This window comes from Peromyscus eremicus, chromosome 12 (assembly GCF_949786415.1).
Source record: "Peromyscus eremicus chromosome 12, PerEre_H2_v1, whole genome shotgun sequence".
In the NCBI taxonomy this organism is placed as follows: Eukaryota; Metazoa; Chordata; class Mammalia; order Rodentia; family Cricetidae; genus Peromyscus; species Peromyscus eremicus.
Genome location: NC_081428.1, coordinates 68,775,513 through 69,928,945, shown reverse-complemented (window position 1 = coordinate 69,928,945; position 1,153,433 = coordinate 68,775,513). Strand labels below are relative to the sequence as shown.

The 1,153,433-nt window shown below is 43.0% G+C and overlaps 1 protein-coding gene, 1 long non-coding RNA gene and 1 pseudogene across 2 annotated transcripts; 1 reads left to right on the top strand and 2 right to left on the bottom strand.

The window, feature by feature from the left end:
- Window positions 1–203,650: 203,650 nt before the first annotated feature.
- On the bottom strand, window positions 203,651–204,099 carry LOC131922654 (myosin light polypeptide 6-like; annotated as a pseudogene).
- An 89,410-nt stretch (window positions 204,100–293,509) lies between these two features.
- Lpp (LIM domain containing preferred translocation partner in lipoma) lies at window positions 293,510–841,342 on the top strand. The gene is made up of 12 exons (XM_059277236.1): window positions 293,510–293,732; window positions 303,386–303,487; window positions 408,724–408,789; window positions 461,734–461,935; window positions 521,625–521,737; window positions 541,338–541,463; window positions 621,294–621,977; window positions 705,503–705,629; window positions 748,481–748,650; window positions 832,182–832,360; window positions 837,734–837,854; window positions 841,014–841,342. The coding sequence occupies exons 4-12, from the start codon at window positions 461,743–461,745 to the stop codon at window positions 841,140–841,142; spliced, it is 1,842 nt and encodes a 613-aa protein (XP_059133219.1). The 5' UTR covers window positions 293,510–293,732; window positions 303,386–303,487; window positions 408,724–408,789; window positions 461,734–461,742; the 3' UTR covers window positions 841,143–841,342.
- On the bottom strand, window positions 648,975–654,568 carry LOC131922451 (uncharacterized). The gene is made up of 2 exons (XR_009382289.1): window positions 654,377–654,568; window positions 648,975–650,047 (listed from the first exon to the last, which is right to left on the bottom strand). It is a non-coding gene; the product is annotated as an uncharacterized LOC131922451 (long non-coding RNA).
- Window positions 841,343–1,153,433: the final 312,091 nt, after the last annotated feature.

Below are 1,153,433 nucleotides of genomic sequence, written 5' to 3'. Positions count from 1 at the left end.
CAGTCCAGCACTCAGATCGTGTTCACTGGGTAGAAGTAAACTTCTTTCCTTCCAGGAAACAGTGGCCAAGAACTCTGAAAGCAGACTACTTTATGTGAGTCCCAGCTTTGCTACTTACCAATAGAGGCATTAATCAAGTTACTTACTCACCCTCCATATCATCTGTAGGGTGGGAGTAGTGATAGTCCTACCTCATGGGACTTACATGAACTGGGTTTTGTACTCACCTCTGGGCCAGCTAAACAGCTGTCTAGTTGGGTTGTGACTGTTGATTTCTTAATGTACCTTTATCTCTCCCTCCTCCATGAATAATAATTCTATTTTCCATGTATGAAGCACTTTAGAGTTTACCAAGACCTCTGACATGAGTTTTCACATTCAGTCAGCCCAGTTAAATGTGAGGTAGGTGTTGCTAGTCTCTGAGACTTTGGGTGACCCAGGCAAAGCTTGGGGGGGTGGGAAGGGAAGGTGACAAGACCTGAGTGATTCTGTATTTCTGTGCATAGTGTGTTCATCATTCTCTTCCAAGTCTGGAGCACTGGGACAGTCGGGACGTGGTTCTTTGCACCTTCGTTAAGCCCCATCTCCACCAAGGGGTTCCATACAGGGCCTCACAGACCCAACGCCTTGCTCTAGTTCCTGCGGAGCCGGAGTACATCAATCGCACTTCTGGGTCAGCTGGGGAGGCGGGGATGTGCTGGTTCACACACTCCCTGGAGGCTTCGTGGTTTCATTTAACCTCTGCTGCTGATTGTTCTGTGACCTTTGCTCTGTGTCTGTATGGAGACCTTTCTCAATGCAAGGCACCACGTAACAACAGAATCAGACCTTGGTGATCACGAAGGAGAAGAAAAAAACTTGCCCGAGGACTCCACTAGCATATGTGTTCCTCCTCCGCACAGGGCCGTGTTTAGATGCTGAGTAAATAAGGGCAGGCCATGCGTGCTTTCCAGAAGCACAAAGCTTGGTTAGCTCCTACTTACAGTCTCAGATGTCTACCACATGGTAGGGGCTCCAGAAACGCTTCCTGGACAAGTGATCGAAAGAATGGCAGTCATCAAGTCAGTCACTAGCTGAGGCACAGATTGCCATGCCAGGGCTTGTCATGGCTCCCGCTTTCTACCTCCGCCTTCCAGACTCCCGGTGAGATCTGAGGAATAGCTCATTGCTGGTGAGGCTCACAGCAGGCAAAGGCATTATAAGTATCTCGTGTTTTTCTGTTTATTGTCTATGAATCACAAGTGGATTTCAACTCACCATGTACAGCTTCTACCCTACCTCTCTCCTGATGTGACAGAACATCAGAGGGTCCCACTCCAGATCAGCACTGACAGATCCAGGAAGTGTTTTTGGAATTCCAACACTGTCTGAAATATCCGGTGTCACATAGTGACTGCTAATAGATAGACACTTTAGTTATGTTTCAGGTGCAGTGGTATATGGGAGAGACCCTATCTTTAAAAACAGAAAGCAACAAACTGAGAATCAGAGAGTGAATGCACATTGCTGATATTTCCATGGGCTTCTCTGGATGTTGTGAAGTCTGCCTACACAAACCTCTGCTCTCCACCGCTAGCTCTGGGCCTGGCCCTTCCCAGAAACCCCTTCTCAGCCAAACACCGCTGACACTGGGCTGATCTCAGAGAACCTTTCCATGTACCACATGCCTCATGTTTGTAGCTCAGAGGAGGAGGAAGAGTTCATGGCCTTGGAATAATGGTGGCAGGACTTGGAGCTGACCCTCTCATCACCGGGCCATTTCCTTCCTTTGCACTATACATGTTCTGCTGTAAACGATGTTTATGGGATGGATGAATAGAAGACTTATGAGCACAGTAATCAGTCACTTGTGAGGGGCAAATTTGACAACAAATCACCCAGAGTCTTCCTCAGTGAGAAGTCCTGCACATGACCATGATGGCCTGCTTCGGCTCTCTCTACTTGACACCTGATGCATACGTGAGGAGAAGCTAAGAGCATCTAACATTCGTGTGGTTTCTCTGTTGCTAATCATTATCCAACTGGAATGGTTGAAAGAACCACAAAGAAAGAAATCCAACCCACCCTAGAACCACACTTAGAGATGGCCAGTAGTTAACACTTTGGTTGAGTGTCCATCTCTTTTCAGTCCTTCTTTTTCAAAGATTATATATTGTTTTTAATAAATTTATCCTACTCAAACAGCTTGGTGATCTGTTTTTTTCCTTCATTTAATAGTAAATCACAACTATCTAATCTGATATATACCAAAGGAGAGAATAAACATAATATTTTGACAGCATTTAATCTTTTGAGATTCCTAAACAGTACCTTCCACTGTTTATCATAGGGTCCCAGGGAAACCATTTACCACTGTATGCCTGAGATTTACTATCTAAAATGACTAAGTTGTGATGTTGCTAAATATGAGCAGTTGTAGGGCCTGACAATACAAACCTGTAATTCCAGTTACAGGAAGCTACAGCAGGAGGATTGCACATTTAAAGGTCTGTCTGTGTTGCAGAGGGAGTTTAGGTACAGTCAGAGAAATGGTGAACTCTTGTCTTAAAATTAAAAAATGAAAAGGGATGGAAATATAACTCAAAAGCAAAGTGATTACCTAGAATGTGGAGGGGCCTAGGTTGAGTCCCTAGGACTGGAATGTGTACACACACACACACACACACACACACACACACACACATATATATGTGCCCTCCTCAGTGAGAAGTCCTGCTTATGATCATGATGGCCTGCTTTGCATATATATATATATATGCAGTGCATACACTTTTTTTCACATATACATAAAATTATATATATTAGATATAGAGAATTAGTACATATTATATATAATACATTCAATTAATTAGGATATCATATTGTAATATATTAAATATATAATCATACAACATATACATTATATAATTAAATATATTATGTAAATTAAATATAGATATAATTGCACACATCTATTATATGAAATTAAGATACTTTTAAATAACATCTTATGCTTTACTTGACACTAGTACTTGTCAAGTGTGCTCAGGAGGCCAAAAGGGAATGGCATCTATCTCCTGCATGACACACATCCACCCTGGAAGAGAAGCAGTTCATCTACCATTAGTTTATTTTGTTATTTATTTCTCTGTGTTCATCGTGTGTGTGTGTGTGTGTGTGTGTGTGTGTGTGTGTCTGTCTGTCTGTCTGTCTGTCTGTGTGTCTCTGTGTGTCTCTGTGTGTGATGTACAGGCGTGCTCACCTGTGTCTGCAAAGGATGTCAGATGTCCCCTCTCTTTCAGTCTGGCTTATTTCTTGACACAGAATCTCTCACTGAACCTGTGGCTAAGCAGCCCCCGATCCTTCTGTCTGGATCGCCACAGAGCTGGGATTACAGGGGGGCTTGACCATGCCTAGCTTTTCTATGAGGGTTCCTGGACCCAAACTCAAGTCTTCATGCTCTTACTCACTGAGCCATCCCTCAAGGACCCTCCTGCCAATTTTCTTAGGAAGATATTGAGGTTCAGGGACATTATGTGACCCCGCTGGGTTCGTTCACTTACTTGTTTAAATACTATCTTTCAAAATAAAATAGCTTTAAAAATGATCCAATGCTCAAAGTTAAGTTTCCTCTGGCTGAAGGTTAGTAACTGTTTTGTTTGTTTGTGACAGAATGGAGCCTGGGAGACATTTTCCTTTCTGTTCAGATGACTCCTTATACCTTGCTGCCTAGCTGCCTTGGAGATGTCTGAGAGTCTTGACTCTAGCTCAGTCTATAGAGTGGGAAGGGCATCTAGGTGATCATGCCAATCTCTGTGCTGCCCAAATGCCGCCCGTGTGAGTGCTGACGGTGCGTTCTGTGGCCTCCACAGATGGGCTGAGTGCCTGTCACGTCTGTGGACAGGATTTAATTTGATTAACGCGGGCCACTAGTCAGGACACCCTCTCTTGCTCAGCCAGGCAAGAGCTTCTGGGTATGGCTGGCTGGAGGGCCACTGAGAGGTTGTGATTCATTTCTGCCCCAGGCGCCCACCTGGCGAGGGGCCTGATGCAAGTGCTGTGGGACCTGGGGAAAGCGAGAGACTGCAGGCGCCCGCCTGAGAGCGGCGCCTCAGGAGTAATAGCGAGAAGAGGGTGAGAGCGCAGCTGCTGAGGTCGATATTTATATAAGGACTCTCTGGGTTTGAGGCAGGAAGTGAAACTGATGGTGTGCTGAAGCACTTTCCTTTCCCCACACCTCTGCCCGAGGCAGCTCCTGAGGGTCCAGCCTCAGCAGCAGGCCCAGGCACAGACTCCCCAGGCTGCAGCACCTAGGCTAGGAAGCCAGAGCTGCCCAGGCTCCCCTCTGGGTGCTCTCGGTGCTGGTCCTTTGGTCCTTTCTTTGTCTCTCATCTGGTTTCTACAGCAGGGCTCCACCCAGGTTTACAGGGAGGCGGTGGGGCGGGCGGGCGCGACCATACCTGTACAACACAGTCGCTCACACTTCTCTGCAAACCAAGCTGCGCGTTGTTTTGCTGTGGCCACTTGCAGCTTTGTCGCTTGACGTTTCTCTGGTGTTCCCTTGTGGGTCCCCAGTAAGATTTCTGCCTCATTTCTGAATCAGGATCAGCATTATAACAAGACCACCCTCGTGGTCCTTCTACATTGAAAATTCCTTCGTCCAAGATACTCATCAATAGGTAGAAATAAAAGCCTCAAAGATAGCAGACAAGCCCAGGCCACCATCCAGAACCAAGACAGACAATAGCAGTATGTCTATTGTCTGAGCTTTTCCTCCACAGGAGGTCCTCATTTGGGTAGAGCCCAGTGCCTGCAGAATGACGTAAGGCAATCTCTCTTTTCTTTTAACTTTTACACCAAGTTTTCCTGGTGGGTATCCTTTAACAACCATCAACTTGACAGCCTACAGTCACCTAGGACGGGAGTCTCAGGTGAGGCATGATCCTGATCAGATTGGTCTGTGAGCGTGTCTATGAGGATGGGACGTGCCTTGACATCCGTTGTTAAACTGATGGAGGAGGCAGCCTTCTGTGGGCAACAGCATTCCCTAGGCAAGAGGTCCCGGGCTGCATAAGAAAACTAGCCAAGTGTGACACTGGAGCAAGCCAGACAGCAGCATTCCTCCACAATTTCTGCTTCAAGTTCCTGCTTGAGTTCCTGCTCTGACTTCCATCGAGAACGGACGATGACCTAGAAGTGTCAATCAACTACACCCTTTCCTAAGTTGGTTTTGGTCAAAGTGTTTTATCACAGCGACACAGGTAGCCCACCATATGGGTGGAATTCCATGGATAGTGGAGCATTTTTTTTTTCCTGCAGGGGTGACTATTTATAATAAAGACTCTATACTCTGTACAATAACCCTACTTTTTCCTCACTTTTTCCTCCAGAATCCTCAAGTAAATAGTGCCTAATCCTACTGTAGAAAGTAGAGCAGCACTTTCCAATTTATTTGACTAATAGAAAATCAATAGGAGTAAGTTCTTTGTCTCCTTTGAGCTCTTCTACTTGGTTTAAGGTGCCATGAGGCCTACTGGATTTCACAGCCCTTAGTAAAGGGCTCTTTCCTCAAAATTGTATTTGAAAAGAAGCTTCTGGGTGCTGGCAAGAAAAGAGAAGCATGTGATCAGGTGTTTTAGACAATTCTGTCAGTGAACTTGCCGGGAAGATTATGAATGACAGCATATTTTAGTATCACAAATTGACAAAATTGGGGTGGGATATCAGAGATATTTTATTCCACCCCTTCCACTATCAGATGAAGATGCTGAGCCACAAAGGGAAATAAACACTTGGCTCAGGTTTATCTAAGACATTACTAGCAGATATAGGAGTTATCCATATTGCTTGCCTCTCAATCCAAGTCTGTGTGACTTCTCTCCCAACTAAACCCAGTGGGCAAGCCAAATGCATAGATCAGTAGGACTGGTTACCAGTCACCTGAGGATTCTGGAGTAAGTAGTGAGGAAAGAGTGGGGTTATTGTACAGAATATAGAGTCTTTATTATAAACAGTAACCCCTGCAGAAAAAAAATGTTTTACTACCCATGGAATTCCACCTATATGATGGCTACCTGGAAATTATAAGTTAAAATACTACTTTAATGTCTGGACTCTATAATGATGATTGTTATCATGGAATGCCCTATAATGTGAAAAATGACTGGTGCACTTTAACAAGCCAATGTTCTCGGAGAAATCAGAACTAAGCTCTTCGGAGGGGATGATTGACACAGAAGTTAACATTAGGAAATGCAAGGTGTCTGTCATTGGCGTTTTATATCAAAGTAAAGAACTGGTTGGCACAGTGCAGTGCTCTTGAGTGGTGTCATGGTGCTAAAATGTGTTATACCCGGCCCGTGTGGAGGATAATCTCAAAGACCTCCGAAAATCACAAATCTGGGATCAATAAGACCACAGCTGGAGTCTTACTTTACGTTTAAATAAATGAAACCGAAGAAGTATAGAGACATAAAATACTCTCTTTTTCAAAAACGTATCATAGTGCACTTTCACATTTTCTCGCTTCCCCATCAACAACACTCAAAAGCACTCCATGAGGTAATCAAAGAGACACCTTCTATCCACCCCTGTCTGACACGGGGAACCCACACTACAAGGTTGAACAACAGCCTTCCAAAGCTTAGGGCACTTGAATCTCAACTGGCCTCCAAACTACTCTTTCTCTTGCACAATGTGGGCAGACACTTCTAGTAACTGCACATCTCTAAGGCTGTTATGCATATGGATGACTCTGTAGCATGGAGATAAGCCCCTGTGAGTGACCAGGACTATATTAACTGCTGTACACAGTTATCCTGTTGAATTATGACTAGGACTATCTGTAATGGTAGGATTATTTTTCTTTCTTCATATTAGGAAATGGAGAAGAGTTCAGCAAATTGTTACTAGAAGCAAGAAATTGAGAAGACTTGAATTTTAAGTCAACTGGGCTCCAACTCTGTGTCCCAAATCAAGTATTTCTATGATCTCAATGCTACAGCTGAAAGGGGGAAAAAAACTAAAAGATGTTAATGGACCAAGGTTGTAGAGCAAATAAATTAGAGATGTAATTCACATTGGAATCACCTGACTTTAAATCTCAGGCACAAAGAGGTCTCAGAAGAAACAGGAAAAAAGGAGGTAACAATTGATTTCAGTTTGGGCAAACACAGAATGCTCTTAGGCAAAACACACTACATCTGTTATTTCTAACACTATAGATTCCAGTGGACCAAAACTCAAGATGTGTTCAATGTACTTAAATGTATTTCATTTCCTTTCCATAAATGCACTGAACACAGCCTTCCTGTCAGGTACCACTCAATACACTTGCATGGGTCATTCTTTTCCTATCTCTTAAGCTTTAAGGCCTTTACTTCTTGTGTGCATGCATGTCTGTGTGTATGTAGCTACTCCTGGCTGTGTGTGCATGTACGTGTGTGTTCACACATGTGTGTGCATGTGTATGTTCATATGGGTGCATATCTGGGTGAAGGCATATGTGTATGTGTGTGCTCACCTGTGCAGGCCAGAGATCAACCAAGTGTTTTTCTTCATTGTATGGTTATCCTGTACGGTTATCCTGTTGAATTATGGTTAGGACTATTCATACTGGTAGGATGACTTAGTTTTTTTCTTTCTTTGAATTAGGAGACTGAGAACATTTCAGCAAATTGTTCCTCACCACAAGTAAGAAATCCCCAAGACTTGAATTTGAAGTCAACTGGGTGCAAACTCTGTGTCCCAGGTCAAATACTTCTGTGATCTCAATGCTACAGTATTGAGTGTTTTTTGGTGTGTGTGTGTGTGTGTGTGTGTGTGTGTGTGTGTGTGTTGGGCTTGTTTTCAGTTGCTAAGACAGTTGTCTATTTGTTTACTTTCGGGCATTCTGTTCATGACTAGGGAGATGGCTCCGTGAGTGAAGTGTTGGCATGCAAGTCGAAAGACTTGAGCGCAGATCTGAGCATCCACGTACTAGCCAGTTTGGGTGGTGTGCATTATAACCCAGCCCTTTGAGGCGAGGGTGTCGACAAGTGGTTCCTGAGGGCTGCCTGGCTGGCTAGCCAAAACACCAAGATCCAGGTTGAGTGAGAAACTTAGAAAATGTGTGAGCCACCCTTGGCACGGGACAGCAGTGTGTGGGCACAGGAAAGAAAAACATGGAGGTCCTACTCAAGGACCTTAAGGAAAGTTTAGAGGACCAGGGGCATAAAACAGAAGCAGAGGAGAATTGTTCAGGTCACAGGGATGATGGAAGCCTGTTGGTATACAAGCAGAAATAGTTCTCCAACCAAGAAAGAGCCAGCTGAGTGGGGATTTGACAATGCATGATAGTATGGAACTATGCACTTAATCAGCAAATCTCAGAACAGCAGCCTCCTTTCCCCCAAGTTTGCCAGTATTAATTTTAGAGTCAATAAGAGGAAGTACTGCTTTGCATAGTAGATGGCGGGTTCGCTGAGAGATAGCAGCCGGGGGGGGGGGGCAACTCACATGCACAGGTGGCTTTGGGAGGTGATTATTTAAACACCCGGATCGAACTCATCCCATACAGGTTTGCTGAAGATGCATGAGACCATGAAGGTTACCAGACAATGCATCAAGCTCATAAGCCCCTGCTTGCTCACCCCTAACAGAAAACAAACACTGACTTCCACAGCGTAGCATTTAAACTTTGATAGCTCTACGTGCCAAAAAGTCTTCCTTCGTTTTCAGCAAAACCTCCCTCTACAATTATCCTTATTATTTCCGTTTGGGGTCTATTTTTGAATTTTAAATTCCAATCCACAAATATGAGGCTCGTGTTTTATATCCTCTAGATTTTCAATTCTTTACTCAGTCCAATTTATTAAAGGCAGTGTTGTGAGCAGAATTCTAATATACTGAGTGATCGCAAAAGGGAATCTTAAAAACTAGAGGAAGAGTATTATGTATCCTTTACAGCATTGTGGGAGCTAAAGAGATACGTGTTGATACTGAGCCTCAAGAAACCTGGGTGTGTGGTATGTTCTGTATCTGAAGTCCATGTCACAGAGTCTGCCATCAATTAGCAGATGGACCTCACATGCCTTATCCACAGTTCCTACAGCAAAATAGAAACTGAATAACCATGTGTTTATTTTTTCCTTCAGCTTGTATCTACTGATCTGTGTGGTTCCGAGACCCATGGCTACACTTCTAATAACCCCTTCAATGTACTACCCACCACTGGGAAGGCACTGACCCAATCCCCCAAGATGCACCAGTGCCAAGTGGACATCTTGTTGACTGTAATACATATCCACTCCCCTTTTTCTTCCAAGTCTTTGACAGCAAGTCCACCCAAAGAGAGGCAGAGTTATTAGATCTTGGTTTGTTTCAGGTAAACGGCTTACCAGTCACCAGAGGAAAGTCAGGAAGAGAAGTCACTCAAGAGACAGAACATCTAGAAATTTTAGTGAAACTGGTCCATGTGACAGGAACCATTCTACAGACTGGTATAGGGTCAATGATCTTGATCTTGGTCAGAGATCTTGTAAATCATAGGATTTGCACATGACAAGGGCTTTTGTATGTGGAAACCCACTTAAGAATACTGCAGTGGAGGGATTATGACCATTCTGTGGAAGATCCGTGGCAGCACACTTGAGCATCTTGAAAGTTGTGTTACGAGATGTTGTGTTGTGTTGTTGGCATGATAGGAGGCTATGTGTGTGCTTTGTGTAGCTACTACATGCAGGCATTGTGCTAGACTCTTCAAAGTGTGCTCTCCTCCCTGGTCGTCCGTTCTTTCTTTCTTTCTTTCTTTCTTTCTTTCTTTCTTTCTTTCCTTTCTTTCTTTCTTTCCTTTCTTTCTTTCTTTCTTTCTTTCTTTCTTTCTTTCTTCCTCTCTCTCTCTCTCTCTCTCTCTCTCTCTCTCTCTCTCTCTCTCTCTCTCTCCCTCTCTCTCTCTCTTCCTTTTTTTTTGAGACAGGGTTTCTCTGTGTGGTTTTGGTGCCTGTCCTGGATCTCTCTCTGCAGACCGGGCTGGCTTCAAACTCACAGAGATCTGCCTGCCTCTGCCTCCCAAGTGCTGGGATTAAAGGCATGTGCCACCATCACCCAGCTGGTTGTCCTTTCCTAACCCCGGAAAAAGAGGCAGGGGTTTCAGCTCTTCAGCTAACTAGTTATTATCACTGTGTGTGCACGAGCATGGCGTATGGGGGAGCATGCCTACTGCAGTGTGGGTGTGAAGGATCAGAGGACACTTTTGTGGCATCCGTTTTCCCATTCAAGCTTTACATGGTTACGGGGACCAAACTCGGGTTGCCAGGTTTGTATGGCAAGTGCTAAGTCAACTCGCTGACCCACAGCTGTCTTATTGATGGCAGAAATTAAGTTCACTAAAGAAAAAAGTATGTCGAGTGTTCTGATGTCAAGTTTCTGGTCTTCCCTTTAGAATGTAGATACTTCTCAGCTTGTCCACCTTAAACAGTTAAAATAGAGCACACTTCATCCTTTTAAAAAATGTAAGGTGCCTTTGTGAGACGAGCATAATTTTTTTTTTAATGCTCATCTTTTTCACAAATTGAAACCTTCAGAGAGAATTAGTGCCTATAAATTCTCTGCCCACAAAAAAATAACACTGGAAAGACTTTCAAGAATTCCACTAAAATTTAAATGAACAGCAAAATCAACTTGCTGAGTTCATGGGATATGTGAATGTCTTTCTGTTGGAATCATATCCCCTAGAACTCGCTGTGACTCCAGAGGATGGTAGTGTGGACTGAGAACGAACGACAGAAACTGACCTACAGGACATGGAGACTTTGGATGTACCAACCTGTCTCCTGAGATACCTGGGGTTTTTTACACCTCACCTCTGGCTGTATATTTCTGTCCATCTTTTCCATCCTGGTTTTGCAAAGAAAAATAACAGATTCCCAGTGCTCAAATTAGGAGACACAATGTCTAATCAGTCCAGGTGGTGATTGATTTGAACTGGACCATCTCCAGTCTTGTGTTTCTCATTCGTGAAATAGGGTATTCACATACATGATACCCAGGACCCCTCTCTGAGGTGGTCTCTCATTCCCTGTCATTAGTACCCCTCTTCTCATGCAATAAGCCCTCAGCACTGTGGGTTGAGGGGCCCAGTGCTGTGGGGGACCCCCCAATGCTTCACTGTGCCCACAGCTGCAAGGCCACAGCTGCCGTTCTACACTGCCCACTGCTCTGATTTGCATATGCAGATGAGGTCCATGAATAAGCAAGTTCACTAAAGAGGAAAGGATTTCTGCTTTGTGTTCATTTTGGCCTTTACTTTCCCCTAAACCCAAACCACGGGATGACAAGAGACCAAGGCAGGGTCCCCTTCTCATCCCCTCCTCCTCCTGAAGTCACCTACACAGTAAGAGTTTGGCTAGGGAAGTTACTCTCCATTTTCCGTGGGGTATTCTACTCTACAAATTTGTTAGGCCTTTGAGAGAAAGAGATGGGAATGGAAGGGCGGAGGGAAAGAAGGGAAGAGGGAAGAGAGGGAGAAACAGAAACAGACACAGAGAGGACAAAACGGGCTTTCCGGCCTTCCTAACGGTCAAGTGACTCAGGATAAGCTAAGCCGGCCCTGCACTTGCCTGGGCCCTGATGAACCCAGGTTTGCCTCCTTAGCCAGTTCTTGATTTCTGCTGAGGCATGACTCCTCACTGACCACTCTTCAGATTTGTGTGAGTTGGGGCCACCTAACTCGGTTTCTAAAATCTGTTCTCCTCCCTTCCTTAGTCTTTGCTCCCATCACACCTGTTGGGACTCCCTGGGGCTGCCTCCACACAGCTCAAGTTAGAGGAGAATCCTGAAGAAACACTGGCTCACACACTCTGACATGGTGCTGTCTTTTCCCAAACAGGCTCCTGTTGGGCACTCTAATAGTTGCAGAAGCCCAGTAACATGCTGGGCTTTATTTCCCCCTTGACTTCTGCTTCAGAAGGTGCACGGGGCTGCCTAAGGGTTAAACGAAAACTTTATGATTCATGCTGGTCCCACCCTCAGAAGCTTCTTCCAGCTTCTGTTGACTTCTGTTACCAAGCATTAACAAGCACTGCCACCTCATACCTCATTCCTCGGTTCCCTGATTTACAACTCCTTCACTGGGATTTCCCTCTCTGCTCCCTGTTCTTTGAAGGTATTTATCGGCATGTGCATTAAAGTATAACTCAGTTGACTTTGGGTTTTATGGTTGATCCAACTAAAGCTTAGATTCTAGAGCACTTGAATCTTTCCCATCCTTTACATCATTATTAATTCATGAAAAAACTAAGTGACAATCGAGACACTGAAGAGCACAAATGTGAATGTGAGCCCGTTCCTAAGAGCAAGATTTCCATCTGTCTAGGAGGTAAAACACTCGGAGAAGTAGCTATGGCTTCAGGCAAATGGCCACAAATGCCCTAAAAGTAGGAGGGGAGATGAGACAACTACACACACACACACACACACACACACACACACACACACACACACACACTCGGGGTTGAGGGGTTAGTCCGCAGGTAGGATTAAGAGAGGTGTGTTTGGGAAGTCTGAAGGTGGATTTGCACTTGCTGGGCTGGGAATGTCACTCAGGGCCAGCACACCAGAGGAGGCTGCCGTGGAAAAGTACAGGAGCAGGAAGACTGCGTAGCTTCACCTGGCTGGTGTGCAGCGCTGCGTGCTCAGACTGGAGCCAGAGGGAGAGGACTGAACAGGAAGGTTGAGATGCAGGCAGGGGTGGATGGAGCGGGAAGACCAGTCTGGAGCCTTCTGAGACATGAGAGAGGGCGGGAGCAGTGAACACCGGAGGGAAGGCGTAGAAATGAGAAACCGGAGAGGTTTCAACAGAGTTGCCTGGACTCTTCCAGCTCCTTGACTCATGCACCTTCCCTGCACCCCCCTAGAAAGCTTATCTTTTGATCTTCCAGGTGCATGACTTTCTGCCCAATTACTTGTCTTCAACCCCTCAGAGCAGGTCAACCGTGCAGCTCAGAAGTCTCACTGTCACACTTGGCCTCGGTTGCTCCTGGTGTTGTCTGTGCTGCCAGGACTCTCTATCAGGCTCCCAGGAGAACAGTAGTAGCTTGAAGTCTCCCAGGTCCTCACAGGAAGGCTTCCTCCCAAGATGCTACCTGAAGAGGGATTGAGCATGGGACGGCAGTGGGGGGATCACCCTCTCGCAAGTCTGGTTAGTGGATTTTCCCCAGTCCAGCCCATCATATCTATTCTCATGGGGGTGGTGAGGGAAGCAGGAGGAACAAGTCACATGGACAGGGAAACCAGATCCGAGGGAGTAAAGGGCCTCGGTCTGGCAGTGACCCAACTCAGCCATGGCCACCACTAGTCCTGAGAGTCCTTGGCCCAGAAAGTGAGAACAGAGAAAGTAAGAGTACTTTGTCCCCTTCTCTGAGCAAGGGGATCCTGGGCCTCTTGTCCTCTCTGGGCTTCACTTCTACATCTATAAGATGGGAATCATGACACACACCTTATTTATTTGGCTGGGCTGATTTTCAGCTAGGAAAGGATGTGGAGGCCAGAGAAAGACAGAACAGGCAGGTGTGGAAACAAGTGAGAGAAAGTCTACCTGGGGAGCGGAGGCTGTGGAGTACCCTCTTTTCCACAACAGACTGAGCAGGGACCTCAGTCCTGTCTCCCCGTGTGACTGGTTCCCACAGGGGAACGAATGGTCCATGATCACAGAGTGAGTCAGAGGATAAGCCCAGGGTGGGAGGAACCCGCCTCCCAGCCTGTCTCTCTCACCACCACTACACCCATGGCTTTCCAAAAGGAAGGTCACCAGAACAGAGTCCATGGCCCAGGGACTAGACTCAATTGACTCCTGAGTTATTACTGAATACTTACATAATTGGAAAGAAGGAATTGCTTAGCCTGGGGCCCTGATCAGACACCATTTTTTTAAAAAAAAAATCATCTTGTGGGATCCTAGATCACCATTTCCTAAGATGTACAACACTCATGCACTGAGAAGATAGTCCAGGGCCCAAATCTGTGGTTTCCCACCTAACTTCCTCTATTGTCCTTAGGCACTAGTTGGCTCCAAGGAGAAGAAATGATGGTCCCATGTACTAACTAGTAACTGCCCTAAATCGAAGGCTTTGTAGGTGCTAATCCTCCAAGACTTATTTTGTCCTCTTAACAACTGGATGGTAAATTAGAATACTTCCATTTACTGAAAGAAGGAGGAGGAGGAGGAGGAGGAGGAGGAGGAGGAGGAGGAGGAGGAGAAGAAGAAGAAGAAGAAGAAGAAGAAGAAGAAGAAGAAGAAGAAGAAGAAGAAGAAGGGAAGGAGGAGGAGAAGGAAGAGGAGGAGGAAGAGGAGGAGGAAGAGGAGGAGGAAGAGGAGGAGGAAGAAGAAGAGAAGAAGAAGAAGAAGAAGAAGAAGAAGAAGAAGAAGAAGAAGAAGAAGAAGAAGAAGAAGAAGGGGAGGAGGAAACAGAGCTTTAACTTTGAGAATGCAAGTTTCTTGAGGTTGTGTCTCTTGACATCACTAATCACAGCTTTTTCCAGAGACAACTGGAGCTTCCACTCCAGACCTTTTGGCAAGGGTCCCATCACCCTCCTCAAGGCCAGTATTGTTGAACCACAGAAGCCTTTCTCCCTCCCAGGAGTCTGTGAACACAGACTCTGCCTCAGCCACTCGCTTGAATGTTTTAGTCCTCTGGGTAATTCATCATTACACAAGCATTTCCCAAGGACCACACTTTGCTGGGTTCCAAGAGGCCGGGCCACTCCCTTGCCTTCAAAGCTTTGAAGGTGAGCAAGTAGCAACCGAGCGTATCATCAAGTCCGATCAAGGGAGGGTAACTGGGCCACAAGGGGGAAATAAGATTTCTGTCTGGAGTATAGACGTTGGGGAATAGAAAAAGGCGGTATGTGCACGCAGCAAGAGCATCCAGGGAGGTAAACCAGGTGGATGATGTGGGCAGAGGGCAAGACACATGAAGAGGAGACGTGCAGCTCAGGCCAGAGTCAGGCCAGCCTTCTGGTGAGCTCTGAGGCTGGACTCTAAGTGAGTCCACAGTTGGCTGGTTACTCCATCTCAGATCTAAGTGGCATGGCTTCTTAAAGCCTCAGTTTCCCCTTCTGTACAACAGAAGCCAGGAATGTTCTCCATAGATGACTAGGGGAAGGCTGGGCCAGGAGCATTCGCTGGGGATGCTTAGATCTCCCCAGGCTTGCTCGCAAAGGCAATGCAAATCATAGTTATTTATAATGGCGCAAACCGAAGCTCTGAAAAGACATTGCCTCAGCCGCCAAGCACTCCCTCTGGAATCCTGAAAACCTGCTGCCTGCTGCAGGGCTGTGCCCAGCTCCCAGCTGGAAGCAGGCTTATCTCTTCTCAGCTCCTGGCGCTCCTTCCCATCCTGCCAGGATGTTCTTTGTACAACAAACACTAAGCTGCCTGCATAATTCCACCTACGGAGGAGGAGAAAGCTCAGCCCTCCCCTCTCAGAGAATGGAACTAGAGCCCGCATAGCCCAGGCCCTGACAGGTGCTTTTGGTGTACCATCAACATCTCACACCCAGGCAGCCCTGCTCAGGCTGGACCTTCAGGGCTGGAAAAGGCCTTGGCTTGGGAAACCAACCAGTACTCCCTAGTCTCCTAACACGGACCTTCACTGATGGAACAGTCCCTTTCCCAAACAGGCTTATGCGGGGCATGAGGGACTCAGACATCAAAGAGTTAATGAACAAGGTAGGGCTCTAAAGGAAAAACAGACTGCTGGTTCTAATGTAAACAGAACTTCCTCACCTGTGACAGGAAGAGAAAAGCTACAAGGGTTTCAGCTTTTTAATCTTCTAAATGCAAATGAAGATATTTTTCAAATATAGTCTTCTTTATATTTTTTCTTTCTTTCTTTTTTTTTTTTTTTTTTTTTTTTTATTTCACTGTGTGGCCCAAGTTGGCCTGGAACTTACCATTATAGCCCAGGCTGGCCCCAAACTCTCAGTAATCCTCCTACAGCCTCCCAAGTGCTGGGGCTACAGGCATGGACCAGCATCCTTGGTTGTCTTATTTCGTTTTTTAATTAGACCTCATTGATACAACAGGACCTCACTGGTTGGTGACCCTCTATGGGACTTCAGAGAAGTTCAAGAGTGGTGCATCTCAAACTTGAGTACATGTGTGCATCCAGAGTGACCATGTCTGTGTGCAGGCCTTGGTTTAGAGCCTTAGAGGTCTGGGACAGGAGCTGGGAATCTCTATTTCTAGTAAATTCCTAGTTAATAGGGAAGGTGCTGACTTATGCACCCAATTTTAAGTCGCAAAGGCCTGGAGCTCTAATTAGAGTTTAAAAAACTCTAGGTCATTAGGATAGGGAACCTCCCCACCCCTCATCCCTGGAGATGACAGGCTCCTGGATCTGCCTCTCCACCAGCTCCACACCAGGTTCTTCAGCTCACCCCTCCCTAACTCCTTCAGGCTCTGGGCGCCTATTATCCAACTGGCAGGCTGGGGAAATTCCTAAGAGTCCTGCCATGAGGAAGAGCTTTAAGGCACAGCCTTTACTCCAACAGAGAAGTACAAAAGGTCAAGTCAGGCCTTCTCACCCACACCTGCCACTGCAACACACACAGAAAGAGGCGGGGGAGGGGAGGGGGGAAGACAATTCTGGCAGGTACTCTAAGGAGGACCTTGGAACATCCACCTTCCCCTGACCTCTCCTAACCTCTAGCTGATGGAGGTCATTTTCCCTCTTTAAACCTTCTGTTCCCCCCCAAGTCTGCCCCCTTTGGGTCCCAAGATGCTCCCACTGAGGTCAGGAGTATTTTTACTGATGCCATGTGGCCCATATTTTGCCAACCCTCCTTGGACATTGATCTTGGATTCCACACATGCCGGGTCCCCGGATCCAGGAGGCCTAGAGGCAGAGGGGCCATCTGAGCGCATTGGAAAATGCAGCGTGTGGCCTTTTGAAGGATTCACCTGGATGCTGTGAGTGACGAAAACAATACCAACCCCTGCCATTTAGGAAGCATCTCAGCATTTCCAGAGCTCTTCCTCTAGACTTCTTGCATTCCGTTTTCCCAGGAGGCCCTCAAGGAAGGTAGGAAAAGACTATTGTCATGACAATCAGTTGGGGACACAATATGACTTAGCTGGAAGTGCCCCCCTTGGGTCACTTAGCTCCAGGCCTAGCCTCGGGCCTTTATTATAACCCCCTGCAGCCCTGTTGTGTTTGGGTTTTGAAATGCCCTCCTGTGTTGACATTCTTGCCCCTGGTGCCTTGATATTCCCAGACGGAGCTTTTAGGGTATCAGTGAATCATGAGGGGTATGACCTCATCAATGAATGAATCCATTGATGGATGAGTTCACAATCTGATGGGCGATGGGAAGGTGATGTAGGTAGGAAGTAGGATCTGACTGAAGGGTCATTCAGGGTGTAGCTTTGGTAGCCAGATCTTGTCTCTGGGTCTCCGTCTGTTCCTACCCCCTCCCTGTTCTCCTCTTCATTCCCTCTCCTCCCCACCCCACATCCCCCAAGCCTCTCCACCTACTGTGAGATGAGCAGTTTTCTCTACCACATGTTGTCGGCCATGATGATCTGTCTTACCATAGCTCAGACAAACAGGAACCAAGTGAGGATGGGTCCAAACTTCTGAATTTAATGGTGTATTTCTGGTATTTTGCCACACTGTCAGAAAGTGCACTGCCACCAACCCTACCTTTGCTTCCTTTTCTATACTGCTTTTTAAAAAACAAAAACAAACAAACAAACAAACAAACAAACAAAAATACTGAGAGAAACAGCATCTATAGACCACATTACAAACCCAGGGTCAAGCTGAAGACATAGTTCAGTGCTTAAGAGTCTGTACTCTCCTGGCGGTGGTGGCACACGCCTTTAATCCCAGCACTCGGGAGGCAGAGGCAGGCAGATGTCTGTGAGTTCAAGGTCAGCCTGGTCTACAGAGGGAGATCCAGGACAGGCACCAAAAATACACAGAGAAACCCTGTCTCGAAAGACCAAAAAAAAAACATGTGTACTCTAAGTCCTTACTTAAGACGGCTCACAACCACCTGTAACTTCAGCTCTATGGGTGCTCCCTTCTAGCTTCCTCCACGCACGTACTCCAGCCCCCAAACCTCTACATCCTACTACAAAATTAAAAACGAATTTTAAAAAACTGGGGTAAGTTTTAACGTTCTTAAGAAGTGTTAGAGCGGAAACAAGGATGGGGCAGAGTGTATCCGTGGTCGCGGAAACCTGCAAGGATCATGTTCCAAGTGCGAGAGGGAAGAGAAGTTAACGGTCATTCACGGAAGCACCAGGACAGCTGAGATGGTGTAGGAGATGGTGATGCATCCCCAGGCTTACAAGCACCAAAAGCTCTCTCCGCCCTGAGCCTGAAAGATCAAGGGGAGAAGCAGTTCCCTGCGTCTGGGGACCATTGGAGAGCTGTGTAAGAGGGCAGCCTGGCAACAGCAATGGGCGGGACGCAGCCACCGCCAGCTACAGAGAGCCGAGGGGGGAGAAAGAGCGGCCCCTCCCACCCCTCCCACCCTCCACTTTTTCAGCGCTCATCTAACTCTAGCCAGGAGCTGAACGACAAGGGACCCTTCCAACATCCACCAAGTCCATCATCCTGGAGACGCTGCGAGAAAGGTTTGAGAACAGATTAGAAGGTCCGGTATCACACAGGAGAAGGCTGCTTCCTAAGACAGCAGAATGCCACTGCCTAAAATAACTAAAAAGACTGTGGAGAGGATAGGGCACAAAGTCGGGGTGTGGGGAGGCTGGCTCTGGCCTTCCAGAATAAAGTTCCCCGGGCTCTGCTGCAACTCTCTGGAAGCCAATCTGGGAACAGGGCCCTCCTGGAGAGCTCAACAAAATCCAGACCAAGAAATCCAAGAAACTCTATGAGCTCCACAAGCAGGGTCGGGGTCCCAAGCCTGGGTTTAAATCCCAATCTGACAATTCTACTCAATCCCAGGATGCAATTCTGTAATGTCTCTGAATCTCTGCGACCTGAAAATAATAATGCCACTAATAAGAATAACGTCTGTGCTGACCTTCTCAGGACAAGGTGACATGTGACACATTGGGGATACCATGCGGGGAGCCACAAACAAATACCATGCACACCGTATAGCCCCAGGCTGGCTGAACCTCATATGCCCTCTGCAGAACACAGCTCACCACACCTGGATCTTTGGAAGTCAACACCAGAGAAAGCCTGAGAAGATCTGGCCAGTGAGCCCTCCTGTAAACAAAACTCCTACAAATGCTTAATGAACTGCTAGGTCATAATTTTACTTTTTTTAATTCCATTTTTTTTTTAAGTTAAAAAAAAGTCCCCCCCACCACACACACACAGGGACCACACAGGTCTGTTTCTTCTACCCTTACACAGTGCCACAGTAATCCCTGACCTGCCCTTGCCAGTGACAGGTCTCACCAACCCAAGAATCAGATGAGATGAAGAATAAGAAAACATTTTGTCAGTTATTAAATTCTAGCCCAGGGCCTAAAAGTCTTATCACTCATGAGGTCTTTGAGGACAAGGTCAAATGTGGGTGCTCCATTGGGTGAGAACATGAATATCTAAGAGCAGCGGGTGTGGTCACTAGAACAGCTAATAACATGCCACTGGCTGAGAACAGGATTCTGGGAGTGCAGGAGACAGAACCAAGAACCCTAGCAAAGGCTTGGGTTCAGGCCATGACCAGCGGATGTCTCAGCACACACCCCAGTCAGACGTAGGTGGGAACCCCAGGCCAGAGAAGCTAATGGGCTTGACAGAGGCCCCGGGGCTCAGTTCTCAGAGTGTCTCCTCAGCAGATGGGTTTGGGGGACAATCTTCAACCGACATGTTCAAATCTGGACCCCAAATAGTAAGACCAGAATGTGCATTATTATCCCAAGACCTGGAGCTGCGCAGCATATCTTAAACTGAAAGGCAAGCTTGGACTCTCCATGAAGGGCTCCAGCTTCGGGCCCGTTCAGCCATAGCACCTGTCACACCACACTGAGCTCATTATGTTTTGCTTCTGTGTCTCCTGCCCCTCTGAGGGGCTCAGTCTCTCTCCCCACGTTTACTCAGTCATCCCACTGAGATCCACAGAGTTTCGAGACCCAAGGAGTCCAGTGCTCGAGCCTCACATTCAAGCCCAAAGTGACAAAAAGTGTCGCACTTCACCAAAACGCACTTGTGATCAGGACGCAGACTCACGTCAGAGAACAGAGCTGTCTGCTGTGCCTTGAGGGGCCATTTTCAGCACAAGTAGCCTAAACATAAGAGGCACTGAACTGTCAGGACTGAACAGTCTCCATCATGAGCGCCACCAGTTCATAAAGACACAGAGCATTGTGTCTCTGAGCTAGGGTCGGGGGTATTCAAACTCTGGGACGGACTCCCAGCTCTACTGGTCACTGTGCCACCTCGCCTAAGTTACACAACCTCTCTGAGCTGTGTTTTCCACCTCTGGGTTACAGAGTCTGTATAGAACTTCCAGAAGACTAAGATAAGACTCCTTAGGCTTTGAAGGCAAAGCCATGCAAGTACTCAGTGAAAGGTCACTGCCATTGTAGGCAATCTGAGGTGAAGGAGAGATACACAGGACTAATCTGAGGCCATTCACCTTGTTGGAAGACCAAGGGCTGTGAACCAGATGTTCTAACACTGGCTGCATTCTTCCCTGTCTAGAGCTTTCCTGCCCTACTGTGTTAATCTAGCCTTTATCCCACTGAATGCTTCAACAAGCCAGGGAGTTTTGAAACTGTGTCCCATTATAGAACCTTTCTTGCCATGGGACAGTAAGAGAGTTCCCACGTCTTCAACTCAGGTAACCCCAATGCTATTATGGGACTATCTGCCTCACTCTGCTGGCTGAGAAACCTGAGGTCAGCCACCCTCTCCCACAGCCTTGCCCTGACTCCTGCTTCCCTTTCTTATCTTTCTGAGCCACTGCATCCTTCAGTGGCCGATGCCTTATCTCCCTCGGCTCTGCTTAGACGAGGCCTATGGTCCCACTTGATCAGCTAGTGCTTTGCAAAACGCTGTGAGTTCCCTTGTGAAAATCTGGGGTCCAAAGGTTCTGCCGAACTTGCTGATTCTCTGATTCCCCGTTGTGGTGCAAGCCAAGAAACACTGGGATTTTTGATATTTGTGAGGCAAGGTATTTGGGACACAATCACCAAATACTTAACAGCCAACTGAAGGCCGACAGCCTGTCCCCAATTTTGCACTGATTCTCCTGAACTACACAGGGCTCAAGATTCCACAGTGGGTGCCGTGATGTTAGCAATGAGTTCTCTGACCTTCTTTATTGCAGGGACGGTGGTCTTAGAGCAGAAAACAGAGTAAGAGATGACGGGAGAAGGACTTCTGAAATTGAACTCTATGGCCAAACTGCTTGGGCTTGGCTCTATCACTGACTGTGAGGCATTGGCCAAATTATTTCACATCTCCATGTTCCCATTTCCTTATTTGTAAAAGAGATATGACAGCCATGTTACAGAATTAAATAAGTTATTCCCAGCCAGGGAGCTCCCAGGCTGATTGAGGGGCTTCAGATCCTCCCTCTTCTACTGAGCTGGGTGGTGCAGCAGATGCTGGTCCTGGAAACACCACCCTGTACTATTGTGCCCAGGAAGCTCTTGGGAAGAATGTGATCCTCAGCGGGCAGACCCTCCCTGCCAAGGAAAACATCACTATAGCCTTTGCTTCTGCTGTAGCCTTGGGCTCTGTTGTCCTGGAGTCTCCTTGGGACCTTAGGAGAAGAAGCTGCCAGCATGCACACTGGGGAGTCCTATCAGACAGCCCGGACTCAATCGTTTGTTGGGCACTCACAGCCTCTCACCCTGCTCTGTCACACTCTGATCTACCCGCTGTTTGATCTCCCGGGGGTGGCTGATGACTCAGAATCCCCTCTCTTCAGTCCCACCCAGGTATTCTCCTTCAGACTTCAATTCCAATAGAAGAACTCGGTGATTCACTTGCCACTGCCTTTCTGGGGTTCCAGGCCTGGGGAACCGAGATCGGCTGAGAAAGGCTACAGTCCGCTTGGGTACAAAGCATCCTATCCTAGAGGGTGCTGTCTCTCTGAAGATGGAGGGGAGGCATGCGTTGTGATGCAAGACTGAGTGCCAGGAAGCTCTCAGGACACCTGTGCAGCTGCACCAGAGGAGAGGGTTGTCTTCGGTACTCAGAGCAAGAGAGGGAGAGGCAGGTGTTCAGCCCCAGGCTTCTACTTTCTCTGACTCTGGCCTGCACCCATAGTTCAAGTCCCCATCACCTATCAATATTCCAGTCTCTGAGCCCACCCTCACTGAACTCACAACTGTGAGAGTCGACTTCCTATCTGTTTTCAGTGCCCTTAAGCCTCACTGGCCTTAACTCCCACAGTCTCCTCACTCAACCTGAGTTATAGTGTTATTCTTCACTCTCCGTGAAGAGTATCTCACCTGTATCCCTCCATCAAAATCAGACTCTGATCTTCTCCCTCTCTGGTGGCTCAGAGGAAGTTACTTAACCCTCTCAGGCCTCACTTTCTTCATCTACAAATGGGGTTATCTCAGAGGACTTTCATGAAGAGGAACCAAGATAAAATGGAAACCCAGAGCACAGTATCTTGAACACATAATGCTCAATAAAAAGTTAGCATAAATCACAATAATCAAAGTAATAAAGATATCAATCATTGGCCTATCTCACGCCATCTCTTTCAAAAGGCCTTCTGTGATCTCACATCTGAACCCTATTCCTCCTTCTCCGATACCAGGTATCTTCCTGGATCTCTTTCCACATTCATTTTTGGAACAGGGTCTCTCAATGAAGCTGAATCTTAGACTGGCTGGACAATAAACTCCAGGGATGCCCCCCCCCCCCCCCCCCCCCGCCTCTCCTACTCCCTGCCCGCAGTGCTGAGGTTACAGATGTGGAACACTGTGCCTTGCTTTAAGCGGCTCCTGGAGATCCACACTCTGTGATTGTAATGTAAGCACGTTACCCAGCCCTGTATTCCTTTGAAGCCTTTTTTTCTTCAATCATCCTGAATTCTGCAGGACATTTCAGTGACTTACTCACTCACCCTGCTTCCCTCCTTGAAGGTAAGGGCTGTGGCAGTCCCACTTCTGAATTCCTCACCTAACCAGAAAGTGGTCCTAGAAGCTCTCACAAGCTTTGCTTCCTTTATCTCCATGTTCCTCTGGACTCGGCAACAAGAGCTTAACTCAGTCATTCTCACCCTTCCTGGTGCCGTGACCCTTTAGTACAGTTCCTCATGTCATGATGGCCTCCAATTATACAATTATTTTCATTGCTACTTCATAACTGTAATTTTGGTCTTGTTATGAAATGTAACGTAAATATCTGATATGCAGGATATGTGATCCCCCAAAGAGGTTGTGACCCATGGGTTGAGAATCTCTAGCTTAGAGGCATTTGGTGGTGAAACTGACTGCTGGGGAGGAATTGGGGGGGGGGTTGTTTCGTCTTCAGATAGAACAACTTGATATCGAATATCTCTGCCCCCATGGATACCCACTCTAGCTTGGTGAATGTCACCTTCACATCCCAACACCCAGAAGCCAGAACTAATAGTGTTCCTCTTGACCAGGAAGATTAAGGGTGAGCAAGTTCAGGAGAGAAAGTTCATTCATCACTGAGAATCTGCTTGGAAATGGCGGAAGAGAATGGCAGAGATCTTACTTTCTAAGAATGGAAGTTGGAAAAGGAAAACAGAGGGAAATGGTCTGTGCCTTGTGGTCCCGGGCTGAAAGGGACTTGGTATTGATTGGGGAATTCTCCTTCCGGGCAAGAGAACTTCACAGCATGGGAAGCAGAAACTCAGAGGAGTCCTACATTTCTTAGTCATCTCATCGGACCTACACACAGTTTGTCTCTGCCCCCAAGACAAATGCATTTGAAATTCTCTAGGCCGCCATCATGGTCAAACCTACAGCCCAGTCATAGAATTCGGTTGCTCTGGGGTTTGGGTCACATCACCATCGCCATCCTTCTGTATCCTGGTTTGAAAAGACAGGAGTTGAAGAGAGGTCTGGATCTAAAAGAAACCCCAGGCATCACCCAGCCTACTTCAACTCTAGCCCAGAAAGGAAGGGTCACACCAGCAAGCAGCGACAGAACAAGGCCTGGAATGTAGCTCTGGCTCTGAGTCCTGTACACTTTCCACTACCTCAAAATGCCCCCGTGGCTGTTCAATCCAAGGACATAACCCCTGGAGAAAAGAGGTTGTGAAAGGCTTCCACTTGAAGCCTAGGGCTGGCTGCAGGCCCAGATGCTTCCCTGTCAACCCTCCTCTCCTAGTCTCAACTCAGCAGTTCCCATCCTGCTGGGTTATATTAACCATTCTCCACCACAAGAACAAGCCTTGCCTTCTCCTTCATCCTTAGAGCGATTGCCACCCATGCTTGTCCATATCACCACCGAGCCACGGCCTCTGCAGCCTGACTGGTCTTTGTCCTTCATAATTGCTTAGCAAGTCTGAAAAAACAGTAGCCCCAGATGTTTAAGTTCAAGTTTGAAGAGGCAGCTCTGTACTTTTCCCCCTTCCCTTGAAGTTACTAGAAGCTTAGGGTTCTTTGACTCCTGAGCATGAATTCCGTATGGCTCCAACTCCATGCTTGCTCCTGGTTAGAGGCAGGTGACACCGGGAGGTCCTGGGGAGGAAATGGGAAGATGATCCTGAGACAAGGCTTGGCCTCCACCAATCTTCCCTCCACCCACCCCCAGGGCTGTCAGCCTCCCACAGCTTTCGTCACATCGGCTGTTTCATTATCTCTCACGTTTCTTCTGGAGCTCTAGTTTACAATGCTTTTTAACCTTTCTCCTTGGATGTGACACCACAGCACTCTCCTGGGGGATAGTCAGGACAGGCTTGCACAGCAGAGGGTAGGCAATCATGTATTCCTCTTTATATCTGGATTTATATCAATTAAGCTTACACAGTTAGAAAGTGGTGTCACAAGGGCCTGGCAAGATGGCTCATCAGGTAAAGGTGCTTGCTACCACGCCTGGTAACCTGGTAACACCAGGACCCCTTTGTAGAAAGAGAGACCTGACTCCTATAAGTTGTCCCCTGTCCTCCACAAGCACACGAAGGCACACACACACACACACACACACACACACACACATTCATTAGTTAATTAAAAACTTTTAAACAAAGCAGTAGGGTCCAGCTGCCTCCACACTGGGTGTCTTTGTGATCTTTCTGCTACCGGTCACTTTGTTATTAATCATCTCACCTGTCCAATTCAATAAAAAGCTTTCTAGAATACTGTTCTTCTCGGACTTCTTGTCCATTCACATACCCTCAGCAACTCCTAAACCCCCGACAGTTAAAACGGCAGCCATTTCTTTGGCTTCTTTTTTAAGATCATGCACAGTGTGGCTTCAGGATGTCTTCCCAATACATTTCCACAACTCTAACCTGGTGGGGCTCCCTGAACCCCACAACATGCATTTAAGCCTCTCGAGTGTTTGCCCTGGGTTTCCCTACACTCCGACACAAACCTACCCTTCACTAAAGACTACCTCCTGCTTCTTGGTCCTGCCTCAACTTGATGTGCCCCATGGGAGACCTGCCCCTTTCTGAATGGGCACAGAGGAGGAGTTGGGGGCGGGGGAATGTGTAGATAGGAGGTGGGTGGAGGGAACTGGAGGGGAGGAGGGAGGGGAAACTATCGTCAGTATGTAAAATAAATGAAAAAAAAATTAATTGAAAAAAAAAAGATTACCTCTTGCTAAAATGTTTCTGGATTCACCTCAGCTTACAGTGACCTCATCCTCAAACATTGCAAAGCTCAAACCTGCCACACCACTAGCTCTCTGGGCCTGCCATGCAAAGGAGCACCAGGCAGGGATGCAAACTGTCCTTGCCTGTGGGCTGGTTAGCTTTTGTCAATTTGACACCAAGTAGAGTCACCTGGGAAGAAGGACTCTCACTTGAGGGATAGCCTCCATCAGATTGACCCGCGGGCATAGCTATGGGGCACTTTCTTGACGAAGGATGGATACGGGAGGGCCAAGCCCACTGTGGGACACGCCTCCCCTGGACAAGTGGTCCTCAGTCGTGTAAGAAAGCAGTCTGAACATAAAAAAGGTGCCAAATTTTAAAACACAGAATCCCAGCACTGAGAAGGGGGATTGAAAGTCCCATTCCTAACTAAGAAGCTACAGGGGTTGATACCTGCCGGGAAAGGAAAAGATTAGTGTCTCCAACCAAGTGTTCCTGGATATATCAACCCCAGTTCAGGGCAGGCCCCATGACCAGGAGTTGTTGGCCAACACAAAACAGACTTCATGTCTTTTGTGCACTTTTTGTTTGGGTATTTGTTGTTGTTGTTGTTGTTTTGGTGGCTTTTTGTTTGTTTGTTTGTTTTGATTTGGGGGCTGTTGTTTTATAACAAGAGAGAAAGAGAGAATGTGAAGTTAGGTAGGTAGAGAGGTAGGAAGGATCTGAGGGGAGATGGGAGTGGGAAAGAATTTGATCAAAAATGTATGAAAATTTACATAAAAATTAATTTTTTGCAAAAGAAATTGGGACCCCCAACTCTTGGTCATGAAGGAATTCTTTTTTTTTTTTTTTTTTGGACATCCAGCTTTTTGATAAATGAGTCATTTTGGAGATTTAAAAAAAAAAAAGGAAGAAGCAAAAGAAAAGAAAGCAGCCCGAGCAAATCTGTGAGGGCCCACCCACGAGCAGTGTCCTCCACAGCCTCTGCCTCAGGTCCTGCCTCAGGTCCTGCCTCGGTCGGGTTCCTGCCCTCACTTCTCTGGGTGGGGGAGCACGGTGTGGAAGTAGGAAGCCTCTTCCTTTCCGAAGTTGCTTTGGATCGTGGTGTTTATCACAGGACCAGAAAGCAAAATAAGACACTTGCCCGAGGCTGGGCTTGGCAAGGCAGCAAAGGGTTGCTTCTGAGCGTCTCATGGTGATGGTCTCCTACGCTATCGATTCAAGATTGGCCTCGAGTAAGGCTTTTATTCTCACGAAGTAAGAGAAACAGAAAAACAAACCAAAAAAATGATCAGACAACCCTTTCTTATCAAGGAGGGGAGGAGGACAAGGTGGAGGACCATGCTTCAGCTTTAAAAGGAAAGAACTGCATTGCTGTGTCTGGTTCCAAAGGTTTTTATAAAACCCACCTTGCACCTCAAGTGCGTACTTGTAACCTTGGATCATTTCTTCATGGAGCCTCAGTTTGTTTAACTGGAAAATGGCCATCAGCCTCACCCATTCCATCCCTCTGGGTCATGGATGTGAAAGTACTTTGTAAGTACTGCTGTAAGACACGTGTGTGACAGGTAATTAACTCCTCAAGCCCAGCCACCTGCGGTAACACCTGTCTCAAGTCCTCCCCTAGTTTACTTCTTCCGTTAAAATCCCTGAGCCTGCTGGGGATGTGGAGAGAGTAAACACTGCCTGTTGTACCTGGGCTCTTAACAGGCCTGCTGATGCTGGAAATGCCCTACGATGCTTGGTCTATTATTAGATCTGGTTAAATGGGCAGAGGGAGGCTAAAAACGGCCAGCCCAGCCAGCACTAACCTTTTGGTTTCCCATTTCAAGAGCCAGTTTCAAAACAACTTCTAATTTCTTGCTTTTATCAATCCAGTGCCTTTGTACAGTTCTGCACAACACGCTGAAAAGAAAATGGGGTTGTCATCACGACTGGGCAGTTTGTCTTTCCTGAGTTAGCTCCACCTTGGTCCCGAACCTAGGAACGTTTGTTCCAAACTAGAACTTGAGCACTGAAATTCAGCCGAGTTGGGTGGACTCTCTGGTGCCTTCCCACTGGGCTGTCTGAGCCTTGATGCCCTACCTGCCCTAGAACAAATGATTCCAAATGGAGCAAGTCTTCAGGAGGAGCCAAAGGGTGGAGAGGGAGGGTTCAGGTCAGGAACCCACAGTTCCTTGCCCTGGAGTTCGTACCTGCCTCTGAGTTAGTTTGTACCACCCACGTTTGCTTTATATATTTATTATTTCTTTAAAGTGGTTAATTAAAATTTCACATACTTAAGACATACAGCATGATGTTTTGATATCAGTACCCATTACGGAATGACTAAATCAAGCTAAATTAATATATGAATCACTTTACCATTTATGTAATACTGAAAAGAAGTCTTTGCAATTTTAAGAGGACAATATATTATTATTATTATTATATACTAACTCTGCTTACCATGTATAATGAGATTCTTGAATTTATTTCTTATGGCTGAAATTCTGCATTCTTTTTTACCATCACTTCCCCAATCCCTTTATCCCATGACCTCTGGAATGACCATTCTCTTCGCTTCTGTGGGTTCAATTTTTTGACATTGTAAATGTCATATTTTCACCTTGGGGCCCAGGGTTCCCAAAGTGTGACGGGCTGCAGAGGCCTATCTAGCACCCCTAACAAATTTGCACCCTCACTTCATTTACCACCCCCACCAACTCTAAATCAGCCAAGGTATTTTAAACCTTGTTTTGATCTTCTTTGCATATCAGTTACACTATTTCTGAGTGTGTTTATTTTTATTTTTTTTTCCGGGTGGTGAGCACATTGCTTTGAGCCCTTGGGTAGCACGTTTCCACTTCCTCTCACTTTCCTGCAAGCTTCTGTGACCTCCAGGCATGTGGCTCAGAACAGGCTAGATGGTTTTCATAGGCCTGGGAGCTTTGCTGTAGCCGGGGGCCATAGGTTCTCCCACCTCCGCTGTTCCACATTGCTCCGGACATCTGCAGAGTTGAGATGAAATCTCACTTGTTTCCTTTACCCCATCTCCCAAGGAAACAGCGCTCACCCCCAGTCTGATAGGGGGCAGGCACTCAACTGCACACGACAGAGACCTCGGACTTACTCCCAGCTCCGATACTGATTTTGAGAAAATTCCTCACCTCCTTTAGGTCAGACTTAAAATTTCCAAAGCTCCTATATTTTTGCATTTCGAGGATACTCACCAACATAAGCATCAATAGCAAAATAAGCTTTGTATTAAGGGCCGTTTGGGGCCATGACCCGGAACCAACACATTAGCCGTACAAGGAGGATTAAAAAAGCAGTTCAAAAAGTGATTATTGAGTTGTTTGGTTTTTTTTTTTTTTTTGACTGAGTTATCCCTTTCTGATAGCATCTTGTGAAATGTGTGTGATACGGCTTGTGAGACGTGCGTGCTAAGCCCCGTGAGCGTGTTGTGCAGTGTTTGAGCCACACACTCCCACATTCTTCATACAGTGGCATAACCAGCTAGGAATATCATTTGCCCAGAGTACTGGGCCAACAAACACTTGTTCTCGCTGGTTAGCAATCTGCCTACTGATTCTGACTGCGTTGGGTAGAAATTGTTTGGAAAGCTCTGCTTTAAAGATCACAACTCCTTGACTATCCAGGAAAACCATGGCATCCTGGCCTGTTAGGAAACTAAATTTGAGGGTTGGAGGAACAGATAAGAGGCAACTCCTGCAGCCAGATCATGGGATTCAAATAGAAACCCTCATTTGCCCTCTGTGGGGTTGGGGATGCGTCAAAGCCCAGTTCCTTCGGTCTTTGAAATGGAAAGAAGCTTTGACCTGCGGGAGGCACTGGATGAGGTAACACCCGTCCCTCCTCGGTGTTAAGTGCTCAGTACAGTTAGCTCGTCTATTCCAGTGCTAGACAGGAAGTTAAAGGTCGTCTTGTCCCGTCCTCTCTCACTTGAAAGAATAGGAAACTTTGACTCTCGTGGTGTCACACAGAGCGTTCATAGCTGCGCTGACTAGAACTTCAATTTTTATTTTGAGACAGCGTCTCTGTTTGTGGCCCAGGTTTGCCACAAACTTGCAGCCAGTCTCCTGCCTCTGCTTCCAGTGCTAGAACAGACATAAGCCACCACACCTGGCTGAGTCTTCTGATTTCCATGCTGCGCTTCTCTATCCCATAGAGCACTGTGTTTTCTCTCTTTATAACAAGCATCGGGTTCCTGAGTCTTCAGAATGCTTTCCCTTCTGAGAGCATATTTCTGTTTGTTTGAAGTTAGTTTCCTAGTCACCAGCCTAAAAGCAGTGGCTTGAATAACATGATGGCTCCGTTTGCCTTGTATTTTAAGAGCACAGTCAGGGCTCAGCTTCCTTGGCTTGAGAAGAAGTAGGGACGGGCAAAGTGGCTAATGGGTATGAATTCCAAACCACCAGGTCACCCTTTCAGAAATCCCATCTTACATATCAACCTACTGGACCTCTGGACATCATGTGAGATGAAAACTAACACTAGTGCTGTTTCCCAGAATTCAAGAGAGATGGGAGACAGAGACTGGCTGCTTCCCCTAAGCAGTGAATGGTCTCGTTGCTTTCCACATCAACGATTCATCTCAGTGTTGCCATAGTAAGCTTTAGCTGTCAACTTGACAACTAACCTAGAGTCACCTGGGAAGAGGGAACCTCCACTGAGGCATTTTCTACATCAGATCGGTCCATGGACATGTCTGTGGGGCAGTTTCTTGATTGCTAATTGATGGAAGAGGACCTAGCCCACTGTGGGCAATACCATCCCCAGGCAGGTGGTCCTGGGCTGTGTAAGATAGTTAGCTGAATGTGAGTGTGAAAACGTGCCAGTGAGTAGCATCTCCACGTGGTTTTTTTCACAGTTCTTACTTTCAAGTTACTGCCTTGAGCTCCTCCTGAAATCAGGTCTTATCCTCCTCAGGTTGCTTTTGGTCTTGATGTTTATCACAGCAACAGAAAGCAAACAGAGGCAAATGTGACTCATCCTTTCCTACCTTCCTTTCCCTCTAGCCACAAAGAATTCAGGCAACTTACAGAAACTGCAGTCATGGACACTGAACAGGGTATAAAAATGAGTGCCAGGCCAGTACCATAAAAATAGATGGTAAGGGGTCTAGGTCCATGCTCCCAGTGTGCTAGCCACTGTGTTTATCTACTTTAAGCTAATTAAAATTCAAAATGGTGTAAAACTTAAAATCTGGGCTCACAGAACATATCTTAAGGCTTAGTAGCCACATGTGGTCAATGGCTACCTACTGGACACTGTAAATAAAAATACTGCCACAGTTGCAGGAATTTCTATTGGGCAGGGTTATCTAGACAGATAATATATTTGTAATAAATAAACGAAGATTTTGCCTCTGAGTGTCATATTATCCAACCCAAAAAAGAAAAATTAAATTCAGTGTGGTATCACCAGTTCACCAAGGAAAATGAACCTTTTCAGGGACTTAGGCCTAGAAGAACCCCATGTGGTCTTCATGCAAATACTCACACACTGACAGCAGCAAATACAAGAGCCACAGAGACAAGGTGACAAAATTTGCACTTAGTTCTCTTCAAAGTTGGAGGTATTCGTTACTCAAACTCAACTCACCGGAAGTAATTCTTCAGCGATACAGTTGAAATTTACAGGAAGATTTTAGTGACTTAGAGTGAATTTACATATGCAGTGAGGCCCAAGGAACAAGATGTCAATGTCGATCTGGAAGTCGAGCATCCAAACATAAGGAGAACCAAATACAGGAGTTCCGAGATTGGAAAGTATTGGGAAGTGTGACAGAGAGAAACGTCTGTGACTATGACATTTGAAGTGAAGAGTGAGATGAGGCTAAACAAGATGTCATGGCCAGATCAGCAAGGCCTGTGTAGTTCATGGTGACCCGTTCAACAGGAGGGTACTACTTTACAGCCTGAGAAAAGTCAGTCTGGGAGCTGGGAACACAACTCATCTGGTGGGATTATACGGTCCTGTAATCCCAGTACTGTAACCTCAGGGAGCCGAGGCACAAGGATTCTGAAGTCAAGACCAGCCTGGATTATATATAGAAGTCTAGCTCATAAAGTCAAACCCTGTCTCAAAACAACTGTAAAAACTGAGGGTAGAGGGTGAGAAGGAAAACTAGCCACTACTATATGAAAATATGGCTTATAAGCAGGCAAGAAAAATATAAAGGTGGAAGGGAATAAAGTAGTCACCAGAAAAAATGGTGAGAAGTCATCTGAATTGACAGGTATTTCAGATGTAAAATCAACATAACTTGAATGATTGGTTTAAATGGAATTTGAAATAAGAGAAGAAAATTGCAATAACTGTTATCTGTTCTCTTCTCTGCCGGGCTAGATACCACCCAGTGCGATGACAAAGACTGGAGAAAGAGGAATTGGGAGTGGGGAGGTATTGGCGCATAGTGTAGTGTGGGTCCTGGAGTGTGTGGAGTGAGTGCCCTATTTATTACCTGTCAGAACAGAGCTATCAGCTTGGGGTCAAGGGAGAGTCAGTAAAAGATGGAGGTTTGGAGTTGCCAGGGTATAGGTGGTATTAGAAAGCCATAAAATTCAGAGGTTGTCCAAGGAAGAGCACACGCAGAAAACAGCCTCAGGGCACCTGGGATGTACAAAAGAGGGCTCCACAGGAGCCGGAAAGGCAAGGAGGTTGTTGGTCACTCGGGATCCCTGAAGCTTGGAGGAAAAAGCATTTAAAGAGGCACGAAGGCGCAATGCTGTCCAGTCGTGCTCCAGAGCCCAGTGAGCTGAGGACATTTTGGCTTTGGAAGTATGTAGGTCATTGGTGACCTTGATAAAGGCTGCTTAAGTGGCATGATGGGTCAGCAGAAAATAGGAGCAGAGTTGAGACAAGAACAGGAGCTGAAAGACGTGCAGACAGGAAATGTAGATCTTATTTTATTTTATTTTTTTTAAAAAAAACCTTTTGCAACAGCATCAAAGTTAACAGAGTAGAGGGACATCCAGGTCAAAGGAGAGTTACCGGTTATTTTTTAATAGATATTAAAAAGGCACATTTGATGGCCAAAGGCATGTATATTTCAGAGCAAGAGAGATCTATGTAATGGGAAATAAAGATAGAAAAGGACATGGAATTTAGAGGGAAAATGGAAGCCACTGCATTAGATGGGGCAGAGGCAGCAGGAGTGGACACAGGCAGGCTAAGGAGCTGTTGATAGAGATGAAATTCTTCTAGACAGTAAGAAGGAAACATCATGACCCCGAGGAATGGGGGCAGAGGCAGAGCATGTGCAGAATAGTAGGGAGCCAAGACATGGAAAAGTTGATCCAAAAACCAAAAAGATTAAATTTTCTGGAAGTGGTGTGGGACCCTCCTGGTGAGCCCATAAAAGTGTTTGATCACATAGTTAAAGGAAGACCGTCCGTGTAGTCTCTGATGTTTTTGACAACAGCCTGCTGCTGAGGGGCAAGAAAACACTACATAAGATGCATGGTGTTTCACCAGCTGGGGGGTTACCAGGCACAATAAAGGGGACCCTGCAGGAGAACTGAGATTGTTGGAGAGAGTGGTTCCAGTGCAGAGTAGGCCGGTTGGAGTAGAGAGTAAACCCAGCCATCATCAACGGGCTGTTCGTGTAGCCTCACTGTCTGCCAGGACCCATTAGTATGCACAGTTGTCTTTTCCCCCATAAGGAAGCTCATTACTGATTTCCCCTGGACCCTGCCAGATTCAGAATCCCCCATCGGGGTTGTGCTTTGCAGCCAAATTTCATGCATTCCTAAAACCAGGGAGGCAATGTGACTGGCAGGAAAGAACCCCAGACTCGCTGAGAGAAGACCTGGGCTGGGGTCACTTTCTGTGGCATTTAGCAGATGGATGGGTTCTCTCCCTCCCTGGACCTGTTCCTTCTTGTGGTAACCACCCAACCCAAACTGTAGTTTGGCACACAGATCTGATGAGATGGTAAATGTCAAGCCATTAAGAGGAAGAAAAATAGAAGACCGGGAAAGTTACCGGATTCGCCCGACACTGTAGGGAGGCACCGAACGCAAATCTAAGACTCTTACTGGTGTGAGGTTTGGATTTCAAATGTCAGCGAATATAGGTCACCACAGCACATAAGCAATCTGCCTTAAAAGTAGAAACTGATGAAATTCTCACAAGGAAAGGCGGTGCATTTCAACACCGGCCACGAGAAGCAACAAACCCTTCCTGCAATGCCCAATCCACCCACAGCTCACACAGGATATTGCCGTAGGTGGCCATCCCAGACCCTGTGAACAGTGAAAGACAATCCACAATCACACTGAGTGCCGTGGTCTTTACAAGCCCCACTGGCCATCTCTGCAAAGAGGGAAGAATCATGTTACTGCCTCCTCAACCACATCAGGAAGATGAGATTTTTTTTTTTCTTTTTCAAGAGACAAAAATAATAGCTGGAAATGACTTTGGATTGCTCTGAAAAGGTGGCTAGTCACAAAAGTGAAGTGTCACTATCATTAGGTGTGAGGCAATCCTTCCCACCCCCACCTTGTCCCAGGGCTACGGGGCGAGCTGTGTGACCGGCTATTTTTAAATTCCCATCTCTGGAAACATATGGTCCTGCACCGTGCCAAAGAGAGAAAAATGACCCGCTAAGTCTGTTTGCTTGTTTGTTTTGATGGAACATTGTCTGTGTTCCCAAGAAAGATGATGTTTTCTGTTCTAAACGCTGAAGGTGAGTGTTAAATCTCTCTCCTACGTTGTCTGGAAGAGTCTATGGCTCCATGGCTTACTTAGACACCTGAGAGTTCTAACCTGGGCAATGATGTATGTACACAAATTTTCTCTGGAGTTTCTCTGGATCAATTAAGATGTTTCCAAGTTAGAGGGATTATGTGGCGATCCGTGATTTCTTTCTCTAGTGCTCTGACACTTTTGTTCATTCCATGGCAATATTTTTAGCTGTAATGATTTTTTTGTGAATACTAGAGCATCTATTTCATGAAATACAGGAGGCTCCAGTGCTTCAGTATTTCCTGCAAAAAAGAAAAGACTCATCCTGTGGTTTTCCTGGTTCTTCCTTATTATTTCTTATGTTTTCTGTTTTTTTCATTTAAGTGTAGAATGTAGCCTCCTGTTGGTTTCTCTTTCCAAATTGTCTCTCTTCTATTTTGATGTTGTTATCAAATATCTAGAGTCCACATATAAGAAGAAACACATGATAATTATCCTTATGACTGGTTTATTTCACTTAATGATATTCATTCAGTTCAGTCCATCTTCCTGCAAATGGCATAATTTTGCTCTTCTTTACAGCTGAATAATATTCTATTGTGTAAATATACTGTATTTACTTTATTCATTCATCTGTTGGTAGGTGTCTAGGGTGATTCCATAACTTGGCTATTATAAATAGTGTAATAATAAACCTGGATGGACAGGAGCCTGTGAGGAATGTTGATTTGGATTCTCTCAGGTGTATAATGAGGTGTGGTATGGCTTGATCATACAGAATACTTCTGTTCTTACTTCTTCGCAGGAACCTCCATGCTCACTTCCATAATGGCTGGACTAACGTTCATTGCCACCAACAATCTTCAAAGGCTCCTTTGCCCACATCCTCAGCATTGCTAACCTTTATAGGTGACCTAACCTTGCCCTTCTGCCCTGCTATGTGACAACACTGCTCTCAATCTTGTCAAACTTCCCACTCACGGGGTTTGATTTCTGACACCAAATCCCTGGAAAGAGATCCAACTGACCAGAAGAAAAGAAAAGGATGGAAGCACCCTTTTCCCAGGGTACACGGGACCTGGATTTTTAGCAAAAGGAGAAAAAAAAATCCCATTAAAGTAAACATGGATCTCATAATCCTTTTCCTTTCCTTCCACTTCTTCCAGCCTTTTCTCTTTCATTTTCTTTTTTTCCCCATAAGATCCAAGATTCAAGTCTCCTGTCTTTATGTCGTGATGAACAAAGATAGAATTGAAAGTATTTCTAAGCACTTTATTCAACCAAAGGGAATTTTCAATGAGATGGTGAGGAGTACTCAAGAAGTCAGGTGTGCATCTTTAAAAAAAAAAAAGGATATAATCAAGAATTGTAAAAAGGAGTTTGGAGGGTTTTATACAACCTTGGGGACCAATAAGAATCAGTCTAGTGGGGTGCGGTGTTCACCTGGTTCCCATCTCTCAAGAAGTTGAGACCGGAGGATCGTAAGTTCAACCTCCAGTGCATAATGTATTCCCACCTACAGAAACAAGGGTGGAGAGGTTTGTCTGGGCTCACACTTTCAAACAGCTGCTGTTCATCAGTAGGGAGAGCCTACTGGAGTTCATGGTGATGGGAGTATGTGGCAAGGTATTACTTACTTGGCAACATAAAAGAAGCAGAGAGTTCAGGCAGAATCAGGGCCAGGTGTAACCTTCTGGAACCCACCCTGAGTCACCAACTTCTGACCAAGACCCTCCACCTCAGAAGCTGGGAACTGAGCATTCAAAACCTAAGCCTAAGGCAGGAGGACATTTCAGATTCAAACCATAATTTGAATCTGAATTCTTCCCCTGGCTCCTAAAGGATCATGCCATCTCATAATGAAAACTGCATTCAAAGTAACTTTCATAGTCCCCAAAGTCTTGGTAGTCTCAAGATTGTTCAAAAGTCCAACATCTTTTCTGAGATTTATCATAAACTCTTAACTGTGAGTCCCTCCAAAAAATTCTTTTAAGTTACACATTTCTAAGACACAGTGGCATAAGCATCCCCACTTCAAAAGCAAAGGAGGGGAGCACACCAGGGATGATCACACCGAACCAAGACTGAAGCCCAGCAGGACACACATTAAACCTGATGGCTCCAGGGATGGGATCTGGGACACACGGTGGTATGAACTCCAACATGTTTGCGTTCTATCGGCAGTAGACAGGGCTCTCCTAGGGTGTAGCTTTCCTTGCCAGATGTTCCATGGTGCTGGCATCTCTAACTTCTTGAAGTCCCCAGTGCAACTTGGGCTTCACTTTAGCAGATTCATAAACTGACTGTTCAGGGCGTCTCTACAAGGTATCTCTCCGTGCTCCATGTTCCCTGGCTTTATAAGCTTTTCATTGTAAACTTTAATGCAAGACGTCATGAGCCGATAACCACAGAGTTAGGTTTGGCTACAGTTACAACCTTCCCCCTTGGTACCAGTTTTCTGTGCTCGCTGCCTTTCTCATCATGATCCAAATGCCAACAGAAACAAGTTAAAGTAGGAAGAATTTGTTTGTGCTCACGGTTTCAGGGGGTTTTTAGTTCACCAGAGAGAGGAAGGCACAGTGGAGCTCACAGAGCAGGAGCATTGTAGCAGCGAGCTTGTTTGCATGGCATCCGAGAGGAAGCGGAGACAGCAGCACTGAACCAAGGTGAGTTATAACCAGGAAAGGCCAATCCCTAATGACGAACGTCCACCAGTCAGACTCCACCTCCCCAGGGCTCCACAGACTTCAAAATGGGAGCACAAGCTGGGGACCAAGTATACAAACTGTGATCCTATGACGGACATTTCAGATTCAATGAATGCAAGCTAGATTCTCCATAGACGTGCACTCCGTTTCGCTGGACAATGTCCCACGTCTTTCTGACCTGCTTGTGTTCTACCAGTGAGAAGAGATTCCAATGAGAGCAAAAAGCACTGTGGGGTGTTTTTGTCTAGGAAATCAGCAATCTGGGATGTTGCTCGGGGCAACCTCTCTACCGGCCATTTCCAGGCTTCTGTGACCAAGGCAGACAGGAAGGATGGGAGCCTGGTGACCTTAGGCTCCAATTCATCTGTGTTTTTTAATTCTCTGACAACTAGAGTCACCTAATCATGTTGAAATCAGTTGTGAGATGTTGAAAGTATACTTCTATTCCTCAAGAAAATATCTCTGAATTTTCTAGTAAAAACGTCTGCCAACTTTGTTCAGCCAAGTTCCTTTCTCCCTTCTTTTCTTTGACAATGAAAGCAGATTTGGTGCCAGCACTCAGATCTGGCAGGTGTTTGATGACACATGTTCCTGATAAATGTTGATTACATAAGTTCATTCAAGCTAGCTACCATAGATTTGGAGGCTTCACTGCTACTTAATATAAACTCTCCTCGCAAACCAGATGTCCAACACATGCCACAAAGATCTATTTTTTTTCTTTCTTCTTCTGGGTTCTCTGGATTCTCTTAGTGTCTGGGTGCAATGGGACAATGAGAAGTCTGGGGTTCGAATCCTGTCTCTGCCGTATGTGGGCTGCATAGCCCCCGGGAAACCCCCTCCACTACTCTGAGCTTCAAGTTGTTCGTTTCTCAAATCAAGAGGTAGGAGCTGTGGTTGCCAAGAGCGCTAACCTTGCCTGATAAAGGGACAGACTGGCGTGGCATGTGAGACAATCCCAGTGGGGCAGAAAGACTTTGTGGCCATTCCTCACTGGGAATATCCTTTACAGGATGGAATTTGCTGTTTTTCTGCTGGTCATTCTCCAGTCAGGAGGGAGAGCCCAGGGCAGGAAGGGCTGCAGGACACCTGCAGGGAAAGTTGACTGGAGAAAGCGAGGCTGGAGAGAAACGCCACAGACAGCAGTGTTCCATAGCTTTGTGGTACTGCTTCTGTGACTACGTTAAGTTGGAGTGAAAGGACCTTCAAGATACTTAGAGTGTAAAATCCTGGAGGAGGAGGAGGAGGATTCCTAAGAACGTTTCCAACCCCAAGACTGATCTAGTTAAACTGAAGCTTCACTTGGGAGCTTTAATTTTTATGACGAATCACTTTTTAGGAAAAAAAAAAAAAAAGTCCAAAAAGCTCGCATGTGAAGAATGAAAAGGTGAAGCTTTCTATTAGTCCACAAGGAACCACCGTGTAGGCCACTTGCGAGTATCCCGGATGTCTGCACATGTTCTATCGCTCGTTCTCCAAAGCAGCCCTGTGAAGTAAAGCACCATCAAGACCTTCCTTTCCCAAGTGGTACCAGGTGGTAGAAAAATCAAGAAGCGAACAGGCTGAGCCACTTGTCAGAACACTCAAGGCTGTGTGTCAACCCGGATCCCTTACTGCTGACTCTGCTGACCCGGAACTATCCATTACTACTGTGCTCCAAGGCATTCTTTACTCCGCAGGCCAGCCTCCTTTGGCCTCTGGCGGCCAGCTCTGCAGGCCTGAATTAGGGTCATGCTCCCGAGTTCTGCAGACTAATGTAGAATCATAGACCACAGGAGCGGCAGAAAAGCCCCAGATATTAGCTGACTTGCTCACCCGACTTTCTCTGTTCTCTGATGCATCTGGAAAAATGAGCTCAGGAACCCTCCCCTACCTTCTCTTACTGCTGTAGAGACTTGGCACCCCAAACCCATGAGATGTCGCAGCTCCAGCGCCACAGACATGATTGGGAATTATTTTGTGGAGCCACCTACTGTAATCCTGCTGATCAGGACTAGACAGAGTTAACATTCGCCTCAGTTTCTTTAGGGACTTCCGTTAGCCAACCTAACCAGTAAAGTCCAGTGGGACTAAGGCAGAAAGAAATGTGACTGCCTGTGAGTCATTCAGTCTCGACCTTCGGCATGTTTTGAAAAATGTGTTGTGAAATGCTTTCTAATCAATACACTCCTGGGCAGTGAGTGGCAAGGCTGGAGGTTGTGCAAGAGGGGAAACGGAGCATTTATGCTGGGTCATTTGAGCGGCGTCTAATTCCTGCTGAGAGCAAGGACCCGGAAACACAGGCCCCCGTAGCAGTGGCTGGTGGGATCACAGAGAGGACCAAGCACAAAGGAGGAGCAAACGTGGACCCCTTCGTTTGCAGCAGATCAGTGAAATGGGCAGCATATGCTTATACCCCCGAGCTAGAGTCTATCCTTTCTCGTCAAGGGCCCAGACCAGAGTTAACTCCAGATGGCTGTTGGGTAGGGCAGCAGTAACCTAACCTCCAGGCATGTCAAGTGTCCGAGGTGAGGAAAGCAGCTGGCGAGAGAGGTGGGCGCACAGAGCAAGGCAGCTGAAGATCGGGCGAGCCCCATGAGCCCCTTGCGAGGCCTCTAACTGTGGGGGTGGTCACGTCCCCTGTCAGACCCCTAGTCCGTCCTTTCTACCAAGGAGAGAAGGCACCTGCTCCTCGGATCACAGGAAGCTGAGAAGTGAGGAGGGATGTAAAAACACTTTGCGAGCTACACAGATGCAGAGGACTATTATTAGAGGAAACCCATCAGCGCGATTCTGCAGGCTGGAAAGAATCTCCCATTTAAGGAATGGCACTCAGGTATGACTTGTGGTTAGAGTCAAAACCAACCCTGAAGATGAGCCTGTGCAGATGACAGAGAACATGTGAGTGCCAGTTGGTGCCAGTCACAGTTAGCTGCAAACTTGGGTGGCTGGTAAATGTTTAACAACCGGTTCTGCGGTGGTGACAAAACCCTGAAATATAAGATTGGCTGAGTTCTGTTGAGTAAGTACTTGCACCGTGGCCTATTGACTTCACGGTATCAGTAAGCCATCAATAACACGAGGTGAGGAGAAAATGCCCACAGCTGGCCCACACATGCAGGCACACGCCAGTTGAAGCTCTGCTCCCCGATGGAAACTTCTGAAAGACTGGTTAATACAACGTACTTTGCAAGCCTGTTAGACTCATGGCACTCAAATTACAGACAGCCACTAGATCGCTCCTCTAACACTTCAAATGGAGGGTGGGGGCTGGAGAGATGGCTCAGGTTAAGAGTGCTTGCTGTTCTTCTGGAGGACCCAGGTTCAAGTTCCAGCACCCAGATGGTGGCCCGCACCTGTCTGTAATTTCCATTCCAGGGGATCCGACACCCTCACATAGACACACATGCAGGCAAAAACACCAATGAACATAAAATAAAAATAAAATTATATAGATGTATGTATGTATATATATATATATTTCAGATGGGAATTCTTATTTTTATTTAAATTGGTACTGGCCATTGTTATAGAGAATCTTAATTGTGTTTTTGTCAAAATTGTTGATCCCTAAACTACAGTCCTGACATTGTCAGGGGTGGGGGCCGGGGAATGACCCTTGGTTTTCAAATCTAACAACTGAAGAGTTGAACAAATAAGGTAAAATGAAACAGTGCAGGAAAGAGGAGCCAGAAAAATCTGGAACCAATTATCAGCCATCTTTTCTGTGAGACCTTGTACAAGTTGCCTGTTTTCTGAGGCCTAGATTCTATCTGTAAAATGGAATCGGCTCTGCCTCCCTCACGGTGCTCTGACCCAGAGACCAAAGACATCAGTTCAAGGTCAGGAGTTTTAAGTACAGCAAGATTGGATGTGCTTTGAACCCTTGTTTTTATTTACTTCAAACATTGATGAGTAGGACTACTTGACGTCATTATTGATAATAAGTATGAATCTGTGCCGTGGCAGCCAGGCCCTGCCTAACAATTCAAATCCTGTTTCCAGAGTGAGAGCTCCTGTAGTCTTGTCCTCTGCTAAGTAGAGTTGTGCTCAAGCAGGGCTGTGAGACACAAAGGACAACCCCTGAGGGCAGTAGAAGAGTGGTATCGCCCAGGGCCAAGGGACGTTGGAAACTGCCTTTGCCCACAAGCCTTCACACCACCAGTGATCCGTGGAGGTTAAAAGCAATATTCAGCCTGAGCTCTGACAGATACAACTTTATCATAACCACCAAGAGCAGGGCATGGCCCCAGCAAGCTTTGAAGCCTCAGTGCACTACAGGGACCTGGGAATCTGCATTTTAAATAAGTGGCCACATTAATTCACTTACAAGCAGTACTGAACCAAAAAAAGAAAAAAGAAAAAAAATCTGCATGATATGAAACCTGATGGAGCGGAATAAAGGAAGGAGTCTCTATTGATTGGCCCAAGCACTCAATAGAACACAGCGCTTCTGGGGAAACCCTGCCTGTGCAGTGGGAACCCTCATAACACACTGCCAGGCTAGGCTTCTTCATTGCTAGCAATCGATACCTCTGTCCACCCAGCCATACACAAAGGATGGTCAAGACGCACAGCCACGCCCCAGGGAGGCATACTTGACCTCGGTAAAGAGCCAAGCTATTCCCTGCTGCCTAGCTTTGACCAAACGTCAACAGAGAGAGGATTTCAGACACGTTTACCTGAAACACAATGCTCACCCACTCATTCCTCCAGGCACCTTAGAGGAAAGTTCTGTCGATCAATGCAATGTGTGGTATACCTATCCCACCAAACATCACATCAAAAACTCTTCAACATCAGCCAGGTATGGTGGCACATGCCTTTAATCCCAGCACTCTGGAGGCAAAAGTAGGGGGAATCTGAGTGAGTTCGAGGCTGGCCTGGTCAACATAACACGTTCTAGGGCAACCAGAGCTACGCAGAGAGACCCTGTCAAAAACAAACAAAACTGTTCATTCTCTGTATCCACCTGCATTATCAGTATGTACTTAACACACCCCAGCAACATTAGGCAGATGTATAGAGAGCTGGAGATGTTAGACGTGTGATTTCATTTTAAGGATTTCATGGTCTTGGAGACTGAAACTAAGCAAACAGTCACAGCAACCTGTGATGAGCCTGAGATATATATACACAGGCTCTGTGGCACTCCGAGGAAGAACTTAACAGGGGGTCATTGCAAAGAGACACAGCAAGTGCCCTCGAATAGGAGAACTCAGGTTGGCAAGAGAAGAGCAACTTCCAAGCAAAAGGAATAGTCTGTGCAAGGCATGCTCCACGTGCCAAACAGGGAGAGGGGAGCAGTCACGTGCACTGAGGGCCCCGTGGCCTGTGATACTGGAACGGAGAATTTGTAAGGCATGCAGCAGCAGAGGAGGCTGGAATTAAGCAGGTGGTCGTGCTCCCCTTCCCAGCCCTGAGTGTAGAGTTCTCTTTGAAAGCAATGGGTAGCCTTTGGAAGAGTCTCAGAAAGACGGGGTTTGCTTTTTTTTTTTTTTTTTAAGACCAGAGTTTCTAGAGAGGCAGTGTGGAGCCAGGTTGAAATAAGAAGGCAAGCTGAGAAGGCATTGCCATAGCGTTTGGGTGAGCGATGACAGGGCTCTGAGCTACAGCAGTGGTGACGGGCAGAAAGCAGAGGAAGGCTGTCAGTGAAGAAGCCGAGTCTCCGGGACAGACTGGGAATGGGCAGGAGGTGGTCCAAGGGCGGCCTCTGTCTGTGTGTGTATGTGTGTGTTTTAACTAAGACAGCACAGGGTGCTGGACCTATTTTAGAAGGAAGTTAACAAGGGCACTTTGGAATATGTTCAGTTTCAGATGACTTGGGAAATCAAGTCTGAAGTTTACCTGTCTTTTCAGACTACTAGAAAGCATGGGAAAGAAGCCCAGAGCAGAAGGGCTCCAGCCCAGCCTGCCTTCCACTTTCAGCCCCAGGAGCAAGCACATCGTTCTCAAGATGAGGCGGTGCTGTGAGGAGAGCAGCCTCTTGGATAAAGTCTTCTGAGGTTACTCACAGATACCCTTAGGCTGGTGGCGTGGCCAGGGGGCGGGGCACTAACAAATCACAATGGTGACTTTCATAATTGAGAAACGGCGTCCTGTCTGTATCATCTTCACGGGCCAGGGACTGTAGTCGTTCTCCCTTTACATGGTCTCTCAAGGTATTTCTCAGGCTCCATTTAGGAGGTTCAGAGCCTTCCCTGATATCCAAAGTAGGGAAGGAAGCGAGAGTGAAATGATCCTCGCCCTCTCTGACTCTAGAGCGTACCTCCATCACCATCATATTGCCTGATCCTCACAAGTGTCTTCCGAGGCAATCTGGGGGAAGCTTTACTACCCCATTTCACAGAGCCGGAAACAGATCCCAGGGAGGGCTGCTAAAACATCTGTGCTTCCTCTTGCTGTCAGTGCAGAGTCAAAGGGGGCCTGCTGTGATGTACCCCCACAGTGCCCAGCACTCAGAATCTTTGCGGGCTCTCAGAAGGAAGCCCTACTTCAGGCTTCAACAATTCGCTTACTGGCATGGTGAGGTGCTAATAACAGCAGTCACCCAAGGCCAGGTTTAACTAAGCTGAATTCCTCCCTCGATAATGTATGCAGCCACTTGCCCCCACAAAGGCAATCCTGGGATGGGAGTCCCTTTTTATTTTCCTTCTAATAAAATCCATCTGCTTTGGGTTGAACCAGACAAGAAGCCTGAAAGCAGCAGCCAGTCAATAAAATAGCCATCTATAAACTGGGTGGTGGCAGCTCACGCCTTTAATCCCAGCACTCAGGAGGAAGAGGCAGGCGGATCTCTGTGAGTTTGAGGCCAGCTTGGTCTACAAAAGTGAATTCCAGGACAGCCAGTGATACACAGAGAAGCCCTGTCTCGAAAAACCCAAAACAAACAAACACACAAAGAGAATAGCCATCTGTAAATAAGTTTGTAAAGAGTCAGTCAATGAAGTTAGACTCTTCTAAGTCACGGCACCAGATGTGAACTCACTGGAGCGCTCTGAGACTTCACAGGGTCGGTAATGGCCCTATCCAGTCTCACTTCACAGACAAACGTGAAGGTCTAAGATCACAGTCAGGTGTCTTTAGCACCTTCAGATACCTGTCACTCAAGGGCAAAATGGTATCAGGGAAAACACGCAAGTCTCAAGGGTCAGGCACACTGAGAGGTCTGTGCATCATGTCCTGCACAGGGACAAGAAGAGAGACACTCCCAGTGACAGCATAGCTCAGGGATGGTTCCTTCCCACAAACATCCAGGTTGACAAATTCATCAGAAAATAGAGTTAGAAACTCCTTCCAAGCAATCACTTGGTTCCCCAATCTTATGTCCCAGGGAAGAGAAAATGTGCATACTTTCTGTAATCAATCAGTTCTACACGCCTCTTGTGACTTTAGTCAGACGTTTGAAAACTGCTAATATACACATTTTTGAAAGGTGACAGACAGAAGTGGGTTTTAGTCAAAGATCATCTTGGTATCTAAAGACTGATGAACTCTGTTCTCCAAGAGAGGACAAGAGCCGTAGGAGCAGGGCTAAAAACCGTCCAAAGACCTTTTTTTCTCATTTGGCCCCACCCCACTCTTTCATGCAGAAAAGGAAACTCAGACTCAAAAAGATAGGGCCTGCTTCTAGTTATACCTCAAGGTAGAGTCAAATCAAACCATGAGCTGTTTCTCTTCAATCGACTCACATTTGCTGAGTGTCTACCAAATTCTGGCTGGGCAAACAGAATATTAAGTAGAATTGACATTCAGGGCACACAGTAGCACAATCCTGACCCCAGCACCGAGGGTACGTGCTATATGAGATAGACAGAGCACTGTGGAATATAGAGAATTTAGAGTGGTAATTCTGCCCGAGGTTACCAGGGAAGGCTCCACCCAGGAGTGAGCGTGTAAGTCCAGAAGGCAGACAATGGAAGAGCATTCCAGGGAAAGGGGGCAGAGTGAGCTATAGCCAGGGGGGCGGGGGGAGGAAGAACACAGTGTGTACAGAAAGCGCCATACAAATAGTTAGAGACAGCTGGGGGTTTATAGAAAGTGCCACAGGACAACCTCAGGATGTCAATAGGTCTCAGCTGCCCTTCTCCAGCTCATTTGGCACACTCCCTGGGGCTGTGGCCCATGTCCACCTAATGGGCCAATCCAACACCTGGCCAAGTGCTGATGGCATTGTAGGGCTTAATGAATTCCCTTTGAAGATGAGAGGCCGATGAGGGAGAAAAGAATTTGCCACTCGAGTGAGTCAGCTGGAACGGAGGAAGGTGTGTCCTGGCTCCCAAGGCCTGGTGCTCTGGCTGCCCAACCAGACAGCTGGGGTCACCTCCCCTGGGGCCACAGGGTTCCACTCGGGAACATCAGGTCTTTTTTCAGCAAGTCTTCCTAAGCCACAAAGCTTCTGATTCACTCCTGGCCTCTGGAGTTTTACCAGCATAATTGATCCCAGAGCTCTGCTCCTGCATACCCATTGGCTTCCTAGGGAGTGGTGGCACACATGTGCCCTCCCTACTCAGAGCACCTGCACATCACAGCTTCCCCCGTGGGACAGCATGGAGGACGCGCAACAGGAGGCAGAAATAGCGCTACACGTTGAAGTCATCCTTCTGGGTGCTCTGCGTTTCCTGTCCTGAGATCCTCCGCTCTTCCTTTGGGGACAGCCAAGACACCTAGAGATAAACAAAGCCTTAAAGTGACTCTCACTGCAAAGGTAAAAGCGTTTCCAAGGCTCTGCATATTCCTACCTTCTGGTGGCTGTTTGCAGGCATCGTGGCCCCTGGTGAAGATGCTTCAAGATTTGGGTGGGAACAGGGGAGAACCCTGAATCTGGCAGTTCTTTCAGGTGCTGTCACACATATAGCAGGCCTACAAACTATAAAACCACCCAGGCAAACTGTGCCAGGATGCACCGTGACGAGGGAAACCATCCACATACCACAGTAGCCATTGAGCGGCCCAAACAGCCCTCAATGACTAAGGTGTTTTTCCACTTACACTTGGTTCTTTTGCTTTCACTACACAGTTGTATTAGCAAATGAGAGTCCTGAGCAAGCAAAACAGGTCCTTCCCTGATTCCCCTGCAAGAGAGAACCCGGTCCTGGGCTCACTCCGGATCTCTAGAGCCAGGGAACACCTATTCACCTAGGCTTTCCAAAGCACAGCTCCAAGCAGCCCTCACCACAGAGCTGGTGAAGGCAGGAGACAGCTGACAGGCTGCAAGCGAATGTGACTGGGCAATGAACCAAGCTAAAGACAAGGCAGATATAGAGAGTGAATTAACAGCTTATGTGACTGACGGACGACCAGTACCCGGGATACAGGAGGAAAGACAGCTACCCAGCCGTAGGCATGGAAAAGAGAAATAAGCTATCACCTATGTATCAATACACGAAGCTGGGACAGTAAGTGATGCCTAAGCACATACAGTTACCGTCCCTGCCAGCCAAAGGAACACTACTGTGAAAAGCAAGAGCCCTCATTTTACAGCAGACACTTGGGCCAAAATGTTCCCCATCTGACAACAGGAGGATTTGGTGATGTTCAACAACAATAAGACAATGAACTAAAAGCTGATGAAACCATATGTTGATATAACCATTGTGAGGAGAAATCTGCAATACCCCCCAAAGGTGAGGCTAGACATACCCTGTATTTTAGAAGCTCTACTCACGCATGGACAACCGAGGAAATCCTTGCATAAGTACACAAAGGGCCTTGTATAAGGACATTTTCTGCTTCGTTGCTTCTAAGAGGGAAATGTCATTGAAAAGCTCACCAGTACAGAATCGCTTAAGACATTGTGCCACAGACATATAAAGAGATGTTATGGAGATAGAAGCTAAAGAGAATGAACCCAGGCTAAGGTACCAATACTGGTGTGCCTAAAGCAACGATGTTAAAAAAAAAAAAAGAGCAGTTTTCAGAACAAATCAGTATTATATCGTTTCTGAAATTTCTGAAGAATAAAACAATACTCTCCATTGTCCTGGTCACTTATGGAGCAAATGAGCCAAACATGGGCAGGACATGAACACATCATCTTTGGGATAGTAGCTGCATTTGCGAGAGGGAAGAGGTGAGCCACAACGGACTAAGCTACTTTTTATTTGTTTGCTTGTTTGTTTGTTTCCTTAAAAAGCTGAAAAGGCTATGAAGACAGTCCAGATGGCAGGAATAAGAGGAGTCAGGGCAAGCTTCATTTCCTGCCTGTCCGGGAACCACATCATGATTGTCACACCACATCAAGCCTGTGACTGCCCCTTCTTCAAACAAGGAGTTGGAGGAAATGGCGCCAGGCTCCCTGACCTTCCTGGCTTTTGTTTACAGACCTGGAAGTTGACTAGGCAAAGGGAAAGCTTAATATAGGAGTTGTAGTGCAAACACCATGAACTACCACATCCAAAGGCTTAACCAAGTCCATGGCCTGTCACTCAAATTTCCTCTCCACTCGGGCATAATACGATACCTCCGGGGGGCCTACTTACCTCATCTGTAAAAATGGGCACACAACAATAACACATCTCTGAACAGTTGTGATAAATGAATATGTAAAACGCTTTGTGAGTGTAACGTGCTATGCAGATGGTCACTACTATTAATGACCTGGATTTTACTGCAAAGGAAACCTTGGGCCCCATTTACATTTCTGGCCGACAGTGACTCATCTAACTTCCCTCCTAGAGCACCTGGTTGAGAAAACAGGCCTAGGCATCATCCTGCGGTTAACTACTTGAAGAGTTCACTGATTCTGCTTTGGGCAGGTGAGTCTGAGAGCAGGGATTGAGCACAACTGCAAACTCCTCCCCCCACCCCACCACCACCACCAGCAGAAGTTGTTGGAGCTGGTGTGATTCTTGTGTGTGCGGCTCAGGTGAGAAGATTCTCTAGGCCTGGAATCTGCACCCACCCACTGCAGGATAGAGGAGAATATTGTCAGCAGAGGGACGCTTTCTTGGCTTTGCAGAACACGAAGCTGAAACAGGAGGGGCAAAACTTGTGACCCTCCTTGAACAGCAAGAAGTGGGGGTTTATCCAGGAGTCTTCTTAATTCAGGGTAACCAAGGCTAGACCTTTCTGCCAAGTTCTTTGGTTTCTATACATGCAAAGGTTTCTAGGATTAAACCCAGCCTCCGTGGTTCCAATCACTATTATCTGGAGAGCACTCAGTTCTATTAACTATGAAATGCAATAGAATTGTGCATAATTGACCTTTCTGATCCAGGTGTTGGGTTTGCAGGTGGGCCTCCTTGGCACTGCCTCCTTGACTCCTCTTGGATGGCACGTCTGGCCCGAGAAGATGGTGACTGGTGTCTCCCCACTAGTCCCTGCCTCTGCCTTTACCTACTGAACACTCCTGCCCACCTACATACCTGCTCTGGGACACGGCCCAAAAGACCTTCTAGGGGCAGCAAAGCAAAAAGGTCACAACTCAGAAAACAGATGTGGCATTTGAATATAGCCTCTAAGGTACTCCCAGGGGATGGTGTAAGTGGCAATATTGCTGTAGATAACATTTCCCCAGAGACTGCAGGAACCTACACAGTCATACACAAGGGTAAGTCTGACAGGCAGCCACAGCGGCATCCTGGTTTGAAGGCAATGGGGGACCAAACTCTTGCCAGGCTACCTAAGAGCTGGACCCCAAGACTGTTGCATTCTTCCCCCGTGGTTACTAACTTGTTCCATGCAAACCCTAGGATCTGAGAAAAGACTAACATCGCCATGCATAAAAAGAGATGGCCATGACATCTGTAAGACTCATAACCTACAGAGCCCCCTCGTGCCCGCTAGCTCTTAGAATTTTATGCAGAACTGGAGGGGTGCCTGGGAAAAGGAGTCACCTCTCGAGCTGTAGATGAAGACAGGCTTCTGGAAGTAAGAAGGTTTGAAGAACTTAGGTCCGATCTTCTGATTGTAATTCCAGTGCCTTCCTCACTCACAACTAACATGTCATCGGCTTAGGAAAACTTTTTATTAGTGAGCAAGCACAAGGGTCAGTATTTTAAGTCATTGCAAAATGTACAGGAACTTGTCAGCTCACCTCGGCCCTTTGGTAAACAGTTCAGGGGAAGGAACCCTTTGTGAAGCCAAAGCAGCACTGACATTGAGGTTCACGTTGTCTGGTTTCTAGAATGCAAGTCTTTAGTGTGTGCCCTGTCCCCAACCCTTACTATACTCTTTTGCCGTGTGGGTTCTTCAGTTCTTTAGAAGAGGAAGATGAGACAAAGCAAATGTTCAGAGGAACACCCCCACCCCACCCCAACCCCCCGCTGCTGTTCCTGCTTCCATGTGTGTCCAACATCAGAATGTCTCCTTAAAGCAGTTCTCAACCTGTGGGCCACGACCCCTCTGGGGATCGAACGAGCCTTTCACAGGGATCATGTATCAGACATCCTGCACATCGGATATTTACATCACAGTTTATAACAGTAGCAAAATTACAGTTATGAAGTAGCAACAAAAATAATTTTATGCTTGGGTGGGGGGTCACCACAACACGAGGAACTGTATTAAAGGGTCCCAGCATAAAGAAGAACCACTGCCGTAAAGAGACATTTTAAGGCTGGAGGTAGGAACAGAAACACTCTCCTGCTATCGAGACGCTTCAAAGGTTTCCTGCCACGTAGAGGGGTCCTCAGAACAGCCGCAGAAGCGTCACCTGGGAGTTTATTAGGAGTGCAGAATGTCAGGTCTGCCCAGACTGCCCGAGACCAGAACTGTATTTTAATGAGACCGCAGGCATCTGCTGTAACGTTGGTTTATGCCTACAGGCAACTTTCACCAGCTCCATGTCCTCCTGTTTCTGTACCAGCCTGGGATCCTGCAATTTCTTCTCTGCCTTTTTGCCCCTCGCCTAAATCTTTTCCATCCAGTAAAGTCTGCCTTAAAAATCTCACCTCTAGCAAGAATCCAACTAGCTTTTGCCAATTAGAGGTCTCTTACCTTCTAAGTTCAAATGCCATGGCCTTGAACTTTCTGCCTCAGATTATGGGTTTTTATGATTATCGTTTATCTCTCTTTCTCAATTATCAGCATTTCAAGCTCCAGTCTACATCTGCTTTATTTCTGTGTTTCTCAGAGCACTTTGCAATGCTTCTTCACAAACTAGTTCTGCAACACTTCTGTCCATCTCTGTTTCTACTTTAGGTATTGAAATAGATTCCTGAGTTCCAATTATTATGTTTGTTATTTTCTGATAATTATTGCCATATATGATTATGATCTAGACTTACCTAAAATATTTATCCCCATACCTGAAGACATGCCCTGCTCTAAACGTACACATACACACACACACACACACACACACACACACACACACACACACACACACACGAGAAGAGAGAGAGAGAGAGAGAGAGAGAGAGAGAGAGAGAGAGAGAGAGAGAGAGACTTTATTCCTTTGTTTTCCATAGCTGGGATCACAGTTAGTAAGAATTTGTTGAGAATATATGGGAAATGACTGCTGCTCACATTTCATAATCTTACCCAGAGAGACGAAGGAACGTGATCCTGTAATAGAGCAGAACATAATGACATACACATCCCCGAGTCTGTATCAGGATCTGCATTTGGGACAAGCAAAGGTCCCCTGGCCCTTGTTCAGTCGCTTAATGGAGAAGACTCCGAAGACAGAATGCCACTGGTGTCCTTCCAATTATAGAATCATCTGATTGGAATTACAGTAAATGCATAGCTCAGTTTGCATTGTCCTGACGTGAACCGCGAAGGAAGCCTCCCCTCCTGGAGCATCTGAGAGTACTGAGCTCTGTAACTCGACTGCCTCGTCACATCAGGGGCCTTGTGCCAGGGCTGGCCTAGAAATGGGACAGAAACAAGTTAGGACACTCCGTTTCTTGGGACCTTAGAGCCCAAGGCACCAGAGCTAGATGGGGATTTTAATTAATGCTTAGAAGAAAAACTGAAATGTCATACACTTTAGATATTAGCCTAGTCCAGACATGAAGAAGGAAGGTTGTCTGGGGTAATTTTAGAATTCGTTATTCCAGCTTAGCTTCAGACTGGTTTATGGAATCTAGAAGGTGGTCTACAGAACTCAAGTTAGTAGCATCCTGGTCCATAATGAAATTGGTTCCATGTCCTATTTAGCTATAGAAGAACAAAGCAGGAATTCTTCAGAATTGCAAATGTATCCTTTTGTACTCATTCTATTATAGCTTGAGGCTTGGGCCTCATTGGGGTATTGGAACCAAACCTGACTGTTGTGTTCATATTGCTTCTCACTTAATCATCAGACTGTTAAGTATTACTGCCTGAAACCCAGCCGGAGCCGGAGGTGGGTTGGGGGCCACACGTGGAAGTCACCAAGTCAGAATGCTATTGGATGAAACTGCTCTACTGAGCCATGAAAGAGGCTTTCAAAGGGGCAGAGAACAACAGACGGGTGAGACATGAGCAAAATTGTCTCTCCAGAGTGGTAACATTCATGACGAAGGAAAAGGAAGCCCACCGTGTGACGGGCATCTGTCCAAGTCACTCACAGAACCAGACCAAATTGCAACCCGGAAGCACAGGGCGTCGGCTCCAGAGGCCCTGGTTCCTTGTGTCCCTACTGTGAATGGCAAGACAAAGTCACAGCAGACAGCTCTGCTCAGGTGTCGTCTTCAAGTGCTGGAACTTGATACCTGAGTGACTTTCTGAGCCTGTTCCCTCAGCCAGTCCCACCCACTGCGCTGCCCTGGGTTTTTCCTTCCTTCCTTCCTTCCTTCCTTCCTTCCTTCCTTCCTTCCTTCCTTCCTTTCTTTTTTTTTCTTTCTTTCTTTCTTTCTTTCTTTCTTTCTTTCTTTCTTTCTTTTTTTCTTTCTTTCTTTTTTTCTTTTTTTCTTTCTTTCTTTCTTTCTTTCTTTTTTTTTTTAACAGGCCCTCTTTAGGTAGCCCTGGCTGTCCTAAAACTCGCTATACAGACCAGACTGGTCTTGAAGTCACAGAGATATGTCTGTCTTTAATCTCCCAAGTGCTAACACTAAAGGCCTGTGCCACTATCCTCAGATCACTTGGTTCTTATGAATAGCTAAGGAAATTCTATAAGAGAGTTACCCTAATGCAAGCTTCGAGATGGGGAAGATGACTCTGCTTTTTTTAAATTGCCTTAGCCCAGGGCAAATCAGCTAGCCTTTCATGGCTATCTTACAGCATTGAAGATCTTGACACATTTTACCCCTGCTTTGAACCAACCAAAGGATTCAATCGTAGATACATGAGAGAGTAGCTAGATTAAATAGAGATGTTGCAATCATGGAATATGCAGCTACCGAATCACAAATATACTATATACGTACATGCATCATTGTGAATATATAAAAATAGGCAAAGGACTAAATTTCACAAGCAAACTCTTAACTGTCAGGAGAATTAATCCTTAGGGTCCTGGGTGAGGGAAATCGCTGGGCAGTCGAGGTGAAAGGGACAGTTTTAACAGCTGTTGGTTTGGACCAAGTCAGTGTGCCCATCCATACCCTGGCAGTGCCACATCCCGATCTCCGCCATTCCCTCAGGATTGCAACAGCTGAACACTGTGCTGCTGAACTTCTAAATCAAATTTGGTTTGGCATTGATGCAGAGGCCTCACCAACAAAAAAATGTTCAAAGTGTGTAGAAGGCATCCATAAAACGCTAGTGCTGGGTGTGTGGAGAAAAACCTTTTCAGTTTGGTCTCAGGTGGCAGGGTATCATCAAGCAGAAGACGGGACCCTTCCAGTCCCCAGAGTAGACAATCCAGTCACCATCCAACAACCCAGTCCACGCATCAGGTGAGCCAAAGCCTTCTTAAATGCTGCCCAAGATCCTCTGCACGGACTACAAGGATTTCAATGGCTGTACACCAACTGCTTTGTTTTAGGGCTCAGAAAAGGGGGCTACAATGGGGGAAGGTGAAGCCAATACATAGTGAGACCGAGACAAAATGCTGTGCCGTGACTTAGAACTGCTCTCCATACAGCCCATCAACACTCTGAGAAGTGTCACGGTACATAAAGTTCCCGGGATGGGGACCTACTGAGTACCACGGAACTCTGTCATTCAGCGTTTGTCTCTGAAAGCCGCAGAACCTAAACATCCTTAGGCTCTTACATAACCAAGGGGAAAAGCCTGGCCTGGCATTTAGGAGTGTGGAATTCTAGACTCTCATCCCATCTTGGACACTGATCCTTGTATATGATGTACTTTGGCTGCACACTGAAGTCTGTTTGAAGCCCTTGGAAGAGAGTCCCTAGAAATTAAGACACATGGAGGCAATTTTCTTTTCTTAAGAGCATTCCAAGGAGCACAAGTGAACACTGGTGCCCTGTATGTGTTCAAAGCCCACCTCTTTGTTTAGCTATATGTGGGCATGGAAACTAAATGCCACTCCTGCCCACTGCAAACAGTTTCAACTCCTGGGTTCTATGTGTGTGTAGACATGGTCAGTTAAAGCCACAATCGTTGGTTTCTTGAATCTATAGACCAATTCTGTGTCGTCATTCTTGTTTATGTTAGGGCACATGTCCTATTGCGCTCCAGGAGAAGACGCTGATGCGTGAAGGTCCTAGTGACTGAGAAAAACCAAAAGCCAAAGGCCAGGGCTCAGCCGCTGCTTCTCAGGATGAACTCAAAGGCATGACCTGGACAACCGAGTTCAAGGAAGTCAACACAGTGTGGCTGGCTTCCAGACCATTCTGTCTTGTTCATTTACTGGCTTTCTTGTCCTATTACCTGATTCCTTTGGTTAAGGTCATCTTTCTGGAACATCATTCCCTGCTGCTGTTTCCTGTGTCCACTACGCTCTCAGTAAACACACACACACACACACACACACACATACACACACACACACACACACACACACACACACCCCTCAGAAAAACCTTCCTGTTTGTTTTTCAGATTCACCTTTGACACTTTGATGCTATTTCTTCAAAGGGCCTTTTCTTACCACCCTTGTCTCCCCCAAAACACCAGCTCCCCCCCCCCCCGATTCTGCAGACTTGCCCACCACTGTTCACATTATACAAGTTTTCAAAGCAATCATTGAAATGTGGCCGTTTTCTCCGAGCTCCTTGATGTCAAGACTGTCTTGCTTTTTAGTCATTTTCATAACCTCATCAATAGCCTAGCATGTACAACCGAGGGTACACACAACAGCTAACTGACTGACTGTTCAATAGACTGACAGCTATTCAAAACTTCAGCAACTCAGTTCTTGTTCCCATTGCTTTAAAGACCTGTTTCAGTCACCTGACAACTACCATCCTGCCGCCCCTTCACGTCTAACCCGGGACCCGACATTTCCCATAGTCCTCCACGTCAATGCACTTAATTGCCACGATCCTGGTTTCCGGCCCCAGCTTCCTGTATGGCGAAAGTTTCATACTACAAGATGTATCTAAAAGAACTGAGCTATCTCCCTTGAACTCTTCCCTGAGTATTCGATGCCCACTCTATCTTTCCATAGCACCCTGTGGATGGTAGCAGAAGGTGGCAAAGCAGAAGCTCTCTGGCCACCTACCTAAACACCTCCTATGAAGACTCTACTTATAGGTGGGACTCAGAGAGAATCAATGGGTAAATCAAAGGACAGAGGGCTCTCTTAAGGGACACTGAGCTTCTCAAGAGCACAGGTCCTATAGAGACCCCTCTAGTGCAGTAGTAGGTTAGAGAACATAGTAGGTGTTCATCATGAGTTGGCTTGAAAATCATTCTCCCTTGGAGATGATATAAGGAGGCAGAGAAATATTATAGCTGAACATACAGTGTAGCCATAGGAGAAGGCTTACCCTCACTGAGGAGAATGCCACTGCCTATGGCCAGTGTGAAAGGGATGTTGACAAGTTCAACCTTTGCTGAGCACACAGGACAGACTCTATCTCCATCACACGTTTCCTCCCTTTCCCCCCAAGAATCATGGACACCGACTTCTGGGAACTCAAGAGCGATACATGGATTGGAACCCAGAGCAAGAACCCCTTCCTCGCGTTCCCATAATGCCTCTGTCCTGAGGCTGCTTCTCAAACTCTGTGCACCCCGATGGAGGGAAAGGTGGCAGGAACAGCCTCAAAGATGACTCAGTTTGGTGACTAAGGCGAGGAGGCACTGGGAGTGGGAAGCAGGTGGGGGCGAAGAGGAAAAGAATGAGCACTGTATCTGATGGAGGGTGACTGCAACATTAAGAGATCTGATCTGGTCCCCGTCCTGGCTCTGACCGCACAGACAAACTGGGGCCTGAGGGCTTCCTTGTGTATTCTTCTTTTTCATCATCTCACAGTGAGCTTCCTGTGTGCCCTTCAGTACCAATGCTGAGCATCCTCTGTCCTCTAGAGACTGTTGGCTGGACATAGGACACTTGAATGTTGCGGGGGATGGGCTGGGTTTTTAAACATGCTCTGTATCACCTAAGTCAGTGAGTATTAGTTCTAGTCCTGACAGGCTGCCTGGCCCCAGACTATCCCCAACAGTTACACATTGACATCCCTGAGCATCGTGCAAGCAGCGCATCTGCACCTGAACACAAGGTACCGGCTCACCTGACCACATTCATCTCCTCTGCTGGTTGACTATGCCACCTACCTAGTTCCCCAAACTAGACCTCAGGACATTCCGGTTCATCTTCCTCCTGTGTCTGTCCACGCCTATGTCCAGATAAATGCCGGCTCCAGACTTTCTCGTATCTTTTCTCTTTCCTTCCCCTTCACAGCGGATGTGGACAGCTCACCACCATCATCCATTGGCTGCTTCTCACCTTTTCTGACTTGTCTCGCTGCCTCCTAGTTGCTCCTCCTCCTATTTTTCGGACTGTATGTGGAATGATACTTCTTTCACATTTCATTTACAATCTTGTTATGCTTTGGTTTGCCATCTTCCAAGCCTCCTCCGGTTCTCATAGGATGGTTCACATTCAGGCCTTTCATCACCCCGCACCTCTCTACCTGCTGGTTTGGCCTGCTGATCCCAACCCCAAAACTCATGCGTGTAGCAACACACCCTAGATTGCAGCCAGCCCTCGGAGTCCTGCACCACACTGCACTCTTCCCACCTCAGACTCTTCGATCCTGCCGCTCCTTCTCAAAGGTATGTGCTCCTCAGCCAAACTCCCTGTCTTCAGCATTTGACTTGGATTTTCTCTCCCGTGGAGCCCTCTATTACACCCGTTTGATTACACCTTTCTTTCCCATGGACAGAGAGAGATCCTTGAACATAGCGTTCTAAAACCTCCACTCAACACATGTTTGTTGAGTGTGTGAATTATCAAAGGCAGACATGAAGTCATGAAGCCTGTTTTAGCCTCTAGTCCCCAGTGTCCCAGCCAAAACATAGGCGTGTGATCTAGGCAGCATACAACCATGGCAGTCTCGGATCTCACGCTGCATTGTTCTTCAGACAGGCAGGCCACGCTTCTGGCTCATCAGTCAGCAAGGGATATTGCTGAGTTGATTTTCCCAAGGAAGGGTTGTGGGTCCACCTACACAGCGAAAGAGCTGCTTTCTCAGAAACTCAGGTTGAAGTCACAAAGCTGCTCAAAACCAGTGCCCAGAACCTGGGCTACCTTAGGACAGGAACCTAGCCCTGCCACCAGCGTAATCATAGCTGTCCTCTCCCCACTGGGTGCTTTCTCGACTGCACTCACCCAAGGATTGCCACAGCATTCAGGCAGGCAGAGGGTGATACCTCTGTGCAAAGGAAGCCACCCACGGAGTCTCACCTCTTCTAGGTCACCGTCCCACCATCCCTTCCCCTTCCAGTACCACCCACACGTTGAGATGCCACCCACAAGTACACACACACACACACACACACACACACACACACACAGAGAGAGAGAGAGAGAGAGAGAGAGAGAGAGAGAGAGAGAGAGAGGCAGCTTGTCTGCCTGCAGACCCAGACCCGTAGTTCTACACATCAGGCCACATCATCTTTCAAAGGGAAGCAAGTGTGATTTAGCAGTTAAAGGTTAGAACCTTCCAGGCTCTATCAGCAGTCTGCCCCTCACTGAACAGCTTCTGCCAGTGAGAAGACCTGAGCTTAGATCTCTCTGGGAAAAATTACTATGTTCTCTGACCCTCCGTTTTCTTCTTTATAGGCTAGCACTGAGGGCTTTGTTTCCCACCTCCTTTCTAGCATTACACAGGTACAGTGCACACATGTAAGATTCACAGAAATAATATGGCTAGTGGACACCAGCTTCTGTCTCCAAGGAAGAGTAGCCTTTCAAATAAAAAAAAAAAAAGACCAACTAAAATCCAAATGCTTACTAGACACATATCAGGTGAAAGAGATCACCAGCAGCCATTGCCATAACGACTTTATACTACATTTGATAGCGCAGTACTTGAATGTATATGTTTGAAGACAAATGCTCTGCATTTGAGGTTTAAATATAGGTTAGTACATTTTACACATATGGGAAAAGAAACAATATTTGCATATGCACTGATATGTGTGTTGTTTCTGAGAGAAAACAACACTTGCCTTGCCTAGGATTCACGAATAAAGTATAATGAAAGGGATGAATTTTGGAGTAAACCATATATACACCCAAACTTATACATAGATTCAAATCCTGACTTATTCATTCACTTCTTGATTTGGAATAATTTTTTAAGTTAACTAGTCTCAATCTCCTCATATTAAAAAGAAAGAAATTATGAAGCCAGTCTCATAGATTTCCTGTGTAAATCATACAAAAATACAATATCTAGGACAGAGAGGGCCCGATACATGTCACGGTCCCCTCCTGCATTCTCTATCTCACCGACACAAGGTGTGGCCTGGGGTGAGTCACTGACCCCTGGCCGAGTACTTGCTCATCTCTAGGAACAGGTGGACCCGATGACCCCCCTGGATTCCTTCCAGACTTCAGATGCCATACTATCATGTATCAAATATCTGTTTTCTGTGCGGGCGTGAGTTGAAATAATGAGCATAGCCAAGGGGAAGCCCCTGCAGCCTGGTGTTCACTCCGTTTCCAAAGAATTGCCTTTCTCTGACCGCGCCAGTTGCTCCCTCTCATATTTTCAATACAGGGCCCATTGATGACCACCAAAAGGAATGCCCAGTGCAGCTGCGGCCCCACTTGAGCCCTCCAAGCGGGCACGCTCACGCCTGTTGTGGGCTCTGTGTTCCCTGAGCCGGTTGTTGGAGTGATGTCTGAAATCCTCAACACCTGCACACCAGCTTCCTGAGCGTTTCCACTGCCCCCTCCCCATCTTCCATCTGCATCTGAAATGCAGCTGCTCTGGCCCCTGAAAAGGGGGAGCCCAAGGGACAGGACATCTCCTTGTTTGGTCTCCGTGGCTGAGCCCAGCCTAGTCGAGAGCTCCTCCTCTGTGCACAGTCTTTTGTGGTTTTACCATTATGTTTAAATGAGCTTCGTGTGCAAGAGAACTTTTTTTTTTTTTTTAAATGAATTAAAATGAAAGGACCACAAAAGACCACAGCAGAAGACATCTGGTCTTTAGATGAAAGCTTTTCCCTCCTCTTGAATTACAACAAAAAAAAAAAAAGAAGAAGAAGAAAAGGGAAAGAGTGGGCTGGGCCTTATTTGTACTGTGCCCCCAACCCCAAGAAAACCAATACAAACAAAATTGGCAAATGGGGAGGGGGACAAAATGAGTGTAGACCCATAACCTGAGGTACGAGACCAGAGAAAGGCAAGATGCCTCTCCCATTTTCTCCAGCCTTGTCTGCACATTTCCCACCACAAACCTTCAATCCCCATGACTTTTTTTTGGAAGAATGCTCGATCTTCTATCCTCTGTGCCCATTTCCGTGAGTAAACCCTCCCCTGGCAACCTCTTCACTGAGTGCCACGGGTGGGTGTGATTGAGAAGCAATAATGTCTATGCCGATTACCCCCAAATCTTTATCTCCACACTAAACTCACCCCTGTCTGCCAACAGCTGCTTCTTCCTCGCTGGGTTCCTGTCTATCCGACTGGGTCCCAGCACCCACACTAAATTCCTGGGTCGCAAACACGAAAAACCCTTCCTCCTCAACGCCCCCCCCCCCCCCCCGGCATCTATCCCACTGCCCTACTATCAAGGTCCGTGCTGCCAAAACATCTCCTTATTTCTCCTCTCTGCTCCTTCGCCATCATGCTGGCTGAGTCCTGGCCACTTCGCTTGCTGGCTTGACCTGTGTCTAGACAGGCCTCACAGCCGGCACTGCTAACAGCGACCACTCCTTGATCAAAACACTTAGTGTGGTTCTAGGTTGGAGACTAATCCCCCAACTTGGGTTCTCAGGAGCTGCCTACTTTCTAAATAACCCTTGCCCACTCCGTCACTGCAGTCCAACCCAACAGTCCTCAGTCCTCTACCTGTCAGGGTGCTCCCTGGGGCTGGGGCACAGTGGCACGTGCCATTTTCCGTGCCTGTGGCATTCTCCTGACTCTGCCTGGGTTTCCCCTCTCTGATTTCATCTACCACTCTTCCCAGCAGTGTTTCCTGACCACAGCTAGCATCCCCTATCTTCCAAGGGTTCAGCGCCCTGCAGAGTGTTCTCAGGGTGCTAACAGCACCTGTCTCATAGCATGTCTTCCATGTCCTTTTAGTACTTAATATCCCCGCTTCTCCGATGGAGAATCTGAGGACAACAGGCGGGGAAAGGGGCATCGATCTCTTATCCCACATTCACACATCCCCACCTCCTCACCCACTACCCCATGCTCTTGCTCTTTTGCTGAAAAGACCACTTTCAACAAAAATCAAAATATGAAAAACAATGCTGCACATTTTAAAATGGAAATCTTCCTCTGGGCTTTTAGGTATACACAAAATAGTACATAAGCACTCACTAGAAACTTCATCTACCACTGCGATTTCATTTCCCAGTCTCAGATCATGGATCTATTTCCATGAACACCAAGCATGAGGCCTCTTGACTTGCAAACGCACCCATAAGAGAGCTCTCCATCTGCCTCTGAAGGCCCCCTGACACTCTCCCACCCTGAGGGTCCCCTCCTTGGTCAGCCAGCACCAGTTGTTGGCCAGTGCCAGACACTGCGGATGTCTTAGACAATCTCCCCTGCCGTCTCTGTGACGCCGACACCCTCCTGTGCTGTCCCGTGAAGGAACAACGCAGCAGACAGGCGATGGGACCCACTGGCTGTGCTCACGCAGCCGAGCATGGCCACAGTGGAGCATCGTCTCCAGTTGTCAACTCCAGTGGGCTAACTTAGCATTTCTCGGCTGGGACCTCTCAGGAAGTGGAAATCTTGAGAGAGGACTGTGGCATAGAGCAGGAAGCTTCCTCAGCTCGAGAACCTAGGTAGAACCCTAAAAAAAAAAAAAAAAAAAAACAAAGGCAGCAGGGTCCAAACTCAGTCCTGCTGGAAGGCAGCAGAAAGAGCTGGAAAGCCAGCTGGAAGATTCCTTCATTCCTTTCTAAAGTTATCATTCTCACTGTGACATGGCCAGTTTCCCTTGCACGTGTCTGAGTGTCCTTCCCTGTCTGCTATCCATGTAACTTCTTCAGAGTCAAGGTAACCATCAACATTGTAAGGGAACAGCTATAAGAACAGTAGCAAGAGTAGCAATTGCCTTCTGGTAAGAAACTCAAGCATTCCCTTCCAGGCCCAACGTTCAAACAAATAGTTCTACACTGGTTCCGATGACTTGTCGGTGGTTGGGTGACTTCTCTGTTTCTTGCCTGCTCACCTCACAGACTTTCTCAGGTTTTATTTCCTTGGGAAGTGGAAAGGGCACATACTTATAAAACCAGAGAGGGACGCGGTTCTAACCAAAGACTGTCCACTGGATTGCTGGCTGAGAACGAGTAGGGTCGGCTGAACCTGCTTACCACGAAACCCCCTTCACATACTAGAATTCCGGAAGTTGAAATCCAGACTTATGGAGAACTGAAATGAAGACTCCAGTGTGAGATCAGCGCTCCTAAATGATTCGCTGTACATTAATCCAGCGCTCCTTGTGGCAAGGTAGGCCAACAGAAACTGATTTTCTCATCCATCCTGGGTTCAAACATATGGATTTGGGGGCAGATAGAGTGTAGGGACTAGTAAAGGTAGCAGAGTAATAATCAGTTGACATTCATTCGGAGCCAAGTAGGGAATATTGAAATAATAATCATATTATGTATGTAGATTAATTTAGTCTTAAAGCTGTGTAAGGTTGTTTAGACCCTTCTTTTACAGAGAGAATCACCGGCTTTCCTGAAAACACGTAGCTCCTGTGTATTCCTACAACCATTCACATGGCAGCATATCCTGGGAGAAGGGACTACAGGAAGTCAGAACCCCAGGTTCTGAGAAAGTACAATGAAATAAATCTAGGCCATGGCATCTCCGGGCAGGAGGGAAGGACCAGTCCTCAGCCTTCTGACAAAGGATTGGGAGAGCAGCGACATTTCGTGTGCCTTCCTCAGCAATTCCTGAGTGTCTCCTTTACCCTCTGGAAAGCTATGTAGAGGACAAGGAAATCCTTTTGGAAAGCATGTCCAGCGGTTGACTTGAGTGTTCCCTGTGCCTTTCTCTTTGGTAAGGGAAAGACGCTGGCTAACGAGGCCGAAGAAGCGCGGCTACGGCGGTGGGGCCAACAGCCTTGCCTGGAATGTGCTGAAAGCCTCATCAGTCCCTAAACTCCGCTACATGAGCCTCCGAACTTTGAACAGAGGAGGAAAAGAACACACACACACACACACACACACACACACACACACACACACACCCCAAAACAAAACCCTCACTTGTCCTCCACGTCCTGCTGACATCCCAGAATCTCAAAGTTCAGTACAAAGCGTACGTCAGCAGGAATCTCATGGGTACCTGCAGAATAAGGATGGCATGAATACTCTCCATTTTAGGGCTAAGGATTTTAAGTATTCTGAAAGCCGATGTCAAGCTCCTCTTGGACACCCAGGACTAGGTAAAGACTCAAACAGAGCAGGTCTGAGGCGTATCAGCTAGCAAACAAGACATCAAGAAGGACAGAAACATTCACAAAGTTAGGAGGCCGGGACGAAACAGCACAGGGCCGTGTGAGGAAAACGGCAGGAGGGATGGCCTGGTTCTTCAGGGTGGGACAGAAGAGTCCTGTCAGAAGAGATGGCCTTTGTAACCATGAACCAAGAAGAGGGTGAACAGGAGGAAGTAAAGCCTGCGTGAAGCCTCTGAGACTGGAAAGGGAGGTGGCCACTGCGGGTGGAAAAGGTGGGGTTAAAAAACAAGGGGACATGGAGCTAGTGAGAAGGAGCTGGGGAGAGTGTGGATGAGCATATCTCATTGTATGCATGTATGACATTCTCAATGAAATGGCAGAAGGATTTTATAAAGATGCATCTCTGATGTAGGCAGGGGTTAGATTCAAGGGCCGTCTAAGCCATGGGAAGAACTCTGAACTTCCATGATGGGAAACCCTCAGAGAGTCTCAAACAGGGAAGTGACTTGACCTACTAACATGCTGTTGTAAATGATCTTGTCTATTGCTTAAAACCCGATAGGGTAGAACCAGCAAACTGTTGCTGACATCCTCACAGGAAGTTGTTGAGGGGAGTTCCAGTAAGGTTCAGCAGTGAGTGACCTTGACTTAAACCACAGGCTCTTTATCAAAACCAAATAACAATTGTTTATGATTTACAATCTTGAAAACGCACACCATTTTATTAAGCTGAATCATGTTCTTCAGATGGCGTATCAATTTAGACAATAGAAGTCTGAAAGAGTTGCTAGAAGGAAGTGCCAATTCTAGATGATGTTCCTGGCCACCTTTTTCTCCTCCCCGGTATTCCAAGAAAGGTGGCCAAGAGGGGTGGGGACAGTGAGGGTACATATATAGGTCACTGGCATTGGGTTCGCCTACACAGCCTCAACCTTGTTACACAGCGACAAATGTCAGCGGCAGGAAATACACAACAAGAAGAATTAACCACATGTTTTTGTCATCCAGACTCAAGAGCCACACACACTTACAGTTGGTTTGACGGGGGTTGGGGTGGGTGGGCTGGCTTCTCACAGTCTTTTAACCAATAGGATTCCATAGCAGTCATCAGAAAAACAGGCTTTCATCAGCTGACCTTTCATGATAGAGGGTTTGAAGGGAAGAAGAGAAAGGAAGGAGGGAGAAAACATGGACTTTGCTCACTTGTCATTCTAATGGCTGAGCATTGGATCGGTCTGATGTTGCAGACACATTAATTTGATTAAGATACAATCCATGGGCCATTCAGGCATATAAAGTACTCTTGCTTAATTGCAAAATTAACAATGGAACAGGATAAATCATTACCAAACTGGAGGTTATTCTGGGACTCGCAGATTTTTTTTTCCTCACCCAATTCATTTTTCTCCATCTAAAGTTGTTTTTGACACTTGGTTAAAGGATTGATCTGGACTAAAGCAACAGTGTGCGCTGCCAATTCTTCAGGACATCCGTTAAGGGAGCTTAGGCACACGGAGAACGAGAAGTACTGGGAGACCCATCTTACAAAGAGCTTCCCAGAATCCCTTTGCCTCCCAAGTATTCATAATCAGCACATGATTCACAGGGCTTGGGAAGCCATCCATCACCCCAAGAAATCTCTGAAGATCGAAAACTGAAAAATCAGTTTCCATTTCTTGCCACCTTGGATTTTTTTTTCCAGAAAAGCCTGATTTTTAAGCATAGGCAACTTTTGGTCAATCGCTTATTGACCATTACTTTGTAAGCATCATGATAAATGATGAGTGTAAAAAAAATACAAAGGTTTGATCCCTGACTCAACAAGCTTCCATTACAATTAGTCACTGGGTTCTCTCCCTTTTGCGATGACATAAAAAGCGCCTTCACATCAGAGTCCACAGATGAGCTAGAGTAGAGGCCTTTGAAGAGACCATGAAGACAAAAGGCAGTCTATCAGGGAGTGGATGTGCTCTGAATAACACTGAAGTAGAACAGTTGGCCGTGCAGTGAGAGGAAGAAAAAGGAACGAACAATCCCTTCACAGAGAGTCCCAACAAGGAGGCACAGGTCCTCATGGTCCTTAGAGAGTAAGACCATGGGAGAGTGGAGAACTTATCCCATACCATGCAGAAAGAATTCTCAACTGACGCTCAGGAGACATTGTCCTGTATCTATGGCCTTGAGCTGGGTATTTCCCCTGCAAGTACCTTGATTTTCTCATCTGCAGAATGAGAATAAAGATCCTGCACTGGCTAGTTTTATGTCAACTTGACACAAGCTCCAGTCATCTGAGAGGGGGGAACCTCAGTTGAGAAAAGTCCTCCATATGATTAGAAGAGTCCATGGGTGCAGCCTGGGGAGCAGCTGAAGACCCAGGATTGAAGGGGTCATGATGGCAGTTGAGGCGTGGCACCACGAGAGTCTGTTGGTGAAAGGGCAGCTCAATGGCCACAGAAGACCCCAGAATTTTAGAGATGCCAGTACCATGGGCTGACCACCAAGTGCTAAGAACAGCTTTGGGATGGAGCCAAAGTGAACTGGAGATAATCTGTGTGTACGGCAGAGGGTGGAGCCGGAGAAATGACCTTTGGAGGATCATGAGTGAATTCCAGACACTGAACACTGATTTATTTACACCAGTGCAGTTTGGTTTGGTTTTGATCTGATTGTTACTGTGCCCAGATTGTCCCTTCTTGGAATAAGGACATATTTATTTTTTATTTTGCTGGAGCCCACAGTTGAGAGACTTTGAACTTTTAAAGAGATTTTAAAGAGTTTTACAGAGACTTTGCATTTAAAAAGAGACTGGATATTTTTAAAGAGACAGATTTTAAAGTGTTTGAATTTGTAAGGCTGTGGGACATTTGAAGTGGATAAAATGTTTTATAGCGTAATGTTGATATTAATGTGAGATCTTGGGGATGAACAAGAAAGGAAAGATTATGTTTTAACAGTGATGCGTGTTATGTGTCAAGTTGACAAGGGTCCATGGTGCTGGTTAGTTTTATGTCAGCTTGACACAAGCTTCAGTCATCTGAGAGGAGGGAACCTCAATTGAGAAAAGGCATCCATAAGATTGGGCTGCAGGCAAACCTGTGGAGCATTTTTTTAATTAGTGATTGATGGGGAGGGCCCAGCCCATTTGGGGTGGTGCTACCCTGGGCTGGTGGTCCTGGACTCTATAAGAAAGCAGGCTGGACAAGCCATGAGGAGAAAGTCGGTAAGCTGACTCTTCCACGGCCCCTGCCTCCAGATTCCCACCCAGTCTGAGTTCCTGCTTCGGCCTCCCTCAGTGCGCTGTGACTTGGGATAAGTAAGCCAAACAAAACCTTTTCCACAAGTTACTTTCGGTCATGGTATTTTATCACAATAATAACAACCCTGACTAACACATAGATGCAGATCCCTCTCCCATCTACTTCACAGGCCCTTTTGGGAGCCAGTGATACGGTGTGTACAGATTTCACTGAATGTGCAAGGAAATGCTGAACTTCAAATCCTTTTTGCTATCTATGAAGCAGAGATATCACCTCAAAGGAGTCATTAGTCAGGGACAGCAAGCCACCCTCCAGCTGATGTTTAGAAGACCACTTATTCTGTGCTCTTACAAATGACTTCGGTTACCAATATAGCAACAGATTCACCATCTGAGAATTTCTCAGAGCCAATGGCCACATGGAGAACAAGGGACATGTGACTTTTGATATAGTCTCCACCACCTTTTCAGCCCCATTGTTTCTCACTATCCATACAGTGTCCTGCAGGCAGGTCCCACAAAATGTCCTTTCTGATTTCTGATTGACTGAGTCAAAACAATCCTTTTGGCAGTGAGTGCTATCCCGAGAGATCTGTGAGATAAGTCAAGAGCACTTGGAAAGGACCTTGCCTCTGGAACCCCAAATACTTCAGGAGAAAACAACTCAAGGAATGGGAAAAGCCACTGGTTACTGCTTCATAAAGATTCATCGCTGTGTGGTAGCTAAGACGAAACTCAAGCATTTCAGGCATCTTGCTTTCCGAGCCCTACTTCGGAGAGGCTTGAGGTGTTCCCAGAGACCAATGCACAAGTTTATCATTGGTAAATTGCTTTATTTCAGAATGTCAAGGCTCCTCTCCTCCTATTTTGAAGTGAGACAGTCTGAAAAATGACATGTCAGTGGTGATCATGGCTTAGAGCCAGAGCAGGCCATGACATTTGTTTCACCCATCCCAGATGGCAGTTTCATCTCTTTGTTCTCCTGCTGTTAATAAGAAGAAAAGGCTGGTGCTCTCTGGAGAGACAGCTCAGAGGACTGGGTGGACGTGTTAGCTCTGCTCTGAGGCTTTAAGTACACTCATTTACATCCCCGCCTTTGATCTCTTCCTAGTGTGTGCCTCAAAAGGTAGACATCTCTACTGTTCTTTGCTGTCCTGAGAGTCTGAAAAACAAGAATTCTTCTTATTGTACTCCATTAACTTGGCAAGAGTCAGTGGAGAAGAGGATCATTTCAGGGCCTCTCCTTTCTCCCCTCCAGAATGAAGAAGATCCCTATGCTCTAGGGTCCTTGGGAGCACTAGATGTGATATATGCCAAGCTGCCAGCACTGTGGTTGGTACCACCATGTGCCTACAAGTGGACTTTATGCCCAAACTAAAAAAGTCAGCTGCCCTCACACCCCATGCTACAAGTTTTAGGCATCTTCATAGTCTCAGCACGTGGTCCCTGACCTACTGTTGATCTCGATCAATTCCATGTACAAATACGGGAATAATGTTCGTATCCCGCCTAGAGGTCGTATGGAAAGTCTATCAAGTTTTCTGTTCCTTCCGGCCTGGAACCTTGTGACCATGACCTACAGTTTGCTTCAGGTATCTGAGAAAGAACCCACCGAGTGCTACCCTCCAAACAGCTGATTGGGGGTGACAGGGCATGGGGGCACGTACTTTTAGCCACAGCATTTGGGAGGCATGTTTGGGTGGATCTCTGTGACCCAGAGGTCAGCATGCTCTACGTAGTGAGCTCTAGGTGAGCTAAAGTGATACAGTGAGAAAAACCTGTCTCAAAACAGAAACCACGTAACCTCTTTGCTCCACTGTGTTTGAGCCTGTATGTGAGCTCTCCAGCTGTGTGGTAGCAGAGGAGAGAGTACAGGAAATGGGAGGTCTGAAACCTGGAGTCAACAAGGGTCGGTGATAGCGGTTCGTCTCTGCACAAGCAGTGGAGAAGGCTGAGTATTCATCTGCTCCAGTGATGTCACTACAGGATGCAGGCTGGAAGGCCTAGTAACATATCTTGCTTATTCATCGTTCTCATCCCCTGAAGAATCTGAAGGGAAAAAAAAAAAATCAGAAAATTCCATTTGCTTTTTCCTATTTAATGAGGTTGAACGTTCTTAAGGAATGAAGAGCGCAGCTCCAGCACGGTTTTTAATTAGCTCCAGGAGCCCTGATTTCAAACGAGCCTGGTCCCCCAAGCTGTTCACACTCAGTTCCGACAGAGATGGAAACTCCATTGCATCTGGCCTTGTCCAGTCACAACAAGGTAGTCCCCAGGATCAAGGTCACATGGGGTAAAGGCACTCTGGGTAGCTAAGCACTGTAAATTTTTTGACCCCACTAGAATGCCGGAACCTTGAAGAAAGTTAATTTCGATCAAACTGGGTGGTGGTTTTTTGATAGCCACCTGTGTGAACACGGGCCAGTTTCTCCAGGTCAACAGCTGGAAAAATAAGGACTTTGGAGTCAAATAGCCCCTGAATGAAACCTTGCTTTCTCATCTGAGTTGTTGTGTGAGTTAACTCAGGGCTGGTGGCTACTGGCCCCACATTGGTGATATAGATACCTGTGTCGCCTCCTGGGATGGCTGAAGGGAGTAAACGGGTCTATGAGCACGCTCCAGTGCCTCGTCCCTTTCCTCTCAATTGCAAGACAAGGCGAGCCTCCCTCCTCGGCCCCTTTCCCAGTGCTGAGCAATGGCCCAAAGGGATACAGTGATCCCGAGATCAGAACCTTGACTCCTGGCTTTGCAGCCTGGGGACCTGCTCCCTTCCTGACTATGTGACCACGGTCAAGTCCCAGAGCATCTTGGTCTGTCTGCATTCAAAGCAAGAGCAGGGGCTTCGCCATAGGATTACCGGCAGGTCTAAATTAGAAAGTGTACAAAAAGCCCTTGCCTAGTGCCCGGCACATGGTAAACGCACAATGAATTATTAGCTAATAACGGCAGCAATAACATCTGAGAGTGCATTGTAAAACTTCAAAATCCTCTAAGGCGTCCATCTTAAATCCTTTTTGGAAAGAATGCTTCAGCGTTAGCTGTGCTTATGTAAATGTAAGTGGTTATTATTTATGTAGGAGAACATTACTGAATATTGTTCAGGAAGAGGGAGAGAACAATGTAGAGGAAGGGAAAAAATTTATGACAGGCTTCTGGGAGGAAAGAGGAGCACAGAACATCTCGGCTGTCAGCACAGAAGCAGGCCGCAGAGTGACTCAGGGCAGTCCCAACTGTAGGGTTATGACAGTCTCCTCCAGAAAGAGAAAAGGGGGAGAAGAGGAGAGGGGAAGCCTCACTCCGCTCCCTCTAAAGTTAACCCTAAAGCTGTACTTACTAACCAGAATCTCACTAAACACACAGGCCCAGGGAGGCGGATGAACAGCTCCTGCCTTCAGGCAGTATGCAGTACGGTGAGGACCACACAATAAATACAGACAACTCATTAAAGGCAGAGAGGGAGCTACCAGGAATCCTTTTTGCCATTAGTTGAAGTCTTTTTTATTGAGTTTCCTTTCTTTATTATGCCATCTAATTTTTTCTAAAAAGACCACTGGGCAGTTGACATCACAACACGAGTTATATGCAAAGGGTATTAAAAAATGGAAGTAGAAAGTTTAATTAAAGCCAAAGGAGATGCCAAAGGCTAACGTGAGAGCCATTACTGGGCTGAGCATCAGATTCAACTCAGAGCTTCCTAGAAGTCAGGGCAGAATAAGAAACCCATCCTTATAATTTAACATTTCATAAATGTCCTGGACCTCATAAGCAACAGACAAAATCTAGACCAGGTCTTATGCGTATTTTACAGGTGAACACCTGTAAAAGAGGTGTTACATGTATCTGTGGACTCATGAGTCACGTAGGGAGGTGTTGGTGACTGTTAACATCGAAGACCGTATTTTGTTTCTTCTCCTCTTTCTTTTTTTTTTTTTTTTTTGTTTGTTTGTTTTGTTTTGTTTTTTCAATACAAGGTTTCTCTGAATAGCCTTGGCTTTCCTGGAAGAAGCTCTGTAGACCAGGCTGGCCTCAAACTCAGACATCCTCCTTCCTCTGCCTCTCCAGTGCTGGGATTAAAGGTGAGAATCACTAGAGACCAGCTAAGACCTTATATATTTTTAAAGGACCTGTAAAAAATCATTGAAGTTCTGTTGATGCTACTGTTTTTCTTTTTTGTGGATGCTGCTTCTTAGGTGATGGCACCACAGAACGCAAGCTGTTTTACTTACATCGATAAGGTAAATCTACATATGACCTAAAATCTGACCAGCCGTCAAATCATTGTGCCCAGCCTGCTGATTTCATTTTAAACAAGGTTTCGGGCTCCACGGGGCTCTGCTCTGTCTCAGGGCTCTCCTGGGGTAACTGCTGCTGTTCTTAAGTCGTCCCCACTTAGCCAGGTGGGAGGCAGTGAGGAGAATTAGCCAATTGTAGAGACAGCCAAAGATGCTTGCTTGCAAGGGTATCTGCTTCTGAGAATCACCGTGACTTCTGCATGCCACTGACTAGGAAAGGAAGGAAGGAAGTGATAATGTCTTAACCCAGGCTTGGGCAGGCTGTGGTAAAGACCCAGCTGTTATTGCTCTGGCTGCTTTCTGACCCACCGTTATGTCTTTTACAAATCTGGAAGAACGAAGTTTGCAAACCTCGTTCAAAGCTTACATTTTTGCCTTTTAAAAACACCATCCTTAGCGTGCTCAGGCGCTTGATTAAGGAGGAAGAGTTAGAAAGAAACAGACGCAGGCTGAAATGTAGGAAGAGGTCAAAGGAGTAGAGAGAATGGCAAGTCAGGGAGAAGGGCCACAGATGACAAGCCACTGTAGCATCAGACCTTCCTCTGACAGGGCCCCTGGAAGTGACTTCCCAGCCTTCGGCCAGTTGACAGGAAGCTCTCAGTAGGCCTAGGCTGGACACACAGCCTCCCTGAACATGCCAGTCAGTGTTGCACACATCTGTTCAACACATTTGGCACTATTCACAGACCAGCTGCTGGCACCGAATCAGAAGGGGCAGGTGGGAGTTCTAGGCAGGGGCAGGAAGGAGAAAAGGGATTATGCACAGTTGTTCCACACAGGGAATGAGGAGGCGGCCGTAAGAATGAGGCTGGGAGAGGCCCCACCCTGGAGCAGCGAGCCAGGAAGCCTGCAGTAGTGGTGAGCCTTGTACAAATCATCCCCAGTGGCAGGTGAAGCCACAGCTTGGGGTGGGGGTCGCAGGCAGGGCTCTGTGCCAGGTTTGTGCTGTTTCCCATGCTTTCTGGGGCCCCTTCTTGTTACCCCCAACATTGAGTCATTTGGGAGTTCCTAACTAGACCATACATTGCTACCTATGAGATTAAACATTCTATTTCCCACCTCCAACAATGCTTTTGTAGTCTTTCAACGCTCACAAGGATCTCTAAGTTGTTAAGAATCTCCTGATTAGCCAGAGGAAACATTGGAAAGAGTAACCCTGTGCACTGAACACGGGCCCTAGGGAGAATAAGGACTATTCCTGAAGCCACCTGCTCAGCCAGCGTAAGAACTATGAGCAAGCACTGGCTTTTCTACCACAGCACCATTTGCTCTCCCCAGATTTCAACTGTGAGCCAAGAGGTTGAGCTGTGAGTGGTAAATGCACTCACGAGGGAGAGCTGTCTCAGCGTGCCATCTTTGAATGAAACCCATTGCACAGATCAGGGCGATCCCTTTCGAGGTCTCTGTCCCAGGGGCCACTCCCTAAAGAGAATATGCGAGTCCATCACCTCTGCGTCTGAGTGTGCCTTCCCGCTGCTGGTGTCACATGTACCACGGTAGGCAGCGCGCCACATTTCAGCTGCGGCTGGTCCATTGTTCTGGTCCTCAGAAGCAGCGACATCTGTTCACTTCCCATTCATTCTCAGCAGCCCGAGGGCCAAAGCCGTGTGACAAAAGAATCACCAACACTCAACCTCAAATTTTACTTCATCTTTCATTTTTTTTTAAACTTTAAGTGCATGTGTGCGTTGCCTACATGTATGTCTTTGTACTGGGTGCATTTCTGACGCCCAAAGAGGCCAGAAGAGGGCTGCAGAGCTACTGGAACTGGAGTTACAGATAGTTGTGAGCCACTGTGTGGGTGCCAGGAATCAAACCTGGGTCCTCTGGATGGGTAAAATGTGCTGTTGACCTCGGAGCCATCTCTCCCACCTTCAGTCTCAAATTTTAAAACCTAATCAATTTCATGAGCTTTAATGACGCAGGCTCAGGCTCTGTAGAGTGTCAGAGACTCACACCTGTCCCCCGACACATACTTAAAATGAGGACACTACCACCATCCACACCATGAGGGGGTTGTAGTAAAAGAAATCCCCACCTGATGTAATTGGCACAGATTTTGGCCACAAGGGTCACATGATCAGAGGTTTATGGAGAAGGACAATGGGGTTTTCCCTCTGTGGACTGGGGGTTTGGGAGTGTCTGCTGTCACAACATCCCACTACCAAAGGCTCCATTGGGTTTTCTTTTCTTAAGAGCCTAACTTCCTCATGTACCGCTGAAACTCAACATGGAAAACACGGAAAAGTAAAGATTATAAAGTTCTTATCTACGGAAGAGGAAACCTCCTTACAGAGCTTTCGGGATCTTTCCAGAGCTGAGCCTTTTTCTCAACCTCATCCTGAAGGAAGGTCTTCCCCCGACTTTATGGCCTTTTCTCTATCCTCCCCGCTCCTGTCCTAGACCTCCGGTCTACTATAAGTACTTGATATTTTGGAGGACCACTTTCCCAATTCCTAGCCCCCCCCCAGGTCTACACCTGCATAACTACTAATCTACTCCACCCTTCTTCAATCTCCATGCCTCACACTGTAGACAGCTGTGACCAGCTTCAACAACACCATGGAAATGATGTGGGGCCATAAGAAATGCATCGACAAGGTACACATGAGCATTTTCTTTTTTTTATTTATTATTTATTTATTTATTTATTTTTGGTTTCTCGAGACAGGGTTTCTCTGTGTAGCTTTGTGCCTTTCCTGGAACTCACTCTGTAGACCAGGCTGGCCTCAAACTCACAGAGATCCGCCTGCCTCTGCCTCCCGAGTGCTGGGATTAAAGGTGTGCACCACCACCGCCTGGCCCATGAGCATTTTCAAGTTGGCTTCCTTAACTATATTTTATTTTGAAGTTATGTAGATGCAAAGCACATATCTGGAGTCACTCTACCTAGGCCCCTATCTCAGAAATTCAACTGCTTCAGCAAGAACTTAGTTATCAATACATTGATTGGCTGACGTCTAGAGAGATCCTAATTTTGTGCTTAGCTCTACTTCAGGGCTGATGGCCTTTACTTTTTGGGGGTTAGGAAGAATTTAAGACGTTGACTCACCCAGCATCAAGTTCATCCCTTTCTGCCATGCCCTTTGGGCCACTGCTTTATCTCATCTGTCTTCATTCCTACAAAACCATCAATTCTCCTTGTCTGAACTATCTAAGAAGCCAGCTTGGTCCAGCACCTTGTTCCCCAATCCAGTGGTAGAATGGACACAGACCCCAGGTGTGAATTATCTGCTGCTTTGTATATGACCAGCTATTTTGTCTGATGAGATTTCAGTCTCCTGGTTTGTAAAATATGGAAAGTGTCATTGTAGAGAGTCTCTGAGAATTGACATTGATATGGACTCTACAGAGTATCACACAGCATTGTCTGTGGAACAGTGGCTGCTTTCCTTAAGACAGGTGTTAATTAGACAGTCTGGGTACTTGATGCCAGCTACTGGCGGCCCCGTCACCATTTACAGCCAACACTTGCCACATCCAAACACACACATACCTACCTAACTCCTCATCTGGGTTCCCACTCCTCTGCTCCTCACACTGAGCCTTTGTGTGTCTGTCTGTCTGTTCGTTCTGACTCTTGACAAGTCTTGCGCTGGGGTCAGTGTGTTCCCAGTTTGTGGGGAGTGGCTCTTGACACCTCTTCCCAAAGGCCGTTGTCTATCACATTGGAGCTTGAAAGCAGCCATGGTGAGATCATCTGCAACACAAAATGAGAACAAAAACAAAACCGAGAAACACCCCTGCTATGAATTAGCCACTTGCCCCTCGAGAGCTGTTTGTTTATATCTACAGGCTCACAGGTACAGACACACTTGATTTTTTCTATCTTCTTTGGGCTTGATCGACAGGCCTGAACTTGCAATTATAATCCAATCAAGAGGAGGCTTCAGAATGTATGTACACAGACTAGCCCTGCATCTCAGCTAAATCCTCATCAAAATCTGCAGAGCGACCTTCAGTTTGAGAATGGAAATAGGAATTGGGTTGTAAGCCAAGTGGTTGGTCGAGCACGTGCTTAGCATGTGTGGGGTCCTGAGTTCAATCCCCAGCACTGAAAAGAGAAATGGAAACAGCACAGCAGAAAAGCAAAAGGCTTATGAATGTACATGAACCTCAGGATTAACCCTATGACTAATGAGATCAAGCAACACGGTGTGCCTCCTCCCAGTGCCTCCTCCCAGTGAGTCTCCGTCCTGGGGATGCGTTCTCCCGGGCCTGGTCTTCCCTCCAGTACTGATGGAAATCTCCCAAGCCCTTGATGACTGTGTCTTCCATCCATTCCAGGAATGCCTCTGCTCTGCCTTGGAAAAGTCCTGTAGTAAAAACTGTATGGAAGTAGGCAAATCCTTTGCAGATGAGGAGGAAGCCCTGCCTTTCCTTCTGGGTTGGGAGACTTCCAAACAACACACATGTGCTAAGGTACAAGCACCATGGGAGTGCAAACCTCCTTTTAACTTGTGGCTCCTGGAGAAGTCTGGAGGGAGAGCAAAGTCTCGCCCTCCCTGTGGTGTTCAGGGGAGGCTCGCTGTACTGAGGACCACGATGGAAGTGTGCAAGAGATGCTCAGTGCCAGGCCACACTTACTAGCCAGTCCTCCCAAAGAAACACTGTATTAAGGACATCAAAGTTTACACTATGTGTGTGGGGTGGGGTGGTGGGAATGAAAATCCTGAAAAGAAGCTGTGGCTGGCTGTGAACAGAAAACTCCTGGAAGGAGTTTCTGTGTCTGCGGAGACTGATGATGGACCGATAGGAATTTCAGTACTGTGGAGAGATGGGAATTTTTGTAAGTTCCGAGGCTAATTACTTTATCTTGGGCTAGTTTTAGTTTTCTGGAATAGCTACTTCTTGCTCCACCTTGAATCTGAACTAACACCTCATGATAATAAATAAAAACCTCTTAGAAGCTATTAATTCAGCAGAACACTAGCTTCTGCCAATCCAAGAGCTAAGAATTATGATAGCATAATTCAGATGGCATAAGAGTCAGATAGCATCCTGGGCCTGTGTATCAGCTCCCCCATCACGCTGTACCTGCTTCTTGTGTATCCCCCAGTGCATTTTAACGTTGCCTTGGTGTATGACTTTCTTTGTTCTCTAAATCACATTGGAACATGGGATTTGGGTAACCTGAATCTGTGCTCCCAGCCATGGTCACTCAAAATGGCTCCAGAATAAACTCTCTCCTACTCCTTTAAGATGAGGGCTGTGGTCTGTCAGCAGGAAGCGAGATGGGTCTCATCATGAGGAAACATTCTCGTGGGTTTTGAGGGCTGACAGGTCCTCTGCTGTCGTGGAACCTGGCCTGTCTGTCATAGAGTTCATGAATCTCCTCTGAGAAGCCCCCCCCCGCCTCCCCCCCCCCCCCCCCCGTCTGTACTTGAAAGATCTCCGCACAGCCCAATCCAGGGAAATACCTACCCGTTAAACCTCAAATCTTGTGTTTTCCCCCTTTGGTTTGACAAATCCCACCTATTCCCATCTCTTTACAACTGTAACTGCTGTGGAATGCTGAACATTTCTCCCCACCCCTCTCCTCCCACAAACCCTGCCTGGACCTGCCATCCCCAATCCTGGCACACGGGCAGCTTTCTCTTTGGAAGCGTTTTATGAGCATCTCTACAGGAGTAGCAACAGAAAACCAGGACACAGGGAAAGGACAAAAGTTCCAAGACTCTCCCCAGATGTATCCTCACCCACGTCTCTGGCTCACACTGCACTGTGACATGCAAACTCTTCCTCTTCTCCTCAATCTCGTCTCCTGCCTCCAGACAATGTCTCCTGCCATCAGGTACACCATCGTGCTGAAGCAATGCCAGCTGTGGGGACTCAGATTCCCAGAAGCCCCTCACAGCTTGCAAGTCCCATTTTGGTCCCTTATTTTAGTGACGCCAGACCCTCCATGTGACCTAGGCTCTGATGTGACCATCATCCTTTGAATGAGGTGGGGCTGGCATAGTGACCAGGGGCAGAGGGCTGGTCACAACCATCTAAATTTTTCTAGACCTGTGTTTATGAGGAAAGTCTACCTATGCACTCACTTTAACTCACTCTACCCCCCACTCTACCCGGGCAACAGCTTCAGTTCTTGGCTGAGGACCAGACTCCTCTTCCCATTGTGACACAGGACAGTCCAAGCACCTTTGGCCTTTCAGGTGACCCTTTACTAGAGCCCAGAAGTTCAGGCGTGAGCTATGTCTGGATCCAGATAAAAGGGCACTTCTTCCAGGACTGGCTTTCTATTTTTTGCTTTGTCTTTCTAATTCTCTCTTCATGCCTTCCTCCGCCGTCTTCCAGTGCCCAGGTACACACATCAAACACTCTTCATTTCTCTTCCTGTCTAGTAAGAGGTAACTTGAGGCAGTTAGGTTCTTCCATTACTGGATGTCTGCGTTCTCATCCAGGTAACAGCAGAAGAGGAACGATGTCATTATACTTACCAATTTAAGTCACACCGGTCTTTACAATCAGATGTCTTTCTTTCCATCTAAGTCAGCCATCTCCTGCAGCAGGTGGGAGTCAGATAACAGAGCAGAGCAGACCGTAGAAAGAGCTGCCCAGTGCCGACTGCCTAGTGCTGAGCTTAAGAAGTACATGTACCTATCAGCCGGCTAGAGGATTCATTCATTCATTCCCTACACACTTCATCATAATGTAACCTGAATTTCTGTTGTGTTCAGGATACAGTAACTCTAAGATCATTTTTAGTTAGTTCATGAGGCCTTTAAGAAAAAAAAAAAAAAAAACCCTGATCTCAGCCCACCACTGTCTATCTTGTGATGTTGGCCAGTTCAGCTCACGTCTGTTTGGCCCCAGATTCTTCACTGTATGATAAGTAAAGAGAGGAGTCCAAAGCTACTGATGGACCTTCTTCTGTGTTCAATTCAGGAAACGTAAATTATGCAGGAGTACAAGAGTCAACGGTGGGGGGCGGGGGAGCTCAAAGGTGGAGAAAGCTGGGGCTTCTTAGGAGGAATCAGGTAACTGCTGGATTCGTTAAGTTATACAAATGGTCAAAGATTTGGAAACACCCCTACTGAACAGAATACCAGTAAATCGAAGGACGTGGAGCAGGCCTCATGTAAGAGAACAGCTGCACAAAGCTGATGTGGGGGGTGGGATTTCGGTGGACCAACACAGGCCCAGGGGCCCGTTCAGGCAGGGAACATGAGGAGCCATGGCACAGACCGGGGCATACAAGATGCTCACAGAGAACTGGGCATGCTCATCCGTGGCTGCAGTGGATGGGGCAAGCAGAGAATAAGGGGCATGGGCTGGAAAGGTATTGTGAAGTCGGAGCAGAAAGGCCCAGAGAGGCATGGTGAGGAGCTGGGCCAGGGAAAATGACCTCACTGGCTAAGTTTGAGTGGGCCCTGCCCCTCCTCAGCCGGCCTGGGTGCAGGCCCAGAGCGGGGCATGTGGCGGCAACCGGCAGGGAGGGTGCTGGCAGCCCCACCAAGCTTGTTTCTTCACCAGGAAACAGGGTTTCCTGTAACTCAGGCCCATGAATCAGCATTTCCTCTGTCAATAACACACAGCGAGAGAGGCAACTGCACAGAGTTAGGGGGAATGGAAGAAAGGAAGGAATATTCCATGACATAGCCAGCCTCTCCTCCCCTTTCCCTACTGATAAGCTCCCAAATAACATTCAGGTTTCCTAAGGCCCTTTTCTCTGAGCAGCTCCTAGTCCCCATAAAGACTAAGTCGCACGCAGTGCCTGGCTCTCTTGTCCCATTGAGTACCTCTACTACCAAGAGAAGCCCACTCTTTGAATCCCTCCTGGTGTGTAACAGAACCAGTGGCAGCGTCCCAACCTGGCAGTGATTTCCACACGTGTGTGACTTGCCTTTGAGTCTTTACACGTCTGTGTCAAAGTGCTGTTGAATTAACCCAATAATCCCATGAGCTCCACAGGGAGTGTGCAAACCACTTCACTAGCAGAGACACCATATCACGACAAAGAAGGGGAACGCTGTTCTGTCCTGTGTTTCCAGGAAGCCAGGCCTGACCTGACTCCTCAAAATCTCCAACCCAGGGGGCCTTTTCAAAGCTACAGATACTGCAGAAATAAGGGCATCTACAAAACAATATTTATCTCAAGTATAGTTAATGATGGCAATTGAACCAATAAAATCTTCAATAGACTTAATTTATAGTAGTAAAATGGTATATGTGTAGATTTTGTCTATCATGAGAAAGAATCATATTGGCTCTCTTATCCTATGTATCCTGCCGGGCTCTGTCCTAGATATGAAGCCCTGCCCTCCACGAAGCGTGGAGTCTGGTTTGTGTGGTACAGACAGTGAAGAGGAGAAAAGGGTAGACTAAGCTGGACAGCTACATGTGCTTTGTGGATCAGGAACAGAGGGTAGGGGTAAGTGCACTGGACAGGGGTGGGGCGGCTCTGTACAGCCTGCCTGGGACACTGTGTTTGAAACTGGGTTTTATAAAGGCGGCTCTAGAGAGGAAATCAAGGCATGTGACCATTTGAGGTCTTGGAAGTCAGGAACAGAAGTAGCGTGTACAAAGGCCCTGGGACCAGTACCCATTGGCATGTTGAAGAAACAGTAAGCAATCAAGAAGGACTGGCGTGGGGAGGGAACTGGAGAAAGGTTCAAGACGGACTGAGGTGGGACTCCTGAGCTGACTTATAGAACTGATATCATCCCCCGAAAATAAAAATAAAGAAAGACAAACTAAGACAAGAAGAACAGCAGATGGAAACCACCACCACAAAAACATGTGGAGGAGAGTTACAGTTGGGAAAGAAGTAAGGGTGCTGTGGAAAGAAAGAAGGGATGCAGATCCCTGACCCCCAAGCCTGACTTCAAATTCTGATCCAGGGTCCAAATCCTGGAGCCCATTGCTATAGCCACTTCCTGCAGGAACTGTATACAAGGGACACCCCATCACTGGGGGCAGATTCCAGGCAGGTTCATCTCAGCTGGGCCCCAGGCCTCAGCAGACCTCCACTTATGAGGACTACAGGCCAAAAGCGAAACCAACTCACCTGCATCCCATCTCAGATTTCCCAGGAATATCGTTATCTTTGGAGGACAGGAGGACAGCCCAGTGCAAGCGTCAGGCCAGAGACCCCAGGAGACGGAAAGGGGGGGGACACGGGACGACGACACGGACGGACGGACGACTGACGATGTCGGCTCCGTTTTGCAAAGGCTCACTCCGTAACACAAGGGTTCATAGCCTTGCTTTGAGCAGACTCGCCTCGGAGGGTGAGCAATGTGGGCGTAGGGGTGCTGAGGATATGGTGTGAAGGACATGAGAGGAACAAGGCTGTCTTTGTGCTGGAAGCCAATGTTCCTTCACTTTTTGTTCCCTCTCTTTATTAATCCCATGGGCTGCACAGGCAAGCTCGCATTCAGTTCAACCCCTTGCTGCCCACCCCACCTACCCTAAGAATTTTAGAAAAAAAAAAAATCTTTGTGTGGTTTCTCCAAACTTAGTTTCAATGAGTGGGGCAAGTCTTACGTGAGTGTCTGTTTGCCTCACTGTGGAGGTATCTTGTTGTACCCTAATAAAGCTTGCCTGAAGATCAGAGGACAGAGCCAGCCACAGAGTTAAACAGAGGCCAAGCAGTGGTGGCACACACCTTTAATCCTAGCACTCAGGAGGCAGAGATCTGTCTGGATCTCTGTGAGTTCAAGGCCACACTGGGCTACAGGAGATTGATCCAGTCTAGGAGAGAAACAGAGCCAGGCAGTGGTGGCACCACACACCTTTAACCCCAGTACTGGGAAGCACACAGGCCTTTAATCCCAGCACTAATCCCACTAATCCCAGGAAGGTTGAGATAAGAAATGAAATGAAATGGCTGGGCAGAGAGAGGCATATAAGATGTGAGGAGACAGGGACTCGAGAGCCCCTTTCGAAAGGCTGAGGACTCAGAGGCATTCAGTCTGAGGATTCGTGGGATCGGCTGAGGAGTTGGTGAGGTGAGAAGTGGCTGTGGCTTGTTTCCTCTGATCTTTCAGCATTTACCCCAATATCTGACTCCAGGTTTTTATTATACGACCATTTAGGATTCGTGCAACACCTCACCATGTCCAGAGATCGGAGCAGACAAACATCTGGTCAGCAATGGACACTAGGTGGAGAAGTCCCCTGTGCTTCTTTTCGTGGAGCAAAGAGTAAAGGAGACAGAGAGATGTGTCCTCCGGAGGCCTGAGAGCATCCATTCTTCCAGGAGATAGGGCCGGGGTGGAGAATGAGGACAATAAAAACAGTTCTTCAACTTTCATTTCTCACCCATGCCTTCTCTACGTCTGCCTCTCCAGACAGCCTGGCCAGCCTGCCACACCATCATAGTTGGGGCTTTTCATGTCAAGGTGATTGCTGCTGAAAAAAATTACATGGCGATTCTGTACACCTTCAACCTAGCTTTCCCAAATGTTCACATTTTGTAAAACTATACTACAATTTCCTGTTCAATGATTGATGTTGGAATAGTACTGACCAGTGAACTTCCATTGTTGAGGAATTCCTCATTACTGCTCCATCGGGACCGTGTCCTGCTCCCTTCTCTGAGTGACCCTGGAAACTGTTATTCTTTCCTTTGGGTAATTCTTTTCAACTTAATCATATACTATAAATGGAATTTTAGCAAGTGTAACATTTTAGAACCAGCCCTTTCCTAATAAGATAATTTCTGACAAGAGAACATTTAAAGAGCCTGAGAGATGACTCAGCAGTTAAGAGCACTTCCTGCTTTTCCAGAGGACCTGAGTTCAGTTCCCAGCATCCACACTGGATGACTATGAACCACCTATAACTCCAGATCCATCCTCTTCTGGCCTCCTTGGACACCCAAACATACAGGGCATGCACTCACACAGAGACACAGACACACTCTGACACACCCAGATACATACAAACCCAAACACACCTGCATGCATGCACGCGCGCGCGCGCGCACACACACACACACACACACACACTCAGTCACATAAATAAAATTTTTAAAAAATTAAAAAGCCAATTGTAAAGAGGAAATGCATCCAGAATACTAACCAGTAGTTGGTTGCTCCTTATTGCTGGATAAAATCATGTGGGTGAACACATCTCAGTTTATTCACCCACTGAAGGACACCAAGGTTATTTCCAGCTTGGGACTGTTATGAATTCGGTGTTTTCTGGAGCTACTACAAATTCTTGTATTTAGGATCTCATTTGAGCACAGATCTTTCTTTTCTAGGATAAATACTCAAAAGTACACTTGTTTTGTGTATGAAAGTTGTGTTTCCTTTGATTTAATTTTAAGATTTATTTTACTATTAATTCTGTATCTATATCTGTCTGCATGAGGGTGTCTGCATCAGATCCCCTGAAGGTGGTTGTAAGCCACCTGATGTGGGTGCTAAGAACCAAACTCAGGTCCTCTGTGAGAGCAGTCCATACTTTTAACCTCTGAGCTGTCTCTCCAGACACCTCCATTTCCTCTGGGTTTTTTGTTTGTTTGTTTGTATTTTAGTTTTTTGAAACAGGGCTTCTCTGTGTAGCCCTGGCTGTCCTGGATCTCGCTCTGTAGCCCAGGCTGGCCTCGCACTCTCAGAGTTCCGCCTGGCTCTGCCTCCCGAGTGCTGGGATTAAAGGCATACACCACCCCTGCCCAGCTTCATTTCCTCTGTTTTTAAAGATAGTGCAAAGCTGCTTTCCAAAGGGACTGTGCTGTGTTGTATTCTCACCGACCATGGAAGGTGTGGGGGAGCCAGTGTCTCGGCACACTTTGCAGCACTTGGTGTTGCCATTGTTCTTTATTTTTGGTGTTCTGACAGGTGTAGAGATGTGATGCTTCCCATCTTTAATTGAATCCCCCAATCGTGGATAACACTGAAAGTCTTTCCCCAGGTTTATTTGCCAGCCGTGTGTTTTATTTGGTGGAATGTCTTTAGATGTTTCATTAATTTCAGACTGTATCGTTGGCAGCGGGGAGTGGGGAGTTTATTTTTTATTAGTTTTTTGAGAATTTCATACAATGTATTTTGATCATATTCAGCCCCTCCCCCTAGTCCCTCGCCTCCCGGATCCACTCTCCCTACTCTGCCCCCACCCAACTTTGTATCATTTTGTAAAATAAACTTAACAAGACCAAGTTTTACTGCATGTTTACTCTTGAAAATGTGGCCTTCCACTGGGGCGTGGTCAACCCGCCGGGGGTCACACTCTTGAGGAAAACCGTCTCTCCCTCCCCTCACAGCTATCAATTGCCAACAGCTCCTTAGCTTGGAGTGAGGTTTTACGCTCAGCTCCACATTGCGTGTTTTCTTTTCTGGCTTGTTCTAGCAAGGTCTTATGCATGCAGTCACAACTGTTGTGACTACATATGTACAAGTGCCCTGATATGTCCAGAAAACAAGTTTCCTTGTGATCATCTCCCTCCTCTGGCTTTTACAGTATCTCTGCCCTCTCTTCCAGAGTAATCCCTGAGGCCTAAGAGGAGGGGATGCAATATAGATGTCTCATTCAAGGCTTGGGCACTCTGCACTCTAATTCTCTGTACCTTGACCAGTTGTGAGTCTCTGGGTTAACCAGCACTTTTTGCAAGAAGCTTCTCTGATGAGGGTTGAAAGAGGCATAGATATAAGTATAGATATAAGTCATTAGGGGTTGGTATAATCCTATGTCCGTTTAATAGAGCAATAGTAGGAAGTTCTTCCCTAGGGGCTATGGTCTATACCTAGTTGCAGGAGACTTGGACCCATGAGCCAGGTGGTAGGCATTAGTTCTGTCTTGAGAGTGGGCTTTAACCTAATCAGAAAGTAGTTAGTTATTCCTATAATATTCACACCACCATTGCTCCATGGGCATTTCTTGCCAGGCTGGTCATTATTGTAGTTTAAAGCTGAAAATAATTATTCTGAGTGAGGTCACTCACAGCCAGAAAGGCAAGCACGTGTTCTTTCTCACACAGAGATGCTATCTTTGAATCTTTAGACGTATTGTGTGTAAACTGGAGAACCCGTAGAAGGCAGGAATCTAGTAAGGGTAGAGGTTCCAATGGCAGGGGGAGAGAAAGCAGATGATATGAAGAGGAAAATGGGCGATAATGGAACAGGAGGGGTTGAATGGTGTGGAGGGCAGAAGGACAGGGTAGAAGTATAGAGAGGGATAACTATTATTGAAGACCCTTGAAAATGTCTAATGGAAAACTATTACTTTAGAATCCTCCTAAAATAAATGCATATACATACATAAAAAGAGTTTAAGTAGAATCAGCCTGTAATGGGAGGGCAGTGCCTATCTCAGACATCATAGGCTGTCAAATAAAAGTCCAGTGTCAGGTAGAGATTACCTCTTTTTGAGTTGCGGGTTAGTGGGATCCTATAAGCACCCCCCAGACATTACAGACTATTGCGTTGCTCTTGATCACCCTCTGGAACTTTATGGAGGTACACATAGTTGAGTCATAGGATATGGAGAAATCAAGCTGGTTCCTATCCGATGCTTCATTCCTACTGGCTACATGTTTTTAGATTTTACATCACATATACATGCCGTAATATAAATTTGCCTAAAGTATAAAAAAAAATCTACCTACCTTATCGTCTCTTCTTTCTGTAGTTTAGGATAGAGTAAGAGAGCCATATGCTTTGCACTAGTCTTCAAGCTCAAATTGGAAGACTTGAAAGGAGGTCATTTGTGCCTGCTCATACTTTAGATTACTGTGTTTTTCCTTCTCAGTTTTGCAAACCTCTTCATTTTTCATTCTCTTCTGTTTAAAGAGTGTCTGTTGGACGTTCCTTTTTCAGTCTGCTGGTAACATACCTCCTGAGTCTTCTTCCTGCCTCTGCCTCCTAAGTGCTTGCATCCCAGGCACGGATCCTCCTCTGTTCATTCTCAGCGATTTCCCCACATCTGAGCATATCTTACTTTCTTTCCCCTCACTCCTAAAGGATGTGATGCTACCAGATGCGGACCCTGGATTCACTCGCTTCTCTCCAGAACTTGACCACACTGGGCTGCTTCTTTCTGGCCTGTGCGGTTTCTGGCGGGAAATCTGCCATGAAGTTACAGTGTAGGAGCAGCTTCTCTCTGGCTGCTTTCAAGGATTGTCTCAGAAATTTGAGTATGATATGCCTTGGTATGAACTTGCTCAAATTTATACTGCCTAAAGTTTTGTCTCATCTGTGAACCTGTCTTTTGCCAAATTTGGGAGTGTTTGGATGACTTTTTGTTGGGGGTGCTCATCAGAGAAAGGAATGTACCATGTTGCTTCAGACCCTCAGTGGAAATCCAGGTTGTGTATCTAGCCCCTGCCGACAGCAAGAGAGGCTCCTCATTACTGCTGGGCAGAACGGAGTCCTGCCCCAGGAAGACCTACACTGAAATCTCCCAGTTCACAGGGGAAGGGAAGCCCCGTTGTTGTGGTCCACTGACACAACCAGGGATGTGGCCTTGTTCCACAAAGTGGCAAAGCTCCGACTCTCCAGTTGGGAAGGGTGCAGACCCAGAGACTCAGAGCAATCACGCAGGGCCTGACATTGATATGGTTTCAGCTTATGCTACGGTAGTCAGAAAGGGTGTTACATCACTCCTCAGCTCAGTAAAGATGCAAATAACCAGCTCCCAATGCTGCTCTTTCTGGAATTAACCCAGTGAACAGACAGATTTGGGGACACATCTTGGTACCCAGGGGAACCTATATTTTCATTTTTAAAATTGCATTATTCATTCATTCATTTATTTGTTTGTTTGTTTATGAGGAGCATGTTTGCATAACACAGTGTGCCTGTGAAGGTCAGAGTACAGCTTGCAGAAACAACGTAAGATTGAACGCAGGTCATCAGACTTGGTGGCAGGTGCAGTTACCCAATAAGCCAGCTCACACCCTGAAATCTATGCTTTCTACTGGCTCTTTCTCCGCTTTGGCTGGCACCGATGGAAGAAAGCCCATGACTTTTGTGGTATTTGGTTGAGACAGAATTGCTTCAACCCAAAGTTTTCGGTTTGGTTTGTTGCCCCTTCTCCAGTCTCTGGCTGGAAAAAACTAGACTTTTGTGAGGGAAGGTTGTCTTATTTTCACTTGTTTTGTCTGTGCCCATAGGTCCTTTCAATTACTGATGTCTTTGGCTCCAAAACTATAGTCAAAAGAAGAAAGAGAGAAGAAAGAGAGGGGGAAGGGAAGAGGGAGAGAGAAAGAGAGAGGGAGGGAGGGAGAGAGGGAGGGAGGAAGGAAGGAAGGAAGGAAGGAAGGAAGGAAGGAAGGAAGGAAGGAAGAAAACTGAGACCGGCAGAGAGCGATAGCCCAAACTTTAATCCCTTCATTTGGAAGGATAAGGGAAGAGCGTCATTGGAAAATCCACAATCGTTCACCTCCTCGGGTCTTGAGGTTCTTAGCTAGTCTCCTTTCCTCTACTTATCAAAATGCCCTTGTGCTCATTTTGTGTAGATTCTCCAGGGCGTTTAGCTGCCCCAAGCAGTGGGATTGCAGAGAATGATGTCTACCCGCCTTCCTAGGAGCATGTGTCCCACTGGAAGCCGAAATGCTTTTGTAACTGCTAAAGTCAGTGTCTTATCCCAGCAGACTGTGATGTTACTTCTGAAATACTGACGGATCGTGTCGTTTTCATTTTTTGTGACGTCTTGCAGCCTCCGAAATAATACAGAGCCCTACTGTGTGATGTTGAATGTCTTTACTGTCTGAAGCCCCCGTCCCCCCTTCAGTCTTTGGCTCCTCCACTCTGGGGCTCCCTCCTCTCTCGTATTCCTTGGAAAAGCTGCAGTTTCTTGCTGCCCCCTCTTCCTTTTGCCAGACAACCCAAAGTTTCTTTTTTCCCCTTCACATCCAAGGACGGAGTACTCAGAAACTGGAACCTAACTTTTCTACTTCCTTTTGGATTTTCATGGACTGAATGATCTGTGGCATTTCTATGATATAGAATACGTTCTACCTCTGTAGGAGCAATTTGTGAGCATGAATTGCTCTCCATGGCAGGCTATGAGTTCCTCCAGGGAGTGTTCTAGTTTCCTTTGTGTTATTGACCAAAGGCAAGTTTAGGGAGGGAAGTATTTGTTTCAGCCTACAGGTTACAATCCGTCATTGAGGGAGGTCAAAAGGCAGGAACCTGAAGCAGAAACCGTGGAAGAGTGCTGCCTCCCTCACAGACCAGCTTGTTCACATCACTTTCTTATCTGGCTCAGGACCACCTCCCTAGGGATGGTACAGCCCATAGTAGGCTCGGCCCTTAGTATTAATGAACAATCACGACAGTCTCACAAAGACATACCCACAAGCCAATCTCATCTGGGTAAGCCCTCAATTGAGACTTCTCAGGTGACCCTAGACTGTGTCAAGTTGACAGTTAAAGCTAACTAGGACAGGTATGAAGCCATAAGTGACACTTTTTGGCCTTCTCTATAAACCCTGGCACAATGTATACAGAAAGAAAAATAGCTGAATAATTAACTTGTATTTTTTTTTCCACATAATAGTTCAACCAAGAAGTTTCTTTGACTTCCCATGATCAGGTACTTAAAGAACTATATTTCCAGGACTAACTCATTAAATACCAGCATATACAGAGAGCTGGTTATTGACTAGTTGGAGAGAAAGCATCCCTCTTTACCAAGCCAGGCACTATGGGAGGACATTGTTTGGCTTTCAACACTGTGGCGTCTCAGAATACTGTAAGTGTTATGCCATGATAACACATAGCAAGAGAACACAAAGTCTACTGGTTTACAGAACTAATGCTCTTTCTCACCCTTCAAATCAGGAGTGCAAATTCTTGCTGGCAGTGACTGTCAGGAAAAGTGACTTCTATCTGTTCCCAGCTTGTCTCTACCTTCGAATAAAGCTCCTTACATCCTTTGCCTCACAGTAATGTCCGGACGCCTTCACTAGACAGTCAGTGGCCTCTACCTCTCAAAATGGCGACCCCTCTCATCCAGCATATGCCCAAGCATGCAGAAGCAAGATAAAGAGAACTAATATAAAACAGACTCAAGGTCAAACTTGACTCACCCTCCTAAGTGGTTTATGGTCTTGCGTGGCCTTCTTAGCCTTGGTAAGCTTCAGTGTCCTTTCAAGGGGCTTAAAAATAACAATTCAAAGGTTGGAGTGAGGAAGTAATGAGGCATGGAGTAAAAGTTGGGTGCTGGGGAGATAGTCCCTGTTTTTAGCCTGTTGAGACACATTGAACAATTTCTCCCTCTCCCAAGATCCACCGAGTTTTCTCAGGTTCAGTGGCCATGGCAAGATTTCTAAATACCCTGAGCATGGAGAGGGAAGCAGCTGAAGACGAAGCCTGGGGCTGAGGGAGGAGCGTCCACACCAGGACAGCTAGGATAGTTAGAAGGAAATGAACTCGGATTGAAACTGTGGGGTGCAGGTGAGAGCGGGAACCCTAAAGTACAGAGCAGTGAAGCAGGGTCTGGCTGTATCACCGGGGGTCTTCCCTGAACAACAGAACAGCACAAAGCTTTCCACAGCTGAGAGACCATTCATGTCTCTCACGTGGATGAACCTTGTCATGCAGATGAACTGTCTGTGTCTCTTTAATGGAGAAGGCCTACCCGAGTGCCACAGCCTGCAAAGTAGGACATCAGTAGGGGTCAGCTCATCTGGGGTTCCCGTTGAAGTATATTCTCTCTGCCTCACAGGGCTTTCAGATTCCTTCTGTACCTGCATTATCTTAAGGGCTCAAGGAAATAGTGTCAGGAGACCCACTTTATAAGTACGTTTATTATTATCTCTGCTGTTCAAGCCACACAGAATAAATGTCTGGCATTTCCAGAAATTGCTATCGATTCAGCAGCAGATTTTACAAGGCCAATCAATAACAGTTTCCTCCTCGCCTCCTCCCTCAGAGTGTATTTATTTGTGACTAAGCTTTCGGTTGTTCCTCTGCTTTCTAGTGTTTATAATTGGTACAGAATAAATGGCGATTTCATCTTTTTTTCCAGGAAAAAAGAAGAGAAAGAGTAAGGAACTGGCTATTAAAAACGTCTCCCTCCCCCACACCAGAGCAAAGCTGTGTGCATCCCTGTGTGTGTATAGGACAAAGATAGATAGATGACAGGGTAGATAACAGGGGCGTAGATGGGCAAGGGAGATAAGTGTAGAGAGGGTCCTAGCTACAACCTTCACCATCGGCTCCTAAGCTGCGACTTCTGATCTCCCTCCACATCCCACGCCACACCGAAGTCCCAGAAAGGCACAGAGACCTTTGTGGTTATAGGTTCCTCTATTAATATCCCTTTATCTACTTCAACAACACCAACTGTCACACAGAAACTCAATGTATTCTAGAACTTAAGGCTTCCAGCCCACCTCCCTCCAAGGTCCAAATAGAAAGTGGGCATCTCAAGTCACGTCTCTGGTTTCTTTGTCCGAAGTGTTCTCTTGCTCTCCCAGGACTATACATATGTCACCGGAAAGAACAAAGCTCTACCAGCAATGGCGAGTGTGACACAGCACACCCTCTCCTACAACTCACTACAAAAAGTACCTAGTTACCCTTTCCCTGATGTTTGGAGCAAGGATGGGGCTTGTCCTTCCCTCTATCCACCCCGCACGCTGCCTCAGTTTCACTGAGGAGACACGTCCCTGATCCACAATGAGAGCAGAATGTGACTGGGCAGCAAATGGGTGTGGGCACAGGTGGGCACTGTGCCAGCCTAAGCTGCTGATCAGAAGTCTGTGCCCAGAACAACACTGTCTTCCTTGTTACGGGTTGAATTGTGTTCCCTCAAACTATGTGTTGCCGCTCTAGTTCTGCTAGGACCTCAGACTCTGATCTTTTTTGGAAATGGTGTCTTTTCTGGGGTAATTGAGTTAGAATGAAATCATCAGAGTGGGCTTTCATCAGATATACTCGGTGTCCTTATAAAAAGAGAAATCTGCACACCAAGAGACATGCAGAGAGAGCATATGTAGACGAGGCAGACCAAGATCAGGATGTCTCCTCTTCGAGCCAAGGAAGGCCAGATTTTTATCAAAACACCATAAGCTCGGAAGGGAGCCTGGGACAGATTGTCCTCAGAGGGTCCAAGTCTGTTGACATCTTGAACTTAGGCTTCTGGCCTACAGAACCACAAGAGAGTGAATTTTGTTGTTCAAACCGCCCAGCATATGGTCTTGCTAACTAATTCTGGCCACATCCTCCACAGTGAATATTCAGAGATCCTAGGACTAGACTTAAGCCTTAGAAACTACCCTTGATAATTCTTCCCCTAAAATACAGTAATTAGATAAAGAATATAGACTAATGAAGATTGTCCTAAGTGAAATAAGTTCCACAGAGACAAAAACTGTATGTTTTCTCTCATACAGGAAGCTAGGGAAGAAAAGAAAGAATCATGAAACAAAGTGTCTACTGGGAATGGGGGAGGGGTAAGAAAGAGAAGGGAGAAGTAGATGCCCACCATGGCCTGTGAGAAAGCTTAAGAGGTGAATATGGTGAGTCACATTGTATCTTAGTCACTGTCCTATTGCTGTGAAGAGACACCACAACCAAGACAATTCTCATAAAAGAAAGCGTCTAATCAGGGCTTGTGTACAGTTTCAGAGGTTTGGTCCATCATCATCATGGCAGGGAGCATGGTGGCGTGCAGGCAGACACGGTGCTGGAGAAGAAACAGAGAGTTCTATATGCAGAGAAGAAACAGAGAGTTCTATATGCAGAGAAGAAACAGAGAGTTCTATATGCAGTTTCACAGGCAGCAGGAAGAGAAAGACTCTGGACTTGGCATGGGCTCTTGAAACCTCAAAGCCCACCCCCAGTAACATACTTCCTTCAACAAGACCACACCTCCTAATCCTTTCAAATAGTGCCACTCCCTAGCGACCAAGCATTCAAATACATGAGCCTAGAGGGGCCCATTCATATTCAAACCACCATATATTATATGTGTGGAAATGTCAGTGATAATGAAATCATTTGTACACTTAATTCATGACAATAATTTTAAGTGAAGGTGTGGATGCAGATGCATAGACTATACCTCCAATTTCTCAGACAAAACAAACCTTTTTTTCAACTGTGGAGAAAGAAAAATATTGCCAACATTACATCAAATCAGTTGTCTATGTGGTAAAGCATAAACCATGGAATAATTTGTTCTGTGATGCGATAAAGTTTACATATTTTCCAGCAAAGTAGAATATTAAGGAAAAGCGGTGTGTCCTCTCATAGTGGAAATGTTCTGGGTTCCCAAGACTGATTTCATGTGTCTCTTTCTGAGTCAACAGAACACTGTATTTACCACTCTACTGCACTACCAGAGAAGACCATGTTCTAGCCAATAGGTATAAGTAGATGTGACATCAAGGAAAGCACAGAAAAGCAGATGTGAGTGACAATGGCTAATCTTGGCTGTCACCTTGACACACTTGGGAGGAGAGACTCTGAATTGAAGAGCTGCCTCCATCAGATTGACTGAAGATATGTCGATGGGGCATTTTCTTGATTGCTGGTTGACAGAAGAGAGCCCCGCCTACTGAGGGCAGAACAGCCTTTAGGCAAGTGAGCCTGGGCTACCCAAGAAAGGTAGCTGATCGGGAACCTGGAAGCAAGCCAGTAAGCAGCATTCCTCCATGGTTTATGCTTTCAGATTCTGCCCTTGAGCTTCTGCCTTGGCTTCCTTCAACAGTGGACCTATAAAACCAAGTAAACCATTTCCTACCCAGGGTAATTTTGGACATGGTGTTTGTCACAGCAACAGGAAGCTAACGAGGAGGGGAGTCTTCTGTGTTTTCTCCTGGTCATGCAGACGCCTAGGAGCTCTACACTGAGCACTGGCATGCAAGTTAAGGTAGACAGGATACGTTGTCACTGAGGGAAGGAGGGCTACCTTAGAGAACCCTGTAGCTCCCGGGGAAATTCCTGTAAGAAATTCTCTGATAACTGAGAACAGTCTAACCTAACTCTCTAGCCCAGTGGTTCTCAACCTTCCTAACGCTGCGACCCTTTAATTCGGTTCCTCATGAGGTTGTGGTGACCCTCAATCATGAAATTATTTTCGTTGCTACTTCATAACTGTAATTTTGCTGCTGTTATGAATCGTAATGTAAGTATCTGTGTTTCCTGGTGGTCTTAGGTGACCCACAGGTTAAAAACCACTGCTCTAGCCTAACCTAACCCAACCCCATGGTTTCTTACTCCTGTGAACCTTATTTGATTGGCCCAATCCTCAAAAGCCATTTGGAGAATAGTAAGTTGAAGTTTCCTGCTGTTCTCGGTGGCTTAGTTTGTAGCCATTGATGGAGCCCCCTGCTGTGACATATATCCACACAAACCCACTTTGGGCCCAAGATAATGCCATGCTTCTCCACATTCCTAATGGGTTTCCAGGGGCAACTTGGAAGAAGAGTTCTTTCTACTTTTTGGTACAGCTGTTACTGGTAGAAATGTCTTTCCTTGGGCCACCTAAAAACAGCCTTTCTATTGCTTCTATCCATTAACCTTTTCAGTTGGACCCTCTGGAGCTCTGAAATAACAAAAGACAACCCATACTTCTCCAGACTCCTTTAATCAAAGTACTTTCCAGAAGCCTCATTAATCAAGCTACCTCTAATAAATCAAGTCCCAACAGAATCAGCCAAAGTGTTGTCCCAATTATTTTGTTGTGTTAGGATTTTATGGTGTAAAAAATATTTCCAATGAATGGACTTCCACCCAGGGCCCTACACCCTTGTAGGAAGATTTGCATTGCGGCAAATTTCATTTCACCCAGGTTTAACTTCTCCATTGTACTGCTAAGTGCTTGCCTGTGATTATGGGATAAATAGCTCTCTATCACCACAACCTCAAAGTGAGAAGCAAACGTCTGAGGAGCAGGCATACCACCTGTGATTGCATGAGGAGCCCTTTGCGTAAGCTAATGGACAGTCCAGCCTCTGCCCACAGCTGTCCCCTGTGGGGTCTTCTAAATAGATTGCCGAGGAGTTGCTGAATTTGGCAAATTGATGCACGAGGTTTGCTGGACTTTTCATTCCTGTGAATGATTGACAGTTGGATATTTTAACAACACAGAATGTGCTTAGAACACCTAGGTGGGTGTCACTTAAGGTAAATAAGTGACTTGGTGGATGCAATGCTACTGCAGATAAATCTACTCTCTCTTCTTAGTAGTTGATCCTTCCATGTTTTAAATGGGAAATTGTTAAGGATATGTTCATACTGAGGCTTCTGGGTCCTCAAGTTTCTATTTATCATTATAGCTCTAGCAGGAGAAATAACAGAACATTTTACTTGAACAGCTCAAGCAATCAAATCAACAGAAAGGTTTAAAGAAACACACAAATAAATTAATCTTAATAAAATAAAATTGTTTATTTAAATTCGGCCATCTGGTATTGGCATGACTACAGAAATGCATTTACGTATTCTTGTGGGAGTACAAATGGGGGCACTTTTCTGAAAGGCAATCTGGCAAATACTATCCAAAGTGTTCAAAGTAGGCATACCCTTTGACTCACATCCAGTGATTGTACGCCTACGAGTTTTTCCTAAGGTGATGAGAATGGGTGTGTAAAGATTTATTTACAGTGATGATTATTGAAATATTATAACAGCAGCAAATAAAAAAACACAAATAGTCAACAAACAAAATGGCTTTAAACAGTTATATTATTTTTTATACAATAATAGAGGCAGGAGGAATTATTGTATGGAAGAATTATTACCATGAAAAAAAATAGTCATAGCTATTTTTAATACTCAGTGATGCTGAGTATTAAAAAGGAAGCTTCAAAATGGTATTTGCAGGATGCCAATTTTGTGAACACCATACAAATGTAGATGAAATATGAAAATCCAGCAGTGATTTTTTTTTCTGAAGGTTGTGCTTCTCAGAGGTTTTTCTTTCCATCTTCAGTCTCTTCTGAACTTTTCTAAGAATTTTACAATAAGCATATAATATCGGTGTGTAGAAAACGTGACAAGAAGACTTAACCTCATAAGTTTCAGTTTCTCAGTGTATTGTTGTTACTAAGAAATTGGGCACATCTTTCCCACTAGCTAAGAGGGAAAGCTTAAGCTAATCAAAAACTTTGTTTTTGACTTTTTTAACTGTTATAGGACCAAACAGTTTTTTAAGAAAGCTTGAAAACTAATGTACAATTCCAAAATCAGCCCAGAATCTCCTCTCCATTCTATTTGAAATAAAGAGGTGTGGAATTGTTAGTATTAGCCTCACTGCTTCTCCAGAGCATTTGATGTAGGATCAGAAAGGTTGTAGGACATGAGCTGGTGCTCACTAGCCGATGGTTTGAGCAGCTCTCTTGGTCCTGCTCAGACTACAGCTCCAGACTGGAAAGTTCTGGGTTCATAGATACCTTTAAAAATAAGTGACAGGAAAGAATGTTTATTATTTAATTCATCCTTTTATTTTTTGAGATTATGATACAGTTATAGCATTTCCTCTTTTCTTTGCTCCAAACCCTTCTATATACCTCTCCTTGCTCTCTTTCAAATTTACAGGCTCCTTTTTTCCATTAATTGTTGATGCATAAGTATGTGTGCATGCATTCATGTGTATTCCTACATACACGAGTACAACTTGTTCAGTCTGTATAGTGTTATTTTTATTTTTTTATCCAGGGATGACCATTTGGAATTGAATAACCAATTGGAGTGCTCTTCCCTGAGGAAGATTATTTCCTCCACTCTCAGTGTTCCTTACCTGTCTGAAGTTCTTGTATAGCATTGAGACCTTGTGAATTTTCCCTCATCCATGTTTGGATGTCTTTTGTTGTGGTCTTGCTCAACTCATATTTAGGTAGCTATTTTAGTGAGACTTTGTGGGTATAACTTCTGACATCTCTAGGCGACACCATTAAACAGCAATCTCCCCTGTTCCTCTGGCTCTTGCCATCTTTCGGCTCCTCTCTGCAAGGGTTCCTGAGCCTCAGGTGTAGAGGGTGTACTGTAAATGTACCCTTGGGGATGGGGCTCCATAACTCTGTATTTTGATTGGTTGTGGTTTTTTTAGTGACCCTCATCTATTGCAAGGAGAAGTCTTCACAAGGAGGGAAGCAGCCAACAATCTTACACAACTATGACATCTGTGAACCACGACAATGACCAGTGTGGCACAATAACCCTCAGAGTGCAGTAGCAACACACACAACTTGGCAGCAACCAACAGCTCTCTAATTGAATTTAAGATCTATTCAGCATGCCTACTGGAAACCCAGCCAACTAGCCAGGGCTATAAAGTCATGGATCTTGTAGGAGAACCTAAAACTACTGATTGTCTCTCTCTCTCTCTCTCTCTCTCTCTCTCTCTCTCTCTCTCTCTCTCTCTCTCTCTCTTTTTCTTTCTGTTTTTTTTTGAGAAAAGGTTTCTCTGTGTAGCCACCACACCCATCTTAAAATTGCCAATTTTCTCAATCAGCATAATCCTTAACTACATTCTAAGAATTTGTCCTTCCTTATACCCACAGATAAATGTTGTCCTCACCCCCCATCAAGTAAATTTCTCAATGTGTATTTATCTTAACTGTTACCAAGGCAATCTTGCTAATGTACATTGTGCAGCTTTGAGTCATCTCTAACCTCTAACCTAGAAGTACAATAATCAATAACCAGTTTTTAATACATAAATTTGGTGTTTAATGTCTTAGTACTATATATGCATATAATAAATGTATATAAGATATACTCTGTAGTATTAAATACATGATACTGTTCTTGTGCGGGCTTTATGACATAACAATGTTATTCTCATGAAGACAGTAAGTGTTTTTCTTAACCTTTACCATAATTAATTAAGTAACTAGAATAACTGATTCCTTTGCAGAGTAGATTATAATAAGCTGTGAGATTTTTTGAGACAGGTGTTTTAGAGTGGGGATTAAAGAAATATTTTATTTCATTTCCAATTTATGTAATAATTTCTAATTTGTATATTATACTTTCTCTAGTATTGTCTTTTGCATCTTGTATTTTCCAAAAATATGCCCATGTGTCTAAAATATCAAGATTATTACAGCATATATTTAACTTTAATTATTTTTCCCAACATTACTGAGATATTAATAGCCAATTTTGGATATAACAGCCCAAGGTAACCTGTTTTCTTGACCTTCTTCTGGTTATTTGTTGTACATGTGAAATAAAACATCTATGCACAAATGAAAAAAGTCATAAATGTGCAGTTCAACAAATTATTGTAAGACCCACTCAAGTTAACACTTAATACAGCCTGCATTCCAAAAGGCCCTTATGCCCCATCCTAGTCACATGCCTTTTGTCTGTTAGTGTCTAGAAGGCCTGATGTTGCTGTTGCTATTTCCTGGATATGCTTTATAGTTTCACGTAAGTATGGATTTCTGAGCAACCCAGCTGCTTGTGTTTACTTTTGAACTTTATATAAATGGACTCATACAGATAAAAAGTTGTAACGATAATGGATACTTTTTGTCAAGTGCAAAGCATACACAGCTAAATACCATCATTATCAATAATTTTATGACATGGGGATGAATTTTAACCCTTCAAGCAGGTAGCTATTATCACAGTTTTGGAGTTATTCTCAGTCCAGTCTAGACCATCTCAAGCTTTCATATGGTCAGCACAAGCTGACACTCGGGGATCCACTGAGCTGTTTGTAACTTCTTATGCCACCTGGGTGGAAAAGTACTTGCCTAAGGCTGAGGGGGTCCACACATAACTGCTTTGTCCATAAACCAGCAGGCTTCTCTCTACTTGGTGAATTCCCAGCTATTATCAAAGCTCTAAGGTCATATCTAGTTAATAGTTGGCTAGAAATCAATACACAAAGAGCGATGGTTTCTGATAAAGGTGTATAATAAGCAAGTTCAAGCTCAACAAACTAACTGTCCTTTTGCTCTTAGCTATTGAAAAGAAGTTGCTGGCCTGCTCTCTTATTGGAAAAATATAATCCCACTCCACCACCTCAAGAACTAATTTGCTTTTTTACTAGGTCCTCTCTTTGTCCAGTTCATCCTGTATTGGGGTGAATAGCTTAGCTATTCAAAGGCCACTCAAATATTTTCTTTCTTTTCTGTTAATTCTAAGGCAGAGCGTTAATGTGCTTTCTGGTGACCCAAGACCTCAGGTTCTGAAATAAGCCTGTCCCTCTTTGATGTTGGCAGCTACCCTGTGAACTCATCCATGGAGCTCCCAGTGCCCAAGGCTCAGTCGTGCTGTGGGTTTCCCAGCTGGCAAACAACCAATGCTTACCATTCCTCCTGTGTAACCACCCATGTGTGTATGTGTGTGTGTGTGTGTGTGTGTGTGTGTGTGTGTGTGTGTGTGTGTGTATGAGTGTGTGTGTGTGTGAATGGGCGGGTGTGTTCACGCATGTGTTAGCATAATGTCCGGCTCATTCTTCAAGCAGGCTGTAGCAATAACCGTAAGAATGCCTTTCATGTAGTAAATGAGTAAATAAATGAGCAAAGGATGACTGCTTCACCTGGTTCAGTACCCTAGCATGCCTCCTCTCCTCACAGCCGAGGCCACCTGAATGCAGACACAACATTGTGCCGCTTCTCAGACTAATACAAGACTTATCTGAACAGAACATCAGACGCTATGGTCTATGGTCCCAAAACAATTCAGCATTTTTCTCTATTTGGCTTATGCTCCCAGGAAAATGCTGAACTTGGATTTGGATTTCCATCGAGTTCTTCTCCTATATGTATATCAGTTGGCATATCTAGAGCAGTTACTACCCATTTTGAGGCTCTCGCTGATGATATCCACTCCTATAAAACTAACTATACCCGACTTTAATCCCAGGAGTTAGGACCCTCCTTCTTGATACCCCTTGATGCTCTGATACTACCAGAGTCAACATGTAATGTTCCCCTCATCACTAGGGAGCTCCTACCTTTCACTGGTCCTTCTGATCCTAGCCATCAGACATAGGTCCCCACACTGTCCCCTTACCACACCTGTCACTAGACTTCCTCAGCCTACTAGTGCTGTGGCTGCCCCTAGATTATAATAACAGGCCTCCCTAATCTATAGTTCCTTTGTTCTCTTCATTAGCCTTCCTTATTACTTGCGGAAAGGCCTTGGATTTCCAAAGTAAAAATAGCAGTAAACTTCAACAGGAGCCTTTCCACGAAAGAAATAAACAGAAAGTGATCACACACTTTAGTTAAAGTCAGGACAAACAGAGAGACATGAAATATTCACGGAGAGGAAAACTCAGTCCAGTTAAGTTGGTAATTGTTTTTTATTTTGTTTTGTTTTGAAACAGGGTCATGACGTCTATCTCCTGATAGCCTGGAGCTCACTATGTAGCCCAAGTTGACCTCAAACATGTAATATTCCAACCTCTGCCTCCTCAGTTTTGGGGTTATATGTGTTAGCCACCATGAGGCTAAAGTGGAATCTTTATAAATTTACATATAATTATAGGTAATTAAGATTTTTCAAAAAAATCCCATGTTTTTTTTTTTTTAATTTGTGAAGAAGATGGTTCTAAGGTCTATGTGTAAGAACAAGGGAGCTAAGATAACCGAAATAAAAGAGAAAGAATAAGGTAGTGATTTCATAGTGTGCTGTAAAGTACTCAGACAGTACTGTATTGGAAAGTGGGTAAACACAGAGGTCACAGAAAAGGAGCACACAGTCAAGACGTAGACTCACACATGTCTGACCAAGAATTCAAAAATAAAAAAAAAATCTGTGTTGTAAGAGTCGGATATCTCCATGCAAATTCATGAACCACTTAGCATCATATCATATAAACATTAACTCAAACTGGTCTATTATGCAAGGGCTTTTGATACTGGAGTAAAAACACAATATGTATAAGAATAAAATGTTCATCCAAACTAACTTCATTTCTCTATGAAAACGTCTGTTAAGAGAAAAGAGCAAGGTAAAGAATGGGGACTATTGCTAATCACATCTAAGAAGGCATTTCTGTCTGTATATAAAGAATGCTCGGGAATCAAGAGCAAGCAATTCTTCTAATTTCCTTAAATGTACCTGTGCTATGAATGAGTGCTTCGTCTTCAAGGATGCATGGATGGCAAAGGAGTATGTAAGATGCTCGGCATCAGGCTGTGAAAACAAAACACACCGAGGTTGCTGCATGCCTACTTGAGTGAATCACTAATGGGAAATTATTTCTAAAAGCTAAAAATAGCACGCGCTGACAAGAATCCATCTTGAATATAACTATCACTCTCTCTTATATATTGCTGATGGGAATGTAAAAGGGCACACTTTGATGGATTCACACAAAACAAAAATCCTCTAACCACAAGAACAGCAAAGTACGCGTTCATGTAAAAAGCTATATACGGATACGATAGGAGTTCTGTTCATAATGTCCTTGAGAGAAAACACTTTGAATGTTCTTAAATAGAAGAATAAATAGACAAGTGAGGGGTAGGGACAAAGCTCAGCAGCATTGCATGTTCCCATTTACATAACACTCTGGAAAGGGGAAATATGGCAGCAAAGAAGTCCATAGGTGCAAGGCAGGAATAGAAGGTCATGTGACTCCAGCTGGCAGCACAAGGTGTATTGGACGTGATGACTACCCGTCCTGACTGCTGTGTGGTCACACAAATCCACACCTCACTAAGACTCATAAAACGGCACTCTACTCTATATCAACTTCAAAATAAAACTTTTAAGAAGTGGCCATACTCCAGGTATGCTTTTCCTATTGGGCCCTATATTGAGAGAATCACCCTGTATTACACAACCTGTAACCCACTCTAATTTTACAATACCATCTTTCAATGTAATTAAATCTGAGTCTGCATATCAAGTCTAATGGTTGGCTTGTGCCACACTGAATTGATATAAAACATGTATCAAGTGTTGAAAATGGTTGCACATAAGGGTTGATTATGACTTTTAGTACTAGAAACAATGTGATAATCATTCTGCTAGGTAAATATCTACATAAGTCTTTAAACTTCAAAGGTGTTTAACAGTGGCCTTGCTGGGCCAGAGGTTTTCATTCAGTTTTCTTTCTTTCCTTTTTTTCCCTTGCCAATGTCTTTATGCCCTTCTGGATTGGTTTCAAGAATGACAGTAATAGCCTGTGATGTAGGGTTAATATATACATTATATATATGCAAATTGCTAAATATTCATAGATCTGTTTTGCAAGGGCATGGGTTTTTTTGTTTGCTTGTTTGGTCGGTTTGTTGTTTGCTTTTTGTTTTTTGTTTTTGTTTTTTTTTTTTTTTGAGACAGGGTTTCTCTCTGTGTAGCTTTGGAACCTGTCTTGGGAACTTGCTCTGTAGACCAGGCTGGCCTCAAACTCACAGAGATCCGCCTGGCTCTGCCTCCCGAGTGCTGGGATTAAAGGCGTGTGCCACCACCACCCGGCGAGTTATTGATTTTTGAAGCAATAATCATTAACTCAACACTGGAGTAGTAATCCCCAAATATTTTTTTATTTTATTTAATTTTTTTATTTTTATTTTGCAATACAATTCAGTTCTGCATATCAGCCACGGATTCCCTTGTTCTCCCCCCTCCCGCCCCCCTTACCTTCCCCCTAGCCCACCCCCCATTCCCACCTCCTCCAGGGCAAAGCCTTCCCCCCGTGGACTGAGATCACCCTGGTAGACTCAGTCCAGGTAGGTCCAGTCCCCTCCTCCCAGGCCGAGCCAAGCGATCCTGCAAATCCCCAAATATTTTAAATCAATCCTGCAAAAGAAAAAAAAGTCATACCAAAGCATTTGTTCACACTTGTATATTTGATATGTGATAACTCTTTAATCTAGACCATAAGAAATAGTAAAGGTGGTTTCTTTCATATTTCAGGTTAAAAAGTAAGCATGAGTAGAAGTTCTAGAATTTTCTTCTCACCCTCCAAAAGATTGTGCTTTGTATCACATCAACCAAGACACACTTTGCAGACTACTGTCCCAAGGGAGGTACTGGATCGTACAGTCTCTGCTTTCAAGAGCTCACAGGCAATGTAGGAAAAGGGGCAAGAGAGCATCTCTACTGGAGGTGTGAAAACAAAGGGGGGCAGGCAGAGTGCTCCCAAGCAGGGAAGACTTAGTCTGGGGAAAAGGAGACTCTGGACAAGATCCTGAGGAACAAAAAGAAAGTTGAACTCTGTGCCCTGAGGGAGGCCCTCTCTCCCCGGCTCTTTCCCGGTGCAGCAGCTTCACAGGATGTCGGGGCAGAGAGGCCGACTGGGGGACAGTCTGTACACCTGCCATGTGTGACTGTTGGTGGGTTTTGCTTTTGTCTTTTTTTTTTTTTCCTGTTTGTTTAATGTATATTTTTCCCTCCTGCCTTTAGGACATAGTGACACACATTTCTGCCTCAGCAAGTACAGCACCACAGCGAAGGACAAGACACGCCTCTGGGAGGGAAGGCTGAGCTTCATTAATTCAACCCTGGAGCAGTGATTCCCCAAATATTTTCAGTCAACCCTGCAATAATGCTATGGTTGGTGTCTAATAATGTTTGGTTGATTTCTGTTCTGTTGTTGTTATTGGTGTGTGTGTGTGTGTGTGTGTGTGTGTGTGTGTGTGTGTGTGTGTGTCTGTGTCTGTGTCTGTGTTGGTACTGTTGCTGTTATTATTGTTGTTTTGAGACAAGATCTCACTATGTAACACTGCATGGCCTGGAATGCCCTATGTAAGCCATGTCAGCCTTAAAGTCACAGAGATTCACCTGCCTCGGCTTTCTGACTACTAAAAGCAGACACCACCACACCAGGGATTTGTTACTTTTAAATATAAGAATTATACTTTCCAGAGAATGTCAAGTACTCTCCCAAGACCTTTTTACCTTTCGCTGACTCTAAGGTACCCAGTAACGTCTGGTTTTTGTTTTTGTTTTTGTTTTTGTTTTTGATGCAGAATTTCTTTTACTAAAGAAGTTGACCATTCTCATGCCCATTACAGGGGAATTGTTCAAGTTCCAGGTCAGCCAGGGCTACAGATGGAGATCTCACTTCACAAAACCTCCACCGGGGGTGGGGGGTGGGAGGGGTGCTTCTGGATGCTTTTGCAATTATTTTGTATAGATAAATTAATATACTTTGGAAAACTTTAGCACCATATCGATATAGGTTATCACTGCAAAATGTATATTGATACTATTCATGAATATATGTGTATTTACTGTCCAAAATTATCTCTTTAGAAATGTGGGATTTTTTTTTCTACATTGGCCTTTAACTCATTATGTACCATAGGATGACCTTACATGTACAATCCTGCTTCAGCCTCTCTGGTGCTCAGATAGGTCACCATCATATCTCAGTGCAATATATATATCAAAGAACCAACTTCATTAATAAAAGGGGGGATGGAGAGATGTTGGTCTCAGCCCCTATGAGTGCTTGCTGCACTTGAATCAGCCTGGAATCTCATGCTAATAATAATGGTACCCAAGCTGTGTGGCTCACAACTTCCTGTAACTCCAACTCCAGAGGGTGTAACACCACCTTACAGTCTCCACAGGCACCTACATTCACACCCAAAGGACATTTTCTCTGCTTCCCCTTCTGCGGGGTTCCCTGAGCCTTGAGGGGAGGGATTTAATGGAGACATCCCTATTAGAGCTCAGTGTTCCAAGGTCTCTCACTCTGCACATTGTCTGGCTGTGAGTCCCTGTATTTGTTCCCATCAGCTGCAGGAGAAAGCTTCTCCGAGGATGGTTAAACAAGGTGCTGATCATATTTGGCTTTCTGGTTCTGGGTTACTTCACTCAGGATGACTTTTTCTTGTCCTATCCATTTACATCTGATAAAAGGATAACATCCAAAGTATATAAAGAACTAAAAAAAAGTAGATACCAGGAAAACAAATAACCCACTTAAAAACCCGGGGTACAAGATCTAAACAATTCTCAAAAGAGAAAACTCAAATGTGAAACACTTAAAGAAATGTTCAACATCTTAAGTCATCAAGGGAATACAAATCAAGACTACTTTGCGATTTCATCTTAACACCTGTCAGAATGGCTAAGATCAATAACACAAGTGACAGCTCATGCTGGCCAGGATGTGGGGTAAGGGGAACATTCATCCATTGCTAGTGGGACTGCTAATTTGTATAGTCACTGTGGATATCAGTGTCACAGTACCTCAGGAAGATGGGAATAGATCTACCTCATGATCCAGCTATACCACTCTTGGGCATATACTCAAAGGATGCTTCATACAGCTACAGGGAAATTTGCTCAACCATGTTCCCTGATGCTCTATTCATAATAGCCAGAAATTGGAAATGACCTAGGTGTCCCTCAACAGAAGAATGAATAAAGAAAATGTGGCACATTTACACAACAGACTATTACTCATCCAGTAATGTCTTTTTAAAAATAGAGAGGAATAAAACATACAAGTCTAGATGCACAGGACTCCTTAAGTATTCTTAAAATATGGCTTGAATCTGGCCACCACCCTAATTAACAGTGGCAGTGAGATTTTTCTCTGCATACACAAGTGTCAACTACTCCATGTGGCATTCAAGGCACAGCATATTCTGGCCTCCTCCTTGACACCTGCGACCTCCCACAAAAGTTACTAAAACACATGTTCCTTGGTGCACGTGATCGTCATCCCCCACAGCAGCCCAGCCAGCAAAGAATCTGAGTGCTAAGACCCTCTTAGCTGAGCACCTATCTCTCTCTGTCTCTCTGTCTCTGTTTCTCTGTGTCCTCTCAGCCTTCCTTCATCAGCCATGGAATACAGCCGTCTGTTGTAGTGGTATTTGCTCTGCCCATGACCTTGGGCGGTAGGGCCAGAGGAAGGTGGTGCTTCTTGCGGTTGTACATGACCCCTTGAAAGGAAAGGGAGAAGGGTCACAAACCCCTGCTCCCTGCTTCCTGCTTCCTGGTATGATCAAACCGTTAGGTGGATTTGCTCCCGGTCACATCAGAGGACGACCTCAGCTGTCTACTCAGTTCTTTATTTGTGAGTGTATTTCCTCAATTTATCCTAATAATTTTCCCTAATACTCCTTAAGCAGACTGCTGTGGATTTATCGCATTAATCTGTGTTCAATCTTTCTGCATCTCATTCTAATGAAGAGGCAGGACAATCAACTATCTTAACAAACAGAGACATTTCTTACCTCATATAGGAAACTGCTTAATTTTTTTTTTCTGGGTTCCAATATTTGTATGAAGCTGTAAGAACAGGTTGGGTAGGATAAAAAAGCTTCATAGTGTTGTTTTTACTTTTCATATTTGAGAAGCCTGTGGAATTTTCAAATAAATATATTCTGGAAAAAGCCCAGGCTATTGTCAAGGCTATTGGTGGCTCTCTGCAAACTGATGGCAAGGCTCTGTTACTGGAGACAACAGCTATACATCTCATTGAACATGGAGAAGTAGAGCTGGTGCCTACCTAGAACCTTCACCCCCTGTGAACTAGTATTCGTGGTACAAGAAGGTACTCTGCACGCTACCAAAGGAGAAAGGTAAATACCAACCTAGCTACAAATGCTTCCGTCCACAATGACGACCTGCTTGCAAAAGACACCGGTGTAACAGTGGCCCAAACCTTGCAGGAGTAACCAACCAATACCTGACTTGATTTTAGGCCCACTCCATGAGATGGGACCTATAGCCAATGCCACTAGGGTAACCAAAACCTGAGACCAGATAGGTCAGAGACCAAGGAGAAAGCTAACGGAACATAGCAATAAAATGACTCCTCAAGACATTCTGCTAGACTCATAGACTAGTGTCTTGTTCAGTTATCATCAGAGAAGCTTCCTCCTGTAGCACATGGGAACAAATATGCAGAAACTGACAGACCTTGGAAGACTCGACCCTAAAGGGGATGTCTTCAGCAAAGCCCTCCCTTCAGGGCTCAGGAACCCTGAATAACAGGAGGTGGAAAGAGTGTAGAAGACAGAGGGGGTGGAGGACACCAAGGAATCAACACCTTCTAGACATAACAGGACTGGCACACATATGAACTGACAGAGACTGTGGCAGCATACACAGGGCCTGCACAGGGCTGCAGCAGATGGGTCTTAGCATTGAAAGAACCGGACACATGTCCCCATCTCTAACTGAAAAGCTATTGCCAACTGATAGCCATTTGCAAATGAAAAAATAGTTTTCTCCAAGGGAGAAACGAACCCGTCTTAAGGTTAGGCCTCAGGCCTAGCAGTAGATGCCAACACAAAATGAACTCAACAGCATCTTTGGAGGTTCTTCGTCTCATAATGTTAACTTGGGGCTTTTCTTGGTTTTGTTTTTGTTTGTGTTTTTAACTTTGCAGGTCCTTTTGTGTGTGCATTACGGCTTTCGGTTTTGTTTTTTACTGGATTCCCATGTGTGCGGACATGTGTATGCCTCTGTGTCTATATGTGCTTCATGTACCTTTTCTTTGGCTGTTTTCCTTGTTTGGTTGTTTTGTCCTATTCTGATTGGCTTGTTTCTGTTTCATCTTATTATATTATATTTTACTGTTATTCCTTAGATGCCTCTTGGTTTTCTGAGAAGAGACAAAACAGGTGTGGATCCAGATGGGAGGAAAGATGGGGAGCACCTAGGAGGAAAACCATAATCAGAATATATTGTAAGAAAAACATCTCTTTTCAATAAAAAGATATATTCAGGAGGTAGCTGGACCCAACGGGGGATGGATATAAGAACATTAACAACCCAACATTCATCAGCATACAGGTAGCAGTGAAATCTGAGACACTATGACATCCATTAGACCGAATATAATATGAGAAGTGCCTTAAAGACAGTAAGTAGTCAACAGTATGGAAAAGAAGGATCCTCAAAGGAGACCAACATGCTATAATCAAAAAGATAAAAAGACAACTAGAGATTTGAAAGTTTCAGAGAGGAAGGAAGTGGTAAACTGCAGAACGCTCCAGAAAGCCAAGACAGAAAGGGCTAAAGTATGCGTTGACTTTGGCAGTTGGAAAGCCCTTCATACATAAATAAACGCATTTCCATATGGTTAAATGATGAATTGATACTGTGCTAAAAAGAGAACAACTCTCCCCCAAACTGAAATAAATAGAGAAGAGAAGTTTCATGACCCAAAAGGTACATTGTCTTTCTGGTGTTCTGAAAGGAATTTGGTCCTGTTTAATTATTAGAGGAAAAAATTAGTCAACAATGTATACTAACAATACATAAAGGGGAGTCTATATATCACAGCCAAATGGGATCCATCCCAAAGGTGGAAGGTCAATTTAACGTGTGAAAATCATATTCATAGAAAATAGGAGAATGATCATTTCAATATTCACAGAAAAGTGTTTGATAATGTTCAGCACTATTTCACAATAAATTAAAAAAAAAACACTTAACAAGCTAGGAATGGAGAGAACTTTTTGAGCATCCATTACAATGCACAGCTAATGTCCTATAAATGATATAATGTTGAGTGAGTTCTTAAGCTAAAGAACGAAAGGGTAGCCGGGCAGTGGTGGCGCACGCCTTTAATCCCAGGACTCAGGAGGCAGAGGCAGGTGGATCTCTGTGAGTTCGAGGCCAGCCTGGGCTACAGAGTGAGTTCCAGGAAAGGCGCAAAGCTACACAGAGAAACCCTGTCTCGGAAAAAAAAAAAAAAAAAAAAAAACAAAAGAAAGAAAGAAAGAAAGAAAAAAGAAAAAAATACAAAAAAAAGAACCTTTTTCTTATTTAGAATTCTTATTTAACCAAGACAACCTAGCAAGAAAAATAAAGCAAATTCAGACTGAAAAAGAAGAAGTAAAAGTATTTCTACTTATAGATGACATGATCTTATGGATAGGAAAACCTAACCACAGAGACACACACACAAGAACTAATAACAATTCTAGCAAATTTGCAGAATAACACTCCATTGTATTTCCATGTATTTCCAACAATTAAAAGAAAACTATTTTGTTTATAATAATATCAAGAATAAAATACTTGTGGTGGCGCACGCCTTTAATCTCAGCACTCGGGAGGCAGAGCCAGGCGGATCTCTGTGAGTTCGAGGCCAGCGTGGGCTACCAAGTGAGTCCCAGGAAAGGCGCAAAGCTACACAGAGAAACCGTCTCAAAGAAAAAAAAAAAAAAAAAAGAATAAAATACTTAAGAAATGAATTTACCAAACTACATAAAATATTTGTACAAAGGAAACCACAAGTTATAATGAAAGAAAATGCTAAGAAATGGGTTATATCCCATGTTCATGGATCAAAAGACTAATTAAGGAGCTGGAAGGAGGACTCAGCAGTTAAGAACTTGCTGCTCTTATAGAGGACCTGGATTAAATTCCCACCACCCTGATGGTGTCTCACGATCATCCATAACTCAAGTTCCAGAGAGTGTCCATTGCCCTCTTCTGTCCTCCAAGGGCTCTGTACACACATGCACACAAAACACTCATACACATAAAAGAAAATGAATAAATATAAAATTAACAAGATAGACTAAATGCTAAAATAGTAACCCTTCCTAAACCAGTCTACAGATTTAGTGGGAACCATTTCCAAAGTTCATTTACCTTATTTACAGGACTTGGCAGTTGCTCCTAAAGCTCAGATGGAAACTTAAAGGAGCCAGATGAAGAAAGCTAAGAAAAACAAACATTGCTGGAGAACAGGCATGTTCTGACCTCAAGGTCAATCAAAAGCTGCCGTACTCAAGAGAGTATGCTCTGGCATATCAATCTGCAGATCGGTGAAGTAAACGTGGTAATCCAGAAACAAACAAACAAACAAAAACCCTTTGTCAATTGACTTCTCAGAAGGACAGCACAATAGGGAAAATAATCTTTTCAAGAACTGATGTCAGTATACCCATATGTAAAAGTGACTTGGGACCCCTAATCTAGTCCATATATAAAACTGTAACTGTTTATGTCTGGATTACAGGCATACACATAAAAACAAAACATGGAAACTCCTAGAAGGAAAAATGAGAAAATAAATCCTTATCATCTGGGATTAGACCTTGCTTCAAGATAGGCAACAAAATTATAAGTGAATTGAACTTCATCAAATTTAAAAGCATGTGTGCTATTCGAAACACAGGAAAATTAAAATGAAAAGAAAGTAAATACAAAAAGGATGAAAGCAAAAAAACAAAAACAAAAACAAACAAACAAACAAACAACCCTCTAGAGTGGAATAATGTATTTTCAAAGTAAAAATATGGTAGGGCACTAATACATCCAGAAAATACTTTTAAAAACACACTCAATAATAGACAACCCAGACTTTAAGTAGGCAAAGCATGGGAATAGACATTTCTCCAAAGAGACCACATAACTGACAGTCACATGGGGAGAGAGGTTTAATGTCAGACCTCATCAAGAAAATGGTATGCCATTCCAACCCATTGAATGGGCTCGGTAAAATGAAAAGATAGTAACACACGTGTTGCTGTAGATGGGGGCGGGGAATTAGAGACTGAATGGTTTTCTGGTGGGAATACAGTACAGTTAATTTGGGAGAAGTTTGACAACGAAGTATTAGATGGACAATCATCTTTCTGTTAGCTTGTGCTCACTGTGACAAGTACTTGTGAGAAGTGATTTTACAGAAGTTGGCAGTTGCTTTTTTTGTGTGTGTATACAGAAGACATGGTTTCAGAGGTTTCAATCCATGACATGCCTGGAGTGAGGCTGAATCACCTTGGAGTAGGCTATGGTAGAAGTAAACTTCTGATCTCATGGTGGACAGGAAGAAGAGGGATATCATTCAAAGTCAATCCCCACAATCACTTCCTCCAATAAGACCCCACCTTCCATAGTTTCCACAACCTCCTAATAATGCCATCAAGTTATGAATCTGTGAGTGGATTAATCCGTTGATGAGTTCAGAGCTCTCATCATTCAGTCACTTCTAAATGTGTGGCCCACCATAATGCTTTATGTCCCCGCAATTTTACTTCTAGGTATGTCTACGTCTGTGATAAATAGGTGAATTAAATGTGGTGGACTATTATCCGTAAATTAAAGCATTAATAACATATGCTACAATGTGGATAAACCTTGAAAACATCACATTTAGTAAAAGAAGGCAGATGCAAAAGACTTTTTTTTTTTTTTTATTTTAATGTGAGCCCTTTCCATGAGATGCTCATTGGGAAAATTCCAGACACAGAGCAGATAAGTGGTTTCCCAGAGCTGGGGGCAGAGATAAGAAGGCAGGAGGAGAAGGACAAGGACTTTTTAATGTATTGGGGTCGGGGTCTTTTGTTATGATGACGATATTCTAGAATTAAATACTGACGACCTTTACGACGCATTCCTGAAACATTGTAGTACATCTGCAGTGGTGAATTTTATGATGTACATTATATCTGTATAGGGCTGCTGCGAGAAAGGAGGCAAGCACTAAGATGCAGAGATATAAGAAAGGTTAAGGCTGTGGAGGCCACTCTATGTAGACCACTTGCCCAAGGTCCTGGCTCCAATCTCCAGCCCTGCCAAAATAAGAAGAAGAAAGCAAGAAAGAGAGAGCCAAAGGCTAGACAGCCACCACCGGTGGTCATAGCTGCGGGTGCTCCTGGGGATGAGCAGGGCAGAAAGAAGCTGTGAGAAAGCAGGAGGGTACATTGCACTGAGGGAATTTACTAAACAGCTTCGACTTTCTAGAATTTTAGTTGGTGTGTACTGCTGGAAGCTATGGGTTAGGAGTTGGGTAGGGAACCTGAGAGGGAGATAGTTAACTAAGTGAAGCCCCCATGGAAATGCAGAGTGGTGGCCTAAGAGTGGACAGGGGGAGGCTGGCATTTGCAGAGACGCTCTACGTGGCATCTGGCCCTCAGACATCTTTCTAAACATCTGGGTCATCTCCATTAGGACTTCATACTATCCGTAAACTATGCCAACAGTCTTTGATGATGGGAGCCTCGGGGCTTTGGCCACAGTGCAACCGCACAAGTACCAAATGTGTGTGATTACAAAGATTCTTGCTCTCCCTGGGGGCTCCTCTTGGATATCCTGTTGTCCTGTGTCATGGAGATCCTGCTGTTTTAGATCTGTAGGTTTGTCCCCTTCACATGCTGCAACAGATCATAGATCAGGTGGATGCTGAGGTGGGCCAACTCATAACCCTGGTTCTGGGCCTTGATGGTAGCTGGGTTGGTCAGCTTGCTAGCTTTCCCTCATTGCCGCTTCCCCGGGCGAGCTCTCCAGCACTGCCGAGGCTAGCTCACCCAGTGCAGCCTGCAGCAAGGAGGGGGCCGGTTCTGTTCTCAGGCCCTCAGATTAGGGTCATCCTCATTCATATCACCAGGACCAGCTCTACTGTTTTGCCCAGGCAGAGTACAGGGCCCTCTTTCCTGCTGTACAGGGGCATAACTGAAGGGGGGGGGGGTCAGCTCTCCTGCTCTCACACCCTCAGGGCTGGCTCACCTCAGACCCTGACAACAGGGTCAGCTCTAGCATGCTCCTCAGGAGGAGGGCCCGCTCTTCCTTGTACTGTAGCTGGTGTAGGGCGTGGCTAGTTCTCTCACTCTCATGACCTCGGGCCAGCTCTCTCTCCTGCCAACAGTAGCAAGGGGTGGAGGGGGAAGGGCGTCTTTCCCTCACCCCTGCCATATTGGTGGTGTAGCTGTAGCATGAATCTTAGAGAGTATTATTAATAAAATCAAACCCGGGGCCAGTTGTTGGGGTGATGCTGGAAGGTCAGAGAGATAGAACAAGCCACAGCTAAACCTCGCCTGGCCAACTTCTCAGCTGATCTTGTTTCCTCAGACTGGAAGCTTCTGTGTCCCAATGGCTCTCAGCTGAACTGTGCTCGAAACCTAAAAGCTTAACCAGGCAAATGCTTAACCAGCCAAATGCTTAACCAGCCAAATGCTTCTAGTTTCTGGTCCTCACGCCTTATAAACCTTTCTGCTTTCTACCACCACTCCCTGGGATTAAAGGCTGCTTTCTGGGATTAAAGGCGTGTGTCACCATGCCTGGCTGTTTCCAATGCGGCCTTGAACTCACAGAGATCCACGACTCCTCCTCCTCCTCCTCCTCCTCCTCTTCCTCCTCCTTATCCTCCTCATCTTCCTCTTCTTTGTTTTGTTTTATTTCTTTGTTTTGTTTGGTTTTTGGTTTTTCTTTTAAATTTGGTTTTGTTTTGGGGTGGAGGTTGAAAGATCAGAAGGCGGATACGAGGGGACAGAGAGCTAAGTGGAATCGGAATTCATGATGTGAAAGCCACAAAGAATCAATAAAAAGAAAAAAAAAGAAAACAAAACCAAAGATTTTTGCTCTTAAATTTACCCACAAAGCAGTTCTGGAAAACATAAATATTGGGTCAGCGAGATTCACAGAAGCAGCTCAAGAATAGTGGTCTACCAGCAGGGGCATCACACTATCCTCTAGGAAGTCCCACGGAGGTGGTCACCTCGAAGGTATCCCTCTCCCCACCTTGGGCTGGGAGGGTGAGATGTGGTAAATTTCAGTCGGGAGGCACTGTTGAATAAGGAGAAAGTTTGGCTTCCGCTGCCTGTGTAACTCAGGACTTAGTCCCTCTGCACCAACAGATGGGACAATGGTGCAGTGTGAAGAAACACTCAGAAGTGCTTAACACACGCTTGAGGACATGTAAGCATATCCAGGCGTAGCACTGGAACACAGTCTAGTGAGCTGAATAAGAGCCCCTAAATGCCACGAGCTCTGACCATTGGAAGTTACAATTGCCTTTGGGGGGAAAGGTTTTCTATAGGTAATGAAAAAGCATCTTGATGTGGGGAGAGTATCCTGGTTTGAGTGAGAAAACCCTACACGCCATCACTAGTACCCTCCAAGGATGAGCAATTAAAAAAAAAAAAAAAAAAAAAAAAACATAGAGCAGTTGGCGTGTGAAGACTAACCTAAGACTGTGGCCAGTAAGTCAAGGGCCATCAGCATCACTGGAAGCCAGAAGCCGGGAGAGACGAGTCCCCCGCCAAAGCCCCATGGGGACCCCTTGACCTCCAGCCTGCAGCATTTCTGATGTTTTAAACCAGCCAGTTTGTGGCTGTTTGTTACGGCAGACCTAGGAAACCACTATGCACGATGGCATTTGATTGTGAACCTGTAGAAAGCTACACAAGAGGAAGAGACCTCTCACAGTCAGTCGGTGGACGGTCGTCATCCCTATTCCTCTTCCTCCTTTCAGAAGCCTTTTCAGTTTCCTTTCTAGTGAGTGCCATGTGCTTTCTCTCACCATGCTCCCGCCCCGCGGCTGCCTTGACAGACAAAGAAACAGTCATTGGTTGTCACGGTTCTCCATGAAAACTTAGAACCAGGTGTGAGAAAAAGCATCCAGTTTGAAGCTGAACAATGGTCTACACCCTGATCTACCAATTCCGGGGCAGCTTTGGGCAACAATTACTGTCCCCCTCCATAAAAACATTTAGTGAGAATCAAGTAAATCCAGTTTTTGTGTCTTCATCTGGTTTTCCTAAAGGGGAAAAATTAAGAAAAGTGTACATACTAATGCTTTCCTTTGGTGAGGGTGGGGGAGGGGCGTGCTATAATCCCAGGGTAGCAAAGCAAGAGTAAAGGGAAGGCCAGTAGATGAGGAAAAGAAACCCAAGAAGGTAAACATGCTGTACCCCTACACACACACACAGAGTATGGCCTGTAATGGAGGTTGTAGGAGCCTCTGCTGTAAGTAACAGCACATTGATAGGGCTGTAAGAAGCCAGAAAGAGGGTAGGAATATAAATCACCTCCCTCCAAGGTCCTGTCCCTTGTCACATCATGAATTCTCTGTCCTAGACTTCCATGTGGTGCACCTGGCTGTTTCTGGCAGCCAATGATGAAGCAAGCTACACCCACACCTCCGAGTAAGCCAACATGACCTGTGGGTCAGACCTGGGCACCGAAATGGCTGAATCGTGGTAGTTCCCAGGCAGGAGACTTTTGAGAGACCCTTCCCATGAGACTCCTACACGGGAAGGGTCAGAGGGCATATGAGAAGTCTGACGGTAGTGAAAGACACCTTGAAGGCAGAAGCCATCCAGACTCTGCCTTGAGCAAGCTGAAGATCGGGGAGCAGGGGGCAAGTGGGCAGAACTACATGTACAGGGCACAGTTTGGGGAAACACTGGCTGCTCTATAGACAGGTCATAGCTTTAACTTTTTTTTGTCTTGAAAAAGGGTGGTCTGCCTGTCTGCCTGTCTGCCTGACTGCCTGCCTGTCTGTCTGCCTCTCTGTCTGTCTATCTGTCTGCCTGTCTGCCTCTCTGCCTGCCTGCCTGCCTGCCTGCGTGCCTGTCTATCTGTCTGTCGAGTCAGGGTCTTGCTCTATAGATCTGCCAGCCTTGCTCTCCCAAGATGAGTCCCAGAAGTTCAGACGACAAGAACATGCCGCCATGCCCCGCTCGCCTGAGTTATTCGGATTCTTTCACGTGCACTGAGCACCATTGATTTGGATGTGGTTTGTCTCAACCTGAAGTGCAGTGTGTTGATGGAGTAGAGGCCTGGGTAAAAACTTGGTTCCTAGGCAACACAGTAGCGATGATGAGGACACGGCCATTTGGGGCTAGACACACAGGGTCCTGGGGCTCCCTGGGAAAGACTAAAGAGGCAGATTTATGATCAGAGTCTCAGGGTATGCGTAAGAAGAAGGCTCAGGTAACAGGAGAGATTGAGAAGCAGTGTCATCGGTCCCCAGCAGGTCCTGCCCTTTGGAATTGGAGGGGAAGCAAGGCTTTGTGCCCCCCTAAAATCATCGAATCTGAGCTGCCCTAGGGTAAGTGTGTCTTTTAGACTATTTCCCAGGGAGAAACCAGCTATAATTACAGTAGGAATGAGTACCAAGAAAAAGTTCACTGGTCCAGAAGGGGATCAGGGAGGTGAATCGTAGAACCCATGACAAATGTTTCTGGAGAGCTGGGATTAGGAAATGGTGGCCTCTCTCCTCATCTCAGGGTTATTGTACTAGCTGCTTTCTATTCTGCAACAGAAGCAGTGTCCACCATTTTCGTAAGTCTATGACTAGGAAGACTTCCCACCTGCTCCTCCGTCTCCATTTTAAGTTGTGAAATAGACATATTGAGGATTTTCAAGTCTCTTCATTTGAATGCCACCCCTCCCCTCCAGTGTGACTTCAGAGGCTGACAGTCTCCTAAGGGTGAGCTCTTGGGGCCTCTGAGGCTGGCCCCTTGTGGGAGGAGTTGCCCTTTGCTCTCTGTGCCTCTGTGCAGGTTGCTCCAGTGGGAGCAGGACCTGTCTACTAGGGGATGATGCAGTCCACTCCTCTCTCTTGCCCAGCTTCTGTCACTGTGGCTGGGTAGATAAATCAGGAGGCCTGGGAGCTTATAGGCCCAGGTGCTGGCCCCAAAGGGCCTCATGGCCAAGTTGCTTCTCAGTCTACAAATGGAGCAATGTATATCAAGCCTTAACAAAGCCGATAAGCTTATTTTTTATTTTTTTACTCTTCTAAGTTTTTTTGGTTTGTATTCATTATTAAATGTTATTGAATGATGCCAGGTTGTGGCTGAGTGCTGGGAAAGGCGAAGTAAATAAAACAGGTGAGATCCCTCCTTTGGGTCTTTTTTGGTTGCCGTTTGTTTATTTGGTTTGGTTTCTTGAGAGAGAGTCTCACTACATGGCTCAGGTTGGCCTAAATTTGCCCAAATGATGCAACTGCAGAGCGGAAGCCATCACATCCCACTTGAAATTTACAATTTATTAGGGGTGGAAGAATGATAAATGAATCCTAGAAAAGAAAACACATTATGTCTTGTAACATACTTAGAAGTGCTGAGACAAGGGATACCTGTAAGGGACAGAGCGGGATGGGAACAGCCAATCTAAGGTTGGATAGAACGGTTCCTTGAGGTGGAGATATCTGAACTAAGATTTCAATGTCTGGAAAATCAGACATGTGAAGCTGTACAGGAACATTCCTGGCAGAGGTAGAAGTAACTAAGGTCCTGAGGTAGGAATAACCAAGACCCTGAGGTAGGAATAACCAAGGTCCTGAGGTAGGAATAACCAAGGTCCTGAGGTAGGAATAACCAAGGCCCTGAGGTAGGTATAACCAAGGCCCTGAGGTAGGAATAACCAAGGTCCTGAGGTAGGAATAACCAAGGGCCTGAGGTAGAAATAACTAAGGTCCTGAGGTAGGAATAGCCAAGGTCCTGAGGTAGGAATAACCAAGGGCCTGAGGTAGGAATAACCAAGGTCCTGAGGTAGGAATAACCAAGGCCCTGAAGTAGGAATAACCAAGGTCCTGAGGTAGGAATAACCAAGACCCTGAGGTAAGAATAACCAAGGTCCTGAGGTAGGAATAACCAAGGTCCTGAGGTAGGAATAACCAAGACCCTGAGGTAAGAATAACCAAGGTCCTGAGGTAGAAATAACCAAGGCCCTGAGGTAGGAATAACCGAGGGCCTGAGGTAGAAATAACTAAGGTCCTGAGGTAGGAATAACCAAGGTCCTGAGGTAGGAATAACCAAGGTCCTGAGGTAGGAATAACCAAGGGCCTGAGGTAGAAATAACCAAGGCCCTGAGGTAGGAATAACCAAGGCCCTGAGGTAGGAATAACCAAGGGCCTGAGGTAGGAATAACCAAGGCCCTGAGGTAGGAATAACCAAGGTCCTGAGGTAGGAATAACCTAGACCCTGAGGTAAGAATAACCAAGGGCCTGAGGTAGAAATAACTAAGGTCCTGAGGTAGGAATAACCAATGCCCCGAAGTAGAAATAACCAAGGTCCTGAGGTAGGAATAACCAAGGCCCTGAGGTAGGAATAACCAAGGCCCTGAGGTAGGAATAACCAAGGTCCTGAGGTAGGAATAACCAAGGCCCTGAGGTAGGTATAACCAAGGCCCTGAGGTTGGAATAACCAAGGCCCTGAGGTAGGAATAACCAAGGCCCTGAGGTTGGAATAAGGTTGGCAGGCTTCAAGAACAAAGGTAAAACAGCTAACATGAAGGATCCCATGGAAGAGGAAAAGGGCAGGATACAAACCCAGAACCAAGGCAGAGTGTAGTACAGGACTCTCTGCGCTCAATCAGTCTTCCCTAAAATGTGCACATCACTGGTGCGATACTCGCATTTGGGATTGTAAATGTGCAAATATTTTTATTGGAATAATTATAGATGTGTTTTAGAGTATATTAGAAAAATATAATTATCACATCAAAACTATGATTTCCAAGATATTATTCTTCTGGTGAAACTAAATTATAATGCAAATCAAGTTAAAGAGAATATTAAGTCAATTACAGTACAGGTGTTAGGCAGCCTCGGCAAAGATCTCCAAAGTGGTGTTCACACACTGAAGCCTGGGAGAACACTGCTTCCAATTAGAAGGAAGATGAGAGGAGGGAGCATCTGTCCTCACCGTTCACACTGTTTCCTCACCAGAGCTCAAAACTGAGATGCCAGAGAGGGGTCCTACTTCCGGACCTTAGTTGTTTCTACCTCAGGACCTTGGTTATTTCTACCTCAGGACCTTGGTTATTCCTACCTCAGGACCTTGGTTATTTCTGGCATGGCAGCAATGGCCTGTTTTCCTTCGAATATTCCTTGTACCCCAATGGGAACTCTCCGTGCAGCAGAGTGGCCAGAGGCTGTATTGTTTATGTTCCCATGAAGTCAGACCACACAACTCATGTTGCCAACAGAATGAGACATAGAGAGGGCCCTACTACACTGCATCAGACAAGAGTTCGTTTCTTTCCTAGGCTCTACTCAGTGGGCAGTTTTCTTCCTCAGAATGTACAGCCACACGTCCCTGCTGCCTCGTGCGTGTTCTTTTGCATCAGAGAACTGGCCTCTGTGGTAAGTTTGTTAGATAAATGAATCAGTCAATATCTAGAATTATTTCCCCTTGGAGGATACCATATCTGAAGAACAAGGCAAGCACACCGCATACGAGGTGACTGGGTTTAACCTGCAGTGAGGAATGTAATTAGATGGCAGCTGAATACATTTGGTATGCTCTAAGATGAACAGGCATATGAAACCACATAAGAGTTTTCACTATTGCCTGGAAGATCATTCTAAAACAATACAAGCCAGATGCTTGTGTACTCCAACATGAACTATTCAAACGAAGGGTACAAGATGGGGGGAGAGAGCGGGGAGGAGGTTCTGCATTGGCTGCATGAGGGCCCCCTTACCTCTGAATACCTCATACTCTTACCACCAAATTCTGAGTCAATCCCACCTCCTATTACAAAAGAAAGCTGGGTAGGAAGCGGGTAGGAAAAGATTGGACAAGAAAGCCCATCTCAAGTTCTCTGTCCTTCAGATCTGTTCCCGAGGACTTGACCCAGTAGACTGTGATGCCCCATAAGCACAGGCCAAGTGAGCTCAGTCATGTGGTAGGCTCTGGTTTCACAGATCACAGGCCCTGAACACATTTCCTCCTGAAAGAGCATGACCAGAGCGTGCCTTAGCCCTGCAGACACACAAGGCAAAGCCCCAGCCCAGCACAAGGCCCAGCACCAGCCTCCAGGTGCTTTGCCCTCCTGTGAAGAGAATCCAGAAAGAGCATGGCCAGAGGAAAAATGGGCTCAGCCAGCGGAACATAGCTTTGAAAGACATTTGTCCTTGCCAGCCTGACTGCTCAGAGACAACCGGGAGAGACTAGACATGGGCGACAGGGCATTGGATGATCTAAGCAAGGACTTCAAGTGTCAATGCCTTTAGGTCTAGGCAGAAGTGAGTGACATGGACCTGCTGTGAGACAAGAAACTCTATCTTCCCAGCACTTTACAAGGAGGAGTCAGAACTATTTCCAAGGAATTTTTAAACACCAATAACAGATATGCACACACAAGTAAATAAAAGTAAAATAAATTTAAAGGAAAAAAAAACACTAACTACGCAACTGAAATGTAACCTTCCTTTGTTTGTGAGGTAGCACTCGCAATGGTAACCATCGACAGCAACAAAAGACTTCCTCCTGCTGGAACAAGTGACCCTCACTGCCACCTTCTTTGAGGAACTTGCAGTTTGTCCCTGAGAACCCAGCTTAAGTGCCACCTTCCTTGACCCTCCATGCTTCCTCTCACTATTCATGGCCATGAACTCAACTGTGTCGCTCAACAACTCACCCTGTCCGTCTACTTTATACTTCTAATTGATGCCCTGTCTTCCTGTTTGAGGCCGTCTTCCTTGGTGAAAAATGCAACATCTACATCTTCCTAAAGCCTAGCAAAGCGCCTGGGACATAACACATGTGGGAAATGGGTCAAAGTGAATGAGTGAATGCACAGTGGGCCCTTCCCGACTCAACACTGATGTATATGTGGTGAGTTTCCAAATCAGAGCCCAATTAAAAGTTCCATGAATGTTGAAAATGCAGCTTCAGGTCAAGTCTTGGTGATCTGGCTGGGGCTTCTCTCCTTGCTGGGACATCATAGGAAACATTTGGTTGACATTGAATGACTCAGTGCAGAGCAGGATTACCAAGGGGCTTACATTGCTGTTGAAGCATGTGGGAGGGAGGCCCAGCCTTGCTAACAAGGTCAGGAGCTGAGGCAGGTCTCTCTGTGACTGTCCCTGGGACCAGGTGACAGGATATTGAAAGTCTCAGCCACCTGTGAGCTGGGAAGAGACGGTTCCACAGAATCCCACAAAACACTTCCTCTTCCAGTGTAGCCCTCCTGCTTCTGCTCTCGGGATCCCTGAAGACTTTCTGCAATGGGGTTCAGGTAGAGTCTGGACGATGTCTTCCTTTCACAGACTGGGAGACTGAAATCCAGAGAGAGGCCTAAACCTCCCAGAGTCCACACAGCCGTAAGCAAAGTCAGGGACTGTATGTGTTGTTCTCTGCCCAGTGACGCAGCATCATGGATTCCAGTCATGCAAGGATGTCTGAGGCTCACTGTAGAAAGAGGAAAGGCACAGCTCCAATGTCTCTCTCACTTCCTCAGTTTCTTCATTGGTTTAAATTACAGTGAAGTCACACAACCGTTAACCTTTCTAAGGTGAACAGTCCAGTGTTATCCAGTCCCTCACTATGTGCACAACCACCACTCCTAGAGAGTTACAAGGTCTTTTTACCCTAATCCATAGCATAGCCAAGCTCTCCCTCTTCCAACCATCAGCTCTCAACACCTGCCTGTTTTCCCTTGATGTGGATTTGCTTATGTAAATGCTTTGTGTGAGTAGAATCCCAGACTCCTGTGGCTTCGAGCCTGGAGTTCCGGGTTTAATGTTTTCAGTGTCTATTGTGTTTCAGTATGTATCAGCATTTCGTTCCTTATGATGGATGAATAATATTCCATTTTGTACATACAACGGTTTTTATCATATCTGGTTTTGATTAAGGGTCAAGTACTGGGGTGATGAGAAATCCTCCATCCTGTGCTCTTTGACATGGGCACACAGAGGGCTCAAGCATGTCTACTGCATGGGCATTTACTGAATGCCTGCCACGCATAACGCTTGGTGAGGCTCCCAGGGCTGGCTGACAGTGTGATGTGCAGCTCAGACTAGATGTCCCATTGCACACATCTGTAACCAGCTATGAGGCCCGAAGCAGCTTCTCCCCTTCTCTGGGTCTGTTTCCTTGCCTCTAAACCAGGATAAGGATATTTACCTTAATCCGTTGGGGCGCAATAACAAACTTACATCACAGTTGTGTGGCTTAAAGGCAACCTAAGTCTGTTTGTCACAGGTCTGGAAACTGGAAACCTGAGGTCGGGAAGCCAGAATGGTGAGGTTCTGGTGAGGTTTTTAGTCAAAGATGGTTTGCTGTAGGCTAGCACTGTCAGCTTCACTGCATCCTTGAATGGAAGAAGGCGAGAAAGCTCTCCAGTCCTCTTTTACAAGGACACTAATCCCATCCAGAAGCACTCCTCCACCATGAACCAATCAGGAGGCCTCCCCACGTCACCAGCTCCTAATGCCCTCATACTGGGGACTGAGTTTCAACAGATTTTAATGCTGCACCAATATTCATACTGAGCATCTGTCCAACCAAACACTTGTAGGGGCTACTGGGAAGCCTGGATTCAAGTGTTCCCTTAGCAAATTTTAGTATGTCTTATCTGAAAGCAAACAAACAAACCTGCCCACCTGCCATATATTTACGAGGTATACCTGGCTGCCTACCATATACCTGCAGGGTATGCCTGCCCACCTACCATATACCTGCAATGTACACCTGCCCACCCACCATATACCTGCCCACCTACCATATACCTGCAGGGTACACTTGCCCACCTACCATATACCTGCAGGGTATACTTGCCCACCTACCATATACCAACAGGGTATACCTGCTCACCTACCATATACCAACAGGGTATACCTGCTCACCTACCATATACCTGCAGGGTATACCTGCCCACCTACCATATACCTGCAATGTACACCTGCCCACCTACCATATACCTGCCCACCTACCGTATACCAACAGGGTATACTTGCCCACCTACCATATACCTGCAGGGTATACTTGCTCACCTATCATATACCAACAGGGTATACCTGCCTACCTACCATATACCTGCAGGGTATACCTGCCCACCTACCATATACCTGCAGGGTATACCTGCTCACCTACCATATACCTGCAGGGTATACCTGCTCACTTACCATGTACCTGCAAGGTATACCTGCCCACCTACCATATACCTGCAAGGTATACCTGCCCACCTACCATATACCTACATGGTATGCCTGCCCACCTACCACATATCTGCAAAGTATACCTGCCTGCCTACCATATACCTGCAGAGTATACCTGCTCATACCACATACCTGCAAGGTATACCTGCCACCTACCATATACTTGCAAAGTATCCCTGCCCATCTACCATATACCTGCAGGGTATACCTCCCCACCTACAATATACCTGCATGGTATACCTCCCTGCCTACCATATACCTGCAGGGTATACCTGCTCGTCTACCATATATCTGCAAGGTATATCTGCCCACCTACCATATGCCTGTAAGGACAAGGTTATTTGCAGCTGGCAAAGAAGTGGAGAAAGATTTCCACCTGACTTTCTTTCAGGTAGTAGCTTGGGGAAATAATTGGATGAGCACAGAAGGAGCCTGACTATGGGGTGCTACCGTGGAGAAGACAGAAGAACTCAGTTGCCTCTTGTTCAGACAAATGAGCTGGAAAAATGGGAGAGAGGAAAACAATAGCAAAAACTGCCTGTTCTGTGAGAATCCTCCTTGTGATCCCGAATTTTCAGCAACTACCAAACTCAAAAAGATCTGGGAGCAAGTGGGTTTTGATGAAGACTCAGGAAGACGCTGGGCCTTGTGGATGAATGCAGGGTAGTGTGTCGTGTCCTATGGGCATTCATGCCAAGTATGTTGTTGATTCAAGGCTCTCATAGGCTTGGCAGTGGAGTTTGGTCAAGTTTAATCAGATCTACAAGGAATTCAGCTGACATCTGCTATACATATTAGACATCTGCCACAGGATGTGTGCCCCTGTGTGGTGTCACTCATGAGGGCCATCCTATCCGCTCACTAAGAATACACTAAATTTATATACTTCCACCCCAGGCAGCCCTCGCTCCTAGAGCTACATCATAATTCCAACCCTGTCGTACTTTCAAGCAGTTGGGCTTCAGAGGCCCTTAAAGTGGCAGTCACCAGTGAGATACCTCCGCAAACAACAGGCTCCTGGAGTGCACACATCCCCGCCCACCCCATGCACACTCTGCTGTCACCAGCAGAGAACTCGTGCAGGAACAGCTTCCCTGAGGACCGGCAAATGTCTCTCTTCTGCTCAGTCGCCAGGGGACATGCTGGTTACTGGCTTAGAGTGCTCCCAGCCAACAGCATCAGTATGAGGCTTAGCGTTCTGCCTGACACCATTGGCATTAGACCAGAGGAAATGTTACTGCCTGTGAAGCGGTCCAAACTTTGACCAAGTCCATTCCCTCATTGAATCCAATCTTAAGAGAAATCAATGAAAGCACATAACTAAATACCCTAAGATGTTCCTTTAAAAATTATCCATAATGCTAAGCAGCTGGGGACGTAAAATTCCAGCTATAGGTAAGAAGGAAAACACTCACTGTGAATCACCACAATGGCATTTCTGGAGCCATAAAATGAAGATTGGAGCAATATGGCAAGCGTATAGGATATTAAGTGGAAACACAAAATGCTAAATAGCATTTGCATGATGATTGCAACTGCATAAAATACATATTGTGCATGCACAAAACGATAGAAAATGAAAATGCCGCTAAAGACAAAAGGCAAACAGGTAAGTTTTTTTAATTTTATCCTTTATGCACTTTGCTTAGTATTTCAGTAGGCTGAAACCTGTGCTCTTATCTAGCAGGGCATCTGCATCTGTTTGCCCCACCCAGTCGGATTTCATGCATCTGCCACCATCGAGATATTTATAGTTCTGTTTGTGCTGACTTGTTGCTATCTCTGTAAGTGAAACCCGTAGGACACCAGGCAAGTGGTGGCTAAACAGCAGTGTCCTGGGCTGCTGACACTGGGGAATGTCCAATGACAGAACACTGGAGGGACCATGGTGCTCACAAACGGAAGATACATTTTCTGTTTGGAAAAGAGACTCATTTACCGAATGGGCCTTAGATATCCTTCCCGGAAACCAGCATCCACAGAGGAGAGAGTCCAGAAGTGATCAATCCTCATCCTCTCAGAGAAAATGTAACTCCAGTACTAGTAAGCGATACAGTGGTCCAGCATCATCAGTGAACAGGAGAGGGCTCCAATGTGATGGGAAAGCAAGGCAGAACCCCACAGCATCCGTGGGGAAGGTAGGACCAGCATCAACAGAGCAACCATAATCAAATAATATCCCCAATCTATAAGGTTTGGTCTAGAATAAATAATATCCAGTTCAGTCCAGCCCAGTACATGGCGAGCTAAAGAAATGTAGCTTGGAGAAGAGAATGCTAAGACATCACTCTGCCCCTGCTCCCAGCTACTCTCATACCACATAACCCTACCCCCCATCAAGATCTCCAGAATTAGCACAAAAACTGAGAGGACAGTCCCCATTTGGTTCACTCTGAGGTTCCTTAAGAGCACGCACAAAGCATGTGAGTGTCATCCCACATAGTAAGCTTGGTACTCTCAGGTAATCTTCAAGTGGGGTCAAGCTAGGGGTCAGGGGTGGCTCTCGGTTTGCCTGCACTAAATGACATCTTCAGGCATTTAGAAGCAGGGTTTTGCACTCTGAGGAGAAAAACCTGGGAGAACATGTGCCCCTAGAGAACTCTGTGTGAATAGTTCTGTTTCATCCAATGCAAGCTGGACTAGGAAAACCTCTGGCCAGCATTTCCTGAACATATCCCAGAGAAAGGTGCACCAGAAATGGAAACACGCACTACTTTGGGAAGGAAGTAAGAGGATGAAGAGGAAGAAGAGGATGTACTGAATTGCCTTCCTACTATTTGAGGTTTCAAACTATCCATTACTAAGTAGGATAACTATATGAATAATGAATTAACAGATGAAATCAAACAAAATGAAAATGTTCAGGGGAGAACTGTCAAAAACATTCCCTTGTGTTAGAGGCTGAGACTAGCTAGTCGACAATGTAGGTAGGGACATAAAAATTAAGGAAAGAAACACCAAGACAAACAATAACAAACAAGCATTTGCTTTACCTATGAGACTTCGATCATCGTGTTGACGATCGCTCCTTGAAATTCTCCCTTTACAATTACGACAGCACTACACCATAAAACGATCATATAAATCCCTTTAAAGAGAATTAAACCCATTATCCCCTAAAAACCCATAATGAGCCATAATCAGAACCTCCAGTGCAGACACAGTGTCTGCAATGTCAGGGAAGACATTTGATGGCAATCAATGTCTGCTACCAAGGTGCAGCTCATCGGCTGTCCAGGGACATCCTTCTATGGCCATATGACCACATGTGAGGCTCGAACTCAAGTCTACCACCCTACGGTTGAGCTGGACGTGCTGAGCAGTGGGACAGGTCTGGAGCACTGAGGGGACTTCATGGCTTTCCACTAGACATTCTGGATTTTCCTGGAGGGTAAAAAGTTAGTCCTGTGCCCCTTCCAACACAGACCAAACCACGCGGCAGACGCCCCGTGTCTTCTCAGTATAGTGGTATACCACGGCAGGAGGGCAGTACCCCAGAAGGAGGGAGGGAGGGGGGAACAATCACACGGTGCCAGGGGAAGCAGGGGTGTAGGCAGCCGCTCTGCAATCAGAGGACACGAGGCAAGTGGGTAAATGTGGACAGGGGATACCTTACAAAAGACAGACTCTCTGAGAGGAGGCTGCATCATAGTGCCCTTTCCTTTTTAACTCTGGCTACATACACACATACATACATACATACATACATACATACATACATACATACATACATATTTCTATCAAAAAGAATAGAAGCCTTGGTATTTAGTACACCTCTGAATGGTGTGATTTAAGTATGAAGACCCTCAACGTGAAAAGTAAAATGAATCAAAGCAGCCAGTCCCCACCCTCTCTGAGGGAAGTTTTACCAACTCTTCAGACATAGCTCAAAGACCCAGCAACGCTTGATGCTCTTGGTAGACAGCCTGAGAGCAGGGTCTCCCAGCCCAGAGCCTGCCCTGACTGTAGAGAAACAGGGAAGGCCACCTCCCACCCCCAGTTCTTCCTGTGTTCCTGAGGCTGTATCGAGTTTCTACACTACACCTGTAGGGACTATGGCCACACATCCTGAATGTTCAAGGGCTCCCTGTAGCTTCTGGCTATCTTTTGAGTCTCCTCACTGGTATTCAAGACCTCTAAATATCCTGCTTGCCCATTTTCCAGCCATAAGACCTTCCATCCTCCTGTAGTCTAACCATGCCTGTCTCTCCACGGGCACTGTCTGAGCCCCAAACTTCCCTTCAACTGAGTCTAGAAGGACTCCTCTAGAAATGAAACCCTTTTTTTCCCACTTTCTCAAAATGCTGCTTTTCAAATCTTAGCTTTTTATCCCACCCTAAATTTCATCCTTTCTACAGCACCTATACTCATTGATTCCTCTAAACACCTCAGGTGCTGGCTAGTTTAATGTGAACCTGACACAAGCCAGAGTCATTTGGGAAGAGGGAGCCTCAACTGAGAAAATGCCTCCATCAGATTAGCCCATGGTCGAGCCTATGGTGCATTTTCTTGATTAATGATTGATGTGGGAGGACCCAGCTGACTGTGGGCGGTAGCACCCCTGGGCTGGTGGTCCCAGGTGTTATAAGAGTGCAAGTTGAGCAAGCTATGAGGAACAAGCCAGTAAGCAGTGTTATTCCGAGGCCTCTGCATCAGCTCCTGCCTCCAGTTTTCTGCCTTGAGATCCTGCCCTGACTACCTTCGGTGATGAACTAGAAGCATAAGATAAAGTAAACCCTCCCTCCCCAAGTTGATTTTGGTCAATCAATGGTGTTTTAGCACATCAATAGAAACCCTGATTAAGACTGTAGTCAAGAGGTCTTTCCCTCCACACAGCCCTGAGAACACTTTCCTGTGTTTTCACCAGGGCTGGTAGCCTTGGCATCACATCTCTCCTGTGCTTCTCATAGCTTTGCTCTGGATACTATAAGCCCACAATTTTCTCCTGATCTGGGTGTTTATTCCCCTTTGTACCCTGGAGATGCCCCACAATGACTGACACCCTGCAGGGACCTGGAGACCCTGGGTGGACGGACTTGAGGAACCGAGGACACAGTCACAGTTGTACATGCCGACCGAAGTGCACCCGGGAGGCTGGGGAGGGACTGGGAGCCTTAGGAGGAAGCCGCTCTGGCAGGCTGTTTCAAGTCTCTTAGCTCCAGGATCGCATGGCTCTCTGTGTGTCTGAACGGTCACAGCAAAAGGCCACAGTCAAGATCTTTTCTGCTTCCACCCCACTGGCAAGTTCAATATCAAGTTGAGTGAGGTCTTCTCAGGCTCCCCTCGCCTGGCTGCAGAAAAGGCCTCCTTTTGGAGGCTGAGTAATGCTTGCTGTTCTTGCCCAAAGAAAGACGGCTCTCAGTGTGGGCAGTCTGTGTTTTTTCTCAACACAATTCGGAGTCTTGCAGGCCCTCTGGCCCGCCTGGCACAGGTGAGGCTCCTGAGGAGAGTCACCTTTCCCCTGTGGCTTCCAAAGGCCCCGGCTTTCCCATGGGAAGTGGGAAAGGCAAATTCACGGGGCAGAAGGCACTGTCCATAAGTCTCAGCCTCCGGCCCATCTTCTCCAGACTGAGCAGGGCACTAATTCTTGTGTTCAACAGAGAGACACGGTGCTGGAGGTCACAGGGATTCCTTTACTCATGCGTCCTTCAGGGAAAAGACAGAATTCGATTTCAATCTGTTTTCTGAGTAATTCAGCGTCAAAAGGCAATGAGGCCGGCTGCGACCTTGCCAAGTCTTTGTTTTGGTTTGTTTTTTCCCCCTTTCCTCCAATCAGCGCCGGGCACTGAGGAGTGGGTGGGTATGGGGAGTGGGGGCTGGAGTGCCAGGGCCCAGAGGGAATGCTGAGCCTGCAGAAGTGGCCCATTGAGAGCTTCACGGGTGGCACCCCCAGCCTACCGCCGCCACAAGGGCAGCTCTGTCCTGCAGGCCTGAGGCTCTATCCCAGTCCCACTGGCTGAGAGGGAACAACATTTCCTTATAAGGCCCCAGGCTGCCTTGCCAAGGCTGGACGGCTCCAAGAGACTGTAGCTTTCCATTCTCTTCCACCCGCTCCAGCACAGGCCCTGAATGTAGTCCTTGTTGTCAGGCCCCTCCCCTGCTCCACGGCCCCCACCCCACCCACTTCCACTCTCTGCCAGAGCCAGCCCCACTGGCTCAGGATAAACAGCCCAGAGGCCTCTCCCACGCAAGCAAGGCCCGCTGTGGCTCAGGCCTGCTGGAGGCAGCACAGGGTAGCGAAAAAACCGAGTCAACGCTGAGCTCCGGCCTGCCCTGTGGTTACCTTACGCATAAGTGTGGCTTGGTAAAGGTCCTGATTCCTGTGAGCCCGTTTCCTCTTTTGGAGAATGAGTATCTGATGCCTCTTTTGGAGAATGAGTATCTGATGGCCTGGGGTCTAAAGTTCTTGCATTGTACTCAAAGCCTAACCAGTTAGCCCATAGCCTGACTTCGCTTAATACTATATTCATTACCCCCAACTCCTGATTCCTCACATCATTCTCTCTCTCTCTCTCTCTCTCTCTCTCTCTCTCTCTCTCTCTCTCTCTCCTCTATGGATGGGAGAAAATGGGTCTTTTTGCTTTGTCTTCCCGATATTTGTATGTACCTCTCACAGGTTTTCGTGGTGCTTCGTGAAAAGTCCTTATATGAATGCCCGACCTATCAAAAGGCACAGTGGTTGTGAAAATATTTGATAAAGTATTGAGTTTTGTGCACAAGTGGGCGGCATTGTGAAGCGCACCTTCGTGAATAAAGCGCGATGGACTGGGACACTCTCAACCTCAGACACTACACTTCGTTTAAGTCTCACAACCTTTGCCCCATCTGTCCAGGTCTGAATCCTGCATTCCAGACTGACTTCAAGCCCTCAGGAAAAGGGAAATCACTATCTCTAAGCCTTTATTTAGCCCCAGAAGCCTGGTGTTGGAGGCTGAAGGAAACCTATCCCCCATTTCCACCCTGGAGCCCATGGTTGCCATATGGTATCGGAGTGAATAAGGGGCTCTGCGTTGTCTGCCCTATTTCTGCGTACACAGGCTAGGTTACCATAGTAATCGCAGAAAGAAAAGAAAACCTTGTGACTTCAGTAGTTTCGGCATGGTAGTTAGTGCAATTTCAACATTTGGCGTTCGAGAGCATGGAACCCCGCTTTTGAAAAAGTGCCTTCATCATGGGTCAGCTACAGCTTGAGACCTTATCTGGGGTCCCTGACTCCTGTATCCATCCTGCAACCGTGATGACGGATGAACCTGCAAATCTTGAGACTCTGGGATGCTGTGAGTTCCAAATAAGGAATTTCAGTCTCTGACAGGACAACTCTTTCTAAAACAGGATTCTTCGAGTCACCAGGTCAGTAACTGGCAAGCACAGCACAGTTAGGTACTGCAGTGTGGCCCGACCTTACGCCTCACATCCCAAAAACTATTTTAAAGGCAAAAGTCTTACTTCCTGATAAAATACCCTCTCCTTCCTCCACATATTCATTATGCAAAGATGATGTCGGCAGAGCAATCTCGGGTTGATCATGAACTATATTCTAACACCACTATCCACAGAGCCAAATTCAGAATATAAGGTAGGGTCTACCTTGGGTTCCACCCAAAGGGATTTAGTTGCTTGAATGTCAAGAAGACCTTGTTATCTTTATTATGAGGACTGTGCACTGGAAATGCCTCAGGGCAGACTCTACAGGAATCGAGAGATACAGGGAATGCTAAGCAAGGGGCTGGGAAACTAAGCTTTTGTTTCATCTCTGATGCTTAGTGGAAAGCCTAGAGCAAGTCAACTGTCTGAGAGGAACTGGTTTTCTCAATTGTGTAAGGTTAATGATGTCTCCAGCATTCACCTCCAAAGGCAGTGAGTGAAACCAGTCAAGATCCTGGCTATGGCAGTGCTAAACAAGACCTAATTACATTAATAGACAGTGCTTCTCCCTCTGGGCTTGTTCTCCTGGCTACTGAACACACACACACACACACACACACACACACACACACACACACACAATGATTTTTCTCTAGGTTCCTCTAATGTTCATTCCCCAATTCTGTCATGGCCACTGGAACCTACGCCATTATGGATAACTTTCTAGGAAATCAAGACCTGTGGGGGGGGGGGGTTCCTTTTGGAGAACTGCTGCTTCAAGAGACTGCAGAGGAAAGAAGAGAGAGCCATTCATTCTCTCATTCTGGGCCCCTCTCCTTCCTTCCCAGGTACAAAGACCAGGAGTTTGCCAGCTGGGCTCTGGGAAGATCAAATAAGTGAATTGGGAAGTCATTTCTCTTCTATGAGCCTTCATCTTTCAAAAATAAAACGAAGAATCCAGACAAAAACAATACCTAAGTTTAGGACAACTATGTAATTTATTACCAATGCAGAAACAGCTTTAAGAACAATATATTATTAGTAATCACACCGAGATGCTTATGGACAGGACCATCCTAAAAAGGTGAGTGCATGCAACAACTTATTGATGGCTGCTTCTCCTGTGCTGTCAGAAAAACAAAATAACCCCAAGGAAAGGAAAACTCTGTTCCTTCAGTGTCCTCTTAGCCACTTTTAATGACTCTGTAGATTGTCTTTACACTGTTCTTTGTCTTTAAGTGCAAAGTCTAAATTTTAAAAACTCTGCATGTAACAAGACACATCTACCTCTTTTGTCCTCTGTAAGAAATGGGTGTTGGTCTTGGTTTTGATTTTTTTTTTTTAAAGACCTAAGGAAAAAAATCAAAGAATCATCCACATGGAAGTGCAGTTTCTTGATATTGGGTATGTGCTTCTTGTTGGACTATGTTCACAGGGAGGCAGATGATTCGCTGATGCATTCTGGCTTTATGCAGGACACTTCCACCTAGAAAGTTCCTTCTTCCTTGACTATGACACCCAAAGCAGATTCTTTTAAAGAATCCCTGAGGCCTAAAGGTGACTAAAGCCTTAAGAATGAACTATATTAAAAATGAGGAAACCAAAGTCCTAAAAGACTGTTGTGTATAAAATTACCAATCAGGACCCAGATCTGGGTACAGAATTCATCCTTCATCATCCTTCCTTCATCACTCCCTTACTGTCTGTCAGTCAAACAGAAGTGTGCATAGGAGAGGAAACAGAATTTACATCTCCTCATCCCTGTCAGGGACCCAAAAATTATGATCTGGTTCTCTAAGGTAGAGGGATTACATGCTATTCCTTCTTTTATCTCAGAAAAAAATGAGAATTAAGGAGTATTTAGGTTTAGAGCAGTGGTTCTCAACCTTCCTAACACTGCAACCCTTTAATACAGTTCCCCATGTTGTGGTGACCTCCAACCATAAAATTATTTTGTTGCTACTTCGTAACTGTAATTTTGCTACTGTTATGAATCATAATATAAATATCTGATATGTAGGATATCTGATATGTGACCCTTGTGGGGGTTATTACCCCACAAGTTGAGAATCACTGGCCTAGAGTATTAAAACACACACACACACACACACTTCCAGTAAAGAATTAAATTTAATTCAGTTTCCTAATAGTAAAGCTTCTATAATTCAAAATTCTCACCAGAATCTTGGGGTACAAAGCAAAAAGGAACTTGCAACACAGTTGATGGACATTTGGAAAGTAAGGAAATTGGCTTTTGTGTTCTGGTTCAACTCCTTTGTAATACAGCCTTAGACCATGTCATTTGCCTTCTCTGGGCTTCAACTTCATCTGTAAAGTGAAAGCATTGGGTTAGGAAATGTCGAAAACCCTACAGTTCTAACTAACCGCCTGTGAGCTCACACCCATAGTGCTTTTGAGTGGCAATCATGCTCTTTTCTGCCCTTTAATCTCACAGGAGTCATGGCCTGGAAGAAGCCTGATCACCACAACTTGCCGGTGAATAAATAGTTGATGTCTTCTGCCTTCTGTTCCTTTTTCCTGCTGTCAGTCACCACAAGTGACTACCTGCACCTGCTAAAAGAGGCCAAGAACCTGGTCACCTGCCGCAGCACAGACAAGAGACACTGAGTAAATCAGAGGCGTTGACCGTGTGGCTTCATTAGTTGGTTGTCCGTAAATTCATATAGCTCCAGTGATCCTTTCTTAAGGCCTGATGGTTTATTTCCTTCCTGTGTGAAGTGATCGCCACTGTAGGGAACTGTTCTTATAAGGTAAAAGGACAACTCTATGACATTCAGCAGAGCCACTATGTAGCCTGAATCCTAACTGGTCTTAATAATAAAAACCCAGAGTCAGATATCAGGCTGAAAGCTGAAAGATCAGAGAAGCAGAGCAGCCAGCCACTAGAAAGACTTCTTACCTCTAGGAATCCTCAGACTGAAAGGGCCTAGCTCCTGGCTCCACCCCACCTTATCACTTCCTCTCCCCAACCAGCCATATCACTTCCTGTTTCCTCCTCCCAAGTGCTGGGATTAAAGGCATGTGCCTCCCAAGTATTAGAATCAAAGGCATGAGATCCCAAGTGCTGGGATTAAAGATCCTCTAGTGGCTAGCTCTGCACTCTGATCTCCAGGCAAGCTTTATTTATTAGAGCACAAACAAAATATCACCACATCACTATTTATGTCTAAATATTTCTGAAAGTGGAACAAAGAAATCCCCCAAAAACATACACACAAATGGTTTGTTTCATCCTAAAGACCAACAGTCCAGCTTGTGATTCTGAGCTGAAGGTTTGGGTCCATACCAGTTCTATCTCTTTTCTTTGGGGGTGGGGTGGAGCCAGGTAGGCTTAGCATCATTTCTACTTGCTATGCACCCACCTGTAGCGAGTCTTTTTCTGTCCCACCAGCTAGCTCCCAAATAACGACACAGAGACTTCTTATTAATTATGAAAGCTTGGACTTTAGCTTAGGCTTCTCTTGACTAACTTTTATAACTTTAATTAACCCATTTCTATTAATCTACATTCTGTCATGTAAATTAATCCTTGTGTTTCTTGCACACCTAGAATCCTCCTCTTACTTCCTTTCCCTGCCTGGAAGTCCCACCTATATCCCTGCCTACCTATTGTCTGTTCAGCTTCTATATTAAACCAATCACAACAATATATCTTCACACAGTGTACAGATATCCCACAATACCTGTCCCTGTCTTGCTACATTTTTTAATTATTATTAAAAGACCATCAAAGATTCGAAGAACAGCTAGATAATTGTTGACATAGTGCACATGCTACTAACCATGCAAACCCAGTGCAGAAAAAGTCTCATCTTTTCTGAGAGCAAAACGTCCCCAGAAGAAGTTGGACATTCTTTGGAAAGCCTACTACTCCCTCTGTTTTGTTGAAGAAAGACCTTTCCCCCATAGGGAAGGAAGCAACCAGATGTGCCATCATTACATCACATAGCCTTGGCTACAAAGAAATACTCAGGGGCAAATAGGTGACCAAAGTTGAATGTGTCCAACTTCTCCTGGGGACGTTTTGCTCTCAGAAAAGATGAGACTTTTTCTGCACTGAGTTTGCATGGTTAGTAGCATGTGTACTATGTCAAAAATTATCTAGCTGTTCTTCGAATCTTTGATGGTCTTTTAATAATAATTAAAAAAAAACAGAGCCAGATATCAGGGTGAAAGCTGAAAGATCAGAGAAGCAGAACAGCCAGCTACTAGTTCTTACCTCTATGAAATCCTCAGCCTAAAGAGAGTGGGTTTCTCTGCCCCGCCATATTACTTCCTGGGATTAAAGGCATATGTGCTTCCCAAGCAAAGGCATGAGATCTCAAGTGCTGGGATTAAAGGTGTGTGCCACCACTGACTGACTCTCTTTCTCTTCTATACTGGATCAATCTCATGTAGCCCAGTGTGGCCTAGAACTCACAGAGATCCAGATGGATCTCTGTCTCCTGAGTGATAGGATTAAAGGTGTGTGATACCACTGCCTGACCTCTATGTCTAATCTAGTGGCTGGCTCTGTCCACTGGTCATCAGGTAAGTTCATTAGGGTACACAATATATCACCATATCTTGATGATGTACAGAGAGAGCTGGAGGAAAGCTGGTGTTATCTGGGCCATGGATACTAGGCAACCTAAAGCAGCACTCTTCCATGTTTCTTTTACCAGGGCACTAAATCTCTGCTTTAGTTTAAATTACTTTGAGGTAGGTTGCTGTCGTTTGTAACCAAAAAGAGTCTAGCTTGGTGTGGGTTTCTTCTTAACTTCTCTATAAGACACTGAAACATCAGCGTTGAGAGAACTTCAGATGTGTTCAATTCTATATGGAGGCACTGGAAGAATCTGCTAGAAGTCAAACAAAGAAGTCACTGGACTAGAAGCTAGATTTCAAAATTAGTCCACAATGTCCCTCCAACACCATTAAATCTAAGCCTCGTGTCAATGTGAATGTCAATTCTGTGTTGAACTGTACAGGAGGTAGGAGAAGCTAATGTCTGAAAAATTGCCTTACCCTGGAATATCTCAGAATTTGCATTTGACACATTTGTATCATGCTTTTTTTTTCATAGCACTTTCTGTATGTTTATAATCCCACTGTAAAATGCCTGAGTTCAAATCATTCTAATTCCATTCATTATCTACAAGTTAGACTACTTACTTACACTTTTGTGCCTCAGTTTCTATTCTTTCTTCCTGAATGAATGAATGAATGAATGAATGAAAGAAAAATATGAACTTGACTGCTCCTAGGTATGGTTGAGGAGAAGGTTTAATGCAGATATGAAAGAGAGACAGCCAGAAGCATCTGGAAGGATACAGGCTGAGGGCTGGCAGACTGAACTGGGCCATGAGAGAAGAGAGAGGCAGGGAAAGCAAGAGAGGACAGAAGAGAGAGGAGAGAAGGGGGCTAAAAGAGGAATTGCAGACTAAGAGATCCAGTGTGGGCCAGGAGACAAGAGCACCAAGAGACCGAGAGACTGTGTAGCCAAATGGTTGAGTTATACAGGAGTCAGAGAAGCTGGGGTAAGGGAAGTGACACTCAGGAGCTGGAGAGGTTTAAGGAAGGGGCAGGGTATGTCAGCCAAGATGACTGTGACAAGTAATTGTGACTCTTGTAGCCTTGTGGCCAGCATCACTTCTGATATGTTAAATGGGCACCTTAGCCCTTTGTCCTGGGTTTCTTTGAGACCTAATATTTTCTTTCTTTCCTTCTTTCTTTTCTTCCTTCTTCTTTTCTTCTTCCTTCCTTCCTTCCTTTCTCTCTTTCTTTTTTTAATTTTGTTTTTTGTTTTTTTTTTTCAGACAGGATCTCTCTGTGTAGTCTTGTCTGTCCTGGAACTCATTATGCAGACTAGGCTGGCCTTGAACTCACAGAAATCTGTCTGTCCCTGCCTCTCCTGTGCTAAGATTAAAGGCATGTGCCACCATGCATGGCACACCTCAGTTTCCTCATCTTTCAACTGGAGACCATAAAACAGTGTAGACTTCATAGAACTGTCGCAAGCATTATTAATGAAACGACGTTATGTATTATATCCAGCCTGCTACACCACATACAGTAGTGTGGACCAACGTTGTTCCTTTATGTTCGTTTGAAATAGCATCAAGAAACAAGATGTTGGGACTAGAGAGATGGCACTGTGCTTAAGAGTATTGACTGCTCTTCCAAGGGCCCAGGATTTGGGTCCCAGTACCACCCACATGATGGCTCACAACCATCTGTAACTTCAGTGCCAGGGGACCCAACACCCTCCTTCTACAGGCACCAAACACGCCCACGGTGCACATATATGCATGCAGGCAGGCAAACACTCGTACACACACATTTTTTTGAAAAGAGAGAAGTAAGATGTTTTGATAAGAAAGCCCAGGACCAGAAGGACTTATCTAGGGAAGATGGTAGCTGGTTGAAAAACCAGATCCAGCTCAGAACTCACATAATTCTTTTTCCTTAACATTTTCCTTTAAAGTTGAGACATATGTTTGTATATCTTTATGGTACACAGTATAATAATGTGATAATATATGTATATAATGTATAATGGCTAAAACAAGGCAATCAAAGCTCTTTCATCTCATCAAACATTAATTCTTTTATGTGTTGGGAACTTTTATGCTCTTCTGTTTATTTTGAAATACATCATAGTTTGCTATAACCAACAGTTAGCCTGCTCTGCTACAGAAAGCCAGAACTAACTGTGTTTATCCAGCGTCTGTCTGTCCATCTGTGCCCTGCCTTTCCCACTCTCTCTTAGCCACTAATACATTCCACTCTTCCATGGGACTAACTACAGTTTCCACAAATGAGGGCAAGCGTGCCAGCTTATATGACTCTTTAAACTACGCACTACAAGCCAAGACGCAACGTCAAGTTGTGTCTACTTTTTACACAATCATTCATTTTTCCGTCTTTCTTAGTGCATTCATGTGCACTTGCTAACTCAGCAGCTCCTCCCTGAGCATCACCATTCTCTTCCTTACTAAAGCCCATCATTGAGAGATATGGGTTCTATCCCCAGCTCTGGACTAGTTCACTACTGAGAACAGTGACAAGTGGTTTCTCTTTAAGCATCAATTTCTCAGGAAACCAGATAAGATGTCTCTAAGGCTTCTTCCAAAACAAGTGCCTATCTGCTGGGAGGACACCAAGAGTGACAGCTCTTGCCTTCTGGGAGCTCGTGGTCACATGGAAAAAATGAAGAAAACAAACACAACTGTCGTGCCCTTGACTTTTCATGCTAAAGAACAGCATTTGCACCTGAAAAATCATTTTATAATCAAATCAGTGTGCTGCAGCTCATATTCCAGGGTTATCAAGAGAGCTGTTCTCACATTGTTCTCCCCAAGATGGATGGATGCTCATGTATGGAAATTTCAAATAAAGCTGAACACTGGTGGGTTTGGGGTTCTGTGAAGGCAGTACAAGTGTTTTGTTGGGACCATGGTGAGTTTTTAAAAATTTAAGTCCGCATGTAGCAGCTGAGAATTTCCTCATTAAAATTCAGATTTCTGGCTCCCCTTGAAAATTTACAATCTATCAACCCTAGCCGCAATGCAGATAATGGCAACTGGTATGTTTAGAGTCCCACTTTCATTCTTTTAGAATAAATGGATCCTTTAAAGATTTATTTAAATTGTGTCTGTGTGTATGTGTGTGGATACATGTGTGCAGGTGGCCCCAGAGGCCAGAGAGAGCATCAGGTGTCCTGGAACTGGAGTTGTAGGTAGCTGGGATCTCACTAACCTGAGTTCTGGGAACTGAACTCAGGTCCTCTGCAAGATCAGCAAGCACTCTTCAATACTGAACCATCTCCCTAGTCCTACCCCAGATCCCTACTTGATAATCCAGGGACAACATAAAACACATTGCACCCAAAACAAGATGTTTATATTCCCTCCAAATTTGAGGGCAGTGTTTCTCCATTGTGAGTCGAGACCCCTTAGAGAGCATCAGACGACCTTTTCACAGGGGGCACACATCAGACATTCTGCATATTAGATATTTACATTACGATTGATAACAGGAGCAAAATTACAGTTATGAAGTAGCAGCAAAATGCTTTTATGGTGGGGGGGGGGTCACCACAACATGAGGAACTGTATCAATGCGACTGGGAAGTTGAGAACCACTGGTCCGTAGTATTCCAACACCACTGAGTTCCTCCCACCCAGTTCCCCAGCTGAAAGCTTTGCCCCTGAGTCCTGCTCAATCTCCTCTCCCCACCCGGAAATAAGTGTTATGTGACCAACTTTACAAATTTACCTTAAAAGGTCTAGTTCCCTGCAACCCAACCCAGCAACCCCAAATAGGGCCGTTAACTCTCACCTAGAGGCCTGTTTGTCTGTTTTCTGCTTGCCCACTCAGCTTCTCATACTCACTTTCCCGAAGACATCCAGAGGGATCTTTGAAAAACATAAATTAGATCATTTACTTCCTTGTTCCTCACCATCCCAGGGCTTCCTGCTGATCTCCGAAGTCCCATACCCCACATTGTCTGGCACTTAGGCCTCCAGCCTTTCTTTTATGCCTCAAGCTTGAGGTCTTTATATTCTCCCTGCTCTTGCTCACCGTGGAGTATCTGCCAGGTTTTTTTTTTTCCTTCTTTTCCTTTGTCTTTGAATATTTGTCATGATCATTTCCTTCACATTCTTAAGAATGTCATTAAAATCTTCTCTACCCACCCTATGTAACACAGTGATTCCCAATTTCATCATCCTGCTAGTCTGTCTGTCTCTCTCTCTCTCTCTCTCTCTCTCTCTCTCTCTCTCTCTCTCTCTCTCTCGTTTTCACTCTCATTCTCTCTCTCTCTCTCAATTTAATAATTGAATGAATGAAGTTAAGGGTGAAGCGAAGAACTTTGATAATTCAAATGTTTTCTTCTGGCTCTAACATTTTTGCAAGCCTGTAGGCTTGAGGGTGTATTTCCATACTTCCTGATGCGGTTCCACCTCGTGAAGTAGAACAGGAATAAGTGAAGGATAAAGAAGTCACCAGCATTGTAGCCAGGGAGGCTCCCCGGAGGAAGTGACAGATATGCTGGGATTTTTCAGTGCTCAGAATTGCTTAGCAGAAAGCATTTGTTATCTTACAAAATCTAAGCTTCATCTCAATTGCCAACTGCTCTACTGAGCTTAAAATGTCATTGTGTTTGTAGGAACTTGATGGGCACACTTTTCAGGAATATCTGTCTTCTAAACTACATTGTCCTTAAATGACAGTGAGTGTGGGAGGGGTGGAGGGGGTGCACACACACACACACACACATGTTCGTGGTGTGTGTGTGTGTGTGTGTGTGTGTGTGTGTGTGTGTGTGTGCTGATTACCGGGTTCCTTTCAACACAGATAAGAGCTTGCAGAATTTGCCCAGAGGCCCACTGACTTGACTCCCTTCACTGGCTCCATATCTGTAGGAAGAAGGATCTGTTCCACACCTCACCGAAGACACACTTAGGACAGGAAATGAGTCATCTGTGTCCCGCAGGACCTCTCACAGGTTGGACTACACTAAATGTGAAACATTATGCTGGAACAAAGTCATGACACGTTTGTTCCTTCCCACACTGTGCGACATTTCACAACCCCGTAGTTCTTTGCCCTGAAGCTTTCACAGGTCTGCAAATGTCACCATTCTGAGCATCTTGGGCCATAAGGGGGATTCTGAGCCCAGAGAAGGTAAGTGCCTGGTCCATGTTTACACAGAATACTCTGCATGGAGTCAGCATTCAATTACTGCCCTGAACCCAGTTACATGTTCTATAGCAACTTGTAAACTTGTTGTGAAATATTAGCTGAAGATGTGCTACATTTATTTATGCTGTGGAGTATTTGTTCAATGATGCAAAGATATGTTGCATTCTTTTATGTTGCATTTGTTTAACTCTGTAAAGCTGTGTTACTTTGTCTGCCTAAAACATCTGATTGATCTAATAAAGAGCTGAACCGCCAATAGCTAGGTAAGAGAGGGATAGGCAGGGCTGCCAGGCAGAGAGAATAAATAGGAGGAGGAATCTAGGCTGTAGAGAGAAGAGCTAGGAGTGAGAAAAAGGGAAAGGGAGGAAGATGCCCGGGGCCACCCACCCAGTCCAGCCACAGAGTAAGAAGGAAAGAAAGATATATAGAATAAAGAAAGGTAAAAGCCCAGAGGCAAACCATAGTTAAAGAAAAATGGGATAATTTAAGTTAGAAAAGCTCGCTACAAGCAAGCCAAGCTAAGGCCGGCATTCATAAATAAGAATAAGTCTCCATGTATTTATTTGGAAGTTGGATGGTGGGTCCCCAAAGAGTTAAAAAAAAAAAAACTACATAAACTGATTGCTAAAACTCATTATATTTTTTTGTTTAAGCTCATATGTAATTTGATAATTTATTTAAGACTGCATGTAGTTGGAAAAAATAGTTTTATCAAGTGAGCTACAGTAACATGGAGGTTCCTGAGTATCCCAAAGGAATCGGCTCAAAACACTAAAAGGAGTCATTGCATGAGGAACTATGAAAACCCATGCCTACTTATAACAAGAGGGAAATGTCATTTGAACTATCTGTAAAGTACTATGTCATTTTAAACAAGCCAGACAATGAATCATTCTCCTTTTCTATCTATGGGTAAAATGATTTATCATTTTTGGTAACTTCAAATCTGTTTTTAAAAACCATACAAGGAATTCCACCAGTCTGTGAGTGGTGGCATGAATCTTGGTGCCTGCGACTGCAAGGGAGCATTAACTCAAAAGACAATGAGAGGTGCTGGGCGGGCGGGCTTTATCGATTGCCGAGTCAACACCTGGGCCTTAAAAGGAACTTCAGCATTTCAAAGTGGGTACATGTAAAGGTGATGGTGCTTGATGGCCAGTGGAAATCTTTGGCTCCTTTCCTGTAGCTCGAACCTAATTAGCCTTAATCATAAAAATCTGGAGTCAGAGGGTGAAAGCTGAAAGATTAGAGAAGCAGAGAAGCAAAGCAGCCAGCCGCCATAGACTTCTCACCTCTACAAAATCTCAGACTGACTACATGGGTGATACTGTCTCTACGAATCCCCAGACTGAATGGGCCAGCAGATCCTGTCTCTGCCCACCTGATAATCTTGTCTCCACCTCCCTAGTACTGGGATCAAAGGCATGAGATCCCAAGTTCTGGGATTAAAGGTGTGAACCACCACTGCCTGGCTCTGTTTCTCCTTTAAACTGATTCAATCTCATGTAACCCAGGGTAGCCTTGAACTCCTGATCTTCCTGCTTCCTCCTCCCAAGTGCTGGGATTAAATGTGTGCCACCACCACCTGGCCTCTATGGTTAACTAGTGGCTAGCTCCGCCCTCTGATCTCCAGGCAAGCTTTATTTGTCAGAACACAAACAAAGTATCACCCAACACTTTCCTATGTTTACACTCAGTTTGAGAAGATACAAAGGACCCCTCAAATTGTAGCAAGTATTAGAAACAAAACATGGCTCCTTATAGTTCCCTTTTTCCTTGCTCTGACTCTGCTGTTCCCACTTGTGTCAAAGAAGAGTTGAAATAGTCAGGACTTCAGAGTCCACTGCAAAACATCTCTGACCAACGGTCCTCACACGTGGAGTGTCTAGAAGATGCCTGGGGAATCTTTTCTAGAGCTACTTCTAGAGCATCGAACTTCCTAAGTATGGGAGAACACCCATGAACCGGCACTCCAGAACACATGCCCAGTTCATCCTGACACACAAGACATGGAGTAAAGCTCTCAGACCCTGCCAGCCTTCACTCCCTCTTTCTCCTTGTTGGTTTCTCCACGGGTGAATAGAAGACACTGGTCCAGGATCCTCTCTGAGCTTCGGCCCTGATTCAGGCAACAGAGCTCTAATGACTTGGGAATTGGCTGTCCCTTGCCTCCAGTTGCCTTGGTAGTTCAAATAGGCCATGTGCTTCCAGAAACATTTGACTCAAAGATAGTTCATGGATGCAGAACACAATGTGAAGTGTGTGGCGGCTGAGGGCTCCCAGCTGGTTCCCCCATCCTGCACACCACCCACAGTGTTCTGTGACTTACTGTCGTCTACACCAAACCCACACACAATCACATGTCCTTAAGCAGGACCTCTGCAATCCACTTCCTGTCCCAAGCAGGAATGTCGGGGAAGTGGACTGACTCTATTAAAACATTTCCTTCTTATATCTGGAAAGCATCACACCTTCTTCCTCTAGCTCACCCCACAGGATGATGCTCCAAGTTAATCAAGTTGAAATGCTCAGAAGAAATAAACCCTGGAAAGAGAGTGACTTCCTTAAAGACGGGGACAAAATGCGGAAGAGTGGTTCCTTTCCTTCAGTTGGGTGTTTTAATGAATCCGTACAGCAAATACAATTTTTTTCTTTAACATTTGCAAATCCTTAAAACTATGATAGCTTGATCATATTTATAAAGCTCTGATTCCTCTAGGACACAAATCTGGATCTTTTCAATGTCCCAAAACTAAAACTTGTCCTGGCAATAACTTTTCCTATCTATAATTGCCCATCATTCCCTGCTGGGTACAGGTGTTCTCACCTGGCCCTTTCCAAGGTTGAAGATGTCCATAAATCCCTAGCTTCTACATGTTGACTCTGGACTTATCTATCTATCTATCTATCTATCTATCTATCTATCTATCTATCTATCTATCTATGTGTATCGATATTTTACCTGCATTTATGTCTCCGTACCACATGTACATTCCTCTTCCATGGAAGTCAGAAAAAGGTGTCAGATCCCCTGGGACTGGAGGTACCAATGGTTGTGAGCTGCCATGAGGGTGTGGGGAGTTGAACCAGGTCCTCTGGAAGAGCAGTCCGCACTCTTAACCCGTGAGCATCTCTCTGGAACCCCTGGATTGTTTCTCTGAAGGTTTCTTGAGCCTTGTATTTTAAGATTCATCAGTTAGTACACTTTTTTCTTCATCTCCTTCAAATATGTCTTTTATTTCTACATCCTTCATGAGATAAGAAGGTAAAGCTATCGGCTAAGGCACAAAATATCTGTCTACAGAGGAAAACCCACAAACTGTCAAAGACAGTTCTCCAAGTTCACTGGCATCCCTACTGGCCAAGAGCTGCTAGCAGCTGACTGAGTCCAGTCAGGTTTCTTTGGCTCTCATTGACTAGAATATACACTAGCCCTCTAGTTTCTGGTGAAACTCTGGTGATATGATGTGATATTTCCTTCAAGGAGAAGTTGAGTTATAATGAGCCAGCACTGTTCAATGGGATCTATGAGAAGTTAATGTCTTTTCTTTAAAAGGTCAGCAAGAGATGATATTCAGTGCTCCCAAATGGGGTTGATATAATTGCAGAGAAAACAAAGAAATGTGGCCCATTCTTTAGCTTCTAGACCTTGAACACCAGTACAGCCCATTGTATGGCAGATTTGTAGTAGACCTTTACTGTCAATGCGGCCCATTGCATGGTGTTTTCAACCTTTATTGCCAGCATGGCCTATCATCTGAGACATTTCCATTAGGCATTTGGAAACACTGAAAGCATTGTTGTCATGCCCCATTGGTCTTGCCTTGAGATCAACCCCACTTTGGGTGGTAGTGCCCACCTTTCCTTTAGGAAACCATTTCCCCGTAAGTCTCTAGTTCCCTTTTGGCTGTAAAAACTGATAGCTGATGATGTCTGAGGTAAGTCTTATACTCTTGAAAATTTAGAGAAGAAATGGCCCTTCATTTCCACTAGAGTTGTTGCTAGCCAGATTGCCACCATAAGGGTTATAGTGGTTTGAGTAAGAAGAGCCCCCAAGACTTATGTACTTGAATGCTTAGTCACCAGGGAGTGGAACTCTCTCATAGGATTTGAAGGATTAAGAGGTGTGGCCTTGTTGGAGGAAGTGTGTCACTAGGGGTGGACTTCTGATGTTTTCAAAAGACCACACCAGGCCCAAGCCCAATCAATGTTTCTCTCTCTCTCTCTCTCTCTCTCTCTCTCTCTCTCTCTCTCTCTCTCTCTCTCTGTGTGTGTGTGTGTGTGTGTGTGTGTCTGTCTGTCTGTCTGTCTCTGTCTGTCTGTCTCTCTGTCTCTCTCTCTATGTCAGCCTACAGATCAGGATGTAGCTCACAGCTACTGCTCTAGAGCCTGCCTGCATGCCGCCATGTTTCTCACCAGGGTGATAGTGCACTAAGCCTCTGAAACTGTAAGCCAGCCCCAGTTAACTGCTTTCTTTTGTAAGAACTGCACTGGACATCGTGTCTGTCTATTCCCAGCAATAGATCAGTGACTAAGACAATGGGAAAGTCCAAGCAGTAACCTACAGGGCAGCAAAAAACGAGAACTGGAGGGCAGAGACCAATACCAGTCCAGAGTAGAATGTCAGGTGAAGCCAGCTCTGTCTCCAGAAGTATCTTTTCTTCTTCCTTTTTTTCTTTTCTTTTCTTTTCTTTTCTTTTCTTTCCTTTCCTTTTTCCTTTTTGCTGTGGAATAATCCTTTTGTACACTGTAAAGATTTGTCACTCAAATTAGTTTAGTAAAAAGCTGACTGGCCAGTAGCCAGGCAGGAATTATAGATGGGACAACCAAACTAAGGACACTGGGGAGAAGGAGGGTGGAGTCAGGGGAGTCTCAAGCCAGATGCAGAGGGAGCAGGACATGTACAAAATGAGGTAATGAGCCATGAGTCACGTGGTAGAACTTAGATAAGAAATATGGGTAAATTGAAGTTGTAAGAGCTAGTTATAATAAGCCCGAGCTATGGACTGAGCATTTATAATTAATTTTAAGTCTCTGTGTCAGTTATTTGGGAACTGGTGGGCAGGAAAGAAAAGTCCACCAACATCTTTTCTTCTCTCCCAGGCAATTCCAGTTGGGCTTTTGTCTTTCACAGCCAAAGTAATTCTATTCAATGCCCCCCTTCAGCCATTACTACTAAATACACGTCTGTACACCAATGATCCTTAGTTGGACATAACTAACCAAGCATGAGAATAATCAAAACTAAACCTCAAACTCCTCAGAGAGCTGATTATTGAGAGCTTATCATGAAAGAAAAAAATTCCCAGGACCTACAAGAAGCAAGATAATTCTGCTTGTCCCACTATCTTCACAGACTATAGGCAACCAAGAAGCAAGCCTGGTTAATTAAAGAGGCATGTAGAAAGTATTAAGAGTCCTTGGAAAGTACGAAATGGTGCCATGAATGTTCAAGAAAGAGAAACTTCCAGAAGGCATTCTTAGAAGGCCTCGCATAGAAAAAGGCTCACTAGAGTTGAGCCTTGAAGAACTGAGTCATTGATGGGCCTCTTAGTCTAGTAGTGAGCAGCTTAAGCTCAACAGGATGCCAGGTGGCTGTTAACCCAGGCTCGGGATGGAAGAGCAGAGCAGCTGCTGCTTGCTCCCTAGACACTGCCAATGGACACCTGGAGCCCTCACAGGCACGATAGGGGCACGATCAGACAAGGGCTCCCCACCTATACAGTCATCTCACGGCAGCCAGACATCATAAAAACAGGTACCATAGAATCGCAAACTGGCAAAGCTGGCAGGTACTACAGGGTTTGATAGATGGGTACCTGGAAACCTGAAGAGGTCAACAACTCGTCTTAAGACCAGTCCTGCAAAGTCACGCCAGGGCCTCAGTCTCTGCAGAACTGACTGACAACCGTCAAAGAAAGCAAAGTCTCCATTCCAATCCCCAGCCCCCACCCCCTTGCGGGAGCAAGGAAATTCTGGAATTGTATTTCCGCAGGGCTGTCTTTTAACTGGCCCTGGATGTTAAGGGAATTGACCTCTTGTGCTAAGTCACATAGGTATGGAAGACTTACATTGTCTTTTTAGCAAGCACCATCAAAGCCCCACAAGAAAGCCCTGGCTGCGAATGCGTTCCTTCAGCCTGGGTGGAAATATGGATCCTATCTCGTGGTGGCAGTGTGGCAATATGGTTCTAGCGCTTGCCAAATTTTTCCTCCAGGGGCTGTAATACAGCATAACCAATAGAGAAATAAATATGCATGTAAGAAAGTCCACCTGTGTTGGAAGTCTTTTCCCCAAAGCACATGAAGGGTCCTGAGTGGGGTGGAAATAAACCCCACCCCAAAGCCTAATCACGTTCCTCTTCTTTGTGCAGGCTTTGCTAATACCATCCATTTCCTTTTATCTAAAACTAGGGAGCCAGGTGGCAGTGGTGCATGCCTTTAATCCTAGCACTCGGGAGGCAGAGCCAAGTAGATCTTTGTGAGTTCAAGGCCTGGTCTACAGAGCGAGAACCAGGACACACACCAAAACTACACGGAGAAACCCTGTCTCAAAAAAACCCAAAAACAAAAAACAAAAAAAAAACTAGGGATAAGATTTTTTAATGCTTTCAGTTTGCTACGTTGGCCATCACTTTGTTTTCCTCTCATTTGAACCCCTCCACTGTGACCTTTCCTCGCTTCCTGTGTGCAGCTGAAGTTTTCTCCAGTCCTGCCTGGCCCACGGTCAGGACAAATCTCTCTCACCCGCCAGTCCCGCAGCCTCTTAGACCCAACCGAGTAAACACACAGAGACTTATATTGCTTACAAACTGTATGGCCGTGGCAGGCTTCTTGTTATCTAGTTTTTATATCTTAAATTAACCTATATCTATTAGTCTATAAGTTGCCACGTGGCTTGTGGCTTACCGGTACCTCACATCTCACTTTCCATGGCAGCATCTCTCTGCCTCGGCCTTCCACTTTCCAGAATTCTCCTCTCTCCTTGTCCTGCCTATACTTCCTGCCTGGCTACTGGCCAATCAGTGTTTTATTTATTAACCAATCAGAGCAACACATTTAACATAGAGAACATCCCACAGCACCTGTGCCTCCCACTTCTGGTTCCCTGTCTCCTCTCATGTAGTTTCTCTTTGGCTCTCATGTCACACATACACCTTTAGTCTCCTTTCCCTCCCCTCCTCCTGACTGGAGGTCTCTCCTCCTCCTCTTCACAGGTCCCTGTTTACTTTCATGTTCTACACTAGGAAAGAAAGCACACCTCTGTCTACAGCGATACCTAGCCACCTGGCCAATGGTTTCCCATGCTGTAGAAGCTCTGTAATGGAATGGAATCCATATGCCAGGATTGGGGATTATTCCTCGTGCCTTTGGGTTCTTTTTCATGATAGGCCTTCCCTATGCCGAGATCTTGATGTGTTTTAAGTTTCAGATCCTGCACTCAAGTGTTTAATTCATGTGAATTCATTTTCAGTGTGGTGAGAAAGATTCTGTCTCGTTCTCCACAGGTAGAGATCGGGTATTCCCACCACTTGTTGATGAGGCTCTTTTTCTCTAATCTATGTCTTTGGCACCTCTGTTCAAAATTAGGTATCCGTAGCTCTGTGTGCTTATTTCTGAGCTCCACGTTCCGTCCCGTTGGCCTGCATGTCTGCTTTGGTCTCCTCGGTATCTTGCTGGATTTGTTACTATAGCTCTCTAGCATGCTGGAGCTCGGACACTGCAATGTCTTCCACATTGTTCTTTCTATTTAGGGCAGTTGCAGCTGCCAAATGAACTGTAGGATTATTTTTCTGTTTCTGTAAAGAATATAACTGGAGCCAAGTGGTGGTGGCACATGCCTTTAATCCCAGCACTCGGGAGGCAGAGTCAGGCAGATCTCTGTGAGTTCAAGGCCAGCCTGGGCTACAGAGTGAGTTCCAGGAAAGGCGCAAAGCTACACAGAGAAACCCTGTCTTGGGGGAAAATGAAAGAATATAACTGGAATTTTGATAGAGGTTATGCTGAATCTGTAGATTATGTTTAGAGGTGTGGTCACTTTTGCAATATTGACTCACCAATACATGAGCATCAGACATCTTTTCTTCCTTTAGGGTATTCAATTGCTCTCTCTTGTCTTAACACTTCCATCAAAGGAGTCTTTCACCTTCTTAGTTAGGTTTATTCCTAGGAATTCTGTGTAATTTTTTTTAAATTGCTCTGAATGAGATTTTTTTATTTATTATTAGCAAGGTAATTATTATTACAGAGAAGGACTATTAATTTCTGTGTGTTCATTTTGTATTCGGCAGCTTCGATGAAAGTGTTTCAAGTCTTCGGGTGGAGTGATGCGGGACGTTTAACAGTCAGACCATGTCATCTGCAACCAGGGGTATTCTTTCTTCTTCTTTTCTATCTCTTTTAGTTCTTTCTCTTGTTTTATTGTGCTAGTTAAGACTTTGAGCATTATATCCCATAAGAGTGATGAGAGCAGCCACCATTTTCTTGGTCTGCCTTCAGGAGTAATGCTTTCAGTTTTTCTCCACTTAGTATAACGTCTGTAGGTTTGCTGTATATAGATAGTCTTTATTATTTTGACGTATGTCCCTGATTTCTTCTGGTCTTTTATTGGGAAATAATATTGAACTTTATCAAAGGCCTTTTTTGTATCTATGAAGATCATTCTGGGATTTCTGTTAAGTCTATTTATATGTTCAATTACGTTTATTAACTTACATGTTGAACAATCCCTGGACCCCAAGGACCTGGATCATGATATAGGATTTTTGTAATGTACCCTTGACTATGATTTACAAGAATTTATTGAGAGTATTTGTCAGAAAGACTTGTCTACTGTTTTATTTCTTCATTTTGTTCTCACCAGTTTTGGTAACAGGGCAATCCTGGCTTTTGAATAAGTTCCTAGTGTTCTTTCCCTTTCTATCCGGGGATGCTGTTTGAGCCGGATTGGTGTTAGCTCTTCAAATGAATTCAGCAGTGAATCTCTCAGTCCTGGGGCTTCCTTTATGGGAAGAGGTATTATTACTGCTTCAGTCTCATTGCTTGTTAAAGATCTGTTTACATTGCTTGTATCTTCTTGATTTAATTTTGGTGGCTCATCTGTGCCTATGAATTTATCCATTTCTTGTGGATTTGCCTGTTTTAGAGGCCGTACAGTTTCAAAGTGTTCCTTAATGATCCCTGGAGGGAGCTTGTTGTTACTGCCCCCTTGTCGTCTCTAGTTTTCACTTGCAGAATTATTTTTGGTCAGTTTGGCTAGGGGGTTGCCAATCTTGTTTTTCTTTCCAATGGACTTAGTTTTTGCTTGACCAATTCTGTGTACTGTTCTTTATTAAATGTGTACTCTATTGACTGCTGTCCTGATCTTCATTGTCATGTGTTACCTGATGCCCAGGGGTGTGGCAGCTTCTTGTTTTTCTAAAGTCAAGATTTGCATCATCAAATGTCTCTGTTAGCATTAGCTGTCAACTTGATATGGCTTAGAATAGCCAGAAAAAGAATATCAATTGGGTAATTGTTTTCATCAAGCTGGTCTATGGACATATCTGTCATGGATTGTTTTAATCACTTTAATTGATTTAAGAGGGCCAAGCCCACTGTGGGGGACATCATTGTATGGGCAAGGGCTCCTGGGCTGAAAGAAAAGGTGACGAGGGTCTGGAGAGATGACTCAGTGATTAATAGCTTGCACAGGACCCAAGTTCAGTTCCCAGCACCCATGTCAGTGGCTTCCAATGCCTATAACTCCAACTCCAGAGGATCCGACAACCTCCTGTGGCCTCTGGGTTTACAAACAAACACAGAGCACACACATACGTATAAAATTAAAACAAAATAAAATAAGAAAGCTAGCTGAGCATAAGCCTGTGGGTGAGCCAGAGAGGAAGCCTGTGAATGAGCCAGCAAGCAGCTTGCCTCCGTGGCTCCTGCCTCCTGGTTTCTGCCTTGAGTTCCTAACCCAACTTTGTTCAATGGTTCATTGTGAAGCATAAGCCAAATAAGCCTTTCTCTCCTCTAAAGTGCTTTTGGTCATGGTGTTTTATCAAAGCAGCAGAGAAGTCACTAATACAGTTGGGTTATTTATTGGGGATCTCTCTGGTATTTTCTAAGTACAAGCACTCACAGCTAAAAGCTTCTGACTCAGAAGAGCCTTACCTGTGCCCTAAGGGTTCCCAAGGTTGTACGTTCATTTTCACTTGTTCTGGGAACATTTTCATTATCTAACTGGCTCACTGTTTATTGAAGAGTATACCATTTAGTTTCCATATATTTTGTAGTTTCTCTTGTTATTGACTTGTATTTTTTATTTGTTTATTTTTGATCATTTTATTTTATGTGTATACGTGTTTTGCTTGTCTGCATGTCTGTGCACCATGTGCGTGCCCGGTGACCTGGAAGTCAAAAGAGGAAGGACATCAGTTCCCCGGGAACTGGAGTCTCAGACAGTTGTGAGCTGCCGCCGTGTGGGTGCTGGGTCTGGGTCCCCTGCAAGATCAAGAGCTCTTAACCACTGAGCAACCTCTCCAGCCTTTGACTTCTAGTTTCAATTCATCATGTTCTTAGAAGATGCAAGAAATCACTTTAATTTTTATTTGTTGAGACATACTTTATGACCTACAGTGTGGTCTGTTTTAGGAAGTCCATGAACTGCTGAGAAAAATATATATTTTTTATTTCTACAGTATGTTTAATGACGAAGTTTTTTTGTTGCCCTTCCATATGAATGACCCATTTATAGATGAGAGAGGGGTATTGAAGTCAACTACTACTATTGAATCAGGACCTGCTATGACTGTTTGATTCTTATAAAATTGAATATCTCAACATATGTGCACATATATTTAGAATCAGTATGTAATGGCCTTCTGTGTCTATTCTGACTAGTTTTGGTTAGAAGTCCAACTTATTGATTGCAATGGCTGTGGCAGCATGTTTCTGGATTCATTTTGCTTGATAAATTGATTTCTATCCTTTGACTCTCAACTTATCAGTGAGATTTTATTAGAGACAATGGGCGATTATATCTAGGCAGCCACTCTATGTCTCTTTATCGGTGGGTTGAGGATGTGTATGCTTGAGATTTTATTGAGAGATATTTACTAATCCCTGTGATTCTGTTGGTTGTTTTTTCTTGTGACTAGATTTTTGTTTATTTTTTTCTTCCTCCCCGTTAGCACAAGGGCGTTTCTCACTTACTGTTCAGACATAGCTCCCCTTTGTTCATCCTTCCCTCCCACAGGATGTATTCTTTCCTTTGTTCCCATCACCAAGATTGACAGGTTTCTCTCCTTTTTGCGCTTAGCATCCCCTTATGAATCTTCTGCAGTCAAGTTTGGTTCTCATGACCTGCCCCAGTTTGTGCTTGTCTTAAAATGCCCTTATTTCTTGGCCAATTTTAAAGAATAGCTTTGCTGGATTTGGCAATCTTGGTTAGCAGCGATTTACTTTCAAGACTTAAAATATATTGGTTTATGTTTTCCTGGCTTTTAGAGTTGTTTGTGAGAGAGATGATATTATTCTGATGTGTCTGTCTTTGTAGGTGAGTTGGCATTTTTCCTGCACAGCTTTTAAAAATTATTTGCTTTGTATTCTTCACATCTTAGAATTTTCCCGGAGAAGGTCTCATGGTTTCTATTTGGGGCCTTAACTGCCTCTTGTGTTTGGACATCCATTTCTCCAGGTTCAGGGACATTTTTTGCCACAATTTCATGAAATAGATTCCCTATTCTTTAAGTGTTTGTCTCAGTTTCTTTTTCCAGCCTCTGGATTCTTAGATCCGGTCTCTTGAGACTATCCCAGAGTTCTTGAATGTTGTGGTCATGCCCATTTTTTTTTTAACTTGATGTTTGAGTGAAGCATTTCCTTAATCTTGTTCTCCATCTGGAATATTCTTTCTTTTGCCTGGTTGACTTTATTGGTCATGATTTCCACTGTGGTTTTTTTTTTTCCCCTTCATTTACTCAATTGAGTTTTTTCATTTCCAAAATTTCTATTCATTTAATTTTTCAGAATCTCAGTTTCCTTTCTGACTTTTTCTTCCATGTTGCTCACTTTTTCACCTATATTGCTTATCTTCTCATTCCTTTTGATGACTTCTGTTCTATGTTGCTGATTTTTGCATCGGGTACTGGCTTGAATTCATTTGCTTGTTTGTATCCTCCTTAAGGTTATTCATCATTTTTACTAGTACTCTTTTGACATCTTCACGCAGTATTTGACCTCTTTTAGTGTCCTCTAATTCAATAGTTAAAGAGTTGTGATCTTTTGGAGCAGTCCTGTCACCTTGTCATTTCGCATCTTGTGTTTCTGAGCTGTGATCTTTGCATCTGTTGGATATCTCATCTAGTTTGATTTGGGGACCTTCTTATTGAATAATCTGTTCTTGAGGGCTCACTCTCCAGTATCAGTCAGTGAGGAGAAAACAAACTGTTAGAATGGCATTGGTATCAAATGGACAAAAAATACAGGTATAGACTTAAAATCAATTAATGATCATTGGCATCACCAATGACCACAGGCCAGAAGACGGGAACGCTGATGCAGAGTATGCCTCCTGGCCCCCTCTGTCTGGCAAGGCTTACCCTTCATGCAATGCCTATCTTTGGATCTGCACTCATAAGGTATTCTGTCAGTACTTTTGAACATTTCTCTATCACTTCCTCTTTCTCCTCTTCAAATACAGTGTTTTTTCTCATGTTTTGATTTTCTTCCTCACCAGGTCACACAGAGGCAGTGTCTAGTCTACTGTCTCACCTGGAAGTCCTCTACATCCATTTTCATAATACTACCTCAACAGCCTTTTGAAGTATGTCAGACAGAACTTCATGATGAAAAAAAAATTCCCAGGTAAAGTAACTGAGACTTTTAGATAGGGAGCAGCCTGTCCCCTAATCCTAGTCTCAGTGGAGAGTTGGAGCAATCAGAACCTATGCTCTCTCACTGGTGGCCACATTCTTTTGGCCCATAGTCAGTCCCCATCCACCACTAGCACCAGTGAATGAGGAGATGCCAGGGCCATTTTGTGAGTGATTAGGGGGCTGAGGCATAAGGTTTGTCCTGTTTCATGACTCATACCTGACATTCAGCAAAGGACTGATTGGAGGGGATGCTATAGAGGAAACACACCCCAGTCATTAAGTAGCAAATAGACTCATTAACTGTCTTACACACTGATACTTCATGCATATTGGTTATATTTCCTCTAACAACGGACATGAGACCACATCTAAACCTTCATCCTTTTCTGATGAGCATGCATCCAAATAGGAAAAACACAGTCTTGCAGAAAAATAACTGCTCACACCCAACAACAACAGCTGAAGTGCAGATAGGTACAAAGTGCTCTGGAAGCCCAGAGGACGAGGATGTGACTAAGCCTCCCTCCCTTGTGATCAAGCCTGCTGCCCTCTGGGCTGTGAGCTTCCCAAGGGTAGCAGGGACTGGCATGACTCATCGTTATCAAACATAGCACAAGGAACATCTGAGATCACCTGCTAATGCCTGCTGAATAAACTCGCCAGGAGGAGTCATGAAGTGACTCTGGGCCATGTAATTGAGGTTGCAAATCTCCCCAAGTCCCCTGTCCCATGACAAGGACCCCAGCCATCAAGGCCGCTGCTTTGGCCTGTGATCAGAATCGGCTGGCCTGGACGCCTCTCTCACCTGCCACAGTTATCTTGAAAGGCAGAGCGAGATCAAGGCTCCGCAGTCACAGTAGGCCAGCTCATCCATCAGGACTCCAGCACCTCACCTTGAACAAGGAAGATAAGAGAGTAAAATACCACCTGACACAGCCTTATCATCTGATAATACAACTTCAGTTTTTCCATTAAAGTAACCGAGAGCCCTAGTCCTGCACTCTGGCTGATAAAGAGATCACAGGAAACAAAGCTATTAATTTTTATCTCTGCTCTGCAATAGAAGATTGGAGTGAGTACAATATACCCGGGACTGGGGGGAGGGGGTACTTTTTCTAACAGTCCAACTCGATCATGTTCTATTCCTACTCCTTGTTTATTTCTCCCATTCTGTGTCAAGACCTCGAGGAGTTTCTTATTGCAGAGGTATTCAATGCAGTGGGTCTGACTATGCTGTCACCGGCACATAAATCTTCCTGTTCTCCATGCTCTAACCCTGTGCTGGGGGGAGGGGGGTCTTATATGGATAGCTAATGTACAGTTGAAGGGACTTGAGAGGTTCATTCCTTCAGTAGCGCTCGGTCGTCCCATCTTTAAAATGAGGAATTAGATGGGTGGTCTCCACGATCATCCAGCTCCTACACTTCGGGGTCCCAGGACTGAATAGGTCACTGAGCGAGTCTCTGTGCATAAGAGCTGCAAGACAGCAGCTCAGAATCAGGCAGCTGCAATTCCTAATGCAGGCTCCATGCTTTGGGGCCCAAATGCGGGCCTTTCTGCCATGCCGGCCTTTCCTGCCAGGTGAGAAGTGCACAAAACCACATGCATGTGCACATCTTGAATCTCTGGTGCCTAGGGCCCTGAAGTGGCCCCACACAATGGTCCAAAGTCACCTTCCAGGCCACAGCTCATCTCTCCCCAGATCCCCATACCTAGAACAGATCGCAGCTCTGGGACTCACAGAAACATCTCCTTTCTGTGCTTCACGGCTGCTTGTTTGTTCCATTAGCTTACGAAGGACAGGTGGCTGAGCCTGGTTTATTAGAGCCATGGAGGCTCAGACCTTGACCCTTGATAACTCCAGGAGCAACAGCTGCGCAGCTTACTCCACTTAGTGCTAAAGGGTGGTCCAGGGATGAAGGCAGTGAGTGCCATTTGTTATGGCCCTTAAAGGCCATGCATTAAAAGCTTGGTCCCCAAGGTGGCATTATTAGGAAGTTGCAGATATTGGAGGGGGACTCAAAGAAGAAAGGTCCTTAAGGGCATTTTCTCTACAAATATAATGGGACTCTAGCCCCAGCCCCACACTTCTCTCTCCTCTCCTCTCCTTTCTTCCTCTCCCTTCCCTTCCCCTCCCCTCCCTTCCCCTCCCCTCTCCTCCTCTCTTCCATTTCTGATAGGATGGCCAGAGCTTTGCTCTACCACAGACTTCCACCATGATGAAATTCTGCCTTGCCAAGCACCAGGACTTCAGGGCCAAGTGACCACAAGCCTGAAGCCCTGAGTCAACATAAGACTTTCCTCCATATGGCTAATTGTTCTGGATATTTTGTCTCCGGGAGAGAGAGCTGACTAACACAATATTTTACATCCCAGCCCCATTCTTCAGGAATCCTTGGGTGGAAACATTTGAGAAACATATCTTTGTGAGGGGCCCACATCTGTCAGTGCCAGACCCCCCAGTGGTATCCAACTGCAGATGGCAATTGACAGGGCCCCCACATGCACTCTTAACTGGCCTGAGGATGCTGGGTGAGGGACGGAAGTGATAGAATAGTAGACTTGGAAGGATTCTTGTTGAGGATGAGGGGGAAGGGGAAACAAGAGGTTCTTCCTAAGCAGAAACTGCCAAATTGGGTTGCTTACTAGTCTCCAGGCAGAATCCGAGAGATGACTCAGCAGTTAAGAGCACTTGACTGCTCTTCCAGAGGTCCTGAGTACGATTCCCAGCAACCACATGGTGGCTCACAATGATCTTTAATGGGATCTGATTCCCTCCTCTGGTGTGCATGAAGACAGAGCACTCACAGACATAAAATACATGAATAAATCAATCTTTTAAAAAAACCTTGAGGCCAACCCAGGATCCTTCTTCAGCTTGCCTCTGGACCTCACCTCTGGAATAATCTAATTTTATACTTTAATTGCAGGTCTCAGTACTTCTTGTGTTTGCTTACAAATAAAGCTATAGCTGAATTGGTTTCCTTGTAATTGATACCCTTTCTATCTCAAAAGAGAGACACTAAAATAATCCAAGTGGAAATCCTAGTAGAGAATTATGGTTAAAGCACTAGAGGTTTAGATAAGGAGACCTGGCAGCCGGAGTGGTAGCTCAGTGGTTAAGAGCACTTGCTGCTTGGCCAGAGTGTAAAGTTTTTTTTTTCTCTCTTTGCTTTTTGGGGGCCCACCACCCAGCTCCCAAATAAATACATGGAGACTTATACTTATTTATAAATGCCTGGCCTTAGTGTGGCTTATATCTGGCCAGTTTTTCTTAACCTAAATTATCCCATCTACCTTTTGCCCCTGGGCTTCCATCTTTCTCTATTCTATATTCCTTTCTTTTCTTCTTACTCTGTGGCTGGCTGTGTGGCTGGGTGGATGGCCCCTGATGTCCTTCTCTCCTTCTCCTTTTCTCATTCCCAGCTCTTCTCTTTCCAGATTTCTCCTCCTATTTATTCTCTCTGCCTGCCAGCCCCACCTATCCCTCTCCTGCCCAGCTATTGGCCATTCAGCTCTTTATTAGACCACCAGGTGTTTTAGACAGGCAACGTAACACAGTTTCACGGAGTTAAACAAATGCAACATAAAAGGATGCAACACATCTTTGCATCATTAAACGAACTATTCTACAGCATAAAAAAATGTAACACATCTTCAACTACTATTCCACAATACCAGAGGACCCTGGTTCCATTCCCAGCATTCACACGGCAACTAACAATCCTCTGTAACTCCAGTTCCAAGAGGTCTAATTCCCTCTTCTGGCCTCCTCAGACACTGTATGCACATGGTGCACAGACATAAAGGGAAAATACCCACACATACAAAAACTATTTTGAAAGGAAACACACACACACACACACACACACACACACACACACACACACACCATTTTATGAAAGAAAGGGAATGATTATCCCAGGAACCTCACACATTCTTATCATTACATGATGAGAATTCCTGGAAAGAACCTGCCTCTGCAAAGACTGATGGCCTGATTAGAACTGCAGTTGTGTGGAGACGTTGGAATGCTGTAGGCCCAGAGCCTAATTACCTTATCTTGGACTAGCTTTAGCCACAAAATAGCCATTCCTTCCCCACCTCTGTGTCAGAACTAACACCCTGTGACTAATAGATAAAAACCTTTTAGAATCTATTAATTTCTCATATCACCAACTTCCACCAACCCAAAGGCTAAGACCATCATCAGATAGCATCAGAGGCCAATAGGAGAGATTCCCTCATCTTCCTGTAACCTCCTCTCTGTCATACTCACAAATGTATTTTAAAACTGCCTTGATTTATGACCTTCTTTGTTCTGTTACTATAAAACTCCACAAAACTGCTTCCATGATGGAATATTGTACTTGGGGAGACCTATGTCTGTGACCCATAGCCACGACCTCCCACATTTGTTCCAGAAGAAGCCATTATTTCCTTTGAGGTGAGGGCTGTTTCTTTCGATGACACTAAATATATAAATGAAGTAGCGTGGAGGTTCCTGACTGCCATTGCAAAACGGGAAGGTAAAGAATTGCCTGGCTGTGATCACGTGATCAAAAGCCCCAGTGCCGTTCTTCAGAGGAAACAGCCTCTCACTGGGCTGAAAGTTCCGGGTAGTTTTGTCATCTGCTTTCTTACGTAAGAGGCACTAAGGGGCCCAAAAGACAAGCTCTTCAGCAGTGGGTGTCCAGTGAATGCGGAATTGTTTTCCATACAACCATTTATTATATTGGCATGTGATAACAGCTAAGGATATGTTTTCAGGAGAAAAAAAAAAGTGTAAAGACATCACTGAAAGAATGTGACCTAATATCATTTCAGTGGCCAAAACTGACAAAAGAATACAACTCTGAAAAACCAAAGGAATGGACTGTCCAGCAAACACACCTCACGAGTCTTGCCTAGACGCCTGACAGTATCTGATGGTAAAGAAATGTGGAATTCTATCTAGTAGGATTTGGAGATAAAGAACCAGTGATGACCTCAACCCGAGATAAGACGAAGCTTCTCTTTAAACAGTTTGTGTTTCTTTCTTAAGTATTCCGTTTTAGCTTTGTATTAAATCTGTTTGTTGATTTTAATATAAAATTAGTTCTCTCAAAATCTGCAGTAAAGTTAGAATCCCAGAAACACCATGGTTAAGTCACCATGTAAAAAAAAAAAAAAAATGACCTCAGTGGCCCCTTCTTTGTTCTGCATAGCAAACAGATGAAGCAAGTATTATCCAATTTCATGAATGGGGAAAATTGAAGAACAAAGAAATTAAATAATTTCCTAACAGTATATGGGACCAAAAATACATAAAGTTTGACTAAAACCCATGTTTCCTTACTTCAAGCCCAGTCCTTTCTCCTGGCTTCCATGTTGATTTACTCTTTAGGAAATAAGCAAGGAGTGGACAAGAGGATCCAGCTGAAGTCCAGGGTGGTTCACTGGTGAGGCACAGCACTCACCGAGCCCACCATGAGCTCCATTGACTAAGATGGCTGTACCAGGCTTCCACCGTTCCACACATTTCATCCCAGTATCTATGCATGTCTCTTGACTCGCCGCCAGATTCCTCTTTAGCATGAGTCACTCTATGCTCAAATTTTTCTCTCTAATCAATTTATCCATCAGCAATATCATGAGCCTTAAAGGAAGGAGTTTCCTTTCCCTGGGCTCCCCAGCAAATCTCTCAAGTCGTTATAATAGCGACAGTAAATCTCGGCGTCGGGAGGCAGCTAATCGATCCTGAAAGCAACATGAGGATGGGAGGCCAGGAGTCGGGCCTCCAGGATCCTGGACCTGACTCAGCCAGGATGTGATTGTGGGAAAACCACTTAATCCATTTGGTGTGGGATGGACCAGGGGATGATGAGGCTGTCCTCGACCATTCTCCCAAGAAGATGGTGGGAACCACCGGTGAGATAATGTCTGGGAAGCTCTTTCAGCTCCTCAGAAGCAAGAAGCTGCAGAAGCACAAGGTGTTATTACATCCAAGCCCACATCAGCCAAGGACACCACAGTTAAGGCTCCTACAAAAGCTTTCACGTCCCCCCCACACGAAAGGGCTGGCTGCTCCCTGTGCCTCTCACCCTCACCCAGCCCCATCCGACTTTCCCAAGGTTCAGTGGGTTAGGGGAGTGGGTCATCGGGTTAGAGAGGATGAGTGCTGTTGGAGTGGTGTTAAATCTTAAGGCCACAGACTCTTGGAACTGAGGAGGATTTCAGCAACAGTGCCTGAGTGCTTAATCTAGAGAAGAGAAAGCCCAGGACCCAAGCCTCCACTGTAGCCCACACTCCTGATAGCAGTGCAGGGTAAGATGGTGGTCAGACTCTTTCCTCTGACTTCACAGACTTCTGCCTCAAGGGGGAGCAGGCAGCTTCTCAGGAATGCATGAAGCAGTACCCCATCTTTGCAAAGAGCCACCAAGACCCAAAGGCCCAGACTACCTGATCCCGTAGCTGCTCGTCCTTGGGCAAGTCACTTTGACATTTCAAAGTGTGGAAAAATGGAAATGAGAGCAATGACATCAACCTCTATCATTTTTCTCATGGGCGACAGCTCCCTAGTCTGTTTATCATCGCTGATTGCTTCCGTTGTTGTAAGAAAGTAGAAAGGCGACATGATGCCCATGTCTCCACACCACACAGCCAGGACCTAAGGCTTTGATATGTAGAACCCTGGCGTGTGACCCTAGCCTGACTAGGTGGGTCATCTGGAAATGAAATAGGAAGATAATTGGACTGTGATCTTCAATGAGTTAGTTCTCCATTTATGGGTACCAGTGAGGCCTATCTTCTTCCTGCATGAAACATCTGCAGATCTGAAATTCAGAGTGTCAACGCCATGAGACTAAGGGGCTTTCAAGATGTATTTAGTCTGAGAAGAAAGTTCTGGAAAAAAAAAAGCAAACTTTTTTCCCATTAAACTTAGCTACCAACAAAATATGTCTTAATCCAAATTACATAGTATACTTTGATGAGAACATGTTTTAATATTTAAATTATAAAAGCAGAATACAAATACAGCCTTACTCTAGAAAGTGAAAACTACAACAGGTAACATCTCCTTGGCCAGGCCTTCATAAACATTCTCTACTCTCAACTTTTATACCTGAGAAATTTATATGCAGTCCTAAGGATTTTTAAAAGGTATACAAATTAAACATTTACTGATAACAAATAATAAAGAAATGTATTTTAAACTAGTTATATAATATGCACATAACTTTACCATGTGATAAAGATGCAGAGCAGGTTTGTATACTAGTAAAATGGGTATATTATTTGTTTGCATAAATAATTAAATTTTGGCTGAATATTTATTTCTGCAGGATATAGAGTGTCTTCAGTGTTTTTCAGAATTGATCGTATTTTTATTTCATAATCATCAATGCTGAGAAAACCACTTCACATAAACACATAGTGCGAAGCAGCATGAATACGTTTAGGGCCATTTCAGAGGCTGTTAGAAACTCTGGTGGCATAATCCCAAGCTAAAACTCATTTAATGCTTTTAAATTATTCATTCATTCATTCATTTATTTAATGTATATAGGTGTTTTGTCTGCTCCTATGTCTATACACCATGTGTGTGCCTGGCTCCCCAGAGGCCGGAGGAGGGAATCAGAACCCTTAGAACTGGAGTTACAGATGGTTGTGAGCCACCATGTGGGTGCCGGAAACTGAACCCGGGTCCTCTGGAAGAGCATCCAGTGCTTTAATTACTGTGCCGCCTCTCCAGCACCCGTTTAATGCTTTTAAGGACAGAACTCAAATCAGCAACAAAAAAAAGCAATTAAAAAAAAACTTTCCCACATGATATACTCCAAAGATTGACTAACTTGATGCGTGCTGAGGAGAGCCCATAGGGAAATGTTAAAAGTCTTTTGTTTTCTATAAGTAAACCATTACGTTTCTGTAAGGACAGTAAACTTTGTATTATAGTAGAAACACTACGATTCATGGCACAAGGCCATCTCGGGTCTGAGAGGGGTGTTTGGGCAGTGTTCATTGACGCTGTATTGTTTTTTTACACACACAATGCAAAGAGCGAAAGTCGTGCGTTCAGGACAAAGGCTGCAGTGAAGTCCCTCACAAGCAACCTGGGTCAACACAGCCAGAAACACCCTGAAATCATTATGCATTGATTTTGAATTAATTTTTGTTCCTGGTGTATTCAGAAATGTTTTACTACTGCCAAATGTTTCATGACCTCCAGATTCAATGATAGTACCCCAGATTGAAGAATTGTTCTTTATTCCTTGGCAATTTCATACATGTACATAATGTGTCTTGATAATATCCACCCTCACCCCTCCCAAATCCTACCAAGAGCCCCCTAACCCACCCCATCTCCTTCCCAACTTGATATCCTCTTTTTTATATATAACTTTTCAATTCCACAGAGTCCAACTAAGGCTACTCACATGTGCCTGGACATGGGCCATCCACGGTGTGGGGTGGGGGGCATGGGGGACGGACTTACCAGTGGCCACACTCTTAGGGAACAGTGACATTCCCCCCCCCCAGCCACCATCAACTGCCAATAGCGCCACAGCTAGAAAAGGAGCCTCAGTCGCCCCTTCCCCACACCATGCTGGGATTTGCTTCCAGCTTGACCTTGGGCAAGTCTTGTATAGGTAACTAGAGCTACTGTGAGTTGGTGTATGCGACAGACATGCCATTTCCAGAGCATAGCATTTCACAGTACTCCTCCCCACCTTACCGCGCTTCTGGACACTCCCTCTTCCTCAAAGTTCCCCTGAGCCTTGGGAAAATGGCAAACCACAGTATAAGAAGCTGTTTGGATGCCAGGTGGTAGTGGCACACGCCTTTAATCCCAGCACTCGGGAGGCAGAGGCAGGTGGATCTTTGTGAGTTCGAGGCCAGCCTGGTCTACAGAGCGAGATCCAGGAAAGGCTCAAAGCTACACAGAGAAACCCTGTCTCAAAAAACCAAAAAAGAAGAAGAAGAAGAAGAAGAAGAAGAAGCAGAAGCAGAAGAAGAAGAAGAAGAAGAAGAAGAAGAAGAAGAAGAAGAAGAAGAAGAAGAAGAAGCTTCTTAGACCTTGACTGTTTCATGCCTGACGCCCTCCTCTCTCCTATTCCCACTAATTCTAAATGTCCTCTACTCCCACCATGTTATTAGAAGAAATGTCCTATCATTGACGACAATATCGGATGGAACCAGAGGGCATCATATTAAGTGAAATAAGTCAAGTATGGAAATACAAATGCGTCATGATCTTGCTAATAGGCTATATAAAAAAATAGCACGAATTGACACTAGAGAGAGCTAGAGGTGTGGAAGGTGGTACAGGGAGTGGACAGAAGCAGGTTGGTTAATAGGTATAAAAACATAGAAAGGGTAAGTTCTGCATCCCATAGCATGGTGGGGTGACTGTAGTTTACAATAAACTATTACTCATTCTGTGAATAACTAAGAAGAGGAGCTTCAAGTGTCCGAACACACAGTACTGATGAGGAGATGGAAACCTTGACTCCCTGATTTGATTAGGGCCTATCGTACACATGCATAGAAACGCCACACTGTGATACATAAATAAGTGAGAGTAGTGCATATACTATGCAAATTTTAAGTTTAAGAAACTGGAAATATTAACTACCTTGGTTGGTCATCATGCATGGTATACATGTTTCAAATACTGTGCAGTACCCTCAAAATATGCAAAATTAAAAGAATTCACGTAAAAATATTGGAACTTACTATTTATGCAAATGGTCTAATTCTGTATAATTGTTCCCTAATTCTGTTAACTTGGCACAGGGCAGTTGTTAGCTAGGTCAGCCACTGTAGACAGACAGTAGCCCTGAAGTGGGCTGGATCTCTATAGTATTCCTGCACTAGTCCCCATAAGCCAACCCCTGTGAGTTGACTGAGCGTGAAGGCACTAGGGTGGCTTCTGAGCCCTGTCACTGACAAGCCGAGGGACTGACTCCTGTCCAACTGCCTAATGATCTCACCTCATGCACTGCCTCGTGTGTGGACATACTTGGTGGGTGGTTAGCTTCAGAGGTTGATGAAATGAAGTTCATCCAGGAGGGTGCATACCCCCAGCCTCCTCACAGCTACACAAGTTCCCATCCTCAGTAACAATATACTCTGTGGTGATATTGTGTTCCCCAAAACATTGTGCACCCTAATAAACTTACCTGGGGTCAGAGAACAAAACAGCCACTAGATATAGAGGTCAGAAAATGGTGGCACACACGCCTTTAATCCTATCACTTGGGAGGCAGAGATCCATCCGGATCTCTGTGAGTTCAAGGACACACTGAAAACAGCCAGGAATGGTGACTCACGCCTTTAATCCCAGGAAGTGATCCTTTAATCCCAGGAAGTGATGGCAGAAAGCAGAAAGGTATATAAGGCATGAGGACCAGGAACTAGAGCTGGTTAAGCTTTTAGACTTTTAAAAGCAGTTCAGCTGAGATTCATTCTGGATGAGGACTCAGAGGCATCCAGTCTGAGGAAACAGGATCAGCTGAGGAATTGGCAAGGTAAGGTAGCTGTGGCTTGTTCTGCTTCTCTGATCTTCTAGCATTCACCCCAATAACTGGCTTCAGGTTTGTTTTATTAATAAGTCCTTCTAACAGTTCATGCTACAATATTCAGTCAAATTTTCTTAGCTATCCAAGAAATTAAGCTTTTGAGTTTTTTCATTTTGGTTGTCTGGTGTGTGTGTGTGTATGTGTGTGTGTGTGTGTGTGTGTGTGTGTGTGTGTGTTTGTCTGTCTGTCTGTTGTTTTTTGTTGAGAGTCTTGCTATGTAGCTCTGTTTAGCCTAATACTTTTCAGCTCAGGCTAGCCCTGAACTTGCAGCAATCCCCCTGTTTCAGTCTCCTTAGTGCTTGGATTATATTAGTGCTGTGTACCACCATGAATAGCTTTTTAAGATGTAACTCGACAGTTGTGTGTGGCAATCAACAGCCGTGGGATATTTGCTTCAACCATGGAAATGTTCCTCTTAGTATATTTCTGTTGTCACAATTGCACTGTTGGAAAGTAAAACACATCCAAACTGAGGACGCAGAACAGTTGATACAATTTGATAAACAGTAAGTGTATTATATCTGTAAATACTAAAGAAGCAACAGAGGCCACAGAGCCCCATTTCCTTATCCTAATAACACTCCATACATGGTCCACAGGATCTGAACGGGCTCCTGTCCTTTCCCCAAAGTGGAGCACAGCTAGGCTTAGGTAACTAGCTCCGTGTACTGTCCAGCCCATGATTGGCTCACAGGAGGACACATGACACAGGAAGCCCAGTCAGAGTGAAGTGTTTAGTTTTTACAGGGAAGTTTGGGATGGAGAGCTTTCCTGCTTTCCTAGTAGCATGTGATCCGAAGGGGACTTTGCTCCAGAAACTTCCGAAAGCCTTCCCAGGGAAAAGAGAGTCTTGGAATTAAGCCAATATAAAGGAAGAGGGGCTAAGAGACAGGAGAAGAGAAAGCAAATCGCAGGAACTGCCCCAGCTCCACGTCCTCCTGACTTCTTGTTACGTAGGCGCAGATCCCATGGCCCCAGAACACTCATTTCCGGAACAGCATCTGCCGGGATGTAGCGGGGAGTTAACATCCCCACGTGGTCCATGTTTGTCCGCTCACACAAAGGGCAACAGGGCAGTGTGAGCTCGGAGCAGAAGGCAGGCCTGGAAGGCAAGCGCTCTCAGCTTTGTCCCTTTGGGACCTGGGTTCTGTCACTGTAAAGTGCTAGAATGGGACAAAAAAGCTCGAGATGCCTTCCTTCTTACTTTCCAAATCTGTGCTCCTGTGACCGCGGAGACTGTTGAGTACTGACTCTTGTAGGCATTTCATTTATTACGGAAAAGCCTGGCTTCGGTGCCCACCGACGGAGTGTGGGAGGAGACCCGAGGAACACAAAACGATTCTGTACCCTGTATCTTTTAGAACTGGCTCCAGAAGATGGACCAACCAGCTTTGACACACAGAGCAGTCTCCCCACTGGACTCTTTGCGAAAAGGCCTCAGTATTGTGGAGGGTGCCTCTTGTTATTCAGGGCTTGCCAGGGGGCACAGCCAAGAAAGACAAGAGGTCACATGGCCAGGCCAGCAGCCGGCACAAAAGGTTCTGTGCAGCTGATGGCTGGGCAGGGATGAGGGCTGTCCCAAAGCCTACTGAGATGTTTCTAAGAGAGGTGGGCCGACACATTCTGCAATGGATTTTACAGATGCTTCTGCAAAGCAAGATTTGGGTTGACGCGAGTTGGCCGTGTCTTCTATATGAAGAGACATGCAAAGTACTCTCATATACATTCTTTTTTAAACACCACAATAGTCCAATCACCGCCTAATATTACTCCCAGTTTATATGGTAGAAACTGAGATTCCAAGAGATAAAGTTGTAGCAACTTGCTGAGTGTCACCCAGCAACGGTGACACCTTAAATGTCACCAGTACGGGCAAGTTAATGACCCGCGTGGCCAGTTTGCCTCATCTTCTCCTGCTCCAACCCCTGTTCCAGGGATAGGAGCTACAGACACAAGGGTCGGAAGTCTGTGTTCCAGTCTCACTACACAGCTGTGTTGCAATCACCCAGGCACAGAATATTCTGGCCATTTTATGAGCATGTCACACTCATGAGTGAACTGTGAGTTCTTGGATGTTAAGGCCCTGTGTGATTCAAAAGCTAACGGTGTATCTCAGCATAGTTTGCACAAAACAGTAATGTGGAAAACAGTCCCTCTCTCTGACTCAAAGTAAGACTGGACCCAACCAAGGGTTAGTCAAGGGCTGCATTTAAGGAACGGGCAGACAATGGAGTCGGGAGAAATTCCAAACCAGGCATGAGACAGGAGGGATTGGTAGGAAACAGGGAACAAAGTGTGCAGGCACTGCCGGTGCCACTCAGGTCAGAAACTTCCCAACTGGCTATTCAGCCATTACATAAAATGAGCTAAAACAGGCACTGGGTTGAATGCGGTCGGCCCTCAGACAAATTTACAGTCCCCACTGAGGCTCTACACCTGCGCACCGCACTCTGTGCGGAAGCGATATCACACTAGTCTTCCAGTGAAGCCTAAGGGTCTCCACGTTCTTGTCATCGTTGTCTGCTGTTTGGAAGGGGGGTTTGTTTTTTTTGTTTTGTTTTTGTAGTGCACGTGACCAAACCCAGGCCTGTAACATGTAAGCAAACACTCTCCCACAGAAGCTCATAGCTTCTTAGATAAGCCTTTAGTTTCAAGCTCTAAGGTATTACTGTGTAGCCTAGTAGTCCATGCTGGCCTCCAGCTCCTGGCAATCCTCCAGCCTCAGCCTAAATGCTGACATATAGACATAAATGAGCTTTTAAAGTTAAGTTAGTGCTTTTCTTAAAATGCTATGAGCTCCTATAAAGAAATCTAGAACTCAGTTTCCACTATCCTGGCAAACAGAATGTTGATTATATTATCTGGGTGGAAGGTAACCTCTATTGACTAACTACCTATATCATTATATGGGATTAATATCCTTTGTCCAAAATGCATCAGACCAGAAGTTTTTAGAATGTTTTACATCTTTTTTAGATTTCAGTATATTTGAATGCACATAATGAGATAAAACCCAAAAATAAATACAAATTTTATATACATTTTGTTTCATATACACCAAGAAAGTAATTTTGTACAATATTTCTAGCCTACTTGTGTTTTGATTGTGACCTATGCATGAAGTCAGGTATGGAATTCTCTACTTAAGATATTTTACTTACGCTCAAAGTTTTTGCACACTGTAGTTAGTCTTCATGGTTCAGAGTTGGGGCTTAACTTATAACTAGCAGAGTCTTTAGGACAACAAAAAATTGATGAACTCCTTACTCTTTTTTTTTTTTTTTTTTTTTTTTTTTTGGTTTTTCGAGACAAGGTTTCTCTGTGTAGCTTTACGCCTTTCCTGGGACTCACTTGGTAGCCCAGGCTGGCCTCGAACTCACAGAGATCCGCCTGGCTCTGCCTCCCGAGTGCTGGGATTAAAGGCTTGCACCACCACCGCCCGGCTCTCCTTACTCTTAAATGAGAACTATAGGTAATGCATCTGTAGGATATCCAGGCAATCACTCTTGCCCTCGGCAATTATGGCACGAGGACCATGGTAGTGGGCTAACCAGACAGCGCCTGCCCTCCTGAAACTTGTGGTCGGATCATCAACAACTGAGCACATAAACAAATGCGTGCCATAAAACTATAAGCACAGAGACAGCCAGTGCCTGAGAGGATCACATCTGTGATAGATACATCAGCCTTGGAGAATTAGGGAAATGAACCACATGTGCAAAGGCCCCGTGGAAGAAACTCATTAATGATGTGTGTGGCCACTGTGACCACACAGAAGAGGAAGGCAGGGGGTAGTTTAAGAGACTAGCAGAGGCCAGAGCATCATAGGCCTATAGGTTAAGAATTCTTGCTGTGTCTTAAGAGTGATGGAGTAAGTTACTGCCTTGGCTGGAAAGGGTGCTCTCTGCAGAGGCTGTTACTTCATTGGGCATCTTTTGACAATGGGAGGTGTGTTAAGGGCAAAGACTTTAGAACTCTTTAGCTCGGGAAAAGTTCCTTCCTTCTGAGAATCTGGTCTGCAAGTGACATCACCATGTTAGCACCATTAGATAATGGCTGGCATTAAGTGTTAGAGACCTACCACTGGTTACTACATACACAATGTCATGTGACCAGATAGTTTATATCCCCTACACGAATGAACTACATCTGACATGCCCAGACCTCCATTAAATGCCATTTTAAATGTTTTTAATTCCAATAACCTTCTACATTAGCACCAAAATATATGTAGCCATAAATCCAGTAAAGTGTGTGCCTGATGTGCACATGGTCTCTATGAGGAAATTGACAAACCACTTATGATAAAAATAATAAATGATCCAGAGGCTGGAAAGATGGTTCATTTGGGAAAGTGCTTTGTCTACAAGGATAGGACTTGAATTGGATGCCCAGCACCTACCTCAAGAGCTAAAATCCCTGAGCTTGCCAGCCAACTATTCTAGCCAATCAGTGAGTTGAGTTCCAGCTTCAGGGAGAGACTCTGTTTCAGAAAAAATAAAATAAAATAAGGTGGAGAACAGCAGAAGACACCCAACACCAATCTCTGGCCTTCACAGAGAGAGAGAGAGAGAGAGAGAGAGAGAGAGAGAGAGAGAGAGAGAGAGAGAGAGAGAGAATGATCTAAATAGATAGAAAGATAGTCCATATACTTGAATAGGAGAATTCAGTACCATCCAGATGTCAGTGTTCCCCATCTTGATCTAAAGATTCAACACAACACCATCCCAATCCCCAGGAACAGGAGGGCACGCTGAGACATTCCTGCAGTGCCAGCGCCTGGCAGATTAAGACAAAAGAATCATAAATGGGAGGCCAGCTTTGCCGACATAGTAAGACTTTGTTTCAAAAGAAAAGAGAAACATCTCAGCAAACTGTTTTGTGGATATGAACACCTACCACAAAAAATGAACTCAATTTAAAACAGAAAACTAAAGTTCCTGGGTGGCAGCATCAAGGGTCCTAATGACCACGAGCTTGACAACAAAAGTACAAGTCATCCAAGAAATGACCATCTGAACTTCCTTAAAGTCAAAACGTCTTCTGTGAAGGACATTGCTAAAGGGTGAGAGCACAGGCCACAGATTAGGAAAAGAATATTTGAACTACACCTGTCTGATAAAGGCCTGGCATCCAAAACATATAAAGAACTGTTTTGTTTTGCTTTGCTTCGGTTTTCGTTACAATACATCTGGTCCCCAGTTTCCCCTCCCACAACTCCTTCCACTATCCACTATTGCTGAAATTAATGAGGCAATTCCACGTAATTGATCTGTTAATCAAGAGAGATTTATTTCTGGGATAACTTACAGGCATCCAATAGGGGTTGGTTACAGGATCAGGGAGAGATGAGGTACCATCCCGCGGAGAACTCTGGCTTGGTGTCCCATCCAGCTTCCAGGACCATGAGGTATCCTGAAGGGGTCAGACACGTACGCACCTCAAGTGTTAAGGGGCTCCCTCTCAGCCACACCCCAAGGGCAGGTCAGTCCCAGGGGCAAGTTATAGGCAGGTTTGGCAGTTACCTGCTGTCACTCTAGGGGCAGTGTTTCAAGGTCAAAGCTGAAACAGCTACCCACTACAAAACCACCACTTTCACTCTCCCCAAGATCCACTCCTCCTCTATTTCTTTTCAAAAAAATGTAGGCCTCCCAGGAATATCCACCAAACACAGCATAAAAAGATATAATAAGACTAGGCACAGACCTTCATATCTAGGCTGGGTGATTCAATTCAGTAGGAGGAAAAGTGTCCCAAGAGCAGGCAAAAGAGTCAGACGCACTCCCACTCCCCCTGTTAGGAGTCCCACAAGAACACCAAGCTAACAACCATGACGTAACATATAAAGAATGTAAAACTCAGCAATAACCCTGGCAATGGTGAAGCATACCTTTAATTCTAGTAAACAAGAGACAGAGGCAGGTGGATCTCTATGAGTTCAAGGCCACCGTGGTCTAGATAGTGAGTTCCAGGGCAGCCAGAGGCTCAGAGTGAGACTCTGTCTCAAAACAAACAAATACTCAGCAGTCCATAAACAAAGAGTCCAATTAACACATAAGCAAAGAATCTGAGCGGGTACCTCACAGAAGATAACTAGATGGAATAAATGAGTGTGTAAAAGGGCTCTGGATATCCTATGCCATTAGAGAATTGCAAGTTCAAGTAACAGAGAGATAACACTCAAATCCTATTAGGATAGAAAAATTCAAAAATACTGACAACAGCAAATGCTGATGAGGATTGGGGACAACAGAGGCTCTTAGTCAGTTGGTGGGAATGCAAAATGGAACAAAATATGGAAGACAGTTCAGAAATTTTTTTTACAAAATTAAATGTAGACTCATGATACCATCTAGCAATAGCATTCCTTAGTACTCAGCCAAAGGAACTGAAATACCTGCCCACACAAAACCTTGCATTCAGGAAAGGAAAATTAGAGAGATAACAATAGTTCCAAGGTACATAAGTAGGGAGACAAAGAGAAGGATAAACTGATGGACGAGAGTGAAAATGTCCTGTGGGAGTCAGTTCTCTCCTTCCATCAGGTGGGTCCTGGGATTGAACTCAGATCATCAGGACTAGCATTAGGTTCCTTTACTTGAGCAATATTGCCAGCCCCTCCTCTGTGTGTTTTTGTAGTACTATATTTGTCATCACACAATTGTCAAAACTCATTGATCTCAAAAAATTAAACCCTAAGGCGTAGTGAATACTACAGACTTTGGTTGGTAATAATATAAAACACTATGCAAGAAGAGAAATGGGGGAGGAAGGAGAAGATGGATAAGGAACTCTCTAGACTCTCTATTCATTATTTCTGTACATCTAAAACTACTTCACAAGTATGATATAGTTATGAAAAAGTCTAATAATTAATAAAAATACACAATGAGGAAACCCACCATGTTTTATAGAATTTTTACATTGCATTTAATCATAATTGCATGCTTGTATACTTGAGACAACCAAGTAAAACAGGCCTGTTTGCAGTTTCTAGACAATCTTGAGAATATATCTTGATGCAGAAATCCCTTGAAATAATTCCATAGGCTTGAAAGAAGGAATTTGGGGTCCACTGCAGAAAGACTCATGGACCTGTAGATTTAACTCATTCACATAGCCTTGGAAACGGGAGAAGTTTATGATAGACGCACATTATTGATGTCAGTCTCAATTTCTTGATTGGGAAGGGTGCTTATCATAGTTGCCTTACTGCAGAGATGAGAGAAGTGAGTGAATGATTTTATATAAGAATATGTAGCCAACGGTTATACTGTAGCTTCTTGACAAATATTAACCAAACCTGGATGTGATGCTGCCAGGGAGATCATATTAGGAGTTGAACTGGACTGGCTGATACCCAGTGTCTCTCCCATTTGGACCTGTGACTCACACACAGTCACATGTTCTATCTATGTTTATTTATTTTATTTTATGTTAATGAGTATTTTGATTGAATGCATGCATGTGCTTCACTTGTGTGACCTGTACCCACTGAGGTCAGAAGAGGCCATTGGATTCCCTGGAACTGGAGTTAGGGATGGTTGTGAGCCACCATGTGGGTCCTGAGACCCAAACCTGGGTCCTGTGCAAAATAGTAAATGCTCTTAACTACTGAGCCATCTCTCCAGCCCCTACAACCATATTTTAATGCCTTGAGACTTTTACTGCTGGGGTTTCAGGCTAAGTGCTTTGTAACCAGGTGACTGGGTATGAGAAAGAGCTGCAGATAAAGGTGGGGGTGGCAGCACCTTCTTCCAACCAAATTCCAGTTAGTGTCAGAGGCTCCTAGAGTCTGAGGCTCACAGGCGAAACTTCAGTGGGATTCCATGCATCGCAGGGCAGAAGCAACTGAAAGTTTTGCAGTCTTCCCACAGTGATGCTTCATGTGCAAAAGTGTTAAAGTATATATTTCAAAACTACAGTGTTGTAGAGGATAAAAACATCTCTCCTACACACAGCAAAGCTTTCACTGAACTTAACCATTCACAGTATTTGCTCCAACTGTGTCTGAGGTGCCCACAGCACTGGGTGCTGGGACAGTTGCCTCTCATCATGATAAAATGTGTCCTAGACGTGCTATTCCCTGTAACCTTGAGAACACTGGGACCCAGCATTTCCCACCCACTCTGCTGCAGGTCGGGCTGCTTACCCGGTTGTTGGACAAAGCCCTGATAATACCTCTGGGATCATGAGAAACCTAGAGTCAGAGTAAAGTGAGAATGGATGAGAGACCAATTGAAAAGCCCCGTATAGGGAAGAAAGGAGCAAGAACTATAAGACGGTTCTGGGAGCTGATCCACTTTGAGAAAAGATTTTTGAATCAATGAGGAGCTTCAGAACTATGACAGAGACTGCATGGCTGGGTAGCGAATTCCCCTCTGCTGCAGGTGTTTCCAGGCCAGACGATCAACAGACAAAAGCTTGCAAATGAGATTTCTGCAGTAATTTGGAAATGGGGGAGGGCTACTAATACTATAACATTAGCTTTCTCTCCATACCTCTCTACATAGACCTACATAGTACAGCATTGGCTGTATTGGTTGTTTCTACATTGTGCATCAGATAGTCTTCTGCCTTCCAACTGTGCTTACACATCCTCCACAGTATACAAAGCATTCTCCTACATATGACCCCATTGTTCTCAAAATAACCATCTGAGAAAACTAGCACACTTATAAATTATCAACATTTTTTCCTTGGACCGTCAGAAAAAAAAAAAAAAAAAGCTCAGCCCAAGAGATGTCACCAATGGCAAAACAGAAGGGAATAATCAGAACAGGATGGGGTCCCATTCTCCCCCACTAAAGAACCACAGACCTTTCAGTAAGAATTCATCACTTTTTTCAGGATGGAGACATGAAGAGTATCAAACTCCAGACAATAGACCTGTGTTTTGAAAGCAATGACGATGTCACTGCTATCCAAGATGAGTGTGATGTGTCTACCATAGCTCAAAAAGCAGAAGCAGTGTCTGAAATAAGGGGCGTGCTGCCAGAGGATGTCTTCTCACTCACAACACGCTCCAGGGGACACTCAAGAAGACTGCTGAGCAGAAGGGGGGGGGCAAGGCTGTCACCTCAAAAGTGGGGAAAGACAAGAAGGTGGGGCTGTCTAGGACAATTCTGAATTGAAGAAGTCCAGGAGGGTGATCGGGAAACCAGGCAAACGTGTTTCCTCCTGTAAGAGTGCTTTGCATCTAGAAATGCAGCCCAGTGGTCTAAAGAGGGCACGCGTTGAAAAAGCACATCACTCCCAAGAGCTGACAAAGGCGTTAACTTCTCTTTAATCACTGTGTTGTGTTTCTCAGAGGCCTTTCATCTGTAGATCTCAGAAGGTTTTGCAAACATCCATTAAATATTACAAAATTCCCTTGAAGTAAATATTATGGCACCTATTTTCCAGACAGTCTAAGGGGTTTGCCCAAGGGCTACCCGTTGGGATGCTAGGAGGTCGAGGGCCTCCAACCCAGCCATGCAGAGCTTAGGCCTCACAAGGAGACCACTCAGCAATGCTTCTGGCTGGCTCTGACAAAGGAAGACTGTCCAAGAAACAGCCTACTCTGCTCCTTAAGATCTGGACGATTCCCTCATCAAAGAGAGTGTGCCCAAAATTCAGAAGACTGAGAGAGAGGCTTCGTGAGTCATTCCTTGGCCTCCTAGGGAGATGCTTTTTTCTCATCTTCCACACAGTCAAAAGCTACTGCTTCATTTCTCCATGGTTTACCTCACAGCATAATCATTCAAGTGGCGCCTCATTTTTCTCACAAGACTTTGGACACTTCACTATCTTTCGTGCTTGGAATATAGTGTGAAATCAGGAGTAAATGTGATTTGCATTTAGGGTGGAATTAGAAGGGAAAATCTAGAACAGGAGACAACTTATAAACACTTTAAGAACCAAAGTCAACACTTCTTCCCTCGATGAGAACAAAAATCAGGCCTGCCTACGATTCAGATTTTTGGGTCATTAAAGGCATTCATTACTGGGTTTTTACAACTGCCAAATATTTTCAGCCTTCGTACCAGTATTCTATTGGGATGTTTGAGAGTATCCAAACTTGTGTGAGAGAGTTACATGGGAAACCAAGTATGTGATAAATACACAGGTCTTGGCATGAGCATCACATCTTACAACTTTACAAAGCATTGCTTTCGCTTTTCTCCTTTTTATTCATGCTGGGACCCAAGTCCATGGGATGGTACCTCCCACACTCCCTCCTCCGTTAAACCTCTCTGGAATTTCCCCCATGGACACATGCAGACACATATCTTCTGGGTAAATCCAAATCCAGTCTAGTTGACAATAAAGACTAACCTTCATAAAAAACCCACTTTGTACAATGATTATATCATAACAACCCACCTCTGATCCCCAAAGACTCGTGGACATCTCCAAATACAAAATGTATTTGGTTCATTTGTGAGAGTCCTCCAAACCATAACATTTCTAGTAGTGTTCAAAACCCCAAAGTCCATTCTAGCCCTTCCTCTCTCCGAAGCATCACAAGCCAAGACTCTGCTGTATGCACACGTCTCTCTCCGTTAGTCTTCCAAACTCCCACAAAAATGTCTTAAGAAGTGTGTGAATTCTTACAGAATTCTAGGGTTTCTCTAGCCTACCTCTCCAAGGCCTTCCATATTTCTCTGCAAAGACTTAAAAAGCAGCCCTGTAGCCAGGTTTGTCAGAGCAACGACCTACTCCATTTCTGCAACGAAATACGTGATAAAACCAACTTAAGGAGAGGAGGGATTATTTGGGCTCGGAGTTTGGAAGCACACCTCTCATCATGGTGGAAACAGCAGGCTTGAACTGTGGCCGAGCAAACACAAGGCAGCAGGTCACACTGCATCCCTAGCCAGCAAGCGAAGGGATGAGAACTGGTGCTCGATAGAGTGTTTTATAAGCACTTGCAAATTGGATCCTATCGAGACACTGAGAAGTAGGCAAGTGAAATGTCATCATCTTATTGTATTGGTGAGTTTCTTCAAGGTTTGGGTGAGTTTCTTCAAGGTTTGTGACCTTCCCTGCCTCTCACAGTTAGTAAGTAACAGGACCGAATCAGAAATTAAAGAAGCCTGGGAAAGACTTCTGCAAAGGTACAGTCATGGCCCCTTGAGCATCTGTCTGACCCTCAGACATCACTTCCACTCCACAGAAAACAAAGGCCTCTTGTGTGGCCATCCCCCTGGGGCTATCCAGCCCACTCTGCCATCCTACCTTGAGCTCTGCATACTAACCCTGTGGACCAATCAGCTACATTTTTCTCAACTCATTAGCGTGTCATCATAATTGCGTTATTAGCCCTGCGTAACCCTAATATTCTAGCTATCTATGATGATAATTAACCTCTTTTTGAAAGTACCCTAGGAAGCAACCCTTAACGTAATAGACTTACCTATGCTTAGTCACTGTTTGCATTACTCCGGGTGCTCAGGTTAGTGCTACGCAGGGAAGACAGTAGTGACTGCTCCCATTGACAGCCTTCCCAGTCTCGAATCTCACATGATCATCATTGGCTCCCCCACTCCCATATACTTTCAGAGAGTTGCTTTATTCTCCCAACTTGGCAGTCAATTCCAGAGACCTCCGAAGTGGCAAATGGCTAATACACATAACCAGTGTGTTGAGAGGGATAGCAGTTAATGACCCAGCTGGGGTCTGGGAAGAAGTGCAGAGCCTTAGAGACTGACCCACCTATGCACACTCTGAGACAAAATACTGCTTGCCTTTTTAATTCCCTCCATAACATTTAATGGGTCCCCGCTACATGCTGGTCCTCTACGAAAGCCAGAAGCCCAAACGGTGGGAGAAAACGCCACAGGCAGACCCCTGGCTAGGCCTGACCATGCCTTCCACTTCATTCTTCCATTTCTTCATCCAGGCACTAGAGAGCAGACTCCAGGGTCGGGCTCACAGGGACCTGCTCCAGCTCCACCTTGTCTAGAGCACCCCACCAAACCATCTGCTGGGAACTGAGCTCATCTACAGAGACCCCAGGTCTCTAGGTGAGTCAAACAGACTTTCACCTCTCATTAACTTGACGAGTGTGTAAGGCTTCTAATCTGGCTGCGTATCCCCTGTAACAGTGTGTGATGCAAGGCGGGTGCTTAGTCAGTGCTGGTGAAATTAATTAACTTTATCCACGATTACAAGGCACTGCACAGGGTACCAGCGGGATGACTGTTAGCTTCAGTCATAGGAAGTGTAATAGTGACAATGACAGAAACATTATAGGCCCAATTCGTTTTTCCTAAGAGCTCTTGGTGGCTGTGCACCTGCTGGGACCCAAAGTAGATGTCCCTTGTTCTCCAGGGCTCTTTCTAGCAGTCATGTATTTGTGTTTGGAAAATCTCAGCTAATCTCTTTTCCAGACCCCCAGCAACTCAATGGTACAGGCTCGGAAAATCAGTTGGGTGTTTTGTTTTGTTTTTTTAGTCCAAGTTTACCTAGTTTTATCAATGACAGGGGAAGTAGTGACCTGTCCATATCCAAGAGTTCACAGTAACTCAACCTCTCCATCTCTCATCCGGAGTATCTGGCGTTGAACGTACTAATACACTATAACAAGTCAAAAATAATTGTAGAAAGGCAAAATCAGTAGATCTACAATTAAAGAGGGCTTTATTTTTAACCCTCAAAAAAAAAAAAAAAACTCCTTTAGCTCCCCAAATGCAAGTGATTTGTATATGTCTAAACTGGGCTATGTATTTGTTAATAGACTATAGTAAACAGACACTGGTGTACCACCATGCTGAGAACACAGACACGTGAGAAGATGCTGCTGGGCTCATTTGCATTCAGTTATCAAAATAAGATATGAAAAGTACTCACAGGAGAAATCAGAACTTTTGAACAGTGATGTTTTACAGTTCAGTGATTCCTTTTTTTAACCTTCTTTTTATTTATTCTTTGTGTCTTTCACCTTATGCATCTCTATCCCTTTCATTTCCCCGTTCCTTCATATCCACCCTCTGCCCTTGCAACCTCCCCACCAAAAAAAAATGAAATTTAAGAGAAAAAAAAAAAGGAAGAAAAGGAAAAAATGAAAAGGAAAAAAAAATCAATCTCATCATGGAAGCTGCCCCGTGACACAGTGAGTCATGCAGTAAACTCTTTTATCCATATATTTTCACTTGCAAGAGTTTACAGCAAAGAGTCTTTGGTCTGGTTCCAGACCTCTGGTTTCTGCTACACCATTGATGCTGGGCCCTCACTGGAATCCCTCTTGGTCCTGCTGTTGCCCTGTGTCATGGAGATCCTGCAGTTTTGGGTCTGCAGGACTGGTCCCTTCACGTACTTCAGCCGATCACAGATGTGGTGGATGTTAGGGTGGGCCAAGTTATAACCCTGGTTCTATGCCTGGGTAGTTTCAGGGTTGGTCAGCCCACCAGCTCTCCCTTGTCCTCACCAACAGGTTGAGCTCTCCTGCATCGCCCTGGCCAGTTCACCCCTTGTCTTGATGAGCAGGGGGCGGGGCCAGTTCTCCTGCTTTCTTGTTCTCAGGGTCGGTTCTCCCACACCTACTCCTTCAGGGGCAGCTCTACTGTGTTGCCCAGGCATGGTGGAGGGGCCATGGCAATTCTCCAGAGTGAGTTCAGTGATTTTTTTTTTATGATTCCCAGGGCGCTGGTGCCTGTCAATATCTGTCACTGCTCTTCACATGCACTTCTACTTAGAGAGGATATCGGGGGATAAAAGAAAAAACTGCCCTTTACACACAATGTAAGTTCAACTTCAGACTCTTAAGCTCCTAAGGACACTTTGTGGCCGAGTTTCTTTTATTTATCAAATCAAAGCTACTATTCCATTTACTTTAAAGGAATATTGTTGCTGAGAGAGGTAGGGCAAGGGAGAAACTAGCCATGTGGAGATATCATACACGGGAACAATCTTTTTAAAATTTAATCTGTGTGTGTGTGTGTGTGTGTGTGTGTGTGTGTGTGTGTGTGTGTGATATGATGGGGAAGACGTGTGTGTAGAGGCCAGAGGACAACTCTGTGGAGTCCATTCTCTTGTTCCACCTTTACGCAGTTCCAAGTACTCAAACTCAGCTCAGAATGCTTTTGCAACGAGCGCCTTTACCCACTGAGCAATTTCCGCAGCCCCGTGGAATAACCTCTTCCTCTTTAACCGTGTCTTCTCCTCTGGTGTGAGCTGATGCTCAGTCACATTCCCTCTGCTGTTTGGAGGAATGTTATCCCAACGGAACTGGCAAGGCAGCCATGGGATAGAATCAGTTTCCCTGTATGTGTCTTATGTCCGTTAGGTGTGGAAGGTCTCTTCATTCTCCATTCTGACAATTCCTCTAAGACGGGGTGCTACCGAGGTGGGGGACTCACGGCCTCTTCCCACTCTCCGTGGGTGGAAAGAACAGCAACGGCTTCTGTGATGGGCCATTTGGAGGTGAGTCTACAGCCCGGGCACTTTCTGATTTCCACTTCTTTTCTTTCCTGATCAAATCTGCCTTTAAGGGTGGTCTAGTGTAAACACAGCAAGCCTGGCCACGGACATAGACTAGGTGAGAGGCTCAGTGGCAGCACATCTGCTGAGCATGCGTGTTGACTCGGGTTCAATCCCAGCATCACATAAATGAAGACTTCTCAAGGAAGATCTTGCACACAGGAAAGGAACCTTTCCTGATTCCTCACCGCTGCTGACAGGGTCTGTAAGTCAGCACAGTCCTGGGTCCAGTATTATTAAAATCCCTCTTCCCCCCGACATGTAAACCGCTCTCTCCAGTGGCCACTGACTGTACAATGAGTGAAACAAAGCAAAACTCGCAACAGAACAATCAAATGCCTCGGTTCTTTGTGTCTTCCACTGTGCTGCTGCTGTGGTTGCTGAAACACACCTGCCCATCAGCTACAGTGCGCTTCACGTCCTCCTATCCAAGTCCCCACACGTGAGACTTCTAGCTGACCAGCACCAAGGAAAATGGCTGGCGCTGGACTGTCTTCACAGAGTCTTTCCCCCATCAGGGATCTTGCCTCTGTAGGAGCTCCCACCCCATTTCCTTCGCCACCTCCCCTGCGGAATTCCTCTCATGGGATATCTTTTCCATGGACAAACACATCCTCTCTGGCTTTTCTGCCCCCTTTTCTCCATCGAGTCATAGCCTCTCCCTTCTCATTAGTGGCACTAATAATGCAACTGCTCCCTCAGCCTGACAACCCGAAGAGCAGTTTGAACCACAGCTCCTGTGAAAGGCAGAGGAAGGCCTTCATTTTCTCGTGAAATTAGATATTACACAGAAAACATTTCACTGGCCTCAAACAATCCTTCCCAATACCCAGAAGTTACTGTGAGAAATTCTGCAAAAGTTTCTTATCAATACCTTCATCTGCTGTTTTTCTCAGGTACCAATATTCCACCCTCCCCCTCCACCCCACCACCAAAAAAAAAAAAAAAAAAAGACAAAAGTACCGCCCTGTATAACAACTAATGTCTGACTATTTTTAACACAACCATGCCTTGCTTCAACCAGGTTGTAGGGCAAGAGCTTTTAGAGAGATGAGATTGGGCTTTGGTGACTGGTGGAAACAGTATCCAGTATGTATGCCCAGAACCCCAAAGAACCAACTAGAACATCCCTGGATCCAACTCATAGGTAAGATGTGCCAGCCCTGTAAACCTTGGAGAATTCCTCAAGGAAGTTAGAGGCTGGAGTTAAAACAGGAAATCTGCAAACTGGCCCTTCTGAACAATGTGAATCCTCTCTCGAAAGAAAAATAGGGGAGGTGCGTGTTGAATTCAGGCAGTGTCTCAGGGTGGCCCGCCTAGCTGGGAGGAAGGCTATGTGCCACTTTGAGCACTGCCATTGGTTAGAATCTGGATGTGTCAGCCTTCTCGGTTGACTTGGGGTCCACAGATCACCTGCTAAGCTGTCTGCCCGTCTGTCTTCCTACCTCAGTAGTCTGAGGAGGGGAACTGTAAGTCTGGGTCCACGGTCATTGTGCATGACGAGCTGTCACATCTGTCATGCAAATGCAGCTGAACTTGGGACAGTGTGGGCTACAAAAGAGGGCTTGTTAAGGGATTTGGGTTTTTGTTAAAAAGTGGGGAAAGCCTTACGAGGTAAAGATCAGCAGTGGATGAAGTGTAGAACACTGGCACTCTTCCAGGGAGAGGTCTTCTAGGGCCAGCGCATCCTTCTGGAGTTGCTGAGAGTATGTGTTTCCTTTTTAAAGGTCACGAGCATATATATGGATGTGGGTGACAGTGGGCTGGCTGACTTCCATGTGCTAGTGGGTCTGACTCTTTATAAGAACTCCATGGGAAAGCCAAATACCTGACACTCGAGGGCTCTTAGGAAGCTAGATTCCAGGGCAGACACCCTTGTCTGTGCAGGAAAAGAAGCCTTCCTCCAGATCCTATTAGAAGCTAGACTTTGGGGAGGCATATGAGAGAGAAGCTGAATTTGAGTAAGAATATAATTCTTCCTGCCGGAAAAGAGGATGGCGCTTCCTTTCCCAGGAGGCTAATGGGGAATGACATCCTAGGGATGTTTTTAGGTAACCATGCTTACAGCAGAGCAGGACAGTGAGAGCACTTACTGTTTCCTGGGTGGATGCAAAGATGGTTCAACAATAAAGAGCACTTACTGTTCGTGAAGAAGACCTTCGGTTCCCAGCACCCACATCGGATGTCCCACCACTGCTTATAACTACAGTTCTAGGGGACACAAAGCCTCCATGAGAACCTGCACACAGGTAAACTCTCTCTCACACACACTTAAATCAAAGCAACAGACAAGTCTTTGTGTGAAACTGAAGATGTGCCTGCAGATTAATCTCATTGTCTTCTGGGTCCTATGTGACCTCCTCTCTCAAAGTACCTTTGAGAGTCACGTTATCCAAACCATGCCCTAATCTTCCTGTCCGCTTCTCTCTCTCTCTCTCTCTCTCTCTCTCTCTCTCTCTCTCTCTCTCTCTCTCTCTCTCTCTCTCTCTCTGTCTTGTTTAGCTTTTCTCACTCCCTCCTCTAATTTCTAAAAAAATCGACTTTGCATACCATGGCGAGCTTAACACTCCCAAACTCTAAGCCTGGCTAAGCTGTTGCTCCAATCAGGTCAGGATAGGCTAAGTCTACCAAACAACTGAAGGCTATTTCTCACTCCCTCTACACACCTTTGTTAGGCAGGTGGAAGTGCGCGGCTAGACCATTACTTCCCTGGATTTGAGACAGGCTGACAGACCAGGTGCTGCTTCAAACACTGCTGGGATTGTAGAACGGAGAAAAGTATTGAAGGATCAGCCTTGACAACTAGACATTACCGGATGTGGTGGGTGCCAGCGCTGCTCACAGTGTGCTGACCCCGCCCACAGGTAGCCAGGAGGTACAGTCCTCCCAAGCATCCAGAAGATGCACATGGGAGTAGCATCAGTGCACATTCAGTGACCATTATGTAACTCCTTTGTTAAAAAGTAAAATAAAAAAATAAAATAAAATAAAACACACAGGCAAAGAACCTGAAAATCCCATGTTTTCCAAAATAAAAATCAAAATTCAAATGCTGCCTTCCCATTTGGCTCTACCATACCTTTATAACGGCCAATCTGTGGATTTTTGTGGTATTAACTCACTTTGTTTTATTTCAATGGCAGAATATTTATAATCCAGTCACAAGGCTAAGATGTACTTAAGAGACCATCTCATTCTTAAAGCCTCCATATGTGCTACCAAGTCTTCACTCATCTGTTGAAAACTCACAGTTCTGGGGAACTTGCTACCTCTCAGGTAACACATTCCACCCTTCCAAACTCGAACAGCCCTGATGGCAAAAAAAGCAACAATAATAACACATGTTAAATCCTTCATCAGATGAAGCGCGTACCTTCTGCCTTTTCCCAAACAAGACAGCAAAGCCCTGCTAAAAATGAAGGCGTTTCAGCTAGGGAAGAGCACAGAGAAGTTCTGACTCCATTTGTCTCCTTGTTGCTCAGAGGCTTCTCGGGTCCGGACTCTGAGCATCTCCTAAGGGACAGAGAGGGATGGAAAGACACCAAGGCAACCGCCCCGCCTTGTTTACCAGAGAACTCAAGGGTAGCTTCTTCACAGCTGTGCTGAGCGGAAGTATTTAGACAGAAGGCTGTGTGGTCCCAGGCTTCGTGGTGACTCACTGGCAAGGCTGTCAACCCGAACTGTTGGAAACACCAAGCTCCGTGCTCGGGGTGGCCACGGGGCAGAGCAGCAGAGGAAGCCTTCGAGACACTCTCCTGCATTACTGAGCAGATGTGAAAAGGGAAGTCCCTGAACCTGCTGCCCAGCTCTGCTGACTTGTGATAGCAGTGACACCACCTCTGTCCAGAAGCATCCTGCGTTTTGAACACAGCTCTGGAACCTCCTATGCTCATTGTGTGACCCCAGGCTGACCCCGTCAGTGTCATGTGATGGACACGCACTGGTCAAATAACACTTTCCCAGGCTATGACGAGGTTCAAGTGGGAAACAGACAGAAGCCTACCATGCTGCCCTCAGTCAGTCTCAGCTCCCTCTTGTCTTTCTTTCTAGACTTTCCAACTGGGCTTTGCACACTGGAAGCTCAGACGGGCTGTCCTCCAGGTGATGGCTCCTCTACAGCCTGGGGAAATGAGCCAAGGAAAGTTCTGGCTTAATCGGTCTCCAATTATTACTCTGAGGCTTCAGCTCTGAGTTCATGGAGTAAAAGGAACGTGTCCCCCACAGCGTCACATTCGATAACAGACCTCATTTCACATCCCGCACCTCACAAATGCAAGAGGTAGACCTTGTTCCCTCTCTCGCCCTTATTTCTGATTCTGATCAGCTAATGCACAATTTGAAAACTACTTTGTATCTTCCCATCTTTTGTGGCCGAGTAACACGCTGTCATAGGTATATAAATAACTGATTTCTCTACTCATCCATCAGTGGACGTTTAGTTTATTCTATCTGCTGACCTATCGATCTCTGGTGAGGACTGGTGTGTGCAGGCATCTGTTTTGAGCCTTGTTTTCAGCTCACTGGCGTTTATGCTTAGGCCTGGAATAGTTGGCTTATAGGGTGATTTTTTTTTTCTTTCTTTGACTTTTTGAGGAATTGCCACACAGTTTCTGGCATGGCCGAACAGCTATCCATTCCTAGCAGCAATGTGTGAGGTTCCCATCTCTCCGTACACTTGCCAACATCTGTAATTGTCTGCATTTTCCGTGTTTGCAGCACCAGCCCTTTAAGGAAGTGGAATATGGAATGTGGGATTGCATGATGGCTTCCATTTGCATCTCCCTGGTGACTAATGATGCTGAGTAGCTTTTCATGTGCTTCCTTGGAGCAATGTCAAGGAGAACTTAATAGGATAGCTAACATTCTGGAGAAACAAAAGGGAAATAAAGCCCCAAAATAGTTTAAAACAGTTACAAATACCCAATCACTCCTGGGCCCAAATAGAGTCAGTCCCTCATCTTGCTTCGAGTCTGTCTCCCTAAGGCCATCAGCAGAACCATTACCAATTATACGCCCCATTCTACCCTCAGTGCTTCTACATAAACACATCTGTTCTCATTCCCAGCCCCAGGTACAGACAGCTAGGACTCGGGTTCTCCTTCTGGAACAGCCTTACTGTGTATTCCTTTTCAGAGCCCAACAAAACTGTGACACCACATACTCCTCAAAAGCTGGAGTGCCCCAAGTTAAGGATGGGAACAGTCGTCCCCATGCAGGTAGGCAGCTCCCAGCCCTGTACCTTGCAAGGCTCCCTACAGAGAAAAGAGCCATTGAAGGAAAATGTCCAATGCGCCTTCTCTATCCAATCATCACCGGAGGAAACCGAAGTTAAAAGTGGGGAACCCTGGTTCAGGGGCCCAATGGGAACAGCCTGGTGTGAAAGTAGAGCTGTGCCCTGTGCTTCTTACACTCTTCCCCTAAAGAGTAACATGGTATAAAACCCGTTTCCAGGGTCACCCATGTCACCAACTAGGCCATGGTTGAAGCAGAGATCAGCTATTCTGCTCTGGATGATCTAAGACTAATGGAGGATGTCACAACCAGGAGGACCAATGAGATGGTGTATACGGACATACGCTTTGAGCTCACGGGGAGGAAGTAGCTATATAAACGTATGTGTGTGTGTGTGTGTGTGTGTGTGTGTGTGTGTGTGTGTGTTACTTAACTGTTTTTTTCTTTATGATCTAGTTGAGATGGAGAACCATTTGGGAACTAGCTGGAAGCAGCATTACTAATTACACCTGCCTCTTCCTGCGCATTCTAGTCAAGGTTCTCAGGTAGAATAAATCCCTTTCAGTCTCTAAGGGGAAGACTGTTCTGTCAGGCATATTCCAGAGCCCAGGGTCTGAACCCTCTGCTGTGAGTCTGCACTAGGGATGGGAAGCAGTGCACACCCACTAGTGGGGCAGAGCTTCAGTAAAATGAAAGAACTGGATCACACTGCCCACTTTATATATATATATATATATATATATATATATATATATATATATATATATATATATATATGCACACATATATGTATATATATATCACATTTAATATATTAAACTATATTTAATATAATATATATATTAAATCAAAATGTTTCCTTAAAAATAACGTCTCCCAAGTGTGTAAAACCTGATGCCATGGGAGCCACCTTGACTACATGGCCTGTCGCCCCTGCCCACCTGGAGCCATTTCCTGGGCCTCCAGCTCACCAGTGTGAAACTTTCTTATTGAAATGTTTCGTGGTTCTATGCCACAGGACTGCCTTGTTAGGTTTACAAAGAGCTACGCAGGGTAGCTGGCTGGCAGGGGCTGGGGGGAGGAGAGGGGAGGACAGCCGTCTGAAGTGACAGTTCTTAAGACAGCGGCTTCACCATCTCCCACTTCTGCCCAAAGAGGAAACTGAGGCCGGGCTGTTAAGATTCAAACTTTGTAACTTTTTGACCCAGGAAGTTTTGAGAATGATAATAAGGAAATGATTATAGCGTGCTTTGAGCTTTTCAGAGACAAGTGGTATTTAAAATACAAGGTATTATTACCTCCATAGAGGTTTCTTTTGATTACCACTGTGCTTGAAAATGTGGGCAGAACACTTTTATTTTTCAAAACTCAGGTATTTAAAAAAAAATTCACATGCACAATACCTTCCCTCAGCCTTATAAACCACTCTCAGCTTTCCTGTCGCTAGACAATTTAAACGTTCAAAGAGATCTGGGATTAGCTTTATCAGCTAACTTGGCCTGGCTCCCACCAGAGATACCTATCCCCTCCAGCTCACTCTCCGCTCCTGAGATTTGAAGGATTGTTAGATTAACTGTGAAAACAATATTACATTGGAGGTCTTCAATGCGAGTACTAGACATCGCTCACTAGATGATGTGTAAGGGAGGAACGTGTCTTTACCAGACCCCAACTAAGTCAGGGCAGCCCTGGGCCAGCTGGTCCCTTGACAAAGGGTCTGTTGCTGAATCCTAGAGAGGATTTCACCACACCTACTCCCATGACCGAGCCACCTGTGTGTTGAAAGATCCTGAAACTGGAAGCCAGAAGCAGGTTCAAGTCCCCGTTTTCACGTGTGCGGACTGTTCACTGGGAAGGCCCTGGGGTGTCCCCTCTGCCGGCTTTGTAGGCCCACACTAAGAGTCACACTGAAGTGATGCAGAAAGCCCCGTGTGTCCTTAAAGGGGTGGTACTGAGGACACAGGCTCTGAAGGGAATTGGACACAGGTTCACATCCCAGGGCTCTGTGGCCAGCTGGAAACAGGTTGCTTGTCTGCTCTGAATCTTTGGTTCCTCATCAGAGATGGCAGGCTATTAATAGCATTTTTTCCTTTTTTTTTTTTTTTTTTTTTTAATAATATCCTGGGGTTGTTTTGAGAATTTAAAGCAAGCACAGAAGCCAGGACATGGGAAAGGCTCGATTCGTGTTAGTGCTTATTAAAGAGCTCTAACAGTTCATGCCCCGGGAGGGGCAGGGAGGGGGGGTACTGTTATTTCTTCTGAGTTCTGCTTTCAGTACACAGTGGAACTAAAGATAACCATGCAGCTATTGTCTCTGACCCGCCTGGGTGCTCTTACTAGAACGAAAGGAAAAAGGAAATACACTGTGGCCCAGAATGGGGCTCCAGAGAAATCCAAAATGAGCTGCGGTCTAAAAGCGACTTCTCTCCAAGCCTATTTTTAACCAGCTGTGAACTTCTCTAATACGCAAAGAGTGATGCTGGCCTCCCTGAATAGCTCCGCTGACGAGCCTGCTTCTGCTACTATGTGAATTTATGGAGTTCTGGTCTCACACTTCATTAAAGAAATATACGATGGTGTAAAGACAGGAGGCCAGACACCTATAACTCTTGTCCCAGTCTCCCCGTGATAAATCTTAGTAGTGCCTCGTCCGTGGAGGAGAAAGAAGTAACCAAAGAGATGTTATCTACAGCCCCTGGGTGGTTGGTTGGCTTTGCTTGCCTGGTCTTTCTCTTTTCTTTGCTCTACATTTTTTTCTTTTCTTTTTTTAAGTTGTTTCCAATAGATACTTTAGTAAGAGATCACAAAACAAAAGTTCTAGTCAACAGCACTCTCAAATCTCTAAGATAGTCTTTCAGCCACAAGTTTATAACAGGCCACTACTGTAACGCACATGAAGGGATTGTTTTTCCACGTACCATGTGGCTTGTGGCAGTTAGAGGCTCAATACGTTCACTGTAACTGTGTTACGTCAAAACTCTCTAGACTTCTATTTCCTGGAGGCTGAGTTCTATCGACTCCAGTACCAACCATCACACACACACACACACACACACACACACACACACACACACGCACACAGAGTCTAGTGTTGAGGGTGGAATAAGAGGAAAGTGTGACATCTATGTCACATTTCTAAGAATCCCTCGATCTGTTGGACCCTTTTACTATCTTAGCTAGAATTAGGTCAAAGGGCCACCCCCGAAGGGAAGGTGAATTGAACAATAGGCTTGGAATGGAGGTCAAACTTGGAAAGAGTGTCTGTGACCACTCCTGGTAAATATCTGCTGAAGAATCAAAGGAAAACTGGGGTGTGGTGACCCAGGCGTTTAATCCCAACACTTGAGGGGCAGGCCAATCTCTGGGATGAGTCCAGCCTGGGACCCAGACGGAGTCCCAGGCTAGCTGAGCTATAATAACGAGGCCTGTCTCAAAAACAACAAACAAACAAAAGAAAGAAAAGATGTGATTAAAGGTAGTTAAAGAGTGCTGGCGCTGGAGCTCAACAGTAGGGTACTTGCCTAGCGCACACAAGACCTGAGTTGAATTCCAAGCATCCCCCAAACAAACGGCAACAATAAACCATGGCTAAAGAAACAGATCAACATGCATGACGACAGAGCAGCCTGCCCACGGATCCAGCTATCATATCTTTTCTAACCTTTTTCCGAGTAACCCAGGGCTCCACCCCACCCCACTCACCCAAACAGTCCTGCGGTGTGGGCCCCCTCCTGCCGTGACTTCCTGCTCACTTGTCCAGCTTCCTGAGTACTGTCAGGCCCAGCGGTCAAGCGTGTCCTTAATTCCTTAGTCGGTTCTCCATGGTTTTCCATAATGTCAACTAAAGAGTCCAAACTGGGCTTTAAGTCCCAGCACTCGGGAGGCAGAGCCAGATAGATCTCTGTGAGTTCAAGGCCAGCCTGGTCTACAGAGAGAGATCCAGGACAGGCACCAAAACTACACAGAGAAACTCTGTCTCGAGAGAGAGAGAGAGAGAGAGAGAGAGAGAGAGAGAGAGAGAGAGAGAGAGAGAAAGAAAGAAAGAAAGAAAGAAAGAAAGAAAGAAAGAAAGAAAGAAAGAAAGAAAAAGTAAAGAAACAAAAAGAACACAAATTTGCTGGGCAGTAGTGGCGCACACCTTTTAGTCCAGCACTCAGGAGGCAGACCCAGATAGATCTCTGTGAATTCCAGGCTAGCCTGGTCTACAGAGTGAGATCCAGAACAGGCTCCAAAACAACACAGAGAAACCCTGTCTCAAAAAAAAAAAAGAAAGAAAGAAAGAAAGAAAGAAAGAAAGAAAGAAAGAAAGAAAGAAAGAAAGAAAGAAAAGAATTCAGAGACATTCTTTTTATTCTGTTTAGCCTAAAATATCACAAGTTAACTTTCAATGGCTTAAATCTAAAGCCTTTGACCTAAAAAAGGAACAGCCATGCAGAACAGAGAATTGTATAATAACAACACTAAGAAGACCTTTCTGGACCAGATGTTGGGAAAGTCGGGTCCTCAGTGATAGGGAAATGGGGTCCTAATATGGCTCCTGAGTAGCCCTTGTTTACCTTGGAGTACCTCGGACTTCCCTCTTGGATCCCCACATTCTCTACCTTATCCTGTGTGTTGCGTGAGACCTAAGAAGTTAAACCTGTGACGAGAATGTGTGAAAGTCCTAACAACGGGTCCGTGCCTGCCACCAGAGGAGCCATGTGGGATGAGAGTGCATCAGGTGAGAGGAGGCTCTGGGAAGAGAGAATGCTGGGAATCCAGCAGGGGTCAGATCACAATTAACAAGGGCCTTAAAGTGGAGGCTGAGGAGAGGGGACATCCTTGCTTGAGCAAGGGAAGATCATTCTTGTGTGGCGATCATACGCACCAAGCTGCCTGTTTACAAATTCCATCTATAACATTCATGAAGATAGAGTGGGGAGATGAAGGGATGAAGTTGGGGGGGGTCAGTCTATTCCCATCTGATTGCAACAGTCTGAGTCAGACACGTAGAAGGCTACGAAGGCGGGAATGTGGCTAATGAAGGGCACCTGGCGATGTTGAAATCCAGATGTGTTAGCTGATGATTAATGTCAGTCAGCAAGAAAAGCTCAGTCACTATTTTTATGTTGACTCTCCTCATTCCTCTACCTCTTATTCTTTTGTCTGTGGAAGATTTCTCTAATCAGCGCAGCTCATTTGCCTCAGCTCTGGACTCTGGGGGAACCCATGCTAAAGAAGTGAAGGACAACCGAAAAAGTCCCCGTCACAAGTACACTGGAGGGTAGTCAGGAATACTCCCTGCAGAGAATGGAGACCAGAGGGTCTAACTGTCAAACAAGAATTCAGTGGCTGTGCCTGCATCCTGGGGAAGACCCATCAGTGCCCTGAACAACTGCATGGTTCGATGTGCACAGTGCTGTGGCAGGGAGGTCCTGTTCATTTAAGTAAAATAAAGATGTGGCCTTTAAATACCAACTGCTCTTCCAGCGGACCACAATTCAGTTCTCAGCTCCCACGTGGAGGCTCACAACAATCTGCATACAAGCTCCAGTGGACACAACAACCTTCTTCTGGCCTCCATGGGCACTGCATATGTGTGGTGTGTGTGCACCCATCCAGGCAAAACTTTATACACATTATATATATATATATATATATATATATATATATATATATATATATATATAATTTTTAAAAAAATAATGTGTACTTTAAACAAATGAGACACTGGTATGTATGTGGGTTTTTCTAACACTGGATGACCATGTGAAGTAAGTGACTGATTGGTTGATGATTGATTGATTGATTGATTGTGTTAAGGATCAAACCTAGGGCCCTACACATGCTAGGAAATTGCCTCTGACCCCACCGTATGATAGATTTGACCAATAGTGTATAAGCAGAAGTGTTGTGTCAAAGCTTCGGATGACCTTGCTAAAAAGACAATGAGTGTGCCTCTTCTGGTACCCTCCTCTCCAGAAGACCAGTGCAGTGGCTGGAGCTAGTCACCGTCTTAGACCATGAGGATAAGATCTTTGTGGTCACGCATTGCTAAAAGCAAACAAACAAACAAATAAAATCACTAGTGTTTGTTTAAAATACATATCTTTTTTGGGGGGTTACCCTCATGTAGGTATGTACCCCACTTGCTTGCAATACCCATGGAGGCCAGAAGGTGGTGTCATATTCACTTGAGTTTGAATTACAGATTGTTGTGAGACTCCAGATGGATGCTGGGAACTGAATCCTGGTCCTTTGGAAGAACAGCCAGTGCCTAACGTACATATTTTTATTTTATTTAAACAAGTAAGACAGTGTGGTTTGGTTTGTTTGTATTTTACATCAAAATGATGACTTTTATTACATGTGAACAATATTTTGATAAAAAAAAGATTTAAATAGACACTATTTACATTCAAGATAAGTGAAACAACTGTATACATATACAACTCAAGTTAATTTCATGAATGATTTTAAATCACTCTCTAATGGTGTAATAGAGAAATAGGTTGACAATCCCTTGATTAGACTAATGATCAGAAATACCTATAGTCAATTACAAGCATATTGATAGCAGAGCCATACCTCAGGCACCTCGACTCAAATCCAGAGAGTCAATTTGGCATCAGGGCTTCTGGGCAGTGGCCATCACAGCAGTCTGAGGACATTAGCTAAGATATGAATGCACAATAGGCTCCATTTTCATTCATGATGTTGTCTGAGTAGAGAACTTCCTCCTAGAGTGTGTTGTCCAGATTATCGGAAGTCCTTAATGTTCTTATCCAGAATCCTTTTGTTGGAGTCCTATGCTTCCACAGAGTGATGATTCCTAGAGGGTAATCTACAGTGGAAATTAAAATTTGAGTTTAAATACCTGCTGTCTAATGAAAGCAGGCTTGAAAAACGGGCTAAGGCGGGTGAATCCAGGTAAGGGGACACTTGTTCCTGCCTAATGTCAGAGGGGGAAGGTTGGTGAGTTCCCAGCGCTCCCTCGCCAGGAGCTGGGCTCACCAGTAAGTGTGCACATGTGTGAGTGTGTGCGGGTGTGCACATTGTGTGAGTATGTGAGTGGATAGGTGCATCCTGCGTGTGAGTATACATGATGGTGTGTGAGTACGCATGCTGTGTGTGTGTGTGTGTGTGTGTGTGTGTGTGTGTGTGTGTGTGTTCCCAGGCAGAGGGAACAGGATGCTCATCTGGGAAGAGTAGCTTGGATCACAACCCACCTGAAGGCAGCCACCTCTGCAAAGGAGACGTTCTGTGAGTTCCAGCTCTGTCCGGAATGACGGAACGCCTGTGATGACGGCGGGCCAGCCTCGCCTGGCAAGTCCCCGAATGAACCTCTGTGCCCTGGACGTGAAACTTTATTTTACATTGTAAGTTCTAAAGGGTCCACATTAGGCCCCCTTCTCTTTCCTCTGCAGACTTTATTCTCTACAGAGAGGGTGAAAAGTTAACCCAAGTGCCTCTGAGGGACCTTCCTTTGCATAGTGCCTTTGTGACTTCCCCTGCTGGGTTGGCGCTGTCTACGCGGTTTGCATGTCCACGGGCGTGCACTCCCCTCTCTGGCCAGACACCTGCTGTCAAGATCATTTCTCAACAAATCGCGGTGAGTTGAGGAGGGATCCACACTCCGGTCCCCAGGTGTTGGTCCCTCCTTGTGCTTCATTTCTTCCCGGGTTGGAATTTAAGTCACAGTGTCAAACTGGATTTGTCTCTTGCTTGTCAATGTCTTGAAAGAGAAAGGTGCAGGTGGCCTGTACCTGGAGCAGATAAACTCCATTCCCCTTCAGCCTGTGAATCCTCTTCTAACTCGCTGCCATTCCGGAAAGGAAGAAACTGGTCTGTCCAATGGTCAAACAACTTTGAACTGTGTTCTTCCCACAGTAAGAAGCCCAAATGGCATCCCAGCCAAGCTCTGGCCACGTGATTGGGTGAGTTATCACTCTGCCACTTTGGGAAAAATCAGTTACAAAGTGCCTTCCCCACACATTTGCCTTTCAGGACCCCCCTCCCCTCCCCGCCCTCCTTCCCCCGCGGGCCCCCCCCCCCCCGCACTGTCCCAAGGCTTGGGAGGGGTGGGAGGGGCTTCGCTCTGTGGGCGTGGGCTTATCACCTGTCTCCTGCCTATTTGCTTTCTCCATCTCCGTCTACAGTTTGACTTCCACACAGCTTCTACCTCTCTCTCTCTGCCTCTGCCCAACCTCGGCTACAGAACCACACTCTGAGGCCAGAAGGAACTCCTCTGAGTTCTCCCAGTGATGCTAATTTGGGCAAAGCACCCCCCACGGCCACTGTGGGGCAGGTCAGCGGTCAGCTCCTCCTCTGAGCAGCAGGCGGGGAGCCGGGTCGCACCCTGCTCAGTTAGCTGGCAGCTGAGCAGATCAGAGGAGTCTTTGGAAGCCTAGTAGAGGCAAAGGAAAGGTCAGGCTCCTTCCTTTGTAAAGCTCCAATTGGGACGGGAAGTTCGATGCTCCGCAGCAGAGTGCCAGTTAATAAAGAGATGAACAGTGAGGCGGCCAGTCTCTCTCCAGCTACAGCCTCATGTTTGGACAGTCTCCCCACGGTGGTTACCCGGCAGCTATCTGTTCTTCTCCCTCTCATTTCTCTCTTGCCTTTCTCTGAAATACATCTTAGAAAGAGAATGGTTTCTAATGAGACAGGACAAGCAAGACATCATCCTCTAGCGCCGATTTTAGCTCAGGGAGTTGAAAGCATCTGAGTTAGTTAATGCTACCTGCAGGGCCCATCTGCTTGCTTTTTCAAACGTTGGTCCTGGATTTGAAATGCTACGCCCCCACCCCACCCCATCCCCTTTAAAAAAAAAATAACTAAGCATTCTTTTATCAAAAAGTTCTCTGTAACAAAGACAAGGGGTGGTACCAGCTTAATATTCCAAAACCAAATAAGCTCCAGGCAAAGGGAGACAAAGATGTTTGCTAAATTCATCCTGTGTAATTCTCTGTAACATTTAGTTCATTTACTGTTTGCTTCCTGAATAAACAACACACACAGGGTATGGGGGGAGGGGAGGGTACAGAGACACAGAGACAATTCAGTATAGTCCAGTCCTTGAAGAATTAAGTCTGCTCTCCATTTCTATCTCCTAATCTCCATCACCCTCATTTGGAGTGGAGGGTGGGGGTGATTATATCTGCTCCATCCACCTTAAAGACTGGCGGGCGTCTACCCTCCTCTCCGTCTCCCTCATTAGGAGAGAAGTAGGGTGGTGATATCCACTCTGTCCACCTTCACAGAATGGGGAGCATCCATCTGAACTTAGGGAGCGATCACAGACATTGCTAAGCAGAAGACACCGGGGACGGTGGCATCAGCCAGGAAGAACCAGGAGACACATGACTTCCACTTGGTGCCGACCCACATCTACACTAGACCCCAGAAGCTCAAATCCTCAATGGTTCTGAGTTAGACAGAGAGCAAGAACCTGCCAGCATGTCATCGTTGTGCCGGAAGTGCTAGTTGCTGCCCCAAATCTGTTTCTATTCATTAAGCAACCTGGGTTTGGCTGGACACAAAGGGAGTCAAGTCAAACACTCCATTCCTAGCCTTTCCCCGGCTTGATATTCCCTGGGGACCAGTTCTTGGCAGCCAGAAAGTAGCAGCTGTTTGTGTGTGACTTTTAGAAACTCTCTGGAAGGGGTTGTAAAGATCTTCTCTTCTCAGGCTGCAGATGTGATGGTTGGAGCTCTAGCAGCCACCATTGCCCTTGAGGCAGTTTCATGAACAGAAATCACACAGTAGAGCAAGAGAGGGTCGCTGATCTAGGGGACTGAAGTCGCCTACCTCACGCTGCTTGCCTCAGATGTCTTTTGGGTGTTTATATTCATTGCTGCTTTGACAGATGATAATACAACAAAATTTGTTTTAATCTTACAGTTCTGTGGAAGTCTGACAGGGATCTTGAAGAGATAGGATCAAGGTGTCAGCTGTGTGCATTCTTTTCTGGAGGCTGCTGGGAAAAACTGGTTTCCTTGGTTTCCTTCAGCTTCTAGAAGCCAGCTGCTCACAGTCCTTGCATCCTGTCTGTCTCCTACCATCAAAGCAAACCGTATCAACCAATCCTTGTGCCATTCTCTCTCTGACCTCTCTTCTAAGTCTCTCTTTCCCTTGTGATTATATCTGTCCTGCCTGGATAATGCAAAGTCATCTGTTTTAAAGTCACTTTAGTAGCAAACCTAGTTCCATCTTCCTTAGTTTGGGCTTGGCCCGTAACCTAACTCATTTATAGGCGAGGTTGGGCCAGGACATCTTTGTGAGACCACAGCGACAGGAAAACCAACCCCTCCTTAGCCAAGCCGTTGTTTTCGTGCATTTCTGCCATGTTAGCTGAATTCCCACAGCTCTCCCCAGCAATGCTGCATGTGGAATGCTCATTTTGACCGCAGGATACCTACTCCCTCTGCCCAGCATCTGCCCTTGTGTCTACCTGTTCGCGGTAAACCATAAAGAGGTCATCTTGTGAGCTGACCACAATCCCTGGGCCCCAAGGCCTAAAGGCTTGCCTCAGCACAAAGACGGAAACCAAGCCCTGAGCTGGGACCCAAAGGCCCGTGGCAAGTTCACGGGAGTGCCAGCTCTGGAACCAAGGTCTCTGAAGCCATTCCGGCATCGCATTCCTCTTCTGGCCATCCCTTGTTTTTCAAACAAGGATGCGTTAGATTTACGGCCACCGGGAGCACAGATGGGCCCCTTCACAATCATTCAAATGACTCCAGATGTTTAAGGCATCTGCTAGATGTCTGCGTCCCCTTCCCAGCTCTAGCCTACCACAGTACAATTCTCTGTTGTGTGTGCTCCTTTTCCCTGCTTCGCGAATCTTCACCGTGTGTCTCTCCTATGTACTACTGAGGATACTGTGACTTGGAGGCCCTTCATTAACGGTATTAGAAGACCATGTTAAACACCAAAAACCAGAGAGAAGTGCCCACATGTTGATACTACAACTCTACCTTCATCCTTCTGGGCATCAGCTGTTCCATCTTAGCAGTGGGTGAACAGCTCAAAACCATTGCAAGGGCTAGCTAGAGAGATGCATTCCAAAGCTCCGCACCACCATGTAGGTTGGGTGTCACTTAGCTGCTACTGACATCATCCAGTGAGGAAGAATGCCGTCTGGTCATTGGCCTGGAGTCCATCTTTCCAATCAGCCTTGTAACCTTAAGTGAAAGTGAGAGGAAGTAGAAACAGGCCTGAGAGGCACACAGAAACAGGAAGTGCTTGATAAGCCCTTTACAGATGTGTGGTGGGGAGCCAATGGGCTGGGCGGTGGGGAGGGGCAGTCTGAAAGCTTTTGACTCCGCTTGTTCTTAAAGACCTGATTTCTCAAACCCTCCGGGCATTTTCTGGACTACACGTCTCTGATAACTGGAAAGACCTTAGTTACTTCTAGTCAGTTTGCTCCGGCCTGCCTTCAGTAGAAACGGTAGGAGGCTATCCCTACACTCCCTGTACCTCCACACCTCCACCCACACAATAACACCCTTTCCAATGCCTGGTCACTAGTACTGAAACTAGCTTCCCAGGCATATCTTGTGTTCTTTACTATTCTTAATTAAAAGTGGTAGGGTTTAGCCGGGCGGTGGTGGTGCACGCCTTTAATCCCAACACTCGGGAGGCAGAGGCAGGCGGATCTCTGTGAGTTTGAAGCCAGCCTGGTCTACAGAGCGAGATCCAGGAAAGGCGCAAAGCTACACAGAGAAACCCTGTCTCGAAAAACCAAAAAAAAAAAAAAAAAAGTGTGGGGTTAGTCATCGTGGCTGCTGTTGTTGTTAGGATAACTACAACTGTATTTGACATAAGAGTTATAAGGTGAGTTGAAAGGCTTTGGACCAAATTTCCTAGTTGGGTAAGATCATAGATATTATGTCTTCAACACATCTAGACTTTGTACCTGGACAGTCTGAGATCCTGATGCATATGGTCTTGCTTAGATAAGACAATTATAATGCTGAGACACTGAACTGTGAAAAAGTCCTGAGGAATTTTGGTAGCAATCTATCCCTGACTTTTCCTGAATGTGGGGTAATTTCTAACTTTAGTGTTCTCTGCATTTTGCCTCCTGTTGCACACATAGTAGTCTGATATTATTTTGAGAATTAGTGGCAGTTTCTCTTCTTGAATATTAGTTTTTTCCCATTCCTTTGTCAGAGAACTCATTTTTCCTCAAGCGCAATCCTACATAGTCGTCATGTCAACTTCTGTCATTAAGAGGTCATGATGAATTCCACCCTGACGGCCCCATCTCACACTGATGCAGCAGCTACCATGAGCCAGGCCCTGTCACACAAGTGCTTCGTTTGTTCCCAAACATTCCTATCTGGAGAGTCTTCTAATAAATAGCACAAACAGGACAAGAAAAGTGAAGCGCAGACTCCAGATCTCAGCATCTTCTAACCTGTGCTGGCGGCAGCAGCTGATGCTCATACAACTTTGTACTGACAGTCAGCTGGGGGAGGTTGCTTCCTTTCCACCCCTCAGCCACATATAGAAACGTAAGCAGAATCATCAGCTGAGGTTTCAACACTGGAGTTGAAGGTGAGTGATAATTTCAACACTACGTAGAACTTGGGACGACAAGGAGCACATATGACTTCTATATATAGTCACAGACCTGTAGATCGGCAGAACCTGACGAAGGGACAAGGTAGGCCCTTGTGATGAATGAAGACAAATGGAGCCTTTCTAAGGGAGGTCTGGAAAATGTCTTTGAGAAAGCCTCTGCCGCCTGGTTTCTGTGACTATTAAGGGTGGAGTATTTGAGATCAATGTTGTGAGTACGGTCTTAGGGGAGGAAATCTGAGGGGAAAGTTTAAACAGAAATACTTAATGAAGAAGTCACTGGGAAAGAGACAATAATGCATCTCCATGTCCCTGATGAGCAGTCAGGGGAACAGTAAATGAGTCATGGAAGTTAGGATTCCAAAGAGTGAGTTAATGGGACCTATGGTCAACAAAAGATTCAACAGTAGAGAGGAAGGGAGGGAGACTTTACCAGAGAAAGAGCCACATCTCTCCTAACAATTAAGCCCACTCTGTCTTGACATTCCCTTGGAGTGCTGAGACATGGGTGGTAGAATATTCAGTGAGGGGTACATATCCAGGGGCTGGGATGTAGACTTTCTGAGTTTGTCTTAGGTGAGCTCCAGGGGCTCTTCTGAAGACTCCGAAGGTTAAGGGAGAAGACCTCAACTCAAGAAAGGAAACTTTCCAAAGATAAAAGCTGCCCCAAGGGAGACTAGATACCCTGGGGAGACTGCCTTGCACCATGCCAATGACACCCGCCATTGCTGGGGTTGGGGGCGATTACCAAAGTGTCTTCCAATCCCTAGATTTCAGAGACTGGATTTCACATAGATCTGGGCACAATCCTTGTGCCTTGTGCTTTTTATGCTCCATAAATTCTCCAGAAAACTCTTCTTCTTCTAATCTCCCAATAGTGTTCACCGTCGTAACTTTTCCCTATTGTTGCCCTGAGAATAAACTTGGTGGTATTTACATGTGCTTAGATGGGTATACGTGCTTTTTCATTGGCTATTCCATGTCTGTGTTTGGTAAGTGTTCCAAACAGTGCTGGCTTTAAACACTTATGCGGTGCTGTTAGTGCTGCAGGGCCTTGTTTATTTCTCAGACATGCCTGTGAGGAACCTGGATCCTGGAGCAAGAAGCACAGGCCTGGATGGAGTACTAGCATAAGTCTGTAGTCCTTTTCAGTGGCCTCTCACACCCACTGTGAGCCTGCCACAGTGACTCAGCAACATTGTCACAGTGTTCAGAGGAAGAAGCTGAGATATGGAAAAGTCAGCTGATTGGGCCTATGGTCAGAGTCTGTAATGGGGCTTTGAACAGGTGGCCAATGTGTGTTTTGTTTTTTAAAAATCCCTTTAAGCCATCCTGGATCTTTTACTAAGTGACCTGGAAGACAACCTATTCTTGTCCAAGAACCCTACCACAATCTCCAAGTCTTCTTACAGCTATAACAGAGCTCTTCCTATTAATAAAAACAATTAAAACCAAGCCCCACTTTTCAGGAATATTTATCATTTCTGTATGGCTTTGGGTACCTGATCAGCAGGTCACCCACCTTATTGAGTTTTTAAATACTAGCATCGTCTTCCTAAGCATTTTCTTTTTCATTCTTTGTTCCATAAATAAATATTGGGCAAAATTCTCTAGTAAGTGCCATAAGGAAATTCAATTAAGATTAAAGTGACTATAAAAAGAAGAAAAAAAAAAACACTAAAGAAAAGCAAATAAACCCTCCCCTTCTGGTTCTTTCTCTGAGATCACTCATGGTCATGTGTTTTAGAAACATGGCCCTAGAAATACCCCAAATTTTCCACTTCCCATCATTTATTCATGCCATAGTCATAGCCTGGAATTCCCTTTCCCCAAGTCTCCTACTGAACTTTCAAGCTCCCATCTCTGTGTGTGAAGTGTTTCCAAACTAGCCCAGTAGATGTGAATCCGACCTCTCTCCAAGTCTTATTTCAGTGGGTCTTGTAAAGTAGATTTTTATATTACATCTCATTCTCCTACACAACACTGTAACTTTTATAGGACCCAAATCGAGTGGGGTTTCCACAGGCCATGCTCACAGGCTCATAATGTGTACTTGGCATGAGTTGATGAAATGAATAAAATTAACATAAAATGTCATTTCCCCTTTCCCGTCCCTTATCAGACATTCAAAGATATTCAACATGTCCCTGACAGATATTTCTGTCGGAGACAGGAAGATTGTGACTTCCACGTACAATCTGCATCTCCGGTTCCACCAACACTTCAAGGAGGGGACACAAGCTGCTTCTGCCAGAAGGTGCTTGCCAGGAATTACTAGAAACGGGGTGCAGTTCCCCTATTCTATTAGATCATCGAGATTCTTCTCTTTGTTCTTCCGAAAAGTACATTTAGTGTAATAGTGTGATCTTTTGTCTCCTCTCGCAGCACTAAAGAGAGTGACCACAAACCAGAAATTGCTAGGTATCACTGCTGGAGGAGGAATGCCGGATCTAGTTGGTTCTTGTACTAAGAAAATGGGCAGCTAGGCCTCAGAGTGAGTCCCCTGCCCACAGTCAAATTTCAAGTTCCTGACACACGGAAATAAGATTGGAATCTGTGATCAAAGCACGTATGTACCCAGATGGTCTTCAAAGAATGTGTGTGTGTGTGTGTGTGTGTGTGTGTGTGTGTGTGTGTGTGTGTACATATGCATGCAAGTGGTGGTCAGGGGACAACTTACAGTTATCTCCTTCCACCTGTGGGTCTTGGGGATTGAACCCAGGTCATCAGCCCCACCCTGCCGTTGTTCCTAAGACCATCCGTGTGCCCGTCAGGCCAGCCTTAGCCTCCTGCTGACCCTTGCTCTTAGTCATAGCTGTGTCCAGGACAGATGCTCTGTATACTTTCTCCTTGCCCCAGCAGCCTCACTTTCTACTCCCTCCAGCTTCCTTCAGTACTTCTGCTGACGGGAAGCCATTCAACATGCCCGAGATTTAGTTGCTTATTTGTTTCTTATAGCAAATGTGTGGGTCGCCATGTGAACTTGCTCTAGGCCATGCAGCCTTCCAACAGCCTGAGGGGCCATGTAGTAATTAATGAACGGAAACAAGATGAGCAGATGTGTGGGGCCTCCATCCTAACGCAACCCCTGATCTACATGCTCCCTCCTCTCTCTCTCTCTCTCTCTCTCTCTCTCTCTCTCTCTCTCTCTCTCTCTCCCCCCCCCCCCGTTTGTTTGTTTTTTGAGACAGGGTTTCTCTGTGTACCTTTGTGCCTTTCCTGGAACTCGCTCTGTAGACCAGGCTGGCCTCGAACTCACAGAGATCCGCCTGGCTCTGCCTCCTGAGTGCTGGGATTAAAGGCGTGCGCCACCACTGCCTGGCTCGTTCCTTTCTCTTAAGGACTTCCACGCCTACTACTGCTTCCAAACTCCTTTTTGCTTGTGTCCATCGGGGGAAATCTGTTCTTAGCCTAGAGAGTCACGTATTTCAGGGGCAATTAGATGTTAAGAAGTTGGATCTTCTGCTTGGAGAATTTTTCCTTCTGAAAGTGGCACTCACAATATTTTTTTTAAATTTGTAAGTGGCATATTTATATTTCCGCAGAAGAAAATTTCACCTTTTGGGTAGAGTATCCTGTGGAAAATTCCAGGAAAGAAAGGAAAATTTCTTGAAGTGGTGAGCCATCACAAGAAGAATTTTGACACAGGATAAACAGGCACTCGGGTAACCTCTGGTGCTTGTGACTGCAAATGCCGGCCGGGCCTTGCAAGAGTAGTCCTTCCTAGCAAATGGGTGTATGCCTCAGACTTAGCAAGGACTCTGGGCTTGCTGTGCATAGAGGCTCTCAAGAGAAACAGTGTCCGGTGACCCAGTTCTGATCCTGGTTCAGCAAAGGAGCTGAGAGGCAGGAGAGAGAGAACACACTTAAGTGAGAGCTGCATGGGCGAGCTCAGAAAGGAAGGGGTTTCTTTCTTCAGCCAGTAAACTCCTGCAGCCTTGAGTTGGGAGATTCTGGAGAAAAGAACAGAAAAACGAGGGGGTGGGCTGGAAAGATGGGAGGTGAGAAGACTACCAGTTTGCACTTAGTGTTTCATATCCTCTAAAAGGACAAATTCCAACCCGGGAGATGGCTATGCAGATAAGAACAATCACTGCACACACGTGAGTAATTGAGTTTGAATCACCAGCATCCCTAGCTGCACCCTGTAACCAAAGCACTCTGCAGGGTTTGCCGGAGGTCAGTCTAGCTCCAGGTTCAGTGAGAGACCCTTTCTTAAGGGAATTAAGCAGAAAGCGACAGAACAGGACACCTGATGTCTTCCTGTGGTCTCTGCACATGCATGCATTCCTATACACATGCGCGCGCGCGCGCGCGCGCGCGCGCACACACACACACACACACACACACACACACACACGGGGGTGGAATAAGTTCTATTGTACTCTAAATTCTATTTTCCAACCATGAGACTAGCTCTGGTTTTGAGTACGCAATGCCCACATGAAAATAATGCACAGAGGGATTAACATGCAGAATTACCCAGGATAGTGTTCAGTGTGTTCATTTATAGACCTCAGTCACAGCTGATCAAGCTCCTGAGCTGTACTGTGGGTTTACAGCTGTCTTTCCACAGAGCTGTCGCAGTGCTGGACATGATCCTGAGGGCAGGCTCTCAGAGAAGGCCGCACTATGAAGCGGAGGCAGGAGAGCTCTGTGAGCTCAGCTCCGGCCTCTCTGACTCCCAAGACAGTAAATATTTTCCCTGGAGGAACAGACAGCAAGAACAGACCTTTGGTGAGAAACAGGAGGTGAAACGTCTAACCCAAGAGACATCGCACTGAGGGAGGCAGGCTCCATGATAGCATACCTCACCATGATCTTAGGCAATCACTCCTCAGGGAAATGAAAGAGCATGAGAGACGGGATGTGGCTGAGAGGCTTGTCTAACCCCAGTATTTAATGTTTATGATTAAAATCACATAGGTCATCGTTTCTTTTGCTCTCTATACGGTTGCCAGGTGGGCTGAGTGCCCTAAGTGGGTGCTGGATATCTGCAGTTAGATGACTAAATCCAGGCTCATAGAAGCAGTGTCAAAAGCGAGTAAAAGACTTTCCAGTAAAAGTCAAACAAAGGTCAAGAGTGAAGCTGTTGGCACTCTGGGTATAGAGAAGGAGTTGCCCAAGTCCGAGACAGTCATTGTTGTCCACACAACAGCTCATCCCAGCCACCATACTCAGTACAACACTATACAGGCCAAGCTTCATAAGAGCCCAGTTCCTTCCAGGACCTCTGAGATCACCCACTCAAGATGTTCTTAAGCGTTCCTAGTCAACAGGTTCCCAGACTCCCTGGAGGCTGCCCATCTTTATCTTCATTCCATGAAAAAATATAGCAACCTATAGGTGAACTGGGCATATAGATCATCAGATGTAAAAATTTTCAAAGTTCCAGTCCCTTTTGTATGAGGCAGGATTTTGCTTACTCATACTAGGAGTATACAATCTGGCCAAAGACAGTATCTGAATGCAGAGCCCCCCAAAATGAGACTAAGTGCATAATATATGTAAGTTGAAACCTATTTACACCCACTATGTAGCTCATATGTTGATTTTGAAGAAATATCTTGGGTTGGTGTGACCCAAAGGCCGTGTCTCTGTAACCTTTACCACTGGTCCAGTTCTGTCCTCTGAGGGTTTGCTCAACAATGCTTGCCCCTCTCTCCAAGAAACTCCAGGCCTTTGGTAAGTAATAACAGTCATAGCCACTTACTCTGCCTCAGGATAAAAGACACTAGCACTTCTGATGACATGATTTTCAACTCTCTTGCCATATGTTCTCCAAGCAGGATGTGAGACTCAGGGGATAAACAACCACATATGAGATGTACATTCATCACCAAGCTTCATTCCATATGTAGATAATAAAAGGTCTTATTTAGGGTTAGGAAAATGTTGTACAGAGGAAACTTACCAATGATAGACTCTACTAAAATTATTGTGACTAACACTGATTACTCGATACTACTACTCCAAATACTAACTGATATATTAAATGAAGAAGGCAGACTAGGGAAGGCGGATCTCTCTTGCTCTGAAAACCACATTGCCATGAACTCAGCCCATCACGACCACAGCTGTTTTGGTGGGCCGCTTCTCAGACCGGGTTCATGCTGAGAGACTGCAACCTCACTCTCCAGAGCTGTCAGTGTCCGGCTCCCTTACCCCTGCTGTTGTTCGGTTGAGGTGTTTACATTTGTTCCTGGTGTCTTATTTCATCCACTTCACCCTGTTCGGATGCTTTGGGGACTATGATTCAGCCACTAAAAACAGTGCTTGCCATTCTTGGCATCGTATCAGAAGCATCTTGGAAATTTTTTTTTAGTATGAATGTTTCTTCCAAGTCTCAGTCTTGAGGTCTTGAGTCATTTATTCTAGGGTGGGGCTCAGAGCCTGTATCCCAAACAAGCATCTGAAATGGTTCTTTATCAGTCAAAGACGTGGGCTCCTCCTGTCTGCATCTGGCACGCCAGGTACACCACAGCCTCTTTGCCTTGATTTCACCTCAACACTTAAGAAGTAAGATTTTTCTAGGGAATTGCCTGGGCGGGGTGGGGGGTGGGGGTAAGATTCTACCTAGATAAAAGGAGGGTGATGATGACTCACATCTTTTGCATGCTATTAAGGTTTTCTTTCACACATTCTTTCTTCATTCCATGAAAAATTATAGCTATAGCAACCTATAGGTGAACTGGGCATATAGATCATCAGATGTAAAAATTTTCAAAGTTCCAGTCTCTTTTGTATGAGGCAGGATCTTGCTTACTCATAGTAGGAGTATACAATCTGGCCAAAGACAGTATCTGAATGCAGAGCCCCCCAAACTGAGACTAAGTGCATAATATCTGTAAGTTGAAACCTATTTACACCCACTATGTGGCTCGTATCTGGCCTCTTAATTTCATAGTGAAGCTAAAAATGAATAAGGATAATTCTTCCTGGACCAGAAGGGTTGCTGTGCCTCCCGTGTTCAGTCTCACAACTCATTCACTTAGCAAATACGTATTGAGAAGACTGTATGTGTTAGGCCAACATTATTTGGAGGAGGACCAGTAAGATCAGACCTATATCCCTGATCAAATAACCACCCAAAGTGGCTGGGGATGAATAGCAAAGGTCCAGTGATGAATCACATGGTCTTCATTCTGAAGAAACACACTCATCTTTCACATAATAGCCTTAGTTTCCCACAATAGCAAAATAAAGAGAACATGTGACTCAATAAGTCCACGTCTGCACCTATGTGATCCCTTCAAACTGTGCTATTTCTAAAGACATTTTCAAAAGTCTTCACTCTATAATGATGGAGATTCTTCAAGCAGGTATATGCTGAAAGACTTCCCCCCACATTACCAAGGATGTTGCCTCATTTTTATGTCACACGTGTTATATAGAACCAGAGGTCACTTTTGTAGACATCCAGGCCCTTGAAGGCCTGTAACAAGCCTCAGACTCATTATTCTCAGAAGCAGGCATTTCTAAACACAAAATGTCACCTTGTATGTGAGGCTCAAACCTTTATTGTCTCTGGTGAGATAGGATTCTGCTCACTTTCCACCATATAGGTATGTAGCATGCCCTGGAGTACACACTGATTAATGTGCCTGTTTGTCTCATGGCACAGTTAAAAAGCATCTCTTTAAACGATGATTCATACTTTCCCTTTCAGCCTTTCTGGAGATTTTTGTTCATGAATCAAATGAGGAGGCTGATTGCACTACTATTTTAAAGAGCCAATTAGAAAGTTCATTAAGCGATACTGGAAGGCTTTAGTGAAGATTTTGGAAGTACACAGCTATACACAAAATTAAGCAGCTGGAAGTTGCAACTGGATTTGATGGTAGAGTTTGCTCACTTTTGCAAAGTAATCTTATAATTGTGTTCTCCTCTAGAGGACAGGAGTGGGTTGTTAGAAGGTACCGTTCAGGTATAAAACAGGAAGCCGCATATACATACTAGATGTCCACTGACAAACGTTAATGATTATCTCTTTAGAAGAAAAAGCCAGGCTTGAACCACACACATTGAGCTTGACCAATTGTATTCCAGGACTTTGGCTCTTTAGTGAGTGGGGGTTAGGGATCAAATAGTAAGACAATTGAAGTTCAAAGCAACTATAATGGGCCAAACTGCTCCTGACATATGACCTTGACTGCAGATATCTGTCTCCTGCCTAAGTTCATTCTCTTGGACTTATAAGTGAACTCTAATATCCCCTTTTGGATGAGATAACTGGAGTCTTGCAGCCAATGATCCTGAAAGGAGATGATTTACCTTTTAGAATGTTCTAGACAAATGGGCTTTATATATACACATAAATCACACACACACACACACACACACACACACACACACACACACACACACACATATACAGTTTTTTCAGACAAGGTTTCTCTGTGTATCCCTGGCTGTCCTGGAACTAGCTCTATAGACCAAGCTCGCCTTGAACTCACAGAGATCCACCTGCCTCTGCCTCCCGAGTGCTGGAATTAAAGGCATGCCACCACCATGCAAGATATATTTTTTGAGACAGTGCCCCGAGCCCAGGCTAGCCTCAAACTCCCTATATAGCCAAGGAAATTAAAATACCCTTCAACCTCTCATTCACCTGCCTCTGTCTCCCAATTGCTGGCAATACACGTATGGGCCACCATGCCCGGTTTATGACCATGCTGGGGATTGAACCCAGGGCTTCATGCCTGCTAGATGAGTGCTCTACCAACCGAGCTAAATCTCCAGGCCTCCCACCCACCTCTAAATACTTCTACTGTGTTATAGCCACATGGTTTTTATAGTATAACCTTTCAAGTAAATACTGTTCAAGAACGGAACAGTTAGCAACACAAATGCTAGAGACTTCCGCCTGTCAGAAAAAAGTGAGACAAAAAGGGAAGAATCATTTGTCAGGGATACTCTGGGAGGGATGCCTGTCCCTGGCAAGAGAAAGGGCAAGAAATCGGGCCTCAAGCATTAATGAAAGAGTCATGTCCTGGAGACCAGTGTCTTCTATGCTTCTGGCTCTGCTGTTGTCAAAAGCTTTCTGGCTGAAGCCCTGGATTGAACCCAGTGGGAAAGACTGAGTCGACCATTGGCCCCTGGACTCCTGGAGACTAAGTTCTGAAGTCTAGGTCCATTGTTGGCTTGCGTGTGAGGGACAGTGAGCCCTGTGCTCAAGGGTGAGTACATAATCTCCCCCACAGTCATTTTACATGAGTGCTTTCCAGGTGAGTCTGCACCTTCTCAAGGAATGTGCTTTTATATAAACAGAAAAAACTAATTCTGGTCCCAGGGTTGGAATCTTGAGTCAGTCTACTGGGAAGCTAATTCACAGACTGAGTCCAAGAGGACAGACGAGGAATGAAGTACACCCGGAAGAGACGGCTTCACATCTAGTTCCAAAGGACTGAAGACTCTCAACCAATGAACGATGTTACATGGTCACGTCTGCTGTCAGCCCCACCGCCTGTGTCCGAGTGGGCCAAGGGGACCACACCCCATACCATGACTTGGGTCTGCTCTGGAATGGAATCTCATGATGCCTCCTAACACTGTGCTCTTTCCAGCTGGCTCCTGTCACCTTCCCTATCACCTCCAGCCCCACGTGGCAGGCTGCTGTCTTCTCAGCAAAGCCTGAGGGGGGCTCTGCTCACACCCTCTGAGAGGTGTCTGTGACGCTCCTGTGTGTGGGGGAAGCTCTCACAGCAGTTCTTGCTTATGCCAAAAACACCCCGGGAATAAAGGCCCCCCAACTCTAACACTTTCTAATCATACCAAAAAGTGCACGTGAACAGAACAGAAAGAACTTAAAAATAAAACTCAAGGAGATAGGGATTCTCTGCCATGGAAAGAAATCCCTTAACACGCATCTCTCAGGTAATGAGTGCTTCCTTTTGACGGAGCCCATGCAAATTTTTCGAGCTAGAAATGGGGTCTAAGAAAGTAAGTAGTCTAAATTCCTGTGTCAAGGTAAGTAAGCACGGTGCTGAGCAGAGGCGCGCATCTGGCCAGGCGGGTGAGCTTTGGAAATCAGAATTGCGCTCTTTTCCTCCCGGACTCCCTGAGGGGGAGAGGGGCGGGAGGTGTTGCCCAGAAGATACAAATTAAGTAGCTGGAGAACACTAAATCAGCATTCTTTTAAACTTTAGTAAAGAAATACATCCTGCTGCCTAAACCTTCCTTTGTGAGTACTAGAGTACAAGGGCAGACTTTGAGCTAGGTCACCCCTTCAGAAATGGGGTGTCGGACCTCGGTAACCTACAAACTTCACTTTACCTGTGTGGGAGGTAAGTAGGGTGGATCCTGTTGTTTACCTAATTGTCTTGAGGAAGAAAGAAATACTTTTGGTAAAACTCCGAGCCCCATGCCTGACAGAAACTCAAGGAAGTAGGAAAATGTCACTTGGTTTTTCTGCTCCGCCCATTACATCTTGTTGCCTCTCTATGAACTGAATCACGCAAACCAACGGGGTTTGTTTATTCCTTAGATTAGAGTCTGTTCCCTCAGTATGGAGGACATTCTCGCAAAAACAGCCAAGACCTTTGCAGGTTGGACTATTATTTCTGGTACGGTGTTTGCACAGATGAAGGACTGAGGAGTTATGGGTGCCAGGCTAACTGGGCAAACTGCTTTGTACTCTAGAAACCTAAATGAGGAATTCTGAGTGTTGCTGTTAAGAGAGGCCTCCTTTTTTTTTTTTTTTTTTTTTTTTTTTTTTTTGCTTTGGGTCAGTAAAAATGATATCTGAGTTCAAACATAAACTTTTGAAAGCTTCCTAAGGCCCTAACTAGTCAGGAATCCAGTCTATACCATTTTTAAAAGATTTATTTCGGTTATTTAGTGTGTGTGTGTGTGTGTGTGTGTGTGTGTACGCACATGCATCCTCTCAGCATCTAGAAGTGCATGTCCTATCTCCAGGAGTTAGTCCTAGGCAGCTCTGTAGGTACAAGGCACCACACCGGGATCCTCTGCAAAAGCAGCAAGGGCAAGTGCGCTCAACCCCAGACGCAGCTGCCGGTTGTATACCGATTAGACTATTGACACTGTTTTTTACTTAAGCTCTCCTCTGCCTTCAGCTACCTCTAGCTTCTGAGTTTATTTCTATCCCTCTGGAGTTACAAGGACAAACTTGTCTCTCTTCTGTGAGTTACTGATGGAAGGAAGCCAATGCTTTTTTAATACTAGTGCATAAAGATTTATATAAGAATATCAAAACATAGACCATTTCACTCTCTAAAATTAACTAGGAATCTGTTTATGGTGACCATGGCAACAAGTGGGCAACTATACATATATGTATGTATATATATATATATATATATATGTATATATATATATATATATGTATATTATAGTCTACCTGTAGCTTAAGCTTTAACAGAGTTATAAGTTCCCAAACATCATTGCCAAGGTTGAAGATCTGGGTTAGACTTTATAGGCCGGTGTTAGGGCATTGGCAGGCTGAATGATCCCAAACCAAGGTTCCCCAACTGGAAGGAAGTAGAGACTGTGGTGGGTGCTGAGAGCTAGCAATTAAGGACAAAACCTGCTTTCATATGTGTGTGGAGGAAAGGTTGCTGTATTAGTTCCAGTACTGTTGTCGTTCCTGTGAATGAATAGTTTGAGTTGCATAGGTTACCATCTAACACATTCTTCAAATGAAATCTCAGTTTAAAAACAGATAACACAGACAGTTGGGGTAATGGCCCTAAGATCTGTGGTGGCAACTTTGGAAACATCTGATCTGAGAGCTGAGCGCTAACAACTTTTTGTTTATTTATTTATTTATTTATTTATTTATTTATTTATTTATTTATTTATTTATTTATTTATTTTAGGGCAAAGAGAGCAAATTTATCTGGTGAATGCAAACATCATCCAAAAGAGACCAGATGGGCAAGGAGCCTAGGAAGCCTCTGGGGTGACAGAAATCTCACACAGAGCAAGTCACAGGTTCGGGATATGGAAATGTCCTCAGCCATCCAGCACCATCCCAACAAGCTTTTCGTAGTTGATACAATCACTACTGTCCTCATGCCCTGCCACCAACATCTCTACTTCTTCCTCCGCCATCTTCTCACCCAATGTGACAACGACATGGTGGATTTCAGCACCCATGATGGCACAGCCCCCTTCCTTCTCAAATACACGAAGGCCTTCAACATAATACTCATGACCTCCCTAGGCCTTCTTCTTGGCCACAGTCTGTAGCATGGGCAGGAAGTGATCAAAGTCTAGCACCCCCACATTCATCTCATCACTCTTGGGGTTCCCCAGGACCTTGAGCACCTCAGTGTTGGTAGGGTTCTGGTCCAGGGCCTTCATCTGGTCCCCACATTTGCGGCACAGGTACAGGCCTTTACTTGTTCTGTCTGGCGGGCCTCCTTGAATTCTATGGTCCCATCCTCAGTGAAGTCACACATCTTGGCTGCTCAGCTCTGTGGGACCTTTTCTGGCAGTAATGACCAGTGCTAATAATTTTTAATTCCAAACCATATGTGACCTTGTGTTTGAAAGTACTTGGTAAAATATAAAGTGGACAATAAATGTAGAGATTATTATGAATCACATTAAAAACAATGTTCTTTGTAAGTCTAAAGCATACGTAAAGTACAATCATCCTTACAAAAATAGCCAAAATGGCATCTGTGAAAAGCCTTCTATACTCCAGCCTTCTATACTTTTTCTGTGGTTGAGTTTGTGTCCAAAGCCTTATAATGACCCTTTTCATTCCAGATGCTCTTTTAAAAGTCCAGGAAGCTTGCTAATGACAGGGACAATTTCACCAAACTGAAGGGCCTTCAATGGCATGCACTGAATATATCAGTTAGCATTTTCTGTTTAACAAACCAGTGTGAAACTGAGTGGTGTAACATAATTATTGTCCCACTATTTGTTGGTTAATAATTTGAGCTGGGATCAGCGGCATAGCCACTCTGGTGAACTGGCCTTGGTGTATTCAGACAGCTACAGGCAGTAGGTCAGTTTGTGGCCAGTTCTTGGTGCCCGTGAAATAATATGGCTCTGCTATCTAGCAAGCTAGCCCAGGCTTTTCCACATGGTGGCTGAGTTATATATGTAAGAGAGGCTAGGAGCAGAGGCCATAATATTCCTCCCTACCTAAGATCAGAAGTACACCATGCCACTTTGGCTGTCTTCCTCTGTTGGTCCAAACAACACCAGTCCAGATTCTAAAAGATCAGTAAACTCCACTCCTTCAGGAGAAAATTAGCAAAGTCATCCTGTGAAGATATGTACAGGTGGCACAGGTAAGATTATCATTGCCACCTATGTAAATGTACGATTGCCCAAACGAATGCCAACTTTTGCTTAAAGATTAAATTTGTTATTTTTACTCCTTGATATTTCAACAAAGTACAGTATGTAAAAAAAAAAAAAAGCAGTTTGTGAAGCAAAACATATGCGAGTCATGAAGAAAGTGAAAATAAATTCAGATTTTCCTCTCATCTTCGCTGAGAGCTTGCTTACGTCTAACCTGGACACTTACGCTGATGTACTAGTTAGCGTTCTCACTGCTCTTAAAAAGTACCTGACAGAACCTACTTAAAGGAGGAAGGGTTTGTGTTGGCTCACGGTTTGAAGGTGCAGTCCGTCGTGGCAGCCAGAGTGTGACGTGGTTAGTCACATTGCATCTTCAGAAAAGGAACAGAAAGACATGAAGGTGGGTATTGGACTTGCTTTCTCCTTTTTCAATCTGGGATCGCAGCCCATGGAATGACATCACCCACATTGTGGTAGTTTATACCCAGAACATAAAGAAAATGGCCTCCAAAGTGAGTGGCACTATTAGGAGGTGTGGCTTTGTTGGAGTAGGTGTGGCCTTGTTGGAGGAAGTGTGTCACTGTGGGGGTAGGCTTTGAGGTCTCCTTTTCTCAAGCCATACCCAGTGTAGAAGACGTTCATTTCCTGTTGCCTGAGGATCAAGATGTAGGACTCTCAGCTCCTTCCTCAGCACCATGTCTGCCTGCCCACTGCCATGTCCCATGATGATAATGGACTAAACCTCTGAAAGTGTAAGCCACCCCAATTAAAAGTTTATGAGAGTTGCCATGGTCATAGTGTCTCTTCACAGAATAGAGACCCTAAGACACATACTAACTGCTAGGCACTCCTAGTGCTTATGCATGCTCACAACGAGCCTACGAGACAGGAACTATTACATCTGCACTAACAAGTTCATAATGCTTAAGCGAGTTGTCAAAGGTCAAAAGTTAAATGGCAGAGCTGGAATGTTAGCATAGGCAGACAGCCAGGTTTGTGCTAGTACTCTTTCTTGTTTGGTTGTTTGGTTGATTGGTTTGGTTTTTAGACAAGGCTAACCAAAAAATAGCTCAAGATATCTTTGAACTCATAATATCTATTTTCCACTTAGCTTTTTTTGTTTGACTGGGTTTTTTTTGTTTGTTTGTTTTTTTGTTTTTTCAAGACAGGGTTCTGTGTTGTTTTGGTGCCTGTCCTGGATCTCTCTCTGTAGACCAGGCTGGCCTGGAACTCACAAAGATCCACCTGGCTCTGCCTCCCTAGTGCTGGGATTAAAGGCGTGCGCCACCACGTTCTGGCTCCGACTTAGCTTCTTAACTATTGGGATTACAGGCACATGATACATACATATAAGGCTAGATTCCTCTTTTTAATTTTATTTTTATGTTTATCACTATGTTGTTTTAAAGCCAGGGTCTTACTATATAGTCCTGGCTGCCCTGGAACTCACTACGTAGACCAGGCTAGCTTTAGAGTTACAGAGATCCACTTGGGCCTGCCTCCTGAAAGCTGGGATTAAAGGCACGTACCACAATACCTGGGTATTTTTAAAAATTAACTTGTATTGATGCATTGATATTGTTATTTGACACTCTCATGCATCTCTATATAATGTGTTCTGATTACTCTGTCCCGGACATCCTCTCTTACCACCCCCACCTTTTCCCTGTCTGTATCTTTAATGGCTTTTAGTTTTGTTTTGTGACCATTTAGTTTAATCATGGTCATCTGTGTAACCACTGGATTAGAAGTGCCCATTGGAAAGCCAGACAGTGGTGGCATACGCCTTTAATACCAGCACCAGGGAGGCAGAGGCAGGTAGATCTCTGAGTTCAAGGCCAGCCTGGTCTACAGTGTGAGTTCCAGGACAGCCAGGGCTATGTAGAGAGATTCTGTCTTGAAAAACAAAACAAAGAAGAAGAAGGAGGAGGAGGAGGAGGAGGAGGAGGAGGAGGAGGAGGAGCAGGAGGAGCAGGAGGAGCAGGAGGAGCAGGAGGAGCAGGAGGAGCAGAAGAAGAGTGTTTATTAGAGCCTGGTGGGGTCACTGGTAGGTTTGAAGTGTAAGACAATTATTTCACTGCACCTGAATCTATCAGTAGCAAACAGTTCAGCAGTGGGGAGCTTTGGGGCCCCTTACTCCTTCCCATGCAGACCTGACGGTGGATAGGCCCGTTCTTGTGCAGACTCAGCACAGGCACCTGCAGCTGCTGGCAGTCCAGGATTGCAATTCTAGCTCTTGTATTGTTTCTTCCTCCCTCTCCTGCAATGCTCCCCGAGCCTTTGAGGGAATGATGCAAAAGTCTTGTTTAGGGGATGGATACTCACTTACCTATCACCTAGCACCTTGTACAGCAAGGAGTTTCTGCACTCTCCACCACTCACTGAAAGTACAGGCTTCTCTGATTAAAACTGAGTGAAGAATTTGTGCAAACAAATATTCAGAATGCAGCCCACCTGACACCACATCTGCTTATTTAAACAACAGCATTCTGCTCCTTGCTAAAGCCTAGGTTCTCCCCCACCATGAGTTTTGGATCAGATTTACAATACCAAGAATGAATTCTCACTGTGGAGTGGGTCTGAAATCCAGTCAGAAAACCACCATTCACCTCACCTTAGTGCCAATATTACAAAGATGGGCACAGCTTGCTTGGCAGATGGCCTCATGGGTCCTAAGGCTCACATCTGGGCAGGACCACTGATGATGCTTCTCCTCCAGCAGTCTGCACAGCACTCCATGAGAGCTAGCCGGTAAGGAGGGAGCTTCCATCTCAATTTCAGCCTGGCTTTTCTGTATCATGCTTCCTAGGTATATGGTGTCTTCAGAAATAGGGTCTTACCGTTTAGTTCCTATGGGGAACCAAGAGGAATGGCAAAACCTGTAATGTTTCAAGGGCTTCTGTGATCTCCCTGACCAACAACTTACAAGGAAATATCCCACCCACCCCTGGCACTGGGATTTCTGTTTAATAACCCATGGCTTCTGCTTCTTCATCACTCTGTTCCTTGTTTCATAGTAACATGTGACTCAAGCATAGCATTCCTTTAGCACAGATGGCTGTAGTGAGTCTTTCTCTGTCCTGCCAGCCAGCTCCCAAATGAAAGGCACGGAGACTTCTTATTAATTATGAAAGCTCGGCAGATAGCTTGGGCTTGTTTCTAACTAGCTCTTATAACATGAATTAACCAATTTCTGTTCATTTATGTGCTGCCACCATGGCTCATGGCTTGTTACTTCATCTCCTACATGTCATGCTTCCTCTGCATCTGCCTGGTGACTCCCTGTAACTACTCCCTTCTTCCTCCTAGCATCCTCTGTGCCTAGAAGTGCTGTCTAGCTATTAGCCATTCAGCTTTTTATTAAGCCAATCAGAGTGACATACCTTTATATTGTACAAAATGATTATTCCACAACAGATGGCCTTGCTTCACATAGGATCCACAAGGCTTTTTATAGTTTTAGTACCCTCTAAGTATAAACATAGGAGATTAGTTCCAAAATTTCTCACAGATAGTAAACAATATGAATGCTCAAGACCCTTACCTATAATGGCATGATATTTGCATATAAGCTACCTATATCCTCACATGTACTTTAAATCTCTAAATTACTCATAACCCCTAGTGCATGTAAATGCTATGTAAATAGTTATTATACTATATTGCCTAGAGAATAGTGATGGAAAAGGTTTGTAAATGTTAAGGACTCATGCTTTTTAAAATTTCATCTATAATTGATTGACTGTGGATATGGAGGACCAACTGCACAGATGTGCCTAAGAGTCTGTCTGATTTAGTCTGTCTAGGACTGACGTTCATAGAAGAATAAAGGTAAAGAAAACTGTAAATGTAGCAACATTTGAAAATGAAAATGTAAAGTATTAGAATAATACCATGGGTGCTGGGGTTGTGAGAGTATGTTTGGTGGGATCTATATGGCTATACAGAAAAAGGAAAATAACATTTTTTTCCCTTAGTCATCTAAGATAATATATGAAAATGTAAGCCAGGCGGTGGTGGTGCACGCCTTTAATCCCAGCACTCAGGAGGCAGAGCCAGGCAGATCTCTGTGAGTTCGAGGCCAGCCTGGGCTACCAAGTGAGTTCCAGGAAAAGGCGCAAAGCTACACAAAGAAACCCTGTCTCGAAAAACAAAACAAAACAAAACAAAACAAAACAAAAAAAAAGAAAAGAAAATGTAAGTGGTCACCTATGGTTAAAAAAAAAAACAAAAAAAAAAACAATATCCGTGCAACATTAGTTAACAGACTCAGTATTATTGACTATTAAAAAAAAGGTGTTAAGAGTATTAGTGATACTCCTTTTATAAAAGATTAAAAAGCATAATTATGTATGGGGGGGTACGTAGACATGAGTGTGGGTACCTACAGAAGATGAGGGCATCAGATTTCCCTGGAGCTGGAGCCATTGTGAACCACCTGATATGGGTTCTGGGAACCGACTCTGAATTTCTGCAAAAATCAGTACGGGCTCTTAACTGCTGAGCCACCTTCCAAGCCCTCTCTTGATACTTTTCAACTGCAGCCCGTTATAAAGTCAACTCAACCATCATTGATAGGAATACCACACAGCTATGTCAAAACCGTCATGGATAATGTTGTAAATGAGTGTTAGGCATCCACAGTTACAGGGATGGTAGGGTTGATGGTGTGTACCCTATGCAGTTCATAATATAGCTATAAACCAAACAGATTTTTCATATGCTTTGTATTGCATATATTAAAAGTTGGCCGTTTAACTGGAGCTGGAGACACACACTTTGGAAGAAAGAAGAGCTTTTCTAAACTTTCAGCTGCTGCGTGAGAAAATGTAACTCAAGATTACTAGTCACGAGGAGGAGCTCCTTTAGAAGCTGGGCTTGCTGAATCATGCCTGGTCATGGACTGGCCCCCTAGACTGATTAATTGGAATCAGCTGTGTCTGCATAAGGCCTGTCTTCACTTGAGAAGGTCAGCGGCTCCTAGAGGAAACCTTGCTTTAAATCTTCCTAGAAAGAAAAGACTGCCTAACACTGTAGGAGAGTGATGGTGTGAAAATGGAGATAGAACCAGACCCAACTCTGTTGTAACTTGCTAAGCATCGTTAATAATTGTGGTACTTTTGAGACTATAACGCTTGGACCACAGCATCAGAGCCCTCTGAAAGCAAAGCGTGGCTGCGGCATCAATTTAGAATTGCAGAAGGGGAGCCTTGGAAGGGGCCTTAGAAATACCTCAGTCCAAACTCATTTCTTCCTACTTTAGAACAAACTGTTTCTCTAGAACCAAAGAAGTAACGTTCCCAAGGGAGGAGAGCATGAGTGTGTGTGTGTGCATGTGTGTACTTGTGCGTAAAACAACTTACGACTTTAATGTATCAGTTCCAAAAGGAAATGTAGTGGGCCACATAACATAATACATAATAAGAAAAATAAATAAATAAATAAACACTGTAGTTTAAAAAAGGAAATATCCAAGGGTCAAGAGAGATGTCTTAGTGATTGAGAACACAGTACCAGTGCTCTGGCAGAGGACTGGAGTTTGGTCACAGCACCCACATTTGGGGGCTCACTTGAAACTCCAGCTCAGGGGATTCAATATGCTCCAGCTAGGCAGACACCTGTCCCCAGGTGCATATAGACACATGTACACACAGACGTGGACATACACACATGCACACAGACACACAAATAAGCCTTTAAAAGAAACTTTTTAAAAAAAAGAAATGCAAGTGTTTTCTTGAGTGTTTTCTTTTCAACCTCTCAGAGCTATTGACACCTGCTGTCTTGCTGTCTGCAGCAGATGTAAAGAGGTGCTATAGCACTGGTGAGAAGAGGAGGACTAACAGGCTCTTGCATTCCCATTGGGATCTGCCCAAACTCCAGGACAAATGGCCCGTCATCCACTAAGCTACCGTAACTCATTGATGCGTATTATTATGAGGTGTTTTCAGAAACACCAAGAGGCCTTCAGGAGCTCACCATACAGTATTACTACTGATACGACCGTGACTACAGCTACCGCTGTTGCTTAGCCTAAAACTTAGAGGCACATAGATCCAGAGATGGGTGCAATAGCAGTCATCGGACTTTTAGGGAAGTCTTCATGGATGGTTACACCTAGGCTGGCTTTGAAGAACCATAGAACTTGTGCTCACAGGCATTTTGAGAAGCCCAGAATGGGGAATTTTCTTTTTCTATGTGTGTGGGTTTATACACACACACACACACACACACACACACACACACACACACACATATATAATGTATGTATATATGTATGTATACACACATATATGTAATGTATATATGTATGTATACTGTATATATATGTATATATATGTAGGTATACTGTATATATATATATGCAGTAATATGTATATATATATGTGTTCCAGTGTATGTGGAACCCAGAGGTTGTCTTCATTGATTACTTTATACGTTTTTTGGACAAGTCTTTCACTGAATCTGGAGCTTAATTGAAGCTGCCTACTTCACCCTACCCCCAGCACTGGATTACAGATGTGTGCCTCCCAGCCACTCACATGGGTGCTGAGGATCTGAACACACATTCTCATGCTGTGTGGCAGGCACTTTACCAAATGAGCCATCCCCCCCCCCCCATTTCCAAGAGGGGGATATTCTAGTAAACAATAGACACTGATATGAGCTGGGGTCATCAGAATAAAGCATAGGAAGAAGATTGTTGAGAGCCACTGCTGGGAAGAAAGACTTGGGGAAATCATCAGAAATGAACCATGGTTTGCCGTCTTGTCTAGGTGTTTTCATCATGGTAGAAAACATTTTAAAAACGTAGCCTGTCTTTATAGCCTATACTAATCATGTCAATTAAGAACATTGAAGAAAATAGATTTCAAAAGAAGTAATATTTTTCTATCACTTAATAAATTGCTCTGACTGGGCAAGGTGGCACATTCCTATAATCTGACCTTATAAAAGGCAGAGGCAGGTGGGTCCTAAATCTGGAGGCCAGCCTGGTTTATTAAAAAGTTCCCAGGCTAGCCAGTGTTGCATATCGAGGCTGTCTCAAAAACAAAACACAAAAAATAATTTGCTCCATTTCTCTCCAGTAATCTTTTCATGGATCTGAGTATAGTAATCACAATGCCACCAATAATGTTCTAATTACATTTGAGTTCTTCTGACCCACGCACAATCTCAGGCATGAGTTAAGTCTTTTAGGAAAAATACATGTCCAATACATGGGTTAGTTTTTCCAGATGCTTGCGAGAGGGCATAGATCTCTTTCTGTGCCCTGTAAGGCATGCTGTGCTGTGTCTTCATGGGTAACCTTGATTGGTGACCTCTTGACAAGGGGAGATGGGTGGTGGGAGATGGGGCATTGCTCAGTTCGCTTCTGTCATTTATGTCAATCATTTTATGACATCACTTTCCAGTCCTGGGTCGTCAATTGTGATTCTCATATTTGTCCATACAATAAGCTAGTGTTCCTTAGATTGTATGTGCACAGGAGTTCCCCAGCATCCAACTTAAAGGCAGGATCAGACATAATAGGCATGGGTCTCTCTGCTGCCCAGTGAGAGTGTCTACTCCAGGCATTGACTAGTGCTCAAGGAAACAGAGCAGAACTTCTTGTTTTCCCAGGTAGTGCCAAGTGCTGGGGACCCCAGAGGGATAGTGATGTCAGCAGGCAGCAGGTGTGCCAGGAATGTCCCCATTAGCCAGTTAAATAACTTTATGGCATATAGTAGACTCTAAACGTTACTCAGTATCATCATAATAACTTATTTCCTGCTTCTTTTGTTAGAGCCCAGTTCACTTCTTACAAGGGCGAACACTTCCCAACATTATGTATATTTGTTTTGGTATTTTTTTTTTAGACTGGGTCTTTCTACATAGCCCTGACTGTCCTAGAACCCACTATGTAGACCAGGCTGGTCTTGAACTCACAGAGATCTGCCTGCCTCTGCCTCCCAAGTGTTATGATAAATATATTTTAAATAGACATCATAACTGTCTTGTTTCCTCCTTACCTTTCCTCAAACGAGTGATCATCTGCTTCCATAGTGTGGTCGACCCTTTATTCTATCCTGTCCATGTGGGTCCTGGTCAATTCCATTCCCACTGGAGGGTTAAACATCATATTCTATTTCTGCTGTCATTCAGCATATCTTCGGGCTTCTCTCCTATGCAGGTCTGTGACTGGGGCTGTTGTAGTCTAGTTTGAGAAAGCAGAAATAGAGATCTAATGGGCTAAGGGATGATTTATAATAATCTGCTTGGTGCGAGTCTTGGTAGAGGTCCACCTTTCCTTTGCCCACCAACCCAGAGTCCTGGATTCTATTCACTTCTAAACTATATACACATAAGTGTAACATGCAGGTGATGAGGCACTTAGGATCGATTAGATGTATGAAATGAATTGGCATCGTGTTAGCATTGTTGCTTAAGACAAGTATCTCGAGCACAGCTCTGTGAAGCCCACCTTGTACTTAAGAATCCATCATGGACCAGCAACGGCAATGTCTAGGGCAGACTGCCTCCTGTCCTGCCACATCCCCAGGCTTCGCTCTGTTCCTTTCTTTGCATAATCTTCTTCTTCCTACTTTAGCCAAATTATGTGACTTCTACTGTCTCTGCCTGCATAAGCTCATTTTTTTCTTTCTTTGCCATAGTCTATGCTGGCTTCAGTGAACTATTTTAAACTCCCTAAGTCTACTAGGGTCTCTTAGTACTGTCTTTGTGTCTTTGTGGGATGCCGAATGCTTTGCCTGGAGTGCAGTTCACTGCTTTACCATTTCCTCACGTGATTTTTTTTTTTTTTTAGGTCTCATTTAACCTATTGTTTCTTTTCTATTTGGTTTTTGTTGTTGTTGTTGTTATTTAAGATTTTTGTATGTGTGTGTAATGTATGTACAGGTGTCAGTGGGAGGCAGAAGATGCCCTTGGATGCCCTGGAGCTGGAGCTGAAGACACATCCAGATATGGGAACTGGGAACAAATCCTAGTCCTCTGGAAGAGCAGTCTGTGCTCTTAACCACTGAGCCATCTCTCCGGCCCTGCTTCTTATTTCATTAGCACTTGTCTAACCTCCCTTTCCCCAAGACCTCTGAGCTCCCATAACACCCCATCTCATGCATGTCCTAACATGTATCACTCTCTATGGTAATTGGACATATTGGTGTTTAAAGATTCAACTAGTCTGGAGCAGCCCCTTGGCAATGGATAGTTCCCTGATAGATCTTTAATATTTAGTCAAGTATCTGCTTTCTAGTAGGTACTTGAAATATTTAAGAAAGAATAAAAGATGCTGGGTGTGGTGGCACATGCCTTTAATCCCAGTTAAATGCAGAGGTAGGAAGATCTCTGTGAGTTCAAGGCCTGCCTGGTCTACAAAGCAAGTTCCAGGACGGCCAGGGCTGTTACACAGAGAAACCCTGCCTCAAAAAACAACCAAATAAATAAATTAATTAAAATTAACTAATTAATTAATAAATAATAGAATGTAATTATTTCTCATTTTTGAAGCACACACAGCATAGCACTTTCAAACATAATAAATTTATGCTTTGTAAAGTATCTGTATACATCTTATCGCTTCTACTTTCTTTAATAGTAGGATACACGACTGCTTCAAAGATTATGCTCAGAAGCATTTTAGTTAATAACGACTCACAAAAGATTTGCTTGAAGAAGTCCTATGCTTTGGGTTAAGCAAGATATTCCCCGAATTTGTACACTTTTGAGAAGGATAATTGTCATAGTCAAGGTTTCTATTGCTGGGATGAAACACCATGACCAAAAAGCAAAGGGAGAGGAAAGGGTTCATTTGGCTTACACTTCCACACCATGGTTCATCATCGAAGGAAGTCAGGACAGGAACTCGCACAGGGCAGGAGCCTGGAGGCAGGAGCTGATGCAGAGGCCATGAATAAGTCCTGCTTACTGGTGGGTTGCTCCTCACAGTTCTTTCTTATAGAACCCAGACCACCAGCCCAGGGATGGCCCTACCCACAATGGGCTGGGCCCTCTCCTGTCAATCAGTAAATTAAGAAAATGCCTGCAAGCCGGGCGGTGGTGGCGCACGCCTTTAATCCCAGCACTCAGGAGGCAGAGCCAGGCGGATCTCTATGAGTTCAAGGCCAGCCTGTACTACCAAGTGAGTTCCAGGAAAGGCGCAAAGCTACACAGAGAAAACCTGTCTCGGAAAATCAAAAAAAAAAAAAAAAAAAAAGAAAGAAAATGCCTGCAGTCTTTTCTGAATTGACTTCCCTGCTCTCAGATGACTTAACTTGGGTCAAGTTGACACAAGACTACGCAGCACAGCCATGCTACCCATCACATATGATCTCCCTATTGAACACCTTACAGCTAGGATTCGTGTGTTAGACTTGGATTCAAGACTGAAGGTGCCAGATTGGGAGGAGTATCCCAGCACTGTATCCACTCTCCAGAAGGACAGACTGAAATTCAAAATTCCTCATCGCATAGTCAACTGTTAAGCAGTGAGTTAGGGATAGGGACAGATAATTGCCCAGGATTCTTAAGTCTCTATTCTTTGCCCCAATGAATGTGTCTTGCCTTTTGAGGAAGTGGGAAACATGCAATGGGAGACACAGCAGTTTAGATGATTTTGTGAGTTCTAATAATTAGTCATCAAAAAATAGAAAGAAACAAAATCAAATCTGTTTCTTCTTGCATCTGCCAGGGTGATGGAGTGCAAACCTTTAACTGTAATCAAAGGTAGGGTAAAATGTCAAAGCTGTGTGCTTTAAAGAACTTAATTAGGGATTCTGTTCTCATCCCAATGTAGCAAGCACTTTACGTCCTTAAGGAAAAACATTCAGGGTATTTAGACATCAATTTGGATCATTTAGACATCAAACTTTTATTTTAAGAACTTTATGCTAGAAAGTTGTTCATGCTCTGGAGAAATCAAGGCTTGACCCCACTGAATTCGGGTCAGTTGGAGGTTTGGGATATCTTTTCTTAGTTACACATTGACCAACGAAGGGCCAAGTATACCACAAGAGAGCATTAGAGGTTGCCTTTGAGAGTAGAGGGCTATTGAATAGAGCTTAGAGAAGAGTGTTAGATGGTGGTATACACCTTTAATTCCAGCACTAGGGAAGGAGAGGCAGATGGATCTCTGTGAGTTCAAGGCCAACTGATCTACATAGCAGGTTGCAGGCCAGTCAGGGCTATATAGCATAATGACAGCCTGTCTCAAAAGAAATAAAAAATTGTAAACTCAAGTACCAAGAGTTAGTGCTCAGTTTCCAACACTTTTACATTCATTCCTGTGCCTTACTCATGCCATAAAGAGACAAAAGAAGGTGGAGCAGGAAATAGATGAATGAATAAGTGACTGGATTATGATGAAGGCTCAGGGAGAAGAAAATACCCGAGACCACACCTTCACTGCAGAGTCAGGAGTAGAGCGCAAGTCTCCACCGGTGCAGCCAGAGTATCCCCCACAGGAAGTTTCCATTTGTGACCTATCCTACCTGGAATTTACAGATGCAGTGTAACTGTTTATGTTTCTATTCAGGAGAACCTGAAGGGTTCCAGTGTTTCTCTGATTCTCCATCACATGATGTGTCCTAGGCAAATAGAAAGCTGATAATAAACTATCTTGCTCAAAGAAAACCAGAAGGCTAGCCTTCCTGGTGACTCAGGTTCTAGGCTGCAACCACTCAGGGATCTGGATCTAGAGGGGAGCGGGAGGCAAAGATTGTTAACTACTCAATGAGTCAGCACATAAAGAGAAGTGTGATTCTATAAACTGAAAACAGCAGCCCTTTGGGCCTAAAAATGATCATTAAAAAAATGCAGACATAGAGGCTGGAGCTGGAACTTGTTACTCTCGAAAGGATCGAGGTTCAATTTCCAGCATCCATATGGCAGCTAACATGTCTGCCACTCCAGTTCCAGGGGATCTGTGGTCCTCTTCTGACCTCCCTGGGCACCAGTTATGCATATGGTACACATACATACAGGAAGCCAAAAATTCATACATATAAAATTTAATAAGTTAAAATAAAAATGCAAACGTAAATCACTACTCCATTATTTATTACAGAAGAAATTTTATTCAAGTTTGTTTATTTTAGCATTATTAACATTGCATATTCAGACTACATTTAAATTTTTCTGGTAAATATTTAGAAGAACCCTATTCAATGCCAATGTTAGTAAGTTCAACACAAACGTGCAGTACAGATTTTGTCTTGAAATTATCCTTGAGCCCATCACTCCCCTTTTCCCTTGACTTTAGGACTGATCACTACTCCCTTAGCTTTTAGCTGGGGGCATGTTGAACAAAATATGGGAATATTTTATTTAAGTTTTTTTCATACAATATATTTTGATCATATTCCTTCCCTTCCCAAACTCCTCCCATCTCACCCAACTTCAACTTAGTGCTGTTTCTTTCTCTGATTCCCTCTTTAAAAAAAGAAAGAAAGAAAGAAAGAAAGAAAGAAAGAAAGAAAGAAAGAAAGAAAGAAAGAAAAAAAGAAAGAAAAAAATCAAAAATCAAAAAATGAAAACTAAAGCAAACTAACAACAGTGATGAAACAAAAAATGACAAGACAAAAATATCAAAACGAAACAAAAAGCCCACACAATACCATAATGTCACTGCTCTAGAGGTGGTGGGACCTGGGAGAGCGGAGCAAAAAAATGAGGCAGACTAAAGTCTCACGCAATAGCCAACACTATCCAGAGCCTCTGACGACTTATACTCTGAGGGTTAAGAAAGGCCACATAGTGAAGTGCTCATGAGTTCACGCTGTATACAGTCAAGCTGTATACAATTCTGTATACAATCATGCTGTATACAAGCCACAAGTAGCAAAAACATGTTTTTCCGTAGAGGAATGTAAACATTTAATTGAATAACAACAGCAAGTAATAATGAATAATTTGAAGTAAACTCACTCCTATCCAATATACCTGAGAGGAATACGTAAACACATTCCAAGAATAATTCCATGTTTTTGAAGAAACTGAGGTCTCAAGATTCTTGTCTTGTTTTCTTGGAGTGTTTTCACAGGCACTCAGAATTCCCTCACACGACTCTATTCCTGGACTGTGTTCTGACACCACAATATCCCCTCATTTGTACTTATATAATAAATGTGTTGAGATTCCTGGTTGCTGTAGGTGCAATTCAGAGCACATGGCTCATCTGATTCCAGCTTTTCTGTATATGTTGTCTATCATTTCTTCATTTCCTGTCATCCTAGTCAGGACAATACTAAGGCTATGAATATAGTTGCATATGCATAGTCATATCAGTCTCCATATGAAAGCATTCATAATAGTCTCTGTGAGAAACAATCCCAATATTCATTAGCAGATAAATAAACATAACAAGGCATATCCACAGACTAGTATGTTATTTGGTCATAACAAGTAATCAAAATATATGATCCACAGGTATCAGTATATGATGCCAGAACACAGGCAAACCTTGAAAACTAGAACACATTATCCTAAATGAGAGAAAGCATCTTCAAAAATCCATGCATTAGGTACGATTTACTCATGTGACATGTCTGGAACAGACAAATCTGTACAGACAGAAAGTAGAGAGTTGTTTGGATCTACATGTGGGAATGAAGAATGACCACAAATGGGTGCTAGATTACTTACTGAAGAGATGATAAATTCCAATAATAGAATGCAATAACAGGTCTACAATTCCATAAGTCTACTTAAGATTTACTAAAAATTACCTTAATGCTTCAAATGCATGAATCTTATGATACATAAACCATAGTTCAATTAAACTACATGCACATATATATATATATATGTGTGTATGTGTGTGTGTGTGTGTGTATGTGTGTGTGTGTGTAACATTTATAAATTAATTTAATTGAAGGATCATTTTGTATGTAATCATATATATTGAGAGAATCTATCTGTCATTTATCAACCATTTATTCTATGTTAGTCTAAAACAGTTTTGAGTAGTGTGTATGTGGTAACACATACCGGTTATTGTAGCACTTGTAGGATCAGAAACTTTAAATAAGCCCAGACTTAGTCATTTGCAAGCCATTCAGAGAAAGACCCTTCCTCAAAAATATAAACATAAAAATGCTTTCGAGTCTGTGATGCCTGCTGAGTGGATGATATTGTGGATTACAGCCATTAGCAAAGTTTACCGTAAGCCTATTTTATGAACTCCTGGTTACTAAGTACAAATAGATAATTATAGGTTTTCTGTATCACCATAATAGGTTTCTCTGCTGGCATGGTAAGCCAGATCAATTCCAATTGAAAAAGTGAAAGAATAGGTATATTTGAACATAGCAACTCCTGGGTGAGTCCTCCAGACCCAGAGATTGGGGCCAGAGAAGTCATCAGGCCGAACAAAAGCAGGAAGCTTATATACCCTGTAGGCAAGGGGTGATGTCCTCCACAAGCTGGGTTTGTGCCCAAGTATGGCCAAAAAATGACTGCTTTGGGAGCAGTCTTGGGCTACTGGCAACTTCAAGGTGAGGAGCCACCACAGCTGCCAAGAATACAGAACTGAGCTTGTTGGTGGCTTTTCTTCGTTGAAGATTCTCTGAGAGGGTGGAGTTTAGAGAGAAAGGAATGGGGCTTTCTGCATCAAGCAGGAATGAGCTGAAGGTTCCAGCCGAACAGATAGTCTTCTATAAAACATTTTAAAGGGATTGGTGAGGCTACTGATAGAAGTCTTGGCTGTACATATCAAATCCTTGGACATCATCCTCTACTGTCTGTGGCTGTTGAATGAAAATAGAAGTATTTGTATTCCCCAATGGGCACTAGGCATCTCCAGGCTCACTTATCACCATCAGAGGGACTCACAGCAGCTCCAATCCCTTCCCTGGGTGGTCTCAACCAAGCTGTCTCAACAGATCCCTCAATCTTACAGACCTTTGAGTTAACAGGTAGGGTGATAATTCTATTTACTTTTCTCAATTTTCCCAAACCTAATAATTAGGGTGCCTTAGTTTGCTTTCCTGTTGCTGTGACCAGCGCCATGCCTAAAAGCTACTTGGGGAGGAAAGGGTTCATTTTCATCTTACAGGTTATTGTCTGCCATTGGTGCAACCCAAAGCAGGAACTCGAGGCAGGAGCTTAAAGCAGAAACCACAAAATTACACTAATTACTGGCTTACTCTATGGCTCATATTTAGCTATTTTTCTTATACAGCCCAAACCACATTGGGGTAGGCCCTCCTCTGTAGTCAGAAGTTTTCCTGTGTCCCAGCTAGCCGGCAGGCAAGACAAATCTCTCCCATTCATGTCCCCCAAGTAAGCACACAGAGGCTTATATTAATTATAACTGCTTGGCCATTAGCTCAGGTGTATTACTGACTAGCTCTTATACTTAATTTAACCCATAATTCTTATCTATGTTTAGCCACGTGGCTTGGTACCTTTTCTCAGTTCTGCCTTGTCATCCTGCTTCCTCTGTGTCTGGCTGGCGACTCCTGACTCAGTCTTCCTCTTCCCAGAATTCTTGTCTGCTTATCCCGCCTATACTTCCTGCCTGGCCACTGGCCAATCAGCATTTTATTAAACCAGTGTACAAAAGCATTATCCCACAGCACTCCTACATTAATTAGGAGCCAAGAAAAGGTCCCACAGAGATGCCTACATGACAGTATAATGGAAGCAGTTCAATGGAACTACCCTCTTCCCAGGTATGTCAAATTGACAACCAAGATTAGCCATCACAGTTGGTCCATGGTAGGTACTTGATATACCAACAACAACAAAAAGGGACACAAATGTTGTGGTTTGGTGTTTGAGTTTCAGATTCTTTCCAATGAACACCAAGAAGGAATAAAGTTCTGGTTACCAATATCACTGATATCATATATTGGTCTCCATGGGCATCACTACTAGGGACAATCACAGTCCTTCTAGGCTCTCGACTCAGTTGAAGTGAGAAGCCAGCATCCTGGTATAAGAGGTTGAACTACAATAGGCCAAAGTCATCTGGATAATCTGATTCTATACTCTGACAAAGTCTAACCAGAGATGTCTCTATAGCGATGCATTGAAAATGGGGTGAGATGTGCCAAACTCCCAGTACAGGTACATCATTGTTTCAACTCTTTTAAGACAATAAAGAATGTGTGTATTGATGAAATATTCTAGTACTGTTAAAGGAAGAAATCCTACATTTAGGAGATATGGTGGTTTTAAGAAAAACACCACCAAAGGGAGCGGCACTATTAGGAGGTGTGGCTTTGTTGGAGGAAGTGTGTCACTGTGGAGGTGGGCTTTGAGGTCCCACATATGCTCAAGCCATTCCTGGTGTCTCAGTTCACTTCCTGTTGCCTGTGGATCAAGATGTAGAATTCTCCAGTACCATGTCTGCTTTCATGCCACCATGCTCCCTGCCATGATGATAATGGGCTAAACCTCTGAAACTATAAGCTGCCACCTCAATTAAATGTTTTCCTTACAAGAGTTGCCATGGGCATGGTGTCTCTTCACAGCAATAGAAGACCTAACTAAGACAAAACTTGGTACCAGGGACTGGGATTGCTGTGATTGGCCTGACCATGTCTTTGTCTGGAGGAATTGGACTTTGGTATTTTGGGTTATTAAAGTAGTGAAATGCTTTAGACTGCTTCATGGGCCATACTAGTAGGAGCATGAAAGACAGTGGTGCTAAGAGTTATTTGGTCTGTCGGGGGCTGGCTCAAGTGGTTTCAGAGGAGAAGAATTTTAGTATGTTGCCTAGATATCCTTCTTGTGATATTTTGGTGAAGAATGTAGCTGCTTGAGGTTTGCAGACAAATGGATGGATCTAGAAAAAATCATCCTGAGTGAGGTATCCCAGACTCAGAAAGACAAACATGGTATGTACTCACTCATAACAGGATACTAGATGTGGAACAAGGATGACTGGACTGCTACTCACATCACCAGGCAGGCTACCTGGAAAACAGGACCCCAAGAAAGACACAGGGATCGCCCAATGACAGAGAAATGGAATGAGATCTACATGAACAGCCTGGACATGAGCGGGGGTAGTGAAGGGCGAGGGTCGAGGGAAAGAGAGCTTAGGTGAGTGGGAGATCCCAGCTGGATCAACAACAGAGAGGGAGAACAAGGAATAGGAGACCATGGTAAATGAAGACCACATGAGAATAGGAAGAAACAAAGTGCTAGAGAGGCCCACAGAAATCCACAAAGATACCCCCACAACAGACTGCTGGCAATGGTTGAGAGACAGTCCGAACTGACCTACTCTGGTGATGGGATGGCCAAACACCCTAATTGTCGTGCTAGAAACCTCATCCAACTACTGAGGGATCTGGATGCAGAGATCCATGACTAGGCCCCAGGTGGATCTCTGGGAGTCCAATTAACGAGAATGAGGAGGGTTTATATGAGCGAGAATTGTTGAGACCAAGGTCGGATAAAACACAGAGACAAATAGCCAAACAAACGGAAACACATGAACTATGAACCAATGGCTGAGGGGTCACCAACTGGATCAGGCCCTCTGAGTGGGTGAGACAGTTGATTGGCCTGATCTGTTTGGGAGGCATCCAGGCAGTGGCACCGGGACCTGTGCTCACTGCATGAGTCGGCTGTTTGAAACCTGGGGCCTATGCAGGGTCCCTTGGCTCGGCCTGGGAGGAGGGGACTGGACCTACCTGGACTGAGTCCACCAGGTTGATCTCAGTCTGTGGGGAAGGCTTTGCCCTGGAGGAGATTGGAATGGGGGGCGGGCTGGGGGGAAGGTGAGGAGGGGAGGGGGGAGAACAAGGGTATCTGTGGCTGATATGTAAAACTGAATTGTATTGCAAAATAAAAAAAAAAAAAAAAAAAAAGAATGTAGCTGCTTTTTGCCCTTGTCTGAAGAGTCTGCCTGAGGCCAATGTGAAGAATTTTTGATTAATTCCTTTGGCAGAGGAAATCTCAAAACAGCCTTGTATAGACTCTGTCCTGCGGTTATTAGTGGTAACTTTAATGAAGATTTATAATGGAAAGGAGCAAGCTGAGCAGGATAAATTACAAAATGTAAAATGTGAGGAGAAAAGAAGCACCAGGAAGTGGAATGGAGCTAAGTCCTGTGTTTAAGGAGATAAGCAGATTAAGAAATGGAATAAAAGGAGTGGTGACCTCAGGACAAGATCCCACCCAGCTAAGTTTCCAACTTGTGAAAAGGAATTAAAGAAAAGCTTAGAGCTGGGTGTGGTGGTGCATGCCTTTAATCCCAGCACTTGGAAGGCAAAGTGTAGTGGATCTCTGAGTTTGACGCCAGCCTGGTCTATAGATCATGATTCAGGACAGTAAAACTTAGGCAGCAAAGGAAACCATGGAAAACACAAAGCTGAAGATATAATTGAGAGAGGGGACCATACTCCAGCCCCAGTAAATATCAAAGACTATTGGGGCCCAGCTCCTCTATAGTCTTTTCCCAGAGTTCCAGAAGAGATGCTACCAGCAGCGAATTAATTAATCTGAGGGATTTTGAATGAATCTATGTACATGAAACTCTTTAGTCCATTTACTTTATTTTTCTGCGTCAGTTCTCTCTCTACATAGCTTCTGTTCTGCTCTCATAGTTAGCTCCTTTCTTCCCTGATTCCCTCTATATTTTTTGGCTGTTCTCTCTAAGTTCTATCTTAATTCTCCCATCTAGTTCTTCCCATCTAGTTCTTTCCCATCTAGTTCTTCATATCTTAATTCTTCCCCATCTTAACTCTCCCTCAAATCTCTGTTGTTTACAGTTATACACCCATGCAATCAGCAATAGTGTGGCCAATGCAAGGTCACCAGACTTGAATTCTTTCAGGGTCAAAAGGAGGGGTGGTAAGATCCACACAAAGAGCAGTAATTGTCTGCTATCATTAGCAACCCAAAAAGGAAATGATTAATGGGGAATGAATCAACTAAAGGCTAAATTCAGTTAATAAATCGAAAAAGGGAATTTATGTGTTCAAACTATATTCTTAGAAGTGGTTAGCTACAATGTTAGGATTCTATAAGTCACTAAGTCACAAGTGAGAATAAACCTTCTTTTTTTTCATTTGGTGCCAAAATCTGTCCAAGCTGCACAGTTTTCTGGCAGGGCAGGGGAAGTGTAGTTAGGTAACTAGGCAACCTAACTCACAGCTTAATGTACCTGGTATGTAAAAGCCTTTAGTTCTGAATTAATTGTTAAAGGAAGATCTAGAACTTGGAAGAAGGAGAATTAAGCTTAATTTGCACATTCTCCTGGCTTGGGCGGTTGTCTCATTGTAAATTTGTATCTTCTCTCAGGAACTAACAGATAGTCTGGATGCTTATCTATCTGCAGTCAGTCCTTAGAAAGTCTGGGAAGTATCTCTGATAAAACACTTTTGTCCAGAGATGGTCTTGGCAAGATATTGCTAATGGTGATAATTACAGAAAGGCCTGAAATTAGGGGTCTTGGCTGTGTGACTGCTGTCAGCACAGTTCGGGGATGTTGTCCAAATACTTCAGTTGTATAGGGGAAGTTGCGCCCAATGAATGATCAACCACACTGTTGGAAGTTCTTGGGAAAAGAATCAAATGGGAAAGCTACAATAGCACACAAGAAATTCATTGCAGGAAACAGCTAATATATTCAAAAGCCAATATCACAAAGACTCCTTGAGGCTTGGTTTTATCCTTTGAAAGAGCCCTGCTCTTCCAGGTATTAGCTTTGCCATAGTCAGCTGAATTCCTGCTTCACATTTGTGTGGATCACAGCAAGTAAGCAGCAGACCTTGGTAGCTTTGGCCACATGGTTCTGGCTTTAGAGTCAAGGACAGAAGAAAGATGCTATGGAATTTTCCTCTGCGACCAAGGAAAGCTGCTGAGGCCAGTCATGTGTCAGTGGTGTCCCTGAATGTAGGCCTAGTACAGAGGTGTTGTGGAATATTATCTTAAGCTGTGTTACTTTTATTTATGTTGCATTTGTTTAACTCTCTGAAGCTGTGTTAATGTGCCTGTCTAAAACACCTGATAGTCTAATAAAGAGTTGAATGGCCAATAGTGAGGCAGGAGAAAGGATAGGTGGGGCTGACAGGCAAAGATAATATATAGAAGGAGAAATCTGGGAAGATGATAGAAAAAGGATCAAGGAACAAGAGAGGAAGGAAAGGGACTTCAGGGGCGAGCCACCCAGACACCCAGCTACACAGCCAAACACAGAGTAAGAAGGAAAGAGAAGGTATACAGGAATAGAGAAAGATAAAAGCCCCGAGGCCAAAGATAGATGAGATAATTTAATAAGAGATGGCTAGAAACAAGCCAAGCTAAAGTCAGGCATTCATAAGTAAGAAAAAAACTTCTGTGTATTTATGTGGGAACTGAGTGGTGGACCTCCAAAGAGCAAAAATAACCAACAACATTTTTGGTGTTCCTACATGGGGCTAGAGTAAAAAAAAAAAAAAAAAAAAAAAAAAAAAATCTAACAACAGAGAGGCATTGCATGAAGCTATGAAGGTAAAGTTTGAATTGCCTTGGAGAACCCAAGATGTTAGAGATGCCAGAGATGTGGATATGTGCTGAGGAGAGTTGCTAACAGGGAGTGGAACTAGCCCAAGAGATAGAAGTATGTTGCAGTCAACAAAGCTGAAAGGAATTGTGCAGTTGGTAGATTTATTTTTATTGTTGTTTTGTTTTTTCACTCTTTGCCTCTTTGGGGGCCTACCACCCAGCTCCCAAATAAATACACACAGACTTATTCTTACTAATAAATACCTAGCCTTATCTTGGCTTATTTTTAGCCAGCTTTTCTTTTTTTATTGAGGAATTTTTTTATTCATTTTACTAGCCAGCTTTTCTTAACTTAAATTATCCCATCTACCTTATGCATCTGGGTTTTTACCTTTTTCTATTTCTGCATATCTTTTCTTTCCTTCTTATTCTGTGTCTGGCTGTGTGGCTGGGTAGCTAGCCCCTGGCATCCTTTTGAAGCACAATTCTAATTAATAAAAACCAGGAGTCAGATATTGGGGAAAAGCTGAAAGATCAGAGTAGCAGAGCAACAGCCACTAGAGACTTCTTACCTCTATGAATCCTAAGACCAAATGGGGGCTGAGATCCTGTCTCTGCCCACCTTATATTTCTATCTCTACCTACCAATTGTGCTGGGATTAAAGAGGTGAGCCTCCCAAGTGCTGGATCAAAGGGATGAGCCTCCCAAATGCTGGAATCAAAGGTGTGAGCCACCACCGCCTGGCCTCTATGGTTAATTAGTGGCTAGCTCCACTCTCTGATCTCCAGGAAAGCTTTATTTGTCAGAACACAAACAAAATATCACACATTTCCCCTTTTTGTCTAAATAAAAAGTGAAGGTTTTAAGTAACATAGAAAACCTATATACAATAAGTACAATAACTATATGCAAATATATAAGGGAATATTTACATTAACAATGTCTGGTCCATTAGCATTTGACAAATTAAGAGAAATTACTCCATTATCTATCCTATCTTGGTTCAAAGTGGTGTACCTAATTCACTTTCTATCCTAACATGAAGTACCAATCCAAAACTATCATTTTATATCTTTCACTTTATACACTTTACACCTCTTTAGTGAGTTTCTTTTCTGAGTCTGGTAACAACAAAAACTATAACTATAGGTATCTAGTCTTCAACTCCATCATCTTGAGAAGGATATAATATTACCTGAGTAAACAGGATGTGTACAGCAAACAACTTCCAAAAATAAGAAATGACAGAAACAGCTGGCTGCATGGACAGTCATCTAAGGTTCCTCTGCAACATTGGGGTAGCCATCTTTGGCCTACAGGCCTCAATTATCTGATAGACTTATCTGTGAAGCAGGAATTTTGAAGGATTGACCCACCTTGTCTTGGCAAAGTTCTGTAGTCACTTCCTTTTGTGTCCTGCTTGTCCAATTTGGACAGCATACTGTCAGCAGTTGAGGCAAGAGCATTATCTTACCCAGTGGCTAACTTTTTCCACAAAGAAAGTAAACTCCATGTGGAGTTTCTTTGATGCCCATCATCTTCTCTGAAGTAGACTGGTGCTGCCAGAAGCAGACATGTCTCACTGTCATTGAAAAAAAAAAAAGAACTTTGTTATTAAATCATCTTATATGCCACATTCTGTAGATATCTGAAGTGTTTGAAGACCACTTGTTTTTCTAAAATAAATCTGTTTGACCTTGAAAACATACCTAACCTGACTAAAAGTTTGATTGTAATAGATAACCACTAACCTGTATTTCTTTATTATCCTAAATAGTTTATAGTCATAATTTTCAAGGACTAGAAATTTACATTATATTGTTAAATGAACTGTATAGGTACAATACCTTGAACAAGAGTAGAAACATATGTACAGTATGTTCTAACTAAAATAACCTTAAATTTGTATCAATATAAAAAAATCTACATCAATGTAAAATATTTAAAACTAGTAGTTTCTCTTTTGGTTTAAAAGTAGATTCAATAATCTACATTTTAATGCTCTCATTTCTATAAGATATATACAGTGTAACAAAAATAATCTCAAATTTGTGTCCATATACAAAAATCCAAGCCAAAGTAAAATATTTAACACCAGTACTTTTGGCCTAAAGGTAGATTCAATAATCTACCTTTTTATCCTATCTCTATATACCACCTTTTTCTTTGTAGAACAAGATCCCTGAATCTAATCTCCTTTGTTCAGCTTTTTCCTTACCATTACTAATAACAACTTATAACCAACCCCCCTAAATAATGATAAATATCCATAACCCACTGAAAGACCAAAAACCACCCCCCCTCTTAGGAATGTGGGCATCGTTGTGGAGACCCACAGAGGTTTCCTAGTGAGAACTTACTGAGGGTCCGAGAATCTGAGCCTGTTTTACCCAGCAAGGCTGCATAAGGGTAAGATCTGACCATGGGCCTGGTTACCAGGTGTTTGGAAAGGTGTACACTTGGCTGTGCTGTGTGCTTTGATCTAGCAAGAGAAAGTTCTTTGCCCCACCTCTTGGCAGTTATTAAAAAGCCCTTTTGAATAAATGGAAAGGGCCATTGAGTATTGACCCAGGTCCTCCTGAAGCTATCCTGTGTTTCTGTCTTTTTCCTCTTCACTATCTTTCTATCTAATATTTTCTTGTCCCTCTCTCCTCCTCATAAGTACCCTTGAAAAGGTGGGAGCTGGCCTCCCACACATTGTGTTCTTAAAATTACTTCTTGCTGTCTGGGGGTGATGGCATCTTTAGGGGACCCTGAAAAAAATTGAGATAATTGTTGAGTCCTGGGACAGCTAGCTGTATCATTTGTTGTCCAGTCTCTGTGCAACAGGGCTTGATTGAAGTCCTGGCTAGAGTAGTCTGTGAGACTGGATCATCACAACCAGCCACCCTTAAATTGTCCCAAGCAGTTTGTAGTCCAAAGCTGATCTTTAGGTGGTGTTTAACAGCTTAGTGGCATTACCATAGTCCAGGTGGAATCATTGTTGTGGGACTCCATCATCTTTTTGGAGACTTCAGAGATCACTGTTAGGAAAGTTTATCATTCACTGTAGAAAACTTAAACATCATTAATATCAAAATAGAAAGTTTAAATTTTAAGGTGGTACTGTACCTAAAGAAACATTTTAAAGAGTCAAAATAAATTTGAGGGCTAAGAGATTTGTAACACTAATAGTCCCTCAATTTTGGTTACTTTCTGTCCCATACAGGTGGCTTTTCTGATACGAAACAGAGACTCTGAATTTTCTTTTAACAACAAGCTTAGGTTTGGAGAAAGAGAGAGTCATGCTCCAACTCCAAAGCCAGCTTTAATTTTTAATTGAACTGGGACTACAAAAACACCATTTGCATTGTTTGTAGAGAACAGAAACAAACATTTAGAAAGATTTATGAAATTTTATCCTTGGCTGTGATATATCAAGAGTAAATAGGACAATTTACTCTTTTGCTTGGGATATTTTCTCTGGATGATTCATCCTTTTTTTTTTTTTTTTTCCCACATGTCTCATTTGTCCCGTGATCTTCAGATTCCTTAGCTGAATGTCATCATTCTCCTGGAAAGACAAAAACAAAACCCTGCCCCAACCCTAACTTTGGGGAGTTTCCCTTTTGGCAAGTTATATCTGATCAAATGAAAAGCATTTGTTAGTCTTATAAGTTAGTTTAGATTAAATGGTCACGGTGGTTGATGAACTATCACCTCTTCTAATCAGGAGGTCTCTTTTATTCTGGTTTCTTCTGAAATTGTTTTATCTTCTAAAGCTGTTCTATCATCCAGAGTAATATGTTTTTTACAATAGCCATTAGATCTTTTAGTTGCTCTGTGGAAGAGTTTCCCCTACTATGACAGGAAATGACTGAACCAAATTTGAAGTTGGGGGCCTGCAAGAGGACCACTAAGGCTTTCCTGATGGCAAAGGGTTACCTGTCTGTCCCTTGTTGATCTGCATTCATTGGTCCAATATTGGCCTTTGCCATACCTTCTGCATAATCCAGAAGGGAGGGGTTTTCTGTTTGGATTATTCCTAGAAAAAACATTGTTTCTAGGAATGCCCTGTTTATAATCCCTTTTTAAGTGACCTTGTTTGCCACAATTAAAACACTTGTCATTTTGATTTTTCTTCAAGTCTCTGGAAATCACCTCTCCTATTTAAGCATTATCATGGTTATGAGATTCAATATTGACTGTATCTAGGATCCATTACTCTATGGATGCTGATCTTGCCTTTAACAGCCTAATTACCCATTTGCACTATGAATTAGCATTTTCAAAAGCCAAAGATTCAATTATTATTTGTCAAGTTTCTGAATTTGGTATCATTCTATTTATAGCTGAAGTCAATCTTTGTTAAAAAAAAAAATCAGTGGTTTCTTTTGGACCCTGTATAACTTTAGTAAATGACTCAATTTTCTTTCCAAGTTCTTCAATTCTGTCCCAAGCATTCAAAACTGCTGCATGGCATAGAGCCAGGGTGTGGTCATCATATAGAGACTGTCTTTGTACATCAGCATAATCTCCCTCTCCAAGAAGTTGGTCTTGGGAAATTTCAATACCTCTAGCCCTACTTCATTGTTCAATGGTCCTAGCCTCATCTTTCCAGCAGGTCCTCCACTGTAATTGAGGACCAGGTACCAATACTGCTGTAACTAAGTCTCTCCAGTCTTGTGGGACAATTCTGTTACAAGTTGACCATGAAGTTAACATCTGCCTCACAAAAGGTGAATGCATACCATATGAGACTATCACTTCCTTAAATCTTCTCAAATCTAACATTTCTACAGTAATCCAGTCAGCTCTTACATAGCCTTGTGGATATCTGTCATTTGGCAGTTGTTCCTGTAATGTGTCTGGATAAATTAAGGTTGGTTGTTTGAAAACCTTGTGCTGTTCCTAATTTTATAGTGTAATGGTAAGGTTGGTTCTCCTTTAAATTCCTCTGGCTGGGACTGAATATCTCTATGATCTGTTTTAATAAGTTTTTCTAAGGCTTGTATCTTGGAACACCTATCAACCAACTTTTTTTTAGAGATAAACCAAGAGTTATCAAACTGATAATAAGAATTGTCAAGATGATAATTAACATTGTGTCAATCCCAGTTGATTATCCCTTCATTTAATTGTTCCATTTTTAAACCATGCATTGTATAATCTTACAGAGAAATGACTCCCTCCATTGTAATAGTGTTTCCCATTTTTTAATGTGGGAAAATCTCTCTTAAAAAAAAAAAAAAAACAAAAACTAATTCTCCCCTTTAAGAATTCCCCATTGTGTCACCAAATCTGCTGCTGATGGTGAAGTTGACAGTGAAATCCAAGCCTGACAGCTGCTGCATAGAATGGTAGAAGCCCGAGTGGGTGTCAAGGCAGCCAGCTAGTGTGGCAGAATCCAGATGAGGGGGTGCAGGGAAAGCCCAAAACCCACCGGGAGAGGGAGCTGGCTGGCTGAAAAAATGCAGAGGGTTATGGGGAAGAAGCACGTGCAGCAGAAGTTGCCTGAAGGCAGAGCTGGCTAGTGCTAAGGGGCTAACTCTGGTGGTGTTTGGAGCCCAAGCCCTGTGGAGTTTGCTGCAGAGAGGCTGCAACAGAAAAATATCAAACTTGCTCAGATGGCTCGAGGAAAAAAAGAAAGGAAAACCTAGCTGTCGAGGCAGTGACTCCAGCCTCCAGCAGGAGCCCCCACATGCAGGTCCAGCATGTGCTGGGGGCTACAAAGCCACAGGCAAGCAGCTTTTTTGGCATGCCTCATGTTGTGTGCCTGAAGGAAGCATGATCCTAATTAGTCTTATTAATAAAAACCAAAAGTCAGATATTGGGGTAAATGCTGAAAGATCAGAGAAGCAGAGCGGCAGCCACTAGAGACTTCTTACCTCTACAAATCCTCAGACCAAATGGGGGTCTGAGATCCTGTCTCCACCCGCCTTATATTCCTGCCTCCACCTCTCGATTGTGCTGGGATTAAAGGGGTGAGCCTCCCAAGTGCTGGGATCAAGGTGTGAGTCACCACCACCTGGCCTCCATGGTTAACTAGTGGCTAACACCACCCTCTGATCTCCAGGCAAGCTTTATTTGTCAGGACACAAACAAAATATCACACAAAAATCCTCCCCTCCTCCTTTTCTCACCTTTCTCTCTTTTCTATTTATTCTCTCTGCCTGCCAACCTCACCTATTTCTCTCTCCTGCCTACCTATCAGCCATTCAGCTCTTTAATCAGGTGTTTCAGGCAAGCAAAGTAACACAGCTTCACAGAGTTAAATAAATGCAACATAAAAGAATGCAACACATCTTTGTATCATTAAACAAATATTCTATAGTCTAAAAGAATGTAACATATCTTAAAGTAATATTCCACAACAGAGTTGGAAATCTGAGGAGCATCTTGACATCACACATGGAGATATAGAGTTTGGAGTTTGCCCAGCTGGTCTTTGGTCTTGCTTTGGTCCAGTATTTCTTTGCTATGCTCCCTTCCCTATGTTTTGGGATGGTTATATCCTGTGCATGTCTATGTTGGAAGTACATGATCTGCTTTTTCATTTTGATTTTTGATTTTACAGGGGATTATAGTTAAGAGATCACATGAATCTTAGAAGAGATATTAAACTTTAGACTTTTAAGTAAGTTTGAGACTGTTACAGACTATAGGACTTCTGAAGTTGGACTGAATACATTTTTGCATTATGATATGGCTACAAACCTTTGGAGATCAGGGAGTAGAATGTGGTTGTTTGAAAGAAAATGGCCCCCCGAAGAGAGTGGCACTATTTGGTGTGGCTTCCTTGGAGCAGTGTGGCTTTGTTGGAGGAAGTGTGTCACTGTGGAGGCAGGCTTTGAGGTCTCATATATGATCAAGTCACTCCATCTCAGTTCACTTCTTGTTGCCTTTGGATCAAGATGTAGAATTCTCCAGCACCATGTCTGCCTACATTCTGCCATGCTCCCTGCCATGATGATAATGGACTGAACCTCTGAAATTATCATCTGCCACCTCAATTAAATGTTTTCCTTTATAAGAGTTGCTGTGGTCATGGTACCTCTTCACAGCAATAGAAACTCTAATTAAGACAGTGGGTATTGTGTGGTAGGAGCAAGTAGTCACATCTCAGATTGGGAAGTAAAGAGGGGAAGAGGCAGCAGGCTTTCTCCTTTTGTAACAATTCTCTTATGAGAAATACCTAGGAGTCACAGGAGAGTGGCCTTATCCATTAACAGCTTTAAGGGCAGGGATTGCAATGACCCAAGTGTCTCTCACTAAACACCATCTCTTAAAGATCTTGTCACCTCAAAGTGCCACACTGGGGACCAAGTCTCCAACACATGTACCCATAAGAGACAGACTGCATCTCAACCATGTCCATGATGTAGATGTATGTTTTCCTGGTCCTGCCTGGCCCCAAGGTCCTGCAGCCGCTTATAAAATAATCACTTAGGGGCTTAATATTGTTTACAAACTGTATGGCCTGTGGCAGGCCTCTTGCTAGCTAGCTCTTATATCTTAAATTAACCCATTTCTATTAATCTGTTTTGCAACCTGTTCCATGGCTTTACCAGTCTGCTGGCATGTTGCTCCTTGGGCAGCAGGGTGGTGTCTCTTCAGACTCCATCTTTCTTTTTCCTGCCTGCCTCTAAGCTGCCTTGCCATAAGCCAAAACAGCTTATTTATTAACCAGTGGGAACAACATATATTCACAGCATACAGAAAGACATCCCCCAGCACCATGACCTGGCATTTTTATAACAAATTTGTTACAAAGTGGTAAGATAGCCATTGTTTCAATTGCAGATGTGTTCTTGTAACATACTGATATAGTCAGTTTATAAAATTTATGTGTACAAAATGTTATGAGTCCTCGAAGGGCTCAAAGAACACAATGTAACAAATCACAACTGTCACATGTTTCCTTTGCCTAGCCTTTTGCCTGTCCAGTGTTAGTCTAGGGTACAAGGCCAATCTTCTGGAGAAGATATATCATTTGGGTTGCTTTTGTAGACAAGGTAAAGGATTTTTTTCCTCTCTCATTAACATTTAGTTATAAATGCTAGGTAATTGTTGGTGGGTATGAAAAGAACGCAAATCAGGAAACACAAAACTACCGTCAAGTATTTAAAGGGGATAGACAGTGTGCTGGCTAGTCTTATGTCAACTTGACACAAGCCAGAGATATCTGAAAGGAGGGAACCTCAATTGAGAAAATACCTCTGTAAGATGCAGCTCTAAGGCATTTTCTTAATCAGTGACTGATGTGGTGGCCCTGGGTTCTACAAGAAACAGACTGAGCAAGTCATGGGAAGCAAGCTAATAAGCAGCACCCCTCTGTGGCCTCTGCATCAGCTCCTGCCTCCAGGTTCCTGCCCTACTTGAGTTCCTGTCCTGATTTTCTTTGATAATAAACTGAGATGTGGAAGTATAAGGTGAATAAACCCTTTCTTCCCCAAGTTGCTTTGGTCACGGTGTTTCATCACAGCAGTAGAATCCCTAACTGAGACAGGCAAGAAGGGCTCAAACTCATCTGAAAAATATACAGCAAAGGGACCAGCAAGTATGTACTGCTCTTAGAAGGCAGAAAGGTTATTTCCACATGAATGGAGGCCACGTGAAAGACTAGGCAATGGTAAGATCATACCTTCTGGGAGGTCAGCAGGACAGGCAGAATTTGCATTGGGGAGGATGCGTCTTGAAGTCTTTAAGGTTCAGTATGAGGAAGAAACTGAGAAAAAAACTGAAGCAAGTGAAGGAATCCCCCCCCCCCCCACCTCGGTTGGGAGGAGAGGGCAAGGGAGGCAGAAGAGATAGAGAGGGAAGAAGAGACCAACAGTGTGTGTGAGATAGAGGGGTTAGGACTGGTGGAGGACGGAGGTGGAGCCTACGTTTTGGGAAAAACCCACCAGGACTTGTTTAGGGAATATGAAAGGGCAGCTGAAGGGTTTGCACTGAAGTTCAGTGATTTTAAGGCTCCTCTGCAAGTTAAAGTGTCATGCCGTGTTTTGTAAAGATAAACTTGGTTATTGAGGAGAATGCAGAATCAAGCTTGGGAGCTGGAGAGGATGTTGTAGAACATCAAATCCAAGAATTTAATGGCATGGGAGAAAGAAATTGAGACCACGGAGGCAGTGACTCCTGGAGAGTGAGATTGCACATCAGTCTGGAGGTAAATCAGGGCCTGCCTACGAGGCTTCCTCTCCTGTGTCCCGCCATGAACCAGTCTTGGTGTTACCTTCAAAAGTTTGGTCTCTTGATTCTTTCTCTACCTTCTCATTGGCCTGCTTGCACCCAGATCTCATTTCCTGATGTAGTTCTCTGGCTATTTAAACACTCGGGCCTTCTACCTTCTCTATTTTTCTGTCTTTGGACAAGGTCAACAGAAAGGTAAAAGAAATCAAAGCACCGAGTGCCTACAATGAATGACCAAGGCAGGAATGATGTTAGGGACTCTAGATGTGAGTCTACTCTGAGTAAAGTTGGAGGAAAAGACACATTAGCCAACAGTGTCTGAGGTCCTAAACACAGAGCAATGAGTGCTCTGGAGGTGGCAGAGGGGAGAGAGAAGTCCTCAGGGGGGATGGGATTGCACAGGAGCTGGAAGAGTTGCCAGGCAGATGGAGAAGCTTGTTCCTTAGAGTAAAACCTGTGCACAGTCTAATGTAGACGGTGGGGGTGAGGGTGGGGGGGGAGCGGCTGTGCTTAGGAGCAGGCCCTAACTTCAACTGGCCACAGCTGGAGGTCTTTTCAGGGCGGAAGGCCCAAGTTGGTGCCAAATCATCAAGGCCTGTGCAAACCGTCCTGAGGAGTCTGGCCTGGCTGAAGCACCATCAGAGTGATCCGGCCTCCCATCTTCCCGGGCGATCATGGGCTTCCTATTGCTCCTGTAGGCTCCTCTGTGCTCTTCCTCCCCACTGCTGCAGATTACGAGCCCCCCTACAATGGAAGGCTCACACTGAAAGCAGATGGCCACTCCGCAGTGGGAAGAGAGGCGCCAGGCTTCCAGGGCTCACCGTGGAATCTCAGTGTACTCAAGAACTAGTATTAAGAACAAGCTGCTTAGCTTCCTCTGGCTTTCGTTTCCTCATGTACCAACGACAGAAATAACATCAGTCCCTCCAAGGGATTTGGGAGTTCAGTGAATTGCAGAGGAAAAGTCCTTACACTTTCGCCTGACACAGACTCCAGAAAAATGTTATCATGACTTCTGTGAAGCCCTCAGGTGTAGGTCTGTGATGAATACAATGTAGTAGCAGGGTCAGTCAGCCTGCCTGTGTTTTGTGCCAGCACTGGACCATTGACAAAGCTTCATATCAACCCTGAGCCTTCCTCAGGTCACAGGGCCACACCCTCCAACTCATCTGAAATCCTGTCCTGCCTTTATTGCCTGCAATGGTAAATCAGTATTTTGACTGTACCGTGCTTGCCAGTGTGAGCAAACTTTCGATCGGGCCCAAGTCTCTGCACACGGTATGTGAGGGGACAATAGAAAGCAGAACCACAAAGCGGAATGAGGCTTCTGGTTTGGGTTAGGACTCCTGATGGCCCGGCATGTGGTTCACCAAACATCCAATTTATGACTTTGTCATTTACACTCCTGGTGAGTGCCTCATGAGTTGCAATTACCTTTTTGTGATTAACTTTCTATAGTGCTCATGCCAGCACCATGCCTACCTGAGCAATTCATCAGTATTTCAGGAAAAGCAACACAGTGATCTTCCCTAACACACAGAACAGTTTCAACATAATTAGTAGCATTTCTGGATCAACACAGCACTCTTATAATGTGTATGATGGAGGAAATGAATGACTCTAATTATACCTTATTAAATTTTATTAATCCTCATTAGAACCCTATTATTCTTTATAAGTGGGTTACTGAGAAGGGAATAAAAGCGAGCAAGCTATGCTGGTCAAGTCCCGTTACGTCTAAATGAGCACTGGGCGATTTCCCCATACTAAATAGTAGCACACAGGACACAGATCGGCCAAACGGCTTAAGACAGAGTGAATAAATTGTAATCTTTTTAAGTCTGAACTTCAGGAGCTCATGCTTCCCGCCTGATATCGGGTTAATTATAAAGAGACAATATTTCATTATTGCGTGGAATGCACGGTACTCTTGATCTCTCCTGCTGCATTCCTACTTTTGAATGTGTAGCTGGGAAAGTTGAGAGGGCAAAGGGGTTAAGTAGCTTTGAATTTGAAGACCGCAGGAGAGGCGTTGTTCAATAAACGTTAAGTACCAGAATATGTACTTTGACACTTATGTGCTTAATTCTTAGTCAGAAAGGTTCATCAAAAATCTAACCTTGAAAAGCACCACGGTTGAGCTTCCCTGCACCCGTGGTTCTTGGTGTACTTTCTATGTGCATGACTGGTTAGGCAGCAGGAGGTCAGGGCCCACAGGGGGCACGGAGGGTGGCCCGAGAGCGGCAGAGTCAGGAGCTTGCTCAGACAGTAGTTACCTTGTGCAGGTCACTCTGCCATATCCATCTAACCCACCTGAGACGGTAGTAACAGGTGGGAGAGCCCTTAGGGTGGGCTGAGGTGAGGCATTTCTTTAGTGTAGGAACGCGACAGAAACACAGAAAGAACAAATCAGAGGCTGTTTTGTTTGTGACAGGGTCCGCATAGACCGGCCTCCCTTGTGCTGGGATTAAAAGCTTTCAGGCCTGGGGGCCAGAGGGCCTCCAGTACCTCCTACCCACGTCTTAACTCAGTAATGGGGTTCTCATCTTCGCTCACTTTTACAAATATCAAAGACAAAAAAAAAAAAAAAAAATCCAACCCCAACCTTCCAAGAACAGGCCTGTCTTTATTGAAACCAGTTCACCCAGTTCGTGTATTTTCTTTTTTAAGCTGTAAGAACAGAGCAAGCTTTCTGGTTTTGGGGCAGGGCAGGGTTGGGAAGTAAATCTTAAACTCCAAAGGTTCATTTCTTTGAACAAAGGACAGGAAGTTGCCCTGATTGCCACTGTTGCTCAAGGCTTGTGAACCACAACCTTCCAGGAACTGGGGCTAGTCACTTCAGTGGGTGGTCGAGTCATCTGCCCAGGTCTAACTTGGTTCTGAGCTCACAGCGCCCAAGCTTGGGTCCTGCCTGGAGGCGGAAACCCAGCCGGGAGTAGAGAATGGGATCTGCTCCTAGATCTGCTCAGTGTACGGCTGGGTCAGGTCCCAGCTCCTGAGAGCTTCGGCGCTCTCACGTGTGTGTGAAGTGAACCCAAGTTGTACTCCACCATCCCGTAGTTCTGAGTCCTGCTGGAGTCCTGGGCGGGGCTCGGACGAGGCTCTTGGGGTGGAGGGAGTGGGGGTGAGGGGGTGTTCCACGGCAGGATCTCCTCGTTCCAGCTCAGCCTTCCAATTTGTCGCCTGCAGAGCCGACCCGAGTGTGCCGGTTTCTCGACTTCCTCCTGCATCTCCTTCCTCTTCCTCCAGTGGAGGCAGATCCCTCTTTCCCTTCCTCTTCCCATGCTCCCTGCACCCCCCCGCGTCTGGAAGTGCACTGCCCAGGGTCGCCCACCTCGAGCGGGCGCTGCCCGCCGCGCCCCCTCCCCGCCCGGCTACTGCAGCGGCCCCGCGGGCACACGCCTCCCCATACCTTACATGGACAAATGCGTGCAGGCAAAGTCAGGAATTCAGGCCCCTGACGTCAGCCTCCAGCGCTCAGGGCACCGCACGGGAGACCGCGGGGAGGGGGGTGGGGAGGAAGGAGGGGGAGAGCACCAACCAGCAGCCGCTCCCGGCCTGCCGAAGTTTCACTTTTTGTCTGTGGGTTCGCTCCCGGGCCCCGCTCCAGCTTTCCCCGGGATAAGTAGCATTAGCGGCGGGAAGAGCCGGCCGCTTGCAAGGTAAGGGCCGGCGGCGGCGGGGGGCCGGGCACGGGGAGGGCGCGGGCCGGGCGGAGCGGGCCGCTGCGGGCCGCGGGCCGGGCCGGGACAATGGGAGGGGGAGTGCCCGGCACCTCCTCCTCCTCCGCCCGAGCCTCCGCCTCCAGCCGTCGCGGCCGCCGCTGCCCCGTCCGCCTCCTCCCCCAGGTATAGTAGCGAAGGCTTCCTCCCTCCCGCAGCCTCGGCCCGCGGGCGCCGCTCGAACCCCCCCGACCTCCCCCCCCCCCCACCCCGGGGGCGAGCCGCTGCGGTGGCGGGAGCGCGAGACCGCCCTGCTCCGCCCCGGCTCGCCGCGGAAGTGCGGGCTCCCGGGCCGGGAAGCGGGGGGTGGGGGTGGGGGTGGGGGTGGGGGTGGGGGGTGCACGGCGTGGGGGAGGGGCGGGGGTGCGGGCGCCCTCCGCGCGCCCCCCGGCCCCGGGGCCTGTCTGGGTGCCCAGGGGGGCGGGGCCGCGCCCGGCTGCTTCGAGCTTTCGCGGAATCCCGGTTGTCACCGCGGAAAGGGCCTAAGGGACCCAGCGACTCGAGAGAGCCTTCCCATTTTACAGTCCGGGCTGGCGAGGCACCGGGGAGGCGGGCTTTCCTGGAAGTCATTCCTGGAAGGTGGAGCCCTGGTTTAGAGCGGTGTCTCAGGACCCCTACCGCCCCCCACTTTTTTTTTTTCTTTTTGTAAGAGGTTCTGGAGTCCCCCACCGTTTTCAAGCACTGTAGGTTACTGGAGACCAGACTTTGCCCTCAGGGAGAGCTCCCTGGAACGCAGGAGCCAAACCTGACCCAAAGTAGGAAGGGCCAGATGCTGGGGAGAACGCGAAGATCATGATTTTTAAGCGGGAGGGGGGTTTCTCGGGAAGGAGCTTCATAGTTTGGTCTCCCTGAAGACACCTGAAGTGGTCCTGGGTGTGTGTGTGTGTGTGTGTGTGTGTGTGTGTGTGTGTGTGTGTGCGCGTGTGTGATGGACTGTTTTGAAGGGTAGGGACTTTTCTTGAGTAAGAAAGGCAAGGCCTTCCTTGTCAGGGAGGCAACTGCGGACCAGAGGAAGCTAAATAAGGGTGGGGAGTGGACATGGCGCTCGTTGGTGGCTTGGGGTAGGAGTGTGTGACTGGAGACCATGCCAGTGGAGTTGTGGCTGGGGCACTGGGACCGGGCAGTGTAAAGTGCCTCTAGCCGCTTTTCTGTTTAGGAAGGGGTCCACTGCTTCCCCTCCCCCACAAGGAAGGCCTAGCAGGACCTCCCCGTCTATCCTTTCTGGCTTTCTCAATAGACTTTTCATCTCTTTTTGTTTCTGTACACCCCCCTCCCCCTTTTGCAAGCTTGCCTCTGCAATACAACTTTCTCTCAAAGGTGTTAGTGACTTTATGGTTCACTAGTGTACGTCTCTCCCACCCCCCTACTTCCCCCACCTCCCCCACTGCCAGGCAAGTTTTCAGAAAACCTCAAGGAGAGGAGAGGGAAAGTGTATAGGGCTGCTGCAGGATAAATTAACCTCTCTCGGACCGCTTTTCTCATTTTTACAAGTAGGGAAACAAACCCAGATCCACAGAAGTTGAGTGCCAGCCCTGTAGTCTCTGGTGGATAATGGTGGATAGAGGTGGGGGGATTGTGGGGAGACACAGAAACCCAGTAAGATTCTTACTGTCCCAAGAGTCTCCTGGCGAGGTTCTTGCCAGCACCAAGGGGCATTTAAAGAGGAAATTATGTATCTAGCATTTCATCTTTGGAAGGCAGCCTGTGGAGTCCAGAATGCTGTCTAGTGAGGATTAGCTGTGTGAAGGGTAGGGGGACATGCCAGAGGTCCCGAGGCTGGGACAGTGTCTTGTTTTGCATCTCCTGACCATCTTCTCCTTCCTCTCTCCTTTTCCAATCCTTCTCCTCCCAATTCCTTGTAAGCAGCTCTGGCCTGGAGTTGGGCATAGGCAGTGGGAGGGGAGCAAGTTCTTGAATTGATCATGATTGCTGGGATTGAGTAGCGCCCTTCATGGAGAGACATTCTGGCCAGGAGGCATTCCTCCGAGAGGGTAGGCCTTTCCAGACAGTGGTAGGTAGGAGAGGAGACTATGCCTTTTGAGGGTTTTGAGCAGGCAGGAACATGATTTAGAGAACTGGCATTGAGAAACCTCCTGCTGCCCAGTTTCAGGGAGAGAGGTGATAATTTGGCTTAAGGAAATGATCATGGGCTGTTTCATTTGCTTGGCGTGCGTAGCTGAACACCTATTATGCACCACTGTCAAACATGGAAATTGTATGGCGGGTTCTTATTTTTATTAGGTAAGTTCTAAGCTGCACGTGTCTTTTTCGTGTTTTCATACCACTGACATGTGATTGTCTTTTAATCACAGATGTGCCCTAGTTGAACAAGTTTCTAGTCTAAAGTTGATAATGATACACGTCTTACAGTCACTGTTTTAAATTTGATAAAATTTGGTTGCCAGGTCTTTTATAAATGTATAGTACTTTTGCATTTTATAAAAAAATACTTTTCCATCAAATATTCTATGTAAGTTTCTGGAGAAGTAAGCATGGTGATAGTCCCATCTCCATTTTAACCCTTTCCTTGAGGTTACAGAGCTAATTAGAGGTGTACACAAAACTGTTAATTCCAAACTTGGGGTTCTTGGTGGGAACTTGTAACTTTACCCTGCTGTGGAGCCTGCATGGGTTAATTGGTGCTGGAGCAGGGGCACATTGGCTTTGATTTCAGAACTATGGTTCATAGTGCTGGGGTGATGGGGCCCAGCACACCAAAAACAGTATAACTTATAAGGGCTGGGAACCCACTGCAGGGTAACTTGGCAGAGACAGGAAATGCAGGAAGGAGGAGACCCAGTGTGGAAAGCATGCCTCTGGCCCAGTCCCCATAGACCAGAGAGACACTGAGTGGGCTGCTGGGAGCACAAGTTGAGGAGGGCATCATCCTTCCTGTGCCGGAGGAGCACCAGGTGTGTGTGAGGGTGGAGAAGCATGGCGGGTGTGGTCAGGGTTTTGGCTACTCAGAGGCTGGAAAAGACCAGCCTCTGGGAAGTAACCCACCATAGAAGGGTGGTGTTTGAACTGAATCTCCAGGACTAAGAAAGAGAAATATAAGTGCAGGAAGGAAGGCGTGAGATGGAGGCTGCTGGACAAAGGAGCCACTGTGCAGGTGCTGGGAATGGGGTGGTTTATTCTGGCTGTGTTTGGAAGGGTCAGCATGTTTGTGGAGGTTCAGAGAACAACTCTGTGGAGTCTGTTGGGTTCCAGAAACTCAAGCACTGTGTTTGTGTTTGTACTGCAAGTGCCTTTGCCTGCCGAGCATGAGAGGACCTTTTTTTTTTTTTTTTTTTTTTCAAAGTATAGTTTATATTTGTCTCGCAGCTGTGGGGGCCATTAATCAATCCTATTGAGGGTCATGATTCACAGGAGAACAAGGCTGGGCAGGGCCTCTGGAAGCTTCGCTGTGGGATTGAGGGTAGGGTGTCGCGGCAGAAGGCACAGGAACACTCTTCCTAAGTGGCTGAGTAAACTTGAGACTTTGGCCCAGCACAGTAAGGAGGGCTTCAGAGCTCGAGGTGTGTGCGTTGGTGGGTGGGGACGGTTCCTGGACTATGGCTTTGGAATGCAGGGCTTTGCCTCTCAACTCACTGGAGGTGAGGAAGTGGCGGAAGGGGGGGAGGGGTCGTGCGTGTGCACACACGGAGAAAGTGGTTGTTGCTGCTCCCTGTGTGAAGGTTGAATGTGGGTAGAAGTCTGTTGGCCTGAAGGTGCAGATGAAGTGCAGGACGCGAGGGTGAGCCGAGGGGCAGTGGGAAGTATGTTGTGGCGGTTTGCTGTAGCTGCCTCAAGGCTTGTCTTGTTCCTACTCTAGGTCCCAGGAATGAGGTTGGTCACTAGCTGAGGGCTAAAGGCAGTAAGGCTTGGAAGAGAGCCATAAAGCTGAGGCTAGAGAATGTTTATTTTCCTATCCTTTCTAGGTAGCAAGATAATTTCAAAGTTTTGAATGATTAGCACATACTCATGTAGTTACCACATTGATTCCCTAAGATTTATGATCGCCGTGGCTTGGGTGTGGTTTGTCCCTCGAAGACTTGTGTGTTGGAAGGCTTGGTTCTCGAGTATGTGCAGTGTAATGGGACTTTTAGAGGTGAGGCCTAGTGGGTTGGTCTTTAGATCGTTAAGGGAGTGTCCTTTAAAAGGGATTTTTTTTTTTCCGAAACCTAACTTGAGCAGGTAATTACAGAACAGTGAGCCTGACTCCTGATTGGCTCTTTGTTTTCCTGTCGGGTGATACGATTTTTCTCCTGTGGACACTTCTGTGATTTTTGTGGCATCCTTCAAGCCTTCATCAGAACACAGGTGATACTGGTGATGTGCCTTGAGCTTCTAAGAACCCTGGGTTAAGTAAGCCTCCTTTCATCACTGTGGTCCCCAGTTTCAGGTATTAGGTTGTGAGGACTAATATTGGCTGGTATGATGACTGTCAGTCTCGTTTTACAGATGAGAAAATGAGTTTGGTGACATGTGGTTGCCCAGCTAAGTGGCATGTTTTGTGCTAAGCACTTGCCTGGTCTGTGGCCTCTTGACTGGACACTGTTGTCCCTGTCCACAATCAAGAAAACCTGAGGTCCGTAGTATTTTCAGCACGTGCACTGGACCTTGGGTTTGCTCCTGAGGATGAACCCTGGGCCAGTGGACTTCTTGGTTCCATGCTGGTGTTACCACAGACCCTATCAGTCTGCTAGCATGTTGCCATGCCTTCTTCCACGGCAGATTGTGTGGAAATAGAGCCAGCAAGTTAATGCTCCTTTCAGAGTGCCTCCCCTCCTAAGCCTTTGCAGTGATCTGGTTTCCACGCACCCAATAGAGAGGTAGTTGGGGCAATAAGAATGTGATCAAATATTGGGGAGACTGCTTTTCTATCATTTCCCTGGCTTTATGGCTCCTCCAGAGGATCCTGGGTGTGCTCTGGTAGTTATAAACTGGGTCCTTCCTGTTGGCTCTTGCCCTTCCATAGGCTACGACCCTTTAGAAATAAATAGTCCTGGCTCTTGACTGAAAGGGATCATGTGCTGCCTTCGGCCACCTTCCTTCCTCAGGTACATAGTTTGTATTCTCTGACTCAGAGATAAAAGTCCTGTCTTGGCTAGTTTGCCTGGAGCTGTGATAAAACACCCTGATGAGCACAACTTAAGGAAGTGTTTGGTTTCCGATCACAGTTTGAGGGTTAGGTCCACCACAGTGGTGAAGTCACCCACGGTGGCAGGGACACGAGGCAGCTGGTCACATTGCATCCACATTCAGTAACTAGTGACAGAGATGAAGGCTTTGGTTTGGCTGGCTTTCTCGGGTTTGCACAGTCTCGGACCCCAGCGCATTGCCTGATACCACCGAGCTTTGTGGGGGTTGTCTTCCCATCTCAGTTTACCTGATCAAGATAAGCTCTCACAGGTGTGATGGAGCCTCTCCACCTAGATTTTCTAGATCCTGTCCAGTTGACAGTATATAAACTGTTTTATGATCCATGGAAGAAAGACAGACCCCTGCCCCAGCGCCCAGTATGGAACCTGGCAAAATGAATAAAACTTTGTTTTTTTTTTTTTTTTTTCTCATTCTCGAGTACCCCTTATCTCTGATATTCTAAAGTAACCGTTAAGTAAATAGAGTTTTTATAATATAAAGATAGCCTTTTCACATGACAGGTTTGCTTTTTCTACCTCTGCTCTGCTTTGACTGTCTTTTGGAGACAAGAGTCTCATGCCGCCAAGGATAGGATTGAACTCACTGTGTAGCTGAAGATGGTCTTGAACTTTTCTTTATCCCCCTGCCTCAGCCTCCCGAGTGCTGGGATTACAGGTGTTTGCCACTAGACCTGGATCTCTTCTTTCCCTCAGACCGTCTTCACAGGCTGGAGACATAACTCAGTGGTAGAGCACTTCCTAGCTTTTGTCAGACTCGGGGCTCAATCCTCAGCAAGAAGGGAAGCTTCTCGAGGTTTGCAAGGGTGTCTGCGTTATACATGGCTGCCTTCACAGTGCCTGGAAGAGTGTCTGGAATGTGATGGCTGCTCTGGAAATATTTGCTGTCCGAAGAGCGGGTGCCATTGCGTACGGCAGCCACAGGATGCAGACTTGGGGAAGGACCAGTGTTTTGACTGCCTAGAGCCTGGGGCATGCAGAGACCTGGAATTGGATTGAGAATTGTCTGTACCTGCTACAGGTGGCATTGGCCAGTCAGGTCACAGGTCTAGGGAATGGGAATGAGTGGAGCTTGCTGGCTTATCCATGATAAAGAATTATTGCGGGGATAATTCCTCTTTTATTTTTTTCCCCCCATCATGCATCCAGGTGGTCGGTTATTCTTGAATGCTCTTCTGCTTTTTGAATGTACCCCTCTGTTTTCTACCCTGATAGTCATAGACTCAGACTTGTAAACCTTGTTCTCAAGATCAAAGATCAAAATCCACTTTGTGCCATGAAGAAATTTCTAGATTTTTTTTTTTTGTTTACTTTACTCTATGTACCCCATGATAGGTATGATAGTTAATAGCTTCTATCTTGTATTAAGTTCAGTACATGGGTCCTGTGTGATGACCACGTTAGGCAGAAATGCTGCATACTGACTTATAGGGAAGACTAAGATATATAAGTCTATGCTTTCGAGGAGTGAGAGAGCAAAGTAGGGCAGGCTAAGGCCCCAGTGAAGTGAAGAGAAATCGGCCAGAGGGAGCACTAAGCAAGGCGTGGCTGATCACCTGGAATCCCAGCGAAGATTATGGCAAAGAAGACCTTTGTGCTGGATTTTGAGGAATGACTAGGCATTCTCATAATAGAGACAGAAAAACTTGGCAGGCAGAGGAATTTTCAACTTTCTATCATTATTATTTTTTCGTTGGTGTGCATGTACATGTGTGTGCAAGGGTGGAGGGCAGAGGACAGAAGAACAACTTGGGAGACCTGATTCTTCCCTTCTATTGTGTAGGTCCACAAGGTTTGAACTCAGGCTCGGCAGCAGGTGCTCTTACTAGCTGAGCCTTCTTCTTACTGGCCCATGGGCAAAGTGACGTTAGACTGTGTACCCAAGCCTGAGACCTAGGCATGTTGGAGCAACACAAAAATGGGTTTAGAGATCACCGTGAGTGATGGAAGTGGCCAGGGAAGGGTAGAGGGTAAAGTCTGTAAGCTGAGCTGATGAGTCTGGCAGAGGGGGTGGGGGAGGGGCTTCTATTATAGGTGGTTGGATCCGTGCTCTACCCAGCTTTGGTGGCTCAGTGGTAGCAGGTCAAGAGTAGACTCTGGGACCCAGCCTAGGAGGCTGCTGAGGTGTTCCAGGCCAGAGGAGATGGCCTTGAACTTAGTAGCGTAGAAGGAGAGAGGGAACAGCGGATTCTGGAAGCTGATAGAGTACTGTCAAATTGCTTAGTTCCTGCTCTTCTCTCATTTGCCAGCTTCTTGGTCTTGACTGAGAAAAACTGTTTCATGGACACGAGAGCTCACAGGCGGTAGGAGAAGCCCAAGCTGGCCGCGAGGGCCTACCTTCCAGCTAAGTGTGGGCTAGGGTCTGGGCCGTCAGCGTTGCAGCCTCTGACATCACAGGTGATGAAACACGATGTCACACAGTGAGACAGGAAAGGTACAGATTTGCTCAGTAGCCCTGGGCTCTTATTCCCATGGAGGCCGTTCCTTCAAGGACTTTGAATACTCAGTTTGCTCGGTAGGGGACCAGAATACCGCCCCCTCCCCTTGGAGATCACTGTATCTCTTGCTTGAAACTTTTACTTTGAACTTGGAAAGCAGTGTGATTAAGGTGGTGGTTCAGTTCCGGTCAGTGTGGTTTGGGATTTATTCACCTTACTGCTGTTGATGCCTGCTACTGGCTGGCAAGGACCAGACTCCCAAATCTCTGCTAGCTTCTATAATTTCTTTTGTTGTTTTTTTGTTTTGTTTTGTTTTGTTTTGAGACAGGGTTTCTCTGTGTAGTTTTGATGCCTGTCTTGGAACTCACTCTGTAGACCAGGCTGGCCTCGAACTCACAGAGATCTGCCTAGCTCTGCTCCAGAGAGCTAAGATTAAAGGCATGCACCACCACCGCCCGGCAGCTTCCACAATTCTTGAGACAGCTTTTGTCATCATTATTCCCCACCATTCAAGTCTTTATTTTACTTAATTTTTTAAAAATAGGGTCTCATCATATAGCCCTAGCTGGCGTGGAACTCCCTATGTGGACCAGCCAGGCCTCCAACTTGCATCGATCCCCCTGCCTCTGTCTCTCTAGTGCAGAGATGAAAGGTGCAGACCACCATTCTGGGGTACATGAACACTTTTCCCTGTCTCTTTAAGCCTGCCTACCCCGACTTCTCTCTCCAAGCCCGTTAGTCTTTTATGGCCTTCAGTGGCGCTTGTTACGTGGTCAGTGTATTCTCCAATCATTTTTATTACTGAGTTCCCGGTTGCAACTCAAGAGCTATATTGGTAAGATCTGTCTTGTCTGGCGGAGAGTGGGTCAGAAGTCACGGTGAAGAAACCTCCCCACTGAGGCACAGGGCTTTGAGTGGCAGGGTAGGAGTTTTGGACTCATGCCCAAGACTTCTTCTTCTGTCTTGTCCTCTAAGCTCTTCGCGTGAACACGAGATAATTGTTGTGAATGCCCTTGCTACAGATGCACGGGCGGGAAGCAGTGACTTCGCTGGGACTGTGATCTCATGGCAGTGTCAGTGGCTCCTGTGGGGTTTTGCAAGCTGAGGTGGAAGGTGACATTGGTGCCTGCTGAGCCCAAAGGTCTGGGTTTTCGTGGGCTGTCACTTAGACAGCGCCGTCACCAGTGGCTCTTGTTGAAGGGAAAACAAAACGTGCCTTTGAGTCACCCATAGCATCAGTGATCTTCATTCAGTTCTGTAACGTTCCTGAGCTTCAGTTACTTTCAAAGGGATCATGGGATAGATCAGAACGCACTTGTGAAGATCAGAGGAGTGCTGTGACCGTGCCTCGTGAGCGCTGATGGGGGCGTGCCTGTGTCGCTCACCTGACGGGTGTTTTGCGAGGACCTACATCTCTGGTGCCCAGATCCGTGTGGCCAGTTCAGGGTGTCCAGCATGGCTTCTGGCACCTGTGGTGACACTCTCCTGATGTGAAGAGATGGCATTTTGATGTTGGCACTGCCGTGATCAAGTCCTACTTGTACCATTTAATAGGGGGACTTTCTCCGTGCATGACTTTGGGACCTCTTGCTAATGAGAGCGCCACCGTGAGAAAGAGCATGCTCTGATAGTGAGTGAGGGCTTCAGACATTCTCAGGCGTTTCCAGCTGTGCAGAACGTTCGGGGAGCAGCTGGGCACTGCCCTTCCTTCCGTCATGACTGTCCTGCTCTGGCCTGGGTTTCATTTGTGTTCTGTTTGCGTCTTTCTAGCCGTAGCATTTTCTTCTGTAGTCACTGACTGTGATGTGGTCTCAACGCCACTCCAGGACTGCTGGGTAGTTGAAATAGGAAGTTATCGTTGGAGGGTGGAGCCAGGCTTTCTATAGAATCTTGTGTGACACATAAACTAGATGATCAGGCCAGGCCAGGTCACTGACCTTTGGTGTCTCAGCTCTTGGCATGGCATCTTCTCAGCTGAAGCTGTTCCCTGTGTGTCTTCGTCACTCAGTCTGGTAGCTCCCAGGTCAGTGCCATCCTGCAGAGAGCCTTGGGGGCAGAGAGGCGATAGTCAGGTGCATGTGAAGTGCTCCCCAAATAGCTGAGGTTACAGTCTGGTGCCATCAGGCCTGGCTGAAACACAGTGTTTTTTGGATATCAAAAGATCTCTGTCTTTAAGGTTTGCCTCAATTTTCTTACATATAAAAACATCTGCAGCGAGCCAGGGAGTTGATTCACCCTGTAAGGTACCTGCTCTGACCTTTGCATGTGTGCTGCAGCATGCAAGCATGTGTGCGTGCAACAGATACATAAATAAGAAAATAAAGAAGTAAATGTAATAGATTAAAAGCAGGTCCGCAACAGCACCAGCTGCCCCAGGGATGAAGCCGTCTTTGTGTCCGGCTGCCCTGTTTCTCCTTTTGCCCTTACTCCTCTTCTCAGTGGTGAGCTGATTCGGAGGGTCACTTATAGGTCATTCACATTCCATGTGAAGATTGAAGGAGGCCTTGTAAGTGGTGTGCATAATGCCAGACCTGAATTAAGGACTCAGCAAACATCTGCTGTCTTGTCTCGGGTGAGGCTAGGCACCCACGGAACATGGTTGAATGGTTTGCGTTGGGAAAGGCCGGGTTTCTGAATATTTGAAGGTGATGGATGTCAAGATTGTAACCACTTCGTTCATTCGGCTGGCTAAAAGCACCTTACCTAGAAAATGCTGTGGGGGCTGTGGAGGAGGCCTGCCAGGAGTGCTGGGCTTGTTGAGACACTGGAGGACAGGAAGGCTTAGGCCTAGATGCCACAGGCAGCCGAAATTGCTCTGGCTACTCAGAGCTAAGAAAGATTGATTCTCTCTTTGTGTGCTAATTTAGCTGTGTCCCTGGATCTGTGATTTTCCCATGCTGTGGCCCATCTTGATAATGCTCTCTAACTGGGACTGTGGAAGCCCAGCTGTCATGAGCAAAGGGCCAGGCGGTCACAGTGTTACGCACACCTACTGTTTCCAGTGAGTTTCCTCTCAGTTCCGCCTTGTGTACCTTCCAGGAAGAAAACAATTTTCTTGGCACCTGGATCTCCTTGTCTTGTTTGGTATGAAAAGGAATCACTTTCAGGGACTGTAGGAAGGTGTAGTCACCCAGAGGGCAAGGTGTTCTCTGACTCATGGGAAAGATAAACTCTGTGGTGACCAGGCAGGTAAGTGGCACCTTTTCTTAGACTGAGGTGAAAGGGAGGTCACCGTCTAGCAGTTTGTCATTTCTACCCCTTACGGTCTTTTTTTTTTCTTGCCCAGAAGTTAGCCAGTTCACTTGGAGAGGGTTAGTATTGGCAGTTGGATGGAACCTTAAAAGTATGATGATGCATTTACCCATCAGTTTGACCCATTTGTATATTCATTTGTTCAACCACATGTAGGGACCTTAAAAATTTACAAATATCTCAGTTACTGTGGTCAAACACCGTGACTAAAAGCAGCTTGGGGAGGAAAGGTATGTGGCTTATTCTTCCAGTTCACAGTCTGTCTCTGAGGGAAGTCAGGACAGGAACTTGAGGCAGGAACTGAAGCTGAGTCCGTGGAGGAATGCTGCTCAGGAACACTTACTTGCTCAGCCTGCTTTCTTATATGACTCAGGACCGTCTGCTAGGGGTGGCCCCCTCCACCCCCCACCATCAATCACCGATCAAGGAAATGTACCATAGACTTGCCTACAGGCCAATCTTGTAGAGACTTTTTTTTTTAAAGGATAAACAAGTGCAGTGGAACTCTGGCATGGCCCTGGGAGTTGGAAGCCTGAGTGTTGAGTGAGTGTCCACCTTTAGGTGATCATAGAAGTTGCCAAGACAGTGTGTACATGGGAGGCCGAGGCAGGGAGGGTGTGAGTTCTGGGTCAGCCTGGGCCATAGCCAGAAAGACCCTATGTTAGAGGGAAAAAGTATGCATTCGTGTAGGTAACATCTGCTGCCTGTGATTTGCTGGCGACTAACTCCAGGGTCCTTTACAGGGAAGTTCTGCAGAGCTGGAAAGATTGTCATGTGAGGGGGCATTGAAGTCGGAGTGGGAATTTGGGGAGCGGGGGAAGAGGGAGAATGTATAAGGGGGAAGTAAACTTGGGCAGGGACATTAGGTGAGGAACTTCATGGTGTCTGGGGAAATTGGATTTATGGGGGTGGGACTGCGCAGCAGAGCTGACGCGCGGGGATGGCGGGTGTCAGCACTACCCGGAAGAGCCCTTGTCTTCCACTACTTATTGCCGTAGAAGGGTGTCTTAGTCACTGTTCTGTTGCTGTAAGGAGACAGCGCGACCAAGGAAACTTATAGAAGAACTCATTTAACTGGGGACTGGCTTGTTGTTCCAGAGGGTGAGCCCGAGACCATCATGGTGGGCAGTGTGGTGGCAGGTGGGCAGGCCTGGTGCTGGAGCAGTGGCTGAGAGCTCACGTCGGATCCCCGCGTCTCAAGCAAAGAGGGCGACATGGAGCCTGGCATGGGCTTTTGAAATTTCAAAGCCCATCCACGGTGACACACCCCTCAGCCACACCTTCTCATCCTTCCCAGTCCGCCAACTGGGGACCAGGCGTTCACACATAGAGGCCTATGGGGACCACTCTCATCCAGGCCACAAAGGGCGGCACATGTAAAGGTGTGGAGAGAAGTGTTCTTAAGGATGACGTCAACCCTTTGGTCTCTTGTACAGATCCCCTGCAACCTGTTCAGTGTGAGCGTGATGGTGGGCTCTTCGGGAGATAATGACTCTAATCCCTGAAGAAAAGTGGCAGTTTAGACTGGACTGTCACAGTGAACATTCAGGCTGTGGTGGTGTGAAGAATGTTCTAGAAGGTCTTTGAGTTCTGCAGCCCTGACTTTTTTTCTTTTTGTTTTTAATTCCTGGGAAAATATATGTTGGGCAATCTTATTTGGAGGTACACTCTCCGTTTGCCTCTCTAGGATTATTTTAGCTGAATACTGACAGAAGTCAGAGCTAAAAGCGAACGATGAGCTCTGAGAGTGGTGGGCTTTGGTTCACACAGCACTGTGAATGAGCCCTTGTGGTGCCCATAAATCCACATTGATCATCGATATCTTTGGGGCTTAGGCCACTTTGTATGGCCCTGATCAAACATAACTCAGAAATACAGTCATGATTCTTTCTTCCCATCACCATTTTTTAAGGTTTCAGAGAGTTGTTTTTTACTTGGCAGGGCACCCTGAGCCTGGCATGGGCTTTTGAAACTTCAGAGCCCACCCCCAGTGACATCCTTCCTCTGATAAGGCCACACCTCCTAATCCTTCCCAAACAGTCCAATCAACTGGGGACCAAGTATTCATATATATGAGCCTATGGGGGCGGTTATCATTCAAACCCCCACAATTAACTCATTTAAGATTCACATCCTCAACTTCACTGACACAAAAGCCACGACAATTCTCTTCCTAGAATCCTTTTCTTTGATCTCTTACGGGTCATATTCTTCATTAAAACTCCTCCAAAGCGTTTGCCCTCGTTTTTTGTGTATGTCTAATGTTTATTTCCACTTGCTATTGTAACGTAAAAAGTATTTATTTCATTGACTGTGTGACAAATTTGTTGAGATTGGTCAATTCTAGCGTGACTGTTGCCCACGTAGATAGGCACTTAACTAGGTTTTACAGTAAAAGATAACAATGAACTGTAACATGTTAAAAATATAGGGATAGTCATCAGTGTGGAGAGAGAGCTTTTTGTCCTTCTGAGTGATTTCCTGTAGATAACTATGTCCTTGGCGCTTCTGATTTCCCTTGTCACATTATCTACTATTTTGTTGTTTTTCCGGTGGGGGTGAGGTAGAACTTCAGGGTTAGTTCAGGACTCAGAGGTGTGGATTCATCATGGCTTGTCATTCGTTAGCAGTATGACCCGTTCTGGGAACTTATTCCTATAACCTTCCAGCAGCTCATCTGTGAAAGGGGGATAAGGGTGCCTGGTCTATGATACGACTGCAGACTGAATGCTACGGTCAGTGTAGTGACAGAGTCTGCCATCGTTTGCCTCCGAAGAATGTCACCCCTGTGTTTCTCAGTGGGTTCGCTGTCTTCACCATCAGGTACAGGCACCACGGCTTTCTCTGTAGAGTGTGCCCCATCCTGACTGGTGGAATTCTAGGCATGAAAGTCCCATATATTTCTTTTACTTTTTATTCAGCCTCTAGAAGAGGACTGATTTGTAGTCATTTGTCGTGTATGAATCAACTTGTTTCTTTATAATGATGTCACTAGGATTTAATTTTATAACTTGTTTTTACTAAATGAGTATGTAAGAAACAATCTCATTATTGCTTTAATTTGCGTTTCTTTTTATTTTTCATATTTTTTTTTTTGTGTGTGTATGTGGTACATATGTATGTATGTAGGACGTGTATGTGTGTGTGTATACCACAGCGTGGGTGTAGCCATCAAAAGACAACTTTGTGGAGTTGGATCTTTCCATCCATTTTTGTGTGGCTCCCAGCATTGAACTCAGGTAGTCATGCATTGTTGGGAGGCAAGCACCTTTACCTGCTGACCTATTTTTCTGTTCCAAGGATATGTATTTCTTTTAAGTTAGTTCCTTGGCAATTTCATGCACGTATATAATTCATGCATATAATTTTGATTACTCCTTCCCTCCACCCTCTCATTTCTCTCGTAGCCTGATCAATCCCCCTCCTTCCCCACCTGTCCTTTTCTGAGGTTCATGACTTTTGGTTTTGTTTAGTTTAACCAGGGCCATGTGTGTGATTGTTGGATTGAAGTCTACATAGGACCCGGTATGGACCTTGACGGGTCCATAACTGAAGGTAGTGATTTCCTTGCTCTTTTAATATAATGGTAAGAAACAGTTTAGCAGTGACAGTTACCCTCCTTCCTCTATTCATGCCTGACTATTATCAGGTCCATTCATTTGAAGAACCATTCACATGAGCCAGCGTTCACAAGTGCTATGAGTAATGATCACAAAAATTGTAGTGATCTCCAAGCCTCTTCAGTTGACAGGTAGAGTGAGTGACGTGCAGACAACTGAGTGAGTTAATTATCTGCCGTCATCGGGCTTGCTCCACAGCAGGGGTTATAGTTCATTTGAATATGAATATTTGTTTACTTATTTGTTGGTGGTGCTTGGGATCAAACCTTGGTCTTTGTGCTTACTAGGCAAGTGCTTTGACACCACCGAGTTACTCTCCTAATGTCTCGACACTAATGACCACAGATAGGTTACTCTCAGTGACGCAGGGGACACTGGAGATTTCAGTCTTGTGGTATTAAATTTATCTCCAGGTTGTATCTACATTAAGGAAACAAGTGTCCATGTTCTCGTTTTCGATCTTGTATATAATTCCTCCCTAGATCTTGTGTGCTTTGATGCACACTCATTCTTTTTGTTTGTTTTGTTTTGACAGGTATTTCACTATATAGCCAGGCTGAGCTTGAACTTGTGATTTTCCTGCTTTGACCTTCTGAGTGCTGTGATTGTGTGTGTGTGTGTGTGTGTGTGTGTGTGTGGCCACATTTTTTTTTTTTGGATTTTCAAGAGCGGGTTTCTCTGTGTAACCACCCTGGATGTCCTGGAACTCACTTTGTAGACCAGGCTGACCTCGAACTCACAGAGATCTGCCTGCCTCTGCCTCCCAAGTGCTGAGATGAAAGGCATGCGCCACCACTGCCTGGCTGCTTCATTTATTCTTAAATGAATAAAGTCAATAGTAAAACAGGACCAGAAAACAGAAGATTCATAATCCAAGTAGATTGGATTGATTGTGAACCCATTTGGGCATAGTTTTGGTAAATTGGAGGGACAGATGACATATTTTCCCATCAAATAAAATAGTCAATTTAGATTTAATAAGGCAGTTATCATCAGGTAATAAAAATTCAACTAACTTGCCATAACTATCTTGTTTAAAGTCAATTAAGAGCCTCATATTCCTCACTTGCTGGGTGAAATTTAATAGAACTTCAGTTAAGCATTTATTGCTTATTTAATTCAAAATTAAGTTAATCACCACAGTTAGTAACAACCACTGAGTATTTAATTAACATTCAGCAAACTATCTTATTAAGTCTAAATTAGATACAGAAAGGTCTTGTGTAGCCCTATCCATTCTCCTTGTTCTTCCTCCCCCTCCCCCCAGCTGCCCCTGAAGGGCACTCGATGGTCCTAGTCCTTTCCTTTTCTCGGTTCTCCTTTTCTTCTGGTTGGCACTCAGCTTGGGTAAAGCAGGAGACAAGGCGGGGGGCTTTATGGGAACTTCTGGTTGACATAGGGCTGAGAAACTTTTCCTTTGCTGCCTTTCCACTCCACTCTTCAAGGCATAGCGAGTGCCTCCTGTGTGTGTGTTACTCTTAAACACCAGGGAAGAAACAGTGAAGGTCATCTTGACGTTTTTGGTGTTTCCTCGACTAACTGAGAGGAGTTGGTTCAGTTCATTCATGAAACAAGGATGGGCTGGAGTGAGTAGGGCCCTTTGTGAGGTATTCAGGGGTATGAGACAGGGGTCTGTCCTTAAGGAGGCCCCACAGTCTAGAGTGGGAGGTGCTGTGTAGGAAGGTGTCTTAGAATGCTGCTCGTCTCTGAGACCGTGTTTCCCAAAGTGCTAAGCTGTTCTCTGAATCCAGTGTGGGAAAGTCCAAGCTAAGTCAAAGGAAGTGCTTATCTCTACCTGGACTTTGCTGGATTGTTAGTAAGCTTGCAAGAGGGTTGTTTCCCTGAGAGTGTGTTTTCCTTCTCTCCTCCCACCCCCCAGAACGTTTTGTAGGTGATCTAGTTTGGTTTGGTTGAGCTGCTCTGGATTATGGTTCCTATCTGCCATCTCTCTTAGCCAAGGACGAGTGTGCATTCACTCTAGTCGCCATGGTAGATAACCACAAGTCCTGCTGGGGATGATCTCTGACCTCAGAACCAGTGCTGGTGTGATGGAAGGTCAGATTTTCTAATATGGGTCTTATGGATGAAGACTGTGGAAGTAGATACTTGCACAGAGCCAAATAATCATTCAGCTGCTTGGGAGGAGATCCTGACACAGTGACACACCTCAGATTAGTTCTTAAGACAGCTTGTATCTGGAGGGCGAGAGGCAGGAGACTATTGGTACCTAACTCTTAGCAACTGCCATCTGCAGAAGTGATCACTGAGTCTTCTGTAAGGAAGGCATTTTGATGCCTGGGGCAGAGCCTCACCCTTGAGAATCTACAACCTGGCTCGACAGTCAGTCATGATGCCTTGGTGGGCAGCTTTATGACTACAGGTCAATTTTCATTTATTCTGTTATGTATCATATCCTCCATCTTTCCATCCTCCCCAGCTTTTCTTACTCTGGTGAATTACCTAGGTTTTTGTTTGTTTGGTTGGTTTTGTTTTTGTTTTTTTCAGATTTTTATCTGTGTTATCATCTTCATTTAAGACCAGGTATTCTTTCATATATTCTGTTTTATACTTCACTACAGATAATTCCACCAAAGTTCTTTCTGCTGGAGACCAGCAGATGGGGAATGCTAGATGGTATGGAGATAATCTACAAATGTAGTCCACCGTATCTCTGAAGATGTAGCCCCCGGCTGCATTCTTTCGGTCTCTGTAATGTTCTCCTAGTTTCCACATGGATATGGAAACAGGTATAGGCAAAAGAGCTGGGAGACTTTTTTCCTCATTATATTTTTGTGCATGATTATTCTCTTATCTGGAGCCTGTTTACCTGTCCATGAAATGTCAGTATTGGGCTTGATGCACTTAAGGCCCGTTTAGGTTGAAAGGACATATTTCAAGTAGAAACTGCTGAGTTTTGACATCTACTAAGTCAATATAAGCTGTAGTAAAGCCTATATTGTGGGTCAGACAACATTTTCGAGCTTGGCTCTATGAGGGCACTTGTATAGTGAGCGTAGCTGCATGCCCACACATAGTAGGCTGACATTCCAGGAATTCCACGCCGTAGTTAGGTCTCATGTACTTATTACTAGGTTGCCTTTAGTCACACTCTGTCACCTGGCTTGACTTTTCTTTATCTAATGCTCTCAGTCTTTGTTTCGTTCTTCAGCTTCTGCTCCTGGAAGCTGTCTACTTGGGAACCTTGTAAAAAGACGAATAGCTGCAGTTTTGGGGGAATCTGGGGGCGGGGTTAGGATCTGGCCAGCCACTGAGGTGCTATCAGTTCTTGAGGACCATCATTTATTGAGCATTATTGTTCAGTGAGTGAGACCAGTGTTGTCCCTTATGTAGCCCATAGTGGAGGTAAGGAGAAAATCTCTTTTTCAGATTGAGCAAAGTATTGTTAGGTGCTCCCATGACTTTTCAGTACCTAGCACAAGCAGTAAACTATAAAAGCATTACTTTGCATTGCAGACCCGGAAGATCAAAGAGAACTGTGTTTAATTTCACCGTCTTCTGGATCTGACACCTCAGGAGGGCAGTACCATCAGGCGGCAGGCTGGAGGCCGTACTGTGAACTAGGGCTCCAAGCTTCCTGGAACAATGTGCCAGGAAAGGCAGGGTACACGACAAGTGCAGGGATGTGCCCAGACGTGGAAAGGCCACATAATAATAACTTTCTCCAGTAGAGATTTTCAGAATTTGTACGCTTGCCTTAAGAAGCTTTTGGTTGAGTGTGAACATTAAGTGTAGTATTCACATTTCATTCTTTGTGATTAGTCTTCTGTTAGATCTAGATAGATAGGCCACTTGAAAATTCTGGAGGTATTTGGAAAACATTGGTCTAAATACGTAGCGTCGAAGAGCATGGGTTTCTGAGGTAACCTGCCTACATTTGCATCTGGCTCTACACACATGTCACAGCTTGTTAATTGAGTCTCTTTAGGCCCCTGTTCCTTCATCCATAAGATGAGACTCTGAAAACTGGGTCTCTCGTTGCTGGCAGCATGCAGGAGTTCATGGGTGTTAGGCACTGTTGTTCTGTCTTATCCCTATTTCTTTTTAGAAGAGTGATTTGGAAAAGATGAGAGAGCACGTAGATGAGTGGGGGTCTTTTGTTGTTATTGTTCTCTCAGCAAATAAACGTACAATTTTCTGGCAAGAAAAGCTGTGAGCTGTGCATCGTGAATTTCCACATACCTTGCCTCGGTGCTCATAGCTTTGACATCGTCTGTTGCTGTTGGGTATTTGTCAAAACGAAGACGCTGACATGGGTACACTCCTGTGAAGCACATTCCATACTCACTCAGGTTCTCCATGAATTTCCTCTTCCTGTCCAAGATGCAGTCCTGGGTACCATGGTACATATAGTTTTCATCTCTCCCCCATCAAGAGCGGTTTTAATGCTTGCATTTTCTTTGCTATTGAGAAGATGCTTTATGGGAAAGCCTGGTACAGCTGGTGATGTCTGATGAGTAAAGGGGGCTGGCTAAGGATGGAGTGGAATAGGACCCACTTTTCCTCCTGCTCCTGCTTGTTCTCTGTGAGGAGACCCTGGGAAAGCAGTGTATGCCCTTGCTTTTAATGGGAGGAGATGCAGGCTGACATTGTTAGGGTAAGTTGGAGGTGACAGGAAGGTCCTGGGCATTCCTTGAGTCCTGCCAGTGAATGAAGCAGTCAGCAGCCCTCAAGAACTCCCAGAAATCTGCATTTGGATTCAGGCTCTTCCACCATCCTCCTCCTTAACTTCAAAACAGGCTAAGTGACCTGCAAAGCCTTGAAATATCAACCCTTACAGTACAGCAGTTTTACCTCATGAGGTGTTCATATCAGCAACAGCTCAGAACACAGTAGCTTCTCAAGAAAAGTTTCCAAAAGAAGCCCCTGAAAGTCTGCACCACCCCTAAAATTTAATTCAAGAAGACTGGGGAAGTTGATGAAAAACCAGGAATAATCATTCATGAGGAAGTCTGTGCTACACGGAGTGGAACCAGTGTTGGAGCTGCTGATAAGCAGGATGTACTGTCTGTTTTATTCCTGGAGGCTTTTATCATACAATACAACCTTATGTGGCAGCCTGATTTTCACACAAATTGGATCCCAAAACTTCTTACAGGAATTAAAAATACAAACTCGTGGGCAGTATGTGTTTTATAAATTACACAAAACAGAAGTGTAAAGACATGGCGTAGTAAGAACGGTGGAGCCTGGGATGGGCACTAACCAGTGCCTAGAGGAAGGCATGGATGAGGCGGCAGGGCAGGCATGGGAGCCAGGAAGCCTCAGCAGGCGGCAGGTGCACAGCTCTGTGCTTAGTGCCAGCAGAGTTAGAGGAGGGGTCCTGCAGAGGAGAGTGGGGGCCGAGGGTGGGTGGAAGCTGAACTGCTGGGCAGTAAGTCCTCTGTGTATCTTTCTTGTCTTGCTGTTGAGTGGGGCCAACTGACCTGGAACCTCCATACCATGCTTTTCTCAGTCTCATCTCTGTCCCGGCATACCCTTAGTTTGAATTACTCTTCCCCTTTGAACCCAAGCTGATCTTCAGGGTGCAGCGTGATAATACCATCTCCATAAAGTAAGCCATGACTCCTGTACCCGAAACAGGAAACCGTTATTTCCATGACCTTTTTCTTTACCACTGGCACTTTTCATCTTGTGTTGTGGTTGCCCATTGGCCTGTCTCAGTTTTGGCTTTTAAGTTCTTCAGAATATTCCTTCCTGCCTGGGGTTGGGCAGACATACAGTAAACACTTGAAGAATGGCTGTATGCAGGCATGGGCCATTCGTGACAAGGGTTGGTGGACATAGGGGCAGGTTTGGTGTTGCTCATACTAAACTCAAACTTAGTTCTTTTAGACTAGAGTTTTACCTTGTTCATGTCTACATCTCTAGTACTATAATAGAAAGATGTTCTTCCACTCATTAATTAATTAATTCATTCATTCAATGGTAATTTTAGGTAGTAGGTCAAGAGTTGTTGGAATTAACAGTCCACTTTTTTTTTTTTTGTGGTGTATTTTCAGACTTTTAAGCTTTGTCTGGATTGTTTTATTCTTACTTGTTTTCAGATATTCTTATGAAGCCCAGGCTGGCCTTGAACTTGTTATGTAGCTGAGGCTGGCCTTGAACTCCTTATCCTCCTGCCTCTTTCTCCCTAATGTGGGGTTTATAGGTGTACACTGTCATGTCCTGCTTGGATTATTTTTATTGTTTTGATCAATAAAAGGATCAAGCAAGAAATGGTTTGTTATGTCTACATGTATCCCTGGCATACAAAACAAATGCTTTAATTCATTCAGGTGGGCTTGTATTAGAAAAGAGACCACTGGGTTTGCAAGAGACCCCATTTCTTAAGATTTTGGAGTAATTCCTTATTGACTTACCCCAGGAATAACCCCCCTTACAGATTTTTATAAGATAGCGCCCAATGCCTGTGTTTAAAAGGCTGATCTTCCTTCCTTGTGTTTTGATTTTTCTTTTTAAATATAGTGACAGACTATGTACCGCTGAGGTGGTAAGTGGAATAAAGTTCCCTGGAGGAGACCGACTATGTCTTACGGTCCTCTGTATTAATCACAGGAGGAAGCTGTCAAACCTGATCACATGAACGACCCAGCTGACTTCAGTTCATACCAGATCAAAGTCAGAGTGGAAGGATTGTGTGTGTGTGTGTGTGTGTGTGTGTGTGTGTGTGTGTGTGTGTACAGGGGTTGTTATTGTTGGTGGTGTGTATGCATGGGGGTGGGGACTGGTGATGTCGAGCCGAGGAAGCTTTGGGTACTCTTGAGTGGTAGAGCTGGAAGGATGATGAGACTATGACTCCAGTTCCTCAGCCACTGGTGGGTTTGCTGGGCCCTCCCTCCTCCCCTGAAGCCTCTGATGTGGTAATTAGGTAGAGCTCCTAGACTGGGATTTCTGACAGGCTCATGGACCCTCCAGTGCTGATGAGAACTGCTGATCTAATCCAGCTTTTGATCCCCTCCCCCTTTCTTATTAAAAGTAAAGATGGAGAACTAGACCCTGAAGTTTTGTGGAAAGGACTGGCCTGACTAGACTACACGCTACTGTCACCTGTGGTAGTCCAGGAGTGATATCAATCCTAGCTCCCCCTCAGAGTCAGAAATCCGTTCCGTTAACATGAATTAGTCTGGTTGTCTTTCCAGGGCCTTCTGTTTGGTTCTCTCCAAGTAGGTGTTTAAATGGACTTAACCTGTAGTTATTGGCCACTGATGTGCATTTGGATTTGTGTTTGGACTAAAGATTATAAAGCACTGTGGTGACCTAGCACAGACTATGGGTCAGACTGTCAGTAATTAGTTTTGCAATTTCTTTTTTTCAAATTAAAAAAAAAATTAATTTATTTATTTTACATCACAACTGCAGCCCCCCCTCCCCCCTCCCTTCTACAGTTTCTAACCTAACAGCAAGGGTAGTCTTACCCTCCCTTGGGTGTAGGTAGAGGCCTGGGCAGGTTCCTTCCTTTACTGAGCACCAGTCACTTCTAATATTTGGACCCACCTCCTTATGCACAGGTGGATTCCTGGAAAGCGCAGCAGGAAGAGACAGCTAGGCTTTAGTGAAAGAAACTCAACATTGGGAATTAAGAGTGCTGGGAGCAAGCTCAGGTTCAGTCCTGGACAAGCACCCCTCTGAACTGTAGTGTGAAGTGGGTGGGCACAGAGACCAGACAGTAGCGCAGTAAACAAGAGGCAGGATGGGAAATGGGCAGAGGTAGTGATCTTGACCTTTCGGTTGTGAGCCTTAGCCTTTTAATGGTGGAGCTGTCTTTCTGGCCGAAGGATCACCAGGTACGACGGGGTATCACACTGACGTGGAATTACTCTGATGGAGAGAGATCCTGGTAGAAGGCCTGGGCACCCAAAGCTTGGCATCTGAGGGGCAGCCAGACTTAGGAGTGGTCCACTGACGGGTGAGTAAGTGGTCCATCCCAGGAAGAGGCTTGCCCCAAATTCACAAGAGGAAATCATTCCATGGCAGGGCTGCTGCCAGAGAGGGAAGGCTCCCTGAAGGGAGGTTATACTATCTGTGCAGTTTGGTGGAGTCGTCTGCTGTAGACTTGGGTGCATCATGAGATTCATCCCTGGTGTTGTATCCTAGACTGCTGGTGGGTAGCAGATTGTTCTGTGGTTCAGACTTGGACTGAAGTTGGCGCCTTGATTTCTGAGTACCTGTGCTACTTAGATTTGCCAACTTGACACAGACTAGAGACACCTGGGAAGAAGGATCCTCGGTTGAAGAATTGCTTCCATCAGACTGACCTGAGAGCATGTCTGTGCAGCGTTTTCCTGAGTGCTAATTGGTGTGGGAGGGCCCAGTCCACTGTGGGTGGTGCCATCCCTTGGCAGGTTGGCCTGGAGTGTCTAAAGGCAGCTGACCATGAACGTGGCTACAAACTGGTAATTGGTATTCCTCCATGCTTTTGGCCTCCAGGTTCCTGCCTAATCTGACTTCTCCTGATGATCAGCTCTAACCTGTGAGATGTAGTTAACCTGTTCCTCCATAGTTGGCTTTGGGTCAGTGTCTTACCGCAGCAGCAGAGAAGCAAAGTAGGATGAAAGCTTTAGCCGTAAAGGGATTGGGCCAGGAAAACTGGCTGTGACTGCTGTGTCTTTTGTGATGGATTTAGGAGTGCAGGGAGGCCCAGAAGTTGGCTAGAAGTTGGGAATACCAAGGAACATAAAGTGAAGGTGTTCCAGGAACTTCAGTTTTCTCCTGTGTAAAGTGGGTGTGGTGATGGTGATTACATTGAGGTTGTTGATTCCATTGGGGCTGAAGATTGAAGACCTTTGCTGTAGGAAGGCACTTCATGTTCATAAAATCCTAGAGAAGTACACAGTGTTCCAATTACATGAACATACCAACGAGCTGGGGTCAATTGTGAGCTGGACAGATGGACACAGGCTTGTGAGATGCACAGAAGCTGCCCAGGGGACTCCAGACCATCTATCTGGGAGAAGACTTTAATAGCTACTGTCTAAGGTGAGACAGTGACACCGGCCAGGACAATGACTGTATAGACTTTGGTGTCACAGTTAAGAGTTCATGTAAAGTGTCCGGCTCATTGGTACATATTCTTTCTTTCTTGTCTACATCTTTCTCTTGGCTGTGTGGGTGGACCTGAGAGACCCAAAAGGTGACACTCTTGGTTTATAACTGTGAGAAGGATGAAGCTGTTGTGGTCTCGCTCCAGGAGGATGTCAGGGCTGTGATGGCACTCCTGGGCTTTCCAGGTATTCTTGTTACTTCATAGTGAGACCTCAGTGGTTCACCTTACTTCATAGGTCAGGGGCACGATGCCGCTGGGAACCTGACCCTACTTGAGGATGCTGCATGGCTGAGGAAGCGCCTCTGAAAAACAAAAGTGCATCCTTCTTCCCTTTCCCTTTGTAGTCCCTGCTGCCCTCCTCATGCTGAGTCCCTCACAGGCAGGAGGTCTGTGTTCCTCCACTCCTCTCTTTCCTCTTATTGCAAGGAGCTACTCCGTGGACCTTGTCGGTGGCTGGCGGCTCACTTTTCCAAGGTGTTGGAATCTTCTCCCTGGTCCCAAATGTAGACAGCACCATCTCATTCCCACAGTGTTTTGTCTTCTGCCCATTCTCACCTGCCTTTCTTGGGATGATATTGTATCCCTAGCCACCACTGACCTCTCTGGTTCCCCTTGCTCTCGGTCACACTGTTGGTTAGTCAGAGTGAGAAGCTAGAGGATGCGCCCTTTGAAGAAGATTGACAGTCTGTTGGTGGAGCAGTAAAAGCACGCGTTGACCCTATCCTCTTCTCTCATTCCAAAGACTGGGTACAGATGCAGAAAGTATCATTTTTGCCTGGATAGGAGGTTGTGGTCAGCACAGGAAATAGACTTGCAAGCCGAAATTGGGCCAGCATTGAAGTTGTGTTATGGTTGTGGATATGGAAGCATGTGGAAGAAGTTGCCCAGTAGTTGAGAGCGTCTGTTAATACTGTAGCTTAGTGATGGTGTGGACATGTGGCGTGTTAGGGCAGGGAGAGGGAGAGGCAGAGATACTGAGAGAGATGGAGATTTTCAAAACATTGATGTGGATCCTACTTATTCAGAAGCTTCCTCATTTGTTAATAACCATAGAGGCATGTTGCCCCTTTGAATTTGCCCCCGCCCCATGGCCACACTTAGTCTTCAACAGTCACGTGCTTTAGTGTCGGGTTGGGTTAGTGTAACATCTGGATTTGTCTTACATGCATACCCCTTTCCGGCAGCCCTCCATCATAGTTCTGCCTCTCCTTCTAGGCTCCTGTGCTCACCTCTCCAGTTCACCTTCTCACTTGTTCCCCTTCCACTGGGCTTGGAGGGTTGGCTAGACCCACTTTGCCTTGGTTCCCTGAGAGTCCAGAGCCCCTCCCCTCTGGGGTCCCCATATCTGGGCCACTCTTGTTTGCCTGGTACATTTTCTGCCGTTAGAGTTTCCCCTTGCTCCTCCACTTCCATTTAAAGCCCTCTGGAGAGGTCTGAGCATCTCCTGCCAACAGCATTCCTTCCGGCTTACTGGAACCCCTCTTGGTATCCTGCTAGGAATCCAGCTATGAGTGGGCGTCAGCTGCCTCTCTGCAGCCTCCTGTGTCCTCCAAGACTGTGCCCTCTGGCTGTGACAAGTGACATGGTAGCCTCGTCTCACCTTCCCCGGGCACGGGCACCAGCAATCACGGTTTCCAGCATCTTCTCTCTGCTCCCTGGAGTGGGGGGACCTTTTCCTCTTCTACTCAGACCCGCAGGCCGTGCCGTCTGCTGGGTACCTGCGCATAGCCGTCACAAGTTACTTGTGAAGCAACCACGTGCTGTCTGTCTTCAGGAGGAAGTCAGAGTTGTCTTTTAGAAATGCTTGGACAATAACAAAGACTTCTACTTCCCGACGCAAAAATTTATATGGCCTCGTCAGAAGAAAATGAAAGAGAACCATTTGTGAATAGAGATGGCTCCAGGACGCTTAGTTCTCTTCTGCCCTGCCCAGTAAAGTTCTGTGGGCCTCAGTTCTGCTGTGATTAAGAGCACTTGAGAAAGCATTCTTCTTTCCACTCCCGGCTGGCTTCCTGCCTTCTCCCTCACCATCTTCCCTGGCTGTGGGTCAGATACTCTACTCCACACACCTTAATCTTGCCAGCATCTGACCTTGCCCCGGTGCCCAAGATGTCCCCCGGCCCCTGCCACTTGTACTCCTGCTTGACGCTGCCCTCTCCCCACCTCCACCGCCATCATCCTCCATCATCCCCTGTCCCTGTTCCGGAAATAGCATTGCTGGCCCCGCTGTGTTGCATGCCTGTGTGTATTAGCACGTTTCCTTGCAGCCCCAAGGGACTGCCCCTTCCTTCTGTCTGGTAAATGCCTGCTCATCCCTCAAAGCACAGCACAGATGTATCCTCCTCCCTGAGAGTCTTCTAACTCCCCCAGGAAGGAAGGAAGGCCAAAACAAACCCGAAGAAGTTTTATTATGTGTTGTATTTCTCTGTAATAAAAAGTAGTACCACATGCTCACAATAGAAAAATTAAAAAACAGAGCAGTATAAAGAGAATGAAAATCACTCATACGTTCAGGTTCTAGGCACAAGCACTGTTTATGCGTTTAATATTCTTTTGTGAGTCCTTGCGTTTATTACTTTCTCTGCGTTGTGCTGTGCTGATTTCAGTCGTACTGGACGTGTGGTTTTATGTCTCGTCTGTGAGCGGCAGAGCATGAGCACCTTCCCATGGCATGGCGGAGCCCTCCTGTACGTGATAACTGCAGCTTTTGCCGTCACAGGAGAACACGGTGATTTGTTTCCTGTCACTGAACAGCACTGGGATGAATGTCCGTGCTAAGTTATTATTAGTCCTTCCTGTTTTCTAAGCTGGATTATTAGGGGGTTCACTTAGACACGGGAAAGGCAAGAACTTTTTTGACCCCTAATTTCAAGAGAAACTGGTGGTCGCTGGAGAAAGGTAGAAACATCTGGGAATGTACGAAGAGGAAACAAAAGCTACTTGTAGTAACTAATAGGAAATTTGATGTTAATTGAGTCTGTGTGTCTCTTGTTTCTTTTACCCAGGGGCCTGAAGATATTGTCTATAAAGGGCCAGACTGAAAATATATTAGACTCTCCAGGAAAATATATTGGACTCTGGAGGGTATATTCATTCTCATTCTCTCTCTCTCTCTCTCTCTCTCTCTCTCTCTCTCTCTCTCTCTCTCTCTCCCCTTGCTTTTCTCTCTGTGTCTCTGTCTCTGTCTCTGTCTCTGTCTCTCTCTCTCTCTCTCCCCTTGCTTTTCTCTCTGTGTCTCTGTCTCTGTCTCTGTCTCTGTCTCTGTCTCTGTCTCTCTCTCTCTCTCTCTCTCTCTCTCTCTCTCTCTCTCTCGCTCGCTCAATGTAGCCCTGGCTGTCCTGGAGCTTGCTCTGTAGACCAGGCTGGCCTCAGACTCTCAGAGATCCGCCCGCCTCTGCCTCCCCAGTGCTCCAGTTCTGCACCACCGCCCCTGGCTTCCTCCTCCTCCTCCTTCTCTTTCGATCTTTCTTCTCCGTTCTTTTTTAAATGTACTAACTATTCTTGGGGGAGTAGATCTATAAATACTGTTTGCGGATCTTGTTCTCAAACATGGGGCTGTTCGCGGAGCTGCGAATGGGGGCTGGGGACACCGTTCCCTCCGGTGGCATCTTGAGGGCTTCTCTTTCGAGAACTCCACTCAGGTGAAGTCAGGATTTTTGCTTGACTGTGCAGTACAAGAGGATTTCAGGATGAGTCACTGAAGCAGAGTTGGATTTCATTAAGAGATTTTTGACATAGATTCAAGCAGGGGTGTTAGAACACACCCAAGTGTGGGTGTGTGCTTCTCAAGACAGCCATTTAAGCATCTTCGGGATAGCTGTACTATGGCTGCTGGTTTCTAGGAGACCCCTTTTTCTATCCTTCATCTTTCTCTTCTTATTTTTTATTTATTTATTTAATTTTTTTGGGAAATGCGATCACAGAGGGGGAGCCTTGGGTAGGATTACTACCTGAATCCATGGGTTATAAAGGTTGCACAAGGGGATTCAGATTAAGGCTGGTCTTTTACTGAAAATAGCTTATAGTCATACTTGGTTCCTAGAAAATGAAAGGTTGACAGCCGGGAAAAGAGACAGGGCAAACTTGACTGTAAACGCTTCGCCCTTAAGCATGGCTGACTGCTATTTGAATATCCCGGAGATAGCTCGGTGTGAAGAAAGTTTGTCTCTGTGCTCTCAGCGCCACAGCAGACTTGGTTAAGTTTTGACTTTGAGCTGGCCAGAGGTGAACAGACCTCTGGGTGGTGGGCTCTTGTCTCCATCTTTCTCTCCTGTCTCCGTCTTTCTCTCTTGCCTCAGGATGATTCTGTACTTACCGTTTCGTAATTGTTCTCTTTCACAATTGAACTACGTCACCTTTGTTCCTTATGGTTTTGTTTCTCGCGCTGGCCAAGTATAATGAGTAGCTTCCTACAGGGATGGCTGCGGTGCCTCGGCCCCTGTCTGATACAGACCTTAAGGCACTTTTTATTGTGCGTATTTGCCCGGATGTCACTTTTCTGTGTCGTGGGTATCTCTGGTTTTCCAGCCTGGCACATTCCCTGAGTCTAACTTAGTAGATGCTCAGCAAATGCATGTAGGAAGCTTGCTTTAGGCTTCAAGCTGACCTCTGCCGAATGCTTGCATTCAGAGCTTTGCTGTCAAGATCTGATTCTTGGTCCAGTGGACTAGCATCGTCTTGGGCCTGTTAGACATGTTAGACATGCCAGAATCTGCAACTTACCTTGTGCCTCAACTGCTTCGTTTGCACGTTAGACTTGCAAAGTAGCACCCGGGGCCTCACTTCCTTTCTGTTGGGTTTTACTTATTTACAGGTGTCTCTACCTCATTCTTTTCAAGGATAAGAGCCTCCAGTGAGTGGATTGTCTGTTTTCACTGGTTCAGGAATCCATCTGGAAGTCCTCACAGTTAGTTTCACAAATGGTACCAACTGTCATCTTGCCTAGTGAAGTATTTGGTGACTTCTGCTTTTGTTGTTGTGGTGGTGGATGAAGTAGTCACTTAATTTGAGTGAACGTAGGGATCTATAAGGCTTGTAATTCTTTTTTTTCGAGACAGGGTTTCTCTGTGTAGTTTTTTGGTGCCTGTCCTGGATCTTGCTCTGTAGACCAGGCTGGCCTCGAACTCACAGAGATCCGCCTGGCTCTGCCTCCCGAGTGCTGGGATTAAAGGCGTGCGCCACCACCGCCTGGCAGGCTTGCAATTCTTAAGCATTAGCATTAGAGAATTCTAATTCAGCTCCAGCCCCGGTCTTGATTCAGCATCTCTGGCCATTTAGAGGTGTGCCTTAGCATTTCCTCCTGAGCTGGCTAAAGGACTAGCAGCCTTGTACAGGTAAGGAAATGAGGTCTGAAGAGGTCAATGGCACAAGTTTGAACAGCAAGGCCATTGGTTCGGAAGAAGAGCCCTTACCTTTACTGTTCCAAGCCCGATGTATGAAAATGCTGCAGGTGACCTGGGGCGAGTCTGGAGAGGCCCGGGAGGCTCTACCCAGGCACCTTGTATCGCGCCTGAGTCCTCTCCTCATTCGTCTTTGTGCAGTGATGAAGGCACTTCCCCCTGAAGGGCAGGGGCAAGAGAAGCTATGTTCTCCTCTAGTTTCTCCGTGGTTCCCCTCGCCCCCATGCCCGAGATTTTAATGGGAACCCCAGACAGCCTTTTGTTTCTGGTCCGTCATGTCTAGTCAGTAGCAAGGCAAATGGGATGTTGGCTGAGGCTTTGCAAAGACATCCATCCCATGGAAGGGCTTACGGACTTCACCAGGGCCAAGGGTGTGATTAGCGCTTTGATTGTGTGGCAGGCCGGAATGGGAAACAGGAATAGAACTAATTACCATGATAGCTGCCATTTATTGAGTGCTCTCTCTGCCTGCATCATTTCCCTTAATCCTGTAATAGCCATGAGGGAGGGGATGAGGGGTGGCTAGTGACTTCCTCAGTGGGAAGCTGGGAGGTGAACTCAGTGCTGCTTGATTTCAAAGTCAGGGTACCCTGCTTCTCCAGCTGTGCTCATCGTTTCTCAGCCGCCGCTCCCAGGGATTTAACCAGAAAACCCGCGTGGAGAGGGATTGAACTCAGAGTCTAGTGATGTGGTCAGAGATGTCAGAATACAGTGAAGTAGTAAAGGATGCTGTTCAGTGGAGGTGTTTAAAAGCCCAGCGATGGTGGGTTGACTGAGCATGTGTCGTTTTATTGGACGATCAGTTTATAGAGCAATATTAGGGGACAATTGTATAGGCAGGACATGAGTGAAGCACGGAAGTGTTTTGTGTAGATGACCCTGGGAGCTGTGCTGTTAACAGTTCCTGGGTACCTGCGAGGTACCACCCACCTTTGGGTTCTTAGTGTTCCAGATGTTGAACTTCAACACATGGAGCCTCCTGCTCAGGAAGGCATGGGGAACGTTCTCCCAGTGTAAGATAATAAGCTGTCCAGTGCCAGAGACTATCAGCAAAGTGTGAGGGTGTATATGTGTGTGTGTGTATGTGTGTATGTGTGTGTGTGTTTGTGTGTGTGTGTGTGTGTATGTGTGTGTGTGTGTGTGTTTGTGTGTGTGTGTGTGTGTGTGTACCTAAGTTCAATGAGGAGGGAGTTTATTGTAGTTGTTTTTTAGCATTGCGCATGACTTGGGTTTTGAAGGCTGTATGGCAGTAGTTGAGGTTGTCCAGTGATGTCATTGAATCACTATACCTGGCTGGCCCATGTGAAGACCCTTGCCGAGGGAGTTTTCCGCTTCTTCCCAGAGTTAATGGGGTGCTGTTTAACCATCCTTGCTGATGGTCAAGAGAGAGAGAGAGAGAGAGAGAGAGAGAGAGAGAGAGAGAGAGAGAGAGAGAGCGCGCGCAGGCTTACCCCTTCCTAGTTCATCAGGTATTTCCCATATGGTTGCTGTGGGTGGAGCAGTGGGGGCTGACCTCCAAGGGGGAGTAAGCATTAGCCTGAGGGAGAGCTTGGGCAGGACCTTCTGGCAGGGGGACCGCATAGCGCATAGGTAAGCTGAGTACATCCAGATAGTGAAAAGCTTTAAGATGGACTGGTGCTGCTCAGCTGTTAGGTGAACCCAGGTGCACATGGGTGTGGATTTGGGGAATTGATACAAGGGAAGTCTGTGAGAACAATGCTCCGAGCTTTGAAGAGAGGTTTGCCCATGGCGGCTGCCTTACCTTCTCGCTGTTCTTAGACGATGCCTTCCCTTTCCATTGCTTTTGGTTGCAGAGGGGGAGAAGACTTTTCTGAGTCAGAGCCTTGGAATTTGTCAGTATCTCACAGTTTTGGCCTTGAGAAAAATGATTCTACTCTCTGCTGTAAAATGAAGGGTCCCTGTTCTTGCCGTCTGGGACATGGGATGCAGGGATGGGGGAAAAACATACATCAGAAATCATGTTGAGGTCTCTGAAGTGGCTCAGACGGTCAGATGTTTGCTGTGCAAGCATGGCGTCCTGGGTTCTCTCCCCAGAACCTTCGCAAACAAAAAGCTCATGTGCACTCTGGTTTAAGATCAGCACTGGGGAGGCATGGACATTGGCTCCCTGAACCATGTCACAGACAGCATGGCCTACTTGGTGAGTTCGAGGCCAGCGAGAAACTCTTGTCTCAAACATGGATGCCAACTAAGAAAGACCCCTGAGGTGGTCCTCTGGCCTCTACACGCATACGTACACATACACATGACAAGGCACCACATGCATGTAAAGCATCCACGTGGAGCTGCGAGTCGTGGCACGCACAGTCAGACTGGAACTAGGAAGCTGAGGTGTGCATTAGAGCCACAAGCATTCATTTTCTCTACCTGCTCTCACTGTAGCCATGCGGGTACTTCTCCGTGTTTTCACGGTGCCCCCATGTTGCTGGCTTTGGGTCTCACTCAGTAATTCCTGATTATAGAAAACAGTCTTTTCCTCGTAGGTTCAGACCATTTCTGTTGGTTCAGGTCAAGCCTCTGGATGATTTCTGGGGGGCTCACTGGTGCTCCAGCAGGCAGGGTGGCTTTCTCCCATCCCGTCACAGACTGGATCCCTTTTTACTTGGTTACATCTCACCTGCAAGCTGCTGGAGGTCAGAGTTCAGGTCTGCCTCACTGTGACCGACCGCTTGCCCTGGAGCCCTGAGCACATCCCCGGGCGGGCGCACAGTAAGTTCCTTGCAAAGGGCTCTGGTGGGAATGCAACAGCAAGAGGCTGGGCTGATGGCTGCCGTGCATTCCCTTGGCTTCAGAAACCTGGGAGGAGAGGTAAAGATGGTTTAGGAATGGATGTCAGGCCTGCGGGTACCATTTCCTCATTCAGGGTGCAGGCTGTGACTGCCTGGAGCTGCAGATCCTTGAGACTTACCACCTCAGGCCTAAATCTGCCTCCTTTAATTACCTCCTTTCCAGGGAACAGGAGTCCTTGTTGTCTGCCCTGAAGTTGCTAAATATAGCTCCAACCTCCAGGCCTTGTGCGCTTCTGGGCCACAGCTCTGCTCGCTGTTGATTCCCGGCTTTCCTCAGGGATGCTTCACATTTTCAAGCTTTCGTTGGGGACACCTTTGTGTTTTGAAGCCAGCCAAGAGAGTTGAAGGGCAAAGATTGTTTAAAACTGTATCGGAAGATGGCAAGTTTGGGGAGCACACAGGAAGGGGGGCGTTTTAAATGACGGCCAAGTGACATGTGTGGACCCCATTGTCACTGAGTGTTCTCAGAAGATTGACGTTTTGTTAGCATTTTCCTAGAAAAGTCCCTTTTCTTCCTTCCTTCCTTCCTTCCTTCCTTCCTCCCTCCCTTCCTTCCTTCCTTTCTTTCTCTTTTTGCCGAACTCTCAGCCATGGTATTTTAAAATATTATTAAACATATTAAGTATAAATATTAAACACATTTAAACAGCAAGTATTTTTAAACATTTACTTCTTTAGCGTGTGTGTGTGTGTGTGTGTGTGTGTGTGTGTGTGTGGTGTGTGTAGGTGGGTGGGTGGTGTGCATATGGAGGTGTTGACAACTTTTGGGAGTCAGTTCTCTCCTACTATATGTGTTCTGGCAATCCCACTCAGGCCAGCGGGCTTGGTGGCTTCCTTCCCCCCTAGAGCCTTCTTTCCAGTCCAAGCAGTTTCTTTTCACCTTGAGATACTTTTATCTCTGTCTCCTTGTCTTTTTTCTTTTTCTTTTTTCCCGAGACAGGATGTCTCTACATAGCCCTGGCTGTCCTGGAACTCACCATGTAGACCAGGCTGACCTCAAGACTCACAGAGACCCACCTGCTTCTGCCTCCTGAGTGCTGGGATTAAAGACACATGCCATCATGTCTGGCTCCGGTTTTTTTTTTTTTTTTTGCCTTTCATGCCCGTAATTTAAAATACAAACACAATCCAGAAGTGTTTATAATAAAATAAAGATTTCTTGTCCTCATTCTTCCCAACACAATCCCATTCCCAGTAATCAACCAGTTGTACCAACTTTTGTTTAATCCTTCTTGTGTTTACTGTCATGTCTGGGAAAAACATGTTCCCATCATTCTTTCTTGAGTTGCTGGTTTAAAATATGCCCATTGAATTTGTTCTAGGATAGACGAGGATTAGCTCATTTATAGCTGGTTCACATGTCAATTCCCGTAGTCCTTGGCTGGTAGCGTAGACTGTTTTGTTTGTTTTCATTACAAGTTTATGTCATCTGCATAATGGAGATTGCTGAGTCAGCCCTCATCATGTCTTCACATAGCCTTTTTGCATTTCCTTCAACTTTCATCCTCTGGTTTACCCTTGAACTTGTCAGTAATGATTTCAGCTACGTCTGCCGTCTTACAGGGTTATAATGGATTGCGTGTGCACCTATACGTAGTTCCCAGCAACATCGAAGGCTTCTGTGCTCTGTCTGTGGTTTGCACCCAGTTGAAAACAGTGCATGCACGTTATGGCCTCGGTGACATTGCTGCATACAAGGGTAGCTCATGTGAGGTCTCATCTCCTTCTTAGAGTTCTGAGGTCATGACCTTGGAGCCACTCACAGGGACCTAACATTTTCCTTACATCATAATCTACCTTTCCTCTAGTTCTTCACAATCACCCCAGATTTTGGTTTTAATTCTACAGTGAACCTCTTGGTTTTTATGATGTCTTTATTTTCCTGGAGTTTGAGGTTTGTTTCTCTTGCTGGGGAAAGGAAACTAATCACGCTGTACCACATCCTTTAGGTCTTTTGTCTGTCTCATGATTTCTTCTCCCTGTACGACCCACTTATTCTCTTTCACTGGACAAGTTTTGCATATTTGTGCATGCTTTCTTATGGCTGCAGAATCCCTCCCCGGAGATTCCGATTATCTCCTGTTGTGTGAGTATTCCTGGGCAGCCCTGCACAGCTGTCCTTTCACTTCAGATGGTGCTGATGGCAGACCAGAGAAATAATTCCACCCACATTGAGATTGGTGAAGCCCTGAGTTTGTTGGGGTTGCTTACGGGATAATGCGTGACTGACAGGTAGCAGCTCGCTGGCATCCCATCATGGAAAAGCTCACAGAAGTTCATCCATGGAGCTCCCTGCCCAGCTTGTAGGCACCTCTACCAGAGAGTCTCCTGTTCCCTAGGGATTGTTTACTGTTTATATAACCTTGCCTGTGGCCTTCTGAGTCTGCCAGTAGTCTCAGATTCTGGAGCCTTGTACGTTTCCGCTTGCCCTGTGACTCCTGAGTTTTCCTGAGTCTTAACAACGTCCCTCTTCCTGCCAGTAGGGAATGTTTCGATTCTGAAGAAGTAGCCTATAACATCCTTTTCTCCGGGAAAAAGAAACAGACTGACTTACACTGTAAGGGTTCTGTCCACACCACACCATCTTTAATCTGAGCACCTGTCTTATTGTAGACTCATATTTCTGGACTGTCATTGAGGTATCCTTCTGGGGCTCTTGAGTTGTATCATTATTTTTCAAGAGAAGATATACTAGTGTTCTCTGACTTTTTCTCAATCTTGGTTTTATTAAGCAGTTTCATCTGCTCCTCACCCCCTCCTGTGGTACTCATAACTTTCCCAGCTTAACTTCGAGTCCTTGGGTATTTATAGTGGCCATTCACCTGCTGCACGGAGTGGATGGATGTGCCGCTTTCTACACACCGTTGAATAAGGGTGCTTGTTTATCCATCACGTTGTTGTGGACATCTCTGTATGGGGAACCCCTCTCTTTGCTTTATTCCCGCTGGGTGCCAGGGCCATCGTGTTTGGGTACCACTCTCGCTCACAGTACTTGTGATGGGTTTTAGTGGATCATACGGCATTTCTCACTTAAGAATTTTGGTTTTGAAAGGAACCGTAGTATCTGGGAGAAGAGTAGCATCTCTTGGTGGCCTCAGGAAAATACATTATGACTTATATTGGTCTTGGTGCTGCCTGGATATTCATACACCAGGAATTAGGCCCAGAATTATTCTTTCACCCTCAATTTTGTGGTCAGCTGTATCACAACACTGACACCTCCCATCCGATCCCCACCCGTAATTACTACAATTCTTTCCCCCCAGTGACTTCTGGGAAAATGAGACTCTTTCTTAAAAAGCAAAGAAGACGTCTCCTCAGAACATTGTACATAGTTGACAGCTGCTTATGCACTTGGTATAAGCAGGAAGAGACTTAAGGACTGGGTGGTATTCGAGCAAACAGACTGCTGTGGAGAAAGCTATCGTCCGGGGAAGCATATGCTTTGCTCTATGACGGAAGCTTAGTGTTCTGTTGCCTTGTGAAACTTCGTGAGGCGACTCTGACAGCTTGGTTACCAGAGAAGTCTGAATGACATAACCGTAGAGAAATGAGCCTGTGTTAACTCATTGATGAGAACTGAACACACACTGAAGGACACACGCCCGCTGGCACTGGGGACAAGCTCTGGTCTTAGCGACTCACAGTCAGGTTATTTTAGATACTGGGTGACAATGTTGTGTTGGAGGTGATGAGGAGACACACAGAGCTAAAGTATAGTAGCTTGGAGTGGCTGTGGTCCAACATGAGAAGGAGGGCCAGGATGGGAGATGGACTTCAATCTGCTCAGGGTTGGTAGTGTGTAGCAGAGCCAGCATGCCTTCATGCCTCTCTGCCTCCATTGATCTCTTCCTCCACCACCTCTTAGGATTTTAAAATGTGTGCAGCTTAACTTCTCTGTGTGTGAACTTGACTTCATGAACATAGAAATTGGAACTTTTTCATCTAGAAAGATGTGGTGCATTTAATGGAGAGCAAACGTTTGCCTGGGAGGACTTTAATCTGAGACATGAGGAGTAACTTCCGAGATCAGGGAAGGTGGCAGGAAGGGCTTGTTCTTAATTGCTATTGTTTTTATTGTTTAGGAAATTTGAGGTTACTTCGGTCAAGATGCCTGTATTCTCCGTATCACACTCTTGATGGCTACAAAATAGGTAGTTGGTAGGCCGGTAGTGACTCCTCTGCTCTGATTTTTTTTTTTTTTAACTTTGTGGTTCTTCTGCATTAGGTCCCATGTCCAAGATAACTTAGAAGTAAAAAGTAAGCAAAAAAAGACCTTGCTGAATCAGTTGCAGCATCACCTGCCTTAGTCTGAGGGGGAAGTAGGTCAGAGCTTGGCAGACAGGAGAGTGTGGTGAGCTCCAGCTGTGAGCTCTGTCTGCCCTTTGTAGACACCTGCCTCAGGAATGACAGTGGGAAGCGGAGAAGGGCAGCCTTGTGGCTTTAGGTGCTGTGGGCAAGGAGTGTTTGGGGATTGGTAGAAGGAGCCCTTTGGGGATGCTGGGGCCTGGTGGAGAAGAGGAGAGGTAAATCTATCCTGAGTGCTTCTCTTGTGTGGACTGTGGGTTCAGGCACGTTTCTTGTCGCAAGAGCCGTGGGACCCTGGATGTTAAAGAGAATGAGCTTGAGGCATGGAGATATCTGGCTATTTGTGGTTCTGCGACTGGTAACGGAGGAGAGAATTGATGTTGGCTTGATAAAATTGTGCCCTGCTCTCTTCTAGATCCTGGGCAGAATGAGGGCAGGGAGAGCCCAGAGCTTCCCAGTGCTTCAAGTTTCTGGGTAAAGATAGACAGGAACCAGGTAAGGAGATACATATTTCAGATCTAGTGAACATACTAAGCAGAAGAATGCAGCAGTTTTAGCAGCCAGGGAGTGACAGTGGCGTGTCTGGGTTTTCACTTTGTACTCTGGGACAGTGCATGTAGACGCACTGGGCTGAGGAAGCCAAGGAGCGCAGTGCTGAGATTTTGGGGATTATAATTTCTCCTGAACCATAAGACGTACCAACTGTATGGCTTGAGCAAATCACTTCCCTGTCATAGTGACATCACTATATGATGGAGGTGAAGTGGGTCGGTACCCACTTTAAAAAAAAACAGCCTTCTGTTATCTGTGCACAAAGAGCTGTTTTTTAAGACAGCGTTGGTTACTTTTCAAAGGGAGATTTTTATATTTATTTATTGCCTTCTGTGTGCTGGGAGGAAACAACTGTTTCCGTTGGTTGTTTTCTTATTCCTGGAACGAGGGCAAAAATGATGATCCTTCTTGCCTGCCTTGAGAGAGTTAGGTTTTGATTAGCAATGACAGAGGACCTTTGGGAAGTGGTGAGCAGAGAGCTGGCTCTCTGGTTGTAGCTATGAAAGGAGGTGAGGATAGGCTAGAGGGGCCCTGATCCCTGGTCAGGAGGTGAACTGAGTAACTGGGAGAGCCTGGACTCAAACGGGGTCTGACGTCACAGTTGTATGCATGGGGCAGTTGGGGAAGTACATCTTTTTGCAGGCTTATGCTGTGCCAGGCTGCTGCTGAGCAAGGAGGCACAGGAGGTACTGAATCAGCTTAGCATCTGCACAGCCGAGTGCACTGGATGCTGGGAGTTATGCACTCTGTGCCTGAAGGAGCATTCCACCCACAGTTAATCTGCACTCGATTTGGTAGATGTGCTATCGTCTACATAGACAGAGATGGTACTGAGTGCCTATCATACCCTGTACTGATTATCACCAGTTCTGCCGGGGAAACTTTCTTGCTGGTGTGTGGAGGCTCAAGGCGTCCCAGGGAAGGGGCTGGGAAAACTAGGCTGGTGTTAGCATACTTTGTAGTCACAAGATAGAAGATTTTTCTTTTCTTTTCTTATTTTAAGCCAATGTGTAAGGAAATACTTTAATATTTAGTGACCCGTGTTGCCCTGTGTCCGTGTCCTGGTTAGCTTCATTCTTGGTTTTCTCTCATGGTGGCATCAATATGATAATTGATGTTGACTGGAGGAACAGAGAAGATGATTGTGAGGGTTTCATGGAGTTGGTGATGCTCGAGTTGGATTTTGTGGAAAGAATAGGAGTTTGGTAAGTCCAGGAACAAGAGAGCTCAGGCAAGAAACAAAAGTGAAGCGAGCCTTTGGGATTTGGAGCTCAGGTAGTTTGAGTGTAGTAGTACCCGCCGAGACAGCAGCGGAGAAGGAAAGAAAAGCACCAGATCCGTTTTATCCTTTCACAGGTTAGGGAAAAGATAGAGAGGTTTTCTTTTGTGTTTTTTTTTTTTAAATTATTTTTATTTTAAATAACATCTATGATACATAAGGTGTCAGGGAGTTTGTAAGTGTTTTTTCCCAATCGTATAACAACCCACGAGGTAGGGATTTTCATCCTTCATTCATCTTTCAGGTTAGGAGCTAAGAACCGGGACCAGGTCACACAATGGCAGACCCGGTACTTGAGCTCAGGTTTGTCGCCTGCCAAGCCCGACTGTTCTACACCTGTAAGACCCCGTTGCCTCCTGATCCCATCCATTTGTATGACATTCGTGAGAAACGAGTCTTTTCCTTGCACAAAAGCATAAGTGCTAAGAGGAACCGGAGGTGTCATTAGTTTTGTTTTTTTTTTTTTTTAATGGGGTCGAAAGTTCTTGCCTCAAATGCTGGCAGTGCTCAGGGAAAAGGAATCGTCAGATCCAAAGCTTGCCAGTGTTTGCTGCAAGGCTGCTCCTGAGAGCGTGCATGGTTCAGTCTGTCTGTCTGCTCTGCCCCTGAGACTTCCCTTCTCCTGAGACAACATCCTGCTGCTGATGACAGAGGGAATGTGCTGATCATATGGATGGTGGGTGTTTCTGGTTTGTAACAGGACTTTTTTTTGGCATACGTCAATGGCATGGTTCCTGGTAAAGATTTAGCCTCTCCTATAACTTCGTTATAGGGAGAGAATACTGATTGTGTGCTGTCCACACACTCTTTAATTTCTTGCTGTACGTCCGTAGGTGGGTGATCTACTATGCTCCCACCCCTAACAATAAAAGCAAGGGTACAAAGAGAGGCAGCATAGTGCTGTGATGAAGAACACAGGGTCACATCGTCTGGCTTTGGTCCCCAGCTCTGCCACTGTCTAGGGCTGTGTCTGCTTTTGCTGTATCAGTTTCCACACCTGTAGAGTGGGCACAGTGATGAAGGCAGCTACTTCACCAGGCTGCGGGGACGGTGAAGTGAACTAGTCTTTCTAACGTGTGTAGGAAACTGCCTGGCATATACCAAATACCACGTATGAGTTAACAAAGTTTCATGGACAGTCCCTGCCTTCTCCTGCAAGGACGGATGGGGGGCGTCCACCTGTGTCCAGCACCTTAAGTTATTAGGCCCTAAGCCTTGCAGGCTAGTGGGAGAGTATCGAAGGAAGGATTTTTGGTCAGGGCTGTTGCTGGTGACTCTGGTCAGTAAAATCAGCCTGCCAGTCATCTTATTTTTGTCTCTATTTGGTGAATTTGCCTTTAAGAAGTTTTCATTTTAGTGCTACACCTTCTCTAGTGTAGAAACTGCTTCAGTGTGTCTTGTATAGTATGGATTCGAGTGAAGGCAGCAGTGAGTTGATGTGCACCACTTGCATGCAGGTGCCTTTGGATGCCAGAAGAGGGCATTGCATCTCCTGGAACTGGAGTGACAGGCAGTTGGGAGCTGCCATGTGGGTGCTGGGAACTTCAGCAGGGTGCCTTGCGAGAACCGTGAGCACTCTTCTTTTTTATTTTTTTTGGTTTTTACGAGACAGGGTTTCTCTGTGTAGTTTTGGTGCCTGTCCTGGATCTTGCTCTGTAGACCAGGCTGGCCTCAGACTCACAGAGATCCGCCTGGCTCTGCCTCCCGAGTGCTGGGATTAAAGGCTTGCGCCACCACCGCCCGGCCCGCCGTGATCACTCTTAAGTGTTGAGTCGCATCTCCAGTTCCCTGTGGTGTGTATTTGTGAAAGGGAGACACTCTGGCTTCTGTGCTGGCTTTCAATAGCAATTCTGCATTGTCACGTTTCACACGAGCTTTCCAGGGAGCCTGTACGACACGCCCAGTTGGAGAGTATAGTTAGGAAAATTGAAACTCACTCAGAAGTAAAGTCACCTGCCTGAGATCTATGTGAAGAGTCGTTCCTCTAACTAGTATCTGACAGAACTCTTGTAACCCTCCCTCTGCTTCCCCAAAGAGATTGACAACATTTGTCATTTTTAAAAGAAGAAGGAATGGAAATTGTGCGGCTAACTGTTAACATTAAGCTATATCAAGGCTTTCTTCTTAATAGAACCGAAGACTCGTACTTAAAGTATAGTTGATTGAGGGAAGAAACTTAGACTTTCTCAATGAAATGACAGTGTAGCTCATCTATCCATTCTTCCACTCATTTGTCTATCTGTGCACTTCATCATAGTTAAGAAAACGCAGTGTGCCATGCCGGGCACCATGCTGAGCCCCGACTCATCCATGTTAATCAGAGTGACATGTGGCAGTGGAGGATTCAGAATGTGGATACCTCGCATTGACATGTGTCATCAATGCCAAATTCTCATCAGGTTTCCAAAGCTTAGTACAAAAATGATATAAAGTATCTTTTTAATAAGTTTTATTATTCTGGTTACTTTTTCAAATGGTATTTGGATACGTCGTGTTAAATGAAATATGCTGTTGAAATCGATCTGTTACTTTTCAAAAATGTGACCACCAGGAAGTACACAATGATGTGGGTGGTGCACACTGCTTCTTGAGGACAAGGCTAGTCTAGGAGTCTGGAAGGAGACGTGAAGTCTGTTGGGATGCCAGTCTTTGAGCCCGGGCTCTCCCTCCATCTTTACATGTGCCTGTATACACACCCTTCTTTCTTTCTGCCCTAACCCGTTCAGTCCAGTGAGAGGTGTTCCACTCCAGGAAGCCAACTCCAGGACTTTTCAGCTCTGTTCTTCCTGGCCTCTGGTACTGTAACCTTGACCGGTCGGTATCCTTGACATCCCTTAGCTCTCTAGCCGTTCTTCATGCTGGCTTCTGCCCCTCTCACATGCCACAGAGGTAGGGCTTACAGAACGTGGTCTTGGATTGTCTTTGTACCTTTGTGTTCCTGCCACGGTGCTTGAGGTTCTCTGGTTCGGAGCTCAAGACCTGTAGGCTCATGCATGGGATTGATTCTTAGACATTCCACTTGGAAATGTTTAAAGAGACCTGAGACTCTGAAAATCATTGTCACTCTGGAAAGCAGCTCACCATCTATGTGCTGAGTCGCCGGAGCCTAAGAAACGGCTCTGGATACTTCTCCCCGTCCCCTGTCTTCAGTTGTATTATGTCAGCTGTGGTAGCTGCTCCTCCACACTCCTTCCTGTAAGCCTTCAGTGTTCCTCCCGAGTCGAGTCCAGGCTTTCTCTTACTCAGCATGCTCAGCTGGCCTTCTTTTCCTGTTCCCACCCTTTCTGATTGTGTTCTCTGTGCCTCTAGAGTGGAGCTGTAGACTCAGAAATCTGTTCATGTTTGTCTCTGTTTTTCACATTCTCCGATTTCTTCACCCGGGGTAAAATCCCAAATCTTTTGCATCTGTTGAAGGGGAGAGGCAGCAGGCGGCAGCTGTGTGTTCAGGTGAACACCTGGCTTCTCTGTAATCTCCACTGACCTTACTGTTTTCTTCTCCAGGGCCTGCGTGCCTTCAGGACTTCACTCCCGTACCACCTTTGACCTTGCTTATCTCGGCTTCCTCCATTTTAGGCTGTTTGTTGAACTTGGCCGTCTTTCCTTGAGGGAAAGGACCATTCTTTTCATTGCTGTATCTTTAGGTCCAAGATAGGTGTAGAGTAGGTAGGTGTTGAGCAAGAAAATGCTCAAGAATAAAGGGTAGAGGTGTGGTGGTGTAGAGTCAGTGGGAATTCTACCAGGTCGGAGTGTGATTGGGGAGCAGTCCCAGGAGAGATAGATGACCCTTGAGCTGGTGGTACTGGGTGAGAGGGTACAGAGGAGTGTCTAGTGGCCATCTAGTCTACTGGGTTGTGTTATGTGGGACACAAAGGTGTTGTAGAGGCCTGTCTTCTTGTCAACAATGTTCTCTTCACCGTAAACTAAAGATGGTCACCTTAGGGGTCTATCTGGGCCAGTGCCTGCACTTTGCCTGTGAGCTCGGTTATACAACTCAGGAGAGCACTCTCAGCACACAGCTGGCCTGGCAGGCGGGCGGGCGGGCTCCTCAGACCTTGCTGTGAGCTGCCTTGGAGGAAGGGAAGCAGGAACGACTCCTTGCATTTGTCTCTAGTTCTCCTGGGGAGCTGCAGTTTTTTCGGGTAGCAGAGAGGTGACCTCAGCAGCCTGAGACAGGAAACAGCCAAGTGAATCATCGCAGGCCCTAATGAGGTGCATGAGGGACCCCTTCCTGAGAGCGAGGGTCAGGTGAGGTCGCGCCTTGCCTGGGGTGAGTTTTGCCTTGGGGCTCCGGTTGGCACTGGAGCAGAGCTGAGCTAATTTTACCCACAGGAGCTGACTGTGCAGAAAGACAGGGCTTCTGACATTGGCCTTCTCATCTTGCTGTGCCCAGAGGTAGAGCCCTGCTATGTCTGGTCTGCTCCCCCTTTCCAGTTAGATGTGTTTGTCAGGATATGTGCTTGTCGGGAAGCAGAATGGGGAGTGCTTTGGATTTGGTAGGATGCTGGGGAGGTGGACCCCAATCCTGCCCCTTTACCTTGTACAGCAGGCATCTGGCTTTGGACAGGTTTTACAGGTGAATGAGTCTCAGTTTCTTCATTAAGTCCTTCATAAGATAGGACTTAAATCTGTGGCCTCATCCTTCCTACATTTCCACCCTTGGTGACATTCGTGAGTGACGCTGTGCACAGTATTGCTGGCGCTGGTTCATTTGTACTGGTTCTGCGAGGAAGGTGTCATTTCTGTCCCTGTTCTACATATCGGGAAATGTGCAGGGGGAGGCCAGGCCACGAGTGAGTCCTGACAGAGCTGGGAATTGAACGCGAGCCAGAGATTCCAGGGTGTACCCCCCTAGCCCCTGGAGCTTGGGGCCTTGAAGCGATAGGGGTTTTTGCTTTTCTTCTGGTCAGGACTTAGTGTTTTTTCACCTGCCTTAGGTTCCACGCTGAGTGATAGAGCAGGAAGAGACGTGAGCACGTGAGCAGGGAGGGAGTGCTGGGGCAGCCCACAGCTCCTAAGACAGCTCTTTTTAGTGTCTGAGACTTCAGGTGCTGGGCGAGAGGTGCACCCGGTCATTCTCCGTTCATCTTCATAAGCCCTTCAGCAGTTAACCTTTCTTATCATGCTCACCCATCTTACAGATGTGAAAACAGAGGACCGGAGAAGCCATAGTCCTCAGTATACTTAGTAGGTAGATGCGGAGTTGGCCACGACAACTTGGTCTGTGCTTGTCTGTCTCTATGTCCTCCATTAACTCTTCTGGGTCCCCACATTGCTGTGCCACATAGAAGCCATACCTCATTTCTGACCACGTGGAGGGGCGGTGTCCGTAGATACTATCATCAGTGAAGCAAGGCAGGTCTGAACCGTCAGAGCAGGGACCAGATAGAGCTCGAAGGACAGGCAGGCCCTTGTTCTGTGGATTCTTGCTTTATAACAAATTATTTTTAAGCTTAGGGCATATAACAGTCATTTATGCTCATGGGTTTTCTGGGTCAAGAATTTGGGTGGGTCAAAGAAAGAGGGAGGGCATTTTTCTGCATGGCTCGAGCTTTTATGGTATGAGGCCTGTGGCCTTGGCTGGACACTAGTGGCATCACATGGTGACAGTCACAGGTCAGGGTGTCTGTCTGTGTTTCTCCATGTTAGCATTTCTTCACAGCACGTGCTTGGTTTAAAGGCCTTGAAAGGTGGTGGTTGGAGGATCGGATGAAAGGGACGGGTAGAGGGGGGAAGGAGGGACGGAGGAATGGAGGAAAAGAGATGAACACTGACCACCCATGCTGGCAGGACAGCAGGTGATAATCAGAAGCCAGGAGCTGTGTCTCTCTCCTCTGTTGGCTGTAGCAGTCCCAAAGTCACCCGAGTTTCAGAGGAGGAGATTTCAAATCTTGCCGCAGTGGCAAAACTCTGATGGAGCTGGGCATATTGCCGGGGTCATCCTTCAAAGCACAGTGGAGTCTCCTTTCAGCCAAGAGGAGGAGAGAGGAGCAAATGTTTCTCAAGCCCCGTGCTGTGGGGCTGTGCGGGGCTAGATGGTCCAGGAGCGCAGCAAGCCTGTGAGGGACAAGTCTAGAAAACAGGCCAAGCCAGGAGCTTTTAGGGAAAAGGTCAATAATTATGCCATAAGCATGCTTTGTTTTGTGTGACTTGGTGTTTATACTGACCATAAGCTTGCTTGTATAATTGAGATTAGATTACTATTTCAGAGTTCTAGATCTATGGGCTTATTGCAGTAAGGTGAGGAGTTTTGGCCTGTACAGAGGAAATGTCTTAGGACGTAGTGTGGGACAGATGAGAAACGGGGGAACGGATGGTCCAATCAAGAAACCCCTTCTTTCTTTTTTTTCCTCCCCGTATCTATTAGAAGCCTTCTGTATAGTTATTGTGGAAAGGAATTAATTCAGAGCTGGAGGTGCTATCAGAATGGTTGGAAAGATGTGAACAGTGGCAGTCAGAAGGTGGCATCTGGAGCTGTTGGGTTTCCAAACTGATCATATTGTCACAATTTAGGGTCAGTGAAAGTGGGATTAGGAAGCCACTACTGAGGTGTCCGAAACTTGGCTGTCCCCACCGTCTCCTTAGCTAGTGACTGGCCATGACATTGCCAGCACAGAGTGGGTTTGACTCTTCGATTGTATATTGCCATTTGGGAGTAGAGAGAGCAGCAGGAAGATTGGCTTCACTATCACACAAGTACATCTCGGTATGGAGCCTCATTTCCCAGCTTCAGGAGTGTGGGGCATGGCGTTTGCAGCAGAACGCTCTTGTACTGCCGGTGACCTCAGGGCAGGGAAATGGACTCTTAGCCAACTGAGAGAATTTTTGTGCCCCCAACACATTGATTTAAAATTCCCGGGAGTTATTATCCTGGAATACTTAATGTTTATAATTCATCTTAATATTATAGTAATATAATTAAATATAATATCTACTATTTAAGTTTATTTATATAAAATTAATATGCTTAATATCCCCAAAGAGCAGGCTGTTTACCTACATCCAGCTTCTTAATTGCATTTTCCTTAGTTCTGACAAGAGCGGGCTGTTTGTGATGTTCCAGTTCATTTTAATCTCTTCCTAGGCTCCGTGTTCTAGCACAGTTGTTCTTTTTTACATAATTTGTTTTCAAGCTTTTAATAAACACTTACTACAAACCTGACCATGAGCCTTCCTTGGCAATGTGGAGAGAGATTAAGCCTGGATTCTTCCTTCGGGAGCCCATACTGGGAAGGAGAATACACCAAATGCATAGGGAGAATAGCACAAGGAAGAAAGTGACGGATGCTCTGCCTAGGTTGGCAAATCCAGGGAAGAGGATCACTCTAAAAGGCTGGGCGTGCAGGCTTTTTACAGACCGGTGATTCAGAACTGGGGGCAGTGCCATCTTTTTAAGGGAATTAGCAACGGCACAGGCGTGTTCTGTTGTCTTAGTCCCCAGAGGCCGGGTCACCACTGGTATTTAGAGGGCATGTCCAAGAGTGCTAGATGTCCTTTAGTACAGGACACAGAGTAGATAAATAACTGACTTTCTCCTAAGGCAATCCCACTCCCGCTGAGAATTACTAGTGTTCGTTGAGGGATGTGTAGAATTTGCGTCTTTGGTTGGAGGCTGTAGCAATAGGAGGGACTTCCTAAGCCAAGGCTTCACTCTAAAGAATGTGTGTTGGATGGCAGTGGGCTATATTTACCATGGGAGGAGAAGGTCAAGGCTGGCTTCTGGAGATACTGGAGCTATTAAATAAAACTCTGGGACTTTGTTGCTTTTAGGAACCACACCACATAGGATATTGGAGCAGGGTTCTTGAGAGCATAGGCCTACCCTTCACTTACCATGTGCTCCATGTAAACATTAGCAATTTTTTTTTTTTTTTTTTTTTTTTTTTTTTTGGTGAATGAGTGTCCCAGACAAATGGTTTCCAGGACTTGGCCTAGGTGACCCTTGACCTTTGTCAGGTCTGGGATCTTGTAGTCCGGGGAGAGCCTGACTGTCAGCATTAGCTCTTTGTAGAATAAACAGGGGGCTGAGCTGGCCCCCATATCAATGTCATCTCCATAGCTAAAGAAGAATGTGGCGGCCAGGTAGCAGCAGTAGGTGCCTTTGCTAACCAGAGAAGCAGCACTTCCAAGAGTCCTCCAGGAAAGTATATTGTTTCCTCTTCTTCCTTGTAGACCGTCTAGGGCCTAGAATCTAGGCCATGCAGCATGCCAGGTGCATGCTGGGCCCTTCATATTAATGCTCTTGCATGTAGAATTGAATGTTAATGGCCACTCAGACCAGCATTCTGCTGACAGAGTGCATGCACTGTGACTGTGACCGCCGTTGTTCTTGGGGAGTGACTTGCTGGTCTGTGTGATGATGGCAGCTGCATGGTGTGGCCTGTGCTGTTACGAGGCAATACCTGGCTTCATTTCTGAGAGTTTTCAGGGTGATATGGAAAGGGCATGCGGATGTGTGGGGTGACTCGATAAGTCTCTTTTTATGGATAAAGCAGCTGTGGTTCAGAGAATGAAAATGACTTGCCTAGGGTCCCCGGTGAGCTGGCCTTGGGTCCCCACTGCCCCTTTAATTGCAGAGCTTGAATTGCGCCTTGCTATGGGAGAGAGAGTTCAGTGCATATGCTGCAGATCCTAAGGGTGGCGTGTGACTTCTGGCCCGAATATTACTAGAAGATATGTAAGATGGGCAACCTGCTTTTATTTGCCCAGAAACATTTAAACAAGGGAGGTATGTGGAAAGCTTTGTCACTGCAAAGAATTGCAGAAACATTCCTGGCATGATTTGGATGTTTGTGGACTGCTAATTGGTAGGACCAGCTTTAGTGAAAGGGTAGGTTAGTGAAAATACCCCTGTTCATACACTGCAGTCACAGAACATTCCCAGGGGGTCACGTGTGCATTGTACAGGGAGGAGATGAAGTACCTGTGACTCCTTTGTTCTGTATAGCATGGCGGTGATTGTGTGTGCGTGTGTGCGTGTTGTTCTCACCTCATCCGTACACACCAGGCACCTGGGGCTCAGAGGACAGCTGGGACTTCTTAGGCCACTTAGCTGTTGTCCGGATGCTGGTGTCAATACACAGAGACTAATTCTTTCCCTTGTTCCCAAGGTCCGAAACAGTAGTTTTTCTCAGGCTTTTTCTTTCTGCATCCTTGATCATCTTGGTTGTCATCCGAATGCTAAGGCCCCGAGTTTCCAAGTTTTTGAAGACAAACTTTAAGATGTTAGGAAATCAGCTATTCAGAGAATTTGGAAATAAAAGGTGTTTCTCAAAGTAAATAAAACAAACAAACAAAAAAACAGAACCTCTGAGAATTTTATACGTGTATACAATGAAATATCATATACATCTCAGTCCCCACCTACTTCCCCCATCCCTCCCTCCCCCCTCTGATAATTCACTGAGTCCAATTAGTGACATATTGTAGATGGGTGTGGCTCCACCCACTGGAGCATTGGAAACCTCCCCATGACCACACCCTCCAGCTCTTACAGTCTTCTTTCTTACTCATTCTTTACTATTGCCAGAGGGTTGGTTTGGGTTGAACGTGTTCACAAGTATACAGAGGCATGCGGTTATCTGCTTTTCCATTTATGGACCAAGATACAATTAATTGATAATCATACTGCAGCCTATATTGTGGCATTCTGTTAACTAACTTATTGCGCGAATTCATTGTCATAAAGGCCATTTGAGGTGGATATTTTCCCTTTTATAGATGAGGAAACTAAGATTTAGAGAAATGAAAGAATTCTTTTAAAATGTGTTTTTATTTGTAATAGAATTACATCATTTCCCCTCCTCTCTTCTCCCTTCAGTTCCTTCCTGACACCCTCTCTCTCATCCCTCATCTCCCCCCTCTCAAGTTGATACTCACTTTTGCTTTACTGTTGTTACATATGTATACACACATATATGTTTACACACACAATTTGCTGTGTCTGTTTTTGTTGGTGATGTGTATACGATTTCAAGGCTGTCAATATCAATGGACTGTTAATGTCCATTGGAATAGTTCACAGGGTCCCACGCCTAGACTAAGAACCACAGGCAAGTTCTAACTGCTGGGAGAACATAGGATTCTTTTGTTTTTTGGGGGGAGGGGAGGGTATTTTTGAGACCAGGTTTCTCTCTGTAGCCCTGGCTATCCTGGATCTCACTCTGTAGTCCAGGCTGGCATCAGATCCACCTGCCTCTGCCTCCCGAGTGCCGGGACTAAAGGTGTGCCCCACCATGGCAAGTGAACAATGACTAGGATTCTTGCCCAGGTTTTCTATTTGGGAATCCTTTGTCCTGTACTATGCCACATCTGCCACATCCGTACTATATATGCTTCTCACCCAGGTGTAACTACAGAACTGCTAAGGAGGTGTCTCTTAGATCCCTGAAGTTACTGACATCGGAGCTAGGGTCCTCAAAGAGCTCAGAGGGTTGATGGTCGTCAAGCTGTGGAGCCTCCAGTGTGGTCTTAGAGTTGGGGTGCCAACAAAGTGAGAAGTGGAGGTGGGGGGAGCGAGGCCTGAAGCCTGCTGGCAGCTCTGATTCCCCTCACTTTAAAAACTACACATCTAGTCTTCACATGGAGGAAGAATTGTGCTGAGATGAAAGGTTGGAAATCACCATGGAAGCCTAGTAAGTCTTTGTGAAGGCTACAAGGCAAAGTGATTTAGCTTTGCTACTAGCTGTGATGATCCCAGGGCGGAGACACCCAGCTCTGCGTGTCCTGGACTCCCTGACACCTAGTTGAAAGCCTCTCTTTGAACTCACATTCCCATCTTGGTGGGATGTAGCTGTTTTCCTTTTTCAAGGAAGTATTTGATCTGCTGACAGCTCCCTCTGAGGCCTTGGGAACAGCAGCTGGAGGTTCAGGGTCATTCAGCCCTGAGCAGCTGCAGAGCCCTAGGGGCTGCCCTGTGCACAGTGTCCTTGAACTGTGTCTGTCACCCTGGCTCGGTCTTCCCTTTTGACCCTGGCAGTCTTGCTTTGACTGGTTTAAATTCTGTCTAGGAAAAAGTGAACGGTTATGGCCCATATTATGTTACGCTCCTGAGCCAGCCTTCTAAGGCAGTGCGTGTCTAAACACACCCAGCCATTGAGTGCTCACTGGGAAAGGCACCTGGCAGTGAGTCTGTTATTGTCAACTACTTTTGGAGGTGGCTATGCTACATGTGATTATTACACGTGTTAGTTATAGGGAGCGTATTTTATTTCATGGAAGTGACGTGGTTAGAAGGTGGGCAATGGGGGAGAAGACAGACATAGGGAATTGCAAGGGGTGGAGTTTGTATTGTCAACGTGTTAGTATTGGCCTCTTGCATTTACCATCTCTGGGATTTAAATATGCTGTCTTTAACATTCATTTCCTCTGTAATACGGGAAGAGCATGCCTAGCTCATACAGTTATTACTGCTATTAAATAATACACCACACACAAATCTATGGACATGTAAAACCGCAGTGAAATTGCTAATGTAAAGTAAATCTTTATCACATCATAGTTATTGCTGTTAGTATTTCTCAGTGGGGAGCAAAAGAGCTTATTTTTTTTTTTTAAATCTTATCAGTGGTGTGATCAGAGCTTTACTTTTATAACAAAAATAAACAGAGCAAAACCCCATTCTTTTATCTCAAAACCGTCGGTTTTATTTACCGCTCTGGGTTGTTTATGTCCACCTCTCTGGACACCCTTCACCAGTGACCTTAGATGCTGCTATTGACTGACACTAGTTGGCTGCTGTTCCCTAGCATATCTTCTCACTGCCTACGTTGGAGTCTTTCTTCTTTTCTACTATGTCCCTTTGCATCTTCATGATTATTTTCTCCTGCAGCCGCTTTTAATACCTAGCCCTAAGTCTAACCCAGCTACTGGGACGAAATCAAGGAAACATAGCCTGCCCTCCACAGTAGTATCTTCCTAGCAGGGGGAGACAGCATTGAACTGTTTTCTCACCAGTCTAGGGATCAACTTCTGGGGGATATATGGTCGCTTCCTAAATGACCGTGAGTCCTTGATTCTTTGCAGGACCTGAAGAGAATCCTGACAGCTGGAGTGTTGGAAGAGGCTTGAAAAGAAGACAAACAGGACGCTTCACTCTGAGCTGCTTGGGACCCCTCTTCGGGGTGGTCTCCAGTGAGAAGGCTGGTATGTAAAGGGACGGGATGGGTGGGCGGGCGGGCTCCCCCTGCTGCTGGCTGCATGCTGCCTCGGGGGTGTCAGGCTCCAGGTGGAACCTCTGTGAGCAGTAAGGGTTAACTGGTTGGAGATTCTTATCCTTTTGTTATCTGCAACTGGAAATGTCTTGTGCCCTTGATTAATTCACGCATGGACGCTTCCTTAGCCTCCTTGGTAAATAGCTCCTTACTGAACATTTATTTCCCCACGGGCTTACTGCCGTGAGACTGAAGCCCGTGTTTCTAACAACTACGCTAAGGAAAACATCAAAGGCCATATTTCCGGAGCTGAGACTCTCAGGGGTCTTCCAGATGTCCATCTCTATTACCTCCTCCTTGCCCAACATTTGCTTTTAGCTGAAAAGGGAGATTTTGTCTTGAGTTGCCCTGTAAGATGTATGTGACTTGGAATTTGAGACCCTGACAGCTGCTGCTGAGCTTTGAGCTCCAAGTGTGAGCAGCATGTAGACATAACCTGTAGAACACGGAATCATTCTCCCTTGATTCCCAGGGCCTAGTGTTTCTTTGTCTTGTGAATGACCTCACTGCTTTTTGTATTTGTAATGGAATGCACAGTCATTTACAAGTAATCACACAGTAATCCCTCACACTTGGAGAATGCCTTACTCTTTTCCAGAGGGCTTTCACTCTCATTATCTCATTTGATCCTTATAACTGCTCCAAGAGGGAGGCAGAGTTACTGCTTTAATCTCCGATTTTCAGGGGTAGAAACCGAGGCTTAGAGAAGTTAAATAGTAAACTAGAGGTCACACAGTGAGTATGGGACAGAGTCAGACCTGGAGTCTCAAGTCGGCAGGTTCATTTGCCTACTCTGCTGCTGTGGCCTTGGGAGTGTATGCGATGGTTCTGAGCCTCTGTCTCCCTTTTGGCACATTGGGTATTCTGCTGCCCCAAAGGCAGTTGCGAGTAGAGATGCAATGAGACTGCCTGGGGAGGCATTTATGTGTGGTGGATGGAATGCACCAGTAATGCGAAGCACTACTGTTTTGACTACATGAATCTTAAATGCAAGTAGTGCATCTGAACTGTAGCTGAAGGGAATACTTCGTCTTCTCAACCTCCTGAACATTTCTGAGGTACTCCAACCCTGTGATGAGCAAATTGACCTTGCTGCCCTGGGTCGTTTGGAGAATTGTGCTGACCCTCCTCTTCTACAGAATTCATCCTTAGTGTTCTTTGGAAGAGCCTTAGAGGCACATGTTTGGGGCTGGCAGGACTAGATTCTAATGCTGAAGAATGGGATCTGCATTTCAGACTTCATCCATGAAGGATGGGCATGTAGCAAGGCTGGCCGAGTAGAGATGGATGGAGAGCTAGGCTTGAAGGTTGCTGTTTTTCATTGCACACAGAACCAAAGAAGTCCATTTGCTCTGCCTGGTCTTGCAGACCAGTAAGTAACCCATGGTACTATGGAGGCTAGAGCAGGTGGCTTTCAATGTTAAGGTCTACTACCTGGGGTATAGAAGTGAGTACAAGGTCATCCCGATCCACTTAGTGATGCTGTGTTTCAAAATTAAAAGTAAGAAGTGGAAAGGAGGCTGGAGAGTCAGCTCAGTGGTAGAGCGCTTGCCTAGCTTGTCTGTGTCTCTCTTACACACACATACACACATACTCTCACACGTGGCACACACACACACACATACCCAGAGGGGATAATGTAGCAGGAATCTTAAAGGGTCTTATTAATAAAATCAAATCTGAGCCAGGTATTGGGGTGAACGCTGAATGATCAGAGAAACAGAACAAGCTACAGCTATCTCACCTCACCAGTTCCTCAGCTGATCCTGTTTCCTCAGACTGGAAGCCTCTGAGTCCTCATCCAGAATGAATCACAGCTGAACTGCTGCTAGTAGCCTAAAAGCTTAACCAGCTAAATGCTTCTAGTTCCTGGTCTTCACGCCTTATATATCTTTCTGCTTTCTGCCATCACTCCCTGGGATTAAAGGCATGAGTTGCCATGCCTGGCTGTTTCCAGTGTGGCCTTGAACTCACAGAGATACAGAGGGATTTCTGCCTCTGGAATGCTAGGATTAAAGGCGTTGAGTGCCACCATTTTCTAGCCTCTGTATCTAGTGGCTGTTCTGTTCTTTGACCCCAGATAAGTTTATTAGGGTGCACAGTATTTTGGGGAACACAGTACCACCACAGGATAACACATATACACTCACACACAGGAAACACACACACTCATACACAGAGTGGAACATATTGGTGAAATTATTAAGGCCACTCCACGTAGTTAAAAGGGAGGTTTATTTTGTGGGGTAACTCATAAATGAGGGGATAGGCTACAGGGTCTGGGGAAGACGTAGCACAGTCCAGTGGTGTTCTCTGGAGAACTCTGTTCAGTCTACCTCTAGCGTCCAGGGTCCAGGAACCAAGAGAGGGCGGCGCATCTGGATCTCGGGTCTTCAGGGCCCTCTCTTGGCCCCGCCTTGTAGGCGTGATAGTTACCGAAGCCTCAATGGGGGTTGGAACTTCCAGATCAAAGCTGGAATGGCTACCCACTACAGGAACACACACACACACACATACACACACACACACACACACACACACACACACACACACACACACACACACGGCGGTGGGGGAAGGAGAGGAGAGACTGGATTTTGTAGGGCACTTCTGAGTTCACAGGATAGCAGTGTATATGTTGAGTGTGTTACTATTAGAACACACTCCAAAGAGTGGATTTCATCTTAGTAACAGTTGCATGAAGAGTCAGTAATGTGATGTGGTCAGGAGAATAGCAGAGCTGACAGTGGACTGAGGTCTTGGATAGCTTTGTTTCTGTATTCACAGCTACCTACAAAAATGCCACACCAGTGAGATAAGCATTGACCTATGGTCCTAGGAAGCAGAACAGGGCAGGAGGTTGAAGGCCAGGGAGTCAGACTGGTTTCCATGTAAGGAAGAACTTTCTTGTGCAAAAATGGAATTAACAGCTGTGGGGAAATATGATCTCTGTCTCATGGGAGACAGTTGGGGATGCTCAGGGGGATCCATGAGCAAGCGTCAGGCACATTGGGTCAGAGGTGCTCCGTAGCTGGGAGGAAGAAAGAACATATACATGAAAGGAGTGGGACATCTCTTTGCTGATAAGGAGACTAACTTCGAAATGTTTGCAGAGCAGAGGGTGAATGTGAGTCTTCCTTTCCGATTTTCATGATTATCCTGACGCCTCGCTGCTTGGAACTTGGTTTGAGAAGTTCTCAGCCCTTCCCTTGGTAGTGTCTACAGTGAGACATCTTAATTCTCTGTTAAACTACTCCTGTCTATACACCAGTGGAAACTGTGCTCCGGACAGAATGAGGAGCACCCCTTCCCTCCCCACCCTCCTGCGAGACCCTGGGAGCAGTGCAGTATGGGAACTGAGTCCTGAGTTCTGGTTCTGGTGTGTGGTGGCAGGTGCTTTGGTCCGGTTGTCTTACCTGTTTCCAGGGTCACTTACGTTTGTGTGCACAGCATTGTGCAGCCGTGAATGTCTGGAGAACAGTCCCCACCAGCACCCACGGAATCTCATGTCTGTCTTTCGTTCTTTCTTCCTTGATTTGGCCTTGAGTCACTTAGACCAGGCTCACTCTTGATAAGCTTTTCAGCTCCAACTTAGTCATCAAACATTCCACAGAAGCTCGGGGTTAGAATTCATTTTACAGATTTTACTATCTGATTTGCCTTCCCCTCCCTTAGCAATCATGCTCTGCCCATGGTCTGGCTTGACTGTGCATCAGGGATCCTGATGTCTGTCTCATGATAAGAGTTCAAGCTAAACCAAGTGCTCAGGAGGCTCTCCAGCCCTAAGGTCTGCGGACACCTCTTTCAATATCTGTGTAATGTGGGCTACTCAAGATGCCATGTATTGTATGACCTTAAAAAAAAATTGTCATGTGTAAGGCATTGATTGGCTTTTTGTTCAGTTTAACTTAAAAGTGTTCATTGTCTGTAATCATTGTACACACTGCACTTTGACACAGTTGTGCCGTGCGGCCTCCCGCCCCGGCTTCCTTCCTCCCCATGCCCATCTCTGATTAGTTGCTGTCCACCTACACAGGTTTCCTCTTCTGCTCTCATGTCATGTACACATCAGTGATTTTGTGTCTGTGTAACGTCCGGGAACCGCAAACTAGAGAGGACATCCTACGTTGTTCCTGAGACTGGCATAATTCCCTTCCTCTGACTGTCCCTGGTTGTGTCTGTTCTCCTGCAGACGGCAGAACTGACCCCGTCATGCCGATCTGTCACATTTTCTTTATCCGTGCCTGTGTGTTTCTTAGTTATTGTGAATGCTGCTGTAATACACATCGACGTTGGAGTATCTCTCTAACATGTTGGCTTGGTTTGGTCATTACGCAGGAGGAGGATAGTTGGATCATATGATGGTTGTAAGTTCAGCTTTTTGAGGGACCTCTATTCTGATTTTCAGAGTGGCCGGGCCAGTTTTCATTCTACCAACAGTGTTTAAGTGTTCTTTTTTGTCCACGCCCGGGCAGCAATCATTGATGAAGAGAGACATACTGACTGGAGCGAGATGGGATCTCAGTGTAGTTTTCCTTGGCATTTCTCTGATGGTTAGTGATGCTGAACATTTCATACTTATTGGCCATTGTATTTCATCCTTTGGAAGCTGTGTCTTCAGCCCATTCGTTATCTGCGTTTTTAAATTTTGTGTTGCTTACCCTGTGGAGTTGTTTATTCTAGACATTAATCTTCTCTCAGATGAATAGCTATTGAAGATTTTTCACCTATTCTGTAGGCAGTCTCTTGTGGCATTTGGGACAGTCTTAAAGGTAGACTTTAAGCTTTCAAACCAGCCACTTCCTATGCTGGGTTGGGAGGCTGTTTCCTGGAACAGGATCATGTGTGTGTGTGTGTGTGTGTGTGTGTGTGTGTGTGTGTGTGTGTGTGTAGTAGTTGACACTCCATGTCTGTCTGTTGTGTGTGTGTGTAGTAGATGAGACTCCATGCCTGGGGGGGTTGTTAATGATTTACTCAGAATAAGGAGAGCTGCCTTGTGTGGGGCATGTTCTTGAAGTGCCAGAGAGAAGGGTGATTTTTCTGACATCCTCCAGCCTTCTTCTCCATATATGGAAATGTTTACCCACCACACTCATCTATTGGAAGGGAAGGAGGTGACTCAGGGTTTGGGAGAAGCAGGATTTGAATTCTTGTTTCCAGAAACCAAGCGGAGCCCCCTCCCCCGCCTCCTGCCCTTCCCCCTCCATGCCTCTGCCCCTTGTTCTGGAGGCTGAAGAGAGTGTGCCTCAGCTCAGTTCCCCTCAGGCTTCTGGACCACATCCCTGCTGTGTTCTGTCCTGGGCCTGGCTTTGTGAGAGGGAGTCAGGGCAGTGAAGGCCCCCTGCTGTCTGTGGTGGTGACCTCTTCACGTGAGTACATCATTATTGCCAAGGGCATTTCTGCTAGCCGACCTGGGATGCTTGCTTGCACAGGGATGGTGGTGGGAAATACTGTGAGGAATGTTGAAGGCTTTTATCTGGGGGTGAGGGGGACGGCTGCTTTCCCAGGGGAGCAATTCTCATGGATGGATTTAGAAATGGGGTCAGCCGGAGGAAAATTTTTGTTTGTACCTAAAACCAAGCAAACAAACAAAACTGTACAGATATTGTTCCCACCTGAGGCCTAGCTTCAGTTAGGTAGAAAGATAATTTGGGAGTATTGTCTGATTGCCAGGGAGAAAGCACCAGCCAAAAGGGATGTGTGTGGGAACTTGGGGAGGGGCGGTCTTACCCTGCAGAGCAGAGCTATGGTTGGACTTTGTGACACATTGGTGTCTGGCATTCCTGTGGCCCACAGAGTCTTGTGGACCTTGTGTAGATATGATGGGTAGTCCACGTTGCAAAGAGCCAGCCATTAGCGAGTCCCATCTGTCATATTTCACAACATTCTACGGTGCAGGAGGCCTTGAGAGTATACTTGTCCTGATATGTGACTGAAAGGTTAGAACCCAGACTTCTCAGTCCGTTCCCCTGACAGGACGGACACTCAGTGCTGTCCTATAAGCAAGGCCTTTGTAATGACCGGCTCTGCTCAGCTTGGGACATGGAGGAAGAGCTGTACATGAGGGAGCACCTGACTGCTTCTCCTCTGTGTCTTGCTTGGGGAGCACGTTGCTGCCTTCTGAGTCTTGCCTAGAAAATGCGCTATTGATACCAGGTCCTTAGTCTGTGCCGAGCCCTACAGTAACTGGTCTGTAATTACCTGTAATTTTCCCGTGTTGGAAGGTAGATGTTCTTATCCTAATTTACCTGCAAGAAAAGCAAGACCCAAGGAAGTGTGAGAAGCTGCCTAGGTCTTAGCCCTTGCACATTGGCTTAGTGCATATAGGGTCTGTTTGACTGCAAAGGCCAGGAGCTAGCCCAAGGTTAAGTTCCCTTTCCCTGAACTAATCTGCCAGGCTTCTTCAGTGTCATGCATCTCTCTAATCCTACTAACTCGTGTGTGTGTGTGTGTGTGTGTGTGTGTGTGTGTGTGTGTGTGTGTCTAGGCTAGAGACATCTTTAGGTGCTGTCCTTTTTTTTTAATTTTTTTATTTAAAGACAGAATCTCTTATTTGCGTGGAACTCATGAAGCAGGCAAGGTTGACTGGCCAGGGAGTGCCAGGGACCTGCCTGTCTACCTCTCCAGTACTGAATTACAAATGTGTCACACCACCGCCATGCTTGCCTCTTTAGAGCCCGGCTCTAGGGCTTGGACTCAGGACTTGACAGACTGAGCTACCTCCCTGGTCTCCTAGCTTTATTGATCACTATGGAGTCTCTGCTCCTGTGCATTGTTCTGTTGTGGGCAGTGTCCCTGCGCAGGGTGCAGACGGCATAATTAAATACGCAAAACAGCAAGGGTGTGCCGGGGAGGAGATAGGGAACATGGAAATGAGGGGGAGTGATCGATAATCCAGAGTTAGATCAGCCAAGGGCGCAGGGCTGGATGTGGGGGAGGGTCTCTGCCAGGTCTGTTCTCACTGAACGTGAGTGACAAGGGCCAGCCGTGGAAAGGACAGAGGAAGGGACTGTGCGGGCCGTGGGCAGCCGGCACAAAGTGGGAAGGAGTTCGTGTGTGGGGAACATAGGGGGAGGCTGTGCCAGCAGCCCATGACGGCGGGTGCCGAAGCCGCAGAGGAGAGCTGGAAGGGGCTGGTTGGTGTGAGTAAACCAGGGGGCCCCAGTTAGCTTCCAAGTCCCATGTCCAGGTCTGCTGGTACAAACGTCCCTCTGGCAACTGTTTGAGGAGTTCTCTGACAGGTGAGGGCAGTAGTAGAAGCATAAAACTTGGAGACTTTTGGCGCATTCCAGGGGTGTGTGTGTGTGTGTGTGTGTGTGTATGTGGTGTGTGTGTGTGTATGTGGTGTGTGTGTATATATGGTGTGTGTGGTGTGTGTGTATGTGGTGTGTGTGTGTGTGTGGTGTGTGTATATGTGGTGTGTGTGTATGTGGTGTGTGTGTATGTGTGTATGTGGTGTGTGTGTATGTGTGTATGTGGTGTGTGTGTGTGTATGTGGTGTGTGTGTATATATGGTGTGTGTGGTGTGTGTGTATGTGGTGTGTGTGTGTGTGTGGTGTGTGTATATGTGGTGTGTGTGTATGTGGTGTGTGTGTATGTGTGTATGTGGTGTGTGTGTGTGTATGTGGTGTGTGTGTATATATGGTGTGTGTGGTGTGTGTGTATGTGGTGTGTGTGTGGTGTATGTGTGTATGTGGTGTGTGTGTATGTGGTGTGTGTGTGGTGTGTGTGTATGTGGTGTGTGTGTATGTGTGTATGTTGTGTGTGTGTGTGGTGTGTGTGTATGTGGTGTGTGTGTGTGTGGTGTGTGTGTATGTGGTATGTGTGTGTATGTGGTGTGTGTGTGTGTATGTGGTGTGTGTATGTAGTGTGTGTGTGTGTGTGTGGCGGGTGGTGGTGGTGGCAGCGGTGCAGCCTTGATGCAGTGCTGTAGCAGGGGGATGGAGGAGAGAAGTTCAGGACTTGTTCGAGTGTTTTCAGTAGGATGTCAAAGTGTGATTTCCTTTGGAGAAATGTCAAGCGGAATGGACCCAGAGCTTCATAAAGACACATCGGTGTTATTTTGCGGAGAAGCTACTAGAACTCCAGACCTAAGACTGTAGACTTTGAATCAGAATCTCCAGCTTCTAGCCAGGCAGTTGAGGGTGCAGCAGCTGCTGGCTTCTGACTCCTGACTGGGAGCCGTGAGAATGCCCCACACAAGGCCGTCAGAATGTGTAGCTGCCTCGGCTCTCTCGGGATGGTTTTTTTTTCATAAAGTATTCTTTCCCACCAAGAATGTGAAACCCTCTGAGTGATGATATTTAAAATGTTACCTTTTTGTCGTGTTCAGCACATGCCAAGTATATGTTCTACCACTGAGCTGTGTCTCCAGGCCCTTTTCAATGTGTTTTCTGGTCATGAGGAGATTTCTCTCTCTCTTTCCTAGACCTTTAGCAACACACCCTCCATCCCATCAAATGGGCCTGCGAAGACCCCAGAGACACTGCTGCATCAAAGCCCCTTGTGGCTTGAGGCTGTGACAAGCTGGCTGCCTCCCCGTGTTCCCTTGAGTTTAGCTTGCCATTGCCTGGTTCTCCCCGGGCTTCCTTTGAAGGAGCTGGGCTTCCCAGAAAATACCCACGGTTTTCAGTGTAGAGAAGGGTCTCTGAGTGGTTAGGCAGTAGTTTAGTCAAAGTCCCACAACGAATGGGGTCAGAATCAGGCTGAGATGCTAAAGTGACGAAGCCCTTACCTCTAGTCAACTAAGTCAGGGGGTAGTCATTCCTGAGGCTTCTTTACACACTTCTCTTCAAGTAGTTTACAGTCTAACGTTACCAGGTTTTCTAAAGAAGGAAAAAGAAATCAGTTTAACACCATCTCTTAAGAAACAGTACTTTGTTTGTGCTCACTCCCTTTTTTTCCCACAAAATTTCTTTCATATCACCCATTCAGTCAACAAACATTTATTGAGTTCTTACTGTATGCCAGGCATTGTGCTAGGTGCTGGGGATTGATTCAAAGATAATTTGGAGGCGTATGGGAGGGGAGTGGATAATTACAGCACAGTGAGATCAGTGCTATAATAGCGGGATATATAAAGAACAAGAAATAGCACCGTGAATAACATCTCTGAACAAATTGCTGTCTTTTTTCCTTCTGGATTATTCCCTTATGTATATTGCCCAAAGTGGGATTACTGGGTCATTTAAAAGATGAAAACAATTTGGCACAAAAAGATGTAATGGCTTTGCCTGGGGAATACAGCTCAATTTTCAGCAGGAGAAAAAAAAAAAGTGTTGACAACTCCCGATTTAGACCACTTCTCCAGGAGGACTGGGGAGTTTTCATGCTATGCTATCAACATGGTACCTTTTGCGGGGTGGGGGTGGGGGCCCCTGTGCTGAACATGCCAGCTTACACGTAGAAACACATGTCCTCACCTTCAACCTCGCAGACTAGTTGCTCTGACTGTAACGTGACTCCAGGAATATCGTATTCATCTTCTCACTGTACTCTGGTTAACAGGAAGCGACTTGCTGAAGAGTGCCGTTAAGAACTGGAGAAATCCACCAGTGGAGTGGAGTTTTTTAATTCTCATTCTCACCCCACTCCCCATGTTGTGTTCAGAAAGCCTGGGCGCTTACGTTCCAGCTAGTGTCCGGAATTTCCTAGCGCTTTTTCTCAAGGTTAGGATGTTCTGACCCTTGACATCAAAGCCGCATACAGCATCCTTCTGTGCTTTGGCCCAAAGAAACCCGAGGGCCCATTTTGTTTTGTGGCCCAGAGCCTGAAAGACTATTTGGTTGGCCCCAGCCTTGGAATATGAAATCCCAAGGAAAGCTGAAACCGTACCACGGTTGTCTTTGAAATGTGTGATTTTTTTTCTAGTAGTCACAGTTTTAAGCCATACTCTTGTCCCCAGTATTGCACACCTCTCGTAACCGGAATCACGTATGTGTCCACCAGTCATATCCCTGCTCTCTCAGCTCATTCCCTGCCTCTCCCTGGTTATCCTGCATTTGCTCATCTCCATGCTTCTGCTCTCGCTCTTCCTTTAGAAGTGAGATGACCTCACTTCTCTATCTGTAAAACTCCTGTTGTCCTATGGAGGAATTAATCGCAGTCACCATCTGCTCCCCACAAACCACCTCCTTTGCCCTACAAGAGGTTCTGTTGGGTTAACCTGCACCAGGTAGCTGTGAGGCAGCTGAGTGTCCGCGATCATGCTTAGAAGCACAAGATCCGGGCTTGGCTCCTGCCTGTGGTACTTCCTCGCTGTGAGGTGAAGCGTGTCGGAAACACACGACTGAATTTCTTTTTCTTTAGATGGGTGTGAATAAATGATCACCCATGTCATAGTGTGTTCTGGCACTTGTGCCTTGGTCCGTGTTTCTTCCTCAGCTGTTGTCCTTACATGTGTCACATCTCCCCTTTTCTATGGAGCTGTTTAAAGACAGAGAGAGAGAGTTTCATTTTCCTGGGTCTGTGGATGTACGGAGTTGCTGCCAGGGCCCCTTTAACGGAAAGAGCAATTTCATACATCCCAATTGATCTCATCTGATTAGGGCATCATTAACTGAAGGTTCCACTTCGTTGTTCTAGGCTGGCCAGGAAGGGGCTTTCTCAGCACACACAGGGATGAGTCGGATGGGATCCTGCTAGAGCTTGTCTCAGCCTCTGGGGTACTTACAGTGTTGGCTGTCCCTCGTGGCAGAGTGTGTGGGGGGTCTTGCTTGGGGCGTGACTTAGTTTCTTTCCTGTAAAAGTTACTGAGTTAGAAGGAAGGGATAGTGGAGCTGTGGATTAGAGCCCACTCAAACGCCACCCTCCTACCCCCCACCCCCCGCCACGGGAAAATCCCTTACATGCTCATAGCTTGCTGTTATGGAAGGGAATCCTTTTTTAAAATGATGGTTCAGCTGTTTAGCTTTTTCTCATATCATTCCCTCAAAATCGACAGCCACCGTGAGTCTTAGAATTCAAGTAATTTGGGCCAGGATACCAAGTCCTCCATGTTCTGTGTGTAACACCATCTTTAGCTTCCGGTCCCGCCATGCCCCATTAGTTCTGTGCTGCTGGCCTCACTGGGGTCTCTGAGAATACCCTGGGCTCATCCTCAATGCCTGTGCCCATTGGTTCTCTGTGCCCATTCGCTTCCTTTATATGCAGCAGTCCTCTTGGATTTTCAGGCTTACTTGAAAAGTTGCAGCCTCTGCAGAGACCTTTGAGACCCTGAGCAGCAAAATATGGCATGGACTTGCTTACACAGCCTTTTCACCCAGTCTTGGATGTTCCAGCATTCCCACTGGGAGGCTGTGAGTTCTTTGGGGAGTCCAGACACATTTCAGCACCTGTGCCTGCCTGCTTGGCCCACCCTGCTTTATCAAAACCTGACTACTGGTAAACGTCTGTTTTCTGTACCCTGACTGCGGGGGAATATGCCATCATGTCAGCTAACAGCTGTCCCAGGGGGGCCTCAGAAGTCAATACCAGGGTTACTCAGGATTTGTTTGATCAAGAGCACAGCCATTTGCAATCTGTTTTAGAATTGATCTGATAGTATTTCATAACTATCCTTTTTCAGGCTTCTTCTGGACACCTATAGATCTCTGATTAATGCCAGGTCTCTGAGCTTTTTACTTAAAGAGTTTAACAAAGTAGAATAGACAACAGATTTGCAGGTTTCTTACATGAACATTAAAAAAAAAAGCAGTCATTATTTTTATACCAAAGCAATTCAAAGTGTGAAAATGGCAGTTTTTTTAAAAGGTATATTTCTGCCCTGAGAAGAAGAATAAATGTCCATATTCTGTTTGTGACTATAATTAATAAAACCCTTGTCACAGAGCTTGGTTTTGAAGACTTTGGTTTAAGACTGGTGCTGTTAGCCCCCAAACCTTTGATGTATATTCCAGTCTTCAGGTTCCTCTATGTATAAGTAGAAACTCTTTCTCAGTGTTGCTAGAATTTAAATAAGATTTTGGATGTGAAGCTGATTAATGTGTGATTAAAAATTAAGTTTGGAAATATTTTTGAAAGTATCATTTTTAAACAGTTTGCATTAGAAAGAAAATACATGTAAAGTGTTCCTGTATTTTACTTTTGAAAATGATAACACAATGAATTTACTTTGAAGGAATATCACATATCTTAGAGAACACAACTGATTTATATTAAGCTTTTCATCCAAATACTTTATATCTTAGATTCGTGGTTGTCGAGAAGTTATACAAACCTTGGAAAGAGGTGAACATGCATTAATGTGCAGTGTGTGGTCTCTATACTACATATGCTGGATGCTGCATTCCAGGAAATAGTTGTCCACACCCTGAAGGGCAGGTAGTGGCCCCATTTTGCTGACAGGAAACTTGAGCTTGGAGAGGTTAACATCCTTTATACAAGCCCTGGATTCGGAACTGTGCTCCCGATGGCTTTTAGAAACTCTTCTATTTACACACGTGCCATGGCCTGTCTGGCTTTGTTTGCTCTCTCTGTCCTCTTTCCCCATGGCAGCTTCTGGTTTAGGGCCAGATAAAGCAATGGCAATCTGCAGTCGCGAAGTCCCTTAGACTGTGAGGAGTCGAGTTGAGTTTCTTGGCTTTTGCTGCCGAGAATGCGCTTTCTCCCGGCTTCTTCGAACTCGTTCTTCAGTTTTTACTTCTCTCCCTCTGTCTTGGGAGACTTTTGCCATTTCCACTTGGGAAGCCAGGAGACTGTGTGAAGAGGGCTCCATATTTATTTTTCAAGCATGTAAGTGGCAAATCAAATTCATTAGTATTTCTCACCGTCCTCTGGGACCTACAGACCCCGTGTGAAAAAGATGTCCACTGGCTGGAAATTGGGAGCTGGGAGGTCTCCCTTGATAGAGGGTTTCAGACTGACCCCTCCTTTCACTCCCAGAGCCTTGGTGTATTTATCTGGCAAGAGTGTGAGTGCTTTTGTTGATTTCTATCTAAGGTTTTAAAATTCTATGTTTCTTGAGGTCTCCAAGCCCGTCAGTTTCTGCTGAGCCGCATACTCCTGCAGCTGTTTCTCTGATACTTTTCAATCTTTACATTTAATCTACTCAACAATGCATAATTTTTTTTTTAAAGGGAAGCTCTTATAGACACTTCTGAAATATAAGGGTGGAGCGAATAGAAGGATGTTAAAAAATAGAAAACAACCAATTAAATAGTATATAGCATATAATTCTCCTTGGAAACTTACTGCGAAATTGAGGAGCACTTTAACAACTGGTAATTTAAATTGCATTTGAACTCTGCTAATGGTTTGTTTGCATGGGAACTTCAATCATTTCGCAGCAGTTCTTTAGCAAAGCTGCTTGTTCTCTTTATGGCAAAGAAGGAGAAAATTATTAAAAGAGAAGTTGACTATAGGAAAGGGAGGCCGCTTACCCTGGCACATAGAGGGAAGCTCGAGAGAGGATGGGACTCCCCCAGGGCCAAGGGGCAGAACTGTGTCTTTTATAGGGGCTTAGACCTCTGGGGAGTCAGAAGCCCTTTTGCCTCTCATAGAAACTGTTTCATGTTTCTCTCCCCCAGTTCTTGCTCTGCATAAGGGAGCTTGGATTTTATGGGGTTTTGGGTTGGGGGTATCTTTTTTTTTTTTTTTTTCTATCAGATTGCACTGTCCGTAGCAATCAGTGTGTCAGCAAATTTGAAGTTGTACCTCTGGTAAAAATGCTTTTTGAGGTTTCTGATATTCTCAGGACCTCAAACTCTCAGGAATGAACTGCTTCAAGTGGGTTTATCTTGAGTGAACTCCACTTTCCTTACGGAATTTCTTCTTGTTGTTGAGGTATACTTGAGTGTATGAGAACACAAGGCAGGTCCCTGTCCTCGGTAGTCTGTGTTGAAGATGGGCAGTAACTAGCTGAGGTGGAGGAAGCCCTGAATCCCTGTCACTAGTGATGGTTTCTTGGATGGCCACTTCCCTCTCCTGGTGCTCAGCTCTCTTGTTGTAGAAGAATTGGGGAAGTCACCGAAGGTTTTTTTTTTTTTTTTTTTTTTTTCCCCTAACTCTGAAGCTTATACACAGATGGGAAGACTGATATCAGGGTCATGGAGCAATTATATGATTGGTTAGAAAATACTCAAAGATACTATGGGAATGAGGGTGGAGGTTTTCTGGTTTGTGTGTTTCTATTCCCTGTACCATGGACAAGTTTTATAATAGTCCACTTCCCTGGAATGTACGCCGTATAATCCCAAGAAAAGAGCCATAGTTTTTTTGTAGCTAGAGTTTTCCTGCCTGGCCCACAGTCAGGATAAATCTCTATCACCCGCCAATCCCACAGCTGCTCAGACCCAACCGAGTAAACACAGAGACATATTGCTTACAAACTGTATGGCTGTGGCAGGCTTCTTGCTAACTGTTCTTATATTTTAAATTAATCCATTTCTATAAATCTATACCTTGCCACGTGACTTGTGGATTACCGGCATCTTCACATGCTGCTAGTCATGGTGGCGGCTGGCAGTGTCTCTCTCCGCCTTCCTGTTCTCTCAATTGTCTTCTCTGTTGGTCCCGCCTATACTTCCTGCCTGGCTACTGGCCAATCAGTGTTTTATTTATTGACCAATCAGAGCAACACATTTGACATACAGACCATCCCACAGCAGTTTTCAATGTTGTAAGTCCGCATTGAGGACTTATCAAGGAGTACTGAGATTTTGCAGCTCTCTGTGGCTCACTAGTTCTCATCGTACATGTAAGGAAATTGAAATTCAGAGGGCCACTAAGTCGTATTTCTTTTTTTCCCTAATTGCGTCTGTTTGATCTGTCTTGTACTTCTGTAACTCAGATGAATCGGTTTTCCAGGGTGCTGAGATATGAAGAGTGAGAGCATTCTCTTCCCCCTTCCTTTGAGACAAACTTATCAAACAAGAGTGCTGGTACCCACTGGAGGTTTGGGAGGTCTAGAAGAGTCAGACATCATCCAGGAGGGTTTAATCAGAGATATTGATTGTCGGTCTAGGAAGTTCTGAAGCTGGTCGGAGCTGAGAGACTGAAACATTCCTCTCTCTGTTTTCCACAGGTGGGAACTCAAGGACAGAAGCAGAGAGAATCTGTCGGCTGGTTCTGCGTTTGCCATTGTTTGCTATTCCCTCAGTGGAGGGGAGCTGTTTTCCCTCAGCTGGTGAGTCCTACACAGAAATATCTTCTTTTTTAACAGATAAGTGTATATGTAGATTTTATATATATATATCTATATATATCTATCTATATATACTTTAATCAGTTTTAAAAAAAATAATGGGTGCTGGAAACAAGAATTGAGAACCGAGAAGTCTAAAATGTTCATCATCATTATTATTTTTGAATTGGTTTCATGGCAACAGACTAGATATACCAATGCCAGTAAAACACGTGGCAAAGCAAAGATAGGCTTCTCCTCTGGCCAGGGGGCCATGCAGAGAAACTGGAGGAAGTCTCCGGGACAACGATTCCATGCCGCCAGTAGCTGTGCGGCTCCCTTCTTTTCCCTTTGTCAAGAGGTTGAGTGTCACTGAACTTGAGACACTGACGTGACGATGGCAGGGAATAATCCCGTGTTTCTTGTTTACTCCCGCGTAATGTGCCTTTCTCTTTGGCAACCTCGTTTTATTTTCCCATCAACCTTTGGCGGTAGAGAGGGCTAACTTAGCCTTTGCTTTCGTGACCTGCTAGAGCCACAGTGCTAGTTGAGTGTGGATTTTGTTGCTGTCTGTTGGAAAGGAAAATGGTGGTCAGATGCGTCGTCCTGCAGTGGCTCTCTGTTTCATAGGTAAGATGGCGATGGCACAAAGAATCATCAGTATGGTGTGACCTGGTGGAGGGAAAGTAGTTGGGGGATTCTTGCATCTACTGACTCTAGATCTGTGGTCTTCATCATGAGGATCAGTCCCTATGTACTACAAGGATTGGCCTTAAACTAGGTAAATAATAGACCTCACTATGAGTGTTGTGGAGTTTTTCAGAACACAGTGAATGCTGTAGTGATTGGAAAAAAACCAACTTGCTCTGAAAGTGTAACTGACTTCATCCTTGTGTCTGGTCATTTTGTTGTCTCCATAGCGTGGGTAACCGGTACTCATTGGCTTTGACTTTGAGTATTTATTAAAATATCAAACATGGACTTGAGTATTCCCCCGCCCCAGGTTATGGTTACAGCATCAATGGGAGGCTTTGTTACCTGCTTCACCTTTTGAGTTTCTCAGTGTTTCAAATGAAATGGTGGGAGCCTTGAACTTGGATTTAATGATCTCCAACGGTGTAATGTCAGAGCAGAAAAGATTGCCGAATGAGTCAGCTGGAAGAGGCTTGGAAGGTTCTATTGTCCTTAGATTGTTAGGATTCGATGGTGACTCTTGCTTCTGAAGCACTGACGTGGCCTTGGCATAGGTTATTTAGAAGGAGGTGGAAGGGTAACCTTGCAGTCTCAGAAGACCTGGTTCAGAGGGAGGTGGCTTCGGGTTCACCTTGAGCAGGGCAACAGCTTGGATTGTCTACAGTCTTCTTTGCTCTGTTTCTTTTGGGTTGCTGGCTTCATCATCCTCAAGGTATTTGCCTTCTGGTTAGGAGATAGCTGCCCAGTGACCAAGCTGAAGATATCTGTAGATGTAACCAACCATCTTATTAAATAAGAAACACAGAGCCAATTCAGAGAAGAAAACCAAGAGGTCAGAGCTAAGAGCCATACCCTTCCTGCTTCAGCGATCCTCTTCAGCCAAGAGAGCTCTCCGAAAAGGACCTACTTCCTGTGTGTCTGTCTTTATATAGTCTTTCTGTTCTGCCTTCTCATTGGTTGTAAACCCAAACACATGACTGCCTCGTCACTGCCTGTCTGTAGAGACTTCCAGGTCTTCCATGGTTAGTATTGAGATTAAAGGCGTGTGTCTCCAATGCTGGCTGTATCCTTGAACACATAGAGATCTACCTAGCTCTGTCTACCAAGTGCTGGAATTAAAAGCGTGCGCCACCATCGCCACGCTCTTGCTATGGCTCTAATAGCTCTGACCCCTGGGCAACTTTATTTATTAACATACAATTAAAATCACATTTCAGTACAAATAAAATACTACCATATTTCCCCTTTTCTATTTTAATAAAAAGAAAAAAAGAAAAAGGTTATAACTAACAAAAGAAAAACTATATACAAAAGTACAGTAACTATATATAATATGTACAAGTAATAAATGTCTAAACAATGTCTAGTCCATTTGTATTTGACAAATTTAGAGAAAATAATTTCATTATCTATCCTATTTTGGTAAGTCCAAAATGTATCTAATTCACTTTCTATCCTAATTAATCTTCAACTATAACTAACTAAACTTTAACTATAACTAACTTCAACTCCCTCAGAGACCCAAGAAGGAAATAATATTAGCTAACAAAAATAAAAACAGGAAGTGCATGCAAGCAACTTCCAAAAAATTTGTGAGTTGACAGAAACAGCCAGCTGTCTGGACAGTCACCTGAGGTTTCTCCACAGTGCTGGGGCATCATCTTCAGCCTATAGGCTTAGCGTATCTGACAGACTCATTTGTGAAGTAGGATGTACACAAGGTCAACAGTTCAACCTCACATTGGGTGAGAGCAGTCCATGTACCAGAAACACCTGAATTCCACTAGTGTCATGTCATGATTCAGGATTTTAAATTCTGGAAATTGTTGATGGTTTTTTAATTCAGCTGTCCATTCTTCTTGGCTGTGTGTATATGGCTTCATCTCAGCATCCCGTTCTTCTCCACATCCCTCTATCAAATGCCAGTCTACTATTGAGAGGCGTGAGCTTAGTTACTCTTCAAGAATAACTGTTCCAGCTGCTGTTCCATTGCACATCAGAAGCCATCGGCCCACTGCCTGTTCAGCTGCCGTCGAAGAAAAGGGCACTGTACCTTTTCCGAATTGCGAAGGCCACTTCAGAGATGGTGCCATATTGTCCTGGCCTCAGAAGATGCCTTTTGATAAAGCCATAACCACACTTGTTTTGGCAAGAATAGGTAGTCCTTTGTTTTGTGTTCTGTTTGTCAGCAGTTGATTTGAGGATACTTTGTTGTCCAGTGGCTAACTTTTGCCACAATGAAAGTTAACTCCATATGCAGTTTCTTCAATGCCCATATTTTCTCTGAAGTAGATTGGTACTGCCAGGAGCCGACATGTCTCATAGTCATAACAAAAAAGAAAAATTTTTTAAGTTATTAAAACATTTTAAATGCCATATTCTGTAGATCTCTGAAGGGTTTGAAGATGACCTGTCTAAAATATATCTGCTCAATTTTTAAAACATATCTAATATGACTACAAGTTCTATTGTATTGTCTAACTACTAACTTTCATTTCTTTATATCCTAGTAGTTGGTAATAATAACATTCAAGGATCAGAAAATTGCATTGTTAAATGAATGGTATAAGTACAATTAGAAATATACATATAACATTTTCTAACAATATCAATTTCAATATATATAATTTGTGTACAATATAAAACAATCCAATCCAATGTAAAGTATTTAAAACTGGTAATTGTCTTTTTCTTCTTTTCTTTTTTTTCTTTCTCTTTTTTTTAAACAAGAACCTTAAATCTAATCTCCTTTGCTTAGCCTTTTTCCTAACCCTTGACAACAACTTGTAACCAACCCCCCTAAACAATGAAAATTATCCCAGACCCAAAACCCATTAAAAAGACCAAAAAACCACCTTCCCCACACCACCTCTTTGGGAATGTGGGCGTCGTATTCTTAAAATTGCTTTCTGCTGGGTATGGGCGAAGTTATCTTTATCCTGAAAGAAAAATTTTAGGTTAATTGTCAAATTCTAGGAAAGGTAACTATATCCTTCAGACATCTGCTTCCTTGATTGGAGGAGAGAGAGCCTTGTTGCCACATTCACAAAGGCTTTAGTTACTACCCAGACATGAGCCTGTCACTGAGGCCCAAAGGATGGGACTGTGCTACTTGGAATATCCACACCAGAGACTAACACTCAAACCTCATGGCAGCCACAGGGCACAGATGAAGTGGCTCCTCAGAGCGTTTATACTATTGGGGAGAAAGGACGAGAAGCCTTCCTCTCAGCCCTCATTAGAGTGTCATGCTTCAGTGCTGGAGTCGTCTTCCAGGAGGAATGTGAGCCAGCAACTCTACAAAGATACCGAGAGACCAACAGGCTGTGCCATCGAGCGCTGCTTACAAGAGTGAGGTTGGAAAAGGCAGAATGCTGGGTCATATGCAATCTTGGCCTGCAAGAATATAATACCCACGGGACTGGAGCGGTGGCTAAGTGGTTAAGAGTACTGACTGCTCTTCCCGAGGACTCCAGTTCAATTCCCAGCACCCACATGACAGCTCACAACTGTCTGTAACTCCAAGATCTGACACCCTCACACAGACATCCATGCAGTCAAAACACCCGTGCACATAAAATAAAAATAAATTGCTTTTTTAAAAAATAAAAAATATAATACCTAGTCAGAAGAAGGACAGTGTCTGCCTGTGTCCCATAGTATGGTGGGATGTCTGGTGCCTAAAAGGCACATGACACATTTTGGGGGGATAGAAGAATAAATCTGAAGGTTGTGAGTGTCCCTTTCCCCAAGGCTGCTCTACCAGGTACTGACTGAATCTCTTGAGGTTGTTGTATTACAGATAGGGCTGGACAGCATGATTTGATAAGGGTTAAACAAGTGACTGTACAGAAACAGGTTTTTGAGAATGGTGTGGCTTCAGACACTTACTGTGAGTGCATGCAAAGGTAGAGTATGGCAGGATGAGCTAACAGAAAGCTTGCCGAATGTTAGCCTCTCTTTGCCTTCATTTTCCAAATCCCAGAACTTGAGGTCACATTAATTGTCTTACCGGCCTCTTGCATTTGTTTTGTGCAAGTCTGTTGGTAGTAATTTATCAAGTGTGGTCCCTTTATAGGTTATTGTAATTGGTTTCTCCTTCAAGATTCCCAATGAATTAAAATGGAAGTAAGATACTGTAAAGGTTGAGTCTAGCATGGTGCCTAGGACATAGTTCTTATGCTTGGCATTCACCCTTCTCCACACCCAGGCCCCTCTCCTTGCCAAGACTAGATGAGCAGTAACTTGTTCTGAGTCTTGGAAAGAAACTGGATTTGGAGCTTTTTTTTTTTTTTTTTTTTGGTTTTTTTTTTTGGTTTTTTTTTTTGGTTTTTCGAGACAGGGTTTCTCTGTGTAGCTTTGCGCCTCTCCTGGCACTCACTTGGTAGCCCAGGCTGGCCTTGAACACACAGAGATCCGCCTGGCTCTGCCTCCCAAGTGCTGGGATTAAAGGCGTGCGCCACCACCGCCCGGCTAATTTGGAGCTTTTTTAATCATTAAAGTTGAAGCCTAAATCAGGAAGAGGTGCCAGGAGGTAGACCCAGAGACCTAGGAAATTGAGTACTTGAGAGACCAAGAGAAGCTGTAGTCTAGCCTGTGGGATTCTTGCTTTGTTTGTTCACATAATCACACCTTCTGCCCCAAGCATGCCTGGCCCAGTGGGAGTCAGGAAGGAAATTATTTCCCTCTTTGGATATCAGTGTACAATTGTTGTAGCCAAGGACTTTGAGTTTTAATATTTCCGTTTTGGTCTTAAGAACTACCAGGTATTAGTGTCTGCCGGAAGCAAAACATTGGTCATTTCTGTTAGAGGTTTATGTCTTGGCTCCCTGCAGCTACTTGGCCAGGTGGCTTCTGAGCATTTGTCGCCATCTGCTAAGCCAGGTTTCATTTTTATTTCCTTGTTTCACAAATTACAAGGGGACTTACTGAGTGTGAACCGAGGCCCACACAGTCTCCCAGAGTCTGTGGGACTTGATGTAACGCAGCCATCTTTTATAGGAGACAGGATAACTGTCTATTAAAGAGAAGATAGAGACAGCTCTTCAGACTTTCCCTAGTTCACAGTATTGTTTCTTGGCTTCTGGTGGGGTAGGGATGCCTCTTTCTTTTGCTTGCCATGGACTGAGGAAATCAGGGTTGTTTCTAAGAGTTCTTTCTCATTGAGTTACTGTGTGGTTGAAGGTGTCTGAATCCTGCACAGATGAGTGGAAGATCCCTTGTCCTGTTGCTGTACAACCACTTCTGGTTATAGTGTCTGTAGTTGTTGTCTTCCCTGAGTCTGGTATTTGTCAGAAAGGTAGCAACTCCCGAGTTTTCTTTTCCTTCCCCTAGGAGAGTCCTAGAGATTGAACCCATGGCTTTATATGTGAAAAGCAAGCTGTCTGACACTGAACTACATGTGCAGCCCAGTCTTAGACTCCTCAGGGTATTATGGCAAGTTAGGCACACTGCCTGATCTCAAGAAGCTTGAAACTTTGAGGAAAGATGCATAGGGAAGAGACTCACACACAATGGGAAGAGATGCATAGAGAAGATGATCACACCCAATGGGAAGAGATGCATAGAGAAGAGTCACACACAATGGAGAGAGATGCATAGAGAAGAGTCACACACAATGGAGAGAGATGCATAGAGAAGACAGTCACACACCATGGGAAGAGATGCATAGAGAAGACAATCACACCCAATGGGAAGAGATGTATAGAGGAGACGGTTACACACAATGGAAAGAGATGCATAGAGAAGATGATAACACCATGGGAAGAGATGCATAGAGAAGAGTCACACATGGTGGGAAGAGATGTATAGAGAAGACGGTTGCACACAATGGGAAGAGATGTATAGAGAAGCGTCACACACAATGGGAAGAGATGTATAGAGAAGACAGTCACACACAATGGGAAAAGATGTATAGAGAAGACGGTCACACACAATGGGAAGAGATGTATAGAGAAGACGGTCATACACAATGGGAAGAGATGTATAGAGGAGATGGTTACACACAATGGGAAAAGATGTATAGAGAAGACAGTCACACACAATGGGAAGAGATGCATAGAGAAGACAGTCACACACAATGGAGAGAGATGCATAGAGAAGAGTCACACACCATGGGAAGAGATGCATAGAGAAGAGTCACACCCAATGGGAAGAGATGCATAGAGAAGGGTCACACACAATGGGAAGAGATGTATAGAGAAGACGGTCATACACAATGGGAAGAGATGTATAGAGGAACAATGGGAAGAGATGCATAGAGAAGATGATCACACCCAATGGGAAGAGATGCATAGAGAAGAGTCACACACAATGGGAAGAGATTCATAGAGAAGACAGTCACACACCGTGGGAAGAGATGTATAGAGGAGACGGTTATACACAGTGGGAAGAAATGCATAGGGAAGACAGTCACACCCAATGGGAAGAGATGCATAGAGAAGACAGTCACACACAATGGGAAGAGATGCATAGAGAAGATGATCACACACAATGGGAAGAGATGTATAGAGAAGACAGTCACACACAATGAGAAGAGATGCATAGAGAAGATGATCATATACAATGGGAAGATGATTGCTAACAGTATTTTTATTTGTCACAAAATGTGTTTCAAGCCTTATGATATTGGCACATCGAGGTAAGTAAATCACAGCCTTAGATCTTCCTGGAGCCTAGACAAAGGGCATGGAGAGTGGAGAGAATTGGGGTCAGAGGGAAAGTTTTCAGGGGGAATATTTTTCTCTAAGAGAAGCCCAGGTGGATGGTATGGGGAGACTGTGACCACATTTTGGCAACAGAGGCCAGTTAGTATCTTAGAATGGAAGTGGATAACATCAAAAATTGACTGAGCAGGTCACAATTTCATGTGTGCTTCTGTCTCCAGCTCACCTCTAACCCTAAGTTACATCAGAAAGTGCTGTACTGACTTTTTATACGCTGGTGTCATATTTACAGTTATGTGTGTGTGACCATGGTATGCTTGGGTCTGTGTCTCAAAGCTAGAAAGCATTTCTGTGTTCTTGAGCATAAGGGTTTCTTTTAAGAGTTTCTGTTACTGAATCTTTGGTGGTCTGATTCTAAATCTTCCTAGCTTTAATGAAAAATAGAAGATTTAGTGGAGAGGATCATTAAAATATTCTAGAATTTGAACATTTCAAACTCTAATGCAGTATTATCAGTTACTGTTTCTGTGTGACATTCCCCCAAATTATCAGCTACAACAAGAAACATCATTTCTAGCTGTATGGTGGTGGTACACACCTTTAATCCTAGCACTCAGGAGGGCAGAGGCAGGCAGATCTCTTGAGTTCGATATCAACCTGGTCTACAGAGTGTGTTTCAGGACAGCTAGGGCTACACAGAGAAACCCTGTGATGGAAAAAAACAAAACAAAACAAAAAACAAAAAACAAACAGAAAAAAGAAACATCTATTCATAGAAAGTTTTTACAGGTCAGAGATTAAGCAGTTTAGATGGGTCTCTCAGGACTTCTCATGAGGTTGTAGGTGAGTTTTCCCATCCCTGTGCTCTCTCCTGAAGGTTCTTCTCTACAAAACCCAGTCACATGGCTGCAGCAGGGTGTAACTAGCTCCCCTCAGGTTGTTGGTCTGAGGGCTTCCACTCTTGCTGTGCAGATCTGTCTCGGGGCAAGCTCCAAGGCAGTTGGCTTCTCTGAGTGTCAAAGGTTTTCCATGTTGTAAGCCATGTTTTTTTTTTTTTTCTTAAATTAAATTTATTTTTTTAATTCCCAGCACTGGAAATGATACACTATTCTCTGTGTTAGATGTGTTTCACGTGGGGAACGGGATGGGGATGACATGACTCCCAGGATGTGGGTTATATAGGACTGGCTGAGGGCGTACTGGTTATAGATTTCCAGGCTACCTAGGATATGCTGAGATGAGAGGCCGGGGTTACCAGAAGCTACCGAATAAACTCAGCAGCATCTTTGTAGATCAGTTTGCCTTGGAAACTTTTTGGAGGAAAATTCCATTAGAAATTCGAAATGAAAACATTAATCCACAACAGCATGGAATGTAAAATTTGCCCGAGTTTTCGGAGGAGACTCACAGTCTCTCAGCTAATGCTGTCCTTTCCCACCTCTGCATTTTTGGCTTTCCATCAGCAGTCAGAGCTGCTTTGGTGGAAATGACTGGAATTCTTGCTTGAGCCCTTGGCTGTGTAGGTGAGACACCAAGAGCTGGGGAGGGGACAGGCCTGCCTCCGTGTGTAGTGCAGGGAGAATTCATGACATTCCTCTCAATATTTTTTTCCACCTGGCCGCCACCTTGGCTCTTTGTAATGAGTCCATGTAACCTTTAGGCATGTTTTCATTTCTTTTTCTAACCTTTCTTTTTTTCCAGAACTGGATTAGATGCAAGTAGGTTAAAATTGGCCTGTTGAGCCTCCATCTTGTCCCTTTCATTATATTTCAGGGATGTGCTGCCTCTGTTGGGTCATTCTGTGTCCTGAGAAGTTGAATACATCAGTATTTCTTGGCTCAGACAGTGTGTCTCTGTAGTTATGAATAACATTTGCATTAGGAACAGAGAGCTGATGCACATCGGTGCTGGGAGGATGACGGGATCAGACAGGAAACCTCAGCCAATACCTTCTGTCTGGCAGAGAGTCTCTTTCCAGGGCATCCGTCTCTTTTCCCGACCCAAATAGTCTTTTCATAAAAACAGGCTCAGCAGGTCATCTTATAGATGGTGTCAGGTTCCCATGGCGTTCATCTCAATCGCTTCTCTCAAAGTTAATGGAAATGAGAGATTTAAAATCAGGGTCAAGGTTATTAGTAGCCCTGGAGCCCAAGGCAGAGGAAAACATAGCTGTGGTCATTAAAAATGCTACTGGCCAGAAAGCCGCTACTCTCTGCTTGATGGTGTCTTTCAACTCACCCTTTTTAGTACACTCTCAATGCATTCAAAGTGTTTCATACACATGATTTCATTTGTATTGAAAGCACATAGTTAAGACATAGAGTTCTGTGGGTGAAGGCAACACAGTAAGGCTCAGTTTAGATGCAGAATCTTAATTAAGCATATTAGTTTTAAATCTGCTTTCCCATCTGATCATGGGATGTAAGGTGCCGGCCTCACAGATCTCTGTGCTCCAAAGAGTGTTGTGAATCATTCAATGCCTGTTGAGTGTGCTACTTTCTATGTAGTTGATGAAGCATTAGTTTTATCTCTTCTTCTTTTTAAGATTTATTTATTTTTATCTTACATGAGTGTTTTTCTGCATGCGTATTTGTGCACCACATGTGTGCAGTGCCTGCAGAGGCCAGAAGAGGGCACCAGATTTCCTGGAACTGTAGTTAAAGGCAGTTGTGAGCTGCTCTAAGTGCTGGGAACCGAACCCAGGTCCTCTGTGAGAGCATCCAGTGCTTTTAACTGCTGAGCCACCTCTCCAGCCCTAGTTTTCTTTTTTTCTCTCAGGCGTGTGTGATTCTTTGCGGAAATCACTCTTAGTCCTTTTCTCTGTTGCACTGCTGTCTGGATGCTTTCACTTTGTGGTGCCCTGGTGGCTGGGGGAACGCCTCTATGTTGCACATCAGTCACCACAGATCTCACGTTTTTGCTGAATATCCAAAAGCCTCGCTGTTGCTCATTTACCCCAGTGACTTCTGGGGTATTATAAATTCAAACACCGCATGATGCTTACCTTTTCTGGAATTGGGAAATAGTGGTTCTGAGGAAAATGTCCATAAACTGTTTGGTGAGGGAGGCTTTGGGGGCACCAGTAGTGTTTAAGTGGTGTTTTTCCTGATACAAGAATGACCCTCGTGCAAGTGCTTGTACCCACCTCCGCGTCTCTAAATGCTGTTGTCTCTCGACCCGCCCAGCACTGACCCTCCTTGGTTCCTCCTTGGACCTGTTTAGCATAGAATTACCTCACCGCCTCAGTGGCAACTGACTTGAATTATATCGGTTATTAAAAATGATCTAATATTTTCCTTTTAAATCAGTGGGCCTGGCTCATTCTCTGATTTAAGCTAGTGATTTATGTATAATAAGGTATGAGACGGCTGTAGCCACTCTATGATGTAATCTAAGAGTGACATGAAAACAGAATAGGCTCTTACACAAAGAAAATATTCCTGTAATACAGTTTATATTGAGGATGGAGATAGGCTCTGATGTTCCCAGACACTCCTTTCTTAGCTTTCCTTCCCATTCTGAGTTTCTATACGATTAAGTTCACTTCACCGGGAGCATGTGAACCTGCCCAGAGCCTGGTTTATTCTTCTGTCCTTGTCTTCCGTGGTCCCCGCTTCCTGCCCACTGCTGTCCTCTGTGGCTTCGGCTGCCCCTGCCACTGTGCATCTCCCTGCAGCATCCCTCCTCGGCTTTCCCACGCCAGCACGCCCTGCTCTCCACGTGACGTTTGCTAGCCATAGCTGTTCCACGGTGGCTCTGCGCATAACACCTGTGTGGACTACAGGCCAATGGGCATCTCTGACTTCTGGCCTTGCAGAACCTTTTGCCCCTTGTTAGAAACCTTTGATGTGGGGCTCTCATCACTTAACGCAGTAGCCGAGAATAGCCACGGATTATCAGACTCAGTGGAGGATGAAGTGGGCTTTCTTCTTCTAGCTTGGCTCTTGGTCCTGAAATTTATCCAGGTTGTGGCCTGCCCCTGGGCCTCATCTTTCCTGATCTGAGGAATGGGTTGTTTGCATTTCATTTTCCGTGGGCCATTGGTATATTGGCAGGGTATCTTGGAGGGGTTGTGGTGGAAAGGATTCCAGGACTGCATGCTGTCTAGCTGAGGCCATTCAGTGAATCTGCTGTGGTTATGGCAGAGAAGTGAGGGCGAAGACATACAGGAAGCTGCTTGGCTGTGGGCACTAGACAGTTTGAAGCTTTTCTTGGGCATATGGGGAGGACTCAGTCAGTGAAATACTTGATGTGCGAGCCCGAGGACCTGAGTTTGATTTGTAGAACCCATGTTTAAAGATAAAACAAAAACTGGTGCGGTGGCATCCATCTGTAATGCCTGTGCTGGGGAGGTAGGGAGCCTGGCCTGCTTGGTGAGCCCTGGGCTGTTGAGAGACCCAGTGTGAAAATACAAGGCGGATGATGGTGAGGAAGAACATCACCGGAAGTTGTCTGCTAGCCTTTCCACACTTGCCGCCAGACAGGAAGTAAACAAACAAAACTAAAGTCCTCTCTTTGTCTTGCTTTCTGGGAGTCTCTGGTTTGTTGACTTTTACGTGTCTTTTCCAAGACCACACAGCAAATTGTGGCACTTAACTCAATTCTCAGTTATGGAGAAGGTTAAAAAGCTCCATACTCTAATACCACGTTTGTCTGTCTATGTTGCTTGGAAGAATTGAGAAGCTGGACAAGGAGTAGAATCTCCTCACTTTACAGGAGCGTGTTCCAAGACTTCCGATGTTCTGTGTCTCTGCCTTGAAGTAGGGCTGGGAGTTGGCTTTGTCTGTCTTGTTTGCATCCAAGCAGTTAGTACTCCGACAATGTTCTAATTTATGCCAAAGATGGCAGTTGAAGGTCCAGGTCATAAAAGTAACTGATGCCGGCAGTCTGTCTTGGATTGACCTTGCTCCTTGACTCCATTAGATCTTGTGTCTCCAACTTCCTCTCCCAGGCACAATGCTTAGCTCTCAGCAAGGAGCCCAAACTGTCTATATGCTAGGTCAGTTCAGAAGTCATGCCATGGAATTGTGGGAGTGGCATGGAGGAGATGGAGGAGGCCATTACCGTGACCATCTCCCACTCTTCCTGCTCACTGTCAGTGATTTCCTTTTGCTCTGATGAGGTATGTGGAAAAAAGACTGGAAAGTGAAGAAAGAATGGGAAGGGATCATTGTGGAGCGAGCAGAGCGGGTAGTGGACTCTTGTGGGACTCTACCATGGAAGGAACCAAGCTCACTTTGACCTCAGCAGGAGCTCTGGGAGTGTGGATGGAGCAACAGAAAGACAGAGTGAGGCGACCTTTTCAATATGGAGGACAAGCCACAGTTAGGACTTTTTGGGAGGCAGGGTGGGAAGTCAGAGTGCTCCATCATTATGGGCATTTACGTAGGGACCGACACTGGTGTTTTATAGGGCCATGAACAAGTGAGAGTGTTTACAGATTATTTTTATTTTATATGTATGAGTGTTTTGGCTACATGTATGTCTGTTTACCACCTGTGTGCCTGGTACCCTTGGAGCCCAGAAGATGACATCAGAACACCTGGACCTGGAGTTACAGATGATTGTGAGCTGCCATGTGGGCACTGGGATTTGAGCCTAGAAGAGCAGCCAGTGCTCTTAGCCACTGAGCCATCTCTCCAGACCCACCCTTAGCATTTTTTGAAAACTTCCCCTGTCTTAATCTAGAACTTTCTGAAGACAAATTTTATGTGCATTTCAAATTCCCTTTTGGGATGAAAGCCTTAAGACAGCGATTCTTCTTCTCCTCTCTGCAGACTTTGGCACCCGGAAATACTGATATAGCTCAAGCAGTCTTGTCACACGTAGTGCTATTGATAAGGAGGTCTTATCACATACAGTGCTATTGATAAGGAACACTAGGAGCTAACTGAGGACACCATAGAACTTCTCTGAACTGAATGTATTTTTGTGGGTGGAAGTTTTTTTTTTTTCTTCTTTTCAAGAAAGTTCCAGAGAATCATGTTCTTTTGGCCCTTCTTCCACCCTTCCCACTCAGTGATTTGCTACTGTGTTGCCTCAGTGCTTTGTCTTTTTGTCCAGCAGAGCACTCGTGATGCTTTGCTGTGTTGCATTAACACATCTCCAATCTTCCCTTCTCCACTGGGTTGAAACTTACTGAATTCCACTTTTAATTTCGTGGGAGGTCCCATGGTGCCCGACATAGCAAATCATAATAACGGTGACTTACTAATTTAACACTTTTTTGGTCCATGCCTACTATGTGCTAGACCCTATTCTAGATGATAGGAGCTCGTGTGAACAGGACTATGAAGGAAGTGAAGCAGAACACCAGTGCTACCAGAATGGGGACAGAAGAAAGTGTTTCATAATGAGTGAAAGTGCTTCAAAGGCCCTGGGCCAGAAGTAGGCGCAGTACGTGAAAGGATAGGCTGGCGCAGCCAGCTGGAGCGAAGACCGAAGGAGTGGGTCACACAATCTAATAACAAGAGTGACAACAGAGGCCATCAGGCACACTTCGGGGGTACTCTGGGGGAAGGGGAGATTACTCCGATCATTTAAAGGATCCACAGAGATGTAACCAAAAGATTTGCCGAAATGGGATTGTGGCTCTCGGTGGCTCAAGTCTAGAGCCTGAGAGTTTTGGTTTGCCCCCACCTGTAGCCCTCCATGGTGGTGGACTCTCGGTTCAGATGTTCTGCTCCTGTGCAGCACACACCTGCAAGGGTGCGCGGCCCGTGCAGATGGGCAATTGCATGCCTAATCACCCATTCAGGCACCCACTGATTTGTTTTCCACATGCAAATGTGGGTTTTTTTGCAGATGGATTTAATATATTTGTTGCTTCCCCATTTTATTTAAAACAAAACAAACGGCCAACCATGTCAGTTGGGGGTAGCAAATAGAAACGTGAATATTATTTTCTCTCCTGTCAGTTTCAATTGTATGGCTGAAGGGGATCTCAGGCAAATGAGTCTTTTCTGGGCTCAATTTTACTTTTGTTTTCTATCACCTCTTCTTAGCCATTATTATTTTTTAATTCCTTTAAAAAGTTTTAAATAGGAGTTTGCTGTTATTTTATTTTCCCAAATAATCTTCTTGCCATGTAGGCTCTGTATTTTTATTGTGTGGTTTTGACTTCCACGGTTTTAGTTACTGAACTTGGGGCCTGTTATCCTGAAAAGACATTATAGAGTCTCCCAAGGCCATTGGTGGGTGATGCGGAAACTTCCTTAGCCTGGAAATAAACAAACAAACACAAATGAGAAGTATTTGTTCCTTCCCATTGATGCATTGTTATTACAGATCTCACAACATCATGCAAAAAGTTACTTTTTGTTGGTAGGGGAGGTGCCAGGTAAACCCCAGGAGCTAGAGCCAATGAGGTATCTGCTTGTATTTCTTAAGGAATTTCAAAAGCTCTCTGGTGGGGTACACCAGTACAATTGGTAGATACTTTGGTATTGATTTTGTTCCATGGATGTCTGTAAGTTTAGGGACCACAGGGTCAGGTTTGAGGAGACAACGCATGGTTGCTTCTGTGGACTGGAGTGATGAAGATCAGCTCACCCTGCAGAGGTATCATCCTAAGGTGGGGCTTGTGTTAAATGGTATCTGTGTGTCTCCTTTTCCCGTTATTTAAAAACCTATTTTGTATTGAATTTTAACAAAGAAGTAGTGAAGGGGAAGGAGTGAGAATTGTTTGCAGCTTGCCACACAAAGGTTGATTATTGGGTAAGAGTGATGGTTTTGTGTATGTGTGTATGTGTGTGTGTGTGTGTGTGTGTGTGTGTGTGTGTGTTTCAGGGGGTGGGGGCATGAGAGTGGGTGGAATCTACCATGCAGGAGATGTTAAACTATCCAGAGTTAGGAACTTCATTTTAGGTACTGAGTTTCTGAGCCAGAATGAAGTCTAGTGCTTACTTGAGTTGACCATTTATTTTGCAAAAAGAGATACTGATTGATGCCCACAGTGGCCGAACCTCTTGCCCAACACCACCCAGTGCCGACTGATTACTTACCATATTTAGGACAGCAGCATCTTTTGTTAGGAATTTTCATTTGGAAAAAAGGATGTTTTTAACCATCGGATCATATTGATTAGTTAGCTAGTGGGGTGTGCATGTGAGAGGAAGCATCTACCTTCTCAGGGAGTTTCCGTTACCAGATGAATGTTTTGAAGCAGGAGCCTGGCCTGGACTGTGAGAATCCTGTATTAGGCAGGCCCCCTGGTCCTTGCAGACTAGGCACACAATCAGCGATTGCATAAATACTTGGGACCATGGCCTTTTCAGCAGCAATGTTGAGTTAAACCCCCGAAAGAGGCTCAGAGATGAAAATCAGTTCTGTTTAGTGGGGCTTTTATGTGTTAAATATGGGACCCTTTACTTTTAAACATGAAATATTTCATTAGGATGTTAAATTATGAGGTTTGTATGCCAAGTCCAAAGTGATGATGATGATGATGATGATGATTATTGAAGTGGTTTATTGGCAAGAATGCCCAAGTGAATGAAAGGACAGTTTATCTGGAAAGTATAAGAAAGGGTAAACATTCCATGCACTTTCTGCTAGAACCCCAAAGGGTCCTGGGAATCTTGCTGCCTTAAGTAAGCACATCCTAGGTATGGAAAGGACTGTGTCCAACCTGAGCTGGGCCTGCTGCGACCTCTCCATCTGTGCAGGCCACGACTGCTGGGCAGCCCCAAGTGCCTACTGTGTCGATCTCCAGCTGACCCCTCTGCGGGACAGGATCTAGGTACTCCTCCTTGGTGTTCGCTGTTGACAGTTGCTTGTGTATGTGAAACATGTGATGCCTGAGCGACCTAGGTAACTTCCATGGTTTGCTCTGTCTCCATGAACTTCTCCTTTGTCAGGCGAGGAGATCAGAGCTGACATTTCACTTGTGTTAGTTTGTTTATATTTGGAAAATAATTTATTTTTGCCTCACTTTTAATGATCTACCCTATGTGAGATCACATTGTAACATAGTTGGTTCTCTCTCTCTGTCTCTCTGTCTCTCTGTCTCTCTGTCTGTCTGTCTGTCTGTCTCTCTCTCTCTCTCTCTCTCTCTCTCTCTCTCTCTCTCTCTTTCATTCTGTGTCTGTCTCCTGCCCTCCCCACTCCACTTCCCCTCCCATCTACTGTAAAGAAAGTGATCTTGGGCTTCAGGCTGTTGCCCAGTGGCAGTATTTTCTTAGTATGCATGAGGCCCTGAGCTGGATCCCCAGCCATGGAAAGGAAAAGCTCCTCTGTTCTCTAGACCTAGACCCCCACTTTTTCTCATCCAGAGGATAGCCTGTTTTGAAGGATCTTTGGATAATTATTGACTGTGTTGGAACTCCTAAGCAATTTGGATGGTAGAATTTCAGATTTGGGTTGCTTTTCTAGGAACCATTAATTGCCTGTACAGTAATAAGGATTTGCAGCAGGGAATAAGGTATTCTGGAAATAAGAAAAAGAGGCCAGATGAACTGCTGACTTCAGGCACATGGAAAGAAAGATCTTTATTCCAGTGGCCTCTCTGCTCCTTGGAATACTCTGGACTGCTAGATTTCATGACTTAATGCTGAGTGCCCTCTGGAGTTACAGGGACTGATGAAGTTAAATCAGAGGACAGAGGACTGTCCTTATTGGGCTGATATGTGCTATAGAGGCATATTGTCCTTTAGCATTTGGATAGTTTTTTGTTTGTTTTTGTTCTGTTTTGTTTTTCCAATACTATAATGTTTTTATGAATAACTCCGTCAAATTCCCCAGTATAGGGACCATGCAAAGAATGCACAGCATCTGGAGAGTCTGCCTTCATTCATGTTTGACTTCATGTGGGTTTAGTTTTAACATGGCCAGTGGATAAGCTATTGCATTTGCCCAATGAATTTCCTATTTATAAGGATATATCTTCTCCTCACCTCTTCTCTCTTTGGTTCTTTTTGAATTTAGGTCGATAAACAAACGCTCACACACTGCATAGGGGGACAGAAGAGCTGAGGTCTTAGCCCGACTTTGCAACACCTGCCCTGTCCAGACTATTTACAGACACGATCACTCATTCAACAAGTATTTAAATGAGCACTTTCGACACCAGCTTCTGGAGACATCGAAGTGTGTAAGATGCGCCTCTTACCCCCTCTGCCTACTGTCAGGAGCAGAGAGCCCAGTGCACAAATAGGACATGGACTCGGTTCTCCTTTTTCAGTCTCCCTTGACACATGCAAGAGGCAGAACTGGCCTCGGTGATCAGCGAAGGGCCCTCCTGATGCTACCATGCAGTCTCTCACACTGTTGTTAAATTCATTGACTATCCAACAATTATGTATCAAGCTGAAAATTGGCAAGCATTTCCCTTCCTCCCGTGTGTAGACTATAACGTTGAAGATGAATGTGGCAATGTCTACAAAATGCTTTAATAAGCAAGTTGGAGGAAGATATTATATAAGTTTGAGGCACTATTATTAATGGAAAAATGAAAACAAGGGCTGATGTTTTCAGAGGGAACAGATGGTTCCTTTGTTTGGAATCTGAGTAGAAAGGAGAGAAGGGGGAAAAGATACTTGCCATATTGTGTAGGCCCTGAATTTGAGTGACTTTAAAATGCCAAAGCAATCTGGTTAGGAAAGTCCCATAGATTCAAAATAGCTCTTCTCTGATCAAACTGTAATTAAAATAACAAAAAAAAAATGACAGTAGGAGACTTCCTAATAAGAAATGCCATGGTGACAGTTGACACAGCCTCACAGAAACTCCCTCCGAGTAGCGCTCCAGAAACGCAATCTTTCATCTCTTCGTGAGTTTCAGCACATCACGGAACAAATCGATGAGAACAGACTGTGAGCTACTTCTTCCTGAGCTCTCATCTCTGTCCCTATCTGTACATTTAGTTTCTCATGACTGGAGTTGGATCCCTGGGTCCTACGTGATGGAAGGAGAGATCCGATGTCTGAAGTTGTCTTGTGACCTCTTCACACGCCCCCCATGCCCCCCCCCCCCTTAAATAAATACTAACAAGGGTAGTGAGAGCCATGGTTCTGCCACTGCTAAGGATTATTCTGCATTCAGAGCTGCCTGGCTTTTGTACAAGTCACATACTGGCCGATATGCTGTATTGCCTTTCCTGTTCCTCAGCCATGACATCTGTGATCGTCAGTCTTCCCTGACTGATCTTAGACCCTCAGCCATGACATCTGTGATCGTCAGTCTTCCCTGACCTATCTTAGACTGCCATGGGAAAGACCCCTGTGGACGTGTCTGAGAGGGCGTTTTCGGAGCTGTTTAGCAGAGGAGGGAAGACCTCTCTGAACGTAGGTGGCACCGCCTCATGGTGTAGGGTCCAGAATGACCGAAAGGCAAGTGAGCTGGGTGCTAGCCTCCATCTCTCTCTGCTTCCTGACCATGGATGGCTGCCATGTGACCACAGCCTCACCCTCCTAGGGCCATGGCTAGAGCTGCTAATTGCTGGCATACCCTCTTTTCCATGATGGACAGCAGCCTCAAACTAAGCCAGAACAACTCCTTCCTGAACTTGTTTTTGCCAGTCCTTTGTTAGAGCACAAGAAAAATAACCACAGCATCTTTTTTTTTTTTTTTAATTGGTTAGGAAAATGAAATGATTTTGTGTCTTTTCCTGTTTTATTCCTTAGATAGCTAAGGTGCTCAGGCTGGCCTTGAACTTGTCATCCTTTTGTGTTAGTCCCCTGAGTAACTTCAAGAGTACCTGCTTAGGCTATTCCTGGGACATTCTGTTTGTGTCTTAATTGTTTTATCTTTGTGGACATTTTTTTCCCCCTATTTATTCACTGATCTATAAAATGTGGTTATTGAACAAGATAATTTCCTTCGCTGTTTATTTTAGTAACATTAGATCTGGGGTAGCTAAGGGCTTTGGGAGCAGACAGGTGTATCTCGGTGTCTCATTCATTTTTTTCTGCCCTCTCAGTAGGAATGATGACCCATCCTGCTCAGTATTTCTCAGAAGCTGGTAGGAAGCAGACAGCCTGCAATTTATTCACTAATCTGTTTGTGATTAGCATCCTCTGCCCTTTCTCGTATCCTAAACTCCCTGATTGAAATTTAATGACAGGGAATTCCTTCCTCTCACAGATTTGGTACCACTGTGTTCCATCTCTTGTACTCTGTACCCTTTGCTGACTTTCCACCTCTCAATTAATTTAATAGTGTCAATAGCACTTGGGATCATAAATATGCTTTCCGCTTCCAGCATTTGCTACTCAGGTCTTGCTTGTCTCTGGAAGTGGGTGAAAGCCTGGGAGCCCCGGAAACCAACAGTGTCAACGAACCCCCTCCTTCCATCTGGTGTGAAGAAGAGACAAAGTGGGGGCCGTACTCCTCAAGTGTGCCACCTGAGTTCTTCTGTTGGTGTCAGATTTTTCTTCCTTTGTTGATGGGGAAATGGGATCTTAGTCACAGTAAATTACTTGCTTAAACACACTATAATCAAGTGGCTCTGTCCCTTACTGGTGTCTGAAACTTTTCTTTGATTCTAAGACCTCTGTCCAGCAGTTACGGGGCCTCGGTGCCTTTTGCTAGAGAGTGGCAAAACAGGGCTGCTGAGGTAACAGTACCGCCGCCAGCGGCGTCGGCGTCCTCTTCTTCAGATTTCTTTCTGTTTACGTGTCTGAGTGTTTCATCTGCATGTATGATGTGTACACATGTATGCTTGGTGCTCATGGAGACCAGAGGAAGGCGTCAGATACCCCAGAGCTGGTTACAAAGAGCTGTGAGTTACCATATACACGCTGGGAACCAAACCAGGGTCCTCTGTAAGAGCATCTGGTGCACATTACTGCTGAGCCATAACTTCAGGCCTACCTTATCAATAAAGACCCACAAATCCAGTGTGAAGGCCTGAGTGTGTGTGAGTAAAAGTCACTTGAATCTTTTGGGCCTCCCTAGAGCCATTGTGAAATGGGGCTATGAGCCATCCTGATGACCTTTGAAGAAGTTGTTTTTCCTGAGACCTGTAATTCAATCAGCTCACCATATTCCCAAGGTACTGGTTGCTAGGTACTTTGGTTAGAAGGTTAAGGCCTTCATTTGTTAGATAATTGGTAGCAAAGCAGTACCTTTGAAATTTACGGAATAGTTTATACACTGTAGAGAAGCTAACGAAGCTAAAACGTTTTTAGAGTGGTTTAAACGTCACGAATTGCTTCTTTGGAGGGGTAAAATGGATTTTCTTTGTTTTGACATTTTATTGTTTTGGAAGTTTGAGTATGATAAAAAGTAAGGTGATACTATCAATGGGAGTCACGAGGTTAAAGGTTAAAGGGCAGCATTAGAGGGTAGAAGTTTTTCCTGGAACTTAGGAACTAAACAGTAATTTATAACTCTCAAGTCCCATGGCTTGCAAACTTGGCTCCCTATTAAATTCTCCATAAGAACTTTAAAGAGACGATTTGTCTTTAAACTGCCCGTTTGCATCATAATGTCCATGATGAGGACCCGAGTGACAATATTAGTCACATCCCCAAGCTTGAGGACCATTCTCTAGCCTTGAGTTCCAGCCATTGCTTTGATAGTATCTTAGTTAATGTCTTTCTTGAATGGCTTAAGTTCTGGGTATCACCTCCTAACACTCAAGTGAAAACTGCTGTCTAATGAGGAATTCATGCCAGCAAGAGTGTTACAGGAACTCCCTGAAAAAACAACCTGAAGTCAGTATGTAAAGGAAGAGCAGGAGTTAACTTTTTTTTTTTTCCTCAGTATCGGGATGTGCTGCCTTTTTATGCTTCCGTGAATGTTTAAAAATGATAGCAAGTAGTATATTTCATCGCTTTAATTGTTCAAGGTCTTTTTAAAGTATGCAATAAAATACCATTTAAGCTTAACTGACCTTTATATTTTAATGCTTTTTGGAAGGGAACAATACCAGGTATTATGCTGCAGCATAACTTATCATTATTTGTATCTTCATGCAGAAGAGCTTACTTTGGAATCTGAGGCTGAGGGTCTGCTCCCTTCCCTGAGATTTAATGCGTTTCTGCTTAAGCATCCAGTCCAATTCAGTTGATGGTTCTTGGCCTCATAATGTCCAACCTTCATATCTTTTTATTTTTCCGTCTACAAACTTACCCAAGAAGGAGACTGGACTCATTAGTTACTTCCTGTTGGAGGCACAGGTGTTGGAAGGACAGCACATATGACCTAATCCATATTTAGGGGGAGGGGAGCTCTGTGCCCCGTCTTCAGTCCATTCAGCAATACAGTGTTTAACCCCAAAGGCCACCGCTAATAGGTTTTTAAAAATTGATGCTGTTGGATGTAGCTCATCTTCCAGCTCGGAACTTGTTTTTCTAGAAGGGAAACAGCACTCAGGTTACACACACAGGGTACTGGAATTTCAGAGGCTTCTGTTGACCTACAAGTCTTGTAATGGTAGATGTAGTTACGTTCCCTGTGCTTGAAGACATGGGTTGTGGTCTGTCCCTGGTGTTTTAGAAGAAATAGGATTTTTTTTTCCCCTCATGCTAAGAAATTATACACGGATTTTTAGGTAGCTCTGAGAAAGAGATCTGTGGGTACATATGCATGTACACACATAAGTAGTATATGCAATGAAATAGTTTGGACTGAATTTATAAACCATTTTCAAATTCTGTTAAAAAATAGAGTGAATTCTCAACTGTTACATTTTTCTTTTATTCCCTAGTGTTTATTTTTTTCCCTGAAGCCCTTCATTACAAACAATTCCAATTTAAAATGTTTGAAAGCAAGCGTAGTCCATATCTTTTATTCAGAGTCATCTGTTGTTTATATTCTGTCTCTTTAGTTTTATCATCTCCCACCTGTGTGTCTGCTTTTTCTCTAGTTTATATACACATTTTTTTTTTCTGAAGTATTTGAGAATAAGTGTGCAGTGCATCTTGAAATTTTGGGTAAGATCAAGTGAGAACAAGTTGTATAAATTTTGCATGGTGCTCTGCCCTTGGATGCAGCACGTGTCTCCTAAGAATAGGGGAGGTGACGGCCATCTCTTCCTGTCACTGTGTGGTGACTCAGTACCACACTCCGCTCTCATCAGCTAACCCAGTTAGAGTCTTGATGGCATTTTCCTCCTTCAGCACACAGGCCATAGACTGATGGTCATTTAATTGTCATTCCTCTTTGATCTGGAACGTTTTCACATCCATTCTATTCCATGGTGTTGGCATTTCTGTGCAAACCGGAACCCCATTTAAAGATTCATCTTTCTTATTAGCTAACTATTTATGTTTAAGTTGAATTGTGCATTCCCTTAGAGAGTGCTGTGTGGCTGTTGTGTGTCTTTAGTGTCACACTGGCAGGGTCAGCGTGAACGTTGGTGTCACTTTCAAGATGTTCTTGGATGTATCCACAGTATAGCTATTATTCTGCCCTTTGCGATTATTGCCACTACTCTAATTATTATTACTTTGGTTTCTTTGAAGATGGAGTCTCAGTATGTGCTAGACTGACCTTCTACTCCTGACCCTCCTGCTTCTACCTCCCAAGTGTTGGGTTACAGGCGTGCACTGACATGCCCGGCTGTCCTTTGCAATTACTCAGCATTCCATGGGGAGATACTTGAATCTTGCTTCTATGAAAATTATCGTCTGCTCTAAGCAGAGTTTCCTCCTATTCCTTCCCTGCCACCCTTAGATGACATGGCTCATAGGACTTTTATTTTCATTTTTCATGATTCATGACTGCCATGCTTTAATTTCCTCAGTAGGTTCCAGGTTTAGCTAGTGAACGTGAGGTAGCTCGGTGCATGCCCTCTTCAGATTTTGTGGATGTTTATGTAGCTGTTGGGCATAAAAAGGCATTTTGGTTTCATCTTTCGTCTTCTTTTTCTCACCTCTGGAAAGACCTTTTCCTTGCTGGGTCCTCATTCCTTTTAGTGGAGAATGTCCCTGGACACCAGTGTCTGCGTGCCAGGTGTGCTCGTTGCTGTTGGTAACTTCCTTTCTATATGCACACCAGCACGAGACCCAGGAAATGATGCACACACACGCACATTACGTGGACCCATGTAATCATGACATCAGTTTTATCTGTCTGCTGGCAGGTACTTTAACGGAATGTCCCGCCAGCATCTTTAGCCAGTTTCTGTCAGACTCTAACTTCTTGCCAACCTGATGGGATGGGTGAGAAATAGTTTGGAGTTACCTGTACCCTGGCATAAATCAACCCGAACATCTTTATTCAGTGTCTAAGTGATCATATTTATGTTATGATTTTCAGTTTTGTGAGTTGTTCCTATCTTGCTTGCTATAACTAGCATCACTACCACTATATTGTCAAGTCAGAGTCTCCTCCCTTAGCCCAGGCTAGCTTGGAACTCCAACTCATAGAGAACCTCCCAAGTACTGAAGTCTTCCAAGTGCTGTGTTTGCAGATGTGAGCTACCCTGCATCCACTCTTAGTGTCTCCTCCTAAACAGTTGGAGGTTTTACCTGCAGATCTGATTAGTTTGCGGTCTGTGTATACAGTTTCAAGTTGATCTAATTTTAGCTTCTTTTTCCAAAGGATATCTAATGTTCCAACAGGATTTAGTGTGCAAACATCTTTGCCCTTATTGTCTGAAATCGGTGGTTACTTTTGATTCTTTCACTATTTTTTTAGGTGGGGACAGGCCCCTGCTCTGTTGCCCAGGCTGGTTTGGAAATCCTAAGCTCAAGGCATCCTTCTGCCCTAGCATCCCGGTAACTGGGATAACAAGGGCATCATCTCCCTGGTTACTGGTTATTACATGTTAATATGAGCTCTGACTAGGTGTGAGGGAGAACAGTGGCAAGGCAGCTGGGAAACTAGAGGAAAATGAGTTCCTAGTTTGATGATATCAGAAATCAGATGAAAGCTGAAACCCCGTTATATCAATTAAGCATACTTGACCTTTTCCAAGTCTGCCTCTCTGATCTCTCCTGTCCTTCCTTCCTTCCCTCCCTCCCTCCCTTCCTTCCTCCCTCCATTCCTCCCTCCCTCCCCGCATTGTTTAGCACAGTTAACAGAAAGGAGTGTGGCCCAGAGACTGGTTTAGGGATTGGCCGTACCTTCGCTCTTGCCTGCCTCTCTGTGTGCATTATGGATACTTGGCTGCACGCGTCTTTGACAGCAGTGGAACTCTAGTGTCTGTCACTCCTGACATGTGCTGGGCCCTCATTGTGCTCTTCCCTGCAGATTGTCTGTTTCCGTGGGGCCCTTGCCCATAGGACACTGATAGCCACCCTGGGTGAGAAGCTGACCTGAGAAATTTGGGGGTGTGATGATCTGTGTGAGGTAGATGGGTAGGTAGGTCGGGGAAGTGGTGGACTGGGCTGTCTCCGTGCCTGCCGTTCCCTGGCAAGTTGGGAACTGGAAATACCTTTCCTCCAGAATATTGGCCATGAGAAATTCCAAAAGTAAGTTTCTTGATCTCGAAGAATGAAGACATTTTAAATTTTTTTTTTTTTTTTTTTTGGTTTTTTTTCGAGACAGGTTTTCTCTGTGTAGCTTTGCGCCTTTCCTGGAACTCACTTGGTAGTCCAGGCTGGCCTCGAACTCACAGAGATCCGCCTGCCTCTGCCTCCCGAGTGCTGGGATTAAAGGCGTGTGCCACCACCGCCCGGCGACATTTTAAATTTTTATAGAAAGCATAAGCTTTACTGTCTTTAAATAAAAATAGTTCCCCCAAAACTTGATGCTCTTTACACATGCTGTTAGTTCTTCTTGGGGTTTGGTCAGTAGTCCATGAAAAGGGGAGTCAGTTTGTGAACAGGTGTGTTTGGAAAAATGCTAGCTTAAGCAAATTAAGACCTTCTTTCTTTGCTGTAGGACCTCTCAGAATATTTCCTGTGACTCAGTCTCTCTGTGTGTCCTCCCCACCTCCTGTGTGTGGTGGTGGTGATGGTGGTGATGGTGGTGGAAGTGGAGATTAGGCCTGGCAAATGCTAGGTAAGTAGTCCAGCATTGAGCTACATCCTTGTCTCTTGGATTTGTGAGACAGGGCTTTCCTATTTGGTCAGACTGGCCTGGAACTCACTATGTTGTCCCGGAAAGCAGAGGACTTAGAATCTAGTGTCTCTTCTTCTTGAGTGTTGGGATTACAAATGTGTATCACTATGTTTACTTGAATCTCTCAAATTTATTTGTTAGGGACGGACATCTGTCACTGCTCTCCCACTAAGGACATTCATCCTTTGGTCTGTACAGGCCATCTTGTTAAGGTGATGGCGCTGTAGATAGTGCCGGGACTCTGTCTCCTAATTTATTATCTTCCCTTAAATTCTTTCCAAGTTAAGCTCTACAGGCAGATTATCGGCTTTATGCATTAATGCGTACCTGCCCCCCACAGTGCCCGGTATATAGCCGTGGTGGTTGAGTATTCCTGAGTGTGAAGCTGTCAGCTTTCATTTAGTTTGTTGAAATATTTGTGGTTTGATTCCGCCTCCTAAATGTAGATGTTTTAAACAACAGATTCTTACTTTTAGAGTAAAAAAAAAAAAAAAATCAATAAATATATTTCCTCGGAATTGTATGTGTAACTTCGTAGCCTCCCCTAAAGTTGTGAGGCTTAATTGTGAGTCAGTGAACACGCTTGTTCACCATCCAGAGCAGGTGCACACAGACGTTTGACTTCTACTTATTGCTGCCCAGAGACACCCAAGATAGGCACATGGGAACATAGAGTATAATGTAGATATATATTCCATCTATCTATATATAATATATAACACAATATGTAATATATAAATAGATATAATAATAGACATAGACCCATGGGTTAAGCTTAGCTGTGTGCTGCCCAGGATGAGCACCTAGATTGGGCTATCCTTTAAGCAGCACACTCCTCTGCCGATCCTGCTTTTCAGTTGGGGATGTCTGTGGGATCGCGCTCTTGGTTTCCTATGGGTCATTCCTCTTTTCCTGTTCAGCAGGTGGGGGAGGGGTGTCACCTCCTCCTCCTCCTTTCTTATTTCATGTGCTTGAGTGTTTGCTTGCATGTATGTCTGTGTACTGTGGTACACAGCATGTGTCTTGTGCTCAGGAAAATCAGAAGAGGGCATTGAGTTCTAGGAACTGGAGTTATGGGTGGTTTGGAAGCTGCCTTGTGGTGCTGGGACTCCTTTGGCAGGGCAGCCAGTGCTCTTAAATACTGAGCCACCTCTGTAGCCATGTTCAGCAGGTATTCAGATGTGTTTTAACTTCCTGAAGCTCTGGGAGATGATTGTCTGTCTCTTGGAAATTGTTCTGTTTTTCTGAACATATTCACATCCAAACAGGATCCCACAAGTGAGACATATTACAAATGATTTAGTCTCATCTGTGCATGTGTGTGTGGATGGATCTCTGCACACACACACACACACACACACACACACACACACACACACACAGATACACACACATGCATACACACACGCACACACATACACTTTTTCACCCACCTTCTAGTGAAGGACCAGTGTGCTATTTCTGTAGAAGAACTCAACATTCTGAGCATGCTAGCTTCCTTTTCATGTACTTTCAATTTCTGTCTCTGGAGTATTACTGTGTTTTATATTCAAAATGACTTTTATTGGTGCTCTTTGAAGATATGCATGTAATTAATTCTTATAGAAACATTGGAAATTATACCCCTCCCCCCAGTGGGCACAGGAAGAGCTGGAAAGGGAATAAGAGGAGGGAAGATGGAAGGAAGAATTACCTATAACCTTGTTATCCTAAATGAAATGATAGTGTATAATGTTAGTAAGGTGTGTGTGTGTGTGTGTGTGTGTGTGTGTGTGTCTGCACACTATGGAGTGCTGTTCTGGTGCTTGCCTTTTAAACCAGTTCTGTTTTTAGGTACTTCCCTGAATACTTTCATGGAAAGAACTTTTACAATATTTTGGTATTGCAACTCTCCATAGTTAATCTTTATGTAGTGCCCACATTGCGCTAAGTGCAATGAGCTATGCCAGTAAAGTGACTGTAGCTCAATTCCCCTTTGTATTTCCAGGGTCTTGCTCCAAAGCTCTCTGTATACATAGTGGTTTCACACGAAGTGTCTGATAAATTTCAGTGAGTACACATTAAGCTAGAAAAAGATCTGCCCACCTTTTCTTAAGAAATTCAACTTGGCACATGATACATTCCAGAACTACAAAAGAAAGGTGAGAGCCAGAACAAGCAAAGCTGCCCTTATATGGACAGGAAGAAGCAGAGTTTACAGTATGTTAGGTGTTGCCTGTGGTGGACTGGAACTGTCTGATGGTTCTGAGACAGGACCGCTTGTACTCCATGGTCGGTGCTGTTTGCATCTGTTGTTCTATCATTTTAGGCCCAGATATCCCCCTTTAAAAAAGCAAATCAGGATTTTCCTGATGGGAACTGGCTTGCATTAATCAGATGTGTAAGGGAGCCCGTGATCAGTTCAATATAATAGTCACATGGCTCTTGTAGCGTGAGTTTTCATTCATTCACCTGCTGGTGTCATCACTGGTGTTTTTCCTGTGCCCCAGAATGCTTCAGATGCTTTAGAAGTTAATTGGTTGTCAGAGTCATTGTGTAGTGAAGGATGACTGAGGCAGAATTAAAGGCACCAACATCTCATGTCCATCAGGGTCAAGGAGAGAAATCCTTCACTGCCTTTCTTCAGGTCATTAGCTGAAAGATGTGGCCTGTCTAACCCAGCTCCCAAAGTAGGGCTGTCTTCCTGCATGGTGATCTCCTCAGCAGACATACATTGGTATTTAGACCTCTGGAGACCTTAAATGTGCTATATTGTCTGTCACTATATGGTTTCCCTCTGTATAATCATGGGGGAACTCAGATAAATCCTTTTACCCTACTTACACATGATGCTTCCAAACTCAAAGAGTGGAGCCCATATAGCTGAAGCTGCAGGAGGCCTTACCTAGTCCATGGAAGGGAGCTGGAAAACTGTAGAGTAGTTTATCTAAGTATTGCTTCTGCTACAGTGTCCCCAGCTGCAGTTATGTGAGCTTACCTACTGTGTGAGTTGTTTGAGCTCACCTACTGTGTGAATTCATCCTGGGAAAGTAGCAGAGAAGGGACCATTAATACTGCACTATTCCAAAGAGTGGGCAGGATGCGCCTGCTAGATGCTTGCATAAGCTGACATGCAGTCTACACATATGCATATGCTCTATCTATTACAGCTGCAGAAACTTAGACCATGCTATTCTCCAGGTCACAGAACAAGTTAGCAGTCCCAGAACTGAGGATCAATCATGTTGAGATAGCCTTGGAATGTGTGCTTTTCCATGTACCAGCCACCTGCCACATCATGTCAGGGATTATTTGTGCTCTAAGCTGTTCGTGGGTCTGGGCAAGCAAGCTATAGTCTAGGGCTTGAAGGTCTTGTGAAGATTTCTCTGACTCTCCCATTCCCCCACAACACACTCCATGTATAGACCTTTCTGCATGCACACTGTAGTGGTCAGTTGTGTTCATGTTCGTCTTTAATGTTAGATGTGAGCTCTTTTAGATGTCTTGCTCTAGTGTCTGGTTGGTTGTAGGTACTTGATACATCTGCACTGAAAATTCTACTCTCTGTTCTAGGCTGTATTTGTTGAATTTCCATGTGGATACTAAATACCCATATATCTTACAATTAGGTAGCCCAATTTAAGGGTGCTTCAGTTTGGCTTCTGCTTTAATATTTGTTTTAGATGTCTGCTTTCAGCTCTTGGAGGGTAAAGCTGCCATGTCTCACCCCCTTTACCATTTTGATCACTTGAATTTGTGCATAGTAATCATTGTGGGCATGATCAGAGATGTTAACACCATTGTGGTGACTGTCATATGAACACAAAACCATTAGCAATGTGAGCAAATAAGTATTTCAGAGTTGCTATTGATATTGATATGTACTTCTGAATGTAGGTGAACATTTTGCATGTAATATGCAATGAAAATCTTTTAAAAGTGTTTATATTCTTTAATTAATCTGTTGAAATATTAACATAAATATTATGAATAAAATGTTGTGATGGTTATGCAAGCTATTTTTTGGATAAAACACTTTATTAACAATTTTGAAATAGTTAAACAATTAAAGAAATTGGTGGTTCATATATATTTAGACTAGCTGAATTGTAGAGTACATTAACTCAGTTCCTGGGAAGAACATTACATTCTTTGAAGCCATCAAGTGATTATGAAATATAAATTAGAATGGCAATATTTTTATGAGATTAGATTATAACATAATTATAATTGTTATAGGACTGCTTGATGAAATCATTTGTAACATTAAACAGAATGACCATTAAGAAGTATTTTAAATTTTTAATTATTTAATTTTACCTAAGGCCATAAATCTTTCAAGGAAAAGTCTACTTAAGAATTTCACATGTAGTGATTGAAATGGAATAGCTGCACTATTACTTGGAACTTGGGTCAGAGTCAGGAAACTTTCTGTTTATTCTTATAAGAGTTCAGATGGGGACAGTGGTGGACTTGAGCAGTGGCTTTGGCTAAATACTGATTTTAACATTTAGCCATTTGGTACTGGATCAATTCTTATAGCAATAGATCTTTATTTGTATAGGGAGGTGCAAGTGTCTCTGGGGGGAAAATCTCCACTTACCACCTATCAGTTTACTTGTAAATGGTTTCCCTACTCACCACCTAGAGAGAATTAGTTTTTCCTCTCTAAGAGAACTGTTATTGGTGTATGTGAGTGACATGTATGTGTGTATATGAGCTATACATTGTTTTGCTTTTGCATGTACTTCTCATGTGTGTTTTCAGCAGATAGTCCTGTCATGGGATGCAATTTGTAGAACATGTCAAATTTTCATGTTAAATTATTTGCTTGATACTGTGATCAAGGTCATGCCGAGAAAAACAATATGTAAGACATAGACTGTAATTTCCACTTTGCAGGTGTGGAAACTGAAGCTCAGAGAGGTTGAGAGGACCTGCTCATGTTCCCTTGGAATATAATAGAGTTTGTTTACATGTTGCTTATTTAGCTCCTTGCCAAACCTGTATCTTAATTACCCGTCACAGTGCCCCAACACAGAGGGCTAGAGATTGGGCCCGTTCACTTTTCCCTCCTCTGCCCAGTCAGAGTGCTGAGGAGAATATGGCAAGGCTAGCTCTGGGCCCCATTTGCAGGAGATCCTTGAGTGATGCTCATTCCATGATGCTCTTGTGCATCTGCTGACAGGCCCAGCCAACCCTGACACTGTCACTACAAGAAGCTCACTCTTCAGGGAAAGCCAGGGAAACAGACTTTGTAAGAGAATTGGTTTCTCCCCGGGGTTACTGTGATGCACAACATTCTGGTTCATCCTTTGAGCATTTCCATTAGCCGCCACTCCCTGCCATGGCTGCATGTTAAAATCACCTGGGGAGATATTTTTTCATAAGCATGTTTAGGCTTCCCTTTATAGGTTCTGATTGGAATGGGCTGGCTGGGGCCCTGGCTAGTGGCTTCCTTCAGGCTTGGAAGGAGAACAGCTGCTTCTTGTTTTCATCCCTTTTTTGGTGTGGTGGACTTTCTATTTTGAAAGCAGCAAGCCCTCAATCTTACGATGCTATCATTCCATTGAAGGGTAGGATTTCTTTACTGAGAGTTTTTGTGCGTGGCCAAGACTGTGGAAAGGATGTTACAGGCATGGGCAGGAGCGGATGTCGAAGTTTGTGGTCTTCAGGAGGGGGAACGAACCACCTGGCCTGGAGCAGGGAAGCCACCTGAAGACAGGGTGGCGGCTTTCATCAGCGTCCCCTCCATTTCTTCTTCCTTCCTCACCAGATTTTCAACCCTGAAAGGATGTATTTTCCAGTTGTGAGAAACAGTCATTCCCTCCAGAACATATTATGGGTTGTTTACAATAAGTGAGACATTTGTTTATAGTCTTTTCCTTTGTTCCCCCCCAACAACTTTAATTTACTAGTACATACAAAGATGCACATGAATTGTCACACTCCCTAGGGCACATCCTGTGCATACAGTGACAGTCTGCCTTGCTGCTGTGGAAATACCCAAAGTCCCTAGCCTGGCACTGAGTGTTCTCTTCAGAATTAAGGTCATCCTTTACTGCCCCTGGGTGCCAGCCAGCTGAGCTGTACCCTGGCCTTGGATCTGTCCCATCCGACTTTGTTCCGGTGTCTCCTGGTGGTGGAACACTGACTGTCCTGAAGCCACCTGTCATTCTCCCAGCTAGAAATAATCTCCCCCTTGCTAGAGCCACCCAGTGCTCTGAGTGGGAACACTCAGAACTCACCACATCGTGCCCTGCCTTGAGCGTCTGCCGCTGCCCGCTTCTGGAGGGTGGGGTGGCCTCTGCTTACTTCTGGCACCTTCTGCTGTGCCAAGAATATGGGAAGCATTCCAAAGTGGTTTTCATGAGTAACTGTGCTCCTTTTAGTTCATCTCAGCAGTTGTACAGAGTTAGCCTCCTGAGCTCTTGGAAGCTGTGGTGAGCATGTGCAAAAGGTCTACTGTGAGGAAGCAAAATCCAGTGACCTAGTTACAGCCCGTTCCCTGCATCCCTGCTACCGCGGAGGCTCTGGCCTCAGCTCGGAGGGAGATGCTGCCTTTTTAAGGTGCTGGTTGTTGGCATGTCTTCTTAAGGGACCTTCTCCTTTTTCTTTTTATTAAGCACGAAAACAATGAATTCTCATGTAGAAAATCCAGTAAATGTAGACTAGAACTCAAAAAGAAAATAAAATTCACCTTGTGTGCTGCTGGCTGTTGCTATCAAACCTGCCCTGGTTTAATATACATGACAATGTAGGGTATCCTGTGCTTATGTGTGGGGTGTGGGGTATCCTGTGCTTACGTGTGGGGTATGGGGTATCCTGTGCTTATGTGTGGGGGTTGATTCTTTATGTCTCTCATAAATGGTAGAGAAGGCCACTGTGTCCTGTAGGCAGACTGTTTTCATTGTCTTCCTGAAACTGAGCCACAGGACACTGTCACCTTTGCGGTCGTGCCAAAGTGGACTTTATGGCAGCCTGGTGACCAAGCACCTGCTATTTCAAAGGGCTTGGGCATTTCTCTTCTACCTGGGCTCTTCCTGAGCAACAGCGGTGTGAGAAAAGCTCCCGAGAAGAAAACTTAGTGGGACCAAAGTTTAATAAGACAGTCTCTGTAGAGTATGGTGTGGTGACCTTGTGATGGGCAAGGTGTGGCAGATCGCAGGCCACAGAGAGGTGGTGGGAAGGCGTGGTATACCCCTCTCTCTCTGGTTGGAACCCTAAGAGAATCCAAGGGCTTTTCTTCCTTTGAGGGAAGGTTCTGGAAGCCTCCAGCTGTCTCCATATCATCCTCATTTATGGTATGGATCTTAGCTAAGCCAGGAAACCAACGGCAGGGGTGATTTCAAAGAACATTCCATGGCGTTGCTCAGTGGCAGAGGCTCTTTAGGCCTTGGAATCAGTTCCAAGTACCGCAGAAGAAGAAAAAAGAATGGATCCCGCCTTCCAGGGTGTCACATTTAATCTTGACATGTCTGGGATGGATAGTGAAGTTTGTGATTGTGGATGCTTGGCTATCCACAGAGGGCTAATGGGTGGATGGATAGTAAAGTTTGTGATTGTGGATGCTTGGCTATCCACAGAGGGCTAATGGGTGGATGGATAGTAAAGTTTGTGATTGTGGATGCTTGACTATCCACAGAGGGCTAATGGGTGGATGGATAGTGAAGTTTGTGATTGTGGATGCTTGACTATCCACAGAGGGCTAATGGGTGCTTTTCCTTTCTGCCTTCGTGTTTCCTGGTTTTTCATTTTATTTTGTTCTCTTATTTTTAGACAGTTTTATTACTTAAATGTTTTCCAAGCACTATAGTGATTTTGAGCAGGGCAGGAAAGGACAAAATAGAAAACAAAATTCACCCTCAATACATTCTACATTAATGATCATTGTTCAATTTTTGGAAAATGAGGGTTTTTTTTTAGCCTTCCTCACTTCGTTCCTGCTTCCCTCTCTCCCTCAGTACTATATAAATGTGCATGTACACATTCCGTGAGGGTCTGTATTTACAGTTTGCATCAATAACTCAGGCCTTGGTGTGATTGGCTAATGATATGTCTTTAACATTAGTTTTCTTTAAAAACTTTAAAAAATTGTATGTGTGTGGATGTTTTGCCTGTATGTATGTGTATGCACCACTGTGTACTTGGTGCCTGCAGAGGCCAGCAGAGGGCATCAGATCCCCTGAAACTGAAGTTACAGATGGTTGTGAGCTGTCAGGTGGGTGGTAGGAATAAAACCCAGGTCCTCTGGACGAGCAGCCAGTGCTGACCTCTGACCCATCTCTCCAGTCCCTAGAAAGTCCTTTAAAAAAACTGAACAGCTGCTGTTACATGTTTGTATGTAACATTTTATGTGCAAGTGTAGAGCGATTATGAGGTGAAATGGTGGTAATAAAAAGAGAAGTTGCACTTACAGGGACACGGTAGGAGGCCTGGTTGATGAGATGTCATCAGCCTTCAAAGAACCTTCCTGGCAGTGAGGGGAGAGATCCTAAAATACAGGGAGCTCCCATGAGAAGAGGAGGAGAGGAAGAAGATTTGGGGACATCTGCTCTGAGACGTGGTCAAAGCAACAATTTTCTGAGTTATCACTGAAGAAATGTTGCTAAGAATTAGTGATAGGCTGGACAGGAGGTCATAGAAGTACCAAGAGTCAACTGTTGAGGATGGGGCTGGAGCAATGGTACAGTCTCAGAACTAGAAGATGCCAGGGGGCAGTTTTAATGGACGGTCAGTGGCTCTTGTGTCATCGAAGGTCGTATACATTTCATTAATTTTCTTTGGCAATTTCTTGCAGGTCTAGAGTGCATTCTGGTTATTCTTAGCCCTACTTTCTCCCATCTCCTTCCCTCCCTGCCATCTAGCCTTCTCCTTACGAGTGGCTCCTCCCCTGCCCTTTTAAGACATGGTCTTGTTATGTTACCCAAGTGAGTTTTCAGTTCCTGTTATGAAGTGATCCTCCTGCCTCAGTCCTGATATCCCCTCCTCTCTATAATGAACTGGGACTACAGCCACCTGTTACAGTGCCTGGCACTTGAAAAAATAGTCCTTCTCTCCCTCCCTGTATGTATGTATGTATGTGTGTGTGTGTGTGTGTGTACATTGTATATGTGTATTATTTGTATGTATGAGTCTGTCTGTCTGCCTATCTATCTATCTATCTATCTACCCATCATCCATCCATCCATCTATGTAATCTTTTTAATGGCTGCATATTTTGCCCCAAACTTTAAATATAGTTTTCTTAAGTACTGGTAATATTTAAAATCCTATAGCTCTTCATGATTAAAACAATAGTTCAGTTGCAGTTGAATATTATGTATACTTGCTACTGAACTATTTCCTCTTATTCTAAGAAACTTCAATTATTATTAGAATGTGGCAGGTGCTGTGCTGTGTGCTCGGATGGAAAAGTGCGCAATATGCTTATTCCTGCCCCCTTGAGGCTCTAAGCAAGTGAAGCACATACATTGAAAACAAAAAAAACAAAACAAAAAAAAAAAGAAGATATGTAGAAAGAGAACGAGCCAGCAAGGTGGCTCAGTAGGTGAAGGCCCTTTGGCCTCACAATGCAAGTCTGAGGATCAGGGGTCAATCCTGGAATCCACGTAAAGGTGATAGGCATGAACAAATGTCACAAAGTCGGCTCGTGACCGCCGTGTGCCCAGAGGCACGTGCATGCCTGCACGCACATCATACCGACACATGTAATAAATGTGTTTGATAAGAGAGACAGACTTGTGCGTGGGGTGCCAGGAAGCAGCCTGGAGTTGATGGCTGTCTTCACTACACTGTTCTTTATCTATCAAAAGTATAGTATGTGCTCATGCCTCAGATGAGAGCTTACGCACGGGAAAGGCGTAGACATTTATGTAGTGATCCTCCCACTGCTGCCTAACCACTGTCCATTTCATTTCTGGAAGTTAGCTTGGCAATATGACCCTCTGCAACCAACTTCTCAGGTCTACTTTATGTAACATCATTGAAGATTGAAAAGAAAACAAAGCAATCTTACCTCAACCAAAATGGCATTGGTATAGTTTTAAACTACATCCTTCCTCTCTGTCTTGTGTTCTCTTGTGTGTGTGCATGCGTGTGCACACACAACATACTCAAATATACTCACGTACTCACACATGCTCACACTCACATACACATACACTCACACACTCACGTGGTCTCATACATATATACACGTGCGCACACACACATACACACACACACACACACACACACACATCTACACAAGCAGAGAAAATTATGCCAGGTGAGAATCAGTCTCATTTTGCAGATAAGCAGCCCAAAGTCCTAGAACTTGTCAAAGATGACATTAAAAGCAGATGTGGCGATTGCTCTCAATTCCAGGTCCCATGAGTCCCTCCAGTACTTTCCCGTTTCTTAGTGACACCCTCTTACCGGGCCGTAGAAGCAGTGGCAGAGGGAGAAAAGGGAAACCACGTCAGTTCTCAGAGTGCAGGCTGTTTTTCTGTGTCCTTTAGCTGAGCTATTTTTGTGACTATTCAGTACATGTACAATGCTGCCTCTTGGTGTGTTCTGGCCAGACTGAGAGGCCATTCACGACTGGCTGAAACCTTGCTGTTCCCCCGTGGCAGATTCCATGGAATCCTTGGCCCAGAAACCAGATGGGAACAAACTATTCCAATTAAAAAAAAAAAAAAATCCAATTTTAGAGTCTGAGAATACACAAAAAAAAAATAAATTAGCACATGCGCTGTTGGATCAAGTCTCTTACAGTGCAAGAGGGATTTCTGAGTAGGTCGAGTCAGGCGGGGGTGTTGGGGTCTGTTTACCATGTAGGCTTCAGCCCATTCATCAACTCCCATGAGTTTTAAATACAAACCCCGAATCATTCATTCTACTCAAGCCGGATCCTGCGCTGCTCCACCTTCAGCTGCTTCCCTGTGCACCTGGAACAGAACCACCTCCAGTCTGCCTCCCAGACAAACTAATGATATCTACGGAGGGGGTCATAAGAGCCAGTTTCCGTAGCAGGCTGCTCCACACCTCACCTGCTGATGCCACCGTACTGCCTATATTCCGGAAACAGGGCTTTAATAAGGCATCGATGAGTTAATAGGTAAAGAGTCTCTACATAGTTCACAGTCCACTGCATAGAAACTGCTGTTAGTTTATTAAATTCTCTCCTAATAGTGGCGGATAGTGTTTCCCCTTTGTGCCAGGCTTCTGGTCATTCTGCTCATTTTCCTGTTTCTGTAGCTGTGGCCCTTGATCCTCAGCTGTTCTTTGCTTTCTTAGGTTTCTGTCTGCTCAATCTTCCTTATTCTTCAGTCATTCTCTAATGAGTCTCTATCTTCCTATTCTCCATCCATTCTCTAATGAGTCTCTATCTCCCTATTCTCCATCCATTCTCTAATGAGTCTCTATTTTCCTATTCTCCATTCATTCTCTAATGCGTCTCTATCTTCCTATTCTCCATCCATTCTCTAATGCGTCTCTATCTCCCTATTCTCCATCCATTCTCTAGTGAGTCTCTATTTCCCTATTCTCCATTCATTCTCTAATGAGTCTCTATCTTCCTATTCTCCATCCATTCTCTAATGAGTCTCTATCTTCCTATTCTCCATCCATTCTCTAGTGAGTCTCTATTTCCCTGTTCTCCATCCATTCTCTAATGAGTCTCTATCTTCCTATTCTCCATCCATTCTCTAATGCGTCTCTATCTCCCTAGTCTCCATCCAGTTTCTATCTCCCTATTCTCCATCCATTCTCTAGTGAGTCTCTCTTTCCCTATTCTCCATCCATTCTCTAATGAGTCTCTATCTTCCTATTCTCCATCCATTCTCTAATGAGTCTCTATCTTCCTATTCTCCATCCATTCTCTAATGAGTCTCCATCTCCCTATTCTCCATCCATTCTCTAATGCATCTCTATCTCCCTATTCTCCATCCATTCTCTAATGAGTCTCTATCTTCCTATTCTCCATCCATTCTCTAATGAGTCTCTATCTCCCTGTTCTCCATCCATTCTCTAATGAGTCTCCATCTCCCTATTCTCCATCCATTCTCTAATGAGTCTCTATCTCCCTATTCTCCATCCATTCTCTAATGAGTCTCTATCTTCCCTTACATTCACTACTTAAGATTTGCCAGGAACACATAGAAAGAAAGTTCCCCCATGGGCGTGTGTTTGCCGATTGCCTGTGGATACAGGACTTGAGGTAACTTTTGAGGATGTAAAGAGCTGGGGGCTCCCGGGGGGAGACTGGCTTCTGGGGAAGAAGCTTGGAGGTGGCCAGGCGAGGTGAACAGGTGCTGTCAACAATTGAGCATCCTTGGAGGCAGGCTGCAGTCTCTAGTGCTCTGCCAGAGCCAGGTGCCCTGCTGTGCCACTGAGAGGGCTTGCAGAGTGGCAGCCTAAATTTCTAGTGGTTTCATAAACCAAAGAGAAAGTTTGAAGCCAAAAGGTATAGGAGAGGCCTGAAGATATGTAGTGGAATTTGGGACTGGCAGGCTGAGTCTGGAAGGCTCATGGAGGTGAGGCATTTGCCTCCAGTCACAGAATTCTCCAGGGCCTGCTTACAATGTTTGGGGCTTTTCTTCTAAAAGCTGTGGGGAGCTGTTACTGTGGAATTTTGGAGAAAGGCTGTTAGAAGATTACTCTGGGGCGTGTGAGTTGTGTTTTGTTTTGCTTAATTTTTTTTTATTTCTGTCTTTTTAGGAACTGTTAGGCAACTGTACCTCTGGGGATTGTGCCCTGCCTGTCTTTATATGCCTTTCCCTTCCTGTTCTTTCTTGCCTGGCTCAGCTCCTTCTCATGCTCCTGATAATGAAGTGTGGCAGCAGGGCCCCTGGCGCTGCGCTGAGACCTCAGAGCCGACCCAGTGCAAGCCCTGGCTGTTTCTTCCCCTCCCTTTTCTCTTCCTCCTCCTTTTTTTCTGTTACCAGGCACCCCCAACAGCTGCCGCTCTCCCCTCCCTAAAATAAATAAGCCAGCCGCTCGCAAAGGTTCCAGGCACATTAGTCACAGATCCCAGAAGTTTAATGCAGAAGTATTTTGACAGCGAGCACAAGAAGGTGCTTTCTAGCTGAACGCACAGATCTTGCTTATTCCGACTGGGCTTGCTGCCTCACAGACAGATGATATGTTTTCAGATGGAATGGCTGTGCAGCCAGCGCCTGGGACTGTGACGCTTCCCTTGGATGTGGAACAAACTGCTCACTACCAAATGTGTCTGGGACAAGATATAAAACCAGGGTGGGGATAGGAGAGAGTTATTTCTCTCTTTCTTGTTTATGAACATCTCAAAAGCTCTGGAACAATGACTCCCCCCCCCCGCCCCCCGCCCCATCAAAACCCTCCCCAGTGACAGAACACCCTGCTCCCATAGGGCGGGCAGCAGGCACCTGTCCCTGGAACTCTCTTTCCCTCTTCTGCTTGTTTCTAATGGGCAGGAGAGGGAGGAGGGGGGTGGGGAGAAGATATCAAGTTTTTATTGTGAGCATAACTTTCTCACTAATAGCTTCCATGAGTCACCGGGAGATCTCTGTTTATTTATTTATCTGGCAGCCGTGTCCTTTTTAAAACCCAGGCTTATGCGTGCTCTCAAAGTCAGGACAGATCCAGCGGTTGCAGGACGGGTGGCTGTCCATGCATTCCAGCTGAGCTGTGCTTCCAGAAATATTTCTTGACTCACTTACTTAGCACTTTCTATGGCTGTTACTGGGCAGGTTAAAGAGTCCTGGCTGCCCTTTGGTCCCACTAGTTTAGAGCTGATAGTGTCCACTTTGGCCCGTGGATCGAGGAGCCCAGGCACGCTGTTACCCATGAGAGATTTCCTCTGCTATTCCACCAGAGCATCCGAGGAGTCGGACATGTCTCCTCTTGCCTACTTGGCTCCTTCCTTTAGGGTCCTGCCAACAGGCAGGAGGCCTTTTTCCTGAACAATGGTGCATGTTCTGAAGGCCTTGACTGGCTATGATAGGTAGGAGCGGTAAATCCTTTGGCCTCAGCGTTTTCAATGTTTCTCTTACTGGGATCTGTTTTCAAAAACTCTTCGCAAAAATCTAGTTGGCTTCTATGTACCCTGGGCTAAGTCAGCTGTCCACATTGGTGTGGACACAGAACCCATGGAAACCACTGTATTAATGCTTCACCTGGAACCTGGCATCCTCTGCCCTGCCTTCTGTTAGTCTTTGACTTCTCTCCATCTCCCAACCCTGAGAACATGGCGTCTGTACAGAGGAGGATGGGCCTCACAGGGGCTTAGCACGAGTCTTGCTTGCCCACTCTAGATCATTTCTCTCAGTAGGTTTGGTACCCGGCATTCCTCAGGCCTTCATACCTCAGTCTGGACTTGCCTGTCTGGGCAGTTACTGGGCAGCTGGGCCAGTCCCTCAGAGTCATTCATGATACCGCAGTGGTCCAACAGTGACATTCTCAGGAAACCTTTGCCCTAGTGTTTGGACTTGGGGACAAAAGCCTCTGTCATAGGAGCACTAAAGAGAAGAATAACGCCATGTTTTTAGGAAAACATCAGGCCGAATTTGTTCGGCCGGTGGAAGATACAGCATGGGTTTTTCTCTCCTCAGCAGCTAGCTGATACTTATTTAGCACCCATGTTCGTGTGGCATTGTGCTCTTCTGACCTTTATGATCACATTTCATATTCTTCCGATGCAAAGTGGTTTCTAGAGAACTTGTCTAGCTAAGGTCTCATTGGAGTTTTACAGTATCTCTCAGGCCATGGAGACAACTGGACAAGACTATACATGCTTGCCCGAGTTCATGGGCGGCAAAGAATTGTGGGAGTTTGAGCCTAGGCTTGCTGGCTCCTGCCTTTGCGCTCCATCAATCACTGTCATTCAGCAGGAAGTAGAAACACCTTTGACAGGCTCAGGGTACTGAGTGCTCAGTTATACGTCAAACACGGTTAGACACTTCATGAAAAGCTCATTCAATCTTTTCAACTACTCTGTAAGGTAGTTTGCAGAAGTTTGTCCAGTTTGCAGAAGACTGACTAATTAAATGGCGGCTACTACGCTGTTCTCTGTTCAGTTTCACAGAACTGAAGGGTCTCAGATTCTAATTAAAATCACCTCTCGGGGGGTAGGTTTCCAATGTAGAATGTGATCCTTGCCCGTCCTCGGTCCTCACGAGAAAGTTAAAAAAAACCAATAGAACCCGCCAAACTGGCCAAGGTGCCTTGTGGGTGACCACATACTGCATGGCTCTTACGTGCTGCTCAGGGGCTGCAGGTAGCTTTTCCCGCTTCCCTTTGATCTTGGGTGCTACCATGCCTCATAATGTTCCTTCCATTGGTTGCTTTTTTTTTTTTTTATTAAGATTTTATACATTTCGTATTGAAATTATTAATCTTCTACTCTATAGAATTGTGTAGCAGGCAAGGTGTTTCTACTTCTGATACTTTGTTTTCTTCTAAATAGAATAGTTATTCTTCCTGCCCAAACCATTGTAAGTTTTATATGACTCGGGGATGTGTAAATTGGATTTTCTTGGAATAGTGCTTTAAGAAAATGTTGTTTGGAATTAGTTATAGGTACCTAAAATGTTGTTTTAAATAGAATAAACAATATCAGGGATATTTCAGATAACATTTTTGCTCCTGAAATGGAGTTTCCCCTTGAAGAAATATCTGTGTCATAGCAGAAGACAAATGCTCACCTCAACCCAGGTTCTGATTGGCTACTTGGTTGCCCCTTCCTTTCTTTGGGATGAGGTTTTTTTTTTTTTTGTCCCTAGCATTTATGTTTACAGCAACCCGGCACTTCCAAGCACATGAGCATGACTATGCTCTTGCACATACACCCCCAGACAGATACACACAATTATGGAGTGTTTAGCGCTTTAGTTGGCAGCCTGAACCTGGGAGTGCGGGACCTAGAAATGAGGCAGACTAAAGTCTTCATGCAATAACCAACTTTATTCAGAGCATCAGACAATTCGTACTCTGAGGGCTAAGAAGAGTCACCTCAGCTAAGTGAACAGTCACAAGGACCAGCCACTCATAGCAAAAACATGTTTTTCCCTAGAGGCACACGAATAGCAAGAGCTGAAGTCAACTCACTCCTGTCCGCTCCACCCGGAGGAGCATAGAAACCCATTCCAAGAACAGGTCTGTGCTTTGGAGAAACTGCGTTCACAAGGCTCTTGTCTTGTTTTCTTGCCTTCTCACAAGGTCTCAGAAATCTTCTTACACAGCATGAATCATGGACCATGTTCCAGCAATGGAGAACAGAGGCCTTTGACCCTTGCTAACCTTGCGCCATTCTCTTTCGAATGTGGTTCTCATCCCTTCAGGTGAGCCTGAGAAAACCAATGAAAACACAGCCTTTCTTTCCTTTCTAAGTTTAGGGTATGAATCACTTCTCCCTGCCCTCTGCATTTCAGCGAATGTTTCCTAGATGTATTCAGTGGGTTTCCAGTAAAGACAAACAGCTCAGAGAGCAGATTGCATTCTCATACCCACAGCCTGAGTTCTGTGACCCAGACATTGGAACTCAGTGCCGTATATGGTAAAAAGAGGAGCAGGAGAGGGAGCCGAGGCGGATGCCAGACATGGCAACGCATTCCTAAGAAATGCGCATGCAGTACTGAGGAAACAGGACCCTCCTTGATTTCCATGTTATGGAGAACATGAACTGTGAAGTTCTGAGAAAGAAGCCAGTGTTCCAGGCATCTGCCACCGGGAACAGTTTATTTTCCCTTGCTTTTCAGACACGAGTCGGCTTAATGCAGTTAGTGTTCAAGTCAGTGCTCGCTTGGGATCAGAACTAAGAAATGATTCTTACAGCCAGCACACTTAGCTTTTCTGCCCAGTTCGACTGCCATTCAACTGTGAAGCTCGCTTCCCTCCTGGCGCGTCTTTTTCACTGGTAAAGTGGCAGGGTTGGATGCGATGATCTGTAAGATATCTACTGTAGCTGTTTGCCTTAGTTCTAATTCTGCCTGAGATAATTTCATTTCCTGTGGAATTCCCCAAAGAAAGTATTTTCTCATCCTTCCAGATACTTTCTCTGACTTGAACTGAAAAGACAAAATAAGTACCGATGTTGCATTTTCCTTTATGATTTCCTTAAGTATTTTGGGGGCATGCTATATACCTTTGCTTGGTCGTCCTGTTCTTGCTCATAGGCAGATAATGCATTTCTTGTACCTTGGTCTGCCTCCCCGCTTCATCCTTTTCTTGCTGGACAAGCAGTGTGTGCAGGGGAGGGCCCGCCTCATACATGTCGTTGTGGGGCAGGTTTACACTGGGTAAATGCAGCTTTTCCATGGCCTTGCCCACTGTCTGCTGCTGTCACACATTCAGCCTACTGAATGTGGGAGAAATGGGGTTAGCAGGTCCTATTGCTTCCTCACACTCCACAAGATGGAAGTGGGCATGAGATAGTTTCCCAGCCAGTCACTCACTGGATGCGTCCCTGGCTATCACAGATGTCAAAGAAACGGAATTACAGAACCCTGGCCTGAAAGTCCACCACAGTCATTAGCCGTGAGACAATGAAAGAGTTCAAATGTTCTTCATCTTTATGGGGTTTGCAGTCTGTTATCACCAAGGCTATAGCCTGGTTATAAGCATTTGTGACTTGCTACTATTTTGGTAGAAGGTTGTAGTCCAAGTTGACCTCTCCCCATTTCTCACATGAGCTGAAGGAACCTTCTTTGCTCCTTGACAGTTTTCCAGCCTGTGGTTATTACAGTCTCAGTGGCAGTATGTCGTCCAAGCTTGTATATCCTGAACATGGACAGTCACTGTTCTAAGAAAGTCACAGTGGCTTAGAAATGCCCCTTCTCTTTGTTGAGGACTCTGCAGAAACTCCATTTCCCTGTAGCAGTTCACTCTCCCCAGGCTGGCTGTAGAGCAGCCACCTGGTCCTGGGATGGAGCGAAAGTCAAAGATGAGGCTGTGTGAGCAGAGGAATTGCTCCAGAGAGACTGGGAGATAAGAGATCTGTGTTCTGATGAAGCGATGTCAGAGATCACTCTGAGTCCCGACGCTTCATTCTTTGGGGTCTTCATCTCTCTGTGTCTGGCAAGGAGAAAGGCGGTCAGTCCTTGAAAGTTTCTTCTAACCTTAAAGCCAGAACTCGGTGTGTACCCAGTTTCTTTCTTTATGTTTCATATTGCCCCTTCTTGCTCTCCTCTGCAACCCCAAGTGGACTAATTTGCACCAAATTACTTACTGTCTTTAACGCCAGACAGAGCCCAAACAAAGCCACGCCTTTGCGTTGTGTGTATACGTCCCACCAGCGTAATAATCAAGAGCACGTTCCCCAGTGTAGCGTTTGACTCTCTTTCTTTGCCTAGTTCTGACTGATGGTGCTAGTTGAGAGGAACCCGGTGCCTGGGTGGCACCATCTTTAAATTGAGCTAACTGTGAGCCCTGTGTACTGTAGAGGCCGGAGTGGGATGAAGACGAGGGGACTGAGCACTGAGGCATGGCGGCCTCTGGGTCAGGACCGGAAATGAAGGGGAAAGAGCAATCATGATTTCTGGGATGCTGTAGCAGACTCTGTAAAGAGTTCAGAGGGAGACTTCGGGACACCGAGTCGACCAGTGCATCTTCTGCTTCAGTAAAAGCATAAATTTTAATGGTTACAAATGCTTGGTGCTATTATGAGAAAACCACAGGAAAGACCAGTCATATAAACGGTAATAATTTATTGACCATGACTAATCCTTTGGGGAGGATGATATGTGACGTAGGCTGATAAGCGCTTTCCAGTGGACTGAGCCCTATCACACTCATTAACTCATCAGATCCCTGTAACCTGTCCATAAGGTGGCAGGCTCAGGAGTGTTACCTTCATTTTGCAAATGATCACAGTGAGGCTCACGTAGGGCTCGTGGGCATTGTGTGGCGAGGAGGTGGCAGGCCACAGATTGTTGTGTTTTAGGCAAGTGCCTTCACGTTGTTTAAGGTTCAGCTTTCCTTAGGGAGGAGGATGAGGGTCCACCCTCAGCGGTGCCCCGTACACGGCTGTACACCGAGCCGAGGAGGGTAGGGGATGGTATTTAATCAGTCTTGAATCCTGTGAGCAATGATGTTTGCTGAGCCAGTTCCGGGGCTAGCAGCGCTGTGTGTCAATCAGTTCCCTTTCACAGCTGAGTTATCCTGGGCGCCCTGCTGGATAGGGGCACTGACAGGTCTGCTTGCTGACTGTTCATTCATGCGTGCCTGCTCTCACTTATTTAAGGCAACAAAGAACTAATCATTCGAACTTTTATTTTGGGCCGGGCTTTGGGCTAGGTGCTGATGATCTTCAGAAGTGAACCACAAATTCGAAGCCTGGAAAGGATCTAAACATTTATGTAATGTAAGTCGGTGGCTCTGGCTGGCCTGGAACTCATGTAGAGCGGGCTGGCCTTGAATCTGTAGCTATCCTCTTGCCTCTGACTCTCAAGTGCTGGGATGAGAGACAGACGTGAACTACTGGGCGCGTGCGTCCCCTGCCTCTGCTTCTGTGTTGTGGAAAGACAAGGGCTCCTTATGTAATCTAATGTGGCTTCAGATTTGTCACCCTTCTGCACCAGCCTCCTGGCCATGCAATGTCACGTTGTATGCGTGTGCCAGCACGCCCAGGTTTCCTCTTGACCTTCAGGCTCTTTCCCAGTGTTGGTGTCTGGTGATGAACATGGCTTGATTGTTCTGTGAGGTGTCTGCACTGGAGAGTAGCTATAACCCTTAATATTTAGAGCTGTGCATCCAATTCCTAATTTTCACCAACAGTAACTCACAAAGACACAGAGTATTAGGCAAACTAGGTCTTTCTCTCAGACTCATATTTTCTTCCTAAAGTGTTTCTTAGATTCATCATTCTTTCTGTCTCTCTCTCTCTAGTTGTCAATGCTCATTTTCTGAAAAGTCCCTCTTTTCTGTTTGGAGACTTCCCACCTTAATCTGGAACCTAAAGCCTGGAGAAGTCAGCCCGCCCTGTGTTTCCCCCTCGATACCAGTTTTTGGTAGTGGAATTATATCCATATAGTGCTCAGGTTTTGAGCTCTGTAGGAACACGCTCTGCATTCCTTCACATGATATTTGAAACCTATTTACACTTTCTTACAGCCACAGAGGGGACCATGACAGCCCTCTCAAATTGCTCCAGAGTATAAAGTCTGAGGCCCAGAGTTGCTGTACCTCCAAACATTTATCCCAGTGCCAGGTGGCCTCATTCAACGAGTGTTGAATTGCATTGTGTTTCTTGTTCTAACTGTTCTCTTTGCTCCCCATTTAACCTGGCCTCTGCCTGGGAGGCTGGGTGTGGACCTACCCAGTGTGATGAATCAGTGAATCCTGGGGTTTGCCCTCCTCCACCAGGGCTTTGTTTAGCTTTAAGAATGCTGAGTAACTGATAAAAACTAATTCCAAAGCACTCTGCAGATAGAAAGTGCTTCCTATGTAATAAATAATAATGGTTTCTCAAGATTAGGCCCAGCCCCAGATAAAAGTGCCGACCTCGCAGGCCATAGACCTTCTGGTAGAGGGTGGTTGGTTGAGGCTGATCCCTATCATCGTTATGTAGTTACCACCTTCACCTCCAACGATGGCACGTTTCCCATTGTGAGCAGTGCTTATGTTCTGAACTCTCTAGGAACTAGCTGCAAGTTATGGTTGGAGTCTAACTGAAGGATGCAGTGACAGGCGAGCTTTTAAGTCACAGCTGGAATCTAGCCCTTTCCATTTCTTCTCCCCTTCTCCAATCAAACAAGAGTTGGTTATCATCTTTGTTGGTTCAGTTCTTAACAGAGAGTGTCTTTTTTTTTTTTTTCCCTTTTAATTTAAATTTTGAGACAGGATTCTACTAAGTTGACCTGGACAATCTTGAACTTATTTTGTAGTTCAGGCAGACCTTCCTCCTTCCTCGTTAGTTGGGATTATTGACTTATGACAACAGACTCAGCTTCATGGTAGTGTTTAAGAGGTGGATGTTTGCATCACTTCCTAAAGCAGCCAGTGGCCCAACCAGGGCCCCCCGTGGCTTTGAACCATTCGACCATTCGTTTCAGAGTAACATTAGTTGATCAGACAGGTGCATTTCCCCTCGCACGCCTGCCTGCTTCCAGGCACACTGCAGCAGAGATTTACTCAGGACCTACTGTGTTCCAAAAACTTTCGTAGGCATAGGTCAGTGAAAATTCCTCCTTGTAGCAAAATTTGGAAGTCTGAACGAGAGTTTGATTGTAGAAACTGATACGACAGAAGTACACATAAAAAGATAACAAGCCAGCTTGATAGAAGACCGGCCGAGATGAAAGAAATGCTGCCCCTTTCTTCGCTCTCCCGCCTGCGGTTCTTCTCCCGCAGTCAGTCCCACAGCGCTGTCCTCTTGCCAGCCTCACCCAGGCTGACGCCTGCCTCCTGCCCTCTCTCTTCCTTGTCCTCTTGGCTTTGTCACACAGGGCAGAAGTCCATTCGGGCTGAACCTCAGCTGTCCCCAGCTGCTCTCCTTGCTCCGGACATGTGATGGAAGTGATTATTGAGAATCCCAGAACCTGGAGGGACACTGACTAGGGACCAACTAGTGTCAGCAGTTCAGGACTCCTTTTAAGAAATGGTGACATCTCCAAAGGCTGTGGCTTGGTCGCCTCAATGCCGTAGCGTTTTATTCACTCAGAGGGGCTACATTTGACAGAAATTACTGAATAATAATTAATGATAAGTAGTAGAGGTAAGAACTTAGTAATAAGATGTTAAACAGCTTACTCTTTTTGTTTGTTTGCTTGTTTTTTTGTTCTTTTTGAGACAGGGTTTCTCTGTGGAGCCCTGGCTATCTTGGAACTTGCTTTGTAGACCAGGCTGGCCTGGAACTCGGAGATCCAAGTGGAGAAGTAAAGGCATGCACCGCCGTGCCCACCAAGAGAGAACCTCTTCTTTAGTTTCATGTTATTGTGCGTATTTTGTAACTTCTGTAGGAGTCATGGAGCAAGTCCATATGTGTTAACTGTAGCGGGTGGGTGGTGGAACAGTCTCCTCCCGTGAAGACTAGGGCCTTGTTCTGGGATGAGAATCTGGGCCACATCTGATACTCAGGCCAAGATTTCAGTGGCAGAACTCAGAAAGCTGAGCTCTATATTGACCAGGAGTTAGGCAATGCTCTTCTCCCATTTCCACCAAAGCTTGAAGTTTGGGGGTGCCTGACCATCCCTGGACTACCGTTGCTCATACCACGAGTCAAAATGTTGGAGAGTAAGGACAGTGATTATCCCCAAGTAGAAGAAAGGCAGAGCTTCTGGGAACTGATATTTTCCCTTTCCATCCTTTTGGCCTAGACCGCTGATGTCATGCTTTCTCTCCTGTTTTTGTTTCTGTACTGGACACTAGCCCCTCACAGTCCGAGGTCATTTGGGCTAGCATGATAACTCCCATTGATTGCACATACATAGCATGTACCAGGCAGTGAGGTAAATTGCGTCTTATAACTCACTTCTTGTAATCGTCAAAACCAGCCTGGGCATTAGAGAGGTTATTTATATTGACAGATTCAAAAGGTTTAAGAAACTCCAAGGTCATGTGAGTTGTCACGGCAGGGTCAGGTTTAGAATGAATTCTCTCTGACAGAAGATTTTGATTTGTGTATACTCTGTTCACCTTTGCTCTTTTCTTCTGTTTCCCCCAACTTGGAGAAGGCCTCCCCGAGAACTGTGTGAGTGCCCGGGAGCTGTGCGCTGTTCTTGCTTCTTCCTGCCATGGCTCCTGTAGCTGGAGCCCACCCATGTATGCATTATTCAGAATCTGACTCTTCAGACTCTGGATTGGCTGTCAAGGGTAAATTTACTACAAAACACATTCTAATGAGTTCATTATTTTCATGGTTTACTCGGTTTATCACAGGCCGGGACAGCTTGATATTTGCTTTTCTGTCTATGGTCTGGGGGCAATGTACACATTTCCTCTGTGTTTCCTTTTTACATGTCCCTTATATACTTTATGCCACAGTACAGTGCAGTGTACACATCTCCTCTGTGTTTCCTTTTTACATGTCCCTTATATACTTTATGCCACAGTACAGTGCAATGTACACATTTCCTCTGTGTTTCCTTTTTACATGTCCCTTATATACGTTATGCTACAGTGAAGTCTAGAGACTTTTTGGAGCATTTGAAAGCAGCCCGAGGACGAAGAATGAAGTTTTTGGAGGGGCCTGGCCATTGCTTCTGCTGGTGGATGATGTTGGAGGCTTTGTAGTATAGCCTGGCCCACGTGAAATCCCCACACTCTCCAGGGAACAACCTCAGCCTCAGGCACTTATAGTATTGGTGCTTAGCATTTTTGTATTACTTTGTATTTGCAAAGTGCTTTCCAGTGATTTATTAGCTGTTCTTGTTTTTAATAGCCCCCAGAGATAAGTTGATATTCAGCCTTCCGAGAATATAAATGCGTAGAGTAGGCTCAGCTCATCAGATATTATTGGATCTGGATCCAGGACTCTGACCTCCTGGGATAAGGCCATTTGGGGTCACTGTCTTCTGTGGATTAGTAGGAGATCAAATGGACTTTACTTGCGCTCCCAGAGTCTTTAAGGCAGGGATGAAATGACTCTAGCTATTTGAGGAAGTGATACAGGAGCTGTTAGCATGGGCTGGATAACAGTCCTGACTCTACTGTTGACTGACCCTATTGAGTCTAAGCAGCTGCTTTGCTGACCCATGTCTCAGACTCACTCACTGGTAAAACAAGGACTTTCTCCACAGTCTCTTCAGGGCTGGGGGGTGTGTTAAGTGTGATCCAGTGACTTTAGATTCTTTCTCTGGAGCCCTGGTGCAGCTCGAGGATGATTGAGTGGGGAGGATGACTATAGATCTAAGCCATTGGGGACCTTGTATTACAAAGACGCTAGCCTTGCTTTTTCTAGGATCCAAGGTCTGACTGTGAGGTACCTCTAGTTTTATTTTAAGCAGCACACTGTCCAGGTCAGGGGAAAATGGAGAGAGTGAGTGGAGCTGCTGGTGAAAAATCAGATGGGAGCCAGAACTATCAATTCTCTATCTTATGGGTGTTGTAGAAAGTAATTAGCTGTCTTGATTACCTCACTGGTTCAACATACGTTTTAGGGATGTGATGTAATGCGAGGAAACGTTTAGCTGTCAGATTTTAGGGCTGTATCAGATTTATTCTTGCAGGAAAAGTCTAGTTGTCCTGGCAACCTGAAATTGATTTTCTTTTTGCTCTTGTCAGCTGAAACTGGTCCCCTTTGAATCATTCCTCTAATTTAATAGAGAGAGCTGTACATCCCCACCTGGTGACTGGATTGTCCTTAATGACAGGCGACTCTAGCAAATGGTTCCTGTCTCCTACCTGAGCCGGGAGCTGCAGGTTGTTACCACTGTCACCCTCCGTTCCTCCCTCTGCGGTTATTTATTTATCTGTGGAGTTAGGTGGAGAAAGAAAGTGGCATTCAAATAATTAAGAGTTTAATCAGGCCCGTGGAGCAGTGATGTAATTGGCAGCCAATCATATCCTCACATTTTCGGTTACCTCAGGCCTGGGTGGGATTCCAGTGAGCTCCAGGAGGGGGAGTCATTTTGTGGGGATGCCTAGCGGTTTTGTAACCTGGGGAGGGGGAATGTTATGGCCCAGAACACAGCGAGAAAGCAGAGCTTGCCTCTGTCTTTTCTCTCTGTCAAGGAGAGAGAGGTGGACCACAAAATATAGAATTAGCAGTTAATGAGAAATTGATGCTCGTGGCGCACGAGGAAGAGGGAAGAGAGCCTTTCTCTTTGCTTAATTGATTGCAGGCCCTGTGGGCCACATCTCCTACATCTCAGGATACAAAGGACAGAGACCTTCTGGTGAGGACCTACTGCCAATCATTTTGATGAGACCTGGAAACCAGCAGAAAAGCCAGAGTGAGGAGATGAGGACATAGACAGCAGTTATCACAAAATCTGGTACCGGGAGTCTGGAACCTGCAGACTTCATTGTGATCTCTGTTATAGTTCAGAGCCAGGTATCCAGAGTCTCGAATCTGCTGACTTCATTGTGATCCTTGGTACAGTTCAGAACCAGGTTTTCAGAGTCTTGAATCTGCTGACTTTACTGTGATTCCTTGTGCAGTTCTAGAATGACGTATTTCACAGCTTTATGCGTCTCTGAAGTGAAGCCATTTTTACGAGGACTCAGAGCAGGGTCACTTAACCTTTTCCTAGCAGCATTGTTGGAGCATCCTGATGAGATGGCCAGTGGCTCCACTTCGGCCATAACTCTGTGGCCACCTCTGCCCAGCTGGCACCTCGCCACATGCATGGCTTGGTGGGCACCATGGCTGGCCTTGGAGCAACCTACCTGTGGTCTGGGAGGGGCTACAAGCTGGTGCTGACCAATCAGAAAAGGGCAGATCCTGTATTACCACCTCCTCTTTAAGACATGCCAGGGCTTGTCTGGACTTGCCCTGACATGTCCAAAGATGCCACAGCCAATCCAATTTAACTGCTGCTTGCTTAGCCAATCAGGTTTGTTGGAGATGACCTAACTGTCCCTGGAATTCCGCTAGCTGTGTATAAAAGGATCCTGCAAGCTTCTCTCAGGGCCGCCCCATTTTGTTGTGTGGCTGATCGCAGCATGCTGAAATTTGTTCTCGAGAAATAAATGCTCTTGCTTTTGCAGACTTGAGGGCTGGTTTTTTGTGGGGTGATTTGTGGACCCTAGCACTGACACAGTGGAGTGAGTGCTGGCTCACTGTTGGGGTTTAAACCCAGGAGTCTCTGCTTTGTGGCCCCATGACCTTAGCCAAGTGGTTTTGTTTCTGTGACTTAGCATTCTCCTCTGTCAAAGGGCTGATGGGACCTACAAAGGCATCTGTAAAGCTTATGTGAAATGCTTAAAAGATAACTTGCGTACATTAACCATTTAATCAGTGTTACTGTGGTTATTATTTTTCAGAAGATATTTGAATGCACTGGAATGTCCAACAGTCTTTTACATAGTTATGGATAAGGTAGGAACATGTCAACTGGGTTTTCAAAGTAGGCAGTGGTTGAGTTTGCGTGTTCATATGTACTTGCCAGTAGTAATATGGTGGAGAAAGAACGTGTGTCTTGGTGAGAAAAGCTCTAAAATCACATTGCAGGAATATACAGGGAAGTTGCAGAGGAGGGAGGGGGGCGAGAATTAATGACCATTTTTGCAACTTACTAATTCCATGCCCATCACTTATTCACTTTTCTCTCATGAAGTAATCATCACAATCAATTTGGTATGTGTCTAATTCCTCCGAACACTTACATACCTAATGTATTTTGGTTGAGTACCTTCAGAAGTCATTGATAGGAAGCTGCCTTCTCTGTTCTTGCATGACCTCACAGGACTGCATGTTGGACGGTTACCTAGAGTAGCAGTGCTCCGCGTGACCTGTGTACAGTTGTTCTTGTGTCCACAAGCACAGTGTCACACTGTTTTAACGTCTCACAGCAGGGCCTTGGGAGACTTGGCATTTTCCTTTTTAGATTGTCTGTCCCCAATCCAGATTGCCTCCCCAACCCCTTTCCATCTCTTCTTCCACCCTCCTTTGCTATCTACTTGTCTTACTGTCTTTCTTACAAACTTAGAGCTCTTGATCATTTAACATGAATCTCAGTGACCAAGTATTTATGATGTGATGGACCCATGGAGAAGCAGGCTATGGCCATCTTGTCTCTTCTCTGAATCACCAGGTTCCCCACTAATATGACTAACTGCCCTTCCTTCTCTGTCTGTAACTCTGGATGTTGTGGAGATGGGTTGTCTTAACTTAAAACCAGGAGCCTGTAGCCATATGAGTCAACTCTGCAGTCTTAGGAAGCCATGGTGGGGTGTGATCAATACATGAGTTGTGCCGTTTCTTATCCTGTGTACAGACTGATAGGAGAATGACTGGTCTACATTTGTTTCCTCTGGCTGCCGGAAGGGTAGGCTTTATTTTCATGAATCCCAAGAACAGGGAACTTAGAACCTCGGTCATGAGCCTGTTCTGTATTTTGTTGGCAGCCTCATGTGCCTCACTCACCTGATGTCTCTCCTCCAGTGTCTCTCTGCTTTTCCTTCCAACTTCTCTTTGCACATGACCTCTTCCTGTGCTTTATCTCAGGAGATGGCCATCCCTGCCAGGAACCCCTTCATGCCCACCTCAGTTCCCACTTCCCCTCAGCATGAGCTTTCCATTTGGAGCGCTGCCTCTACCTTCCACCCACAATCCATGCTTGTGCTTTTAGGAGCCCTTTCTACAGGGCTTTGGGTTTTGATGGCACGGCTCACCTTTCTAGTCTGACTCAGTGGGTGGCCTTGAAGGGTATCCTGAGTTACACTGGTTCACAAGGAAGCCTGAGGTGTAGGGGGTTAAGTACAGGAAGCACAGGTAAGGAGAAAGGCCCTCAGGAAGTTGTTTTAGGAGCAGAGCTCTACAGAGCAACTGGCAGCCTTTGCTCAGTTCTCTATAACTCCCTTCTCCAATGCAGAGGGAGAGTCATGCCTGCTTCAGACACAGGGCTCCTACGGTTAGGTCAGGATGTCGTCTGTCCTCCAGCGTTCCGGTTCTGAAGACTGTTACCCTTCTGTCAGAAATGTTTGCCTTTTAGAGCGAGGAAGTGGTTTACATGCTGACCTCCAGCTTTCTGACTTTGAATTTGACCCCTGCCTCCCTTCCTAATTTATCACCAGGGACTGAACTCAGAACCCAGCTATGCCATTGAGGTCCATCCGCGGCCTCTGGTCATTCATCTCCTCCAGGAAGACTGCATTTACCCTGTTACCAGGAAAGCAGACACAGCCAAGGTGCTGTGTTTGTGAAATTGGGGAAATTACAGCTTTGTTTTATGACTCTGGCCTTTGGGAATGGTCCAGGGTCAGACTGCTCCCTGATGTCCTCCATAAATCCACTTCCCATCAGCACTGTTAGGTTCTTAACTAGATTGCTGCTTGTGAAACATCTTCTCCTGACTTGCAATTGAATGCTGCTTCGAGTGACTCATAAGTAATAATCCTTTATGTTTAAACGGCTTCTGACCCAGAATGTACGTAGAATGAAGATATACGAGGCAGGGACCATAGAAAAAGAACAAACCCAGGATCCGCTTCCCAGCCTGCCTGCACCAGATGATGTGTCTGACAGGATCTGAGAAGTGGGGCCAGTAGTCAGGAAGGGCTGCTTTGTGAGTGTCCTGGGCTTATTTAGGTGGAACCCTTCTCAGCCTGCTGGGTACCTTCAACACTAGGGAAATAAGTCCTTAAATGGATAGTGTCCACAAGTCCTCCTCCATGGCCATATCACCTTCCTCTGTCCTGGTTTCTTTTTAGAACTCAGACCCTGGAGCCGACCCAGTTGCAGAAATGCTGATCTTAGGCTGTTACTGGATTGGAAGATCTGAGTTCTGAATTGTTCTTCACTGTATGCCTGTTAGCTGTAGTTCTTAGTAAGAACGAAGCTTGCTGTATTTTATTCTTTAAACGAAGATACTAGCTATCCAAATAATAGAGCGTGAAGACTGTTAGAAGTATCCTTAAAAATCATTATGTTCAAAATTTGGAGATCTCTGGGAACACTGATTTATTGCCCCCATATCTCAAAGAGTAGCATGTCAGGGTTTTGAAAGCAACTTCCTTTCTTTTCTTTTTTTCCCCAAAGTATGTTATAATTCTAAACTGTATCATTGTTGCTGAATAAACATACTTAACAAAATTTAAATAAGACAGCACAAAGACCAATAGTGTCTCAGCAAAGATGGATAGAGAGAGTCTGGGCTATAACGTTGCTTGTACTTGAATGACATGCACAACTTGAGTGAGATTGAATAATGAAACCTGTTTAAGCCTCAATTTAAGTGACTTTAAATAGGAATAAATGTGCCTCGTATGCTAAGTTGTAAGGATTGGAGGATGTCTGTCCAGGCCCAGGATAGTGTCTGGTGTATGACCCGCTCACAGGGCCAGCCTCTGTGCATGGTGGGCCTGCTTATCAGGGTGGTATGCTCATAGGTACCGACTGCAGTTCACCTCTGTGGCGATATTGCCTTGCTCTGTCCTAGTTTCTCTTTAGAATCCAGACCTTGGCACCAACCTGGTCCTGGAGTTGCTGATCTTAGGAGGGTATAAACCACAGAAAAGGGCATAGAAAAGGGCAGCCACTTTGGTGGAGGGGTTTTTAGAACTCGCTGATGAAGAGCTGTTGAAGAACCTGGCCGAGTCTTATCCAAAAGGGGAGTAGGGCAAGATTGAGGCTGGTGATGGAGAGGGTTAGTTCGTGTTTGCTGTAGGTAAAGGTGCCCGGGCCTGGTCTGGAATTACGACAGGTGAGGGCTAGGAGGAGGAAGGGCCGGCAGAAGAGAGGCCCAAGGAAGAAGTTGAGGTTCTGAGTCTGAGTTTGTGGTAGAGTCTGAGATGTTGTAGACTTGCAGCCTACAGCTGCAGAGTTCTGCAGGGCCACTTTCTAGTCAGCACTCCACATACGTGTTTGCATATCTGTGCATAAGTGTGTATGAATAACAGGGCCGATGAGTTCAGGGACTTACCCAAGGCCAGAAAGCTAGGAAAAAGCTTTCATTTGACGAAAGAGTTAAGTCTGGTAATGACTGTGAGTGATAGAAATGGTCGGGGGGAGCACGGAGGGAAAGGACCTCGGCCCCGTTTCCTGCCCCCCAGGCAGGCAGTGAGTAGGAGTTTGAAGTTTCAGTATTTGATGGTGTCACCTCCTCTGCTTTCCCAGAAACTATTCCTCGAAGTATGAATTGAGTCGTTCCTCTGTTGGGAGATGTCTCAGTTCAGAGCTGACTTTCTGCTGTGGTTGTTTACCTAAAACATGGTAACAACGGGTACTTTAGAGGTAGCATGGTCAAATGGTGGAAAACAAAACACCCCAAACAAACGACCAAACAACACAACAACCAAACACCCAATGCTGTGGAGCCAGGAGGCCTGGGTGTGGGTCTGGAGACCTGTGTGGCTTGGACAAGTGGATTTGCGTGCTCCTGCCTCAGTTTGCCTCCTGTAAGTTGGAGGAGAATGGTTTCTGTGTGATATGTTTGTTCTGACAGTGTTTTGCAAACTGAATATGGATCATATGATCAAAGGGTGAAGGGGATATGGACTTGAATTCTCGTTCCCCATATGTGAATTGTGAAAGTGAAGAATTGATGAGCACGCGTGTGTGCCCCCCCCCCCTCCACGAGTCATTTTAGAACGTGACAGTTGAATCCACCCACTGTGTGGTTCTCCTCTGCCCTTGGCCCCAAGCTATGGGAAAAGAACCCTTTAGGTCTAGAGTTTCCTTGCTTACTGTGTTGTCTTGGGAGAATTGCTTAGTTTCTAGCCCTTTATTTACTATTATTATTTTTAATAAACTCAGGTGTGCCTGCCTGAGGACGTCAGCTGGAGAGATTGGTGAGCTCTCCCATGCTTGCTGCTAGTGGCCTAGCACCCCCTTAAGTTTCAAAAAGACTCACTGGTCAGAAGAGGAACGGGAGAACATCTAGAGGAAGGGGAACATCTAAGGGCCTTGGAATGACTTGGACTAAGATTTGTGCCACACCTCGTCACAGTATGCCACAATTCTGCTCCTTATTGTGAACCTGTTTTTTTCCATGTACCTAGGTTTCACAGAGGAAGACAGAAATTGCAGGGTTATTTAGCTCCTGAATCCTTGAGAAGGTAGGGAGAAGTCTCTGGTTGGTGCTGCTTCAGATGTGGAGGCTCCCCCCCCACCCCCCATGTGTACCAGTGACTTGTTCCTTGGCTATTCAGGTTTGAATGAGTCAACACACTTGTGACCCTGTGCCGTGCTTGGCAGCACACTAAAATTAGTCAGAAGGCTAAGCTACTTGTTCTAACCCTAGAACCCACCCACTCTGGGTGGTTGTCAGTCTCTGGAACTCTTCTTCCATATCCATGGTTGCTTCTAGAGTGTTCTGTCTCCTACTGCCTTATGTGGTTGATTTGGAAATCAAGAAGGATTTTATTTTGAAAGTAATCTTTTTAGATCTCAAGCTACTTCAAATAGGTAGCTAGGGACCAGTCAGATGATTCAGTGGGTAAAGGTGTGTGCCATCAAGTCTGGTGACTTGAGTTTGAGCCTCAGAATCCACATGGTGGAAGGAGAGAACCAACTCTCAGAAACTGACATCTAAGAATTATGCACCATGGCTTACATTCCCTGCTCCCTTCACACACAAAACTGGAAGAAAAAGAAGCAACTGATATGCTTGCGTCCTCCTTGAGTAAGTGTGCTGATTATAGAAAAGAAAATCAGTTTAAACTTGAGGGCAATTGCAAAGTGGTCCCTGAATTCAAGCTGGTACCATATTGGGGATATTTGGTTGAAAGGGAACCATATAAGTTTGAGCTGAAGACATTTAGTTTTCCACCAGCCTCTACCTACCATGGTTCTAGTATATTACTTGCCATAGATCCATGACTTTGAGAGCCCCACTTTAAAAAACAATCTTTCCCCCTAGCCCTCGTGTTTGCACTCATGTTTATCTGTGTGCCAAAGCACACATGTGGAGGTTGTAGGACCACTTGAGAGAGCGAGAGTCTAGTCTCCTGCTTTGTGGGTCCCGAGGATTGAACACAGGCGGTCAGGCTAGGAGGGGAGTGCCTTTAGCAGCTGAACCATCTCTTTGGCCCCTGATCCCATTTTTGATGCAACCCATGGAGATGTTTTTCTCGCAGAGACATAGTTACTGGCGCGGGAGGTGGGGGGGTGGAAGGCTCCTGTTGACAAGTGGAGGTCTAGCAAGGTCTCAGGTTGAGGAAATAGCCAAGTCAACAGGGGAAGTCAGCTCTCTAGTCGTCAAGTCGCTCCTCTGCTCTTTCTAACACATCCCTCCTCCCCCTGTCAGGTGAAGAGAGAGCCAGATGGTTTGACAACCGGTTCTCGTTGCTGTCAAATCTGCCTTTCTTTCTGCTCTGACAGGCAGTTCTTACTTTCCCTCTTTGGGGAGGGGGCAGTGATGGAAGGAGGGGGGAGGGGAGGAACACAGTCTGCCTGATTCTTTATGAGACATAGGTGTCCAATAAGCTCTGTTTCTCTGGCAAGAAGCAAGGCAAAGAAAGGTATGAGTCGTCGTCGTCGTCGTCACCTTGAATTTCAGCACACAGAGGCCTAGAAATGGCAGGCTGTGTTTGGAGACATCGATTTCATATATATCTATCTTTAAAAATCATGTTTAGGATGCCATATCCATAAATACTAATAAGACTGTCTGATTCCAATTTTCAGGTGAGATTAGCATTTTATTGAGTATTTTATCTGTCAGATTCAATACACTATGTACCATCCTCCCAGGCTTATTAGCATAATTGCCGTGCTTAAGCAACAATAAAAAATTCAGCAGTAAAATAGCAGTTAGTGCAGGCAATTTGTTATCAAAAGCTTTTACTTAAGGACAGCTCCAGCCTGCATTTATTAGCAAGTAAGGGTTATAATTTATTTTTATTTGGAAAAACAAAAAGAGGGAAAAAGAGTTTTCCTTTTTTGTTTTAGAAATAATGGAGGAATTAGAAAGCATCGCCTCTCTGGAAAATTGTCCACATTCCATCTTCCTTTGCTGAGCGCAGGCTGTGCTGGGAATAGACGCCACTTGAGGCGTGTTGGCTCAGACAAGAAGTTGCTCTCCCAGGCATTGGAACACATGAGTAGTAATGCCCCTTTCTGTTTGTACAGACATTTCCAAAACACTTTCAAATATGTGTTGCTGGTAGAATTTCATACCAGTTCTGTGAGGCCTCTGTTCTTAGAAGTAAGGAGTTGAGTTGGAATGACTCTTCCAGTTGAGGCATTTGAGTGGCGTAGGCACTCAAGAGCTATTCTTCCCGCCTCTAGTCACACCTCTGCATGGTGACTCTTCATGTCACTGCCCCAGTTCCTGATTTGGGTATTATCTACCCTGTTGTGTGGTGTAGGATTTTTAGCAAGCCATATCCCATTAGGTTGTTCTGTGCACACATATATAGACAGACAAAATGACTGGCAAGCAATATACATAAACATACCTTCACATACAGAATTGTTGTATGTATATGTGCATACATATCTATGCACAAACATATGCATGCACATGGATTTTCAACCCCAAAGTTTTTAATATATTTTGTAATTGTGTGATATATGCATGTGTGCATGTGTGTGGGGGTACTCTCATCCCTGTGGGAACACACGAAGGCCAGAGGTTCCCTGTCAGCACGTCTCCTCTTCCTTTTCTTCAACTTACTTTTTGAGACAAGGCCTCCCACAAACACTGAAGCTCACTAATTTGGCTGGACTCGTTGTTCAGTGAGCCTCTGGCATTCGCCTGTGTCCGCCACTGTATTGGTGTTAGACAATGTATCACCACACTTGTTTTTCCTTTGGGTGCTCGGAATCCAAACTCAAGTCCTCTTGCTTGTGTGACAGGGACTTGACTCACCGAGCCATCTTTGTGTCCCTCTGAAATGTAATTCTTTGTTTATTTGTTTTGCTTAGATATACTGGTTGGAGCAATTCTGCCACATGAGTTTCTCTCAGTGCAAGTGTCTTCCATTCTCTGCCTTTAAAGCCTGTGTCTCATTCTGTGACTGTTGCTCTTACTCTCTCTCTGACTGACTCTGAAGATCACGGGTGATTGCCGCCTGTGAAGGACCTGGTATAGTAGAAATGAGTTTTATAAGTAACTCCCCAGTCTTTGCACAGCAGACGGATCGGATTTTAAAAGGTGGAGATTTAGAAGTCATTTTTTTCATCTTTATTTCTTGAGAAATGTATCAGAAATAAAAAGAGAACATTAAATTGATGCTTTTTAGTGTGGTTTAGGCTGAAATTATGGTAATAATTTTCAAATTGAAGATAAAATTTTTGGTGGAAATGGACAATTGAAGCTCGTAAACTTTGAGATAAGCTATTGGAGCGTCTCGCATCTTTTGTTTGCTCAGTAAGTTCCAGGAAAGACTATCATCACAAAGTGGAAAGTCTAATGTGAAACTTTGTACAGGCAACTTGGCGCTTATAGACTAACTCAGTTGGGGCCAGAGGACGGAAGACATGTTTCTACTATCAGAAGGGATATTAATAATAAATTGATACCATTCTCCTCCTTGAGAACCTGTCGTCTAACAGGAGCTCAGCTTGGATGTTTTCTTTGACATTTCTTCAGTTACTCGCTGAGTGAGCATCTGTGGTGCCTTTCCTGTGTACCAGACGCTTTGATGTGTTGCACACAGCATCTCATTTAATTGTCATAAAACTGTAAGCCACAGTTGCTGTTATGTTCTCAGTGTGTCGAGGAGGAAGCTTACGGAGGATGGCCTTGATCTTGTCCCACACCTGACAAATAGCAGAGCTGTCCCCTCCCCCATCTTACTGCACCACTTGGCAAAAGAAGTAAGTAAATGAGGAAAAAAAGAAGACTGAATGGGGAGACAGATGAGCCATAGTACAGTAAGATGTGGAACCTAGACAGTCAAAGAGCAATGAATTTGAAACCGGACAGGATACCTGTCAGTGTTCTTAAAACATGTCTCTCCCTCTCTTTCTCTCTCTCTTTGGTTTTTCCAGACAGGTTCTCTGTGTAACAGCCCTGGCTGTCCTCGAACTTACTTTGTAGACCAGCGTGGCCTCAAACTCACAAAGGTCTTCTGCCTCTGCCTCCTGAGTACTGTGATTAAAGGCCGGTGCTACCATGTCTGGTCCCTAAATCTGTCTCTTAATACCACTGTGGAGATAATTCTCTCTCCCAGCGTCATTATGGAAATTAATTTGACAAAAAGAAGGCATGTGAGAGTTGGCAGAAGTGCATGGTTCATGGTGAGTGTCCAGCATCTGTTGAATTGTCCTGGAGAAAGCAGTTTTGTGTAGTGGTAAGGAACAACCACCAAAGCTGCTTTGTTTTTGTCTAAGTCCGTTATGCTTCATACTATGTGAACTTGGAGAACAACTTCTTTGTGCATCAGTTTCCTCGTCAGTAAAATAAATTCCATAGGATCACTGTGAAGATGAAAGGAATTAAAATGAAGTATGCAGAGTAGGACTTAGGACCTCTAAGCCCTTCTAGAGTGAGCTTTCCCTGTTCCCTTGTGCTCTGGTGGCGCGAGAACCCTATAGCATTTTTGTCCACTTAATGAAGCCCAGTGAAGAAGTTTAGCTTTGACAAAGGGAGGAGTTGCATTTACACAACCGCTGATGTCCTTGGAAGAGCTTCAGGTTTCTCTGTCCTTGACCTTTGGTGTCTGCAGCTAGTTCAAGGGAGCAGAAACCTTAGATGACAGCAGATGGGTGGAATGGAATGCACCTTTGTGCCTGATAAACTGTGGTGGCAAGTTGCCTTGTGGCTACCACAGGTCAGTTTGCTGGCCAACAGTGGGCTGAGACTGGTATTTTTCTGGGTCTCCTTGGCCGGTTCTCTCTCTCTTTGGACTGTACAGGCCTGGGTCCTGTCCTAGAGTTGCCTGGCATTTCTCTTCTCTAGAAAGCATTGATAAACCGAAAGTGCCAGGGGCTGGGTAGAAACTTCTTCAAAGGTAATCCAGTCTAACTTAGAGTGAGTCCACTGTAGACAGCTGTACAGGTGTTGTGTGGAGGTGAATTCTGGGATGGAGGCTTCTTGAGGATCCTGTGCTTTATTGGGCTCATTGTTCCAAACAGCAGGAGTGCAGTGTGTGTGTGTGTGTGTGTGTGTGTGTGTGTGTGTGTGTGTGTATAATTTCTTGGAATTGATAATGTGGATTTGGGGGCATTTCTTTGGCCTACTCAAAAATAGAAACACTTGTTCATATCATTACAAAAATCTTCATAGGAAAGAACATTAAGATGAAGCCTTACATTGAGTGTGGGTGGGGCTTTGTGGTTTCCAAAGCACTTGAACACGTTTTCTTCTGTGTGCTTCTTAGTGTCACTAAGAGGCAGGCAAGGTAGGGCTGCCCTTCTGTATGTAAGTCACAGAGGGTCACCGAGGTGCAGTGAATTTTCTTGCATCAATGATGGATGCATACCCACAACATTTGACTTTGGGGTGTGTTCTGTTTTGCCACCCTACTTTGAGGTCAGTGAGGTCATTCTTACCAAGTGCTACCAGATTTTATAGAGTGGGAATTTATCCTAATAATGCTCACATTTACTCTCCTTCTTGAAATAGGTTGGTTAAAACCATCTATAATTTGCTATGAATTAAGTATAAATAGAATTAAATCTCTAGGACTTTCAGTTAAACCAGCATGTGTTTCTCAAAAATCAAATGTCAAAGTATTTCCTGAAACTCACTTTAATGAAGAGGAGAGGTGAACGAAAAACTCCTTTTTGCATGGTGATTAGGAAACAGGATGTGCGAACCCGCTGTCTGAATTTAAAGAGGCGCACTCATGCTGATGCAGAACCTGGATGGGCACCTCACAGAGTTTCATGCTGGCAGAAATGTTAAATGAAAGAAGTTCTCCTTGAGCATATTAATGACTTTGGGTTTGTGTGAAAACAAAGCTGTTTTGTAAGTTGGATGTGAGAGGTTATATGTCTCTACACATAAAAAAAAAACCCCAAGCCTGACTCAAGGATCTAGTTCTGATTAGAGAGTGTCTTTATTAGAGAGCCCAGCATATCCTCAGATGACGGAACAGAGGGACAGAACTTGAACTCTTAATGATGAGGACTCTGCACTTTGCTGCCTTGAAAGTGGAAAGGATTACATTCTTTCGCAAATGCTTTGGAGTCTCTCAGATCCCGTGGCACCTTGGAAGTCTAGTGCAGAGAATGTGTATTTTGGAATACTGTCTTCTTTCTTTCGTTCTGCATTGTATCTTAGGTGGCAACTTCTGAGTGTACCGTTGTCTTCTTGAAGGCCTGCTGTGGAGGCAAACAGAATATGTTTCCATTTGTGTGGATGATTCTTTTGATCCCTTGACTTGTGTGTTTGATGGTTTTTCTTGAGGTCTGCAGAGTATAGTAATAGTTTTTAGTGTGATTTACACATCACACACAGATCAACTTGTGTGTTTCAAGGTCATATAGTTGTGGAATCTCTTCTTTCAGGAACTCTGTGTATTTCACACCCCTTCCTCCACCTCTCCTCGGAAACTTAGAGATGAACTCACTAGTATGGCAGGAGAGTCACAATGGAGGCTTTTCCTCCATGTTTCTCACATCTTTCTGTTTGATCAGGTTTTGAATGGTCTCGTGTCCTCTCTGTTCGATCCTGAACTCCCTGAGGGCAGGTGTCCTGTGCTCATCACCACTTGGTACATGGCACACAATGATGCTCATTGCTAACTAGTTGGGTTTCTGTCTTCAGAAGCTGAAAAAGTGGTTTTTGGGTGCAGAGAGATGGCAGTGTATAGCGGTCTTCTATTCTGTTCCAAGGTAGTCCACTCGGAGCCTTTGCCTGCAGCCGCTGATTAGGGGACCATCACCTAGCTATCCCGACTGTGAGATCTCCTAAGCTAAGGTAATGCACTCTTATATCCTTCTGATACATCGTGTGTAGAATGGCTCTGCCACCTCTCCCCACACTTGACAAGTCTCTCACATAGCCCTTTCCTTACTCACGTGTGTTGTAAGATAATCACAAATGGTTTAGGGGATAAAAGAGGTACTATCTATTTTTTTTGTAGATGGAGGTTGTTTAATTTTAAAAAAGTTGATTGATGGAAAAAAATCAACATATTATACATCTTTAAAATGGAACATTGTTCAGCAATAAAAAGATATAAAATGTTGATATATGCTACATCATGTCCAAATCTTGAGCATTGTTCTAAGTGAAAGGAGGTCACAAAAAAATCATGCTCCATGATTTCATTTCTCTGAAAAGTTCACCATAGATAAACTGTACAGTCTATCAAGATTGTAGATTAGTGGTTGTTGGCACATTTGGGGTAGAGAGGAAGGACTGATAACTGATGGTATGGGTTTCTTTTGGGACCTTGAAAATATTCCTTTTTTTTTTTTTTGGTTTTTCGAGACAGGGTTTCTCTGTGTAGCTTTGCACCTCTCCTGGAACTCACTTGGTAGCCCAGGCTGGCCTCGAACTCACAGAGATCCGCCTGGCTCTGCCTCCCGAGTGCTGGGATTAAAGGCGTGCGCCACCACCGCCCGGCCTGAAAATATTCTTAAGTTAGATTGTGGTGATGATTATACAAGTCTGTAACTATCAAAAACTGTATTTAGACTGTATATGAATTATACCTGAGATGAGTGTGAAGAAATTTAGTCTGCCGTTCAGTGGAAAACCTTTCCAAGTTCCTTTAGGGAATCAGAGTAGTATGTGTTGCCACGTTTTTTAACTCACCTTGATTTGTCGGGGGGCAAAGTCATCTTGCGTACTTTCCAATGGTGAATACAATCAGGAAACGTTTGACGTAACCAGAGTCGCCAAACCTGAAGTACATTGTTCCCTTACTTTGCTCATAGTCTGTTTTTTGAGCTTTAAAAATTTCTACTCCCTGAAAATGTTGATTAGTGAGATATCTGATAAGAAATAACAGGCTACTGACAGCCCTGATTGTATAAATAGGCGTTTGGGATTGTGTTCATGGCGTGCTTGTCAGCACAAGAGAAATGTGTGATTATGTTGAATGATGGTTAATTTTCTTATCCACCCATTTTAAAAATAAAGATATACAGCTGGAAGCCAGGTGCCCAGGAGGTGGAAAGGAGACTTAGAACCAACCCTGTTACTGAATTCCAGGAAGGGTTTAGAAGGAACAGATTCCAGTTTAGGTCTTGGCATTTGAGTCGTGGCTGAAATCTGGTTATGCCATGGAGTTGGAGACTGTGCCTGGTGCTTTATGAAGGATGTTTCATTTACTTTTGTTTTGGGGGGCGTCTAGACAGCTGTCCGTCCTCTTCCTTGTAGGTCGTTGTACCATCCTAGTGGAAGTGTGTGGAGGCAAGAGAGGGCTTGTCTTTCTACCTTTGCATGTCGTAGTTCATCCACAAACAGCCCTCTTTGATTAAGTATCCAGTGCCACCAATTCATAGGAGCTCCAATTAAACTTTAATGAACAAGTGGGTGTATTAATATCAGCTGAGTAATGTAGGCAGCGTGGATTCCAGTAAGTGACTCACTTCTCCGAGCAGCTCATTACCCATGCACGGTTAGAGTTACTAGAAAGCTTCCAGCTCTATTTGAGTGGATCTGGTTTGGGTCTTGTAATTCTAGCAATCCTCAGGGCTGGTTTCTCGTCTAGTGACAAAACCACAGTCATCCAGACCTCTGTTTTCAAAGTAGGTTTGGGGATGGGAGGCTTGTTCACATTGATCAATTAGGCTTTCTATGGCACTGTGCCCATTAGAACTTGGGTTTTTTGCAGCCTTCCTGTGGTGGCCGCACTCCTTCAGTGGCAATTCTTTTGCTCCTCAAAATCTAGAGGCACCTGTTGTGAATTAGCATCCCAGTGTCCTGCTTCCATCTGCACCTGCGTCAGTCTGTGAGTTCTCATGGCCACACCCCAAAGAGCATGATGGGCTTGGCATGGTGAACCTTTGTGGGTATAGCCCTGTTCTGTCTAGATACTGCCGATCATACCTTCTTCCTGGGAAAGATGGTAATCAGTATAATGCTCTTAGTGTGAGGCCCGGCACATAAGGTCTCAGGAATGTGTAGGAACTTGGATAAATGGAAGAGGGCTGAAGAAGATGACTTGGAGATGAATGGATTCAGCCATTGATAATTCAGTAGACATTGCACTTACATTGGACTTAAAAATCTCAATATAATTTTAGAGTGAAAGAAGACACAACTTGGAAAAGATGATATGCAGTGAGGATTTAAAGAAAAGAAGAGATTCCAGAAACTGGCTGCCTGTGAGAAGGCGAGGGCCTGGGGTGGGGACAGGTAAGGGCTTGGGAAGGCAGTCAACCATGAGCATGAACAGCAGCAGAGACGTGGCTATACAAGGCAGAACATTCAGGGTGTTCAAGTACGAGACACCCTGGGACTGAGGCGTCTCATTGACAGTGGGTCGAGATGTGCCCTTGGCCACCATGTGTCATTCCAGTTCTGTTTGCTGTTCTGACTCTGTTCTTTCATCTTTCCTGGAAACCAGTGGAAGCTGATGCAGATGCCAGGCAGAGGGAGCTAATAGTAAGACTGTGGAAAGGGCTGTAAGTCTTTCTGCTCAGTGGACTTGGCAACACAGCAGCCTGAGTCATTTGACTTTCTCTCGGGCAGTTCCTCCACAGTAAGGGGCCACATCTGAAAACCCCCAACCTTGACGATCAGGGAGTATGAGCTCCAAGTAGTCAGCGAAGTCTCAGAGGTTTGGAGGAAGAGACTGGCTTGCACATGACTGGTTCCTTTCTACACAGACAGTCCTGTAATTCACTGCCTCCTTTCTGTGGAGAAGAGAGGGATCCCAGCAGAAAAGGAAACAGCCAGAATGGTAGGAGATGTTCTGATACTGCCTGGCTTCTTGTCCTCCACACTCTCCAATGTCAATACAGTTCCTTTAGGAGAAAAACTAGGAGGCTGGAACAGGAGGACAGGGCCAACTTGGGGAAGTGAGGAACCTGGGATGGTTTTCTGAGCAGGCAATGATGTAATTCGGTCTGTAATGTAGGCTGGCTAATCTCCTGATGCAGCTTCAAATGAAGGACACGCTTGATAGCTGAGACTTGAGCAAACATCTTGTGTAATGCTGTCAAGGTCTGTGGTCCAGGGATCAGCCCCCATGTAGAAATAAGCATTCCCCTGTGCCAAACTTGGGACATAACTCCTCAACATCAGATTTGGGTCTCCCTCCCAAGCATCTTCTTCGAGTCTGTTACAGGGTAAGAAATCGAGGAGAAAAGCTACGCATTCCTACCTTGGGTCAGGGTAATTGATAGGCAGAGGCCATTTTTGGGAAGTTTGAGGAAAACAGAGGGGATTCTCACAAATCAGAAATCAAACAGATCAGTGATATGCACCGGGAACCATACATTGCTTGTAGAAAACAGGACTGCCTATTAGGTATTTATGAGCTAATAGTTTGTCCCTTCTGTATTACTATATTTTGGGGTGTGGGCTACAACATTTGCATTTTGAATCCCTTCTCAGATAATTCTGATGGCTACTCCCCCTAAATTTATTGAATTTAAACTCATACTGAGTTAGACAGTGCTTAAAGTGTCGGAAAGAGAAAGACACTGAGAACATGGAAAGAGTGAGGAGGCCACAAAGGTCAGCAAAAGGGTGTGGTCCCAGCTGGAGAGGAAGCTCGAAGGAGACCCAGGGCATGAAGACAGCATCCTGACCATCTGCTTCTCCCCTACCCTAGGCTTATTCCCGCAGTCAGTCTTTAATCCGGCCAGCAGCTCTTTGATTTTTCCTACATGCGTGCACCATAGATTCTGGTCCGTGGGAGCAGACCGAGGGCAGTTCTTAGCCTGCAGGATTTTTGTGAGGCTCCTTTTTTATAGGCTCCAGTGTTTTCCTAATGATCCTACGGTTTCTTCTGAACTGAAGCCCTCAGCAAACTGAACCTCTCTCTCTCCATGTCCTCTGTGTAATGAACCAGACTGTACACCTGTAGGGGCTCCCTTAGATTTTTGTCAGAATCTGTTAATTCTTTATCAGAAAGTGCAGAGCAGACAGACCTTGAGTTTGCTCACTAAGGAAGCCATTGTCCTTCCCCCAGCAACAGGACCCTCCCTGGCCTCTTTGTGCACACCGTGTGGAGGTCTCATTGTTACTCTGCAGTCACATCTTTCTTACTGGAAAAGTGCCGAATTCCTCTGACTGTCTTCACGGGGAGCATAGCATCAGTACACATTCTAATGGAAAAACCTGCCTGCTGCAGGGACAGGAGAGCAGCCAGAGCAGCTTTGCTGGCTCATACCGAGAGTGCAGCTAGACGTGAGCCCCCTGGTCTCCTCTGTCCTGAGGGACTGACTAACTCTCCTTGGTGGTACTACCATCTTAAGAGCTTTTGAGTCTCTCTCACCGATGTCCTTTCTAGATCACTGAAACTGTGTCTTCTTCAAAACCTGTGCCGGGACATCCTCATTAGGGGTCATATGAATCTTGTGAGGATAATAGGCCTTGGGAGTCCTTGACAGTAGCAACAGTAAGAAGTCCTGAACAGCTTCAGTAGGGATGAGGCTCAAGGGGCCCAGGGAGGTGATAATGTGCAGCTTTCTGTTTTGAAGCAGGATGTTAGAACTTGGAGGTGAGAAGGAAATGAAACAGTCTTGGTGTCCTTTTAGAAAAAAAGTGAAACAAAACTCTATTTCTGAGCAAAGTGAATGGACCTTGCATTACAGTAGGGAACCAGGAAACAGAGTCCGGCCTGCCTCTGTCACTCTGTGCCCTTGACCACTCCTCCATCATGGATGAGAATTATCAGCTCCTCTCTCTGAGCGGCTCAGATGAATTAATCCCATGGAAAGTCTCTGCATACGTGTCTTACTATTTGTTGCTCTAAACAAGCACTTTGATTTTTCCTAAAATAAAGCCAACCTGTTTTTTCAGTTACAGGTTACAAAGGATCCTTTTGGAAAATTGACACACAAGTAACATTGGCATGCTATCCTTCCAGTCAACATTTGTAGCTTTTGAAAGGAAAAGCTGCATCATATATGTGTGTGTGTGTGTGTGTGTGTGTGTGTGTGTGTGTACACACACACACACACACACACACACACACACACATGGCTTTGTGATTTTCTGTGTCATTTAATGTTCTCCCGAAAAAGTTTTCAACTGCTGTGGTGCTGTATTATGCTTTCCATGCATTGTGATATATCAGGGTACCACTGTCATGCTAAGGGACAGCTCCTTACCAAGCATGGAACTGCTTTAAAGCAAGGTTGGGACAGTTGACCATATTTTGTTATAGGAGAGGTATTTGAAGTATTTTATATCATCTCATGCATTAGGCTGGAGTTTAGCAGTACATTTGGTTAATAGCTCAGTGAAGGATGAAGTTCATACATATAGAATTAGTCCTGTAGAGAAAGTTCATGATGACGTGTGGTGGCCTATGTTGTCTTAATTGAGGTAACAGTAGTTGGAGAAACAATGACAACTATTTAGTCACCTTGTGCATGTGCCACATTAGATAAGCTCCTGTAGATCTCTGGAAGGCCTTGCATTTTCTCTTTTTGGGAGGTCGAAGTACATTGTTTTGCCTGAAGCTTACAGTCCTCTTTGTTGGGCAGATGTATAGAACTGTAGCTACTATCCCTTTCAGTGCATGGCACGTGATGAAGAGAGACCTTTGAAAATTTTTTCTGTGTGGAAACCTAAGGGAGAAGTTAGGTATGAGAGAGACCATTCTCCTATTGCAGTCTGAGATCATGGATCCATCTCCTTGTCTCCCTGCATGACTGTGTAGCATCTTGTAGCTTTCATTGGCCCGAGTTAGCCGTCTTCGAGTCTGGACCTGCTTGTCCATATCTTTGTCTGTGCCCCCACCCCCTAACTACCTTCCTGTCCTTACCCACATCACTCACCTGTGGTTTCCACAGGGTACATAACTCACGTGGGTGTTTTCCACAAGGTACATTCCAGGAAGATGAACAGATCATTGAAACGAAGCAAATTTCCTCAAACTTTGGTAAGCTCTAGAAAGCCAAGAAAGATAGCTATTGTAATATCTCATGCCAGGACAGCTGTTCTACTCACAAATGAGCCCAAAATAGTAATGGCTTCTGAAATCACAGCACATTTAGTTCTTAACTTTCCCATAGGTTTTGAAAGTTCCCCCCACCCCCCCTTTTTTAATCACGCTAAACTGTAACTTTGCTAAAAACACTCTATTCTGGGTCGGAATTCATTTTGGCACAATTAAGAATGGAGAAGAAAAGGACAAAGGCGCTCTGCTGTAGAACTCATCACATGCGGTTTTATTTCTATTTTTAGTTCTTACTTTATTCTTTAAACATTCAGCTGCCTACTGTGTGCCTCCATGTGTGCTGTGTGGCAAGGGCGTGCCAGAACAGTGGTCAGCACACTTTTTCTGTAGGGGACGACTTTTGCCTGTGTGGTCCTTGTCGTCTGTATTGGGCTAGCAACTCTGCTCTCAGTACGTAACGTACTCGAGTTTTCAAGCGACTGTATATAAGCAGTTACCAGGTATGCATATGTTCCAGTAAGATCTATTTACAAAACCAAGCTGTGAATTAGAGTCCGCCTGTAGACAGCACCTCCATTCTGTGCCCTGACAGTCGTGGAGTGGTTTAGCATTAAGTGTCAATTGGACCCAGCCTAGAACCACCTAAAAAGTGTCTCAATTGAGTAATTGCTTCTATCAGATTCATCTGTGGGCATGTGCGTGAGGGACTGACTTAATGTTAGTCAGTGGAGCAGGTGGTCCTGGGCTTAATCGGAAGGTAGGTAGGGCATGACCATGAACAGGAGATCGAGCCAAAGAATGAGCAGGAAGCTGAGTTTCTCCATGGTTCCTCCCTGGTTTCTGCCTCCAGACTAAGCCAAATAGAAGCTTTTTTCCTGAAGTTGCTTCTGTCCAGTGTTTTGTCACAGCAACAGAAACCAGCCGAGAGCACAGGTTTTGTCTTGCTATTCCATTATTTGGTATGTGATAGGTGCCTGGTACACGTTTGTTGAGTGGATGTATGACTACATGAGTGAATGCGTTGGAACCCCATCTTTGGTCTCTAAGAACTCATAGTCCAGTGGGAGGTCAGGAATCATGGATTTGCAACTCATACACTTTAAGAAAGTGTGAAGGACTGTAGAAGGGAAGAGTAGATCAGAGGGACTGGGTGATACTTGGAGTAGATCTTGAAGGTCACGAAGCAGAGATGGAGAAGTGCATTGCAGGCAGAAGCAGCACTCAGAAGAGACAAAAGAGGTCTCACAAATAGTCCCACTGAATAATGAACATATGAGAAGTTCTCTAATCTGAGGTGCCCACTTATCTGCTCTTCACAGCCAGTTGCCATTAACCTGGATTTTCCATGTCCTCCTTACAGACTTTGATTGTTGTACGACAAGATTGGACCATACTTGAAAAGGAGCATGATTTTGAGAAGATATGGCAGAACCATTTCTTATTGGAAATAACATTCTTACTTTTCCAAGAAACAGGATCAGTATTGAAAAATGGTGTCTAGACCTATAGTTAACCCCATCCCTTCTGTGCCATAGAATGGACAGAGTGCCTTGGTGGAAATCCACTCTTTCCTGTGTGCCTTTGGACGTTCCTTGAGACGTTGTAGCCTCTTTGTGATGAAGTGGCATATTGAGTCAATAAGCTAAAGTTGTGTCGATTTGAATGGCAATGTTGAGTTTGGGGTAGTTATGTGTGTAGTTACTGAATCTAATGCTTTTGGGTTTCTGGTGGGAAACATGAAATGGGAAACTCATTACAATGACACTAGAAGTTGTATGCCTGCATGTCTTCACTCTGGAAGGGCTATTTTGTCTAGGTTGCCTTTGTAAAGACAATAGCAGGTGGAAGATGGGCTGTCAGTTGTTTGAATTCTGCTACTCACTTCTCAACAGAGTACGGAGAATGTGATATGCTGAGGTGAAGTTATTCAGCTTAGGGTTCTTTTCATAGCGCCCACTGTGCCGCTTTTATAATGAAGCTCTCAGCTTACATGACGTTCTTCTCCTCGAATCCCATAGCCTTTTGTCTTGTCCATACCTCCTTTGGATGCTTGCCACAGAGTTACATCGTTTCTTGAAAGAATCTTTGTGTGTGTGTGTGTGTGTGTGTGTGTGTGTGTGTGTGTGTGTGTGTGTACCTGTACACACAGGTGCCTGTAGAGGCAAGAATAGGGGATGAGGTCCTTTGGAGCTGTAGTTACATGCTTTTTTGAGTCATCTGATCTGAGTGCTGGGATTTGAACTCCTGTCTTTGTGGTTGAACAGTAAGTGCCCTTCGCCACAAAGCTATCTCTCCAACTCCATGAAGCTGCATCTTAATCTTGTCTCCTGGACCAGCCAGCTGCTATTACTCTCCTGCAGGTTGAGCTCTGTTCTCCAGAGACCTTAGCATAAATCCTGGCCCCTCGCTCGTGTTCAGCAGGTGGTTGTAGACTTGAGCTAGCCTGAGCATCTTTCCTTTTGGCAGTGTTATTGTCAGAAAAGTCTGTCTTCAGGAACATTGGAGTACAAAGGTACTGTCTCTTAAACTTCCTTTAGAAAGAAGCAGAATTCCCCATTTTGGTTGAGACCTTTCTTAACAGCTCTTCGGATAGTTAAATATCAGCAACTTCAAAAGAGAAATGCCAGCAAATTATCAGAGAAAGAAATTGCACATTTATTTTAGGTGGAAATATTTTAATTGACCTGAAATTTGCGCAAAATACCAAAAAATTCTCCTTTTTTTTTTTTGATACTTTTTGTTTGTTTGTTTGTTTCCATACTGTTCTGTTTGGTTTCTGTTGGTGTAATAAACACCATGACCAAAAGCAACTTGGTGAGGAAGGTGGTGTTTTTTTTTGTTTTTGTTTTTTTTTAATGTAATCTTACAGGTTGTTGTCCATCATCAAGTGATGCCAAGCAAGGAGCTTGGAGCAGAAACCATAGAGAAGAGCTGCTTACTGGCTGGCTTTCAGGCTCAGGGGCAGCTACTTTTCCTCGACCGCCCAGACTTGTAGCACGAATCTTAAAGAGTCTTATTAATAAAATCAAAGCCAGTTATTGGGGTGAATGCTGGAAGATCAGAGAAGCAGAACAAGCCACAGCTACCTCACCTCGCCAATTCCTCAGCTGATCCTGTTTCCTCAGACTGGATGCCTTTGAGTCCTCATCCAGAATGAATCTCAGCTGAACTGCTGCTCGAAAGCCTGAAAACTTAACCAGCCAAATGCTTCTAGTTCCTGGTCTTCACACCTTATATACTTTTCTGCTATCTGCCATCACTACCTGGGATTAAAGGCTGCTTTCTGGGATTAAAGATGTGTGTCACCATGCCTGGCTGTTTCCAATGTGGCCTTGAACTCACAGAGATCCAGAGGGATTTCTGCCTCTGGAATGCTAGGATTAAAGGCATGTGCTACCACTGCCTATCCTCTATGTTTAATATTGTGGCTGTTCTGTTCTCTGACCCCAGATAAGTTTATTAGGGTACACAATATTTTGGGGAACACAATACCATGGGCTCATGGCCCGTCGCCAACAGTAAGCTGGACATTCCTACATCAATTAGCAGTCAAGAAAATGCTCCCAGACGTGCCCAGTTGCCACTTTGATGGAGGCAGTTCTTCAGTTGAGGTTCATCTTCCCCAAGTGTATAACGTTGACAACTAAGATTACCTGCCATGCATACCTTAGGAAATGTAAGTTTTATTTATCTTAGACTATGGCTGTTTATTGGGCCTTTGTTCCTTCTAATATGTGGTTAGTTCTTTGAAATGGGAAACACTTAAAAACTTTATCTCTGCATCCCACAGACGTCTGGCACTGTTGGCTTTATATTGAAAATATATGTAATTGAAGGAAATATCCTTAGAAATGGCCATTTATGGGCTGGAGAGATGGCTCAATGGTTAAGAGCACTGACTGCTCTTCCAGAGGTCCTGAGTTCAATTCCCAGCAACCATATGGTGGCTCACAACCACCTGTAATGAGATCTGGTGCCTTCTTCTGGCCTTCAGGGACACATGCAGGCAGAACAATGTATACATAATAAATAAATAAATCTTTAAAAAAAAAAGAAATGGCCATTTATATGCTGAATCCATCTTTATTTTGAAGATCTCAGTTTAGCAACAAATTATTGAATATCCGACTTTTGTGTGGTTTGTGCCCAGCGTGGGTTTTGGGGATCATCTGCAGTCAGGACCCACAGTGAATAAGACACAGATGTTGCCTGGTGCGGTGATTGCATGCTTGTAAACCTAGTACTCCAGAGGCAAGGCCTAAGTTGCTGAGTTCAAGGCCATCGTGGGCTGTATAGCTAGACTCTGTTTCAAATTGACTAATGCAGACAGAAAGATGTAGTTAATTTTGTGTGGGGATGCTACAATGTGGAGGTAGTTAATTCTGGCAATGGGAGTAAGAGAGTTTTCAGCACAGAAAAATTGGAACTGAGTATTACTGTGTTCTAGTCTTTTCAGTATTGATCTGTCAGTATAAAAACAGTTACATCTAAAATCACGGTGGCATTTTCTTTTTGTAATCAGTTCAGCTGCAGATGTAATCATAGAGTTATTTTCATATGGTTGTAAGAGGGGAGGAGAAGGTTTCATGCTGTCATGTGAAGTTTTCTCAAGGTCTGAAGGACTGAGCTGCATGAACTGGTCGGGATAGATAGCAGCAGCGGCAGGAACATGGGCAAGAATCTCTTGGCGACGGATGCTGTTCCCACCCGAGGATTTTCTTATCCAACTGCTGTTTCCACTGGCTTATTTTCATCACCTAGTTCTCTGGGAGGAAGAATTTGGGCTTTGAGGCCCATCGGTTCTGAATCCAAGCCTGCTCTTTATTGAATAGCTTAGAATTTTCATTGTATTCTTGCTTTGTAGTGTTTGACAGCAAACAGCACACCCTGCCCATGTGCTAGGTTCTCTCTACGAGTACCTATGTCATGTGATTCTCACAATAAAGCACATAGGAGCTCAGAGAGATTAAGCATCACTTCTGAGGCCACACGGGTGGTCTGTGATAAGAGACATCAGTTCCTTCAAAATCATGGGTACTAGTGGTTCTCAATCCCTGCGGTTTGTTGGGAGCAGCAGAGTGTCCTTAAAACTGCTGCTGTACAAGCCTACTCTTAAACTCATGAAATCAAGAGTATCTAGGGTGAGACCCCAGCGTGGGTACTCTGCACATCTGGTTAGCATGAGAAGCAATAGTCTTATCTTTCTTCTCGGGATGTGCACTCCAGATCCTCACTTGGTAAAGAGATGCTCACTAAATACTCACTTGAATAAGTGTACCTTTACTACAGGGAGCTTGTAGTCCATGAAGGAAACGATGCTACTTGCTTCTGTGAGATAAGCTATTAATAGTAGTGTTCAAGATTGTTTCATTAATACATAAAAAGCTGTTTATCTCTTTTTTTTAAAATTTTTATTTTGCAATACAATTCAGTTCTACATATCAGCCACGGATTCCCTTGTTCTCCCCCCTCCCGCCCCCCATTCCCATCTCCTCCAGGACAAAGCCTTCCCCGCAGACTGAGATCAGCCTGGTAGACTCAGTCCAGGTAGGTCCAGTCCCCTCCTCCCAGGCCGAGCCAAGTGGCCCTGCATAGGCCCCAGGTTTCAAACAGCCGACTCATGCAATGAGCACAGGACCCAGTCCCACTGCCTGGATGCCTCCCAAACAGATCAGGCCAATCAACTGTCTCACCCACTCAGAGGGCCTGATCCAGTTGGTGACCCCTCAGCCATTGGTTCATAGTTCATGTGTTTCCGTTCATTTGGCTATTTGTCTCTGTGCTTTATCCAGCCTTGGTCTCAACAATTCTCGCTCATATAAACCCTCCTCATTCTCGCTAATTGGACTCCCAGAGATCCACCCGGGGCCTAGTCATGGATCTCTGCATCCAGATCCCTCAGTAGTTGGATGAGGTTTCTAGCACGACATTTAGGGTGTTTGGCCATCCCATCACCAGAATAGGTCAGTTTGGGCTGTCTCTCGACCATTGCCAGCAGTCTGTTGTGGGGGTATCTTTGTGGATTTCTGTGGGCCTCTCTAGCACTTTGCTTCTTCCTATTCTCATGTGGTCTTCATTTACCATGGTCTCCTATTCCTTGTTCTCCCTCTCTGTTGTTGATCCAGCTGGGATCTCCCGCTCCCCCAAGCTCTCTTTCCCTCGACCCTCGCCCTTCACTACCCCCACTCATGTCCAGGCTGTTCATGTAGATCTCATTCCATTTCTCTGTCATTGGGCGATCCCCGTGTCTTTCTTGGGGTCCTGTTTTCCAGGTAGCCTCCCTGGTGATGTGAGTAGCAGTCCAGTCATCCTTGTTCCACATCTAGTATCCTGCTATGAGTGAGTACATACCATGTTTGTATTTCTGAGTCTGGGTTACCTCACTCAGGATGATTTTTTCTAGATCCATCCATTTGTCTGCCAACCTCATGATGTCATTGTTTTTCTCTGCTGAGTAGTATTCCATTGTGTATATGTACCACATTTTGTTTACCCATTCTTCAGTTGAAGGGCATCTAGGTTGTTTCCATGTTCTGGCTATTACAAACAATGCTGATATGAACATAGCTGAACAAGTGCTCTTGTGGTGTGGTTGAGCATTCCTTGGGTATATGCCCAAGAGTGGTATAGCTGGATCTTGGGGGAGATGGATTCCCAATTTTCTAAGAAATCGCCATATTGATTTCCAAAGTGGTTGTACAAGCTTGCATTCCCACCAAAAAGCTGTTTATCTCTTAAATGCTATTAGAATAAGTTGTCTTGTGCATTGCGTGTGCTGTGTTCTAATTTTACTCATCTATGTGTGTGTGTGTGTGTTTGTGAGAGAGAGAGATATTGTGTGTGTGTGTGTGTGTTTGTGTGAGAGAGAGATATTTATGTGTGTGTGTGTGTGTGTGTGTGTGTGTGTGTGTGTGTGTGTGTGTTTGGGCAGTAGGGGTCAGCTCATATTTCCTGTTTGGATACAGTTTTTCAGTGATGATAAGTAGAGCATTCTAAATTTTGTTAACCAAGTATCAATCCATATAACACATTCAGCACCAAGGGTAGAAATTTCTGCAGTCTACATTGAATTCATATATTTTCTTGCCTTTCCAGAAAAGCTTTTCTGGTTACCCTGTACCCACCATGTGCAGAAGTAGTTCTCAACCTTTATTCATTCAAGACACTCAGGATGAGTAACATTTATACTAAACACACCATGGGCTATGATAGAAGGTTGGCAAGACAAAGCAAGGAGGCACTGTAGAAGAATCTGGAATCATCTTCTTGCTCCGCTGACTTAATAGAGTGACCCTGTTACCAGGGATAACTTAGGGAGAGTGCCATTTTCTAAGAAAAAAGAAATCATTCAGAACTTTAGGACTTTAGCAGTTACTTGCAACAAGTTACCTGGCAATCGATGGGCCTTGGTGATAGTGTAGGCAATCAACTGCCGATATGGCCCCGGCAATGCCCCAGTGTTGATGAATACACTGGGGCTTTTGGGCATTCGCTGGTTGTCTCACCATTGTTGATGGAGTCATGGAGGGTCATGATGAGGTAGCTAAGAGTCAGAGATGTGCAAAGTATGTTGGAAGCACATATGTAGACATCAGGTTGCTTTTCCCAGGCAGGGCGAGTGAAAAGAACCTATGCTTTGGATTGATAAAGCTTGGGTTGAGTGCCTGGTCTTCCCACTTGTTGCTGATGGCTTTTCAGTACATCATTTATTCTTTCTGAACTTGTTTTACCTCACAGATGACAGGAGACAGCCAGCTTTGCCTCATTTACTTCACAGTCTTCATAGGCTGATTGAGTGCTCGGGAGAATGGTTGAAAGATGACAGTTTTAGTCACAGGAAGGATCATGATTAAGGTGGTGAGTGTGAGGGTTTTTCCTCTCATGGACAGGCTGATGATCCATGGTTTTTCTATTTAAATTTAGCCCGAAAGCTGAAAGCTCACTGGGGGAGACAGGAGGTACCCAAGGTTATATTTGACTTTCTGTCATTCTCTAGAAAACGTGCATTTTCCGTATCCCAAAGATAAAAGTTGAGTTAATCTCATTGAGAGCTGAGCTGTGGAGCTCAGTCACATGGTCTAATGTTTTGTATCTGATTAATTTTCATGGGACATGCCATGTGGGAGGTAGCTGGTTGTTTTGCAAATGGGCGATTTGACAAAGGGGAAAAGTTGGGATTCGTTTACTGTAAATTGCAAGTAAGAAACAACAGAAAATTAAATATTAGAAGAACTTGGCTATCACAAAACCACATACTTTCACATCAGTAAAATGTGGAGTTCTGAGTTGAGTGAAATGTGAAACTTCTTGCCAACCACAGAGAGTAAAATGGAGTACTTCTGTTTCATTATTAATACCATTGTCCTTATTTCTTTAAATGAGAATTGATAGCATCCCTATCAGAATCTTTTTCAAGAACGAAAACAGGAGAGGAGAATAAACAAAATACCTTACCACCACCAAATGCAGTACTTGGGGAAGCACAGTCCTTCGTCTGTTATGTCGTGAGAGTCTAGGAAGAGGGCTTCCCATGTGTCCATCAGGAGAGAGCTTTGCACAAAATCCCCTCAACTGTCCTTCATGGACCTCACTCTAGAACATGACAACATTACGTATATTACAAGAAGGGCCGTGTTAGCTTATGATACCTATGAGAATATGAGCAGGCCCTTTGTGTTCCATGACTTGCCTGTGTTCATGAGACACGGGCCAGGGATGCTTGGTGGCAGATGTGCTGGGTGAGATAAACTTGAAACAAGAGTGGCCACTTCCCTGTGACGGAAGGGCATCCATCCTCTGTTCTCTTGTGAAGTAGTATGAAAAGTTAATGGCATGCAGGTGGTGGGTGGTGTCAATAGATGTGAGTTTTCATCCTTCTACCTAGTGACATAAACTTTGGGGACTCCCCTAATGTCCCTGTACAATAGATGTTTACTAGCTGTTCTCAGATAGGTAGGTAGAACTTGTGATTATTTATTATTTTTCACTTCCTGAGGATTTGGGCTGTAGTGCCAGGAGGATGGATGGGAAACTGAGCAGAGTTGTGGGTGGGATATGCATGGCTGACTAGAGCCTCCTCCCCCTTTCCCCCCCTCCTGTCCTCCCCCTCCTCCTCCTCCACCCTCAACCCTAGTCTCCAGCTCCTCCTCCCCCACCAACCCAAGTGTTTAAAGGACAGGAAGTTAGCTACTGAGCATAGCTCCCTGGCCAAACCTTGGGTTAGGTGTGTTATTTTACTGAATTTTCACAATAGCTTGTACTTGTATAATTTAGCTTACTGTTTCACACCTGTAGCAGCTGAGGTGCTGTGAGAATGAAGACCTTCCACCCGGCAGAGCTATTAAAATAGCTGTAGAAGGCTTTACACTGATACCTCTGTTCTTCTCGTTCTGGTACAAAACAGGTTGTAGAGAGTTGGAAGCTGTAGTCTGTATGGCTGTTCTCTCTGCCCGGCTTTTGCCGTGCTCAGGGTTATATTACTGCTCACTGTTTCTATAGAGAAAACAAAAAGTCGATTTGAATAAGCAATACAGAATAAAAAATAAGTTCAAAACAAGCTGTGGACAAATATCCCCGTTTTTCTGCTTCCAGAGATAAACTGGGTTCTTTGCGCACACACATGAGCAAACACGGATACACATGTAACATGTGCATCCTACAGCATATTTAGAGTCTCTACAAAGGAGTGTATCAGATCAATTACTTTTGCCCTTGCCTTCTTGTGTAGTCATAGATGTCTGTGTATATGTCATTTCCCTGTCAGTATCTACTCTGTGGTGCCTTGTTTTAATCTGAATGTCTGGTTGTGAGTGAATTTGAGCCTAAGTTTCCATAGGATGTGCCTGTACCCATGTGTCATTTCCTTTGCGGCAGTTGCCCTTTGACCCTCTATTGGGTCATTGAGGGTTGGCTTTTGAGTTATTGTAATTAGAACTTCGGGGGGCTGTGGCCGTGGCTCAGCAGTAGGACAGTGCTTGCTTAGCATGCCAGGAACAGTGGGTTCGAGTCCTGCACTATGAGATGAAATGTCCGAGTCCACCAGCTCACCAACAAACCGTAGCACCGTTATCTTTGGGGCTGCAGTACTACTCCACTAGTTCACATCTTTACCTGCAGATTAAAAACCAATATTCAAGTCCGTCTTTTCACTCTGTGCTTTTGACTCTTGGAGGCCACTCAGAAATGCCTTTCCTATTGTTTTTATTTTTAAACATTTCCGCACATTTCTTTCTTTTTACATGATTCACTCTCTGTTTCTTCTTTTCCTCCTTCTCCCTGTCTGATCCACTGGCATTTTATTTTACTAAAAATATAAAGTGGGTAGCTCTGTTAGTATTTTCTTTTTAAATCTAAATTTCCAAGTAGTATGTGTCAAGGAGTCCAGGAATCCACTTTTCCTACATTGGCTGAAAAGCCGTCTTTGGGGATGGAGTGGAGACTTAGTGACTGAGAGCATTTACTGCTCTTGTAGAAGGATGCTGCGTTCAGATCCCGTCACCCTGGCTGGTGACTTCCAATCCCCCCCCCCCCCAACTCCAAGTGGACTCCATGTCCTCTTGCCTTAAGAGCATCTGAGCTCAGGTGATGCTCGAGAACTGAGGTAGGCACACAGACATGCACACAAAGAAATTAAAAATAATCTTTAGAAACAAAAGCCATGTTTGCTGCATATTAATTCATCAATGCTTAAATATTTATGATTTTTATACTTCTGATCTTTATAATCAATCTATCTATCTATCTATCCATCCATCCATCCATCCATCCATCCATCCATCTATCCCATGAGTGTTTGGCCTGCATGTATGTCTTTGTGCCAGATATCATATATATCATGTTACAAAGCATGAATACTTATATTGAGAGGTCAGAAGAGGGTACCTGATCTCCTGGATCTGGAGTTATAGATGTGAGCTCTTAACCACTGAACTGTCTCTCCAGATCCAAGTATTTACTCTTTGGCTACTTAGAAATTGGCATGACTTTTTGACACTTCTTGTACCATCACCACACTTTCACTTATTACAGACATATTATATACTTTACTGTCTGATGGGCTACCTTACTTTCTTTTGTTATTTTCCAGGAAATTGTTTGATTTTAATCCTTGCTGATTTTTCCATGAGCATTAGAATGCACTTGTCCAATTCTAAATTAATTCTCTGGTGATATTTTTATGGGCATTGCTTTCCACTTACTCAGTTACTGTATATCCCATGCATTATAATATGTTAATTATTTTTCTGTTTGGGGACATCTTTTTTTGCGCTGCTAATGATTGAATCCAGGGTCACGTGATTGCTAAGCAAGTGTTCCACATCTGAGCTATGTCCTCATGAAATGTTTCTTCATCTAGACCCTGCATGGTTCTTATATGATTACCTTCCTAGGTATTTCTGACTGTTATAATTAAAATGATATATTCTACTGTTTAATTGTATGGATGCGTGTTTAGTCTTGAATTCTGTATAATGACTTTCTTCTCAGCCCCTTTACCAAATTTTTACTTTAACTGACTATTTTAGGCAGATCTCTTTATGTTGTTTTTAAGTCATTGTATCAACTGTCCCAAACTTGTAATTTATCCTTTTCTTCGTAATTTTAGAAGGCCAGAGGTTTCTTCAAATTGTGTTGCTATCTCCAGAAGAGTATGCTTGAGAGTAAATGTCCTATTGCACTTGACTTTAATGGAAATGTTATTAATTACGATGGTGGCATTTGGAATCATATGTATCATGCTAAAAAGCATGCATACTTATTTTGAGAGTTTTTATTTTAAAATTAAAACTGTTGTTAAATGCCTATCTGAATCTTTTTTAGATTTTTCCATTTAAAAATGGAAATCATACATTTTAAAAAAATGTCTATTTTTTCATTCTGTACATTTGCTGTGATATATAAGTAAAATTTCAAATATGATATGTTCATATTTAGTCAGAAATTGTGTGCTCCTGTGTGCGCACGTGCTCAAATGTAGCTAGACTCGGTGAGTTAGTAATTTTTAAGTGATTTTTTTCTATTAATTTTTATGTCAGATTGTTTGGAAGTTCTTCTGCATATAGTATGTATTTATTAGCATTTTTAAGTTTTAACATGAGTGTTGTGGTGCTTAAAATAGTGTAAGCTAATAAAGGTTTTTTTCCCCCTGTTTTTAAAACTAAAGAGCATCTATACAACGTAGTTCTTTAAAGTGCTACAGAATTTCCCCTTGAAACTACCTTGACTTGGTGCTTTGTGTGTGTGTGTGTGTGTGTGTGTGTGTGTGTGTGTGTGTGTAGGTTTATTCTCTTTAAACTTGTATTACCTCTTTAACGATAAATAGATTTGTGTATGTATATTTTCTGTGACTCTTTTGTTAAGTTTTAGGAAACCCATCTATTTCAAGTTCATTATGTAGACTTTAATTTCTTGAGGGTGATCTGTGCTTCCTCAGTATTTGTTTATTTTCCTTGTACAATTACAGTTTATGGCTTTTTGTTGTATTTATCTATTCTTTTTGTTTGATATAGCCAAAGTTAATTATTTATTTAAAAAAGCCAACTTCTGCCTTTACTTTTTGGTTCTTCCACATTTTTATTGACTTAGGTGTGTATTTTCTTTTTAAATCTTAGTAACTCCCATTTTGCATGAGTTTATTTTAGATGCTTTTTCTTATCGTTTGATTTTACATTGGTTGTGTGTGTTGCTCCGTGTGTGTTGCTTCATGTGTGTGTGTGCAGTGTGAATACTTGTGAGTGTGGGTCTGTATGTATGTATCTGGAGGGCAGAGGTGAATGTAGGCTATCTTTCCTTGAGAAATGGCCATCTTATTTTTTGAGACAAGCTCATGTCCATGAATCTGAATCCACTCATTTGGTGAGACTAGCTGGCCAATGAACTTCAAGGACCTGCCTGTCTCTGTCCTCACCCTGAACCCTCACCAGGTACGGGGGTTACAGGGGCACTGGGTCATACTTAGATTCTGGGAATCTGACCTTAGGTCCTCATGCTCAACACTTTCCCTGTTGAACAACCTCTCTAGCCCTATTTCTGATTTTAAATTAATATTAATATACTATAACATTTCTTCTAAGGTCTTCTGAGAGGAGTTAAGTGCACCAAGTATTGGTTGTTATTTTGTGTTATCCGCTGGGTTACTTGGCTATGGACAGTTCAGGGGGAATGCAGACTCCATGAGACAGAATACAGGGACTCTGTCTGTTTGACCTATGTCTTCCACAGTGCTTTTCACGTACTTTATATACCTTCCTGTACTTAAGTGCTAAAATAGTTTTGGAATTTCTTAGGCTAGCGAGGTGGTTCATTGGGTAAAGACTCTTGCTGCACAGTCATTGGAGCCTGAGTTCGATCCCCAGAACCCACGGGAAGCTGGAAGGAGAGAACTGACCACACAGAGTTGTCTTTAGACTGCCACATACGTGTCATGGCACAGGGGCACACCTGAAGCGCTCACACAAAAGCAAATAGCAATTAACAGCTTAAAATTATATTTGAAGGTTTTGGATAGTTGATCACGTGGAAATCAGGAGGAGCTGGCAATTCCCAGAGAATGAAGCTGCTTGCCCCTTCCCAAACCTTTCCCCATGCATCTCTTCACCTGTGTCCTTTGAGGTAGCTTTTCTAATAGACTGATCAATATAAGGAAGAACAGAGAGAGAAAGGAAATATTTTCTGTGCAAATAAATAATTCCTCAAGGCATCACTGGAATTGGGGGCTGCTTTCCTTGTATTATTGCATGGGTTTATCCTTGCTTTCTCAGATATATTCTCTCTAGGTATCTGCTAATGTGGGGGCATAAGGTAATGTTAGGCATGCTTCACATTACTCCTTCAGAGCATATTAATAGATTTATTTTTAAATTCCACTAATACAATTTCTTTTATGTCAAATAAACCTGGATAATTTTTCTAAGAGATTACCCGATGAGGGAAAAGTACTCCAGTAGAATCAGGGTGCTGGAACAGTTGGAATAGCAGAGATCATAGGATGTTGATGACTCTTGTGGCCTTAGGCAAGTTACCCAACTCTTTCAGGGACCCAACACCAGCATTAAAATGATAAAGGCAGACCATGCTTGGGGAGAGAATGGGCAGAGCTAGGGAAGCCCGAACCTTAGCTACTGGCCAGCTTCCTTCTGATCCTCACCTATGATTCCTTCCCAAACCAGCTTTTATTCAAAACTCAAGCTTTAGATGAGAGGGAAAAGAAAAAGGCAAGGAAAACAACTGTTTGCAAGACACGGAATAAGTTAGAGCTGCCATAGGAGACTGACACTGGCTCTGCAGCCAGTGCTGCTTCCTGTTTCCTGGGGAGCCTTCGGCGTCTTGCCCCACTGTGCATTTTCAGATGGACTTGACATTGGATTGCTTCTCTTGGCAGACCCAACACTCTCCGCTAAGGCACAGGCTGCGTGCTTGCTGCTCGCAGAGGGGGTCTGTGATGTAGGTTCCGAGGTCTAAGAATTGCAGACTTCCATTCTAGTCTCCTGATGAAGCTGCTAATCTGGGTGCCGGTGGTGTTTCTCTACAGGGACACCTGCCCACACAGCATGATTAGAAATTATAATGACGACGGCGATGAGTCTTCCAGGACACCCACGGTTTTTTGCAAGATATTTTCACTAATCGTCTCTACCACAATCAGTTGGAGGAATTTTTTTTTTTCCTCTTCCTCTTTAATCTCTTTAATATTTTCTCTCCCTTTCTAAGTCCACCAACGCTGATGCAATTCTGGTGTAGATTAAAGATCGGTGATCACCATGATTGGCATGTCTTTTTCCATGTAGATGATTGTACATCTCTGAGCATGTGGTATGGCGGGAGTGCACTATACCACAAAAGACAATACTTGGCGTCAGGCTCCAGTAAGTGCCAAATACGCCCAATGAGATTTTAGTACGGTTCCTTCCAGTCTCTGCAACTGTTCCTCTTCTTCTCGTAAATGGGCATCCAGTTCTGTTGTACTCAATGTATTAGGATTGTAAGACTCAAATGAGGTCATAAGTAAGGAATGCTTCATTAAGCCTACACTGCTAATGAAGAGGATTGTTATTAAAGCTATTTTTGCATTATTGCCAGCTTAGCCAATTAAGGTTATATTTAGTGAAGTACAACCAAGAAATGTAGGCGTGAGAACTGGGAGGCCAATTGCTGTATGAAACCAATACTGAGGGGCGTCAAGGTAGGCAAAGAACCAAAAATGTATGCACAGTGCTGTTTTAAAGGGCTCTTCTTTGAACTGCCGTCTTAAACTGGGAAGAAATAGATCCACGTGGAGCTGGTTCTAAGGGAGAAAAGGGGATCTCAGGAAGGAAGAGTTTCATTGAAGAATCCGAAAAGAGGCAGCGGGAGCAGGACAGGTGGTTGGAGTTGGGGTATGTGCAAGTCGAATGAAGATCTGGAGGCAACAAGAGCAATTAGGCATTTAGAAAAACACCAGCACTGTCTTTGGACCTGTGTATCTGGAGTGTGGGAGGACAGGCAGACACACACAGGGTGGCTGTGGGGAAAACAGCATCCTTAGAAAAGAGCCTTCTCCAAGAACACTCATCCGAGGATGCAGGAGTGGGTTGCAGAATGTTGGGACAGCCTTCACATTTGATTCTTCTGCACCTGCTCTTTGTGTAGTACTTTGCTTCCTATCCCTAAACATATTTGGGGCCTACTTTTCATTCCATGTCTAAGCACTCAAGGAAATTCTTAAGAGGGCTTCTCATGGAAGAAAAAATTGCGTTGTTCTCTGCTCATCTAGAACATTTTGGGCTTTATGGTATTTCTGTGGCACTCATTCCCTCTAAGAGAAAACATTTTTGTAATGGTAGGATTAAAAAAAGTCATTTGGCCCTTAGGTAGATGTTTTGGTTGTAGTGCTGTGTGCTATGTGTCTAGAAATTCGAGTGTTCTCTGAAGTCTCTTATTTGGTGGAAGACTTCAGCTTGTAAAGTCAGCTAGGATGATTTTAGCTTTCATTCTTCCTGTCTACTGACATGCAGAATATGGCAGACTTCTAGTTTTTTTCCTTCCTTTCTTCATTCATTCTTTCTTTCTTGGTTGATTTGATGAGTTAAGTAAACTGCATTTAAAAATAGAAATCTAAATTGTCATGGAAATTTTTGAAAGACAAATTCCATAATTCATTCACAAGGAATTTTCCTCAGCAGGGCTCCCTAGTTTGACAGCCTTTCCAGTTTGCACTAAAACAACTGGGCACACCGGATCTCAGCAGGTCTCTGTCCGTATGCTGTCCTAAGTGTCTTTCTCTCTGATGAGACTTCCTTTAGTATGGCAGGACCATTTACTCTTGGAAACTGTCTCATGAAGTTTGGAAAGATGGTTCTTTCTCTGCTTTCTGAGTCAGTCACTCACTGTTTTGCCTCCTCTGGCTTCAAAAGAATCCTCCTGTCTCAGTCTTCTGAGAGCTGGGGTTACAGGTGTGTACCAGCATCTCCAGCTGGGTAAAGATGATCATTTGGTTGTCACCAGCCCAAACATAAAATTAACCATTTATTTCCTCATCAACAAAAATGGAGGTTTTACAACAACAGCCTCATGTGGTGATGAGGGCAAAGTTGACCTTTCTCATCCATTTATTTATTTCATTTTATTTAGAAGACTGTTGAATTTAGCTTTTTAAAAAACTTTTAGTGAATCATAGAAATGCTTTTAATTTTTGTGAGAAGAACAAAACCCAAGTTGAAATCACACAGTGCCCTTTATTGTTCAGAATGGGTGACTCTTTTGCTGATGGTGTTTTTATTGGTCTCAAGGTGGTCTGAGTGTGTTCACCCTTGTGTAATATTGCCCTGTTGATGCTGATGAGTTATAAACACTGTGCAGAGAGTTCTGTATGCACCTCCCCAGATTCCTCTTATGTTACTAACTAATAAGCACATAAGCAAGGTGTGCTTGTTGACATTGATGTAACATGACTATTGAAACTAAATTTTAGTCACAATTTTCACTAGTGCATTTTGTGGACCAGGATCCAGTTGTGAGTATCTTTTGCATGTAGTCATCATGTCTTTACCTTTTTTTCTGGCTTTTCCTGTTTTATGACCTTGACACTTGAGAAGTGCCAAATTTCCAAGTCTGGCTCATCGTAGAATCTCTATTGATTATTGTTTACTTAATTGCTTTCCCATGATTAGACTGTAGCTATCTATTTCTGAGTAGAATATGACATGGTAAAACTGTTTTTATTGATTCATGTCAGTGAGTATATGGGCTCAATGTGATTTATGACTGGTGATATCACCTTAGCATTGGCCAGTTTTACTTTGCTTTATTTTATGTTATAGTGGAAGACTGGTTATCTTGCACTGTTTACATTTGACACCTTTACAAATTACTGGCTAGTGTTTATACTGATATATAATGGAGAGCCTAGACTCCAAAAGCATATGGTTTCCCAACGTCAGTTAGAAATTTTTATAACAAAAACCATGTTGGAGCTTGGTGTTCATGGCCTTCAAGCCTGAATCCTGAGCCCACTTGATGGACAGATGAGATGAATTGTAGTTGGGAGTCTGTGTGTACCTAGTCAGTGAATAATGCACGGACTGGAGGCTGGTACAAAGTGAGTCTCCAGTGGAAAGGGGTATACTAGAGAATGTAGGAAGGAGTGAGAGATGTCTGTCTTTCACACTGACTTCTGAAAATGTCCATTCCTCGGGAATTATGGCTTAATGGATATCCAGCACTCACCCGTGAGCTGGGGAGAAGTGATGGAGAGAGCGCTATTTTATTCGACAAGGGCCTAGAACTTTCTTCGCTGATGGGCCCCAGATCAAACTTACAGATAAAAGATGTTTTCTCAATACTTTACGTACCTTTATGCATCAAGCCTTTGTACTTCCTGTTGAGCTTTTCCAAGGATGGACAGAGGGTTGGCAAGCAGAGGTATTGGTGATGAGAGCCAGAATAGGAACATGGTTTCACCCCACAGTCACCCCACAAGAGGCCAGAGGGTAAGATCCCAGTTCTCAGATGGGGTGCTGTCTGGACTGCTGTGGGTGCCCTGCTTCTTTGTCAGTCAGTATCCCTCGGCTCTATTGGCTTTCCTCATCTTCACACATGGATAGAGCCGTTTTGTAACCATGGCAATTTGCTATTACAATGTCTTACAGACTTTTGGTCCTAAGGTGTACAATTGAGAGAAACTATATCTGAGTCTTGAGAACTCCTATTAAATTTATCTCCGTGTCTTCAGGAGATACTGTAGTCTGTTTGTACCTAGGCAGGTAAAGCTGGTGGAGAGTTGCAGATGTGCTGCTGTCCTGTATCGTAGCCACCATTACTGTGTGCTCTTCCTGAGTACTTCCAATGTGGCTGGAGCCATGTGTTGAGGGGATTGTATTTGGGATATATTTGTAAAATAAAATTTTAACTTTTTTTTTTTTTAAAGTGTAGGTACTAGAAAATTCAAAATCATACCCATCACTTGTATTGTAAGTCTGTGGAACACTGCTGTGTCAGAGCCTGGGGAGAATATAGAACACAGTAAAGTGGCCTGTGTTCTCATTCTGAGTTCTAATAATAATTGGCATTAGAAGGGAAAGCTTCAACAGTCATAATTTTCATTAAAAATATTCTGGTTCAGGAGAATTGGCTGCTTTTATATTATTGCTTGGACTGGAGAAGAATCTGACATTTGGTATTTTCATAATTGAGAACATAACTTGCTGCCTTTAAAAAAAAAATCACAACATTTTGTGCTTGGCCACAGGTATTGGATTTTGGCTTTTTGAAAGTAAGGACTGAGTCTTTTCTCTTGTTAGCCTCTTGGCACTGCCCAAAAGTCCGCACGAATACATGCCAGGTAATCAGCTGCTTGTGGAGAAACTGAAATGCTTTGAAAAGGAGAACATTTTATGAAGCTACCCTATATTTACCGGGAGAGAGAAATGCCTACCTTTAAAAGGCAACTCGTTTTCTTAAGACAGCCACCCAAACTCCAGAACCTGGATGCAAGTGTTTGTTTACTTCTTGATGTAATTGCTAGTCTCATCAGGTGGCCCTGTCAGCTCAGCTCCTGATAAAGAATCCTTCAAAATACTTAACCTCACACCCCCTCTGGGTGAGGGAGACAGAGGAGGAGGATGCCTGCCTACACATGTTAATCCTCACCTCTGCTCAGATGTTCTCTCTGAATGCCTCTGGTCTAGATTATTCCCCTGTTCTTTGATCCTTTCCTATGCCTATCTGTCGGAGGATGTGCAGTTAATAGTGGAAGAGCGAGTTTAATCTTAGACTAAATTGACTTTTTCTCTCCTTATTTTATTTTATTATACTTTATAATGAGCCAAGGGCTCTCTGAACTCGAGGCCCTCAGTCTTTCGTTCTGTACTTCACTTGACGCCTTCTCATGGGGTGTGCAGCCTAGGACTTGGTGAGGGACCAGGTTTTGTGTGATGTTATTTTGTCAGAAAAGATTCAAGAGCTTCCACGGTGCCAGGATAGCTAAGGGTACCCCCAAACCAGGCACAGTGTGGTCTTGTTCAGAAGCCATCCTTCCAGAATCTTCTGTTGCCCTGTTGCTCTCTAATTCTACTTAGGCACAGCCTCCTTGATTCTCCTGTAGGACAGAATGGGAGATACCGGGTACTCTTGGGAGCTGCAATGCTGAAGACCCCGTTTGCTTCCAGCTTCTGCTCTTTGCTAGTTGTATCACTTGAAATACACCGCTCATTGCCAGTGAACATTCATTTTTTTTTTTTTAACCTAATTTGGCCAGTGTCTTCTGCCTTACAGAAGTATTGGCATTCCTTAATGCATGGAGGATACCTGCCTCATGCTGATACTTGAGATTTATAAACACTAAATTAATAGATTTTTTTTTCCCCCACATATGTCTGATTTTGCCGGTCATAGGCCACTAACCCTCTTCTGTCCTCACTTTGGAGGAGGGAGCAAAGGGCATCGGAGTGGTTGTGTGGTAAAATCCACTTTAATTCTAGCTGTGAGCAAAAGAACAGTGAAAATGTGGTAAGCAATTGCTTCTAAAAAGCTTGGACTAAAAGCACTTGATGGATTTGTGCTGGCTTCCCGGTAGACTCATCTCAGCCCTGCCCGCATAGCACAATTAATAGTTATTACTTGAGAAGGAACAAATAAAAAAAAAGGAGAGAGAGAGAGAGCAGGCATAAAAACATCCTTTCATCTTCCTGAGATGTCTCCTTTGTCAGGCCCGTGGAGCCATACCTTTGAATCATCTTGAGAAAGCGCAGTGTGGGGAACTAGAGGGTAGGTCTTGCGGCTTATTGCTTACCCACTTCCTATGCTGGGGAGAAGCATCTGAGCTCATCTTTCTTAGCTGCTGATGTCTTGTCAATATCTCTTGCCATTCACCATGCATCTTCAAAAGTGTGGGCCTCTTTCTCACATTCTTGCTGCAAACACTCCGCGGTGTAGAGGCACAGTTACTTTCGGGGCAGAAAATTACCAAAGTTTGAAGTTAAGCTGTGGAAGAGCCCTGTGCTAGGGGAGTGGAGACTCTAGCAGCTTTGACGAGTCGAGGGAATGGCCTGTGCACCTCCTCAAGCTAAGTTCTAGGTGTGAAATGAATCACAGCTTCCGCTGGACCAGCTGCTTTCCCCTCCCTGCCTCACTGCTGCTAGAGTCTGTGCATAAGAACTTGTCAGGTGTCGGCTCGAAGAATCCGAGTTACAGGAAAAGGGAAGTCTGACTTTGAAGATCAGGGTTCCAAGTGAGCATGCCACTGCCCCCTAAGTTCAGTGTCCTAGGCATCTGCTGTGTGAAAGAGTCCAACCTGGAAGGGATGTGATTCGGAATGTTATGTGATGTCTGTGCGCATCCGTTTGACATTTGTTAAATAAAGGTGAAGTGATTGTCGGGTTCGAAGACAGCACCTGGGACTGGCAGAAAATAAGCTCTCAACAAGTGACTGCTCTTTCCATTGGCATCTATAACCATAACCCTTTCCCATGGCTCTAGACTTTTGGCTAGATGAAATATTGCTTGTGAAAGCATTCTACATGGGATAGATAGAAACTGTATGTTTCTATAGTGGTCAATAAAGTGTCAGTAAAGCTCAGAGTCAATAATTCAATAGTTTACTCATTTCTACTCACATTCTTTTCCCTTTAGCTTCAATTATTTTCTTATCTCTTGATTTTTTTCCCTCTTGTTCATAGTCTGCCTCTTACCATTCTAACCCAAACTCCTCTTCCTTCCCACCCTGATGGTGTTCCTGCTTCTGCACTCTCTTACTCTCTCTGAGTGTGGTCTACAGAGCAGTAATGAAATCCGAGAGCTTGTTAGAAAGGCCACATGTTCACCCTCACCTAGACCTGCTGGTAGGATCATGGGTCATGTTTCGTCACATGGTGCAGGGAGGGCCTTTGTCTAACCCATTTTGCCACATGCTTGCCAGTATGTGTTTATCCTCTTTCCAGAGTCTTCCCAGACTGTGAACGATCTCCCTGCCCCTTTCTATTCACCCTAACCATTATTTTGACTATGACAGTAGATCTGCTGTGGTCTTTTTCTGTACCTCATGGAGAGATCTCCTAAAATTTTTGAATGCATCATATTATCACAGCTTTCCCTTGGAAAACACAACAGTGGATTTTCTTTTGTTTGAAAACATTTAAGGGATGTTTCCATGGTCCATAGGAGCTATGTTAACTATCACCTCTCATCATTTTACTCAGTGAACTCTAGACATACAGGTTTGTCCTTGGCCCAGTGTACAAATCAAGTTTGTGTCCACCTGATGGTCCACTTAACTTAGATGAAACTGACATGGAGTCATGATGTAAGGACTTCAAATGCCCTATCTTCAAGAAACCATCCCTAATCTTGAACTCAAACATTGTGGGTTCCCTTGATGTTTTTTTCTGTTGTCTTGTTTTTATATTCAGTACTGTGCATACAGTTCTCTTAGGATGTTTTTGTTTTCTTTATTCACTTTGCAAACTCTTGGTAGAAGCTATCTGTTCTAGAAGTATTTTCTATTATATATGATATACTCTGTGTAGCAAACAGATGATCAATGAACTTGATTGTTTCATTCTTATTAATAGATTGCTAATCTATATTTTTTGTCTTCCTCTTGTCTTAGGATGTCAGTTGCTTGAGGGTAGGACCTATGTCTGCTTGTTACATTTAAACACATGGCTTACAGAAAATCCTCTACCATAATTACCTTTGCTTAGGAAGTGTTTGATTAGGAAATGGTTAGATAAAAGAAAATGCCATTTGGAAACAGGTCTACAGGAAACACAGAATCTCTTTCATCCTTGATTGCAGGTATGTCTCTGGAGAAAATATCAAGTTTTTTTCTTTTCTTTAGTCTAAGATAGGGGAACAGGTGCTAGGGTCTGATCTAGGACTTGTTTTTCTGTCCGTGGGTACAGATGAAGATGCTGAACTCTCTCCTGACTGTTCTGGGAGAGTGGCACTTGAATGGCAGCATACTCTTTCTATACCTCCAGTTTGATGTTTGGTAGTGTGGCTGGAAATACCAGATCTTCTGACTTTTACGTTCGTTTTGCGCATATTAGTGATGTGCGTATATGAACCTTTTATTATTATGGACTCAGCCAGCCGTAACCATGGTGAGTAGACCTATCACACAGCATTTTTTTCTGAGTCAGTTTAAAATGCTGACAATTAAATATACCGTACTCTTTTTAAGCAATCCATCAGTCTCCCTTGTTGTCATGGTGACCGGAGTATATTTAGAAATGTGACAAGTACACTGAGTTCAATTGCACTTTTGCCAAAACATAGTTTTGCAGCTAAAATTGAATTTCCTGATTGAAGATCCAAGTGCTGTTAAGGGGGATGATCGTTTCTATACATTAGTCTATAAGTATAATGTAACGGCCTGTTAAATCATCAGCCCTTGAGGCCCCACGGCTATGAAGATGCTGCTTGAAGTGATTTGACTTTAAGTTAATGAGGAAAAGACGAATAAAGAGGTCGCTGTGCTCTTTTTTCGTTACACGTGAACTTACACCTGACTAATATAATTACTTTAATGATTACCTCCTTTATATATTTATCTATGAATTCTGTGGGAATTTTGTGTGTCTGTTCCCCAGCATTATATTTCCAATCTAGGGAATTTAGCAGGGTTCTCTTCCTCACTTTCCTGCTTACAATCTATTCTTAGAAAAATGAGAACATCGTTTTGTCCTTGGCTCCGACCTTGGATAGACAAGCATCTCCACTTTCCCCAACCTTATGCTTTTTTGGATTTAAAATGAAGTACAGGGTTAGTGTTGAACAAGACCTTTTGTTCTATCAAAGGAAAAGGGCAAAAAAAGTTCTGTCTTACCCAACTATGAACTTGCTTGGAATTTTCACTTCCTTTTCTTCCTGTGTCCTGTCGGTAAAGTACTGGGAATGACCATGGCTTGAGCTACTGCTCACTAGACCACATAAGCTTTGGGACGTACAGTTGCTGGGTCATAATGACAGTCCTGACTTCATTCCTGGCCAAAGTTTAAGTCTTCCGCTCTTGAGATGAGAAACCAGTACCCCCGGACCGTCCTTATATTCTCTCTACATATATTCACTTTGCAAAGTAGTAGGTTTCTTTTCTATATCTAACCCAATGAGTCCACCACTGGGATCCATTTTCAACCTGTGGTCATATATGGTTAGACAGTCTGTTTTGAGAACATTGCATGTAAGTTTTCTTGGTAGGAATAGCAGTGGGTAAGGTAGGGTGAGTGTTTACTGTATCCTAGATGATGAGCATATTGAATCTAATGGGTTATTCATTAGGTCTGCATTGTTTCTTACAAGGTATCCTCATCATTTTTACTTTACAATAAGGAAGCAGGCTCAAAATCGAGAGCAAGATGATAATTCAAGTAATAGTGACAGCTGAATTCTGATCCAGGTGCCTCAAGGAAGATAAACAGTGTATGATTAGTTTTACTAAAGAATGGTCTACTGCATGGTGAGTTTATATAGAGTTGTTCCAGAGGCTGTGTGAAATGGCAGTTCCCTAAGGATGAATAGATAGTAACTATTTCTCTCCTCTTGGCTTTAGAATAAAGATGTGTACTGAGCAGAGAGAGAACTTAAATCCCCCCTAGTCCAATGATTTCGTCTCTGAATTCCTTTAAACTCATAAAAAATGAACTTCTATTCAACTGTGTTATATCTAATAGCTCATATTAGAAATTTAAAATGAGAAAAAATAACTGTGATGAAAATGTTTGTATGCAAAAGTACATTTTTGTTTATGTGGTGTTAGAGTAAGCGAAAGAAGTACATTTTATCCACCTCCTCCTTTTTCATGCATGTGTGGTATCTGTACATATATATGTTTGTTTACATGTATGCATGTGGGAATACTCATTTATGTGTGTGCACATGCCTGTACAGGCGTGAGTTTGATACTAGGAATCTTCTTCAAATACTCTTCCACTTTATTTTTGACAGAGGGTACCTCAGTCACACCCAGAGCTCACCTTTAAGACAAGTCTAGTTAGGCAGCTTGCTTGTGGGATCCCTGCTCTCTTGACTTCCAAGGCAGGAATCACAGGTTGACGGCTATACCCATCCAGCGTTTTACATGGGATCTGGGAATTAAACTTGAGACCACTTGCTGGTGAGGCAAGCATTTTAACTGCTGCTCCATCTCCCTAGCCCCAACAAGGATATCTCCCAAGCAAAACAGAACAGAATAAAAAGTGAGAAAAGCAGTGTCTGGAGTCTGCATTTCTCTTGTCGTGGTGCATTGTTTTGATTCAAGATTACAAAGAAAATCCAGTCTCAAAACAGCTATCTAGTTCAAAGAGGAAGGAAGGAGAAAGAAAAAAGAAAAAAAAATAGAATTGTGGGTTTTGTTTTCTTCTTTGATACACTGCCAAAACTTAATTTCCATAATTACTGAAATTTGGTAATTTCTTAAAGGTTAGTTCTGATGTGGAATCTGAAATGATGATTATAATAAGACTTCTTATGTATGTATTGAAACCCACTGGCCTATTCACTTGAGTCTCCTGAGATTTTATGACAGCATGTGTCCATTATATGGAAAATGGAGTTTCACTGAGTTATTCAGATCTTCCAAAAGTCACCACATTTCATTCCATTTAACAAAAGTGATCTTTAGGAATTTCACAGTATTCTTGAAAAAGAAAAACACTCGAAGAATCAGACTCTCAGATTTCTGATTTTTTTCACTTTAAAACTTGAATTGTTATTAACAACAAATGATACTGATTGTTTTCCTTGAAATAATAGGCTTTCTTGGCCTATCCTTCATAAAGTCTATCAAAACATGCACCTAAAGAACCTGAGTTTGAGACAAGTGGATCAATGATCAAATCAAAGACCCACATGTAAATCCACACACCTATGGACACCCGATTTTTGACAAAGAAGCCAAAATTATACAATGGTAAAAAGAAAGCATCTTCAACAAATGGTGCTGATATAACTGGATGTCAGCATGTAGAAGATTGCAAATAGATTTGTATCTACCACCCTGCACAAAACTCAAGTCAAAATGGATCAAAGACCCCAACATAAATCCAGATACACTGAACCTGATAGAAGAGAATGTACGAAATAGCTTTGAACGTATTGGCACAGAAGCCAACTTCCTGAAGAGAACACCAATCATGCAGATACATTAATTTGCAATTAATAAGTGGAGCCCCATGAAACTGAAAAGCTTCTGTAAGGCAAAGGACACTGTTGGTACAACAAAATGGCAGCTTACAGAATGGGAAAAAATCTTTATCAACCCCACATCTGACTGCTGTGGATGATTGTTTGATAAATAAAACACTGATTGGCCAGAAGCCGGGCAGGGAATATAGGTGGGACTAGAGAGAGGAAAAAGGAAAGGACAGAAAGGCAAGAGGGGGAGACACCAGCTACCGTCCAGCGAGCATCATGTAGAGGCAACAGGTAAAGCCATGGAACATGTGGCGACATAGGTTAACAAAATTGGGCTTAGCATAAGAGTAAGAGCTAGATAATGGTAGGCCTGAGCTAATGGCCGAGCAGTTTAAATAATATAAGAGTCGGTGTGTTTATTTTATAAGTGGGCTCCGGGACTGGCGGGGCTTGGCGGGAGCTGGAAAAAACTCTCCAGCTACATCTGACAGAGGGCTAATTTCCAAAATATATAAAGAGCTCAAGAAACTAAACATCAACAAATCAAATAATCCAATTAGAAAATGAGGTACAGATCTAAACAGACAATTCTCAATAGAAGAATCTCAAATGGCTAAGATACACTTAAAGAAATGTTCAAAATCCTCAGCTGTCAAGGTAATGCAAATCCAAATGGCTGTGGTTCTATCTTGCACTTGTCAGGATGGCTAAGATCAAAAACATAAATGACAGCTCATGCTGGAGAGGATGTGGATCAAGGGGAACAGTCCTCCATTGCTGGTGGGAGTGAAAACTTGTATAGCCCCTTTGGAAATCAGTATGGTGATTTCTCAGAAAATTGGGAATCAATCTACCTCTAGACCCAGCTATATCTAAAGGCACATGTGGGCATTTACCTAAAGGGAGGGGTATATGGGAGCGGATGCAGGGGCAGAAAACAGAGAGTGGAAAAGGGGAGCATAGAAAGCCTAGTCCATGGGGAGCAAGCCAGTAAGCAGCACCCCTCCATGGCCTCTATATCAGCTCCTACCTCCAGGATCCTGCTCTGTTTGAATTTTTTCCTTGACTTCCTTCAGTGGTGAACAGCAATTTGGAATTGTAAGCTGAATAAACCCTTTCTTCTCCAATTTGCTTTATGGTCATGCTGTTTTGTTGCAGCAGTAGAAACCCTAACTAAGACAAATTGGTACCAGAGTAGTAGGGTTTTGCTGCAATGGACTTGACCATGTTTTGGGGAGGATTGTGGAAGGACTTTGGAACTTTGGGCTAGAAGAGCCACTGAATGTTAAGAGCTATGTGTGACGTTCTGTGGGAGCTTGGAAGATAAGATGGAGGCCTGGCTTGTTCAGTTTCAGAGGGAAGTTTAAAGATTGTATCAGGGCCATTTGTTATTCTGAATTAAGATTATGTGGTTCTGGTTAGCTGGGACTGAAGAATCAGCTATGATTAACAAGATACCAGAACTACTAAAGCAAAACTCTGCTTTGCTCGGATACTTGATGCTGATCAGCTGGAGCTAAGAAATTAGTGGCGATTAAGAAGAAACCAGCCAGGTAGAAACCTGGTGAAAGTGAATCACCCAGAAATCTACGAAGATGAACCCAGCTAAGATTCTAGCAATAGGGGTTACATATCCTGAACTGGACATCTCCTGTGACCAGGCAAGACTTCCAGTGGAGGGACTGGGACACCAACCCAGTCACATAACCTTCGACCTACAGCATGTCTTGCTTACTGGATGTTCTGAGATTGGTGCCTAGTCCAGTTGATATCAGAGAGGCTTCATCTAGCAACTGATGGAAACAGATGCAGAGACCCACAGCCAAACATAAAGTGGACCTTGGGGAATCTTACAGAGGATCGAGAGGGAGGATTATAGGATTGAGAGCAGTCAATGTCACCACAAGAAAACCTACAGAATCAAGTGACTGATCTGGGATCCTAGGGGCTCACAGAGACTGAACTGAAAACCAGGGAGCCTGGATGTGTCTCACTTTGGCCCTCTACATATATGTGACAGTTGTGTAGATTGATCATTACCTTGTTAATTGCTCTTAGGTCTGTTACCATTCTCTACTTACCAGATTTCTTTTTAATAATAAATACAGGAGAATTCCAAGAGCTGGTTGATTCTTCAATATGCTGAGCATTTAACTGCTCTTGTACAAGCTATTCCAAGGCCTGCAGTTCCTCTGTTGTTAAAGGCCATTGCTGAATCCATACAGGCTTGTCTGTTAACCATTTTAAAGGTAGAGCTGTTGGTATCTTTGAAAGATCAACAGCTGTTGTGCCCTGTTTTTGTATAATCTGGATGGCTGGTGACTGTTCTTTATAATGTAATCTAACATTAATGTCAGAAACATGCATTAGTTTAAGGTTTGTTTGTGAGGTTGGAAGAATGTTAATCTGAGTATTCCATTGTTGTAACAAATCACGTCCCCATAAATTCATTGCTATATTAGCCACATATGGCCTTAATTTTCCTGTTTGTCTTTCTGGCCTGATATATTCGACCCATCTTGCACTCTGTTTCACTTGAGATAGTGTTCCAATCCCTAACAGCTAGACATTTACCTCCTGAAGAGGCCAATTTGGATGCCAAAATTTTGGTGCAATTATTGTGATATCTGCACCTGTGTCTACAAGACCTTCTATGAGATTGTCATTTATTCCTATTTTTAAGTATGGTCTTTGTTCATTTATAGAAGTTTGACAAAAAATTCACTTGATGGTTTCTACTGAACTTTCCGTTCTCTCTGCTATAGGTGTTCTATTACCCCGATCAGTATGGTTTATTACAATAGGTATTTGGTTATTTAATTGCTCTGAGAAGGGTTTTCTTCTAAGATGGCAGGAAAGGACTGAAGTGAATTTGCCGTGGGGGCCTGCGAGAGGGCCCTCAGGGAGTTTCCTGATGCCAAAGACAAAGGATTACCTTGTCTGTCCCTTGTTGATCTATATTTGTTAGTTCAATATTTACCTTTACCACACCTTCTGCGTAATTCAGAACGGAGGGGCATTCTGTTGCCATTGTTCCTTGAAGAAGCATTGTTTCTAGGAATGCCCTGTTTACAGTCTTTTTTAGGCGATGTTATTTACTGCAATTAAAGCATCTGACATTTTTCTTCAAACCTTTTGAAATCACCTCTCCTATCCAGGTATCATCATGATCATGAGATTCAATATTAATTGGATCCCTGATCCAATTTTCCAAGGGTGCTGATCAGGCCTTAACAGTCTAATTACCCTTTTGCATGCTCTTTGACCCCCTCCATGACAAATACAAGCTCTGAGTGAAACAGTTGTGTTCTCCTGTGGACAGCCTGGCATTTAGAGCTATCCCCCACATTGTTCTGAAACAGAGTTTTCCATTATTTCAGCCTTAGTGTTCATGTGTGGTGACATGCACTATGGTTTACGTAGGGCATATCCTAAGGGACAGCTTCGGTTCCACCTGGATATTTCCTTCAGTGTGTGCCTGTAACCAGCATTTCCCTCTCACTTGGATAAATACTGCTTTCACTTTTTCTGTGTTATGTTCTGGATTTCTTTATGATGTCCAACTCTATGGCCTCCTTCAGGCCTCCCTCTCTTTGTTCTGAGAACATGCTGGATGCAGTAGGAGGCTGTAAATCTAAAGGCTAGAGTATAATTTCTAGCAAGACATTTCGCACGTATGAGTGAGCTTAATTAGGTTATTTAGTCTTTATTTTTAATGACTTTATTTTTATTTTATGTCTATGAATGTTTGCCTGTGTATGCACCACATGTATACTTAGGGCCCTGGGAATGTCAGAAGAGGGGCTTGGATCCCCTGTAACTGGTGTTACAGATGATTGTGAACTTCAGTGTTAGTCCTGGGAGCCAAACCTGGGTCCTATGCAAAAGCAATAAATACTCTTAACATCTGAGCCATCCCTCCACCATTTTGTTTAATTTTCTAAGTTCTAGTTACCCTAGATGTAAAGCAGACTTAATAATGACTTACAAGAATATTTTAACATATACATACATTTAAAATTTCTAACTCTGTTCTGAAACATTTAATAAATATTACTTTATCAAATTTAATTTATCTGAAATTTTTGAATGCAAATTTTTTTCCATTTAAAAATTTTTGGGTCTGTTTTATATCCATAACATCAGCTACACATAAAGTAAAATGACTAGTATAGTCCAATATGTATAACTCATCCATCATCTCTCTTTCTATGTGACACGGACAGCTGTAATCTTCGTTTAGAAAAAATCCTGTTACTGGCCCTGTTACTATCAAGAGTCCTTGTGCTTTATATTAGGAAATTGACTTGTTCATTCTGCATATTTACCGCATTCTATGTTTTGGACATCACACCCCCATTTCCCACCATAGGGCCCAGCACCCCAACCCTGATTACCATCGTATGTATTAATTTGCACACATTACTTCTAGCTAGATTAATTGTTTTGCCTATGCAACATTTCTGCTTTTTAAAAAATACTTACACTTGGTTTTTAGAATTTATTATTTCAAGAGTTCTTTTATGCCTCCTTTTTCCCCTAATACACTGGACTTTACTAACACAGCTATGAAAACTTATGAAAACTCCCAACTTCACTAGACTTATTTTCTAAGTCCAAAGCTAAATACTTAATCATCATCATCATCATTATTATTTTGAGATAGAATCTCATTGTGTACCCTTGACTGGTCTGGAGCTTGCTATGAAGACCAGGTTGGCCCCAGCCTCACAAAGATCTGTCTGCCCCTGCTTCCCAAGTGCTGGGATTAAAGCTGTGTGCTACCATGTCTGGAAAATTTTAATTCATACATTTTCTAAGTACATTGTGTAGAACAAACATTGACTTAGGTATAAGTATTCATTTATTTATCTTTTTCCAATAAAAACCTCTCTCTTTCATTCCTAACTCCCTCTCTTTGTTTCCTTAGTCACGACTTGAGTTAGAATTGAAGAAACTAAGTTTGTTAACTCTCTTAAAGGTGTGTGGCCATGAGAAGTGACTGAACGCTGTAATTTTAGTGGTCTTTATGTGAATGAACCTGGGCTTGCTGGTAGTCTTCTCTCTAATGACCTGCTATAGGAATATTGTTCTGTAATGCCAGTTCTTGAGTGGCTGTGGCAGTGAGGGTACCAGTTTTAGGCTAGCCTGGACTAAAGGCATAGGCTGGCCTGGACTGTAAGCCTCAAGAACAGAGCAGAGATTTTGCTTCAGAAGTAAAATGAAGTAATTAATTTTGTAGGAAAATGAATGGATCTGGAACATATGATATTAAATGAAGCAACTGAAGACTCACAGATAAAAAAAATCATGTCTTTCTCTTTAGTTTAAATATCTAAGGACATGCAGATAGACCCTAGCCTGTACTTTTTATATGTATGTTTACAATGGTGGTCAGAGTGGGTATTGACTCTGGAACTACAAAGAACAGTAGTAAGGGGGAGTATGGAGTGTTGAGGGAAGGGAAGGCAGCAGGACATGTGGTAGTTTAAATGCCATTGGTCCCCATAATCTCACAGGGAGTAGCACTATGGAGATGTGATTTGTTGGAGTGAGTGTGGCCTTGTTGGAGGAAGTGTGTCACTGTAGGTGGGCTTTGAGATTTCCTATACTCAGGATACCACCCAGTGTCAGTCAACTTCCTGTTGCCTGCAAGATGTAGGACGCTTGGCTGCTTCTCCAGCACCATGTCTGCCTGCATGCTGCTGTGCTCCCCATCATGATGATAATGAACCGAATCTCTGATCTGTAAGTGGGCCCCCTCAATGACATGTTGTTTTCCTTATAAGAGTTGCCATGGTCATGATGTCTTTTCACAGCACTAGAAACCCTAACACAGACAGGATACAAGTGACATTAGAATGGCAAGCAGAGGAGAAAGGGGAGTTGCAGGGAGGAGAGAGAAGTGGAGAGAATGAGCAAAAACAAGTTTGGTTTGAAGATGCCATATGAGACATACAGTGAGTGCCAAGTAAATATTAATAATAAATTACTGTTAGGAAAAAAAGACTTGCCTCATCAAACTTTGCAGTACCCAAAAACCTTTATATTAAGGGGACACTTGAGGTCAAGCAGAGCCAGAGTCTACTAGAATGACGTGACACGTCACATACCAAGGGTTGGTCACCTTTGGTTCCAAAGCTGTTGTTTGTTTGTTTGTTTGTTTGTTTGCAATACTTAACCTTTATCTCTGTTTCTCCCAGCCTTTGCAGGCTTCCTTTCTTCTGTTCAATTCAAGAGCCTCCAGATTGGTGCAAAGTAACTCACATGCAGGCTTGCCACTATTAGGAACTCACTCTGGGACCCAATTATTATTGCATCCATGCATGTGTCTATTTCTAGGTAGGAATAACGTTAGTGTATTAACATAATCTCGTGCCAGGACGCCTTGCGGGGTAGTTTCCTGTCAGTTCGTTTATTTCTTCTAAAAGAGTTTAGTGCTAGAGGTTTCCTAAGTGTGTTTTAAACACTGTTTCTGATAGATATTAGCACTGAATAATTAGGGATGGAGGATTTACACTACATTTTTTTTCCTCTCTTCTGAGTAATTGTGGTGAATTGCTCACTTCAGATAGATCATGAGACCAGGCCTGGCCATCGCTAGGTGTCTAGTTGTTTTGCTGGGTTTGGTGTGATGACTCAGCACTTGCTGCTCTTCCAGAGGACCTGGGTTAGATTTCCTACACCCATATGGCAGCTCATAGCTGCCTGTTACTCCTGTAACTGCCCATATCTCTTCCCCAGGGACCCGATAGCCTCTTCTGGACTCCGGGCATCAGTCACACACACGGTGCACTGGCATATGGGTAGGCAAAACACCTATGCAAATTAAAAAAAAAAATAGGAGTTCCTTTGTTGTTCTGAGCCTTCGATTTGCCTCTTGTCACATGCAAAGATTGTTACTATTACCAATAACACCAATTTCAGTTCCCTTAGTTGCTCTGATTAATCTGCACGGAAACACATATATCGAGCTGTTAACAGTTATCAATATGAAATGCAACTTCTGAATAGCCAGATTATTATTTGACTATTATATATGATATTTTATGTTACATTATTATACATACATTATTAAGTTATGTTATTTAAGGCAAGCTCATCTTTATTTATTTCTTCCTAACCTATCTCAAATATTCTGAGATAACTGTACCTCTTCCTGCCTGGGTCCAGGCACTGTCCACTGTTGTTGGGAGAACACTAGTTGATTAAATTTCTTTTTAAAGAGTCTTGACCTTTCAATGTCCAGTCCTGTAGGTGTGAAAATAATTTACATTTCTCCTCAGGATTCCTAAAGTCTTCCATTTAATTTCTAGATTGTTCCATTGTAGGCCTCTCCTAAATATCACATTATGAAGTTGAGTGTTACCTGTAGGCCAAAGCAATTTTACTTAAAAAAAAAAAATCTTGATTAATTTGAACATAATCAGCCAGTATGTCAGATGATTTCACTGTTTCTGATCGATGCTGACAGGTGAGAAAATTAAAATCAGGGAGGGAAGCAATTAAAAACTGACAAACATTACCTTAATGAGACAACTGGATCATTTATAAGCTGTGGAATATGTTGTATTCTTGAGAAGTATCTTAGAATGGTGGGGGAGATAGTGCAGTAAAAATCGCTTGGGTTTTGATGACCAGAGTTGGGGGTCACCCATACTTGTCATCTAGTACCTTTGTCCTAATCTAACATTTCAGTTGCTTCTGGGGACTGAATCTCACATTGAACATCATAACATCATTTACTTTAAGTAGATCTTACTATAATTAATCTTTTCACCATTTGAAATTTATGAAAGTACAGAACATGTAGATGAAATAACTTTCGGTGTTGTCTAGCTGGTTTCTAGGCAGCCATAGTCTAGACCTCTGAGAAGAGAAACTCAAAACTCTATGTTTCCTCACAAGCCCTAGCCATTCGACTGTGGAAGTTTACAGGAGTCCAGGTCCTCAGTGCTCTATTTGGAGGGTTCTTTGCTTGGCAACGTTCCCTATTCCAACATGTCTGGGATGATGGGCTTATCTGATATCAGTAGAATTGTTTTTCCCACAGAACTCTGTTTTATTGCTCATTTTTTAGCTTAGGCTTTGCTTCTTAGTCAGCTTGTTCATAAATTTTTTTTTTGTTTGTTTCTTCATCATCTCCTTAGGGTTTAAACTTTGTTTGAAGTGATAGATTCGAACCATGGTTTGTGAAAAGCCCCTTGAAATGGTCTCTGTTGTGTGTCATGGTCTCTGTGTGTGTGTGTGTGTGTGTGTATGTACGCGCGCGCGTGCATGGGAACACACGTCTGTCCTTACAGTCAAGCATTGCACTTGTTTTTCTCTACTGTTTTCTACCACAGATTTTATATTTCTTCTTGGTTTTATATTGATTAAAACAGAAAATTATAATAATGTTCTTTTAGTTTCAGCTAGGTTCTGAGTCTAGCTTTACATAAATTCCAATTAATAGGTTGAGAATTTACAAATTTGAGCTTGAATATACAGGTTTTTTAAATTTTTATTTATTTATTTAATTTTGGCTGAAATTGCTTCTGGAGGTGAGAATATTCTTCTTGGGAGAGGAAAGATAGTTGGAGAAATGACCCATTTATTCCAGTGGGTCAACAGATCAGCAGACCAGACATCCCCAGAAATAACCAAGGAGCTCTGGCTTTATTGCCAGAGGTTGTCATGGGATTCGCCAGTTGTCCTGTCGCTTTGTGGGTTAAGAAGAGTTCCACTTCCTTCTGAAACACCTGAGATCTGCAAAGGACACATAACACTCCAGCCATGTGCATGGGCTGGTGACCTGCATGGCTAGAAGGCTTCAGCTTTTCCCTCCTATGAGGGGAGGTTTTGATGAAAGTCTGTATGAAAACCGCCGCTGTAGATGCTGTTTAGTGGCTTGTGTGTTAACACCTTGGGTGAGGACGATGCATCTGTGAATTTACGCTGGGGAGGCCTGAGCAAGTGTTCATGGTAACCCAGAACTGAACTCTCGGCTGTGCTTAGTCAAGTGTCACTTTCTGCTGAGACCACAGATGTGAAGTTGTTTTTTCTGTCCTTTTACTAGGTGGTGAGGCATGATCCCAAACTAAAGTGCATTTTTGGGGTCAATTTTTAAATTAGTATATATTGTTTGTTCACACGACTGGTTTTCATCATGAACTGTGCACTGTGTGTGCAATGCACTTTAGTCCTGTTGTCTCATATTTCACCTACTCCTGTCCCCTTTTACTCTATCAGGTTCCTACTCTCAAGTGGGATCTTTTTAACTTTAATGCCTGCCTGCCTGCCTGCCCTCCCTCCCTCCCTCCCTTTTGTTCTAAAATCTCTTTTTTTCATTCCACATATGCGAGAAAACAAGAGATACTTATTTTTCTGAATTTTGCATTCGTTGCTTAATTGCAGTTTCTGTTTTACCTACTTGTTTTCCAGTCCCCGAAGTCTAATCAGGAGGCTTCTCACCTCATCTAAGAGGCAAGTGTTTGGGGTGAGAGTTCAAGGTTAAATTTTCATCTGCTCTGTGTTAGTTTTGTGACCTTTGAAGCTTGGTTGCTAGGTTTGTAAAATTGGAGTGGTAAGGACTCATTGAGTGTACGATGAACATGATTTAGGATGTAATTAGCATGTACTGCTTTCTAGACTGCAAAATAAACAGTGACGTTAAAGGATAGTTAAGGTTTTGATTTTGGGGGTAGGAGATGAGTTTCTGGCAGGGCATCTTAGCAGCCATGTTTTCCAACTGTGTTTGGAATGCTTTATGAAAACTGGACACTTTAGCGCACGAGGTTTCAATCTATCCATGTAAAATATCAAACGAGTTCTCTCTGTTCCGGGGCTTCTCTCAGCAGCTCCAGCTCCTTGGGCCTCGGGCAGTGCTGTAGGCACAGACTTGGAAAGGCTGCACACCAGGAGCAGCAGCCCTGCCACCTAAAGCTTTTGGGGTTTGAGAAAACACTGGAGTTTCTAATATTATTTTTATTTTTGTTACCATGTGTGTGCATGTATGCTCATGTGCATTCATATGTGTGTGTGTGTGGGTGGGGGGGAGCGGTGTGTTGAGGCCACTTAAGAATGACATAGATAATCTCATGGTATTTTAAAACTAGGACCATGAATCACAGAAATAGCCGTCTTGGGATATGCTCTAGTAGTGTGTGTTTGGCTCATGAAAAGAAATACTAGCATTTTGTACGTGGCCACTGTGGACGTGGAGGAAAATCTCCCTGCCCCTGTTTAGCTGAGGACAGTTTTGACTAGGTAATAGAGATAATCTTCATTCTCATATGAGAAGTTAATAGGGAACTTTAGTAACTTGCCCAAGGCCATTGGAGAGAGGAAGACAGTTGACTAGGTCTAAATGCCATGTGTTCTTCCTGTTCCTCAGGGCAGTCACATTGTTGATTTGGCTTTAGTATCCTTTTCTACCAAGACTTAAAGATCAGGTGAGTGAGTTGTTTGTGTTCCTTAGCCTCATGACCGAGGAGAAACTGAGGCAGAAAATAGAGATCACCAGGCCAGTGGCAAAGCTCCTGCTTCTGAATTCATACTCTGCTACGTATTGTACTGTAGTGTATATTCTTGGGCAAGTCATCGTTTCTGAACTGATGACTGTTTTTCATGTTTTATTTGTGAAGTTCTTCACAAGACTTATTAGTTCCCTTTTCATTCTCTGCCCCTCTATGAAGTTCTACCTCCATCACATGTGAGCAGAATAATCTCTTCCCATTTCTTTATCACGTTCATGTGGGTGAAATGAGATCATAAATGTGGACATGTTTTGCAGAATATACTGTTCTTATTACTGATGGATTAAAGTAGGCTTGGTGTCCAGTGCCTCCAAGTGACTTCTGCCTGTTTAATTTACAGAGACTAGCCCATCATCTGGCTGAGCCTGTGTCCATTGTCCATCCCTAAAGCCAGAAGCTGCTTGAGGTAAGAGAGGATTGGAGTCTTCACAATTATAGAATGCTAATAGGCCCCTGAACCCATGATGCTAAAGGCTGATTCCCAATGCAAGACACACATAAGTACTTTTTGGTCAAGAGAATCATGAAAAATATCCAAGGTTGTAACCTTCCCTGTCTTCTTGGTTTAATTTTGCTTTTCAATTTCTACCCTTTTAACACCTAAAAGAGAAACATCTGGATAATATGCAACATTGACATTTAATGAACATTTGAGAATCCACAGTGGTGCTATACAGTAGGATGGTCTTCTCCACTGTTTTACCGTGTCATTGGCTAGTGTATGGCAGGCAGGCTTTCCACCTTGTCTCTTCAGCTTTCCTTCTTTGAGTGTACTTTTTATTATACTATACTGCCAGAAGTGTTTGGCTCTGAGTGAACTACAGAATGCTTCTAGGGGTTAGTCATTGTGTCTTACATGCCTGATAACTATCTAGTTGTGCACTAGAGATTGCAAGGTTGCAATGAAGTAGGAACACAGAAAGTGAGTTAGGCCTTTGCAATGTCATGCCCCTCCGTTGGTGGCCCATTGCAAAGGACAGAGAGATTCTTGCAGAGAGCCTCCTCATGAAGTTACTGAGAAAATGGAGGCTGTTGGAAGAGAAAAGGAACATCTTTAGTTCAACTCCTCTAGTTTTACTTATAGCCAGCCTGCTGGCATTTGCACCTCCCAGTGATGCTGCTGTGTTCAATATGATCTTTTAGGCTTTCTTTACCAGGAGTTTAAGTCGTCAATATGATATTCCTAACCCGAGGCACCAACGTATAAAGCTGTCTAAGATTTGGAGTTACTATTGAGATTGCTGTCAACATTTATTAATAACTTTGGTGTACTATTTCAGTGATGATGGATTGCAAACATGACTTCACACGGTTCTTTAAAAAAAACCCTGAAATTGGTTGGTACTGCCCTGTAATCACAGGAATTACCAATTGAGAATCAACTGGGAATTATGGTTTTAGGATAATATGATTTTCAAAGCTAATGTTTATCAAATATACTAAATATGATACAGGTGGGTGATATGAATTGAGAAACTTTTAGAATTAACTCAGTTGCTAGTGTAGTTGAATTTTTTTCTGAGTCCTACAAAAGAAAATGTTATTTAGGAATGTGTATGCAAAAAATGTAAGAATTTTTTTCTTTTAGTCCTACTATATTATACAAAATGTCTGCACAAAACTTGTTTCTAACCTGTCATTTTCATGGACAAATATATCAAGAGAACTTCCTGAAGGCCTCTCTTGTTAGAGTTTTTGATAGCCCCCATGACATGTACTTTCAAGTTAAGAAAGGAAGAAAATCAACTTTCTTCTATTCTTTGACATCAATACGGGTCTAACTTTCGGTGGATCTGGCCATTTCACCCACTGTGAATACCCTGAAGAAGAGGGAGATTCCCTGTCTGTCCTCTGACTTACCCTGGGTGAATCATTAGACCGATTAAGACAGTCCAGAATACGAAAACCAAAGTGAATCTACCTAAATTTTCTACTTCAGAGATCTGCTTTAGAGAGCTGTTTAGGGACTATGGTTATCCCATGTTTATCCCTTTAGTTTGCACTTAATAAATGCTGATAGAATAAGCTTTGAAGGTTAGTTAGTTAGCTGCATTCACTCTCCCCACTGAAATCTGTCTCAAGGCTAAAAGAGCTACTTTAATTAAACCTTAGAAAGTTAAAAAAATTCTCTTTAAAATGGGGAATTTCATTTACCTACCTACCTACCTACCTACGCACCCATCTATCATCCATCCATCCATCCATCCATCTTTGTATCTATGTGTGTGTGTGTATGTATGTATGTATGTGTCTCTATCTATCTATCTATCTATCTATCTATCTATCTATCTATCTATCTATCTATCTATCTATCTTATCTACCTACCTACCTATCTATTTATGCATCTGTTTGTCACCCATCCATGTCTCTATCTATCCAGCAATGTAATCCCTATTTTTCAGATTTATAGGCTGGTGGGGACTAACAGATGGAATTATCTCAACCTTTGGATGATGGAGAACTGAATATTCTGGGAGCATGATGTACACATGTAAAACAGTCTTGTGGTAAAAATGGATATTAGTGGGGATAATAAAGAATAGCAGTTTAAGTTGGGAATTAGACTTGACAGTATACATGTCAGTGGATATCAATGAATGTAATCATTGTTTTCCCTCAGCTTTTGATGTCGATCCACCAACTGTGGTGTGTTCCTTGTCCCGTTTCCAAACCAAATCTATTTAAAGCTGCACTTCATGGCATTTGAAACTGTACACCCTGTTTACTCTTAAAAAACATGAGCTATCGTTTCCAAATCGTTGGTCTCTGTACTAGAGGAAGAGCTGACTTCTGGCCTCCTGCAGACCATTGGCTGTCTCCATTTTCTCTATGGTGACTCATTAGAGGAATAATATCAAATTAGTACTCATGGACTTATATATATTGCCCATATGAGATGGTAATTTTCAATTTTGGGAAATTGTCTTGGTCTGCCTTGAATAATCTTAATCAGCCATTGCTTTTTTTTTTTTTTTTTAGTGGAGGCAGAAGCAGTAGTCATTGTGGGTTTCTTCCTTTGCTACCTGGATAGACTCTCATTGCTCTGGGCAGTGATGCTGTGTGTGTGTCATGTGGTCTGGAAGCAATGAGACTGTAACTGTCCCTAGTCTTGATGTCAGCTGCCTATATCACCTTGAGCAAGGCATATTCCCACTCTAATCCATTCCAGCATCTGCTAATAGACAGAGGTGTACCAGTTGTCCATGGATTTTCATCTGTTCAGTATTCTAGTAACCAGAATATTATCTGTCTCCCTTCTACCATGTTTCCAAAATCCTGTGACTTTATCACAGAGCCTTGTGTGGAAACTTGGTATTGTGTTTAACCCTTGATTCTTTGATCTAACAGAGAACAGTTACTGATGTGAATTGTAGAGTATATGTATTCTATAATTGATTATTGGGCACCTGGCTGTCCCAGTCTCCAACAACAACTTGCAATTTCAAGTCAGAAAGGAAGGGAGTCAGTCTTCTCTGCCAGTGACTCTCAACCTTCCTAATGCAGCAACCCTTTAGTAAAATTCCTCATGTTGTGGTGACCCCAAACATAAAATTATTTTGTTGCTACTTCATAACTGTAATTTTGCTCCTGCGATGAGCTGTGATGTAAATATTTTTGGAGATAGAGGTTTGCCAAAGGGGTTGTGACCCACAGGTTGAGAATCACTGTTCTATCGATAATAAAAAAGCATTCTCATTTTTCGAGGATCTGGTAAGCTTACTCACTAACCAACACTACTAAATAAAGGTTAGTTCCTGGCCTGTTGTTTGAGTTATCCAGTGTGAATGGTCATCAGGCTTGTTAGGACAAGTCAGAATATCAAAACCAGAGGGATTCTTGAGAATCAGTCTCCCCTACATTTCTAACTTAAGAGTTGGAGTAATTTGAGGATCACAGAGAGAATCTAATTGGTCTAAGTTGTTGGTGTAATTGATAGACCAAAATTTCTTTTTATTTCATACTTTTTCGTGTGTGTGTGTGTGTGTGTGTGTGTGTGTGTGTGTTGTAGTTGTAGTTGTACACACTTGTGCATGTACCTGTGGAAGCCCGAGGTCAGTTGGGTATCTGTTTTTCCTCTGTCTGTCACGTTCTACCTTATTTTCAGTGATTGGCTAGACTGGCTGACTAGAGAACCCTAGGGATCTGTCTCTGTGTCCTGAGTGCTGGAGGATGTCTCTTTCTCAGACCTATCTTGTGCCTTGGTGTTCTGGGACTAGGCTGACCTAAGAAGCTACTGGTGTTTCCATGGGTCTTCAGTCTTCAGAGGAGGAGATAGTAATTATCCATCAGATTGAAGAAAACATAAAGACCACTGGACTTCGGTACTTACTATTAACTACACAGTACTAAGCTTCAGAGATTGGGAATTGTTTTACTGTCTGAGGTTCAGATGTTCCCTCTGATCATTGTGCTATGACATTAGGGAGGGCAGGACTTTTCTCTGAGCCTCTGATTCTCCTTCAGTGAGGTGAGAGTTGGTAGAGATGCTGGGAAAGATTCCCCAACTCTTGAGTTTCCAGTTTGCTTCCTCAGCTGTCTTGGCAAGTTTTCAGCCATGCTCTGTGCAAAATCCAGAGCACCCCTCTTGTTTAATCTGACACCATTAAAATGTGGGTTAATGGGACGGGGAGATGAGGGAGGGGCACCCACAACTCTATGAACTATCTCAAACACATACCAGCTGCAACTTAAAGGCTTTATAGATACACTGAATGCTCTAGACACATGAGTTCTAGGGTAGACAAATGATATTTCTGTATGTGAGAAGCTCAGTCTTCCATTTGGTTGGTTCATGCTTCCTGTCTCTTGGGTTTTTATCACAGACTCTCTGTTGTTCTTCTCTGCCAGTCTCCCTTACCATGACTCTGGACATTGACACACACACACACACACACCCCTGTTAAGTGATATTTTAACCTTGAAATTCTTACTCTTCTTGTTCCGTTTGTTAATTTATTCTTTTAGTAAATGTCCTTTTAACTCAATGTTTGTTTAGTGCTTATCATTTTAATCTAGTTTGTTATTTACTTTCAAAGATTATCCTCATATGAAGAACTCAAGCGCCTGCCCCCCCCCCCCCCCCAATATAAAGAACTTAAGCTTAGAAGGTAGGAAAATCTGCTCAAAGCAGTGTGGCTAGTAATCAGCCAATTTTGAATTTAAATCCAGAACAACTGCAAAACACGAGTCATCCCAGAGATAGCACTGAGTATGAGTAGGAATTCTGGTAGAAAATGGTGAATGGGCCCCATAGGAATGCAGTGGTTACATTCTGGGGTTTTTGGTGAGAAACAAGCTCACACCTTCTGAGTCACTTATGTGATAACTCACTAGTTAAATTATCCCTTCAGGCAGAAAAATGAATGTCAAAGAATTGTAACTAACTCATAGTTTTCCCCTGGTGTGGGAACGTCTGGTGTGGTTGTTTTTGTGAGATGAGGGAGAGCAAAAGGCAGTTGGGGTCATCGTGTCCCGAGTAGAGTCTGAGTTATGGACTGGTGTGGGGCTTTGGTGCTTCAGGAAACGTTTGTTGTTTCTTCTCTGTCGTCCTGAGCATGGGACTTTTTACAGGGACAGATTTCTGTCCGTACATAGCTCCACGTAATTCCAGATGTGAACAGCTAGAGCTTGGTTTCTGCCAAGTTGTAATGACTGCCACATGTGTGAAACTCACACTTAGTGCTGATGACCCACTGTGAGCTTATATGGGAGCCAGACAGTGAAAGCCTATGCCAGAAGCAGAGGAGGCCTCAGGGGTTGCCAGGGGCAACACCCTCACCTTACAGGTGGGGAGGTGGAGGCCAATAGAGTGAATGCAACTTCGCAAAGTTCAGGCAGCAGCAGCTTAGTAGCTCCTCGGGAAGAATGGAGAGGAAACACTCCATGGCAGCTGTGTGCGAGAATACCTTCTCTATTCCTTGTCTTTCGGCTGGCACAGCCTCACTCTGAGAGGCCTGTGTACCAGCTCTATTCACTACAAGGCCCTCGGAAGGGTACTTGATTCCTTCTGGTCTCAGCGTTGTTGTCTCTAAAATGGAAATCATACCCGAATTACCAGGAGGTTGAATACATACTATCCTCTAAATCAGTGGCTCTCAACCTTCCTAATGCTGCGACCCTTTAGTTCTTCATGTTGTGCTGACCCCCAACCATACAATCATTTTAGTTGCTACTTCATAACTGAAATTTTGCTACTGTTATGAATTGTAATGTAAATATCTGATATGCAGGATATCTGATATGCGACCCTTGTGCAAGGGTTATTTGACCTCCAAAGGAGTGGTGACCCACAGGTTGAGAACTGCTGATTTAAATTATTAGTAATCCTCATCTTGGCTTGATGAGATAGACACAATTCCCTTGTTACTTGTCCTGTTTTCTCACTTGATCTGTCCTGGCCCATCAGAGTCTTGTCTGAAGACCAGCAATACCCATGCTACCTGGGAGTCTCCCAGACCATACTCTAAACATCTTGAATCAGTCTACATTGCTACAAGCTCCCAGGGTAGTTCCCATGCTTATTAGCATTTGAGGGGCATTCTTATAGGCCACACCCTGCTTGCAGCCACTGGCTGGCTGCCAGCATTCTTGGGGCATGTGGTACCCAGGCCTCCAGACAGAGGGAGGGAACACTATGAGGTTACTCCTTGGGAGTAGGGGAGGACAAGGTTGAAGGGATCCAGCCTGCTTTATCTTTTCAACACCCTTCATTTCCTCCAAAGTGCTGTTCACAGAAGCCCAACTGCAGTGAATTCCAAAGTCTTTCTGATCCCCAAATCCATGCTCTTCTTATTAAATCATAATGTCTCAGTCAAGAGGAATGCAGGGTAACGTGTATGATAACACTTCATTCCCTGTAATGTGGCTATTTCCACACTGACTGTTCTCCTCTGTTACTCAATTCCTACAGGAGAAGAATTAAAAAAAAAAAAAAAAGAACGAAAGAGCTTGAGCTGAAAGCCAGGATCCTGCAGCTTAATCAGTTATTTTCGTTTTTTAATGAGGGTGACTATTGTGAAATAAGTAATTATTAATTACTCAAAACTAATGAAATATTTTAGTTTCCTCACTAAAAAAGCATATGGAAGCTAAAAGAAAGCATATGGGTGTTTCTTGTGGAGCATATTGGTGGATGGACAAATTACGGTTGTGCCAATATGCCTTAGCTGTCTGGCTGGGGCCATCCCTGCACTACGTGTGCTGGCGTCTAAGTCCTTGTCTGCTGAAGGGATTCTAAAGCCTCCCATTTGATGTGTGCCTTGGGCTGCTTTGGAAGTCACAGAGTTCTGTGTCGTAAGTCCTCCCCATTCCGACGTTGTTGATCGAGTGTGGATGCAGTGTTAAAACCTTTACCGCAAGTGTCTCTGCTATGGGGCTCCCTTGGCAGATGTCTCTAATCCAGCACGGTAGATGGACTGAGCCTGTGCAGCTAAGGCCGAGGCACTGAGAGTTTGTCTACCCAACACTGTACCACATGCTACAAACTGTACCTTATGAAATAGGTGAGCTGGGACCTCCCTGTTCCACAAGGGACCCTGTGTGAGTGCTATGGGCACTTACTTGCTTTCAAGAGGCACAGTAGCAGTGGTATCCCATTGTTCACGTGCGTGGTTGCATGTCCAAGCTGTAGTCTTTATCCACAGTTCTTTTGCTCCATCTTTAGTCTGTTAAGACACTTGGTAGATTGGGAGGTGATCGTAAAGAGTGTGTTTGATTCTCTACATGAAGTCTTCCAAGGTTCTGAGGCAACATGGTGCATTTGAGACGGTACCTGGCTGAGTGACAGAAAAACAACATTTTATGGCAAGCTAAGTTCCTGAGCATTTGTTTATCACTGATGTAAAATAGCTTGCACTGGGGTCTAGGGATGGAGCCAGTAGGCATGTGGAGCTGAGTTTGACTAAAGGCTGGTCAGGAATCAGGGCAGTGTGTGACACATCGATACCTTGTGAAGTGAGGTGTAATCCCAGCAATACTTGTGGGGTGAGGGAATTTGGAGTAGGCTATTTTTTTTTTCCCTTAGAGGTTTCTTAGATGCCCAGAGACTGGAGTTAGCTTTGAAGGTAATTAACTGGATCTCGATAAGCAATAAAAGGAGCTAAAGAGTCAGTCTTGGACATGCAAGAAAAAGTTTGCTTGAGGTGGATAAATATCAGGAATGGCGGACAAGTTGACAGAGATCACAGAAATGTGTTCTTGGAAAAAAAATCACTTTTTTTTTTTGGGTGAATTTTAAGTTCTTTCATCTGCATCACTTGGGCCTTGGACAAGATAATTTTCCAGACGCCTTGAACTCCAGCTGGAATTCTACAAGATTTCTTTGTTTATTTTGGCTTTTTGAGACAGGGTTTCTCTCTGTAACAGCCCTGGCTGTCCTGGAACTCAATTTATAGACCAGGCTGATCTGGAACTCACAGAGATCTGCCTGCCTCTGCCTCCAGGATTTCTTGTTTGTCCAGCCAAATAAGCTGCTTAGCTAAACCTGCCCTGCCAAGTGGCAAGGGAGCAATCCCACAGCCCACATGAACTTCTTCATTGCTCTTTCAGCATAACACTTCAGTGATGGATTGGTGGGTGGTCAGTGTTCTAGCTTTCAGAGTAGGAAACACAGAATGTTCAAGTGACCCAAGTTGTAAAGCCACTCACTTCAACAGAGACTGATGGCCTTTCTGCTGCAGGGGACTAGCTCTTCTGAACACCCTACCACCACCACCTCCATTTTGTGTGTGTGTGTGTGTATGTGTGTGTGTGTGTGTGTGTGTGTGTGTGTGTGTGTGTCTCGCTTTCCTGTCTAAAGGACTAGAACCTATCCCTCTGTTTAGGGAAGTCCTCTATGTCTACCACTTAGCTTTGGAATCAGCCTTAGCATTTAACTTTTTTTATTTTCTATTTTTCTTTGGAGGGAGAGTCTGTCACCCAGGATGGTCTTGAAAGCCCAGGCTCAAGTGACCTTGCCTCAGCTTCCTAGGTAGCTGAGATTAAAAACACATGCCATTACCCCTGGTTCAAGTTGGTTTTATGCCTACATTTTATTTTGGTTTGCCCCTCTCTTTATTGTCTTCTCTCTCCCCGAATTTCACTAGACAGAGTTCTCAACGAAGCAGCACATAGAATTATATTCGTCAATAATGTTTCCCTCTGCTGTTACCTATATCTGAGCTGGGTATATGAGGCTTACATGCTTATCGAGTTGTAGAACTCCAAACGAACTGAAAATAATCTGTGTACTGCAGACCCCTGACTCCCTGCTTTATCTGTCCGGTTACCAGCAGGTCTAAAGTCGCTGCCCCAATCTGACCAAGCCCTAGAGAGATGGCTGGTTTTGGAGTCACTGGGTACCAGTTTGCGGGCCTTGGCTGTCTCCTTTGTTCCTTTGTTCCCTGAGGAATGATGTGACACAGGTGTCATCAGTGCTGGAGCTTACAGACGGACATGAGACGGCAGTCACTGGGTATCTGCTGTGTGCCAGGTCCGGTGCTGGCCGCCATTACCGGTAGCTAGCGTTCCCGTTTCTGCACAAGGGAGGGAGACAGGTTGCTGAGCAATAGGGCGGTGAGCAAAAGCTCTCACTCGTAGGCACTGAAAAGTAATACATGGTGCCTAGGTGTTTACTTTTACAAAATGGGTGCAGGGCTCTGTGGAGTGGTATGCAAGCCTGCTCTACGAGATGAGGATTACGGAGGCCAGTGAAAACTGGAAGAGGTTGTGATTGGTGACGAGGGAGGAGGACCCTGCTCGCCCAGATTCTTGCCCACGTACACTTTGGAATCTTTGGAGAGGCAGTGCATAGTATTTTACTGAGAAGTTCGTAGTGTGCTTTCACGTGTTCTTATAGCATCCTCTCGTTTCCTTGTTATTTTTTTGGTCTCAGTGGGGATCTTTCCCCTTTAATACTCATTCCTCCTCCCACCTCCTCTGCTTCTCCCACCCAAGTAACCCAGGGAAGGTCCTTCTATAGCACTGTCCTCTGTATTGGACTGTGGAAGTGCTGCCAGAGAAGGCAGTTCACAGATCTGCTCAGCCCACAGTAAAAATAGCTTATGATCTATGGGATTCAGTATTAAGCAAGATGATATTAACGAGGTTTGAATACTGCTCTGAAATGCGGCAGCTGCACACGCAGATTGGCTGTGTTTCTCCCTACCTCTGGCAGCTTGCGAGCAGTGTTACCATGACACTCCTTGGGCTCTGTTTAGATCAGCTATTTTCTGAAGGAGTCACTGACCTTCCCCACAACTGAAACTGTCGATGTGGTCATGTCAGAGCCTCTTCAGGATCAGTGTGACTGCTGAGTTCCTAGTTGCCACTTGGAACCTGTAGGGCACAGACATTGAGTGCATAGGAGCAAGAAGAGCTGTTAACTGTCTTATCGCACTGCTCATCAGTAGGTGTTGTGGCCACTGGATGGGAGTGGCTTGAGGTCTGATTCCCAGCCAGGTGGTATTGCACCTTGTCACATTGAGCCCTGCCTCGCTCACTACTGCAACCCAGACAGCTGGGTTGGGACATCACTGTTCCTAGAAATGGTCAGAGAAGGCTCAAAAAAGGGGCCAGTAGTGCAGAGGAAGACATACAGCAAGATTTTTAGCTTAGACGTGTCGTCGCCCCAAATTGATGTGTTTGAAACATAATTCCAATGCTGCAGGGTGGCTGGTGGGCCCCTATAGCAGGTGATTAAATTATAAAGGCTCTGCCAGCATGAATGCTGTTATCATGGGAGCAGGAGAGTTGTCTCAAAATGGGGTTGTGATAACAGGAGTTTCCCCCTCTTGCTCATGGGGTTACGAGAACACACGTTTCTCCCTCTTGTTCTCCTGTTTTAGTCTTCTCTTGCCCTTCTGCCTTCTATCATGAGGTGATATGGCACAAAGCCTCCTCCCCGCCCTCAGATGCAGCTGCAGTGTTCTTGGACTTCCCAAGAACCACGGTCCAGTTAATCCTCCATCTTTCTTTCTCAGTTGCATAGTACGAGCTATTCTGTTAGAGCAACACAATGGACTGAGATGAGGATTAATGCACTCAGAGCAATTTGCAGAGGTGCTGAACTCTACCCAGTGCCCCTTTGCAGAGCCACGAAGGGCCGGGCTTTCCTGGCTCTTCCACATCTTCAGTTGGAAGAATAGTGGCGTGGTCTCTGTTGGCTGAGCCTTTTCCTGTTACCATGGCTAGCATCACTGAATTGCACAGAAGCCATTCATTGCCTGTCCCAGGCTTTCTTTTTGTATTTCATTGTCTAATGCCACGTGTTCTTCTAAAAGCTCACTGTCACATTGTACAACGAGTGAAAGTTCTTAGGGACCAAAGTTGTGACTCGGATGACTTTTCCTTCCTTCTCCCTTTCTTCTCTTGTTTTTCAATCCTGGCAGGAAGTGGAGACCTAGACCAACAGGTCAAGCATTTACAGTAAATTTTTGTTGAATTGAACTTAGTGGGATTCGCATGAGCTCTTAATATTTTTTATTAATTGCTGTTGAAAATTGGCAAATTTAGATTTTGGGGAAAAGTGTTCTCACCAATTTAGATTTTATTAAGACTTCTGGTATGCTATTTAATATTCATAACAGCCAGAATAATTTTATTGTCCTCATTTTGCAATGAACATATGAAAGTGAAATTAACCTCAAATAAGTGCTTGTGGTTGGAGAGATGGCTCAGCAGTTAAGAGCACTAGAGGACCTAGGTTTGAGTCTTAGCACCCGATGGTGGCTCACAACCATCTTCACCTCTAGTTCCAGGGGATCTGACAGCCGCTTCTGGGCTTCTGTGGCCACCATGCATGTCGTATACAGGCAGGTTTGCAGACAGCACAATCCATTCACATTAAGTAAAAAAATTGTATTTTATATATATTAATTATAAAAAATAAGTGATTGGGAATTGATTAGCATCTCAATCTATGTGCGTGTACAGTAACATCACTTCTGTTCGGCCACAGCACTTAGAGGCTTTCTCCCTCACCAGCACTTCAGGCCTCGGCTGAGGAGTCTCCAGACTTTGAAGGTTGTTGTCTACCTCTTTAAGAGTTTGGGAAATTAATGATAAGACCCAAATTCAAAAAATACATTATACTCTGAGGAGCACAGTAACTGATGTATTTTCTCAATAGGCCAAGGGAAAAGTACTATATTTCTACCTCTAGTTTCTAAAATTTCCAGCAACTTTTGAAATAGTTTCTGTGACTCCTTTAACTTTTAACGGTGGCATATATAGGCTCTTTGTACTACACGATTTGATTAATTTAGCAAATAATGCAACTAGATTCTTTTTTGGATTATTGAAGGATGCGGGAATTTTTCAATTTGACCATTAAAGGCTTTATTTAATATTTGCCTTATTTGTTAAATGGTGCTCATTTTGTTTTCCTAAGGTTTTTAGACTTTGGATGAGTTTTATTTAAAAATTATACCGTGTGTGCATATTGTACACATGTGTGTGTGAACACATGTACAGTCATGTGTGTGAAGTTTAAGGACAGCTTTATTGAGTCAGGTCGCTCTTCTGTTTGCATAGTTCTGGGCATTGGACTCAGGCTGCCAGGCTACACAGCAGACACCTGTACCCACTAAGCCTTGGTGAGTATTATTGATAGCATTTTATTTATTGATAACATTTGCATCTTTTCTGAGAAATCACAAACCTGGATCACAAAACTGGATTAGTTTTGTTTTACATGAAGAGGAATGTGCTCAGAGAGAGAACTTTGCTGCCTAATTTAAACCAGTATTAAGACAAAACTAATCTGCAGTAAGTGTAAATCAGGCTATATAGAGCCCCCTAGTTTCTTTCTTGTGCCTTTCCACGTGTTTGGAGGAGAGTGAGTAGATCAATAACAGTATAGAGTCCAGAGAGAAGGGTGAATACAAAAGACAACTATCTGTGTTGGTCTACCTTTGCATTTTACGTGTGTGTGCGCGCGCGCGCGCGCGCACACACACACACACACACACACACACACACACACACACACACACTTACATGCCCATCTGCTCATGCATGTGCATAATGAGCTTATTTTAGTTGGCTAAGTTGTCTTAATTAGGAAGTACATAATAAGCTTGGAATTAACAACAAATAGAAAGTTATCTGAAGCTTGAATATTCCAGGGGGAGAGAAATATTTAAGAATTGCAGAGGTGTGTTCCTTGTATTCCTGATCTCCCCAGGACTTTTATCATGAAGGGGTTGGTGTATACTTTGTCAAAGGCTTCTTCTGCACCTGATGAGATGATGATGTGGTTTTTTTTGTTTCTTTCTGTTTATTTATATGATGCATTACATTTACTGATTTTCATATGTTGAACCATTCCAGCATCTCTGGGATAAAGCCTACTTGACCATGCTGGATGGTCTTTTTGATGCATTCTTGGATTCAGTTTGTAAGCAATTTGAGTATTTTTGCATCTGTGTTCATAAGGGAAATTGTAATTATCTTTCTTTATTGAATCTTTATGTGGTTTGGGTATCAGGGTATCCCTGGCCTCATAATTGGGCATAAATGAATTGGGCAATGTTCCTTCTGTTTCTATTTTGTGGAATAATTTGAGGAGTATTGGCGTTAACTCTACTTTGAAAGTCAGGTATAATTCTGTGCTAAATCTATATAGTCTTACCCTTTTTGGCTGGGAGACTTTTAATGACTGTTTTCTATGTCACTAGGGATTATAGTTCTATTTAAATTGTTTCATTCACCTTGATTCAACTTTGGTAAGTGGTACCTGTTGAAAAAAATTATCCATTTCTGATAGATTTTTCCAATTTGGTGGAGTACAAGTTTTGGAACTATGACCTAATGATTCTATGGATTTCCTTGCTGTCTGATTTTGTTAATTTGTATATCCTCTCTCAGTCTTTTAATTAGTTTGGGTTTGTCTATCTTGTGGATTTTCTCAAAGAACCAATGTGGTGGTATTGTGTTCCGCAAAATATTGTGTACCCTAATAAACTCATCTGGGGTCAGAGAACAGACAGCCACTAGATACAGAGGCTAGAAAATGGTGGCACTCACGCCTTTAATCCTAGCATTCCAGAGACAGAAATCCCTCTGGATCTCTGTGAGTTCAAGGCCACATTGGAAATGGCCAGGCATGGTGACACACGCCTTTAGCCTTTAATCCCAGAAAGCGAGCCTTTAATCCCAGGGAGTGGTGGTAGAAAGCAGAAAGGTATATAAGGCGTGAGGACCAGAAACTAGAAACATTTTGGCTGGTTAAGCTTTCAGGCTTTCGAGAAGCACAGTTCAGCTGAGAGCCATTCGGATATGAGGACACAGAGGCTTCCAGTCTGAGGAAACAAGACCAGCTGAGAAGTTGGCCAGGTGAGGTTAGCTGTGGCTTATTCTGTTTCTCTGATCTTCCAGTTCACCCAATACCTGGCCCAGGTTTGATTTTATTAATAAGAACTTTGAAGATTCCTGCTGCAAACCAACTCTTTGTTTCATTGACTCTTTGCATTGTTGTCTTTGTTTTTATTTTGTGCATTTCAGCCCTCAGTTTGGTTATTTCCTGCCATCTACTCTCCTGAGTGGGCTTACTTATTTTTGTTCTAGAGCTTTCTGGTGTGCTGTAAAGTAGCTAGCATGAGCTCTCTTCATGTAGGCACTAACCTGAACATCAACCCAGTCACAAAATATTCAACCTACTATGTGTCCTGCCTGCAAGATAGGTATGCTGGGACAGTGGTAATGCAGGACTTGTGTGAGTAGGCAACCAATGTCTGGTTTAACTTGAGGCCCACACCATGAGAGGGAGCCCGTGCCTGGCACTGGATGGCCACGAATGGGAGACTGGATAGGCCAGAGACCTAGGGTAGAACCAAACACAGCTAGAGGAAAAAAGAAAAAGAAAAGAAAACAAAGCGGAAGAAATCAATAGAATGAAATGATTCCTAGTGATATTCTGCTATACTCATAGGTATAGGTTGATGTCTTGTCCACTCATCATTAGAGAGGCTTCCTCCTGCAGTAGATGGGAGCAGGTGCAGAGAGACCCACAGCTAGACATAATGTGGAGAGAGAATCTAAATGGGAGGTCTCTATTGAGTTTCTCTCCTTGGAGCTCAGGGAACCCACAGAAGAGGGGGAGGACATGTTGTAGGAATCAGAGGGGATGGAGGAAACCAGGAGAAGATGGCCCACTGAATCAATTAAGCAGGGTTCCTATGCCCTCGCAGACCCTGAAGTGCAAGCCTGGGGCCTGCATGAGTCTGTAACCAGATCCTTTGTTTTGGTGGAATGCCTTACAGTGGACATGGAGGTGCCTCTGATGCCTTTGCCTGTTTGGGGGATCCTTTTCCTTCTGTTGGGTACCTTTGTCCAGCCTTGGTGTGAGGGCTTTTTACCTTGCCTTATTATATCTTGTGTTGTCCTGTTTGGTTGTAGGCTCTCGGAGGCCTGCTCTTTTCTGAAAGGAAATTGAAGGGAGAGGGGAGGTAGGGGTGAGCTAGGATGAGTGGAGGGAGGGGAAACTGGTCTGGATGTATTATATCAGAGAAGAATCTCTTTTCAATTAAAAAAAAAGGAATAAAAAGGAATTGCAGGGAACGTAGTAAGTTGGTGGGTGCTAGTATTAGATGGAAGTCAAGTATACTTTCTTTGAAAAGAGTGTCATAAATCTCAACATTTTTGTTTACTTTATTTCTTAACTTTTATTAATAGCATACTTTGCTTAGTTGTATTAAAGTGGTTGTTCTCCCTAGTAAATAAAGGACAAGGAAGAAAAAAAAAAAAAGAAGAGGAAAAAAAAGCCAACAAAAATTACCCCCCCCCCAAAAAAAACCATCCCCCAAAGCAACTCCCCCCCCCTCCTCCAAAGCATCTCTCTGCACATCTGCTCTTCCCACATTCCCCTCTCTGGGGTTTCTCCTGGTGTCTATTTTCTTCCGGAGCTGTGGAGCACCCCGAAGACAGGAAGGACCCACATGTTCGTGGCAGTGGTTTTCTGAAGCTGGGAACAGGACGTCAATGCAATCGTTCTAAAATCCTTTGTGGGAACACAGAGGCTTCTTCAGAGTCTCTTTACAAGTCACCCTGTCAGTCACCCCATCTTCCCACTCCACAGGCTTCTTGCCAAAGAAGTGCGTACTGTAGGAGTGGGATAGCCGGTGTATACACTCGCCTAAAATGTCAGTGAAGGGGAAGGTTTCATGTATTATAAACTGTTTCAGAGCTAGACAAATATACATGTGTAATAATATATAGAGTGAATATATATGTACGGGTATATGATCTGTTCCCTGTCACAATATTTAAACCAAAGTGCTATTTACAGTAATGAATCAAAATGTCAGTTTTAAAAATACGAAGTGTCAAAGTGTTCCCACGTTGCAGAAAAGTTTGATGTGACAGTTTGTTAATCATATGACATCAAATGTGTCTCACAAGGCTTTTTTTCACTCAACACTGTGTCTTTTGGGCTCCTCATACTCTTGGTGAATTCCTGGTTCAAGTTACTAACCCACGGAGCACATTTGGGTTGTGAGTCTCCTGTACCTCACACAAAGGCTGCTATGTTTTTCTGTAGTTAAAAATGAATGGATTTCACATCATTTCAGAAGTTTGATTTTGTGCCTGACACATTTATGAGTAGCAGCTTTTTTTTTTTTTTTTTTTAACTTTACTGTAATTTTTCTCTTTTCCCTGCAGAACCTCCCATGGAACTTAAACGTATAGAATGGGTGTTTAGAGTTTTCCCAAGCTGGTTTCCCCAAGGTTTCATTAGCTGTCTGTGTTTGTTACTGGTCACTCCTTGACCTTGGATACTGTTGTGAATTTCGCTTGGCACATTGTGCATGTCACCTAGGTCGTCTTTCTTCAAGGGCTGAATGTGGGAAAAGGCAGCCTGCTTTCTTTTAGGAAAATTGATATCTATGCTGTTTACTACTTCTGTGACCATGGGCCACTCTTATTTATTTATTCTCTGTGCCTCAGTTTCTTCTGAAGGATCACTTGAGGGTGACATGTGATTAGATCTGTCAGTTTTTTTTTCCTTTCAAATGTTTCCTCTGAGGATCCTGAGGTTGGAGAAGTAAGGCTTTATAAGACAGGGAATGAAGTGGACAGTGGTTCTCTGGTCAGGCAAACCCGGGTGCGCTGTTCTTGATTTGTTGATGTTTGCTCTTTTATGGAACTGCATTGAGATGGGCACTCCAGCTGTAGGTACCCGTCGGCCGCTTGGTCTGAAGGTAGCGCATTCTCTGACTTCTGTGGCTCATCCCCTGCAGGTGGTTAGTGGATAGAAGTGCCAACCATTCCTGCCTGTTCTGATTGCTATGTAGGTCCTCTCAGGCTGGAGTTCTCCACCCTGAGCCCTGAGCTATAGATGTCTGGGAATTCCTCATCTGTGTCTGACTTTAACCTTTCCTTCATTTTAGCTCTTACTTCCTTTTTATTTTGTGTTGCTGGGGATGGAGTCCAGTGGTAGGGAAGCTCTCTGCCATTCAGTTGCATCAGTGTATGAACTACTGTTTGTAAATGTGCTCTCTCGGAATCCCTGGAATGCAGGGGCTTTGTCAAGTGTCTTGTCTGCTTCTAGCAGAGGACCTGAATTGTATTCTTAGTAATGAGCTTCTATCTGTTTGGGGAGAAGGGTGCATCCTCAAAGCTCAGAATTTGTGTTACTGATCACTCCTTGACCATTCCATTCGTCAGTTTCTGCTCTCTGCACTCTCCTCCCATCCCCGTGCACACACACCACCATGAGCCTCTTTGCATGGTCTGTTTCTGCCCATACCCTCCAATATGGCAGAGTAGCTGTGAATTATAGGTCAAGCTGGAGACTGTCAGCACAACAGGTGGTCACAGGCATGCGTTTGTAAGAACTTTCAAAAGCCAGTAAGTATCAGTAAAACCAAATTGAAGAAAACACTTCTCAAGGATAAAATACATATACTAAATATGGGGAAAAGATGAGTAGATATTTTCCAGACATTGAAGCATTATTACTAAAGTTCTCAAGCTATAAAATTGTGAAATTAATCTCATGTAGTCGTTTTAATGGCTGAAGTCCACATGGGAGAGAATGACCAAATATTGTTTTTGAGTGAATGCTGAAGAGACACGCTCACAATAACAGATGTCTAAAACTGTTGAGGCCAGAAACAGCAGCTGAGGACCAACTTCCAAGCGTTCTTTCCAGCGTCCCCCACAACATCAGCCACAGGGAGGTATCTGATAGATCATGTCTTTTCTTGACTCAACATCTCATATTTATTATCAGCTCCCTTCATCCTGGCATGTATCTGCTTTTTTGCATTTGCCTGGGTTCTACTTAAGCCTTGAGACCACACTTTGCATATATCCAGTCATTAGAAATCACTGTGAATCCTGCCCTCCGTGGACTTGATTTCGGGTCCTCCGGTAGTGTGGGGTCGTTTGCATTTTTGTTCATCTTCTAGATGATGCTGAAAGTTTGTGGACTCATGGTGCTTATTAGTGCTTCTACTTACATTCTGAACTTCTCATCTGAACATGCAAGCAATGACGTCTCACTGGTTGTTGTGATGCATAGGTTTGGAAGCTGATGGTTGTGAATAAATTTGTGATTCCCTAAAAACACATTATCTGCAATAAGAATACATTATGAGGAAGTGTCCTTTAGAATTTTGTAAGAAAGTACACCCTTTCCTCAAGGATGCTATTAGTTATTCTTCGTATTGTTGAAAAAAGTCATGACAGGAGCATGTTAAGGAAGGAAGGGTTTGTTTGGGCTTGTTTTTGCAGGGTACAGTCTGTCATGGTGGAGAAGTTGTGGTGTCACATTGCATGTACGGTCACCAAGCTGAGTGGTACTCTGCTCTTTTTCCTTCAGCCCATGTAATGGTACTGCTCATAGTTAAAGTAGGTCTTCCTGTCTTAGGTAACCTAATCTAGACTCCCTCACAGGCATGGCCAATGGCTCGTCTTCCAGGTGGTTCTGTACCCTGTCAAGTTGACAATAGTAATAATGACAAATTCCCTATAATTCTCTGCAAAATAAAGGCCTGACATTAAGGAATACATTTTGGCTGAGAGGATACATTTTACTTTCCTGTTGGAGATCACAGTTTAAAGGAGACTAACAAGCTATTGTAGGAAGCACAGTTCCCTGTGGGGACAGTGACGAGGTAAGGAGAGAAGGCTGTGGGAACCCACAAGCGGGCTTGTGTGAGGGACTGCAGGAGGTGATGGCATTTGAATTCACTCTCAGTGGTAACAAGTTTCAGCCGATGAACTTACGGCTGGGAATATGCCAGAGGAATGGATAGGGTGCTGGTACGCTGAGCACCTCTTAGTGTTTTCCAGAGAAGGTTGTGCACAAAGAAATGTGGGAGTATCTCCTTCCAAGATGCTCTGTTGATACTCTGGGCCATTTGACTATGCTTATTATTACCGTTTTTGTCTTTGTGCACTTTTTTTTTTTAAACGTCCTTGTAGAGTATTTCTTTGGCTACTTTCCATTCATAGTTTGCTTCCCTGGTCCTTCATTTCTGCTCCATGTGGCCCATCAACGCTGCCTTGTCTCTTTGGCTTCCCTCCTTCATCTTCAGATATTTAGGTAAACTACGCTACATCCCTTACCGCTCGGATCGTCTTCATGTGCAGCGTTAGCGATAGATTCTCTTTTGTCACCCTGTGAAGCTCCAGTCAATGTGTTTGTGCTCAGAACATGTTGGTCTTCCTCTCTCTGGTGTCGGGGTCATGTTGTTGACAGTGTCACGTGGAGTCAGCCGTGTATTGTGCCTGGTGTTGATGGGAGGAGATGGGGATATAGCAAGGAATCATGTTGTCACCCTCGGTCAGAGGGAAGCCTTGAGTGCCAGGCTGGTTGGAGGATGTAGTAGACCTGTGTGCGTTCTGTGGCTCCATCATCAAGCCTTTGGCTTTTAGAACATTACATTTTGACACTTATAATAATGTAAGATACATTTATATCAACTGGATCAAGGCAATTTTGCTATCCACTACATTATTAATTCCAGATGGGAAAATTCATTAGGCCTCAAATTTTGTTTGAGGCCCAACTGTTTCTTAAATTATTATTACAATTATTATCTATTTATTTATTTTTTTTACAACTGATGGGAAGAGAAATATAACAGCTGTGTGATTAGCAGGGCATGAAATTAAAAATGTTTTGCATAGAATCAAGAGGTTGTTTACTATGGAATTTCTCATCGGAGAATTAAGTGTCATTAAGATTGGCCACAAGATGCCCCTCTCACTATTCAAGTTTGATTTCCGTACCCATTTCTTTGCTAAAAGGCTTTCTCTGGCAGGGCCTTGCCTGTGGACTCTTCATGAAGATGCCATCAGCTTTCATGATGATGATGGTCAAGGTAAAACAGTCGCGGGCCTTGGGCTCACTAAGTAACACAGCTCGCAGTTCAGCCTACTGCTTCAGAGAAGAATGTGTAAGTTCCAGGTTGAAGAAATGAGACAAGTTAGCAACGATTTCAGGCCAGTTGGCAGCTTTGCTCTCCCCTCTCCAGTACCAGGGCATTTATGTCTCCGTGGAGGCAGACTAGCTCTCTGGACAGTCACGTTTATCCTTATAGTGACCTTCACTTCTGGAGGTACTTCTTAGGTCATTTGCACATATCTTCTTTTAGTCTGCTTGTAGAAAATACTCCACCCTTCTATTGGGTAAGATGTTGGCCACCTTCTGTGGAAGGCAAACATGCTAGCTAGCATGTCTTCACTTAGGATTGAAGCTTTATTTCCATCTCCGAGTACAATAGTTCTATGCATCTCATGCCTCATTCCTTTCTTGTTAATCTAGACAAAACCAGTGACCCTTAAGGGTTACTGTCAGGAGTGACAGAGTTAGTACTGGAAAATATTCAAATGTTTGACAGTGATTCATGGTTTGCACTCAGTTAATGTTAGTTACCTCTTCTCCCTGCCCCCAAAGCCCCTCTCCTTTCCTCCTCTCTTGTGCTGTTGGAGAATCCAACCAGGGCTTTCCACATGCTTGTGCTCTACCGCTGGGCTCCGTCCTTAGCCCCACCTCTAGCTAGTCACATAGGAAATGTATTGTTCTGTATTTGCAGGCTTTTCCTATGTCTTACACAGTACACTGCTCAACCTCTAACCTGGAATTCTTAAGCTCTTTTTGTCTTATTACCTTTAATAGAGTCCTTCCTGTATGCTACTTATGGGCATTATTCTTTAAACAAATGTTCTCTTCTTAAGACAAATTTTTATTACGTTTATTTAGTTGTGTGTGAGTGCACACACTACTGCCTGCATGTGGGGGTCAGAGGACAACTTGTGGGATTTGCCTTGCGGGTCCTGGGGGGTTGCTGGTCATTAGATCTGCTTCAGCTGTTACTCACTGAGCTATCTTGCCACCTCAAATTTTATCTCCATATTTTCTTACTTAAACCTGCATAACCTCTTTCCATAACGATTTGTCATTTGGGGAAAATGGGTTTGGCCATTACTAGAGGATGCTTCTCTTGGAGATAGACACGAGAACCCTTTAGCTACGTAATTATGGGATTTGTGGTCATCAGAGGACAGAAACAGTAATTTTTTGTTGCTTTCTGAGACATGTGTAGACCAATAGAGCCTTCTAGAAGGAGAAGTGGTTTGAAGTATCCCCAGCATGTTGGGCAGAATTTAACATGTTTCACAAAGGTGGGAAAAACATCTTCGTAGCCTGGGAAGGGTGTGAGCTTTGTCTGTTCTTTCTTATTCCCTCTCTGTTGCCACGGTCAGTGCTCTGGAGAGGTGTCTATTGCTGGCCCCAAGGCTCCAGCATCAGGGGATGTGACCAATGAATGAAGCAGGTCCCTTGTCACTGTGACAGAGAATCTGGCAGAAACAGTGTGAGAGGAAAAGGTTTCTTTGACTCCTAGCCTCAGAGCATCACAGTCCATCATGACAGGGACCGCATGGCGATGGAGATGTTCAGATCACGGCCTAGGGAGCATGTGGCGGTGTCAAGTTGTAGCTATAGGTGGAAAGCAAGAGCTAGAGGAGATACATAGCCCCTTCAGAGGCCTGCCCATAGCAGCCCGTATGCGCCAAGCTGGGCTTATGTCCCAAAGATTCCAGTTTCTCAAAACTGCTTATGCATCTGAGGATCAGGGGACCCAACAAAGGAGCTGGAGTGGGATGTTTCCTCCATGTTCCATGAATACAGTAGCCAGGAAGGAGCTGCTGGTACATTCTAGTGAATGTCTCCTAAAGGGGGCGGGCCTTTTCTCTATGAGAGACAGAGTTTAATAGGAGGGACAAAGGCTGAAAATGGTGGAAGTGTGTAGAAGAGTTGGGGGCAGGGAGAGAGAGAGCGAGAGTGAGCTCTTTAGAAGAATAAATCAGCTAATAAAGGGATACTACTGAGTACTAAGTCTTATTTATTTACTTGTTTTTATATGAGTTTAAAACATAATGAAAATGTATAATTTAATTTTAAATCAAAATGCAAATTAAAAATATCAAATTTCATCCCTTATGTCTTTATTTTCTTGGGCACCAACACTACACTGCTCTTGTCCTTTGCCATTAAAAAGTGAACTGGGTGGAGCGTAGGCAGGAGAGTCTTTCCCGGAATGCCCTTGTGCTGGGCAGTAGATCTGGATGTCAGAGCAGTTTTCTGTAGGCAGTCTTTAGGATGCTCCCGGCAGCCCTGCCCTGGGTGACCACTGTGTTTTAGCACCGCTGGGGCTGTGTTTCGTCTCTCTACATGTAATGGTGGTTTTACATTTTCTGTCACTTTTAGCCAGTGCCCCGGTGAGGCACCAAAATGTGCTTGTGGCTAGCCAAACATTATATGCCATAGCTGTGAAATCATAAGGCTGTAGTTGTGGCCAACACCCCAGAACGTGTACCAGCAAGTGTTGGAGGTAATCAGGCAGCAGTTTCTATGTGGGCGGAAGGCAGACACAGAGAACACTAACTCCTGAGTTGCTGCCATTGTTCAAAACATCCTTGGAATTCTTTCTCTCTCTTTTCTCTGAGAAATTTTTATTTTATTTAAAAGCATATCCAGCCTTATTCTTGTATAATTGGCATATGAAAAGTTTGGATGTTTCCGATGGGCAGTGTTTTTTGATAAATGTTACACTGTGAAATACCGATGACGATCAAGCTAGTTAGCAGATCTGTCACCGCACACAGTTGGGTTTTTTGAATGTAAGGATGACAGCATTTAAGGCATTGCTCAGCAAATTTCAGGTGTATAAGGCAACGTTGCCCCTTGCCCTCATGCTGGACACTGGCTTCTAGGACTTGTCACCTTGAGTCCCTGAGTTGGTGTACCCTGTTATCAATGGCTTCCTACTCTTCCTCCTCACTTCCTGGGAATCAGCATCCTCTCTGCTTCCTTAGCTGATTGTTTCCTCATCCCACATGTGATTAACGTCGTGTGTGAGAGCATCTTTCTTCCTGTTCTTGGCTTATTTTAGTGGGCATGATGTCTCCAGATCCCATCCATACTCTCAGAAGCTGCAGAAATTAACCTTTAAAAACTCACTTTTATTTATTTTTTAGGTGAGATCAACCATGACAGCTTTCTATTTACTTAAAGACTGAACTGTTTTAATTGTGTGTGTGTGTGTGTGTGTGTGTGTGTGTGTGTGTGTGCTCGCGCATCAATGTCTGTCTGTCTGACCGTCCGTCCGTCCATCCATCCATCCATCCATCCATCCATTTGTCAATCCCTCCCTCCTTCCCTCCCTCCCTCTCTCCCTCCCTCCCTCCCTCCCTCCCTCCCTCCTTCCCTCCTGCACCCATCAGTGGGCCCTGGCTTGATTCTGTGTCCCTCTGTTGTGAATACTGCAGGTGTTTCTTTGTGAGCTCCCCTTTGCTATAAGAACAGGTCTGGTGTTGAGGTCCAGCGGATGCTCACTTATTCTTCTCTCCTCCTCTGGGAGTCACATCTCCTAGCACTGTGCTTTGCAGGCTTTGGGAGAAGGGTGGCACAGGAAATGGAGACATCCTTCCCATCTCCTTCAGTACATCTTTCCTTATTTCTGTGCTCTATGCACTGCAGTTTTTCACTTGGATGCCTTAGCTCTTCTACAGATATGTGTGAATATGGATACGTCCTCAGATTGCTCTTTCTGGGAGGGGTAAGCACTGTTAACTTTGTTTTCTTCATGGTGGTACTCTACTTTGAATTGTCTTCAGTGATAACAGGGGGCCAGCCCTCGAAGTCCCACAGAAGTGTCATGTGAAAATGTATCTTGTGGATGTGAGAACACCGAGGCCCCAAGGCAAACCCTGACATGTCCTACAGGGCCGTTCAGTTAGATAGAGCTCTATTAGTTATGTTCCCTTGCTAGCCCTTTGCCTGATATTGTCATATTTTTTTTTTCCTTCCAAAAAGAAACTTGATTTATTTTTAGTTAACTGTATTGAGGGAGATGGGGAGAAGGAGGAGAGAGGAGGTAGGGAAGGAGAAGGAGGAGGAGGCAGCAGAAAGAGAGAGAGTTTTCTCTTGGAATTGCCCTAATGTCATATCACACATCCTTAGTAGAGGGAGAACTGATCCTTCAGGATGCTTTTATATCTCAAGAAACCCTCTAGAAACAGAAGTCCTTTTGGCTGACAAAGATTTTAGCTAGATGTTGTCCATGAATTTTATGACAGTTTGTTATAGATACAAATAGCTTTAAACATACTAGTTCACATGTAAATATAATGCTGGTAAAATAGTTAAGCATGCAAGCTCACAGTGTATTGTTTAGCTTAATTTTGGGGATGAGGGTGCTGTCAGAGGAGAAGCCATGCCCGGTCATAGTCACTTGGTATGCTTGGCCAGTGTTTCCTAAATTGTGCTGCAGAGAGCCAGCTCCCCAGATGACCATGTCACTTCAGGAACCCATACTCCTTAGTCCATCCACTCTGGGGAACGGCCTTGTATGTTTAACAAGTTTAACTGTTGAGAAGGTCAAAACAAAGAAACAAACGGACCCAACTTTCCTTCCTGCCATGCTCGATTTGGACTCTGTCAGGTTAGTATTATATTGGAATGGTTTTGTCAGTAATATCCCCAGACTCCAGAATATTCTTTGGCCACCCTGACTTCCTTGTTAAAATCCTTGAGGTTCATCTTATGTTCTTACAATCTTGTGTGAAACAGGAAGTTGTTTTGGCTGAACTGTAGACCTCTACCTGGTTCTCCTCTCCACAGGAGAAATTACAGGTTTGTTTAAGTCTTCAAATGAAATGTAAGGCGGAGGAAACCATTTGGAGTCTGGTTAATAGCAGGGAAAAGACGTCGTTGTACTTGCCAGACCAATGTGCGCCTTTGACCTTTTACCCAGATGGATTCCTGAGAACAGCTCGGCTTTTAGCAAATGTCTGTTATTTCTTGGTGCTAGCATTTTCACTATCAAAAACTCTCTCTCAGAAAAACCAAAACAAACAAACAACAAGAAACACACATGTTTTTGAGATGGCTTGCTTTTGTGTTTAGTATCAGAACTTGTGCAGAATTAGCATTTTATTTAGCTATTTGGGAACAGTTGGTTAGACGATCATGGTATTTTCTGTTGGCTTGTTTGGAATTTTAGCAGTGTAGTTGGGAAAGATCCTAAGCTACTTCACAGAATCCCACACCGTACCAATGAAGAAACTGAAGCTAGTTGACCACCTTCCTCCTATGTCCTTGTTAGTGACAGTGCTGGCATGGGAATCCTGAGTGTTTGCTTCCCTGCCCTTTAACCTTCTATACATGTTAAAACAAAACAAGACAGAACCAAACATCCAACCCCAAACTGAGTTAACTGTCTCTTTGGTTAGGTCGTAGATACATAATAGGAGGTAGGTGGATAGCAGTCTATGTTTGCAAACTAGAGAAGAATCTCCACAGGACTTCAGCTGTTCCCTTTTTAAAAGGACTGCACTGACCTCAGGCCAGTCTTTTAAAAACTGATCCATTTTTAAAAGAAGTCTGTGGAACAGTGGGTCACACCCTGTATTTTCTTCATCTGTCTTATGATAAAGTATCAATGTGTTATTTTTAACATGTGCCATAGGAATTTAATACTTCCTAAGTGATGGTGGGGTGTGCTATTGCTTACTTATGTAGCTTATGGTTATTTCTATCCAGTCCCAGCTCTAGCTCCATTTTCTTTGTTGAAAGCTGGAGCCCAGCTCTCCATAGACAAGGAAGGTAAGCTCAAGTGAAAATTTTGTTTTGCCAAGTTTAGCCAAGTCAGAGCAAGCCCAAAATATAGTTAACACGTGCCTTGGTTTTCCTGACACCTCTAGAAAGATCTGATGAGTTAGGGATCATGGGTGAGATCGGTTGTTTACATTCCTCATTTAGAAAGTTGCTTTAGAATCTAATCTGGTATTATCCTTGGAAGAGCAGGGCATCACCCTCAGTAATGGGTCATAGTTCTGGGCTGCATGTCTCTGGAAATAGCAAGGAGACGCAGTAAAGTCAAGAGCCATCCCGGCAGCGCCTGGCCCAGCTTCTTCATTTTGGCTCCAGCAGTTGTGATCCTGGTCTTAGCTGCCTCCTGGGGTAGTTGTGGGGATTAACTAAGGTAATGGATGTGGAAATACCCTATGTGAAAGCCACATTATTATCAGGAATAGCAAACACACACTTAAGACAGTACTGTTAACACGGTACTGTCTTAAGTACTTGGCCTTTTGGGTACCTGTGATTCTGACAGCAGTTCTCCTCAGTGAATGGCTCTAAAGCATCGTGAAGCAGAGGCTGGTGGCTCCCCAGTGTCACAGTGACTGACTTACTGCTTGCTTCTCAGGCCTGAGCATCCCTTTTGTAGCTAAAACAGTAAGTTCATGTGGCCTGTAAGGTTTCTTCTGTTTGGACACTTGTGATTCTTTCAAATGATTTATTTATTTTTTTTTGTGTGGGGGTCTTTCAGGCCCAGTCGCTAGTTATTAATCAGAGTTCACTCTTAACCATGTGCTCTGATCGTCATGTCGCAGATAAGGACTTTGCGAAGCACAGAGCGCTCTTGCCAGCTCTCTTTAAGACTGCACAGCCAGTATCGAGGGGCAACAACCTTCTAACTTGGCTCTTGATGGCAGCTGGGTAGACATGGATGACTCGCTGGCAGTGCAGGTGTGTGATGTCATCAGAATCTGTCCACATCTGATCAGCAGCATGACTCCCAGCCAGCTCTTTAGGTTTTCAGTTGGTCCTATCCTTGAACTCTACAGTAAGCTTTCCAGCATCTTGATTGCAGGGTTTCTGTCCTGGAATGTGTACTCCCAGCCCTGCTCAGGGCTGTTAGGAGGTCATGTCCTGCTGGATGAACACAGTGTGGGTCCCCCCCCCCCTTTTGATTCTTTGAACCCCTCAGGCAGACCTGGTGCTGGCATCTACCACAACTGGGTTTGGCCGGGCTGTGCTTCACATTGCCCCATGCAGGGCAGGGCAGGGCGTTTGAGGAGGCTGCTCTGGCATGGATCTGAACTAGTCTCTCCCCAGGGGAAACATGGTTTCAAGTTGTGGCCTGCTTGTCTTCCACATGGCATGTATGTTGACCCTGGTTTTTCTCAGTATAACTCAACTACTGTCTTCTGGGTGTTTCAGCTTTGTTTTGCTTTGTCCTTATTTTATTGTGCTTTCTGAGGAGCTGGTTTTCTTAGATACAACACAGGGTTGTTGCAGAGAACTGTACCTGACGGCGTCATACCCATGGACACCACGAAGCTGGTGTAAATCTCAGCTCAATCTTGTTTTTCTGCATTGAGCTATTTGAAGTCTCCTCTTAGTGTGTTGTTCTTAGTGTTAACATCCTCAGTGCCTTTGTTTTACCAATGACACCTCAGAAGTAGCCTTTAAATCCAATTAAATGGCTTGCAGCAGAGTTATCAATCTTCTAGGTAGGAATTTTGTGATATCTGTGTGTTGGATACTGAACCTACCTTAGAGAATGCCAACATGAGTTATTCTGAGTCCTTACTTTCAGAGACCTAATGCTCTGAAGGAGGAGGAACAGTTACCGACACCCATGACAAAGACAGTAGACGTTGCCTTGAAATTACAGACAGCCCATACAAGTGCTGTTATCACAAGCCTTGGCCTAGGGGACGAAGTTATTGCATTCAGAATTTTGCAGCAAGTTTTGTAATTCCAGTTGCCATTCACAGTCTTACAAATGGTGCAGTAATCCTAAGTGCTGCAATGGAAAGGCACCATGAGCTGTGGGACAAGCAGACATTGTTAGTTCTGACCTCCTTTGAGGGAGGAGTACCCTCTCTTCCCTTCTCCCTTTCCCCCAATAAAACTTTCCACGTGAGTGCTGTGTCTGCACAGTGTGAGTGACTTTCCGCTGTGCCCCGCCCCACCCCCCACGTTTTCTTTAGTCCAGGTAGAGAGGTATTTAAATTACTTGGCATGACCTGAGTGTTGCAATATGAGACGCATCTTGGTCTTTCGTATACTATAGAAGTGCAAACAAAATTTCGTATTTATGGCCGGCAAACATGGACTTGAAGCTGAGCTAGGGGAATGGTGCAGCCAATTAATGTGCTCTGTAGTTACAACAACCTGAGAAAAAAGCCCAGTGTGGTGTGTGTGTGTGTCTGTGACCCCAGCTTGGGACTTTGGAGAGAGTCACATTCCCTGGAGCTCAGCCCAGCTGAATCTGTGAGCTCCAGGTTCAGTAATGAGAATGTCTCCAAAACTAAGGTGGGAAGCAACTAAGGAAGGTACCTGATGTGGACTTCCCACCTTCTCAGGCACATGCACACATGTGCATACACACAACCATGGCAATACATAAATCTGGAATTTTATTTTACCTTCGTTAGTATAGAAAGACCACGATCCTTTGAACATACACCACACACACGCACACACACGCACACACACACACACACACACACACACACACACCATACCACATACCACACACACACACACTCATGCACACACACACACACACACACGCACACACACACGCTCACACCACACCACACACCGCGCACACACACACACACTCCACACCACACACACACACACCCCACACACACCACAACACACACAGACAAAATCTCTTTTCAGCTTATTCTCTTCCTGTCTCATGTCCTATATAAGTGGTTGGGGGTAGTGGTATATAACTTTGGTGGTCACTGTTATGAGGCAAGAAAAGTACCTTTTGTTTTTATTACATAGATATATTAAAACTATTCACTACATTTCTTACGTACAAAACTTTTTGAATCAACTTAGTGAGAAGAACACTTTTCATAATATGCTTATATAATGAGAAAACGATCATCTGGTAAAAGTGTGTGTGTGTGTGTGTGTGTGTGTGTGTGTGTGTGTGTGTCTGAAGGGGGAGAGAGAGAGAGAGAGAGAGAGAGAGAGAGAGAGAGAGAGAGAGAGAGAGAGAGAGAGAGAGAGAACCCTGAATTCCTGTTCCAACCAGGGATGCCTTCTCGTAAGAAATATTTTTCAATGTGTCATTTTCAATGTGTGTGGGAATTTGTTTTCTTATGTCCCATGTGCATGCTCTTTGGACTGTTGGGTAAGAGAAGAGGGTAGGTAGAGCCAGGGCTGCTGCTTATACCTACTTCAGTTGTGTTTTGCAAATTGGCTAAAAACCATGGTCTTCATTTGCTATGTGTGATGAGGTCCAGTCTCATCACACATAGCAATGTTTGTTTTCTAATTTTCACAGAAGTACTTAACTCTTATCAGAAGACTGGGTATGGAAATGTATAACATGTTTGTTTTCTCTGAAAGCACATACAGGCTATTTGTGGAGCCAGACGTGGAAATAACCATGAATAATTACACTGTTGGCCAGGATGGCATATGCTAACCAGGAGTCTAAGTACCATTTGTAGGGGATGCTCTTAGAATGGGGAGTGTCAAGTTATACAGCGTGTGAAGAGCCTAGAGGGTTAAGTTTTCTTAGGTAGCTTCATTAATACATAATTCAACTGACTTAAAGCAGTCTAGCTCAGTGGGTTGGCGTGTATTGCCAGCATTGTAGAATCACCAGTATTTATCACTTCTGAAAATGATTTATCACCTTATATTACGTACTATACCCGTAGACCTTCACTCATTTCTCCCAAGCTGCCTTTTACCTCATACTCAACAACTGTTAGTCTACACTCTGCTTTGTGATGCTGCCCGTTCTGGATTTTGTGTGTAAATGCAATCAAACAGTGCGATCCTTAGTGGTTGGCTTTTTTAATCTATCATATTTTCTTTTGATTTTTATATGTATGGGCATTTTGCTTGCATGTTTGTGCCCCTCATGCATGCTTTGTACTTGCAGAGGCCAGAAGAGGGTGTCAGATCCCCTGACACTGGAGTTATAGACTATTGGAAGCTGCCATGTGGGTACTGGGAATGGAGTCCCGGTATTCTGGAAGAGCAATAAGTACTCTTAACTGTCTAATTGTCTCTCCAGCCCCATCATTTAGTATGTTTGAAAGGATCATCTATATTTTGGCATCATGAGATGGCCCTTGAAAACAAAATTTACCTATTATCTATCTATCTATCTATCTATCTATCTATCTATCTATCTATCTATCATCTATCTATCATCTATCTATCTATCTATCTATCTATCTATCTATCTATCTATCTATCTATCTATCTATCTATCTATTATCTATCTATCATCTATCTATCTATCATCTATCTATCTATCTATCTATCTATCTATCTATCTATCTATCTATCTATCTATCTATTATCTATCATCTATCTATCTATCTATCTATTATCTATCTATCTATCTATCCATCCATCTATCCATCTACCTATCTATCATGTGTTTTGCTTCCATATATGTCTATGCAGCACATGCTTGCCTGGTACCTGCGAAGCCAAAAGAGGGCATAAGAACCCCTAGAACTGAGGTTATGGAGAGCTATGAGCTATTGTGTGTGGCCCAGGAACCAAACCTGGGTCTTTTGGAAGAGCAGCCAGTGTTCTAAATGGCTCAGCCGTGCCTCCAGACCCATGTGATGGCTTTTGAAAGTAGAGAATGAAAGTTGTATTATCAGGTTTGTTTTACTATAATAAAGAATCTGAAACAGACTGACCTTGAAAAGAAAAGCAGTTTATTTAACTTAGGGTTTGAGGAAGGCAAGCGATGGTATTTGGTGATGAATTTCTAACTGACAGAGAATGTAGGCAGCAGGTGGCCTCAATGGAACATGCCTGTGTGCTCTCTTGTCCTCTTCCTTTGAGACACCAGGCATTCAATCATGAGGCTCCGCTCTAAGAACCTTTTCTAATTCCAGCCACTTTTTAATGTCCTTAACCTCTAAACGCCATCTTTGGGATAAATTTCTGTATTTCTGCTCATTTACAGTAGTGATTAAATGTCAGCATATGGTGCCTTGGGGTACACTCAGACCATTTCCAAACCACAGCAGTTTAACCTCAAAAAGATGCATTAGAACAGTCTCTGAGAATGGCTTTCACAAGAAACCGTGGGATGTATTGCAATGGCTGAAATAGAATCGTAGGTTCACAAAGTAGAGTTCATGGGCATGTTATGACAGAGAAGTTGGCAGGCTAAATGAGGCAGATCCTGGGGCTTAGGAAGAGACTTTAACTTTCTGAGACACAGTTGATTGTGATAGATGAGGGATGTGACCCTGTGGATGTAATTTGTCCCACCATGGTAGGTATTAAAGGGTAGCTACAGAATCAGAAGTTCCTCACTCTGATTTCTTCCTGTCTGGGTATTTGCTTTATACCTCAAGTAAGGAGCAACAATAATCTTCCCTTGAACTCCTTACCTTCTTATTGTGGATTAGTTGTAGCCTTGAGTGGTTTTCTTATATTCTTTGAATATAGGATTTACATATTAATTGTATAATTGAGTAAACATGGGAAGGGATGTGGGAGGAAGGCAGGGTTCAGTCACATCCTCCTCATGACAGGGTTGGAAAGTCAGGGTGAGCCTTACCTGCAGGTCCTGGAGCCCACGGGCCGACCTGGAGCCCACTGGCCGATACAAGCACTATGGCCACACAGTGGAAAGTGTGCTATGCTTTTTATACACTAGTAATATTTACAGTCAACAAAAACCACTAAGGACTGTTCTACAGTGCATATCTCATGGAGAAGACAGCCATTTTAATGTGACCATTCAGATGACAGCTTAGATGAGAGTACCATTATTGTGGACAGGAAGTATACATTAGTAAAAAACCTAAGTGGAGACTTGTACAAAGCTGCCAGTGTGTGCCTTTCTGATGTGTGTTTAATCCAAAAGTCTATCTGTCTGCTGAGCCTGCTGCTTTTGTGTTGGTGATTTTGACTTCCAGTCTCCTGGCTATTATTTTTTATCATGATATGAAGAATATTGTTAGGGAATATAGGATTCTCTTTTTAAAGTGGTTAGCAAGAACAAACCTCATACAATGGTATGGGAGACGGCTGCTTTGAATTTCAACATGGAAGAAAAATGGACATTAAGAACATGTCAGGCACTAGGACCTACTGTCACCGGTGGCTGGAGAGGGTAGCTCAGACTCTTAGTGGATTATGCTGCAGGTCCTTGCACACAGACAGGCATATGTCGCCACCTCCCTGCCTCAGCGACCATTTCTTGCTGTCTTTTATCTGATGATTTCTTTTCCTTGTTCCTTTCTAAATATTACCTCCACTGGGACCTAATTACAGCTGTTGGAAATGTACAGAACATCAGAATAGTTGCGGACTCCCAATGTTATCTTTAGCTCTCACAGAATATTAGGTACTAATTATAGACATCCATTGCATATACAGGTATAAAAACTTTTCCAAGTTTGTTGTCAAATTGCAGTGAGGAAAAGTCAAGGAAATAGTTCTCATTAGCACTTGAATTTCATGTACAATTCCTCCCCAAGGGTGACAATATTGAAGAAATTGACTTTAGGTTCTAAAAGCAAACACCCAGAGCCAAACCTCATCTTTACTTTCCCGTTAGTGTTTTTGTTAATGCTAAAGTTTTAGAAAAGGCTCTTTCTTAGTATATAAAAAACCAGCTCTGTAGAGAACACATTCTCTGATGCCAGCTGCTTTGTTGAATAGCCATATTTAAAGAGGAGTTTAATTCAAACACTAGCTCATCGTAGCATTTTCTGAACATCGAAAAGCAATTGCTGTCATTGACATGTAACTGAACACTGCTATTTTCAATTCCATGTGTACAGTATATGAAAACATACACTCAGCCAGAGTTCGCTTACCTGAAGAGAAGCAAGGAAACAATATATATAGAAAAATAAATGCTATTTCTGTTTTGAGGGTCTCAGGAGAGACCTTTTCTATCAGTTAATTCATTTTCACACATTCCATCAACACTGAAATTGTACTTTTTTCTTTTCTTTCTTTCTTGCTTTTTTTTTTTTTTAAGGCAAGCTTTCTCTTGGTAGTCTAGGCTGTCCTGTATCTCATTATATAATCCACGGTGGCCTATAATTCAGAGCACTCTACCTGTTTCAGCCTCTGGAGTACTGAGTTTATAGGATAAGCCACCATGCCTTCCTTGAATTTATATTGTTATGATCTAGTAGGCACCTAAGATTTTCTGCCTTCTATATTTTACACACATACACAGGCACATGCACGAACACACACATGCACGAACACACACACACATGCACATGCACACGCACAAACACACACACATGCACATGCACCGAACACACACACATGCACACGCACCGGACATACACACATGCACACGCACATGCACACTCTTCAACTTAGTTGAACAAAGTTTCAACGTTGTATCTTGGTTAAAGTTGGAGATGAATCAGTATCATCTATAGATGTACCCCAGTACAGCTTCACCCTATCCCTGTGTGACTGCCTTGCTGGGGTTCTACTGTTAGCATAAGTCATTCAGTACTGTGTGTCTCAGCTCCATACATTGACCATCTCACCTACTGCACATTTTATTGAATGATTGTGATTTTAATATCTCTTCAATATTTCATTCAGTTAAGCATTCTGTTATTTAAACATTTTGCTGCGATCAACACTTTATGCATACATACAGGTTAGTTCCTCAGAAATCTCAAATGTGAGGTCTGAAATTTGAGATGTCAGGGGTCAGAGGCTAACATTTTATATTTATTAATATCTGTCAATGATTTTTTTCCGCTATGTGATATTTCTGTGACTTCCACAGGAATGTATGAGTTTCAGTGTGTTCTCAAACATTGTCATATCTATCTATCTATCTATCTATCTATCTATCTATCTATCTATCTATCTATCTATCTATTTAGATATATAGTATTAGAGTTTCTAATTTATTGGGTTAAATATGTCTCCACACTGAGCATGCCTAATCAAAATTTCATATCTTATTTGAAACTGAATAGTTTGTAATATTAGGATCCCATTTATATAAAAAACAAAAGCATGTATTTTAATAAGCATTGTGAATACTTTTATAAAGAAGTTCTAGAATTTTTTTGGTCATGCACTGGCTCTTTGAAAAAATCGAGAAGTATGACTTACTGTGAACTGGAAACGTAGAGATTGGTGAGTGGTCATTTTCCCCCTGCAGTTCCTGCAATCTCAGCACATCTTCAAACCAAGTGTTCTTGAATTTCTTTTTTTTTTTTAACTAAATTTTTAATGTTTTGAGATTTTCATACATGAGTACTATATTTACATCATTTCCACCTATCCCTTTCCTCCACCAACTCCTCTCTGATTTCTACACTTCCTCTGAAATTCATGACCTCTTTGAAGTGTGATCCTAATTAGTCTTTCAATAAAAATGAAGAGTCACATATCAGGGTAATAACCTGGAAGATCAAAGATGCAGAGCAGCAGCCACTAGAGACTTCTTACTTCTGTGAATCCTCAGAAGGAAAGAGGGCTGAGATCTGTCTCTACCCACCTTATATTCCTGTCTCCACCTCCCAACTGTGCTGGGATTAAAGGCACGAGCCTCCCAAGTGCTAGGATTGAAGTTGTGAGCCACCACATTCTGGTCTCTATGTTTAACTAGTGGCTAGCTCCACCCTCTGATCTCCAGGCAAGCTTTATTTGTCAGAACACCAACAAAATATCACCCCACACCTCTTCTTCAATTATTGTTTACATATATGCAACGTGTGTGTGTGTGTGTGTGTGTTATTAGTCCTCAGATGAATTCCTCCAATGCAGATCTGAAATGTGTGGTGTCTTCAGCAACAGATTCTTACCTTCAAGTTCTGGGAGGCAAACAAGGGCAACAGCAGTGACCTCATATGTACACACACACACACACACACACACACACACACATACACACACACACATACACACACACACACACACACACAGTGTTTTTCTTCTGAGTCATTAGTGTTGCTTGGATGGGTATGTTTACGGATGACTAGCTGTGACTGAACTGAATTAGGACTTCATTCCTGGGGAAGATGGGTTCTCCTTCTTGAGTGTCATTCATTGCCTATAGCTCTTCCTCTAGAAGTAGAGGCTGGTGAGGTTTTCTCCATCCCTCTTGGCAAGCCGACAGGTGTTGTCACTGAGCTCCTCTTCCTTAGGTGGCCATATTATTGAGACTCCATGGCTTCATTCCCTGTTACATACACAAGATCATCTTGAAGATGTTCTGGTCTGCTGGTTCTTAGAATCTTTCTGCCGCCTTTTCTGTAATGTTCTCTGAGCCATAGGTATAGGGGTTGCATTTTAGATATATCAGTTGGGGCTAGGCATTCCATGGCCCGTTGTTGACCAGCTGTGGGTTTCTGTAATGGTTTCCATCTGCTGAAAAAAAGGGGAGGGGTTCTTTGATGAGGGGTGAGAGCTAAAATCATCTCCAGTGTCAAGTTTTAACTATTTAGAGTGCTGTCAGAAAGTACTTTAGCTTAGGAAAGCTTAGAAAGCAGTAGGTTCTTCCCTAGGGATCCTGACTTCACAGGCTACAGGGTGTTGACTAGGTACCAGGTAGAGTTCTCTTCTGTTGAGCTGGGGAGGGAGTTTTCTCATGTGTATCACAGGGTTTTTGTTGGCTATTCTTTAGATCCTGGTGACGTTATCACCACAAGTGGTGTAAGTCCACTAAATTTAATCTCTCTCTCTCTCTCTCTCTCTCTCTCTCTCTCTCTCTCTCTCTCTCTCTCTCTGTGTATCTCTCTTCATATATATGTATATATATGATTATAATTATATAAACAACCATATTTAATGATAATAGATTTCTAGAAACATTTATAGTATATAATCTCTATTACACATACACATACACATAAAATGCTTTTTCTTTTTTCTTTTCCTGAGGCAGGGTTTCTCTGTGTTACCCTAGCTATAGAGCAGGCTGGCCTTGAACTCAAAGAGATCTGTCTGCCTCTGCTGGGATTAAAGGCCTGTGCACCACTGTCCAGTTCATATAATGTACTTTTTAAGTAAACATAAAACAACGTTTTTCTATGGTTTTCCAAACATTCATCCTCCCGGTATATTACCTACCCTCCCTCGTCTCCAGTTAATGCTCTCCCCTTTTCTCCATTTTCCCCTTCATAGCAATTGTGTCCTTCTTGGCCCCTCCCCAGGGATCTCCCCCGACCCATGGTCCCCTTTTACTTTTCTTATTTCTGCAGTTACTCCAGGTTGCATACTCACATGTAATGATTTGGAGCTAGGATCCACAAATAGGAGAGAATGTACAGTGTTTCCTTTTTCTGGGCCTGGGTTACTCAGTCAGTATAGTATTCTCTGATTCCCGCCGTTTACCTGAAAATGTCAAGATTTACTTTTCCTTGGGCCCAGATGGATTCACAGCAGGATTCTACCCATCTTTCACTCTTTCCGGGAAGCCAATAGTAAGCGATTATCCAAGTCAGGCAAGGACTGATCAACAGCAACAAATAATACTACAGGCTAATATCCCTGATGAACATAGTTGCAAAAATTCTGAATTAAATACTAGCAAACTGAATACAAGCTTAAATAATAAAGATATTCACCATGATTAAGTTCTTTGTCTTCAATATGCGGGGATGGTTCAGCATATGGAAGTCAATAAATGTAATAAATCATATAAATGGACATAGAATAATCACATGATATCTGAAAAGGCTTTGGACAAAATCTAACATGCTTTCATGATAAAGTCCTAGAGAGGGTAGGACTGAAGGGAACATATTTAATTACAATAAAAGGTGTATATATGACAAACAGATAGCCAATATCCTCCTAAGTGGAGAAAAGTAACATCCAAATAAAATCAGGAATGAGACAATTGTCCACTGAACCCGTTTCTTTTCGGTATAGTCTTCGAAGCACTAGCTAGAGCAATGAGACAATACAAGGGAATTAAAGAGCTGCCCATAAGAAAATAGGAAATCAAGTCATCCTTATTTGCAGATGATTTGATATTATACATAGAAGAGCCCATATGATAAGATATTATTCATTAGCAATCCTGAAGATTTCACCAGGAAAGTTCTAGAAATGATCAACATCTTCAGCAAAGTGGCAGGGTATACGTCAGCGTACCACACTTTGTGTCTAGCAGTGACAGACACACAGAGACAGAGCGTGGGAGCACTCCCTATTGGGGGAAGTATTAAGTCGACTCCACGTAGTTAAAAGGGAGGTTTATTTTGGGGGGTAACTTACAAGTAAAGAGATAGGCTACAGGGTCCAGGGAAGGTGAAGTGCAGTCCAGCGGTGTTCTCTGGAGAACTCTGCTGGGTCTACATCCAGTATCCAGGATCCAAGAACCAAGAGAGCTGGCACATCTGGATCTCGGTTTTTAAGGGCTCCTGTCTTGGCCCCACCTTGTAGGCGTGACAGTTACCGAAGCCTCAATGGGGGTAGTACTTCCAGGGCAAAGCTGGAACAGCTACCCACTACATCTCCCCTTTTTGTCTAAATAGGAAAGTTCTAACCTAATACAAAACTATATACAATAGGAATGATTATCAAATATTGTCCAGGAGGAATAAGGGATCATGACCTTGACAAGATGGACCTACAACCAACACAAACAGTGTCAAACAAGAGAACACAGTAGCTTCAAAAAGTATCTATAAATCAGCCTAACCGAGGAGCTGAAGACCTCTGCCCTGGAAAATTTTAATCCCTAAAGAAGATACTAACACATGGGAAGAACTCTCACGATCGTGGATTATTAGAATCAATATGTCCATCCCACCAACAGTCACTTACTTTCCATCCCCACTTGAAAGTATTTGAACTGGCAATCCCTGGGAAGTTTTCTGAACCTGCCTATCTACCTGATGGGTGCTGAAATCCAGCTGTGGATAACGTCTGCTTTTGTATTTCTACTCATCTAGATGAACAGATGTACAGGCTGGCTGCTTCAAAGAATTGTCAATGTTCTATTTCACTCCTGATTTCAGTTATTTCTGTTTTCTGTGTGGTAGGACCGAGAAAAGGCTGAAGACACTTGCATGAGCCACTTAGAAAATTTTTAAAAAAGCATTTGATGAAAAGCTTTTGAATTAAAACCTAATCATAGCATTTCCCTCTTCCCTGTTCCCCTTCTAGTCCCTCTCATACACCCCTCAAATTGATCCCTTTTTGATTACTACTGTTACATAGATATATAAAATGTGTAAATATGTACATGTTGCCTGCTGGGTCCATGAATGTAAGTAAACAAGACCCGAGTAATGACACTAGGAAACATGCGATTGCAGGAAGGGGAAATCTCACTGAGTTCGGAACTCACTGATTAGGGAAAGGTGGTTGGCGGGTCTTGCTCTGCCTTCACCTTCCTGGCACTGAGGTTGCAGGTGTGTGCCACCATGCTTGGCTCTTTCCTCTGGATTCTAGGGCTTCAACACCAGTGCCTGTGCTGGCAAGACAAGCCCCCCACTTGCTGAACATGCTCCCAAGGCTGAGAGCCTCCTGAGAGCACACGTGCTGAGATGATTAGTACCACGTAGAGTGTCATTTTCTCAGGGCTCTGTCCCACGTCCTTGGTGTGTCATAGTTGAAGTATGTGTGCTGCCCCTCCCTGCCATCTTTCCATTGTTGTGTGTGCTACAGGAACTGAGAGGATTGTGACAGCCTCAGCTGGTTTCTCTTCTCCTTTAGACAGCATTGTTTGGAACAGCTCTGATCACTGTCTCTTTCCCGGCTATCAAATTTGAACATGACTGCTATATTTAATTTCCTTTTGTTACCCTGGCTTGGGAATATTCATTTCTAACTTGCCTTGAAATGCCTTTCTTAATACTTTTCCCTTTTGTGTGTACACACACACACACACACACACACACACACACACACACACACACACACTACTAAATGCTCACATGTTCATTATTTCACTCTCTTTTGCTGGGCCAGTCACAGAACATTGTTTTCACGTATAGCTGAGGAAACAGGCCTGGGATCCCTATGAAGCCTGAAAGCCCTGTGTGAGCTCAGTGCTGGAGTTGGTGCACCTACACCTTGCTGACCCTTCTTGCAAATTTTCATGTTTACCAAACTCATTCCATCTTATGAGTTTCTGGAATTTTCTTCTTTGGGGCATGAGTGAATTAGTGATTTTTCTTGAGTCACACCCGTATTACTGCAGATATTTCTGTCCTGCTCTCTAGGCTGTTTGAGTATCTCCCCTTCATGTAGGATGCTGAGGCATTTCCAAAGAGAGATGCTGATGAGAAACTGAGCTGCTTTTTTTTTTTTTTTTTTTTTTTTGCGGGGGGGGAGAGGTTTCGAGACAGGGTTTCTCTGTGTAGCTTTGCACCTTTCCTGGAACTCGCTTTGTAGACCAGGCTATCCTCGAACTCACAGGGATCCGCCTGCTTCTGCCTCCCAAGTGCTGGGATTAAAGGCATGCACCACCACCACCGGTGAAACTGAGCTTCTTGTCTGGCATCCTTCCAGTCCCAGAGCTACTCGCTTGGAGCTTTCTCGAAGGCATTCCAACTGTAGCTTGTCACCGTCTGAACATCTGAGGTCAGGGATTCCTTTGCCCCGTTAAGCTGTGTCAGGCCTGTTTGGTGACCTTTGTTTCTTCATCTTTGAGGGAACTGAAAGTTTGGGAAGCTCGGTTACAACTGGAATCCAAGTAAATTCCCTCATGAGCACAAAGACTGCGTTGAATGTCGGAGGCAAGGGACTCCCCCTGTGTGATGTCTTTGTTCAGGAACAGCCCATTAGTGATGGGGCCCAGGGCAGAATGCTGAGATGAGATTTTTGGGGTTACCTCTTGGCTTCATCATCAGCACTGAGTGCTTTGTGCATTGAGCCCTAGTCTTCCCAGAGTCCGCAAACTCTGAGAAGGCCTGGCTGCTATATGCATGGCTCCTGTGCATGGGGTGGCCCATGCCTCTGCACAGACATAATGAGTGACCTGGACATGTCTCTTTCTCATAAAACATCGTTGTTGCCCATTTGTGAATCAAACTGTTAGAACCTTGAGGGATTTTGTCTTTCTTTTAACATCAGGGGTTGCTAGAAGAAACCAGCTGGGGCTGGAGAGATGGCTCAGCAGCTAAGAGCTCTGGCAGCTCTTCCAGAGGTCCTGAGTTCAGTTCCTAGCAACCACATGGTGGCTCACAACCATCCATAGTGAGATCTGGTGCCCTCTTCTGGTCTATAAGCATACATGCAGGCAGAACACTGTATGCATAATAAATAAATAAATCTTTAAAAAATAGAAGACATTTGTTTTCAGAAAGAAAGAAAGAAAGAAAGAAAGAAAGAAAGAAAGAAAGAAAGAAAGAAAGAAACCAGCTGTTGTAGATATTTAAGTAGAAGACATTCAGTAGAGTTTTAGTAGCTCAGAAACCATCAGAAGGACCACATGGAGTAGATGTTAGAATGAACATCTAGAATTGAACCCCAGAGCTACAATTAACCCCATTTTTTTTAATAGCCAAGAAAGAGAAAGGTCACCAAGCTATCTTTCAACTGTTGAGTTCAAGAATTTATTCTATAAGATAAGTGGTCAGAAAGGTGGTGAGTGGCCTCTGAGACATGGGATCCATGTCCCCTCTGTCACAGCTGCTGCTTGGCAAGCCCCAGGATGAAGAATGTCAGTGCGGAAGATCCCACCCATGCTGTCCCACCAGGCTTCCAATAGGAAACAGGCAGAGCCACAAGACATGGCCTCTGGCCACCCTAGCCTTCCAAAGCTCAAGGCAGTGCATATATTTTGGCAGAATTTCCCTTATAATCCATACCTACCAACAGTGCAGCCACTTGTATGGTATGTGTAAGTGCTGATTCATTGTCCACTGAAGTGAGTTTGAGGGATTTTACCCGATTCTGTGTGGCTTGAATGTGTGGTCAACATTCAGATGGGGACTTCTAATAAGCCTCACCTTGTTGGTGTCGTTTATTATATAACAGCTTACTTCAGGGAAACCCTTTGGGGAATTCCTGTTTACCAGAAAAAGAGCCTAAGAAGGGAAGACCATGGCCTGGGAGAGTGAACTGTTTAGTTTCAACATTTTGGAAAGTACTAGAGGGAGACTCAGAGTATTACAGTCGTGGCCGCTGTGTCTGGGTGCGATCTGTCTTAAGCAAAGGTTGCCTAATTCCCACTCTGTGTTCTCCACTCTGCACGGTTCCTTCTCTAGCCTGAAGTGTCTGATTAGAAATTGCAATGGAAATCAAATAAAGCAGCTTATTTAACATATGTCATATAGAGAGATGGCCTGTTGGCCTGTACAGAATTATTCCGACTTCTTCCTTTGTGCTTCTGTGTCACTGATCTAGAAATGGGAAAAACTTGTCAGCCATTCTGCTCCCATTGCTCATGCATGCCGCCTGGTGAATTGCTTTAAACCCTTGGTAGATGCTCTTTTTCCTGTTCCAAATTAGAGCTCAGGTAAACTTCTTGTGATATTTCAGGAAAATAAATATTGTAGTTACTGGTCTTACAGGGCATGGGGAAGACAGATGATTCAAATGCACTTAGAGTGTTTTAGCCTGGCTGCTTAGCATGTGACCTCTTTTTTTAGTACAGGGAAAAGGTTCCAAAACTGGGGGTAGATTACATAGAGTTTGAACTCTTTTGCTTCCTTCCACACAACTGGAATTTTCTTATCCATTCTTTCTTTGAATTGTTTTTTGAGATTTTATTTAGTTTTATTTTGTGTTTGAGAGTGTTTGCCTGAATGATGTATGTTCCTCACATGAGTGCAGTGCTCACCGAAGCCAGAAGAGGGTGTTGGATCTTCTGGGACTGGATTTGCAGTTGCTTGTGAGGTACCGTGTGAGTGCTGGGAATTGAGTCCTGTTTCTCTGGAAGAGAAGCCAGTGCTCGTAACTGCTTAGCCATCTCTCCAGTCTCCAGGCTTTCCTTCTTAATTGGGGGCACATGCTGTAGAGTAGGCAGTCCTAAAGTCTGCCTCTGGTAGCTAATTGCTCCACGCAGCTGTATTCACACTTCAAGTGTGAGAGGTTCTTAGCTCTCTGGAACCCTTGGATCAGAGGCTGACTGTATTGAGCTTCACTTATATCAAGTGAACAAGACATCTTCACAACGCCATGACCGTGTTGCCTATTATCTCATTGGAGACACTTTGATCAGGTTCTTGTTAATGGATACACCAACCAAAACAGCAGGCATACATCGAATTTACAATCAATCACTCATAGTTATGAGGAACCGTGGAAAATACTGTCTGGTATATGATTCAAGCTCAGAGCTTAACTTTAGTACTCCCAAACCTTTGTGATTGTGTGCTCGAGTGTGTGTGCATGTGCATGCGTGTGCCTGTGTGTGTGTGTGTGTGTGTGTGTGTGTGTGTGTCTCTATGTGTGCAATCGTCGTCATCATTGGCTGAGCAATGATGGGATGGACTCTGTATGGAGCACTTGAAAGAAAACTGGGGAAGATAACATCATTGTTGGCCATTCACTCATAGTCACTGCTCCAATTATTGTAGAGTAGTGGGTTTCTAACTCAGTCATAGCATACTGCAGAATCAAGGAAAGATGCCTTTTGTTCATAAACAAGGTTGCCTGTATTGACTGCCTTTGACTAATGTACCATGATTTAAATGTTTCAATAACTTTTTTTCAACCAATTTGTCTAGTTCATAATTAGTATCTCATTTAAGACAGACTGCAGAAAGTACTTTTTTTTGTGTGTGTGGAAGAAAACTTTGAATTCCACTGTGTGAAATTTAGAATCCCACTATTTGTACTGAAGGTCAAAGACCAGTTTTTATTTTTGTTTTTGTCTTTAAAGACCCAGATTGAACTTGTGAGGAAGCTATATATTGAGCAGGGAATAAATTACATTATGTGTTTGAAGGAATGCCATGCATTAGAGTTTGTGGCTACAGAGTAAAAAGTGAGATGGATCAGTGGTCCTTATGGTAGTACGCAGTTCACCTATGGCCCCCCTCACATTTGAGTCATGGAAGGGGCTGTCTTAAGACGTTAGCAGGTACATGCCAACACATTTGCATTCCACCACCGAAATAGTTTAATAGTTTTGTGCCTCATTTATAATATTTTCTGTACTAGTGAATGTTAGTGGCTACACATTTAAATTTTATCTAAAAATTTGTGTGTGTGTGTGTGTATGTGTGTGTGTGTGTTGTCTGTTATTTTCCTGGAATATTCAGCCAGGTTAGTGTGGTTTTCATACATTCCAGTTTTAGCATAGTGATTAAAAAAACATGTTTCAGAAGGCTCAACACTAGTACGCTCCTGGAGAGACTGCAAAAGGACTAACCCCCTTTACTGGGATTCTGAAAGTGAGCTGAAGCATCCAGGCTGGTTTTTTCTCAGCTGCCATTGGTCAGTGGCTAACCAGATTTTGCCTTATTTCCAGATCTTGAAATAGAAGTAGAACACTTTCCAACACTATGGAAAAGGGTCCACAGTTGAAAGTGGTCCCAGTTATTTTGCTGTGAATATGTGACTGGAATATGGTCTTCCTTACATAATTTGAATTAGTGATACATTATATCAAAAGCTTGCCTGGCTTTCATACCATGTCATACACTGAGTAACAACCTATTTAGCTTTTAAATTAATCACAAATTATTATGATAAAGCCTAATTATATGCGTAGGGTTAATTCTTGTTTTCTAAAATTCTCTCATAATCTTTTTTGAAAGATTCCATCACCCTTACTATCACTTTATTTTTTCATTATCTAGTCATTTCAAATATTAACTTCCTTATGTTTCTAGTTCATTTTTAAAACAAAAACTTAAAAATCACAAGGAGAGCCACAGCTTACACCACAGAGTTCATCATACCATCCAGATTCAATGCTATCAACTCCAGTTAACCAGAGTGTTCAAGCTTATTTTAAAAGCTGTAGGGTAGTTTTGCCCAGTGGTTGCTGTAGGCTATGGAACACATTGACAGTATTTGACTTCATCTGAATAAATATAGCTTCACAGACAAACATGCAGTGTTGATGTACAGAAGTATATCAATAGCATTCTCCTAATTAAAAAAATTAAATATTTCTACCTTTTCAAGCTAGTAGTAAGATGGGCTTTGCTGTTTTTTATCTTCTTTTTTGTTAGGATACAAACAAAAGTATTAAAAAATTAAAAGTAATTAAAACCTACCACATGTGCTAGTAAAATTCCATGGCCTATATAATGGCTACAGCAGACTTGTAAACAGCTAACCAAAGCATGGCGTTTAATGCAAGTTTGAACACGCCGCCGAACGCAGACGAGTGAGCAGCAATTAACTTGCAGACCCGAGCACTTATTGGTAGGTTTGGAAGGAGAGATTCCAGATAACCACTAAAGAGACTCCCAAGCTTTATTAGAGATTATATTGTTGACTTTTCTCATCATCACTTTCTCACACTTTTGGAAGGGCAAAACCTTTGTGAATTAGACACATAGCATCTTAGCCTTGTATGTCCCAATTTCCATGTTCAGAAGTAAATTCCCTGAGTGCACACAAGCTCAAGTTGTTCTTTGCCCTCATTTTTAGCTACACACACACACACACACACACACACACAGAGAGAGAGAGAGAGAGAGAGAGAGAGAGAGAGAGAGAGAGAGAGAGAGAGAGAGAGAGAGAGAGAAGTTTTTTGTTTGCAGCATAGACTCAGAGGAAGGCTCCTTGGGACCACATTTTCATGTAAGCATAGGGCGCTGCCCAGAAGAATAGTGTTATCATAGAGTATAAAATGCTGTGGGAGGAATTTATTTTAGAGCTGGGGAAACTGAGTCCCTTTGTTAGTAGAACTGTTGCTGTTGAATGTGATTTAGAGTGGATGGTTGGGGGTCCTTTGTTTACCATGACCATTTCCAATGGTGTAGGTACTGAATCTTTGGAAAAAAAGATTCTTCACCCTCACGGCCACTTTGTCTTCTATTCAGTCTACCTGGTTATCATCCATTGAACAGTAATATTACTGACTAGCCTAGTCAAACTTCCTGCTATGAGTTTTCTTTTCTGGTAGAACATTTGGGTCTGCACCCTGCCTCCGATAGCTTCTGACTGTTCTGTTAAATTGGGTATACACCTTCAGCTTCTCTAAATGAGTGGAGATTTTTGTATATTACATTCCAATTAGAAGAAGCGCATTAGTTCCTAATGGCGTGTAGGGACTCCCGGTGACCTCTTTGTTCTCTGTAGCTTATCTTGTCTGCTGTCAGCCGCCTTTCCTTTTCTCATGACTGCTAAGAAAACGTGACAGCCGAAGTCTGGCTGGCACTAGTCCACTCTCTCCTAGCCTTCTCGGGAGCCCTGGTGTTCGGTTCTGCGTGTTTCTTCTTCCAGTGATACTGTGAATCTGAAGGCAAGGTGCATTATAGGGGCCTGTCACTATCCTGGGCCACTTCTGATGACCTGGGTCACTTCTCCGGGACCTGCTGCTTCTCCTTTTTCTGTGTCTTGGTTCCTTTGGGGTTTTCAAAGGCAGTCCGGTTTTTCTGGCTTCCCACAGTGTTGCCAGGGGCAGCAAGCACATCAGTTACATTATTTCCAGTGCCAGGAAGGTCATGAATCTGTCTTGATTCTTACTCTATCTCCCCTTACTTTATACCTCCTCTGTCTGGGGAGTGAGATGCAGGTAGGAATTCCTAGTAATCAGAACATAGCTTTATGCGAAACCTCAGTTGACTCAGCTGATAGTCTTGGGGAACTATGGGACATGAGAGTTGTTGGACAGAATGTTTGCCAGAAGGTAATTTTAGTTTCCAGCTAAGGAGACGTACTGAGGTTTAAAGATGTACAGGGGTAAAGTCATAGAGCCAGCTAGTGACTGAGCGAGCAGTTGTGGCCAACGGTTGTAAGTCTCGTGCGGCTTCCAGTATTTGCAGTGTCTGGGAGAAAGCCTATATAAAGGGTTGGCATTTCTGTGGAGCATTTCTCCATGCTCCTTCTGAGCAGTGCCAGCTGTCCATGCGGGGAGCGGCGTGTGTAGCCAGCGTCCCTCCGAAGCTGGCTGTGGAGAGAAGTTAAAGGAACATGACATTTTCAGCCTGTGGCAGGTCCGGCTTTCCCCTTCCTGCTCTGTATTACCTGATGCTTCCGAACATGATTGAGTTTGCCGTTCGACTAGCAATTGTGTGTAATTTGCAGCCTGCCTCATTCTCCAGGGCTGTCTTCCCACGCTTCCTTCCCATGCTGTGGCATATCTGCTTTGTAATTGCTCTGGTAGGACTTACCTCTACCGTTTGGAAAAGGTTTGCCTAAAGTACTTATTTACTTGTGCATAGTAAGTCTTGATTGATACCTTGATAATCACTGAGATTAATCCAAGACTCCTTCCCACAGTGGGAAGAGTCAAAAAATTAGGAAAACAGGTAACAAGAAAAGGAGAAAAAGAAGAAAAAAGACAGTGTACTTCCTCTGATGAGCTGAGAGGAAAATTATAGATGATTTAGGTTCTCCAGACCTAACTTTACTTGGTTTTTAATAGTTTTGCTGCCAGGATCTTTTCAAAATTCATAATTCATGTGAGCAGACACATAGTTAGTATGCCCCCACTCCAGCTGTGGCATCTTTGGAGGGCATTTGATCCCAGAGAACTGAAGTTACACTATAGCCTCCTGTGTGAGCGAAGCCTGGAAGCTGATTCTGAACTTTGAAGTTCAGAAAGTCTCCAGCCAGATATCGGCATGTAGTACAGGATGGATAGCTTTACCCTGGATGAGGAAGCACATCCTTACATTTAAAAAGATAACAATAGGTGTGGGGATCAGTAGCTGACCGGAAGAGCACCTGCCCAGGATGAACAGTGGCCTGTGTTCAGATTCTGGCTCGGGGTAGGGTGGGGAGCATTGAAAAGCAGAAGGAAGGAATGATGAAAAGCAGCTTTGAATTACATTGGGATACTCTTATTCAAGTCCAAAGGACTCTCAGCAAACAAGAACACCAGATGCTGGGAAAGACATGGGAAAAGAGGAGGCTTTTCTCATATATACCATCCACAGTTGGCTTAGTTACAGAATCAGCCTCTCTGGCACTGTAGAAAGGCGGGGACAGAAAATGTAATGAATACACAGGGTGGGGTTTTACTCAGCTACAAAGAAGGTCCCAGTTAGATCCTTTGCCGGAAAATGTGTACAACTAGAGATCATACTTGTTTAAGGAACAAAATCCAAATTCATCAAGGCAAATGTGTTTGTCACGTATGTGGAATAGAAAAAGAAATGTGAAAGTAGGCAGGGAGCTGTTTGGGATGAGGTAGGGGACCAGAAAGAGGCGGGGCCAGAGAATAACAGGAGGGTTGAACACATTCCCAGTATATATAAACATGTATGAAAATGTCATAATGAAATCCTTCTTTTTGTCTAATTAATAATGCTAACAAGAATCCTACAGCAGCAGTTTGGTAATTCTAGCAAGGCACTGACGTTCACCCAGAGAGGTCAGTTAAGGAAAACCCTTCATGGTTTAGGAACATGTAATTTAAGTCTTACATGCTTGTTCAAATAAAAGAAACCGTTGATGATGTACATGAATGCTAAACTGAAGTCTGCCATCAGCTTCTCATGTCTGAACCACAGCCTCTCAGTATCCAGTTCCTACATCACTGAATTAATGGGTGTCAATTTCTGTCCCCTCCATCTGCATCATCAATTTATTCATCACACACTGACAAAGCAGTTATTGAGGGACTAATGCAAAGTAGAGAGGAATACGAATGCTTTCTGCCACTTAACTCTCAACCCTGGAGTCAGAATGTCTGCATCAAGGAGCTCGGGCCCTGTCTCAGTGGTGCAGTGTTAGCTGCCACACACGAGGGCCTGTGCAGCCCCATCAGTACAAGGTAAACGATCAGAAACACACAGAGAGATCCCGCAGGAGCTCATTTGGAGGTGGTTTTAGAAACCACGATTCGAAGCTTACAGTACCAGATGTTACATAATGCCATGAAACAGCTGGCTGTTCTTCAGTCATCTTAGACGTGCTTATCGAATTGAATATCGATTTGGAGGGAAGAAAAGGAAAGATCTGATCCATTATCCGTCCGTTCTCTGTCACCAGTGCCAGTGAATCGGCATCCACAGACTCACGCAGAGCCTTCTCCACTTTACTGTGGCCCTCGGTTTTCTTACTAATCCAGGGAGGGTCTTGATCATCATCTGGTCTTTTGAATAGCATGCCTTCTCTGTGCTTTTGATTAGTTTGGTCTGTTGGATTTTGGCTTCATCAGTCTCTGATTGTGGAGTATGACAGAAAGAATGTACTATAACCACTGTGATCCAAGAGGTAGGTGTGGGCGTGGTAAGAACCCAAAGCACTATTTCCAGAGAGACACAGACTGCGGGGAAGAATCCATGTGGAAGCTTTTTTAGCTTTGCAGTTTGGTGGTTGTATATCCTAATCAATTTGTGCGACCTCTTAGAACTTTCCTGTTGGGGGTGGAGGGGCAGGTAGGTACTAGGGATTGAATCCAAGGCCTTACACATACCAAGCAAGTGTTCTGCCCCTTTGCGAGTTCCCCAAGCCTCAGCCTTATGTTCTTGATATGTAAAGGGGGGGTCATGGTAGTGCACCCCCATATAGCACTGTGATGACTCTGGTCATTAGACATCACTTCACATATGGTCAGCCCTTAGTAAACACTTGGTATTTCTTGTCGATCTGTGGCTTTACTGTCCCTGTATAATTGCTGGGGAGAGATGGCAGAGAGCCACAGAGAAGGTGATCTTTTAGCTTTTCCCTACTTGCTTTGCACTTAGGCTAGACCCTAAAGGGCCAGGGCCCAGTGTCTGTAAGTCTTCTTAGCGGCAGGCATGTGGCTGGGACCAGGGTCCTTTCTCATGTTTGCCTCTCTCCTGGGGTTGCTGCTTCATTTTTAGTGTCTGGGGCGTGGGGGAGGGGGGTCCTCTGTTTCACTTCTTGCTTTCATGATGATTAGAAGCCTAGAGTGAAACCTACCTCAAGACAGAGGAAGGAAGAGCAAGGTGAGGGCTGGATGGCGGTGCCTGCCCTCTCCCCGCCTGTTTGTGTGTTTTCACTGGCTCTGGCTCGGAGACACTGATAGGGCCGCTGCAGGCATTTGCTCCTCCAGCCGCTCCTCAGACCCCCTTATCAACGGCATGTTTAAGACTTAGAGAAAGAAAGCAACCATGAAACAGTAGAGCTTTTGGAAGTTTACAGATGTTCAGTTTGCAAATGCACATCTTCTCTTGTTACAGTCACTCTGATTTAACAGAGGCTCTAATTAGGGCCAGAGGGACTCCATGTTGAAAGCATTGCATTTTCCATGTTCCTTGGATCCATCCTGCACAGACTACTTTGTCTCCCTGTCCCTCACACGTACTTTCATTTGTTTCTGTCTGTCCCTCCCTCCCTTCTTCTGTTTTCTCTCTTTCCTTCCCCCCATCATGTATGTGTGTTATGTCAGGTCAGAGTACAACTTCAGGTGTCCGTTTTTCTTTCTGCCTTGTTTTGGAGGCAGAGTTTCATTGTTTTCCACCCTGAGGGCTCGCTGAGTTAGACTTTCTGGGGATTCTACTGTCCCTAGCTCCCATCTCTCTGTGGTAGCATTGGGATTGCAAATGTACACTACTGTGTCCAGCTTTTATGTGAGGTCTGGCGATTTGAACTCAGATCCTTACGCATGCATGGCCAGTGCGTTACCCACTGAGGCATCTCCTCAGCACCTACCTGGGTTGTTCATTTTTACCCTTGTTCTAGTTCCTGTTCTAGTTCAGAATCTCATGGCTTTCTAAGTCCTGATAGGACCTGCCTCTCCAAACCTGCTCCGGTTCCTTTGATGGATCCTTACATTTTCCCCATGTCTTTTCTGTGTGACCCCCTTTCATTGCACTTAGGTAAGTGTAACGCCCCCAGACTTTATGCTTTTCGAGTAAAGGAGGGGAATCTGATTCATCTGGAGAAGTAGTGATAGGCATATGTTTATTTGATCATTAAATTAATATGTGTTTTCCTTGAGTTCTTTACATGAAGTAGACCTTGGGATTACACTGTGGTACGAGTTCTGCTCTCAAGTATTGTAGAGTTTGCTTTGGGACATGGGCATGCAGTCAGTCATGTGATGCGTGGGTGACATCAGGGTGATGGTGCTGTGGCTGAGCAGGGTATGCATCCTGAACAAAGGATTAAATGCATGGCTTCCAGAACTAGCAGGAAGTAATTGCCAAGACATGAACGATGCATTATGGATAAGAAATTATTTGTAACTGAGGGGTAGCTTGTTTGAATGGGTGCAGTGATAAAATCTTGAGCAAAAGGTGAATTTTCTGTAAGATATAAATGCTGTCACATCATTTTAGAAGTATTCTTATAAAGTTGCTAGAAATAGGATTAGTATCTGTTATTAAATAAAGTATGTAGAAGTGTTTTCACTGAATTCTGATGAACCTTTAAAGATCGGATTATTCAGGGTCATTATTAAGTTAATTGAGACTGCACTGGGAATCAGAACCTCTGAGAGTGAAAGTCTGATAATGAAAAGGGAAGTGGCCAAGGGCACACCTCTGCAGAATGACCTTGTGATCTCCTGCCCAGAAGTCAAAACAGAAGTTGAAGTTTTTCATTGGTATAGCAAAGCACTATAATTGTAACTTAGGATTTTTTATTCTAGGATAGCAAGGATGTTTCCATATTTGGGAATCTATCAACATGATTCATTACATACCAAGTTAGGAGAGGTACAGAAATTGTGCCAGTGGATGCCAGTGGGGAGATGGAGGTTCTGTACCGTTGTGTGTAGCTGCAGGGGAGGTACACATACACATGTTATTTAACCATCCTTGCAGAAGGTATTTTCAAATTGTCTGTATCTTATACACCCAGAGATTTCCAGTTCATTGTGGCCGGTTGGCTGATTGATAACTTGCTTTCTAGTAAATTAATGTTAGTATGAAAAAGTACTAGAAGAGTCCAGTAAAAGAATATGCTGTTATGCTGACGCCCCCACACCTCCCCGCCACCCTTTAGGAGGAATCATTCACAACCAGGCATCCAAGTTGGGGCAATATAAACAGTAGGCTTTGTAGCCAGGGATGGGAAGGAAATGGAGTTGTTGTTGGTGGACACATCATAAAGACAGGGTCAGGAGCACAGAAGTGTGTTATAAATGCCGGAGCACTGTTGACATGTGGAAGACGCTCTGATTGTCATCTGCAGGCAGATGTAGCCCTCGCTGGAGGGCAAGTTCAAAGTGCTTCATGTGAGGACAAAGGCATCACCAGGGTAATTCACAAGACTATAGGGTGCAGAGCTGACTCTGGTTTTCATATTGAGTCTTACCCTTTCACTCTCAATAGCGTCCCAGCAGTTACCTATTTCTTTATCTCTGTGGCATAGCTAATTAACCCAGCACACCACAGCTGGTAAGTAGTACATGACTGCGCTGCAAATTTTCATCTTTGTCTTAGAGACCATTCCATGCTGTATTAGTTTGCACCAAAAAGCTTTTGTTTGGGAATAACTAGATGTACGGCAACCGTGGGTGCTGTTAACCCATTTAAAGATAACCATTCAAAATTTATACTCCAAGCATGCAGAGCTTTGGAACTTTTAAAACCTTCCTTAATTTCATTTATTCACTGTTTTATATTCACCTTAGTCATGCTGAACGTAAAAATAGTACTGTTATCTCAATTTTGTAAAAGAGATAGGCTTAGTTTTGGTACTTATGTGTCTTTAAATGATTGCAAATGTTCAGCTAAATTTAAAATTTTTGAGTAAAATTGACAGTTATTGATTATTGTTCTTTATTGCTTTGGTGGCATGCCTTAGTGGTAATTTACTGATGTCTAAAACATGGCCCCTGCCTTCTCAGAAGCTCACAGTTTTCCAGTATGTGTGTCTGAGTACACCTGCACAGGGCAGGGGAGGGGAAAGAAGGTCTGAGGCCAGAGGGATGCCAGTGTCACCATTGGCCTCACCAGCCTGCGTCTTTCATCTCAACTTCTTTCCCTTTGGTTATCCATGGAGTTATCCCCATCTTGTGATAGAACAACACCTGCTTCCCTCTGAGAAATGATTTCTAATTCTCAGTCACTACATGTGAGGATGGAGGTATTTTCCCCCTTGGCTTTCATTGCAACTGATGGTCTATGCATAAAGACCTTCAATATTTTTTATTGGTTTCAAAAAAGCTCCCTGAGTTAAGGAGACCTGGAATTTCTAAACCATAATTTGTTGACCATGCCATCAGAAGGGTTCTGGAACATACTGTTTGTCCATGGTGTGGGCACGTGTGAATCCCTCACAATGCCGTGTCTCAACTTTTTCTTCTCTCGATTACTGTGCCACATGCTGAGGCCTTAGTTACTTCCTGCCTTCGCTCTGTACTTCGTCTTTATAGACATCTGGAGGTAATCATGTAGCCCTCTCAATTAATTCAGTTCAATTAATAAATTACTAGGTAGATTTGGGGCTAGGAGTGGGTGCAGGGCACCTTCCGGCCTCCCTGTGCTGGAGAGCTCTTGCAATCAGGCCTGGAGAGCCCTCCTCAAAAAGTCTATGAGACTCCTTCCCAGCAGGCAGGCTGCCTGCAGGAGTGATTGGCGTATCCTGCAAGAGAACTCAGTTCTTTCTTCACACAGTGCCTGGGCCGGGTTGCTTATCCCTCATGGAGTTACAGCAACTTTTTCATAATTTTCCAGCTTAGTTAGGTGTTAATGGCCATTTCTTTGATTTACGGGGCCATCATTGCACTGTTGGTATTGAATATTCTTTCTCTCATAAATGTCAGTGTTTGTTCCAGGCATTTGGGCGACCAGTGCCTCTGCGCCCCGCCCCCAAGTGCCTCTTCAGGGTGGGGATGGGGAGGCTAGTCTTGTAGTGAAGACATGTTAAAGTATGCTGTCATGTATCTGCTAACAAAATAAATATTTACTGTTTCTCTAATGCCTACTGGATAAATGTAAGCTCAAGTGTGTGTGTGTGTGTGTGTGTGTGTGTGTGTGTGTGTGTGTAGAAGTTGCTCTTTGGCCCCATCGTCCACTCTAGCTCTTTGGTCAGTGTCTTTCTCAAATGTCCCTCCAGCCACACTGAACCTGGTGTTGTCTGTTTCCCTGTTTTTCTAACTGCAGATTTCAACCATGTCTCACCCATCTTGGCTGCCACCCAAAAGCACTGGTGAGCCTCTTGGCCACGTTCCTGCCCGGATGGAGACCACCCATTCTTTCGGGACCCCCAGTATTTCCGTGTCGACACAGCAGCCACCCAAGAAGTTTGCTCCAGTGGTGGCCCCAAAACCCAAGTACAACCCGTACAAGCAGCCCGGAGGAGAGAGTGAGTTCTGGGGCCTGGAGTGGGAAAGAAATCAGCCTCGGAGATGGGATGTGCAATTAGGCTTGTGTCAGAAGGAGGTTTCTCAGTATATTTCCCATGATTTATGAGCTGTCCCGTTGTAATGAGCTCCCCATAGCTGTGTGCACCGCCCACCTTTTAGAAACAAAGAGATTAAATCTTCCAGAGTTGGGTGGCTGGGGTTTTGCAGTAATAGCTAGCAGTAATGGCCCAGGTAGAAGCATGACCTCTTCGTTTATAGCTCAGAGCCTGTCTGTAGCCTTATCCTCGCCCTTCCTTTTCCTCTTGTGTGTGATGTATCTACTACCCAATGATTCTCACTGTTGCCCTCAGACAAGTGACAAAATGCCACCAAACAGTAGTCCAGTGAGGGAGCCATAGGACAAAAGGCCCTGCTAAGTCCCTGGGACTAGGTTGCTTCTCTCTCTCCTCTCGGAGAAAGTTGTCCGAGATACCGGTGTGTGTTGAAGTTACAGATGGTTCAGAGAAAGCCTTAGTTCCAAGGGTTTTAGTGGCAATGTATTCATTTTCCATCAAGTGGATTTTGAATGTCTGCATGAGCTGAGCATGCAATGTGTGGCTACACCACGCACTCTCCCATTAGCGAACTTGGCCAGTCCAGCGTCCTGGTGTTGGAAGAGGCTTCGTATTTGTACCAATCAATGTCAAAAGCTCCTTTGCACATAGGAAGCAGTAACTTAAAACCATATAGAATAGTGTGAGCCCTCCAGAAGCCGAGACTAAAAGATGCGCTCTACCGAGATGCAGTCTTTTCTCTCTTCCACACCCATCTGACTTGAAAAATGACTGTTCCGTCTCCAAAGCTCTCTCCATTGTGTTCCTGGATGACATCCTGTGTCTGCTGCAGCAACGTTGCAGGGGATTATTTTATGCCCCATGGTATTGCCTCTACTTTCTGGTTTCTTCGGAGTCTTTCCCGCCTCCCAGGAACCACACCATTGGCCCACCACTTTCACTACTCCGTTGGCCTACTAGTGTTTTAGGACTCCCATCAGAAACATGGTTCAGATGGCTGGCTTTTTTAAGGTCCTTCAAGCTCAGAGGATATGGGAAGGAAGACCAGGCCTCTCTGCATACTGGAGCTGTGGATCTTTATGGGTCTCTGTGTGTCCCTTCCCTAGAAAAGGCATTGCCAAGGCATGACCATGCTTTTCTGGGAAAAGTACAGGCTGTCCATGTACTTACTCTCTGACCCCAGTGCCTGGGCTGGAAGCTTCATCGCCCTTGCGGAAGACCGCACTTCTGCAGTTCACTAAGGTCTTTGTGAAGCTGGTTTGCACTGGCTCATTATCCTCTAGGGCACTGATTTTCAACCTGTGGGTCCTGACCCTTTTGGGGGTTATGGAACAACCCTTGCACAGAAGTCATAAATCAGATACTGTGCATGTCAGATATTTACATTACGATTCATAACAGTAACAAAATTACAGTTATGGAGTAGCAACAAAAATAATTTTATCATTGGGGTGGGGTTCACCACAATATGAGGAACTGTAATAAAGTTCCAGCATTTGGAAGGTTGAAAACCACTGCTCTAGGGATTGGAGGACTCAGACATGGGTTATGGGGGGAAGCCCTTGCTCAAGAGCAGGGAGAGCCATGCCTTGGCTTCCTGGCTTGTTTTCTTAGCATGTCCTTTTGTGTGATTTACAGGGCACCTTTCGTTCATTTCCTACTCGGGGAGTTCAGATGGACTTCCTACTAATAGGACGAGGACGACACCAACGTCCTTAGACAGAGAAAGGTCATGGTGAGGAAGCTTTAGTGGGCATGGGGGTTGACCCTGTGTTCAAAGCGCAGTGTGTGGGTAGGTTCTACATCAAATGGGGGGCCATCACGAGAAGAGAAGAGAAGCACACAGTGGTGGCCTTGCTCCACTCTGAGTGCTGGGAGTCATAGTGAGACAAGCCGCTAGGTGTCCCCGGCTTGGGATGCCCCTGCCTGTACTCTGTATGGCCACCCCCTGATTTTCAGATACAGTGGTGTGAGCTGAAGTGTTTGCATTCACTCCAGCTCAGAGCTGCTTGCTCCTTGCTGCCCTGCTTGCACTGGTCACCTGTTGGAATCGTGTTTGTACCCCTTTCCGCCCAGTGGTGTACCCGAAGTCTGTAGCTATCCCTGCCCTCTCTACAGCCATGTTTTCTCACTGTCGCGTCTCTGCACCATTTACCGTGGCTCCCACTTGCCTCTGCCACTTACTGAACAGGTGGTCTATACTGCACACCCTGTTCGTCAGTCATTAGCCGATTGCCTTTCCATGTTACCCTGTGAAGCAGCCTCCACCTCACCCACGAAGAAACTGAAGCTCCCAGGGGGAGGTGAGCCGCACTGTATTCTCTGAGTAGGGATTATCTGTGTTCAGGCTGTTCTCACAGGCAGTGTGTATCTTCAGCTGTTCCCGTAGACAGTTGTATCTTCAGCTGTTCCTGTAGACAGTTGTGTCTTCAGCTGTTCCTGTAGACAGTTGTATCTTCAGCTGTTCTCATGGACAGTGTGTATCTTCAGCTGTTCTCATGGACAGCATGTATCTTCAACTGTTCCCGTAGACAGTTGTATCTTCAGCTGTTCCCGTAGACAGTTGTGTCTTCAGCTGTTCCCGTAGACAGTTGTATCTCCAGCTGCTCCCGTAGACAGTTGTATCTTCAGCTGTTCTCATGGACAGTGTGTATCTTCAGCTGTTCCCATAGACAGTTGTATCTTCAGCTGTTCTCATGGACAGTGTGTATCTTCAGCTGTTCCCGTAGACAGTTGTGTCTTCAGCTGTTCTCATGGACAGTGTGTATCTTCAGCTGTTCCCGTAGACGGTTGTGTCTTCAGCTGCTCCCGTAGACAGTTGTGTCTTCAGCTGCTCCCATAGACAGTTGTTATCTTCAGCTGTTCCCGTAGACAGTTGTATCTTCAGCTGCTCCCGTAGACAGTTGTATCTATTGCAGGCTGCACAGCAGTTAGTCATTCTCCTTTACCTAGTCCCCGAGCTTTTCACTTGTGGACTTGGTAAGCCGTGCTGACTTCACTTACCAGCTGCCTTTCTCACGTTACTTTAATGTCTGTAATCTCTCGGGTTTGCTTTCTTACTTTTTAATTCTGACTGTGAAAGTAGAAAAGCACCCACATGTTTTCCACATCAGCTTGTATTTATGTGATACCCATATGTTATAATTTTCTTCATAGATCATTGTGCTAATAATCTTTGTCTAAAGGCCTTTGACACACGGTGGGTGTGTCTTCTCCCAGTCAGTGGTTCTTTAAATCTTGGGCCCTTTGGTTCTCAGAATTTTAAAAGAATTTTTATTTCAGCTGTTCTGAATGCCCCTACATTTCCAGATACCCTCTTTGTTCAGCACTGAATGCTAAGTGCCCCCCCTACCGTGTGTGTGTGTGTGTGTGTGTGTGTGTGTGTGTGTGTGTGTGTGTGTGTTGTTGTGTTATAGAATGCACATTTTTAGTGGACATAGATTTTTTTTTTTTGTAAAGTCCTTTGGTATGCATTGTGATTCCCCCCCCCTCCCCTCAAGGGAAATGAGATAACACAAAGTACCACCTTCCAGGACTGTTTACCTGTAATCTGGCATCTGCCTTAAGTAACAACGAAGAAAACAGCCAGGCAGAACCGACAACATGAAACCTTAAACTAAGATTTTCCAGGAAGGTGCCATTCTTTTTCTGTTCTTCATAGGCAGTGAAGTATATCAGCTTTCCTAAGGTATTGTTTATTTGAAATGGTTTTGAGGTTATTCTGTTATTAGTTTGTCTGTCTTTCTCTGTCTCTTTTTCTGTTTCTGCAGCGTTTGCTAAGTTTGTAAAGTTGGAGTTGTCTTGTGGAATTGTCTTTCTGTAAGCTCTAAAATTCCATTTATAAAGCATTTTTTATATTTAAGTGGATCTGTAGACCACCTCTTCTAGGTGGTCACGTGGTAGAACCTTTTGTATTGGTGCAGTCCTTTATAGCTTACTCAGCACTTGCATTTGATTGCTTTGTTTTTAATTTTCAGAAGATAATTTTTACTGTTGCTTTCTCAGGCAGACAGAACAGATGTTCTTTCCATTTTACTGATTGCTAGACCACCAGAAATGAAAGAGCTTATTAAAGAATGATGTAACGGAGCTGAGAATATAGTTCTGTACCTAGTACATGCATACATGCATGCATGCAAATGCATACATACAGACGTGTGTGTGTGTGTGTGTGTGTGTGTGTGTGTGTGTGTGTGTGTAGACACACATCACGTAATAAAGGAGGTGCTTCTTCATATTCACATTCCTACTGATTGTAAGATTTTTTTTTAACTTTTGAAGAACATTTATTGTATTGTGTGCATGTGAGTGTTTGCCTGTATGTATGTCTGTGCATCCCGTGTGTACAGTTCCTACAAAGGCCAAAAGAGGCCCTCAGGTTCCCTAGAAACCCCCATGGAGTTATAAACAACTGTGAGATACTCTGTGGGTATTGGGAATTGAACCCAGGTCCTCTGGAAGAGCATCCAGTGCTATTGTATTATGTTCATTAACCATTTAGCTACACAACCTTTTACTTCATGTAATTCCATTATTTTAATATTTTATGATACTTGTTTGAAATTAAATTCCAAGGTTAACCCTGTCTACAGGCTATTCTTAAATACATTACCTTGTGCACTTCTGCATCATAAGCAATGCCTGTGTTTGACCTGAGTTTATGAAGAGAAGACAGAGCACGTGACTTCAGATGAATGGTATCAAGTGGGATTCTGAGGCTGCATGTTTTCTTCTCCATTCTTCTGTGCTGTCCTCTGGTGTCATTACATCCACCCCATGCAGAGGAAACAGTTTTACAACATTGCTAATATGGCATAGGTAGTAACAAAATGCCTTGACCACCTTAAGGACCGAGTTTTTTCCCTGGTAGAAATAATCCATGTTTATTTCTTTTCTGTGCTCATAGTTGGGCCATTTTACACATATTAAAATCAAGTTTTTCAGTATTGGAAGCAGGAAGGGTTTGAAGTTTGTTTTGTGTAGTCCTTCCCTTTGATGGCTGTGGAAACGTCATCCAAGTGCTAGGCAAGCACCCTACCAATTGCACTACACCCCTACCATAAAGAACTGTGCCAGGACTCGTAAAGTGCTACCCTGTCTCTAGAGTTAATTACCTTTGTTCCTCCTGGAAGGTAACCTTGTGTATGACTTTGGAACTACAAATAGCAAGCATCTTTTCATGTGCTAGCAAGCATCTTTTCATGTGCTTGCCCATTCTGATAAATCATCAGTAACCATAGTCAAGCAGTTGCAGTGTATTAGATTTTGGTTATCAGATTTCAGAGTATGTCCTGATGATCTTCAACATTCAACAGAATATCAGCGACTTCCCTAGCCTGTGGCTGACTGGCATGCCCCTTCCCTGTGAGGATCTCAGCCTCTTCTATCACTGTGGCATGCAGGACATAGCTTTTGATTTTCAGGTCCTCCTGGGCAAAGTGGACCAGCTACTTCCTCAGTAAAGAATCAGATACTAATTGTGTTAAATTGATCTTTACATCTTGAAGAAGAAGGAATTTGTAATTTGTGGGATGTTATCTGATCACAGCAGGTATTCCTAATCCTCCCTGCCACCCAGCTCCACTACCCAGCACTGTGTCAGTTTTATAATGAATTTGGGCAGAATGCAAATTTTCTTCTTCACTGTCTTGTTTTACAACAATATTATCTGATAATATTATTGTTAAGTTTTTTGAGGGTCAACTCTAATGGTAAGTATGAGATGTTTTGAAAAGGCAGAATGCTTCACAGTCTCAGGGAGTGGTCGCTGTATGCTCAACACTCACATAACACAGATTTTGTGGTAGACACTCTTCTAGGGGCTGAAGTCATGGCAGCTAGCAATAACAATAGGGAGACTCTTTGCTGAGAAAATGTATTTTCTTTTATAAAATAGGCATGAGTTACTAATAAGCAAGGTACTAATATTCAGTAACCTTGGTAAAGTTATGGAATAGTATTTGAATTACAAATAAGTTACAGTAGTATAATATAATTGCTAGTTATTCTAACTATTAGCTTTGATAATAACAAATGCTTACTAATATGAATTTTATTATTAATAATGGCTTCCATAAATAACAATAAATATCATTAAGCTTACAGTGTTAAAAATCACACTGCCTAAATGTTATAAACAGAAAAAATGATAGCTCTAGGCAGGCAGAATTCTAGAACTCACCTCATACAATCTTTCATTTCCTAAATAATAGGAATCGATTCCTAGATATCTTCATAGAAGACATACAAACTTTGCCCAGGAACTCTGTCCAGTGTGATTGACTGCTGAGTGCAGGCAGGAGTTATTAGCCAGGTTGTAGAGACTCAGAGAGCCCCAAGAGGCTTGTTCAGTATTATACAGCAGTAAGTGATAAAGCCACCCTGATAACTAATATACACGAACAGAGAAGATTAGATGTTTGAGAACAAAGAGATGTTCATGTAATTGGTGACAAAATTCTCATTTATTTTTTAGCCTGTCAGGCTAATTAACTGTTGAAATGCATGTGTAATAAGGTGATGGATTCCTGATTCTTACATGGTTTGAAAAACAGTGATTAATGCTGATTTGTATGGGAGGTGCTCTTTATTTATCTTCATATTAAAATATAGAAATGTATACTACCGTTGGTATGTTTCAAATTTCAAACTTTTCTTTATTTTTAAATATAGACATGAATACCACTGCTGGTATATTTTAAACTGCAGTAGCTAACTTTCTGTCTCCACAAATAAAAATTGAGAGCATGGCAGTGAGGACGTGCACAGCCATCAGACAGGTGGAGTGAAAAGCCATGCTATGGGGCTGATTTTGGCATTGCACGACTCTAGACACAGACAGTTCTGAGATGAGAAAACTCGGGAGATGAGCGATTGTGAGCAGCCAGAGATGAGCAGAGTTGAGTGGGGTGGAATGCAGGTAGGTAGGTAGGTGTTCATACCAAGAGGAAGCCGAAGAAGTCATCTTATGGGGCACAGTGGTGGTAGCTCTGTGTGTCTAATCCTGCCGTGTGTTGCATAGAACTCTACACACACACTTGCTGATGGGTAGAGGCCCAAAGTGCTGGAATGGGATGAGATTCACCCAGTGCTAGTGTAAACTGTCAGTTTCTGGTCTTGATGACTCATGGTAGCTATACGCGTGGGAAGAAGCGGGGTAAAGCATTCCTTAGATTTTACACTATTTTTGGAAATTTCTATTAGTCCATATTTTCCGGTAAAGTTTTAATGGTTGTGAGATAAAGAAATACATGATTTCATAAAGTGCTATCTTACCTAAATTGTACCTATCTTACCTAAATTTTATGGTCACTGTTGTATCTAGTTTAAACTTCCAATTTTCAATGGTAGCTTGTCTTCCAAAAACTTGAAAGACAAAAAAAAAAAAAAAAAAAAAAAAACTATGTCCTGTTTAATTTGTATATAAGTAATAAATAATATTCTCAGGTAGTTCTGAGTAGTATTCAATCCAAGCATGGTCTTCATGAGTTTATTTCATTACCATGAAGACCCGTTGTGCTGATGGTAGAGTGTGCCTGCCCGTGTTCTCCCCTCGGTTGAGGACAGTAGCTTTTGAAGTCCTGAGCATCTGCTGTCCTGTGAGCAATCATTCAGGGCCAAAATCATTCTTCATAATGCTGTACCTCTCCCTCTGAACTCTCTTCTATGATACCAGGCTTTTACATACATTGTTTCCAATAAGTTTGCTTAGGATACAAAAACAGAAGGTTTAAAACGAACAACAGAAGGTTGCTTCCTCGAAGATGGCCCAGTAACATTCAACTTCCTATATTCCAGGTCTTTTGCTATTTTGTTAACTTCAGAGTGATGTCTGAAATCTCAGCTGATTTTGGGTCATGGCAAGTCTATGTAAATCATCTATAAATGGATTCATTATGGCTACTATAAAAAAATTCAACACCTGAGCCTTTGGGCAAATAGACTATATAGAGAAATCATGGCCTAGAATAATGATTGACCTAAGGAGCTGTAAAAATAATCTTTGCATAGTATTTTTGTCATCCTTCCTTAAAAATACTCATAGACTGGGCTGTTGAGAGCAAAACCTGGGGCAGAGGAGGTCATATCCCAGGGATGTGGTCCTCTGGGACTCCCCACATTTTTCCCTATCAACAAATTCTCTGATTACCTGTCTGTCACATTTTCTGTGCGTTGCGATACTTACGCAGATTAGATGGTCTGTAGTCAAAAGGTATCTCATACAGAGGCTCACATTATTTCAATTTAGTGTCATGAAAGAATTTGAAGGATCCTCTATAGGAGCACCGGGGAATACCTCACAGAGAGGGATATTTGATGTACATCTTGGAGGAAGAGTTCAGGCTTCCCCAGGCAGATTGTGTCAGTCTATAGGACCAGTGTATGCCGAAGCAGTGGGCACAACTTATGATCCTCGAAAGTACACAGGGACTCCTGGGGGCCTCGCTGCCGTGAAGATGGGGTGAACTCACTGTGGGTAGACCCATGTTTCCCAGTAATCTCATTACTTACCTTTCAGGAGAGCTCCGCAAAGTTGAGTAACTACAGAGAGCAGAGGCAGGAAGGAGGGCATGCCTGTCACACAACATGACCGGCAGCACATTTCTGGTGTGTGCTAGCCAGGAGTATCATTGACAGGCCTTGCTTCATCTCTGGCACCTAATGATGAAATGGTTCTCTGTATACAGATACTAAAAGGGGAGTCATTTTACTGAAACTGAGGACAGACTTCGACTTTTTCAAACATACACCCTATAGAATATGAGGTATGATCCAGCTTAAATTTCTTTTTTCTTAGTTATCCACACACTTGGGTGATTCCAAGAAAAGAATTGAAAGAATAGAATAGGGTTTTATTTTAAAATATTTTCTAGTACCTAAATATTGTGTATACAAATGCAGTTTCATGTCACAATCTCACTTACCTAGTTTAATTTCCACAGGGCCCTGTAACTTTATTATTGTCCTTACATAATCTTTGTTCCTAGTGATAAATGAGTAACCTAAGATTCAGGGGACCCACAGTGAGATTAATAATGGAGAAGGCACATGCAATCAAATAGTACTATTTCCTCATATTAGTAATTTCCACAAGCCCGAGTATAATATTCATACATGCTAGCTAGTGTTCTATCACTGAGACCTTTATGCCAACCCTCTCCACTGACTTCGACTCCTACAAAAACAGTTTCTCTCATGAATGATGTATATAGGATGTAAATCACTTTTTATTGGGTGTGTAGTTTTTACTACATGTGGAGCCCATTTGTATTTTCTTTGTACCTTCCCAGCTTTGCTGTAAAGGATACTGCCACTTGCAGTCAGTAGACCTCTCTCTCTCTCTCTCTCTCTCTCTCTCTCTCTCTCTCTCTCTCTCTCTCTCACGCACACACACATACACACACACACACAGCAAACACAGTCACCCAGGGCAGAATTGTGATTTCAATCTTTGTCTCTCACCCCATGGCAGTGAGATCTTTTCCTTAGATCAAATTCTATAATAATGATCTTGCTATTTGATTTATTAAAAAGGAACATTTTCACTGTTACTTTCTACACTTATTATTCCCGAGAGCTACTTGAAAGTTAACATACAAATATATGACATAGAATTGCCTCGGCAGGGATGTGAATGAGATATGGCAGTATCCACCAGCCGTGGGAATCTGAAATTACTACCAAGGAGACATCATTGCACAAAGCCTTGGGAATAACCCTGAGAAATATCCACTAATTCAAATGAGTTGTGTCATCTTGCTTAATCTTCCTAGATGATACTGGTAGTTTCAATGATGTTAGAATGAAATTAAAATGACATTTTTAACTTGCCGTTATGTGATATTGACCTGTTAATTTCTACTGTAGTGATTTGAGTTTTATTAAGTGCTTCCTCTTTACAAATTACTGTCTGTAAAAAAGAAATCTATAGGTTGTATGATGTGTTCCTGGAAATGACACCCAATATAGGATCTCTCATGGAGATTTTGCTTTTTCATGTCTTGATATCATATTAATTAATATGCATTCCATTATTGAGTCCAGTTCAGATCTATTTAGTACTTTTTTTTCATTCTTTTTGACACTAGCTCTCATTGTGCAGTCCTATCTGTCCTGGAACTCACGATACAGACCAGGCTGACCTTAAACTCACAGGGATCTGCCTGTGGGCCATGGGCCAACACCGCCCACCTCTCATGCCATTTTTAATTAACAAGGATATGTAAGTAGAAGTTAAGCTGTTCCCAAACCTTAATACGTACTTTATATTTTCAAGAGAAAGTGGATATATCAAAATGACCATTTTGCTAAGAATATAAAGTTTTAGTGTAAAGCCCTAGTTTGGAAATTGCCTCTGTATTTAACTATCAGAGAACTCAGAATGAGGAGTTTTCTTCAGTACAGACTACCAAAAGAGCAACAGAGAAAACAGAATTGAGGTAGGCCACTGCTTGGTGTGTGAACTAGAGTCAGAGAGTTCTGTGTTTCAGTTTTGACTTCATACTTTAATTTCTTTGGGAACTGGGCTGCTAGACTGAGTATCTGTGGTGCTCTTTGCTGTGATTGTACAATGGAGATGTATGTCTCTCAGACAGTTGGGAGCACTAAGTGTGAATCGGCACTGTATCTGGTGTGGAACAATAGTGAGTCCGGGAAGGTACCGTCGGCATTGTTGCCAATAGTAAAAATAAAACATGAACGTTACCCTGGAGTTCGTCATCTGTAATTTCTGTCTGTATGTCTTAAGTTGTAAGTGCCACAATGAAAGTCACTGTGGCCACTTAAAATGAATCTTTTGTAGTGTCCCTTTGCATGTGCTGTGTATTTGGTGCCTGGCCCTTTCACATTGGTTTGGCCTTGGTTTCTCCTTGCACTGTGGCAGGTAGACGTATCTCTTGTGGAATGTTCTACTATGTGATGAGATTCAGCCAGTCTCCATGGTTGTACTGACCCTTACATGTGTCCCAGATCCCCAGGCACTTAGCTGCCATTCTCTGCCTGAGAGGTCACTACCCTCCAAGCCAGTTCTATGAGTGTTGTTTAAATAATAACTGGGTTTCTGTTTTCCCCTCCCCACCCCCCAGATTTAGTACGGTATATGAAAAGAGGACTGGCTATTTGGACTTAGTGGGGGAGTTTTATAGTTAGAAGCCGCCAGGTATGTGTGTACACAGTTATGATATGTGGGTTTTAAACATGTTCATATATTTTTTTTTCTTGCTCTTTCACTTGAAGAAGATTTGTACATCTCCCTTGGGCTGTGCCTGTCTGTACAACGCAGGGTGATGGATGAATGTGCCCAGAGACTTTCCCCTGAGAAAGAGGCCAGGAAGGGATGCTTACTTCCATTTTGCAGGTGAACAGACTAAGGTTGGATGGTGAGACATTTGCACATAGCCCTGATGGTAGGAAGCAGTCAAGGGGAGAGCCACACACAGCTCTCCTGACTCAAAATGAGCGTTTTTAGGCAATAACATGATTTCTGTTGCTTAGCACATAACTAGTACCTGTACGTTTTAATTTATTCCTCTTACATGGGAATTTAAAATGCCATATTTTTTTTTTCTGCTTCCATTATTGCAGTTTTGAATGATGATTCATCAGTGCAGTGGCCTCTTTAAGTGAACCACAATAGCTTGGGTAGAAAGAAGAAAAGATCCAACATACTCAGGAATGGAAAGCAGCCATCTTTTTATAGCTAAAATTGCAAACATCTGGCAGTTCCTCTGTTTTACCTCCCCTCAAAAGAGAAGAATTGTCCCCTCCACCAGAGCCTGCCGCTGCTGGGTTTAATCAAGGCAGCTATGCACGCCTTCAGGAGCAATAGGTTTTGATTCAAGGAGGCCATTGCCTCGCCCACTTGGCCAGTGAAGCTTTGAAAACACACGGCATTAATGTTCCCCGTATGCTACTGTGTTCCATAATGATACTGGTGGTGACATGGCCGTCAATAACTAGAGAAAATCCCCTTTGCTAGTCCGCCCAACTTGCTTGTGTGGCTCTTAAGGCATGGTTTATATTTTGAAAGTTTCCTAGTCAGGTCAGGTTTACCTCTTGACTAAAAACCTTCGTCTTCCTGAGCCTTTTGTATGCTAGAACAAAGATTCCACTAAATCAACACAGCGAATACTTTCTGACTTGCTTGCTTTATAAACTGGTCTAGTGACATTGAAGGAACAAACCCTGGTCATTTTTAAAGCTTGGCATTGTTCTTCTAGTCAAAAATCAGTCTGCCGTGTCCACTCTCCTCTGCTACCCCACCCCAGCCTTGTCTCTTCTTCTGACCATTGTTTATGAAACTAGTTCTTCCTTCACTGGCAAACGTCGTCTCGGTGGGTAAGGGAAGTGAGAGAAGCGGGTGGTGTGCAATAGATGCAGAGAATGAGGACTTCCTCATCTTTCTCTCGGGGCTGATCCGGGTGTTCACTGTGGCCTTGCCTGGTGCCTTTTCCTTTCTGTTCCCCATTTATCTCTCTCTTCCTCTGGGTCTCTGAAGGTTAGAGGTGTTACCTTTCACAACTTGTGCTGTGTTCTTTCGTCATAGGTCAGCTTGGGAAAGGTCGTTAGTAATCACTAAAGAGTGAACGGGGCGCGGTAGGAACAGAAATCAAGGTTCATTGGCATGGTGCTTCTCAAAAAACAATCTCACATACTAAAAATAGGTCATCCTCTTGTGTTAATGTTGTGCTACCTGAAGTCGTAGACTTTCAGTGAAGCCTTTGAGGGTTTTATTCACCTGCTTTTTGTTCTTATACCTTGGTACAGCTGTGTTGAACAAAGAGCTTTCCTCTGACTTTACTAGGCTGTCCCTTCCCAAATTCCCAATGAAATTTGCTAACAACTCATCAAGTGAAGTCCTCTTTGGGAAGAGTGAATGGGAAACTTCTCTAGCTAAAACAGAAGGAAAGGATAGGAACTGTCAATAACCTAAAATCACAGGTTGTTCAACACAGCTATTCTGTGTAGAGCTAGATAAAATAATGGTCTGTAATATCAAAATAAATGTCTTTACTGACCTGCATCTTTGTCCATTTGGATAGTTATGGCTTTTCCCTGGGTATACATCTTAAACTTGAAGTACTTCATTATAACCTGTCTTGTTGCCATAGCACTTTTCCTTGATAACCTCACGAACACAAAAAGCATTATACAGTGATCCTTTCCATATCTTACTTTTACTGACGGGTTTACAGTGTGTGAACTCCCAGTAATAAAGACATTGTTGTGTTGCGGAGGATCTAAATGTCTACCCTGACTCTAACCGGAGGCGGTTTGAGGTCTGGAACATGTGTTCAGGGCTGAGCTCCATCCATTCAGTTGTAGAATACTTGACGGTCACATTGCAAGGTACAGAGTATTCATTGCCCCATCCATAACCAGATAATGACAGCAACAAAACAGTTATCAAGACTTGGCACTGTCCCTCATAATCAGTTTGGGACGGGTCTCAAGTTTTAAAAAACTTTCTTTTTATGAAGCTTCACAGAGGCAGGCTGATCGAGAAAGCTCACAATTTCTGGCCGTGCATTTGGTTGTTACTTAAAGCTACAAGCACCTGCCATTCGAAAACGATACCCAAACCAAAACCTCATCACTCAGTTCTCATCTCAGCAATGGTTTCCTAGACCTTATCATTTGGGACCTCTCTTCTATTTTCCGGTTCTAAGTCTCCAAGAAAGGAATAACAGAGCAGCAAGACACCATAGGTTGGGGGTGTGTTGAAATGAGGCAGCATTAGAATTAGCTCTTTAACCGGCTGTAGAGCTGTAGCTCAATGCTTTATGAATGGAGCCCAGTGCATGGTTGTCCTGCCCAGTTCTATGTCAGCTTGACACATGCTAGAATCACCTGAAAGGGGGGAACCTCGATTGAGAAAATGTGTCTATAAGATCCAGCTGTCAGAGGGCATTTTCTCATTTAGTGATTGATTACGGGTGATGTTATCCATGTTGAGAAAGCCAGTAAGCAGTACTCCTCCATGTCCTTGCCTCAGCCCCGCCCTCAGGTTCCTGTCCTGTTGAGTTCAGTCTGGACTTCCTTCTATGATGATCAGTGATAGGGAAGTGTATGCCGAATAAGCCCTTTCCTCTCTGAGTTTCTTTGGTCGTGGCATTTCGTCATAGCTGTAGTAACCTTACCTAGGACAATGGCCAAGACATGGAAGCAACCTTCAGTTATGACTGAGAAATAAATAATCATTTGAGGTTATTAAAATGGTTTGTTTAAATTTATAAAAACTGTTATTTCTCAGTGAACAAATACATGACAAAGCAGAGACTAAACCTTAAAATACCTAGGCACAGCTTTAATAACAGATGTTTAGGGTTTATGTCTTAACAACAACAAAACCCATATAACAACCCTTCAAGTCTCTAGACCTAAGAGTAGTGCTACCCTTCCTGCTCAAGGACTAGAACCTTTAGGCAGACTTGAGTTTGGTTTGGCCTGCTTGAATGGCAAAACTGATAGAATATTTTATTTATAGCATTATCCATTGTTACTAGTAAATTGAAAGTGTTTTTCCATCCTTATTGAAACCGGCTGCTACCCAAATCTATATCTTGGGTCCTTGCTCTGCCTTTATAGATTACAAACACATACCTAAGCTCTTTGTGTTACCCCTTCAAGCCTTTCAAACTTGTCATGTCTGCTTTAAGTTGGATCATTCCATTGCAAGGTCCCTAAAGCATCAGTGATTTAATCTATCCTGTCCTGGATGTTTCGTGTGATGTTCCAGAACTGAATGCAATGGTACTGAACGTTGTTAGAAAATGGCAAGCTCTTAGAGAATCCCTGTTTACAGTCAAGTGCCAAGAAGCAGTTGTTCATGTTCTGTATAGTGTGTTCTCACTTTTAGGACTGTCCTGTATGGTGTCTATGGGGTTTATTATTCTCATATATGTATGATAATCCTATTGATTATACATCAAAAATAATATAGTTCTTGAAGTCAGGTTAGAAAAAAAAACCCCAAATTACACACTTTCTGTGGTTTGAATTGATTAGGAATCCTCTTTCCAAATAAGTAATTTGGAATCCAAAGCAGAATCCAAATAAGTATAATGGAAAAAAATTAGCATTTAGTAACATTTTTAGTATGTTTTTCAGAATTGCCTGTGTGGTAAGTTTTTGGTTGTTTAAACAGTTGACCTAGGTCATCTTGTTTGTGAGTTTAGCTATCTTTTAGTTCTTTGATTTTTATTCTTTACTTTTATGAAAATGTGATAATTATGTCTTCCTTCTGTCTATGTCAATGGTTTGTAATTTTACATTATAGTTACACAGCAACAGGACTTGAGTCTAGTGGTCCAGACCCACAGAGAACTCTTTTTCAGCAGTGAAATAGCAATGGCAGGTGCCCTTGGACAGTTTGGTGATTTGTTACCTGGTGTGTTCACAAGTGATTCCCATCTGTAAACATCTGGAGCAGAAGCACTGTTGAGGTATCATCCTAAAATGTAGGGAAATCTCTGTAGCAACCCGTGAAGACAGTCGTAACTCAAACTCTGATAAATAAGCGCAAGTTTGGTAAAATTGAAGATACTTTTACAGTATGCTTGATGACTTTGATCATTTATCATAGCATGCCCTGGATTCACATTTTCTTTGAGGGGGCATATGTGGATTTTATATGTTCCAGAATTTTCAAGTTATTTATTGAAAATTTCATAATTTTTTTCTGTTGGGTCTCTTGGTATCTGAATGATTTTATTCTTTCATAGAGCTATAGACCTAGTTCCATTAAATGAAGGACTTTGAGACATCATATTTTGCTAATGGTGAATTTAGTCTTTCTTTTTGTTTTTATGAGCAGGTTTCTCTGTGCTGAATTAATCCATATATAGATGTTACCAGTTTTATAGTGAAATTACCACCTGGCATTATTGTCTATCATCCTTCAAAACAGTCAACCTTAGACTGAGTCCATACCTTGGCTGATTGGACCTACATCTGGGGACTGTAGCACATCTTCATGCCCTTGAACAGGTAGTTGGGAACCTGTTGTCATGTTACTATGTTGGAGTACCGTTAGAAGTGAATAAAGGAGAAGGAAAGAGGATAAAGCTTGAGCCACAGAGGAAGGATGGAGGCTTGTGGATAGAAGATGGGTACCATGTGGATTAGCAGCATAAGCCCACCCTGGTGTCTCATCCTCATTCAGTGAAGAGCCAAGATTCCTGGTAATTGCTAACAGCATTTTTAAGTTTGACTTTGTTTTGAACACTAATCCTAGAATTTCTTCATGAATGCTAATTATCTAGGAGGTTGGGTGGGGAAGAACTGCCAGGCCAAATGCTAAAGTTTTGTCTGAGCCACACTGAAAAGGAGTAACATGCAGCCAGAAAGACTGAACATGAGCTTGGTCGTGGAAAAGTGTGAAAATGGACAAAACACATCCCGAGTCACGATAGTCACGAAATAGGGGGTGAGTGTGCTCAATTGTAAAAACAGTGTGACTGAACAACACATCTTCATTCCTGTCCTACTCTAAAGTGTAAGAAGGTGGGATTCAGCTAGAGAAGTTGTATAAAACTGTTTTGCCGCTGAAAGGCATGGGGTAAAATTGTTCTCATGAAACACGGATTTCGCTAAGTTGGACAATAGACCTTAGGATTTCCATTCTGTGTTCCCTCTCAGCATGCTCTTTCACCCACATGCGTGAAGAGTGTGTGCTCACGTTGTTAAGTGCCTCTAGTTTACAAGTGATCCCTCATTAAGTATGTTCCAGTTGCTTGTCATACCATTTTAATAGCATTTTTACAACTTGACACTGATATTTCTTGTTTTGAAACAAATGAGATTGAAATTCAGACAGATGGTAAAGAAGCTATCCAAGGTCTTGTGGCTGATAAAGAGTGAGGTTTTGACTCGAGTGCAGCCATGTCTAAGAGACAACTCCATAGTCTAATGTTCTGCCTTCCAAAGTCTGTGTGAGAATTTTTTAGTTGAATGTGCACATACCAAACTTTGGATAACTGTGTGTATATAGGTAGATAACTATGTAAATGGGAGGGGTCTAAATTGTTTATGAAAGTATATTGGAGTGGAACCCTGCCAGAAGGGCTTCAGTTTTAATAAAAATCAAAACCTTAATAGGAATGAGTGAAATCTGAGTAAGAAAAGCATCCACTGATGGGGAAGGAACCTGGGAGACCTGGAGTCTTTGTATACATGCTATAGATGAGCTTATGTGAACTTGCTTTGAATTAAAAAAAGTTTATTTAAAATTTTTATTATTTATAAAAGATTTAAGTGTGTGTGTATGTGTGTGTGTGTGTGTGTGTGTGTGTGTGTGTATGTACAACTCATAGGATTCAGTTTTCTTTCCAACATTTGGGTTCTGTGGATTAAACTCAGGTCATCAGGTTTGGTTCTTTTACCTACTGAGTCTATCTTGTGAGCCCTGAAGAAAAGTTCCAGGTTGACTTTTTGATGGGGAAGTTGATAGAATAAGTAGATGAATGTGACTGCAACTTCCAAACTGTGTGAAGGAATATCAGCTGAGGACAATAATGATCTCCATTGAGAATCTTAATTCCTCTCTTATACACTTACTCTTTGCTGTTTGAATTCTTGGTCCGTTCTGAGGTCTGTTTTTAAAAGAAAGTCCCTTCCCCACCCCTGAAGTAGATGGGTCGGTGGGCTGCATAGGAACCTCAAGGTAAGGGAAGAGCTTAAGCTCAACACTCAGCCCTCCAAGCCTTGAGCAAATGTATGGGGTTTTATGTTTTCTGCCCTCAACTGGGTGGGATCCAGACCAAAAAGGTGTGCCTTTTTCTTTGACTATTTATAGCAGAAAAGAAATGAGAAATTGAAAAGTCCCAGACCAAGAAGGATCTTAAGAGTCCGTGTCCAAGATGGAGACTGATTCAGAACAGTGTTTTCTGAATTGCTTTCTCACACTGGTCAAGTAAGAAACTATTGTTATAATAGGTACAGTGGGACTATTAAAAGAAGTGCATTGCAGTGTATCAGTTGCTACAGTGATGGAGACCTGTGATCTACCATAGCCACAGCTTTAAAGGAGGGTGAATCCTTTGACTTCACATGGGCAGTAGCTCAGGGAATCTGGATCTGCAGTAGTGAGAGGGTTAAGAAAGTCCATCAGTTTGTAACAGGCCCAGGGATCTTGTATGAACCATGTCAGGATGTTGTCTGCGTGCTGTCTTTGCTGATCACAGTAATCGGGTCAGAAGAGAAAGAGAAGTAATAGAGTGTCTCTTAGCAACCAACCCCAGGAGAAAGAGAAAATTACTCAAACCAAGCCATTCAGCCAGGGAAGTAGAAAGAAAAATGTTCTGAAAGTCTGAAAATGCTCAGGTTCAGTCTTCTCTGCAGCAGACAGGAGTGGCAGGCTGGTGGGGGTGTTAGTAATGAAAATCTGAGAAATTGAAATCTCCCCCACTTTGCTTTCCCTTCTGACCCCCACTTCTCCCCCCTCCCCCAAGATACAGGAAGAAAGAAAGGGTGAGCAGGGCTGAAGAAACACTGTCTCTTAAGATAGGACCTGGGAGGTTGAGGCATCGGAGAAGAAGAGCTGCTTGTGTGCATGTATGTGTGCCTATGTGTGTGTGTGTGCGCACATACATGTGCAGGTCTGTATGTCAGAGGTGTGGAGTACAGCTTCATTTGCCCGGTCTGTCTAGTGGTAATCTGGACTGTTATTCAGAAGGAGGAAAGTGAAATCTAGGGGTGCTCCATTTCTGTCCCCAGGTTTACTTTTCTTTTTTCTGCATGCCAGTTGGCTCTGTTAGTGTGTCAGTGTTAGCTCTGTAGTTATTTATCCCTGTGTACTTTCTTCTGTGATAGTGACTTTCAACCCCCCCCCTTTTTTTTTTTACACAAATGGCAGTAAGAAGTACCTCTTTCATTGACAGCTGTGCATGCACACATATGTAATTTGAAATGAGATTTTTCTTAGCATCACATGCTTTTAATTTATGTGTTTTACACTGGTACTTTCTATTTTCTTTTCTCTTAAAATGTTCTGGGAACCCATGATTGATATTGTGGCCCTCTTTTCACCATTGAAGAAACCGTAGTCTAAATATAGCATTTGCCTTACATGTCGGCTTGATTAAAATGTTGTAAAGCAACTTCAGTTGTGGGGACGTGTCTTGGCCAACTCTGGGACGCTCAGAGTGACAATTATTTTAAGTCGTCCCCCGCCCCCTCAGTCAAGGAAATGGATCCTAACAGCCTAGAATGGCTTCAGGTTATGAAGTAAACCCGAGGCACTCCCCCGGACCATCAGTGGTTTAGAAAGAAGTCATGAGGTGGTCAGGAATCACTGGGCTAGAGAATGCCACAAATCCCTTCTGTTTGTACCATCCTGGTATGTGGAGCTGGAAGAGGCCCTGGCAACCACTCAGACGAACCTCTGTTTCTAAGATTCAGGTCTAGAAAATGAACATTGATTGACTCTTGACTTTCTTTGAAGGCTGTTATGAACCTATGTTCACATAAGGTTGTTACTTAGTTTTGATATTTAAATAGTCCAGTTTGATAGAGGAATATTCTGCATGTATGTGTATATACTATATATGTGTACATATATATATGTATACAATGTATCTATCATATAAATTTCAAGATAGGATACAACTTGTTAAAAACTGCAGATGGTGGAGAATTCAACATTAAAAAAAAAAAAAAAAGAACCTCAGAAAAGAGGATTTGAATGATAGTCTCCAGGTTACATGGGTATAGAGCAGTGGTTCTCAACCTTCCTAATGCCGAGAGCCTTTAATTCTGTTCTTCCTTTTGTGGTGACCCCCAAAACATAGAATTGCTATTCCATAACTGTAATTTTGCCACTGTTATGAATCGTAATGCAGATATAATAATATGCATGGTATCTAATGTCCCGGATATCTGATATGTGACCTCTGTGAAAGGGTCCTTTGACCCAAAGAGGTCATGACCCACAGGTTGCGAACCACTGGTATTGAAGGAGAAAGTATTTGCATCCAGCTTCTGGGGATGAGAATAATTGTACATGGAGAGATTCATGAGCTAACAGTGCAGGTAGAGTACTTGTTGTTAGTAGTTGAAAAATGAAGTCTTCATCGCTCTCCTGACTTAGATTTTTACTTCAGTGAACTCACACTCATCGGGTCTGACGTTTTCCTCTATCACCTCCATTTTACAGTTGTGTTTTCTCTCCTCCTAGCCTGAACGGCCCATTGCCAACTGCTTGCTGGCAAGGTGAAGTTTCATTAGTCCTGGGCAGCATGATTGGCTTTTCAGAAACTTTCTTACATGAAAATAAGGTGTATATGCCCTTAGGTTTGGAAGAAAATAAGTAAGGACATAGAAATTAATACCTGTTGTCTTCTTGTAACAAAGAACACTTGAATTTTGTTTCTGATTTTCTTTTTCCTTAGGCAGGAATTTAATTTGATTGCACTTTTTAGGAGTTTATTGGTCATGGGAATACCCTCTTATTGAGTATGCTGGAAATACTCACACATGATGTCACCGTCTGAAGCAGACTGAGTTCTGTTATTAAGTGAGAATTAGCAGAAGCATGCTGTGTTTGTTCTTCTGCCCTGTCGGTACGTTTTGCTGGGGATGCTCCAGGCCCTCATACATCTCACACTGCTGTCTGGTTCTTTACATCACCCGATTGTAATAGACAGAAAGGTATATTGTTTCTTTGTTGTTTGTTCTCTGACCCGATGCCTTACCACAAATCTCTTCTAGGACATTCCCACAGAGCCCTCATTCTGCCTCTGTCTCAAACATAATATTAACAGTGACAGAGGCCAATAAAATCTCTTAATACTGCATAGTATCTTAGAACACACATGGAGAGCCATTACTTTATTTGATCTTCAGAACTCTTTGAAATCTAAATGCCAGGGCTATTCTCATTTTATGGAGATTAAGCTGACTGTCCACAGCTGTTTTTACCTAAGACCACTGACTGTAAAAATGCAGAGTGGTGACCAGAGTGAGGCAGAGTCTGGAACCTGAGCTAGAGTTTGAATTAAAGATATAAACTCCCTAAAATTAAAGGATACACCTCATTTCACCGTGTATACTGCAGCTCACATGGTAGGAATTGGAAAATAAGATGATGATGTTTTCTGTCTACAGCCTTCCTACACACCGTTCACCAGGCTGCTGGTGTTTGTGGCTTTGGCACAGTGCTGCTTCTCCAGGCTTCTGCTTGATGGGTCTCTGAGTAGCCTGCTCAGTCTATTCCAATCTCCTGCTTTTGAAAGGCGTGTTTAGTGACACACGGTCATGTATTGTTAAGAAGAAAAGATCCTGTTACTAGGAAATTTTGCTATTACTTTGAATGTTTCAATGGTATAACTCTATCTTGGATTCTTCTTTTTTTTGAGGACTTTATATACATTTGAAAATTTTTCATATATTTGGATATATATACAAATGACTATGAGATCAGGAAAGCAAATTTACTTAAATAAACTCACATCTTCTTTTTGTGATTTGACAGCTCCATTTCTTTATAATCACTTTGCCTGTCATTATGTCTATAATTTTCTTAAAGGCTTATCTTTTTAACTGTATGCATGTGTTTGTATATGCATATGTGAGTGTCTGTGCCTTCATAGTCCAGCAGAAAATGTAGGGTCCCCGGCAGTTGGGATTACAGGTAGTTGTGAGCCATCCAATGTGACTGATGGGTAAGAAACTTTGTCTTCTACAAGAGCAGCAAGAATTTGTGACTGCTGAGTCATCTCTTCATCCCCAGGTCTGTAGTGTTTATAATATGCAGCTTATGATAGACATAATTTTACATTTTTATTTAATGTGATAGGATAAGAATCTATCCCCTGACTTTTAGCAGTAGCTTATTAAAGTTATTGAAATGACATTGCCCGATTACTGGTCCTGTATTTTTCCTATAAAATTATATATATATATATATATATATATATATATATATATATATAGAGAGAGAGAGAGAGAGAGAGAGGGAGAGAGAGTCATATAGACCATAGTCAATGTCTTCATAGGTATAACTGTGTGGGGGAATGTGTTTGAAGAATTCAGAGGTTTCTGCCTGCTTCCTTGAACCAGTACTCTACAATGGATAACAGTCACAGTATGATGTTTGGAATTGATTAGATTAAAAGGTTTTATGTGTTGAAAGAGGTAGAGATGGCCCCACTCATTTACTTAGTCATATCCACAGAGCTTAAACAATGAACCTATCAGATCAGGGGTAATCTGATGACAGTGTCTGACGTGATATCCTTTTGGGGGTCTGAGAGTGTATGGCTCAGTCGTAGAGTGCTTACCTAGCATGTGTAAAGCTGTGTGGGTTCAAATCCCACACTGAATATATAAACCAAAGAATAAACACACCATTGCATTTCTGCAGCGCACATTAGTTTCATTGCAGCATGTGATGGATCATAAGGGAGCAAAGAGACAAAGATCACTTGACATGGTGTCCTTATAACTGCTCCTCCTCCTATGACAAATTGGGACTCTCTTCTCGGGATCACTGTTGTAGTAATAGTACTGATGCCTGTAATAACGATTCTTGAGTATTAACTATGTGCTAGACACCATTCCAAATCCTGTTCACCTCTCTCTCAATTCTCACATTCATTTTAAGAAGTAGTTTTGTTAAATTTTCACTTGATACTGGCCTGGCTGAAGACTTATCATGGCCACACTGCTGCCTTCCAGGTCCGAGGCAAGGAAGCAGAGAAGCCAGTGGTGGCTTTGGAGCCAGACTGACGTGTTCTAGGTGTTGATATTTATTAGACTTAACAGAGTGGCACTCCCAAGGCACAGACCAGAACTAGTGTTTTAGCTGTGGTGATGGAATCCTCCAGAAGCAACGTGAAGAAAGAGCTTGGCTATAGCAGCTGGCAGAGATCAGTCTTCATGGGAGTTTTTCTTTTTTCTTCAGCTCTTTGCTCCTTGTGGCCCATTACTCTGGCCCAGAGTTGGTATCCACTGTTCATTTGAGATCCAAAGGAACTAATGAATATTTGACCATTTGACTACTTATTTATTCTTGACTTTGGATTATGTGTAATCAGCCTACAGTTTGTGTGGCATTTCTGTTAATGCAAAATCTTGTATAGTATTAAAACCTAACTCTGGAACTGTGAAAAGATGTTAACACATTTCAAAATGTGTTGGTTTGATTTATTGTTTTCTCGTTCTGATAAAGATAGGGGACTAGTCCTTTCTGTTTGGTGATTAAGTCACCCGCCACCTTTTCTATTTTGGTCGTTGTGGTAATAGATGTTTCCTGGAAATTTTCCCCCTGTTCTATTAATACAGTAAAAGGGGGTTACAGCCGTGACTCACTCCAGGAAGTCAGCCACCATTCGCTTCCTCAATCTCACAAAACAGTCCAGTCCCCGTGTACAAAAATCAACGACTTCTGCAAATCACTTACTTTATAGTTCTTAAGAAACTTCTAGAAAAGACAGTATTTGTGGTTGTTTCTGTGCTTCCTGTGATGGTGGGGAATGTACAGAAGTTCATGTTTGCTTCTCAGTGTTACTCTTGAAGTCCTTGCCCAGCTAATTCACTAATATGGTCTCTGTTAAAAAGAACTCTGCCCTGATTCCAAACAAGTATTCTAGGAACCCATCCTTGTAAAGTTATAACTCAGGGCCGGGCCTTCAGCAGGTAGGAACTGAAGGTCAGGGTCTTCAGTGGAGATTAGGTGTGTGCCTGCTCCGTGTCCCCCAGTCAGATCCCTTTTCATGACTGGATGGGCGCATTGCCACATTCATTCTCTCCGTGTGTCTGGGCATCACAGTGTACTAGGCACCATCCTTGGGATGGATAGACTCAGTACCCACTCTCAGGAAGCTGCCACTCATTACTGTGACTATGTCATAGTTGACTGTAGTCAAAGAATTTCTGAGTATGAACACATCCTAAAGGAGACCAGCATATCTACTGACATGTATAAGGTCGTGTAGAGTAAGCATAGCCATTTAGTTTGAGACTTTCTTCACCCTCAATTTCATCTAGAATTTAGGCTCTCCTCAACACTCATATGTTTATTGCAGAAATGGAGTTTCACTGTGTCTTTCTATGGGTCTTTTATTTTCTACTCTGGCTTATAATTTATATTCTTCCCTAGCTGTTTCTTTTGGGTAGTATCACTGTGTGACTTTTCCCTGAATCATAAAGATCTTCCTGTTGACATTTCCCCTTCCCTGCCTTCCTTTTCTCCTAGAACAGTGCAAGATAAATATTAGCTGTTTGTTATGTTCGGGCCATGCTGTGTGGTATTTGACCAGTGAGGGACCTTCTCTGAGCCTTTGCTATAGGAAAGGGGAGAGTAACAGCTCCTGTTTATTGTGAAGGTTAGGAATTATATTTAAAATTCCTTTAATAGTGCCTGGTACTTAGTAAGCACTTCCTAAATGTTTTCATAAATAAATGATCTTTCAGCTACTTATAAAGCAGCAGCATAGCATTTCCTTCTAGGATTTTCTTATAGTCCTTTATGATGGATAGAGAAGAGACATGCAGTCTAGGATTTCCTATCAGCCTTCCTTATATAGGAAGCCAGATGTAAATATGCTGTTTCAGTTGCACACATCTCATATTCTTGTATGATTGCTGACAAAACATTAAGTCAAAATGATGCTATCATTTTCTCTTAAGATGTCAATTCCTGGCCTCCTTAAAGTCACAGACGTTTATGTGGTACTGCTGACAGCAGTTCTACCAGTGCTGGTTTCACTATCATCATTTAATGGGCCTGCTTGACCTTTGAGCATTAGTGGCGGGCGATCCTTTCTTCTTTCTAACTGGGAAGAAACAACTTACGCATCCCTTTACTTTCCTCCCATGTCTTCTAGCATAGAAAAACTTTGTTTAAGGAAGGGTGCTTGAAAAATTGCTGCAACAGAAAAGGATTGTAAAGAGAAATACCCCCTTGCATCCCTCCAAAATGCAAGCCTGAATATGTTTATATACCTATACATGTGTCACACATTTGGGTGGATGTATTTTTGTATATTTTGAATATTTACCTGTGTAGATGGTGCTGCTTAGACCTCGGAGTCTGTTTCATGATGGCAAAGAGTCAACAGTCAGTGTGCTCAAAATCAGGAGATGCACTATGATGTGTGGACGGGAGTATTATTGGATCTATCAGAAGACAGTGTGCAGGCATGGATGGAGGTCAGAGGTGGAAAATGTACTTCTAAGTCCTCAACACAAGTAAAACTGCAGTGGTTTTGTATCTGTTAGTCTTTAGCAATCTTCACAGCATTTTTTTATTACCGTTGTCTCCATGTTCTGATAAGTGGTTCCTGGAAAGTAGGATGTCAGAGTTGACTGGAACGGCTCCAGTCCTCTAAATTTACCATTGGATACTTCCCACAGTGTCTAACAGTATATGGGGAACCATTTGTTCATTGCCTTCCTCCATGTAACAGTTTGATCATCGTCTTCCTCTTATATACAGCTTTACCCTGCACAGGTCTCTATTTCATGTTCTAGGTCTACCACAATGCTTAACAGGTTGTAGATGCTTAGTAATTGCTGGCAAATGATTAAGTCATTTGGGCATAAAAATGGCAAATGATTAAGTTGCCCAGATGTTGTAAACTTTAATGTAGTATTACAGGGACTTTTTTAAGTATCTTAATTTAAGTTGATGACGTATTAATGAGAATCACACCTATTCCAGCCATTGACACAGATAGTTTATATAGTTAAGCAAGACATGGCATCTGTTACCCCAAAGCCTGATCCTTTCCCATGACTGTCTTAAAGATGCCAGAATCTAGGCAATGTCTGTTGGGAAGAACAGACAGATGAGACACCACTCTCTCGACAAGGGGCATTTTATAAGCCTCCCTGGAGACACGTTTCTTTTGAATTGTCATGAGCAGCTTTTCCGTGGATAGGAACGATGCTTGGAAGTGACTGGACTGGTGTGGAAGAACCACTGAATGCAAGGAATAGTGAGAGTATGGCGTTCTGATGGCCAGCCTGTGAAAGTCTCCGCGATACCAAATATGATGAGGATTGTCCACTTTACATCAGTAGCTATGTCTGTAGCATCTTTCAGCTGTCTGTACTGCCATCCTCCCTTGCTCCCTGTTCTTGCCAAAATTTTGAGTACTTGGTGATGATTTGTAAAGCTAATATTCCATGTATAGCAATTTGTCTGTTGGCAGCCTGGGCAAAAAGATACCCTCTAAAAATCTGTAGCATGAGACAGAGTGAGATAATAACCTCAGCTATACCTGAAACAAGTTTCTTTGATGTTTGTTTATATTGTTATGTGACCATCAGTTCAACCTTTTAAAGTCTTATCATCTGTATGGACATTTTGCCTGCATGTCTGTCTGTAAACCATGTGTGTGCCTGTTGCTTTGAGGCCAGAAGGAGGTGTTAAATCTTCTGGAAGTGGAGTTGCAGATGGCTGTAAGCTGCCATGTGGATGCTGGAATAGAACCTGGGGCCTTAGAAAGAACAGCTAGTGTTCTTAACCACTGAGTCATATCTAATGCCCCTGTTCAGTCTTCATTATGAAGAAGTTTCTAAACTTAAGACTCCAACTGTGCACATTTTAAATATAAGTCTTCTATTCTCGTAACTGTTCTATCAGGATGCTGGTATTTTGCCCTGAGGATGACCCCGCTTTCTCAGGAAGCAGAACACTCTGGGGAAGCTGATGGAATTCTTGCTGGGTCTAGAGTCTTCTTGCTTAATAAGAATTGGTTGGAGGAGCCAACAGATTTGTGGTTGACTCTTGTCATCGCAGGACCTGGAGGCTGAGGCAGAAGAGAGCTGCAAATGTGAGAAGATCATTTTTTCAGAGCCATTCTGGAGATGATGAAAAATGTTCTAGGCCTACAATTTGTTCTTTTGTTTCAATACAGGGCAGAATTAGACAGAAAAATTATTGACAGAATATTTGTGATCTTTCTTCTCAGAACTCAGTTTTCCATAATTTAGTGGCTTATTGAATATAGAAAGAAACACTTGAAACGTTCTAGAAGGGAAAGAGAGTCTATAAACTCAGTTGTTCCTTTAGCCAGATCTTCAACAGCAAATGTGACTATTCTTGTCAGTGACTGAACACAATACACCCAAAGTGAACTTGTTATACGTTATTGCTGCAAGTGAATTGGTGTAATAGGGTGCAAATGAATCCAGCCCTTGCCTGCCATTGACGCCTGGCTCTGTCTCTGGCAGGCCTCTAGACCCATTTTATACAAACCCATCCAGCCTAAGTCTCTCCATTAAGCAAATGAAGGTGAGAAAATCTTGGCCTGCATTTCCTCCCCTCCCAACAGTGTATTAGGTAAAAGATTGTTGTGAATCTGAAATGCTGAACAAGTATGAAGTGTGATTATCTCACTCTAACTGAGAGAAATTGGTAGAATGCATCAGATGGCTTGTACCTTTTTTGCTGTTTAGACTCCCGAAGCTTCAGAAGTACTTTTTCTGACATTCCTCATTAGCAGTAGGGAATCTTAGCATTGTGTCAATCCTCCTCAGCCCCTAAGATGGAAGAGGTGTTCCACTGGAGCTCTGCCATGCACAGGACAGGAAAGAACTATGACACAGACACAATCTGAACCTACCAATCTTTCGGACTCAAATAATAATTCATTAACAAAGCCCTTTTCCTGCCTTTCCTTTTCTCCAGGGCACCCAAGAAAATGGCTCACACCAGAACTTTTAATCAGCTCGTTCAGCCAGGGATGGCATGGTCTTAATTTCATCAGCATGAGTATAATATTTGAAGTAGCAATGCATATTTTTCAGACTCATCTTGAATCTGCCTCAGACTTTTTCAGAGTCTGTTTCTTTTCTCCCTTCACTGAAGTGTTCCAACCTGGAACTTTCATCTTTGTAGTTCTGAGTTTTCCCCCTACCCTTATTTTGAGTAGTAAAACTAAACGATGTCAAAACAGTACACTATGAGCGTGCCATACTTTGTTCTACACAACAGACCTATGGTTGAGTTGTATTCTTTTCAATACAAATGATTGATTGTGTGTATAGCTTTGTATTTATTCATATATGTGTTGAAAGGACACAATTAGCAAGAAAGCAGCCTTGAAACTTTAGCTATGCATTGAATGTCTAAATTTGAAATCAGAAAGTTATTTCTGGTTCTTTGATTATGTGTTAAATGGGGAAATATGTCTATTCTAGCTAAATTAGAATGTCCTCAGGATTTTATGAAAAACAAAAAGATACAAGCATCAGTTCAGTAAAGAAGATGCATCCATGCATGCATCCATTCACTCAAATAATGCCTGAGAGGCTGTCATGGGCCATGTACTATTTTTGTTTTAAGAAGTAAGGCTCAGAGTCTTCGACCTCCATGGTATTCTATTGTGAATGGAGAGGAAGGTAGACCATAAAAAAATAAATGCATAACAGATAAAGTAGTAAAACACTCTCTCTCTCTCTCTCTCTCTCTCTCTCTCTCTCTCTCTCTCTCCCTGTCATATATACCAGTTTAAAGATATATACCACTTGTGCTAGAGAGCACATGTCATAAGTTGCTGCCCATTATATCTTTCCTCAAGACTTCTTTCTTAATGAAGCATTTCCCTTCTTCCATGTCCCATTGGGCAGGGATAGGGATATTTTTTTTTCTCTCCTTTCCACCCACTGCTTGTATTTTTCAGTGGAAACAACCATCTACACAAAGGCACGTCTTGTGTGTATGCATGGTGCTTAATAATACCAGGGAAGCTTTATTCACAATACTTAGCTCAACTTGGCCAATGTTGAAATGACTGGAAATGGCTCTCAGGTGTGCATGTCGGCCATGTCCATCAATTGAACTCTATGTACAGGGTCAGCTTCATTTTGTTACTCAGTCTCACAGGGCCCTTATAAGCCAGAGAAAAGCAACAGGTGACTTTTAGTGTCCCCTACTATGTCCCTTTCTGCTGCTCTTCAGACTGTGCCAGTCATGCCAAATGGTCAAGACATTATGAACTTAATTGCTGGTCTACTTCTGTTAGTTTTTCTTTTGAAAAGCACCATTCTAGTCTGTGACTGTGGGTGACGTTATCTCCCTCTACCTTCTGTGTGGTAGGTTTTTCGTTGCTATCTATAACTCTTTTGACCCTCTAGCCCCACTCGGCTTTTCCCATTTCATTTCCCTGAGTTTCCTTTGGTCTGTGCTGACGGACTGAAACCCCGTTGCCTCCTCCAGGTCTGGCCAGGTGCTAGTGGGTGCCTCTCAGTCCGTCATGTTCTCCAGGCCTCCCCTCAGCTTCTCCCTCCCACCCCTTGGGATGATGAGATCTTTGTTTTCAACATGGCAGCTGGAAGACTGGGAAAGTGGGGAGTGGCTGTTTTTGTATTTCCCCTTTGCTTTTTCTCTCTCTGTTCATTTAAACCCTTCTTCTTACCTTCCGGCTTTCTAGAAATGCTGCTTTCCCTGGGTAGCATCTGCTGTTTGCCATTTGTCCTGCTTGTCTTCCAGAAAACAGGTGCTGATGACTCCAGGGCTGGAGGGAGGAAGAGCCTCCATCTCTCCCTGTCCTTGTCTCCATGGAAGAGAGACAAGGACAGGGAGAGCACCTAATGGGAATTCACAGCCACAGAGCACCATGAACACCCCCATTGCCCGAGAAACACTGACATGCAGACCGAGTGTTCCAGTGTTGACCTGTGGTGCATGGAACCTTAGAAATACTGTGCATCTATGACGGCAATAACTCAGCTGAGCTGATGTGCAACATGCCAGGCCTCCCGTGTCTGATGGCTTTGCAGAACAGGATTTGCACAGCATCTGTACTTTACCAAGTTTTCCATGTCAGCCTGTGAAGCCAGAGCCGAGAAGTATATGAATTGATGGGAAGGTGAAGTCAAAGCAAAAATGACCTCTGGGTACCCACAGCCGAAGAGTGTAGATAAGGATGCTCCCCTCCTGGTGAAGGGTCAGCTTGGCCGCTGTTTTCTGTGCAGTATTGTATCGGCTCTCAACCTTCATCCTGGGGAGCACACAGAATCCTTGAAATTGAATGACCCAGGAGAGTAGACTGGGGTTTAGGTAATGCTTGGAGGGTTCAGCATTATGCACAGGCTGAGTTTTGAAGCTGCTGACTCAATGCTCAGAGTCCCAAAGAGAATGTCATGGGATTAGCCTTTGGGGCTTTAATCTTTAAGGGTAGTGTAAAAAGCTCGTAGGACTTGTGGTCGCACTGGCTGCAAGTTGAGCCTGTCTTTATGGAGTTTGGGAATTGGGGCACGTTCTCTTCCTTTGAGTATCATTTCACTTTGTCTTCTCAGTGGAGGCAGCACGTCAAGGAAACCTGAAAGAGGCTGAAGGCAGCCATGAGGAGGCTGACAGTAGCTCTGTGCCCCCTGAAGCAAGAGTTTGACATTTCCTGCTTCCCTTTCATCCACATGAGTCGGAGCCCTCTGCTCTTTCCCCAGCCTAAGTTGTGTATATGGCTTTAGCACAGTGGATCTCATGTTTATGTCTTCATTTTCTTCCACCATTTTTGACTGCCTCCTCCTTACTCCTTATTTTATTTTCCTTTCTACTCTATGGATTTCAGCTCCACGGTGTTTATGTACACAGGACTCTTTAGAAATATGCAGCGCTGTTTAAAGTAACGTAACAGTCATTGATCAGCCACATGTCCACAGTGTCAGATCTTTTTTCTCTTTTAAATGTATTCATGCATAGCAGTCCTTACATCTAATCTTACAAATCTTCTGTTTGAAAGGTGGGATCCATGAGGCAAGAGAATGTGAAGTATCTGGTGAGTGAAAGGCCAAGTCAGGATTCCCAATCAGTCAGGCCAATCAAAACAGAACCCTTTGTCTCAGGCATTATATGTCCATATTGTCAACCTGGACCTACTCATTTCTCATCATGATTACTTTGATTGCTTAGTAAAGACTATTTATCCACTCAGTAGATTAATACTGGTATTATTTAACAATAACATAGAAAAACAACATTTTGGAGGATTTATAATGTATTTGTTTGAGTTATTTGAATAGATCTAAGTTATTAATATTATCTTGACAGTGTGAAAACACTAATATAAACCTATAAACTTGTCAAATATGTGGAAGATATGTTTAGACACAAATAATGTTTGATGAACACACACTGGTAAGGAGCCCAGCAGGGCCTCTGGTTCACTCACTGTCCACACAACAGGAACCACTGCTCCACGCTCCCTAATGAGTTTAAATAAGCATATTAATGGGCTTCTGTCTGCATGACTCCAGCCTTCTAATGATCTAGAGGCTTACTGCTCCCAACAAGAGGATCCCATCGTGCATGCTCACTGTATTTCATGATTTATTTTCCATTGATACCCCTCAACAGTGATTTAGGCATGTACTTCTACGTCCTCGGTCCTGTGGACCCAACTGGCTTGAGCGTCTTTGTACAGGGTCCTTAGGGACTGGCAGGTTAGGGTGTGGTTGGAGGTTGTGAGCCTCCATACTCAGTCTTAGCCTCTTCTGTCAGTTTGTTTTACCTACAGGCTACATTAGGGTCTGTCTGTCCTGCTGACACATGCTTGTCTCCTTTTGTCCTGGCATTCCAATGTGTGGTAGGTACCATGTGCAATTGGAATTCTTGCTAATATGATGGGGACAGTAATAGTTCCCAGTTCCGGATTCTGTTTCTATATGAGAAGAGCTCACTCAGTGTCTCACAATGATTATGGGGACGAAATCTGCCATGAGGGCAAAGTATCCATTTCTAGTGGAATAGCTGTCTATGGTCAGAATTGTAGAGAGTCATATGACCTCTCGGCAGATATGGGGGATAGGAAAAAATCCTTCTAAAATAACGACTTATATTGTGCTGATAGTCTTGAAGGACCCTTCATCATTTTTGTTTCGTATTTACTATGTGACAGTCATTCTGGGAACTTTTTCAGGTACATGGGAACGTGATTGTGAGCAACATAAGCCTGGCCCTTGGTTTCATAGGGCTTTTAATGTAGTTGGGAATATAGGTGATTAAATCCTCGTGAGGATCTAATGGAATTATAAACCATGGCATTTGCTATGAAGATCCAGGTGAATTACTGTGGTGTGCAGTAGTGGTTGCTGGCTGCTGTGTAGGCCTATTTGATGAAGGTGCATGCTAGGGAATTGTGGGTCATAGGTCAGGAAAGTTAAAGTAGTAATGGATTGGTCAAGATTCTCTAAAGGAATAGAACATATAGAATGAATAAATATGTTCATACACATGTAAGTTACAAGTATGACACATAGAGAGACAAATATATATATATATATATATATATATATATATATATATATATATATATATATATATAAAATTAAAGGGGATTTATTACAGGGATGTAATGTTTGTGTTCTACCTCTATCCTGGAGGTGCTCAGGCCATGAGGCTGGCTGTTTTAGCAATGCCAATCTGGTACTGAAGGCCTGGAAAATTCCTGAAGAGCTGCTGGTCTTCAGTCTATGCTGGAATCCACAGGAGTAGGATAGATGACCTTAACCGTGAGTCTGAGAGGAAGTTAGCAAAAAGCAGAATTCTTTCTTTCATGCTTTTCCATCCAGGCTACCACTAGAAGGTACCAACCGCGTTTAGGATGGGTCTTCCTGCTTCTATCAACCTGATAAGGAAGCCCCGTTTGTGTTTTAGTTAATTCCAGCTGCAGTCGAATTGACAACAAAGATTAGCCATCACAAGTACGGGAGGTCACTCAGACAGAGGCAAGAGGGAACCTGATATCAGTGTTGCCGCTGGGGGTGGCACTGCACACCCATCATGGCAATGCTCCGGAGGCAGAATCTGGGGGCGAGAAAGAGAGAAGTCAGCCTGGCCTCCAGAGTGCTGACCTGGCCAGGAAACAGAAAGATAGGGTTGCTTTGACTCAATTCATCTGTTTTCCATATTTGCATTTGGAGGCTGGCAAAATGGCTCAGTAGGTAAAGACCCCACAGCTAAACCTGGTGGCCTGAACACCTGGAGTTTACATGTTGCAAGGAGAGGACTGACTCTTGAAAGTTGTTCCCTGGACACACACACACACACACACACACACACACACACACACACACACACGAACATGTACACACTAAACAAATGAGTGTAAATTACTAAAACCAAAAAGATAGCCTTTGAGCTCTGAGCTGGTTGTCTGGCGGACTGATCTTTACCACCTCCATTTCTTCCCTTTCTCTGAAAATCTTCACTTGCTATGTGACAGGCTATTGTCTGATTCCTTCGTATTGCCAGCCAAGATGCTCAAGAGGTCTTTGGGAATTCATTATGTAAATTGGTTGTTACTAAGGGGAGATAGAACCATCGCTCCTTCCTAAAGTGACAGGTATGAAAAAGAAAGGCAGTAAATGGGTTGACCTTGGCTACTTTGCTTCCCAGTCCCAACTACTAACCACACAACTTGATGGTGACTGCCTGCAGCTTTGCCCCACCTGAGGGTCTTCTGGGAAGATTTCTTTATTACCCCTTCCCTTTCTGAAGGGTGAAGGGCTCTTAGCACATAGTGACAGTTAATCCAACAGAATCCCAATACATCTCTTCAGTACATGTGTTATCACTTTAATATTTAGTGTTCTCTTTTGGACTTTTGAAATTTACAATTTGAGATAAACTAATCAATAATCCTTTCCTGTTCACAGCTAAAATCATTTATGTGTATTGCTTGAAATCATTTTTGCTTTTTCATACTCTATGTAAGAACTATCTAACTGCTTAACTCAAGTATGTCATAGGTGATATTCATGTTAAGCTACTAACGAAATAACTTTTCTTAGACACGGACAATTGGAGAAGCATTCTTTTTACAAGTAAGATGCTAGAAATAGTCGCTGCCTGTTTCTATGTCCGTCTTTGCAAGATCTGCACTTGTAGAGTGGAAGACAGTCGTATTGGTAAGTTAGGTGTTACATTGTCAATGCAGACGGCTTTTGTTGTTGTTGTTGAGTTTATAAAGATAAATTATTTAGTGTAGATCCCGATGGCATCATTAAACCATTGTTAGTAATTTGGGGAGAATAGTAATACGAACAATATAACGGGCACTGACAAGGAGGGAGAATGGAGGTACCACCCATGTTGATTGTCCCTGTCTCTGAAGAGGGGTGTTTGAATGTTCATGGGACATAGAAGCTAAAGTGTCTAGGTGAATTATTTTTAGGAAACTACTCTTGTTTCCATTGAGTATGGGTGACTGTCATCCATGCAACTGCTTCCAAGGCAGAGGCATTAAGGTTTTTGCCACCAGATGGATATAACAGTCATTCACTTTCAGAGTTATTTGTTTAGAAATAAGCAAGAGAAGATAGTCCTTGTAGGAAATTGGGTGACTTTGGTAGTTGCATGAACTCTTCAGAAACTCTGGGACTGCAGGTTGGTGTCTATGGCAGAAGGGGATTTAACAGTTGCAGAGTTTTATAGTCAGACAAGAATCTTTGCAAACCATTATAGGGCCAGTTGAGGTAACTCTGAGTGTAAAGTCATTTGCCTCCAAAGCCTGGCAACCTGAGTTCAATTCTCAGAACCCCTGTAAAGGTGGACGGAGGGAGCTGATCTGCAGAGTTGCCCTATGTCCTATCCTCTCCATGTGTGCTATTGCACATGTATGTGCACAACGCGTGCACAATAATACCAAGCTGAATCTGTACATTAGGAAGAAGAATTTGATTTTCTCTGGGGATGCCTAAGAGTGTATGAGTAATAATCTCAAAGTGGTGGGATCATCTTAGATATGGTCCTAAAAAGTTAAGCAGAATTCCCCAGTATGTATTGAGGTTGAAACAGTGAGCTAGGTCAGTGTTGTCCATGAGGATTGGCAAATGTTTGATGAGTATAGCATGGAGTTCCTGTAGCTGGAGATCTTCTCTGTTCTGTGACTTCCCCTTTCCACACATTCCATCTTCTTATAAAGTAAGCTAAAGTATTTTCTAAAACAAGCAAACAAAACCCATCTTACTGTCTTGTAGGGACATTTGGGTGCCAGTCTAACTGTGATCCTATCTTGTTTTTTAAACTGATAAGAAGTCATTAATATGCTAGATATTGCCTAGGTAATGCTTCTCTACCAAGAGTGACCGACCTGCCCTTCACTCTGATTGGTTAACCACGAAATGCTGCCATGCCAGCAATCATTGTTTATCATTAGTTCTTCAAAACTCGGACTCCTCCTGGTGCCTTGTATGAATTTAATTCTGGGTAGTCCCCCCTTATCTGTTTGGAACAAAGGATTCATGTTATACGAGTAATGATGGCACCTTAATGGTAGTCATGTGCAGCACACTGGTATGAATCCCTGAGCTGTGTATGGAACAGCAGAGGCTGTATTTTTAGTTCATTTCCTTAGGCAAATACAAATATTTTACTTGCACAGTTACCTCGGGCATTCACAAGCTAGACTGCTAGTGTAAACAGTCAGCATGTGCCACAAGGAAGCTATTAGTTTTCCAGTAGACACCTCTTTAAGCTTCTGAAGAGAAAATTGAAAGGGGACTTGGATATGGGCGAAACACCACATGCATATAACAGACTCAGTGCAGATTAAAACCCTTCAACCTCCATCAAAGATGGGGCTTTGCCTGAGGCTGGCTTGAGCTATGAGATCTATATACTTCATCTCATGAGACAAGGTAAGGCCTGAGCCATTCTAACTAAGAAATGTGTTCATCCTGTGTTTCTTCATCTTAGGATTATGGGATTTGTTTTATGACTTTCAAAATATGTATACTTTTCTGTTTTTAAAAAAATTGTCATGGAAATTCCCAAGTATTTGACGGAACAGTTACTTTACTGTATCTCTCTGCGAATGCCATCACCTTCAGTGGTGACCGACTCCTTTTCTTGTCTGTACTCCCATTCCTTTCGTGTAGTCCGTCTCCTCTCCAGTTGTCTTTCCTTCTTACTTCTTCTTGTGTGGACCTGTTCATCTCCTCCTAATTATTTCAGAGACAGTTTCGGGTATCATACCATACAGTCACTAGTGCCAAATGGAACCCCTACTACAAGTGTCCAAAGCACCTCTCTCAACCGTAAATAATGTGTCAGCTCACCATTTTTGCAGGGCGTTTATTGATCTGTGGCTTTTGGCTTGGGGTAATGGTGTGGGTATGTCATGGAATAAAAATTTTAATTCCGGGTGGCTTCTTTGGCTGGTTAAAGTGACATACTGGTCTGTGTTTATTATAGCTGTTCTAGAGAGGTAAAATGTTTAGTCAAATAAACTGTATTAGCGTTAGTGGTCCTTCTGTATGGATAGTTGAGTTCTGACCTTAATTATACAATGTAAGATATGGAAAGAAGCACAGGCGTATATGGTTAACACTTCATTCTAGTAATTTCTCCAGTTTCCTAAGTCTGGGGAATGAGTCTGTGTGTGGTAAGCCCACGAGGTGTTTGCTTTTGACCAGATTATTTAGAAATTGGAGATGGAGGCAAATGTTTATCTACATGGAATGAAGAGACCCAAGGAAGCCAAAGAAAGGGGTTGGGACATCTTACATAGCCTGAGCGCACAGACAGACTGCACAGCCCTGATTGCTTGTTTTTACAGTACATCTCCACAGAAGCTTCCCGCATCGAGGGAAGGATCCTCAGAAGGATCCACTTAGGGGAGGGAGAAGAGTGTATGCTGGGTCCGACTCTCCCTGCTCAGTGTTTTTCCTACTCAGCACTGACATTTCCCAGGTCTTGGTAGAAGTGTGCTTTTCTAAAATAGTCCTCTCAGGTGCCTTTTAATTCTTCAAAAAGCAGTTATGGATTTTCGTTCCTTCTGTGTCACTGTGACCAAACACTGTAATGTACCGCTTAAGGGAGGCGAGGATGACCTTGACCCATGCTTTCCCAGGGGCAGGGGTTGGGGGCTTGCAGTCCATTCCATGAGGAAGGCATGATGATGCAGCTCAGTCCTGGGCTATGCAGCAAGTGCTGAAGGCCTTCCCCATTGCTGGCCATGAAGCAGAGAGAGAACGTAACCAGAGAGATCTTCCATTCAGGCCCCAGTTCCTCACTGCTCCATAGCTTCCAAAATTGCTCTATAAATGGGGGCCAAGCGTTCAAAACGGATTTGGTGGGGATATGTCCCATTAAAAGATGGCACCATGAAAAGGAGAAATCTCAAAAAACTTTATCTATCTAATGGGACACTAGAGATGAGATGGCATTTCACGTCAAGCTGTGATTGATACCTTAGTACCCCATTGTTACTAATAGAATCATAATCTGGGCATGCTTCGTGCCTTGTATCAAATGCATTGGCGTCCTGTGGCAGAGCTCTCGTTTTGAGTTAAAGAGAAGTCCCCAGTTACGTGTCTGTCCATGGTCTGTATTAACTGGCAGTTTCTCATGGTTCTCCCTCCTGGTCGCTTCTCCTTTGCTTGCAGTTGCCGGTCTTCATTCAAGGAGCTGTTTCTGAACCCGTGGCTGTCAGTGTCCTTGTAGCACTTTGATGCCATCATTTCCTGCACACGGAGAGAATTAGTCAGCATGTAAAAAGCTGGCTTTAGTTGTGCGTGCCCCATGATAGAAAAATTTAAGCAACTGCCCCATTAGGTAACACACATGCTATTTCTATTCATCCATACAACATCACCCTTTGGTGTATGTCTGTCTTTCCTGTCTCTATTTTTTTGTCTTTTTAAGATGTATAAACATAGATTGTGAAGGTCTTAGATTTGCCGGAGCTTGGATCTTCTTACAGATTAGCCATACGTCCTTGAGAGCATCATCTCTGCTTCGTGTTCACCTTACTCCATCCTGTGCCAAAGATCAAACATTTCTTGCATTTCCTCTTTGTTTAGGCTTTGAAGACTTACCTATTTTGCAAACTCTGAGGAGAGCATCATCTCTGCTTCGTGTTCACCTTCCTCCATCCTATGCCAAAGATCAAACATTTCTTGCATTTCCTCTTTGTTTTGGCTTTGAAGACTTACCTATTTTGCAAACTCTGAGGATCAAACCCTGGGCATGGTGATTACTAGGCAGGAACTCTACTACTGGTCTACATCGTTAGCTCCTCAAGATGGTGGCTGATTGACCTGGACACAGAACACCTTCTTTGGGGAGTGTGAACTTGCAAGCCAGACTCTGTTCCCTGCAAACAACGTGACTTGTTCCTTGTCCAGTTCCTGTTGTTAGAACATAGTCTTCTGCCCACATGATTAACATTGATTTTATTCTTAAGACTTCCATTCTGCGCCTTCATTTGTGACTTAGTAAGCATGGTACAATTTCAGGCTATGTAGTTAGTTTCAGAAGCCATTTTCAGGTTTAATTGTTCACATCTGAACTTCTTATTTGAAAGAACATTTGTAAAGTTGAAAACAAGGAACGTAGATTAGGATCACAAAGAGCCAGTTTGTGATGTCTGAAACTGTTCCAGTAGTAGATCCTCTTTGAACTTGATGTGAGGTAGCAATCTGGAGTAAGAAATGTCCATTTGTGTAAGAGTCCCCTTTCCTGCTGAAACTCCACGAGGAGTTGTGGAATTCAGTTGTGACTACCCCATTGTAAGACTAGAGGCACCTGAGACCTCCAAAGATAGAGAGGGATTGTTCTCATAAGGACCTGATGCAGGGTGTGCTGTGGTGGCCAGAAAACAAGGACCGTGCACCAGAGAAGCATTAGGAGGACACTAGATGATGAAGTAAAAGGGACCATGGGATTTTCAGAGGCACATCTTCCTTCTATATGGAAAGAGTTGTAGCAACATGACCCAGAGATGGTGTCAGCTCCCTGTGAGGCTCAGCCACTTCTCAGAGGATGATACCGGGGCCTCAGGCTAGTGACTCGTGACAGTGCCAACATGTGCCAAGATCAGCTTGTGCCTTAAGTAGTTCAGCCGTTATCCTCTCAAATAGAATTAGCTGTAAATATAAGATATACTCTGTTTATAGAATAATGAACCAATTGTTATGACTTCTTTAAACGTGATAACCTTACATGTAGAATAATTCATATATCATAATGTACAGGTCAATGATTGTTTCTCCAAATTGAGCAAATCCAGAAATTTGCCAGTTACTCAGACTGGTTTGCTTCCCACAAATAAGCTGTGGTTGGGGTTTATTACAGTTTGTGTTAGTTTTACCTGTTTCATACTTTAATTAAAAAGAACCATATAGCATTCTGAAGCCTTTTTAATGCATCATTTACATTCGTTTGTATGTGTCAGGTTTAAATAGCTATGCTCTTCACTGTCAGTAGCTTTCTATATGTTTAGTCTAATACATGACATGAAAGTGTTGTGGGCAGAATTTGAAGAGCTGGGTGATCAGTGTTTTGACTTGTAAATTTAGGTTGTTTTTGGTTTCTTGTTACTAAAGTCTTTGGGTCCATAGCCCTCTCTTTCCATCTACTATAATTATTCTTTTCCACCCAGTATTTCCAATGGATTTTCATATGTGGAATTATCAAGTAATATGATACATTTTAAGGTAATTGGATTCATTTTCCTAAGTTCTTATACCCAAGTCAACAATTTATAATTCTATTAGTAGTACATAATAAGCTTTTCTAACCATATGCTCATAGTAATCTTAATCTGCTAATTTTATGAGGATGCTTTTTCTTGAATTACTAATAAGGCAACTTTTCAATATTCATAAAACAGTTACATACTTGGTATGTATAGTTGGCTCTGTGCAGGTTCTTTTTAAACATTGCATTTTATATTTCCTTAAAGCAACTTTGGAATAAGTATTATTAATGTCAGCATTCTCATTGTTCAGATGGGCAAAGTGAAATACAGACTTGAAGTGATATAACAAAGGGACTTAGTGCCTTGTTTGGGATTTTTTTTTTTCCAGCTCCATTGCTGTCCCTACCTTGTTCTCTTACCTCAGATATGTATTCTTTTTGAGTCAGTGGGGGGGGGGGGAGATTCTGTTAGCATGTATGAGTACTGTGTATAATATGTGCATATATATTAGTGTTTCCTTTGTGTTTGGAATGTCTTAATTTCACTGTAATTTGCAAGTAGAATCAAATTCACTTCAATTGGTTTTTAATTTATTGTTCTATTGGTCAAGGGTGAAGATCGAAAGTAATTTTCAAATGACTTGTCTGTGTCTCTTATGTTTACTCACTAGTTCCCACTGGCTCGCTCACTATATGTTTACTGTACTCGTTCCTCTCATACCTGCTATTCCTGTGTAGCTCCTCCCCTTTTAGTTGATATTTTCCCACCTTCTCTGCAGATTCTTTACTAGTAAAGAGGACTCACCTTTCTGCTTCGCCTCATTGTACTGAGTGCTTGCTTCTTTGGTGGTCACTCAGTGTACTGCATGGCCCTATCTGGGCAAAAGTCAAAACATTGCTGCTCAGCACCTCTGCTGATCAGGAATGGGGTATGTGAAGCACATTCACTCATTGTCTGGTCTGTAGTAAACTCTCCTGAGAAGCCAGGCCAGCCTTTGGGCCAGTTGCTTATCAGAATCTCTTCATGAGACGTCCATGACAGGGCTAGCCCAGTACTTGGGGCTTTCCATAACCTTGCTATTTAAACAGTGTTTCCCTGTGTACTATGGCAGTGTTTTAGTTCCCACCTGTCACTTGCCTTGAACAAGATATCTGAATTAAGGTTTTGAGAGAAAGCGAGGCCTGATGATATTCCCTGTTGGCACAGCTTTATTGAAATGAAAAGAAAGTCACGAATATGCTCGTGTCTCAGCCTTTTCTTCTATATTCTATTTGACACTGAAATTTAGAAAGAGAAAGTTGGATTTCATACTTTTCTAACATTAATTGTGACCCTTGGGAAATAGAATGAATCATCCTGTGTACATAGTAGGGATAAATCCCTGACTCCCAATATGGTAGTTACTAGTCACATACTTTTGAATTTTAATTTATACTTAATTTATATTAATTAAGATGAAAAACAATTTAAGAATTAGTTTCTAGTCACATGCTTTTGAATTTTAATTTATACTTAATTTATATTAATTAAGATGAAAAACAATTTAAGAATTAGTTTCACCCACTCTTTGTGTTTCAGGTGATGAATACCTCACTCAGCAAATGCCTGGGCTGTTTAGAACATTCCAGTGTTTCAAAAGGTTGTATTGTCCAGTGTTGGTAGAAATGACTTCATAAAGGGCAGCGTAGGGGAGGGAGAAGTAGTGGTGAGCTATGTCTTCCTGCTTTCTCTAAGTTTAGTTCAGTCAATATTTGCTTTGTTGATAATCAATAAAACATTGAGATGCTTCAGTTTCACTGATCACAGACACAAATGTAAAAAAATCTGTGATACCAGTGTGTCACTGACACACAGAAAGATCAACACTTAGATCTGTTTTATAGCTGAGAGGATTGAGTGCCCCACAGCTCAATACCTAAAGTATCATGGAAACAAAGGGCACAGGTGTTTGAGTTCATTGTTAGGAGTGCTGTTTCTAGAAATGTATTCTTCTCGTGTTCATACTCCTGCTGGCTTGGGATAAACTGCTGCTCTGAACTCTTCAAAGTTAGGACACATGTGATCAGAACCTTCGAATTCTATACTGTCTTCTAGTTCAACCCCAACCTGAGGCTGAAAACCAAAAACTTTACTATTAAAATAAAAAGGTCAACAAAATAGAACGTAATTGAATGCCATGATTTTTGTTTGTTTGTTTGTTATTACATGGAGTCAGAAGGTGTGGTTGATATGTTCTGGTATTTTTTTTTATAAGAACATCTTCGCCTGAAGTTTTGACAGAAATGCCAGGGAGTATTTCCCCTTTTCAGGACAGACAAGAAGTGAAACTTAGTGGAATTTTATATCCAGAGCATTTGGCTTTGATTCCCATTCGTTGGCACCTAGGATCTGGTGTCTGGGTTGTGACTAAGATCAGTGGGTGGGGGGTTACTATGAGAAATTCCACAGGGAATAAGTTGATATTGGGTGCAAAAAGATCACATGTCCTATTTAAGGCTGTGTGAAATAAACTGGACCCTCCTAATGAGGTGGCCCCAGAGACTGGATTTAATCCTCTGGCGTGACTGCTTTCACAAGTCTTTTCAAGAGCCTAAGCACCATAAAACACAACCACAAAAGCCTTCATTCCCAAGAATGTGTGTGTAGGGCTCATGTCAAGAGCTCTTAGCACGGAACAATGGACCTAAAGCCATAATCTAATAAGCAAACAGATAATCCAGTTCAGGTTTGTCTAGGTAATATAATGTCTCTATCAAACTATTTCCTGCACCTTTAGCTCTATTCAGAAGGAAGGAGTTCTGCGTGGGAATGTGTGTGTTTTCTTAGGAGGAGGATATGGCTCCTGTGACTGCCTAGCTTGTTTTTCTCTTCTGGGTAAGTCTAGTTGCTCACGGTGGGAATTTTCCATCTTGGTAATTTGGTATTTTGCGGGATGGAAATGTGTACACCTTCATTTCAGGTGTATTGTTGCATTGCCTCCAGCTCCTTTGCTGTTGGCCAGGTCAGCCGGTACTCACCTGTCTTCATGCCTTTCTACCCACCAAACCTTTCTGTAACCACGAAGCATGATGGCTAAGCTTGTTTCCATGAAGCCAGTTCAGGGAGTCCTGGGGGGATTTCCAGAGGTCCCAAGTCCTCTTTACTCTCCCCGGACAATTGAGGTGATTGTGGAAAATGATTGCTGGTGGTAGGCTGGACATCACTTGGAGAAAACTACTGGAAGCTTCATTTTCAGTATGGCTGTGAGGTTTGGGCATGCTGGAGTCAATCATTGGCAGTGTGCATTACTGGTTGCCATTTGCCCGATCTTGCCCTAGAGAATTATGTTTTATGTATAACGCTCAATGAGTGCCTTCTTGCAGTTGAGCTAACTGCCCTGCCATAACATAAGGGGCTATTTTCTGGCTACTGGGGTTGAAAACAAGTCTGAGTCTCTTTGCTGTTAATTGGCCTTCGTGTTTTGAGTCATGGAATCATAAAACATTGGTGTTGAAAGGCTCTTTAAAAGCTATTAAACAAGTTTCTTGCACTTAAAGAGCTGTAATCTGCATCACAGTATTCTTGTGAGTAGCCTCCCAGCCCCATCTTAAATCCTTCCAGACATTTGGTCCTCTTCACTCTCTCAGGCCAGCTATTTTCCAGTCCCTCTTCACTGTCAAGCGTCAGGACCTTCACAAAGGCAGTTACACTCTATTGCTATGCTATTGCCACTGTTTCTGTGAAACTCTTTATAGTTTTTCCAAACAGACAGTTAGTATTTCCAGCTGTATCATAACACTAGCACAGGCTCATGTCTCTGCATCTGTCAGTATCAGTTGTGTACATGTCTGAAGAGGTAATACAGTTACAGTGATTTTTCATCACTCATGTACTTGCTGGGTACAGTTCTGCCCATTTTTCGTTCATTATCTTCTGCTTAAAAGCCACAAAGTAACACTCTGATCCTTGGCTCTGGTATGGACCATTCCTACTCTTGAGGCAGCCTCAAAAAACTTTTTTTGAAGTTTATTCTTTTTAAATTGATGCAGTGGTCTAAAGAAACACAGCCCACAGGTAGAGTCAAGAACTGGCTTAGCTGAAAACCCAATTTTGCTTCCTGAAATGTACTCCTCAGCTTAACATCTAACATGGATTTTTTCTAAATTTGGTAGCAAGATTATAGACACACAAAGAGAAGAACAATGTGTAACGGACAAAATAGAATATTTAAGTAATATCGAAATTTAGCAAAATAAACTAAAATAGGAAGGATTTCTTAGGCAGTTCTGTGAGCTGGAGGACTCTTACACTACACTGAGGAATTGTTCCTCTCCAGCTTGTCACGCTTTGTGCAGCCTCCTCCTTCGTGGCCTCTGTGGCAGGTGAAATGGTTGGTTGGAGGATGCCAGGTCCCGACCACTGCAACCTGTGAATAGGTTCATCGCGTGGCAAACAGGAATTCATAATTGAAAGGGAGTTCAGGTGGCTAAGCAGTCTGGGTGAGCCCAGTATTCACAGGCGTGTCCTTTCAAGTCAGGGAGGTACAACAAGGAAGAGGTGTTCAGAGTGATACAACGTGAGGAAGGTCCAATGGGTATTTGCTGGCTTTGAAGATGGAGGAAGAGGGCCGTATACCAAGGAATAAGGGCCACTTCTAGAAGCTGGGTATGGTGAGACAGACAATAGCTTCCCAGCAGAAATTCCATAAAGTAAATCAGTTCTCTAGATACAATACTTTGATGTTAATACCCTGGTATGCAAGATAGACTTTTGTTCATAAAACAATAAGATCAGAAACCTACATTATTTTTAACTATGAAGTGTGTGGTAATTCTCTGTAGAAAAAAATGGAGGCAGCATTACATCGAAATTATTTGTTTGCCTACTTCTCCTTTTTGGAAAAGGGATTTCTCAAGTTCTACTATAGCTTAAAACAATTACCTCAACACAGTTCCATCTGAAAGGGACATAAATTCCCTGACGGACACAGGCAGAACTAGTGTTTACCCAGTGTTTGTGCAGAATGTCGGATTCAACTTTAGATATCTTGCTTTGAAATGTTTTTGACTTTTTGATAATAAGTGTATCTAAATTTTCTTTTCTATAAAATGAGTTTCTGAACAAGATCAAGGTCAGCAAGCTTTTCTATAAGTCTTAACAGTCACTGTATATAGGCTTTTAGGGGTGTGTGGTATTTTCTCTGCTCAGTTTTGACATTGGAATGAGAAAGTCACCATAGATAATAAGTAATTGAGTGCTTATGGCTGTGTTCCAATAAAGCTTTATTTGTAAGAGCAGAAAGTGGGCATTTGTCCATTTAGAAATTGTATGTGAACCTTAGGCTGTTGAACTTTCTTATTCTGTTCTAATTTCCTTCTAACCTGATTATTTGGTAGGTTTATAGTGTTGCATAGTGCTCATTAAGCTGAGGAAGTGTCAGATGGACTTACATACAGTCTCAACTGACAAGGTGAATCTTTTTGTAAGAAGCCCTGTAGTATTTGCAGACTTAAGTACCGGGAAGGGAACTGCTACCATGTCCTTGGCAAATGGACCTGGGACAAATGCTCTTAAGGAGGAGACACAGGGAGACCCTTGAATGCCAAGGCTGACCTCACTGAACTTGAGACTTGGAGAACTGCAGCTACTGTTGGAAGAAAACAGGGGTGCAATAAATCCACTGTGCTAAAGAATGATAGACCTTTCGAGGCCGCTGGCCAAATGAAGTAAAAGGAAGGAAGGAATTCCTCACTCAGCTAAATGATGTCTTTGGGCTGGTGGAACAAGTCTGCTAAAATAGCAAGGTGCCTGAACTTTGGTGCCAGAATACGTCATCCGATGTTGCTGATTGGAATTGTCTCCCATCACAGGACCTCAGAGTTTGAGTGAGGAAGGTGAAGTGAATGAAATGTAAGGAGTGACTCCCTAAGGACAAAACTTGCTTCTTCAGGTCATTTCTTAACTCTTGAAGTCTTTATTCTGTCTCGATAATTGGATGATAAAAGTCCAATAGATCTTGGACTTCTTTTAAAGTTTCTACTGGATGCAAGACTTGACCAAGTTTAGATGTTGGGTTATGCTTTATAGAGCAACATGGGGTGACAGATGCAGTTTAGGGTTTACAAAGGACATTGGGGGATGTCCGTTTGGCCACCAGATTTGGTTTGGGTTTTGGTTTGGCTAGTTTATTTGATTTTTGATGGCAAAGCTGTTCTATGTGTATGTCATGTTTCCTTGTTACATCTTACAAACTGTGTAAGAAAAATGAGTTGCCTGGTCATACGTACCCAAGCCCAGGGGAATGCAAGGCTGGATGTTTTCTCTAACAGTTTTGTGATGTGGACATTCTGAGGAGAACCAAGCTGTGAGCAGTGTGGATTTTGTCTAGCTGCCTCTCCTCACACATTTTTTTCTTTTCTGTCTCTTCAGCTTTGCCCTTGAGTCCATGGAACCATGGTAAACTGAGGGCCATCCATCTTGAGCTTAGCATATTTCATTATATACTTGTGTTTCTAAATATTTGTGAAAAAAGGATTGATCATTAAGTTACATAAAAAATTCTCTCATAGTAAAAAAATAATGTGTATTTATATAGTACACCCAAGTTTTAAAAGTACTACAACCCTAAGTAATATCTAAGGCATGCACTGTTATTCTCATTTTGCAAAGGAGTATAGACTTTGAATTTCATGATTTGCCCAAGTTCCTGCAGCTTGTAAGTGATTTGACATGACTTGCCATACCTTTGCAGGGCTGCCTCTGTTCTGTGTTCAAGTCCTCACATCCTGGGGAGACAAGGGAACTCCTTTTGTAGAGCTGTGTTAGGATCTCTTCTATTGGATCTTTTGTTTAGTTTTCACATTTCCCCTCTCTTTCCCTCATCCCCACCTTCTCCTTCTGGATAGAACATTGAGTTGCATTCTCATAAGAAAACAACAAACGAGGAAGCTAGGTCAGGTTGGTTTGGAAAGTCTTATATGGGGAAAGTATGGGTGTGTAAACGTGATCTCAGGAAAAGCCCATGCCTCTATACTCTTCTGTGGCAGTTCTGAATTCTCAGATGAGGCTTTTCAGAGTCAAGCACCAGCATTCTCTTACACACCTTACCCTTTGCCCTCTTCTTGTCTTGTCTCTGTGCCCCACCCCACCTCCACATTCCCATGGATTTTTAGGCCAGTAGCCATGCACTTCTTTGAAGTTGTTTCTCTAAGAACTAACTTAGGTCGCTGAGATTCGACTTGAAAAAAAAAATGCAAGTCCACACTCAGCAAACATTTTTCAACTCTTTTTGATCTCAGTTGTATAAGCCATTAGAAGAGGTGCTTTGCAATAGAATATGAAGCTTATATGTGAGCTGTTGTCAAAGATGACACAGTGCAGTGGGGTAAATGCCTCCTTATTTCTCATACAGTGCCCATGTTACATGCTGTAGACGTGTTGTAGAGAGTTGTAGGTAGAGAAAGTCTGTGGGGTGGCTAAGGATGTCTGTCTAGGATTGAAGGTGGTCTGCATGTTCACGAAAAACTTGGGCTTCTACATGAAACAAACAACAACAACAAAAAAAAACAAAACAAAAAATGGTTGATTAGGTTTTTCTGCTAGAAAGGTATGAATGAGCAAGTCCTTGGGGTCTGGAAGCAAAAAGATCACCAGAGTGGCAATGGGCTGAGTAAAGGAAGAAGCCATCCTACTCAATATTGCTACAAAATTTAAAAGCAACTAGGAAAATATTTAGGCAAAAAAATGTATGATCTGTACAATGAAAGTCATAAGACATTAATGAAAGAAACTCATAAGGACTCACAAAATGGGAGTATTGTCGATTTATAAATTGGAAAATTAATATTGTCAATGACTGTGGCAACTCAGTGGTCTTCAAATTCAGTATAATTCCCATCAAAATACAAATGACAATCTTCAAAAGTAGAACAGAAGAAAATACTAAAATTTATGTTAACAACAAATATCCAAATTAGCCAAAACACCCCTGAAGGATAATCAAAGTAGGAGGCATAGAGTGCCTGGAATCAAAACTTACTACCAAGCTGCGGAAACTCAACAGCAGGGGTACCAGCAGGAAGCTAATATATAGACAGAGGGAATGGAAGAGGGAGCCCAGCAGTTACTCTGTATGTGTATAGCCCACTGATTCTTGTCACAATCAAGAAGACCATCTATTGGAGGAAAGACATTGTCTTCAGTAAATGGTGCTGAGGAAAGTAAGTCAGGGATCTAAATATGTAATTTAAAACTGTGAAACTACTAGAGAAAACATATGAGAAACAACTCAACACATTAGTCTAAGCAAAGTTTTTTTTTTTTTATTCTTAATAAAACCCTGAAGGCAGAGGCAACAAAAATGAGACTGAAAAGATGAGATAATCTCAAAATCAAAGGCTGCACAACAAAGAACAGTCAATGAAGTAAGGAGCTAGACACCCAGAAGAATAAGAAGAGAAAAATCCCAAAACATTACAGCTATTTATCTGGGAAGAGATTTATATCTAGAAAATACCACTCAAGGGAAAGATGGGAATAACCCACTGAAACCATAGAAAATGACTAAATATTTCTCAAAAGAAGATAGGTAAATGGTCAACAAATATACAGAATAATTTTCAACATCACTTATCACTAGGGAAATAAAAAATCAAAACAATGAGCAATCATGTGACCTATTAAAATGGCTATTACAGATGAGCAGTAATGGATGGTGGTGAGGATGTGGCAAAGCGTAACTTTTGCATAGTGTTATTGGGAGTGCAAATTCATACACCCACTGAGCAAGACCATGTTGTGATTTCCTTAAACTAAAATGTGACCCAGAGATCTCATTAGTGATGATATAACCAAAGGTAATGAAATCGTTAGGTCAAGCAGATAGCTGTACTCATATGCTTATTCTAGCATATTCAACAATATCCGACCAGACTCAACCAGGAATCTGTCAGTGGATGAATGGGGGGGGGTGATGCAGAATGCATAAATAGTTCTATAAAAAATGAAACCCCATCTTTTGCAGCAATATGATTAGAAGTTGTGCTCTGCAAAGAGATACAAGAAGGCAAATCCATTTTCTTAGTCATTTGTAACAACTAAAATAAATTAGTCTCCTAGAAGAAGACTGTGAGATGGGGTCACTAGAGAATTGGAAGGGTCCTGGTGAGAGGGAAAGCTGATAGGTAAGGGTCATCAAAGTATAGCTAAGATGAAGACAGCTTTAGTAGTAGTACTATGCTTTACAGCGTAGTAGCCTTAAAGTCTATAGTTTTCTCTGATGTATTTCAAAATGATTGGGTCCAGAAGTTCTCCACACATAGGAAGTGTTTAGGTTTGAGGAGATGGAACTGGTTACTACCCTGATTTGGACATTTTCATTTATATACACATGTAAGGTTATCATGTACCTATGACTTTACACTAACATGGATCAACCAGAAGAAATTTGCGTGGAACTTACGACTTCCAGAGAAACTGCTCACATCTAAAAGATGCTAACTGGTCAGTGTAGTTGGGGTGGTGGGACCGTAACCCACCAAGCTTGTCAGTTTCCTCTGTATTCTTAAAGATGGTTCATCTAGCTACAGGACTCCTTCTATCCAGAATGTGATTTTGGCAAACCTTGGGGAACCCCAAACAAGGCCTTTCACATGCTTCTAGTCTTTGCCCAGACTCTAGCCGGATTGCCATAGGATCTATCAGCCACAAGTCTGAGGGCTTGTGTTTGCACTGTCCATTCTGTCCATTGGAGGATATATTTTTTGCTTTTGCCCGAACCACCTTGATTTTATTCCTATAGTTTTGTGCAAAGTTGTGAAATCTGGAAGTGAAGTCTTCCTTCTTTGTCCCACTGTTTTAGGACTGTTTTGGTTACGCTTAAGGACATCATTGGGAGACTTTGATTTGGCCATGTGTAGGTGGTGCTTTGGAAAGTGCTGGCTTGGGAAGAATGGAAAACATTCAGACCATTTCTTTAGTCTAAGTATGATGTAGCTATGCATTAAGTATAATGTTTGTGTGGCAGTAGAGATGAAGAATAGTGAATAAATTAAGAAGAATATTGAGTGCAATTTAACGTGGCTTCCTTGTATTCAGAGCAGATGGCTGGAACAAAAAAAAATTAGGCATTTTTGGTCTGTGGTCGGGAAAAATTGTAATGAAAGAAACAGAAAAATAGAGGACAGAGAATGAGGTCAGCAGGTCTGAGGCTAGCATATCTAAGTCAGATTTTGAGTACTGGGGTATAAATTTAGTCGGTGATGCTCAGCTGATTCAGTGATCAGAAATATGGAATAGGATCAATGAGCTCCAAGAGAACAACCAGTCTGTGTTGTTTGTAAATGGCTTACCCATTTAGAGTTTCTTTTTTATGGTGCACATTTATGGTTACCATGGCGGCAACACGGCAGTCAGAGGAAAATGGTTGGGGAGAGTGTACAAAAGTGACCTGGTTAAAGGCAGTTTCGGGAACCTTCTGCGGCTTAGTGTGGCTCAGAGAAATGGTGCTAGATGGTTGCTGCCATGTGTTTGATTTTTGAAGTGACTGTTCTTACTAGGGTTGGAAAGGCTTTGCCTTCATCTCCCAGAGTCTAATGTTCCTGTTCTCCAGCTGAGAGAGACTAATTCACCATCTTGTGTTGTAAACACTCACTCATTTTAACTGATTACACCTCCAATGATTCTCAAATCACTAAAATTACTAATTGCTATTCCTTACACATCAAAGAGTGAATCCTGAATAATTAACCCCAAATAAAATTAGATGAATTGGCCCTTTTAATTAGAGTCCCTGCTGCTGTTTGTTCTGAGCTTCCTTTTCTTACTGTTAAGAGACTTTTAGAATGATTAAAACTGTTTAAGACTTAAACAGCCAGTGACCTTTTAATACAATATAAATCCATGGAAGCAATATTTCAGCTAGCAGGTGGTGAAGTAAATTTTTAGAGCAAGTACCTGTCAGCTCCAGTATTCCTGTGGGGGGAAAATGCATGCCAAAAAACAACCACCTTGAAATGAAATGAGTGTCTCTATTTGATTATTTTTATAGCATTTATGCATTTGCTAAGCTTCAGGCTTGATGAAATAAATGGCAGGGTTGAAGACGAGTGAGTAATGGTTGGCATCATTTTATATAAATAGTAACAAGAATTTCTCAGCAAGAAGAACTTGCAGTGCATGAGGGATGAAGACTGGAGAAACCGCAGAGGGCTCCTGCCACTGTCGCCGTTTATGTCTGGAGTTTCCTGAGGTAGAGGAACGACCACCAGCATGGAGAAATGGAGCTTTGGGGGATTTCTGTGCCTGTGGTTGTGGGGTGTGGCTTATCAGCCTATCCATGCTGCATTCAGGCTGCATTTTGTTGGAGATCTTTCCCATGTTCCTAAGCATCTACTGGGGACCCCCTCCAATGGTCTTCTTCAGCCTTTGGGAGTTGTAAGAAGGGTTGGCTCTTTATATTTCCCCTAGAAATTTCAGTTCCTCACCCCAAATCCACCATGGACCATTTTAAAAATCAGCTTTGAGATAAGGAGAGTTTGGGTCAGAGTATATATTCTCTACTCTTTGGCTATTCATCAAACTGGCACAGAAATCCTCCATCTGTAGCATCGAATGATTGGGTTAGTTCTATAACTTATTTTTCTTTATAATTTAGAAGTGAGTTTTAGCTTGTTATTCTGAAACAATTGCAGACTTTACAGAAACATTAAAAAACTCACGTCAATGACTCTTAGTTACTTAGTTTACTCAAACATTGGCACCTTGTGTGATTAGAGTAAATCTACCCAAAGTAAGTAATGAACATATAGAACTTAATAACATGTAGAACTTATTTGGACTTCATCAGTTGCCATCCTAATATGTGTTTTTTTAGTCTCAATTCTATTGAGAATTGTGTTTCATTTAACATTTCTTTCCTGTTTGTAACCTCAGACAGTTGTTCACAGTTATCAGTGATGCTTAACTAGGAATACACATCAAAATCTCCCAGGATTCTTTGCAAAATACTTGTTTTTGGCTCCCTAATGCAAAGATTCTGGTTTAAGAATTCTAGAGTGGTTCCTTCTGATTCATGTGGTAGATGGCAATATATGTGAGATTCCAATGCTTATTTCCTCATTAATGTATTCCTGTTCTTAGAACCAAACCAATAATATATGTATAAATGTATTAGTTAGGTTTCTATTGCTTTGATAAAACATCATGATCAAAAGCACCTTGGGAAAGAAAGAGTTGATTTCATCTTGTACCTCTCCATCAAAGTCCATCACTGAAGGCAGTCAGGGCAAGAACTCAAGCAAGGACGGAACCTGTAGGCAGAACTGACGCAGGGGCCATAGAGGAATGCTACTTACGGTCTCCTTCCTCCTCGTTCTCTGAGGTTGCTTTCTTACATACCCCATGACAACCTACCTAGGGACAGCATCACCCACAGTGGGCTCACCCCCTGCCTCAAATCAATCATGAATTAAGAAATTCTTCTGCAGACATGCCTATAGGCAAATCCCATGGACACATTTTGTTCAATTGATGTTCCCTTTTCCCAGCTTACTCTGGTTCATGTCAAGCTGGCAAAAACCCCAACTAGCACAGCATGTAAACAAAGGTGCAGGGGGGTGCAGGGGGTAAATAGAAAGGAGAAGCTAAATATCAGAGGACAAGGAAGAACTGAAGGTGGGCAGATATCAGGAGTGGTTACAAAGCGGGCGTAAAGCTGCTTTCCTAGTTCTAACTCTGTCACAGAGTTTTCATTTTCGGTGGTGGATAAGTGTATAACATATACTCAGTGAGAGTGTAAGCTCTAGTGTGAAGCTCCACAGCTTCCACTTTGCATGCCAACTCGAAGTGCATCTTCATTGAACTCTATAGTCTGGGTCTGGTAAATCTTGATGTATGGTGATGGTTTTTATTGGCCACCCTTTGTACAATAAAATTTAAAATAAAAAATAAATAATAAAATGTAAAGGTCAGATTGTTTCTACATCCCTAGCTCAGGTGTTTGGGAATTCTGTCTCACCTCCATTCCCTACTTCCTGTTCCATTGCTATCTCTACCTTAGGGGATGAGACTCTTAATCCCAGAAATGCCTTGGGGACTTGTAGGACTTTCTGGATGCCCACTGTTATAGATTTTGTGAACGTCTATTCTCAGATCTTTGATTAGTGAAGAAAAATCCAGTGCCATGAAGATAGTTGCAACCTGTCTGGATGTTGAAATACCCCTAGACCAGATGTTAATTTCAGGTTCAGGACTCAGTCATTACACTTGGCAGACAGACGCTCGGTAATTTAAGTTGTAAACAACCTGGAAGAAGTACATCAACAGCAACAGCAGCAGCAAAACAAAGCTTGAGAGGTCCTTTGAGACTGGCACCATTCCCTGCCTGGGCTGCCCAGGCTGCCAGGGCTGCAGAAGACCTCGCATCCGCTGATAGTCTGATAGGTAGTTTTGCCATAGCTTACATCAATAATTGGAAAGGACAAAACATGACTCTAGCAGAAATACATGTGTTCACTCACAGTTCATTTGGGTTTATATGTAAAATATAGTTACTAATCTCTACATGCAGCATAGGCAGCACATACTTGGTAAATAGTAGTAATCTGATGATAAATTCTTCATAGAACAGGAAGCAGACCTTCAGCCATCTCCTTCCTAGTCTAGTAGGGAAAACCAATAGACAGGCAGTTCAACTCGGAGCCGAATTTGTACTGCGGGGCTTCTCAGTACACTGGTGATGAGAATGCTCATCCACAGTCAGAATCAACAGAGGTGAAATGGGTTCAGTTACCCAATGCATTGTGTTGAGAAAACACCCCTCCCCTGACTCTGTGGCTGCCTTTGAAGAAAAGGGAACCTTCTGCTTTGGATGGGCACTACTGGGGATGGCCTGTCTCTAGGAGTATCGGGTAGTTTGGGGAGACCCTTCCAGCATACTAGCATTCACTTGGCAGCTTCTTTTCTGAGCTGTAAATTAAGATCCCTCCCTCCACTCTTTTGATGTTGAGTGGATCTTTTCCCATACCATGACTTTCAAATTTTTATTTCAGTTTTCTTCATGCTGAGAATTTCACATTTTAGTATTGGGGCTGAAGGTGTTTCGCTAACTGATAGAAGACTAATGCATCAAGTTCGACCCATTGTCCTGCTTATTTTTATTGCCCATATTTGAAAGTCAAAAATATATGGATGCGGTTCGTTGTTTGGATAGCAATTACTATGCTTTTGTCAGAGAAGTGACACTTGATGAATTCAAAAGTGCATTCAGTTCTAGTCCATTTTTCAGAGCCAAATTCTCCTTCACTTCTTATATTATGTGAAATCCATTCCATGTTTTCAACTGAGAAAATGAATCTTTTTCAACAAATTGAAACTGCTATGTGATAGAGAAGTAGAGTATGCTCAGTTAGATATAGCACGCTGGTATTCACCTCTGTACAGAGAATTTATCTTAATTTAAACAAGAGAGCTGTGGAAGACAGTGAAGTCCAGAAATTCAGTATTAGCTAAAAATGGAGGGAGACGGTCCAATCTAAAAGTGGAGAGACGTCATCCTCTTTAAAGATAATAAGTCTTCTTGCTTTTAATTTGAGAATCTCAAAGAGCATTTCGAGCTAAGTTATTTAGAAAGATGACAGCACATTAAATTTTAGCTTGGGTAAATATAGTGATGCATTAAAATTAAACGCTGGATTTGAGTAGATTCTGCAATTCATTTCAAAGTATATTCCTCTGAGTCTTTAAAAAACGCAAGGTTACAATTCCTATTTATTGTATAGAATTAAGTAAAAAGGAGGGGAATACAGAGCAATGTTAGTTCTGCCGGAAGCTGTAGGCAAGCTCTCTTTACATGCAGCCCTGTCGAAAAGCAGCGCCATGCTGTAAGGCTCTGAGGAGTCTGCTCTTCTCTCCACTCGGTAATATGTACACATTCTTCCTATCCTGCCCCCAGATATTCCGTGACTCACTCCCTTACTCCATTTAAGTTTTTGCCCAAATGCCACTTTGGTGAGGCATTTCTCAATTCTGTTCTTTAAATCTGCGACATCCTACCACCGTCCTACCAATTCCGCTTCCATGCCGTATTTCTTCAGCATTTTCATTGCCACTTGACATTCAGCTCATATTAGCTGTTTCTCTCTTAATCATCCCTCTTTTCTTGATACAGTGTAAATTCTATGGGGGCAAAATTTTCCATTTGAACTCTAGAGTCTAGAACAGTGGTTCTGAAGCTGGGGTCCAATGACCCATTCTCAGGGTTCGCATATCAGATATCCTGTATACCAGATATTTACATTACAATTCATAGTAATAGTAAAATTACAGTTCTGAAGTAGCAAAGAAAATAATGTTATGGTTGGGATTCACCACTACATGAGGAACTGTATTCAAGTGTTGCGGCATATTAGGAAAGTTGAGAACCACTGGTCTAGAGTAATGCCTGGTGCACAGAGGGCAGAGTGAATAAATAGATGATAGAAGTAGATGAGCACCATCAGCGTGATAGCTCTCCTGCTCTCCAGCGTGCAGTTTCGTGCAGTTCCTTTGCACGCAGTGGTATATGGATGAGTTTTCTGTATATTGCACCATGATGGAGATTCAGACCATGCCTTGTTGCGTGCTTCTTTTTTTACTTTGTCACAGGATCACTTATTGAGTGTGGATATCCCTGAATTAAAGCCTGTAAATATGATTATGGATTTGACACCCTTTGCAATGTATTTTAAAGGAATGTTTTAGCTACTGTTACTTCTGTTCCTGCTAGGAGCACACATGGCTCTTTATATGCTCATGAATACTTCCATGAGTATTTTTACATCTGTAAAATGTATGTTTCATCTGTATTTTTACACTTACATATATGGTGTTTGTAATTGATGGGTGGTAGTTATAGAAACTTATGTAATCATATCAAATGTGAATTTTTGATACATCCATATGTGAAAGTAGATGCGAAACAGGGTAATTCGCAAATTTGTCACCTCAGACATGTTTTTCATTAGTAATTTTAACCTTACTATTTTCCTAAAAATAACATTGTCCACATTGTTAGAGAATTCAGTACCACCAGAATTAGTAATTTATTTAGTTTAATAGAAGAAAACGAAGATGGAAAAAGAATCAAAGATTAGTTCCAATGTCTTCTCATGTATATCTAAGAGCCCAAAGCTAAGGTTGCCTAGATGGCCACTAACAGCATTGCCGTCGATGTCACAATTTTCTTACTCACAGTGGAGGTTGTTTCCCTGGGAGAGGTATTGTTGCTGTTTTCATGATGATGAAGACAGACAACCAGAAATGCCCATGATTTCTATTGATAGTGAGCACTTCCCCAGATGGTCCCCAAAGGAGTTGTACACTCAGAGAGCAGGAATCCAGACACTGCTAGTAAGGGCAGTATAGGGGCCCAGTCTTTCTGTGGGTCTGTGGGTGTGTTTAGGTGATGTGCAGACTTTCTCTTCCTACCTTCTTGCCACAAAACCTCATTTCAGGAGCCCCCACACTTGCTGAGCTCCAAAAGTTATGCTGTGCTCTGGTCTTTGGAGTGGAGAAGGGTGCTCCAGGAACCACTGACCAGTCCAACCCAGAAAGCAGACACTGTATACGTCTGAAACAAGAGACCCGAGGAAGATCTCCCATGGGTACTTCTTTCTAGGACTGAGACCCATGAGGTACAGTGTTCCACACAGGGAGCTGAGGGAGGAGGGGCACATGCTCACCCTTAGAGTCCCAAAGAAGGAGGGAGAGGAGGAAGACTGAGATTCTCATAGGAGTGTCTGGATCCATCTGTTTGGCAACCTACCCCTGTCAGAGAAAAGACAGACTAGAAAAAGCGTGTGGAAAAGCCTCATCTCTAGTACAAGTTCATATTTTTAGTTAGGACAGAGGAGGCCACAGGTTGAGAAGACCCAGAGTGATTCCTGGAATGAGACAAATCCTCGGCTTTTCTCTTGGCCTGCCATGTCACAGCCCTTTCTGATGGTTTGAAAAGCACTGCTCAGCTAAACCTTTGGTAATGGCCTAGGTTCTGCATATACCTGTGCTCACAGGTCCATGCCTGCCCACAATCTCTCTCCCTCTGCCCTTATATGGATGCTGAACTACTGTCCCCATGGCACTCAAAGGTGCTTTCTGTCTCTTCAGGGATGGTGGGGGCCAAACTTGAAACACAAACTTAAGAGTCCTTTGAGAGGAAAGGACAAGGAGCTGGGTGTCTCTTCTCTCAACTTGAAGCAAGAGGAAAAAGTATAAATGAAGACGACATTGACAAGTGAAAACTTTCCTCCCACCGTGCTCTTTAGTTGCACAGTTTAGCTTGTTAGAGGCAACTTAGCATTTTCCCTCTCTAAGGAATTCACTGTCGAGTTTCTCCATGATAATACAGATTCTGTAGGCTTAGCATGTGTGTAGCATTGAGCATGTTTATCTAGTGGATGCTCGTCTGTATATCAGAATTGCCGTAATTCCTAGAATGATTTCAAAAAGTTGTCCAAGTTCTGCCAGATACTGTAGCTTATGCATTTGCCCCCTCCAGTGCATCCCCCCTCCAGTGCATCCCCCCTCCAGTGCATTCCCCTTCCAGCGCATTCCCCCTTCAGTGCATCCCCCCCCTCTAGTGCATCCCCTCTCTAGAGTATTCCCCCCTCCAGTGCATTCCCTCTCTAGAGCATTCCCCCTCCAGTGCATTCCCCTTTCCAGTGCCCCACCCTCTTGCCATATTAGCATGACTTTTACTAGTTGTTATATATAATTCTAAAATGTGAGTCTCAGTGTAGAATGTAGTAACCAACCTTTGATGGTTGGACTTGCAGAACTGAAATCTTTGTTGGAGTTAGTAATTGATGGTTGAAAGGTTAGCAGCTGGATTTTAAAAACCTACATGATCTTGCTTAGGATTAGGATCTTTGTTGTTTTTACATTATTTCTCTTTTGAAAAAATCAGTTTTTCTATCCCTTTAATCCTTCCAGGGTTACCACCAGCCTGTGTACCTCTATATTTCAGGGTTTTTTTTAGAGAGATGGGGTAAGGGAGAATGTATATGGGACCTCAGAGACAGAGGGCTGAACCTTATTTTTTAAGTTAATTTTATGTGACATTTTGGTCTGTTTGTGTGCCTTTCATTCGCCCTTTATGATAAGGATGCCAAGAACTCTGCCAGCTTTGATAGTGTCTGATGGTCTGATAATTTGGGTTGGATCCGAAGGTGCTCAGAATATTGCTTTAAAGAGGTTGGAAGACAGGCCCAGAGAGAACACTAGAATCTAAACTTACGAAGGGAATGACCTAGTCATGGCTTCATCCCGTAAAACCTTATCCATTCTCGTGTAAGGTAGAAGAGGATTTTGTGATGATTCATTTTCCTAAACAGTCAGTGGATATTTTTTACGATGTGTCCAACCACACCAGACTCTCTCAGTTCTAGCTGCAAGTTGAGTCCCCTGAGTTTTAAAGAAACACGGGTACCATACATTATGCCTAGTCCTGAGGGTTCTCCCTGAACCAAAACCAGGAGATAGTTTGGACACGTGTAGTTTTAGGTGGCTTTCTCGGAGATTCCGGTGTGCGGCCAGTGGATGGTGGAGTTGTTAGAGGTTTCTGAGTTGTAACTCTAAAATAATAAGGATGTTTAGAAAATTGTTCCTCAAGAGAGAGTCAGAGATGTAGGAAATACAGTAAGTGGCACAAATTTTGGAACCTTTCGAATCTTGGGGTTCTTATGCAGGAGTAGAGGGTACTTTGCAGAATACAGTGAAACTTGAAGTATGGGCCAAGAGCTGATGCCCCCTGAATTACCTGGGCTCTTTAGAAATGCAGATTGTGGTCCTCCTCCTCCCCCAGAGCTACCAAGTCAGTACCTGTGGGAGTGCAACCCAGCAGTCTGCATTTTACAACACCTCTTCTGAGAGGTCCTGATGAACTGGGAGGTTTGAGAAGTGTTTTGATAGAGAGTGATTGCCTGACTGGGAGGGAGATAGGAAAATCAACCCACTGCCAGCTACAGAGGGACAGCCTCCCAGGCTGCATGGCTCTGGGGACAATGTCCTCAGCGGCTGAGTGTGGCAGGGTTTAGACCTGGCTGCTGATAGCTGTCCCTTGGAGTGTAGCACTTGCTTTTAAAGGCAGTGGAGACCAGGTGTTTCAGAGTCCCTTTGACTCACCATCCTTCACAGGACTCCTCTTTCCATTCCTAGACTGACATTCCCCCCCAGATACCCACGTTGTGACACTTTGATGTTATCCAAAAGTGACTAATTTGGCTATGGAGACTGCTTCCTATAGCTCGCTAATTGTTGAAAAGCTGAGATTTGAGACCAGCCACTTACATGTAAAGAATGCTTCAAGATGGAGCATCAAAGCTGCATTTTCCAAGGGGGAACAAAAATGCAAAAACAAAAAATCTGGTGTCTTTTTTTTCCTAATTAAATGTGTTTTAAACCCATTTAAAATATTTTGTAACATGCCATACAGCTTTGGATGTTTGCCTTAGACATCAGTGGACACATACCTTTTTCCACATGCATTCTTGTTGGCTGAAGAGGTTGGGGACCTTCTTATATCTTGAATGTATTGATATCTGCACCATCTGCCTTGTGGTCAAGTGTCCCCTCATCTGTCCTGTGGTCATTAGTGTGCACAATGAAAGCTACATTTCTTCCTGGGTGTGAATCACGTAGTCGTTTATCACCTAGCTAGCTTCTCTTACCCCTACTGTTAGGTGGAGTCCTATGGTTTTGCTATGTTGTAGTTGATTTCATTCAACATGACTTGTATGCTGGCATTCTCCTGCCTTACTGCCTGGAGCGGGCTTGTGGTCCAGGTCATACTGTTCAAGGTGATGATAATACAGCCTCCTTTGCCCTGCCTGTACGTAAGCTTTATTTCAGTTAACTTCCAAAAGTTTGTCTTCCTCATACTTGAGCTTCTTCTTATCCTTACATATATACAAGTCTTTTCTTCCTCTGCTTGAATAGGATTTTATTAAGGCCAGTTAAAGTCTAATACATTTCAGTATCCCTAGTACCCCCCCCCCCCCAACCTTGCCTAATGTACTTGACCCCACTAAACTAACTGTTATGCCATTTTGAAATATGAAATTTTATAGGCTTTTTGCCCTATGAAAGCTAAGGCTATTAATTAAACCAAAGTTATCTAAGAAAGGCTAATTTCTATATAAGGCAAACAAATTGGTCTAAAACAATCACAGTAAATTGCCAGCGGGTGTATCTTTTAAAGAGGGCTATGAAACGGCCTACCTGTTAACGTTTCGTGTATTTCCTTTCCGTAGGTGACTTTCTCCCACCCCCACCTCCACCTTTAGATGATCCCGGTACCCTTCCACCTGGCTCTGGACACTTCCCTCCTCCTCCACCACTGGATGAAGGTGCTTTCAAAGTCCAGGTAAGAGCAGTGGTGGAAGTTGGATTTGTAAGACATTTGAGGATGCCTGGGAATTCAGTGACCGTTTCTGTGTTGATGAGCATTACCCAGAGTCTACAGAGGACTTTGCAACTTACAAGGAGTTACCATGCTTTAATGCAAAATGCCCAAGCCATGCTTCTCAGAGTTCTACTGGCTTGCGCTCTGAAGCCATGGAAAAATATTACCCACTAATTTCATTTTAAAACCAAAGATGATTTTTTTTTAAAGAAATGCTGTTTGAGAAGTCTACATTTTTTGGCATAAAACCAGGCCTTAAAAAACGTGTTTCCTCTCTGTCCTTAAGCTTTGTATTCAATATGAGGAAGAGTGATATTTAAGGCTCTGCTTGTTCAACGTGGGCCCTCACTGGCAGCAACATTGTTTTCACAAAAGCAATAGTAAGATGCCGCAGGGCATTTTCTTCTAGATGCTCGAAGGTGAATGTTATAGGTGTACATAAGTGATATGTGAGCATTATGTTCTTGAGAGCACAGGTTACAAAGTAACTAACTCCAGCTACATGGAGAACTGTGGATTCTTGCTGGAGAAGGAGATTTTTGCTCTGACCAAAGGTGGCTCATGTCCAGCACCCCCACTTAAGTCTGAAGATATCATGTCAGGACCGAAAAATGATAAAATTATAAAGATTGCCGTTCTCAGATAAGGTGATGTTAATGTAGATATGGAGAAGATACAAATCAAGAACTTGTCTCAGAGAAACAGTGATTTTTCAGATGAGATGGAATGGTGTTTGGAGTTTGCCTGTGCACAACCAAGCATCAGAAACCTGTGAGTTACACCACAGACCAGAGACACTGAGTTGATGTTGGTGACTGTTTTGTGGTTTGTTCTGTTATTTGGTCTGCCATTGTATGCGTTCACCGTGTTCCACGAGGAATGTGGTGGAAGAGTGTAGGGTCTGTTCTCTTGTCCCTGCTCTTGAAGTTTAGGTTGGGAGAGCGAAGTAGAAATTACTCAATTGTTTCCCAGATAGTCTTTGTTCCAATGTAGATATGATCTGAGCACTTGAAATCCTATGACACGAAAGGCAAGCAGTTTGTACGCTGTGGAACTTGCAAGTAAACAGAGTACAAGCGTTGCACATTCTGGTGGGGTGTGTACTAGGGGAAGCAGGCACAGGGTGGCTTTCGAGAGTGACCTTGGTCAGTGTCACCTCCTCAGGACAGTACCACCGAACAGAGGCTTAAAGAGAAAAGGCTTCATAAGCCATATGGATTCTCATGGAGTATATCTTCACGAGGTTTAGTCATGTTTTAATGAAATAGTCTTGCCTGCTTTTTACATACTGTTGTTTTCTATTGGGGCACTTCTCTATGTGTTGGTCAATGGACGTAATTTTAAAATTCCCTTCTGTTATCTTTCCCGGATTGTTATTAAATCTATTGTGCTATATTTTGAATATTTCTGCTCCAAGGATTGGCTGAATATCTGCTGTTTGAAAAGTAGTTGAGAAGTAGGTTCTAAGTTAGGGACTGGGCAGATCACACGAGGTCCTAGCTGACCTTTTTGAAAGAACCACACCGCCTTAAAAAGATAATAATGTGCCAACATGTCTCAAGGTGCTAATTGAAATAGCTAGATGATGCTTTGATATTCCTACTGATAGTGTGTAAAGCAAATAATAGCAATGATAGTAATAAGGTTATGATAGGTACTATGTGAAGCTCCTAATCGCAGTAACAATAGAGTTTTGTCCATGGGTTCCATTTAAAAACCATCCAACCCATGAACATAGGATCTTTATACTAATTGCTCCTTGCTTTACTTATATCAGCGTTGGATAGTTCCACTGTGAACATCTTTCATATCGTTAAAAAATTGTACTTCAATTTATTTGTTTTTGGAATTATTATGAATGTGACTTCTTTCTTGATTTCTTTTTCAGAGTTGACTGTTAACATAAATAACCTACTTACCTTTATATGTTGACTTTATATCAAGCAATTTTACTGACTTATGCATTAATTTAATAATGTTTTCTAGAGTCTTGGGCTTGTCCGTGTGTGTTCACTGTGTCTGAAAACAGGCACAGTCCGTCTTCCTCCTTTTTTAGTTTGGACTCACCCCTTTTAATTCTTTGTCTTGTCTAATTGCCCTGGCTAGAACTGCCAGTACTGAGCCAAATACAATCAGTGAAAGTGGAGTCCTTGTCCTGTTCACGGGGCTTTCATGGAAATGACAAACAGTCTCTTTCTCTGTGGACTTTGCTGGGTGTACTCAAGCCATGGCTTTGTTTTTGAAGAGGAAGGAAATAAACAAGAAGCCTGTCGCCATGCTGGCTTATGTTCTCTAAAACAGAAGGGAGGTTGAGAAAAAATAAAGCAGTGTTTGCCAAGTGGAAAAGGACAAATCTGGGAGGGAGAGGGTGTTGTTTTTGAAGCTCTTCGTACGAGCTTCTCGGTAACGTAAAAATGATGCCCGTGCCCTCCTCTCGGGCGGGAGTGAGTCTGGTGTGAGAGTGGCGACCTTGCTCTGCCTGTGCCTCAGCACCTTTCCATAGAGCTCAGGGCAGCTGATGCAGGGTGATCCCTGGGAACGGTTTTGTACGTTTTCTTCTTCTTTCTGGTAAAGCCTCATCTTGCCAATTCCAAATCATAGCTGGTAAATGTGTGTTTTATGTAGAAGTCTGTTTATCTTTCCAGCCAGATTTTCAGCTCAGAGCCAGAAGACTGTCTACTAAGAATGACTACTGCAAGATCCTCAAGGCTGAAAGGGACTTGGGTGGTCATTGAATCCAAGCCTGGGGCCAGATTTCTCAATTAGAGCACTTCAAGCACTCACTGAAGGAATGAATTCCTGACCCTCTTTGGAAATGGGGAGACTGAGACCCCAAGAGGTGTCTGTAGATACCCTGGTTCTGACAGAGCTCTCACCCGGAAGCCTTTCCTCCTGGCCATGCCACCTCCCCAATGTTGATTGCTTGTGGGGTGTACTTGCCTCCTCTTAGCCCTCTATTAAGCTGTAAGGCTCTCTGATGCAGAGTAAAGGCTTGCATGCCCTATCCGGCAAGAACAGGTCCTCCTGGAGTTTAGCTTGGCTCTCTGCACTTTTATTTATTTATTTATTTTTATTTATTTCTCTTTTTTTTTTTCGGTTTTTTGAGACAGGGTTTCTCTGTGTAGCTTTGCGCCTTTCCTGGAACTCACTTGGTAGCCCAGGCTGGCCTCGAACTCACAGAGATCCGCCTGGCTCTGCCTCCCGAGTGCTGGGATTAAAGGCGTGTGCCACCACCGCCCGGCGGCTCTTTGCATTTTTGATATATGCTGCATAAACTTCCGTACAAAAGCAAAAAAGTATTTAGTGCAAAGAAGTATTCTTGTCTTGAGAATTCACATTTTTATGGGAAAGATGAATCTGAACACAAATGGGAGATTTGGTTTGCTTTTTTTTTTTTTTTTTTTTTGCTAGAATGAATTGAACTTTTCTGCCTGTAAAGTTTGTACTGGCCCCTCGACAGTCCATGTATTCATTTGTTCTTTCCTGGTTCAGAGTCAAATGAATACACTCAGTAGGTAGACATATAATGCTACAGGTGCTTTAGCCTCAGAACTTGGCCTCCTCAGTCTGACAATCCGAGTGTTCAACCTTTGGGCTTTGCTCCAAGTTACTGTCACAGTCTATGAATTCTCTTTCCAGTCAGCCCATGAGCAGGTACACAGTGTTGCTCATCACTTGGATGAGAGCACAGAATGCCTTTTTTAAGGTATTTTAGAATATCTTTTAACAGGTCTTTTTTTCAGGAAATTAGACATCATACATTTTAGGTCTTTCTATTCTTTTAAATGGTAGGTTGTTGTTTTTTTTTTTTAATGCATGTAAGAAAAAGGTCACATATGTAGTGAAGCAGTGGTGATGGACAAAGAGAGTAGATGTAACACACACACACACACACACACACACACACACACACACACAGGAGCATGTACCACACATAGAGGGGGCAAACCACGTGCACGTAGTCCTACATTGTATGGTAGCTTCCCAAGCTCCCCAGGCACTTACCTGGCCTTCGATGTGACGTTTTGTCTCATCTTTCCATGACCTCGAGGAAAGCACCTTTGACTTGGCCTGACTGTGGTCTGAACCTGCAGCTTGGTCCTCCTTGTCCAGTGTGGAGCAGTTGGTAGCCTTCGATGGTCTCTTCTCTGTTTTCGTTTACTCAGGCCAGACACTTCCATTTGCTGTGTCTATTCAGTGTCTTCACTGCAAAATATATATATATTTTTATCCAACACTGATTGGTTCAACTGTTAAAATTTTCGTATTCAAATGCAATCGTTCCCCTTAACATTTGTTTTTAGTGCCTTTCTTCCTGTACTCTTGAAAAATGTTGCACAAAGAGGCAGTTGGGGGTGGACAGAGCGAGAGCGAGGGTCGGGAGTGGGGCAGTGTACCACACAGAGCTGGTCAGCAAAGCTGGGGAAAGAGGTGGGCATTTCCAAGTGAACACTAGGCTCAGAATTAGTAGTGAAAAGGAAGAAGAAACTCCACCCCCGCAATGCCTGTCTTAAATTGGGATTACATAAGCAAATTCACCTTTTTTGAAAAGAATTTAAAAACAATATATTTAAAAACAATATGTGTATGCTGGCTGAAAATCATTTTCTTTTTTTTGGGGGGGGCGGGGGTTGAGACAGGGTTTCTCTGTGTAGCGCTGTGCCTTTCCTGGAACTCACTTTGGAGACCAGGCTGACCTCAAATTCACAGAGATCCACCTGCCTCTGCCTCCCGAGTGCTGGGATTTAAGGCGTGCACCACCACCACCCAGCCGAAAATCACTTTCTTATTGGCCCATTTTACACATTTTTAGGCATAATGACCTCAGGTTCACAGCCATGGCCACCTTCATTTTTGAGCCCACAGAAACTGGCACCTGGCCTTGACCAGAGTTTGGATGAAACATCACAGAGGTTTCCTTTGCCTCTGCCCATGAATATGATGCGGAAGAGGACAGTGATACAGAAACAGGTCTACACTGCTGAGCCCAAGATGGTGGTAGTGGGGCCTGTTGTGGGATCTTGAACAGATTGACCAGCAGGAGCCTACTCTAAACTCATTGTGCATTTCCTTAGGTTGTTGTTACAAAGACATTTGATGCATGAAAGTATATGAGAAGGCCTAGGATACTCTTCTCACCTATTACCCTCTTCCTTTTAGGTCAGTGGGCCCCCATTGATTTGTAGATAGTGGTCTTGGCTGAAGAACAGCAGTATGGTGGTGGATAGCTTAGTGATTTTCTCCCCCCATTATATGTTTATATTTATTGATCTGTGAGTGTGAGTGTGGGGGTGTGTGTGGGTAGGTGGTGTGTGTGTGTGTGTGTGTGTGTGTGTGTGTGTGTGTGTGTGTGTATAGTCAGACGGGTGGGTTCTTTGAAATTTTTTGAATTTGATCAATATGATTTGCTAAAAGTGAACGTCAGACTTTGCTTATTTGCTTTTTGTTCTGATTCAGCCTCTGGCTGGGCATTTAGACGAGCAGAGCAGATTTTGGAAATCTGTACTTGTAAACTTTCATGGATAGCAAGACAGAGCTGATAGAGCTATTCCAGTAATTCCTTGAGAATATTGAATGTTTCGCTCCTCCTCCTCACTTGTCTTTTCTCAAGGTGCCAGGAATTAAACCCAGGGCTTTATACTTGCCATGCTCCTGGTTAACAGCATCCACAACCAGTCTCCTCCTATTTTCATGTTTACTCTAGTAGGTGTGGTTGCACACACCTATAATCCCAGCTCTAAGGAAGAATTTTGTTTCAGGCCAGCCTGGGCTATGTAGCAAGGTAATGTTTCCAAGTTAATACAAACAAATGATGAATTCACATGAGTTCAACTTCCTAGGATTTAACTCTGGAGTATATATGTACACCCAACTTTACCAAGCCTTCAAAAATAATCCAGGATACATTTGTGTTGTCAGTGATGAAAGCTTAGAATCTGTGGTCAAACAATCTCTGGGGAAGTTGATCCTGGCCAGTTCTGGTTGACTGTGAGTTAAAAAGTGTGGTTGGCTCTCAGCCAGATTTGTGTATCGGGAATGACTTAACTATGCTGGTATACTCCAGACACTTTCCTTGGGCCCGAGGAAAATGAACCTGTAGTTGGCTCCTTTTGAATTTTTGGAAGTTCATATTCCTGTTGTCTTTCCCATCATTAATTTTAATGGCTTCATCAAGACAGAATTGTTTTTTTTTTTCATTTAAGAGGGTATTACATATTTTCTACTTATAAGAAGAAATGTAAGGAAATCAAGTAATACAGATGAAAGGTTTTCAAGGTTTTTTTTTCAATCAAAGAAAGAGTATGCTCTATGTATATGCTTTACCTGAAATATACACCAGGTAAAGCTTGAGTAGAACTTGCTTACTTTATCTCATGGGTTATTAAGCCACCTTTTTGAGTGCTATTGTTAACATGATTATTCCTTAGACTGGACTGTGAGACCACCTTTACCATGCCCTCTCCCTTGCAGGCCTTCACGGCCCTGCTGGTCTGTGTTTGCTTTCCGGTGGATTTTCTTCCTGAGTCTGTCCTTTGTGCATGTGCTTACTACTTCTGCTATAGTGAGTGCTGCTCATCAGGTAATTTGTGATTCATCGGGCTGGATGAGTGATCTGTTCCACCAGTTTTTCAGTAAAAGCCTATCTATAAGTGTGATAGTAGATTCAGATTTGCCATATCTAAATACTACATGAAGCTCTGTCCTGTGTCACTTTGTCACTCTGTCCTGTTGCATGGATGGTTGTTGATGAGAAATTTGATGTATTCCCACTCTACCCCTTTTACATGTAACTTATGTCACTCATTCATCAATTTTGCTATACTTGAGGGGGAAAACATTTTAACCTTTCATTTGCCAAAATAATTCTTCCTTATAGTCTTGTTGTCATGAATTTTCAAATACTTCTCTTTCTGGGACTTCTATAATGCACATGCTAGTCTGCTTCATGGTGGTTAGTGTTCCAGAAGTTCCTTTGTAACCCTGCTCAGTTCTCTTTAGTTCTTTTCTCTGTGTCCCTTAGCTTTTAGTATTCTGTAATGATAAATCTTCACGCTCACTGACATTCTTCTATCTGCTTCGATCTGCCTAGTGGATGTTTTGTTTCCTATGTTATTTTTTTTTAATAGAGTTGGTCTTTTCTTTTTTTCTCCTTATCAACAACTGCATTTTGTTTATGATCTTTTTAAAAATTCGTTGTTTATCTTTCTTAAGTTTTTTTTCCTTAAGAAAATACAGTCTTTGCCAAATAGTTTTACTGTGATGTATTTTATCTAGATTGTTTCCTTTGGTTTATTTTTTACTCTGACTAGTCTATCCTTTTTTACTATGTTTTGTGATTTTTTTCTATTACTGTTGAAAAATGCTAAAATGCACATTTTATACTGAAATATATTGGTACTTCTGGAAATATGTTCCCTTCTTCACTAGACTTTGCTGCATTTTTCTTTCCTTCTGGTTTTTTTGGGGGGTAAGGAGGGGGAGTGCTACCCTTGCTTGTCGTTGTATCAGTAATCAACCTTAGATCAATCAACACTTGAAGAGTCAGATATTTCTTGTGAGTGCCCACCCTCTCCTGAGCATGGGTAATGCCTGTCTGGTTTCATTCATGTATACTATGGTTTAAACATTCTAGACATCAATGTGTGTCCCTCCAAAACAATAGACAGTGAAACATGTGTGGAAATCATAAGTGGCTGCCCTTACATCCCTGGAAAGACACAATGCCATAGTGGAAACATGGCGGCTGCCTCTGTGAGTAGAAGCAATTAAATCACTGCAGAGATCTTTGGTACTTGGAATATGAAGTACTCTCCACCTTCCCTGCTCTTACAGAGAGTTCCCCAGGAAGACTTGCATACTTGCTTGCCAGGGTGGGGATTTGGTTAGAAGGACTGGACTAAGGAAGGAAATTAACCTAAATTAACCACAGTTTCCACCCAAGGCTTCCCGCCTGGAAGTTGGAAGCCTTCAATAGACTCCTGAGTTCCAGATCTGTTGCATCAGACAGACTCTGTCATTGCTGTGTTTGTCTGGTGGGCATGACAGATTTCCTTCAACTGCTTCCTACTCTGCCCTCTTCCCAGAAGCTGCTGTCTGCCCTCTGATTCCTCTGATCCATTCCCCTGACTAGATCTTCTTACTTCCTGTTTGTCCTTTTGGTGCCCAGTGAGACTTCTTCCTTCAACCTTCTGTCTTCTCCCATTAGAAACGAGAATGCTGATGGAATCAGCTCAGTCATTGTTCCTCTTATGGCTGGATCTGGTTATGTATGATTCCTGCTGTTTCAACAACTGTAGGACTCATCATTCGTCCTTCAGTTCTTTTCATTGGAAAGCCACCTTTATATTCATACTCGGTGTTCCACCAAGTTTATTCATCATCTTATTTCAAGATGTACATTGGGTTTGACCCACCATCGCATTTTCTAGTCTCCCACACTCTAAACCTTGGGGTTCCCTGATCGTTGTTCACACATCCTGTTTTTTTCTTGTATTCATAAGCAAGGTCTTTGGGCATAAGAATGATTCTCAGATTTGTTCCAGTCCATTTATTTCACTGCCCATCATTTTAGCTCATTCTTCCTCCATATTACAAGTGACTCATCACCTTTATTCTTTTTTTTTTTTTTTTTTTTTTGTATTCCAGCTGAGCATCCCTAAACAGTTAATGTTCAAGAAATTATTATTTCCTTCCTGTGGCTGGTTTACTTCCTGCCACATTATTTTTCTTCTTTTATCTAGCTATTCAGAGCATACCGTGACCTACCTTACTCATACCCTAGTGTTCTGTGTGGGGACTTTGCTCTTGATGTGATGCTTCTATTCTTAACAAATGCCAAGTTCATTTTCCCTATTTCATTCTTGCTGGCTGGTGCCTCCTCATCTTTTGATTGCCCCGTAATCCTTTTCATTAAAAGAAAAAAATGTATTTTATTTTACACTCGCTTCCTCATGTATGCCTAATACCCTTCTTCCTTCTCTGTGTCTGCCTTGACACACCCGATGTCCCATGGCTTAATGATTAAAAGCTCCTAATAGTTCTTTACCCTCATATTTCTCAGCTTTTCATGCAAAATGTCAATTTCAATACTATTTTCCTAGAAAGGTCTTCTGTCTAGAAATGTCTGTCTCATTGTAAGGGCTACTATGAAATCTGTTAGGCTGCTGTGATAATTGGTTAATCCTGCCTTATGGTCCCGTCATCTAATGTATGCCTCTTTGTGGAGTGATGCAATTAGTTCATGTACATTAATCCTGACTCTCAGCTGTATTTCATAAAGCCAGATTACAACATAGTATAGAGGAGTCCTGTAGAAGTCATTTAATATCATAAATCACAAGCTCTCAGAGTTGACTGGTTCTTTTCCAGCAGGTTGTTCTTGTGATGAGGAGATGGGAGGCCCACATTTCTTAACTGGACCACCAGGAAAGCTGACCATTAGCTCAGTGAGAAGTTTCTGTATTTCTGGCTATATAGTCTTCCCATTATCTTCCTCTTCATTTCCGTTTTAGTACCCACATAAAATGTGTACCACAGTTCCTATATCATCCATAGTCTTCACTTTGTTCTGAGGGTGTAGATTAGCAGCTTAGTTGATATTCATGGACTGGGTGTTTGATTCCTTGATTTGACAGTAGGAACTTTTGGGGAGTAGACTACAGACTGTGTACCACGCTTATCTGCTTGGTGCTATTGTGAGCTTGCGAAGGGTTCACCATGTACTACTTCTCTTGGCTTTGGGTGGTAAGGAAAGGAAACGGGAGAGGAAGTCATATACATCTTGAGCAAATCAAGGTTTTCTACTTTTAGTCTTTTGCTACTGTTTGGAAAGTACAGCCTCCGTGCATGGCAGCCTCACACGTGTTTCCTTAGCGCCGTTTCAAAAAGGGAAATAAATACGGGATTTTTTTGTTGTTGTTCGTAGTGAAAATAGTAAAATCACGAAGATTTCCCCTTTTTCTGTTGGTGAAACCTCAACCCCAGTAGGCACAGATTCCTCAAATTAAGCTATGCATGTCAAAGCAAAGCATACAGAACAGGGGACTGGAGCCAATAAAACCCAGTATAATGAGATATGGTACAGAACCTGTAAGGGACAGAGCAGCAGGGAGAACAGGGGGGCCAGTGGCCCAGTGGCCATGTTGCTCCATGGTCAGTGGCCTGTTTACCCCCTTAGGGGGTTGCCCTTGGAGAAAGGGTGCTCAGAACTGGTTACACAGGGACACAGTGCTGTATTCTTATGCTAATTCTAACCCTTCTCCATAACAATCCATGGTAACATTTACTCTGAGTGTCACACAACTCCTGCCCCTGGTCCTGATAAATGGATTATTCTCTTCAGCAGTTATGATTGCATTTGAAGACTTTTTCTAATCGAAAGCTTTATGGATTATTAGAAGACGGTGAAAAGCTGCATCTCATGCCTGTGATGATCTGACGTGTACTCCAAAGGGTGGGGCACCCCTGAGCAGAAGCAGGGATGGTAGGAGAGCTTGGAGTCTACAGAGGCAGGCTGTGCCTGGAAGTGTAGTAGTGCCTCTGATATTGGCCGGGGGGGGCGGGGGTGGCTTTGAGAAAGTGAGCACTTTATGAAGGAGTAGCTATGTGAAGGGAGGCAGGGGTGTGGTGGGGGATGCTGGGGGGGAGCAGGGCACAGGATCTTTGCAGGAGTCTCACTCTCCTCAGGGTGGATGGTAAGGCATGGTTTTGTGTTTGTGGAATCAGAATGTCCTCGGGGGCAAATGTGAATGTGTATTACTAGAAGAAATGTTGGTATTAATCCCTCATTAATGAGAGGTTCTATGCAGTCTCCAGATAGCACTGTGGCAGGAGGTGGAGGATAATGCCTTCCTAATTTGTGGATTTTTCCGTATTGTTGTCTTTGTTCTTTAATGGAATATGTATTAAGCTCCAACAGGGTGCTACAAAGAGTGTCAGCTTATACTTGATTTTTCAGAACACTCACAAGATTTATAAACCCCAATAAATGGGAAGTCACAGCACCCCTCGGAGGTCGTAAACATGTTTACCCTTTCTACCAATGAGAAGTAAAGTAGGCTGTGCTCAACCCTACGAGGGCTGTGGATGAGATCCAAAAACTTAGAGAAAAGTATTTTCCATCATTACGAATTGGATTAGAATGTATTAGTAAGGAATTATGCTTACATGTGCTTAGAGTTGTGGGGTTTTAATTAAATTGTTCCACTTACTGTTAGCATTTGGGTTAGCAACAGGCTGCCAAACTATGCCATGATATTTCAAATTTAGTGTGGAAAAGAATTTGGAAAGAGACTGAATGCTTACCACCCAAGACTTTAGATTTATCCCGTCTAGGGGAGGTGCTTGGGCGGCACCTGTTAATAGGTATCTCAGATACTTCTGCAATTAGAAGACAGCTTAGCTTCCCTTAGTTCTTGCCTGAGTGTCAACACCGTCTTTCCCTGGAATTGGGACTCTTTCCTTCATCTATTAGCAGTCTTCTAGAACTTACTTAGTGTGATCTTTTGGTAGAAGCATTACCTGTTACCAGTTCTGAAGACCTGTTGCTTGCTCAGCCTTCTGACTGGCATGTCTCTCCCTTCGCCCGGTCTCCAATTTATCGTTGTGGGGTTGCGATACTGTTCTCCTGTTTCTTAAATGAAAACCAAAAATGAAGAACATATGAGTTCCTTAAAGAGTATATGTCTTTAAATCCTTCACATTTAAATCCAGTGGGACTTAGATTTCACCTTAAGTTTGAACCACAGACAGGAGAGTTTGTGGCAGTGAGCATGTCTTAAGTCAGTTATAAAACCTTTAGACTTTGTTGAAGTGAAATATGACTTACAGATAAAATTCACGTCTGAAGAGGGGAGAGGTGGGAAGGCAAGGCGGAATGAGCAGTTCAGCTTTTCATTATTCCTTTGTTCGCTGCTTTTATTAACATGGACTCAGCACTGAGCATTGCTGAGGGCACAGTAGGTCTTTGATCATCATTGACTCTGAGTAGTTGGTGAACAAGGAAACATTTGTCAGCAAGGCCTGCAAGGAGCCATGGGCAGAATTCTGGACTAGAGGAAGGCTTTTTAACTTGAGACGAGAATAGTGAGACTTGGAAAGACATCATCCCTTGTCACCTTCATCCTCTGGATGGTGACATCACTTGTCATGGCCGTCTGTTGATTTGTAATGCACCCACAGGATAGGTACTTGCTTAAGTCATGACTATTAGTTATGTTGCAGAATCACAATCATTCCTGACTAGGGTGAGATCAGTGGTTTTCTGATTTTGTCTCATACTCACTTTTTATCAATGGTAACCTTGGGCATAAAAATAGGAATTCCTGTTGGGAGTGTTAATGTAAACTATCTGAGCACTTCCTAAAATATATGTGATTCATCTCATGTGTTTGTTCCCACATCAACACTGAGTCCCAAGATGTAATTACCCATGCCCACTCTCTGCTTCGTCATAGGGCTGTTTATCCTTTAACCAGCCACATCTGGGAACAGGGCCAAGCTCCTTGTAAGATCTGTCCATATGCATGGTGTGATCATTCATGACCCTTTGAGTCTGACCTCGCTTTGTTCTTTCCCGAAGAACAGTCTTGTTGCAGGCATGATTCCATTGCACTGGTTCCAAAGTTTTCGTGCTCTTCATCTAAACGACGTAAATAGTGTTCTCCATCCATGGTCTTCCCAGTAGTCTTCTCATCCCGGCAGCCCTGTCTGATTTCACTCTTTATCTGCTCTCCCTGTTTTCGATTTATTTTCTCTCATGTCGTTTGCCTCATACACTTACCCACATGGACTCCGCCTTCTAATGAGATTTGTAGATGAATCGGCACGGGGAGGACTGGTCTCCCTTCCTTCGCCTTCCTTCTCTGTGTCTCTTCTCCATCCCTTCTCTTTCCTTTGTCTTCACTTGGTCCATTGCCATCTTCTTTCTTGTCCATTGTGCCAGCACACTCTGAATATTTAACACTATTTCCGGAAAAGTGAATGAAACTAGCTTACATAGGGAATAGATGTTAAATGAGATTGGTATCAAAGCTTGGGTTTCTTTTTGAAATTTTAACGTGTGAGAGAGAGGGAGGGAGGGAGAGAGAGAGGGAGAGAGAGAGAGAATATGCACATATTGCTGCACATACAAATATGTGTGCATTTGTGTAGAGGCCAGAGGTGGCTGATTCAACTAGGCTCACTGGCCAGTTATCTCCAGGATTCTGTTTGTATCTGTCTCCAACCCCACCCCAGCCCCAGGACTATTGGTACTTAACCACCATTCCCCTTTGATGTAAGTGCTAAGAATCCCGACTCAGGTCCCTATGCTTCTGGGGTGTGCTGGCTAATCTCATGTCAACTTGACACAAACTAGAGTTATGTGATAGCAGGGAACCTTAATTGAGGAAATGATCCCGTAAGACCTGGCTGTAAAGCATTTTCTTAATTAGTTATTGATGGGGGAGGGCCCAGTCCATTGTGAGTGGTTCCATCCCTGAGCTGAGTAAGCCATGGGCAGCAAGCCATGCCCTCTGCATCAGCTTCTTCCTCCAGGTTCCTGCACTGTTTGAGTTCCTGTCTTGACTTCCTTCAGTGATGACCAATGCTGTAGAAGTATAAGCCAAATAAATCCTTTCCTCCCCAAATTTCTTTGCTCATGGTATTTCTAAGAGATGGAAAAGCACTTGACCAATTTACCATCTCCCAGCATCCTGGAGCTTGTCTTTTTACGTGCTTATATCTATGGCCTCATAAGTTTATTCAATCTCAGCTTGGCTGTGGACAGGATCTTCCCTGTTTTACATTCCATTTGGGTGTAAAACTAAGTGTAAGGACTTTGCAGAGAGACATTTGTAGCTCTAACTCCATTTCTCTGTATTTTTTGCGTGGATGGTCTGAAGTGGTCTCCTTCTGATCTTTGGTATTTAATTCTGTTAAACATAGATAGTAAAATCTACAGGTTTCTAAGGTTGCTGGGATACTTAGTGAGATATTTGTGGAGCTTTTCTAAGTGTCACTCCGTCTGTTGACAATGACAGTGTAAGAGTGCCTGTGTAGGCCGGGGACAGTGGACCAGATTCCTGGGTAATGACTGTTGCCTGCACAAAGGATATTTCTCAGAAGGGGAAAAGAAGTTTGATAAGGAGAAAGTAGCATCTAGACTTGGGGTGCTTCTTTGGCGATGTTCCAGAGTATGTGCGGGGAAGAGGGGGTACCTTTTAGTCCTTTAGCACTGTTAACGAGCTATTATCTTAGACATGCAAACTATCTCTTTATGAGAGTTTTATCGTGGATGAACGGGGTTGTTCAAGAGCTACCTGACTGCTCCTTGCCTTCAGTTCTAACATTTCGTTAGCCTGCCTGCCCTTCTATGCTGATCGTTGCCAATCCCTCTTCCGAATATGCCTTCTCTGCACACCCTGATTAGTGGCTGTCTTTATTTATTATTATTTATTAGTGACAGACTTTCAAGTACCACTCCTCATATATTAACTTGTAAAGAACTAGGATACCTTTACAGTAGTGAAAGCTGATGGAAACCACCTGAATTAAGTCAGTCATCAAAGTTGGCATCACAAAATGTGATTTCTGGGTTAGCTGACAAGCTTCTGGGTGTGATGTGGTTAGAAAGTCAGGTATCATGCTTGTAATTTCTATCCAGCTTGTCAGATCTGAATCTATGGACCAGGTAAATCCACTTTATTCAGGTTTTATAAGATAACTTGACCTGACAAACAAGCTAGCCTGTGCTAGAAGTAGAGGGCAATAAAAAGATTCGTCACCCCAGTATGTGGCCTTTGATTCACTTTTGAGTGTAAATTAGTAATAGTAGATGAAAGGATTCCTAGGATGGCCCAGTGTTGAAACATGGAAACACATGTGAATATGCATGTGTTACTGCCAACATGCCTAATTTCTCTGCTATGATAAGAATGTTGACAAATTTGGGCTTTGGGAGATCATGCAGGCCGAGATGGTATCAGCTATGGAGGGAGGTGTTGGGACAACATTTTATTAAGGCTTTAGCTGCAGCCTCAAGTAGAATTTACAGAGATGGGGTACAAATGGGATGAAATATTGAATCTTGGGAATAGATACATGAATATAATTCCTTGTTTATTTTTACAAAATATTTTAATTAATTTCTAGTAAAAATGTTAAGTATGAGGAATGAATAAATAAATATAACATCTCTGCCTTCCTAGGTGCTGGTGCCCCCTGTCTTTGGCCCTTAGTTAGTAGGTTAGCAACATTTGGGCTAAGGAATGTTCTGTCTTGGTCAGTCGGTCGGTATAGTTGGCCTTTATTTCTCTCACATGCCCTATGTTTCCATTTGGTTGCCTCTGTTTCTTATTCTGTTTCTGTGCTCTTGCCATTGTGGAGTCACCTCCCTGTCACTCTGCTAGTGACACTGAAAATTATAGGTTTTTTTTTCCCCAGATGATATAATGATCTTCACTTTTAGTTGGGATTTAGTCATGTACCTATCTTTGTGGAGTGAATGGCAATAGCTCTTATAGCGGATTACATCTTGTGGACAGTTCTGTCGTAGGGAGCATGGGGTTTGGATACCCCTCCTTAGCCCTGGCTTTTCTCTTCCTATCTCATTCTTGTAGTCTAGTCAATGCTGCAGTGACAGGCTCCACATGGCTATGATGCGGGCCCGGGGCGGCGTGGGGGGAGGGGAGGCCCTTGGCATCAGCCCTTTGCCCTCCCTTCCTGTGCTGGCCCTCTTTGTCACCATCTCTTTTTCTTGACTCAAGCATGGGGAAGTTGAACGTCCTCACAGTTGCAAACAATGAAAGGTCAAGAAGACTGAGAGCAAACATCTCTCCCTTCCCCTTCTGCTCGGGGATCGAAGGGTCGTGTTTCAGAACAAGTCCATGAGGTCCTAAGAGGGTGGATGAGTTGCTGACATTGCTGATGAGTTCCATCTAACCCTCTTGAATGGCTGTCACCCTTCCTGTCCCCTCAACACTCATCCTAAGGATTGACTCTCCAAATAACGTGCATGCAGCCTCGCGTCAGGGGCATTGTTTCCCAGGGAAGCCAGACTCAGACAATGGGATCTTTCTAGTTTTGACTGGAAAATGTGGGAACTCCTTACAATGGCCTCTTTATTAGAGTGGCTGCGATATCTAGAACAAATGTCGGGCAGAGCATCAGGAGACTCTTCCTAGTTGTTCTTTAGCTTCTGGTAAGTGTTTTAACCATTGGATGACTGGCAGAACCACAGTGAGAATGTGCTATCAGATTAGAAAGAGTGAGGGATTCTTTCAGCTACTTTCAAGACTGTTTTACGAAGAGCAGAAGAGTGTGTAAATCCAAAGGTACCGAGAGTGGTGGAGAGTATCAAAAAAGGGGTTTTTGTGGGAACTTGGGCAGAAATCCAGGGATGGAGCCAAGATACAAAAGAGACATCTGGGAGGGAGAAAGTGTCCTGTTCTTGTTCATAATGAGGCTCAAAATGAGACACAAAGCTATTATGTGAAGTCAGGTAGGGCAGCAGGAGGGTTGTTCCTGTAAAAGCCACTAGAATGAGGCTGGGGCTCCTTAGTCAGTTGCATCAACCTAATCTGAGAAAGAGAAGTGGAGATCAGTCCCAGTTTAGAGGGGAGCACAGGAGACTGGAGCCGGCGAAGGGCTACAAGCTTGGGCTGGTTGCACTCCGTAATTACTTCTTTCGTTGTATGGCTCAGGTTAATCCTGTGACTTAGGTCTCTGTGGTTAGAATCCTATGACTCAGCCTATAAGCAGCTGTGTATTTTGTGCTACAGTAACGTATAGAAGTTGAAGACCTGATTATATCCTGTCTCTTTGCTGATACCCCAAGGGAACACTTAATGAGTGATGCTTACCTCAAGAAGAAGAAGAAGAATTAACAATAGCTATATTATGCCTATTAATTTATAGTTACTGGTTGCTATAATTAATGCTATTTATGAAAATCATCGTAATTATAGCACTTTACAATTTACAAAGTATGTTCCCATCCACTTTCTTATCTGAGTCTTTAACAGCTCTCTGGCCGAGGCAGGGCAGGTGATGGTCTCTTTACTTTCCAGACGAAGAAACTATGGCTCAGGGAAGCATTTAACAAGACTCTGATCCAGCGTCCTTCCCCTTTGCTGTTCTAGCTATGTGTACGTATGGATGCACCTATCAAATTTCTGCTTAGGATCATTTTAGGTCCACACACAGGAAAACCAAACTAACTTGGTTCTCAGTAGCCTTCCTGTGGAGTGGTGGGCCCTGCCTTTTCATCTAGTGCCAGCTCTGGCTATGCAGAATGTTCTCCTACCTGTCCAAAGTTAAAGAGATCTTTGCCTTTACTTTTTGGAGATGTTCACACTATTGCATTGTGGGTAAAGATAAGACCCAGTGATAGAGACATTGGCATTATTTCTCTAATAAAAATTCATCAACCTTTGTAGTTTAGTCATGCATGGACCAGTGAGATGGATCAGTGGGTAAATGTATTTGCTGTGCAAATTCAGTGACCATGACCTAGGTTCTATCCCTAGAGCACACATGGAAAGAATGAACTCCACAAAGTTATCTTCTAAACCCCAGTGCAGGCTATGGCCTTTGGGTACCTATACATGTGCACACATGAGAGCACATGCCTGTGTGTGTGCACACACACGCACACACAGACACATACACCTCACACTAAAAATAAATAAAATAATATAAAATTAAAAAATTGAGTATAATGTAAAATTAGAAAATTGAGTAAGATTGAAACTCAGATTCTGACAAAACACAACCTACCTATTATACCACTCTTTTTCCAATGTGGGCTGGGGCAAAAGTTCTGAGGGCAATCTTTTAGTTTCATAAATCTAACCTTGAAAATGTATGCTATCCAGCCTGCTTGCTACTCATTTGAATAAACGTACTCACAGGTACACATACTCTGAACCATTTGATTTCAATTTTAGATCATATATTAGAGTACTTACTGCTTCCTGTTATACCTCATGGTCCTTACCCGAAAGATGTTGATACAAGAAAGGTACTAAATGAAAAATCCTTGGAATATTGACAGTGTCATTATTCATTGATACATTTTTTTAAATGTACCAACAGAAGCATTTACACAGTTCACACCCTGAGCAAGACTATGGGGAAATAGTGTGGCCAAAGCAAGTTATACCTTTCCTTTCATCCATCTTGCATTACTGTGGGCACAAGAAGGGCTGAATAAAAATGAATATAAAAGACAATGTTTGGATGGTACTCGATATGACTAAAAAGTAAACAGTGCAGGCTAAGGGGGTGAAATGACAAACTATTCTCAGCAGTTTGTCCCACGTGGCAAAATTACAAGATGCTTATTGTAGTCAACGTCCTAACAGGTACCCATAGTTAAAAGAGGGTTCACATACAAGTATGTAAGGTGATCATCTAGGACAGAGCCTATGGAGCTATTGCCTAACTTTCAACACACATGTAGCTGGTCCTTGAAGTTTGCCTGATGTAAACCCAGGTCTGTGGGGTCTTAGCTTGTGCTGACTGTCTTTGTATAGTGCTGACCAGTACATCAGACTCCAGTCATGTTGCCTTGGCACATTTAAATAACTTCTAAGAGCCAGGCAAAATGGCATGGTGGGGAAAGTACTCAAAAAAAGGAAGAAGTCAGATTCTGCATAGTTCCCGATGGTATATGTTCTATAAGAAGTATGTTTGCTTCAAAGTTTGTAAGTTTAATACCTCGCTCTTCTAAACCCAAAGGACACCTCCTTGTTTGTCTCCTTGCTTTGAGCTGTAGGCAAACTTTTTGTTTGCTTTTCCCAAGTATGCTCACAGTTGCGAAAAGTGGCCTATGGTAATACAAATGCTCTCTATTCTCCTGTTCATTCTGAGGGCAAATGACATGGACCATTGGTGGATAAGTCTGTTGCTACCCAGCTCCCTCACACGTACTCACGATGCCTGCCTCCTGTGCAGCTCTGTGGCCACAGTCCTAAGTGACCTGCCTCCTGTGCAGCTCTGTGGCCACAGTCCTAAGTGACCTGCCTCCTGTGCAGCTCTGTGGCCACAGTTCTAGGTGACCTGCTTCCTGTGGCCGCAGTCCTAAGTGACCTCTTTCTACTTCATGTTTTATGAGCTCTGATTGGGCTCCCCTCACGTGTACATGGCTACTACCACTGACAGATAACAAATAGTTTCACGATTGATGGTACCAAGCGTTGATTTTTCTTATGGGACACAGTTTCCCCACCTTATCCATTGCGTCTCCAGTAAACCATCAATGATTTCTGAGTGCAGAGGGCCTCCATGATTCTGATCCTACAGAGCAGGCATTGGGGCATTAATTTCTTGTACTGAAATCTTCATCAGAGTGTCTAAATATATGACGTTAGAAAAAAACATTTCAAGTTTTTTTTTCTGTTTTCTTATCTGTCAAAAAGTGATAATTTTCTTCCTGCCCACCTTATTAAGATTTGATGAAACCTTAAAAAAAAAAAAAGGCATATGGGAACAGTGCAAAAGAGCAAATTATAGCATGAAATATTTGAATTCATGCTGTTATCTGTGGAGGTTCATTGAATTTTAATGTGTATGTTTTTAGCAGGGAAATCCTGGAGGCAAGACCCTGGAGGAAAGGCGGTCCAGTCTGGATGCCGAGATCGATTCCTTGACCAGCATCCTGGCTGATCTGGAGTGCAGCTCTCCCTATAAGCCTCGGCCCCCACAGGTGAGTGCTCTCCACAACGTTGCTCCCTCCTGGTCTCCACTCTATTGGGAAAATGAAGTGTGTCTTCGAGCCTTTCATGCTTTTCTCCGACTCCTGAAAGCCAGTGGTCCAAGATGCACCTCACCCCCTAATCTGACAAGAGTTCGTTGTGTACCATAAGTCACAACTTTCCGGTACCCTCTCTCCAAATGCATCCATTATAGGCGTGCACCACCATGCTGAGAGCAGTTAGTCTTTCTTAACTCTCAGCTCATGCTGGATAAGCAGCGGTAACTTTTATAAGTGTGTAATTGTCGGCATCTGCCTTCAAAACGACCCAGTGGTACTTCACAGGGCTGTTATAGGAAAGCACAGCCCATTTCGTTGCTGTGCCAGGTTTCTGAGCCTGTCCTTGTGGATATCCACTTACACATTGTTGCAGTCTCTACATGTATGACTTGGCATGCATGTCTGTCTAAGGTTCTATGGAGGGGCTGTCTTTTGTAAGACCATTCCTTACGTTGCCTGTGGAGGAAGCATCTGTCTTCATTGTTGCTGTTAGCAGTAATGACGGATGCTGCAGAGGACTTAAGACTCCTGACAGTTTGATTCCCACACTAAAGGGAAAGACTGTTCTCTCTCTCTCTCTCTCTCTCTCTCTCTCTCTCTCTCTCTCTCTTTTTTTTTTTTTTTTTTTGACTTTTCGAGACAGGGTTTCCCTGTGTACTTTTGGAGTCTGTCCTAGATCTCACTCTGTAGCCCAGGCTGGCCTCGAACTCACAGAGATCCGCCTGGCTCTGCCCCCAAGTGCTGGGATTAAAGCCGTGTGCCACCACTGCCCAGCTGAAAGACTATTTTTCTATCCTTTCCCCTCTTCCCCTCTGAGATTAGGTCTTGGCTGGCCTAGAACTCATTATATAAACAAGGCTGGCTTTGAACTCACAGAGCTGCCTCTCAAGTGCTGGGATTAAAGGCATTTGCTACCACGCTTAGCCTTTTGGAAGTTTGTGAGTGGGTTACACTGGTACAGAAGCCTGGATATGACAGATTTTCCCCAGATTGACAGGAACTAAGTGGAATCAATCACTGTGTTTTGAGTGTAAACGGGGCACTGTTCAAACTCCCTTTCCTGTTTTTGCTTACTTCAGAGCACGGATATTTTTCTGCATTTTCTTTTATTATCTGCATTTTTGGAGCTGGTTTTCTGTCACTGGAGAGCACCCTACACCTGGATAAGTATTGAAAGGGTCAAATATGTTGCAGGGCTCTGTGTTCTCAGAAGCCAGTTAACAGGATTCGAGATGCCAGAGTTGGTGAGCAGGAGCCATTGGATGGTCCCTGACCCTTTAACAGATTCCAGAGCAGTCCAGCCTCTGTGCTGTCAATCACCAACTGCTTATCTTCATTGAAGATTGAAGTGTCTGTTTTAGACACGTCCCTACCACCTTCCCTACTCATAGAATGCGACTGGCAGTGGTGTTGGGGACAAAAGGCAAGACAGACAAAAGATGGACGCTTGTGTGTCTGGGTTGGCTCCACCGTTCTCCACCGGGCACGTGGACTTCATTTCTTAGTCATTGCTGCACTTTGGGTAGAGAGCAGGCATGGCGGCCCTTGTGGGGAACTGAGAGGAAAGGGACAGTGTGTTTTGGGGAGCAGAGTCAAAGGCCTTGGTAGTTGTTGACTAGGAGCTCCTGGCACTGTGTGAGATAGACCGCAGCTGCTCTGGCAGGGGCACAAGGACGACCGTGATAGATTTTTAAGAAGGTGGCAGAATCTGAACAGTCTTCCCCAAAGGCTCGTGAATCCAGCCAGAGACTCGGTAGATCTGTGTCAGTGCAGACCCAGGCCAGGGTGGGGCCTGCAACCATATGAGACGATGTATGGAAAGCCACCCCACCAATGGCTTGCCTTGACTTCAAGGTCGTGGATGAGTTTGGATGCTAAACTGAGATTTTAGCTTGTCAGTTTTAGAGAGTAGACAGTTCTTGAAGGATCTCAAACAGGGGGAAGCTAAAATGTGTTCTGAACAGAAATGCTGAAAACAAGACCAACTCTGAAGTTGCAGGGGGAGAGACTGAACCACCTCTTAGAAATGATGCTTACATTGTCATCTGACCTTAACTAATTTTATAATTCCAACCAATCAAATAAATAATACCATATGTCTAGTTTCTCAGGATAGCAAATCCATTCCCTGCCATAGACCCAGCTACCTTCTACAAAATGCTTCTATGCCCTCATTTTAAGCAGGGTGTTTTTTTTTTTGTCTGTTTTTCACTCCTGGAGATTTCTTGTTTTCCCCTCCAGTTTTCTTCTATTGAATTTTTTTCTGATAATACTGTGATTACAATTTACTATCCCCTAACTCCTCTGAGAGTCTTTCCGCTTTTCCTCCCATCTGATTCCATGCCCTTTCTCTCTCTCTCTCCCTCCTTAGAAAGCAAACAGGCTTCTAAAGAGTAATAATAGAATTAAGACAAAACAAAAGCAAACAAACTGGGATAGAACAAAACAAACAAAGATAAAGCACAAGAAACACATATAGATGTAGAAACGCACACATTCATGCACACGAGAGTCCCATAAAAACACAACACCGGAAGTTATAATATGTATGCAAAGAACATGTGAGTCAAAAGAGAGAGAGAGACAGAGAGAGGAGAGAGAGGAGGGAGGGGGAGAGAGAGAGAGAGAGAGAGAGAGAGAGAGAGAGAGAGAGAGAGAGAGAGAGAGAGAGAGAGAGAAAAGAGACAGGAGTGAGAGAGAGAGAGAGAGAGAGAGAGAGAGAGAGAGAGAGAGAGAGAGAGAGAGAGAGAGAGAAATGCCCCATCCAAACATTATGAGACAAAGAAGCTTCAAAGATGCTGTGTGTGGGAAAGACTCTGCTGGGCGCTTTCTCCTTGACGTGGTGTTTCTCCTTTAGTTCTGTGTCCACACATGCCTCCCATAAAAACTAGTGCATTTTGACTGGTTCGTTCAGCTGTGGTCTTACTGTCTGAGTAGTCTTCCTGTACACACAAACTCATAATCACTGACAGTGTGGACAGCAGTTGACTGATTGTGAAGCACATACACACGGCTTCTCTCTTGAGCCGTCTTGTCTCTGAGGCCCAGGTAGTTAGTGCACTTGTTTTATGGACAGAGCAGTCAAGACTTTGATGGTGAATGACTTAGGTTTGTGACTACTGCGTCAATACAGCTGGACCCAAAGCTTAGACTTTTGCTTCACTGTGTGTTCTAAAACCAGATTAAGACTTTGGTCTTTATTTAACTTTAATTGTTTCACTACTGGAAAATCTCATGAAATCAGTCACACAAGTGACATTGTTCCTTAGGAATCGCTTTCCCATTAAAAATAAAAAAGTAAAACATTCATGAGGTTAAAATAATAATTAGGATGACCTCTAAGTTAAATAATTTCATAATTAGGTTGAAGTCTCCTTTCAGTGTGTCTATTTCATTCTCAAATCAAAGCTTGGTCTAGTCTATTCTTTTCAATTATTCTAATTTAGGAAAGCAAGAGTTAATTAGCTCGAGCTCCTCCAGAATTATCTTTACTCCCGTGGAACTGAAGTAGATGCGTTAGTATTTATTGGCTAACATAATTATATGCTGTGAGAACAATAATCACACACTTAAATATCAAAATATGTGCCAAGAGCAGATGATGTCTGCTCTAGACTGTGTTATGTTGCCGCTAAAAGGCACCTGAAATGTCCTCGAAGAATAGACTTTCATACCTAACTTTGATGTTGTCTATTTTTGAGGCAAACCAAATTTCAAATTCAAAGCCTGGTGAGTCACCTGACCACCTCAAGTAGGTTACTAGGTCTCTGGTCCCTCACTTCAAGCGCTCATTGCGTTTTCCTAGTTTGTGTCTGAATCACCTTCATATGGCTACTTTGACTCATGATCTGCTGAAAATGATGCATCATGTATAATGCTTGTGCAGGAAGAGGTCCTGGAGAGCACATTCACATAACGACTTTGAAAATGCCCGTGCTCTTGACACATTTTACCAAACCATTTTTTTCTCCTTCTTTTGAAAGAAGCATCCCCCCTCTTAAAGTTGCCCAGTGTTAGTTCTGCTTACTCTATCTTTGTGTCTCTTCGGACAATGTGGCTGAACTCCAGTTATTGAAAATATAAAGGTGTGTGTGACTATGTCCCTGCTCTAGAGAATTCCTAATCTTTCACGGCAGAGAGGTCATCTACAGCAAATGAAGAAGGACCTCACTATGCTCTTTATATTGCTATGTGCCTTACCATGTGCTGAAGCTGTTCAGGGACGTTATAAGGAAAAATCAGCATCCTGCCTTTGAGAGTTAGGGGGACCCCACCACACCGGCAGCCGTGTGTGCTCTTGGCTACATCTGTTCTGGGGAGGACACCTAATTTCAGAAGTTACAATAGTGATGAAAGTGATCATCTTGTTTGAAGCGTAGATTATTCCTAACGGCAGTATAATGTATGTGGGCTCCAAAGGAGAAGGACAGATTTCAAAAACTCAGATGAGCTTAGGACCTAGTACCAGTCTCACTGCTTAAGACTTTCAATGTAAAGAGGAAAGTTTTATTAGGGAGAGCAACAGTATTTCTGGCTACAGTGGATTTAGATGTAATACCTTTAGTGAAGTTTACATCATGAACACACACACATATATATACACATACATATGTATGTATGCGTATTTATATCATATACATAGATAACATGTATATATAATGTTTGATATATCATATAACCTATAAAATATTTTTAGCAAAGTTTACATGGTGAATATCATATGTATTATAAGTCATATGAACTATAAAAATCAATATAAAAATACATTTGTCAAAATGAATATCATATATTATAAGTCATATGAACTATAAAAATTAATATAAAAATACGTTTGTCAAAGTTTACATGGTTAATATATTTATAATATATTTTGTATAAACCATATATGCAAAACACCTGTTGCAAAATTTACATGATGGATACACAAACACACACATACAGAAACATACAAACATATTCATGACACTTCATGAAATGATACAATTAGACATCTTAGTGTTTAGAATCAGAATTGACAAGCATTTCCTAATGTGTACTAGAGAATAATCATAGAATAGACCTGAGAATTTGAAAGGAATTCTAGGTGAACTCCAGCCCAAGATGATCAAAGAGTATCGGCCTATTAGGCTCTTAAATCATGTAGCCAAACTCATAATTTACAGGTAAAGAGTTTTTGTCCACACAAGGCAAGACCATGGTTCTAGAAGACTTACTCAGTAGCCTGCTGAGGAACTATTTTCATATTTTTCTGATACATAATAGAGCAGTTGTCAGTGATGACAGCAGCCAGCAAGCATACTTCCATTTAATTCTTCATTTTATTTCCTAAATTCTATGTTTATGGTCCTTTCCTTTTACTATCCTGGCAGTTTATCAAAGGATTAGATGTACCAAAAGAGTATGGCACAGGCGAACAGAAAACATAAGTAACTATTTTATCCTTCCGCTGTCCAGGCCGTTCTAGTGACTGTCTTGGTCATGGTGGTTGTCGCGTAGACTCCTAGTTGGAGCCACTCTGAGTTCATGCTGGAGTATGTCTTCTAGAAGATGAGAGTCAAGTGTGGATTGAGGATTAGTGTTTTATTCTCTGGACAGAATCAGGACTAAAATGCCCATCGTCATTCTTATTAATAAGTCAGTCTTTTCTTCACACACAGAGTTTATTTGGGTTGCAGGTGACATTTAGGTTACATGGATACATTTTTGTTGGATATATTAATATGCTACTGTAACAGTATTTAATGACTTTTTTCAATAATAATGCATTTGAAAAGATCCAAAATGAATTCGCTGTTGTCATTTGGACTAGTATAATATTGTAAAATTACAGAGTTATTTGTGATTGAGGAAGAGGGACAGGAAGAGGGTGAAAGGGAGACAGGCAGGGGATAGAGAGAGCGAGCACCCCGTGATGCTGAGTGACAGTTCTAATGCTCTCGTAGACTAAAACGTGTGGAAGGTGGCAGCACAGAGGAACAGCTTTTGTCTAATGCCATTTTCTCTTTAACTCTGGTCCTGATGCGGGCCTCCTAACCCTGGAGCACTCGTCATTGATGGCAGTAGTCTTTCTCATTATGAGGTGACTCTCGGTGAGCTCTTGGATGGGGATCACTGAGAAGACAGAGCTGTGATTTAAATGCTTGATTTTCAGTTCTACCTTCCTTCCTTGGAGGTAGGGAGAAGAACTAGGATGGAATAGATCATGCCTTTGATGAAGGCTGTAAAGATCCCCAAAGATTGAAGTCAGAGAAGTTCCTAGTTGGTGAAGATATTTATGTGCCTGGGGATGGATGTCCTTAGTTACACAGGGACAGAAGCTTCTGAATCTAGGGCCTTTCTAGACCTACCTCAGAACTTCTCTTGCGTGCATCTGCATCCTTTACCATGGCCTCTATAATTCATTACCCAATGTAAGATGTTTCCCCGAGTTCCTTGAGCCACTCTGGCAAATGATGAAACTCAGTAATTTGCTGGGATCACCACATTGGAGCCAAGTCATGCAGAAATAGAAACAACCTGATGCTCTGTACTTGCGATTGACATGTGACTGTGCACAGCCTGTGGGATTGGGCTGTCTGCAGTGATTAAAGGTATGTGCTGTCAGAATTGAATTGAACTGTTGGATATTCACCGGGTGTCAGAGAATTGATCGATGAGGGGGAAAATGGATATCAAAGTAAAGATTTATTATGAAGCATACATTCAGTGAACACAAGTACATTTTCCTTTGTTGACTAACAGGAAACAGTTGGAGAGCTTTTAGAGGCCAAGGTTATAATCGTTCTATCATTGGCTGCTTTGTGTCCAAGTCTGCAAAGGAAGAAGAGCTCTGCCTCTTCACTGCCATGGGTTACATCCCAGAAAGAACTTCCTTGATATGAACTGGTCTCCAGCACTAATCTGGGACTTCATTGTTGTTCTTGAGGTTATTAGCACATTTCTGGAGTTTGCTTTCAAAGGCAGGGTTTTGAAGCTTGGCCTGATGCCTTCTGAAGACTCCTTGTCCTGAAAAATATCACCGAATCCTTTCCAGGGCAGAAAACTACTGAAACTTCTTAGTCTCTTTGGCAGCTGAGTACATACATGCGTCGTGTTGATACGGATACAGCTTTAAGTGCAACCTCAGCCCTCCCATACTGGGTTCATTTCATAGAACAGTAGCCTATGAGGCAACCTGAGAAATGCAGTCAGGGTGCATGTGTTGCAGGGAAGGATGGTTATTAGGAATTCATGTGGCTTGAGGTGTTAGGTCCAGTCATCAAGATGGAGTCTTGTGGTGCCATGAATAGTGTCTTCTCTTGTGCTCCTGTGTTCTAGCTTGCAAGAGGCAGGAGCAGCCACAAGAGAGATTTACTAATAATTAAAATTTTAATGTTTCATATTATTCAGTGCAACCTAAACATGCTGTTTACTGGGAGATGAACAGTGCAGCTGCTTGTACTTTGTGAGGAGGCATGTGGTCCTTGCAGACAAAGGATTTTACTTTTTGGGGGGTGGGGGAGTACCTTCTTGAGAACTGTGATAGGAGCATGGTATTCTTCTCTGTTGAAGCAGGGATTGGGATAGTGCCATAACTATATTCCTCTTCCTGCATTTTCTTGTGAAACTTTCGGGAGCAGACCCTGATTTGTTTAGAGTGGATTTCTCTGCATATTGACACGGTCTGCTTACTATCGCTCTCTTCGAGAATGTGGTAAACGATGAAATACTTTAGAAAAATCATGTGGAAGATATTAACTGGAATACAATAAAATGTGAAAAATAGCCCTTTAGAAGAAAAACGGATATGCATTTTGCAGAGCTCATGTTTAGAGGATCTGGGTTATTTTGAACTAGTCTGTACCTGCCAGAAGACCTAAAGTTAAGTAACAATGCAGTGGAGGCGGACAAGCGGGTAGCTGACTCAGAGTTGCATGCTATGGGTTTGATGACGGGCAATTAATTTTTAGATTGCATATAATTGCACCTCTATAGCATTTATACCCCTTCTTTCTTTTTAAAAAAGGTGATGTCTGTGTTTGTGTCATATGTGATCAACAAAATCAAACTTAGCTGTTAGATTTCATCAAGAATGTTATGAAATGTTATATTCAGAATGAAAATTTAGTCCCCCAATCTACCTTGCCTTGTACTCTACAAACATGAGTGTCAGTTTAAAGTATCCAATGTAAACATGTCCTCCTACAGTGAGCAAATAGCTGTGCGGCGTGTCCCGGAGCACCCACTCTGCCACAGCCTAGGAGGTGGTGGTCCTTCTGTGGCAGCTCAGCTGTGGTCTCAGTCGTAGCCTTTTCCTGTGACTTGCTTGCTCGACCTTCATGACTCCTTGGCCCAGAACAAGTGTTCCATTACCCTGACTCACTCAATCCAGTCATTGGTTTAGCAGGAAATGCACAGAGCTACCTCTTTCTTGAGTGTTTCTGTTTTATACCAGCATCTTAGTGTACATAATCAGCCCTATGTTCATGCAGAAGCACACGTTGCATTTGCAAAATTAGAGAGTGCTCTTGTCTGGAGTGTCTTCTGTGTTTCTTTCTTCCTCTCTCACTGTTTAAATGTCTCTTTTGGTAGTCCCATTGCTCAGATGCACCATGAGCCTTTTACCACCACCCCCTTTCCTTTTTTAAAGAGCAAATAAGCAATTTAAAGCAAATCCAATTGTGCCTTTTCATGTAAGAGTATTAGACATAACCACAGAAAATAAGTAACGTTTTTGTGCATGCGTTTTAAGAGAAAAAGCTGTCTCTCTAATTATCTATGGACATTGTTTTGTCCATTTGGATGTCTTCTACTTTATTTGGTTTAGTGCCAAAGTAAAGTATAATGATGGTGCCAGCTTCTGCAGACTGGCGATTGGAGGTGTTTAATCACCAACCGCACATACCATTATTGGATGTGGTAAATAACTGGCTGGCTCTCCACACAAAATGCCACATTAGGGTCTAACTACTAAAGTTATTTTCACACTGTAGAAAATTTACCAGGAAAATCAAATGTTTTCTTTTGGTTGATATGTGAACTTCTAATATGAAATTTGGGTTATCTACATTTTGTCACTGGAACATACCTATTTCCTCACAGCACTAATGAGAGGATTTTGCATTGAAATAAAAGATCAAATTGGACACCAGGTGCTGTTGCCTCAGTAGGCATTGTCCTTTTGATTTTTCTGTGTGAATGGAGGAGAAGCTATTTGTGTAGTTAGAACTCATCTTTCTGGTGTGACATCGGGGCCCACACTGAAGTGTTTGTGTAAACCATGTTGTCATGTTCTGGTTTAGTACCTTAGAAAAAAAGTCGAGCTGTGCATTATTATATTGAATCACAAATTACTCAAATGAAAATAAAATTTCTAGACATTTTATCTCATAGAATATGCATTACTTGTCAATATAAATGATAAAACCAGTGAAACTTGAGGAATTACCAAAAAAATGATTGTGATAAATTCTAGAAGACCCCAAGGCAAGATTAAGATTACCACAAAAGAAACATTCAAATTCATGTTTGCTCAATAAACAAATTGAAGTTGTCATCAAATCCAGGCATCTCTCCTTGAGAAATATGCTAGCAATCCTGTCTCAGGTTGACATGGAATTAGTGCATCAGACTCACATCTGTTTTTGACTTTTCTATAATGAACATGTAATTGCACTATAAAAATATACCACTCATAAATGGTGGTTTTGCAAGGGCAACTGAATGGCAGCCACTGATAGATATCAACTTCCCAGTTTTCCTTAACAGTGACTTTTATCATTTGAAGGCAGTGGATGTTTTGAGAACATGTTCTTACTATGGATTATAGTTCAATATTCTTCCCTTTCTCTTATTATTGGAATGACAAAAAAATAAACATAAAATCCTCTGTGTGTGTGTGTGTGTGTGTGTGTGTGTGTGTGTCTGTCTGTCTGTCTGTCTGTCTGTCTGTCTGTTCCTGCCCACCTACATGAGACCATTGCATGCTAATACCAACTACCAATGTGATGAATTTCTTGGAGTCATTGACAGGAGACTGAAACTTAACTGGCAAATGACCTGGTGAGTTTTTCTTTGCCAGAAACATGTAAACTACCTACGTATTATATTGCTACAAACCGCAGCACCCTGCCATTGTAGGGACATCTACTTTTGGTCTCCTTCCTTAATTGAATTTGATTTCTGATACTCTGACCTAGTATTGGCAATATGGTGTGTGTGTGTGTGTGTGTGTGTGTGTGTGTGTGTGCGCGCGCGTGTGTGTGTGTGTGTGCGTGTGCGTGCGTGTGTGTGTGTGTGTATGTGTTACGTATGTGTATGCCATTTCAAAGTGCATCGTTGCCTACATTCTCGTCAAGCTTTTTGTTAGTTCTTTGAGAATGTCATGTGTGTTGATCATTTCCCCCCATCCCCAAGTCTTCCCAGATTTCTCCTTCTCCCTCCAACCCAACTTTTTGTCTTTCTCCCTCCTTCAAGGCTCATGTGTGCTGTCTAAATTTTCCTGTCTACTGAAACATGGTAGACTTATGAGGGGCTACACTCTTGGTGAGAACTAACCTATTCTCCAGCAGCTAATAATTATCAGTAGTCCTCCGCTAGTGGTAGAACATCATATCCAACCCCCCTCTCCTGATAATCTGACCTCAGCTTCCCCAAATCTTGTGTGTTCTGCCACATCCATTGGAAGTTCCTATTTTCAACTTCCCTGCTGTGTCCAGAAGAATCTCTCCCTGTGGTCCCCCACTGCCTCTGGTTCCTATGTCCTTTCTACCCCTTTCCTGCAGTGATCCCTAAGCCTTTTGAGGAGTGGGTGTGATACAGTTGTTCCATTTTTGGAGGACATTCTACGGTCTTCTGTTCTCCGCACCTTCACCAGTTATAGGTATCTGTACTGATTGTCATCTACTACAAACAGAAGCTTCTCTGACAAGGGTTGAGAGTGCATGAGTCTATGGGTATAATAAGAAGTCATTAGGAGTTGGTTAAATACTCAGATTAATAGTTGTAGGTTCCCTCCTAGAAGCAGTGATCTGTCTAGCCATGATATGTCTACACCCCATAGTGCTGCCACTATGGGTTTCATCTTGTGGAGTGGCACGTCAGTCAGAAAGTGATGGGCAACTCTTGTGGCACGTCACTCAGAGAGTGATGGGTAACTCTTGTGGCTCGTCACTCAGAGAGTGATGGGTAACTCTCGTGGCACGTCAGTCAGAGAGTGACGGGTAACTCTTGTGGCACGTCAGTCAGAGAGTGGTGGGTAACTCTTGTGGCACGTCAGTCAGAGAGTGATGGGTAACTCTTGTGGCACTTCAGTCAGAGAGTGATGGGTAACTCTTGTGGCACGTCACTCAGAGAGTGATGGGTAATTCTTGTGGCACTTCAGTCAGAGTGACGGGTAACTCTCGTGGCACTTGTGCCACACTATTGTGCTCTTTAAGTGGAAATAACTTTATTTACATACATAAGCTCATGAATATTTTTAAAAGGTACAGCCTTTAGGCTTCATGTAAAAGAAGAATTGAATCCTAAGTAGATTTCTGCATATATAAGCAGTAAGTTCTAAATGACATCTTGCTAGTGCAAATAAAATATATGGCTTACAGTGAATGGACTGTTCAAGTTATTTGTAGAATACAATATTTTGTAATCCTTCAATTTCTCATAATCTCACTGTGATCCATTTATATAGTGCCTGGAACTTGTTCGAATTCCATTTTGATGTGTACTGTACACGGGAAAATAGTGAAGATGTTACTTGTTAGTTGCTGTTAGGGAGGCTAGGTCCTTCTCAGCGGACTCCTCCATCTTGCCTTTCCAACTCTTCAGCGTACACAGAGTCACACCTTACTCCCCAAATGGCTGGTTAATGTAACTTGATCCTTTCTGGGCAGTCAAAACCAGGGAATAGGGTTATTGTTATTGTTGTTTCCAAAAGCACCCCAAATGACTTAGTATTTCATGGGACCCTAATTTTAGAGCTCACTCTCTCATCAACTGGGCTGTATTAAATAGAATTCTAACTTTGGCTTTGTGTATGAGGGAGTGAATTTCACCATTATGTGTGGATCTGCTCTCACAGGAAGAATTGTGTTCTCCTTGCAGCAGTGTTAAAGCAAGTTCCCTGGAGTACAGTCAGAAGGAAGGGCATGGACAGAGGAGGGGGAAATGTCTCATAGCCCTCACCTTTCTACCGTTATTGACTTTAGGGAGTGAGCAAAGGGGAAGGTAGACCAGAGTTCATATTTGAGTGTGTTTCATAAAGGACACTGACATGGTCCTCGAGAAGAATTACCATCAAAGAGCACCTAAGATTTAAGACTGTGGCCATTGTTCACCTACTTATTTATTGATTGTGTGATTCACTCTTTAACTCTTTTTTTTTTTTATTATTAATTAAGCATAAACCTCCTATTCAATTGCTCAAATAAGACAGGTCCTAATTACATGGAATGATATCCAACTTTTATTGTTTGGGGATAAGCATTTTAGATGGGGAACATAATATACCTTGTAATTGGATTAATAGTTTCAAAGAAAACCCTTGCAGAGTCCCAGATGGATTCTTGTTGGGATCTGATGAGCCAATCCTGAGATTTAGTTGCACTTTCAAGCGACTTGGAAATGCAAGACAGTTTAGAAAAAGGCGGGAAAAACTAGAATACTAACACCACCTAATTTCAAATTGTATTACAAATCTAGAGGAGCCAGGCAATGTGGTCCTGACCTAACGTAAGCATAGGTATTGGTACAGCAGATTTCAGTTTCCAAAAATACTTCGTTATTTTTAATTGATTTTTATCATGGTTTAAGATATTCAAGGGTATAAAGGATATTTTTTCAACAAATCATGCTGGGATAACTAGGTTATTCATTTCTAAAAGACTTCATATCACATACAAAATTCAATGCAAAGTCCATCACTGACACAAACGGAAAGGTTGATACTGATAGTATGAAACTCTTAGAAGAAAATGTAGGAGTGCCGCCATCTCCTTTGTTTAATGAATGACTCTTTACATATGGCACATGGCGCACAAACCAATACAGATAGCACAGATAAACCAGACTTCATGGAAATGAAGCATTTCTGTATGGCAGATGACTCCATCTCGTAACTGAACAAGCCATACACAGAATGGGACAGGCTACTTATGATCACATACCTGAAAAAAGAATGTGTATTTAACATGTATTAAAATAATTATGCCTCAGCAAAGATAACAGCCTAATTAAAAGTTGGGCAAAAATTTGAATAAACTTTTCTCATGAGTATTAGTGGCTGACAAGGACAAGATGTGATACCATTTGTCATCAGGGAAATGCAAATCAATGAGACTATGAGATACTACTGTGAGTCTGGTAAAATATCATTCATCATCATTGTCATTATCTGAAAACTTTACATGGGCTGACAGCAGGGGAGAGGAATTAAAATGGTTAGATAATGCTCATGTATTGTGAGAAGTATGTAAGTTTGGAATCAGTCTGACTGCTTTCAAAGCATTAAACATAGTTGCCACATAATCTTACTATTCTACTTGTATGCATGGTATCAAAGAGAATTCAAACATATGGCCACACAGAAACTGCCTACATTGGGTATACATAACATCATTATTCATACTAACTAAACTGACTATGTGCCTGTGTCTGGGATGAAGGGCAAGTAGGGTGACGGCTAGTACCCAGCTGATTTATTTTGGGAACACTGAAAGTATTCTAGAAATATTGGTATATGTTACATAATTCTTAAAATATACTTTGTACCGTTAGATTTTTAGATTAATGTATTTATTTTTATTTGATGTGTATCAGTGTTTTGCCTGTGGGTATGTAAATGCACGGTCTGTGCCTGGTGCCTACTGAGGCCAGAAAGAGTGTGTCAGATCCCCTGGAACCTGTCACAGGTGGTTATGAGCCACCATCTGAGTGCTCTTACCTGAATTCAGATCCTCTGACAGAGCACCACATGCTCCTGAGTGACTCATCTCTGTAGGCCTAAATTTTTCATTTTTAAAGGGTAGATTTTTTTATGATCTATGAATTACTGTACCTAAAAACTTAAAAATACCTGAATAGAAATGTTGCTTTGAACAGTGTTTGTAGACTACACAAATGACATTGGGAAATGAATCTACCCTAATGAAGCTTGTAGTCTGTGGGACAAGGTGCAAGCAAATACCTATAGAACAGTGTAGACAGGACAAAAAAGCACGCAGGATGCTGCCTGAACCCAGGGATGAGGAAATATGCCTCAAAGGTTATGGAAATTCTTGGTCCTACCTATCATCCTTTATTGGGAAGAAGCATTTACACAGAAAACTCTGACTTCCCTCCACCTCCAGAAACATGACCAAGACCAAGACAAGCAAAGGAAGGGGTGTCAACATTCTAAAATACTGTTTATCTAACAGAAATGGTACTTGGAGAACAGTGCAGCCCACCTTAGAGTACGGCAAGATGATCTTCTGTGGTGACATTTTAAATGAATTATTTAAGCTCAATAAAATATATAAAAGCTCTTAGTGGTCTGATTTATCCAGACCAATTCAGAGTTGACATGAGGACCGTGTGAAAATGGGCATTCGTTTAATGTGTGCATACAATCTTATATAATGTGTGATGTTATTCTGGCTGCTTTCACCATCGCCACCATTATCAAATGAATCTGCTATCAGTGCAAGGACAGAACGAAATCCAGACAGCAGATGGAAGAACTGATGTGAACCGCGCTGAGGTTTCAGGGTTTTCTCATGTCTTGCTCCACATCTTTAAGAACTCCCATTCTTAGAATTTTTTTGTTTCCTGCTGTAAAGTTGGAAGGGTAGAGATCTTTGATTCTGTTCCAGGTCTCTAGTTGGGTATTCTTGGCCAAAGGCAAAATACTCCCCCAACTTAACCGTGGCTTTGCAACTTGCCGTGACATTCTTGTAGGTGCTATGCTTATTCGGGTTATTACAGACAGAAGCCTCCAGTGACCTCAGGAGATAGCCCAAATGCGTAGCAATAATTATAAACCCAGAAAAAAAAAGGTTTCAGATGAAACATGAAGGGTCACACGGAAGGAGATGGTTTTTCATTCCTTTAAAACTAGTGACTTGCTGGGCGGTGGTGGCGCATGCCTTTAATCCCAGCACTCGGGAGGCAGAGCCACGCGGATGGATCTCTGTGAGTTCAAGGCCAGCCTGGTCTACAGAGTGAGATCCAGGACAGGCACTAGAACTACACAGAGAAACGCTGTCTTGAAAAAAGCCAAAACCAAACAAACCAAAAACTAATGACTTGATTCAACATCTGAATATTATTATTAAGATAGCAGCTCTCACCCTTCCTAATGCTGTGACCCTTTATTACAGTTCCTCATGTTATGCTGACCCCCAACCAGAAAATTATTTTCGTTGCTATTTCATAACTATAATTTTGCTACTGTTATAAATGTAAATATCTGATATGCAGGATATCTGATATGTGGCCCCATAAAAGGGTGTTCAACCCCCAAAGGGGTGGCTACTCACAGTTTGAGAACTGCTGATTTAAGATGTTTTCAGGATTTGCAAAGAGAATCTAGTGGCCAATTGCTAACCCTCACTCAGTTACACTATTGTGTATTGCCCAATGTGCAATGAAATACTATAGATAGCCTTTCGTACTTATGATGGCTTTGAATGCGTATTTCTTTTTTAATTTTAATTTTTATTTTCTTTTATAATTTAATTTAATTTTATATATCAGCCACTGATTCCCTTGTTCTCCCCCCCCCCCCATTCCCATCTCCTCCAGGGCAAAGACTTCCCTGGGGATTGAGTTCAACTTGGTAGATTCAGTCCAGGCAGGTCCAGTCCCCTTCTCCCAGGCTGAGCCAAGTGCCCCTGTATATGCTCCAGATTCCAAACAGCTAGCTCATGCACTGAGGACAGGTCCCGGTCCCACTGCCTGGATGCCTCCCAAACAGATCAAGCTAATCAACTGTCTCACTTATCCAGAGGGCCTGATCCAGCTGGGGGCGCCTCAGCTATTGGTTCATAGTTCATGTGTTTCCATTCATTTTGCTATTTGTCCCTGTGCTTTTTCCAATCTTGATCTCAGCAATTCTCACTCATATAAACCCTCCTCTTTCTTGCCAATTGGACTCCTGGAGCTCCACCAAGGAATAAGAGACCATGATAAATGAAGACCACATGAGAATAGGAAGAAGCAAAGTGCTAGAGAAGTCCACAGAAATCCACAAAGATACCTCCACAATAGACTACTGGCAATGGTCGAGAGACAGCCCGAACTGACCTACTCTGGTGATCGGATGGCCAAACACCCTAATTATAGTGCTAGAAACCTCATCCAATGACTGAGGGAAGCGGATGCAGAGATCCACGGCCAAGCCCCAGGTGGAGCTCCATGAATGCGTATTTTTTTTGTCCAGCATTGAAAACCGACATGGGCATTCTTTTTGAGCTGTTCTTGTTTCATTAAGGTGATACTGTTTAAGATGGTATTGTAGTTGATGGCGTTCAGTATAAACAACCAGAGGTAGATGTCTAAAAGAGCCAATAAGAGCCAGTCATGCTCTTGAAGACCATTTGAACCTAAGTTCATCATGTTTAGGATGAGGGGTGTGTGGGGGGTGTGTGTGTGTGTGTGTGTGTGTGTGTGTGTGTGTGTGTGTGTGTATGTGTGTTTCCCAGGCTACTTTGGAACTCACTTTGTAGACCAGACTTGCCCAGAACTCACAGAGATCTTCTTGCCTCTTCCTCTTCACTGCTGGGGTTAAAAACAGATGGTAAATTGAATCTAACTAACCTTATGCAGTTAATGAAATGTTTCATATAATTAAAACAATGGATTGTGGAACCAGCATACTTGATTTTCTAACATTACCTCTTTCACTTCTTAGATGTTACCTGAATACATTACTCAAAGCTCTTGTGCCTCAGCTTTCTCCTCTCTGTGAAGAGATAATCCTGTCTCCTAGGATAGCAATGAGGACAATATTAGTCAAAATAGTAGTGTATAACAAGTCACAATGTGCAAAGCACTTAAAACAGTGTTGGGCATATAGTTAGCACTATATACATTAGCAAATCTTACTGGGAGCACGATGCCTATTTTTAAATTATTGCCTTTCTGTAAAGATATTGATATTATAAATTTAGTCACGGCATTCTATCCAAGTCTGAAATGGTTTATCTTACTCATTTGAGCTGGGCATCATTCTTAGATTTTTCAAGGACAATCCAGCTGTCTGTGGGCTTCGCCCAAACCCTTTGGCTGTGTCATTGGTTTCTAATGCATGGTCTCAAAAGCCTGAGCTTGTACCATATTCTGACAAATGTATGAGTCACTCCATCTGTTTTTGTGGATTACAAGGTAATTTTTTCTGTTGAGTGAACAAAGTTCTCTTAAAAACTATAGTCATGAGTCATAGATTATAAACTTGCCATAAGTTAGTAAGTCTATCATTGGCCTATTGTCCTAAGGTGTCACCTGTCCAGAGACTAAACCTTATAGATCTATGATTAAGGTCTATTTATCAGAAAGTTTTATCAGGCTTGTTTAGCAGGGATTGCTAGCCTCTACCCGCTTTGTGACTCAGTAGGTCTAGAGTGGGGTTTAATATTCGGTATTTCTGTGAATAGTTTCCACGCAGTGCTATTGTGTAAGCCAGGTTTTTGAGAACCCTTTAAAATTGCTTGTAAGTCAGCTGCGTGGCGGTGGTGCATGCCTTTAACCCCCCCACTTGGGAGGCAGAGCCAGGCGGATCTCCATGAGTTCAGGGCCAGCCTGGTCTACAGAGTGAGATTCAGGACAGGCACCAAAACTACACAGAGAAACCCTGTCTCGAAAACAACTACAAAATTTCTTGAAGTCAAGACCCTTCCTCTGTTCCTCACTACAGCAGTCAACGTAGTGACACTGCTTTCTGCCTTCATCTACTAGTAGGGAAAATCAGCTCAGAGAAGCACCTTTTCCTGGGTACATGGGTAGCATGAATCTTAAATGGTCTTAACAAACCCAAAGCCAGATATTGGGGCGAATGCTGGAAGATCAGAGAAGCAGAACAAGCCACAGCCACCTCAACTCGCCAGTTCCTCTGCTGATCCTGTTTCCTCAGACTGGAAGCCTCTGAGTTCTCATCCAAATGGATCTCAGCTGAACTGCTGGTAAAAGCCTAAAAGCTTAACCAGCCCTACTTCCTGGTTATACCTTATATACCTTTCTTCTTTCTGCCATCACTTCCTGGGATTAAAGGTGTGAGTCTCCATGCCTGGCTGTTTCCAGTGTGGCTTTGAACTCACAGAGATCTGGATGGATCTTTGCCTCTGGAATGCTAGGATTAAAGGCATATGTGCCACCATTTTCTGGCCTCTATGTCTACCTAGTGGCTGTTCTGTCCTCTGACCCTAGATAAGTTTATTAGTATTCACAATATATTGGGTGGACATAATACATGGGACTTTAACTGTATGTTTATAAATAGAAAATAAAACATTAAAATCTTCAGTACCTTATCTGAGAGTAAGTTGGCTCCCAAGTGACTGAGTTGAAATTTGAATGCAGCCATTTCTTTGTGAGCCCATTTTTAACTCTTCTCCTGGATCTCTGCTGTTTTGTCTCTTTCAGTGTCTCAGGTCACATCTCTGCCATCAGGCAACACTCTCCTGCCCCCTCCATCTTTTTTGTCTTGCCAGCAGCGTGGGCAGAACCAAGGACTTTGAGGCAGTTGCATTACTTTAGGGAGTGATGACTCTGAGCCCGTCCCTAGGTATTTTCAAGACCACCGACTGGAGGCTTCAGAGAAAGCAAAAGTTACAATTTTACTGATCCCCTGAAAGTTCACAGGGCACATTATGATTTTACCCTTAATGTAAAATGCTTAAAATCATCTACGGATATCCATGGAAGGCAGCTGAGTAATTAAAGTTGGGTGAAACCAACGAAAATGGGAAATAATGGCTTGTATTTGGAAACTAATGAAATGGAGGAACTGTCAGTTCTTGTTCACAAATGCATAACTGTTTTGTATTCCACTTGATGATATCTTCAAGCGATTACCATTTTGGTCCTGATTTTCCTTTAACCAGAGTCTGATTCACAAATAGTGTAAACTACAGTTATTGGAATGTTTGTTTCAATCGCTAAACTTATTTTTCTTCTAATGACTCCATTCTTCAGCAGTCTCACAGTTGGTAATCTCATGTTATTCAGGGGATTCAGACTAAACTCAAAGGAAGACAGTTAACAATTGGCCCATTCCAATGCTGTTATGGACTTCTAACATAAGAAGTAGATGTGTGAATTATGGGACAAATGATAATCATGGAAGCTGGGTTCATGAACAAGGTGAGGGAATCTGTGAGGGTGATGTTCTATGTTTCTGGAGCCATTATCTGATGACATCTAAGCAAATGGGTTATGAATACTGGAAATGTTTGGTTTAAGTGAAGGTTAGGCAGTGTAGGGCAGATGTCATGAGATGGACCTGAAAAAGATGGTGGGTAGTTTCTGCAAATTCATTCCCTCCTCTGCCTTTCTGTCTGTCTTATACACAGTGATGACTGTATACCCAGAATCTCAGGAAACAGAAAATACCTACAATATTAAATTCCTCTATCTGTCCACAGGACAAATACCTTAATACCCATAACTCATCAATGCAGGTAATATCAAAGTTAGGCACTTATGATATAATCACACCAAACAAAACTCACAAGAACCTACAGGATTGCCCTTTCTTCTGGAATCCCTGGTTTTTTTTGTTTGTTTGTTTGTTTTTGTTTTTGTTTTTGTTTTTTGTTTTTTGTTTTTTGTTTTTTGTTTAACTGCTGGGCTTCTTCATAGTGATATATAATGTCAGCCATGACTTGTAATTGCTTCAGTTCACACATAGACCCGTGAGAATACATGATTCCTTGCATTCTTAGTACTTGTGAATTAATTGTTGAATAATCTGATACATGCTGATATTGTAGCCAAGAAAAGTGAACCAACTCAGCTGCATTCTCAAAAAAAAACAAACAAACAAATAAAAAAAAACTCCAAAAACTATATTATAGAATCCAGTGCTTAAATCCCTTTCTTTCAGTTTTTTTCTGGTCTTTCTATGGTCCTCCATAGCTGGCAACTATATTCAGATCAACTTACTAGTGGAGAGAGTCGATGTATAAGCCGGCTCATGTGGAACACATATGGCTGAAATGTGGAGTTGGGCTCCAGAGTACAGTTGAACATTGTTTTGCTCTGGTGTTATGGGAACCACCCAGTTGTACTATTCTAAATGTCTATATCACTGGACTCTTAGGAAGGACCAAATAATCCTTTTCTCAGTGGGGAGCCATCATTGTTATAGAATACCTGAGGGATTCGTCTTAAGAGGGAGAAAGTTTTGTTTTGACTTGAGGTTGAGAAATTTTGTCCATAGTTGGCTCTTTCCTCTTGTTCTTAGGCCAGCAGCAAGGGAGACACATTGTTGTAGCCAGATAAATCTTTCCCGCCCAATGGTACCCCAATAAACAGTCAGAGACTTAGTATTAATTACAAACTGTATGGTCTATGGCTCAGGCTTCTTGTTAACTAACTCTTTCATCTTAAATTAACCCATTTCAATTAATCTGTATTTTGCCACGTGGTCTTGGTGTTACCTGTCTGTTGGCAGGTTGTTCATTGGGTAGTGTGGTAGGCTGGCATCTCCAGGACTCCGCCTTTCTTCTCTCCGTATCTTTGTTTGGATTTCCTGCCTGGCTATCACCTGTCTTGCCATAGGCCAAAGCAGCTTATTTATTAACCAATGTTAGCAGCACATATTCACAGCGTACAGAAAGACCATCCCACAGCACAGTGTAGTGGAAGGGCTTGGTGGAGGAAAGCTGTTTACCTCGGGTCAGCCAAGAGGCAGAGAGGGAGATTGAAAGAGGGCAGAGATAAAACAGATTTTCAAATGGCCACCTGCCCCCAGCAACCTCCTTCCTGCACACAAGACCCTTCTCTTACTAGCTCCTTCTGCTCCTTGTACTGTGAACTCGTACATAATCCACTGATAGGTTAGCATTTTCATGACATAATCACCTAAGTAGTACCTCCTTCTAGAGCCATGGGGGAACAGGACCATTTAAAATCAAGCAGTAATAGAAAGGGGCCATTGTTAATGCAGAATCTGCAATAATGTCCCCACTAACCCACTCCCTTTGGGTTTCTGCAGGCCAACAATGCCTGGCTCACAAGAAAATGGGAGAGAGGTTAAACGAAGCAGAATATGATAAAGACAGTTTACAGTAGCCAACAAAACTGTGAATTCTTAGTCTTCCTCTTCTTCTGTTTCACCATATATTTTAAAGCAAGCAAACTAGCCACTTTGTGCCACCAGTTCTCCATTGAGAAAATTAGGACCTGGTCTCCCAGGTTCTTTAAGGGCTTAGACAAAACATCCTATGTGGATTTCACTTTGTGGGAAAGACAAACAGCCTGGCCTGTCTCAGAAGCCAAAGGCAGAATGAGGAGAAATGTTTCACACACCTTCTCCTGGCCTCTTGTAGACATCTCTGAGGTGTTTTTTATGTTGGAGTGATGGAGTTTTACCTGCTGAGTAGATCAAGTTATTCCATAAGAGTTCAGGTGTTTACACTTTTTATCCATAGATTGCTTCAGTGAGCTTTCCGCTATACTTCTTGTTTTATTTTACTGCATTAAATAGAGATGACAAATTTTTTAATTCCTGTAATGAGGAAGACCAAAGATAGAGCAGGTAGAATCATTAATGTTGAAATTGCCAGCCATGCTATGTCTTATCCTAGAAGAATCAGAATAGATTTGATTTGGATCTCCATAGTAGGAAAGGGAAGAGAAAGCTGACTGTGGTAGGGTGTGTGGGTGGTTGTTTCACAATCCTCCGTCCAGTGCTACAAAATTTGCAAAGGTCTTCGAAGGTCTTTTGAATCCAGTGTCTTACCAAGGGATGCTTTGAGATATATATTTTACCTAAAAACTTCAAAGATAATTGTACCTTATTGGAATCATCACAGACCACCCCTCCCCATTTAACATACTCTACAATTTTTTTTTTAAAACAAAACTCGCCTGTTAGCAATAGCTATTTATGTAAAATTTAGAAAGCCGTATTCAATATAAGGCAGTTACTAGCAATTCTGTGATGGTGTTTGCAAAACCAAACACACCTTTGGATATCACCCCAGTGGCTAAGGCCTTACCTCTTGTTACTTGGTAGTTGGAAACTCAGTAAAGCAAGACTTTGCTAGTTTGTTAACCCATGGTTAACCCATGGTTATTAGTGAGCTGACTGGAAGAGCTACTGATTAGTGATAGCACACAAAATGCCCAGTGAGAAAGGCTACTCCTTTCTGTCCTAGAAGGGAGACAGGGTGTGTTTGCTGCCAAACCCCGATGTTGTGTTTTAAATGAGTTGAAAAGCATGACCAAAGGGCTTTAATCACACCTCCAGATGTTGGCTGCTGCCATGTAGATTTTGTCTGAGAGTCCCTTAGTGAGCCTCAGGGAACTTTTTGCTTTACAGAAGGAAATTGGGTTGAGAGGCATTCTCAAAGTACCTGCAGAAACTTCCATGTAGATAAAAAGTGTTCAAAGTATAAACTAATGGAGAGAGACCAAGTGGTCTTTTATTTTTCTTTTTAAATAAAGCCTAATAATACGCTGGATTGATTATAAACTACCCAGTGTATACATATATTGTTTATGTTTGGACCTCTCTTCTAACTAAAGATACATTTGAAACAAATGCTATATTAGGTCCTGGGCTATGCAAAATGAACCCTCTCTTTAGAGGCCTTATGTTTTAACATGGAGTGTAGCACACACCAATGAAGAATATATGTAGGTATGTGTGTTAGTGACTTTTCTATTGTTTTGAGAGAACACCATGACCAAGGCAAATTATAAAAGAAAGTATTTAATCGGGCTTGTGGTTTCAGAGAGTTAGAGTCCCTGATGGAAAAGCAAAGACATGGTAGTAGGAACAGTTGAAAGCTCACATCTTGATCCACAAGGAGGAGGCAGAGAAAGCAAACTGGGAGTGGCGGAGAATCTTTTGACATCTTGAAACCCACCCTCAGTGACACATAAACCCCAACAAGCCCATACCTTCCCAAACAGTTCTATCAGTTGGGGACCAAGTATTCAAACATATGAGCCTATGAAGACCATTCTCATTCAAACCACCACAGTATGTTTTAGGGGTTGAGGTAGAAAGTAGTGGCTTTGCAGAGCCATTTTTAGTGGAGGAGATAATTTTTGCATGAGCTTGGCTTTCATTGCCCATTCAAGGATAAGCATTTGGTAATACTGACTTGAGGGATCTGAGGGCAGAGGTGGTGAGCATGAGCCATTTCTAGTAACCATGAGCAGCTCGGCTTTGTATTAGAAACAGGGCGAGAATTGAAGAACAATAAATGTACAGCCCTGAAAACTATGGCGGTATCTTGGAAGTCCTTGCAAATGGGATGGAACAATTTATGTTCATAGTTTGAATATTAACCAGTAAAGCAAAAAATTATTGCATTATGTCCATAAGACTTTCCCTTCACAGGTTTTAGTGACCCCATCTTTCAAAAAGGGATTTACTCCATAGTTTCTGTAGTTGTTTCTACCTCCATTATCTAATATTGCTCTGAATTATTCGATCTTAAATTCTATCTTATTCTGCCACTCAACATCTTGGCTGAACACACGTTTATAGTAGAGCTGAGCTGATTTCTACCTAAGTGCTTTTTCTACATGCCATGAGCCAGTCACCCAGCATGGGATAAACTCAGGCATTGAGAAGTCTCCTGCATATTTGTCTTGGAAAATCATATACATTGCTAATTTAAATGCCAGCTGATAGACCTATGGGCAGTATATATGGAATTCTGAGAGGATCAGTAGATGCTCTTGACCCAGAAGAAAAGCCTGGTGTGATTGGTACCTAGGTGAATTTCCAACAATACACCAGAAACTTAATTGCATAAAAGAATATTACTTCTATTTACTTTTAATTTTTATTTATCTTTGAGGATTACAAGTTTAGTCCAGGTTCCAAAGGGCCAAAATGAATTTCTAAATAGAGCAAAAATATTTGTAGAAGTAGATAAATTTTTTGTGCTTACTTTTTCCAGCTTCTAGAGGCTGCCTACATTCCTTGGTTCATGGCCTCTTCCTCTGTCTGGAAAGCCTGCAATAAAGCAACTCTTTGACTATAGTTCCTTCTGTATATGGCTGCATTGACCATAATTGGGAGCATTTCTGCTTTGCTGGCCTATTATGATTAGATTTGAGTAATTTCTCGTCATCTCATTCTTTATAGTTAATCACATCTTCAGTGTTCATTCTGACAAATAAAATAGTGTGTCCACAAGATCTAGGAATGAGAATTCGCCTGTTTCTAGGGTGTTATCCTACCCATCACAGGCCTGGCTATGGGGCTTTATAGCCTTCTAAAATGGTACATTTAAAAAGAGATGAAGGGATCAGAGGGGAAGTCTGCTTTCTACTTTGGTAAAGCATTCTGAGGTTATGTTGATAGTAACAGAGAGTTCAAGTATTTAGTACAGGAATATGTAATCTGTCGTGCAACATCTTGAGGCCAAAAGCAGGTCCCTGGTAGCCAACAGTGGTTTGCATCAGTTTCTGTGGGAAAATGAAATTCCTTGTTTTACTACCTGTTCTTGGAACACATTTCAGTATTATGCATGTCATAAATGTTTGCATCATTTTTCTCTTCTTTCTCCTGAGTTGGAGTTTTGCTGGCTCCGTGGGAATACTATTCATGGTACAAAGCTTTTCTGAAAATGTTCCTTGCTTTCTACTAGTCCATGTTTTTTTACTGTAACAGAATACCAGAGGCTTAAAAAAAATCTTGGAGGTTGACATCCAAAAAACATGGCTCTGTTAACAAGCACAGTCAGTTTTTTGCACCTTCCTAGTGGTAAGTGACATCACAGAGGAAGCACTTTGGAGAGAGGGAACTCAGATGAGTACACCTGGAGACAGGATTTACTTCTATGAGCATTCACTCAATAATCTAATTTCTTCACTAAGATCCACCTTCTGAAGGTTCCTCCACCTCAGTAGTACCACGTTGACCAAACTTCCGGTTTATGGACTGTGGCAGTACACGCTAAGCTGCATGCAAACCATATTGTTGATGCTGTGCAAAGTTGCCTTAGCTTTTGGAAGCAGCCTGTAGCCAGGACAAGGACAAAGTGATTCTGTACCTCTCTTACACTGCAGCACAGTGTAAGGACTTCGTTTTCCTGTGGGAGGGGATTAAGAAGCAGATAATTAAATATTAAAGTCTAATTAAATGCTAGAGGGAAAAGTGAAGATAAAACGTAGAGGGAAAGGGATGGTCTGATGGTTGCTGATTTCCCTGGGGTTTGGGACGACAGATAGGAGGAGGTGGCATGGGAGCAAAGCCATCTAGGAGATGATGATGCATGGTGTTGGGCACATGTCAGACCATGTTCCAGACTGGCAGAGGCATGGATTATGGCCAGCACTGGCATGGGTCAGTAAGTAGAACAGCTGGAACGACCGCTGCAGCTTTTGATTCAAGAGACTCAAGAGCTGTGTGGCCAGGGAGTAAGCAGTCCCTCGTCATTACGCAGGGCTCTGGGTCCAAAGCTGGACGGAAAGGATAACGTGGCTATGCAAATTGTTTTTGAGTATATTCTGTCTACTGTTTGGCTACCATTGGACGAACAGCAGTGCCTCTCTTTGGTAAATACAACAGGAGGAAAATATGGCTTTGATTTTGAAAGGATATTAGTATTAGTCTCATATTAAGGATAGACAGGTATTATATAGACAAGGAAATTAAGTATCTAAATTTTCTATCTGCTCTGTTCTACCCTTACCTACTTAGTAAGACCTTACACATCTCCTTGCCTCTGTCTATGCCCCAGTCTTCCCAGATGTAACACAGGGAGCTGACTTAGTTAATTGGTAGCATCTCTGGGCTCCCAGCGCAGTAGATAGGAATTCTGGGAACACAAGTGGTTTCTTCTGATGACAGGTAGCCCAGTCTCCATCTCATGACTGACCCTATCACGAGATGGTGGGGAAGCCTGAAGCTGGATCATACAGGACACATTCAGAAAGACAAGCCTTTGAGAGTGTTGTTTCTCATTTTATATTTCCAAGTTCACAGAATCGACGGTCTCACCCGAAACTGAATAACAAGGCCTCAATTTAGTCCCTCTGTCCAAACCCCTTGGACTCTTCACACGGTCCAGTTATATTTGCCAATGGTTGGTTATTCTTTTCATAGGTCAGTGCCAGGAAGAGCAGTATTTTTACTGAAGAAAAGGTACCAACCGTCCTCTAACTTCTCATTAGAGAAAAGAAAAACACCTTTCTCATAAACCCACTGTAGAAAATATGAATGTAGCACTGTTCCTGCAACCATGTTCTTTGCATACTGGCTGTCCACAGCACTTTTCCTGACCTCCTCCTCCCAGGCGCTGAGACCCTTCTGTCTGCCGGACCTGAGCATAGAATAGCACCTACCAGCCAGCAAACAGGAGAAGCCATTGTTTTCTCTCCTGTGCCTAGACACAGATTCCACCCCTGAGAAACAGTAGGGGTTCTTGGAGAATACTTCATATCTCTAGACGCTAGTTTCCCTGATAAGCAAGATAGGTATGAGGACGTCTGGTTTCTCACAAGGCCAGACTTAGTGAAAATGCGTGAAGGAAGTCTCTCATCCACAGCCAGACATCCAATCGATGCAGTTTCCCTTCCTCCGTGGAGTCCAGGGTCTCTGAACCATGTTCCTCCACTGGTGCATCTCTGGCCTATGCTGCCACTGAAGTACATTCCACCTCCCTGCTGAGACAGCAGAGGGGTCTTTGGTAATCACTGTGGACTGTTTCCAATTTAGTGAGGCATTGGGTCTCTTGGCATTCTCGGTCGCATTGTGGCGTTAGTTGGTTTGTACGTGTCTCATCCTTCGGTGGCCTCACAGCCTTCTCCTAAGTGTAGTGTAGGAGAAGGCATCTAAAATGGGATCCTGCAGACCTACCTTCAAACCTTGTCTCTCACAATAACCTACTGCTGGTTGATGCTGGACCATTGCTTTTTTATATGGAAATGGCATTTCTATAGGTCTCTCCAGAGCTCTGTAGGTTACTGAGGACCATTCACTTAGGTTTGAGTTACTAGATATTCCAAAAGGAAGGCCATTCCTCTTTCTGTTTCCTACCTTTCTAGAATAAGAAGTTAGATGTCCTCTACCAGAATACATGGTTACCATATAATAGTCAGTGTCCAGCTGCTGTAAGAATCCTACCTTTAAGGACAGGGCTTCCTGCTTGATAAACATAATTAAATGCATTTAATTAATATTACAGTTTGCAATTGTTATTTACCCGTTGGCACTGAAGTTTCCCTTGAAGATACGGGCATTCTTTTCCATGGTTTAGAAATAAAGAAACAAGCTGTGAGTTGAAATGATTTGTCCACAAATCATAATTGGGTGCTCTGCAGCCTGAATTTCAAGCACGTCACTTTCCCAGACCCAGTCAGTCCCTGTAAGAATGGAAAGATAATGCCCAGTCTGACTTCAGACTCATCAGTCGTTAAGTAAGCCTGCATTTTCTCACCTGAAGATGAATTAGACCTTCTCATCATCTCCTTTAACCTGCGAGAAAGTCTATTTTCCTGTTATTCTCTAGTTGAAAGTTTGTTTTTCCCCTATGGAATACCTGCTGTGTACAGTGTTAGGAAGCTTTCCTTGTGCCAAAGATCTGGATAAAGCAGTCTCTGTTTGACATAATTAAAGCAGGACAAAGCGTGGAAGAGGGAAACACTCTCGATGAGGAAACTCTTGGGGAGTAGATAGGGCACCTGGATGACACTGGTCTGATGAGAACAGAAGGTTCCAGAGTGTTCCCTGTGTGGGATAAGCACAGTCAGTTGGGGGAAGGGCCATTTGGTCTTAGTTTGGAAGGACTCCATAGAATATGGGAGCATTTAATTCACACGCACACGCACGTGCACACATGCACACACAATGGCCTGACCTATTGCTCTGGCTACTTCAGTTCATAAACTATAGCATATCGAGATGAAATAGGGTCATACATTTGAGAAGTGTGGACATAGCTGAGAGACTTCAGGCATTGCAGTGTCTTGGATTCTTCTGAGTGTCAGCTGGGATTGTAAGCATCCATCCTTCCTCTGTGTTGAGGTGGTCTGCAAGACAGAAAAACTTCTTGGTGTTTCTTGAACTTCCATGCAGTAGAGTCCCCGTGGATCAGTGATCAGTGCTTAGAGGAGTGAATTTCTGCCCTCCTTCATCAGTGCCACGGAGGAAGGCAGACAGTTTTCCTCTATAGAATAACAAGCAGGGTTTTTTTGTATGTGTGTGTGTTTAATGAGCTACCAATAACAAAATAAAACTTCAGCGGAAGAATTGACAGCCTGGATCTGTAATCTGCCTGACCTGACAGTTAGAAGAACTTATTACCGCGTCAGCCTGCCAGATGGATCTCCTTGAAATGTAACGTGCTGCACTTCTGAATTCAATACAGCACGCACTTCCTCCCCCCCCCCCCCCTCCTGTTTGTTGAGTTTGGGAAAGAAGCAGTTTTACTTGAACTAAACCCACTCATTTCAAGTGTGTTTAATGACAGCAATATGTGGCAGATAAAATAAAATCCTACGGCCTTCTTTGATGTTTGTTTTCATTTCAGACCTTAGTGAAAGAATACAGTGAAGATAAAACAGTGTGGCTCAAATGGAGGATTTGAAAACAAATGATCTATTATCATAATTTAGCAGTTTCTCTCCAGCAGCACTTGGGAGGTCAGATGATCCGAGCAATATTGATTGAGGTTGTTGAGGTTTATGTGGTACTTGGGGCTGCAGCTTTAGGGTGACTGGCCCAAAAGGCTCACCCTGCTCACACACAAGCGAACTGAGCTGTGTCAAGTCCTAACTGAGTGTCACAGCTTCCCTCACCCCTGTTCCAATCAATTTAGTGATTCTTCACATGCTCTGTGAGGCCCACTCATCGGGCCTGGATGTGATATATTAAGGCACTTCATGGACATCCTGGTTTTTAGCTTTATGGAAACATATGTTTGTGTGAACTACTCAATTCTCTTTACATTAAAGCAGCAGTTCTCAACCTGGGAGTCGAGAGACCCTTTCACAGGGGCAGCATATCAGATATCTTGTATATCAGATATCTTGTATATCAGATATTTACATTACGATTCATAACAGCAGCAAAATTACAGTTATGAAGTAGTAATAAAAAGATTTTATGGTTGCAGGGGAGGTCTCCACAAGATGAGGAACTATATTGAAGGGTCACAGCATTAAGAAGGTTGAGAACCACTGTCCTAGAGCATTTGAGACTATATGGAAGGGAACAGAGAAGTCTTTTCCTCTCAACCCACTGTTTCCACAAACTAATTGCCCAGGTAATAATTAGTGGCCCTTTGTAATGCATTAATATGTTCCTAATGTACAGAGTGCATGCTGCAAGTATGTAACTGTGACATCACAAAGTGTCATTATTATCTACTTCCTCTAATTCACTCCTCCCCCTTCTGTCTTGGTCAGGTAGAAGGAATAGGCATATATATATGTTTTAATGCTTACACAGAATCTCATAATGCAAAACATAACATTATTTAATGTATCCTATTGCTGGGCTTCAGCTTTTCTTAGTTGTTACAAAATATGAAAATAGGCTTCTTTGCTGGTCTGTTTCTGTGTTGAAGTAAATTTGGAGTTGAATTCTCCCATCACTAATGGTCCAGTCCTTGTGGTAAGTCATGTTATCCATCCACTGGGGATGCATTGTTCAGATCAACGCAGGGATTTCTCTAAACAGACACTTGTGACAAAGAGAGAACATTGGGAGGAGGTTATCTTCCACAGCCCTGTAGTTTGGATGGAGATCCTAGCTGTAGAAGAGGGGTAGTCTTCTAATAGTTTTGTTTATTTAAAAGTCACTACTCCGGTGAGATAGAACAAGATGCTTAATACGGTAGAAATATCTACCATAATTAAATATGTTAATGTAGCACTACATTATGAAAAATACCTTTAGCTTATTCTTTGGTAAGGAAGAAAGGTTTAACATAATCAGACTTTATTTTTATATGTTTGAATTCTCAGTACTGAGTATGGGGAATGAAGGTCCAGAAAGTGACTTTCATGTCCCAAGTCCCCTTGTTCCTTCACCATTCCAAGTGTTCTTATTGGAGGTAGTTGAGAGGCACTGAGCTCATCTGAATCGCTATTGTGAATTACAGAACATCCTCCAGGCATTTCCTAAAACCACAGGTGATCTGTTGTGTCTTAACAAGCATAGAGACAAAAATAAGCTCTCATTTCACCCCTTTATTTTATGTTTTATTCACTATGTTAATAAATATATTCATTTTGAAAACCATCATATACCATATGATGCAGAATCCTGTTTATTAGCATTATAGTACATTATACTAGAAGAAAGAAATGTTCATCAGGTTTGTTTTAGTTGAGTCCTCACGAGGCTCAGGAGGTCAAGATGATGTTGGAGGGTGAACATTTATAGTAGACAGACAAAGAAGGAAAAAAATACAAAAGAAAAAAAAAAGATGTGTGTGTTAGAAGACCTAGCCTCATGGAGATTAGGTATAATTGAAGACCCAACATAGCTAGATTGTTATCCCCTTGGAAATTAAACCCTGGGGTTTCCATGGTCCCTAGACAAGGACTCAGTTTGCTTTGCTCACTCTTTCCTCCCTGCTGTTGGTGGTTCTCTTTATTTTTCTTGTGGACACAAGGAGAATGTCCCTCTGTGGCCTTGTGGCTTCTTTGTGCCATCTCTGCTTTACCCCACTTCATCCCTGCTGGCGGTTACTCCTTCTCTGGATGCTTACACTCAAGTGCCCGAGGCAGGGAGGCCATTAGTTTAGCTGGTTTTTCTCCAGTACAAATTGGGAAGGGATTCATCCTCCAACACAGCTCATGGGTATCTGGTCTGGTTTGGGTGTAGTCTCCAATCCATTTGGTTGTGGCCAGAGTTAGAATTACCTGTTACACAGCTGTGGCGATGCAGTTATTAAAATAAACAAACGTTTCTAGAGTCTCTGTGCTTAAGCAGAGACATGGGTATAGACAAACTCTACATTTTCATGCTCCTCTATCACATTGGGACTCTAAAATGTAGGTAAATTGAATGAGGAGATTTAAGATTCAAATAAACAAAACAATTTCAGAAAACGGACATTCAGTGTCTCCTGTTTAGTAATGGAAATTTCTGCAAACAGTTCTTTTGGAGTTTCAGTTTTTCTGTAGTAAAAAGGGAAGAATAACAAAGGTAAGTGTCATCTGTCTTTTTCTCTTCTGGAAGAGAAGGCCCTTGTGTAGAGAACGGAGGGAAGGATGGTTTAGAGTAGGCTTTGAGGAGTGTGATCAACAGTAGAGCAGGAAAGACTTTCCCCAGCCATGTTGCTACCCATGTTCCTGGAGAAGGGAAGGGTCCATCTATAGACACTGATAGGTAATTAAAAAGAGTCTAACCAATGGAAAAAGAAATTCTGCTACATAGCTTCACTCATCACAAAAGTAGGGAACAATGTTGTGTGCGGATCAGGGGGTGTAGGTAAAATAGACGCTGGGACAATGTCGATGGAGTCTGAAGTAAGGAATGCACACATCCATTCAATGATGTTGCTCCGGGATTCAGTAGAAGATGTCATGATCTGGTCTGTGTTATGTTTCTTGTCTTTCTCAATACTCTGAACCATTTCAAAGCACATTGCCACCATCTATAATTCAAGGTTAGCCGAAAAACAGTGTGAAAACCAGAGTAACAAATTTTAGCAGAACTTTTATTGTGACTTCAGAAAATAGCATGTGTAGGTCTCCACCTCTGTTTATAAATAGAGACTTTAGACAGATGGCATCAGTGTGTGAGCCTATCATTAACAGAAATGTATGGATTTGGCCTTGAGCTGAAGGGAAGGACTTGCTTTCTGCATAGACAGCCTCGCCTTACTGGTCATAGCCAGACTGGCGACCTGAAGTTCTCTCCTGGCATGAGATTGCCTCTTGTACACTTTAGAAGTTAGAGAAACAGAGAAAAGCATGATATTGCAGGCTGGAGTCAAAGTCTGCCTGCAAAGGGCTGAACCACCTTTACCCTGTCTCTCCTCTCAGATTCACTACAAGGTTAAGTGTCCCTTCTCCTCAGAGCAGAGAGTGAAGCAAAGACAGGGGATGCCTGCGTCCCCATGATTGATGCTGTCCTGTGAAAATCCATCAAAAATTCCCCTTCTGGAACAGTACCATGGCACTATTGGAGATGTACACACAAATATCTAACCTTCTTCCTAGAATAAGGAGAGAGGTTCCGTGGGCTAGAGAAAGTAGAATTATTGCAATTCTCCAGAAGGCTAAAAGAGTTCAGGAGGCTGAAAGGCGATGAAAATGCAGTTGTATTGTGGGGGTCATTGATGACAGTGTGAGCCTGGTTAAGTGGTGGGCATCACTGACTGGCTGTCAGTGGTCAGAGGGCCAGGGGAGAGGGAGAACTTAAGGAGTCAGTGTGAACGAGATCCTTGGCTCATTTCCACTCGGTGGTAGCTCTGTAACTCAGAGAGTGGATCCTCCCTGTTTCCTACTGCCTCTCCTCTTGGCCGCTAGATCCACATTTTTCCATTTGTGCTGAGATTGCATTTTGAATTTATAAAACTATTGGGTATCTTTCTTGTACTGTCTCCTGGAAGGATAATAGTGTTAGCTAGTCTTCTAGTTAGTATAAAGGTCACAGAGCTGGAGAACAGTATTCCTGTCTGCCTTGTCCCTTCATCTACAGTATTTCTACCCAACCTTCATCAGTGTTAAGGGGAGTTGATAGTGTTTTGGCTGATTTAGGTTTCTTGACAAAATTTGCTTCTAAAATGAGATCCTTCTCACAGGATTATGATATAAAAAGATCACTGCAAGGGTTTGCCTTTCCAACGAAATCCATATCTTATTGGCTCCTATTAGGGAGGGATAACAATAAGTTTTTATCTTCCTCCTTTCACCAGTGATCAAACCAGTATATAAAGAAGTTTAGTGGAAGCTCATGTACCTAACCCTAGCGATGAAGTCTTTCTCTCGTGATGTTCTCCATTGTTTATTCTCTCGTGTTAAGTAGGGGTTTCATATGGGTAGAATACATCCTTCCAAGCACGTGCATATCTCAATATATGGGACAAGAAACTTCTTGTCCCAGCAAAACATTCCTTCAAAGTCACAATATACTTTAAAATATATGAATTTTCAGTGTATGTACATTACTTAGGAATTTTTTAAAAATGGGATTAACACAGTAATGAGCACTTTAGACAGTTGTGAAGTAGTAGCGATCCGATTACTCTTATGGGGCATTCACATCCATTTTTATTTAATTACAATATATTTATATTGATTTCCCCTCATGCTCCTCCCTTCAACACCTCCCTTATTGCCCTCACTCAAATCCACTGCCTGGTCTTCTTTAGCCATTGTTGTTATGTATACACATAAATGAATAGAGTACAAATACAGCTGGCTGAGTCTGTTCGGTTTTGCCTGCATGCATGCATTTATGTATGTATGTATGTACGTACATATACACACACACATATATATGTATACACACATGTATATATATATACATGTATATACACATACATGTATATATGTATACACATACATATATATACACACACACACATATAATCAGTATTGGATAACCAATAAAGGGACTCATCCCTGGGGAAAACCAATTCTCCCACTCAGAAGTTGTGAATTGCTTGTCAGTCTTTATCTAGGGGTGGGACCCTGTGATTTCCCCCACCCACACTGGGATGTAAGTGTTGCCTTTAAGCAGCCATTTTGTTGAGATTTCGTGGTCCAGAGCTGTCAGGGCTGGGAGGCACAATCTCGCATCACTTCCGGGTCCTCTGTGCTGCTCAGTTTCTGTTCAAGTTGACATTTCAAGCTGTTTTAAGAACTGTTGAAAGTAAACTTTTATTTTTATTTTTTTTACGAAACATGACAAATGCTTAATGTATCTTACTATGGTTAAGGAATTTAAGTAACAAACAATAAAACATCAGATGTAAAATAATGAGAAACATTCAGTATTTGAAGCCTCAAGAGGAACTTTTACCACATATCAAGGTTGTTATTTTCAAATATTTGACATTAGAAAATGCATAGATATCCCTTTATTGAGAAACTTTCCAACTCTTATCAATGTGGACCCACTTACTTTTCAAGAAATGCAAGTTAGCTTTGTCCTGTGAGGAGATGGTACATCTAGGGGGTCGAATAGTGTCCCCGAGGGCTCAGGAACAAAGGGCCTTTGAATGAATCCGTGTGTGAGAAGTATTGTTTTATAACAGGACTGACTTTTTGGATTTAGGAGGAGAATCTCTAGACCAGCTTTAGCTTTACATTCTCAGTGTCTCAGCTCCTAATGGTTTGATAAGCAGATACTGGACTTGCTTCTCAGTTTATCCTGTGCATGTTTCCAAGGCAATGGAAAAGGCTCTTGTCCCAGTTGCTTCTCTTAAAGCATACGTTAGATTTTCATACCTGGTTGAGAATTTAATATATCTCAATTCTTAAATGTGGGAGCGGGACTGAGCAGACAGTTTTTGATGAGTATGAGGTGATATTTCTGATATAAGAATATTTAACAAAAAGTGCATCTTTTAAAACTACCATTTAAAACAAAATGAAACAAACCCAACAAAACTTACTTTCCCAGCACTTTGCCATATGAATTATCACAACTCTGAGCACCGTACATACAGTTCAGCGAAGAACACTTCACTGGTTAAATTACATCATGAAGAGAAGCAAACCAGACTCCTGTTATCGTTTTAATTTTCACAACATTATTACATTTAAAAAGTATTCATTTTATGTGTACGTGTATATATGGAGGGGCATTCATGGTGGCCAGAGGACAACTTAAGAGAGGCGATTCTTTCCTCCTACCACGTCGGTGGCAAGAATCAGACTCAGCTTGCCCAGACTTAGCTCTAAGCATCTTTTCCTGCTGCTTCGTCTCCCAGCTCCAATCTTGGTATCTTATGGACTTCCCAGAGTTGTAGCTGTTGATCCGTGTGAGTCTTTTTTAAAATTTTCTAAGCATTGTAACTATGGTTTCATACAAATTAGCCTCTCTGGTCTTTTATTTCCACATCTTTAATATGGATCTGATCATAGATGCTATTTTATAAGGTTGTCAGGAATATTAAATTTTTAATACTGTATCCTTATTCTGTGAAGTATCTACTTTTTAATTTATAAATTAATTTTATTAACTTTTTATGTGTATGAGTGTTTTGCCTACATGTATGTCTGTGCACCACATACATGTGTGTGCCTGGTACACATAGAGGCCAGAAGAGTGTATCAGATCTCCTGGAACTGGAGTTGCAGGTGGTTTGTGAGCTGCTACATGGGTTCTGGGAATCAAACCCGGGTCACCTACAGAGCAGCAAGTGCTCTTAACCACTCAGCCATCTCTCAAGCCCCAAGTATCTACTTTTTACAGCCAGTTTCTTAGAGAATGAAATCAATCGGATAAACAGGTACTATTATTTCTTTCTTCATGTTAAAACAAGTAGACGCATTCACATAATCTAAAGCATTGTGCACCGTGTTTGTGGTTGTTATTACACAGTGCAGTCTTACAGAATGTTACTGCTATCATTGGCGAAACACACGGCACCATATTCAAAACTGGAAGACACCTAACCTACCCCTACCAATTACTGCACTGTCAAGCAGATATTCTTATAATTCCCAGCCTTTATTTGAGATAATAGAACCTACAGGACTTTCCGCAGAGCACATAACTAAAAGACTTACATCAAAGTGTTTTGTTTTTTTTCTGTATTTCCCTTACTGTTTTCTGAGTCCTGTGTCAGGTGAACTCTAGTGATGAGCAATGAGAAAGAACTCAGGTATGTGGGGTTCTTTATGTGACCTCATACAAAACAGAGATTAATGAAACAAAGACAAGAAACAGTAAGTCACAACCCAACGTATGTAGTGACAGGGATCACAAGTGCAGATAGACGTGTCTGTGGGGTGCTTTCTGAGACGGTAGTCCAGGGCTCCCCTCAGCAACTGTGGGGGTCACTGTGATAACTTACCATTGGTAGTTAGTACATGTTCCCCAAGGCAGGAATGAACTTGGGTCATTTTTGTAGTTGGCATGAGCCTCTGAGAAACAGGAGAGATTGATGGCTATAGTTGTAAGAGAAGAGAGTGAGGTAGTAGCCACTGAGGAGCTTTGTTTGGGGAGCAGAAGAAAATTTAGTACTAAAGCTTCCTAGCTCAAGTTTTAGGTATGTCTGAGTGCTTCATGTCCTTATGAGTGGTGTCAGCCATCAAGAGTCCTTGACCCTGCCTGCTTGGTGAGCACACCGAAGATTGTAGCTGGAGAAAGACTTCCTCTTGTTTTTAATGTCACACAGTATTACTTATATCTAGGTGAGTCCCATACCTACTTAGATGTCAGTTTTGGAGGGCTTTTTAAAGCTTCAAATCTACCAAATACAAATTTCTCATGCTACCAGTCTTTAAAAGAACATTCTTTATACCCTATAGAATTGTTCCATTAGTAAAATTTTAGTGATTTTTCCAACTTCTATAATTCTTTGTATTATTTCTTTTGACACCAGATCTTGAGAAATTTCACTTCTGCCTTGAAATAAGACACCTCACATCAAACCAAGATATTTTTATTTCTCTTCTAATGAATATCAATACTTGGGATGGGAGACATGGCTCAATGATTAAAGAGGATTGGCTGCTCTTCCTGAGGACCCAGGCTGGATTCCAAGCACTCATACTATGCCTCTCAACTGTCATTAACTCCAGAAGAGGATCTGATGCCCTCTTCTGGCCAACACAGGCATCAGACAGGCACATCAGCTATGACACATAAAATTAAAAAATTAAAAATAGACGGTGACCCATGTTTTCTACATATAGTTTTAGCACCATGTAGTCCTCACTCATAACTCTATGCCTGATTTCAAAGATGACAGTGATCTAGATTAGGAGGTATTGTTGGCATTAAGGCATTGAGAAGGCATGCCTTTGAGAATCTATTGATACTAGTTTGCTCCTCTGTAGGAATCAATTCCTTGTAACTGAGTATATGAGTGGATCTTGTAGCTGCCATAGGGACCTATGAGATTACCACTGCTTTACCTGCTGAAGAGCCTCATATAAATTAGTCCTTTGCAGAAAGTAGAACCTTAATTTTTTTTTTTTTTTTTTTTTTTTTTTTTACAGTATAGCCAGCATAATGGACCCCTCGGGGCACAGTAGAGTCAAAGCATATAATACCTTTGTCAAAGCATATAAAACATTTGAGAAGTTAAACTGTAAGGAGTTAATTTGATAACTAGGGTTTTTTTTTTAATATATTTCAATATACAATTCACTTTTCTTTCACATTTGTAGGTCAAATTAGCTTTTTAAGGAGTTGATCAATACATTAAATTAATAAGTATTTATTGAGTGTCTGCCATGAGCTAGAGACATTGTATGTGCTCAACTTAAAACCCAGCTTGTAGTGACATTTACATTAACAATATCCTGTGTGGTGTTAAATGCAAGTGCTGAGGATCGGTGTCGGTTACTTTGCGTTGCTCTTGCAAGCACAGGAAAGTCAAGTGTTGGCGATTTGAGGAGGTCTTTGAGAAGCCTTCCGAAGGGTTATGATGACATTTGCAGTCTGGAAATCCGTGAAATGGAGAAGAAAACACTTTTCTGGGAGAAGCTGTGCTGAGGCTCAAAGTACCTAAAGATACCCGAGCAAGGGACAGGTGGGAGGGACGGTAGCTGCTGAGCTTTGTGGGTCGAGTCTGTCCTCCCCAGAGGCAAATGTGAGTCTGCCCTCTATGAGGTCACAAAGAAGGTAGAGGCCAGCTGTAGGGTATGTCATGGTGTATGGGTCACAGAGTTTGCCACAGTTAGTCTAAGCAGTTGATTCAAGCAGAAAGTCCTACAATTCTATGAGTAAGATGTGTATAAAAGATTGGTGTTTCCAGCTTTTTAAGGAATTTGAAGTGCTTGGAGAATGGAGTAAGTGGACTAGAGGAAGAACGTGTCTGAGAGCACACATATGTGATGAGGGGATTTCGTGCAGTGCATTGATTGACTTTGTGTATTGTGTGCACCCTATCCTGTAGGCTGCTGGGGAAAGTAGGGGTATGCCTGAAGAAGATCTCGGGAACATTGAAGGTTTGTGATAACGATTTCCGGTGTGAGGGAGAGGCAGCTGCTGGTAGACCTAAACTGTAAAGGCCTTGTGTTGTGAGTGGAAGCCAGGTTTGGTTCATCCTTGTGCTCGCGGGCAGTGTTGATCCGGGCAGAATGTTATGTTATAGAAAGCCTCTTGATTTCGCCCTTTCCCCAGCTGCAGCTAATTAGTTCTTACATTTGGAAGTTGTTCTTAAAAAAGATATCAAATACTAACTGACATTTATTAAGAGTTTTCAATATGACTTTTGTTAGCTAAATCACTCATACGAGTATTCATTTCTCCATATTTTACAATTGAGGAAATTTTAATGGAAAGGTGCTACCCACTGGGTGATTATGTGCACAGATGTGGTCTTCTAGCCAAGACAGTATGGCTCCGAAGTTTAAATACATGAATTGACAACCCAACATATACTTGAAAATACTGATACTCTGTATGTTAGGGAAGAGTGGTTCTAGGCAAGGAGGTTTTCTTACTTTGCTTTTGAACAGTTCAGGGATTATAATACGATGATAGAGTCATGCAGTACTTATCTCATTCTGACTGTAAAAACATATAGAAATTTTATATCCATGTACTCCACTTCTTATACCAGCTGTAGACAACTCCACTAGTAGTAAGAAGCTTTTAAATAAATATTTTAATTTATTTCAGTTTTTGTTTGTTTTTGCATTGTTACAGTATAATAACCTCACTAATTCAGGAACTTATTAGTGAGTGAACTTGGAATTGTACTCTGGATAAAATTAGTGCACCTGGTTTATAATTGAGTGTAAAGAAGTGTGAAAGGCACTGAGTCCTTTGTCAGGAGAACAAGCACGCCCTGGTTCTCTCTTGAGTCTCTGCATACCTTATACGGAAGGCAGATTTATAAATGGAAGAGAATTCTTGTATGATCCTTTTCATTTTTTTTTTTTGAGATCATAATCATATCATTTCCCGCTTTACTTTTCCTCCTCAAAACTTTTCACCCCTTGTTCAAATTTTTGGCCTCTTTTTCTTTAATTGTTGTTAGTGGTGGTGGTATTGGTGGTGGATGGTTGGTGTGTGTGTGTGTATTCCTAAATATATAAATACAACTTGTTCAGTCTCTACAATGTTACTTGCATGTATGTGTTTTCAGAGTCCTGTAAAATCTTGGTGTGCTTGTCAAAAAGCTTGGTTTTTTTGGTTTTTTTTCTAGAAGCCACTGATATTTTATATTTTGTATCTATGAAATAATAAAATGTTTGCCATTTTAAGATTGATTCTTCATCTATTTAAAGTAAAATAATGTTCTCCATACATAATAGAGAAGTAATCACTCAGTATGAAGAATGTGTGCCATCGAAGGCGTTGGTGGACAGTTGGTCTCAGGCAGGGACATCAGATAGGTCACTGAAAAGTCACTGTAGTGCCCAAATAGCTGAGCCTGCTTGGTAGCACAGAGCTCTGGAATGCCTTAAAATAAAAATCACAAATGCAACAGATTTAATCAATCCTAGTATTTTTCTCTCTTATTCTCCAAGTCCCAAGTTAAAAATAAAATTCGCCTTCCTCATTTTCCTATGTGCTAGTTAGTGGGATTAGCTTGAGCTCTCAACAGGAAAGCAATAGATATCGTAGATGCCATTGTGTGGTGGGTGAAAGCCCGGTAGAGATAATTATACAGTCACTCCCACTGTATTACCCTTCAAAGAAACTGAGCCTAATATTCTCCTCCTAAGCAATTTAACCAACTTCTAAAAAAAAAGTATGAGATATTATTTAGAGAATGAAATAGCTACTGTATATAATCAGAAGGGAGAATTGTAGCCAATTATTACACTCATTTGATAAGTGTATAAAGAGCTATACTCAAAGCTTTGTATTGAACCTCCTCAGTAATTGCTCATTTCTGCTAACTGTCCTGTACAAAGGACAGTTGAAGAGCTGCTTTAAAAAAAGTCAACCATTGTAACAGATTCCCCCTCGGCACAGACTAGGTCTAATTTCATGCTCTGTGGGATCAAGCTCATTTTGTCCTTTGGATGTGGAAAGTGATGACTTTTCTTTCTGTTTTGCATTTCCAAAGGAAATGCTTGTGTATAAACACACAGAACAATAAAGTGCAATCAAACTATGTTTTGCTATCTAGCATGCATATATGTGTACATGTGTATGTAGGCCTGATTGTGTCCGAACCTATTCTTTGTATGTATACTGCACTCCAAAGCACCAGTGTTTTCCAAAGATAGGACTGTATACAGAACTTCCTGGAGTAAGAACAGCCCCAAATTGCCCAGCTCGTCCACCCGTTTTACCACCAAGCTGGCAGTAATATTGGGGCTGTTTTTCCTTTGATTTTCTTTAAAGAGAATAAATATGTAAGCGTGTTAACACTGACACTTCAAAGATTGAGGACTTACATTTGTATTTACTATTATATTTTCTCCATCAAGCCAAACAAAAACAAGAACCAAGTTGAACAAATTGCTATCAAGAGATGCTATGTAATATAGATGTGTGGCCAGATAGCCTTTACAAGCAGTTGTAAAGAGATACCCTTTATATCTGACATATCCCTAGAGGAAACACTGTCCATCCCTTGCCAGCAGTGCTCAACAAGTGTCTTAATTTCTAAATGCTTCATGAAAGAAGTCATGAAAGTGTAGTGTCTAAGGCTGTATCCTCTGCCCAAACATTTGTGGGAGTGAACTGTGGCATCCATTGAATTGTGAAGTATAGCATCTGTCACATGCTTATACTCAGCAATACTCTACCCTTTAATCTTGAGTTACTTCTTGTTTCCAGCTGATTCCTACCGGTCAGGTGGCAGTCATAACGTAGTAGTTACTCTCTGTGCATGATCATCAAAGTTGATCTTGAACATCGGTTGCTTGGAAGATAGTCCTGGTGACAGAGGAAGAGACTGCTGCTGTCATTTTCCTGCTGGCCTTAATGACAATAGTATGGAGAAAAATGGAATTATTATCACTCTCAGTTGAAACTTGACTCAAGCACTAAACTCTAAATGTGAAGGATTCTTTAGAACATTAAGAATGCTTCAGTTTGCTCTGCTTATATATTTATTAATAATGATAGTGGAGTGACAACACATGGTTTAATAAAACCAATGTGAGTAAATAATTAGAGGCCATGTCTTTCAACAAGTATACATTAAAAATTGAATGAAGAAACAGCCATGATTTGAATGACAATGATTTTTGTTTCCAGAACTATGAGAGCTAAGGGGACATTTTGGAGTAAGCAGTGCCTGTGATTTGATGAAGCATCTCAATAATCACTCAAAATGCTATGTTCCTCACTAAAAGTTAATATTGGCAGGTCCATTATCAGGATGGAGGGGCCCTTCGTTCAGCCTTTGACTCTAAGTGTGCTAGAAAAGGAGGTTTGGGAGTTCTCAGAAGTCTGAAGAACTTGAATTCTGACTATCTAAATGTGATTTGCCTGAAATATAGTTGACAGATATTACACAACCTTGGGCTGAAAATCATGTCTGCCAAATGTGTGTTCCTTTACCATTTTCCCCCTCCTTTTTATGAAGATTAAGTTGAATGACAGAGGGAAGTCATGTGTAAGCTGAAGTAGGAGGTCTACGTGAGAGCCCAGGTGGCTCCAGTCATGAAAGACTCCACATCTCTCTGCCGCACACTTCAGCCATTCTCCTGCAGCTTGACCGTCACATGTTGAAAGGGCCGTGGCATGTATTTCAATAGCCATCATCTCAGAGTCCATGATCTCGGTCCCAAGCAAAAGCACACTATCTAGACATGACAATTGCCCCTTTGGCTTACTGCTCATTTGCTGCAGCTATTTACAGGATCCCCCTGGCCACAGGGTGTCAGAAAGCTAGAAATATTTAGAGTGGAGCATCCATGGCTTCTCTTTAGTGATATAATGACAATGGCTAGCATCCTGGAGCATTTCCCGTGTATGGGGCAGTGTCATAACATCAGGAGGGCACGGCCCACAGAACCAACTGAGCAGGGTTCCTGAGGACTCAGAGACTGAAGCAGCAATTATGGGGCCCTCATGGGTCAGCTCTATATCCTCTGCATATATGTTATGGTTGTTAGCTTGGTGTTTTTGTGGGTCTCCTAACAGTGGGAGTGTGTGTGTGTGTGTGTGTGGGGTCTCTGATTCTCTTCACCTTCTCTTGGGACCCTTTTCCTCATACTGAGTTGCCTCACCCAGTGTGATATGAGGGCTTGTGCCTAGTCTTACCGTAACGTGTTAAGCAACGTTCGGCTGATATTTTGGGGAGGCCTGCTGTTTTCTGAAGGGCAACAGAGGAAGAGTGGATCTAGGGAAGGAGTGAGGGTTGCTGGGAGGAGTGGAGGAAGGGGAAACTAGTCCGGGTGTATTGAAAACATACAAACAAAAAGAATATTAAAAAACAAATTAAGGTATCAAAAGTAGTAATTAAAAATCAAGTGTGTTGTGTGGATTGTATTGTATCCTTTAGTCATCATAATGGTCTATACTAGGCAGGTGAGAAGCGAAGGCCCAAAGAGGTCAGTTAACTTCTTCAGGAGTAGGAAGCAGTAAGTTGTGCATCTGCTGCAAAGTTGGTGCTTCAGTTTACAATGGACCAGAAGTTTTGTTTGGTTTTTGTCTCTTCTCATTGCTGGAGATCTGTCTAGAGCCTTGGGAATGTTAGGCAGTATTCTGCTACTGAGCTGTATCTAAACATACTGGGGTACTTTTTTCTTTCTTTCTTTCTTTCTTTCTTTCTTTCTTTCTTTCTTTCTTTCTTTCTTTCTTTCTTTCTTTCTTGACATTTATTTTTAACCTATTCAAAAGAAAAAACAAATAAAGTTAGAAATTCTTAAAACAATGAACGATGTGATTCCTATCTTCTTCTAAGAGGACCTGCTTGTCTTTAGCCTAGAATGACTGACTGAGAAGTGGCATGTGTGGTTCTTCACTTGTCTTAGCCTGAAGCCTAGAAGCGCTCACCATTGTTAGTTCGTTTTCTCTTTCATAGCATCTTCAGGAGTTCTCAGTGGCATGCTGTTGTCCTAGTAGAGGAAGCTACCTAGATTTCCATTGCAGTGTTCAGTTTTGTGAAATCTCTAGCACACGTGAAAGCAGAAAGGATGTAGTGCCTGCAGGGGCAGCTGGGCAGTTCTCAGGGTCAGTGTGCTCACCTTTACTTTATTGCACGGGGTGGGGTCCTGTGACTGCTCACAAGCAGAGCTTTGGATAGCACCGCCTTCCTTGGTTTGTGAGATGGGCTAACGGAACTGGCCGCCAGTGATCAACTGGTCACGTCATTGCTGAGGGAGCTTTGAGAGGAGCATGGAGGGCAGTATTGAAGAGTGCACTGGCTAAGATGGGGATGCTCATTGATAGTTTGTAGAAGCTTGAGATGAAACAGTGTGACTGCATCAGTCACTTACGGGCAGCTTTTGTATTGTCAAAGGGAAAGCCAGAAATGTGTTCTTAATGGGTATTGAAATGATTGTCCCACCATCTTTCCTGCTCATGAGGCAATTAATAAACAGAGACATGTGACATCTGCAGTGGGTCCACAGCAGGAAAAGAAGGATTTTCAGGCCCTAATGCCCAAAGAGATTCATGCCAGCTGTACCAAAAGGAGGCCTCTGTACCTCTGTATCAGCTGTATCTATATCCATAGGCCTCTGCAGGAGCATCCTAAGGTCCCTGGTCCACTCTTTACCCCCAACTCGATTATAGGGCGTATGTAGTAACTGGGTATCTTCCTCACGAATCTCTTGCAGCATTTAATTAGCAAATGTTCCTCAAGTGCTTTGAGCTCCCTGTTTGGGTAGATGTGACTGAAATGCAAAGTACCTTTCGTGCCTTATTTATTGCTCCAGCGAGCACGCTATATGCTGGCAGCGTTTATCTTCATTTTAATTTTATCTCCCACAAATATAGGCATTAATTTAAATCACATACAGAACATAACAGTTTTTATAGAGGCAAACTTATTCCAGCGTGCTGCATTTTAATATCGCACTTCCCCATCTCTTCTCACTTGATTCAAGAATAGTATCTCTTCCTGCCTCAGCATTTCATCTTAGGACAACAGAAACTTTCAGTGTGTGTGTGTATTCTTGCTCTCAAACTTTAGCTTCCTCACCGCCTGCCTGTTTGCTGACTGGAGCCTGTGTGTGTGTGGAGCGCAGGTAGGATGCTGCTTCCGTTCTGCCCCCTTTTACCTTCGTAATTCTTGATCTGGGGGCAGAGTGGGGCATAAAGGATTTCACAGCTGCACTTGGGGTACCTTTCCTAATAGTAACACAGAGCAGAGCCCCCCCCCCAGCACATATGCCAAATAACCTCTTAATCATCTTCCACGCCCCCTCTGTCATTTTATTTAAAGGACACTTTTCTGTCTGACTCATCTCTACTCATGAAGGCTTCTTCGGCAGCTTGAGTCTTTCCCCTGAGGGAAAATGGACTTAATGGGCCCCCTGTATTTGTGAGGATGAGACATTCCAGTTAGTTGTCATACCCTAAGCAAGGATGATTTCCCCATCCTTAATTTGTGGCCTGAAAAGCTGCAACCCTCCTCAATGAATTCTAACAGAACTGTTCCGACAGGAAACCTGTTCCCAGAAGTCAGGGCCTCAGAGGCAGAAACAAGAGCCTCAGCAAAGAAGATGTGGCTTTCAGAACCACCTCAGGCTCTCTCCACAGGGGCCTTCCTTCCAGTAATGTGTTCTAAAGAGAAAGTATGACTCACTTTTCTTTCTGCTGGCCACTGGATATCTAGGCTTGATATCCTTCTTGATTGATGCCCTTATTTTTCTATTTACTCTGCTTTAAACAAATGTACTGGCAACTCTTAGGTTTCTCTTGTTCATTTTATAGGCTCAGAAGTGAAGTCTTGAGAAGTTTACGTTTCCCCGGATCACACAGCTGGCGTGTGACAGACAGGGCTGGGCCTGGTGCACTCTGTCCACCCTAACTAATGTACTTTTGGAAAAGCTCCTTTCAGCCTAAATTCCCGACCTCCTGTTTGCTGCTGACTCTTCCCAAGCCCTTCATTTTTGTGCTCTCAGGTGGATTTTTATCTGTGGTAAGAACATGGTTACCCTGGAAACCCACTCGCTAGAACAGCAATCCAATTATAGCACCATCACCAGGGTTTATTAAACTAGTGTTGCTGATGACGTGGACTTCTGATGGAAAGATGTGAGAATTGGATTCTCACCATGTCTCAAGCCATGTGGGGTCACTTCAATCTCTACTTCCAAGTCAAACAAAAACATGTTCTTTATCTGATGGATGAGGTTTAGGGTGTGAACTGGGAAGATCCATTTGGCCATCAGTTTTCTGCAATGACTGCACCTGAGGCTGGGGACGGTCTGGCTCTCCTCACACTGCATCTACACTCAGCCCCAAAGGCCTGCTGGCACTGGCCTTGCTTGGATCTACTCAGCCTATAGCTGCTTGGGCAGTTCCTGGTTCTCTCTGTGCTGTCGATATAAGGTCATAGTTGGTCCAGGAGTGGTCATAGCCCTCCCATAGACTCTGGTGCTTCAGAGACTCCTCATGCACCAAGAATGTCTTTGGGTTCAGACTGATTGACTCAATCAACTCTGTGTGGCCAGAGTTTTGTCTAGTAGTACCAGCTTGCTGGAAAATGCTTGATTCATGCCCGTGGTTTGTGAGCTCACTGTCGATGCATGTGGCAGGCTTGTACTATTGAGCTATTTACATCTGTGTAACATGGGCTATGCCAGGCACATCACCCACTACCTGGTAATCGCCATCAGCTTCATTTTTATTATTGTCAGTTATTACTTATTGCTCAGAATGTGTAATGTTGAAGCTAGCAGCAGAATCCTGCTAACCTGCAGGGCTGTTCAGGGATGAGTTTGGGCAGTGTCTTGACTTTCCAGTCTCAAAAAAGGATCGGAAACACTGTCTCTATATCCTTGAAGTTGTTTCTCTGGTCTAGAACTTTATCATCTTGCAAACTGCATCTTTAGCAGGGCCTCATGTAAAGTGATGGGGACTGGGGAAGAGAGAGGTGAGGCTGCATCTTCCTGTGGCCTGGAGAGTGACGTTTCCGGGTTTTATCTTTATCATCACTGACCAGACTTCCAGACACAGTAGTTCAGGTTGGTCAAGAGGGTCCCACACCTTCAGAAATCATTGTGCTTTCTGTTCTAGCCTTCTGCTTTCAAGGTAACTTGAGATCCTCCTTCAGTGGTTGGGGTGTATCCCAGTAATGACCCTCTGTTCACCCCCCAGCATTCCCTGCCAGACTGAATAAGTGTAAGACAGCAATCTCTCTCACCTTCTCCTTTCTGCTCATGCTTTCTATCTGTGTAAGAGTTAATCAGTTTCTATTTGTTTCCTATAGCTCATCTGAAATTGTTGAATCTCAAACTCAAGAATCAAATTCTGTTGTATTATTTCTGATAATAGCAAATTGTCTCGTTTCTTGAATGAACTGAACACTAACATTTCAGTTTCTTCCACATCTAATGTGTCCTTCCCTAGAGAACCTGTGTACCGTCCGACTTGTGTCCGTGTTGGAATACACACAGATTACTCATTCAGAGTTTTAAAAAGCCGAAGAGGAAATATGTAGTAATAGTTGTAAGATGTGGGGGCCTGCCATTCTTTCTCTACGTCTGTCCATACCCCTACTGCTTACCTAATGTGTGTTTGGTCGCCATTCTACATGCATGATTTTTACAGATGTTTTTATAAATTTCTACATAACACGTATTGTGTAGTGGGCTTTCTGTCCCTGTAGCAACATCCCCGAGACAAGCAGCCTGTAATGAGGAGAGCATTGTGGTACTTTGAGTTCTTCGTTGTTTGGTTCTATGGCCTGAGACCTGTCGCCATGACACTGTAACATCATAGAGAACACATGGAAGAGGAAGCTGCTTAGCTCATGCCCTACCAAGTGTATGCTTTCACGGATGTAACTGCATCCCATTAGGCTCTACTTCCTAAGGCTTCTGCCCCTCCTAGCAGAGCCATCCAAAGGACCATGCCTTAGTGTATGCTGCGTTTGGGTACATTCTAGACCCAAACTATAGCATAAACACATATATTTTAATATATAATTTAACATATATTGAACTAATTTATTTAAATATATGGTGTAATATATATACATGTATATACATGTTGTAGATGCATACAGTATATTTGACAATGTAGGACTCACGGTATATATAAAGCTATATTATAAACTATAATTCCTATCCTCTCTCAGTCCTTCTCTTCCTCTCTCCCTCAGCACTCCCTCCTGCACCCCCCCCCCCACACCTCTCAACCCTTCTTCCTTTTCCTTCTTTCTTTCCAGAAAATCATTACCCGGGATCTTTCACAGCTGAAACTGTGAAACCTAGATCTTAAATATAGTATGGTTGAAAAATAAGGTGAGATTTTGTTTTACAGGAAGTAGTTTGTCCTTGCATATATAAATCCTTGACCTAGTATGTTTATAACAGAGGTATAGTTATTATTTTAAACACAAATGTCAGCATTTTTGGAACAGTTCTTTCTCCTTCACCATGGCCCTGACCGGAGAGAAGTTAGTTCGCTTTCTTGTCTCCTCCCTTCTCCCTTTCTCTTCCCCGTCTCTTCACCTCCCTGTCTTTCCCCCCTCTTCTCCTTTCCACTTCTTCCTCTCCAAGTCTCTTTTCATTTTAACTTGTTTGGAAAGTTTTGACTGGCTTGCCTCTGCTCAGACAAGGGTTTTGGTCACCAGTAGCTAAAGCTAATAATTATCATTCTCGTTTCCCAAATATCTGCTATGCTGTGGGTTAATTTTCCTCTTTCCTGGGACTCTTCCTGATAAATTTAAATGTAGTTGCCCCCCCCCACATGCACACTTTGAATGCATTGCGAATCTGGCTATGCTGTGATTACTTTTAGCCCTTTTAGTATTTTTGTTTAGTATTTTTAAGAGGGAAATAGTTTCTCTCCATAAGGGACTGACTTACTTTAGCAGCCCATTCCTATGGATTTCTTGCCAGTTGAGACCTCTTTCTGCTGTAGCAGTCTGAGCTACCTCTGCAGCAGCCCGGAGTGGTCCACTGAGTCACAGGCATGCCACAGCTCCCCCAGCCTGCAGTGTCTTTAGCAGAGGCTCAGCCTTGGGAGGAAAAGGCGGCAGCTCTCTGGGTGACTCAGTGAAGCTGGCGTTAATAGTATAAATGGTTATGTCTCTCTCATTTCTAGCCTGGACGGAAGCTTGACTTTGCAAAATTCAGTGAAATGCCTTTCCTGTGTCTGTTAGTTGGTCATTTACCAAAAGAGGTGAGGTGGTAAGAGAGTAAACCTAAGTTTATAATAATTTATATGTACTTGGCCTTCACTGAGTGAGTATTACCAAAAAGCAGATGAAGCAAGCTTTGCTGACCAGCATTCCCACATGGATTCCTATGGCCTGAGCAATCCCTAAACCCCGCCAAATGCATACTTTGGGCCTTTAGGAAGATGTGAGGGGGTGGGATCGGGGGGTATGGAGGTGTGTATGTGGATGTGCTTTAAACCTTTTTGTGTATAAATATGTAGAGGAAAGAATAACTGAGATGGGAGCGTGGATAGAAAGCCTGCATTTTTACCCTAGTCCTGATAAATCTCAACCCTATAAAGTTTATCTACCCACCTTGCAACTTCAGCCATCATATCCAAAATAAAGATGCCATAGTAACATCTTAAGTCCTTTACACTGTTTCCAGTTATTTCAGTGCAGAAAGAATGGATGTGTTCATCAAGAAAAAAAATAATATTTAGAAAATGGAAGCAATCAAATAAAAAATAAAAAAATAATTACAACTAGAGATCTAATTTTATTATTTCTGAATATCATTAAAGTTTATAAACTACAATGAGGTAGGCGATTAGGTTGAAATATCAGTTTCTATAAACCATAGTACTGCTGTGCAACCTTGTCTGGAAGGTGCCAATTGTGCCAGTCAATAGATGAATGAATGAATGAATGAATGAATGAATGATTAAATAAATAAATGTCATCATCATGTTATACTATCCACTGATATTTTGTTACTGAAATCAAGCACTTTTCTCAATAAATTTGTTTTCCCAGTTTAAGACTATCTAAACACCTTACCTCATTATATTTACACACATTTGGGGAAGAATTTTGTTTTGTGAACTTGCTCCCCTCTTTGTGGCAGTTACCCTGGAAGGGGAGGGATCCCTGCCCCTGTCTTGTCCTGCTATTTTCTGCTTACAAGGAGGAAGGCATGTTTCTTCAGGAGTATCGGGCTGGTTTTTACTTACGTGGTGAAAAAGCTTTGTATAGCAACAGAGTACATTAGTCGTGGGGTCTAAGTGGCATGTGTTAGCATAGGTTTTCTACTCCAAGTCAAGATCAGTATGCTTGATGATACCCACAGAAAGTCTTGTCAAAAGAACAGAAGTAGCAGGGGGAATATATTGTGATTAGTGGTGAGTGATTCTCTGAGCAGCCTAAGAAATCAGAGGTCCACACAGCGGGGTGAAGACCCTAAAAGGCTGAGCCTGCTCACAGAATTTCTCCCCCACTGACAGATTCTTCAGCCCCGCCTTACAACTGACTGAATCAGGCCCACCCAGATAATCCCTCTGTCTTAAAGGCAGTTGATTGGATTTTAATCAAATCTAGAAGGTATCTCCAGTTAGTGTTTGGTCTCAGAGACGGTAAATGAGAACACCATTCTGCTTCCAACATGCTGGGACCTGAGAGGAAGGAGGAGCATTGCTTGTCAGAGAGTACATATGTGTTCTAATCTGCAGTGTTGGCTGTTGCCTCTTGTGGATTCTATTTCGTATTATTTTTATATATTTTGCTTTCAGATTATAGCATTTGAATTAAAAGATTATCTTCTTAAAATTTTAATTTAAATAGAATGAGCTCACTTTTTTCCTTCCTTTTCCTCCTCCTAGCCCCTCTCAGGCACCCTTCCTCTAACCCTTTCCATGACCCCTTTATCAAATTGGTAGCCTCTTTTTATTTGATTATTACTATTACAAACATATATGTATGCACTAATGTATAGGTACATCCTATGGAGTCTCTTTCTTTCTTTCTTCCTTTCTTCCTTCCTTCCTTTCTTTCTTTTTTTCTTTTCTTTCTATCTCTCTTGCCTTCCTTCCTTCCTTCCATCCTTCCTTCCTTCCTTCCTTCCTTCCTTCCTTCCTTCCTTCCTTTCTGTGTATATGGTTTCAGGACTGAGCATTTTTGTATTGAGGGGCTCATTCCTAGGAGAGGCTAATTCTCCTCTCCCAGCCTATAGGTTTTTTTCTAAAGATGGGACCCTGTGGAACTTTTCCTTTCCACATTAGCATTGGAGCACACTTCCTGGTATTCTAGCTCTTAGAGTCTTCCTACCCTCTTCCTCCATGTTCCTTAAGGCATAGTTGCAAGAGCTGTGGTGTAGATGTATCCATCTTCCACACTGTTATCCTCAGGATCATTTCCTGACTGCATGACAAAAGGCCGCTCTCCTGTCTGCAGCCTGTCCTCTTAGAGCATTTCAGGGCCCTTTTTGATGGCCTCTTGATTTATTGTTCTCTCTTTTCTATGACTCCACCCAGCTGTAGTCAATAGCGCCTCGAGTCTTGTAATTGCTTGTCTGTATTTTAACTCTGTACTCATAAAGTTAGCCCTATCCCACAGCACAGCCCGGTATTTTTCCAGCCTCTCTCTCTCTCTCTCTCTCTCTCTCTCTCTCTCTCTCTCTCTCTCTCTCTCTCTCTCTCTTAGGCCACTCCCTAAGGCTTCTAGAGTGTGTTTACCTTCGCTCAACTTTGGTTCTAGCTCGCGCCAGTTCTCTTCTGTATTTCTTTTCTTGTCCAACACAGGATCTATGGCTCAGGTCTTCTGACCCTTCTTCTCGGTCCTCTTCCAGAAGGCCCTTTTCAGAGCTTCCGGACATGCCTGCCCCAAAGCAAACCTGCAGTTCTTTGAGTTCTCACCAGCCATTTGCGATCGTCACACACCACACTCTTGGTTTTCTTCCCACCGTTCTGTACAGCCCCACTTTAGGAATTACCTTCCCCTGTTCCGCTTGTACCCCCCAAGTGGTGTTCTCCTTTGAGTGGGGCATCCTTTGGAGGGCCCGTTCACGGCCTCGGCTTCCTGTGTTGTCATGTTGTTTTAGGACTATATTCTACTTGGTTTCTTGCAGTTCAGACATGGATGATTTTACTCGGCTTCTTCAAAGTATATTTGGATATGCTACAGAAATCTCAGCCTCCGCGTGTCCAAAAGAAATTCTATCCCTCCACAGAGTCCCTTCTTGTGTGTTTACTGTCTGGCCAGTTTCCTAAGCAAGACAATTAGCTACTCTTTCTAGGCTCCACTATCCCTGAGACTCTCCTCTTCTAAACATTTTGCTTCTTGTCTCCTCCTCTCTGTCTTCTCCACTGGTCAGTCATTTCAGATCACTGTAACATCCCACAGACCAGGGCTATATTAGTTTTTTGTTCGTGTGATAAAATACTGGATGTGAAGAAGGAAGTATTTATGTTGCCACATTGCCCCGCCTGCAGGGCTTCAACGGGTTCTCGACCACCCTAAGGACGGAATGATAGGGACAGGAGATACAAAGAAACACACCAAGTCTGGATTCTGATCAAGGTGCAACTTTATTTTTCTCCAAGAGGGTTTATATAGTTTCTGCAGGATGGGGGGAGCAAGAAGCTGTCATCTGCATAAGGTGGGGCAAGCTAAGGATGTTTGTATAGGATGTTTACAGGGTGAAAGGGTCAAGGGCTCTGCCTCAATGTCCTGTTGCTAGGCAACCTGACTGTAAGATGATCTAGTTCCCTGTCTTATGGGGGTCTGTATTTTTCCACTAACTAGAGATTCTATCCTTGTCCCTGACACCACATTACTTCAGATTGTCTGCCCACAATGTGACAGGCCTATGCTGGGTCAAAACATCATGACAGCAGTAGGCATTGCAAGGCAAAGCTTCTCAGAGAAAGGCTTGGAAGGGGGAGGTCTTAGTTAGGGTCTCTATTGCTGTGAAGAGACACTATGACCACAGCCACTCTTAAAAAGGAAAAACATTTAATTGAGGTGGCTTACAGTTTCAGAGGTTTAGTCAGTTATCATCATAGTGTGACATGCTGGCATGCAGGCAGACATGGTGCTGGAGACAGAGATGAGATTCCTACATCCTGATTTGCAGGCAACAGGAAGTGGTCTGAGACACTGGGAGTAGCTTGAGCATAGGCGATCTCAAAGCCCACTCCCACAGTGACAAATCTCCTCCAACAAGACCATGCCTACTCCAACAAAGCCACACCTCTGAATAGTGCCACTCCCTACCCTGTATGACCTCCTTCTTCCTACTGGGCCCTACCTCCTCATTGTACATCCAGTTCTCAATCAGTGAATCAATCCATGGATCTTATTAGCATTTTGTGATCTAACCACATCTCAAAATCTGTAAGCCAAGCATTCAATAAAGGAGCTGTTTGGGGGAATAATTCCTATCTGATACTAACCATAGATCATTTCTAAATAAGTTATTTGTAGCCCATTGCCTCCACTGAGCTCCATCTCAATCCATGTACCAAGCTGTTCTCCAATCGCAAACCTTCCTGTATTCGTCCTCTAGCACTTTGTCATCTTAGCACAGAGTACACTGTCGTGATCAGGAAAGCAGCCTCTGATGTTGGTAGCCACAGGTTTGGACTTCACTTGCAGCCAGATGAGTAAGAGGAGAAGACCTGTGGCACCTGTTTTCAGGTGGTACACCTCTGTGGATTCTTCTGCTGTGTCAGGGTTGGTCTGGCCACACACACCGGGCTGATGCCGGACACCCACATGCTCATCTCTGCTAGGAACCCTGTTTATGCCTCCAGCCCTTCACTTCCGCTGTCCTGTAGGCCAGTTCCCTTAGGACTGTTCAGCACACTCCTCTTCCCTAGGTCAGTTTTCACGGCCTTGCCGTATTTATTCTTCAGTAACGCTGAAATTTCCCGAAGCCCACACTTGCACCTTTGGAGTGCTTATCTCCTGCTCATAAGGCTCATTGTCACTGCATCCGTGGTAAGTTCCATTAGACCCTTGACCTGTTGACCATGCCCATCCCGTTCAGCCTCCATCTTGTTGCGCAGTGCTTATGGCCGTGTCTCCCAATGATTAGTGAATATTTATGCATATTTGGGAAATGTTCATAATGTGACTGGCTCACAGAGTGCACACAGATTTTCCCATAAACCGACCACAACTTTCATTTTGTAGAAGAAACCATAAAATAGAACTCTCTTGTTTCTGTGATGGCTCCTTGAGAAGCTGACTCCTTCTAGAGAGCTGTTTGTGTAATCAATTCAAGTGGCATTTTTACAAGGAGGGAAAGCCCCAGGCCAATTCCTTCCTCTAGACCTCAAAGTGGTGTGGCTTGTCATCCATCCCTCTTCAAATCTTGATTTCAGCAATGCACATCCCGATCCCTTCCCCCGACCTCCTCCTACTCAGATCAATAAGAATGAGAATTCTAATCCCGCCCTGATTGTTTACAGTAGTAGAGCTTGGGTACCCTACTTTTAGGATGACTTGAAGATGTTTCTGGGTGTTTTAAGTATGAGCATTCATGGAAAGCTGCTGTACTTTACTGTCAAACTTTGGGGGACTTTTTTTTTTTAAACAGTTCGACATGTTGAAAGAAAGTTGATAATTTTTAAAAGGAAGCATGGCCTTCTTCATTAGCTCCTTTTACCTCATGCTGAGTCACGGATGAGAGAGAATTTGTAGGCGGCTGAGCTGCAGGAAGAATAATCCTGTCATTTACACTTGGTGGTTGTTATGCTTTCCAGAAAACTCTTTCTGTAGGTTGCAGGAGTGATTAATCTCCCATTGAAACTGAGGAAGAGGTTCTCTGATAACAGAAAATTGAATGGGTGGGTTTTCTTTAAAGAGCAGGCTACTCTTTCCAGTTTTAGATTAGGAAAAATGTCTCTGTGCCGTTTTTGGATTGGAGTGGGGGTGTTTGTGCCTGAATCCGATCCTGACCCGAAACGACTAAAGGAGTTTCTTTTCGAATTGTGCCTTGCTGGGTACTGGCTTGCTTTCTTCATGTTGTATTTAAACTACTAATTTCTACACCCTATTGTTTTGTTTATTTTTCACTTTTTGTGTTTGGGTCTTTACTTCCGAGTCCCAGATCTCTTGAGCAGACTTACTTTTTAATATGAGAAGTGATAAAAATTAAAAAAAGTTTAAAATAAATGCTCCCACTGCTACCTTGGTTAAATGCAGTGGCTCACAAAGCCAGCCAAAAGGACATGAGTGTGTGAAGGGTTCTCTCGTAAGTGGAGAATGTTAGTCAGGGGTGGGAGTGGGAGCAATTAGAATACATTTGATACAGGTTTAGAAATGTTAAAGAGCAAACTTAATTATTTTTTTTAAAAAAACGATCTCTGTTCCTTCTGTCATATGAATTTCCCCCTCGGTGGAAAGTTTGTTCCTATGGTGTTTCTGCAACATGTAACTTTGGCCTAAGTTGTTAATATGGTTGAAATGCAGTATCTCTTCCTGGAAATTTTCTTCATATTTTGTCTTAAAAGTCCTTTTTCCTCTGAGGGCAGGCAAATCACAGTTTGGTCTTTGACTGGACTCATACATCCCTTTGCCTCCAGTTTAAGGAGGTAATAGGTGGATCACTAGTATACTCTGACTCTTACATAACCCAGCAGAGAGCTTTTTGCTTTGAGCTGTTTTGTTTGTCTTTAAGTTGGGCTATGTTGCCCAGGCTAGCCAAGAACTCCTGGACTTAGCCTATCTCTTCTCTTACTTCAGACTCTGTGGTATAGATGTTCTATCTCTTCTCTTACTTCAGACTCTGTGGTATAGATGTTCTATCTCTTTTCTTACTTGACTCTGTAGTGTAGACGTTCTTCAGGATGCCCACAGTTTGCCTTTGGCTTTGGTAAATGGACTGATTTTTAAGACAAGTTCCCATGGATTCCTAAATGTCCTGTTCCTTTGAGTTGTCCACCCGAAGCCTGCCGTGTTATTGGGGCTGCGTCAGGCTGCTCTCTTTCCTCACATCCTGTGTGCCTCATCTTGAAGGCTGAGCCTCATCATCCCCCTGACAACCAAGTGCGCTCATCGTGATGAGGGTGGAGAGGACTTTCTCTCCACTCTACCAGCACTGCCCCCCAGGGAAGAGGAGAAACCGAGATGTCTTCCACCAGGATGGATCTGCTGTGGGAATTTAGAGTTGCTTTTAGCCCTCAAGCGTAGCTATCCATACCACTTTACCCTGTGGCTTCCTATCCAGGTCTTAGAATTCTGAAGTCAAAAAAGTGTCGAAATCATTTACAGTTGAAAACCTGATGGCTCTCAGTATAGGTCCCTATGGCTAGAGCAGGAAAGAGAAGAGGAGAGCGGTCAGATGCCTGTGTTTTGTAGCGAATTGCCAAGATCGTTGTATGAAATTTTTTCTAAGTAGGATACATAAACGCATTGGTAGATATGCATCTCAATATTCACACAGGTACATGCCCTTCTGGCAAGCACCATGTAAGTGGCATCATTGGGCATTCTCTTTGCCTTCTGGGAATTAATTGTAAGGCCTAGTTTGTGGCAGCATCTGAAATAAAGGATACACTGTTTGGGAAAGGGTCTGTTGGAGCATGATGAAGTGTGAAAACATTTAATATTCATTTAAGTAGAATAAGGTGATTGCAGCTAAGAAGTACCTATATTCAGGTCTGTTTCAGTGTTTGTAGCCACAGTGGAATGACTTTTATGGCAGGAGAGAGTGGGACCTTCATTGTGGTGGGATTATTTATTATTGCCATGGAGATTAGCTGTCTTAATTTAAATTGCCTGCAGTGCTTTTAAGTTGGAGACATTTTGATTTGATATTTTTAAGAGAGAAAGGTTCTATACATATTATGGAAGAGCCTTTTTCATAGCTAAATGCCAACAGCAAAATTTAAACCAAAAAGTATTCATGAAGCAGTGGTAATGAGATAGGATTGTGGTTTAATAGAGGAGAAAATTCCCTGTAGGGAATGGTGCACGTGGAGGAAATTATGGCTCGCCGCTGAGGGGGTCTCATTAGTCCCCACTGATGGTTTTAATGACAGTAGAAAGGGGCCTAGAAAACTTTGGGAACTACATAGAAGACAACTTGGTGTTGAAGTAATGATGTCTTAACAGTCTATGTTTTGAAAAAATTGGGACAGTTGGTTGCGAAGGGTCCAGAAAGCAGCTCCCGTTCCACTCACACCTCCCTGTTAACAAGTGCTTTCTGAGAGAGTGAACCCCAAAATGCTGGGTGGTGTAATATGTGATGTGCCCAGTTTGTCCCCTCCTCCTAGATATTTTCCGGAAAAATGAAGGAACTATAAATGTTGCAGAGAAAGTTGACTCAACGGCAGAGCTGAGCCTAGGAGGGTATCTATAGGGACTGTTTATTTCCATTACCCTACCCTGTCTGCAAACCAGAGTACCAGATGCTAAATTCTACCAGATAATGCATCTTTAATTAAATATTTTATTTGCAATACAATTAATAATGTGGTCTGTTTCTTTAACCTTATTAAGAAATTAACATAATTTTCACATCATAGGCTAATAAAAAGGCAGTGTGCTTTGAAACAGCCTTTCCTAAAGTGGTCATGTGCTTTGGGCCTGTTGAGTTTTGAATGTAGATTAATTGATTGTGGACAAGAATCACCTAGTACAGTATACTCAGAACTGGATATCAGAAAAGGATCTAGTATTAACGTTTTCTTTAGAATGAAGTAGGTTTCTCATTCCTCAACATGCTCACTCTAATAATTCCCAACTTGCTTTGTGCTTCTGCCCCCCTCTGACTCTTTTTAGAAACTCGATGTGATGCAGAGAACGATAATCCGAGCGCACAGCACGCTGGGCTGTGACGGCTCCTAATGAATGGGAGGTCGTGCTTCTGGTTGCTTGCTGTTCTTGGTGTTGTTTTAATTTTCACAATGTGTTAACATGATAATTAAATTTCCCTAGCTGTCCTGTGAAGAGAGAATTTTAAATTGCCCTACATGTAGGGGGAAAAAAGTTTAGTGTTAAGAAAATAATATCTGTAAAACTGAGATCATCTGTTGGTACAGAACAGTGTCTATAGCTATGACAATGGGGCTTTAATAAAGTAACATTTGCCAAGCTGTCCTTCTAAAGACTGTTGGAAATGTCACCCCCACCTTGAGCTGAACACAAGTAATTTGCATCAGAAGTGTGTGTGTGCCCTTAACTCTTAATGAAGCAAGGATCCCCTCTCTTCAGAGGGTAATTGCTGTCCTCGTGAAGGGTTTTTATTCCAGTGCTGTCTCTTGCTTGCCCTTCAGATACCTTGTGATGTGTCCCTTAATTGTATCAGATTAGTTATCAAGTGAAATTAAAGGCAGCTGCTACCCTTCACAACTTGGCCCTCTCTGATTGTGTAGTCTTTGTCCGATACTGTAGAGAGGTGCCTGACTGCACAGAGTTGGAGCCACGAAGTCCCTAACATGGACCGATAGTAACTGTGTTCTTGGACAGCTTGCAACTCACCAAACTTCATCTTCTTCATTGTTAAAGTAGAGACAAAAATAGGATGTTCATCACCTCTATGTAAAGCATTTTGAAAAGACTTGGCATGGTATGTATCTGTTATTATTCAAGTTTATCACATTTGAATGCTTTCCAAATAGACGCTCATCTTTTCTCTGTGCCTCTGATCACAGAATGTACTGAAAACAAGACTCCTTCCCTCACTTCCAGAGTCGGTGTGTGTGCACACAGACACGAGAGCATCCAAACTGACAGAGCTCAGCCCATCTCTACCTTCTGGATTGAGGATGATCCATCTGAAAGTTTAATGTAGTAATTAATTTCTCTGTGCTGCTTAGCATTCTGACTTGTATGTTGCAGGTATTTAGAAATATTCCGTGTGAGTTTTGTTGACATACAGACTCTCAAGGTCAGGGATATCTGTGCTGAATTTCTCCCCAGTGCCAAAGATCCTAACACCTTGAGATAAGCTGCTGTACTTGATGAAGTGAGGTAGGGGCCGTTTTATGTACACACATACTCTTATTTGATATACTTTCATATGTTATACAGGGTATGGTCTGTATTTATTTTAATTTCCTTTAATTTGTATTTTAATTATAGTCACTTTCTCCCTTCGCTTTCTTTGCTCTAATCACTCCCATGTCTGTCACTCCCTCTAAAATTTAGTGTTCAGTGTTATTTTATGGATGTGGTTTCAGGCCTGACCACTTTTCATTGGATAACCATGGGGAAGATCCCCAGGCAACACTAATTCTCCTCCTCAGCTGTCAGGATTTGCCTGTTATTCTTTGTCTAGGAGTGAGGAGATGTGATGTTTCCCTTCGTACACATTAGCATGTCTCGTCCTTTTGCCATTTGTCCAGTGCCTGTTTGGGCAGCCATATTGTTGAGGTATCATGGGTGTAGCTTTCTTGTGATTTCTAGGAGACACTAGATTTCTTGGTTCTCTGACTCTTAAAATCTTTCTGACTTCTCTTTTGTAATGTTTGTTGAGCCATACTATAACAAAACAAACAAACAAACAAATAAGCACTACTAGTCATGAGAAACCTAAGGTCAAGTTATTGGTCACAATAGTCCAAGTGTCTCCCAAAACAATATAGGCCATTATTATTGTCCATGGTTGCCTCTCAGAGGTTGAAGGTAAATCCCTGTTGTTGAAGACACTACACACTTCAGACACAGAACATGGAAGGGCTGGCCATCTCTAACCTGAAGGCCTCCTTCCCAGAGTCTAGCTTTTATAGTAACAGCAGGTGCTGTGCAAACGGCTGGGGAATGAAAGTAATCAGTACTATCCAGTTGTGATGTCTGTGAACCCAACCATGGCCAGCATGACAACATACCCCTAAAGGTACAGTAGTGGAGCTTATATCTTAGAGGGAACCAACAGCTGTCTAATTGGACTTAGGGCGCACTCAGGAGAAGAGAAATCATGCCTCTCTCGTATCAGATTGGTAAGGTCATCAATCTTAGGGCAGAACCTACCACTGCCACTTTATTATACCAGCATAATCCCTAGCTGCATTATGAAGCTTAACCTTATCCCCACAGATAAGTCTAGCTCTCACCTTGCAACAAATAGGTTTCTCTTTGCAGCAGTTGGAGACCATTAAGGAAACCACAACTAGCCTGAATACAGAGATCAACGGGTCACGGTATGCCCAGCCCTAAGCATTCACACAGCTCTTACACCTATAGTTCTTGACGTGATCTCTTATTTTTACATTATGACTTGACTTCTAGTGGCTGGAGAGATGATATCATGGGTAGAGTGTTTCCTGAACAAGCATGAAGACCTGAGCTTGGATACTCAGAATCCATGTTAAAAACCAGTTTGCACATGGGTTACAGAGAGTGGGGTAGAGATACATGGATCCTAGGGACTCCCTGGCCATGTAGTCTAGCTCAAATGCTGCACTGGAGGTTCATTGAGAGACTGTCTCAAAACAGTAAGGTGGAGAATGGTAGAGGAAGACATGCTTGTGCACACACACACACACACACACACACACACACACGACCACATTTTCTGGAAGTTGTCAGAGGTCATACACCCACACAGATGACCACATATTCTGGATGGTGTCAGAGGTCCAGAATGGGAGGATGCAGAATAAGAAATGTATATAGCCCTAGTTTAAGCAATAGATATGTTACTTTGGTTGTCTTTCTCTTTACTTAGCTCTATAATTTGCAAGAAAATGACATATTCCTTGTTTAAAGGTAAGTGAAAGAGGGTTTGCTACTTCCAACATATGTGTGGCCATCTTTATCAGAAGTGAGTTGATAGCTACATTAATAGGCTTTTGGTTTATGTGCATGGATACTACATTTACAGACACTATGGAAAATAACATGATTTTGCTGGCAGTGTTTAAATAAACATAATTTGTTATTGAACAATGGCTATAAGGTTATATCCTAAAAATCAAAGGCTTATATGTCTATAAAAATATTATGCTCTAAAATGAAATTTTAATACCATTTATAAGTTGTAGGTTTTTTAAACTACTGAAACTTTCTGAGGCTTGAAGTTTTTTTTTTAATTTTTATACATTGAAACTATTCAATTCACTGTAAAAAAATACAACAAATAAATAGTTTCATGAAGTCCACTGGGTAATATTTTATTGTATTTAAAAATATCTTTGTTGTTGTTTTGGGTTTTTTTTTTTTTTTTGTACTGTTAGCAATGCCTGTGATCTTTTCTTTCTGGTTCATTATTCAGCATTTTTTTTCATAGAGTAAAGTAATTTCTGTGGATCTTTCATGTTAAACAAGAGCTCCCTTAATTGATGTTAGTAATTATAATATCATAGATCTAGTTAAGTATTTTAAAAAAGGAAACTGATAAACATGTGATTGTTTCATGGTAGTATTATGCTTTTAGTTTATATATAGTACTTACAGGAAATGTGTATATGTCTTTTGTGGTTTGAAATGAGCATTAATGTTTAACTGACTGCTGGCCACTGGTAAGGAAATTCTGTGATAGGGGAAGAGTATTGCAAGCTGGAGGACCATCCACTCCTTAGCTTGAACTCAGCCTTAAGGTGAAAGTGTAGACTCTTGTTACTAGATCCTTAGAATGGAGTTCTATTTCCTTGACCCATGATCTCCAAGAACGTTATGTATGAAGTTCAGCACCACTGTTATCTTGTCAGTTTAGTGGTTTAACAAATACAGACCAAGGGTATTTTCTGCCCCTGAGATTAACTATTTTTAAAAGTTGAGTAAGTATTAAACAATGCAGTTTGGTATCTGTTATTTCTCTTTTGATATTTCTCCTTCCTTCCTAAGCACTCAGATAAAAATTCCCACAAGCAGATGCTGACTTTCAGAGTCAGAGGTGAGAATGTCTTAATTTTTACCAGGAAGAAAATGTTCAGGTCACACAGATACCTGTGTGTGCCTTTGAGGGCATTGTCCAGCGGTGTTGTGAAGGCATGTGCACAGATACTGAGTTGCTTGGATTTCTCACACTGGAAGATATAAGTCACTCTCCTAGAGATCCATGGAGTTCAAAATGTGAATATCACTTAATTTGCCAACTTGAATTTAGGCCTCCACTTCCATCATGGAATTATTCCTGATTCCCTTTCTCCATTCTTTTCTGATGCTCCAGATTAATATTTTTCTTCACAAAGACTTTTAAACATATGTTCCCAACTTCTGTCAAATCAGTCACATTAGTGGATCTCGTTTGCTCTGTACTTATTCACACGAGGAAATATCATTGCACAATGTGAAAAATGCCAGGAAGACTTCTGCTGGGCAGAAGCCCCGCAGTTCTCAGCATCCTTGCTAAATGCCTCAGTTGCTTTTCCTTAAGTGTGTCTTTCTTTCTTGGCTGGATTTTGTCATCCCTTTCTGGTGTACATGACACAGGGCTCCCAGTGAACCTTCCCACAATACAGTTGATGCTCTACTGCAGTAGCTGTTGATGCCCTGATACTGGGATCTCTTAAGGACAGGGAGCAACAGGGAAGCAACAACAAGAAGAAGAACACTGGTAATAAAATCAGTCATAGGTGACTGCTCTTAGATGCTTCTTCCCAGATATCACTGTATTGAGATTAGAAATTTTGGGAATTCGGTGTTGGAGAGTTTACTACTGATGTATTTGGCCTGTGTCTGGTTTAATGTACATCGGAGGCTGATAAGTTGCTGTAGCACCTAAGAATTAAGGTGGATGGTCAGTTGACAGTTTGTCAGAAGTGTGTCCCTGGCATTTTGATATGCCATTGAATCTTTCCATTCTTTAGTTTCAGAAGCAACTTTTTGAAGAGAGTGAAGCACAATTCATAGCTTTGCAAAAAATCTTTCATGTGTTGCTTTATGGTCCACATTTTGAAAATGTGTCTGAAAAATTGTTGCCCTAGACTGCACGTGTTTCTTAAAGCCAATTGACTTCTTGCTTAGGACAATATAAGTAGTTTGTCAACTGTCTCAAAATTTGTGACTCTATCATTATCTAATGTTAAATGAAAAGTAAAATATAAAACTTTATATAAATGGGGTTTATATTTAAATACTGGCACACATCCCTACCACACACATGCATACATACACCATACATGAAAATAGAAGACACATGTAAGGCTGGAAAATAAGAGAACTACAAGTTAGGTTGTTATCACTAAAGTTTCTTATTGATAAATTTCCTGGTGGGTTTTTTGTTTTTGTTTTTGTTTTTGTTTTTGTTTTTGAGACAGGGTTTCTCTGTGGAATTTTGGTGCCTGTCCTGGATCTTACTCTGTAGACCAGGCTGGCCTTGAACTCAGAGATCCTCCTATCTCTGCCTCTGGAGTGCTGGGATTAAAGGCGTGCCCCACCACCGCCCAGCCTCCTGGTGGTTTTAATACCCATACAGCCAACATTGAACTATCTTTTTGCATTTAAAAAAAATCTCAAATAGGATTGTTTTCTATTCTTTGAATGGTCTTCATGGAGAAATTGTGTGTTTAGCTGTTTCGCTGTTCTTTTTATTAGCTCTTTCCTGTGGGCATGCTAAAGGAAGAAATTTACTGATAAAGACTGTAGGTTTATTGTGTACCTGTGTGCCAGGCATCATTTTATGGTCCTTCTTTCTCTTGGCTCTTCCTTTCATTCCTGCTGTGATTCTTTTTCCAGTCTTCTTACAGATGTTATCCCAGTTGTTGCTGTGTATGATGCTTTTGTATTTCTGTAAAGCTCACCATGAAGTTCAAACACGGATCTGCACATATCAGAGAGTATCAAGAAAAGTAGGAAGAAATTTATGCTTAAAGATATTCATCTGTTCTAAGAATTATCCATTCACTTCTCAGAGGTGTTTTAGTGCTTAATTTTGTCTTATTAACTTTGTGCTATTGTGCTTTAAGGATCATAAGGTAGGAAAGAGGAGCATTGGAGCAGAGTCCCCACTCTTCAGTTTCACAGTTAGAATAATCCACTATCAGGATTTGAGTCCGAGATGTTCCCCATAGGCTCCTGTGCTCGAATACTTTATTCCCAGCTGGGAGCACTGTTTGGGGTGGTTTTTTTAATCCTTTGAGTTATGGGGCCTGGCTAGCTAAGCTAGGTCACAGGGATGGATCCTTAAAGATAATACCCACTTCTGGTTTTAGCCTAAGCATTCTGCTCAACGTCCATCACTTGAGGAATTTCACTCCACTCTGCTGCCATGGAAACACCCACCATGCTTCCTCTCCCACACACCATGCTTTCTCTGCCATCATGGATGGCATCTTCTGAAGCTGAGCCAGCAGGGCCTCTCATCCTCAGGGAGTTTGTGTAAGGCCTTCTAGTCACTGCACATGCTGATAACATAACTGATACAAACGCTGCTTCTTGAACTTGATATTTATATACATCAGTACGTTTAGCTGAGCTCCGTGGAGGAACAAGCTCATGTTTGAAATCGGTGGCTGTTGTGTAAAATTAAATTAAATTAATTTTGAATTAGGGTTTTAAGAAGGAGTTCAGCTAAAAAGGCAGAAGCGTGCCCCAAAACATTTGCTAATTCAGCATACAATGAAAGCCCCGTCCTCTGCTTCTGAAGCCGCTGTCCTTTGGCTGAGGGGTTGTGGCCTGTATTCAGAGCCTAAGTGGGTTGGCATGCACATAGACCACACATGGGAATGGGAGACTTTTTCACTGGTTCTCTGCCTGCTCTTCTACCTGTGGGCTCACTGAAGCTAGGAATGACAGGTCCCCCTGTAGCAGGTATACTACTGACACATAGGTGGTCAGGAAATGGTAGCTGAGTGCAGCAGCACCTTCAAAAGGGGAGTCTAAAGACACGCATAGAAGAGACAGCTGAATGCATTGCTTTGCTTTGGCATAGTTTAGGAAAAGGCAATGGGTTGTCTAAAGGAACTATTTAGAGACGTGACTGGTTTTCTTTGTAAATAACTGTATTGTTTTGAACATGTATATACGCCAGGCTTATAAAAGATAATTGTGGGAGGAAAAGCACAATTGTCTGGCTTTCTGCTTCCCACTGTCACCATCCAAAGCTTTTGTTTTGTTGTGTTTTTCTTGGCACTGGATTTTAATCGGGGTCTGTGTACAAGTTTATATCCTGTTACTTCTTACAACCTTACAGTATTGCAAGGCAATCAAGCACTTTATAGCCAGTGTCGGGTGAAGTTTGGAAAAAGAAATTTTGAAAATATTCTCAAGCCGGGCGGTGGTGGCACACGCCTTTAATCCCAGCATTCAGGAGGCAGAGCCAGGTGGATCTCTGTGAGTTCGAGGCCAGCCTGGGCTACCAAGTGATCCCAGGAAAGGCGCAAAGCTACACAGAGAAACCCTGTCTCAAAAAACCAAAAAAAAAAAAAAAAAAAAGAAGAAGAAGAAAATATGCTCAGAATGAGAATGGTCTTCTTATGGTCTGTTTTAAAGGATCTTGGGTACCAGAATTTACCTGTGATAAAAGTTGTCCCTCCAAGAATCTTTCAGTTTTAACAAATCATTTATTTTTATAAAGAGGAAAACAAAACCCTAAAAATAATAGAAGTACATTTCTCAAGCTCAGTATTTTCAAGTGTTGTTCCTAGTTAAGAGTGTGTCTGGAGAATATTTAGTCTGGACTTGCCACTGTTTGCTATTAAAAAAGAATGGAAAAGAGATGAGCTAGTTCTTTACTTCACCTTCAGTTCTTTGGAGAAATTAGGCTCAAATAATTGAGTTCAACTGGTCATGTCCTACCTTGTTGCTGATCCTGTACATATGGCGAAGGCCATGTCCCCTTGTTTCCTTAATGCCTTGTTACTTGTATTGTGGCCAACATCATGATAGTGTGCCCCACTAACCATCCTTAGACTCCTGACTGACAGTGGGCATCAGATCATGAATTCTCTTAATACTGCATGTTCTGTGGTAATAGTGCACCGTCTAAATTGTCAAATAGGCTTTATTAGAAAAGTTTTCAGATCTACAGATAAAATAGCAGAGGGTGTTTGGGGGACCATTTCAGCAAGGACTGTTTTATTCCTTGACGTGTTGTTTTTAAAGAATACTGTTTGTATATTACAAATCCTGTAGCCAAATCCCTTTTACCTCTGAGGTTATAACAGAGGCAGTCTGCTTTTTCCGTAGTATAGTTACACGCAAGGTGGAAACTGGTACGACACATTTTTCCTTATTTTCCTTCCCTTTCCTTTAGTTCAGTGATTGTCAAAGAGAGCTGTAAGAGGCCCTCTCCGCAGATTCTTCTGCTCTCCCTCAGCATCCTCAAGTCCCATCACTGCAGAAATGAATCCATCCATGTGGTCACTGCAGGGTGCGTCTGGGTGTTTGCTGAACCAGCTTACACTTTACTTCTTCCAGTAGACATGAACTTGGCGCAGGAAAATGAATTCTTTCTGGGATGGCAGACGTGCCTGGTACACTCATTTGCTGTAACCATTTGTGCTGTGGTTGAGAAAAAAAAAATTAAGAGTGTAGAATTGTTAAAAGGGGGTGGTTAAAAAACAGAACCATTTTGGTGATTATACGGAGTTAGAATGTGGGTAATTTTGCTGCCCTTACTCATCATGTGCTTTCATGGCTTGTTTTACAAGGATAAAGGGATGTGTACAGGTTTGCTGAATAGAGCTCTTATGTGTCCTTAATAGTCGCTCTTTATGAAAACATTTCCACCCTTCCTCCACCTCTGTGGCAAACGTGCTCTTTCCTTAAAAACTGTCCTTCTCAGTCCATTCCTTTTGTCTATCTATAGCTAGTGGATAAGCTGCTTGTTTTCCTCAGAACAAACATGTTAGCAGGGGGAAAAAGCCTTATTTTGCTGTTGAATATATAATGGGGTTGACATAGATTCAAATCGTAATGACACAGTGATCATTTTGAAATGAGCATGTTTTCTCTGAAGAAAAAAGAAGAAAAAAAATCTGAGCAAATGTCTTGTGACTCTGCTGTGAGCATAACATACTCTTTAAATATTGTATTTTTTCTGTTTTAGTTTCAACAAATTTTGTTTGGGGTGTTCTCTGAGGTCTGAAACATACTACTTATTCCATTTTTGCTTTGTTTTGGGGTGCCCAAATTCCTTAGGAAATATGCAGGAGGGGGTCTGTTCATTTCCTCTGAATCAAACCTAGCCACTTCCTTACATGCATGGACTTTCTGGATAAATTCCAGTATCAAAACATAACAACCCAACTGATTCCACATTGCTGCCTGGTATCTCAGCCCAGAGGTCTATTTTGTTGGAAGCATACACAGGACGGTTGCCTTCTGTAGATTATTAGAAGGTCTGGTCATTTGGTGTGATGGTAGAAACTGTGCTCTTCAATTCTGGAGAAGTACCATTCTAACCCTGATACTCACAGGCCTTCTGTGAGTGAATCTTGACCAGCCTTGTCTCCTTGAGTAGACTCACTGGAGATCTGTGATCTTCACCTTCTGTTTGGCTCTAACGCTCCATGATTCTATGAAGAGTGTCATCTGGTGTTTTTGCACACATCAGTCACCCTTATTTCTTCCTTCTTGAAAGTCCCTTTCTAATACACTGTTTCCAATGACCCTTTTCAAACCTTGGCTTCAGTGGCACTCACGGCTTAACCTCTAATACAATAAAACACACACAGCCACAAAACCCTGGAGGGCTTGGGTTTTCAAGACAGAAAGAATCACACCGTTTTATCCTTTTTCTTTTGATGGTTTTTTAGTATCAGAAGTAGACTGATCATTATAGTAGATTCTTATTATAGTAGACTAAACAATGTGCTATTGTTATAGAAAAATCAGATTGCAAACTCCTTACATCATACAGCAAGAAACCTAGAATTCATAAACTCAAGAGTTCTTAAAAATTAAATTGAGTTAGTTACAACACTCTTTATTATACACAAATATCCTTAGATTGATGACTAACTTGTTAGCCTAGCACTTCTGGTGCAGGGTGGAGAAGAAGTTGAAACAGTTGTGACTAGGCTAACTGTCCAGCACTAGTTTATTTCATTGATTTTCTTGTGGAATTTATTATTGATACAGTATTAAAGTGATGTTGATTCTCTTAAACAGGATCTTGTGGACATCTCTTTCTAGACCTCCAAGATAGAATGTTGAACTTGAAAGACAAAAGTCCTGGGCTGCATGAAGTGGGGGTGGGGAGGGAGGTGCCTTTTAAATAATAATGGCAAAACCCTGATGCTCTAAAGGGGTATCCTCTGCAAAGGCATTACCACAGGCTACCTTGACTAATCATGGAAGATCAGGACTGGCTGGCATCCCAGAGCATCATTTTCTTCAAAACCTAAAGGATGGGAATGTATTGTCATCGAGGCTGCACTGTGGGGCTAGGGCTCTGAGTCCCTTGTTACCAGAGGAAAAAGAGCAAGATCATGCTGTGCCACTAAATAGCACTCCTTCCTATGAATGCTAAAGTTCTTCCAGAGAGTTTAATAAAGGTGCGAGTCTTCGAAATATTCTGCTGTCAGTGTACAGTTATGTACTGTAGGACAAAACAAAACAAAAGCCAAAAAAGAAAGAAAAGCAGGGACTTTAAAACAGGGCATACATTTGGGTCTAGTGAGATGGCTCCTGCTGCCAAACTTGAACAACTTTAACCGAAAGGACCACATGGATGAAGGAGAGAACTGATTTCCACAGGTTGTACTCTGGTCTCCACATGTATCCTGTGGCCTGTGAACACATCCACACTCACTCAGAGCGAGGTGGGGTGAGAGACTAAATGCCATTACAGAAAAATAAGTAGTCCATATGAAATGTGCATTTATTTATTTCACACTCTCAGCCACTGGTGACAGTGGACCAGACTAGCACACCAGAAAGCTCATTGTGGACAGGGAGCATTATCAGCACATAGAAATGTCAAGTAGAGATATTTGTGGCATTCCAGCATGGTATTAATTGTCAGGGTATAGGTCTTGGCATATAACTGGTTTCTATAATTTTTGTCAATTCTCATAGATACTCCTTTCTTTGCATGAACATTTCTGATGCATGCCCTTACACTTTATAGCATTCCCTGTATCTGTGTGTCATGGTTTCCCCAATCTTCTCTTCATTTTTCTTCATAGAAACAAAATAATTTTTGAGTATTTAATTACTCTCCATGGCAAGATTGCCCACTGAAAGAGTCATGCTGGTGTTCTTTGTGCAGATTATGAGAAAATAGACCTTTCTGTTCTCACCCTAAATCAATTTTCTATTTTCTTGGCCTGACTGGAGAACCATGTTAACTAGGCCTTGGGAGTTGATGGCTCAGTTAACAGGATGGCTTGCTATGGAAATAGGCTCTTTTCTTATTGCGTTCCTCCACAATAGCATGCTCAAATTGAATAACGTCATGTCAATGGTGTTCTATCCAGGTACAGACGCATGCCTGCTAGGGACTTGGTGGACTGTGCTGTGTGCATATTCATTCCAGTAGGAGCCTTGGAGACTTCTAAAGTTCAAACTGATGATATCCTGTCTCTTTTGAAAGTTGTTTGGGGTGGATGGGAGGCACTCTTTAAAATGCCAGCTCTCTGGACTTCTGGGATGCTCACTTTATGAATGTGAGCATGTAGGCCTCACCTGGGCTCTGGCTTGTCTGTATAATTAATAGGGAGGAGGAATGAACAATTTCAAGAGAGTATCTGAGTGCCCCCACTTGACTGGATTTTACTTCTGAGAAACAACTAGACATACTGGCATTGGGGCCATCCTCAGTCAGGGGAGCTGCCTGTCTTCACAGTATTTTATACCCACTCTGAAGTGTTGTGAGAATTAATTAAATGGAAAAGCTTCTAAGACCAACTGCTCTAGAGTGCCACATCAGACCATCCTGCTTCTGCTATTTCTGCCTCAGAAGTTATTAAGAATAGCCCATCACTAGCTGTAGTATGTGTTTGCAGAGCACAGCACTGTGAAATGAACAAGTGTGGATGTGCTGAACAGAAGTAGGATATTTATGCCTGCATCTCTCTGGCAGGAAGTCTGTAGAGACATTGGAAGGCGTGTGTGTGTGTGTGTGTGTGTGTGTGTGTGTGTGTGTGTGTGTGTGTATGTGTGTGTGTGTGTGTCTGTCTGTCTGTCTGTCTGTCTGTGTGTGTGTATTAGGCCTGTCTCCATATTAGGAGTGATATTTTGAACCCAGGGCACCAATTGAAAGCATGTGTTTTGATTCTGACAGAAACATTTGCAATTATTTTAACTATCGCCAAGGAACCATTTATGAGGTTGCTTTCCCCTGTAATATATAAAACACAGGAAAGAATGAGTGAGCGTCTCTTGATTAGATTGCCCAAAGTAAAACTTTAGCTAGTTAAAATGTACTAAACCTTTGTATTTTTTGTGTATTTGTTACACTAATGTTTACTTAATATGCTTTAAATATATACTTGTTTATATTTATTGCTGAGAAATACTTGTTACACAGATCGTATATGTTGATAGATAACATTCATATTTCCGGAATATATACATACATAACATAGTTCCTTTTTTGACTGACAAAATGTAATAAGTAGTTGTAGCAGGGACTTAGGAAAATCACAAGGGTATATAAAATGTGCCAGATTAACCTCCTTCAGTGTTACCCACTTAATGATAGATCCTTCAATATTTCATAGGCTTTTATAATGATATATTGATGGTGTTGTGTCTATAAACTGAAGGGAACCATTGTTTCTTAACCTGATCTTAAAATGTGAAATTTGTACGTGCTTTTATAATTTTTTATTTACTCTGCTAAACTATACATAATATAAAATTTACCATTTCAACCACTTTTTATCCTGTGTGTCTTTACGTTGTACAGCTACATGACCATTCTTCTCTAGAACATTCTTGTCCCAAATTCTACCAACATACCCATTAATCAGTGACTCACCATTTTTCCTCCCCAGACCATTACACCTTCATTGTCTGCCTTTATGAGTCTGTGAACTCTAGGTACACTGTATAGTTGAAATCATGTGACATGTATTCTTCACATCTGACTTATTCTACTTAGTCTAATGTTATCAAGGTCCATCTGTTTTGTTAGCATAGTCAGAATTTTTTGAAAAAGTTGAATATTCCTTTGTGCATATGCATGTACCATGCCTCATATTTGCTCACCCAGCAGTGGACAGATAGGGCTTCCTTCTTTTGCTATTATATATAAATTATGCTATGTATATGATCATAACTGAGAAAACATTTACATTCTTACTTGTGGTTCTTTCAATATGTTAGCAGAAATAGAATCCCTGGGTGATGGTTGTATCAAGTATTTTGATGCAATAAATTGGGAAGACTGGATCATGTCATTATGTAGCTTACCATACTTGTCATAAATGACCCCATAATTTCAACTATTTAGACTTATTATCATTGACTTCTTTATATCACATTAGTTTATGTATCTAAAGACTACACACTTATACCATTTGTAGTCACTCCCTTACTTTGAATTCTTAGAGATAGTATAACTGGTTTAGAAGTACACACTTTAAATATGTATCATACACCACTGAATTGTACCTTGGACCTGTTTTATAAATGTTTTATAGGTATGAGTTTAGTCTTTAAGTGTAAGTTCTATGAGCACTGTTCCTTGAAGACATTGTGCCTTGTCCCAGTCCCTGATTGCTCACAATACTTATTCTACCTGTGACCCTCTATTCTGCATTAACAAGAGAACCTGTTCTGTGAGCTCAACTGTGTGTGCTTGTGTGTGTGCATGCAGATACAGTTGCCTTTGCAGAGTCATACTTATGTGCATGCTTGTAAAAGCTTTACTTATTATTTATTTATTTCTATTTCCCATTGTCTATTACTTAGGACAGAAGTGAGAAAGTTCACCTCATGTATAATGTTTGGTGTAACACTTCACTTTTTGGCTGCCCCTTGCTTGCAACAGCCAAAAATCTTGACCCAAACCTTTAAGTCGGAAAGGGAATGTTGGCTTTCCAGTTTGTGGGTAGCAGTCAGCTGGGAAGATCCAGCTGTCTTCGGGCAGGTATGAGCTCTTCAGCTCTCTGTAGTTCACAGCTTCTGTGTTTCCTAGACACTGGCACTGCGTACCATGGTCTGCCTGTTCCATTTATTCATTTGTTTCTTCTAGGTCAGCAGTTCTCAAACTGTGGGTCATGACTCTGTGAGGTCGCTTATCGGATGTTTACATTATGATTCATAGCAGTAGCAGAATTACAGTTGTGAAGTAGCAATGATATAATTTTATGCTTGGGGGTCACCACAACATGAGGAACTGTATTAAAGGGTCACAGCATTAAGAAGGTTGAGAACCACTATTCTAGGAGAGAAAAAAATGTTTTTGTGTCTGTATTGTAATCACAGAGGTTTTAGGAATATGAAAACCATAGATAGTCTGAAAAGGCCTTTTGAGGTGGTATTGGTGGTGGTGGTGGTGGTGCTGGTGCTGGTGGTGGTGGTGTGTGTGCATGTGTGTGCATTTGTTTTGTTTTGGTCTGTTTTACTTTTTATCAGAGGTAGAATGGTAGGCTTTTGTTGTTGTTTGGTTGGTTTTGATTGCTTTGTTCAATTTTGAGAGAGAAGACTCTTTATGTGCACCAGCCTCGTCTTTAACTCATGATTCTTTTGCCTTGGTCTCCTAGGTTTTGGAATTTCAGACATGCATCACCATGCCTAGCTTAGAATAGTCTTTAAGACATCCAGTTGCAGTCCTAGACAATCTGGGCTCAACCACCATCATCCAGACAATACAACCGAAGTTCCTGTCTCCGTTGTAATTGGGAGCATTGTGTATTAAATACACTTCTGTGTTTACATGAAGTGACTAATATATAAATGCTTGTTGTTAGAATGCATTGATTAATTTCCAGTTAGTGCTTTCATTTCTGTTTTCTGTGACACAGAAGGCAACATGGAAAACCACAAGTGAAAAGCATCACGTTTGTCAAATAGCACAAGGCAGTTGTCATGAAGCGTGATTGAAACAGCAGCACTCCTAGTCGCCATTGTCTGACAAGTCAGTTATGAATCTCCGTACTTCTTTGGCTGTTTCTTGGCTATGTGGAAATGTCATTATGTCACTTCAATTCTGTTGTGTAAATGGCTACTCTCACAGTTTCTTCTCCATGTAGTGGTTACGTTTGGGCATTTTCAATGTCATTGCATGTCTGGATCAATATATAATGTGTGGGTCTGAGTATGCTCCTCCTGTTTAGATGTGGATCTTTACCTTTTACCACTGTCGGCTGTTGTCTTAGAAGATTTCCATCCTAAATGGAAGTCATTCTTGATTCATGGCTATAACTCATCACGTTCTTCACAGTATGTTCAGCAAGTATGCACTTCCCAAGTATCTCTACCTTGCTTGTCTTCTTGTAGCGCTAGCAATTAACAGTACCTGCCATGGAGCTGGCTTACCATCGATGTTTATTGAATAAAACAATTAATTGTATTTTCTTGAATATACATGGAAAATATTATTTTATTGTTTTTAGTTATTGGTTGATCTTTTTTGTTTTGTTTGTTTGCTTTAGTTTTGTTTTGTTTTGAGACAGAGTTTCTTTGTGTAGCCTTGGCTGTCCTGGAACTAGCTCTGTAGACCAGGCTGGCCTCGAGCTTACAGAGTATCTGTCTGCCCCTGCCTCCTGAGTGCTGGAATTAAAGGCTTTCACCATCATCTGGCTTTTTTTTTTTTAACTTTGAGACAGGATTCTACTGTGTATCCCAAACTTGCCTTAAACTCACGATGTATCATGGGTTGGCTCTGAATCTGTAGTAATCCTGCCGCTTCATCTTCCTTTTTCTATGCCCCATTAATGCATTTAAAATTATCCTAGAACTTTTGCCAAGGGTTTGTAAAGAAGGCATGAAGTTAGAACTTACATAGAAAATAAGTAGCCCAGTGTGCTGGTATATGTCCTGGGATCCTAGAATTCAGGAGTCTAATCTGGTGTGAGTGCAAGTCCAACCTAGGCTAATTGGTGAAACCCCCATCTAAAACAAACAAAGAAATAGAAAACAGGACCTTAAATGCTTCTTGGAAAGATAATAGTATTGATAATTTGTAGCATGAATCTTAAAAGTTCTTATTAATAAAATCAAACCTGGAGCCAGGTACTGGGGTCAACGCTGGAAGATCAGAGAAGCAGAACAAGCCACAGCCACCTCACCTTGCCAATTCCTTAGCTGATCCTGTTTCCTCAGACTGGAAGATTCTGTGTTCTCATCCAAATGGATCTCAGCTAAACTGTGCTGCTCAAAAGGCTTAACCAGCTCTAGTTCCTAGTTTTCACGCCTTATATATCTTTCTGCTTCCTGCCATCACTTCCTGGAATTAAAGGCTCTTGTTACCACGCCTAGCTGTTTCCAGTGTGGCTTTGAACTCACAGAGATCCAGATGGATCTCTGCCTCTGGAATGCTAGGATTAAAGGTGTGTGTGCCACCATTTTCTGGCCTCTATATCTAGTGGCTGTTCTGTTCTCTGACCCCAGATAAGTCTATTAGGGTGCACAATATTTTGGGGAACACAGTATCAACACAATAATTCTTTCTCTTTTTTTTCTTGGTTTTTCGAGACAGGGTTTCTCTGTGTAGCTTTGGAGTCTGTCCTGGAACTCGCTCAGTAGACCAGGCTGGCCTCGAACTCAAAGAGATCTGCCTGCCTCTGCCTCCCAAGTGCTGGGATTAAAGCTGTGCGCCACCACAGCCCTGCTAATAATTCTATCTTAAAGTCATTAAACTAGAGAAAAGAAGAAACTGATGGAACCAATAGAGTTAAGCATGTGTCTAAGTATCCACATATTTGTTGTCAATTCTTGAAGGAAAAATAGATGTTGGCATTTTACATTTCTCTTACAAGATCAAATGTTTTCTAAATTTCTGCTGTGGGCTGTGATGTTGTAAACGATTCAGGTGTCTGCCTCATTAAAATGTGGAGCCCCTTCCTCTGAAGAAGCAGACACATACACATATGATATTAAGGAAAGGGAGAGATGAGAAACACTGTTTTCGAGGGTCAAGCCAAGGTTTGTCTGGACATTTGGTTAACCAAAGAAATCAGTCTCTGAGATGTGAGAGAGCTTGGTAACTTTGATATGGATGAAAACCAGTGCATGGCGTGGCACTAAGACAGGAGATGGATGGGGTATAGTCCATTATTTTACTAACTTGTTGAAGACTTTCAAATAGCAAGCTAGTATGATTCTGTGCATGTTTGAGAGAAATCACTGAAGCTACAGAGAGAAGGATCTCCTGAGGAGTGAACAGTTTGGGTATTGTTGGAGAACAGTAAGTGCTTTCTTAGTAGACATGGTGTACCTCAGACATACCTGGAATGGGAAATTCCCCATTTAGAGAGCAGTAGCAGGATTCAGTGCTGGAATAGTAATCGAGGGAGAGGCTTCGGTACCCCCCTCTGCTTTCATTTGAGCTGGCTGAATTAGAAACCCAGAATGAGGCCAGGCAGAGGTGGTGCATGCCTTTAATCCCAATACTCAGGAGGCAGAGCCAGGCGGATCTCTGTGAGTTTGAGGCTAGCCTGGTCTACAGGGCAAGATCCAGGACAGGCACCAAAACTACACAGAGAAACCCTGTCTCGAAAAACCAAAAAAAAAAAAAAAGAAAGAAAAAGAAAAAAAAGAAAACTAGACTGAAGCTGGTGTAGGGGGTATGGAAGGTTTTTAATTTGTTAAATCTGAAAAACATGCAAGACATTCAAGTCAATAGATGAAGTAATCAATTGAGCATGTGAGCCCAGGGTACAGAATACAGGTGAACCCTAGAGACAGAAGCTGTTGAGAATTTTTGTGCTATTGATTGTGTTTCAAGCTCTAGATGTGGACCTGAAGAGAGAATGTAGGGGGAAGAGGTCATGTGGGGGACCGAGGACCCTTAATTCTATGTAAAGATTAGAAAATAATTTGTAATGGTATGAAACCCAATTTAACCCAGGCATGTACCTTTTTGTACACTTAGACTAAACAAGAGATGAAGATGAAAATGTTCCCATTGGGTAGTAGATTGGCATCTTATTTCCAGTGCTTCTCGGCTGGAATGAAGGCACTTCCTGACCAGGGGGAGATTGGAGATTAATAGAGACTTTTTGACTACATGATGATTATAAGCCACTGTCAACACTGAGTGAGCCAGAAGCCAGCATACACGTTGTCAGCCCAGGGTGATAGTAATGCCCCTTGAGAGATGCCAATAGCTCTTTTACCACAAAGCTTCCTCTGGCTTATTGACTGTGAACTTTCTACCTGTCTGTCAAGGATGGTGCCTGGGTCTCCTGAGTTTTCTCTTCTCCAGCTCTCCCTTCTTTGTGATGAAATAACTACTACACCCCTTTGCCACTGACAACTAGTCCTCTCCAGTCTAGAGGAGATGATGGCTGTCTCAGTCCAGGTTGCAGGTCACTCTTCTGACCCTGATGGCTCACCACAGTGAGCCTATACATGATGCCTGTATGTATCATTTCTTCAAGAATACCTAGCTTGAGCATGCCCTTGTTATTTTTCTTTGGTTGTATTTGAGGGAATCCTGATTCCTAAGGCTATTTTCCCAATATATATCATTTTTCTCAAGTATAGTTTCCTGGGGGAACTTGTAATTCTAAGATACAAGATTTAATTTTAAGTTCCTGATTTGGTTCCCTACAGGATTCTATTGAAAGCAGAATTTTTGTTTAATTTTACGTGTGTGTGTGTGTGTGTGTGTGTGTGTGTGTGTGTGTGTGTTGTGTTTAATTAAGCAGTCTGTTATTAAAATAGTTGTGCTGAATACTTCATAAAGAAGGACCCAGATTAGACCTTGACACTCTGTAACAGACCTCATAGAAAAGTAAACTGAACCTAGAAAAATCATAAAGTTAGACTTTTTTCCTAGTCAGTAATGTCAATCATTAACATGTCAGGGAGGTGAAATTGATTGCAGAGGGGATCAGCTTTGATTTCTTTGATGATTCAGCAGGAGCAAAAATGTAGAGTCCAGACTTCGTGCATCTTACAGACTCAACTATAAATGCATGCAATGACTGGGGAACTAACCTAGTAGAAGTCACGTCCTCTATTGCAGCTGTAAACTCAGCCCTAGGACAGATGCTTAAAGCCACCCCAATTGAAAACTAATGCCAACCATAATTGCATTTAAACAGTGAAATAATGCAGCCCTCACTTCTTAGAAACAATGTTTCACAAATTTTCTTTTTGATAAGTACAGTCACCTTCTCTCTCCCTCCCCACAAATGCTCTGACAGTTTCAGAGCCCCATCTTCAGAGCTATTGCATGCATATCTAAAACACTACCTGATCTCTCCTATATGCAGAACCTCAGTTTGGGTTCTTATATGTATTTGCATGTGTGGGGGTGTGAATGTGGGTATAGGTCCTAGAGCTGGAAAGGGGCTGAGAAGGAAGAGAGCAGGGTTTAAGGAAAAGGGGAGAAGAGGGTAATAATAGCATGTGTCTGACATCAGAGTGAACAGGAGATGTGGGGGGGGGGGACTACCCAAAAAAAGGTACGTATGAGAATGCCAAATGAAACCCATTACTTTGCTACCTACCAAAGAGGAAAAGCATTGCCTAGGCCAGCTTCCCCGTGTTCCCTTTCTCTGCTCTGTGTTCTGTTGCGTGTATGCTGGCACGTGTTTGGATATTTTTATCGTAAGTGTCTTTAAAACTAGTATATTTTGGTGTATACAGTTTTCCTCCAAACTTTTTTTACATATTTTATCTGATTGGATGTGAAAGGGAAAAGAGCAGGAATCATTATTTTAAAGTGTATGTATTTATGTTCGTCATAGTTAAACTAAACGGTGCCAATGCTTATCTGGTCCACATAATCAGTTAATTGAAGAGTCATGCTGCCGAATATTTTCTGTTTATTGGATTATTTGGTGGTTCCAAGAATATATTTTGACATTTTACTTTATTTTTGATTTGTATGAATTCTTGAATTTTTGTCATAATTTAACATTTTCGTTTTGAAAATCGAGCACATTTAAATATCACACTCATCTATACATACATGTATGTGTGATTTTTTTTTTTTCTGGGAGTTGAATCTTTTTATGTGCTAGATTTTCTGCCGTTCGTTTCCCAAGCTTCCTTGGTGTATATTAATGAAGCTCCGTTGTGCTAATGCGGGGCTGAGGTAGTACTCTTCACCCTGGAACACAAGTGAGAATCACTGTCCACATGAGACAAGAAGATGTGGGGTCCCCACCTGCCAGCTCTTAGGAGCAGGACCTCACCTTCTCTTTCGGTCATGTCTGGATAGCTTTGTGTTTTCCCTTCACTTCTGACAACACTCTCCTTGCACAATAACAGTGTTGATGATCGTGAGGGAACTGTTAAACAGTGGACCTTCACAGCTCAGCTCGCTTGACTGAGAACAAATCAATTGATTGGGAACTCCCTACTAAATAGTCCCCGGTTGTGCTGGTTAGTTTTATGAGAGCTTGACACAAGCTAGAGTCATATGAGAGGAGGAGGTCTCAACTGGGCAAAATGCCTCCACAGGACTGTGTTGTCGGCAAACCTATTTTCTTAATTAGTGTTTCATGTGGGAGGGGACAGCCCATTCTTGGTGTTGCCATCCCTGGTCTGGTGGTCCTCAGTGCTACAAAAAGCAGGCTGAGCAAGCCAGTAGGCAACACCCCTCCATGGCCTCTGCATCAGCTCCTGCCTCCAGGCTCCTGCCTTGCTTCAGTTCCTGTCCTGACTTGCTTCAGTGATAAGCAGTGATGTGGAAGCATAAGCCAAATAATCCTCTTCCTCCCCAACTTGCTTTTGGTCTCGGTGTTTCATCACAGCACTAGTAACCCTGCCTAAGACACCAACCCTCCCCCACTATCATTCCTATGCTTGGCTTTTGTGAGTCTTAACTATTTTCAACATTTCATGTGAGAAAATCATGCAATATTTGTCTTTCTGTAACTGGCTCATTTTTTCATACTCCAATGTCTTGGAGGTTCATCCAAGATGAAGGATGTACTTTTTGAGGAACACATATTATTTCATTGGATGCACACTTTCTTTATCCTTCATCTGCTGATGGACATCTCAGTTTTCTTGTTATTGTAAGTAGTGCTGCAATGAATATGGAAATGCTGCTCTCTCTCTGAGATCCACGTTCCAGTAATACTGGATATGTACCAGTAAGGGAAATTGCCAGGCCATATGTTTGTTCCATTTTAATATTTTCAAGAACTTCCCTACTGTGTTTCCTATCAGCTCTGACACTCTGCCTTCCCAACAGCAGTGTGTAGGGACCCTGGTCCTTCTTGCCAATACTAGCTTGCCAGTTTGCTTTGCCTAATAACAATGATCCTGACAAAGATGTGACTCTTCATTTGGATTTTGTTTGCATTTCTCTGTTATTAGTGATTTTGAGCAATTTCTAATGTGTTGTCTATTGTGTGCCTTTTAGAGAAGTATTTTTGTTGTTATTTTTCAAATCGTAAGCTTGTCTTTTAAAAGTTCCTTTTTATTATTTTTCATGGATGTTCGTCTTCATGTATACGTGTATACCATGTGTGTTCCTGGTGTCCATGGATGCCAGAAGAGAGTATCAGATTCCCTGGAACTGGAGTTATGGATGGTTGCAAGCAGGCATGAGGATCCCAGAAACCTAGTCTCTTAAGCCCAATTTGTCTCGCTTTACTTCTGCGCTGGAAGGCTTTTCTAGCTTCTTTGGTGGTTAGCCCCTTATTGGATATGTGATCCCATTAACGGCTTGCCTTTCAATCTGTTGTTTTCGTTGTGTGGAGATTTTCAGGATGATGCCGTTTCTCCGGTTCATTTTGTTTCTGTTGTCTGTGCTTCGGTGGTATATCCATTCAACCATTGTCGAGACTGTTCTCCTAAACTTTATAGCTGTGTTCTTTCCTAGAGCGCTTCCCTCTTTAGAAGCATCTTGAATTGGTGGTGTAAGGGCAGCCTCTGATTTGCTTCCTGGGTTGCTGAAACCCAGTATTTCCACACAATTTGTATAAGACGCTGTGCCTCCTCCTGTGTTGGTTCCTGGCACTCATGTAGAAAATAAGTGAACTTTATATGTGTTTGGTCACTTCCAGACTACCTCTCCTGTTCCTTCCAACTTATGTCTCTCTCTATGTTGTTGCGACATTGTTTTATTAAAATTTGGCAAATATTTTGAAATCAACAATGTGATGAATTTTATCTTTGCTCCTCCTTTCCAAGACTGGTTTGGCTGTTTGTGGCCTTTTCTGTTTCCATCTGCGTTTGAAATAGGTAACTGATCTATTTCGACATTTTGACAGGCATCACTCCAGACCCAAATTGTTAAAACTTTATTTATGTAATCATTCTCATCACGGTTTTCATTTTCAGTCAGTAAGTAGTTCAGCTTATTCCTGGTGTCCTGTTCTTTTTGACACTACTGTTAAAGCATTTGCTCCTTTCGTTTTTTTTCTTCAGTTGGTCACTGGTGCTGTGCACAATGACTGATGTCTCAGCTAGTGAGCTCCTTAAGGGAGGGACCATGCCTTACTTGTGTATTACACCTTGATACAAAATAGTTCGCCACACTCCCGGTTGCCCATCTATGTGTGTATTATCTTCTTGTATTGCTGATCATCCTCATCACGTTTCTCTTCCATTTCAGGGCTCTACTAGTGTTACAGCCACTCCTTCAGCCGCCACTCCTGTCACAGGACATAAGAGAATGGTCATTCCCAACCAGCCCCCTCTGACGGCCACCAAGAAGTCGGCCGTGAAACCACAGCCTGCACCCCAGGCCGCACCCATCCCAGTGGCTCCCATTGGAACTCTCAAACCACAGCCTCAGCCAGTTCCGGCCTCCTACACGACAGCCTCTACACCTTCCAGGCCCACCTTCAACGTGCAAGTGAAGTCAGCCCAGCCCAGCCCACATTACATGGCTGGCCCATCTGCTGGACAGATGTATGGTCCAGGGCCTCATGGCTATAACACCCAGCCAATTCCTCTGTCGGGACAGGGTCCTCCTCCCTCAGCTCGTGCTGGTACCGACCATGCATATATCCCACCCCCGGGACATCAGCCTGAGCCGGGATATGGGTATACCTCCAACCAAGGACGATATTATGAACCCTATTATGCAGCAGGGCCTGGCTACGGGGCCAGAAATGATGCAGATCCTTCTTATGGACAACAAGTTCACCCGAATACCTGGAAGCGGGAACCAGGGTATGCTGCTCCTGGAGCTGGGAATCAGAACCCCTCTGGGATGTATCCAGCCAGTGGTCCTAAGAAGACCTATATCACAGACCCTGTGTCAGCTCCCTGTGCACCACCAGTGCAGCCAAAGGTAAGAAATTGACTAACCTAGCAATAGGAAAAGGGAAATACCTGCCTTAATCTACCTTCCCTAGAGAGCAGCACTAAAGACAGATGCGCGTGTGCTCCTCTTCCTATTAGCAGGTGCCACCCCGGAGAAAAACAGTGAAGCAGAAAAGGTCCTGTTTGCACAGTACCAGTATAGTTCCTGCTTAACATCCAGTGCCACTAATTGCTCAGTAATGAAGGATTATCTTCCCCAAAAGCTGAATGAACACAGTATGTCAGGAAAATCTGATCTGGGAGAGGTAACAAAAAAAATAATAATTCATCTTCCAGCGATTACATTCTGTGCATTACAGCATCCTTTCTGGATAGTGCAGAAGTGTCTTCAAACATGTTGCCCTTGCACAGAACCTGGATGCGATTGCAATATCTCATGGTTTGTCAGGGACAAGGGATTCCCGGATGTCTAGGTGAGAGGTGTCCAGGGCAATCATTTGAGCTACTGACAGGCAAAGCCCATGTTAAGGTGGTAAGAGTTCAAGCAACATTGGTACCACAGTGACTGCAAGGGTCAAACAAGTAGCCAAGGCCTGCAGATACGGGTATACCTGCAGCTATGGTCTACTTTCCTTCCAGAAGAAGCCTAGAGCATAGGGCCTGTCATTGGCCCTTGTTTTTCAGATCACATATTCTCTGGGAAGAATCTTACCTTTCAGTCTTTAACTCCATTAAGTTCGAGACCAGCCTGGTCTACAAAGTGAGTTCCAGAATAGCAAGGACTAAACAGAGAAGCCCTGTCTTGAAAATAAAAATTAAAAAAAAAAAAAAATTGAAAATCCGTTGTGAATGATGGTTCTCTTCTATTATTGTTAGAGTTAATAATACTGTATATAGATTCCTTTTAAATTCAGTAGACCCAGTTCCCACTTCTGACTACATAAGTTATAATACTGTACTCCCTACTCATCATAACTCGGGTTTCCCCTTAGACCTGGGACAACACATGTTCCCTCCCATCATGAAAAGAACCAGTGAGCACTACTATGAAGGGGGTGAAATGAAGAAACTGAACCAGCTTTCAGTCTCTGGGTTAGAACCATGCCCTCCTTTCTCTTCAGTGAGAACTGAGAACATGCCAGGATTCCAGCACCTTTGTCTTGAAGCTGAGTGGGAATTTGAAGTCGTGGGTCAAGGAGAGGTTTAGATTGTATTTCTGTCATTTCCACACTTTGATCCGATTGCCAGTTTCACAGTAGATCATTCTCATATTCAACTTCGGAGGGAAAAAAAGAGCCCTATCTGCTATGTGCTAGCACCAGCTCATTGCTCTTACATGAAGATGGCTCTTAACTTATATCATTGTGCTCCAAGCAAGTATCAGATTCCTTAAAGGTGTATGTTGCTTTCCAAGTGGGGCCTGTGATATGCTGGAGGAATCTGCAAGCCTCCCCTTTGACCCTTATGTCAAAGTGGGCTAACCTTGATCGTTTTCCTAAGGCTGCCATAATAAAAGGTGAAGTGGCTTTTAGAATACGACGGAAACCTCCTGATAAAAAGGAAAGCTCTTCATGGGCTGGGGAGGCAGCTTTGTGGGTCAAGTGTAAAGAGCATTAAGTGTGAGGACCACATTTTGACTCTTCAAACCTACTTAAAAGCTAGGTGTGCGTGGTGGCCCTCCTACAACCCTGGCACCAGGGGGCAAAGGCCAAGGGAGACAGGCCACCAGACCACCAAAAATTTCAAGTTTCATGTGTAGCAAGAGAGACCAAGAGTTGAGACCTCGATATATGAAGAATCTACTGTGATGTTTAGAAAGGCTGGGACCAGACAACTTTGCTGTGCAGTTTAAACCTTATTTAAAAGCAAACACAAGGCCGGGCGGTGGTGGCGCACGCCTTTAATCCCAGCACTCGGGAGGCAGAGCCAGGCGGATCTCTGTGAGTTCGAGGCCAGCCTGGGCTACCAAGTGAGTTCCAGGTAAGGCGCAAAGCTACACAGAGAAACCCTGTCTCGAAAAAAACAAAAAAAAAAAAAAAGCAAACACAAAACCTCCCTTTTTTAAGGGATGATTTGTGTGTGCATGTAGAGTACATGCATTTGTATGTATGTCCACCTGTATGAGCATGACACGTAAGGTTGATTTCTGTTGTCTATCACTCGGCACCTAATATACAGAGGCTTACTGGATAGCTAAGTGACATTACTCAGAGGAAGAGGTAATGTCAGAATCCTTTTAGGGTGCTATTCCACCACTGAAGAATCAGAGAAGACAGAGGTATATCTATAAGCAAGGCATGTTTTGACCCTGTATGTTATAAATCACAGTTCAGAATTTGAAACTTTGGATATAGCTCAACAGAGGGTGAAAAACTTTTGTTTCCTCCTTATTTGAAGAAGACAATGGCTCAAAACGACTAATTACATCACTACTGATTCGGAGTGTCAGTGGATTGCATGTCCCTTTTTAAGAAATTGAAATATATGTTTTTCAACAGCATCGTGTATTTTCCCATCACATTCAATTCACAAATTCAAAATGAAAACCCAGTCATGTACTTTCCACTGCAGTTGTGGAGGAGAGTGGTTCAAGGTTGGTACTTAGCCGTCTGTCTGTGCTGTGGGGAGGTGAAGCGCTGTGGCATCTTCTGTCTGTAGGATGGGGTATCATTGATGAAGAGCGGGCCCTTTGCAGATGCTCCCCGAGCAGAGCACTGCCCAATCCAATGGCACCTGTGCATAGAAGCCTTTGTTCTTCCTGCATTGAGTCTATTTGGCTTAAGGATGCGAATTCTGCCCTCAGGAATGAGTTCCTAATTCTTATCTGAGTTCATTCTTGACATCTTTTATAATCAGTTTGAAGAGAAACTCTTGACTTCTTTGTCACATTTTCAACCATGGTAAAGGAGAATGTCATCTTCTCTAATTAGTGAGTGATTACAGGGAGTTGGATATTTCCACACCATGAATAATTGCCAAGGGAGGGCTATTCAGCGTCTCCATTGACTTTCATGTGTTTCTATTTATTTAGGTACTAATGGAAAAGATGCCCTTGTATCTTTAAACAGTGAGCTTTCATTACATGGAGGATTTCAGAACATTTGACATTTAACCTATTAGGTTTTTTTTTCCCCTTTCCTCCCCTGTATTTGAGACCAGGGGCTTTAATTTCCCTACATAATAGAAGAGCAGAGGAGAAAGATAAGGAAATAAAGGTGTAAAGAAAGAGAGAGTGGGAACGTGTGCCATCAGGGTTATATTTGTGTCCTCACGCTGTGCCCAGCAGTGAGTTTGCACATGCGTCAGGAGACTGCACTATGCTCCCTGTGCCACCTGAGGAGAGTTCCTTGAGAAACACTGTACTAAGCAAGCCTTTGTAAAGAGAAAACATTCCCTCTCCCTGGAAGTCCTCTTGAAGATACACTGGGGTCTTTTCTTCTGGGCTGGTTTATACAAACTAGCTTTAATAAACTCTGTATTTCTATGTGTTGACTTTTTTTCTGAAGGGAGCTATGTGTTTCTTGTAGTATTCAGGTAAGGTGGCCCAGCTTGCTGGATGCCAGGGCAGCGTCTTGGAGGCATCATGATTCTCAAACTGTGATGAAGTGACTTTAGCATCCATTTTCTTGTCATAGAACGATCTAGATCAGCCTCGTCCTGGTATGGGGACAGCTGTTTGCCAGAGTGTGTGAGGACACCGGTGCCATGTACCCAAGAAAAGTGGTAGCATTTTTTCCCCAGTGTTACACTTAACGTTAAATTCTAAAATTATGTTCTATTAAAGCGCCCTTGGAATGCCGTCCAGGATGATTTGGCCTTAAAGAATGTCAGCCTGTCCCTCAGTGCATCTAACACAGACGGTTTCTTTACCAGAGTGCAACGAACTGTTCTTTTTTTCCTTTAGATTTGGAGCTTGGGGGTTACATAATAGCTCAGGAAAGAAGAAGTGTCAAAGGAATTCCCAGACCTGTAATTTCTAGAAAGATTAAGAAAACATTTGAGAATGGCATAGTACCATTCTGTACATTCCAGCAGTAGCAAAATGTGGAAATGTCGTTAGCTTCTTACAGTGACATGGATTGAGTGTACTGCAAGGAATTGCTGGTGTGTTAAAGAGTCGTCTTTCTGGAAATCCTGTGTTAGATGCCTCCCCTTCCTAGGAACAGAGAAACAGTAAGGAAGCATTCAGGGCAGGCAGAAAGGTGGGCTTGGATATGTGTCTGAGCTCTGCTGCTAGCATCTGATACCGCATGATGACGAGAATGGAAACAGTAACTTGAGGCCAGTGGCAGTGATATTGGTAACTACTCTTGAAGAACACTTTGTGACCCTACATGACCATGAACATTAGGTGAACTCAGGTCCAAGCTTTTCTCTTGCTCATTTGTGAATCAGTTGCCTATGTCACATGTCAAGTTCCTGGAGAGCCCCAAAGTCAAATGTTTTGAAGATTTTCTCTATGTTCTCAGGGTAGTGATTTCCTGAATCTTGGCATCTTTGGGTATTTTGATGGCAGGGCCCCAGCTTAAGCAGTCTCGAATATTATTAAGGACCAACCTTAATAATATTCTTCCCAGGGGCCCAGAAGAGAATACAAAACTACTCAGGTCCTAGCACACAGAAACAATTTTAAGGAGTTCCTTTGTTTATTTCTCACCTGCATCCTTAAAATCGTTTGTGTATACTAGGATCTGAGTTTAACTCAGTGGTAGAGACCAGGCCCATTGTGCTCCAGGCCCTGAATTTTGTCTCTAGCACTGGTGGTAAAAAAAAAAAAAAAGAAAGAAAGAAAAAAAAAGAAAAGAAAATTTTGAAGTGTTTTTCCGTGGGTTCTGCTTTGCACTCTGCCGAGGTTTGTGCGAGCGGTCCAGAAGTTTCAGACTCTTACAGTACCTTGTCATCAACCCTCTGGGTTAGCCACTCTTACGGCATTTTGTCCTCTCTCATTGTGGTTTAAATGGACATTGTTCTTGTGTATTAAACTCAGGTTTAATACATGTGCTGGCCGCTCCTGTTTCTTCTTCTTGTGTTAGGTGGCATCGAAAGTTTACCATTCTAATTGTAATGTAACTTGAACAAGGAAAAGTAGATGTTGGGTGATGAAGAAGCATGAGATCCAGGTGATGGGCAGAGGGGGCATCGATGAGGCTATAAAACTGTTGTTTCTGTCATTTTATCCCTGTCCTTCATTTTCCTGGTTTCCTTTGTGTTGGCTTGCTGATTTGTTGTAGGTAAGTACATAAAAACATGATTGGTAATGGAAGTGTAAACTCCAGGGAGGCTCTCCAGCCTAAGAACGGCCGTTCTAACTGCTGCTCTGGAAAGAATGGTAGCTCCTTTGTAATTCTAACTCTGCCCATGGCCTCCCCTTCATATTAAATGTTATTATCCAGAGCCCTGTGCCAGTGCCCTGAGAATGGGTTGCGAATATTATTTTTCATCTAAACTTTTTGTGTTACAATGCCTAATAATTCACATCTCTAATGTTATTTAAAAATCCAAATAATTGCAACATCACATTATAACAATGTGATTTTTTTGTGTTCACAGTAAAAACATATGTCAAGTTATTGATTTTATCGTTTTTGCTTCATTTTAACTTTATAGCAAAGTAAATCCCTGACTTAGGGATGTGCACCTTTGGAATCTGTTGCCTTTCTGGCCAAGGCAAGCCCTAATGCCTCCCAATTTCAAAGGCAAGTCTGTGGTTGCTCTCTTCCTAGAAAACAGAAATGTTTCCTTTATTGATCAGTGGTGAATCTACAAGCTAAATAATTCAAGAATACAATATTAGGATTTTTCCTGCAGTAGAAGAAAACTTTTTGGGTGGTGGGGAGGACAAAGATGGATGGCTAACATAAGGTCTCAATGTGTAGCCCAGGCTGGCCTTGAACTTGCTGAAGTCCCAAGTGCCAGGATTCATAGGCAGGAGCCTCCGTGCCCAGTTAAGTAAGCTGTTTTAGCTAGTATAATTCCAAAAGTGCCATTGTTCCAAAAATAAAGATTTACTTGTTATTCTAGATCTTTGATTTTCTGGAAGATGGAAAATCCAACTTTTATAAATACTCTTAGCCAATAAATATGGTGTGTGTGCTCCATTTCCTCCTTGGAATTTAAGGAATGTTCTTTAGAAAATATGGCTCTTTTTTTTCTGGCACTTACTTAAAATAACATTGAACTGTATAAAATAGCATGTAACTTTTAAAAAGCACACTATATAAAGTGTACTAAGCATGTTCACATACAGTGAGCATGTTCAGAGTTAGCTTTTCTATTATCTTGCCAACCCTGAATACAAGAAGAAAGATGTGAAGTCACTCCCCAAGGCCTGCCCAGCGTTCTTTCCACTGCGAGGTTTGCCTCAGTTCCTGGATGTCTTTGTTTATGTAATTAGCTCATTGTACAGTTGTCCAAACATAAAATATTCCTTGGGCCTGGTGGTTTATACACTTATTTTTAACAATGTATTTCTGGGACCTAACATTTAGAAACCCAATATTCTGTCAAGATTTAAGGAGGTGAAACTATACCCTAAATCTAAAATCAAGATAATAGGTCCTGCTATTTTTCATTCAGTCTTTATAAATACCAGGCGTGTTTTTATCTCTGCTGTTATGCGTCTATGGGTTATTGAGATGTGAAAGGGTGAAGTGTGTGTCAGGCTCTTAGTGTTCTCCATTCATTATTCTTCAGGCTTCATACATGGATTCTTTAACATCAGTTTGGATAGAATTACCCTAGATAATGTCTTAGAATTCCATCATAGTAAAAATATCAAAGATTATCAACTTAATGAGAAAATCCTGATTTTTGTCTAGGTATTTTGAAAGTTTACTCTGGCATGTGAAGCATCTTGGCAGAGAGATGCTTCCAGAACAAAGTTTGATCACTTCCTGGCCAGGACCTGAGGGAGAGAGAAGGGAAGGAGACTTGGGCTTGATAATACCCTTCAGAGGCATGCCTCTAATGACTGAAAGACTCCCCCTTCTCCCCCAGGAGGCCCCAGCTTTTAACAGTTCTCTTACCTCCAAGTAGCATCAAACTAGGTACCAAACATATAATGAGCGGTCTTTAGAGGGCTGTCAACATCTGGACTATAATACAAGTCGCTTACAGTTTTTAACCTGAGGAAACCCTGCTAACCCACCATCCATAAGACAAACATGTTCACAGTTATCTAGGAGACAGCTGGTGCAGGGAGTCCCTGCAAGGACAATGAATAAGGGGTCCCTAAGAATTATTCCTAGAAAGCTGCCTTGAGAAGATGGAAAATGACCATGCTACTGTGGCTATGGGCTAACGCTCTCCTTAGCCTTGTTTTGTTAATAGCATTAAGTACAGCCATCCTCACTTGTCTACATAATGTCCATGGTGTCAGGGAAAATGAGGTGTCATGGGAATCTGATGACCTAAGTAGCTCAGACGAGGATTTGTTTGTCCCTTCCAGAGGATGGTCCCTGATCCTTTATCAAAAACACAATGACTTGGAGCCAAGTTAGATGGCTCACTGGGTAAGAGTGCTTGTTCTGATGTCTGCCTACCTCAGTTCAGTGAAAAATATGGGCTGGAGGGGTGACTGGGAGGTTAAGAGCACTTGTTCCTCTTGTGGGAGACCAGAAATGGATCCCCAGTACCCAAGGGGCAGTTCCTAACCCTCTATAACTCCAGTTCATGGGAATCTGATGCCCTCTTCTGATGATCATGGGAATCAATCATGCATGTATCACATACATACATGCAGGCAAAGCACTCACATATAAAATAAAATGAATAAATCTAATAAAAAATTTAAGTGAAAGGTTAATCCACTGCTTGAGAATGGTTCCTAGAGTCTACCCTGTTCCCTCAAGCCTAATGAAATACTACTGTTCAGTTTTTCTATCTAGGTGAAGCTTGGCCATTCACCCTGGTCTCAAATGATTAGCTTATTCTCTGGAATTTTTCATGGCATCACTTTATTTTTTTGCTATGATATGTGCTTATTGAGCATATTTAATATATAATATCTTTCTTGAGGTCATTTGCATTTGAAGTATTTTTAACTTGTGTTTGTGTATGTGTGTATGTGTGTGTGTGTGTGTGTGTGTGTGTGTGTGTGTGAGAGAGAGAGAGAGAGAGAGAGAGAGAGAGAGAGAGAGAGAGAGGGAGAGAGAGAGAGGAGAGAGAGAACAGGGTTGTGTTATCATCACAGTCTCTGTCTAGTCCCCACCCCTTAAAGAAACCCTGTATCTTTTGCAGTATCTTCCCAAGCCTCACAGCTGCAGATAGTAACTAATCTGTTACCATCAATGTATATACCGATTCTTTACATGGAATCATACATTGTCTTATATAGCTGTATCATTAGCCTGGTATTTTCAAATTCCATCCATTTTTAATGTAGATAAGTAGTCTGTTCCTTTTTTATCACTGAATAGTACCTCACAGGTTTGCCAGAGCGTGTTTATCCTCGAAGGAGTTGCTGGCGTTTGAGGTTTCCCTGCTCTCTGTTTGTATTTCTGGGCATGTCTGTCCAGCTCTCCTGCCTACATATCTAGCAGTGCAATTACCTAGTGATGGTCCACATTGCGGGGGACTGCTGGACTTGCCAAACGGACAACCAGCCTGTTCTACAAGCCTGGTGCCATCCAAGTAAGAAATGTGCCGGGGTCTCAGCCTCTCTGGATTTTTGAAAGGTTTTTTGAAAACCTTTGAAATTGACTAGTTTGGGGTGAGATTATTCTACGTAGCTCAGATAGGTTTCAAACTTCTGATCCTCCTGCCTCTGCCTCCCAAGTGCTGGGCTTTTCTATTTGCTGTGACTCCTGTTGTGTGACTTTCAAGTAGAAAGGCCTGTTCTTGCCGAGCAGGAAGCAGGCATGTGCTCTCCTTCTTTATTTATCTCGGACACAACTAGTACCTCTCACGAGCCAGACACTTCTGCGCAAATCAATAAAGCAATCATAAGTGAAATGGTATTTATTGATTGTCACGGATTCGTGAGTTGTTTACATGGGTTTGTAATGTATATTTTAAATGAATGTCCTCTTTTTTAATTACAATTCTGTTCTCAGTCTGGTCTACACCTGAAATCCTACTTTGTATCATAACAGATTAATCTTCGCTTGGATGCAGTCTATTTTAGTCTCTAAAGTGAATTTCCCGGCCCTATATCATTGTAGTTTTTCTTCCTTTAGCTGTGGCTAACCTGAGATGTTCTACCCCTGGGCTGTCATGGGGAAGCTTCTTTCATACTCCAGGGTCAGTATGAAAATATTACTTCCACTCTTCTTCCCAGTCAAGCGTGCTCCTCCCATGCACAGTTCTCAGTTCTTCAGAACTGTTGATTTCCCAGAAACTCAGGCCTGAAACGCGAAGCCATGATTTACTATTCTTTTTCTCATGGTATATTCTTTTGTGTTTCCCTAGAACTATACATAAAATCTGTGACTGCTGTGTTCTTGAGTGCCCATGGGCTGGCCTTGCCCCGTCACATGTCGCCTGACTTATAGATGATTCCTATTGCTTTGTTACTTTGGGGTTTGTGTGTCTCATCCTGTTCTTCTCCACAGTGATTCTCTAGAAGCCGTGCAGTCTCACTGCTGTCCTGGTGTACTGGTGAGGCCCCTCTAACAGCATCCTGGGAGGGAAGAAAAGCAAACAAAACCGAACTGTGCTTGCAAGTCTCTTTGTCCACTTACAGCGTTCAAGGTCTCACCTACCATCTGTCACTCCAGTCCTCATCAGTCATGTTACATTCAGCCCTGCTCCTGAATACAGGCCTTGACTTTGCCTCCATCTACTTAGAATGGTTTCAACAGATATCTCCAGGGTTCCTGTTTTACATCCTATAGGACAGCAGTCAAATGGTACTTAGTAAAAGACTTCCTCATCACGCCACCAAAAGTGCCCTGCCAAGACTTACCCTGTAATGTTTATCATCCCTAAACACAGTTTACTCATATATGTGTATATGTGTGGCGTTTATATATATATATATGTGTGTGTGTATATATGTCATATGTTTGTGTGTATATATGCAAATATGTGTGTGCATGTTTGTGTATGTGTTCGTGTATGTGCAAGCCAGAGGTCAACTTTGGGTGGTGTTCTTCAGGTGACATCCTCATGGCTTTTTGAGATGGTCTCTCGCTGGGTCCTGGGCCTTGCAGACTTTGCTAGAACGGATAGCCACCAAGCCCCCAGGGATCCTTCTTTCCTGTAGTGGCTTTCCAAGTCCTCTCAAACGCCCTGCTTGCACATGGGTGCTGGTTCTCTAACTGCTGTCCTCAGGCATGTGGGAGAAACACATCACTGTCTGAACCCTCCCCCTAACCCCCTGGTTATGTGTTTTAATCATTTATCCTTTCTTCTTTGCCCCTAAAATGTATCGTAAGAGCCAGGTGGTTTTTTTGTTTGGTTTGTCATTTTGACTGCTACACAGCACAGAGTGACTTAAATCCAGCAAGTTCTTACTGAAAAATGTTTTTCTAAGGAAAGAATGAGCAAGTCTTGGTTTGAAAATCACTGCTCCTGAAAGTGGATTGTACAGGCATCATGGCCATGTTGTAATAGTGTCTCCTGATAAGTGGGGAAGGCCACAACACTCCGATGTCACCATCTGTGATCCCCACTTCCCGGGGGCGTTCCCCAATGTTCCCCTTCTCCTTCTCGTCTTCTGTTTCCAGCACTTGCTGTAACTCCGTGTGTTGTCTACTTGACTTTGAATTTCAAAGTAGAAGACAAATTGTGCCCTCCAGTGTGGTGATAGATGTGGAGGTGCTTTTTATTATAAAATGCCACTCCGATTTGATAACAAATTGTTCGCATCCTCTGCTGGGCTTAGACTAAAAATAGGGCCTAAGATTTTAAATGATAGACAACCTTTTAAATGTTTTACAGCCCTACGGATTAATAACTGCCGATATTGATTATTTTTGTCAGATCCAGTGCTAAGAGCTTATATGGATTGACCCATGTTATCTCATTACCGTGTTCAGTAGCTGATGTGATTCTCCTTCCACAGATAACAAAAGTGACAGCCATCAAGTACTTTGCCCGATTTTTATTTCATGAGCTTTCATAAACATAAACACATGTGACCATTAAAACAGAAGGGCTCAATTTTATTAAAAAATTAGAATATCTAACGATTTTTTGGTGCCAGGGTTGGACTCAGAAAATGGTAAAATTACTTCTCTCTTTAAGCTCATATTTTTAGTAATAATTTATTTATTGCAGAGAGGCAGTAAGACAGTCACAGTCAGTGATCCTTGCACTGATTCATATAAATATTCTTATGATGTATTGTCTAGTCATCTTGACTCTGTTTTCCTTCTCCAAGTCCAGCTCCTTGACTGAATTTGCTTTGGTGACACTTTTGGAGCCCTGTGGCATCCGGAGTTACTGATTGAAGGAGCCTACTTAGGGAGAGTCTTGGAAGAAATGGCATTTGGACCAAAGCTAAAAGGATGAGCTAAGTTCTCCGGTCGGAATGAAAGCCATCACAGGCACAGGAAAGAAGGGTGATGCCAGATCCTCTGAGCTTGCAGTGCACAGGGATAGAATGAGGGAGAGGGTGAACCAGTCAGTGGAGGACAATGGAGTACAATGATGGGGGACAGCCATCTGCCCAGGTGCCAGTGAAAGACTGGGAAAGCCGATCCCCCCAGGAGAATGTGCAGACTTTTCTAGAGAGGACTAAGTGGGAGTGGCCCTTAGGATGCAGGCAGCAGCATGCTCAGGTGCCTAGGATAGACAGGCAGGTGGGGTGAAAGGAGGAAGAAAGAGCCAGTTGGTACTGGCATTTTCTTTGCCCAACTTCTGCTCTGACACTCTCTTAAGGAGATGAGCCGAAAACTGACACTGTGAGCTAAGGATGTCTTTTCTGTCTTAATCGCTTATACCAGAGATTTTGATGCACTTATCAAGAAAGAATCCTACTTGCATAGATTTGGCAATCTTTCAAGATTTGGATTCTGCTTACCTGTCCTCCCGGATTCATTAGTGGCTGGCTTGCTTTCCCTCCCTCCCTCCCTCCCTCCCTCCCTTCCTCTCTTCTTTATTTGTTTGTTTGTTTGTTTGTTTGTTATTATGTTTTCTTTTTATCCAGAATCTCTACTTTTTATGGAACTGGACCCTTTCCGCCAGAATCGGATAGGATTGAGTTGCTCATGCTAATCAAGAAACGTGGATGCTGAGGAGAGAGAGCTCCTCTCAGGAATAGTGCCAGAGAGCATCTGGGTTCATTAGGACCTCTCTGTGTGATGCCTTCACCTGCCTCAGACCTTTAGCCACACTGGAAGTGTATGTGGACTCTATTTCGACCCTGATCTTTCACTGTGCAGAAAACTGAGACTCAGAAAAATTGGACCAAAGACGATTCGCCCTAACTTACCTACTGCACTTTTACTGTTTTTACTTTTTTAATAAAAGAAGGTTAAAAAGGCTCAGTAATGCGCAGTTGTGAAATCGGTTCTCTTTTGACTTCAGGTAGGCCTTGTGTGTTAAGCTCCTGAGGATCGTTCCTTTAATATGAGGCCACTGAATGATGGCCAGGCAAGCTTCCTAGGAGTTTTTCTAACAGAGGACATCAGGCCATCTCTTTATTTTTCATTGTCTACTCCAGTGGTCCTCCACGTTTCTAATGCTGCAACCCTTTAATACAGTTCCTCATGTTTTGGGGACCCCCAACTAAAAATTACTTTGTTGTACTTCGTAACTATAATTTTGGTACTACTGTGGATTGTAATGTAACTATCTGGTATGTGACCCCTGTGAATGGGCCCTTTGACTCCCTACAAGAGGTCACATCCCACAGGTGGAGAACCGCTGGTCCAGTCTGTCCTTACCAGGCAGATCAGAATTGTGCATGTGCTGGGTGGACTCTGGGATGGAGGAGGCAGAATGACGAGGAAGAGACTCTTGGGAGTCACCCGGAAGCCCTGAGAGGAAGGAGTACCACTGAGCTGTGAAATGGGTAGGACAGCCCTGACAACTCTCTGAAGCCTGAAGCAGGCAGCGTCTCCAAGTGAGGAGCAGCAAGCAGCTCGTGACAAAGGCAAAAATGACCACTTTTTAAAAATCAATGTAATTTCACTAAACTCGAACTTTTTTGCCGAAAGCCAGAAATATAACCCTGCTTTGTGCCTTTGCATAAATTTTTTTAGCATAGTTAAAGAATAAATCATCAAAGGGTAAAGGAAAAGGAAATATTAAAATATGGTATGAAATCCAGGCCATTTGTATCTGAAATTTAGAGTCAGTTGAGCAAAATGAATGTTGCATTTACTAATCACATTTCCTATTGATACAAACCAAATCTGGCTTGAAAAAGGATGGAGTAAATGATTAAATATCCAACACCATCATTCCTGATACCTTTGGGCAGAACGTTGAGCTGCTTTCCTGTAGGAGAAACGCCAAGTGAGGGAGCCTCGGCCAGGTGTGCTGGAAAGCTTCTGGTGGGAAATCCTGGGTGCATATGCCTGATCACATGACAAGCCTGGGCGTGCCCCACCTTCATGGCAGCTCTGAATTCTCGGGCCAGGCTGTACAGAGAGTCAAGCACTAGAGTTCGCTCCCTCTTCCCCTCATGTTCTCTACCTCCTTTTCTCCCTCTATGGTCCGCCTTCCTTCTCTCGTATTTCCACAAACACATATTTTCAAAAGAAATAGCCAGGCATGGTCAGTACACCTTTAATCCCAGCACTCTGGAGGCAGAGGCAGACAGATCTCTGAGTTCGAGGCCAACCTGGCCTATGTAAAGAGTTCCAGTTCAGCCAGGGCTACACAGTGAGACCCTATCTCAGAAAGAGAACAGAGAGGTGGGGAGGGAGGGGAACCTCTTTCTTTAGCAAGAGATGTAGTCCTTGGCCTCCAAATCTTAATCTTGGTGCTAGGACTTTCTATTCACAAGGAGTCAGGGCTGAGGGGATGATTTGATTGGTCAGGTACTTGCCTTGAAAGCATAAGGATCTCAGTTCAGTTCCCAGCATCCACAGAAATAAGAGACATGGCAGTGTGAGCTTACAATCCCATTGTGAGGCAGGTGGAGACATGAATACCTGTGAAGCTTGCTGGCCAATGTGTAGCTGTGGCCGAGCTGCAGACTCATTGAGAGATCAAGTGTCAGAAACTTAAGTGCTGAGCAATAGAGGGAAACACGTGACATAGTCCTCGGCTAGTCCTCGGCTTTAAACACCCACATGCATGTGCATGCACATGTTCAAGCACACACACACACACACAAAAAAAAAAATTCTACTTTTCTGTTTCAATTACTAACTAATTACATGGTCACAAAGAAGTCCTAGAAAGTGAAACACAATATTCTCAGGAATCTTCTAGAATATAAAACTATCCCAAATGTTTGTTCAATGATATGAAATTCATGACATTTTAGACTCTCAGAGAAGGAATAAATGTTGGCCCTGTTTTTTCTATGAAGTCACTATGTCTATTCACAGGACACTTCACACCCAGGAGGATGACTGGTCAAGGCCCCACAGCATAGATAATGTTTCACAGCTACCCTGAGACCTCTCAGTTTGAGGACAATCATGTGACTGGGTTGGTGGGTCTATCATTCCCTTTGATGAAATAACCGAAGATCTCATATGGCATGTAATCCTACACATTATTTTTCTTAATCTTTAGAAAAGTTTGAATTTAGGTGTTTGCGAAGGCTGCTATCAGAAAATACCACAGCCTGATGGACCAAGTACCTGAAATGGCAGAAATTTAATTTCTCACAGACCTAGAGGTTGACAAGCCTGAAGCCAAGGTGCTGGGGGGGGGGGGGGGCGGGCAGGCCCTGTGAAGTTGCTCTCGTTGCCCTGTGACTTGTAGTGAGCTACCTTCTCGCTGCACCCCTACCCGGCTGTGGTCTTTTCTCTGTGGTTTGGGTGTCCTGCTTCCCTCTGTATAAACACACCCATTGTACTTGATTAAGTTTCACCTCACAATTTCATTTTAACCTGGATGCCTCGTTAAAGGCCCTTGTTTTGAATACAGCCACCTTGACTGAGAATTAGCCTTTCAACGTATTTTTTCGTGGGCAGAACTTAGCTCATAACAACTATGTAAGAAGATAAATGCTTATTTCTTAGGAGAAAAGGAAATACAGGCATTTGAAATTTTTATAGCCCTGAAATACCACCAAAATAATTAACAAGTTATAACTGATATCGTCGGACATTTTATGACTCCATTTTTCCTGATCACTTCTCCTAATTTTATAGCGTTTTCTGTAGAGAAAAAAGAAAGAGAATTTGTCTTCTCATAAAGTTGATAAAAATGTGTCAGTGTTATCATTATTAAAAGTTTGGAAAATTTCCTTCAATCTCTACAAGATTTGATGTCACATAACATCTAAGATTATCGTTAAGCATGAGGAAATTTCTATGGAGTTCCTTTCACTTGTAAGGCTAACAATTTGTACCATTAGCACTGGTCCATGCTGGTAAGTGCTGCTCTGTGCGGTCCACACTGGAACGAATTATACTGGAGTGCGTTTGTAATTGTTCCCAGTACAGTGTTGAGCACTTCCCTGGTAAGACAATGATCTCCTTGTGTGTCGCAGACCCAGTCCTCCGCGCGCACTCCCCCACGTGCATGGTGAACTTTACCCTAGTTCTAACATGGTTCCCTAGGTCTTCTCCGCCTGCTGTCTCTTCCCCCAGCACAAGCCCCATGCTGGCTGTTGCAGGACACATTGATATCACGTGACTTGTGACTCTGTGAGTGGATGAACTAAATGGAGAGTAGAGCAGGGACCATTAGAAACAGTCTTAGAACTCATCCCTATCACATGATAACTGGCAGTGACATAAATCACATTGTGTAATGTCACCAAATCATATTAGCGTAGCTTGGTGCATACAATACATGTCCCTGAGCCAGCAATTAGCTCAGTGGATAAAGTGACTTGCCACCCAGACTGACACTCTGAGTTCAGTTCCTGGGACCAGCATGGTGGAAGGAAAGGGCTGATTCCCACAGGATGTTCTCTGACCTCCATGTGTGCAGTTTGGCACATTTGAGTGTGTGTGTGTGTGTGTGTGTGTGTGTGTGTGTGTGTGTGTGCATGTGTATGTATAATATACACACATATATACATATATTTGCATGTACATAGACACAATAAATAAAAACATAATAAAATAAATTTTAAAAAAAGAAACCTACTCCCTTCATTTCCCTTATCTAGCCCCACATTCCCTTGGCCACAATGGTACTGCCTCACAGGATCATGGAAAGGCATCCATGGCCATACTGCTCAACCCCCACTCAGGACTTCATCACAGACCAGTAGAGGTGAGCGCCCTGGATGCCTCTGTTCCTTTCTTCTCCATTCATATCTGTATAAAGGTTTCCTTCTACTCCGGGTACTTGCTTTGACGCTGTTCCTTCTGTGACTTCCTCCTTCCCCCTTGCTCTTACGTCATTAAACATTTTTTAGTGCATGCCATGTTGCGTACTCCATTTGAAGGATTAGACATACATGACGGTGTTGGCAGCAGAAATAGGAAGTGAATGGAGATGGTCTGCTGGAGAGTCCTCAGATTACGCTTTTACATTCAGCTGACTGTTCAGCAGACTTCTCTAGGAAGTTCCCCTTTCCTCGGACCTAAAGGGGGTCTGGTTGAGGTTGTGAAAACTGAGAGGTGCTGCTACCCTCAATGGTGGTGTGCTGGGTGGAGCTGCACTTGTCAAGGATGGCTCTGCATTTCTAACAGTTTTGTTCTCTTGGATAAGTCAACTGCAAGACAAATGGATTGCAGGAAGCCCATAGATTGGTGACCACCTCCTTATTCTAGGGGAATGCCTCCAAGGTTTTACAGCCTCGGGTGTAATGGTTTGAGAATACTCAATCAGGTATCTGTTCTGGGCACTCTAAGTCATTTCTTTGAGAAAAATCTGAATAATCTTCTACCGAGACCTCATGCTTCAGTGCTCACACCATGGGAAAACGGATGCTTGTTAGTCCCACTCTCAACCTGTTCCCGTTTTCTCCCTCTAGTCTTGAGCTTCTCCTGGAGTCTACTGCCCTTTTCCTGTTCCCCGTCTGCTCTTATTCTATTGACACATCCCCACAGAAGTCAGCCTGTTGTAGACTGCATCTCTGAGCTTTCCTTGGCACAGGCGGAGGATGGTCTAGCAAAGGATCTCATTTGCATGCCACCCCAGTCAAGTCATTGCCTCAGCATTACCCAGTGTGACCAGAACCAATAGGGACATTTGAATATTTATACTTTGCATAATTATTTCTGCTCATACCAGTCTGTTGGTATTTTAATTTTTATGAATGAGCTATATGCTACTGACAGCTTTTTGACTTTTGAGCCACTTAGGGCAGGGGATGACAGTAATGCATAGAGGGTCTGCTATGTGATAACACAAGGATACCCAGCAGTCCAAACAGAGGTCACTGGGGTCATGGCCCACTATACTGTTAAGTACAGTTCATTGCAGTGGCTCTGGAAATGTTCCTGCATTGAGAGTGTCGTGGTTTCCAAGGCTGTTCTCACTGTAACTTGATGCGAAATAGAAGCATAAGCAGCTGTGTGGACTGACTGCCCCATCAATGTTTAGGCTGACAGAAGCAGGCCTGTAGCAGGGTTAGCATAGCCCTCTTGTGGGAATGGCTATCTGTGCACTGAGTTATTCAAAGTAGTTATGGGAAAGACTATCCCAAACCAGGTCATCTATTTAAAGTGAAGAGACGCTCCATTTTGAACATTAGATTTCGCATGGTGTAGCTTCCCAGGGTGATTTTTTTTTTTTTTGTAACATCTTACCCTTATGGTATAGATACATTAGAACCAAATGAGATTGGGCGAGGGCCAGTATGCTAATGCAAAGAATCTGCCAACCTTTTGACAAAAACAGGTACATACAGTTATAAAGTATACAAGTGAAATGGCAGAAATGTCATTGAAAAATTCATGTATGTATCATTACTATAGGTGCCTGGCAGTCTGTTTGGCAGGTCTGTCTGTGGTGGGTGCAAACTTATATATTGTAAACTGTAGAGCTTTTTCTGGTTGGTCTTTTGATTTAGGTCTTGAGTGTTAATTTGGAGGCTTTTAACTTTTTGATCCCATATTTTGCATTGTTCCTGACATGGCTTACTAATTCTGTGGTAGAACTCCCAGGTAAGCTGTGTAGTTTGATTAGTCCAGAGTACACTGCCCACTTCAGTCTGGTTCAATACAAGATGTATTCTTGCGAGACCTATACAAGAGCTGAATGGAAATATTCCATATAAACCATATAATACAGAATAAAATAAAAAATCAAGCGCCAGGAAGCACTTAGTGCTTTAGATCCAGGAATCAAAGTTTCTTTCCTTTTCATCCTTTTTCTCAGACATTCAAGTAGCCATGCTGAAGTTTTCTTGGTCATATTTAACTTTACCACTGAGGATGGGGGAGCTTATGTAGCATATGTTTCATATCTGTTATTGGTTCGCTGGACACTCACTGACCACCTATTATATGTCAGGGTTTTTTCTTGATGTTGTAGACAAAAAGAAGATGACGTTCCAGCCCGCAAAGGTCGTGGGAAAAGAAGTATGTGGGGCACTTAACTCTTGGATCGTTTTCTTAAGAGCTCCTAGGTGTGCAGGGTAGAATAGACTATACAGCAATCCCTTCCTGTCTGCCCTCTGACAAACAATCCTCAGGGCTCCTTCCTCCTAACCCAAGACTTCCTAAACAGCAAGACAGAAATAATCTGTGTGCTTGGTTGCAAACTTCATGGATTTCAAGTATTAACTCTGTTTAAATTAGAGGTTTTGAGTGAGTCCAGTGAAATCTGGAAGGAGAAAGAGTAAACATCTGATGTCACCAAGCTTGCAGAAGAAACCTGTCTCACTTGCTGTTTGGTGAGGGAGGCTCTTTTTAATGTCACTCCTTCCCATTGCGCAGGCATTATGGGGAAGAGGGTTGCATCTAAGCAGGCACTGAGAGTTTGGATTTGTATCTAATCCTCTTTCATCGGAATTGTGGAACATAACTCTCATAAGACAGCTTGTTCTCAAGAGCTCACCAGGACTTTTGGTTCTACTGTCCCCACAAATAATGTGAGAACGGGCTTTGCCAGATTATGTTGACGTGCTCAGACAGGGTGTTCTGAACCATCTAGAGTTGTATGTACAAGCACAAGGGAAATACAGACAATTTTGTGTGAGTATCAAAGGGGCTCTGTCTCTTTGTGGGGTGGGGTGAGGTTGGAAATTGCTCCAGCAAATCAGCGTTCTATTTACCAAATCCAGAAGTTCTGTGTTTTGTAACTTGTTACAGTGATAAATGAGATGATATCCTGGGGTGTGGAGAAATGACGTAGTCTTCTCTTGGAATAATGAACATTCGTTTTCTCACATCTCTCTCAAAAAAAAAAAAAAACCCAAAAACCCATAAACAATAAACCCTTAAGGTTTGTTGAAGTGAATGCAAATTCCTGATTATTTCAGTAGTAAAGGGATTTCAGTGGCCCAGCTAATGCTGATGGGCCAAAGCGGGAGGATAGGTTGGGTAGGGAAGAGAGGGAGAGGCTACACTTGTGTAGAATACAGGTACTGAGTTGGATTACACTAGGAATTTGCTTATAATTAAAGACTCTGCTTTTGTTTGGTTGTTTGGTTGGTTGTCTTTTTTAAACATAATATGTCTTCAGAGTCACCTGATCTACCGATTGTCTGAAACAGACTTAGAAATGAAAGTTGAATTCTTTATAGATTTACGGATAGACCCTAATGACCTCCCAGTGACAGACAAAGGATTTCAGTCAGAGCTGAAGGACACAAGTGTGCCTCTTCTAACTGAAGTGGTTTGCATACAATGCAGAAGATAACTGTTATATACTGTAGCTAGAGTTTTCCTGCCCGGCCCACAGTCAGGACAAATCTCTCTCACCTGCCAGTCCCACAGCTGCTCACACCCAACCAAGTAAACACCAGAGACTTACATTGGTTACAAACTGTATGGCCGTGGCAGGCTTCTTGCTAACTTCTTACAGCTTAAATTAATCCATTTCTATAAATCTATACCTTGCCACTTGGCTCGTGGCTTACCGGCATCTTCACATGCTGTTTGTCATCGTGGAGGCTGGCAGTGTCTCTCTGACTCAGCCTTCCACTTCCCAGCTTTATTTTCCTCCTTGTCCCGCCTACACTTCCTGCCTAGCCAATAGCCAATCAGTGTTTTATTTGTTGACTAATTAGCAACACATTTGCCATACAGAACATTCCACAGCAATATACTGTCATTGGCTTTCCATGTATCTCTTTTATGCTGTTCCATTTTTCTGTTTATGCATATTGGCCCAAATGACAGAAACTGGCCACAGGCAGGAGAAGTTCTGACTTCAAGGCAAAGACCAGGATTGTTTTCTATACCATGAGAAAGATTAATAACAGATTTTTTTAAGTCACGCCTTCCCACGTGTAAATTCCTGTTGATTTGTTTATTCGTGAACAAGTGAAGTCTATTGCTACACTGTGCTCTTGTCAAAGTAATTGACCATACTGTTAACATCATGTACACATAGGCTTGCTCTCATCACAGCTTATTCTGAATAAGTAATCTGGGGTGAGTTTTCCAAAGCTCAGTGATTCCAGGGATGAGGGCACATTTGTAGTCGATTTGTCTCAGCAGGTGACATCTAAAGAAGTAATTACGGCCCCACATTTCTGATTTGCAGCACACAGTGCTGTGCCTTTCCATTAGATAGAAGAAGTAAAAGGATAAAGGGAGACTCTCACATTGCAGTCTGTGTGACCTGTTTTTGAATAAACATCATCATATTCCACAGTCAATTATCTCCGGAGTACATTGTGTTCTCTAGGCAGATAGAGGGGGGAGAGGAGATGGAGAGAGAGACTGTCTGTTAGAAGTGGTTAGAGAAAAGGACACATGATTTGAAGCGTACATTATTCTTTTGTCCTCTGAATAATTTTATACAATTTGGTTAGGGGGTGCAGAAGATTATACAGTATTCTTATATGATTTCATAAATATCAAATTGTAGTCTTCAGTGAGAGGGACGAACATGGTTAGGAAAACAAAATGAGGCTTGTTATGTTCAACACAGTAATAGCCCTCGGGGGAAAAAAATAAGTTAAAAAAAATAGTTAGCTCTATTGAATGGAAGTGGTCTAATCGCAGCACAGCGTAAGTGTCCCATTGTGTTGTGGCTTCGTTACATGCTTCGCAAGACTCTGCCCTGCCAATAACAACATTTCTTTCTATAGCAGCCCGGCAAGGGTTCCGAACATAAGAGCAGAACCATTATTTTTGTTTATAGCATGCAACTCTGCCGGGAGAGTAAATAATGTTTTGGCTGATATTTCTTTTATCTGATCTATTCTCTTCACCTATGAAAAGATCAAAATTGTAGAAAAATGTGTGTTGGAGTATGATCATTGAAAAGCTTAGGTTTGATCAAACTAGTGTTGGCCACAATGAAGACGAGTACTCCCACAGCCTTGGTAATCAGTGGGGGATATTTGTTTTTATTTGTCTTTTCTTTGTGGTTTCTTGTCTATCTCCCCCTACCCCGACCCCCAAGGTAAAATTGGAAGCAAAGGAAGTTTTGGTTGCCCAAAGTATAGGCAGACTTCTGTTAATTGAAATGGGGACCACACAACTCCCGCAATAGCTGTGACACTTGGCTGTTCTGATAGAAAGCTCTGTTTGTGTGGCTTGGCTTTAAATCCACAGGGCTTTGATCCTCATGCTACCTCCTAATTGGATACTAGATGGGGTGACCCTGATCCTTCTTCCTCCAAAGGCCTAGTCCATACCCTTGCTTTCATAGCAGTGAAGTATGATTATTATTGGTAATATTGGCCCATGTTTCCTTCCTTATCCATAAGCCTAGATGCTAACATCCCAATTTTTTAGGGCATAAACATCACCCTTGTGTTAAACCATAAGGTTGACCATGGAACACCAATAGGAGAGTACTCTCCTTCTCATCATACCAACCAGTGCTCAGAAATTATTTGCTTCCCATTTTAGACACTGGACAGTGACTCATTGTGCCCTGGAAATATTATCACTGTAGTAATTTTCTTATGTGGCTCAGCTTAATGTTAGAGAAATGGCTAGTTACAAGTCCAGACACTATAAAGATTGGGCTCAATATTCTAAAAATATGATGTTTGCTTAACGTTTAGGAGTCAACAGCCTTCCCCCAGCCACACACAGTGCAGGACGAAGAAATGGAATAAATGTCCTCATGCAGTTTTTGGTAAAGCCATGCTGTAGGAGAGTAAGCTGTTGTAGTGCTAAGGGTTTGAAGTGTTTTGGACCCATCTTTCAGGGCTGTTCTGTGGCCTGACTCTGTTTTTAACTGAATAGACTAATATCTGGAAGGAAATGTCTTGCTTGTAGTTGATAGATAGCAAAAAAGATGATCCGGGAATTTAGTGTTGATTATAATAATGTGAAAAGATCAGAAAAACTGATGAATTTTGACCACTGAAAATATTTTTGTCTAGTCTAGGTATATAGCTTGATAATTAAGAATGGATAAGAGGGAAATTTTTATCTCTACTGCAGTTGTTCCTTTTTTATGTTTTAAATGGAGACAAGTTGATGACGATTCAATTTACTCTAGGATTTTGCAGAGGAAGAAATCAAAAGATCAGGAAATTAAGGAATATCAGGGGCCAAAAAAGGCCACATTGTGGCCTTCTTTAATGAGGTCCCTTTGCTAGATTCTGTTCATTTGCATTCTTCTATTTATCCCGAGACCAGAACATTCTAGTATCTAACCTTGACATCTCATCTCTTCATATTCATTATGCTGCTGGATTCAGTTAAATACATACTACAGTGGTTAATAAGGATCATCAACAGAATCTAGCACCATCCGAGACTAGCATCTTTGGGAATGCTGCAAATAGCGTCTTGATCAGGTTAATTGAGGTTGGAAGACCAGCCCTAAAAGGAAGAGGCCCCATTCACTGGCCTTGGTTCTTGAACTGCATGAGAAAGAGAACTGAGTGCTAATGTTCAACATTCTCTGCCTCCTGATTGATGCAGTGGGACCAACATGGATGCCTCATGTTCCTGCTGCCGAGACTTCCCTTCTGTGATGGACTGCACCCTGGAGCTGTGGACCAAAACAACCCTTTCTCCTCTAAGTTGTTTTGTCACAGTATCTTACCACAGCCATGGGAAGAGTAACAAAGACAAGAACCAGACCTGGGAATTCATCAACCGGGGGTCACATCCCACTACAGGATGACAGAGAAGTGCTGTGCCATATTGCCAAATGCATGAGCCCCAGAATGAGTTTCTCTGAGATTTTCATTAGAAATGAAGGCAGTTGAGAATTCCTCCAAAAGAAACCAAGTTCCTTGAATACATTTTTTTTTTTTTGGATACAGTAGAAGTACCCTCGGAGTTTAGAATTGAAGCCTCAACTCTCTATTTCTGTAACTTGGAATCCCAAGCATACTGCAGGACGTATCTGAACTAATGCTCTGAACTGCTCAGTATTGATGGAAGATCCAGTGTTTGTCTAGGAAGTGCCATCTATATTCCAGGTTCTGTTTGGACACGTGTGTGTACACGCACACGAGTTACACACACACACACACACATACACACACACACACACACACACACACACACACACACACACACACACGGTTGGATTGTTTCCCTTAAGCAACTGTAACTAATGCAGATAGCAGTAACACAGAGAGAAAATAGTGCCAAGGTAGAAGAAATAAAGTCTTTAATATTTGTAGGAAGATAGACTAATACTGACTGGTAATTTTTGAATGGTTTTCCTGAAAACCACAATATGTCATTATCCAATATCGATTGAACACTTACCTGTAAGGCACGTTTTTATGTTATGAAAGGGAAATTAGATAATTTCTCCCACTAGAATATCCACAGTCAGGGCTGTTTCTAACTCTTTGGCTGGTGTTTGGCATCCTGCTCCTCATACTGGGTCGCCTTGCCCAGCCTTCACACTTAGGTGGGGGGAGGTGCTTAGTCTCACTGCAACTTGTCAGGCTGTATTTTGTTGATATCCTTGAGGGGGGTGCCCTTCCCTGAACAGAGTGGATTGGGGGATGGGGAGGAGAGATAGGGAGGAGAAGGGGGAGGGGAAAATTGCAGCCAGGATATAAAATAAATAAATTTAAAAAAAAAGAATATTCATATTTTATGATTAGAGAAATGAGATAGTATGTCTCCTTTTCCAATGGAATATCTGAAAATTAAATATCTAAGCTGGAGTTTAGTAGGTCAGATTTCAGTAGAGGAAGAGTTACAACTTGATTTTTGAGCAAATGGAGGCAAGGAGTGGGGAATTAAAATGTACCTCCATGATTGGCACAAGTCGAAGGTGCAACTACATGAAAAAGTTGTAGTGAAAAAACTGGAAACATGATTAATGGATCCCACCTTACAGAAGACAGTGTGTCAAAATAAAGACTCACATGTCCTGGAGAAACTTGGGAAAAGGTGGGCCTTTGAACACAGAAATGGGTTATGTTGGGAAGTATGGTAGTTTGAATGTAATTGGTCCTCATAAGCTCATAGGAAATGGCACTATTAGGAGGTGTGGCTTTGTTGGGATATGTACGGCCTTGTTAGAGGAAGTGTGTCACTGGTTCAGTGTGACACTCAGACCACAAACTGTTACCTGAAGATCAAGATGTAGAACTCTCAGCTCCTTCTCCAGCACCATGTCTGCCTGCATGCCACCATGTCCCACCATGATGATAATGGACTAAACCTCTGAAAATGTAAGCCACCTAATTACAAGTTTTCTTTATAAGAGTGCTGTGGTCATGGTGTCTCTTCACAGCAGTAGAAACCCTAACTAAGACAGGAAGTGATTCTCTTCTGGATTTGGAAGAACCCCTGAATGCAGTGACTTCTCACTGTAACAGAGTATCCTCAGCACTGCTGATGTACTCCCTAACAACACTCAGTGCTCTCCTTATGAGTGTTTTATTTTTTATTCCAAGTTTATATTTTTTAAATGTTTCTAAAATAGAACTTGTAGTTGAGTGTTAGAGAATGCTATATCTGTGTGATGTGGAATTAAAATTTTCTGAGTTTTGTTGTGAGAAAAGAATCATGAAGGAAAAAATTCCAATGTCAGTGAAAATAGCCAACTACTGACTATAACTATAACTCAAAAGATAGTTCTCTTGAACTTTTTGTGTCCACTACAAGGTAACTATTGGTTTAAGGGAATTTAAAATCACCATGGAAAAAAATGCCTCTGGGCTTACCTGTGAGGAACTTTCTAGATCAGGTTAACTGAGGCTGAAAGACCCACCCAAATTGTGGCCAGAGCTATTTCAATGAACTGTTCCTGGACTGAGCCAAAAAGATCCCTGATTCCTTTTGTTCCCTTCCCCACTCGTCCCCAGTTCACTCACAAAACCTATTCTACTTTCCCTTCCCAGAGAGATCCATGCATCCCTAATAGATCTCTCCTCTGTAGAAGAATGCAAATAGATCCATATTTATCACCCTGCACAAAACTCAAGTCCAAGTGGATCAAAGACCTCAACATAAAACCAGATACACTGAGTCAAATAGAAAAGAAAATAAGGAATTATTGCCTTGACCACCTCAGCACTGGAGACAATTTCCTAAACAATGCCAGTAGCACAGGCACTAAGGTCAACATTGTAAATGGGACCTCACAAAACTGAAAAGCTTCTGTAAGGCAAAGGTCATGGTCAACAGGACAAAACGGCAGCCTACAGATTGGGAAAAGATATTCACTAACTCCATATCTGATAGAGGGCTAATATCCAAAATAAAGAACTTAAGAAACAAACCAAACAATACAATTAAAAAGTGGGGTACAGACCTAAACAGAGAACCTTCCACAGAGTAATCTGAAATGGCTAAGAAATGCTTAAAGAACTGTGCATCCATAACAATCAGTAAAATACAAATCAAAACTACTTCGATATTCCATCTTACACCTGTCAGAATGACTAAGATCAACAATACAAATGACCACTCATGCTGGTGAGGATATAGAGCTAGGGGAACACTCATCCATTGCTGGTTTGAGTGCAGTCTTGTATAGCCACTGTGGAAGTCAGTGTGGCAGTTTCTCAGAAAATTGAGAATCTAAATATGTTAAGATCTAGCTCTAGCACTATTGGGAATATATCCAAAAGATGCCCTATCCTTCCACCAGGACACTTGCTCAACTATGTTCATCGTGGCTTTATTCATAACAGCCAGATACTGGAAACAACCTAGATATCCCTCAACCAGAGAATGGATAAAGAAGATGTAGTACATTTACACAATGGAGTATTACTCAGCTGTTAGGGAAAAAAAAATGACATCATAAATTTGCAGGCAAATGGATGGAACTAGAGAAGATCATCCTGAGTGAGGTAACCCAGACCCAGAAAGACAAACATGGTATGTATGTACTGACTTATCAGTAGACATTAGCTGTAAAGGAAAGGATAATCACACTATAATCCACAGACCCAGAGAAGTTAGATATAGCTTTCATTACAAATACTTCAGAAAAAAATTTACAAATCCCTTCAGTCTTAAGTGGTCAATCTAGGCCTTTGACAATTTCTCATTAACAGTTTTGCCGACTGTGTGCATTCAGCATTCAGCGGACTGTCCCCTCGACTTGTGGTTTCACCAAGGCAGCACTTCATTAGGAGCCAGGTACCAATAGCAGCTGTGCCTCGGGAGCCCGGTCGCCTCCCTGCTAACATCCAGTGTGCCTGTGATGCTTTGTAATGGAAAGTCACTTGTCCTTCCTCACTTGGTCATGAGGAAATATTTGTAGAGTAGAACATTTAGAAGAAAGTTGTTTATGCATTCTTTTCCTGATAGGATTGGAAGTTTTGCCTTGTCCTCAATACCCTGGGTCAGTTCTTTAAAAATACTTGGAAAAAGAAAGAAAGAAAGATTTTTAAAAAGGATTTGTGAAGGATACTTAAAATCGTTTGTATCAGATTAATGAATGTGAGCTCAGTGAATTTGATAGGAAAATAAATGTTTCAAGCCCATTCGGTTGAGGAGCACAGTAGCTTTACTACCACGGTATGTGTGTGTCTCACGAGTTGTATGTCAGCTTTTCTTGATTTAAAAAAAGAAAACTCAAGTAGCCCAAGATGTCTTCTGGCCTTTACATTATGTGTAGGCCCCATATTAGTGTAGAAAATTCTCTTTCCTGATACCAGTCTTGTTGTCCAAAGGGAATATTTTGGGACTGATATGGCCATTCATCTAAGTGTCTGGTCTTTCCTCGGTTTTCCTTGAAGGCTTTGCCTAGAGTGGTGGGTCACTTCGTTACCTGCAATAGCAATACCATGCAAAATGAATCCCAAAGTATTGTACACTGACAGAATTCTGATGACTAGAGCCACAGTCCTATAGGCTAGCCCTTCAAGAAACAAGAATGCTAATGATATTTTTTAAATAATTGTTTTTAGGCTATCGTATAAATTCATTTGATCTGCTCTATAATTTTGTGAATGGCTTAAGGCCAAGTTTGTATAGTGTCAGTTTTACTAATGAGGTTACTGACGCCTGTGGAAAAGAAGGCTGTGCATAAAAGCCAAGCATCCAAGTAGCATTATCCATGGCAACCCGGTTTGCTGTGAGGAGCAGTCTTGAAACCATTACCTTTCACATGTAGAAAACAGAAACCTGGGGGTTGCTTTAGCACATCTGAAGTCTTTCTTAGCTACTTCCTTATCTCTTGCCCCATTTGACAGATGAAGGCCCCAAACAAACAAAACGTGGTCTCTTAGATTACATTATGCTCAAGCCTAGAAGCACAAAGCTAGCCACCCATTTGGAAGCCATGATGCTTTGAAGGCTCCAGTCTCTGGTGTCTGAATTCTTGGTGTCTGGTTGGTGGTGACATTTGAGAGGCGTAGGAGATGTGGTCATGCTGGAAGACGTATGTCATGGGAGGCAGGTTTTGAGAGCTGCAAAGCATGGTGTCCTTCCCAGTGTGCCCTCTGTGCTTCCTGCTTTCGGTTGGAGATGTTAGTGCTCAGCTGCTTCAACCATTGCCTGCTGGCTGCCATGCTTCCCAGCAGGGATGTGATGGACGCATATCCCTCTGGAAACCCTGGAAGCCCAAGTAAACCAGTCCTTCTCTAAGTTTCTCAGTCATGCTGTTACATCTCAGCAATAGAAAAGTACTGATACCGAAACTATAAAATGTCTCTATAACTCCTTTTCTCTTGGCTTCTGTTGTGTTTGCTTTAGTGAGTTTACACCACAAGCACATTATCATTTTAAAATTATTTCTATCAGAATTCTGATTTCTTCTCTACTTCCTGTGCTTCTGTATTTGACTCAGTCCTTAATCCCCCTGAATCTCACAGTAAATGCCATGTACCTGAGTATTGACATCTGTTCGTCCTAGACATCCTGTTAGTGTGTCACCTAATTCTCATGCTTTGATGGATCCTCCACTAATACTCCCGTCTGTCCACTCTCCTCTCCTCTTACACATCTGGACTCATGTTTCACCCTGTGTGCTTCTGACTCAGAAGGGAGTGGAGGTGGACAAAGGGCTTTGGCATCTTCTACCTCCATGTCAATGCCTCCGGTCCTGTCCTGTGAATGACACTGCTTAACTTAGGAGATCATCAGTCACCCTCATACAGTGCTTACTATACATACGTGGTACCCAGCACAATTCATTAAGGATTTGATTTGGTGTCTCTTAGTCAGAACCTCCCAAATTGGGAGATAGGACTTATGAATGGATCTTTTATTAATAACAAAATATTTCCCAGAAAGGACTATGAACAGAATTGAAGTCTTGATTCACTTACTCCTTTTCTCTCGCCCTCTGTTGGGTTTGGTTTGATTTAGTGTGTTTATACCACAGGACATGGTCAGTACTGATGCCCTTCCAAGCTTAAGAGAAACTTTTCCCTGTCTCCAAGCCCCACCTCCTCAGACACTTTGGACATCTTTAGCTGACAACAAAAGGGGTGTAGATGTGAGACAGGGAGGCATTCACACTAGTCCTCGTTATTATGAGTACCACAGAGCAGGCATCACATCCATCCTGTCCACACGGGATTAACTCAGACCATCTGAGCTCTGAGTTTACCTCAAGCACATTCCTTCAAGAAAAGGGTCACTGCCGGTCATTTTCCTAAAATATCATTGCTGTCCTGACCTGATCCTTCTCAGCTTCGCCTTGGATACACTAGCATACTTTCCACTCGTCAAAAGAGTGTCACTGTTTTATAATTAAGCATGAGGTGGCACCAGGTGAAGGCACTGCGTAATGTGGTCAGCACACAGAGCCTGTGGTCAAAGATAGGACTCCAGTTGTCCTTTGGTATTTTGGAGTCTCAATGTTATGATTCTTAAGTCTGTTATAATTATGTCAGCTCTCTTTTCTCCTGCTGTGGTGAGGTTCAAAAGTTAGATCATGAGAAAATTCTCAGTAGACAATAACTTAGATAAATAGGAAAACATCTATTGAACCTTCCTCATGGTCCTGTATGTTATAGTAGTATTTGATCTGAGCACATGGTATAGGTGATTTTACAATAAACTTAAGCGTCTCTAGAACAATCTAGAGCTGCTAGTGTGATTCTGCAGGCTTTTCAGGCCATCCAGAAGATGATTTCTTTGTACCCTACCTAGATGTGTTACAGATTCTTCTTGATTCACGTAGGTGCATCTGAGCCTCCTGGTAAATCCGTTTGACCTAACAAAATTTACATGATGGTGAATCAGGATTGGAAGTTAGATGCTGGTTAACGCTTCTGTGGTCTTCTCTTCAGACAGTACTCACTCATCAAAGGGGCTCAGTGGGGATTGTGAGCTGTCCAAGTATGGCCAGTCAGCTCATGCCAAATCATCTCATTTGGACCACTGCAGCAAGAGCCCTGTCCTCTGTGCTCTTGTCTCCCACACACCCCATGCCCCCCAACCCCCAGTGTGTTTCTTTGTCTTGACTTCCAGTTCTCATTTGGTATTTGGGGAATGTCTCCATTTTGTGTAGACTTTGGTGCTCAAGGACTCAGAAGTTTCCACTCTGTGGATCTGGCCCAGGAGGTTTATTTTTCCTCTTCTATTTCATTGGTGTCCAGCTTGGACCAGCATGTTGCTAGGCTGTACTGCTTTCTTGGCTCTTATAACCAAACTAAGCTGCACATGTCAAAACAATTTTTTTCTGCCTCTCTGTAAAGGTCTTCCCTCCTTTCTCTAATGCTTCAGAGGAGGAGAGGGGATTCGCTTGATTCTAATTCTGACAAATGAAGTCTTGGCTTACAAAATGTTTTTTTTTAATTATTTGTGTTATCTTGTCAAAGCCTTATTGTCATTGTCACTCTGAACTTAATAGAAGAATGCTCTGTTTGTACCTAGGTTATTCCACATTCAAAGGACATTTTACATGAAATAAAAGTCAATATGGAGAAACTAATTTTATATTTCTCAAAATCCTCAATGTATAATGCTCTGATAGTGCCATTTATAGCACAATGCTGAATTCATATCTCTGTTATACTGTAACTACTTTAGCACAGTGTGTGAGTGTATGTGTGTGTGTCCTTGGAGGACAGGACCAGGACCATTGGCTAGACGGTCTTCCAGGTGTGGTGCGATCATTGGGGCTCTCTGGTTCAGGGTTTCTTTAGTTTCAACACTTAGAATCAGACCAGTCTTCATTTCAGCTTCCACAGAGAGGTAGGGCTCAACCCTACTGGTACCCAAAGCCCCTGCAGTGAGGCTTCTGCTGATGTAGAAAGTACTAACCGAGGCTAAAGTTGTGGTCTGGATCCAAACCATCTTTTCAGTACTGAGGTGAAAGCAAAACATTTAATAATTCCTTGTCTGGCTTCCAACTCTGCAGTCTTCAAGTAGTTAATGAAGTTTCTACTTTAGTAAGCCCTCCAGTTACTCCTCAAAAATGGAGGAAGGAGAGAGGGGTCAGGAAAGAGGAGAGAAGAGGAGATGGGCTGAAACAAGACAGGGGAAAGAGGAGAATCAGAGAAATCAACTATGATTCCTGTCTTTAAATGTTCGTAATGAAGAAATGGAGACAGATGTGTAAGACCTAATTCCAATGCCTCGTGGCAATTTTCGTAAGAACTAGGTGCCAATGAAATGCATAGAAGGCTTTGGTGAAACGTTTCTGAAGGATCTGGCCTCAGCCTTGTGTCATACTGTTTTCCTTTACTTCCATCTTGCCCTGCTACATTGCTTAGGCTACTTAATACTTATGTCTCTATCTTTGTATATTTTCCGCCTCATGCTATGCCAAAGAAGAGATTAGATTTCTCACTTGGTACTACAGTATTTCTAGTCCTCCATCCATCCATTCAGTCATTATACAATAAATAATTATGCCTACATGAGAATTGCTGCAACCTCAATGTAGATTTCAATTAGCTAGTAACATACAATTTAACAACAAAGAAAGCAACCAATAAAATGTTATGGATCTATAGGGGAGTTAAAGAAATAGTGCTGTGTGCTAAGTCACTATGATGTCATCATAATCTTAGTCCACACTGAGAATGGTGCCTGGCAACTGGAATCACATTTCTGTACCCTCTACTATTTAATGGGTGTTTACTCTGTGGGTGTTTACTATGCATTTATTCTGTACTAATATAAAGAAGGACATACTCCTCCTGTTAGGAGACATTGTTTTCTGATGCTGGGTGCTTCTTTATGTGAGTAGACTTGTCCCTGTCATGGATAAAGTATGTACATAATGGCTCCTAATGCCTGCCTTTCTATTATTCTCTCTTCTTGTGGATGGGTTTCAATGGATGTGTGTCTGATGTATTCATCAAATGAGAGATTAAAAATCAGGATGCTTAAGTATTTTCAAAGGTCTGAAATGTTAATTGCAACTTCTGATTAGTCATCGGGAAAACTGATGCTTAGTGTTTTCACCTTATCTTGAAAGTATTAGAAATAGGAGAACGGGCGTCCTGGGATACATCTCAGTTGTAATTTGCTTGGCTGGCATCTTCTGCACAATAATCATTATTGCTTTCGTCATCATAATCATCCAACAAATAATCTAAAACTGTCCAATGAGATTAGAAGACAATGGCCCATGGGCTAAGTCCAGCCTATGACAGTGACTATGGACGTGGCTCTACTGGAGAGTAGTCGTGCTCCTTCTTTTATGGTTTGTCTATAGTTGATCTTTCTACATTCAAAGTTGAGTAGTTGTAATGGGTTAAATGGCCTACAACTTCTATAGTATTAACTGTTTATCTCTATATTTCAAAATTTCTCCTGGTCTTTGAAATCTAATACTAATACTTTGAAATAGATACTAATCAGTGGAAAGCAAAGGAAAATTATGTTGTCAGTCATATTTCCAATCTATATGACACGTAGTTCTGAATCTCTCAATGAAATTTAGAAAACTCAAAAAAGAACAGAAGACACATATACACAGTACCTTAGCTAAGAGATGGTGAAAAAGAGTGTGTACCCTTTCCCTCTTCATCAGGTACTTTTTTATACAGCTGTCCTGTGCCGAGATAATTCCATAAGATGCAGGCAGGGCTAGTGACAGAAGGCAACACGATGTACATCCAGAAGCTCCTCCCTCTAGTAAAGGTGGACTGCACACCCAGGAAGACTGCTCCCTCCTGTGCTAGGACATGAAATAAAGAACTAGAGGAGAGGCTGGGCACCCAATGGACCAACTGAGTTTTCAGAAAGAACCCACGGAAAAGTGCAGTGAGCCTCTGTAGCTGGGAAAGATTAGAAACAAATGTTTTATTTCAAGACACTTCATGTCTCTATTTAAATAATTTGACATGAAATAATTGATCACAGCATCTGAAGTTTATTTATTTCTTTATTTATTCATTCATTCATTCATTCATTTATGTTTTTATGTTTTTACCTGCCCATGCTTTCTTCTGGCTGAGTTAACACCAGTCTGGATGCCATCAGCTTCCTCACTTCTTCACCGCCCCCATTCAATGTCATAAGACTTTTTTTTCTTTCTTTGTTTCTTTTTTTTCTTTTTTTTTTTTGGTTTTTCAAGACAGGGTTTCTGTGTGTAGCTTTGCGCCTTTCCTGGAACTCGCTCTGTAGACCAGGCTGGCCTCGAACTCACAGAGATCCACCTGCCTCTGCCTCCTGAGTGCTGGGATTAAAGGCGTGCGCCACCACCGCCCGGCTCATAAGACTCTTGTTATAGCTGTCTTTGCTGATTTCTCTACCTCCCCTTCTCTTCTCTTTGTTGTTATAACAGCCATGGACCCTCAGCAGCTGGCTCTACCTCCTCATTGCCATTTTTCTTGCATAGCAGAACTTAGGTGAGCGGGGAGGAGTGTTCAGTGTCAACATTTTCTAATTTGGGAGCAAAAGGAAGAAACAGGGTCCAAGGCCACCATCCAGAGTCCCACAGTTTGCAGTGCGGAGGTCTCCACCTTGCCTGCTCATTACCCTTTTGCTGTCTTCTCTCTAAATCCCTAGCCCCCAAAGATAAGACTCTTTACCGCCCCCCCCCCCAGCCTCTGTTTTGCCTTACCTCTTCTCTGTGGTGGGTCACAGAAACTTCCGATGGTGGCTTGGAAGTGCACCATCTTAACACACACACACACACAGACACAGACACACACGCGCGCGCGCACACACACACACACACACACACACACACACACAGCTAGAATCAGGACTGATTGTGCTGCCTGTCATCTTGTAGCACTGAATGTGGTCTAGAGAAAGTCAGGTGGGGCTTTCCGCTCTTTCTTAGTAAGACATAAGAACGTAAATGGTGTGAGATGATGTCTTGTCAGAGAGTCTACACTCAGACTTCTGTTCATGTGGCTTCATTCTTTCCTGAACCTTGATCACCTCTCCTAACCTCTGTGGGCATCGACTCTGGCAGGAATTATGCATGGACTTTCCTCACTGGGCTGTTGGAAGGATTAAAGGGGCACATGTTCAAGCTCTCAGAACCATTTCTAACTGTAAATTTTAGTTATTATCATTATTATCATTTTCCTCTTGTGATTGAACTTGTCATACCATGTCTCTATTTTTGGTTCCAAAAACATGGTTAACATAATTATGGGTTTAATAGAATTTTTGGATTAGCTTGTGAACCCAACATTCAATTATAGTACTGTTTTTATGAGAGGATAAATTCCCAAATTCATTCCAGGCAGATGAGTTTTAAGGAATGTCTTGGAGATCGTCTAAGTTGATGAGGAGCCTGATGATGAAAGGGAACTGAACATCTGCCATATATATTTTGTTTTAATTGATAATTTTATAGTTTCCTACAATATGGTATAATATTTGATCGTATTGACCCTGATTTCTCCAAGATCTATCCTCACCTCCTTACCCCTCAACTTTACGTCCTCTTTATTTTTAATAACCTCATCCCACTCCAATTTGTGCTGTCCATTTACTTTTAGGTGTCAGACCATCCATGGAGCATGGTCAACCTGTCAGTTGCCACGTCCTTAAAGAAAACTGTCTCTTCTCCCCCAGAAGCCAAACTGTTGATGGCTCCTCATTTAGGGTGGGGCTGTGAAGCCCTCACCACTCCATATTCCAGGCTTAACTGGCTTGATCTTATTACCTATTTTGTACAGGCAAACAAAAAACACCCCTGCATTCACGAATGAGGTGGTCCTGTCATATCTAGAAGACTCTTTTTTACTCTGATAATATTTCATCTCTTTCTGTGGTGCTAGGGATTAAACCTGGGGGCTTCATACATGCTGGGCAAGTGTTGAACAGTTAAGTTATGCCACTAGCCCCATTTGAATGTAAATTCATTATACTCTGGCATTTGCATCTATGGGCATTTCTTTTGTCTTGAGATGTGTTTAGTCTTTTTTGCTCTGTAGCACAGGCTGACCTGGAATTACTAGGTAAGTCACACTATCTTAAACCTTATAATACTGGCTCAGAACATTCATAGGCTTATCTAATGAGTCTGCCCCAAGTATTTTGTTGTATACAAGCTTCATTCACTTAATTTATGTTGTCAATTTATTTGCTTGATTTTGCTTTCTTATATTTGACCTTATCTGTTCACGAGTAAAACTGACCAGTATTTAATTGGCTGTGTGATATCAATGGCTGTCCACCTTCCCCATTGCCTGGTTCTGTAAGAGGGATTACCATGCCAGGCTCCAGTGATCCTGGCGAGCTTGACTTCCATGTAGCAATGTTACTATTTGCTTTCATGTCCATGACCCCAGTTTTCAACTTGTAAGTAAAAGTCATGGGAGACTTTTCTGTTGACCTCATCATATGTGGAAGAAGAAAAGTACCCTAGTTGATGTAAAGGTCAATCCGAAATGTATTGGCTCTGGTGTGCAACGCTATTTACAAATGGGTGTGGAAAGCAGAGATCACTAAGACCTGTGAAAAAAGAACAATGCCATTTAGGATCTGAGAGGGCTTCTGAAGGGCAGTGTTGCCGTCGGGTCTTGCTACCTGAGCTTAGGCAGCCGGACTCCTAACAGGATTCAGAGGGACCGTTCATGACAGAGGGAAGAGCATGAGAAGATAGGGAGTGGGGGAGTTCTGGAGATTTCTTCTGTTTGTTTGTTAGAATGCCTTAAAGTGGTGTATGTTACTAATTTAGCCATATTTTACTTCAAGATTCCCACATACTTTCTGGTGAAAATCAACAAAAACCTTAAAATTCAGATGATTAAACTCTCTCTGGCTGAGTTGTGTGTATGTGTGTACACATACACCCCACATGTCTTCACAAATCAATGGCAATGCCAAATGGAGCAATTTCCCACAGTTTTCCACAGATAACTGTGCGCTTCTGCTCTGCACTCAGCAAAATGATGGAGTCCGTCAATATCTCTCGGTCCTGCTGAGTTTCTGCATCAGGGTCAGGAGGAGAGCCAGTCACTTCGGGGATGTGTTGTTGGAGACTGCGGACTCTGCTTCTCCACGTGTGTGGATCCCTTCAGGAATAACTCTTCTGTCGCTGCAGCCTATACCCTATGTGGTCAGTCAGGGATTAGAAGAGAGCCCCGGCTTGGTTAGACCCAGCAGAGAGACAGCAGTTCTCACTGTTCTTTCTAGTCATGCTCAGAGACGAAAGAATTTAGTCTCATAATTACATGAGCTAAGTCTCATAATTACATGGGAAGAATAATTGCAATAAAAGTCCATAATTTATGTAGAACAAAATCTTTACATACTTAAAAACAGAATGGTAGTAACTGTTAATCACATAATGGCAGCCATATCATTGAGAAGCCAACTGGAGGATACATAATGCCTAACTCTTAGGCTCTCTACTTCCTCTGAGTGAAGACTGTGGTGGTCTACTCCTTTAGTTCCTGGGCCACACACACCTTCCATGCCCCTGAATATCAATGTGGGTCTTCATCCACCCCCATTCTGTTATCAGCTTCAGAATCTAGACCCTCACCTAGCAACACGTGGAAAATGCCCAGAGTTTGCTTCAAAGATGCTGTTGCATTTAAAATACAGATGGGACCCCAAAAGTAGGGAATGACCCTCACTAACTTTGAGGACTAAATAAAGCATAAGGTGCTTGGTTATACATACATGCACACAATTTTAAAACATGAGGCCGTGAATTTGAAAGACAGTAAGATGGTGGTGAGACCTAGGAAGACCAAAAGGGGAAGTGATGTGATTTTATTATAATTTCAAAAACTTAAAAACTTGTTTTAAAAATTGCACATGGTTTTGCAGATGGCTGCTAAGAATCGTGGGATAACGATGGCATAGACAGAGTGCATCAGGAAGTGAGCAGCAGCTCATGGATAGGAGACTCGAAATGCACTTCTCTGAACGACTCCATTGCTTTGAAAGCAGTGGGGTCACCTTCCAGAAGAGGCTGGAACGTTGCAGCGAGGACTCCGTTAGGAAACACACTGTACTTGTTGGTTGAATACATCACCATGGAGGTTGTTTCACCCTTAAAATTCTAAAATTGTCATAATGCACATTAGTGCTTCACAGAGGAGAGGATATACCTATTGGGTAGTAGGGAGAACTAGTCTATCCACAAGTTTTAAGTGAGATAATGTAATGTTTTAAATTTTTCGGTAGCATTACATCTGTTATATTAATCTTTGAACAATGGCTTTATCCTGGTATTAATAGCAAACAATGAAATTCTTCTATCTCGAGAACTCTTAGATTTTAAGAAGGCTCAGGAATGCTCAGGCTTCAAAAACTAAGTCCTGCAGACAGGTCCACGGAACTTCTACATTCTACCTTTAGATACTGACTGTCTTGGTGATGTGTCTGTAAAGCAGATTTCCAAGCCTTGCAGTAATTGCAAACTGAGATCCCAAATCAGAGATCAGGTTGTGTAGACACAGACAGAGAAAAGCAAACAATTAAATTTAAAACACAGTTGTGGGGGAAAAAAAACAAAACAGCAACAACCATTTTGCCTACCTGCCAAGGCCTTGAGACAAAGCTGTCAGTTTTGCCAAATTACAAGCAAATGATGCCAGGCAGTGTTCTTAAACTGCTGACAGGTGAATTATTTCTTCTGACTAAATCCAGAGGGGCTCTGGAGTTCTCACTCTTGATGTGGCTTTCCCACTGTCTAGACCCATAATGCTGAGCAAATCAGCCTCGTTTGCTCCAAGTGGAATGATGAGCCAATGAAAGCTACCTGCTTAAGCAAATAGCAGTGCATAGCACCTCACAAGAGCACTACATCCCTGTGCAGCATGCTGGGGTTAGAGGTTCACAACAGCTCAGGGAAATGAAAGAGGAAACAGGATCCCAGAAAAGAACTCCTCATCACAAGACCAGGCAATTGTGAAGCGAGAATCCAAATCCAAGCTTTCCAGTAGCGTGCCCTGTCTCGACCACATGATCCTGTTTCTTGCTAACCACTCAGTAGTTCTTGAAACAGGGATTATGTCTTATGCTTTGAAGGTAATACTTGATCCCTCCTTTCTCACAGGGCTTTCCAAATAAAGTATACACTGCCCCATTTTTTTTTCCATGAATATTTTGCAAGTCTTCTGGTATTGTGTTAACTCCTGAATTGTTTGAAGGATTTTAAATTGGTTGAGGCTGTCACATCAACTATTTCCTCCATTCAGGGTTTTCTCCCCTTTCTCTTCCAGGTACATGTTCTTGCTAATATTGTAGCAATGGCAAAGATCCCCAAAACGACCAAAGTCTGGATCTTCAGAGGCAGGGAGTGCAGGGTGCTTATCACAGCTGTTGTCCTTTGATCTGGATGAAAGGCAGGGAACCACACGGCTGTCATGACAGCTGTAGATTCAGCCTGATTCCTGTTACACTTGGATTTCCTCACTGCTACAAATCAGTGATCAGTGATGGCTGTCAGCTGACTTTACCACCAGTTTCTTGCATTTTATATTTGGTTTTGTTTTGTTTTTGCCACTTTGCTATGCCTTAGTTTATCTTTTAATAGCTTCCTTTGCCTGTAGAATCAAGTCTTTTCCAGAGGGTGTTAACACCTTTGCAGAATGTTCTAATATTTGTTCACAATTTGCAGAGTTCAGCCATTCCAAATGAAGAGCCTGTCTCCAAGTCCTTTATCCCATTGCACAATAAAATGCCTTTTAAAAAATTTTAAGTTTACTAATCCAAAAAATCCAGTGTATAAGCCTTTCCCAGGCTCCTGTAGATGGAAAGGACTGTGTCTGCCTTGCATGCTCACAGCACTCTATTTTTCTGCCACATTGACATCATGGGAATGGTTCTTCAAGTGGGCAATAGTACCAGGCAAGCCCAGATATATGCAGTCTCGGTATCCTTATTAACCTTGGAGGGCCTAGGGGTGTCTGAAGTACTTGTTTGTTAATCAGCACAGTGACAGTAGTGAGGAATGAGGAACCAATGGTCTTGTCACTTAACCATCATATGTGTTCTGTATTTCTCCAGTTATTTCCTAATTAAAGTAATGTGTGCTTCTATCTTATAAGGCTAATAGAAGTAAATAGTACAGAAGAAAGATTACCCCTCCCGTACCATTCCTGCACTACTCACAACGTCCTCGTTCATGAAGGACACTGTTAGTTGCAAATCCAAGGATATGCACAGCTCCATGTTCTGATAAAACTAAAAATGCATAGGTACTGTCTTTGCATTCCTGAATTGGAAACAATATCTGTAGATCGTGGAAATGAGATCCATGTGTATCGTTGCCTTTTGAGAGCCTCCTACCTTGGGGAACGTTTATCCATCCCTCGCTATATCAGTTACTCTTCTGTTTCTGTCATAGAATACCCATGCCGAAAGCAACTTAAAGAAGAGTAGGTTTGTTTCGGCTTAGTTTTCCAGAGTGATAATGTCCTTCATGAAGGGAATAGCATGGCACAGTGGTAGTAGCAAGGAGCTGGTTGGTCACAGATCCTCAGTACAAGTGAAGCAGGGAGAGAAGACAAAACCCTGCAGAGCCCATCCCCCATTGAGATACTTTCATCAGCTAGGACTCTTCTGGAGTTCAGTAACATCCCCAAACAATGGCACCAGCTGGGCTCCAAGAGTTCCAACACAAGAGCCTATGAAGGGCACTTCTTATTCAAACCCCTGCCCTCTCCCAATACAGGAAACTCAGTATTCACAAGACTGTCATCTTCAAGTTCTGATGCTGCAAGACGCTGTGACACTCTGGTCCTTTCTGCTGGTTCTATTGCAGGTCAGCTGAACTGGTGTTTGAGGTTACCTATGTTACCCTGAAGACAAAAGAGTCACTTGATAATCCCCTGGAGCCCCATTTCTACAAAGCACTTAGGTTTGAAAGTTGCAAGAGGATTTAGTGAAATAATGATGGAGCAATTTGGAGATTTGTATTGTCCTTTCAGGAAATACGAGGTGTTCTTAGTAACCACAGAGCTGGCAGCCACCCTGCATTTCTGCTTTGTATTTCCAAATATAATCTAGATGTTTAATGTTTACCAGTAGCAGTATCTCCTAATGGACTGTTTGTGGTCTAAAGTAACATATTTGTTATTAGTTGTACTTCTTCCTGGAGCATATATGCCGTATGTCTCTTTTTCACGAGGGGCTTCATGATTATGGAGCATCGACTGCAATGTGCTATAGGGTGGAGCATACGACCACAGCCAGGAACCAGATAGGCAGCAATGCTTTCTAGCAGGACAACCGTTGCACATTGTCTTTTTTGAAGTCGTGCAACTGTAAGATAGGCTCTCTAGTGTTATACACAGCTATCTGTATAGTTATATAGCTTATGTGTTTGCTAGCAAAGGAACTGGATCACTTTAGTATAGTCCTGTGCCATTCATTGATTTAAGAAAGATTTCTTTGGGTATATCCCAAAGTAGGTTTGTAGAGTAAAAGTATAGCAGGCAAGCAGGCAAACTGATTGATTGGGGCTAAGCCCCAGTAGAAGAACAACACAGCCCAATGGGTCTTCCTCTTCAGTTCCCCCAGATTCCTGCAAATCCCTGTTCCCTGGCAAGACTTTCCACAGAAACTCATTACACAGATCAATGTTTGATGGGTTTATTTTCATTTTCATTTTATGTGAAGGGTCTTTCTTGTGGTTGAGGTCCTGTGCCACACAAACACATTCTCTTGTGCACAGCCACAGGATTGGAAAGCTGGAAGAGTCTTTTCAACTTTATTGTTCAGCACCCACCCCACCCCACCCCCCACCCTCACCCACCCACCCCACAGCTTTCTTCATTGCATCTCAGTTTATTTTCCTCTTTTCCTATTATAGGAACAAGATTATTATGGGCTGTATTGGTAGTGTTTTAAAACATAAAGGTTTGAGGATAAGGAAGTGAAAAAAACACGTCTAATGTCTAGGCATCTGTCTGCATGGTTGACGTTCCTTCATTTTGCATTCTCGACATCCTCACCTGCTCATGAAGTATGGTGTACAGTCCTCTGGTTAGGGTTATCATTTCTTACCCAGATGATTTCCCCAAGAGCATATTTGTTTTGTGTTTGTATATGAAAAGAGAGAACCTGAGACACTTCTCACAGTTCTTTAAGAAAGCTTCCCATCCTGTCCAAATCAGTATCACTCACATGCTAATGTGCACATGCTTTCAAGTGTATGGAACATGTGTGTGTGTGTATTATTTAATTCTCTTGCTCACAAATCTCCTATTAAATATTTAGTGCTATTCTATAGATGTCTATGATGATGGTAGGAATTGTTAAACAGCTGAAGGCTGTAGTAATTGTTAAACAGCTAAAACCAAAGCAAAATAATCAAATCCAACATTTCTGTAAGACTTTTCTTTTAGTTGTCTCAGGTCCCAATAATAAACGTCCTAGAATGTCCTTTCTGACATGTGTGCGTGTGTGTACAATGTTTTCCATTCATTCACCAAGAATGCCGCTGTTGGGTCATATGAGAGAGTGTGGTTGGTTTTCAGGAAGCTGCGTGACTGGATTCTAAAGTGGCTGCACCACTGTGCATTACCCCCTCCAGTGAGTGACATATCATATCCTGATATCTGCGTCATATCCTGATGAGCATTTGTTTTTAACTTGGCCAAATACATGTTAACGATACATTGCTTCTGTTCTCAGTCATGGTACCCTGGTGGCATATGATGTTATTATTGAGCATCTTTTTCACACTACTGGACAGCTACATATTCATTCTTCAGTGAAGTGTCTGCTTACTTCATGGTCCAGTCTACATGTATTTTCTTTTATTGTTAAAATTTCCTTGCTTATTTTGAGTAGCAGTTCCTTATTAGATATATTTTTGCAAATATTTTATACAAATGCATTGCTTATCTTCCCATTTCCTTGACAAAAATGTGTTTTTAGCTAAGCATATTTGCCTCACTGACGCATTCCTCTGCTACAGTGTCTCCTCATACAACTTTAAAAGTTGAAGGCTTAGGCTAGCAAGATATTTCAGATGATAACGTACTTCTTGTACAAGCCTGAGGACCTAAATTCAACTCCCAATTCCTGGATTCCATGCACAGGTGGAGTTAGAGAACCAATCCACAAAGTTGTCTTCTCACCTCCGCACTCGAGCTGTTCATGTATACATACCTACGTACATCTCACACAGATACAATACCTGCGTTTTTTGTTCTTTTTTTTTTAGTTGAGAGCATTCTATTCCTTTTCGTTCTTTCATACTGTAGATAGCAACTGAGGTCTTAAACATAGCGTACTGAGGGCTTGAGTGATAACTCAGTGGTTAGGAGTACTTGCTACTCTTGGAGACAACCTAGATTTTTGTTCTCAGCACCCACCTTGTGGCTTTCTACTATCCATAATCCCAGTTTCAAGGGAATCTAGCACCTTCTTCGGGCCTCTACAGGCACCAGGCTCTCATGGAATGTGCTTACATACATTTAACCAAGACACTCACTCATACACATCAATAAAAATAAACTAATCTTTTAAAAATAGTATTCTGGTCATTCATGAATATTAAAGCATATGTTTTCAAAACTCAAGTAAAAATTTTGACATGGACATGTCAAAATTAGTGTCAAAATTAGAGAAGACAGAAAGGAGAGCCAAAAAGAAAACCATTGGCTCAATCTTCTAAATATATCAATAGAAATATTTGAATAAATTCCCTCCATTATACAGAACATTTCTAATTTATTTCTTCCTAACCTGAAAACCCTGTAAAAGAGATTCATGTCATGGGATCTAGGAGTGCTCCACAGGTGGTAGGCACTTATGCAGTGCTCCCTGAATGGAACTGCCCAGCCTTGTTTATCCTGAAGTGACCCAGCATCCGTGGGCTCCTTATCTTTAATAGGTTCGGTCCTACGTACTCTGCAGTTTTGGGGTTTCAGTTCTTTCAGAGCATGCACTTGGAACCTTACCCTGCTGGGGAGGCCACATGAGTGACATGACGGAGGTCTGATTAATTAGTATTTGTTTCCTATGTGTTTGTTTTCGTTCTTCTCTAAAGTTCCATTGGGGGGGAAAAAATTCTGCCTAATGAGATAACAAATGGAAGAAAATACTTTGAAAATTGCACTTAACTATTTAAATGTAAAGGTTAATACTGTTGTAGCTGTTTAAAACAACCACAAATATCATATTATGAGCCTAAACTTAATTGCATAAAGAGCACAAAATTTAAAGCTATTTAAGGATGTGTGAATCAGCATATTGCCTATATATGATTTATCTTCCTGCAATACACACTGTACTGAATTTCTCAAAGGCATGTGACTTGAAGAAATCTTTAAATATGTAAATAATATTATAAGCCTCTGATGAATTGCAGATGAACTGCATTATTCTAATGTCTGAGTGATGCAACAAAAAGCTCCAGTTCCCTGCTGGATTATTCCTGTCACATTTTACATTAATAAACATCAGTCAGCCTGCGAGAATGGTGTGTTATCTGAATTTAATGAACTTCTGTACTGAATGGGATGCATCTAATTGACAAAGTGTCATCAAACAGAACAGACGAGAGTACAAATCCCCTGAAAACACAAAGGAAGGGACAAACAAGACAGCAGGAAGAACAGAAAAGAATGCCATAGTTCACCGGACAGGGCAGGGTTGGGGTGCACAAGGAAATCCCAGAAATGCATGTCTGTATATGGACGCCAGTGCTAGAGGTTCCTGCCCGGAGTCTTAGGTCTGAGTGATGGCCCCGATCTGTGGCCTTTCCTTTTCTTGTAGATACAAACTCAAGACCAAACAGGGGAGTCTCTTGTAAAAGATAATCCACAGTAAAGGTTGCAAGTAGTTAGGGAACTGGAGTACTTCACAGACGGCTCTATTTTTGGGCTTAAAAATCTTCTTGTACCCAATAAACTAAAGATAAACTCTTTTAAATAAAGTCCACTACCAGATTCCCCACCTCCCTTTTCTTCAGTACATTGACATTGCAGTATGACTTCCTCCATTTGGTATATGTACACATGTACAGTACGTGGGTTTTTCCAAAGCACAGCTAATGCCATTTTCTGGCACGATAAGGAAAATAGGAAGTGGGAATTTGCAAAATCTTGCCATTTATGTTGTTGTCAGGATATTCTCAGGACCACAACTGGGGCATATTGATTGTAGAAGGAAACTGATAGAGCATTTGTATTATTAGACAGACCGTGGAATGCACACCAAATTGTTACTAGCCATATATGCAGGGATAACTGGGCAAAGCCAAAGGGGTGGTAGGCTTGGTGTTAGGCATTACCTTGTCTGTGAGCCTTTTCAGATCCTTGAGTGAGATGATCGCCCCCTCTCTGAATTCCTGTTGTCTCTTTATCGTAACTGTGAATGGAAATCTTCTCCTTCACATAATATGATTTTCCATGTCAGCACCCCTCTTTGTGAGGTGTGGTTACTACAGCCTTGCTTTGGTATGCAGCTAAATGCGTAAAACCTTTTCTGAATGAAAAGAGTCACATGTGATGTTTCAGTTTTACCTAATTTTGTTTGTTTGTTTCTTGGTTTTGTTTTTGATGAGGATACTATTAGAACACATCTACATTTATTGAAACAGCTGTAAACTTAAAAGTCTTATGTATTTTTTAATTAACTCAGTGGCCGTATTTTAAAAAAAGTAATAGTTACATTTATCATTTGACTGAATGTTGTCATTAGTCCTTAGACAGGAGAGAGAAAGAGAAAGGAGATAGTAAGGAGGGATTCGGGGAGAGAAACATGAGAAAGCGTTCCGTGATTGGTTCAGTCTCTAGCTGTGTGGAGCGGTAAAAATGGTGAACTATTTCTGAGGCTGTCGGGATCTTCTGTTTTAGATTCTGGGCAAGTGGTCTTTGTGTCAAAAGATGACTTCTTCTTGTCACTGGCTATATACACATTAGCAGAGCTCAAAATAGAGAAAACTGATAAGTAAGTTAGGATCTAGTTTGCGGCTTTCCAACTTATGCTAAAACTTCATACTTTGGCATCTCAGGCTAGAGAGTTCCTCACTGAGAGGAGATGCCCCATGACTCTTGCCTGGTTTCCACCTCACGGTGCCAGTGCACCCCCAGTCTCCGATGCTTTAAGCCCTGGGAAGGAACGGAGTCCTCAGTCCTGTTGTCTTCTGAGAACCGCTGTTTAGATTTGTAATAAACTGAGATGGATTGTGGGTTTTTTGTTTGTTTGGTTTGACGGGGTGGGTGGTGGTTACTTCAGGTGTATTCTTTGACCTGCATTACTTTCATTTGATGCTGCAGTTGAGCATCAGTGAGTGTTGTTATTTGTATAAGCCCTTTTCTGTGCCAAGAGGACCACAAACATTTGGTATTTCATAGTACACAAAACAGTGTTACTTTCTAGAAAATGTAAAATTTCCAGACAATCTAAAGAATAGAGTTTTAGCGTAAGAGAACAGAGGAGTTCTGATAAATCACTTAATTTTATTGTTTTCCTGTAATTTTTGTCTTATTAGAAAATTGTGGGTTTCTTGCTAGACATTATTAACATCTTTTTATTACTAAGTATACTTACAAAGAAGTCTTGAGTCCAATTTAACTTAATAACATGATCTAATTTTTTAAGAAGTGGGGAAATTATGAATTTTGCATTTTAGGGAAATTTTGCGTTTAGAGCATAATTACATCATCTCCTGTAAATTAGTTGGCAGGACCTGACCCAACCTGACTGAAATTAATGTTTTAGCAGAAGTTCAGTCATTTGCATTTATCTTCCTCAAGACTTCTTTATCATTTTATTCATCCATCTATCCCAGAATGTCAACCAACTCTGTCAGCTTCTGTCCAGTGTTAGCCAATCCATCCATAACTATATGGTAAGTGTGGGTGGGCTAGCCCAAGAGGCTTATAAACTAATCATAATGCTAGTAATTGTTACTATTCCTGTAATATCTTCTAATTTACTAAACAAATAGCATGTCTGTATCTCCTACTCTCAAGATTTAAGATCAGATTCTTACTTCTCTAGCCTGACTTATCTCATTCAGTCCAGTCACTGGTTGGGTATTTTATTACATTGCCTCTTTCCTTGCAGGAGGGACTCTCGAAGAACCAGAAAGTCTTGCACAACTTTATTCATAATCAAATAAGATGACCTATCCCTCTGGACTTAGAAGGTGCATTACAGCAGCTTGGGTTAGTGGAGAATCCACCTGCCATAGGCATTCTCTGGCTGTGCAAGCTAAGCTAGGACACTGAATTCAAACACACTCGTAGTTCCTTGGTTGGGAAGTAGTGTGTGTTGCACCGGGCACCTGAGCATAGTGATTTCTGATTAAGGAAAGGGGAAAGGGTTGTGCTCAGATGGGCCTGTAATTAGCCATCAGTTGTCCTGCATATGTTTCTGAGAGCCCCCTGTGAACCAGTCGCTCTTCCAGTACCTGAGGCCAAAGATTGAACACTATAATAAATATCCCTGCTCTCTGGATACTCACGTGCTAACCCATTGGAGGGTGGAGGGGGAAATAGTGCCTAACACCTTGATGACATCTCTCCAGCCCGCGTCTAGCCCATCCCTCCACATGTCAGAAGCCTTACCTACGCGGAAGCCATGAGAGATGTTTTATGGCTTAGGAGTGCGTGTGTGCACAGAGAAGGCTTCCGTACAAGCTGTCAACCCCTAAACTCCCCTAACCTTTCTTTGAAATTAGTGGACGTGCTCTTTCTGTGAATGGACACAGAAAATTTTGCAGTGGTTGTGTAGAATGTATTTAAAATCCACGAATTTATAAAAAATCAGAGTTAGAAGTCCTCAAGCCCTTTCCATCTACATCAGCAGGTAGAGTATGCTCTGGCGTCAGAGGGAAAGGTTGTAAACCCTGACCTCTTTGGTAAATGTTTACATAGACCCTTTTTTTTTACACCTGCCATGCCAACCGTTGTAATAGTCATTAGGAGGCATGTCTTCCAGGTCTGGAGTCCGTGACTCCAGGATTTCCCGGACCCAATGAGTAGAACAGCTAAGGTTAGCAGTAGGACCCGTACCCACACCACCTCACACTTCCGGGTTTTTTTTTTTAAACTACTGGCGCACATATCACCTCTGACCCATTGACAGAGATTGAATGAGTAAAATCCACGCCTGAATCTGAAAAGAGGATCTTAAAAATTGGTGCGGTTCCTGTTCCAAAGAAGAGAGAGCCTTGTCTTGAGGAAGTCTTGACGGCAGCCAATTGAGACGAACTGAAAGCAAAACAGCCCCCTCAGGGTTAGACAGTGACTGGAGGCATTTCATGCACTTAAACAATATTTAGGATGACCCTATGTAAACTCACATTATCACTTAAAGCCGGTATAAAAATACACCCCATCTGCTCTGCTAGGGCCTGCTGCTGCTGCTTGCCACGTTTCTCTGACAAGCTGTTACCTCAGTATAGAGAGAGAGTATACATTTTGGAATCCGGAATTTGAGTTTGAAAAAAAAAATGGTATCTGGTACATATGGACTAGATTCTGTTCTTCCAAATGTGGATTTGTAACCTCATTTATTCTTAAAGATGATGTATTAAATTAGGGCTCTTTTCTTTTCTTTCTTTTATTTTTTTTTCCCCAATTGCCAGGGTTGTTGGGTTGGGATTGTATTTGAATTCTTCTTTTTTCTTTTTTTATTTACTCTGAAGACTAGAGTTCTCATGATTTTATGCCTGTGACATGAACAATGTGCAAGAAGAGATTGTTTGGTTTATTTCTGTCACGTGACATGCAGAATTGGTGCTGGGACTTGTACATAGAAAAGAGTTCCAAGCTACCCCACATAGTGTGGCGGCCTTAAATTTTCAGGTATTAGAGAAAGATTTGGGAAGTATAGTATGTATAATTGCTTCCGAACAAGTGCATTCGGAGCTTAAGGACTCTAATTCCAGGCTTTCTAGTGGCATCAAAGCAGCCAAGCGATAATCTGCTTTCTTAGTGGGTATTTGAGCATAAGAGGCAAGACTGGGCTTTAGATCCATGTGCCTCATGCTTCCTTCTATGCCGCATGAATCTGTGAATAGCTTCTTTAGCTGGGAGTTAGAGCCTGGCACAGCAGGGCAGGGTCACTGAGCAATTTGCTGTTGTTTCCATGCATCAGTCACTTCTTGCTTTCCTGCTGAAATGCTAGAAATAACCAAAAGTAAAACAGAACAACAGTGCATGATCCTTCTTGAGATGTGGTGTTACTGCTTCTCCAAGATTTTTCTAGTATTTTTTTTTGGTAAATGTAACCTAGGAGCCTGCTCAAAAACTGATGTTTCAGTTATTATTCTATCCCACCATTATTTATTAGCTGACTACTGTTTTGTAAAATTTGGGCTGTGAGCTCTGCAGAAATGCAAACATGAGTCCAGCAGAGCCTTCAAGTAGCTGGTACACAGCTACTTGTGCAGTCTGAGGAGAAGCAAAAGGCAGGATATGGAGGACCTGTCTTCCGACTCTGAGCCACAGCAGTAAGAACATGGCACTGAGACCTTCCACATTCACATCTGCCCTGAGACTGAGAGAGAATCTCATTTACTCAGAGCATCAGAAGACAGAGGCGAAGATGTGAGACATGCCTCCGCTCTTCTAGGGTCACAGCCCTTCTTCTCAGACAGAGAAGATAAAAAGTCCACACAAGGAAGGCCGCACCTGTGGTCTCAGAGACTCCTCATTTCTCCATCTAAGAAACGTGTATGCTCTTTTGCTTTTACATCTATGGTCCCTGTTAGCCAAGGCTACTTCAGGCTGGTATTTGGGGCCTGCAACCGTTCCAGACAAGGGCCGTTTTGAGACAGGGATCTCGTGTTGAACAGACTCGCCTCTGAGTCGGCACAGGCGCTACTTCCTCCTTCCCTTTAGAATCTCACTGTTGGATTTAACACATGTGGTCAGGGCTGCAGCTTTCCCCACAAGCCTGGTTGAAGATTCCACTTACTTTTGAATGTAGTTCATCACAACTTAGATGACCAGAAATTTGGGGTAACAATATGTAGTTGAGACTGTAAACTGCCTCATCTTCTGACAGCAGCGTTTTGTCCCGGTCAGTGTCCTGATTTACACTGTCCCTGTTTGTGATCCTAAGTCCCTGTTATTTTCTTCCGGGCCTCTTTGGCCTTGGCTGTCACTGCTGCCTCTTGACAGTTGTGGTTTTCTAACCTAATGGGTCCGTTGCAATTCCTCCCACATAGTCCACATAAATCCTGCTTTTCCCACATACTTACTTATGCAATTTAGCTCTTCCTGGATTGTTTCTTCTCTGCCTTAAGTCATTCCAGTTTTCCAGTGTTGAGTCAAGTACCACACAACTGAAACAAAGCTTCTGCCTGCCTTCCTTGTGGTACTTCCTGAGCTTTGCCTTGACCTCTGATCCTATCTCAACACTACCTTGACAGCTTGGGAAGGTGTCCATATTTACCTTGAAATTATCTCTTTTGCTTAATAAGTCTGTAAGGAACAAGTTACTTTAGCTTCATGTTTCTCATCCCTTAACAAGTTTCTTGAGTACTTTGGCACTCACATTGAAATCTGTTATTTTAAAAAAGTTGACAATAAATGAGTGAGTGTTTCCTTCAGTGTATAAGGTTTCAATATTCATTGACATTTTTATTTCATTTGTTTTTGAGATTACAGTGTAATTACATCATTTCTGCCTTTCTTTTCCTCCCTCCAAATGCAGCCACACTCTTTATGAAAAACATAAATGCAATTGATTAATGCCTTCTGATCCTGCAACAGGAAATTTATATCTTGACATGATAAGAGAGCATCTTTTGTTAATTTCAGAATCTGTCCCATTCCCGCCTCCCCGGGTCCCCCCCCCCCCGTTATGAAGTCATAAATTCTGAGACACAGTCTTTGGGGAAAGCCAACCTCTCTTCTTCCCATTTCTCTTACTGTATACTGAAGTGTGACAATTGTGTAGCCACTGGTTCATGTTGCATGGATAGCCACAGGTCTTTTTTGATATATTGATGAGATAGGCCCCAGTGTTCATGGATGTATAATAAACTTCCAGCCCGAATTGGCTGGAATACTTGGGGTAGCACTTGAATATGACACAGACTGATCATTTCATAGCAAATGACAGCTCTGAATATTGTACTGTTTTTGCATTGTTTACTGCATCTAATTAAGAAATAAATGGTCTTCGGTGGTCTTATTTAACGCTGCCACAAGAGGCTGAGAAGATATTTTTTACCAGTTGTTCAAATACATGTACACAAAAAGCCTCCGTTCATCTTCATCTTTGCATTTTAAATGCTTTGCTGCTCATACTTTGGGTGTCAAGGGACTGAACCAGTCTGAACTATCTGTACAAGAATTTCACTAGGGACTGAGAGGAGAGGAAATGAGGCAGCTATTTGCATTCCTGGAAGGCAGAATTCAGGTTTAGAATCTTTCATGGTGCTAATAAGAGACAGTTTTCCCAGTGCCATTGGTTGTAGCGTTTGTCTTTAATTTTTCAATTGTTACAGATGTTATTATTTAAAATCACCAGATAGCACATATAGAGAGAAACTGGAAGCATGTCCATATCTACATTTATCCTTCAAGACTCAGCCTCCTCGGTTTGGGACATTGTCTTCTCGGCTCTAGATTGATTTTAAGTATGCAATGATATTATTAGTTTTTAGAATTCTTGATGCTCTTATCCAGATGTGGAGTTAAAGGACATGAGTAAAGGTGCTTTTTACCTTTCCCTCCTCGTGTGTGGAGGGACAGAGGGGTATTTTGTGTCTACCAATTGTTCCCAATGGCAGCTCTCTCCTGCTCTTTGTCCCAGGCAGAGATGGCCCCCGCGGGCAGCAGTGGGTTATCTGTGCCTCTCACTCTGCCTTTGGGGATCCCAGGGCTCTCAAAGTTCTTGCTATTTCCCCAAGTTTGTTCTCTGCTCTGCGGCTTGGACAGCACAGTCTAAAGTTACTTTTAGAGTGGGGTGAGATTTTGTCTGTGCTCTAACAAATAAAGCTTGCCTGGAGATCAGAGTGCGGAATTAGCCACTAGAGGCCAGGCAGGAGTGGCACAGACCTATCATCCCAGTACTTGGGACCTCATGCCTTTGACCCCTGTACCTGAGAGACACATGCCTTCAATCTCAACACCAGGGAGGTGGAGACAGGAATTGTTATGGCTGGGTGGAAAGAGGAATATAAGGTGGGAGGAGACAGGAGCTCACCTTTTTCAGGCTGAGGAGCTAGCAAGGTAAGAGGTGGCTGTGGCCGGCTCTTTTGTCTCTCTGATCTTTCAGCATTTACCCTGATATCTGGTGCCACATTTTTATTATTAAGAATGATTAAACTTTGTGCTACACTTGAGCTGCTGCTAAAACAACAGTTTTCTGGAGATCTGGATCTGGAAAGAATGGAGCTATAGCAACTAAGTCAACATAGTAGGAGTTGCTTCCTGCTTCATAATGTGAAATCTACATCCTAGCTTCTGTACTTGTAGATGAAACAGAGTTCATGAGAGACCTGCTTTTTTCTGAACAGTAATGGAGGAGTAGATTGGAGGGGTGAGGTAGAAGGGAGATGTGGTGAGGGGATGGGAGGAGAGGAGAGAAGGGCATCTGTGGTCAGGATATAAAATAAATAAATAAATTATATTTAAAAAAACTAAGTTTATTTATTGAATTTACATTTTTGAAATAAATAATTTTTAAAAAAATTCTAAATTCACTTCTTTAATTAATTCATAATTTTGCTCCCTATCCATTCAGTACTTATTTGCTCAGAATCCCTAATATCTGATATGATATGGATATAGCATGGCCTGTCTGTTCAAATAAAGAAGTAACTTGTAAGTAACTTTCCTATGAATGATGAGCATGTTCCAAGCTACCATGGGTTTTTGATTTGTTTTTGTGTTTGTTTTTCTAAGTGGAAGGATGTATATGTCTAGCCAGGAGAAATATCATGTGGGGTGGGCAAATTCTGAAGAATTGTCTTTTTTTTTTTTTTTTTTTTTTTTTTTTGTAGTTCCAAAGCCCTGTGTGCCTTCGATGGGCTACGCAGTCCCATAAGTGACTGGGGCCTTATACCGTAATGTGAGCAAAAGGTGAAGACACCGTTCACCCACTTCAGCAGTAGCCATGTTGCTGAATAGTTACAAAACTGCTCAATATTCTGCAGTCTCGATAATTGGCATTCAACTTTATATTCCCCTTCTTAAACTTATATTAAAAATAATGAGACTTCTGTTTTCGGTCTCTCCGTGGTTTTGAAAGCACTGTGGTGTTGGGGGCCATTTGGCAGGATTTCCTGGGCAGCTGCTCTTTGAGACCATGGATTCTGCTCATTCTTTCCTGCCTTGAATCTGTAGTTCTGTATTCTGTGACCCTTCCTGTTCTGTTGGCGGAGAGGAAATGGGCCGATTGCTCTCCTCTGCGTTGAGGATGAGGAGTAGAAGGGAGGTGTGCCTTTGCTGAAGCAGAGGTGGACTGGAGCACAGCCCAAGACTCCTGTGGAATGTCCTGAGCAAAGGCAGAAACTCTTACTATTTAGTTATTGTATTTTTTTTTAATCTTGCTTGCACTGAAGATTGAGTCATATTGTCTTGCTTGGAGATGACTAATAAAATAGGCCCTTGCATATTGTCTCTGTCTATTGTAGAGAACAACGTTCACAGTCACTATAGATGTATAGTATTCACTAGGCATGCCATAACAGACACAGTAGCTTCCTGGGACATATTAAGGTGCCCTTGACTTGCCAAATTTACCTACAAGCTCTCATAGCAATTGTACTATCCCATATATGAGCCGTGATCCTTGGTTAGTGTACTGCAGTGCCCTCCGGGACACAGGAGGTGCAATGGTTTTACAGAGTATGCCATTGGGAACGGTGTCCCCCAATTGTTCCCCAAAGGGTCCCCTGCCCTTGAGTCCCCTAATAATCTTTCCTCCTATTCTCAAACACCGTGTTTCCTCACTTCAGTTTTGTGAACACTTAAGGTAAATGTTCACTAATTTTTGGTAGTTGTTGTTGCTCTTTGATTTTTGAAGTGGTTGGGGATCCAATTCAAGACCGTTTATTTACTCATGAGGCCACACATTCTACCTCTGAGCTACATCCACAGCCCCACATTTCAGCATTTCATGAATAATTTTGGTCCCTTTTATCCTCTCACTTTTTATTCATAGAAAAATGGCCTGGCTTTCCATCTTGCTGCCTGCCCTGGGTCAAGTCATGCATTTACATCATTTAACATACCACAGTCTGCAGTATAATTTACTTCAGGAAGCTTTTCATTTCGAAACCTCAGTTGGTTTTGGTAATGCTGAGGTACCCAAACTCCAGCTGAATTAACTAAATCTTGGGCTATTAGTAAAAAATAACACGGAAAAGTAACAAAATGAGCAGCTGTTTCACATCAAATGCTGGGTAAGCTTTCTTCGTGTACAAATTTCGATTTATTCACTAAGTGGAGTGCCATCTCATTTTGTAATGTCAAATCCGAAACCAGAAATATTCAACACGTTTGTCCATGTGGGTAGTAAACCTAAGCTTTGAACTCTGAGTGTCACTGATTGCAAGGTCTATGTTCTTTCTCCTCATGAGAAAGCCGAGCAGTGGGCCTTCCAGAGGCTGCCATGTGTTTATTACTTCAGTCTTTGTGATCCTCAAACATGTATGCTAACTCAGAAATGGCAAGCCTGAGTGGAACACTCTTATGGAAGTTGCTGGCAAAATGAGTGTTAGGTGCCCTCTGATACTAATGGCTAGAGCAGTTATGCTTTATGGACTTGGGAATATAATCGAGAAGTATTGTAAAGCAGCGTCTCCATTCCAGCATGGCAGACAAGTATGCTCTTTTGCTTTCTGCTGCTGTGATAAGCACCATGACCCAAAGCAACTTGGAGAGGAAGGGGTTGATTTCATCTTAGAAATTACAGTCCCCCACCAAGGGAAGAAAGGCAGGAGCTTGAAACAGAAACCACAGAGGAATGCTGCTATTGACTTGCTCCCCGGCTCTCTTTCAGCTACCTTTTCCCTAGAGCCTAGGCTTCGACTGGCTGCACTGCTCTGGGCCCTTCTCTACCAATTAATAATCATGGAAATCCCCTCACAGACACAACCAACAGGTCTAAGTGATGGAGGCATTTCCTCAGTTTAGGTTACCTCTTCCAAGGTATGTCAAGGTTTAGGGTCATAGATGAGTAACTCGTTTATTATGAAAGAAAAGGAGTCACCTGCTCTGTGTTACTTTAAAAAAAAATGGAAGAATTGAAACTACCACTTCAAACTGTGGTACTGTTGGCTGTGGTACACAGAGCATGCCCTGCTGATGGGGTAGCGTGAGTGGGCTACATGTGGACAGGTAGCCTGTATCTAGAGTTTCATCAAGTCAGCCAACTTTCCTGCTTAAAAAGTAAGTGTCAAGAAATGGACCTGGCCGGGGTGGGGGGTTGGGAGGGATTGGAGTAATGTAGCTGTAGTGCTTAACTGTGAAGTTCTCAACACTACCTTTTAAATGGGAAGAACAGTGAAACCGGGATTTGGAAAAGAGTAAGAAAGACAAACTGACCTGGAATGGCCCCAGCGCACTGTGGAAATGCTTCAGGTCTGTGTCGTGTACCGTCTGTTCAGAGGTGCTGTGGTAACTATGTCAAGCTTAGAAGCCAATATACCATAAATGGAGTCCCGCATCTACCACTGCATTAATGTGCTGCAACATGCCCTTCTGGACTTGTAGGGACTGGAGTACATGTTCAGGGTACTCTGTAGCATGTAAGGATTCTACAGTTCTTAGTAAGCTTTGTCTGTTTGCATTCCATAAGAATATGGTAGCCAAAAGGCACTTCTCAGCAAGGTGTGGAAGCCTCACCTTGTTGTATAAACTCCCTGAATCATAGATTGCAATCTTTGGCTTCAGGTTTTCCTCCTCTGTGCATTTTATGTCCATTGCTACATTGCTCTCTCTATACTCAGAGCCAGGTACAAGTTCTAGTCCTTGTCATTGGTTTTTGATCATGGAAGAAGAGTACGAGGAGACAGGCCTACCAGCCTCTAGGCTGGAATTTCTATTGGGTTACGTGGATGAATAGAAAATAATTTTAAGGAAACGGCCTTAGAATAGGCAGAAAATAGCCAGGTGTGGTGGCACACGCCTTTAATCCCAGCACTCTAGCGACAGAGGCCGGTAGATCTCTATGAGTTTGAGGCTAATGTGGTCTATATAGAGAGTTCCAGGACAGCCAGGGCTGCATAGGGAGGTCCTGTCTCTAAACAACAATAACAAAAAAGGCAGAATGTCTGGGAGAAAAGGTGGCGGTGACTACCATATTCTGGTGGAATCCAGCTCTTGAAGATACCTACTCAAAGTCAAAATCCTATTTTATAATTACTGAGAGGGAACTACAGTTATTGAAACAGCTACATGTTATTTAGGTAGCTTGGGACACCCAAATGAGAGGAAGGTTATACCAAACGTCAAGAACATTCAATCTCCTGCTGTTTGCTTCCATTTCTTGGGTATTTTATGAAGTAGAAGACACACATAAAAATTAGTATTCAAGTTGATCACGGTTGAGTTTTCAAGATGATTGGGTCAGATAGGCCTCTTCCACTTCTTGGAGGTCTGGGTAAGATTCTAGGGTGATTTATTGTGAGACCGGGTTCTGTTTGGGGATTGGAGGACTCTCCTGTGCTGTAACACATTACAGCTAAACTGTGAGCTATTGTCATTCAAACAACTGGAACATGAAGAGCTACTTGAAAAATCCCCAGAAACATCCATTCATACTTCACATTAGAGTTTCTAGATACTGTTCTATGTTTCAGATCCAGGATCAGCCCAGGGCATCTTCTTCCAAGCTTGTATTCCTACCACATAGTTGCCTTGCAATAACAGGCTTTCTCCCACTTTGAATGAAGGAAGGATAGAAGGAAGGAGTGACTGAGATGATGGTTTATTCATTAGTATGGCAAATGAATTTCTTCTTCCCTCTGAAAATTTAGTGTTCGCTCTAATATATGTACTTAAGGTTTCTACGTTATTTTCCTATGTCTAAAACATTTTTAGAAAGGGTCACCCAGAGAATGTGGGGAAATCAATTGGAATGTAACTTAACCAGGAAAATAATGATTATTGCATAGGCCCAGAGTATGCCACAGACTTCTGCCTTAGTAATAAGCAGAGAACTTGAGAAAGTCACAAAGATTTATCTACGGGCTCAGCCCAGAAATGCCAGGAAAAGAATAGAATCCCAGTATCTATGATTCTAAACTTCATTCCCTTTCCATTGTATATTATACATCTAGTTAGCTGTGGATATGGTCTATGTACCACTATGTCATAAGTATTATGATAAATATTGTGAAGGACATGCAAACCATAGAGACTAGAATCTGGACTCATGGGGAAAAAGAGTAAGCTAGACCCTGAATCTTATAGGAAGAAAAAGATGCTTAAAAGAAGACTAGAACCAAATGAGAGAGATTAATTTGTGAGTCTGCTGATGGAGGGAGGTAACTTAACTTTTCCTCACAGGAAACATGGGTGCTAGTAATGTCATGGCTTGGGAGAAAAGAGTAGAAAAATGTATGAAGTGCTGACTTCTATCTTTAGCCCAGAATTTTTTTTTTTTTTTTTTGTGTGTGTGTGTGTGTGTGTGTGTGTGTGTGTGTGTGTGTGTAAGTAATTTTGAAAATATTTAGCCACTCCGAGGAGCTGATGATTTTGCATATGACTGTAAATGTGTTGCATTGTACTCCATATGGTCATTTTGTACCACGATGCTCAAGCTGTCTCCTCCACCAGACATAAATTAATAATAATAGTAACAGCTTTGGATGAGCCTCTTGTTAGATGAATTACACTCTCAACAGGGACGTCCTGAGCCTCTGCAGCCCTTGCTAACTCAAGGTCATCACCATGACCATCTATTAATATGCTCCACTGAAATGCGTTCTTCTCTCATTTCCCCCCAGGCTGTCAGCTGTCATCTCTGCTGTGACTAAGCGGCCTCTTGCAGTCTTTCCCACCACCTTCAGATGTTTATTGGTTCCAATATCCTCTGGCACGAGAAAGAAATAACAAAATTGGCATTAGACTCCTTGGTGAACAGGAGCCAGTAAGCGTAACGGGAAGCCCGGCAGAGCATCCCTCAGAGAGGAAGGCTTTCTCTTGACTGTTTCACAAATAGAGCTGCTGAGGCTGTGCCTTGCTGCTTCACCCTCACTGTAGCCTCCCCCTTCTCCATCTTCATTTTCTTTTCCTTCTCTTCCCAGCTCTCTAGGAGTCTGCAAATGTGGGCTATAACTGCATACTCTTACCATCCGTCGGCTGGGATTGCGCTCTGCCATCCTAACAACTAGAGGGCCGCCTCTAAACCAGATCCTTTTAGACTGTCTCCGTTCTCTGTGACTTTCAGAACACACTGATGTGAAGCCGCATACGGTTGGCAGCTTCCAGCCATTTATTTGGACTATCAGGCAAGAATGCTCACAGTCTTTCTGATGAGCGAAGACATCTTTATTTCCAGTTCACACCCTTCATAATAAGAAGGGTATTTGAAGTGAAGCCAAAAAGCATACTTCCCAAACTTCATATTTCAGATGCTTGTAGGAATTGGAAACTCTTTCCTTACTTACCCCAGCATATCCCTAATTCTGTGGTAGAAAAATGACAGTAATGTACTCATAGTCCAGGAAAAAAAAACAAAACAAACAAATCCAATACTTCGCTTACTTTATAGGAAGGCTTCAGTTTTCTCAAAATTCTATTTTTAGGAAGTAACTGGAGCAGATACCCAATGGAGGAAGGTCCTTTTTGTTTTTTCATTTTAGCCTCTTCTATCTTTGTAAGTGTGGTCATGCTGTTGATAGCCACAAAGGAGCCTCTGTAATAGTTACCAGAAACTTCTTTGAAATTGGAGCAGATATCTCAAACACACACACACACACACACACACACACACACACACACACACAAACACACACACACACCTTGTTCCTTATTAGTTAAGGCTAGAACTTGCAGGCTGGAACAAGGAGGTTTTCTGCATTGGCCAAGACTTCCTGCTAGGGTAAAGACAGCTGAACCAGGAATGTGATACCATCATGACATCTGCATTTCTCTGTTGTACACTGAGGGCCACCCAGGGTCCCCAGCGCTCCTTCTTTCATGCCTAGGACAGTCTTCCCAGCCTCCAGTTCTGCACTTTCTCTCTGGAAGTCTCTTCTGTGTCCAAGAATGTCCATGCGTTTGAATGCTCTGCCCTGAGATGGCTTTCCTTGTGTTGGTGCTACATCATAGGCAATGGGAATTTCTTGAGGGACTTGTCTTCGTGCCATCTCAAAACCCTCCGAAGGCCGGATCTGCTTCGATGTATCTGCTTCACTTTTGTGGGTCTGCAACTAATGTAGTTTCCAAAAAAGTAATTAATATTTATGGAAACACAAAAGTGGGGCGAAAGGATCGATTACTACTGGGAAAAAATGTATTGCAAGCCCTAATATAACAATTTTTACAAATATTCCAGGCTGGCCTTGAATTCATAATTCTTGAACCTCCACCTCTCAAATCCTAGAATGGAAGCCTTTCCTACTATGTGGAGCTGCATAGACACTTTTAACTTGAATACCCTTTTGTTGCTTACAAAGTTCTTTTATATGTATTTCTGTGTCACTCAGCACTATGGTGATACTGTGTACAGCAGTGTGTAGTGTGTGTGTGTGTGTGTGTGTGTGTCCATTTTGTGTCTGTGTGTTGCTTACATTGAACAAACTCGCACTTTCATATACAAACTGAGTTCTGTAAGGGAGAAAGTGCCAAGCTGACTGCTGTAGCCTTGCTTCATGAGCCGCAGCCCTTGACAAGAAGAAAAAGCTCAGTGAAGAGTTGTTAGCTGATGATTCTTCATCACAGTCACCTCAAGTGCCTGAAGTGTCAATATTGTATCTTCCGTTTCTTCAGGTTGAAAAACTGAGTTCTGGGGACCTGCTCAAGGTCGTGAAGTTAGATACTGACCAAATGAAAACTTGAATTCCAGCTTTCTATTTCCTTATTCTTTCTTTGCCGGCTTCTGGGAATTGTCTGTATTAATAGCAAAGCATGAAATCTCTCACAGGGAAAAATTGCTTCCAAATTTAAATTCATGATGCATACACAAGAAATGACTGACTTTTCAATCCAATGGTAATGCAGAGTATGTGATTTTCAGGGGGAGGGCTTGCTTTTCTGTTCTCTCGCCATATTGGCATGTCTCAGTGCACACGCGTGCACACTGTAACATCCCACACTTCGTAATTTTCCAGGGTCTTGTTAATGCCTCCGCAGATTCTCCATGCTCTGACCTTCTAGGTATCTTTCATAGCTTCTGCTAGGCCGGGGACCTTCTAAGGGGCCCACATAGCATTTGTTATAGGGATGTCATCGAGTATAGAAAGCTAGGGGAAGAGGAAAAGCTGGCCCTTCTAGTGCAGAATGAGGGCCAGGCAGGTGATTGTGGAAGTTTGTATTCATCCTAACTGTAGCTCATGCAGGCAAGCAGGGTAAACACATGCACCACTGACTAAGTTGAATTGAATATTCCAGAGTGTCAGTAATCACAGCAAGATCCTGGATGGAATACCCTTTTTATTGAAATGGAAGCCACGGTACACTGGAGAGATATGATGTAAACACTGTAGCCAGGAAAGGGGAGTCTGTTAGCCCTGCCACCTAGAACATACAAACTCTTCAGCTGAAAGCATCAGAGTAGAGCCACTTTCTCTGCTCAGGAAACTCTCATTTTCTTTCACTTAAAGCATGTTTGTGAGTGAGCATAAGGTATACAGTGCCCTGAGATCACAAAGTAAAATGCAAGGGAACTGCACTCAGGTATGCATATTCACACACACACACACACACACACACACACACACACACACACACACACGCACACGCACATAATTTAAAAATCTTTATAAAGATTTGAGGGGTGAAGAGTTGGCTTTGGTGGCTCAGCAGTTAAGAGCTCACTGCTCTTGAAGTAGACCTGAGTTTGGTTCCTAGTACCCTCGTCTGGTGGCTCACAGATGCCTGTAACTGCATTTTGAGGGGAAGCTGCTACCTCCTTCTGGAGTCTGTGAGGACCTACACCCACGCACGTGCCCCTCTCTCTTCTGTTCCTCACTCCACCCCGCCCCATCTCTCTCTGACTCTTAAATACAGAATGAGAAAATACAAGAGAAGTAGCATTAACTTTTAATGTAAAGAGCATGTGGGTAGGGGTGAGTCACTGAAAATTGTACAAAAGAGATCTTGAGTTCTGTAGGATGTTGCAGAGTCTGTAGCAATGCCAGTGAGTAGCCCAGGAACTCTGTAAAGACTATTTTTATACTCACTTAGACAGATGGTAATAAGGTAATGGGATGTCTAGTCTATGCAAATTCACAAGTCTGGTTCTGCATTTGACCATGAGTCAGGCCTTGGCCATGGTTTCTCCATGTAGACTTCTTTCTTTCCCTTTTCCTTTCTCATAAATGACTGAGGAGCCTCACTGGAGGCTGTGTGTGCTTCTTTTCCTGGAATTATCATTTGAGGAAATGCTTCTCTAAGACTTACTGGTCTCTCCCTGAGGAAACGTGCCCCTACTCTGACGTCACCTCCCGTACATGGTTTGTAGAGATGGATTATTGGGGTTTCCCTCCAGTCCACCGTTCAGTTTCTGCTTCCAGATTCTGGCTGCCAGTTCCATATTTGGTTAAGATCCTGTTTCTGCCTGGTTTCCTAGGGAAACGGTTTATACAGGCTGCTGTGTCCATCTGCCTCGCCTGCCTGGGTTTTTGACTATATACCCTGATTATTTCCTAATCGGGAAAAGAAGCCCCGGGCTGCAAATGGAGGGGAAACCCTTGCAGTGTGTTGAAAGTAAGTTTGTGATGATAAGCGAGCACTTACAGAGTTGTGCATGAGAGTGTGGAGCATGGCACATGTATGTGTGATTCTACCTGTCTCTGCATTACAGCCACTGGGCTAAAGCTGCTAGTGTAAGTGCATAGTTAGGATGTATGTCAAGAACTCTTAATCTATAAATCTGTTACACTTAGAGTGTGATCATGGACCTGGAAGCCTTCCTGCACAACATTCCCAATCAACTGTAACGTAGCTGAAGGGACCCTAAACTTGAAGTCGTGACCTGTTTATGTTATGAATTGTTTAACTTCAGGCTGGATCTTCTCATCTATGAGAGGTCCATCCTCTCATTGCCCAGGGAATTTTGATGCGTTGTGCTGGAGTTTCTGTGACTAAACTGACTTATTAGGTAATTACACATTTCATTTTTTGGCTTTTATACTCCCAGGTGCATAGGTATTGAACCATCAGAATTGTAGTTTGGGACATCGTGGTGAATGTCTGTAATCCCAGGCAGAAGAATCTAGAGGTCAAGACCAGCCTGAGCTACAAAACAAGACCATATACCCAAAAGCAAATAGTGTAGAGTAACCTAACGAATATCCTATGCTGGTTTGATTTTTATGTCAATGAACTGTCTCCTCCAAGAGAAATGTATGTATATCGTTTTCAAGTTTTTGAAAGTTTTGAAATTGACTCCTAAATTTCCATCCAGTACACTTACTATGGACCGCAGGTTATGAAAAATGAATCTGTCTGTCTTCTAAGACTTTGGATCCTAGTTGCTACATTCACCCTTGATCATTGTTGGAGGTCAAAGACTAGCAGAAAAGGAGAAGGTTTCAACATTATGAACACACCAGCCTCGCCCTGTAGTCAGGCTGGCCAGTCCAAATGCTAAGATGCTGTAGCACAGACATGGTTGGTATTCCAGAAGATTCGGGTGAGCCGGGCCTCTCACCGGAAGCTCCTGAAGAAAGAATATTTGGAAAAAAAGAGCAGCCTAGGTCTTGTGTCAGGACATTGTCTCATCCCTTATGTTAGAGATGGAGCCCTCAGCAAATAGAATCTGGTGTTTCATTTAATTACTTTTCAAAATGCCATTACCAGAATTTTTATGTAAATGCATATTTTATTCCCCGAGGCATGTTAATATGAAATCAAAATTATACGGCACTGAAAGCAAAACACAGTTTCCTTTCTTTTGACTAGTCCTCTTTAATGTGTTGTTGGGAACACGCTATAGGATGATGAAGACGCTCAAACTTGGCTAAAGACTCCTTCTGAGGTATTCATACTGCAGAATCAGTAATGTCATCATGCTGGTCATTAGTCAGCTCACACAATGCAGTTCAGTAGACTCTGGGGTTAGCAGAGGTGCTGGGGCTCCAGTGTGGGAAACGCAGGTACCCTTAGGGAAACAGGCCTTCAAGTGCCTGCCTTAGTGTGAATACTATGGGCTAGTCAGTGATTGGTGCCTCAGAGAGACAGAATTCTTATTGTTTATATGTCAAGCCTCGTTCATCTGTCTTGTTACCCACATCATCCCTAAAACAGCCCTTGCATGTGTGGCTGCTAATATTCTCTCCATTTTTACAGGAAGCTGAACCATAGAGAAGGTAAGTTATTTGTCCAAGTCAATAATAATTGCCCAAGCAGTAAGTTCTAGGCTATGTCCTCTTCTTTTACCCTCTGAAAACAAGATGAAATTAAAAAACAACAACAACAACAACAACAAAAAAAAAAAAACCCTATATTGGGTTTGATGGGTTAAGAGACAAGATTTTCCTAATAGAACCTGAAGACTAATGGACAAATCCTGCTTTGGGTGTGTGTGTGGGGGGGGGGTAGATTTGGAATGCCTGACTCTTGGTATATATAATAATAGGTATTACATGAGGAATGGGTAGCCTTGAGGTCAAAAATGGTGTCTGAGATAGTGTAGAGAGCATGAAATGAGCTGGTCTGAAACAGGGAGAGTAGGTAATAAATGAAATGTAAACAAAGCTTCGCGGTGGAATATGAGAGCCTCTGAGAGTCAGGCCAGCAAAGCCTCCATCCACCTCACCTAGTGTGTCTAAGGGACACCACTAGACAAGCTGGGCTGTACAAGCAGCATAGCAGAAAGATTATGGCTTATATCTACAACAGAACTCAATTTGAGGTCAGAAAGCAACTGCTTAAGCATGTTATCCCAAGAGAATGCCCAGTGTGCAAACCCACGTCAGCTGGACTGATTCTCCACCAATCAGCCCTTTGCATTAGCCTCGTGTGCCTTAGCAGGCAGTGGACTCAGGTTACCTATGTCCTCCATCCCCTCTTAGGAAGTTTTCTTGGCTTTTTTGTAAATAAATCCTGGTTTATCACTTCCTATGACCTTATATCCATGCACCACATTCTATGTGGTGATGATTTTGATATAGTCAAAGCCATATTCCTTGGCCTAGTATATTCAGGACTAGGGTCAGATAGCCTTGAACCAAAATGTTATCATTCACGTCCTATGTAATGCTCAATTTCCTAATCCATATTGTGGGGATAGTAACTGTATTTGCCTCACAGGAAGTTTTGATTATTAAATAAAATAATCTACTTAAAATATTTGGCCCAGTGCCCTGCACAGAAGTGCCAATAAATGTAGCCTTTATGATTATGATTAATAGCATGAAACACTGATAATGAATCTTGACAAAGAACCTTATTCTTCCTGTGCCTGGCTTTCTGTGGCTACCACAGCATTTACCAATGATAACACTAGGAGGCACGGAAAATTCTAGGCTCCCTTAAGGTGGAACTGATGCATCACCATGCCTTATTTTGCAGGCTAATCTATGAAAGATCTTTCTTGGGAGGATTAGAATGAATACCATAGAGTATTTTGATACAGTCAGGGCAATATCCCTTCACCCTAGTATGCCCAGGACTGGGGTCAGATATCCTTGAACCAAAAAACATCATTTATGACCTATGTAATCTCAATATCCTCATCCACATCACAGGGTGATACCCATGAGAATGGCAATCCATAATGAGGAAAGAAAAGTTGACATAGCTCATGCCTTCTGGTGTTTAAGTAGCAGCTGTTCTTGTCCTTAGTTACCCTTGAGAACTAGTTTGGAAGCCTTCTAATACTGTTAACTTCCTGGTCCTCACCTAGAGATAGAGGTGATTGTTTTGGGGCAAGTATTGCTGTGACTTCAGCCCCGACTGATTCTGATAAGCCGGTAGCATGAAGAACTTGGGGAGTAGGTAGACAAGGCTGGAAAGCGTGGGAAAGTGGTTATGGTGGTGAACACACAGTCTTCATGTAGCGAGCACTGAAGGAGAGTGCAGCTAGTTGGGTCTTGGCTTCAGCTGGGTTTCTTATCTGTGTGGTATTTGCAGGAAGCTTGAGACAAAACAAAGGAAGGGGGAACCACAGCATCGAGGATGTGAAAGTTGCCTTATTCAAGCAGGTATTAGGCATGAAGACTTAAGGGGGAAAACCAAAGGAAGCCGGCTTATGTGTGGTTAGGAGAGACATGGGTGCTGATTGAAGAAACACAGGCCTTGCTATCGGGCTCTCCAAAAAGCCCTCTCTTAGCTTTGCTTGTCTTTATCTGTGTGGTACACAACTCCTGAACCCACCGGGCCACAGGATGATTCCAAAGCCGTGGTCATACAAATAGCCCTGGTTAATCTCAAACAAACAAATAGACATACTTTGTTATGCTTACCCTCTCCTCACCATGCTTCCTGATAATCTCTAGTTTTCTAAGTTACGGGAAATGAATATTCTAGTACCATTTCCACCTTGTCCATCTTACAGATGAGCAAATTGTGATGCCAAGTTCTCACCTCAGTAGAGACCAATCTCCTTGTTGCCTGTCTGCTGTACCATAGTCTAATGATAAGTTCAGAGCCATAAAGACCAACTTTGGAATGTCCTCAGCTTTCTTACTGAGCCTTTGAGCTCTCCAGCAAAGCTTAGAATGGCCCCATACCATCCCGGTTAACTGGCTTTTTATCTTCAAAAATAATTGACATCTCCTTTTTGTTGACAAAGCTCTTACCTTAACTGCCCCTGACACCACTGGAGAAGGACCCATGACCTTGCTGAGATCTGCTGCATGCCAAAGAAGACTTAATTTCCTCTAAGTACTTGAGAGGAGAAAAACAATAATCTATATGATGGGCTTTTGGCTGAAACCCATATCCTCTAGAAGGTAGAATTTGGCATAACTCATATTCCAGTTTAAAGAAAAATGTTTTGTTCTGATGTCATCTGCCTAATTAATGTAAAAGAGGATTGAATTTTTTTCCTATGCAATGTCATTTAGCCTTTGAGATTTTAGAGTTAAGTGGCCCAAATCAATCATTGTCTTCTTTAGGCCTTACAGATGCCCTCAGCTGGATTGAGCTGCCCCTGAAATTTCTAAGGTGTTCCATTCATGACTCAGATATGGTGCAGGTGTGTCCTTTCTCACAGTTGCTTGTTCACACCGTCATCTGTTGAACAGCACCTACGTGCCGGGATGAGGAGGAGGGAGGGCGTGTGCACATTGTGTGGAGGAGGAGGCTGTGAAGGCTGGATTGTCGTGCACTTACTAAGTAGTCGTCAGTGTGTTAAAGAAGAGAGGAGAAAGCTGGAGAAGAAAACGGGTTCATATGGCTCATCTCTTCAGTGAGAACTTAGTGACAGCCTCCCTTCAGGGCAGACATAGTGCTTAGTGAAGAAACAAGGAAGAATAAAGACGGTCCCTACCCTCAAGGAGCTCACAGTCTATTGAGTTGCCTTTCTGATTCTCCCACTAGATTATGAGCTCCTGGAGGGCAGGCACTTGTATTCATCTGAAACGGTGGATACGATGCAGAATTAAGCTTCAATTGCCGTCATTGCCCTGTTGCTTTTGTCAGAATCATTCCAGCTATGTGATCTCGTTTGGAGAATGTAATATGCAAAGATTGAACGAGACAAGGAAAAGAAACAGGTTGACAACGTTTTTCTGCCCCTTACTGTTGGTGCTCAGTGATCTGCTGCTGCCTGGCTCAGCCCTTGGTGCCTCGAGGTTGGGAGGAGTTAAGGCTGAGATATCTCTGACACCTAGTTTTGGTTGGCAGCAGATCCATTCCCTGCTTGGTCAACTCATATGCTCTAGGCTATAAGCAAAGAGCCCGGGCCAGACTTGGGCTCTGGGCTCTGAATCTCAAGCATGTACCTTGCAAAAGTCAGAACCAAAGTCAAAAGAAAATGATGAAATTCACTCTCTGGCCAAAATGCTATTATTTCAACAAGGACAAGTTTCTTGGCATGAGAAGTTGATTTGATTGTACTTATGTAACCTGTTGTATTTGCAAGGGACAGTCATTCTCATAAGTGTCTTAAAGGGGAGGTGTTGACTACCTCTAGTCTGCGCTTGAAATCTTATTTTTCAGAGCATTTTTTTACAATTCATTACTCACTCATTACAAATAAAGTCTCTGAAGTTTCTGTGGTAGGAGTTGTTGGCCTTCGCAATAGTCACTGGCTCATGAGGCATGACTAAGGCCCAGAGAAGTTGGTGACTAGCCTCAAGTTCTATAGCTCATTGTGCTTCTGTTCATGGATGCTCTGCTAATGGCTCAGAGGAACCAAGTGAGAGAAGTGCTACTCATTTTTGTCTGGCTAACACATTGAGAGCCCTGAGCTTCTGTTTTGGCTTGTTGTTTAGAAAAGTCAGAGCAGGGTATTCAAGATTGCTTCTTCGGCTTATGAAATACTGTCGTCTATTCCTGTGACTTTGATAAGGTAAACCTTGTCTGTCATGAGCGTTGTCTTTCGTTCAGTCTTGTCAATATTTATGTTTAACATGCTCTTAAGTAGTTACATAGTGCTCCCAGTGGCCATGTCCAAACCTATTCTGTCCAAAATAGAACCAGCGTAGTCCAGAATAGGAAGATGAGATGTAAGGAGGTTAGAATGTGCCAGCTGGGGGCTTAACTTCTAGCCTTTGGTTTCTGAGTTCAATTTTTTTGTACTACAGAGTATCTCAATCTCAAGACCTGATCTCCCTGCTGTCTGCTGTTTGAGAATTAGAACCTGGTAGCCTGGAGTCTGAGTGAAGTAACGTGAAGTATCTGTTCATGTAAAGAAAAAAAAAATCACATTATTCAAAGGATCTGTTCCATTTGTTTAAAGAAATGTATTAGCAGGGTTTACCTCTAATTTCTTCCCCCCCCCCCAAAAAAAAAAATCTATTCAGTGTTTCTTCCATCTACAAATTGAAATAGAGAAGTTGGCCTAATTCTGCATTCCCTTCTATCACAAGTAATAACACATTCTAAAGGATGATAAATAGCTTGTCGGAAACGTAGATGGGTTCTATAAATATTACCCAAATCTCAGTAGTCAAAATCATGTACAGGAGAGGACTGCCTCTGTGACCTTGCATGCTGCATCTTTCTCCTCTTTCCAGACCTACTTTGGTTGTTAAGAACATGAAGGCCAGAGCCAGACAGACCAGGAGGAGAGTCCTGTTCTTCCTGCATGACTAGGTAGACTTCAGCTGGCTGCTTGTGGGCCTTGGCCTCTGTTTCTTCATTTCAGTCCCATCTTTATCTCCATTTAAAACTCTTGAATCTGCATAGTTTGCCATTGAGAAACAGTGTCAACCGCACCTTACTAGCAGTTTAAACGGTAGAACCATGAGTGTTCTAGAGTACACCATAGTCTCGCCTCTCCATTCAAGTGCTGCCACCTCTCTGCTCAGTTCCTGCCATTTGGACTAATGAAGTTTCACCTTTAGTTATGAATGCAATATAACAACATGACCCAAAGTTTGGAAATAGAGAAGGGAAGACAGATGCCAACAGCCATGACACACTTAAAGTATTCCACATTGTGCTAAGGCCTGGGACTGAGGCTAGCCTTGCACTTGCCTATGGTAGCTAGCTAGAGTGCTCTGGAGCCTTACACCTTGGTGCCTTCCATTCTCATTGCTGAATGAGGGCAAAAGGGAAATACCTAAGCAGGGAAAAAGGGTGCATTGCAAGTATTCAGAGTAGAGCTTGCCTTCCCAAATCTTACGGCCATGGTTCTGGGGAGACAGCTGAGCAGTTAGGAGCATTTACTGCTCTTGCAGAGGACCTCCGTTCAGTTTCCAGCACCCACAGGGTGACTTACAACCATCCAAAACTCCAGTATCAGGAGACCTCATACCTTATTCTTATACCCACAGGCACCAGGCATGAACATGGTGCACATACACACATGCAGACAAGACACTCGTACACATAAAATAAATCAATCTTAAAACATTTCACTGTCATGTTGAAGGATGCTAGGGAGTTGTTCTGCCTCTTATATGTTTGCATGCCATTGCTTCTGCTCCAGAGTTTGTTTCAAAAGTAAAACAAAATACGTGTGAAGAGGACGAAGATTAAACACAGTTAGGGAAATGGTACCTCAATAGGCAAAATGACTGTCTAATAGGATTTGAAAGATTTATATATAGCAAAGAAGAATCTAGACTTCTTACTGGCCAGTCTGCTGTGTCCTTACTTTCTGTATTTCTGTACTTTGCTTGTTAAAATAAAAGAAATCCCTGTATCCTGGTTATTACCTGTAAGTGTAGATCCAGTTGTAGCATCATTTGACACTGAACCTTTTCAAACTGTCCTACATGGCAGTGTCATTGTTGTATGAAGGGGCCTCACCTGCTGGAGTGTGGGTGCCTGTGCGTTAGATGGGGAGCGCTTCAGCTAAGCTCCTCTGTAAAGTCAGCACATAAAGACTTCTACAAATCTATGGAAAGTGCCAAAGGAAAAAACCAAAAGCAACCCAGCTTCTGTTTTGACTCTCTTTCTCTTATGTGGAAGCTTGGCCATGTCAGTGAAGTCCCCAGGCACTCAGATCTCTCCACCTCAGCCTCCCTCTGCGTGCTGAGTTGTTGGTATCAGACATCACCACAGCCGCTTTCGGGCTCATTTACTCCAGCCTCTCATTAAAGTAATCACTTTTAAAAATCAGCAGCAAGAGCGTGCATTGCAGTGAGTAATGTTTGGCCTCGTCTGGAACAGCTGGCCCGCTGGGCCACAGTCCTGAGGTGATCGACAGACAGCTCGCTCAGCAGCCTCGTGTGTGGGTTGAGGCTGCCAGCAGACAATTTCCACCCCTTCACTAAAATACACTGCCATCTTCCTACTCAGCACGGACAATAAAGCAGATGAGGAACAGAGCGACAGTCAGGAGCCTGACCCTATGGTGACCTATAGGAAGGATGCTGCCAGTCTGATGCACTCATTCTTCCTGCTCTGGTCCTCACTTAAAACACCATTTTTCTACATCTCTAGATGTCCAGATTCCGCCTCCACCCAAGACATAGTTCAGATGTCACTTTCTCTCTATGAGTGTCTCTCACTCACACCAACTGCACCCCTGCTCCTTTTTTTTCTGTGGAGGAGGAGAATAGCATGTTATTACAACATTTTTCTTTGGATCTGTAGACATTCCTTTAACTTTTTTCCCCTTCTGTCTAAGAGGACAGAGCCCATATCTCATTAGTTTCTTTAGAAAAACACCAATAGGCATGTGGTTAATACTCTTAACAATGATTATGTTGTTTACAGTCATCTCGCTGTAATTAGAACGGTGCCAAGTTGAAACAGTGTGATGTCCACACTTCATGCTTCTTGCTCTCTTCCAAGAACCTCCATGAATAGTCCAGAAGCATCAAAAACTGAGGACTGGACATGAAGCATGCTCAGTAGGGCTGAAAGACCTGGGTCAGCTGAACTGCATTTGCAATTCAGTACAATAGAGCCTGTAATAACATGGCTTCTCCCTAGTACTCAGAGTGGAATGATGGAGTTGGTAAAGCATCCAGAATTCTGTGATATTCTTGATTGTGATAGAATACCACACCTGGATTTGTTGGACTCACTTGCATCAAATACATTTCGTTCTTATTATACTGACACCCAGGATCACCATCTCGATCTCTAGAAGTGAAGAAGTTTCTGGAGTCAGTGTGGTTTATTATAAATCCTGTCTCCTCGTTCTCCCAGCTCTGTGGTCGTGAACAATTTATTTCACTTCATTCTTTCTCGGTTTCCTCATTTGTGAAGTGAGATATCAACCTCCTTCTCATGGGAAATGGAATGCAGGGAGTGGGAAAGCAGAGGGGAGAGATGTAGCTCAGCAGTTGAGGACACATACTGCCTTTATGGAGAGCCTGAGTTCAGTTCCCAGCACCCACAAATAACAGCTCACAGCTACCTGTAACTCAGGCTCTAGAGCAGTGCTTCTCAACCTTCCCAATGCTGCGACCCTTTAATACAGTTCCTCATGTTGTGATGACCCCAACCGTAAAATTATTTTATTGCCACTTCATCACTGTAATTTTGCTACTGTTATGAATCCGTAACATAAATACCTGATATGTGACCCCCAAGGGGTCTTGATCTACAGGTTGAAAACCACTGCTCTGCAGGGACCTGGTACTGCTGGTATCTACAGACACTTGCACTCACATGCATCCACACACATAAATACATACATACATTCTTACATACATACATACATACATACATACATACATACATATGGAGGAAGTAAACCAGATGGAGGGAAGAAACTAATAAAGGTAAAATATAATGATGTGTGTGTGTATGTGAAGATGCTGTAATGAAATTTATTTGCATGCTAACTTAAAATGTACTTTTGAAAGGCCACAAAAAGAAATATAAATAAAACTTCAAATATATTTCCTTCACGAACTTATTTCCAAGATTAAAGGAAGAACTTGTACACAAAAGAATTCATACAAAAGTAGTTGATTTTATAAATATTACTGTTGCAATTCCCAGGCATACAAGGTCCCAGATGAAGAAAATTCTTTCCATAAAACAGTAGTGTTTTTCTTAGAAAGTCAAGTCATTGGGAAATTGCAATGGAAACAGAAGGAGGCATTGGTGCTGGCTTATTGGGGTTTTAACCTCACCTCGATGGCATTCAGCTCATGGGGTACATGGACTGAGGAGGAATGTCCCTCACTGATGCAGAAAAAGAAAACTACAGGGAATAGCATCAGCACAGCCAGACGTGGAATTCACTGTAGACCACATCTGTCTGTGCCAGCTGTTGCCAGTCTGTGTACACTTGCCAAGAATAACAGCAATGATTTTCACTTTATAGCAACTTCCATCTCAGGATCTCAGAAAAATGCATCAGTGTAGATTAGGGCTCCCAAGATCTTTGCCAAGAATGGGCACGCTTTACAGAGCATCCAGAGTGTGCCACTGTTCGGAGGGAGCCTTCTGGGGTGGAAAGAGGAATAAACTAGTTTTCAGTTAGACCTACTTTTCTGATCTGAATCTTCCTCTCAGTTTTACCCTCTATTTTCAGATAACCTTGAACACACAGCTTCACTCCTCACCTCTCTCTCCTTCAAATTAATTAAAATTAATTAATTAGAGGACTCATCAACCAGCAGGTGATCTCCAGTGTGCTTTTATTCTAAAAAACCACAAGGTATGGCCAATCTAGACTTGTCTCCTGAATTTTAGAAAGGCCTTGCTTCTTATGGAGAGTTGGTTACTGCCATATTTTATTTTATCCATCATTCGGCCAGAACCCAGCAGGAAATCTTATTATACTGGTCATCAGGAGATGGCCCTGAACTTGAGCTTGTAATATAGAAGATATTTTACGGTTCTTATTTTCTTCTGTTCTGAGGTTTAGCATTGACCCTTGTATCAGACATTGATAAAGGAAGTGGCTTTTGAAACTCAGTTTGATTGTGCTCAATTGTGAATGAAGACATTAAAACTGGTCTTGTTTCTCAGGCTTGGGAGCTTTCCTTCGGTACTGAACCTGTATGGGTACTCTTCATCTCTTGGCTGTCATCTCTATGCAGAGGTAGTAGTACTTTCTCCTAAAGAAAGTTTCCATTGATCCTACTTTGTTATGTGTATTAAATCCTTAAGAATGAAGGGTAGCTGTGGGGGCATTGTAGGTGGGTTGAGAAGCTGGGCACTTTGTGTGGTGAGCTTCAGTCTTTAGGATGCCCAGCTTGAGTTACATACCAGGTTCTTCATTTACTATCAAGGTACTTGGGCCTCAAACCCCAACCACCCCACTACCACCCCACCCCTGCCTTGGCAAATCAGTATGACTGCCTATTGAACTTGCTTGGCGAATAAATGAATTATTTAATCTGAAATATTGTTTGACATTATCTGGCACCTGCTACATAGTACACCTTAATTACATTCAGTCTTCCAAGTTATAAATCAATAAATATGTAAACGAAACACCAATGCAGTTCTACGTCTGAGAACTCATGAAAACATTCCTTTGGTAGGACTGGCATTCCATTGCATGGCTGATTGATCATAAATGGCAATGCCCTTTGCTTTTAGGTTCAGGATCAGAGCATGATCTTTCTTCCCACTGCTCCAGTGTTGGTGAATGACACTAAGTCATTCATGTTCTCTCATCCACTTTCCTGCCACATTTGAAAGACATCCATAGCTCAGAGTTGACAGGTTGTGTGAACACTTAACACAAATAATCATGAGCCACTGTTAAATACTAGCACATGCCATGTATCATCTGCGTACTACTCATGCTGGCTCTGGAATAAGTAACTATCCCCTTTCCCTGCCCGCCCTTCATGTCATTTATACATGAAGAAGCTAATGCTAAGTTTAACCAAAAAGAAAAAAATAAATTTAAAAAAGAAAAGAAAGCCGGGCGGTGGTGGCGCACGCCTTTAATCCCAGCACTCGGGAGGCAGAGCCAGGCGGATCTCTGTGAGTTCGAGGCCAGCCTGGGCTACCAAGTGAGTTCCAGGAGAGGCGCAAAGCTACACAGAGAAACCCTGTCTCGAAAAACCAAAAAAAAAAAAGAAAACCTTGTGAAGTGTCTAGAGTAAGTCGAATGCTTCTGTTGCTCTGCCTCCAAAGCCTACACTTTCTCCATCACACCACAATCAGTGTTTCCGAAAGTAAAAGGGGCCACATTAGTCTCCAACTCTGGTCTAATTAGCATCATGCTTTAATCAGCAAGGTTGACTGTCTTGATTAACCTTTATGATAGATCATGTAAGTTTCATATTTCTAAATGAATATATAAAGATAGCTGTAAATCAGTGGAAAAACACTGAGCTAAGAACAGCAGGGCTCATATTTAACTCATGGCTCCGCCACTCAGGGGTGTGGTTCTATCCAAATCACTCCCCCATAAGTCAGTTAAGAAACCACTGATTTGATTTATTTCTTCATAGTGAATAAAGAGAGGTGGGGGTGGGAAAGAGAATGGAAAGGAAAGGGAAACCCCAGGCTGATCCTGTGACAGGAAGACTCTGGTGTTTGTGTTGTACTAGGTTGCTCGTGGACTGTGAAGGAGCGAAGGAATCCAAAGGAAATTTAATCTTACAGTGGTTTATCGCCCCTGAATTCTATTGCTCCAAGTCCTGATGTGAGCCTCTCATAGTCTTGTGATGTTTTGGCTATAAGGACAGTTTCTGTCCTCTTGATTCCATATTATCCAATTATGTGTTTGCATACCAGTCATGCAGATGTTCAATGAACTGTGACATTAAGTTCTAAACCACCACCAATGGCTTTTGGGGACCATTTTACTTAACTCATGGGGTGAGTTCTGTGAGCACCCATTTATATTTTAAGCAACTAACATCTATTTGATGAAATAAATACTTTGCTCTGGATACTAATTGTTGGTGAGTGGGTATGGAATTAAAACACAGACAGAGCCTGGAATTGAAACATTAAGCATCTCTGCCACAGCGATTGGAGCCAACTTTGTCTTGGATCCGTTGTTTTTTCCCTTCGTATGTCTTGATTTCCTTACTGAATTATAAGCTGTTCAACTAGATGCCTCACAGCCATTGTGATGATTGCCTTAATATGGAATTAGTCACTAATAGTTGTGGGTAATTGAATATAGATTTAACTACAGGCTGCAGTTTACTGCCTGGCTACCTAGAAATAAGGACTTGGGACTAGTTGCTCATTTCGTCTGTCCAGATGTCTGTCTCCCAACATGGTGAGCTTCTTTGATTTGCTTTTCAGGGGTCAAACATATATTTTTTTTTTTTTACTGTTATTCACTCTTAAGTGCCTTGCCTACGATCCTGCAGTCCCGGACATCCAATGTAATCGTCTCTCCGGGGGCAAACTTGTTTGTGGAGGGTGGCATTTTCCCAGAGAAAAGCACTGGCCCTCCCTTTGTCTCCCAGGTGCCTTGGATTGCTGAGCAAGACAGTCCTCTGACTCAGATGAAAACTACAGCCTGTTAGGTGAAATGTGGGGAGTTAACCATTTGTTTGCTGGTTTGCATTTCCCACGAAAAACTCAAAAACAGAAATTCACCTCAGCCGTGGAAAGTGATGTGCCAAGCACCACATTTGCATATTAAAACTGAAAACGGATTTGCATGATATTTCAGTGGCGTGTGTGTCACGTTCAGGCATCTGTCAATCCTACTAGCTAGAAACAGCTTGTGCAGTGAGAAAGTGTTTCTGTGCGTAGAAGACTGGGAAGCTCGGGCCTTTCGTTTCTTCCAACCTGTCCACACTCCGGATTCCCCCTGCTCTCTGGTTTCAAACTGAAAATCCTGAAGAAGAGACTAGAACCTCATGTTTTGAAAAGCGTATTTGTTATTTTCTAAAAGTCGCTCATTTTTGCTTTATTCTATTTAGACACTTTAAAAGTATTTTTAAGTAAACTGCTTGCAGGCCATCCTGCCGACTTTGCTGGACTTCATCTAGTATCTGTTTTTCATTTTATGTTCACAGTCAGTTTGGCATCTCTGCTCCACACTGTTTTACTACGCTCTGAAGATTATAATAGTCAGAGACAACATCTAAGTAATTAATTAATAACAAATGACTGGGGAAACCTCATTTTGAACAGACAGTCAGTTAGAAACAAGGTCAAAGCTACAGGCCAGGAAGAGACAGCACACTAAGGTGACTATTAAAAGTGGGGTTTCTCGCCAGGCCCAGTGGTGCACACCTGTCATGGCTGCTCTTGGGAGATGGAGGGAGGAGGATCAGGAGTTCAAGGCCAGCCTCACTGCATGACAAGTTCAGTGCCAGCCTAGATTATATGAGACCCTATCTCCATAAGTAAATGAATAAATAGAGAAATGGGGTATACCTTCTAGTCAATAAACTTTCTCCCCTACCCACCCTCCCCACCCTACCCCACCACAGTGGAACAACACATCATGAAACCTTTCTTCCCAGCAAAGGAGCAAATAGCTACTGCATTTTACTAGGCAACCAAATTAAGAGGAAACTTTTCCTCCAGGAAGCCACTGCTACCTAGATGAGGCATAGCAAAGATATAGTTTAATTTGGGAATACAACCACAAACAGTTTATTCCATTCATCAAACTTCTGTGTCATCCATCTTTGTGAGGAAAAAAAAAACAAACAAAGGAAGAAAAGGAAGAAGTGTCCTGCATTTCTCTGCCTCTGCTAATGACAAATCTATTATTCATATAATGCGTAAAGCCTAATTGATAGGCCCAATATAGCAGGTAGATTTTTGTCATCATGGTATGCTAGAAATAGCTTCTGTTAGCCTCCTGTAAAGCAAATTGAGAGGGGTCCTCTCACTCCAGGGTCAGTCTGCTTTCTCCTTGGGAATAGCTCTGGGAGGGCTAAAAAAAGGAACTATAGAGTCATTACTGTGATTAGATTTGCTACAGGGCTGTGGCTTCACTTTCCCACTGACCACTGAGGCATCTACTACTTTTCCCTGGCTCTTGTCTACGGGGCAGTGTGGCATCACTATTTGTGGCTCATGTGCCTGGAATTCCTCCAGGCAGGAAAGTGAGAGGAAGGACTAGTCCATTTTCCATCTAACATGAGCCTCACGTCACTGTTTTTTTGTTAGTGTCAACAGTTTGGAGGATCAACAAAATGTGCATTTACCAACATCAGTTTGGGAGACTTATGGGTAAAAGTACTTGTGGTTATTATGGAAATTGCTAAAACAGTCTGTGGAAATCAGGAACACCACACCGATAGGTGGTGGGTTACTGGAAAGATCAGTAAACAAGCATTCCACTTCCTTTGTTAAGAATATCTCCTTTAAGCTCTACATTTCTTCCCTAGTAACTGTAACAGCAATATTTAGTGGTGTACAATGCTTCTTTTATGAATTAGATAAATTACTCTTCAGCTTATAGCTGAGAAAATCAGTAATAGAAAAGCAAAATCCTAGGGGAAGTTAAAAGATATCGGAACTCAAAGTCAGCAAGCCTAGACACTCTTGACATGGAGACGAAGAGTGCTAACTATGGGGAATGAGAGCCATTTGGGCTCTGGTAGAGCATCCTAAAACCTTAGTGTGGTGGCGCTGCAGGTTCCTCGCGGATGCCCGGCCCTTCTCTTGGTTACAGTAGCTTTTCAACAAGCCCATCTTGCTGAAATACAGGTCCATCCATCCTCTCCTGTGAAGACTTTAGCTTAAGAACCGTGCTTTAGAGATAGCAACCCATGGCATGAGAACAGAACTGTGACAATGGAGAAGTCGTGGGTTCTCATTAGGAGGGGGCAGGCAGGTCTCTCTCTCCTGCCACGTGACTTCTCCATGGCCCCTTGCTGTCCGCTGCTGTAGCCTGAAACACAGCAGGTATCCCAGCATACCTTCTGTCCTTGGCCAGACAAGGTACTTCATCCTTTTACACAGTGAGGCATTGAGTGGAGTGGGACATTCAGGAAGAATCCAGAAGTAAAAGCAGCCACAGGAAATTGCAGAGTACGAACTTGACACAGCTAAATGGTGATGGGGGGTGCTATCAGAAATATATGTATTTTTTCTGGCAGCCTTTCAGCTCTAAAATGGGGCTAATTCTACCTTTTGAAAAGAAGATAATTTCAATGTTTCTTTTCACAAGAACACATAATTGAAGTCATTTTCCTTCTAAGAGGAGGAACCTCTTGTACATCATTACAAATGGACAAGAAAAAAAGAGCGTCTCTGCTACCCGAAATGATAGAGTATTCATTATCATGGAATCTTCCAGAAGATTTTGGCTGCTTTTTCCCGGTGTTGTATTTGCCTAGGAGTGCGTTTCTGGTGAGATTCAGACTCGCAGTAAGTTGAAGTAGATGGTACCTTGCAGGTAAGAAATCAGCAGCAGGTAAGGGTACAGGAGGAAAATGACCCCAAGCAAGGTCATCGTCAGTAACGCGATAAGCTGCTGCAGTGAGGGTTATTGAGTGACTACTTCACAACACGGATCCTTACCACATGGAGCTGCATTGCTGGAAGGAACCATTGCAGGGAGTGGGCACTGGCCTGAGACCCCCCACTGTTTGTGTCTTAGTGAGGGCTCCTTTTCATGCATCCTCTTTCCTCAGAAAAGACACTGGGGCTGTGGTTGCCTGTACCTATAATCTACCACTTTTGAGGCCAAGGCCGGAGGGCAATGGTTTTGAGGTCAGTTTGGGGTGCATAGAAAGGTTCAGGTCAGTTTGTCTACATAGCAACCAAACTCTGCCGCTACCACCCCTACCAACCCCCAAAAGTGGGTGTTGGTGGAAAGTTTCCTTCTCGACCCAAGGAAAGGGCATGGGGGATAAAGTGGTTAACTTTCAGAGCCTCTTGATTTCGTAACCCAAGAGTAGTGAAAGTTCAGTAGGCTGCAGAAGCCCTGTGAGGTGCCCGCTGCTTACTCAGATTCAGAACACTGAATGAAGCGCGGATGCTTCAGAGGATGCTGACAAAGCGGTTCACGTCCTCTTACAATGGAAACCTCTGTATTAGGGAGGTTTCCACTGACTCAGTGTGCATTTATTTTTACAGACTACAGAATATCTCTAAACAGAGAAATATGTGATTTCACTCTCAGAGCCGACAATGACACTTGCTATGTTACGGTCACAAACTTGCATGATGAAATAAAATCAAGGACTCTTTGAGAGTATTATTTTATAAGTGAAGAAACCGAGGCCCAGGAAATGAAAATAATTCCATAAAGTTCTTCAGTCATTATAGACAGAAAAAAAATATTAAAAAGGCTCCAAATGGTCAGATAGTTTTTAACCATGTAATAACATAGTTATATCCTATGTAAGAATGAATATACAAACCACTCGGAGCATAATGAAATGTGACTGTGCTGGGTAGAAGCTGCTGTTTGCCTTATTATTAATATGGTGAAATGTTCTTGTTGAGCAAGGATTCTGTCCATTTGTATTTCCTTTGCAGAAACCACTCCTCATTACTACACAGCACCACTAGTAATACAAGGAAAAACCTAGACTTATATATGCACATTTGGCGTCATAATATGTCTTTTCTAATGACACTTATCTGGGCAACGGTTTAGTAATGTGGACCAGAACGTGCAGATAGTTGGATCTTTGATCTGAGGAAAATGTATTTAAATTAAGGGCAATAGACAAGTGCTTGCATAGAGTAACAGCACTCAGTTTCCCATGACTTTCAGCATTGGCTTTTGAAGGTATCGGTTTCCATTTTCCCTGGTGTAATAGTGTGAAGCAGCTCGCTCAGCCTGAGGGGCAGAGGCCTCCTCTTTGTCCAGTAACTGAAGGACTAAGCCTCCACCTTCTTGTGCCTCTAGTGGCAACTTCTTTATTATATTATTATTATTATTATTATTATTATTATTATTATTATTATTGGGTTTTTGTTTTGTTTTGTTTTTGAGACAGGGTTTCTCTGTGTAGTTCTGGTGCCTGTCCTGGATCTCACTCTGTAGACCAGGCTGGCCTCGAACTCACAGAGATCCGCCTGCCTCTGCCTCCCAAGTTCTGGGATTAAAGGTGTGTGCCACTGCCACCCGGCTCATGGCAACTTCTAACTGAAAGAGGGAATCAGCAATGCTTCCTGTGTGCCCAGAGACAAGAAAGAAATTGAGAGTTAGCCACACAAGTAAATATCAGAGCTTTAAAATTGTATTACTTACTAAATTGCCTAGAAATACCCTCATGTCTGGGTGAATTTTGTGTATGTGGTGTGTGTGTGTGTGTGTGTGTGTGTGTGTGTGTGTGTGTGTGTACTAGTGTGTGCATCTGTGCATATTCAAGTATGTGCATGCATATGGGTGTAGAGGCCAGAGTGCCACCTTGGATGCCCTTACTGAAGAGTCATCCCCCCCTTGTTTTGCGTTTGTTCTTTTTTTATTATTTTAATTCCATTACCACAGCACACGTGGGTGAGGTCAATGGACAACTACTGAAGTGGGTTCTCCCCGCTCCATGTGGGTGCCAGGGATACACTCTAAGAGAGGAGCTTGGGAATGGGTACCTTTACCCTCTCAGCCACCTTGCTGCGGAGTGGGCATTTTGGGTTTTGTCTTATTGTACATGTATTTCTTTGGAGGAGGGTGCCGTGGTGCTCCTGTGGAGGTCAGAGAGTAACTTGTCGGTGTCCTTTTCTCCCTCTGTCATGTGGGTCTTAGGGATGGAATTTAGGGTTATTAGAATTTGTAGCAAGTGCCTTTATCCCCTGAGCCCCACCTTGTCTGTGTCTTTGTTTGGTTTGGTTGGTTGGTTTGTTGTTGTTGTTGTTGTTGTAGCTCACCAAGTAGGCCTGGCTCCGCCTACCCAGCCCTGCAATTACAAGCATCATACAATAATGACCTTTTTAAACAAGATCCTATGGACTGAATTAAAATCCTTGTGGTTGGAAATCAAGTTGAGCCATTACTCCAGCCCTGATTGCATTTTAAAATAAACTTTGGGATCTAAAAAATATTCTGCTGTATTCATAACTTTAGCAAAGGTAACCACCGCTTGAAAATCTCCTAATCATTTCCCCTTACCTACAATGAAGACTCGGCGTTGGCTGCCTTATTCATTTCAGCGCGTTTCCCCTCTAAGTTTTTTTCCCATGTATTCCGTGTACATTGTTCTTGGACTCCGTCCCTTTCTTCTTCCTTCCTCATTGCTCTTATGAAATCTGATGTATCCCCCAAGGACAAAGGCTCAGATCTCCCAGCAGCCTTCTCCTGGCATGCTAGAACACTGGACTCACACCTGTATCTTACTCTTTACACATTTTTGTGATTGTCTACTTTGGGTCTTTTTCTTCTACAACTCCTAAGTTGTCAGAGGTAGAAACTCTTAATAATTTGACATGATCTTTGCAGTCCTTGGCGCTTTAGATTAAGAAAAGTTGGAGTTGTCTGAAGTCTGACCCTGTGACAACTCACCAGTGTGGCTTATGATGCTCTTGTGCCTTCACTAAGTGATTCAGACATTTCAAAGAACATACATATTGGTGATTAATGTGCACATTCAACAGAACGTCTTTGTTTTGATTTCTTTTGCGCTGAACAGTAATCTTTCACTCACATATATAAAAATCTTGGCTTATATAAGAGTAAATTGATGTAAATCTAAATCACTATCTAATAACATAGCTAGAAGGGCTTGAAGACATTAGTGGGGAACCCTGAGAGGCATTGCTGTGTAGCAAATATACACACAACTCAGTTCACCAGGGAGTCCAAGTTCTGCTGTTTCTCCACAGAGTTCTCCTGTCCACCACAGGGTTGCTCACTTACCCACTTGACGTCAGTTTTCTTGTCCATAAAGCATGTTCACACGTCATACAGGGCCATCCTCTAAGCATTTGAGATTACTTATATGTGAAGCAGGCACCTGGGAAAGGGTCGTGCAATCAAGGAATCATTGGATCATGGTGAATATTATACCACTGATGTTCACAGTTCTGAATGAAGAACCCAGAAAACAGTGGAAATCATCCCATCCCAGTGACCCTTCACACATTGTAAATTGTTTCTACCCTAAACTGTGCTATGAATTGCTCATTTGAAAATAAGTAAGTTGGACATGGCTGTTCATTTTCCTTAAGAGATCATGAGCCCTAATCTGTATCGCAAAGGGGAAATTATAGAGATAATTGTCTATCAGAGTGAAGGTAAAATACAAATTTCTTATGGATTGAACTCAGTGTCCTAGGCTACCTTCCCTGGGATGAGAACCAACTCTTACCTAAACAATCTGTGGTTTCCCAGCATTCATCCCAGACGTGTTCCGTATTATACCCTGGGAGAGAGGTGGGTAGGAGAGTCATGGAGACAAAATTCAAAATACTGTGAGATCATCTAGGTCCTTCCTCATGAGACATAACTCTCAATTAACAGTACAGTGTGGTCCCCAGCTTAACTGTGGTTCCCCTCGAGACTTGTCAGCTTTATGTTTTGTGAAAGTGGTCTCCATTCCGTAGAAAGCACACAAATGTGAGGTGGATTTTTTTTATTGTTTTTTGTTGTTCTGTTTTTTTGTTGTTATTGTTTTGTTATACTCCCAAGCTAATGATGATATTTAGTATAATGTCCTCTCAAGATGCTGAGCAGTGGCACTGGGCTACACCTCCCATGGGGCCACATGTCACATGACAGAACAGTGCTTATAGCGCCTTGTTATGTTGCGATGACCAGTATGTGAGGTGCATCACGGGCTCCTTTGGCTTATAATGTTTTCAACTTACAGTGAGTTTATAGGGACATATGAGCATGATAAATCTAATAACATCAATATACAAAAAGTAGAATTTAAATGGAAAAGAGCCCTTCTAAACTCGGCAAGCAAAATAGGCAAGGATATTTGAAGAGTGGAAAGGGTGATACTTTTGAAAAACATCTGTGAAATACTGACAGAGTACTTTGAAATTAGTCATTTTGAAAAGTAAGTGCTAAGAGTAGACATTTCTGCCTTAGTTTTGTGGGAGATGGATTTAGTTTCTTACCTCTTGTTTATTTTTTTAAAAAAATCAGATACATAGGCAGAGGCAATAATGAATTGTGTTTTTTGGAAGCAAGATAATCATGTGCTCTTTAGTAACTGTTGAGTGAATTAAAACAGCTAGCATTAGTGCTGGTAGCAGTGACAGTTGGGGATTCTCCAGTACCTCTCTGTTGGAAGCCATGTGCAACACGTGCTTGGGGGAAAAGGTGCGTGGGTACAATTTGGGCTTAGATGCCAGCATCATCTGGACTCACGTCTCCTTTTATTGCACACCTGAAGGGAAGCAGTTCCTCCCGTTCCATCTCTGCTGTCTATGTTGCCACCTGAAATAGAGAGCCCTTCTTCACAGTGCTCTGAAACTGTTCAGTCCCATGTACCCGAGGTGCCGATTGTCTCGCTGTGCGTCTCGTAATGACTGAGGGGATTTGAACTTTGGGTAAGCCCCAGATACCTCAGTGTCACAAGACAGCACTCAGTTGAAGCTCCCTGTCTGTCCGCTTCACTCATAGGGCCATTTGTAGTTGTTCCTACTCTCTCACACAAAGTTACTTCTCAGCTCTGACATTTTCTTACTCTTGGAATCCTCCACTTGGCGTGGATTATATAGAAACTTACTCCAGGGGTTTAGGAGTAAACAGCATATCTTTATTATTTGAAGTTATTGTGGTTTAAAAAAAAAGTCCCATTTCATGAATTTCAAAAGTAGCATTTACATAACATAAAATAAAGTCACCAGCTTTCTTACCCCGCCATGCACCCTGAACTTCAGAAATGACTGGTGTGGTAAGATACATCCATGGCATTAATGTTACAGGGGTGAACAAGTGCTTTTGGTTGAATTTAAGTTTCCTCTGCACAGTACAAAACAATGGCCAGTACTGTAAATCTGGCCAGTAAAATAATATTATTATTTTACTCAATGGCCGTAATATTAAACTTTCCTCTAAAGCTACCTCTCTCTACTCATAGATTGCTACAGTTCTCAGACATTGACAGTGACATTTATTTGGGCAGTGGATAGTAGTTAACACAAAATTCACAGCTGATCACAGTGTAGAGGATAAATGATTATAGAACAGTGGTTCTCCAAACTGGGAAAATAGTAAAAAACAGAGAAAAGAGTAAAACACTATCAGTGAAGTCTTATTTGTGTCGAGAATGCTTCTATGCCTTAGACATCACTCAACTAAGCAAAACTGTGTTAGGCATGATAATGTCTATAAAGAGATGTGTGTGTTACAGGATTTTGCGCCTGATAAGTCCTTAGGTCAAGTGAAGATGTTGGGGGAATGAATACCCAGCTTTCAGCTTTGTAAGATTTACTCTTAAATGATTCTGAAGACAGAAACTCTCATGCAACCGTTGCAAGAGTGCGTCCACACCAAGCAAGCACACACTCTATCCGTCTCTCTTCCCCTTGACAGTGGCCAGTGCTATCCTCGTGTCTAAACTGTTAATAACAGCATTTTTATCTTTATAATTTCCTGGTTAAAGATACGAGGTGCTGTTGACAATGGTAAGTTGAAATGTAGGAAAGGGAAATCTAGTGAGCTCCCTTTCGTGTCGATGGCACGAAAACGTTGCTAAGCTTCCTTAACTGGGACGTGATAGAAGTGTGTTCTGGCTTGGGCATGGTGAAAGCTGTAGCATGTACATTTATTTGAACAGGAAAACACAATGGCTAGGAGCTTTTTATGGTACCTGAGGTTTCTTCACCTAGGTATAAGAAGTCTTATCTATTTTTTCTCTTTTCTCTGAATCCTCTCCGAGAGAGCTTCCTTTAACCCTGACAGTGCGTGCTCTCCAGAGGAGCTATCTTTATTGATGTACCTGTAGACTTTTCTCTAGGCTGTGTAGTCTTTATTGGTCATCTTCCTGATTACTACAATAACAATGGCATGGCAACTACTTAGCAGTTATTGAAAAATTAGATTACTGCTACTGGAAACACAGATTCTAAAGTATGAGAGACTCATCTAGAAAAGGCAAGTAAATTAAGTGGAAGGTCAAAGGTCAGACACTGGATAAGTAGTAAATCTTAGTGCCCAACACAGGTCTACAAATGGATGGACCTATGCTGCTTCCTTCCCAGTTAAGCAGATTGCTGTAGTGTATGTTTAGGCCAAGTTTAAATGGTTATGTGTTTTCTTCCAGGCTGGACACCCTGGGCCTATGGGGGCTCCTTCTGTTCCCCCATCATTCCGGCCAGAAGATGAGCTGGAGCACCTGACCAAGAAGATGCTGTATGACATGGAAAATCCCCCTTCTGATGAGTACTTTGGTGAGTGGGGCTGAAGCTGACTTTCAAATTAAATGGTGTGTTCCATTTTCCCTACTGAGGAATGGAGGTTATTATCAGCTACCCTGGTGCAGTGTTTGCATCCATTGTAGGAGAGGTAGTGTGTATGCATGCAGTACTCTGCATTTCTGACTAGACCACCATGGATAGGAATACAGTGAGCTTGTGCTAAAACCTCAGGGTGTTTTAGAGTTATTTGATATGAAAAAACAAGACACACTTTGGACAGTTTATTACCTTTGCATGAGGCAAAGATAGATCATCTTTGTGCATGTAACTCTAAATATTTATGAATAAAACCTGGAATCTGATATGACTTAACTGTTTTCTCGAGTCTTATCATGACTGAATTCAGGAGGAAAAAATGCTTTTCTGTTTGTCGCTTCTTCCCTCTTTAAAACTATGAGTAACTGTGAACAGTTAATGTTATTCTTCCCAGTCCGTTAGTATAAGTCGAAGGTCTGTGTTATTTGTGAGCTACTGTGGACACAGCTTGTCAAGGGAGCTATAATGCAGAAGGGATGAGACAAACACATGGACGATTGTGAGTGTGTAGAGGAAAAGGCGGAGTCCTAGGAACTCCTGTGAACGCTGTGAAGAACCGGAAGTCACCCTTGAACCCAAACCCTCAAAATCAATCTGAAATGTAGAGATTGTTGGCCAGCCGATCTCATTGTTTTTAAAAACTGTTATTTTTGTAGCATGGAAATAGATTAATTCTGGGAAAATAAATTTCAAACTGCAACATATTAAAAACTGTGAAATAGGAGATAGTTTTCTCATTACATTTAAGAGATACTAAGTTACCCCATTTGAGTTGGTATAATAGTTTCTGAACATTCTTTCTCTACTGTGTGTTGGTCTCATCACATGCTTTCTGAGTTGGTTCTTGAAAGATGTGTAGAGAACGGTCACGTGGGTCACAGTAATGAGTAAAGGCTCCAGGCTTGAGAACTGAACAGGCTTTTGCATGCTCATGTATTTCCTATCTTCGTGACTTCTCTGATACACAGTGAAAGGCAAACTGAGGCCACTGACCCAAAGCTGAGAGTGTGTGGAGTTGGTGTTACTGCTGTATGAAAGGCATACACCTCCTGTACACAGATATCACTGTAATTTAGCTCAAAGGCTATGAGGTGGGAATAAAGAGCTCTGATTCTGGAGCCAGGGAGATGGCTCAGCTAATGTTCTGGTTTGCTTTTCTGTTACTGTGGTAAGAAGCATGACCAAAAGCAACTTGGGGAGGAAATGGTTTGTTTCCTTGTGCTCCATTACAGGCCATCATTGAGGGAAGTCAGGGCAAGAACTCAAGGCAGAGACCATGGAGGAATGCTGCTTATTGGCTTGCTCCCGGGCTTGCGGCCACCTTTGTTACACAACCCAAGCCTATCTGCCTAGAGATGGCATCACCAATAGGGTCTATTGGTCAACTAGCAGCCAAGAAAATTACCCACTGTGACACCCTGGCCACAGATGGGCGGGCACACAGGCCAATCTGATGGGAGGGCAATTCTTCAATGATGGTTCCTTCTTCCCTGGTACATCAAGTTGACAAGATGACAACAGGTTAAAGGTATATGCCACCAAGCCTGGTGACCATTTAATCCCTAAACCCCACATCATGGAACAGAACTGACTGTTGCAAGTTGTCCTCTGTCTGACCCCCACGCCCCACACACACACAAGCTTACTGTGACTCACACATCTCCCAGGCCCATTCTCTGCACCTCTGCACACACTAAATAAGCAACTACATGTTAAAAAATAATTTTTTAAATAAGTCTTATTTTGGTCCCTGCTGTGCCCCTGACCAGCTAAGTATTACTAGCAGGTCCCTCCATTGCCTAAGCCGAGTTTCCCACCTTGGTGATTAAAGATGTGGAGCAAATGGTCCCTCGCATTTCTGTCAACACCAGCAAATTCACTGTGGAAACGGCATCAAGCCAGTGAAATCAAACGGTGAGGCTAAACATAAGATTATGGGAATTGGCACAAAGGCATGGAAAATAGGAAGACAGAAACAGGCAGAGGTGTCTGCTTATATCGGAGTATAGTAAAAGTTTATTGCACTATCCTCAGTATAATAGGAGGAGGGTGTATATCAGAACCCACGATACACTGAAAATATGTTAATGATTAAAAGTAAGCTGTCTATAATTAAGATATATTAAAAGTGAAAAGCTAAATTCTGAGTGTGTGTGCTTTAGATATTGTGCAACAGTGTATGCAGTGATAAAGTAAACTGAGCAACAATGTGTAAATGTTACACACTCAGAAAACAGATACACATGATCTTAGAACTATCTCAGCTCTACTACATACTAGCTTAGAAGACTTGCACAAACTGTTCCCTCAGCCTTATCTGGTGCTGTTTCATCTACTGTGTGGAGACAATAGCTACCTTATACTGTGATTGTGAGCAATGCATGAAATATTTATAGAGCACACTCAGCCAAGTTCTTGGCATGTAGAATATGTTCGATAATCAGAGTTCACCAAAGCTCCAGAGACATGCAGCTTATTTAAGAAAGTAAGATATCCCTATTAAAAATCCATCAATAACACTTGATTTAAATTTAGATTCTAGCAACAGTAAAAGGTGTGTCACCAACAGTCAATGTAATCACTGCCAAGTGGAGGTTTCTACCCTTCAGAGAGAACTGGGGAAGGTCTTGGTTTTACTGCGTGTTTATGATATGGCAGTTCTAGTTTATGAACTTCAGAAATTAGCTTATTTTATCCTTATGCAAGAATGTAATCCTGCAAAGTAGATGTCACTATCATGTTCCCCCTTAGAGAATTAAGGTCCAGGAATGTTAAGTGTTTTGCCCAATATCAACAAATAATGGGCTGTAGAACTGGGTTTCAAGCTGTACACCAAGCCTATGCCCTTGAACACCAGACCCTCAGATGGAGGGAATTAGATCATAAACTCAGGGAAGGGGTTTAGTGGGGAGATTGCCTTTGGAGAGATGGGCAATGAGGGATGAGGATTCTCTCCTAAATAGATAAAGTAAACAAACTGTAAATGGTGCCAAGATTGTTGAACAATAATGGACTTTATGTAGAAAGCCTGGATCTGTCCAGGCTAATCTGGTGGTGTTTCCACAGGCATTGGGTTTTCCCTCTGAAAGTGCTTATGTCCCAGAGGGGCCAATGAAAAATTACGATGTGTTATTGCAGCCAGAACACAAAGTGATATGTGATTTAATCTACATGCAGCCACCATTCTGAGAAATTTCAGGAAAAGAAGGAATATCTAGAGGCAGCAATAGAAAAGTAATTATGTAGTCATTAAGCTTTGGGTGAGTCTTTACACTTAGTTTAATTAAACTTTGGAAATAGGAAGATCCTAGAGAAGTGGGAAGATTTCTGATGAGGAAATTTTTGACATGAAAAGGGAAAAATGGAATTGAAGCCCCCATGTGGAATTGGCAAATATTAGGCAATGGGTTGGAGGGGTCAGTTGAGACAAGTCTTTAAAAGGTTTCTAAGCTCTGGCTGAGGCCTTTGAACTTCACCTTCTCTAATGAGTTGCCTGTTGAGATCTAGTGTCAAGGAGATGGTTCCATGGAAAGTGCTCACAAGCACAGCCTCAGAGCCTAGTTGGAATGCCATCTTGGCTTATGTTGCTTAGCAACATAAAGTCAGGAGCGAAAGTACTTGTTACAGGCCTGCCTTGACCATCATTTAACATCATTTAAACATGTCCCATCACCTTCTCGGCTGCAGAGAAGCTGTGCCATCAATGGGCACAGACAGGAGCAGCCTGGGGATTTCAATACGGATGTCCGGACGGACAATGGTCCTGTGTGAGGGAAAGAAGAGAAGGTCCATATGCTCGCCTGAAGACCAAGAGGAAAAGTGAAATAGCACTGTTTGGCCATCGGAAGTAGATAAAATTCTCACTTACTCTCTATCCAGAAAGAGTTGAGAGGACCAGAAGGCATTTGGAGATTGGAAAAAATTTTACTAACTATTGTATTACCTGAGCTTTGGCTCAAGGTCTTATCCCTTAGAATTACCTGTTTGGTGGAAAACTAGAAGGGTGCCTTTACATTTGAAGGGAGCCTTAGCTCTGGTGGCAGATGCTTAGAGTGACCAAGGGGTAAAGAACTAGAAATCTTCTAACTTACAAAGAATTCAAAACTCAAAGAGAACTTTAAAATTAGATATAAAATGACGGAGGGCAAATCTCTAGAAAACTGAGCGGCTAGCATGACTACTGAGCAGCTCAGGCCTTACCCTTTCCAAGTCATTTCCAAGGAAAATATAAAGGAAAAGTTGAACTGTAGACCATCTTGGAATGGCTCTTTGAAGATATCTGAGAGTTTTCTGTGTTGACTGAGATCACAGACTCCAAGATTTCCATTTCCATCCAGTTTGAAGGCGGGGGCATCGGGATCCGTCTCTGGTGCATTAGTGGGCTTTTTGGAACCCAGTGCCTAAGGTGTGACAACTTGTGCAGCTGTGGTGCAGCGGGCAGGGACTTGGACCTGCCTCAACTGAATGTGCCAGGCTCTGATGACTCCCCATGGGAGACCTTGACTTGCAGGAGGTAGGAATGGGGGGGTGGGTTGGGGAAGAAGGCTGGGGGCAGGCAGGCGGAATCTGTAGTTGGTGTGTAAAATGAATAGAACATTTCTTTATAATAAAAAAAAGAAAGGAAACGTAATTGCCTATGAGACAGTCCATGAGCGAGAGTCTACAGCACAATTCCAATTGCAGTCTTCTGACTGAGCTGCTCCTAGGACTGCAGACAAAACTGTTGGGTGCCCAATCTCTGAAAGTGGATGTTGTACTGGATCTGAGAGGAGCCTGAAAATATCTGACAGTGTATGTTTAAGCATGCAATATAATTGTCTTGGCATTGTTTATATGCTGTTGTCTTAATTTAAAAAAAAAAACAAAAAACTAATGTGTGTGAATTTCAAAGTTGTTTCCGAGGCTATTCAAAGAATTGCTATGCCTTCAGAGCAGTACAAGGTAAACTCTTTCTGAGGGAATCTTGTACTTAACTCTGAGGATTGTTAGTAGAAGATAGTGAGAACTTTTGCATGGAAATGGGATTGTGATTGGAGCTAGGCTTTTCTTTTCCTTCCAAAGGATGCTGGGACAGCTTAGAAGACATGAGCAGCGGCAGTATGAGGCCCTTGTTAACCCCAAAGGAAGAATGATGGGAATGAACTGTCATTCCTGACGTCACCTGCTCACCACGCTTAGTGCTAAACACCTCCTCTACTGAGCTCAAATTGGAGGCCCGATGACGTCCATGGACCGAAACAGCTCTAGAACAGAGGATCGGTTCCTCCCTGTGCTAGCTGGGTCACTCGGGGAGTGAGCATATCCACAAACTCACCTGAGATGCTTAGGACACTGGGAACGTGATTTAGGTGCATTTGAAATTTTGGAGGAAAGAAACCCCGGGTCTAGCCTGACAACCACTGATAGATAGTCACGTGTGAAATGGACTTGGCCAACAGAAGCACAGGCATGGGGTGGGAGAGTTGGAAATTCCCATTTATGTATGGAGAACCAGCTTTTTGAACAGACAAAACAAAACCCTTGAGAAATATAGGTGAAAATCCTCTCTCTGATGTTGAAGCTGGTGATGCACCCATATGCTGTGTGTGGTCACTATGTCTTTCCTCCAATGTCCAACTCTGACATCATGTGACTGAGTTATCTAAAGTCACCCTTAGTAGATGCACCTCCAAAATGAGTCCATCACATCTGCTTTTAATCCCAGCCCTTGGGAGCCAGAGGCAGGCAGATCTGAGTTCGAGGCCAGCCTGGTCTACAGGGTGAGTTCCAGGACAGCCAGGTCTACACAGGGACACTCTGTCTCAGGAAAAACAAAGTGTGTGTGTGTCTATAAATTTAATGAGTCAAATTAAAGTTTTTAATGTTAGTTTTAAAACACTTTCATGCTTCTTTTATCATCTGAGCTAGACAGCAGTCCAGGTAAGGGAACAGTAAATTCATTTCCATCCATAGATGAGAAAACCAGATGATAATGAGCCTCCATGCTCTCCAGGACACTATGCTGCCTTCACTAGACAGAGAGCCAACCAGGATGGCCCTAGTGCAGACCTCCCCACTCCTGAGTCTCTCCTTTGCACTTTATGCCCTCTGACCACATTACCAAGCTGGTCATGGACCAGTTAGATCAGTTAACGTACTGTGTCTGAACTTTCAGATCTGTACAGGGCCATGCGATTGCTTTGGAAATGGCTTAGTGGGTCCTAACTAAGGTGCGGGGTGATTTGAACTTGATACCCTTTATTGTTGTGTGACAAGAAAGTGATTTCCAAAGTATCCCTGTTGATGAGAGAATGTGGACCGACTCCGGGTGGGCAGCTTCCTGTAGTGAAGCTGGAGCCTCAGGCTTTGGGGATCTTGTTTTCACACACACACATAACCTAAGTAAGTAAAAACCTCAAAACCACAGCATCGGAGGAAAAGTAGAAAATGGGTAGTTTAGAGAAAAGGTGGTATTGATTAGCGGGGAAAGTTGGGGCTTTTGGGCTTTCTTTCTTTTTTCCCTTTTGAAGGTAGCTGTGGGTCATGGGAGTGCAGTGTTTTCTCAGTTAGATATATTAGATGTATTTCCTTTATGGTGGTAACTTCTTGTAAAGTATTTGCTCAGAGCAGTGAGTGTTGACAACACTAAATAAGTAACTCCCAGGGCTTTATGTCTTCCATCTTAGCACATGTTATTTTTCTGTAAATTCAGTCAGTGTGCTGTTAAACATTGATTTGGAACCCAAGATTTATAGTTTTACAAAGAATGTGGCCATAGAAGTTATGTGAGATAATTTTTCATTTTCTAGAAAATTAAAGCCCAAATGATTCATTCACGGTCATACAACTGAGAGTTTTGAAAACTGTAGATATAATTTGTTTTCTGATTAAAGAGTAGAAATGAAGGCTAGCTAGGGAGACAACTAGGTTGGTACCAATACCTGCCATGTAAACATGAGGATCTAAGTTTGGATCCCAAGCATTCAAGTGAAATTCTGTGCCTAGCTTCATATGCCTGTAAGCCCAGTGCTGGGTGGGGATGTGAAGGAAGAGGCAGGAGAATTGCTGGGGTTTGCTGCCCTCCAGCCTACTCCAAAATAGCAAGTTCCAGTTTCAGTGAAAGATCTTATTCCAAGAGAGTAAGACAGAGAGAGATAAAGGTAGTCATTAAACATCTGCTTCTGGCCTTCATGTGTGCACCTGCACATTCATGTACACACACACACATACACACACACACACACACACACACACGCAAACACACACACACCAAAAAAAAAAAAAACCCTAAAAACATTTGATGGTAGAAAGGGGAATGGAGCTGTTACAAAGGTAAAGGTAAAGAAGTAAACTGGACTAGATATTTTTACAAACTAAGATCTGGATATACACCTTTGTTATACTTAGGTAAGAATGTATTTACCCTTAAAAGTAATGAATGTATGTATGTGTATATATACATATATATGTATATATATTTTTCCTGAGTGCCCTAATTTTCAAATACAAAAAAAGTTTTTCTGATTCTATTTAAATATACATTCTTTTACATATTTCGTCCATCCTCCTCACTAATGTATAGACATGAGTGAGGATGGTGTGGTTAGATCTCAGTGGTACCCCCACCTCTGCTCCTGTGCTTAAAGGATTGGCAACTCATAAATGAGAGTGATAAGCCAACAGTCACTAGAATGGGAATATGCCATTCACGTATTTATTTGTCACCTTTAGAACCGTAAAATGTTAACCACGGAAGGGATCTAAGCCTAGGAACCTGCCTCATTTGGGGAGAAGATGAAATTAGTTCCCCGGGGTCACAAGTCATTTAGTGACAGAGCCATGAATTATAACCTAGCTTTTCCATTCCTTTCTTGTTAATCATGTAAGGACACTGGAGAACGTATGAGTAGAGTAAGGTGTCGTTGCTGCATTCAGTGAGCTTAAAGTTGGACTGACACCCTTGGACTTGATCTCCTTTCTGTATGTCTTCTGTGAAATTCAGGGCTAAATTGGTAGAAAGAAAGGTTACGTAGTTGAAATTTTATTTTAGAAATACTATATCATATTTTACTTTACGCTGTGTTTCCTCTGTAACCTTTGGTTCCCAGGAGAGATTCTTGCCTCTGTAATTTCCTCCTGCTCTAAAAGAATTGGGTCAGAAGACAGGCTGTCAAATTGAAAGAACTATCAGGTGCCCATGTATACATAAGCTGTCTGTAGCAACTGTTCTAGAAAGGACATCCTTAAGTAGTCCCCCCCCCCCCCAATGCCTGGAACCACCGTCCACAAGTGCCATTTTATACGGAATTGATCCAATCAGCAGACACCTGCTCATGCGATTACTTTTACCAGCATCCACTTTATCAGAAACACAAAGAAAGTAGAAAAGATGCTCCTACTTCGTAAATTCAACATCCTTTGACCATAAACTGTGGAAGCAAACTTGAATTACAGAGAGAAAGTACTGGTGGGCCGCACATTGTGTGCGGGCATAAGAAAGTCTTGCTTCCTAGATCATGCACTCTTTTGTACTGAGACAAGGATAGGACTGAGTCCTAGAGCCACAAGTGCTAATTATGCGTTTTCTGACCTTACCTCCCAGCCATGCTTCACAGAGAGCACAGCTGCCTTTCCCCTGCACTCTGCCCTTCCTCCCGACAACCTGAAATTTCCCCTTGACTTTCTCTAAAAGCACACTGATGGTTATCTCCTTGCAGACTTGGAAGTGACATCAGCTTTGCTGGAAGACATAATTAATTTACCATCAGCAAAGCCAATGTTTGAACATCTGTAGAGTTAGACTTAGTAGGCATCCGTTGTGCTTTTTATTTAGCAGGTTCATTCATCTACAAATATTTATTGAGTGCCTACTAAACACCAATCATTGTACTGTGTACCGTGGGAGATAATGGAAATTAGGTACATTAGTGACCAAAAAGGAGAGCCATTTGTTAAATCCTCTGCTGCCAAAGGCTTTGATGTAGAACAGAGTTACAACTGACTAGGGAAAAGCCACTCTTTTCCACCAAATTCATGAAATTTTGCCGCAGCACTGAATAACCTATACTACATAAAATTCTAATGAAGTTCATGGGAAGAAATACTTATTACCAGGGTAGAAAATGGTGTGCTGAGGTGTGATGTGTTGGCAGAAGACACAGCTGACTGCCTATCAAGAACAAGCAGACAGTACCCAATGCCCCACTAGACACAAAGTCCCACAGACAGGTCTAAGTTGATGACATTGTCTCAGTTCTGTCCCTAACACGGAATGATGTCAGGCATGTTGCTTTAAATTCTTCTACAGTTGCTTCATCCTGCACAGCGCTGATCTCAGCCCTCACTGGGGTCTCTGTCGAGCCTTTCATTTGTATGCACCCTGTTCCTAGCTCCGTTCTTACCTGGCAATGAACATCTTTCGTTAGACTTCAGTACGAGCTCACAGAAGTATTGTCCAGGAATGTCTTGCTGAAGCAAACAATGAGGATGCAGTAGGCAGGAATCATGGGAACAGGTTTTAAGCCTCTGCTGGTTGGCCTTATGACCTTGGCAAAGGGAGACTGGAGCCCAGAAAGCGTAGAGCTTGTGAACTTCCCATTACTCATTCTGTATACGGTATATTCGTAATTTTTGTCATATTTCTAAGCTATCCATTGCCATGTGTTTTTACTTATATCAATGAACGTTTAATCTACTTCAGTATTCATACATGTCATTAATATCTGTAATTGACCTTATCCCAGTACGCTCCTAAATGCTGGCTAATAGCAGCAGCCATGATGCCTTAAACTCTTCAAGGTTCATTCACTTCAGTTCTGTACAGCTCTGACCTCAGTCCTCATTTGTTTCTCTGACTCTGAACTTTAAATAAAATTTGATATATTTTTTTAAAAAAATGAAGACAAACTCATTATCTTTGTTATAGGCAGTAGAATGTGGTACTGGTCTTGGCATCCAGTGTTTTAAGTCCTTCAGGGTGCCAGACTGTCCTGCTGCCCAACTGATCTATGACAACATGGTAGGCCAGTTTCTTTTCTACAGGTTTTATCTGCACTGTTAGGAGGTTAAGCCACATGATCTGTTGACATCTTTAGAACTTCATGATGCCTTTGCTTCAAACACTTTTTGTAGTTTGTTCTCTGTATGCTACTAAAATGTAGATGGCTTAGAAAATGGCCATCTGTATAAAGTTACAACAGTGCTTGTTTCAGAGTCCAAGGGTAACACAAGTCAATTTCCAAGGCCATTTATGCTCTATTTGGTGCTAACCCAATTCCCTGGGGTTTATAAGGAAGTTCACTGCATTGAAAGTTCAAGTGCCAAGTAATCAGATTAAAATAGGATTGTAGACTATGACAAAGCATAGCATTGATGCCATACACTTACTCTGCTTAAGGGTTTCTGGGGTCAGTGTTACTAATGGTACTTGGCATAAATAAGAGATACTAATATTGCTGACCATCAATGTGACATTGGTATTTAATGTAGATGATACAGCACAGTCATAAAGAAGAGCAAGTCATCGTTTGATGGACGACACAGGGGAATGAATACTTGAGTTGGAGTTAAGAAATGCAGCCTAAGTCTGTGTCTTTTTTCTCGGTGACACTGCCACCATTTGGCTTTTGTGCTATTCTTAGAACACTTTCTTATGTGTCACTGAGAACCATTGTGTCAGCAGTCTTCAGATTAGTTAGTTTGCCAGGAGAACTAGCTTATCATGGGACAGACAGAGGGAGGTAACCAGGCCTGGGCATGTGGCTAGGATACATGAGGCTCTGGGCTCGGTCTCCCAATCAGCACAGAGAGAAAGAGTAAGGGGAGAGGCTCTGTCATAGGAGTTTTTCATTTTCCTGAGCTTCAGTTATTTCACCTATTTAAAAGGAGATCATTACCTCTAATCTATTTTGCCTGCTTATTTCCAGAATCAAATTAAATAAGCAAATGTGTAAATGTGTTCTGAACCATTAGTAGAAGACTCAAAAACTCAAGAGATGTTAGCACTGTCTCCCAGGGCTGGTTTGATAGATGTCATTTGTGATTAGCATATGATAATCTCTCTGATATTTTCATGAATTAATGCTTTGTGATTTTGTGTAGTGTTATCTTGTTATTGGAATATCATTAGAGGATCTAAGACATGGGGTTTAGTCATTCTGTGTGAGAAAGCAACACCCCAAGACACACCACAATGTTCTCATTTGCTGAGCAAACTACTCTTGCTTTTTAATGTGGAATGCAGAAAACTAATTGAACAAAAAAGACAAAATGAATTTTTGACTCAGATGGTGCAAGATGAATCATAACCTCCTTTCTTATCTAAGATGTAAAGAAAAAAATACAGCCAATGCAGTGCCACACGGCCTGACTGCCGGTGTCAGCATAATCAATACAGCCTGTTTTTCAGCAGAACACAGAGTACATTTCTACCAAGCTGAGAATTGCAGGTAGTACAAAAACCTAGTTAATTTTTTTCTTGGTCAATACTCTGATGAAAGGGTCTTTTATGTCTTTGGTTCAAGCATGCCAATCATAGGGTTCTGTTCCATCAGCAAATGTTGCCTAAACCATTCAGAAATCCATCTTTGATCTCAACTGAGCGATTAGGGTACAGATAGTTGGCTGTGTACTCTATGTATGGTCCCCATATCAGCTTGCCAGGAGGTCAGGACAGGGAGTAGATCATCAGAACCTGCTTCCTGAGGCGTAGCTTTCTTGGGCTTATTGAGGGGACTATTCAAAGTAAAACGGACTTTGTCCTTCTTTATTCTAGAATCCAGATTTATGATCTAATCAATTAGCCTGTGGATGTAATTTATGAAATTATTCTTTATGAATTAAGAAGCACTTGAAAAACTTCCACTTTTTTCTAATTGTTCTTTTTCATTTACAATTGTTGTGAGTCTCATCACAGTCCTGTGTGTTTGTGTGTCTGTGTATGTGTGTGTGTGTGTGTGTGTGTCTGTCTTTATGCTTGTGTGTGCTCCCTACCGTATTGTAAGATTCCCCAGTGAAGATGACAAATCCTTATGTTGCTGTTTCTTTCCTTCTTCAAGGAGCAAAATAAGGCCTGGGACTGTGGTTTTGGGGGGAGGGGTTGTTTTTGTTTTGTTTTGTTTCGTTTTGTTTTGTTTAAGAAGTCCCTATGCCACTCCATTGGGTCTTTTGCTTGCAGTACCGGTTCTCTGGAGTAGTTTGATTCCAAAAGTTCACACTATTGGTTCTGGTTAAAATGTGACTATCCTACAGTAAGTGTGTACTCTATTTGGCAACTTAATATGTGTAGCTCATGTATCTTTACTGTGAACCTTTGATGCTCTCCTTTTATAGATGCTAAAATGGAGGCATAAGAAAGTTAAAGAAGTTTCCTAAGGTGTAGCAATTATCATTCAATTTGAACCCACAGCCTGACTATTGACCCCTGCATATACTGAGACTATGACTACAGTTGGCAGAAGGGAGGCAAGGCATAGTAAACCACGACATCTGTGCTAACACCCTAGCCTGAGTCTCCCTCTGTTTCTTCTGGAGGACATTTCTTAGAATGCTTTTGCCTCCTTTTATTGAATGGTCCCACCAGTGACCAAGCAGTAGGTGGGAATCCAGACGTGCCATTACTCTTTTGCAATATACCAAATGTCTGCAGAGACAAAGAGTTAGCTCACCTCTAATAGTGCTCAGCTGGACTACATGAACACCAAATAAATATGCAATGTTAGGATTCTTCTTGTGAGTGGCACCTGAGATGTGGTCCCCATTCCTTTCCTCATCTTAGGCTTGACTGAGTCTGGTTATCTGTGGCTTTAGCAGTTTCCATGTTCAGGAACTCCACATACTGTCTCAGTCCAGAGCTACCCTTTTTCACAAGTGGCCATAACTTGATTTTTTAGCAGTCCATCACAGTGACATTTTCTAGGCTTGGGAGCCTTGGAAAAGCTACTTCACTTCGCTGGCAACCTGGAAAAGAGAGAAGAAGGGAAAGGAATTCATCTTGAAAATAAGGTTACCCTGTTGACATGTCCTTAGGCAAAGGAGTTCAATGCAATAGCTAGCAATTGGCTCGCTCAGTCGGAAGTGGATGCTATTTTAGGTCATCAGCAGGAGTGTCAATGTATCTGTGAATTTTGGCATTTTGTTTCATTAAGGTGGTTCAGGAAGCCAGACACTGATTAACTGATTATTCAACTTGGTTCCCACTCCTAATTTTGGATGTGTGGTGTCTTCAGGCAGCTGTTGTGACACTCTGCTTCTAAAGAAAACTTTGCTTGTGCCTCTAAAGCAGTTCTGGGAACAGTTTACCCCACATCCTACTCTCCTGGATTCTCTGCATCTCTGGTGACAGATGCCATGGGGATACAGTTGCTTCTGGATCCTGGCATTTCTAGAAAGTATCAGGTATGTACTGCCAGTGGCCATTCAAACTGCCTGCATTCTCGCTGGTGCCCTGGGCTCAGGGTGGACTTTCTCTTGGAGATTACATCAGAAGATGCCCATGAAAGAAATGGCCTCAGCACTGAAGTAATTTTGAAGGGAAGAGAAACCCTATTCAGACCACAGGATGTATACAGAGAAGACTAGGAAAATTCTAGACTCTGCTGGTAAGAAACTGGAGTCTGATTTTATATTTAAGTGTGCTTTAAGTAGGAAAGAAGGACGATGATGTCTAGTTCAGAGGTCTAAGTATCCCTTGTCCGTTTATTTATTCATTGAATGGTTTTTGTAGACCTAATGTGTGCCAAGCATTTTCACTAACCTTGGGTCTAAAAACTGAGGACAGAAATGCCTACAAAAAAAGAAAAAAACAAACCTTGTATGACAAATACATTACTAGAGATGGCTGAGACTATGGGAAGAAAACTGTTTTCTGGGATTGAAAGAGCAGGAAAGATTTAGCTGCTCTAGATGATGGTGGAACTAAGTAATAACTGAATTGTCCAGTAACCCATGAAGTCAAGGACATTGCCAGCAGTTGAGTAGGAGGAAGGGAAGGGACCAAGGGGGAGTTACCGAAAGTGCAGTAGGAATAGAGAAAGGTGTCTGGAAAAGAGAGCTGAGATGAGAAGACTGACCAGCATCTAATCCAAAGGCCTTTGTGTTTGTTTGTTCGTTTCCTGCTGCCATTTACAGTCCTGAGCACCGATGAAGGGTTTGAATAAGGGAAGGCCGGGATATTGATTAGGGGGTCATTCTGGATCCTGTTGTGGGGAGAGCTGTCAGGAGACAGCGGGTGCTTGGAGATAGGACTGTGCTTCATTTGCACTAATCCAAAAGAAACAAGAGGCTGAGCCAAGGCAGTCACATGTTAATAATGTTGAGGGACCAGAGAAGACATCCGGGCAAGGAGAAGGGACAGGTTAAGGCTTATCCCCAAGCTTCTGTCTCAGGTAGGAAATGAAGTCATTAAGTAAGGTGAGAAAACAAGTTTAGTAGGGGTCCTGCCGTGAGCCCACTAAGATCTTCCCTGTTGGGAAATAGTGTAACTTCCCTTCATCTGTACTTATTGAGCACCTGCTGTATGCACCCACACATCATCATGCATTGTTGCGACAGCGAGGTGTAAAGCAGACAGAATGCTTCTGCTGTGAGACTCACATTCTAGTGAGGGAAGAAAGATAGTAGGTGAACAAATAAACATTGAGAAGGACAGACTAGAGCCCTGGTTCTCAACCTCCATGATGCTCTGACCCTTTAATACAGTTCTCCATGTTGTGGTGACCTACAGCCATAAAAAGATTTCAGCTGCTACTTCCTAACTGTCATTTTGCTGCTGTTATGAACCGTAATGTAAATATCTGTGTTTCCTAATGGTCTTAGGCGACCCCTGTGAGAGGGGTCGCGACCCATAGGTTGAGAGCCACTGTTGTAGTCTTACAGAAAGCAAGCAGGAAAAGGATGACGGTACACAGAACAGATGAGGGTGAGTCGGGGTGGTGGGGCCACTGTAGCCTTGAGGTCTCTATGGTGAGATCTTCTAGGTCCAATATTGTTTCTCTTTTGTTGTTATTTCATCAATTGTTTGCTTCCCCTAAAACAGGAAAATAGGCAATGTAAACATTTACAATTCCATTTATCTCTGTGTAGTAATCTATGTTGCCAATATAATATATGCCAGGAAAAAAAAAAAAGAGAGAAGGAGAAGAAAATCCCTCACACACTAATCCTCATTATTCTAAAAGCTAGAGTTTTGATTAAAAAGTCACACAAAAGAACCCAAGGTTTAATCCAGATCCCTTCCAAGGGTGGCCAGTTTGGCATGACAAAGTGCCTGTGTCATCTCCAAATGTGTTGGGCTGCTTTTGAGGCTCTTCTGGGCATGTGTGGCCCAGGGGGCACAGTTTCTAGTAGGATGACAGAGAAATCCAAGAGCAGTGAGGAAGTCATTGTTTCCAAGACATGTCTAATCCTGAGGCATCTTGAAGCTTGTGTGGGGTCCCTCCTCATGCAGCATATCAGAGAGACCCAAAGTTCTGGGTCAAGGATTGAGTCTCTCCTCTGCCACAGTGACCTTGAACAAACCCCCTTATACTACTATACTTTCTGTGACACTAGTTATATAAGGAATATAAAACCAAGAGTATTGGAACGGGAAGCGTTCTGAGTTTCTTGGTGTCACCCAAGGGAACAACTTCCATGAGACAAAACTGTGTGCATACATACATCTTTAGATCCATACCCTGGATCTAAAATTCAACTGACTGTGGCATATTCTTATGTATAATGGAATTAAAAACTGGGTTGAGAATTACTGATGGAGTTGAGTCTTGCCTTGTCATAGACCTAAAAAGAGAAACAGGTCGGTGATGGCTTTCAGAAGGTCCTCTGTGACACGTCTGCAGAAGGAACCCTGGTTCTCTGACTTTCACCGCTTGTCCATTTTCACTTTTATTTCACAAAACTTTATTTCTGGCATGCATGCTGTCTTGCGTCACGGTTGTGGTGGACCATAAGCCAGCAGGCAGGGGTGTTGGATTTACCTGGGATCCCGTGGCAGATCAGTAGGGAAGGAAGGACGTGCTCACAGTTTTATGCTGATACTCACCTGTTCACTAGCCGCAGCTCTTCAGCACATCCTCATAGTGGTAGGTCTGTGGGCTGCACAGCTTTTTGTGCGTCTGTTTTCAATTTCTCTTCCTTTGATAACTGAACAAGTAGCAGAGATGGTGAAACCTAACAGAATTAATCTCCTAGACTGTCGTTTCTCTTTTTTGGTGAGTCAGTATGTTCGGTAATGAGGAGATTAGAAGAGTACGTGGTGTGCTTCAGTGGATGTTTATGGAAAAACCCACTATTTTGTCCATCAGTTTGTGGGGAGTGAGTGAGAGTTGTTACATAGAGTATCTAGGGTGGAGAGAAAATAAATAAATTCGGAAGTCTTACAGACTATCACAGGTTACACAACAAAAAAATGTGTAATAATTCTTCCCCTGTGAGACAGATAAGCATGATAAAGTAACTAGATATATGGCTAAAGAATGTATTGGGACATGGAAAATATTGATAGGCTAATGGGTGATACCTGAGCTAATTAAGGAAAGATGAACGTCCCCAATAGAAAGGTAAAGAAAGGCATGACATAGTGAAGGACCGGTAGACAGTCCGGCAAGCGTAGATGGTGGGGAACAGCGTCACTCTGTTCCAGTGGTGGTAGCAGAAAGCCCTGGCACTAACGCAGTGAAAGGAGAGCCAGTCTGGGGCCAGTGGTCCCAGGAGGAAACAACCTTGTCTGTTGCCGCCACATAGCACTCACTGCTAAGGGTCAGGTCGGAGTGACTTCATAAAGCACCTCCTGGGGGAGAGCAGAGACTTGCCAGGAGGGAAGAAGATGATAATGCTGTCTTGTTTGCATACTTCAAAACAGGAAGTGCCTAGGTACAGCATTTCAAATCAAGTCAGCCATGCTTTACCTGCCCTTGGATTTTTGCATGTCAGCAGAGCTAGAGGGATACCATTGTGTGAAGATTCCACCAACTTCAGCAGAAAGAGGGTCCCCTAATCTTCAGAAGTGTAAATGTGTACACATCTAGATGTCAATGTTACTTCCAAGTTGGAACAGTGAGGCAAGCTGTCGGAAAACCCTTGCGTGTGTTTTCTTCCTTCTGTCTCCTGCTTGCTTTTCTTTGTTTCTGTCCTGCTGCCCACTAAAGCGTTTGTCTGTGTTTATACAGTGGAAAGGACCTGGGAAGCCGTCTCCAAATGTGTGTGTTTGTCTGAAATAAAAGGATGCTAAAGAAAAGTAATAGCTTCAGCCACAGCTGCAGCGCGGAAGCACCCAGCTAAAATGTGACCCTTTCACTTCCTGTGGAATCCTTGCTTCCTTTTTGTATTGCTTATTTATCAAGTGCTTAGTAGTCATGATTTGAGTAAATTATCCCAAGAGATACCTTGATGCCACAGTCCCTGTTTATTCACAGTTTTATTTAATACAGTTTCAGTTACCTAGAATATACCGTGGCCTACATATGTGAAGTGGAAAATTCTAGAAATTAAACAAATCGTAAGTTTTGAGTTACATGTCATTCTGGGGAATGTGATGAAGCCTGATGCTGTCCTTCTTCCTCACGATCGGGACATGAACCCTTCCTTGGGCCTTTGTCCCACACCTCACATGACACCTGTCGCTTAACCACTTGGTAGCGTGTCTGACACCAGACAGACTGCCGCACTGTTAGAGAACATATGTTCAGTAACCCTTATTCCACTTAGTAGTGGCCCCTGAACAAAACAGAGGTGCTGCTAATTCAGACATGCCAAACAGGCTGCCAGGTGCTTCCTTTAAGTGCAAGGCGAAACTGCTCTTGTTAATAGGCGGAAGGGGAAAAACCCAAATGCTGAGGCTGCTAAACTCTGCAGAAAAACAAATCTTAGTATCCATGAAAATGTGAAGAAAAGAATTCATGCTAGTTTTTCTGCCTGACCTTAAGTTGCACAAGGTATGATCACAGTGAGTAACAACCCACTAAATTACATAATTCTGTACTATCTGTGGTTAAGGGGCGTCCAATGGGACACGTGGAATGTATTTCCCAAGGTGAAAAGGGGCATGGACCAGAGAAACATGAAAGATGATACCTAAATAATTGATAAGAACGTGATTGAACTTTTCATATGTAACCTTGGTTCCCACTTTTTAAAAAACTTTCTTCTTTATTTTTGAGAATTCCACACATGTATACAATGCAATATGATCATTTCTACCCCCCATTTCCCTCCTCCAAATCCTTGTATACACTCCTACTTCACTATCAAGCTCCCTTCCAACTTCCTCTCTCTCTCTGTCTCTCTCTGTCTCTGTCTCTCTCTGTCTCTGTCTCTCTGTCTCTCTCTGTCTCTCTCTCTGTCTCTCTCTGTCTCTGTCTCTGTCTCTCTCTCTCTCTCTCTCTCTCTCTCTCTCTCTCTCTCTCTCTCTCTCTCTCGTCAGTGCTGCCATATATGCACAGATGTGGGGACCATTTTTTGCAGTATGAGAAACCTACCAGCATCTATGTCTTCCATAAAGACCAGTAGCTGGTAGGTATGGCAGGGAGCCTGGAGAAAGATGGGCTACATGATCTCCAGATCTCCTTTCGACAGGGACATTGGAAGGGGAGTACGTCACAGTAGCGTATCTTAGGCCTTCTCCCTTCTTCAGTTGGCTTGATAAATGGAAGGGGAAGGTTATAGAGGATGACGATTGTATCGGTGTTCGACTATGGTGCCTATGTAAGTTTCCTATCCGTGTAGTAAATTGATACAGATGTGGGGCCTAGAGCAACATGTATTTGTTATCTCACTACTCTGTGGGTCAGAACTCAAGGTATTATTAGGAAACTGCATGCTTTTCTTCAGTCTGAGGGGGTAATCCTGTTTGTCCTTTCTTCTCCCTGGAGGCTTCTTAAAACCCCCAGCATGGCATTTCTGATCATTTTCCCCTAGTCACACTTTCCTTTGGCAACATCTTGGGAAGACTGCAGTTTCGAAGGCACTGTGGAATGAGATTGGGCCCATCTGGATCACCTCAGTTACACTCCCCGTTGAGATCTGCCCAGTCCCTAGGAATATAACCTAGGCGTCAAGCATTAAGACAAGGTCATCTCTTAGGGGATTTATGCTTCTGCTGTGGCCTTCCAGTAAATACCTCAGTGACCTAGAGATAGCAAGGCCAGCTTGGTCCTTGGAGACATGCAAGAGTCCCAGTAAGTCTTGTTTGTTAAAAGGGCTGAATTATTGCTGTAAACACTAATCTTGCAATAAAGGAAAACTTCAGAGTTGATGACAAGTTTTACTGGTGCTTCAGCTGTGGAAAACAGCATTGTAACTTAAGATGAAGGCCCAACACAGACCAAATTGATGCTTCCAAGTAAAGTGGATCCTTGTAGCAGAGCGTTAGAAACGATGAAACCCTTGCCATACTTGTTCCTTAGCATTTCCCATTCTCCTCCAGTTCCTCACTAAATGGTCCAGGCTTCCTCCTCCTTTCCTCTGTTCCTACATTATTCTCACCCCTACGCCAACCACTACTCTTCTTTATTAACAAAGAAGTACTGGGTCTGGGGAAGAATTGAGGGAATGAAGATGTAGAGAAGGTGAATGTGTTAAAGTATGAACAAGTAATGAAAAGTAGTTAGGATGAAAGATGGCCCGCCTGCCCTCATCCCATCTTAGCAGACAGTTTTATGTTCTGAGAACCTTTAAGTCGGGTTCTAGAAGTGAACCATAGAAGGCTCTAATCTGGTGGAAGACCTCAGGGAATGTAGGGATGTATGACTGATACTCAGAAAGGGCGTGTGCGTCACAGCTCCGCTTCCTTCAGATGAGAAAACAAACATGGCTCCCTGGTTGAAGTGTTTCTCTCCAGCAATGGAAACTGGGTCAGATGGAGTTCAGAAATCAATGAAGTTGTTTCAAGATGTAGGAAGGAGATAAGAGAGGAGTGCGTCATGCTTAAAGATGAGCTTGAATTTACGTTTCAGAAGCCACTCTCCCATGAGCTACAGTGATTTCATTACCACTTTAAGGCCAGTCAGACACGACATTATATCAAGCAAGATTGGTCATTAACAAAATCCTAAGTGTGTGTGTGGGGGGGGGGGGGGGGGTGGTGGTGGAAACAAACTTCTCTAAGGTGCCTGAATCCAATTACGTTGTCAAAAAGTAAGGAGACAGTGCATCCTCCAGAATGTTGGATCCACTTTACTTGGAAGCATCAATTTGGTCTGTGTCGGGGCCTTCATCTTAAGTTACAATGCTGTTTTCCACAGCTGAAGCACCATACAGATCAATCAAGCTGGAGAAAATGAGTGAAAATATTCTTTAAATTGAGATCCCAGGGTTGTGGGCACTCTACATTCTGCTCCTTTTCACTTTGTATTTTGCATTAAAGATAAAGTTTTCCCCTTGCTTAGGTGAGAGAAGAGCTAGGCGAGCATCACTTTGGGAATGGGCTGTAAGTGGCTAGGTCTGAGTTTTTGGTCACCCAATGCTACACTTTGGCTGATTTCCTGGGCCATAGCCCAACTCTGCATCTCAAGCTCATTTCTGACCCATGAGTGGGTATGATCTATGAGGGACCATTCCTTTGTTGTTGTGTTGGAAAATGGGTTTGGAGTCAAGAGTCCACAGTCTAATTTATGAAATTTTTTCTTTCACAAAAAAGACAAGCATGTTCATGGTGTGTGTGTGTGTGTGTGTGTGTGTGTGTGTGTGTGTGTGTGTGTTTATATGTTCTAAATACTTACATATATGTGTAAATGTTTCCATGTTTCAGTAAAACCTCAGAAGGAATCTGTGACATTTCTGAATAATAATGTGCAGTCTGCATATTGCCCCATAAGTCTGTATGGAAAAGAGTTTCTCTTTTCTTCTTTTACTGGTGTGCCATGAGGATGGGCACATGCATGTGGGGGTGCAGGTCTTAGAGGGGTGACTTCTTCTATCTCAGGCTTCTATCTCACTTAACTACAAGCTCACGTTTTGGATGAGATGACTTCCCAATGAGCTGTCAGAGTCCCCTGTCTCTGCCTCCCAGTGCTCAGGTGATAGGCACACATGGTCAAGCCTGGCTTTTAAAGAGCAAGCCTTCTTTCCCATTGAGCTACTTCCACAGTCCCTGAAATCAATTTTCAAATTAACCTTGCTCTCTTAAAATAGCATTTCTTTCTTTCATTGAATTTATAACTTTTATTGTTATTGTTCTTCTTTTTTGATACCTTGATTGCTGTTGTACAGCCTACATTTGCTTCCATTTCTCAGTGGTCATCGGTAGTGTGACAGGATCAGTGTGACCTCCCCTGCTCCTGCATCCAAACACCTACTGAACTGCGTCAACGACCAACTCTTTGACGCCTTCATTGATTATGAGAGTATTGAAAGTTTCCATTTTTGCTGTGTTGGGGGGTGGGGCTTGTTTTATTTAACATACAGTGTATCAAAGTTTTCAACTCTATTAGCATGTTTGTCTTTTACAGTTTTAAAATCTTTCTTGTCTGTCTAATTTACTTTGACGGCTTTTCCATTTGCCTTCTGAGTTAAATTTTCATGAGAGATGTTTGTGTGTATGCGCATGTGTGCATTTATGTGTGTTTAGGAAGTGTGATACTTTCCCAACTCACAACTTTTAATATTAGTCTTAATTCCTGCAGCTTAGTGCTTTGATTTAATTCCTCGTTCAGTTTTGCAACATCATAGTCTGGGAGTTAGTTCAATTGTTTTAGTTTAATTACATTTATATTAGAGCACACCCCTCTGGTTTTCTATGTGACCCATGGGTTTTAATATTATTTTACTGATTGAAATGTTTTTTGATTCATTTTTCCATCTGAGAATTTTTTAGAAATTTGTTTCCAGGTTATTTTTAACTTTTTGGTTATGTTTTATATGTATTTTTAAATCTTTTAAACTTGCCACTTGAAATTTATTATCAACATACAAATTCTTGACAGGGCATTGAGAAAAACCGGTCCAGTCCATTGCTGACTTTGGTATTTTGTAAACTCGGAACACTGAATACCTCTACTTAACTGGGTATTTTTAAAGCTCAGAGCAGCTTTGGGGTTCCTGTACACTTTGGCAGTTGCCCCGTGGCTAATTTGGACAACTTCCAATTCCGGAGGGAGAAACAATGAGTTGCCTCTTCGCCACCTGTGATTCTTGGGAGTCAGAGTCCTCGGGGTGATGGGGAGCTGTAGAAGTTAATTATTGTGAGAACCTCTGGAAACTCCTTCCCTGGGGAACTTCTCAAACAGCAAAGAAGCATTTGTCCAGGGGAGTTTTAATAGCAAGCATCCTCAGGGAAGATGGCTGCGTGGGCTTCCTTCTAGACCTTTCTAGTCTACTCTCCTGCCCTCTCCGTCTCTTTCGATGTCACTGGTATGATTTTCTTTTCTTTTTTTTTTCATTAAAACTTTGCAGTCAGCATGTAGAATTTCTTCCTTCTTCCTCTCAAGATTGCTTGATAACTTGGATTATTTTTGTGACTCCATGAAAAGTTGGGACTACTTTTATTTTCAAGATGATGTACCGATAGGAACTGCACTGAATACACAGTATGGACAAAATGGAAATATGATTCTTTAATCAATGAACATGGGATGTGTTTCCATTTCTTAGAGAAGATCTCCCAAGGAAGGGAAAATAGAATATAGTGTTATGGAGAGAGAAAGGAGAAACTAGAATCGGAGGATTAAGAAAGAGAATGGGTAAGAAGGATAAAGGGGGTACTGTGAGGAGGGACAACTTACACTAAAGTACACTAAAGATCACTTCTAAAAGTATATGAAAACCTACTACTGTAGAAGCTCCCTAAAATATGTCCATATATATATATAAAATCTATACTTGATTTTTTAAAAAAATGATTTATTCTTTTGTTTATGCATATGTGTGTATGTGTCTGAGTGTGTGTGTGTGTGTGTGTGTGTGTGTGTGTGTGTGTGTCACATGGCACAAGTGCCCACAGAGGTCAGAAGAGGGCATCAAATACCTTGAGGCTGAACTTATAGGCAGTTGTGAGTTGTCTGATGTGGGTATTGGGGACCAAACTTCAGTTGTCTGGAAGAGCAATAAAGCACTCTTAACCAGTGAGCCATCTTTCCAGTCCCCATATTTTTTTTCTTATGAAGTTGTATTCAATTTACTTCTTGCCCTGACATCAGTAAGGCTTACTTCCTATAAATCAAGTAATAATGTACCTTGCAACTCTTGCTATTGAAAACATTATCTGGTAGAAATGTCAAACTCCTTTCTTAAAAATTGCTGTCTTGTTATTTTTAAATACCTTTCAGAAATGATGACTTTCCCCTGTGCATATTGATTTGAATTCTTTGTGATACCAGGCATTGACTGAGATCCCCATGAAGTACATAAGTAAATGAACAGTTTGTATTGTAAGCTTATAACTCCAAAGCTAGTGGTTGATATTAGCCAGCTACATGTTTATCTTTAGCACACACTGAATTAACTTGATTGCCTGTTAAAATGTCTATAGTAATTTGATGAAGGGAGAAGTTATATATGCTTTGGGGATAGGAAGAAGGGCTTCATGAACAACCCAATGAAGAATGACCAAAGCTGTAAACAGGTGCCCTGCTTTGCTTCCTGTTGCTCTGATAAAGACCGTGACCATGACCAAAAGCTACATGGGGAAGGGAGAGTTTTTTTGATCATAAAGTTCCACTGAGGGAAGTCAGGGCAGGAACTCAGGCAGGACAAGAACCTGGAGGCAGACACCAAAACAGAGGCCCTGGAAGGATGCTGCTTACTGGCTTAATCCCTGTGCTTTGCTCAGCCCTGCTTTTTTAGACAGCTCAAGACCACCTGTACAAGGAAGGCACCACCCACAGAGGGTGGGCCCTCCTACATTGGTCACTTATCAAGAAATGATACAGAGTTGTCCGCAGGCCAAGGTGATGGAGGCATTTTCTCAGTTGAGAGGCCATTAAGAAAATACTATATCTTGTGCTCTGCTACATTCATATTTTCCATTAAAGCATAATGATTCAAATCAAATACCCTATATCAGTTTTAACAAAAAAAAATACATTTAATTGTGTGTCTATTCTTCCACATTAATCCACTATGAAAATTTTTTTCACTGCATTAGAGAAGGTATATTTCCTTATTAATAAAGAACATCATTATAAAAAGAGTACTTATAATTTAAGACCACATAACTTACTTAAAATATTTCAGGCACAGTTAATAATAAGAATGAAAAGTAAGGCAGAGCTCATATGATGGGGACCCATTTCAAATCTTTTTCTTCTAGTTGTCATTAGACAGTTAAACGTGCATAATGTACTCAGCAGGATGTGGGATTCATAGCTTTCTGGGGTGACCCATGAAAGATGACATCATCATAACAAAATGCTTTTCAGTTTTAGTGAGTGTAAGTTACAAACTGATTCGGCATTTCCCACCACTAGAAAAATAGTATGGTATTACTGAACACATCTACTTATGTCATTGAACATGGAGATGTAAAGCTGATGGCCAACTCGAAGTTTTGCCCCTCCTGACTAGTGTTCTGGTGCTGGAAGGTACTTTACATGCTACCGGAAGAGAAGTAATCATCAGTGTCAGCCAACTACAAACCCTGTGACCTATACCAGTGACCTGCCTGCAAGATGTAAGGTGCCATAGTGGCACAGATGTTATGGGGTAACCAACAACTTTCTCATTGAATTTAAGGCCCACTCCATGAGGTCGAACCTGACACTGCTAAAGTGGCCAAGAACCTGAGACTGGATAGGTCACAGGCCCTCGGAAAAGACAACTATATTCTGCCAAAGGAACATAGCAGTCTAATGACTTCTGATTATATTTTGCTATACTCATGGATCGGCATATCAATCTTTTTTTTTTCTTTTTGTTTTTTGAGACAGGGTTTCTCTGTGAAACAGTCCTGGCTCTCCTGGTACTTACTCTGTATACCAGGCTGCCCTCAAACTCACAGAGATCCACTTGCCTCTGCCTCCCAAATGCTGGGATTACAGGCGTGTACCACCACTGCGCTGCACATCACTCGGTCTTAATCAGAGACCTGTCTTCTTGCAATAAATGGTAATTGACATACAGACCAACAACGACTTGAGAGTGTGCAGAAAATGAATTTCTTAATCACTCAGTCCTAAGTGGGATGTCTTTATCAAACCCTTTCCCTCAAGTCACAGGAATGTATGCAGAAGAAAAGGCAGAAGGATTGTTAAAGCCAGAGGCAGTGGACTATTCTTAGGTAGCAGTTTCTCCCAGGCCCAATAGGCCTGATGCACATATGAATTCACAGAGACCGTGGCAGCACACACGAGACTTACAGAAGTTCAAACCATACAGAGTCCCAGCACAAAGACCGAAAGTGGACACACAGTCCCTCCCCAACCAAGAAACTATTTGTAATTGATACCAGCTAGGAGAGGAAAATCAGTCCAATTAAGTGTCACGGGGTACATCAACCAGCATCCAAGGCAGGATGCATGCTTGGGAGTAGTTGGACAACACAAAATCACCTTTGAATCTTTTATGTGCTTTTTTTGGTTTGGTTTGGTTTGGTTTGGTTTGGTTTGGTTTGGTAAGTTGAGTGGGTAGGGATGTGGGGAGGATCTTGAAAGAGTTGAGGATAGGAGGAATATGATCAAAATATATTGTATGAAAAAAACTTAAGCTAAAGAAAATAGTGTGGGGGTTTTTATGTTTGTTTAATATAAAAATGAAGCACTAATTCTTATCTACTGATAAATTATAAAATCTGTTGCTGATCCTTTGACCATACACAATTATATTTAGGAAAGAAACAGATTTGAAAAAAAACAATCTCATAAGGATACACTGACAGATGCCCTTCTGGAGAGAAGTATTACATAATTAAATTCGAAACTTTTACAAAAGATTAATTTTTTTGTTTTATACTATTTATATGTGCCTAAAGGGACACGTGCACCATGTGTGTGCCTAGTGCCTACAGAGGCCAGAAGGAGACATCAGGTCTCCTGTAACCAAGGTTGCAGACAGTCGTCAGCTGCCATACTAGGAACAGAACACGGGTCCTCTTGGAAGAGCGACAAGGGCGATTAATTACTGAGACGTCTCTCCAGCCCCAATATGTTGTTTTTGTTTTTTTGTTTTTTTTGGTTTTTTTTGGTTTTTATTTGTTTAAGCCAGGGTCTTGCTGTTGTAGCTCTTACCTGTACGGAACTCATTATGAAAGTCAGGCTGACCTGGAACTCAAGAGAAACACCTGCCTTTGCTTCCCAAGTGCTGGGATTAAAGGCATTTGTGACCACCACCTGCCAAGTTTGAAACTTTTACCTGTCTGTGCAAATCAATACTCTCTGCCTCAGTTGTCTGTGCCTTACAGGAAATCTTGGTTTCAGGCAGTTTACATCCTCTAGCATGCTGGACATGGGGATACGTGTTTCCCTTACTTTTGAGGCTAAGGCAACAATGTTACAAGTTCAATACCACCAGCCTGAACAACATAGCATCTCCTTGTCCCACTTTCCTTTTAGTGGAGGTATAGGCTGACTACAAAACATCCTCCAACTGTTATTCTTGTCAAAATTGGTTGGAATGTTTGTATCCTTTTACATTCTAGAAGTGACTTGTCAATTCATATGGATAAAACACATAGGATTACTTATATAAATCAAATGAGAAGAATTGACACCTTAAAAAGACTTCCAAACATGAACATGAAATATCTCTCCCTTGATGTAAGTGTTCTTTTATTTTGCTGGTGATGTTTTTTTTACTTTAAATTATAGAAGTCTTATGTGTATTTTGGATCAAAAACTGGATATAAAAGCCAAAATTATAAAGTTTTTATGAAATTTTATGAAATACAAACTCCCAGAAAGTTCTTAAGAATTCAGGGCAGTAAAAGATTTAATGTATGATATACTAAAAAGTCCACAAAAGAAAAAGGATAAATTCCATTTCATCAACATTCTAGAAAGTAGGCATGGCATTTTAAGCCTATAGTCCCGGGACATGGGAGGCTAAGACAAGAGGACCAGAAATTGCATCCCTATCAGCCTGGACTCTGTAAGAATACTCTGTCCTCAAAAAAGGGAAAAGCAGAAAATTCTAAAGTCTGTTTTCCAGGAGAAACCATTGAAAAATGAAATACCAAGCCATGTATCTAGATACACATGCATGCATCTAAAAAGATGTATGTGTCTAAACTACAGAAAGTGTTTTTATGACTCCATACAAACCAAAGAGGCACAATGTAAAAGTGGGCAAAAGGTTGAGACAGATACTTTTTTGGAGAAACTAATAATCAACTGAAAATATGCTCCATATCTGTGGTCTTCCAGGAGCAAATTCCTACGAAGTCCCCGCACGTGGGTTAGGAACAAATTCAAGGGGAGGAGATTTGAAGCAGTTCACAGTCCCACGGGTGAACTGAGACACGAAACAGCTGGGATTCCCGTGCACTGCTGGGAGGGCACAGTACAATGGATACTTTATAAACACCTCTGTAGTATCTTTAAAAATTAAACACGCATTCAACACGACCCAGATTTTTTCCTAAGTGTTGGCCTAAAGCAAACCGAACCCCTTTCCACACAGACCTGCACACAACAGTTGACAGCAGCTTTGTTTGTGATGGAGAAAAGCTGGCAGAGTCCTCTCACCTACACCTCCATCTGTAGGTGAAGGGACGAACTGCATCATATTTACACAGTAAAACAGGACACATCTCTGATAGGAAAGAAGATGGTAATGTGCAAAAGAACAGAGGCTTGCTGAGGGTATGGAGCAGTGACAGTAGAAAGATATAAGGCCATAGAAACGTGTTCTGGCTTGGGCATGGTGATAGCTATAGCCTTAGACATTTATTAAAAATAATCAAAATGCTCACTTAAAATGGGCTCAGGTGTTATATGTATAACATACTCAAAAGTGTTGTATAGGAATTAAGATGACTTTCTACTCTTACAGAGGACCCAGCTGTGGTTCCTAACTCACACAGTGAGATGTTCACAGCCTCCTAATTGCAGTTCCAGGGGATCTAATGCCCTCTTCTGGCTTATGGGGGCACTTGCACACACATGATGCACACACATGCAAGAAGACACACACACACACACACACACACACACACAAATAAAATAAATTGTATGTTTTTAGTTTATTTAAATAAATAGCATGAAGTCTATTTTTGTGGTGTATTTTACAGAAGGCAGAAGCGTATTTAAGTGAGGGTTATCAGTTTTGTGTCAGTGTGAACCATACTGCATCATTTCTTCATGTGCACACACCATTTGGGCCTTCTTTAGAAACGAATAAGAACTTAATGACATTCATGAAGATGTTGTGCGCATGGCCTGCTTTGAAATGTTTTTGTGTTTCCCTCGAATGTTTTAAGGTTTGCTTGCACAAACCTAACTGAACAGTTCACCTTGGTTACCTAAGTGAAATATCTTGATGAAACTGTTCCAGTCCATTCTACGTGGGGTTTAAGAACCCAACTCATTCTCTCTCTCTCTTTTTTTTTTTTTCTCCCAGTGCTTGGGATTGAGACCTTTCCTCTGGATGAGTTCACTCTTTTCATGAGAATTGCAAGCGTAACTTCAGCTGTCATGAACAGAGTTGGGATCAAATGGAGGGATTCTGGTGACTCGTGGGGCAGGAAGGAGGACGTGGGGATTGGTTGGTTATGCCCTGTCAAAGGCATGTGGCTAAAGAGGTTTTTCCTGTTTAAAGTTGATTTGAGTGGGTCTGTGAAGGGGAAAGTATGAAGACGTACTAGCAAGTAGAATATTGGCCTGCCACCTAGTCTGTGTGATACAGGTGAATCTGCTAGGTAAAGGGCACAGTGCACCTCACTTGTTTCTCCCTGAGAATCAGCCACTAAAGCACAGTAGGAGGGGGTTGTCATGGAAATTCCAAAGCTGGAGGAGAAGACTCTTAATTAATGGGATTCCCTATAACTTCCCTTGAGGCAGCATCCCACCTGTAAGATTCCCAGGCACTCTCTCAACATCTCCAAAGGCCTGTCTAGCCTTCCTTCTGAGGAAAGGGGCAAAAGGAAAGCCAGTCACACACAGAAATGCACTGAGTAGACGAATTTAAGTGACCAGTTTCCCATTCTGCTTGTAGCCTCATTTAGGTACCTAAGCTGTTTTGAGGACCAGATTTGTATTTGAATCTGGTCAGGTCAGTCTTTTGTGTGTGTGTGTGTGTGTGTGTGTGTGTGTGTGTGTGTGTGTGTGTTTCTCTCTCTTTGCCAACTCAACTATTGGAGTAATGAGAAGGCATTTGTACACTATTAGGAACTCGATGATATAAAGCTTGCTTTCTCTCTCCAATACCATTCTTCATGGTGTGTTTTAATATTTTACTTCCAATTTTCGAACTGCCACCATACACACAAGATCACAGTCATGAATATTCAGAAGTGTGCCTGCCTACATGCGCACCCATTCTCTCTCAGGCAAAGGCACATAAACAGATGCACAAGTGAGGGGCCCTTAGTTATACTCACCTCTCTGGTCACCCACAAAACTATGTCCACAGTGGGAATGTGGAAGCTGCCCCCCACTTTGCTTCTTTGTCCATTCAGTCTGTGCCCTTGTCCTTTACATTTTGAAACACTTTTTAAATGACTTCCCTCTTCCCCAACCACACTGCCAGCTGCTGGTACCAGCCTGTATAACTAGGCGTCATAGCAGCATGGTTTTTAGCATCGAGAAACTAATGGGCAGGGGTTGGCACTGCTTGTGTTGGTTGTGTGTTAGTAAATGAGATTTAACTTTTCGGGGCCTCTTTGTCTTAGTCTGCAGATTAAAGAAGATAAGGTTTAGCTGGTAGGTGGGCAGATAAAAGGCAGAAAGCATTATTTCTCTTCCACTCCGATTTCCTCCGTTTGCAGAACTATCACAGTGGCTTATAAACTCATTTCTCAACCTCTTTCCTCCTCCGTAGTTCTTCCTCCACTTCATATCTGGAGATGTTATTAGAACGTGTATATAATCATGTATGGTTGTGGCTTAAAGCCACTTCTATCCATTTGGTAATTTTGGTATTGCTTAGTCTTCTGTAGAAAACTCTCCTTGGCCTGCCTTGGGTCCATGGCTGCAGCCCAGTCCCTCTCGTCTCCCACACCAGTAGGTCCTGACCACTAGGTGCTCTCACTGGCTGCACAATTTGTTAAAGTCCTTTGTGCCTTCCATCTTTTCCCCTTATACTAAAGTTCCGACTTAGTTTTCAACGGGAGTCCACTCTCTCCCTTCTAAGCCTTATCTGATTGGTTCCATAGGGAAGGCAGATGCCAGGCCCCATTCATCTTTATCTTCCTAGTGACTTCCAGTGCCTGATCTGTATACTAATCACTTAACAGTTGTCCATTTGAGTGTGTATATTCTATGTTATCTATCCTGTCTCCATGTGTTTAAGAGGGTTTGCTACATGCACAATAACTGTTCTGTTGAAATATTTTCAGTCTTCCTGGAGATTGAACGAGTATTCCTCTATTCTTCTATGCATCTTTAGCAATCCTGTGTTCAAAGTTGTATTTTGAATGCAGTTTCTAGGAGGGTAGCAAAATGGAACTTGTGGAACATGATTAGGGAGCTATGTAGAAAGACTGCAAGAGTCAGGTAAGAATGAAATTCTCTCAAAAACTGGGCTTGAGTTGTGCACAGGAAGCTGATCAAGTAGGGGTTAGCATGGAGACGTGGGCTTTGAAACTTCAGTATATGTGGAAAACGAGGGAAGTATTTCACCCACTTTACCAAGCCATGCAAGGCGGTTACTGCTGTCTCTGTTAGGCTGCCACATAAATAGGTCAGTAAATATTTCATGCAAGTATAACTTTCATAGCTATTCTAAATAGTCTAGGATCTTTTGAATAAGAATTAGTTAAAGTACATTGTTCAAGCTTTCTAACTCAGTAAATCTCTTACACAAACTTTTGGAGGTGGTAAGTTCCTCGAAAATTATTCTAAGGAAAACAATGGTATAAACAAGGTAGATGGAGGGGCTCACCACTCTTTCATGCATTCTGTCCTTGTCCCTGTACCACATAGTAGGACTTCCCGGGTTCTTGGGATTCATCCATCATTTTAGCAACACTGGGAAACCTCAATCTTCCTTGGTCACATACTAGCCTATAAAAGTGAGACTCTGGCCCGTGCTGGCCAAATGACCACCTTTCTGTGGATGAGAAAGCCAAGCCATGTCTTGGGATTCCCATCACATTGCTCTTGTAGCTGCCCTTCATGTTTCAGTTTCCCACATCCCATGGATAGCATCTGAGGCTCTTAAAGTTTGCCTTACTAACCATCATCTCTCTCCTCTGAGACACCATCTCTCCCAGTTGTACCACCTGCAGCCAGCTAAATTATTCCTCGGTGTTTACACCTTCCGAGTATTTATAGACCGTCATCATGGCACTCCTTAGTCATCCTCCTGCCTCGTTGTGTTACAGATATAGAGCTCTTTTAATCTTTCTACAAAGTCAGACTCTTCAGACTCTTAATCATTTGTACCATTCTCTCTCCGCTGCCTATAAGAGAACAGTTTGAATATATTCCAGATGGCAAAAAATAACCCCAACATGTTGTAACTAGGGGGAGAATAACACACTGAGGAGATGAAAGGAACAGTCTACAGGTTAATTAGTAGGACGGCCACAAATATGTGCACAGTTTGTTTCAGAAATAAAGCAAGCTGTATTTGTTGTAACTATCTCCACTTTGAACTCCGTTGAATGTTGACAATGCCAAGCTGTGTTGACGGTCCAAATAGTCACTAAAGACCTTCACCTTTGCACTCCCAGTGTAACTCTTGCCCAAGATGAACTTCAAATAATATCACATAGTGATACAAGAAAACATTACTAGTTTCTCTGTAAGCGATCACATGGTTTCTGAGCTTCATGTAAGCTCAATAAGGGAGGACCTTTGATTTGGCTCTCTAGTTATTAGGCACATGGGTATTAGTCATCTTGTAAAATTAGCTGTGTTTACTGAACATGATAGCCTAAATATAGGAGCGACTTTCACACGAGAGGGATTGCTCAGAAGTAATTCACTAGCATCCGTAGAACATAGCCATTTCCAGGTTTTCTTGTTTGTTTGTTTAATTTCATAACTTTCACAATGTCATGAAAATGTGGAGTCCTGAAAGGCTATGCAGACATTGCCACTGAGTGATTTTCTCTGTACCTTGAGTCAGTCTTGATATAATTCAGTTTATGTGCTTATCTTACAAAATGTATGTTGGAATGAAAAGCTGAAGTAGAAAGAAGTCCTTAAAACAACTCTTGATTCATGTATCTATTTTGTCGGTGATGGGGCTGGTTTGGGGGCATTGCTTACTGTGGGATGTTCCTTCATTGAGGGGGGTAGCCTGGGCTATATAAGAAGGTAGCTGGCCAGGTATTCCAGTTCATGCCATCACAGTACACAGGAAGCATCAGCCGGCAGATCACTGTGACTTCCAGGCCAGCATTGTCTATGTAATGAGTTCCAAGCCAGCCAGGGCTACATAGTAAGACCCCGTCTAAAGAAAGGAAAGAAAAACTGGAAACTGCTATTTTGTTGCTCTGTTGCCGACCAAAACCAAACCAACTTGGGGGGCCCGGGGGCAGTGCTTGTTTGCCTTACAGATTACAGTCCATCGCTGAGAAAAGCCCAGGCCAGAGTCTGAAGCCACAGCCGGAGAGGAGTGCTGCTCACTGGCTTGCTCCGCCATTGGTCCGCTCAGTTACTTTTCTCATATAGCCCAGGCCCACCTCCCCAGGGCTGGCACCGCCCACAGTGGGCTGGGTCCTCTTCCATCAATCATTACTCAAGAAAAGGCCCCATAGGTGTGCCCACAGGCAAGTCTGACGGAGGTAGTTCCTCAACAGGGACTTCCTCTTCTCAGATATGTGTGTGTACGTTTGTGCCAAGATGGCAAAAACGGTTACAGAGAGGCAGCTGAGGGTGATCCGGAAGCCAGAACTCTTCTGTAGTTCCGGCTTTAAGTTCCTGTCTTGAGTTTCTGCCCTGGCTTCCTGTACACTGTAAGGTGCAGTAAGCCCTTTCCTCCCCAGACTGCTCTTGGTCACATTGTTTACCATAGCAACAGAAAGCTGGAGAAGAGGATGTTATCAGCACAGGTCTGTGACTCCTAGGAAATGTTCCTTATCCCAAGGTCTGACATGGGTTCATAAAGTGTTCCTTCTGGCCCAACCAGGTCCTTCCTATAGAATTTCGATGCCTTTCTTCTGCAGGTCTCTCTCTCTCTCTCTGATATTCATTCAGATTGATCAGCCCTGGTGATTTCTTTCTGTTTTCTTCTACAAAGCATTTGTATGCAGCTCGGAAAATATGAGTGCCTGCAGAGTTCATTAGAATAGTTTTAAACTTTTATATTTACAACCAAGTGATTCTGCCAGTCGGAAGGTGGCAAAGAAGGACAACTATTTTCTCTCACATACAAAGCAAGATCGTGAAGGGACTTATTCTCTGAATGAAAGCGAAGGGGGAAATAGAAACCTTCTCATGTTTTATTCAAATGTTAACAAAGAAATTGAGAAGTGTGTTTCCTTAAAATCGACACCATTTTTATCCCAAATGTTCCGGTGAGTGATTGCGGGTGATGGCAAGCAGTCGCGGTTGGGAGAGCGTTTTCCAGGAGCGCGGTCCCGGTGGGAAGTATTACCTCCAAGTAATACACTAATCACTTTGAATCCTGCATATTTTCACATACTGTGTGCATACATACAGATATTAATAACTGTTCCCTAGACGTCACTTCAGCACTTGGAGAGCTCAGTGTTGCTAAGCAAGTGCCGGAGATGGAATCAGATACAGATGGCAGTGCAGCAGAGAGGATTTTACAGAGACGCATGAGTGGAAAGGCTGAGGTCCGGAGACTCCATGCCTGTGAGTTCTGACACGGTCGTCTTAGGTCAGCTCTGCGTGGCGTGATTTTACCCACTCCACTGTGAATACAAATGGCACCACCAGTGTTGTGAAGGCCTCCTCAAAATCACCCCTCCATTTCACTCAGTTTTCCCATAGAGATTCCTACAATGTGGTCCCCTAATGGAAGCCCTAGATATATATATGTACATTTTACTCTTGTGTATATGTTCCATCTCCATATTTATAACAATGTATCTTAGAGGAATTCATATTTTATAATACACGTAAGTGTGTGTGTATATTGTATAGAAAGAAAAAGAGAGGGAAGGAGAGAGAGAGAGAGAGAGAGAGAGAGAGAGAGAGAGAGAGAGAGAGACTCTTCTCCATACTACCTTCAGATCTCTCAGACTAAGGCTGATATTCTTGTATTATATGGGGCTCCAGTAGGTGAAGTAACTTGCCTAAGGTCACAGGTCATATGTATGCTATATCTAGACCCAAACCCAATTCTTCTACCCAGAACCTTGCAATTACTCCGTGTACTTTATGTTCATTTAAAGGAAAGCGCAAAATGGGAACCGTTCCATCAAGTGAACACTCAACAACATTGTGCGAAACAGTTAGTTCACAGCAGCTGTGGCCAAACAGGGCCTGGAACCTGTGCTCTTGACTCAGAACTCCCTCCCAGCCTGCCACCATCTCGCCAGTTTTCAGAACACAGCAGATAAGTCTGCAGCGTTCCAAACTGTTTCTGAGAAAAGTGAAACGATCGTGCTGGCTCTGATGGTGCAAGAGCTTAACTTGTTCTGGAATCTTCCCTGTAGACTCAGCAGTGTTCCGGGTAATATTTATTTTTACAAAGAAACATTTTCATCATAGAGCGGGAGAAAGTACGCATGCTCAGGTAATTGTACCTGGTCGTACAAAGGCACCAATACGGGATGTAGCATATTTGGGAGGGGTGTGCACAGCCTGCAAGAGCACCCAAGGGCCTGGATTTCAATCCTGGCTCTGCCATTGATTGCTATGGAATCTTACTCAAGTCACGACCTCTCTCTTAACCTTTATTCTGTATTATAAATAAGCAAATTGAATGAGACAGTCAATGCTCTACACATTCTGGGCCTATCTGAATCCTCTCAGTAGCACGTTCTGGACATTTGGTCTCTAAATAGACAAGAAGACTAATTGGCTTCCTACAGAGAGAGTGCCAGTTGAGACTGTCACCTGCCACTGGTCCTAGCCTTGCATGTAAGGGTCATATTAGCTGACTCATAGATCACTGTTTGATCACTCAAAGGTCAGCTTTGCTATCTACTTCCCAACCATTCAAGAGCTTGTTCCGTGCCAACTCATTGGATAACTCATTGTCTTATGTAAAATTCCACATGAATCAGAAATTCAAAAGATTATACTTAAAACTTGCATTTTTGTCTTTTTTTATGATTTTTAAGTTTGTATCTCCCCTTGGAGCAGGTACACTAAGGCAGAGATCTTTTAGTAGCCACACATTGTTATAGTCTGTTTTATGCTGCTATGATATAATAACTGAAACTATGTAATTTGTAAAGAACAGAGATTTCTTTATAGCTCTAGAGGATGGGGTTTCCAACATCAAGACACTGGCAAGGTTCTGTTGACTTGTCAAGGCCCCTGTGTCCTTCCCGGATGGTACCCAGTTAGTGTGTCATTATACTGTGGCATGCTGCATAAAATCCCCTTAAAGGGCCTTGAGGGAGATACCCTTTGACCTTTTAATATGATTTAATATGATCACATTGGCTAAACCTGAGTATTGGAGAGGACATAGTCAATAAATAATAAAATATATCTAAGATAAAAAAAAGTGCTAATAAGGCAACCTTGAAGGAAATCAACCAGTAAGATAATTTCACAAAGTGTGTGGTGTGTGTGTGTGTGTGTGTGTGTGTGTGTGTGTGTGTGTGTATGTTCAGTGCTTACTTTTGTGAAATGGAATGTAAAAAAGACATTTTAGAGAACCCAATTCTCCTTAACAAGACGAGTCTCAGTTTTCCATCTGTAAAGAATGCTTCCTTTCATCTGTCCATGTCTACGTGTTTATTATAGGTCACATACACAGGGTCCACCTCATTTGTAGTATATTCTTTTGCTGGAGCTGATTTTGAGACATGAATTCAAATAGTCCTAAATCCCACCTTGAACACTTAGCCAGCTCCTTCCATAGGTCACTAAACTTTCTGGCATGTCTGTTCTTTCTTTGTTGGGATGAAGGTGACTCTTGGAATTTTGCCTTAAAAGATTATTGAAGGTTCCACTGCATTGATGTATAAGAAAGTTTCTGAAGGCTGTAAGGCACTATATTAATGTAAGGAACACTTGTTGATGTCCTGGGCAGATCATGTTACAAGGTGCTGACACACACTACCTGCAAAGAAACATCCCATAGGTCACCTCAGTGTTAAACTAGAATATTTTCTACCACAAAATCTAAAAGTAAGAGGACTGATTTAACTTTTGAATGGAGCTAAGGGTAATTTAGAGTTTCATGATAGAAACCAGGGAATAAATTCAACCAGACCTCAAAAATAAAAATGTTCCAGTAGTGGTTGATACTATAGGTGTTAGTGTCAATTTTTCTGTTAACAGATCAACGATGAAATTGATGCTAAAGAGGATGGCTTCAGAATTAAAAGTGGGACTACATCATACCTATGTGTAGAAATTAACTCGAGAAGAAACTTGCATTGGCTAAAAGACAGGCTAATCTTTTTATTAAGTGTGTTCTGTGCTTCATGAATATTCTGCCAGGCCACTTGTGTTTAGGGATTTATATTTCCAAAGTTAGTAGGTGGGCGGACTCTAACTAGACTCTATACTACCTAGGCTCGGATTGAACTTTCAATACCGATCTCTCGGGCTGAGAATACACAATCTGTCTATAACACTTTTTCTTCATCATAAGGGTAGAGCTATACATCTGACAGAGGATTAGTATCTAGAATATACAGCCAACTCAAAAAGCTAAATAATAAGAAATCAAATGACACAATCAGTAGGCTAATGCAAGGAGCAGACAGTCCTCAAAAGTTAAATGTAAATGTACAATGAATGTGGAAAATCTTCAGCCTCACTAGTCATCATAGAAATTCAAATTAAAACTCCAGTGGGATTCCATTTTACCTCCATCACAGTGGCAGTCATTAAGAAAACAAATCACAATGACTGCTAGAGAAGATGTGAACAAGGAGACGTCCTACAATGCTATCGAGAATGTAACCTGTTTCAGCCATTCTGAAAATGAGTACCGCAGTTTCTCAGATAACAATATGTCTACCATATGACACAGCTCTGCCACCTGTGGGGTACTCACCTCAAAGACTGTGATCCAAGGATATCACAGAGATCCTTGCATATTTATGGATAATAACACTGTAGTGATATTCACAGTTTACCTCAAGGACTGTAAGGCAGCGTATCACATGCATATTGATGGTTATGGTAGCACTATTGACAATAGAGAATTTATGAAATGAACCTAAGTGTCTGTCAATAGAGGAGGAATGAAGTTGGGGCTAGAGAGATGGCTCCGGGGCTAAGAGCAGTGACTGCTAATCCAAGGGACCCTGGTTTGATTTCCAGCATCCAAGTGGTGACTCACAACCGATAGCCCGCAACTCCAGTTCTAGGGGATACACCCTCTTCTGGTCTCCTCAGACACCAGGCACACCACGTGATGATGCACAGACATCCATGCAGACTAAACACCTATGTACATAAAAAATAAATAAGTGAATTAAAAAACGAATATGACTTGAACAATGGCTATCAATAGAATTGCCAATGCAGAAGAGTGAAGAATCTCACTCTCACAGCGCCCCACCACTACACAAAGAACTATGGGCAGCTAGTGAATGCTGGGAGTCGGGCAACTGCCAGCCTCTCCCAGGATGGGCCCCTGATTGGTTATCCAGTACCAAGTGGTCAGCCCTGAAACCACATACACACAAACAAAGATGGACACAAGATGACATGCACAGGCTTGAGAGAGAGAGAGAGAGTGTGTGTGTGTGTGTGTGTATAAAACAATAAAAGAGAAAAAGAGGATATCAGTTTGAGAGTGGGGTAGGCAAGGGAGGGACTGGAGGCAGAAAAGGGATGGGGAAGTGGAATAATTATATTTTAATTAAAATGTACAATTAATTAATTAATGTTTTTAAAAATGAAAAAGAAAGCAGGCTATGGGGAGCAAGCTAGTAAGCAGCATTCCTCTATGGCCCATGTTTCACAAAAAAAAAAAAAACAAGAATGAAGTAATGATTTGTAGGAAAATCAATACAACTGGAGATAATTTTATCAAGCTAATTAATTCTCTGAAAGACATTTCATGTTTTTTGTTTTTTTTACTTTTGGTTCCTAGGTTTTACATACATACATACATACATACATACATACATGTACACATACATATACACAGGCAAAATAGAAATAAGACTGTCTGGGATAGCTTTCTTTGGGTTACTATAGCTTTGATAAAACCTCATGACCAAAAACAAGTTGGGGAGGAAAAGGTTTATTTTGCTCACACTTCTGCATCAGAGTTCCTCACTGAAGGAAGTCAGGACAGGAACTGAAGCAGGGCAGGAACCTGGAGGCAGCAGCTGATGCAGAGGCCATGGAAGGTTGCTGCATACTGGCGTGTTCTTTGTAGCTTACTCAACCTGCTTTGTTATAAAACCCAGGACCACCAGCGCAGGGGCAGCAACACCCACAGTGGGATGGGCCCTCCTTCATCAATCACTAATTGAGAAAATGCTCCACCACAGCATGATCCAGTGAAGGAATTTTCTCAATCAAGGTTCCTTCTGCTCAGACCATGCCTTATGTCAAGCTGACATAAAACTAGCCAGCCCAATAACAAAGGGACTAACAAGAGGGAATAAGGGCCGGAAAGGGGAGGGTAGCAGAGTGTGAGGAACAGAGCAGAGTCCTTACACACTTTCTGGAAAATGCCCTTTGCATGCAGTGATTATTAGGAAAGTGTTTTTACGTAAAATTCTGTTTGCAAGTTATAAAGTAAACACAAACTCCAAGCATGAAAGTAATTCTGGATACTCGTAACCTGTACTTGCTCAGCCTGTTGGTCTTCCTAGACTTCCACTCTCTACTGACATCTTGCCTATTATCCATTTGAAATCCAATCTGACCATCCAAGTTTAGCCCAATTATTAAGACTCCCGTAAGGCCTTTCTGTTTGTAGTAGTAAGACAACCACGGGTTTCAGAACAATGAGGAAGCCCTTGTAGTGACTTCCCAGGATAAGGAAACCTGATTTACATAGTTGGTTTCATCACCATTAAGGAAGTCGCTGCACATGGGAAAGAGGAGAAGGGTGCACAGGACCCGAAGCTGGCCACAGGCATTAATAATACATAAAAACTTTCGGTATGTGTGTAGGCTCTTGGTCCTCCGCCCTTGGTTGATTTGATTTCCTAAGCATTGCTTAGAAGCCCTGTGTGCTGGCCGGGGGTCACAGCCCCTGCTTCCTGTGGCCTAGTCAACTGTGCTTCCTTCATGCCCTGATGCCTTGAAGCCTGTCAACATTCCTCTGGCCTTACCTATTAAAAGCACTGAGACTTTTGTCTAAAAGATGAGCGTCAAGGTTGTAGTGTGCTTTCACTAAGGTATAGCCTAAGTCCCACGAGGAGCAAGGATACCCTCGGCTTCAGTCACTCGCCTTGCACTCTCAATACCCTCTCCAAGGAACAGTTTGTACATTTTTGTTAATGTAAAGGGGGAACATTTGGGCACCTTTTCTCTGTTGCTGGTTTGTAGAGCTATTTTTAACTTTTGTTCTTTGCTGTTTTTTTACCGTGCCTGTGAATCGTAAGGTGCCAGACTGGCTGCCCTTGAGGCTGGTGTCCCTAATTTATCCCAAGAACAGGAAAAATACAGGGGGTAACAGAACTGGTCATGTCTGGGTCCAGCACATTAGCCTGACCTACTCTGGAAGAATATTCCCCAGACATAAAGAAGGAATTGTTTCTGGGAATGCAGGCCATCTGCTTTGTGGCGAGCAGACAAAACCTTGTGCCATCACCAAGCACTACAGTGTTTTGCTTCCAGTAAGCCACAGATATTCATCCTTTCTGTGGAAAAAGCTGCAGTGTTTTTCTGCCTTCAACCTCTACCTGTCAACATTCCGTTCTTTAAGGTCGAATTCAATTGCCTATTACCTCAGGAACCTCTTACAGAGTATTCTTGGAGGTGATTTCCCTTGCATATTTCTATAGCACTTTTTTCCTACAGCATGCCACACATGTTGTCATGGATTGTTGGACATATGAGGTTTCATAGTCGCAGTAAGAAGCACGGATGGTGACTAGTCCACTTCTTCCTGTCACACAAAAGCAGACTGTCGTACTGGACAAAGAGCAGACCTTGGAGTGTCTGCTCAGTAGATTGAAAACTGAAACTTTCCTTTCTAGAGCAGGCTTTTCCTGTGAGCTAGTGATTAAAGTTGTTCCAGACCAAGGATATGTCCAGCTCTGCCTGCCGATGCCTTGTAGGCTCGGGCTCTTTATTTCATAAACTGCAGTTTGAACATTCATGGTCAAAACCCAATCAGCTACTTCTGCTGCCGAGCCAGCCACCACGGCCATCACATGATCCCATCCTTATTTTGGCAAAGTATACTTCTTAGATCCTATGTGCTTCTCAGCATTCTATTAAGTGATCCTTTTGACTTACAGAAAGGAAAAGTTAATATAGAAAAATAAGTGTGTTATTTATATTATATATTTATACTTATATTTAATTTATATTATAAAATTATACTTCTCATGGGAATTCAGTGGGTTCTTAATAATATTTACATGGATTGATCTCTTTGCCCCACCCCTCCATATGTTTTCTACAATCAACTGTCATTTGTTAGCAAGAAATTCTCAGATGTATATTATCAATTTTCAAACAGAGCATACTCAGTTTTATAGTAAACCAGTAAGGTTTGGAGAAGGGGTATTGTTGTTTTCAGCATAACCACAAAAATGGTACCAAATGAAATTAATTTTCTTACTATTAGCAGAAAAGGTACATGAATTTAAAGGAACATTTCTGATTCTGTGTCTAATACTAAAAAATAAGTGTAATGTAACTCTTGGATAGAAGTTTATTTGAAAACAACTACAAACCATATAACAAATATCATAATTGTATTAAATGTAAAAAATACAATGCTGAAATTTCACAATATTGAAATTTCACAATATTGAAATTTCACAATAATACAACTGTAGCAGAGGCAGTCTATTTTTTAAAACTTGAACTCTTCCCAGTGTTTGATTGATGATACTTCAAGTTTGTTTGTTTAATTTTTTAAAGATGTGCTCCAATCCTGCAACAGAATACAAAGGAATATTTCCAGGACCAAGTGCAATCAGAGAGAAATATATTTGCCTCTTCTTACTGAAACATTTACCCCTCCCAGTTCTGAGTGTGAAGTGGCTTGTCAGTCCAGTGTGATGGGGTGCTGAAAGCCTTCTCCAGTGCGAAGTCATTCCATAATGCTCCGTAATGCCAGATCCGCACTGATGTTCATACAGAGCTCAGAACGGGCAATGGAGCCACGGGATTGGAGTAGGCAATACTCAAGCAAGGTTGCTTGGGCATGAAGTTATTCAAATATTTTCTGTGACTTAACTTTCCTCATCTTTAGAGTAAGAATAATAGTAATATGTCCACATAGAGTGTCATGAATAAGAAATGAGCTGATAGAAGAGCTTCGAGAAAATGTCAGCCATCCACAAAGCTAGGTCTATGAAATTTATGCACAAAAGCCTACAGGTATTTATTGATGTTCCCAGTTGCCTATGGTTACCTAGTTGGGTCTTGTTTCTGCCTAGTAGACATGGACTGAAGGGGTCAAGGTGGCTGTGGCCCTCACAATCCCAGGGTATTGAGATACAGAGCCTCTCACTCGAGCTAATCCTATCCACCCCCTTCTTTATTAATTTTTCTTCTTTCTGGTCCTGTAGTTTTAATTCATGATCCTAGACATACTAAGCAAATGCTCTATCACTGAAGTACACCTAGTCCTAAAAATTTTATCCTAAATTATATTCTATGACTGTTTGAATGCTAATATGTTCTTTAAAATATAACCTGATGGACATACAGCTGTGTCAGCTTTCTTAAGCAGTTTAAGAATGCTGTAGCTTCACAGAACAATGGACAGACAGTGAGATCTAGGGCCTAAGAAACTCCCAACCCTATACATTAAGTGGAACCATTACATGATGTTCAAGCTAAGACTGAGAGGTGGTGCTGACTGGAGTCTAGGATCTTAGATGGTGCATGAGTGCATGAGATGGGCCTCGCTTCCTGAACCCTGGAGATCAGAACTAGGATCATGGGCAGCAGTCAGAGTGGGGCTACATTAGTGACTCCACAGAAGAAAACTTTCTAACAGCCTCAGTGCTCCGGAAATGGAGGTGTGTACCTACCACGTGATCTGCCCATCCATCACTGAGGGCCAACTACAGAGAATTGACAACCAGGACTAGAAAAATAAATGAAGCGCACACGCTGACTGATGTGCAGACTCTCCAGGGACAAAGGCTTGCCGGAAGTGTTCTGTTCAGTAGATTGTCCTTTCAGTCCCAACATCCTGAATCCTGCACTTACATGTATGTGATTAGAGGCTGTGCCCTGGACTCAGCATCAAGCATGTGTTTTCCTCCATCACTCTCTCAGGAGCCTTAGCTGTCTGCCCAGTTGACTCAGGTAGACTCCTGCTATTCCAGAGGAGACTGTGTTGGGCTTGCTAGTTAGTGTGGTGATGGCAGTGGAGACCGCGGTGAGCTTGCTGGTTAGTGTAGTAATGCCAATAGTGCGGTGTCTCCAGCGGCTACAGGTTGAACCTGCTGTCTCTCTCATCTCGGTTTCCTTGGGAGGATCTCAGAATTCCTTTGTAACAGGCAACCCTTTATCTTCCAGGCCGCTGTGCTCGCTGTGGGGAAAACGTGGTTGGAGAAGGGACAGGATGCACGGCCATGGATCAGGTCTTCCACGTGGACTGCTTCACCTGCATCGTCTGTAACAACAAGCTCCGAGGACAGCCTTTCTATGCTGTGGAGAAGAAGGCCTACTGTGAGCCCTGCTACATTGTAAGTCCTCACATTGGGTCTTCATCTGCTCTGTCTTTGACCAAATACCGGTCGCTCCATATAAATGTCGCCATCAGTTCTTTGAACTTGAAAAGATGTGTACATATGTAAATTGTCATCCTGTATCTTTTTTTCTATATAGTTAGCATCATATGAGGTTAGAAAATTGTGTTGGGAGAATGCTGCCTTTCAATTTGAGGTCTGCCGGAAAGGTTTTCTGGCCTGTGGTTTTCACACTTGTATGTAGAAACAATATATTCTCTGTGGTGTATACGAAGGGTTCCTCATTGGCAGAGTCCTAGCTCCTGTTACACAGTCTCATTCAGCATTTGAAGTCCCAGGACTTTGGGGAAGACTTAGCAGATGGCTGAATTTGTCAGTGGTCTTCCAAACTTCTGGACTAAATATCTCTACAGAATCATTTTTACCTCCCCAACCCCCCAGGTTGTCTATGATGTAGAGAAGCTCTTTGCTATAGATTGCCTTGAAGTATATAAATGGTTTTCTGTTTTAAAAGAATAAAGCTATTTTTGAGTAGCATAACTTAGAAAATAAGCCACATTTATCAGTATTTTACATGGTTCCTTAATCTACTAAGCTACCTTCTGATACTATAGTTTGATGAATAAGAAACCTATTTCCTGTCCAAAGTAAATTTTTTTTTTACTCTCTCTTTCTGGTTTTGATCTATCTGCAGAACATATTCATGGGAAAAGTAGTACCTTTTGCAAACCTTTGAAATAGTCATGGTTGGCTCCTTTGCCAAGGCATTCCAACCTTAGGGAGAAGGTACTGGGACTTAGAAATTTGCATCTCCCTGGAGTTCAGTTATTGTCATTTCTGCCTTAGTTGGTGTCTTAATTAGGGTTACTCTTGCCATGACAAAACAACATGACTAAACGCAACTTGGGGAGAAAAGGGTTTATTTCAGCTTATATTTCCAACACTGAGGGAAGTCAGGGCAGGAACGTGGAAGCAGGAGCTGATACAAAGGCCATGCTGCTTACTGGCTTGCTCCCCAAGGCTCACTCAGCCTGCTTTCTTATGGAACCTGGGACCACCAGCTCAGGATGGCCCCACCCACAATGGGCTAGGCCCTCCCCTGTTAATCACTAAGTAAGAAAATACCCCACAGGCTTGCCTACAGCCCAGTCTTATAGAGACAGTTTCTTAATTGAGATCCTCTCCTCTTCCGTCACTCTAGCTTGTATCAAGTTGACATAAAACTATCCAGCACAGTTGGTAACAATATTCTGAAAAATTTAGCTTATTGAAACACAGGGGCATGTAGCACAGAGCTCAGTTTTCCACAACTGCAATTTTATATAATCATATAATATTGCGTTGTATCTTTTAGGTTCGATTTTATTTTGTTTTCTCTCCAGGAGCAACTTAAACACATGTAATATCATTATAATGTCATCAGCTAATAGACCTGGGAGAAAAAAAAAGAGAAGAAACCATTTTAAGGTCCCTTGCCTAGCTGCTAATGTTGGAAGTAAGACTAGAGATACAGGAAAAAGGTAGCTTCCTTCTTAGCATCGGACACAGAGCCAGGACTGCACGAGTCACGTGTCCTCCTGGTCCTGTGATTTGGGGAATACTGATTGTATTTAGTTATTCAGACTGTAAATTCCCTGTTGTTCTGGAAGCAGCATCGTCCACATAAGATAAAGTCCACTCCGCAAAAATCTCACCTCTTAGTTCATTCAGTTCAATTCCACCCTTTGAAATCTTGGTTGAAAAGAGAAAGGCCTCTTATAAGTCTGACCTCTTTTAAGTGGGCTGCACTTTCTAATGACTCAGGCCACCATTGTGAAATCATTTTTATTGCTGCAAGTTTTAGCAGCAACACCAGCAAACCCTGTAGAGTCATCTAGCCGTCTTCTTACACGGAGCAGTTACTTTTTTATAGCTCCTGTTTGATCCCTTTTTAACTGTGAGTCTGACTGTTGCTATTCTAACAATGCTTTTGTGGAAGCCTTCTCCAGCTGTTTATTGCCATGCTTTGTCAGCAAAAGTCTTACAATACTGAGAAACTGTGTAACAGTATGCAAAGAACATGAGTTTGAAATGGGTTCGGTCAAAGCTTTCCGTCTTGGGCAAGTTACTTGATCTTTCTGAGCCTCGGTTTTTCTCATCTGTATAATGGAAATGATGGCACTATCTTTCCATAAGACTCCTAAAGATGTGATGAGGCAATCTTTGTAAGCACCCTTGGTCTACTCAGGAAAAGTTATTGAACTTAATTTATTGAAAAACATTTGAGCTTAATTATAATTAGATTTGGGGACCTACTTGCCATTGCTGATGTGTGCAGTCAGACTCAGACTCACTTTGCTCTAGGAAGCCATTTTGCTTCTTGGATATGCCTATCTTCTTTTTTTTTCCCTTAATGTTTGCTTTCCGGGGTGAGTAACAAGACTCCAATTTCATATTTTTCATCGTTTTCTATAGTGTGGCGGCTCAGAATGCAGACTCTGTTGCAAGGATATCTGAGATTCTTTAGGATGCTGGAACTCTCTGTTCTTGTTGCATAGGAGTTCCTGCACTCACAGCAAGGAAGACTATCTGGGAGATATTTAATCATACACTTGGAGGAGCTGTGTGAATACAGATAATGAAGAACCTTACCATCTCTTCCGTGATTTCTCCCCATCATAAGAACCTGTAATCGGGGTCCTTTAATGACATCTTTCCATAGCTACTCGGAAAGATAATTGAAGTCTTATCAGAATTCACTTCCACTTTTCTCAAAGACCTCCTGTCCAGAATTGATTCCAGAGTTCAACACAGGCCTTGTGCCCTCGAAAATATTAGCACTTCAACTTCTACTAAACTTTCATGGTTCTAATAAACTGCATGCTGAGCATACAGAGCGAATAGAGAAAGAGGAAGCGTTAGAACATGCTTACATTAAAGGTAGACTTAGTAAAAAGGACAGCATAAGGGCTGTGCATCTCTCTCCAGGAGCTAAAGTTCTAGAATCAGAGATACTGTCCCTCTGATCCAGCCAAAGAGCCTCTTGTCACACTGCTGGACACAGGTGTCCCAATGAAATCATGAACAAAGCCAAGAAAATTAAGTCCCCTGGGTACCAGTTAGTGGGATTTTCTTTTCTTTTTGTTTTGTTTATTGTTAGCGTTTTTACTTAATTGATGGACTAGAAACATCGAAGGCAGGGGCTTAGTTAATTATTTCTATGTAAGGACCAGCCACTCATGTCTGAATCTTGATCCAGGAGTGAGGCCTGTAAAACAAAAATTAAATTTCTTCCTAATTGGTTATTGATAAGCCTATAATCACATTTAAATTTAATATTTGTATACTCTGACATTAAATGCCCAGTAATATCTTCAGACTTAGTTTATCATATTAGTGTAGTCCTAAGGTCTCTTGGATTCTTAACTCTGTGTGCACCGGCATCTGTGGCTGGACAGATTTGATTCGGTGTGGTATTGTAGCACTCTTCACATGTATTTCACTTGTTTTCTATGTAGTAACCCGATATGAATATGTGTACAATGTGCCTTGGTGGTAATCTTAACTTTTAGCCTCTAACCTGTTTAGGTTTACATTATGTTTGTGAACCACATATTCATGCAAAATACATTTCCCAGTCTTTTGTCGTTGCAATATGCTTAGAGAACATTGAGTGAAATATTTATATCATTCAAATTACTTAGCATATGTTTTTAATTTAGATTTATCAACTCAGACATGATGTAGTACTGAAGGCATTGGCTTTGCCTTCCTTGAGTTCTGGGTTTTGACCCAGAACTCATGACACAGAGCTGTACTGCCTTGGCTTTGTAGGTGCTGGGATATGCCACCACCCCTAGCACCTTGAAGTGTTTCTTTAGAAAACTGTTTCTGGTTGACAAGACTATTACAAACAATGAGTTCATATATTAAACTACGTGCTATTTCCTGTTAGATAGATTTATCCATTAGAGTCAGTGTGATAAGTACACTATGTCCTAGTTATTTTAATTGATGCTTGTATTGTTAATAGTAAAGTCAATAGATCTTGTAAATGATCAGTTTTGGTTATTCTTATAGTTTTGAATAAATAAACAGATTAAAATTAAGAGCACTAAAACTTTACTGGGAAGTAAAACGATTTAAATAGAATCTATCTATCTTGGTCCTAGCTCTCGGATTATGGCATTGAGTACATCACTTACCTTCGAAGTACCAGAGTGCTCCGTTTTATAAAGTTAGATATTTAGATAATTCCTTAATGTATTAGATAAGGAATGAGCAGGTGTGTTACTTTTTTGTATCATGAAACTGTTGGATATATAAGGGATAGATCTGGTGAGTGACCATATCATTGTGATGTGATAGAGAAGCTGTAGCACACAATGGGGCATGTCTTAGCTGCTGTTGCTATAGAAATGTTGAAAGTAATTGGCTTCATAAGAGGAACATAAGGGCACATGAGGAGATCGGTGCTTTGCTTACAGCCATTTGTGTCTTTACGTATGAAGGGCATCAACAAGGCCTCCTGCTTGTTTGACCTTCTGCTCTTACTGAGACAAGCTTACTCCTGAGCATAAATCTAACAAAGGAACAGTTGCTTTCTTCTTAGTTTTGCAAAGGAAACTGTGTTTAGGGATACACACACTAGAAATTCTCAGCCAAAGTCTGTTTATGAAATGGTGATCCAGGATTCTCCACTGGGTCAGGGCTTTGGGGCAGAGTGTCTGGAAAGGTAAGATAGGCATTTTTTATTAGAGTTGAAATCCTAGTGGCTAGCAAGACCTCTGGAATTAGCAGGCCAGTCTCCTGGGAGACTAACTTGAAGGTACCAGAACCTGGCCCATTAATGACCTCCACATTAGCAGCCTTTTGCTCTTCTTTGCCACTAAATGGGCTAAGTTAAAGCAGTGTAAATTTTCAACTCCATTAAGAGGTAGTTTTTGTACCTCTGCAGGAAAGCTGTCCTTTTATGTACTCAAGTTCCTCCTAATGGAATGTTTTAAATGCAGTTAGAACCAGGGCCTTCTGTGGGCGTTGGAAAAGGAACCGAAGAGTTAGGATGGAATCTGAAAAATCTACCCGAACATCCCTCTTCCCTAATCGCCCACCTCTGCTATCCTCACCATGAAGCATCTCCTTCTGCCTCCCTTCATCTCTGACTGCACATACCACCTACACACTTAAACACATTCTTCCCTGGTGTCTTCCTGTCACCCCACTAGCACTCTCTCAATAATAAGAAGAATGGTTCAAGAACGAGAAATGTTTTTAAAAACACTCTCATAGGACCACACACACCCTAAGTGTTCTCTCTCCCATTCTATTGTGGCATATTATGCCTTTTGGAACTGTGACAGGCAAGGGAAGATTATTAGACCCTGTGACAAATAAGGCTTTGATGGAATTAAAGTAAAGAACAGAGTGAAGACCAGAAAACGTCTTCCGACCTAGTCTTTATTTGCAAGGTCCATGCTACCACCCTGAAAACTAACATTCACCTTCCTGAAAACACAAGAATACTGCCAGACACTGGCTACCCACTTTAAAGTCATGAATGCCTTCTGTTCTCAAGGTTTTCATCGATAACCATTGGCCTCAGTTGTACCATCCAGTATTACAGATCACAGGTACAAAGCTATGATCCCTAGTCTTTGACAAATCTCTGCTCATAATGCCTGGAATCTCAATATAAAAAATGATTTTATGTCTAGAGTTAAATTTAGTCATGATGACATAGAGCATCTGCCCAATGGTTAATTTGCTTTTGAATATTTTTATTTCGTCTACTATCCTCAAGGGAGCCTTGGAGCTAGCTCTAGTTCCAAGAAATTATCATTTCTAGTAGCAAGAAACTGAGGCCCAAAAGCTCCTGTGAACTCACAGAGACTGAAGCACCATCTACAAGGCCTTCATGGGTCTGCACCAGGTCCTCTGCACTGATGGCATCTTTGTGGGGCAGACTCCTCAGAGTATGTCATGAAGGTGATGATGCATGTCAGGGGCAGAGGGACATGGATTGAAGGCTACGGCACAACATGATCAACTGTAAGCAAAGAGTACAGAACAAGAACTTGATGCTGATAGGAGAAGCTGTCTAAAGAAGGGGCATTCAGCATTCATGAACAGTTGTTGGTAATTGAAAAGAATACTAGGATTTTTAGAATTTTAGTGGCTTGCTTTTGAAAAGGGTAAAAAATTAGGTCAGGTATGGTAGCTTTAAGCATACTCTCTAACAGTGATTTCAAGGCCTGCCCAGGCTAGAAGAGACCCTGTCTAAGAGAGAGGAAGGATGAGGTGGGGTGGGGGGGCAGAATTAATGAGTATAGTAGAAATAAATCAAGACAGAGGGGAAAAAAAAGACGAAAGTTACAAAATGTGGGAATGAAAAAGAAACTGTCGATCTAAGTATAGACACAGCCTTTCTCTCTCTCCCTTGAACCCAGGACCTTTGGCTAGAGGTCTGTCTCTGTTGGTAGGGTCCTTGCCTAACATGCACAAAACTCTGAGTTCAATACCAGTATCATGTAAACCAGGTGTGTTAACACACATCTGTAATCCCAACTGGGGAGGTGAAGACAGGGAACCAGGAGTTCAAGGCCAGCCTAGGATGCAGGAGACCCTGACCCTCAAGAAATTATACTTTTCATGGAAGATATCCCTTCTCTGAAAATCTAAAATATGCAAGAAGAAACTCAAATAACCCCACCAATGTGGATGAAAGTCAGAGCTGCTACCTGAGAAAAAAGCAAGGAAATGTCACTAACAGGATTTTTCCTATCTTCAAAGAACAAATAATGCCTGCAGTGTTTCCACCCTTAGAGCCTTCCAAGAAAAGAATTTCTCAAATCCCTTTATGAAGTCGCATAAGACCAGCGTGGTGCTGATGGCAGAAGCTAACTTAGCTGCCCCAAGGACTAGCACCATGCCAATCTAACTGCCCATGTATGGAAATCCTAGACATTTGCAGCTGAATACTACATTACTGGAATAGTAAATTGAATGCCACATAATAAAATATTCCAATTTATTTGATGAGTGCAATGTTTGGACAATATTAGGGGCCTTTAAAACACTTTCTCAAACTCATATAGCAAATTGGGTAGAAAGGGAATATGACTGTAGTTATATCAATAGATACTTTTTCCTGAAATGATACTTCATAAAATTTGTTACAAGTTCTTTTTGTTTAAGATTTACTTATTCGTGTGTGTGTGTGTGTGTGTGTGTGTGTGTGTGTGTGTGTGTGTATACCATGGGTATACAGTGCTCACGGATTCCAAAAGAAGGCATCAGATGCCCTGGAATTGGACTTATAGGTGGTTGTGGATGCTGGGGATCAAACCCAAGTCCTGTGCAGGAACAGCAAACACTCTCAACAGCTGGGCCATCTCTCCAGCCTGTCACACTTTTTTTTTTTTTCAAACCAAAGCAACCACCCCAACACAAAGCAAGCGCTAGGTAGAATGAGGAAATTTGGTAGTTGATAAGGCTTACCATGGCCAGCCTTCCTGCCCCTGGATCTAGGAATGTGCAGGATCATCCCTTATCTTCACATCGTTTTTTAACATGCCAACTTTTGAAGTGGCAATTAGAAAACAAAGAAAAAGCTAAATGCATACTTGTGTGCATATATATTTAGTTATTATATAGTATTATATATAGTATTTCTGACACATATATAATGAATAATATAAAGGTCCACATACCTGTTACCAAATTGAAGAAATAAAAATATTTGAAATGCATTGGATTCTTCCTTCTAATCACATTCCCCAAACTACCTTATAAAAGTAGCTGCTGTTTTAAACTTCCTTTAATCATCTCCATGGGTTTCTAATACACATCTCTGACAATATGTAGTGTTGTTTACATGCTGTGTTTCATAATTTCAGATACTGAGCATAAGTAGTTACAATGTTAGCCTATAAACCATGATTCTATCTAAAGTAGTAGAGTAAAGCTTAGAAAGATGACAAAGTTTCAAGGCTAGACATGAAGAATACAACGTGAGAAATAACCCTTACACAGAAGCCATAAGGAAAACTGAGCACCTGGAGAACATGGGAAGTTATGTCAGGGAGGAATGCTATAAATCTGTGGGAAGGAATTGAAGGTGCTTTGGAGCACACCTGTCATTTGTATACTACCCCTATTCTTAACCAGTGGCAGCGTGCCCACTCTGTGGCTGTGACACTGTCCTTTGCTCATGACATATAGTTCTGTCCCCCAGAGGATCTTGGTTCCTGCTCACATTCACACATCCCCACAGCTTCTGAGGCAACACTCTACTGTCAAGGAAGCTGAGGTGCAGACCTCTTAGTTGATGGCCCAGAGCAGCAGGAAGTCTTAGTTGAATATTACATATTCCTGCCAACTCCTATCCCAACACATCTGACTTCTGTTGTCATGGAATTGGAATGTTTAAGGGCCGGAAGGAACCTTAATTCGGTAATGTTGTTTAATGGCGGAAAAAGCTAAAAGCTAGAGAAAGTTTGCTGATTGGCCTGAGTTTACAGGGTTTGTTAATGGCGGAAGCAAGAATAGAAGCCACGAGCCATGGTGGTGCCTTCAGAGAACTTTTCTGTCTGGGAGAGACTTGAAAGAACTGAATGTGTGTGACTGTGGGTGCAGAGAGATCCCTGGGAAAAGCAGGGCTTGGCCGACTTAGGTAGCACAGTGATCCAGGACAGCGTTTGCTTTAGCTCTGACCAGAATGAAGGGTCTCGTATTTCCAGGTTCAGTGCCTCTGAAACCTTATGCTGGAATCTTCCTGCTGCCCCACTTTGTTTACTTTTAAATGAAGCATGAACTCACCACCCAGTGTTGGGCAGAGTTTGGATGAATGTCAGCATCAGGCCACTGCAATAATGGTTTAAGATTATTTAATCCCATTACTTATACACTTCATTAGGCTGAGTGAATTGTTGGCTGTGGTTCAGTAAACTTCCTACTTTAAAGATAAAGGATGGAAAGAGAATAGGAAAGGGGCCCATTTATTCCTTATTTTCTTTCCTATTTATCTTATGGCTCTTAATGGATAAAAGAACAACAATTAGTCATCTACAGCATAATGTCTGTGCTTCGGAAGTCCTCTGAACTGCTGTGTACCACCAGAAAAAAATCGTCCATAGCTTTAAATTTCCTATAAGAAGAAAAAGAAAGGGGCGGGCTTGGAGGTGGGAGGGACTGTGCTATAAAATTCTATCTTGAAATTAAACCTGAAAAGAAGTTCCAGGGTCCTCAGTAATACGGTCTTTCACTGGGGGAGGAGGGATACACTAGCAAGTGATTTTAAAGACAAAATTTGGAAAATCAAATCACAGCCAGCCCAGCCAGCCGCCATTCAGTATCTACTTGGTTTCTTTAGCTTTGGTTTCTGAACATACGGAAGGAAAGTTTCTTCTTACCTCACATGATCACGTGGTTAAGTGAGCATTCAGAGAGGAGGGGTCTGAGCTCCAATCAGTAAGGGGTTTTGGAGTATTGGGTAATCGCACCAGGCCAGAGCCCAAGGCACATACGCAGAGCCTTCAGAAGGGATTTTCCCCAACTGGGACTCTGCAGCTCAGAGCCTTTCAGCCTCGGGAACACGACTGGACTGTGCTGGTCTCAAAGCTCAGGGAATCTGGAGGGTAGCAGACCCTGAGGTTCCAAAAGCTTGGTGTCCTCAGCAAGTGTCACCTGGTTTCAGTCGCTGGCAATCCTCGTTAAACACGCACTTCTAGACCCTCGAGGTTCCTGCACGGAGCAGGACTTGGCGCCTTTTCTAAGGCTGAGGGGTGGGGATGGCCTGCAGTTGGAATGCACATGAAGGTCTGAGGTCCATTCCTCCACCTGAATGAGAGGCGACTCCCCAAATCTTCTCCTTCTCTTCTCCCCGCATCTTTGATAACACTTGCTCCCAATGGCCTCTTTAAAGCCCCTCTGCCCTGGTGCAGGCTGCTGGCTTCCTTGGGCTTCTTCTCATCTTAGTCCTTCAAATAGCCGAAGTAACCAGCCTTCAAAAACTTTCGTAGACAAGATTTTCAGGTTTGTGTTGTTTTTCCTGGGGTTTTTTGTTTGTTTGTTTTGGTTTTGTTTTTCTTTTGAGAGAGAGAGAGAGAGAGAGAGAGAGAGAGAGAGAGAGAGAGGAGAGAGAGAGAGAGAGAGAGAGAGAATGTGAACATACAATTGGGTGGGCAGGGAGGTAGGAAGGATCTGGGAGGAATTGGGAAGGGGGGACAGAATAGCTCAAAATACATTATATGAAAAAAATTAGATAAAAAAAATTAAAGAAAAACTTCTTTGGAAGTTCTTCAACTAGGTGCAGCTTTTCTTAAACATACAATATCTTTTTCCTACCAATTCCATAAGGCTGAACCTTGCTACAACTGGTATAAAAAAGTTCTGGCTTCTTGGCGTATTCTTTGATGATGTGAACTCTTGTGGAGTATATAAAGGCAGCGAGGTCACGTGTGACACGTCTCTCTCGTTTTGTTGGTCTGTTGCAGTGTTTATCATAGCCCCCGAGCCTATGAGAGGGAGGGAGGTTGGAAGATGGCCGCTTCATGCCAGGGTCTCCTCACAGGGTTTGGCTTCTCTGTTGTTTCCTTGCCCTTTGGTGCACTTGGACTTGAGACTCTCAGTGAAATTTCAGGGAGCAGGAAAGCTTGGCAACAGGAGCCTCTGAGCAGCGTCGCCACTGAAACATACACATAAAAGATTTAGAGGAAGGATGTGAGAGGGAAGCCAGCTGTCTAGTCTGCAGCTCTCAAGGTCAAGCTCACAGATTTATCCCACACCGGAGAGTTGCCAGGGAGTTTGATCAGAAGTTCTCCTCTGTTCGGAATGTGACAGGCTGATTCTCTCCCACCGCCAGGTTCAAATAGATAAACAATAATAAAAAAAAAAACCTCATCATTAGTTAAGAGGACCTCTTTAGCATACTTCCCTGATGAGGAGGGCGTGGCAGCCCAGGCTGATGCCATCATTACTGCGAAGCTGGTTCCTTTTTCACTATCTTTTTAAGTAAATAGTAAATGCCTTACGTAACAATGATCCTACTTTCTGAACCCCTTAACCCTGTTCAGGGGTGGTTGAAGTGATTCAGAGGAATACAGCCTGTGGACATATCAGATTTAATGCAACTGAACCCTAAGATATGTTTATTGTAGAAGATAAATATTTAAAAGTAAATCTTTATATTTCTTCTAATTTAGCGAAATGACCTAAAAAAAAAAATCCATTATAAAACATAACATATTCAAATAGTTTTCCACCAAGCATAGATATTGAATGTATTTGGCTCCAAGGGAAGAAGGAAGGAAGTGCAGGTGTCCTGTGAGGGGAATTCAGCCAACAGATCTTCCTGGAGGGAGCCGCCTGGAGGGTGGGTCAGGTGGCCTCTTATTTTCTTCTTTCTTTTCACCTCTGGAGAAAATGGAAACTATTCTTACTCTTTTTTAACAAGTAACACTATCAGGCATAAAATGATGCCCATTTTGGAATTAGAGCAGAGGTCCCAGAGTCTAAATCCTCCCCGTCCCTTGCTTTAAATCACCTCCTGTAAACAGATCACTGGGCATTAATTAGATAAGACCTTTTCTTAGTCAGCAAGGCTCCTGTATCAGCTTTCCCATTCTCCATCCTCCTGACTGGCCTCTAGATGGATGTGTGCACGCACGCGCTCCCTCAGTGTCTCAGGAGTGGCTGTCTGTGCCGTTATTTCTCTCTTAATCCTTTACCGGTGGCTACTCTCCATATTGGTGGAAAGCTATCATTCCCTCACACGTAGACAAGAGCTACATAGGAACAAGCTTGCTTTCTGTTTTCTCTGTGTCTCTCTTCTCTATGAAACCCTAAACCTTTCTTCTAGTATCCAGAATTCTCAAAGCAGTACCTCCCATCCTAGGGAGTCCTTCATACGTTGATTTTTGACAGCCATAACAAAACAAACAAAAGTACAGCAACTAGACTAACTAACAGTAACAGAATGTCATGACTGGGGAGCTTCAACAGCAGGAAGCATCATTGCTCATAGTTCTGGAGGCCGGAGACTGGGAACCCGGATGAAGGGGTTGGTGAGCTCTCTCTCCCAGCTTTGTGTGCCTCATGTGGGGCAAGGGCTGTTGAGCAAGCTCTGTAGAGAAACCCACTAGTTTAAATGAACTAGTTCTATATGCTCCCTGGGGTGCTGCCGTGTGAACACCCACTGGCACACATTCCGGCCACAAGACAGAACCAGCCCTCACCAGGCGTTCCCTGCTGCTATAATGGACTGAAAAACCATGGCCCAGAAGAAACTTCCCGTTCGTCCAGTTGCCGCTGGGAGGTGTGCTGGTCATAGGCACAAGAGGAAATAACTCATCCACGGGAACATCGACTGCAAAGCTGTTAACTGAGCCTCTTGACCATAGGTTGACGGATGCTTTATCCGTACTGTGATGGGGTAGAAATAAGAACCCTACCTTCCTAGCAATAAGAGTAATCACTTAACAAGTACGGAGCACCCTCTTGCCTTGACTTTAAACACACCATGGGAATACTGTTGATACATAACATATTGTGTTGCTGCTACATTTTCCTTTCCCGATGTATTTTCACTTGCTAGATCTTACCATATTTTGAAGAAAACAAGGAAGACACTGTTAGAGAATTATTTCAGGGTGCTATTAAATTGTTGAGAAGTTGGCACTGTCACCAGGGAGCCAAACTGGCCTGAGTTGGGCTGGACAGTGCCTGCTAGCCATTTCAGCAACATTGCTGGAATAATGATGTGTTCACCCATAAAGTGCTTCTTGCCAACGAGTCTTATGGAATTAACTCCTCATGCATGGATCAATAAACCTCATCCATTTGCCAATGTAATTAAGGGTTAGCAGATGAAGCATTACTATTAGGTTCAAAGTACAATAGAATGAAGGTTGTTTTGTGACTCGTACTACTGGAGTTTTCTCAAGGATGTTACAGTTCTTACAAGATGGGGATGACTGTCTCTACTACTTGGAGGGGAAGCAGCAAGTGAATTTCCATTGCAAGTTCTTAACTAAGGAGTGAACTGGGCACCAGCTGTGAGAGACATAGGATGAGCCCAGGACAGCTCGTGCTTTGAGAATGCAGAGCACAGCAGACTTGGCTGTGCTCCAGCGGAGCACTTGGACACTGAGATGGGTCAGACAAACACAATGTAAGGCAAAGCCACCTGATTTAGGCTTGAGAGACCCAGGCCCTGCTACTTGATCAGAGAAAAGTTCACACCCTGCCCTGAGGCCAGGGGGCAAGCTGACTAGCATCAAAGACCTCCCAGAATAGACTGCTTTTGACCGTTTGACCTGGGCCTAGAATTCCAGCTTATTATCCAATATTTTTAGAAAATAATAACTTGTTTCCCAATTACTGTTGGATAGTATTAAGTACAGAGGAGAAAAGTTGCTTCTTACCCTCTGAATGATTGATAATTGTGTCTAGGACAGAAACTGACCGTTGACAGATGAACAGGAGAAAGTCAAGTTTATTAACCATGTGGGAATATCACAGGACAGAGGAATGACTACCCAAAGACATTGCCATCCCCTGCTCTTAGAGGATGTAGGAGATCTGGTCTGTTCTAGAGGGAAAAAATGAACTCTGAGAAGAATAGGGGCTAGCCTGTGATTGTCTGTGGGGCTCTGTTGACCTCCAGTCTCTCTGTTCCTTTGATATTGTTTATGTTCTCTGGTTAATGAGATTCCCAGGGAAGCAACTCATGACAGTTGTCTTCCTTTTGAGTTTACTAAAATAAATAAACCAGAAAAAGACTGACCTGTGCTTTAGAGAGGAGGAAAAGAGAAGGACACTGTGGTCTGGAAGCGTACAGTCTTTTTCAGCTCCCAAGTACGCACCATATCAAAGCACCAGCATCTGAGGCATCATTCTCTGAACCCCAACCCTGGCCATTTGTTCTCTATTTATGTTAATTACATACCCTTTAACCCATAACACCTGTACCAGTTGCTTGCATAATAACATCTTATACTCAAATGCGTGTGCACAAAGGACTTTTGTAGTTGTTTTTCATTTGATATGCACAGAAATCCCATAAGGCAGATGTTTTCTAGGATAGATGAGTTCTAAGAACTAAGGCTTCAAGAAAGGACCCCAGATAGCCAATCCCTGAGAGTGGGGCTTTGATGTTCATTGTCTGTCTATGAGGCCACTTTTCCTATCTTTGTAGCCCAGTTGCCTGCCCAAGTGGCCCAAACCCTTAAGTCTATAATGTGTACTCACTAAGCATCCTCTGTACTTCAGATTTTCAATGGAAATTTTAAAAGAAACAGCAGTCCTTGAGAAATGTTTATAGGCACTCAAATGGATAGTTGAACTTTAAATTCAATGCCATGTGAGTATAAACTGTCTTCAGAGCTGGCCAGTGGGCAGGGGTATGGAAGATTGAGGGGATGAGTTTTTCAGTTTATCTTAGCAGGACCAGTCTGCCACGGGAACCTCTGTTGCCATGGCTTGTCTCCATGTTGCCTGGGGATGCTTGCACAGGCCTTAACCTCTGCTGGCATTCCATTCCCATCCGTTGATGATGCTGTTGCCTTTCCTACTCAGACTTTCACATCACTCTAGAAATTTTCTCTTGCCCCTCAGGCCTAGCAGAGTTTAATTTAGGACTTCTGGTTAGTGCTCTAAGATCACTTATAAGGAAAATAAGTAACTTTGATAGTTTGTAAATACTAACTTACTCAATACACTGTTAACTCTGTTTTAACCAGCCAACACCCAAAGATGTTCTACAGTTTGAAGGATTGTACTTCTCAGAGACTCTTTAAGTCAGTGAATTGTTACCACAACTGGGTACAGTTAACAAATCACAATACCCTTTAATCAGCCTAAACGGCATAATTGTTGCCAAGGATCTCATCATTACTGTTTCATTGATACTGTGAGTAGAGTCATATATTCCAAGGCTCCACCTGAAAGAATGGATTTCAACAGGATTTAGTGGCTAAGAACATGTCTGTCACCTACTTTAGGGCAAAATCTTTCCTTAAGGGAAATTTGATTGATTTTGTCAAGTACACAAGGTTGCAATTCTCCTGCCGGAAGCCCACATTCTAGGTTATTTTATTTTGGTCATCTAGAACCATTAGGATGGTCCATAGCTCATTTCTATACTTTTCCATTTTCTGGACTCTTTCTACCAGTCTTCTTGAACAAATAATTCTCAGAAGTATTAATGGCAAGGTGAAGGTCTTTGCATCTGAAGAGATTGCAAAGTATGATGGATCGATTCTGCTTTACATTAGAGATCATTGAAGCATTGTCTAGCGGAAGTCACCCATTAAACTCAGTCCAAGCATTTGTGCAAATGTGCATGATAAAAGTGAAGGGTAAGTGAGTAAAATAGGTTGCATTACCAACTGCCAGGGCACACATCCATGTGCACATGACAGACACAAGAGCACATACATGATGAAGCCAAGCCCACTGGGAAACAAAGTTATATCCTCCTTAAGGGGCTCTAAAAATTAGTTTCTCACAAAACATTTTTTTTTTAGAAAAAGTAATGCAAATTTATAAACAGACACTACAGCACTAATTTATCAACCAAGCAACAGTTTAAGTGGGATGAGAAAAAAGGAAACTGTAATTTAAATTTTTTTAGTATGGTACTTGTGAGAGTGTGTGTGTGTGTATGTGTGCGTGTATGTGTGTGTAGGGATGTATTGAATTTGAGAGTAATTTATGGAAAGTGCTGCTACCATGGTATTTCAAATGCTCCACAATTTGAATTTAAACTACTCAATGGGATCATTAAGATTATTATGCATGTTTTCCAAAGAGTTTCAAATGACAATTTTTTAAAAATGGATGCCCTTTAAAAACCGAAGAATGTTATTGCACTTGTAGAGATTCATACAGTTTGAAGTAATTGCCACCGCCCCTTCTGAGCAAGTACCTGATGATAAGTGTTCAAGAGACGGGGGTGTTCGAGACGTGCCATGCTGCAGACGCACCGTTGAGGAGGAAAAAATGGATTGTAAAGCAGACTTTACGGACAAAGACTTACTTCATTTAGTCAAATTCACAACAGAAAACTGGGGAGGGATATAGTGCTCATGACCAGTGTGAATTAATGTCAGGTAGCAGGGAGTCAGCATGAAAAGGTTCCTCCAAATTTTGTATGGGTGGGTCACCTTCCATCATTTGCCTGTTACCAATGGAAACTATACAAAGGGAAGAGGGATACTTCCCCATTTTTCATAAGTTAGGGTGGTTTGTTTGCTTGTTTGGGGCAGTAAATTTGCTATTACACTTTAAAAAAGAATAATTGTAATTCTGAAAATAGGAAATATGCTAGTTCTTTTGTTGTCTGGGTCTTGGGTTTTTGAGACAGGCTCTCAATTTGTAGCTCAGGCTGGCCTGGAACTCACTGCTGTAGCCCAGTAGCTCAAATTGGCCTTGAACTTGTGTTGAGAGCACTCTCTACCAGAAATATAGAGGAAAACATTCCTTCCTTTCCACACTGTTAAAATCTATTGAATTTACAAACAACATCAATTTCCTGGGCTGCAATTTACAAAGTAGTCCCAATTTCCCCGTGATAGCTAGCAGTTGGCCAACACTGTTCTTTTATTCCAATCATAATTACTAATATTAACTCCCAGATCACACATTAGACTTCTCCAGTAATTATATGTATATTTGTAGGTTACAGAATGACTACTAAAAGGTTAAAAGAGGCTGCTGAGTTCAAAGATGTCTTGTTGGGAGCAGAGGTGGAGGGCTGATACAGATGCAAAGCGAATCACTGCAGGTGGTTAGATGAACTACTGGGAGTTGGGAGGTGTTGAAGGTTTGGAGCTGGGCAGCAGTGTCAGAGCTGCTGGGGGGCAGTTCCCCACAGGTGTGCATGGCTCTCTTGGCAAAGCAAAGAACTGAGCCAAGAAGGACAAATGGATGAACTTACAATGACAGTTCTAACGGCCCTGGTCAAGTGGTTTGGACCCTGAGGAGCTGAAACTTCCACCCGCCCCCAGTCAGCAGCTCTCAGTCTGTGGTGATAAGTTTTCCATCCCCAGTTGCTGATGCAATAAGCCAAATCAAACTTAATTAATAAATCCAGGTTTAATGAACAAAGCAAAGCAATCTTGTGTAGCATAATATTATTTTAAGGTGTGTTACTTTTGTGTATGTTGCATTTGTTTTAACTCTGTGAAGCTGTGTGACTGTGCCTGTCTAAAACACCTGATGGTCGAATAAAGAACTGAATGGCCAACAGCAAGGCAGGAGAAAGGATAGGTGGGGCTGACAGGCAGGGAGAATATATAGGAGAAAACTGGGAGGAAAGATCGAGCAGCCAGAGAAGGAGGAGGACTCCTCCCAGCCACCCAGCTACACAACCAGCAGGCCACAGAGTAAGATTTACAGAAGTAAGAGAAAAGGAGAAGCCCAAAGGCAAAAAGGTAGACAGAATAACTTAAAGTCAAGAAAAGCTGGCTAGACCTAAGCCAAGCAAAAGCCTGGCATTCACAATTAATAATAACCCTCCATGTATGATTTATGTGGGAGCTGGGTGGTGGGCCCCCCAGAAGAGCAAATGAGTGAAGACAAACAACAACAATCCCCGGGTGGCCCTTGGAAAGGCAGGGGAAGAGTCGCATGGCAAATATGGCTATGGGGTCTTATAAAGCCTGTAGGTAGGCGTGGTCTTGAGCAGCCCCAGGGAGGGCCTGGCTTTTGGCTGGCTTTCTCAGGGGCAGGGTTTGGAATGGAGGAGTGAGACCAGAGTGTGGAATGGGGGTCCCTTGCTGGAGATCCCCAACATCCCAACCTTTCTGGGTATGTATAGTCGGCTGCAGGGCTTCCACCTAAACATGTGCATCCCTGGGGCACATGCTGGGTGGTCCAGTGACAAGTCAGTGAGTGAAGCTGTTGTGACACTCTCTACTTTCCCTTCCTTAGCCTGCAGTATTCAGTAAATTCTCAGGCCTGTGCCCATGTGTTCATATGCTCACAGTGTACTTTGGTAAGTTTATGTGTTACCTTCAGACTTGTAGGAGTAAGTTATTTAGTCAGCTTGGGCCTCATGGGTGGTGCTGGACTTGTGATGTTTACATGCACAGCACGGTGCAGGATCATCTTCCTGGACATTTGCAAACAAAACGAGCCAAGAGCTGCTCTGGAAAAATGGAATCGCCCAGGGAAAGGAAGCCACTGTTTTACATAATGCCGGAGTAACAGAGCCAATTACAGCTGATCTCTACCGCTCATGACCACACCCCTTTCCCAAAGTGCTGGGATGGCAGCCATCCCACCGTGGCTTATAAACCGCCATTTTGCTTCATTGGACTCTCTGAAAGTTATAGCCACTTCTTTTGGGGGACAGAAATCTATGCCCTTCGACCTCTTCCCGAGTCCTTGTTGTCCTCAGAGAAGACAGTCATCTTCCACTGGACCTTCTGAAGTTCTTGAATCCATCTGAATCCTCACCTGTTCTGTCTAAGCTCTGTTCTCACTTCTTGCCTGTCAGGATTTCACATGATCTTGACCCCTTTCTGCTGCTGAAGTAGCTCTCAGTTGGGGGAGTGCTTGCCCAGCCAGATGTGAAGCCCGGTTTTGATTTCCAGCACTGTGGTGGTGTATAATCCTATAATCCCAGTACTTGGGAGGTGCAGGCAGAGGGATGAGACATTCCAGGTCATCTTCAGCTACATAGTGAGCTCAATGAAGCTCTTACAACTCGTCTCCTCATTCAGGTGGAAAAAAACGAGGTTGTGCAATTGGCCGTGTTCTCTCTAATCGCTTTTAAGCAGAACTGAAATGAAAGGGGATGGCATTTATCACCTAATTGAAGTGTATGTTTTGTCGCCTGCCAGCAGCACCTTACTCATTCTTTACCTTTTCCACTTTGATACAGGTGGCGTTCATTAGTTCTCGGGTTAAAGAACAGTATGACTTCAGTTCGTTCCAACCTGCCCTTGAGGCAGGTGAGCAGGTGGAACCATTTTCAGTCAGTAATAGAATATGGGGAAACAGAGGCTGAGCAGCTTTGAAGGACTTTGCCTGTGACTACAGGGCTAGTGTGCAGACTCAGGAAAGGACAAGGCTTTGTGGCTGCCAAGCTGCCCATTTACATTTGCACATCTGTAAGGCGATTCGGTGTGACTCCTGCTCTACCTGGATAGAGCACACCTGTAAATGGCATAGGAGACATGGTTCTGATTCAGTGCCCCCGAAAGAGGTGTTACTCAGATCCAAGGAGACTGGGGTACCTTTGAAATCAAACCCTTGGGTTTCTAGAAGCTGCACGGGTGCATTTCTGTGGGCCTTTGCAGTCTCCCTGATCAACAGTGCAGATCTGCAGTGACACATGGTGAAGAGTATTCTAGGAGGAAGGAACTGAGGCTGCGAGTGGGAATCCTTGGAGGGCTCCCTGTAGGAGGATGCCTCTACCAAATCCTGTCAGCATGAATGGGAGAAATGGGATTCTTCTAAGTGTGATGTTCCTAAATGAATCTCATAGATTGAGGGAAAGATTTTTTTTAATTAAAATGTTTTCATGCATTTTATTTTGATACTATTTCTCCTCTACTAACTCCTCAGATTCTACCCACCTATCTCCCCCTTCTCTCTCTCTCTCTCTCTCTCTCTCTCTCTCTCTCTCTCTCTCTATCTATCTATCTATCTATCTCTATTTCTATCTCTATCTCTATCTCCCCCTGCCCCCACCCCCAGTTTGAACCTGTACAGGTCTTCTGTGAGTTTGTATGTGTATCAGTCCTGTTATGTTAGAAGACATCCATTCCTTGCGTCAGTCACCTCATCTGACTCTTACAGCCTCCTCTTCTGGGTAGATCGCTGAGCCTTTAATTCAGGGAGGAGTATGATGAAGACATCCATCCCATTTAGGACAGAGTGCTCCAGAGTGTCTCACTCTGCTCATAGTCCAGCTGTAGGTTCCCAATGCTCAGTGGCTCCTCATCTCTGCCAGCTCCTTCAGCCCCAGCAGATGCTTACTCTAGGCTTAATGGGATCAGTCCAGTGCCCCTTTGTCTTTCCCTTTTACAAGTGTGCTCCATCCAGGTAGAACAGGGAGTCCCACAAAATCACCTTCCAGCTGTGCAAATGTAAGTAGGAGGCTAAGTAGCCACAAAAACAGCCTCCTCTTCTCCACCTTCCTGACTCCACCAGCGACGACGGTCTAACCACATCTCTCCCATATCAAGTTGCCTCCCGACTCGCCGTTACACATCCCATTTTTAAAGCTCCTGTTTTCATATGAAGCAATATCCCTTACATATTTAATCAGTTGTCCAATAACAGCTCTTTGTAGCCATCTCAGTATAGGCAGCTGGTTCCAATAATGGAGGCTGCAAGTTCGGTTGGGAGTGAGCCACTTTCAGAGAAGAATCCTATCAAGTCATATGTAGAGCATTAATCTGGATGTTAAAGGGTGGGCTCTGAGTGTAAGCACTGGAGAGCCTTGGAGTAAAAGGGCAAATTAGAGGGATCTTGCAGTTATCTATTGTCAGTACTACTGGGAGAACTAAGTAGGGTTCTCAGTTTCTTCATGATGTATATTATCTGTAGCAGTGTACTTACAAACCTGATCTGGATATCAAATGAACTTCCACTTGGGATAATGGCGCATGGCAATAGTGTAAGCTCATCAGCTCCCTACAATTTGTGCTGTGTTAAAAGAAAGGTGGGTTTGTGAGTTACCCACTGTGGTAGTTTGAATGTCATTGGCCCCTATAATCTCATAACGAGTGGCACTATTAGGAGGTGTAGCCTTGTTAGAGAAAGTGTGTCATTGTGGAGGTGGGCTTTGAGGTCTCCTATACTCAAGATGCCACCCAGTGTCACAGTCTACTTCCTGTTGCCTGCATATCCCCATGTAGCAGCTCCTTCTCCAGGACCATGGCTGCTGCCCGCATGGCACCATGCTCCCCATCATGATGATAATGGACTAAACCTCTGAAACTGTAAGCCACCACCTCAATTAAATGTTCTCCTTTATAAGAGTTGCCGTGGTCATGGTGTCTCTTCACAGCAATAGAAACCCTAACTAAGATACCCACTATCCTGCCAGTGGGAAAAAGAGGAAGAACTTAGATAAATACTCCTCAGAGATGTTATGGACAGTGCTTTGGGGGGGGGGGGGCTGGATAAAGGGACCAGGGCTGGTCTTTCCAGTTGAAAGCGAAACAAAAACAGGACCTCTTTGTAAATGGCATACCTTCCCCAGTGTTTCATCCTGAATTTTGGGCAAAGGGTCCTAGTTATTAATTTATCCTGGGCAGAAATGGAACAGTCAAACCAGCCTGTGCCTCTCACAGCTAGGGAGAGGTTGTCTTTCCCAGCAATTGGAAATTCCCATCAGTCAATAGCAAAGTCCAAGTCAGTATCTCATGATACTTAGCATCATTCTTGGCACTTGAATCAGTTTCCCTAGCCTAAAACTCCCTGGTAGTGTCCAGAGTTCAGCATTTACATTGAAGAGACATCACTCTGCTACTTTCTACTTTATAAAATGTAGCAATAAGGGATCAAGGTCTTTTGGCTTTCTAAAGCAAGTATTTCTGCCTACTAAGGGAGGCTGATTAAAAAAAAGGGGGGGCGTCTAATTTTGTTGGGATAGTCAGAAACGCTACATGGATTCATCTGTGTTAAGTGCCTAGCACAATGTCACCCTCCTGGTTGATACCCTGTCAATGCTGACTTTCATCATCTTTGAAAACGTCTCTGACAACGTACGTTTTCTGGCAAGTAGAACGTAAGTATACTGTGAGCATTTGTATTGTCGTCTTCCTTCAGCGCTTTGCTTTTCCCTCCTGTTCCTCTTTCCTGGCAGTACTTCAGTCTGGATGAATGCACTACTTGTCTCTTGCTTGCCAAAGCAGCTGACTAGTGTGAGGGCAGAACACAGCCAAGCTTGATGATGTCACTGTACATTCTGACCAACAGAGATCTGGGCCTCAGTCCACTCTGCATTCCTACCTTCTGCCCCCAAGCATTTGATAAATTCTATATTCTTGCCCAGTTTCAGTCTGTCCCATCCCTACTCCTTTCTCAAGAGATGGTTTTACATCGTTCTTCACAGTGAAATGGAAACTTCCAGAAGAAACTCCCTCAGCTCCTGTCTTAGTCGGTGTTCCATTGCTGTGAAGAGACACCATGGCCACGGCAGTTCTTATCAAAGAAAGCATTTAATTTGGACTTGCTGACAGTTTCAGAGGTTTAGTCCGTGACCATGACGGGGACCATGGTAGCACATATGCACATGTGGTGCTGGAGAAGTAGCTGAGAGTTCTACATCCGGATCTGCAGGCAACAGGAAGAGAGAGACTCTGGGCCTGCAATGGGCTTTTGGAAACCTCAAAGCCCGCCCCCAATGACACACTTCCTCCAAGAAGGCCACACCTCCTAATCCTCTCAAACAGTGCCACTCCCTAGTGACTAAGCATTCAACTCTATGAGCCTATGGGGCCATTCTCATTCAATCCACCACAGCCACTGATATCAAACTTTTGCCCCTTATTGCTCATTATATTATCATGTTTTGAACCTGTCCTCTTCTGCCTTCTATTCCACAAATTATCCACTCTTTACCCTGCATTTTCTTCCTTCTCTGTCAGTTGAAGTCTTCTCAATGATGTCCAGACGTGTTCTACTATGACCTATATTGTACTTCACTGATTTCATAGCTTCCTCTTGGCTACACATTTTTGCACTCCTTCACAGCTAACGTTTAAAAGTAGGTTGTTAAAAATCTGCCCCATATCTTCCCTCCTGCCTAGTCCCATCCCCATCACGACCACATGATTACATTGCCTGAGAGGACATCTGTGACTCCCATGTAGCTGAGATATAGATCTAAATCATTTGTGTTCATTTGCTATGACATATCTTAGTGATAGATGGTCATTTCACCCAAGATCTCCTCCCAACTTCCTTGGCACTTCTCAGTCTCCTGGTTTTTATATTTTCACTTCTTGGTTTCCTCTCCTGGTTTATAGACTGGGTTACCCATTTTTGTAGATTCCTTATCTACTCCATTTGTCTCCTTAGTCTTATTGCTTTCCCAGTTTTTTTGCTTTGATTTTTTGAGACAGGGTTTCTCTGTGTAGCTTTGCACCTTTCCTGGAACTCACAGGCTGGCTTTGAACTCACAGAGATCCGCCTGCCTCTGCCTCCTGAGTGCTGGGATTAAAGGCATGTGCCACCACGGCCTGGCTGCATTCCCAATTTTTAAATACTATCAATACTGACATGTTTCAAATAGCTGCCTTAATGGTATTATACATTTATCTCAGCGTTTCTGATAGGTATATGATAGTGTGTCATTAGAGTTTCAGTTTGCAGCTGTCTAGTAGTGAATATAGTTAAACAGCAGCGCTGGAAAGGATGGTGAAAATCTGGATAATTCACGCTTTGCAGGTAGAATGCAAAATGGCATGATACCTTAGAGACCAGTCAGGAGTTTCTTCTGAAACTATACTCACACTCAGAAGCTGTACTCCTAAGCATTTGTTCCAGAAGAGAGCAAAGGCTTGGATTTGTCCAACATCGTGTTCATAGCAGCTTTGTTCCTAACAGCCTCAGCCTGGAACAATTCCAGATGTTCTTCAGCAGGTGAATATATCCACCTCCTTACCCTGGAGTACTGTTCAGCCGTAAAGAAGCAGCAAGGAAAACGATGCTGAATGAAAGGCCAGCCTCCAGAGAGATTACATACTAGCTGATTCTTTACCTGACATTGTAGAAATGGAGAGGAGCTTAGTGACTGTCCCAGGTCCCATCTAAGTAGCTAGAAGTCTTTACTTAAATTACCTATTTATTTGCCAAGTACCCAATCAGTAATGAATTCCCCCCGGGGCAGAAGCACTCAATTTTTGTTTTGTTTTGTTTTTTTTTGGGTAGCAGTGGGGATCAAACCCAGGACCTTCTTTCTATATGCTAGACCAGCACTCTACCCCTGAGTTTAGTGAGTTTTTGTTTGTTTGTGTTTACCAAAGGGTAAAACATGAAGAGTTCTGAATGGATATGAGATTACGAACTAGGAAGCCCCCACCCTTTACACACACACACCACAACACACACACAACACACACACACACACACACACACGCACGCACGCACGCACGCACGCACGCACGCACGCGCGCACGCACACACACACACACACACACACACACACACACAAACACACACACACACACACACACACACACACGCACGCACGCACGCACGCACGCACGCACGCGCGCACGCGGGATCCCATGGAGTGGCTGGCTGGGTTAAGTTGCCGGGTGCCTGTTAAAGGCTTCCACAACCCTGCAACATGAACCTGTGCTCCTGAGCCTCTTAGTTATTTCCTACAAACGTGGCCAAAATTATTTTCAGTTTGCTTTTACATTCTCCCCATCTCTCCCACATTGTGTAGACTAGAATAAATCAGTGTCTAACCAGAACTGACTGGTTTGTAGGGAGGAGGGGTGGGGTTGATAGGGATAGGAGGGAGAGAAGGGAAGACGGGCTAAGAGTAATCAGGAGGCACTGCACGCATTTAGTAAATTCTTAAGAACAAATTTAAGTCATAAAGGACATTCTAGACTTCTTCACTTTTTGTTGTGAGGCTAGCTGCTCATAAAGAAAACAGAACTAAAGAATAGAAGCAACAGTCCTGAATCATGAAGGGAAAGTAAGGGACCGCTAGTGAAATGTGCCTGTAGCCCCTCTGGTGGGCACAGGTCCACATCACAAACAGCCCAGTTGGAGTGGCCATTAGCTTCCTTGGAGTGGGTAGCTGACGGAGGTTCATTGATGTTTCTTTTGAGGGAGCAGAACAGCAAATTAAAAAATCAGGCCTCCTTCATTGTACAGAGACAAACAGAGCCCCGCCCCCAGGCCAGCAATGGTGACCAGCGGTCTACCCAACTGAAGCCTATTCATACGTGGCTGTGTGCAGCCCTAATTAGCAAAGGGATATTCAGGCTCCCTTGGAGGCTGTGCCCTTTCAGTAAGCTTCCCATCCAATCAGGGCGTGAACCTTTGTGAAGCTGCACTCTCAGGTGCAGGGACAATATGGTAGCTACTGGGCACAGCTGGAGCCTTCAAGGAACTCACATTCTTTTACCCATTAGGGACTTTACTCTTGTCCTGTGTGAGAAAGTGGCAAAGTGTATAATTTCCTTTGCAGAACAAGAAACACATCCTCCCTCCCTCCCTCCCTCCCTCATTCCCCCTTTTCCTCTCTCCCTCCCTCCCTTTTTATTGTTGTATTTGATATTTTTTGTTGTTGTTATTTTGGTTTTTTTATTTATATGTTTGGTTGGGGTTTTTTTGTTTGGTTTTGGTTTTTGGTTTTTGGTTTTTGTTTGAGACAGAGTCTCAAACAGGCTGGACTAGAACTGAGAATCCTCTTGCCTCAGCCCATTGGTTGCTAACATTACAGGTATGCACTACCACACCCAGCTGGGAGTCCTTGTCTTAACTGACACCCAGCTAGGCTTTTCTTGGAGACTTCTTAGGAGCCTCCAGTTGAGAATATGTGAATCATGGGCAGAAATCACAGGAAAAGAGGGCTTCGTTCAGGAAATCACCTGGTTTTTAAGAAGGGTTTTGGATACTCTTTGTAAGCGGTATTGCCTTACAAGGCAATCCTCTTCTACATTACTCACACATGGATACTTGATATGGATAACTGATAGTTCTTTGAATGTGTATTCCAGTGTTTCTGTCCTCTAGCTGTGTATTAGAATCATCAGGAGAATTTTTATTTTTTAACTCCGTTGTCCAGGTCTGTATTGGAGAACGATAAAATAATCTCTCAAAGTGAGGCCTGGACATTGGCAGTTTATTGTTGTTTTGAATCACATAACAATCAAATTATTTTATTATTAACAAGAATTATTAACAAGAATTATTTTGGGGGAGGGAAGGTTGATTGAGGGTCTCCCAGTGTAGCCCTAGTTGAGAAACTCACGATGTAGCCCAGACAGCTTCAAAATACATGTAATTCTCCTGCTTCAGCAGAGGGCAGAGATGACAGGGTAAAGGACCAGGAACAGTGTCACAGAAATTCTGAGCAGCCTGTGTGTGAGAACATAATTCCCCAGTCCCCAGTCATCACTAGTTTAAAGTGGATGCTCAGATTTTCTGGCATTTTCTCTAGTGACTCTGTTACGGTCTCCCACCACTATCTTGCTTCCAATTTCTATTCTGCTCGACTCGTGTCATAGGGCAAGGAGGGGCAAATGAAAGAAAGTACCCTTTTCCAAATGCATTTCCAAGTGCAATTTAAAAAAAAAAAATCATCAGAAAAAGCCACAGAAGAAATTTGGGGCGCTGCCCAAGAAGAAATGTGGCAGCAATTAATCTATGCAGGGCAGGGCTACCCCACAAGAGACCTTAGCCTGAGGCTGTTGATATTCTGGCCATGACCTGTACATTAGAAAGGAACTAGATAACCAGCAAAGTCCTGCCCCCAGGCTCAGTAGGTCAAAGTGCTTGCTGCACAAAGCTAATGACCTCATGCCCGGGATCCATGGCAAAAGAGAACAGACCCCGAGAAGTTGTCCTCTGACCTCCACACACGCATGGTGGTATGTGTGTGTGTGTGTGTGTGTGTGTGTGTGTGTGTACATATATAAACACACTAATAATAATTTAAATTAACTAAGAAAAAGAAGAAAAGAAGAGGAAAAAGTCATGGCGCCAGCAAGATACCTCAACAGGTAAATGCACTTGCTACAAAATGTGGTGGTCTGGATTTGAACTCTAAAACCGTGTAACAGTGAAAAGAGAGAATGTATTCCACAAAGCCATCTTCTGACCATCTGGGAGCATTGTGGCACTTGTATGCACACCAGCCCCCCCATAATCATAATAAATGAATGGTTTTAAAGATGATTTTGCCAAGACTTGTATATTTGTGATCACAGCAGCAGTGGGACAGAGAACTTGGTGGAAAGCTTATGTTAAAAGTAGGGTTTGGGGACAGGTGTTGGGGATACAGGCCTTTAATTTTTGCACTTGCAAGGCAGAGACGGGCCGATCTCTATGAGTTTGAGGCCAGCCTTGACTACAGAACTAGTTCCACGACAGCCAGGCCTAGGATTAAAGGTGTGTGCCACCATTGCCCGACTTGAATCTATTTAAAAAAAAAAAAAAGTGAGATTTATTCATCAGATTTACCCTTGTATTCCCACCTAGCATTACTAGGAAAGGTAGCCCAACCCCATATTAAATCATAATTACAATTTTAAGAAAAAACTCAGTGCTTTATCACAATAGTTTACTTTATTTCTTTCAGAGATGACCCCCTGCTGCTTTCCTCTTGTGGGTTCAGGTCTGAACCCACTTACCTGCTAGCTCCACTATTTCTCTAGAACCCTACGGTCCACACTGCAGTCTCAGCCGCAGACACGTGAGGAAAGAGGGTGGCCAGGGCCTTTGTGAGGAGCTGGTGCTGATTGTCAACCCGGAAGAGTAATGTCCTGTTCTTTCTGCTCAGATTCCATAGTCCGTGGCTCAGGCTGTAATTATGAGAAAGGGTTGGAAATGTGCCTAAGCTGTGCCCCAAATCAGGCTGCTTTGATGCATGTCTAGCTAGTCTTTGCTGTGCTGTCTGTGATCATTACAAGGCCATGCTTGTTGTACTTGGGTTTGAAATAGTAAACCTCTCCAGTATCTCCAGAGAAAACTTTGTGGTTTATTTAGCTTTCTTCTCTAAGTAAAATAAGTATATGTAAGTACAAATTATTTCTGTTCCTATATATGTTTCTTATAACGATCTGATTTGAATTAATGACTAAAACATACACTTGGTTTGCCCAATTAGGTAATTTAACCTCTAATTTCTGTTTGAAAATTGGGGTTCGCCTTACTTGTGAGGAAGAAAATACATATTTACTTATTAACAAAACTCATCTGGAGGCCTGCTGTTTATGAGCTCTGGATGTTGACTGGGCAGTGACAAAGGCCCTCGAGACTGGGAGTTTTCTTTTCTAATAAGGGAGATGCGCAGAGCTTTTTCAGAGCAAACAGACATCGTCCTAAGAGATGTAGGACAAAGGATCCTGCCCTAGACAGAAGGGTTGAGGCAGACATTCCTGAGGAAGTGATCCCCTACTGAGCTCTGAGCAAGAGCTTCGACATCTCAGATAGTGGAACATGCTGACTTGAGGAACTGAAAGAGGCCAGCCAGTGTGGTCAGAGACCGAGCGAACAGCATGAAGGAAGATGGGTTTTGAGATGGATGGAGGTCTTGCTGAGGATTTTGGCCTTTCTCCCAAAAGGAAAAGACGGCTCGGCTATTTCATTATTTCTTACACACTCATCCATTCCCAGCTTTTCCTGAAAGGTCTTTGGCAGCAGGGGTGAGGGAGAAGCAGCCCCGTGAGTGAGTGAGCAGGGCGTCATCGACTCCCTAAGTGTTGTGGTTTCTAGCCACACACCATGGATTCCACATCTCTCCAATTTGCCTTACTCTCTAAAGCTAAAAGGAAGACGAGCTCAAATTAGCTCATAGCTCGGCTCAAACATAACCTAAAGAGTAAACCATGTTTCCTGCCCCAGATGTGTGCACAGCTGCATTTTCTACCACATAATTTAGGAGAGACACCTTGAACTTGGAGGCATCTCTGTCTTTTCATATGGTAACCAATTCTTATTACAGATGACTTTCTGGCGCCTGGTTCTAGAAACAGGTCCAGTGTAAATCCTTCTGGTGCTTAAGCCAGGACACTCTCCACTTCTCGGTACAGGATGAGCTGGTGCTCCTGTTTTCATAATCTGAAAAGTATCCCTCCTGACTGAGCTAGATCTCTTTAATCTGCATTCCCTTTCTTCCCATTGAAATGGCAGGTTTCCTCTCCAAACTTTGGCCAGGCTTTAAAATTGGATCTCAAAACTGCCAGCCTCACACATCTGCCCTGACAACAAATTTGTTGATGGTGTTTTCTCCTCAAGGAATAGAGTAGCTCTGAGAGGCATTGTCTTTAGTTAGTTGTCCTGGAAACACAGATACAGCTCTGGGCTCTGAGCCGAGGGTTGTGGGCTTTAGTGACTTGGCAGAGCACAGCAGGACAGAAGCCGGCAAGGCATGAAGTCTGTCTTTGTCATAATTTGCTAGAAAGCCAGCTCTCAGGATGTTCTTCCCCAGACTGCCACATACCATAGAGGTGGGGGATGATTCAAGTGGCTATAAGGTATATAAGTCAGCCCTATCTGTCTTTCCCATGATGCCTCATGGGTGACTGTTCCTACAGATTATATGTTGCTCACAGATTAAAATCATAGAAGCATCTAAATCTCCACATGTAGAAATCCTGTGAATTAGAAGGCTTGGGTTTGACCCAAACTGTCTGAGATTGTCTGACCACATGTGTCCTGTGCTACACCCATCCTGACCTGTTTTATATGCCCCAGGAAGTCATGTCTTACCTTGCCTTTTTCATTCTATGCCTGGCATCGGAGTACCCTGATCACATTTTCATGTCTAAGTGTTATGTGACCAATTCCAGCGTTATCTTGTCCTTGAAGATTCCCATTGTTCAAAGTGATCGTTTTCTATCCTGCTTGCTCTGTAACATAGATATCTTCTTCTTATTCTCCTCCTTTTCCTTCCTTTTCTTCTTTTTTCCCCATGAAGCTTAAAGACAGTTTTATTAGAGTTTAAAAGAAAACCCCTCAGGGTAGGCAAGCTCTAAATCTCAACAACCACCTGGTGGGGGAGACTGGAGGAGAAAAGGCATGGGGGTCAGACACATGAGGACGAGCAGCCATGCAGTGGGGTGAGGAGCTCTGGAGAAAGAGTAAAGAAGTCCAAATGTTGGAGAAGACAGGCTGAAGCAGAAGAAAGGCAGAGATTACACTTGTCGGAACGATTCAGAAAATCGGTCAGGTTTGTGATTGTGGCCGGGTAAGGTTCTCCACTAAGAAAGGGGGCTGGGAAACAAAGGTACAGCATCTCATTAGGGAGCTAGTTTTTCCACCTGTCTCTTTAGTGTGGTGATGGATGAGCTGCCTTTCAAAAGGTGGTCTCGTGGCCACATGATTGGCACATCCCAACGGGAATGTTAGGTCTCCATCCAGGCTAGAGATGCTATTCATACGATCCTAATTTTTTTCTTAACAGGCCTTTATTGCTATTCTAAATTGCCCTTTAAGAAGAGGTAACCCTAAAGTCATTTAGGAACCAGATTCAGAGTCAGTGCCCCCAAACCCTGTTGGCATCTCTGGCCTCTGGCTACGATAAGTGTGTCATGGGGCCCAAGGATATCTTTGGCTTAGCCAAGAGAAAAAAATGATTCTTTTTCTTCCAGGGCTCTTTCTCCTAAGCTAGCCAGTTTCTACCTCATGTTCTCACCATTCTCCCTCTGAAGAGGTAACCCTGACTGCTGTTATGGAATTGGGAGAGCAACTGATCTGGCTTCTTCCAGCTGAATGGAGACACTGGCTGTGGCGGTTGGGGTGCACCTCAAAGGGAGTATCAAAAAGACCCTAAAAGTCCACTGGTGGTTTTATTTGACCGGTGCCTGGAAAGAGATTTGAGGGAGTAAAAACAGGATTATTGGCATTGCAAGTCTTAGGAGAAGACAACAGAGGCTTTTTTAAATGTCCAAATCAAAGTTCATTAGAGCTTCTTAATTTTAAATTTAATTAATTTATTCTGTATGTATAAATATTCTGTGTAAGTCTATAGACACCATTTGTGCCTGGCGCCCATGAAGGATAGATAAAAGCATAGGGTCTCCTGGGACTAGAGTTACACATGGTTGTGAGCTGCCATGTTGGTGCTGGGAATTGAACTCAGGTCCTCTGGAAGAGCAGCCCATGTTCTAAATGGCTGAGCCATCTCTCCAGCCTCCCACTAGAATTTCTTGAGGGGTTCACAAGAATATCCATCTGTTAGACTCCTCACTGGTCCCTCCAAGACCGGATTCAACAATGACAGATCCAGGGTGTTTACAGGCACTATGAATGACAGCGTGAAGCCCCTCCCAGAAGCATGAAGCCCCTCCCAGATGGCTTCTAGAGAGGGAGAGAGAGAAGAAATTTCTTCCATTAGTAACTAGCTAATGTTGGCTACACGTGGCTAGGACAACTAAGTTCCTTTTAGAAACCAGTAAACATATTGTGCAAAACAATGTATCAAACTCTCAAAACAATGGAGGTCTGGTACTACCTCCTTAGTCTGACAAAGGAATGCACTGACCTGCTCACATGGCAATGGAGTCCTTGGAATCCCTCATTTCCACAATTCTATTATGCATCTGAATACATAAATACCAAAAAGGAAAAAAAATGAGAGGAGATTGGGATTCGTGATTGAATATTGGTTTATGCCATGTGATTGCTTTAATATGGCAGCAAGAACATGCAGTTACTGCCGTTTTGATGATGTCGCTAGCCAAGATAGATCCCAATTCATGTACCTATCCCCCCATTGATAGTATCACTAGCCAAGGTGGTGGCCAAGTCACATCATTGTTTTCATCTTGATGGGGTCACCAGCAAAGATGACAGTGAAGCCATCTTTCTGCCTGTCCTGAACTCAGTTTAATGATAAAATGAGCCCATTCCTCACCAGGGTATGCGTCCCTGTGGATTCCGCAACTCTCATGGGTTAGCATAGATATAGCAGTACAAGTGGCCTAGGCTTTTAGGCCAAATAAACAAAACAAAACAAACAAAAACAAGCATATAAAGAAGAGCAAAGACAAAGGAATTCCATGGCTCCAGCCCAAGGAAGGGAATCCATATGTCTAGTTAATTATATCTATGAACAACAGTGATACCATCTTGTTACCGACTAGGGGTCTTGATCAGGTTTATTCTCTTCTGCCAGTTAAGGAATTAAAAGGCAGAGAAATCTCAAGGACAACAGATAACCGTTAGGAGAATCTCAAACACAGCCGGTAGAATCAAATGATGGAGAAATACTTCTTTAAGGGTCAAGAAACACGTGTGTGTGTGTGTGTGTGTGTGTGTGTGTGTGTGTGTGTGTGTGTGTGTACATGCAAAGCAAGCATGTGGAGAAAAGAGAAAGACCCTTGCTTAAAACAGAGCAGAAACCCAAGAGCCTGGATGGTCCAGCCTCTCCAGGGCTGGGTGTGTTTTATGTCTTTGAAGGGTCCTCCTGAATTTAGGGTTGGTCGGTTTAAACAGGGTGGCTGACTGGCCCACAACTGTCATATCAGCATGTCCTGGGGTTCCTACTAGAGGAAGAGAAACAGCTGTCTAGCCCTTTGTTTTAAGTTCCCAGGCTTTTGTGTCAAGGGGGTAAGGAAGAAGCCATTTAGAGTTTTGCCATCTTTATTAACTAGTCATAGCCCTTCTCTCCGTCTAACTCCTAGCCCCTCAATCTAGAGTGTCCATCTGTGGTTGCCAGGTGATACAAGAGAGATCTGAGTCGTCCCTTCGGGTTATTGCTGAAGCTGTATGGCTGCAGTCGGGTAATGTACTGCTAACACAGATTATTTTATTGTACATACTTCATACATTTATGTCTGTGTTGCACATTCCCCCTAAGAACAGCTTTTGAGGGAAGAACCTGCAGCTTGTTTTGTGTCTGTTTCCTAGAGTTCCTACTGGTGGGAAAAATAATGCTCCGAGGTCAGGAAGTACTGAGTTCAAGTTGAACTCTGATGGAAGCATTGGTTTATGGACTTAGACAAACCTATTACCTTCCCTATAAACTTGCACAAATGTGTTACCTTCCCTGAACCCCCTAAATTCTTCACCAAGAGAGTGGGAATATCTCATTAGTAATGAATTAAGTGAGGATATGCTGCAGAGAACTCAACATAAAGTACTCAGAAATAGCATGCTACATCCTTCATACATCTGTGTCCCTGCGGTTAGCCTTTCCTATTCACATAACATAAAACGTAAGTAACAGTGGTCACTATAATAGGACATGAACACAGGGCTCGTATACCACATTGCATCCTCTTACTTAACAAAGTGGAAAACCAAGGCTTAGATAGATGGATCATTTTTCCATTTAACATTTTTTCTTGAATTTATTTTTATTTTGTGAGTATTTGCCTGCAATTATACACACACACACACACACACACACACACACACACACATACACACACGTGTATTACACATGTATTACACTCATATGTATTACACATGGCCACGGAGACCAGAATAGATTAGATTCCTGGGAACTGGAGTTACAGATAATTGTGAGCCACCACATAGGCATTAGGAACCAAGTCCAATTCCTCTGCAAGATTAGCAAGTGCTCTTAGCCCCTGAGCCATCTCTGTAGCCCCTAACATAGTTTTTAAGCAAACTTGAATTTGGCCCCAGTCTCTGGGACCTGCATACTTACTAATGCCTCCTGGTGTTTTCCCAGCTCAGGAGATAATGCAGATGGTAAGTCTTGTACTCTCCAGGAGGATAGTCATGTCTGTTCACTCTCCCAGACATTTGAACATCCGAAAGCTGCTTTGCTCTCCAGGCTAAGCATCCAAGTGTTGTTGTTGTTGTTGTTGTTGTTTACTTGTTGGTGCTTTGTTCTTTGACTCTTTGGGGGACCCGCCACCCAGCTCCCAAATAAATCATACACACGGAGACTTATTCTTTCCTATGAGTGACCAGCCTTAGCTTGGCTTGTTTCTCTCCAGATTTTCTTAACTTAAATTATCCCATCTACCTTTTGCCTCTGGGCTTTTACCTTTCTCTATTCTATGTACCTTCTTTCCTTCTTACTCCATGGCTGGCTGTGTAGCTGGGTGGCTGGCTGCTGGCATCCTCCCTCTTCTTCTCTTGCTTTCTTTTCCCAGATTTCTCCTCCTATATATTCTCTCTGCCTCCCAGCCCCACCTGTCCTTTCTCCTGCCATTCAGCTCTTTACTAGACCAATCAGGTGTTTTACACAAGGCAAAGTAACATGGCTTCGCAGAGTTAAACAAATGCAACATAAAAGAATACAACACATCTTTGCATCATTAAAACAAATATTCCACAGCATAAACGAATAGACCACTATCTTAGAATAACATTCCACAACATCCAAGTCCGCTCCACTTTTCCTTCCATGTCAGCTTTACAGCTCTGCCTACGAGCATCTCCATGGCTTGGCCCTGGGCAGAGTCCAGTTCTTTTATGTCCATCATAAAGTATAGGATATGTTTCTTGGAGATAGGACGTAGGGAGATGGGAGAAATAGTAATGTGTAGTTCCTAGTGTTGAGAAACATGTTAGTGAGCCTGAATGTACCACATGTCAACTTGGTCAAGCACGCATAGCAACTGTGAGATAAGATCCTGGCAAGTGCTGAGTAGAAACAGCCAGTAACATCTGAGAGAAGGCAGATTCCAAACCAAGAAGTTCCCATCTAGGTTTTATGGTTGAATCTTATGAACTGCCTCTCACTGGGGAATTTTTTAGCTCAGTGCCCTAAAATACAGCTGCAGTTGATGGCTTAAAAGTGTGGTTAACTATTTGTGATGAAGAACTATTTAACTGCCAGTTCGGCTACGTGTGTGTGGTGGTTTTCTTTTCTCGGGTGTGAGCCGGGTCTTCTCGATAATGAAAGATAATCCAGATTTAGTCAATATTCTGGTACCAGGTTTCCATTCAGCCTGCCACAGCAAGAAGATTCCAATTTTACAACATCGCCTTTTGTTTTAAAAATAAATATATAAAACCTTCCACTCCACCAGTTAGATTTTTGACTCCCACAGCATCTCCAGTAACCAACCTCTAACAATGTCTGCACTTCCGTTAGAACGTTTCACTCTATTCTTGAATAAAAAAATGTAATCAGAAAGAGTTATTGCTCTTTTAATATCCATTTAACCTTTATATTCACAGCGGATAGCAAAACCACTTAAAATTTAAAGCTCTCTTTTTATGGACTGGTATGCAGATCCATTTCTTCAGAGGTTTTTTTGCAGTTGGTGAAGCATGACACACAGGTCTCTGCTCACATCCCCGCTTTACCACTGACTGCTTTCCATCTCCATGTACTTGGGTCGATTAATTATTTTAACAGTGACTTGCTGTTTTAAGGAAGTTCTTTATTAATGCCACTAAATCCCTTTTTATGGTTGAAATAATTCTTCTTTCCACCATGAGAAGTGTTTCGTGTTTTTTAATCTTTGGACTACGTCAGTGTCTTTCTGCCTATAAAGTGTTCCTGGCTGTCCTAATTTTATAGGCTTTCCCAGAAGAAATGTATGTAAGTGCAGATCAGAGCACTGTCTGAAATGAAATTTGTAATTCGGGCTTCACTTCCGTCCTTTGAGCAGTTTCCATGCACAACAGCGTGTAACACAGTAGTGTCTTGATTTCTTAAATTTTCTTATTATGTAAGTATTTTGTCCTGTCCAAAATCCAATTACACAACAGTATAGAAAATAAAGAGCAAAATCCTTCCAAAACTCTCCCTAGAAAAAGTCACTGTTGACAGCTTAAGTGTTCCCTTCCTGAATTCTTTATACACTGTAAAGCCATATATGTTCACATCAAATACTTGCAGCATATGCATATTATTATACATCTTGCTTTTGCTTTTATCCCTACAATGTATGCTTAGTGTCTTTGTCCAGAAGGCAGTGCAATATTTTCCTTTAATGCTGTCAAGTAATTCAGTTGGCTCATTGGGCCACAACACTCTTAGCCATTTTTCTTCCTGATAAGAATTTGTGTTTCTGGTTTTGCCACTAAAGGTAAATTTATTTATGCAGTTATGCACATTGGGATTTCTTCGGGGTTGATTTTTGGAGTCAGCATGCTAAGTCGAAAAAACGTGTGTGGACTTCCTTTTCAATGCCTCCTGTAGTATCACCCAAGAAGAAGTTCAGTTCACTGTTCTCAAGAGTATCTGAGACTTTGTAAGTCCCCACTGTCTGTAACCTTGAACATCTTTCACTTTGGAAAACACCTGCCAACAAAGTTATCTGAAAGTGGGATCTCAAAGTTGAATTTGTATTTTCTATGATAATGTGTGTGTGTGTGTGTGTGTGTGTGTGTGTGTGTGTGTGTAAATGTAGTCCTAAGTATCATTTTCAGTGTTTAGTAGACCCTTGCCACCACTCTTTCCATTTTCTGGTTGGGTTAGTCGTGTCTCCCTAATGACTCTATTGGAAGTTAGATGAGGTTTAGCTTTTTGTTAATGGTTATCTTGAAGCCACTCTTCAGAGCTGTGAGTCCCTTGGAGAACAAGCTGGGTGGGGAGAAACAGCTTGACTGCTATGTTCAGCCTCAAACGCCTTTCTCTGCTGCAGCCACTAAGAAACCCTGCTCAAACAGAGTATCCCATTTTCTCTTTCTAATTCCTAATGGCCTTTAAAATTCAGTTTAAACAAAAGTTTCTGAGCCTAAAAAAGGAAGTCTGAAAACATTGCTTTTTAGGAAAGAACTCTGTTTTTTCATAAAGAGATGTTATAGAGCCCAGGCTCTACAACTTAGTATTGGCAAATTGTTGGACCCTTTAAAGATTTAGTTTAGTTCCGGTTTTATTACAAGCACCAATATAACATAAACTATAATTAATGTAAGTTGATATGCTTATAATACAGATCTGTGATTAATACCACAGCCTCCACATGTGTTTGAAACCATGAGGTGCTCATATGTCTATAAACAATACTTGGAGCTTATGATTGTGATGATGGTACATACATATATGTTTATTATCTACCACTTTACTTAGTGCATATTTGATATATTTATTTGATACTTTGCTTGCTCAGGGCCTAGTCAAAATCTGTTACAGTTCTATGTAGCTTATTTGAGCCAAGTTTTCAATTCTGTCGGTTGAGTGAATTTTTGTGAACGTCGAGGCAGCTGATACTGACACAACCATAGTATCCTGACTCCTAGGGCAGTATACGTTCCCTCCCGGCCATTCGCTGCTGACAACGGTGGGCTGGTCATCTTACTTAAGCTTCAGTTTTTCCTTCTCTTTTTCAATTGTAATAATAATGCATGTGTTGACATCCTGAATGGGCTAGAGATTGGCAGATAATGATGGTTCCTACTTTTGTGAATAAGCTTTAGTATCTTAAAAAAAAAAAGTGATTATCTGAATATCTTTAGCCCTTTGTTGCAGTAGTAACAGTAGGATCACTTTCAACCTAACTGCGGCAATTAATGTTTTTATTTTAGCATATTAAATTATTATGTAGAACCGTGTGGATGCTTCATTTCTAAGCCTCTACTTTGTGGGCTTGCTTTTTTGCAGTGTTATGTTTCAGATCATCCTTGAAAATAGCTCTAGGTTTAATTCTTTCACTTTCCCTGAAATAAGGAAAGTCATGACTGCAGAGAGCCAAGGAATGGCTAACTGGTCAAGGTGGTCACCTGGGAGCAGTTTGCCAAATGCTTCTTTCTGTGTTCCCTCCTTTGGGGACCTGGTTTCAGCAACCACCTACAGAATTCCTAATACTGGATCAATCATTAAATAAGACATAATAGAGCAGGCCAAAGACTTACTAAAATAGGTTTTAAAAATGGGAAAGCAGTAGATTATTGTAAAATGAAATGTAATAGTAGGTTGTCATAGCATAATGTGAGTTCCTGTTAACTTGTAATTTTCAGTTAAGGTAGATTCATTCAGGCAGACTTCTTATTCTGCTGGTTCTTCCACTCTTCCCTCCCACATCCCCTCATCTGCTGTGACTCCCGAGCCTTGAGTGCAGGAGTTATGTTGTAGGTGTATCCGGTGGGGCTGAGAGGGTGAGAAATAGTCTTCTCCAAAGAAGAGTCCACCAGTTGGTTATCTGATACCACGTGGTCAGCCCTGAAGTAATATATCTACAAGTAACTTTATACGGACTGAGCATGTTGTGTTTATATATTTAGAAGTGTGTGTGTGTGTGTGTGTGTGTGTGTGTGTGTGTGTGTGTGTGTGACAAAAAATTAAAGAAATAGAGGCTGTGGATTTGAGAGAGAACAAACATGGCTCATGGGGAAGGTTGGAAGGAGAAAACGGAAGAGGGAAAACTATGATTATATTTTAATTTCAGTAGTTTTAATTATTCATTCAGTAGTGCTTCCACAGTCTTTGGGTGTGTGGTTTATGTGAAGTTGAACTTTGGTCCTAACTGGCAGATTACAGTGACTGAAATGCAAACTATTTACCAGTCCCTTCATGGCCATTGACCAACGAAATTCCACTTAAATGCTCAGTAAGCCTCCACTCCAGTCAAGACAAGTAGGATGTTGTAGTTGAACCTCCTCATTTTATTTATAAAGGACTGAGTCATAGGGGAAAAAAAAATGAGTATCAAATGATACCCAGTGAGTATCTAAAATTTTAGTGCATAATATAAATAAATTTCTGTATCAGTGTGTACTTGGCCCAGTTGTTACATGCTCTAGAAATAGCTCTGAAGAGAAGATGTCGTTATTTGTTCATTCATCAGCGTCACCTTCCTGCTATTCTGACTTCATATCTTTCTTCCTTACCTTGAAGACCAGCACCCAGACTTACAATACCACACGTTGCATATGCTTACCCCATGTTAGCATTGGCTGCCATTGTATATGCTTACCACACGTTACCACTGGCTACTAGTATATGTGCTTACCACACGTTAGCGTTAGCTACTCTCCTATATGCTTCCACACATTAGCATTGGCTACTTTTACATATGCTTATCACACATTAGCGTTGGCTATTGTCCTATATGCCTTCATGCAGTTGGTTGTTATTTTGGTTATTCTGTGTTGTTAGGTCCTTATAAGACTTGAAGTTGAGTCATAATTTGTTTTTGTTGTTTTGTTTCAGAGAAGTTTTATAATTTTAGATTTTGGAAGGTTCTTCTCACGTCAAGTTAATCTTTATAAAGTGAACAAGGTTCAGGTATTGTCTGTTTTGCTCATTACGGATCCCAACTTGTTCCAGCACTGTTTGTAAAGTAGCAGTCGTGTGGAGGACACGTGTCTGTCTGTCTCGGCACCCACCGTCTTCATCTGCCTGTGTGGATCTGTCCATCCTCTAATCCCCACACTGTCTTAACTGTAGCTGTGTAGTAAATATTGAAATCAAGTGCTACATTGTGTTTCCCTTTTTAAGAAATTATATCGGGTGTTCTGATTACTTTGCCTTTAATTAGTTTGTCAGCTTTTAACAAACATCCTGCTGGGATTTTGATTAGAATTGTGTCGAATCTAGGGATAAGTCTAAGGAGAAATGAGATATTTACAATACTGATTTTTTTCTTCTATCCTTGAATATATTATACTTCTCCATTTACTTAGGTTTCAATTTGTTTAATCACTGTTTTTTAGTTTTCCAGTTGGAAATCTTGTACGTATTTTGTAAGGTTTTTAGTAAGTGTCTTATGATTGGAAGGATTTTGTAAATAAAACTGTAAAAAAAAAAAAATCAGTTCCAAAATAGTAATTGTTACTATATAAAATTAATCTTAATTTTTACATACCAGTGTCCTGTGACCCTATTAAATTTATTAATCATAGAAGCTCTAACTTAAAAATGGGAAGATGTTTATGAACACTATTTCTCTAAATAAGACTTCCTTCCTATTTCTTACTCTTCTGAAATCCGAGCCATCTCTGTTCTGTGCTCCGTTTGCCTTGGCCAGGACCTCCAGTGAGATGGAGACCGGAAGAGGCATGAATGGCATCCTTGTCTCCTTCACGATCTCGGGAAAATCACTGAGGATTTGTCTGTGATGTTAGATGTGGGGTTGTCGTAGGTACTCTCATCGTGGAGAGGAAGTCCCTTTTTTATCCCTATTTCTAGGAATCTTAATCATGAAAGGGGATCGGATTTCATCAGATGTTTTTCAGTATCAGTCGTTGATCAAATGGCATTTTCCTTCTATGGTCTTCTAATATGAAGGAATATACATGTGGATTTTTAGTACTGGAGGGACCTTGCATTCCCAAGATGAGCTGACTGGACTGTGATGTGCCAGATGTTTCAACCATGGTTGGATTTAACTTGTTAATCATTTTTAAGGAGTTGGGCGTGTGTCATGAGGGACACTGATCCGTAGACTTTTTTCTTTTTGTAATATGTTTAACTTTATTTGGTATTAGAGAAGTGCTGGCCTTGTAAAAGAAGTTGGCAGTGTTCTTCTCCGGCTGTTCTGGAAACATTGCTGTTTAATCAGTACTATTCCTCAAGTGTTTGGTAAAATTTGCTGACAAAGTTAACGGAATCTAGAATTTTCTTTATCACGAGGCTTTTATTTTGTGTGTGTAGATTCAATTTGTTCAGCACTTGAGAGGGAATGTAAGGCCTCACACACACTAAGCAAATGAGCTACATCCGTAACTGTGAGCTTCAGACAGGATTTGTGAGCATTTGCCCTCTGAGGTAGTTAGGGTTACAGGTGTACCGGCTTGTTCTTAAGAGCTCAGAGAGGTGGTGTTTGTCAAGCAATTGTTGATTTCATCTAACTTACAGCATTCCCCTTATTGTCATTTAATGTATGTAACTGTGCTAGTGGTGTTTTACCTCATTCATGGTTTTGGTGCTCTGAATCTTATTTCCTTCCCTCCCTTCTCAATCAAAATCTGAATATGGATTTCGATTTTGTCAACTTTCCTTCTCATTGGATTTTCTGTATTGTTCTGTTCCCAGTTTTGTGGATTTCATTCTATGCTTTGTTCCTTTTGCTTTAGCATGTTCTTGGTTATTAGGGTTAATGCTTAAATTAGAGACCTGAGATCTTTCATAATTGTAATATAAAAATTTAGTTAATGATCCTTAAGCTTCATCCCACAAAACTCTTATGTTGTATTTTGGCTTTTATTTTAAATATTGTCTAATTCTTCTTTGGTCCCAGGGATCATTAATTGCCACGCTAATTGCCACATTTTTGGTACCTTCGTGGCCTTGACTTCCAGCATACTCCCTTGCGGTCTGAAAACAGACTTTGTGTGACTTTGGTTAAATTAAATTTGTTAAGGTTTGTGTTATGTCCGAGCATGTAAGTTGTGTTGTTTATTTATTTAAAAAGACACATTCAGTAAATGTCAGGGAACTTAATTCAGTGCCAGTACTATACAGATTCTCTCTCCTCACGGATTCTGTCTGCTTTTTCTGCCTGTTATTGAGAACACATTGCTGACCCTCGGTCATAACTGTAAGTTCATTATTCTTTGCCTTTTAGTTATATGGTTTTTGTTTATTTTAATAACTTTTGAAGCCTTGCTATTAAACGAATACACATTTCGATGGGTTATGCTTTCTTGGTGTCTAGCATTACATTATACTCATTTCAACTCTAAAAATACTCATTTACTGGACTCTGATCTTAATTTAGTTTTCTTTGATTAGTGAACATGATATTTTCTCCCAATCTTTTGTTTTTATTCTATTGTTATTTTTGTATTTGAAATGAGATATTTGGTGATGGAAAATAGCAAGGCCTTACTTTTGTATTCATTCTGACAATTTGTTTTGTTCACTTAGATGATTTACATTTGATGTCATTATTGATAGAACTTGATAAAATTCACTACCTTCCCAGCTCTTTCTACTTTTCCATCCATTCTGTTTTTCTCTTTGATATTTTTTGAAGTATTTTCCAAAGTGAAGGAGAATTTAGAGCCCCTTGAAGCCAACAAAACCAAGACAGAATTCATTCCTAGCAGACTGTAGTAGAAGTATCAGAAGAGATTTTACAACCTGGAGGAATGTGGCAATAGACTGAATGTCGGATTTACAGAGTAACAAATAAACCACCTGAGTTTTTCTTGTTTCTTTTCTTGCCATGTCACCTTCCTTCATGGTCTCTTTTTTTCATGATGCCGTCTTCCATGAGGCCCTCACCAGAGGTGAGCAGTGTCTACATCATGTTCTCATCCGCAGCTGTGATCTGACAAACCCACAAATTGCCATGTGTTTACATATCTAAAGTAAAAGGAATGGTGGGAACTTGCGTAGCTATTGAAAATAGTCTTTTTATGACTCTGCTTTTCTTTTCTAGCATTTCTATTTTAGTCTCATAAAGCAATAATAAGACATACTCTGATTTGACCGAGCCTCTGTCTCTGATGATAATGTGTGTTTTCTTCCTTTTCTATAACACTTGTAACATTAATCATACTTATTTTGATTTATTATTCTGAGGTCCCAACATCTGTGGTCTTTCTAAGTCTGCTTTTTTTTTTTCTTGTTTGTTATATTGTTTGCTTTCCTATATGTCTTGTAATCTCCATGGAAAAGCCAGATATCTAGGAAACTGGTACATGGCAAATATTTCTGATGCCTTGAACTGGACATGTGTTCTCCTCTGTTAGCCCTTTCTGGTGGTGTTCTTGTCTTGGTGAGAGTGGACCTTGAAAGGGAGAGGTGCTATGGATAGGTTGCCCTCAGTGTAGCATGCATTGTGCATGTTTCCCAGACACCTGCAGTGTTGCCTCTCCTTGCAGTAGGGCATGCTCGGCCACTAGAATGTTCTCATCTGCCTCCCTCTAAAATTGAGGTGCTCCATGCTTGACAGTCCTCTCATCTCTCGCCCATGGTGCACTGCTGTTACTGCATACTTGATGTCTGTGGGGAAGGGGGTGTTTCCTGTCCCTCCTTACCCTCGGTTTGGGGGCCATTCTTCAGTGACTCCACCTCTGCCTCCAGATTAGTTTTGTTCCCTCTCTCTGACTGTAGGAGAACCTCACAGGTGTGTTAGGGCCAAAGGATTAACTGTCTCTTTCCCGTGACTTACAACTCTTGTTCTAAGGGAAGGACATGTAGAAGGGTCTGTGTGTGGCTCTAAGCCTTCCCTGTGACTGCTGCTTTCCAGCTTCTCACCACGCACGGCACCAGAGGCTTTGTCAAGGTTCCTGCCCTCTGCCAGGCACCGTTGGATTGCATTGGGTAGGGACTTTAATGAAGAGTATGAACTGAATGCCTGTTTTATCTGTAGTGCGCAAGGGTCCTGTCTCCTCAGAGTTGTGCAAAGGCAGCCTTCTGTAATTGACTTCTGTCAATGTTCGTTAACTTTCTCTTTTTACTATAGCCTGGCATTTGTCTCTTGTAAGCAGATACATCCTTTCTCCCCTTAGAGGTATTGGTCTTTACTTCAAACTCAGCTGTGCAGCCCTGGCTCTCCGTAGGATTTCAATAAAGTAGCGGGTTTCCGAACTGTCTGGCATAAGTTGTGTTCATTCATCTTTCTCCATCTTATGTAGACGTCATTCATTTTCACTCCAGTATCATGTTTTAGCACATTACAGGAGGATCAGAAGAAGTCTGAAGCGTAATAAATTTGAGGCCAGCCAGACCCCATCTCAAACAAAAATGCCATAACATTTCCATTTATTTTGTTAAGAAGGTGATAAGAACTGGGGAAATCACTCGTTGAGTAATTTCACTTTCATTCTGTGCCAGCATGAGATCCCGAGTTCAGATCCACGGCACCCACATAAAGCTTGTATGTGTGGTTGCAGACCTCTATAACCTCAATACAGGCAAGAGGAGAGCTACATCTCAAAGGCTCACTAGCCAGTCATTCTAGCCCAAACATTGTCCCCCCCCCCCACACACACACACACCTCACAAAAGGATAGCTGAAGTATGTAGGCTTGGATCCATTGCTACAAGGGATGTTTCTAAAAGTGTGTGTCTTTTGATACACACTCAGAAAATATTTCTCAAAGTTATAATGGACTAGAGTCAGTGAGCTGTAGAAGAATACATATGGCTTATGTATGTATAATTTTGGTGTGTGTTTATTTATTTCGTACTGCTAGAGATTGGTCCTAGTGGCTTACACATCCAAAGCAGGTGAGCTCTACACAGAGCTGTATTCCCAGTCTAAGATAAATTATTTCATGTCAAAACTTAAGTGAAATATAGTTTCTAGGGAAGGACACCCTTCTCACGTGACTGTAGAGCATCTTATATGCTGTCCCACCATAGTGTTGTAACCCCTGCCAAAGATTAGCTGAGAATCTGTTATTATAGTAGGCACTTAGGAACCAAAAGGTGAAAGAGTTATGTCTGTTGAAAAGCTCAAAAGAGAGAATGCAGCCACTAAAAAGTAAAACAAGGAAGGAAGAGAAAGAAAAACAAGCTCATGAACACACATTGATAGTGTTATTCAATATTCTGTACAGCTGTCTGAAAGGTAGCTAAGAACTAGGATCTAGAAATGTGTTCTTGATGTCTGACCTAATGCTCCCCAGCTGAGTAAACAACTCACTTTTTCTTTCTTTAGAAGTATAACGGTGACACCAACCACAGTGACACACTACAAACACCATGCATCTTCTAAGTGATCAGTAAACATTAGCTAATTTAGCATCACCATCACAGTTATCATTGCACAGCAATTTTGTCTCAGAGAAATTACAGAGATTTCATAGAACTTAGTCATTCTTAAGAGTGAAGGGTAGGAAAGGCTAGAGAAATGATTGAGCAGTTAAGAAAACTTGTTGCTCTTGGAGAGGACCGGAGTTCAGTTCCCAGAACCCATAACAGATGGCTCCTATCAGTCAGTAACTCCAGGTCCCAAGGATCTGATGCCCTCTTCTGGCCTCTACCGGTGTCTTCATGCAAAAAGTCTAGTGTTTTATAGTGATTACTGATATCTGGTTCTTGTGCCCTAGAATAAATAACCATGCATTAAGCATCCCTCACGCATCCTTAAGGACCACTGTGTCTGAAATTTTCACTCCAAATTAAAAATCCAATGCTGTTATACAAATGAAAATACAGGTGCTGATGAGGAGGCTGACAGCGGGGGCATCCTGGTTACTGTTTTCCCTCTGGCTTGCGGAGCAGTGGGCAGACAGCATTCTTCATGCAACCAGAGAATTCCAGAAGCGGACTTCTAGCACAGGCCTCCAATTCCATGATGATAGCACTGGTGGGCTTTACCCAGTGCTTTAGTGATGAACATAATCCAAACATGAAAAGATCTAAATGCATGCTTGGAAGGAATTTGCAAAACTGACGAGGAGGACCCAGAAAAGCACAATTCCATTTGTTTCTCTCACATCTGTGTTTACTTTTCCCCTTCTCTTGTGCATATTGAAGATTTTCAAAAGACTATCTTTTGAAACCAAATAAATATTTTCCAAAATCCTCTCTGATGGAGTGCAACAGCGTGATCTTTGTAGATGTGGACATTAAATGATTAAAAGGACTAATCCCAGTGTGGCACTTTCCCCTTTATCCATAAATAATTTTTAAAACTTCTACTGCATACCAAAGAGCTAACTATAATATCGAAACTTTCTGGAATAGCTAATAAATCTTACTTCACTTGTTTCATTAGGATTATAAACATATGTTAATTGCACAGGTTAGTGGGTTTTCCTCCTCCATCTTCACCAGACACAGAATGTGCCCTGGTCGCAGCCTTCCTGCCTTCCCCTCTCTTCCTTCCCCTTCAGTCCTCAGCTTCTTTCCTAATCAATCTTATTCTACTTTCAGGTTTTCCTTCTCCCCGCCCCTGTCGTCCGTTTCCCCAAATGCTTGCTCCATGTCATTTCAGATCTGAGTGTAGTTTGATCTGAAGCAAAAAAAAAAAAAAGGTTATACTTCTTTACTGTCCTTTTGTTTCTTATTTTAAAAGGATCACTTAAATAAGAGAAAGGGAAATGACCCAAATAAATAGAAACTAGTCTGGTAATTATGAACCAAAGGTGGCTTCTGAATCTACCAGGGCCTCAGTGACAGGCTTTCTCTTGGGTTCTGTATTCTGAAGCCAGTCCCCGCAAGGAATGTGGTAGCATTTATAGCTGTACACTCATTCCATTCTGATTCATATGAATTTATTAATTGAATTCGAAAATGGCCTTTGTGGGCTGAGGTTGTAGCCCATTGGCAGAGTACTCTGTACATGAGGCTCTACCAAAAAGGGGAAAAAAAGGATCTTTGAATAATAGAAATTATACCCTACAGATACTTTCAGGTGCATAAACCTGTTAGTCTCCAGGGAGACTGGCAAGTACATAGGCTATTAAGCTAGAATAATATTCATTTTTTTCCGGTGACACATGCCTGCCTGCATTACTCAGTGAAAGCACTTAATGCATGCTCTCTTCTATACCATAGATTGTGCTGAAGCTATTGCATGTATGATCTTAATTGATAATGTGTTAAATGAGGGCAATTACTATTACCATATAATTGATATTTTAAAAGTTAGTCACCATGAATGAGAAAACTAGTTAGTAATGACAAAATTTTATACCACCAGTAAATCCAAAGCACAAAATTGTATTACTTATGTATTCGTTAACTCATGCTTAATGAATCTCTTAATAGATAAACACTGTGTGTCAGTCAATTTTAAGATATTTCCTGTGGTCATTATTGGTTCTTGGCTAAATAATAGTAGATACGACACAACGTCTTATCATGCCCTTTTGGAATTGCCATACTTTACAAAGACCATGAATGCTATTGAGGAGTTCCAGTACCTACCTGAACAAATCTAGCTTATATAGAAGAATTCTTTTCTAGGCGAATTTTGTTGGCAGAACATTCATTTAATATCTGTCCTACTCAGTGAATCACAATATCATGTTAGGATATGTTAAAGAGCAATTATCTAGGGGTCATCTGGTTTACCTCTCTCATTTAGAAGATGAGAAGGTTGCCCCAAAGAAACACAAGAACAGTATCTGAGACGAAGAAGAAACATAAGAAGCAAGTTGGAAGAAATTTTACAACTTCACTTTATCAGTATTTACAGGACACTAGCTCAATTCACAAAGAGATGTTAGAAAATTGGTACCCAAGAATAGAATAAAATCTCCTTCTCTTATTTATACCTTTGAACTTGTTACAGTCCATTCTAACATAGAAATGGAGCTGAGGGTTTTAAGCTTTTCTGTTCAGTTTGAATAATTGAGATTCCACCCAAACGCTTCCTTAGGTGGATCCCATGTGTTTTCCTTCAAGTACATTAAGCAGTTTCTTCCGGGTCAAGTGGAGTTAGAACTTCCTGTTGGTGTTCTACACAATATTCTTCCTTCTCTTGCACTACAGTGCTCGTTCAGACTTGGATGAGGTCACTTCCTGTCATTCTCTCTTTCACACTTACATATATTCACTTAAGGAAGCCTGTAATATAAGCTCTGTGCAAGCAAATGTGTGGTTCATCTCTTGCCCACCGTAGGAACATGAACCATGCATTGCTTTCTCAGCCTTGAGAAATACTATATTGATTAATTAGAGGCAGAGTCCAGAAGATTGCCCTACTCTAAACTAGGTATCCCTGGGCAAGTTGTTTCACCCTTTCCAAGGCTCAGTCCTCTTATCTCTAAAATGGAGACAATAATAATGAGTAATTGTGATTAACTGAGAAAGCTCATGTCACTCATCACATGACTAACGTGGAACAGCAGCTTAATAACCACTGATGTGGGTACTTACCCATTGGAATTGACTAGGACTTAGTACCCCAATACAGTGCTGCTATTTGCCATGTGGGTAAGAAAGCTTTATTATGCCATTTGGATTTAGTTTGAAAGCTGGCCTCATCCTCCTATATTAAAGCCAGCTCCTAGGCCACCTGGATAACTGCCTGGCATGGGAGTGAAGAAACTTATATGATATAGGCATGATTAGATGGTCCAGATTGTGTTTTTATTCCCCAGAGTATGAGAGAGATGGGGAGGGTGGGGAGAGGTTGGAGTACTATAAAACCAGGTGTATGCTTGTTTTTAAATCACTTCAACTTAGACTCATTTCCTTTTGATGTTGGTTAAAATAATGTAATCCTGAACTTGGAACTGTATCTGCATGAGATGAAGTAATGGGATTCTAATTACGTCTAAGAAAAGAAGCAGGAATTGACTTTTACACATGGGCTGAAACTACACGGAAGATTTGCTGATTTAAAAACAATTGTTTTATGGGTATATGTGTCCATTTGGACTTTCTGCTGTGGTGCATGTGTTTCCAAAGAAGTTTCTGGATAAACATTGTAATTTTCCAAAGCAGCTGGTCTTCTCCTGGCGTTATTACAGGGTCAGTCTATTTCCTTCTAATCTGACCATAATGTCATAAAGCGCTGGCTGTTCCCCTGGCAACTATTCAGTGTAGACTAGCTGCTTCCCTCCCTTCAGCCAACACTGGGCTGCAGGCAGGCTCCTGCCGGCGGTGAGGAAGCAGTTTTCTTCACTGAGGGTGTTGGTGTCAAGTCGCTTGTCTTCTTTTCCTTCTATCCGGAGAATCCACATGCAGATTTTAGAGAGGAAAAATGAAAGTAAATCACGCTCGTGCGTTCTGTTTGTTTCATGCTTTCTTCTCAACCTGTGTAAAATTGCTGGCCACAGTTAACTTGTTTCCAAATGAAATAATTGATGAGAAATCAGAAAGCTATGAGAGGCTGCCTGGATACTTGTTGATGCCTTATCCCCTCACCTGACGTTAAATACCTGCGTGAGTTCTTCTGTGGAGTTTTCCTGATAGGTCCTCCTAATCCCATTCCCTAAATTAGGACAGAGCTTATATCTCCTTCCAAATACATTGCAGTCAAGCCCATTTGCTTAGGGAAGCATGGCCTTATACCTCTTGTTCCCGTCCCCTCTCATCTTTTCTGAAATCCTCTGCCATGCAGACTGAGTTCCAAACAAATTATTGTTTGTATTTTCTTGCTAAGTAGAACAAAGAACTTAGAAGTGTTGAGAGAAAGAAGACCAAGTTGTATGAAATAACTAATTTGTTTTCCTGATTGTTATTTAAAAAAAAATTTTGTATGATTCTTCAGATCATAGCACTAAGCATTTGATAGGAATACAAAAATATTGCAATTTAAATTATTTACAAAACAATGAGAATTGTTAAAGGAAACATCAACAAAGGTTAATTTTTTTCTTTTTATTTTCCTCGAGATTAAGTAGCAAGAAGTGGTACCCTGGTATCCTGTTTAAAAAAGAAAGAAACCCTTTTTGATTTTTGCGTAGAAATACTTGTTTATAAATTGTCGAGAAGGGGAAATCTGGCTCCTTCAAAAGGCAGGCATGTTTTCAACATGGAATTTCTAGACGGATCAGCACAGGATTTCTAGAGCCACTGGGCCCTCTTCAGGTCATCGCTTCACTGTGGCTAACAGGAGTGCATATGATAAGGGCACCAGCAGCCAAGAAGGAACAGTGGAGGGAGACTGGGGCAGTTCTCCTGCTTCCTGGCAGCATGTGTGGTGTTATGCAGCCTTATCAAGTTTTCATACAGACTACACAGCACAGTTGGTAATGACCTGCCAGATAACCCTTCTGAGCAAGACGTAGTTGGAGCCAATGCCTATCTTTGAATGCATAAATGCATCTCCAGATTCCTAAGGGGCTGTTAGAGCACTTAGTTCTGTAGGATAGAGAGGTTCAAGTGAATAGAGCATGCTGGAGCCGCTTCTGCAGCCATTCCCATTAAGATGCCAAGTGTCCCTTTCTTCCTGCCTCTGGCAGAGCATCCTTTCTACTGAAGCATATCACACCTTCTTCCATTTTACAAGTATGTGTGCTGCTACTGCCACTCCCTACCCCAAAACAACACCCAGCCCTGTTGGCATTCCTGTGGGCTGTGGTAAGAGGCGTTCTGCTTGAGTCTGAAAAGACTGCAGTGTTGCTGTGTATACAGAACAAAAATGGAAAACCAGATCATGTGTTTGTCTTAAAACTAAAATTCCAAAAACCTGATCTGAAGTGAAGAAACATTACCATCGTGTGAGACAGTGTCCAGACTCACTTGACAGGAAGCCCGGAAGAGAATCAACTCCCCTGTCTATTTCACAAGTCTTTTTCTACAGTAAGCTATCGGTACTTCTAGGAAAGTGATACAGATCATGATTTGATGCACATGAAGTAACATCGCAGGCATGAGTGATCGCTCTTCATAACCAGTGAGGTCCCCTGGGTCTACTAGTTAGCCTCACACTTAGAATGTCAGTGCTGTCAAACCCTGTATTGAGCAAACACAGATGACAGCCAGGCAAGCAGAGTGACTGGCTGAAAATACCATAGCTGATTCATTGCCTACTCTACTGAATATCTAATTTCCTGATTTTTAACTAATGGTCCTTAATTTTTTTAGTATAGTTTTCTAATGAATAATAATGGGTATAGCATATGAAAACTGTTTAATAGCTTACAGGTCCATGTGTCTTCATCTGTGTCTATAACAGTTTCAATGGCTACTTTTCTCCCTTTAGTTATTTCGTCCCTTGAACCTCCCAACAACTGTCAGAGTTTCAGAGTTCCTGATATATATACATATATTCATGTGTGTGTGTGTGTGTGTGTGTGTGTGTGTGTGTGTGTGTGTGTGTGTATATATATATATATATATATATATGAATGAATCAGTTACTATCTGCAGCAAAATTGTTAACCTTGTTTATGTGAGAGGCAGGTTAGTGGGATGGAAGAGTTAGGTGTCCTGCAGCCCTGGGATCTGTCTCCACTTCATTGTTTGGAATAGTGTGCCTTGGGCAAACTGTTCTGTTTAGAATTATTCTCTTCAGACAACAGGTGAAGGTAGAGCTTTCCTTGCAGAGACATTCTTACTATGTTGTCCTTGAAGCACTCAACTCCTCGTGACCAGTACTGCGTGCCAGCTGTCTTCCCAGTCCAAAGGGTTATGTCTGTATTCAGTTCAGTTGACTTTTGGGAAGGGGAAAAAATAATTTGCCATGTTCAGATACTGATGAAAATTCAACTGATGTTAATTTTAAGATGTCTTTCTTCTTATCACTAAGGAGTTTCAGTCTCTGTCTCTCTGTCTCTCTCTGTGTCTCTATCTCTGTCTCTGTCTCTGTCTCTGTCTCTCTCTCTCTCTCTCTCTCTGTGTATGTGTGTGTAAAACCCATGAGAGTTTGCATCTGTGTTCTTTAACCATTCGATTGGGAAGGTCTTAGAATTCCATGTACTTTTCTAATGTACCTGAAAGCCTATTGTGTGGCATGCCTGGCCCTCTGAAAGTTCATCAAAGGGAAACCCATTTTTAAAAGTTGTAAAATAAAAGCTGGTTTTGGGGGCATTATAGTGGATATAGAAATTGCACGAGGAAGGTATTTGTTCTAACCAGGGAACTGGCAATGCTTTGTGGCGGAAGCAGCCATGTCTTAAAACTGATCAGGGCCTTTGGCAGATGGTGTTAGTGAGAACGAAAGATAAGGATAAGGAGCCTGAATGAAGACTTGGAGGTTGAGAAGATTGACGTGTAGGTAGTAGTAATCCACCAGTGAGACATGAATGCAGAGCATGAAAGGAAGACACACGCAGGAAGCCGATCAGGCCCGGCTAGCAGTGGGTTTTGAGTGGCGGACTCTCCTCCAGTTCAATGGGAAGATTCGAGAGCACTGCCGCAGCATGACTAGAAGTCTGCCAGAGGCAGCTAAGCTGTGAGCACATCAAACTGGGCGGCGGGGATCTTCAGGGATTTTATCGGAAAAGGAAGCTTCTGTGTTCTGCCTGCAGTGGATGAAAGGTCTCAGAAGGTTGCGCATTGTGATTTCAGCTACATGTGCAACTCCGCAAGACGTGGGACTTCTTTTCACTCTTGTGTAACAGGGTTAGTTTTGTTTTGAGCAGATTCTCCCAAGGAAGTGTGGTAATCACATTTCTAAATCCATCACATTAAGTGCTGTCAGCAGTGAATCATTGCTTATGTGCTAAAGGTCAAAAAATTTCCCCTTAGAAATTCATTATTATGCTGACTGGGACGCTTCGCTGTCCGGTAAATTTGCATGTGCATGTGTATAAAGTGTTCGAATTCAACAGATAAAAGGCCAGAGGACACATGGAAAATTCCACGTTATCACATTATTTGAAGTTAAATATTTATAAAATATACTTTAGAAGTTTGCAAAAGCAAAGTGCCCACATCTTGTGTTTGTGTCTGGGTGAGGCCGTGTGCTGGCTGGTATAAACGGAGGAGCCTGTGTTCACACTTGCCAGTGTGAACCATGACACTTTTTGTTTGTGTTCGCCTTTCCTCACTAATGCACTCACCCCAGCACATCTCAAGCTGGTTTCCCTAGAATTGCCCTATCAGAAAGTCCTGAAGATTGAATTGAATTCTGTCCTTCATGTGTATAGCCGTTCAGTAAAAAGACTGTTTTTATTTCCCATATTTTTGAAAGATCCTTTTATTATTATTATTATTATTATTATTATTATTATTATTATTATAAGTAAAGTTAGCTTCCCCTGGCATGAACCTAGACCACTAAACCGGTCACTCTAGATGTTTTCACAAAATTAAAATTTAACACTTTTCCATTAGTTTTTATGAGAAGTCTAAATTTCTGTTTAAAAAACAGACAAAATCTGAAAACAATGTCCCGAGGGGCTGTGATACATTCAGCAGTGCAGGCACGAGAGAAGAGCGATCTCTGTAGCTCCCGTGCGTGCGTGCGTGCGTGCGTGCGTGCGTGCGTGCGTGCGTGCGTGCGTGTGTGTGTGTGTGTGTGTGTCTGTGTCTGTGTCTGTGTCTCTGTGTGTGTGTGTGTATGTGTGTGTGTGTCAGTGTCTGTGTCTGTGTGTGTGTCTGTGTATGCCACGTTTGGGTGGGTGCCCTTAGAGACCGAAAGAGGATGTTAAATTCCCTGGAGTTGGAGTTATAGGTGACAAGCCACCTGACATGGATCCTGGGAACTGAACTTGGGTCCTCTGGAAGAGTAGCAAGTGTTCTGAACCACTTAACCATCTCTCCAGCCCTATCTTTTTTATTTTTTAAAAATAAAATTACAGTCATATATTCACATATACAAAATATATTTGTTTATATATTATGTAAATTTATATATTCACCCATATATTTATAGATTTATGTATGGCATATTTTCTGGATTTTAGTAGTAGTGTAACATTTCTTCTCATGATGGCATCATTAGTTAACCTATCCTTGATTGCTACATATTGAAAACACTCTTAGGCAACTTTAGGGGCAATAGTCTATGTCTTCCCTTGAGAATAAGTGGTGATTTCTTAGTTTCCCTGTGGGCTGAATTTTGTCCACACAAAGCAAAGAGTCGCCCTTACGGTGTTCCTGGTGTCCCCTTTCCCCTGACCTGTGAAGAAATGGTTTTTTTCTCTGCTCCTGAAACCCCAGTTTGTAAGAAAGAGCTGTACACTGGCAGGGAGGGCCACAACTAACTGACCAAGTTTTCCTGAAATGGTCAGGTCCATTTTCACTTCTGAGACAGGCAGACAAGTCATGAAATGTTGACAGGAACTTCTTGGGGTAGAGGAACATTGGGATGACACATGAGCATTCTCTTCTCACATATGAAAAGTAGAAACTGTCTGCTTAGGCTACTTGAAATAATCGTGGTTTAGATGTTTGAAGTGTCACCAAGATCTGTCACAAACTCTGAGAGAAAAGGATGGAAGAGTGGCAGGATAGTAGCACATGGATGGTAGCTCTAAGACCCCATGAGGACGTAGGTTACCTGATCCCAGGGTGGCATGATTTTACTAGACACAATTTGCTTGGAAGGAAGGTTAACCACTACAACTAGATGTCAAAGATAATCACTTAATAGAGATGAAAGGTTACTTGTGGCCTGTACATTGATGGTAAGTCAAGTCTATAAGGAGTTGTGCCCACTGCTTTTTGGTCTGGTGGGAAAGGCCCACCCAACATGTCATGATAGGATGACGTGGTTAGTCACTATAACAAGATGCCCCAGATCATCACTTAATAGAGATGTAAGGGTGTAAGCTTGATAATTCCGGCCCATGTTAACTTGAGCCATTGCTTTTTGATTTGGTAGAGAAAGCCCATTCTAATATGTCATGGTGAGATGATACAATGAAACAAAACCATTATCTTATGAAGCAAAAGAGGGTGAAATGTGGGCAGGGCCCCATAATCCACTTCGGGACATATCTTCTGTGATATGTGGACTGCAATAGAGAAGTTCCACAACCTCTCCAGTGCACCCTGGGAGCTAAGTTTTTACTACATGAGTCTTTTTTGCCTTAATATTTATTTGTCTTTCTTTTATGTGTATGCATGAGTGCCTGCATGTATGTGCACCATGTGTATGCCCAGTGTCTGTGATCTCCTGGAACTGAAGTTACAAGGAGTTGTGAACTTCTGTGTGGGCTCTGAGAACCAAATCCCAGGTTCTCTACAAGAGCAGACAGTGCTCTTTACCAGTGAACCACCTTCATTCAGCCTCTGTTACATGGGTCGTTAAGGGATATTTAAAATCCAAATCATAGAAAGTAAGGCAGAAATGATTGTCTGTCTTGGTTCGGGAGCAATGTGATTACGTGCTCTGCTTTCTCCTCAGGTGATGCCCTGTTCATTTGGCACAGCCTTTGAAACATTTATTTCTCTTCCTATGGTTTTACTAGTTTGGATTATTTTTTAGGCTGTTTGAATAGGGCAGACTTGTCATTATGCCTAGGACACAGTGGGCACTTGGTATATGTTTATTGAGTGAAAGAAACATGTACCATCCCAGCTTCCCTGTCTAGTGATCTACTTTATGATATAATTTCCAGGAATGCATTGTATCTAAAATTGGGTACCATATGTACAAGAAATTCTTTCTATGTCAGGATGAAATCCTCCAAAGTAAGTCCCTTCATCCTTTGTTGTTGTTATCTTTTTTTAAATATAGAAAATAGTAAACTTTGTAGTATAGAATAGCTGTTTGGGGAGGGGACCATCCCTTGCAGAAAGCTGGGCACAGGCTAGATGGCATTGGTTTGCACCTTTAAGATTCAATTACTTCTTTGCATGAGTCCTATTTGGAATCCCAGCCAGTCTGTAAACCCCAGAAGACCAAGCCAGGGTAACAATCAAGGTCATTGGACATAGAGAGTGAGATTTGCCATCTCTCCTGGAAGATGTGGTTAAAAATAAATGGCTTCAGGATCAATAAGAAACTTCCCCCTTGTGCCCAAGAAGGTACCCCTGACTGTGCTGAGCAGGCCTTCATCCTTTGGGAGGTCTCCTCCTAAAGAAGGGTATATGTGGCCGACTCCAATGGCCACAGTGTGATTCAGCTTACTCTTTCAACTCCGAAGTCCCTTGAGCGGCAGGCGAATCTTTGTTTTAGGGAGGGTTCATCCAGGGATATTAAACAAAATGGTATTTGGATGGAAACTTGGCATCCCAATTTGGAAACATTTTTTTATTGGGTACAGATTGGGGGGGTGGGTAAGAAAAAACAAACACAACAACTATGTTGTAAATGTTAATAAAAAAGACCAAGTAAAACAAATTAGAATGTTTTGTTTTGCTGAGGCTTTTTTGCATTCCCATGACTCCAAAATAGTTTTAGATTTTATGACAATCTATAACAACTTTAGTATAAAAAGACAATGAACAAATGAAGTAAAAGAAGTCCCAAGGGCCACAGGAGCATGGTGTAGAATTGTAGTAGTCGCTTGCTAAAGATTCCAATAGGATTTTTTTTTAGAATGACTTTTATGAGTCCAAAAAATTGAGAAATGAGCTGTTAATAATTTTTAACATGGGGTTCTAAATTATGTTTTCAATCTGCCTGTTATTTTTTGGGCCTAAAACTCTGCCGCCCCACCCGGTGCCTGCCTGTCTGGTCTCTGGGAGACTCACTGTTGCGGATTTCTGAAGCTATTTGACTTGTCAGTATCCTGCGATAGAAAGTTAGCAGGCATGATTTGATTCAGGGGTCTGTTTGTGTCCCACTGTCACCTCAGAAATGTGCATGTAAGTGGAAGGAGTAGAACCAAGAAGGCCATATTGTGATTCTGGATGCTGTAGGACTAGCTGAGTGATTTTAAGCAGCGGGGTTCCCCCTGTAGCACCCCTGTTCTCTAAAAATGCAGGCATCTGCCTGGTAACCGGTTTAAATGTGATGACTCCTAATGGGAGTGAAATGAGGATCTTGAAATGGACCTCCTTGGGTAATGGCCACTGGCCACATTGTGGTTTATTGAACTGTAAGGCAAATAGAAGCAAATCAAATTTAAACTTAAACTCTTTAGTTGTATTTCGCCTGCATAACAATATGTTGCTGCTGGATGCCCCCGTGGAAATTGCTGAAGAACTGCCTCGTCATTGGAGAGAACTGAACTCAAATTGGTACTGACCTGGAAGACCAACCCCTCTTCCAGAGGTCTGGGGTTGGAGTTTGGATGGTTTCTCCTTGAGGTAGGCAGTGAGCTTCTGGAATAGTACCATGATCAAAGACTCTTGTCTTCCCTTTGGGCGTGTGTAGTACTGTGGACCTGCAGGAAGAGGGGGCCTATTTTCTGCCAAATGGCAGGCATGTCACCACAGATGTGGAATCACTGGACATAGTTTTTCTAAATTTCATTACAATTATTTTTAAGTACCATATATCCAATGTCATCTTTGACAACATTTATCTGTCTTCTTCTAAGTTCCAAAGTGAAACCTCACGTCGCCATCATAGATTAGCGGTCAAAGGCAAAGATGATAATGACATACTAAGCTTTAGAAGAAAAGTAGAATGGGATAGTGGTGTTGAGAATGGGGAGCAGAAGGAACACGTAAGAATGATGTTAACTATTATGGGTTGGCAGAAATTCATCCTGCATGGTCAGAAACAGCTGCATCCTCAGCAGAAAATACTCCTCAGTTCTGCTTGTGGTGTGCTCTCCATCAGTCTATGTAGACGTCTTTGATGAGTGACATCATCATATGCCAGAGTATTGACTGGGAATCCCATGTCTGGTTTTAGTGACAGGACACACTCATAGATTAGGACTGTTATGCTACCTTCGTAGCTTGCTTTTCACCCCAAATAAATGCAGAAGCCCCAGTCTTTCTCTTGGAGCCTGGGCATGTGCATGCACACACTTCCTATTCACAGGTGGGTGGAAGGACTTTTTTTTTGTTGTTGCACAGCAGTATTTCCTGGTTTGTTTGTTTTTTGTTTTTTTTTTTTTTCCATCACAGACAGCTATTTTCAAATTGCAGTCTTACCTTAAACGAGTTGGGTGGTCTTGGCATTCATTACTTTTTAGTGCTCTTACCTAAAAAAAAGAATAGTAAGCATTCTTATAACAGACTTGGAATATGGATAAAATTGGAATTCTAGTATGTGTGGATATAAACTTTTACATATGCATGTATGCCAGTGAGCATGCATGCATATATTTATATATGAGAACACATGAATACATAGTAGATCATATACATATATGTCACTTGAAAAGGTTTCTGGCACATCATAGGTGCTATTTAAGTATTAATTTTAAGTTAGCTGTAACTGGCCACTGACAGAGGAGCAAATAGTTAAATATGGTTGTTGTTATTAGGTGTCCCAAATTCTTCAGCAACTGAAGGGAACCTTTATGTGCTTTGTGAGGAATATGTGTAGCAAAAACTAACAAAAAGAGGCAGCTGGCTGAACCTTTGTGGACTCAAGGCTCGGTAGGTATCTTTTATAGATGCCTCCTGCATCTTCATGAGCAAAGTCATACAAACTCCATTATACTTTCTCCCAGACTCCTATGGACTGCCAAACTGAGTATGATGACAAGGTGTCTTCGTGAGCCACTTGGGTTCAGTCTTTCCCTTGTAAGTGGGTCACCAACCATAGAGTTAACCTTCAGAACTAGTTAACATCAATGTATGTGTCCTTCAAAACTAGTGACCATCAAGGCTCAGTGCTTCACAGTACTTTTACTGAACGTCTGTGCTCTGGAAGGCTTCTTCACCACCGATACCCTTCTCGATATTCATAACACACACACACACACACACACACACACACACACACACACACACACACACGCTCCAACTTAGATTATTTTCTTGCCAGGTCCTTCTATTTAAGGGCCTTGGGTATCTCTGTCCCTACCTTGACTCAGGCTCAGAGATGTCCTGTTCCCACGCTATTGATGTTGACAGAAGCAGGCACATTTTTCTTCCATGTGCTGCTGATCTCTCAGACAGAATGTACAAGATGTTTTCTGGTTGCCAAGGATACCTGGTGACATAATCATACCTAGCCTTTCTTCCTCTTCCCACCCCCTCAGCTCTCCTCTCACCCTCTCCTCCCGTGGGTCTTTATGTGCTGTTCTATGTAGTGTACAGTTTGTACTCTATAGACTGTCATTTATTTTGTCTCTGCAGCAGCCAGCGGAATGACTGGAGAAAACACTCCACTCCAGACACTCTCAGATGCTCCAGTGGACAGGCTGCCTCCAGAGAGAGCACGCCACTCATGCTCTCTTAAACACCAAAGGTCTTTTGGGTGTTTGTTTAGTATTGTGTTTTCCCTTACAAAAGTGAATCCAGTTTAAATTTTCTTTAAATGAGAACAGATAAGAAAGTATTCAATGCTCTCTGGTAAGATTTACTTACAGAGACATCCTGCCACCCTCAAGTTCAAGGTCTTCTCAGTATGTTTAGGATAGAATTTTAATAGGCAGAACGAGTATGGACAAAGAGGAATGTGGCTTAGTATATGATGGAGAAGGCTCTTATCTAAGAAGGCCTGTCTAGAGAGCTTAGATTGGCACACCAGGCCCATTGTGATCTGGCTTTTAACTGCTTGCCCCAACTCCCTTCACGTCAGCAGTTGACATTCATTGCGTTGTCTTTGACTGGAACTCCTCATCACCACCACTAATGTCAACATGGACTCTTCTCTATGACCCAACTTAAACACCTCTTCCTCTGAAAAGATGTACCTTGATTGTCCCAGCTGAAAGGAAATCTTTTTGTCAACTTCCTCCCAACTCTCTTTACCTCTCAGGTCATTCTCAATCACTTCCTGACCTCCTTGCTGTTCGCTGTGTAGTTGATGATGTCTTAGATCTAATACTGGCTGTCAAAATTCTGTCCTAATCTTACAGTGTTGTCTTTTCTGCCCTGTCCCTTTGTGGTTGGACTTGGGACAGTTCCTCACACACTACGTCTGTCTGAAGAGCACTTACTGGGTGGGGGGATGAACAAATGGCAGAAACCAAATGTAGAATGTGGATGCAGGCAGATCCCTTGGCTGAGAACTAATAAAAAGAGTCTGATTATCTCGGGGATTTGAATAATTTTAACAGATTTGAATATTAAAGTCGGCATGAACTTTAAAGTAAATCAGGTACTTCAACTAAACCATCTTTGTTTGCAAGTAAGATTCAGACATGAGTATGCTGGATCACATCACGAGTGCCTAATAGAGCTGACTTGTACCACAGAACTGCCACCAGCCCAGTATGCTCTTTTGAAATAAGATCACAATCATGTGACATTTACATACCATTGCCCAGACACAACCCAGGGGGCATTCTCCCACTGCACAGTACTTGACACTATAGAGTTATTTGTCTGCTAATGTAAATAGTTCAGACAAAATAACGTCAGCTTAAGAGGGGTGCATGGGCATTTCTTTCATGTGGCGATTCTGTAGGGGAAAATGGGCTGGGGGGTCTTTGCTAAAATTGAAATCCTGCCACCATCCTTTCCAGTCACGAGCAGCCTGGAAGGCTCACGTCTCACTTGCCCTCCTCATCTTTTTCATTTGTACATCGAGAATCCTAAGGGACACTGGTGTCTCCTTGAGTTGTTATGCAGATTAGATGACGTGATAACATGTTCAATGAGTATTTAATGCTTCTTTTTATTATTAACCTGTTAAATTACATCTAAGGTTGTATTTATATGGTTGTGTGTTTATAGGTATAACGTCTAATCTTGTGTCTGCTGTTTTCCATTTTTCACAGTTTCTACAAGTTTTTTTGTGTCTCTTTCTCCTGGACTGTGAACTGTTGAAGGCAAGAGCCACAACCCATTTGACTCAGTATCCTCCGTAGTGCGTACACACAGAAAATGCTGGAGTATTTCTTTTCTAGGCACAGGAATTCTCTATGCATGGCAGTTTGGAGAGCCCTCTTCTAAACCTCAGCATTCTTGTGGTACCTCTAAACAGAAGCTCCATTTCCTTTACCTGTTCTCCCTCCCTCCTACTCAGCATGACTCCCACATCTCTGAGAGAATGGCCGTCCTATCTCACTGGCTCACCCTCCCCTCTGCCCCTTCATGGGAGCGTCTCGGATCATTCACTGCAGATCCACTTAGTTTATGTAGCTGTGATCTGCTTACACATCATCAACTGTGCCCCTCTCTACATAGCTCTGCACATTCCCTAGCAATTGTATCCTTTTACGTGAACATTTCCGAAGTGAAGCCCAGTATTACACTCTCCCCTCTGATCCTTTGAGCCTCCATGTCAGTTACAAACTTCACTGATAATTAGATCTATAAAGCTGTCACAGAAAAGACGCTCAGAGGTGAAGTGGGAAGTCCAAGTCTACGTAGTTAAAAATGGTTCGTGTTCCCTGAAGTGGTGGAAAGGCTCAGAAAATGTCCCTGCTCCGAGTTCAGTAACCTGAATTCTCCACCGAGCTGTGCTGATCACTCATCGTATGACATTAAGGGGGGCCTTCAAGGCTCGGCCCCCATAGCTGTAAAATACAGCAGCCCTTGCCCTCCTTGTTCACCAGGATAGTTTCATGACTAAAAGACATGCTAAATAATTTCAGAAAGTACAAAACGTGTGTAAAGTGATGGGGTATGAATAAGGCCTGTGAAAGTAAAATAGTCGGCAGCCTTCTCTTGGAGGATAGACATGGCTGTTTGCTGTTTCCTCACATGCTGCAAAAGCAAGACCTCTTTAGTATTTTTAGGTCTGAATAATGGTTACATTGATTGCAGATAATCTAGAACTGAACTCATTTTTATTTAGACCTATAGGTTTAAATAAATAGTTAAATTTTAAATAGTTAAAAATTAGGCGTATTTATAGTTCCTGTCATCTAAATATTATTTTCAGTAGTCGCTTCTAGGAAGTATACTAGGAAAATAGGTTTTCTTTTTGAGAAACTTCCAGTATACTGAGACAATCCCAGAGAGCTCTGCATCCACTTACACAGCTTAGGGATGTTAAAGGGTGCCCCGTAAACTTACCTATTAAATGGTAGGGAGCTTGGGATTATGGACCAAGAGCATCACATATTCCAGGAACCTAGTCACATTTGATGGTTTTCTTGAATTATTGCTGAACTGGATGTTGCTCTACAAATTAACTATCCTTTTGTAATTGGAAATAATGAGATCATTCAGAATTTTTGTGAAATGTCAATCCTATGGTGTTTCATATAATATAATAAATGCTTACTAGACTTATGGAAGTTATATCACAAAAATAATGACCCATGAGCTTCACCATTGTTCTGTTAGGCTCCCCAGAAAGCACAAGAATTTGTCATAAGACAATGCTAAGCCAGAGCTTCGCCTAAGTTGGCGAGAATGGACGGAGGGACATAAACAGTCTGTCCCCACAGACACTGGAGCACTATGGGACAGTGGTCTGCACAGACTCCTAGGATCTCAGCCATATGTGAGGATAAATTCAAGGAGCAGTGCTCCGAGTATTAAGCAGATGAAAGAGATCCCTACTAACAGTTTTGTACCAAGCACTGCCAGAGATTCCTGAATCCCTTAGGCCTGGAGGCCAGGACTGACCAGTTTCCTCTGTCAGGATTGAAAATAACACTTTTGGTCTCTGGGTACATAGGTACATTCCCTTTCTTGGTCATCTGTCAAAGGGCGTAATTCCCACATAGAGAATCTCACAGGAGACGACCTAACTCCTCTTCTTGGTGTTAGATACACACTATGTAGATTGGATTGTGACCCAGGCCAGATACATTCCCTACTATTATGGCTTTTTCTAGATTGAAATTAGGAATTGTAACATTCTAGGTATGACTCACCCAAGATCATACAATAAGTTCATGTAAGAATTGATGCCTTCCGATTCTCAGTACATTCTCTTCCTCTGTGATGAATTAGTAATGCCTCCCTCTACTGGGTAATAGATCAAGCTACATGTTTCTTCCCATATATCATAAAGATGACTCCTGGGGACCTTGAGGGCTAATAAGCCTCCATCATATGTATATATGTTGCTAGTGCTTGTTATCTAAAGAGAATCTCAGAAAGATGGTACCAAATAGTCATCTCCTAGATTTTGGTGAGGTTCCAGTAAGTGGACAGGAATAGTGTTTATTCTGAGAGACTGAAATTGCAACTTGAAAGGACCTTTTCCTCCAAGTTTTCTACATTGGTTGTTGTAGAGGATTGCTCTAAGGCAATCCACAGTGGTCTGTGCTTCTTAATGACTAGACTTTTATATATCTACTCTCCTTAAATGTGAGCCTGTGTTTGTTTCCAGTGACTAGAACATAAAAGTTGGGATGTGATTTCATCATGAGCACATTACATTACATAAGGGTCCACCTCAGCAGACTGAAGACAGAGAAACCCACCAGGCAAGAAGATGTGAGTGGGCTCTGAACCAAAAATGGCCTTCAGTCTTTAGCCAACAAAAGGTGTCGGCTGTGAGTTGTATACTTGAAGGGAAATGTATTGTGTCAGTAGTGTGAAGATCTTAAAAATGCATCTCACCAGCACCTTGACAGAACCTGTGAGACAGCAAAAGACCCTTGGAAGTCATGAAATAACAGAGTCACGTTATCTTAAGCCAGTGAGATAAGGTTAGGCCGGTATCAAAAGCTAATACAATGCTCTTGACCATTTCTAAACAAATTCTGTTGGGAATGTCCACTGACCTGACCAAGCACTCCCTGTATCATTTTCTGCAGAGTGTATGGGTATCTTTCAAGGTTCTGCTGAACCACCTCCAGTTGCAGGGTGCTACCACAGGAGAGTCATTTCTGTGTTAAACAGATCTGCATGTTGTCCAGAGTTGCTCTGATAACACAGAAGTAGTCTATGTTTTACCCTGGATTTACAGATAGGCTAGTGAAGGGCTCCTCATTCTTTTGTCTCGAGGCTGTCCCAAGTACCTTTCTACCAGGGGGGAGCTGCCTCTTGGAAGGAAGATTGGGAAAATGCATGTGACAGGTCCCTAACACTAGATCTCATAATCCAGTTTTACTGCTTGCCAGCAATATAAACTTTCATCTATTTAAGTGAGTTAATGAGCCCTGTTTTGTGTACTTTCCTCGTGGAATTGTGGCCATCCAGTGAGATAGCATCTATGAGCATGTTTGTTGGCCGTAAATCAACAAATGATTGCAAATTATTATTATTAAAATAATAGTCATTTGTCAGTAAATATTTGTTGAAACTGGTCCGCTCTGATGGGGACGAGCTCTCCAGGGATCTGCTGAAGACAAAAAAGGAAGCAGCCCCAGTTTGGAGTCGCATCCCTGGCTCGGGGTTCCCAGTGGAACTGGCAGGACTGGCTTCAGGAATTTGTGTTTTGTTTTGTTTGGTAGGAACAAGAAGCCCCTGGAGCCAGTTACCTTGTCATCAGACTTCGTTGGTAATTAGGCTCCAAAGCAAACCTGTGGCAGAGACAAGAGTTGAAACATGAATTCCTCTCTGCAGGTGGAGGGCTGGATCCTAGAGGCAGTGTACACAGCTTGGCTATTTTTATGCTTCTGCATGCAAGAAGGTTCAAGGGAATCTGGGGAAAGCAATTAACGTCCCTCTGTCTGCAGGCAAAACTCGTTTGAACATGTTTCTATGCTCTTGAAGCGTTGCTAGAGCCTTGGCAGTTTTCTCATGAACGATTCCACTGAGCCAAATGTCTTTACTTGCAAATCCAGCCACTCTGTACTCCCCATCAGCCCCAATTCATCCATTTTCTCTTGTCTCTTCTATGACCACAACCCAGAAAGAATTAAATTCCCAAGAGCATGAGAAGATGCAGGGTGTCCGACATACCCATGCAAGGATGCCCCTGCAACACTACCTACTCCTTTTAGCATAGGCTGCTCAGATGCTTTGATTCTGCTCATTGGAAAGAGAAACGTATGTTCTTGTGAGTATGTTTTCCAAGGACTGTTTCAATTAATACTAAATGTTTCTCTGTTTCACTGAAGGTTTATGTTACTTCCTTCAGGAAGAGACAATATCAATGTCCCATTGTTAAAACCAAAATCTTCTACAAACATACATTAAAAAATGTTCACAGCCATCCAGCTGTTTCTGTAGACTCAAGTATTTGTTCCTATCTAAAGCTTCCCTGCCATTGGACTGGCTTTTGCCCTTTGTACATAGCCTGTCCTGTCGTCAGTGTGATACATGTCTTAGTGTTAGCAATTGGTAGCAACAGGTAATATAATTTGCATCTTCACCAAACCAAGTTTGTAATCCAAGGTTCCCAGGGACTGTTTGGTTGTTTTCTTGGTTGAGCTGGGTTGGTTTTAAGTTTTGGAGGATTTAAGGTTTTGTTGTGTTTTGGTTCTCTAGTCTACATCTGACCTTGAATTTATGTGTACACTATGTGAACATAGTTCCTTGGACATCCCTTGGCCAGATACCCTAGTAGTTCGGATGTGGCACTCGGCCTTGTCCATCAGAGAAGTCTCTTGCATCCCCATCTGTGATCTTGAGATGACCCGCAGAACAGTGATGGTAACACACTACTGAGGATTTCCTGGGTTAGCACTTCAGTCTACCAACTAGAGGGGACCTCTGGCTCTGTCCATTGTCATGGCACAGATCTCAGGGAAAGTGAACCTTCTCTAGCTACCGATTTCCAAAGCAAGTGACTACTTAGGTTCCATTTTCCCAGAAGTCAGATAATACAGGCCCAGTTCTTCTCACAGCTGTCAGTAAGAGGATTTGTGTAATCAGTGAAACTCCATGCCAGCAGCTCCTAAGTCACCGATGAATGGGCGCGCTACAGTTCATAGAGTATGACAGATTAATTTACCCTTCCCAGTTTGCAGATGAGGCAACTGAGCCCTGAGAGACCTGTCGAGCCAAGTATCCTAGGAAGAATTTCTGGCAAGGCTAATTGCCACCCTACTTCTGTGTATTTTCTATGCTTCCTCCTCTCATTTGAATACAGACGTACCGATAGGTGGTCTGCATGCCGAAACTACCCCCAAGGAGGCAGACAGAATCCAGCATTAGCTATGATAGCTCGTGTGGTCATAGCATCATTGCAGAATAAAACATTAGTGAGAAATCAGGATAGGGTACACCGTACCTGTGGCAGAGTTACCACAGGAGTGGCAACTCAAAAGACCCTCTGTTAAAGTAAGGTAAGAGCCACTGTGATGCCAGCGGAGAAAGGACAGACAGCATGACGTAGGACGGCGTCCATCAGTAAGGCAGCAGGTGATCCTCAAGCACTACACTAGCCTTCTGCCCTGTCATCACAGCAAAGAAAGCAAGCCTTTCTCATTGCTTCACGTGCACATCTTACTACTACGTAATTCCTTTTTATTTTTTGATAAAGAGTCCATGACTTTATACGATTATAAACATTTGTCTACTGGGATCTATAAGTACTTTCAGGCAACATTGCCTTTTATTTCACCAAAATCCCATTAATTACTCCTGTCGGGTCAAGTTAGATTTTGCAAACCTCCAGGAAATGTTTGTTTTCATTTTCTTGGAGAAGAGAGTAGAGGAAGAAGTATGCGCTGGCAGCCTGCCGTTTGGAGTTCTCTTTGTGTGAGCTTTGCCGTCTTTACCTCTTGAGCTGTACAGTCTTTGATGTTGCTCTTTAGGCATCAAATGAAAGATTATTATCTTTAGTCTACAGGCTTGGAGGAGGGCAGTGATGAAACATTCCTAGGTATTCATATTTCTATGGCAATAATTGATGTGGTCTTAAAGCTGTCTGTCATGCTTGCCCTAGCCTTATATAACAAGCATTTGGTGGACCATGAGTTTTCAGTTTGGTCACCCTTCCAACGGTGTACGACTTTCTCATGCATTGTTTCAGTGTGAGTAACCCGACAGGGGCCACATCCACAGCCTGGAGCTTCACTCCGCGCCTGCAGGGCGCATCGTTACGGTCTCTCCACCACAGGGATCCGTGCATGAAATAATGCATAGGTGAATCTTCGGGTTTGACTACATGAGTACCTTAGTTCTATCATATGCATCACCTAGGTTTTCATAAAAGCTTTAATTGTACCTACTTCTGCCTTTTAGTATTCTGCAATATGTTTTCTGATACATTCAGCAGAACCCAAGTCAACAAAAATTAAATTATTTCTAATTAGAATCATAATTTTTTTAATTAACTTCACACAAATGGAATGGAGTTCAAATCTAGAAACGAGTCTGTTTCTAGATTTCGTGGCCTTGCTTGGTCACTGGTTATTGAGATCCTACCTAAACCTGATCATTTAAATCCTATGCAAACTCCACACTGAAGACTTAAGTGCTTTGGGAAAAAGAAGCCAAACAAGACTGAGTTAGGAAATGCAAAGCCATCCTTGCCTAAGAATTAAGAAAGGGAATCAGGATGTAACAAACCAAACAGCTCTGGCAGTTCAGGAGCGCTGGGAGCTGTGTGTGGAACGGGAAGGGAACAGCTTAGGGACACAGACTGTTCTATGCAGACTCCTCATATGCCAAATACTTTTATGAAAAGTGCTATCTCTAGTGGCCCATGCCAAATCTTGTTTGGTCAGAAAGCTTCCGGGTAATAACAGCTTCAAATGATGCCCGATATTTTTAGCAAACAAGGTTTGTGAAAGACTTTTATATTATCATATCATCATAACTATTTTAAGTTGTTTATTCTGATGATAAAGTTTTTTTCTTGTTTCAGTATTCTATTATTCTATTACTAGTTTCTGGATATATTTCACTTTATAGCTGAAATAAGAGATACTAGGGGGATAAAGGACTTTATGGCATAGGTTAGGTTCTATGGAACACCACCCACAAACACATTCTGACATTCCTGAACCATGTCTTTCCTCTAAGGCAATGGCGATCTTAGTCAGCCAGCACAATTGGCATTACCGAAAGGTTTAGCCAGTTCTGACCCATTACTGCCTTCTCTTCCAAAATAATCTAGAAACAGCACTGGTCCCTGAAAATAAACAGCCTGACATTGGAAGCAGTTCCATCCTCACCTGTGGTTCTCATCCTCCATTCAAAAATTAGAAATCTAAGTTCTCCTAAGTGCTGGACGTTGAAAGTAAGAACAGGAGGTGACAGTTTTCAGTGGCATTCACATTCTGTCTTTTAAGTTGGGGAGACTCATCAGGGACATTTTTCCTTGAGATTAAAATTCTCTGGAAAGATAGCCTAACTGTGCCTACAACTAGCAAAAGGCGTGGCTACTTTGCTAAGCCACTTTAAACCCCAAAGTACCATAATCAAGAAAATGTCTTCATTGGTGCTTTACTGGAATCTTATCTAAATATCTGAAAGCTCACTACAAGCAGCAATTGTAACTTTGGGCTAGATTCCCAGGGCTACATCTCCCTTATTGTGTCAACGGGGATAACTGATGTTCGTTCTCCCACAAACACTCTGCACTTGACTCTGAGATGAGCGTAAATGTGGCACTCATTGCAAGGCTGAGCAACACATCCGCTAAGGGGTCATTCAAACAGCAAGTTGACTCTGGGGAGGAGAGGACCGAGCCAGACCAGACGGAGCACAAAGCTCAGCTGCACAGCGCTGCTGGTCACTTCATTTTCGGAACTTCACTGATAACATCTATAAATCACGACATAAAAATCACAGCTTCTCATAGAAGATGGAGTTATCCCAGTCTCAAGATATTCAGGACAGATTTATCACCAGAAAGCGGTGGCTGGGCTGGCTCGGAACTCTTGATCCCCTGCCTCAGCCTTTTGAGTGCCAGCGTTACAAATGTGCACTACCACATTCCTCAGAGGTATTTTTCAATGGCCTCTGTTCTTCTCTTCCCCAGGATTCCCTTCCTCCTTCATCCAGATATTGGTGAAGAAACAGAATGATGCTTTTCAAATCTTTGTTATACTCATTACATATTCAGGAATGAATCTATTCATTGAGATTCACTGGAACTTGTGTGGTCTGGATTATCTACATTGTCAGCTCAGATCTAGAAGACCAAATCTTGAAAATGCAAAGGAAGGCCATATTGTCCAGGACTGGGGTGTGTGTAGTGCCTGCCCTCAGAATAGTGAATCTTGTGCACTTATTTCAGGTAGGACCTGAGCTTCCCCCATGTCCTGTAAAGGTACATCATCATCATCATCACCTATTTTAGTGGTCAGGAGATGATCAGCAAAGTAATTTTTCTGTAACATGAAAATCCATGAGGCAATGCTAGTATCCTCCCCTGCCTTACAATGAAGCAGTTTCTCCTGCATTGTGCTCTGGTCTCCTAAGCAAGCTTGGGCTCCCTCCGCACTAATGATGGAGCGATGTGATGTGGCAGCCATCCCTGCTCTGCTTGGGAACACACTGCTCTGTTTGGGACTTGCTTTGATTCCTCTGTGTGGCTATCTGAGTGGCCAGAATGTCCCTGGCGGGAGAGCTCTAAGAGCGTCAGGGCTGTGGCTATACTGTGGGCACATTAAGTTACAACTTTGTAAAGTATCTTAGGAAACCAGCCTCTGAAACTAGGACCCTTCCGCCTCCAGTATTCAGTGACGGTGCTCCTTTTGATTACTCTGTACAGGAGCAAACTGAACAACTACATACCACATTGCTTTTTAAAAGGCTGTTACGAATAGTAATTATTTAAAGTGACAGAGAAATTGATCCATTTCTAACAATGCCTTTAAAAAAAAAAAGGCAAAAATTTCATTTGTCTTCATTTAAGGCATTAAGCCTTTTCTTAGCTAGCCCATATACCTTTGTCGAACGGGCTCTGGAGGGCCTTTTTCCCGGGCTTATTTATTTTGAATATATTTACTTCCATTCTGTATATTCACATTATATTTATTAATGCTACCAATTCTAGCATCACTTCCCCCTTTTTTTTTTTTACAATGTTCTCGTTTTTATTAAGGCATAATTTTACACAAAGAAACTACTTAGGTCTTAAGTACTCAGTTTGATGAGAATGGACTGTTGGATATATCATTCCAGAAAATTCTCCCATGTCCTTTCCACTCCCACCTCTCAGCCTCAGAAGCAGCCTATTTCTGACTTCTTTTCCTATATTTCTTTTTTCCCGATGAGTCTCAGTGTCTCTGTGTCCTTCCTTCTCTTTCTCTCTGTGTAATCTGCCTTTTCTCATTCAGAGTGCAGTTTTGAGATTCATTCATCCCTGTTGCTGTATCAGCCATCTGTTTCTTTTTTGTTGTCTAGTATTCCATGAATATGCCAAATTCCACACTGTGCTATAATTAGGTTATCCATTCTTCTCCACTTTTTTCCATTTTTATTATATCGTGAATTTACTTAAGGAAAAACATGGGAACTGGAGTACTGAATATGGGCATCAATGCATCTTCTCTCAGTATTCCTAAGGGCCTAAGAGGCCCTGAGATGACGCCTAACCCTTTGTCTCCTGCAGTTTTACTCCTTTACTGGTGTTATGAAAAAGTAGGTAGACCATGGCCTGGAGATGGAGAGACCTGGGGATGGAGAGACCTGGGTACCTGCCCTGACTTTGCAGTGTAACTGACTACCTGTCACCAGTTGTATTATTGCATCTATAAACGCATCTGGCTGGACTGGAGTGTTCCTTCAGGGTTTTCATCTCTGGAACCCAGTTGTCCTCTAACTCCCTCCTGGGGTAGGAACACCGCATCCTTCACAGTTGTTACTACAGTCCAACTTCTGCATCTCTGTGGTGAAGTATCCCAAGTATCATCTTATTGAGGATAACGCCTTTGGTCCCTTCTCCTCTCCATGATAAGTGGAACCCAACCATGAAGTACATTCGTTTGTGAAGAGCAGGTTCAGCTGGATCAGCAGAAAACCAAATTGGCGATGTTCATTTCCCTCTTGGTGGGGAAGTAGATGTCCCTGGGCACTGCAGGCAGGTTCTGGACTCCTGCTGTGCTGACCTGCTGCCCCTTACCTTTGAGGATGCTTCATTCCACCCTTACCCAAGTCTCCTTAATGCAACAGGAAGTAGGTGTTATTCCAGGCAGCTGTGTATTTAAGTACAGTCCATATTCTGAAGAAAAATGAGCTTACCCAGACATACCCTATCCAGCAAATGGGTAACACTTCTAGGACTGGGATCCCTGTCCTAAGTCTAAGGTTCCTCCTATTCTCTTGTGGACTTTTACTCTCAGAGATGTGGCCTTTAATTAGGAACGCTTTTATTATGTACAGAGTCATCATATGCGTCCACATTTTCCAGTGTTTCCTTTGTGAAGTATTTGTTTTGCCAACTATAAAGATACTAGTCAGGCAGGACTGTGTTCAATTCCTGTCCACCAACTTAAGACTTTGGATACATATAAATAATAATAACAAAAAAGAAATTATGTTTTGCTTTCTTGTATAAAATTGTAACAGTATTTGATCCTGGCGTTCCTTTGAGGATTTAATGGGTTAATTTGGCAAAAAGCCACACCCATTGCTAATATGGAGCAGGCATCCATGACTGCACCTCTCTCTCCTTTTCCTTCCTTCTTCTCCTCCTCCTCCTCCTCCTCTAAGTTTCCTCCAACCCCAGGAGAGTCTGACGTTCTCTGAAGGAAGTTAAAGGGAGACCGGCCCCTTAGCCTTTCTGAAATCCATAGCAGGATTTTCTAGTCTGTCCAACAATCAGAGACCTGCTTTAAAGCTATGGGTGCCTGAGCTCCTCACCCCAGAGTAAGGACTAAACAGGCCCACAAGTCATTGCTTTTCGAAAGAAGTCTTCAGATTTCAGAGCCGTCCCAGTGCGCCTGGTGTGCTCTTGTGGCACTATGAAAAGGCTGAGTGACATGTTAGATGTTACTCTGGTTATCTAAGAGGAGATGGTGGGGTGGCGTGCTCGAGATAGTAGACACTGGCAGCAAATGACATGTTTTCTGACCAAAATGAATGGTACTTGGTAGGAGAAGGGCAGCCAGTGCTGACTCTATGTCAACCATCTTTCAACATGTTTGCAAAAACCTAAAGACAGACAAACAGAATTAAATCCTTAAGAGAAGAAGTTTGACCAGAAGATCAATGATCGTAATAACAACCTATCAGATCGCAGAAAAGTTATGGCATCCTTGACCGCACTGCTTTAGGAAGGGGTATGCAGGACACACACTGGCTGTGGAGCCTACAGTGCTGTGTTCTATTCTGGGCCCCATGCATTGAAGGGAACCAGGACAAACTGGAACTTGTGCTGAGAATAGTGGTGGGGGGAGAAGAGACAGAAATAGCCCGTAAGAAAGGATGGAAAGAATCCAGGTAGTTAGCCCAAGAGAAGGCTCAGAAGGGACAATATTTTCAGTCTCTTTAGGGCTGTTGCATAGAAAAGGCAGCAGACTTGCCTATAGAGGACAGAAGGAAGATTAAATATAATCTTCTAACAATTAAGTGGGCCAGTAGAATGGATACCTTCCAAGAGAGTCAGTCTACTGTCCCTGGAAATGATAGTTCCAGGCTAGATAAGCCCTGACCAGCTGGGGGCGCTGTTCAGGGCATTTACTCACCGTACTGACTGGGACAGATAGCTTACTCTATCAATACTTTTTCCATGAGCCTCTCTGAAGCTTTAGCTGCTATAAATTCCTTTGCTTATACAGTTTAAAGAAATATATTGCTTCTGTTAATCGAAAACCATGCAAGAGAAAGTTGTCTTTTCACTTAGACAGGGTAAGAACAGCATTGGATACTCAGGAAGAGGATGAATCGTCCATGCTTAGGCATGACCCTGTGCCTTCCTGTGTATCCGTGTTGCACCTAGGACTAAATAATGACTTGCAAAGTCATTATTTGAAAGTTACCTACGCTATGGAGAAGGAAAGTCTATTCTGTATTCTTACTCTCTGGTTTTGTCATTATTTCCATTCAGCATGGCCAATCATTTTGAATAAAGCTCTCTTCTGCAATTTACAGTACACTGATCAAGAAACTGTCTGAAATGTATTATTCATTCATTCTTTCATTCAATCATTCATTCAAGTACTTACAAAACAATTTCCACTGTGTTTTATGAAACATATATAGTGCTATGAACATAAAATAAGTTTAAATTTCTTATCTTTGAAGAGCTTTTAAATATATGGAAGTTGTGTTTTTTTATATGACAACCACCATACTAATTGATAAAAAAAATTGGGGGTTATAAAACAATCCTTTTTTTAATATTCCACATCTATCTAGTTGGTTCAGGGATCTGTCCGTCTCTCAGCCAGCTCCAGCTCAGAGACACTTCTGAGTGTTGTGAATTGAGGTCTTCCTGAGGCCTAGACTACTGATCAGCTAGTGTGGAACAAGTAGGCCTTCTCGTCCATCTCCCTCTGGTCTCTCCAGCATGACAACGTTGGTATAGAACATATCCTGTGACAATTCAGAGCTTCAGGAGAAAAATCTGGTCATTTTTGTGTGTGTAGCACATGGAGTCATCCAAAATGGCAGTACTCTATTGACTAAGCTCTTCCTAGGAGCCCAGCTCTGCTGCTTAGCTGCTTTTATCACTTGGGAGGACAGGGTACATTGTGATGCGTTCCTCCTTTCACTTTGCTGTGGATTCACACTTACCTATAAACAGGTAACTCTACGCAGATCCCTATCATAAAGAATACATGAACTGTGGGAGAAGGGGAAGAATAGGAAAAAAGACCAACAACAGAGCTAACATCCAAAGCTGTGGACCTCTGAAGCTAAGGTTTTTGGAAAAGAAAAAAAAAAAATGTTCAAGGCAGAGGATGCGGTGAATGAAGAGCAAAAACACCGAGTGGTAAAATGTTTGGGTCAATAGGAATGAATACCAAGCTGAGGAGGTGGAGAGTGGGATGTATGTCTGGAAAGGGAAGGTCTCACAGTGTTTAGAAGGACCAGGATGTCCAGTTAGAAGAGCTGACCTTGGAAAAGCCATCCCTGGCTTCAGAGCACAGACACGCAGAATGATCAGTTAACAATCTCTCCTCTCGATTTTCTTTCCTGCCTATGATAGTAAACATACCATCTCTATTAAAATTTGCTTCCTAGCTAAAACTGAACACAGACTCGGAACCATCAAATCACTTTGGAGTTTTTTTCTTCTTACACCCCACCAACAACTGGGATGGCATGCATTTGAACAAACCAAAAGTGATTTCGCTCTTCTAGTTTTCAGAGCTTTTTGGCTAAATGCAGAGTGAGAAATTCATACCTTTTTCAAACAGTGTGGGTTCTTTTTCCCAGTTCCTCTCATCCATCTGGTTCTCTGGAGGTCTTGGAATCCAGGAAAGTGTTAGTTCACTGTGCTGAAATCCAAAAAAGACTGCTAAACTGTGAAAGAAAATTTGCATTCCAGAGACACTGAAGGAGTTAGTCCACAACTCTGTGTGGCAAGGCGCAAACATCTGTATGCTCTGTCTCCTTTGTCTTTGAGGCAGTTGGAAAACCCTGTAGCATGGAAAAACCCCGCACCCATTGTGCCTTTGAGACTTACTTCATCTAACACTTTTGGTGTGGTGGAGGGTACAGAAAGTAGAACCAAAACATGTTATTATTTTATTTCTAGTGTCAGAAAATATTACAGGCGAGATCCAGTTTAAGAGAAGAGCAAATCCCTTTGCCGTCTTCCTGAGATTCTGTTCTCAGGAATGGCTTCCCCAGCGGGTATGTGGCAGAATCATCAGCAGGCCTGTACTCAGAAGAAACCACAATCACTGCCATGACACTGGCATGTCATCGTGACCTTTCTAAGCCATAGTTCTGTCTTTTGTCTCCCACTGGCAGAAGCGTAATTAGAAGGCCTTGTTTCCAACAGAAGCCCAGTGATTGCCAAATGTGCTCAAGTGATCTCCAGAAGTTCAGAGCTAGCTCACTGCCCTCTGGCTGTTCTCACTGCCCCTCCCAGGAGTTAGAGGCTTAAAGTTTTCCCTTTCTTTTGAAAGAAGATCAAGTTTGGTTCAAAGAAGCTTTCCTGTCAAATGCATAAGTACAAGGAGAAACCTTCCATGACCCTGGTTTTTGGCTCAGGCCACTTGTGGCTTGCTGTAATGTAAGAAGTAATTGCAATCCATAAAGTCAGGTAGAAAATAAGCATCATGGCAGGGCTGAGTTTCAGAAAGCAGACACATGCGCAGCATGGTACTAAGAACATTTCTAGTCTTTGCTTGCAGATCTGGATTCTAATGGATGATTCAGGGTGGTTTAATTCTGATCTGAAATGTGCGTGTAGGTGGTCATTACTGTGTATACACAAAGCTAGGAAGATCCTTGCTTAAACTCATGGTTTAGAGTGTCCCTTAGATGGGTCAATTACCCTTGATAATCAAATGGCAATAAGTAGAAGGGCATTGCCCTACCGACTGTGTGTGTGAATAATTTCAGATCATTTATGGTCTTAGGGAAGTTTTGAGCAATATTTTTATTTTTTGAGAGATACACTCTTGCTAGGATGAAAACAGTAAATCCTAGGACGAAAACACACTCAGATGTTGCTTCATTTAATGTCATTCAGTTTTTTTCTTCACACAGCAAATGCTTATTGCAGGCCTGTCAGGAATACATACATACTACCACAGAGGCTGCAATTGTAGCAGTCTTCAATAGCCTTGTGACAAATAATAATACAGGCTGCCACTGGCAAGAACGAGAACTGGACCTTAGACATCATGCCACGAGGGTCAGCGTCTCTGAGTTCCAGGCCAGCCCCTCCATCCGTGTGTAACAGTCTTCTCCTAACAGTGGCGAGCTGCAAATGCAGAAGTGCCTGTGTAGTGACTCTTCACTTCGGAGAAGCAACTGTGTGGATTCTGTCTTATTCTTGAGCCGTTTGCCATGAGAAGCATGCATGGTGCTGCGGAAAGATCCAGTGATGAGACTGGAGTTAGGGCGCTCAGAGGAAACCATGTCATTTGGGTCCTAGACAAGATGTCTTCATTGAATAGGGATAATATTGGGAAATTCCACCTCACTGCAGATAGTATCCTAATACATAAGGCAAAAAGGGACAGGAAGCCCCAAATGATATGAAGTATTATGGGACAGCAGAATGCTAAAAAGAACAAGAGCATTTTTTGGGATTGCCATTACAGGGAACTAGTGGAAACTTAATTGTGTAGCAGAAAGCGTGAAATAGAGAAAGGCTTGTTTGCCTTTGACTCGGAAGATGCAGATTCAAACCCTGATCGCATTAAGATGAGCAACATAGAAACTCTACATTCCACCTCCCCATTTCTTGCTGCTGTGGAGATGTCTGAGGTCTTGTGTATGCACACGTAATGAACATGTCCAGGTGCCAGATTTTGTTTTGGGTAGATAAAGGAATGAAATTATTTTTAGGAAGAAATGTTATATAGTACTAATGTTTAAGCTGACATTACATACTGGGCACTAAGTTCTTCCTTTCATATGTGGGATATTATTTAACTATTAAAACACATCAGTGCAGACATTTTCAGTCTTCGTAGGTGAGGACACCAAAAGCCAGAGAAGTCAGTTCTCAGACTTCAAGCCAGCCTCCTGAATTCATCACCAATGAATGCTTAGACTGTATGACAGGTCTGCCCTAGCTCTCACATGAATAAGTCCTAACAAGACTATGCCTTGAAGAGGTGGTAAAGACAGATCTGATTGGACTTGGCTTGGAAGGAAAGGAATCCTATTCTTTATTCCCCTCTCACAATAGTCGCACTGGAGTTCTGTGATCTTTTAATTTGCCCCTGGCATGACACATAAATGTCAGCATTATGGCCCCTCATTTCTCAAGGATTCTGATACATCCAAGAAAAGTACTTTGGAAGGCGTACCAATCAACATGGCTTACATGTTTTAAAGTACAAAATCACCTCTCTGAGCCATAAGGAACAGCTATACAAATGTCTTCTAACTAAAGCCATCTGTTTGTTGATTTGTTTGTCTGGATAGGTCTCTCATTAACCTGCAACTTGCCCAGTAGGCTAGACTTGCTGTCCAGTGAGCTCCCAGAATCCACTTCTCTTTTTCTTAGCAGCACTAGGGATTACATGCATGTACCACCACACATGGCTTTTTCAGTTGTTGTTGTTGTTTTTTATATTTCATTTTATGTATATGGGTTTTGAGCTCTACGTATGTTTGTGCACCACATGCAAGCAGTGTCCCCAAAGCCCAGAAGTGGGTGTTGGATTATTAGAACTGGAGTTGCATAAGGTTGTGAGCTGCAGTGTGGGTTCTGGGAATTGGACCTGGGTCTTCTGGAAGAGCAGCCAATGCTGTTTATCGATGACCCATCTCTCTGGGGCTGCACAACTGGCTTTTTTTTTTTTTAACCTGAGTCCTGGTGATGGAACTTAGATCACTGTGCTTGCTTGACGACACTTACCAGATGAGGCATCTCCCCAGCTCTCCTGTTTCTTCATTTTAAAACCAAATTATATAGTCCAAATGTAAAAAAAATTCTTGCCTTCTACGTCATAATCCTATGCTAATAATTCTATGTTCCCTTTATACAATGTGCAGTTGTTCACATGCACATTCATTCCTGAAAATCCTTAATACACCAGGTCACAGATTTTTGTCCCAATCTTCTACCTGTAGAGTGAGTTTTATTTGAAGGCAAGCTTAACTGAGACATCTCTCAAGGTGGCTTAGGTAATGATAAAGACTCTTGTTCTAACCTAACATCAATGTCAAAGAGTATTAAAATCAGTTTTCACCCCACCAAGAAGAGATGTATAGTCATCAACTGCAGGAATCAGCCTGTTTTCCCCATTCTCAAGTAATCCCTCTCTCTCCCTCTGTTCACACTACAGGTGGCTCATCTCCTCATGAGAACAGTGTGCCGTGTTCTTTGCCTGTGATCAGTTGTTTGTAGATGTGTTTACCTCTCCTATTGTCGTGGAAAGTTGTGGATGAAAGGGTGGGATCTGAGACTTTTCTTTCCCTCTGCCCCTCTCAGGATGTTCAACACTTGGCTCCCTGGGCTTTCTGCAATGCTGGAGTAGGTGGGAAGACAATTTATTAGAGGAGACGCATGAAGTGTTGGTTTAAACAGACGTTGTAAGAAATTTGAAGAATTATAGGCAGCAATGCAAAGAGTTATACCCAGGATTTCATACAAAAAAAATGAAAGTTGAAATTATTTTATAGAATCCTCAGGTGTTTTGTAGCTATCGTGTGTGTGTGTGTGTGTGTGTGTGTGTTTGCATGTCTGTCTATAAGAAAGGAAGTCATGACATCACAAAAACAGAGGTTTTTAGGGTTTTGATATCATCTAGCAACATTTGGGGGAAAATTATAATTTTCAACTATAAAAAAGAATTTTGATTCTGATTAGAAAGTCACAGTTTAGGGATAGCACTAAATTTGCTGTGATTATTTTCAGTCTGTTTTGAAACAGATACGAATATAAAATATACATCTTGGTGTAGATACAGGTGGAAGGCAGGCCAGAGGGCAGAAAAGATTGGAGTAGGAAATGTATGCTTTTCATCGAGGCTGAGCCGTTGGGGTATCAACAGGGGGCTCCTTGGCGCTCCCAAGGTTGAATGACATCTTTGCCTGTGGACTCCCTATAGCATAAACATCCTCTTGAAGTGTTCTTGATCATCAGATCAAGAACAGATTTACAGTCCATCCATAGTGAGTGAGACAATAGAATTATTTGAACTTAAGTAATTACATTGGCACTTCAAGAGAAATTTCCTGAGTCACAGACAAATCTTTCTGCTAAACCACATTGCCATTCTGTTGGTAACACTTACACTTGTCACGTACCTTCCCAAGTTTTCACCTCACCATTCATGTGGAAAAGGGTGGCATTTGTTCAGAACACTGAAGTAATCTCCGGACCCAACTGATAACTCAAGGACACTGGAAAGCCTCCTTTGGCCTCTCACAACACTCTTAAGTATGATACACCTGAAACTCACTTGAACTTCCCTGTCTGGCAGCTTTTACGTGGTTATATAAAATAATTTAATTTTAAACAAATGATCCACAGTTTGTTGGTTTATCGTCTAATTAAAATTTATGAAGCATCACTTTTGTGCGGAAACACTATTGTAAATGCTGGGATCCAACAATGAGTTTTCTGTCTGGTAGTGTAGGAGTTTGGGGGACAGATGGTCTTGAGATCACGATGTTTCCTGATTTCATTTCTTTGCATGTAACTTGCAGGTAGTAAGCCTGAATGCCTTCTGTTTGCAATGTAAAGTGTGTCTACAAAAATACAGACTAAGTACAGTCTGAACATTGGAATTGTTCCCTATTGCACAGGGAACATGGAGGCGTGAATCTGCTTCTAGCTGCGTTCATGATCCAGGCCTTGGTTTCTTGATTCCACTTGGGGTGTGATTTGTAAACAATGTAGTATGCATCTCACAGCCTCTGTCCTATCACACTCCTCTTCTAGGAGTGAGTTTGGGCTCTTAGACGTGCCCCTTGGTATCATTTCTCTAAGCATGGCATTTTGAGGGAGGTAGATAGGGAAGTTGTAAACTCTGGACTGGAGAAGTTATAAAGACATTCAGGTTCTAATATTTTCACTCTCACTTTTTTCTTTTTCTTTTCATCACAATAAGACCAAAACTTTCTCTAAAACATAAGCTGTCACCCCATCATTGTATAATCCTTCCTGTTTCGTGATATTGCTCATTTAGCCAAAACTGTAAGATCACATTTTAACTTTATAAAGTTTTAACAAACTCACTTTCCAGTCTTCCAACTCAACTCGTCTCTTGATTGAAAATGCGCACGCTGACCAGTATATTCCTGGCTGACGTGTTAGCTGTACTAACACTCCGGCTTCTCTCACTAGCAGTTCGTGTTTGTGCTGCCTGGGTGCTTCATTTATATTCAGCTGCTCCTTCCAGCTCTTCTGCTTGGGAATTAGAAAAGTTATTTATATAACACCCAAGGATATAAAAACTACAACCAGATTGTATCTCAGATTTAAAAACAGTTGCATTGGGGAGTTTTGAGTACAAGTTTGTTTGTGATTTTACTTTAATCTTTGGTTAAATTTTTGGTTCTAATCACAACTGGATCATCGTCGTTTCAGAGAAGTTCATAATCTGTGCCTTTCAATTACATATTCCCTGCTTCTTTTCTGCTACTCTCAAATCTTTGCATTTTAACCATACTTTGATTGGAGTAACTGCCCAAAATAGTGTCTGTTGTGAAATTAATAAAATATAGACCCTTCAGTGAGCTTCAGTGACAAGGTCTTCCATGGCACGGTACCGGCTCCTATAGATGAATTGCTAAACAGTCTTATAAAGGAAATAACTGGAGCCAGGTATTCGGGTAAATTCTCAAAGATCAGAGAAACAGAACAAACCACAGCCAACATCGCCTCGCCAATTCCTCAGCTGATCCTGTTTCCTCAGACTGAAAGCTTCTGAGTCCTCACCCAAATGGATCTCAGCTGAACTGCTGCTAAAAACCTAAAAGCTTAATAGCTTAAAACCCCTAGTTCCTGGTTCTCACACCTTATATACCTTTCTACTTCCTGCCATCACTTCCTGGGATTAAAGGTGTGTATCTTTCCCAAGCAAGGACATGAGATCTCAAGTCCTGGGATTAAAGGTGTGTGCCACCATGCCTGGCTCTATTTCCATTGTGGCCTTGAACTCACAGAGATCCAACCTTGAACTCACAGAGATCCGGTTGGATCTCTGCCTCCTGAATGCTAGGGTTAAAGGTGTGTGTGCCATCATTTTCTGGCCTCTGTGTCTATCTAGTGGCTGTTCTGTTCTCTGACCCCAGATAAGTTTATTAGGGTGCACAATATCACAAGTTCCTGGTACCATGAACTATGCAGGCGGATGATATAGTATGCTGCCCAGGTGTCTCTTCAAGATTGAGGCTCTCGTTGCTCTGTCTGCTGGGAATGTTGATTAGTGAGGCCTCATAGCTAGATCCCTCTGTGCTAATTATCAATTGAAGGAAAACACACGTCAAAGTTACCCTTCTTTCTTGGGGAATCTTCTTGTGTCCACTGACTGATAGGTGCAGCTATAAAGTCCCTCATCACTAACTTCATGGAAGGACAATTCTGCATGTCAATCCCAGCTGTCACGTCCTCCATGAACCCATCTAGGTCTTGGTAGTAGCTACATTGTTGATCTCACCTAGTTACTCCTTTAATCTCCTATAAATGCCAATCACAAGGATACTGCTCAATAACTTCCTATGTGCAAAGTTGTTTCAGAACCTGTTTCATAGGCAACACATCCTCAGACTAGAGTTTTATGGGGAGAGAGAAGAGAGATCACTATTTGGCCATGTAGATATCATAGGGAATGCCTCCCATAAGCGATACTATGGTATCAGAGAATGTGAGTTATTTTACTGTAACAGAAGGAGGCTCAGGAAAGATTTCTTTTTCAGAACAAGTGGCCTTTGAGATTCATTTGCGAAAATAAGTAGATGTTTTCTAGGCAAAGAAAAGTATAAGGTGGCCTGGGCATGAACACTGTTTTTAAAGATGGGACGACGAACCCAGTATGGCGGCTAAAAGATGAAGCCCACATGTGAGGTTAATGGGGATGAGGAGCCAAGTCACACAACATACCACTGATGGTAAGGGTCCCCAAGCTGTAGTGTCCTCTTCTACTGTCTACCCAACCTGTCAGACACGGAGCCTTGGTCCACATATAAGATGGGACCTGAACAGACTTAGAGGCATTTCTCTTCCAGTGATTCTGTTGAAGTCTGTTTTCTTCAAAACTGCTATTTTACATTTGACTCTATCCTACTTTAGAAAAGCTTAATATGTACATGAAGAGCCCAGCTTTTTGTTTAAAAATAACCATGTATAAAAAGATATAAAGCGTTCCATTGTTGTGCTTAAAATTTTATGATTAGAAATTTCTAAACGTTTTAAGTCGGGGGGACAGAGTAAACATGTGAGACCCACTTTTAAACCTCTGTCAAAGGCTTTTCCATTTGTTTCTAATACATATCTGGTAGCAGGAAATTGGCCTTTTCTTGTGTTGTTAGTACTAGTGAATAATTGTAAAACTAAAGAATTGGGATTAATCATTTTACTGCTGAGAAACCTGAAATCTAGAGCAAAGAAATTATGTACCTAAGATCATGCAGTATGTATTATCAAAGCCAGAACAATGTAACATGCTATTTATGTAGCGTGTTCTCCTTGTTATGGCTACATATGAGTTTCCTCGACCCTTCTAAATGGCCAGGAGTCAGGAAGGTAGACGTGCCAACCTCAGGTGCCCTCATGAGCTCAGTGACCCAGTTAACCAGTCAGCTCTAAGTCTGTTACCTCACCTGAGAAATGACAGCCTGGACTAGAGGAAGTGCTAGCCCCCTGCACCCTGACAATGTGAACGAGGGACAGAGGTGTACAGTAAAGGGAATTGTTTAATAAAGGTTAAGGTGCCCTTCATGGCCTGTGTCCAAGCCAGCTACTTTCTTGGAAAAAATTTTTTTTCTGACTTGGGGACGTTTTTCATGAGGCTAATTTTAGGCATATGTAAAGCTTATTTTCAGTGCACAACTGTCCAGATTACCCATCCTGTGAATAGAGCACTCAGACCATAATGCTTTCCCTTAGAAACTGACTAAGCCTTGTATGTTGCTCAGAGCCAAGCCTCAGTGCAAACAAGTACGTTCTCTGGTCTAGCATTTTCTGGTTTATTTAACTCCATTGCAGACTGGGTTTAAGAAGAAAAAAAGCTAAAACCCCCAGAGAAGCAAAACAGAAGCCCCAGGAATACGATTTACAGTCACATTAACTCAGATCACCAGAGTAGAGAAGCAAGGTTATCATTCTCCAGACCATCACCAGCCCTGGAATTTCACCCTGTGAGCCTCTGCTATTTTAATTTCACCACTTCAGGATGGGGGGAAAGTAGGTTAATAGTTTCCATGAGTTTAGACTATGACCAAAGGCAGCAACAGAACCTCAGGCATCTGCAGCTCATAGGAGAAGATGATGATGAATTTACCAGTTCATTTTGGGATAGATTCCAGAGTTGGGGACACTGGACCAGTGCTGTGCTGCCATGGTGGAGTTAAATAATATTTCTTCATTCATTCTTTCTGTAGGCATTCATCCCCAGCTTGTTTTTATCCCAAACAGTATACTGGGACAGAAAAATATATTCTTAAGAGAACCCCTTCCTTTAATGAAAGTATTGTAAAGTAAGGAGGTATATACAGTTAAGTGCTGTAAGAAGAATAAATGAAGTGGGGGAGAAAGAAGTAATGCGTTCAGGTGGGTCATTAAAGAGCCTTCTGAGCTGTGTACTGGAAGGTCAGATGGCAAATTGCCACAGTTCATTCATGTAGTCATGAGTCAAGACACATAAGTTGGGTATTTCCCGGGGTGAATGAGAGTGAGCAGCCTGCTTGGATGTGATGAGGAGTTTAGCCAGAGAGGGAGGTCAAATGTCATTGAGGGAATTCACTCTGTATTATGGTGCCATGAAGGTTTGTTGTCAGGAAAAATACTTGGTCACATCCATATTTCAGGAAATAAATTGGGCATCCTTAGAGAGACAAAGGGGGTTATTTCTGGAGAGAGATAAACAAAGAGCCAATGCCAAGGAGTTGCCTTGAGGTAGTTTTCAGGACACTTATTACCTCAATACAAGCACATCTCGCCTCAAGGCATTTGAAGACCTCACAGTAAGAAGGCAGTTTCTCCTCAATTTCCATGCTCCATCCGCTTCTGTGTCTTCCTGTTAATATGTACACTCTGCATTGATTCCAGATTCTAATGCGTCACTCCAGATACTTCATTTAGAGAATAACATGTATCACACAGGAAGAAAAAGATTATTGTTTGGGAACATAGTCTGGGCATGGGTGGGGTTAACAGCAAGGCCTTTTGAATGCTGACTTGTTGAATATTAGCTCCTAAGGTTCACAGGTATTCCTAAGGCTCAGTGTATTTTCAAATCCAGGTAAACCGAATTTCTTAGCTTACTTTTTACAACTGGACCACCACTTTATGTTCAATATTTCTATCAGGAGTTCATTTAGCCTGAATTTTGAGGTTTTAAATGGGAGCTTTGATTTGGGCTCTATGGAGGGGTGTACACTTGTTGCAGTCATAACATAGCTAAAATGTTAGGGGCCTCAGCAACCTGACTAGGTCTTTAATGTTGAGTCAAATTTTACTTGTAATAGTATAGCAGTTTTCTAAGTACAGAACCTGGGAGATGTAGCTCAGGGAACACATCCTGCCTACCACCTATTTTTATAAATAAAACTTTACTGAACTACAGACCCTTTGCTCGTGTGCGCTCAGAGGCAGTCTTTGCTCTATGTGGGTGAACTGAGTGGTTACCACAGGTCCTTACTATCTGAGCCTTTATTGAAAAATGTGTCCTCAGTCTTGGTGAAGTAGAAAGGAATGCCATAGGAGGCAAACAGTGGGTATTGTAAAACATGGGTTTAGGGCTGGAGAGATGGCTCAGCAGATAAGAGCACTGACTGCTCTTCCAGAGGACCCTGGTTCAATTCCCAGCACCTACATAACAGCTCACAACTGTCTCTAACTCCAGTTTCAGGGGACCTGACACCTATGGCCAAACACGAATGCACATTCAAAAAAAGACATTCCTTAGAAGCCAGGGATGGGTGGCGCACGCCTTTAATTCTGGTACTTGGAAGGCAGAGGCAGGTGGATGTCTGTGAGTTTGAGGCCAGCCTGGTCTACAGAGTAAGTGCCAGGATAGCTAGGACTGTTTCACAAAGAAGCCCCATCTTGAAAAGTAAGAAAAAAAAAAAGTGTAGGTTTGCTGCTTCCGACCTGTCTGTGTGCATCGTTCTCACTCCAATGGTACCACCTGCCTTCCCTGGAGTGTTGTGATACACCCCGGAGCCACGGTGCTCTGTTGACCAGTTGTCTTCCTCTCCTCAGAATACTCTGGAGCAGTGCAACGTGTGCCACAAGCCCATCATGGAGCGGATCCTCCGCGCCACGGGGAAGGCCTACCACCCCCACTGCTTCACCTGCGTGATGTGCCACCGCAGCCTGGATGGCATCCCGTTTACCGTGGACGCCTGTGGCCTCATCCATTGCATCGAGGACTTCCACAAGTAAGCAGCCGTTCTCGCCTCCAACCTGCCAGGCAGTCCTCTTGAACTCTGCTCTCCTTGCCTGCCGCATGCTTCCTGCTGAGCGACACACGCCAGGATCTAGGGATCTATTCTGAGAGTTATCTCCAGTGCAGGGATTGACATTAGGGGGTCCCTGTCGTTATCCAGCTCAGCCTCTATTCAGAGCTTGCCTGAAGTTGACCATGATATCCTTGTGCAGCTATAGATAGGGAAGAGCTGACTCAGTTCACCAAGAGCCATGGCATTTAGCAAGTTGTACTTCTCCCAGTTCTTCAGTTTGGTTATCTGACCAACACTTGACCTAATGGTCTCATAACTAAGACAGCCTCTGCACCCTTGTTACTGTAGGGGTAGGAAGTGCTCGTAGACAGATGCAGAGAGCAGTTCTGTCACCCAGTTCCGGTGTGAGAGACAGCTTCATGCCCTAGCCAACACCTCCATGTCCTCTCTTAGCCTCCTCCCCGACCAAAGTCTTGGGCGCCTCGCTATGCTTCCTCATGACATTGATTAGTGCAATATGGTGCAGCATTTTGAGAAGGGTCAGAAAGAAAATTCTCAGGCTCACGTCTGCTAACCCACAGGTAGGCCTAGAGACATGACTTCCCTTCTTCACGTCTCCGCGTTTACAGTCCCTCTTTCCTCCAATATGGGAGGTGTTGAGAAAACGACAGTTCTGTGTTTCTCTTAGTTGTGCTCATTCGTTGGCTAACTGCTTCATCGCCTCAGCGCACATGTTTATCAAGGTCGGTGTGGGAAGCTGCAGGTATGACTTGCTAATGCGAGGCAGGCGGCTTCCTTGCTTCCGTTCGCTGGGCAGTCACTTTGAGAGTGGTTTGTAAGGCTCCCGAAAGATGAAGCACGTTGCTAACCACTTTCAGGCTACGCTCTGAGGCTCAAGACGGGCTGTGGGTTTCTTTCACCACTACTGATGGTCAACATCCAGGAGGTACTTTCCACAAGCAGCTTGGGGACCTGAGACTCATATTTTTAAAATGAATGTCCTGACCACTCTCCCAAGGAGCAGCGAAAGCAAAAAACCTCACCCAAAGTCGTGAGGCTGAATGAATTAGAAAAAAAACCCAGAAGCAGAAATTTTCAACCTGAATTAGACAAGAAAAGGCTTGCTTTTAAAGGGCAGTCAAAGCATAAATTGTACTTCACATTATTGCTATTTTTAGCTTGTAATTACACATGAAAAAAAACCCTGCATCTATTTAAGGGAAGTGAAAAGATGCCAACGGGGAGTGTTTTTCTGTCACTGTTTCTCTCCTCTTTGAGACTTTCACGATCCAAGAAAGACAGGTAGATGTAAGCAGGGCACACACATTTGTGTTGCTGGGAAAGCCTGAGCTATTACACCCCTCAATTAAAAGAGGAAATCAGTTCTGACAAATGTGACTCTGTGTCCCTGCCACTTATCTTCCGTTTCTAGTGGTGGGGAGCATAATTAGAGACTGGCGACAGTGACATAAGCGTGTGGGTCTGAACACTCTAAAAAGACAGCCTTGAGCAACCGAACAGGGGGTAGGGAGATGCATATCTCAAGGCCCAGCCTCCCTCTCTTTCAATGCACATGAAAAAGAAATTATTTTTTAAGAACTAATGTTGGCAGATGTGGGGGGGGGGTGGCTTTTGGATACTGCCCTTCTATGGGAGGAAAATAAAAGAACATTTTCCAGAGCTCCTATTACTTAGCTTTAAAAGTACTAGAATACAGAGTGGCTAGCCTTCCATCACAGGGTGCTAGCCCTCCAGCATGGGGTGCTAGCCTTCAAACATTGGGTGTGTACTGCACAGCCTGAGAGACCAGTAAAGGAGCAGACCTGCTTCTCTGCTTTAGGAAAGCTTCTTTTTGGCTTTTCTGAATGGGTCTCCATTGTGGGCTGTTAGGAAACACGTTTTAGTTTAATTCTCACATTCACAAACTTCTCTCTATGTGCCAATCGCTGTGTTGAGTGCTGAAGGAGACACTGGACACAAGAAGCTGGACAGAGGTAGTTGTCAGTGCTGGACTTGTGAGAAGGAGGCAGAATATGCCAGCATAACAGGGATGCAGGGCAGAAGGGGCATCACCAGGAGGTCGGCACAAGGAAAGCTGCCCTGTCTTCTTCAGAACTGATCATTCGACTCCGTGATCCAGGCAGGCCTCACTCAAGCAGAACTGGAACTGTGCCAAGGGAGAAACAGGCAGATTGTTGATAGAGGATTGGCTATTGGCAAAACCTCTAAAATGGCATCTCAGAACTTATCACATAAAGGGCAGAATCTTGACGCTTAGCAAATGGGCCATTTCCATATAAATACCTTTGGTTAAGGTTGACTTATGTCCTACAGCCCACTGGGAATTGAACTCTTTTCACAGACATGGTCGCCAATAACTATTGAGAACTCCCTTGTAGGGGGACTATTTTAGGTCCTGTACACAAGTATGTGGGAGGTGGCAGTGGGCACACATACACACACATACATACAGATACACACACACAGACACACACAAACACACACACAGAGACACACACACACTCCCTCCTCATTTTACCTACCTGGCTGTCTTTAAAGGCTCAACTTACTATTTTAGTAAGACTTCTTTGATTTTACCACACCTTATTCCCAGTTATGAATTCATGCCACCTCTATATTTGAGTAATTTTGTTAAGTCTATTATAGTGTCTCCTGGTTTGTGATGAACTATACATGTGAATAAATTTTTACAGCAACCAATGTAGATAATTTTTACAAGAAGATAGACTATAAAAGGTTTAGAACAAATACAGAGGCATGGAGAATTCCTTCTCAGGCCTGTGCTGGAATCTTTTGAATCCATGTTTCCTGTGCCAGGGAAAGTGGGCTTACACTGCTCTTTTTAGTGTGTGAAGCATACACAGTGATCTGTGCTTTTCTGGCAGGGGTGTCATCTGTGGTATTAGTCAGGCTTCCTGTCCCTATGACAAATACCTGAGAAGGAAAGGTCTATTTGGACACATGGTTTTCAGAATTTTTAGTCCCTAGTAAGCTGGTCCTCAGTTTCTGGACCTGTGGCGAGGCAGCCTATCTGGAGGAAAGGATGATTGAACACCTCTTCATCTCATGGCTTCCAGGGACAAGATGTGCCCTTGAAAGGTATGTTGTCATGACCTGCATCCCCTAACTAGCTCACCTCCTACATCACCTCCTGATAGTACCGTTGCGCTAGGACTCTAAGGATGGATGAATCTGTTGAAGTCAAAGCTGGCACGATCCAGTCACCTCCCAGCGGTTCATCCGTTGACAGCTCAGCGCCGAGCATATGAGCCCGAAGGGACGATTTCATATCCAAACCGTAGCATTGATCCATTTGGTTGTTTAATTTGGCATTCATTCGTTAATTGCCAAAAATATGTTGGCTGTGAAATGACTAGGTTCATGGCTCCCTTGACTGATGAACAAAAATGATAAAAAACGCTTCCTAATAACATGACTATCAACAGAAAATAATGTGTACAGTGTCTAACAGAACTTGGCATGTAACAGGCACTTAATAAACAGTAACCATCAAAACTGCTGTCGCCCTATTTATTATTATTATCATCCACTTGGCGAGCCAAGCATTGGAAAACTCCGCCTCAGATCATGACGGCACAGTGACAGCAGCTCTTGCCTCTCAGCTTTGCTAAGGAAGGGTGATTGGTTACTGAGAACACAGCTACAGACTGTCTAGAGAAGGACCAGGAGGCCAGACGTCAAATCTAATAATGCCTTTCTCATAGAAAAACATAGCAGGTGGTTCCTGGCATTAGGTGTTGCTCAAATTCCTCTGTATGAACCAATATAGTGGTCACCAAGGACATAGAAGTAATTACTACTAAATAAGTAAAGTCAAAAAAGAAAAGAAAGCGTGTCCTAGAGGAGTGCATCTGCCTGGGAAAACTGGCTACTTCTGCCCTCCCAGTGACCTCGCAGCTGGGGAAAGGAAGTTCTGCAGTTGACATCAGGAGTCTGTGTCTTTTACTACTGATAACCCAGATTCAAAAATAATCAGGTAATCCAAAGCAATTTTTGCCACTGCATATAAACTTCTTGCATAAAATATCAATTATAACAACCCTGATTACTACTGCAGTTGTACCATGATCCTCTTAATTTTTCTTTCACAGCAATCAATCGATCTGCTACTTAATTCATATTTATTTAGATTACAGCCATACAGATGCCTTTTGGGTGCCGCCAGGAAAATTAAAATGTACATACAGAGTATAATGTATGTAAAAATGCTGTGACAACCGTGAAGTGCTCGGCAGAGTTAGATGACTATCATTATTTCCTTTTAGGTCTTACTACAAGTAGATAAATTTTAACATCATTAATCTTAAAACCATTTCCATGAAAAACTTTAGTAACTTGCTCAATATCTCTCTGTATATCCCTTTGTCATTTGTTTTTAGTGTTTTGAAATAGGAGCTCACTCTGTAGCCCAGGCTAGATTGGAACTTAGAGTGATCCTCCTGCCTCAGCCTCTCCAGTACTAGGATTTCAGATGGGCTGGTTCTGTGTGTCCTTTAACCATTTTTTTTCAGTTCTTATCTGTGTCCATTCCAACTTGTGTCTCATTCCACATCTTCACAAATGCTATCCTTAAATTCTAGAAAATACAGATGGATTCATAGCCCATTTTTCAGCCTGCTAATCTGCTAAGACAAAACGTTGTTAGCAAATAATAAATTAAGAAATATGTGAAAGTTCTTTACCAATAGCTTCAAAACCTTACATGTGTGTTTATATAGACTCTGATCATGCTAAAATCCCTCAAACAAGTTGTAACCAATGTGTACTTTACCATTGCAAGTTTTTCAGAAAATACATAGTAAACCACTAACCTTTGCCATTTGGTAAAACCTGTGTATGTGAGGCTTTTTGTGGTCTGGGATTGAAGACGCATTTTAAAGAAAAAAGCTGTAGAGATTCCTAATTTGGGGATTTGTCTAGGGCACAAGGAAGGCACACTAACATCTAGAAGCAAGTTAGAGCCTACCAGGACCTATGTCCATCCATGTTCAGGCAGGACCTTGTTTCCTATGTTCAGCTAGGTCATGCCTAGCATGGTTCTGTGCACAGGATTGCTGCTTATCCATGCTGCCTGCTAAAGAGTTCCTGAAGGTTCTCTATACAGGGCAGTCCACACCCTCTTCCCTGGCAGACACGTAGTGTGCACCTCTGTCAAAGCCTCTATCTACTGTCTCGCTCTCTTTAGGTCAAGGTCACACAGGAAGGGCAGACCAGGTGTCAGCCTGTGGCTTTACACCTTCCCTTCGCTGCTGTGTCCCTCTCCATCCTCATGTGCACTCGACATCTCACCAGAATTCTGTCTGTTTTCAGGAAATTTGCCCCACGCTGTTCTGTGTGCAAGGAGCCTATCATGCCTGCCCCAGGCCAGGAGGAGACTGTCCGCATCGTGGCTCTGGACCGTGATTTCCACGTGCACTGCTACCGCTGTGAGGTCTGTGGCATCCCCACATCAGAGCAGTCATGCAACCTGGAGACCTTGGTGCCTAACAAAGGCCTTTGTGTGATCAGACAGGATTCCGCTCTGACACAGGCTGTTAATGCAGTGACATCACACAACTTACCCCACTCTGAACAATCCCTCTCTCTGTACAAATGCTTCAAATTCTTACTCCTCCAGATGTAGCTATGAGACCCAAACACAGAACTATATGTCCCAGGACGGTGTAAACTATTAAGCTAGAGGAAAGGCAATGATGATGGTGATGGTGATGATGGTGATGATGATGATCATGATGATGATGATGAATCTGTAACTTATGATTTGATTAACTGCTTCTTTGGGCAGAGGGGCCATTATCACCCAATGAGAAGGACAAGAATTCATTCATTTCAGAGGTGCAGAAACTTCTCATTCAAAGCCAGAGAGTATTTATTTAGTAGTTAGCTTCCAGGTGTCACTTAAGAGGTTACAACTGCTAAGAGCTGTGGACAAGTCAGGCACAGGGTCAGACTGTGAGAATTTATAAGGCGTACCCATAACCAGCCTGGAAGTGAGAAGAGGAACTTAGCTGACACTCTGGGGACATGTCGCCATTAATACAGCAAAGGGCAGAGAAAATGGCTTTAAAATATTTTACCTTCTTCTATGAGCTCCCCAGGCCCCTCCTTCCAAACAGTTTTCTTTGTCTGCAAGCTCTTGTGGAGACGGCGCTTTTCAACCCCGTCTCCGGTCTGTGTGGGATGCAGGCTTTCTCATCCCCTTGTCCACATAGTCTAACTAATGCCCAAGGCGGCAGGCTGGCGAGGCTCTGAGAGCCCCAGAGAATTTGTCCACTCCATCCACTGCCTTGCCTATAACTGACCATCTGTTTTTACACTGTGCTTTGTTCATCCATAAAGCTCAGGTTATGTGCCCCTCTCCAATGTTAACATGAAGAAATACATTAACAAACCAACGGCCTTTGTGTGAGGTCTATGACCAAGGAAGAAAAGAGAACATCGGTGTTCAGCCGTCATCTCTCCAGTGACCCAGTATGAGGCCACAAGAGTGTGGAGACACTTCAGAGGTCATTTTACAGGCGATACTAGGGCGCCAAGAAGCTCCACCTCCACCCAAGTTCCTCACATACTCCATTGTATACCCACAGGCTGACGTGTGTTTTTGCATCCAGTGTGCTGTACAAATTAGATTTGCTTTTACGTGCTGAGCAACTTTCAGAAACAAAACCATAAAATGGGGAGAGCACTGAATTGGAAGATGGCAAGCCACTGTTCTTGTCCAGCCTGTTTCCCTGAAAAACACCAGGCAGACCATTCCACTCTCCCTTCTGACTTTTTCCTGTGTAGCTCCTCGGGGTGCTATGACTCTGACATCCATCTTTCCAGTCCTGTGGTCAACTTTGGACCGCTTACAGGGTCCAAATGACTGTGGATGACAACTCCTTAAAGACTTTAAATTGGGCAGGGAAAATGTCCCACAAGTGCAGAGATCTACATTTGGATCCCAGGCACCCACTTGAAAAGCAGGCACCGTGGCATGCGCAGTAACACCAGCATTTGGGGAAGGAGAAAGAGGAGGGTCTGCTGGGCTGTTCACATCCTTAGGGCTCATTGACCACTCATCTGGCTGACTTAAAGTGAGTCCTAGATTCACTGGGAGACTCCATCTTAAACAGTAACAAGGAGAAAGACAGAGGAAGACACCAGATGTCAACTTCTGACCCTTGTGTGCACGCGCGCACACATGCACACACACACACACACACACACACACACGCATGCACACACACACACACGCACAGAATTAAAACTGTGCCATCTATGAATGATGTTTTCATGATTTGAAATAATTTTTTCTTTAGTTCCATTACTCAGTGCCTGAAGGCATCTCAAAGTACAATATACCACTGGTTCTTTTTGGGAAAGCCAAACTTCCCATGGATCATAGTTGTGTCTGCTGTCGTACTTTGGGTCAGCCCTCTTTATACCAAGAGTCTAGTATTTGTCAGCTGTAGACATGGCTTCATTCATCTCCTTGCTACTCTTAGAGAGCAGAGGGGAGCTTTGCAGGCTTCACAGCCTGTGATAGCTTCTCTTAAAGTGAGCAGGGCACACAATGCTAAATACGGCTCTGTTTATTCTCCAAGCAAACTCTCATTTCTTCTAAAGGCAAGGGCTGGCATTCAATGCTACTGTTGCTTTACAGAGTGGACCTTCACCAATATCAACACTAGCGCAATCCTTTACACATATGCAACTCTGCATTTTTTTACAGAGTGCTTTCACATCCATTACCTGCTTTGACCATCCCAAAAGCTTGGTAAGGTAGAAAGTGCCTTAATTATTTTCAGAATGGCATTCAGTCTTGTGTCTGGCCTGTACAGACAGTCACAAACCTAACAGCGGCACCTGGGGAACTTGTCTCCCGTTATAATGTGTGTTCCTCTCTCCTGTGCTATCATCCCTTTTGGAAAGTATGACGTACTATTACTCCTCCCAGCCCTTGCAATTTTGTGTCCTTGCTACAATTGCAGTAAATATACAGCAGCCATTGGTAGCCTTCCTACATGACAGAAATCACTTTTCTCTGATTTAAATAGCCATAAACTTCCATTCTTACACCTGTCCATTCTTTTAACAAGATACTAAAATTAAGGACAAAGGGTAGTGTGCATTAGGGACCGTACTTTATTTTCCCTTACTGTTGTTGAGGAAAGCAAGTTAAGCCCTGAGAGCTGAGAGCTGTAGGCTCTTTCCTACTTGTACTATGTTTTTATATTCAGTGACTAAAAGAGTCATTTTATACTATTTGAGTTTGTTTGTTCTGTTTTGAGACAGAGTCTCTCTAGTCCTTGCTGGCCTAGAATTTGTTATGTAAACCAGGCTGGCCTCAAACTCACAGAGGCCCACCTGCCTCTTCTTTCCCAGTGCTGGGAACAAAGGTGTGCCCCACCACTCCTGGCTACCAATTGCACTTAGGTTATTAACCTCTAATTCACTTTCATCCACCATCTGCTAATGCCATGTATGTACTAAGGGTGGGGTGCAGTGGGCACATTACAGAAGAGGCCTTGTAAAGAAGGCTCGGGAGGCTGGGTTTGTGCCCAGCTTCCCAATATCACTTCCATCCCCTCTGTCTTTGTTTCCCTAGGATTGTGGTGGTCTTCTGTCTGAAGGAGACAACCAAGGCTGCTACCCCTTGGATGGACACATCCTCTGCAAGACCTGCAACTCAGCCCGCATCAGGGTGTTGACCGCCAAGGCAAGCACCGACCTGTAGAGTCAGCCGCCGCCTAGCTGCTACGCGGAGAAGAGTGAAACACGAGAGAAAGATAAGAGAAGAAATAGAAAAATAGAGGCAAAGTTCTCAACCCCTGGGATGGTCTCTGTTCTTCACCTGCTGTTACCCTTTCCTTTAGAAGCACACACATGATGGCATTTGTCAAAGTTCCTACCAAATACACATTTCACATTGAATCATGTAGGGCCTTGGTGAGCCTTTGTTGCAAGGACTTCCACATTTTTGCACAGATTATGCCCTGTCCCATTCACTTCTGCATTCCTGGAACTTTTAATCCCCGTGCTTGTCTCACTTTTCATCTGGTTGAATAGATGTTTAGTGTGGTATTTGCTGTCACATGATCTTCCCTGGGTGAATGTGCCAGCCTGCAGGTGCTGTTAGCTTGCTGTCCCATCCTGCCACCTTTTCCTCTGGCTGTGGCTACAGAAGTTAGCCATCCTGTCGCCAGGTATGGCAAAGGTGAATTCTCCCGTTGTGCTACGCCGCTCGCGGCTCCTGGTAAACATAAAGCGGGGAGGTGGTTGTACATTTTTTTCCGCTGGGCTATAAAGAATTTATGTGAAAAAGATACATAAATTAACAGGAGCCCAACTTTCGTTTGCAGTTATCCAAATTGGTAATCTGTAGTGCCCAGTGGTCACGGCTCATTTGAAAACGTTTATTGGCCAATAGCTAAAAAGTGGAGAAAGAACCAGATTTCACTACTGAGCTAAAGAAGCCACGTGGGAAATGCTAGCCAAAGGATTGCTATTTGTATTTGAAAAGCCCATTATATTTCTACAGTTCTACCTTGAGATTTTCCTCGCCACCCTATCTGCACATAAGGCAGACTTGCTTTTGGTACATTTCCAATTCTGTCCAATACTTCATCTTAGAAGTACCGTGAATTTTCTCCTAATACACAAGCATGGTTACTACAGTTAACATCTATCTACAGAAGGATATGTATTAAAAAGGAATCAAAATCTTATCTTTATTTCATTTTATAATGACCCAAATCTGGTTTTTTTTCCTGAAAATTGCAAATTGGGACACATAAAATGAAGTTATGTAACCATGTTTCGTCTTCTTTAAAAAAGAAAGAAAAGCTGGGAAAAGATTGTGAAACCAGAGTCTTATTATTCTTATAATCCTTCTGCAACTCAAGTACATATTGCAGGAGACATTTTCCTATCTTCAATGTGACATTTACACCACACTTTCAAAGACAATCACTGAAAACAAAATTGTCTTTCTGAGCTAAAAATATGCAGAATGGCTGCCGAGAATCTTTCTGCGAACTCTTATTAGCCAGTGAAACGCTTGCTTGCTAACTGGAGCCAGTCGGCTTTGTCGAGAGGAGAGACCTCGCTTAGCAGTCGCAGCAGGCCATTTTGTGAACTCACTGCTCAGTATCTTGGGATGAGATTTCCCAAACCTCTCTTTAAATCTTCTGCAAATATATACTTTTAAATTATGGAATACTTTAAATATACAGAAGGGTATAAATAATAATATAATGAATCCCTCTGTAGCTAACACCCAGTCCTAGAAATGTAGTCACCTTAAATCCCACAAATACCTTTTTATCTCTCTTAGGCGGTGCTGGGAGTTGAACTCGGGCCTCACGCACTTGACAAGCGCCCTGCCGCTCCTGCATCCCCAGCCCTTCTGTTACTTTTCTATTTTTTTTTTAAATCTTTATGACATGATGATCTTCTAGTCTGACAGTTTTAATTTTAACATTTAGAGCAAATTTTTTTTTTAATTACTTGTGCATGTTTAAAATTGCAAAGCCATGCCTCAGGAATTCCATAAAGTTTATTTTACTTGAATAGAAGTCATCATAAAAGTGATTAAAAGAAACCCCTAAGCCTTTGTCACTCAGCTCGTCTGGGTCAATCTGTGGCTTATTTACTTTGCTCGCTAAGCAGTTTGCATCCCCAGAGCTATGAATGGCAGGGGCTTCCTCTACTGCCTGCTCCTACCTTGCTTCTCTTCTCGTGAGAGTCATGGAGGGCAGCTTGTGGATTTCAGGATATGGTGGTGGCTCTATCCCTGAATTCCTGTCTTCCAAATCAAAGGCTCGGCTGTGCCAGTGACCTCAGAGAACACTGCTTGTCAGACAGTCGAGATGGCAATACAGTCTGCTTAAACTCACTAAAATGTTCACCATAAGATAGTTCAGGAAATTGTCTTTACGCCAAAAGTAGAGTCCAGTTTAATGAGGGCAGGAATTGTGTCTAGAAATGCAGTAATATTGCTATAAATTTAGACAACAGAGGAAGAATTTATGTAATATTTATACTATAGAGCAATAACATCCGACTTGTTTGTTACATTTAACTCCTTCTGTAACCAGATGTTTACATGCGAGAGTTATAGGAAAATCCTGCCTGCCCCAGCTTCTTCCCTGAGGTTTTCTGGGCAGAGCTCTGCCTGCTCACAGCCTTCTCATCCAGTAACCTCAGAGTATCTTTACCAAAGATTTTTAAAGTGAATTTCTTTTTAATATAGACTTATCCTTTTATAATAACGAATGTGCACATACACATATACAGAAATATTTAGAATTAGATGTGTTTCTTTCACAAGGTCTAATACGTATAAAGGATCCTACCACTTTATTCTGCAATTTCTTTAATATATGATTTACATTGCTTTCTTGTTTTCTCCTACTACGAATTTGATTTAAATAATACCCAGTCACTCTGTTCTTTACTCTTTTAGCCACATAAAGTTTTGCCTACTCTAGAGATATAAGGATCGTATTACTTTAATTGTTATACACATTGTCTTTTGATATATTGCCTCACTATCATTTAAATACATAAATAGAAAAAATATAATGTCTGTAACAGAAAACTTGTCAAATTCTATCTGAATCGTTTAAATATCAAGAGCACAAACACTTGGTTATTCTGTATCAAATGAAATACATAAATAAGGAAAAAACCCACTGTCACGAGCTCTGCAGAGAACATTTCAAAGTAAGATTCTCTTTCTATTTTGATAGTGGTGGGGATGGATCTCTGAGCCTTGCATGAAACAGACAAGCGCTCTACCATAGCTAAGCCTCCCATCCAGAATAAGGCTTTGTAAGCTGTTGGGGTTCCCATTTCAGACTGGCTCAATATGGAGCTGGGCAAACAAAATTGCCTTTAAAACTCACAAAGACATCATCACAAGTCATAGCTCAAGGCCTCAGCATTCCTGAAATATTGCCGTCTCTGCAGCTCAAAGGTGTGGGCTTTTTCCTGTCACTAGCGTGTGGCTCTCCCTGTTGGAATGACCTCTCTGATCACAATTACTACATGGGTTGTATGCTGATTAATGAAATGCACTTGAAAACACTAATTGTTTTCTATGAAAATGTCTACAAATACGTCTATGATGGGCTTTTAAGAAGTATGGACTTGAATGATGATGAACAGCTATTTCGTATTTGGGTCCAGGGGAAGGAGAACACACTCTCTGTGAGACTGCAATAGAGTGTTGATAGACCAGAGACAGGACTCTGCCAACACAACTGCCAACCATCTTCTTAGTTACTACAAATCCTATTAATGTGAACCAGTCAGGAATAAGAGTGTTATTTCTATTTGATATGGTTTGGGCTTCTCCTGTCAGCTCTGTGTTGGTTGCCCCCTGATCCTTCCATTATCAAGTTTTGAAGGGTGTCGGGAAAATTATGGCAGCTGCTAGGGAGATCAGGGAAACATGGATGCCACCTCCCAGCCTCTCGCCATCCCTCTTGGCTTGGAAAGGCATTTTATATATATATATACATTTCTAGAAATATTGCCATTGTACCTTAGTATTTCACATTTGTAGTTTAAACAAGTGATTGTCCATCTGTTGCCTGAAGCTACAGTACATGTGTGTTATGAATGAAATATGACAGCATGTTCCATACCCCTGCTTCAGCCATCTGTAGACAACCAGCAACCGAAAAAGATACCTCTGCAAAATGTGCCTCGAGTCCATGTCCTGGGATGGCTCTTCTGGTGCACTTTCATGAGAGACAATCAAAAACAATCCGTAATTGTGCCTTACTTTTAAATAATCTTGTTTACACTACTATGACTATTGTTCAGTAATAGAAATACTAAACCCCAGATCTCAAAGATGTAAAACACACACATACACACACACACACACACACACACACACACACACACACACACACAAAATGGAGGGTAGGGGAGAGCTGCATCACTTCCATCTTAATATATTGTTTCTTCAGTTTTGAAGGACCACATGAATGTCGACGAGAGCATGCTCGTGGCCAAAGTGATCTGTTAGGTGTTGTAAATGCTTGTGATTTGATCTTCCTCTTGCTTTACTCAGATAAAGGCAGAGACTCGAGCCTGTAACACCCATGTAGCACACACATTTTAAAATCATGTTATTTGTTTGAATTAATAAGGAACTGTCTTGATTATTGATCAAGTTGTGATTATGGTACAGCCATGAATATTTCAGGACAAGTTATGTAGTCGCTTGATCATTGGAAACTGCTGTGGTGCTGTAGGTTTGGTTGGCATAGCTTTATCTCAGACCTTTTACAATGAACCTGGCCAGAACTACTGTGATCTAACGCAAGTGCTTAGCCCCTTGCTTTCTTCTCTCCTTTCCTCCTCCCTCTCTCTATCCCTCCCTCTCTCCCACTCTCTCTCTATTCCTTCTTTCCATTGTGCCTATTAACACTGCCCTATTAGGCTCGTCTTTTTAGTCTAGTTAGGATACCATAACATTATGATTGCATTAGAGGAGAAAGGTACCAGAACATATACTTACGATTCAGAAAACCCGTGTTTTACAGGGGCATACTCTTTAGCTGTGTATTCCTAGAGGAAGATGTAGTCTTTCAGCTGTGTTTTAATGAGGCCTTGTTGGGGACTTAGCTCATAGAGTCCTTGAAAACGGATCTAGTTTTCTCACCTGTGGATATGCAAAGTGAACTTTCTAAGCTAGACTGCGATTTGTTTTTAACTCAAAAGCATTTTGACCACAAAACACTTGGATTTTTAGTGACAGAACATGATTTTGTCCCATTTAAATTAACTTGATAATTTTCCTTGTGGCAAGGGGAAACTATTAATTTTCCCAGTTTTTAACATTGCAGCGCTTAACCCATGGTCCATATGAAATGATAATAATTCACTCACAGTATTTGCAAGGGGTAGGTTAGCACTAGAACTTTTCTTAGAATGTAGATTATTTTGCAGGCATATTTTCCCTTAGTACAGAGAAGAAAGATACTAATTTACTTCTCTGTTTTAATTTTTCCTTCCTTATGCAAAAATTTTAGACAATATTTTAGTTAGCTACCATGCATATGACTAATTGTGGAAAGCTATGTAAAAGACACATTTTTATCCATCTGATTGGAAAAAAATGCTCATATCTTTTCTCTTTGCTTCTGATTGGTATTTGTTTTATGGCAATGTCTAAGCAGGATGATAAGTAACTCTACTTCTAGCATTTGTTAAAAATTAGCATACTACAAATACTCAAATTCTTTTGTAATATTTAGAATGAAGGGCTAAGTTAAGTTTTCCAAGATGCTCATCCACTTAGAAGCAAGATAAAACTTCATTCATCTAACTGATAGTCATCTACTGTTTAAACAGAATACTGTTTAAATAGGCACAAATGCACTCTATGAACTTATCTTTGAACATAACTTCTAAATTCAGTTCTCAATCTGAGAAGCAGAATGTTCTGCCAGGAATACAGATGTCACCATGTCACCTCGTGCTCTACCCCAGTGCTAGGAGGTCTTGCTGAACACAAACAAACATACTTGAGGGCAGTGCCTGGGTAAACAGTGTTATGGTCCTTATGAAGATCTGCATTCTCTTGCTTTCGTGACTGATGACTCTAACATTTATCACTGGATATGGCCAGTGTGGAATGCTACTCAAAGCAACCTAGCCTAGCTGGAAAATTACATAGAACCATTCTAGATTCTAGACTCTTCACCTCTGTGGCTTTGATAGCACCAAGTCCTTCAGCTTCTCATTTGTTGACATTGACATTGACAGTGCCTGTTACTCTCCTGTTTCCCGTGTCAGCATGACCCCCAAATAGTTCCTAATTCCATTTCCATCTACTCTGTGCTGTGCTGTCCGCACTCCGCAAGTGCTGTCCATCAGGGTGGGTGAAAGCATTTTTCTTGGGGTTGAGAGGAAAAGGAATGCAGATCCTTCAAAGGTAACTGAGGAACTCCCTTGAAGAGAATTCCCTCCTAACGGTGGATCGCGTGTGCACAACAGCCCTCTTATTTCCTGCGCTGTTTGGTCTGTTTGTTTTAACTTGTTGCATCGAGGGCTGTGATGCTGACAGAATCCAAGTCATTGAGAAGCGAGGGAGTGAGCTAAGGCGTATTCCCTCCACAAGAGTCCTGCTGCCTGGCCTCATAAAGGCTCCCGTGTCCTTTGCCTTTCTGCTTGTCTTCTCGAGGATCTTGCTGTCTATATTCCCGTGATGGATACAGAAAAAGGCTCTTGACACTTGTAAGTTCTGCATCAATATTAGTCTTTGGTGTCAAAGGTCTTCCATTTCATTCCTAATATTTGTGTCTAAAGCAAGCAGCTTCCTTCCATGATCAGTTTGTCCTCTCCTTAAGAGTTCAGGATTTATCTTGTTTTGTCTCCTCAATATCCTTATTCCTTAGCTGATCTTGTTTTAATGATCATTGTTGAATCACTCTGAGAGGTTCAAGCTGACTGCAATAAGGTCAGTCTGTACTTCTTCCTAGGGAGGAGTGTGGCATGGGAAAGACTAGTTTCTCACCATGGCCTCTGTGGGAGTTCTGGGAGGACATGTGAGGACACCCTAGGCTGACTTACTAGCTTCATTGGGAAGTTGGAGGAAGAGTCCTTAAAGGCCCAACAGGACAGCATAGGCTCCTTGCTGCAAAAATGCGTTGGCCATGATGCATGGATTCTGGAGTCTTAGTAACAGCAAGAGAAGCTCTCAGATACTCAGGCTCAGTGAGAAAGGAAAGTCATCAAAGAAAAATAAACTGTTAATCCCTTCCCATCAACATTCTAGCTGGAGGAGGGGATGATTGGTCAGAAACAGCTTCCTGTTGTCTTTGTTGCAACAAGTGCATTCTTTTTGAACCATACTACATCCTCAGCTCTTGCAGCAAGTGTGCCTGTCTTTTGAACCCTCAGAAAGGAACAAGCAGGCCTTGTCTACTTTTTTGTTCTTCTAGGAACGCAATGAGGGCTCCCAGCCATCTGCCACACTTGGTGTGTCCAGTTCTCTTACTGACTCCATGCTGCACAGTGAAGTTTTCTCAAATGGTGCCGGTCGAGGAACTTAGCACCCTGTGAGGAAGTCTCTTTGTTTCAGCTGCCCTTGTCATTAATTAAAACAGGGCCAGTCTTTGGGCTTATGTTTTCCTGGCTTCATAAAACGAACCTATAAAACAAAATAAAATACCAGCTTCCCCCCTGTTTTTACCTCCATTGTATTTGTTTGGTTTTTAGGGGATGTGTGACTTTTAAAAACAACTTCTGTTTTTAGCCAAGGAGTAGAAAAGCTTTAAACATCCATAAAAACAGTCAAAATGATTTCTGACAATCACATGTTAGACTTTGTGTGAATTCTGTTGTGACCTTTAAAATGTTGGGAAACATCACTGTGTAAACTCCAGCTTTCACAAGGAAAAAGTCAGAAAGTATGGTGGGACTGCTAAAAACTCATCACTTCTGATCAGTTCTTCAGCACAAAAAACATACCATCCTTAAGGAAGGAATGTGTGATGCTGCATTTCATGTATAAACGTATAAATTCTCTCACAGTTGCCCTGGGTTACAGTTCAGCTAGCAATCATGAGTCTTTGGAAGGAGAAGATTGTGTCTTTTCTACCCCGGCTTTGAATTTGAGAGCCCTACAGCAAGAGCCTGCTCTCCACCCCTGGGTAGGTAGCACCTATGGGTGGATTTCAGAGCTGTAAAATAATAAAATTCCTGAGAGAGCTTACAAACTGCTTTCACACATAGAACAGCCCTGGGAAGATGGTTATTAATAGCCCTGTCCTAGAAGAGAAAGCTGAGGTTCAGAATCATTAAGTGACTTGCCAAAAGCAATGTAGCCAGTAAGTGTGAGATCTGGGCATGTACCCAACCCTGTCACACACTTTTCACAGGGTACTGAAGGCCCTGTTTAAAAAAAAAAAACATGGAAATTCACAGGGGCCATGTGGTTATCAGTGGCAGGTGTACATGTGTATCATAGTGTTGCAGATCATTCAGAGCTTGCACATATCTGTGTCATCTTGTGGGAAGCCACAGGTCTTTGTGACCAGCACTGTGATGAAGCCTGTGGAGCAAAGGCCACTGAGAGCTAACAGTTGGGCAGAGGCACATGGCAGCAAGTCTCCCCAGAGAGTGTTGGTTTACATCAATGGCAAACCTCTCTGGACCTGTCAGGTTCAGGATATCAATGGAGACTGTATCCTTAAGAATACAGTAGTGTGCCGAGGTGACCTGAGTTTTAGGAAAGCCCTCCCTCCCATGGACCATGATGTACATCCCACAGAGGCAGAAACTGCTATAGGTTAAAACAAAACAAACAAACAAAAACATATTAGTCTCTCTATCTGTTCACATTTATGTAGAGCCTGCCAAGAGTATGCTGACACAAAGGATTTCTGACCCAATAAGCCCATGACCAAAAGGCCTAAACAAACGCTATTGAATGATTGGCCTTTCTGAAATTTAGCCTTCATCATTTGATAGGTGGTACCTCTCAGGCTGTTGCACTTTTGTGATTAATATACCCTCATCACAAGGAGGTTAGCATTATGTTCTTAACAAAGACAACACAAAATCCTACTTGGAGGACCCGGGGTACATTCTATAAGCCAGCCCACATCACAACTCAACAATTGAGCACCCCTCTTGTGGCTGACTCCTTGAGAAGCTGTGCATCCAGGGGCTGTCAGGCCTTTCTTTTCTTTCTTTTCTACCTTCTGGCTATTTGCTACCAGTTGCAAATCCATGGATTAATTAAAATATCTTTTATCCACATTACATCTGCACTAAATCTAGAAAACCTTTCAGATACCCTAATTTGTAAGTTCGGCATTTTCCTCCCTAAAGTCTCTGCTCCGTCAGGCCACTCATCTGCCTGTTGCCTGAGATTAGGAAAAGGCAAGTGAAATGACAAATGGCCTCCGAGCCTTTTCCAAGTCTTCCCACAAGGGAAAGAGAGGACACCGAGAGGACCAGAAGGTTGGCCATCATTGCCCAAGCACTCACAGCCACAGGCCAGAAAGGTGTCTTATCTTTCTGAGAGGTTTGATGGATTTTATAGCTGGTAGAATGGGAACCATTTCCTCTGGCACAGATGGGGTAGTCCACCCAAGCTATAGATCAATGAAACCTGTTGAGTTCTTCTCAGAATTACCAGATGAGTTACCTGAGGAGGGACTTGCCTCTGTAGTGCTGTCCCATCTCATTAGACAAAAGGACAATAAAGAGGTGAATGTGTAAGGGTACTCCTTCATGGAAATAGTTTTCAGATATCTTCATGAATCAATCACACATCCTGCCTTGCCTTCATATAATATAAAGAAAGGACAAAAGGGAGGATGAAAATTTCCCTTCTTCCACCCTATATAATATAGTTACAAAGATTAGAGAAAGCACAATTGTGTTTTCTTTGAAACACACACACACACACACACACACACACACACACACACACACACACCTTCACCAAAAAAGCTGATTCTCCAAAAAAAGAAATCTTATTTTAAAACATTTCAACTCTTCAGGCCAGGAAATTAATAATTCCTAGACCTGACCCATTTTCATAGCTTCCAAAAAGGAAAAGAGAAAGCTACTTAAATTTTATGTGAATCTATTTATCTCTTAAATATGTCAAGGCAATTTGATGCAGGAGTAGAAAGTGAAGTGTTTATCTCTCTTGCTTGAGTCTCTGTTTCTGTCAGGAAAGGGGTAAAGAATAAGCATTCTTGGGGCATTGTGTTATTGTTTTCTATAGCATCTGCTTTGCTTCATATTGAGGTGTAGGAATTAATAATTGGTTTCACAAATCCACATTCTCCATCATGAGTAAATATGAAGTCTGAATATCTTTACTTGCCAAACTATTTAGTTCCATTTCTCAATCAGAAATTATAAAATAGGCAGAACTAGCTTTCATATCTACATCATCTCTCAAACCCCTTTTACTTTATTTCTTAGGGGAGACTTGTGTGAAAGAAAAACAACCTGCTTCCTCTCCATCCCTCTTCGCCTTTGGATAGCTCACTTACTAATTAGAGGAATAGAAGTTGGCCAGGTTATGAGGTATCTGCCTCTAATGTGTTTCGGACCTTCAAACACAGAATGGGGGCAAAGGGATTTTCATAATTTAAATACCAACAATGAGAATGGTCTTACTTTGCCTAGCAAATAGTAAGGTGGGAACTGATATTTAGGTGATATGTGCGTTATGGTAATCTTTTGTGTTCTTCTTGGTTTCTAGAAGAGTGTCAGATACATCAGTGTGTGGGATTACATCGCCGGAAGTCATACTGCATAGACCTCATTCACTTGGTAGCAAACTCAATTAGCCTATTACCCTCCTTCTACCTCAGGTGGAAAGTCTGAACTGAGATGTGCCTTAGATGAGGTGTAGACTCCGGAAACTGATCTGATCATAAACGTTTTGCAGTAAAATAACTTTTCAGTGACTAGCCTTTACTACCCATTTGTCACTTGGGACACCTGATAAGCAAGCACTTCATCCAAGACCTCTTTCCTCATTCATGAAAGGTAGAATAGTTCCCCTTCGAGGATCTGAATTGTGTTCTTCACTTTTTCCAGAAACATGTCAAGGAGAAGATAGAATTAAATATGACACGTGGCTGTCTGGTTCTTGAGTGTGAATAAGACTGCTCTGTGGAACTGTGTGCCTTATGCAAAACCTTACACTTAGCAGCCAAGTTTGTACAGCTGCAGGGAGCTCTGAGCTCTGTGTGTGCTCTGTGTAGTGAGTTAACCTGGGTTTTGTTTTGTCTTGTCTGAGTCTACACCTTTATCGTTACTTAACAAATTTGGGGCTTTTCTTTCTCTACTGCTGAGTATGGGAATGTGTGCAGTTATGAGATGAACTTTCTAAGTAGTAAGCCTATGCCACCAAGTAGATGTGACCCAAAGGCACAGGGCCCAGGGAGAGTCATTTTGCCTGAACGGCATACCCAGACTGTCATTTCACGGCTTTGTCACAGGCTTTTCTCCTTCTGTGCCATCACCTTTGAGAAAAATGATTGCACCTTCTCCAAGTCTGCCTTTTTAACAGCTACAGTTGAGTTGGCAAGACTTTCCCAGCTCCGAATATAGCCATTTGCCGACTCCGGCCTCTGTGAGACTGATTCAAATCTGTGATCTTCTGTTCAGCATACACATCAGCAAAGTGAGAAGATGGATGCTAAATATAGGCTCTATTAACTTTACTTTTAGATGTACTGCCTTCAAAAAGTGCCTATTCTGAGAAACATAAACGTTATTCCTACATATGTATGTACACACGGTACCCAGAGTCGTACTGTTCAGCCTTCAAAAACACCATCAGAAAGAGTAGGTGCTGAGATACGGAAGCATCGCCAAATGGAAGGAAGTGGCTCATTTCCAATCTCCCCTACCGTGGCTACCGTGAAATAGGCTGAAACAGAGTCCCCGGCACTTCCTGCTGATACAGCCACTTTGCCTTTATATGCCAGGAACAGTGGCAAACTGCTGAGGAACCTGTACTCTATGGCAATAAGATGCTCACGAACATTTAGTCAGGGGGAAAAAAAAGGCAATTAATATGTGTCATGTGTGTGTTTGTAAACTAAGTATTGCTAAATTTAGCATGTCAGCAGGTTTCTTTTATCTCTTGGGCTAACTTAGAGAAAACTAAAGAAAAGACTTGGCTATAGGGAATGTAGGCTTGGGGGCCAGGTGCCCCTGCCAGATCCCTGAATCATTTTTACTCCAGCTCCTAAGAATACTAGTGCATGCTATTTGAGGGGTTTTGTTCCTGGAGCTCAGTCAGCGACACAGGGACTCTAGATGTTTGTGATGAGGCAGCAGCACAGCCTGGAAGGGTGACTTGTTACCCAAGGGTGGCAGGAGGAGATGAGCCAGGTAAATATGCTGAGGTAGATAGCGATACTGGATGATTATGGAAGGGTTGAAGGGAGGACATGGTTCCAAAAAAGATTATTCTCAATGTGTCGTCTGACTCAACCAGCTGGCAGATTACACTTGCCAAGTCGTTTCCTTCCCTTCTAAGTCACTTGGCTCCACATTCTCTTCAATATGCCTCTGAGGAAAGTAAGATGTGTCCACTTAGCCTTTCTGAAGGGACACACCGTGATGTCCTCTTGGTCACAAAGTTACCATGAAATGCCACTTCCCCCACTCAGTTTTACCCAATGAAAGGAAAGGCGGCAAGCTGTAGAAGACACATGTGATGGCATCGTAGTCATCCACCACTCTGCTTCCCATATAGGAGCCCAGCAACCCAAAGCAGAGCTGAGGGACCAATGGCACTGAGGAGTAGCTCCAGGCGTATGGCCACACTTCTTTAGTAGCATCATGATTGGAGCCAGGTTGATTTTTTTAAAGAGAGTTGGGCAGTACTTCTCCCCCAAAACATTTCTCCTGTTGGTGATCCTTTTTATCTCTATCTAATTTCAACACTAATCGTTTCCTATTATTGACGTGATCTGATTTCCATGCTAGAAAATTCCAAAATCTCTGTGTGAATAGCTTGATATGAAAACTAAGTCATGTTTAACGGGACAGGTCAAGGGCAGGGGAGGAGAGCTGTCAGGCATTCTCTGTGCTAAGCGTGCCTGCCTGCCGGGAGCAGGCACTTCCTCCTCGCTAATCACAACCGCAGCCCCACCAGCAGCTGTGAGTCTCGGTGACAGTTCCAACAGGGAAAGCTACACAAAAGCGTGGAGAACAGGGCTTTTTTTCATGTGTGTGATACTAATAGAGCCATGGTATTTCCACAGTGTAAGCACAGTGCATGCATTCACTGCCTCGTAAACCATCCCTGACATCCCCACAGCAGCACACATGGTTCCTTATGAAAATCGGAGTAAGTTCTGTTATAAGGCCGTGATTTGGGTAATTTCTTCTGTACTTACACATTATTCAATTATATTAAAATGTTTTTATTTACATTCTATCAGTTTTGATTGTGTTTTCCCAGTGCTCTTATGAGAATAAATATGAAAATCACATTCTTTTTTCTGTAAAGCAACTACTTTATATTTAGATATCCAATAAACTTATCATTCCACTTTCTTGCCTATGTGTGGAGTTCTTTTGGAGTCAGATGATCTGTTTCCTTTTCTCTTAAGCCCAGTTACTGTGATTCATTTTTTTTTTCACCAGTTGCTTTCCATATGGTCCTCTGAGAATGGGAATGCCTCTCAGAGCAAGTATGCCACAAGAGCATGCAGTCCCCACTCCATCAACACAGATGAGCTCAACTTCTGACATGCTCTCAAGTCACTTCAGCACCCTCTGTCTGGACTCTGCAAAAAGTGTTGTGGGGGGGAGTCTTTTAATGCTAGATCCAATTTTGAGGTGGAATTGGTGGGGTTTCTGCCTTCATTCAACGACTCACATTTTTCTCTGCTTGTATTGTGACTATTTCTCAAACCTTTACAATCCACTCTTTGCTTGGTGCCTCGAGAGATGCAGGTATAATCCATAATGGGGCCGAGTGGATAAGCATGTACAAATCACTACGAGAAAGGGGTGAAAGAATCAGATACAAGAGAGAGTGGCCGCCTTTTCAAACTTTGCACCTCATCATTTTTGATGGTTCTGTGATTATTTTGTCCTCATTTATATTCTAAGAATAGTAGAAAATAACCCAAGACCATCACTTAAGAAGTTCATTTTTTTTCATGTAGCGGATGGGCAGAAAAACCAAAACTCCCAGTCCACTAAGTCTCAGGTGTAAGTTAAGTGGAGCCCAGCTGACTCCCCTGTCACAAAAGCCAGAGAGCACCCCTCGCTTCTCTTTGGCACTCGGGCCTCAGCTGCCCTCTCCTCAGCATCCGGTTTGTATCTACTGATAGTAGAACATCTGAGAACTGTGGTTGGGTGGGTGGGTCTCTCACAGAGACCGCTGTTTATGAAGCTGCTATATACAAGGCACGTCTTTGGACAAATGGCAAGTAAATCACTGATATTCAGGGAAATTCGGGATGTTACCATCAAAAAGGGCACGTAGGATGTAATTTTACTTTCCTGTCTCTTCATTTTCTCAGTCAGCTGATACTCTTTGACAACTCTGCTCTGTTCTCTGTTGTCTAATGTTGTGTGTCACCCATTTCGTTCTACTTGTAGAATATGAGAGCTAGAAGGGCCCTTGGAGATCATTTACCATGGCCTGCCAAAGGAACACCTGCCCGGAGATAGGAAGGCATTTCCCCAAGGTCCAGAGTCCTGATAAGGCAGAGCTCGAGGCCTGCCTTAGTCCAGGGCTGTCATAAAGATTCTTTATTAATATGAGAAATAATGACACTGAGTCTTGAACAAAACCCAGAGGGTGTCATGTCCCTAGACCCCCAACTAAAGAATCTGAAAGTTGTATTTCAGGATGAAAGAAAAACCAGTGAAGAATAACAGTATGAAACAAGGAATGCTTAGCAGAGAAAAGAGCCGCCACCTAGTTAAATTTGCACAAACTGTCCCATTGAGCAATCTTTTTACTTGAGGGGATAAACCAACAAACCTGAAGAACTGGACAACATTAGAATGTCGGCTCAGGGAACAAGAATTCAAACTTTGTGAGATTTTTGTAGGTTTAGGAAAATGGTGCGCTTGGTTAACCAGATTTGAAAATTAAATTTATACGAAATGTTTCAGTAGCTACCATGTGAAGAAAGACAATGTATACTCATGAAAATCAATAGGAAAAATGGAATGGGAGAAAGGCAGGGATAAAGGAAAAAAATGGTAACATAGACTGCCCTTAAACTCTCAATGTAGCCAAAGATGACCTTGAACTCCTGATTCCCCTGCCTCTTGTCTCTTAAATACTATAATTACATGCATGTACCACCACACCCAGTTTATGCGATGTGGGATACCAAACCCAGGCCCTTGTGCGTGTTCTACCAACTGAACTCCATCCTCAGCCCCAAAGCAAAATTTCTAAAGAGGCAGAAGAGGCAGATGAAAGAAATACAAAGCATGTGAAAGCCTGAGTTCAGAGGAATGCACACACAAAAATAATAAATATGTTTAAAAAGCGTGAAATTCATGAGTACTCATAACTATAGTACATAGAGTAGAAATCCCACTTTATGTTAAAATATAAGCCGGATACAGATTAAGGTACCTGATCAGTAACTATTTCCAGAAACTAAATTAGAGTAGATCCATTATTATCAAAAAAAAAAAAAAGAAAAGAAAAGAAAGAAAGAAAGAAAGAAAGAAAGAAAGAAAGAGAAAAAAAGCTAAGGAATCTTTTAAGACAAAAGAAAATGTTTAGTATGGAGGCATTACTTATTGGTAAGGAAGTTTACTTTCATAAAAGAATACATATTCTGTTATATTTTATTGGTTTTATTGTAAAAGACAATTGCCACTGTACACAAATGGAGGTCAGGGCAACTTTTGGAAGTCTATTCCTTACTTCCATTATGTGGGTTCCAGGATTCCAGCACCTTTACCTACTGAGTCACCTCTCTTGCTCAAGAACACATATTCTGAGTTGAATGAGTCTAATAACATCAGTTCAACAATTTTTATAAAATTACAGTGAAAACCCATGAATCAAATTCCCCCCTCCCCCCCCCCACTCCGCACGCCCACTGCAGAATTCTAACAATTTCCTCAACAACTATAAGATTTAAATCACTAAAGACAGAGGATGTTGTTCAAATCTTAAACAGTCTTATTAACAGAAAACCCTGAGCCAGATATCAGGGTGAATGCTGAAAGATCAGAGAAGCAGAACAGCCAGCCACTACTTCTTACCTCTACAAAATCCTCACCCTAAAAAGAGTAAGTTCCTCTTTCCTTATGCCATATATACCTTTCTCTGCCCTGCCATAGCACTTCCTGGGATTAAAGGCATGTGTCTTTCCCAAGCAAAGGTATGAAATCTCAAGTGCTGGGATTAAAGGTGTGTGCCACCACTGTCTGGCTCTGTTTCTCTCCTATACTGGATCAATCTCATGTAGCCCAGTGTGGCCTTGAACTCACAGAGATCCAGATAGATCTCTGCCTCCTGAATGATAGGATTAAAGGTGTGTGCCACCACTGCCTGATCTCTATATCTAATCTAGAGGCTGACTCTGTCCTCTGATCTTCAGGCAAGTTTATTAGGGTACACAATATATCACCATAGAGGATTTCAACGTTATTTTAAAATTTGACTTAATGGATATATAAAAAGCTCCACACACAAGTTAAGAATAAGCCCTCCATTTTGAAGGATACATGACCACTAATTACCTTCTAGGTCAGTTGTCAGTAAAGTTCAAAAATCATCATGGGGTCAAATATTATAATCGCATTGAAGGTTTAGTTAAGTTGTAAATTTTTAACATTCTTGGAATAGCAGTGAACCCTGGGCTCTGGCCCATCTCATGACTCAGCTGTACCCCCAAAACAGCCTAATCCCAACCCCAGTAAGAGTTCCAGACATGCACACCCCAGCCATTTCACAAGATTTCTATGACTTTTTCTCCAGGCCCAATGAGAGACCCTAGCTCCATCCTGGACACATCCACCTAGTCTCCATTTTCCTCAACTCTAGCAAGCAGCTCACTGCACATCACTGAACCCACCCCCAGCCCCTGGGAATCTAAAGACTAAAGTCTTTATCCACAGATAAGTAAACTCTTATCCTGCATGGAGACCATTACAAAAAGCCATAACTGGTCATAATGCAGAGAGCAATTGATCATGGAAAGCCCAGCCCCAAAACATCTACAACACAACTCTTGCACCTAAGGAAATAGTATGGAAGAGGAGGCAGAAGAAATGAAGTGTGACCCTAATTAGTCTTAACAGTAAAAACCCGAATCAGATATGGGGGGTGAAAGCTGAAAGAGAAGTAAAGTAGCCAGTCACCAGAGACTTCTTACCTCTACGAACTCTCAGACTGAATATGGGGGGCAGATCCTGTCTCCACCCACCTTATATTTCTGTCTCCATCTTCCTAGTGCTGGGATTAAAGGCATGAGCCTCCCAAGTGCTGAGATCAAAAGTGTGAGCCACCACCACCTGGCCTCTATGGTTAACTAGTGGCTAGCTCTGCCCTCTGATCTTCAGGCAAGCTTTATTTATTTATTTGTCAGAACACAAACAAAATATTATACAACAAAAGATTGTAAGAAAGATAGGACTGTGTGTGTATGTAACAATAATCAAAAAGAGGACATCAATTTGAGAGGAAGGGAGGGAGGGACATGAGAGGGGTTAGAGAAGAGAAAGGGAAAGTGGAGAAACGATTTAGTTGTATTTTAATTACAATTTTAAAAAGATAACCAATATCCTAAATCCAGGTGTGTGGGTTCCATCACAAAAAAACACAGTTAAGTCAATACTCTCTTTCCCATCACCAGTCCCATTATAATGTTCTCCAAGGAGAACAACTTAGGAGAAATTTAAGACACAAAATTCAAAACAATTATGAGCATATTTAAGGAGTTCAAAGCAAAAAAGAACACAAACACCCAAATTAACTTAAAAAGGACAGTAATAAAATTATTGAAATCCAAGAAAACACCAACAGGTATATGAAATAAATAGGACAATATCCAGGATATGACTATTAAATCCAATCAATAAATTGAAGCACTAAAGAGAACCCAAATCTGAAATGGAACAGAAGATTAAAAGTTTAATAAATCTAATAAAAAGTTCAGTGAAAACGTCACCAAAAAAGTGGAACACACAGAAGAGAAAATGTTGGGGCTTAGAGACAAAGTAGAGAGACTAGATCACACAACCAAAAATATGATGTGTTTAAAAAAAATTCTATGAACAGAATATGCAGGAACTTTGAGGCACCATGAAAAGACCAGTTATAAACTATGGGCATAGAGAAGAATTCCAGGGCAAAGAAATAGTTATTATTTCTTAAATCATAAAAGAACATTTCCCAAATAGAGATATCCATGCAGGTAAATAAGACCCACAAAACACCAAACAGACAGGACCAGAAAACTGATTCCCCAGCATGTATTATAACCAAACACTAAAAACAAACAAATAGCACTGAAGGTTACAAGGAAGAAGGACCAAGTCTTACAGAAGGCTGAGCCATCAGGAAAACAGCTAATAATTTGACAGAAGGTTTTAGTTGTGTTTGGAAAAATGTATTTCAGGTTACAAAAGAAAACAATTACCGACCCAGACTTTTATACCCAGAAAAACTATCTATTAAAATTGAAGGAGAAATAAAAGCTTTCCATGCTAAGAAGAGACTAGAAGAGTATCTGAATGCTAAGCCATCTTCACAGCACACATGAGAAGGAATAGTTTTGACTAAATAGAAGGATAGACATACACAAAAGTCGGTGGGGGAAGAGGGAGAAAACCAGTGCCAGGACAGTACTCAAAAGAAGGCAAAGAAAACAGCAGGAAATAAAGCGATGGGAATTAATACACATCAAAAGTAACCCTGAATATTAATGGTATCAACTTCCCAATAAGAAGACACACACTACCGGTCTGGACTTGAAAATAAGTTCCAACGTTTTGCTACTTCCAAGAAATATCTCACCATCAAAGATGGACACTGTCTATCGACAAAAGAACAAAATGGGACTAGAAAACAAGCACACACACACACACACACACACACACACACACACAATTTATATTTTATATAATTTATATAAGATAATATATAATATATTTATATGATTTGATATGTAACTATATTACTTACATATAATTTTTTAAATAGACTTCAAACCAAAAATGATCGGAAGAAGGTAACTTTCAAACTTATTAAGAGAACGATTCAGCCAGGGGTGGTGCCACAAGCCTTTAATCCCAGCACTCGGGAGGCAGAGCCAGGTGGATCTCTGTGAGTTCGAGGCCAGTCTGGGCTACAGAGTGAGATCCGGGACAGGCACCAAAACTACACAGAGAAAGCCTGTCTCAAAAAACCAAACAAACAAACAAGAGAGAGCAATTCATCAGGTTGATATTACAGTTCTAAACATATATGCCCCAAACACAAGTAACCCAATTTAATAAAATACGTACTACTATATATGAAGCCACAGATAACCCCAACACAGAGATAGTGAGAGATTTCAACAACCCTCTCTCACCAAAACAGAGGTCAATGCAACAAAAAATATACAGAAAAACATTCGAGTTAAATGAAGCCATAAATCAAATGAGCCTAGCATATTTCTATAGAACATTCCATGCAAACAATAAAAATACACTTTCTCCAAAATATATTACATAGTAGGATACAAAGCACGCCTCAATGAATGTAAGAATATTGAAATGACATCCTGTATTCTATCTAGTCACAACAGAATAAAACTAGATATCAATAGAAAGAGAAACTATAGGAAGCACATAAAAGCATCGAGATTAAACAACACAGTATTGAATGATGAAAAATTAAGAAGGAATTTTTAATGCCTAGAATTGAATGAAAATGAAAGTACAATATATTAAAATCTATGGGATACAATAAAGGCAGTCCTAAGAGGGAATTTTATAGGACTGTATCCATAAAAAAATTAAAAAGATTTCAAATAAATAATGATGCACTTTAGAAAAACAAGAACAATCCAAAATCGAAAGCAGTAGATGAGGAGAAGCAATTCAGATCAAGGCAAAAGTTAATGAAATAAAAATGAATAAAACAATACAAAGAATCAATGAAATAAAAGGTTCGTTCTTTGGAAAAAATAAGCAAGATTAACAATCTCTTGTCCAACTTATCCAAAAGAGAGAAAATATGCAAATTAATAAAATTAGATATGCAAAAGAAATTACAATAAATACCAATGACACAGAAAATAATAAGACATTTTTAGAAGCCTATATTACATGAAATTGGACAATGTAAAAGAAATGGTTACATTTCTAGAAGCATATGACTTACCAAACTGAAACCATATGCAAAAATAATTTAAGCAGATCTATAATTAGCAACAAGATTGAAACAGTAATAGAATATTTCCCAGGACCAGGTGAATTAACTGAAAAATTCTGCAAGCATTCTTTCAAGGAACTGCCACCAATACTTCTCAATTTATTCCTTAAAATAGGAAAGGAAAGAATACTTTGAAGCATCGTAGAAGCTAAGATTAATACCAAAACTAGATACACACACATACATACACACACACACACACACACACACACACACACACACACACACACATACACACACACACTTTCCTATGTGCTAAGAACAAACATACTAAAAAAGAAACCAGGGTTGCAAGCCCATTCACAATAGCCACAATCAATCAATCAATCAATCAATGAAACTTGAGAACAAACCTAACCAAAGAAACGAAAGACCTCCGCAATAAAAGTTTAAGAGAAGAAGTTAAGGAAGACACTAGAAAATGGAAAGACACCCCACCCCCACCCCCCAATGCCGCCATGTTCATGGATTAGAAGAATGTGAAAAATGGTCATCCTACCAAAAGTAATCTATATATTCAATGACATACCAATCAAAATTCCAGGGACGCTTTTCACAGATTGAAAAAATAATCTTAAAATTCATATGGAGCACAAAAAGCGGGCTAGCCAACACAATGTGAACCAATGCTGCAGGAGGCATTGCCATTCTTCAGATCAGTTTACACCTCAGAGCCACAGTAATAAAATCAGCATGGCACTGGCATGAAGCAGCTCCATAGGTCGATGGACTAGACTAGAAGACCCAGATATATCGTCCTGACACCTACAGCTACCAGATTTTTTTTTTGACTGTGATGCCAAAAACATATATTGGAGAAAAGACGGCATCTTCAACCAATGGTGCTGGGAGCCGTGCATATGTCCATGGAGAAGAATGAAACTTGAGCTTTGTCTCACCTTACACAAAAACTCAACTCCAAAGGAATCAGGGACCTCAAGCTAAGACCTGACACTCTGAAAGTGCTTGAGGGACAAGAATAACCTTCAACATTTAGAGTCAAGTGCAGAATTTAAATGGGACTTCATTAGCACAGGAAACAAGACCCAGAATTAAGGGGATTGGATGAAACTAAAACTCTTCCAGACAGCAAAAGAGATTGTCAGTTAGAAAAGTCTACCCACAGAATGGGAGAAAATCTTTGCCAGAGGTTTAATATCCAGACTATACAAAGAACTTTAAAAAAATTAAGATAACAACTCAATCAAAAATAAAAATGGTCTATGTAACTAAGCAGGGAGTTCTCAAAAGAAGAAATACAAACGATTAGTAAGCACTTTGGAAAGTGTTCAACAACCTTAGCCATCAGGGAAACACAGATTAAAACCATTTACAATTCCAACTCACCCCAGTCAGCATCACAGGTACAAATGAAATAATGTTGGAGTGGATGTTGGGAAAGAGAACCTTTATACATTGTGGGTGGGTTCAGCAAGTTTGGCAAGCAGTCTAAAGCTTTCTACGAAACCTAGAAATAAGAGTACAATATGACCCAGCTATACCACTCCTGGGAATATACCAATGGATTCTATATCATACTGCATAGATATCTGCACATCCATACTCACTGAACCCCAGACGACAACGTGAGCGCCATTCCTGAACCCCAGACGACGTGAGCGCCATCCCTGAACCCCGCCCGGGTGGAGGGGTAGAACCAAATCCTGAGAGTTCTCTGACCCCCACATGTGCTCCATGGCATGCATGAACTGGTACACACATATGCAACACACACACACACACACACACACACACACACACACACACACACACCTCAAACACATATATATATATAATCACTCATAAATAAAACATTGTTAATCTTCCTAATCATTAACATCTACAGTAAGGAAAGAGAGAAGCTTTACATGTTAGCTCTACATTAGAAATATTTCATTTCAGAATCTCAGTTATTTTTGTAACCATACTCAGGTTGTTAAAAATGTATTAGTAAGTACAGTTATATTTGTGCATTTCATTTGTATTTTAGTGGATAATTTTTTTTTAACCTAACAAAATGTGAAATGTGATTTTAGCTACCAATTTTGCCGGTCAAGTCTTTTGAGTTTGAATTATTATAGGAAAAAAAGGAGCATTACCTAATATAATCTATAAGGTAAGTGGCCAGTCCTATTTATGTGCATATAAATTAAAAACTTATAAATCAGGCCTGCCTAAAAGCAGCCTGAGCAAGTAGAGAGGACACCCACAGGCCTATCTGGAAGACACCCACAGGCTGGTTAGTGCCTTGCAGCCTGGGCTGGCTGAAGACACTCACAGGCCCACCCAGTGCCTCAAAGGGCCGGTACCACAGTGAAGAACAAATACATGGTGGAGAAATGGGAGAGAAAGAGAAGTAGAGTGAGTGGTTTATGTTCTGTGGGTGCAGAAGTGAAGGAAGTGAGGAGCAGGCTGATGTGGTGGCCTACGCTGTCGCCCAGGGGCATGGTGACATCTAGGCCCAGGCTGCTGCCAAGGGCCATGTCTGGGTCTGTGGCCCTATCACAGTCAGGGTTTGTGTGGATGTCCATGGCCTCTGTTGCCACCAAAGGCCACATGGATGCCCAGGGTCTAGGCTGCTGCCTATGGCCATGTTGGTGTCCAAGCTGTGTTGCCACCAGGGCCATGCTGATCTAAGTGGCTTGTGCTGCCACCCAGGGTCATGGTGATGCCCAGACCCAAGCTACTGCCAAGGGCCATGTCTGTGTCCGTGTTCTTACAGCAACCAGGGTCTGCATTGATGTCCATGGCTCCTGTTACTGATTAAGGCCATGTGGATGACTGGGATCTGAGCTGCAACGTATTGGGGTCTGAGGACCATGGCATCACCAAGGCCATGCAAATCTGAATGGCCTGCGCTGACACCTGGGGCCATGATGTCATCTAGGCCTGAGCTGCTTAGGGCCATGTCTGAGTGTGTGGTCCTGCAGCATGGTGGGGGGGACTAGTGGGGGGGCACATACCTGTTGAAATCCAAGAGCCTTGCTGAGCTAGCCCCGCCCTTCACTGGCCCTGGAAGTTCTTGTCCTGTCCCTTACTGGCAGCTGCAGTGGGAGAGTTGGCCCTGCCCCTCATGGGAGAGCTGACCCTGATAAGCTACCCCACCCTTCATGGGAGAGCTGGCTCCACCTCTCACCACAGGCACAGGAGAGGTGACCCCAACAGCATGGGTGTAGGAAAGCTGACTCTGCCCCTTGCCTAAGGATGATGGTCTGAGTGGAGGTCTGGACTGACCAACTGAGCTACCACCCTGGCCCACATCCTGTGCTCTGAGTTGGCCCACCCCAACATCTACCCCATCTATGACCTGCTGGAGCACGTAAAGGGACTGGTCCTGTGGAAACATAGCCACAGGACCTCCATGACTCATCTACTTGGTGCCAAAACTGGATGGGAAAATGCCCACAAGGCCTCAACCCTACACAAAGAATTATAGGTAACTGAGGAAAGCTGAGAATGGGTAAGGTACTTCCCCCAGAAAAGAACATACCAGTTCAACCTTGAACTAAATAGTATAATCCATTTAATACCGAAAGAAGCACAAATAAAATATGAAAGTGTGGGATATACGAAACCAAACCACTGTTCATTATAGGTATTATAACTGTAGAAAAATTTATAAAAGCTCGTTAATATATGCAAGAAGTATTTAAAGGGGATTATCAAGTTTACTATATACAATATGCAAAATAAACTACATAAGTATATAGGCAATAATGTGTGGGGCAAAACAACTACAGACTTTGTTATATATTTTGAAAGAACTATATACAAATAGAAACAAAAATGTGAAGTACCTATGAATATCTTCTTTTAAATGGAGAAGACATGAATGGAAAAAATCATAAAACAATACTGAAATGAATTAAAGACGCAGTGGCTTAGGGCACCATGTTCAAAGACAGGAAAAACACCACCACAATAGTATGATTTTCACTAAAATGATCCATAGACTTAGTGGAATTCTGATATGAGTCTCCTAAGAAGGTTACATGAACTTTGACAAGCTAATTCTAATGAGAAATCAAATGCCAAGAACCCTCAAAAAGATCTTGAATGACAGGGAGAATAATTTTCATTATGAAATGAGACTTTCTAGAAAGCCATAGTCCTTAAGAAAGAGCATTGCTTGTATTAAAACAGACAAATGGTTGAAGAGACCACAACTGAAAAATGTAAAGCATGGCCATCTACCTATGGCCATCAGCTAATTCACGGGAAGGTGTTACTGGGCACTGGAAAGGGCAGGTATTGAGAGTGTGCCTGGGAACAAACATACTCAGTGTTTAATGCATGTACAAATCGACGACCTGGCTTAAAAATCATTATGACCTTCAGGTAACAAAGGAGTTCTTAAAGAAAACATAAATTACAAAAGCTATAAATGAAAGAATGTACAGTTTAAGCTCTGTGAAAGGTAAGAAATTTAGTTAATGAAAGGAGTCAATAACTTTGGAAAAAAGCTCTTTGCTAGACATAAAACTGACAGAAAATTAATAAATTTCTAAGGCAAAGAAAATTCAATAGAGTAATAGCCATAAAGACTTGGTGGGAGTGCCAGGCGGTGGTGGCGCACGCCTTTAATCCCAGCACTCGGGAGGCAGAGCCAGGCGAATCTCTGTGAGTTCGAGGCCAGCCTGGGCTACCAAGAGAGTTCCAGGAAAAGGCGCAAAGCTACACAGAGAAACCCTGTCTCGAAAAACCAAAAAAAAGGCTTGGTGGGAGAACCAGTATACGTCACCAATGGAGAGAGGAAAGAAAATGAAGCTAGTCTTGGGGAAATGGAAGTTAAAATTAATATGAATTGGAGGAATAGGGGAGGTTTGAATGGGCAAGCTGGATCCAAATGCATTACCTGTATGTAGAATATTGAATAAAATATTTAAGTAAAATAAAGAAATAACTAATATGAATTGCTATTTTATAGTAATCAAATTCAGAGGGGGAAAAACCCTCACCCTAAGTATTTGGAGGTTTTGTTCTGTCTTGTTTGTTTGCCTTCTTGTTAATGTTTGTCAAGATTTTATTTGGCTTGAAATTATGCAGGTCTTGTACATGCTGTCACAGTTTCTTTGATTCATATGTGCATCAGTTCTGTTGTGTCTGGAAGACACTGTTTCCTCTGGCCCTTACAATCTTTCAGCCTCGTCTTCTGCACAGGTCCCTGAGCCTTGAGAGGATGGGTTTGATGAAGACACCCCAGTTAGAGTTGAATGCTCCAAAGGCTCTCACTCTTTACACATTGTCCAGTTGTGGGTCTCTATATGAATTACCATCTACTGCAAGAAGAAGCTTCTGTGTTGAAGGCTAAGTGATACACTGATCTATGAGTATAGCAGTATGTTATTAGGAGTCATTTTATTTCTTCATTCACCTAGCAGAACAGTAGAAGGTTTGCCCCTAGGGCTTATAACTTAACTGTTCTTGGGAATTTTTTCTCAGGGTCAGGTATCGATTACACACATGGAATGGGCCTTAAATCCAATCAAAAAGTGGGTGGTTACTGTGGTAGTTTGGATGAGAGTAGCTCCCATAGACTCACATGTTTAAATTCTTGGTACCTAGTTAGTGGAACGGTTTGGGAAGGATTAGGGGTGTGGCTTTGTTGGAGAAGGTAAGTGACTGGGGCTGGGCTTTGAGGTTTCAAAAGACTCAGTGCCATTCTCAGTTTGCCTCCCTGTCTCCTACCTGTGGATCAAGATGTGAGTTCTTAGTGGTCCCTATCACCATGTCTTTCCTCTGCCATCTTGGACTTTGACCCTGTAAAACCATCAGTCCAATTAAAAGCATTCTTCTATAAGTTTACTTGGTCATGGTGTTTCATCACAGCAATAGGAAAGTAACTGAGACAGCTACTTTCTTAACATTGGTATCACTATTGCACCAGTGGGTATATCTTGCTGGTAGGTCACTAGTGTTGTTCACAGAGTTTATAACTAGGTGGGACTGAGGATTAATTTTCTCATCCTGTATCATCGTGTATAGCACCTTCCAGCACTATGAATGCTAATCAGTAGGGGTGAAGTTTCCAGAAGAATACTAGCTTGCTTTCTCCATGTTCTATGATATAATGTGACATAAATATAAGGTGTCCTCAGCAACATGATCTTACCATCCCACCAGGTTGTGGAGGGTAACCAATTGCATTGGCGGTAGCCTCCAAAATTTGGGGCAGTCAGTGGGACCCCTTTGGCCAATAACTCAAAAACATGTAACAAATTCCTGGTCTTGGGGGGTTTGGTAGCATATGATATTTAGTTGGGGGTATTGCCCCCTCCAATATAGTGACCCTATTTAAACTCCTTTTATGTTTGTATATTCTTTAGGACGCTTCTACAGAGTGTGTTTCCATATGGCTTTTCAAAAGGCCTTTAGTGTTAGTTATTCCTCCCTGTATTCCCTCTTCTACCCAGCTCTTCCATTCTTCTCCCCATTTAATGTCCCGATTCTAATTTCCCCTCTATAACACTACATTACATTTCTACTTCCTTGGAAGATCCCCTCTTCCTCCTGGTCCTGATTGAGGTAACCTAGATCCAGAAAGACAAACATTGCATGTTTTCTCTTATGTGCGGATGTTAGCGCTTAAGCTTAAAAATTTGTGTCTTATTTAGGTACCTAACCTCTGTGAATATTCTCTCTCTCTCTCTCTCTCTCTCTCTCTATATATATATATATATATATATATATATATATATATATATATATATATATATATATATCCTCCTACAAGCAACTGCTTTTCTTTTGTAAATGAGAATAAGGGCAATTGAAAAATGAGCAAAGCTTTCAGTGTAGATCACAAAATTCTAGATTTCCCTGACTCCTCCCATGCTCCTCGGCCTCGGCATACTGTATAAGAATTCCAGCCAGGAATTTCCAAGGCACAAATTAGACACCACTGTTTTCCTATTATCTATCTTAGTTTGGTTCTCTGGCTGTTCTGGAACTCACTCTATTGATCAGTCTGGCCTCGAACTCACCAAGATCCGCCTGCCTCTGACTTCTGAGTGCTGGGATTAAAGGTGTGCACCACCATGCCCAGCTGTTCTCCTATTCTTAATGCCTCACCGGTGTGTGTGTGTGTGTGTGTGTGTGTTTCTATCTAACTGTCTCTCCCTCTTTTCTTCAGATTACAACCAAAAAACTTCCACAGCATGGCCTGAAATCTTACAGTTTTCTTTGTAGTATTTTCTTTCTTTTTTTTTTTTTTTTTTTGGTTTTTTGAGACAGGGTTTCTCTGTGTAGTTTTGCGCCTTTCCTGGAACTCGCTTTGGAGACCAGGCTGGCCTCGAACTCACAGAGATCCGCCTGGCTCTGCCTCCCGAGTGCTGGGATTAAAGGCGTGCGCCACCACCGCCCGGCTTGTAGTATTTTCTTTTCTCTTGAAAATGTTCATGGCTCATGGAATGTACAGTTTATTGATCGGTATATTAACCCCATGATTCATGCAACTTATATATGCCTGTTCATATTTAGAAAAAAAACCTAAACTTTATTTTCTGCTTCTAAACTTCCATCTAGACTAATTGTGTTTTATTCAGCCCTGTATGCCAGATATGTAAGAGATCATGAATTAACATGTGCTACATAGATAGTGAATGAATAAACAAATACACGAATGAATAAGGCTGGGCTAGAACGCTATCTCTTGTGAGGTCACTGAGCAGAGAGAAGTCAATTACATTTCCTTAGGAGGAAACACGATGGATCAATATAACCTTGTCTTTTGTCATCTCTGAGATATTTTCTACTGCATTTTACCTCTCCACATCTTAGTTAGTTTGTATGCAAGTGTTATTTTCCCTTGTGGCTGGAAAGAACTATTTTATATTCTGTAAATGGGAGGAGAAGGGGGTCTTGACTGTGCTGTAATGGGCGGTAGGGGGGGTTGTCTTGAGTTCTTCAAACATGGAGGAAATTGCACAACAGAACCAGCTTCCTGTTGGCCATAGCAATGCAAGTGAGTGATGTCAAGCCAATCTAAACTATCCCATTGTTCTCGACATGACTAAATACTGACTAATATTACTTCCTCTGGCATTTTTTTTCCCTGCCTCAGCACCATGGAAAAGTTCCAGGCTGCTGTTATATACTTCACTGTCTGCACAAAATGACTTCCTCACATCACAGCTACCGGAGTCTGAAAACAGTAGAAGTGGGACCAGGGGCATCCAAGCTCCCAAGAGTACTCTTAAGTTTAGCAATGTGACGTTTGTTCTTGGTTTTTATTGTTCTGAGATATTCACAACAGCTATAAATAATATTGAAACCCAAATTGGAACAGACTTGGCCTATGTGGACTGGTAAGGGCCCTACATTTTCCCTTCCCATCCTGAAATTTGCAGTATTGCTAAGACATCGGCCCAGAAGCCTGGAGCTGCATGCGAACGCTCTCTCTCTTTTTCAGCAGCTGTTTCTTCAAAACCAAGTCCTCATGCCTTTGGGCTGACAACAGTTTCCACCTCCTCCCTGTAGACTGTTCTTTGTTCTGTCTTCTGGGACACGGTGATGTTTGCGAACTCTAAAGAGGCTCAGAGCCTTGCTCCGTGTGGACCAGATCATTAGAGACATGGCTAGTGATGACTCAGTACAGAAGGAGCATGGAGGAATCAGCCAAACCCTAGCAGCAGGAATGCCTTTCGGGCTAAGAAGTGGAGGCTGCCTTTCCTTCCAAGTTGCCTTTGGGAGATCGCATGGGTTCCTTCTCTCCACTCACTGCTGTGAAAATGTGACCAGAGGGAGCCAAGGTGGCTCAGCCGGGAAGCGTCCTTGCTTCAAAGGCTGATGACCTGAGTTTAGTCCCCAGAGTGCACATGGTGGGAGAAGAGAACTGGCTCCCTCAAGCTGTCCTCTGACTTCCACCTGCTCACTGTGGCACATGTGCACCCCAACACATAAACATATACATACATACATGCATGCATGCATGCATACGTACATCACCCACTTCCTTCCAGCTTTGTCCCAATCAGTTTCTACAGTTAAGCTTTCTTCTAAACTATCAGCAGCCTCAGCTCCCCTTTTGGCCTCTCAGTCCGGCAGCAGCCAAGCTCAACTATCCCTTGCTGCGTGCATAGAAAGCTTGTAATCCTTTGGCAAGGAAGAAATCCCTCTGTGAGACTTCTGCCCCCTCATTCCCTTAGAAAGAAGAGTATTCTAGAGGACACACACATATACACACACACACACCACACACACACACACACACACACACACACACACCACACACACACCACACACACACACACACACACACACCACACACACACACACACACACACACACACACACACACACACACACACACACCAGAAAATTAACGAAAGTCCCTTGCAACTCTGGGATTCCTTTTTCTCATGGTGAGCTATATCATCTGAGTTTCCAATAGTTTGAAAGTCAAAGGAAAATCCAGCCCCAGTAGGACTTTTCAGCTCCCTGGGAATTGGAAGAAAGGATGCATTTTATGGCAGAGATGATTGCTTTTTTTGTGTCAACCGTAACTGGTAGCCCCGAAACCACAGCCATCCAATCCAGAGGTTCCACTAAATCATAGCTATTTCAGATACAAATTAGGTCTAATATTCACAGTGACGTGTCTGTGGGGGCAGTCAACCACTTCTTCAAGTGATGAGACTTCCAAGCAAGTATATACTCTGATGACCACAGGAGCCCCGCTCTCGCAAAGATCTACCGAGACAATGAAGAGGAACCTCTATTTGTGGAGGATCTGTGGCCTAGGACCGTTGATGTACCTACTGTACCTGACACCTTGTGTCTTCTGGCTGGACCTGAGCTACCTTTTTGGTTCTGGCAAGATGTTTCAGAGGACCACATATGTGACAAAGTGAAGAAGAAAAGTCGCTGAGTTTATGACAGGCTGGCTGTGTCCCAAGGCTCAGGCCTCTTCTGACAGCCTGAGAAGGAATACAGTCAATGAATTGTCTGCTACGTGAAACTGGGTCTCCAGTCTAAAGAAATAGGTTTAGGGAGATAGTGTCATGGCAAGAAAACCCGAATGAGTGCTGAAGCGCTTTTCTGTGACTTATCTCATAGCAAAACTTCAGGCTTTCCTTCAGTCTTTTCAGAAATACGCAATGTACCTTAAAAAAAAAAAAAGATTGTACAAATATGTTTGCTTGTTATAGAAAAACAGAAAACACAAAGCAGCGGGAAGTTGCAGCCTTCTGTGATTTCACCACCGACAGTAACAACTTCAACAGGCTGCTGGTGATATTCTCGACTAGATCATAGACTGTCTTACAGTGGCAGGCAGTTAGCAGAACCTCTGGCCTCTGCTCCCTGGGTACCATGAATAGACTCCTTCTCATTTGCTACAACCAAAAATGTGTCACCAGACACAAAAGCCATTAGGGAAAAGCATTCTCACTGACCACCAAAGTCTAGACAGAAACAGTGATGCCATTTTTGCGGGTCCCCCCCCTCCAATCCCTGTCCCTGTCTTGGCCAGCAACAATTTAGAGTAGACTCGCAACATGTTATTTTGTATTTTTATTTCCCCTGAACAGTTTCTCAACCACATCTGCTCTATGATGTCAGCTTTGTAGCTCTACTTTCCTCCAATGCAGAGCTCTGACATAGTTATTTAATATCCAATTGATGGGTGTTATTCCATCAATTCCAAAGACAGTGTAGTAGCACTCTCTAGATGAATATATATATTGTATATGACCCAAGTCATATATATACTTTGGTCATTTATAATATATATGCATATATATGTACATATGTAATGTATATGACTTGAGTTTAGTCCCCAGAGTCCACATGGTAGAATAGAATTGGCTCCCATAAGTTGTTCTCTGACTTCCCACATGCTCACTCTGTGTGTGTGTGTGTGTGTGTGTGTGTGTGTGTGTGTGTGTGTGTATGGATTTATTAGAGTGGTTTACAGGCTGTGGTCTGGCTAGCCTAACAGTGGCTATTTCAAGAGTCTGGTAGTTGTTCAGTCCGTGAGGCTGGACGTCTCAGCTGGTCTTCAGTCTACTTTGGGAACAGGCAAAAAGCACCTTGTCCTAAGTGCTGCCATTTGGACTTCAGACTCCATTTTACCTGTAGGGTGAAACGAAGTTCAGGTTCCCAAGCTCTATGGGAGCTGGGAACCTTCCGATACCTGACCCACCTTTTCCTTAAACCATAGAAATAGTCATTATGCATCTTTAACTCTCTAGAAACATTATGGCTGTTCCTAACAACAGAAGGAACAAATGAATCTGATTGGTTGGACTGAAAAGCTTACATTGTGTGTCAATTGACAATGACAGAACATTCAAGGAAGCCCCTACTCTCTAAAGCCTGATGGGTGAAAATTGTAACTGTAATTTGACAATAGATGTTGGTGATTTTGAGCTTAAATACTTGCTTCAACTGACATTGGGGTTGCAGTTCGGCTCTGGAGTCTGTTCTAAGATCCTGATTGAACGGCCTCTCCCCTATACCCCCTTCTTTTGTGCCGTCCTGCATTAAATCTTGTCTTGCTGTAACCTCTTGTGTCTGCTGGGGTTGATTTGGAGCCTCAGACCACACACTACATTGGAATCCTAAAAAAGCATGTTCCAACACCAGCAAAAGACTGCCTTAGCAGCAGAATAGTGAAAGCAAGCAGACAAAAATCAAAAGCTTCCTTGTTCTTTATGTAGGCTGCTACCAGAAAGTATGACCACATTTACTATAGGTCTCCAGCATTTACAGTGCTCCAGATTTAGGGCAGGTCTTCCCACTTCAAATTCAGTCAAGAAAATTCTTCACAGGTGTGCTCTGACACTTGCATTTTAGTTGATTGCAGAGGTAGTCAAAGTGACCACCAAGACTAGACATCACAGTCGGTCATAGCATTAAAACACAGACACGTCTCTTTAGATTTATTTTTATTTGTCGCTTATGGGTGTTTTGCCCTCATGTATGTTTGTACACCATGTGCATAGATGGTACCCACAGAGGCCAGAAGAGGGTGTCTGATCCCCCTGGAACTGGAATTACAGACAGTTTTGAGCCACCACGTGAGTGCTAGGAATCAAATCCAAGTCCTCTGAAAGAGCCTCCAATGCTCTTAACCCCTAATCCATTCCTCTCGAGAGTCATAAGAAGAATTTTTAATTGTCTTCCATCGTAGAAGGGAGGTCAGCACAGCTCATAAGGATAAACAAGCAGATCCGTGTACTGTTTCCTTCTGTCTTCAAAGATCATTGGAAGCCGGAAGCAGAAAAGACTCGTGAGTCAAAACCTGTTGCTCCTTCTGCACTTGTGAGAGCCTGAGTAGATCCTGCTGGGGAGACTCTGGCTAGGAGTCAAGACTAGAAAGTCAGAAGAACATCAAAAATTTTAGGAGACAAATCACAGCCTAAAGACAAGCAGCCAAAATGGAAGCCGAGGATGCGAGTTAGCAGGGTTTAGACTGAGTGGATAATGAGAGCAAATCAAGGTGGCTCTCTGGCAGGGTGACAACATCTCCATTGCTTCAACCTTCATTATAAGCTCACCATATTTGTTGTTTGTGGCCCGGGTACCTGGGGGAGAGAAGGACATCTCGGGATGGGCTCTTATGCATTGAACACATTGTAGAAAACAGGCGGCTGAAGAGAGGGAAGGACATGGAATAGAAATGGAGAAATGAACAGAAATCACGGGTAGAATAAGAGTCACCAGAGATCCTGAGTTTGAGGTCACACAGAATCTTGCAAGAGAGGCCAAAGCGACTTCACTGGGACAAGGAATCTGAGGAATATCTAGTCAGCAGACAAGCAAATTAGACTCTTTCAGGCTTGCTCTTACAAACAACGCTGCATGGATCACCGTTGGAGCAAGTTATTAGCACACATCCTTCACTTTTCTAAGACAGACCATTAAAACAGGAACTGTGGAAAAGAAGACAACAGTGCTCTGAAGCTCCTGATACATATTGTCCAAATTCTGGCAAGAACTCTTTAATAATTTTGTTACACAGTCAACAGAGATAACACGTCTCTTCTCCACCAGTTCACCAGCATGGCGTGTGCTCTTCCCATTCCTATGGGAAATAAGGCTCGCCAAGGTTCACAGGGTAGTGGAGAAGACACCAAGCCCATGTTTTTCTGACTGTGAAGCTCGTACTCTTTTTACTGTTGATGGCACTTCCTTTATGAGAACTAGAGCATGTAACTAGCATGAGATGTAGGCAGCCTCCCTGCCCAGATGTTAAAGCCAAAACTCGGCGGCTTGGAAAGGTCTTGGTAATCTACTCTTGGCTTCTGTCCCTGTCTTCTCCTATCTGGAGTTCATAGTTCCTTTCATCACGTGTTCTTTCTTTTTCTTCATTTGAAAAAAATGAAAAGTTGTCTGCTCTCTGTAGCCCAGGGTCTTTGGACTGTCTGTTCCTTTTCTCCTCTGCCATCTTTGTCCAGTAACTTCTGCTCTCTCTTCCTTCAGACTGAACTTAAACGGCACTCCCTTATGACTCAAGTTCTATTGTATGTGATTCCACTGTTTCTATTGTAGTCTGGTTCAGAAATGGTCTAAAGCTCATTCATCCAAGTCTTTTGTTCAAGCCTTAATCCAAATGCATCGAAACTCTGTGGAAATGATTATACCATGAGGATTCCGACCTTATCCACAGAGGGACCAGGTAACAGTCACAGTATAATTTGCAATTGGGAGGTGGTGGAAACTTTGGAAGGTGGGGCCTAATTGGAGATAATGGATCACAGGGGAAGCCAATGAGAAGTGGATTTTGCTTCCCGCTTTCTGCTGCCATGACTGAGTGGCCTTGCTGTCCCATGGTGGGCCCACCATGCTGCTCTGCCTTCCCACAGGAGTGGACCGAAACTTCTGAGAGTGCGAACTGATCTTCTCAGGCCTTCTGTCAGAGTGACAGAAAGCTAGCCCAACTCTGTGCACTTCCCCTTCACCACACGGGACTTAGAGACTGTGTTGCCAGATGTGTCTCCTCATCTGTCTGCCCCGTGATCTGTAAGGAACGCAGGACATCACTCCTAATTAATTTGTAAACCCAGGACCAGCTCCCACTGTGTAGTCTGTCCTCTTGAGAACAGGCAGGCACACTCCAGATTACAAGAACTTCAGGCGTTTCTGAAGGTTTTATCAACTGCCGGTTTCACTCCTGAATGGTTTCCTGTTTAACATCTGCAGCCATTGGGTTATAGAACCTGTACTAAAAACAATTTTATTTATACCAGGAAGAGAGTCTCCCAGCAGCAAATTGCCTGGTAATGGCCTTGACCTGGGCTTTATGTTGCAACACAGTCTTCTTCATGCACTTCTTAATGACCCCCAGTCTTGCCCACATTGCTGGGAGGTGCCAGAGGGCAGGAATTCACTGTGCTCCTCACCAGATCACCTCATGCCAGGTGGTCTTTGAGTGTCTGAGGAGCCAAAATGAACTAAACAACCGCCTTGGAAACTGACAATCTTCCAAGACTCAACAACTTGCTTCCTGCCCAGCCAAAGGCTTGCCGCTCAGAGGCAAATGTCACCGTGGTAGAGTTGTCTTAATGAGAAAGCATGCTTGCTTCTCTTCTGGGGGAGTTTCCTAGAGCGATGCTCTTAGAAACTCCTTGGCAGGGTTCCTGAGCCAGGCTTGGCATTGACAGCCTCCTCCTGCTGGCATTAACAAGCCTCTTATTTAAATGTAAATGAGCTCTCAGTGCCAGTTTGTGAGTGAAACACATCGCTTGTGTTAAACCAGAGCCGGAACGCTACAGCACACCAAATGTCAGCTTGGGTTCGACTTCCCCGCCATACTCAGTGTAGCGCTTTGCCTTGGCTTCTCCATCTGCAGAGTTGGGAGTCCTCAGACAGCAGAGATGATCTGCAGAGCCCTGTGGCCCCTCATAGCCACAAATCTGCCGTGGTAAGCTCTAAGGTAAGATACTCACATATGCCCCCAATGGGGACCTTACGACAATAGTACCACATCAAGTCCAGTCAACCAAGAGGCCTGCAGCGTCCATGAAGCCCAGCTGAGGCTGGCAACCGTGGCTCCTGGCTTGCTGGTGGGGTCAGAACTGTTTCCAGGGTCCTAGCTGTGTCGTACATGCTCTGATCCTCATGTACACTCCTTTCTGCCCGGACTACTTCTTTTTATACAAAAATACACATTGTGCCAATATTGCCTAATATTTGGTTCTACTTAGCCATCTGCTGCTCTGTTCTTAGTTTCCCAGCCCCTACTGCCCATATCTGTACTCTATTTTGATGTTTCTCTTCATTTTGGGGTCTTTCTGAACATGAGTCATGCTTCTCCAACATGAGGAGCTTATTAATTCCTCTCCTGGACATCTCAATATCCAATATATGTATAGCTCATAATATGCTATATTGCTTCTGTTTCTGTGTGTATCCTACATAGCTAGATAATGTGTGCATCTTGAGGCCAAGCCTAGGTCTTTGCTGGTAGCCTTAGATTTTCGTCAAAATCTGAATGAATAAATACATGAAAGAGTGAAGGAAAGAAACTCCATTTACTCAACACACTCTTACTATAAGATCTAAGTAGGGCCGCATTCCATTTCATCATCCTTCAGTCTGGCGTATGGTTTATAGCTAAGTGTATTAGTCAGAGTTCTCCAGAAAAACAAAACCAATAGGATATATATATATATATATGAATCGACTCACACAATGATGGAGGCTGAAAGTCCTACCATCTGCTGTCTGTAAGCTGGGGAATCAGAAAAGGCAGTAGCGTCATTTAGTCTCACTCCAAAGGCCTAAGACTCAGAAGCTCTTACAGCCAAGGGCAGAAGATGCAGCTCAAGCAGAAAGAAATGCAATTTGCCTTTCTTTTGCCTTTTTGTTCTAGGCAGGACCTCAGCAAATCAAATGATCTCAAGGACATTGGGGAGGACAGTTCTGTCTACTGTGAAAGACTATGCTTATCCAAAAGTCCACTCTGCTTCTCTATAACAGAACACATGGACATTTCGAAGGAACAGAAATGTATTTCTCATTGTTATAATGTGTGGGATGTCTAAGATCAAGGTGCTGGCTTCTGCTGAATGATGCCCTTTGTCTTCATAAGGTGCCTCATATCCCACACTGCAGAAGCCAGAAGGACAAGAATGGCTCAACTCTTTTAATGGAGTCCTCTGTTAGGTGTTCCAAATCCCATTATTGTGATTATCATGACTTTAACATTGTTTAAGAATGCTACTTCTTAGCTGGGTGGTGGTGGCATATGCCTTTAATCCCAGCACTTGGGAGGCAGAGGCAGGCGGAACTTCATGAGTTCAAGGCTAGCCTGGTCTACAGAGTGAGTTCCAGGACAGCCAAAACGGCTTCACAGAGAAACTCTGTCTCAAACAACAACAACAACAAAAAAAAAAACCAAAAGAAAAAAAAGAAAGAAAAGAATGCTACTCTTAATATTATAACAACTAAACTTTTAAAGGGACACATCTGTAATAATTAATATTATCAACTGTCGTTTCTAGGGTGCCCTAGAAGACAAGCATCTCTGGACATGTCTGTGAAGTAGCTTCTAGACTGGGTTAGTTGAGGTGAGAAAGTCCACCCTAAATGTGGGCAGTAGACTGAATAAAAAGGAGAAAGCCAGGGGCTGTCCATAATGCTTTGGCTGGCTCTTGGGAATGTATTCCTCATACTGGGTTGCCTTGCCCAGCCTTAATACAAGGGGAGGAGCTTAGTCCTACCTCAATTTGATATGTCATGCTTTGTCATACCCATGGGAGGCCTGCCCCTTCCTGAAAAGAAACAGAGGAGGAGTGATTTGGGGGAGGGGGGTGGAGAGGAGGTGGGAGAGGGATAGAAGGAGAGGAAGGAGGGAGGGAGGGGAAAAATAAAAAATAAATAAACAAGGAGAAAGTAAGCTGTGCGTTGGCATTCATCTCTCTCTGCTTCCAGACTATGGATACAATATGACCGGCCCCTTCAAGGTGCCTGTAGCCATACATTCCTTATCATGATGAACCCTCAAATTATAAGCCAAAATAAGTCCTTTCTTCCCTAAGTTGCCTTTGTCAGGTATTTTTATCATGGTACATATGATAAAACCACAGCATATGATCACAAGCCTGCCCCAAACTACTGCTTTGCCAGCTGTCTGGACATCACTGATCCAAAGCAACTTGATAGTAAAATGAATCATCATTCCAGGGGTCATTTTGACAAACTTCACAGCACATCACAAGGACAATTGAGTCTATAGGATGTGCTCCAAGCATTAGAGATGTGTAGTAGAGACCTTGCATGAAAAGCATAACAGGCACTTGGAAACAGAATGTAAACGATATGAAGGAGCCCCTGGGACACTTGGGATCCAGCAAAACGCCTTTGCTATAATGCAGAACACTTGTCAACTCTACTATCTGAAAGTCTCAGTTTCTGGGCCACCTCTGTTCAGTGACTGACAGAAGGGTATTTATGAGAGTTGACCCCAGGCTAGCACGTGTAGACATCACTCCCCATTCCCCCATCCCAGTCTCTATCAGGCAGGCAGTACCCCTTTGTAGATTCTGGTTGACGGTTTGTACCAGAGAAGAGAACTCCAGGTAGCAGTGGTGACTCAGTTCACACTGGTTTGATGTGTCCGGTGTGTTAGCCTTGAACAGGCCTTTGAGGGGCAGAGGTTAGAACAGAGGATTTAAGTCAAAGAGGACAGAGGGTAAGACAAAGTTGTCTTTGTCATTTCATCCACAGAACTATTTTTTTTTAATTTTTATTTTATAATTTAATTTAATTTTACATATCAGCCACAGATTCCCTTGTTCTCCCCCCTCCCACCCCCCTTCTCCCCAGCCCCTCTGGATAAGTGAGACAGTTGATTGGCTTGATCTGTTTGGGAGGCATCCAGGTAGTAGGACAGGGACCTGTCCTCAGTGCATGAGCTGGCTGTTTGGAACCTGGGACTTATACAGGGACACTTGGCTCAGCCTGGGAGGAGGGGACTGGACCTGCCTGGACTGAATCTACCAGGTTGAACTCAATCCCCAGAACTAATGCTTAAAGAGAAACATCTGCTCTAATAAAAGCCTTGAGAAGAAGCATTCAGTGGAACCATGGTATTTCAGGAGGTGTGCACATCTATCTGTACTTGTCCATGCATACGTACCCTCTTCCTTCTTCACACCTCTTCAACGTCTCATTAACCCATGATGGACACTTGGTTCATAGAAACAGAGGGGACACAGGCTTGCCTAGAGTCTCTTTTTCCTGTGATGTGCATTTTTCTCTTTCTTGGTGGGATATTGTAGCAAAATGCTGTCAGGGAGGCTGACAAGCCTGTGTAGTCATCAGATTTATAGCAGCAAGGGGTCAGAGGCTAAGTGGAAAGTGTAGATGTAAAGCGTCTACTTCCCTGAAATACTGCCTTCCTCGGGGAAAGGGACACAGGAAGTGATCTACGGCTCTTTGGCCCTCTTTATTTAAGGAGTTTCCCTTAACTTTCCAAGAGCATAACCTCTATGGAGACTTCTGAGACATTTGCTGCACTGTGCTGGTGGCTATTTTTCTGGGGCGGACCTGTAAGTGCTTCTGTAAATGAGAGCATAAGGAGGCTAGAGGACTCACCTCAGAGAGGCTGGAGTTCAGCTAGGATTTGGGCGGCCTCATTAGCCATTGACCTGAGCGTCTGAATCACAGAAACGGATTCTACTTTGGTAGCATGCATGTGTTTCATCTTTGGAAAATGCAGTACCACCTGATGCCTCTTCCAAGCTGTTGGGGCGGCCTATGCTTCTTGTACATTTCTTGTCAGAGAGGAAGCTGCCTTGACCCGAGAGCCTAAAGTCCTCCCTCACGGTTAGTTCATTTATTCAGGTTGCATAACTTCTCAGTGTGTTACCTGTGAATCATTCCCCTGCTACCCAATGTAAAAACACTGATTTAAAGCTAGGCTGAGCTAATAGTCAGGTGAGACACATCTAAAGTAGACAGGGAAGTCTTGTGGGTAGATCAGCAGGTACCTATGTGCCATGGTGGCCAAGAAATTTTTTTATGGCCAGGGAGTGGGAGTCCCCAACACAGGTCCGTAGACAATGTTGAAAGGAAAAGGGATATTCATTCTCGGCCTATTGCCTCTGACCAGCCTGCTGTTTCGGTGCTTTAAGGGAGCGGTGGTTTTAAGTTCAGGAGCACCAGGCCACACTAACTTGGGGCCCAATGAACATCATACTATCTCAACCAAGGGTAAGGCAGCACAACACATCTCTGATCCTTGAGAGCAAGCCCATGAATGGTGTCTGTGCTCTGGACAGCTCATGTTCACTAGACTATGAGATGGCAGCATGAGGATTTTGCCTCAATCTGTTGCCAGGGTCAATACAACTATAAGGAACAAACTGAAATATTTCACATGAGGCCTGAGACAGTACTGTCTATTGGAGCAGATGTGAATCATCCCCATAGGTTCCTCTGATATAGTGGACTCTGGATGTAAAAAATGAGAACTGGACAGGGAACAGTAAAAGACCATTGAGGTACAGAAATCATGGACCCACATTTAAGATGAGGCTATGTGATATATGTCAAACAGGGGACTTGATTGAACAATTACTGTTATGATTATTATTAATGAAGCAATGCTTGTTTAGAATCTAGCACTTAACAACTGGTCATAGGTACTACATAAAATTTCTATTTATTGGCATGCTACCAGAGCCTAGGTTTGTTCATAGAACTGAAAAAACACTGACATATATATTAAATATGTGGATTGTTTTATCTAAAAGTATAAGACATTTAATTTGCTTTGCCCTGTAAAATGTTCCTATGTATTTCTCATGTGTATATCTATTATATACTATTTAGATTTTAAATATAGCTTTATACTCTGAAGTCATCATATACTATATGTATTTCAGGAAATAGTCATATGATGACTGCTGTGGGTAATACATAAGAACCAGCAGGAGAAAAGTTAGAGATTCTTCTACGTGTGCAGAGAGGTGTCTGGACACACTGGGAATGGAGGACCTCTTCCCATCTCCACTTCATCCCTCCTCTGTGTCCAGGATAACCTTTGTGCACGTTCAGAGGGAGTTCTATTAGCCTCCCTTTGATTCCCCACATCAGATCCAAAATAGCCATCACACAAGAGCTTACCATTTATGAGTTGTGCCGTAGTCCTGTGACTTAGCCTTTGCATGCCTCATTTCCTTCTGTAAAGTAAGGATAATGGCATCATCCAAATTGACTTTGCAGGGTGTTTTAAATCTCAAACTGCATAGGGAATGTGGACAATCTGAAAACTACAGATGCATTCATATGCGTGCAAGAGAGAGCTCACTGCCTCTGTGAGAGGTCACTGAGGATCTGCAGGACCCTCTGGCATCGGCTGCTTCCTTCTCTATGGCTGCCACGCTCCTCCTACTGTCCAGTTCCTCTCATCTGTCTCTCCACATCAGCACTTAGCTCTCATATAGTGTTCTGGGTTGGTTTTTTTTTTTTGTCCTATAAGAGATGTCCCAGATCAGGGGTCCAGCACGGCAGTGTGCCGTCATTCATTCTCAGGGCTTCTAGAGGGTGCAGAGATGAGGTTTTCCCTCATGTTTCTTATTTTGTCTGCTCTTTCATGTTTTCCCATCTCATGGAAAAGGCCTCAGTTTCAGTTCTACCACAGCATGGTTCCAAGTGAGCCATTTCCTCTATTAGTCAGCGGTTTGTGACTATAAGGAAATACTTGAAACAGGACACTCAGGAATGGCATAAATGTTCCATCGCCTGGTCCTGCCACCCTAGGGAGCAAGCTCCACAGAATGGACCCTAGTTCCACTCAAGCCATACCTGGAGGAGAGCATCCCCAACGTCACTGCCTCAGGCCCTTCCCCTGCTTGTTTCTGGCCTTCCACTCACATGGACCAGAACAAACCACGCCCCCCTGTGTGATATAGAGGGCTGCCTTCCTCTCACACTCCATGAAAGAAGCTGAATGTTGTAGCCAGGCATGATGGCACACATACGTAATCCCAGTACTCAGCGCACTGAGGTGTCCACTGAGGTGGGCAAAGCAAACCAGGTTACTTAGGAGACCCTGACTCAAAAAACTAAAATAACTCAAATTAAGAAGACATGGTTGGTTTTTAGAAACCATTTGGACTGGACCACCTTTGGCAAAGCTCCAGCAACGTTGAGTATTGCGGTTTTCAGCCTGTGGTCACGTATTAGACCTCCTGCATATTGGATACTTACATTGCAATTCCTAACAGTAGCAAAATTACAGCTATGAAGTAGCAAGGAAATAATTTTATGGGTGGGGGTCACCACACCATGAGGAACTGTATTAAAGGATCGCAGCATAGGAAGGTTGAGAACCACTGGTCTAGTGCCTTGTATATGGATTCTATGATCCCTTCCTGGAGATCATAGAAATGTAAAGAACTATACAATGGGACATTATACATGTTTACCTAGCCAAGTTATAAATTCATGGCTGCCTAGGCACCCATGGGAGTTCTTGTCAATGGTTTTCCACATCCTGCACTTGGGGAAGCTCTGGTTGCTTGAAAAGGTTCAGCTATGGCAGCTTCATGGGGTTGGTAAGCTTTCATTTCAAAGTCTGGTGACACACGTACACTGAGTTGTGTGGCATTTAACCATTAAAGACACTTGTCAGATTTAACTAGCCAGTGTGGCAAAGGCATAGTCCATCCCAGAACATGCAGAATCTGGGAAAACAAGCAGAGGCCTCACAGAAGTGCCAACACCAAAGATCCATTCATCCAGAGAGCAACCAAGAAAACAAGCATTAGCAAAGTCAGTAGTCTAATGCGAAGTCATGGCAGCCTTTCCCCCACTGGATCCTTGGCTTTGCCCCCAAGCCCTATCTGGCCCGTGATTTTTCTCTCTGTAACAGTTGCTCGGGACTAAAGGCTTAGGGACAAGCTAATATTACTCCCGTTGACGCAATGTGGAGCAACGCTGAGGGAGGAAGCCTGTCACCTTCACCTTTAGCACAACCGGGCTCTTCCCTTCATGTCAACCTCGAGCTTACGTGCATCAAATAGTAGTTAATGGTTCTCCCTTCCTGCTCTAAAAACAGTGACCACACTGACAACATAGAGCTTCATCTGAGAAAAGACCAAGAGATCAAACTGTCCAGTTTTCAGGGGCAGCTGGAATCCTTCAGAAGCATCGGTTCCCAAGAGGCCCGAGCTCCATTATCTTCACTGTCAAGGAATTCACCCCGTCCCCACTCCCCTTCCTGTGAAATTCTAAAACTCAAATCTCTGAAAAAGTTTTACTTTGCTCCTGTGCAATATTTGACTTACAATTTTAACCCGCTCATTCTAGTCACGTCCTCGAATGCCACACAGGAAAAAACAAATCTGTCCCCTTCTTTTTTTCGTGGCAACTTTTTGATTTGAGCATAGTAAACTATTTTAATTTGCTTTCTGCTGCTGTGGTAAAAATGTTCTGAATAAAAGCAACTTGGAGAGGAAAGGGCTTGATGTAGCTTACCCTTCCAGGTCACAGTCTGTGGTTGAGAGAAGTCAGAGCAGAAACTCCAGCAGGAAACGAAACAGAAAGCATGGAGAAATACTGCTGACTGGCGCGTTCTCTTCCTTCCCTCTCCTCTGCGCTCCTCTCCTCCCCCACAGCTTCTTCAGCCCTCGTTCTTCCACAGCCCAGTCACACCTGCCTAGGGATGGCACCACCCACAGTGGGCTGGGCACTCCAACAACAATTAGCAATTTCTTACTGTAATCAAAAGCCCCTTCTGAAACAGGCTTAGGGTAGCGTTCATTTGATTTTTTTTAAAAAATCAGACTTTAAGGTAGCAAACAAAGGAATGGGTTTTAGTTTGCCATTTCCATGCATCCTTTATTCTTATTTGCCTCCCTGCACCCCCTTTGTATAGTCTTCCTCTAGGCCCTCCTCCCTGCCCCCCAACTGTGGTCTCTTTTCTCTCCAGAATGCTACCCATTCTGCTTTCTTGCCAGAGTTCCTTTGAACTGACTCAGAGCTCAGCTGTAAGTCCATACACTCCTAACTCAGAGCAGCCAAGAAAAGAGGAGATGGACAAGGATTAAAGCCGGGATCTCGACTCCCCACCCTGGTGTTAGAGACCCTAAAACATGGGGTTAGCTTCAAATTATTAAGGTCTATAATAGCAAAAAGGGTCAGCCTTGCCTTGTCAATCATAAGGGACAGGAAGACACTGCTGTGACAGAAGGTAGGTAATGGAACAACATAGTGAGAGAACTTAACACTTTTGTGTTCGTGACGTGGGACTCTTCAAAAGTGAAGTCTGAACGGAGAGAAAAATCTCTTATATCCAGGTCCAAAGAAGAAGGGACAGCCATGTAGAAATGTGACTGGACAAAAGGCTTTGAGAGAGTCCTAACAGATGGAAGGAGAAGCTGGCTGGGTTTGGACTTGATCTGATTCCTTTCGGTCACTCCATGTAGCAGTCCTTCTTTTCATTTATCTATTTTTTAATTTTTTTAAGACAAGCTTTCTCTGTGTAGCTTTGATGCCATTCCTGGAACTCGCTCTGTAGCCCAGGCTGGCCTCAAACTCACAGAGATCCACCAGCCTCTGCCTCCTGAGTGCTGGGATTAAAGGCGTGCGGCACCGCCGCCCGGCTGTAGCAGTCCTTCCTTACAGGTATGGGACACTACCCTTGTCACAGGAGGGGCTTCAGAGGAGAAGGGGTGCAGCTAGAACGTCACCTTTCTAGCTTCTATGGCTTGCTCTGAAGGGAAGGGGTTCTAGTTTCCACGGTCCACCTTGTGGACAGACTTCCAGGTTTCTGAGTCACTTGGTGAAGGAAGAGGGATGAGAGGTAGAAGACAAGAGGAAGTTATAAACTTGCTTGTGGGGCTCCTAAGAAGTTCAAAATATTTAGCCCAGCAAGGTGCCATCTTTGGGCTGTCACATTCTCAGCCTTAACATCCAGAACAAGCCTGGGTGGAGTCCCAGGCCCCATCTTTCTGCCCTCCCAGGCAGCAATCATCTTACGGCAATATATTCAGGAGACAGTTTTTTTTTTTTTTAAATCTTTTCCCCATTTACTGCTTTAGAAGCAGAATCCACGACCTAATTGAGAATCCTTTCTGCCTAATTACTCCATTCCCATTTTTTTTTAAAGCAGTGGAGTTGCTGTGGAATTGTGTGCTGTATAATTTCATCATTTAGCGATATGTAAATCGGTAGAAGAAAGGAAGAAGGAAAGAGCCACAGCAGAAGAGCAGAGGATGCTGGGAAATTCTATGTGGCAGGATGGGTGAGGCGGTGTACGCAGACGAGGGAAGAGCCTACGCCTCTGGAGAGCTGGGTTTGAGTTCCAGTCTCCACTCACACACCTCTCTGCATGTAGGCATCTTCGTGGGCTCCTAACTTCTTGTCTGTCAAAATTTTACCCAGCGTCTACTACAGCTCCTGGTTCAAAGTGAAGTTGACATGAATGAATGAAGGAGACCCTGGGTTGCCTCCCTCATGCGCTGTTCACATAAAATGAAGTCATAGGGTGACCCTGGACACGTTTAAGACACTCTAAAACACGGATTATGTATAAAGTGCCTTGGTGCCTGAGGGAGAAGATGTTAGTTAACGTCAAAATGAAACAAAAACAAACCGAGAACTCAAACGCAGCAAACACCTTTCCTTGCCTTATGGATAAAGAGGTCTGCGTCACAGAGTGCAAATAAAACATTGCTTTAATGTCCCAGTGTCTGCCACAGATGAAGTCACTTTTAACTTCCCTTGCTGTCTTGCCTGTTCTACAGATGACAAAGAGGTAGGATATGGGCTCATTTTCTCCATGAGTTTAAGGGCAGCTCTCCCATACCATGCATTTCCAGAGGCTGTTCACATCTGGGGCTCCCAAGGTCTGTCCTTCGTGGGTGTCGTTCTCAACTTGGCTCTGCAGACTCTCCCTGTAATCTAGTGGGGAGAGCCTGAGTTGAGGAGGTAACAGAAAGGAGCCCCTTCGTGTGGGCAGAGGGAAGCATGCTCTCCTGGTCGTATATAACCCAGGCTCGATTGACCAGAGGTGACATCACCACAGGTCGAGAAAATGCCTCACAGACTTGTCTACAGTCCAATCTTATGGATGAATTTTCTCAACTGAGGCTCCTTCTTCCCAACTCTAGTTTATGTCCAATTGACAAAAAAAAAATCACAGTGGGTATATATAACAAAACAAAACACTCTGAAGTTGGTAGGGGGAATGTTGGGGGCAATGGGGGTAGATATGATCATATTTCATTGTATACCTATATAAAATTCTCATGAATAAGGAGAAAGTAATTAAGTGATCCAGTTCACCCACTTCCACTGGCCAACATGCACACCAGAAAGTGAGCCTCGCCAACTATTTCTCATTGAGGACAAAGCTTTGTCATACTTGTGGCCAACACACAAGGGAGTCTTTGGGAAAGCGTGTACTTTGGTATCACTGGACCTGGAACTGGACATTGACTCTACCAAGCTCAGTCATGTGACTCACCTTGAAAATAGGGGTAATAATAGTCACCCCCATTGAATGTTACAAATAAAAAGCTGTGGGACTCTGGCTAAGAATCAGACCAGACAGACAGAGTCCTCCCACTATGCCTGTGTTGTGATGGGAGAACCAAGTCAGCGTAGAAACAACCCTGCGAAGAGTTTCCCGTTCTCCATGGAGGTAACACATCAAACAGGTTGGCATGCTTTAACAGATTTGGCGGTGACTTAAGGCCTCTCTGAGCAGGTGACGTTAGCTGGAGCTGGAAGAAGGATAGGGAGGCAGTCATGAATAAGAAACTGCTCCAGGCCTACCAACTGGGACTGGAGTCTTCCCCTGCAGGACCCACTGATCCATGTTGCTTTTCTCCTGAAGCCAGAACCCACGTGTCTGTTTACTGCACCCAGATTTTCTTGCATCGGCTTTGATTTTTTCTTTTCTTAGCAACCCAGGGAGGTTTCTCCACTTCTACCCTGGGCCAAAGACAACTTGTCACCAAGGTCTCATGACTTATTTTTCAATATTTGTTCAGAACAATCATATCCCAAGTCTCCTTATTCTAAGAGTCCGTGCTGAAAGTTATGAGACACCGCCACTGACTTTAACAGTGACTGGGTTTGACTATTCAAAAATTACCCAGGTAGACCCTTGGTGAGGTCAGCAATAGCTAATGTGCACCCATGAGAAAGTCCCATAAAGTCTATTTGTTAAAGTATGGGGAAAGACCCATAGATAACACAAGTACACATCAAGTATCTTTTTGCATCATCACGAATGCATGGGACAATGTCAGCGTATACAGGTTAGTGAATGATGCTGTTGGGATCACAGACATCAATGATATAGAATCTGTGCTCTCAGGAAGTTCTGAGCATGATGAGGACAGGGTTTTATATAAACATATTATTATAATGCAAAGTAATAGATACTACAGGCAGAGAATCACAGAAGAAATACAAGCAATAGAAAGAAAAGAATGGGCTGGGCGGCGGTGGTGCATGCCTTTAATCCCAGCACTCTGGAGGCAGAGCCAGGAGGATCTCTGTGAGTTCGAGGCCAGCCTGGTCTACAGAACAAGATCTAGGACAAGTACCAAAGCTACACAGAGAAACCCTGTCTTGAAAAAAAAAGAAAAAGAAAAAGAAAAGAATGATATTTTCTTGAAGGTGAACCATGGGAGACTTTTCAAAGCAGGTCGTATTTGTCTAAACCTTGACAGGCTCAGATACTCGCCAGACACACACACACACACAGACACACAGATACACACACACACACACACACACACACACACACACACACACACACACACCATGGCGGAGGCAGGGAAGCTGCAGAGTCTGCATGCATCCACATGCAGGGACATGTCTCTGTCTTCTTACTGACTCTTTTGTGCCTCTCTTCATAGACCTTAGCCCCACACAGGCTGTCTCTGATCACAAACACACAAAGGGCACTGATTGGGGCTTTCTTTGAAGATAGCATCCACAGGCTCCCTTAATCTACACAAGGAAATTTTATGTTCAGGGGTTGGGAGATAGTCTGGATCTGCTTGTCAAACTCATCTCAGCACTAAGAACCAGAATTTTGACCAAATGATGACACTTATTCTCAACAACTCATTTAAAAGTCACGGTGAGCCATAACCCTTATATCAAAAAAAAAAAAAAAAAAAAAAAACCCGGAGATGGCCAGATGAAGGCTCTGATCTCTTCTGATTCATCAGGATGTTGGCCCTTTAGGCTCTAAATTCTACCTTCCTGTTGGCATTTCCCTCTCAATGCCCCCCAAGGCAGCTTGGGTTCAACCGATATGCTAAATTTATTTCATTCACTCTCTTCCCCAGATCTGCTCCTTTTCCCATGCAAATTTTGACTAATTGTTTATCTAATTAACAACTGAAACGAGGGTACCAAATCACATTATTCCTTTTGTGTATCTGGTTCATCACTACTTTTTCTGCTTCCTCACCATCTACATGAAATGACTCTGCAAAGGCTGACACATTTATACCTTCAGTGTTCAAGTCTTTCCCACATTTCCAGTTCCATTGCCAGTCGTTGTCATATAGCTGTCGCACAACTTCCAGAGAGCCATCTTGACCTACCTACTGTCTGTAGGTTGCTAGAATGATTTTTCAGAAAGATAAAATATTCCTATAATGTTGTTTCTGCATTGGGAACATGTCTTAGTCATTCTTCTATTGCTATGATTAAAACACCATGACCAAGGCAACTTATAAAAGAAAGCATTTAATTTGGGGCCTATGGTTTCAGAGGGTTAGAGTCCATGACTGTCCTGGTGGGGAGCTTGGTAGCAGGCAGGCAGGCAGGCATGGTGCTGGAGCAGTAGCAGAGAACTTATATCTTGAGACTGTAAACTTTGTGGGTTTTTGAAATCTCAAAGCCTGCCCCCAGTGACAAACCTACTCCACAAGGCCACACCTCCTAATCCTTCCCAAACAGTTCCACCAACTGGGGACCAAGTATTCAAATATATGAGCCTATGGAGGCCATTCTCATTCAAACCGCCACAGAATACAAATGGTTTCATATGGCACTCATGGTCTTCCCCACTGCTGCCTGGATATATTTTATTCACATTCCAGAGTCTGTTCCCTCTGTTCAACCACCCAACAAAATCCTACCTATTCTTCAAGGTGGTTCAAATGTCACATTCTTTGTGACAAACTTCTTGATCCCCAGCCTTGCATTGGAATTCACTGTGATCCTTGTCATGTAGCAAATTCCTTCTAAGTGAAACGTTCCCTCCAGGGAAGAGGGGAGAGGCTACTGATATATGAACTTCATATATCTGAGATAGCCAAAACATGTACGATCCGCAAGACCCCATCCAGACGTTATAGAAGCAGAAACAAATGCTGGGGGTAGAGACTCTCTATGGCCAGCCTACCTGCTAGGAAGGAGAGTCTTGGCTCTGTTGAGTTGCCTACATATAGTGCAGGGAGCTCTAGGGCTGCAGCTTTAGTGAGCTTCTGGTATTGGGATGGGCTTTTCACTGATGCAGCTGCCCTTGCGTCACCCCTGCCCCTATAAATAACCCCTCACCAATACTCGTGCAGTAATCCCAGTAAACTCATTGATTCGCCAAGTCAGACTTCGGCGTAATTGCTACTTTAGTCTTGGGTTCCTTTTCTGAGATGAGTAGTGTGTGTGTGTGTGTGTGTGTGTGTGTGTGTGTGTGTGTGTGTGTTTTCTGGGGAAAAGTCTCGTACAACTGCCTCTATTGTGCTTTCCAAGCTACTAATTGTTCTTTTAAGAGGTAAATAGAATAATGACACCCACTATCACAAACATCATCATCCCCTGAACCTTTGAATATGTTATTTTACCTAGGAAAGGATCTGCAGGTGCAATTAGGTTAAGGATCTGCAAATGAGGAAATTACTCTGCATTACTAGGCAGACCCAGTGCAATCACAAGTGTCCTTACAGGAGGGAGGCAGAAGGTCAGAGAAGGGATGCTTTGCCACTGTTTTTGAAGATGAGGCAAGGTGATAGGAGTCAAGAAAGGTAGGTGGACCCCAGGAGCTGGGAGAGTTAAGCATGATATGGAGCCTCTAGAAGGATGAAGTCCTGCACCCTCCAGAACAATGCGATAGCAGCTTGGTGGTGTTTCGAGGTGGATAATAACTTACTTATGCTTCAATAGCACACTAATATGCTCTACTTGTATTTATTTATTTGCCTTTTATTACACTGTTCTTTAAACAATAAACTCCTTGAGAATGGGATCGGTTGATCAGACTGATTGCCACACCCACTGGGTACCTGGCACAAGCCCATGGAGATTCCTAATATGCCTTTGAATGTAAATCAAATGTCATACATGCGGCATTTGAATTGAAATAAAGGCAAACCTTCCATAACTAGATTGGAACAGTAGTGCCTGGGAACCCAGGTGGGCTAAAACACATGTGTGGGCATCATTTCAGCTGGCTGTCTTTCATGGGACAATGCTGCCAGACCCAGTGCAGGCCCCAGCAGTGGTGGGAAATTCATTAAGCAGCTCCTTAAGGTGGTGATGCTTTGGGGCTTATGTAGTCAGATGTTTCTCTGATCCTGCCTGGCCCTGCAGCTGGGATGAATCTCTCCCAACCAGTAAACACACAGACGCTTATATTAACTATAACTGCTTAGCCATTAGCTCAGGCTTACGACTGACTAGCTCTTACACTTAAATTAACCCATTTCTATTCATCTATGTTTTGCCACATGTTCCGTGGCTGACCGGTCTGCTGGCATGTTGTTCCTTGGGCAGCAGGCTGGCATCCCTCTGCCTCTCTCTTTTCTTCCTATCTGCTTGGATTTCCACCTGCCTCTAAGCTGCCTTGCCAACGGCCAGTACAGCTTTATTTATCAACCAATCAGAGCCACACATATTCACAGCATACAGAAAGACATCCCACAGCAGGCTTACACTGTTATTTCACCTCATTGACACTCTGTATTGTTTTTGCTCTTCTTCAGTTTTCCATGGGAATATATGTGAGGACCCTGGTAAAGAGAGCTGAAGCCTATGGCCTCAGCTGGTCATCTCAGTTATGAGCTACTTTCAGCAAGTCCCCTGTCTCCTGTCAGTTATTTCTTCTCAATGCATTCATTCATCTCCCTCCCCAAACACACACACATTGATTCAACAATTATCAAGAATGTTCTGTGGCTTGTGTAAGGATCCAGAGAAGAAAAAGGCAAAGCATTGGAGGTCAAAGTGTATGCATCAGAGAAAGGAGAGGAGGTAGACAAGGTGGAGAGGTGACTTGGACCTTCGATGCTGCTATTACTGTTATGATGATAAAACACCCTGACAAACACAAATTAAAGGAGAAAGGGTTGATTCTGGCTCACAGTTTAAGGCTCTAGTCCATCATGGTGGGAAAGTCAAGTGAGTGAGAATTGAAGCAGCTGGTCACACCCATCCACAATGAGGAGACAGACTAAATGAATACCTGTTGGTGCTCCGTTCCCTTTCTCTGTCTATAATACAGTCCAGGATCTCAGGCGGGGACCTGTACCTCCCGCTGTGGTACTGCCCAGTTCATGTGGATTCACGCGTGGAACGTTTCAATCTAGCTCTGAGATGTCACTCAAAAGATCATCCAATTTCGATTCAGATACCCACAAAGAAGACCTTCACTTTAAATTCAATGGATGAGTCTTCCCACCACATATACTATACTATACTATACTATACTATACTATACTATACTGTTGTACTGTACTATAGTATATTATACTATACTATATATATTATACTATATATATAACTATAGTATACTAATATAGTATACTAATATAGTATAATATAATAATATAATCAGGATAATCCAAAATAAATAATAAATACATAATTTTAAAAAGGTAGTCCTCCAACAGTTGTGTCCAGGAGGCCCACCATTCAGATGATTCTAGATTCTTTAAGTTGACGACACCAACCGTCACAGAGCTATGCTAAGTTGTGCATTACACAGCTACGTATTTTCTTCTTTATCACTTCTGTAACTTGGACCACACAGGCAAGACTGAGGTAACGGTGAGTGCTGTTTGCTTTACACTCAAGGCCAAAGCTTTCTCTCCCTAAAATGTTGCACTCAGTACATACAGACAGATGGACTGCTAGGGTTCGGGCTCCCAACTTGGCACTGCAGCTTTTCAGTGTGATGGTCTAAATCAGTGGCTCTCAACCTGTGGGCTGTGACCCCCACAAGGATCCCATATCAGATATACTGCGTATCAGATATTTTTATTATGATTCATAAGAGTAGCAAAATTACAGTTATGACATAGCAACACAATAATTTTATGGCTGCGGGTTACCACAGCATGAGGAACTGTATTAAAGGGTGGCAGCATTAGGAAGGTCGAGAACCATCAGTCTAGATGGACAAACAAAAGTTCACCCATTTCCAAAGGGAAGTCAGCATCCCTTTTCATTGGCACTTAGTGGGTCTAAATTATTAAACTCTCTTCACCGAAAATCATGGCTGCTCTGCTGCTAATTTATTGTGTGATTTGGAAAGTTCCCATCCAGTCTCTTCTGATTCCTATTCGTCCCTGCCTACCTCCTACAATTATTGTGGAAATGAATGTGATAATAATATAAGGGATGTTGCAGACTAAAAGCTATTTTTATGTGCTGCCCTTTAAGTAATAACAGTGATTCTAATATAATATTTACATGAATAATTATTGCTGTTTTTCTTATTGCCTTCTCACTATTATTAACATGGGAATGTTGTTATTTGCTTCCAAGAATCAGGCAGCTGTCATTTGTCAAGTGATTCAGTTGCCACAAGATGAAAAGCAGGCTCCATCAGGATGCACTCAGAGCCCTCTTCCCTAAACAGTACATGTTCCCTCAGGACCACAGCAGCAGATTTTATCTATTGTGAAAGCACTTATTGGGACACAAGGGATGGCCTAGTTCTGAGCCTTCTCCAGGAATGATCTTCTCACTCTCACATAGGTGGAGGATCTGCCTCTGTGCAGTAGGTGACCAGGGCCTACCAGGATCCGCTGTTGGATCCCGTGGTACCCAGTCTCCCTTTTTGATTTCATTGTTTGGCACACATAGGTATGGCTCCATCCTCCTGACATGGCTGGTCGAAACAGACTTGCCTCTCAGACTCTGAGGAAGTAGACTGTGACTTTCAAAAGGACGACTGCTTTTGTTGCTACTTCCTCAAAGTGCTTCTGCTCCTACTTAATTACAAGTCCCAAGTCGGCCTCCTTAATGACCTCCATCTCCCTTGTTGATGAACTACAATCAACAAAGTTTCAATGTTATTTGTAAATGCTGCAGCTTAGCAACGGGGGCTCTCTGTTATTCATGACTAGATATTAGTACAGAAGATGACCTGACCCTGCATTGCTGTTTCCAGAATGAACAACTACTACCGTGATCAATGGACGATGGGTCCTGGGGTAGGCAACTAAACATGGAGACGAGGGTCTCAGCCCTGTCATTCATTGCCCTTGTGACAATTTATTCCTCTTTTCTCTGTAACATGGGCATATACAAATTTCTTTGCAGCAAATGTCATACTTATATGTGTTGGTAACTAGGAAGTGCTGTACAAAGATTAGGTCATAGCAGATGATTCTGCTGGAGGATTTTAGGGCTTGAAACAAGGAGGGGGTTATATATTCATTGCTTTGTATTGGTTGTCCCTACTGACGGCAGGGAGGGGGGGATCGGTGGCAGTGGAGTTGTGAGAACAGTGGGGACAGACTAGGCACTTGAAGTTAGGAGGGCTTGTCCTTGTCAGGCTGTCACTTACTCAGTGTTATGACAACCCAAGCAGTCCCCTTTCCAGGTCTTCCCCAGCCTCCGTCTTATGACGGATAAAGGTTCTGCTGCTAAAGCTAGACTAAGCCAAGCCAATTTTAAAACATGCCAACACCATTAGGCCAGAGTGAAAGGGTCAAGCAGTGCTCATGGCTGGCCGCCTCCCGCAGCCATTGCAACAGAAGAGAGAGCGCTGGATGCTGCGGTGGCGGAAGAATCACGAGCCATGGTTACCTTTTTAGAGCTTTATTAAGAGGAAGGAGAGAGAGAGAGAGAGAGAGAGAGAGAGAGAGAGAGAGAGAGAGACCGCACGGAGGACAGAGGCCCATGGGAGGGCACGCCTGCTTTTTAGGCTGGGACGCCGTTGCAGGCTGGTGATGTAATAAGGACATACTCCTTACACAGATGATTTCTAACATCCCCTCTGTTACATACTACAATAAGTTCAATTTATAAAGCTGAAGAAATTAATAGTTACAGGGGAAAATGACATTCTAAAGCCACGCCACTGTCACTTTGTCGCTAAGGGATAGTTTGAGTAGGAAACTGAATTGGTTAACTCATGATACAGAAGTGTGGTGGCAAGTGCCATACCCTATACATACTGAAAGGGCAGATGACGGGTCGGGAAACCTGGCTGTGAGTTCTGTGCCTAACCCAGGACAAGACTGGGCCTTAACCTCCTTCTCACCAAGCCAAAGGGTGTGTACTCAATGTTTTTTTGAAGTTGTTCCCACTCCCAGTGTAACTCCTAACAAGCCCTGGGCACAAGGAATCAGGCCGGCCTCCCTGTGTGCTGAGAAGCAAGCGCCTGGTTGGAGCAGATGGAGTGTGTCTATCATGGCGGCTGCATAACCAGTCTGGTCACTTCAGATGTCTCTCCAATTAACACTCATGGAGGCGGCCAACTGCTCAAGCAGCAGAATGTGATGGTGGAGAAGATGGTGGGAAGGCCCGGGCCCGATGCCACACCTATTATCTAAGCCTCCTGCCTGAGTAGGGGAAGAGTAGGAGGGGCCAGCCAGACTTCACAGAATGTGGGAGGTGGGAGGAGGGGCGGGTAAAAATGGGAGGTGAGATGCCTGCTCAGATTTCTTTAGCTGCCGAGTCCTAGAAAGTTAGAGCTGAGAAAACTCATTCAGTAACAGCCCTTACTACACACTTGGATTTCATTTCCTCTTCTTCTTGCCATAGTGCTGGACACAAGGGCGCTGTCACCTTTTGCTACTTGCCTCCTGAAGGATGTCTTGGCCTTCTCTATTTTATCTATTTTCCCTCTCAAAATCATGTCCTACAAGACAGCCAGCATGAGATGTCTAAAATACAAACATGGTTGGTTATATGATTCCCTTGTAGTACTAGTTCCTCATGGTTTGGGGGTGGGAGCAATGTAAACCCTGTAGCCCCAACTTGTTCTCAACTTGTGGGTCGAGACCCCTTTGGGGAGAGGGTGTCAAACTACCCTTAGACAGGGATCACCTCAGACCATGGGAAAACACAGAGGTTTACATTACAATGCATAACAGTAGCAAAATTACAGTTATAAAATGGCAACGGAAATCATTTTAGGATTGGGGGTGACCACCACATGAGGAAGTGTATTAAAGGGTCGCAGCATTAGGAGGGTTGAGAACCACTGCCCTAGCCTAACACACAGGTTCCTGGGGAATCCCACTTCTTCCCCCTTCCATCATCCCACAGTGTCTAGTCACTGGGGGAGTCTTTCTGAAATCCCCTTGGTGCTCTCCTTTGCCCATCCCTTCCTCTGTGATCTTCTTCCCCTTTGTCAAAGAAGCTCTTGGACATCCCAGTTTCGGCCCCACCTCTCCTGGGTGCCGTTCCTAGACTTGCACTCCAAGGTCTGTGCTCCAAGACCTGACCTACCCTTCCCTGCTGGGTAACCGCTATGAGAGTTTTCACCTCCTTCTAAGTTGGTTCCTGTAGACCTCACCTTCTCTCCTTTACCACCCTGAGATTTCTGGAAATGGGGGATTGTTCTGCCGCCAGAAAGCAAGACTTACTTTGACAACAGATTCTTGTTTTGGTTTGGTTTGGTTTTTTTGAGATAGGTTTTCTCTGCGTAGCTCTGGCTATCCTGGAACTCACTCCTTAGACTAGGCTGGCCTCGAACTCACAGAGATCCATCTGCCTCTGCCTCCCGAGTGCTGGGATTAAAGGCGTGTGTCACCACCGCAGAGGGACAACAGATGTTTTAGTGAGCTCCAGAATCATTTCCCACTGGGGTGCCCCACACTTCCTTCAGCTGAGACCTGGGTCAAGGAAAGTCCTGAATATGAACGGCCTGATTGGAGGAGCCCTTTTCTTTAAACCAGCCTCGAAGGAGGAAGTGAATCACTGGAGGCCACAGAGAGGGAGGGAGGGTCTAGGATGTCACACCCCTGACTCCCATAGCTGCGCTCCCACACTTTTGGTAGTTTTAGCCAACTCTTTTCCTGTGAGAAAGATCCACTCTCTGGGCAGAGTAATTGTGTAAATGCAAAGGAAATCTTCAGTTGCTCTGGTGTGCCAATTCCCCAAGCTCGCGGAATTCCTGGGTTTGTGGGTATTGAGAGATGTCCCACATGGAGTGGGCAAAGGGAGAGCAGGGCTGTCTGAATAGGCCGTAAAATCCAGAGACTGGCCACAGTGGACGTTATTTAAGGAAAAACAGAATTATAGACGGCACTCACTACTTCAGGTGGAAATGTTATCTACGGGTCATTGGGGCCAGGCAATGGCAAACAGACTTCCAGAGTCTTCCTGCTTCAAGCACGTAGGAAATCCCCGCCGGTGTTGTTCTTGGGAGGGAAGTTTGGCTATGAGGAGTTTTTCCTGAAAAATCAAAACAGCTCCTCCGAGTGGGCCTGCCTTCCAGGGGCGGCTTGGAGCTGGGCGTTCTTCCCTGTGCCTGGGTGTGAGTGTGAAGGAATTGGGAGGAGAGAAGGGTGTCTGAAGGTCACAGTGCCGGGAATCCAAACCTCCAGGCCTTGATTTACAACTCCGGGCCTCAGAGCCCCTCCTGCTCAGCCCACAAAAACCCCCAATTTTCTTCTCTGTGAGCCAGGACTCTCTAGAGCTGGGAAATGAGACCTAAGCCGCGGCTTTTTCTCGGCTTACGTATGGATCCTTCCTTGAGATGATGGCAGAAAGGGAGGGAAATGGTTCTTGAAAGTGTGGGCAGAACACCAGGGTGAGTCAGAAAACAGCGGCCTGGAACGGGCTGGAGATAATCCAGCCTGATGCTCTCCTTGGCTTCTTTTCTTACCTTTTTCTTTTTACTCTTACTAGGACTTCCAAGGAAAATCTTATAGGGAAATTCAACACACTAAACTTAAAAAAAAAACAGAACTGCTCCAGGCTACTGTGGATCAAGGTTCCGTTCTGCCTGTCTGAGTTTCCCGTGGAGCCTGTGAACCCCTGTGGATTTCTGGGCTCTGCAGAACACAGACTGGATACCCCTGCTGTGATCCAATGCCACCACACAGGACATGGGATGACTGATACTCAGAGGAGTACCGGGGAACCAGGGGAGGAGTTGGGGTGCCTAGAGACCACCTGGCTTTCTTCCTCATCCTCCTCCTCTTCTAGTCTGTGTTGGATTCCATGTGGGCCCTGTAATGACTTAGTCTTGCCTCTGATTCAGCACTGAGTAAATCTCATTTTCAGCAAGGGAAAAGGCTTTAGAAATGCTAGGTTCACAGCTCCAGGAAATCAGCAGTCAGATTGCTAGCCCGCCTCCCGTCCCTGATGGGCTGATTCTTCTCTTCAAACTTGGGACCATCATTCCCATTCCACTGTGCCTGAGTCCCTTGCACGTATAAGCTCTCCTGGCCTGGGCTCCTGTCTTCTTGTTGATATAAAGTGAGGAGAGAATTCACTTTTGCTCTTTACTCTAACAGGACCTGACCTGCCTCTGAGCCTGGCCCAGGTATGAGAACGTGTACCTACTCCTAGACTCTTGTAATTCAACCTCTGCCTGAGTCTCTGCTCACTTGCTCCCAACAATGCCGACCACGCATGTGCTGCTTATCAGCCGGGACCCAGCTGGGGCATGCTTGACACAAGCTACTGTCTCCACCTTTTGTCTAGACGTGTTTCCCTGACAAGCTTTTCACGTGCACAGTGTCCGGAGAAGAGGCATGGAGGTGGAAGGGGTTAACTGCACTGGGACGTTTCAGGCTCTCAGGTCTGGGCAGGACAACTGCTCTAAGCCAATCCTACAGCCCTTCCAACTGTGAGCTCCTGGACTCTGTCAGAAGAGCATCACTGGACAGTGCTCGTCTGATTCAGCAGAGGTCAGATGAGACACATTAGTCTGTTTTCCTAGACTGTAGGTGTCTAGCCAAGTCCAGTCATGTCACAGGGATAACTGAATCTTCTCCTTTTCCCTGGACGCTACAAAATCCATATTGTTTTCCCCTGCCAAACCACCACTTACCAAGAGTGCTCCAGGGCATCTCAAGCTCTGAGACCTAAACGTCTATGGCTGGTCATTTTTATTTTTTAAGTCCCAAGACTGTGGCTGTCACCCTGCTGAGGGACAAATTCAGAGAGTCACTCTAAGTCAGCACATACAAACCCAAAGAGGATCCTAGTCTACCCTGTTGCACCCAGCTGCCGCCTCAGAAATACAGATGCCCGAATTACATCCCCTGGCAGCTGCCAGAGGTCAGGGGAGGCCAAGGGCTTTTCCTCTGAAAGGGACTAGCATAAAAGCGGCCTAGGCAGTAGTCCGTATTTCCTCCTCCAGGGCAGCCTAGACTGGGAAACCCTTCCAGGGTCTCTTCCCAGCAGTAACTGGTCACAGAAAATGTGACTAATACAGGTCAGAATTGACTAGCCTGCGGGCCTAAATCTCTTACAACCAAAGGTGTCCGACTTCCCAGAGCTCACACCAGGAACCCCCTTCTCCCCCCTCTGCTGCAAGGCCACAGCTGGGGAGGCCAGAGAGGACTGTGAACTGATGAAAGTCCTTGAAGCTAAGAGTTGGAACGAGATCTTGGGGTAGTCCTGGTGCACTGTTGTTAAGAGGTGGAGCTACCTGGGGGAGCTGGAGAAGAGCTACATGGGGCACATCTGCTTCCACCTTGCAAAAAGGAGTATGCTTCACTAGAAACACCAATTTCAGGTAGAGATTCTAACACTGACATTTCTGCATTAAGGGGGGTCCTGCGGCCAGTATTCCCCATTCTTGAAGCAGACAGAAAAACTACTCCGCAGGTGGAGCTCCAGGAGTCCAACCAGCGAGAGAGAGGAGAGATTATATGAGCAAGTGATATCAAGACCATGATTGGAAAAAGCTCAGGGACAAATAGCCAAACTAGTGGATACACATGAACTGTGAACCAATAGCTGAGAAGCCCCCATGGAACTGGACCAGGCCCTCTGGATAAGTGAGACAGTTGATGAGCTTGAACTGTTTAGGAGGCCCCCAGGCAGTGGGACCGGGATCTGTGTTTGGTGCATGAGCTGACTTTTTGGAACCTAGGGCCTATGCTGAGGCACTTTGCTCAGCCCTGGTGCAGGGAGGAGGGGACTGGACCTGCCTCAACTGAATCTACCAGGCTGGGCTGAATCCCCAGGGGAGACCTTGCTTTGGAGGAGGTGGGAATGGGGGGTGGATTGGGGGCGAAGGCTGGGGGGTGGGAGGAGGGAGGACAGGGGAATCCGTGGCTGATATGTAAAACTAAATTAATTATAAAATAAAAATATTTTAAAAAAACTACTCTGAAAGATCACACACACAGCTTCTGAGAGCCTAGAGTCCACTCCTGCTGTGACCGTTTCTTCTGCGACCCATCCTTACCATAGACCAAGAGGCCATCCCTCCTGGGACTTACCATAGTTGTCCAAAGAGGGCACCAGGAACCACGATCCTTTCGATGAAGCCATGGCTAGCCCCATGGTGCCTCAGCAAGGCTGAGGTTAGAGGTAGATGTGGCACTGGTGGGAGAGCTTTCTTATGGGGGATTGTGAAGGTGAATCCTGGCTATTGCAGGCCCCCACAGAAGTACCCTGGAGTAGACTAGCTAAGAGTGCATGGGAGAAGGCAAAACCTGCCAGAATCCCTATGCATGCTGTCCCTACTGTTGTTCTGTTGCTGTTACCAGATTATAGAGACTCGGGAGACACACACACACACACACACACACACACACACACACACACACACACACAGAGAGAGAGAGAGAGAGAGAGAGAGAGAGAGAGAGAGAGAGAGAGAGAGAGAGAGCTCTAAAACCTCACTGGGAGTAAATACTTCAGAGAGTGAGGGCCTGAATGGCCTACCCCTCTGGCTCAGCTTAGTCCAGAGCTCAGATCTTACATTGCCATACAAGATCTCTCACATCCAGTATCCACAAGGATCATGAGCTTAGACAAGAGTTCTGGACCTTGGGCCATTCACTTCACCTTTCACAACCCAGGCTTCATCTTCAAAACACAGTGTGAACACTTCCCCTAACAGACAGCTAGGATCAGCTGGATGCCAAAAAGCAGTTCCCAGAAGCAGCCAGCCCTCAGCACTTCCTCACTTCTGAAGGTGAGGCCTGAGGAGAAAGTACAGGTTTTAAAGGGCTTAGGGTCCTGAGGGAGGCGGCTGCAAAGAGTGACACTCGGCCCTTCCGGCCTTGCTCTCCAGATCACATCTACACGACACATTCTATTCTAGAGCAATGTGCTGGATTTTCAACAACTAGGACAAGAGGCAGGAAGCCAAGATTCCTCCCTGAGGTGTGCCCTGAAGCTGCTGAGTTAGCTCTTTTACGATTCCAAGTTCCAGACGAGGGAGAAAAAACAATTTCTCCCTGTCTTTCCAACCCAATGTATGCTTACAAAAATTGCTCAGAGTGTATAGAGGCATAGATTTTTTTTTAAAGTCTGTTCCGCCTCCATGATCTCCTTCCAGCCTCACAAGAATTCGACATAGTTGGCAAGACACGGTTATTTTTATCTCACGGCAGAGCAGCCTGAAGTCCAGAGAAGTGCCTTGTTTGGTGACCCAGGTCACCTGGAAACAGAGGCAGAATCCCTTGCATAGGGATTCTGGCAGGTTTTGCTTTCTCCCATGTACTCTTAGCTAGTCTACTCCAGGGTACTTCTGTGGGGGCCTGCAATAGCTAGGATTCATCTTCACAATCCCCCATAAGAAAGCTCTCCCAACCAGTACCATGCCCACCTCTAATCTCAGCCTTGCTGAGGCACCATGGGGCTAGCCATGGCTTCACTGAATGGATCGTGGTTCCTGGTGCCTTCTTTGGACAACTATGGTAAGTCCCAGGAGGGACGGCCTCTTGGTCTATGGTAAGGATGGGTCGCAGAAGAAAGGGTCACAGCACACTTCACCTGGCTCCAACCACTGTTTGTTGCTTTTTCCCTTTCAACGGAAGCTTAACAACTGTAAGTGAACTTTGCTGAGATGGTGTTGTCTCCAGCGGTCACTGTATTTCCTAAGTGATTAGACGAATTCATTGTCACGCATGTGCCTTTTAGAGTGGACTGTGGTGACTCTCCCTCCACCCTCCGCAGTGGGCAGTGTTACCCAGCCTCTGAGGACCTGAGACTCAACTGGCCGAGAGGACATATGGTGTGCTTGGTAGTCTCCCTGCACTCCGGGAACAGGTTCAAGAGAGAATTGATGAAGAGGTGATCGAGGAAATCTCGCGGAGAAGAGAGTATGGAGTGGAGAGGGTTGGGCTTCCCTGATAGTTTACGCTATGTGTGTTTCTTCCATTTTTACCTAAGTAGTCTTGGGCTACAGTTAGGAGAGTGGAGGAAAGCCTCTTGCCAGGGACGTTGATTCCTTTGCTTATGCAGCCCAGATGCCACAAGGCAAAACCCATTTGCAAAGCATTTAGCGTTTCGTTTTTATAGCCATAACACACAGATACAGAATAAAAACAGGTGCAGACCAGACGTAGTACCTTTGTGCTCTGCAGTGGGTGGCATTTTCAGGGAGAAATGATAAACAAAGGCTTCAGTTTGGGTTCAGTTTGGGTTCAGTTTGGGTTCAGTTGACACAAAGTCAAGTAGTCCGGAAGGCATACGACGGTGCCAGTTTCCCGATTCCAGCCCTTCGCACTACCTCCGAAGGAAGGGCAGTCAACAGCAATGCTAGATTTCATTGTAATTGTCTCCATCACTCTCAGCAGAAGACTGGCTGTTCTTTCCTGTTCTCTCTACTTGTTGCAGCAATACCAATGTGCTATCTTCCATGTGCCTGGCTGGGTTAGTAGCACTGGGAACGCACCCAGTCAACTAAAGCTCAGCTGAAACAGATGAGTGTTCACTTCATTTTGATAGTGAATCCGGCTATCTAGCCCATTTCATCTAGAATCCATAAGGCACTTCCTTAGGCGGGACTAAGGTGATCGGGAGGAGATGGTTAGACAGAAAGAAAGTAGGGTATTTTCTAAGGCAGAGGAAGCAGTTAAAATATTGAAAGCGAGTCTCTGAAGTGTCTTGAGAGGTCTGGCAGTTTCTGGACACTGGATCATGCTGGAGCCACAATTCTCCAGCCCTGAGAGAACTAAGAAGCTCTTAGGTGGGGCAGGACACAGGGCAATGGCAGGATGAGTCCAGAGAGGAAACTGTTGGTCTAGAAGACTCTACCTGGGAGGTTCCTATGCCCATTAACAATGCATGGGAGAAGTCGGCTGTCCTGGGATTGAGAATGAGATGTAGCACTTAATAAGCAGCCATTTCTTTGCCAGACCTTGCTTTTCTTCTTTCTAAATTAGTGATGAATCTATCTTCTGTGTAAATATGAAGAGTATTTGCATAATCTATCAGCTATAAAGTACCATAAAGTTATTATGAGAGAGTATATGTAAAGAACATCTGAATGAGATTCTATGTTTTCATTGTGCCTTATTAATTTTCTTTTTCTAAAAATAAACGATTCCTGCTACTAATTAATCACTATAGTAATTCTTATTCCTATGCTGGATAATGAAAGAAATCACAGTCATGCTTTCTGGTGGGATGAATTCTTTACTTAAATAAATCTTGAAATGCTTGTGACTGAATTTCCCTCCTGGTTCTCAGAGTTTGTGCTACCACAGAGTTACTGTGAAAGGAATTCATTGGCTGGCTTAGTCTTTGGGATAGGATTACAAGTCAAAACAGAGACCCCAAAATACTTTTACCCTGCTATATAAGAACGCAATCCAAGCAACCCCAAATTCGGTGACAGTGTCTTCTAGAAGGACTGTTCAGAAATTAACATGACCTTCACTGGACCAATTAGGTATGCGCTCTGCTGGTACAGACAGATACACACATAAAATGTATATAAGATGGTCAGGGACTGGGTTCTAAGTTAGACAGATTATTTTGTGGTGTAGAAAACCCATGAAGAAAAGGGTAATTAATTGTGAAGCAGGGTTATCTGGGACACACAACTGGAGAAAGCCTGAAGTCCTGAGTCCTGAAGACTTCCTAGGTTGCAGGAAGAATTGGAAGACAGACCCCTCTCCCTGCAGGGAAGCTTATAAAGCATAGAGGGGAGAGCAAAAGGCCTGGGGTTTGATGGAAAAGAGTGATAAAGAAGAGGCTTAGTGCCAGACAGAGTGGGAGGACCGACGCCCGTGAGGTCTGTTTAGTTCTGCAGCCAGCAGTGCCTCTGAAGGGGTCAGCAGAGATCAGAGCTGCCTGTGGGAGAGATCAAACATCATAAGCAAATACGCATGAGGTACTTCCCTTTTCTGCTCCACACATGGGCGCCTCGGGGAGGAAAGGCTGACTGTAGACTTCCAGAACAGACACATACGAGCCTCCCGAGAACCAGTCTCCACCTTCTGTTTTATAAAAAATATTCATCCACCCACTCATTCATCCATCCATCCATCCATCCATCCATCCAGTGTGTGTGTGTGTGTGTGTGTGTGTGTGTGTGTGTGTGTGTGTGTGTGGGCTTGCGCGTGCATGTGTGCGAGTGTGTGCATGCGCGCCTGCCCCATACACATGTCTTCACATGTGTATGAAGATCGGAGGATAACCTGTGGGAGTCAGTTCTCCCCTTCCACCATGTGCTTTCTTGGGGGTTGAACTCAGTTTTCAGGATCAAGCTCGGGGTGTCAGGCTGGGCAGTGAGTGCCTTTCCCACCTGAGCCATCTCACCAGGCCCCAGTCTTCTTTTGGAAACGACCCAAACGTCTTCTCATTTCCCCATACCAGGTCACTGAAATCCAATCTACCAGTGAATTATAACTTCGGCGTCTATTTATGGCACTTACTCTTTGAGTTCAGAGAACTGTGTCATGTGTGGACACTATCAAGGGCAGTTTAGATGGGGGAAAGCTAACGTCCAGCTACCAAGCTTACAGGAAGGTGAATCATGCTAAATGACAGGAAATAACTTTTAGCATATTACCACAGCGAATGTTTTCTAGGAAGTCATTCCACAGTAGTAAGGGGATAAAAGCCTTTGTGCCAGACTCCAGAATATAAAGCTGAAAGCCTTTATGAGTTAATGTCCACATGGCCACACTGCTGTCTGGTGGGTGAGTATGCTTCACTGGCAGATCACCTGGGTTGAGCCCTGTAAGGTGGGCATGGAAACACTGGTCTGTCTTGTTGAGAAGACTTAGAAAGTTAATGTAGGCAAAGCTCTTAGAGCAGTGGCTACCTAAAGAGCATTCATACTACGTAGACACTATTAATTATTACTGTTATTAATTAATAGTTATTATTGCATTTCTCTATCTCTAGTTGAAGGGAAGAAGCCAAATATGTTTAAGGGATTACCCTATGATACTTTTAGGGTTTAAATTAATACTAATACCTTTTCATAAGTTGTCATATTAGCCACAGGAGATTGAGAAGGAAAATGTGAAAAGTTTGGTGACTTTGCCGAGTCAGGACAGAAGCCTAGGAAGATCAAGGTCCAAATTCTCATGTGGTATAATGAAGCCCCTTGTACTGAGAGCATTCTAGATAAGGCTGGTTGATCCAGTTTTCTCTATCTGTTCGGCTCTGCCTGCTGATGGATTACTAATGGAGAGCTAAATCCACTATTCTCCTCCTGTTGGGTTTACTCTAACAGATGCAGCCTTCCCAGTCTGGCAGTGCTGAAGAGCCTTGTGCCCCGCAGACATGATTCACAGTTAGGTCGTTCTAAATGGAGACAGACAGGAGAAATCAGAAGCGGAAGTAATAGCATCTTACCAGCTGCTTCATGGTCCTCTGGGAAATGGAGCAGTGACTGGAGCTGAGGAAAATCCATCTGACAGGCCTAGTCAGTGAAGACTTCACTCTTACACTGGAGAGGGCATATTAGTCCCAAAGCCTTTCCTGTGTGTGTGTGTGTGATCTATCTACCTATCTATTTCTATCTATCTATCTATCTATCTATCTATCTATCTATCTATCTATCTATCTATCTATCTATCTATCTATCCATCCATCCATCCATCCATCCATCCATCCATCCATCCATCCATCTATCTATCTATCTATCTATCTATCTATCTATCTATCTATCTATCTATCATAAGAACCACCCTGAGAACCACCCTCTCATTTTGATACTTAACCAAGGCCCAGGGACTGGTTTAGAACTTGGGACTTTTCTCATTCAGTGTTGCTTTCTCTAACGTGAAAAGAATATCAAGCCGGGCGGTGGTGGCACACACCTTTAATCCCAGCACTCAGGAGGCAGAGGCAAGTGGATCCCTGAGTTCAGGGCCAGCCTGATCTACAGAATGAGTTCCAGGACAGCCAGGGCTACACAGAGAAACCCTGTCTCCAGAAAACAAAAGAAAAGAAAAGGAAGAATGTCAACATCAGAAACAAAGTAAATACCCAGCGTGGTAGCACATGCCTGTAATTTCAACATGTAGGAGACTCAGGCAGGAGGATACTCAGATTGACGCCAGCCTGGACCACACAGAGATGTCTCAAAACAAAAGAACAAACACACAAAATAAATAACTTTGAAAGTAAAAAGAAAACAATGTGCATCTTTCAGAAGTGTAAGCCAGTGATGTGGACTGCTTGTCTTACAGTCATATATTTAGCTCTGTAGAAAGGCTCAAACTATAGTTTATAGTGCATAGTGGTACATTCCTGGAATTTCATACTTCAGAAGGATGTTCAAGCCATCCACTGCTACATGGTGATGTAGACCAGCTTGGGCTCAAAACAAGCAAACAGGCTAACCAGAAAGAGAAAGCTTCGGACAGCAGCCTTTGGTAGATGAAAGGAACTGCAGACATGTCTGCACCTTTAGCGGCCGCTGCACAATCTGTAGTCACCTCTAAATAGTTAAGAGCTTCAACGGGCTGATGTGTAGGTTAGAGTTAAACATCACTTTGCATTTGACCTCAGACTCTGCCCTACCCCGCTGGGGCTGCTTTGATTCAAATAGGAAGTGCTTCTAGGAACTTCTGACCCTGTGATCTCCCTGGTAGTAATTTAAACGCTTCATTCTTGGCCTACGTGAGGGGCCAATTCTGCTGCAGCGGGGTTCCCAGGGAAGCAGCCAGCTAAACCCATATCCTGCCTTTGTTTTTCGCTTTCTAGGAAAACGCCTTTGAGAGCCGAGGATGTCTATATCACTCCAGCCTCATCTGTTCTCACTCCTGACTAGATGGCGGCTGAGGAACAATGTTCCCTCTGTTGATTGCCATAGCCAACTAACCCTTTATCTTGAGTAATCTTCCATAGCAGGCTTGGCTGGGGGCCCTCATTAATTATGTTCAGAAATGCTTAGACATGCCATTTCTCTATCCATCAAAGCTGGGGTTTCAACATTCACGACATTTCCCACCCTAGATCTGTGTGTAAAACCCCTCCCTCCATGTTTCACTGGTTTTAAAATTTGGTTGCAAGATTCAATAAAGCAGGGGGAACTTAGTTTTGGCTCTTTAGGGGCATGGAGTGGGAGAGAGTGAGCTCAAGTTTGACGCAGTAGTAGGATGGGTACAGAGAAAGGTATTCAGAGAAGTGATGTAACAATGTTGACCCAGTCTCAATGTTGACCTAGTTGTGATGATGGCCCAATAGCAATGTTTATGGTTGTCACGATAGTCTAATATACAACGTATGTCTCTGCTACCCATGTCCAGCAGGTGCAGGGTCTTAGAAGCCTGAAGAGTCTTAGAATTATTCTTCTGAACCACTGATTTAGGTTCCAGTTGAGTTTCTGTGCTGGAAAACTGTAGAAGAGATTGGCCTGGGGTATTTTGGGGACTCTGGTTCCCCCTTGGGTAGTTCCCTCTGGTGGCTCTGCAACACCTCCAGTATCAGATGTCTCTACTGATCTCTCTTTCCACCCTGGAGCCTTCTTCCTTTTGTTGTGCTTGTCATCTTTATTAAGAGCTTCTCCCTCCTGGCATGCATTTCCAGACAAAAACTTTGAGTCTTAACTGCTGAATTGGCCTTCCGCTTTCCCCTCCCACACAATTTGAGGTCATTCTGCAGCCATGCCGTTTTGTCTCACCCACAGCTTCCCTATCTGGCCCTGGACCACTTTTGCCAGCCCGCTGACCCCTTTGTATTCCCCCCCACCCCGCTTTCTCCCCCCACCCCCATCAAGCCCTTAAGAAGCTTCTAGAGACAGCTTTCTGAGAGGCACGTCTCTTCAGTGTACTCCTTGTCTCAGGATCCACCGAGAGTTGCTACTGCTGCCCCTTGGCATGTCTTTTGGGGTACACACTGAGGGACCCACATTTACTGTACCTGCCTCTTGCTGTACTGGTTTTCCCTTTGCTTCTGGGTTAATTGTTCTGTCCCCCCGGAATTCTCTTCTCATATGACTCTTTTTTTTTCCCCCCAGAATCTTCCAGGTTCTTCTTAAGTCCACCTACATTTATGAAGATGTATTCATTTATTCAATAAATGCAAAATACTTACAATATACCCCTAAGGATCATAGCTGGACCCTATTCACTTTTATGGCACTTCCAAAGAGGCCATTCCCTAAGCCCCTCGAAGTAAGCTCATATCTTTCTTTCCTCCTTGCTCTTACCTCATGTTAGCTTACAATATCATATTCTGTTTCTTCAAAACACATAGCACAACTCAGTATTCATATTTATAGTCATGTGTTTGTTTAAAAATTGCTGCAGCAACAGACAATGAGAGAATATCTGTCTTCATAGTTATCTTGCCAATATCTACTATGCACAGGCTTTAAGGAGCCACCAAGCATGAGAAAATGGGAATGCAAAGGCCCTTGACAGTCCCCAGGGTTAAGATTAACTTCTCTGTCCTCTTTGTTTAAACAGCCTATATCTCAGTAAATATATGTATAAGTATCCTTTGTGGTAAACTGTCATACTTTAGGCCAAGGAATGTATCTGGGTAAGGACCATAACTTATTCATTTCATTAACTGACCCAACAGTGAATTTTAAGGACCTTGTATGTATCCTAGAAGTGGTGGCAGGCACTGAGTATGCAGCGACCCATGAACACGTCAATTTCTGCATCTGCAAGGCTCAGCACAGCCATGGATGACAGTAGAAATCCAGGGGAAAGGGAGGAATTGAGTGTATGTCAAAGGAAGCTGGACTTCATTCTGGAACATGTTGTGTAAGTCTCTACTGCTGTCTTCTCTGTGGGTCACTTCAGGGACCAAGGTACCACCCACAGAGCATCCCATAGAAACTGCAGGAAAACACAGTCAACCCTCCATTCTATTTCCCTGAATGCTTGGACACAAACTCTCCCCCAGGCTAACAGATTGCTGCCAGTTCTGAGTTGTTTGACCATGTTCTAGTTTGAGCTAATTTTGTATGTAAAATTGCTTAAGAGTGAATATGAAATCTTTGACTGAAGCCCAAATATATAAATACCATTGCATTTCCTTCCTCCCCAATTTTGCAATCATCCAAAAAAACTGTTCATGTTGTGTAGTATAATTAGTTATTTATACACCCTCATGTGGTCTATTGTTCAGAATTAAATTGTCTGGTATAGAGGATTTCTCTTGCAAGGCTTATTCTGTCAGCTTATTGCTTGTTGGAAGCTGTTTGTAAATATGTCCTCATGGAACCCTTAGGGATATGTCTGAACATATCCAGGACTGTGGGGGAAAACAGTTCAGTCTATGTAGGCCTCTGATGTCTGGTACCCTTTGTTTGAAGACCCAGGCAATTAGAAGGAACACAAAAATAGTCACAGGACGGTAGAAATGAAAATTATCTTGGTGATCTAGTTACTAGAGTCTAGTGACTCAGTTTTGCCCAAGAGGAAGTCAGTCCCCAGGAAGGGGAAGTGAAAAGGCCTCTCACACAGCCTCTTGTGGGTAAGTGGCAGGCAAAACCCTCTTCAGCTGATGCCTCCCTCTACTAAGCCGTCTAGCATAATAGAGTGTCTAGCACAGAACGCTCCATTCCCCCAGGCATTTCTGCACTTAATATTGCTTCCCCCATAACTACATGGTCCCAGAATGCTCTGCTCAGGCCCTCATGGCTTATGCTTTGTTTCTCTTCTTCCTCCTGTCAAAGGGGTTGGCCCCTTGCCATATTGATGAGTTTCTGTTACCGTGTAACAATTCAGCCTTCTTTCCTGTCACATTGAAGTCAGAGGCAAGATGCTTCCAAACTTTGATATACAGTGAAACCTGTTTTTGAGTGAGGATCTGAGGAGCTATGCTTCAAGGGGGACACAACCTTTGTACTTCAGGACAGTTTCTCCTGGTGAATGTGCCATGTACATGTAGACAGGACGAGTGCTATTGCTGTGGGGGTAGTTTCTGTTAATGCCACTAGGTCCCCTGGTTGATGGCGCTGTTTGAGCCTTGTTAGTCTGCCATTCATAAATTTTATTGTGTAGTGTTTGTAACATTAGCTTTGATTGTTACCAAGTCTTGTGTGTGTGTGTGTGTGTGTGTGTGTGTGTGTGTGTGTGTAAATATGTATGAGTGCAAGATCCCAATTCCTAAATGAAAATGGGATGGGACTTTTGGCCAGGCAGGTCAGCTGGGGATGGGAGGCCAAATGACTGAAGGAATCCAGAGGTCCTCCTCCCACACATGTGTGGGCATCGGCATCCAAACCCACTGCCAAGGTCCTACTGGAGTCAGACCTGATCCAATGCTTGGAAATACCATGCAAGGTAGCCAACACTGTAGCGTTTCAAACACATTTTCTCCCTATGTTTTTATTCATAAAATGCCCAGATTTTTTCTACAGTGACAGATATTAATAAAGTGTATTAGATTTTAAATATTTACTACTTTCATGTCTTTATTTTAAATTATTAAATAGTAATCATACAGAAAGGCTCTAACAGATGTCATGTATTTATCATCAGGAAGAGCAGATGCTCACAGTTTTCCTTATTTGCCTCAGATCTCCATTTTCCTAAAGGAAATCAAGCATAACACACATAGTTAAAGGCCCCACTTTCCATTTCTTCATCCTCTCCTTTGTACTTCCCACCGTCTACACAGGAGACAACTCCCCTGAATATGGTGACATCATCCCTAGGAATGGTTTTGTATTTTTGTTCCAACCTGCTGTACCCATAAGCAACTTTTTCATGGTACTTACCGGCCTTTGTAATCAGAGGAGAATAAAGGACACATCTGCCGTGTTCTGAACCTCTGGATTTGCTGTAATCTTTCTTCTGTTTACCTGGATCTTGCTCTAAGCTTGGTTTTTTATCTTCTTTCCCTGATGATCTACCTACCCGGTTTTATCCTCCTAGCTAAAATCTGTCTGTCTTTGCTAGAAATCGCTTGGCCCCTGCTCATATGATTCAGCACGTCACAGGCTGCCAATCTTGGGTATTTCCAACACCAACTCGTATGCCCTGGTTCCTGGTTGGAACAGTCTACCAGGCCCTGGATTGGATCTGTGAGTGGTTGGAGTTTTTCTTGTTGGGTCTGAACTATTTGGTTCAGCACACCCACAGTAAGAGAGAAAGTTGATTCCCCATCCTGCCTTACCTATTCTGCTTGGATTCCCCACTGCTGGAAGACAATCCTTTGAAAGAAGAAAGCACAGGGTCAGAGACACCTGGAACGAGAAGGGCAGGGCAGAGAAGTACAGTGAGGGTGAGTGACAGTATCTAACATTCTTCAGTTATTCTTTAGTTATATAATCGAGACGGTGAGATCTAAAATAGAACACAACACGTTCAAAATTTCTTCTACAAAATACTATCTGAAGGTTTAGATAGCACCTACTATGTGTCAAGTGCTGTGCTAAGTTCTTTTTTTTGTTGTTGTTGTTGTTCATCTCTGTTCTTGGAGTCCAGACTGGCCTCAAACTTGCTAGGAAGTAGAAGATGACCTCACGCTCCTGTCTCCACTTCCCAAACACTAGGATTGCAGGCCTGCACAACCACGCCTAGCGTTTTCATTCTAAAACAGGATGCAGTCCTTTTTATACTTCAGAGATGAGAAAAAGAGGCACACAGCAGCAGTGTGCTGCGAGGAAGAACGTGGAGTTCAGAGTGAGATGAACTTGGGTACACTCTGGCTCAACTGCTTCTCATGCTCCCAGGGCCTGGCACAAAGTAGCTGCTCTGCAATTATGGCTGCTGCTATTACGGAAGATCTGGCTTCCTGCTAACAGCTAAAAGCATGTATACAGTGGAACTGGATTCAAATTTGGGCCTGCTTCCATCAGAGCTCCCCTATTCCTGCAAAACGAGTTCCCTTTTGAAGTGGCATGGTTTACGGGAAGAGCACTAACTCCGAAATTCAAAGTCTCAGGTCCTCTTTTCAACCACTAGTGAGCTGGGTGGCCTTGGCCACCTCGTTTTTTTTCTCTCCTTTTTCTTTGTTTCCTCTTATTGCAGGAAGAGGATGAATCCCATAACTTCTTGGTGCTGTTCCTTCCACTGCGGGAATTCTGTGCCTCTGTTGTAGAAGTCCAGAACCAAACTGCCTCCCCCAGGCAAGGAAGAAAGTGAGGCCATGGACAGTTTAAAAAGTTTGGACCTGGACCGTGGGCAAAGCTTCTTCAGTTGCTTGTAATCCGTAGTGACTGACACCAGTTGGATCTCTTTTGTATTTTTCTGCCTTGAGCTGGGATGGCATCCAGTTCGAGAGGGCTTTAGAAAACAATAAAACTACTTGCCTAAGTTGGTAGCTTTCTCCAGCATGTTCCATCTCCCTTTCTCTTCCTTCCTTTCATTTTTATTTTTTAATCAAAGAAGGACTGAACTTAGAAATGGTTAATTAAGCCCCGAGGGATGGAGGGGCATGGAAGGGATTGTCTTTCAGCTTTAAGTTTCACATTCCATTTTTCTCCAGCATGCTTTCTGATTTTGTTTTATTGTTTTGAAGAGGTACTCATACACACACAGGAGTGTGGATGGGAAGATTCGAATGGTTCTATGATACATTCTGCACTCTCTTTTAGTCAATTTTAAATTGTTCCTAGGGCTACCTACTTTCTGGACCATTTCAACTGTCCTGTAAGCCGTGGGACCTGGGAGTTTTCATTAGCTCAAGTCCCTGCGGTATGCTCAGGAGTATGTAAGCAATGGAGATCCCCATTTCCACATGTCATGGAGCTCACAGGCCAGTGTAAAAGATGGCACGTGAAAGTACACATCAGCTGTGAAAATCAAGGTACTGTGGAGTAGCAGGAGCCCACTGTGGTCCTTGTCACATCAGCTCTGGTCTCAGAGAAGCCCTCCTCCACCCCACGTCCATATTCAATACAGGCAATTGTTCAGCTTGACCATGAGGCTGCGCTCAGCATATTGCCTCCTTCTCCTCGGTGGGACCCACGGGCCCTCCTGGCTTGCCGTGGTCTCCCTGGAGCACTTGACCTCCAGATCTCCCCTCTTCAGTCTGCTGTCTTTACTTTTGTTCGTTCTCTGATTGGGCTGTGTTCTCTCAGCACTGGCAATCCTGCAGTGTGGAGAATCCACGCCCTTTCCATTCCGAGGTGGGGTCTACCTTTTTTTTTTTTTTTTTTTAAACTGGCAATTGTTGTCATCTCTAAGTGTCTAGATCTTGACAATTCCTCCAGGATGCATTGTGTTCTCGCTACCGTGACGGCATTTCTTCCCAAACCCTGATCCCACCTACAGGCATCTGCTTGTGCTTCTCGTGCTTTATGACACTTGGTGTTTTGTGCAAATCAACGTGAGCACCAGTTTTCCCTGGTATTAGGTATTTGTGTATTCACAACAGGTCCTTACTTACTTATCATTCCCTGGAAGGCATGGGCATTATTTACCTCTATACATCAAGAATGATCACACATAGTTGATACATAATATTTACCAAATCAGTGGACTAGCAACAAAGTTGATATTGTAGTTTGTGAGCTGTCTTACAGAGCCCCACAAGTTTTTCATATATAGTATTCAAATTTAATCTTGGGAGAATTCCATTCTAAAAATGAGGGGGGAAAACATACAGTGGCTATTTAGTGAGTGTGGACTCTCTGATAGGCATTATTCTAGGAAGTCCCTATATATATGTTTCATCTTTATTCTACTGAACACTTAACTATGTGCCAGGCATATCTTTCAGCCCTTTACATTTAAACTCATTTCGTCCACATAATTATAAAGTATGTACTATTGTTATCCTCTTATACTTGATGAAATTGAGACACACGGAACCTTAAAAATGCATCCAAGTCAGAAAATAGAATTCAGATTCTCAATTAGGTAGTCTGGTTGAAGAGACTTTCTGAGCACTGCGTTCCTTCCTGAGCCAGGCCTGCAGCAAATGCGTCTAGAAGCTGTGGTTATGTCCATTTTTACAGAGAACAAAACAGAGACCCAGGCAGATTAAATAATGCATACTACAGAGCAGAGCAGAACCTAGGCTGATACGTGAAAGCTCAAATTCATCTCTTTTCAGAGAAATGTGACAACTGCCAGTTTAGGTACATACAATATTGCACAGTCACGTGTGAGTTTGTGATAGTATTTCTTCATTTACTATGTTCAAAGGATTGGGCTGAACCCAGTGTATGTTGGGGAGGGTGGGGACTTGCAAAGCCTAAGATACATAACTGCCTTCCAAGAAACAAATGAGAAGGAATTAAAATAATCTCTACCCCCAATTTCTGTTTCTTTCAGCACGCTACTCAGTGTGCATCTTTATCCATTGGCATGGATAGAGATCTGGAGTGGCAGGAAAGGCCGGTCGCGAGGAGGTTGGGTCCAAAATGGTCAGGCAAAGGTGAGGTGGTACTGGTAGGTCCAGGTGACGAGATGGGTTGGCTTTTTATTTAAAGTCAGATATACCGGCTGAGTTTAGCGATTTTTGCCTAGAGAAAACAATAGTTCTCTGAGCCCAGTATGGACAAAAATGGGAGATGGGGATGTGGGAGACCTCCAGGGAGAGGCCTGGGGCCAGAGAGCCAATACCCAGGTTGCTTATGGCAATTGTTTCTCTGTAACTGAGTGGGCTGACGCTTTGACCTAAGAAAGAAATGTGTTGACTTCATCTCAGGATCCAGGCAGGCCTGGTTTTGGCTCTTTCCATAGACACTCATCGTCAGATGACCATGAGCCAGTCAGCTCCTCCCTCCAAGACTCCATTTCTGCAAGGACTCCGTCAAATGGGAGCAAGACTTGATGGTGCTTATGCAGGCTGGAATGGGTCATCATGGTCAGGAAAAGTCTTGGCTAACTGAGTATGAACCCAAGGTGGGTGTTAAGATGCTGACGGGAAAGAAAGTCTGTGTTTCGCTCCCCCCGCCCCACCCCCCAGAGTTCCTCATATGGGTTTGTGCTGACAGAGCCATATCGGACTAACTTACACATAACACACCGGAAAATGACACTTTCCGACATTGCTTGTTCCCAGACTTGCTAACAGCCTGCTAGCTTCAGTTGGATTACTGGTGGGACCGGGCCTAGGAGGTACAACAGGTAGGTGCCACACCTGGGGAGGAGGTTCGGATCTGGAGACTTCAAGTTCCAATCTGGTCAGGCAGAGAGAGGGGCTGGCAGGACCCCAAGCTGCTGTTTAACCTCACATTGACTCCCTGGCTCTCACAGACACTTCTCAGAACACGTCCCTGCTTCCGTCTCTCCAGCTGTACCATGTAAAACAAGACCCTCATTTTAAACATTTCGAGAAGGCCCAGGACCCTCTCTCATCGACTCGGTGAGATTACTAAAGAGTGGTGAAGAGGTTTGAAAGGTCCCCTGGTCTCTGCCCTGCGTTCCTGAGCTCCAGTCTTTTTAAGCCAGTTCTGGAATCCTCTGGGTGGTGGAGCGCACAAGGATTCCTGTGTGTCAGTAAGTGAGCGTGCGTGCGTGACAGAGGGCTTTTAAATGAATCACTTTGTATCTAGCAGGGCCGCACCTGCTCCTCAGCCTCGAAAGGCAGTGGGAGCAACAAGATCATTCAAAAGCGCCGCTTTCCATTCAGGTCTATAATTAGCTCGCAGGCTGCTCACCCCTGGAGCTGCTGGGGTGGGAGTGGGGCAGCCTGGAGGGCGGAGCCGAACCCCTAGGCCCGCCCCTTGGATCCCTCCTCGGGCCGTCCCGCCCCGTCTCCGGCTCCCCGCCCCCACCTGCATCCCGGAACCTGCGGGGCTCTGCGGGGCAGGATTCCTGGAGGACAAGGCCTATCCACCCTCCCCTCGGGCTCACTCTCCCGCTAAGAAGCCCCTCGAGGGATGTGACTCCCCGGAAAGACGCTCCATTTAGAGCGGCATCCCCTTCCCGGCCAGCCGGCTTCTGCGTCCCGCCCTCGCGGCTACCGCCCGCTCACCCCGCCCAGCTCTCCGGGCCCCTCCCAGCCACCTCTCCCTCTTTGTCGCATTACATAGTAATCTGAGATGCATTGGATGAGCTCCAGGGAACAGAATGTACTTGGCAGAGGCGCGGGGCTTGATGTCTGCAAAATGTCGGAAACTCAGCCAAGAGCTGCTAACTGGGTCATTAACCTCCAAAAGCGAAGCGAGGGCTGTAGGCCCTCTCTGCCTCCCTTCATCTCGCCAATAAAAGTGCCTCAGTGTGAAGGGAAGAAAAAGCCCAAGGTTGGCTGCTTTGATTTCTAGGCACTGAAGGCAGACCAGTCTCCCCCTGTCCGCGCCCCAGCTCCTCCCGGCTGCCTCCGCTGCGCACCAAGAGTTTACAAGTGGCCTTTCAAAGGCCCCAGAAACCCTGCAGGGCCAAGCTGCAGCGTCTGTGGAGATGTCACCCCGCAGCCCTTCCCTACCGCACAGCCTCAGACCCATTTTCCTGGGTTGCGAGGAAATAAGGGAGGGCGGTAAGGCTGGAGGTGGGGCGAAGAAGAAAGTTCTGGTGAGGCCCTTGGCCACTCTTCTACTCCTCCCCTTTCCTGCTGCCCCTCTTCCTTCCCCTCTTCCCCTCTGTCCCTCCTGAGTGCTGGCTGGAAGGCTTCTTGTGCTCCATATCCAGGGCCTGCCTGATAGGGGCTTGTTCCAGCTGTCAATCATTTCTCTTGAATTCCTGCTTACTCTTTCCCAACCTACCTCACCAACAGTGAGGTCTCAAGGACCAAAAGAGAAAGTCTCTCTTGGATCCTGTGACCTTCACGCCTCTGAAAGCCCCCAAGGTCTAAAGGGACTCTGGACATGTGTGCAAGTCCTGGGAAGCAAGCCGAGAGGTCTCACGAGGGTGCTTCGAAGGTAAAAATGTCAAATAAGGGGAGAGCCCCTGAAAGTACCCCCTTCAGTTTTCTGGCCTTGTTGGACTGCCCAAAAGGTACTTCCTGCGAATGTCTAGACCCACTTCTCCAGTGGCTAGAGAGAGAAAGTGCTCGGTAGTGAAACCAGAAGTGGTGATATCTTCCTCGGATGAAACTCGCTCACTGACCGAGATCACTGGCCAGGGGAGAGGAGCAGTGGCTGGTCACGAAGCAAACCCTGAGCAGGGAGAATTGGTTTGCTCAACTATGCTTAGAAATGGAGGACAGCTTGTCCACTGCAGAGACTGGTCATTAGAACCAAGCCCAGCCTGGCCCGGGCCTCCTTCTTGTCATCCTTGGTCTACTGTAGCCATATCAAATTGACTCTGCCTTTCCCTGAGTAGCCTACAGAGGGCCTGAACCCCTTGGCAGTCTCTTCATTTCATGGCTTCCGCTTGACTTCTTCCTACCATACACTCAAATCCTCTCTAGCCCTCAAATCCCCGCGGCTTGGATGCTCCCATTTCACCTTCTTTCTCTTTCAGATCTTCATAGTGTTCTTTTTCTCCCCCAATGCCTCCAGATAACCACGCAGGCTCGGGTTATGCCCCTTTGTGCCTGTGGTAACCCTTTCTCCTGGGAGTTATTGCTCCACGGGTAGAAATCATTCCTTGTCAACCTTAACACCGATGGCAAAGGCCATCCATCACCTGTCCTGATTTGCCTTCTTTGTTTATGCCCTTTATCCTCAGATAATGTTTTATCATTTTAAAATAAACCATGACTAGCTCCTTCCATCATGCTAAAATGCCTGGTTTGGGTTATGTATTATGCAGTCACCCTACGGAGGGCCTTTATACAAGTACCTGGCTTGCTAAAAGTGGTGGATTGCCTTGAAGGGTGTCCTGAGGCTGTCAACCCTACCCTGTTCACCAGCCTTCTGGAGGCAGGCTGCCATTTATTCCTTTCCTTCTTCCCTAAGGATGGCCTGCAGGTAGAGCCATGACCACTTTCTTTTGACAGGATTTCAAAATACCTGGATCGCACAAGAAGTAGCTTCAGCACAGCCCTTCCTATGCTTCTCAGCACCTACAGAATAGAACTGTCAGCAGGTATTAAAAAGAGGCATCGGCCACCAGTGAAGAGCACCACCTGGTTTGGGGATGAGTCCCCATTTCCAGGTTTTACAGTTGCATGGCTTGGGAGCCTCAGAACTGTCCCTTAGAAGTCCAACGTGGTATGTCCCAAGGCTTGTTGTGCGATCCTCTGTAGGAGGTTGTTGTAATGATGCTGTCAGGATAGCATCTCTTAGGTTACCTAAGGGCCTTTAGGTAAAGATTTGTGTAAAAATGTCATGGAAGGGTTCGGTTTACACCAGCTTCCTTGGGCTTAAGAATGATTGCACTTGTAAATCATTCAGCTGGACTTTTGGCCTTGCCCAATATTTTTTGACAGGGCAAAGCAACTCTTCCGAATTCTCATTACAAGGTTGCCCAAGAAGCCCCCCATTTTGGGGAACTTTAAAGCGCCTAGTAAAATACGTAAACGTTTTAGGTTCTTCTAGAACTTAGAAAAGACAAAGTCCCTTGCTTGTTCACATCACAACAAACAACTTCATCAAAAGTGAGCCAGTGCAAGGAGCATGAATCTGCAGACGATATTAAATGTTTGGAAATAACAGTAGGCAGGACGCCCGGCCTTGTGAATGGGCCCCCAGCTCCAGTGTCAGGAGGCCTGGGTCATCTCATCTGACTCATTGCTTGCTGGGGATGATTCATACTCCGTTTCTGTGTGTTAGGCCTCACTTCCTTCATCTCCCCTATAAAATGGGCGTGTTTATTATTTCTACCACACAGGAGGGGCAAGAGGCTTTAAGAGTCCTTGATAATTACACAAAAATATTATTAAAGTAAAAATAAGCTGCCAGTATGTTTTCTTTTTTGCTTTCTGGCAGGGCACAGATAGAGGAGGAGGTGTGGGAAGTTCCCTTAGGCTGCTGCCGTGGCTTCTGGATGCTGGTTCACTGGCAGCAGCATCGTAGGAACTGGAAATGGGCATGAGGGTCAGTCTGCATGTGGAGGTGGAAGGGAATCTGGTCTGCTTGAATGGGAGCAAGAATCTGAGGAGGTGAGGAGCCTGAAGGCTAAGAAGAGAGACATGGACAGGGACAGAGTGTGGAGGACTTCAGGGCTAGGCTGGGCCAGCAAGATGTTCCTGAGGGTTATAGGCTGTCAACACCCGTCATTGAACTGGGCTGTGGCAAGATCTGTAGAGTGTTTCAGTGAGCCCCTGGCTGTTGGACACAGGGCAGCAATCAGCTGGGCACTCTCACCCGAAGCAACTTGAGTCCATTTGAACTTTGTTTTTCCTCCTTTTGACTTTTGATCGTTCCGTGGTAGTTCTACCATGCTGTCACAATGCCATGGGGAAACTGCATGTGTGTGTGGTACTTGGATGGAAGAGGAGGTGGGAAAGAGGTAACTGAAAACCAGCTCCAGAACCTTGTTCTTTGGGGAGGAAGCTTAGCCCATCTCAAGATCAAGATCAAGTCTAGAAGAATCACTGGGTGTCTGGAGCACAAAGATCGTTATCTAGGCCAAGGCAGAGCACATCTGCACTTGAGGGCCGGGCTGCTGACCTCTGTCTAGACTTGTCTGTGGTCTACTTCCTAGTCCATTCGAGATACTCATGTTTGAAAAGACTGCTGTGTCTCCATTCTACCAGCCATTCTTTAGCTCCATGTTCCACATTCGAGTCCCAGGAAGCTTTACAGTTACATGGCTTGGGAGCCTCAGAACTGTCCCTTGGAAGTCCAACTTGGTATGTCCCAAGGCTTGTTGTGAGATCCTCTGTAGGAGGTTGTTGTAATGATGCTGTCAGGATAGCATCTCTTAGGTTACCTAAGGGCCTTTAGGTAAAGATTCGTGTAAAAATGTCCTGGACATGTTTGGTTTACACTGGTTTCCTTGGGTTTAAGAATGATTGCGTTTGCAAACCTGCTTTACAGTTTGCTTCAGAAACACTTGTGCTTTAGATAGTACTGTTGCAAGAAGGCTTCCACACACAAGCAAGGGAGCAAGTAGAGGTCAGCTGGACCCAAGTAAGGGTAGCAAGTAAGGAAACCGATGCACTTAAGACCACTGAACTGACTAAAACCAACCTAAGACCTAAACCAACCATGGCACACCAGTCGACACCAGCTTCCACAGAAATCACTGATGTACTATTCCTGTGTCTGCAGAGCTCTTTTTGGAGAAGCAGCACATGACACCAAGGTCAACCAGGAGAAGACAACCTAAGCAGCACCACATGGATCATGAGGATTTTTAAGGAGATGACTGGGTAAAAGGCACATTTAGCCTATGTTCCAGGTCCATTCTACCCGTTACTGTATGACCTTGAGATCCATGGCTGATACGTAGTCAACAATTATGTGTAGGAGTCAGGCTTTGAAATTTCTCCTGGTTCCTTCATTCTGCTCTTCATTCAGAAATGCCAACATCGCTGTGGAGTGACTGGGTAACATTCTGCCAGTCTCTCCTGGACTCTACAGACAAGGTAAGAAACGATGTTCCCTACCCTTACACTGATGATGACCAACAGGCAGAAAGAGACTGACGTGGGATGTGGTTGAAGTCTCCGATGAAAGCCCTCATCTCCAATTTCCTATTTATGCATATAGCAATGGCTGGCCACACCATTATTCTTCATTGTATGGCTTCCCCAAGGAAATTTTGAATTTCAGTTCTAATATGTTAGCCTCAAAACTCAGAACATAAGACATAAGTTGTATCTCATAGATTCTACGGTTCAGCTCCCTCAGGCAAGGACAATGAGGCTTAAAAAAGCTTACCTGTGGGACCTGACCAAAGGAACAGAGCCAGGAAGTCTTAGAGCCAAGGCCTCATCCCAGATGCCCGCTGGTCCTTTCGCACTCATTTTGGTTTGTATGCTATGTGTTGGAGCTTGGTCCCTGGTATAATATATATACATATATATTATATATATTATGTATATATATATATTTGCTAGATTAGAACATTGCTAAGATTGTTCTTGGGCTCTGACATGGATCTCTGACAGTACATGGATCTGTACTATCCATTCCTGACCCAGTGTTGATTTTGTGCTGTTATTTGAACTCTGCCCATAACATCTACCATTGCCTTTAAGAGAAGGAAAGTTGTCTTGTGCCTGAGGAGATATCGGCTGCTCTGACACTTTCATCTACCTTGGTTGATATTTGCTTGATTTCCCATCCTCAGTAGTGCATTTCTGAATCTATTGTTTGTTTGTTTTTGTTTTTAAACAATTAGTTCCCCACCCCCTCCTCCTGAATATAGAAGCGAAACATGAGCTCTTCAGAGAATTTTTGTGATGACTACAAGCAGAATTTTTTCAGACAATTCAAGGAGGACCAATGAGTTGTCCTTTAGGTCAGCGTGAAACTGAGATAACACAAAGTCATCCTCTGGTAAAGGAAGCTGTCACTGTCCTCCCAGAGTTTTCCATGGTCATACCCAAATCTGCTCCAAGGGCGCCCTCTGCTGGATGACATCGGGCCCCAACAGTCTCAGCCATCTTGGAAGTAGAGCCAACTGGAGTTTTGAGAGGATAAAAGGAAAGGTTGGAGGGGAAGAGGGGTGGGAGAGGGAAGGGATAAGAGGGGAGAGAGAGATGGGGAGGGGAGATTTCTGCACTGGAAAATTCTGAGCCACCTCTATTTAAACACCATCCTAAAATAAAATACGTTCAGTCCATGAGGTCGTTATCTACCTCCATTTCTAGTTCAGTGTGTTAACTTAACCCTAAAATATCATCACGTGGTTTTTTTTTTTTAAAAAAAGAAAATTTAAAGAGGAGAATGAAGTCCAGTGAAACAAAGATAAATTAAGAATATCCCTGTTACTGATGCTTACTTGATGGATTACAAAAGATAATTTCATCAAATAACTCAGTTTCTACGTCCAGATTTTATTATTCTGCCAGTTAATTTCTTCACCAGCTATCCATTGCCTACCGCACCGAGTGAACGATTTTGGAATTCAAGATGTATTTATAAATTCAATGATTCATTATTGTGTTTGCACTTCATTTAAGTAGATTTATTTCAAATAAGACCATAACCTCAATGCACTTTTTAGAAGAAGAAAATACACTGAAGAACTTTAAAAGTATATTTGAATAGCTACATCATGTTTTACATTAAGCATGCCTGGGTAAATGATCTTTTAAAAATGATTTTAAGTAAGGAGAGGGCCTTCCTTTAGGAACCATTGGAAGACAAGCCATTATTGATGGATGGAGTTCTGTCTGAGTTCTGTCTGTAAACACTGATCGTAGTGTGCACTTGTTCTTTGGGAGAAGTTTGTTTGTTAAGAAAATACGGAATTGGAGGGCTGGTAATCTTTGAAGTGTCATGTCCAGTAGACCAAGAGAAGCAGTAGTTAGGAATAGCTTCACAGAATCAGGATATTCCTATACACTAGCTGCTAGAGCTATGACTAAAAATTGTACAGTACATCTTGATGAAACCTTAGCTTAGTCTTTGCCAACTCATGACCCCACATGGTAAAATGAGACCTGAATAGAATAATGTTCCCAAAGGCTCAAGATCTGTCATTGGTAGAGCCCAGACTAGACCTGGACCATCTGAAGTGCTTACCACCATCCAACCATACCTTTGGTTTTCCCATCACAGTGTGAAAGGGAATTACAGGTAAATGCTAAGGTGTAGATATCTGATGTCTGCAAACCTCGTATTGAAATGATCCTCTAAGTCATGTCCACTGTATTCGCAAGTGGTGCTGATGAGACTTAATGTAGATGGATAGATGGAGTCCTTAGGGTGGAGACTGTAGTTGCCGTGGTGACTTCACTGGTAGAGGATGAGAGATTTCAAGTTAGCAAGTTTTTTTCTGCTGTGTCATGGGATGTCCAGTGCCACCTTAGGAAGAAGGCAAGAAGGTCCTCAGCATGTGTGTGGCCTTTTAACCTTGGACCTCTCGGCCTCCGAACTATGAGAAATAAATGTATTTTCTTTGCAAGTAACCCACTCTGTAGAGAAATGGACTGGTAGTAAGAGATTGCTGAGCACCACTGGAAACAGCTGCTGACACTGTCATAAAGCCCAAAAGAATTTCCCTGTCTCAGACTCTGTCCCAGATCATTGTATCCTTAGGAGACCTAGAAATACACCATTCAGATCCTTCCCTACGCTGACCTCCATTCTGTTTACACACGGGCTGTCCAGATGTTAGAGGAATAAAACAAACACTTGCAGCTGTTATCAGGGAGAGGGTGGAGCACACGAGGTTCCCAAGTTTGGATCCAACACATCAGAACATACTTAATTTTTACTGCTTTGGGGCTTGCTGTCCTTTACCTCCATGGCACTCTTAGTACACTGCTTACGGTCGAAGTGTGTACTAAGAGAAGCTAAGCACTTGCTTCTTGAGCTAACTTTAGCCCATGCCCAAGCCAAGTTGTTCACGATATTCTTGGGGGAATCTCTCTTCATCTCCAGTTCCCATTCCTTCGTGAATGATGGCTCTTTGTAAGTAGAGTCTGGAAGGATGCGAGAGTCGGTATTTTGTGGCGAGTGCAGCATGGACTTTGGAATTATGTAATGTCTAGTTTTTATCCCATCCTAGCCATTCACTGACCTTGTGATTTTGGGTTGCTTAGACTGGAGTCTTACTACCTTGCTTGTTTATTGAATCAGACTCTCACTTTGCAGCTGTAGGAATGGCGGACCAGCTGATTCTTGCATAGGAAGCACAGTTAATGATTAGCCATTTCCATCGGGACACTGCAGTAGATTGAAATGATATTCAAGGGAATGACACAGAAAGTTATGAAACCCTTGCTTCTTAGAAATCTGAGGGAACAGAACAGTTTATAACAGCCTTGTAGTGGGGCACTGCTTGCCAGAGTAGAAGACCCCCTGCTTTCTCACAGCTAATGCAGGCCTTGAATTCCTTTCTTCAAAGAGAGCAATATAAAAAGCCTGACCTCTAGTGGTCCCTGTCTTTGTGTTGGACTGAAGGGGGAAAGGCCAAGAAAAGAAGGAAATCAAGACTTCTTTTGTAAACTGGAATCCAGTGCTGTAAATTTCCTTCTTAAATTAACTCGTAGTTCTGTTCCTGTTGCTCTGTCGCCTAAGCTGGCTTGGAACTTAGTCTATGGCTAAGGATGGCTTTGGATTCCTGATCCTCCTGCTGCAGCTACCTGAGTTCGGAGATTACAAACATGGGCCACCAGGCCTGACAAGCTGTCACATTTTACAAGTACTTAGGCCAAATGGTTAGATGTGCGGCCCAACATCAGCAAATTTGCAGTAAAGCTTGAGGTGCAGCCTAGGAGGTGTGCATGCCAGCTCTCTGAGCTCTGGATCCCATCATCCTGTGGCGTCTGCCACACAGAGGCAGCTCCTCACGGACACAGAGAAAGCAGATAACCAGGGGGTGCATTTCACCGAGAGTGTTTCCCTGACACTGAGCATCAACATCCCAGACTGCTTTCCTCTATGCCCCTCGAGGTCTGGTCCCTTGTCCTTTGATGGCTTCCTTCTTTTCTCCCTGAAGGTCGGTGTTCACTGGCATTCCACACAGACCCCTGTCCTCCTGACACCACTGTACGCTTTGCCTCAGAGCCAGACACCAAATTTCAGCTTTGAAGCAGTCGATGAATGTTTGCTCACTTTAGCAAATCAGTCATAGTCACTCAAAACCTGGAACCAGACCCGTGTTCAATGCCTTAAGAATCTAAGAGTGCAGGAGCACATGAGGTCATTACCAGCGTTATGCTTTCTTTTTCTTTTTTGACTTTATTTTTTCAATCAGCTGACGCAGGATTGAATTTCATCATCATATTTTCAAACCATGTTTGTTTTGCTGCTCCTCTTTCCCTTTCTTCTCTCTCATCCCTCCTGGGCCTTCTTTGCACCCTCCCACCCACTATGCTCACTTCTCTTCTGCGTTAATGTCACTTGTACCCTCTCCTTCTTCAGTTACCCCCCCCCCATCTTGTGGTCTTCTTTTTTTTTTTTTAGCCAGTACAATCCACATACCCCCAGTCATGCACATACATGTAAGCATTATAAGTTAGGATGTACATATGTGAGAATATGCATTTTTTTCCTTTCTGAATCTTGCTTAGCACAGTACTTTGTAATCTCATCCATTGCCTATAAATTTCATGATTTCATTTTCCTTAGCAGCCAAATGAAATTCCATTGTGTCTATGAATTACATTTTCATCGTCTATCTGTCCAGTTCCTTGTTGTTGTGGGTAGAGCAGGAATAAACATGGAGTGCAGGTATCTCTGTGCTAGGATATGCAGTTCTATGTCCATGGGTCATATAGGTGGAAACATATGGTAATTGTTGAGGTGATATTGTGTTCCCCAAAATATTGTGTACCATAATAAACTTATCTGAGGTCAGAGAACAGAACAACCACTAGATACAGAAGCCAGAAAATGGTGGCACACACACCTTTAATCCTAGCATTCCAGAGGCAGAGATTTACCTGGATCTCTGTGAGTTTAAAGCCGTACTGGAAACAGCCAGGCATGGTGACTCATGCCTTTAATCCCGGGAAGTGATGGCAGAAAGCAGAAAGGTATATAAAGTGTGAAAACCAGGAACTAGAGCCTGGTTAAGCTTTTAGGCTTTGGAGCAGCAGTTCAGCTGAGACTGATTCTGGATGAGGGCTCAAAGGCTTCCAGTCTGGGGAAACAGGATCAGCTGAGGAACTGGCAAGGTGAGGAAGCTGTGGCTTGTTCTGCTTCTCTGATCTTCCAGCATTCACCCCAATACCTGGCTCAGGTTTGATTTTTATTAATAAGACCCTTTAAGGTTCCTGCTACAAACTGTGTTTTTAAATTTTTTGAGAACTCTCGTGTTGACTTCTCTAACAGCCCTAGAGAGTTACACTCCTACCAGTGAAGAGGGACTCCTCTTTCCCTACATCCTGGGCAGCGTTTGTCTTTTGATTTTTGATCTTAGCTATTCAGACTCTTGTGAAATGGAATCTCAAAGTGGTTTTAATCTGCATTTGCTTGATTGTAGTTGGAAGTTTTCCTGTGTCCCACCTGGTCCTGCAGCCACTCAGACCCAACTAAACGAACTGGGTGGCCTATGGCTCAAGCTTCTTGCTAGCTAGCTCTTATAACTTAACCCATTTCTATTAATCTATAAGGTGCCACGTGGCCATGGCGTTACTGGTCTGCTGGCATCTTGCTGCTCCTTGGATGTGGTTTGGCGTCTCCCATTACTCTCCTTTCTCCTCTCACTATCTCCCTTGGACTTTCTCACCTGGCTCCATTCTGCCCTGCCATAGGCCAATGCAGCTTTATTTATCAACTAATCAGAGCAACACATATTCACAGCATACAGAAAGATATCCCACAGCACCTGATGGCTAAAGATGCTAAACATCTTTAAAAAACACTTACTGACAATTTGTGTCTCTTCTTCTGAGAGCTTGGTGTTTATAAGTACAATTATTGATTAGGTTTTGTTGTTTAATTTTGCAGTTTTTTTCTATATTTTAGATATCAACCACTTGTCCAAGGTATGACTGGCAAATGTTTTCTCTCGTTCTGTAGGCTGTAAAGCTTCTGCCATGTAGAACCTCTGAAATATCATGTAGTCACATCTGTTGACTTTAGGGATATATATACTGTGCTTTGGGAGTTCTGTTTAGAGAGTTCTAGCCCCTAAGTATAACTTGAAGTGTATTCCTTATGTGTTCCTCTTGTGGTCCAACATGTCAGGTTTTATACTAAGGCATCTGGGACACTTTGGACTGATTTGTGCGGAGTGACAGATATGGGTCTCAATTCATCCTTCTGCAGGTGGCATACATTATCTTTATTCCTTGTGTATGTTCTTGGCATCCTTATCAGAAGCCTAGGTTATCACTAGGCATAGTGGTGCACACCTTTAATCCCAGCACTCGGGAGGTGGAGGCAGGTGGGTCTCTGTGAGTTTAAGGTCAGCCTGGTCTACATAGTGAGTTCCAGGATGGCCAAGGCTGTGCCAAGAGATTCTGTCTTAAAACAAACCAAACCAAAATGAAACAAGAACCACAATAAAAGAAACCTAGGTTATGTTAACTGCACATTTCCTGCTGGGTTCTGTACGATCCCACTGGTCCACATGCCTGTTTTTGGGACAGTATTGTGCTGTCTTTGTCACAGCTCTCACCTTTTCCTGTCTTCTGGATAGTGTGTGCTATAGAAACAACAGAACTGTGCTGAGATGTTCCTGGCAGATCCACATGTAGCAAACCCACTAAACTTTCCTTAGGTATTTAGTAACAGGCGAGTCATTTTATTGTGATATTTTCACCAAATACCATTTGATAGTTATTGCTGGTTGTTTATACAGGTGTGAAAATTGTAATTATGGATTGTAGCAATGAGGGATGATGATCACTATAATATATTAAGTGAGGAGAGAAAGTTATAAAATGGAGTGAACGTCATGATGACCAACAGAGCAAATGAACTTGTGAAATTGATGAGTCGGATCTTCATCTTCTGCCAGCTGAGCATTTATTTTATGTAATTATTATAAAACTTCCCACACACAATGACTTGATGTTTGTTATCTTTGGGATACTTTGAAATGTCTGGGGTTTGACTGTGAGTTACCGAAACCCACTTAACCAACCCCTAGGGGATTGGAATTTGTTAAGAGCACACTACTCCTGATGGCCTCGGAGAGATGTGTGTTTAAGGTCATGGAGATGTGTAATACAACTTCTCAGCAATTTGACCTTGAATAAATGATTTCCCCGTATCCCAAGTCTCTTGCCAAATATGATGATCAAAGACACGGTGCCTGCTGTTTGTTCTGAGCTTTAAGTGAGATAAAGGCAGCACATGGCACAAAGGTAAGCTCTCAGTGATGTCAGCTGCTAATGTTGTAATGAGTTTGAAGCTGGGCTTCACGTCTTCCCCAGAGGGGCAGGTTCCAGCCTACTCCATCGCGGGTCTTTCATCTCGCTCCACGCCTGCACCCTTTGCTTTGTGAGTATTGGGTAAGAAAAGACAATTCTAATAGTACCAAAGACAAAGTTTACTCGGGTCTTGCCTGTCAAGTGGTCAACAAATGCGTAGTGCTGACAGGACCACAAAACAGCCCTGCCGTGGTACTGACGGAACTGAAAATATGACTTAACCCTGCTCCCCACTGGGGGGAAAAAAAGGCTCAACTCCTACAAGTTCATATGCACTCTTGTTCCTCACTTGTCTTTGAGTGCCTCAGTTTCCTTTCTTTTTTTTCACATTTACTTATTTTAAGTGTGTAGGTGTGTGCGCATGCGCACGCACATGTACTACAGTACACCTGTAGAGGTCGGAGGACACTTTTGTGAGTTGGTTCTCTCCTAACATGGCTTCCAAGGGCTGTCAGTCCTGGCAGCTAGGGCCTTTGGCCAATGAGCCATCTTGCCAGCCCCTCAGGTTTCTTATTGAACAGATGAGACAATTCCTTGTGATAAATCTTTGTGAAGATGTGATATGAGTTGCTACACGTAAAGGGGACAGCAATCCAAGGTGGCAACTGTATTTTGAAGTTATTTTTTTTTCCGAACACATACAGTCTGTTCCAGGTACCAGGCATTCTTCCAGAAGCTAAGTCAGTATCTATTGGCTTTTCATAGCAGTCCTGTGAGGCAGTTTATTCAGGGGGTACAGACAGACTGAGCAGTGTACCCTACATCATGGCAATGGCAAGCAGTGGCACCAACGCTTCAGTCAGAACCATCTGGATACAGAGTCCATGAGTGACCCTTCTCCTGGTTCATTGTAACTGAAAGCACTTGGATCAAAAGTAAAGACAGGAGTTCTGGTCTCTGTTCTCCTTCCTTACAAAGTCCAATTCACCCCAATTGGGTTCAAGCCAATCCAATCCACTTTAATTCATCTCAAGTGAAGAAATATTTTCTTGAACATTTAGTTTGGGTCATCAGCTGTAGCACTTAGTTCTGTAAGAGCTAACAGTGAGGGCAGGAGCCAGGGAATTTAAATAGTGATGAGGAAGACTAAGTATCCACAAAAATAAGGCTGGGTATGGAATCTGGAAATGCCTCATGTGCAAACTGTTCCCTTACACAACACTGTCAATGCTGCACTATTAAAAAGACTTGCATATTAAAATGTGAAGCATGTGTAAGTACCTCATAATTAACTGCTGTCTATTTAACCAGACAGCCCTAGCAAGTTAATTTGATGTCTGTTATGAGACTTAATAATTGTCAGTGATTTTTTAAAAAAAAAAACCAATTTACTAGTATAATCATTAACTACTCCTAGATTATCTTGTCAAATTGATAATTAAATACCTCAAAAATTCATTACAGAGTCAGTATATTAATAGGAATGTAATTGAGTAATGTTTGCTTGTGTAATCTAGAGTTTATTACCTGTACACTTATTTATCTTTTCTACTCTTATTAAATCTTCCTAGGAGCCTCTTCAGAATCAATAGAAAACCAAGAGTCAATATATGTCCTATCAGATCGACATAAGTACCTTGACTAAGATGCTGTGAACTGAGTATGAATTTTCTGTACGAGGAGAGGTTATTCCTATTGCCCCTAGGATTATCACTCGGGTAAGATTCCTTTCCTTCCATTTCCCCTTGAATTTCTGCTGCTCTCCCATCCTCCTTCTTCTCTTCTTCTTTACCTCTCTATCCCTCCCTCTGCCTTCTCTCCCTTCGTCACCTCCCACCTTCCTCCTCTCCGCTGCTTCTCTTACCCCTTTTTCTTTCCACTCCAGTGTTTAGCTGTGGGAGACACTGAGGTCTGCAGGCATGATTACCATCAAATGCAGTGAAGGCTAGTGCACCAGTTTACTTTCTGTTATTGTAACAAATATCTGAAATAGAGCAACTTCAAAAGAGGAAACACTTCCTTTGCTTTATGGATTCAGAGCTCTTAGTCCACAGCCAGTGGTCTGTTTGCTTTGGGGCCTGTGGCAGGGCAGTATAATATGGTGGGAATGCACAGCCAAGCAAACTGCTCACATCTCGGTGGCTGGGAAGCAAAGAGAGAGGCTAGACTACCACCTTGCAATCCTTTCATCTTCCTCTAAGAAGAACTCCCACTAGGCCCTGCCTTTTAAATTTTCTGCTATCTTCTAATAACTAAGGTGAGGAGCAAACCTTTAGCACATGTATTTTAGGGAGAACATTCTAGATCTGCATTATCACAGAGAGACGGTAAAAATCACCACAGAGCAACACGCTTCCTGCAACCCTAGAGGCATGCACAAGGAAGGACCCAAGGGAGTACAGAGGAAGGAATAACTATTCAAACCTGTAGTCAGCAAACTCTGCCAGCAAACACCACGTAGGAGTCTTGAAGGGAGAGAAAATGTGAGCATGGAATTCTGGGTCTAGCATGTTCAGCAGCTTGTAGACGGGGAACAACACGGACTACTTGGGTGTAAGACAGCAGGGATGAAGTTGACTCTGCACAGTGCCGTTGTCTGCGCTGTGTTTCTGAAAGCACACCCTGGAGAACAGATTTCGTTCATACAATGTCCAGTGGCTTGCCCTGACGCCCTTGAGTGACATCTGTTCAGCAATGGGGTTGACCTATGGAGGCGGGGTTGACCTATGGAGGCGGGGTTGACCTCCGTGCCCCAGACCTTCCTCCTGTTGATCATCAGATGGCCAGAGTTTGCAGGTTGTACTGGGTTTCTGCTTTGCTGACCCTGTAATAATCTTCAGACATGTCAAACCACAGATACAAATTTTGAGACTGATAAGTAAGATCACAACATATTTCAACCTGCATATACCCAAAAGAGGTATGCATTGTGTGACTTAGTTATATCCTGGGGCTGTGCATGGAGGCACATACCACTAACCCCAGCGCACAAGAGGCTGGGGATCACAGATTTTAGGCTAGCCTGAATTCATGACGAATTCAGGAGCAGCCTGGGCTCCCTAGTATGATCCTATCATTCAGATAGTCTGCAATATTAATATAGTGATTTAGAGTTTTCTCAAAAAAATATTTTTCATGTTAGTATTTTATTACTTTTTAGACACCAGCCATTGGGAAGGTTTTCTTCTAACCACTTCACAGATAAAGAGCTTGAGATTCTGAGACTCGAAAGCTCCTTCCCTGCTGCACATCGAGTGCAGAGAAGTGCAAGGATGAGAACCTTGGTCCTCTGTTTACTGTTCCTCTATCTTTGAGAACAGGCCCAAGGCTATTCCAATCAGAACTGGTCTTTGATAGTGACAGTAGAATACAAGCTGTGAAATGGCCTGGTTGCCTTGACTGCATGGGGTAATACTAGGAGGTAGACATTTTTTACAGTATTCCCTTAAGAACTTATCACGTATGCGTTGGAATCTTCGTGAAGCTTGCTAGCAGCCCGGCCTGTACTTTGTTTTTAAATCATAACATTTCTAGCATAAGAACTGCGCCTTCCTTGTGCTAGGTTTTCCTCCTGAGAGTGAAACTGACCCATCTAGTCCCTGCTCTGAAGATGGAAACAAGAAACCATGCCAGTCTTTCAACTCGCGTCATTTAGGAACACTAGACGTTGAAATATAATTCGACCATTGCTCAACTGCATAGAGCCTCTCTGGTCTCTGAAAAGGAAAGCATTTCTCACAAGAAATTCCACCTGCTGTCCCCGGTCATTCCCTCTGACGACGCAGAGCAGCCTGGCTGTACCCTGGGCTCTGGCTCTTCTCCACAGCTTAGCCTGGCTATGGCTTAGCCCGGCCTTTCCGTCTTTAGACACCTTCCTTGTCTTTCTTATAACAGTGGTCACGTGCCTACGTCAAAACTGTCGTCCTCTGTATTTTCTGCTTTCTCTCTCTTTTCTTGTCTGCTCTGGTTCCTCAGGGAACTCACAGACTTCACGGGAGGTAGGAAGCAGGCTTTCTAAGTCTAACGAACTTAGTGTTTGAGAGGAGAATTGAGCATAGCAAAGGGCGGAGAAGGGTGGAAAAGTCGGAGCCTTTGGAGGCATCTGAGGAGGCAAGCGGTCCCTCCCCATTTGGTTGAGAAAGGAAGAGCATTCGAAATGTGAGTACAGCCTTTGGAAAGGAACCAAAGAAAGAAAATTTAAGTTTTATTTTCCAAATTTCAAAAGTGAAGACAATACCCAGCCTGCAAAGCTATTGTGAGCATTGGCGGTGGTCCCTGTGAATAACCTGGCCGCTGGCAGATAATCAATTAATAGCCAATAGTTATGGCAAGCCTTTTCCCATACCCATTTTGTTTTCTTTATTAGAAAAAGAAGATGAGATTGTCCTTGGATTTTCAAAAAAGTTTAAATTATTATTGGTTTATGTGTATGAATGTTCTGTCCATTGGTATGTCTGTGTACCATGAGCATGCCTGGTGCCCGAGGAGGCCAGAAGAAGGCATTTGATCCTTAGGAACTGGAGTTACAAACAGTTGTGAGCTGCCATGTGGGGGCTGGGAACTGAACCCGGGTCCTCTGGAAGAGTAGCTAGGGCTCTTAACCACTGTGCCTTCTCTCCCGGCCCCATCCTTGGATTTTAGAAAAGCCTTTCTTCATATGACATGCAAAGGTGCCTGACTATCCCCTGAGGAAATTCCACAGGGCAGCCTTTTCTTCTTCTGGTTTCCTGTTGTTGGCCCAGCCTCAGCACACTTTTCCCCTTTGACTCGGAAAGCGTTCACTCTGAGCAACCACGAGTTACACCGTGAAATCCCGTCTTTATATGCACTGCCTGCCTGGGTGTCTTCTAAGCCTGTCCCTGGGCTTAGCATGTCTCTTGTACTGGATTGATAATTCCTCAAATGGGATGGTGCCATCAGAGTCAGAGTCGGAATCTTAGATTTCAGTCTTGGCTCAGGTACCCATTGGCCAGCAGAACATAGGTAAACTAGTTAACCTCCACTAAGGCGTGCGTGAAACATTGAACATGATAATGGGACTTCTTGGAATGCTTATGATTTTTCGAAGACACATTGCCTATGGTGGCACTTTGCAAACTATAAAACATAAAGTTGCGACTTCATATTACATTTGATTTTGGTTTTTCATATTAATCAGGACTCTCCTGATGTCAGTTAGGGTAAGTTCTGTGCCAACTTGGCTGTATGAAAAGCCTTTTGGGCACATCACCGAATGATTCCAACACGTATCAAATGAGAGACTAGAACTACACTTCTGTCCTACCAGGTTTCCTTCTGCATAAATTCCTTTATTGAACATGCCTCTTTCCTGGGGTCTCTCAGGAACCACAGGCTTAGCTTCTCACTTGGATACACATAACAAAAAATTTGGTGTTTTGGTCCATGTAACGTTGATGACTGTCTAGAATTAACTCCCCGTGGACTTGGTAAGTGCCTATCACTCAGCCACTGTGACTCTGAGGTTATTTGTATATACTAATAAGCCAGCCTGTCCTACTCCCCCACTGAAGCCCAGAAGATCAAGACCATTCCCTCAGAAACCACGTGGATTGAGAATGGATGGTTTCCTAAAGGAAAAGTGAGATACTACTTCCAGAATATGCTGGAAAGATCCAAACCACTTCACCGACCTTGGCAGCTTCATCAGTCAAAACCTTAAGAGCTTAAAATGGGATTGACAATATAGCTCAGTGGTAGCGTGATGCCAAGCACGAATGACAATCTGGATTCGATTGTCCATTGCTACCAATAGACAATCTGGATTCGATTGTCCATTGCTACCAATAATGTAAGTTTAGGGACGGGGGAGATGGCTGTCAGTCAGTTGTTTACTGAGCAAGCATGGAGTCATGAGTTTGGAGACTCACAACCCACTCACGAAGCTGGGCATGATGGCGGGTGCCTGTAACCCCAGCCATGGGAGGTAGGTAGAGGTAGATCCATGAAGTTCATTGGCCAACCAGTGGAGCCAAACTGATAAGAGAACTTCTGTCAGAAAGGAAAGGCGGAACGCATGAAGGAAGGAAGAGCACCCGACGTTGATCTCAGACCTCCACACGCACATGTGCATATGTGCACAGCTATTACCCTGTACTTGTGCGCCCATCTCACACATACATGACGCCATGCGTAACCTTACACACATACAGAAGCTGAAAAAGTCTATGTGTCTGTTCAGGGCTGCACATAGTGGGTCAAGGCTGCTATGTGTCGTGGCGATCTGTGTCCTGGGAGGCATGCCTCCGCATGACTCAACAGGAGATCTGAAGGAAGACGAACTGTGATGATTTCCAAAGCAGGGGCGGCATCTATGGGGAGTCCCACCGACACTGAGTTGCTTTGATGTTGTTGATTTCAAACTGGCTGTAAGTTTTCTTGTCCTGGCATTGATGAGCAAGAGGAACAGAGAACTTTCTGAGACCATATTTTTAAAACAAAGTCTTTTAAAATAAAACACACATTCATTTGAATACCTGTCTGGCGGCGGGAGGGCCTGTCAAGGGTTCATCCAGGGACACGCTCTGGGCTACGGAGCCAGGCTGCCGGGAGCAGGAAGGGGCAGAGCCCGCAGCCACAGGAGAACATCGTCTCCTGCCAGCTGGGCTGCTCCCTTCTCCCACAGGACTCAGGCACCAGGTTCCTTGACCTTTGGCGTCTTTTTCTGGGGGCATCATCAGGGTGGGGGAGTGCTCGTCTGAGTCCCCTGCTGGCTGGCGCCTTCCATCTTGGTTCTGATTTTCTTGGCAGAATCCAGGGAGAAGGTTGGGGGATTTCAGAAATGGATCCTGATGGTGCTGCTGCTGCGGGAAAATGGATGGGGCTGAGGGACAACATGCCTTCCAGCTCCCTTTGCCCTCTTTCTCGTATTCCTTGTCCCTACCTTCCTCCCAGGCTTCTGACCCACTGTTCTTTTTCTCTTTCCTGCACTTGCCTCCTTCCAGAATGAATGTTCCCGAGGACAGCATTTCTAACCTTACTATGACAAACTCCTAGTCAAGGGACACACACGTAAAGTCAAATAAAACGCAAATTCTGTCTCTTTTTCTTTTCTTTTTCTTTCTTTTTTTCTTTTGGTGTTTTCAAGACAGAGTTTTCCATGTAGTTTTGGTGCCTGTCCTGGATCTCACTCTGTAGACCAGGCTGGCCTTGAACTCACAGAGATTCCACCTGGCTCTGCCTCCCAAGTGCTGGGATCAAAGGTGTGTACCACCACCGTCCGGTGCAAATCCTGTCTTTAACGGTTCACAGTATTAAACCAAGGGAGGCAGTGTTGACCTCCCCCCATCACGGGCCCATCTGTGGGAGGCTTTGGAGGAAGGCATCTTCTTAGTATTCCTAGGATAATTCCTGAAGGAGATTTTTATTTGACGGAGATCTTCAGGACCACGAACTGGAAAAAGGACAGGTGAATCTGGCTGAAAAGAGAGGACATGTACAAAGCCACAAGGTGGGCTCAGTTCTATGTCCCCTTTGCTAATGGATTGAGGTCCCTAACTCAGACCTGGACTGATTAGCTACCTCCAGATGCATACGAGTTCCTAAACATACATCAGGAGTGAGAGGAGGGACCTGCTATTGGCGGTCCCGCTGAAGATGAACGAGAGCATAGGGCTGGATAAGGAGAGATGAGGCAGAAAAGAAAACAAAGCGGCAACTCCACCACAAATCCCCAACAGCCACCATGTCCCAGCAACTCAAACTGAGTGTGGAGTCCCGTGGCCCTTTAAATTTAGAGTCCTCTAGAATGGCATGCATCATAGAAACGGTCTAGTCTCTTTAAAAGGCTAAATTAGATTCTTTGTACTTTGTTTTAGAATACAGACAAATACATAATCAGTTTTAGAAGGAGTTCCATCTCTGCTGAATTAAAATCATGTTGATGTTAAAACCACAGGACTTCGGCACTTGGAAGAGAAGGAATGATTTCATTTGACTTTCAGTGAATCCTGATGGGCTGTGTACTTTCCACCCTCCTTGTTGCCTCTATTCCACTCATATTCCGGAGCGTTCTCCTCCTTCTGTCCGGACTCTGCCTTTTAGGAGCTTCTTCCGAGTCCGGCACACTGAGCTCTGCGGTGCTTCTTCTCCAGAACTTCCAACATGGAGGTGAAGGACATAGAGAACTCTGAGGTGAAGGCTAGGAACCTGGGTATTGGTCTTGGCTTCCCACGAAGCCTCTGTTTTCCTATTGGGAAAATGGGGATAATGACCCTTATTTGTGCAGATGTTTTAAAAACCCAAGACATGAGTGGACCTATGCACACTTTGTAAATTACGCAGTTGCTGTGTTCTTAATCCATGCACGGTGTTTGTAACCTCTGACCTTCATCCTTCTTTGCATATGCATCAATCTGCTCACCTCTATCTCCCTCTCTCCCTCCCTCCATCCTACCTGCCCTCCTCACCTTTCTTCTGCTGGAAAATAAGCTGTCCTGAAGGACTCTGCAGGCCATATACCCTTCACAGTTCTAGAGAAGGGCCACTGGTGATGGATAAATGGGGTAAGCAGGTGTCCGTTAACGTAATGCAGGGGGCTCTGTACCAAGGTCTGCGATTGTGCTGTCTGTACACATTGGCTCTTTTCCATCTTTAATATTCAAGTCCTGGCCTGCACATAAACCACTGTTTACCACTAGTCCTCAACTGGTGCCTTTGCTCTCTTCCTGAGCCCCAGGCCCAGCGTTCAGGCTCTTGTTCCGACTTTGACTGGGCAGCACTCGTTACATACTTGGGAGAACATTTTCAGCCATAGACCTTCTGATTTAGTTAAGATTTCAAAGAAGATAAGCAAAAGAGCTAACAAGATTGCTGTTTAGACTTTAATGTTTTAGTTCCCAGTTCTTTCAAAACAAGGACCTCTCAGCTAGGCTTGAAAGTGGTGGTCAGAGAGAGGCAGGGAGGAGGCATGGTTTGTTTCTCCTATACTCTCTACATCCCATTCCATTAATTACAGAGATTGCATAGCATCTGGGAAGAAATTTAATCCAGTCACTATTTGTTTTATAAGCTTCACGTTCTTCATCTGCATAGTGCGATCAAATTATGTCTGGTTCTTAGAGTTGCTAAGGAGGGAACTGCAGTGTCTCATGAGTGTACCTAGGCACAGAGCCTGACCCTGTTAGGTTCACAAAATGATAGACAATCTAAATCCAGGGTGGCATGGAGCCAACACTCTCCTCTTTGTTTGTTGTTAGATAGTTCTGTTCTAGAACTTTCTGGCTTGCAAGGGATAGAAATATCACTTGTACCTGTGAGAGCCCTGGGCGAGCAAGGGGTGTGTTCCTGTGTTCTTGGCTTCTCATTTAGCCCCCTAGTGAGGACAGACAGCAGAGGGCCACTGTGGTTGGGGAGTGGAGGAGCCAGACAAGGCTCTGTGGTTATACACTTATTTATTTCCTTATTTATTACTTTTGCAGCTAACATTTTTACAATCATGTTATTTTGTGGTTTATTTGCAAAATGCACCATGAGCCAAGTTTGCTTCAAACTTGCTCAGAGTTGGAAGGTCGCATAGGGGAGCCAGTGAGAGTGGAGGAAAAGGCTGGAGAGCAATCGCAAAACATTATATAATTGGTATTTCTGCTAATGCGCCTTTCTTTGTACTTAGGATACACAAGGCAGATGGAGAAATGGAAATGGTGGGCGATACACAGGCTCGATGCATAGCAACATAGGCAGACACTGCCACCTCAGAAATGAAATGCAAAGTGACTAGCCTGACGACAACCCAGGAGAAGGCTTCCTTTCTGTGTGACAAGCCCTAAGCTCCAACACCACATCTTTTGAAAGGTTTTGGAAGAGACTAGAGGTTGATTGTTGAGAGGGAAGTGATGAGTAATGAATTAATTCACAAATATCATTTGGGACTTTATTGTAAACTAGGTTCTGAAGATTTTAATAAATACAAAAATCTAGTTTTTATGGGTTAGCAGAAATGAGTCCCAAGAGAGGCTCTCCAATAGCTGCTTGACTCAGAACTCTGGAGTCTTGTCACTCCAACTCCCAGGTGCTGGAAGATTCTCCTTGTTGTTGGTGAAGCCCGTTTGGACTACATTCAAGTTTATTCTTGTATTATTCCATCTGGTGGCTCCCCAAACCACTTTCCTTTTTTTTTTCACTCTCCTTGTAAATATTTATATAAAAAGGTTCTTGCAACGGCAGGATCCTGTATTGGTAGAATGGCGTAAAGCAAAGTCTTGATGTGTTTTATGCCCTTTATGAACAATTTGGTTAAGTGGATTCCCTCCCAGCTCATTAAAAAAAAATCCTTTCATTTTAATAACACCGTCACAAACTAAATAGCATCAGAGGGAAGCATGAGCTTGCTGTGGACAGCCTGAGTGCCATCCCTGAACCACTTCACTCATGAGCTGTTGATGGCTCATGCAAGAACGGGTGATTCGACTTAATGGCTGGCACACAGCTGGCATTTAAAGGCTCCTCTCTCCAGGCAAGACAAGGGTCTGTAGTATTTTCTGGGTCATCTGGACAAATAGGCGATTAGATACCCGGATGGGGAGATTGAGATATGGTTTCCAAAGAGACAGCACTCCTTGTGCCTCCCTCCCTAAGGGCACAGTCTTTGTTTTGTTCTTCGCTGCCCTCCATCCTGGGCATGTTCATCCTTGCCCATGGCTTTACCTGATGCCTCTCAAAGCTAATAGGAAAATCTTTCTGTTTAGCTCTGTCTTCTTTTCCAAACCCCATTCTCTATTCTCAGCTCTTTTAGACTCTTTACACAAGATTGCTACCATTGTCTTAATTCAACAGGCTGAAAGCTGGCCTAATCAACCCCCTTCTGGACTTGGACCCACTCTTGCTTTTGTGAATGGAGCCTTCCATTTTCACCTAAATCTACGCCATTCATTCTCCCAGACACACAACCTCTGAGTCTGTTCCCTGTGTTTTGCACTCCCATATGCCCCCAATACAACTTACTGTCAAATGATTTTAATATCTCATGATGGTTTTGTGTATACATCTTTGTTTCCATCCCTGCTATCATCACCCTAGGATTCTTTACATGGTACCCATTCATTGACCCATGTACGCATTCATTTAGCTTCTCTATTAACAGGATATCTACAGAATACTAAACATTTAGCAGGCACGGGGGTTAGAGAAGTGAACAGGAATGTAAAAGAATTTGCATGTATTCTCACGAGAGAAGTACATCAAAAGCTTTAATGATAAACTCACACTTTGAGTGTGACCACAGGGAAGAAAACTCAAGGGCAGTCTCAGTTCTCTCTCTTTCCTGACTCCCAAAGATCATGCTGCATGATGCTGATTTATTGGATTATGTCACTTTCCTTCTCAAATTTCGTCAGTGTTCTTCACTGATATCTACCAATTTCATGTCATCTGTGGTTACGTAGAGTCTATTACCAAAACAATATTTTGGTCAATTATGGTCTGTGCACGTTGCCATGGCTCTACCATTTGATGTCACTTAGTGGCCCTGTGGCTGTTTTGGTGTTATGAGTCTATGCCATGCTATTCCTGCAATGGTAAAGTTATGTACTGGTGTCTTCTCAGGATATATCCCTGGCATTGGCAGTGGTCCATTGTATTTGTTCTCCATCTATATGTAGTGAGGCACTTTTCTTCATATGGTGCTATTTATTTTTTTCCTGTTCTGAGATCATTCCCCTCTTCTGCATTTTTCTCTTCTAACCTAGCTGTACTATATTGAGTTAATTGGGAGACATCTTGATTAATGCAAATATCAGCACTACTGGGAAGCTCTTTTTACTTCTCATAGAAGGTTTTGTTAGCACATCTACCAGCTTATTCTCTATCCCCTAATTCCACCCATCAAGTAACTGTTCATTCTTCAGACCTCCGGAAGAACATTGTAACAGTCAATACTGATTCAACAGCCCATGAACTCCTGAATTCAGGGACTCTAGACTTGGTTGATCTAAAGTGAGGATTATAAGGACTCTTCTCAGAAGTAAATTCTCTGCTTTCTCTAATGCACAATCACGGATCTGATTGATCTGGATGGTCCTTGTTGCTCTTAGAGATGCAGTCCACAGACTATGACTAGCCTGAGCTCCTTGGTCAGGTGAGACCGCTTCGTGTAGGCATTTATTATGTGATCTGGAATGAAAGAGCCGAGTATTGTAGGGCCAACAACTCCATAGAGGACCATCTCTCTAGTCCTTCATTTTTTTTGTCCAGTTTGCAGATTGGAAAGTCAAGAGCAAAAGCACTGTGCGTTGTCCATGCTTCAGTGAGACAGACATGATAACAGGAACACTGGAAATCCAGCTCTCTTTCTGTGGCTGTGTTTGTGTATGTGGTACATGTGCATGCACATAAGTGTGTAGGTACACGTGCCCTGCATTCATGTGGGGGCCAGAGGTCAATGTTGAGTGTCTTCCTCAGTAACTCTCCACTTTATTTTTGGAGACAAGGTCACCTACTGAGCCTGGAGCTTACAGATTTGGGTGGATGAGCTGGCCAGTGGGCCCTGGAGAGTCACCCTCTTCTAACACCCCAGTGTTGAGACGACAGGTATGCTGGAGGCCCCCATTTTTACATAGGCATTACAGATACTAATTCGAATCTGCATGCTGGCCTGGCAAGAACTTTAATAACTCTGCCATTTCCCAGGCCCTGGAAACCAGGGTTTAACCATGTAGATTTCCATATTTGGTCTCCTAGCTACAATGAAAATTGCTTAGGGGTATGATATTTTAGTCAACTATGTTTTAATTCCTTCACATTTATTGCTCTTTCACCCTCCCCTTAAATAATCAATCAATCAATCAAACAAACAGAAACACACCATTTGTAGGAAATGCAGAATGCCTGCTCTAGACATGCCAGTTTTTCGTCGGAGAACGGTCCAAACTGTTGCGCAACAGCTGGGTACAGCTGGATCCGAGGAAGAGTCTCAGTTCTGAGAAAGACTGCATATTCCCCTACTGGAAAGACAGGCATCATTGGGAAATATTCAATAAAAAGTTTTGAGACACAGATTCTCATTCACAGAGGGAGGGTTGCAGGAAGCTGTTTTTCCTCTTAAGTCTTGGCTCCATCTGGAAGGATGCTATTTAGCGTAATCCAGAACTGATTATTTTGTTGATCATGTTTCAAAACCCTTGCCCTTTAAACACGTTCCCAGAGTAAATTGAGTGCAATTGAATGTTTAAAAAAGAGTCTTGTTAGAGTTGGAGATTTGAGGGAGGGGACGGTCAGAAAGGGTGAATGGAAACCTGCCTGAGGACCTAAATGTCAAAAGGGATGGGGGTGGGGTACGCAAAGCAAAGAAAGCCCAGCCTTCTGCCTTGGAAACCCTTGTTGCATGAGTCATCCCACAGGACAAATAGAACCTCACTCATCACTCTGTCTTCCTTGTCTGTAGCAGAGGAGAAACAGTGGGGCCCTGGAAACGCATCAGCAACCTCTTGTAGCATCTGTAGGTGGGGCAGGTTTCCAAGCCGCAGAGAGGGTTGTGAACACAGTCAGTTACTGGGGCTTTGGTTTTTCTCAGCCAAATAGGAAGAAGCTCCGAACTGACCTTGGAAAAACATCCAGAAGGAAAAAATATTGTCATCTCCCCCAGCGTGTGTGTAGTAAGAGATTTAAAAAGGAAGACAGAAACAAATGCATTGCTTTCCAGTTCTCCATGAAGAGTTTGAATGTTTTTGAATCACTGTGGCAGAACCCTCAGTGTGGGGGCTGCAAGGACTTAAGCTTTGCCCCCTCTTGAAGAATACAAGGTCACCTACACAGCACAACCGTATTCATATTAAAAAGCCTGAGGGGAAAAAGCATTCTCCCCGGCGCTTTCAGTAGAGATTGCAATTAGCATTTTTATGAAGAACATAAACTCTGCGTATCAAAGATGCACTTTTATTGCTCTGAAACTGGCTTGAATAAGCATCCCGAAAAACGTCTGGCCCTTCTGCTTCTAGGAGGAGGCCAATTAAAACACGGTCTGTCTAACTGCCAGCCACTCCCCACCCTCTGGTGAGGCAACAACAATACTGAGACGGTGGCATTGGCGCCCTCAACAGTGGCTTTTCAGCTAGTGGGCACCTGGAAGGAAAATAATGATTTCTTGGCTCTCTTGGAAATAACACAAATATAAAAAGAAAAAAAAAAAAAAAACCCAAAAAACTCAAGGCTTATTTTGCTTGCACCTCCTCACTCCAGTTAAGAATTGCATGGTTCAGCCAGATGACTTACCTTACCACCAATCATGGCAGCCGTTGTTTCTCTTCAGCCCAGCTAGGTGCAGCGAGGCTCAAGGGGAAGGGGGCAATGGCCTGTGGCTTGCTGATACCAGAGAACGTTCCTACGTTGTGATGACCTGCCAGAAAGTGGCCCGTTCCAGCAAGCAGCTCTCCAAGAGTTACAGGACACAGTCTTCCTGTGGCCACCACGTATCCTTTACTGATTTTTCTTCAAATTTTGTTTAATAATATAGAAAGAGGATTTGCTGTCATGGTGTGGTGATTTGAAAGAAAATGGCCCCCCAAAAGAGTGGTACTAATGGGAGGTGTGGCCTTGTTGGAGTAGGTGTAGTCTTGTTGGAGGAAATGTGTCACTGTTGAGGCAGGCTTTGAGGTCTCATATGCTCAAGCCACGCCCATTGAGACAGACCACTTCCTGTTGCCTTTGCAAGATGTAGAACTCTCAGCTACCTCTTCAGTACCAAGTATGCCTGCATGCCACCATGTTACCCCATGATGACAATGGACTAAACCTCTGAAAATGTAAGCCACCCCAGTTACATGTCTTTTCTTTATAAGAGTTGCTGCGGTCATGGAGTCTCTTCACAGCAGTAGAAACCTGAACTAAGACACATGGTACGAAGGAGAAAGTTGAAAGTATAATGTCTTGGCACTCTTGGAGCCTGAGGTAACAGTGAGGGTTTAACTCATTGGTTCCACTATAATGGAAATGAATGCAGTCTCTATTTTTACAGTAAGTTCATGGGCAAGACTCAGGTTCGTGATTTCATTTTCCGTTTTATGGCAATGGTGCTGACAGGCATATAAACTGATAACTGTTTCTTGACTAAAGAAATTAATATGTCAGGACATGAAGGGGGGTATACTTCCTGCTGGATGACTTTAGGTCCCATCTAATAGTTTTCTCCCCCTGACATTCCTCTATCCATTTCCTTTTAGTTTTCTTGTATGGCTAAATTCACTGTGTGATGGCTACAGTAGTACGTCTTAGAATGAATCTTCCATATTCCAAATAAAGAAGTAGACTGTCTTCACAGGAAAATCAGGAGTGTGATGCTTTGAGGAGGAACAGTTTTGATGGTTTTCCCTGCATATAAGAGGGCACAAAAGAAGATTTCCAAGAGGGAAGCAGTTCTGGGCTTGGATTAGTAACTTGTCAATATCAAAAGTCCAAGTCAGTGTTCCTGAGATTTTCTTTTACTTTCCTTCAAGTTTCAAGACACCGTCTGTAGATGTAGACATCACGTTTTCATAAAATAATGTCTATAGTAAAACAAAAGAGGCTTTTTTTTTTTCAAGACAAGGTTTCTCTGGGTAGCTATGGCTGGCCTGGAACTTGCTTTTTAGACCAGACTAAAAAGAGATCCACCTGTCTCTGCCTCCAGAATGCTGGGATTAAAGGTGTGTACCACCCCTGCTAGAAGGGGCATTTTTTAAGGATGAAATGACTCCCCCTGTATATCACTCTCTGTAATAGGCAAAAAAGAAAGTTCTGAAGAAACAAAATTGCCATGGTTGATTAGAGCCTTTGTCTAGGTTTTCTAGTACTGCTGTAACATGTGTAACCACATGCATGCTTTTAATAACAGTTTTTTCTTTGATTCTGCATGCTAGAAGCATGAGATTCAGGGGATGCTAGGGTTGATTTCTGAGACCCCATGTATGCTTACAAATGGCTGATTTCTCTGTCTCTTCATATGGTCTTTTCTCTATGTGTGTCTGTGTCTTAATCTTGTACACTCATAAAAATACCAGTCCTGTTGGATGAAAGCACACCCTAGAGACTCCATCCTTTCATTCAGAGGTAGTGGGTGGGGCTTAGGATGTGACCTGATATTTAGAGAGCGAGATAGGGATACAATTCACTCTAGAATAGCCATCACAATTGATCCATTGAGATTTGGAATATTGCTGCTTAGGCAACAGTGGGTAGCAAGAAAGATGGCATATGGCTGTCATGTATGGTGATGAGGATGGATAGATTCCTACTGATGATGGTGATGTTTTGATGTATAGAATGTTGGGATAGCTTCACTTTCCACAAATGTGACCCCTTTTGAAGAGGATGATATTAGACATGATGCAGAAAAACCGAGAGATCAGGACCACTGACTAGTCCAGTCTCTAGTTGTGGCTCTGAACACAGGCAGCTGAAGCAAGTGAGTGTACATTGTTTTGGAGCAAGTGAATGGCAAGATAGACAATGGGTTTTGTTGACAACAACACAGCAAATTTTTTTTTTTCCAGGAAGAAAATTTCTTTGTTCACTAAGATTCCTTTCATCTTAGAATAATTATGTTCAAGGTCATAGGCTACCAGGAACCAAGGTAACAAGAGGAGGCTACATTTCTTTGAGTCATGAGGATGAATTTAGTGTCTAGGGAGAGAAAAGCATGTGTGTGTGTAAGGGGTGGTGGTGGTAATAGAAAAGGCTGAGAAATGAAAGACTTCAGAGAAAAAGAGACCGTGGTAGTGCCAGCTGTGGGAGGATCCAAGGGCTTCCTAGACGAGGGAAGTCTGGTGCTCACTACGGACATATTTTTTTCTGATGTGATAGAATGCTCGCCTCCTGCAGCCTCCTTTGTTCATGCACTCTATGGTACACACTCTCTCAGGAGAAGAGAGTCCTGGGAATCTACCAATGAGAAGAGCGGGCAGATGACCCATGAATGGAAAGCATGCAGCCCAAGCAGCATGGCAGAAGCTGGTGATCTCCGACCACTCCCTGCTCCTACCTCCAGGTACAGACAGAAGCTGAAGTGATCTGAAACTTCACAGGGTATTGAAAGGGAGATGGGAGTGTATGTGTGACTCAATTTTAACAAGATTTGAAGGATCCAGATGATCATAGCTATCACCTAAGTAACATATATGTTGTAAAATTAATCCAATTTTATACTGAGATTATAAGTAATTAAAACACTTTTTATATAATATTCTTTATTTGATTCAATTTTTATTGTTTATTTTTCCAGTTTTGAGATAGGATCTTGCTCTGTAGCTCAGATTGGCCTTGAACTCATAACCCTCCTGTGTCAAGCTCCTGATTAGATGGGATCGTAGGCATGTGCCTCTCAGGCTGGGCTCTGACTTTGATATCTTGAAGTCAGAATTGGTGGTACATATCCGTACGTCTAGCACTTGTATGGTTGAAACAGGAAGATTGAAAGTTCAAGGCCAACTTGGGCTAGATAACAAGACTGATGTGTCAAAAAGCCAAAACAACACCAACAACAATTCTGAAATAACTTGAAACTGGCAGAATTACAGATGCCCTTTATACACACTCTACCTATGATAACACCTCACAAAACTGTAGTTTAATATTAACCAGGATATTAACTTTTATAACAATCAAGATAAAGGGCATTTCAGTCCCAAAGGACTCCCTGGGTTTCCCTTGCATCTGGACCCATTTTCATCCCATCCCATTTCCCCCAAACCCTGGTGACCATTATTCATTTTCTATTTCTAAAATTATAACTTTTCAAGAATGTTGCATTACAAAAGCTGTGGATTGGGACTTCTGAGTAAGATGGTGGATAAGAAACATCACCACTACACATGGATTTCCCTGGAAAGGGGACATAGATGAGATCTCTTGCGTAAACTGGGGGCAAATGGAGGGGAGTGGAGGGATGGGAACATGAGGGAATGGGTTGGTTGAGTTGGGTGCAGGGTGGAGGGGGAGAGTAATGAAAGAGATATCTTGCTTGACAGAGGAGACTATTTTGGGGTTAGGGAGAAACCAGGTGCTAGGGAAACTCCCAGGAATTCACAATTAGGACCCCACCTAAGACTCCTAGCAATAGTGGATAGGGTACCTGAATTGACCTTCTCCTGTAATCAGATTGGTGACTACCCTAATTGTCAACAGAGAGCCTTTGTCCAGTAACTGATGGAAGCAGATGCAGAATCTCCAACAAAGCCCTGGGCTGAGCTCTGAGAGTCCAGTTGACAAGAGGGAGGAGGGATTATATAAGCAAGGAGGGTCAAGATCATGACAGGGGACCCCACAGGGACAGCTCACCTGAGCTAATGGGGGCTCACAGACTCTGAACCCACAGCTGTGGAGCCTGCATGGGACTGACCTAGGCCTGCATGTGGATGACAGTTGTGTAGCTTGGACTGTTTGAAGGGCTCTAGCAGTGGGATCAGGTCCTGTCCCTGGTGCATGAGCTGGCTTTTGGGAACTCATTCACAATTCAGGGATGCCTCTCCCAGCCTTGATGCAGGGGGAGGAGCTTGGTCCTGCCTCAAAGTGATATGACAGGCTTTGTTGACTCCCGTGGGAGGCCTGTCCCTTTCTGAATGGAGGAGGGAGGAGGAGTGGGTGGGGGGGGATTGACAGAAGGTGGGGGAGGAAACAGGAAAAGATGAGGGAGGGGAAACTGTGGTTGGTAAATGAAAAAAATTAATTTAAAAAGAAAGAAAAGAAAAGAGACATTACTACTGAAACTCAGTAAAAGAAAACATTTAAGAGATCACAGTCATCACTTTTTCTGTAAGCGACAAGCTCTGTAAATGAACTTCTAGTGCAGGGAGGTCTCTATAGGCCAACAAGCGGGAGCACCGAGGAGTGGTGCCTGATGTGAATTTTCTCAAAATCAGTCCTCCTCTGGCTGCGTCAAGCTGCACAGGGCAGAGCAGGACACATCGTATATATTGTATAGGGAGTGCTGCTCCTCACAGACACCAGACCTGCAGGATCAGAAGACACCATGGTGGAGTACAAGTGTCCCAGGGAACCATTAGGAACAGACTTCCTTCTGCTCTCTCTCCTCCGCACACCAGAACCCTACAGAATATGAAGGCTACACTCCCCTTCCCTGCGGCCTCACTAAGTGGAACTTAAGGGAGCCAGAGGGACCTGGAGGGCTGCACCTTTCAACTCAGCATACTGTGATGGAAGTATTCTCTTTATGCCTTATTTTTCTATTATTTAATCTCCACTCACATATATGTCTCATGATGGCTTTGTTTCTGTTTGCAGATTGCTCAGTTAGGAATGCCCTGTATGTTTCTTGTCTACTGTAAGGCATGCTCTTCTATACTTTTCACTCACAGTTTATGTTATTCTCTTATTCCTATGTCTTTCCTCATTGTATCTTATTGCCTCCTCTTTTCACTTCTTAATTATAACCACCTGTAGCTTAAACAGTCTCTAAAATTCTGTGAAACCCGACAGTACCTCAACTTTCCCCTCCCAGCTACTTTCCTATGTAGATTTTTTTCCTTTCAAAGTTGATTTAATAATTAATTACTCCTTAGCTTTACATATTCCACTTCCCTCCCACATCTAACCTTAGTAACTCTTCTGGCCTTTGTGGACACCTGCACACATGTGGCATTCACACACACACACACACACACACACACACACACACACACACACACACAGAAACAAGAAACAAGCTCCTGTACAAGAACACAAGCAAAAAGTTGAATGAAACAAGTAACATGATGCAAGATATGAAAGAGGAATTCAACAAAGAGAGAAGTCGTGAAGAAAAAACAGTCAGAACTACTGGAAGTGAAAAACACAGTATGTCAAATAAAAAGCCTGACGGAGAGTCTCAGTGTTACAGTGGATCAAAAGAGGACAGAATAGCAGAGCTTGAAGACAAGGTGGAGGGGTTGGAAAACTCACACACAAAAACGATACAATGATGAGGAAGAACAAATGTGGATTCCAAAATATACAAAACACCATGAAAAGTCCAAAGCTACGAATGATGAGCACAAAAGGGGAGGAGTCTAGTTCTACAGACATAGAAGATGTTTTAGAAGCTGTCACAAAAGTTCTCACAGTAGGAAAAGAAGTGCCAATCCAGCTTCAGGATATATTTATGATACCAAACACACAGGCCAGAAAACAATTCCCCTCATTATACTTACATACACCATGATTAAGCCACTAAGTATGATGAACAGGGACAGAAGGTCGAAAGTGGCAAGAAACAGCACGTAACACATAAAAACAGGTCTATCAGAGCAACAGCAGACTTGCCCACTGAAATGGTAAAAGCCCAGAGCATCTGAAAGGCTGTATTTCAAGTTCTGAAAGACAGCTATGAACCTAGATGGCTCTACTTAACCCAGCACAATAGTAATGAATAACTTCCATGCCCAACTCTCACTAACTGACAGGTCATCCACATTAAAAACCAACAGAGAAATATCCGAATTGAATTGCACCATAGAGCAAATGGTCTTAGAAGACATCTATAGGGCACTCCATCCAAATAGTGCAGAGTATACTTCTTCCCAGCAGCCCAAGTGACTTTGTTTAAAGTAGATCATACATTAGCCCACAAAGCCATCTCAACAAGCATAGGGAAACTGATATGGTTCTTTTTGTTTTATCTGATCACAAGGGAATATAAAACAAGCCAACCACAAGGGAAAATGTAGAACATAAACAAATTATGGAGGTTAAACTGAACACAATTGAACACATCACTGAAGAAATCAAGGTTGAAATCAAAGATCCATGGGATCAAAAGAAATTGACAACACAGCATACAAGACCTATGGAGTACAATAACCAATCTTATGAGGGAAGTGCATAGCTCCAAATGTCCACATTAAGAAATAAGAGTTTTATCACAAATAATTTCATGATACAACTTAGGATCTGGGGAAAATGAGAACAAGTCAAGGTCCAAATCAGTGGACCAGAAGAAATCATTAGGATCCTGTCAGAAATAAATGAAATGGAAAAAAAGACAAAACAATGCAAAGAATCAATAAAACAGAGTCATTTCTTTGAAAAGATGAACAAGATTGGCAAAGTAATCAGAAAGAAGGAAGAAAAGAATTCAAGTAAATAAAATTAGAGATGAGAGGGAGCTGTTATGACAGCTGCCCAACAAGGTTTAGAAAATCATTAGGTCATACCTTTAAACCATATATTCCACTAAATAGGAAAGTCTAAAAGAAATGGGTAGGTTTTAGATGCATATAACCTACCAAAAATTAGCAAGATGGTACAAACAATTTAAACAGGTGTATGACAAGTAGTAAGAGTAAAGCAGTAATTAACCCTCTCTCAGCTAAAATGTCCAGGTCTAGATGGATTCATTGGTGAATTTTCCCAGACCTTCAAAAGAAGAATTAGCATTGATGCTTCCCTAAGAAACCCACAAAGTATCCCACAAGTATTTCACAAAGCAGGACATGCTACCAAACTCTTTTTATGAAGCTGGTATTATCTTGATACCAAAACCACATAAATAACTAACATAAAAAGAAAATCAAAGACCAATCTTCCTTATGAACATAGATGCAAAGATTCTCAATAAAATACTTTCAAACCAAATTCAAGATCACACTAAAGAGATTGTCTAATTTGATCAAGTTGGCTTTATTTTAGAGATTTGAGGATGGTTCAATATATGCATATCAATAAATGTTATGTAAATTATATAAATGGATCCAAAGACAGAAATCACATTGTCACCTCCATAAATATAGAAAAGCTTTTCAATAAAATCCACATCCATTCACGATAAAAAAGTTTGAAGGAACATAAGAAAGATTACATAGGGAAAACTTCCAGCCAATGTTACGTTATATGGGGAAAAAGTCAAAGCATTCCTGCTGAAATAAGGTATGATGCACAGGTGAGCACTTTCTCCATTCTTGCTATCTATATTCTTAAAGCCCTAGGTGGAACAATTAGATGAGAAGGAAATAAAAGGAAACTCAAAGTTCCTTATTTGCAGATAATATGATTCTGTGCACAGTAAATCCTAAGGAGTCCACCAGCAAACTCTTAGAACTCGCACACATTTTGGCAAAGTTGCTGGGTACAAAATTAGCATACAAAAGGCAATAGTTTTTCTGTATACCATGCGCAAACACACCGGCAAAAGAAATCAGGAAACAAATTCCGTTTACAAAAGCCTAACAAATACATTGGGGAAGAAACTTAATCAAAGATGTGAATAACTTCTCTAATGAAAAATTAAAAACACTGGAGAAAGAAATTGATGACGACAGCAGAAGATAGAAAGACCTCCCACGATTCTAGTCTGGAAGATTTAATATTTTGAATATGACATTCTACCAAAAGCAACTTATGGATTCAATGAAGTCCAAATAAAAATTCCAATGCTTTTCTTCACAGGAACAGAAGAAAAACCCATAAATTCATATGGAAGCACAAAAGATCTTGGACAGCTAAAACAATCTTGAGGAAGAAGAATAATGCTGGAGATATCACTACAGCTGATCTCAAGTTACTCTTCAATGCCATAGAAATGAAAACAACATGTTGCAGAGATATAGACTAATGCAATAGAATGGATGACTGGGATATAAATGCATGCAGCTACAGCCACCTACGTTTTGCAAAACAAACACCAAACAAGGTTGGAAAAAAGTACCTTCAGTCGATGGTTCTGGTCAAAATGATGATAACGTATAGAAGAACGAAAGTAGATCCTTATCTTCCACCCTGCGCAAAACTTAGCTCCAAATGGGCCAAGGGCCTTGATGTGAAACTTGAAGCTCAGAAGCAGTTAGAGGGGAAAACAGGAGTGTACTTCAAGATCTAGGCATAGCAGTAGCTGGTTTCATAGACTTCAATTGCTCAGGAACTGAGACCAACAATTGACAAATGGGCTTCATAAAATTAAAAAAGTGTCTGTACAACAAAGGAAACTGTAAATGGAATAAAGAGGAAGCATATGGAGTAGGAAAAACTATTGTGCAGATGTACATTTGATAGAGGATTAATATCTGGACTATATAAAGAATTAAAAAAAATTAACTTTAAGAAAACAACTCAATCAAATAATAGGCTATGGAGCTGAACAAAGAGCTCTCAAAAGAAGAAATACTAATAAATATTTATATTTCTACTTCTTTTATTTTTTTAGCATATAATTACGTCATTTTCTCCTTCCCTTTCATCCCACCAAACCCTCCCATACATCCTTCCTTGCTCTCTCAAATTTATGGCCTCTTTTTTCATTAATTGTTGTTTTACACACACACACACACACACACACACACACACACACGCACACGCACACACATGCACACACATGCACGCACACACACACATACACACGCACATACACACGCACACACAGATTCACTCACATGTATATTCCTAAATGTGACCTGCTCAGTCTGTATAATGATATCTGTGTGTATGCTCTCAGGGCTGACCATTTGGTGTTTTTAAAGTGTTCTTAGCCACCAGGGAAGTGTAAACTGAAATTACTTTGAGAGTCCATCTCACCCCAGTCAGAATGGCCGTCATCAAGGAAACAAATGACAAGAAGCGTTGACTAAAATGGAGGAAAAGATGGCTTCTTATTTACAGTTTGGTAAATATAAAGTCCCGAAGCCACGATGGAAAGGAGTGTGAAAGTTTCTCCGAAAGCTAAAAGCATAACTACTGTGTGCCCTTGCTGTATTCCTGGACATGCATTCTAAGGATTCTTTATCCCACAACAGAGAGACTGCATATCCGCTTCCACTTTCATCATTTCCACTCCGTACTTGCAATGAAATCCTGTTTATCTGTAACTATGAGAACTTCAGGAAAATGGAGAGAACTGGAAAATAGGATACTGAATGAGGCCCAGAAGGACAAAATGCCATATTTCTCATATAAGAATCTAGCTTTGAGTTTTTAAACTAGTATGTTAAACTTAGAATGTCTACAGAGGCCATGATGGTGGTGGGGGAGTCTGGAAGGAGGGTGGGTAGAGAGTACATGTGACGTAAAAGTGGAGGGGGAGAAATCCTGGGAAAAAGTTTTAGTGAGGAAGGGTGTGGTGGGAAGTGATGAGGGAGTTAACCAAAATTAAAGATATGTGATAAAGGCATAGGGAAATCTACTATATTGTACACTAATTAAAATACAATTTAAAAAGAAGGGTTTAAATGGAGGGACCGTGCATGGGTAGACAATGCTGCTTTCAGAAGCCATTGATTATTACATGAAAATTCCAAGGCTAGATGTGGGTATTTCCCTGGGAGATGTTGTTGAGGAATTCCAGAGGCCACTGAAAGAATGAAAGATATTGTCATGTTTTGTTTTTTGTTGTTGCCAATCATAAATAGATGGTAGGATCCTCTTGCTAAAGACAGCATGCAGAACACAGAGATATGAAGTTGAAACTGATCTGAAAGCATCCATCCTGCTGCATCGATTTCAGGGTGTTAGAAGATACTCTGCAAGCCTGTGGTGACAAAATCCATCAGCAGTCTACCCCTGCCGTAGACCCTGCGTGCTGCAATAGCAACTTGCCAGGCAGGATGAGCTTTATGATGCATTAGTGACATGATATCGTGGGAGGAACTAACCATTTTCTGATCAGATTTGAGCCTGCTCCACAGCGGGGAATTCATGCCTAGTACTGTAAACCTGTAAACCAATGGCTGGGAAGGTCATAGGGGTCATGGGGGGAAATGTAGTGGCTTTTGCTATGTGAACATGTTGTCAAATTGACTTCTAAGTATTTATGTTCATACACATAAACTAGTGCTGCTCTCAGCCTTGGTCAAAGAAGCCTCTATTTGAAGTGGTTTATAATGAGTCCAGAAACTCATAACTCATCCAAGTGCCGAGAGTACATGAGCCCTGAGTGCTTAGCCCTAAACAGGACATCCACATCACCCTCTGCGAGGCTCAGGAAACATTATGGGAGAGGAAGCAGAAACAATGGAAGAACCAGAGGAAGGGAATGAGGAGTATGAAATACTATTTTGGACACAGCGAGGCTGTTACACTCATGGACTCCCAGGAACTGTGGTTTCTTGTATGAGACCTCTACAAAATGGGACCTGTAAATGTTCCATCAGGGGTGTAGAGGGAGCTCATGAAGTCTTACCTCTCCTTGAAAGGCTATTGGCAGTTACTGAACCCTGGAGGAGTGGGAATCATCTTCTTATCAGTGATGTAGCCACTGATATATTGTCTATACTCTAGGAAATAAGCCTACACTCATGCTCATACAAACAACCCTAATGAAATCCACTGGGTCACACACACACACACACACACACACACACACACACACACACACACACACACGCACACACACACACACAATACAGGAAAGCAGATGGTGGACTTGATGGGAAGATGAAAGGTTTTAGTATGAGTGGGAGGGGCTAAGAGAGGGTTTAGGGTCTGGAATGTGGCCCAGCCGACAAAGTGCTTGCCCCACACTCATGGAGCCTTGGCTCAGTCTCCGTCACTGCATAAACTGAGTATAGGGGTGCATGTCTGAACCCCAGACTTGAGAGGTGAGACACACTGGAATTTCAAGGTTACCTTTGCCTATAGAGTGAGTTTTGAACAACCCTGGCCCATGTGACACCCTTTTTCAAACAAACCAACTCCCCAAGCCCTCCAAATAAAAGAGATGATAATAGGGGATTGTGGTGGTATTGAATTCTCTAAAATACTGTGCATTCTAATAAACTTATCTGGGGTCAGAGACAGAAGAGTCACAATATTAAATATAGAGGTTAGGCAGTAGCACAAGCCTTTAATCCTAGCATTCCAGAGGCAGAAATCCATCTGTTCAAGGATACAGCCAAGCATGGTTGACTCACGCCTTTAATCTCAGAAAGCGAGCCTTTAATCCCAGGGAGTGGTGGTAGAAAGCAGAAAAGTATATAAGGCGTGAGGACCAGAAACCAGCAGCATTTGGCTGGTTAAGCATTTGGCTGGTTAAGCTTTCAGGCTTCTAGCAGCACAGTTCAGCTGAGAGCCATTCGGATATGAGGACACAGAGGCTTCCAATCTGAGGAAACAAGACCAGCTGAGAAGTTGGCCAGGTGAGGTTAGCTGTGGCTTGTCCTGTCTCTCTGATCTTCCAGTGTTCACCCCAATACCTGGCTCAGGTTTGATTTTATTAATAAGACTCTTTAAGATTCATGCTACGGGGATAAATATGATACAAATTCATACTCATTTGAAATTGTTAAAAGAATAAATAAAACTATTTAAAAAAAGAATGTTGATAATGCCAATTCTAAAAACTGATCCCTGTCCAAAGATACTCAAGGCTTATTAATGACCATTTGGATGTGTTTTATAATTTTGAGGTTTACCTCAAGTCCCTGATCCATTTAGAGTTAATTTTTACACAGAGCGTGAAGATTAGGTCATGGTTCACTTTCTATGGATATCCAACTATTCCAACACTTGTTTGAAAAGACTACCTTTCCTCTATTGAGTACGCTAGCGTTTTTGTTAAGAACTTATCTATGTATATTTGTGAGTCTTTTATGGTTTCCGTAGTTAGCTAACTCACTGTTATGTGCCTGATTCTCTGCTAACATCAAATTGTCTTGATTGCTGTAAACATAAAATCTAAGTCTTGGAATCAGGGAGAATAGTTATTTTTTTTAATTTTGTCTGTTGAGATTCAGTTTTTAAAATTGATATATTTAGGTCGTCCATATTTAATGTAATAACCTCTCAGAATTAAGTCTGTGATTTTAGTTTTTAGTTAATTCTATTACTATTATTATTATTTTTATATTCCTACCATCCTATGGAGTTCTTAAATTGTATTGAATTCTGTTTTGACTTTCCTTTAGACCCTATACATTTTTTTATAAGTTGCATATTATATATGTGTAACTTGTTGCTGTGTACTGGTACCATTACTTTGCCAGCTAAAATGAGGATTATAAGCTATAGTATAGTTGTAATATTAATATATAATAATATATAAGTTATAGTATAGTTTCATTAACATTTGTTAACTGTTACCATTTGTGTCATAATTTTAAGAAATATTTACTCTACATTCATTTTGGTTCACATCAGACACTGCTGTAACATTTTATATTTTATCAGCAAACAAAGCGTGAGTACTTGGAGAAGAAATGTAGGTATAGTGTCTTACACTTATGCCCTTTCTTCTTTTCAAATGTTTGAAGATTATTTCCTTAGTGACTCCCTTAGCCAGTCTGCCATAGGGTTTCTTAATTATTTTCCTGCATCATTCTGTAAGATATTTTTCACTGAATATTGGATTTGAGGTTGACAATTTTCTGCAAGCATCTGAAAACTGTCAGTTTCTTCTGGTCTCTGACTTCTGATGAACAGTCCACTGCCCTTGGAATGTTTCCCTCTCATGTGGATATGGCATTGTTGCTCCTTCCTGGCTTCCAGTGGTTTGTGGCTTTAATTTTATAAACTTTTGCATTGGTTTTATACTTCTTGGTGGGAGTTCATTCCTTTTCTTGTTTGCCTGTGAGGCAACGTTTGGAATTGTTCGCTGAAGCCCTTTCGTGACGGCTGCTTTACAGCACTGTCAGATTAGTCTAACATCCCGTCCACATTGGTGAGGACACTTATCCGTTCTCTTTCTTCCATTCAGTTTAAGATCTCTTGGTACGTGACAGGAGCATCTTTACCACCAAGTTTGGGATACCTAGGGTGTTCAGCAAGTGAAGCTGTATCTGAAATTAATTCCAGCTTCTTTTTGAGACATTTTGGTGGGAAAATGAGAGCTGCTGCTTTGTTACCAGTTGGCTTCCACCAAAACACAAGAGAGTGGGTGGGTTCTTATTTCTGTCTAAGTTGATATGAGAAGCCCAGTTCCTCTGTGGGAATCTCTTGCTGTGGAACAATCCTTGTACACATAAATGTGTATTACTCTCATTGGTTAATAAAAGAGCTGACTGGCTAATTGCTGGGGAGGTAGAGGTTAGATGGGATTTGCAGACAAAAAGGGAGCATGAAGAAGAGGGAGGAGTCTCAGGAGTCAGGAGAGAAGCAAGATGAACTTGCTGTGTTGAAAAATGGTACCACCATGTGAGAGAGCATAGATAAGAAATATGGGTTAATTTAAAATGTAAGAGCTAGTTAGTAACAAGCTTGAGTTATTGGCTGAGCACTTATAATTAATAATAATTCTCTGTGTGATTATATGGGAACTGATTGGTCGGGCAGAAAAGTCTTCTTACAAATGGGACCTACCATTGGGCAACTCCATATAAAACCTGAGAAAACTTTTAAAAAGTTTCTAAACACACAAAAATGGGGTCAAATGCAGCTTCTTGGTAGCTACCTTTTCTCAGATAGGCTCAGTGCTAGTGGCAAACACAGGCATGACTACTTTAAGATGTGGCTTCCTGGCTCACCATAGTGGCAAGCATGGGCGTGGCTCTTTTAAGAGACCCTGCTACTGAACACTTAAACGGGTTTTGTGAGCAGTGGGTGACATGCTACTCAATGGCAGCATAGACCCCAAAACTCTCCAGAGTTGAGCCAGTAAATGTAGCTCCCTGGTATCTCTGCCATGAAGCTTAGCTCTCAGGGAACTGAGAGGGCAGGAGCCAGCTGTCAGCATGCTATGAGCTAAGTTGTACAGTGGTTTAACTTTGGCTCATGCAGACAAAAAAGACTGCAGATACATAGTCAAGACAGATCCAGAGAAAGAAACCTCTAAATGGGTTACAGTGTGTTTGAAAACATATATAGGCTCAGGAGAAAAGAGAAAGGTTATACAGTCATAGGTTAAAAAATAGTTTAAAAGTAATAAAATTCTTAAAAAAGGAGTAAAGTAATAAAAAATATAATAAGTCACATAAAGATGAGAAATACACAGAGAGTCTGGATCCTATATGATTTTGTGTTGTCTTTAAAGTTTTTGATTTTTGATGAAAGAGCTTCTAAGAGACATTGTATTGTGAACACTACTAGACTAAACCAAACTATATTTTAAAAATACCTTAACTTCAAAATGGGAGTCAAAAGGTGTATTGTTTTGGGGAAGGGGTTATGCTTTTATTTCCACAGGAAACGAGAAGCTATGGATTCATACCAGGTTGATATGGATCAGGTTTGATCGGGGAAGACCCCCTGAAAATCCTGGCTATAGACATGAAGAAATAAACCTTGAAAAACTACAAAACTTTGTAGCATGTTTTTTACCTGCTCAAACATAAAACAAAAGTCATCCTTGGCTGACTTGTGTATAACACACAGTCTATACTTGTATTAATACAAATATGTATGTTACCTTCCAAAGTTTATGTATTTTCTGAACAAGGGGACCAGATACCAATTAAAACAGATGGCCCACATGATCCAGCATCTCAAAATGCCTCTGTTACAGTCTCTTCAGAGTTCTGCATCTAAAACAGCTTCAAGGCTGCTGGCTGAAATGGTCCAGCCTCACAAACTACTCTAGCCAAGACTGAACAATTATCCTGATATTCTCAAGTTTCCCCCAAAGATACCAGCACCCACAGACAACAAGAAGTAGTCTAGAAAATGACACCCATATTCCCAAGAGATGGGGTATGGGTGGGTTTTTGTTATTCAATGGATTATGTATGTTTATCATTGTTTAGGGAGGTTCATTATAAGTTGTTATTGGTCATAGTTCGAAAAGAAAACTAAACAAAAGAGTTAAATTCAAAGATCTCTTTCTCAAAGAAAAAAGGGAGATGTAGTATAGAAATGATGAGATAAAGGGGTATATTATTATTGAATATATTTTAATCCAAAAAACCTATTAATCTCAAAATATTTTACGTTGAGATGGATTTTAGTTTATCGATACAAGTTTAAAATTAATTTGGTGATGGAGGGGCAGCTGGAGAGATGGCTCAGTGGTTAAGATCAGTGACTGCTCTTCCAGAGGACCCAGGTTCATTTCCCAGCACCCACATGGCAGCTCACAACCATCTGTAATTCCAGTTCCAGGAGACCTGACACCCATGGCACAATACCAATGGACATAAAATAAAAATAAATAAATTTTAAAGTTAATTTGGTTATATTGAATGTATGTTTCTACTCTTGCTTGGGGTATTGTATTTATGCATCTAATTTAAAAATGTAATATATAAATAAGAAATACAAATTAATAGTCATCTATAGTAATCAAACTTGTAGTCATATTAGGTATATTTTCAAGGTTAAATAGATATATTTAGATAGATAGATGGTTTTCAAACACTTCAAAGACCTACAGAATATAGCATTTAATATGTTTAATAACCTAAGGCTTCATGACAGTGAGACATGGCTGCTCCTGACAACACCAATTTACTTCAAAAGAAGATGATGGGCATTGAAGAACCTCCATATGGAGTTTGCTTTCTTTATGGCAAAAACTAGCCATTTGGGCAAAAACTGCCCTTGCCTCAATTCCTGACAGCATACTATCCGAACTGGACCAGCAGGATGCAAAAGAAAGTGACTGTCAAACTTTGCCAAGAGAAAGTAAGACAGTTCTTCAAAATTCCTTGCTTCTCAGAAAAGTCTGTCAGATATACTAGGCCTGTAGACCAAAAATGGATGCCCCAATGTTACAGAAAAATTTTGGGTGACTGTCCCGGCAGACAAATGTACCTGTTGTTAGGTAACATTATACCCTTCTGGAGTCTTTGATGGAGTTAAATAATTGGACTAAATAATTATACTTAAAGTATTCCTTAGTTATAATTAAAAGGTAAATTAGGTATAAAACTTTAGAGTCACAAAGATAAGATAGCATTTTCTATAAATTTGCCAAATATAAGTAGACTGGATATTGTAATTATAATTCTTACTTGACATCTGTTTTTATATACTTTTCTATGTTAAAGTTAAAACCTTCCTTTTTAATTAGACAAAAGGGGGAAATGCTGTGTAATTTTTTTGTACACTGTACATATGTATTATACACTGTACACTGTAAATATGTATCTTTGTACACTGTAAATATGTATTACTCTCATTGGTTAATTAGAGAGCTGACTGGCCAACAGCCTGGACAGGTAGAGGTTAGGTGGGACTTGCAGACAAGAAGAGAGTGCAAAGAAGAAGAAGCGAGGAGTCTCAGGAGTCATGAGGAGACATGGAGAGAAGCAAGATGAACTTGCTATGTTGAAAAAAGGTACTGCCATGTGACAGAGCATAGATAAGAAATATGGGTTAATTTAAAACATAAGAGCTAGTTAGTAACAAGCCTGAGCTATTGGCTAAGCATTCATAATCAATTAGAAGTCTCTGTGTGGTTATTTGGGAGCTAGCAATCCTGATGAAAAACTCCACCTATACTCTCTGATGCTACCTGCTGCTGGGTGAGGCAAGAGTGCCTGTTATTGACTTTAGTTGCCCCACTGGCCAATGATGATGATGATAATGTTCTCAGCACCATGGGCAATGATGATAGTTCTCTCTAGTAGACCTTTTGTTATTTGACCCCAGAACAGAATAAGAGCAGTCCAGCATGTCTACTGAGTAGGTTTGGAGGTCTAGCCTTCCATGAATGTTTGATACTGAAGTTGTGGAAGGTACTGTAGAGCCATGGAGGCATTCAAATTCTAGCCCTGAGTTGGCCTTGTCAGATACTGATTTTGCAGGGGGCATGAAGTATCTCATTATAGCCAGCTGAGCGTGGAAAGAGGAACGGGTTGTTTTATGTAACATGTAGGTGGTTAGATTAGAATAGCTAGTATTGAAAGCATCCTGTCTTCTACTATCCAGACCCTGGGTTTAATAGGTCTGTATATATACATTTTTCACTTTTGTCCACTTACGTTTCTGGACTTCCACCTTTTACACAATATGGCTGAACAATATGAAGGTAATAGAACCTTAAAGAAATCACCACTGCACTGTCTCTGAGACTGTAGAGCATCTGCCTTTCTCGACCTTCCAAGGTGTTGTTTGTTTTATGCATAATGTCCTGGGGTTTTACTCATACTTAGCAAGGTGAAAAGTGGAGCACTGATAGCATCTTCCTGGAAGTGAAAGTTGTATCCTTCCTTTGTCTTTGTCTTTCCCTCCCTCCTTTCTTCCTTCCTTCTCTCCCTTGTTCCATCCCTTCTCCCTCTCTTAAGTTCCAATCTCTTTTAATTATCTGAGACTAAGTTGCAAATCTTAACTTTGATGTGGACACTCTAAAAACGAGGATTGTCTTTTGATATAAGCAAGGTACAATTATCAAAACTGGAAAGATAGCTTTGATAATATTATTTAGATGTTCAGACCCTGTTCAAATCATTGATTGTTCACATATCTTTTATAGCAAAAAAAATCCCATCTTTTAAGGAAAATTTTATTCTAGTGGAGGATGCTGGGATTTATTGTATTATTTCATAAGAAAGCCAATACCCTGATTTAATGTTAATCTTTTCCCTTCTTTGTTTCTCTCTGTCCACTTCATCTTGATTCTTGCTCTTTGAAGGTGCTCTATAGTCAATCAACCTAGAATCTCTACAGATCACCACCTAGGTCTCCACTGTGCAAGTATTCCTTAGAACAGGAAATAGAGCTGTTTTAAGTAATACAAGAGCACTAAAATTCAATTATAAGTATAAGATAGCCAAGGAAGATCAGAGAGGGTGCATGCAAAATAATACAATAGTGCTAAAATACTTGATAATGAGTATACAATTCACCAGGAAATTGCTGCAATTTCTGAGCCTCAGGAAAAAAGTCTCAACTTGCTCTCTTGGTTTGCTATGTGGTCAACCTCTGATCCCTATGTAGTTGCATTGACTTTACAAATTACTTCTGCCTCCCAAAAATCTCACTGGAGTTCTTATTTTTTACACTTTATCTATCTATCTATCTATCTATCTATCTATCTATCTATCTATCTATCTCTATCTCTACCTACCTATCATCTCTCTCTCTCTCTCTCTCTATCTATCCATCCATCCATCCATCCATCTATCTATCTATCTATCTATCTATCTATCTATCTATCTATCTATCTATCTAATCTATCTGTCTATCATCTATCTACTTATTATCTATCATCTATTTATCATCCATCTATAATCTATCTAGCTAGTGTACATTGTGTGTGTGTGTGTGTGTGTGTGTGTGTGTGTGTGTGTGTGTGTGTGTGTGTAAGACAGAAGAAAACTCGAAGGATACCTTGTGGTCCAAGTTGCTTCTCTTTTTCTACCATTTAGGGTCTGGGAGATTGAACTCAGGTCCTCCATGCCAGCTACAAGTGTCTTTACCTGCTCAGCCATCTCATTGACTCCTCACATGAGTTATTACTGGGAGATTCTAATCTAGAATTGTACAGCAAAGGGGATTCTTAGACATCTAGTTAGAAGGTGCCTGGGGTATACTCGTTTACTCTCTAGTGAGTGGGGCCCTTTGGGAGATAATGGGCTCAGGAAAATATCTGTCTTGCCCAGGCAATCTGTCTTTCTGGAAAGTTACTCAAATAACTAGAAATGCACTGAGGACCTAGATCACAAGACCCTTGTTAGAGAGAGCTGGCATCTGGATTCTTCCCAGGTTGCTGAGTTCACTTTTCTACCTGATTTTCCAGATAGATTTACCATAGGGTCTTGTTTAAAGAGGACGCCCACCTGGTCTATGACGCATACCTTTCTTTCTTGAAGGAAGTGCTTTCTTTTCTCATTCCATCTGACTGGTTATTAAGTGGGAAAACCATGATCTCCCATGTCACCCCCGGGCCACGGCTTGTTCTATGGTTAGCATCTTATTTAGGTTGTATTGGGGTTCTATCCCCAACCCCACTTTGGGGGAAATCTAGACTGTCACTGTACGCATTACTTTTCTCATTGCTGTGATCAAATACCCAAGAAGAAGCAATTTAAGGGATGAAGGACTTATTCTGACTGACTTCCAGCAGATCATTACCATGCTGGGGAAGGTGTGGCTGCAGAAGGAGAGGTCAGCTTGTCCCACTGGTGAGAGCAGGAAGTGGGGCAGGCTGAAAGGCCTACCCTCAATAGTCCACTTCCTCCATAGAAGTTCCACCTCCTGAGGTTCCATAACCTTCCACAGAACAACACCATCAGCTTGGGATCTAGTGTTAAAGAACATGAGCCTATGGGGACATGTCAAAAACCCCAGCATTGACTGTCCATTCTGAAATCATTTCACAGTTCCTAGAAATGTGAGAAAGATATCCAGTCTTTTGTTCCTGGTGAAAAAACTCAGGAACTCTTTGTAGCTATTGCCTAGAAGTAAGAGGATAGCAAGGTGAAATGCAGAGAGAAAAATTAGAAAAAAAAGATAGAGAAAGAAAGAGAAAGGCTCAAGTTCCTGATGCAAGTCCAGCTCCATCCTTCATCTGAGAACTTGCCTACTCAGTTCGCGTTTCTTTATGCAAGCCTGTTCCCATTCAAGAGTTTTAGCCTCTGAGTCTCTGTCTCTGTTTCTCTTTCATGGAACTAATTCAAATCAATTTTCTTGTCATTTGAGAATATAAAGTATTTGTATATAGCTAATGTGCACAATGTAACTTAACTTTGGGAGTCTTTTCAAACTACTTATTTTGAAACAAGATCATTTGTACTACTCACAAATGACATACATATTTCTTGGTAGTGTCTTTCACCTGTCAACACTGATCTTTCTTTCACAGACAGAATCATATTCTGTAGCTCTGACTGGCTTGAAACTCTTGATTCTTCTGTCTCAGGATCCTCAGTGCTGGAATTCTAGGTGTGTACCACCACATCAATTTTTTAGGTTGATTCTTCATGACTGAGAACTATTGATGTTGCAAATTATATAGATGTATTATAATATATCTTTAAAAAATACAGACCTCTTAACAGCAGGTATGATAATCATCCTTGCTCAGGTTTTATGCATGAATAAAAGAAACTTTAGAGAAGTTAAATGCTGTTTCATAGATCATAGAAAAATGGTGACATTTGAATTAATAGATTGAGCTTGCTCATCAAGCATTTTTGCATAAATTAGCAAGAGGCACAGTTCTGAATGGGCATATTTCTGAACCAGGATACACACAGTTTGATAATCAAGGAATATATTATATTTCAAATTCTACTGGCCTTTAAGACCAAATGGCTTTCCTTGTGCAATAAAATGCCATTTCCAAACATTACCTGGCACACAGAAGAATTCATGTCTTTGAGTATTTCTGAACTTTTGACTGGAAGTTCAATATATTTTCTTTTATGTTGCCTGGGTACATCTGTTTTTCATTTCTAAAAATACTTCAAACTTGTCATATATGTAGAGCAAACAATGACTAGATTAATCTGGGTAGTTCAGGTTGTGGTGTGATTTAAAAAAATCTTACAATATCTCAGTAATTTTTTATGATAAAATGTTATCTAGAATCGATTCAAATTTTAGAAGTCTAGATCTTTTCCCAGGGCAATGCTGATTCAGTGTGTTAGGTTGCACAGATCTTCTGGTCACTCCAGATAGACTCATGCTATCTGTATGGCAAGGAATGAGTCAAACTAGAGATTCATGCATCCGCAGCAAAATGCTTCCAGCATGTCTCGTAAAAATGAATTCACAAAGGCGCATCCACCTCCATGAAGTTCATTCATGGAATCCCTCAAGAATTGAGAAACAAAGTATGTCTAGGGTACTGGGATGCAATAGAAGTGGTCATCACAGGGACCATCAGGGTGACTCAGAAGGTAAAGATGTCTGCTGTGCAAGCCTGTCTACTGGAATTCAGTCCTTGAAACTCATGTAAAGGCAGAAGGAGAGAACCAACAGCTACACAAGGTTGTCCTCTGACCTCCACATGTGTACTACGGCACAAACATACTTGTCATACATATTTACATGATAATTAGTCATTATAAGGACTCCAAGCTTTGGAACTTTGGACTACTGAGTTGGATTTAATTGGAGGTAAAGATCAATGCACTAATTATGAAATCTCTGAAGGAAAACTCCTCTCACTTTTCCTTATTACATTGCTCTCACCCAACTTGAGAATCTCAAATATGTTTTGTTCAATATTGTAGGTATTCGCATTTTTCTGTAGTATCTTCTCTTGGTGGAAAAGTTAGTGTTGAAGTGAATAGTTGTGTAGCACTTGTTGTCTGTCCACCACGGTTTTCTATGATTCTCAAGTGGAACACTGGCTTCAAAAGGGCTGGGTATATTTAACATAGTCTGCAAACATCTTGCTCTCGGAAGTTCTGCTAGGAGCAGCTCTGGATGGCTCTTCAGATAAAAACAAAAATGAGTTGTTTGACTCCTCATGGAGCACTGGGCTCCATTTTGAGAAAAATCTAAAGGTTTCTCAGCAGAAGCTTCTAGTAAAACATGTACCAAGTGTAAGACTGGCTGAGTATAATCGGGAGGAAGAGGGCTAGGGTAGAAGGTGAGGGTGCTTGGAGCAAGTCAACAATAAGAATGTGCCTCAGAAAAAGAAGGCAGCCTGTAACATGAGTGTGAGGTCTGCTCTGTGATTCTTTTTAATAACAGAGTGGCAATGTGTTAATGAGCGTGACACGGGGCACCCAGCCATCAAGTGAATTAGTCATAGCTTGGTTCCTTTATGTGCCCTGTCTAATGGCAAACATTACCCAGCAATCACGGCAGCAGCACTCTCAGATGGAGCAGAATGTGTGGAAGGGAGTAATGAGGCTGCCTAAAAACGGTTTTACAGAGCCCTGCACCAATTCACAACAGATAATAGAACTCAGAGCCAGACAGATAATAGAAGCGACAGCCATTTACTGCTAAGAGACTGTCTGAATATTTGTGCATAAAACATCCCACTCCAAGTTCTTTAATCACATTTCCTGAGAGAGAGAGAGTGGTAAAAAGGAAAGGCACGTGGCAGGCCACTTGCATCAGTGTGCTCTGAATGAGGGCAGAGAACCAGGAATGAGCAGACATGAAAAAGAAGAAGAATTCTTACTGACAGAGCTTGCAGATTAAAAACAAAATCCAGAGAACTGAGAGACCTTCTCTGGTGACACCTTCTCCTGGTGACTAAGATAAGGTGTGGGAAAGTGGTTTCATCTGTAGTATTTGATGTTCAGGATCATGGAAAAGTGTCTTAGTTTACGATTCCTCTTTGACTCCTGAATGAGGGGGTAGGCACTCAGTTCTATCTGTCCAATTTCATGCCTAGACTTTGGCATGTTGTAACTGTTATGGGTGGTGGATGGGGACATGTGTTTGGTAAAGCTCTAGCCCTTGGAGATTGACTCCACTCTAGCAGAAGGCTACACATTCTAAAACTATCTAAGCAGCACAGCTGGAACTCAGGTTTAAAGAAAAGGAGGGCGTGGATAGGGAAGGGGGATTGGATCTGAGGGGAGTTGGGGAAGTGTGGCTAAAACATGTTGCGTGAAGTTTCAAAGAACTGATAATAATTTCTACAAAATTAAAGAAGGTTAGAGGATCAAATGCATAGTTTCTCCCAAGGCCTTATAAAGGCCAACAATCTTGCTTTTTGCCAAAAAGGCTTAGGAGAGGACCAGGAAGGAGACATGGCCACACAACAATGACTCCTGTATGGAACCCAGGAACCTTATTTTTCACATACTTCCCTCACCACCTGGCACTTGGCTCGGCCTGGGAGGAGGGGACTGGACCTACCTGGACTGAGTCCACCAGGTTGATCTCAGTCTGTGGGGAAGGCTTTGCCCTGGAGGAGATTGGAATGGGGGGGCGGACTGGGGGGAAGGTGAGGGAGGGGAGGGGGGAGAACAAGGGAATCTGTGGCTGATATGTAGAACTGAATTGTATTGCAAAATAAAAATTTAAAAAAAAAAAAAAAGAGGGGCATGAACAGGATGAAGTGCCTTCAAAGGTGTTCCACATACCACCAGAATATGAGACCGCATCCTTTCAAAATGATCAGAAGGCCGGAAAACGACGTGGCACAGAGAGTATTGTCGTTGATAACACTGTTCAAAAGCTGATGGCTAGTCCTTCTGTGGAAAAAGGGTGGGGAACTGTCTACAGGACTTAGGGGAAAAGAGCAAATGAATCCAAGCAGATGGACGTTGACCTCATTCTAAGAACGGCTCAGCAGTTGATTAGGGCTGTGTAGGAATGGAAGAGGTTGTCACGAGGAACAGTGACAACCCTATGGGGATGGGTGTCCTCAAGCCTAAGTCAAGCAATCCCTTGTCAGAAATATTGTAGGAAAGAGTTGAGCTTAGATTTGTCCTAATTGGTGCAATGTACACTAGATCCCAAAGTGTCTGTGATATGACATCATTCCCATTGTTAGTTTCTTGATACATTGTAATCTGGGTCCTAGGGAGATGGATGAGATTGAAAAGGTGGGACTTAAATGGCTGCATATGAAATGGTCTTTCTTCTGAAGTCAAAAAGACTTCACTGTTTAGATTCCCATGATAGAAGTGAAACTTACTGTTGAGACAATATGTACTTTTTTACTCCTGAATTACTGTTCAGACTTTTGTCTTCCAGAGATTCAATAGTTGTTGTCTTACTTGTTAATTTACCTTAAGTGATCAATGCCTGGATGCCTCAACAGTTTTATAAGATACCCTGCATAAGTAATTCATGACCAGTCAAGCACACAAGGTCATCCACCAGGTATACACATAACATTCTATCACCCAACCAAAAGCTCTATATTCCAAAATTCATTGTTCATTTCTCTTTTTGCTAATCAAAGCCTGGTCTTTGATTTATATAACAAATAACTAAGAAACAGTCTGTCATAGTTAGGGTTTCTATTTCTGTGAAGAGACACCATGACCATGGCACCTCCTATAAGGAAAACATTTAATTGGGGTGACTACCTACAGTTCAGAGGTTCAGTCCATTATCATCATGGTGGAACAAGGTGGTGGGCAGGCCGACCTGGTGCTGGAGAAGTAGCTGAGAGTCCTACCTCTTGCAGGCAACAGGAAGTGATTGGAGCGTCACCCTGAGGAAAGCTTGAGCAAAAGAGGCCTCAAGGCTTGCCCCCACAGTGACACACTTCCTCCAACAAGGCCATACCTACTTCAACAAGGCCACACCTCCCAATAGTGCCACTCCTTTTGGGGTCCATTTTCTTTTAAACGACCACACAGTCTGACCAAGAAAATGTGTGTACCCATCTGTTAGATATTTGTTTATTGTGTCTTTAGGACAGTACACCCATCCTCATCATTCTCTCCCACTACATTCTCTTCTTCCTCATCATTGTCTACTCCTCCTCCTCCTTCCTCCTCTTTGTTACCTTCTTTCTCAACTCATTTCTCACTGAATATGTGGAGTTTATGTGAAAGGCTGAAGCATTTTTTAATCCAACCTGAGTTGATGATACCATTAAGGCACTAGGCACAGAAGATGAGCGTCAGAGATGGTGCTAATGTTGTAAAATGTAGTTTGGAACTTCTAAATTTTAAAAACTGTGCTTAAATACAGTGTAAAATCATTGATTCAATAACTTTGTTAACATTTCTAAGATATTCAGGCAAATATATTCCTAATTGATACCAATGACATTTTAATCTAGTGAATTTCTCAATAAATTATATTCAGACATGTGCCTAGCTATTTGGGAAAAAAAAATGAAGTGGAACATTTGCCTCAATTAATTTTTACACCAAATTTAATTCCAGATGGACTAATGATATCAATGCAAAAATAGACTATTAAATTTTCAGAGAACCATACATTTTATAAAATACAATCTTGTATTTCAGAAAGTTTGTGTATTACAAATACTTCCAAAATGAAATAATCTCTACAATTAACTATATAGTAATTGTTTTTTCTACACATCTGTCTAAACAAAACAATTCGTTAATCAATGGGAAAAAAATACCATGGCAAGGCAGAGAGCTCATTTTATTTCTTTTTTTTGGTGGCGGGGAGGTTTGAGACAGAGCTTCTTTGTGTATTCCTGGCTGTCCTGGAACTTGCTCTATGGACCAGGCTAACCTTGAACACACAGAGATCCATCTTCCTCTGCCTTTGCCTCTGGAGGATTAAAGGCATGTGCCACTACCACCCAGTGAGAGCTCATTTTCTTAATAGGCAAGAAACTATTTAATATCATGAAGAAAAACACTCTCAGACTAAAAGAAAATCTGGCAAAAGAAACAGCCAAATCCATGTGGGGAAGGAGGAGGCTAGGAAAGCATACCACAAGGCATAACTTATTTATTGAATAAATGAGTTAAATAAACAAGAACTTGGACAAAGCAAAAATAACAGAAGTCAATTTAAATATGATAAATAACATACTTTGAGATAAGAGACTATTAAACAAGGTGGGAGTAAGAATATGGTGCTTCTGTATTTAAATGCCAATACAAATAAAAACAACCAAAGGGAAAAAAGCTTTGGGAACCTATGGGCCCACTTACACCACATCTAACCTCTCTGCCCAGCCAAGTCTATACATCTTAGTCCAGGCTTTAGTTTGATGAATCTCACTGATCCTTCCTTCCGTGCATCTCCCAATCCCCAGATATAGCCAGGGTCCCACATCCCACTCCTGGCTTAGTCTGATCACCTCAGCTTATGCCCAACTTCCAGGCTCTGCCCAGGACCCTGACACCTGCCCACAACCTACAGACCTCTCTTGTGCCATATCTATACTCTCTGCCAACCCAGGTCCTCAATATCTTGTGCCAGGGTTTAGTCAGGTGAGTCCATTCACATCCTCCCTATACCCCAGATCTACCCCTGAACTGCAGGATTGGACCAGAAGAACAGGATGCATTCTAGTCCAGCCCACTATGTCCACCTAACTTCATTCCACCTAAGCTATATCTAACCTTCAGGCCCAACCCAGCTCCCACAGCCTATTCTCTGTCCCAGAGTGTTGTGCCCATAGACTCAGAACTAACAAAAAAAGTTTGTATGCTTAGATCTTATGATACAAATATAAACAGTATGAACAATCAAGGCAGTGTTTCCTATCCTCAAATCTTCAGTCCTGTAGAAATGATCTCCAATGAGAATTATCTACACAAGCCCCAGGACACAAAATTTAAAGTAAAAATCATAAACTTCATCAAAGAATTCAAGGAGCTTAAAGAAGAAACAAAGAAACAGTTCAATGAACTTAAAAAAAGAATGAACTTAAACACAGTAAATGCCTGAGTGATACTCAAGAAAACACAAACATAAGCTGAAGGAAATGATAAAGTCAATCTAGGATTTGAAAACTGTATTCAAGAAAGAGATAGAAGCATTGAAGAGAAATCAAACTGAAATGAAGATGAAGGTGAAAACCTTAATAACCCAAGGGAAAGTGTCATGAATCAAGCAGAAGATGGAGTATCAGGGCTTGAAGATAAAGGAGAATAAGTAGCCCAGACAAGCAAAGACAATGAAAACTTAAACAAAACAAAACAAAACAAAACAAAACAAAAAACCATAGGAAATGAAAGTGCAGGAAATGTGGTGAACTATCTAAAGACCAAATCTTCAAACTATAGGCATAGATGAGGGAAAAATCCCAGGTCAATGGTATAGAACAGATTTTCAACAAGATCACAGTAGAAAATTCCAGAAATTAGTGAATGACATAACTATACAGATACAAAAAGTATACAAAACAACAAATAGACAAGACCAGCCATGGCATATCATAGCTAAAACACCAACTGTACAAAGAAAGAATAGTGAAAGCTGAAAGAGAGAAACCAAGTCACATGCACAGGAAACCCCACCAAACTAAGAGCTGATTTCTCAGTGGAAACTTTGAAAGTCAGAAGAGCCTGGAGCAATGCATTCCAAGTTCTAAAAGACCATGACTGCCAAAGTAGACTACTGTACCCAAGAAAACTATCTGCCATACTTGAAGGGGAAAGGAAAAACGTTGCATGACACAAATAGCCAAAACAAACAAACCAACCTCAATTATGCCCAGCAGACCAAACCTCAAGAATATACAGGAAGCATACTTCAGGCTAATGAGAGGACTTAGGAGAGCCAAGAGACTGTAGAAGGACAACAGATGAAGTTATAATTATTGAAACACAAAGTACACTGTAAACAAACAACAACCACAAACCACAATGACTGCAATCACCACACCTTTCAATGATAAACTTAAATATTAGTAGCCCCAGTTCTCCAATCAAAAGGCTTAGGCTTTGAATGGATCAAGAAGTAAAATCTACCTGTCTGTTGTCTATAAGAAGAGATGGAAAAAGGATTCCAATTAAATGGGACCAGGAAACAAGCATGTGTTGCTATCCTAATACAGCAGTCTATATGAAGTCTGACAAAACAGACTAAAACTAGTCAGAAAAGATAAGGACATTTAATTCTAATCAAGGGAAAAATAATCAAGAAGATATTACTATCCTAAACATATACACACCAAACTCTGGTGCAGCCAGTTTTATTAAAAAGTGTGTTGCTGGAATGACAGACACAGATTAACATCAGCCCACTTATAATAGGTATGGTATTTTGAATGTAATTGGCCTCCATATGCTCATAGGGAATGGCATTATTAGGAAGTGTGGCTTTGTTAGAGTAGGTATGGCCTTGTTGAGTGTGTCACTGTGGGGGTGGGCTTTGAGGTCTCATATATCCTCAAATCACACCTGGTTGCAATTCATTTCCTGTTGCCTTTGGATAAAGATGTAGAATTCTCAGCTCCTTCTCCAGCACCATGTCTGCCTGCATGCTGCCATGTCCCACCATGATGATAATGGACTAAACCTCTGAAACTGTAAGCCACCCAATTAAATGTTTCCCTTTCTAAGAGTTGCTGTGGTCATGGTGTCTCTTCACAGCAATAGAAAATCTAAGACAATAGATGATTTCAGTACCCCACTTTCTCTAATTTATATGGTATTTGAACAAAAATTAAGCAGTAAATCTTCAGAATTAAATGGGATTGTATATCAAATGGACTTAACAGATATCTAGAGAGTCCACCCAAACACCCGAGAATATATGTTCTACTCAATACCCCACGGAAGTTTCTCTATGATAGACCACATCCTGGAACACAAAACAAACCTTAAATTCAGAACAATTGAAATTGCTCTGTGTATCCTAAGTGACCATAATGTAATAAACCTTAAAATCAACAGCAAACAATTCCCTGGTAAGTACACAAACTCATGGAGATTAAACAACTCATGACTGAATCCGAATGGATCAAAGAGGAAATCAAGAAAGAAACAAAAAATTTCCAGAACTAAATGAGAATGAAAACACAATACAACAAAAACTCTGGGATTAATTAAAAGCAGTCCTGCAATAGTAATTTATAGCTTTAAATGCCCACATTAAAAAATCAAGAAGAGCACAAATAAATGACTTAATGTTGCAACTAAAAAATTTGGAAAAAGAAGAACAAAGGAAACCCAAATCCAGTAGATGGCAAGATATAGTAGAAATCAGATCAGAAATGAATGGAATAGGAACAAAGAAAGCAACACAAAGAACCAAGGATCAATGAATCTAAGATCTGGTTCATTGAGAAGACAGATATGATCAATAGACCCATTCAAAACATGGGCTATGAATTTGAACACAGAGTTCTCAAAAGAAGACATTTTTTTAAGATTACATATAATACATTATACATACATTTATAGTTTAAATGAAATTTCCCACCTTGGCTGACAATGCCATCCCTAAAAGATAAAGTATTTTTATAAGTACCAAGCATAGAGAGCCCTACTTTGAGTTGTTGGTCGGGGGAGTCCAAAAGACTCCTAAGACATTATAGGCTATTTCTGTTGCCCCTGGTTGCCTTCCTGGTTGCCTTTCCTGGTACTGGAAGGTGCCATGCATGCTTCCAAGAGAGGAAAGCAATGACCAGTCCTACCTAGCTATAGTGCCTATGAACTACATAATGAGGAGCATGGTACCATATTCCTAAGGGTGTAGTAGTGGCAGGCATACAATGGCAGTAACCAACAGCTCTCTAATTGGACTTAAGGGCAACTCAACAAGATGGGAAAATCATGCCTGAAGTAGGAAACCTTGCTAACTACCCAAGCTAGTGAGGTTATAGATCTCGGAGGAGAGCCCACAACTGCCTCTTGACTAAATCAACATAATTCCAACTGCGTTTTCAATATTTGTCCTTATACCCATAGATAAATGTAGGATTTATTCCTCTTCAGAGAAACCTCCCTTTGCAGTAGATTGAGACCATTATAGAAAACTACAATTGATCAAAATTCAGAGAACAAGTTATTCTTTGGTGGCCAGCCCCAACGGATACATCTACAAGACAGTCCCTGGAGGACATCCTGGAAGAAGGGATGGAGGTATTGTTGCAGCCAGAGAAACAGGAAGTCTGCAGTGACATTATGTCTCCTAGAAACGTTAGGGCAGCTACATTGATTGAGTCTCAATAACATGGTTTCCCAAACAAGACCCAAACCAGGACACCAGTGGACATGCTTACAATGGAAGGAGGAAACTTCATGGACCCCCAGCCCCAGACAAAGAACTACAGGCAACTAAGGAAAGTTGAAAGAAGGAGAAAGAGTGTTCCCGTGAAAGAGTCTTGCAAGTGTTCAGCCCTGAAATCATATACATACAAGTAACAGTCTAAGGACTCCGCTTCAGCCGTCAGAGTTCTTGGCTTCCTGACTATGCACATAATGGCACCAGCTGCTACAAGCTCCTGTCACCAGGATGTCTTTGCTGTCATAGATTGTATCTTTAAACTGTGAACTCAAATACATTGTTTCTCTCTTTAATTGCTTTGATCAGGGTATTTTATCACAGTCAGAGGAAAAATAATTGAGAAAATTAGCTTCTTAGTGTTTTCAGGGCTTTTACCATGAAGGGATGTTGTTGTTGTTGTTGTTGTTTTAACCAAAACTTTTTCTGCATTTATGTATTAACATGATCATATGATTTTTGTCCCTGGGTATTTTTATGTGATATATACTATTGATTTGAGTATGTTGGCCCATTCTTGCATTTTTGGAATGAAGTCAACTTGGTTATGGTGAATGAGCTTATCTTCTTGAAGTGTTCTTGGATTCAGTTTGAAAGTATTTTATTGATAGTTTTATCATCTATGTTGATCAAAGAAATTGGCTTATAATTATCTTCTTGTTATTACTGTATTACCTAATTTTCACACTACTGGCTCTGTAAAGAGTTTTGTAGCCTCTCCTTTCTACTTAATGAAATAGTTGAGGAGAATTAGTGTTAATTCCTCTTTAAAAGCCTGATGAAATTCAGCAGTGAATACATCTGAGTGGGACTTTCACTAGTTGGGAGGATTTTGCTGCTTTTTTTTTATTTCTTTTTTTGTTTCAATCTCATTGTTTGTTATAGAGTGATTTAGGTTGCTCATAATCTCTTGCTTTAATTTTGTTAGACCACCTATCTAGAATTTCATCCATTTCTTTTTAGTTTTTCAATTTATTGGAATGTAAGTTTTAAAGGAATGTTCCAAGGATTACCTAAATTGTGTTGTTGTAATGTCTCCCTTTTTTCTCTTCTAATTTTATTGATTTTGGATCTCTCCTTCTTTTCCTTTGAATAGTTTGGCTAAGAGTTTGCCGAGTTTGTTTTTCTTTTCAAAGAAAAACTTTTTGTTTAGTTGATTCTTTGCATACTTTGATTTCAATTGCATTAATTTCTACCCAAATGATTATTATATTTTTTACATCTGCTGATTTTGAGTTTGACTTGTTTTTGGTTTTCCATAGTCCTAAAGTGAATCGTTATTTCTTTGAAGTATCTGGGTTGTAAAGTAGGCTCTTATAACTATAAACTTTCATAGGATTGATTTCAATATATCTTACAGGTTTGGTATGTTGTATTTTCATTTGCATTCAGTTCTAAGAAGTTTAAAAAATTTCACTCTTGCATTTTTCAGTGATTCATATTTCAACAGTGTTTTATTCAATACCCATAAGTCTTTCATTTTCTGTCATTTCTCTTGTTATTGACTTCTAGTTCCATTCTGTTGTGGACACACCTTCCAGGACAAGAAAGTGAACTCTAGCTTTTTTTTTCCTTTTTCTTCTGTAGAGGGCAATATTCTTGTTTCTTTTTTTCTGTTCCAAAAGGAAATTCTATGTTTTTAAAAGACCTGACATAGCTATAAATTTCACATGGGCTTTCTGATGTATCTGCTCTTGAGAGATGTGAAATATGAATTGTGGAACAGAAATATGATAGTCTGAAAGGTAATGTTTTAGTCAGGGTAAATATTCTGGTTTCTGAGTCATACTGTTTCAGTAGAAGTACCTTTTCTGCCAGGCTACTGGGCAGATTCTATGGAGCAGAGAAGAGTCCTCTTCTACAGCATCTCCATTTCATAGATAAGAATGGATGACTAAAGAGGTACATCCAAGGTTGATCTAATACATGTGACTTAGTTTTATTGAATGATGAAGCTCAGAAAGTCGAGGACAGAAGTTGATACCAAGTTAGCTTTTAAAGTATTTAGTAGGGAACAGCTTTAGGGTTGATGCTTATGGATGAAATGAGGCAGGCACAGAAATACACAGAGCCAAAGAAAGCTGCAGCAAGGCAACATTGGTGCTTGGTGTCTTTGACCAATAGGTTGAGAAGCTCTGGAAACACAATAGTCCAAATAGTCCTTCAGAATTGTCACAGTTCATGAGATGCAAACCAGTACAGTTTTATAGCAGAGTGTCCATAATTTCTTGCAAGTAAATCACACCAAGAGGAAAGACCCTTAGGACCAGAGCTCTGAATCTGAGGCATCTGACAACTCAAAGCCATCTGTGAAATAAACTTCAGTATGTCGATCATTAAGATCATTTTAAGAGAAAGATCAAGATCATCCTTCATATGAGGCTTTCTGAATACTGTGTCTATGGACTGTTGGGATAATCGTTTTGTACACTGTGTGAAGATGTATCTCTGTCCTTCTTTACATGCCTAAGGCACCTTCTGATTGGTTAAATAAAGAGCTTAATGGTCAATAGCTAGGCAGGAGTGGATAGGTGGGACTTCCAGGGAGAGAAAGAGGACCTCTGGGACAGAATCGGAGGTGGGAGATTTGATGCAGAGGAAGTCTGATGTACAGTGCTGAGGAGAGGCAATGAACTACATGGCAGAATGTAGATTAATATAAACAGGCTAATTTAGGTTTCAAGACCCAGTTGGGAACAAGTCTAAGCTAAGGCCAAGCTTTCATAATAATAAAGTCTCCATGTCTTTATTCGGGAGCTGGCAATCCAAAGAAAGTCTGTGTAACGGGCTGTCAATTTACAAGTGGCAAGATGGGGACTTGAAGCTGCAAATCTCTGATTTTTGTGCCTTGTTGTTATCATTTTTCTTTTCTGTTTAGTTTCTAAAGTCTTTCTTAAGAGTTGGTGATTTGAAGTTCTTTGTGATTTTTAGCTATGAGCCATTGAACTATGGAGAGTATTGCATTTATCTTTAGCTTCAATCACTAGAACTAAGAACTTCAGATGTATCCCAAAAAAGGGTTAACATCATAGCTAAGGAACAGAATACTTAATATCAGGCTTTCATAGTGTATCTGTAAACTCCATAACTTTAAAGAAAATCTGCTTACCCTATTCTCCCTGGAGCTGTGTGTTGATAAATGACTATCCTGGGGACTTTTATGAATCTTCATCTTTCATGTCTATATACACTGCTTTTCATCTGATGAGTATTGAGTCAGAACCCTCCAAAATAATAGAGTACTTGAAGACATTAGGATAACTTTGTAAACTTACGCTGGCTTCACCCAGGATCTGAATGCAGACATTGTCTTATACCTGTTTACTTTATTGACCAGTCAGTGTCTTGTTTATTTTCTTTGCATTCACTTAAAGGCCACCTCTTTGGGAGGATAAAATAATTTAATACACAAAAAACATTCAACCACAACTAGCATATATCTGTTCAGAACTCAATAAATATTAGATGTTAATTTTTGTGGCTTTTGAGTCTGAAATGAAATCTGAAATCTGAACCCTATAGCTTATAGGTGTTTTAAAAGTGACACCCCCAGCCCCTGCAATGTGCCATTGCCAACTGCAGCTGAGGTTTCTGAGGAAAGATCTGTGTTCATAGACTTCTTAGTACTTGTTCCACACCATGACCTTTGGGCTAGTGTTCAGGGGACAAAGAGGGTAAGAATACCAAGAGTACCAAAGTCACTCAGGAGGCAACAAGTCACAGGGCTTTGGGATAGAAAAGGACTTAGAGACTAGCTCCAGGGCCTCCTATGGCATTTCGCACAAGGGCAGCTCCATGACATTCTCTCCTCAAAACGGCAAGTCAATCCATCACACCCAAGAGTCAGTTGTGTTGAAAGCTTATTAACTTATGACAAAATTCAACATTGGAACATCTACTTGGTGTTCCAGTTCTGTTCTATGGAACCATAGAGAATGAGTTGAATTTCTCTTCTTTGATATCTTATTTTAGATTTTGGAAGTCCTACTGTAGCTGACAACTGTAGGGTGCAGCTGTAGAGCTGTGTGTCTTAAATTGGCTTACTTCAAAGGTTGAATTATGATACATAATCTCTTGCTTCACCTTCGGTGATAGAGGTTTAGTTTTATCACTAGGTGGGCTGGATTACAGATCTCTCTTGTAAGGCAAGGCTGTGGGGCATTTTCTTAATTAGAGACTAATGTGAGAGGGCCCAGCTCATTTTGGGCACTATCACCCAAGGGCAGGTGGTCCTAGGTCATGTAAAAGTATAGTCCAAGCAAGCCATGGAGTACAAACTGGTAAGCAATAGTCCTCCATGGCTTCTTCTTTAGTTTATGCTTCCAGATTCCTACTTTAGTTTCTGCCTTGATTTCCCTCAGTAATGGAGGGTGCCTTGAGAGTTATAAGTGAAATAAACCCTTCCATCCCAAGTTGCTTTGGGTCATGATGCTTCATCACCTCATTAGGAACTCTCACTAAGAGAGTCCTTGCTATGATAATCTTCCAGGTACTTATAGTGATGAGCTTAGTTCTTGTCATCTACTCTCTGGGATCAGGGGAGACTTAAACATTAGGATGAAGATACAGGAATGAATTAGGTCATATGACTATTGACTGCTTAAATCTGCCAACACTTTTGTCAGAATAAAATCTGCTGAAAGCAGACATTGTGGGAAAAAGCCGAAGAATAAGCAAGGCTACTGAAGAGACAAAAGAAGATAGGATATTTAAATGCATGTGTGTGCCAGCTTTTCCTCAAGTTCATGTGAATAGTTACTATGTCTTGAACATGGGAAATAGCAGTGTGTATACATGTTACAAATAACCAGTGTTCATTGACGTAGACTGAAGGTTTAGCTCCCACCCCTTTTCCCATTCACTCTGGTTCCCCTTGTTCTTTATGTTTGCTCCTGGTGTCCTCCCTCTCCATCCCAGCACTGGAAACTGAATCGGACCTCACATAGAATAGACAAGTACACTAGGTAAGGGCTTCACCACTGAGCTACACCTCCAGCCCTCCAGAGTTCTTTTTTAATTTGACATGCAAATAAAAATGCACATTCTTCACTCACCCCCCATTTGTGCAATGGGTATTAAGTGGAACTCCGTTGGGCTCACTGAGATGCTGGCATTCATCCACAAAGAACGTTGGACACTTTCTTGAGGAAACAAACAGATAGGTCACTACCCAGCAATAGCCAAGTGCATTTAGCTGTCAAAAAGACTTTGATCCAGAATGAAATGATGCCACATTTTCTCTGAGGCCTTATATTTGTGCTGCAGGATATTGGCACAAAGCTTGGAGTGTATCAAAAGGGGATGGTATTAACTTGAGACATAAACACAGAAGAAAGTGGACAAAGGAAAACCATCCAGAGATGGAGCAAGGGACCACAGGAAACAGACAGAGACCCCTTGCCAAGAACAGCAGCAGAAACACCATTGTGGTAATTGATGTCCCTTTCCTGAACACCTTTAGTAGGAGTTCTTTAAAAATGCCCCTCAAGAGATATAGGACTTAATATAGACTGATACCTCTGTTTACCTCTCCTTCTTCCCTTCTCTGGTTGGTATTTCTGCTTTGGTAGTATTTTCTTATTTCACCATAATGCATTGCGTGTAACTCTAAGAAGATATACATTTAGATTAATGTTATACTTGGCTTTAATGTCAGCTTGCCTCAAATTAGAATCACCTGAATGGGGAGCATCACCAGAAGAAGTGTCTGGATTGATGTGGGAGGCCCGCTAGGCTTGTGGATGTCACCTTCTGGTAGCAGCCCACATGAAAAGGCTATTTCAGAAGGAAGTTAATCTTGCCTTTCACTGGCTTGGCCTTGCATTGATTTTCCCTGTCCCTGCTGCTGCTGCGGCTGCTTCCTTCACTGACAGTGGAACTACAGTTTCCCAGCTTCCATCGTGGAATAGAGACCAGTGACTTTTCAGGAACTTCCTGGGCTCCTGGTGTCAGACTGGGACTACCGAGGGGCTACTTTTAGAACTGAGTAACTACTGGTCATCACTCCCCAGTGAGAGACAGCAATTCCAGGACTGCTAAGGCTGTTGAGGCACACAGCCTTGAGCACTGGGTACCAGGTTCTCAACATCCCAGATGTGGCTTGGCTGTCATTAATTTAATGCTCACTTAATAAACTCTGATTTTATATATACATATATATATACATATATATCATATATAAACACACACACACACACACAAATGCACACATACATTCTGTTCTTCTAGAGAACCCAATTAAAACAATTGGATAGATATTACATGGACAACCTAAAACAATTGGATAGATATTACGTGGACAGCCTAAAACAATTGGATAGATATTACATGGACAACCTGGGCTTTGATTTTAGTGCAATGATTAGACAGGACTGTATGTTGCATTTTAACCAACATTCTAAAAAAAAAAAACAATGAAGTTTGCTAAAGACCAAAGTGACTCACTATAGAAAAACCTGGGAGTGTTCCTTTTAATATAGATTTTCTTACTTTTTCTGGGTATACAGTCAAAACAATATTTTTAGTGTTAGAGTCAAAGGTTATCACATGACAAAACTGTGGTCAATGAAGTAAGGACAGAAGTAATATGTCCTCTTCCAGGCATGGCCCATGATACCATTCCTCACCTGATCCCTTTCTTAGGATGTTTCCATAGCGCTGTGATGATCATGCTCTCCTCACATATGAGCCCTTTCTTTCTCAGTATTTACCTGCTGCTGTATGCAGAGAGCACCAAGGGCTGAGAGCAGGGGTTCTCAACCTTCCAATGCCCTGACCCTTTAGTACAGTTCCCCATGCTGTGGTGACCCCCAACCATAAAGTTATTTCTGTTGCGACATCATAACTGTAATTTTGCTATTGTTTTGAATCATAATGCAAATATCTGATATGCAATTCCCGTGAAAGGGTTGTTTGACCTGAAAGGGGTGGCGACCCACAGGTTGAGAAACACTGGCTTAGAGGCAAGGACTGTCATAAGATAGGCTGGACAACAAACAGCCCTTCGCAAACTTTCTTTAATGACTTCCTTTTGAATGGATAAAGTTGCTTTCTCTTCTAGTATCCACCATCTCCCTTTTCCTCAATGCCTACTCAGCCACTGGTACTCAAGATAACTATGAGGGCCATGCAAATTCTGGACCTGGGCTTTACCTAGGGAAGCATTCTATCCTTATTGTAATCCATACTGGTTTCTTTGACGTCAACACCTAATACATTTTTCTTTTTTGTTCTTTAAACATTTTATACATGTATACACTGAAATATGATCATATACAGCCTCCCTCCATTTCCTCCCTCCTAACTCTCCCCATATGTCTTCCAACATATCTCCCATCTAACTTCATTCCCTTCTCCTTGTTCCCTTTCTCCTGCTATTCTTCCCTACTAAATCTAATTAGTGATGCACATGTGAGCCTGGGTGTTGGACCAGCCACTGGAATGTTGGAAATCAGCCAATAGCCACACCTTCAAGTAAAATTGGTCTTCAAGGATAAAATTGCCATTAGGTCTTCAGTAAGGTGGGACTGAGGATCTTTTGCCTTCTGTATGCTGGAATGTTGGCTGTCTTGAGCTTGGGTAGGTCTTCTGCAGTAACAACAGCTATATGAGTGAAATAGCCATGTTATGACCTAAGGCAGCTCTTCATAGCGCTACTCCTCAGCCTTGAGCTCCTGTGTTCTCTTGACCTCTACCCATGATGTTTTTCCTAAGTCTTTCTAGGGCTGAGGGATTAATAAAATGGCTTTGTTTAGGGCTGAGCACTCAGTGTCTCAGTCACAGTGCTTTGACAAGTTTTGTGGCACTCTCAGCCATTAGGAGTATGTGCTGCTCTTGTGGAGGACCCAAGTTCAATTCTCAGAATCTCTATGACTGCTCACAACCTTCTGTAACTCTAGACCCACGGGACCCAACACACTGTTTTGACTATGTGGGCACCAGGCACACGTGTGGTGCACATATGTCCTTGTAAGCAAACATTCATACACATAAAAAATAAAACTGAAAAAATAAATAGAGAAAGCCATTAAAATATACATACAGAAGCAAATTTGACATGGCCATTTAGAGAAAGAATAACAGCAGGTCCTAACTTAGGCCCCGCGACTTCTCTAGCCATGTATATTTGAGCGGAATTAAAGTAGAGGGCGTGACATTCCTTCCTATGAAGTAGGCCTCAAATTAAATCAGAAAGCAGTTATTTACCCCATAATGGTCATCCCACTATTGTATCAGTGGGCATTTCTTGCCTGCAAAGTTGGTATTGTGTCATGCCCGGTCCAGTGCTGGGTAAGACTATTGGTGTCTTTTCTCACCCAGAAGCCTGTAAAGCACCTTATATCACCATGAAAGCTAGCTAGGAGGAAGGAAGCTTTCCTGCTAGTATGAGATTGATTTCTCTACATTCTGCAAGCAAAATATATGGCGTCTTCAGGAAGAGTATCTCATCATGTAGTTATTGTGGAAAACTAAGGACAATGATAATAGCCTGTGCTGTTTGGGGTACCTCCAGGGCCTCCCTTGCCAATAAATTGTAGGAAGGTATCCCACACCTTGCACAGTAGTTTTTGTTTAATAATCCATGTCTTCTGGGAGTGATACTGTCCACCCATGCAGTGTACTCTGTTTGAACTCATTTTTTAAAAATTATATTTTGAAATTAGCTTGCTAATGAATGCATTTCCCTAAGGGTTCTCCATATATCCTTGGTTTATCACTTAATATATTTTAAAGTGCATTTCTACATCCGTCCCCACTCAACAGACGATCAGCTGCTTGAGCTCACAGCCCACGATTTTGCCCTTTTTATTACTTCAGTGCCCAGTAAAGCTCAGTACCTCCTAGGTGTACAGTGCATCTTCATTTAGCACATCACTGATTTCCTAGTGGAGCAGATGAGAAGCCAATGGCTGTGGGTAATGCTCCTTAATACAAACTCGAAAACTCATTCAGAGGTTGAGGTCTTGGCCTATTATGTCTTCCAGTAGCAATTGAGGTGCCCTTCAGGAAAAACTTAAAATAAGGAGAAAGTTATGCTTCATTTCTGACGTCTCAAGCAATGTCAAACATACGATAAAAATCATGCTGACATCCTGGATTATATTGATTTTTAATTTCAATTAGTTTTTGGAGTCATAGTCACATTTAGCCCAAACTGAACTCAAGATCACTACGTAACTTAGGATGGCTTTGAACTCTTGATCTTCCTGCCTCTGTCTCCCAGTGTTGAACCACTACAGCTTGCTCTATGATTTTTAAACAATCATGATTCTACCAGGAAGATACATCTCCTATGTGTTATACTCTTTCTTCTTGCTTCAACCTTTTAAGTCTCTGGGATTTCAGAGTACACACCATGCCCAGATGTTCTTCTGCTCAAAGTAGGGTACAAAAGTGTTTCTAAGCATGTACACTTGTCTGAGGAAAATCACTCCGAGTTAAGAATTCTTTCTGTGAGTTATTTTTCGAAAGAGGAATCATTTAATTTCCCACCTCTTTAGGGGATATTTTCATGTTTTAAAAAAGCTCATGGTAGAAGGAACTCTTAAATACAGACCTATGTAAGCAGATCATTAAATTAATTCAATATTAATTGAATATCTATTAGATTAAAGGTGCTGTGCTAAGTATGATGAAACATGAAACAGTAGGGCAGAGACATGTGGGAAATGGAGACAGTCCTAGAGAAGCTGCCATAGCAGCTTTAACAGAAATGAGCTGCCATTATCAAGCACTTGTCAACATTTAGAACCTCAACTGTTATTTTCAATGCTCAAAATAACCCTGAAAAGGAACTACATTTTTTACGGTTAAGGAAATAAAAATTCTGAGCGGTGGAATGACTTGCTCAAGATTGTAAGACACTGCCATGTGATTTGAATATTGTTTTCTTTGGATCCATATACAGCTCCCCACCCCCAAACACTTGTGCACCACAGGGTCTAGGCAGGAGTCTAGGATGTGCCTTGCGGTCTCTGTTGAGTCCTGGCGTTTCCATCTTAACACGTGTGTGATGATCATCACAGGTGTTCTAACCAAAGGATAGATGATGTACGGCAGGAACAGAGGAGGCGGAGGTGGCCACGGGGTAATGGCACCGGCTTTGGGAGGATGAGAAAACGCCTTCTGCATTAACAGTCTTTACTGATGGGCAGACAATATAGTGACATTTCCAAGATGGCTGGACCAGAATTAGCTTAGTCCCAGTAATCGCTTTATTATGTGTATGGGAATCTACATTGGGGGTGAGAAAACATAAGCCTCTAAGTAAAGTAGCTTTTTTTTTTTTTTTAATAATGCTTTATTGGACTGTAGCCAGAAACATTGCTTCCACACTTTCAATGGCTTCTTGTCTTCCACAACAGAAACTGAGTAGTGCCACAGACTCTATGGTTTAACCTACCCCCCAAATCTTTACCTCCTTTCTTCTGTGAGCGTGCTTTAGATCTAGTCTCACTAACTCGATTGCTGCTGCTGCTGCTGACTCAGGATCCTCTGCGCCTGTGCACATGTGCCCTGATGAGTCTCTCCATCGTGGACTGTCTGCTTGCTGTTACAGGCTTCATCACACTGCATGGAGCCTTTAAGTTAACAGGTACTGGATTAATAGTGAGTAAATTTGATTACTGACTGATTTGGCTATATAGTTATGTATTTAGTAATGAAAATATCTCCAAAGGTAGAGGAAAATTAGGTAATTCCTTTAAAAAATATAATTCAGGAAGAGAAATTCTCAATTCTTCTCTCATTATTTCTAAAATGAATGCTATATCATTAGATAAAATTTGAGGATACAGAAAAAATACCTTTTAAAGGAACAACTAAACTAAAACCAATGGAGTCTTTCCTCTTACTGTTAATTCTCCCGAGTCTTTTCTTTCTATTCATTTAAAACATATTTATTGCCGGGCAGGGGTGGTGCACACTTTTAATCCCAGCACTTGGGAGACAGAGGCAGGTGAAACTCTGTGAGTTCGAGGCCAGCCTGGTCTACAAAGTGAGTTCCAGGACAGGCTCTAAAAGCTACACGGAGAAACCCTGTCTCTAAAAAACAAACAAAAATATATATTTATGTGTGTGTGTGTGTGTGTGTGTGTGTGTGCGCGCGCGCGCGCGCGCGCGCAATTCCATGCCACTGTGCATTTGTGAAGGTCAGAGGACAACTTTGTGACCCTATTTTTCTCTCCTTTCACCTATGACTTGAGTGTCAGGCTTGCACATCAAGAGCTTCACTGGCTCATGTTTCCACTCATTTTTAATGTGGGCATCTTTGTTAACAGCAATACATTTAGTGTTTATTTTCAATATTAAAAAGCAACAATGTTATTCTATGACTGTCAGATCATTAAAACCCATGGACAACCATTCTCAACTGGTTGCAACCATCAGCCACATACCAATTGCATTAAGTATATATGTCCATGTGTGTAGGTTGGGGAGGAGAAGGTTGGGTGGGGCCTAGCTTGCTACCAGTGGTCTCTAGGAAAGGAAAGACAATATAATGTGATCAGTAGTTTGCCCACTTGGATGTGTCTTGAAATCACTTGGAAATATTTCAAAACCTCTTGATGTCCAGGCAATCCCCAACTCATGAAATGAAAATTTATGGGTATAACTAGACATTAGTAATTACTCCCAGCTATGTCACAAAAGTAAAGGAAAGAACCCTGACCTGAGTGTTTGAAACCTAAATCTGAACTCAAGTTCTGGCATTACTGGAATGTTTCAAAGAGATCTCATCAGTGCCGTGTGTTCCCTTCATGTGCATCCTGGCTTGGGAAGAATGCCTGGAAGGCTCTAAAGTAATTGCATTCTAATTTGGGTTTGCTGTTTGCATAGGAGACCGCTGTGGGAGGCTCTGTTCGCAGTCAAGTGTAGAGTTTGCGAACTCTGGGAAATGAAAATGTTGTGAAAGAGAGAATGGGCATAGGACAAGTCATCTGGGTTTTAATGTGTACAAAGTCAAACCAAATGAATCAAATCAAAAGACCAGGTCTGTTTGAGTAGAGTCCTCGGGCATTACTGCACACTCTCCCCTGCTCCCCCTGCAATGACAAGCTTGGACCTCTTGCTACCCAACCTCATCGGGAAGATAAACGTCTCTTCCTGGATAGAGAACGAGGGAGCCAGCAAAGGTGATTGAGAGAGGAGTAGAGGAATAAAGGAGGCCTCTGTCATTTGGTTTTGAGCTATGGATTTCCATTTGGTACCTCCAGAGCAATTTTATTTACTCCAGCATGTAGTGTCAGGCTACCGAATCAGTGACAGCATTTTGTATAGAAGCTGGACAGCTAGTCTGGCCACAGGCATCTTTTATGGCCCATTGGCTAGTCAGCAGGGATGAGGAGTCCAAAATTTTCAGGTTTTCTGACATGTTGGTTACAATCCAAGAATGCCGTTGTGAAATTGGGGAGGTCATAACCCTATTAACTTATTAGCTCCTATTAATACGTTCAGTTCATTTGACTCCTGAAGGGAAAGGACATTGACATATGGATTGGAATGATGCTTAGGAGGGATCAGGTGCTAAAGGAAGGGTGAGAACAAGAAAGATGCTCGCAGGGGAAGGCAGGCCTTACGGCTCTGTTTTAAGGGTGAGCCTGGGAGACTGCATAGTAGGGTTCTACTCACTACGAGTTTCCTTCTTGCTCTCCACCCCAGTTCTAAACATGATACCGAGTTAGCAGAGAAAAATCTGAGAATTCAGGAAAATATTTAGTAAAACCAACTAAACTATAATCATTCTATAATCTTTCTTCTTCTTTTCTTTCTCATATATAGAAATTTTTCTCTTAATTCTTTGAGAATTCCATACAGTGTATTTTGATCCATATTCGGCCCAACTGCCCCCAGATCCTCCCCTGCTTCCTTAATTTTTTTTTTTTTAACAAATTCACAGAGTCGTTTGTGCTGCTCATATAGTCTTGAATGTGTGGGTATTCAAGGATCCTACGATGGGTCACACCCTTAAAGAAAACCGACTATCCCTCTCCCAGAATCTATCAATTGCCAATAAATCTTTAGCTGGGAGTGGGACTTTGTACCCATCTCTCCTCCATATGCTGGGCTTTTGTGTGGCTTGAGTTGGCCCAGCTCTTGCTAATGCTGTTTCAACTGCTTTGAATTCGTATGTATAACCGCCCTGTCCTACCTGGAAAACACTCTTTCCTTTAGTCATCCAGTGCCTGTGGCTCTTGACGTCTTTCAACTGCTTCTTCCTCAGTGATCCCTGAGCCTTGGGAGGAGGCGAGGATGACATAGATGTCTCACTTAGGGCTTGGCATTCAGAGTCTCTTATTCTCTGCACCTGGAGCAATTGTGGGTCTCAGCATAAGAAACCAGGCTCTGATTGGTTTTAAGGTTTGTTCCACAAAGAGAAACCTACACCTCACACTGTTATCAGGGCCAAGAACCTATGGATAGACAGATCATTGGCCCCCAGGGAGAACCTGCTGCTCTTATTCTGTTGAATGGACACAACATTAAACTGACTCCTAAAGATTCGTGTATTTCTCAACTCTCATCAGAGAAGTTTCTGTAGTAGATAGTGAATGCAATCTTTCCTCTTAATACTAATACTTTTTTGTCCTTTATTTCTATCATTTAAAATTCTGGGCTCTCTATTCCCCCTACTGGGTTGCATTGCCCAGCCTTACTACAAAGGGACGAGCTTAATCCTACCTCAACTTGATATGCCATGCTTTGTTGACACCCATGGGAGGCCTGCCCCTTTCTGAACAGAAATGGAGAAGGAGTGGATGAGGGGAACAGAGAGGAAGTAGGAGGGGAAGGGAACAGGAGGAGAGGAAGGAGGGTAAACTGTGGTCAGGAAGCAAAAACAAATGAAAAATTCAATTAATAAAAATAATTAAATAAAATTCTGGGTTCCTTGTTAACAGAAATACATGTAGTATTTATTTTTATTATTCACCTAGAATATTATGGTCTTACTGTCAGACTGTCAGCACCCAAATGGTTGGCTGCTGTTCACTCTCTGGGGTTCAGAGGAAGCTGGAGACTATCACAGTGAACTGTGGTATGACTGGGGGTTCCCTCCGTCATATTTCTTTTTTTTTTTTTTTTTTTTTTGGTTTTTCGAGACAGGGTTTCTCTGTGTAGCTTTGCGCCTGTTCCTGGAACTCACTTGGTAGCCCAGGCTGGCCTCGAACTCACAGAGATCCGCCTGGCTCTGCCTCCCGAGTGCTGGGATTAAAGGCGTGCGCCACCACCGCCCAGCCCTCCGTCATATTTCTTAAGGACGAAGGAGAAAAGCACTCAGCCGGCTGACATGGTGAGAAGAGACAGGACACACTCCAGCAGGTGCTCATCTTCTGAAGTGTGAACTATACTTTCCAGGACTGATAACAGCTCTATCAGCTGCACCTACCTCTGTATCTAGACCGAAATCCAGTAATACTAGCAAAGTGTAACGGCTAGGGGATTTTGAAACGTAGATGGTGTTTGTCCTAAGGAGGCTCATCAGTAGCAGAGGTTTGCTTGTTTATTTGGTTTTTTTGTTTGTTTTGTTTTTAGTTTAGTGCTTCATTAAAATTGATAGGCCAATAGTCCTCAAACACAAGACCGAGAATCTCTACACCAAATAGCAAGGGAGAGTGTGTCAGTCAGCTGTCGTACACTACCACAGATGCAGCAACTGACTGACACACAGTGATTCATTTCCTCACAGTTTGGGAGTCTGGAAGTGAAGTCCTGGTGCCCACAGAGTTGGTTTCTGGTGAGGCTTCCCGTTCTTGCTTGTGACCTTCTACCCCTCTGTGGGATTCTCCTGGCTTTCCTCTTTTCTTCAAAGGGTGGTTCCTCTACTTCTAAGGATACCAGTCCTAACAGACAGATGGACCCTGTTTCTGACCACGTTCAACTTTAGACTTCCTGAAAAGCACAACTCAATGCAGGCACATTGACACTGAGTTTTGAGATTCGAATTTGGAAATACATGGTTAAATTCTTAGTAAGGAACATGTGTTGCTGTTAGGAGGCAAGTGAGGTGCATATCAGGCTCTGGTATCAGGACATGTCTTTTCAGACCATGTGGACAAAACCATGGGGACGGTGAATTGTGTTGAAGCTTAGCCAGAGCAGAATCGTGGAGAGATTTAGGAAAGCAGGTTGAGAAGAGAGATTAGGGCGAAGAATAGTATGAGGACCATCTGACTTGAGAGCAGTTAAGAGATTCTGACAAATCTTGGTCTGGAGAACGACATGGGCAAAGCTGCCCTACAGACAACTCGGGCTTTTGAAGGATGTGTTGGAAGGGGAGGGGTCAAGAAGCGAGGCAGGGAGGGCAGTGAGGAGGCACTGAGTAATCAACAATGCATTCTCCAAAGGCAGCTGCTGTGTTGACTTTAGGTCCAGGTTGTGAGTTTAAATGTGACTTGTGCCACGTGTATCCATAAGTAACTCGAGAAAAATGACCGTTTCTCTGGGCTTTTGATTCTTTTAGAGTAATGTGGGCTGGTGAAAGTGTTATGACTGAGTACGAAATGAGCCTAGATACCTAAGGTACTTAGGGAATAACTGAGACGCAGTGATGTGGAACTGTTTGCTTACACAGTGAGGGTGAGGAATCAAGAAGGAAAAACTGGAAATTTGCATGCTCTTTTTGTCTTGACCAACTTAAAAATAAAAGTCCTTACTAATGCTTTCTATGCTTTCTGCTATATTTATATCTCAGACACTCTCCCTTTTGTTAGTCATTGGTTTTCTACACAGTCTGCCCTGCTTTGCCACTTTTGACCCTGCCAAGAGAAACCAGAATATCCCTCCAGTATTCAAAGCTACCGATAGATAATCAATACAATCTTTTTGACTAGGGCGTGCAGCTGTTCGACACATGTACTAAATAAGGTATTTAAATAGGAAGCTGAAACTATACTAAAAGTCTCATTTTTGTATATTCACTTGAACAACTACACTGTAATGAACCAAAACACTATAAAATCTGTGTATGAATATAAACACATGTATGGTGCATACAAGAAAAGCCATTAGAGGTGTTATTATTGTGATTGAAAATATTGTCAAGTTGAAGTTCTTCACTAGGCTTTCAACTTAGAGACTCACAATTCTATATAATCACCGCAATAATCCGTGCTTTTGGTGGATGGTATTTGGACTCAGTTTGAGTGAGTCTGTGTTTGGATGAATTATGTAAAATCCCCAAATCGTGTGTTTTGTAAACACGAAAAAGAAAGTGATTCCAATGGATGGGAAAAGTTGTTCCAAATTGGGAAAATGGAAAATCAGGGCCAGATGGATGTGTGCTGGAAAGCTTAAAGTGCTAGCATTGTGAGCAGTGAGCCTGCATCCTCTCTCCTGTCTTAAAGTGAAGGAACACCTTTTTCTGGATCCTGGGAACTAAATAAAGGGCCATTGAATTTTTGTTTATTCATCATTTTATTAAATATTTATAACTGAGAACCTGATGTGTGTCGATTCTGTGGTACCTCGGGAGCCTCACATACTAGTGAGTTAGATAGAGCCACAGCTAAGAGGTTTAATTATAAAACTCAACCCACGGCTTTACAAATGGGCAAACTGAAGTTCAGTGTCAGAAAGTCAGCATCAGGACAAGGCTTTAACATCCCTTGCTCAACATACAGAGGTGGGAAGAGCCACGCAGGCCAGCTGGTTAAGCCCTCAGACGCATGACTTAACTTTCTCCAGGGTGGCCAGAGGAAGAGAAGATTATGATTGTAGTTTTGTTGTATTTGGATCTTCACAATTATAACTCACAGCTAAGGAAGCAAGGTCCAGCTTCCAATTCCCTCTAGCAACTTCCAGTTATTTCTGATTATAGCTGCCTTCCCCTGAAAGCCTCATTCATGTTTTACTTTACCTGTAAATATGGTGTGCTAATATTTCTTACTCAGCATCATTGCTGTCGGCTACTGGGGTATGGTGAGGAGCATACTGCCTGAAGTATGACAAGCCCAGCAAATGGTAGCATGATCATTAGTGTCTGTAGGCAGCAAAACACCAAACGAATGGTGTAACCTACTATGCCTGTAATAACCATGGTATAACATTGAGCCCATCCTCCAGGAACTTCCAGTCCAGCAGGCAAGGCTAGAAATGCATAAACAACTTGCCCCCACAGAAGATTATGCTAAACTAAATGAGTGTGCCAAGTGTCTGGCAACAGAGGAGCCAGGGTACAGACTTAACTTTCTCCCTGTCTCTAGTCATGGTCTGTTTCTTACTGAAGGTGGAACTGAGTAAATGTTTTCCTCTGGAGTTGTTCAGCTGGATGAGAGGATTTATTTTAGGTGAAGTACAAAGTTTCGGAGGAGGTATAATGCAAACTGAGCCTTTTTTGTTCATTCTACAGTTGTTAATACGATAATTTCTACTCCTCATAATAAGAGCTGGAGAAACAATATCCCCCCTTTTGGAAATTTATATTGACTCAAAGGGGTCAACAAAACAACAACAAAACACTGGGCAAGATGTGACTTCCATTGCCAAAGTCAGGCACCTGAAGATGTGGTACATGTTGGGGTACAGTGTGCTGTGCTGCTGCTGCTGAATGGAGCAGGGAGGCAATACTATTGAATGTTGATGGTAGAGAGCTGCCAATGTAAACTGACATCAATGGAGATGAACAAGGCTTTAATGTCACCCCGTCTCCCTGTTGATGTTCATTGTAGAGCAGACAAAAGCAGTTCTGTAGCTTTTCCTGACAGGCACACACAATCTTAACGAATGGGTTAGTGACTTTAGAAAGGGAGACAAAAGGTAATGCAATGTAGAGTTGTACAAAAGAGTTGGAAGCTCCACTCTAAGTTTAAGAAAGTTGTTTTTGTTGTGTGTGTGTGAGTGTGTAGGTATGAGGTACATTCTTGTATCATTATTATTATTATTGTTATTATTTCTTTTTACTTTCTCTGATGCTCCTGATGTGCCTTGTGTTTCATCCAAGAAAAGAAGTCAGACCCGAGTCTTATTCTCTAATGAGAGAGACTATGTCATCATTAAGTAAGAGAAGTAGGTGAGACAATTATTCAGGCTTCTGAATTGTTCTTTCAAATTTAGCAAAAGACAACTATACCCAAAAGTCAACTAAACCAAAGAAACAAAACAGTCTGTGAAGAAGACATTTAAATTCAGCTGGTGTGATGGCTCCCAACTAGAATCACTTGGTAAGAGTCAGCCAGTAGGCAATTTTCCAGGTCAGGTTGGTCCGAGGCCAAGTTTGTGGAGAGTTGCCTTGGTTACAATAGTTGAAGACCCATCCACAGTGGGCAGCACTATTCCCTAGCCAGATCTTTAACCATGTAAAGTGGAGAACTCTAAGCATGAGCACATATGCAATAATTTATTGCTCTCTGTTCCTGATTATGGATGTGATATGACCAATTCCCTTAAGTTTTTGCCATGCAGACTTCCCTGCTACAGATGTAACTTAGAATTGCAACCTAGAGTGCTCCTTTATACTTTAAATCACTTTTGTCAAGGTGTTTTATCCCAGGAACAGGAAATAAAATGAAGGTAGATAAATTAAATAAAATTAAGGTACCAAGAAGTAGGGCCATTGCTGTGATGAACCTGATCATGTTTTCCCCCCATCTTTGGAAATGTTTTGTGTTGGCAGCATAACTTGACAATGTCATAAGCTTCATCCACATGGTACTGATTTTGAAGGTAAAGAAATAAGATTGAGGGAGTCAAGGAGAGTAGCTGAAGCCAAGTATTATTGTAGAATACTAAGATGCGTTACATTTGTTTGTGCTGTGGAACGTTTGTTTAATGATGCAAAGATGTGTCCCATTCTTTTATGTTGCATTGGTTTAACTCTGTGAAGCTGTGTTACTGTGCCTGTCTAAAACACCTGATGGTCTAATAAAGAGCTGAACAGCCAATAGCAAAGCTGGAGAAAGGATAGGCAGGACTGGCAGGCAGAGAGAATAAGTAGAAGGAGAAATCTGGGAGGAAAAGAAGGAGCGAAAAGAGAACAAGGAGAGGAGGATGCTAGGGGCCAGCTACCCAGCCAGCCATGGAGTAAGAGTGAAAGTAAAATGAAGCCCAGGATACTAGAGATACTAGGACCATGAGACGTCTTTCAAGGAGAGCTGTAGATATGGAGTGGAGTCAGCCTAAATCAAAGAGAAAAACCGAGTGTACTGCATAGACTAGTACTAGAGACATGGGTCTGCTCAAGCATTTTGGAGCACAACCTATTTCATTATGAGTCCCAGGTATCAGACATGGAGCTCCAGGATTTTCTGTTTTCAGTGCTGGATTTTGACTTTGCTTTAGTATTATTTTTTTCTTTGTGTTTGCCCTGATTCTTCTTTTTTGAAATACCAATATTTACTGTCTCATTATAGGTTGGAAGTACCTAAGTTATTTTTTTATTTTACAAATGAACAGACTTTGGACTTCTAATGTGTTGGAATAAAAAATACCATGTGTATGGGTGTGTTTCTGCTTGTCAGTATGTGCAGTACATGCATGAAGGAGCCTGTGAAGGCAAGGAGGAGGCATCAGATACCCTGGAATTGGAGTCACAGTAAGCCACCATGTAGATTCTGGGAACTGAACCTGGGTTCTCTGCAAGAGCAGTAAGTCCTATAAACTATTGAACTATCTCTCCAGCCCCATGTGTTAGGTTTTTAGAGATGATGAGGACTTTAAAGTTACATTGTTTTGTATTATGAGATAAACATGAGATGTTGGGGACAAGGGATGGACCATAACAGGTTAGAAATGATGCACTTATGTGTTTTGTTGGCAAGGGGTAAAGTCTTGCTGGTTTGGCTTTCTTTGTGGACACAGCCTAGAATCACTGGCAATGGAGTCTCAATGAGGAATTTTAGATTGGGACTTGTCTCTGGGAGATCACCTTGATTAAATTAATTGAGGTGGGAAGCTCTGCCCATCAGAGGTGATGTTATTCTATAGGAAGGAGATTATGAACTGTGTAGGGATAAAGAAGGCAGACTCACCACAAGCACAAATGTGTTCCTTGTTCTCTGTGCCTGATTACGGATGTGATGTGATCTTATTTCTTAAGCTTCTGCTATTAGCCTTCCATGCTGTTGATAGAGTGTAACCTAGAATTGTGAAGATGAAATAAACTCGATCCCCTTCAAATTTTCTTGTGACAGGATATTTTATCATGGCAACAAGAAACTAAGATGACTGGAAACCCTGTGTTTTTCCTGATGACATTATCTTTGGAGTTCTATCCACATTCCAATCTCAAAAGTTTTGAGTAGACTAGAATATCAGATCTTCCAGTCCAGTTAATCAAGATCAGATAATAATTTTGCTTTCAGGTAAAGCCAAATAAATTCACTTTCCCATTCTTCCCAGCATCACTTCCAAAGAAGTTGACTACAAGTAAAATGTAGGTGGTCAAGTCAAGGAAGAAAAGAGAGGCCCAGGAAAGTTTACTCAACTTCTATCTGTTCTCTCAAGGAAAGAGTAGATATCCCTTCTCAGAACAAGAGAGAATCAGTCTCAGGTCATCAACAGTAATCTATCTCTGGGACAATGACAGGTCTCTCATCATTGATGATCCTGTACTAGGGGCAATGGCAGGCCTCTATCATTGGTGATTCTCTTTGTTAGGGAGGGATGTATTTAACATTTCTGTTGCTTATACACACTGCCCAGTAACATAAAGGAAAGAGAAGACTTAATTCATTATTAATCTTGGTCCTAGGTTTTATAAATTAAATTTGTTTTGTATATTGGGTAGCACATGTATACTTTTCCTAATTACTGGATACTGTTTACATATTTTATTCTTAATAAATCACTTACCCTACTCATCAGTCTTATGAGCAACCTTATATTATCATCATGTTATTATTTTACAGATGAGGAAATAAAGGTATAGACATATTTAATAATTTGTGTAAGATTATGTAGGCTGTAAGAGGCACAAGCATCACCAAAGGACCCACTGTCCAGCTGCAGTGCGAGTGTTTTGCCACAGTATTGAAGTGTTTGGTCTCAGTGTCGAGCTCTATCAGCAATGCCTGGAAAAATACTCAATAAAAACTCAAAAGGAACTATCAAAACTATAAGGTCGAAAACTGGGCACAATAACTCCTATGTACCTTGTAGGATACATGCCATATATGCACATGATATATGTGTGACAGATGTCTCATGTATTTATAAGTACTACAAATTTAGGGCAAACTTAAGCAGATGTGGATATCTCTGGAGGCAAGACGTGCAACACTGTGTTGTAGGTTGAGCATTTTGTCTGGTACCTTTTTCTCCACACCCTTTCCCTGGTTGGCTGAACTGTTTCTTATTGTAGGAATCACACAAATGCCAATGGAGGGCCTCCTTGGGCCAACTTCTGATGAATGAATACTGTGTTCAAGGCACTGTGCTGGGGGTATGTGGAAGAGTCTCTGAAAACAAGAAAAGAAATTCAACCTAATATTTATTTGCAAACCAAGAAGGCAGAGAGTATATACAGCATGTTAAAATGTTTTTCAAGCGAAGACTTTCTTTGAAAACACTCTTCAAAGAACTGTATTAATGAGAACAGCAATAATAACAGTAATAAAATGAGCAATGAAAAAAATAATGGCATATGGCAAACAGGGGAATATTAGTGTATTAGCAGTAGCTATTAATAAGACTGACTGAAGGAACAGTGCTTTAAACAAGGCATGGTAAGTAGAATAATGCCACCTCCAAACACATGCACTTCCTAATCTCTGGAACCTAGAAATATGTCATCTTACATGGCAAAAGAAGTTTGCTGATGTGATTAGATTTTAAGATAGGAAAATTGCCCTGGACTCTCTGTTTGGCCTAATGTAGTCACAAAGGTCTTTAGGAAGGAGAGGGGAAGAGTCAGTGTTCAAAATAGGAGCCCTAATGCTGAAATGGAGGTTGAAGTTATGTAAGGAAGGATGCAGGTGATTTTTATGTGCCGTAAAAAGAGAAAGAGATTCTTCCCTGTGGACTCTGGAATAAATGAAATCTGGCTTACACCTTGAATTTAAGACTTCCCACCTCTAAAACTTTGTAAAATTAATTTAGGTTGGCTTAAGTCACTGATACTAATCTGTTACCGAAACCAAATATTCATAGAATGGTGTATTTCTCTCTTACATGTGAATGAACTAGTAGGTGGTCCAGGGCTAGTGTGAGGACTTGCTTCGCTGGTTGCCAAGAATCCCGACTGTTTGTATTTTGGCACTCTTCCCACAGAAAGGTGTTGCTTTCATCTGTGGTACATAATGTCTCACAAGCACACATGTTTCAAGCAGATGGATGAAAGAAGACAAAAAGGAAAGTTTGATCTCTTCTCTTTAAAAAATATTCCAGATATCACACACATCACTTCTCACATATTTTGACCAGAATCCTATCATAGGGCCATTCTATGTGGAAGGTGAGCAATTGAAAAACTTCCTCTTTGTGTGGCATTATGACAAACAAAAAGCCAGGATCTCGGTTGCTCAAGGAATGACTGAGAGGGAATACTGGAGAGAGCTAAGCAAGTATCTTACCAACTTGTTACTCTTGTTATTGGAAAGAGAAGGCATAGCATTTATGTTTCATGCTATAGAATACTAATAATGCCGAGGTGAGGGAGAGGCAAGGAATGATAAAAGTCACATGATGACACTTGTCTGGTTGACAAACGTGGAGACATTTATTCACTTTTAAAATGTCGGTGATTTAAATGAAGATATGAATATTAATAATGTCAGGATCACCATAAGATATTAATGACAGAATGGATAATTTCTACATAGTTAGATAATATTTATTTATTGTCTTCAAATGAAAGCTGTACTGGGAGAAAAGAAACAGAAGTTTTATGAACAGAAAACATAAAAGATGTTGGTAGAAACAAGTTCCAACAAGACCTAGGGAATGGCTCAGTAGTAGAGTGAGTCATTGACTGGCATGTGTCAAGCCCCGGATCTCATCCAAGCACCACTGGAAAGAACTTCTAGCAAACTAGTTATTTCTGTAAATACAAATAAAGTAAGCAACAATAAAATGGAGACAATGTGAATGGACAGTAAGCCATCATCACCATTAGGAACAAAGAAGATCAATGCTATTAGTATTTCCTATCTTCAAACTAATATGTAGACAACATACCGACTATGTAGGACAATCACAAATACTTTTCCAATACACCAAGATATCTTCAAAATATATGTAACAGCAACCAACTGAACTATGATAAGTCAATAACTAAAATCGAGGAGTCTTGAAAACTATTAGTTCAAATAGATAAAAAACAGCAAAGACATAAAAGGTTTGAATGAAAGCATTTAGAAAGGTATGTGGGGGCTTTAAATGCACCTTCATGAATAAAAATGAAGAATTTTTCAATAGAAGAATTTACAAGACATCAACAGTATAGCACTATCTCAGACAATTTAGGGAAAAATAAAAGCACTGGGAAGAAGAAACTAATGCTGTAAAGAATAATAACATTATGCACAAGAGAATCAGCAAGTAAGCATGAGCTGGAAAGATGAATATGATGGACCAATAACAAATGATGCTGGCAGCATCGGTTCAGAAATAAAAGGGGAAACGCAAGCAAACGACCAAACAACAGAAATCAAGAGAAGGAGTAACAACAGGGGATGATTACAGGTGCAGTGTTTAAGGAGCCGCAAGAGATAATACTTACAGATAGGATGGGGACAGCAAACGCTATTAATAACATCTGCAAGCTGATAAACCTAGAAGGAATAGATCAATATTTGTAAGAAATTCCATATTTGGCAGAAGACAGAAGAGAATTTAAGGTTTAAAAAGAGACTGAGATAGTTGTCAGGGAAATCATCCTTCTTGCTTTTCCCATCAAACTTCCCAAGTCCATCTTGAATGCATTACAAGTCACTTTTAAAAGCCAAAATGAATGATCCTTTTAGCCAGTGTGCACTGACATTTTGTGCAAGACAATGGGATTCATGTTGACATTTTTATACATGCTTATGATATGTTTCGATCATGCTCACCCCAGTGATCCCTTTCCTATAGACATCATCTTAGGCAGTGAAAAAATGGAAAAGTCAACATGCCTAAACATTGTATCACATTAATATTTTTTAGCTATGCAAAATATTCTCCCCGAAGAAAATAACAGGATAACATTATGTACAGATGTACGTATGAAAATCTTAAGGAGGTCAGTGGAAGCAAACTACAATCATGTATGATTTCTTCCTGTTACAAAGAAGGCTTCCATATCAGACAATCTATAATTTAACAGGGTTAGTTCACTAAGGAAATAAACCTTGTGATTAGTTAACAGAGATGGAAAATTGTTGGATAAAATTTAATTTGCATTTATACAAATTCCACAAAACTAGGCTTAGAAGAGAATCAAATTAACTAACAGATATGTGTAAAAAACTTCCAAGCATCTTTTTTTTTCTAAATTAACTTTTGATTGATTCTTTGCGAATTTTCACATCATGCATCTTGATCTCACTAATCTCCCTGTCCCTCTGCATCCACCCTCTGCCCTTGCAACCTCCTGCAAGATAAAACAAAATTTAAAAGATGAAAGAAAGGAAGGAAGAAAGAAAGAGAAAAGAAAAGAAAAATCTCGTCATTGAAGCTGTGGTGTGACACAGTGAGTCACACAGTATATCCTTTAGTCCATACATCTTTACTTGCAAGCATTTGTTGAAGTGAGCTGGGCCTCTGGTTTCTGCTACACTATCCATAGTGGGCCCTTGCTGGGACTCCTCTTGGATATCCTGCTGTGGTCACAGGTCATGGAGATCCTGCAAGTTTGGGTCTGCAGCCCTGGCCCTTCACATGCTCCAGCAGATCATAGATGGGGTGGATGTTGGGATGGGCCAACTCATGGTCCTGGTTCTGGGCCTGGATGGTTGCTGGGCTGGTCAGCCTGCCAGATTTCCCTTATCATCACTACCTGGCGAGCTCTCCAGCACTGTCTCAGTCAGCTCCCCCAGTGCAGCCTGCAGCAAGGGGTGAGGCCAGTTGTCCTGCTTTCATGCCCTCAGGGCCGGCTCATCCACACCGACACCACCCGGGCCAGTTCTATTATGTTGCCCAGGTAAGGTGCAAGGGCCACTCTCCAGAATACTGCAGCTGGTGAAGGGCAAGAACAGCTCTCTCGCTCTCATGACCTGTCCTCAGGGCCAGCTCTCCTATCTGCCTCAGGTGTTGAAGGGAGGGGGTGGGGATGTCGGGGTAGGGTGTATCTCTCTCTTGCCCACACCACCATATGGCAGATGAGGGATGAGGCCCAGATCTCTCACGCTCACCCATGCCCCATCAACATGGTCAGCTCTACTGTGCTGCCCTGGCAAGGTGCAGGGCCCACTCTCCTGAGCAAGCTCCACAGCCAGTGAGGAGCAGGGCCAGCTCTCTCACCCATCACAGATGGCAAGGGGAGAGGGCCTCTTTCCCTCACCCACACCAGCATGTGGCAGACAAGGAGTGCAAGGCTAGCCCTTCCACTTGTACGACATCAGGGCAGACTCATTCATGCCCCCACCAGCAGGGTCAGTACTACTGTGCTGCTCAGGTGAGGTGTAGGGCCAGCCAAGCATCTTTCTAAACAAATAAATTTTAGGTATATTTCATTTAAGACAAGAAAGCTTGTATCACTACTGCTAATTAATCTAATAGAAAACGTAATTACTATAATTAAATAAGAAACACAATGTGGTATTATCATTGGAAGGGAGAAAAGAGATGATATAAAAATTTATGGAAATGAGTGTGATCTTCTATGCTATGTCATATAAAATTAGTATAGTTCCTCTTTTTTCTTTACAATTTCATATTTTTATACAATGTATTGTTGTGATAGTCACCTTCCACTCCTGATGATGACCTTCCCAACTAGTCCTCTTCCTACTTTTTTGAGTGTGTGTGTGTGTGTGTGTGTGTGTGTGTGTCTGCATGCATATGTGTGTGTGCAGGAGTGTGTTCAGTTCTTTCACAGGTAACCACTGTTACTGTGAATTCATGATTGCAATGTCCAGGTCATATGAAGAAGATAATGTCTCGTGTCCCTGCTTCCATGCTCCATCTCCTACAACCTTTCTGCCACCTCTATGCAGGCTGAGGTAGGAGGGACAGCATTCATCTTACCCAGCTGTTGACCTATCACGGTACAATACTAACCCGCCAGGAAAGACATGCCTACTGACACAATAGTGGCATGTTTATTTGAGAGATAACCAACCACTTCCTGCTTGTGTTTGAGGCCTTCTCCATGGAGAGAAACACATGCCTTGGCACAGCAAACTTGGTCAGAAACATGTAGTAGAGGGAGTCTACTCCCGATGTTTTGCTAAACAGACTTTACCTGTCTTCTGAATATTTAACTTTTAACCCATAGACTTGTGATGCTCTCAGCTTTAGTCAGCGAAACTCCTCTGATGGCGATGGTTAAGGCAGGCATTCATAACTGGTTAGAGCAATGAGAGTAGGTGACTGTTGTTTAGTCAGCCCTAAATGAATCAACCAACAGCAAATCAACAAGAAGGAGAGAGCAACTGGAAAAGATTATGAGCAGGCAGTTCAGAGAAGAGGAACTTGAGTTCCTTAGAGGCCCACGGAAAGATCCTCAACATCAAAATTATCAGGTAGATACAGCTTAAAACTAAATTAGACTCAATTTACACCCACAGGGTTAATAAAGACCAGAAAGTCAGATGGTGTCATGTTGGCACAGAGGTGGAGAAATGATTCTGCTTGTGCACTGCGGTGGGAATGCAAACTGGTGGGCTCTTCCGGAAGTCCTAGACCCGCATCCAAAGGAACTTGGCCTGGACCATGCATGGCATAATGGAAGTGAGTCGGAGCATTCACATGCAGGCATGGAGGACTTGCCTTCCAAAGATGACAGAGAATGACAGCACCCAGTGAAGCCACAGCTATCTCTCTGTATTTTCAGGGCTGGATTCTTCACTGAGTCTTATGTGAGAGGAATGGGTGCCCATGCTACCATAAGATCAGCATACTGTTAAGTCCCAGGCATATCCCTGTACCAGGCAGAGCCCAAGATCATCATGGCCTGCACTAAAATTGGGAAGATGAGTGGATAAAAGATGAGAAGTCAGTGGATTCCTAACACTTCAAAAAGTAGGTATTGCCGAAGAGCAGACACAATGCCTAACCTAAAGGAAAAAATATGGAATAAATACATACATTTTAAAAGTTTTGTCTTCTCCTGCATGCACTCACTGCAGGGGATGAAGGAACATATTTTAATTAAAATGAGTTCATTTCAATGAAAACTAAATAGGTTCTTCTATTTCACCAGAAATTCAAGAAAGTAGAAAATCATGTATCATTATCCCACAAAATATATCAGGGATTTCTTCAGGTATTCTGAGTGAAGGATCATGGTGCTGGCTGCTAAAAGTACTGTTTCCTGAGACTTTTACCCCTGTTACTGCAGGGGGCGCTCCCAGAATCTACACTAGAGCTTCCTTGGGAAGCTGTGCTAAGGTTATCGTTTATCTCTTAAACCAGTGGTTTTCAACCTGTGAGTTGAGAACCTCCACAGGGGTTGTAGATCAGATATTTACATTACTATTCTTACCAATAGGAAAATCACAGTTATGAGGTAGCAACAAAATAATTTTATGGCTAGGGGTTATCATCACATGAGGAACTGTATTAAAGGGTCACAGCATTCGGAAGTTTGAGAACCACTGTCTTAGAATAAAAAGAGCACTCAGGCCACTCCTCTGTTTCCTGTTGTGGTGATGGCTCTTGGCGCCTGTCCTTAGAGTTGCATGCCATTCTCTTCTACCGTTAAGAGAACAGCTATGTCTACCAGCTCTAGCCCGTGCCACTTTGGTCCTGATGTTAATTTTGCTGATGTCGTCTGAAATAGGATATTTCCCTTTATCACAGCTCCGTGACCTTGTTTGTGACACTGACACCCCATTCATATGACCCCTTACTTCCTAAGCATCAAAGAGAGAATGGGTAGAGACACCCCATTCCATATATCCACTTTCCCCACAACTTGGGCACAAGTCCCTCAAGACTGAGCTGGGTGAAGTGCCTGTGAAGGTTTTGGGTGGCTCCTCCTTTTTGGCTCTGTGATAATTTTCTGGGTAAATTTTGACATTTTTTTTTTCTGTGTGATGTTTGGCAACTATTCCTAAAGTGGCTTATTTACTAGAGGTCTCTCACGCCTCTTCAGATATTTTGGGGTTCCCCTGACCCATCAAAATTCTAGCGTGAAAGAGACTGAGGCTTGAACTGAGGATCATTTACAAGTTGTTTGCGGAGACCCCCAGCTTTTGATATGATGAGAGCAAACGGAAGTAGGGAATGCTGAATGAGCTCACCAGCACCCCATTTGGACATCACCAGTTTCCGCTAGCTTGGCTCTCCCCTCTCGGTTAAGAAAGGGCCCATCCTACCCCGAAAATGGAATCATTTCTCAAGCTGGGTTCTCACTAGCATGGGCATTTCATTCTCTAGGCTCACCACAATGGCGAGGGCAATACACAAAAGTTGTATGAGTAGGACAGACCAGAGGAAACATACAGAATTGTAGCTAAGAATTTGAACTATTGAAGTAAAAGTTCCAGGGGCAAATCGTGGTGGTCCTTTCCAGTTGCATAATTTGGCAAATTGTTTAACTACTGTTATCTTTAATTCTATTATTTTAAAAGTGAGAAGAACCATAGTACCAGCTTCACAAGACTATTGTGAAGCTTAAGTTATGCATGTTACAGAGCACTTAATATGCAGATGGTACCTTTTTCATTAGCCCATAAGAAATCAGTCCTGAAATACGTGTAAGCCATGGTCAAGATGTTTGTGCTTCGGTTTTCTACCTGCAGTTGGGAGGTAGAAGTATGTTTCCCAATTTAACACCTTTCTTCATGTTTTAGCAACCTTTTTTTTTTTAGCATGCTGATATTGGCTTATTAGTCGGCAGATATTTATTATATACATTGCTTAACATGTCTGATATATATGACCTCCAAGAGTACACTGAAAGCAAAGACCAACGTTTAATTTATTATGACAAATTGGCTCTTTGGTCTTTAGCTTTACTTCATTGCATATTGATCAACAGTTGAGTACTCAACTTCTATATTGAGATTTCTTAATTATTTTTTATGTTTAAATTCTTGAGAATTCATATGTGAGCATTATATTTACATATTTTCCACCCATTTTTCTTTTTCCCCTCAACTCCTCCTAGGTCTCCCTCACTCACTCTTAAATTCATGACCTTTTATTCTTCCTTATTATTCTCATTCATGACCTCTTATTCTTCCTTATTATCCTCTCTCTCTCTCACACACACACACAGTCTGCCAAGTCCATTTAGTGTTTTCTGTATGTGTATGTGTTTAAGACAGACCACTTGGGATTGGACCTATTCGAAGGTTTGTCCCTGGAGAAAACTGATTTTCCATGTCTCAGCAGCCATTAATTGCCTGTATAGCTCTCCATCTAGGAATGGGGCCTTGTGAGATTTTCTTATTCACATTGCCATGTTAGTTGGTATTGACATTGTTCTGGTACTGTTTAGGAGATCATATTTTGGGGATTTTATTGATGTAAATTTTCTGATATATAGGACACACTGTCTTGTAGCAGACATCTGAGTCCTCTTGCTCTTATGATCTTCCTGTCTCCACCCTGTGATCTTCCTTGAGCCTTAGTTGTAGGGAGGGGGTTGTAGATGTATCAGTTTGGATTGGGTACCCCACAGTCAGTTGTTGTCTGCATTTTGACTAATTTTGGGCTTTTGTAAAAGTCTCTTTCTGATGCAAAAGAACCTTCTTTGATGAGGGTGAGAGATATATTTATCTGAGATTATGAGTGTAGGTATTTATCCAAGTTATTCAGTATTATACATCAACAGATGTAATAAATCATATAAATGGACTTAAAGACAAAAGTCACACAGTCATCTCCACAGTTCCACAAAAGGATTTTGACAAAACCCACTGTGCCTTTATGATAGAAGTCCTAGAAAGGGTAGGACAAGAGGAACATTCCCTAACAAAATAAAGGTGATATATGACAAAGCCACAGGAAACATTATCCTAAATAGAGAAAAACTCAAAACAATGATGTTAAAATTGGAAATGAGACATAGTTGCTTGAAACACTAGCAATGAGAATAAATAAAAGAAAGAAACTGAAGGAATAAAAATTGGAAAACCAGAAGTGAACTTATCCTTACTTCCAGATGATATTAAATATAAGAGATCCCCAAAATTCTGCCAGAAAATGTGTGGAAGCGATCACTACTTTTAATAAAGTAGCATGATACCAAACCAACTTACAAAAATCCATAGTCTTTCTATAAACCAATAACAAACATGCTTAGAGATCATGGGAATACTGCCATTCACAATAACCTAAAAAATTTAGGACTAAATCTGTTAGATGGTAGTATATACTGGAGTCACTGCAGAAACCAGGAAATTAAAAAGGGACTGTATGTAATCCATATCTATCACCCTGCACAAAACTCAAGTCCAAGTGTATCAAAGACCTCAACATAAATGCAGATACACTGAACCTGAAAGAAGAGAAAATGGGGAATAGCTTTGAATACATTGGCACAGGACACTACTTCCTGAACAGGACACCAATAACACAGACACTTAGTAAATGGGACTTCATGAAACTGAAAAGCTTCTGTAAGGCAAAGGAGACATTGTCAATAGGACAAAATGGCAACCACAGAATGGGAGAAGATTTTCACTAACTCCACATCTGACAGAGGGCTAATATCCAGGATATGTAGAGAACTTAAGACATCAACAAATGAAATAATCTAATTAAAATTGGGGTATAGATCTAGACAGAATTCTCAACAGAGGAAACTCAAATGACTGAGAAACACTTAAAGAAATGTTCAACAACTTTAGCCATCAGAGAATGCAAATTGAAATGACTTTGTGATTTCATTTTACTCCTGGCATAATGACTAAGATAAAAATCACGTGACAGCTTATGTGGTTGAGGATGTGGAGTAAGGGGAACACTCATCCACTGCTGGTAGGAGTGCAAACTTGTACAGCCACTTTGGACATAATATGGCAGTTTCTCAGAAAATTGGGAATCAATCTACCTCAAGACCCAGCTATACCACTCCTGGGCATATACCCAAAGGATGCTCTACCATACCACAAGGACACTCACTCAACTATGTTCATAGCAGCCTTATTCATAATAGCCAGAAACTGGAAACAACGTGAATGCCCCTCAACCAAAGAATAGATAAAGAAAATGTGGTACATTTACACAATGGAGTATTACTTAGCTGTTGAAAATAGTGACATCATGTCATTTCCAGACAAATGGATAGAACTTGAAAAAAATCATCCTAAGTGAGGTAAGTCAGACCGAAAAAGACAAACATGGTATGTACTCGCTGATAAGTGGATATTAGCTGTAAAGTAAAAGATAACTATGCTGTGGTCCACAGACCTAGAGAGGCTAAGTAATAAGGAGGGCTCAAAGGGGGGGGGGGACACAAGCACTTCCCTGTGAAGAGGAAAGAAAATAGATTTTGAGGGTGGACTGGGAGCAGGTGGGATTGGGAATGGGAGAGATCAAGTGTGTAGAGGGGAAGTAAATACTGAAAAAAGAACTGGAATTGGGGGCATTTCGGGGGTGATGTGGAAGTCTAGAGCAAGGGAAACTGCAGGAAATCTACGAGAGCAACTTTAGCAAAGATTCCTAGTAATGGGAGACACTGAACCATCCAGCTTCTGTAACCAGGCAAATCCTCAAGTGGAGGGACTGGGACACCAACCCAGCCACAAACCTTTGACCTATAGCTTGTCCTGCCTGAGGAGTGTTCTAGGACTGGAGCCTAGCAGAATCATTATCAAAAAGAGACCTTATCCAGCAACTGATGGGAGCAGATGCAAAGTCCCACAGTCAAACATTCAGTAGAGATCTGAGAATCCTGCAGAGGAGGGGGAGGAAGGATCAGAGGAACTAGAGGGGTCAGGGACACCAGGAGAACACAGCCTCACAGGGCTCACAGAGATCAGGGAGCCTGTAGGGGTCTGACCTAGGTCCTCTACATATATGTCATCGTTGTGTAGCTTGGTGTTCCTTTGGGATTCCCAGCAGTGGGAGCAGGGGTGGTCCCTGACTCTTTTGCCTACTTATGGACCCTTTTCCTCCTCCTGGGTTGCTTTATCCAGCCTTGATGAGACAGTATGTGCCTTATCATAGGGTATTATACTGTGTTTTGTTGACATCCCCAGGAGGCCTGATCTTTTCTGAAGGGAGTTGGAGGAAGGGTGGTTCTAAGACAGAGGGGGTGGGGTGAAAGACTGGATGGAAGGGAGGGAGGCGAAACTGCCACTGGGATGTAACATATGAGGGAAGAATTTTTTAAAAAGAGAGACTATGTGGGTGAAGAAAGGCAGAATGAGCTGCAGAATGGGGCAAAGGAGGACATGGGTACCATGAAAACATAAATGAGAAATATGTGGGAATTTCAACTGGGGACAGAGGAGCGTGGGTAGAAGAGGGAGATGGAAGAAGGAAGGAATTAGAACTCTAAGGATGGTTGAAAAAGCCATAGTGTAGCCTATATTCTTTATTTCATAATATGTAGTGTATGCTTATATAATATCGTTTTGATGAAGTTCCCCCGCCAGGAGCCATAGACTACCTCACTAAATTCCCACTGCTAGGCATGGGAACCCTTCTCTTGAGTTTCTGGCCAGGGAGATCAAGAGCCTCCCAAACAATATAGGCTATTGCTATATTGGCAATACATTTGGCTGCCTCCCCTGACTTGAAAGTAAGACCATTTCTGAACTCATCTCATACTTTGGACATGGGACTTGGAGGAATCGAGATGAAACTGACCTGCAAGCCTTCTTCCCAAGGACGAGCTTGTATAGTATCTGAAAGTGCCGCGGGGAGCGGGGAAGCCCCCAATAGACCTCACCAGCTGTAAAGGCTGGGAACAACAATACCAGCCCTGCAAAATATACCTAAGGGTCCAATAGCAGTCTTTATAACTTGGGGGTAACCAACACATGCTTAATTGTGCTTAAGGCTGCTTAACAGGAAGGATTTCATGTCTATTACTGTGAACCTAGTCAACTACCCATGGTCGTGGACCCTAGAGGAGAACATAACCACTACCACTCCCTAAATTACCAGTATATTTTCTAACTTCGCCCTAAGTGGCAGCAACATTTGACCTGGTTATCAAGCCCTCTGGCGGCAGTAGACTGTAGTTTCTTCTGGGAAGTCCCTTAGACTGGCTTTCAAATGAGGGAAAGGATGGAGAAAGCCCTGTGGATTTTGCAGTTGTCCTGTTGGGCCCCGGCCCCCCATTTCTCCAGTAGCTGTTGCCCTGCTTGCTGACCTTGACCAGATGTCCTTCCTATGCTGATTCCCTGCTGGTTTCCTTCCTCCTGAACTCTCACTGGAGGTTCCTTGTTTGTGTATCCTGCATTTGGTGGAAACAGCTAGAAAGCAAGTATGTAAAACAAGTGAACTTCTGCCCTCTGGGGTTCTCCCATTGCGCTGTAAGCCTGTATTTAAGACCTCCTCCCTCCTTCAATAAATGGCATTTGGCATTCTGCTGGGGATGAATGACCCACTGTCTTGTCTCTGTTCTTTAATCCTCAGCCCCTCCTAGCACATGGTGAATGGGTGATGGTAGCACGGGGCATTATTGCTACATTGTCCTGCAGGGTGGTCTCAGATTCACATGCTAAGCACTCTGGTGCTGCAGGTCTATGCTCTTAGTCAGAATTCCTAGTGTGAAATACCAGAATGGACACAGCCCCCAAGCCTCACCTGGGATTTTGATGCAATAATCGACCTTCCCTTCCCAGTGGCATCTTGGATGGTGAATGCCAACGCCACCTTTTGAACCAGTGGGGAGCGCTATGCACAAATCTTAAAGTAAATTTTCTGCTGGATAACAAGGCTTCTGAATCTACAAGAAGCCCCAAATATTGAAAAATTAAAATAGCACCACCCTTAGAAATTGAAAAATGTTAAATTATAAAATTAGTATCAGAAAGAAGATGGGTATTTCCATATGGTGATAACTTTACTATATTTTAATATGTTTGAATTGTCATGAATAAATATCTTGACATTCCTCCCTTTTGATTTTTACTATTTTCTAGTTTGTTAGAATGTGTTTTATATTCTTTAGAAATGCACCGATCTTACCTAGTTAGCTTTATCTGTCAGCTGGACACAACCTAGAGTGACCTGAGAAGATTGCCCAGGTCAGACTGGCCTGTGGACATATCTGTGAGGGATTGTCATGGCTCTTAATTTTTATAGGAGGGGCCAGGCTAATGGTGCCACTGTTCCCTGGGCAGGTGGTTCTGGTCTATATAAGAAAGCTAGCTAAGCATAAGCCTGCAAGGTAGCCAATAAGCAATGGTCCTCCATGGTTTTGCTTGAGTTCCTGCTCTAATTTTTGTCAATGATGGACTGCAACCTGTAAGCTGAAATAAATCCCCCATCCCACCCTTCCGCTCCACTTGCTTTTGGTCAGTGTTTTATCATAGCGACAGAAAGGCAGTGAATAGAAGATCTGTTCCATATATGAGAAGTTTGAAGTCAGAGATGGATAAAAGTATTGCTATTTTTTCCCATCTCTAAGAAGTTTCGGAATTTGTAGATGTCTGTCACATTTTACAAGCCTCACACCAGCCCAACTCTATTATAGCTTTTCAGTGGGAGTTTGTTAGGAAGAACAGTGACAGGGCTGTGTTATATCTGCTGATGAAACACAGTCTAGGAACAGCTATATAACCCTGGGCTAGCCAGTGTCAGGACTGGCCCTCACACCCAAGCATTTTCTGATGCTTTTTTATATTGTGTACTGAGGTCTGGTGAAAACAAACTCAGTCATGCTTGAAAGAAAGTATGCCACAGAATAGCAAACCTTTCTTTAGGCATTTTGATAAAGTTTTATATCGCAGCATGGAATCTGTTAATTCTAAGAGGAACTTTATTTTAAAGACAGGGAAAAGTGTGATTCATAAAATTACATGCATGAGGCTGCATGGTGGTGTACCAGTTGGTGTGACATCAAAACTGTGCTTTCAACCTGCAGCCTTGATAAGGGAGGCAGCTGAATTAAGCCAGAGGATGCTGGCTCCAGTCATCATGTATGCCGCAGAGATACTGACCAAAGTAGTCACATGTTATTCAGTCTCCAAATATTTTATAAAACAATGGTGACTATTGTGGTGCATACTAATTGACAGACTTCCTACTTTTATCTGAATTGTTAAGAGTCAAAATGAAATAAGTGTTGTCCAGAAAAATAAGAAGGTAAGCAGATTATATAAAGGTTAAGCCTATGTAGTAGCCAGGGTTCTCTAGAGGCATTGAAACTCTTGAATTGTATATGTAAGTGTGTGTGTGTGTGTGTGTGTGTGTGTGTGTGTGTGTGTATGTGTGTGTGTGTGTAGATCCCTTAGATTGGCTTGTACTATGTCGTCTGAGTGCCCAACAATGACTAGAAGCCAGTTGCTGCTCAGTTCACAAGCCTGGATGCACAGCAGACTGCCTGATGCTGAAAGCCTGTAGATCATGAAAAGTTGCTACTTTTCAGTGTGCGTTGGAAGGCTGAAGAATCTGTTCTGATGGCAGTGAAGGATCGAAGTAGATCAATAGGACGGACACCCTCATCAGCAACAAGCAAAGTAAGCAAGCAAGCAAGATTGAGTTTTCCTGTGGACCTCTTTATGGCCACCATTGGAATGTGTTGCCCAGTCAGAGGAGAGTCTTAGCCCTTAATTAATTCTTCCTGAGAATGGTCCTGTAGCCCCACACAGAGATGTGTTCTGTTGGTCGATTGTGTATCCAATCAAATTGACAATGAAGATGGTCACAATCCATACTAGATGTGTTTCCTTAGAGGAATGTGTATTTAATATAAATGGGGGATTCACTAGATTGACTTATATAGTAGGGGTGCATGATCCAACTGTGTCTGTTTGTACACTGAAGAAGCTGAGAACCCAGGAGCTTCTCAGCCTGTGAAGGTGATGATGCCTCAGCAGCTTCAATCTAGTCCTGAAGGCCTGGAAGTTTCCAGAAGAGTCACTGGTCTTCAGTCCACATGGGAAGGCTGAAGTCAGTAGAGCCTGACGTAAACAGAGAATGACATCACTACTACCACTCCCATCAGCAGCAGGAACAGATATACTCACTCGATAAGAAAAGTGTTGTGGTTTGAGTACAAATGACCCCCATAGGCTCATATATTTGAATGCTTGTTCATTAGGGAATGGGCCTACCTGAGACAGAGTAAGAGGTATGGCCTTATTGGAGTAGGTGTGGCCTTGTTGGAGAAAATGTGTCACCGAGGGTGGGCTTTGGGGTTTTAAAAGCTCAAGCCAGGCCCAATGTCTCTCTCATCCTGCTAGTCTGTGGATCTGGATGTAGAACTTGCAGCTTCTCCAGCACCATGTCTGCCTGTGTGCCACTGTGCTCTCCACCATGACAACAATGGACTAAACCTCTGAAACCATAAGCAAGCCTAATTAAATGTTTTCCTTAATGAGAGTTGCCACGGTCATGTTGTCTATTCACATCAGTAGAACACCAACTAAGACAACAAGCAATACAATACCGTCTTTTATTTAGTTAGACTTCTTTATATCTGGTCATCAGTTGGAAAGTTGGAAGGTTGGGCGATGCAGAGCTAACTCTGAGGAAGGTTAGTCCTTCCTGGAAATTCTCTCAGAAGTCCAACCAGATGTGTGTCTCTTAGTTCTTAATCAAAATTAGTTGGTAATCAAAATTAGGAATCAGCACACATCTGCCCCTTTTCAACTTGACACCCAACCATACATACATCCTTAGGTCATACTTAAACATCAATGTCTGACTAATATTGTATAAATAGTCCACAAAAAACTGGAAATATACTAATTGTTCCTCCGGAATATGTGGCAAAGTTCCTTGAAGAATCCTTGCTCTTTTAATATCTCATAAATGTAAATATTATAATAGAGGTTTATCAACACTGAAATACTGATATTATATCTATTGTTTACATTACATGGCAAGAGAATGGAAGAGGAAAGAAAACACAAATATTTGCTTAATGTATGTGTAGATGTACACAGACATATTCTTAACAAAGTAGAGCAGAAATATTCATGATAATTATAATGTTCGTTTCTGAAAATGCCATACGGCCATAGCTAATATTTACGACTGTTTTCTTACGCTACCCATTCAGTAGATGTAGTAGAAGAAAGTATTTTGTCTTCATTTGATCCCCAATAAGCAGTGAGGCAAATCAGGCTCTTTACCAAGAGAGCTGACCTACACCTTCAGTCCTGAAGGGTATGAGGAATTTATCATTCTGCATGAATTAGGCTGTAGTTTTCTGTTGTTGGTTATTTTTTCTCTTTTGGTGGGTCTGCCACCCAGCTCCCAAATAAATTACACACAGAGGTTTATTTTTGATTATGAATGCCTGGGCTAGGCTTGGCCTGTTGCTAACCAGATTTTCTTAATTTAAAATTATCTCATCTATCTTTGACCTCAAGGCTTTTATCTGTCTCTATTCCTGTAACCTTTTCTTTCCTTCTTACTCCGTGTCTGACTATGTAGCTGGGTAGCTGGGCGGCTGGCCTCTAATATTCTTCTCCATCTCTGGCTACTTCCTTGTACCTTCCAGATTTCTCTTATTTATTCTCTCTGCCTGCCAGCCCCCCTATTCTTTCTCCTGCCTCACTATTGGTCATTCAGCTCTTTATTAGACCATCAGGTATTTTACACAGGCACAGTAACACAGCTTCACAGAGTTAAACAAATGCAACACAAACAAAAGGAACACACCTTAAAATAATATTCCCTGACAGTTTTCCATTGACCTCAGTCAAAGGACATGCTAATTCCAAGAAATAGTCTAAAGGATTTTCTTACTCCAAGTATACACTTCTCTACCTCACTGTGGAGCAGTACTCCAATTTCCATGGAAGTCCTGATCAAGAACCCTGCTAACACTGTAACTCCTTTTTAGCTGGTTGATTTAAGGATATTAGGAGCCCTATGGAGACAAAAAGAAGTCTTAGGTTATAGTTTAATGGAAGGTTTGCTGTGCTTTCTGGCAGGAACGCTCTCCCTTCTGGAACCAAGACTGCATACAGAGTATTATGCAGAGCATAAATATACTGCAATGGGAAGTAAATATTTTGCTAGTGAATTACTAGAGGTAGCAGTGAGTAGTACCATTACTCTTCTGTTCCTTAATTCCTAGATCTGTGACTCTTGGCTATTGGTATTAAATGCTGAGTGCATTGGTATTTAGAGTGTATGATGCTTTCTGGAAAATCCTGTCCAAGTATTTCAGGCCATTGCCACCTAGTTGGCTCCATACTAGTTGGCAAGATGCTTCAGAATGGTGAGGAATTTGGTAAGATAATTGAGTCTCATGAACGTGAGCCCATTGCCACACATCTTTGGCTTTCAGATGATTTCCTTGTTCAGAAGAAATCCTTTATTGAATACATGACAGTACATAAGGCATTCTGTAAGTCCATGGTAGTTTGATAGAAATAACTGCTGGCAGGAAAAGTAAAGGCAAAACCCATAATAAGCATTTATCCTCGTAGGGATAAAGCATCCCCCTTTCCACAACAGAAATGGTTAAATACGGGCAACCTGTCACTAGGTTACTGGCTAGCCACCCTAGAGAATGATGCCATATCAGGGGCTAGTGATGGTCCTGACTGCTGGCAGGTTTGGCAATCAGCAGCAATAGTCAGGTCAGTATTGGTGAGTGGAAGTCCATGTTGTTGAATCCATGTATAACTTCCATCCCTGTCTCCTGGCCACTTTGTTCATGGTCCTAATTGTCAATGGCAGGGATGGCTGGCAAAGAAAAGATAGAATGAGAGAGCCATCTTATCCTTTTGATTATTAAAGTCCTCCTTAACTGGGGTCATTTTGTGACTATCGACACAAGACATGATTACTGCTTCACATCCTTTACCAATTTGGAGACATCAACATATCCCTTTCCCAAAGTCTTTCTAACTAATTTCGCAATCATGCTCCTTATAAGACTCTGACCACTGATTTAAATCATTGGCTATAGCTATAAAACAAGAATGTAACTGCATAAGAAATACAATCTTCAAGAAAAATGGAGGACAGCGTGCTTTACCCAAAGTTCTTCTGCACAAGGTAGACATTTCTCTTCACCTCTGTTCATCAAGGTTGTCCCAGGAAAGGACTGTCCTTTAGTATCTGTCTGTTTCTGGGTAGTGTTTGCACAGCGTGCAGAACCATCAGTAAAGCAAGTCCTAGTACTCTCTTCTCGTCAACCAATGCTCCATGAGGCCTCCCTCAAGTGCATTCTTGGAGACAGTACTGTAGCAGGTGGAGGAACTATAAGCATTTGGGATACTTCTTCATGCAACTTTTTTCTGTCTTCAGAACCTGTTGGGGCCCTGTCTTGGTTACTTTTTTTTTATTATCACTGTTGATAAGATACCATGACCAAGGAAACTTATAGAAGAAGGAGTTTACTGCAGGGTTACAGTTTCAGAAGGTGAAAGCTCATGACCACCATGACCAAGGAAACTTATAGAAGAAGGAGTTTACTGCAGGCTTACAGTTTCAGAAGGTGAAAGCTCATGACCATTACAGTGGGGAACATGGCAGCAGGCAGGCAGGAATGGTGTTGAGTCACTAGTTCAGAGCTTACATCTTGATTCACAAATATGAGGCCAAGAGAGCTAACTAGGAGTGGCAAGGGCTTTAGAAACTTCATAATATACCAACTCCAAGAAGCCTATGCCTCCTCATCCTTCCAAAACAGTTCCACCAACTGGGACCAAGTATTCAAATATACAAGCCTATGGGGGCCATTCTCACTCAAACCATAACAGGCCCAATCACATAAATGACCACATCCACTTGATGATGGATTGCTACTGTGTAGCTCCAACCTTTTGGCAAACATCTCACATCACATGGCAGCTTATTGGTCCATTGTCAAGTATTCAGTTTCCATTTAGTCCAGCAGCAGGTCAAGAGCTGTTTCTCAAATGGAGAGTAATTGTCTCAAGATGCGCAGGACCTTGTTCCAAAATCTCAAGATTCTTTGCAGTGTTTCACCTATGGGATGAAACCATAGAACTCAAGCAGTATCTCTAACTGCCCCTTATGCCTCAAATGTCTTTGGGTATGCTGGATCATCTCCAAGTGACAGAGTACCCCGAATAGCAGCCGGAACTAATTTCACAGTCTTTTCCTGTTCTGGACCTATCCAACAGCTAGCAGATTTTTGAGTCATTAGTATAAAGGCTGACGTGGGAAATTTGCTGTCCCCAGAATTCAAATTAGCCCACTAAGCATCACATTTCTTCCTTGGTGGTGGGAGGGGCCAGATGTAATGACTTACCATTCACCTTATAAAGAGTGTCCTGCACGCTCCAGACCACTAGGCTCCTAGAAACTTCACTGAGGTAGAAGCCCCTTAAATTTTAGTTGGATTTCTTCTCTATCCTCTGTTGTGTCAAAGGTTTGCTAACAAGTCCAGAGTGGTTGTTGCCTTCTGTCCACTGGGCTGAACCAGCATGTCATCAATAGAGTGGACCAGTGTACTACCTTATGGAAGATACAGGTGGTTAAGGTCCCTGGGGACTAATTATGACACTGGGCTTGAGAGTTAATACACCCTGAAGGTAGAACAGTAAAGGTATACTGAAGGTCCTGCCAGCTGAGAGCAAATTATTCCTGATGGTCCCTCTGGACAGGTGTAGATACAAAAGCAATGGACCAATGATTGCGTACCATTACTAGGAGATATGCCAGCCTACTCAAGAAAGCCACATCTGGAACAACAGCTGTAATTAGAGTCACTACTTGACTAAGCCTACATTAATCAACTGTCATTTCCATGATTCACCTGTTTTTCTCCACAGGCTGATGAGGAGCGTTAAAGGCAGAGATGTTATGAATCTCAACCCCCACACCAGTCAAGTCCTTGATAGCAGCACTAATGACTATAATCCCTTCAGGGGTGTGATAATGATTCTGGTTCACTTTATCCCTGCTAGAGGTAGCTCTAAGGGCTTCCATTTGCCTTTTCAGCCATAATAGGCCCATTCCCCCGAAGAGAGAACTAATGTAGGGCTTCTCCTGAACATATAAATATATCTATCCCAATTACACATCTGGAGACCAGAATACCACACTGGACCCAGTATGAATTGAACTACTAAAAATCCACTGATCACCTCACCTCACCTCACCTCCATAAACCCTGTGCCATTGGAATCTCCTAGAATCAATGCCAATTGGAATCCATTGTCTAATAGACCCTTAAGGTCTGATTATTTCCTTTTCCCCAGTGTTTAGTTATTCTGGTAAAAAAAAAAAAATGTAGGTAACTTTGGGGAAGTGTGGGAGGAAGATTAATAGCAAAACCTTTTGGTATTATAGCAAGGTCTTCCCTTAAGGGGACCTGGCCTTCAAGAGGTTCTGGTTCTAAAATATGGCTCAAATCTCGATATTGGTTGAGGGTTGTGATTTTCTGTCACTATGATTCAAGGTAGCCTTGTTCATTCACTCTGGAATTTTCTGCTTCTACAGATTAAGTAAAAATTCAGCAAGTTTCTTGTCTCTTTCACTTCTGAGGATGCTATGATTGATCAGCCAGCCCCAGAGGTCTGTACGAGTCGGACCATTTTAACCATTATCTAGATTATGCTGTCCACTACAGAAAGGATGCTCATCTTGCCCTTTGTGGTTCAGTGCAGTCACTGGGAAACAGTTAGTCACATCGTATTGAAGTTAACAAGTTGAGAAGTTGTGTCTTCCACGGTAAGGTCTGCCATAGAGAGAAGGGCAGTGACAGTTCAAGTTCACTGGTGTCCCTCTCACGAACTCATTTCCTAGGGTATTATTGAAGGGCACGTCTTCTGGAGGTTTATGTCACAAATCTATTCCAACATTCCAGTTTCCCCCGAGCCTTTAAATGTCTTCATCAACATTAAGCCAAGTAATATCAGGCATTCCCACTCATTTATAGAAGGCCATTTTTCAAAAGTCCATACTTCAGCTAATCAGTCAAATAAACAATTAAGACCCTTTAAAACAATGTGAACTGCAACTAAACCAAGAATCTCTGGTTGATGGATCCATATTGTTACAGTTTTATGTTCCTTCTAACATTATCCCCTGCCCTTAAAATGCATTCCCACAAGTATTCTCCAAACATCTGCTCCCGTGGATTAGAAAATTCAGTAAGTTCTTTAGAGGTAATGCACACCTTGTCATTGGTAACTTCTAGGGCCTACTGAGACTTAAGCCTGGTGGTAGATCTTAGAAAGGTGGTGTGGGTGGCTTCTGGGGGACATCACCGTTGTCTTGCATGACATGTTTTTCAAAGAATATCATTGTCAGTTCCACTGACAGTGCAGACTTAATTCCCCCAGGCAGGAGAGGACAGGGCAGTGCTGCAGGGGGCAGGGAAGTGGTGGAGGTGCACCTGCTACTAAGGGTGGGGAGATGCCATACTGAGGGAAAATAAAACCACTGGAATCGGAGAGTTAGGGTCTCTGCCTCATTGGGGTTCCCTCACACATCTCTACCACAAGTTACAAGATCTCACCCTTAAATAACCAGGACCCTCACTTTGCCTGGAGAAACTTTGCAAAGTTGAGACTTTAACCTGGGTTGTAGTCAGCCAGACTTCTGCTGTGGGCTTGGGTTTGCTTTTCTGGCAACTTGAACCTCCCAGCTTCCGGAGAAGTTTTCTTCCAGGGCATCCCTAGAAAGCTTAGATTGTTTGTGTGAATCTGGAGCTGAGAGATTTCATCTTTGAGCTCATTCTTTTTCTTTATTACTTTTACCCAGAGAGACTAGGAAGAATCAGCATTATTGTATTCCTTAGTTTTCCAGAAGTGTTCTTCTCTTTTGAACATTTCTGAAAAGCTAAGGAAATGTTACTGAGTTCTTCACCTACTGTAGGCTGGTGTAAATAAAGAACATCAAATGCACTCAGCTTGAATAACCCTTTACAGCACTGGTTCACAACCTTCCTGTGTTGTGCCCCTTTAATACAGTTCCTAAGGTGGTGGTGACCCCCCAACCATAAAATCATTTTCGTTGCTACTTCGTAACTCTCATTTTGCTACTGTTATTAATCATAATGTAAATATCTGTTTCCCGATGGTCTTAGGGCGCCCTTGTGAAAGGATCATTTGATTCCCCCAAGGGTCGTGACCCATAGGTTGGGAACCACTGCTTTAAAGGGTGTCCATTATGAAATATATGCTCTTCATACCATTGGGACACTCTTTAGCAATTTCAGGTGAAACTGGGAAGCCAGATCCAGATGCTACCAAGCCCAATAGAGAAGTTTATCCTTAAAATTTAGTTTCTCTAGAATGGCCCCTGGTATTAGACAGAGTTACCCAGAAGAAGAGAACTGATAGAATGTGTACATATTCTAAAAGGGAATTCACTAGATTGACTTACATGAAAGAGGCTGGATAGTCTGATGTGACCACCTGCATGCAGGAGGGGGCCAGAATCCATCAAATTTACTATCACAGAGTCCAAAAAAGCAGTGGGAAAATCTGATGTACAAAACACTGACTTGAACACCAGACCCCTGAGTACTTAGGAAAATAAAATTATTTCTTTTGAGAAACAGTGCAGAGGGAGCATTGAAGAGTGCAGAGACATTATAAAGGGCCCAATATTGAGAATCAGGGTTGGGGCATCAGCTTGTAAAAAAGTTTCCAACACTTTGACTGACTTCTTTTGTGATCTTAGTCAAAAATGTGTCCTTATTTCTATTTGCAAAATTTGTAAAACTGAGCCCGACCTGGTAGCCCACGCTTGCCATCCAAGTACTTGGGAAGCTGATGTAGGAAGATCACTAGTTTGTCACCGGCCTAGACTATACAGTGAGTTCCAGAGCAATCTGAGCTACACAAGATAAACCACCTCGAAAAAATGTTGGTGAAGTTGGAATCCATATTATGCAGGCTCTTTATAGATTTGGTTTCCCATGACTGAGTGTTTCCTTTCCAATTGTCACCCTCGGGTAGAATAATTTTCTGATTTACTGGGAAGCAGACTGTGACCAAAGTCAGTTCTCTGGTTAATTCTGTTGAATGTTTTGGGTGACAACTGCCCATAGGGTCTGGCTTGTGGAGAACATACTTTTCACCGCCTTCACTTACACACTACAACGTGCTGAAATTCTTTGACTCCCAGTCTTTTGAACTGTTAAGGGCATGGTGACACTGACATTTTTGCCTAGGGCTAGTGGTTGAGTCACCCTTTGAATTTAACCGTTGGGATATGATCCAAAGATGGCAACTAACTGGACCCAGAAGTTTCCGCAAGGATGTTATTAGGAGAAGTGACTTTCATTACTGGGTCTGTTGAAATGATGAGGCTTTTGAATCCCGAGTGCTGTTTACAGTGGTTGAACTCTGCCTGGGACTGAGACTCAGAGTTTAACATCTTCCACATTGTATTTTTCTACCTAGTAATTCAATGTGAATATTTTATCGGCATCTGTGTTTGCTGAACAGATGTAAGCAAAGTGGGGAGACAGAGAGGAAGAAAGAGAAGGAAGGACATACATAGAGAACAGGGCCTTGCATTCATAAGCACCATGGGGACCTCAGCCTGTGTTATGTGAAAGAGATAGGTGACCTAGGGACCTGAGAGATCCCTACGTCAGATGGGTCATCACGACAAAGACAGCTGTTTTTAAAGTTACTGTTGAAGAGTTGGCATGGGGGATACGAAGGTTAAGAAGTACTTTAGCAAATGCAGAGAGACAAAATTTTTGCTTAGCAAAGAGGAGTGGTCTAGAAAGCAGGGGAGAATTTTGCAAAAGAAAATTCTCAGGAAGAACTTGAGTTGCAGATGTTTTGATAACTGCAGAAACTCAACAACCACTGGAGTTTCTGAGGGGCATGCTATGGGAAGAGCAGAGGATCAACATTTATTTATGTAACTTATGACAGTACAATAAGAAAGGGTTGTTGTGTCTTAGTTTAGAGTTAGTGTTTATCAACTTGTGGATCATAAACCCTCTGGGAGGTGAATGACCCTTTCACAGGGGTTACTAAGACTGCCAGAAAACATAGATATTTACACTGATTAATAACAATTGCAAAATTACAGTTATGAAGTAGCAATGGAAATAATTTTATGGTTGGGGGGGTCACCACAACATGAGGAACTGTATTAAAGGGTCAAGGCATTAGGAAGCTTGAGAACTGTTGCTTTAGACGAAAGAGTGATGCGCTCTTTTGGTAATGTACTTCTTCTCCTGGGGGGAAGAAACTGAAGGATCACGTGATCAGAGCATTCATTATTATTTCTGGAAAATGTCCAGGTTGAACTCTTCTACTTTGGAAGAGCTAATTTATCTAGCACAAGCAGAGATCATTTGTATCATTTCTTTAACTGTGCCTTTCACTGGTCAAACTCTATTTTAAATTAGTACTTTAAACCTCAGCTTTCTAATCTGCAAACTGGGGGTAATAGTTGAATCCTTTATGTAATAGAAGCCAGCTCAGAAAAACTATCAGTAAAATGTTTCTATTTTGATAATTCCTGTAATTAGTATTATACATTTCTTCTAGCTATATAAAATGTGTGTATATAAATATGTCATATGGTAAAAATATTTTCACTACATCTGAAAGCTGTAGCATTGGGTTCTTAATTTTTTTTGGATGGCGTCAACTTAAGGAGACAGGCCTGGACTGTCTCGTCTGGAGGCTGAAGAGATTTGCTACAGCACCTGGCGTTTATACAGGTTTTGGTCAGCTTTTGAGGGTACTGTATCTGTTCCAAAGTCTTGCTTGGGTTGGAGGCAGAAAGGAAAGGCTGAGTAGGAAGGTAGGGGAGGGGAAGAGAAACCCAACAGTAGGACAGTCTGGCCTCATCAAGGCGGAAGTGGGATCCAGTGGGCAGGACCATAGCGATGGAATAGTTCTTGGGAATGAGAGTCAAGTGCTCAACAAACTTGGAATCTTAGCTAAGAGGCAGGACACGGGGACCAGGCTGTTGAGGAAACTCAGAAAAAGCCCTGCTGTAGTGTAGGTCCCAAATGTCTCCCCAAAGTTCATGTGACTAAGGCCTGGTTTTGGGATGGTGCTATTTGAAGACTGTGGAACCTTGAAGACGTGGGTTTCTAACCTTGACAGAGAATGTGGGGTGGCACAGCCATATCAGAATGGAATGGCAGAAGTCATAAAGCCAGCACAGCTGTGTAGCTTGAGTTTTCCTGCCTGGCCCACAGTCAGGACAAATCTCTTTCTCCTGCCAGTCCCACAGCCGCTCAGACCCAACCAAGTAAACACAGAGACTTATATTGGTTACAAACTGTGTGGCCGTGGCAGGCTTCTTGCTAACTGTTCTTACAGTTTAAATTAATCCATTTCCATTAATCTATACCTTGCCACATGGCTCGTGGCTTACTGGCATCTTCACATGCTGTTTGTCATCATGGCGGCTGGCAGTGTCTCTCTGACTCAGCCTTCCACTTCCCAGCTTTATTCTCCTCCTTGTCCCGCCTATACTTCCTGCCTAGCTAATGGCCAATCAGTGTTTTATTTATTGACCAATCAGCAACACATTTGCCATACAGAACATCCCACAGCACAGCTGCTTGACAAAGATCCAGCAGAGCTGAGCCACATGATGGCTGCCAAGCCACCTTTGGTTTTTATCTCCACCTGTTGCATACTTGGAACACTTTAAATATTTGTACAATTTGGGGATATTGGGTTAATGGAAATTCTCTTATGATTCATTTATGCCTTCTCCCAGGAATGCTGCTTCTAAGCTTCCCCAGGACAGTCCTGAACATATTACCAATCTCTCTTTTAAGGGCAATATCCTTGTCTACTTGAAGGTCTTCCTTATGCCTTGGAGGTTGTGACACACATAAAGAAGCCAGAGTTCTCTTTATGAGGCTATAAGACATCCTTGAAACAGCTGTCCCTGTACTTACTCAGGAACAAGATAATCAAAACAAAGTAAACTTAAAAAGGTCAACAAGATTCAGTGGGCTAGAGGAGTTTGCCACAGTTCAGATTACAAGCCTCTTCCTACTCTACACTCAAACAATTATATGGTATACACCTCTGTCCTACGTAGAGACATATTGATGAGCAACATATGAAGTGGAAAGATGATAAAAGTATGATATTTCAGGACCTCCCTCTCTTAGAAAAACTAACACATGCAGAGCCACTGTGGTGCTGTATGACCAAGGAATAACAGAATGCCAGGATTAGACATATAGACAAATTCTGTAAAGATATAAACATTGTATTATTTCAGAATTTGAACAGTAACTGAAGCAGCTTTGGCCTGAAGATTTTCCTGAACATTCTGACTATTAAGAGTTAATAATACACTGCTTGGGACATGGCAAAATGCCCAGGGTAGCCTAAATATTTTGTTTTGGTCTATTGTCCTTGAAGCAACCAAAGTTACCAGCCTGAGAACAGGTTGTCATATGCCTCCATATTCTTGAAAATTGGGTTATGAGGTTAATGAGTAAGAATGATAACTCTGTTTATTAATGATGTCAAAACTTGAGGGAAAAATTATTGGAAGTGATAACTCTGTTCTGTCATAGCTTATTAATGATGACTAAAAGATGAGCAAAAGGAAGTGAAACACATGCCCCAAAATAAAAATGATATGATCTATGTTTTGGAACATCATGAATGTATCCCTGCTTACTAAATTCTGTATAAATAAAGAATCACTTTGGCTTCTTGTCAGTCGGGCTGCAAGATTCTCCCAACTACCATGGCCTGGCTCACTTCCTTCCCACACCAACTCCTTACATCCTCTGCTGGAATCCATCCACTGCTGGGGATGGCTCCCAGCAGTGGGGACCACTCTTTCTCTCTCTTCCATCCAAACACTAGTGCTGTGAGATGTCATTCTGTATGCTGTAAATATGTGTTGCTTTGATTGGTTGATAAATAAAATGCTCATTGGCCAGTAGCCAGGCAAGAAGCATTGGCAGGGCATGCAGATGAGGAGAATTCTGGGAAGAGGAAGGGCTGAGTCAGGAGTTGCCAACCAGACACAGAGGAAGCAAGATGACAAGGCAGAACTGAGAAAAGATACCAAGCCATGTAGCTAAACATAGATAAGAATTATGAGTTAACTTACGTGTAAGAGCTAGTCAGTTATGAGCCTGAGCTAATGGTCAAGCAGTTATAAATGATATACGCCTCTGTGTGTTTATTTGGGACTAAGTGACTGTGGAACGTGGTTGGGAGAGATTGTCCTGACCACAGGGCCCAGGTGGGACACAGGAAAACTTCCAACTACACACTAGCCCTCCTGACCAGGCTAAGCTTTTGAGATCAGATGAGATGGCGTGCAATCAGCGTTGTATGTCTATAAATTATTCCTCTTTGTCTCTCATTTCCTGGCAATGAGGTGTGCATTGTTGTTGTGTCGCATGCCTACATCAGGATGCCCTGTTTCATCCAAAGTGGCCTTGGCAGCCAAATATCAGTTGAAAACTCTGAAGTCATGAGCCAAAATAGGACTTTTCTTGTGATAAGTTGACAATCTCATGTATTTGTTCCAGTAAGCTGACTCAGCCCATTTAAGTATAGGTGTGTGTGTGTGTGTGTGTGTGTGTGTGTGTGTGTGTGTGTTGGGGGTGGTCAATAATTTTCATACCAGCAATGAACTTTTAGGTCAATCATAGCAGGGTTTACCTTCAGAGTTCTCCGAACACTGGACAGAGATTTCTGGTAAATTCTCTGCTCCTCTTGGTTGTTCCTCTGCAATATGCCAAGCCTTTCTGGTCTCAGAGAAAGGAGGCCACTTCAGTGGTTCTGATATTCAGACTTGCTCCTTAAAGTTGCTGCTGAGATCCTCCAGGTAAAATCTGAGGTGCACTGAACCTCTGTTTCCCTAGGAAGTGTCTAGGAAATACATTTCCATGCTTGAGGTATAGGGAGTATTTGCGACTTCCTAAAGCCCAGGACACAGTTAAAGTGTGACTGAAGGAGAAGAGATTCATCTGATTTATGAAAGAAAACAAAATAGCTATGTAACAGAAGTATGAAGGCTGCTCTAAAAGGCTTACTGGATTTTGTTTGGTAAAGTTTTAAGGTTGAAGGTACTTTCCCATTACTCTCTCCCTGTGGTGGAATTTGCCCAGACAGAGAAAAGAATTTTGATGTTATGCTGGCTAGTCAACTTTTTTAAGTGCCTCCCTGACCTCCTATTCAGTCCACCTTAAAAACTGATATGAAAATATGTGCCTTTAGTAAGCACAGAGGAAAAGAGGAAACATACCGGAAATAGAAAGGTCCCTATCTAATGCAGACAAAGATCTTGGTATTCAATTGGTTTTTTGCTTTTTCCTGAAACTATATGAATGATTCCTGCCCAGGCCAAGTAGACAAGACAATTTTATAAAAACAGAAATGAAAGTAAGTGACTGATTTTATGCATTCTCTACTATTTACACATGTATTCTCTATATAAATATGTATGTATGTATGTATGTTGGTATTGGTCTATCATCTTACTTTTAGATAATGTATTTATTTTTACTTATTTTACATATGAAATCTAATTGTTATATATTTCTTCTGCACTAAATTGTTTGTACACCTTTAGCACACATGCAGGCATGTTTAGACACAAAACAGTTTTCTAAAATTTCCTATTATCTGAAGGAAGCAATCTCACAGTGCCCAGTGTGTTGTCTTCATCCATAGTTCTGCTCTGTCATCTTTATAAAAGTCTAGTGCTGTGGGATATCTTTCTATACTCTGTGAATATGTGTTGCTCTGATTGGATGATAAATAAAGCCATTTGGCCTATGGCAGGGTAAGATGGAGCCAGGCGGGAAAATCCAAGGGAAAGATTGAAAGGAGAGGCAAAGAGATGTCAGTCAGCCACCCAAGGAGCAACATGTAATGGGAGGCAGGTAAAGCCACAGAACATGTGGCAGTACATAGATTAATAGTTATGGGTTAATTTAAGATATAAGAGCTAGCTAGCAAGAGGCTTGCCATAGACTAACAGTTTGTAAATAATATAAGCCTCTGTGTATTTACTTTGGTCTGAGTGGCTGCAGGACTGGGTGGGACACAGGAAAACTTCCAGCTACAGTCTAGCGCTCGTTCCTTAGACTGAGTTTCCCAGGCATAGACTATGAGACACTGAGCTATATCTTAAGAAAAGGCTTCCAGGTAGAGCAGGAGGGAAATGGGACTCTGAAGGAAAGGACAACTGTGATACCCTATCAAGAGAGCCTTGCAGAACAGTTCAAGCTCTTCTTTATGGGAGTGCCTTGGGAGACTGTACATGGATCCTTGGAGTTGTCTGCAGCATCCATCCAGACCCATCAGTCATTGTTAAAGGCAGTCCTCACCTCCCAACTAGGGTCAAGGTGAGGACAGGAGGATGGTAAGTGCCCAGCACTTCTGATTTTTCTTATAGGCAAATACTTTCTTACTAATTCTTGCAGGAAAACAGTTCTCCCAACACAGAGGTGGCAGGTGCTAGCTTGGTCATCAGGAAGTTGGAGTTCATGAAGTTGGAGAGATCTAAGTAGATATGTGTGGTGTCTTGACATAGTCCACAAATGGAATGCTACCTCTCTGATTTGGTTCAACATCTCCTCTATGGCTCTGCTTAACTATGGTTCGCTTGCCTCCTGCCTCCACAGGGGCTGGTTCTTCTGTGAGAAATGGATTCCTTTTCTACCCTACTGCCCTTTATTTCTGGGTCTGCTCAGTTCTACTTTTTGTGTGAGAGCATCTCCCCTGTAGATTTTCCTCAATCCATCAACTCCCAGAGCTCCTCATATCTACTTCTATTATAGTATTGTCAGAGATATTCCAAATGTTTGTTTTCTCTCTCTATCTGTCTCTGACCCCTGCCAGGCAGAGTGCTGAGCCCATTAAACAGCTTTAGCGAATATTGAGTAAATAAATGAAAAGAATCAAGATTCCATCCCTGTCTCTAGGATTCCACCATTTTTCTTGAATCGTAATTACTTGCATGAATGTGCTAATTCCCTTGATCAGTTATGAACTCTGTAAGGTCAAGGATCATGTTGGATTCCCCATAACAGGGATCAATGTGAGCTTTGAATATGTTGGGGGTTCAGATAATGCTAATGAGAAATGCTCATGAGAAAATCTTTCAATGCTGACCTATCAGCTGCTTGACCATGCAGTCCCGATGTAGGCTGGGGCTTTCATTTTCTCCTCTTATTCATACCTACACCTTTGAGGCTACACTGTTTTATGCGACTCATCTAACTGGTGGCCAAAACTTTGGGAAATATCAGTGGTAGATGAATATACAATCCTAAGTTTTTTTTTCTTTTTACTCTTTCAAGTGTATCTTGAGGTTCCCTTCATCCCTGGGAGAAAAATCCTGAAGTGTAAAAATTAATCACTCTTGCTTCCCCCTTGAAGCACCCCTAGACTAATAGCTTGACATCACATCTATCATGCTTTCTCCAAGATTTCTAAGGCCCATTAGGATTGGGGAGTTGCTGGAAACACAGTACACGCCGAGAAAGAAATCCTCCTTGCAAATCACTGAGTGAATCCAAAAATATTTCATACATAGCAGCACTTGGGGCCCTGGGCTTATTCCTGTTCATGTTGCTAGCACATGATGTATGCTTCAGCCATGAAACGCCTGCTTGCATCTATATTGGTACCCAGTCTCCTCAGGTCTAAATCACTAAAGTGGAAAATAACCCCTCTGGGCTGTAACATGCAAAAGGAGATTTTTTTTTTTTTGGATTGGAAATCATTTTGTAAACCCTCAGAAATTTTACTTTGTCTAGACACAGGCAATAAAAAGAAGAATCATCAGAGATGATAATAAGAAAGCACGTGCTAAGGATGTACTTCTTGCAGAGCCAAGATTGCTTTTTAAAAACACGTTCTAGCCTGCTTTCTCTAGCCCTATCGTCTTTTGCAAACTCTTCACCCAGTCTTCTTTGTATTAGTGGCCCAAGGTAGAAAGTATTGACAGCTGTGGACAAAGTTTTCACTGAAGCAAAACATTAAAAAAAAAAAAAAGAAAACTATCAGAAGAAAATGCCCTGCTCACAGTAGACATCAAGGTGTAATATGTGTTCCTGAAATACTCTTTATACGATTCTGTATATGTTAACATGTCAACATACGTTTATTAGGAATATTTTTCCCAGACCTTCACAATCACAATCTCACAATCATTGTGTTAATTGAAGCCATTTTGGGCTGCCTTTCCTGCACAGGGAGAGCTGTAGAAGACACCTGTTACATACTACCATCTATTCCAGGAAGAATGAGACCCAGAGAGGACAGAAAATTAAACCTTTGTTAGAGACCAGACTTTGAAGTAGCTTCTTTAGGTCTTTCTCTCACCTTGTTTCACCCTCTTGAAGTTATCTTCTACAAATTTACTCTTTGGTGTGATCAAGGACTATAGTGGGGACATAGAAAGTCCTCATGGTGTAGTTCGGCCTTAACTGAGTCATAGACAGGAATAAAAAACAAATGTAGGTATCTTAGTTACTATTCTATTACTGTGATGAACACCATGACCAAAGCAACTTATATAAGAAAGCATTTAAGTAGGGGCTGGTTTACAGTTTCAGAGTATCAGTCCATGACCATGGTGTCAGGGAGTATGGCGGCAGGCAGGCAGGCATGGTGTTGGAGCAGTAGTTGAGAGCTCACATTCTGATCTGCAGGAAGTGGGCAGAGAGTGCAGAGTGGACTTGGCTTGGGCTTTTGAAACCTCAAATCCCACCCCCAGTGACTCATCTTTTCAGCAAGGTCACCTTGTAACCTGATCCTTCCTGAACAGTTTTACCAATGGAACCGGAACCACACATTCAAATATGGCAACCATTCTCATTCAAACCACCACAGCTGGTTTTAGCAACATGCACCAAGGAACTTACTGATAATCCCTTATTCTTTAAAATTTGTTTTGCATTCATTTATTCATTGTTTACTTTTGTGTGTGTATGTGTGCATACGTGTGCATTTGTGTGGAACTCAGTGGAGGTCAGAGGACAACTTGTTGGTTCTCTCCTTGCACCGTGTGGGCACCAGGGATCAAACTCAGGTCATCAGGACTGGTAGAAAGCATCCTTTACCCACTGAGCCATCTTTCTGACCCTATCTTTTTTAATAACCATGTGGCTATCTCTTTATGCCTTATGAGGAGAGACTCCTGAAGATGGATCAATTGGATCAATAGATTTAGAAGGTCTCAGGCACACTAAGGACTGATATAGTCTCCATGAGTAAGATCCCTAACCAAGAAGCTTGTACTGAAAATGTATTTAAGACAAATAATCCTTAATGCTGGTTTTAAAGCTGTTTCTCAGAGAAAGCAGTAGGTCATTATCAGGCTGATTTGTTTGGGACGAGGCTAGCCTACAGCATCTGTGTTCAATGTACACACTGGCCTTTGTCCTGGAAGCTGGCGAGGTGCATGATTTATGCTTTTGCTATTTATGTTGAGCTGATGAAACGTACCTCAGAATATATTTCCTAGATGTCATGCTCCGAAGGATAAGAAAGTCCCTGGTGTCCAGTAATGAGTTCTCAAGCAAGGTTAAGCAACCTCAGCCTGAGGACATGCCACTCAATGTTCTTTTGGTAAATAGTTCTAGTTTTGTGCCCCCAAGTACTAGCATAAAGTCTCCAATAGTCATTAGTGTGTCCCGAGGCAAATATGTACCAGTTTGGGTTCTGTTACCTATTAGTTCACTGATCTTGGACAAGTTATTATAATTTCAGTTTCCTAGTGTTGAATGTATAGACAATAATATCTAATTCTTAGGATTGTTGTGATGTAGTAAGTAGTCTCAGGTGTCTGCTTTTACGGAGGCCTCCAAAACCATAATAACAAATATTAACTTTGAGCTTTCTATTTACCAGCATGGTTCTGAGTATTCCATATAGAGTAATTCAATTTAATAGAAAAATCTGTGAGTCAGGCAATATTTTTGTTTCAGTATTGAAGATGAAGAACTTGAGACAAAAGGGATGGGCATGGGTTAAGTAATTTGCTTAAATTCCCATAAGCCAATGGTTTGATACATGGGCCTCAAACTTTGAAGGGTGCTCCAGAGGCCATAGCTTTTTAGAACAATACCAAAGGGAAAATTAGGAAATAGCCATACATTTCTTATCTAGTAAATGACAAATATTCAAGACAGGAAGCCTCGTCTAGCTTTAGAAGAAAAGGAGTATTAGAGGAGTGTGTGAAGAGGAATAGGTGGACATCGTGTTCTAGGCATCTTTGGGGGACATATGTTTAGTTGCCAGGATGTGAAGTTGGTGTCACAAAGCGTACAATATGAAACTGGAAAAGTGTTTGGTTCGTATCCTACAGACTGAAGATAAATCAAGAAGACGCAAGCCATGGGAAGAGGCTTAGGTTATAATCACACCATTTGAAGACCTAGATTCAGCAACTTTAATTTCTTTGTTATCTAAGATAATGGTGTGTTTTGTTTATATTGATTTGGGTTGGATCACTATCATGGCCAATATAAAGGATCTTGACAGTTGACATCAATTGGAATACTGTATTACTTAAGATATGAGAAGATGAAGGTGTAACTTACAGTAGTGGTGTACAGATGAAGACTGTAAGACAGAAAACAATTTAGTGTGTAAGAGAGACTGATAGAGCACTGGGAAATTATTTTTGAGAATTAGATCTTCGTCAATTGCAATCTTTTGAAGGTCATTGATCAAAGAGTCATTCTTTCTTTTGGCTGAGAGATGCATTCTTGACAAATTAAAGTCTCATTCTTCCGGTAATTTGAGTTTTAGTATGACTCAAGAATGGAAAAAAATTTTTTTTTGTCTCTTCATTTTAGGGGCAAGACTGATGTATCTCTTGGGGCAGTCTTGAGACATCTGGGACTGTGTGTTTAACATACCATTCTTCAAGTATGTGAATAAACCCTTTCATTACAATAAGATTTTTAAAACTGAGCTAATTATTTCAATTACAGTTAATAATCTTAGGGCATACTGAAATCATCCAGGGAGTTAGATGTTGCAAGTGACCTACCACAAAATACCGAGTGAGTAGCTTTCATGAAAGGCAGAGAAGGCCCCATTACTGTTTTGAGATACATACAATACTTGAATGAATCGGGAATCTATTGCTTCTTTCATGTGGCCTCTACCAAAGCCCAGTAAGAAAGAAAAACAACTCAGTTTGAAACTGGCTGAAAAGAGAGCAATGCCTGGACAACTCTAAGCATAGCTATAGGCCACATAAATAAGACGAAAGGAAGGCAAGGAAGAGCTCTAAAAGGCGGAAGACGTTGGCCAGCTGAAATGATCATCACATTAAATGTAATAAGCCGGACTCAGAAGTAAAATATGTTCTTCCATATGAGGAATCGGGAAGACAGGACATGAAAATGGAAGCCGAGGTTTGTAAGGGAGAAGGGGACTGAGAGAGGACAGTGGGCAAACAGGAAGACAAAAATCAGATCTTCTGTAGTGGTGTTTCCTCCGCCCATGACCTTGGGCTATAAGACCTGAAGGAGGAGGTGCTTCTTGTACATGATCTCTTAAAAAGAGAGGAGCGAGGGAGCACATGTTTCCTTTCCTTCTTCCTTTATCCTGGCATGATCTGACACCAAACAGCCTGTGAATTGAACCTGAGTCCTCTAGAAAATCAGTCAGTGCTCTTAAGGAAGCTAGATTTAGCTGCACATTTAAATACATGCGGCATGAAATCAGGAGGGAAGGAGCCAGGGGGAAGTGAAGGGGAAATATAACAGGGTAATGGGAGTGAATGTAAACAAAATACAGTAGCATAGACATAAGAAAATGTCATAAGGGAACCCATTGTTCTGTATACTAGGTACAAGAAATAATAGAAGAACAGGAGCAGGAAGGAAGAGAAGGGAAAAGGAATTGACAGGCAGCCTGGCTTAGAATCCCAGGACAGGTGGGACAGCTCTATGGGAAGACAACAGAAAAGTGAAACCTACACCCAGAATTTCTATTTCTCAACGTCCAACCTAGGGGCCAGGAAGGAGTCCAGGTAGACTAGTTTATCCTTTAATCCCAAGAGAATTACTCGGATGACATCTGGTCACCTGGTATCCATGAGAAAAGGGGTCTGATCTGGAGCCCTTTAGCAAGAAGAGGCAGGAGAAGGGTTTTTCTTCTTTGCTGGATTTGTGCATTTCCTTTCCTACCCTGAGGAACAGGTGGGTAGGTGGGACAGCAAGAGTGACTGACCCAGAAGGGAGACCAAGCTTTGGAAGCTTCTCTGGTGTCTCTAGAGACACGAAGGGAATTGTAGAGCCTGCCCTATCACAAAGACTCCCAGCATGTGAAGCACTTTCTACATCCTAGAAAAATAGAGGATTCATTACAAGTTCCTGCCTAGGGGAGCTTCTCCGTGCCCCAGGCTCACAATTGACTCCTCTCTTCAACTGAGAGACACTCAGTGGCCCATAATAACGGGTGGCAACATCGTGGGCAGGTGGGAGCCTCAGTAATTTCACATAAACCAAGCTGATGAACATAATCCTGCAAAGCTCTAAACATTAGCCTACCACTGAATCACAGCTCAGAATAAATGTCTATGAGCACACTACATCCAAACAAAGTCATAAAACAAGACACAGATTCTCCTAACACAATAGGAAACTGCCTAGGGTGTAATAATAAATCACTTGTACCAAGAATTAAGAAAATCACAACTTGTATGAGAAAAGATAATCAACTCTCAATGACAATAAGATGAGTCATATTTGGAGTATCTGTCAAGGCTTTTAAAGAAGCCACATAAAAATGATTCAACAACCAACCACAAATTCTCTTGAAACAAATAAAAAAAATAAAAAAGTTCTATAAGACAGGATATCATGCAGAATTTTTAGGAAAGAAATCAAATAGAATTATAAAGCTGAAAAGCAGAATATCAGACATAAATGCTTTAAAATTTATATTTTTATATAGTTATATATAAAATAAATTAAATTTATTTTTATGTGTATTGTTTTTTTGCCTGCATGTATGTCCATGTATTTTGTGCATTCTTGATGCACATAGAGACCAGAAAAAGGAAGTCAGATCCCCTGTGACTGGAGATACAGACAGTTGTGAGCTGCTACATGGGTGCTGGGAATCAAACCCTGGTCCTCTGGAAAAGCAGCCACTATTCTTAACTACTGAGCCATCCCTCCAGGCTCACATAACCACTTTTAAAAGAATACCCTCAAAACAGAGATGAAGATGAGGAGTTTACTATCATTCTCAGCTGCATAATAAAGCTGGAGTCTAGCCTGGGCAACATCAGAACATTTTCCAATAAGCAAACCAAACCAAACAAAAATCACCAGCAAAATGAACATGTACTTCATAAATTGTCTATACTAGGTACCTGTGTGTATATATATACGTGTGTATGTGTATGTATGTGTATGTGTGTGTATGTGTATGTATGTATGTGTGTGTGCATATGTGTTTTTTTGTGTGCATGTGTGTATGTGTATATGTGTGTGTATGAGTGTGTATGTGCTTGTGTACGTGTGTGTGTATGTGTGTGTGTGTGTGTGTGTGTGTGTGTGTGTGTGTGTGTGTGCAGAGCTTGCATCAAACACATGGCTTTGCACATGGCAGGCAAGTGCTCTAATGATGAGCTGCACTCCTGGTTCCAGCCCGAAGAATGGTCTTGGAAGCAGTCAGAATGAAACCGAATATGTCACATAGGGAGACACTAATTTGAACGGCGGTGAATTGCCCATCTGAGATCACAAGAAAGGGGCACTGAATCCTTCAACTATTCAAGGAAACACCTGTCAAAGGCTTATGTCACTATAACCTCTGAGAGTGACATCTACAGAGAAGAATAAGACCACAGGGCATTATCTGAAAGCAGGAAACTAGAGTACTTTGTTTTTGATGGATCCGTCTTAAACACTGGCTAAAGAATACCTTCAAATCAGAGGAATCTGTTTTTGAAAATTGGGGTGTGTCAAGAGGAAAAGGAACAGCAAAAATCAGAAGTCAGAGGGCACAGACACACTAGCCTCATTATGAGTTTAACAGATCAGACTGGTCAAAACAAAAGTTCTCTGGTTTTGAGCACACCAAGTAAAGGCAGGGATAGGCAGAGTGGAAAATAACCAAGCCACACAGAGGTGCTGTTTAGAAGGAATTTGCTTCAAACTCAATATTATTTTAAAAGTGAAAGAATGGGAAAGTTTCTGTGTAAACTTTAAGTTTAAAAAACCGTGAAGGATATACTGATGTCTAATAATAGGCCTCAAAACAAGGAAAATTGCTAGGGAAAAAGGTTCACTCTTAATGATAAAAAGATCAATTCACTAGGAAGATGTTGTGGTTTTCAACGTGTATACAATGCACAACAGATCTTCCAAATGCATGATGTAGAGTTGGAAGAGGAAATAATCAAGAACTAAATTATAGTTCAACACCTTAACAACCCTTCTTGGCAACCAGTAAAATTTTTGGTAGAAGTCTGACAGTATACAAAAGATATAGAGCACACAATTAATCAATGATATCTATCTATCTATCTATCTATCTATCTATCTATCTATCTATCTATCTATCTATCTATCTACCTATCATTTATTTATCTGTGGCTCTGCTTCTTCCTCCAGATCATTGACTGCATTGGTCCATGAGGGTAGAGGGAGCAGAAGCAGGGAACCGGGTTCAGATGACTGTGGGTATGATGGAGACAGCCTTCTTGGAGATAGACTTCAGTGAATCAGCTCTGCTTTATTCTAGAATATAAGGAATATATAGGATTGGGGAGCCTGGAGAAAACCCTAATTTACATTAAGTGGCACACTTCTGTCACAAGGCTCCGTATGCAACAGTAGGGTCCTGGAGCAGAGCTCCACACACAAGCCTCCTAGGAGAAATCTGTGCCAAGGGTCAAGCTAAAGATAAATCAAGCATCTGCCTCAGAGACAGCTTTCAGATAAGGTCAGTCTTCTGGGCCCAGGGACATTCTCCAGATAAGGACAGGTAGAAAAGTATGAAGTTATGCTGGGAAGGAAGAGAGTCTCCATGTTGCCGAGCTTTTGGAAAAAGATGCCAAGCCATGATAGACTGCAACTTCTGACCAGCTGGCAAGGCCTTCCAACATTTACTATCATCTCTCTATATTTGTAAATAAATATATATCCAGCAGATGAAGTGCCAATGGAGGATCTACCAAAACGTGCTACATCACAGTCTATAAAATGGACTCTAACATAATTATAAGAATTGAAATAATCCCAGGTATGCTCATAGATCACAGTGCAATCCTACTAGAGATACACAGCAGGTAGTCAATGGGAAAATCATTAAATATGTAATAAGTATTTGACACATTTTTAAATACTTCATTCTTCAAAACGGAAACTTCAAAGGAAATATAAAACACATTAAACCAAATTAGATTGAAATACTATTGTGTTATATATAGTACTATGTAGAACATTTAAAGATATATGTATACATATATGGTGCATTAGATATATATGCTTTATGTATTACATATCCAAAGCAGTTTTGAGAGGTAAGTCCAGAGCATTAAATGCTAGGAAACAAGATGTGTTGGTGGTCCCCAAGACCATGTGTGAGTTGGTGATTTATTAGAAGGGATCATACAACTTAGGATTTATTATATGCACAGTCGTGGTTTATGATGATGTAAAGGTCTCAAGCAAAATCAGTAAAGAAGAGGTGAATGGATAAAAGTCTAGAGGAACTAGACACAAGCTTCAAGGATATGTCTACTTACTAGTTACACAGCATGTACTTAATTTATCCAGCAATGAACTGTGACAGTACTAAAATATTATCGTGCCTAAGCCCAGGAGTCCACAGCTTTCTTGTGGTTAGCCACAGACACAGCTCCAGGGCCCAGGGGGAAAGACAGTGGTTCATCACAAATGGCACCGTTTCCACAAACTGACTAGATAAACTGGCACTTTGTGGTTCAAAGTTCCAAGAGCTCAGAACATTCTTAGCAGTTAGAATATTATAAACCCAATCCCCAGGAGCTAGTGAAGGACATCTCACAATAGGGGTTTTTAATGAGAATCTATAAAGTTTAAGCAACTCGGGCTTTTTAGTTTAACTCTTTCCTGCATATAGTGGAAGACTTCGAATCAATAGTGTAAATTTCCATGCTAGGAGATTATGAAAAAAAAAAAGAAGAAGAATAAAGTAGAAGGAAGGAGATAGAGAACACAGTAGATTTCACTGAAATTTAAAACAAGAAGTGAGAGCTGGGTGTGGCTTGGTGGTAGGTTAAGACTAACATCTACAAGGCCTGCTGGATCCTCAGAACCATAAAAGAAAAAATAGATGAAAATATTGGAAACAGCAGAGAAAAAAAAATCAATGGACTTTTTAAAAGCGGATTCTCCACAAAAGTCACCAAAACTAAGAAGTCCCTATAAATATTGACGAAGCGTTTAAAAGGTATAGACACCCCTGACACCAGAGGAGGCACTGTGAAAGGGGGCACCAGGAAAAACCTTATGATTATAAGTTGTTCACCAGCTGCAAATCAACGGACCAGTGTCCAAAACATAGACACTGCTAGAATTTAATCAAGATGTAGTGGTCATTTTGCTTTAACATCACTGAAAAATTTAATTTCTAGTAGAGACTAAAGATACAGGCATCTTTAAGCCAGAGTGATTTCAGTACAGGATAATATAAAACACTGAAAGGGAATTAATGCCAATTAAAATATTTCAATAATTTCCTGAGGATTTTATACTTTGAGAATTTTCATATTTTGATCATTTTCACCCCAGAATGCCTCTCTTTAACTCCTCCCAGATCCACCCACCTCCCTGCCAACCCCCAACTCCATCTATGTGATGTTTTATCTGAGTGTGGGCCACCCACTGAAATGTGGCTGGCCTATCAGGATCCAGACCCTTAAAGGAAGCTGACTCTTCCGGTTCTGCAGCCATCACCTGTCATATCCTCCTAACCTCTAAATCCTACACTCTTTGCACCTCTCTTTTGCGCTGATCCCTAAGCCTTGGGGAAGGGTGTGATATAGATAGCCCATTTGTGGCTGAGTACTTCAGAGTCACTTTTTCTCTTCACTTTGACCAGCTGTGAGTTTCTGTGTTAACAACCACCCCCTACACAAAGAAACTTCTCTAATATGGTCAGATGACAGCACCAATCTGTAGGCAGAGAGATACAAATTTAGCAAAATAACAGTAGTAGTTTCCCTCTTTTGACCTGTGACTGTGGGTTATTGGCCAGATTTTCAGTTACAGGCCTGTGTTTCCTCCTACAGAGTGTGCCTAAAGCCAATCAGAAAGTGGCTGCTTACTAGATTAACGTTCATGCCACATTTGTACCCATGAGCATACTTTGTCATGGTGGTCCTTATTGTAGTTCTCAGCATTCACAGTTGAGTAAGACTGTTGATTACCCATCACCACCACCAATAGCCTGCCACGTCCCTTTCTAGTACAGTGGTCTAGCATGGAGGGAGCTTTCTGGTCAGTACCTGCTTAATTCTCCATGTCCTGTGACCAACGTGTGTGGCATCTTCAACAGCAGGCTATTACCATTAGGTTCCAGTGGCCTGTGAAGAGCAGTGGCACCAGTCTCTGGGACACCTCTGAGCTACAATTCCAGGAGTTATCCCATATCCCATACCTGGTAATAGGCCTTTTATTTGGCAACCTGTGGATTCTGGGATGAGCATAATCTCTGATTAGGGTAACTCCAGTTAAAATTCTTTTATGAAAAAACCTTTATAAATATATATTTAGGAAACTAATAAAACAATATGCTTCCATATGGCTTTTTGCAAACTTAATTAGTATTATTACCCCTTCCCCACTACCTTCCTCTTCTGTCTTATTCTCCCATCCATTCCTCTCCCCACTTACACCTCTCTTCTCTTATTTCTCTTTCATATCACCTGTGTTCTAATGTCCTTCCTTCTCCAGGATGGCATAACATCTATAAAAAGTCATAGGATATTTATTTATTTGAAATATAATTATATCATTTCCCCTATCTTTCTCCCCACTCCAACCCCTTCCATGTACCTCTCTCTAATCTCTGTCAAATTTGTGGCCTTTTTTCCCTTTAATTATTATGGTTGCATATTTACATATATATGGGAGTAAATAAATAAGCGAGTCCATTTAGTGGTGTTTGCAAGTTTATACTTCCAGTGCTAACTACTTGGTTAGACCTGGGGAAGACTAACTATTCCTCTCTCAACAATAACTGCTTGTGACTTTTCATCTAAGGGTAGGGAGAGGCCAGGCAGGGTTGGGACTCAACAGGCTAAGTCAGAGCACAGGATGTATAGACCTGGCTGGGTCTGGAGGATGGATTTGGCACATGCAGATCTGGGGACTAGAGTTGGGAGGGGTTGTTACTGAGCAGCATGGGTGGGTTACCTGTGTTTCTATGCCACGTGGGAAGGCTAGGGGGTCCCCAGTAGGGAGGGGTCTATGATCTGATTAGAACAAAAGGAGTGAGAGAGGCTAAGAAGGGAACATGTTTGCTTATTTAGTTACTTTAAACTTATTTATGTGTGTGTTATATGCATATGTGTGAACTTGCATTGAGTGATGTGCTTGCTCATGCAATACACTGGAGACTATAGGCCATCAGATGTCTTCCTCCATCATTCTGCATCTGATTTCATTTACTTATTAAACTTTTATTTTCTCATGTGTCTATATATGTGTTGTGCCTACATGTATGTATGGGTGTTCATATGTGTGGGGGTACATGTGTATTTGTGTGCATATGCATGCAGAGGCCTGTATTGAGTAGGTTTTTTCAACTTGACACAAGCTATGGTCATCTGGAAATATGAAACTTCAACTGAGAAAATGCCTCTATCAGATTGGCCTGTAGACAAGTATGTGTGGGTACTTTCTTGATTAATGTTGAGTATGGAGGGCCCAGCTCACTGTGGGTGGTGCCTTCCCTTGACAGCAAGCTTCCCTCAATGATGAGTTGTGATTCAGATTTGCAAACCAATTTTTTTCCTCCCAAGTTGCTTTTGGTTGTGGTTTTTATAATAGTCATAAAAAGCAAACCAAGACAAGATGTGAAGTTGATATCAGGAATCTTCCTCAATCATTCTTCCATATTCTTTGAGGCAGGATCTCTCACTGAACCCAGAGCTCTCTAATTTAACTAGCCACACTAGCCAGACTGCTCTGGAAACACCCTGTCTCTGATTTCCAATACAACAACTATGTCCTATCCAGAAGACATATCTCCTGCAGGCTGTCAGCATACTAAGGATGACAGTTCACCCCTAGTACATCTGTAGACATAGTATCAATCTCAACAATTACTTTGTGGACCCAGATAAACTCATTACAAAAGTTATGTGGAAAATAATAAACTCAAATGGTCCACCACATCTATCCATTATTTCAGAAGTTCTGCAGACCAGTAACTTAAGTCCTTGTACTTGCACACTGAGCAATTTAAACATGGAACCATTTCCCCATCCCCTTCATCTTACTTTTTTGAGACAGAGCTTCTCACTGAACTTGGAGCTTGCCTTTCAGTCTGACTGCCTGACCAGCCAGTCTGTTTTCCCTCAGTGCTAGGGTCACAGGTCAGCCATGACCATGCCTGGCATTTACTTGTGTATTGGGATTTCAGACTCAGGTCCTCATGCTTACACAAGACCTTTATCTACTCATCAGGTTCTTCAATTCCATTTGTAAGTATTTTAATACATATGTTAGTGAAATATCAGATGTTTTATGACAAATTTTTGACCGTCTCCTACATTTACATAATGAATTTTAGTGTTTTTATCCCCCATCCCCAGTGGAATCCTTCTTCTCAACAAGTCATACTCCTGTTTTTATGTGTTCTTTTTGTGTGTGGTCCACTGAGTTTAATTAAAGTCTCTTGCCTGAGTGTGGGTAGAATGTTATTTATTGGAGCAAGGACAACTCATCAATGACTGTATCATGAAAGATTATTGTAGTCAGAAATTTTCCTGTGTCCCAGTCAGCCAGCGGTTGGGACAAATCTCTCCCACTTGTGTCCCCCAAGTAAACACACAGAGGCTTATATTAATTATAACTGCATGGCCATGGCTCAGGCTTATTACTGAATAGCTCTTATATCTTAAATTAACCCATTTTTATAAATCTATGCTTTGCCACATGGCTCGTGGCTTATCGGTACCTTTACATCTTGCTTCTCATGGCAATGGCTGGCAGCATCTCCTTGCCTCTCCTTTCTCCTCCTTTTTCTGCTTGGATTTCCCACCTGCCTCTAACCTGCCTTGCCATAGGCCAAATGGGCTTATTTATTAACCAATCAGAGCAACACATATTCACAGCATACAGAAAGACATCCATAGCAGACTATGACACCTCTTCCTACAATAATGGCTAAGTGCAAATAGTTTCCCAGAGAAGGGTGGGGCTTCATAGATTTTCCTCCCCCATCATCCATGATGAAATGGTGTTCCCAGTCTTGTACAGCTGCAGAAAGGTCACAAATTCAACAACTATGTCCTATCCAGAAGACATATCTCCTGCAGGCTGTCAGCATACTAAGTGCTGTGGGATGGTCTATATGTCAAATTGCTCTGATTGGTCAATAATTAAAACACTGATTTGCCAGTGGCTAGGCAGGAAGTACAGGCGGGACTAACAGAGAGGAGAAAAGAAAGAACAGGAAGGCGGAAGGAGTCACTGCCAGCTGCCACCATGACAAGCAGCATGTGAAGATGCCGGTAAGCCACGAGCCACATGGAAAGGTATAGATTTATGGAAAAGGATTAATTTAAGCTATAAGAACAGTTAGCAAGAAGCCTGCCACAGCCATACAGTTTGTAAGCAATATAAGTCTCTGTGTTTACTTGGTTGGGTCTGAGTGGCTGTGGGACTGGCGGGTAACAAAGATTTGTCCTGACTGTGGGCAAGGCAGGAAAACTCAAGCTACAACTAAGGATGACAATTTGCCCCCTGTATAGTATAAATTATACTATATCTGTAGACATAGTATAATTTATTCCAGTATCTCAACAATTACTTGGCGGCTACAAATAAGCTCATTCCAAAAGTTATATGGAAAATAATAGACCCTGAAATTGTGTAAACAATTGAGAGAAGTAAGCAAAAGCAATCACCATACCTATTAATTTTATATGGGATCTAGTATCAAGGCTGTGTGATGTTGATGATGAGATTAGGTTCAAGGAATGGAACAGAGAACTTAGAAACAGCCAGTTAAATACAAGCCCAGCCAAACTAAGTGAAAGTCCTCATATTCCTTCTGTCTGACTCACGCTTGTAGCCTAAGTTAAGGTCAGCATTCCAAACCACTGTTGCAATTTTCTTTAGTCACTGCAATTAATTGACCAGTGTAACCAACTGACATATCCTTAACATTCTGCATGAATAGTTTACGGTAGGGGGCTGTCTAGGAGTTTAACTTTTTAAGCTTCTATGGGTGTATAATGATGAGTAGTTTTGCGGCTGTGAACATCTTCTGGGCAGCACTGGTCTTTCCACCCTTTGTCTTTGCAACACTGTTATTTATTTGGAGTCAGACCACTCAACTTTTCAGATGGCTTCTTTCACTCACCAGAATGCATTTAAAGTTTTTCCTCCCCTTCTCGTGACTCAGTTGTTCATTTCTTTGTAACCTGGGTGGTATTCCTTCGCATGGAGTAGCACAGTTTATCCATCGATCCACCTACTGCAGAATATCTCAGTTGCTTCTGAGGTTTGGCAATGATGACTAAAGCTATTATGAACATTTTTGTGCAGGCATTTGTATGCACATATGTTTTCAGCTCATTTGAGCAAGTGCCAAGGAGGATGCCGGCTGGATCTAATGGTAGAGTACATTTCGTTTTGCAAGGAAGTGCCAAGCTGCCTTCCAGAGCGGCTGTGCCATTTTGTTTTCCTACAAGCACCAAATGAGAATCCCTGTGGCTCCACGTCCCCACCAGTATGTTTTGTCAGCGTTTTGGAGCTTGGTCATTATATTAGATGTGCAGTGGCTTCTCATCACATTTTTATTTTGTAATTCCCTGATTATATATGATGTGGAACTCTTTTTAATAGTTATGATTGTCAGATATGTGTCTTTGTGATGGGGTGTGTGTTCAAACATCTCTGCTCATTTAAAAGATTGTTTTCTCATTTTTATTGCTGGATTTTAAGCATTCCTTGTATATAGTACATAATAGTCTTCTATCAAATATGTTTTTCACAAATAATTTCTCCTATCTGGTCTTGTATTTTTGTTCTCCTGACAGCATCTTTTATGAATATAACTCTTCAATTATAATCATATCTAATTTATTAATTATTTCTTTATAACATCCATGGATGTTGCTTTTAGTGTCATATCTAGAAAGCAAACACCAATAGCAATCTGTCATCTCATGTTAATCACCAACCATTTGAAATGTTCCCTATATTATGGAGTTGTATAGCTTTACTTTGAGTTAATATTAGGGTTAGCCATCTAAATTCATTTTCCCTCCCTCTGCTCCTCTCTCCATTCTTCCATTCCTCCTGGCGTTTACTCATTATACTGCCTGATTAAGAAGACTATGTTTCCTGATTAAATAGTCTTTGCCATTTCCCCTGCGAGTACCAGCTGAATATATTTGAGTGGGTCTACCTTGCAGCTCTCCATTGAGTTCACCCAGTTGAGTTTTCTGTCTTCCCCTAGCTCACTCTGATTACTAGAGCTTTTTGATAAGAACTGATGTCCCTTTGGCACCATTTCTCCAATGTCATCCTGCGAGATTCTGAGTGGCTACTCTGACTCTTCAGCTTCTTTATATAAGCTTTAGAAAAAGTTTGTTACTTTTCACAAGAAGACCTGATGGAATGCTGAATCTATAGAGCAAAGTAGAAAGAACTCACCAGGTGTGGTGGTGCATGCCTTTAATCCCAGCACTCAGGAGGCAGAGGCAGGTGGATCTCTGTGAGTTTGAGGCCAGCCTGGTCTATAAAACGAGTTCCAGGACAATCAGAGCTACTCAAAGAAACCTTGGCTAAAAAACCAAAAATACAAACAAAACAAAAAAAAGAAAGAAAGAACTCAGGTCTCACGAAAATTGAGTCTTCTATCCATAAATATGGAAAAAAAAATCTCTCCAGTTATTAGGTCTTTGATTTATTTCATCAGAGTTCTGTGATTCATTAGTTTCTGTGGTTTTCATCATAAAACTCCAGTGTATAATTTGTTATAATATAATATTTCACTTTTATGGCACAAATGCAAGTCATATTATATGCTTTGCATTTTAAATTTCACTTGCTCGTTGATGGTGTGAACTATATTAACTTTATATCCATTATATATTCACTTTCTATCCTAAAACCTTGCTTCATTGCTTATCAGTTCCAGGATATTTGTTTTTGTTTTTTACGAAGATGATCATGTCATCCATAAACATGATAATCTTTGCCCTTAATTTTCATTTTTCATTCTTCCTCTTTTCCCTCCCTCCCTCTCTCCCTCCCTCCCTCCCTCCTTTCCTTCCTTCTTTCCTTCATTTCTTCCTTCCTTCTCTCCCTCCTTCCCCCTCTCACTCTCCTTCCTTTCTTCTTCCTTCTTTTCTTCTTTCCTTCCTTCCTCCATCCCCCTTTTCTTTCTGATAGACTCTTACTGTGTAACACACGCTGATCTTGAACTCACTGAATCTTAACTCAGCTTCCCAAATACCAGCATTACGGGCTTTTGCTACCATGTCTGGCATCCAGTCTGTATACTTTTGATTCATTTTCTTGTCTTTTTAAATTATCTATGATATCTGGTATGATATTGGAAAACAGTGGTAAGGTGAGGTGTTTCTGTGCTGTTCATGATCTTAAAGAGAAAACTCTAATTTTTCATTGATGATGATTTTAGCTACAGATTTCTATAGTTGTTCTTTTTGAAAAAGAGGTGGGTAAGAAGATGCTATTATAAGAGGTATGGTTTTGGGGGTGTCAACACAATACACACTCTGGGATGTAACTATTGAGTATTTTTTGTGAGGTGGCAGGTTATGAGTTTGCCTTGATAAAATGAATAGAGGTAAGCACACACACACACACACACACACACACACACACACACACACACGTATGAACAAAATGAGTGAACACAGAGCTGAGTGCAAGAAAAACATTTTATTGAGGAATTTGATTAATATCAGTAAATTTAATTAAGCTCAGTATAATATATCATTGTAAATATATCCAGATTATGATACAGCTTTCAAAATATTAGCACTGGGAGAATGGAGCACTGTCACAGAGATGTGTTGTATTATTTCTTATGATTGCAGGTGAATCTACAGCAGCCTAGGTAGTGGATTTTAAAGCAAAGTGACATTTAATGAGGGAGTGAGAGAGAATGAAGGAGGAAAGAGAGACACATAGAGAGAGCAGTTTTACTAGACATTCTTTGTGTTTATTGCTTGAAATCTAAGATAGCTGATCATCAATAGTCTAGAGCTTTATATGGTTGAAAAATCAGCTTCCCCAGTCTAAAGACACTGTGATCAAAGATGCAGACCCAAGTCAGACATGCAGCAGGTGTTTGACTAGGACTTAAAAGAATCCTTGGGTAGGCAATTCTGTAAGTCTTTTGGCCATGACAGGCACAAAGCTGAAGGTTAAGGTGTTGAAGAAAGCCACTTGCTAGAAAAATGAAAATTTCACATTAATTTATGGGTTCAAACAGTGATTTGGAAAGTTCCTGTCTGTGCACAAGCTTTGGATGTATGTACCTAGGATATACACAGTATTTCAGTACTTGTCTGCACTCAAAGACCAACAGTCGATCCCCCGACCTCTAATATTTTAGAGGACATCTCTCAGAGGGTCAGTGGGATCTCCTCTTATCAGCAACAAAAGCAGACTCTCATCACAAGGTTATTAAATGCTAATTCTAAGTGCTGATACATGCTGCAGATCAGTTTCCACCATACAGAGCTGCCCATTTCCCCCTTTCCAATAAGAAATTTAAGCTAGCCATGAAAATTTCACCTAGATGAACTAATACTTATTTTTTTCTTAGACAAAAAGACAGCTTTTTGCAGTTAAAAAGACTTATTAGTAAGGCATAGATGTGTTGTTCATCCATTTTACAGTTAGCAGTGTGTGACCTTTGAATGTATGTACACAATACTATAGCTCTGATAAGCCTTATCCACAGAGATACAGGGGTGTCCACCTACTTCAGACTGGGATAAATCCATGTTAACATGAGAAAGAGAGAGAGAGAGAGAGAGAGAGAGAGAGAGAGAGAGAGAGAGAGAGAGAGAGAGAGAGAGACTTAGTGGTAAATAAAAGTCATTATGAGGCTGAGGCCTATGTATGCACATGGAAAATCTGTTGGACAAATGGACAAAAATACTATGATGACTCATTCTCTGACTGACACCTTTTGGCATACCATGGCCTGAGTCTATTCAGAGGCAGAAAAGATATGTTCATTGAAAAAAGGATGAACAGAGCTGTACTTTTGATGTTAGAAAATAATGTAGGATTACAACATAATGAAGGATTCTAAGGTTGAGAATCTGCTTATTGTTCAATTCTATGCTATCCTCGTTCCCACAAATGCAGTCTGTACCTAGGTGCCCGTGAAGGAGTCTCTATGGAGCTGGGTTCAGCAGCCTGCAAACTGCTAGTGTCTCATGTCTTCTCATCCCATTGGCATGAGCCTGGAGGATGGCATGAAGCCTCAGTTAGTTGAAGAATGGTGCCCAGGGAATGTGAGACCGAGGCAGCTGAATAGTGATGGGGAAGCACTGAATATTCTTGCTAAACTTGCTTCTAAATACATGGAAGAAGAACTATAATAAGTGGTGCATCGCTCAAGATTTTCCTTTGTCTCATTATGTCTTGATGAAATTATACAATAACACAATGCAGGTCATCACCCAGAGTGGCCAACTTGCCTGCAATGTTCACTAAAACTCTCCCCACTCCCCCACCTCACAGTCAGTCCAGGCTTATGAACTGAATTTACTTGTCATCTATATTATCCTTTAGTAGCTACACTTTGTTTTGGTTTTGGTTTTCATGTCATAGGTGATTTTGGAAAATGAAAATCTGCCTCTTTGATTTATTTGTTTTTTCATTAATTTTTAAGTTGCCATACAGAGGGGTGGGTTTCGTTAACACATTTTCAAATATGTATGTCATTATACTTTGTATTCATCTTCCTCCTCCACTGCTTCCTGCTTGCTGGTCCCCCCTTTCTCCAAGTAGTCTCTTTTCTGCTTTCATGGCATGTGTGTTACATTACCCTCTTTCCCCTCTGTCAAGATCTCTTCCTTCTTTCCACGGTTCCTTTTCTACTATTGTGATACACACATTCACACGCACATATGTACACACACACACACACACACACACACACACACACACACACACACACTAGTCTATGTAAGTAAAATCCACGCAGTATTTATCTTTCCTAGTCTTGGTTATTTTACTTCACATAGTCAGTCATGTTCCATCATTTGTCCTGCAAATGCCATGCATTCTTTCCAGTTGCTTTAAATTCCATTGTGTAAAAATGTCACACATTTTCTTTAACCAGGTACCAGTTGCTGGACATCTAGGTTGGTTCCATTTCTTAGCCACTGGGAATATTGCAAGCTATTAATGTGAATGGACAAGTATCTCTGCAGTTTGCTGATTAGAGCCCGTCAGGAAAATATCCAAGAATGGAAGAGCTGGGTCACGTGGTAGTTCTAGCTCTAGTGTTTTAAGAAATATTCACACTGACTTACATACTTAAGCCATATGCAGTAAATACTGTTTCTTAGTGTGAATTTGCTGATTCTTCCTCATGTTCCTTTATGGCTTATATATTCCATTAAGGGACAGTGTATGTTTTGGGGGTACCACATCCTGAGGCTCATGATGCCTCCTTGTCCTTCATTCACAGTATATTTTTTTTCTCCACCACCATTTTTCCTTATAAATTTAGGTGATATTCTTTTAACTTCCTTATTCACCATGAAACTGTATTCCACCAAGATCCCCTGATCTCTGTGTCTATCTGTTTATCTGTCTGTCTGTCTATCTATCTGTCTATCTATCTATCTATCTATCTATCTATCTATCTATCTATCTATCATCTATCTAATCATCTGTTTATCTATCTAATCATCCATCAGTCTATCTAATCATCTACCTATCATAATCTATCATTTATCTATTTCTATCTATCATCTATCTATCTATCTATCTATCTATCTATCTATCTATCTAATCATCTATCAATCTATCATCTATTTGTCTAAGCATCTACCTGTCATCATTTGTCATTTATCTATCATTTATCTGTCTGTCTGTCTATCTATCTATCTATCTATCTATCCTCATACCTACCTATCTTTTATTAGAGACTCATGAATTCTTACCATGTTATAATCAGCAATTGTCCTTGGTAATTTTGACACTCAAATTGTCCCATACATTAATATGTGTATCCCTTCAAGCACACTTTTATGTATTTTACATTCTTTCAAGTGTGTAAAGAAACTTTATTATTATCTGACACAAAACTATCATGTCTCATGCTCTTCTTGTACTGCCCAGTTTTCAACTTAACCCCTCCTGGGAGAGCTCCCATCATCCTAGCCAACTGTTGACACTTTCATGAGCTTTTGGTAGACAGTGGAAAACAGGTATCTATGAGGAACCTTGAGCTGACACTGTTGCCTTAAACTGCATTCCAACCTTACAGGCTCCTTCCTTGTCTCTCTCCCTTTCTTGTCACTCTTCTTTCTTCCAAGAGCACAGCTCCCAGCAAGCCCTACGTCAGTGCCACACTCAAAGGGCTCTGCAGCACCGTGACAGCGGAGCAGCCAAGAAGCATGGGGATTGGCTCCTAACTCTTCTTTTTTCTTTAGATGAAGGGAATATAGAAAAAGAATAGAACCGAGACTGACTTGAGTAGTTCTCCCAACATCTAGTGGGCTGTGTCAGACAAGGAAGACTATTTCAATTGTTTCTGTTTGTATTCAGTTCTGGTGTTTGTGTTTCCTTTCTTATCTCTGTGATTTAATTTTACGGCTTGAATGCATAGATCATTAACATGGTTTCACATGTCAAAATATTAAAAAAGCATGTCCTCCAAGAACTATCACAGCCCACCACCGCTTTCACTCTGTATAGGTATGTGATTTCATTTTTATTTTAATCTTTTCAATGTATTTCTTAGGGGAAATACGCAGAAAGGTGTTATTTTTCATTTTTTTCAATGCAAAACATACAGAAAATGCATGAGATGTGTGTGTGTGTGTGTGTGTGTGTGTGTGTGTGTGTGTGTATTGTGTGTTTGGCTATATGTGGTTCCAATACTCTTTTGTAATTTTTTGGTAATTAATTTTTTATGCTTACAAGTGAGTTTGGCAGTTTCTCCCCATTTTTTTATGCATTTTTCTTTTTGAGGTGCTGGGGTCAAACCCAGACAGATGCTAGGTAAGCATATTGTCACTGAGCTACATCCCTATGCCTTCTCCTTAATTTTCATTTTTGCTTTGTTTTTTTTTTTTTTTTTTTTTTTTTTGAGACAGAGTTTCTCTGTCCAGGCAGACAGCCCTGGCTGTCCTGGAACTTACTCTGTAGACCAGGCTGGCCTCGAACTCAGATCCACCAGCCAGGTGGTGTATACCATAACCACTTGGCCCTCCTCCTTAATTATAATGATAGTGTGCTGGGTTTCAAATTGTGAATTGGGTTGCCTTTAGTGCTTTAAAAATACTGCTGCAGCTGGGGTCTGTGTTGATCTCCATGGTCCATGTTATCACAGGGAATCATAGGAACCATGTGTGTTGAAATGCTGAGTAGTCACCATCCTTCACAGGCTCTGGGAGAGCTGGCCCTACCCCTCGCTGGCCACTGCAGGAAGAGCTGGCCCCATACTCCTAAAAGGTAGTTCCACCCCTCATCAAGGGCATGGGAGAGCTGGCCCTACCCCCTGGCAGGCTACTGCAGGAAGAGCGGGCCCCGCCCCTCACCTGAGGGGGCGTTCCAGAGGCCGGGACTGACCAAATCAGCTACCACCCAGACTGGCCTCTAGGGCTTTGAATTAGCATACCCCAGTATCTACCTACGACCTGCAGGAGCCCATGAAGGGACTGGCCCTGAAGAACCATAGCGGCATGGTCGCCATGACTCAGGGCTACAGCACGACATCTGAGAGGAGTCTGGGGGAGGGTCCAGTATTAATGGTGTAGCAGAAGCCAGAGGCCTTGAACCTGACCAACAACACGTTACACATTGAACATTTGCAAGTAAAGCTGAGTGGACAAAAGGGTATGCTGAGCGAAACACTACAGCTCCTAATGCCACTAAGAGGAATGAAGAGGAATAGGCCTTGATGGCTACCTTTAGAGATGCAATCTAATGGGTTTTAGCAAGGCAGAGGGAATGGGAGAGAAGGGAAGGCCTGCCTCAGCCCCATGTTCGAGTGGGCTAGTGGCCCTTCCCCCTTCTGTTCTATTTCTGAACATATAGACGTGTTTAGTTTTAGTACTAGCTATCAGACGAGGGATATCAAAATATTAAGATTAAATGGTTTGTCTAAAGCTCCACTGTTAAGGAGTAGCTGGGTCTCACACGTGGGTATTCTTGTCTCCAGCTTCTGTAGCTCCTCCCCCACGCCCCCAGGGAGCCATTCTCTGGCATTCCGTGCATCCATTTAGCACTTTCACAGACATCGACTGTGTTTGGACTTTCTTTTTCAATTTAGACTGTAAGCCAGAATACTTTTCTTTCTACATGAATAATGGTATGAAATGGTATTTCTATCTAAGTCCTAAGTAAAATGACCCATGTTCCAATTGTGGGCTGGAAATGAGTTTTATTTCTGGGGTTCTCCCTGTTGTGTAACTGTTTCCTCTGAGAGAGAAATACTCCATCCCCAAAGCATCTCCTAAAGCAGGGAGGCAAACAACTCTAAAGAGCTTCAGGAAGTCCCTGAAACTGACCAGATTCACTAGGCCCCTCCCTGCCAGTACAATGAAAGCTGAGAGTCCCTCTCAGGATGAAGGAAGCTGAGCTTGAAGAAGACTCTGGGAGGAGAAAAGCTGCAAAGAAGACTCTAGATCTCACCTGCTGCCTGGAAGAAGCAGAAACCAACTGAGCTGCCTGGTAGAGGTTTAGGCCAGAGTCACTTGAAAAGGACACTCTCCAACCTGTTGAACTGCCTGCAGGCTGTGCAGTGAGCTCCAGGTTTTCAGCTTTTGTGAGCTGTCACTCATGCTGGGGTGGACCTTGATGATGCAGCTGTGAGTCACTTTTACTCCTGTAAGTAACCCCTCACCAATATTGAAGGCTTTAGCAGGCCCAAGCATGCCAAACATGGCTGTTCTGGTGGAAAAGATCTACCTCAACTCCCCTCCCCAATCTCTTTCCCTAAACCTGACCCTTCAAAGCCCCCCAAATACAGCTCCTCCCCCAGAGAGGCTCAAGACCACTCCCACAGGGTATATAAGCTGCATCCAAGTAAAGGGACACGTGTTCATGATATTTCCCATCTTTCCTCTTGGTCTCCTCTCTGAGGGGCTGGGGAATCACCCAAGAATGTTTTACCCATTAAATCTGGGCTTTTCCTGATTCAGTCTGATTCGGTTTGCTGTGTCGGTAGAGAGGCCTTCAGGGTGCAAAAACTTACCAATAGCTCTGATGGGTTTTGAATTTTACCCTTCTCCCCCTTCCTAAACACCATTAGATTACATTCCTGAAGCTAGCCACCAAGATCTATTCCCTTATTTGGCTATTTCCTCCTCCTGAGGCAGAACACCAACGTCTAGCTATCAAAATATTAAGGTCCAGAAATTAACAGCCTCCTTTGGCTCACCTAATTAACATGCCCAATAAAAATTAACCAACTCATTCAAACAGGGGATTCCCCCCTTTCCCTTTATAAACTGTCATTTTCCTATGGGCCACATCTGTCTCCTCTCTATCCAGAGACAGTCCTTTGTCCCTCTGGGGCAAATATCCCCTCCCTCTCTCCCTTCTTCTTCCTCATCCTCTGTCTCCTGTCTTTGTCTCTTATTCCCTGCCCTTTATCCCTCTGGGGCAAAGAAATCTCCTTTGTGCTGAGAACTTGGTCTTGGGGTGTCCTATGCTGATTCCAATCCTTTCACATATTCCTGTAAGTAATCCCAATAAAACTCATTGGTTCACCAAGTTGGACTTTCGTGGTATCCATGCTTTGTTTGCCATAGGCTCCCTGTCTGGGGTGAGTAGACATGTATGTTGCATCTCCCCAGGAAAAGTTCTGTTACACAACATCCCTCTAGAACATTGCACTATGTGATTTAGATGGGCTTTAAGCAGCTTTTCAGCCCTGACCAGCCAAGAGCAACTTCAGTTTGTTCCATTCTCATCAAGTAGCTGCTTGTTGAATTGAATATTTTATCTGAAAAATATGCAAGATTGTGATAATCTTCCATGTAACAACAGAAAAGGTTTATTGCCATGAGTGGATAGTTAATGAGTTTAATGGTTTGATGGCCCCATATGTGACATTGTTAGGTCCTAGGCTTGATGGTCTCTTCTTCCCCTTTTGGAATGTGTAGACTATAGCTGTGAAGGGTAAGACACTATAACTAAGGAAAATATGCCCCTTAACATGCAGGAAGACAGCATTGGGCCATCTTGGCAAATCTGCCACAGTCAGTACTGGGAGTGATGAATAAATACTCAGATTCTCAAATAAGAAGCTGAACATAGTCATTTGATGAGCTGATTGGAAAATACATTACATTTTGATATGCAAAAATGGACAAACAATTTTACAAAAGAATATATACAAATACCCAATAGGCATATGAGAAGATTCATGCTGAAAATAAAATCTGCAATGAGATGATACTCTATAAATAATAGAAATCAAGAAGACTGACAGCACCAAATGCTAGTGGTGACATGGAGCAACTGGAACCGTCACACGCTGCTGGGAGGAGTGTGAAACGACACAGCCACCAAGGGCTCTGGAGTTTCTTATAAACACAAATGTGTTCATGAACCAAACAATTCTACTCTCTGTTTATTCAGGGCATATGAAAGTCCTACAGGAGGCTTAAAATGTTTCTAGCAGTCTTATTAATAAAAATGAAAGCCTAGAAACAATGTAAATGTCCAATATGATAACATGAGGGACTCTCAAAAAATATGCAAACTGGAAGAAAGTAGATGCCACAGAAATGTATACTGTGAATATATTCATTTAAAAGTCTGAGAACAGGGAGGACTAGTCCACACAGCTGTTAGAAAAAGATGGTCTGGAAAAGGACCCAAGGAACCTTCTGGAGTGATGAAGAGTGGGCATACAGATGAATGAGATTGTCCATGCTCGTGGAACTGCACAGTTGAGAACTGTGAATTAAATGTTCAATCAATTAGTGTCTGTGCATGGTGCCCATGCAAAGGTCAGAGGGCAGCTCAAGGGATTCAGTTCTGTTCCTCCATAATGTGGGGTCTGAGGCTCAAACTCAGTCCTCAGGGTGAAGGCAACTGTGTTACTTTTGGAGCTCTCTTGCAGGCCCTTAGTTGTGCATTTTATTGTGTGTTCAGTGTACCTAAGGTAAAAAGTTATCATCAGAGCAATTGACACATTCCAGAATCTGGAAGCTATAGCTTGTGTCTGTTGCCTGGAACTGTGGGTCTACATTGAAATGCAAAGTATTGATTCCTTACGATATATATCTATATATATCTATATCTATATCTATCTATATCTGTGTGTGTATACATATATATATATACACTAACATAAATATGTATGTATACACGCACACATACACATGTATATATTTTAATTTGGATGACTGAGAAGTTAAAATTTAGCTTTGCATATAAACAGCCCCCAGGGTATGATGGCTCAAATGTAGTGGGCCTGAGGTAAACCCACTAGCTCTTCCCAGCAGAGAGAGTCACATAGCTGTGCACCAAGCAGTCTGCTTTTAAGAGCTCTGTTGGTCTCAGGAGTACTTTGCCTAAAATCTTTTTCCTTAAAAAAAAAAAAAAAGTGCTCCTGTAGTTAGGCTGTCCTGAAAGTGTATTCTGGGTGTTTTATGTGTTTCCTTTTGAAAGAAGGAGGAGCAGGACACTGAAACAGGCAACCACCTTAGCAAGGCTGAAGCATAGTGTAAACCCTATGAATGCTTGTCTTTCTTCTCTACAGTTCTGCTTTCAATAGTGAAAGTTCAGGGATGTATGAAGGGCAGGGATCTGGGGTTGTAGGTAAGTTAGGCGGTGTTATATAACTAGGAGCTCCTGCCTCTGAAGTCAGGTAGATTTGGGCTTAAGCATCACATTGAATACATGTTTACTACCTCAGGGGTCTATTTTTTATTTATTTGTGTGTAATAATAAAAAATACATTAGATGTTTTGTGTTTATAAATTAAATAGTTCAACATGAGGGGTTGCTCCATGGCAAGCAGGCACAGTTATTATCACAAGGCTATGCTGTTATTGCTTATTTTCTTGTCTATTTCCCACAGTAGATTATTAGTTTGGCCATAACGTTTGTGTTTCTTAACTAGAAGCAGCATAGTTCAAAAATAAATGTTTTTTTTTTTTGCTTTTGTGATCTTTTCTCAGTGTTAACATAATACAAACCTATGATAATTTAAGACAGAATCATTTAGTGATTTAGTCTTGGTGTTAAAAACATTTGTTTTATCTTGGCTATAACTGATGATAACATGCTCCTTGTCTGGGTATTAAAGCATGTAAGCATTGGAGAGAGAGAAAAACAAAACAAAACAAACCAGCCAATTTTTGTTGCTGACTTTCTGTTTGTGAACTTGGTCCTTTGGTGGCATTTGAAGACCTTAGTTTCAAAGTTGAAGACTTAGATGTAGACCATCAGGTGTTGTCTGTAGCATTCAATCTGGCCCTTACTTCCTTAAATTAATGTATGGGTGTTTTCTCTGTCATTGAGACTCTGAATACTTTACATGTGACATTTTTCAGTCTTCCTCCAATTACCAACTCCAGATGTGGCCGTATGTACATTGTATAGCAAAGAAAATATCTGTTGAATTAACGAGTGAGAAAAATCATCATGCAGTTGAAACCAGTCTGTAATAAAAGATTACTATGAGGTAACTGACAAACATGATCAGTGCTAGAGAAGATGTGAACGCTGTCTGTGTCAAACTCCTTAAGTCTGGACGGGGAAACAGAAACCATGATAGATCTTTAAATAGAGAGGACCTCAAGATGGTCATGGCTGTGAAAGAAGAGCTTAGGAATCCAACAGGGAGCACTCACTAAAGCAAGGAAGAAAATAAGAAGGACCCTTAGGCTAAAGAGAAAGAGTGGAGAGAGCTGAGAGGCCAACTGACTCTCACAGTGTCCCGTAACATAAAGGAGACATGACCATTCCTGGAAATATCACACCTAACCAGCCAACCAACCAACCAACCAATCACCCCCTATGCATGCACACACACACACACACACACACACACACACACACACACACACATGGAGGCATTTATGCACCACGCATGCATGCACGCACCCAGAGGCATTTGCACCCAAGCTCCCACTTCTCTTCCCCTTGAGACTTTCCCACAGTGCTCTAGACCGCACTGAAGCTTCTTTTCCCATGGAAAGGGGAAGGAGAGCAAACTGGTGTTGGGCCTGTGTGGGCTCCTCAAACAGACAAACAGACAAAGTCTTGAAGTATACACTGAATTCTGAGATTTGAAGGAGCAAGATACAGTTTTTGAGAAAACACAAACGCACATGAACATCATCAGAAATCTGTCCTGAAACACTTAATGACAATAGGTTTTTAGGGATCCCATTGCTTTTAATTCCAAGTGGATGAATCTCCTTCTTCAGTGGCCACTGGAATTCTTCTAGAATTCCACAGGCTTATTTCTGTGTTGAGCAAAGGAGAATTCAGAGGGAGGTAAACCTCCCAATGAAGGGTTGGTGGCAGTTTGACACTAAGTGATATAACTTGCCTCTGCTGAGTAGAAACAAAGGACCATATACCTGTCTAACAAGGAGCCCGCCAGTGGTGAGTGACAGAGGGGACATACAGATAAAAACATGAAAAATGCTTTAACACCTGGGAAGATGGCTTGCACGTCAATACCTGTTCTAGAGAGTCATGCTGTTTGGATTAGGAGACCTGGTCCTTGCCTGGCATTCTCATTCCCTGGCTGTGTGATTTTGGACAGAGCATTAATGAACCGCTCTGCTTGTGAGGAGCATTTATCAAGAGAAAATGAAAATGTGCACACACGCGCTCCGCTCAGTACAGAAGTGCTTGACTTAAGTTTTAAAGTGTATTCTATCCAGGGGGATGAAAACCTAGAACTATGCTTGGCATCTTGTCAAGAGGCCAGGCAACTGTTGGCAAATCCTGACACCTAACTCTTTAGGCCTGTGTGCACTCTCTGGGCTTCATCTGTGCACAGCCGCTCACAGGGCCCCTCACAAGTGACTCCATGTCCAAGACAAGCCCTGTGACTTCATACCTTCCAGGACCGAGACACACGTCTCTGGTGTCCCGCCACTCTCTGTAGTTCCAACAGATTGATTCCATTTCAAACACGACGATTCATCTTGAATTTCTTAAGCCCCGAGAGGCAAATTCCAGTGGTTAGAATTTTATAAATGCAGCTGCAGCAGTCATAAACGGTGACTGGCACTTTAAGAGGCCAGCGAACCAGTTCCAAACATAGCAGACTATTTGACTGTTTAGTGCTTGTCTGCTGGATCTTCACGTGTGCATGCGCATGTGTGCACGTGCACACGTGAACAGGAGCTATCCGTATTTGTGCCAGTTCTCATGAACTGGAGCCTTTGCACATTCGGGAAAGAGATAAGGGATAAGCGCCTGTGAGAAAAGACCAAGGAAAAGAAGACTGTGACTGAGTTTCACCCTTTCCACTGTTAGGGTGTGGCTGCCTGTTTTCAGTGGGGGTGGGGCAGGTGTGGAACCTGGCAGACCTGTTGAAAAATATTTTGTAATCTCCTTGGCATAAACACAACCCCTGGGACACAGGCTAATAAGGGTGACACTAGCTGGGGGTAGGAGGTGGGGATGGGGGAAGTGTTCCATGCTGCCGCCGCCATGGAAGCCAGCACATCCATGGTGCTGAGGCCTAGAAAGTCTGAATGGCTGTAACCTGAACGCTGTCTTCTAACTGTGGACATGGAGGAGAGCCTTCTCCTAAGGGGTTTCGGACCAGAGAGAAGACCTAACCAGATCAGAGGAGGAGAGGGAGGATCGGGACTGTGGCATCTTGATTTCTACCACTGACTTACACGTTTGTATTGGTGAAATTATTAAGGCAACTCCATGTAGTTAAAAGGGAGGTTTATGTTGTGGGGTAACTCACCAGTGAAGGGATAAGTAACAGGGTCTGGGAAAGGTGTAGCGCAGTCCGGCGGTGTTCTTTGGAGAACTCTGCTTGGTCTACCTCCAGTGTCCAGGGTCCAGGAACCAAGAGAGCTGGCCCATCCGGATCTCAGGTCTTCAGGGTCCTCTCTTGGCCCCACCTTGTAGGCCTGACAGTTACTGAAGCCTCAGTGGGGGTTGGAACTTCCAGATCAAAGCTGGAATGGTTCACCTTGGGCACATTCTGGCTTTGGGGACAGCTGAGCTGGGTCTAGGTGTCTTTGTTGTGAACCCTGATTTTTGTCTAGGGAAAGTGATTTTCCATTTCTAGGTCTGTATTTTGCATTTGGTTTCCCCTAAGTCTAATATTATTAAACTCCTACACTTATTACTTCATTTTCAACTGAGAAACTGTTTTTAAAGAGCTTCTATCCAATCTCTATGGCTAACCTCTAGACAGGAAAGGATACGATTGCTTCCATATTCCGTGTGGTGCATGGCAGGTCCCACTGCAGGTGACGTTATGGTCACTCACGAGCTGAGTGATTTGAAGCAGTCCTCTGCTCTGCTCCCCCACTTTGTGTGTGTCTGATGGGCACAGAAACCCTCCTGTCAGCTGAAGAACATGGGAGGCACACAGTGGACAGCATCAACTCCTACTGTGGCTCCAACGGGATATTCTAAGAGGGAATGTCGTCCACTCGTGCCTAAAAAAGTGATTCCATAAAAAGCACAAATAGAAACACCAAAGAGTACCCACAACTCTTGTCAATAGGGTGGGAATCAAATTCTCCTCTAGGTATCTGCTGTCGTAAACTCAGGAGAGGTCTGAGAACATGATGTTCCGTAGCTGGCCATGCACCTTCATGCCTCCCTTGTTTCCAGTCTGGACCCTCTCTTGTTTCTCTTCTGACAGGAAGCGGAAGAAAGTCCAAAGGTCTTCTCTACCTTTGCTGCTCAAAAATTCCATCCTAATTAATGACTCTGGCTTAATTTTAATTAGGCTAAATATAACTTTTTTTTTTTTTAAATTCCCAATCAGCCCTCAGAGGAAGCTATTCCTTAACTAAATTTTCTGTCTTTCCCAGAACTGTCATCTTTTCCCCAGATGTGGGTCTCCTAACACTGTATTTTCTGACACATTTAAAAAAACTACCAGAATATTTTGCATAATATATATTTTTGTTGTATTCTTTTCCATCCCTCAACTCCTTCCTGATCCTCCCTGTTTTCCTACCCACCCAACTTCATGTACTCTCCCCCTCGTCCCCCTCTATTAAAACACACACACACACACACACACACACACACACACACACACACACCGATAATCAAAACAAAGAAACTTAAAAAAAAAAAAAGAAAACAAAAATTTTAACACTACACAAAGAAAAGCACGGAATCCTCTTTGTGTTGGCCAACTACTGATTTGAGGGAGTGTTTCTGATATACCCAACGACACTCCTTTGGAGGAAACTGGTCTTCCCTTCCCAGCATTATCTTCTTGGTTAGGGGTGAGACTCTGTGTCTACTTCCCCTGCTCAGCGATGAGATTTTGTCCTGTTTGAACACTTGCTGGTCTCGTGTGTGCTGTCACAGTCTCTGTGAGTTCCTATGTGGATCAGCCCCAAGGAAGATGCTGTTTCCTTGGAGTTACCCGCCATGCCTGACATCTACAATTGTTCCACCTCTTCTCTGTTGTATTTAGATGCACGACATTATCTGAAGCCAATCACCAGAGGATTTAGTTATAAGCCATGGCTATAAGGAGCTGCAATGCTTGATCTTGCTGGAATTTAACTTACATACCTAATACGTTTAATAAAACACACAATGTACGTGTTTGACTTAGGGCACTTGATTTCTGTGTCCGTAAGTTCAAATGAGTAATTTGGAAACTCATACTGAGGTCTACCACCTAACTTGACCTCAGTATTTACTACTGCTATCAAATCAAATTGGAAGCTGTTTACTGAAGAAATATTTCAGCTCTGGCTTTAGCTCAGTGGTAGAGTACTTGCCTAACATGTCCAAGGACCTGGAGTCAGTTCTTAGCACCAGAACAAACAATTAAAAAAAAAATAAGAATGCTTCCTTAAGATATAGTGTAAGTCATCTGTAAAAATCACATGAAATTAGTTTAATGGAAGGATTTTGGACTATTTTTATTTCCTTGGGATATTATAAATTTTGTCCAGAGTTCCAAATCTATTGGTAGACCTCATATATAGTATTCTCTTAACATTTTGCTAATCTCCTTCCTGTTGGTAATAAAAATCCATGCCAGGTGGTGGTGGCCCACACCTTTAATCCCAGCACTTGAAAGGCAGAGGCAGGTTGATCTCTGCGAGTTCGAGGCCAGCCTGGTCAACAGAGTAAGTTCCAAGACAGCCAGGGCTACACAGAGAAACCCTGTCTCGAAAAAACAAAACAAAACAAAAACAAAGACCAAAAAAAAAGAAGAAAGAAAAAAACCACATTATTTTTATCACATTATTTTTCATGTGATTTTGTCTACTTTTCCTTTCTTCACAAAATTTTCAAGTTGTTAGTCTTTTCAAAGAAATATTTGTTCAGGGTTTCCTTTTATTTTGCATTTTTAATGCTTATTTCCTATTTATTATGCTTGCAGCAATTTGGGTTTTCATTGTGGTTTTCAAGCATTTTCAATTAGATTAACAGTTAATTTGTTTTCAATATTTCTTATTTAACACTATTTGCTTTTAAGGACATGCAAATGTCTTTTGGTTCATTGGCTATCACCTACCACTTCTGACATGTGAAATTCTTGATGTTAGTCATTTATAAATGGCTTTTGATTATAGATATTGCTTAGAAGAGGACCTTAATATTTCCAAGTGGATCATCATGGAGGTGACAGCCATCCATTGTTACTAATTATTGAAGAAATTCTGATATTATGTAATTCTTTTTGTTTTATGCTAGTAAAATATACTACTGTGTCTTTGTAGCTCAACAAAATATCAATTTTTATGAATATGAAAAAGACTTATTAGTTAAATCATCCAGTGCTTGGGACCACTTAAATGTCATCCAGAGAGATAAATTAAAATCTTTCACTGTCTTTATTTCTGTGTTTAGAATCTATGGTAATTAGGAAGGTACGTTAATTGTAGTTTTATTTTCTTTGTTAATTATGTTGTCAATTTAAATTACTCTTCTTTGATACTTTATTGTACTTTTCAGCATGGATTCTGCTTTGTGTATTAACATTAATATATCTGCCATTTTTAACATTAACCAGGCTTATGTTAAAAATGTTTCCAGTTTCAAGCTTTCTGGGTCTCTTTGCCTTAGGTATCTCTTCTGTAAATAACACATAACTAAACTTCGGTTTTCATTAATATATATTTAGTCTCTGGCTTATTATAGGATTAGGTATTTCAATCCCTCTTCCTTTGATAAATGACATTTTGCAGTTGTGTCTCCAAATTGCTTCCTGTTTATGACAGGAGGCAGAGTGGTGTCCTCTGGTCGGACCCGGTGTGGAGCCCTCACTCGGCCTTGTCTGCTGGTCCATATTGCTAAGTTGCATTAATTTTCTGGTCCCACTTTGTTCATCGACAAAATAAGAATGACTGTAATGATGTTTCATTTACTGAATTTGTTGCATTGCTTTTGGGATCTTGGAGATTGCTACATGTGAAATGTCCAAACGAGCTGGAAAGAGTGAGCCGAGCCATGATATCTGTGTCGTTGTGACACTCTTCTCCAGTTCTTGCTTGTTGAGTCAGTCTTTTTTTCTGTCTCCTTTCTTCTAGGTTCTTGGAAATGGTGCTTCAATTTTTTTTTTATTCTAGCAATTATCTGTGTACACGAGATTACACGAGATACATATTTTTTTTTTTATTGAAAATAGATTTTTTTTCATACAATCTTTTCAGATTCTAGTTTCTGGCCCTGTCTGCTCCTCCTAGTTCCTCCCCACCTCTCCTCCCATTTCTGTCTCTTGTTAGAAAATTAACAGGCATTTGAGGAGTGATAATAAAAATATAGTAAGACAAAACAAAAACAAGACGTCGGAATAGGACAAGACAATCGGAAGGGAAAGATCCCAAGACATGGAACGATGAGCTGATAGAGCCGCAGAGACATGCTCCTTTGCACACTCAGGAGTCCCCAAAACACAAAACTGGACGCCATAATATATACCCCAGACCCCTTGGGCAAAATCAATAAACTAACAAGTAAAGAAATATACGGTGTGTACTCAAACCCTGTTGGGCAAAGTAAATAGTAAGTAAGTAAATAAATAATATATACCCCAAACTGGCTGGTCAAAAGAAATAAATAAAATAAAAGTGATTTTTTTTAAAGGAAAAGAAAAAGCCATGACTCAACATTATAAGATAAGGAACTTCTCAAGTCTCCATTTAATTCATTTAATGTTGGCCGTCTGCTGTGGCATGGGGCCTACCCTTAAGAGCAGTTTTTATTCCTCCAATGAGACTCTCTTGGAGAAAACTAATTTTTTATTAGTAAGTAAATATCAATTGGAGATAGCTAATTCACATTTTCTCTTCTATCAAATTCAATGTAGCTGGTCTTATGTTGAGGTCTTTGATCCATTTAGAGTTGAGTTGTGTGCAGGGTGATAAGTATCTATTTGGATTCTTCTACATGGAGCCATTCAGTTTTACCAACACTATTTGTTGAAGACACTCTTTTTTTCCAGTATGGCACAAATGGGTACTGCTCACCTGAGAGTCTTCTTGAAAGGGAGGTTTGTTATGTTTTAGCCCTCTGTGATGGCATACTGATGCTCTGCAGTCTGCCTTCTGAGCAGCATGGTCCCACTCCTCTTCTTTACACCTGAGATACTCTCTTTAGTCTTCCTGAACATATAAGGCTTTGTTTTCTTTTTATCTTCTATTAATACTCTTTTCATGAGTTTGTTTAAAATAAAAACATTTTAAATTTGTGTATGTGCATATGTGCATGTACCTGTAGCCCAGAGAATAATTTCCCTTTCTATGGACCCAACTCAGGTCGTCGGGCTTGGCAGCAAGCATTGTTACCCACTGAGGCCTCTTACCAGCCCTTTCTGGAGCTTTTAAAGCTTGTATTTGTTGAATTCATGCTTCCCATTTGTGGTATGGATTCCATGTTTTTATTTTATTCTATGTTTTGCTTTCCAGAGTTGTCTGTTTATAATAAAAGAATTTATAATAAAATAAAAGGGAAGCAATGTTCTTGTAACCGTTACTCCCAACTACTCTGTGTCTATAATGAGAAGTAGAAAAACAGTATAATATGAGCTGGCTTGCAGTCCTCACTCTGCCAGGCTGCGTGTTTGAACATGTCTCTTCCTAAGGATGAGGGGGAGGGCAGCATGCTGTGTGGGGATTCTCCAACTGTTTTTAACTTCATAACCAATACTACTTTTGTTTGAGGCAGTTATACCAAAGCCCTATCCCAAACTAGATAGAGGGCAACCAGCATAGACCATATGGATTAATATAATAATAACAAAGCTACTGATTCCACATCACTTCATGCAAGGCAACATTTTAAGTGCATCACCATAATTTATTTATGGGTTGTTCTTTGTCCACAATTTTTTGAACATCTAACTCCTGTCTACTGTTTTTTCTCTCTCTAAGTTTCAGGTTACTTTTGTTAATCGATGAACACAATTTGTTCTTGTTTACTCCTCTTTCTTTCCTTACATCTGTGAGTAAGCTGGATGAGGAAGTTACAGCCATTTGTCCAGATACAGTAAACCTTAATGTCACAGTCTAAACACATGGTGCCTCGGAGCCAAACTCCGTATAATGGAAGAGAAGGGCCATAGGAGAGAGGGAGATGGGGTGGGGACTTGGCGAAGGCTAGCTGAATAAAGACAGTGGGAAACTGAGTGAAGGTAAAATTTGCATATGGGAAATTTAGATGCATCTCCTTTGCTTTCAGTTTTGATCCTCTTTAAAGAGTTCAAGAGCTCTGCAAACAAGATTAATTGAGCAGGCTTCAGCATTCAAGGAGCCCTGGCTGGGGTGACCTTACAGATAAGAGCCAAGTGAACAGGAAGAATACTGAATCGGGTTGTCAAGGGAGTGAGTTTTTCTAAGTTTATCGAGGAGCTACTGCATTCCCTGTTACATGTGTTGCTTCTGTGAGCTGAATAAAACTATCTCTTATTTTGTGGGTGCTCAGGGATTTAACGAACAAGATTTATCCCGATGCCAACAAACAGCCATTTAAACATTGGAATTGTAAACTTCACATGGTCTCATCCCGGGGGATGCAGGTGAGTCGTGAAATGATAGTGAAGCTCTCTGCATTGGGGCTCAAGTTACTAATTTCTGATAGGTTACATTCTGGGAAAGTTAAGCCCACGCTCTAAAAAGAAATTTCTCCTTTTTTTTTTGTTTGAGACAGGGTTTCTCTGTGTAGTTTTGGTGCCTGTTCTGAATCTTGCTCTGTAGACCAGGCTGGCCTTGAACTCACAGAGATCTGCCTGGCTCTGCTTCCCAAGTGCTGGGATTAAAGGCATGCACCACTACCGCATGGCTGTAATTTCTCCTTTTTATAAAGGCATTTGTTTTTCAAAGGACACAGAATTCTAATTTCCTGAATTTATTGGAAAATTTTCCTGGTATAAAAGCAGCGAGAGAAAGGATGGGGTCCGGACAGCTCTGGGCCTCTGCCCTTGAGGATACTTCTATCTTCAATCATTTGCTCATTTTTCAATTTATCACTTGAATCTTTCTATAACTATAGCCCCTACCTGTGCTGAGCCCCGTCTACTGTATGCTCTCAGCTGGGCTTGACTTCAGGACACAAAAACCGTCAGAGTAAATAGAGTACTGAAATTCGTGGCATGTTCTATGTGGTGGTGGTGGGGGTGTGGGACGAGATGAGCAGAGGTGGACCTCACCTGGGCCTGAGTAAGCTGATGAGTGGTCGTTGGGGCTCTATGATGGAGGTAGCACTCTTTCCAGACCACCCAGGATAAAGAGCTATTTCCAGTAACATTTGACCGTTCTTAGAGTTCCTGTTCCCCCTGCTCATTCCACCCTTCTCTTTGTATCCAATATTCAAAGCATTATTTGTGTATGACATCATCGTACCTGCTCCATGATTCTCTACTAAAAGGTGTTTCAGGAAGTCCCAGGCTTGCTGTGGGATGGTCTGTATGTCAAATGTATTGCTGATTGGTCAATAAATAAATTACTGATTGGCCAGTGGCCAGGCAGGAAGTATAGGCGGGACTAACAGAGAGGAGAATTGAGAGAACAGGAAGCTGGGTGAGGGAGACACTGCCAGCCGCCACGATGACAAACAGCATGTGAAGATGCCGGTAAGCCACGAGCCATGTGGCAAGGCATAGATTTATAGAAATGGATTAATTTAAGCTATAAGAACAGTTAGCAAGAAGCCTGCCATGGCCATACAGTTTGTAACCAATATAAGTCTCTGTGTTTACTTGGTTGGGTCTGAGTGGCTGTGGGACTGGCAGGTGAGAGAGATTTGTCCTGACTGTGGGCCAGGCAGGAAAACTCTAGTTACACAGGCTGGCAAGGGTGCCTGCCCTCAGTCCTGAGCTTAGAGCAGGACTTCCAGTTTATCATCCTGAAGTCCCGCCACCTCTCCCGCATCCTGTTTACACCATTTGTCCTAATGCAGCTCTGTCAGCTGTGGCGCAGAGGATCACCCAGGCATAATTAATTTTTTTTTTCTCAATGCCACTGCTACTGGCAGCCAATCTCTCACCGGGGAAGTGCTTTAAATTTGGGTGATTTCAGAGATGATAGGTAGTGCTGGAGATCAGGGAGGTGTGGGAACTACCTAACTGCAAAGGAGAAGAGACCTCAGGCCGTCATTCGCCCCCAAAGCCTCCCCTCTGCAGCTGGAGGCAGGTGCAGCTGTGGATGTCCGTGGTGGAGGGGGAGGTGCGGGGGTGGGTACAGGCTGGGCAAGCTCAGGAAATGATTGCCATCGGTTGTGTCGATGTTCCTGCACGTCCTAGACATCATATTAGTCTTGTCATGTGTATTGATCGTGCCTTCCGTGCAGAGAGACTGGCTCATGACTAGGGTACCGGTGCAATTCTTCTGGCCGCTGTCTGCCGAGAGAGGGTGATGGAAGAGAGGCCATATCAAGGTGAACCGGGGACTTGATCTACATCGGCTGCGGTCTCATTTGTCATGGCAGTCTACGAGTCTCCCTGAGCAGTGCAACTAGACCCCCTTTACCTTTTACTTGCTGTCCTAGGAACAGTTGCCTGAGAGATAAGTTCTGTAGCCAAGACTGATGTGATTTCTAACCGAGGCAAAGGAGTGCAGAGTCTCAGACATCTGTGACTTGGTGGCATATTCTTGCCTTGTCTGGGTTCAGAGTAGCTGATCGGACAGACATGTAGGGAAGGTCTTTGCCATGCTGAGGGTTGGAGCTCTAGAAGGAAAGAAGACAGCCAGTGCTCTTGAGGAGCCTTTGAATTCGTGAATTAGTGTTTCCTATTAGATCAGTATGCTTTCTTCAAACCCTGCTAGGCTCTCTCACCTTCCCCTCTGGGAAGCCTCACCAACTATGGGTGGAATTTGCTCTGTGCTCTGCATTAGGGAATACCCGTGCTTCCTGCATCAGGCTCCTGGTTTCTCCTGGTGAAAGGACAGTGGCCTCTTCTCAGCTTGGAATCGGTGCTGAGCCAAGCAGAGTGAGAATCCAGATGCAGTCTACAGGAGGAATCTCAAGGCTTGCGTCTGATCCCGTTTTTCATCCAGTGTCCTCTCATATTGGGACACATAGATCTTAGGAAGAAACGGTCTGGTGAAGGAAGACATAGAGTCAGCAAATGGCATTTTGGTTAAGGTCCAAATCTGTATCTGGTTTGCACTTGGCATAAATCACCTGATTTCTCTTGTATACCACGGGGAATGGGAAAGACAGAGCTAAACCACCTATGGCTTACTAAATCACTGCTTTCGTGTGCAGACTCATCTGGCAAACATTTGCAGAAGACCAGCTGTGTGAGAGGCTTCCTGCAGGAGGCTTCAGTGCGTATCTCACTTATATCCAGTGGGATGCTTCTTCACCTAATGTAGTCTGCTTGGTCGGTAGCAACCCCTTCCTGTCCTCAGGGCATCTTCTCTAGCTTTGTGTCCTGGACATTGAGTTTGTGCTCATGTTTCTGAAGCCTCTATTGCTCCTCTGGGGAGACTGTTTTAGTCCCATTTCCCTTTGCTGAGCTGTGTTTATAGTTAGGTTGTCACTCCCTGTGACACTCCTATGCACAGAGTGGCTGTTGATCTGCATATCCTGTCTTTCCCCTGATGACTAGCTTAGAGTGTGATCCCTCACAGCGTCTAGAACGGGCCTCAACGCATTGGATACTCAGTAAGTCAGCATCACACTGAGCATCCTTCTTTTAAAAACAGTCTGTAGGGGCTAGAGAGATGGCTCAGGGGTTATGAGCCCTGGCTGCTCTTGCATCGGCACCCGCAAAATGGTTCACAACCATCTATAACTCCAATGCCAGGCTCTTCAGCATCCTCTTCTGACCTGCAAGGGCACTGTGCACACACATGGTGCACATGCATACATGCAGGCAAAAGACTCATTCACACAAATCTATAATATAAAATACATAAATCTAAAAAAATAAAAAAAACAAAGTAAACATTCTGTAATAGTAGAACTCAAATATTTTTGCCTCCATCTTTTTGTAAGTTTTAAAATTATTGTAGACATCGAAGAGCTTTTTCTTATCATTTCATACCTATTCATATTTAATGTATCAGAAAATTTAAGAAATGGAGAAAATCTACTAGTCACATAGGATTTTGCTTTTAATCATGGCATTATTTTACATCATACAAATTTTCTTAAATCTGAGTTATTGAAGACAATTCTCTTACCTTCTTTGATATTCAGTCTGCAACCATATTTTGTTTAGTTTAAATAGATAAAGAACCATTGCCTTATATGTATTTGTCATTCTAAAAAGGTGTGGGGGGATTTAGTAATGTTTTGAGGTAATTGTAGGCAAGTTTCTTTGTTACTACACCAAAAACTCTGTGTCAGGGGACAGAGTCACTTAGTGATTGGTTGCACTGAAGTGTCTGGAACCAGACAGGCTGGTGAACATTTCCTATTCAGTTATGCTACAGCTCACAAGTCCACCTTGCCTTATAATGAGTATTTCCTCCATACCTCGTGTTGTAACACTATGAATTGGTTATTTGGGAAATATTACTTAACTGTAATGCCGGTTTTTCATATTTGCACCATTTATTCAAATATTCAAATCATCCCTATTTCAATACAACCCCTAACTTTGTCAGAAAAGGTTTATGTATTTGGAAATTATTCAGTTTTTTAAAGGCATTAAGTACTCACGTTCTTGGTTCATTGTGGAAAAAAAAATCTGTAAGTGGGGTTTTTCGTCAGGACGGCCAGCTCCCCAAATAACCACATAGAGACTTATTATTAATTATAAATGCTTGCCTGATGATAGCTTAGACTTGTTTTTAACTAGATCTTACATTTTAAATTAAACCATATTTCTTATTTAGGTTCTACCACACAGTGAGTGATACTATTTTTTTCAGCAGGGCAAGTTCATATCCTGCTTCCTCTGCATCTACCTGGTGGCTCCACCCTCCTTATTCCCAGCATTCTCTTAGTTGGGCTCTCCCGCTTAACCTCTTCCTGCCTAGATATTGGCCAGTTAACTCTTTATTAACAATGAGAGCCACACAACTTCACAGGGTACAAAAGGATTAATCCACAGCAAATATCATTAAGACAGAACGTTTGTGTTATTTTTTTTATTGAAAATAGATTTTTATTCCTCATACAATATATTCTGATTATGGTTTCCCTTTCATCAACTCCTTCCAGATCTCCCCATTTCCCCCCAAATCCACACCCTTTCTTTCACTCACCAGAATACAAACAGGCATCTAAAAATAATATTAATAATAAAATAAAACAAAAACAAACAAAGACATTACAAAATAAACAACAGAAAAAAAAAGACACAGAAAAAGTACAAGAAACACACACAGATGCAGAGACACACACATTTGTGCACACGGAAAGCTCCTAGAAACAAAATTAGCAACCATATATGAGCAAGAGACCTGTAAGGAAAGAAAAACAAACAAGCCTAGAAAAAGCACCGTGAGACAAAAACAAACAAACAAACAAACAAAACAAATACCAAATCCTCCAAAAATATCATTGAGTTTGTTTTGTGTTGTTCATCTACTGCTGTGCCCGGGGCCTGCCCTAAAGTGTGGCTTTTTATATCCAGTGAGACTCCCTTGGAGAAAACTCATTTTTCCTTTTAGAGTAGTTATCCGTTGGAGACAGCTTCTGGGTGATGGGTGTGGGCTCGTTGTGTCTACTTCTCCTCTCAGCTCCAGGACCCCAGCTGGCTTAGGTCCATTAAGGACCCCCATATGCTTCCGCAGTCTCTGTGAGTTCGTAGGCGTATCAGTTCAGCTGTATTTAGAAGATCTTGTCTCCTTGGTGTCTTCCATCCCCACCGGCTCTTACAGTCTTTCTGCCTCCTCTTCCACAGAGTTCCCTGAGACCTGAAGGGAGGGATTTGATGGAGACATCCCATTTAGGACTGAGTGTTCCAAGCTCTCTCCCTCTGTGCACATTGTCCAGGTGTGGGTCTGTATATTTGTGTCCATCTGCTGCAGGAGGAAGCTTCTCTGATGATGTCCTGATACTGATCTATGAGTACAGCAGAATGTTGTTAGGAATCACTTTGTTGCTATGTTCCTTGGGCAGAACAGTAGTATTTGGTTTTCCTCTCGGTCTCTGGACTATCTAGTCTAAGGTTCTTGTCCACCCAGGCACTGTTGGGCATGGGTTCCATCTCATGGAGTGGGCCTTAAATCCGTTCAGAGAGTGGTTGGTGACTCCCACAACTTTTCTGCCACTATTACACCAGCTCATCTTACATGCGGATCACCATTGTAGATTGAAGGGTTTGTAGCTGGGTTTATGTTTACCTTTACCCTCTGGGAGTGTATAGAGTACCTTCCAGTACCATGAACACTAGTCACTGGGGGTGACAGCTTGATGTCTCTGTGTTCAGTGAGTTATGTAGGTGTTGTCTTCAGCAATGGGTCCTTGCTGTCAGTGTGTGGAGAGTGACCAATAGCCTTTACAACAGCTGGGGTTGTTCAGGGGTTCATATGGAACACCGTTGGCCAGCAACTCAATTAGATGTAACCCGTTCCCAGTAGTGAAGCTTCATTTGGTCATGAGAGATGTCAAGTTGGGGCTCTGTCTCTCCCATTATTTGGCATTCTTGTTTATCACTTCATATTTGTATGTAATTTAGGAGGTTTCTGCTGTATTAGGTTTCCATATGACCCCTCAAATGGTCCTTAATTTTAGTTGTCCCTCCCCCTCTTCCCTCTTTCATCCCCCTTCCCCCCATTTGATCCTCCCATTCCACTATCTATTTATCTTTCTTAGGGGGATTCTTCCCTACTCTCTAGTCCCTTACTCTATATCTAACCTCTGTGGTAATATGAATTTTAGCCTGCTTATCAAGAACTTAGCAGCTAACATCTACATACAAGCAAATACATACAGCATTTGTCTTTTTGGGTCTGGGTTACCTCACTCAGAGTTTCTTTTCTAGCTTCATCCATTTACCTGAGTTTTCATGATTTTATTTTTAAACATCTGGGTAATATTCCATTGTGTAAATATTCCACACTTTCTTTACTCATCCATTTGTTGGCAGATAACTTAAATTGTTTCCAATTCCTGGCTATTATGCATAGAGCAGTGATGAACATGGTTGAGCAAGTTTCTCTGTAGTACGATGCAAATTCCTTTAGGTGTATACACAAGAGTGGTGTAGCTAGAGCTTGAGGTAGATCTATTCCCAGCTTCCTGAGGAACATCCACACAGCTTTTCATGATAGCTGCACAAGTTTGCAGTACCGCCAAAACCACACACATTTAAATGAGCAATTATCATTCATTCTTCCACATCAATGTGATGGTCCATGAAAATGAAATTGTAGATTGCTTGTATCTCACTTATCCTTGAGACAACCATTATCTTTCAGTATACTGATGTACTTTCTACAGTTTTTGCTTTATTATGAAATATAAAAGGATGGACACTCAAAGCTCCAAATGTTATTAAATAAACAATAGCTGCTTTATTAAGAGTATTCTAAAGAGAAGGCCATTGTCTGTTTCTATTTTTTTTCCTGGTGATGAAGACAACCCAGGTTGGTTTTACTACCTTGGTGTACACTGAGGCTCCAGCAATTTGACCTGATATTACTTTTACACAGCAATGCAAACGGAAACATATGAAAAATAGATCAAATCTTAGCACCATTGAGAAATAGATTCGACCTTATGAATTCCCTGGACGGGTCTCAGAAATCTCCAGGGCTCCTGGAATCACTTGTTGAGAAACACCGATCTACACAATTGGTTGTGGTTCCACTTCTAATTGTGATCATTTTAAAAGCCATTCTAGACCGACTTATCCAAAAGGCCTATTTGCACTAGATGTGAACTGAAGATCTGTGGGAGAGACAGGACCCCTGCTTCACTTCTTCCTGCAGACTTATCCTGTCTTTGGCTTAGACTTAATAACCTTTGCTTCCCCAGGGTCCACAGGGCAAGGACTCACTAGGTGATTGGGTTTCTCAGCCGTGAGGTAAAAAGGGGAAAAGAGACTGAGGTGGAGGAAAATAAAAGAGAAAACTGTGTGATAAGGCAAGAAGGACTAAAGAAAAGAGCATAAGAGAGGGAAAGGGGGAGAAAAGGAGCAGGAAGAGAAAGGAAAAGATGAGAGAGGTCCCAAGGGCAGTTGGGATGACAGTCTTCCAGGAAGGCATTGAGACGCAACCCCTAACCTTAGCTTGTTCTTTGCAATAATTCGCATCTTCTCTGGGTCTCCCATTTCCTTCCATTGAAAAAATGAGAGTCCTGGAAAGGAGAGAAATGGACTGGAGGTAGACAAGAATACTAGAGTTTATCCCGGTGTCTCAAGCCTGTAATCCCAGTTTCTGGGAAGATTAAGATGGGAGGGTCACAAGGTCCAGCCTGCCTAGTCTTCAGAGTGAGCTCAGAGCAAGCCAGAGCAGCCTAGTAAAATTGTGTTAATGTTAAAAGCATTAAAAAGAGAGAACTGGAGATAGAACTCGGTGGTTGAGCACTTACAGGATGTAGATTCAATCCCTAGTATTATGAAAAAACAAAATAAAACAAGACTAAAACCATCTACAGATGGGTTTCCAGAATCTCGACTACACTCTCAAAATTGTGAGCAAAATCTTGGGTGGCTGTGGTTTTTTTTCTGGGGCAGGGAGTGGGTTGTTTTCATGGTCACTCATAGGTCTCCTTACCATACTTGATGAAGAACCGCTGGCCCGGATGCTTTATAGTATTTCATTGTCCCCAAACATTGTGACTCTTGCCCGGAAAGGGACCCTGTAAACTAACACGAGTTTCCCAGCCTTAGCCTTTGACCTAAAAAAAAATTTAAGACAAAGTCTGTTTCCTCTATAACATTTTCCCCTTATGAGGAAAACAATGGTATAGCAAATCCCTATAATTGAGATAATCGTGAATTATCACACTGCAGTCCTGGGACATCTGGGAAACCAGAGTCTCCAGGGCCCACTAAGCATAGCTGCCCCCATCATGGCAAGAAGTAAGGGCCGCCCGCTGCAGGCCTGAGCTAAAGCTCCTCCGGTCTTAGTTTGTTGACTTGGTCCTCAGGAAGGGACAAAGCTGGCCAAGTCTGGTGAATGGACGGCAGTGGAAAAGCAGCGCTACCGTCTGCTGGCAGACAGGGCCACTGCCGGCACCACACTTGGTCAGCTCTCCCCAAGCAGCACTCAGTCCTTGCCATGGATGGCTTTGGCAGGTGCTGGTTGGCTGGCCCCAGAATGCAGGAAGTTCTGGGTCATGGTGACCTCGAGATGTTGATGCCAGATGAAATATGCCCTGGAGGTTCTCCAGGGTCACATGGCGTGTGGAGCAAGAGAAGGCAAAGCTGCTCTTGTGCTGACAGAGTGGATTTTGGCTCCAGAATAGCACCCCTTGGGGACTAGGAGGAGTTGTGGGTGGAAGTGGAGAGGGGAGGCAGGTCAGGCCAGATAGGGTGTGAAAATGGGCAGTGGAGAAATCAGTTTTTGTTTTCTTATCCTACCCTCTGTAGCTTTCCAGGAGGTCATTGGCTTCCAGAGGTAGAGGCACACCCTGAAATCAGTGGCATAGACATCCGGGGAGAAGTTTGGGTATGGCTTTGTTGTTTGTGTGGCAAGGTGAGTAGACTTCTAACTCCATAGGTGCTGGGATTCTGCTGGCTCAAAGCAGTGTAAGAAGTAGGGCTTGACCACGTCCCTCAGTTGGAACAAAGTTGACCCTGGATGCTCACGGAAGGACTGCTAACTCTAAGTATGGATTGCTCTTCAGATGCTATTTGGAAGAACATTACTCTTTCTTTCTCTTTCTGCTGAGGTCTCCTCACCTTGTTTCTCAATGCTGGGTTATCTCCACGGAGGGAGATGAGCTGTTTCCCCTGGAAGCTTCCACCAGAAACCTGGCCACACTGTCTTCTGTCCCACCTAGGCCAATGATGTCTAAATACGATTTCAGTGCAGAGGGAGGTCCTTGGCTCCATCTGCTTTCAAGAATCAAGAACAGAGGCCCAAATGGAGTTAGAGGAGAAGGAGAGAGCCAAGTAAAAACAAGATTCAGCTGGAGGAGGTCGGCCTGATAAGCAGGCTGATTTAAGCCTTGGAGAAAAGACCAGGCCCCAGGAGCTGACCAGAAGCTGGAGAGGGGCATTGCCATCAACAGAAGACAGCTGCCTATGACATATGAGTATCTCAGTCTACACCACCCATACCTGGCAGAGTAGTGGTCCTTGCCGTATTCTCTACCAAGGACCAAACTACCTCAGCTTTGGTGCAGTGGAAAAATGGAAGGTGTGTGTGACAGTCTGGAGGACAGAATCTTTCAGGAAAACCAAATGTGTTGTCTGGGGCCAGCTCCCGCCTCACCCCAAAGAACATTTGCCCAGTCCCTCTCTGTAGCTTTGGGGTCTCCTTTTCCACCCCATTCAGTCACACTTCATATTTTGGTTCTAGCGTGTCTCAAATGGTTACATAACAGATTATTTGGTCATAATAGTGACTAATATTTGTACAGTCTTTGCTTGTGAAGTTTACTGCCTTTGAAAAGACTAATTTATTTGCTCTCTGTAACGGCCTTGAGAAATGGTTAGAAAAACGTGTTGATAGTCTGGTTTACAAGAGGCAGAATTGTGCAGACAGCACAGACCTTCAGAGGGCTAAGACTTGAATTTAAGCTTTCTCATTGTCTGGTAATGTGGGACAGAATAAGATGGCTGACCGGTGCACACAGTAGTTGTGCTACTGAAGAAATGGTGTGCTCTTATCGAATGGTGGAGACTTTGTAGCTTCCGTGATGAGCTGAGATTTGATAGAAACATATCTGGCTCTGTAAATCAGGAAATGCATTATTATTGAAAAGCATCATTTTTTTAAAAATTAAGATTTTTTAAAAAATTTTTTCAAGTTTGTGTGTGTACACATGAATGCACACCCATGTGCATGCACACACATGAGTGTAGGTACCTGTGGAGGTCAGAGGACAGTGTCAGAGCCCCTGTAGATGAAGTTATTTTTCGTTGTGAGCTGCCCAACTTGGGTGGTAGGAACCAAACTCCAGGCTTCTGCAAGAGCAGTATGGACTCTTAATTGTGGAGTATGGACTCTTAATTGTGGAGTCGTCGTCGTTCTTATATTTCCTTGGCGGAATCATAATTTCACAGTGTTTGGAACACTGAAGAAATAACATGGTTTTTGTCAGTAATTAGTTTGGTGGTGCCAGTGGTGGTGGTGGTAGTAGTGGTTTTTTGTTCATTTTTTTTCCAACAAAACAACTTTCTTGCAAAGTTTCTTTTGGAAACTTGAAGAGTATACTCTCTGCTAGGTTTTCCATCCCAGTTCTTAGCAACCAAGTCCTTTGGACATTGCTATTCCTCTGGGCAAACTGCATCTCAAGCCTATGCTCTGATGCTTCTCTTTTTTCTTTTCCCTTCTGTGCTCCAACTAGTTTCCTCCTGCTCTTGGACCTTGCCTGCCTATGTGTAGAAAGAGAGGGCTGTAAGGAACACTTTATGTTTGAACAGCATGGTGCTGGTATCCAGCATGGGACAAGATGGCTGCCCAACCACGGGGCCATGAATCAGCACAAAATAACTAACACTAGACATCTTGAAAACGAAAGAGTGAGCTGTGATGTAATCTGTAATATAATAATTTCTGACAGAATAACACTTTTTTTTTTTTAGTTTTGTATACATGTGGCTTTGCCTTCATCGGCCTGTCTGTGTACTGGTCTGAGTGTGTATACCTGTGTCCACTTACATACAGGTTAAGTGTGTCAGCGTGAGCTGGGCACCTGCCTGCCTAGCAGACTCCCCCTAGTGTGAATACAATCTATCTTATCTACGTGAGACTTTCTCTTTCTCTTTGACCTCCTGCCTCTCCTAACCCTACTTCACTCCTGGCTTCACACCCCAGACCTCATATCTGTTAGAGTTAGCAGGATTCAACTGCAGGCTGAAAGACTGGAAAGTGTTAGACCAGAACCCTGCACCACTGGGAAAGACTCCCTCGGTCCTGATGGGTACCTGGCTAGGAGGGGATTAGAGCAGCTGTTGAGAAAGTCAACTGGATGTGTGGCTGCATCAAACGCTGGCTATAAGGTACCCTTTCCCTTTGGTGAATAGACAAAGTGCCCAAGTTGAGAACTAAGAAACACTGAAAATGTGGGTATGGCATTTAGAGCATGAGCTGATTAGGAGGCTTTATAAAAAATGTCAGCAATTCAGGAGAGCCCAGGGGAGCTGAGAGGCAGATAGAGTCTCCCTGAAAAGGCCAGTGCAGAGGAGGATTGATAAGGGAAGGGCGTGTTTGCTTGATGCAGACAGGCATCTTCTTGTGTCCCCCTCACGTTGCTGGATGTCATTCCTGTCATAGTGTTCTATATCCCCTATGAAATACCTCTTACATATCACAATACAGGGACTGCATCCTTTTTATCTTTGTATCTATAATGCATAGCACAGTAACAGACTGTTGAGAATAAAACATCTAAATAAAGAAAAAAAATAAACGAACTCAATATAAAAACAGAAACCACTTTTTAAAGGATGCTGACCTAGTTAACCTCAGCTGTCAACTTGACACAGCCCAGAGTTATCTGAGGGACTCTCAACTGGGGGATTGCCTCAACCAGACTGACCTGTGTGCTTGTCCAAGGGGCATCTTTCTTGGTTGCTAATTGATGTAGGAGGATCAGACCATCGTGGATGATGCCGTTCCTGGGGAGCTGGGGCGGGGCTGTACAAAGAAGGGAGCTGGCCATGAGCCTTCGAACCAGACAGTCAAACAGAGTTCCTCACTCTGTGTTTTCTGTTTCAAGTTCTTGCCCTGCTTGAGTTCCTTCCCTGACTTCCATCAACAATGGACTGTAACCTTAAAGATGAAATAAATCCTTTGGTCCCCAAGATGCTTTTGGTCAGCGCTTTAGAACAGCAACCGAAAAGCAAACTAGACTGAAGATTGGCACTGAGAACGAATGGCTTGTCGCTGTGATGAGCCTGGTTTGGGGGAAACACTGTAAAAGTGTTTGGAGGGGAAAAGCTGTTGAGTGTTTAGAGCACAATAGGCTGTCTGTGGGAGCTCGGAAGATAAGAATGTTGAGAGAGAAAGGAAGACAGTGGAGGCCCAGCTTGTCAGGTTTCAGAGGGAAGCAAAGACTCTGTGGAGAATCTTTGTGTGGTGTATTTGATTTAAGAATCTCGGTTCTGGTCAGCTGGGGCTGAAGAATCAGACCCAGCACCGGTGCTCTGAATGAAATCTCTTTCCTGGGCAAGTGATGCTGGTGAGCTGGGGCTGAAAGTCCAGCTATCAACAACAGATCAGTATCACTGAAGAGAAATCTTTTGGGAAGTATTTCTACGAGGTTAGCATACAGAAGTTACCAGGTTGGAGTGGGGGTGGGGTCAGGGTGTAGGTAAGGATCCGCACATAGAGCTGGAAGCTGAACTTGATAATGTGTAAGACTCACTCATCTGGTACTGGTTTTGAAGGCACAAGAGATGTGAGATCAAGGGAGTTCTGACTGACATGTGGCACAGTGTGACAAGGTTAGAGTCTCTGAAGAGAGGCCAGGAGTGGAAATTGGTGAAAGTGCAGCACCATTTTTAGTAGAGGAGACCCCAGGATACTGGAGATGTGAGGAACACGGGGCATCCACCAAGAACAGTGGCTGATGCTGCATGGAGATGACCTGAGCCTGTTAGACAAGCTTCATGTGCTGTGGGTGGCAGGGCTGAAGAAGGGGAATTGCCAAAACCTTTTAAAACTAGGTCACCAGTGAGTCCCAGATGTGACATCCAGTGCCCTACTGGACTTGTGTTTTATGTTGATATGATTGTAATTATGCCTTGCTTCTCCTCCCTTCTTGGAAAAGAAAGTATTAATTTGGTTTTGATTTTACAGGAGCCCACAGTTGAAATATTTTAAAGAGACATTGAACTTTCAAAAATTATATAATTTTTAAAAGTTCTTTTAAAATTTCATACAATATATCTTCATCATATTCACCCTCCCACTCCTCTTCCCAACTCCTCCCAGGGCAAACCCTCCTCCCTACCCTCTCACTTTGTGCTCCCTTTCTTTTTCTTGTTCCAAGAGGCTATCTCAGAGCAGATGCACTGGTCTTACTATCCCTTTGCTCCTCTTCTGTGATGTCCCCTAAGCCTTAGGTGTAACGGTTACGCTGTAAATGTATTCATGAGGACTCGGCACCCCCCATTTAGTTGACATCTTCTTTTTGGCCAGTTGTGGCTTTCTGTAATGATCTCTGATACAAAGAGAAGCTTCTTTGATGCTGAGCAAGAGCAACATTTACCTGTGTGTATAAGGGTAAGTAGAACATTTACTGGTTTAGGAAAGTGGTAATAGCAGTTTCTCTAGATTCCCTGGCTTTATCATCTGTGGGTAGTTGGCTAAGTTTACAGTGTCAGACATGAATTCCCTTTAGTTAATGGGCCTTAAGTCCAGGTAGGAGGCTGTTGAGTTACCCCAGGATATAAATAAGTGCTACTGCTACATCATTTGGGATATCTTGCCATTCTGGCCATTGTTGTAGTTTGTAGACATTGCAGATGGATAGGGGATAGGGCTACTGATAAATTTTTTTTCAAAGCATCAGAATTTGTAAAGAGTGTGGGACTTTAAAAGTTGTACTGTATTTTATATTATGATATTAGCATAAGCTCTTGGGGGACAAGCAAGGAAGAAAAGGTTATAGCTTAAGGTGATGTGTTTATGTATCAGATTGACAAGGGGTAGAGTTTCCTAGTTTGCTTTAGCTTTCAACTTGATACAGCCTAGAGTTACTGGGGCGGGGGGGAAGCTAGCTGAACATGAGCCTGAGAGCAAGTTCAGTAAGGAGAGCATCTCCATGGAGTCTGCTCTAGGTTCCTGCTTTGACTTCTTGCCTTGACTTCCCTCAGCAAAAGACTGGAATCTGTAAGATGACACAAACACATCCCTTCACAAGTTGCTTTAGTTCATGGTGTTGACCAAGACAACAGAAAACTAACTAGGACAATTGCAAAGACAAACTCTCATGGAGTTTGAGAAAGAGACAAACAGCCCATCCTTGAGAAAGGAGCAACAGTGGAACAGATATAGGAACACCTCGAGGACCTACTGTCTCTTTTGTGCTTCTGTTTTATTCATTGCATCAACTTCCTTCTTCTTATTCACTACTGTGTCCTCCAGCTGGGAATCGTATTAGCCCATCACAGTTCCTAAGCTGTTGAGAAGATAAAAAGAATAAGAATAATAAAAAAGGATAGGGTCTTAGGGTTTTGTTGCTGTGAAGAGACACCATGACCATGACAACTCTTATAAAGGAAAACATTTAATTGAGGCTGGCTTACAGTTCAGAGGTTTAGTCTGTTATCTTACACTGGGCAAAGAAAGTGCCCTTGCGTTGACTGCTTGATAATATGTTGTATAAACTGGACATACAGGACCCATAGGAAGGTGACCACTGAACTTTGCAAGGTGAGATGGTCCTTCGGGTTCCTGCTTCACAGAAGAAACTGCCAAACATTCTACAGGACACAGAGAGAAGTGACTGAGAGACTCTAGGTCTGTAGGCTGAAGAATGAATGCCTCAACATTGCAGAAGAACTTTGGATGACTGTCCAAGCAGCCAGCTGTCTCTGACATTCTAGATTTTTGGAAGTTGCTTAAAATACTCTTCCTGTTTACTTAGGAAATATTATATCCTTCTGGGGTCTTTGATATAGTTGAAGACTAGATAGTTATAATTTTCCTTGGTTATGATAAAAGATAAGTTAGATATGAAACCCTAGACTCACAAGTATAGGACAGATAGAATATTTTCTTTAATTTTGCCAAATACAAATAGACTAGATATTATAACTGTAATTCTTGCTTGATAACTTTTGTTACATGTAATTTTACTATGTTGAAGTTAAAACCTTCCTTTTGAATAGAAAAAAAGTGGAAATGATGGGTGATGTCGTTTTATATTCTGTGAATATATGTTGCTCTGATTGGTTGATAAATAAAGGTGTTTGGCCAATGGTGAAGCAGAATAAGGTTAGGTGGGACACTCCAAGAGGGGAGAGAGGAAGGAGAAAGGCAGAGAGGAGACACTGCCAGCTGCTGCCAGGAGAAGCAAGATGTAAAGTACTGGTAAGCCATGAGCCATGTGGCAAAGTATAGATTTATAGAAATGGGTTAACTCAAGATATAAGAGCTAGCTAGCAAGAAGCCTACCATGGCCATAGTTTAAAAATAATATAAGCCTGTGCATGTTTATTTGTGTCTGAGAGACTGTGGGATCATGGGAAGGTGGGAGCCAGGCAGAACCAGAGAAAACTTCAGCTATACCATACATCCTAATAATGTTGTTCCCTATGTGCCAAGCTTTCAAACACATGAGTCTATGGGGGCCTTTCCTATTCAAACCACCATACATAGCTAAATCACATCCTCTGTGATAGCACAGAAGACACACCCTCTATGGTAGCACAAAATACTATATTAGTATAGTGCTAGGGATGTCTTTCTGTATGCTGTGAATGTGTATTGCTTTGATTTGGTTGATAAATAAAACACTGATTGGCCAGTAGCCAGGCAGGAAGTATAATATAGGCAGAAAAAGAGAGAGGAGAATTCTGGGAACAGGAAGGCTGAGTCAGGAGTCACCAGCCAGACACAGAGGAAGCAAGATATGAAGGCAGAACTGAGAAAATGTACCAAACTACGTGCTAAACATTAATAAGAATTATGGGTTAATTTAAATGTAAGAGCTAGTCAATAGTTAGCCTGAGCTAATGGCCGAGCAGTTTTAATTAATATAAGCCTCTGTGTGTTTACTTGGGTCCAAGAGACTGCAGGGCCGTGGGAACTGGGCAGGACCAGGCAAACTTCAGCTACAGTATATTGACTTATTAAATGAATTAGCAGATAAAACAAAGGAATTACCCTTCAGTCTCTTGTTCCTCTGAAAGATGAGAATGACATCTACCTGAAGATAAATACTAGAGTGCTTGGTGAGTAGTAGACAGTCAACAAAGGCTATCTAAGTTTTTTATCCTTCACCTTGGTTGAATTAAGGATGTAAATTAAGCAAGGATTCATCACAGCAGGTATCTTTTACATATTTACTATTTTACCGCTCATTCATTACATAGAACAATAGGTTCATTACGATGTTTCCACACATGCATGTAATATACTGTGGTCTATGCCCTTATTACCATCTCTCCTTTCTCCCTTTTGTCTGCTTCTCCTTGTAGAGTCTATATATCAGAGAGATAATATAAACATGGTGTTTTTGAGCCTAGCTTATTTTCCATAATATAATGATCTCTAGTTCCCCCCATTTTTCTGTAACTGTCATGAGATTTTATATATACATCCCATTTTCTTTATCCATTCACCTGTGGATGGATACATAGGGTCACTGTCTTGTCTATTGTGAATAGTGCTGCCTATGCAGATATTTATATTCTGTTTTCACTTTGATTCCTGGGAGTGACATGGCTGGATCATATAATAGTTCTATATATTAATTTTTGAGGAATCTCCATTCTAATTTTCATAGTGGATGTATTAACTTAAATTTCCGTGATCAGTGTATAAGGGTTCCTTTTCCTTACAGTCTCTTCAACATTTATCATTTTTGGTTTTGTATTCTTGATAGGCATTTGGACTGTGCTTGAGGTTTCACATCGCAGTCTCATAGTGGTTTGATTTGCACTTTTCTTATGACTAAAGATTTTGATTTTTTTTATAATATTATTAGTAACTGTGCTGTGGCTCCTCCTCCTCCTCCTTCTCCTCCTGCTCCTCCTCCTTGTCCTTCTTGTCAAATCATCCATAGCTGTAATTGAGTTACTTGTTCTTATGGGCTTTAATTTTTGATTTCTTTTTATTTTCTGAGTATTGATCCTCTATTGGATGAATAGCTGGTAGTTTCTCCAGTTCTGTAGACTGACTCTTCACTGTGTTGATTCCTTTACTGAGCAGAAGACTTTTAATTTACGTAATCCTGTCCTTGAGCTACTGGAGGAGACACATTCAGAATGTCTTTACCTGCGCCTATATATCTTTCTTCAGGAGTTTCAAAGTTTCAGGTCCGACATTAAGGTAGTTGATCTTTTGATTTTTGAACATGGAGAGATGGAGATCTAGTTTCAATTTGTGTGTGTGTGTGTGTGTGTGTGTGTGTGTGTGTGTGTGTCTGTCCAGTTTTCTGAGCAACACTTACTAAAGAGAAAATTTCCCCCAATTCTATCAGTATGTTTATCTGATAAAATTCTTACAAAATTCCACAATCAGTTTTGAGCTGAAGCTCAATCCTAGGGTCTCATTGCCCTTTTTTCTTTAATTATTGTCACACACAGACACAGAAAGACAGACACACACACACACACACACACACCAAACCATGTAGTTGGCATGGGGCCTGCCCTGAAGTGCAGTTGTTACCCAGTAACACTCCATCGGAGAAAACTTACTTTTCTTTTCCCAGCAGGTATCATTTGCAAATAACTCCTGGGTTAAGGGTGGGATTTTGTGTCTAGTTCCTCCTCTCAGTGCTGGAATTTTGTCGTTTGAACCCACGTATGGCTTGTGTGTGCTGTCACAGTTTCTGTGAGTTCCTATGTGTATTAGTCCTGTTGTGACTGGAAGGCACTTGGAGTCACCACCACTTCTCACTCCTACAGTCTTTCCGCCTCTTTTCTGGACAGATCTTTGAACTTGAAGGGGAGGGATTTTATAGACATCCCATTCAGAGCTGAGTGCTCCAATGTCTGTCATTCTCTGCACGTTGTCTAACTGCGTCTCCGTGTTAATTCCCATCTATTGTAAGCTTCTCTGAGGAAGCTTGAGAGATGCACTGACCTGTTGGAGGAGGAGCTTGTCCAAGGAAGGGGAAATGGAATATAGTGTTATAAAGAAATGAAGAGGAAACTGGAATAGGATTAAATGGGCAGTGGAAGAGAGAAAATAGGCAGAGAGACTTTTGAGAAGCCACGTGGAAACCTACTACTGTAGACTTAAAAACCAACGACAGCAAAACAAAGCCAAACTTTATTTTTAAAGACTTTTCTCAGTACACAGCCAAACTGGTAGACAGAGCGAAGATTTCCCATCTACCTTTTTAACGTCTCCTGACTAACTTGATTCCTTCATGTGGCTTCCTGAGTACAGGAAAAGGGGAGGGGGAGGACCTTACTAATGTAATAACTTTGGAAAATCTCAGGATCTCAGACAGGTTATATGTAATATATACTTCTTAAAGGCAAGACACAGTGTATCTCTGTGAAAATTTGTAGTGTGTGTGTTTTCTATGAGATTGGCCAATATAAAAATATTACTTTTTGTCAAACTAGTGTTTTAAAAACTGAAAGTTTTCTGAACATATATTTTTCTTTATAATGTGTGCATTCCAAATAATTTTCTTTTTTCTTGGTAATTCACTACTTCATCCTAGATATTGCCTTTGAATCACATGTAGAACCGAAAGCAATACGCCACCTATAGAAATTCTATAGAAATTCCATTTTAACCCCACCCTCACCCCCTCTGAATCAGCCTGGTCTCCTTGGTTTACTCGTCTGCATCCAGAAAACAATAGAACCTCAGCTCACTCATGCAGCACAGCCAGCATCAAATGAGCAAGTGTATATATCACTACAAATGTTTAGCTTGATGTATAGCTAAGTTCTAAAACAGTCTCCAATTTGTAGCTGACCTATGAGTTTTCTCTCAGGGTATGCAATTCCTGTGTGTGTCATTATGTGTCCACAGGGAATCAGTCAGATTCTGATTTGTTGGAGAAGAAATTTTCCTTACAGTTTTTTTTTTCCATTTCCTTGGAAGGGGGTTATTTTGTATAGTTATATTCTTATGACAGCAAGGAATTCTACAGGATGTTTAAGATTTCTCTTCAATCTTGCCTGTAATGTGTCCTCTGATGTCATGTGTTTTTATAGAATAATTTGCATAATGGAGAAGCCATGGTCTGGGAGACCTCACTGCTGCCATGTACACCCAGAGGTAACCAGACTGGTTGTCTCTGACCAACAATCTGTGGTCCCTGCCACCCTGCAGCAGGTTCCTGCTTAGTGAAATACAGAGCTTCCTTTATGTCTGGAGAGTGTGTCCAAGCCTTTCTGAGTTGTGGACATCTCAAGCGAGTGCTCTGCAATGGGAGCCAGTCAGCCTCTGTTTAGAGCATCTGGTAGTCAGGCAGGCTGGCTTCATGTGGGGCTGGAGGCAGGGACAAGCTGGCAGCAGCTTATAGAACATGGGAGATTCCTGGCTGGCTGCTTCTAGAAAGAGACCGTCTTAAGCCCCCTTGGGTATCCAGATGTCCCTCTTAAAAGTACATGATTGCCATAGGAGAGGATCAGAAAAGGAGACTATGTGAATATGGCTAAATTAATTACTCCTTTTCACTGGGGTGATTTTCTTTTTGAAACTAAATTCTTGGCAGTTTTTTTCTTAATATTTCTATACATTTTATTTTGTTTTTGTGTGTGAGTGTGGAGTGCGATGTGTGTACATGTCATTTTGTGTGTGTGTGTGTGTGTGTGTGTGTGTGTGTGTATGTGCGTGTGTGTGTCAGAATTTATTTCATGTTTCATCCTCTTGTGCTCCACTTTAGTTTTGGGAAGTGTGGGGGGGACCTGAGGGTTAACGACTAAGGTGGGGGAGCCAGGTTGAGAGAGGATAGAAAGGGGGGAGGGGCAGGGAATGGAGGGGATAGGAAGAGAGTGTAGGGAAGGAGAGAGAGGAGGGGATAGAGGAGGAAGAGGAAGGGGAGGGGCAGGGAATGGAGAGAAGGAGGAAAGGAGACAGAGAGAAAGGAAGAGGGGAAGGAAGTGAATCAAGACAGACAGATGGTGGTCCAGAGAAGAAGGCTCTTGCCTTCTGCTTCTAGCAGTATGGATAGAGAAGAAACACGGTCCCGAGAAGGAAAGGGTTACCTGGCTCACCAGGTACAACGTGGAAAGCTACACAGCCTCTCTGTGAGAAAAACGACCCTTTCCTCAAGCAGAGGTGGAAAGAGGGCTAATGTATAACGTCCCATGTAGCGTGGGACTGTGGTGCAGCAGCCGTGTGAGAGTGTAGACTGTGGGTCCTTGGAACGCTGGCTCCATTTAGCAGGAGCTGGAGAAGGGTCTCAAGAACTGAGCATGTTTGCCTCTAACCCAATAAGGAAAGCTCAGGAAAAATATGACAGTGAGTTATAGATAATAGATAAATAAATGATGTGTGTATAGACAGATGTAGTTGCTCATAGTAAAAAAAAATGCTAATTTCTTTCACTTTTAAAATATATTTTTATTTAAAAATTTTAGACATTGTATTTTGATTGGAATACCCCCCAACTCCCCCAGATCCTCCTTGCCTCCCTACTCACTCAAATTCATGCCCCCCTTCTCTCTTAATTAAAAAGAAATTAAGGTACCATTGACATACAGCGAAATTTCCCTTTGGAACACAAGTATGTGGCTTTTTGGCCCCAAACTTGTACCTACCAGTCAATGCAGAACATTTCTCTCACTGTCCCATTTCCCCGGTACTCCCATGTAGGTATTTCCTCTCCTCTGTGGACTGTTGTCTGCTTCACATCTATGGTTTGAACTTCAAAACGGTGTCACACACACACACACACACACACACACACACACGAGTCATACATGGGACACCTTTGAGGCCAGCTTCTTTCCCTTGCAGGCATACGTTTGTGATTTAGTCACGTTGATGCATGTTTCGGGAGTGTGTTTCTTTTTCTCTTTCCAGTGTTTGATGATGTGTATGTACCAGGGTTTTCAGTTTTGGGGTGGGAGCTGCAGATCAGGCTGTTAGCATGTGGGGTTTGGTGGGAAAGGAAGTTTTCATTTCACTTGGGTAAATGCCTAGGAGTGGGGTTGCTGCGCTACACTGTGCTGTGTGTGTAGGTTTGTGAGATTCTGCCAAATACATTTCAAGGTGGTTGTAACAGTTTGGATCCTCTGCAGCCTGTAAGGAATTTCAGCTGACTTACTTCTGTTGTCAGTTGAAACACTGTGATTTTGCTGGATACGGTGATATGAACCTATAGTCGAAGCTACTTAGGAAGCTGAGGCAGGAGGATCACTTGATTTGGAAGCCCACCCTGGACAACATAGAGGGACGGGACATCACTTCAAAGAACAATCTGCTATTAAATCCTGTTAGTAAAACTACATTGTGGTTTTATTTAGTCTCACTTAGTTACTGTTTTTATACTGATCATGAAGTATCAGCTGAGATGTTTTGCCCACTTTCAAATAATCTTTTATATAATTATCAACATTTTTATTTTTATTATAAACTTTTTGATATTCCGAAGTTTCGCTCTCTTCCAGAAGTTCTATAGTCTGTACATACAAGTTTCATAGTTTGACATCCGTGATCCGTTTTACTCAAAAGTTTTATGTAAGATACAGGGCATGGCACTAGGGTGTTTATTGGTTTAAAGATATTCAAGTTGTTTGAGTGTTTATGGAAAAGATCACGTGTCCTCAGATGGATGAGGGCCTCAGCATCACTATTGAGACTCAGTGGACCCATGGGTGAGCTGCTGGACCGTCTGTGACAATGCTGCTGTCACTGTTTCACGGTGTGACAGGATGTTCAGAAGCAGGCCTGCACAGCTTCCAGCTTGCTTGTCCCTTTCTGCATTTCAGCTTTTACTTTTTACTTTTTCTTCAAATTTTGAATCCGCGTACCAATTTTTTTTTTTTGAAATCCTGCTGGCATGTTGATCAACTGCTTTGACCCAGTAGGTCAGTTCAGGCATAATTAGCATGTAACAATGTTGAAGCATTGGGTACACAGGGACAGTGCACCTCTCCATGACTCAGGTCCCTCTGATTTCTTTCATCTTTTCAAAATATAATTGTACTTATAGAACTCTTGGAGATATTTCATAAGAAGCACATGTAAGAATTTTAGTCGTCTATCTGCTGCCTCAAACAATACTTATAAAATATTATTTTATGAATCTTCATTGCTGCTATATTAAAAATGACTATGTATTCTCTATACTTGCTCTAGCTATCTTATTTTCCTTCTTTCTTTCTTCCTTTCTATCATCTACCTATCTATGTACCTATCTGTTCCTTTCTTTCTATCATCTACCTATGTATCTGTCCTTCTTTCTCTCTTTTTATCATCTGTCTATGTATCTATCCATCTTGTGTCTATTTATACATTCATATATGTACATACTCTACATAGAAAGAACATTATAACATATAATAATAGTAATCTAACATCTCAAATTTTGTTTTAAGGAAATCATTTTTTCCTCATTTTAAATAGCTTTGCTTCCTTTGTCTGAGGCAAGTTTAATGTAACACTTTCTTTGGAGGTAAAATCTCAGACAGTTGAGTGAGGAGCAAGATGGCAAATGGGATAAAGAAATGTGAAGTGTAAGTCAGGCAGTGGTGGCACATGCCTTTAATCCCAGCACTCAGGAGGCAGAGCTAGGCAGATCTCTGTGAGTTCGAGGCCAGCCTGGTCTACAGAGCAAAATCCAGGACAGGCTCCAAAACTACACAGAGAAACCCTGTCTTGAAAAACCAAAAAACAAACAAAGCAAAAAAAAAAAAAAAAAAAAAAAAGAAAAGAAAAAAAACCACAAAAAAACAAAAGAAGAAAGAAAATGAAAAGAGATCAAAAGTGGTTGTTTATGGAGGCAGCCACATAGTAATAAAAAGTTATGAGTGATGGCTCATCCATGTGGGCTGCAACTGGAAGGAGCCAGGGAATGGAATGTATCAGCTCCTCTCACGGCTTGTCATTTCAAAATCCTCATAATTGACTCCATCCTTCATGCTTCTGGTAACGGACTTGGCATCTTACAGAGGTATAGTTCCTAGGGAAGACAAGCCATATACCCACTTCACCTGCTGCATGGAAGATACACTAGTCAGTGAAGAGGTGCTGGAGATGTATCTAGAGTGCCCACAAGCCTGGGAGCCAATGGGAACTTTCTAAATCTTGGGCTTGAATAAACCCAAAGTTTATTAACTGTGCCCCAAGCGAAGACACACTGAAAGAAAATACAGCCAGTGAGTTAAAGACAATGCCAGACCTCGCTGTAAATATTGATCTGGCGGAATAACAAGGTCGAACAGTGAATAGCCAACACTGAGAAATGTCAACAGACTGGGTTTCCATGAAAATTAAAACAACTGGAAAGGACTCAGTTTCATTGATGAGGAGTACCTACATCAGTGAGGGTACGTACAGCTGCCATAATGCTGTCACAACAAGCCCCATAGACCAGTGGTGGTAACTACTGTGCTATGAATGCCTGCTTACAACAGTACCTATAGGTTATATCAGTGTCAATCTCATGCTCAACACAGGGTCAATGGGGCTCGAAAGTTATAGGGGTTCCATATGCTGGATGGAAGAATATAAACAAAGAAGGAATGGCCAGGTGACTGGGGGCTTATTTCCACTGACGTTTCTAGAACGACTTCAAAGAAGGTAAATGTTTTCCACAGAAGAGTTCAGAGTATTGTCAGATGGCCTTTCCTCACCTGCAGGAGTGCATATTTCCACTTGTGTGTGTGTGTGTGTGTGTGTGTGTGTGTGTGTGCATACACGCACATGAGGGCCACAGAAGACCTTGGGTGTCATCTTTTTCCTGTAGGTTCTGGGGACTAACCTCTGTTCTTGCACAGCAAGCCCTTGACTGAGTGAGTTATGCCTGTAGTCCTTTGAGACTTCGATTGAAAAACAAATTTGGGGGGTTGGCAAGATTTTACCATGTTGGTAAAGCCATAAAATAAGGACAACTTTGACCTAAGGTCATAGAGTAGTGCCTAGTGATGTAAGAAATGCTCACTCACTGTGGAGTTTCTGGACATGAGCTCTGTTAGCATGGGATGACCAGAGCCACTGCCACTAAAGAAGTGACGTTGCTTTGGAAGGAAGTCATTTCTTTCTAATATGATTCTCTGAAGCATTCTTAGTCTCATCTGTGTGTGTTGAGCCAAGAAGGCCTGGACTGAGTGTGTAAATGGCCAATAAAGTCCTGAATCAGAGTATATTGTTTGACATGAGCATGGCCTTGTCCAGGACCCCAGTGCCTCAAACCCATGGGAGTAGCAAAGCCTTCCTCTGGATGATTGACCAGTGTGTGTAAAATCTAGCAAGTACAGCTTCCTGCTCTGGGCTAACTGCAACCTGGACCTGTTTGGTGTCTGCAGAACCCCGCTATGGAGGCTAGCTAACGCCTCCCATGTGCTGTGCACAATAAATGCTGATGTCAGGGTTGCTGGCAGAGTCAGTGCTGCTCCATCTGAGTGAGCACAGCCTGGCTTTTCTGTGTGTCTGTCTGTGCGTCTGTCCTTTCTTCATTTCCTTGCCACCTTGGTCAGGGTTCCAGGACCAAGCCATTCGTGAAGTGGTTCATATGGAATTCTTTAATGTGTTATTGGTTACTAACATTCTTCTGACTCCCTATTTTGACTACCACTAACCTATTTACCTGCAATTTTCTTTTACTCATTCATTCAGCAAATAGGACCCTGAGGAAAGATATGGTATGAGGACACAACAGCCATAACAAATCAGGACTATCTGTGATAAGGAACTTACAGATAAAGAATGCCAATGTTAAAAGGTGTTGTTTATAAAACTGTGTGTCAGGCACAGGATGTGTGGCAAAACTTGAATTCACAAAAGCAGATATCCAAGTAGACTTTGTAGTCCAGGAATATTTCTAAGAGAAAATGGTATCTAGGATCAGCTCATGGGATGAGTGTGAGTCCTGGGCTAGGTGGTGCTGAGGAGGTAAAAATGTTAAGGGCACTCAGTTAATTTTGTCTGGGTTGTATCTGAGAGTCACAGTTGGCCAGCCTCAATGATATTGGCTCGAGTATTTAGTATTTTGGAGAACTGTTTCTTCTTTTGGCCATGCATTCGCCTGAGCCCAAGTCTTAGTACCCCTCCAGTTCCAAAGGGCTGGATAGGAAATGGGAAATTTGAGATGAATAGTAAAGAATTTTATTCAATAACAAGGAAGCAAGGGCACTTGTCAAAGCTGATGTTGAATTACTAAATTGCATCATTCTTGTGGCAGTCAGTTCCTTCCTTCTACCAAGGAGGTCCTGGGGGCTGTCAGGCTTGGTTGAAGGTCCATTTGTCCATTGGACCATCTCATGGATATCCTAAGCTAAAATGTATCTTATGCATTTTGCATTACCTTCTCTTATGTGATGAATTTGGAAGATAAAGTAAGAGCTAAAGAGGAGCAGCAGCAAAGTGAATCTTTGACTCACGGCTAGAAGAACCACTGAGCACCGCTGATCTGTACCTGCCTGCAAAAGCAATGGGATGCCAGTGTTTGCTGGGCTGAACTTCCGGCACTTCCTACCTTGTTTGTTCTGGAAGCCTCGCCCAGGCTACCACAAATGCTATCCCTAAGAATTTGGGACTTCCTTTGAACTTGACGTGGTCACATAGTTCATTAAACAGTGAAAACGATGGATCAGGAATCAAGACAAGCTTTTTTTGATTTTTTTTGGGGGGGAGCTGTGACAACAATTGAGATACAATTTTTCAAAATAAGGGTGATGAAGACACGCCAGGGTGAGGATCAAACATGGGAGATTAAATTTGCAAGTGTCATTTTGCAAGAGTTTTTAATTGCTGGTCATGTGTGATTTTATTAATAACATTAAGAGCAAACTGTCTTGTGTGTTTCATTCTCTGTGGGTACCCATTATCTGCATCCCAGTTGTACTTTTTGATGGGCTGCTTCCGTTAGCTGAATTCTGTAAGAAATTTGCTGGCTTTGTAAGTCAATGAGTTTCCCCTAAAAGCTGTGAGGGTGTCTATTCTTTCTTGTGTCTGGAATTGCCTTGTGTTGTCCTGACAGTCACGTGAAGTGACCTGTTTAACTTACAATAGTGTATTTGCACTGCTTCTAACCCCTACATTTCCCTGCATGTTTTTATGCAGCATACTTTTGCTGGTCTTAAGAGTATTTCTCATTAGGTGGATTGCAAAAGCCAGCCCCAAATGCCAAATCCAAGTTTGTTACACAAGCGGTTTGGAAGGTCAGAATGAACTCCATGACACATACCAGAAGTCAGCTCAAATTCTTATTTCCCCCAAAGACTTTTCTTATGAAATCTGGTTTTCATGTCTCCCTGTGTTATTCCCCGATGACCTGCTTTGATATTTCAAAATATAACCAGCACAAAGTATTTTAGAAAAATCAGTGAATTTTATTTTTCTTTGAAATCTCTTGGAATTTTGTAAATGTTTCTTCCTAGAAGGGTATTTTGCATGGAATGATACTTGCTGGCTGTCGAAAGATCTTGGTTTGAGCTGGAAATAAAATTAGGGATTGCGCAGTCGGATCTTGTTCATTGGGGAGAAGAGAGCTGCAAGAGCTGAACTGTCTTGACTAAGGTCACAGGTCAAGTGCTGCCATGACTAACAAGGCTGCCTCTTGAGTTCTGCGCATCACTCAACATTCACGAAGCCATAATTTATCTCTTCTGATACCTTGACCTCGTCAGGCAGAAATGCAGATATTATTAATCATTTTTTGGTTTTTTGAGCAAGGGAAAACATTGAGACCCAGAAAAAGTAAGTTATGTCGCTGAATTACATTGCTCATTTATTCCACAAATAGTAATTGACCTGCTATGTCTTCCAGGCATTGTTCTAGTTTTCTTCTAAAAATGGACTGAGGTGCTGTTCTCCTTTCATCAGAGCACGAAAGAGGAGACACTGTGAGCATTAATGGCACACTGAGCAGGCTTGCTTCCTGCCTCCTACCCAAAGGGTTTTTTTTTCCTACGTCTTTGTTAATCAATTAAAATAAATGAGTTTTTGGATGGATTCATTAATTCTCTGTTACTACGAAGAAATAATCCTTTTAAAGAATTTGTCCTGCCAAGAAGGCTGAGCAACAATAAAAAGAGAGCTTCGGAGAGTTATATAATTTTATGTGCTCAGGAGAATAGAGGGGAAAGAAGAGCATGTTTCTCTCCTCTCCAGCTTTGAGATTTATGATTGGTGTGTTACCATAATAATGATGGAATGCTGGGGGAAGATATAGGCTTGAGACTGTGCCTATAATGCCACAGCCTTAACGTGTAGAAAAGTTAGTTCTTACAGGAAGAGCCACAAGATTCTGTAATCCTCAAGAAGGTACTCAGGAGACAATCAAATCAAATCAAATCGAAGGAACCTGCTACCCAATCTGTTTCAATAAAGATGAAAATTAAAATGCCTTACAACATGCTTTACTCTTCCTCTCTCCTCCCAACAAACAAAAGCTTTGGGAGGCAGCTTGCAATTGCTCATCAAGGAAAAAGACCAGACTCTGGTTTTAAATGGCTTCTTCTGAATGAAGCAATTAATGCTAAGAGGAACATGCCGTCTCCTCGGGATTTGTAAGGTATGACATTCATTGTACTTGCTGGCACTTGATCAAGCGTCTCCTTGGCCGAAGCAAGGAGGTAAATGGCTGGCTGTGTAGGCTACTGACTTGGGTAATCAGCAGAATTTGGTGAATTCACTGCACAGGAGTGTTCTTGGACTGGGTACGAACCTGGGAGGCACATCTCCGAGTCCTTTCACACTCTACTTGCCACTGTTGGCAGGCCCGCCCAGACTAGTGTCTCCATTAGAGCAGAGATACCATCCTGAGATTGTTTAGGTTTTGAAATTCATTAGTGTAACACGGCACAGTACTGTCTTTACTTGGGTATATTTGTTCTGATTACTCTGCCTTCCCCGTCCCCCACCCCCAGAATATTAACCTCTCAAAGCTACAATTCGCACACTGATCTATTAATACATATATTACTGATCTATTATGATAATATAATACATATATAATACTGATCTATTAATACATACCAGGTGACATCACTTTGGAGACAGCTTAGGAAGTCTCTGCAGTGGGTAGAGAAGACACAGGGCTTGTCTTTAAGAAGGCTGTGTGTGTGTGTGTGTGTGTGTGTGTGTATGTCACACGGGGGTGATTCTTCTGATGACAGCCTGATGTGGAGGCTTGGATGAGAGATACCCGCAAAGTGCAGTGGGAGCTTGGAAGGGGTTCAAAACCTCTCTTGTAAGGTGAATTACAGCAGCAGCGCTGTCTGGACCCCAAGGGTGTGGAAGACAGGACACACGGCTGGAGTCTGGATTACCCTGCTTTCCCACTCCCCTCATGTAAAGGACGGTCCCTCTTGTTTCATACGTGTATGATTATTTTGTATTTCTATGTCAGATGTCTATAATCTAGTTACTTTATTAACTTCTTGAATGCTCAAATACTTCTGGCAGCAGAAGGCAATATCATCCTTTTGCATATGACGAAACTGTCTTGCATGCACATATGACAGACATTTCATGGCAGTTCTAAAATTAATGCTCTGTATCTCTTTGTCCATGACCCCAAACCTCAGAAGCCTTTTCCCATTCTGTTCTGTAAGGTCAATAATGGACATGGAATTAGAGAAACTCTTCTTGAATGGGTGAATGACGGCAGAGAGTAGCCTTGTCTTTGTAAAGAACAGAACACATTAAAGGAACGTTACCCCTTGTTTTTATTAGCTTGAAAGTTAAATAATCTTTGATTTACTTTAACATTACCCACCATTGTGTTAGCTGGTTGTCTTTAAGCTCCTGTCCTGTCCACTTTGAATCTTTATTGATACTTCCTGTTTCAAAGTCTTGTGTATACTGTAGTAGGTTTGACTTGTTTGATTAATTTCTAGGCAACTACCTGAAGAAATGGAATAGGTGGGACTTCTACTTTCTTTCAGGATGATGTGGTATAAGGAGGGGTACCCTGTGTTCTAGACTCACAGAATGGGGTTCAGCTACAAGCTAGCCATGTTACTTCGTCTTGGTGCCAGTCTGCTTAGGTGTCAAGTGAGGATGATCATTCTAGCTGACCTCACTTACATTTGGGGGGATCAAAAGAAGCGGTCTCATTGAAATTGTATGTTGAGCTATAAAGTGCCACATAAACCAAGATGCTTATTATTCCCTGAGCCTTGGGCCTGTGATGCCATATGATCTTCTTCCAGGGTTGTTTGTTTATGTTTGGCAAATTCCTCTTCCCCTCCCTATTCCTTCTGAGGTCTGCAAAGGTAAGGGATTGGCAGAGAAATAAAAAGATGTAGCTTTCCTGTAAACAAGCCCTCCCCTACTCAATCTCTCTTTGGTCTTTCTATTTATGAGTCCTCTTAGTCACAGGGCCCAAATGAAGGAATACCGTTGGGGCCCACGTGAGGATCCTGGGAGCTCATGGTCTTCAGATCTCAGAAATGGCCGTTCTCCCTGGCAAACTTTTCATCACACCGCTTATTGTCATGAGCAATTTTATTACCTGCTCCGAAAATGATGTCATGGTCCTTTAAAAGTTCTATTTCTAACCAAGAAATTTTGTTTTATTTTTAAACATCCCTAGTGATCAAAAAAATGTTTCTGCAAATCACCCTGATGGCATTCCACCTCTGTCATCTGGAATCAGATTGACTTTCCTGACAAAGTGCAAGGTGGATTTCTCCCCACCAGTGCTGTGGCATTGCTGATGTCAGAAACAGAGCTGGCTCTCTCCCCTTGGCTCCCAGCAGCGTTATACATAATCAAAGTTCTAGAAGCAGAGCTTTGCTGGCAGTTTTGTTTGGGGGAATGATGCATGGGACAGAGAAAAGTCCATTTTGGGCTACGTGCTGCTGACACTGAGAAAACTCTTCGTGCCGGTTAGAATAAGACAATTTGACTTAGAAGGCATGTGGAGCTAGACTCACAGAAGGCAGCACGACCTTATAGTATTGGAAACGCACTGCCAGCACACAGGACTCGGAAGCTGTGCTTTTCTTTTTAGTTAAAGAAATGTGGTCAATGATTCAGAAAGGAGGCATAGGCCCTAGCTTTACCAGTTACTAGCTGCATTACAGTGAGGATCATCACTGCTTATTATAAAAGAGGGCACACCAACACCTGTGTGTGTGTGTGTTGTGAGGATTAAATGGAAAATTTTTAGATACTTGTTACTCTTGATGCAGCAGCATTTTTCAAATGAGAAGTGTGCGAACATGGGTTCTGGAGGCATCCATGTGCTGGACTTTGAGTTCCACTCTTTCCTGGTAATTTGCTTAACTCCCTGAGCATAAGGGTCCTTGTCCGTCACACAGGAACTGAAATATCAAATTTACAGGGCCAGCCGAAGGTGTAAGCATACATTTAAAGTACTAATAGCTTTGTGCCTGGAGTGTGGTCTGCACCCTGTAACTTGATGTTATTGGGTATTCTTTGATTCCTGCCAAACCATTGGCGTGTTTCCCCTGTGAAATAATGGGTAGGCAGAAGCACAGAAAGGAGAAGTATATTACTACATTGGTCAGGATGGATCTGAAGTCTGAATCCAGATCTTAGACTCACCTGGCAGAAATTTTCTCTTAAATCCCAAATAAACTTAGGGCCTGCGTCTTCTGCTAGTACAAGCTGCATCTTGATGTTGATCCAGGGGGAAATCTCCTTCAGATTCCATGCTGTTGATCCTGGAAAGTTTGTTACCTCCCACTGTGCAAAGTTCTCAGCTCTCAAAACATACACCATAGGACGTGTCTGACACACCTCTGAAGCTGGGAGAAGAGATGGGAGAATCACAAACAAAATAGAGAGCTCCATAGCCACAGGAAGCTGTTTCAGTAATTACAGAAGGTGTTGGCACCACAAATCCAGGATTGAAATTCCTTTCTCTCTGAAGGAAACAAGGGACCTAGAGTTTAAAGTGTGAGAACAGGAGATCATAGAGATCATTGGGAGAAGCACACACGAGAGCCAATAGAGGCTGTTGACAAAATTTGAACTCCCACTCCAACAGCTTACTGAAGTGGACCATGCCAGTGCTCAATCTAACCAAGGAGTTGGGTCTCTTATTGCCACTTAGGAAGTAGCACCTTCGCTGATAGACATTGTAGATTTGCCATAAACACATTGGATCTTTGAACTCAAAACTAAAAAGCAGACGAAACATTGACTATTGCATTGATAATCCCCAAGAAAAGACCCTGGTCCTTTAAAAACAATGTGATGATTTAGAGAAAATCAAGCTCTACTTCACTTAAGGAACCTGAGGGGAGGAGCTCTTTAAGTAGAACTCTGCCATCCAGATGCTATGGAAAAGCAAAGATGATCAATGTGCCCAGAACACGGGTACCCAGCTCATGGCCCATGGGCAGCATGTGACTATATATGGCCCAACACATAAGAGTTGTAAACTAAAAATGTGTGGAAAAAAAATTGTAAGTCAGCTGTGTGGTTCTTGAGGGTGAACTTTGTAGATGTCAATATCACATCATGATCACCCCAAATAAATTCATACAGGCTCTCATTATTTGCAGGTAGGTGAAGCTTCCAGCTTACCACCTTGTTATATAATTCAGCAGAACTGAGCTGGTACCAGCTGAGGTCACATGCACTTGTGTTGACTCTTTGCATGAAATGCAATAATTGTCAGTAGCATTTTGCCCTACCCTTGCAAGCAGTGGGTGGTTGATGTTATTTTGAAGACTCCCAGATAAAGTTCTGACTCCTCCAGACAGATACGTGTAGTGGGTAGCCGTTCCAGCTTTGATCTGGAAGTTCCAACCCCCACTGAGGCTTCGGTAACTGTCACGCCTACAAGGTGGGTTAAGACAGGACCCTGAAGACCTGAGATCTGGATGAGCCGGCTCTCTTGGTTCCTGGATCCAGGACGCTGAAGGTAGACCGAGCAGAGTTCTCCAGAGAACACCACCAGACTGGGCCACACCTTTCCCAGACCCTGTAACCTATCCCTTCACTTGGAAGTTACCCCACAACATAAACATCCCTTTTAACTACGCGGAGTGGCCTTAATAATTTCACCAATAGACAGGTCTTCTTGTTTATTGTTAAATGTTTCCTTCGCTTCACAACTATGTTTCATTTATGTTATGGCTTTCAGCACCACCTGCATTCGGGAGAAGGAAGCAACTTAGAGCAAAAATAAACCACCAATATCTGATGGGTGCCACGAGAACTCGTTGAAAAACCCTAACTTGCCTGAACCTCATACTGATGTCTCATTTTCTCAAATGTGGCATCCCATACCCCACTAGTTTTGTGTTGCCCTCTTTTTTTTATTATTATTTACAATAAAAAGATGTAAACATCAGTGAAGTTCTACTACTTAGATGTGTTCATTTTCTTTATGACTGTTCATAAACTTAGGACCTGCTCAATGATTTGAGAAGACTCTCTGAACAGATACCATATCAGGACATTTTGCTTTTCTGTGGTGGCAGACATCATAAATTACATATGAACATATGTATTTATTTATATATTTATTTGTGGAGTAACGGATTTTGTTAGTTATTGTGTATTGAATGAATGCCCTGACTGTTCATTGTTCAGGGTGTCCCAGAGAAGCCAAAGGATAAGACATTGTAGCCCAGAGCATGAAGATGATCATTTCCTCATGAGACAGGGAGAGTCTTTATTATTCATGTTTCTTCAGCTTCAGTATCTCTGCAGGTAAGTGAGGCTAGGCTAGTGTGGTGCTTTGAATAGGAATGGCCCCCATAGACTCATGTGTTTGAATATTTGGTCCATAGAGAGTGACACTATTAGGCGGTGTGGCCTTGTTGGAATAGGAATGACTTTGTAGGAGGAAGTGTGTCACTAGGGGGTGGGTTTTGAGGTCTCAGAAGCTTAAGCCAGTTCTCTATCTGCTGCCTGTGGATCAAGATGTTGATCTCTCAGGTCCTTCTCCAGCACCATGTCTGCCTGCATGCCGCCATGCTTCCAACCATGACAGTAATGGGCTAAACATCCGGAACTGTAAGCTAGCCCCAATTAAATGTTTTCCTTTATGAAAGTTGTGACAGTCATGGTGTCTCTTCAGAGCAATAGAAACCCTAACTAAGACAGCTGGTGTAAGTGAAAACATTGTTTTAGTCCACTGTCTTCTCTCTCATCCATCCTCCTGAGCTACAGCACAGGACGGAAGGGCAAGCTGGCACTCTCATCTACTAGGACCATCCTATGAGTTGCCATAGTGCTTATCTTACAGTGTGAAAATCCGCAGGGCACCTGTGTCATTGGGATATTATGAGATATGGTTAATTAAAATATTAAAATTTTTAGATAAAATTTTGTGAAATTGCAATTGGGTGAGAGGGAGAAATTTCCCAGGATTATTGGTGAATTCTATTCATTGAGGTCACGTGGTTGACTATTCTTTGTGCATCTCTCCAGGAGATCAGGTGTCATGGCATTTGACTTTCGGAATCATGTGCCAGACTCCTTGGTGTTGTGTAAGGAATCACTGAAGAGAGAGGGAGCAGGTTGTATTATAGAACAGGATGGAAAGTTAGAAGTTGGGTAGACAGTTTAATCAGATTTGGTTAAAAAAAAAAAGAACCAAAAAAATACAAACAAAACCAACAAAATAGCATACATCCTGTTAAATTTAAATTCTAGTTAAAAATACCGTGTCTCAAAAAATTAGTGTGTCTCAATTAAAACTGTATTTTATTGTAAATTCAAACTTAGATCTGAGTCTTCTATATTTTATTTGGTAGCCAGGGATATTTGGGGGCAGGGAAGGTTAATAAAATATCCTTTGAAAAATAGTGGCTAGCTTCCACAGTGCCCCCACACTCCTTGCCTGGTTTCATAGCAACAGACTTACTGTTCCCAATTGCAGATCAGATCAAAGGTGAGGAGCGAGTGCTCCAGTCACTTGGCTAAGGGTGTGATGAGCAGTGGTGTCAGCACCCAGGCACAGCTGTTTTTCAATTCCGTATTTGGATGTTTTGGTAGCTTTAGGTTTATTCTAACGGTGCACAGAGCAAGCACCCATGTGACCTTCTTCGGCTTCTCCTAATGTTAGCACCTTGCACCTTACACACTCACAGAACAGAGATGGAACTGAGGAATTGGCCTCAGTACCCCGGGGCTCACTGCAGTTCACACTTCATCCATACCTCATCAGTTATGAGGCAATGTTCTTTCCTTCTTTGGGATCCCATCCAGCCACTTCTGCTGTCCTTTGTTTCCCCACCTCCTGCTACCGGAAACAGTTTTAGCATTTCCTCCTGTTTTACCTCTGGGCTTTATCATGAGGACTAAGGAGTCATTCTGCAGAATGTCATCCAATTTGGCTTGCTTCCTGTTCCATCAGGCTTATGTTGAAGGTATTGGGAAGGACATGAGAGGGGGGAATGTGTCCTTCTCAGGATATGTGCTCAGGTCTAATGGTGACATTAACTTTAATTGCCTGGTTAGGATGTCCCTCACTTGGTTTCTTCACTGTAAATTTCTCTTTTTCCATTTTGTTTGGTAAAATTCTTCAGAAGAGACAATGTAGGTACAAAAATGTCTTGTTTTTCATACACTTTTACTAATTAAGTATTTAAATGCCCAAATATATTAATAGTTTAGCCTCTAGTGCTCTTGTTCAATGCCTTTATTATTGTCATGCCATTTTTTAATTTTCCACTTTACTTCTGCCTTCATCACTGGAATGTTTCTGTCAGAAGAAACTGTTGCTTTAGCCCTTATTTAATCTAAGTTATTTTAATTGCAAATGTATTGCTCTGTTGACCAACCACATACGAAGGAGTGTTTTAGCTAAAATGAAAATATGACTGTATCGAGTCACTGAAGATGGGAGATGAAGACAATTCACTTCGCTGGTATTGACTGAACGCTTGCTTCTATATGGGGCAATCTGGACAAGAGAAATATGCAAACGATCCCAGAAGATTAGGAAATCAAAGAGAAATAGTGAGGGTCCATGTTATGAAAATCATAGTAAAACTTTTCAACGAAATTTTGAATTGAGAAAATGCTTCCACTCTTGACTGCTGCTGTGTGTGTGCATCATGATGCCTCTATGGGGTCTTTGTAGCAGTCTCGACCATATGTTGTATAGCGCATCCCCAATGAGATGATTATGTGGACCTAGTAGGGTTTAAACATCACAGCCTATTTCTTCTGATGAACAGAGAGAGAAGGGTCTGGTTCAAGATCATCTTTTTAGCTGCATCAAGAACCTGATTCCTTCTCACCTGGGAGCAACTATGAGCTTTCAGTGAATTTAAATGTTCCCTTCATTAATGAAATAGGAATTAACAGAGATATAGACCTTTCCTCCAACCTGCAACCTAGGTGTGCTCACTTTCTTAACTGGTCTGGAATAATCTTAGTGTCCCAAATATCTTCACAGCAAAATGAGATGTCATGGTAAAACACTGTCTTTCTGTCTCTCTCTCAAAAATTAAACATATTCAATAACAGCATTCAAAAGAATAGCAAAGTCCTTGGAAATTTCTGGGGTGCAAGTACGGATGAATGGAACATCTTTCTGCTATGAAGAAACAATTTACAGGTTAGAATGTGGACTGTTTAGGACATGCCCATGATGCCGATGAGACATATCAACTTCATTACACTAACACCGTAAAAATCTATCAAAGGATCTAATTCTGGCTACAACAGCCTTTTAATGGGGGTGGGAATCGAACCCCACATCTAAGCACTCTACCATTAAGCCATTCCTCAGCTGCCATTTATGTTCTTATAAAAGTGCTGGCAGCGGGTTGATTGGAGGAGTAGGTAGGGTTTGGATTCAGGAAGGAGCTGCATCTTAGAGAGGAGGATGTTGAGACTCAGTGGCATAACAGCACTTTCCGTAAGGATGGCGGATACTCCACAGAGGGCTTAACTTGACTTGTTGGGCAGGCCTAACGTGTCTGACTCGAGAGGCTTTCTGTTTTAGTTTGTACCACATCATCTGCAGTCACTGCCCTTCCTGAAATGCTCCACATCTGTAAACAGAGTAACTGCATACCCCATGTTGCGCAAGCAGTTCAGATTCTTCATTTTTTGTTGTAGTGTAATAATTAAAGTGTGATTTTTCCACTCTCAAAAGTTCCCTCAGTTGGGTCAGCGTTTTCTGTGGGAGCTGTCTGTGGAAGAGCTCAGGGAATCTCCAATAAGGTCTCACTCCTTAAGGTGATAGGAAAGAAACTGTTGACAAGCTGAGCATATGCTACAACAGATATCATGTAAATTTTCATGCTTTCTAATGTTAAATGTCATGCATGTGTTTGTGCATGAATATGTTTTTCTTTTTCACTGATCTGGAGAAACCTTACAACAATTACAAATTATTATAATTTGATTCTAAGTATATGTGTGTTATAGATGGGTCTTCAGTTTACAAATGCTTTTCTTTCTGTGTAAAAATATGCTTCTGTATCCCCAATGGTCCACGGTGAGTTTGTGCCAAATTTATACCAAAGGATAACCTTTAACGTTGGAGTTGAGAAGTCCTAGCTGAAGTCTGTATATTGGAGAAAATAAGAAGATGGAGTTGGGAGGTGATAATAATTCTCACAAATCAAAGTCCTCATTATAAAGTACTTTATGACCACATTTTCTCATTCAATCTTCATAGAGGTGCTAAATTGGTGCTCCTGTAGTAACTGAACTGAAGATGAAGGTGTGAGGTGAATGTGGCAGGTCTAGCATCTCTGAAGTGGTCCCCTTTCAGATCCTTTGCATGACTTTTAAATGTTCTGCATTGGCTCCCAGGCTAACAGGAAGACGGCTCTGTCTCTCTCTTTTTTTAGGTTAGGTTTTGTTGCTTGTCTCTCATCCCCCCTCCCCCATTCTCCTTGCTCTGGCCAGGGACACTCCCCACTAGAAGGAAGAGAATGCACAGCAATGCCCTGGTATAACAGGTATAACACAGGAAGCTTGTCCATGGTGGATAGTAGAGCTTTAGCTCTGTAATCTCTGATGCAAGCCATCCAGTGAGACACTGCTGTGTTGTGACTATGCCATGTGACTTGGGACAAGTGGCTTTCTCTGTTTGAACTTTCTGTTTCTTCTCGTGCACTGTGAACTTTAAATCATCCATCCTGTGGCAATCTCTGGTTCTGGTGGGCTTCTGAGGGGAGTGAATTCCAAACTTGTATTCTGGAGCCACCCTGTCTAATGCAGGCTCTATTTTGCTCTTGGAATAAACCCAAAGAAAAGGTCAATTTTGCAGACATCTTGAGGTTGTATTCCAATGTCCTCATTAAATAACAGAAGTCCAGACCGGCAGGCCCAAGGGAATATTCAATCAAGGCGAAAAAGGCCAAGTCATTACTGGAGCTCCGTCATCAGACCTGTAAACACAAGCATTCGTTTGCGGGCGTCAGGCGAAAGTGTGTTCAGTTGTACACTCTCTCTGATACAGGGTCCACTTGTCAAGTGTGTATGACCCTTCTGATAATTCACAAGAGTCGGGAGGGAGAGAAGAAAGGAAAGGAAGAAAATTACAGCTGTAAATAGTCTCTGAACAGGGAAGGATCAAAACAGCCTCTGGCTTGGCTGGATGAGTCACAGCTTCAGTCAGACCACAAATACGAGCCTGGCTTCTCTGCTTAGGGGCTGTCTTCCTGTCTGGAGAGGAAACTCGGCTCTGATTGGAGATAGTACTGTTCTACAGACATCAAAGTATCTCAGACAACTGAACAGACAAGAGGGAGGGTCGGGAAAACAGTGTTCCAGGTGCTTCTCTGGAGAACCAGCCACACAGCTCTGATTTGAAACTGTATAGACACACTTTCATCCTAAGCCAAGAGCTGGTGGTTGTTTTGTGTGCGTGGTTTTTTTCTTCTGCTTTTTCTCTGTAGTATCACTCAGTTCTAGTGTCTGCATCTAATTTCTTCTCAACATAAGTTGTTTCTCCGGGCTCTAGGCTGACACTCTGGGGCACAGAGAGATAATGACAAAGGGCCATCTAATGACCACAGAATACCGTGGTGAAGGTTTGGACCTCTATCCTGTGGACTGTGAAAACAGGGAGAGAACTAGAGACTGTGAAAAGATGGGCACACCGACCCTGGCGAGGGAAGGATGAGGCAAAACAAGATCAGGAAGGTCAGCTGCTACTCCTGTCATAGTTCAGGAAAAACGACTTAGGGACGCTTGGCCAGCACCACAGAAAGCCCCCTGGACTTAGAGAGGACCTAGGAGAGAAGGTGACAATGACATTTCAACTTCGAATCACTGGGGGATAGCACCATAAAAAATTTCACCACTACGTGTCTCGGAGTGTGTCAAAGTCATTGAGCTGAGTAGATGGGACCCCGAGAACTACAGCCAAGTGATGGATAATGATAGAGGCAGAATGCCCACTTGGTAGGCATAGGGACAGACAAGGAGGGCAAAGTTACCCACAATGCTCAGTGTGTTTGCCACTTGAGGTTTAGATTGATACAGGTTCACTACTCAGCCCACATTTCCTCTGCAGCCTGCACTAGTTTCCCAATTGCTATGATAAAATACTCAGCTAAAGTGACCTAAGAAAAGAAGGGTATACTTCAACCTACAGTTCTGGAATATACAGTCCATTGTGGCAGGGAAGTCGTGGCCGTAGGTGCGGGAGGCAACTGGTCACAGCATGTCCATAATCAGGAAGCAGGTATGATGAACGCTACTATTAAAGCCCCTTTTCACTTAAACAGAAGCCCTAGCTCATAGAATCGTACCTTTCACATGTAGTGTGTCCACCTCGATTAATCAAATCTACACAGTTCTTCACAGTCTACTTACCAAGAGGCTTGTTTCCATGCCAACTCTAGATCTGGTCACACTGACAGTATTAACCATCACACAGCTCTGGTTTCTTTCTTTCTGCGTCTCGGCTCTTGGAAGACAGGGATCCCTGCAAAGCTGAGCATCTACATGTCGGGCAATGTACCCTGGCTGTGTGTCTGAGTGTGAGTGAGTCACCTGTTCTCACTAGTCCCTGCTTTCCTTATGTGTGAAATGAGTGTGTTACAACAGTCTAGCTGTGTATCTGGAACAAGAAGTCCCTGTTGCCAATGTCAGCTCTAATAAGCAACCAATGAAGTCAGCCAATTGAGTCTTTCTAACAGTCTTGCGAAAAGACAGTTAAGGATCATGGTCCATGTCTTGCAGATGTGCTAATAGAGCAACTTAGACGATACATAATGCTCAAAAGGACATAAAGTACCTTATGCTCTAGTCGAGACTCAAACCTCAGCCATGTGCCCCTAGCATGGTGCCTTATACCTGCTCCAAACAGGTGGTACTGATGTCTAGGAGAAGTCAGCAAAGAAATGCTCAGTTTCCCGTGATTTTTCTTTCTTTTTAATTATTTTTATTCGTGTCCATATTTGGGCATGTGTATTGATTGCATGTGTGCAAGCGCCCACGATGGTAAGAAGTGGGCATCAGATCCCACGGAGCCAGAGTCACAGGCAGTGGCGAGATGTCCAGCGTGGTCACTGGGAACTGAACCCAGGTCCTCTGGAAGAGCAGAAAGTGTCCTTAAGCTCTGAGCAGTCTCTCCAGCTCCGCTGTAATTTTTTTGAATGCGTTATGTTTTCATGTTTTTTTCTTTTACAGGCTAACAGCAAGGGAATCATTTTAATGGGGTCACTGCAACATTTTGCTAGCTGAATTCGTTCTGTTAAAAACCACTTCCTTTCATTGGGATGCGCACAGCTGTTGTGCTGCCTTCTGTGGTCAGGACTTCATGGCCAGCTGCAGGTTATGCACTTGGAGACAGTAAGCTGGCAGAAACATACTCACTGCATTGTTAAACATTTTTACTCTGGCCATTCCGTGATACGAGTTCTGGGCCAAAAGGGACCCTTAGCTCATGCAATTTAATACCTGTCCAGTGGTTTGAACGGTTTTCTTGAATGAAGACATCACTTCAAGGTCATGGACCCGGTGTTGTCCATCGTCTCTTGACATCTCCAGATGCCTGCTCTGTAATCAGCTCAGACTCAACATCCCCAGATTCTACTCTTTCCTTCTGAGATACATTCAGTCCAGCAAACTAAACCCTTGTTCTTTTACATCCATTTCTTTTTTGCCATTAGTAAGTCCTCCTTCTGCTCCCTCAGCATCTCTGCATCATCCGTCTTTGTGTTTCCCCTTCTTGCTACATCCAGGTCTTCTGCCTTACGGCCCTGGACAAGGTAGCTTCTCAACTGCTCTCTCACAGCCTGTGATAACCACGACTATACTTTATGCTTCTAAATAGCATGCGTTTCCCAAACTTACCAACCATGGAACATTTTTTTCTCTCTCCTAGAGCACTTTCTGGGAAATACTGGTCCAGCCTTTCCAGATGAATTGTAGTCCCCTCTCACCGTGACATCTGTCCACCCCTCTTTGTCACTAAACTTGTTATTTCCTCTGCTTAGAATGCCCCTCTTCCTGGTTCCTGCCATTGGGGAGAGCCTACGCTGTTTCCATTCAAATGTTTCCTACTCCCTGAAGCTGCCTTTGATCTCATGACCTAGAATGACCCCAGAGCTTTTGGAGGACCCTGTACATGACTTCATTACAATATTTAATAGCATATGTTATATAAATATGTCATCTGACAGCACTATACTGTGGGCATGAGTTTATTACCTATTTAGTAATTTATATATAAATTACAGAAATATTTAATGTAATTTTAAAATAACACGCTGGTTGTCTGTATTTGAGTCTTTCTGCCAACAATTTTAAGATCTCCTAAGAGATGGGAGTTGTGTGTTTCTCCTCCCTGTGAACCCAGTGTCTGGAGTGTTGACTGTCTCCTTCACTTCCCTACAACATGGATTAATTTAGTCCGAAGCCTGATGATCTTATTGCAGCAAAGCAACCTGTAGTTCTACACAGTGTGCCCAATCCTCTTTGTCTTCGTTACTATGGCCTGGGTGACACGGGGGAAGGGAGCACGGTGGGCTATGGGAACACTGGCTGCTGACAAAGACAGAGGACAGTATGTTTACAGTGATAGTTCCCAGGAGAGGGCTTTGGGGAAAGAAAAACTCCTGAACAGAGGTTCCCTTATGATCAACACCCTACATTACCAATTACCTCACATTGTCTGTATGAGGCTTTGTGTTGAGAGCTGTGGAGCTATGTGGGCCCTCTAGGAGCCTCTAGCAGGCTGCAAGACTTGCGGACATCCTCTCCTTTCTATTAAATTCTTTAGACTGGATAACAAAAACTGCATTTAAGAACATGGACTTGTCAGAATCTAAAGGCAGAGAAGCAGCAAGACACGGAACTGGCAGCGACCAGAAGAAACAGAACCACCGTGACCCCAGGATGTGGTTCCTCTGTTGGTTCTCCTTTCTGGTTGACTGGGGGAATCTTTCTTGCCAGAAGCCAGTGTTCTTAGTCTCCAGCGATGTGGAAATCTGTGTCAGAAAAGTGGCTCACTCTGAGTGTCCCGTGCAGGTGGGTTTATACAGATGACACAGACCACGCTTCCTTAAACCACCATCCCATCAGGTCAGGGGTTTGACTGGCACAAGGTCAATTGGATGGGCCACTTTTGGCAAATTCTGCCTCATGTCATTTTGCAGACCTGGTAGGACTATAGATAAATGGGAAGCATCTTATGAAATAGTCACTCTTTGTGGGGAAATTCCTTTCCAGTTCCACATTCCAATGGCCACCTTGCAAAAACCAAACCAAACCAAACTTGTTTGTTTTAACAAGCAAGTAGAAGATTCTTCTGTCATGTGTTATGCCTGTCTACCAAGGAACATTCCAGGCCTTTCTTCCTTTTACCTCTGTTAAGACAGCACACTGCCTCTCTGCTCAGGCCTCATTTGCATACAGCACTGGGCCACAAGACTGATGCACATTTGAAATACACTTGCCGGAGTGTCTTCCAACATCTTAAAATAGCCAAGGAGCTCTTCAGTTTGGGGACAGTCCCTGAATTCCCCATCTGTGCCATAATAACACTTCCCTGAATGCACCACTACAGAGTTTACAGAGTGTTTCTTATTTATTACCTTATTTGCTTTCTAAAACAATATTCAGTCACCTGAGCATCTTTGACGGGGGGGGGGGGGGGGGGGGGCTAGCACATACCAGGTGCTGGAGTAGGGGCAGGGATGCAATTCTGAAGAAAATGGATAAGCCAGCAATATCATAGGACCGAAGGTCTCAGGACAGACTTGCTATTTTCATTTATACTTATTTTAGAGAAACGTGGACTAATGATTCATTTCAGTCTTTTCAAAGAGCCAGAACTCAAACCTAGGCTTCCTATCACCAACAGAGACTCTGTATAGCTGTCAGCATCAAAGCCACTGTGGGAATCTCTGACAACCTACTCCGAGTTCAGGGATCAAATGACCTAATGACCATTAGAATGTCAGTGGAGCAGACTGAGAAGTCTGTAAAGATTCAGCAAACAACAGAACAAATCATCTTTGGAAGAGAGAGCCCTCAAACCCCAACCGTGAACAACAGCAGCCGCCACATGTGACTGTGGACCTCAGAAGGGTGTTTTCAGCTCTACAAGGCACTGCTTGCTGTGAGCATCTAGATCCACCTGAGAACAGAAGCCCCTTGTTGGCCATGCCGGAGTGTAGACAGGCTATAGCTTCAACTCGTATCTTTAAACAAATGATCAGCAGGGTTCTGCCAAGGTGCCAGGTGGGCATGAAGTGCGCAGAGAGGCAGAGAGAGGCTAGCTTGAGCAAGGGTATTCTTCGTGCCTGTGACACTTAGTGCTACTGCCCCTAATCAAACCGCGTTCCCCAGATCAAGGACAAGCATTTTAAATTTATTTTATTTTATTTTTGGTGAATGGGTAGAGAGAAGATGGGATGGGGCTGGAAGTGCTGGTGCATTCTGGGAACACAGTGGGATGTTGCTTGTGCTTCTGGTCACAGGGCCCTGAGTAGTGACATGAAGTTGGCGGGTGCCTGTATTTGAAAGTAAACTGGCTACTTCAGCAAGTAGTCAGCTGATCTCAGAGGATTAGGAAAATGGACCCTTGTTTCTCATTCACTTTTCAGGCCCATTCTTGGGGGAGGGGTTAAGCCTTCAAGGAGTCCCCGGAGGCCTAGGTCTCTTCCATCTTTGGCTTTGCCTCCATGTTTCTATGTTGTTCCTGCTCAGCTGGAGGATGGGTATAAATAACAAGCATTGTGCACACATAGAAAGTTTAAAGGCGAGGTCTGGGGGTTCCTTACTCCATCCTTGCCTACAGCCTAGTCACATGACCAATCTTAACTACAAAGCATCCTGGGAAACCTAACGGGAACATGTACTGTTTCACAAACTGTCTCTGCCACAGCCTGAAATCTGGAGAATCGGCACATGGAGAGAATGAAGACGTTACTCACACATGACAGGACTTCTCCAAGTCTTCTAGAAGATTCCCCTAACAGATGTGGCATAGGATCTACAAGTCAGAGAGGCTTCTACATGAGAAGTACCTTTTGGTCAAATTCTTGGAAGAGGGAGATCAGATGGATATTCTGATTAAAAGACGTACTTAGATTAAAAAAACAATCTATTCCAGCCACAAGAAAATTGACAAGAGATCATTCCAGCTCTGCGCTTAAAATGATAACAAATGGAAATTCAGCCTCATAGAGCATTTCTGGTCCCCACCTTCATTGAGTACCATGTGGTTTACTTTATGCTGGCATCCAAAGTTCTGAGCAGACCCTCACGATAACCCCAGGAGGAGGACATGCTAGAAAATTATCATTCCCATTTTAGAAGTGGAAAAGCCGATGTCGATAGAGGTTACCCAGGGCTGCACAGCAGATGAGATGAATTTGCAGCTCAAACCCACACTGTGTCTTTCCACAATTACACAGATTCTCCTCAGCACGGAGATGTTGACCACACTTCAGGAAGTTGACTCAGTTCCAGCTCTGGACAAGAGGCCAGAATCCAGCGACATTTTCCTTAATCACGGCCCTTCTGTCTGCCTGACTGTTGGAAGTAATGGAGCGCCTCCTCGTTCAGGGAGCATGCTCATGTTAGCTGTCAGGCAGTGTGTGCAGCATCTGACAGCCCTAATATCACTGTTTGTATTATCAGACAATTACCAGCCAGGCTCGTATTCATAATTTGACTAACAACTCGCGACAATGATTATTTTTCCTTTTCTGGCAAAACAAATATAGCAGCATTTCTTTTGAGCATCAGCTCGGATGCTCCTTGGCATTCTATCAGCTTAAGGATTTTTTTTTTCAAAAAAAAAAATGTTAGTTGTACTCCCCCACATCTCGCTAACTTTACAGTCCCCCATGGCATCTGTGTGCAGTGAACTGAGCTGTTGAGACTAAATGTAATCTGCAATCAAGCTTCTGTTAACATGGAAATGTACCGGCTGGCCTGCTGCAATATGGGTTCTCATTCTGTCTAGCATATGGTTGCATTAAATCCAGTCTCCAGAATGTCTCTTGTTACCACATTGTCAATCCGTGCAGAGCAGAGAACCCGAAAAAACCACTAAAGGAACATATTTTTGGAATTGGCGCTTCTATGGATCTTGACAAGAGCTGTCCAAAGACATACTTGGTTACTTGAAATGAACTAGCCCTGTCAGATCCACGCACACATACACACTGACACACGGCAAACTTGAAACTTGGTTGGACGGTCTGTAGTCGCAAGCACAGGGATTCCACTGGAGGACAAAAGGGAGGTAATGGACTCAGCCCGATTAACTACATTTGGGGACTATATCATTTCTTTCTCACTATTACAAAATTCTAGGAATCCCAGAATAGCTAGAGTCAGACAGGGCTTCAGCAGTCTTTGTGGCTAGGAGCAGAGGCTCTAGAGTTAGCCGCTAAAGTATGAAGCCTGCCTCGCATCCCTCATAGCTTGGTGACCCAAGACACCTAAAGTTTTGAGTCTCATCACCTGTGAAATGGAAGGATCCAAGAATGCCATCCCAGCTGAGGACATTTAGGAGGTCTAGCTGCCTAAGCACTGGACTTGCCTCTCTAAATGATGGCCCTTTGAAGCGACAACATCTTCCCCATCATCCATTCTGAGATTAGGTGCCTCGATTTCTCACAGTATCTTCTTCTGTTGGCTTGCTTTTTTCTTTCTTGTCTTTTACCCTTCAGTGTCCAGGATGTTCGGCCATTCTAAGGAGCTCTGTTCCTAAATAAAACGTTTGTGCTTTTTTTAATACAAATGTTTCCTCCACCCTGACCAGGACACGTAGGTCAAATCTGATGCTCTTTCCCAAGGAACCGCTCACTCCACGAGCACTCAACACTCAGCATCTGCTTTCTCTCACGTGACAGTGTTGAGTGCCACGACAGGCCAGCATGCCCTTGCTGATGTCTGGCTTGCCCTTTGACACCACAGCACGGGCTGAGCACGGTGTCAGAACTGATGTGACACTTCCTGGTCCTATCTGTTAATAAGTATGGATTTGCCTGCTTTCTCCAGCACAGCTGCAGAGTGAACCTATGTGCACACCAGTTCATCATGCTGTGTGTATAAATGGACCTCTCTTTGATACTCAGAAACAGCAGTTCTAAATTAGTCATTTTATCCGTGGAGTGGTGGGATATACACCATGCCAACAGGTCCCTGCATAATGTTGTGGAGAGAAAATTTTAGGACAGTGATTGCTTTGGTGGTCCATCTAATATATATATGTGTGTGTGTGTGTGTGTGTGTGTGTGTGTGTGTGTGTGTGTGTGTGTGTGAGTGTGTGTGTGTGTGTGTGTGTGTGTGTGTGTGTGTGTGTAATAGATTTTTCAATTGATTCTATAAGCAGGAAAGACATACACAGAAGCTGTATGAGACACTAAAGTGCTGTCATGCAAAACTCTTCCAATGTTTGAAGAGTACTTTGGGAGATCAGGACAAAATTGGAAAGTGTTCTTGTCCTAAATTCATCCACCTCCTAAAATAAACAAACAAATGCTGTATGATCACAGTAAACAGCACCAGGATTATACCTAACAAGTTGTCCCACAGCAGAGAATCTGGTGGATCTATTAAAGTCAATAAAGATACCAGGTGATATGATTCACGAAGCAGCCAAGGGAGGATGCTTTGATGGTGACCTCACCCTCTCTTGAGTGGGCAGAAGTGGGAAAGTACCTGGACCAGGTCATAGGCGATTTTGCAAACTACATCAAGGGATTGACACATCTGGAGATCTCAAAGCAATGAATAATATGCTCATTTAGTGAGATGTGGAACCGTCTCTTCGTGTTCTTTCTAAATACAACTATTCTGGTTTGTAAGCTTTTAGACCTGACTTCAGTATCCCTGTATCCCGCCCAGCACTCAGTCTTCAATTATTGCTAAACAATCAGATTTAATCCATTGAATTCCATTTCCTCTTTCATATTGTTCCCAGCTTTAACAAGGCACTTGTAATGGTTTTCATGTCATCCTCTGGACCTTGATGGAGTGCCATGATGCCATGGTACTTGATGTCAGGAGCTTTGCAAGGTTCAGACCTCCACTCCACGTGGTACATGCGATGTAGCTTGTTCTGCGAGATTTCACCCGAAGGTGTGAGAGTGTGAATCAGCCCACGATGAACCTGGGCTTCAGCTGCTGGTGGCTGGCTCTCATGGAGATCACAGAAGTCAGAGGCCTGTCAGGCTGCTGGGCTCAGTGCTCAGGCAGAGTTGGAAAAACTCATTAGCTCGGCTTAATTAGAGAACTTTCAAAGTCCTTTAATGGCAGCCTACTTCCTACCACCTCATTAATGTATTCAAAAGATTTTTACACCTTTAATGTGGGAATGATTTTCTTAATTCTCTCAGCACCCAAATGCCACAGAGTCAAGCTATTGAGCTAAAGAACAAACAGCACAATTATGTCAGTGGAAGCTGCAAGTCTTTGAACCAATAACATTGGGTGTTATTAAAGATGAGACTTGGGACTCGGTTTTCATGCTACCCAAAAGGCAGGGGGCTTAGCCCTATTGCAACTGCTAAGACCTCCCTTCTTCTCCAGTGCATTTTACAGATTTTAGGAAGCTTTTGCAGCAGTAGATTCTCATAAGATGCTAATGCAGATTAGGGGCGGATGGTGTCAATGTCATTCCACAGATGAGGACATTAAAACGCAGAGTCAAAGAGTGCACAGGGAGACAGGTCTGTGCTTTTACGGTTGACAACGAGAATATACATCTCAAGCAGTAGTGAGGTGAGAGACTGTCCTGTCAGGAACAAATAGAGGTCCTGGGAGGCAAAGGCGGTTTTGAGGGAAAGGTGGCAGCTTTAGTTTAAGATGTGTTGCCTGAGGCTGTCTGGAGCCCCTGGAACGGGATGTATATAGTCTCCCAGCTGCCCCTTGCTGTAAATGCACTGTCTCTTCAACCTGCTGCTGCCGAGCATCTTTGCTGCATCAAGATCTTCCTGAGTTAGCCCGAGAGATTTTGTCAGTCCGACCTAAATATCTGTGCACAGTCCACTGCTCTCCTATTCAACAGAGCCCAACACAGTCTTAGATAGCACTGGCTGTGTAATGTGCTTTCCTAACCTGTATCTCATTCAGTGTCCTCAACACTTCTGGCAGATTTGAGCTACCGTCTGCCTCCTATCAGTTAGAAAATGGAACTCTGTTCAGATGCAGAATTTACCCAATGACACAGATAGCTAATGGCAGAACAGCAGGGCTTGGCATAGGCTGGTGACTCTACCAAGACCTACACCATTGTTCCTAGTGAAGTTTTTTCAAGTCTCTATCCCATTTTTCACTTTCCTCTCAATATGGCTTGCTTACCCTACCCCAGGGAACGTGAGGGACCCATGCTCTCCTGACCAAACTCCCTGTCTAGAGAATCTAACATGTATTTTGGTATGAATTTAGATGCTCTCATGCAGTTCTCATTCTTCCCATTTGTTCTTGAGCTCTTGTTATGCTGCAGGCTGGAGGCATCCAGTGATGAGTGGCCAGTCATCTGCCATGTCCTCCTGCATCCCCAGACAAAACATGTTTGCATCATAATGGTATTTCTTGAGTGAGTCCTCAAGTACCCACATGCTATATAGGTGACCGCTGGTTCCTATAACTTTAAGGTAATTCTAACCTTAATTTGTAGATGAAAAATTTAAGGTTAAGTCTTTTCCTGGGAGGTATATAGGCAAAAGTTCAGTCAAATTGAACACTGAAATGTAGCTGTAGGTACAGATGGGAATGTTTCTCAAGAGCTCTGGGAGATGACAGCAGTTTTCTGGTCTCACAAGGGAAGTGCTTTGCTTCTGGTCACGGGTTAAGTGAAGCATAGTATTTTTGTTGTTGTTTGTTTGTTTGTTTGTTTTTTTCTCTTGAAATTTTGGAGTTGACTCATGCTCATCTTGAAGAAGGAGTGAATGTGAATTTGCCATAATCACCATGGTTCCTGTCCCTCTCACTAGGCTGTAAGTCTGCCTAGGGAAACTATTGGGGCTGGCTTCGTCATGGTCTCCTTTGCTGGGGGTATGTGTAAGATGGTCAGATAAGACCATCACAGGTCCCACCACAGTCACTTGCTTCTTCCTTGTGAGAACAAAAATGGCTCCCAAGGAGGACTGAGCTTCTATGTCGATTAAGAGGTCTCCAGTAAGGTCTAGAACCTATTTTGCCTATTCAGTCATTTGTGTTAATCTTGGGTATTTTAAAGAAAAGGATGAGCAAATCTGCAGATGACACCCAACTAAAATCAGAAGTTGGAACATTGATCCCGGGTGTAGAAGGATGGTTTTCTGGGCTGAGTAAGCACTCATGTTCGTTGGCACGACACAGCAGTGTGAATATAATTAACAACAATGAACTATATATATCAAACTAGATAGAAAAGAGGAAATACTAACGTGAATGTGTTCAGCTCCAAAGGTGATTTTCCTGTGTTGATCCCTATTCACTGCATATCCTAATCAAATCGCCACACTGTCCCTCATCTGTAACCACAAATGTGTCAATCAAAAATGGAACTCCACAGACTTGCACAGGGATGACACGGTAGAATGAATGGAGAAGAGGACTGCTTGTTGATCACATGAGGCACCTGCCATGAGGCACCCCTGAGCAGGCAGTTCCTCTTCGTGTTCAGTCTCGTCTACTGGTCAAGTGGTAACAGGTTTGTTTGGCTTTTCAGAGGAACACGAGAACTCAAACGGAAGTGTGTCAAGGCTTCATACACGTCTTCAGCAAACTAATAGCAATAATAATAGTGGTAATTAAAGAACCATATCTAAAATGACCTAGACTGGCTAAAGGGGAACTAACATTCACACACAAAGCAAAGTGAGATGTAAGAAGTAAGGTAAGGTGGCCGTGGTACGGATGGCATTAGGATCAAACGTGGGACACCAAGTCTCAAAGAAGTGCTCATCTCATAACCAACTCCCAAGAGCATGTGTTAGCAAGAGTTCAGTTAGCTGGGCACATTGGAAAATAAGAAGGGAGATGTCATGTTGATGTTTATGTATGCAAAGGGATTTCAAACAAATGGGAGTATTGATATATTTATTATAATATATTTTATAGTATATTTAAAATGCATTTATTATGTATATATTTTTTAAAAAATATATATTAAATAAATTCCCAGTATGTTTATTTTTATGCATTCTTTTAAAGCACAAATTCAAGTTGGGGGAAGTTAAAAGGGAGTAAAATCTAGATGGCATTAGAAGCCTTTGTATAGCAATTTCCCTGTAATGAATCCAGGTAGGCTGGGGACAGAGGACCCTCTGCAGGGCTTGATGGCTTTTCTTGTATGGACGGACACATGATGAACACTGGTTGTGGGAGGGATTCATCAGACTTGGTTTATGTATGACTGCTACAGATGTTGGTTTTGTTTAGGGCACAGGAGCCAAATAATAGGATGCAGCTCGAACGTGCAATGAGATCCCAGCTGGAGGAGAAGGAGCCCTCAGGCTTTCAGAGATCACGAAGAAGACCTGGGGCCATTTCCCACTTCCCAGCAAGGGGGGGGGGTGTTCCATTCAGAGAGAAGAGCTGGTACCAAGGTTAAAAGTTTGGGCTGTCATAATGTATTCTCAAAAGACAAATGCTATTTGGAGGAAACGTTGCCAGCAAGGCCAAGGTTAGCTCATAATGGCCTTGCAGTGTCCTTGAGGAACACCAGGGACTCTGGCTCCCTCCTGGGCGGCTTCTGAATCTCTGTGCACCTGGCTAGTGCCCTCACGCACTGAATTATAACTACTGAGGGCAGATCTCCGTACACCATGAGCTCACTGAGGCAGAGAGCATGCTTCAAATGTTGTATCTTCATTTACCTTTTCTTAGCCAACCAGAGTTTATGAACTAAGTTAGTCTTGCTGCATGAAAGACTCTATGTGGGTCTCACTGAAAGAATGGGTCCTGGTTTGATTTATGGAGAGAGTTGGGGTCAGCAGAAGTTTCTGTATCAGCTAACTATGACATTAAGAATTACTTTTAGGGAGCTGTGCCTTCTGCAGAGTACTTATGCAGATACAAATGTCAATGTCAATCGCTAACACTTACTTTGTGCATTGTGCATGGTGACTCTCCTGAACACTCACCTGTCTAGTCATCTCATTGGCAGAGCATCATCTAAGCTGCTTTTCCAGCCAAGGAAGCTCAGCCTGGCAGAAGTGATGAAACCCAACCACAGAAAGGGGTCAGGATGTGCATGGACTAGAATTTGACCCTAATCTATTTGACACACATGTCGGACTCACTATATGATCTATGAAATGTAGTATTTTATTTGAGGGAGGGCACTATTTCAGAGCCTCTCAATTCCAAGGAAGACCCCAGACATCCTTAGAACTGAAAGAGTTGAGTTTAGTGAAGAGAAGTTCGGCTCTTTGGAATCTTCAGGCTTCATACTCCAACAGTGGTAAAAAAAAAAAAAAAAAAGTCCATAGTTTTCTGAGTTTACTTTTGGTTGCTGTAATACAGGCCATGACCAAAAACAACTGGGGAGGCAAGGGCTTATTTGCCTAATGTATGTATCCCAAGTCACAGTTCGTTAAGTGGGGGCAAGGTAGATATTGAACATCGGAACCTGGAGGCAGGAACTGAAGCAGAAGCCATAGATGAATGCTGCTGATCAGCTTGCTCCTCCTGGCTCCCTCAGCCAGGTTTCCAGTGCAACCAGGACCCCCTGTATAGGGACAGATCACCTAGAGTGGGCTGGATTCTTCCCCATCAACCATCAATTAAGAAAAGATGTCACAAGCTTGCCTCCAGATGACTCTGTTGGAGGCACTTTCTCAATTGAGGTTTTTCTCTTCTCTGATGACTCCAGCTTTGATGTCAAGGTACCAAAAAACTAACCAAGACAATGGGATTAGGATTCATTTGGTGGAGCTGGACTGTCAAGAATTATAGCAAGAATAAGCCCTTCTCCCTGTTTTCTGAGTACTGGTGACTATACCAGTAGCTATTAAAGGTAGAAACGATTATAAACTAGGAGGAAATTGCGATAATAGGAGGAAAAAGGAAGTGAAGCTCTCAGCCCCCTTTCCCCCAGGGCTGTCTTTAATCTGGAAGACGACTACTACTTCTTCTTCTTCTTCTTCTTCTTCTTCTTCTTCTTCTTCTTCTTCTTCTTCTTCTTTTTCTTCTCCTTCTCCTCCTTCTCTTTCCTCCTCCTCCTCCTCCTCCTCCTCCTCCTCCTCCTCCTCCTCCTCCTCCTTCTTCCACTCCAGTTGGTCTGTCCTGCATCATTTGAGAGACCAGAGACCAACATACACAGAGAGGCCAGGGATTCTGTGTCTAGGCTGATTCTCAGTTCAAACCTCCGAGAAAAAAAGTGTCAGCTCCCTCCTGGCTGACCAGCACTGTGCTCACCAATGAAGAAGCAGGCGAATCCCCAGGGAAGACATTGGCTTCAGAATGTTACATATCCAGAGGAAATTGCCACTGTTGTTCACAAAACCAGGAATTCTTACGTGTCCATCAGTGAAAACATTTATGAAGAATATGTGTGATGTACACAGAAGAATATTATTTAGTCACTAAAAAAATGGTTGAATTCTTGACTTTTTGGCATCACGAAGGAGTCTGGAGGGCATAGTTAAGTGAAACAAGCCAGGCTCGGAAAGACAAATACCACAAGGATGACCTCACTCATCTGTGAAATCAAAACAAGTTGATGTCATAGCATTAGAGCAGGAGAGTGGTGATCAGACAGTGTGTGTGTGTGTGTGTGGGGGGTGGTGATGGGAGAGCCTGGCCCATTCATAGCCAGGTAAAAAGAAGACATTCTGACTCTCTAAAGCATAACTGTGTAACTATGGTGAATATTGCGTGTGTGTATTCCCAAATACCCACCAGAAGAGAAGAAACTTCTCACAGTAAAGAAACCACAAATGGTTGAGGTAGTAGATATGCTAAATGCCACACTCTGATTATTACACAAAGTATCCTTGTGTCTAACCCACGCTGTACCTCAAAAATATGTACACCTGTCATATGTCAATTAAAAGCACAATTAACAGAATTTAGAAGAAAAGTAAGCAAAGTACATTCGGCTGACTTTTGTTTGCTGCGTGGATCTGGCAGATGGGTGTGGGCAGAAAGTTCTGGGACCTCAACAGACGCTGACCGTCAGTGGGTGTTGGTGACCATTCGTCCAGTTGCTGAGAAGATGGTCACGATGCCCTTGGGAAGCTCCAACTGGAAAAATCTAAGTTTCTGCATCATGGAGCTCAGCAGAGCCTCGGGGACAGAGTTTTTAGAGAACGGGGAATACAATGGCCACTGTGATTCTGATTCAGGGAGGTGAGTTTTGACTGGCCAGTCAAAAGGCTTCTTTCTGTCTTCAGAGATGGGTTTGTCTTCAAGGGCAGAGATGAAAGACAGCTTATTACCTTCTGTTCTCTCATGGTGGGTAAGGGACAAAATGTCTGCAGACTGCCATCTGGTGGTCATGAGTTGTCACTGCAGCTTGAATTAGCCCATTCCCTTAAAAAAGGGCTTGCAAGCTGCCAGCTGTAGTAAAGCAACAATGAAAAAATATGGTTCCCGGCCTTGAGGGACTCACAGTCTAATGAAATAAATCTCGGCATGTTAACATTTTTAACTAAAAGGTGCAAGGTGGTATCAAAGCACAGGACCTCTGTCTGGATGTACAGGGACGAACGCCTTCGAGCTGAGTCTTGAAGCATCCCTTGTAGGTACCACCGTGACAGAGAGGAGGAGGCTGCTTCTAAACATAGAGAACATCCACGCCAGGCATTTGGGGAGTGTTGCTAGTGCCTGACTTGTTGGTAAGGAGTATGGGAAAGAAGGGACCGGAAAGAACCGAGAAACAGTAATGGCAGACCCCAGGAGGCTTGAAATGCCTAACCAAGGTGACGGGTCTGCTGCAGAGCACTGAACAATAAGATAATGGGTTCAGATTTTGGTGATCCAAGTATGGCCCCCAGTGTCTCCATGTAAGTTTTTCAAATGTTCATCAATGGGAGCCATTTTTCAAAACAGACGCAATCACAGCAGTTATGATTGAAGTTATGATTAAATTCGAGTTCCTAGGCCAAAAGTCATCCCAACGCCATGTCCCTCATCTGCGGCACATGTCACACTGTGCCAAGTCAGTGGCCCAGTAGAACCACATTTGATAATTGCTGCCGCAGGAGGGGGACTCTAACCTAATATGATCATCCCCCTCTGTAGTTTTAGAGTTTGCTAAGTCCAACCTACCTACCACATAGGGTATTTATAAACCAGGTCCGAGATGTTTTCTCTTCTAGAAATGATCTAGATATTTAGTTTGATGGCAATCCCCATGTTATTGTTCAGTTTCCAAATACAAGCCCTAGCTTTTGTGAGAGCAAGGTGATCAGCCATCCCTTTAGCCCCTGTTAAGCATCTCTTGTCTGCCACCCCATGAGTCAACTCACATTCAGTATCTGAAGCCTATGTGTCATCCCCAACCCACAGATCGTCTCTGACACAGTTAGGAGAAGTGATGCCTTGTATCTCACAGCTGTGTTGATGCTAAGTGCACTTTGTAAGTACTCAAGAGCTGTCTGCTGAGTGGCAGCAGACCCCAGTCTGCAGGAAATTCTTTTGCGTGACAGCGGGTGGCTGCGGGAAGGCCTTTGGCACAGGTGAGAAATTCCAGATTGATGTCTGACCAAGAGCGAGTGGCCTCCTGAGGGACAAAGATGATTATGTTCCCGCATGCATGCACTTTCTGATGCAAAACGAACTCGCACCCACCCCACCGAGCAGCATTTCCTCTGATTCTCCCTCCCATTCCCTGTCTTTCCTCACGCTTTGCCCACTCTCTCTGCATGGCAGGGTCAGTTTGCTCTCACTTGCCCACATAGCTTCTCTGTTTCAAGGCTGTGTCCGGAACTGCCTCCTTCTTGCCATCTGGCCACTATCTGCCGCGTCTTCCCACCCGGCCCCCACCCTTCCTTGGAGGCCTTCACACAAAGATGCTAATTCATTGGGTGACTTTTTCCAGGGCACATTTCGCTTCTGTGCACAGTGTGCTCCACGTGGTTGAATAACTGCTTTGACAGTGAATCTTCCTGTAGGTACGTCGTTATTTCCCGGAGAGCTCCTAGCCCCGTGTTCTTTTATATGGCCACTGCCAGGTTCAATAAACATTAAGCAAGTGAAAATCACACTTTACAGCTAATGCTTTGGGCCTGTTCTATCCTTCATTAGAGGAGATGGAAATGTGATACAGCCTCTTGCTTTTGATGGAGGCAAGGCAGTGGAACGGGGAACTCGATGAGACTCTCCTGTTCACTTACCCCGTTCAGTTGTATAATTCTTCATTTCCACACCTGCCTCCAGACTGAACTCTGTGGAACAAGAAAAACATAGTGCTTGCCCTGTGTCCCAGAGTACATGATCAATTGTCTTTTCACTTATAAGGATCCCTTTGAATATCGAAGATATTTGGGATCTGTAAAGTTTCTTCAAAGTCAGGTGGTTACACATTTTTTAATCGACCTGGAATCATTTCAAATGAACGTTAGTGAGGTGGAGAGGCTCATGGTCATGGGGCTCCTGCTGCAGGTGCTCACCTCTCTCTGAAGCTCCCTGAGCACAGAGGGACAGATGTGAATAGAGAGATGGACAGTGTTAGGTCATCTGTAGACAGCCCTGCTCCTCCCAGGGATACACTAGGGGTCAAGACCTCAGTCATCCCATCTGTGAAGAGGGGTTTGACTTTATTTTCTAGAATCTTCAATTTCTCACAATGCCTTGAATTATGTTTTATTGGTTTCATCTCAAGTATCACTCTCCAACTCAAAAAAAAAAAATCCAAACTGTGGTAGCTGATTATAATTGCTTAGTAATTTCCAATCAATAATAATTGAGTACTGATTTACGTTCTCCTTTGATGATGCTGTGAAAGCTCACATGAACAATTCACATTCAAGCAGACCTCTGAAGTGTATGGCCCTTGTGCTGTGTGTCATTGGAGGTTTAAGAATGAACCAGTTTGGGGACAACCCAGCTAGTAGGGAGATGGAGCTGGTACCCCAGCTACAGTCTTCTTACTTCAGATTATGCAGAAGGACACCAGAGACACACTCCAGAGTTTCAAATCTGACTCCAAGTACTCTGAAACCTCTGAATTGCAAAGGGCTGTGAAACAGGATGGAACCTTGTCTTTAGTTACTGATAGTGTTAAGCTACTTTGGTAGTAAGGAAGAGAAATCCATTGAACCCAAGGAATGGAGGATTTGTTACTAGGATACACGTAGATGGGCAATGGCCCCTTCAGCTTTACCAGGAGCCAAACATGTCTTATTTATCAGGTCTCCCAGTACACTTCTCTAGAAGGGGAGTGTAATCTGCACCAACAGATGTACTTGGCCTGCTCTGCTCTCAGGGTTGGAGGGATTTGAGCCTAGGCTCCCATTTTTGTAAAATTGTTGTTGTTGTTCTTATTTTGTGTTCTCTGCATGTGTGATATATGTGGGGGTGCGTGTCTTCCGTGCATGTGTGCAGATTGGAGAACAATTTGTGGGGTTGGTTCACTTTCCCCACCTCTTTATGGCTATTGCAGAGTATTTGTTTAACTATGTAAAGAAGTGTTGCATTTGTTTATGTTGCAGAATATTTAACGATACAAAGTTGTGTTGCTGTTTTACTTTGCCTGCCTCAGGCACCCGATTGGTCTAATAAAAAGCTGAATGGCCAATAGCAAGGGAGGAGGTATACGCAGGACTTCCAGTCAGGGAGAATAAGTAGGAGGAGAAATTTAGGCTCATGTAAAGAAAGAAAAAGAGATGCCAGGGAGACACCGGGGCCGGCCAGACATGGAAGAAGCAGGAAAGTAGAACATACAGAATGAAAGAAAGATAAAAAGCCCTGAGGCAAAATGTTGGTGAATAGAAACAGGTTAAATTAAGTTAAAAGAGTTAGAGGGACAAACCTAAGCTAAGACCAAACATTCATAATTACTTGGGAGCTGGTTGGTGGCCCAAAGAGCAGCAACTACCTGTGGGTTTTGGGGATCAGGCTCAGGTCATCAGTACCTTTACCCATTGAGCCAGTCAGGGTCCAAGCTCTTCTTTCTGTGTTTCCTCTTCAGCGTGACTCAATTGCCCTGTCAGCATCTGCTTCATTTAGAATCCATTCTTGTCTCTTTGTACCAGCAAGCGGCATCATTTATTCTACATCAAGAAGTCTAGAGAGATGTCATTTGATTGCTACAGTTGATGACCATGGCCCCCTAATTGGCCAGCTTTCCTTCAAGTCACACCATAGTTACTGAGTACCCTGTTTTGGCGATCTTTGGTACATGGGCATTCGGCTTTAGTAATTTCTTTTAGCATATTAATGTGACCATTTCATTCTGTCTTTAAGATTTATTTTAATTTCAATTAATTGTGTGTGTGTGTGTGTGTGTGTGTGTGTGTGTGTGTGTGTGTGTGCGCGCATGCCCATGGAGACAAGAGGCGTAAAATTTCCCTGGCACAGGGGTAACAGTGTGAGAAGCCTGACATGTGTGTTAGGAACTGAATTCGGGTTTCTGACAGAGCAGTGCACATTCACCACTGAGCCATCTCTACAGCCCCTAAGCACGGCTATTGCTAAGCTGACGGGGGTTCTCACCTCCAAAAAATGGACTATACAGTGACCATTTCCTTACAGAATGTAATGGTGAGATTGTTATACTGTCCACCAGGGATGTGCCCACTGGTGACGTGAAAAGCCAGGAACAGGCAGGGTTGCTTTCCAGTGCTGTTTCCATAGCTACCTTTTGACTGTGGTACAAGAAGGGAAGTACAAGGAAACATAAAACATATACAGAAAAATAACGTTGATTTAAAGACAATATTTTCTGGCAGTCACAGTACAAGATGGATGGTGTTGGGGATTATGTCAGATACTGTTTGCAGTTGCTGGGAGTTCACAAACCATCATTACTCACTAAGCTTAGCTACGACTTGCCAGGCACAGATAGTGTTTTTTAAATAAATACTTCACTTCCAATCATATGGTTATCTGTCAAGGTCTGTTTTTTTTTTTTTTTTTTTTTCAAATTCCCTGAGAATAGATCCTGAGAAGGGGTCAAGTGTTTTGAGGGCATGCTCTGAAACACCCCCCCTCCACAACCCCCAGAAGGAGAGAGAGCAGGATGCGGGAGGGAGGGCTAAACAGCAGTGTGATGTGCTGGGAGAGCCAGCCCTGTTCTGACTTGCAGGAAGTCAGCCACACTGGACAATTGTCTCAACCTGATGCAAGTCGTCCACACTTCTGAACTCTGGGTCAGCCAGTCAGGGGGTGTATGACGTTAGGCTTGCTATAACACCTTGTGTCTTGGGTGAGCCTACTCCCATCAGGGCAAGGTGATTCCTCTATACTCAAGTATGTAAACTGTAGCGGTGGGGAGACGGACATTCAGCTGACAGATGGGATCTGTGAGGAGCATCATTAGCACCCACTATATGGCTCCCTTTAAGTGTTCCATAAGATTCCCAGCTACAGACAGCAGAGGAAGGGATTGGGAGGAAGAGAAGGCTAACAGACCAGAGAGAGGGCAGAAGCAGAGGTGGACCCTGGGCAGAAGCCAAGGTAAGCTCAGAGGTCAAGACTGTAGAGGACTCTGCATTATGGGGTGCTTCCGTCTATAACCGATAGACCTGCACAACATCTCACCAGGATGCCACTGGGCATGACCCACTTTCCTCCTTTTCATTCCTATCCACACAGCTGTCTGGGCAGAAGCACCTGATTAGCCAATTCTAGTTCCCATGTCCATCAGGTATGGGCTGGAAGTGGCGAGTGATGTGGCTCTTTTCTTCTGGATGTTGGGACGGCATGGCATCTCGCCAGTTCCTCTTACCATGACCACATCCTTAGAAGGAAGTCACGGGGCTGGGAGCTGAGCAGAAAACTTTCATGTGTGCCAGAGCACCCAAAAAACTTGCAAAGTACGCTGGAACATCTCCTTTTACAGTTGTGAGAATGAAGGCAACAAGAAATAACTTTATTAATCCATTTAGAGAGGTTAAGAATCTTCACTTGTTTACTTACTGAATATGTAGTGATTCATTCTAGGTACTTCCAGATATGGGGACTCTACAGACAGCACGCTAGGCAAAAAGCCCCATCCTTGCACAATACACATTTTTGTGTATTATGGGATGGGAGAGTGAGGCATAGAAAGGGGGTAACTCAAACTCATGCGGGCAGTGCCATGGAAGGAGTATAGGAAGGTGTCCACACTATGGAGAAGAACCATTTTCATTTGATTGGTTAAAGTCAGCCTTGCTGTGACAGGGAAATCAGAATTACTACATGAAGAGGAAAGGGAATGAAAATGGGTGACGTGGGGGTGGAGTACCAGGCAGAGGGAGTGGTCAGAAGAAAAGGAGTGGGTGAGGTAGAGGCAGAGTGCCAGGGAAAGGAAACAGAAGGCCAAGTTTCCGGAGACACCAGCTCACCTGGCATGTTCAAAGACTCGGAGGGAAACCACCGTGATGGAGGTGGAGGACCAAAGGAGAGAACAGCAGGGGGGTGTAAGGGGAGAAGTAGAATCCTGGAGATATTGGGGCTCATCAGATGCTCTGACTGACCTGAACAGACTTACGTTTCTTGGAGAGGAGGATGGGAAGGCAGGAACTGCAAAGAGCACCTTAGCGTGGAGGGTAGTGTCTATGGAGATGCTGCAAAACTAACAAGAATGTGCCTGTGCAGTGGGCTGAATCACTGCCCCCAAACATGTCTGTGTCCTGATACCTGGAAACTGTAAGGCAAATAAGGCTTTGTGGATGCAATGAAACGTCTCGAGTTGGGGAGATTATTCTTGGATGTGGTGGGCATAGTGTGGTCTCCAGGGTGATTACAATGATTTATACTGGGCAGGATGAGGAACTAACCTAACCAATCATCAGTGGATGAAATGGGTAACACAGGGAGGGAAGAAGGAAGGAGGGAGATATAGAGACAGACTCATAGAGAGAAAAACACATAAGAGAGACAGAGACACACACAGAGAGACAGAGACACACAGAGACAGAGACAGACACAGAAAGAGACAGAAAGAGGAACGTTATTGAATCACAAAAACAAGAGAAATCTTGTTATTTGAAATACCAAGGATAAGCCTGGAGGACATTTTACTAAGGGACACATCACAGCTCCTGGTACAGAAGGCAGACAGCATGGCCTCACTTCTATGTGGAGCCTAACATTGATAAACTTGTAGAAACAGTAGAATTTAGTTAACAAGGGCATGGCAGGCGAAAGAAATGAGAAGTTGCCTACAGGGTACAGAGTTTTGTCTGCAGAGAGTGCATACATTGTAAAGATTTAATATCTACCATAACGACTTAGTTAAATATTTAAAATTTGAACAAAAAGTGGGCCTTAAGGGTTCTTTTTTCACAAAAGTGTCTATGAGTGATGTCATGAACATTTCACTTAGCTTGATTGTGGTAATTATTACACGGGCAAACCTCATCTCAAATATCACACTGTACTTCCTAAGTATATACAGTTTTCATTTTTGGTTCCACCTCAATACGACTGGGTATAATAAGAAGAGAGGAGATAGGAGAAGCAATGGAGATGCTCCGTTACTGGCTTTGATGATGCAGGGATTACAAGCCAAGGGAAAAGAGTGACTTCTAGAAGCTAGAAAAATCAAAGAAATTGTTTTGCAGGTCTCCCTGGAGTGCAGCCTTGCAGACAGTTGATCTTCAGAACCAGAAGGGGAAAAATAGTCTTTTCATTTATTATCTTTGTTGTGATTTGTTACAGCAGTGAGAAGACCCAGATACATGCTAGCTTATGGAGCAGAACAAACCGTGTTTACTGACAACTGGCTACAGATGTGAGAAGGAGCCAGAGGGGATGATGCAAGTTTGTGGGGGAGCAGTTGGAAGGATGAAATGTCTTCCACTTCAGTGGAGAAGGCCTGTTCCAAGTGACACTGTACCAGTCCATCCAGCTAGGTCCCTTCCATTCAGAACATGGCAATCATCGATTTGCAAGAGTATTCATGGGACATGACTCCCAGCTTGGTGGCTAGATGGATTTCTTCATAGCCACCACCCTGCGCTGATTTAATACCACCATTGACATTTGCTGTATGGCCTCTGTCTGTCAGTCCTTCCTCTGATGGCTGCAGGAAGCGTAGAATTGGATGAGATTAGACAAGTACACTTTATTTTAAGGCAGATATGGTGATGTTTTAATTTTACTGAAATGTGATTTTATTTGTATGTTAATAAATAAAGTTGCCTGGGGGTCAGAGCTAATAGCAAGCCATAGCAGAAACTGGGTGGTGCATGCCTTTAATCCCAGCACTTGGTAGGCAGAGCTAGGCGGATCTCTGTGTGTTCAAGGATACAGCCAGCATTGGAGACACACGCCTTTAATCTCAATACCAACCATAGAAGACCTGGAGGTCTGTACAGACAGGCAGTGACAAGGAGGTCATGTGGTTGGGTTTACAACCAATGAGAAGGCAGAATAGAAAGTCTATAAAAAAGACAAACAGACAGGAAGTAGGTCTCTTGCTGAAGAGGACAGCCCCAGCAGTGAAGGGTAAGGTTTTTAGCTCTTAGCTCTGACCTCTTGGGCTTTCATCTCTGCACTGGCTCTGTGTTTCTTATTTAACAAGACCGTTCATCTACACAGAGATAAGAAAATATCTGGACCATAGAAGTTATTTTGAGGTTAAACCGTGTTGACTAGAAGCCACAGTAGTTCTGCTGATCTTTGGAGTGAGGCACAGATTTCCTAAGACCATCACTTACAACCAATATACATCTCTTAAGATTATTCTTGATTGGTGACATGTCACTCTAGAGTGGTGGGAGGAACTGGAGGATCCCACCACCCTAACTCTGCTACTCTTGTGAGACTATGTTTTTTCTGAGGCTCAGCATTCCCACTGTACATCCAGGATGCTGGAGTCAAGGTTTTTCAAGAGTCCTAGCATGTCTGGGTCTTGCTTGTGTCTGTTATGTATCTGTCAGAGGCTTGGATGAGTTGCTCCGCCGTCCAGTGTCCCAGCACTATCTACGTCTGGTTCCAAAGAGCAGACACTGACCTATGTCTGTCTTCTGTCTCCTGCTGCCCGATGTCCTATCAAATTTGTTCCAACCATAGGCTTGCATTGTCCAGGCTGCGGTTGGCAGCCTTGCTTCTTTTCCAACTGGCCCATGACTCGCACGTCCACAAGACTGAGCAAGGAGGACGGACTTCTTTCAAGGGGGTCCAGGGCAGATGGCATGCATCCTTTCCGGACTGAGTGTGCAGTGCCAGACTCAGTGAGGGGCCCCGCTCCGATGGGGAGCTCTGGGAGATGGACAGAGAGGCCAGGTTCCGGCCACCTTCTGTTCTAGTTCACCTAATGATGCTTTTGGCGAAAGACAAGGAAGGAAGCGATTAGTGGGCAAGGGGCATGGCATGCATCCTTGACCTTCTGGGAGGAAGTTTCCATGAAAATAAAAAAGAAAGCAAACATTGTACTACTGCCACCCGGTGGAGTTCAAGCCAGCTTCTAAGTGCCCGCCTCCTAAGCCCTGCAAGGACCTGGAACCTGCCGGGACTGTGCAACTGGAGTTCTAGGTCTGCCACCTCTGCTCTTTTCTGACTGTGGCCAACACGATACATCTAGCAGCATCCAGATTGAATCACTCGTGTTGAATATTATGGGATGAGCACTCTAGAGACAAACAAGGTTCAAATAAGTGAGCAAAAGGATGGAAAGCCCACGATCCGCGTACTTGGGCACATTGTAGACGTTACATCTTTCTTCGGGCTCTCAAAGGACCGTACTGATAAAACAATGATTTGGGTCAATATTTTTTTAATCGCCAAAGAACTGTTGAATGAATATCAATATCATAGTCATTTATGAAGACCCAAGGCATCTCAGATAGAAAATAGTAGCCATCATTATTTCCTGGCTTTTGAACTGTTTCTACCCAGGGTATTTTTTTTTTTTTAGCCCTATAGTCCCTCAAGTAGTCCAATAAATATGGCTTCCTTATTGTTCTTTTTGGAAGAATAGAAAAATCATAGAATTATGGTATTCCTGGGAAGAGCAGGCATCACCCTTAGAAGATGTTCTGCATCATCATCCTTGTCCAACCACAGTACCTCCTTGCCCTCAGCCCATCTCACCCAGCGTGACTCTGTTAGTTGCTCCTGACTCTTACTCTTTATTTCACAGCCCTATCATCTTCCCTTCACATTCCATTTTCTGGAGCTCAAACTAAACGCTCCTCATTTTCTCTGCTAATGTTTTGTCGGTTTCTCGGGAGCTGTCCTCAAAAGCGGCCTTCTTATGGAGAACCGACTTTTGTCTTTTTGTCTCAGACAATAGACAGTTTCTTCCTCAGAGGGTTTGGGAAAGCTGTTAAGGTAGTAAAGTTTATTGTCTCTAGAAATTTCTGAGTAGCTGGCAGTGACCCCCACAAAGATAAAAATTTGCTCTTCTCTTACCACATTTACTCCCTGTTGCCCTGGGTCTGTGCCATTTTGGTGCTTACTTTTTATTTTATTTTATTTTTGTTTCAGTGCTATAGTATATTTTACAAAATGTTCAAAATGGTAATTAATCTGAGCTATGCACCTAAAAAAAGATACGTTTTTCTCGCCAGCTTATGAGAAAGAGATATACATGGGTGAGCCAATTCTGGGAATTACAAGTGTTCTGAGGAAGGGTCTTGAGAAAATGGCCTATTCACCAAGTGATGAGGGAAATGGAGAGAAGTGGTTGGTGGTTCAGGTAAAGAGAATGGGAGGAGAAGGTGGAGAGAGGATGAGGACATGGAGGATGAGTTTGAAGGAGTAGATTGGGAAGAGGAAAATGCAAAATCATACCCTAACTCACTCAAGAAACATGGGAGATGGGAAAGCTTGTATCGGCTGTGTCCTTCTGTAGGAGCAGTGTGCTGTGGTATCCTAGTGTTTCTGGGGTTACACCAGCAACCTGATGTCAACCTGAGTCCCAAGCAATAATGATCTCATTCAGTGGCTGATGGGAGGTAATGAACTGGAATGCTGATCTTGGTACTGATAGTGCCCTGTGAGGTGGGAAATGAGAACCTGGACACGTCAGGCTGGTTTGTCTGGATAGTACAGGTTTACGCTCACAACCTTTGTCAATGCCTCCTGCAGTAGATGGGATTTGGAGGCAGCATTTCTGTGAGGACTTCAGGAGCTGTGGGTCTCTGTGACCATTTCAGCAGGGTGGGGGATGGTAGCTTTCTCATGCATCCATACTCTATGATTAATGTCATGGTAAGTTCCAACATTCAAAACAGGTGCCGTCTCACGTGACTCAGCAGTGGATGTCTGGGTGGATAGGTACAGGCATCAGCTAAGTGCTGAGAGAAAGGAGTGAGCCGACCTGGGTGCTCATCATCTCTGGGGCTTAAAAATGCGATGTAGCCCTTCTTACCAATGTGCACTGAATCTTCAGAAAGGAGGTAGAGAAAAGCAGACCGGTCCTAGTCAATCGGAACCTTGATTTGCTCATTTCTTCTTTCTAGTGTGGAAATGACCTCACAAGGCATATGAACATTTACAAACAACAATAACAACAACACTCTCCACACACACACACACACACACACACACACACACACACACACACACACACACCACAGTCAAATCAGCAACCTCTTGGGGGCTGTTTTTTACCTTCATTTGGAGAGTCCTCAGTTTCTGGTCAGTTTTACTTCTAATGTATCAGTTCGTCTCCATCCTGCTAGGGAAAATAAGGAGGAAAATTGTTTGCCTTGGGCGGAGGAGGACAGAGGGAAAGTGTTCGTCATCCCTCTGCCTCTGCAACCCACAAGGCACCAGGAATCAAAGTACAGGAAGTCCAGGGAAAGATGGAGGCTGGAGGAAGGGTACAGGTGCTGGGCTGCCACGGGCTCAACCCGGACCTCCTCCAGCCACTTTTTCTCCAGGGGAAGGGGATTTAGCTCAACAAAAGGAACATTCTCACCATGTTCTTTATATTAAAACTAGCAACTCTCTCTCTCTGAAGGGTGGCTTTAACTATTATTTCAGTATGTTGCATGACTAGACTCTAAGAGAAGGGATCAGCCTCTGCCTTGAAAGGCAGAGGTGAGGCTGTGTTTTCAATTTGTCACCATGGCTGACTGTGGGCCCATTTCCCTTTGTCCCCTGTAGTAAGATTATTGGTGGTTATCTCAGAGGACAGTGGGGAGAATTTGGAATAATATAGAAAAGTATCTTCTCCTTGGCTGGTACACCATAACGAAGTAAGAAGCATCAATGTTAATTATTATATTTTAAATTGAAAATTGTTTTAACTGGATGCTTAAGATACATGTCTGTGCCGGGCGGTGATGGTGCACGCCTTTAATCCCAGCACTCGGGAGGCAGAGCCAGGCGGATCTCTGTGAGTTTGAGGCCAGCCTGGACTACCAAGTGAGTCCTAGGAAAGGCGCAAAGCTACACAGAGAAACCCTGTCTCAAAAAAAAAAAAAAAAAAAAAAAAGATACATGTCTGTAGGGCCACCTTTTGATGTTTGAGATGTGTACGCTGTGAAATGTCAGGGAAATGCGTTTACCCTTAAACATTTCTTCTTTCTTTATGGGGAAAATTCACATCCTTTCTATAGTGTCTGAGTCTACTTTTCATGACTATGACAAAGTGCCCGAGCATATTAAAAGAGGAATGATTTGCTTGTTGTTGTTGTTGGTTTTTGTTTTTTTGCTTGTTCTATTGTTTCTGGGCCACGATGAGGTGGTGTGTATCGTGGGTGAAGGGCACAGAAGGACAAAGCTGCTCCCTTCGGGAAGCAGAGACAGAAAGAGAAAGGGTGAGGACAAGGTCCCCTTGAAGTGACCACCCCAATGACCAAATTCCTTCAACAAGGTCTCACTTTCTAGTAGCCCACCCAGCTGTGAGCTCGGTCATAGTCCAGTCACAGCATCATTGTCTGGGGACCAAGCGGTTACCACAGGAACCTGGGGATGTTTGCTACCAACACCATAACAGTTAGCTCTTAGAAACACACAGTGCACCAGCATCATCCAGTCGCACTACTGTGCAGCACACGAGGGCTTCCTGTACCCTTCTGGCTATACCCTAGTGTCCCTTAATCAGCCTTTCCTACCCATCCCTCCCCTCTGCTCTTCCCAGCCTCTGGCGACCACATCCTCTTAACTAGTATGAAATCTACTTTTTAAGATTTCTCCTATGAGTGCAATCATGTGGTACTGGTCATTTGGTGCCTAACAGGGTTTCATATTTTTGTGGTTAAATAGTTTTCCTTCCTCCCTTCCTTCCTTCCTCCCTTCCTTCCTTCCTTCCTTCCTTCCTTCCTTCCTTCCTTCCTCCCTCCCTCCCTCCCTTCCTCCTTCCCTTCTTCCCTTCCTTTCTTTTCTTTGCCATTCGGATTTGGGGTTCTTTATATCAGTGGTTCTCAGCCTTCCTAATGCTACCACCTTTAATACAGTTTCTCATGTTGTGGTGACCCCCCAGCCATAAAATTATTCTCATTGCTCCTTCGTAACTGTAATTTTACTACTGTTATGAATCATAATGTAAATATCTGTGTTTTCTGATGGTCTTAGAAGATCCCTGTGAAAGGGTTATTCAACCCCAAATGGGGTCATGACCCACAGGTTGAGAACTGCTGTTCTATATGTTCTGGATGCGACCCCCTTGTCAAATGCACATTTTTATAACCAGTCTGTAGGTTACCTCTTTATGAATTGTTTCTTTTGATCGTGTGTGATATCAGTTCAACATTTGCCTATTTTTTATTTCATCTCCAGCGCTTTAGGGTTATGTCCAATAACTCTTCTTCCACCCACACATCCCAAAACATTTCTCCTGTTTTCTAGCAGTTCTTCAGCTTCTGTAAGGTTACCATGGGGAGGGGCCAGGGGAACAGAAATGGCTCCTCTTGCATTGCAGAAACCAGTATGCCACGACGAGGTGTCTTAAAAAATGGACTACCTCCGTGATAGGCCAGATCACCCCCCTGTGTCTCCTCAGTTATGCTGGCTGGTGCCACGTGGAGAGATGATGGAAGAAGCCAAGAGCACAAATGTTGCTTGCAGCCTGGAGCTGCTTTCCTCTGCTCGCTTTCCACATCCTTCTGCACCTCACTAGCTGCGTTTCTCTTATAGCATTGTTACTGGTTATATTCATTGCACATGGCGATACAGACAGTGTCTTCTATGCACACCTGTACAGACAGTCTCTTCTATGTAGACCTGTACAGACAGTCTCTTCTATGCAGACCTGTACAGATGGTCTCTTCTATGTAGACCTGTACAGACAGTCTCTTCTATACAGACCTGTACAGACAGTCTCTTCTATGCAGACCTGTTACAGTCTTTTCTGTGCAGACCTGTACAGACAGTCTCTTCTATACAGACCTGTACAGACAGTCTCTTCTATGCAGACCTGTACAGTCTCTTCTATGCAGACCTGTACAGACAGTCTCTTCTATACAGACCTGTACAGACAGTCTCTTCTATACAGACCTGTACAGACAGTCTCTTCTATACAGACCTGTACAGACAGTCTCTTCTATACAGACCTGTACAGACAGTCTCTTCTATGTAGACCTGTACAGACAGTCTCTTCTATGCAGACCTGTACAGACAGTCTCTTCTATGCAGACCTGTTACAGTCTTTTCTGTGCAGACCTGTACAGACAGTCTCTTCTGTGCAGACCTGTACAGACAGTCTCTTCTATGCAGACCTGTTACAGTCTTTTCTGTGCAGACCTGTACAGACAGTCTCTTCTATGCAGACCTGTACAGACAGTCTCTTCTATGCAGACCTGTACAGACAGTCTCTTCTATGCAGACCTGTACAGACAGTCTTTTCTGTGCAGACCTGTACAGACAGTCTCTTCTATGCAGACCTGTACAGACAGTCTTTTCTGTGCAGACCTATTACAGACAGTCTCTTCTATGCAGACCTGTTACAGTCTTTTCTGTGCAGACCTGTACAGACAGTCTCTTCTGTGCAGACCTGTACAGACGGTCTCTTCTATGTAGACCTGTTACAGTCTTTTCTGTGCAGACCTATTACAGACAGTCTCTTCTATGCAGACCTGTACAGACAGTCTCTTCTATGCAGACCTGTACAGACGGTCTCTTCTATGTAGACCTGTTACAGTCTTTTCTGTGCAGACCTATTACAGACAGTCTCTTCTATGCAGACCTGTACAGACAGTCTCTTCTATGTAGACCTGTTACAGTCTTTTCTGTGCAGACCTGTACAGACAGTCTCTTCTATGCAGACCTGTACAGTCTCTTCTATGCAGACCTGTACAGACAGTGTCTTCTATGCAGACCTGTACAGACAGTCTCTTCTATGCAGACCTGTACAGACAGTCTCTTCTATACAGACCTGTACAGACAGTCTCTTCTATACAGACCTGTACAGACAGTCTCTTCTATGCAGACCTGTACAGACAGTCTCTTCTATGCAGACCTGTACAGACAGTCTCTTCTATGCAGACCTGTACAGACAGTCTCTTCTATGCAGACCTGTACAGACAGTGTCTTCTATGCAGACCTGTACAGACAGTCTCTTCTATGCAGACCTGTACAGACAGTCTCTTCTATACAGACCTGTACAGACAGTCTCTTCTATACAGACCTGTACAGACAGTCTCTTCTATGCAGACCTGTACAGACAGTCTCTTCTATGCAGACCTGTACAGACAGTCTCTTCTATGCAGACCTGTACAGACAGTCTCTTCTATACAGACCTGTACAGACAGTCTCTTCTATGCAGACCTGTACAGACAGTCTCTTCTATACAGACCTGTACAGACAGTCTCTTCTATGCAGACCTGTACAGACAGTCTCTTCTATGCAGACCTGTACAGACAGTCTCTTCTATGCAGACCTGTACAGACGGTCTCTTCTATGTAGACCTGTTACAGTCTTTTCTGTGCAGACCTATTACAGACAGTCTCTTCTATGCAGACCTGTACAGACAGTCTCTTCTATGTAGACCTGTTACAGTCTTTTCTGTGCAGACCTGTACAGACAGTCTCTTCTATGCAGACCTGTACAGTCTCTTCTATGCAGACCTGTACAGACAGTGTCTTCTATGCAGACCTGTACAGACAGTCTCTTCTATGCAGACCTGTACAGACAGTCTCTTCTATACAGACCTGTACAGACAGTCTCTTCTATACAGACCTGTACAGACAGTCTCTTCTATGCAGACCTGTACAGACAGTCTCTTCTATGCAGACCTGTACAGACAGTCTCTTCTATGCAGACCTGTACAGACAGTCTCTTCTATGCAGACCTGTACAGACAGTGTCTTCTATGCAGACCTGTACAGACAGTCTCTTCTATGCAGACCTGTACAGACAGTCTCTTCTATACAGACCTGTACAGACAGTCTCTTCTATACAGACCTGTACAGACAGTCTCTTCTATGCAGACCTGTACAGACAGTCTCTTCTATGCAGACCTGTACAGACAGTCTCTTCTATGCAGACCTGTACAGACAGTCTCTTCTATACAGACCTGTACAGACAGTCTCTTCTATGCAGACCTGTACAGACAGTCTCTTCTATACAGACCTGTACAGACAGTCTCTTCTATGCAGACCTGTACAGACAGTCTCTTCTATGCAGACCTGTACAGACAGTCTCTTCTATACAGACCTGTACAGACAGTCTCTTCTATGCAGACCTGTTACAGTCTTTTCTGTGCAGACCTGTACAGACAGTCTCTTCTATGCAGACCTGTACAGACAGTCTCTTCTATGTAGACCTGTTACAGTCTCTTCTATGCAGACCTGTACAGACAGTCTCTTCTATGCAGACCTGTACAGACAGTCTCTTCTATGTAGACCTGTTGCAGTCTTTTCTGTGCAGACCTATTACAGACAGTCTCTTCTGTGTGGATCATGGACTTTGAACAGACTCACCCTTCCTCCTTTTAGTCTTTCTCCCTTTTCCCTTCCCCTCCTGTCTCCTGGTATTCAACCACATAGTCATGACACACCATTTGAATAAATGTTTTAGATATTTATAAAAACTCTAGTGTAGTGGGTAGCCATTCCAGGTTTGGTCTGGAAGTTCCAACCCCCATTGAGGCTTTGGTAACTATCACGCCCACAAGGCGGAGCCAAGGGAGAGCCTGAAGACCCGAGATCACGAAGTGCCGTGCCCTCTTGCTGCTGGGAGGCTGGACGCTAGAGGTGGACGGAGGAGAGTTCTCCAGAGAACATCGCCAGACTACTGCTGCGTCTTCCCCAGAACCCTCAACCTACCTATCCCTTCATTTGTAAGTTACACCATTAAATAAATCTCATTTTAACTACGTGGAGTGGCCTTAATAATTTCACCAATATCTGGAGCTCAACGTGGGACCCGAACCCACGACCCTGAGATTAAGAGTCTCATGCTCTACCGACTGAGCTAGCTGGAATGGCTACCCACTACACTCTAGAACCCACAAAGGAGAGAAGGTATGCAATATTTGTCTTTTTGCATCCGACTCACTTTGTTTTAATGTGGTAATTTCTAGTTATTTTCATTTTCCAGTAAATAATGTGACTTATTTCCTTTTTGTGGCTGACTATAGCTCCAATGTGTATGTCCTACATTTTCCTTGATTAACCCAATTTATTAATCTTAGGAGCTAGAAAATAAATATTGCAGAAAAGTCAGGATTAGCACAGGTAAGCATGCTTGATATGAACTGCATTTTTTTTAAGCTAGAGAACAATTATATTACAATGTAAAAGAACGGCAAGTTAATCAGAAGAGGAAAGTGGAGAAGAGAAAGCAAAAGCTATTTTGCTTGACTTAAGACAGCATGGAGGCCAGCCATTTGGCTGTAGACCTACGACTGTCTGAACCACAGGTTGCTGGCCAAGTGTACAGTACTATGTGTGAGTTCTGTCCTGTGCAGTGGGCCTTAAATCCAATCAGAAAGTGGTTGCTTACCCTATTTATGTTATTGACATTGTTCTATACCTTCCCAGAGGTCAGTCATTCATAGGTTTCATGGCTGGGTAAGAGTTTTGATTATGTTTTCCCACAGCAGCATATGCAGCTGGCCGCTAGGATGGAGTTTTCCAGTTCAGTGCCACCTTGAGTTCTCTATGTCTTGTATACGTTAATTTTTACGACAGATATATAGGCTTATTCCATAACTTGGCTACTGTGAATAGGGCTACAGTAACCATGGATGTGCAGGTATCTGTGTGGTATATTGAATTAGCTATACATAGAAGTGGTGTGGTGTAGTTGAGTCATATGTGAGTTCTATGTTTTTTTTTGTTACCTCCATAGTAATTTCCACAGTAGCTGGATTAACATTCCCCCCAGCAATCTGTCGCCCACATCTTTACCACCTTTCATTTTACATGTTGTCTTAATGATAATTATTCTAATTGATCTACATTAGGATTGTAATACAGTTTTAATTTGCATTTCCTAATTACTGAGGTCTTTATATTGGTCATCTGTATTTTAATTTTTGAGAACGATGTGCTTATTTCATTGGGTCTCTCTCTTTCTCCCTCATTTGCCATTTTTCCTTGCTGTGAAATCTTTTTCCGTTTGTGCATTCTGTTTGTCCCTAGCCACAGTTTTGATGTGGCTCTACAGCTTGAAAGAGTCTTTGTGTTTCAGAAGTCAACTGGAAGTCAACTATGAAGGCAACAATGCCCACAATTTTATCCATTTGTTTTTCTTCTTTCCACTCCATATTCCATCCAAGCATGATGGTCAGTCCTGACAGCCCTCAGAGTGAAGTCTCACTTTGGTCATGGAATTGCATAGTCTAGCCATATCTCTTAGCCAGATGCTGCATGTGTTCTCAGAAGGCGACCAGTTCTGGAGGGGTTGGGTGGAGGCCGGAAGACTGAATGGTTAGAGACAGAGAAAGTGCAAAAGCTTCAGAGAAGTCACTTAAACATAAAATTTGGGGGACTCCGTGGACCTGCTGTAAGTGGAGGTCTGCAAAGAGAGATGGCAAGAAGATGAAACCTTCCAAGAAAAGCCACAGGTGTAGACACCTAGGAGACATATTTGGTGAATGGTGGCAGTTTAATTTGGCTGAGAATTTGATATGCTAAGGGGAATTATGGGAAATAAGGGTGAGGCATTATTATGAAGAGTCTGTAATGACAAGATAATACATTTGTGCTCAGTTTGACTTGCAATGAGGAAACACTGAGAACTCTTTGGAGCATGAGGGTAAGTAATATGACAACAAAGACACGGGAAGATGCTCTCAGAATTCTAAAGTGCTGGAGTTTACACCTGAATCCAGTGGCAGGCAGCTCAAGAATCTGCCCAGGTCTCTGATGGCTGGTGAGGGAGAGAAGGCAGAATGGTGCCCAAGTTTCAGGCCCATAGGACAGTAAAGAAGACGGCATACTTGTAGAAAGCATTGGCAGTTACTTGCAATCAGATTAATCCAGGATGTTCTCAACACATAGAAGTATACTACTTTGGAGGGATGAGCAGAATCTCACTTTGAGTCATGAAATAACATGATATTAATCTATAGTGTTTTCGTTACAGGGTTGTTGCAGAGATTGAACAATATGTATTTGTAAAGTGTTGAGGATAGTCACTGACACATAGTAAAAGCTATATAAATATGTGTTAAATAATTGGAAGTGAATATGGGAAACTAATTGATCCTACAGAATGTCTTTATTACAGAAGGCAGATTCAATACAAGATTGTTACTTTTTTTCCCTTTGGGTAACTCCCCACTGAGGCATTGCTTCAGAGGAAGAATAGCTTGCTTTCATCGTTATTTTAAACTTTATTTGGGTGTATGGTAGCTTAGGTTCTGCTTCCAATTCAAGAAGAGCTGTGATGAAGACTGGTACTATTCAGTGCATCGGGGGCTCTGAGAAAGCCGGGCTTGCTCAAGGGAAAGAGAAGTTGGCAGCTCACTTTCAGCTTGATTGTTCCAGAGCCAGCTGATCCGACTTACCAAAATGATAAACTCCACGGGAAAACAGGGAATGACCGGAAACACTTACCGGAGTTAAAAATGCAGTTCGTGACCTTGAGACAGACACTCTACTGTTTTTGCTTCCCAAAGTCTAGAATTAAGGAATCAGATTTCTGTGTGTGTTACTGGGCCCTTTCCATAGCTACTTAAACATGAATATTGTGTGTGCCTCCACTGTCCACCCAAGCAGCAGAAACCCTGCTCTGATTGAGTTGGGGTGGACACCTGTTAGTGTTACACTCTTGGATTCTTCTGATCTCTGTTCAGAAGTGCTCTGGTGAAATCCCAACTAAGATCCATCTGAAATAAATGTATAGGATGACAGAGTTTGGGAATGGTCTGTAATCTGCAAATAGGTTATGTGTATTACAAATAACGATCTTTTCATAATAAATAATAATATATACTTAAATTTACTTGTATTTTACAGAGTTGGGGACTTTGGAGCCCATGGTAAAATAAATGGTTATTTTCTAATGTGACCAGTTGCTCCTTCACATCTCTGCTTTCTAAACTCTTGGGGTATTGGTTTGGTTTTGAACCTTTTGTCTTAAAGTGAGATCCTTTTAACGCAAAACACGATTTTGAAAATTTGGGGCGGGGATGTCTTTTTTCATTAGTTTTTGCTTTTCCAGTCACTGGCATTTGTCAGTCATTTTTACCTCTCTGAAAAATTGACATCAACTAAGTGGAATAAAAAAAGCTTCTATTTAAAAAAAGGTATCTGAAGTTTCACCAAGTATGTTGGCATCACAGCACTCCATGCATATTTAATCACCATTCATCAAGACAGGAGGTTGGAGGAAAAAATCAGGTTGTGATATTTGGGAACAGCAGGTGTGGGAAGGAGGGTGTTGACACCCTCTGAAAACGGATATGAAATGTTGTGTGGCAGGTTCCCTCCTCACTCCCAAGTCACCTGGGGTCCCAAACAGGCTTTCAGCAAACTCTGAGGAGCTCCAACTTGCCGCCAGTAGCCCGTGGCTCTGCATCCTTGGAAACAGGGCTGGACTCCAGCAGACTCCCTCCCCTCACAGCAGCTGCAGCCTTTCTTTTGTGTGGACTTTTAGACAGTTACTGCTGCAATTCTACCTCCACGGCAAGTACTCTATTATGTAAAAGAAACAGGAGGAAGTGTAGATGTCCAAGTCAAGGATAGACGGAGACGGTTGAAACTTTGGGGCTGCCCCAGAACCTCGCTAAACAATGAGGAGCAGGGTGCAGATGAAAGGGAGGAGCTACCTGTGCCTTCCGATAGCACCGTCTGATGCCCCTGTTGTGGACACATGGATGTCTCTGCTGTCTCCTCGTCATCGGGCTGTGTTGCTCTCCCAACTTTTGCCTCTGGTTTTTGTATAGCATTTTCTGGATTCAAACTTTCAAAATGATTATCAGAGTGGCTGGAGAAGATGCAACACTCTGGGTCTTGAACTTTTATGTACATAGTAACTGGTTGGCAGGCCTCCTTTATAAGGAGATTTCTGGACCTACTTCAGGAAAGGCTGATCTAGTCAATAAAGACTATGGAAGTTAACACATGACTCTCAGACAAATGGTCCAGGGACCGCCTGTACATCAAATACCTTCAAGGAGAGGGTTGATTTTGCTCCTTACAAAACAATGTCCTGCCATGAAGTCCAGGTTAAGACTGAAGCTGTCAGGTACCAGCTGTGGGCCTATCCTTGATTAGGTGAATGTAGAAAAGGATGCAAATTCCTAATGTTACGGGAGCACAATTGGGGTGTGGCTGGTTAGGAACCAAGACAAAAAGAAAAGGGTCTTCCCCTCCCCCCCATATATGACTTGGGTAGTCTGCTTGCAAATTTAGTCACACAATGCAGATGCATGTTTATAGAAATTTTATTCCAAACCCTCAGAAATATGGCCTTAGTCTTAGAATTCTCCTCATTCTTGAGATATCTCAATAACATATGATATTTAATGTCTTCAAATATGAAGTCAGGTGTCTGGATTTACCAGTGGGATTTAGTGCAGATGAAGTCACTTAGAGTTGGGACCGTTGCTGGCCCGGGACCACTCCCGGTCCTCAGCCCCATCACTCTCCCACTGCTCAGTTATTTCGGAGCTGAGCCCTCTCACCCACTGCTTCCTCCAGGGTCACTCTCAGGGGTAGAGGTCAACTCTCTTGATTGGCTTGCTTTGTTGCTTTCATTATTTTTTCCACGATTTATCATTGCCCTGAAAATTAGTCCCAGCGATAACAGTTGAACACGGGGAAGCGCAGAACACCAACTCACCACAAAGTCCTCACTTTGGGCTGACAAGATTCCTTAGTGGGTAGGGAGGCCCCCATTGCTGCTCAAGCCTGGCAACCTGAGTTCGAGCCCCCAGAACCCACATAAAAGGTGGAAGGAGAGAACTGACTCCACAGAAGCTGTCCTCTGACTGCATGTGCATAGGTACACACATAGGCAACTCCATGTACCCCCACATACAAACATAGGTAAAATTGTTAAAAGATTATTTTAAGAAGTTCTCGCTCTGAACACATCTAAAGCTCTTCATTTTGCAGAAAAGGAAGAAAGCAGCTGAGAGAGAATCTTGTCATGGGTCCACTTGCCAAAGTACATCCTAGGAGTTGGTGGTCTAGGCAGCAATCCTCAGCCCTGTACATAAGATACCCAATGCCTCGTATCCTGACTGATGGCCCTCCTGCTTACCCAAGAGCCTCTTCTTCAGAAGCTGGCCTTTTATGCATTGTGTTTCACCACAGACTCTTAGTTAGGCTTTGTTCGCCTCTCTCCTCTGGCTTCTTCCTGTCAGGACATGTGAAATGACTAAGTCATATTTGAATCTTGCATGGATGAGATTTGCCAGTGGTAAGCATTCAGTTGCACTGCAGTTTTAAAACATCTGAGTCATTTTCAGATTTTTTTTTTTGAACCTATATACGGAGCATTAGTCTGTCTGCTCACTGCACTGGGCATGGAATTATTATGTCTGTGTGGCGGAAGCAGGGGTAGGGGGTGGGGGCGTGGGTAAGTTTCTTCCACGGGGATAACAATGATTCAGAAAGGGGAAGTCATCCAAGACAATTCATGCTGAGAGGAGCATGGGAACCGGAGTGCTCAGTGTGTGAACGTGCATCTGCAGAGCTTGTCCAGTGAGTGGGTGGTATGCGATCTCCAGTGTGGAATGGGTGGTGTTCTTATCTATAAAGGCGACACCTCCGTGGGCTGCCTGAGGTCTACTTTCTGTTCCTATCTGCTGCTGTTGAATGGTGGCACTCATTCCAGGTAACCCCCATTTCCTCCTGAGCCTCATGGGCAGGGTGGAGCCTGGGTGCTCAGTAGGAATGATGAGCCCCACCCTGGACGTGAGTCAGACCCCTAATCTCTCTAGAGGAGGCGGGGTCACAGAAGGGGGGGCCTGTGGCACACATTCTGCCTCTGCGTTTTCCTGAGATTTGTGTTTGGAAGGAAGAACACTGTAAGCAGGGCCCTGCCTTTGTGGAGATGTCCTCCCTGTCACCATTGGCTGGTGTGGCTGTGGCGCTGTTGTTTTCTTAGTGAGTCAGAGTTCTATGATACTCTGGGGGAATAAAGGCACAAGAGGAGAAATATGCCTCACAAGGTGGAAACATAGTCCTCTCATTGAATAATCTCTAAGAATGTCAAGATGGGCACAGCAGGGCAAAGCCAAACAGAGATCTGGATGGAGATCTGAGGTTGAGAGTGGAGAGTGGCCTTATCATGCAATAGCCAACCACCGCCTCAAACCAAAGTTAGAGTTGGCAGTCCTCCTCAACCACTCTGACTGGGAAAATCGTGCCACTCTTGCTGCAGCCTGGTCCCCAGAGATGCTCAAGTGTTTACGTTCTGTGGAGGTTTAAAGTGGACCTGATTTTTGCAAAAGAGGAAGAGTCCAAGAGACTGGTGCTGAGTCCCTTTTCCATGGCAGAATGTGAAAGGCGTCTGAGGCCCTTGCTCTTCCACGTTGGGCTCTCTCTAGGCCTCCTTGGAACCTCGTAACAATGAAATGATTCTCTTTCACTGGGAGTTAAATTGGAAATTGGGAAGAGGACTGAGGCAGAGGAAGGGTGATGTGATGAATGGCAGCTGACTGGACAAGACAAGAGAGTTTAGAAAGCCCAGGCAGCCTGAGTCCTGTCCCACAGCCTGTAGCAGACCAGACAGAAGTCTGTACAGCAAATGAAAACTGAACACCTCAGACACTGTCAAGGAACAACATGCATCCTTCCCACGAGCCTCGAGCTCATCTGATAAGGGACAGCTTGTCCAGAGTAAACAGCGAGGGAAAGTCACGCTTTGGGCAGAATTTAGTTCCTTGTCAAAATCCAAGGAGGGCTTCTTGCTTCTCCCTGGTCGCTTGTTACATCTAGTGGCAAGACCTTCTAAGGCTCTGAAGGAAAACAGAATTTTCCGATATTTGTTTACTTATCTGTTTGCTCATCCATCTTTAGGGTACCTACAGTTAGCATGCACTATGCTCAGGTCGAAAGAGGATACTTAGGACTCTGCCCCTACTTTTCAGGGATGCAGACGTGTGTGTGTGTGTGTGTGTGTGTGTGTGTGTGTGTGTGTGTGTGTGCGTGTAGGACACTGGCCATAGTAGAGATTTGTACTAGAGAGGTACGCTATGTGCTCTTGAAACTTAAAGCTCCCAGCATGCTCCTGCTCATTTCTAAGTTGATGCTGGAATCGAGACATCATTACATGCTCTGCTCTCTCAGACACTATTGCAAAGAGAGATGTAGCTGGTGAATCAGGGTGTGAGACTTGTAGCCAGGGTCGAGACACCTTTGTGATGTTTGTCTATGCAGTAATCCTCTGAGCCGTCCCTTTGGCAGGGAGACCTGGGAAGCAGGAGGTTCTGGATCATACCTGTTCAGAATCCCCTTGTCTGTGCTGCCTCGGGAGGCAGGTAAGGGAACAGCCTTGATAACCATCAAGAGGACTGGCTGTGAGATCACCCACATGCCACTTTGTGCCCTTCCAGGAGGGCGGGTCTAATCAATTAGAGATTCCTAACCGAGTAAATACCCATGTACATTCTTCCTTATGGACACTAGGATTGAAGGAGAGTGGGGAGGAGTGCAGCTTGCCAGAGGAGTTACAGAGGGAGTGTTAGAGATGACGCCAAGAGAAATGCCCTCTTAATGCCTACCTTGGGCCATGCACAGAGCTCAATGAGGGCCATAGCATGCATGAGGCCATGAGTTCAATCCCAACTTCAGAAGGAAAGGCTTCAGTGCTTGTCCTGTACCTGTGTCCTGTGGCTCTGCTTCTTAGTGGGGGCGCACACATAGCCTTTAGTCTTTTTTCAGGTATAGTCACATGCTCTGTAAAAATAGTACTTGATATCAACGTCAATGGCTCTGATTTACAAAGCTCTTGTTATCCATAATCTGAGTCCCTCCCTCAGCTGCGGGGTGGGCACCCACTCCGTAGAAGTGAGGCTACCGAGGATGGAGGTGACGAGGTTCCTTGTTCCCCAATCAGTGAATGGCAGGCATGAGAACAGGGACTGTGTTTCTTGCTTAGTGTTTTTCTACTGCTCTGCCCCTCCTCCAGGGTGTACAGTGTTGGCTACCACAGCTACTGAAAGCTGGAGGGTGACAGGACATTAGCCCAGGTTGAGAGGCATCGGTGGCCACTGGAAACCCCATGACAAGCCACAGGTCTTCAGAGGTACCTGCCCTTTAATGTTAGCAGTTGAAACAGTGGTAGGTCCATTGCTTACTCTAAGAGGCCAGGGTGGCACCCAACATCTCCCTGCCCTAACCTCTATTTGACCCAGTCTGGCTGGGGACGATATTTGTCTTGCAATTCCTCTTTATTGCCCTCTAGCTTTGTGGTGCGACCTAGGTAGCAGTTTTGAGAAACACTCCCTACAGCTTGGGGATTTTATTAGGGGAGGAGCATGAGTCAGCTAATGTGGCTTGGTGCATCACACAGAAGACATTTATGTCCAACTCAGCCATCTGCTCTTGTTGGAATCCTAGCCTTCCTTGACCATCTAGATCCAAAGCTGATCCTCTCTCTTTCAACGTCCCCTTCCTCCAGACTATCCCAGCACTATTCTGAGCCCTCTCTCCACAGCGCAGCGTCAGCCTGCTCACATACTTCTTGAAGGCCCTATGTCAAACTGGGACTCTGTCAGTTTTTGCTCACCGTGTCTCCTGAGGGAACTGTGGTTGGCCAAGATGGCTGTTCAGTTCACTGCTTGTTGAGTAAGTGAACACATGGAGTATGTCCTTGACATTGCAAAAGAAGTGAAAAGGCTTATCTACTCAATGTGACCCAGGAAGCCATAGACGAGTGGGTTTTGTGTCCAATTTGCTAAGAAATCTCTTCAAAACTCTAGTATGCTCAGGACTATTTTAAACTTTTTTTTGAGGGGTGAATGTCTGTTATTATTTCTCCTAAAAGAGTGGAACCCAGCCAGTCAGTGGTGGGACACACCTTTAATCCCAGCACTCAGGAGGCAGAGCCAGGCGGATCTCCGTGAGTTTGAGGCCAGCCTGGTCTGCAGAGTGAGATCTAAGACAGGCACCAAAACTACACAGAGAAACCTTGTCTGAAAAAACAAACAGACAAACAAACAAAAAGAGTGGAACCCAGTCAGACTCCTTTCTCACTGTGCTCCAGTGTGACCAGCCATCGAATAAACGGAATATGATTTTAGCAGTTTGATGAATGCACTAGGAGATTTATGACAAAAATTGAAATTCAATCCTACGCATATACCAATTTGTTCTCTGTTCTATCTTTCTCCAGAAATTCACTTCCTCATGCCATTCACCATTTGTTTCAGACCAACTTTCCATACAAGGCACACTTACTTAGGTTTCAAAATGTATTCCATGAGTTTCCATATCATTTTTTAGCATTGCTGCTGTGTGAAAGATTGTCCTGCAGTCACACTCATGATGTCTTTTAAATCCTATCTACATCTCTGAAGGAAGAATGATACCCAAGTGATTGATTTGAAAGCCGGAAAACAAACAATAATGAGGGAAAAAAAAAAAAGCTCAGGAAGGCAAAACTATAACTGAGAATCCATTAAATGAGAATTCAAGATTCATTAACTAGATATCAATGGATCACCATTCACTCAACCTGAAGTGATTTCTTGCTACCTGCTGGGCATTGTGGGAAGTGTATGGGAGAATAGAATGTGGCCATTGCTGTCACTGTCTACAGACATGCTTCATGGGACAAGTTGATGGGAAGACTGATGAGAGATCCTGGGTGTACATGTGCTCATTTTCACAGAGACAGGCTTCCCCGGGTGTCTTCTACACTTCTGATACAGCAGTCACGGGGCTCTCGCTGACTATTGCCGGTGCATTATTTGGTAACTAATGTTAACCATGGTCTTTAGAGTCATTTAGTTATAACTATTCAGAGCACACAGAAGAGTATAGCTCCTCCTCCTCCTCACCTCGGTCAGATTTCAATCAGAGAGGAAGTTGGCAGAAAACTACAGACTTTCTTGAGAGAGAAGAGCTAGGTGTGTTGTTGCAGAACCAGAAAGACTCCACCCACAGACCCGGTTCCTTGCCTCTGACACCCGAGTTCCACCCTGCACACATTCTTACTCTGATTTTGCCCCTTGGAGAGTGTGAGCACTTAGCTCGCAGCTCAGAGTGCGGCTCTGGATCAGTGGGGTGACTGCTTTTGGTCATTCTCCTGCTGGGCTTCCTCTGAGCCAGGGACACCTGTACTAGCCACCATCTGTGGCCTGACTCACCCTGTCTGAGAAGATAAAAAAGAGCCTTGAAGACGTACATACTACTGCCTACCCAGGTAAGACCAAAAAGCATGTTTCTACTTCCACAAAGAAGCCCAGGTCTTTCTAAATGTTGACACCCCTGTTCCTAAGCTGGGCTTCCGGCCATGTTATATGTTGACCCAGGCTCACCGCTTTGTTTGTAAAATTCCTCCATCCTTCTTTACTGTGCAAGGCTGATGTCCATAGTCTAGAAGCTTTCAGGTTATAAAGTCAGTTGACATACTCATCTAGCCATTGATTTTTTGTTGTTGTTTTTGTTTTGTTTTTTGAGACAGGGTTTCTCTGTGTAGTTTTTTGCCTTTCCTGGAACTCACTTTGTATACCAGGCCGGCCTTGAACTCACAGAGATGCGCCTGCCTCTGCCTCCCGAGTGCTGGGATTAAAGGCGTGTACCACCACCGCCTGGCGATTTTTTTTTTATTGTAACTGCTCTGTGAGCTTGGTAGGACTGGCATAGTTCTCTCTATTTTACTGTGGCTCAGAAACTGAGACTTGGTCAGTTGAGGTGATGTGCTCATGTATGACCCATTGGTTAAGAACAAGAGGAAATCTGCCTTACCCTTCTCACTCCTCTGCTCTACCACCTGAGGTCGTTCCTTCGTGCAAACAGCCAAGAGACTTGAAGGATCTTGCTGAACTTTTAATGATAAACAAAGGGTGATTATTTCTTATTATCGTGAGGGCTCTTTTTGTTTGTTTGTTTTTTTTGTTTTCCAAGACAGGGTTCCTCTGTGTAACCCTGGCTGTCCTGTAACTCAGAATCCAGGCTGGCCTGGAACTCAGAGATGCACCTGCTTCTGCCTCCTGAGTGCTGCTGGCGTTAAAGGCATGCAGCACCATGTCTGGCCCTGCTTTTTAAAGTTGAAGTGAGGGAGCTTTTATAATAGAGAGACCTCATCACATCCAGCTGGTTTTAGACACCAGGGGAAAGGATGAATGTCAAAGGAATGAGCTTGTACGCTGGAAAGTTGTATGCAAATGTGAGATTACCACAGAGACCCACAGCCAAATATTATGTGGGGCTCGGGGAACCCTGAGGAAGAGGAAGAGGAAGAGGAAGGATTGTAGGAGCCAGAGGGATACACAAGAAAATGGCCCACAGAATCAGCTAAGCAGGGCTCACAGGGGCTCACAGAGACCGAAGCGCCCATCACAGGGCCTGTATGGGTCCGAGCTAGGTCCTCTTCATATACATTATAGTTGTATAGCATGATGTTCTTGTGGGGCAGGGTCTGTCTCTGACTCGTTCGCCTACTTTTGAGATCCTTTTCCTCCTACTGGGTTGCCTTGTCCAGCCTTGATATGAGGGCTTGTGCCTAGTCGTATTGTAACTTGTTATGCCAAGTTTGGTTCATATCCTTGGGAGGCCTGCTCTTTTCCAAAAGGAAAACGGGTTGGGGGGAATAGAACTGGGGGAGGAGGGATTTGGAGGTGCTAGTGGAGGATGGGGAAATTGTGGTCAGGATGTAATGAAAAGTAAAAAACGAAATAAAAATAAGACAATTTTTAAAAAAGTGAGTGGACTGGGTAGAGCTCGCTGTGTGCTCTGGGTCTCTCTGGAAGAAGATTGGAACCTGGGACCGAAAGGCACTCTACTAATGTCAGTAACAGCATTTGCAAGGCATGAATCACGAAGTCCTGGGGAAACAGCGGCTTTCAGTCTCACTGTGAGATGAGGAAAATCAATCTCAATGACGACTAGGGACCCCCAGTCCTCTCACAACAACTCCTGCATTCCCTCATCTTGCAGCAGGTATCACCATCTTTCTGTGCTTGGCGCTTTCAAGAAAGTCTTATCCAGTGAGTGATCCTGAAGTTGACTTTATGACAGGCTAGATTTAATTATCATTTCCCCCTTCATTCTCAAAGCTGTATGTCAGTCTTAATTATTGAAGCATGTGTCCTGCCCCACCCCCGCAGTGTGTGAGTTTATTATGAAAATGCTGATGTTCATTCCTGCAGGGACGCTGCCGTGAGTCCAGGAAGAGTCCCGAAGAAATTAATCAATTTCATACACAAACTAGAGAAACTTTATTCCCAGAAAGATGACATGATGTCCAGGGCATTATGCCACCGGGCACCGAGAGAACCATTAAGTCAGATGTGGGTCTCTTATGTCTCTGCTGACATAGCATGAAGTGAGTGATGCTGCGTATCGGAAAGCAGCAGCTTGCTGGTTTTGGTATGGGGACCGTGTTGGCCTGTCAGATTCCTTCGATTATAGATTTTAGATGCTTTGTACTCTGCATAGCATCCAGTAGAAATGTCATTGTGCTCTATGGAAATTCCCAGAGAAGTAATATTTGGGGATGGTACATTTTTCAAGCCAAAATTTGAGACTATTCTTTAGATATAGGGCAAAGAGACAGACAAGAAGTGATGCTGTCCCTGCTTTATTCAGCTGATTTGAATTTTTCTGAAATCCTTTGAAAGAGGGGTCACCTAGCTCATAGCCTCAAAACTTATAAACGAGTTGAATTTGACTCAATAGAAGCAAATGGCAAATGTATTTTGATTGTATTTCAGTATTGAGCAAAATCAAACAAGTTGCAAGTATTTAATGAAAGTCTTTACCAAGCACAAGGCAAGTATTTCATTATTCAGAATGGTTAGGAGGTTTGACGATACTGGATCCACATTCCTACATGGATAGAGTATCCAGGGGATCTGTGAGGGATGTGTTCCCTGTAGGAAGAACACGTACTCCTCAGAGCTACACAGGGCCCATCCTTTCTTGCTGAAGTTTCCAAGTGTTTTGAGGAGTCTGATCTCTTCCAACCTCTTAAGTAGCAGAGTCTTTAAATCACTCTCTCTCAAAGGAACGCTGGCTGGATATGGTGGGCCAGTCCACAGATCAGCGTCAGGTGAGAGGTGAAGTTAATTCTTTGGGTCCTGACATCTGTTTATAGAGGAGGTAGAAGAAGAAGCGATGACCGTATGGTACAAATCATTGAGCCGGGGACCACTGCAGACTATTTTCTTGAACTAGGTAGAAAGATTCAATGGTCTGGAAGCTGAAGTGTTATGCAGGATGACAGGCCTCCAGTGTGGTCTCTAAGGAACCACAGATAGACAGGAGAGAAAGCTGACAATTGCAGACACATGCTCTTTATACAAAAGATCAATTGCATAGGAATAAGAAAAGGGATTGTGATGAACAACAGTACAGAGGAAGCAATAAAAATTGCTAAGATTTTGGAAAGGAAACCAATAATATGTGTTATGGTTGTTAATACAGTATGGTTATAAACACAATAATTACCACTTGATTGCTCTGGTACATGTAATTCTAACGATGAGGATTTAGGGTAGAAGATTTTGACAGCCCTCTAAAGGGCCTTTCATTGAAAATGTGTGCAGGAAAAAAAAAGCAAACAAACAACAAAAAACAACAGCACAGGGAAATAAATAATAAATAGCGCAGAAAAAAAGAAGGCAAATACAGTGATTCCACAGAATCAGGAGAGTCATGGCACGTGAGTAGACTGCCGTCTGAGATGCTTGAGAGGAAAAAACCGACATTCGACATGAGTTTTAGACAGCTCCAGATAAGAGAGTTTCCAGTAAGCACGGGCTGTAAACAACATTGCAATCCCAGGCTGCCTGACGTGCCTTTGAAGAATCGGATGAGCTCACTGTAGCTGTGGACAGTGCTGGTGAACTGAAATAGAACCTGGCTGAAGATCTGAGTCTGCCCCAGATTGCCAACTAAGAGCACTAGATCGCGTGCAGCGTAGTGGGTTTAATGAGCACTGTCACCCTCAACCAGGCACTGAGCCAGGCTCATCGCTATTGAAACCCATAGTTTAGCTGTGACAGAACACCTGTTCAAGTGTACCTTAAATCTGCTCTAAGGTTCCAGGGAAATTAGCATGCAAAAACCATTCAGGACTCAGTATTTCTAAATATAGTAACCAAGGCTAAGTAAGGGAGACAAGGTGGTAAATATACCCTTCTTAGAAATACAGATGAGAATATCTTAAATGCATTGAGCAACTCCTAGGGGTGGTTTTTAAGTTTTTCTCTTCCTCCTGACATTCTTGTGGATTATTTGAGAGTCAGAAAAGTGCTGTTACACAAGTTCCTCTGAACTTTTCATTGTGTGTGATTTCAGGGGTGACTGCTGCTTAAATTATCTTCCTGTCTGGGAGGTAGTAATGCTGTGCGAAACAGAGCAGGTTTTTGAATGACTCGGCTTTGAATTCTTCCTTAAGAGAGGTCGGTGAGAAGCGTGAGTGTAGGTATGTGGTCCACAGCGTGCCTAGAGGGTCGAATGAAGGCTCTCATCTTGCAGATGGCAGTGCTGATCACGGAGCAAGCTGGTAATTAGGCCAGCGCTTCCTCATTTTCCCATGCATCCTTGTCTGCACATACACTGAAAATGTCTACTTTAATGGAGGTCGGTGGGGGCTGTGATGTAGAGCAAAAGGAAGTATTTGAATAAGATCTATTCACATAATGCTCTTTTTGAGCACCTGCTAAGTTAAAAAATGCTACACTTTCATTTGTTAAAAGCCATGTGTTGAATATTCTAGGTTTGGGAAGAAAGGTTTCATCTACTCTCTAACCCTGTAAGTAGGTTTTCTGTTTTCAAGGAGGTGAGACACATGGAAAATGATAAACATCAACATTTAAGATGTATGTGTGACATAAAGAAGGTGTAGGGTAGACTGGAGGAGGACAGGCAGAAGTGTGAAGGTGAATGGTGTGTCCACATGGACAAGCGCTCTGCTGTGTAGGGGAACAGAGTGTTTGAATTCTTGTGTCTGGTTAACTGAATGGGAAATAATAATGTGGTGCAAGGTCAAGGATGGTCATGTGACTCTTCCTGAGTAACTAGTTTCAGAATGAACATTAAGGGCTTCCTTTGGATCAGGTAAAGTTTGAGAATTTGAGTAGTCAATAATGTGGAACTCAATGAAACTATTCCCACCCTTTGTAGTGAATGTCTGTTTGAGTTATGCCCTAAAGCACTGCCCCTAGTGAGGTAGCAGGTAACTGTTACACCTGCCTATGACCTCGAGGTGGGTGTCCCTGGGGTGTGGCCACTGGGGGACCCTTAAGACCTGGGATGCACATATGTGCTCTCTCTTTGTTACCTCGTGGTTCTGGAGGCTAAAACAGACCAGGGCAGAGCCGGACAGAGAACAGCGTTGGACCGTGCCTCACCCTTCCAAGATCCTGCGACAAATTCCTTTATTCTATCTTGTGAGTTAACCCCCAAACGAATTCCCTTGCTCATTAAATAGACTCCATGGATTGCTAGGGAGATAATCCCAATAATCCTTCCCTATGTGTTTAAGTAAAAGATAACCAAATAAGTTAGTATAGACAGACATAACAATGGCTGCCTTCTAGGATGCTGCCATGTCTTTGAGTTATGAAAGTTGAGGAGGATACAGCTAGTGGGGGACCAAATGGGAAAAGGATTGGCAGGAGGGTCCCTCAGTAGCACAGAAGAGGATCTGATCACTGAAATCATTGATGATCCTCATCCCATCATAACAAAGAGATTGTTTTCACTTGTAGTTTGTGTAGACAACGCATCATCTTCTCATCTGCATTCTAGCACATGCTGCCCTTAGCACACCTTCTGTTCGCCGCTCACTGCCCACTCTGGTTCCCTAAGAATAAAAGAAGAGCTAGAGGAGCAGAATCCAGAAGGGTGGCCCATACTACACAGTGTGTTGAGTCTGGGGCTAAGGAAGAGAAACAGGTAGGATGCTCCTCAGAGGTAGAGTCCGATGTGTGTGAGAACTGGATGGAGCAGTCTGCAGTGTTGAAGCTCAAGAGAAAACAGAGAGGTTTGAAAATGGTGGCTATAGATATTCATCCAAAGGAGATCATGTGAAAATGGGAAATTGGTACTGGCTGAAAAGGAAGTGTGTGTTGGGGTTGGGGTGTTCCTTTTCCCTAAGGTGAGAGAAAGAGGCTAGAAATATACTTGCAAAGGGATTATAGTGTGATCAGTACACAGAGATAACAGCATCTTATTTAATATTTTATAAACCGTGTGGAGCAGCTGAGATGAGATTACCATCATATAATTCTTTCAGTCACAGAAAATCAGGCTCAAGAGCTTAAAGTCATCTGCTCAAAACCAATGGCAGATGGGACTTAAGCCTGAGTTCTGGAAACTCGAGTTTAAGGTTCTCACAGTGATGAGTCTACCCCTGTGAGTTTGGAAATCACTTCAACTTTAGAAGTCTCTAAATGATGTCAATGAACTACTCTTGGGGACTCTTTTCTAACTCTCAGGGAACTCAACACTTCTCGGCAATTTCTCCTGAACCAAAGGTACTTTTGCATTAAGTGAGGGATATTTGGAGCCCTAGAAAGAAACAGAAAACTTAGCATGTGCAGCACCAAGTAGGGCCAGTCAAAGCTTCAAGCTGACTACTTGTGTGTTGGAGTGCAGAAATGAAGTTTCATATGCTGATGCTCATGGACTGGCTTCCCTCTTGGTCTTCTAAAAGCGGATTTGTGTCTGCTACTGACATCTTTGGTACACTCACATGCTGTCTACAGAAAGGCCACACACACTGGTCTTTCCCCACACAGCTCCAATCATGTGCTCCTGGGCCTTCAAGTGTACTTGACTCACAGGTAGAATGTTACTGTTCTTTATAAGGGCTGCATGTAAGCATAGACTATTTTGACATAGCCCTTCAGCTTCAGAATAGGAAGCTTTATACACCACTCGCCATTCTTCCAGTAGGGTGGCTTTCTTCTTCTATCATTGATGGCTCCAAAAAGCAACATTTCAGGAGAAGCCATCATCCTGGCCTTCAGCTTTGGGTATCTTTCTACTGGTGTGCCTTTTAGAAGAGATCCTATATGCATAAGTAGCTCAACCAGTCAGTATGACTCTGTATGGAACATCTCGAACATTCTTGATATACATTTTCCAGACATCTACTGCCTTAACCAATCCGTTGTGTTATTATCCATCTTCAGACCCAATTCTTTGGCAGTATACTACTTCTTAATGGCAGAAATAATCTGTGTGTGTCTTCCTAATTGTCACTTCTCTCTCTACGACAAGAGACCTGTGCTTTGCCAAGAGAAGGTTCCCCAAAATGTGTTTTAATTAATTAAATAATTGAGGGGCTCTCTTACATCATTTGGAGTAACATGAGGGCATTTAATTTATGTCATACAGGAACAGAAAAGAGTAAAGTACCTAAATTCAAGACAGTCTTATATGCAGAATTAATTAATTAGGCAAATCAAATCTAAAGCTTCAGAAATCAACTAGTGCAATTCATTTTCCTCTTGAGTTAGGGAAGCATAAATTTGAATAATTTATGTTTATACTTTGAAAGTCTGACATCATCATTACACATGCTTTTAACTTAGAATTGTATTGTTGTGATTATTAAAATTTGATGATATCATAAATATGTATGTGTGAGTCTACTTAGCAGATGAACTTTTGTGGTCAGTAAGATGAAATAAAGCCATTAATGACAAAAATGTCTATACAAACCTACATGCCTCAACTTTTCAATCTCACAACATAAAAGGAAGTTCTGTCTATTACTATCATTGTTGGTTAGTTTGCGTTCTGTTTTGAGACAGGGTAGCGTGATGTAGCCCTGACTAGCCTGAGATCTATGTAGACCAGGCTGACCTTGAACTCACAGAGATAATGCCTACCTCTGCCTCTGAAGGGCTGGAGTTCAAGATGTGCAGAATAATACCTGGCCAAATACTGAATATTAAAACAAATGTTGGGCAAGCATTTTTGAATGATGAATTAAGAATTGAAAGCTGAAAAAAACCTTCTATAGATCTTCATAAAGCAGGCCTTTGTATAATCCATGAAAGTTTAAATCAATGATGTTGGAGAGATAGCTTAGCATTTAAGAGTGAATACTGTTCTTGCAGAGGACCCAAGTTTTGTTTCCAACACATTTGCTGGGCAGCACACAACCACATGTAACTCCATCTCTACGGTATCCAGTGCCCTTGGCTGGCTTTAATGGGTACCCAGACACAAACATACACACGTAACTGAAAATCAACATTTTTAAAATGTATGGTAGGGTTTGGAGGAAAAAAAGATAAGAGAGAAATAAAACTAAATTATAGTCTGAAAAGAAATTTTTAAAATTTAATTGGTAAGTCATTTCAAAGAATGAAATTTGGTCATAAACAAATCCTAAAAATCAATGTATCTTGACCCCCAATTTCTGTGTCTACAGATTAATATTTGATAATAAATTAAGGTGTATGAGAAGTTTTAACTATAAGGCTATTTAGCACATAGTCATAAAATCAAACAACAAGGGAAGGGTGTTAATAATTAATAATAGAGGATAAGTTAAATAGCAATATATGGTTGTATAATGGGATCCTATATAGCCACTAACAGTATTGTAAGAATTATTTATTTGCCTCCATCTTTATTGAAGTACAACTGACAATAAAAATAGCATATAGTGATGGTCATGGCACACAATGGGATGTTATGACATATGTAAACATTATGATATAATTACAACAACTAAGCTAAAAAGTCATCTATTACATCACTTTGTGGGTGCATGTATGTGTCATGAGAACATGTGATATGTACCCTCTCACCAATTTTCAAGCATAAAGAACTGACTATTCATTAAGTGATGCAGTAACATCTAGTGGTATAGAGAAATAAAAGAATGGGGCAAAGGGACCTGTGGTCAACTTAAAACTCTGCCACTTGCTCTCTGAGTGACCCCAGAAAACTGCTTAATCTAAGACTGTGTTCTCTAATCTGTGAGTGCAGATCATTATAGGGCCTGAGCCACAGAGCTGTGATGAGCTGAGTCACGGGGCTGCCACGGTTAGTGTTGATTTCCTCTTACAAGTGTAAAAGGTGATGTATGAAGCAATATTTACAGCGGGTCTCTACTTTTGAAGTAGAAAAAAAAATGACACTGTCAAAAGGTAACTGTAGACAAATCTGAGATTTACATAAAAATCACTTACTTTTGTTTTCCTGCATGGTGAGTTCAAGGACAGGTTTCTTTTGCTTTCACATCATCTGCAGCATGGTAAGAAATGTGGGTCCACGTGATGTTCAGCTCAGTCTCTATGAATGAGCATCCACGGTGCAGTGGCAAGGACTCCTTTCACTTGCTCTCATTACTTAAATCTCAGCTTCTTCTGAATTCGGCCACCACTGCAGTGGCTGGCAGTGGTGGATGCTCACTTCCGACTCCTCTTACCCTTCATCTGTCTTCTGCTCTCCCAAAGACGGGACCCACCATGAGCACACAGTAGCAGTTCTTCCTCTTAGAACCCTTGGTGTTGGTGGTGAGTGTGAAATACAAGGCAGCTTAGAGGGTGGTTTCTGACCCAGAGGAGCTTTTGTTTCCTCCAGAGAGACATACCTTAGAGCTCAGGTGATGGGTAGAGAGCGCTTCCTTAGGAGGCTCAGGGTGCTTGTCTGACACTCCTGTTAGGGAGCCTTCTTTTATTACACTTGTACCAGAGACAAAGTCTCCACCTTGATACTTTATTGTATTCATCTCTAACACTTTTTCTTTGATTATTTTCTATACTTCAGAGTTTTAAAATAAAACCACAGCGTATAAGAAGCTTTTGACCATAGTTTTTCATGCAATATTATTATGTGACTCTGTCCACGTTTAACTGTCTTCAGAGATATGGTTTCTACCATGACTTTATATACACAAGCTGGTATAATAGTGCCTTTATTTCATTTTTATTTTTTTCTGGTTTTTTGAGACAGGATTTCTCTGTGTAAACTTGGCTGTCCTAGAACTCACTCTAGACTCTCAGAGATCCGCTTGCCTCTGCCTCCTGAGTGCTGGGATCAAAGGTGTGTGCCATGCCAGCTGACATAGCTTTTATTTCTAAACCCCTTCAACTTAGGATTGATGCTTACCTCGCCCTCCTACTAGGTTCTATACTGCATGCAATCAAATCTGGCTCTGATTTATTATTCAACTTAGTAGGACAAGCAAGAAACAATGATCTCATTCTTGTGCTGTGGGAGATAGACCTTAAAAGGAAGCTTTGTAAGGGAATCCCAGAAGCCATGGCTGGTTTATTACAGAGTCAGCCATGGCCTACCATGTTGGAGCCGGTGGAATAGGAGGAGAATTTCCTCTGGAAAAGGACCTATCTTAGATTGTCTCTGAAGTGTACTGGTTTCATAATGAACCAGACAGGAAGTTCCCATCATACAGTGCTTCCTGCTTTGGAAAAGCACAACACAGGTAATTGCTGTCTTGCTATATTTCTTGTTCCTGCTACACATTGGTATAAGTTTATCTGAACAAAAAAGAAGCAGACCAGAGAGTTTTGATTTGTAGTGGGATAAAAGTGTTAAAAATAAATATATTCCAACTCTCACAGTCCTGTTCTTTTTATTTGGTCTACTTTGCAAGTGACTTTAAGCTTTCTCTGTTAATTTGGGAAATCCACTTGGCCTGGGAAGAGCCCTAAGCTAACTGTTGGAGAGAATCTTGTGGGCAAGTAGTTGATGAATAGCTTCCTCAGGAAAACAATAAAAAAAGGATGCTCAGAGGAGAGAAACAGCCTTTTCTGAACTCAGAATTCCAGGCTGGTGCTAACCCAGGGACTTCTCCACCATCACTAAACTTCATTTCTTGGCTCCTGATTATTGACGTATTCCTCGGATCTATACAATTGATTATCACACCCCTTCTAGCCCCACTACCCAAAAAGCTATGTTCTGAATTCCTACTATATTTTAATATCTGCTAGTTTTCTTTAGACCCATTAGCTAGCACAATCATTACCCTACTCCCTAAGGCATATTTTGGATCCACTTCACATTTGAGAAAACTGAAGTTGAGCGGTTTTAATTGTTATATGACCTCAGGCAGCGGGTAAGTTGTGGAGCCTGGATTCAAGCCCAGGTCTGTCTGACTCTGGAACTCTCTCTCCTCTGCCATGCCGTCTCCTGAAAAAGTATTGATTGCCCCAAATGAATCAATTTATGTCTTCACTGCTTTTTGTCCATTATCTTGTGAAAGGGTTGGCTTAATTAATTCTCCTACCATCTGTGTCTTCAAATTGTAGGTGAGTGATCTTGACACATAACCCACAAAGTTGCGCTTAAATCAAAAGCGTAGACATCTTTCAGGCCCCAGTGGAGAGAGAGCTCAGCTCTACGGCTTTACCACTCCACCCATCTGCTGACGGAAGTGCCACAACAGATTAAAAAACTGACAAACCGTTGATGAAGGAAAACTCGACTCCTTACAAATACAAACAATGCCACTGTACTACAATGAGGATGTGCTTTAGGAGAGACAATCTGACCTCTTTTTGTTTTTCAAGAATTTCACATCTGAGTACTACATTTACATCTTTTCCCCTCTAACTCTTCCCATGTCTCTCTTGTTCCCTATCAAGTTCATGTACTCTTATCCTTCGATTATTGTTTTATATATATATATACACACACACACACACACATATATATATATATCCTGCAGAGTCCCTTTGCTTACATGTGTATGTGTTTGGAGCTGGCCACATGGGATAGATAATTTAGAATGGGGTTTATTTCTGTAGAAGACTTACTCTTCCTCTCTCAGCAGCCATTGGTTGCTTATAACTTTTCATCTAGGGGCGGAGCTTTGTGAAATGTCCCCCATTCACATTGACATGTCAATTGTTGTTGCAATTGTTCAGATCTTATTTAGGGAACCATACTGTTGAGATTTTGTGGTGCAGGCTCCCTGTCCTGTACAGAAGACACTATCTTGAAGGAAATATCCTGACCTCCTGGCTCTTACGATTCGCCTGCCCCCCTGTTCTCTGAGCCTTAGAGTTCGTATCATAGATGGAAGGAAAGAATGGGGGGATTTCAGTCTGCTCAGTTTGAGCCTGATTGTTTAAGGCCAAGGTCTAGGTCAGGGTGAATACTGACTCGGTCAGCACTCTTGAAGTGCTCTTTATCCCAAGCTTAAAACACGGTCACTTCTGCTTCTTCATTCTCTTCCATATCCTTCACGTTTGCTTTGAACACTCACATTCCTGCCAAGCCAAGGTGTCCAATCTATCTGTAACGCAAGTTCTTTCTCAGGGGACTGGTTTCGTGAAGTGTTGAACTTGTCTAAGACGTATCATTTCACAATATGCTCATATCCTTTACATAACAGGTTTAGAGCTTCTTGGCCTGCAAATGAATTTCATAACTCCTTGTGCAAAAAGCCTTTCCCAGCACACATTGTCTTCACTCATCTCTCCAAAGCTCCTGGATTTAACTTCCTGAAAGAAGAGTTTATATATTAAAGAGCAGCAAAATAAGTTACCAATCTGACTTTCCAAGTTTCATGTATACTCTCTCTGGTATTCACTTTGCACTGATTCTGACTTTTGATGCTTTTGAGATTTTTCTGAAGATCAGGTTTTGATACATTTTCTATGTGGAACAGATTTTCCCATAATGGAATGTTCTGAGGGAAGGAAAGTCTGTGCTGACAATGTGGGTGCTCAAAGAACAGCATTTTACATCCTCGATATTTTTATGAGCATAATACTTTTTCTCATTAGGCATTCTTCATGGAATTCTCTTTGTAGGAATTAGAAAATACAATAAAAGAGAAAAAGTTTGTCCTCCCACAACCCAGAGAAGACTAGCATCAACATTTTGATGAATGTAATAATTAACCTTTCCCCTATATATTTGTGTATTTTATCTTTATAAACCTAATGTTACTCTAGTTGGTATGTCCTATTTTGCTGATTGAGTAAAAAATAAAAGTATATTGGGGTCTTTTCTACAATTTCTATACTGTTTATTTTAATGGCTATATAATATTCTGCCTACACTACATTTGGATCACTTTCAGTTTCTGCTTGTGTAAATTAACTATGAAGGAGACATTATTGCTAATATGAAAGGAAATGGAATAAAGCATACACTTGGACTTTTACCATAGGAATATGATAAGTTAAAAACACACCTGTAGATAAACCTCATTTCAAGTGATTCTCTTTTCATGTACTCAATTATCTCCAAATAGTTTATGAATATGTGGTAACCGATCAACCCATTTTTTCCCTCTATCATGAGTCTTAAACCTATAGTCAGGACAGATTTGTAGTAAAACAAGGTAGCAATCTTGGAGATGCCTGTATGCTGGGATGCTGAGCTGGAGTAGGCAAGGTCTTCCTGATTAAAGGTTCTATACCCACAGCCCTGCTACCCAGAGGAGAGCTGGTCTGGACTACTATCTAGCAGTTCCTAATAAGTCTTTCTACTGATGAGGTTTGGGGGGAAAGAATCAGAGGCTGACAGTCAAATGCAGGGGCATTTAGAGCCTCACATTGCCTAGTCAGGTAGGACAGAGAGAAATCATTAACAGCATGAAGCAAGAGCAGTCCCGAGTTTTAGAAGAAGGCAGTTTGCCCTTGTAGCTCATACATTTTGGAGACATGTCTGGTCGTTATTACAACTTGCATGTAGTCTTATTAAACAAAAGGGGCGTTCCTGGCCACACTATGTAACGAGTGCTGTGACTGGTCCTTTCATTCTCCTTCCCTCAATTCCCTCTCGGTCAGCGTGTGACTGATGACCATACATTTACAGAAAGGCTGACCCAAACTAAACATCATTCCTCCCCAGCAATCCAACCCAGAGATACACCATCACAGAGGCAGAGACGTGTGGATATCTTTGGCAGGTATTCTAACTTTCACAGCTCGTTTATTACGTCCTCTGGCTTTTATTGCTCATTTCTTTGTGTTCCTAGTAAGTCACCCATAAAAAAATGTAGCCTTCTTTTCTTTCTAATATTCTGGTCATATTTATGTACACATGCTTACATAGCTAGGTTTTCTCATGTATGCTTCTTTGGTGTTATTGAGATAAGGTCTCACTGTATAGTCAGGCTAACCTTGAACTTACTACTTTGTCCAGGCTTGTCTTGGTGTCATAATCCTCCTGAATGCTCTACTGCACCAGGCCACGGAGGTTTTTTATTGTTTTATTTTCTTCCTGGGGAGCAGATGTCACTCTTCCCCTCACCCGTCTGCCAGTGACAATCAAATGTAAAACTGTTTTGGGCTTTTGCTCTTTGACGTTCTGAACTGTCCACTTTCCTTCAGGCATCTTAGAGAGGGTCCAAAGGACACTTTTAACGCAGAATTACTATCAGACTTGTGTTCTGAATGTCATTACTTCAACGAGAGCTATCTGTGTTGCTCCAGATCCCTTGTCCTTTCTTTCCCTGGGTGGAACTTTCTAGACTCATTTAAATGTCCTGGCATCTTGTAGAACAGGCTGACTCCCAGGTGTTAACCTCCTCCGGCAGGTGGAGCGGAAGTGGATCAAGAGACCTTAAAATGATACTATTCTCAGGTGATCTTGGAGCTTATTAGTCTAAAGTGCTGTCTTGTTTAGCACTGGCTATATTAGGAATTTCATGTGTTTCATTATTTCTCTAACATTTTCTCAGTGAGGGTACCCAACATTGAGAAGTTAACAGCATCCATCTAGTGTTAAAACTCCAGGGTTCACTTCTTGACATTATCCCATGCTCCTCCAGCGCCTGC

What these genes read in the sequence shown, in the direction of transcription:
- Lpp (XM_059277236.1), top strand. Translation starts at nt 461,743, where the DNA reads ATGTCTCACCCATCTTGGCTGCCACCCAAAAGCACTGGTGAGCCTCTT. An exon ending in ATAAGCCTCGGCCCCCACAG is followed by an intron (nt 541,464 to 621,293) that starts GTGAGTGCTCTC and finishes CTTCCATTTCAG; the next exon opens with GGCTCTACTAGTGTTACAGC. An exon ending in ACTGTGAGCCCTGCTACATT is followed by an intron (nt 748,651 to 832,181) that starts GTAAGTCCTCAC and finishes TCCTCTCCTCAG; the next exon opens with AATACTCTGGAGCAGTGCAA.